Source organism: Fusarium venenatum (genome assembly GCF_020744135.1).
Source record: "Fusarium venenatum strain MPI-CAGE-CH-0201 chromosome Unknown EDB82scaffold_2, whole genome shotgun sequence".
Taxonomy (NCBI): domain Eukaryota; kingdom Fungi; phylum Ascomycota; class Sordariomycetes; order Hypocreales; family Nectriaceae; genus Fusarium; species Fusarium venenatum.
Window position 1 is genome coordinate 3,964,292 of NW_027072130.1, and position 820,960 is coordinate 4,785,251.

At 47.0% G+C, this 820,960-nt stretch overlaps 330 protein-coding genes, 8 non-coding genes and 1 pseudogene across 339 annotated transcripts; 156 read left to right on the forward strand and 183 right to left on the reverse strand.

Annotated features, from left to right (window-relative positions):
• Positions 1-875: 875 nt before the first annotated feature.
• On the forward strand, positions 876-3,462 carry EDB82DRAFT_566455 (uncharacterized protein; the record flags this gene model as incomplete). The annotated part of the gene is made up of 5 exons (XM_025734288.2): positions 876-1,251; positions 1,338-2,012; positions 2,062-2,369; positions 2,429-2,776; positions 2,838-3,462. Exons 1-5 carry the CDS (start codon positions 1,084-1,086, stop codon positions 3,460-3,462), a joined length of 2,124 nt encoding a protein of 707 aa, XP_025585109.2. The 5' UTR covers positions 876-1,083.
• Positions 3,463-3,904: 442 nt separating this feature from the next.
• On the reverse strand, positions 3,905-5,652 carry EDB82DRAFT_163343 (Reticulon-domain-containing protein). The gene is made up of 6 exons (XM_065607094.1): positions 5,466-5,652; positions 5,306-5,398; positions 5,205-5,236; positions 5,030-5,147; positions 4,770-4,966; positions 3,905-4,711 (listed from the first exon to the last, which is right to left on the reverse strand). The coding sequence occupies exons 1-6, from the start codon at positions 5,539-5,541 to the stop codon at positions 4,058-4,060; spliced, it is 1,170 nt and encodes a 389-aa protein (XP_065464708.1). The 5' UTR covers positions 5,542-5,652; the 3' UTR covers positions 3,905-4,057.
• Positions 5,653-10,079: 4,427 nt separating this feature from the next.
• EDB82DRAFT_163410 (uncharacterized protein) lies at positions 10,080-10,538 on the forward strand. Its single transcript, XM_065607096.1, has one exon. It carries the CDS (start codon positions 10,164-10,166, stop codon positions 10,443-10,445), a length of 282 nt encoding a protein of 93 aa, XP_065464709.1. The 5' UTR covers positions 10,080-10,163; the 3' UTR covers positions 10,446-10,538.
• Positions 10,539-11,526: 988 nt separating this feature from the next.
• EDB82DRAFT_498017 (uncharacterized protein) lies at positions 11,527-12,603 on the reverse strand. Its single transcript, XM_025734290.2, has one exon. It carries the CDS (start codon positions 12,304-12,306, stop codon positions 11,848-11,850), a length of 459 nt encoding a protein of 152 aa, XP_025585111.1. The 5' UTR covers positions 12,307-12,603; the 3' UTR covers positions 11,527-11,847.
• A 14-nt stretch (positions 12,604-12,617) lies between these two features.
• On the reverse strand, positions 12,618-12,689 carry EDB82DRAFT_t155. The gene has a single exon. It is a non-coding gene; the product is annotated as a tRNA-Arg (tRNA).
• A 313-nt stretch (positions 12,690-13,002) lies between these two features.
• On the reverse strand, positions 13,003-15,211 carry EDB82DRAFT_498018 (Alpha/Beta hydrolase protein). Its single transcript, XM_025734291.2, has one exon. The coding sequence runs from the start codon at positions 14,929-14,931 to the stop codon at positions 13,207-13,209; it is 1,725 nt and encodes a 574-aa protein (XP_025585112.1). The 5' UTR covers positions 14,932-15,211; the 3' UTR covers positions 13,003-13,206.
• Positions 15,212-15,829: 618 nt separating this feature from the next.
• On the forward strand, positions 15,830-17,808 carry EDB82DRAFT_460436 (uncharacterized protein; the record flags this gene model as incomplete). Its single annotated transcript, XM_025734292.2, has 3 exons — positions 15,830-16,047; positions 16,096-16,524; positions 16,579-17,808. 3 exons carry the CDS (start codon positions 15,830-15,832, stop codon positions 17,546-17,548), a joined length of 1,617 nt encoding a protein of 538 aa, XP_025585113.1. The 3' UTR covers positions 17,549-17,808.
• A 584-nt stretch (positions 17,809-18,392) lies between these two features.
• EDB82DRAFT_460437 (uncharacterized protein) lies at positions 18,393-20,135 on the forward strand (the record flags this gene model as incomplete). Its single annotated transcript, XM_065607868.1, has 5 exons — positions 18,393-18,938; positions 19,000-19,596; positions 19,684-19,867; positions 19,910-20,049; positions 20,091-20,135. Exons 1-5 carry the CDS (start codon positions 18,882-18,884, stop codon positions 20,133-20,135), a joined length of 1,023 nt encoding a protein of 340 aa, XP_065464710.1. The 5' UTR covers positions 18,393-18,881.
• A 198-nt stretch (positions 20,136-20,333) lies between these two features.
• EDB82DRAFT_554949 (uncharacterized protein) lies at positions 20,334-24,949 on the reverse strand (the record flags this gene model as incomplete). The annotated part of the gene is made up of 3 exons (XM_025734294.2): positions 23,091-24,949; positions 22,663-22,781; positions 20,334-22,610 (listed from the first exon to the last, which is right to left on the reverse strand). Exons 1-3 carry the CDS (start codon positions 24,928-24,930, stop codon positions 20,334-20,336), a joined length of 4,236 nt encoding a protein of 1,411 aa, XP_025585115.2. The 5' UTR covers positions 24,931-24,949.
• Positions 24,950-25,392: 443 nt separating this feature from the next.
• On the reverse strand, positions 25,393-27,017 carry EDB82DRAFT_498025 (uncharacterized protein). The gene has a single exon (XM_025734296.2). The coding sequence runs from the start codon at positions 26,900-26,902 to the stop codon at positions 25,535-25,537; it is 1,368 nt and encodes a 455-aa protein (XP_025585117.1). The 5' UTR covers positions 26,903-27,017; the 3' UTR covers positions 25,393-25,534.
• A 187-nt stretch (positions 27,018-27,204) lies between these two features.
• On the reverse strand, positions 27,205-28,907 carry EDB82DRAFT_498026 (uncharacterized protein). The gene is made up of 2 exons (XM_025734297.2): positions 28,068-28,907; positions 27,205-28,017 (listed from the first exon to the last, which is right to left on the reverse strand). The coding sequence occupies exons 1-2, from the start codon at positions 28,734-28,736 to the stop codon at positions 27,247-27,249; spliced, it is 1,440 nt and encodes a 479-aa protein (XP_025585118.1). The 5' UTR covers positions 28,737-28,907; the 3' UTR covers positions 27,205-27,246.
• A 1,013-nt stretch (positions 28,908-29,920) lies between these two features.
• Positions 29,921-30,939, reverse strand: EDB82DRAFT_498030 (HAD-like domain-containing protein). Its single transcript, XM_025734299.2, has one exon. The coding sequence runs from the start codon at positions 30,866-30,868 to the stop codon at positions 30,092-30,094; it is 777 nt and encodes a 258-aa protein (XP_025585119.1). The 5' UTR covers positions 30,869-30,939; the 3' UTR covers positions 29,921-30,091.
• A 696-nt stretch (positions 30,940-31,635) lies between these two features.
• Positions 31,636-33,638, reverse strand: EDB82DRAFT_444608 (Alpha/Beta hydrolase protein). The gene is made up of 2 exons (XM_025734300.2): positions 32,797-33,638; positions 31,636-32,747 (listed from the first exon to the last, which is right to left on the reverse strand). The coding sequence occupies exons 1-2, from the start codon at positions 33,403-33,405 to the stop codon at positions 31,728-31,730; spliced, it is 1,629 nt and encodes a 542-aa protein (XP_025585120.2). The 5' UTR covers positions 33,406-33,638; the 3' UTR covers positions 31,636-31,727.
• Positions 33,639-33,845: 207 nt separating this feature from the next.
• EDB82DRAFT_163476 (major facilitator superfamily domain-containing protein) lies at positions 33,846-35,916 on the forward strand. Its single transcript, XM_025734301.2, has 3 exons — positions 33,846-34,804; positions 34,851-35,753; positions 35,809-35,916. Exons 1-3 carry the CDS (start codon positions 34,154-34,156, stop codon positions 35,833-35,835), a joined length of 1,581 nt encoding a protein of 526 aa, XP_025585121.2. The 5' UTR covers positions 33,846-34,153; the 3' UTR covers positions 35,836-35,916.
• EDB82DRAFT_163477 (uncharacterized protein) lies at positions 35,917-38,063 on the reverse strand. The gene has a single exon (XM_025734302.2). It carries the CDS (start codon positions 38,011-38,013, stop codon positions 35,998-36,000), a length of 2,016 nt encoding a protein of 671 aa, XP_025585122.2. The 5' UTR covers positions 38,014-38,063; the 3' UTR covers positions 35,917-35,997.
• Positions 38,064-40,758: 2,695 nt separating this feature from the next.
• On the reverse strand, positions 40,759-41,964 carry EDB82DRAFT_460456 (uncharacterized protein; the record flags this gene model as incomplete). The annotated part of the gene is made up of 3 exons (XM_025734305.2): positions 40,759-41,457; positions 41,509-41,826; positions 41,876-41,964. Coding segments are annotated over 3 exons (1,106 nt in total), but the record flags the coding sequence as incomplete, so codon positions are not given.
• Positions 41,965-44,135: 2,171 nt separating this feature from the next.
• On the forward strand, positions 44,136-46,310 carry EDB82DRAFT_498039 (uncharacterized protein). The gene is made up of 3 exons (XM_025734306.2): positions 44,136-45,897; positions 45,957-46,011; positions 46,207-46,310. The coding sequence occupies exon 1, from the start codon at positions 44,172-44,174 to the stop codon at positions 45,867-45,869; it is 1,698 nt and encodes a 565-aa protein (XP_025585126.2). The 5' UTR covers positions 44,136-44,171; the 3' UTR covers positions 45,870-45,897; positions 45,957-46,011; positions 46,207-46,310.
• Positions 46,311-48,019: 1,709 nt separating this feature from the next.
• Positions 48,020-49,492, reverse strand: EDB82DRAFT_545185 (transmembrane amino acid transporter protein-domain-containing protein; the record flags this gene model as incomplete). The annotated part of the gene is made up of 1 exon (XM_025734307.1): positions 48,020-49,492. The coding sequence occupies one exon, from the start codon at positions 49,490-49,492 to the stop codon at positions 48,020-48,022; it is 1,473 nt and encodes a 490-aa protein (XP_025585127.1).
• A 2,184-nt stretch (positions 49,493-51,676) lies between these two features.
• Positions 51,677-52,000, reverse strand: EDB82DRAFT_554960 (uncharacterized protein; the record flags this gene model as incomplete). Its single annotated transcript, XM_065609642.1, has 1 exon — positions 51,677-52,000. A coding segment is annotated over one exon (324 nt), but the record flags the coding sequence as incomplete, so codon positions are not given.
• Positions 52,001-52,643: 643 nt separating this feature from the next.
• On the forward strand, positions 52,644-53,367 carry EDB82DRAFT_474671 (uncharacterized protein; the record flags this gene model as incomplete). Its single annotated transcript, XM_025734308.2, has 3 exons — positions 52,644-52,656; positions 52,710-52,841; positions 52,973-53,367. 3 exons carry the CDS (start codon positions 52,644-52,646, stop codon positions 53,365-53,367), a joined length of 540 nt encoding a protein of 179 aa, XP_025585128.2.
• Positions 53,368-54,063: 696 nt separating this feature from the next.
• On the reverse strand, positions 54,064-59,100 carry EDB82DRAFT_426607 (tannase and feruloyl esterase-domain-containing protein; the record flags this gene model as incomplete). The annotated part of the gene is made up of 6 exons (XM_025734312.2): positions 54,064-55,674; positions 56,209-56,292; positions 56,334-56,485; positions 56,819-57,294; positions 58,021-58,181; positions 58,231-59,100. The coding sequence occupies 6 exons, from the start codon at positions 59,098-59,100 to the stop codon at positions 54,064-54,066; spliced, it is 3,354 nt and encodes a 1,117-aa protein (XP_025585131.2).
• Positions 59,101-60,071: 971 nt separating this feature from the next.
• On the forward strand, positions 60,072-61,606 carry EDB82DRAFT_163602 (uncharacterized protein). The gene is made up of 2 exons (XM_025734313.2): positions 60,072-60,545; positions 60,708-61,606. Exons 1-2 carry the CDS (start codon positions 60,270-60,272, stop codon positions 61,515-61,517), a joined length of 1,086 nt encoding a protein of 361 aa, XP_025585132.1. The 5' UTR covers positions 60,072-60,269; the 3' UTR covers positions 61,518-61,606.
• Positions 61,607-62,190: 584 nt separating this feature from the next.
• EDB82DRAFT_163590 (class I glutamine amidotransferase-like protein) lies at positions 62,191-63,363 on the reverse strand. The gene has a single exon (XM_025734314.2). The coding sequence runs from the start codon at positions 63,076-63,078 to the stop codon at positions 62,371-62,373; it is 708 nt and encodes a 235-aa protein (XP_025585133.1). The 5' UTR covers positions 63,079-63,363; the 3' UTR covers positions 62,191-62,370.
• Positions 63,364-64,059: 696 nt separating this feature from the next.
• EDB82DRAFT_163592 (uncharacterized protein) lies at positions 64,060-65,464 on the forward strand. Its single transcript, XM_025734315.2, has 2 exons — positions 64,060-64,419; positions 64,482-65,464. The coding sequence occupies exons 1-2, from the start codon at positions 64,247-64,249 to the stop codon at positions 65,365-65,367; spliced, it is 1,059 nt and encodes a 352-aa protein (XP_025585134.1). The 5' UTR covers positions 64,060-64,246; the 3' UTR covers positions 65,368-65,464.
• An 891-nt stretch (positions 65,465-66,355) lies between these two features.
• Positions 66,356-67,150, reverse strand: EDB82DRAFT_474678 (uncharacterized protein; the record flags this gene model as incomplete). The annotated part of the gene is made up of 1 exon (XM_025734316.1): positions 66,356-67,150. One exon carries the CDS (start codon positions 67,148-67,150, stop codon positions 66,356-66,358), a length of 795 nt encoding a protein of 264 aa, XP_025585135.1.
• Positions 67,151-68,162: 1,012 nt separating this feature from the next.
• EDB82DRAFT_163623 (uncharacterized protein) lies at positions 68,163-68,684 on the forward strand. The gene is made up of 2 exons (XM_025734317.2): positions 68,163-68,342; positions 68,407-68,684. Exons 1-2 carry the CDS (start codon positions 68,226-68,228, stop codon positions 68,542-68,544), a joined length of 255 nt encoding a protein of 84 aa, XP_025585136.1. The 5' UTR covers positions 68,163-68,225; the 3' UTR covers positions 68,545-68,684.
• A 297-nt stretch (positions 68,685-68,981) lies between these two features.
• Positions 68,982-70,666, reverse strand: EDB82DRAFT_498057 (uncharacterized protein). Its single transcript, XM_065608562.1, has 2 exons — positions 70,009-70,666; positions 68,982-69,956 (listed from the first exon to the last, which is right to left on the reverse strand). The coding sequence occupies exons 1-2, from the start codon at positions 70,652-70,654 to the stop codon at positions 69,208-69,210; spliced, it is 1,395 nt and encodes a 464-aa protein (XP_065464712.1). The 5' UTR covers positions 70,655-70,666; the 3' UTR covers positions 68,982-69,207.
• A 964-nt stretch (positions 70,667-71,630) lies between these two features.
• Positions 71,631-73,681, forward strand: EDB82DRAFT_498058 (uncharacterized protein). The gene has a single exon (XM_025734319.2). It carries the CDS (start codon positions 71,636-71,638, stop codon positions 73,529-73,531), a length of 1,896 nt encoding a protein of 631 aa, XP_025585138.1. The 5' UTR covers positions 71,631-71,635; the 3' UTR covers positions 73,532-73,681.
• EDB82DRAFT_163641 (uncharacterized protein) lies at positions 73,634-74,889 on the forward strand. The gene has a single exon (XM_025734321.2). The coding sequence runs from the start codon at positions 73,745-73,747 to the stop codon at positions 74,831-74,833; it is 1,089 nt and encodes a 362-aa protein (XP_025585139.1). The 5' UTR covers positions 73,634-73,744; the 3' UTR covers positions 74,834-74,889.
• On the reverse strand, positions 74,890-75,844 carry EDB82DRAFT_163642 (uncharacterized protein). The gene has a single exon (XM_025734322.2). It carries the CDS (start codon positions 75,536-75,538, stop codon positions 74,945-74,947), a length of 594 nt encoding a protein of 197 aa, XP_025585140.1. The 5' UTR covers positions 75,539-75,844; the 3' UTR covers positions 74,890-74,944.
• Positions 75,845-76,069: 225 nt separating this feature from the next.
• Positions 76,070-76,664, reverse strand: EDB82DRAFT_554963 (uncharacterized protein; the record flags this gene model as incomplete). Its single annotated transcript, XM_065609643.1, has 2 exons — positions 76,070-76,394; positions 76,451-76,664. The coding sequence occupies 2 exons, from the start codon at positions 76,662-76,664 to the stop codon at positions 76,186-76,188; spliced, it is 423 nt and encodes a 140-aa protein (XP_065464713.1). The 3' UTR covers positions 76,070-76,185.
• A 1,009-nt stretch (positions 76,665-77,673) lies between these two features.
• On the forward strand, positions 77,674-78,760 carry EDB82DRAFT_498060 (uncharacterized protein). Its single transcript, XM_025734324.2, has one exon. It carries the CDS (start codon positions 77,713-77,715, stop codon positions 78,607-78,609), a length of 897 nt encoding a protein of 298 aa, XP_025585142.2. The 5' UTR covers positions 77,674-77,712; the 3' UTR covers positions 78,610-78,760.
• On the reverse strand, positions 78,739-79,328 carry EDB82DRAFT_535958 (uncharacterized protein; the record flags this gene model as incomplete). The annotated part of the gene is made up of 2 exons (XM_025734325.2): positions 79,156-79,328; positions 78,739-79,106 (listed from the first exon to the last, which is right to left on the reverse strand). Exons 1-2 carry the CDS (start codon positions 79,247-79,249, stop codon positions 78,739-78,741), a joined length of 462 nt encoding a protein of 153 aa, XP_025585143.1. The 5' UTR covers positions 79,250-79,328.
• An 843-nt stretch (positions 79,329-80,171) lies between these two features.
• On the forward strand, positions 80,172-82,200 carry EDB82DRAFT_498063 (uncharacterized protein). Its single transcript, XM_065608563.1, has one exon. The coding sequence runs from the start codon at positions 80,493-80,495 to the stop codon at positions 82,179-82,181; it is 1,689 nt and encodes a 562-aa protein (XP_065464714.1). The 5' UTR covers positions 80,172-80,492; the 3' UTR covers positions 82,182-82,200.
• Positions 82,201-82,249: 49 nt separating this feature from the next.
• On the reverse strand, positions 82,250-84,092 carry EDB82DRAFT_554967 (mfs-multidrug-resistance transporter; the record flags this gene model as incomplete). Its single annotated transcript, XM_025734327.2, has 4 exons — positions 82,250-82,724; positions 82,773-83,305; positions 83,347-83,750; positions 83,798-84,092. 4 exons carry the CDS (start codon positions 84,090-84,092, stop codon positions 82,361-82,363), a joined length of 1,596 nt encoding a protein of 531 aa, XP_025585145.1. The 3' UTR covers positions 82,250-82,360.
• Positions 84,093-85,174: 1,082 nt separating this feature from the next.
• On the forward strand, positions 85,175-86,383 carry EDB82DRAFT_428495 (uncharacterized protein; the record flags this gene model as incomplete). The annotated part of the gene is made up of 1 exon (XM_025734328.2): positions 85,175-86,383. The coding sequence occupies one exon, from the start codon at positions 85,175-85,177 to the stop codon at positions 86,381-86,383; it is 1,209 nt and encodes a 402-aa protein (XP_025585146.2).
• Positions 86,384-87,405: 1,022 nt separating this feature from the next.
• EDB82DRAFT_474688 (uncharacterized protein) lies at positions 87,406-88,433 on the forward strand (the record flags this gene model as incomplete). The annotated part of the gene is made up of 5 exons (XM_025734329.1): positions 87,406-87,577; positions 87,625-87,715; positions 87,768-87,832; positions 87,888-88,148; positions 88,201-88,433. The coding sequence occupies 5 exons, from the start codon at positions 87,406-87,408 to the stop codon at positions 88,431-88,433; spliced, it is 822 nt and encodes a 273-aa protein (XP_025585147.1).
• A 1,294-nt stretch (positions 88,434-89,727) lies between these two features.
• EDB82DRAFT_429164 (uncharacterized protein) lies at positions 89,728-92,071 on the forward strand (the record flags this gene model as incomplete). The annotated part of the gene is made up of 5 exons (XM_065607678.1): positions 89,728-90,063; positions 90,113-90,233; positions 90,260-90,667; positions 90,715-90,802; positions 90,850-92,071. The coding sequence occupies 5 exons, from the start codon at positions 89,728-89,730 to the stop codon at positions 92,069-92,071; spliced, it is 2,175 nt and encodes a 724-aa protein (XP_065464715.1).
• A 156-nt stretch (positions 92,072-92,227) lies between these two features.
• On the reverse strand, positions 92,228-93,374 carry EDB82DRAFT_164160 (carbonic anhydrase). Its single transcript, XM_025734332.2, has 3 exons — positions 92,896-93,374; positions 92,665-92,842; positions 92,228-92,611 (listed from the first exon to the last, which is right to left on the reverse strand). Exons 1-3 carry the CDS (start codon positions 92,988-92,990, stop codon positions 92,384-92,386), a joined length of 501 nt encoding a protein of 166 aa, XP_025585149.1. The 5' UTR covers positions 92,991-93,374; the 3' UTR covers positions 92,228-92,383.
• A 384-nt stretch (positions 93,375-93,758) lies between these two features.
• Positions 93,759-95,622, reverse strand: EDB82DRAFT_426636 (uncharacterized protein; the record flags this gene model as incomplete). The annotated part of the gene is made up of 2 exons (XM_025734333.2): positions 93,759-94,852; positions 94,902-95,622. Coding segments are annotated over 2 exons (1,815 nt in total), but the record flags the coding sequence as incomplete, so codon positions are not given.
• Positions 95,623-95,806: 184 nt separating this feature from the next.
• Positions 95,807-96,198, reverse strand: EDB82DRAFT_498072 (uncharacterized protein). Its single transcript, XM_065608564.1, has one exon. It carries the CDS (start codon positions 96,084-96,086, stop codon positions 95,889-95,891), a length of 198 nt encoding a protein of 65 aa, XP_065464716.1. The 5' UTR covers positions 96,087-96,198; the 3' UTR covers positions 95,807-95,888.
• A 3,441-nt stretch (positions 96,199-99,639) lies between these two features.
• EDB82DRAFT_554981 (uncharacterized protein) lies at positions 99,640-101,614 on the reverse strand (the record flags this gene model as incomplete). The annotated part of the gene is made up of 5 exons (XM_025734336.2): positions 99,640-100,205; positions 100,577-100,758; positions 100,844-101,148; positions 101,203-101,413; positions 101,575-101,614. 5 exons carry the CDS (start codon positions 101,612-101,614, stop codon positions 99,822-99,824), a joined length of 1,122 nt encoding a protein of 373 aa, XP_025585153.2. The 3' UTR covers positions 99,640-99,821.
• Positions 101,615-102,716: 1,102 nt separating this feature from the next.
• On the reverse strand, positions 102,717-105,627 carry EDB82DRAFT_498073 (peroxidase/catalase). The gene is made up of 3 exons (XM_065608565.1): positions 104,835-105,627; positions 104,387-104,783; positions 102,717-104,332 (listed from the first exon to the last, which is right to left on the reverse strand). The coding sequence occupies exons 1-3, from the start codon at positions 105,288-105,290 to the stop codon at positions 102,780-102,782; spliced, it is 2,406 nt and encodes an 801-aa protein (XP_065464717.1). The 5' UTR covers positions 105,291-105,627; the 3' UTR covers positions 102,717-102,779.
• Positions 105,628-108,721: 3,094 nt separating this feature from the next.
• Positions 108,722-109,813, forward strand: EDB82DRAFT_164435 (phosphatidylethanolamine-binding protein). The gene is made up of 3 exons (XM_065607098.1): positions 108,722-109,196; positions 109,250-109,440; positions 109,490-109,813. Exons 1-3 carry the CDS (start codon positions 109,005-109,007, stop codon positions 109,680-109,682), a joined length of 576 nt encoding a protein of 191 aa, XP_065464718.1. The 5' UTR covers positions 108,722-109,004; the 3' UTR covers positions 109,683-109,813.
• Positions 109,814-109,944: 131 nt separating this feature from the next.
• Positions 109,945-111,163, reverse strand: EDB82DRAFT_545197 (peptidase S8/S53 domain-containing protein; the record flags this gene model as incomplete). Its single annotated transcript, XM_025734339.1, has 2 exons — positions 109,945-110,829; positions 110,879-111,163. The coding sequence occupies 2 exons, from the start codon at positions 111,161-111,163 to the stop codon at positions 109,945-109,947; spliced, it is 1,170 nt and encodes a 389-aa protein (XP_025585156.1).
• A 1,087-nt stretch (positions 111,164-112,250) lies between these two features.
• Positions 112,251-112,351, forward strand: EDB82DRAFT_t89. Its single transcript has one exon. It is a non-coding gene; the product is annotated as a tRNA-Trp (tRNA).
• A 401-nt stretch (positions 112,352-112,752) lies between these two features.
• EDB82DRAFT_524000 (pectate lyase) lies at positions 112,753-113,574 on the reverse strand (the record flags this gene model as incomplete). The annotated part of the gene is made up of 3 exons (XM_025734340.1): positions 112,753-113,194; positions 113,245-113,374; positions 113,424-113,574. The coding sequence occupies 3 exons, from the start codon at positions 113,572-113,574 to the stop codon at positions 112,753-112,755; spliced, it is 723 nt and encodes a 240-aa protein (XP_025585157.1).
• Positions 113,575-119,161: 5,587 nt separating this feature from the next.
• On the forward strand, positions 119,162-121,185 carry EDB82DRAFT_164475 (general substrate transporter). Its single transcript, XM_025734343.2, has 3 exons — positions 119,162-119,468; positions 119,525-120,741; positions 120,797-121,185. The coding sequence occupies exons 1-3, from the start codon at positions 119,343-119,345 to the stop codon at positions 121,035-121,037; spliced, it is 1,584 nt and encodes a 527-aa protein (XP_025585159.1). The 5' UTR covers positions 119,162-119,342; the 3' UTR covers positions 121,038-121,185.
• Positions 121,186-123,526: 2,341 nt separating this feature from the next.
• On the forward strand, positions 123,527-127,064 carry EDB82DRAFT_444649 (uncharacterized protein). Its single transcript, XM_025734344.2, has 2 exons — positions 123,527-125,185; positions 125,234-127,064. Exons 1-2 carry the CDS (start codon positions 123,560-123,562, stop codon positions 126,899-126,901), a joined length of 3,294 nt encoding a protein of 1,097 aa, XP_025585160.2. The 5' UTR covers positions 123,527-123,559; the 3' UTR covers positions 126,902-127,064.
• On the reverse strand, positions 127,065-129,134 carry EDB82DRAFT_498087 (uncharacterized protein). The gene is made up of 5 exons (XM_025734345.2): positions 128,612-129,134; positions 128,187-128,568; positions 128,025-128,142; positions 127,914-127,978; positions 127,065-127,870 (listed from the first exon to the last, which is right to left on the reverse strand). Exons 1-5 carry the CDS (start codon positions 128,756-128,758, stop codon positions 127,464-127,466), a joined length of 1,119 nt encoding a protein of 372 aa, XP_025585161.1. The 5' UTR covers positions 128,759-129,134; the 3' UTR covers positions 127,065-127,463.
• A 641-nt stretch (positions 129,135-129,775) lies between these two features.
• EDB82DRAFT_164504 (cytochrome P450) lies at positions 129,776-131,686 on the forward strand. Its single transcript, XM_025734346.2, has 4 exons — positions 129,776-130,041; positions 130,085-130,257; positions 130,307-130,556; positions 130,620-131,686. Exons 1-4 carry the CDS (start codon positions 129,864-129,866, stop codon positions 131,597-131,599), a joined length of 1,581 nt encoding a protein of 526 aa, XP_025585162.1. The 5' UTR covers positions 129,776-129,863; the 3' UTR covers positions 131,600-131,686.
• Positions 131,687-132,252: 566 nt separating this feature from the next.
• On the reverse strand, positions 132,253-133,924 carry EDB82DRAFT_164508 (uncharacterized protein). Its single transcript, XM_025734347.2, has 3 exons — positions 133,423-133,924; positions 132,886-133,373; positions 132,253-132,836 (listed from the first exon to the last, which is right to left on the reverse strand). Exons 1-3 carry the CDS (start codon positions 133,669-133,671, stop codon positions 132,554-132,556), a joined length of 1,020 nt encoding a protein of 339 aa, XP_025585163.1. The 5' UTR covers positions 133,672-133,924; the 3' UTR covers positions 132,253-132,553.
• A 2,302-nt stretch (positions 133,925-136,226) lies between these two features.
• EDB82DRAFT_524006 (S-adenosyl-L-methionine-dependent methyltransferase) lies at positions 136,227-137,765 on the forward strand (the record flags this gene model as incomplete). The annotated part of the gene is made up of 10 exons (XM_025734348.1): positions 136,227-136,325; positions 136,382-136,413; positions 136,471-136,569; positions 136,625-136,666; positions 136,713-136,779; positions 136,836-136,876; positions 136,925-137,134; positions 137,183-137,519; positions 137,581-137,663; positions 137,732-137,765. The coding sequence occupies 10 exons, from the start codon at positions 136,227-136,229 to the stop codon at positions 137,763-137,765; spliced, it is 1,044 nt and encodes a 347-aa protein (XP_025585164.1).
• Positions 137,766-141,342: 3,577 nt separating this feature from the next.
• On the forward strand, positions 141,343-143,345 carry EDB82DRAFT_498107 (Reticulon-domain-containing protein). Its single transcript, XM_025734352.2, has 4 exons — positions 141,343-141,624; positions 141,675-141,792; positions 141,850-142,046; positions 142,092-143,345. The coding sequence occupies exons 1-4, from the start codon at positions 141,487-141,489 to the stop codon at positions 143,097-143,099; spliced, it is 1,461 nt and encodes a 486-aa protein (XP_025585168.1). The 5' UTR covers positions 141,343-141,486; the 3' UTR covers positions 143,100-143,345.
• Positions 143,346-143,643: 298 nt separating this feature from the next.
• Positions 143,644-145,576, reverse strand: EDB82DRAFT_498109 (Tannase/feruloyl esterase). Its single transcript, XM_025734354.2, has 3 exons — positions 144,412-145,576; positions 143,885-144,359; positions 143,644-143,836 (listed from the first exon to the last, which is right to left on the reverse strand). Exons 1-3 carry the CDS (start codon positions 145,453-145,455, stop codon positions 143,745-143,747), a joined length of 1,611 nt encoding a protein of 536 aa, XP_025585169.1. The 5' UTR covers positions 145,456-145,576; the 3' UTR covers positions 143,644-143,744.
• Positions 145,577-148,334: 2,758 nt separating this feature from the next.
• Positions 148,335-149,390, forward strand: EDB82DRAFT_460508 (uncharacterized protein; the record flags this gene model as incomplete). Its single annotated transcript, XM_065607869.1, has 2 exons — positions 148,335-148,376; positions 148,566-149,390. The coding sequence occupies 2 exons, from the start codon at positions 148,335-148,337 to the stop codon at positions 149,388-149,390; spliced, it is 867 nt and encodes a 288-aa protein (XP_065464719.1).
• Positions 149,382-150,972, reverse strand: EDB82DRAFT_498113 (Threonyl/alanyl tRNA synthetase). Its single transcript, XM_065608566.1, has 3 exons — positions 150,734-150,972; positions 150,197-150,674; positions 149,382-150,149 (listed from the first exon to the last, which is right to left on the reverse strand). The coding sequence occupies exons 1-3, from the start codon at positions 150,939-150,941 to the stop codon at positions 149,531-149,533; spliced, it is 1,305 nt and encodes a 434-aa protein (XP_065464720.1). The 5' UTR covers positions 150,942-150,972; the 3' UTR covers positions 149,382-149,530.
• Positions 150,973-152,592, reverse strand: EDB82DRAFT_498117 (uncharacterized protein). Its single transcript, XM_025734358.2, has 2 exons — positions 151,513-152,592; positions 150,973-151,441 (listed from the first exon to the last, which is right to left on the reverse strand). The coding sequence occupies exons 1-2, from the start codon at positions 152,516-152,518 to the stop codon at positions 151,353-151,355; spliced, it is 1,095 nt and encodes a 364-aa protein (XP_025585173.1). The 5' UTR covers positions 152,519-152,592; the 3' UTR covers positions 150,973-151,352.
• On the reverse strand, positions 152,572-155,179 carry EDB82DRAFT_460515 (major facilitator superfamily domain-containing protein). The gene is made up of 8 exons (XM_065607870.1): positions 154,551-155,179; positions 154,302-154,426; positions 154,142-154,251; positions 153,969-154,091; positions 153,797-153,920; positions 153,478-153,750; positions 153,092-153,428; positions 152,572-153,043 (listed from the first exon to the last, which is right to left on the reverse strand). The coding sequence occupies exons 1-8, from the start codon at positions 154,734-154,736 to the stop codon at positions 152,852-152,854; spliced, it is 1,470 nt and encodes a 489-aa protein (XP_065464721.1). The 5' UTR covers positions 154,737-155,179; the 3' UTR covers positions 152,572-152,851.
• A 707-nt stretch (positions 155,180-155,886) lies between these two features.
• Positions 155,887-156,570, reverse strand: EDB82DRAFT_428140 (uncharacterized protein; the record flags this gene model as incomplete). Its single annotated transcript, XM_025734360.1, has 2 exons — positions 155,887-156,179; positions 156,234-156,570. The coding sequence occupies 2 exons, from the start codon at positions 156,568-156,570 to the stop codon at positions 155,887-155,889; spliced, it is 630 nt and encodes a 209-aa protein (XP_025585175.1).
• A 300-nt stretch (positions 156,571-156,870) lies between these two features.
• Positions 156,871-158,876, reverse strand: EDB82DRAFT_535981 (phosphotransferase enzyme family protein). Its single transcript, XM_025734361.2, has 2 exons — positions 158,456-158,876; positions 156,871-158,389 (listed from the first exon to the last, which is right to left on the reverse strand). Exons 1-2 carry the CDS (start codon positions 158,858-158,860, stop codon positions 157,277-157,279), a joined length of 1,518 nt encoding a protein of 505 aa, XP_025585176.1. The 5' UTR covers positions 158,861-158,876; the 3' UTR covers positions 156,871-157,276.
• A 222-nt stretch (positions 158,877-159,098) lies between these two features.
• EDB82DRAFT_574576 (uncharacterized protein) lies at positions 159,099-160,123 on the reverse strand (the record flags this gene model as incomplete). Its single annotated transcript, XM_025734362.2, has 2 exons — positions 159,099-159,846; positions 159,902-160,123. The coding sequence occupies 2 exons, from the start codon at positions 160,121-160,123 to the stop codon at positions 159,550-159,552; spliced, it is 519 nt and encodes a 172-aa protein (XP_025585177.1). The 3' UTR covers positions 159,099-159,549.
• Positions 160,124-161,298: 1,175 nt separating this feature from the next.
• EDB82DRAFT_555019 (uncharacterized protein) lies at positions 161,299-163,504 on the forward strand (the record flags this gene model as incomplete). The annotated part of the gene is made up of 5 exons (XM_065609644.1): positions 161,299-161,496; positions 161,544-161,693; positions 161,746-162,254; positions 162,521-162,765; positions 162,819-163,504. The coding sequence occupies exons 1-5, from the start codon at positions 161,455-161,457 to the stop codon at positions 163,502-163,504; spliced, it is 1,632 nt and encodes a 543-aa protein (XP_065464722.1). The 5' UTR covers positions 161,299-161,454.
• A 361-nt stretch (positions 163,505-163,865) lies between these two features.
• On the forward strand, positions 163,866-165,873 carry EDB82DRAFT_165048 (cytochrome P450). The gene is made up of 4 exons (XM_025734365.2): positions 163,866-164,279; positions 164,369-164,750; positions 164,797-165,032; positions 165,081-165,873. Exons 1-4 carry the CDS (start codon positions 164,082-164,084, stop codon positions 165,789-165,791), a joined length of 1,527 nt encoding a protein of 508 aa, XP_025585179.2. The 5' UTR covers positions 163,866-164,081; the 3' UTR covers positions 165,792-165,873.
• Positions 165,874-165,954: 81 nt separating this feature from the next.
• Positions 165,955-168,270, reverse strand: EDB82DRAFT_545214 (heterokaryon incompatibility protein-domain-containing protein; the record flags this gene model as incomplete). Its single annotated transcript, XM_065609430.1, has 2 exons — positions 165,955-167,917; positions 167,981-168,270. 2 exons carry the CDS (start codon positions 168,268-168,270, stop codon positions 165,955-165,957), a joined length of 2,253 nt encoding a protein of 750 aa, XP_065464723.1.
• A 330-nt stretch (positions 168,271-168,600) lies between these two features.
• EDB82DRAFT_498126 (Alpha/Beta hydrolase protein) lies at positions 168,601-170,299 on the forward strand. Its single transcript, XM_025734367.2, has 3 exons — positions 168,601-169,387; positions 169,441-169,646; positions 169,697-170,299. Exons 1-3 carry the CDS (start codon positions 169,095-169,097, stop codon positions 170,173-170,175), a joined length of 978 nt encoding a protein of 325 aa, XP_025585181.1. The 5' UTR covers positions 168,601-169,094; the 3' UTR covers positions 170,176-170,299.
• On the reverse strand, positions 170,300-172,041 carry EDB82DRAFT_498128 (major facilitator superfamily domain-containing protein). The gene has a single exon (XM_025734368.2). The coding sequence runs from the start codon at positions 171,930-171,932 to the stop codon at positions 170,337-170,339; it is 1,596 nt and encodes a 531-aa protein (XP_025585182.1). The 5' UTR covers positions 171,933-172,041; the 3' UTR covers positions 170,300-170,336.
• Positions 172,042-172,250: 209 nt separating this feature from the next.
• Positions 172,251-173,773, forward strand: EDB82DRAFT_165093 (uncharacterized protein). Its single transcript, XM_025734369.2, has 2 exons — positions 172,251-173,199; positions 173,253-173,773. Exons 1-2 carry the CDS (start codon positions 172,598-172,600, stop codon positions 173,650-173,652), a joined length of 1,002 nt encoding a protein of 333 aa, XP_025585183.1. The 5' UTR covers positions 172,251-172,597; the 3' UTR covers positions 173,653-173,773.
• On the reverse strand, positions 173,765-174,834 carry EDB82DRAFT_555024 (glutathione S-transferase; the record flags this gene model as incomplete). The annotated part of the gene is made up of 4 exons (XM_025734370.2): positions 173,765-174,129; positions 174,183-174,350; positions 174,405-174,687; positions 174,739-174,834. The coding sequence occupies 4 exons, from the start codon at positions 174,832-174,834 to the stop codon at positions 173,894-173,896; spliced, it is 783 nt and encodes a 260-aa protein (XP_025585184.1). The 3' UTR covers positions 173,765-173,893.
• A 561-nt stretch (positions 174,835-175,395) lies between these two features.
• On the forward strand, positions 175,396-176,766 carry EDB82DRAFT_498130 (uncharacterized protein). The gene has a single exon (XM_025734371.2). The coding sequence runs from the start codon at positions 175,487-175,489 to the stop codon at positions 176,489-176,491; it is 1,005 nt and encodes a 334-aa protein (XP_025585185.1). The 5' UTR covers positions 175,396-175,486; the 3' UTR covers positions 176,492-176,766.
• Positions 176,767-177,117: 351 nt separating this feature from the next.
• EDB82DRAFT_498132 (glycosyl hydrolase) lies at positions 177,118-178,674 on the forward strand. The gene has a single exon (XM_025734372.2). The coding sequence runs from the start codon at positions 177,326-177,328 to the stop codon at positions 178,265-178,267; it is 942 nt and encodes a 313-aa protein (XP_025585186.1). The 5' UTR covers positions 177,118-177,325; the 3' UTR covers positions 178,268-178,674.
• Positions 178,675-178,828: 154 nt separating this feature from the next.
• EDB82DRAFT_498133 (glycosyl hydrolase) lies at positions 178,829-180,068 on the forward strand. Its single transcript, XM_025734373.2, has one exon. The coding sequence runs from the start codon at positions 178,964-178,966 to the stop codon at positions 179,969-179,971; it is 1,008 nt and encodes a 335-aa protein (XP_025585187.1). The 5' UTR covers positions 178,829-178,963; the 3' UTR covers positions 179,972-180,068.
• Positions 180,069-181,188: 1,120 nt separating this feature from the next.
• On the reverse strand, positions 181,189-182,386 carry EDB82DRAFT_498134 (beta-lactamase-like protein). Its single transcript, XM_025734374.2, has one exon. It carries the CDS (start codon positions 182,230-182,232, stop codon positions 181,390-181,392), a length of 843 nt encoding a protein of 280 aa, XP_025585188.1. The 5' UTR covers positions 182,233-182,386; the 3' UTR covers positions 181,189-181,389.
• A 106-nt stretch (positions 182,387-182,492) lies between these two features.
• Positions 182,493-184,113, forward strand: EDB82DRAFT_498136 (Alpha/Beta hydrolase protein). The gene is made up of 4 exons (XM_025734377.2): positions 182,493-182,688; positions 182,750-183,314; positions 183,369-183,795; positions 183,850-184,113. Exons 2-4 carry the CDS (start codon positions 182,811-182,813, stop codon positions 183,924-183,926), a joined length of 1,008 nt encoding a protein of 335 aa, XP_025585189.2. The 5' UTR covers positions 182,493-182,688; positions 182,750-182,810; the 3' UTR covers positions 183,927-184,113.
• On the reverse strand, positions 184,018-184,572 carry EDB82DRAFT_566503 (uncharacterized protein; the record flags this gene model as incomplete). Its single annotated transcript, XM_025734378.2, has 1 exon — positions 184,018-184,572. The coding sequence occupies exon 1, from the start codon at positions 184,552-184,554 to the stop codon at positions 184,018-184,020; it is 537 nt and encodes a 178-aa protein (XP_025585190.1). The 5' UTR covers positions 184,555-184,572.
• Positions 184,573-185,319: 747 nt separating this feature from the next.
• On the reverse strand, positions 185,320-187,098 carry EDB82DRAFT_574589 (chaperonin 10-like protein). Its single transcript, XM_025734379.2, has 5 exons — positions 186,689-187,098; positions 186,569-186,636; positions 186,202-186,506; positions 185,932-186,128; positions 185,320-185,875 (listed from the first exon to the last, which is right to left on the reverse strand). Exons 1-5 carry the CDS (start codon positions 186,796-186,798, stop codon positions 185,494-185,496), a joined length of 1,062 nt encoding a protein of 353 aa, XP_025585191.1. The 5' UTR covers positions 186,799-187,098; the 3' UTR covers positions 185,320-185,493.
• A 683-nt stretch (positions 187,099-187,781) lies between these two features.
• Positions 187,782-188,921, forward strand: EDB82DRAFT_498139 (alpha/beta superfamily hydrolase). Its single transcript, XM_025734380.2, has 2 exons — positions 187,782-188,029; positions 188,103-188,921. The coding sequence occupies exons 1-2, from the start codon at positions 187,919-187,921 to the stop codon at positions 188,892-188,894; spliced, it is 903 nt and encodes a 300-aa protein (XP_025585192.1). The 5' UTR covers positions 187,782-187,918; the 3' UTR covers positions 188,895-188,921.
• A 1,299-nt stretch (positions 188,922-190,220) lies between these two features.
• EDB82DRAFT_444708 (uncharacterized protein) lies at positions 190,221-191,572 on the reverse strand (the record flags this gene model as incomplete). Its single annotated transcript, XM_025734381.2, has 5 exons — positions 190,221-190,662; positions 190,714-191,108; positions 191,163-191,230; positions 191,281-191,317; positions 191,369-191,572. Coding segments are annotated over 5 exons (1,146 nt in total), but the record flags the coding sequence as incomplete, so codon positions are not given.
• A 1,921-nt stretch (positions 191,573-193,493) lies between these two features.
• EDB82DRAFT_498140 (transferase) lies at positions 193,494-194,815 on the forward strand. The gene has a single exon (XM_025734382.2). It carries the CDS (start codon positions 193,694-193,696, stop codon positions 194,714-194,716), a length of 1,023 nt encoding a protein of 340 aa, XP_025585194.2. The 5' UTR covers positions 193,494-193,693; the 3' UTR covers positions 194,717-194,815.
• Positions 194,816-196,207: 1,392 nt separating this feature from the next.
• EDB82DRAFT_566507 (Ribonuclease/ribotoxin) lies at positions 196,208-196,930 on the forward strand (the record flags this gene model as incomplete). The annotated part of the gene is made up of 1 exon (XM_025734383.1): positions 196,208-196,930. The coding sequence occupies one exon, from the start codon at positions 196,208-196,210 to the stop codon at positions 196,928-196,930; it is 723 nt and encodes a 240-aa protein (XP_025585195.1).
• Positions 196,931-197,340: 410 nt separating this feature from the next.
• On the reverse strand, positions 197,341-200,215 carry EDB82DRAFT_460555 (cytochrome P450; the record flags this gene model as incomplete). Its single annotated transcript, XM_025734385.2, has 5 exons — positions 199,633-200,215; positions 198,961-199,582; positions 198,282-198,912; positions 198,095-198,123; positions 197,341-197,650 (listed from the first exon to the last, which is right to left on the reverse strand). Exons 1-5 carry the CDS (start codon positions 199,844-199,846, stop codon positions 197,341-197,343), a joined length of 1,806 nt encoding a protein of 601 aa, XP_025585197.2. The 5' UTR covers positions 199,847-200,215.
• A 1,369-nt stretch (positions 200,216-201,584) lies between these two features.
• On the forward strand, positions 201,585-202,989 carry EDB82DRAFT_165198 (uncharacterized protein). The gene is made up of 3 exons (XM_025734386.2): positions 201,585-201,828; positions 201,897-202,410; positions 202,471-202,989. Exons 1-3 carry the CDS (start codon positions 201,705-201,707, stop codon positions 202,901-202,903), a joined length of 1,071 nt encoding a protein of 356 aa, XP_025585198.1. The 5' UTR covers positions 201,585-201,704; the 3' UTR covers positions 202,904-202,989.
• EDB82DRAFT_165192 (uncharacterized protein) lies at positions 202,972-205,224 on the reverse strand. The gene is made up of 5 exons (XM_025734388.2): positions 204,834-205,224; positions 204,399-204,784; positions 203,505-204,339; positions 203,111-203,453; positions 202,972-203,066 (listed from the first exon to the last, which is right to left on the reverse strand). Exons 1-5 carry the CDS (start codon positions 205,095-205,097, stop codon positions 203,041-203,043), a joined length of 1,854 nt encoding a protein of 617 aa, XP_025585199.2. The 5' UTR covers positions 205,098-205,224; the 3' UTR covers positions 202,972-203,040.
• Positions 205,225-205,641: 417 nt separating this feature from the next.
• Positions 205,642-207,486, reverse strand: EDB82DRAFT_444719 (S-adenosyl-L-methionine-dependent methyltransferase). Its single transcript, XM_065607795.1, has 9 exons — positions 207,140-207,486; positions 206,945-207,084; positions 206,851-206,892; positions 206,733-206,799; positions 206,657-206,684; positions 206,594-206,606; positions 206,452-206,544; positions 206,039-206,381; positions 205,642-205,984 (listed from the first exon to the last, which is right to left on the reverse strand). The coding sequence occupies exons 1-9, from the start codon at positions 207,269-207,271 to the stop codon at positions 205,751-205,753; spliced, it is 1,092 nt and encodes a 363-aa protein (XP_065464724.1). The 5' UTR covers positions 207,272-207,486; the 3' UTR covers positions 205,642-205,750.
• Positions 207,487-208,394: 908 nt separating this feature from the next.
• EDB82DRAFT_428984 (acetylcholinesterase) lies at positions 208,395-210,011 on the forward strand (the record flags this gene model as incomplete). The annotated part of the gene is made up of 1 exon (XM_025734390.1): positions 208,395-210,011. The coding sequence occupies one exon, from the start codon at positions 208,395-208,397 to the stop codon at positions 210,009-210,011; it is 1,617 nt and encodes a 538-aa protein (XP_025585201.1).
• A 361-nt stretch (positions 210,012-210,372) lies between these two features.
• EDB82DRAFT_429099 (uncharacterized protein) lies at positions 210,373-212,097 on the reverse strand (the record flags this gene model as incomplete). Its single annotated transcript, XM_025734391.2, has 3 exons — positions 210,373-211,325; positions 211,374-211,799; positions 211,854-212,097. 3 exons carry the CDS (start codon positions 212,095-212,097, stop codon positions 210,373-210,375), a joined length of 1,623 nt encoding a protein of 540 aa, XP_025585202.2.
• Positions 212,098-213,683: 1,586 nt separating this feature from the next.
• EDB82DRAFT_524044 (uncharacterized protein) lies at positions 213,684-214,367 on the forward strand (the record flags this gene model as incomplete). The annotated part of the gene is made up of 3 exons (XM_025734392.1): positions 213,684-213,980; positions 214,057-214,139; positions 214,199-214,367. The coding sequence occupies 3 exons, from the start codon at positions 213,684-213,686 to the stop codon at positions 214,365-214,367; spliced, it is 549 nt and encodes a 182-aa protein (XP_025585203.1).
• A 172-nt stretch (positions 214,368-214,539) lies between these two features.
• Positions 214,540-216,063, reverse strand: EDB82DRAFT_426669 (uncharacterized protein; the record flags this gene model as incomplete). The annotated part of the gene is made up of 4 exons (XM_025734393.2): positions 214,540-214,909; positions 214,965-215,419; positions 215,473-215,903; positions 215,958-216,063. The coding sequence occupies 4 exons, from the start codon at positions 216,061-216,063 to the stop codon at positions 214,540-214,542; spliced, it is 1,362 nt and encodes a 453-aa protein (XP_025585204.2).
• Positions 216,064-216,785: 722 nt separating this feature from the next.
• EDB82DRAFT_498151 (HCO3 transporter family-domain-containing protein) lies at positions 216,786-219,270 on the reverse strand. Its single transcript, XM_065608567.1, has 7 exons — positions 218,912-219,270; positions 218,501-218,856; positions 218,274-218,449; positions 218,021-218,224; positions 217,806-217,949; positions 217,511-217,750; positions 216,786-217,434 (listed from the first exon to the last, which is right to left on the reverse strand). The coding sequence occupies exons 1-7, from the start codon at positions 219,160-219,162 to the stop codon at positions 217,003-217,005; spliced, it is 1,803 nt and encodes a 600-aa protein (XP_065464725.1). The 5' UTR covers positions 219,163-219,270; the 3' UTR covers positions 216,786-217,002.
• A 1,594-nt stretch (positions 219,271-220,864) lies between these two features.
• Positions 220,865-224,765, forward strand: EDB82DRAFT_430308 (thiamine diphosphate-binding protein; the record flags this gene model as incomplete). The annotated part of the gene is made up of 4 exons (XM_025734395.2): positions 220,865-221,071; positions 221,154-222,650; positions 222,857-222,870; positions 222,977-224,765. The coding sequence occupies 4 exons, from the start codon at positions 220,865-220,867 to the stop codon at positions 224,763-224,765; spliced, it is 3,507 nt and encodes a 1,168-aa protein (XP_025585206.2).
• On the reverse strand, positions 224,449-226,268 carry EDB82DRAFT_555039 (pyridoxal phosphate-dependent transferase; the record flags this gene model as incomplete). The annotated part of the gene is made up of 4 exons (XM_065609645.1): positions 224,449-224,973; positions 225,020-225,913; positions 225,965-226,098; positions 226,150-226,268. 4 exons carry the CDS (start codon positions 226,266-226,268, stop codon positions 224,894-224,896), a joined length of 1,227 nt encoding a protein of 408 aa, XP_065464726.1. The 3' UTR covers positions 224,449-224,893.
• A 1,951-nt stretch (positions 226,269-228,219) lies between these two features.
• On the reverse strand, positions 228,220-230,420 carry EDB82DRAFT_460571 (concanavalin A-like lectin/glucanase domain-containing protein). Its single transcript, XM_065607871.1, has 5 exons — positions 230,411-230,420; positions 229,904-230,352; positions 229,574-229,844; positions 229,220-229,512; positions 228,220-229,168 (listed from the first exon to the last, which is right to left on the reverse strand). Exons 2-5 carry the CDS (start codon positions 229,995-229,997, stop codon positions 228,663-228,665), a joined length of 1,164 nt encoding a protein of 387 aa, XP_065464727.1. The 5' UTR covers positions 229,998-230,352; positions 230,411-230,420; the 3' UTR covers positions 228,220-228,662.
• An 864-nt stretch (positions 230,421-231,284) lies between these two features.
• EDB82DRAFT_460574 (Alpha/Beta hydrolase protein) lies at positions 231,285-232,347 on the reverse strand. The gene is made up of 2 exons (XM_025734401.2): positions 231,922-232,347; positions 231,285-231,872 (listed from the first exon to the last, which is right to left on the reverse strand). The coding sequence occupies exons 1-2, from the start codon at positions 232,286-232,288 to the stop codon at positions 231,310-231,312; spliced, it is 930 nt and encodes a 309-aa protein (XP_025585211.1). The 5' UTR covers positions 232,289-232,347; the 3' UTR covers positions 231,285-231,309.
• A 449-nt stretch (positions 232,348-232,796) lies between these two features.
• Positions 232,797-234,632, forward strand: EDB82DRAFT_498165 (major facilitator superfamily domain-containing protein). The gene is made up of 3 exons (XM_025734402.2): positions 232,797-233,053; positions 233,103-234,089; positions 234,135-234,632. The coding sequence occupies exons 1-3, from the start codon at positions 232,838-232,840 to the stop codon at positions 234,300-234,302; spliced, it is 1,371 nt and encodes a 456-aa protein (XP_025585212.2). The 5' UTR covers positions 232,797-232,837; the 3' UTR covers positions 234,303-234,632.
• Positions 234,336-234,444, reverse strand: EDB82DRAFT_t154 (annotated as a pseudogene). Its single transcript has one exon. The product of its transcript is annotated as a tRNA-OTHER (tRNA).
• Positions 234,633-236,198: 1,566 nt separating the features above from the next.
• Positions 236,199-240,283, forward strand: EDB82DRAFT_524052 (P-loop containing nucleoside triphosphate hydrolase protein; the record flags this gene model as incomplete). Its single annotated transcript, XM_025734403.2, has 5 exons — positions 236,199-236,460; positions 236,510-237,816; positions 237,867-239,448; positions 240,078-240,211; positions 240,263-240,283. 5 exons carry the CDS (start codon positions 236,199-236,201, stop codon positions 240,281-240,283), a joined length of 3,306 nt encoding a protein of 1,101 aa, XP_025585213.2.
• Positions 240,284-241,976: 1,693 nt separating this feature from the next.
• On the forward strand, positions 241,977-242,080 carry EDB82DRAFT_t90. The gene has a single exon. It is a non-coding gene; the product is annotated as a tRNA-OTHER (tRNA).
• A 2,866-nt stretch (positions 242,081-244,946) lies between these two features.
• On the forward strand, positions 244,947-246,381 carry EDB82DRAFT_555043 (voltage-dependent anion channel-domain-containing protein; the record flags this gene model as incomplete). Its single annotated transcript, XM_065609646.1, has 3 exons — positions 244,947-245,692; positions 245,742-246,265; positions 246,353-246,381. The coding sequence occupies 3 exons, from the start codon at positions 244,947-244,949 to the stop codon at positions 246,379-246,381; spliced, it is 1,299 nt and encodes a 432-aa protein (XP_065464728.1).
• A 167-nt stretch (positions 246,382-246,548) lies between these two features.
• On the reverse strand, positions 246,549-247,446 carry EDB82DRAFT_498172 (uncharacterized protein). Its single transcript, XM_025734405.2, has one exon. It carries the CDS (start codon positions 247,241-247,243, stop codon positions 246,938-246,940), a length of 306 nt encoding a protein of 101 aa, XP_025585215.2. The 5' UTR covers positions 247,244-247,446; the 3' UTR covers positions 246,549-246,937.
• A 751-nt stretch (positions 247,447-248,197) lies between these two features.
• On the forward strand, positions 248,198-250,675 carry EDB82DRAFT_555045 (anaerobic ribonucleoside-triphosphate reductase-domain-containing protein; the record flags this gene model as incomplete). The annotated part of the gene is made up of 1 exon (XM_025734406.1): positions 248,198-250,675. One exon carries the CDS (start codon positions 248,198-248,200, stop codon positions 250,673-250,675), a length of 2,478 nt encoding a protein of 825 aa, XP_025585216.1.
• Positions 250,676-251,348: 673 nt separating this feature from the next.
• On the forward strand, positions 251,349-253,399 carry EDB82DRAFT_444743 (uncharacterized protein). Its single transcript, XM_025734407.2, has 2 exons — positions 251,349-251,772; positions 251,819-253,399. Exons 1-2 carry the CDS (start codon positions 251,663-251,665, stop codon positions 253,179-253,181), a joined length of 1,473 nt encoding a protein of 490 aa, XP_025585217.1. The 5' UTR covers positions 251,349-251,662; the 3' UTR covers positions 253,182-253,399.
• Positions 253,400-253,453: 54 nt separating this feature from the next.
• EDB82DRAFT_498177 (uncharacterized protein) lies at positions 253,454-254,266 on the reverse strand. The gene is made up of 4 exons (XM_025734408.2): positions 254,129-254,266; positions 254,004-254,081; positions 253,831-253,887; positions 253,454-253,780 (listed from the first exon to the last, which is right to left on the reverse strand). Exons 1-4 carry the CDS (start codon positions 254,142-254,144, stop codon positions 253,602-253,604), a joined length of 330 nt encoding a protein of 109 aa, XP_025585218.1. The 5' UTR covers positions 254,145-254,266; the 3' UTR covers positions 253,454-253,601.
• A 3,557-nt stretch (positions 254,267-257,823) lies between these two features.
• EDB82DRAFT_574607 (concanavalin A-like lectin/glucanase domain-containing protein) lies at positions 257,824-259,333 on the forward strand. Its single transcript, XM_025734411.2, has 3 exons — positions 257,824-258,073; positions 258,127-258,598; positions 258,650-259,333. The coding sequence occupies exons 1-3, from the start codon at positions 257,947-257,949 to the stop codon at positions 259,140-259,142; spliced, it is 1,092 nt and encodes a 363-aa protein (XP_025585220.1). The 5' UTR covers positions 257,824-257,946; the 3' UTR covers positions 259,143-259,333.
• Positions 259,334-260,601: 1,268 nt separating this feature from the next.
• On the forward strand, positions 260,602-262,738 carry EDB82DRAFT_498195 (uncharacterized protein). Its single transcript, XM_025734412.2, has 4 exons — positions 260,602-260,997; positions 261,054-261,485; positions 261,543-261,841; positions 261,899-262,738. Exons 1-4 carry the CDS (start codon positions 260,900-260,902, stop codon positions 262,687-262,689), a joined length of 1,620 nt encoding a protein of 539 aa, XP_025585221.2. The 5' UTR covers positions 260,602-260,899; the 3' UTR covers positions 262,690-262,738.
• Positions 262,739-262,837: 99 nt separating this feature from the next.
• On the reverse strand, positions 262,838-263,965 carry EDB82DRAFT_498197 (uncharacterized protein). The gene has a single exon (XM_025734413.2). It carries the CDS (start codon positions 263,823-263,825, stop codon positions 262,908-262,910), a length of 918 nt encoding a protein of 305 aa, XP_025585222.1. The 5' UTR covers positions 263,826-263,965; the 3' UTR covers positions 262,838-262,907.
• Positions 263,966-264,171: 206 nt separating this feature from the next.
• Positions 264,172-265,661, forward strand: EDB82DRAFT_566522 (chaperonin 10-like protein). The gene is made up of 3 exons (XM_025734414.2): positions 264,172-265,189; positions 265,245-265,325; positions 265,373-265,661. The coding sequence occupies exons 1-3, from the start codon at positions 264,459-264,461 to the stop codon at positions 265,581-265,583; spliced, it is 1,023 nt and encodes a 340-aa protein (XP_025585223.1). The 5' UTR covers positions 264,172-264,458; the 3' UTR covers positions 265,584-265,661.
• Positions 265,662-266,668: 1,007 nt separating this feature from the next.
• EDB82DRAFT_555052 (uncharacterized protein) lies at positions 266,669-268,413 on the forward strand (the record flags this gene model as incomplete). Its single annotated transcript, XM_065609647.1, has 3 exons — positions 266,669-266,797; positions 266,889-268,266; positions 268,310-268,413. The coding sequence occupies 3 exons, from the start codon at positions 266,669-266,671 to the stop codon at positions 268,411-268,413; spliced, it is 1,611 nt and encodes a 536-aa protein (XP_065464729.1).
• Positions 268,414-268,656: 243 nt separating this feature from the next.
• EDB82DRAFT_444756 (Alpha/Beta hydrolase protein) lies at positions 268,657-269,698 on the reverse strand. The gene is made up of 2 exons (XM_025734416.2): positions 268,873-269,698; positions 268,657-268,823 (listed from the first exon to the last, which is right to left on the reverse strand). The coding sequence occupies exons 1-2, from the start codon at positions 269,623-269,625 to the stop codon at positions 268,671-268,673; spliced, it is 906 nt and encodes a 301-aa protein (XP_025585225.1). The 5' UTR covers positions 269,626-269,698; the 3' UTR covers positions 268,657-268,670.
• Positions 269,699-270,189: 491 nt separating this feature from the next.
• EDB82DRAFT_429510 (uncharacterized protein) lies at positions 270,190-272,995 on the forward strand (the record flags this gene model as incomplete). Its single annotated transcript, XM_065607683.1, has 8 exons — positions 270,190-270,369; positions 270,469-270,681; positions 271,126-271,217; positions 271,289-271,539; positions 271,587-271,641; positions 271,690-271,816; positions 271,882-271,909; positions 271,977-272,995. 8 exons carry the CDS (start codon positions 270,190-270,192, stop codon positions 272,993-272,995), a joined length of 1,965 nt encoding a protein of 654 aa, XP_065464730.1.
• A 351-nt stretch (positions 272,996-273,346) lies between these two features.
• Positions 273,347-275,262, forward strand: EDB82DRAFT_498205 (fungal-specific transcription factor domain-containing protein). Its single transcript, XM_025734421.2, has 5 exons — positions 273,347-273,471; positions 273,530-273,928; positions 273,977-274,260; positions 274,313-274,567; positions 274,629-275,262. Exons 1-5 carry the CDS (start codon positions 273,441-273,443, stop codon positions 275,205-275,207), a joined length of 1,548 nt encoding a protein of 515 aa, XP_025585229.1. The 5' UTR covers positions 273,347-273,440; the 3' UTR covers positions 275,208-275,262.
• A 380-nt stretch (positions 275,263-275,642) lies between these two features.
• EDB82DRAFT_574615 (uncharacterized protein) lies at positions 275,643-276,896 on the forward strand. The gene is made up of 5 exons (XM_025734422.2): positions 275,643-275,821; positions 275,874-276,032; positions 276,086-276,192; positions 276,243-276,559; positions 276,613-276,896. The coding sequence occupies exons 1-5, from the start codon at positions 275,780-275,782 to the stop codon at positions 276,801-276,803; spliced, it is 816 nt and encodes a 271-aa protein (XP_025585230.1). The 5' UTR covers positions 275,643-275,779; the 3' UTR covers positions 276,804-276,896.
• A 133-nt stretch (positions 276,897-277,029) lies between these two features.
• EDB82DRAFT_165661 (uncharacterized protein) lies at positions 277,030-277,955 on the reverse strand. The gene is made up of 2 exons (XM_025734423.2): positions 277,376-277,955; positions 277,030-277,325 (listed from the first exon to the last, which is right to left on the reverse strand). The coding sequence occupies exons 1-2, from the start codon at positions 277,678-277,680 to the stop codon at positions 277,181-277,183; spliced, it is 450 nt and encodes a 149-aa protein (XP_025585231.1). The 5' UTR covers positions 277,681-277,955; the 3' UTR covers positions 277,030-277,180.
• A 1,354-nt stretch (positions 277,956-279,309) lies between these two features.
• Positions 279,310-281,527, forward strand: EDB82DRAFT_460602 (uncharacterized protein). Its single transcript, XM_025734424.2, has 3 exons — positions 279,310-279,433; positions 279,480-280,383; positions 280,436-281,527. The coding sequence occupies exons 1-3, from the start codon at positions 279,375-279,377 to the stop codon at positions 281,501-281,503; spliced, it is 2,031 nt and encodes a 676-aa protein (XP_025585232.2). The 5' UTR covers positions 279,310-279,374; the 3' UTR covers positions 281,504-281,527.
• Positions 281,528-281,888: 361 nt separating this feature from the next.
• Positions 281,889-283,696, forward strand: EDB82DRAFT_165669 (6-phosphogluconate dehydrogenase). The gene is made up of 3 exons (XM_025734425.2): positions 281,889-282,053; positions 282,106-282,193; positions 282,247-283,696. Exons 1-3 carry the CDS (start codon positions 282,030-282,032, stop codon positions 283,593-283,595), a joined length of 1,461 nt encoding a protein of 486 aa, XP_025585233.1. The 5' UTR covers positions 281,889-282,029; the 3' UTR covers positions 283,596-283,696.
• Positions 283,697-284,064: 368 nt separating this feature from the next.
• On the forward strand, positions 284,065-286,303 carry EDB82DRAFT_165671 (major facilitator superfamily domain-containing protein). Its single transcript, XM_025734426.2, has 4 exons — positions 284,065-284,886; positions 284,942-284,998; positions 285,046-285,078; positions 285,333-286,303. Exons 1-4 carry the CDS (start codon positions 284,163-284,165, stop codon positions 286,247-286,249), a joined length of 1,731 nt encoding a protein of 576 aa, XP_025585234.2. The 5' UTR covers positions 284,065-284,162; the 3' UTR covers positions 286,250-286,303.
• Positions 286,288-289,076, reverse strand: EDB82DRAFT_498215 (P-loop containing nucleoside triphosphate hydrolase protein). The gene has a single exon (XM_025734427.2). It carries the CDS (start codon positions 288,776-288,778, stop codon positions 286,358-286,360), a length of 2,421 nt encoding a protein of 806 aa, XP_025585235.1. The 5' UTR covers positions 288,779-289,076; the 3' UTR covers positions 286,288-286,357.
• Positions 289,077-289,677: 601 nt separating this feature from the next.
• EDB82DRAFT_427542 (uncharacterized protein) lies at positions 289,678-290,826 on the reverse strand (the record flags this gene model as incomplete). The annotated part of the gene is made up of 2 exons (XM_065607659.1): positions 289,678-290,401; positions 290,507-290,826. The coding sequence occupies 2 exons, from the start codon at positions 290,824-290,826 to the stop codon at positions 289,678-289,680; spliced, it is 1,044 nt and encodes a 347-aa protein (XP_065464731.1).
• Positions 290,827-291,537: 711 nt separating this feature from the next.
• Positions 291,538-293,847, forward strand: EDB82DRAFT_460617 (uncharacterized protein). The gene is made up of 3 exons (XM_025734429.2): positions 291,538-292,064; positions 292,115-292,231; positions 292,292-293,847. The coding sequence occupies exons 1-3, from the start codon at positions 291,583-291,585 to the stop codon at positions 293,760-293,762; spliced, it is 2,070 nt and encodes a 689-aa protein (XP_025585237.1). The 5' UTR covers positions 291,538-291,582; the 3' UTR covers positions 293,763-293,847.
• Positions 293,848-295,331: 1,484 nt separating this feature from the next.
• Positions 295,332-296,432, forward strand: EDB82DRAFT_524073 (uncharacterized protein; the record flags this gene model as incomplete). The annotated part of the gene is made up of 3 exons (XM_065609122.1): positions 295,332-295,557; positions 295,719-295,867; positions 295,917-296,432. The coding sequence occupies 3 exons, from the start codon at positions 295,332-295,334 to the stop codon at positions 296,430-296,432; spliced, it is 891 nt and encodes a 296-aa protein (XP_065464732.1).
• Positions 296,433-297,386: 954 nt separating this feature from the next.
• Positions 297,387-299,253, reverse strand: EDB82DRAFT_566533 (uncharacterized protein). The gene is made up of 2 exons (XM_025734433.2): positions 299,098-299,253; positions 297,387-299,042 (listed from the first exon to the last, which is right to left on the reverse strand). The coding sequence occupies exons 1-2, from the start codon at positions 299,181-299,183 to the stop codon at positions 297,434-297,436; spliced, it is 1,695 nt and encodes a 564-aa protein (XP_025585240.1). The 5' UTR covers positions 299,184-299,253; the 3' UTR covers positions 297,387-297,433.
• Positions 299,254-299,848: 595 nt separating this feature from the next.
• Positions 299,849-301,137, forward strand: EDB82DRAFT_566534 (RTA1 like protein-domain-containing protein; the record flags this gene model as incomplete). The annotated part of the gene is made up of 3 exons (XM_065609828.1): positions 299,849-300,677; positions 300,747-300,832; positions 301,115-301,137. Exons 1-3 carry the CDS (start codon positions 299,893-299,895, stop codon positions 301,135-301,137), a joined length of 894 nt encoding a protein of 297 aa, XP_065464733.1. The 5' UTR covers positions 299,849-299,892.
• Positions 301,138-303,970: 2,833 nt separating this feature from the next.
• On the forward strand, positions 303,971-305,140 carry EDB82DRAFT_498234 (uncharacterized protein). The gene has a single exon (XM_025734435.2). The coding sequence runs from the start codon at positions 304,247-304,249 to the stop codon at positions 304,817-304,819; it is 573 nt and encodes a 190-aa protein (XP_025585242.1). The 5' UTR covers positions 303,971-304,246; the 3' UTR covers positions 304,820-305,140.
• A 657-nt stretch (positions 305,141-305,797) lies between these two features.
• Positions 305,798-307,393, forward strand: EDB82DRAFT_474772 (uncharacterized protein; the record flags this gene model as incomplete). Its single annotated transcript, XM_025734436.1, has 1 exon — positions 305,798-307,393. The coding sequence occupies one exon, from the start codon at positions 305,798-305,800 to the stop codon at positions 307,391-307,393; it is 1,596 nt and encodes a 531-aa protein (XP_025585243.1).
• Positions 307,394-307,836: 443 nt separating this feature from the next.
• Positions 307,837-308,833, reverse strand: EDB82DRAFT_545261 (uncharacterized protein; the record flags this gene model as incomplete). Its single annotated transcript, XM_065609431.1, has 2 exons — positions 307,837-308,511; positions 308,552-308,833. 2 exons carry the CDS (start codon positions 308,831-308,833, stop codon positions 307,837-307,839), a joined length of 957 nt encoding a protein of 318 aa, XP_065464734.1.
• Positions 308,834-310,202: 1,369 nt separating this feature from the next.
• Positions 310,203-311,235, reverse strand: EDB82DRAFT_444786 (putative xylanase; the record flags this gene model as incomplete). The annotated part of the gene is made up of 2 exons (XM_025734438.2): positions 310,203-310,829; positions 310,887-311,235. 2 exons carry the CDS (start codon positions 311,233-311,235, stop codon positions 310,207-310,209), a joined length of 972 nt encoding a protein of 323 aa, XP_025585245.1. The 3' UTR covers positions 310,203-310,206.
• Positions 311,236-311,865: 630 nt separating this feature from the next.
• Positions 311,866-313,871, reverse strand: EDB82DRAFT_460629 (beta-lactamase/transpeptidase-like protein; the record flags this gene model as incomplete). Its single annotated transcript, XM_065607872.1, has 4 exons — positions 311,866-312,870; positions 312,919-313,172; positions 313,244-313,257; positions 313,310-313,871. The coding sequence occupies 4 exons, from the start codon at positions 313,869-313,871 to the stop codon at positions 312,102-312,104; spliced, it is 1,599 nt and encodes a 532-aa protein (XP_065464735.1). The 3' UTR covers positions 311,866-312,101.
• Positions 313,872-314,065: 194 nt separating this feature from the next.
• On the reverse strand, positions 314,066-316,305 carry EDB82DRAFT_444792 (uncharacterized protein). The gene is made up of 5 exons (XM_065607796.1): positions 316,082-316,305; positions 315,611-316,027; positions 315,369-315,563; positions 315,047-315,318; positions 314,066-314,993 (listed from the first exon to the last, which is right to left on the reverse strand). The coding sequence occupies exons 1-5, from the start codon at positions 316,261-316,263 to the stop codon at positions 314,311-314,313; spliced, it is 1,749 nt and encodes a 582-aa protein (XP_065464736.1). The 5' UTR covers positions 316,264-316,305; the 3' UTR covers positions 314,066-314,310.
• A 1,108-nt stretch (positions 316,306-317,413) lies between these two features.
• Positions 317,414-320,312, forward strand: EDB82DRAFT_574629 (uncharacterized protein). The gene has a single exon (XM_025734441.2). The coding sequence runs from the start codon at positions 317,429-317,431 to the stop codon at positions 320,219-320,221; it is 2,793 nt and encodes a 930-aa protein (XP_025585248.1). The 5' UTR covers positions 317,414-317,428; the 3' UTR covers positions 320,222-320,312.
• Positions 320,313-321,251: 939 nt separating this feature from the next.
• EDB82DRAFT_474778 (uncharacterized protein) lies at positions 321,252-321,729 on the reverse strand (the record flags this gene model as incomplete). The annotated part of the gene is made up of 2 exons (XM_065608027.1): positions 321,252-321,361; positions 321,414-321,729. 2 exons carry the CDS (start codon positions 321,727-321,729, stop codon positions 321,252-321,254), a joined length of 426 nt encoding a protein of 141 aa, XP_065464737.1.
• A 159-nt stretch (positions 321,730-321,888) lies between these two features.
• On the reverse strand, positions 321,889-323,405 carry EDB82DRAFT_165830 (uncharacterized protein). Its single transcript, XM_025734444.2, has 2 exons — positions 322,865-323,405; positions 321,889-322,813 (listed from the first exon to the last, which is right to left on the reverse strand). Exons 1-2 carry the CDS (start codon positions 323,353-323,355, stop codon positions 322,159-322,161), a joined length of 1,146 nt encoding a protein of 381 aa, XP_025585250.1. The 5' UTR covers positions 323,356-323,405; the 3' UTR covers positions 321,889-322,158.
• A 760-nt stretch (positions 323,406-324,165) lies between these two features.
• EDB82DRAFT_555087 (major facilitator superfamily domain-containing protein) lies at positions 324,166-325,960 on the reverse strand (the record flags this gene model as incomplete). The annotated part of the gene is made up of 5 exons (XM_025734445.2): positions 324,166-324,516; positions 324,568-324,713; positions 324,764-324,908; positions 324,965-325,595; positions 325,653-325,960. The coding sequence occupies 5 exons, from the start codon at positions 325,958-325,960 to the stop codon at positions 324,166-324,168; spliced, it is 1,581 nt and encodes a 526-aa protein (XP_025585251.2).
• An 880-nt stretch (positions 325,961-326,840) lies between these two features.
• Positions 326,841-329,455, forward strand: EDB82DRAFT_427334 (S-adenosyl-L-methionine-dependent methyltransferase; the record flags this gene model as incomplete). Its single annotated transcript, XM_065607656.1, has 8 exons — positions 326,841-327,673; positions 327,797-327,899; positions 328,198-328,230; positions 328,288-328,378; positions 328,520-328,712; positions 328,765-328,902; positions 328,949-329,374; positions 329,422-329,455. 8 exons carry the CDS (start codon positions 326,841-326,843, stop codon positions 329,453-329,455), a joined length of 1,851 nt encoding a protein of 616 aa, XP_065464738.1.
• A 65-nt stretch (positions 329,456-329,520) lies between these two features.
• EDB82DRAFT_165903 (uncharacterized protein) lies at positions 329,521-330,659 on the reverse strand. Its single transcript, XM_025734448.2, has 2 exons — positions 329,880-330,659; positions 329,521-329,831 (listed from the first exon to the last, which is right to left on the reverse strand). Exons 1-2 carry the CDS (start codon positions 330,625-330,627, stop codon positions 329,701-329,703), a joined length of 879 nt encoding a protein of 292 aa, XP_025585254.1. The 5' UTR covers positions 330,628-330,659; the 3' UTR covers positions 329,521-329,700.
• Positions 330,660-330,710: 51 nt separating this feature from the next.
• EDB82DRAFT_498254 (uncharacterized protein) lies at positions 330,711-332,028 on the reverse strand. The gene is made up of 3 exons (XM_025734449.2): positions 331,609-332,028; positions 331,418-331,550; positions 330,711-331,365 (listed from the first exon to the last, which is right to left on the reverse strand). Exons 1-3 carry the CDS (start codon positions 331,714-331,716, stop codon positions 331,028-331,030), a joined length of 579 nt encoding a protein of 192 aa, XP_025585255.1. The 5' UTR covers positions 331,717-332,028; the 3' UTR covers positions 330,711-331,027.
• A 1,326-nt stretch (positions 332,029-333,354) lies between these two features.
• Positions 333,355-334,980, forward strand: EDB82DRAFT_165932 (organic solute transporter Ostalpha-domain-containing protein). Its single transcript, XM_065607099.1, has 4 exons — positions 333,355-333,638; positions 333,695-333,842; positions 333,895-334,393; positions 334,448-334,980. Exons 1-4 carry the CDS (start codon positions 333,569-333,571, stop codon positions 334,880-334,882), a joined length of 1,152 nt encoding a protein of 383 aa, XP_065464739.1. The 5' UTR covers positions 333,355-333,568; the 3' UTR covers positions 334,883-334,980.
• A 140-nt stretch (positions 334,981-335,120) lies between these two features.
• On the forward strand, positions 335,121-335,192 carry EDB82DRAFT_t91. The gene has a single exon. It is a non-coding gene; the product is annotated as a tRNA-Thr (tRNA).
• A 133-nt stretch (positions 335,193-335,325) lies between these two features.
• Positions 335,326-336,648, reverse strand: EDB82DRAFT_426420 (uncharacterized protein; the record flags this gene model as incomplete). The annotated part of the gene is made up of 1 exon (XM_065607651.1): positions 335,326-336,648. One exon carries the CDS (start codon positions 336,646-336,648, stop codon positions 335,326-335,328), a length of 1,323 nt encoding a protein of 440 aa, XP_065464740.1.
• A 1,209-nt stretch (positions 336,649-337,857) lies between these two features.
• On the forward strand, positions 337,858-339,174 carry EDB82DRAFT_427378 (chaperonin 10-like protein; the record flags this gene model as incomplete). Its single annotated transcript, XM_065607657.1, has 4 exons — positions 337,858-338,037; positions 338,093-338,793; positions 338,818-338,993; positions 339,044-339,174. 4 exons carry the CDS (start codon positions 337,858-337,860, stop codon positions 339,172-339,174), a joined length of 1,188 nt encoding a protein of 395 aa, XP_065464741.1.
• A 761-nt stretch (positions 339,175-339,935) lies between these two features.
• On the forward strand, positions 339,936-341,428 carry EDB82DRAFT_498262 (uncharacterized protein). The gene is made up of 4 exons (XM_065608568.1): positions 339,936-340,000; positions 340,048-340,685; positions 340,730-341,038; positions 341,097-341,428. The coding sequence occupies exons 1-4, from the start codon at positions 339,984-339,986 to the stop codon at positions 341,276-341,278; spliced, it is 1,146 nt and encodes a 381-aa protein (XP_065464742.1). The 5' UTR covers positions 339,936-339,983; the 3' UTR covers positions 341,279-341,428.
• On the reverse strand, positions 341,394-342,579 carry EDB82DRAFT_460653 (aquaporin-like protein; the record flags this gene model as incomplete). Its single annotated transcript, XM_065607873.1, has 3 exons — positions 342,203-342,579; positions 341,527-342,151; positions 341,394-341,472 (listed from the first exon to the last, which is right to left on the reverse strand). Exons 1-3 carry the CDS (start codon positions 342,489-342,491, stop codon positions 341,394-341,396), a joined length of 993 nt encoding a protein of 330 aa, XP_065464743.1. The 5' UTR covers positions 342,492-342,579.
• A 1,228-nt stretch (positions 342,580-343,807) lies between these two features.
• EDB82DRAFT_574639 (ammonium transporter AmtB-like domain-containing protein) lies at positions 343,808-345,593 on the forward strand (the record flags this gene model as incomplete). Its single annotated transcript, XM_065609953.1, has 3 exons — positions 343,808-344,084; positions 344,298-344,590; positions 344,642-345,593. The coding sequence occupies exons 1-3, from the start codon at positions 343,980-343,982 to the stop codon at positions 345,591-345,593; spliced, it is 1,350 nt and encodes a 449-aa protein (XP_065464744.1). The 5' UTR covers positions 343,808-343,979.
• Positions 345,594-346,196: 603 nt separating this feature from the next.
• On the reverse strand, positions 346,197-347,229 carry EDB82DRAFT_555102 (opsin-like protein; the record flags this gene model as incomplete). Its single annotated transcript, XM_025734457.2, has 3 exons — positions 346,197-346,613; positions 346,667-347,131; positions 347,184-347,229. 3 exons carry the CDS (start codon positions 347,227-347,229, stop codon positions 346,216-346,218), a joined length of 909 nt encoding a protein of 302 aa, XP_025585262.1. The 3' UTR covers positions 346,197-346,215.
• Positions 347,230-347,962: 733 nt separating this feature from the next.
• EDB82DRAFT_536045 (uncharacterized protein) lies at positions 347,963-350,152 on the reverse strand. The gene is made up of 4 exons (XM_025734458.2): positions 349,854-350,152; positions 349,673-349,794; positions 349,089-349,622; positions 347,963-349,036 (listed from the first exon to the last, which is right to left on the reverse strand). Exons 1-4 carry the CDS (start codon positions 349,894-349,896, stop codon positions 348,014-348,016), a joined length of 1,722 nt encoding a protein of 573 aa, XP_025585263.1. The 5' UTR covers positions 349,897-350,152; the 3' UTR covers positions 347,963-348,013.
• A 234-nt stretch (positions 350,153-350,386) lies between these two features.
• On the reverse strand, positions 350,387-352,692 carry EDB82DRAFT_498268 (Squalene/phytoene synthase-domain-containing protein). The gene is made up of 6 exons (XM_025734459.2): positions 352,471-352,692; positions 352,308-352,407; positions 352,234-352,253; positions 351,858-352,184; positions 351,633-351,806; positions 350,387-351,584 (listed from the first exon to the last, which is right to left on the reverse strand). Exons 1-6 carry the CDS (start codon positions 352,491-352,493, stop codon positions 350,483-350,485), a joined length of 1,746 nt encoding a protein of 581 aa, XP_025585264.1. The 5' UTR covers positions 352,494-352,692; the 3' UTR covers positions 350,387-350,482.
• Positions 352,693-353,176: 484 nt separating this feature from the next.
• Positions 353,177-355,595, forward strand: EDB82DRAFT_166079 (carotenoid oxygenase). Its single transcript, XM_025734460.2, has 2 exons — positions 353,177-353,405; positions 353,458-355,595. Exons 1-2 carry the CDS (start codon positions 353,332-353,334, stop codon positions 355,484-355,486), a joined length of 2,103 nt encoding a protein of 700 aa, XP_025585265.1. The 5' UTR covers positions 353,177-353,331; the 3' UTR covers positions 355,487-355,595.
• Positions 355,596-355,609: 14 nt separating this feature from the next.
• EDB82DRAFT_166083 (uncharacterized protein) lies at positions 355,610-358,519 on the reverse strand. Its single transcript, XM_065607100.1, has 9 exons — positions 358,306-358,519; positions 358,065-358,187; positions 357,872-357,990; positions 357,633-357,824; positions 357,041-357,585; positions 356,720-356,993; positions 356,493-356,665; positions 356,260-356,443; positions 355,610-356,202 (listed from the first exon to the last, which is right to left on the reverse strand). Exons 1-9 carry the CDS (start codon positions 358,401-358,403, stop codon positions 355,733-355,735), a joined length of 2,178 nt encoding a protein of 725 aa, XP_065464745.1. The 5' UTR covers positions 358,404-358,519; the 3' UTR covers positions 355,610-355,732.
• A 431-nt stretch (positions 358,520-358,950) lies between these two features.
• Positions 358,951-360,300, reverse strand: EDB82DRAFT_460668 (uncharacterized protein). The gene is made up of 2 exons (XM_025734462.2): positions 360,079-360,300; positions 358,951-360,027 (listed from the first exon to the last, which is right to left on the reverse strand). Exons 1-2 carry the CDS (start codon positions 360,123-360,125, stop codon positions 359,043-359,045), a joined length of 1,032 nt encoding a protein of 343 aa, XP_025585267.1. The 5' UTR covers positions 360,126-360,300; the 3' UTR covers positions 358,951-359,042.
• An 885-nt stretch (positions 360,301-361,185) lies between these two features.
• EDB82DRAFT_555122 (uncharacterized protein) lies at positions 361,186-361,573 on the reverse strand (the record flags this gene model as incomplete). The annotated part of the gene is made up of 1 exon (XM_025734463.2): positions 361,186-361,573. One exon carries the CDS (start codon positions 361,571-361,573, stop codon positions 361,196-361,198), a length of 378 nt encoding a protein of 125 aa, XP_025585268.2. The 3' UTR covers positions 361,186-361,195.
• Positions 361,574-361,579: 6 nt separating this feature from the next.
• On the reverse strand, positions 361,580-363,595 carry EDB82DRAFT_498273 (FAD dependent oxidoreductase). The gene is made up of 3 exons (XM_025734465.2): positions 363,409-363,595; positions 363,115-363,359; positions 361,580-363,032 (listed from the first exon to the last, which is right to left on the reverse strand). Exons 2-3 carry the CDS (start codon positions 363,322-363,324, stop codon positions 361,929-361,931), a joined length of 1,314 nt encoding a protein of 437 aa, XP_025585269.1. The 5' UTR covers positions 363,325-363,359; positions 363,409-363,595; the 3' UTR covers positions 361,580-361,928.
• A 1,078-nt stretch (positions 363,596-364,673) lies between these two features.
• Positions 364,674-366,948, forward strand: EDB82DRAFT_498276 (peptidase S8/S53 domain-containing protein). Its single transcript, XM_025734466.2, has 3 exons — positions 364,674-365,859; positions 365,917-366,052; positions 366,104-366,948. The coding sequence occupies exons 1-3, from the start codon at positions 364,937-364,939 to the stop codon at positions 366,848-366,850; spliced, it is 1,806 nt and encodes a 601-aa protein (XP_025585270.1). The 5' UTR covers positions 364,674-364,936; the 3' UTR covers positions 366,851-366,948.
• Positions 366,949-366,957: 9 nt separating this feature from the next.
• On the reverse strand, positions 366,958-369,068 carry EDB82DRAFT_498277 (Aldehyde/histidinol dehydrogenase). The gene is made up of 3 exons (XM_025734467.2): positions 368,744-369,068; positions 367,270-368,689; positions 366,958-367,212 (listed from the first exon to the last, which is right to left on the reverse strand). The coding sequence occupies exons 1-3, from the start codon at positions 368,891-368,893 to the stop codon at positions 367,037-367,039; spliced, it is 1,746 nt and encodes a 581-aa protein (XP_025585271.1). The 5' UTR covers positions 368,894-369,068; the 3' UTR covers positions 366,958-367,036.
• Positions 369,069-369,368: 300 nt separating this feature from the next.
• Positions 369,369-370,632, forward strand: EDB82DRAFT_460680 (uncharacterized protein). Its single transcript, XM_025734468.2, has 2 exons — positions 369,369-369,739; positions 369,792-370,632. Exons 1-2 carry the CDS (start codon positions 369,609-369,611, stop codon positions 370,492-370,494), a joined length of 834 nt encoding a protein of 277 aa, XP_025585272.1. The 5' UTR covers positions 369,369-369,608; the 3' UTR covers positions 370,495-370,632.
• A 1-nt stretch (position 370,633) lies between these two features.
• On the reverse strand, positions 370,634-371,989 carry EDB82DRAFT_498280 (pyrroline-5-carboxylate reductase dimerization-domain-containing protein). The gene is made up of 2 exons (XM_025734469.2): positions 371,624-371,989; positions 370,634-371,569 (listed from the first exon to the last, which is right to left on the reverse strand). The coding sequence occupies exons 1-2, from the start codon at positions 371,664-371,666 to the stop codon at positions 370,689-370,691; spliced, it is 924 nt and encodes a 307-aa protein (XP_025585273.1). The 5' UTR covers positions 371,667-371,989; the 3' UTR covers positions 370,634-370,688.
• A 313-nt stretch (positions 371,990-372,302) lies between these two features.
• On the reverse strand, positions 372,303-376,518 carry EDB82DRAFT_460684 (pyridoxal phosphate-dependent transferase). Its single transcript, XM_025734471.2, has 6 exons — positions 376,052-376,518; positions 375,196-376,003; positions 375,037-375,148; positions 374,242-374,412; positions 373,217-373,825; positions 372,303-373,161 (listed from the first exon to the last, which is right to left on the reverse strand). Exons 1-6 carry the CDS (start codon positions 376,343-376,345, stop codon positions 372,360-372,362), a joined length of 2,796 nt encoding a protein of 931 aa, XP_025585275.2. The 5' UTR covers positions 376,346-376,518; the 3' UTR covers positions 372,303-372,359.
• A 574-nt stretch (positions 376,519-377,092) lies between these two features.
• EDB82DRAFT_498285 (glutathione S-transferase) lies at positions 377,093-378,444 on the reverse strand. The gene has a single exon (XM_025734472.2). It carries the CDS (start codon positions 378,265-378,267, stop codon positions 377,590-377,592), a length of 678 nt encoding a protein of 225 aa, XP_025585276.1. The 5' UTR covers positions 378,268-378,444; the 3' UTR covers positions 377,093-377,589.
• A 473-nt stretch (positions 378,445-378,917) lies between these two features.
• On the forward strand, positions 378,918-380,471 carry EDB82DRAFT_498286 (uncharacterized protein). Its single transcript, XM_065608569.1, has 4 exons — positions 378,918-379,364; positions 379,422-379,761; positions 379,870-380,070; positions 380,119-380,471. Exons 1-4 carry the CDS (start codon positions 379,106-379,108, stop codon positions 380,240-380,242), a joined length of 924 nt encoding a protein of 307 aa, XP_065464746.1. The 5' UTR covers positions 378,918-379,105; the 3' UTR covers positions 380,243-380,471.
• A 1,067-nt stretch (positions 380,472-381,538) lies between these two features.
• On the forward strand, positions 381,539-382,213 carry EDB82DRAFT_498288 (uncharacterized protein). Its single transcript, XM_065608570.1, has one exon. It carries the CDS (start codon positions 381,646-381,648, stop codon positions 381,865-381,867), a length of 222 nt encoding a protein of 73 aa, XP_065464747.1. The 5' UTR covers positions 381,539-381,645; the 3' UTR covers positions 381,868-382,213.
• Positions 382,214-382,925: 712 nt separating this feature from the next.
• Positions 382,926-385,635, forward strand: EDB82DRAFT_498290 (mate-domain-containing protein). Its single transcript, XM_025734476.2, has 5 exons — positions 382,926-383,908; positions 383,956-384,495; positions 384,545-384,789; positions 384,836-385,164; positions 385,218-385,635. The coding sequence occupies exons 1-5, from the start codon at positions 383,146-383,148 to the stop codon at positions 385,348-385,350; spliced, it is 2,010 nt and encodes a 669-aa protein (XP_025585279.1). The 5' UTR covers positions 382,926-383,145; the 3' UTR covers positions 385,351-385,635.
• On the forward strand, positions 385,636-387,328 carry EDB82DRAFT_498291 (Alpha/Beta hydrolase protein). Its single transcript, XM_025734477.2, has one exon. The coding sequence runs from the start codon at positions 386,093-386,095 to the stop codon at positions 387,215-387,217; it is 1,125 nt and encodes a 374-aa protein (XP_025585280.1). The 5' UTR covers positions 385,636-386,092; the 3' UTR covers positions 387,218-387,328.
• Positions 387,329-388,346: 1,018 nt separating this feature from the next.
• Positions 388,347-388,885, forward strand: EDB82DRAFT_498298 (uncharacterized protein). Its single transcript, XM_065608571.1, has one exon. The coding sequence runs from the start codon at positions 388,405-388,407 to the stop codon at positions 388,669-388,671; it is 267 nt and encodes an 88-aa protein (XP_065464748.1). The 5' UTR covers positions 388,347-388,404; the 3' UTR covers positions 388,672-388,885.
• Positions 388,886-389,858: 973 nt separating this feature from the next.
• Positions 389,859-391,615, forward strand: EDB82DRAFT_429497 (general substrate transporter; the record flags this gene model as incomplete). The annotated part of the gene is made up of 3 exons (XM_025734479.1): positions 389,859-389,959; positions 390,018-390,804; positions 390,851-391,615. The coding sequence occupies 3 exons, from the start codon at positions 389,859-389,861 to the stop codon at positions 391,613-391,615; spliced, it is 1,653 nt and encodes a 550-aa protein (XP_025585282.1).
• Positions 391,616-392,369: 754 nt separating this feature from the next.
• Positions 392,370-396,524, reverse strand: EDB82DRAFT_566563 (uncharacterized protein; the record flags this gene model as incomplete). Its single annotated transcript, XM_065609829.1, has 11 exons — positions 392,370-392,857; positions 392,912-393,123; positions 393,172-393,843; positions 393,906-394,015; positions 394,067-394,262; positions 394,321-394,472; positions 394,523-394,661; positions 395,050-395,104; positions 395,204-395,491; positions 395,583-396,287; positions 396,321-396,524. 11 exons carry the CDS (start codon positions 396,522-396,524, stop codon positions 392,714-392,716), a joined length of 2,877 nt encoding a protein of 958 aa, XP_065464749.1. The 3' UTR covers positions 392,370-392,713.
• Positions 396,525-397,025: 501 nt separating this feature from the next.
• EDB82DRAFT_566564 (uncharacterized protein) lies at positions 397,026-399,163 on the forward strand (the record flags this gene model as incomplete). The annotated part of the gene is made up of 9 exons (XM_065609830.1): positions 397,026-397,174; positions 397,225-397,370; positions 397,419-397,562; positions 397,925-398,010; positions 398,041-398,047; positions 398,077-398,447; positions 398,493-398,623; positions 398,673-398,921; positions 398,973-399,163. 9 exons carry the CDS (start codon positions 397,026-397,028, stop codon positions 399,088-399,090), a joined length of 1,401 nt encoding a protein of 466 aa, XP_065464750.1. The 3' UTR covers positions 399,091-399,163.
• Positions 399,152-401,329, reverse strand: EDB82DRAFT_498305 (cytochrome P450). Its single transcript, XM_025734483.2, has 7 exons — positions 400,840-401,329; positions 400,604-400,786; positions 400,217-400,551; positions 400,049-400,173; positions 399,698-399,993; positions 399,548-399,649; positions 399,152-399,496 (listed from the first exon to the last, which is right to left on the reverse strand). The coding sequence occupies exons 1-7, from the start codon at positions 401,270-401,272 to the stop codon at positions 399,297-399,299; spliced, it is 1,674 nt and encodes a 557-aa protein (XP_025585286.2). The 5' UTR covers positions 401,273-401,329; the 3' UTR covers positions 399,152-399,296.
• A 1,938-nt stretch (positions 401,330-403,267) lies between these two features.
• On the forward strand, positions 403,268-404,333 carry EDB82DRAFT_428011 (uncharacterized protein; the record flags this gene model as incomplete). Its single annotated transcript, XM_065607666.1, has 4 exons — positions 403,268-403,411; positions 403,463-403,499; positions 403,554-404,023; positions 404,250-404,333. 4 exons carry the CDS (start codon positions 403,268-403,270, stop codon positions 404,331-404,333), a joined length of 735 nt encoding a protein of 244 aa, XP_065464751.1.
• Positions 404,334-405,708: 1,375 nt separating this feature from the next.
• Positions 405,709-407,180, reverse strand: EDB82DRAFT_566567 (glyoxalase-like domain-containing protein). Its single transcript, XM_025734485.2, has 2 exons — positions 406,918-407,180; positions 405,709-406,866 (listed from the first exon to the last, which is right to left on the reverse strand). The coding sequence occupies exons 1-2, from the start codon at positions 407,009-407,011 to the stop codon at positions 406,148-406,150; spliced, it is 813 nt and encodes a 270-aa protein (XP_025585288.1). The 5' UTR covers positions 407,012-407,180; the 3' UTR covers positions 405,709-406,147.
• Positions 407,181-407,500: 320 nt separating this feature from the next.
• Positions 407,501-409,751, reverse strand: EDB82DRAFT_536069 (uncharacterized protein). Its single transcript, XM_025734489.2, has 2 exons — positions 409,001-409,751; positions 407,501-408,943 (listed from the first exon to the last, which is right to left on the reverse strand). Exons 1-2 carry the CDS (start codon positions 409,554-409,556, stop codon positions 407,907-407,909), a joined length of 1,593 nt encoding a protein of 530 aa, XP_025585289.2. The 5' UTR covers positions 409,557-409,751; the 3' UTR covers positions 407,501-407,906.
• Positions 409,752-410,290: 539 nt separating this feature from the next.
• On the reverse strand, positions 410,291-412,628 carry EDB82DRAFT_498312 (mate-domain-containing protein). The gene has a single exon (XM_025734490.2). It carries the CDS (start codon positions 412,164-412,166, stop codon positions 410,733-410,735), a length of 1,434 nt encoding a protein of 477 aa, XP_025585290.1. The 5' UTR covers positions 412,167-412,628; the 3' UTR covers positions 410,291-410,732.
• An 866-nt stretch (positions 412,629-413,494) lies between these two features.
• Positions 413,495-415,110, reverse strand: EDB82DRAFT_498313 (uncharacterized protein). Its single transcript, XM_025734491.2, has 2 exons — positions 414,468-415,110; positions 413,495-414,416 (listed from the first exon to the last, which is right to left on the reverse strand). Exons 1-2 carry the CDS (start codon positions 414,756-414,758, stop codon positions 413,499-413,501), a joined length of 1,209 nt encoding a protein of 402 aa, XP_025585291.1. The 5' UTR covers positions 414,759-415,110; the 3' UTR covers positions 413,495-413,498.
• A 956-nt stretch (positions 415,111-416,066) lies between these two features.
• On the forward strand, positions 416,067-418,068 carry EDB82DRAFT_166493 (amino acid/polyamine transporter I). The gene is made up of 3 exons (XM_025734492.2): positions 416,067-416,436; positions 416,492-417,066; positions 417,120-418,068. Exons 1-3 carry the CDS (start codon positions 416,240-416,242, stop codon positions 417,914-417,916), a joined length of 1,569 nt encoding a protein of 522 aa, XP_025585292.1. The 5' UTR covers positions 416,067-416,239; the 3' UTR covers positions 417,917-418,068.
• Positions 418,069-418,080: 12 nt separating this feature from the next.
• On the forward strand, positions 418,081-418,895 carry EDB82DRAFT_498316 (uncharacterized protein). Its single transcript, XM_025734493.2, has one exon. It carries the CDS (start codon positions 418,464-418,466, stop codon positions 418,827-418,829), a length of 366 nt encoding a protein of 121 aa, XP_025585293.1. The 5' UTR covers positions 418,081-418,463; the 3' UTR covers positions 418,830-418,895.
• Positions 418,896-419,002: 107 nt separating this feature from the next.
• Positions 419,003-420,750, forward strand: EDB82DRAFT_166513 (uncharacterized protein). Its single transcript, XM_025734494.2, has one exon. The coding sequence runs from the start codon at positions 419,167-419,169 to the stop codon at positions 420,634-420,636; it is 1,470 nt and encodes a 489-aa protein (XP_025585294.1). The 5' UTR covers positions 419,003-419,166; the 3' UTR covers positions 420,637-420,750.
• Positions 420,751-420,848: 98 nt separating this feature from the next.
• EDB82DRAFT_545302 (uncharacterized protein) lies at positions 420,849-421,697 on the reverse strand (the record flags this gene model as incomplete). The annotated part of the gene is made up of 2 exons (XM_025734495.1): positions 420,849-421,363; positions 421,415-421,697. The coding sequence occupies 2 exons, from the start codon at positions 421,695-421,697 to the stop codon at positions 420,849-420,851; spliced, it is 798 nt and encodes a 265-aa protein (XP_025585295.1).
• A 634-nt stretch (positions 421,698-422,331) lies between these two features.
• EDB82DRAFT_498319 (Alpha/Beta hydrolase protein) lies at positions 422,332-424,444 on the reverse strand. Its single transcript, XM_025734496.2, has 5 exons — positions 423,225-424,444; positions 423,046-423,173; positions 422,895-422,992; positions 422,757-422,843; positions 422,332-422,708 (listed from the first exon to the last, which is right to left on the reverse strand). Exons 1-5 carry the CDS (start codon positions 424,200-424,202, stop codon positions 422,533-422,535), a joined length of 1,467 nt encoding a protein of 488 aa, XP_025585296.1. The 5' UTR covers positions 424,203-424,444; the 3' UTR covers positions 422,332-422,532.
• A 570-nt stretch (positions 424,445-425,014) lies between these two features.
• EDB82DRAFT_166534 (uncharacterized protein) lies at positions 425,015-425,998 on the reverse strand. Its single transcript, XM_025734497.2, has 3 exons — positions 425,499-425,998; positions 425,313-425,447; positions 425,015-425,255 (listed from the first exon to the last, which is right to left on the reverse strand). Exons 1-3 carry the CDS (start codon positions 425,769-425,771, stop codon positions 425,049-425,051), a joined length of 615 nt encoding a protein of 204 aa, XP_025585297.1. The 5' UTR covers positions 425,772-425,998; the 3' UTR covers positions 425,015-425,048.
• Positions 425,999-427,234: 1,236 nt separating this feature from the next.
• Positions 427,235-428,889, forward strand: EDB82DRAFT_498321 (uncharacterized protein). Its single transcript, XM_025734498.2, has 4 exons — positions 427,235-427,624; positions 427,680-427,963; positions 428,010-428,131; positions 428,186-428,889. The coding sequence occupies exons 1-4, from the start codon at positions 427,324-427,326 to the stop codon at positions 428,796-428,798; spliced, it is 1,320 nt and encodes a 439-aa protein (XP_025585298.2). The 5' UTR covers positions 427,235-427,323; the 3' UTR covers positions 428,799-428,889.
• A 272-nt stretch (positions 428,890-429,161) lies between these two features.
• On the forward strand, positions 429,162-430,387 carry EDB82DRAFT_498325 (uncharacterized protein). Its single transcript, XM_065608572.1, has 2 exons — positions 429,162-430,189; positions 430,238-430,387. Exons 1-2 carry the CDS (start codon positions 429,520-429,522, stop codon positions 430,270-430,272), a joined length of 705 nt encoding a protein of 234 aa, XP_065464752.1. The 5' UTR covers positions 429,162-429,519; the 3' UTR covers positions 430,273-430,387.
• Positions 430,388-431,259, reverse strand: EDB82DRAFT_498326 (uncharacterized protein). The gene is made up of 2 exons (XM_025734501.2): positions 430,842-431,259; positions 430,388-430,793 (listed from the first exon to the last, which is right to left on the reverse strand). Exons 1-2 carry the CDS (start codon positions 431,231-431,233, stop codon positions 430,460-430,462), a joined length of 726 nt encoding a protein of 241 aa, XP_025585300.2. The 5' UTR covers positions 431,234-431,259; the 3' UTR covers positions 430,388-430,459.
• On the reverse strand, positions 431,237-431,752 carry EDB82DRAFT_498335 (uncharacterized protein; the record flags this gene model as incomplete). Its single annotated transcript, XM_065608573.1, has 2 exons — positions 431,387-431,752; positions 431,237-431,329 (listed from the first exon to the last, which is right to left on the reverse strand). Coding segments are annotated over exons 1-2 (261 nt in total), but the record flags the coding sequence as incomplete, so codon positions are not given.
• A 1,617-nt stretch (positions 431,753-433,369) lies between these two features.
• Positions 433,370-435,177, forward strand: EDB82DRAFT_427377 (major facilitator superfamily domain-containing protein; the record flags this gene model as incomplete). The annotated part of the gene is made up of 2 exons (XM_025734502.1): positions 433,370-433,928; positions 433,979-435,177. 2 exons carry the CDS (start codon positions 433,370-433,372, stop codon positions 435,175-435,177), a joined length of 1,758 nt encoding a protein of 585 aa, XP_025585301.1.
• Positions 435,178-435,205: 28 nt separating this feature from the next.
• EDB82DRAFT_166609 (Alpha/Beta hydrolase protein) lies at positions 435,206-436,238 on the reverse strand. The gene has a single exon (XM_025734503.2). The coding sequence runs from the start codon at positions 436,212-436,214 to the stop codon at positions 435,234-435,236; it is 981 nt and encodes a 326-aa protein (XP_025585302.2). The 5' UTR covers positions 436,215-436,238; the 3' UTR covers positions 435,206-435,233.
• Positions 436,239-436,598: 360 nt separating this feature from the next.
• Positions 436,599-438,145, reverse strand: EDB82DRAFT_498344 (uncharacterized protein). The gene has a single exon (XM_025734504.2). It carries the CDS (start codon positions 437,929-437,931, stop codon positions 436,759-436,761), a length of 1,173 nt encoding a protein of 390 aa, XP_025585303.1. The 5' UTR covers positions 437,932-438,145; the 3' UTR covers positions 436,599-436,758.
• Positions 438,146-438,519: 374 nt separating this feature from the next.
• Positions 438,520-440,601, forward strand: EDB82DRAFT_498345 (fungal-specific transcription factor domain-containing protein). Its single transcript, XM_025734505.2, has one exon. It carries the CDS (start codon positions 438,616-438,618, stop codon positions 440,563-440,565), a length of 1,950 nt encoding a protein of 649 aa, XP_025585304.1. The 5' UTR covers positions 438,520-438,615; the 3' UTR covers positions 440,566-440,601.
• A 467-nt stretch (positions 440,602-441,068) lies between these two features.
• Positions 441,069-442,295, forward strand: EDB82DRAFT_498348 (histidine phosphatase superfamily). The gene has a single exon (XM_025734506.2). The coding sequence runs from the start codon at positions 441,231-441,233 to the stop codon at positions 442,053-442,055; it is 825 nt and encodes a 274-aa protein (XP_025585305.1). The 5' UTR covers positions 441,069-441,230; the 3' UTR covers positions 442,056-442,295.
• Positions 442,296-442,377: 82 nt separating this feature from the next.
• EDB82DRAFT_498351 (uncharacterized protein) lies at positions 442,378-444,275 on the reverse strand. Its single transcript, XM_025734507.2, has 5 exons — positions 443,751-444,275; positions 443,334-443,694; positions 443,162-443,279; positions 443,040-443,110; positions 442,378-442,990 (listed from the first exon to the last, which is right to left on the reverse strand). Exons 1-5 carry the CDS (start codon positions 443,940-443,942, stop codon positions 442,491-442,493), a joined length of 1,242 nt encoding a protein of 413 aa, XP_025585306.1. The 5' UTR covers positions 443,943-444,275; the 3' UTR covers positions 442,378-442,490.
• A 527-nt stretch (positions 444,276-444,802) lies between these two features.
• On the reverse strand, positions 444,803-445,394 carry EDB82DRAFT_498352 (uncharacterized protein). Its single transcript, XM_065608574.1, has one exon. The coding sequence runs from the start codon at positions 445,213-445,215 to the stop codon at positions 445,000-445,002; it is 216 nt and encodes a 71-aa protein (XP_065464754.1). The 5' UTR covers positions 445,216-445,394; the 3' UTR covers positions 444,803-444,999.
• A 669-nt stretch (positions 445,395-446,063) lies between these two features.
• On the reverse strand, positions 446,064-449,100 carry EDB82DRAFT_545312 (uncharacterized protein; the record flags this gene model as incomplete). Its single annotated transcript, XM_025734508.2, has 4 exons — positions 446,064-446,937; positions 447,023-447,185; positions 447,595-448,879; positions 448,957-449,100. The coding sequence occupies 4 exons, from the start codon at positions 449,098-449,100 to the stop codon at positions 446,064-446,066; spliced, it is 2,466 nt and encodes an 821-aa protein (XP_025585307.2).
• A 620-nt stretch (positions 449,101-449,720) lies between these two features.
• EDB82DRAFT_429485 (uncharacterized protein) lies at positions 449,721-450,790 on the forward strand (the record flags this gene model as incomplete). The annotated part of the gene is made up of 2 exons (XM_025734511.1): positions 449,721-450,123; positions 450,174-450,790. 2 exons carry the CDS (start codon positions 449,721-449,723, stop codon positions 450,788-450,790), a joined length of 1,020 nt encoding a protein of 339 aa, XP_025585309.1.
• A 1,584-nt stretch (positions 450,791-452,374) lies between these two features.
• On the reverse strand, positions 452,375-453,294 carry EDB82DRAFT_524139 (CAP domain-containing protein; the record flags this gene model as incomplete). Its single annotated transcript, XM_025734512.1, has 3 exons — positions 452,375-452,499; positions 452,550-452,620; positions 452,672-453,294. The coding sequence occupies 3 exons, from the start codon at positions 453,292-453,294 to the stop codon at positions 452,375-452,377; spliced, it is 819 nt and encodes a 272-aa protein (XP_025585310.1).
• A 1,244-nt stretch (positions 453,295-454,538) lies between these two features.
• EDB82DRAFT_555186 (uncharacterized protein) lies at positions 454,539-455,928 on the reverse strand (the record flags this gene model as incomplete). Its single annotated transcript, XM_025734513.2, has 3 exons — positions 454,539-455,341; positions 455,396-455,681; positions 455,723-455,928. The coding sequence occupies 3 exons, from the start codon at positions 455,926-455,928 to the stop codon at positions 454,745-454,747; spliced, it is 1,089 nt and encodes a 362-aa protein (XP_025585311.1). The 3' UTR covers positions 454,539-454,744.
• Positions 455,929-457,849: 1,921 nt separating this feature from the next.
• On the forward strand, positions 457,850-460,825 carry EDB82DRAFT_460750 (Sodium:solute symporter family-domain-containing protein; the record flags this gene model as incomplete). Its single annotated transcript, XM_025734514.2, has 5 exons — positions 457,850-458,146; positions 458,197-458,480; positions 458,535-459,131; positions 459,181-459,988; positions 460,367-460,825. 5 exons carry the CDS (start codon positions 457,850-457,852, stop codon positions 460,823-460,825), a joined length of 2,445 nt encoding a protein of 814 aa, XP_025585312.2.
• EDB82DRAFT_166701 (uncharacterized protein) lies at positions 460,631-462,732 on the reverse strand. Its single transcript, XM_025734516.2, has 4 exons — positions 462,321-462,732; positions 462,140-462,250; positions 461,916-462,084; positions 460,631-461,840 (listed from the first exon to the last, which is right to left on the reverse strand). The coding sequence occupies exons 1-4, from the start codon at positions 462,629-462,631 to the stop codon at positions 461,016-461,018; spliced, it is 1,416 nt and encodes a 471-aa protein (XP_025585314.1). The 5' UTR covers positions 462,632-462,732; the 3' UTR covers positions 460,631-461,015.
• A 1,779-nt stretch (positions 462,733-464,511) lies between these two features.
• On the forward strand, positions 464,512-467,415 carry EDB82DRAFT_460753 (uncharacterized protein). Its single transcript, XM_025734517.2, has 4 exons — positions 464,512-465,205; positions 465,259-465,464; positions 465,516-465,928; positions 465,979-467,415. Exons 1-4 carry the CDS (start codon positions 464,706-464,708, stop codon positions 467,011-467,013), a joined length of 2,154 nt encoding a protein of 717 aa, XP_025585315.1. The 5' UTR covers positions 464,512-464,705; the 3' UTR covers positions 467,014-467,415.
• A 1,753-nt stretch (positions 467,416-469,168) lies between these two features.
• EDB82DRAFT_498368 (major facilitator superfamily domain-containing protein) lies at positions 469,169-471,344 on the forward strand. Its single transcript, XM_025734518.2, has 3 exons — positions 469,169-469,704; positions 469,758-470,778; positions 470,826-471,344. The coding sequence occupies exons 1-3, from the start codon at positions 469,522-469,524 to the stop codon at positions 471,176-471,178; spliced, it is 1,557 nt and encodes a 518-aa protein (XP_025585316.1). The 5' UTR covers positions 469,169-469,521; the 3' UTR covers positions 471,179-471,344.
• Positions 471,345-472,712: 1,368 nt separating this feature from the next.
• Positions 472,713-474,180, reverse strand: EDB82DRAFT_498369 (Alpha/beta hydrolase fold-1). Its single transcript, XM_025734519.2, has 3 exons — positions 473,918-474,180; positions 473,311-473,858; positions 472,713-473,258 (listed from the first exon to the last, which is right to left on the reverse strand). Exons 2-3 carry the CDS (start codon positions 473,722-473,724, stop codon positions 472,917-472,919), a joined length of 756 nt encoding a protein of 251 aa, XP_025585317.1. The 5' UTR covers positions 473,725-473,858; positions 473,918-474,180; the 3' UTR covers positions 472,713-472,916.
• A 155-nt stretch (positions 474,181-474,335) lies between these two features.
• Positions 474,336-476,742, forward strand: EDB82DRAFT_498371 (heterokaryon incompatibility protein-domain-containing protein). The gene has a single exon (XM_025734520.2). It carries the CDS (start codon positions 474,565-474,567, stop codon positions 476,581-476,583), a length of 2,019 nt encoding a protein of 672 aa, XP_025585318.1. The 5' UTR covers positions 474,336-474,564; the 3' UTR covers positions 476,584-476,742.
• A 391-nt stretch (positions 476,743-477,133) lies between these two features.
• On the forward strand, positions 477,134-478,171 carry EDB82DRAFT_498372 (uncharacterized protein). Its single transcript, XM_025734522.2, has one exon. The coding sequence runs from the start codon at positions 477,335-477,337 to the stop codon at positions 478,073-478,075; it is 741 nt and encodes a 246-aa protein (XP_025585319.1). The 5' UTR covers positions 477,134-477,334; the 3' UTR covers positions 478,076-478,171.
• EDB82DRAFT_498373 (uncharacterized protein) lies at positions 478,172-479,301 on the reverse strand. The gene is made up of 2 exons (XM_025734523.2): positions 478,459-479,301; positions 478,172-478,401 (listed from the first exon to the last, which is right to left on the reverse strand). Exons 1-2 carry the CDS (start codon positions 479,170-479,172, stop codon positions 478,222-478,224), a joined length of 894 nt encoding a protein of 297 aa, XP_025585320.1. The 5' UTR covers positions 479,173-479,301; the 3' UTR covers positions 478,172-478,221.
• A 630-nt stretch (positions 479,302-479,931) lies between these two features.
• On the reverse strand, positions 479,932-481,573 carry EDB82DRAFT_498377 (phosphatidic acid phosphatase type 2/haloperoxidase). Its single transcript, XM_025734524.2, has 2 exons — positions 481,131-481,573; positions 479,932-481,076 (listed from the first exon to the last, which is right to left on the reverse strand). Exons 1-2 carry the CDS (start codon positions 481,314-481,316, stop codon positions 480,084-480,086), a joined length of 1,179 nt encoding a protein of 392 aa, XP_025585321.1. The 5' UTR covers positions 481,317-481,573; the 3' UTR covers positions 479,932-480,083.
• Positions 481,574-482,728: 1,155 nt separating this feature from the next.
• Positions 482,729-484,002, forward strand: EDB82DRAFT_474847 (pectin lyase fold/virulence factor; the record flags this gene model as incomplete). Its single annotated transcript, XM_025734525.1, has 4 exons — positions 482,729-483,194; positions 483,244-483,332; positions 483,380-483,548; positions 483,599-484,002. 4 exons carry the CDS (start codon positions 482,729-482,731, stop codon positions 484,000-484,002), a joined length of 1,128 nt encoding a protein of 375 aa, XP_025585322.1.
• A 263-nt stretch (positions 484,003-484,265) lies between these two features.
• On the reverse strand, positions 484,266-486,280 carry EDB82DRAFT_555195 (amino acid permease/ SLC12A domain-containing protein; the record flags this gene model as incomplete). The annotated part of the gene is made up of 5 exons (XM_025734526.1): positions 484,266-484,773; positions 484,825-485,579; positions 485,641-485,748; positions 485,819-485,966; positions 486,252-486,280. The coding sequence occupies 5 exons, from the start codon at positions 486,278-486,280 to the stop codon at positions 484,266-484,268; spliced, it is 1,548 nt and encodes a 515-aa protein (XP_025585323.1).
• Positions 486,281-487,787: 1,507 nt separating this feature from the next.
• EDB82DRAFT_474849 (pectin lyase fold/virulence factor) lies at positions 487,788-489,055 on the reverse strand (the record flags this gene model as incomplete). Its single annotated transcript, XM_025734527.1, has 2 exons — positions 487,788-488,917; positions 488,968-489,055. 2 exons carry the CDS (start codon positions 489,053-489,055, stop codon positions 487,788-487,790), a joined length of 1,218 nt encoding a protein of 405 aa, XP_025585324.1.
• Positions 489,056-490,896: 1,841 nt separating this feature from the next.
• EDB82DRAFT_498380 (hydrophobic surface binding protein A-domain-containing protein) lies at positions 490,897-491,877 on the reverse strand. Its single transcript, XM_025734528.2, has one exon. The coding sequence runs from the start codon at positions 491,752-491,754 to the stop codon at positions 491,236-491,238; it is 519 nt and encodes a 172-aa protein (XP_025585325.1). The 5' UTR covers positions 491,755-491,877; the 3' UTR covers positions 490,897-491,235.
• A 5,373-nt stretch (positions 491,878-497,250) lies between these two features.
• On the forward strand, positions 497,251-500,598 carry EDB82DRAFT_498385 (10 TM acyl transferase domain found in Cas1p-domain-containing protein). The gene is made up of 3 exons (XM_025734529.2): positions 497,251-497,929; positions 498,033-500,246; positions 500,297-500,598. Exons 1-3 carry the CDS (start codon positions 497,606-497,608, stop codon positions 500,303-500,305), a joined length of 2,547 nt encoding a protein of 848 aa, XP_025585326.1. The 5' UTR covers positions 497,251-497,605; the 3' UTR covers positions 500,306-500,598.
• A 1,209-nt stretch (positions 500,599-501,807) lies between these two features.
• On the forward strand, positions 501,808-502,730 carry EDB82DRAFT_524156 (uncharacterized protein; the record flags this gene model as incomplete). Its single annotated transcript, XM_065609123.1, has 3 exons — positions 501,808-501,962; positions 502,014-502,351; positions 502,453-502,730. 3 exons carry the CDS (start codon positions 501,808-501,810, stop codon positions 502,728-502,730), a joined length of 771 nt encoding a protein of 256 aa, XP_065464755.1.
• Positions 502,731-502,741: 11 nt separating this feature from the next.
• EDB82DRAFT_166817 (thioredoxin-like protein) lies at positions 502,742-503,706 on the reverse strand. Its single transcript, XM_025734531.2, has 4 exons — positions 503,636-503,706; positions 503,528-503,585; positions 503,369-503,473; positions 502,742-503,313 (listed from the first exon to the last, which is right to left on the reverse strand). The coding sequence occupies exons 2-4, from the start codon at positions 503,545-503,547 to the stop codon at positions 503,121-503,123; spliced, it is 318 nt and encodes a 105-aa protein (XP_025585328.1). The 5' UTR covers positions 503,548-503,585; positions 503,636-503,706; the 3' UTR covers positions 502,742-503,120.
• A 1,167-nt stretch (positions 503,707-504,873) lies between these two features.
• On the forward strand, positions 504,874-505,248 carry EDB82DRAFT_474855 (uncharacterized protein; the record flags this gene model as incomplete). The annotated part of the gene is made up of 2 exons (XM_025734533.1): positions 504,874-504,959; positions 505,020-505,248. The coding sequence occupies 2 exons, from the start codon at positions 504,874-504,876 to the stop codon at positions 505,246-505,248; spliced, it is 315 nt and encodes a 104-aa protein (XP_025585329.1).
• A 548-nt stretch (positions 505,249-505,796) lies between these two features.
• On the forward strand, positions 505,797-506,985 carry EDB82DRAFT_498394 (uncharacterized protein). Its single transcript, XM_025734534.2, has one exon. It carries the CDS (start codon positions 505,949-505,951, stop codon positions 506,948-506,950), a length of 1,002 nt encoding a protein of 333 aa, XP_025585330.1. The 5' UTR covers positions 505,797-505,948; the 3' UTR covers positions 506,951-506,985.
• EDB82DRAFT_498396 (uncharacterized protein) lies at positions 506,986-508,075 on the reverse strand. The gene is made up of 2 exons (XM_065608575.1): positions 507,890-508,075; positions 506,986-507,832 (listed from the first exon to the last, which is right to left on the reverse strand). Exons 1-2 carry the CDS (start codon positions 507,891-507,893, stop codon positions 507,060-507,062), a joined length of 777 nt encoding a protein of 258 aa, XP_065464756.1. The 5' UTR covers positions 507,894-508,075; the 3' UTR covers positions 506,986-507,059.
• A 1,085-nt stretch (positions 508,076-509,160) lies between these two features.
• EDB82DRAFT_460784 (pectin lyase fold/virulence factor) lies at positions 509,161-510,568 on the forward strand. The gene is made up of 3 exons (XM_025734537.2): positions 509,161-509,523; positions 509,569-509,661; positions 509,714-510,568. The coding sequence occupies exons 1-3, from the start codon at positions 509,228-509,230 to the stop codon at positions 510,522-510,524; spliced, it is 1,200 nt and encodes a 399-aa protein (XP_025585333.1). The 5' UTR covers positions 509,161-509,227; the 3' UTR covers positions 510,525-510,568.
• A 257-nt stretch (positions 510,569-510,825) lies between these two features.
• Positions 510,826-511,872, reverse strand: EDB82DRAFT_555196 (kinase-like domain-containing protein; the record flags this gene model as incomplete). The annotated part of the gene is made up of 3 exons (XM_025734538.2): positions 510,826-511,060; positions 511,110-511,785; positions 511,836-511,872. The coding sequence occupies 3 exons, from the start codon at positions 511,870-511,872 to the stop codon at positions 510,838-510,840; spliced, it is 936 nt and encodes a 311-aa protein (XP_025585334.2). The 3' UTR covers positions 510,826-510,837.
• Positions 511,873-513,087: 1,215 nt separating this feature from the next.
• EDB82DRAFT_418758 (Aldehyde/histidinol dehydrogenase) lies at positions 513,088-514,070 on the reverse strand (the record flags this gene model as incomplete). Its single annotated transcript, XM_025734539.2, has 3 exons — positions 513,088-513,426; positions 513,492-513,794; positions 513,849-514,070. Coding segments are annotated over 3 exons (864 nt in total), but the record flags the coding sequence as incomplete, so codon positions are not given.
• A 670-nt stretch (positions 514,071-514,740) lies between these two features.
• Positions 514,741-515,892, reverse strand: EDB82DRAFT_429097 (RmlC-like cupin domain-containing protein; the record flags this gene model as incomplete). Its single annotated transcript, XM_025734540.1, has 3 exons — positions 514,741-515,045; positions 515,099-515,548; positions 515,604-515,892. 3 exons carry the CDS (start codon positions 515,890-515,892, stop codon positions 514,741-514,743), a joined length of 1,044 nt encoding a protein of 347 aa, XP_025585336.1.
• Positions 515,893-516,188: 296 nt separating this feature from the next.
• On the forward strand, positions 516,189-517,820 carry EDB82DRAFT_555199 (uncharacterized protein; the record flags this gene model as incomplete). Its single annotated transcript, XM_065609649.1, has 5 exons — positions 516,189-516,224; positions 516,321-516,491; positions 516,551-517,062; positions 517,126-517,285; positions 517,332-517,820. The coding sequence occupies 5 exons, from the start codon at positions 516,189-516,191 to the stop codon at positions 517,818-517,820; spliced, it is 1,368 nt and encodes a 455-aa protein (XP_065464757.1).
• A 281-nt stretch (positions 517,821-518,101) lies between these two features.
• EDB82DRAFT_566599 (uncharacterized protein) lies at positions 518,102-519,433 on the reverse strand. Its single transcript, XM_065609831.1, has 4 exons — positions 519,022-519,433; positions 518,809-518,945; positions 518,380-518,749; positions 518,102-518,323 (listed from the first exon to the last, which is right to left on the reverse strand). The coding sequence occupies exons 1-4, from the start codon at positions 519,296-519,298 to the stop codon at positions 518,217-518,219; spliced, it is 891 nt and encodes a 296-aa protein (XP_065464758.1). The 5' UTR covers positions 519,299-519,433; the 3' UTR covers positions 518,102-518,216.
• Positions 519,434-519,615: 182 nt separating this feature from the next.
• Positions 519,616-520,040, forward strand: EDB82DRAFT_167038 (uncharacterized protein). Its single transcript, XM_065607101.1, has 2 exons — positions 519,616-519,801; positions 519,863-520,040. The coding sequence occupies exons 1-2, from the start codon at positions 519,685-519,687 to the stop codon at positions 519,965-519,967; spliced, it is 222 nt and encodes a 73-aa protein (XP_065464759.1). The 5' UTR covers positions 519,616-519,684; the 3' UTR covers positions 519,968-520,040.
• Positions 520,041-520,084: 44 nt separating this feature from the next.
• EDB82DRAFT_524167 (fungal-specific transcription factor domain-containing protein) lies at positions 520,085-522,473 on the forward strand (the record flags this gene model as incomplete). Its single annotated transcript, XM_065609124.1, has 7 exons — positions 520,085-520,343; positions 520,417-520,541; positions 520,602-520,923; positions 520,984-521,176; positions 521,277-521,417; positions 521,466-521,950; positions 522,007-522,473. 7 exons carry the CDS (start codon positions 520,085-520,087, stop codon positions 522,471-522,473), a joined length of 1,992 nt encoding a protein of 663 aa, XP_065464760.1.
• Positions 522,474-523,872: 1,399 nt separating this feature from the next.
• EDB82DRAFT_498420 (carotenoid oxygenase) lies at positions 523,873-525,683 on the forward strand. The gene is made up of 5 exons (XM_065608576.1): positions 523,873-524,118; positions 524,175-524,298; positions 524,362-524,738; positions 524,790-524,927; positions 525,020-525,683. The coding sequence occupies exons 1-5, from the start codon at positions 523,912-523,914 to the stop codon at positions 525,674-525,676; spliced, it is 1,503 nt and encodes a 500-aa protein (XP_065464761.1). The 5' UTR covers positions 523,873-523,911; the 3' UTR covers positions 525,677-525,683.
• Positions 525,684-525,801: 118 nt separating this feature from the next.
• EDB82DRAFT_545338 (major facilitator superfamily domain-containing protein) lies at positions 525,802-527,563 on the reverse strand (the record flags this gene model as incomplete). The annotated part of the gene is made up of 6 exons (XM_025734546.1): positions 525,802-526,392; positions 526,456-526,714; positions 526,769-526,928; positions 526,987-527,167; positions 527,227-527,312; positions 527,380-527,563. The coding sequence occupies 6 exons, from the start codon at positions 527,561-527,563 to the stop codon at positions 525,802-525,804; spliced, it is 1,461 nt and encodes a 486-aa protein (XP_025585341.1).
• Positions 527,564-528,664: 1,101 nt separating this feature from the next.
• Positions 528,665-530,716, forward strand: EDB82DRAFT_498425 (thiamine pyrophosphate enzyme, N-terminal TPP binding domain-containing protein). Its single transcript, XM_025734547.2, has 3 exons — positions 528,665-528,797; positions 528,851-529,216; positions 529,269-530,716. Coding segments are annotated over exons 1-3 (1,752 nt in total). The 5' UTR covers positions 528,665-528,795; the 3' UTR covers positions 530,653-530,716.
• A 144-nt stretch (positions 530,717-530,860) lies between these two features.
• EDB82DRAFT_460800 (uncharacterized protein) lies at positions 530,861-533,124 on the reverse strand. The gene is made up of 8 exons (XM_025734548.2): positions 532,713-533,124; positions 532,465-532,657; positions 532,308-532,416; positions 532,155-532,251; positions 532,061-532,095; positions 531,384-532,003; positions 531,155-531,327; positions 530,861-531,102 (listed from the first exon to the last, which is right to left on the reverse strand). Exons 1-8 carry the CDS (start codon positions 533,010-533,012, stop codon positions 530,959-530,961), a joined length of 1,671 nt encoding a protein of 556 aa, XP_025585343.2. The 5' UTR covers positions 533,013-533,124; the 3' UTR covers positions 530,861-530,958.
• Positions 533,125-533,292: 168 nt separating this feature from the next.
• EDB82DRAFT_167079 (fungal-specific transcription factor domain-containing protein) lies at positions 533,293-535,859 on the forward strand. Its single transcript, XM_025734549.2, has 4 exons — positions 533,293-533,596; positions 533,650-535,259; positions 535,314-535,517; positions 535,583-535,859. Exons 1-4 carry the CDS (start codon positions 533,337-533,339, stop codon positions 535,837-535,839), a joined length of 2,331 nt encoding a protein of 776 aa, XP_025585344.1. The 5' UTR covers positions 533,293-533,336; the 3' UTR covers positions 535,840-535,859.
• On the reverse strand, positions 535,854-538,384 carry EDB82DRAFT_545342 (glycoside hydrolase superfamily; the record flags this gene model as incomplete). The annotated part of the gene is made up of 3 exons (XM_065609432.1): positions 535,854-535,887; positions 535,971-538,170; positions 538,204-538,384. 3 exons carry the CDS (start codon positions 538,382-538,384, stop codon positions 535,854-535,856), a joined length of 2,415 nt encoding a protein of 804 aa, XP_065464762.1.
• Positions 538,385-538,787: 403 nt separating this feature from the next.
• EDB82DRAFT_536112 (general substrate transporter) lies at positions 538,788-540,824 on the forward strand. The gene is made up of 3 exons (XM_025734551.2): positions 538,788-539,277; positions 539,331-539,510; positions 539,569-540,824. Exons 1-3 carry the CDS (start codon positions 539,022-539,024, stop codon positions 540,708-540,710), a joined length of 1,578 nt encoding a protein of 525 aa, XP_025585346.1. The 5' UTR covers positions 538,788-539,021; the 3' UTR covers positions 540,711-540,824.
• Positions 540,825-540,832: 8 nt separating this feature from the next.
• On the reverse strand, positions 540,833-544,403 carry EDB82DRAFT_474871 (uncharacterized protein; the record flags this gene model as incomplete). Its single annotated transcript, XM_065608028.1, has 3 exons — positions 540,833-540,880; positions 540,957-542,188; positions 542,378-544,403. The coding sequence occupies 3 exons, from the start codon at positions 544,401-544,403 to the stop codon at positions 540,833-540,835; spliced, it is 3,306 nt and encodes a 1,101-aa protein (XP_065464763.1).
• A 3,241-nt stretch (positions 544,404-547,644) lies between these two features.
• EDB82DRAFT_545346 (amino acid permease-domain-containing protein) lies at positions 547,645-549,605 on the forward strand (the record flags this gene model as incomplete). The annotated part of the gene is made up of 9 exons (XM_065609433.1): positions 547,645-547,803; positions 547,856-548,099; positions 548,153-548,242; positions 548,292-548,503; positions 548,554-548,764; positions 548,813-549,022; positions 549,072-549,268; positions 549,372-549,417; positions 549,448-549,605. 9 exons carry the CDS (start codon positions 547,645-547,647, stop codon positions 549,603-549,605), a joined length of 1,527 nt encoding a protein of 508 aa, XP_065464764.1.
• Positions 549,606-550,139: 534 nt separating this feature from the next.
• Positions 550,140-551,737, reverse strand: EDB82DRAFT_498441 (glycosyl hydrolase). The gene is made up of 3 exons (XM_025734555.2): positions 551,194-551,737; positions 550,491-551,139; positions 550,140-550,445 (listed from the first exon to the last, which is right to left on the reverse strand). Exons 1-3 carry the CDS (start codon positions 551,592-551,594, stop codon positions 550,347-550,349), a joined length of 1,149 nt encoding a protein of 382 aa, XP_025585349.1. The 5' UTR covers positions 551,595-551,737; the 3' UTR covers positions 550,140-550,346.
• Positions 551,738-552,217: 480 nt separating this feature from the next.
• On the reverse strand, positions 552,218-554,555 carry EDB82DRAFT_574710 (general substrate transporter). The gene is made up of 3 exons (XM_025734556.2): positions 554,055-554,555; positions 553,517-554,004; positions 552,218-553,460 (listed from the first exon to the last, which is right to left on the reverse strand). Exons 1-3 carry the CDS (start codon positions 554,222-554,224, stop codon positions 552,487-552,489), a joined length of 1,632 nt encoding a protein of 543 aa, XP_025585350.1. The 5' UTR covers positions 554,225-554,555; the 3' UTR covers positions 552,218-552,486.
• A 2,339-nt stretch (positions 554,556-556,894) lies between these two features.
• On the reverse strand, positions 556,895-557,785 carry EDB82DRAFT_524180 (uncharacterized protein; the record flags this gene model as incomplete). The annotated part of the gene is made up of 4 exons (XM_025734557.2): positions 556,895-557,456; positions 557,518-557,555; positions 557,603-557,649; positions 557,707-557,785. The coding sequence occupies 4 exons, from the start codon at positions 557,783-557,785 to the stop codon at positions 556,895-556,897; spliced, it is 726 nt and encodes a 241-aa protein (XP_025585351.2).
• A 494-nt stretch (positions 557,786-558,279) lies between these two features.
• EDB82DRAFT_167204 (oxidoreductase) lies at positions 558,280-559,619 on the forward strand. The gene is made up of 3 exons (XM_025734558.2): positions 558,280-558,857; positions 558,911-559,193; positions 559,248-559,619. Exons 1-3 carry the CDS (start codon positions 558,380-558,382, stop codon positions 559,603-559,605), a joined length of 1,119 nt encoding a protein of 372 aa, XP_025585352.1. The 5' UTR covers positions 558,280-558,379; the 3' UTR covers positions 559,606-559,619.
• On the reverse strand, positions 559,248-560,877 carry EDB82DRAFT_167206 (tryptophan synthase beta subunit-like PLP-dependent enzyme). Its single transcript, XM_025734559.2, has 2 exons — positions 560,440-560,877; positions 559,248-560,382 (listed from the first exon to the last, which is right to left on the reverse strand). The coding sequence occupies exons 1-2, from the start codon at positions 560,774-560,776 to the stop codon at positions 559,634-559,636; spliced, it is 1,086 nt and encodes a 361-aa protein (XP_025585353.1). The 5' UTR covers positions 560,777-560,877; the 3' UTR covers positions 559,248-559,633.
• Positions 560,878-561,082: 205 nt separating this feature from the next.
• EDB82DRAFT_167224 (uncharacterized protein) lies at positions 561,083-562,862 on the forward strand. Its single transcript, XM_025734560.2, has 4 exons — positions 561,083-561,489; positions 561,547-561,874; positions 561,925-562,098; positions 562,158-562,862. Exons 1-4 carry the CDS (start codon positions 561,334-561,336, stop codon positions 562,796-562,798), a joined length of 1,299 nt encoding a protein of 432 aa, XP_025585354.1. The 5' UTR covers positions 561,083-561,333; the 3' UTR covers positions 562,799-562,862.
• Positions 562,863-562,870: 8 nt separating this feature from the next.
• On the reverse strand, positions 562,871-563,989 carry EDB82DRAFT_498465 (uncharacterized protein). The gene is made up of 2 exons (XM_025734561.2): positions 563,609-563,989; positions 562,871-563,548 (listed from the first exon to the last, which is right to left on the reverse strand). Coding segments are annotated over exons 1-2 (624 nt in total). The 5' UTR covers positions 563,611-563,989; the 3' UTR covers positions 562,871-562,926.
• Positions 563,990-564,607: 618 nt separating this feature from the next.
• On the forward strand, positions 564,608-565,657 carry EDB82DRAFT_524185 (kinase-like domain-containing protein; the record flags this gene model as incomplete). Its single annotated transcript, XM_025734562.1, has 1 exon — positions 564,608-565,657. One exon carries the CDS (start codon positions 564,608-564,610, stop codon positions 565,655-565,657), a length of 1,050 nt encoding a protein of 349 aa, XP_025585356.1.
• A 1,077-nt stretch (positions 565,658-566,734) lies between these two features.
• EDB82DRAFT_498472 (uncharacterized protein) lies at positions 566,735-568,528 on the forward strand. Its single transcript, XM_025734563.2, has 5 exons — positions 566,735-567,184; positions 567,239-567,295; positions 567,358-567,425; positions 567,478-567,830; positions 567,899-568,528. Exons 1-5 carry the CDS (start codon positions 567,001-567,003, stop codon positions 568,329-568,331), a joined length of 1,095 nt encoding a protein of 364 aa, XP_025585357.1. The 5' UTR covers positions 566,735-567,000; the 3' UTR covers positions 568,332-568,528.
• Positions 568,529-569,757: 1,229 nt separating this feature from the next.
• EDB82DRAFT_460829 (uncharacterized protein) lies at positions 569,758-572,432 on the forward strand. The gene is made up of 5 exons (XM_065607874.1): positions 569,758-570,066; positions 570,113-570,287; positions 570,347-571,432; positions 571,485-571,959; positions 572,016-572,432. The coding sequence occupies exons 1-5, from the start codon at positions 570,023-570,025 to the stop codon at positions 572,123-572,125; spliced, it is 1,890 nt and encodes a 629-aa protein (XP_065464765.1). The 5' UTR covers positions 569,758-570,022; the 3' UTR covers positions 572,126-572,432.
• A 1,981-nt stretch (positions 572,433-574,413) lies between these two features.
• Positions 574,414-583,300, forward strand: EDB82DRAFT_428505 (uncharacterized protein; the record flags this gene model as incomplete). Its single annotated transcript, XM_065607674.1, has 7 exons — positions 574,414-574,941; positions 574,990-580,761; positions 581,278-581,317; positions 581,673-581,805; positions 581,987-582,165; positions 582,225-583,127; positions 583,188-583,300. The coding sequence occupies 7 exons, from the start codon at positions 574,414-574,416 to the stop codon at positions 583,298-583,300; spliced, it is 7,668 nt and encodes a 2,555-aa protein (XP_065464766.1).
• A 364-nt stretch (positions 583,301-583,664) lies between these two features.
• On the forward strand, positions 583,665-585,264 carry EDB82DRAFT_444994 (FAD dependent oxidoreductase). The gene is made up of 3 exons (XM_025734568.2): positions 583,665-583,869; positions 583,925-584,910; positions 584,959-585,264. The coding sequence occupies exons 1-3, from the start codon at positions 583,750-583,752 to the stop codon at positions 585,173-585,175; spliced, it is 1,323 nt and encodes a 440-aa protein (XP_025585361.1). The 5' UTR covers positions 583,665-583,749; the 3' UTR covers positions 585,176-585,264.
• Positions 585,265-585,408: 144 nt separating this feature from the next.
• Positions 585,409-586,776, forward strand: EDB82DRAFT_566621 (uncharacterized protein). The gene is made up of 2 exons (XM_025734569.2): positions 585,409-586,154; positions 586,207-586,776. The coding sequence occupies exons 1-2, from the start codon at positions 585,458-585,460 to the stop codon at positions 586,602-586,604; spliced, it is 1,095 nt and encodes a 364-aa protein (XP_025585362.1). The 5' UTR covers positions 585,409-585,457; the 3' UTR covers positions 586,605-586,776.
• Positions 586,777-586,881: 105 nt separating this feature from the next.
• On the reverse strand, positions 586,882-587,372 carry EDB82DRAFT_536128 (uncharacterized protein; the record flags this gene model as incomplete). Its single annotated transcript, XM_025734570.1, has 2 exons — positions 586,882-587,013; positions 587,079-587,372. 2 exons carry the CDS (start codon positions 587,370-587,372, stop codon positions 586,882-586,884), a joined length of 426 nt encoding a protein of 141 aa, XP_025585363.1.
• A 1,219-nt stretch (positions 587,373-588,591) lies between these two features.
• EDB82DRAFT_474886 (uncharacterized protein) lies at positions 588,592-589,125 on the forward strand (the record flags this gene model as incomplete). Its single annotated transcript, XM_025734571.1, has 3 exons — positions 588,592-588,720; positions 588,783-588,931; positions 588,984-589,125. 3 exons carry the CDS (start codon positions 588,592-588,594, stop codon positions 589,123-589,125), a joined length of 420 nt encoding a protein of 139 aa, XP_025585364.1.
• Positions 589,126-589,361: 236 nt separating this feature from the next.
• On the reverse strand, positions 589,362-591,022 carry EDB82DRAFT_555240 (uncharacterized protein; the record flags this gene model as incomplete). The annotated part of the gene is made up of 3 exons (XM_025734572.2): positions 589,362-590,198; positions 590,267-590,701; positions 590,752-591,022. The coding sequence occupies 3 exons, from the start codon at positions 591,020-591,022 to the stop codon at positions 589,381-589,383; spliced, it is 1,524 nt and encodes a 507-aa protein (XP_025585365.1). The 3' UTR covers positions 589,362-589,380.
• Positions 591,023-591,364: 342 nt separating this feature from the next.
• Positions 591,365-594,116, reverse strand: EDB82DRAFT_167363 (fungal-specific transcription factor domain-containing protein). The gene is made up of 2 exons (XM_065607102.1): positions 592,707-594,116; positions 591,365-592,653 (listed from the first exon to the last, which is right to left on the reverse strand). The coding sequence occupies exons 1-2, from the start codon at positions 594,002-594,004 to the stop codon at positions 591,780-591,782; spliced, it is 2,172 nt and encodes a 723-aa protein (XP_065464767.1). The 5' UTR covers positions 594,005-594,116; the 3' UTR covers positions 591,365-591,779.
• A 663-nt stretch (positions 594,117-594,779) lies between these two features.
• On the reverse strand, positions 594,780-596,020 carry EDB82DRAFT_498499 (uncharacterized protein). Its single transcript, XM_025734574.2, has one exon. It carries the CDS (start codon positions 595,769-595,771, stop codon positions 594,845-594,847), a length of 927 nt encoding a protein of 308 aa, XP_025585367.1. The 5' UTR covers positions 595,772-596,020; the 3' UTR covers positions 594,780-594,844.
• Positions 596,021-596,271: 251 nt separating this feature from the next.
• On the forward strand, positions 596,272-598,381 carry EDB82DRAFT_566625 (major facilitator superfamily domain-containing protein). The gene is made up of 5 exons (XM_025734575.2): positions 596,272-596,666; positions 596,717-596,780; positions 596,831-597,083; positions 597,132-597,845; positions 597,895-598,381. Exons 1-5 carry the CDS (start codon positions 596,508-596,510, stop codon positions 598,241-598,243), a joined length of 1,539 nt encoding a protein of 512 aa, XP_025585368.1. The 5' UTR covers positions 596,272-596,507; the 3' UTR covers positions 598,244-598,381.
• A 532-nt stretch (positions 598,382-598,913) lies between these two features.
• On the forward strand, positions 598,914-599,983 carry EDB82DRAFT_555264 (Formate/nitrite transporter-domain-containing protein; the record flags this gene model as incomplete). Its single annotated transcript, XM_065609650.1, has 3 exons — positions 598,914-599,251; positions 599,283-599,390; positions 599,439-599,983. Coding segments are annotated over 3 exons (991 nt in total), but the record flags the coding sequence as incomplete, so codon positions are not given.
• Positions 599,984-600,607: 624 nt separating this feature from the next.
• On the reverse strand, positions 600,608-602,995 carry EDB82DRAFT_536133 (uncharacterized protein; the record flags this gene model as incomplete). The annotated part of the gene is made up of 7 exons (XM_065609282.1): positions 602,436-602,995; positions 602,342-602,355; positions 602,035-602,284; positions 601,912-601,980; positions 601,600-601,857; positions 601,004-601,537; positions 600,608-600,941 (listed from the first exon to the last, which is right to left on the reverse strand). The coding sequence occupies exons 1-7, from the start codon at positions 602,660-602,662 to the stop codon at positions 600,608-600,610; spliced, it is 1,686 nt and encodes a 561-aa protein (XP_065464769.1). The 5' UTR covers positions 602,663-602,995.
• A 3,115-nt stretch (positions 602,996-606,110) lies between these two features.
• Positions 606,111-606,824, reverse strand: EDB82DRAFT_167420 (uncharacterized protein). The gene is made up of 3 exons (XM_065607103.1): positions 606,763-606,824; positions 606,478-606,716; positions 606,111-606,420 (listed from the first exon to the last, which is right to left on the reverse strand). Coding segments are annotated over exons 1-3 (345 nt in total). The 5' UTR covers positions 606,764-606,824; the 3' UTR covers positions 606,111-606,315.
• Positions 606,825-607,487: 663 nt separating this feature from the next.
• Positions 607,488-608,763, reverse strand: EDB82DRAFT_498507 (uncharacterized protein). The gene is made up of 2 exons (XM_025734580.2): positions 607,786-608,763; positions 607,488-607,733 (listed from the first exon to the last, which is right to left on the reverse strand). The coding sequence occupies exons 1-2, from the start codon at positions 608,278-608,280 to the stop codon at positions 607,668-607,670; spliced, it is 561 nt and encodes a 186-aa protein (XP_025585372.1). The 5' UTR covers positions 608,281-608,763; the 3' UTR covers positions 607,488-607,667.
• A 2,704-nt stretch (positions 608,764-611,467) lies between these two features.
• Positions 611,468-612,483, forward strand: EDB82DRAFT_167435 (uncharacterized protein). Its single transcript, XM_025734581.2, has one exon. It carries the CDS (start codon positions 611,819-611,821, stop codon positions 612,275-612,277), a length of 459 nt encoding a protein of 152 aa, XP_025585373.1. The 5' UTR covers positions 611,468-611,818; the 3' UTR covers positions 612,278-612,483.
• Positions 612,484-614,258: 1,775 nt separating this feature from the next.
• EDB82DRAFT_167441 (uncharacterized protein) lies at positions 614,259-616,380 on the forward strand. The gene is made up of 2 exons (XM_025734582.2): positions 614,259-614,965; positions 615,015-616,380. The coding sequence occupies exons 1-2, from the start codon at positions 614,467-614,469 to the stop codon at positions 616,238-616,240; spliced, it is 1,725 nt and encodes a 574-aa protein (XP_025585374.1). The 5' UTR covers positions 614,259-614,466; the 3' UTR covers positions 616,241-616,380.
• A 242-nt stretch (positions 616,381-616,622) lies between these two features.
• On the reverse strand, positions 616,623-618,224 carry EDB82DRAFT_460857 (uncharacterized protein; the record flags this gene model as incomplete). Its single annotated transcript, XM_025734583.2, has 2 exons — positions 616,623-617,503; positions 617,553-618,224. The coding sequence occupies 2 exons, from the start codon at positions 618,222-618,224 to the stop codon at positions 616,631-616,633; spliced, it is 1,545 nt and encodes a 514-aa protein (XP_025585375.2). The 3' UTR covers positions 616,623-616,630.
• Positions 618,225-619,324: 1,100 nt separating this feature from the next.
• On the reverse strand, positions 619,325-621,713 carry EDB82DRAFT_445019 (chitin synthase-domain-containing protein; the record flags this gene model as incomplete). Its single annotated transcript, XM_025734584.2, has 3 exons — positions 619,325-620,076; positions 620,129-620,302; positions 620,355-621,713. The coding sequence occupies 3 exons, from the start codon at positions 621,711-621,713 to the stop codon at positions 619,378-619,380; spliced, it is 2,232 nt and encodes a 743-aa protein (XP_025585376.1). The 3' UTR covers positions 619,325-619,377.
• A 2,106-nt stretch (positions 621,714-623,819) lies between these two features.
• EDB82DRAFT_555279 (uncharacterized protein) lies at positions 623,820-625,178 on the forward strand (the record flags this gene model as incomplete). The annotated part of the gene is made up of 2 exons (XM_025734585.1): positions 623,820-624,332; positions 624,387-625,178. The coding sequence occupies 2 exons, from the start codon at positions 623,820-623,822 to the stop codon at positions 625,176-625,178; spliced, it is 1,305 nt and encodes a 434-aa protein (XP_025585377.1).
• A 1,198-nt stretch (positions 625,179-626,376) lies between these two features.
• On the reverse strand, positions 626,377-628,941 carry EDB82DRAFT_498517 (phosphate transporter). The gene is made up of 3 exons (XM_025734586.2): positions 628,419-628,941; positions 626,896-628,350; positions 626,377-626,844 (listed from the first exon to the last, which is right to left on the reverse strand). The coding sequence occupies exons 1-3, from the start codon at positions 628,495-628,497 to the stop codon at positions 626,561-626,563; spliced, it is 1,818 nt and encodes a 605-aa protein (XP_025585378.1). The 5' UTR covers positions 628,498-628,941; the 3' UTR covers positions 626,377-626,560.
• A 2,673-nt stretch (positions 628,942-631,614) lies between these two features.
• Positions 631,615-633,003, reverse strand: EDB82DRAFT_167470 (Alpha/Beta hydrolase protein). The gene has a single exon (XM_025734588.2). It carries the CDS (start codon positions 632,681-632,683, stop codon positions 631,781-631,783), a length of 903 nt encoding a protein of 300 aa, XP_025585379.1. The 5' UTR covers positions 632,684-633,003; the 3' UTR covers positions 631,615-631,780.
• A 1-nt stretch (position 633,004) lies between these two features.
• On the forward strand, positions 633,005-634,487 carry EDB82DRAFT_167469 (uncharacterized protein). The gene has a single exon (XM_025734589.2). It carries the CDS (start codon positions 633,257-633,259, stop codon positions 634,337-634,339), a length of 1,083 nt encoding a protein of 360 aa, XP_025585380.1. The 5' UTR covers positions 633,005-633,256; the 3' UTR covers positions 634,340-634,487.
• A 619-nt stretch (positions 634,488-635,106) lies between these two features.
• On the forward strand, positions 635,107-636,233 carry EDB82DRAFT_429817 (chaperonin 10-like protein; the record flags this gene model as incomplete). Its single annotated transcript, XM_065607685.1, has 2 exons — positions 635,107-635,209; positions 635,263-636,233. The coding sequence occupies 2 exons, from the start codon at positions 635,107-635,109 to the stop codon at positions 636,231-636,233; spliced, it is 1,074 nt and encodes a 357-aa protein (XP_065464771.1).
• An 11-nt stretch (positions 636,234-636,244) lies between these two features.
• Positions 636,245-638,709, reverse strand: EDB82DRAFT_167496 (acyl transferase/acyl hydrolase/lysophospholipase). Its single transcript, XM_025734591.2, has 3 exons — positions 638,595-638,709; positions 636,480-638,537; positions 636,245-636,433 (listed from the first exon to the last, which is right to left on the reverse strand). Exons 2-3 carry the CDS (start codon positions 638,448-638,450, stop codon positions 636,257-636,259), a joined length of 2,148 nt encoding a protein of 715 aa, XP_025585382.1. The 5' UTR covers positions 638,451-638,537; positions 638,595-638,709; the 3' UTR covers positions 636,245-636,256.
• A 133-nt stretch (positions 638,710-638,842) lies between these two features.
• EDB82DRAFT_t92 lies at positions 638,843-638,925 on the forward strand. Its single transcript has one exon. It is a non-coding gene; the product is annotated as a tRNA-Lys (tRNA).
• Positions 638,926-639,015: 90 nt separating this feature from the next.
• On the reverse strand, positions 639,016-639,639 carry EDB82DRAFT_167508 (uncharacterized protein). The gene is made up of 2 exons (XM_065607104.1): positions 639,410-639,639; positions 639,016-639,339 (listed from the first exon to the last, which is right to left on the reverse strand). Exons 1-2 carry the CDS (start codon positions 639,487-639,489, stop codon positions 639,096-639,098), a joined length of 324 nt encoding a protein of 107 aa, XP_065464772.1. The 5' UTR covers positions 639,490-639,639; the 3' UTR covers positions 639,016-639,095.
• Positions 639,640-641,222: 1,583 nt separating this feature from the next.
• EDB82DRAFT_555282 (amidase signature domain-containing protein) lies at positions 641,223-643,257 on the forward strand (the record flags this gene model as incomplete). Its single annotated transcript, XM_025734593.1, has 4 exons — positions 641,223-641,299; positions 641,349-641,426; positions 641,475-642,088; positions 642,146-643,257. The coding sequence occupies 4 exons, from the start codon at positions 641,223-641,225 to the stop codon at positions 643,255-643,257; spliced, it is 1,881 nt and encodes a 626-aa protein (XP_025585384.1).
• A 118-nt stretch (positions 643,258-643,375) lies between these two features.
• EDB82DRAFT_167521 (uncharacterized protein) lies at positions 643,376-645,475 on the reverse strand. The gene has a single exon (XM_025734594.2). It carries the CDS (start codon positions 645,369-645,371, stop codon positions 643,539-643,541), a length of 1,833 nt encoding a protein of 610 aa, XP_025585385.2. The 5' UTR covers positions 645,372-645,475; the 3' UTR covers positions 643,376-643,538.
• Positions 645,476-646,987: 1,512 nt separating this feature from the next.
• Positions 646,988-649,948, forward strand: EDB82DRAFT_574736 (heterokaryon incompatibility protein-domain-containing protein; the record flags this gene model as incomplete). Its single annotated transcript, XM_025734596.2, has 5 exons — positions 646,988-647,657; positions 647,877-647,942; positions 647,984-648,313; positions 648,365-649,802; positions 649,858-649,948. The coding sequence occupies exons 1-5, from the start codon at positions 647,135-647,137 to the stop codon at positions 649,946-649,948; spliced, it is 2,448 nt and encodes an 815-aa protein (XP_025585387.2). The 5' UTR covers positions 646,988-647,134.
• EDB82DRAFT_498534 (thioredoxin-like protein) lies at positions 649,940-651,428 on the reverse strand. The gene is made up of 3 exons (XM_025734597.2): positions 650,868-651,428; positions 650,317-650,810; positions 649,940-650,225 (listed from the first exon to the last, which is right to left on the reverse strand). The coding sequence occupies exons 1-3, from the start codon at positions 650,972-650,974 to the stop codon at positions 650,212-650,214; spliced, it is 615 nt and encodes a 204-aa protein (XP_025585388.2). The 5' UTR covers positions 650,975-651,428; the 3' UTR covers positions 649,940-650,211.
• A 259-nt stretch (positions 651,429-651,687) lies between these two features.
• On the reverse strand, positions 651,688-653,418 carry EDB82DRAFT_498537 (pyridoxal phosphate-dependent transferase; the record flags this gene model as incomplete). The annotated part of the gene is made up of 1 exon (XM_025734600.2): positions 651,688-653,418. A coding segment is annotated over one exon (1,646 nt), but the record flags the coding sequence as incomplete, so codon positions are not given.
• A 468-nt stretch (positions 653,419-653,886) lies between these two features.
• On the reverse strand, positions 653,887-655,814 carry EDB82DRAFT_498545 (tubulin-tyrosine ligase family-domain-containing protein). Its single transcript, XM_025734601.2, has one exon. It carries the CDS (start codon positions 655,562-655,564, stop codon positions 654,116-654,118), a length of 1,449 nt encoding a protein of 482 aa, XP_025585390.1. The 5' UTR covers positions 655,565-655,814; the 3' UTR covers positions 653,887-654,115.
• Positions 655,815-656,032: 218 nt separating this feature from the next.
• On the reverse strand, positions 656,033-657,547 carry EDB82DRAFT_498547 (uncharacterized protein). The gene has a single exon (XM_025734602.2). The coding sequence runs from the start codon at positions 657,107-657,109 to the stop codon at positions 656,309-656,311; it is 801 nt and encodes a 266-aa protein (XP_025585391.1). The 5' UTR covers positions 657,110-657,547; the 3' UTR covers positions 656,033-656,308.
• Positions 657,548-658,104: 557 nt separating this feature from the next.
• EDB82DRAFT_536150 (uncharacterized protein) lies at positions 658,105-660,062 on the reverse strand. The gene is made up of 2 exons (XM_025734603.2): positions 659,673-660,062; positions 658,105-659,620 (listed from the first exon to the last, which is right to left on the reverse strand). The coding sequence occupies exons 1-2, from the start codon at positions 659,980-659,982 to the stop codon at positions 658,530-658,532; spliced, it is 1,401 nt and encodes a 466-aa protein (XP_025585392.2). The 5' UTR covers positions 659,983-660,062; the 3' UTR covers positions 658,105-658,529.
• Positions 660,063-663,919: 3,857 nt separating this feature from the next.
• On the reverse strand, positions 663,920-664,510 carry EDB82DRAFT_474912 (uncharacterized protein; the record flags this gene model as incomplete). The annotated part of the gene is made up of 1 exon (XM_065608029.1): positions 663,920-664,510. The coding sequence occupies one exon, from the start codon at positions 664,508-664,510 to the stop codon at positions 663,920-663,922; it is 591 nt and encodes a 196-aa protein (XP_065464773.1).
• A 565-nt stretch (positions 664,511-665,075) lies between these two features.
• On the forward strand, positions 665,076-666,555 carry EDB82DRAFT_428178 (FAD dependent oxidoreductase; the record flags this gene model as incomplete). The annotated part of the gene is made up of 4 exons (XM_065607668.1): positions 665,076-665,131; positions 665,189-665,408; positions 665,464-666,013; positions 666,065-666,555. The coding sequence occupies 4 exons, from the start codon at positions 665,076-665,078 to the stop codon at positions 666,553-666,555; spliced, it is 1,317 nt and encodes a 438-aa protein (XP_065464774.1).
• A 72-nt stretch (positions 666,556-666,627) lies between these two features.
• Positions 666,628-667,384, reverse strand: EDB82DRAFT_167638 (uncharacterized protein). Its single transcript, XM_025734605.2, has 2 exons — positions 666,790-667,384; positions 666,628-666,730 (listed from the first exon to the last, which is right to left on the reverse strand). The coding sequence occupies exons 1-2, from the start codon at positions 666,948-666,950 to the stop codon at positions 666,700-666,702; spliced, it is 192 nt and encodes a 63-aa protein (XP_025585394.1). The 5' UTR covers positions 666,951-667,384; the 3' UTR covers positions 666,628-666,699.
• EDB82DRAFT_167649 (uncharacterized protein) lies at positions 667,385-668,425 on the forward strand. The gene is made up of 2 exons (XM_025734606.2): positions 667,385-668,245; positions 668,302-668,425. Exon 1 carries the CDS (start codon positions 667,819-667,821, stop codon positions 668,224-668,226), a length of 408 nt encoding a protein of 135 aa, XP_025585395.2. The 5' UTR covers positions 667,385-667,818; the 3' UTR covers positions 668,227-668,245; positions 668,302-668,425.
• On the reverse strand, positions 668,398-669,572 carry EDB82DRAFT_167636 (uncharacterized protein). Its single transcript, XM_025734607.2, has one exon. The coding sequence runs from the start codon at positions 669,352-669,354 to the stop codon at positions 668,569-668,571; it is 786 nt and encodes a 261-aa protein (XP_025585396.2). The 5' UTR covers positions 669,355-669,572; the 3' UTR covers positions 668,398-668,568.
• Positions 669,573-669,731: 159 nt separating this feature from the next.
• On the reverse strand, positions 669,732-673,095 carry EDB82DRAFT_545385 (S-adenosyl-L-methionine-dependent methyltransferase; the record flags this gene model as incomplete). Its single annotated transcript, XM_065609434.1, has 6 exons — positions 669,732-669,930; positions 670,181-670,385; positions 670,433-670,719; positions 670,904-671,695; positions 671,747-671,856; positions 672,343-673,095. 6 exons carry the CDS (start codon positions 673,093-673,095, stop codon positions 669,732-669,734), a joined length of 2,346 nt encoding a protein of 781 aa, XP_065464775.1.
• Positions 673,096-673,876: 781 nt separating this feature from the next.
• On the forward strand, positions 673,877-673,966 carry EDB82DRAFT_t93. Its single transcript has one exon. It is a non-coding gene; the product is annotated as a tRNA-Arg (tRNA).
• A 2,105-nt stretch (positions 673,967-676,071) lies between these two features.
• Positions 676,072-678,052, reverse strand: EDB82DRAFT_167760 (uncharacterized protein). Its single transcript, XM_065607105.1, has 2 exons — positions 676,674-678,052; positions 676,072-676,468 (listed from the first exon to the last, which is right to left on the reverse strand). The coding sequence occupies exons 1-2, from the start codon at positions 677,610-677,612 to the stop codon at positions 676,460-676,462; spliced, it is 948 nt and encodes a 315-aa protein (XP_065464776.1). The 5' UTR covers positions 677,613-678,052; the 3' UTR covers positions 676,072-676,459.
• Positions 678,053-678,592: 540 nt separating this feature from the next.
• EDB82DRAFT_167717 (S-adenosyl-L-methionine-dependent methyltransferase) lies at positions 678,593-680,210 on the reverse strand. Its single transcript, XM_025734612.2, has 6 exons — positions 679,872-680,210; positions 679,782-679,823; positions 679,616-679,723; positions 679,380-679,569; positions 679,082-679,324; positions 678,593-679,018 (listed from the first exon to the last, which is right to left on the reverse strand). The coding sequence occupies exons 1-6, from the start codon at positions 680,114-680,116 to the stop codon at positions 678,779-678,781; spliced, it is 1,068 nt and encodes a 355-aa protein (XP_025585400.1). The 5' UTR covers positions 680,117-680,210; the 3' UTR covers positions 678,593-678,778.
• A 1,620-nt stretch (positions 680,211-681,830) lies between these two features.
• EDB82DRAFT_536158 (uncharacterized protein) lies at positions 681,831-682,521 on the reverse strand. Its single transcript, XM_025734613.2, has 2 exons — positions 682,172-682,521; positions 681,831-682,118 (listed from the first exon to the last, which is right to left on the reverse strand). The coding sequence occupies exons 1-2, from the start codon at positions 682,403-682,405 to the stop codon at positions 681,936-681,938; spliced, it is 417 nt and encodes a 138-aa protein (XP_025585401.1). The 5' UTR covers positions 682,406-682,521; the 3' UTR covers positions 681,831-681,935.
• A 586-nt stretch (positions 682,522-683,107) lies between these two features.
• On the reverse strand, positions 683,108-685,154 carry EDB82DRAFT_498567 (cytochrome P450). The gene is made up of 3 exons (XM_025734614.2): positions 684,438-685,154; positions 683,815-684,378; positions 683,108-683,763 (listed from the first exon to the last, which is right to left on the reverse strand). The coding sequence occupies exons 1-3, from the start codon at positions 684,751-684,753 to the stop codon at positions 683,171-683,173; spliced, it is 1,473 nt and encodes a 490-aa protein (XP_025585402.2). The 5' UTR covers positions 684,754-685,154; the 3' UTR covers positions 683,108-683,170.
• A 649-nt stretch (positions 685,155-685,803) lies between these two features.
• On the forward strand, positions 685,804-687,727 carry EDB82DRAFT_498570 (uncharacterized protein). Its single transcript, XM_025734615.2, has 5 exons — positions 685,804-686,323; positions 686,392-686,708; positions 686,778-687,025; positions 687,091-687,230; positions 687,335-687,727. The coding sequence occupies exons 1-5, from the start codon at positions 686,105-686,107 to the stop codon at positions 687,530-687,532; spliced, it is 1,122 nt and encodes a 373-aa protein (XP_025585403.1). The 5' UTR covers positions 685,804-686,104; the 3' UTR covers positions 687,533-687,727.
• Positions 687,728-688,013: 286 nt separating this feature from the next.
• EDB82DRAFT_555303 (uncharacterized protein) lies at positions 688,014-688,578 on the forward strand (the record flags this gene model as incomplete). The annotated part of the gene is made up of 2 exons (XM_065609651.1): positions 688,014-688,415; positions 688,462-688,578. The coding sequence occupies 2 exons, from the start codon at positions 688,014-688,016 to the stop codon at positions 688,576-688,578; spliced, it is 519 nt and encodes a 172-aa protein (XP_065464777.1).
• A 360-nt stretch (positions 688,579-688,938) lies between these two features.
• EDB82DRAFT_498572 (glycoside hydrolase) lies at positions 688,939-690,386 on the reverse strand. Its single transcript, XM_025734616.2, has 3 exons — positions 690,325-690,386; positions 689,542-690,207; positions 688,939-689,491 (listed from the first exon to the last, which is right to left on the reverse strand). The coding sequence occupies exons 1-3, from the start codon at positions 690,331-690,333 to the stop codon at positions 689,027-689,029; spliced, it is 1,140 nt and encodes a 379-aa protein (XP_025585404.2). The 5' UTR covers positions 690,334-690,386; the 3' UTR covers positions 688,939-689,026.
• A 397-nt stretch (positions 690,387-690,783) lies between these two features.
• EDB82DRAFT_574753 (uncharacterized protein) lies at positions 690,784-691,727 on the reverse strand. Its single transcript, XM_025734617.2, has one exon. The coding sequence runs from the start codon at positions 691,616-691,618 to the stop codon at positions 690,947-690,949; it is 672 nt and encodes a 223-aa protein (XP_025585405.1). The 5' UTR covers positions 691,619-691,727; the 3' UTR covers positions 690,784-690,946.
• A 36-nt stretch (positions 691,728-691,763) lies between these two features.
• On the reverse strand, positions 691,764-692,524 carry EDB82DRAFT_536163 (uncharacterized protein; the record flags this gene model as incomplete). The annotated part of the gene is made up of 2 exons (XM_025734618.2): positions 691,764-692,257; positions 692,319-692,524. The coding sequence occupies 2 exons, from the start codon at positions 692,522-692,524 to the stop codon at positions 692,191-692,193; spliced, it is 273 nt and encodes a 90-aa protein (XP_025585406.1). The 3' UTR covers positions 691,764-692,190.
• A 2,848-nt stretch (positions 692,525-695,372) lies between these two features.
• EDB82DRAFT_167843 (uncharacterized protein) lies at positions 695,373-698,465 on the forward strand. Its single transcript, XM_025734619.2, has 2 exons — positions 695,373-696,962; positions 697,011-698,465. The coding sequence occupies exons 1-2, from the start codon at positions 695,662-695,664 to the stop codon at positions 698,446-698,448; spliced, it is 2,739 nt and encodes a 912-aa protein (XP_025585407.1). The 5' UTR covers positions 695,373-695,661; the 3' UTR covers positions 698,449-698,465.
• EDB82DRAFT_167852 (uncharacterized protein) lies at positions 698,248-700,058 on the reverse strand. Its single transcript, XM_065607106.1, has 4 exons — positions 699,691-700,058; positions 699,403-699,644; positions 698,941-699,352; positions 698,248-698,892 (listed from the first exon to the last, which is right to left on the reverse strand). Exons 1-4 carry the CDS (start codon positions 699,901-699,903, stop codon positions 698,482-698,484), a joined length of 1,278 nt encoding a protein of 425 aa, XP_065464778.1. The 5' UTR covers positions 699,904-700,058; the 3' UTR covers positions 698,248-698,481.
• Position 700,059: 1 nt separating this feature from the next.
• On the forward strand, positions 700,060-701,707 carry EDB82DRAFT_167901 (uncharacterized protein). Its single transcript, XM_025734622.2, has one exon. The coding sequence runs from the start codon at positions 700,275-700,277 to the stop codon at positions 701,676-701,678; it is 1,404 nt and encodes a 467-aa protein (XP_025585409.2). The 5' UTR covers positions 700,060-700,274; the 3' UTR covers positions 701,679-701,707.
• Positions 701,708-701,737: 30 nt separating this feature from the next.
• EDB82DRAFT_566649 (FAD binding domain-containing protein) lies at positions 701,738-704,220 on the reverse strand (the record flags this gene model as incomplete). Its single annotated transcript, XM_065609832.1, has 6 exons — positions 704,065-704,220; positions 703,958-703,984; positions 703,642-703,882; positions 702,816-703,586; positions 701,909-702,763; positions 701,738-701,854 (listed from the first exon to the last, which is right to left on the reverse strand). The coding sequence occupies exons 1-6, from the start codon at positions 704,088-704,090 to the stop codon at positions 701,738-701,740; spliced, it is 2,037 nt and encodes a 678-aa protein (XP_065464779.1). The 5' UTR covers positions 704,091-704,220.
• Positions 704,221-705,439: 1,219 nt separating this feature from the next.
• Positions 705,440-708,549, forward strand: EDB82DRAFT_429403 (Alpha/Beta hydrolase protein; the record flags this gene model as incomplete). The annotated part of the gene is made up of 11 exons (XM_065607681.1): positions 705,440-705,523; positions 705,663-705,895; positions 705,948-706,087; positions 706,136-706,230; positions 706,289-706,402; positions 706,465-706,938; positions 707,317-707,537; positions 707,589-707,764; positions 707,817-707,864; positions 707,935-708,119; positions 708,169-708,549. The coding sequence occupies 11 exons, from the start codon at positions 705,440-705,442 to the stop codon at positions 708,547-708,549; spliced, it is 2,151 nt and encodes a 716-aa protein (XP_065464780.1).
• A 619-nt stretch (positions 708,550-709,168) lies between these two features.
• On the reverse strand, positions 709,169-711,284 carry EDB82DRAFT_545395 (uncharacterized protein; the record flags this gene model as incomplete). The annotated part of the gene is made up of 4 exons (XM_025734626.1): positions 709,169-710,167; positions 710,220-710,979; positions 711,046-711,149; positions 711,243-711,284. 4 exons carry the CDS (start codon positions 711,282-711,284, stop codon positions 709,169-709,171), a joined length of 1,905 nt encoding a protein of 634 aa, XP_025585413.1.
• Positions 711,285-711,950: 666 nt separating this feature from the next.
• On the forward strand, positions 711,951-715,639 carry EDB82DRAFT_498600 (uncharacterized protein). Its single transcript, XM_025734627.2, has 3 exons — positions 711,951-714,756; positions 714,808-714,921; positions 714,973-715,639. Exons 1-3 carry the CDS (start codon positions 712,267-712,269, stop codon positions 715,567-715,569), a joined length of 3,201 nt encoding a protein of 1,066 aa, XP_025585414.1. The 5' UTR covers positions 711,951-712,266; the 3' UTR covers positions 715,570-715,639.
• Positions 715,640-716,772, reverse strand: EDB82DRAFT_574760 (uncharacterized protein). Its single transcript, XM_065609954.1, has 2 exons — positions 716,254-716,772; positions 715,640-716,205 (listed from the first exon to the last, which is right to left on the reverse strand). The coding sequence occupies exons 1-2, from the start codon at positions 716,550-716,552 to the stop codon at positions 715,722-715,724; spliced, it is 783 nt and encodes a 260-aa protein (XP_065464781.1). The 5' UTR covers positions 716,553-716,772; the 3' UTR covers positions 715,640-715,721.
• Positions 716,773-717,059: 287 nt separating this feature from the next.
• Positions 717,060-718,618, forward strand: EDB82DRAFT_168036 (uncharacterized protein). The gene is made up of 4 exons (XM_025734629.2): positions 717,060-717,211; positions 717,268-717,411; positions 717,465-718,170; positions 718,220-718,618. Exons 1-4 carry the CDS (start codon positions 717,138-717,140, stop codon positions 718,439-718,441), a joined length of 1,146 nt encoding a protein of 381 aa, XP_025585416.1. The 5' UTR covers positions 717,060-717,137; the 3' UTR covers positions 718,442-718,618.
• On the reverse strand, positions 718,616-720,514 carry EDB82DRAFT_429744 (uncharacterized protein; the record flags this gene model as incomplete). The annotated part of the gene is made up of 2 exons (XM_025734630.2): positions 718,616-718,751; positions 718,800-720,514. The coding sequence occupies 2 exons, from the start codon at positions 720,512-720,514 to the stop codon at positions 718,616-718,618; spliced, it is 1,851 nt and encodes a 616-aa protein (XP_025585417.2).
• A 731-nt stretch (positions 720,515-721,245) lies between these two features.
• EDB82DRAFT_474937 (uncharacterized protein) lies at positions 721,246-723,274 on the forward strand (the record flags this gene model as incomplete). The annotated part of the gene is made up of 3 exons (XM_025734631.2): positions 721,246-722,220; positions 722,348-722,365; positions 722,603-723,274. 3 exons carry the CDS (start codon positions 721,246-721,248, stop codon positions 723,272-723,274), a joined length of 1,665 nt encoding a protein of 554 aa, XP_025585418.2.
• Positions 723,275-723,382: 108 nt separating this feature from the next.
• EDB82DRAFT_168046 (fungal-specific transcription factor domain-containing protein) lies at positions 723,383-725,913 on the reverse strand. The gene is made up of 8 exons (XM_025734634.2): positions 725,666-725,913; positions 725,545-725,605; positions 725,117-725,484; positions 724,686-725,069; positions 724,580-724,637; positions 724,341-724,530; positions 723,962-724,295; positions 723,383-723,902 (listed from the first exon to the last, which is right to left on the reverse strand). Exons 1-8 carry the CDS (start codon positions 725,824-725,826, stop codon positions 723,491-723,493), a joined length of 1,968 nt encoding a protein of 655 aa, XP_025585420.1. The 5' UTR covers positions 725,827-725,913; the 3' UTR covers positions 723,383-723,490.
• Positions 725,914-726,198: 285 nt separating this feature from the next.
• EDB82DRAFT_168090 (major facilitator superfamily domain-containing protein) lies at positions 726,199-728,438 on the forward strand. Its single transcript, XM_065607107.1, has 3 exons — positions 726,199-726,949; positions 726,999-727,679; positions 727,726-728,438. The coding sequence occupies exons 1-3, from the start codon at positions 726,283-726,285 to the stop codon at positions 728,064-728,066; spliced, it is 1,689 nt and encodes a 562-aa protein (XP_065464782.1). The 5' UTR covers positions 726,199-726,282; the 3' UTR covers positions 728,067-728,438.
• A 41-nt stretch (positions 728,439-728,479) lies between these two features.
• EDB82DRAFT_498616 (triacylglycerol lipase FGL4) lies at positions 728,480-730,442 on the forward strand. Its single transcript, XM_025734636.2, has one exon. It carries the CDS (start codon positions 728,697-728,699, stop codon positions 730,368-730,370), a length of 1,674 nt encoding a protein of 557 aa, XP_025585422.1. The 5' UTR covers positions 728,480-728,696; the 3' UTR covers positions 730,371-730,442.
• On the reverse strand, positions 730,443-732,068 carry EDB82DRAFT_574766 (uncharacterized protein). Its single transcript, XM_065609955.1, has 2 exons — positions 731,211-732,068; positions 730,443-731,158 (listed from the first exon to the last, which is right to left on the reverse strand). The coding sequence occupies exons 1-2, from the start codon at positions 731,732-731,734 to the stop codon at positions 730,921-730,923; spliced, it is 762 nt and encodes a 253-aa protein (XP_065464783.1). The 5' UTR covers positions 731,735-732,068; the 3' UTR covers positions 730,443-730,920.
• EDB82DRAFT_524247 (uncharacterized protein) lies at positions 730,522-730,866 on the reverse strand (the record flags this gene model as incomplete). Its single annotated transcript, XM_065609125.1, has 2 exons — positions 730,522-730,704; positions 730,762-730,866. The coding sequence occupies 2 exons, from the start codon at positions 730,864-730,866 to the stop codon at positions 730,522-730,524; spliced, it is 288 nt and encodes a 95-aa protein (XP_065464784.1).
• An 82-nt stretch (positions 732,069-732,150) lies between the features above and the next one.
• On the reverse strand, positions 732,151-732,990 carry EDB82DRAFT_536177 (uncharacterized protein). Its single transcript, XM_025734638.2, has one exon. It carries the CDS (start codon positions 732,841-732,843, stop codon positions 732,457-732,459), a length of 387 nt encoding a protein of 128 aa, XP_025585424.1. The 5' UTR covers positions 732,844-732,990; the 3' UTR covers positions 732,151-732,456.
• Positions 732,991-733,686: 696 nt separating this feature from the next.
• On the reverse strand, positions 733,687-735,201 carry EDB82DRAFT_460938 (glycoside hydrolase superfamily). The gene is made up of 3 exons (XM_025734639.2): positions 734,485-735,201; positions 734,011-734,433; positions 733,687-733,956 (listed from the first exon to the last, which is right to left on the reverse strand). Exons 1-3 carry the CDS (start codon positions 735,118-735,120, stop codon positions 733,777-733,779), a joined length of 1,239 nt encoding a protein of 412 aa, XP_025585425.1. The 5' UTR covers positions 735,121-735,201; the 3' UTR covers positions 733,687-733,776.
• A 1,406-nt stretch (positions 735,202-736,607) lies between these two features.
• EDB82DRAFT_168110 (uncharacterized protein) lies at positions 736,608-737,894 on the forward strand. Its single transcript, XM_025734640.2, has one exon. It carries the CDS (start codon positions 736,812-736,814, stop codon positions 737,823-737,825), a length of 1,014 nt encoding a protein of 337 aa, XP_025585426.1. The 5' UTR covers positions 736,608-736,811; the 3' UTR covers positions 737,826-737,894.
• A 404-nt stretch (positions 737,895-738,298) lies between these two features.
• On the forward strand, positions 738,299-740,932 carry EDB82DRAFT_168124 (fungal-specific transcription factor domain-containing protein). Its single transcript, XM_025734641.2, has 3 exons — positions 738,299-738,844; positions 738,907-739,844; positions 739,895-740,932. Exons 1-3 carry the CDS (start codon positions 738,595-738,597, stop codon positions 740,906-740,908), a joined length of 2,202 nt encoding a protein of 733 aa, XP_025585427.1. The 5' UTR covers positions 738,299-738,594; the 3' UTR covers positions 740,909-740,932.
• A 374-nt stretch (positions 740,933-741,306) lies between these two features.
• EDB82DRAFT_524253 (uncharacterized protein) lies at positions 741,307-743,204 on the reverse strand (the record flags this gene model as incomplete). Its single annotated transcript, XM_025734642.2, has 6 exons — positions 741,307-741,513; positions 741,971-742,210; positions 742,265-742,500; positions 742,553-742,581; positions 742,638-742,796; positions 742,861-743,204. 6 exons carry the CDS (start codon positions 743,202-743,204, stop codon positions 741,307-741,309), a joined length of 1,215 nt encoding a protein of 404 aa, XP_025585428.2.
• A 1,498-nt stretch (positions 743,205-744,702) lies between these two features.
• Positions 744,703-748,198, reverse strand: EDB82DRAFT_545408 (uncharacterized protein; the record flags this gene model as incomplete). Its single annotated transcript, XM_025734645.2, has 3 exons — positions 744,703-745,551; positions 746,094-747,582; positions 747,642-748,198. The coding sequence occupies 3 exons, from the start codon at positions 748,196-748,198 to the stop codon at positions 744,703-744,705; spliced, it is 2,895 nt and encodes a 964-aa protein (XP_025585430.2).
• A 2,341-nt stretch (positions 748,199-750,539) lies between these two features.
• Positions 750,540-751,372, forward strand: EDB82DRAFT_574773 (tannase and feruloyl esterase-domain-containing protein; the record flags this gene model as incomplete). The annotated part of the gene is made up of 2 exons (XM_025734647.2): positions 750,540-751,265; positions 751,321-751,372. One exon carries the CDS (start codon positions 750,540-750,542, stop codon positions 751,215-751,217), a length of 678 nt encoding a protein of 225 aa, XP_025585432.1. The 3' UTR covers positions 751,218-751,265; positions 751,321-751,372.
• A 320-nt stretch (positions 751,373-751,692) lies between these two features.
• Positions 751,693-752,217, forward strand: EDB82DRAFT_498638 (Tannase/feruloyl esterase). The gene has a single exon (XM_025734648.2). The coding sequence runs from the start codon at positions 751,728-751,730 to the stop codon at positions 752,136-752,138; it is 411 nt and encodes a 136-aa protein (XP_025585433.2). The 5' UTR covers positions 751,693-751,727; the 3' UTR covers positions 752,139-752,217.
• Positions 752,218-752,359: 142 nt separating this feature from the next.
• On the reverse strand, positions 752,360-753,181 carry EDB82DRAFT_524258 (uncharacterized protein; the record flags this gene model as incomplete). Its single annotated transcript, XM_025734649.1, has 2 exons — positions 752,360-752,487; positions 752,542-753,181. The coding sequence occupies 2 exons, from the start codon at positions 753,179-753,181 to the stop codon at positions 752,360-752,362; spliced, it is 768 nt and encodes a 255-aa protein (XP_025585434.1).
• Positions 753,182-753,305: 124 nt separating this feature from the next.
• EDB82DRAFT_498641 (uncharacterized protein) lies at positions 753,306-755,121 on the reverse strand. The gene is made up of 2 exons (XM_025734650.2): positions 755,038-755,121; positions 753,306-754,990 (listed from the first exon to the last, which is right to left on the reverse strand). The coding sequence occupies exons 1-2, from the start codon at positions 755,106-755,108 to the stop codon at positions 753,613-753,615; spliced, it is 1,449 nt and encodes a 482-aa protein (XP_025585435.1). The 5' UTR covers positions 755,109-755,121; the 3' UTR covers positions 753,306-753,612.
• A 448-nt stretch (positions 755,122-755,569) lies between these two features.
• On the forward strand, positions 755,570-756,764 carry EDB82DRAFT_460955 (uncharacterized protein). The gene is made up of 2 exons (XM_025734651.2): positions 755,570-755,639; positions 755,690-756,764. The coding sequence occupies exons 1-2, from the start codon at positions 755,586-755,588 to the stop codon at positions 756,512-756,514; spliced, it is 879 nt and encodes a 292-aa protein (XP_025585436.1). The 5' UTR covers positions 755,570-755,585; the 3' UTR covers positions 756,515-756,764.
• A 96-nt stretch (positions 756,765-756,860) lies between these two features.
• EDB82DRAFT_498643 (NADP-dependent oxidoreductase domain-containing protein) lies at positions 756,861-758,709 on the forward strand. The gene is made up of 10 exons (XM_025734652.2): positions 756,861-757,170; positions 757,226-757,313; positions 757,369-757,382; positions 757,430-757,607; positions 757,655-757,796; positions 757,849-757,913; positions 757,965-758,093; positions 758,146-758,261; positions 758,327-758,490; positions 758,547-758,709. Exons 1-10 carry the CDS (start codon positions 757,124-757,126, stop codon positions 758,618-758,620), a joined length of 1,017 nt encoding a protein of 338 aa, XP_025585437.1. The 5' UTR covers positions 756,861-757,123; the 3' UTR covers positions 758,621-758,709.
• EDB82DRAFT_498644 (uncharacterized protein) lies at positions 758,710-759,452 on the reverse strand. The gene has a single exon (XM_025734653.2). The coding sequence runs from the start codon at positions 759,310-759,312 to the stop codon at positions 758,728-758,730; it is 585 nt and encodes a 194-aa protein (XP_025585438.1). The 5' UTR covers positions 759,313-759,452; the 3' UTR covers positions 758,710-758,727.
• Positions 759,453-759,761: 309 nt separating this feature from the next.
• Positions 759,762-762,396, reverse strand: EDB82DRAFT_574779 (uncharacterized protein). The gene is made up of 10 exons (XM_025734655.2): positions 761,960-762,396; positions 761,765-761,901; positions 761,337-761,701; positions 761,239-761,283; positions 761,115-761,181; positions 760,817-761,063; positions 760,663-760,765; positions 760,505-760,599; positions 760,197-760,449; positions 759,762-760,147 (listed from the first exon to the last, which is right to left on the reverse strand). Exons 1-10 carry the CDS (start codon positions 762,049-762,051, stop codon positions 759,788-759,790), a joined length of 1,764 nt encoding a protein of 587 aa, XP_025585439.1. The 5' UTR covers positions 762,052-762,396; the 3' UTR covers positions 759,762-759,787.
• Positions 762,397-762,472: 76 nt separating this feature from the next.
• EDB82DRAFT_498650 (P-loop containing nucleoside triphosphate hydrolase protein) lies at positions 762,473-763,617 on the forward strand. The gene is made up of 2 exons (XM_025734656.2): positions 762,473-762,645; positions 762,700-763,617. The coding sequence occupies exons 1-2, from the start codon at positions 762,528-762,530 to the stop codon at positions 763,554-763,556; spliced, it is 975 nt and encodes a 324-aa protein (XP_025585440.1). The 5' UTR covers positions 762,473-762,527; the 3' UTR covers positions 763,557-763,617.
• Positions 763,618-764,196: 579 nt separating this feature from the next.
• On the forward strand, positions 764,197-766,154 carry EDB82DRAFT_498654 (uncharacterized protein). Its single transcript, XM_065608577.1, has 2 exons — positions 764,197-765,529; positions 765,591-766,154. The coding sequence occupies exons 1-2, from the start codon at positions 764,515-764,517 to the stop codon at positions 766,055-766,057; spliced, it is 1,482 nt and encodes a 493-aa protein (XP_065464785.1). The 5' UTR covers positions 764,197-764,514; the 3' UTR covers positions 766,058-766,154.
• Positions 766,155-767,916: 1,762 nt separating this feature from the next.
• Positions 767,917-771,196, reverse strand: EDB82DRAFT_168274 (alkaline-phosphatase-like protein). The gene is made up of 3 exons (XM_025734658.2): positions 770,770-771,196; positions 770,423-770,667; positions 767,917-770,359 (listed from the first exon to the last, which is right to left on the reverse strand). Exons 1-3 carry the CDS (start codon positions 771,003-771,005, stop codon positions 768,075-768,077), a joined length of 2,766 nt encoding a protein of 921 aa, XP_025585442.1. The 5' UTR covers positions 771,006-771,196; the 3' UTR covers positions 767,917-768,074.
• A 3,379-nt stretch (positions 771,197-774,575) lies between these two features.
• Positions 774,576-775,495, forward strand: EDB82DRAFT_555339 (uncharacterized protein; the record flags this gene model as incomplete). Its single annotated transcript, XM_025734659.1, has 2 exons — positions 774,576-775,281; positions 775,329-775,495. The coding sequence occupies 2 exons, from the start codon at positions 774,576-774,578 to the stop codon at positions 775,493-775,495; spliced, it is 873 nt and encodes a 290-aa protein (XP_025585443.1).
• A 204-nt stretch (positions 775,496-775,699) lies between these two features.
• EDB82DRAFT_498660 (uncharacterized protein) lies at positions 775,700-776,747 on the forward strand. The gene has a single exon (XM_065608578.1). It carries the CDS (start codon positions 775,805-775,807, stop codon positions 776,726-776,728), a length of 924 nt encoding a protein of 307 aa, XP_065464786.1. The 5' UTR covers positions 775,700-775,804; the 3' UTR covers positions 776,729-776,747.
• A 197-nt stretch (positions 776,748-776,944) lies between these two features.
• Positions 776,945-778,418, forward strand: EDB82DRAFT_168313 (uncharacterized protein). Its single transcript, XM_065607108.1, has 2 exons — positions 776,945-777,951; positions 778,000-778,418. The coding sequence occupies exons 1-2, from the start codon at positions 777,025-777,027 to the stop codon at positions 778,288-778,290; spliced, it is 1,218 nt and encodes a 405-aa protein (XP_065464787.1). The 5' UTR covers positions 776,945-777,024; the 3' UTR covers positions 778,291-778,418.
• A 584-nt stretch (positions 778,419-779,002) lies between these two features.
• On the reverse strand, positions 779,003-780,039 carry EDB82DRAFT_574784 (uncharacterized protein; the record flags this gene model as incomplete). Its single annotated transcript, XM_025734661.2, has 1 exon — positions 779,003-780,039. The coding sequence occupies exon 1, from the start codon at positions 779,945-779,947 to the stop codon at positions 779,003-779,005; it is 945 nt and encodes a 314-aa protein (XP_025585445.1). The 5' UTR covers positions 779,948-780,039.
• Positions 780,040-780,303: 264 nt separating this feature from the next.
• Positions 780,304-780,906, forward strand: EDB82DRAFT_498663 (uncharacterized protein). Its single transcript, XM_065608579.1, has 2 exons — positions 780,304-780,370; positions 780,416-780,906. Exons 1-2 carry the CDS (start codon positions 780,345-780,347, stop codon positions 780,780-780,782), a joined length of 393 nt encoding a protein of 130 aa, XP_065464788.1. The 5' UTR covers positions 780,304-780,344; the 3' UTR covers positions 780,783-780,906.
• Positions 780,907-782,228: 1,322 nt separating this feature from the next.
• On the forward strand, positions 782,229-784,038 carry EDB82DRAFT_474962 (uncharacterized protein; the record flags this gene model as incomplete). The annotated part of the gene is made up of 5 exons (XM_065608030.1): positions 782,229-782,629; positions 782,678-782,680; positions 782,733-782,928; positions 782,982-783,949; positions 784,002-784,038. 5 exons carry the CDS (start codon positions 782,229-782,231, stop codon positions 784,036-784,038), a joined length of 1,605 nt encoding a protein of 534 aa, XP_065464789.1.
• Positions 784,039-784,583: 545 nt separating this feature from the next.
• EDB82DRAFT_474963 (uncharacterized protein) lies at positions 784,584-786,096 on the reverse strand (the record flags this gene model as incomplete). The annotated part of the gene is made up of 3 exons (XM_025734664.1): positions 784,584-784,956; positions 785,010-785,057; positions 785,108-786,096. 3 exons carry the CDS (start codon positions 786,094-786,096, stop codon positions 784,584-784,586), a joined length of 1,410 nt encoding a protein of 469 aa, XP_025585448.1.
• Positions 786,097-787,120: 1,024 nt separating this feature from the next.
• Positions 787,121-789,322, reverse strand: EDB82DRAFT_555343 (major facilitator superfamily domain-containing protein; the record flags this gene model as incomplete). The annotated part of the gene is made up of 4 exons (XM_025734666.2): positions 787,121-787,592; positions 787,662-788,201; positions 788,252-788,485; positions 788,535-789,322. The coding sequence occupies 4 exons, from the start codon at positions 789,320-789,322 to the stop codon at positions 787,472-787,474; spliced, it is 1,683 nt and encodes a 560-aa protein (XP_025585449.2). The 3' UTR covers positions 787,121-787,471.
• Positions 789,323-789,572: 250 nt separating this feature from the next.
• Positions 789,573-790,011, reverse strand: EDB82DRAFT_524272 (uncharacterized protein; the record flags this gene model as incomplete). Its single annotated transcript, XM_025734667.1, has 3 exons — positions 789,573-789,605; positions 789,709-789,834; positions 789,865-790,011. The coding sequence occupies 3 exons, from the start codon at positions 790,009-790,011 to the stop codon at positions 789,573-789,575; spliced, it is 306 nt and encodes a 101-aa protein (XP_025585450.1).
• A 627-nt stretch (positions 790,012-790,638) lies between these two features.
• EDB82DRAFT_168356 (uncharacterized protein) lies at positions 790,639-792,901 on the reverse strand. Its single transcript, XM_065607109.1, has 2 exons — positions 792,148-792,901; positions 790,639-792,099 (listed from the first exon to the last, which is right to left on the reverse strand). Exons 1-2 carry the CDS (start codon positions 792,790-792,792, stop codon positions 790,996-790,998), a joined length of 1,749 nt encoding a protein of 582 aa, XP_065464790.1. The 5' UTR covers positions 792,793-792,901; the 3' UTR covers positions 790,639-790,995.
• Positions 792,902-793,200: 299 nt separating this feature from the next.
• Positions 793,201-793,294, reverse strand: EDB82DRAFT_t153. The gene has a single exon. It is a non-coding gene; the product is annotated as a tRNA-Phe (tRNA).
• A 268-nt stretch (positions 793,295-793,562) lies between these two features.
• On the reverse strand, positions 793,563-795,113 carry EDB82DRAFT_536201 (general substrate transporter; the record flags this gene model as incomplete). Its single annotated transcript, XM_025734669.1, has 3 exons — positions 793,563-793,766; positions 793,828-794,989; positions 795,052-795,113. 3 exons carry the CDS (start codon positions 795,111-795,113, stop codon positions 793,563-793,565), a joined length of 1,428 nt encoding a protein of 475 aa, XP_025585452.1.
• Positions 795,114-795,690: 577 nt separating this feature from the next.
• On the reverse strand, positions 795,691-797,921 carry EDB82DRAFT_168405 (uncharacterized protein). Its single transcript, XM_025734670.2, has 2 exons — positions 797,512-797,921; positions 795,691-797,459 (listed from the first exon to the last, which is right to left on the reverse strand). The coding sequence occupies exons 1-2, from the start codon at positions 797,561-797,563 to the stop codon at positions 795,796-795,798; spliced, it is 1,716 nt and encodes a 571-aa protein (XP_025585453.1). The 5' UTR covers positions 797,564-797,921; the 3' UTR covers positions 795,691-795,795.
• A 717-nt stretch (positions 797,922-798,638) lies between these two features.
• EDB82DRAFT_168403 (Metallo-dependent phosphatase-like protein) lies at positions 798,639-800,235 on the reverse strand. The gene has a single exon (XM_025734671.2). It carries the CDS (start codon positions 800,015-800,017, stop codon positions 798,800-798,802), a length of 1,218 nt encoding a protein of 405 aa, XP_025585454.1. The 5' UTR covers positions 800,018-800,235; the 3' UTR covers positions 798,639-798,799.
• A 25-nt stretch (positions 800,236-800,260) lies between these two features.
• On the forward strand, positions 800,261-800,342 carry EDB82DRAFT_t94. The gene has a single exon. It is a non-coding gene; the product is annotated as a tRNA-Ser (tRNA).
• Positions 800,343-801,689: 1,347 nt separating this feature from the next.
• Positions 801,690-802,822, forward strand: EDB82DRAFT_545424 (uncharacterized protein; the record flags this gene model as incomplete). The annotated part of the gene is made up of 2 exons (XM_025734673.2): positions 801,690-802,154; positions 802,214-802,822. 2 exons carry the CDS (start codon positions 801,690-801,692, stop codon positions 802,820-802,822), a joined length of 1,074 nt encoding a protein of 357 aa, XP_025585456.2.
• Positions 802,823-803,877: 1,055 nt separating this feature from the next.
• On the reverse strand, positions 803,878-805,429 carry EDB82DRAFT_498676 (uncharacterized protein). Its single transcript, XM_025734674.2, has 3 exons — positions 805,055-805,429; positions 804,519-805,000; positions 803,878-804,467 (listed from the first exon to the last, which is right to left on the reverse strand). Exons 1-3 carry the CDS (start codon positions 805,244-805,246, stop codon positions 803,999-804,001), a joined length of 1,143 nt encoding a protein of 380 aa, XP_025585457.1. The 5' UTR covers positions 805,247-805,429; the 3' UTR covers positions 803,878-803,998.
• Positions 805,430-807,343: 1,914 nt separating this feature from the next.
• On the forward strand, positions 807,344-808,737 carry EDB82DRAFT_498680 (uncharacterized protein). The gene has a single exon (XM_025734675.2). The coding sequence runs from the start codon at positions 807,583-807,585 to the stop codon at positions 808,639-808,641; it is 1,059 nt and encodes a 352-aa protein (XP_025585458.1). The 5' UTR covers positions 807,344-807,582; the 3' UTR covers positions 808,642-808,737.
• Positions 808,738-809,978: 1,241 nt separating this feature from the next.
• EDB82DRAFT_524280 (acyl-CoA N-acyltransferase) lies at positions 809,979-810,566 on the forward strand (the record flags this gene model as incomplete). Its single annotated transcript, XM_025734677.1, has 1 exon — positions 809,979-810,566. One exon carries the CDS (start codon positions 809,979-809,981, stop codon positions 810,564-810,566), a length of 588 nt encoding a protein of 195 aa, XP_025585459.1.
• A 184-nt stretch (positions 810,567-810,750) lies between these two features.
• Positions 810,751-812,928, reverse strand: EDB82DRAFT_474973 (uncharacterized protein; the record flags this gene model as incomplete). The annotated part of the gene is made up of 8 exons (XM_025734679.2): positions 810,751-810,990; positions 811,045-811,140; positions 811,192-811,476; positions 811,534-811,783; positions 811,816-812,009; positions 812,063-812,195; positions 812,248-812,288; positions 812,467-812,928. 8 exons carry the CDS (start codon positions 812,926-812,928, stop codon positions 810,751-810,753), a joined length of 1,701 nt encoding a protein of 566 aa, XP_025585461.2.
• Positions 812,929-815,688: 2,760 nt separating this feature from the next.
• On the reverse strand, positions 815,689-817,765 carry EDB82DRAFT_445151 (uncharacterized protein). Its single transcript, XM_025734680.2, has 3 exons — positions 817,403-817,765; positions 816,653-817,338; positions 815,689-816,588 (listed from the first exon to the last, which is right to left on the reverse strand). The coding sequence occupies exons 1-3, from the start codon at positions 817,549-817,551 to the stop codon at positions 815,900-815,902; spliced, it is 1,524 nt and encodes a 507-aa protein (XP_025585462.1). The 5' UTR covers positions 817,552-817,765; the 3' UTR covers positions 815,689-815,899.
• Between the last annotated feature and the right edge of the window lie 3,195 nt (positions 817,766-820,960).

Sequence of the window (820,960 nt, forward strand, 5' to 3'; positions counted from 1 at the left end):
GGCGGGTTTGGTGATCACGACGAGCTCCCTCATACTACCTCGAGGTTTGACGAGGCATGAGATGAGTACAAGCCGCTTTTGAAAAACCAGCGCGATGTCATGCAATCGAACTATTACATTGAAACATTCAAATATGGCTTGCAGGGGTTCACTCATCTCAAGAGAGTGACAATCACGCCTTCAATACACGGTCGCATAGGCCAGCCGTTGTTCAAGACTCCTGATTTTGATTACCCCTTGTTAGCAGAATATGGGGCAATTGACGAACTCTAGTTCACCTGCGATAAGTGGTATGATATATCTAAAATCTCATAAGTATATAAAGCCAACCCCAGGATTATCGTAATAGATCTTATTCCTTACTAGATATAGTAAACGCAATGATAGCTTTGTTCTTTAGTCGACAGGGGTGGGCTGCACAAAATCCCCAAACAGTGCTCACATGAACTGCCGTAAAACAACATACCGGCGTAGGTTGGTTATAATATATCCAGAAGTGAATAAAAATCGCACAAAGTCAGGGTGTTATATATCTAAATTCTCAGATACAGACATGCATTTTCATATTAATTATAACATGCGAATTGACCGAATTATAGTAAAAACTCGGGTTTATGGGTTTTGTCAACCCCTCCCCGGCAGGAGGAGAGAGCTTTATGTAACAGCGCTAACCCCTGGGTATTCGAGGCCCTCGAATGGACCATTACTTCGAGTATCCTTGTCAAGGATCTTGTCGAAGTCCCTCGGCTTGATTCTTGAGCTCTCTTCCTATGCTGTTGGTTGACAGCGTTATGGCGTGAGTGCATATGACGTCACTTCCTGGAACAAACTTACCCCTATGCGGAAACCCCGCCCTGCTTCATTACGTTGAGAGGCTCTCGGTGTTGCTGACACAGAGCATTATATTCGCCAGTCGCATAAATAGAGGTGGCAAATCCCGTTTCTCTACCTCCTTGTCATTACCGAGTTTGTTCACATCTGTCAAATTGTACCACTCTTACCAAGTCCCCTTCTGCTCTCAATGGTGTTACGCACTCTTAAACGCCCTCCTCCACTCCACTTCAATCTTTCGACAACAACGGTATGCCTTCGAGTGTCACTGGATTTCATAGACTTTTACCAGCTCCAGTTTCGACTTCTGAGAGCACTAGCTCTGGCTCCGACCAGAGACCACCTCTACTATCCCACGTCCATCCTCGAGCCAAGCAGACAAAGATCGCCTGCGAGTCATGTCGGAAGCTAAAGGCCAAGGCATGTGCAAAGTTTCACATTTTTATGTTTCCTAAAACTCTGACAAGTCCGGCCGGCTCTGCTAACTCGCCATCTCTCCCACACAGTGCTGTGGCGGACGTCCGAAATGCAGGAGTTGCTTTAACAGGGGTATACAATGCCATTATCAGGCTTCAAACTGGGAACTAAAGCGGAAATACGATGAAATGCAAGAAAATCCCAGTATTTATGAGAAACTCTGCAATCTTCTGACGTGTCTACCGGAGCGAGAAGCCCAATGTATCTTTCGCAGGCTTCGCGAGGGCGCCGATGTTGCCATAACTATGCAACAGGCGAAAGACGGCGGCTTTCCGCTGCAGCCAGCATGGGCACCAGAGACACGACTTCATTATGAGTTTCCTTATTCCACTTCCATGCCTGCTGCTCTGTTATCACCGGACAACCCGTATCTCGGCTCCGCAGTGTTCGAAGTTACGTCTCACGCTCTGCCGCTGTCAGCAGAGCAAACGGAGGCTTGGGTAAACGGGTCTAAGACCATCTACACGACACCGTATAACATAGCAGAATTGATGGACCCTTACATACCGAACATTAAAATTTCCAACTGGACATCAGTTGAGACAGACGATGAGTTGCTGCGAGCACTCTTGCGAGAATACTTTCTCCATGACTATGCGAATTACACTTGTTTTCAGAAAGACATCTTTCTCCAAGCAATGAGAGACAACGATACTCAACTTTGTTCTCCCTTACTTGTCAACGCTGTCCTGGCTGAAGCATGCGTAGGTCATGAGAACTCAACAGCACGTGGATTTGCTAAATCTCTCTCAGCATAGTTATCGTAAAGTCACCCGCCGTGCCCAGTACTGGAGACCAGAAACTCTGGGCTACAGGTTCCTCGCAGAGACGAAACGACTCTGGGCGTTAGAGACCGGTAAGAGCAAGCTCACTACTCTACATGCCGCAATGGTGTTGCATATCATCTATACCATGAATGGGATGGATCAGGTCGGCATATCTTATCTACTCCAGTCGGTTCGGTTGGCGCAGAACCTGAAGCTTTTTGCACCCGAGAAAACGGAAGGGAGAATGAGGACTGCCCGTGTATTTACTGCTTGGTCCCTATATCGCTGGCAATCGTGAGTCTTCTTATTCTTTGTTCTACGAAATCTGGGAGAGGCTGATGAACAGGCGATAGATTGCAGGCCTCCCATAATATGAGGGCTCCTCTGATAAGAGGACCTCCAGTGACACCTATGCCAGACCCAGACGAGGATCCCTCGTGGTTTGGGGAACTCTGGTTAAGATACCCGCCCAGTTTGACACTGGTACCAATGCATTTTGGATATGTCTATCGAGCTCAAACAGAACTACGCCGTATTGCAAATGACATTGCCTGTCTTATGTTTACGGGCCAAAAAACAGCGCAGAGTTTGCCAGCAAGCGAACTTGACCGCTTACAAAAGGTGCTCAACGACTGGTACATTGCTCTCCCAGAACCCATCAAGTCGCACAAGGCGGTGCTACCGTGCCAACTCACAATGCAGTAAGTTTCAAAAAGACAATAAGACTATATTGTGCAGGACTCGAGGCTGACATATAGGCAGCATGGAGTACTGCGTTCTACTCCTTAATGTCGCCCAAATGGTACAAGAGATGAAGCCGCCACGCTTATTGACAGGTGGTAAAGCCATTAATAATAACACTCAACCTTCTAAGGCTGTTGTATACGCTTTAAGATGCCTTGAAACTGTACTTCGCCTCTACTACCTACGCCATAGCTTCGAGCACGGCGACACTTACCTGACCTATTTCCTCTCCATCCTAGCAAATACGACCATCAAGAACCTGAATAGGGACTCGGTATCCCCGGATGATGTGGAAACTCTGAAGGTTCTGCGTGCAACGCTTCTCCTCGCTGTTAAAGGTCTCTATGAACAAGGCCAGCACGTATTCGTCTCGTCCACCATGTGCCGGCTTATACAGGACCGCATGACGAAGGAAGACATGAACGCACTGCGGCGACACACGACGTGGAAGGACGACCAACCGCTTGTCCCACACTCTGTTACATCGACGTTTCCGGTGACAATTGTGACGCTGGAAGAGGATTGGCAGATGGGGACGATAGAGAATCTGGTCAGGAAGTATGATCAGTTGGCACTCGAGGCGAATGAGAATGAAAGCAGTATGGCCATCACGCCGGATAGGAAGTCCGAACAGGCTGGATGAAAGTTATTAATTAACGGACTTGTCCTCCCAGTCAATAAACCTGGTAACTTCAGATTATGTGTGTTTCGTGTCTGATGGGAATTGTGAAATCCATTATGACATGGGTGGTATTATCAGGTATATACCATCTCGGGCCATTAGATGAAAACCATGAGAGAACGAACTATTGCTTGGAGATAGACAGGTTGCGATTGGTTCGTTCCAGCTCTTGCTCCTCTGACTGGGCTCTTAATCTATGTTCTCGCTTTTTAGTTTGGAATTTGCTGTCTCGAGAGGAATCTTGCAACTGATTAGCTGACTGCTTCCTTTAACCATGACATACTTTAACCTGTTCCTTTTGTATTAACATAAAAGACACAAGGAAAGACTTAATGACAGGGTATGATCAATTTCGTCTCAAGACTATGTTTAGGCTTTCTGTAATTCCATGTGAACATGTATTATTCCGGGCTATTTTTTGTCTTTATAGGCCCCTTATAGTATGACGATGTGATCATCGCCATACTAACCGCCTAGCTAGAGCCCCTATGCTAGCAAGTGTGTGGCTGCTGTGTCTCCTACTGCCTTCTTGGGTGCGTGCTAGAAACAAAATTATCTACCCACCGGCAGTCTGGCCTGACATGGAAGATGCCGCATCTTCCCGATTTTCCAAGGTAGTAGTATTTGGGTAGAGGATTCTGTTGACGGTGTTGTTGTGAGGCGCCATCCGCCTCGGGGTGCCGTAGATGCCATCCGAAAATTGCGAGGCATTGTTTGCGGCTCCACTTGTGTCGTATCTATAGTCATCAGAGCCCCCGTCAAAGGTGCTTGATGGGGACCTGCAGGTGTCCTGCTCCGCATCATCGGAGCTAGGCTTTGCGATGCCTGGGGCCTTGCTGATGGCGTCGACCCCCATATCGCTCAGCTTTTCAGCGTTCTCAGCAGTGGCTTGGTCAGACAGATCGTCGGCTGTTTGCTTTCCGCTTTGAGTCAGGTTTCCAACGTGCTGCTGCACGCCTCCGGAGGTCTCACGCGCCTTGGAAGACAACTCCGCTGCCCTGAATTTGCTATCTTCAGCCAATGTTTTACCCTTTTCAGCGGCCTCGTTGGCCAGCTCTTTACCACGCGCTGTTGCATCCTGGGCTACAGCACGTCCCTGGGGCGAATTGATGAGAGGAGCGATGTAGAGCGAGGTCAGGCTCAGCACGGCTAGCAGGAACGGAGATGCAACTTTCATTAGCCAGAACACGCTGGTGAAGCTGAGGAAAGCCTGCCTTAATATTAGCCAAGAGTTTTATTTACACGGTAAGTATTGAGTTATAACCTACGGCAAAGGTTTTACCCAGGTCTTCGCCATAGATAATCTTCTGTGATTGGACTACGGCGTACTGGATAAAGTCATGAATGTCTCTCAGCGTGGCATCAAGGGTGGGCTCTGGGACTTTCTTATACTTCTTGGGTCGAAGGCGGAAGAGAAAGGTGTTGGGGCCGAATTGCCGGCTAACAAATTCAGTGAGAGATATTACTAATAGTCCGGAGTCAACACGTGTTTATCTCCAGAGTCATATGCAGTGATGATATTACTTACTTCCAAGAATGACCGCTCCGGTCTTCACAACTAATTGTGTAAGAGGTAGGTAGTGTGCTCCGAATAGGACGCTCAGAGCACTGAGGTATGATCCGAAGGTGCGAATTGGATCCTCCCACTGCAGACATATATTAGCAATCAGGTTTGTATTTGGTGAGTGCCATCAATAGCCTACATTAATGTACTTGTAGAGACTGTCTTTGTAAGCTGTTGGATCGAAGTTATCAGCACGATACTCTATTGCCTTCTTGATGTTGTTTCGTATCTGAATCTTACCTATGAGCTCCTTCAATGGCCCTCTCTCTTCTTGCAGGTTGTGGTCATCTGGATTTCTGCTTTTGTTTATCGTTTGTTGAATTGCGGAAGCCACTATTCATAAACGCTGTGAGCTATTGACTTAACGAATGGTACTTTTGACTGATTTGTCAGGCCTTACACTCCATGGGGGCTTGTTCGGATTGCTGAGCACCGCCGGTTTGGACGGGCATAACGACAAAGGCTGGTCCACTCATAATGATACTGGTTACGGATATATATTCGTAAGTGAAGACTTTTAGCTAGGGTTGGGTTCTCAAATTGACAGATCAAGTCGTACTATGGTTTCAACCTAGCAGATGTCGCTTGCTTTTGGAGAGCAAGAGTTGCTTTTTATTATTTAGAATGTAGAATAAATGGACTGCGTCATGTCTATGTCCGTTGAGGAGATTATGACAATGTGTTTTGTGACATCAGCCAGCAGTCATTAGGCATTCGTCATCTTTGAGCAACCGCTCCGTCAAACATATCCAAGCCAAGCATGCGCTGTGTTTAACTGAATAAAACAGGATTTGATTTTGACTCCGCCTGCTGTGATTTGCGCCTCTCATGTGGTTTTTGTCTACTTATGGAGTCTGCGGAGCTAATCCCCCGTCATTCTCATGATGCAGTTCAGGTTCCTCAACTTAAACCCTAATGAAGCCCCTTCATTTCGTGGCTTGTATAATATTCGCACTGCCTGTTCTTCTAAGGCCCATGTAACAGCTGCACTGCCAGTCACCAATGAGGGGCCAGAAAGTCAAAACTAGAGTGGTCAGAGGAGCAATTTCGTTTTACCTTTCATTTGCATGTGAGACCCTCTGCTATCTTAATCTACCGATCTAGCTGCTTCCAACTGCTGGGCCTGCTTTACAAGCTGGTACGGTCTTGGCATTATGTGGTACATTGAAGTCACCTATTCCCATTGTTGTGATGAGGCCTACTACGCAACACGCTTAATAAGCTTTAAGTCTCGACGAAGATGCTTCTAAGCTAATAAAGGATATTTCTACTCGATTTACAAGCAGTTTCCTCACATCGATCCAGAAGCGTGTCTAACGCTTTAAGAACAGATGCAATCTTTCGTTCGTCTTCCATAGTGCTAACAATGTCTTCGTGCAAACCGTTGGTCCCTTGGCGACCACGAAGATGAGGGCCGGCGCCTCGAGAGAAAGATACTACCGTCTTCAGCGAGCGGCGCAGCACTAGGATCACCCACATGTGATTGACTCAGACCTCGGAGGAATTCAGTTAAGCCCTTACGCTTATCGTGTTCAACTTGGTGCTTTACTCTCACATGCGTGTAACGGTAGAACTTTTTGCGGATAGTGCGTATCAGCAGTTCGGCTGACAGCAAATCAACACCTTTGCATCTGGGACGATGCAAAGAGTAAGTCAATTAAGAAGATCAAATAAAGGCGTTCCAAGACTCGTCGTCGAGCTCGAATGCGAATATATTTCTAAGGCTTCAATGGAAGAGAGTCTGAAGGAAACGAAGATAGTGAGGGTAATCTAGGGTTTGGCAATTGCAACCAAGTATTGGCAATTTTTCGAAACCTTAGTTTGTTCGGGAGTGAAAAGCCAGTCAGCGTTATCTGACGGAGAAATAACTGTAGTAGCTGATCTCTCCCACTGTAACCCTCCAAAACACTAAATATTGCTGGTATCAAATGTTCTTAACTTAAGGGTATACTAATACTACCGCGTTATACGATGTCGTACATCCGATCGCAGACTAGCTTGCCTGAATCTACCAGTTGCTCTATGCAGTACGGCAGAGAATAAGATGCATTTTAGTGTATTAATAAGCCCAGATTTTGACTATTGAGTGGCATCGGAGGAGCCGGTATTGGAAATGGAATATGGAAACTCGCAATGAAGTAGTATATCTGACATCAGCGCGCCATTGCGAAATTTGCGGAGAATGTCCAGGGCCTCCTACTCCGGCATACACTTTAGGAGGTGGTAAAATTGTTTGTAAGCTTTCAGTTTTTCTTGCACCTCATCGTATTTTCCATTCCGGAATGCATAAGGCCCAATTTGAAGCCTGGTAATGGCACTGGATACCTCTTTTAAGGCAAACTCTACATTCTAGCCCTTTTCCACAGTACTAATGGGATACATTGGCGACTTAGCGGGATGACTATTCTACCTTTAAAGAAGTACATAAAACAAGATTTATCTGCATATACCTTAATCTTTCGTTTCCGGCACGAATCACAGGCGATCGTCATCATGTCGGCTCGGGGACGTAGCTATGATAAAGATGATCCTTGATCAGAAGCAGGTAAGAGACGAATACCTCATGTTTTCATCATAGTCACCGAATGAGGTATTTTCGTCGCAGTCAATTCACAGCTCGGTTCTTTCACTATCATCACCTCCGCCGACACTATTTCTTGCGTACCATGAAGGGCAGCATAGGTAGGGCGAGAGGAAGATAGCATCCTTACCTTTGGTAGTCGCTGCTAGTTCAATTCACGAACCAGACTATCAGATACACTGTTATTCTGGTAGCGAGATTTGGTACAATACAAAGCTGGCCCGCAATGTAGGCAGTGAGGTCATCATTAAGCATGGTAACGGCCCCTCCTTATCAAGACTTACTGTCGGTAACGTCATGCCTACGTCTATCCATTCCAGCTCAATTGTGGCTCGTCTGCCACCGACTTCGGGCACGAATTAACATCCAGTTTCCTTAAAATTGGTTTCCATATCAACAAAGACGCTACTATAAATAAATCCCATTAATGAACACTCTGAATCCTTATAATAACAACTAAAAAGGGGTAAGAGACGATTCTCGTAGCTCCACGTTCTACCGCTACGAGCTGTTATGTCTGTTCAACCTACCAGACAACTACGTAATGAGTGAAGGAGGATCTATGGCAGTAGATTTCATAAGAAATAATCTGGGTTTTGATACTCTCAATACATTATCCGTCTCCTCCAACCCATTGTGGGAGCAATGGTGTTTGATGGACCAACGAGCCCTTCTACAGTCGACAGAAGGAAGCACTTTAGCGAGCGTTTACGAGCAGAGTCAATTCTTGTTCAACGATTCCATGCTTAACTCCGCAACCAGTTCTTTGGATCACTAGCGTGATCCATACCCTTCCGCCACCTTCACAGTTACACCCTCAGTCTTTCAGACGTCATCTCCCCAAACCTCTCACCAGTTAGGCATTCCATCTCCGCCCTTACCGGCTGAAGAGGGGCGTCAAAAGCGGAAACGTTGCTCAAGTGAAATTTCAGCTTGCAAGCCTTTGAGACGAAATATCTCTCGAGACAGCAAAGCCAATACAGCAACGGGAGGAAGAGGTGCTGACCGTTCAAACAGACCATGCGGTACCTACGGCCGCCATGGTAGTGAGCACTTGGACCAACAGCGGAGAACCATAGCCAAAATATAAAAGAAAGGAATCATATTGCGGCCAGCACATTCCGAACTAAGAAGCGAGAACATACGCTAACAGCCCAGTCAGAGGAGCAAGAGTTGGAACGAACCAATCATGCCCTGACCAACTACGTAGCCAACTTGACTCGTGAGGTCCAGGAGCTCAAGATGAAGCTTTTACAATATACCGGTTGTGACTGCTCGCTCATTTATGAGTACCTTGCCGCAGAGGCCCAGCGTTACGTTTGTGGACTCAGTGAACAATCGTAGCACGACGCTATTTCCCTTCGCGCAGCATGGAATTAAAATACTATATGGGGAAGTGAACAGCAATAATACTATTACGTTTTGGTATATTTGCCCTAGTGTAAATATGCATTAGGTTCTTATTTTCATACAATAACCGTGTCGGCATGAGCACGGGAATCGTTCTGTAATTATAGTTGCCCTAAAATGACGCTGTCGTCTCACCATTCGCCTATCTCCTAGCCGCCTCGCCATATCTTTATGTTAGAACATTTTGAAGTGCTCCACGTGCGATGCCCCCGGCTGGCTTTATAGCCCTTAGAGAGAGCTCGAAGCTTTACCTCTGGTATCTGTACCTCGCTGTGGCAGTCTCGACTACATAAATAGCAATAGTAGACAGTTCATGGATCAGCTTATGAATCAACTCAAATGCTACGCCAGCCTATACAACGACACCATAGGCATACAGCTCTATCCTAGCATGTTCTACTCGTGGTTAGGTCAACATTTCCGACGTAGACAGGCTGGTGGAGGACCGCAGCACTTCCTATGTGCCAGAAGAACGTTTCGTTTGTCCATGCTCTTTATGGCCGAGAAGATGTGCGTTGTGGGTTCTTCCCTGAGAATTGGATAGCCTGGTTTTACGTTAGGACGTGTGAAACCGGTAGGTGGTGGAAGGGTATACCTGAGCCAACGATGTCCAGAGACAAAGTCGGTGCCATCGTCGATGGCGAAAGGGAGCTTGTGAGATTAGCATATTCCTTTGGAGGTTAGCGTCAGAGAAATTGCATACCCAGGCCAACTGGGTTGAAGAGCAAGAAGCAACTTTCAGTCCCTTCAACCTTTGACATATCGATCTGTGAATAGTATCAATCGCCAGTATCAGTAAGTTGCTAGGAGCCAAAGGTACTTTAAAAGACCTGACGGGCTACAGCAGGTTGTGCCTGATACAGCCATGAATTATTGTCTAAACTGTAATTTGTCCAATGAAATCTAAAGGTCGGGGGAACGGACCGATAGGCCATTTCTGAAGACCAGACCTTGTGTGAAGCTGAAAATCTATACTAATTGTAAGAGTGTCTGCAACCTCATTGCCCCACACGGTCTCCAGCTAAAAAGTATAAGAGGTGATCAATTCACACCGTCAACCTTTGCTTCGCCGCAACTTCTCGAAAGTACAGCTCATGAGCCAAGAGTATGTCAACGCCAACTACAGATCCTCTAGTCGGACTCCATTGCATCAACTGGTCCCAATTCACTGACGCATACAGCCTAGCCTACGCTGTGCCAATCTCCTTGAGAGAACTCCAATCCACCGACCCGGATGCCTATCTAACAGCACTTGACGAATGCTGGTCTAGAATCTGTCATCAAGCTACCCACTACAGTGCCTCAGTCAAAGCTATACCTATTTCTGTATTCTTTGATCGACCATCAGGTCACCAGAAACCGACACAATCTTCTGTTTCTTTTCACTGACCTTGCAGTTGGCGATTCATTGTGGTGTGTCCCAAGTGGCCTTAATGTTGTAGAGTCGGCAAGGAAAATTGCCAAGATGGAAGATACAGAATATAATAAACATGCACTGTGCGAGCTCAAGACATACTAGGCAGTCGAGCAAGGACTGGCTTCTATTGTTCGTTGTCTAGAGGAGGAGTCACCTGCCATGCGATGGACGGCGGCTGCTCATGCTTTGGCGTTATTCCCACGCCATTTGGATATGTCAGTGCCGCCTCTCTCGAACCTGCTCAGCCGGGAGACCTGCAACGTTATGCGTGGTACAGCTGTGCTTAGCCTAGCCATATTATTCCCCTCCTGGATGATGATTCGAGGAAGAGCAGCAGTATATGCAAAGTCCAAGGCAATTATGCTGCTAGCTGCAGCAAAGATATGGTTGATAATATTTTATATGGTTTTGTGCCCTTGCGCTTATAATGCCCAGTCTGGTGCAAGAGGAAGTTTTTGAGAAAGCAGAGCGTTTGCTAATGGATGAAGCGTACCGAGCTTCATTAGAGGTAAGTATTGATCCTGATGCGGAATTTTCTATGTATTTGTTTAAACTAGCTACAGCGACACTTGAGAGGATGCAAGCCTACCTTTAAATATACCAACCAGCAATTTCCGGATCTGTGCTCTACCTTGGTTGCGAAGGGTTTGATGTTTTATCGTGTAGTTTTTGATGCGCCTCCTTGATTTTCACATTTTCTTCCGCCAGGACGACACAACCAAGAATCAGCCCACATTGCTACTAAATTGTTACAACTCAACAAAGTCGTAACGCACGTGAGATATGTTGAACCCGTATGTGGAAATTTTTCTGTATTCTGATTATGTTGTCTGTTTGTTCGCTATGTGGCCTGACAATTTCCCCTCTTTTTGGGTATATGCCTTACGCTATCCCTTTTCTAGCTTCTCCTAGTCAGATGAATCTGCCTTTAACCCTTTTGAGGTTCCTTTGGCTGAAATGAACCGCTAACCGACTTGTACAGGGTAGCTTCGGTTCAACAAATAGAGCAGGTTAAGTATATTTAAGTACAGATATTTTATTAATAGCTAATAAGCTAGGTTCTATCTAGAATTTAAAGGATTTTATATATACTTAGCAATATGCAAGTTAAATACAGTTAGTTTGACTCTGTTTATTACATAAGTTAAATAGCATGCATTTAAATGTTACAGGGTAAGTAGTTATCTATTAGTAGGAAAAAGCAGGGGTATCCACCTCACGCGCATTAAGACTTGTTGGGTTGTAACAATGATGATGACTGTGTCCCAACACACATAGGTGCCAATACTGGCATCAATGCATTGCGCCACTAGCTTATAGTGGCCCTTTTAGAGCCTCTCATCATATGAGCAAGCCGAGTATCATATCATCTCATTAATCCTTCTTGACACCAACATTTTTCTTCAACCCAACACCTGCCATGAAAGCGACACGAACAGCAGCCTGACCCCATAAGCTCCCTAAATTGACCCAATCCTCCCATCTCCACGCTCCAGGGTTCCAGAAGACGCTCCCCAGCGCAGCCCAGCTGGCGTACATGTGCAGCGCGTCACATATCAAAATTCCAGTAATAATAGTGCGCCAGACGCGTAAATCGTTTGTAGTTCTCAGTAGGACAGCCTCATTAAATGCGAAGAGCGTGTATGTTGCCGCAACTTGGTCATACATGACTCGGTTGTCGGGCGCGTATCTACTTCCAGGGCTCATGGTGTTGAGAATCAGCGCGGGGTCGGTCCATAAAAGTATGGAACCCAAGAATGCGGCTGCTGGTTCGAACCAGAGGAACACGAAGCGGTAGAGGAATGGGACGTGGGTGAGTGTTTGTTGCGCCATGATTAGACTGCGTTGTAGTTTCGTGCTAGGGGGCCAAAAAGTAAATAGAACCTGACTACGGGTGTAGGTAACGGCGTGCAATGGGGAGGGGGAAGCTTAAATATCCACCTCAACGTCTAGCCGAAAGCCTTTTCCCGGACCTAACGGATGACGGCAGTTGGAAGATGGTGTTATCACGTTTCATCGCAACTTGGCCTAATTTACTCAAGGCTCCGATACTGGATATCGATCGGCGTTGGCCTTTTTGGTAAGAAAGTACAGAAATGGCCAAGGAATCAATCGAGGGAATAATTGCAAAAAAGAGCAAAAATTGATCACGCTGGGGATCGAACCCAGAATCTTCTGATTCGTAGTCAGACGCCTTGCCATTGGGCCACGCGACCGGTGCTGTTTAATGGAAAGGTTGGAAAAACAGGGGTACACATAGCTCGTATCGTTGATCGTTGGCAATGAGCCGCAATCTGATGCCTTGTGACCTTCCAATCTATATCCTAGAACGCAAAACTGTGCTGTGTTCTATCATGATGTCTTGCACCTATTGTTTTTCGTGTCTCGTGGAGATGAAGTTGTGTGGCGTAGTGACATAAGCCCATGGTCAGAATGCAAAGATTGGCAGCGTATGTACGCCATCACTATTGTTTTCTTCCCCACAAAAATAAGAGATTCATGCATCACAACGAAAGAAACGATCAATTTGCAATTTAGTTCAGTATCAGTTATTAATTCATTTAATATTGATTCAAGGGTCTTGCGTATACAACAAACACGATAGGTGGAAATTTAATCAATTTACCCCAAAGCGCTGACTACGCACAGATCAAAAACAGTACCTACGTGATTGAATCTGAGCAACAGATTCAGTACATCAAATTAACAGAACTATATGGCCAACGCAGTCAATTACAAGCGTGCGGGTCGAGGCCAATCACCGTCTCGAGCCAACTCAACCTGCGCGAGATAAATTGCTTGATCTTCAGCATCCTCAAAAGTCTGTACAGTAGCTGACCCATTTGGCTTAAAGTATGGTCCATCAACCTCACACTGCGTCTCATTCGCAGCAGGTAAGGTTCCATTGTAGAGGAATCCTCTAACGTGCTTAGCGAGGCAAAGCGATGGAGCTGCAACAGAGCAGTGTCCGTAGCCCTTGACCTCGACAAGGCGCGAATCTTTGAACGCGGCAAGGGCGCTTCGAGCTGAGACGAGGGGACAGACAGGGTCGTAAGATGTTGTCAAGATGAGGAGAGGATGGGCAGTCTCTACACCGTTACGTGGAACGTAGTTGTGTGTCTTGGGAATGCGCCATTGCTGCTTGGCGAAGAGATAAACGAGATCGTCTGGGGCAAAAACGCTGCGGTTAAAGGTAGGCGTGACAATCTCCAGAAGAGAGTCCAGATCCTGCGGCCAGTGCTCAGGACCCGCTAGTCCATCATTCAGCGAAACAGTGTAGAGCGCGTCACTATTGCCTTCACCGTCAAGTCCATATTCCATTAGAGCTGGCGTCGCGTTACCGCGGAGAAGCTGTTCCATCTTCTCGGCGAACATGTACCACCTCTCAGGCTTGTACAGCACTGGGAACAGCGCTCCGTACCAGATCTTTTGATAGTCTAGTAGGCCGTACACGCTGTTGTTGACATACACGTTCATTGGCTGCTCCTTGAGATCGCCGACGAAAGAGACGAACTTCTTCTTGAGACCTTGCCAAGAGTCTGCCATCGAAAACAACGGACAAGCATCTCCGGACTTGAAGCACTCCTTAAGTAGACCGTCAAAAACATTCTCAGTATCAACAAGGTCCTCTCCATCAAGACGCGCTTGATACCAGAGGAATTGGTTGACAACTCCATCAATGATGACTCTGTGAGATCGCTTAGGGAATAAAGTGGCATAAGTTTGGCCCAGGAGAGTTCCGTAGCTGAAACCCCAGTAGTACATATCCTTTTGTCCGACAGCATCGAGAATGCTGTTCATGTCGGCGGCGGTTTGGGGAGTGTTGATGTATTTTCCATGTTCGCCCATGGTGTCTTCACAAGCCCTGACATAGTTATGTGTCCAAGCGAATACCTCGGGGCCATCCTTTGACATGTCCAAATCGTGAACGGACCCGAGCTGTTGACGCGCCTCTTTCGTGGGATAGCATGACGCTAGCGGGGTTGACGAGTTGATACCACGGGGATCAAAGGTGAGGAGATGAAGTCCGTCGCCGACAATAGTGCTGAGCTGCTCTCCCCTTCTATGAAGAAACTCGAAACCACTGCCACCAGGTCCACCAGGGTTCAGCAGCAGATTAGGGCTTCCGTCCTTTCCGCGCAATCGCGCAATGGCTACGTTGAAGGTCTTGTTGCTAGCATCAGGATTGAACTGATCAATCGGCACGTCAATGCTGCTGCACTCGAGGGGACGGTTATTAATCTCCCCGCACGGCTTCCATTCGATGTTCTCACCCACATACGTCGTATGCTGACTGTGGGGATGGTGACTATGTGGGCAGTGCACTGGCATGCGAGGGGTGAGCCAATGCAAAGCAGCAACCGTGAGCGCGCCTGCGCCAAACACCTTCCATTTGTTAATGCGTGATTTAGGCCGGGGCTGGGCCCAAATGTCTGCGGGAGTGATCTTTTCGCTCATTTTGATAGGTTTGTTGATGATGGTTGGGATCAAGATGAGATGAGATGAGACGAGGTGGCTTAATTTAGGGATGGCGAGTTATAACAAACAGACGCCACGTGAGCATCCCTGCTATTCGTCATCAAACACGTCTAGCGACGATGAGATTTAGTCGGCTAGGTAACTTTTGTATTGCTTGCAACGCTGGGGGCCTAACGACAGGTTTACAATTGGTTGTTGATGATAGAAGGATCATGCAACGTATATTAATAAATCCAAAAGGTCCAGTCTATCAATTATTGGCAAGCCTGAAGAGGAAGGAAAAAAACCAGCGTAACTGGTTCTGTCGCGTCGACTGATACGTTACGTGTTCCATACGTAAACAGCTCAAAATAGGCTAAACCATATCTGCTCGATTAAACGACAACCGAATAAGCTCGGTTATTAAGTGCTTAGAATATCTTGCCATTTGGAACACCTAGTCGATGCTGCAGATTAGTTTCTGAACTAAAACGTCATAGAATCCCGAGGCTTGCTCTCAATGAAGACATAGACATAGCGAAAACATATCAACATGAGATAGATACCTATATGCTTCGTGTTCTAGTCATTCTCCCAAATTTGTTAACCTTGGTAATGAAGTAGGTAGAACGTTGGAATTGTAGAGCACAAGTGTAGCATTTCATGTGTATTGTTGATCATTACTTACATAGATTTCGGTTTATACGATAGTGCATCTCAGTGCCTAATAGGTTACCACTCGAACAAGGGCGAAATTATCTAGACTACAAAAGGCCGAATATCCGGAAGGATCATTGGCGCTTACTTTACAAAAGTGACCGAATACTTTTAAAGACCGCTTCTCCCAGTCCATCTAACTGAAGATATCTAGATTGTTCCAAATTGTCAATCAATCACAATGAGCAACTTCGAAACTCCATCATCAGCCCTTCAAGCAAGCGCAGAAAAGTACCCCAATCGCGTTGTACTGAAGATCCCAAACCAATCACCTGAGGGATTAGTGTTCAAGGATGTCACTCTAGTTCAATTTCGAAAGGACGTTGAGTTGTCTGCAAGATATTGGAAGAATCAGATTTCTCAAGTCGGAGCCAAGGACAGGGCAGTTGTTGGTGTCTGGTAAGTCTGTCACATTAATGACTTCTTCCTTCGACTAATAATCTCTAGGCTTAGAGGCTACTCTTACTCGGATGCAGTCCATATCTGGGGCCTCAGCTGGGCAGGCTACATCCCTCAGCTGATTTCCCTTCGGATGACTGACCCAACTGTTGTCTATGAGCTTCTCGAAAATGGCCAGGCTGTGGCTTTGGTGTATGAACCTCAGTTCGAATCGATGCTCCAGAATGCACCCTTGCCAATCTTCCGGGGTGGCGATGATTGTTTCAAAGCGAGTCTGGAAGAATTGCCCCCTGGAGCTCCTTGGTTACCTACCAAGCCTGACGAAGTAGTGTTCATCTATCATACTTCTGGATCGACCTCGGGTATTCCAAAACTTGTCCCTGACACTGCAAAATGGGTAGACCACATCATTCGAAAGTCTGGAACTTGGGAAGCCGGGTGCAACATGTCCAGAGAACGTATGACCAGCTCGCACATGTAAGTTTCGGCACTAGATACCTGTATATATGATCACGGCTAATATTTCGCTAGTGGGAGCTTCTGCCATATGGCTGCATCCTTCATCTTATGGTTCGCTGTAAGAGAAGGGTCTTGTGTCATCTTGCCAAGTGTAATGCCCCAGCCTATATCTGAGATCAAGTATCTCCTCGATGAACATGGCTTATCCAACCTTTGTCTTTTTCCACCCTTTATGTCCGCCATCATCCGGCAAGCTCGTAACGACCCATCCCTTCTTGCATCACTCAAGAAGGCAGATTGCGTGGGGTCTGGAGGGTTGGATCCAGATCCTGCAGATGTAGCTTGGGGACGAAGCCAGGGCCTTCACATGCTTAACGTCCTTGGATCTACGGAGCTTGGTATGCCTATGCAATCCGATGCTCGAGAGAATACCGACTACCTGCTGCCATTATCTGGTAGTAAGTATGAGTTTGTTCCCATAGGGGATAGCCTGGAGTCGGGTGAGCCACTACTGGAGCTAGTATGTCTCCCAGAGTCACCAGATTGTCCCGTCCCTAGTCTGTGCGCCGCCAATGGAAAATTTTACTCGGGAGACCTGTTTATCGAGCCTTCGCCTGGTAAGTACTTATGTAAGGGCCGGAATGACAACTGGATCAAAATGCAGTCGGCCCTCCGATGTGACACCGCCTCCATCGAGTTCAATGTTATGGAAACTTGTGGCGACGATTTGGTCAATGCTGTTATCGTGGTAGGAATGGGACGACCCTGCCCGACAATCATGGTTGAGCCGAAGGGCAATTCAATCATGAGCTCTGAGGCAGTTGATGACTCGGAATCAGCGGAGAAGCTGAAGGGGGAAATATTGAAGAGGATCGAGCCATTTCACAAGAGGCGATATGAGCATGAAAGGGTTAGTCACACGAGGTACATCGTCGTTGTTCCCCAAGGATCTATGCCTCGAACTATCACCAAGGGAAACGTACGTCGAAAGGAAGTTGAGAAAATGTATGAGGCAATGTTGGATACCTTGTACGCGATATAAGCCGTGTAAGATGAATATATATATAGCATCAATTTTACTTGGCTCAAAAGAGTTGTCAAATAGATGCGTATGACTGAGGTCTTGTATCCGAAATAGTAACAATGGCCACGGCCAAGTGAAAGGTAACGGTAAATACGGGAGATGAGCAAGGGTAGTGCTTATTTCCCCCGCAAAGCTTATGTTCTTCAGAAAGAAACACGTTCGAAAATGCCCTATATATGGTAGCGGCTGAGTCTGTCTGATATTAAGGCTGAGCAGTGAGGAATCGACAGCCGCCGGACCGAGTAGTAAATCCGTGCATCCGTTCTACGTTCTAGACGCGGCACGCGGTAAGCAAGCGATGGCATGCCAAGCCAAGCATGCATGGGAAACAGGATTGGAGGTTCGGGAGTGAGTGCCGTGCGGATGTGATGGTACTGTACCCTGCTCATGTATTGGGTTCGACGAACGTCGGATGTTACGATGAGTGACACACTTTACAATGGAAAATGTCGTAGTAGATTATCCATGCCTGCACCAAAATATCGCAGTTCCAAGCCTGACGATAAATATAGAGAGATATCCATTGACACCGTGGCTAAAAGATAATAGTTGGAGGTCAAATACACACCAAGACACAAATGAGATTATTGATATCAAGGTTCTGACTCTAGAATAACTGAATTTTCGCATGTCTCGCGATTCGTGCCTCGCCTTTCGCCTACCGCGGCTGACTCGTCCACCTGGGTTTAGTCAGGGTACCTCAATACAAAGTAAGCAGCCTTGACAAAAATTGCACTCATAAATCCTTGGCAAATTCCAATTTCTCCCGAATGAGTAACAGCCGAGGTCTTAGGCAGATCGTGGGGCTTTTCGATCATGACATACTCGTTTGGGTTACAAACGCCGACAGCAAGTTTACTCGCGGAATAATTGTAGTTTGTCAGTTAATGTTTTGAAAGGATTCGATTTATTGCATAACTTGCAACTAGTTTGGGAGCGCTGAACACAAGATTGTGATTTGCGCTAGGTGTCAGCCAAACAAACGCTGTTGTCTCTGCTGATGCGTCCGTTTGTCAGACCAAGTGTATTCTCCTAAACTAACAGGGGTCTCATTTTGATGATGAGGGCTGATCCAGTGTGTGTGCTTACTCCGCCACCCAGTATCGGATTTCTTCTCCGCTGTTTTGCTCCGTGGAAACATTCTTATGGCGCGGGATAGACCCATATTCAGTCAAATCCTGGCCCTCATTCAAATGTTTTAATCAAACTCTCGGAGACGTTCACTAATCTTTGATTCAACTACTCTTTTTTTACGTAAACAAGTCCCCTCAACAGTACGATAGCTTCCACTATGCCTCAGGGTAAGAGCCCAAACTTCCTTGGAGTAATGAGCTCCGAAGCCAGCAAAGTGAGTGTGATCGGGCATCTTACGTCAAAGGAAAAGCCACTTGAACTAATGAGTGACACAGAGTCGGCGCGAGCGAAACAGAGAAGCGCAACAGCAGTTCCGAAAGCGAAGACAAGCTGCCGAAGCAGCTCGCATGCAGCGGCTGAAGCACCTAGAAGGTATTATAGAGAGAATGAGCACTGTGATAGTATCATTCACCGACAAGATGTTGCGCGAGGATGTCTTGAACCAGTACCCGTTGCTGGCAGCCAATGCTCAAGAGGTCATCACTCATGTACTTGCACTAGCTCAAGAAGCTGGAGATCCTGAAGAGTGTAACATGGCTGAAGCAGCTTCACCCAATAGCAGAGATGGTGTCTCTGCAACACAAGACACGGGGTTGTCAGAACTTTCCTTCCATTCGAGTCCTCTGCAGACCGACATGATGAACATTGATCAACAGAACACCATGTTGATAACACATCCTTCGTCACAATATCAACATGCCATGGGCGATTCAACAATAGCATACACGAATTTGCAAGATCCTACACTCTCGGAACTTCCTTATCTACCACCCTCAACGCTCCTACCATCACTCGGTCCAGTCCCATGGAACACTTCTAAACCTCTTTCGCCAACGTCTTTTACATATAGACTTACTCACTCGTGTTTTAACGTGGGTCTCCTCCTCCTTAAAAAGTCACAAGACTCACCGTTTCCTCTCTCAGATGAGACCCGAGTTTTCGGCGCAACATTACGACAGGACGAGCGAGAAGCGATGACGAGAAAATTGAGGTGGATCACTGGTATTGGATCGCAAGATATCAAGCTCGCTGCACTCTTGCCGTGGGGAGGACGATACCGCGGGCAAGACTTTGCAGGCGATGACCTCACGAGCACTTGTAAAACGACAGATAGAACGGCACTGCGGTTTCTTAGTGCTGCTGGTATCCAACAACAGTTGGGGAGATTGGATGCTCGAGTTGTAGCTCAAGATACCCTCGAGTTGGATCTTGGTGAAGCAATGGGTAACGACGAGCCGAGGCCCTTACAACCAGACAGCTGGAGCTTTGTCAACTTCTTCCCACCGGATATCCTTGCACAGAAGGGAAAGTGTACCAAGATACGGGTAAGCCTGAATACTCTGCTAGAGAACCTATGCAACATTAGTGTGTGTTTAGCGATGGGGCCTGGATTTCCACGAAGAGAGTTTAAAAGGGCTATCATGGACTCAAGGGTTAAGGAATTTGGTGCTCTCCCGGGTATAATTTGTGTTTGACGTAGTAGGAATCTACAATCTTTGTTTACTTGTGCGATTGCTTGGTCACAGCCATGCCCTATTGAACATTGTTCCGTTGCTGAGATGCGTATTTAGGTTCAGCTACGTCGCAGGAACAGAATTCCCCTTGATACCTAGCGATATCTAACGCCTGGCTCAACGCGAGTGTACCCAGTGCTGCCGCCCTCTTCTTTATATCCTTCCCCCTGTATTAGCCCGTTATCATTCCTTGTATTGTTGAGCACCATCTCCAATCTTCCACCGACTCCGAATACCCTTACTACCGCTGAAGTGCTCCATGTCTGTGAGCTATCCACTCCACCACCAACATTTCCCAAATCTTGCTTCTCAGAGCGTAGTGCCAGCACAAGAACCTGTCCAAAACTCGCCCAGCAAGAACTCAGCCACCGATGTCGGAAGAAGATGATAATGAAAGCATGAATGAAAACAATGGCCACATGTAAGAGTAGAATTCCAAGTGCTAGAGGGATAGTGTTACTACTTTCAATACTGTAGCCATAACCACCGAGGAAGAGGTTTTGTTCGAGGATATAATCGCTCGGTCCAGGGGGCTTGCCGTCATCAACATCCGAAGGGCGGATTCCCTTGCGATCAAGAAAGTCCGAGCCCATCCGGGAGAGTATATCAGTTAGATGCACTCCTAGTGCTAATTGAAGAAACACATTGCCATCTTCGTTGCTTGCGTAGGGGATGCGGGCCCGAATATCGTTGGCAATATCAATAGTATTATCCCAAATTGAATCCTGTTCGGCAACGACCTGACCAGTCTCGTTTCTTCGATGACCAACTGCCTCCAACCACTCCTTATGCATCTTGATGGGCTCGTATTTGGCTGCAGAGTCCCCGAGTAGGCTGTAAATGTCGAACAGGGAGTGGTCGAACTGACTCTGTACAAGATTAGATTTCCCGCGTTCAACCCAGAGATCAACTTCTGCCCAACGAGCATAAATACGACACAAATGAAGTCCCACGCTAGTCTCAGTACGTGGTGAATACTCATAGGTTTTGAGAGTGCCGTTATCGAAATATTCTGGTACTTCTGCCAAGAGTAGGAAATTGGCGCTAACCAACGCATCGGCTTTGTCCGATGGCGCCCACGCTCGATATCTGACATCAGGTAATTTATTCTTGGGCGTTTTCCGGGCCTTGGTGACGAAATCCTTGAATTCAGGATCGTCATCAAAAGTCATGGTCACCTCGTCGGTGGACATGGCCGACGGAAAGCTGAAATATGACTCGGAGCCACTTGTCCGGTTCCATGCGCATTCCACAGCCACGAGAGGTTGCTTCCACTTTCTAAGAGAAGGCGTTTCGAGAGTCCTCCAGTAAGACTTGACGAGAAGATCCTTTGGCTCCTCATCACGAGTGTTCCAGACGCTTAGAGCGTTTACAGCCAGAGTGTCCATTGGCGTTGTGGCAACGGCAAGGTCGAGCACGACATCAGGAATGGCTTGAGTTAATGAAATAACTCTATTCGAGGCAAACGACTTTTCATAGTTTGTATATGTGATGTTGGATAGTCGCTGAAAATTAATCTCCATGCTGGCTGCAGGTATGTCTGAGAGTATGGGTGTAAGAGCTGATTCAGGGTGGTAAAGAATGGAGTTAGGTTCCGGTTGTATGACATACAAATCGGTTTGTTTCTTGCCTAGATCAGTCGGGTAGATGCTGGATTTAAAATAGGTATTGTGCCTAAGGTCATCGTCAGGCGTATAAAAGACTTGCCACCACCCTTCGCGAGGAATCATGACAATGGCTGATAGTGGAGCAGCCGCAACGGAAAGCAAAACTGTAACGATTATCACGATGCCAGTGATCCAAGATCGCGCCTTCTTAGGCTTGACGCCTGGTTGTACAAGGCCAGCCCATAATTCCCAGCTGAAGAAATACTGAAGCGGTGATCCGAGTTGAAACGGCGACGATAGAAGGCCCAGTGGAACCCCTTCATCTTCGCAAAGGAGACTGTAGCATATTCGTTGCAACAAGATATCTGTCAACGACACCAAGATTAATATCTCATGAGCCTTAGCTGCAAATTGCAAGAAGTTCAATTGCTCTTCGGTCAAATCACCCCACCGTATTTTGTGGATGTATAGTCCCAGAAGAGCCAAGGTGATGCCGATGGGTGGAATATGGAATAAGGCTAGGTGGCGCACGACGGCCCAAATGCCATTTTCGCAAACCTTTTTGGGGGCCTCGGGGCCCTTGAAGCTTTCCCAGTAAGATTGCTTATTAGTACTTGATGAATCCTTTATAAGAGATTCTGTGCTTTGGTTCAGGCGTTTAGTCGGGTGATCTCGTATTGAGGGCGAGACAATACTGTTGTCATCATCGCCAATCGGAGAATATTTTCCGTCGTTCTTTGAGCTGTGCCAAGATTTCTGGCGCACCTAAGAAATGAATATTAGATACAAAAAAGATATCAGAATTGAGACGACTTACATTCTGCTTCAAATCGTCAAGTTCTACCTCAGACAAGTCCAGCCCAAAGTCGCGTGGCATTTTGCGACAAAAGAATGTATAGTAAGCAGGAATAAGGCACGCGGCACGGAGCAGGCCGTCTTCGTTAAATACGTAGATAGGGTTTCATGGCAAAATTGCATGGATCGACGAATCCTGCAGGGGTATATCAGGTTCAATTGGTTAGGCACTTTTGCTGTAGTTACATTCACTATCAATAATAGGCAAGTCAAAAGGCAAATGATGTGGGTTTCTAGATCCTGCTGTTACAGACCTACAGTTCTACCGGCCCATGGAAAATAGCTGACAATTGAATTATGGGGGATAGCAAGTTTAGGATTCTTATACCGTCACCTTCTATAATATTCGAACTATCGATCAACCTTACATAGTACCCTGGCCAAGCTTACCCTCGGTCTTCCAATAGACGTTGTAGTTAAAACCTTGAGCATCGTAAAATGGCCCCAGCTTGACTTGCCCACTGCCAGCCTTTGCTTCAAACATCAGACCATCTTTGCCCTGTCTCTTAATACTCGCAAGGTCGATAGTTGGCATAGCGTTGACAGAAGAGTCGCCATAGTTGGCAGCGAGAATAACAGGACCAAATACAACAGCCGCCACGTTGGGATTGTCGTTCGCAGCAATTGTACGTAGACTCATGGGCAGCTTCACAGTCACCTTGTCACCGGACTTCCAACTTCGCTTCACAAGGGCGTACTTTCCAGGCTTGACATCTACATCGACAGTTTGCCCGTTGACTTGAATAGAGGCTTTAGAAGTCCAAGATGGGATCCTCACTGCCAAAGTCCATGTGCCAGTTTTGCCACCAATCTGTAGAGTGGAAGAGTCTTTTTGAGGATACTCGGTCGTTTGAGTAATAGACACTTGACGTTGCAACCAATTCAGCTTTGAAGGCGTGAACAAGTTGACGTAGAGAGTATCCTTCGTGTGAAAGTAGATAGAGTCCATGAGCTTAGTGTTCGTCTCAATACCGGAGCCCTGACAGCACCAGAAAGAATCGTAGTCAGTGCTCCATGTACCTCCTCCCCAAGCGGGCCCGATTCCGCGACGACCACCAGGGTTCAGTGGTGTAAAGTAGGTAACGTGGCCATGGTTGTCCTTGGGGTTCTGCTGACCAAGAAGATGGTTCATCAAGGCATTCTCGTAAAAGTCAAAGTACGATGCGTCGCTTGGATCCAAAGACCATAGTTCACGGGTCAGTTTGAGCATGTTGTACGTGTTACATGCCTCGCAGGTATCATTGGTCAAGTGCTTAGCGATAGCATCTGGCTCGCGGAAGTGTTCAGCTTGACTATTTCCGCCAATAGCGTAGGTATGCTTGTGAACGGTCAAGTCCCAGGCGTTGCGACCAATGTCGAGGTACTTCTTGTCTCCAGAGACCTTGTACTCGCGAAGAGCTCCGATCCACTTCGGTACCTGGGTGTTGGCATGAAGACCGGATAGTTTGTCGACGTTGTTCTGAAGAGGGTCAAAGATGGTGGCGTGGTCGAAGCGCTGAGCGACCTTCAACCATTTGTTGTCTTGAGTGTAGTATGCAATGTCAGCAAGAACTTCGTTCATGCCACCAAACTCGGTCCGCATCATCTCCTGCATCTGGGCATAGCTCAGCTTTCCTGTGCGCGTATCGACCCAGCTTGCAAGCGAGAGCATAACATCCTTGGCCTCATTGACGCCGACACGGCGATAGACATCGAGAAGACCAGCAAGCGTCTTATGGATGGCATAGTACGGAACGTTGCCATTGTTCAAAGTCCTGTTCTCAACCTTCTCGATCTCTGACTCGGGGAAGCCAGAGAGATAGCCTTTGGTGAAGCCAGCCTTTGCGTTATTAGCCTGGCATTTTGCGAGCTCTTTGGCAAAATAGCTAGCTCGCGAGCCACACTCTTTGTTTCCCAGTGTCGCATAGCAATGTGACCAAGCTGTGAGGAAATGACCCTGGATGTGGCTTCGGAAAGGGAAGTCTGGTGAATCCCAACCGCCATTCTTTGTGGCGCCTTTGGTGTCGAGGCCATGGTTCTTTCGGAACACATAGAGTAGTCTGTCCGGCTCGATGGAGAGGAGATAGTTGACCGTTCGGTCTTGGTTGTCCATCCATCGACTGTCAGTCAGAGACACGTCGGACAGTTCAAATGCATTAGCCAAATCATCGATCTTGGGTGCCTGGCCATATACTGGAAGGGCTAACGAGATAATGCCCGTGGCAAGGGTAGTAGTTTTGAACAGAATCATGATGAAGTGCTTATTTACCCGATCGTGTCTAGGACACCGAATGGGACTCAAAGGGAACAGTTGGAGGTCAGCCTTTAAGTAGTACTTTCATGTATCACGTATTCGCGACGCACTAGCAACTCAAATTTGTATAAATTAACGATTATCAACCATTGCATCACAATCCCACCGGGGATTCTATCCACCGGACTCCCAGCCCACCGGAGTCATGGTCAATTATTAAAAGTTATTGGGGCGGTAACGATGATGTTGCATTTTGCAGATCCGGGGAATCCCAATCGAGTATCTTTTAGCCGGAGCTTTGACTGCCGATCAACCATATTCGAACAGTTCCACAAATCACAAGATGTCATTCTTTATTCACGAGTATGCGCTCCAATGAAACTTGGTTTAGTGGATGAGTTTTGGTCCGCAAGATATACGATATTGGGAAATCAGTCTATATACAAGGTTACAGTGCATCTTCATCACAATGAGGGGCTTCGGCTGTTATATCATGGCAGACAAGGATAAAATCAAGAGACTTAACTGTCAAAGGTCATAGATCTCCATTGTTCTAGAAGTTATTGCTTCAAAGCCAAGGCTCATCGGCCGGAGAGTTGAGCTAGGATAGTTCATCCCGACTGCCTGCTACTCGGCGACCTCTCACAAAAACATGGGCGACATTTCTGTCATCTCCAGTCATGACATACTTCTCAAACAAGTGTCTCAGCGAATCTCCAGGTTCCTTTGGCGTCATGGCTGACTGTAGACCCTTGGTAGTAGTTACCCATGTCGCATCAAATTCTTTACCAACCTCGAAATTCCCAATTTGGTTCTCCAGGCATAAAACCTTTGCACCACCAAGAGTTGAAAGATAAAAGACCTCTTCGAGCAAAAGAGCCTTGTCTTTGCCCTCCGAAAATACCTCTCTTGCATTCGATGCTATCATGGCTTGTCGAATGACTGCTAACATCGAGGATGCCCAGCCCCCACCACTATCTGTACCTAAGCCTACCTTGATGCCACGACGTAGAAAGTCTCGGATTGGAGCAACCATGAAGCCTCCACCAACAGTCATGTTGGCTATCGGACAATGTGCAATGCCACATTTGAGTGCCTCCAGTCGCTCTTTTTCGTAGTCGCTCATAATAGTGCAGTGGGCTAGAATGCTCCGCTTGTTAAGAAGGCCGTAGCTCTGGTAGAGATCCGCTTCGCTGCCTTTGAATTGAGGAAACAGTTCGGTAGTAGCATCAATCTCTTGTTGAGCTTCATTGAAGTGCGTTTGCATAGTCAAAGTATCGTCAGCTTGAACCATATCCCCGAGCCCGCGGAGGAGTTCATCTGTGCAACATATGGCGAATCTTGGTGTAACAACAGGCTTCACCAACCCCGATTGGGTACCGTGATCAGGCTTCAAGCTTCGGATATGGGCAATGCACTCCTTCGTCTCCTGGAGAGAAACAGCCGCACTTTCCTCACAAATGTAGTCTGGTGCGTTTCTATCCATATTGCATTTTCCAACGAAAGCTCGCTGACCTTTGGCATGGCATATATCGGCCAGAATATGTGTCGCCTCAGCATGTCGTGAACCATAGTATGAAGCAGTCGTGATTCCCTGACGTAAAAAGTCCTGAACAGTGTCCTCGTACATTCTTTTCGCATATTTGGGATCAGAGAAACGCGCTTCGACAGGGAACGTGACTTCGTTGAGCCAGTCTAGAATGTGAAGGCCTTGGCCAAGACCCCGCATCGGCCATTGGGGGGCATGATTGTGGGTGTCGACAAAGCCAGGGATAAGAAACTCCCCGTAGCTGAGATCGTAGATTTCTGAATTGGGTGGGAAGGCATCCTCGGGGACATCCTCCGCTGTTTTCCAGAAGCCTGTGATACGGCCGTTGGTGATGACGAGTGTTGCGTTGTCGATGAACTCTAGAGTTTCGAGATTGAGAGAATGGATGGCGGCGCCACGGAGAACCGAGACCGACGCCATGACGATGAGATGTCAGAAGAGAGGGAAGCTATTAAGAAGGATAAAGAAGGTATAAGGCACTTCTTCTCGGACGACAATGTCTACCTTAGCATCATAGTAGGAGCTTGCCTTGAGATGTGCGGGGCAGAGTCTGACAAGCTTCACCTCCACATCTGCATCATCCAATCACATCCTCAGTCATTATCGGCAGTGAATACAGACCTTCCCTCTCATTCTGTCTTGTGTCATTGCCTTTATAAGCACCTTCAACAATACTGTTAGCCAAGACAACTTAAACATGCAATAGTCAACTCAAAGAGATATGTTGTTCAAATCGTGGTATTAATTCTATGGGTATCGTTAAATTATCTGTATCTATCCAAACTTCTCTCAGCCACTTTTGTAAAGTCCTTCTCCGAGCTTACGAGCGACGGATTGGAGCTCGTGGTTGTGTCGGGGTATCTAGGGTCTCGTTCCGTAGTATGATCAACCTCAACTACCACCGATGTCACGGTATCCATCTGGATAGCCGGTCCCCTCAAGGATTCTTGACTTGTAGTTCGGGTCATACCTCTGTGACTTCTGTTGGCGGAACTAGATCCCCTTGCAGCCCACGTCCACCATCCCCCTGAATGAACATCTTCATCCTTCTGCCTTCCGCCTTGGATAGATATTGTGTTTCCGAATCTTCGGTTTGTAGGTGTCTTGAGGAAGGTGAAGGTACTTAGACCAACATTATTTGAGGAAATGTCATACTTTGATGCAAAGATAATAGTGTTTCTAGTAGTGCCGAACAGCAAGCAATCGAAAGAGCCGTTGGAGGCAATCATTGCGCCGGCAAAACAAAAGTATCCGTTCGGTACGTTGGCACCAGCCATCGTTGCTATACGACCGGCTGCCAAAGGGAGGGTGCACAAGACGTAGATGACGGGGTAGATCAGGAAGGCTGGGTTGCGATTGAGTTCAAGGTGTACGGAGTCCGTGTCATTGTGTTCATCCGATGATCGTAAGCGAGCTTGACGGCGAATGTGAAGGAAGATAATGGTGTACAGGACTGAGGTGGTGGCTAGACCAATGAAGATGTAGAGGTAATGTGTGAAGAGTCGTAAGCTCTCGTACTTCCTATTCATCCAACACTGTAAATGTTAGAAACAGTCAACGAACTGATGTGGTAATAGGAACTTACCCAACTGCCAGCACGGACAAAGAAGCCTCCATACTCTGCACCATTGCTAGTGATTGCAATAGGTATAAGCGAAATTGCGTAGACGAATATCCAAATCGCTATGATAACGCCATACAGCACCCTCTGTGGTGTCTGCCGTCCCTTCACAACAGCCATGTATGTGTGCACAGCAATGGCAGTGATGAACATGCTAGAGGCTAAATCTCCGAGCGACACGAAGAGTCCTTGTGTGTAACATGTTGCTGTCCCTACGAGGATTGCATCGTTTTGGAGCCATGCGGCATTGAGGAGGAAAGCTACACCTTGATGCATATCGGCGAGGAGCAGGTTAATGATAAGAACAAGAAACTGGTTAGGCTTTCGAGGTTCGGGTCTGCCATCCGGCTTTTTGCCTGTTTCTTCATTGTTGTCGGAGAATATGCCGTCAATGCCTAGTGAAAAGTCGATCGCTCTCTGAATTGGCCCCGTTTGTTGCTGCAAGTGTCCATCGGACTGTGATTTGATGAAAAGGCTCCATGTTGTGAGTTTGTAGACGAGGTAGAAGAAGAGAATACTGGCAGAAAAGAATGAGATAAACGCCAGGGTAGCGACAGCAGTCAGTCCATGTCGCAAGTTGTCACCTAGAGGGTCCAATGTGCGACCCTCTTTAGGAAGATCACCCCAAGCCATTTTTAAAAAGTTATTAAATGGGGATGAGCTGCATGGCTTCAAGCAAGGCAGAGAAGAAAAGAAAGTGACCTGTCGTGGTATTAAAATCTCCAATTCTGGGGGTTTTCAGGGACAGGAAAAAGAGGGACGATGAAGGATCTAAAACCTGACGAGGCACGGAAAGGAAACGATGTTACCTCACTTCTTAGCTGAGCGACCATATTGGTTTTGGGAGGTATTTTTGACCAACAGCAGTTGCAAGGGTCACTAAAGATCCATCCTCATCCTGGCAGTTCTCTCCGGCGCTGACTGAAGGGAAGGGCTTTTGAGGCGAGCTAGCGTCCCGGACGTGGCGTTTTGGTCCCGCTCTGACCGAGATTTCAACGTGAGAGATATGAGAAAAGAATTGTTTTGGCACTTGATTTGGCAGTTGATACGTAATTCAGATCCATTTTTGACAGGTGGACTTTTGGGGTCAAACAATCTTTTCTTCCAGGACGCTGGCTGTCATCCGATGACCTGGTAGCTTGGAAAGCCAACATTGCTGAGTGGAGATTCATCTTCAGCTCTGATCATGCTTGTAAACTGGACCCCTTTGGTGATCCTACCCATCACTCAGTCTCTTCGCTTGTAGCATCAATTGTGGACGATTAATCTTCAAACTCCAACTCGAGTGCAACACTCTGACTTTTAGCCGAGGCTCATACTTATTTAGCTTCGTCCGTTCCTGTTCCTGACCTGTCATGAGCGAATTACGATCGTCGACGAGATGTGGCGTTGCCGAAGATTGAGTCAGTCGTTTCGCGTTCAAACGATCCTTTTAAACTCTAATAGGCATAGGGCCAGCACACCTTTAACTCTATTAGTGATAGCTTTATCCACTAGAGAAATCCCATGTCCTTTCACTTCCAAAAAGACGTTGGCTAGATTCATTTTGACTTTTCGGCAGTTTCATCCAAGTGAACTTGCATGGTTCTTTGTCATTTGATGCTCGTGCATATTTTATGCGATAAGTCTAGAACAAGACTGAACTTTTCTTCCTAGTAAGAATGAGGCTTTAATGCCACATGCGCAAATGACACCATTTTCTCAGTCGTTGGTAGTGCCTTGCAGTAAGACCTGAAACATGGTCAATATTACAGCACATCGTCGCATGACACTCAATGCATACATATGTATATCACGGCACATATAATAAAAAGAATCAATATTTAGATATGCCGCTCGCTGAAGACACACCAACGCAACGAGTGCCAAGTTATCTGAATAGTATTATCTGGTTCAGTTGGTCACAGCGACTCAGTGCATACTGCTTTGACTCAGCCCTGGTCCATGAGGAATGCATTGATACGACGCTCACAGCCAAACGCCACATTTCAAGCACTCTTCTCCCTGAATTGCCTTTCTACTTCCTCGGCAAAGTCCGCGATTGAGTCAAACTTCCACTCATACGCGACATTCTCTTTCAATCTCTCATAATCACCGCCTGTTCCGTACGATTCCTTCTTATCGCCGCCTCGGCAGATCCAAACGCTCCTGAGCCCCAGTTGCTTCGCGGGGACATGATCGGCGATCAAGCTTCGAGCTACGTGAAGTAACTCTCCCTGGTCTCTGTTGATTTGCAGATCGCTCTTGACGTGACTGAACAAGTAGTCAAAATTGGCTTTAGCAGGTTTGTAACTGCCGATGTCTTCGGCAGTATAGACTTTGTCAAACTCTGCGGGCTGAAGACGTTTCATCGTCGCCGCAGCGTTGGCGTTATCCATGTTGGTCACGGCAATGAGTTTGTAGTACTTCTTGAGAGTTTGCATTCCGGCGACCGTGTCGGGGAATGGCTCCCAAAAGCCGGGTGTGCTGCCGATTTCTTCAATCTCTGTTTTAGATACACTGACTCCCAATTCGTCCGCCAGGTTCTTGAACGAGCGTTGAAGGATGATGTTAAAACGTAGTGTCGGCTCATCAACCGCAAGACGCCTGTAAAACATACTAAGTCGTTGCATAAGTGATAGGGGGTTCGTCTTGTAGGGGCTATCATCTGGCAGACGAGATAGAATGGGCTGTAAGCCACGGATCATACCAGGCTCTTGATTGATAAGTGTGCCATAGACGTCAAACGACAGCGCTTTAAAGGAAGTGAGATCTGGATGAGACATGATGAAAGATATGCTACTGAAAATAAATTCCAAGTGGGGTAGACGCTATTGAAAGTATATATGTGGTTGAGTGATAGTTTGAGGGGGAAACATCTATCAAATCTCTGCGGATTGTGCTGCAGTTTATACTTGTTGGTTAAGGGCGTGTTTGACATGGAAGGATGCCAAGGTCGACAACCCTTCTCTGACGTCAGCTAACTCACTGTTAAGATATTGATCATTCTTTTGGTCATTCATATTAAAATCGCATCTATGGCTATCAATGTTACTATCCAGAAGATGTCTACATGGCATATTCCTTGGCATTGAAGAAGCCGACTCGCTTGTAGCTTTTTGTTTGTCACAGACATGGCATGTAAAGCAATAATAAGAGCCTGAGACATTCGAAAGTGTTACAGTAATATTAAATTTGTCTGAACAAATTTTTTCAGGATAGATAAGTGCTGTTGAATAAAGAGCTACGTGTTCATCTACCCTATCGGTTGGTGTACAACTGTCCAATCAGACAACCCCTGTGCGGATGAGATCCCTATTGACTTCATTCTGGTACAGGAGGAATAGAGACATAGTTCAGGATGTATTTAAGTTGTTGTATTGATAGGGAAATGCAGGTGAAGGTCTTACGTGGGAGCCATGCTCAAATCATTATGACGAGCCTCTGTAGTATGGTCTTTTCGGTTATTCAGCGGGCATAGAGCAACGCAAATCTATAAACTGCAGAGCAGTATCCATTTAATTCTTTACAATTTCATGTTTGTTGTACTCTACTAGTAAATGCAAGTCCAAGCTTCTTAATAACTTCAATTTCCGATAAGATATCCGTATGGACATTTTGATTCTTTATAAATTAATATTCTTTCTACTGTTGTGAGATATCAACCTTGCTCCACCAAAACTTGGACTGCTTTCGCCCCCAGTCATCACTATCAAATACAGCCGTCTTCCCAACATCGCCTCCAATCAGCTCTTCATTCCCGTCACCGAATCTCAATACCTTGGGATTCTTCGCATCATAAGACTCCCATTTGGGTCTCGCCAGGTATTCGCCTGCAACCGCGTTCGGGTCACCCTTTGTGATGAAGCTAGTAACGTAGTGGTTCAGTGTCTTGGCCAGATCGTTTTGAGTAGGCGACACTGCAACGACCCTGGGGTCGCACACTTCGTAGCGCATATTGTCGGCATGTTGTGCTCCGTTGTTTACAGTGCTCACGGCAGCCCAATGATAGAGATACACGGGGACGGATGGAGAGGCTAGTTCGGCTGTTTGACGCGCAGGAGCAACGTAGGCGTAGTGCGCGTATGCAGCTTCGATACGCTTGTACTGAGAACCCATGTCTTTCCTTGTCTCCTTGTACTCTGAGTCTTCGAACTTGGCTGGATCTCTGTACAGTTCCTCAATGGTGTCAAGGTCTTCAGAGGAGAGTAGAGGTAGTAGCTCCGCCCAGAAGTGTCTAAATTGAGATGATTCGGACGTGGTCTTGTCAACGTAGAGTGATCCTTCGTTAGTTGTGAACCCTGTCATGATGGGCACCTTGTGCCATTTTCCTTGTTTCCATGTTTCCAGAGGTGGACGGGCAATGATTTCGCCGTCGATAACGGGCTGGAACGCCCAACGGAGTGAAGGATTGTACTTGTCAAAGGTGGCAGTTTGAGCATCAGTAATGACCTTTTCGGGTTGCTTTCGGAGGTAAGGGAAGATCTCGTTCTCTGGAAGGTCTTCGGGTACGCCAACCTCACGAAGAAAGTCCTTGAACTGGGCTTCGTGAATGGGTGCATCGTATGGTCTCACAGCTCGTGATGTGGGAGCTCCAGACTCGATAATGGCTTTGTGGAAGAGGGGTGCAACACCTTCTTTATAATGCATAATGTGATGTCCGATCTGTTTAAATATTAGTAAGTGGATTTGTTCAGGCGACGGTAGCACTTACAGAATGGGCTCCAGCTGAAAGACCAAACAATGTGACGTTGCTGGGATCACCACCAAAGGCCTCGATGTTATCCTGCACCCACTCCATCATGAGAATCTGATCTTTCAATCCGAGATTTAAAGCACCCTCTTTGGCGCTCAAACTCGAGGGCAAGAATCCCAAAGCTCCAATGCGGTAGTTGAAGCTTATGGCGATGAACGAATCAGGCGCATTGGCCACCATCGACGCGGTCTTGTGCATCATGGCCGAACCTCTATTGAACGCGCCACCATGGATATACAGAGCAACAGGCAATTTCTCATGCTTATCAGACGTCTTGCGAAAGATATTTGCCGTCAAACAATCTTCACTTTGGTCCAGCTTAGGGCCTGGGAGGAGCGCCTTGCCAGGCCCTGCAGGGCCATACTTGGAGGCGTCAATTACAGTGTCTGGCGATGATGCAACTTTGACAGGGAGGCGGAAGCGACGATCGCCTGTTGGCGGAAGAGCATAGGGCACACCAAGCCAAGCATCTACTGGTTGGGGTAATGAGTCGTCCAGCTTGACGCCGACAAGCTTGCCCTGGGGCAGAGAAATGGTGGGAGATTCTGAGTTGATTTGGCTACCCATTGTGATAAAGTATAGTTACGCGATAATGAATGATAAGAAAAGTGAGGCTGAGGTGATGGGTAGCAGTCAACTTTGAAGGCTGATGCAGGCCAGTGTTAAAAGAAGCGTATGCGAGGTTTAGCAATGTCTCCTCTCACATCGGCTCCAAAAACGTCTCCGCATACAAACGGGTCCAGGTCCGAGAAACGGAACTCAACAACGAGACGATAACTGTCAGTTACGCCCTATCTTATCCCATACAGGCAATAAGAGTCGCATATCAGCGATAGCTAGATCGGCCAACTCGCTATTACCCCGCGTACCGATCTTTAGAAATGGGTCCGGGTATTAGATTTGAGAGCCGAGTATCGGATGCTGATAATAGACTCCGCAAGTCTGGCAATTAAGAAGTTCCCATTGGTTCATGACTCGTAAGTGTGCAGCTTCGTTTGGATTTGGATCGGAGATAGACTGATAGTTATACTGATATGAACTGAACCCTTACTCATTAGGGTAACTGATCAAACGATTTACCCCGGACCGTTCTCTATCATGGATCCGGTTGAATGTTCACGGGTTATCGGCTGTTAGCTCAGCTATGGAAAGCCTGGATACGATAACTATCCTTGGGCATGATCTTCGTATAACTTTCATCACCTGGAAGTTTAATATCTAGCCTAGCTTCGTCCCAAATTTCGTTTTTCTTCGAATTCTTGCGAGTCTTTAGTCTCAGATACTCACAAAGGTCGAACGACTTGACACGTCAACAATGACACAACTAACATCAGGGCAATCGCCTGATACCAAACGCCCCTTCGAGTTAAAGGAAACAGAAGAGAGCATAGCCATGCAGAAGCTCAACTCTTTGACGCAAGGCGACATTGTCGAACTTGACGCCACAGAATCCTTCCTCCGCGAGCATAACTTCTCAAACGAGTATATTGCAGAGCTACTCAACGACAAAGCTCTCAACAAGAGAGTTATACGCAAAGTCGACATGATCCTACTACCCCTGCTAATGGGAACCTACATGCTGCAGTACATCGACAAGAACGCGCTCTCCTACGCAGCTGTGTTCGATCTGTTCACAGATACGGGCATCTCGTCAGATCAGTACAGCTGGTTCGCTAGTATTTTTTACTTTGCGTACATGGCCGCTGAATACCCCTGGTTATTCCTTGCGCAGAAGACATTAATGGCAAAGGTTGTTTCGGGATGTGTTATTGCCTGGGGAAGTGTGCTGATGTTGACTGCTGCGGGAAACAATTTCGGTTCCTTGGCGACATGCCGGTTCTTTTTGGGTGTGTTCGAGGCGCCGATTACAACATGTTTCATGATGATTGTTTCCATGTGGTATACGCGAGATCAACAACCTTTCAGAGCCGGTATCTTCTATTGCTGCAACGGTGTCGGAGCTATGGTAAGTGTTTTGCTTTCATGCTGCTAACATAGCTAACTCAAGACAGTTGGGTGGTCTCCTCACATACGGTATTGGCCAGATTAAGAACTTTCCTGTCTGGAAGGCTGTCTTCATGACCTGTGGTGGTATGACCATTGTCTGGGGCTTTGTTCTTCTTGTCTTCCTCCCCGATAGTATCATGACAGCCCGTCACTTCTCGCTTGAAGAACGCGCCCTCCTCATCGGCCGAGGTCGTCTTGCTCAAACCGGTGTCTTAAACAAGACCATCAAATGGAACCAGATCCGCGAAGCCTTTATTGATCCTCAAGTATGGCTTCTCGTACTTTTCATGCTTCTAAACGAAACCATCAACGGAGGCGTAGCCAACTTTGGCAAGTTGATCATCAAAGGCGTTGTGAAGGATCCTCTTGAGACTGTTGCCCTTGGTATCCCTATGGGTGGATTCCAAGTGTTTTGGATTCTTTCCGGAACGTTTATTGCGTCTCGTGTCAAGAATTGCCGAACTATTATTATGGCTGTCTACCTCATTCCAACTATTGTTGGCGTTTGTCTTCTTTGGAAGATGGACCGCGAGGATCACAAGATTGGTGTTCTATTTGGTTACTACATCGTTGGTGGCTTCGTTTGCTCTTTGGTTCTTGCGATGCAGATGCCTGCTAGCAACCTCGGTGGCTACACCAAGCGCATGGCCGCTTCTGCCATGGTGTTTATTGCCTACTGTGTTGGTAATGTTATTGGTCCTCATACGTTCCTTGGCGAGGAAGCTCCTCTTTACCAGACTGGATGTATTACTATCTTGGGATGCTCTGTTGCCCAGATGACGGTAGCGATCCTGCTCCGAATCCTGTTGATTCGGAGAAATGCACGACGAGATGCCGCTGCGGCAGCTGTGGGAACCAATAATGAGGATGTATCAGCCACAGAAGGAAGCGATTTGACTGATTTTGAGGTAAGATCCAGCAACTAATCAACATCAAGAGGGACAAGCTAACTCCATCTTACAGAACCCCCATTTCCGTTATGTCTTGTAGACTCGGGATACTTTATTAGCTTCAAATATGCTAGCTATGTCTGAAGATGAAATAATGGACAAGAAATAGTTCGTCTTATTAGTCAAATCCACATCCCGGACCTGCGATAATACAAAACAAATACACTTTTCGTTTCAACTCCAAAGACTCTTACACATCCTTTCAAGAACCTGTTTTTACCAACACCTGTGGCCAAGGAAACACCACATCATAAGTAGGAACACCTGTAAAGAAGCATAGTCCCAGAACCCATTCTTGCGTGTATAACTGTAGAGGGTCCCGACTACTGTCGTCAGAAAGCCGAACTCCAAGGGACACGTGATGATCCAATTCGTTTGCGAGGTACTCTTCGTCAACTTGGCTGTCGGACCACAGTGATGTGAAAACATACGCCAGCTCCTGATCTGCCTGACTCAAAATTCCACTTGAATCAACAGCACCTCGGCCAGGAATGAATATCCCTTGAGCCATCGTGGGTTCACCTGCTGGATCGCAGAGATACCCAAGTGACAAGTTCTGATCCGCATCCATAGCCCTCACTACTTCTTTCGCCATTAACCGACGATACCACAAACTAAAGGATTCTTCATCATCCACAACAAAAGCATCTTCTGTGAGAAACTCGTTCATGTCCTCCACTATACTCGCGTCTTTGCCGCCATGTTTTGCCTTGATAAGCTCACCAAGCTGTCGTAGTCGTGTTCGCTGATATTCTGAAAGCTGCTGCTCGCCCTGTTGGGTTGGTTGCGATAACCGTGGCGATGATCTAGGTGCTCGAAGGGTTTCTCCAAGTTTCCATAGATGGCCTTTTGTCTTGATGCCTTTTTTTGTGAAGTCTACATTGGCAAAGCGGCAGCCCTTATTATATGTTAATCTCTTTTCGCCATCGGGTGCTTTAAAGTCATCAAAGAAGAGATCGTTCACCTGCTCAAGAACAGTCCCACCAGGTACGTAAACTTCTTCATTGTTGAGTATCTCGCCATTTAGTAGGCGCAGTGCCAATACCGATATGTCAAGACTCAACTCGGTTTCTCCCTTCAGTTGAAGCCTTCCGGCATCCAGCCGAGTAGCATACTGACAACAATTGGCGATGATAGACAGGCGGTCCCAAGGCTCAGTGACACCTCTCCACTGCACGTCGGAAATTATTGTCCCTGACATGGAAGTGGATGGCAATAGCAGAATCCTGTATCTTCCAGCAGTTTTCAGGATATGAGTTATCTTCTCTTCATCCTCGCTTGTCGTAAAGTGGTGCCGACGGAATGCCAAACAAAATTTAGTGGCGCTCTCGGAGAATTTGACAGACTGAATACTTAGTTCGCCGGGGACTACACCAAACATTGCCTTCTTTCCACTGAGCATAGATCTCTTTGCACTTTCGAGGTCTGGATTATGGTGAATTAGAAGCGTCATCTTTAGACCTGCTTTGTAATTCTCTTGGAAGGTCCACGCTCTTGTCCACCATTTATCCCTAGTAATCTCGTATAGTAGGTTGAGCATTTTCAGTGCTTGACTATACTCTGCGTTCTTGGCTAGAGCAAATCCTCCGTCGTGGTACTTGACAAGTACACCCCTCAAAATAGCAGATAGAGTCGCCATCTCGTCCTCACTTTGGATTGGCCGTCCAAGCAAAGCGACAGGGTGATCACTGAGCGAATACACCCAGTCCATCGCATCTAAGGCGTGTCTTTTCTGTTTGCATTCTCCATGGGTGCATGTAGGTTGTTTGCACTTCTTCTGGGGTATGCTGTGACGATCAATCCATAGGAGTGGCACGTTATGACATTGCATGTATTTTGTGATTCTCTCGAGGACTGAGTTGCGGACAGATGAGCGCCAAGCATCTTCTCCGTCCCTTGTCTCGATCAGATGACCTTCGGCTTTGGGATTTTGTGTCTCGTGCTCAGAAGCATCCCAAGTGTATGACAAGGCCACAAAGTTACTGTTAATAAAGCCATTAACATCTTCTCGAAACCAATATGGTCTTTCAGATTTGTGGCTTTCGTTCAAGTCTAGCTTTCTCTTCCTAGACTGTCGTCTACCAAGACATTCAAGGCTCTCTACAATCCATTTCATCTTTTGCTGCGGAATTCTGCATTTTTGAATCTCGATAAGTGATGAGATGATGTCATTTTCGTTTTTTGATGTGTTGCCACGAAGATCATGTTCAGTTGCCATGTCCTTAGACGCGTGCTGGACATTTCGGATCCTAGAGTCGTTGGATGATTGGATGTGAAATGAGAAAAAGAAGAGATTCATGTAAGGAATGCTGACGTGAGAGGCTTAGCGTGAAAGACGCGTCGTCAAGAACCAATTATATCATGTAAACATGTCACTGCTGGAGAATCTTTCCAGGGTAGCTTGGACATCAGCACACGGCATGAAATGTCTACCTATGCAAAATATTAATTAATGGATAAGATTGTAATTTAATTTATTCATATAAATAAAAGACTATGTTCCTAGGGTAATCGCTGCGGTTTGTGGTTTTGTTCCTCCCTCCTACTTCCTTTCTACTCAGTTCTGATCCATAACTTTCACAGAATGTCATGGTCTTTTCCGAACCGACAAGCTCCAGATCCTGCCCAGTTTTCCAGACTCGATGATACCGCATCGTCTCTTCTGCATTTGTCCAGATTTCAATGGTCTCGCAATGTAGAAAATGTGGAAACTCCATCAAGAGTTTATGCACAAGGCATGATTTGTCGATGTTTTCTCTCCAATATGGGATCAACCTGCCCCTGGAGTAACCTACTTGTAGAGGCCTCTTGATATATGAATCCTGGCCACGCAGCGGCATGTGCCAGTTGGCTGATGATTAATTACATGAAGCAAGACACCGTTGCCGTTCAACCCGGAGATACGTTTCTACACCAACGCCGGCGAGCTCTAGCAAATCGAGCCAGCGATGTACAGCCTCCACAGCTTCATCTGAAGTGCGCCTACGACGTAGAATTCGTGTTAGAGTACTCGTCTCATAGTCATAGCTCTTAAATATGTCTAGGCCTCGAGCAATGAGATGCGAGATCACTGCTGCGCAATCTTCCATATTGAGATCGTCGTCCAGGTCGACCTTTGTAAAAATGTCGACCACCTGGTTTTGTATCATATAATTAGACTCCGTTGAAAGGACTGGCCGCCAACTTAGGTACACATCTATGCAGATCTTTAGTTGACGAAAATCCTCTGTCCCCAACAGCAGCATGTGTAGTTCTTCGAAAGTTAGGGCGTTCTTGCGGATATTGATGTAAGTGATGGCATTCTGAAGCTGGTCCTAAGTCCGAATCCTGTACCATCTCCAACTACAACCACCATAGTGCGCTCTGCAAATATAAGCATGTGTTAGTAACTTAAACCATGTCACTGGTTATGATAGCTTACGTCTCTTCCACCCTATTCAGCTGGGATCTCATGAACTCTAGGAGTCGGGACGCTCTTGCTATTGCTGCGAACTATTTCAACGTTAGCCAACATATACCGAAATCCAGGTCAAGAACCTACACCCAATAAGTTACACTCGTGATCTGAATCATATTTGCCCCAAGTTATCTGGGTCGCCGGGGTAATAGTGTGTTCGTTGAATAGTTGCTGGACCACCTCTACATTGTCGTCGTTGAAGGCCTCGCGAAGCCTGGTCCCCAGGCTATCTGACCTGTAGTGTATCGGGATAACAAATGGTACTGCTAGAGTAACGCACAAATGGCTAAGGTGGTCTTGTCGAATCGACAGTTTGACATAACAGTTGAACCACGTTGATCATACTGCCAGGACTGAGTTGTCCTCAGTTACTAACGCGTCCGAATCGCTAGTACCAGCTATTATGTTTCGCTTGTGAGTCTTCTGTAGGAATACCAATTGCAAGAATGATCGCCGCCACCGTTCTGTGATGGGCTCGAAATGCTTCGGTTGCGTGGTCGCGTCGGTAGAAATGGGGCTGGTGTCGATAGAATCTACTATGGGGACAAGCGCCATTACTGCACATGTCTGTTCCAGCGGATTTGTTGCATTCGGCATGTTGACTTTCGTCGCGGGCGGGCAAGATATCCTCATACTGCTATTGAAGGATTGTTAGATCGATGTCCAGGACATGGGAGAGGAGACTTACAAAATACTTGTTGTTAGGAGAATGTGGAGGAAATCAAGGGATTAATCCAAGTTCTTTACACCGGCCATGATCTTTTCTTTATTCTGCAAGAACAGTAAACCTTCGTTGCTGAATAGACCACCACCTTTATCGCGCTTTTCAGTGACGCTTTGGATAATGTTGTGAATATCCGTCACCTTCTCGTAGCAGTCGTGAATCATTTCATACAACGAAGAAGGAAGACGTGATGAACTGAAGTGACTGTCTGATAGACATGCTGTTGACAGTACCGCCCCAATTGACTCACAGACAACTTTGACATGGCTGAGCTTACTGGCCAAAATTTGGAGTTACTTTGCAGCACTCTTGTAAGTCGCAATTAGCTTTTTGATGGTCTTTATTGTCTTGATCAGCTGTTCGGATAGCGGAACTATGTTAACTGCCAGCGAAAGAGGGTCCATCGTATTGACAACAGTGTGTTTTGGCCGTGTACTTGTGCATTGTTGCGTACGGAGTTCTTAAACTTAGCTGAGTATACCCAATCATATAAGAGTAGTTCAAGAATCCTTCAGAGACTTTGACAGTCCTAGAATATCCCTTTATATCGCAAACTCTTACGGTCCAGTTATCAGCGATACAAATATGTCGAGTAACCATGGCAACCTTGATTTCAGCTGTGAATGCAGACACCCGTCTCACTCGGACTTTTGACTCGCAGATTACGCTTACAACCGAGTTGTTACTCGCAGACTAAGTTGTAATGGTACGGTCATTAGTCCCGACATGTTTCATTGTCGCAATATATGTATATTTGTTCCCCTCTAGGCTACTACTTGTAACTAGAGTGCTCTAGGCATCAGTTCTGGTGGAAGCTCATCTGGCATGTATTCAAATAGCTCCTCGGTGCTTCTCTCGGTGTTCGGATATGCGTTTAAGCTTTCCACATCCACCTGCCTGACGACGTGTATCCTATCATTAGATATTGGTTCTTGTATCTGCTGAGGAGGCGCAGCAGCAATTGTAATATTCGTATGTGTGTCACCACTGTAAATGCCGTCCCTCGTGAACCCTGTTGGTTTTGTGCTTCCCCTGCGGACCGCTGATAGTGGCACAAGAGTACTTTGGTTTTGAGAAGGCTTCGTAGGACAGGGTTGCGTTCCACTCCGACTTCGGACGAATTCAATCAGCTCACTCAGGACTGCAAACTCAAGCTTGAGTTTAATCGAGTATGTGACAAGCTTGATACCTTGCTCCCAGACGTAAAAGTCCATCAGCTCAATAACGACCATAGCAACATCCATAATCACAATTGCAATGTTGATGGCGAATAGCTTGTAGAGCATGGTTCGTGTGTTGCCAAACGCTGTCTTGAGAATATCGAGGGACTTCCAAATGTATATGCCAGAGATGGTGAGTTCTTGCATGTAGAAACAGCACATTGATATCTTCTCTGCTATGTTAAAAACCTTGTTGAACCCGTTTCTGTTGTCTCTGGGGCTGTACTCTGATCCAAACAGTAATATAGTCATGGTTGTGTGCTGGGTCTCTGTTAGTCGGAGCAGCTTGGATGGGGTTAACGTAGGCTATACCCAGACAATGCCGTTGATAATGATCACAGCCAGCACAGATCGCAGGATCATTCTGTCGCTTAGAATAAGATGTAGTCGAGAGTATAAGACGACAGATTGGCCAGATATTACAAGAACCCACCCGATAGTCTCGATTATCATGCCCACATAGTCGTGTGTTAGGTCGAAATAAACCACTAGCCAGCCCAGACAGTATGGTAGGATGCCGAAAGATGCGATAAGTATGCTCCAGAAATAAAGGCCGGCTTTTCGTTTGAAGGTTAGGTAGATGAGTGTCAGTAGCTCAATAGCGTTGTAGAGCGAAAGTGTCGAGGCCACCTGGACATGGTGAATAAAGTAAACAATATCCTTTCGTAGAAGTTCTTACCATAACAAACACATCTCGACCAATGTATACCATTTCATCAATTTTGGCATAGTGGACGTCCCACTTATCACGGTGTGGTAACATCATTGCGTTTACAAAGTTCGAGGGTTGAGGAGGGAGTGAAACAAATACTCTCTGGAAAAATGGAGGGAAAGGCTAAAAGCAGCGCGCCCGGATATCAGGGCGGCTTGGCATAAATGTACCTGCATTTACGTTCTCGCCCTACCATGTGCTCGAAGCGTCACGCTTAAGATCATGCCGGATCTCATCGGTCCCGAGAAACATTGTGAATCAAGAAGGGTCTCGATCTGCATACTCTATACCATGGCAGTAATAGATCATGACGGTAGGGTCAAGCTACGCCACCCAGAGATGTCCGGGAAGTTTCCTCGTCGCCGAGCCTAACCAAGGTATCTGTCTAAAGGTTAAACAGACGTTGGACGAATCAAAGATACCAAGAGGCAATCCGACAACGGTCGCACATTCCAATACCTTGAACTTAGTGCTTGTAACTCTATTGCAGAGGTGAGACAATATGGAATCGGCTTAGCGCAGGTGTGTCTCGTTGATGAACCCGCAAGATAGCTATCCAGTCGCTTACAAACCTTGTAGTAGAGGGATGTTTGTTCATGTGAGAACAGTTCTCTCTGTAAATTTACTTACGCAAGGAGTTGTACCCTCGCAGGCTCTCGAAGATATATTAGTAACCCTAATCCGTGAGCAAATATCCTGGCTATGCTGTAGATTGTGTTGATTAATTCCTCTCATTCAAGTTGATTTTCGGGTTGTTTTGGTGTACTTCCACAAATTCGTGATCAAAGACTAACACAGAAGCAGCAATTGTATGCTGACTTAGTAACAAAACCTGGTAGCTTGAGTTTAAGCTTTTGTTTATGGTTGTTGACGGCCGCATTCACTTAAGCTTATTCGGCTCTGGCTGCTACAGTGCTACCGTGTACCAGGCGCGTCATCACCTATTTGGGGGTACAATTTGTTCATCAATGTGTTGAACTGGCAGACACAGATGGATACAGGACATCAATAAATAAAATTAAAAAGATTTAGACTTATTTATGCAGCGATAATAGAGGGTAAAGTCGTCTCACAAGACGATGTCTACCCTTGAGACGTGCAGCTTGATACTCAATCTGAAGACTGAGATATGTACACTATCTTTCAAACGGCAGACTTTGGTATAAGTATGTTAGTAGCATTATCACCTTGACAATGTGGGTGGCTGAACCAGCGATTTGTGGCACGACTCTTGGCAGATCATGGCCTGAACCGGTTGCTCATTTCTTATCCTCTTCTGACACTCACTCGCTGTATCGTCTGAAAATTAAAGATTATCCTTTTTCTTTCGGATACTGCCTTGTATTTTTCACACTTCCGACATTGGCAGTTCTATCAGCCGACGCTGCGAATGATGGAAGATGCGAGCCCAGCTGCATCATCCCTGTGAGCTTCCGCCCCATCCAACACTGAACTCCAGCTTGTCACTTACCCAGCAATTAAAAGTATTGCAGCCCTTGCAGCGACGGCAAAAGAACCATTAGCCATCGAGCAATTGACTACAACCTCCGAAACTCCCTTTCTCCAATTACGATGCCTGTTTTAGGTGTGACAGTTGCCTCGTCAATTACAGGCGCATTATCGGTAGTATCAGCATCTGCGTTTGCATTAATACAGTCTGCAATAGTTTTGACTCCCTCTAATAAGATGGCAATCTGGTAGTAATTGCATGGAGCAGTATCATCGATGCGATAGACGAGGTGCAATGAAATCCCAGCTTTCATCATTTCCCCCCTGCATTTCAGGGAAAGGGTGAAAGGATTCGGAACCCTCTTCACATTCCACCACCCCTGAGACTGAAGTCGACTCATCTGGGGAAATACAAGAGGTGATTTGTCGGCGCCTGAAGGGTTTAATCCTGCAAAATGTTTTGCGGGTTACAATCCTCCCTTGAGGTAAATGTGGCTGGGTTGGCGCAACCAGCAGGGGTTAGCGGATTTCAATGTCTGAGACTGGAAGCACAGGAACCATTTAAAGGCTGTTACTGAACATACCAAGGCCTTACAATTCGAAGTAATGAGTGAAAGGGTGGACTCCTTGCATAGACAGGGCCATTCATCGGGAATCTTTCTGAGGCTAACATTCAGACTGTTCCAGCCAACGATTATACCAATACGTGAATACCTGTTTGAACGCCACAAACAGTGAATGACAAGGTCTTCTCCCTTGCGTATCTAGAAGTAATACGTGTTACATTGCCCGTATTGAATGACTATAATACAACATGTGCGAGACTAAAGATTACCATCGTGGACCACTGCTACTCAAATTACTGTTGTTCTGCAACATGGAAATTTCTTCCAAGGCTAACTGGCACCACAAGGCCTTCATTCCAACATGCACCATTCTCAGTTTCGCCTGCGTTTCCATGCTTTTGCTTCACTGGCACTGGCAGTGGCAGACACTGACTTATACTCCTGCCACATCAGTTGACAAGGACCGGCGTTTCGCTCTCGTCATACCTGCCACCGGTCCTAGCCCCGAACTTTGCAAAACCGTCGTTACTGGACTCGCACTTGGTTACCCGAGCCCAGTTATTGTCAATTGGGGAGTTGACCATCGCGCTCTCACACATTGGCGAGGGGGTCGCAACTTGGTAAAAGTACCTGGTGTGGTCGAGTTTCTCGAAGCAGCCACACGGCCAGACGCGCACCCATCCGAACGACTAGACGACGACGACATTGTACTGATTGTCGATGGATACGACATTTGGTTCCAACTGCCGGCCCAGGTGATGCTTGAGCGATATCACAAGATCAACCGGGAAGCCAACGAGAGGCTACAAAAAGAATGGAACAAACATCAAAGAGGACCAATGCCGATGCGACAGACTATAATTGGGGCAAGTGGCAAGAGATGCGACCCTAAGAACGAAAACAGGGGCACAAAGATGCAGTGCGATGTGTGGCCCGAGAGCCCTCTACGCAAGGATCTCTATGGCCCCGACACAGACAAGGACAAGTCATGCTGGGAGGCTCCTAAGACTTGGGACGATTTGGATATTGAACACATTGAAACAGACCATACAGGCCGGGTCAAGCCACGCCACTGCGAAACCGTCAGGCCAAGATGGCTTAACGGTGGCCTCTACATGGGACCTGCTGGCGATTTGAGACGTCTGTTCCGTCGCTGCTTGTTTACCATGCAGACGGGAATCGGCAAGGGAATCAAAATGCGCAGTGAACAGTCTCTTGCATACGAAGCCATAGCCGAACAGGAGGTCTATCGACAATGGCAGAGGCTGAATGGTAACCCGAAACGTGGTATATCAGAGTTAATGGGCGACAAGTTGGAATATCACATCGGCCTTGATTACGCCGAGGAGCTGTCAGTCCAAACCCAGTGGGCACAAGATAGAAAGGGAAGGGACCATGGTGCATTTGTGACACTGGGCAACCAAGAAGCTATTGACCAACACTCTAAAGCTCTGGGGATCTCGCCAACAAGACTTCGGGGCTTGCCGGATGATATCAAGTCAGTACCGAACCCACTGGCACTTCTCCAGCCCGGCGCCAACTGGACCGATATGCCTCTATATGTAGATTTCTTCACCGAGTCCGTCTCCGCCATTTTACACCACAACGGTGTCGGTTCACTGAAGACACATCGATCTACATGGTGGGACAGACCATGGTACTATCAACACCTCCGAAAGCTTCTTCACATTCGACTGAGAGCGAAAGGGGAGCCTGATGATCCTCTGGCGACGGTACAGACGGCCAATGGCCGTGTCAGATACTGGGCTGCCACCGCAGAGCAGACGAGCAAGTATCCCAGGCAGATGAAGAAAACGTTGAAGGGCAGATTGGACAAGATGAAGTTTGGAGACATTTGTCGGCACAAGCACTCTGCGCCAGAGGGGCCTAATCAGGAGTGGTGGGAGGAGGTCTTTCGCGACACTGGTGGTCCATGGGGTACCTAGATAGGTTGCAAGGTTGTCATTTCTGTGGCTTTATTTAGTGAGGACGTATTTCATGTAGTGTTGAAGAGATTTGAGACTTTCCTCTACATATCCTCCAGTGTGACGGTGTGACGCAAATTCGATACAAAGCTATGAAGTGAGTTTGTTCTTATGTCAGTCAAAGGTAACGCAGTAATAGGAATAAATGTAAGGAAGGCAAGTGTTTCTGGAGTGTCAGGCGATGTCGGCTAAAGGGTCTTCAAAGACGCAGTCTTGACTGCGAGTGATCTCGGTTCGGCAAAATATTTTGCATCATACAGAGTCTGAGATGGACAATGGAGGTTGGTATTTAACTTACTGTTCTTGTAAATGACTATACAATCATGGCAAATTCTTGATGAATTGGATTATCATAAGAACCTGAACTACAGCATCCTACAAGATATTTATATCTCATTCCGTTGAACCATCTCACTGCCATAAGAACAACATCTAGAAGGATGACACTCGGTATGAATCATCGGCGTGAGTCTTTAGAATTAGCCAAGGCATGATGCGCTTGGTTAAACAGGCCCTTGTTGGTTCTACACTTTGATAACCTGGAACTATTCTGTTTGTGGTCGCCGAAGAACGCTTACACTTGGCGGCATCTAATTACACTGGGATCAAAAGGGGCCAAACTACGTGGAGAAGAATAAGAAAGACATCTCTAGTGAACAGAAAAGTATTATATTTTTCATGAATGGTCTATCTGTTCATTTAATTACTTTCAATATGTAAGATTATGTCTCTCGTCACCCAGATAATGGATTTCTACGACCTGCTCGTAACTCGTGATTGTGTTGAGTGTGGTTGAGCCAACCAAAACTCGGCTGATAGGTAAGAAGTAGTTCAACCTCGAAGCTTTAGGATAGATGAACGAATTATTCAAGATCGTAGTCTAAGTTGCATAACTGCCTTATTAATTTCCGCTATCATACAAGGAGAAGCTAACTCTTCTGCTACCCATCGGTTAAATGAAAGCCCACTATCTCCATGCGGCCCTACCACAAAACCGGAAAGGCCGGAATCTCACGAAATATATACAATATGATGCATAATGACTCATAATGGTTCATGATACACATACTTAATAACTTGACATTTCTCTCACGACAGATTAATTGGACATACATAAGCAAAGGCAATGCCCCATGATAAATTACCAGATCAAGAAACAACACTAAGAGTTGGTGTTCCATGACACCATCGATGCAGGGGATCTATGATAAAGTCCCTGTTTCCTTTTTCGTGCCAGGTGTATGTATCTAGCTCTTCCATCAGTACAATCTCTAGCGATCTACGCAGACGACCCGTTCATCGAAAGTCACGCTATAACTAGTCATTCTCTACATTGTCGGCCTGAAGATCTCGAGACCCGTCTCCTCCCGGCTTTAAACATGAACTGATTTCCGCTGCGACACTGTCATCCGATCTGACATTATCGGTCAAGTCGGTCCACACTGGCAAATATCTCAAGGCTTATCTCCTGACTATAGTTGGGTATAAGTGCGTAAGAGATGTTGTAGAGGCACTAGTGGGTAGCAGAAGAAATGGCCTCCTGAGTTTCAAGATATAAAAATAAGCAGCCTAAGAACCATAGTCTAAGGAGCATAAAGTGACCTACTAATTTCGTCTCTTGTGTTTCCAGCGCTATTTTTCTCATATCCTGAGGAGGCATAAGAAAGACAATTACTAAGCCAGTGCATATTATTGAGACTCGAACTTACTTCATTTGTCTCTGGGATCTAAATTCTAGGCGATAACTCCTCTATTACTCTTTATGCTGCGCACGTGGTCTACTCTTCTGTCAGATCCATCAGAGTTTTCGGCAGAGTTTTCATGATCTACTTGGCAGGTCTAAGTCGGGTGCGGGACAACTGGTACTGAAGGCTAGAGGTCTTTTAGCGTGTCACATATCTGAATTGATTGGACATCTAAATCGAAGAACTGTGGACAAATTGGATGGAGGTGTGCTACGAATACCTGCATTGGCACGTGGCATCCTTGACGACCAAGACCAACATTAACATCCAAACGAAAGCATAATCAATAGACGTATTGTAATCATATATCATTCATTCGCTATATGCTTGCTACAAATATCTAAAACCGTTCTTTGGTATGTATATCTAAATGGAGTTGTCACCGCACGAGAAAGTGCCCCGGATCTTGCTTGAATCATTCTCAAAGATGTTGAGCAATTCGGTAATCGATGACCACAATCCACCACCGTTCATAAACAGCGATTGGACAATAAGGAGTCCGTTAAGGATGCACAGAGCAATCTTCTTCCAATTCTTGGTATATTGGCCCTTGTTGATGTGGAACCAGAAGATGGCACTGAGACCGAAAGTGAACCAGGCAATTGTTGTCGCAGAAGAGATAGAGAGGATAGAGTCAAAGATAGGAATAGCGTTGGAAATGACAAAGACAATAATCCAGTATACTGTCACGCAGGTAACCCAAACGCTCCATGACTTGACACTTTGGTCTGTGACTTGGTGGGTGGCTTTGAGGCCACGCATGGCAACAACGTACATGTATTTGATGCCAGTGTGACCGAATGCCATGGCGGTCGCGAACACACATGGCAAAACGAGTCCATACGCGACTTTAGCAGCAAGTCTAGGCGCCGATCCCAAAGCGGGGGATGTAGTGTAGTCGCCGGCCAGACAATAGATGGCGACAGCGACAATGGTGTAAAGACTGATAGAGAAGCATTCAAGGCAGGCCAAAGCCATGGGGAAGTCTCGGCTGGGGTTCTTCATCTCGGCCATGTATGAAACGAAGCTGATGTTTCCTGCGTACGCATAGCAGATCTTCAGACAGGCGTTGAGACCTTGACGGAAAGTAGGGTTACCAACGACTTTGATCTCCCTGTCCCAGCCAGGAGGAGCCTGAGAAGGTGAGGAAAAGCCCAAGCTGATCATGACAGTGAGGGCGGCGGCCAAAATGCTGAGGGTGGATGGGATTCCGGATTGCGAGACGAATTTAACGGTTCGGGGAAGACACAAAACCCAGCATGCGACAGTGGCGATAATGACGAAGCTGACAGTACATAGAGAGTGGTTACTAAGGGTATTGAACGCAACAGACAACGTTACGCTGGCAGACGCGCAAGTCATCATAACTTTGATCATCAACCCAATACCAGCAATTATCTCCAGAGGTCTTCCGCCGATGATTCCACACATGTCGACGACGTTAACCACGTGGGGGTACTTTCTGTAGAATTGGAGGAGTTCGTAGGCAGTATAGGCAGACAGACAACCGAGACCAATAACGGCGATGACACCTGGGACGACACCGAGAACTTGAAGACAACCGGGGAGAGACAGAACACCAAGACCAACCTGGTTGGTGATAAGGACGAAGACGGTGTCCCACTTGCCTAGAGTTCTGTAGTTCTTGCCGCCTTGGTTGAAGATGTTTTGAACGGGCTCGTCTGAGTGCTGCTCCTTAGAGGTCATGATATCATCGTTGGCATCGTTGATGTTGCTGATCTCGTTGCCGTCGATGCCTCGAATGGAGGCAGGGCTATCCTGACCCTGTTGGTGGCCCATATCGGGCTGGGTCTTTGTTGTCTTGTCCTCAGTGCTCATGGTATAGTCGACGAGTATGTAGGATGATATAAGTGATAACCTTTGTAAGGTTATATAGACTTTATGCCACTGTGATATAAACAAACAGGGACAAAAGTTAGAGAGATGCAGAGGCAGTAACAAACTATCAACACTGATGGGGCCGTCGAGTCAATTCTTATATACATGCGCCAAGACAAAAGTCTCGAGACGTTTATCTCTTTCCGAGTGGATTGCCGAGCGGCTAAGGCAAGAAAAAAAAAGTCGCGTTATCAAAAAAAATGGAACTATAATGGCAAAATGACAAAAGGCAAACAAGCGGTATATCGTGGAGCCCCATGGGGGAACGAGAGTCTCTCACGTAAAAGTTAGCAAATCGCCAATAACCATCAGGTCATGAAAATAATGCAAGCGAGAGACAAAACGGGGACCTGGTGAGAATACTGGGTCTCCATCTTGTTACGTTATGGACAGCGATCTTTGCTGCAATGGATGGTTGGAGATCCATTCTGAACCCGTTGGGTGGGAATTTAAAAGAGGAACGAGAGATAAGAATTACATGGATTGGATGGGATGAATTGAATTGTCGTATATTATACTGGATACAGTTGATACAATTATTCCAAGTCCATGGTGTAGTTGAATTGAGGCTCTTCATTGTTCGGTCCGAGGTGAAGAGATTTGGTTTAGCAGCGTTTTTTATCCCCTGATCCCCCTGCGGCTTTGTCCGTACGCCAAGGTACAAGCTTATTTTTGGCTTATTTTTCCGGCCATGTCGTACCATTTTCCCTCAACGGTACAAAGATTGAGCCTAGAGAAAGTTTGTTTCCGTTACGCGAAAAGTAGCCTCTTTTGACACATGCATTCAACATTTTGTGGACCATACGACTCGCTATCTGTTGATCAAGGCCGGAATATCCGACACCGGTCCGAAGAGTGATAATCAAGGCTGTCTCTATTGGAGAATTGGAGAATTGAACTGTAATTGTCGTGAGTCTCAAGAGTTGAGGGCATCGTAGCATGTTTATCGCCTTCGGAGGTATTGTCGGCCTTGCAAGGCAATTAAACTAAGAAAAACTGGTAAAATTATTCCCGTTTATCTTGATAAGACCCAAATACGCCACCGTATTTACTTGGTTTCTCCGAATCCCGAGACTGGTTGCTCAGTCGCCAACAGCAATCCTTTACGTATCACGGAACGGAGATGCAAAACTTAATTACCGTTGTCATGCATCATCCATTCATTCTAGAATAATAACGCTCGTCTCGTCTACCGTCTTCATTGGCTCTCCAAACTTTAGCTGACTCGCTACTGTATCCCCTCAACAGGGATCGGATCCAACAGAGAGGAATCATGTTGGAGAGAGGAGAAGAGCAACACTACATTGTGGGGATGCAAATGAAAAGGTTGGGGAAATGAGGGGGAGAAGACAGACAAGTCTGTGCACCGAGTTTCTCTTACTCAATCCTCCATGAACCTCCGGGTTTTCCTCTTGACCGTCCCTAGATCACGGGGATGTTATGGCTTGGCGGTTATTTAGACTCCTTCAAGTGGATTGGAAAGGGTAATTCTCTCCGCATGAAAACAATTAGCTGGAACTCGAGAAGGTGACTTGTTATTTGTCTTGCAGCGATTGGGTCCGGGGAAATGACTGATATTAGGGTGTGCCCCTCCCTTCTCTTCTTCCCCCATGTTTTGGAGAAGGGGTTTCCAAGGCAGTGAGATTGGGGGCAACGTACATCTCGCTAGTCTATTCACTTGACATCACTTTACCTTGGCACCTGGATTTGCTGCCGTGTTGTCCCACCTGGCAATAATTATTAAAACTTAGTTGTTATAGGGATGTCAATTGTTGGACACAAGAAACAGTTGAGTTATAATTGAGTAAAGTAGAACAAATAACCAAATAACTTGGATAATTGTGTCGAGTCTAGCCAAACCATAACCTCCTCTGCCACCATTAGTCTTTATACCAGGATCACTCACCTTGCCCATCCTCAGGGTATTAGAAACACTGACCACTGAAACCATAAGAGACGAAATTCACAGGTCACTTTATGCTCCTTAGACTATCGTTCTTAGACTACTTGTTTTTATACCCTAAGACTTAGGAGGCCACTTTTTCTGCTACCCAGTGGCTCCTTGTTGCCTTTGCGGAAAGGATCACCGGCATTGATGTAACCAACAATAATAAGCTTGCACTTATGTCTGGTAAGAAGGACATGAAGGCGTTGCTTACTCTGGGTGAACCCAGGACCAGACCGGGGATGCACAGTATCCATAATGACGATAATGATAATATTCTCCTGACCCTGGAAGGAATCGAATGTTGCAGCATCTGGGAGCACATGCAAGGCAGTGTAGTTGCGTCGCATGTAATTAATGAGATTGACATTGGCAGTGCAGGGGGCAATAACTGCAACAATTTTGGTGTTGACGAAAACAAAGAGTTGTTCTACGTTTGGAAACCATTGTTTGCCACGGATGTGGTGAATACCCTGAGATGGATTGAATATCGGTGAATGGGCTGCCAGCTGGCGGGGGCTAGTAGTAAAGTGCAGCAAATTAACTATTAGATTCGCCATTCCGCACCTGAATCTATATTTGTTTTAGAGAATACATGATAGAAATGCCTTTGTTGACATTCTCCAGGATGGTAGTTTAAAGACAATATAAGACGACCTCTCTCTTTACTGTATAGCGAGAACGGCCTTCTTAAAGAATAGACACCCATAACACAAGAACCTAACTCTAAACGTAACTTGATGCCATCTTTCAACTAGCCAACAGCCCTGTAAACTGTCTGAGTGTAACTCTTTCGTGGTATCAAAGGAAGTTTACAAATCAACCATCGCCATCTGCCGTTTCACACTGAGTCTGAAAGCATAACACTCCATCGAGGCATCTGGTTCGATTTAACATCCAGACGAGTGAGTCTCATGAAGTTATAACAACAGGAGTAGTACCCTTGGTATGTGGTTCGACCCACATTCCGCCTTTCCGTCTGTGATTGATGAGGAGTATGCCATGGCATTGGACAAGACATCCCTCCGATATATTTTCACGCTCTCCTTCTTTTTCTTTCTTTTTCCTTCCCACCAATACCGCGTTCCTCTCTTGTAGCCACTGCACAATTACCGGTTCCCTGCGAACCTAACCGGTCTCCTCACGATGGCTCCTCGTCGTAAGTCATTTCTTCTCAATTTCGAGAGACTACCAGTATTAACAACCAGCGAGGGAATAAGAAGTCTGAAGTCAAGCAACGCTCCATCACCTCCTTCTTCCGGCCCCACCCTGCCGCTCCCGTTCCCGATCCCGAGCCCAAGCCCGAATCTGCCGGATTGAGACTCTTTCCGATATTTGCCAATAGTAAGCCATCCCCATATGATTTGTCGTTTTTATCGACAATTGCCCTGGATATCATGCGAACTCAAATGTGAATATTGCTGATTTATCGGTCAATGGTGCGAAGAAGGGTCATCCTCCTGTTTTCTTGTTAGTGCTTGCCGACTGGATTAATGCCATTGCCAAGCTAGATTTCAAGGTTTGCAAGTGTCGACTGGTATGGGACTTCAATTCAGTTTCCAACATTTCCATTATGCATAAGATCTTCCGTTTAGGACAGAAACATGTCGGACAGGTTAAGCAATGGAGGTCATGGAGTCTTGATAAGAAGCGAGCTGTCTTGGAAGCTCTTCAAATAGGTACCAAAACCCCCACAGTTGATCAGGAGCTCAGTAAGCACTCGTATAACGAGATTTTCGATCCGGGTAGTGTCACCAACAAGGCCCCCAATCAAAAGTTGCTTGAGTATCTGAAGCGAGGTAGAGATGTACCATGCTGCGGATCGGTGAGAAGTGTGGCCTCACCAACGAAGAGTTTGAGCGCCACCTGACTCTTCTCGCCTCTAACGGATACGAAAGGGTATTCTATCCTTTCCACGTTCTCCCAAGGCCCCAAGCTCGAGTACATGGCTAAAATTGGATAACAACGATAAACCGTTGCGAGCATATGGTGAAAACCATGAAGACTAAGTGCAACAGATATGCAAAGGAGGCCGGATATGGTGAGAAGGGAGCCAACAATACCGTCTGTCTTTATTGGATGGTCTATTTCTTCTGTGACAAGATACGAGGTCTCGTGTTGCAGAAGACAATAGCGACAATGGAAGAAATCCGCTTCCATATACTCGACCGCTGGAACCTTCCCCTTGTCTGAAGGTTTTATTGTGCAAGGGTTCCGACCATGGCATTGCGATAAAATTCGGCCTGGCTGGCGATGGGATCTTTGGCTCTGAAAACGGCATCGGTCTCAGCAAGAGCACTGTAGTTCTAGTGTTGAGTGACCTTAGGGCATTAGAAACATTGACCGCGGAAGCATAAGAGACGAAATTAGTAGGTCACTTTATGCTACTTAGACTATACTTCTTGGGCTATTTATTCTTATGGCCTAAAGCTTCAAGGTCAACGTGTCTGCTACCCACTAAAATGATATGTAAAAACTGTCATCTTATTTACGACGATCTTCCTATATGTGTACTATGAAATAAATCTTATATAATAAATGCCTCCTTAATCAACACGCCTACATCTCACTGACACTTCCAGCTGTCGGGGTTCTTAGGGTCTCCCTTACGGTCCCAGACATTGCGGTACGGGTAGCGACAGTGTCTGCGCTCGTACTCGAGTTTGCCGTCGGGAGCCCCCTTAGCAAAGCGCTGGCCAGTGATAGTATCAGGAGCGACACCTTCTTCAACCCACTTGATAAGAGCCAGGAGGACGTTGTTCTTCGCGTCCTTTCCGCCCAGGTTGGCAAGGTTGTTTCCGATGCGAGCAGCGCCATCGCCGCCAGAGCAGTGACCGCAACCACTGACACGGAAGTAGCGGTAAAACTTGTCAAGCTCGGTACTGTTCAGGCCCATAGTGCGAGACACATGGTCGTAGTACTCCATAGAGTTGTCGGAGCTGATGAGACCGTCCTGGAGACCGTGCCAGTGGATGATCTTGGAGCCTCGGGCGCGGAACTTGGACAAGTCACCCTCCCAGGTCTCGACGTTGAAGGGGTTCACCTCAGAGGCCTTCTCGTAGTCGTTGGGTCCGATTTGTTCTGGTTTCCAGTTGGTGTCGTTCCAGATAACATACTGGAACCATTCGGTGGAGTAAGGGAAAGGCATCTCTCCAATGGCAAAGCCAAAGCCTTGATCAGCACCAGGGGGGATTCGGGGGTAGATGTAGGTTCCGTTGTTGCCGTAAAGAGGCGAGAAGACCTTTCGGACAGTCTCAATCTTAGGGGCAGTCAGGCAGTTCTTAGTCTGACCCTTGGTACAGACGAGAACTTCGGGGCGGTATTGACACAAGTTGGGGTCCTCGAGAATACCATCGTTGACGCCGTCAAGAGGCTCATCGCATTGGACAAGAACACTCTTATGAACCATAGTCCACTCCTCTGGGCTGAGATGAGTCGGGGCTCCGGGAGGACCAGTGATACCCCAGAAGCTTCCGGAGCGGGACTGAAGCCCGTTGAAGCGCATCGCAGGAGCACCAGCCACGATACCGTCAAAGTCATCAGGGAAGCTTTGCGCCTCCTTCCATCCCTGTCGTCCACCAGTTGAGCAGCCAAGGTAATAAGACTTCTTGTGCTTCTTGCCGTAGAACTGCTTGGCGATGTCCTTTCCAAGAACGGTACCTGTGTGGACCGAGCGATAGACGTAGTCCTCCACGACGCCAGAGTTACCCTCCATGGGCGCGGCTGATGTTCCGTTGTGACCATTGTTTGCGCCAACGGTAGCGAATCCGAATCCAGCACCGTATGCGACATCTCCATACTGAATGCATCCAGCCATACCACCGTTTCCGGTGCTCAAGAATCTTCCGGTCCAGTTTGAAGGTAGCCAAGCTTCAAGGGTCAAGTTGGAAGTGGGACCTGTTGTGACGTGCATGGCTACACGGCAGATCTCAACATCGACGACCTGGCTCTTGGGGTTACATGTTGGGTGGTTGTCGGGAAAGGTGATGTTTCCACCGGCGGCCACATGTTCGGTGAACCAGACCTTGGTGTTGGGAAGTTTTAGTGAAGTTTTGAAGCCGGCGCACTTGGCAGCAAAGTCGTCCTTCCCCTTCTCAGGAGCAGCTGCGGCACAAACGGCCAGCCCTGAGACAAGGCTCGGCATCAACGAATTGGCGCGCATGTTGTCGTTATTATTCTCTAGTGGACAGGCACAAGTATTCGACAGAGACAACACAAGAGAAGCCTGCCCCAGAATAGAAAGGAGATGCCACATGTTGAATTATATACACGACACCGCATAAATGTTTACCATCGGCCAACCCTTGGTTCATGCAGGGGATTCGGCCAAATGAAGTCTGGTGATCTTTTCCCCCGTGGGCAATAAGCGAGGACTACTACTCCCGGTAGGGCGGCAGTTGTTGCGTGAGGGAGGGGAAAGAAAGAGGAGACTTCTGAAACCTCGGCTTGCTAGACTTGGAATTAGATCCGGGGTGCATTGACGGGGGATTTTAGTTAATTGGGGGCATTCTTGCGAAGTGACAGAAACAGAAACACGTCGTGATCCTGTTGTTTCTAGAAGAGATTATCGGAATAATTTATCTAAAGACTGAGTTTTAGATATGAGATCATTTCTGATCAGATACGCCCGTTCGCCTTATCAACATCGATTGACTTTTTCGCTTTGTTCGTAATTGACTTTACTACTGTTCAACAGATTGAGCTAAGAAACTGGGGTAGCAGCCCTAGCCCCGAACGCTACGCAATACCTACCTAGTCGGCTTCTTTCAACGGCATTGCATTGTTTGCGAGGCCTCTCTTGACCTGTGCGTCCAATTTGTGATCAAGTCACGGCACGACACGTTCTTCCCGCGGCAGTAAACTCAAAATCATGTTGTCAAGATCGGTAATTCGTTTAATATTTGTATTCCCGTTGTAAATGACCGGGGATAACCTGCTGAAGTAGGAAGGCCTAAACTCTTTTTGTCCGATACCCGTTGATGTAAAGTCTAATATCCCTGACAAGCTAAGTAGATTTTTCCTCTGGGCTTATTACCATCCCGTTATAGGCACACCATTTATGCCGCAGGGTTGTCATAAGACGGCGTAATTTAGAATGTCATTCAGCCCTTTTATATCGGCTTTATTCTAACGGGGACGGCCTTATTCCAACCTGACCCTTGATCTTTCAGACGGTGCCTATTGACCCCAATGAGTCAAGTTCCTGCATCCCAGCCAGACTACCGTCCATCTCGCCTCAGCATGCCCCATTACAGTCGGGTAAGACCATCTATAATATTCGGATCAATTTCGGATCTATTAAGTGCTTTACCAAGAGGAACAACTAACCTGCCACATATCAATGACAACATACTTGCCCTTGGACTCCGCAGGTGGTCTCTGCAAAACGCCAACGGCAAGGATGTAGTTCAGCCACTCATAATCCGGGTGTCCGGCCTGGAACGTTCCCCTCAGCAAGGTACGTCCATCAGGCTGCGTAGGTCCCTGAGTCTGGATATAAATATCGACACCATCATCCGTTCTGAGGTTGTATCGGGTGTCGGGGAAGAAGATGCCCTTGGTATCCGTCAAACCCCAGTCGGCGCCGAGATTGGACACAGTTCCCGACATGCGAGGACCCTTGAATGTTCCGCCCGTGATGGGAATCACAACACGGCTTCCTTGATGGTAGTCGCCGATTTGCCAACGTTCGCCGAGTGTTGCGTTGACGGTGTAGAGGAACTCGTATGAGGGAGTACCCATCAACTGGGATGCTCCGAGGACTGCATTGCAAGCGAGGACAAATGAAGTGATGAGTCTCATGTTGGCGGTATGAATGGATATGACTTTTCAACCAAGTGACATGTGTTTTTGCCTTCTCTCGTCCATTCTTATAATCAACCTGTGCCACAGATCGCCAAGTCGATCTAGCAGTTCGCCGAGGTGGTGGTCGTAGGGAATGGCGATCGACTCAATGTGAGGGGTGAATATGCACCCCGCATTCTAGTCGGCAAATGATCCGGCAGCCAAACATGGCTTTAGAATGTTCTAATTGGACTTATTTCTTCATAAAGCAGACTATCAGGTTTCATTTATCCAGATGAAAGCGGGTAGATCTTGTCTGACGTCATGTCGCGACCAAGATCGATGCGGAGATGTTCCTGGGTGAGATTAGATAACCGAGCCCGTCGGCTACCAACTGTCTTACCTGAGCTTTGATGGAATTCCAACTTGATATGATAAATGGTTGTCGTTGTATTGCACCAGTACCCGTAACGCCTGGGTTTCAATCACTCTTCAGATGTTGGACATGTCCTCACTTGGTGAGTATCACAGTTGTGTAGCTCGATCTTGAGTGTACGTACAACAAGCCGAATGCTTCAAGCTCTTGGAACTTGAGTCTGTGATTCCATCTCTGGGACTCTGCTCTTCGCTTCTGGTATTACCTATAGACTCATGACTACTACCTTGGTTGGGTCATGAGACACTCTCCTCTTCGTCCGAGAACAGGGATATATCATGACTCTTCTCTGCATCATGCAACTCTTCTGTCTCTATTATCCTTCCCGCTTCGTTCTTCTTACGCCACATGGCAGCTCTATCAGCTTGACGCGTTGTGCCCTCCCAAGTCCGTCCCTTGAGATGCCGCAAGCATAGTGTCTTTCCATTGTCCGGGTAGTAAAGCCATGTCGCCCATTTCTTCCACTACAGCAGATTAGTCGTGTCTGGACTTAGCTATCATGACTATACTCACCAGTCCATCTTTCATTTGAGCACGAGCTCGCTGCCCAATCTTGTCCTCGATGAAATCTCCCCTCAGCATGGCAAGACGCGTCGGGAAGACGCGCTCCAGATAATGTGCCACCGATGCAAGATGTGGCTTGTCGTGCCAGAAATACATTGGCGTCAGTGGTATTTTGACGCCAGTATGTGATGGCGCTTCGTAGTCGCGGGTGAGAGCCAAAGACGTATCACGGAGGCTGGGGAACTCTGACACGATGGCGGAGGTGGCGTATGAGAGCATGCGGACTGCAGCTAGACAGACGTACTTGATGGGGGCTTCTGAATCTAATTCGTGTGTTTGCATGATTTGGAGAAGAGGTTGGATGGGGAGATCTGCTGTTATGGCCCAGTCATGTTGCTGGACCCAGACATAAGGAGTATGAGTGATTCTCAGGGCTGATCTGACTGCCAGGCCGAACCCCAACCGTCTTGATGATTCTATAAAAGTGACTCGTTGGTCAATTGTTTGTGAGGTGGAGTAGTTGACTGCATTCTCGTGTTTTGGGCTGCCATACTCTGCTATAGCAGTCTTTTCTGTGAAAGCGACATTGACAGGGTTGTGATGGTATTCTTTGAGTATCAAATCTTTGACATTTTTCTTGTAAGCAGCGAATGCAGCTGCTTGCTCGGGAGTGACTTGTCCTTTTTTTAATCGCGCTGTTGGAACGATCTGATCGAACCCATCAAACACGACGATGACGTTGCATTTTGTCAGTTCTGGACAGTGTCGATCGAAAGAGTCTAGAATCGTGGATAGAAGTTCTGTGGAAGGTGCTGATGGTGTTGGGGATGTCGTGATTATGACGGTGAGCAGGCTTTGCACGGTCGCATCCTGGGTCATGATGGTTGATTGAGGCCCAAGACCAGTATCTACCCTGTACTGGATAAAGATTGGGCAGTGTTTTTGGGATGCAAATCTGAGTCAGTCAGGGTCTGGCGGTGAAGCGAATGAAGGAAGAATGGAATGTCATGGGACGGGCCGCTTCTTCGCTTCGCTCTTGACGTGGAAAAACTCTGCGCTTGCGTATTGTAGGGGCGGAAGTAAATAAGCCCTATTGTCTACTAATTTAATGAGACTCAACAGCGCAATCAATTGACTCTTTCTCAAAATCTACAGTAACAGCAACATACACACAAACATTACTTTGTGTCTCGATCGATCAAATACAGAAAATGGCATGTTTAGACGCGACGCGCATCAAGCGAGTGTTACACTGTGTTACGCAGTGTAGTGACGTGTAACCTTGAGTGCGTGCATTGGACAAGACAAGACAAGACAAGAGACCAACATCTTTAATTATCACCCAAAAAATAAAGTCAACGGCTGGTTAATAGATTAAAGACAAGCGACGTTTCATCTTTTTTACAATTCCCTGGCAGCATAAGAATAACCTGATTTATCCCATTTGCCCAGCCACCCCCAGTACTACCATCAAGTTTATCTGCAACACCATCGCTGAACGCCAAGTAGAGACACCAATGCAAGGAGCCGCACATGTCTTGTCTCAATAGTCTCCATACGAGAAAGACGTGTAGAATATTTAATCCAGTTGAATGCATCTTTAGCTTGGATATTGATTCAATTGGCGTCAATTGACAATTACCACTGAACATTAATTGGGCATGGATTATCTACAGTGGACCAAATCTGCCAAGTCAGTGCTGGGCAGCAGTAGCTCACTACTAGCCTAGCCTAGCCTCCCTGGCCTGACCTGGTCCGGAACAGTAGATCCCAACCGCGAGATAAAAAAGAAAAGAGACAGACAATAAGATAAACCAACCTCCCATTTCCAGCCATCGCGTTTCTGTTTCTAACCCTGTGTCTAAAATAGGAATCAGTCCCGGAGATAATCGCTGGTCATTTCTCTCTCCCATTCCTTAACTCATTTCTTGTCTCTCATTCTCTTTTGTCCCGCGCTAAGACAAATTATTCTCAAATCTCACCATCAATCAATACTCCATCACCGCTTTTCTCACCCCGCATTCGACAGCTACACGATCTCAATCAAAATGGACATGGCAACAATGGCGGCTCCTCACCAGCCAAGGTACAGCCTCGAAGACCCAGGCTCCGGCTTCGAACCTCGAAACAACGCCCGCGACGCTCGAGAAGCAGCTCGTGCTGCTCGAAACGGTCAGAGTCCCCGATACAGACGCACTCAATCTCCCGACCAGCTCGTCGACGATTATCGCTTCCAGAGTGAGGAGGGCTCCGAGATGCGCTCTCCCACTTCTGACGTGGCATTGCAGGACGCCATGCTTGCACAAGCACAGCAGCAGCAACAGGTGAGTCTCTCTCTCTCTCTTCTCTTTCCCCTGCGACACTAGAGAAAAAAGAGTTCTAGCTGGGAAACAATTCCGGGCAACATCTTTATTCCGCTTTTTTTCTTCTGTTCCCCTGAAAGTGAAAGTGGAAGTAAAAATAAAATTAACTTTGCTCACTAATAGCGCGTCGTTCCGGTTGGTCAGGTCCCGCGAAACGCAGGGCAACGAAGACAGCCTCCAGGTCAACAAGTCAACCCCAACATCAACATCAACGGTCGACCTCCCCAAGCACAAGGTCAAGGTCAACCCATGCCTGCTACATACAACGGTCCTGGTTCAATGGACGGTCAACAACCCAACGGCCCTAGAGGCGAGGCTGGTCGCTACAGGCGTCAGTCGCGTCGAACCTCCGACTCTGGTCAATCCCACGGTGAATCCCCTACCCGACCGGGCCCCAACACCCAACAGAGCCGCATGTCTCAACCCATGGGCCCTGAGCACCAACATCAGCACCAGCACCAGCATCGCGCAATTTCACCAGACCGATTGGGCGTCCCTGGCCACGACATCAGTCGTCTCCAAAGCCCCAGCATCCAAAAGAGCGTCCTCCAACCCCTCGAGAAGAAGATCCACGAGTACGATCACCTCATGCATGAAGCCCAAACCGAAATGGCCCAGCTCGATGAGGAGCTTCGTGCCCTCCAAGAACGACGTCGCGCGGCCGAAGATCGCTTCATTGAAGCTAAGACCAAGCACGACGAGTACGAGCGTCAGCATGAGGACGTCGGTCGCGCTCTGCGAGGGGAACTCGTCAAGGAAGCTCCCCCAGCCCCCATGGCAACCGCCCCCGCAGTTCGCCAGCCCCCTCCGATGCAGCGCATGGACAGCCTCGACAGCTTCGACCAGCGACCCATGAGCCAGCAGAGTTCATTCCACCAGAAGCCCAAGAAGAGCGGCATGCTGCGAATGAGCTTGTTCAACAAGAGCAATTGACGCCGCAAAAAGGGTTAAAGGTTATGAATTTATGCGATAATGATTTGAACACGGGGCGGGGAGGGGAAAATATGAATGGGACGGCCTTTTTTTGTGCGTTACTTCTAATCAGTCATTTAATTTTCTGGACTTTTGTGTTGCTGTTTTATCTACCAAGTCCATGCACAATGGCTCTAATGGCTCTTTTACTTCAAGTTACATTACAATCTTCCTAATACGCTTTGGATGTACATAGATTGGTGAGGCTTTTTCGACAACGTTGTAACAGGACAGCCTGTGTCAATCCACGGTCGGAAAGAGTATGACGAGGCAGTAATGGAAACAAGAAAAAATAATAATTATTAAAACAATTTTGCAATCCATTGTTCCCTTCTTAACGTGTCTGTTCGATTGAAGACGACCTGTCTTGGTTAAGTTGGCGCGACATGTGATTGACCACCAAGGGTCAATTACGTCAATGAAGCTAGATCGAGAGAGCAACACATCTTGCATTGGCCTTCCTACAATTACTCGTATGTCTCGGAGTCAAGCTCGGGACCGTCAAGAATAGGGTTCACACATCTTCTCAGGCCACCGGCAGTTGATCCCAAGCCATGTTTTGGGTCCAAGGGGTGTTACCCTGTATCAACTTGTCTCCCAGCCATGTAGCTGTATCTCGGTAGCACGAGATGGGACGATCATGTGATATCATGTCGCTACAGGAGTGCCGCGATTTGTTCGGTTATCAATTTCTGAATCCTGCAATATTGTTCTCGTTTCGAGTACTCAAGCAACATTGGTGTTGTAAACAGCGAAACCACTACTTCTTGATTGCGCTACTGTAACAACGATCGCCTATCCAACACTTTTCTATCTATTCAAATACATGAGTAGGAAGTTGCTTGCCATCTTCAGAAAATCGCTTTGGAATGACGTTGAGAATGCCATCAACGTCTCTGGGCTCATAGTCCAACATTGATGAACCAACGGTGAGCACATCAAGTCCATAGTTCTCCTTGACCCAATGGGCAAACATATCCATTCCAGCAACAGCACCGCCCGAAGTCCAGATATTTCCATCGACAATCCATTTCTTCTCATCGGTCCAATTGACGTTGGGAAACATTGGTTTCAAAAAGGGAATGGCGCCGTGGTTGACGGTGGCATTCTTGCCATCGAGAACACCCGCCGCTGCAGCGACCGCGGCTCCGGTGCAGGTGGTGAAAAGCAACTTCCCAGCTGCCACATGTTGTCGAATAAAGTCCGCAAACTTGGGGTGCAGTTCAAACTTGGAGGGATCAGGCCCCCCCAGGAGGAGGATGTCGAGTTCAGGGCATTCTTCCACAGTGGTGGAGGGCTTGATGGCCAAGGCGCCGTATGTGAGCGTAACAGGGTCACGAGTGACACCAATGTGGTGGAAGACGAAATCTTGAGCGCGAGAAATTACTTCTTCTTCAATTTTCATTAAGGAAGAACAGAGTTCCATAGCGCTCTTGCTGCACGAGTTGATGACGTCCATGGGGCCGACAACATCGACTGCTTGGAAGTCATAGATAAGAATACCGAATTGAAGAGGAGTCATGATGAGTGGTTTGTGTTATTTCGTTGAGTTGGAAGGGATGATGGAGTTTGTGGTGACTGTTGGAACTGGATCACTGCTACTTATATAGTTGTCATGCTACACAGTAACACGTCGAAAATGGAATTTTGAAACGCGACATCGTCGTCATTCAACACATTTACATGCCGAAAATTATATAAGACCCGAGCCGATTCGGAATTTAGGCTATCGCCCAACTTAATAGTGGATCTACAACCAGGAAGAATGTCCACTAAATATACCGTACTGTGTCTCAAATCCCTGTCCTTCCCGTGTCATGTACAAGAAAAAGCAACAATTCCATGGCTGTTCGGATCATATAATGCCGGGTCCTGAATTCATCCGTCGTCTTTGAGAAACGTTGGTCATTGTGTGCCAAATCCGCGGGCCCAAGCGTTGAGATCAACAGTCTACAAGTGAGAACTGTTTCATCCAACAGTTATTTACAAAAGGTCGTAGCTAAGCTAGCCAAAGTCGGGGGAAAATTCCGACCGAAGACCCGACTACGGATGGGAGTTGGGAATTCCTACAAGGTCGTATGGCACCAAGGTTTGACTTCTCTCACGTGCCAGGCATATTGGCCATCAACATGTATCTATGATCATGAATGAGCCCCGAGTCGTACCACCCTAATCATCTTGCTTTTTATCCTTTGACACGGCATTGGTATGATGCGACGAGGCAGACAGAGAGCATATTGTGGAGTCAAGGTTGGATAGCAACAATTTGCCAATTACTACAAAAGCGGCTTTCCTTGACCTATAAGACCGTGTAATCTAGTAATCTTATTCATGGAATACCCGTGAGGTCTGAGTGATTTTGTGTCATTTAGTCCATTCATCAACCCGAATCGCTTTGAGCCGAGACCAATGGCTTGATAACTACAGGCCGAACAAGAGATCTAAATGGCCCAAGATACACGGAGAGGAGTAATCATACGATATGATGTCTGATTTTGGGGGAGCTTGAAGCTTGATAAATGAAAGCCTGTGAATGTGCTTCGTTGATCGCCGCTGAAAGTTAATTATCCCCTCTCTTGAGACCGCCATGTGCATCCCTCGCGTTTATAAATATAGCCCTCTTCAGAAGATTGTGGCCCTTTTGCTCTTCTTCAATCATCTTCTTGCAAGTTTGCCAATCCGGTCACAAAATGGTCTCCTTCAAGCTTCTCATGGCCGCCATGGCCACTATGTCTTTCAGCCTCGCTGAAGCCCATGGCAAAAGCAAAAAGTACGATTGCTCCGACACGTGCGCGGAAGAGATGAGGGCGATTGATGGCTACGAGGAGGACTGCTATCACTATCTCTCCATGATCGAGTCTGGGTAAGTTTACCATCGATAGCCCCATACTTTGTTATTTCTACCAACACATTGTCCTTCCACAGGTCTGCTCGATACCTCAGCAAGATCCCTAAGCAGTACAAGTATATCTGCCGTGGCATTGTTGATTTTGTGAATGCCTGCTACTGCCTTGCCCCTGACAAGCCTACTTCTTGCACCAGCGAGGAATGCGAGCCTACCACCACCACCACCGACACTGTTTTTATCAAGCAGACTACTACCACCACGACTACTGAACCTGCCGAGACTGAGACCACCACAACCACTGAGCCAACTACGAGTACTGAACCTACCACAACTACCGAGACGGACTCTACCACAACTACTGAAACTGAGTTTGAACCTACAACAACTACTGAGACTACTACAACTACTGAACCTACTACAACGACTGAGACTACTACTGAACCTACTACAACAACTGAGACGGACTCCACTACAACCACAACGACTGAGACTACTACTGAACCCACAACAACTACCGAGACGGATTCCACCACAACTACAGAGACAGACTCTACTACAACTACCACAACAACTACGGAGACTGACTCTACTACAACAACTACCACAACAACTACTACGGACGCCGCCTCCGCCACCTGTCCCGCATCATGCAACTCTGGCTTTCAATGCAGCGATGGAACCATCACTTACTGTGACTCCAACGAGAACTGCATCTGTTTCGGGACTACTGAGGGTGACAGTATCTGCCTTCCCAATTTCAACTGCCCTAATACCGAACAATGTACCTCTTCGAATGATTGCACATTTGGCCAGAGATGTGTCTCCAACACATGCTGTAACTTGAATGTTTGTGTTACACCTTCCACTACCCAACAGTGTCAGGGTGGCAACAGTGAACAGAGCAATCTCATGGCCCGAGCACCAGCTGGCCGACGTGCCAGGGGAAACACTGCCACTTTTTAAGGGGCTTGAACGATCTTTTCTTCTTAGCTGGAGTTGATACTGCTGTTAGAAACTCCTGCATCAAAGACGGGAATCGTGTCTTGAAAAAAAAAAAAAAAAACCATAATACTTTAGTTATTTAATTGATCTATTAGGTTGAAACAGGCCCTGCTAGTGAAGATGATACTTGAAAATATTTGTGAATAAACGCGTTCATCTTGCCATCCCCGTGCGTTAGCATATGCAAATAACTTTGGCAATAGCTTTGGTGCCTCAAAGTTCAGTGAGCTTTGTTGGCAAAACAGGGTCCGAGACTTACTCCTTCACGATTAAACTTTCAAAGCATGAGCCAGACCAAGAGACACCTCTTTATTTGAATAAACTGAGCCGAATCTCTATCCTTAGATGTGGCTGAGAAGTGTAACAGTTATTGAATTATTCATTTTTTATTTTAATCTTGGTGCATATTTGCATCGGACGACGACCTCATCTGCTTTGGCTACTTTGTTACTAGAACCAGAGTATATGGCCTTGAGGCATCAGAAAAATTGACCGCTGGAAGCAAATGAGACGAAATTAGTAGGCCACTTTATACTCCTTAGACTATAGTTTTTAGACTACTTATTCTTTTACCTTAAGACTAGGAGGCCATTGTTCTGCTACCCACTAGTATGGGTATCTCTCAGAGAATCGGTCCAGCCAGAGAACCACACGCAGGATTACGAACTGCCTGAATCACGCTCCACAGAAGTAATGTGGGAGCCCCTCCGACTTTGATACTTTACACTCAGACTCCAATCTCGACTCTTTCAATCCCCTACGACGCAATTAAGTCGCCTCGGTAGTAAAACTGACCATACTTGACGCCACTCAAACCTAGTATTGTAAAGTGATCAGGGGTTAGTGGGAGGATAACCAGATGTCTATAGCAGCTTAGACTGAACCGCATATACCCAGCAGAACATCTGTCGGCACCCCACGCCGTTGACTGGGTATCATTTTCGAGAGTTCACCAAAACCACCCCGGATATTTCTGAATATCGAAGTTGCGCCCGTCTTTGCTGACGCCAAATGATAGCCATGTATCATCTGCTAGTCTCTGAAGATTCTTCAGGCTTGGAATGATGGATTTGCCGCCCGGATAAAACCTTCCGTCTTCAAACATACCGAATGCTCTTTGTAAGCAGATCTCTTCGAGTAGATACTCGGCTTTAATAGAGCAAGATACTGATATCGGCATCTGTTCAGGTGTATCCATCCTGCCGGTAAATACTTGTAAAGTTGTATTGGGACGTAACCGAGCAGTATAAGGGTATTTGAGTACCCCCGTAAGGAAGGCCATATTATCTGAGAGACGGCTAACTCTGAGACTTTGGGTTTCGAGGTATCCTTCAGAATTTGGCTTCTCCCCAGTTCGATTGGCCGATATCAGCGTGAAGCTAAGGTCGCTGAAGCTGAAGATAGGGGATTTGTAAGGGATTGATAAAGGGGGCAAACCAGGAGGACAAAGTTTAGCGTTAACACAGACGCATTCCGGAAACCCGAGAGATGGTCCTCGCTCTAGACTGTTGGTGTTTGTGGTGACATCTAATGAGGGCCGAGTCGGAAGAGGAGATCGGGTGGAAGTTTGCTTATTGACGTTTTCAAAACTTTGTTTTGTTTGAACCCATGCCGCGCCATTGAAGAGGGATGTGTAGAGGACAGAAAGGTAGCACGTGGAACACGATGTAGCGTCCCAGTCCTTTTCACCGTCATCCTGTATAAGAGACCTGAAAGGAGCCGTTCGAACGTAGACACCTTTCATACTAGGAGGGGCGACAGCATCGGATATCTCGTGCGATACTGTAGCGGTCTGTTGTATTCTGCCATAGCATCGTGGGGGATGCGCGGATAAGCTTCATGATAGCGGAATATGACTCAACATGAACGATGATGTATGTTCGGATTTTCGACGGTAACCGTGAGAAGGAATCCATGCTGGAAGGTCGAAATTGCGTGGCTTTGTGGGTGTGTGATGGGAGGATTGTGGTAGGAAGTGAATTCTTCAAGCGTCAGAAGAGGAGCGATAAACTGTTTGGTGTTGGTCCAGGTCGACAGAATTGTACAGGGATTGCGTGTTTATATACTCAGATCTTGAGCCGAAAACTTTTTTGACTTGTGATAAGATTAGGCTTTTTTGCTCGTACAAGGTTTTAGCAATACGTCTACGGGAAGATAGACCGTATAGAAAATAATATTTATCTCCGATGTCCTTTACAAAAAGGCAATTTGTAATGTGACAGGACTCCACGTTGGGGATCTGCTCTACGATATACGGAATAATGATTGCGGCTACACAGATTATGAGACAGTTCAGTACTATATGCTAGACAATGATCAGGGCATGTGTACTCTTATTTATGTTTTTCTGTACTCTATTTGAGCCAGAGCCAGAGCTTCTCGATTTACTTTAAATTTCCATGAAAGGATGGATCAAAGTCTCAAAATCCGAAATCAAGTTTCTCAATAACTCACTTTCCCAACAAGAAAATGCCTGACAGGGCAACTGGGCATGTATAATTAGATGAGAAAATCTAAAATTAATCTACAAAGTGCAGACAGACAGTGCCGTTGATGATAGTGTCTGACAGGTAATAGTTGAAAGAGCTTGTCGGTTCAGTTACAAAGCTTCTATTGGCTGTTGAGCTACGTTAAAATGTGGACTATCGTACCTAGGCATGTTATTTGTCTCGTAGTCGAGCAAGCGTCATAGATAGGAACCAGCAGTACCTGATGTGGGGAAAAGTAACACAGAGAGTCAGTAACATAAATCTGCAAAGTCTTCTGCGAAATCGACAGTTATTTGTCAAACATCCGACAAGAACGACACAAACACCAAAATGCCTTCATCTAAGGGAGAACCTACCGACCCTGAGTTCCGAGAGAAATTGAAGGAAGAGATCAAGCAAGAGCCTAACAAGAGTGGTGGCGGCGAAGGCCAATGGTCAGCGTGGAAAGTATGAAGATTTCTTACTGATTTAGGTTCAATGTCTTTGTGATTGTTGCTGATATTGTACCAAGGCTTCGAAGCTCGCAAAGGAATACGAGAAGCAAGGCGGTGACTATGAAAATGAAGCTGGATCCAAGAACGAGCCAAAGAAAGGCGAGCCGCAACACAAGAGTGAAGGAAAGAAGAATCGAGAGCTTGAAGAGAAATGAAATGTACCTACTTTCTTGTACCGTGCAGGGCAATAAAGTGGAAGTTGTTATGACAATTGAAGTGAAAATTGTCACCCATGGTCATAAACTAAAGCTTATTACATAGTTAGAAACTCTGTTGGACGGGAACCGCACCACACGAAATGTTGAAATCATTTGAGATTAAAAAAAGGAACCATTTACATACATACAGCTAGTCAAGACTGGCAAAAAACATACAACACCGGGGATTCGCTGGTCGTCACCGACCCAACTACTAATCCAGCGCTTCGCAGCTTGACTATGGGAGAGCGGACGGGATCCCGTATTTTCTACGAGCTTTGGTCGTATGTATCATGACTAGAGCTTTTTCAGATTATATACTACATTTTTTTCCTACCACAACTAGAACTCGCTCTTCGTGAGGTGGGACTCGAAACCCTTTGCGGATCATCCTTCCGCGAAGCAGCTCCATCGTGTAGGTAGGGCGGCCAGCACTGCGGCCAGTTATGTAATTCTTCGTTTAGTACATAACTCATAACAGATTCAGTTTGGTCAATTCTGCAAGCTTTAGGCATATTCTCAAGCTAAACACACTTCAAAAAAAAAGCTAGTCAAAATTTTACTTCCATCGCAATCGTCAATACCTTCTTGACATCCCCCACTCCGTCTCTACAATAGTATTCATGCTCTGGGTTTATGCTTCTTCTCACACTTACACATTGCCTCCATCGTCTCAGACGTATATCTCCTCCCACTATAACCAATCCAGAATGATTTAAACCCTTGCTCATCAATGTATTTCAGGCACTGACGAAGGTTCTCCTTCATCTCCTCAGCATAACTCCCGTGCATACAACTTACTTCATCTTCATTTTGCCAAGCATCATCTCCGCTACTATATGCACGTATGCAGATTTCTCTCAGCCCCAGGTTGCGTGTTTCGTCTACCCATCTCCTCGCCATCCTCGCCCACTCAGCAATGGCATGAGAATTAGCTTTGCTCATGCAATTATGAGAAGAAGGACCGCATTGGCCACTGGTATGCAGATTGAGAATAAGTGTTTGCAAAGAGGGAGTCAACCAATTCCGACATGCTTCTTCATTCGGATGTTTATATGCTATGCATATGGTCATGGTGTGTAGATTTGGAAAGTTAGAGACTGGGAAGGCATTTTGATCCCGATCATGGCCCAACCAGCCGATATCAAGGACTCGGATATGATCCTTCTGGGAAGATAGGGCGTCGGCAAGACAGTTGTGGTTCCATCGAAACGCGGCTTTTATTTCATTATTGTCCCAGAAATCTCCATTAGTTATAAAGAGCTCATGAAGTTCTTTGGGCCATTGAAGGAACTGCTTTATAGATTGTGGTCGGGCATGCAAACCGTGAAATTGGAGTTTAGTAAAGCTTGCTGATTTCTCTTGGTCCTGTTCTGCATGTTAGTGGCGTAGTGCTTTCTGTCATATTTGGAACACTTTCCTTGGTTGGTTTGATCAATGAAATATCAGGTTCTTCCTCTTCTTGCACCATGTCTAGTGATAGCTTGTCAAGCCGTGGAAGTGTGCATGCTATCTTAAGCATCTCACTGTTTGGTGACTGTCTACCTATTGCCAGGTGCTTTATGTAATTCTGCAGTAACGGACGCCGTAGAATCTCTTCGCGGAAGAGTTTTGCTTGGGGCGGGCAATCAATCCAATGGATCGAAATATCAATCGACACATCTCCGTACAGTAAAGGAAGGGCTAGTGCATGAAACCTCTTGCATGTCCAGATGAGGTTATACGCGGCTGCATACCGAGCCCAACCTCTTTCCGGTCCCCAATTGGGTACATCATCTTCTTCGAGTAAGTGCCAGTAAGCATCCCAATATGCATCATGGCCCAATGAAAACTCCAATGGCTTCTTCACAACAGAGCGGAGGATTGGTTGTAAAAGCTCATCCGGGAGCTGAAGAAGAGGGACCCTTGCATTTAGCTCTGAAGCTTTGAGGATCGATGTGTCATTATGGCAGCAGAGCTTGGGCCATGGGATTGGACGATCCAAGAAAGGATAGTTTGGCAGAGTATTGGGTCTGTAGAAGATGAGTTGACCCGAGGGCGAGATGTTGAGTCGCGTCTGCGTTAACATGTCTTGTTGTCCGCTGATTGAGGAGAAGGACTAAAGTTCAGAGAATGAGATCAGAAGACTAGGTATCGATAGCTGATATGTCAGCAACGACAGCTCCGTAATTAGTCAGAGCACAGCCCCAAAGGGCGCTGGAAATAGCGCTTATGGGCAGGAAACAGGCCTTTAACTACCCTATCCCGGTGCCACTTTTAGTGAACGTTGATTTTCACCACTTCTTACTTTGAGTCTTATGGAAAGGGTTATGACTCTTTACTTTAGTATAGGTATTATACTTCTCAATTTAGTCTGATTAAAAGCGAGATCATTTAACACAAGCCCGGGTGACGTCCATGCTGTAAGGTAATGATAGTCAGTCTTCAAGGACAACTCTCGAACATATCTATCTCCGTATTGATGATGCATTTACTACCAACAAAATGAAGGGAGCTTAAAAGCGCCCCGATCCTCCCGTTTTAGTCAATATCGGGACCTTAGCTGGTAGCTTAGACCTCCGTGATCTACACAGCTAAGCTTGACATTCCAAAAGTAGTGGTACACGCCATCGACGCCATCGTGCGGGGTGCCGCAGATCTGACCAAGAACATGTTGGAATTAACGACGGATATTGAGCATGACGGCTTGTTGCAGAAACATTGAACTCAATCCCTACAGCCCCGGCATTTAGAAAGCAGCACAGAGACAAAGTTTCAGCTATTGAGTAACGCAGCTAGTGCTTATTCAGTAGTCATGACATCAGTCATTGTCTTGTAAATCAATTTCTTAGACATCTATTGCCTTGTGAGACGATAGAAGAACGTCAGTCCCTGTCTGGTAAACCAAACATTAGCACGGGTCGCTCCTTAATATTACACCAGAGTGGCTTGTTGCTCGTTCTCACACGAGCACTTACCTACTTTGTAGTCGAAGACCCCCTCATAGGTATATCTCTGCATTGCCCCTAGAACCCTCAACATTGTAAAAATAGCATCAGCTACAGCAACAATGAGACGCGAGACTGCAGCCAAGCCCGACGTCTTCGGGTGCCTTGCCAAGTCTGAAGGGCCCTCAAAATTACAAGTCAAGTTTCTTGATCCACTCTCACCCATTTACGCACGATCTCGTTGCGAGCGGTCTAGGCCTCCCAAGCCTATTGAACACAATGGAAGTGCCTATAATCTCGTGGGTGTCAACTCTTGTCGGGAATTAGTCTTGAGAGACCAACGTGCTTTGCATCTCGATATTCGTATCGAATGTTTCCCGGAGCGTGTCGTCGTGTTTGACGGGATTGCATGGCAAGTCGATCGACTCGAAGCTATTCCTCATCCACTAGACTTCACGAAACAACCTAGTCGAATACTTCACCTGAAGAGATGGACAAGCTCCGGAGAGGAGCGAACAGAAGTTGATGAGCCGGACAACTTACGCGTGGTCTTTCCGAGCTCTAAGGGCGAGCATACTTTGGGTCCTATAAAACATGGCATCGTACGCATGATCTCGATTGCCTCTCGCCGAAGAATTGTCAAACCCTTGGAACCAGGAAGACCGTTTGAAGCACGACTGCGCGGTCGTGAACTCTATGGGCCTTTTCGAATCGATGTCAAAAAGAATGGTCAGTTGATAGCCGAAAATGTTTGTGGCAGTGACTGCCTCGCCAGGTTCGCGGTTGAACCCCACGAGATTGCACCATCCTACGCGCGAGTCAACTGCCCAGACTTTGGCGGCTGTTTTGATATTGATTCTTTTCTGTACTATGAAGACAAACTTCGCTGCAGGGCGACGAGTGTCAAGGCTATCCAAGCTATGCGATTCACTAGCGATCGAGCACCCATGTTTGGGACTCTGAGTTCAGGACCAGTGCCTCTCCTCACTAATGGGCTGGACCATCTCAAGGTGTTTGAGAATTTTATTCATGACAACATGCATCGAAATCATGATCAGAGAAGACCACGGCAACTGACGGTTTTGAACTTGTCCATGTGCGACCAGGGCGATGCAAAGATTGTGGTGGATGCTCTCATCGACTTTCGAAAACACAATCTTGATGCTAAGATGTCAATCGTCGTGTCAAAGCTAGGGTCAACGGTATATCTGAACACGCCAGAGTATCAACAATACATCAAGCTTCTTGAAGAAAATAGCATCTATGTCGACATGTTTACTGGAGTTGAAGGACCAACGCGACAGGTCGTCCACGCTAAAGCGATAGTAATTGATGACCGAACTCTGTTTAGTACAGGAGCTATCATGGACACCAAGCCCATCGACAAAGCCGACTTCTCCATCGAGCTTCCACCTATAGCCTCCAAGGCCTTCCAAGCATATATGCAGGATGCTATCTTGGGTGGTGCAAGTGATGAACGACGGGCGCAACTTACAGCGCGACTAGCCGGTCTCGGAGTAATAATCAACGATCCCATCGCCAGTCTGACGTATATCAGTCGCGCACAACACACTTTACTTCGTGGAGCACGTCAGGATCTGCTAGTTAGTGTCTCGGAACTCGTTGACCCCCAGATCACCAAGCTCCTTGTTCGACGCGCAGCAAACGGTGTTGTAGTTACGATTCAGGTTCGTGAGATAGACAAGGTTTCTGCTGCGATTCTCACGCAGGCGATGCGACGCTATGGGAAACGTATAACCGTCGAAGACGTAAGCTGTTGGGAACCGAGACCACATTACAATGCTATAGTTGCAGATGGAAATCTAGCATATCTAGGCACTTCATACTTTTGGCCGACACAAAGAAACATGATTCACCAGGGTAGATCGCTTGAGAATGGAGTTTTACTGGACGGTGATGCCGCGAGAGCGTTGAGAAGGCATTTGGATGAGCTGAAAGACCGAGTTTACAGTCACTCGGCGGAAGTATCAGCACTTGGCAGTCAGCCGGAAAGATAGCTATTCAGAATCCATTATCTCATACCTAGTCAATTCACTCGTGGAATCCTTCCATTTTTGGTTGTATGGTAACCCCGCGCCTCTCCCCGCTCATAAAGCCGATAATGGCCGATACCGGCTTCGATAAAACACCAACTCAACTCCTCTCCCTGTTATCATTTGTGACACTCTCAACGCCATTCCCTACAGAAACAAGATATCACATTATTCAAAATGTCTTTCACAGTTCTATCAGACAAAAATGTCAACCATATTCTTGACACCCTAGCGTCGTCAGAGGTCATTGAGTTGGCCAATGCCTTGGAGAAAGCTCTCATCCAATACTCATGTAACAACGAGCAACAATACCAGCCTCATCGGGCTGTTGTCGACCGTGATGGACAAGTCAGTCTATTTATGCCTGGAACTACCGACCAGCTACTCGGCGTAAAGATCGTCGGAATCACTCCAAGCGAGAAACTGAAGCCTTCAGAAGCCGGTCTCAAGAGTGTTTTGACGTTATGCGACGCTAGAGGCCATGCCATAGGTACTTTGAATGCAGCTGCTCTGACCGCGTTTCGAACCGCTTTGGGCTCAATGCTTCCCTATCGATCCAGACGCAAGACAGAAAACATTGTTGTGTTTGGGGCAGGAGCACAAGCTATGTGGCATATCCGATTGGCACTACTGCTTAAGGAGAAGGACATCAAGTCAGTGACTATTGTGAACCGTTCTGCTGAGAGAGCTCAGCAATTGGTTGAGTCGCTCAAGGGAAACAAACAATCTCCATGGCCTTCACACATCAACTTGGAGGTCTTTGACTCCAAGAATGACCTCGAGTCTCTGGTCGTCGATGCGGATGTCTTGTTCTTCACGACCCCCAGTACTCAACCTGTGTTTCCTGCATCTTACCTCACATCGGAGAAAGCTAGAAGCAAAACTCGCTACCTCGCAGCAATTGGCTCATACCGTCTTGACATGCAAGAAATTGATCCCGAACTACTAAAGACAGTCATCGACCCGTCAGGTCCTTTTGCTGACGTTGGATATCATGGGTCCTTAGCTGTTGACAGCCGCGACGGATGTCTACAAGAAGCTGGAGAGCTGGTCAAGGCTGAAATACCTACGGATAAAATGCTCGAGATTGGTCAACTGTTCCAGACGAAGAATACAGAAAACCCAGATGATCTTAACAAATGGCTTGAAGATGGGTTTGTCATTTACAAGAGTGTTGGCACGGGTGTCATGGATTTGGCAATTGGTCGGGAACTACTTCGGTTGGCCAAGGTCAAGAATGTCGGTTTGACTGCTGAAGACTTTTGAGCACACAATGTTCAGTGTAGGAATTTTTGACTGTTATTAATCTAGTTTTATTATAAATGGATACAAGCCCAGATACAATCACCACCTCAGGCAAATGACTATTGTGTGCGCTTAAAGGAAAGCGAGGGCAGCGACGCCGACAGCACCAAGGAGACCAAGGGCCTGTCCACCAGAGACGTGGCCAGCTCCGTTGACAATAACATTGGTCTCGGTAGGCTCGGGCTTTTCGGTCTCGCCACCAGTAGGCTCGATGGGCTTGGTGGGCTTCTCGACTTCGGTAGACTTGGCGGTCTCGGTAGGCTTCATGGTAGAAGCGAGAGTGGTAGCAGAAGCGCAAGCTGTGGGGGGGACGAAGTTGCCTTGGTCGTCGTAGGGGTAGTAGCCGACACAGGTAGCAAACTCAGCAGCGCAGGTAGCCTGGTTGGCATCGGGTGCAACACCGCAGTCGTCGCGAGCCTTCTGGCACTTGGCAAGGCAGTCGTCGGTAGAGACTGGAGGAGCAACCTCAGTGCCAGTGGCAGATGAGACTGGGGGAGCGGGCATACCAGTGGCAGTTGAGACGGGAGGAGGGGGAGGGATGGAGTCGGTGGCAGTTGGGTAGATAGGAGAAGTGAAAGCGACCATAGAGTCGGAGGGAGAGGCGTTGGTGAGCTGGGCAACGCCGAGCATCAAGCCGAACACGAGAGATCCAGTGTTGGACAACATTTTGAAGAAGAGAATGAACGTATTCTGACTTGGTAGTGGAAGCGACGGTGGATGGTCAGAATTCGATGAGCATGAGGTTTGCAGCGATAGATGACTGTTATATGAGGACTGTTCGTCGCCCTTTGGCCGCGACCCTTCTTGGTGATCGAAACCTCAACAGCAAACAGCATTCCTCCCCCGCATACATTTCAGCCACACTGACCCCTTCCCACACGATGCTATGTGACACCTCGTATTCAAAGGCTGTTGCATGCCAAGGAATCCGAAACACATTCCATATTGCACTAACGATAAAATGAAGACAAGTCAGTCGTAATTGTCTCGGTCATTCTACTGTAGAATTGTGATTCAATATCGGCGCCATCTTATTTCACTCGTGTGTCAATGTTTCACTTGGTAATCTCCACGTTGCACTCGCCACTTTCCACCTATGGTATCGTTTCCGGAAACGATTGACAACGAAAAGGATTAGACGGTGGATATGTCTGACGACGGGCAGGCAGAGGTTGGTTCGGGGTGTTTTGGTAACTCAGCGTAATTGTATTAACGTCTTGCGGAGATAACTTGACACTAGGTGGAGTTTTCTGAGGTCTCTACCAAGCTCTTACCCGTCTGTAACTCTTCCACACTGGGTATAGATATCTCCCCTACTTATTATTTCGGCAAAAGTAGATACTGTAGACCTCCCAACCATCTACACGATACAGCAGGAAAGGCTTGCCCCTGTTGCTATATGCCTTCCAACAAGTAAAGTCCTTGAATCCATTGTTTCCAGATCCGGCCCATTGGTTAAGATCCTTACTGGCAGCGTCGGCGAAGATGTTGGAGGTGAAACTAACCCCGCTACTGAAGTTGCCTTGCTCTTGTTAGTCACGTCCATATCCAAGCAGTATGCTATGAGATAAGACTTACCCTTTACAGGTTTTCCTTCCCAGTGAACATTAGACCCATGGGTGACGTCGGTGTAGTCTTGAGGCTGGGCGAAGTTTTCGGCAGAGTGACCATCGGCGTAGTATGCCATGCCGCTGGAGATCTCGTTGCCCTTTACAGAGTTGACTAGATACACGAGCTCTGCGCTGGCATAGTGGGCCGCGAAGATACCAGTGAGCAGCGAGGTGATTTTCATGATGCTCAATTGACCTTTTCAATGGGTATTGGAAATAATAGGAGTGAGTGACTTGAGTTGAGAGTCCTTAAATAAGGAGGGAAGGAGAGAGCAATTTATAGAGCCTATGCAATACCGTGAATACCTCCGGATCTAATAATTTTACATAGTAATCGTCTCACGGCTTGCCTATGAGCCCGATTAGAATTGACTTGCCGTTTACGGAGGACCTTTTGATGGTTTGCAATTGTTGCTGACCCATTCATTGAATTGCTCCGCAGCCCGCTTACATGACCTATATCAAGCCCTGTCGATTGCCGACGGTCTTGCCTGATTATTGCTTTTGTCAGATCTAATCGCCTTAATACGAGAAATGAGGCCCAAGCTACGATGCCTTGTTAGCTTCCAGTTATTGATATTGGGAGAATCAATATTGGCGGAGGTAACTCCGGGGCTTGTTTTTGTTTGGCGTGCTTACTGAGAAATCCCGACTACCCCTGGCTGGAGGGTTGTGTTTGGTCTTTCGGGCTCCATTTGTGAGATCTGGTCCAGTCTAGATTAACTACACCAAACCAAACTGACATGGGGCAATATTTGTTAGTGAGAAGAAGCAGTTGCAGGTCCTCAATAGACATAGGATCCTATTTGGCTGTCTATACAAGAGATAAAAAGGAACCATAACTGTAATCAGAGATTTCAGTGAATAGGCAAACAAGTGCTAATTAATAGTTCGGTGCATTGCATGGCGTTGAGTCTTCATAATACTCAAGCTGTAGAAGGGAAAAGACGAAGGTCCACACCCCTTTCTGGCTTCATGTCCTATAACAGGGTTATCATCCTTGAGATCGCAACATCTCCCTTCATCCAGTCCATTTATATCTGAAAGGGGAAGCACCTCTTGTCCTGATGAGGAGCTACATATTGGTCTTATCTAATCTGCGTTATCAACAAGGATACTGATCCTTCTGCTTACGCCCCGCCCCTTTAGCTTGATGTGAAAATGACGTAGCGGGTCTTTATGGAAATTAAGCTGTAATTTAAACTTGATCAAACTCGTTATCAACATAAAATGTCTGCCAGCGTTCACTCAGTCGAGAACAATAATGCGGGTGTAGTCGAGGTAGCCTCTGCCTCGGCGACCAACCCTGTTCAGATCATCTTGACGCCTCCAACGCCGATAGTACCCACAACTCCAGGTACCATTGACCGCCTTAGCGAAGACACGCACAGGGAGGTTCACCGCCTACCTGATGTATCCGAGGAGAAGGAAGTCGTACCAAAAACTGACTTCTCCGATGAGAAGCAGGTTTGTGATGAACGTGATGCTTATGATGGGAAGGAAGTCTATATACCCGATGCAGAAAAAGAGGTTTATGACGTTGGGTTAGACAAGGAGGTTCACAACTTGAAACTTCACGATGGACATGATGAGAAACAACCATACGACCCCAACAGCCAGACGCATGGCGTTTATGATGCTGAGAAAGAAGTCCTCTGCAACCCCAACAGCACCGCCGACCAGCGAAGGCACAGCACCTCAACCGAGTCCACTGAAACATCACAATCACAAACCAAGGCCAACCCATTCTGCTACAAACGCCACGTCGGCAGATTTAACGACGCAGTCGACAAGAAGAAGAAAGCATGGTCTACATTTACCAACAACTCCAGCACCGCCATGTCGGAGAAGATAGTCCAGATGGACAAAGGCTGGAAACAACGCGTCGATGTGTTTGAGGAGAGCACCATGGCCAAGATGAGCGCTTTTGATCGAAGTATCAGCGATGGAATCGATCGTGCAGGGAAAGGCTACAATTCAACAGTTTCGAGCTGGAAGACGGGGGTGGTTAATAAGAGGAATCAAAGTATTAGCAGTATGAAGAGCTTGGGTTCTAAGTGTCAGATTAGTGGGAAGGGGGGTAAAGAGGAGGTCAAAGAGGAGGCAAAGGAGGACATGGAGAAGTAATGATTGTTTTTTACCATCAGTCGTGAACATTGGTAAATGCATGTCAAATTCGCTTTTATTTCTTTGTTCAATTGCGTTCATTCTGAAAGACCACATAGCTCGCATACAATCTCCCTATTTATGCATGTATCAATACCACTCGATCCTATCATGTGTTCCGTCCAACTTGGCGTCTTTGTGCAGCCGAATGATTGACTCTTTTGTCCTTTTCGTCATAAGCTTGGGGTACTCAGGCGATGTAACTGGAGGTGCAGGCTGGGTACTATCCTGACGAACCCATGCCACACCGTGCGTCCCATCCACAGCCTTCACAGCATTGCGCAATGCTTTTATATCTGTTTCCTCGAACGCGCCACCTAATACCACTGCCTCGGGAATTCGCGTGTAATTTCCTGACCCAAGCTTGCTCGTGTCGGGGTGAGAGGGTGGAGGGTTGCCGCGGAGGAGTTCGGGGATGATCAGCTTCCCTGACTCTCCAGGAAGAATGAAGTGGACAACTCAATAATGTTAGATATTGTGAATCTTTCTGTCACAAATGGCTCTAACCTTCAATCTCAGGTTTCAATGCCTCAATGACTCTCTGACCAATAAACTCGGTCTTTCCGCAAAGGATGATAGGGATTGGTGATTGACCAGACATATTGCTATTTTCCTCTTTTCGCTCAACAGTAAGCTATGAGGACGATTATCCAAAGTCTCTTGAGCTGGGACAAGACGACGACTTATACTTGAAGCTTGGTCGGTCAGCCCTAAATGCTGACGTTATGACCTACTGATGCAAGTTTTTTTTTTTTTTGGAAAAGATAAAAGTATGACGATCACCACGACACACAGATAGGCCAAGATTTTACAAAGCATGTCTTCCGTTCCAGATATCTATCCAAAATTAATTGTCAGCTGTTCTAACTGATGAACGTTTCCCAGGGACGTAGCGTTGAAAGGTATGATTTATAGGTGCGTGATGATGTTCCCAGCCTTGGAATATTTCCTTAACCTCATCAATAAAGCTCTGGTGTTATCTTCAAAGATGCGGAAACTGGTTGAGAACTTGTTCTTCTTACCCTCTTCGGCGCTTGTCAATTACGGACTCCTCTTTTTCGTCATAACTTATTGGCCTACACCACACCCCTGCTCCAACATAAGCGCCCAACCCATGCCAGCTATTGTTTTGCAATTTTTAGGCACGATTTTGAAGGATCGTTGCAACCAACAAGGCGGCTAGAGAGCGGAAAAGCGTCCGATTGGATATGCTTAATTATATCATGTTACGGCGCGTAGGACAACGTGCCAAGCCATTCCCGTCATGTTGGTAAGCCAGTGTTGGTCTCATGTGTCAGTTCTGAAACCTCGTACTTAATGAAAGGATGGTCACTCGTTCTGACTATGACCTTCATAGATTTCTGCTGCTATCCTGCTATGAGCTCGTAGACTATTGTGTCATCCGACATGGCCTATCCGTATGACCGACAGTTTCGGCCTTCTTACACTGACGACAACTCCTCTTCTTCCATTTTCAGAGTCCACAATGGCGCGAACGAGTCCAAGAACACATCCAACATAGAAACGAGGTCTCTCGGCCACGAACAGACAATGACGAAAGATGATGAGCACAGCATACATGATAGCTGGAAGCGCCATTTTATGCCAGGCACATTGTTTGCAGACATCAGCTTAACTCTCCTTCCTGCTGCTATCTTGGGACTCGCCCTGGCCGTCATGTGCTTGGATAAAACAGCTGTTGAGAAGGAGGTGCTTCAGAAATGGGATAATGCCATCACCGTGGTTAGTGTCCTTGTTTTCTCCTAATATTCCCTTCATACTAACACATCAACAACTAGATAGCATCGGCTTTCCCAATTTTATTTGCCTCCGTCGCAAGTAGAATGGTCTTCCAGGCCGCCCGCTGGAGGCTCGAAAAAGGTGCAACACTCAACCTTCTCGAACAGTTAATCGGCAGTCGCACCGTCGGATCCACGCTCGTTACACAAATCAGCCTGAGGAGATTTAATATCCTAGGCATCTCTTTGCTCCTCCTTTGGTCCCTTTCGCCACTTGGGTCACAAGCCGCTCTTCGAATGCTACGAACAAGACTTGAACCTGTGTATGCATCATCCAACGTTCTCTATTATACGACGGATGCCTCGTCTGTTTTTAGTAGCTCGACACTCGTCTCCCGCGGTGAGATAGATCAGTATCGGTCGACTCAATCGTTTATGCAGACTATGTACAATTCGTTGCTGCTTGCTCCTCCATCGGCTAAGAGTGATACGATGGACCTGTGGGGGAATGTCAAAATTCCCAGGCTAGAAGTGGACGGCGATAGCGACGGAAGTTGGAAAAACGTTTCGTGGAACTCAGCACCAGATTCTTACACCTCACTAGTAGGCTTACCTGTCACAAATGTCACCCAAGGCAATCTCACATTCTCTCTTGAATCAAGCTACATCGACCTCGACTGCAAAAGATTCAGCTACAATATCTCCGTCATGAAGCAAAAGATGTACAAATGGGACTACTTCGACGGTAACAACAATGGCTCTATCCGGCTTCCCAACGGAACATTCCATGGAATGAATGGAACTACATTACAGTCAGTATGGAGTGTTGCTGTTGATCGTTTTGTTGATGAGTACTGGAACACCAATGATCGTTGTTCTTCAGTTGGCAAGGAAAGAGACTGCCAGAGTCCCAAACTGTTGGTCAACGAAATAGACCTGGATGTAACGCCCGCGCAGCTTGTCTTTGAGGCTTCATTCCGAACCTCTCCCAAGCAATATGTTCCATCAATGCGCGTCGAGGCAGTCTGTGACGTACTCCAGCGCTATGTCGAATCTCGCGTCGCTTGTTCGCGGGCCGACTCTTCGTCGCCGCAAAACTGTACTGTCACTCAGCAGCGTTGGTCGCGCCAACCTCACGCTCCGGACGGTGTCACTATGCTTTCGTTTCCTGATATCTGGAGCTGGGTGACGCGAGGCCTGCCTGTAGGAATACAAGGTCAAAGCTATGCCGATACTCCGATTCGGTATCTCGATAACCCCGCAGTTACAAGCTTTACTGTGGGCGATGAGGAGGAAGAGGGGAAGCTGCTGAGCAACATCACGGAGAAGCAGTTTGGTCGCCGCCTATCACAGCTTCTGACCACATATGTCCTCTTAGGTCAGCTGAACCAGTACACGTCACAAGGAAGCAGTGACATAGCTGCCAGTTTCGAACCAAACGTTACTGTCCCTGTCGATGTCAGTACCCTGAAAGAGGTATACGTTGTGCACTGGTCCTGGATAGCCTTATTCACTGCCTGTTGCGCTGTTCTTCTTGCGAGTGGTATCACGGGGACCATTTTTGCTCACCTGGCCTCTGGACCAGAAATTCTGGGGTACGCCTCATCTGTGGTGCGTGATTCTAGATATGTGAGCCTTCCGCCTACTACAGGACAGAAGGAGGCTCTTGAAGTCACAAAAATGATTGGACAACAAAGATTTAAGTATGGTTATACGAGTGCAACCTCAGAGGGACGGCCTTTGATGGGAGTTGGGTTGGAGGATCAAATACAAGGGATCAAGTACGAGAAGTAGCATGAGGTAAGGAGCGATTTGTAACGAGCCATCTGAAATACATTGCTTTATAAAGTCTATCAACATCTATTATGTGTCATTAAGTTCCTGTATTTGTTGCAAAATCCAATTTTGAAGACCCCAGCCAAATATTAATCTATAATTGATTTGTGAAAAGTACATGTGATATGGCCAGCTTTCTATGATTTTGCGGCCATAGCCGTTGCTTGTGCTGCTTTTGCAGAATATTTGCAACGCTGTCGAATCGCAGGACCATACTTGAAGAAGATGAAGGGCATAGGTAGGCACGCAAGAGAAAGGAAAGCCGGGACTGTGCTTGCCCACTGTGTGCCCAACTTGTCGTACATCTGCTTTGTGAATAATGGAAACGCTGCGCCAAACATCGATCGCAACACGGCATTTGATGCGAGGACGGAAGCAGCATAAATGGTGTACGAGTCGATGAGGTAGTTGAAGATGCTGTTGAACACAAGGGCCATGCCGAGGCCAAAGGGGACTCCGGCTGCTACTGGCGCCATCCAATGCACGTCAGGGTAAGAGGTCCTGAGTATGTTAGTCAAATAGCTCGTAGACAGCCAGTGATGTGCTTACCATGCGAACCAAAACATTCCTACAGGTACACAGATACCTCCAAGCATGCATCCAGGAAGACGATTCTCTGGAGGAACTGGTTCGTCTTTGTACTTTGCGGCTTGCTTCATGTACCAGATATTGACCAGTCCGATAACAGGTATAGCTCCGAGCATGCCGATCGCAACACCAAGAAATGCGAGACCTCCTTTACCAGCACTCCAACCTCGTTCTATTTGGAAGACGACAGGATAGGCGCCGAAAAGGAGGTAAAGTGTGCCGAATAGAATGGCGATATACATAGAGAGGAGAAAAACGATTGGTTCAAGGAAGAGCAGAAGCCATGGCCGGATAAGAGCTTTCTTGAGAACTACGTTCGGAGGATCGGCCTTGCCTTGGTGTTCGTAGATGGACTTGTACACTTTACCTGTCTTTTTCGACAGGACAGCTGCACGGTTCCCTAGGATATAAGGAGCGTAGGTTTCGGGGGCGCAGCACATGTCGAGTATCCAGAATACACCGGCGATAATAGCCATCAGGCCCATGACCTGACACTGTTAGCGAGTCTGTCACAGAAGAACAGGAGACAACTTACCCATCGCCATCCTTGGCCCTCAGCAAGGTATCCTCCGATGAATGGACCCAAAGTCGGTCCAAGAGACGGAGCCAAAGAGAAGAATGCCATAGCAATAGCACGCTCATCAGGTCTAAACACATCCGAGATTACACCTCCCGCATTCGTTAATGGTGATGAGCCAAACGTTCCGCAGAAGAAGCGCAAGACCAAAAGTGTTGCAATGCCATGATCAGCTGTGCATGCAGCGCTAAAGACAACATACATGCCGTAGCTAATCACAAAGATGATTTGTCGGCCCCAGATTTCGCAAAGAGGTGCCCAAAAGAGTGGCCCGACAGCGAAGCCAAGAACGTATAATGAGACACCAGCGGTTACGAGAGTTTGGCTTGCTTCGAAATGGATCATGAGTGGCACGATGGTGCCTGCAAAATGTCAACAAGGCATATCCATAAAGACGTGGTGGGCTTACCTGTGTAAGCACTGGAGCTAAAAGCAACAGCGAAAGAAGTGGCAGCAGAGACCATGGTGATAGTCCACTTCAACCACTTGTCCCAATTGAGGGGGTTCCCTGTGTCATCTGGAATCCAGTTGACGACGTAAGGATCTTCGAATGTGCCACATCCTGGATATTCGTGGTTCTCAACGGCTTGGTCAATTCGTGTATTGTCGAAGATGAGGTTCACCAGTGATCGTTGTTTCGGTTTCGGGTCTGGAATCTTTTGACGAAGTGTTTCATCGTCGCTGATATCGGTTCTAGAAGCCATTTTAGTGAGATGCTTTGGACTATTCCTCAAGGGGATGTAGCCAAGATGGGAGGTCAGGCCCTTTATAGCAAGATGGCCAGATCAAAGGATCCATCGTGTCGGGAAGACCGGTATAAAACATGCGACTTTTCGACATCGGAGTTCTCAGTTTGGTTGTACCCTGTCACCTTTCGATCTCTCGGGTGTCAAGGCAAGGGATCAAGATCTACGGGTACGAGGATTAGATGCAGGTTATCCCGGTCCGTCGGACATCGCACGTTGTAACCACCGATGAGTTATAAGGCTATCTCCACTAAGCGTGGGTTTGACAGGTCTTTAAGCATGTTTAGCGCATATAAAGTAAATTCTAGAACTTGAAACTGATAAGCCTTGACCATTGTAATTATGCTGGAAATGTCCGTCGGGCTTTGACGATGAGAACGGGTTCCGATTGTGGATCAGTCACTTTTATCAGCCCACATTTTCTCTTGTGACAAGAAGAGAGTTCTATTACCGAGGCTCACGTGTTATATCAGATGCTTTTCAGCTCGAGTTGCTGGAATTTATAAATAATTGACAGCGTCTCCTGCATGTGAGTTGTGCCTTTCCACGTCATCGTCGCCAAGATCATGCATATTGTTAAAACGAAAAGCATGACCCTGAAGCCGGGTTTCCCGTAGGGCGTTTTGCATATCCTAGAGATATTTGTCTTGTTATAATGACAGTGATCAAGTTATGAATGCGACATCTGGCATTTAGTATCGTGAAGTCTAGTTTTTGGTGTTGAGGTTAGCAGCTTCTTGCTATGGTCATGTGACTAGAGCAGTTTCTACTCCAGTAAATGTGGCGATACCAATCCAATTGACGTCTACATGACTCTTCCATCTATTGAGCAAATAAATCAAATCCCGGCTTTACCACTAATTTTTGACTAAAAATCCATCTTGTGTGTGTAAGGACCTTTGTAGATACCACCGACCCGACTGGGACCTTTGCTCATCAAGGTTCACAATCGCAAGGTGTCTCCTCATCAAGTCAGAGCTGTCGACCTCTCGTTACATTACATCACATCACATCACGCATCATTTACTTAAAAACTCATCATGGGAAGAACTGAACCTTCAATAGGTCGACCACCGGCGGCGTTCCGCAAAGATGTACGCTCCAAAAAGGCCAAGGCGACGATCAACAAGGTCATCCCAAGTCTTTTACCAGGAAATTCCCGCGCTCAGCAAGGAATCAATGCGGCCGAGTTGATTGCTTTTCAGGATGCCCAGGTTCCAAGCATGCAGCTTGGAAAAGATAATAGAGATGCTGAGCCATCAAAGAAAGGCAAATCTGGTCGTCATTCGCCAAACTCCAAGTCTGATGGTCAACCAAGTTCACCAGTCACAGATCTTGAACCTCCAAGAATCTCTATTCGGGAGGCCGACACACTCACAGCTGCCAGAGACCTTCTTGAGATTGAAACCTCATCAGGTACCAAGGTTGATCTCAAGAATGATCGCGCTCGCGTGGCTATTCTCAATATGGGTTCTCCTCTATCTCCGGGCGGCGGATTCCTCAACGGTGCAAACAGCCAAGAGGAGTCACTTTGCATGCGCACTACTCTATACCCTTCTCTCAAAGATGAATGGTACCGCATACCAGATCTAGCTTCTATCTACACTCCCAACGTGTTCGTCTTCAGAGATGAAGAGGGCGAAGACCTAGATAAGAAGGACCGTTTCTACGTGGACTGTATCACTGCCGCCATGATTCGCACACCTGAGTATGAGATGGACAGCGAGGGGGTTGCAACATACGCGAACAAAAAAGATCGTGAGTTAGCTCAGAACAAAATGAGAGCAGTCATGCGAGTTGCTGTGATGAAGAAGACTAAGCGCCTGGTTCTTGGAGCCTGGGGTTGTGGTGCACATGGCAATCCAGTCGGTGAAATCGCACGGCTATGGAAAGCCGTCCTTATGCCGAAACACGACAAGTCAAAGGGCACCAAGGATCGATGGGAACAGCTTGCCGAAGTCGTGTTTGCAATCAAAGATCATAACATGGCCCAGGCGTTTGCAAAAGCCTTTGGTGAAGGTCTTGAAAGCCTAGACAATGGCGAAGAGGAAGAAGAAGAGGAAGAGGTTGATTTGGGCGATGTTAGGAGGAAGGAATTATTGGGGAAGATTGCAGAATTGGAAAAGCGCATTGAAACCGTGGTGAACCCAAAAGTCAAGGAAGGGTTGCAAAGTATTCTTGAGGGGCTCGGGAAACAACTTCCCGCGGATGAGGGGGGCTCGATGCAGAGTGATAAGAAGGGTTTTTGATCTACTGTAAATGTTTCCAGTTGATTGCTTCTACAGGGTACCATGAAGAAGTTAGGCTCAGACTGTTCCATACCAAGTTAGTGTTGGGTGTTGTCAAACACGAGTAATCATCGGCAGTTGACTTCCAAAGACCATATTCCGCCATTTGACCAACATGCCTCGTCGTTCGAGAACCAATCAACAAGCCAGTCGTGCCGTGCACAGAAGTTCTTTGACCGAACTAATCTCGCTAGCCCCCGCCGCGGAAGCCATATCCTAGCCTCACCTCCAACCTCGTGGCATGCGTTGAGCCGCAGTGCGGAGGCATTCCCGCAAGGTCGGAGCCGTCTCCGCATTCATACCCTTTTCGATACTAGTTCCAAACAGAAATGCAACGGGAACTTTTAACATACACGGGATACACATATCCATTATACTATGAATAAATTGATATTGTGTTGGGGACGTTCAAATCGAGCTCTGATCGACAGAACAGGGGCCGTTCGACCGAAGATACAGGCGGCCGGGATTCAATTTGCCAGGGTGATGTCCAGGGAGCTAGTTTGTTGAGCCTTGAGAACGTGGGTAGCATGCATTCACCGTCACTTGGATCTTGGGATCTTTGTCTGCACTGACGGCCAGCTGTTTTCTATGCTCAACACTAGTTTACCGCGGATCTATCCTCGACCTCGGGTCTATTACTAGGTCGACTATGCTCCGGCATTCAGATGCTGACGAAGTTCTCCATGGCAAGATCTACAGGCTGATCCTTTATCCATCCACCATGCATCTTATTTGCATGGATGAAGTGTCGAGACCACGATGTATCCCTGTATCCCCACCCCCAGATTATATTTCTCCACTGCCATGCTAATCCGGGGTAAGGGGAAGCTTATTATTGTGTGATGCATATATAACAGGTCATTGGAACGATGTGATCCATTTTCCAGTCCCTTCCCTACCTCACCTCATCTTCTCATCTATCTACTACCCTTACCCTCTCACCATCTTGACAATACTACGACACTAATAATCATTTCATCATGTCTCGCAGTCCCAGTGGCAAACTCGACACCGATCGCGCTGAGATGGAACATATCCAGCCAGCTATGAGCATTCCGCTCTCCCCTGAGTTGTTCGAACAGTTATACCTCCAGCCCCAGAACAGAGTGAAGGGCGATCTCCGCAAGACGTTTGGCAATCCAACACCAGTTGGTAAGTCTTGGTCGACATTGGAATAACTCTTGTACTAACATGGACAGCGTTGGCCGGCTTTTTGCTATGCACCACACCGGCGTCCATGTCATTACTGAACTGGCAGGGCGCAGGTGGATTCGCTGCTGCAGCAGTCGTGTAAGTTCAATAACTTGTCAAGCCAGGACCAGGGACTAATGACCGTTCGCAGTGGTGTCTACTTCGGTATCGGTGGTCTTCTTCTTATCTTGGGAGGACTCGGTGAATGGATTCTTGGTAAGCGACACTTCTATTTACATCTCCTCAAAGTACCTTGCTAACCTTCTGATAGGAAACACGTTCCCATCTACAATCTTCTTCACGTTCGGTGGCTTCTGGCTAGCCTTCGGTACAACCATCGTCCCTGGTTCTGGCGCATACAGCACATATTCAACAACCGGTACTGCTGCAGACGGCCTCAACGAACCCTCCTTCTACGCGACTTTTGCCTTCTTTCTCGTTGCCATGGCTATCTTGTGCGCTGTGTATTGCGTTGCCAGTATACGTACCAACGTCGCCCTGTTTACTATCCTTGCCCTTCTTGTCCCATGCTGTAAGTTGCAAATCTTTCCGCTAGATATGGATGTGCTGACAATGATATGTAGTTGGCTGTCTTTCAGCTTCTTTCTTCGCTGTTGCACAGGGGCATGCCAGCCGTGCGCTTCAGTACCAGCATGCCGGTGCAGGAATACTCCTCGCGGTAACATTTATCGGCTGGTATATGTTGACTTCAATGCTACTTTTGTCAGTCGATTTCCCAGTCATGTTGCCGCTCGGTGATTTGTCTACCATCATCCGTGGTCGTACCGAGGTGAAGCCAATCAGCAAGGGTGTCTAGAGGGTGCCTTGTGCATTGGTACGAGCTAGGCAGACCATAAGGAGTGTATTCTGATGGGTCTATGGTCATGGTCTCACGACGTTACGAAAGTAGTGTATGGTGAGAAAGACTCTATCTGTGGGAGAGCATGTCCTTCTTGATTTTTGGCAATTATTGAAAGTGATGTTATATAAGAAAGTCTAATACAAAGCTCATGAATCGCGACGCATGAACATACAAGTGGCAGGTAGTGAGATTTGCATCAAAGACTTCAAAGTACCAATCAATGTCTCATTCATCTTATCTATCAATCCGTTCTAGGCAGCTCCGTTGTATAATCATATTTGTACCTTGATATGGATCAAAGCAGAATGATCTAGAAACCTGGTTGAGAATTCTACACGATGAGTTATTGCTGTGTTGCCAAAGCCTGTGTTGGCCAAGCTACAATGGTTAATAGATGCCAACCTCTTTTATTCCTCAGTGATACCAGCCAACTAGTTACTGTGCGATGCAGCCACGCCGATGTCGGCTAAAAAGACTAGAAATAGTGCAACATACAATCTCACTACCGTAGCACGAATGAATAATTATGCGACAGAGCAGTTACCCGGGAGCAAACGGATCCAAGACAAAAATGGATTAGAGCAACTTTCCTAACGAGTTGTGATTTGGTCGGATGCTTGCCCACACAGTTTTCTTACCTGTCACATACTTGGTCGATCATGCTCATCTTAGACCCTGGAACATGTCATGCAAGTAAGCCGATCGCGAATGTGACTTGTAAATGTTTACTCAATATAATATATGCGTTAATGTATGCAAAGACAAAATAAAGAAAGTGAATCATTAATTGATTCCTTTTTACTGTATGCAATTGTCTCTCTTCAGCCGACATGAATCTGCCGGAAGAGTGCCAGCCGAGTCTCGACAAAGCAAACATCGATCCAACTAGGCTGGCCGCCCTCCCTTTTCTCCTCCCGTCCCTGACTCACTTTCAGCTCTCAGCTCCATGACGATCATGTGTAACCACAGCCAATGCACAACCAAGACAACTGAGACATTCACAAGCATTACTCGACAGGAAAAACTTTGATGCATTTCGGTGTCTCCGCACCGTCTCCGAATGGACCCTTACACAAAAGCTAGCAGTCCTTTCCCCAACGTGGTCTAGTTTGATCGATCACTAAACAAACCTTGCGGCAGGCTCCGTTACGATGGACCAAAGATCTTAGCCCCGCCTCTACTACAATCCATCCCAAACTCGTCTCTTTCTCCTCCCTTCGCTCTGCAGGCAAACCCCATCGTTGTCATGATGCCCGAAGAATCTCGGAAATCGTCTATCGAGGGCATCGCCCAACCGGAAACTCTGCTGCGCTCTGCCTGCACAGAGTGTCATCGTAGAAAGCAGAAATGCAATCGCCAATGGCCATGCAACAATTGCCAGAAGCGCAAGGTCGCTGATCAGTGTCGTTTCAGGGATGATTCCAAGGTCACATCAGGTGAGGATGCTTGGGCTGCTTCCCTGGAAGTCAAGAGGAAGCGCGACATGCACGGCGATGAGGGGGCCAGTGACGATGATGATGTTGGAGACGTTTTAGAAGCGATTGGCTACAGTCGTCTTCATATGTTGACAAACCTTGATCAAGAAGTAAGTCGACATTTCTTTTCTTTTTAGCTCGTGTACTCACACAACCAAGGCAGGGAGTACCAAGCCTTCTGATCAATATTATCTCGACCCAAAAGACAGCGCTCAGCTCAAGCGTGCACTGGATGTGTTGCCGCCAAGACACATTGTTGGTAAGATCATCACTATTACTCGTCATTCTATCATCTCACATTCGCAGACACCCTGGTTCAAAGCTTTCTCGATGTCGTCAACTTTTACTACTACATTGTCTACCCACCTCACTTCAGCAAGGAGTACGCTCGCTGGTGGGATGATTATACCAAAGGTCGACCATGTGGTGTTCAATGGACATGTCTTCTACTCATGGTCTGCGCATGCTCAGTCCAGCATGTCGACAGCCAGACAGGTAGCAGAATTGAGAGCGAGCTTGGCACATCTGTCAAAGATCTGACCCAGAAATATCACGATGCTGCTAGAGAGCTTCACAGCGCTATCCCTGTCGGGTATGGCCATGTCTACACGGTCCAGTACCTACTGCATTCGTGCTACTGGTTCAAGGCCGAAGCACGATTCGCAGAGTGCTGGCAGGTTCTTGGAGCTGTAGTTCGAGAGGCACAGATGATTAGTAAGTATCTTATCGTGTCCGTCAATGCATAATACTGACCTTATTAGACCTCCACAAGAAGCCCGTAGACCAGTTACCGGGTTTTGAGCTGGAAATGAAGAGACGACTATGGTGCATTGTGGATTCATGGGACTGGTAAGAGAACATCCCCGACTCAGAAAGGCTTGTACTTACTTCTCAAGGCTGGTTTCTTCGCTCTTGGCACGGCCAATGCTCATCGACCGGGCAGAGTGTGATATTGGTCTACCATGTCTTACACTGGAAGACTATCCAGTTTCGCCCATGCTGCATCTCAAGCTACAGTCTGAACTTGTCAGCCTGATCTACGAGCGCTTCGGTGGGCCCAAGCTCCTTACTGAACCTGCCGACATCAGAGATTACCAAAACATTCTGGAGGAGTTCATGAAGACGTTCCCAACTGAGTATGCCCTTGATCATCCCAACACGCCTACGAATGAGGATCTGCCATGGATCGCTCTTCATCGTCACTACATGCATACTTGCACTCTATCTATTGCCCTGGGACCTTTTAGAGCATTCATGGCCAAGACTATGAGGCAATCATCGGCGTCTGCCGTCGATCTCGAGTTTCGATTGACGGGTATCGATTACGCTCTTCGCCTGATGGAAGCTGTTCATCGTTTCTTTGAGTATGTGTGGACTAGGGACACCACATTCCATTTCGTCCCCTTCTGCATCTTTGATACGGCTGCTTTGCTGTGCTCGGTCATCATTCACGCGGAAGACGGCCATGTGCCACGTCGCGAAGAAGTCGCCGGTTCTATCGCCAGAGCGTTCACTACTCTGAAGAAGCTGCGAACTGCCACCAACACAGCCAAAGCTCCCTACGATGTTTTACGACGGCTGATTAAGAAGCTGCCATCGTCATCTGGAATTCAGGCTGCTGATGCTCACAAGAAGCGACGATTCGATATGCCGCCCGACGGCCAAGGCTCTATGCCTGTCGCAGCACCTGTAGCACAGCCAAGTATGGACGCAAGCCCCATTGTTCTAGCACCAACGCCTGTTCCACCGTCTCAACTACCTCCTGTACAAGCTCACTACGAGCCATACGCCAATCCTACCCCAGTATCTCCTGTAAGGATCCAGACGGGAGGACAGCAGTACGTGTCGTATCCTCACAATGGTACAGACCTGAGATATCAAGACTACACGTACACCGCTCTGCCGAACATGCCATCGATTCCTGCAACGGCTGCACCATCTTGGCCTGCGGAGATCAATGGCAGATCTCATATGCAGAATTTCACTGCTGGGCCTCCCCAAATTGACATGGGCTTCCAACAGATCTCTGATGCTGAACTGGGAGATCTTGCCATGTTATGGAATTGGGAGAGTCTGGACCTTGGTTACACTTCGAACCCTATCTATCAGGCAATGTGATTAATCAAGTATTTGCGTTGAAAACTAAGCGGATTGGTTAGATTGGCACATCTTGGAGGATGGCTTTCAGGTAAAAGAGTGATATCAATCTAGTTATTTTGGGAAGGAGTCTCACTGGGTTAATTGGTTTATGCAGGTCCATTGCTGTGTGCCTCTGTTTTTAATGGAATATCTCAGAATGCATCTTGCTATTTATTTTTATCATTCCAAAACCTGTTGGTAGCTGTAACTCTTTGACTATGTGCGATTCACAAAACATTAACTATTATTCATAACCAGCTTCGACAAATCCCTTCAAAACATATAAAGGGCCTATCTGATCTTCACTGTAATCTTTCCAGATTTGACATCGTAGACGTATCCGGTGATAGGAACATCCAACACCAAAGGACTCTTCTTCAGAAATTTGACATCGTCACGAACACTCTGCTCAAGATCTCCGAAGGGCAAAAAGGCAATGTGATCCACGTCTTGGTCGAGATCGTTTCTGACCTTGGCCTTCAGGTCGAGATCAGAAAATGTGAGCATACCACAGTCAGTCTGTTTCTGTTAGTTCAAGCCGAAAGAGGGGGAGGTATGTGGATAATACGGACATGGTGGACAATGACAATCTCTCTGGTGCCGAGAAGTTGTTGCGAGATGATAATCGAGCGAAGAGCGTCAGCTGCTCGACCGCCTGCGTTGCGAATGACATGCGCTGAGCCCAGCTCAATTCCTAGGATCTGAACTGGATCAAGGCGAGCATCCATACATGCCACTATGGCTACTTTTCTATGGGTTGACAGTCAGTCAGCAATTCCATGCTTTTGTTGCTGGTTACATACCGGGATGGTGGGAGGGCAAGATCACCCTTGTCAAAGTCTGTAGCATACTTCTCATTCGCAGCTTCGTATTCTGGTGTGATTGAAGAAGAATACATCTTGATTGATGATGAAGATGAACTACAGCTGTTTTCTGACAGAGACTTGAGACGATGTGATGCTCTTATAACATCAACCAGACTACCCCTGCACTCGCCATGTGCGGGGGTTATGTCGCAATCTGATACGTAGAGACGACGATGGTGAAACGCCAACACAAAATGAAACCGGACTCATACACTGCTTGACACTCAGGGTCGCTGGAGCTTGCTTCATTTTGCTTAGGCTTCGTCGTATTTTCTGGATATCTGGAAAAGATTGACCTATTTACGAGATCAACATCAACGAACGAGGACTGGAGAAATGCACCAATTGCGAAACGGCTAAATGGTTATATTCAGAGGTGGCTGATCTGGGCATGAGTCCGGCATCAGTGCCTTATCAATGGTCCAACAGCAGCACATGTTTTGGGCAGTCCAGACATATATGTACACCCACTCTTTCAGAGACATTGCTGTACTAGGCAGATGACTCTCAACCTCGTGGCTGCCACTGTACCGTCAAACGGAAACCAAGCTCGGCTCGGGCCGAACTGGACTGTAAGACGATCAAATCAGAATGTCAAAGCTTCTTCAAGCCATGTGTCACTCGGCGCATGATGTTTTGTTTATGAGCGTCGTCACAGAATCATCCCTAGGCTCCTAAATAATCCAATATGCATTACTTCTTGGTATCAAAACTGAAAGAGGTATCATTAATTACAAAAATATAGACCGTGGTTTAAACCATCTCGTGTCTCATAAATCTTCAACCCCAATCCGACGCCTTTAACCACGATGCTGGGCAGCGAAACTGCTCAGACTCATCGTATCATCATCGCCTGTAAGCTGATCGATTCTCGACTTTGGCCTTGGTGCAGGCTGCACAATAGGCGCATCTCTCCTCATTCCTCGAATAAAAGCTTCATCAGACTCGTCATCGATCAAAACAACCATCCACACACCCACGGCACCGTTTGATCCAAGAAGAGGTGTGCAATGGATCCAGCGGTTACGACCAGGGTTCGCGGGGGGTGCTTGACCACCTTCGCCATGGTTCTTGTGGTTCATGTCGGTCTTGGACAACCAGCGGATCTTAGCTGTTAGGCCGTTTCCACCAGCAAAGGCTTGCGTGAGGGTTTCGCGGACGCGGTCGGAGCCGCCAATGCGGGAGAGGAATGAGCTTTGCAGCATGCCCGGTACACGGAGAGATGGCGAGGCGAAGAGGATACGCAGGCTGGGGTAAGGGCGGACAAGCAGGTAGTGCTTGTAAACACCACTGAGACGACCACCAAAACTCATCGTAGCTGTGTCCTGAAGAATCGGGTCTGACAAACGTCTGTTGATGGTTGCATCGTCCTCAAAGACAAACCTCGGCTTGCTCCAGTTCGCAGGTGCTGCATCTGTTTTTCTCAAGTCCTGTTGTCTTGTCCTGTGGAAAGCACCGCCTGATTCACGCACAGTCCTGAGTTCGGTGAGGTTAAACATTTCCGCCAAGTCTCTAAAGTCATCTTTCTGCTCTTCCTTTGCTTTGTGAGCATTCTCACCCGGATAACGCTCATTTTCCGGGTTTTCACGGTTCAGCAACTTTGATAGCGAGTCCAGTCCTGCACAGTCTGTTACAAGACCAGACACATCGACCTGTGCACCGAGATGGTAACGAACGACACCACGCGAGTCGTATAGCGGAGATACCATGAGCAGGTTCATGAAAGGTGAGCCATCGCGACGGTAGTTGAGGAATGTTTCGCAGTGGTCTTGTCCAGCTTTGAGCTTGTCTCGAATTCTCTGAACACTCCACGAGTTGGTTTTGGGACCTTGAAGGAATCGACAGTTGCGGCCCAGAACATAGTCCATACCATACTGCGTTGTTCGGTGGAATTCTGTGATATGTTAGCACTGGCCATCAATTTCGTCGCTGGCTTAACTTACCCTCACTAGCGAATACAATGGGATTATCGGGCCGTGAAGGATCTGTAAGACAGAATACCTCTGCCAAGCCCTCAGAGAGCTCTCGCAGTTGGGGAGCCAAAGTGTCTGTTATTCTTCGCTTGATGGTGATGCTGACAGTCTGAATGTACGTGTGGGTGATGTAAGCTGGTAAATCGTGGTTGGCCATTGCTTGAAAAGCATCAGTCGCTCGTTTTTGCAGAGCAGTATTGACAGTACTAGTAACAGGGTCCATTGTGAAATCATGATCTTCAATTTCTTCCAAAGATGCTGTCAAAGAGTTGGCATAATTAATTGCCTTGATTGCTTTGAGGGTATCGAGATAATATGTCAAAAGTGGCATTGAACCGGGTCGCGATGCGGAAATGAAGTTTGTGAAACGCTGCAATAGTAGGGGATCTTCAAAAATGATTGTGAGATGCTTGGCGGAAAACAACAGCTCGGATTGACTCTCGAGAGTGTACTGCTTCCCCATGGCATGCGCCGGCACGACGAGATCGAAAGATGACGGGTCATATTCCTCCTCTGTCAAGGGTTCAAGGCCGTCTCCCTCTGCACCTGCACCCTTTGCTTGCAGCGCGGGGAGATGCGTTGGTACGTAGACGGAAGAAATGGATGAAGCATCTCTTTCTCTTTGCGACCAAACCTCTGTTTCGTGCGATCGGTATGACATTGCACTTCGTGATGTCGCAGAGGATGACGGTCGAGCGGGCGAAGTTGGATGCGCAGGGATAGGGATAGTTGCGGGTGCGGGTGATGGTACAGGTGCTGGTGCAGGAGCATGGACGTGGGTATAATTCTGGTCGTGGTCGTGGTTGTCTTTCAGGGTCTGGTTGTGGTTATGATAGTGTCTTTGACGATGATGACTGTGTGCGGGTGCTGCTGATGTCGATGGCTGTTGCAGCAGTCGTGGGTCGAAATCGGCTTTTCCGTCGCCTAAATCTTGTGTCTCAAAGCTGATCTGTTAGCCTATTTTTCCTTTTTTTTGTTGCTCTTTTTGTCATGACTGGCCAAGCCAGCTGAGCAAGGCTGGATCTGAGACATAACAACGTACCTCTGCTTCATTGTGACTTGTCGTCTTGGTGTGTGCGATCGTATGGGGATCGGAGGTGGACAGGAATCCATATCGTCGTCGTCTTCGACGAGGTTAAGGTGTGTCTTCTGCATTTTTGTAAATCGTCTATGTTAGCCAAATGGTGCTTATACGAGACGATTTAAACTAAGCAATTGATGACGCAGAGACTCTCAAGTGAGCAATATGACAGGCAGGTAAACGGAAACTCACGTCTTTAATGGGAAACCAACGAACAGGGCTTTTCACCGAATGGGGTATCCAGTGGAGGCGAGGCATTGCCTTGAGAGACTGAGCGTAGAAAGTTGACCCGTTTGAGAGTACAACGCGGAATGCAATTTACAAGGGTGAAGTTTACGAGATATTATAGTGGCTGTAGATCGCATTTAATTACCTTTCCATGACGATTGTTTAGTTTGGCCTTGAGTTTTGCCCTTCTCAGCTCCAAAAGCAACGCTCAGGTCCCGATCCCGATGATAGGGGAGAAAGACTGAGATCGACGATCGGTGCATCATCTGCTGTTAGTAGTAAACGAGTGAGAGTGTCTGGTCGAGGGCCGACCTAATTTAGCGGACTTGCTAGTGTGTCCCTGAAGGTAGGGAGCGAAAAAGAAAAAAGACCCTCTTGAGATTTGGCTAAGCAGCTGAGTTACATCGACAGGGTAGCTAATGCCTGTAAGATCACGATGCATAATCGAATCGACGAATTGCTTATCACTAAAAATACCATGCTTGGCTCCTTATCCCGCTAGACAACGATGCTGGGCAAGCCATCTCGTGTCGTGGCTTGTGCATGCCCAATGAGCAGAAGTGCTAACAAAGTTAACCACCACTCAAGAGTCAAAGCCCTTTCATCCCATAATGACGTACAGGGCTCGGGTGTTTCCTATCTCCATCGCTGTCAGTGTCAGTTTCAACGTCAATGCCAATGGCAGTGCCTAGTATCGCTGCCAATTCTTCAACGGAGCCAAGCTAAAACTTTGTCGACGCTCGGGCTTCTCACTGCTACGTTAGGCTATCCCGCGTTACATTGCAACTGAGCGCTAGACAACAAGCCATACAACGCCAGAACGCCGCAGGTGAACCAGGGACCCGGACGAACAGCATCGCTTTCGGAATGGTTACTCGCGTTAAACCTAACTGAACAGTTGCAACTGATAACTATCTCGAATTGAGCTAGATTCAGGACAAACTGGAATGTTGGTAAAGAGGCAGTTGAGGGTCAACGGCATTCCCACGTTTCTCCCGTTGTGTCTTTTCTTCCATCCATTCAATTAGCTTCCAGTGTCTCATTGAATCCACTATCGAATGAAAAGTTTCAAGGGAATATTGGAGACAGTTGAATTGTTGACCCACTAGCAATAAAAAGCTACCAGCGTACCTGGCTCGGCAGATCTGCAATCCGAATATTAGCACTTGAATTACTCTGTACGAAACTGGAATTCCACTTCAGAAATTACCGATACTCTTTCGCTTCAAACATGACATGCATAGATAAAATTCACGTGATTCTGACTCTGATCCCTTCAGACTACCTAATGGTGATCGTTGCATTCATGCAATGTGGTACTCTTTCGTTAAACGAGATGGTAGTCAGGCCTCAGAGTATCAGGAAAATTGGCCGGTCGAAGCATAAGGGACGAAATTAGTAGGTCACTTTATGCTCCTTAGACTATAGTCCTTAGACTACTTATTTTTATACCCTAAGATCTTTTCTGCTGCCCACAAGTCAGGCCACGACGAGTCAGTCAACCCCACAGGATCAGCGGCCTATTGAGTTTGCAAAACGTCTCGCTCGACCTTTGAACAGAGCATGTCGCTAGGAGATTTAAGAACACGCAAAGACCGGAGTCCACTGACACTAGAGGATGATGGCATCACTGGCTGTCAAACTAAGCCTACACGCTAACTTTTAACATCCGTTAGACCGGCTTCTGGGCATGTTTGTAATATCCCCGATCATGACTGCCATACCGGATTGCTCATTAATAGCGTCGTCATCTAGCAAGAAAAATGGGAATTAAAATAACAGTATCTGCCTATCTGGCGTTAATTCATTAATACTGATAAGAAAGGCCGCGGTACGAGTGGTTCTTTGCTTCACTCAACCAAGTGTAATTTCGCTGTCTTAGGGCTTGTTCGTTGCTTCGATGATATGAGCTACTCGATTTTGAGCAAGCTGATTCCCTGATAATATTTCCCATTCACAATCTGTAAGCAAATTCGAGGATCGCTGTATAGAGTGTATCCAAGAGTCGGATTTCCACTTCTACAGCCTCTGTCAAAATCCAAGGGGATATCTGCCATGAAATCATATCCTACCCATCCAAGAGATGTTGATTGACATCATGCAATCATTGACAAAGCCAATTAACATCCCAACCTCTAAAGAAACCAAGGGGGTTTCTCACGTTGTTCTCTGGATCAGAAAGTTTAGTCTATCCTCATAGTCAATGCTCTGCTCCCACGCCTATATGTGGCATACAAGGATCGTTGGCAAAGACCTCATCCCTCCCTCAAGGTATCAGATAATTTGGCCGTCTGAGGCATAAGGGACGAAATCATTAGGTCATTTTATGCAATTTAGGCTATTGGTTTAGGTTATTTATTGTATCCTAAACTCAAGAGGCCATACTTCCTGATACCCACTAGCCCCCTTCTCAAGAGTGGCAAAGGCACCATGACAGGGAAGAGTTTAATCAGACCCAGTCGCCAAAGTCAAATATATCGACTATCGGTGGCTTATGGGTTTTCTTATTGACCATACTGACTTATTATGTATCCATCCTCATTCGAGCAAGCACTGGGCCAGTGGAAGGTCAACTCCATCGCCCAGCGAGGCGGTTTTCATGTCTCGATTTGATATCTGATGCTTCTTGAGTACGGCTCCCATGCCATTCAGACAGTCGGCAACATCGTCTCCCCGTACCCGCAAAGAGCGATACGGTCCTAGGCACTGGCCATATAGTCAATCCATTTTCACACTATAGCGAGACTTGTGGCTTGCGCAGGGAAGCAACTTGCCCTATCACTGCCACCTCTACTATGGTTGACTCACTGGCCACTAGCGTTTCGTATCGAGGTCTAGCTTTACAGGGACCAGAGAATGATTCACTTTTGATGACAAGCATGGGATCATCCTACAAATCATATCCGCGGTCTCAGTGGCATCCCATTGGGCTCTGTCAATCTACTAAAGTCTCTGTTCTGGAGTCTTCTATTTCATTTCCTGATGTTTAGATACTGAGCATCCTTATCTCTTCACACCGCACTCCCTCATGGCTGCGTTAATAAGCCTCGGGGTATCAGAAAAATTAACCACTGGAAGCATAAGAGAAGAAATTAGTAGGTCACTTTATATTCCTTAGGCTATGGTTCTTAGACTACTTATTCTTATACCCTAAGACTTAGGATGCCATTCTTTCTGCCACTCAGTAGGCATCTCATTCTGGTCTGCTAATCCGCCCAAAGTCTCTATTTTGGAGGTCGGTGCGCTGCCAAGGTGACAAACAGTTCAAGGACTGAGGCTCTAAAAGATTGGTAGTCGTAGTAACTGCCTCCTGGTTCTCAAGAGGGGGGCGAGGGCGTTCGGGTCGGGGCTGGAGCAGGACAAGACTTGTGTAGGAGCTGAGGAACTCCAACTGCGCAATCAACCACCCAAGGGATGGCGCCCTTCTCGGCTGCCAATACAACTTCTCTTTGCATACTGTCCCAGGTGATCAGTCTTGGTTTCTTGTCGATGTGTAGATTCTTGAGAGGGACCTTGAGGGCTCGCGCAAGATTCAGTCGCATGCATTGTCGCTCATTTGTTTGGTGGAGGAAATCTTCTTCTTATACACCGGGGTCGCGGAATTCTCGCAGCGCCTCGGCAATGGAACCAGGTCGGTGATGGTAGCGCTCAGGTTCAACGGTAGGTTTGAGGTCCTTGACGAATGGCCCAAAATACTGGTGTGCGCCTGAGATATATACCCTCTTCTCCTCGTGATATCGCTTATAGTGTGGCCAGTAGATTACAAATTGGGCTATATCGACCTTGGGAACAGGGTTCTTCAGTTCTCGTTGCCCATCGACAGCTCCACAGGCCCAGGCCTCCGACTCATAGTTAAACGCCTTGGAGATGCGTTCATGGACCAGAACCGCCTGCAGAGCGTCGTTCAGAGCTATGGGGTCATAGGGATACTTCCACAGGAAGGCAATGAGACGATCGTTTAATTCCTGTGGAATGTCCAGGATTGCAAGGCACGGCAGGTGTAGAGTAAAGTGCGTGTCTCTGTCTTCCATACCACCATAGAGGTGCGCAAGTGAGGGCTGCTACTCCCCATCTGTCGCTGTTCTATGATGAGTTGGAGGCTCAAAGCTGAGTCCAAGGGTGAGCCGTTTGTGTTGGTGGGTGATGGTATTAATCACGTCAGTATCGTCAATCAAGTGCCGGTTATTGTTCACGACCAGTCGCTTGATGGCGCCGGTATTGTCGGGCAACGTAGTTATTTCATGCCAAGTCACATTCCCGCCGGACAGACGGTTCATGGGTTCTGTCCTGAATATAATTCCCTGAGAATTGTCATTCAATCGATAGTGTCGCGCACAGTACCCTTCTTTGCAGGAGCAGCAGACACAGGACAGCCTGTGATGCCAGAGTAGCCAACTACCACGGCCTTGGGCGTCGCATTGTCAGCGAGGCAGTTGGGTCCAATGCTTAGACGAGCGCGCCACTCGGCTGGCTTGGTTGCCGTCTCTCGTAGACCCAGCTGTGTGCAACGAGTAAGGACTTTGAAATATCGCATAGCTACCAGTGATTTGCGCATTCAGCCAGTCATGTCAATCGACTGAGTTAAGTTTTTGCGAACACAGACTTGGAGAAAATAATCCCCCTCTGTGAGGATATTGATAGTATCGCCATCTTGGTCTTCGATCAGACGAGAATCGTGAGGCGGCGATCATTCGGTCTTGCTCTTGACTGTGTGGCAGCCAAGAAGGCTCTGGTGGAAGGAGACGGCGGCGAGCGTCCCCGGTGTCTGCATCGACTACGACATCCAGCTCAGCTCCCGTGATGGGGTCATGGTGGAAGTAACCCAAATCGGAGAGTGGTCCTTGGGCTTCCAGTGGGGCTGAGTAACGCTGCAAGGCATCCCCAGAAGCGATATCCTCTTGTGCGGCCCTGAACTCTTGTGGGTTCAGTCGACGGAGCTGGCCAACATCTTCATCGCGCTACCCTTCTTCGATGAAGGCGTCCGTGCCGCGAGTAAATAGACTCCCATCATCAAGCGTCAGCTCATCGTAGGCATCCTGCACGTCTTTGACCTTTTTGTCAAATGTGGGATCAGGGATCCATTGCTGGGACCACTCGAGCTGTTGGTCAGAGATGAATTCGAGGTCTTGCTGGGTGATGGTATAGCTGTTAGTGGACTTGTTGAAAATTTGATCTGCGCGGATAGATTAGCCTTTGTCAATAACATAGATAGAACTGAGAAGGCAGGAGAGAAAAGAAAAAGAAGAAAACAAGGAGGAAAAATAGGGAGAAAAGGGGAGGGAGTATTACTATCAATTCAAATATATTTTATCAGCTGCTGCATTCGCTTTTCACTTGGGATCCTAGATCCTTGTAAAGTAGCCTGCGATGACATGGTTGGTCGCTGTACAGAGGATGACGCGACTACGTCAACAATAGGCTATTGGTGCGGTCTCTCTGCTCGGTAGCGAGCTTCAATAAGGGCTTGGAGAGCTTCGTGCCCTCACTCGAGGACCCAAATGGTTCCGGCCTCGGTAGGCTGTAAAGGTGACGTTGTATTCGCGCGCAAGTTGAACGATGTGGGGAGGAGCGCGTTGTCGTGGACTGGATGAGGGAGGAATAAGTAGGAAATACTTATGTAGGGTCCTTGATTACCTTCTCTCAAGAATGATATCTTCAGGGGCAAAACGAGTTTGGAACAACCTTGCGGATGACCACAAGTGGGAGCTATCGCCACGCTTCGCAGGAGCAGGGGATGAGGTTGTTATGACGAGCACGAAAAGAAAATCAACGAGAAACAAAAGGCAGATTTCAAAACGATGCTAGGTTCTAGGCATAACTCACTACGTAGTAGCATTCATAGCAAACAGGAGTTTGATTCTAATTTACATCCCACTTGACAGTGCAGTGCAGTGTAACAGTCGGCCGCATAATCACAACAAACGGCATATTCCAATAACAAATCAGGGTGCTGTTGGTTCATTGATTTAAGTGTTATCTTGTTATCTTGCTATGTACGTTTCATGCGTACTTGTGCATAATAGCCATGCCATATTACTTAGCTGGGGTCCGATATAGTAAACCAGAACATGAAGCATGTGTCCATCTCATGACTACTCAGTAACAAATTGCGAATAGTAGACCGTACGAGCTCTGTGCAATCGAATACCTATTATAAATATCAGATTGAAAGAATCGAATGTTTGTCAGATAATTTCCGTTATCAGTCGCGTCGGAATGGCTCCCTCACATGATCGGAACTGAACGGTTCGCGTCCCGGGCCGGTGGGGCCGGTTCGGTCTCGGATCCGGGAATAGCATCAAAGATAATGTTCATTCCATATGGCTTTCAGTGACCTCACGATTGATAGGCTGTTAGCGACTTGATCAAGTACCGAGGCTAGCGGGACAGCAGACAATTGCCGGCAAAAGGTCAATTGCTTGGGCATTTAGAACCGTCAACTGATGGAGCGACACATCACAATCAAGGGCCAATAGTTCAAGTCAGATTCGTAATCATTTCATTCTCAAAGGTATTTTGCTACATTGCTATTCATAAAATTACAGTCGAGGAGAGACATTAGGCGCATTACCATTCTTAACATCAAATCGGTCCAGGTTCATCACCTTGGTCCAAGCAGCGACAAAGTCGCGAACCAGCTTCTCGCTACCGCCAGCCTCAGCATAAGTCTCAGCTGTCGCGCGGAGCTCAGCGTGCGATCCAAAGACGAGATCGACGCGGGTACCGGTCCACTTCTTGTTGCCGCTCTTGCGGTCAATACCTTCGAACAGGTCGCCGTTGCCGACAGGCTTCCACTCGGTGTTGATGTCGAGGAGGTTGACGAAGAAGTCGTTGGACAAGACACCAGGGCGCTTGGTGAGAATACCGTGGGATGATCCATCCCAGTTGGTGTTGAGCGCACGAAGACCACCAACAAGAGCGGTGATCTCGGGGACGCTGAGAGTGAGAAGCTGAGCACGGTCAATGAGCATGTGCTCGAGCTTGACGCGGTCTGTGGAGGCGCCGTAGTTTCGGAAACCGTCGGCGGCGGGCTCCAAGTGACCAACAGACTTAACATCAGTCTGTTCCTGGGTGGCGTCGGTGCGGCCAGGAGTGAAGGGCACGGTGACGTTGACACCGGCATCCTTAGCAGCCTTCTCGACGGCAGCGGAACCAGCAAGGACGATCACATCAGCCAGAGAGATGGCCTTGCCGCTGGACTGGGAGTCATTGAAGTTCTTCTGGATCTTCTCAAGGCCGTTGAGAACCTGGCCCAATTGAGAGGGGTTGTTGACCTCCCAGTTCTTCTGGGGCTCAAGACGGAGACGAGCACCGTTGGCACCACCGCGGAGATCACTGCCTCGGAAAGTAGAAGCAGAAGCCCAAGCAGTAGAGACGAGCTTGGAGACGTCAATGCCAGACTTGAGGATCTCGTTCTTGATAGCAGAGATGTCACCGTCGTCGACGAGCTTGTAGTCACGCTCGGGGACGGGGTCTTGCCAGTTGAAGATCTCCTTGGGGACCTCGGGGCCGAGGTAACGGTCGCGGGGACCCATGTCACGGTGAGTGAGCTTGAACCAAGCCTTGGCGAAGGCATCGTTAAACTCCTGGGGGTTCTCAAGGAAACGACGAGAGATCTTCTCGTACTCAGGATCGAAGCGAAGCGACAAGTCGGTGGTCAACATGCTAGGCCTGTGCTTCTTGCTGGAGTCATAGGCATCAGGGACGGTAGCGGCGGCATCCTTAGCAACCCATTGGTGAGCGCCAGCAGGGCTCTTTGTAAGCTCCCACTCAAACTGGAAGAGGTACTTGAGGTAGTCATGGCTCCACTTGACGGGAGTGCTTGTCCATGTGACTTCAATACCAGATGTGGTTGTGTCGGGACCCTTTCCGCTCTTGTAGCTGTTGGACCAGCCGAGACCCTGCTGGGCAAGGTCGGCGGCCTCGGGCTCGGGGCCGACGTGGTCGGTTGAGCCAGCTCCGTGGGTCTTGCCGACGGTGTGACCACCAGCAATCAGAGCAACGGTCTCTTCGTCGTTCATGGCCATGCGGCCGAAGGTCTCGCGGATGTCACGGGCGGCAGCGACGGGGTCGGGGTTACCATCAGGACCCTCTGTTTATTGTCAGCGATGATCAAGTCAATCGGTATACACGGAGAGAGACATACCAGGGTTAACATAGATGAGACCGTGGTGAGCAGCAGCCAAAGGCTTCTCGAGATCTCGGTTGTGATAATCAGTGTTCGCGGGCTGATCCGAGTCGGTGGCACCAGGCTTGGTGGTTCCCTTGCTTCCGTTGGAGTAACGGACGTCGTTTCCGAGCCAGGTATCCTCACCACCGTAGTAAGTGGCCTCATCAGCCTCCCAGGTGTCCTCTCGGCCACCAGCGAAGCCAAGGGTCTTGAAGCCCATATCCTCGAGGGCGACGTTGCCAGCGAGGACGATAAGGTCGGCCCATGAGATCTTGTTGCCGTACTTTTGCTTAACGGGCCAGAGGAGGCGGCGAGCCTTGTCGAGAGAGACGTTGTCGGGCCACGAGTTGAGGGGAGCGAATCTCTGCTGACCCTGTGGAAATTGTTAGAGATGAATGCAATTGAGGTGATGTTGAGTACTTGCCTGTCGGCCACCACCGCGACCGTCAAAGACACGGTATGTTCCAACGCTGTGCCATGACAGTCGCACCATGAGACCACCGTAATGACCAAAGTCAGCAGGCCACCAGTCCTGCGAATCGGTCATCAACTTGCGCAAATCCTCCTTGAGGGCATTGTAGTCGAGCGACTTGAAAGCTTCAGCATAGCTAAAGTTCTCGCCGTAAGGGTTGGTGACGTTGCTGTGCTGTCGCAGAATGTTGGTCTTGAGCGACTCGGGCCACCACTTTTGGTGAGTGACGCCGTGACCAGCGACGTTGGGCACCTTTGTGTGGGCAACGGGACACTTGCTCTCAGACATATTGTATGGTGTTGTAGACAAGAATCTGGGTGTTGTCTTGTTCAAAGTCCAGGTCCTCCTCGCTATTGACAAAGACAAAATACGAGAAGAAGAAGACAGAGGAAGAAGAAACCGAGGCATAAGAAAGAATTGCGGGGGTGGAGATTGGGACCTCTTTATAATAAGAGTCGGATTGGCAAAAGAAGGCCTGTGAGTGGAGTGGCGACGAGAAAGAGGAGACGAGACGAGGCCCGGATCATGCTCGGTATCTCGTCAAACAGTTTGTCAGTCAACTCGGAAAGTTATGCCGGTTTCGTCAACAAGAGCTACATGACGCACTGTAGACAAGTGCGGGGAAGCTATACCGATACAGCAGCTAGTGTAACACAAAAGTCATTCATCATGAGAGTCCGGATTGCGTCGGAATGATACCTCAGAAGATCATGACTATTTTTAATGTGTTTGCCTCCAAGAAACGTCTAGAAAATAATGTCGAAATGTATGATATCTCGACTTGCATCGCAATGAATTGATCGCCACATATGAATAACGTTTGGCTGTCAATCTCGTGATCGGTTTAGTACCGGTAACAGCCCCGCAGAAACAAAACACAGCAACTGAGCAACCCAATTATCTGCACCTCAACAACCCTTTTGGTTATAGACTGCTTACTTGCTCTGGAAAAAGAGGATCCAAGAGCAAGGGGACATCCCCGAGATGGGTGGTAGGCTAAAGAGCGGGGTCAACTTGTTGCTAGCAACTGTGATGTTTTCCGGACTGAGTAAAAAGAATGAGAACATTCTATTCAGAGGCAATCTTGTATCAATATACTTCTCAATATCTATTAATCGTCACTCTGTAACTTTTATTATCACTATTCGTCTCTTGAATCAACAATGGATACTCATCTTAGACCTCTTAACTCTGTAGCGATGATAAACCTGCAACTTTTTCCGTCTCTAAATTGTCCCACCACACCGACAAGCCGAGATAAACCAATCATCGGCCCCGCTTACATTTGGAATCAATCTGCAGCGCATGGAATCAATTGCTTCAATTCAGTGACAGAATCATCATAGACGTCGTACCTGCGTCCAAAACAGCCTCATTCTTTCCCAAACGTCTCATTTCTTGGTTCATCACATCAAAGCCGAGGCATCATGAAAAGTTTCTATAAATAAATAGAACCAACAGGGAATTGAACAGATGACTCTGGCAATAGCAAAAACAAAACGAAGGTGGACGATAGCATCGTTGATCCGACTCCGTAAGGAATCAAACCTAGCTACCATCCGATAAAAGTATGGATTAGTTGAATATATATAGTAAGCACCGCATGCTTTGGCCACAATATTATTCACCACTTGACAGGACCACCTCATTTCACAATTGATACATGCTTGGTATGAGGGGAAGTATATTCTGTTAACGCAACGCAGCGAATTGTGTGCATTCTGCCATTTCTGTGCGACTAATCCTTCCATCAATTAATGCCAATCGTCACTCAACTTCATAGGACAGACGAGCGACGACTCATTCGCTGTAGATGATACACCATAAAAATATGAACACATCGCTACCAACAAACCTGCTTTCATCCATACATAGGAATTGGGTATGGGAGTTGAGGCAAAGTAGTGGGGGACGACTCAGAAGTCATGACTTTCGTGATAGAATTGTGTAGATTGGAACAAATGCATCTGAATGCCCTTGTCAAGGGTGGCTTTCACAATACGAAATTATAGGGCATTGCATGCTTTATATATTATTAAATACACTCTTTTTACACTATCACGGCAATCATTGGCGAAGTACGGATAGTTGGAGAGGTGACGGACATGGCGGTACTACGGACATGGCGGTACTCCGAACACCGATGGACTTCGGTCCTACAATCAACAGCGACGTCTGTTGGTCAACCCGAATAACTTGACAGCAACAACTACGCTGACTTCTCGGGTTCCGGATTACACCTCAGGCCGTCGGTGTTCCGTAGCAGGGTCGCCAAATGAGATTTACGATCGGAGTGGTAGAAACTGTTACCGAGAAACGGCAAAAAGGCGACACAGCAGGCAATTGGCATTGAACCAAAACCGAACTGACTTATCGCATCTGCACGGAACTCCGTAATGCAGTAACTGCACATCGGTCATGTCCTGCTTGCGGAGTCCGTTGGCTTCTCGTTACCGCTCAGAGCTCAACACCGACGGGCTTCGACACGGATTTCGCAGCACCGCCGTACAGCAATCCTTCGTGTATGGCAAATTTATGTATTCAATCGATCGGTAAATCAAAGGACAAGTATCATACGGACTCGGCTTATCATGGAGGATATCGGGGCGAGTAGAGTGCGGTCGCATTCGCGGGCTTTGACACTTCACGGGATCATCATTCGGAATCTGCTCGGTGGAGGGATTCGGCATGTTAAACGCCGTTGGAGATGCATCAAGACATGAGGCACGACGGAGAGTGAGTATTGGCGAGTATTGACATGTTATCATCGAGTGGCTTTCGAGGGCATCGGACAGGTTCTCGGCGAATAATGTTGGAGTCTTGCGACTTCGCGATCGAGGAGCTTACGTGCAGAATAGTCGGGAAACACATATTCTTAGATCCTGTTGAGAGCGCACCATGATATCGACAGAGGAGGACTGTCGGCGGGAGGGTTGTTGGTGTATTGGTGGTTAGTAGAACTTGGCAGAGAAACGGCTGGAGGTCCCGTCGGCAAATGGTTCGCGACTTGAAGGCTAACCAAGTCATGAGTTGCGAGGACGACTATGGCTGGACGATGACGCGGAACTAGCTTTGGGAAAGGCTGTCAGTGAGTGGCGTTGGACGGCCATGATATTGTCTAGGCGAGGTTAGTAGCCAGATCATGATCACTCAAGAAACAACTGCTCCCAAGTCAAAGCCGAAACGGATCTTCAGTGATAGAGGCGCATCATGCTTCTCTTCTCCTTGCCACAGGACGAGCGTCGCGTCTCGACATGGCGTTGGTTCTCTGACGTATTCTGATGAGATAAAGGCACGTAAGACATGGATCAGAAAACATGATAGTCGCAATCATGGAACAGTGATCGACCTGGCGAAGGAGCGTGTCTTTGACGCGTGACTCTCATGGCTTCCAACCACTTTCAGCCAACAGACGCGATGGGATAGGTATCCATATTTCCACGTGCATATGATGTCATTTATAGCTCTTATCTTATCTACCGATTGGTTTAAACCAATAATGATGTATGTAGTGGGGCATCTGGACAATCCTGAAGTGTCCCTCAATGCCACTATCATTTTCAGACATATTCAAGTCGTTAAAGCACATATTATTAAGAATTATTAGTTGTAACTTACAGCGCAAACCCGTATTTTACTCAATGACAACTGACCTAAGAAAGATCACCGTAATTAAATTCAAGCTTTCTAAGATTTTTACTTTCTTTTAAGGGGCTATAATGTTTCTTCCTAGCATTATATTTCTCAAGGTTCAACGTGTCGGACTTACCCTACAGCGGTTGATTACTATCAGCCTTCCGCCCGATAAGCTTAAATAGTGGATCTACCTCAGCGCGCGCCGCGTCTCTCTACCTTGTTTGCAAATCCTTTGCACAAGTCCACATAATGTAAACAGCATGTCAAAACGACTTTATTGACTCAGTCCCACTCGTGCTTTGGCAATGTTGGGGGCATCGCATCGTCCAACAACGCTCCACGTCTGTTCTTCCACCAGTCAGATGTCATTCTGATGCAAGCCCCCAACGTGGGGTAAACTCTCTCAAATACCGTCATTGACCCAACCTCACTCAAACATTAAACAAACACAAACTCCATATCAGGACATCCAATACATCATTCAAAATGTCAAACGCATTGTCGAGCTCTCTGGCTGAGGCGAAGCTAGTTCCCGGTCCTGCAGCTAGTCTAATTCCTGAAGGTTTCCAGCCCACCGTCAACCTGCGCGTCTCGTTTGACGGCAAGGACGTTGAGTTGGGGAATCTGTTTCGTGCGAATGAGTGCAAGCGCTCACCTAGTATCTTGTTTGACCAAGAGGTATGTACGCCGGTTATGAGGTCAGGACACCCGCTTACTTTGTTTGCTTGCAGGCTGATGCACCTGGTGATGCTACATACATGCTTCTCCTCGTTGATCCTGATGCGCCAACACCCGATGACCCCAAGTTTGCATTCTGGCGACACTGGGTTCTTCCAGGCTTGAGGCCCTTGGGAAGCGCGGATGCTGTTGCTCAAATCCAACCTGCGCTGACAGAATATTTGGGACCTGGCCCCAAGGATGAGTGAGTGACAATGTCAGTCACATTTGTTCCTTTGCTAATGATCCACCAGTTCAAAACCTCACAGATACCTACTACTTCTGTACCGCCAACCCTCTAACCTTGATCTAAAGAAGGAAGATGTTGGAGGTGAAGAGTTTACCCAGAGACGGTCTTTCGATACCGCCAAGTTTGTCGAGAAGTATGACTTGCGACTGGTGGGTGTGAACTGGTTCCTCGGCGCTGGAGATGGTTGGAAAGAGTAAGAAGGAGCTGAAATCTAAATCATGAATAACATATTATCAATTGAAGCCATCACGACTTTGATCAACTTTGGTGGCCCGCACTCGACTGAGCTCAACGAACATACCCTTTCTCATTGAGTGTTGTACTTCACACTTGTCTACATCACTCGTCACACGAATCCAGTAGTGAATCAAAGGTCAAGCGAATAATATTATTCAATACGTTAATCATACATCTAGGAAATTGATACAGTCGTATCTAAGCAAGCAGCTCTTGGCTGCCTTACTTGCTAACACCGTTGTTGATGAGCTTGTTAACAGTGTCGCGAGGGACGCTAGCCACAACTCCATCAAGGGCCTGAGAAGCAATGTACTCGCAGAGACCCTCAGCCTTCTTTCCCAGACCAAGGAAGTAAGCAGCCAGACCAGCGACATGGGGCGAAGCCATAGAAGTTCCTGAGATGGTGTTGGTCTTACCGCCGGGCCAGGTGCTCAGGATATCAGTACCAGGAGCAAGGACATCAACGACGTCGCCAAAGTTCGAGAAGTAGGAAAGGGTGTCGTTTCGGGTGGTTGAGCCGACAGTGCAAGCGCTGGCCTCGGAAGCAGGGGACGATCCAGAAGCATCAACGGCCTCGTTGCCAGCTGCGACGGCAAGGAACAGACCAGCATCGACAATGCTCTTGGCAGCGCTGTTGACAGCATCGGAGGCTTCGCCGCCCAGAGACATGTTGACAACGGCGCCGTTGGGGCAGCTCTCGGCATCGGCGTGGCCAGCGACAAAGTCCATGCCAGCAATTACAGCAGAGTTGGTACCTGAACCGTCATCACCAAGGACCTTGACGGCGTAAAGGGTGGTCTTCTTGGCGACACCGTAGGTGGTAGAGCCGATAGTTCCAGCAACGTGGGTACCGTGACCTTGACCGTCGCCATCACGGCCACCAGCAAAGTTCTTGAGGAACTTGGCGCGTCCATCAAAGTCGGGATGCTCAACATCGATACCGGTGTCAATGACGTAAGAGCAAGTACCCTCACCAGCGCTCTCGTCGTAGGTGTAGGTCTTGCTACCGGGCTTGGAGCTGGAAAGACGGGCGATACCCCAAGGAGCATTGTCCTGATCGACAGTAGCCTTGATGGTGATGACAGCATCCTGCTCAATGTACTCGACCTGGAATTTGTTAGTATTACTTTGACTGACTGGGATCTGTGTGACTGACATTGGGGTCGTGCTTGAGCTTCTCAATCTCCTCATCTTTGAGACTAGCAGCAAAACCGCTGAAGCTCTTGGTGTAGGTGTAATCGGCATCAGCCTGGATGGTCGAAACAGCGCTGTCAACAGAAGCAGCTCGGACGCCGCTCTTCATCTTGACGATGTACTTGCCATCGACAAGTTTGACGCCGCGAGGACGGATGACAGGAGCGGGCTCAGCTCGTCGAGAGACTGAGGCTGAAGGAGCGGCCAGCGCAAAGGGCAAAAGAGCGAGAAGAGTAGCGGAACGCATTTTGATATAGCGAAAGTTGAAAGTTGGAGTTTGAAAAAGAGAGTGGTTGTGAGTGAGTGAATGTAGTTGTTGACTTTGCTGTAAAGACCGAAGAGCTGAGTGTGATGAGACAAGATTGAGTTTCTGGAGACGAGAGCATCTATTTATCTCGTTGCTTCATCTCCTTTAATCTTGGTCCATCGTCTATGTTCGGTTGTTGGTAGTCGTTCGGTACCTAAGCCTATCGAAACAAGACATGTGCTCTGCTCCGATGATCGCCATCGTCCAAGATAGTAGACATCCTTGTCTGCAACCACTACCTGCCTAAAGAGCGTGTCGATCCCTTCTGTCGCTGTCCCTGTCAAGATATAGCATAATGATTAATTGTTCGAGCCTCAACCAACCGAAACGTCTCGTGCAGTGTCCAAGTTAGGTTATGAATCGTTTGCCACGAGAGCAAAGATTACAAAAGGAGTGCATAATTAATGAGGTACCTTGATATTGTGTCATGACTGGTTATTTCATTACCGCCAGGCCTGTGGGGTTGGGAATTAGCATGGTTGATCCCTCACCAATGAGAGTTGCGAAATGGCCAATCTGCCATGAAACGATATCGACCGAGGCTATCAACCAATAGCGACGATCTATTGCCTGGCTAGGGAGCTGGTTTCATGTGTGATCCCCTGAGCACGTCAAAAGGTCTTGTCGATTTGTCTAAAGCTTGGAATATCAGAGGATCTTTTGAGAGATTAGAAGGAACTGATAGAGTTTCTCAAAAGTGCCAATCACGAGCAATTGTCGGCCATGTCAAGCATTGCAGGGGATATCTTGCCGAGTTTTGGAAGGCGAATCTTGAATTCTAGAGGCTAAGAAAAAAGTTCCGACGCCGATCTTCACGTTATGCCCCTTGCATTTGCGAATATGCTTGTTTCGTTAATTCCGTCAAGCGAGATGCCGCGTTTGCCTCACCTTAATTGATCAAGGAAAGAATCTCGATGTAAACAATTGCAAAAAGAAGAATTGATCGGATGAGAATCTGTTCTTTGTTCCTAGGGTTTTTGTTCTTAGTACATGAACCCCATTAGTAACGCTTTTATCACCACAAGATGGGGAGCTGGCGCAACGGTAGCGCGTCAGATTCCAGTTAGCTGTCCCACAGCGTAATTCGGGGATTCCTGAAGGTTATCGGTTCAAATCCGGTGTTCCTCATTCTTTCTTTTGCCTTTTTTGTCGGTTCCCCTCCAGCATCTGAATAATGAAATGGAAGGATAAAATGTCATGAAGGTGTAAGATTTTTGTTATTTCCTACCTTCTTTCTTTGCCAGTACAAATTTAATTATAACGGTTACAGATCTAAAAACTTAATCGCCACAACCTTTATTTAAATATCCACCCCCTACCTATACGTTAATACCATAGTGTTTTCATTCCACAGGCCTATACCAGATCAGTTGAAGGTGCACGTAAGTGAATACTGTTTGCTCTTAGGAATATATGTCATTGAGGCTATGTAAATACATAGCCAATCGAATATGTACATGAATTAAACCCAGTTCATCAATAGTAAACCAATCATTCCGTCTCTCATAACAGATAACTCATTAATCCATTTAGCAGCTCTTGGTAACACCGCTGGTAGTGCAGAATGTTCCATCAGGGCCCGATCCAATCTTGGAAGGCTCAGAGCCATCCGAGTTACCCTGGTAGCGATCGCAGTACTTGCCGCTGTTCTGGCAAGAGTTGGTGATCTTGCAGGTATCACCGTAGTTGGTGTTGATACCGCACAGGACACCACCATTGACGGCAACAGAGTTCTGGATGATGATGTTGCGAGGACCGCCGTTGTCCTTGCAGTTACCGCAGTTGCGGACCAGCTTGCCGTAGTCCTCAGCGTAGAAGTCCTTGATCTGGACGGTGCCACGGCCGTTGAACTGAACAATCTTGTCAGAGGCCTTGAAGGCACCACCACCGTTGATGAAGGATGTGCCGCTGGTTTGCTTGAGGGTAATAGCGTCCTCGCAGACATCGGCCCACCAGACGTTGTTCAGGGTGCTATGGCAATGTTAGAGCTGAAACGACAGTACAATGGTATTATGACTTACCAAGTTCCCTTGCAGTGAACACCCTCAGCTTGAGAAGCACCGATAATGACATTGGAAAGAGTGGCGCCGTTCTCAAGAATGAACATGGCATCCTTCTCACCAGTCTCGGTCTGACCTTGGCAAACGTTGGCTAGGCCATGTTAGTCTATTTTCGAACTAATAGTGTCATTGAAACATACTGCTTCGCTCGAATCGTTTCATGCCACCATCAAAGCTGCCCTTGACGGGAACAGCAGTAGGGAAAGAGGTGACACCAGCAGACTTGGGAAGAGTCTTGGTGACAGCAGCGGAGGAGACGCCAGCGAGGGCGAGGATAGTAGCGTACTTCATGATGGGCTAAGGTTGGGTTTACTGAAGATGTATTGATGGGATCGAGTTGCTGTGTTGCTGGTGAGGTGATGTCAGGCTCTTGGCTTGTCGGATTCACCATTCTTTATATACTACTCATCACTCCTATATCATGACTTATCTTGACCGCAACGTATCAATCAATACCCAGAGGCATCCTATACTCTTCGCACCAATGAGCATCTTGAAATGACGGGCGAGTCCCAAAGAGGGAATCTAGTTCTCCAAATGAAACTCCGTTTGATGTTACATCTCTAGCCTCACTCAACGCTCATTCGAGGAAACAAGCCCCTAAATTCTCCGTCTGTCTATATCACAACTTCTCATATGGGGAGACCAATCACACCGCCTCAATGTTCTAGATCAAGTCAGCTGTTAAACAAGCATTTTTGTCAAAGTCTGGGGTAACGCGAGCTCTATTCCTAAAAGCCGTAAGTCAAACACGGGGTTGGGGAGAAGCTAGCAGTACAGACCAGTCTGGATTGGTGGCTTTTTTTCAGGTACAGTATCCTAGGTATGGATCCACCAATCGCAGTTTACTCAAGCTTATTGTGATCGGGATATGTGACCTGGAGGTCCAGACGAGATCTCCGCAGGCATTTGAGAAGAAGATTGCAACGACATTCATGGACTCGGCCCTCACTCTCGTTTGCGTGTTTCTGCATCTATGTGCGCTGGCTTTTTTGGTGTGTCATTCGGGATCTTCTGCATGGCTCTAGACTTTGGGGGCAGGCAGCGTTGGATAAATCATGCCCTCTCATTCCCTCATAGCAAGCACTGTAATTGTTCTAAGCTGTTGATCTGCAGTATGTCGCACTTCGACGCCGATGGGTATCCTCACGCCTACATCAAACCAGAAATCGAACCTTGAAGCAGATGATGCGGACACTGATAGTATAGAAAAAAACACTTGGCTACCAAAGAATCGGCCGGTATGCGACGACCCGACTTATTGGAAACGATCGATATTGCCAAGGGTGATGTTCGTCCCGTCAGAAGCCGAAAGACCCTTGCTTCTTGGCAGCAAGTTTGGGGGATCTGCAGTCCGTCACGTTGCACAGAGGCACGTAGTACTTTATTAGAGATTGGGGTCAGTGATTTGGGAAAATAGTCGCATGTGAGTTCTTAATCTGGACCACGGAAGAATGATATAGAATTGATAGTATGCTTTCTAGCTAGCTCAAGTTTCTGGTCGACTAGTGTGGTGAATCGATGTAGTGAAGGTGCCAACTCACCAATTGCTACATAACACAGGACCTGGGTTGAACAAACATGTTCAATAAGCATTAAGTCAGGCTAATGGTAAGTTTTGGATAGTTCTAGGTGTCTATTCAAAGTTTATATCTGTTCTGGACATCATGTCGAGGTACTGGACATTCGAGACTGTAGTGTTACCATGTCACAGGTTGAGTCGTGACATGAGTATAGGAAGATGGTCTCTGATAATTACACTCTTGATACCAGCTATCATTAATAGGTTACTGACTTTGTGGATTAGACAGTAACTGTACGGCTTTGAAGCTGCTCCTTTGTTCTGGCTGGATGGGCACGTTAGACTAGGAAACAAGTTTCAACTCAAATGCGTCATACTGAATCTACATCGGAAAATCCCTCGAGATATTAAGCGAGGGTCTCATAGGTTGTGTTAATATGCTGAGAATCTAGCTTTGCGGGGATTGGTGGTGATGGCTACCAGCCCGACTCGACAGCCGTGAAGTACTACCGGAGGCACCTGTGCAACCTGGAGCGGCGATTTAAAGCTGTGAAATAGATTCATTATGTTCAAGAAATACTGATAATGGGCATAAGTTATATAGTAATTCGGTCTTGACTTCGAACCTTTAGAGTGTGAAGTAACCTTCTTCGACGCTTGAGCGCACGTCAACAGATTGGCACTTGAAGTTTCACTCTTCTGAAGGATCTAAGGCGTGATGAAGTTGAAAGCAAATTGTATGGTAGCTGACTCTCTATCACGACGCTCATATCATGTAGGGGCTTGTAGATTGCTCGGCTAAGATGCGGTCAGGGTGTTCTTGCAGATGCAGAGCAAAGACCTCGTCTAAGCAAATGGAGATTGGACGAATTTCGTATAGGCTCGTCTAATATTCGCATTCATGCAGGTACGCACGCTATAGTAGTGATATCATAATCGTAAGATGCTAGCCTTGACAGTGGCTGTGCAAACACTATGAGGTCGCCACACTTCAGCACCAGATCGAGACCATGGAAGCATGCACATGATTTGTGGCTCAGCCATAGATAAGCTCTTGTAAACAAAGATGGGCGAAGTCTGGGAATCTAGAGATCGATAGGGACTAGTCCAGGCTTCCGAAGCTTAATCATTCTGAGGTATGTAACGGTAGCACGGATACAACTAGACAGTCTGCCTTGCCCCTATTGGCCATGTCTTAGCTTTTGTTGAAGGTGGCAGTTATTATTTTCCTTTTGAAGGGTCCTATGATAGTTTAATCGTATCGTGTTAATATTTTATAGATAATTGCCTATTTACGTCCCGTGCTGTCTTGTAAAGCTAAATATACAGTCTCAACCACACTCCAGAGTTAGATATTGAGTTATGTCTTCACCAAGTTATGAATGCATCTTGGCGAGAATTTCAACTCTCTTTTCATCAAATATTCTCATAAGTCGTAACATATAGGGCAGTTCTCATACTTCCTCTATGGCACTCTGATGTGGTATTTCGGAAACACCAGAAAATCTGATGATATGATCAGAAACCTACATTTACGCAAAACTTACCATATCAAAACTTCAACGGACCGTGATTCCGAAATCATACGTTCATGCACATCATAAACCATCATGTGAAGAGCAGAGATTTCCACTACCACCCGCAAAATGCTCGCAAATGCGGAGGATGCGGGATGAGAAACTTTCGCTTGCCCGCCCTTTCTCTCTCTCCGGACCTTCAAAGGACCGATAAGCCAAAATAAAGAAACTGGATGCATGCATGGCAGAAAAAGGGGGTGGGTGCGGAGAGTTGGGTCTCTCTGGGGGAGGCGACAGACCCAAAACCCGGCCCTTCGGCGTATGTTGGAGAAATTCGACCGAGAGTTTGGCCTCGTCTCGTTCCCCATGACGGTGATTGGAACTGGGGAAGAAAGAGGATACAGGTGGGTAAGACCGAGGAAGCTGTCGAGGACGCCGATCCGGGTTCCGTTCCTGTGCAGATGTTATGGTTATGACGGTTTATGCTCCCCCAGATGGGGGAAGAATGTGAGGGGACTGGATGTTGGAGAAGGTTGGTGAGACGTTGTACGCCAACGGTTTCGTCGAGGTCTGAAGTAGAGGATGGCTGTGATGGCGGCAGCCATGGCGTTTAACATTACGAGCTCAGACTTTTAACGGTGCTAGCTTAGTTCAAATCTGATATTAATATGAGACCCTTTAAAGAAAAGTTCAGTTGGTCACACGCTCATCTGCCTGGACGTTCCAGACTGCAAATGTTCAAGGTGTTTAATCCTAACTAATTTCGGTTGATGTATACTACTTTGTCAATTGTTTGTCACGAGAATGTCAGAGTGGTGGACGAATTATGCAGACGTCATTCGACAAGATGGAATAAATCAGGCCGTTGTCGACTGTTGAGGACGATGCATTCCGAGTTTCTCCTTCTCCTCCATGATCTAGACTCGGCCTGTTCCAAGGATATGGCGCTTCTCCATGTCCTGTCAACCCGCGATCTGGTGCTTTCTTGCTTCTCCGCGATTGCTCGCAGTCGCTGGGAAGGGAGTGAGGGATCGATGGAGGGAGTGAGGTTCCGTAACGTAACGTAACGCGAAAAAAAAAAAAAGACATGGGGAAAAACGGCTCAAACGTTCGGGTCCGAATAGCATCAAAGATCCACTGAATGGAATGGGTGGAGACTAAAAATCGAGTATCGCCGAGTGCCTTTTTCGGCCCGTGTGGGTACGGTAGAGAAGAAGCAACCATGGCGTTCCCACCCGTTGCAGAGCCGCATTAGTTAGCATGGATGATGATGCTATGGATGGGTCCAGGGGTAAAGGAGGCTCTGCGGGAAGGGCAGAGAAAAAAAAAAGATCTTGTGATGCGCGAGTGTGAGCGACAGACAGGTGATGGTAATACGGTTTGAATAGCATCACGAACAATGTTTGGAATGCGATTGATTCTAGCTTTGCCCAGCAGAATGGGTGATGATTGTCGCAAATGTGGTTCAATGGCTGCTCTCGGTGTTATCTCGCATGCCCTGCTCTATCCTGTTCCAATTGACTTCCCAAAGCTTATCAGTAACACCGAGCACAGCGATATTACTTGGTCTCAATCCATGAAGTCTGCGACGAATATGGAGCAACCACAGAGAAAAGTGCTCCGCTCAATTCGGCGAGTCTCAACGGCGTGGATAAGACTCGAGATATTTGGCCGAGTTTTCACCATTTGAGCATGAGTGAGAATGGGCTGTTTAGCAGACTACCTAAGTCTAGAAAAAAGAATATGCGGCAATTGTAGGTCTTGTTTTGTTAGTTCCGGATATACCGTCGTAAAAAAGGATCTGATGAGATCCGGTATCTCGCGGGAGTCCAAGTGCCGTGACAATAACATCATAATTTGAGTGGCCACAATGGGCGACTTCCAGTAAAAAAAAATGAAAACACCAGATTTTGACAATCGGAAATAAAAATCTGCGCGAGTGCCGAAGCCTGCCTTTCCTAAAGCAGTCGGACCGAGACTCGGCGCCTCTCGGTGTCATATCATGAGAGAAAATGGGGCTCAGCGATGGACAAGGCGAGCGAGTGTCGGAAATATGAGGAAGCTGACTAGTGTTGAGATAATTTGAGAAGCTGATGGAACAGATGAAGGAATTGAGTCTCGTAAATTGTATGAAGATAATACCAATAGACAGCCAAAAGAATAACCTCTATTACCTTCATCAAAGGATCTGTCTGTTTGTATTGCTGTTGGATCGCCACAAACGCAGACTCTACCGAGATCAGATCATCGACGCCAAGAGACAAAACAGACTAGAACAGAAACCGCGTAGAAGAAAACAATGGATCTTGGAAGAAAAGAATGGGTCACGTGGGCCCATTCATCACCAAGAAAAGGGTCCAAGTGCGTCATCAATGCCGAAGGGAGGCCGGCAATCAAGGAGAAAAAATTGTAATGTCACTCCACGTAGAGCTCACGTATCGGTCCACCGTTTTCTGAACGGAGATAAATCTGGTCAAGGGTGGACTAGGAAACCTCCGATGGACCAATCATACCACAAGGGGGGGCGTGTAAACAGACTAGACATGGAGTGGTCCGTTGAACTTGGTGATGGAGAACTCTTACCCATACTATCCAGGAATGCTTACTCAACTGCTACCACCAACAGAACGAAACTGAAGCATAAGCATACCCCATGACGTTAGTCTCCGGGCCTTCTACTCTTCACAGATGCTCCGCTTCTTACTCCAAGTCTTTTTTACCTTCTCACCCACGTCAGTCTCCGCAACTCGTTTGCTTCAAGCCCCCCGGGGTTTGAGTTAGCTTTTTTTGCTTTCGAGCATGACCATCAAATGTCATGAGATGGACCCATGGTTTTTCGGTGCCCACGATGGTACTCGGCGATCATCTCCACAATAAAGAATAGTAAAAAAGGCACCTCTTCGCTCTCCTTTCATTGCTTCATGTCCTGGTTCATCATCACATTACATCTTGTGTAACAACAAACACACTGACTACAACACATACATTCAACACTCAATTGGTCAATTGACTCATTCAATATGAAGTTTTTTAGTAGCAAACGCCAAGAGCATGCTGCTGAAGGCGAGCATCTCGAGAGGAGAAAGACTCCCGACACTGATGGTCGCATCACCTTCCTGGCCTGTTTCATGGGCCTCGTCGCCTCTGTAAGTTCTCAACAACACTCCAATTGACCAATATAGACCAAAACTAACTGAATTAGATGGGAGGCATGATCTTTGGATACTCGTCCGGACAGATTTCCGGTTACTTCATGATGAGGGATTACGGCGAACGATTCGGAGTCCCCAACGGCGATGGTACATACGAATTCAGCGCAGCACGACAAGGAACAATCACCGGTCTTCTATCCATTGGATGTCTGTTTGGTTCTCTCGTTGCTGGTAACCTTTGCGATACCATTGGTCGTCGAACTACCATCTCTATCTCTGCTCTCTGGACCTGTGTCGGTACCGTCATTGAGGTTGCTTCCCAGCATGCCTGGTACCAGCACGCCATTGGTAGACTTGTTACTGGTCTTGGTGTCGGTGCTCTCTCCGTCGCTGTCCCCATGTACCAGTCTGAGAGTGCTCCCGCCATCATCCGAGGTATCATCGTTTCTTGCTACCAGCTCTTCGTCACCCTCGGTATCTGGTGTGCCGAGATGGTCAACTGGGGTACCAACCACTACGACGGCAGCGCTTCTTGGAGAATCCCCAACGGTCTCAACTTCCTCTGGGCTCTTCTCCTCGGTGTCGGTATCCTCTTCCTCCCCGAGTCCCCCCGATTCGCCTACCGAAAGGGCAAGGAGGAGGAAGCTCGCAAGACCATCGCCAACCTTGCTGGTCTCGACATCAACTCCCCCAGTGTTAACCGCCAGATCGATGATATTCGCGAGAAGCTTGATGAGGAGCGATCTCTTCCCGAGACCCGCTGGATTGAGATCTTCACTGGTCCCCGTATGATGTACCGTACCCTCCTCGGTATCACTCTTCAGGCTGGTCAGCAGCTCACTGGTATCAACTTCTTCTTCTACTTCGGAACCACTGTCTTTGCTTCCACCGGTCTCAAGGACTCCTACGTCACCCAGCTCATTCTCGGCTCAGTCAACTGCGCATGCACCTTTGGCGGTCTCTATGTCGTCCAGAAGTGTGGCCGCCGTATCTCTCTGATGATTGGTGCTGCTTGGATGATGATGTGCTTCTTCATCTACGCCTTTGTCGGTCACTTCGCTCTCGACCGTGAGGACCCTCTCAAGACCCCCGCCGCTGGTACCGTTCTTGTTACCTTCTCTTGCTTGGCCATTGTCGCCTTTGCTACCACCTGGGGTCCTCTTGTCTGGGCTGTCGTCGCCGAGATGTACCCTTCTCAGTACCGAAGTCGCTGCATGGCCATCGCCACTGCTACCAACTGGCTCTTCAACTTCCTCATTGGTTTCTTGTAAGTTTACCTTGATTGACTTTGTATTGATCTCTCACTAACATACATTTCCCAGCACCCGTTTCATCACTGATGCCATTGACTACTACTACGGTCTTGTCTACGCCGGATGCTGTGCTGGCCTGGTCGCCATTGTCTTCTTCTTCGTCATCGAGTCCAAGGACCGTACTCTCGAGGAGATTGACACCATGTACGTCCAGAAGGTCAACCCCATTACTTCCTCCAAGTGGGTCGGCCACAACCACGCCTCCAAGGGCGCCCGTGAGGGTATCACCGACGAGGAAGCTTCTTCCTAAACTACCATTCTCCAACCACACACACACTCTCTCACACATCATATATCATTATGAACATAAATTATAGAAGCAGCCGGACTGCCGGCGAGTAACGATTGGACGGACGTTGCATTTAGATCTGTTTTCACGAGATGAAAAGGGAATTAGGAGGTGTACATAAGATGAAAGAGCATTATATCCTTGTATTTATTAGTATATCGCGATTAATATCATTTCGCTACGTTTTCAACATATTCCTTGTCTTCAATACATTTTGTGAACGACCAATTGATGCACTCATTCCATAAACATCAACTCACGAAACAGCAGTCACCAACAGAGTTGGCCAAGACTTGAGACAATCAGCCACATCGACTCGATGCCACAAGGGAACGGGACAGGATGTGATGACTGCTGATCCCTCAACTTAAGCTTCAAGGTTCTCAATTGTCGTTGGGTAATATACGATTAAGCATTATTACAGTTTAGCTATGAATCATGATGTTCGCACTCAATCTTCCGTACCCATTCCTCCTCAGGGCTGCCAAAGTCAATTTGACGGAACGGCGTCCCCCGCAATGATCGACATTGTCGCCTGACTTTAATCTCATGTCAAACGTTGTGTCAGTTGGAAGTGTTCGGCCCCGATGTCTAGCCAACACGGGCGGGATTACCGCATTGGGCAACTTTTACTCCCGACTCCGATCAGGGCTGAACTTGAGTTTCTCCGTCGTTAAGTTTTCGGCCGGAATCTCAGGAAATAAACTTGGCATCCATATTCCGATTTCCGATAACTTGACATTATTGATAGTAAGCACTAAGACTTCTGCCAGCAAGATGTACTCTTGGCATTTGGTCAACCATGATCGGGCTGGGGTGTGGTTTGAGATTTTTCAATGCAGGAAAACTGAACTGAAGGCAGGTACCGTTTCAATACAACCGACCTCGGCTTTTGACGAACGTTATAGGCTTTAAATCACGGCCGAGCTGGAGACAAGGGTATGATGTATTTGCCTGTCTAGAATACCGAGAGCTCTCAACACGAACGAAGACCGATACTGTATCTACCTCAGAGACATCACCTCACGCTTGTTTAGGTACATACGCCATCATTATGGCCGTAGTCTTCACACGCAACAAGTATTCGCGAGAATGTTGTTGACCAGTAAGAGTGATCACCATTTCAGCTTCGGTGTGATTTGTGAGGTAGTATTCTATCTAATTCCTTGGTAAAGTCACGTTCTCTGATGAATGTTAGTTAGAACGCATGAGCACGGTCAGATACATACCAGGCAAACGCCGAACTACAAGAAAAATACAAAAACAAATTAAACATTCTATGCAAAGGCAGACCGGTGTTTTCACCCTTTCAAACTCTGGCCACTAACTTTGTTCGGATAACATGACGACCGCAATCAGACAGCATCGGCATTATCCCCGAATGCCACTTCCCACCAGGCAGTGAGCACGTAGAGTACAAAGACATCGACCCCGCCCAAAAAGAGCTCTCAGAGATTTGCGCACTACGGAGCAACACCCTACCCTCAAAGGTACCAGTCATCTTGTCAGTGATGGTATTATCGCTGTCTCACAGCCGATCGCGGCGTCGTTGGCGCAATCCCTTTGACGATTCCACTCATCGAGGCTTTACTCGACCGGTTTCCACACAGTGAAGAATCCGAGAAGAAGCTTGGGGATAAGTCGTCAAGTATTTGATCTTATGGAGGAAACCAAGGCGTACGCGGAAGTTCTGTTGTTGGCCACGGCAACATGTCAAGAAACGAGACAACCTCAATCTCACGGTTAAATCTAGCCCAGCTGAGTGTATCTTTGATTGCATCAAGAACTGTAGGAGCAAATATCACTAGACTTCAAGGCACATTAATACTCGGAAATCACTATTCGGTGATCAAGATTAGACCTTTCATTCTCTCTCAACATCAAGATCAAGGTTCAGGGTAGTACATGTGCCAAGAAGCCATTAAATATCAACGGAGAAAGAAGGCAGTAAAAGCTTGAAGCTCATGAGAACCATGATCAAGGCGTAAATTAACGATCCATCTATACCCGAAGCTAGGTTATATCATCGTTTGGAATTGTACACTAGATGAGGCACTGGTGGTGAACAACCTTGGTCATGGGTGTCTGGACATGAATCATGTCACTTTATAAATATAACTTGTGCAACAATAGCAGAGATTACTATTTATGCAAAGAAAAAAAAAAGAAAAAGAGAAACTCACAGGAGGCCTTTAACTATACAAGATCCATAGAGCGGAATTCTTACATACATCCTGGACTCATCGAATGATCTGTCGAGTCGAAAAATGTGACATCCCAGCCATCTGGTACCGTACCAGGGAGCATTGAACAGCACCAAGTGGGCCAACTCGTATAAAGCACCAATCTTGGCTGTTTTATCTATTATTAGTTCATTAGCGAGCTTAGTCATTAGTGGCTACAGCTCAAAAAAATCAAGGGGCCAAACAAACATGATCCACCAGTCACTGCCCAATTTGATCTCTCACATCCGCCATGGCCGAATGCAGCAGATAGCAATGAAGCTGTCTAGAGTTACGCTCTACATGCTCTTGACAGCTGGCTGTCGAGGTGCATACGTTCAGTTCCAAGACTGCTCTGAGGGTCATGACTCTTCTTCACTCATTCCTGAGAGTTTCCGCGCATCGGTTGAGAGGGGAAGGGATACCTTCGACTGGAAGTTCGATCTCATTGCTGGACTGATGGATCGTAACTCCTGCGAAGTTAACCTTTCTAATATTATTCCTCGATTCTCAATTGTCGATTATGGAAACGCCACTCCTTACGTCTCCGGTCAGATTGTCAATAACTCCTGCTTCACAACCCAAAGGATTGGCTCAAGGTCGAAATTCACCATTATTACTTCATTTAACCGGTCAAAGCTACTCGACACGTACAAGACTACCTTTGAGTTAACCAGCCCCGACAACACCACACTATCTTGCGTCAGAGCTGTTTTAACTCCCGCAGTTCCCGGAGCGATACGCCTCCTTGGTCTCTGGTTTCCAATCGTTGTTTTCGCCTTGGCTTGTATCACAGCATGTTGGCCAGTCCGACGAAGCACGAGGCCCAACAATAAAAAGAAGCCACTTGTTGCCAGAGCAATAGATGTACTGGCATACATCCAATTCATATTCTTCTCAGGCGCGATGAGTCTGCAATACCCCGGCTTCTTTCAACCTTTGGTTGGTCTCAGTGGCTGGTCTACCTTGATGCTGCCTGCCGGAATAGTGGAAAACACATCTCCATATGCACGAGCAGGAGTTAAAGACGGAATTTACGAGCACAATGGAACGATCACAGGAGCTCCAGGCCTGGAGCTGTTGACTCAAATGACTGGATCGGCAGTTAAGCCTCAGAGCTGGATGAATACATTCGTTTTGTCACTCCTTGTCTTCATCTCTCTTTACATATTTTCCTACATCATTCACCGACTTGACAATACGCGTTCGAGCCCTAGATCAGGTTCTACGAATTTGGTATCACCATTCAAAACTCAGTATTGGGCTGTCGTACGATTATTTCTCAGCTGCTTCATGCTCCCACTCAGCGCTTGGGCAACTTATCAATTTGTCGATGGAACTATCTTCGGCTATCGAAATTCGGTGATGGCAATACTAGTACTGAGTCTGTTGCTGGCAGGCTTCTATTGGAGCTGGTCACAAGACCCTGAGATGGCATCTCTCGTTATACACGACCCAACCCGTGCAAGAAGAGAAGACAACAAAGTCCAGAAATACTGTGCCCTAGTTGTTTTCTTCTTAATGCTATTCCGTGGATGTATCCTTGGTGGTCTTCAAACGTACAATTCTGTACAGGTTGGTCTCCTCTTAGCATGTGAAGCAATGCATCTCATGTCAATGACTTATTGGATTGGATTCTCTCATTTCACTTCACTTCCTGGTGTTCTGTTAATGGCCAGAATGATCTTATCCTCTGTACATATCGGATTCCTGCCAGGAATGACAGGTCACTCGGGAAAAATACTCGTCGCGTACATCAGCCTTTGTGGACATGCCATTGTCCTTGTTTGCATATTTCTTATACCCATCCTTTTCGACCTTAGCAAGCTTGCATTTGGAAGGCACCCAGTAGTTATGCCTGACGTCGAGAACGATATGCAAGCAACAGTAAGTCATCATCTTGTATCCCAGAGACAGCATCTAACATGTTTTCAGGCAGGGAATGCGTCAATATTTGGAGAGAATAACGAACTCATGAAGTTGCAACGGAGTCACTCGTCTGAGTCAAACACTTTATTGGATATGGTATTGAGTCGCGAAACCAAGATATTTGGTGATAAGACTATCAGCAGGATACAACCGGAAGTCCTTTCGCTGTTTATGAGGAATGTACAAGGGGAAGACGAACACACCAACGTTTGCGAGATCTCCAGAGGCTTTAGCGGCTCATCCACAACTCTTGTTGCTTCAACACAATCAGATGTAGAGATCAAGTCAGCTGCTGATGTCTCACCTGATACACTGGCTTCTTATCTTGTCTCCAAGGAAAACACGGCAATTCGAAATAAGTCAACGGATCAAGATCTGGACCGTCCGATCAACGAGTACTTCATATCCACCTCTCACAACACGTACCTTCTCGGTCGTCAAGTGGCCACTCGTTCAAAATTGGAGGGATACATCAAAGCTCTATCCCAAGGTTGCCGATCAGTGGAAATCGACTGTTGGGATGGGCGAAATGGTCAGCCTATTGTTAAGCATGGATACAGTCTCACAAAGTCTGTCAGCTTTCGATCTGTGATAAACACTATCAAGGAACATGCCTTTGTCAGCTCTGATCTGCCTCTATGGTTGTCATTAGAGGTTCACTGTTGCAGTTCACAAAGGGACATTATGGCTCACATTATGACTGAAGTATTTGGATCAAGTTTAATCACTGGGCCTATCCCGGAGTGTCTGAGGACACTACCTTCGCCAAGCCAACTACGGGGAAAGATACTGATCAAAGCCAAGATGCCACAAGATAAAAGCTCAAAGGACAGCGACGAAGAAGATCGTGACACCGTCAGCCTGGATCCGAAGCATAATGAAGCTGATGCAAAGCCTGAAAGGAGAGACCAGAGAGCCGCAGTCACAAATCGCTTGCAGCAGGAAGGTCTCCAAGAAGACTTACTAGAGACATTGGCTATCTACGGTGCCGGCAAGCGGTTGCCCCATGCAGACGCCATAGATTCACACAGGAACTTTATTTACTCTATTTCCGAGACAAAGCTCAAGAAACGTATCAGCAAAGAGCAGTCTCTTGAGTTGATTGACACGCAGCACATGGTTCGAGTATATCCTGATCCAAATCGTGTCGATTCGTCCAACTTTGACCCAATAAAGTGTTGGCAGCACGGGGTTCAGATGGTAGCACTCAACTACCAAACACACGATTTCAATATGAGGTTGAACGATGCCATGTTCACTGGGAGCTTGGGATATGTGCTAAAAGCACAACCGGAACCAAAGCAGATCCGCATCGCGTTTGATGTTCTCATGGCACGAGTACATGGGCTAGGAGCCGACAGCCTTGTGTTTGTCGAGCTTGAGCTTCTTCTACCCGACATACCTAGTCAAACAGTCCGGACTACAGCTGTGTTGACTCATGGGGCAGGTGCTGTTTTTGACCAGAATCTGGACATTTCTATAGGAACAAAGTACCCTCACTTGGCCTTCTTGCACTGGTCCATCAAGAGTCTGTCCAATGGTCGACCTATGTTGATTCAATCAGGGATAGCAAAAGTAAGCAATCTGAAGAAGGGGTACCGCGTGTTACCTCTTGGCGACACGGAAGAGAAGAGCGACCATATATTGTGTAAAATTAGCGTCAATGTATTGTAGCGAAGTATTTTTAGATTATTGATTTCACACTGTAGCTTTAGCAGGGGTCTGACCAGCATGCAGGTGAGAATATCGTTAGTTAGGCAACTTGATCCTTCATGCGGTCAGACCGTAGCATTTCAACTTGTTTTACTGTTTGCAAAGCTTCAAATTCTAAACTACCAGCACGATTTCAGTAGAACTGCGTGTGCTTCTATCTCTGTTCGACTTAAATGTTGCAAGCTGGTGTTACAGGCAACCACCACAGACTGTCTGAGTCTCAAGAAGACCTGTAGCAACCTTACTAGGTAAGGGTAAAAGTCCGACCCCGGGGATAGTACGCTTCCGTTACTCAAACCTGAAGCCAAGCCCTGATTCCAGTTCAAATGGCTTATGTTAATCTACCAATTATATTTCTTATACCTAGGTACACACAATGAGTATTATTGCTCAAAAAACTTTGTTAGTCTTGCACAGTGAACTATAGTATGATGTTAGATAAGCATGCCTGGAGTACAGTTCAGAAAACACATGTACTACTTGCATTTAGGACCAACAATTGATCCCGAATCATCTGGACCAGTTATTGTCTAATGTCCTTTGCATCAGTCCAGTCTACTTGAAAATCTTGCTTAACACAGATTCCGCCGTCAGGGCTTGGTCCTTCTCTACGATACTCCGGTCCGAGGATTGATTCGTCGCTCTGGTTGTCACCAGCGATGCGGGTAATAGTGCCAGGCCCTCGGATTCCAAGCTTGGCGGGAGCATTTGGAAAGCCTCGAATATTCCCTTTGTCCGATCCGAGAGGTACACTACCCAACTTGAATGCTTCTCCATCATTTTCGTCTTGTCTTCTGTAATATCGTTCGGAGGAGAATTTCGATCCGCGTACGACTCTGCGCCAGAGTGGACGTAAGATGGGGATTCCGATGCACATCAAGGTGATGGCCATCTCGGCAGCAGACCATATAATGAGCGGGACAGTATCCGCTGTTTTGTCAGTCGTGTCGTGCAGTGAGTTGAGATTACTTACACAAGAAGTTGGCAGTGAATCCGGTTGCAACTTCATAAGTTCGGACGATACCACAAATTCCGGCACTACAAGGTCAGACATGGAAGCATTAATCTTCAACAAATTACTCACAGAAAGCCCAAACTCATACTTCCAGCAATCGTCATTTTCTCCTTGTGTTTCATGTTGAGCTTCCAGATAAAGACCCACGGGAAGATAGCAAAGAAGAAGTCGACCACAACACACCAGACTGCTATGTAAGTATGTATCCGGTAGAGAAGCAAGGTCACTTACCACCCAGTGCGACCGCATATGGAGTCACAGAAATGTTGCAAACACCCTCGACTCGAATAGGGTCAAAGATCTTTGTCACTGGTCTGCATTGAAGCCAGAACATTATAGCGCAAAGAGCCGAAAAGAATGACAAGGTCACCATCGCGAGCCAGATGGTGATCCTCTGCCACTTCTCGACAACAATACGTAGTAGAAAGAATCCAAGGGAAAACTTAGCAACCGACATTCCAATAACTGCAAACGTCTGTCCAATCATCTGGTTCTTGATTGCGTAGGCAGCGTGGTCGAAAGCGAGATCGGAGGCATCAGGGCCAGGCATGGATTGTCCGAATCCATGATACGCGGCAATCTGTACGAATGTTGTGTAAAGAAGGAGGAGGACCTAATATGTTAGAAAGGCCAAGTAGAAGGGACGAGAGACTTACACCACTGAGCCAATATGTGTGATCATCCAGGCCGACGGATTTTATGATGAAAGCTCGTGTGTACAGACGTAAAAAGACAAAGATCCAAGTCAGGGCCACAAACGACCACATAACGGCCATAGCCATCGGAGCCTTGCCTCCCATCATCTTGCCAATATCTCGAAGGCTATTTCATCGACGGTATGGACACCATCAAGCGAATTGCAGCTGACTTGGGGAGATATTAAAGTAGGACGCGACCTAATTAATGTATGTATACATATGTATAACCGATAATAGTCCTGACATTGCATCGGTCATGGGGTTGCATTGGTTCCAGGGGAGAAAGACGGGGATTTAATTATTATCGGTGTTGACAACAGAGTTTTGTGGGTATGATCTTTGCTTTTGTTTGCAATAACTGTAACCAGCAGGAGTCGAGAGTGATTCGTGAGGCACAGTTCCTGTTATTTTGAGAACGGACGTATCGTTGTGATCTGATTTTTGCATCCTCTCAAGAGGATCCAAGTGTTCGCTTTACCCGCGGGACGGGCGGGTTGAAGGATCCTGTACAACCTAGCAAACGTTCCACTATGTTGGTCGTTGGAACACAGTCCTTGTGTACCCCAGCCCGTTCGCGGGTAAACGGATTGATCACCGGTTGGCTGCAGCATCCATGAGCCAAGCATTAGGGACAAGGCCCTTCCATTAGCCCCCTCCTCGTATGAATGCATAGGGCTTGGAGGAGAAATGAGTACATAACACATCAGCCAATTCTCATGCAGATCAAGTTTTGAATAAAAATTAATGCAATATAATATACTCGTGCGTCTCACTTAATACATGGTTAGTAATACATCTCTGACATGGACTTCAGGAAATGTCTCACGGTCTCTTGTGAAGGCGATTTCAGTTGTTGATATACCAAGGTTACATCACCATTCCAGGCCTGTCAGTAATTGTAACACGACATTCAGAATTCGCACCTTGAAGACAGCAATTACCCCTCTAGTCAGAAATGTATGCGCCCAGCCAACAGTGTTGTGTACCCCTGTACGACACAATAACCTGCTGTCTTTATCACCATGACCAATGTAATCTTGGCGGCCCCAGTGAATGCATGCAATGAGCCGTGATTATTTGACCTGAAACAAGGTCTGATGGTACATCGGTTAGAGCTTTAGAATTACGACAAAGAAACATTTTAATATCCGAGAGGGCGCACATCCCATCTTGCCCACGGAAATACCTTCCAAGGTTATTGCGCTTTGACATGGCTAATCACACAGTATATGACACTCCAATCATGGAGTCTGCGAGGCATATCTCCAGCCTTGTTTCCCCTTCTCTCTTTCTGCTTTTTATCGTCCCGGCAGGTACGCTATCGTTATGGACCATCGCCTCATACTGTACCTCTCCCTTGAAAAAGTACCCTGGGCCGTTTCTCGCAAGTGAGTGATGCATGTCCGTAAATGGAAAATGCTAATCATGTAGAGTTCACGAGACTTTGGTACCTGTATCAAGCCTCCACTGGTGACTCGCACCTGGTTCTTGAGAGGCTGCATAAGAAATACGGACCAATCGTTCGAATAACTCCTGACATTATCGACGTCGACATTCCCGAGATAATCAAGACCATCTTCAATACCAAGGGCGACTGGTTAAAGGTTAGTTACAATCAATGCTTCAATTAGTATAACCGTCCTAACACATTAGACACCCTTCTATCATAGTAGCAGCGCCCTGGTCAATGGGCAGATTGTGCTCAACCTCTTCAGTCAAACCGATCCTCAGAAACACAAAAAGGAAAGACAACCTATCGCCAAACTCTACTCTAGTGCTGGCGTCAGTACTCTCGAGCCCCATATGAACAAGGTCATCAACCAGTTGTGCGATGAATTAGAGAAGCGTTTCACTGGAGACAATGCTGGGCAGGTTTGTAACCTCGGTCAATGGATTTTGTTCTGTAAGTGCACCATCTTCCATTAACGGGTATTTTAAACGCCGAAGAGCTTGACTAATGTGCCAGATACCTGGGATGTTGTCGGCGCCGTGACATTTTCCCAGCCTATCGGATATCTCGAGAAAGGATATGATTTTGATGGTACTCTCAAAAATGCAGACAAGGCCATGGATTACTTCACTGTCGTAGGTACAATGCCATTCTTGGATCGTATCTTTGACAAGAATCCTGTCTATCGCATTGGACCTCCTGGTTTCAACACCATTGCCGGAATCTCTGTCAAGCACCTTATAGATAGGTACCAAGGTAACGACAAAGAGTATCACGATCCTACTCAACCCGACTTTCTCGACAAATTCATCGAAATCAAGAACTCCAAACCGGATAAAGCTGATGACGCCCAAATCATCTCATGGTTGATGGTCAATATGATTGCTGGAGCCGACACAACTGCCATCACTATTCGAAGCGCCCTCTACTTTGCGCTCAAGCACCCAAGAGTTTGGGAGCGTCTCGCCGAAGAGATACTACAGGCGGGATTCCAGCAAGTTCCTGAGTACAAGGACGCCAAAGCTCTGCCATACACAGATGCCGTATGTCGAGAGGCTTTGCGCATGCTGCCTGGTGTGTCGATGACCATGGAACGTTATGTCCCCAAAGAAGGTTTTGTTCTTCCTAATGGCGATTTTCTCCCTGGGGGTACAGTATTGGGCATGAACCCGTACATTGTGGCACGCAATAAATCAGTTTATGGCGAGGACGCTGACGACTTCCGACCTGAACGTTGGCTGCGCTTCGAGGACGAGATAGAAGAACAGTACCAGGGCCGTCTACTGGCGATGAACCAAGCAGATCTGTCTTTTGGAGGAGGCAGTCGTATCTGCATTGGAAAACATATTGGCCTTTTCCAAACATACAAAGTCATTGCTATCTTGCTTACGCGGTTTGAGATTGAGTTGGCGGATCCCAAGAAGGAGTGGAAGGTGACAAACAGTTGGTTCCCTCGGCAGGAAGGATTGGAAGTCAGGTTACGCAAGAGAGCTTAGAGCCAGTTACTGAAGAGCTTTCATGGTAGTCATGGTAAGTGCATGAGCCAACCTGGATGATTTAGCAGAAACTATCACATAATCCTACTGTGGATTATGAGACAAAGGTCATTGCGACGATACTCATGACATCTAGATCAGAACTGGAGTAATCTGTGTTCAAGTTCGATGAGATGAGTTTAAATGTGGAAAAACTATGCTTAACTTGGGATACGAGATTGTCTCGGACGATGGGTCAAGCCTCTGAAGTTTTCGAGTCGCCAGAACGTCCGCGATCGAAATATGGACTTTGCCGTCCAGTAAGAAAGGCGTTGACTTTTTTCTCATCATGTGTGGTGACTACAGTCCTATAGACGCTAAGGGAATAAGCGAGAGCAGGGGAGACGGATACCCGGAGCAATGTGAAAGGCAAATACAATGGACATAAGGCCTCGTTAAACACCAGTATCAAACTGTCGCTAACCTGGATATCGCCTACAGCTTGATTGCTAATCCGAACAGCGACCACAGCGACCTCAGCGACCTCAGCGATCTCAAGCCCCAAAAACCAACACTTGATACCGTTGCAAATACCTCAATGTCCTCTCCATCTGCGTCGAACCGCTTCCTCAGATGCTCAGCACCGAAATGGCTGGTGAGAAATGGCAGCCCTGTGTGTGATGTTGTTGATTCATTGCCTGCTCCTATCCACAGCAAACTGTAACCAGTGACACTAGTAACCAAGGAAAATTATTTTTATAGCCTCAACTACTAATTCTATATTTGGCTGTCTGCTTGGGTCTCCTACCATGACTTTAAGATCGGGTTGTTGAATTTATAGGAATATTGCGTATATACGTAGTTGTTTGCCATTGGGATATGAGTTAACAAAAAAAAAAAAAAAAAAAAAAAAAAAGAGAAACTTGGGTATTGTACAAAGTAAAAGTAGGATGGTGTAGGAAAATAAAAGTTAGGTCATGAACTAATCGCAATACCCTTGACGTCCATGTCATCAAGCTTGATAGAGGCATCGCCCTGTGACGAATTGCACTCTATAATCTGATCTGTCGAATCACTTCGCGTCTTGGACTTTCCCCCGTTAATGATGACAGTATGCCTGGATCTAGCCTGGCCGAATTCATCCCTCTGAGATGGAGTGAAGTGGTTTTGATGGCTATTCTGGTGATAACGATCTCGAGATGATGGGTAATCTTGACTACCAGCGCTGAACTTGAGTTTGGAGGACAGGAGATCAATGCTGCAATTATCAGTACAAGTTTTGGCAGAGTGATCAGGTCATGACTTACTACAAGACCATAGAATAGAGGCAAAAGATAGCATAGAAAAAGCGATCGAGTTGTGTGGCGATATTCTCAGCTGTCTGGCCAGCAGTCTTGAATGAATGTGTGACAGCACGAAGTACACCCTGTAGGGCTAGAAGTGCGACTCTCATTTCCGTGCTCCTCGCCAAATATTGGAAAAGACCACCGCTGCGTGCAATTTCGGCCGATGAGGCTTTGGCGGAAGTGAAGAGAACCATGAGAAAGTAGGCACTGAGACATTCGAGCAGAGCGATAAGACCGAAGTAGCCGATATGGATGTGGTTTATGGTCGTTAGTAGGTCGTTGTTTTCGGCGAGGATAGAGCGAACTCGGAAGGCGATGATGACGATTCGTACCATGACGATACCCGCAATACCCGTCCAGAAGAGAGAAGCAAACACTCTCCATCTCAAACCACGGAGAACTCGCTTTAGAATGATGTAACTGTAAAACAAAAGTCCGGCTTCTTGTAGCTAGTAACCATCAGTTGGAGCTGTTCCCAGTTGGTGAATGATATCTTACCAGCCAGAAGATGTCTGCAAACACCGAAGCTATTGCGGTATAGATTGGGGGATGTTGTTGATAGTAGACATAATAACACAACCCGTTTGCTATAGCTCCAGCCGCTGATGAAAACATAGGCACAGCGGCCAGCAGCGTCCAGTTAGTGATACCGCATACTAGACATCCGAGGAGAACATTTCCCATGCATATGGTTGACAGGATAGACCAACTGAGCTCGAAGAATACCGGTACTGGTGCGGACGCCATTGTCGATCACTCAGATCAAGTCATACAAAAAACAAAGATGAGCAAAGTGACACGAGGCTAAAGGAAAAAGCAATGAGACATAAGCGAGTAGTTTAAAAGAATTATCCTGGCCAAGATGATCGACCTCCTTTTCAGTTAGACAGATCGAGACGCATGTGCACTGCCTGCGCTTGTCACACCTTGAAGCTTGTCTTAACCCCTGATCCTGACTCGATATCAAGTCTCTACTCAAGCCACAAGTGTGTTACTTACGTACCAGGTAATCAAAAACGAAACCCGGATTTGCAGAGTGCGTCCCGAACGGAATGTTCTCCGAGGTCAAACATTGGCCAGTGAACGCGAAATCCCTGTTAAATGACTGATACTAATCTGAAGGCTGAAGTCGGATTCCCAGTAGTCATGAAATTGGGCACCCATCTAAAAAATGGTTGGTAGACTAGAGCTTCTGGCAGTGGAACTAAGAAACTCTAAGAAAGCTTGGGCTGTAACTAAGCTGGATTGAAGGGGGTCTTGACTCGTGTCCCCACGGGGAAAGGAGGGGGATCTTCCAACGGTACTAAAATAGAGTTTCGACTTTCGGCACCTGTCTATGCGTCGTTTCGCTTCAGTTACCTTCAAAGGGGAAGGCGAACGTCAGGGTCATTGTCGTACTAATGTTTAGTCGTCGTCGGTAAACGAAAACTCACTTCCATTACAGTAACTCGTCTCTTAGTTTTGAACCCCTGTCAGGCTAACTTTCTGGAAATTTAACGTACTTCTCGTTCCGCTTCCGCTTTTTGTCGGAATATAGAAACATGGCGGCAGTCATGTGCACTAATGTGAGAAATTGTGAATCACATCATCTGAAGCACCCTGTTACACAACCCTGGATTCATTAATCTTCCGTGCGCCAGAGAGAGGAAACCAACCAGATACACATGTCAAAGTGTAGATTTGAATCCCGACACTAACGAACCGAGCCGAAAGGGAGCTCGTGGGTGATCAATGCTGCCCAAACATTGGAAACTCGCTGTGTGGCACAAATGAGGCAAAGCGTGCTGATAAGTGCATTATAGAGTCGCGTGCTTCCCATTTCCCCGTCCCCAGCTCTTGACTTTTGACTTTGATCCTTTCATAATACGGTTTCATGTACAGTAAATCACAATGCGCTGATGCTGACAACGAATTTAAACGTTAAGAATCGTAATACCTAACGCCTCACTCATTCTACAAGGGCAACATTGACCAAAACAAGTAACATTAAGCATGTGCCATTACTGACCTCGCCCACAAATCCCTCGATGTGGCGTTCGCGGTACTTGACCGCGAATTGTCGTTACGGATGCAGCCACACCGAAGCTAGTGACTACATCAATCAAGCCACGGAGGGGGGACCCTTGCTTAGCGAGGTGTTAGGGTAGGGGTTTGGATCGAAGTTGGAACTTCCCTCCCCTTTGTTTGCGAAGGACTAGAGGGAGATTACCGACAAGCATTTGATAACATCGATGTTGCATTTGGTTATGTTGCTACGTGGTCAAACTGGCTGTGATAGCGTCAGTGGAGGTTATACCATAAAGAGACTGCAGAGCAGTAACGAATGGACCGTTGGCGTATCATTGGAGATACTGAGTAGCGGACGATGGTCTAGCCTGCAAATATCATACGAGGCCGTTTATAACATGCATCCACACTTGCCTCTAACTTTTGAGAGGTTTCTAGTCTATCTGGACGAAGGCAGGATTATTTGGATATCTGAGAAGATTTGGCTAAAAGGAGAATTTAAATGCGAAACAAAACATAGCCGTGAATATGTATATCAATCACACCAAACCTTTCATCCAGAAGACCCTTGCCCTGTTCTTTACCCGGCCAACGTAGACCCTTGCCTGGACGCTGGGTCAAACAAAACGTGATAAAGCTTTGTTCCACAATGGCATTTGGTAGGCCCTTCAGTTCTACAATAACGACAATGATACAATAATAAAATTCTGATGACACTGTGGCAGCTCAATGACATGCTGTTAGAGCATCAAGAAAAGAAGATAGTTGCTGAGGATTATGTATTCAGATCCTAGAAGTCCCTCGACGTGTATCCTGGCAACATTCTTGGCATTTATGCGGATCATGCACGATAGAACATGGATCAAGGGGAGATTTTCCAAAGAGCACATCACTCATCGGCTAGCGAACCATTAAAGTAAGAGACAATCCTTACTTGATATTTAGTTTCATCCGAAGAAAGTATCTTCAACCAGTTTCACAGGGCTGATATATGGTCATGTCTTGGGATTTGACAACGCCAAGCAAAGACAGGGTAGAGACGGGAACAGCAACTTCATGATATGATGATCGACAAGACTCTTGACAGTTCCGTGGGTAAGTATCGTATGACGGGCCGAACTGCCATTGTTCATAAATTCTGTTGGTTGTACTGCATGGACAAGGATCTTGTTCAAAATCCCTCATGAAGACCAACAACGGGCCATAAAGCGGTATGTTTTTTATTCAACCTTTTTCAACCCTCCAGTTTCGCAATTGTTGAGTGAGAAATCAGTTTCAAAGCTTATTGAGCGGATATGTCTTCACCAAAATCGCACAAATCCAGATCCTCCCGAGGTCGCCAATCACCCACTGGATTAGACCACACTGTTGCAGAGCAGCCAGCAATTGAAGTTGTAAGTTGTCCCAGCGACTGGCTGACCTTGGAATGTACTAACTTTACGGTCAATAGGATGATGATTCCGACTCTTCCTACAGTAAATCGTAAGCTTTACTGAACTACTGGGTTCAGAGTCCCAACTTGGCACTAACGCGTAATAGGACGGGAATTACCGACACAGAGTCACTTCGGTCATCTATTCTAAGTTACAAGTGGGAGAATGGACGGCGCTACCATGCTTATCAGGATGGATCTTACTGGTGGGCAAATTACGATGTTCAGATTTTCTTATGAGGATTGACTGACTATTATTAGGGCTCCCAATGACGACCGTCAACAGGAAGCAGAAGACTTGATGTACGTCTACAAACTTTAGGAGATTTTCGTTATTAATGTTGGTCAGGCACGAAGTGTACAAGATCATTCTGGATGGTGAGCTGCAAGAGGCTCCGATCCCCGAAAAGCCACAGGTGAGTTCAAAACCAAAGGAGATTGGCACTTTATGCTCTAACTACTTGCTTGTTAGAGAGTTCTGGATTTGGGATGTGGAACTGGAATTTGGGCAATGTGAGTGTTCTCAGAGGACATTGAAGTCTAAAGTCTGACTCTTCGCAGCGAGTTTGCCGATGCCAACCCATCTGCAGATGTGATTGGCGTTGACCTATCCCCCATTCAACCTAAATTTGTGCCCCCCAACTGTCGATTCGAAGTTGACGATATCACGCAAGACTGGACATATCCTGATAATCACTTTGACTTCATTCATGTCCGCGCCATGATAGGCTGTATTCCTGACTGGACTGAGCTCTACAAGAAGGCCTACACGTGAGCCGCCCTTATTGACGCTCGGTAGTATACATTAACTCCTGATAGGCACATGCAACCTGGCGGTTGGCTAGAAAGCGTTGAGCTTTGGGGAAACGCAAAATCCGACGACAATACCCTAAAAGCCGACTCCCCCTGTCACAAGTGGGTTGAAGTATTCAAGGAGATCGAGAAAATCACGGGCAAGTCCTTCTTTTGGGATGACAAGATGGGTCAGTCAATTAGCGATGCCGGGTTCATAAACGTGAAAGGCAGGAGAATCAAGGTGCCAGTCGGAACATGGCCCAAGGACAAGACACTCAAGCAATGGGGTGCCTGGAATCGCCACTTCTTGCTCCAGGGTCTTGAGGGTTTCTCTATTCGTGGCTTGACTGAAATGCTGGGTGTGAGTTGTTGAGTCCATCTCCGATGACTAATAGATACAGCGCTGACTATCTGAGCTTTAGTGGAAGTTTGAGGATGTGCAGTTGTTCTTGGCGGAGATGCGCAAAGAGTTGACTAATCCAGATCTACATTCATATCTCGAGGTGTGAGTATCTTTTGCATGCCGAATACTGGTACAGATGGCGACACCGTACTGACAGGTTACCAATTTAGCACCGTATTTTATGGCCAGAAACCCGAGGCTTGAGGGTTAATAACCTGGATCTAGATATTTGTCGAATCGTGGGATATTAGGAGCTCAATTAAAATCCTATTAGTTTGAGTGATAGATATTCGGAAGGCTGAGAGGAAAGATCAATTCCTCCGTAGAATCTATGATCTGTGATGCGAAAACTGCAGATATGTGAAACAACGCATGAAGTACCATATAAATGCTGATCAGAACTGATTCATTGATGTCATAGCTTGACAATAAGATGTGTTTCATATCAGGATCTGCACTTTGAGTGAACATTGGCCAGTGGATTCAGAATCACTGAGGAGAGAAGTGAGAAACACTAGCTCTTTATCACGATTTGTCACAATCATACAACGGCATATTGAGTACATGACAAGGATAGTCAAATCAGGACATCAACACCAGAAATCGGTACACCACAGTTGACAAAAACTGTTCACTACTAACGATACCTTCCTCCATCCGCCGTATGTACTTTCACGCTACGTTTCGCCGAAGATCAAACGTCAGATACTCTGAGTCTCGAGCAAAGGATTTTCATGTATTCAGGCCACACCATCTAGTTACGTTTAGTGCCAATTATGAATATTTGGAATTCAAAGCTTGTTCAATAGCGGAGGGCGCAGGATTGGAGACAGAGGCTATTTAAGCTACTGACAACAAGCGGACATCGTAAATTCTGGGTCACGGACTCGAAGTTTGTCATAGACCATAACCCAGGTCCAAAGTGGAAAGGGAGGATCGCCCATGATCCTGAAGACTAGATATATGCAACAAACCTTTGAAGCAGGAAGATTTTAAATATACGTACGCTACGGACCAAATGCGACCCAGGAAATCAGTGAGATATAAGCATGAACATTGTGTTCGGAAATAAGTGCTTCACTGAAACGGAGGCTTGCCTACTTCGGAGATGTATTTGAGAGTTGTTCAACAATAGAGACATAATCTCATTCACGTACCCTCGGTATAAATATTCACAAATGTGTTTTCATCTGTGCCCAAGTCGAGTCGTGGCGTCTGATGGAAACTGGTACGTCCCACAATGCGCAGTCTTGACGCACGTAATGGTAATTAAATCAGCCGATGGCTCAATTTTATTCAACCGCACCCAAAGAAAAGACTGTATCACGAACAGCACTTTTGTACATAAGTCGACAAGAACTATGCATTTTTCGTTCCGTCAATTGAAAAATATTTCGCGAAAATACAAAGAAGCTAACTCAAACGATCATACTCCAGAACCATGGTCTACTTTCTTCACGCAATGTTCTACAAGAGCGAAGATGCAGTATTCGATATGTCGAAGCTGATTGAATTCCAAACTGCTACAGACAAGAGATACAACATGGCACTGCATCTGAACGAAACCATACTTCAACTGACTATTGCCTGCGTGCCGTTGACGGAGAAGAAAGCAAGAGATGAGCTGTTTACTGCGATGGACGAGAATGATCTTCACAAAGACTGGTCCAAGATGCTTGTTGTGACAAACACTGACCCTAGTGATGTTCCAAAGCAGTATATCAATGGAACCCTGACTAAAAATTCTGGTTAAGCAACAATTTTGACAGCCCTAGCGTGTTGAACCAAGACTTGTAGTTTCTCAGTCAGCGATAGGTGTTCCACTTGAATTGAACTATAAATTCTCACTCTAAAAACTTATCCCTTTTCTCCCAAAATCGTTCGTAACCAAACAACAGAAAGATCTCAACATTACGCAATCTACTATGGAAGAGCTTCGTTATATAAAGACGGTCTACCATAAGAGAGGGAATGGATCGGGCCACATGTATAGCTTGATGCGTTTTCTTGACAACACTGGTGACAAATATGTCTGGAGAGCTTCCAGACACGATGAATTATTGATGATTTCTGAATCTTTGGAGTCGGATATGCATAGGCAGGAGTATGATATGAAGCGCGCTGTTGAGGCGTCAGGGCTAACCGAGCATTTCGATACTCTCTTTTCTGCGACTGCAACCGACCTAATTTCTATTCCCTATGTGAACCTGGAAGTTTATGAACGGATGTACACAGATTGCCAGAACCGGCGATTGTTTCCATCTTAGGAACTCCCATAGACCTATATCACTAGCTTAAACCATATATCAACCACGAGCATCTGCTCGTACCAGAAGCTTGATTCACTGTGACTCGTTGTGTGTCTTTAACTGTAAAGACTACGAAAGCCCAGGATGTTTTTCATTCGAGGTTATCCTTCCAATATAGTGCCGCTTTCATTGAATAGAGAGCTTGTTATTATTTGTTTTCTGAACAGCAATTGGAATAATGAAATGCTGATTGAACAGATATTGTGCTTTACGTATATAAACCTATGCATATTCTCCCAATGTTTCTTTTGCATCCATCTTCGGAAAGACTTTCCACACAACGACTTCGTGCTATCACTAACAATTTTCATAACCGCAAACATTTCTATGTCCAGAATCAAGGAATTCAAAATGCCTAGAAATTACGTCACAATCGTCATGGTTCGCAAGAACGATGCATCTGCGTCAACAGACCAACAGATCATGAAGCTTGGAGAAACATTGGCTAAAAACTGTGTCGAAATCAACATCACTCCCACCAAGCTCCAGCTCGTTTTATTGAATGGCCGTCCAGATAAGGGAGTTAAGAACTACGCAGCCGCTCATCTGCGCGTCCAGGTCGAGAAAAAAACCTCATCGGGAAGTGGAAGCCCGCCGAACCGCGTTATTAGATGTGAATCTGATCGCGGGCCATGACGACTATTTGGCTGAGAATTGACCTCAGTCAATATTGCTTCTCTAGATAAAGGTGATGATGTTGAGGGGAGCTGTCAGAGACAGTGAATCAGTTGATCGAGAACTGTGCTAGAGAAAATAGACTTCTATTCTGCAGGAAACAGGTGCATATTAATGCGAAAACGGCTTCATAAACAGTGCAATTCAAATGCCACATAAGCAATTGATAATCGAATTGTAAATTAACCATTTAATGTCTGCCATTTGACTGTCATTATTACTAATAACACGTTACTTGTCCATTTGGCTTTCGTTGACCAAACTGTTTTCGTTAAGAGGCTTACCGGAAGCATGGAGATTATGACCCGGAACTGAGCACTAAGAGTAGCTAATTGGCGATCTTTTTAGTCAATTGGAATAAGCAGGAAACTGCTTGGAGTCGCGTGACTTCTCTTTGTCTCAGGCACGCCATGATGTCAACCAAAGACATTAGTGCGAACTTTCCCCAGTGCCAAGTTGGAAGAGGACACGATGTTGAATTCCTCCTCAATCCTGCTTTTGTACTGCATCCGTGTTAGCCGTGTTTTATGCAACTGCAGAAACCTACGCAAAAGCAATTGTTGATCTCGATACTGGGACGGTGACGCTTCAAATGACGTGGGTGTTACTCTAGTCGCACAGGACCAAGACGTTAGCATTCAATTCTCATGAGGCTCTAAACTAGAACTAGGCTGGTTTCACAATGACGCAGCTGAGACTAACTGATGTCACGACAGGAACCAAAAAATCATTATGAGCGCATCGACCAACATGTGATGACGCATTGGAATTCAGCCCCAAACTCAAGTCAGCTATCGAGACAACTCCAGATAAAGGGCTGATGCTGGCTCAATTCGTGGCTTGTCATTCTTATCCATCTATCTTTTCTACTTATCAATTGACAAAATCTATTTTACCATACCAAAACTGTCAATAGTGCTTGACAGTCACCAATTGCCGACATGAGTGGTCTTCAAAACAACTTCCAGCCCGTCATGGCTGAAGACACTGCTGGAACTCAGTTCAATGGACAGCGTCGACGATCGGGACCCTTGAAGGAAATTGTTGCCCAACAGGACAGCCTTTACAAGTACATCAGTGTATTTATTTCAGTGCCATAACCTTGAGAATAAATATTGACACTTGTTAGTGGGAGGATCCAGCTCGAACCATTGGATCGTACTTTGCTGCCCTCGGCTTTCTGCTCGCTGTCCACCATCTTCGCCTTACCCAACTGGCACTCAAGACCAGCGCCATTGGTCTCGGAGGTAAGCAAATCTCACACTTAGAATCGGATACTGAAGTGAGACTAACTCCATTGAAAGTAATGTCCCTAGCCGAGTTCGCCGGTCGCTCCTTTGGCCCCAACAATTTCGTCTCTCGAATGCGACCCAAGCAGTACAAGACCTTTCCCGAATCAACCCTCAATGCTACACTGAAGGATATTCACGACTTCATCCAATATGCTGCTGTTAAAGCGCAGAAGGTCATATTTGCCGAGGACCTTGAAAAGACCTTTTCTGTATGTACAGCGACAAAACAATCGAACAAAGACTAACCTCAATAGGCCTTCGTCATAGCTACTTCTCTATACTTCTTGACCCAGTTCATGACCCCTTTCGGAATTACCATTTTGGCCTTGACGACCGTCTACATTATTCCCCTCATCAGATCTCCACAAGGCAGAGGAATCGCCCGCGATGGAATTGCACGAGCCCAGGAAATCGGCAACGTCGCTATTGATCAAGCCAGCACTCTCGCGCAGGACAGCAAGGTTGCTGTTTCCAACATGACATCACGTGCCCAAGATACCGCCTCGAACTTGACTTCCCGGGCTCAAGATAGTGCTACCAGCTTCACTTCCAGCGCTCAGGATACTGCCGGTAATCTTCGACAGCGTGCGGTCAACATGGTTCCTGGAGTGATGAAGGGTAACAACCAGACTGCTAGCGATATCACCTCCAGCGTCCCCCATAGTTCTTCTGAATCTACTCAGGCTAGAGATGTTTCTTCCAAATACCCCAAGGATGACATGTCTTTCAACGATTCCAAGGAAATGGCCTCCAAGACTGCCCATGACATGTCCCACAGCTTCCAAAAATCACCCAAACCCGAATTCGACACTACCGACAAGTCCACCCATGCCACAGGTGTCTCTCAATCCGCCGTCCAAGGTTTCCCTGAGCCATCAAGGGATTCATTCCCCTCTCACGGTCCCTCCGACGACTTTGGTGCCGTTACTAGCAACAATTCACAGGCACCTAGCTCTCTCACCAGCAACGTTTCTAACATCCCATCTTTTACCGCGGCTGGCTCCAACGTGTCCAGCAACCAGCCTCCCGTAGGCAAGCGACCATCTATTGACGATGGTGACTACTCTATCCAGAACAGGATGGACCAGGGCTCTGATTACCAACGGTTTGTTCCTCGCGAGGCTCCCAACAGAGGAAACCTTGGCACTGGTGTTGATACATCCATTGGTAACATGTCCCTCGGCAAGTTGATGGACGAGAAGAACAAGGCCGGCGATAAGGCCCCTCCTCTGTCTGCTGGTGGTATCAACTCTATCAGGTAGATGTCATGAACAGATTCAAAAGGTTACTTGGGTAACCCGATATGGAATCAAGAAACGGGAAACGTTTCCATGATCCCTTTTATGATTTATGCCTAGTGTAATAAGGGATTTATTGGTATGCAGGCGCACTGAAAGCAATTTCTAAATATGATGGACCAAATATGACAGCCATTGATCATGTATTTTTAGTCAATCGCAACATAGAAAACACAAAACAATATTTTGTATTATCAAATTGATCTTCCCACAAATTATATGAGCCAAGTCCCACATGTGGTGCATTGTATTTATCCTTATTCAATAAGAATCTGTTTAAAACTTGACCGGTCAGATGGTGTCATCACGGCCTTGCCACTTGTAACTATTTCGTTTATAGTGACGTTGGTGCTGATCTGATTGTCTGAGATTTCTAGCTCCAGAGGCGACTCGCTAAAAAGGCAACCACACTGGCCGACAGGTTGACTGTGACATATCGCTGATGATGATTGAAACAATATTGTTATCGGTTTCATCGGCATCAGAAGACAAGTCGGTATTGTCGAAACTCTTACTCTGCTTAACAATTACGCATTCATAGATACAGGACACAGCAGGGTCGTAACAACAACATTCACAATTATGGTTATGTAAACTACCCTTTTGACCTCAAACCCCGGGTATGACACAATCCCAGCTATCCGCCTTGGTCGTGTTTCCAGACCCATCCCACTTACTTTCGTAGGGGTAAGGGCAGTACTCTGTACAATATTAGTGGCATTCACTCTTTTGTTAGGAGGCTTGCTTACTCCGATAGGCTGTGGCCTTTCCAGAAATGTCATACTTTGCTCCCACAAGAGCGGCAGGCTCTTCACCGTCCTCCACCCACTTTGTCAAAGCAAGTAGCACATTTTCCTTAGCGTTTAGTCTATCATCGTCCATCGGATACACCTGGCCGATATCGAAAGCCCCAGGTCCGCCAGAGCAGTGATACATCCCGGGGATAAAAAAGTGTCGATAAAAGGAATGCATGTCTTCGAGGGTGACGTTGAGGTTGCTCTGGACTTTGGCGTAGTACTCCGCGAGTAACTTGGGGGTAATGGTCTGATCCGCCTGACCGTGGTACGAGATGATCTTGCCGCCCTTAGCATAGAACCTGTCCAATTTCGCCTCGGCAGCGTTGACGCCTCCCGGGTTTAGTTTAATGGCAAAGTCCATATCCTGCACTGTGAAGTTGTGCGGTGTCCAGGTCGAGTCATTGTAGACAGCACCACGCCAGAAGTCCTAGGTCTCGTGAGCCTACATGACAGGCTGGATTAGCATTAGTATCACATACCTGGAGAACCTTGTAGGTCAAGTCTGCAGTTCCGTTGATCTGATTAGCGGAAAAGACACTTGTATCTGAGCCAAGGCTAAAGCCTGGGTAGACAATACGACCCTCAGAGTCAGCAAGGGGCTCATAAGCAGCTCGAACAGAAGTTACTTGTTGAGGCTTGAGACACAAAGAACTGCTCAGAACTTGGGTGCCACATGCCATGATAGCGGGGTCGAACGCATGTGCAGCAGGGTTATCAATAATTCCATCCTTGACACCATCCAGAGGATCGAACATTTCGATTTGCTTAGCAACTATGGCTTGCCACTGCTCCGGTCGAACATAAGCATCAGACTCAAGGTCAGGCCATCCTATTCTCCGAGCTAGGATACCCTTGGACGCCACGATGTGGAGCCAATCGATTCCAGGAGCTCCGGCAAGGATGCCGTCGAAATCTTCAGGGTATAGTTGAGCATTTTGGAGACCTTGGCGTCCTCCTGTACTACAACCTTGGTAGTAACTCTTGGATGCTCTCTTTCCATAATACTGCTCGACAATCTGTTTCGCAACTTGTGCCTCAACGTGGATACCTCGATGTCCAAAGTCGTTGATGACCTCGGGTTGGTTGAGGAAGAAGTCAAACCCTTGTTCTCCATCGTGGCCCGTGTTGGTGCCGAAACTTGCAAAGCCTAGATGAGCGCCATTTTGCACAAACCGGTAATCGATGCATCCTCCAATACCGCCCGTTCCGGTTGCCAGCAAGCGAGTATTCCAATCATCTGGCAACCAAGCTTCAATGCGGGTTGAGCTGGAAGTGCTTGTTGTAACGTTGACAACAACTCTGCAGAGGTTACTTGTGATGTTGACTTTGAATGTTGATCCGCCGCAAGATGCGACGGTGTTGGGAAGTGGGATCGCGTCACCGAGTGTGTGATGACTGATGGAGTCCAAAATGGCGTTTGGGATGGAGATGCTATCAGCAGAACACTTCAAGCTTGGTTCTGCGAAGGCTGAGACAGCCAAATTTGATAGGCCGCATAGTACTTTATTGAGGGTAGGGCTCATCTTCACCAAATGAAACCAGGCGTTGGAAAGTCCTCTACATTGGAGGTTCTCCCATGCGACACCCCAGCAGTATTTATACTCACCATTTGCAATAGCATCAAGGTCGTATCGGCGAACTTATAGAGCGAAAAGAAGATCACGATGGCCCAGCCTATTTCCTACTTTAGTAATTGTTGCTGTTGATCTAGTGGATGGGAAGCTAGCCTCCGCATTTCGGCTTCGGCCTCCGCCGCCGACTAGGAGTAGCAGCCTTTGGACTTCCTTTTGTTTCGATGAAATGCCTCACTTTGTGGGGATGCCGGTACACTGGATCTGGGGAAGCCCGGAGTGATCTCTCAATCTGGTCAAGTCCCCGGGCCTGATAGTATCCTGTCATCGATCATGCTGCAGACTGGATCTGGGAAGGCTGGACAAAGAGTGACTTGGGATGATAGAAGTTTTTGATATGAACTAGTCTCTGCATCGGCAGTATAGAACATATGGGCACAACTATATATTTTTGTTTTCAAATAGATCTTGATCATTCCCGAGTCAATGTAGTACGCGATACAGTTTCGTGATATTCATCAGGCTTAGGTGCTAGATAGCTAATTCAAGTCTTTCCCTATTATCTGCAGTAACATCCTCGTCTCTATCGCCCAAGAAAGATCTATAAATAGTTTGTGAGTTATGCTGTGAGGGTAGACTTAGGTTGAACAACGGCCAAAAGGTGCCATTGCAACTTGCCTTACCCATGCCCCTCACTTAATAGATCTGGTGGAAACGTACGGTAAATCAGTCACACGACATTGGTTCTTTACTGACGCCTTACTGACATAATATGTCTCTAGGTTTATGAATCACGCAACGACATACAACCATGTAACTAGAGGATTTCGCTCTTCTTACGTTACCAACATAAACATAAACAAGTTTGAGGTACTATGGCTCGCATCTTTATCAACAGTTTCACAGATGGTGTTGATCATAGGGCGACCAAACTATTCAGCAGGCCCCTTAGGCTTGGGATAGCTACGCATGCACCACAAGTTACATGAATTATAACACCGGATAATACGACGAAGATACGATAGCGGTTGAAAGGATTTGTCTTGAATATTATAGATTACATAATGTAAAAAAAACAAAAGAAAAAGAAAACTATTCCAAATAAAACCTAGCATATGATATGTGTATGCATAAGAAACAAGAGATCAAAAATCCCACAACGCCAAAACATCTATCGCTAAAAAAAAAGATTCTTATAGAGACTTTTTTTTTAACCCTATCATCGAAGATCGAGTCGATGAGGTCTCCTAGTCAAAGACCGCATTCAAGTCAATGTAGGCGGCTAGATCTTGGAACAAAAAGAAGCCGAACATTCGGTGGTTGATTAGACCCTGTTCAAATTCCTTGGCCTTTGCATCGGCCAGCTCCTTCGTAACGCCGTTGCCTTCCTCGACTACCCAGTCAGCCGGCCAGTTTGTCCCGTCGTGGTAGAACATGGGGCCGGTGTTGGGTTCCATCTCCTGAGCGAGCTGAATATCGGCAGGCGTGATACGGCGCCTGTTCTTGTTATCCAGCCCACTTGCGTGGAAGCGCTGGAGCTGGCGGGCAAACAGGCGAAATCCGATTTCCTCCTTAGGGATGAAATCGGCGTCTTGGGGTATACGATACATCCCCTCCGGCAGATGCTGACCCTGGTCTCCGACGGGTGCCGGGCATAAAGCCTCACCAGGGAAGATGTCCTGGCCTGGGAAGACGTCTAAGTTAAGGAAGGCGTCCCGGTTAGGGACAATGCCCTGGTCAGGGACGACACCCTCGCTGGGGGGGACAAGAGGGAACTTCATGCTGTTGTTGTCGGACATGTTGGATGATATGTGAGTTGGTTGATATCAAGTGGGATGATTTGCAAGTTGAATGAGCTTTGTGCAGTGAGGAAGGGAAAGTGGTCATTGGAGGAATTCGGCAGGTTTATATAGAGGCAGGAATGAGTTCGACAAACTGCGCCTGTTCTTTACTCTTCAGAAGTCTATCATGGTGGTTTGTAGGCAACAGGCAATTAATTGCCTCTAGAGTTTGGAGTAGAAGTATCAATAGCTACGGTATGACTCCAATATCATAAATTTACAAGTAAACCTGATTTATTATGCTTCAAGCGGCCAAATACTTTGACATCATGGCGACTTGCGACACATTATGCCTCAGTTACTACGACTACCAGAGTAGATTTGATAACCTAAACGGATGCATGTGACGACAGCTGTTCAACAATCCAAAAGCAATTGTCCGAAATTCGGATTCTCCTCGTTCTCAGCAGTGACTGTTGAGTATTTTGCTCAGGGGCTGGGTACTTTTCGCCCACTGACACGCCTCGTCAGGTGACCAGTGTTACAGGTCCACCCAACAAAGCAGTGAAAATAACCTCAAGATGGGATTGTTCTGATGGCTTGTGAACTTTTATCACACATGTTGTTTTGGATTGGTGTAGCTATTCCAACCCTCAGCCTTGGTACCTAGAGAGGCACAGAAATAAGCCATCGTGTTTCAAAATTCGACTGAGTTCTCTTTTAGGGACTAAGTTTCCAATTTATTGTAAAGTTAGTAAAGAAGGTTCCTGGCCCTCCCAAAATTACTTTTTTGGTGGCGTTCTTTGTTTTCAGATTGAGGCCCCAGGTGGTCATGGCTCCCTCCCTAACATGTCCCACAACCTAACCAACGTGCATGATTAACAAAGACGTGCTAAGAGCAGTCAATCATATTCCACAATATGTGCATCACGGAACACAGTCCAACTTGTTCATTGATTACCAGCGCGCATGTATAAAGCAGCTGATACTGCCCTTATTCCTGCCCTGACCAAGAACGTGACCTCGAGCGAGGACCTAACCACTTGCATTATGACCAGTTTTACATCCAGGTACAGCAACGAGATCCAGCATGTAAGTGACTCCTTTCGTCCTGACCCATCGTTTGGTCTCTAATTTCTTCTAGATGATGTACGTCGCTGGTGAGACTCAAGACGTTTCCGTTGAGACTTTGACACTGGTGGAGCAAATTGTTCATGATCAGGTTAGACATCTGGTAAGCTAATCAACATCCCATCTGGACACAACTAACTTCGTCGTCAGTTGACTGTTGCTAGTGAATTCTCAGCACGTCGTCGTAAACGAACCATTTCCATCGAAGACATCATATTCCAAATTCGTCACGATACCAAACGTGTCGCACGCATCCAAAGGCTTCTACGATGGCGAGCTATTCGCCGCGAGGCCAAGAAGACAAACATAGAGGCTGAAGGTGATGTCGACGCCGATGTTGACATGGACGACGAGGACCTCTCAGAAGACCCGCTCGAAAGTCCTCCCAGTGAAGAGGCCGCAGCCAAAAAGACAGAAACTTCAGCGGCTATGCTACCCTGGGATATAGAGTACTTCTTCTCAGTTGTCCCTCCAGGAGGCGAAACCAACGAAATACTGCTCGGTCAGCCAGGCGAGGTCTCACTGGAAAGTCTCCGCTGGGCAGATGAAATCACAAAGAATATGTCGAAACAGGAATATGATAGGTGGGCCATCTACCGCAAAGCTTCTTTCACGACCCGCAAAGCGAAGCGCTTCCATGAGTGGGCAGGCATCGGCGTCGTAGCCCGAGTCGTGAAGAAGAGTGATACTCTTGAGATCGTCGGGTTTTTGGCTGTTGAAATGGTCAAGCGCCTGACTGACATTGCCTTGACGATCCAGGCACAGGATTTGACAGCATACCGAAGACGAAACGGCCAATCGGCGGCAGACGTTGGATCGAGACGACATGGATTGTTCGTACCACTAGACACTGAGAGACCACCAATCGATGTTGAGCATATTCGGAGAGCGTTTGACGAGACACAGATGAAACTCAAGAGGAAGCGGGTGAGGCTGAATAGGATCGCGGGAACGAGGACTTTAAAGTTAATCTAGACGTTGGAACTGCTGGAGATTTGGAGATTTGGAGATGATGCTTTTTGAACTACGGGTGTTTTGGAGATCTTACTTTGTTTGTTGTGGACCGCTCAATTCAAATCAGGATACATTCAGATGAACGATACATCTTATTTTAACTATGATTCAACTACCTCCTTCAAGGCGGTCAATTCAGCGTTTGTCCACTCCTTCACCTTGCCCTGCCATTTACCACCTGTTCCTCCACCCTTGATATCCCTGACGACGGACTTGACTTTCTTTGCCATCATATCAACAGCGACCTGATCACCCACGATGACAACCGGGCCGCCACCTTTGGGCTCCCCAATGGCAATAACGACAACAAATTCGGTTCCTTGGAGAATATCCCTCGTCTCGCCGACGATTTTGTTGATAAAATCCGTGTTTCCTTCGTAACGGTGGATGTACGCATTCATTTTGTTATGAACGATGCATCTGATGGCGTGTTCGCTTTCGAACTTTGCGACCTCGAGTAGGAGCTTTCGTTCTGAGCGTTTGAGGTCGGTCACGCTGTCGGACAAGGCAGTGGCGCGGGTGACTACTTCGGTGGGGTTGTTGCTGGAGGACATCAATTTGGCAATGTTGCTGATTGCACTGACTGATGCATTGGCGAGTTTGATGGCACGGTCTCCGGTGATAAAGGACAAGCGGCAGTTTTTGCCGTGGACGGACTGCGTTGAGCCGAGAATGATGAGGGATATGTGTGATGTTTGAGAGAGATGGGTACCACAGCAGCTGTAAAAGTTAGCCAAATACTCAGAAACAAGTTAAGAGAGACTTGCGTATTATCGTCAAGATCTCCAATATGGATGACCCTCACAACACCGTCAGACTTGTCATAGTCCCCAGGGAGTTTGTCATGCTTCGCGTCATCTGGCGTCTCCACCTTGATTGACAAGTTCTCTCGAATCTTTTCCGCACAGGCTATCTGGATAGCCTGCATCTCCTCATCTGTCGGCTTCCTTTGCAAGTCAACATAGTTGAAGCCTCCGTCAGTACCCATTCCCCAACCCAGCGTCTTGAGCTCGTGATTCTTCATCATTAGGGCAGACAAAAGGTGCTGGCCAGTATGCTGCTGCATGTGATCCCATCGACGGTTCCAGTCAATTTGTTGGCGGACCTCCACACCAGGAGAAATAGGCTTTGGTGAGTGGATGACACACCGGAGACCCTCTCGTTGAACATTTTTGATGGGAATGGGGTCTTGGTCGTCGCCCGAGAGCAAAGTGATTGTTCCGTGGTCACAGGGCTGACCGCCGCCTAAGGCTGGTGTAAGTGAAAATTGTGTAAAATTGTGTGGAAACGAGTCAATAATTAACCTTCAGGGAAAAGTACCGAGTCAGAACACTCAATTAACCACTCAGCCTCCTCGTGGCGTGCATCGTGCTTTTTTGACTTTTGCGCACGCTTAGGAGCCTTTTCGCAAGAAATTACTTTTGTCTCGAGAGTTTGGAGGTACGAGTCCGATTGACAGGCCAGGTCGCCGACGACGCGGCCATTGCTATTGTCACTGTCCGGTTGAGCCATATTGACGTGATTGTTGGAGGAGACTCGTAAACATCTGATTGTTGAAATGGCAGTGACGTGTGACTCATGATGACTAAGATGGATTGTCACTTGACGTGGAGACCAAACAAGTCCTAACGTGAAGCAATGTCTCGGCCGATATCGTTGCAACTCACACGGCTGGGAATTGTAACAATTTTAGACAAGTTTTTGTGTGACATACTATTTTTCCTTCATCAACAATTGCGCTTACCCATCTTGGCCAATACACGGTACTTGTTCCAAATAACGCGCGACTCAACAATGTAAAACAATGAGACAAACGACCCATCTCCAACCTCATCTGATTCAAGCTAATTCCCTTTTTATGTCCTCCTACCATGACGTATATGCAGTAGATTGGAGTACAGACTTAAAATGAACAGTATAGCGTCATTCTCGAGCAGGAAAGAACGACTCAAACCATCGTCGACGCTGAGGAGCGAGCTCTCCGTGGTCGGAATCCTCTGAATCGGTGTTTCCTAGTCGCAGGTCAATACGTCAGGCTCGAATGTTAGACCCAAAAGTCAGTATCAGTGGCATTCATACTCACTATGATCAGAATCATACGCCATCTCGGAAGGGTAATTGTCCTCGATGGGGCTCTCGTCCGGAAGGTGGATTTTCAGTTCATTTTGGTCGAACCAATCTTTTTGCGAGGAATTGAAGACCTCTCGAGCGACCGTACCTCCGCTTCGCTCAATGTCGATTCGAGGACGGAATGTTATAGAGGCCACATAATAATCGAGTCTTCCGGGTTCTGTCTCGTCGCGAACCCAGCGTCGATTGTGCCATGTGCTATCGCCACTCCATCTGCTCTCTTTCTTGCTGGCGCCTGATGCTTCAGCATAGAGTGCAACGCCATCGCTGCGTTTGAAGTACCACTTTTTGATCATTTGATCGGCAATCTTGTCAATCTGACCCTTCTTCCTCTCCAGGGACTCCAATTCAATGCAGAATTGATTTGTACTGCTAGACATGGCTTTGGAAACGTCCTCAATCCAATTGCCCTCGAAACGAAGAGGTTCGTCCTGTTCCCAAAACCACCAATCAGTGTGGCGAATTGTGAGGGTGACGATGCGGGGTGCAAGGAGTGGTTCGCGAAGAATACGAGCCAGACTACCCTCTTCGAGTTTATACATTTGTGCAAAGACTCTCAGTCTCTCAATCTCGACTTTATCTTGCACCCGCTGTTTGGCGATTCGATGAAGCATGCTTCTCAGTGGAGGCGGGCGATGGATCCCTGGCGGGGCACGATCTGGAGCTGACGCCCATTGAGTGTGTTCGCGTAGGAGAAATGGTTTGAACCACGTCTCGCGATAGATGGCACGACATGTGCGAAGGAGTCTGGTATCGGTTGATTGATCAGCCTCGTAGGAAGGACGGGTGTAACATGTCTTTTTGCTGAATTGCTTCTCTGCAGTTGGGTCGGGATGATCAGTCAGGACGTAGGAGAAGATGCTGTCTCTGACTTCGGCGGGGATAATTCCAAAGAGAGGAGAGTCTCGCTGAGGGTTCGCCACTTGGGACAAGATCTTCTCATGAAGGATTTCAGTCATTTGGATTAAGTTTGATGAATAATACAAATGAATTGATTCACGATTCAGCTCAACCACGAGATGATGTCTCTTTTAAGATCCATATTCAGCCTAGGCAGCCGTGCGGGGTTTCTTATAGCGAGCTTCTGTTGCCTTGAACCAACCATGTCAATCTAGCTGATGCCTTATGCACAGGTCGCAAAAGGGTCGACTTGTACAACAGTGGCTCAATTGAACAAATCATATCAAATGTCGCGTCTCCATACAAGTCACTATATTCGGGTTGACGTGTCATCAAAACCGAAGTGGCGGTACAAATATTATTATTTATCAAGAAGTATCCATATTCCCCATTTAGTATCCGTACAAGTTGACCTGCTCAGACGTGGAAGCACGAATGCGACGGTTCTCGCGAACAAGAAGAATGCGGATAGCCCAAGCACATGCAATTGAGCACAGAGCGAAACCAGCAGAGGCACCGAAACCAATTCCATATCGGGGAGAGTCGCTCTTGGGCCAGAGGTAGGCACCGTAGATGTAACCGATCTAATATATTGTTAGTGAAAGAAAACAGAACAGGGCGTGACTACTAACCTGACCACCAACATTGGTCATGGCCAAAACAACAGCCTTCTTCTCCTTGGTTTGAGACAGTGTTGAAGACGCCCATCCAATGATGACCGAGTTGACAGCGTAGGCACCCATGGGGAAGATGAAGCAAGCGACGTATCGGGCAGCAGTGTTGAGAGTCGCAGCGGCGAGAGCGAAACCGACGATGGCGACCGAAAGACCGGCGGTGATATGCCAAGTACGCTCGTGCATGCGTCCCGAGTTCCAACCAAAGAAGATGCCCGCAGCACCGGCAAAGATGAAAGGTGGACATGTCATGGCAAGTGTAACGGTAGTGTTGAAGCCAAGGGTCTTGACGACACTAAGAATGGTCAGTATATCGTTGCATATCTATCGCGCTTATGACTTACGTGGGGAAGAATGAATTGAAAGAGCAAGCAGAAAGATGGAAGTTCTGCATAAGACAGAAAAGCCATGTTCGCTTATCCTTGCAAGCCTGCTTGAGACCCTCCCAAGATGAACCGCCCTCTTCAGAGTCAGAGACCTTGTCCTTCTCCATGCGCTCATGGGCGAGTTGCTTCTCGCGGTCGGTAAGCCAGCGAGTGGTCAGAGGGGTGTTGGGAAGCATAAAGAAACCGAGGATGGCGACAAGAGCGGTAACGGCACCTTCAACAATGAACAGCCTGGAGTTGTTAGTAGAGGCAACATATTCATGTGAAATAGACTTACCATCGCCATCCTGCAAGACCAGCTAGGCCATCCATGCCTGCAAAGATACCAGCAGCGATGAGACCGGAGAAGCCAGTGGCGAGGATCTGAGCGCAGTAGAGAACGGCAATGCGAGCAGCAACCTCTGTTACTAATTAGTATATCGTATATCGAATCGAATCGAGGTACTGACCCTTGCGTGTGTAAAAAATAGAAAGCATGTATGTGGCGCCAGGGTAGAAAGGAGCTTCAGTGATACCCAGGAAGAACCGACAAACAACAAGACCAGCATAACTCTTGACAAGCGCAGTGCAAGCTGATATCGCCGTTAGCATATAGACTCTGAGAAAGTCAGCGGCAACTTACCAGAGACAGCAGCCCAAACCAACATCCAGGCACTCATGTAGATACCGGGCCTAACCTTTGTGATCAACATGTTGCTGGGAATTTGCATCAAAACATAACCGACAAACAAGCTTCTTCAAGTCAGCGTTGGGTCAAAATTCGTTATTCGCGCGCCACATACATCGAAACGGTCGTGTTGAACTCGGTTCCAGTCATGTTGAGATCCTCTTCCAGATTGTTCAATCGCGCCTGAGCAATGGCATTTCGGTCGACGTAGTTGAGGAAGTACATGAGACAGAGACATGGCTGTGGAGAATTGTTAGCACACGGACCGAGCCAAGACGTTGCAGCGCGGTCAAGCCAAGAGCATTGGCGATTCAAACACCAAGACCAAGCATTGGCACGCGTGCAGATCAGACGAAAAACTCACCATGATCCACAAGTCAAGCTTCTTGACAAGGCGGATTTCTTCTGGGTCTGTCTTCTTGGCAGTACCCGTCCAATCTCTCTCCTCATCCATCTGTGTTGGTTTCTCATCATCGAGAACACTGTTGACGTGGGCGAACTCGGGCGTCTCCTTGCCAGACTGCTGGTGATGGGTAGTAGTGGTGGCCATGTTGCTTGATGGGAGATTGAATGTCAAAGCCTGGGGATGAAAACTTTTTCTCTGCGTTCCAGACCCTGTGTATTTATGGCCCAGCCCTGGATCATCGTCGGGAGCGGGGAAAATGGGGGGAGGCGGAGAGCTAGTGAACCTGGGGAAAAGTGGTTAACAATCTGGGGTAGCTTCGGAGGCTACAAGTAGACTCCGAGGATGCATGGATACTACTTTGTTGGGTTTTTGGAGGAGGGGGGAAGAAGACGCTAGAGTGGTTGTGCTTGTTGATGACAAGTTTGTGGTGTCTCATTTGGTGTTGAATTGGGATGGATTGCGGAGATCGTGTGGACATGGGGACCATGACCTCAGTGGGGACACAATGGGAGAAGCAAAGTTTGTGTAACTGAACAAGGCCCTCGACTGAGAATATGCTGTTCTTTACTAGTAAATATCAATAGAATCTAAATATGTTAGAACATATGAACTGTTCACTAGTAACCGTCAACAGGCGGCAATGAAGGCCCTTCAGCACACAAACACCTTGGCGAGTCATTCATACCAAATACCCTAAACACATCCTCAATGACGCCTTTATGATCAATTGATCCCTTCCTCGGCGCATTTTACCCAGCGATATCCTGATAATCAAGATCAAAAACGAGATATCAATTCAACGAACCTCCGGACTCTACTTTTTGTCGCCGCTGCTCTGTCGTTCTCATACCCTTTTACTCTTCTCGCTGCAAAAACTCGGATCCTAATCAAGCTCCGAAGCGATGGCGTTCGTTCACGTGTCGCGCTATGTCCCAGAAAAGAGTCGAGACTCGAAATCATGAATTAAACTCCAGTCCTGGCGAGATCTAACGTAGATTTACCTGGGGGTTTGGCTTGGCTGCAGGCTCAGATTGCCGGCTTGGCTCCCAGCGTTCCTATCTCCTGGTATCCATTACAGGGTACTGTGGTAGTTATTGCAATGCGTGCGTTCGCTGAGACAAGATAACAATGACTGGGAAACGGAAAGTGGGCGGGAAACATTTGCCGACGACGAGTGACTCAACATATTCCAAACGAGATTGCCAGGCCCAGTATAAAAAAAGCCATTTGTCATCAGGCCTATCTATTCAATACAACGCAAGGTGATTGTGACCCTGTGAGAGGATAGGCGACCTCAGTGACAAGCCTTTCCGTACTTCCTTAACCTCGCGTAATTATAGGGCAATGGGGCCAGGAATCCGGCAGCGATAGAGATCAAAGCTGCGATCCAGAAAGAAGGGTCATCAAGCGCAACCTTTCCACCTGTCAGATAATAATCCACTGCATTTTCTGCCGCTTCCATAGTTAACATGGAGATGAAACTCATGCCAATTGCTGTTTTCATAGCGGTGAGCCATGTCAGACTATCACGACCGACGCGTAGCATCACTGTCTCGAGAAGGATAGATGTTGAGATACCAGATGCCACTAATTTGCTTAGTTAGCGACTCAGTCCAGACGTGTCGGAAATGGGTAACTGACTGGAAATCGGCATGACGATTCCCATGCTCAGTTCTGGGTAGTAGGCTTGAAGAAGCCACATGGCGGAAAAGTCGCCAACTGTGCAACCGATGAGACATCGCGTGGTATTGATAGACGCTCTCTTCCATACTGCTCTCGAGCTCCAAAACTCAGTTGAACTAATAGGCATGGGAGCAGGTGTTTTCGGGGCGTCCTTTTTACTGCAACGCTGGCTGCTTGTCCATTGCTTTTGGAGGCTGGTCGCTAAGGATGGGCCCTTGACTGGTATGGCCAGACGCGACCCGAGCATCGCAGGACGACGCGCGCAGAGGCGCAAAGAGCTGGCAATTTCGCGCATCTTCGGAGTTGTCCTTATATCCTCTAGTATCAATTTATCGACGCGTGGGATCATGAATAAAATCAACTTGTTGATGGTTCAATTGCTTACTTTCTTGTATTGGCCACGCCGCAAAATTCACTCAGTTCCACTTTAAATCATTGTGTTATAGAATACGAATAGGGACGAGAGTTCGTCGCCGCTTTTGGATGGCGACTCAGTCTCCCCTCAGTCGTAGCTCAGGCGGTCCTCCTCCTAGCACCTGTGCCCCGCTGACACCAAGTACCCTTGCCATGCAAGCATGGGTACTCAGAGTCATCACCCATTGTATCAAATAGTAATAGACGCCAGCTATTCCATGGCGGGTGTTTTCTTTTTTTACAATCATATCCCAATCAATCATTTAACTAACTCCCATCAATATTAATCCGCAAGTTAGCGTAGCTACACTAACATCTCCCGCTAGATCTTACTACAATCCTAGTTATCCTTTTCAATGTCTTCTTTTGCGAAACCCAAGCGAAAGGTTCAAAACCCTGACAACCTTGTTAAGAAAGCTATATTGAATGGTCTTTCCAACGATAGCTCTGATATAGACCCACTCCCAGTAAGGCGGAACCTTGGGAAGCTGAGTTTAACACAATATGAGCGTGAGCTCAATCTATGGGCTGCGTGAGTGGAAACATTTTTACATCATTTTCCACCAGCTGACAAAGACGCAACCTTTTCATTTCTTTTCCTTTAGTACGTCCTGGGCAGGTGCAAACATAGTCCGAAGCTCAGATTGGTATCTTCGCTCTTCGGCAATTTTCGTTTCGATATGCTTGCCGGCATCTTTCTGCCACAAGAAGGATATTTGTTTCAGGTCCTTAACAAATCCTTCGGCCGATGAGAACATGGGGAGGATATGATCCTCAAAGACAAAAAGCCAGCAATTTACAGACTCTATGCAGATCCAATACCACACTCCTTTGGATTCCCATGATTCTCTCATTACCCCTGTGATTTGAATGTCATGTTCCACTTGCACATGTTTCAGTTCCTGATCCATAATTGACAAAAACTCCTTTCTCGCATCGTCGTATTCCTCATAGTGGTCAATTATTTCATCCGCAGTGTGATTTGTGATCCAATAGGGAACAGACATCATCTCCAACGGTAGCGCACAAATCCATTCCAGATCGATTGTGCAAGTGACGTTCCACTCCTCATCCACAAAAATATTACTTGGATGCAAGTCGGTCGGCTGTAAAAGATAGGGACCGCTCCGTCGCTCCGGCAAGATGAAGAAATGCGTAACTGCACGAAGCAATGTCCGAAGGGTCATCCGCTCTTTGGCATCATTCCTGTTTCGCACAGCATGTGGATCGTGTAATAGATAGTTGTCATGTAGTGTAAGCATGTCAGATGCGTAACTGTCTGTGCTTTGATAGATCAGGTCTTCTGGGATTGTTCTCGGTGTTCCTTGTTGCTCAAAAATAGCCAAAGTACAAGATAGAGGTCGATTTGTGAGTGCGATAGTGCAGTCGACTGTATTAAATCTGAATGATCCGATGTGCTGCTGTGGAATACGGGCGAGCGAGAGCATGATTCGGGCTACGCCTGTGAATAGATTCCTACGTCGTGCTGTATCGGAAAAGTGATCAAACCAGGTGGATGCGAGCATTTTCCCTGTCTCGGGACCAATATGCTCCATAAGCATATAAGCGGTGCCGACAACCGGAGCAGCTTCTTCACGGACATAGTCGGACAGGACTGGGTAGCCTAGGCACCGATAGATCCATTTCCAGGCCTTACGCCACAGTCTAGTATAGATTGATGTCTGCTGGATGTGTGTGAACTACGTTGAAACAAGGCCCAATTGTCAGAATGGATGTTATGGACATGGCGAGCTGGGAACACTTACAGAGCTATTATCTATGAAGCCAAACGCAAAGAGGTTTGGAATACGAATATCGGGGCAGGATTGCTGCATCCATATATATGTCGCCACTTCACAGCCGACTTTCTCGTCGATTGTGCTGGGATGTTGCCCGGCATGAGGAGGAATTGGACAGCGAAGAATAAGCTTCTTGTTTGAATTACCCACAGTTACTTCAACTAGAACGCAAATATTGAAGATGCCCTGCATCCATTCCTTGCGTACAAGCACTGTGCAGATATCATCTGCGTCTAATCGAAGATGATGTTTGATCAGGGCCACAATTGAATCCCTTTTTTGCCAGAGCTCGAGCTTGAATCTCGCTGCTGCATCGTGATGCTTGCGTTTATGAACAAGATTGCTTTCTGACTGGGGAACTTGTTGCGACATTGCAGCTGAATTAGCGGGTAGGGAGATAGTTACAGTGTACAAAGTAGACTAGTTCGTTTCAAGGTAGGTAAAAAAAAAGGGGTAACTATCGCGTGACACTATGGCTGACTCAGAATATATCCCTTGTACGTAGACAGGGGCCTGAAAAGTGAACCTTGCATGTTGATCGTTGATTCGTTGGCTTACCCGAAACTTCAGATGCTCAGGATGCGCTCAGGGTTCGCTCAAGCTCTGCCCAGGTTGAAGCAGCGACTGCTCAGGATGATGGGCAAGAAGGGAACGAAACACTCCAAGTCCATTTTCACATTCTGTATTAGGCTGTTACCAGTGGTGAATATGAGCACCCAGTAACAATATCACAAAGACATGGCCTTTGTAAACCTCAATGTTCTCATCCTGAGGCTTATGAATAAATACTATATGATATCCGTGGAGATGAATTCCCCCACAAACACAACCATCCATCTTGGATCAAGGCAAGGCACTAGCTACAGGCCACATGAGAATGGGGTCAGGTAACAACAAAGTCATTACTGACCTCACCCTTACGAAAGAAAAAGATCAGGCACTGAGTACGTTCGTTTATATAAATACTGTAAAAAACAACCAACCTAAGAAAGCATCTGGTATATCGATATCCTGATCCTCCCAATCAAAATTCCTTAATCGTGGCTGCTTCCGGGTAGCTCTCACAGCGACAAGCCAAAAGCTCCGCCTATGCCAAAACCAACAGAGATGGCCGTGCCAACGATCCTCACTACTTTAAGAGCCGAAGGGTCATCAACAAATTGAACAAGAACAGCATAATTCGGAAGAGAACCGTCAGTAGCGACAACAGTATGGCGGTACTCTTCAAAAAAGCTGCTTCGGTCAACGCCGCGCAAAATTGCGGGTTTGTGCAGGGCAGCAGTCAATGTATGATCAACGATTTCTTCCTGGATAAAGATCCTGTCTTCATCAGTGAAACTAGGATGCATGTTGGTGATCTATTGTTGTGGGTTAGATGATAATGACTTGAAGAGAGTAAGGGTTGACATTTACCTTGGAAAACTTGACAAGAGAGACAATCGGCTTCTGGAGTAGAATACCTCGATACAGTACTCGCTTGTAGCCCTTGAAATGTAGCTTGTAGGCCTTGGAGAAGGCGACTGCAAAGTCTTCAGGGTCCTGGCCTTTAGAGATTGAGACGTTGATGGTATGTATTTTTTCCGAGGGAGACTTGAACTGAATGAGGTAGGTGATGTTGCCAGACTGAGCTTCCATATCTATGTGTGTTGAAGAGACAATAGATGAAGTGCAGTGCTGTGTTTCTAGGTAAAGGGTAAAGTGATAAAGTCTTGAGAAAGGATGAGAAGAATACTGAGACTGGTTTACCTGGCACAGAGCGATATCTCGTCGACTTATATAGATGTTTCAAAACTCGGTAGCTATCGACAAATATCTCTTTTGACTTGCACTGCAAAGAAAAACATCGAGAAATGGCTACTTGTCGATATATTAAGTCTTTTCTTCATGGGAAGTGGCGATTTGTCTGGAGTTGACGGCGAAAGACATTACGAGTTTTAGCGGACTATCTAATAAATCTGTCGATGAAGAGACTTGGGCACATAAACGTAGAAGGCATGATACTGGCGACGCAAAATCCCTCGGATTGAACAGAAGAAGACTGGAAAACACTGAAGGGAAGGGAGATTATTGTTGCATAGGTAGGATTGGCGAGTCTGAGAAATATACCAAAGATGCAGATGACAGTGCCATTTGGCTGTGTGCATACCTAGCTGTGCAACTCGGTTCCAAGGGCTGGAACTTTCCAGTCAGTATTCGCCAGTCTAGGCATACGTCAATTGAACTCGGCACTTGTGCAAGCAAAAGCAGGAATGTGTATAGGAAAGACGATAGAATTAAAGTTGAAGCGACCAATAGTTAACGTGTTACAACGATTGTGCAACTCAATCTATATCACATATGTTTATGGTGGTGCACTTTCAATTGAACTGGACTTTCAGGAGACGAGGCCACTAAATAGCTCCCTTTTTTTTTGTGTCAAGCTTGGCACAAATAAAATCTGCCCCTCGGTACAAAATATGTTATTATTTGAGAGAACTAACAGTACTGCGCTAGTGCTGGGTCTGCTGGTGTCAGCAGTAAAATTGTTAGTGGTAAACTTGACCAGCTAGAGGCAATGATGTACTATTTCATATCTCTCTCCCTCGCGACAAATCATCATGAGGTGCACTACTGTCCAACAATTCCGCCTGATTGCTTTGGTGAACAGGTCTATGAGTACCTCTAAATATGGTATTTAGTTTATTTTTATCATTGCCCATTCTGAATTTATTTTAGTTAGCATTATGCGTTTGTAGATTGACCTGCAGGCCTCTTGTAAAATACGTAGATAACCCGACAGATATTTTGTCTTGAGCAACAGAGAAATCGGAAGCCACTAAACCAAGCCTCTTGAATAAAGTCAGCATTCCCCCCGAACCCCTCAATAATTTTTTTTGAACTTCAATTAAATTCGAGTCAAGTTTCAGATCACCCGTTTTATGACCAATCAATAGTGGCATCGCGACATACTTATCCCAAAACTAAATATGCCATGCCTCGCGTTTCCGTTGAGTGATGGACATGAAGAGGTGGGGCTGATGTCCCCAAATGTGTCTAGATGCTGACAGTTGCATAGAACCCGCCGCTCCTCGATGTATTCCTTCGAGACCGAACAGTTGCCGAACGATGCATTGTCGTGGGCTGGAGCAAGTCGCAATATGAGAGGATAGCTCTCCAACGTCTCAGCGAGTTCACAGATAGATTCAGTGGCCGAAGCCAGTGCCATGTAAGCATTCAGTCCCCCTCGAGCTGGCAAGTCTTGATTGACCCTGGCTTAGGAACGCACCATTGAAGAGCTCATCAGCAAATCCGGGGCGATTTCCATTCATCATACCGTTTCTCTCCAAACTAAGCATGGGTCTCCGGAGTCCACACAGCAGCCAGTACGACGCTCAGCTGCGCGAGCATCATCCCTAGACCCATGTCCGTCTCTTGAGAGCGACCATAGCAGCGTTGACAATGGTCCCGCCCCACAACATCAGAACATGTCTAGTGTCACTTCTGAGGCTCAAATTCCCCAACCAGAAGCAGCGGGTCCCTCCATTTTCTCGGTAATCCGACAAATTTTAGCTCATGATCCCTTATACGCGGAAGATGTCGTCTCAGGTGTCCAGAACCTACCAATCGATGGCCGTGACATTCTTGTTCCACCCGAGGATGAATGCGTCGACGGTTCAACGAATAATCCACCAAGGACTTCAAACACGCCATCAAACAAGCGTCAGAGGTCAAAAGGCAAGTCGACTGGCGTCGACAGCGGCAGCGGTACAGGAGGTGGTCAACAAGGGTACGGGGAGGGTGGAAGTGGACATTCTGGACAAGACAACGCTGATGGATCAGGCGACGGCAAGAGTAATGATGATTCTCCGCCTAGAAAGAAGCGCAACAAGGATAAGATTCGTCGCTGGATTTGCCCATATTGCCTTGCATACCCCGAGATCTAGAACATTCCCCTTTTCAGCAACTGTTCTGGAAACATGACGGAGGTGCACAAATGGAAGTAAGCTAAGGTTCCAAGTACCTTATACCACGTCCATTACTGACATTATACAGAGAACATCTTGTCAAACATCACTCTCAAAAAGTAAAGAGTAGTAATCGCAACAGAGAAGCACCAGCACGCTTCTATATGACAGAGTTGCAACAAACTCTTATACAACAAGCAGCCGAAAAATACACAAAGCGTCCACGAGACGTGACGAAATGGCTCGACTATTGGAAAAAGCTCTTCGTCGAAGTCTGGTGGATCTTGTTCCTCAAAGCAGATTTCCCTCACTTTAATGAGCCACTATCTCCTTGTACGTCCTGTACTATCATATTATAAGACATACGCTAACTTGGTTACATACAGTTCACATAGACAGTGGCGAGAGTCCCAATCTTGGTCAACATGTCCTCGAAAAGGCTGAAATATTATTGGTGGGGCCCATACTAGAAGGTAAAGCCAAGAAAGCCGTTAGGAACAACGTCATTGCTTCGGTACAAGACTTCAAGCCGACTGCGGAAGATATCGAGGCTATGATGTCGGAGGCCATCACGGTTGCCTTGCTCAACTCACCGGCAGCGACAGGAGCTGCTCAGTGGTGGGTTCGAGCCTCTCCTGAGATGTTTGGAAATGCCAAGAGAAAAGATGGAAGGGCCCTAGCTGATGATGAGGACGAGAGTGAAAATGGGGATGATAGTGATTCCGAGTCTGATGATAACAGGCCCTCGACACCCTCAGATTCAGTCACAGCTCCCCGCACTCCAGAACCAGCAGAGGTAAATCCCAAACAAGCGCCGCCTCCAGCCCAACAGACAATCGTTCCTTTGAGGCTATTCCCGTGGGGGACCAGAGTCACTGTCGACCTATTTCCGGTCAACCCGCTGCATTCTGAAACCCAAGCAGGACAGCTCACACATCCTCCAACTGTCTACATAGCAAGTATGTCTCAGACACCGGTACAGCCACCGCCGTCACTGATGCCAATAACGGATACCTTCGACGAAGATGTCTTGGATTCTATGGTGGATATAGACGCAACAATGCCAGCTTAGGTGGTCCACCAGGCATATCGAGTTCGCAGAGACGGAACCGTGAGGTACAAAGATAGATAGCCTCACAAGTCTGATACACATTTAAATAGCACTAGCAAATTAATTTTATCCTTTCTGCTTAATGATTAATTATTCTGATACATAGAGGAGTGGGGGCTGGAGATCCACTACGTAGTCACCTCGATATTGCGAGTTCTGTAGACCGAAGTGGCCAATGAGATCGAAAATGATCCATCAAGTTTTCTTGGCCTTCATGCGGCGTAACGTGAGTGGGCAGTAAGCAGGTTAGTTAATGGCAGGGTTTATGAAGGATCATGGTGGCTAACCGACTACAATACCTGAGATCATCATATCCTTTCCGTATCTATTGGTCAATGTCTCAAGTCGTTCATGGAACGGCTAGCGCTTACAAGATATCCCAAGTTAACCATGCGCTACAAGGCTATTGATTCAACCACAAATAGAGCTACCTTTCATGCCCTGAATTACTGGAAGAACCCCCCGCTTCAGCTTCTCACCCCAAAACTCTGGGTTGACCTTCTTCCACTACGCCAGCCTCAACTTATCACAATTTGTCATGGCTGTTCTCATCCTTGTATCAATTGTAAGTCTTGCTATTATTTACGCAGCGTGGCGATTAAAAAATGGAAATGCCGGGCTCGAGAAATCTTTTCCATGTGTTGGCGTACAAGAAGGGCAATGGTTTGCTTGGTTGAGAGCAAAACTGCGGAGTTTTACCATGACAGAAGAGTGGATGAAAGAAGGCTACGGGAGGGTAAGTTATATCTTTGCGAAACTCGGCAGCATATTATCTACTTGAGTGGATCGGCGAGTCGGTGGGGGCTTGACTGACTTTATATGCAGTACTCACGAAAGAATCAACCTTTCATCATCCCCTCATTCGGCAAAGGAAAGGTCCTGATCCTTCCTCCATCCCAAATTAAAGCAGTATACAATAAACGAGAGAGCGAGCTCGAAGTTCATGCCCCAACCTCAGAGTCATTGTCCTTCAAATATACCATCCGCGATCCGGCGGTTTATCCAAGTGACTACACTGTTGACGTGGTTCGAAAGTGGATTACAAAGAGGTTTGATGACCTTGCAGCTGTATTGCAAGAGGAATTATACCTTGCTGTGGATGAACAGTTCGGACTGGAAAATGAGTGGCGAGATATACAACTTGAAATTGCTATACAAAGAGTGTTTGCTAGAGGGCTGAACAGAGTCCTCGTTGGGCTCCCTCTGTGTAAGTGACTTCACGGTATGTGGGAATAATGCTAACGACGAGCCAGGCCGGAATCTAACGTACCTTGAAACTGTTCGGGGATTTGCCATGGATATGCCCTTCCAAGGCTTATTTACAACATTGATTCCCAACATTCTCAAGCCTATCTTTGGGCCGTTGATGTGTTGGCAAGCCAGACGAGATACTGAGCAAGGGATCGCTGCTTGTCTGCCACTCATCAAGACTCGTCTGGGTGACTATCACAAGCGTGTTGATAATGAGTCCAGTAGGGGAGAAAAGCCTGTTCGTACCCGCAAAACTTCGACCTTGACCAACTTCTTACTTCCATAGGTCGACATTCTCGAATGGATCATCGAAGCCTCTGCTGCAACCGGCGACCCGACTCAACTTGACCCCTACCGCATTGGACATCGCATAATTATCTTGAACTTTAACTTTGTGCAGAGCGGATCCATCCCATTCAACACGGCCATCAGTAATATTTGCAGTGGTCCGAACGCGGCTTCTGTTTTCTCCAGATTGCGTGACGAGGCAGAAACGGTTCTTGGTCCTGTTGATATCTGGGATCGTGCCACTATCTCAAAGCTAACTCTTGCAGACTCGGCGATCAGAGAATCCATGCGCTGGTCAGACTTTGGGTTGTTTGCCTTGCCGCGACGGGTTAATTCTACCGGTATAACATTGGACAACGGGATCTATGTTCCGCCTAGTGTTCATATCGAAATCCCTATGCATCCGATCCATTCGGACGAGACATTTTACAAAGATGCAGGATCATTCAAGCCATTCCGCTTTGCAGATGGGTCTTCAGATGCACGTTCTGCCGTCACTCTGGACGAAACATTTCTCAGTTTTGGTTATGGGAGGAACGCTTGCCCAGGACGGTTCTTCGGTATCCATATCATGAAAGTCGTACTAGCATATATCATCACGAAGTACGATGTCAAGTTTGGTCCAGAGATTCCGCCTATGAAGACTATTTGGGAGTACAGAATTCCAAAGGAAAATACTACTATGAGAATCAGGAGGAGAAAGTCATAACGAAGTTTTGTAGTTTGCGTCTTGTCGAAGTCAACAGTTATGACTATCCTTTACATACGATACACGCTCGGTCTTATCCCGTGTTTCCCTCATGACAAATAACACTAAGGCTTTACTTGAATTAGCTACTTGCTTTCAAGTTTCACTATAGTATCAAACGTCTTCACCCAAGAATCAGATTAACGTCCTCGAGATCCTGCTCTTCCCAGAGCTCTTTCTTCACATATCCACATCCCTTCCTGTGAGCAATGCCATCATTCCAATCCACCCACAGTACGCCATAGAACTCCTTGTATTGTATCTCATCATCCATCGTTTCGATGTCAGCAAACTTGCACCGGCAAATCGCAACCAGTTCAAGCGATTCATCCCGGTTAGGTGATGGGTTGAGAAAGACCCCGTTCAAGCTTAACGTGTCTGAATGATTTGCCATGCCCTCTCTAATCATGGACTCGGGAAATTTGGCCAATTCATCGTTATTTGGTAGTTGAAGCCAGCCACAAAGTCTGTTATTCTTGTCTAACAGACGAAGGTGAGCATCCATGTTGACGTCTCGAATATAGCGGACCACCTGAGTGGCCCCAAACCAAGCACGCTTTGCTCGACAGGAAATGAGCGGACTTTGGCTGAGACTTTCCTCTACATCGTGGCGTGATGAGCTGGAAGGCGGCAGAGGCCACCAGAAGTATTTGCCAGGCAGATTGACATGTTCAAAAACATTCTTTCCACTGAAGCCGAAAGGTGGGTTAAAGTCTTTGGCTTTTGACCCGTGTTTAGCAGGGTCAAACTCCTTCCTAGTCCATACGCGTTTATCATAAGAAATGTCGGAATTCTTATCATATATCGTAGCGTGATTCTGAAGAGCTTGTGTGACATTCCAGTTCTTGGAGCTATGACTGAACCATTCGGTGATTGGCATAGTGATACTTGAAGTCCTGATGAGCTGGACAGGATTCCAGCCGTTTTCAGAAAGTAACAGATCTGCCCATCTAAACTGAGCCTCCCTATCGAGCATATGAACACCATACCCACTCCATCCTACCCAGGACCACGAAGGGAGATGTGTGTTTGGTAGAATGGAGTGGCTTCTTTCGGAGGGTTTCCTTCGAACCAGACCAGGCCTCTGGGGCCTATTTGGATTAGCCATTCCGAACTCAACGGACCACATCAATGCCATGCCAAAGTATACCTTGGGAAGACCAAATAAGAACCCTCCTGGAAAAGCTAGTTTTCCGAGATAGTTCAAAAGACCATCCGCAGCTGGGTACGCATCTTCAGGATACTTGAGCTCTCGAGCGCTATACTCGTTGATTAGTATCCCGAATTCTCGGATATCCGACAAACCCCTTTTGATATTAGGAAATCCCAATGACCTGGGCCGGACAGACTTTCCCTTTTGTTCTTCCTGTAGAGTAGGAAGATCTTCGTGCCAGTCTGCACAAGAGCATTTCCAATGAATCTGTTGATTGCCAAAGATTAATCGTCTTTGAGATAGCATGTATTCTTGATACGTCCATCCACGCGTAAAGTATTCCGATGCCTGTACATCCATGGCCGACAACTTAGGCTGATTCCTCAACAAAAGGTTCGTATCACTCTTCCACGGGAACAAGTTTGGTAGTTTCCGAGGTAATGATTCGCCCTTGAGACCTTGGAAGCCAGTGTTTGCATCACCATCAAGCGCAACAATTGTGAGCTTTGCCGAGGCATAAATGGAGCCCATGAGCTGCAACTGTTGCGATACTTGTTCAATGTCATCAGGTGGAAGGCATATCGCGTCTACCCACAAATATCGCTCGCCAAGTTCGCGGACGGTATGGATTGCGTGTCGGACCGTAGGTGTAAGGAATGCCTTTTGCTTTGAAAGACCACCAGGGACTGACATCTGGTTGAAAGTATCTGTGTCCATCTGCGGAGCTGGAGATGGCCCCCATCTATAGCTCAAAGCTATGTATTCATTACTGGTTGTGCCTGGTATCAAACAATCATCTTTGGTGTCGATAAGCCACGCAGGAGAAACTGTCTGCAGATTCAGAGGACTCTGGCATTCTGATTTATGTTCCGTGATGCACTTGTTCATCCAGGATCTCGCTATACCAAAATTAATCCAGTTTGGATCGATCACACTCGTGTAAGCATCCTGTTGAGAATCTTCCGATGCATTCAATTTGTGTTGAATGATTTGATACGGGCCTTGCGGTCGACCTCTGTAGTCGGTCACCGCCACTGAAGGTATATCGCCGTTCTTCTGCGCAAGATAAAACCCAGACGCTTCATAGTTGCGAGATTTATAACCAGCTTCCCTCTCAAGCTGATTTCGTTCGGCATACTTATTCTCTACCCAGTCTAGTAACGGTGTGTGTACTGAGCATCTTTTCTCCGTAGCTTTTTCTCTACTAAGACTGTGTTTTATGTCTTGTTCATTGAAGAGTTTGTTGAAGTTGCCACAAATCTCACAGCCTTTCTGACTACTCTGCATTTTGGCGGCGGTCACGGCACTCGCAAGAATAGAGTTGCTAATTCGCATGTCAAGAGTGCTAAATCAGGAGTTTCCGCGGTGATGCAGCGATGGATGTTTCAGTCGATTTGAGATATGATGTACAAGTGCTATATGAATGCGCGAATAGTTGAATGTTATGTTGGCCAGTTTTTCTGGAGGCTGATCCTAGTGAGATGTTAGCTTCGTACAAGGTCATATGCGGAAAGGCTTGACCTGTCGGAGTCATTGTTGTTCCGGTCTTGAAATGGGACATGGTTATTAGCCTCATGTCACGTAACCTACACCTTTTGATCGTATCATTAGAGGCATTTCTACCGTCAAATTCGCCTCCAACACCTCCGTCTAGTTGAACTACAATATACAAGATTGTATTTTCTTATCAGTAGTCTTGTATAAAATGCGATACTGTGACGCAATCCTGCACATTGGTGGTGTTATGCAAATTGCATTATAGATTGACCGCACGGAACAAATAGCTGTTGCAACAAACACATTAAAATACGAATTCAATTTACCTGTTTTCTCTTTTTTGGCTTCTTTTTATAGATTGCATCGGAATTTCCGCCTCCTATCAGCCAATCAGTAGGATTCATCAGATTACAGATATGATTAGAAACATAAGCACTTGCTTATGAAGCATTAGTGACTTTGATTTATGCTAAATTACAAAGGTTGGTGTTTAAGCGGGGGCACCAAGTTTAGGACTTCTAGATGAAGCAAGCTGCTGATAGTGACTTCACCTGTGACATAAGAGAGCTAGACACCTCCGCCCGGCTGTCTTGAAACACTCCGACTATCACTTTATGTCGGCCAAACATAAATCACAGATCATGGCATTCTATCTCGATCCGATCAACCGCAAGTTTGCTGACGCGGCCGCTGCAGGCCCGCCACTATATACAAAGACCTACAAAGAAGCTCGCGAGGTACTAGAAAGTATCCAGGACTACAAAATTGCTTCCGACATCACAAGTGAACAGGTCCAAGTTCCTGTCAACGATGAGAATGTGGCAGCAGTCATCTTCCGCCCAGCTGCGGCGCAGGGCACCCTCAACATGATATTCTACACACATGGAGGCGGATGGATCCTTGGAAGGTAGGCAAGCCCTGGAAATCCTCAATGATGAGACCAGTTTCTAATTTTCACAGCCCAGCCACCCACGGCGCTTTAATGGAAGACCTAGCACGCCAAACTGGTGCCGCGGTCGTGTTCCCTTACTACACTCCAGCTCCCGAAGCACAGTACCCTGTCCAATTTGAGCAAGTATACGGCGTGCTTGAGCACTTTGTAAAAAATGGCGACAAGTACAACATCAAAGCCAATCGAATTGGTCTCGCTGGCGATAGTGTTGGTGGTAAGTATTTCACCTTACCATCAAATGATATCAGTCTGATTTATTCTCAGGCCACATGGCTATCGCAATGACACAGCTCGCCCATAGCCGTGGTCTTGCTTCCAAAATCAGCCAGATTGTCCTCTTTTACCCCGTCACAGACACGAACAGCAAATCCGAAACGTACAATACCTTCAAAGATGGCCCCTACTTGTCGGAGAAGACGATGGACTGGATGATACCAGCTTTCCTACCCAACCAGGAAGATCGAAAGCTCCCACTAACCTCACCTCTTCAATTTGCACCAGATGAAGTACTCTCCAAGTTCCCGCCAACAACCATCTTCGTCTCTGGCGCGGATCCGTTGATTGGAGAGGGAGAGGCGTTCGGCCATAGGCTACAGGAGTTAGGCGTCGATGCGTCAGTCATCAAGGCAGATGGACAAGTCCATGACTTTGTCATGTTGGCTCCTGTGAGGGAGTCCCCTACTGCCAGAGCTGTGGTCGAGCTAGCCACTTTAAAGTTGCTAAAGGCATTCTCTGACAATTAAAGAGTGCAGATCACGAGTATTGAGGACTTGCGACTGTGGCTGTCGTAAGGTCAACCTTTCCCTGGTTCTGATAAGACATGATTTGACTTTCAGCTACTACTTTGGCCTTCAAGTTATAGCAATTGAACTATTGACTCACTCTCTCATATTGCCCATATTTCTCACTCCATTTCCTTTGCAAAAGGACTGCGAGCTCTAATCCCCCGTCCGTAAAAGTATAGAAGCCATGGAATAGCAGTCAAGAGCAGCCCAAGACCTCCCAATAGACCTCCTGTACCTGTCAATGTCAAGGAGTTGATCATCCTTGCTGTAAGTAATGGAAATATTCCTCCCAATAAATTCCGACATAGACTCTGAGCCGCCAGAGCTGATGAAGCGTAACTGTGATATGTGTCTGCCAAGTAATTGAAAACCGCCAGATAGATGCTGTAGATACCCATTGTGCAAGACCCAATTGCCAGTGTCGGAGAAATCCAACTTACGTCAGTCCTAGCAGACATGAAGAACCAGAATAATCCTATGGGTAGAAGAATGGATTGAATGCATGGGGAAAGTAGCCGTTGCTCAGGTGTGGCAGATAGCGTTTTATGAGGTAATATCCAACGGGTGAGGGGTTCCTGTATGACGGCCATCGTAATGCTTAGAATCGACCCAACAACGATTGCCGCGTACACTGCTCCAACTTGAGTACTGTCAAACCCATAAACACCTCGAAAAACGAGTCCAATGCTGCTGAACTGCATGTACAAGATTGCCCAAGCAAAAGAAACCCATAGCGAGAACCAAAACAAGATTGATTCTGTAACCAGCAGACGCAGCGGAAATGCGAGACTTCGCCATACCATACCAATATCGATGTGTAAGTTCTCTTCGACCGATGGACAAAAGCTCACCATAGTTCCATTTCGTGTCTTGTACTGCACGCTGTTCAGTGAGATGCACTTTCTCCTTAGTAATACATTGCTTCGAGTTTCTTGGAAAAGGAAGAATATGATGGTAGTTGCAGTCCCAATGGTGATGAGCTGGAGATAAAAGATCCACCTCCATCCCAGACGATCCACGATTGCACCACTGACCAGAGGTCCCAGCCCAGTGCCGATCATTATGGAAAGTGAGTATAAGGCCATTGGAGTGTTGCGATCTTCTTTTCGGTAAAGGTCGCTGACAACACCTCCAGTGAGCGTTGCAAAAACAGCGGCGCCATTGCCCGTAATTAGACGGGCTACCATCATCCCAGCAAAGCTTTCTGTTACAGCGCATCCCAAACTTCCAAGAAAGAACACAATTCCGGATCCGACAAAGACCCAGTACCGGCCATGTACTTCGCTCACGGGGGCAAGTACCATTGGTGCAATGGCAAACCCTGTGACAAAGAGTGTAATGCCAGCGTTGAATTGTGTGTCACCGAGGTTCCATTTATTTCTTAAAGGCTCCGATGCCATTGCATATGCACCAGAGGAGTAGGATGCAAGTGTTGATGCCATGAAAGCTCCAGAAAGAATTGTTACCTTCTTCCGGTGTGACCAACTGAATGGCGATTGGAAATAGGGAATCTTTGGGACGGAGGTTGGTGAGGCAATAATATTTTTTGACAGGAGAAATCCAGCTACAGTGAATGATGGATCTAGGATTTCGAACCCGACGGGTAGTTGGATTCCATTTTGGGTGTTGACTGCAGTGTCTTGACTGTAAGAGAGGCGGTCAAGATCCTTCTCGGTAGTTTTTGTTTTGTCATCTGACTCATTTTTCGTTGACATTCTTAGATATGTTTTGAAGTCTTTATCCAGATATTTCACGATAGAGTATGCATTGTTATAAAACGAAAAGTGATGATGAAGTTATGCGTGGACACAAGGTAAATTGAACCTTATCTCGACAAATCAATGCTGACCACGGCTTTGTGTCGGGTTTAGCATCCTTGGATAAGCGGTCACTTAACCGACTTGATTATCCTTGACGATACGCGGGGATAAGCAATGCAAGATGAATTATGACCGAACCCGGCGAACGGAATAGTATTTCTCCAGATCTGTAGTTATCGCAATATTGCTTTCTTGGCATTCGAACGCGCTGGAGACTGAGTGATGAATACTTGGATGGGCTAGCCGCTTTCCTCGCGAGATTGATCATGGTTACAGCGAGACTTTGTCATATTATAGGGGCCTGTACTCCGTATCCGACGGCGTTTTATGCTTCTATGCCCGACACTAGACCGTTATTCTCGAGACTATTGAGACGCTAAGCCAATAGTTCCGGCCATATTATGACCTTTTGACCAACAATGTAACAGCACTTCATCGAGAAAAAAGTTTTATAATGAAGGTCATGAAGCGGAACGCTTGTTCGAGGGATACTCCATCCAGTCGCTCGTTTTCTCCTACGTTTTGACGTACTTCCACTCTTTCAGTGATTAACTTCCAGAATGATCTTTCACAAGCTTTTGACTGCTGTTGCAGTTGTTACTTTAGCTGGCAACATCGAAGCCAGTCCTTGTAAGCCTGTCTCTGGATCATCGACTATCCACATGGAAACGAGTACGACTGAAATGGTTACTACTGAGGGTATCCCGACTCCTATTGAAGTTCTTTCCTCAGCTACAACTATCATTCCTATTACGGCTTCAACATCAGAAGCTCCCATCAGCTCCGTCACTCTCACTCCTGGGGCTTCCACCTTCTTTGACGAGGCCACTACCCTCGTTACTTCAACAGTTGAATCGACTGCGTTTGACCCGACAACCACATTCACTGAATCGAACTCTGTAACAACCTTGGTGACGATTGTCTCGTCCATGACAGAAGTACCTATCACGACAGCTTATGTTACAACCGAGTTGCCGGCTACCGAGACTGCTACATCTTCATCACCACCCCAGTGTACATTCACAGGTGAATATATCAACTACGTCCAAAACCCGTCCTTTGACAACAAGGTTAGTGGGAAATGGGTCACTACATCGCCTTGGGTCTTTCTGCAGACCCCTTGGCTATCGCCCAACTCTGGCAGAGGGGGAAGCAATGCAATGTAAGTTTCTATATCTTTTGTGCTTCATTCCAATGCTAATGGGCCTGCCCAAGTGCGATCAAATATCCAGATGGCGCATGGTCATCATCGATCTTACAATCGCTGCAAGGCGTAGTTGCCGGTCGAGAATACGTACTTCGATACTACTGGTCTCTTCAAGGGCAACCCCTTCAATCGGATGACTGCAGAATCGGTACGAGTGCTGGACCCCTGGGTCAAACAATGCACTTTGTCTATACCGATGGCGGAGAGACTATTCAACAGGGCCAGTATTACATGCAGGAGTTTCACATTACTGCTGGTCAGGATGACCAAAACCTATCCATTGGCTTTTTCTGCAGGGCCGGGTATAGTGGCGACACGGTCACAGTTTACATTGATGATGTCTCGGTTTATGACTACTACGAAGGTTGTGATAGTCCTACAGAGGCGGTGATTAAGAACACTCGCTAATCACGGTCTCGATGCACTCATTGGGCCATTTGATTTCTCTCGATATGCCAACAAGATCACTGCTTGCCGGGTATTTGTATTAGATTTAACTGAATATTTCATTGTTCAACGGTAGTAAAGTTTAAAATGTCACAGGCTAGACATTTTACAAGAACGCCGATGATTTAGCCAACAAATATAGGGAGTGGAGTGTGACATCGGCGTAAAGATGCCTATGGGATAAGAGTAGCGCTCATATCGCTCATGTATCAATTCGGTCTACTGACAATGCAGCCTCCCTCTCCCGAGCCTCATTCTGCCACTTAATGCCCGGCTCTGCGAACCTTTCCAATTCCTCCTCAGGCAGGTCATTGAGGGTGATGTGAAAGTGAGGTCTCGGCACATTACGGCCAGCCTCAAATCCAGGTCGTCCCAAAAGGTTACTGAACCACTTCTTGATATGAATGTACTTCATGACATCGGGAAGCCCGGAAAAATCTTCAAAACCAGTTAGGATGCTCTTACATGGAAGCCTGTGTTGTCTGACTTACTATGGGCAGCTACCCATGGCCAAACAGCAATATCTGCAATGGTAAGTCTTTCTCCGACGATATAACCAGTTCCATTATTGTCAAGCTGCTGGTCCAAAGTGCGGTAGAGACGATGACTCTCACTAACGTAGCGATTGATTGGATAATTTAACTTTTCTGGTGCGTAGCCTATCCACAATAGTAAGCTCACTAACTTGATTGACTGAACCGTGTTGGACTAACGAGTAAAGTGGTTGGCCTGGCCCTGCATAGGTCCGAGGCCGGAGACTTGCCACATCAGCCAACTGATGCTTTCCCAATGTTCCTTGGACTTGTAAGGATAAGATATCTTGTGGTCTCCATCGTATCTGGCGACGAGGTACTCGAGGATCGCACCACTCTCGAATACTTGAATCTCACGGCCAAGTTCGTCTTTATCGGTAATGGCCGGGATGCGACCGTTGGGATTGATGGCGAGGAACCATGGTTCTTTTTGCTCATGCTTGCTGAAGTCCAAAGTGACGACCTTGATTGCGAGTCAGCGATTTGTTATTGTTCAGAAGCTGAGGATGTCAACCTTGTACTTCAGACCTAATTCCTCCAAAGCAATGGATATTTTGAGCCCGTTTGGGGTGCCTTCAGTGTAAAGCGTGATATCAGTCTTGATGCCCATCTTGGATTGCGACTCAGCAATAAATGATTTAGTGTTTGATTTCGGTAGTTATGATAGTAATCTTTCATACAAAATTGTCAGAAGTCGGTCGACCTTTTATACATTATATCATCACCGTCGCTCTGGCCCATTCTTCTCATGATTTATCAACGCTCACTCTTCCATGGAGGGTTTCCCACTTTGTGAATCCAATAATACAAACATATCTTGCATATTCAAGTATTTGATTGGATGGTTGACATGTCGTGGAGATGTTCGTAATCGTCGCTAATTTTATTTCCATGGAAGTTTACCAATGCAGCCAACAGCCCATGGCCCTGTATGGATATTTAGAAAACAGGGAATTCAATTGCTACTGACTTTAACAAACTCAAAACCAAGCTCATAGGCCAGCGGAGGAGTTCTTTGTGTATTAATAATGCAGTTTGACGACATTGCTGAGAAAAAGATCCCGGCGGTATAACGCGGAGATAGCCGGATTAGACCGGAGTCTAAACGGAGGCGGACGCCGATTCAAGATGTTTCATAGGTCAGATCCTCAAATTCTAATTGCTTACTCACATAACGTTATTTTCAACTCCAGGAGGACTTTTAATTGCTCCCTTCTCATTGCAACTATCACGAACAGGACTCACTTTGACTTCCAAACATCATGGCTGTGCTGCGTTGGGGTATGCTCGGTACGAGCTTCATCTCCGATGTCGTCGCCAAGTCTATTCTCAACAGCAGGAACTCAACCATCGCGGCTGTCTTTGGTCGAAATGAAGAGCGCCTAACAGCCTTTGCGGACAAGCACAACATCGGGGAGCGATATACTTCGATCGACGACCTTCTCGACAAAGCTTCAATTGATGTCGTGTACGTTGGCCTGCCAAACCACATGCACACCCCCGCAGTGCTAGCAGCAGCAAAGCGTGGAAAGGCAATACTCTCCGAAAAGTCCCTCGCGACCACAATGGAGGATTCAAAGGCTATTGAGAAAGCTGTCAACGATGCGAACGTCTTCTTCTTGGAGGGTTTGATGTACCTGACACACCCCGTCATAAAAAAGATGCAACAGTTGCTGCTTGAGGGACATATTGGTACGGTTCGTGGTGTCTCGGGATATTACTCTGCGAACATCTGGAAGAAAGCCAATCCCTTTAGCATGGGCACCATCTACAACCTCGGTTGCTATCCCGTCTCTCTTCTCCACTTTGTCATTGAGACAGCTTTTGGAAAGGACGCTTTTGCAGCGCGTCAGTTGCAAGGCTTCGGCAACATTTCCACCGATGGCACCGTCCATGTACGAGATGCCTCCATGACGGTGCGTTTCGACAATGGTGTACTTGCGAGTTTGCAATCAACAGACAGCTATGGTAACGACTTTTCGTTTTCCATTCTTGGAGACAAGGGAAGAATAAGATTTGTTACAAATCCTTGGCTGCCTATTGCAGGGGATAACATCATTGAAGTCAAGAAATATGGTGGCGCGACGGAGCAGATTGTTGTTCCGGCTGAGTTGGATGCTTTTGGGCACCAAGTCAAGACGGTGGAGGATTGTTTGAGTCGTGGCGTGAAAGAGGCGGAGCGTCCTTCACCGAACGTTCAAAAGAGTGTTGAGATTATGGGTTTGTTGACGGAGTGGGAGAGTCTCGTTCAAAGTCAGCATAAGTGATGTAGATCAAATACATTCCGTCAAGTACTCATGATATTTGCTTCTGTCCATCTGTATTGTTGAAACATGACCGATCCACCATGACCAATTCGATAGCACAATTGATTGGTGTTGTTGCATGTATTTCCCTTGTGACCTTTTTCAGCTGCCGAGAAGTGATAAAACTTCTTAAAGAAGCAATTCAAAATATGTGGAAACTTTAGTCGCATCTCATTTATTGAAATATTTCAAACAGGTGGTATGAAAGCTTGCGGAATTAGTGAGATTTGAGAGACTTGTCCTTGGCTGTTTCAACTGATCGTCAGCCGCTTTGGCGGTGAAGTCAGCGGTCTTTACTACCTGCGGATACGCGTATAAACTACCTGCCTTTTACAGCAAAACACACACAAGCGCGACAGAACTATTTGTTCCACGGATCTTAAGTAACCATTCAAGCAACGTTCCTTTCATCGCGCTTAATTATACTTTTGCTTATCATCTCGTGTGAGTAACTTCTAGTCATTCCGTCCCTTTAGTCCGCGTGCAAGTTAACCAAATACGGAAACGGACCGCAAGTTCCGTCCCATATTAATTCTTCCGTGGCGCGCTTACAAGTTGGGACCAACGGGAAATAGCAGGCAGCCCATGTCGCGTATAGATTTCCTGTAGGGTCACGTTTCAATACTCACTGAAACTAGGCCGGTAGATTAAGGACTACCTATGTCCAAATACCGAGGATGGAAGGGGTAACAAGATCAACAGTATAAAGGTAATGTTACGCCGCAGTCTTTTGTTTCAATTGAAGATCCGTCGATCAGCTACCACATCATACAATACATCTATTTGATCGCCATAATGTGGAAATTCGTCGTCACCGGAATGCTGGCCATGGCTTCGGCCGTCAGCGCCGCCTATCCCAACCCCGGCCCTGTCACTGGCGCTACTCGCGTTCACGATCCCACTGTCGTCAAGATGCCTCAAGGAGGATACTTGATGGCTCACACTGGAGACTATGTCGCTCTTAAGACTTCCACAGACCGAACGGCTTGGAAGGAAGCTGGCGCTGCTTTCCCCAACGGAGCACCCTGGACAACACAGTACACCAAGGGCGAGAAGAACCTCTGGGCACCTGATATCTCCTACCACAATGGCCAGTACTATATGTACTACTCTGCCTCATCCTTTGGCCAGCGCACTTCTGCCATTTTCCTCGCCACCAGCAAGACTGGCGCTTCAGGTTCTTGGACCAACCAAGGTGTTGTGATTGAGACCAACAACAACAACGACTACAATGCCATTGACGGCAACCTCTTTGTCGACGGCGATGGAAAGTGGTGGCTCTCTTTCGGATCTTTCTGGTCCGGCATCAAGATGATCCAGCTTGACCCCAACACCGGTAAGCGCACTGGTACTTCGTTTTACTCTCTTGCCAAGCGCGATACCTCTGTCGACGGTGCCGTTGAAGCTCCTTTCATCACCAAGAAGGGCAACTTCTACTACCTCTGGGTCTCTTTCGACAAGTGCTGTAACGGTGCCGCCAGCACTTACCGCGTCATGGTTGGTAGATCAAGCAGCATCACCGGTCCCTATGTCGACAAGGCCGGCAAGCAGATGATGCAGGGTGGTGGTACTGAGATCATGGCTAGTCACGGCAACATCCACGGCCCTGGCCACAACGCTGTCTTCACTGATACCGACGCTGATGTTCTTGTTTACCACTACTATGATAACGCTGGAACTGCTCTCCTCGGTATCAACCTTCTCCGATACGACAATGGCTGGCCTGTTGCTTACTAGGTGCTTTAAGCTTGTTTCTTGAGCCGGTTAGTGGCTAGTCTGTTTTTGAGTCGTCGTGAGCTAAATCCTCTTTCCTGTATCTGCATTGGAGCCTGTAAATACTTCAAATTTATCACATATATGGCATTTAATCAATTGATCAATGTGCTTAAGACTGTCGAGACTTTCTTTCCTGTGACCAACTTTATTCCCTACAGATCTGTATCTGAGCAAGTCCTCTGCCAATGCCACATGCCCGAAACAAACTTGCATGCAGTTCCCCATTGTCATTTCCAGTACCCCAGATTGGTGTGCCGGCAGATACAAATCCGAGGCATTATTTCACCCCGGCCTTTACTAAAACTTGGAACAATCACGCGGACGATCTAAAGGTAGTATCGGAGATTAATACGAGACTCTCTAATCCCCAACCACTCGAGCGCTTACAACTGAATTCTGCACCCCGCATTGCCGATCCCCCAGATTTATATGCGGGGGAAACGACTTGGTTTTGCGCGCGAATAGAATTTGTGGACGAAATAGCTTACTTGAGTAGACTTCGGTCCGAAACGGTCCGTAGAACAGGTAAAGCCATGCCAATCTTCCAGAAACCTGCTGTCGTCACTTCATAGTTAGATGCATGGAATAGGTATATAATTAAAAAAACAAGCCACTGACACGAGTGCCAATGAGTTTCTACGCTCGTCAACCTTCACCATGCGTCTTCTCTCCATCCCATGCCAGGCCCTTGTAGCATTCCTGACTCTTGGACCAGTTTCGGCTCGAGTTCTCACGAAGCGCGACAGCCCTGTCCTTCCAGGGCTCTGGGCCGACCCCAACATTGCCGTTGTCAACAATACCTACTATCTATTTGTCACTACTGATGGTTTCGAAGGCTGGGGTGGTAATGCATTTTACTGGTGGAAATCCCCAGACTTAGTCTCATGGACAAAGAGCGAGGAACCTTTCCTTGTCCTTGATGGCGAGAACGGAAATGTGCCATGGGCAACTGGCAACGCTTGGGCGCCTGGCTTTGCTGCCCGTGATGGAAAATATTACTTTTACCACAGTGGCAACAATCCTTCTGTCAGCGATGGTCACAAGAGCATTGGCGTTGCAGTTGCAGACCATCCTGAAGGTCCTTGGAAGGCCCAATCTCAGCCCATGATTAAGGGTACTTCAGACGAACCTATCGTCAGCAACCAGGCCATCGACCCAGCAGCTTTCCAAGACCCAGAGACCGGAAAGTGGTACATCTACTGGGGCAACGGTGTTCCTGTCGTTGCCGAGTTGAATGACGACATGGTGTCCCTCAAATCAGGTACATGGAAGCGTATTTCCGGACTTGAAGACTTCCGCGAAGGCCTTTTCGTCAACTATCGTGAGGGAACCTACCACCTGACATACTCTATCGATGACACAGGTTCTGAGAACTACCGTGTCGGGTATGCGACAGCTGATAACCCTCTTGGACCCTGGACTTATCGCGGTGTCATTCTAAAGAAGGATGAGTCAAAGGGAATCCTGGGCACAGGACACAACTCAGTACTGAATATCCCAGGAACCGATGAGTGGTACATTGCGTACCATAGGTTCCACATCCCGGATGGTGGTGGTTTTAGAAGGGAGACAACCATTGATGTATTACCTATTGACGAGGAAGCTGGGTTATTTGGAGAGGTCACACCAACATTAGAGAGTGTTGATCCTAGGCCACTACTATAAGATCGAGATTAGTAAATATTTATCTGATTTCTTCCATGCCTCTACGTTTGTAGGCCGAAACGGGCAGTAATTCTATAGCAGTCCGAGCCAATGCAAGTTACTCCAATTGAACCCAGTGCTGTTTGTTTTCTGTCGAAGGTGCCTCAGACAGGCATTATTTACATCTTACCTGCGTCTTTTATCCTTTCATTGAATCACGAGTCAACAAAATTTAGCTCAGCTATCATCATAGTCTTGTGCAGCGTCTGTGAGGCGATTCTATGGTATGACCTTCCTCCAAGGCCGACTGAAGAGATACTTATTGTAGGCGGCGACTATGCTTATGTGCAAGAGTTTTGGGAGTGGTCCCAGGATCGCAAAGGCTACTCCCATCTTCAAAACCTTGAACACTAAAGCCATCGTATCAAGATCTTAATTGTGAGCTATGTCAACTGAAGCTGGAAGAGCTTCAGCCGAGGTGGGAAGTAAAGTCTGGATCCATATACGCGTGGCCTCTATGGGGGTTCTAAATCACAAAGAGGCCAGATGGAGGTGGCTTTTAGGTCTTGAGCTATCCTCATAGCGAGAAGGAAGAACTTATCAGGTTATTAGCTACGACTGGGTTGTGCGTCAAAGATGGTAAGTTTATCCGGACTGCATCATACTTTCTGGAGATATTGCCACTAAACTATCATAGATGATCCTCTTGCTTCAGTGATTGCTGGTAGACCAGTAGAGCGAGATGAAGGATTACCAATCTGAATTTCCAGAACAATCAAATGGATAGATGAGTGCAATCAGCATTCAGCTTGTTGTACCCGGGATACACTGTTACCATCTAGAGTCATTGATGTCGGTAACAAAAGCAGTCCCTACGTAAGACTCGAGGAAACCGGCAATGGTGAGATTGGTAGATACATTGCTTTGAGGTAAATGAATTCTTTTCCTCTATAAGCACGGGATAACCCAGTCTGACTTACGATTCCGCAGTTACTGCTGGAGGAAATCTTCTCAGTACACCACCACCAAGGCAAAGATCGACGATCGAACACGCCAGCTCCCCATGCTTGTCTATTGTAAGACGTAACTCCTCGCTACGCTTAAACTACACGCCTAGTGTAACGGTCGCACCTAACCACTACGCCACAGGGCAAAGGATTAGGCTATAATCGTTATTGTAGCAATTACAGTGGTGCTTACAACTGCATATAGATCCTCTACTGTAAATACTAAATTCCTGCCAATTCAAATCTAGCACAAACGAGTTTATCCCTTGAGAACATACTCGTTATAAAAATCCTATCTCTTTCTATTCTATTTTATGTTGATATAAGTTATATGTATAGCTAAAGTACAACCCCTGGGCAGAATTGCCTTAGATACGTAATAGTACCTAACCCTTACCCTATGTTATAATCACGTGCAGGCTTTATCTTATGCTACGACTGATGGACTAGAATAGCCCCTGCCCATAGAGAACCCGGATTGAGACGGTCCGGATAAATGTCCATCATGCGGGCATAAAGCTCTTCGGCCGTCTTCGTCTCAGCACTCAGTTTCTCGAAGTCCTCCAAATATGTCTTGGTGTCCTCAATTGCCTCGAGCCCAAATGGGCGGCTCGGATCACTATGCCCGCCCACGACATGCTTAGGCTGGAGTGCGGCGATGGTATCCAGAGCCTTAATCCACTCCCTTCGTTTAATAGCTGTTCCGGACTCTCCCAAGTATGGGTGAGTGTTTGCGTATACAGCATCACCAGTCACCGCAAGTTGGAGGGAAGGAACCCAGAGAGTTGTCGTTTCATCAGTATCCGTGTGACCCGTCCTGATCACCTCTAAACGTTCATCTTCTAGTTCGAGATAGTCTTGTTGAAGAGGCTCCGCAAGCCTCAAATTTGGCGGAATTTGGCCCGGAAATAGCTTTTCCCAAAGCCCAGTCATCCGTTCTGGTGCAGTCTCTAGCTTCATCCTGGCCACGACTTCAGCCGTTGCGACCAAGGTTGCTTTGGGAAATCGCTCCAAAATGGGCGCGCTACCAAAGAAGTGGTCGCCGTGAGCATGTGTGACATAGACATGGGTGATATTTTTGCCACTCTCAACTACCCAGTCCAAAAGTTCATTTGACGCTTGGGTAGTCAATTGGGCGTCGACTAAAACAGCATCTTGGTCGCCGTATATCAGGGTGGAAGAAGTAGGCACCCACTTGAGGTGATCGTGACCCGCTGGGCCAGTCCTAGTGGCCGAATTGCGTTTGCTGAAAAAGACTTTGTACTGTAAGCCCATATTGAAACAGGATAATTTGAGAATGGCGATTTTCTGTGTTGCTTTTTTACATATGATTTTGGGGAGACTGATTCATCTTGTACCTCCTGGACGAGATATATTTAATGATTAAGTGTTTAAACCCTTCAAATATTTGTCAGCACATTGTTGGGTAATAGACTACGGCATGAATTAGAGTATAGTAATCAGCTCCGGCTGTTCCGAGAGACTGTATGAGCCGAGGTCGCTAGGGCTGATCCACTGTTGAGCTTAATCACCTGGTGTAACATGTAAGAATATACTGAGCCGCGGACTATTTTGGTATTCACCTCGACTCTAACACCAAGATACCTGTCGATCCAAGAACCAATCAAGGAACAGACGCCCGACCGACGAGAGTCCTCCCATCTCTTCATTTCTGAAGGTGCTCACTAGCAATTAAGTTTTAGGACAGCATGGACCTCCGCGTCCCACAATGTTGAGTTTACCCCTCACGGAGAAATTAATAAGTGAACAAGTAATGTTGATTAGGAATCAGACTTGTGTTGAAGTAATCAAGGTCACTTGAATCTCCTATTACTAATGAAGTATTAGTTTTAATGCGTTATATATCTATACTCTATTTGAAGAATATCCACTGCACATTCCATTGGTATCATAAGTCTTTGCTCGACTCATATGTAACCAACATGCCTCGATACTCTAGCTCCGTAGATGGCGCGGAATTGTTTTATCGCGACTACGCACCAGAAGGCAGACCTCCCGTGCTTGCAACAGAACTGCCTCAGGCAGCCAGGAGTTTAACTCTGGTCCTTCTTCACCAATGGCCTCTCTCGTCTCGAATGTACGACTCGATCCTGCTGCCACTTTGCGAGACCCACGGATACCGAGTTATTGCCCCTGATAGGCGAGGTTTTGGTAAGAGCGAGTGGACTGGACATGATTCCACGGTGCCCATTGGCTACAAAGAGCTTGGGCAAGACTTGACGGGTCTGTTGGAGAAAATCCAGCCAGGGCCTTTTGTCTTTGTCGCTACCAGCATGAGCACGGGCGAAGCGCTTATGGCGTATCTTAACAGCCCCTATATCCAGGAAAACTGTCAGGTAAGTTATGTGGCAGGCTAACTTAATAAAGTCAACGTCTCATCAATGTGTTAGGGCATGATATGGGCAAGCACGTGCCTGCCGTACCCTACAGCCTCACCCCAAAATCCGAAGGCTCCGCCACAGAGCGTATGGGATGCAACTCTTATGGCCATAAGACAAGATAGGCCTAACTTTATCGCCAACGGCTTCAGGGGGCCTTTTGGAGTTGGAACATCCGGTTCAGTCACCGAGAAGCAGATTGCGTTTTTCGAGAATATCTTCTTCGAGAATGATCCGATCGCGCTTGAACGCTGCCTACAAATCTATACTCACGAGGATCTGTCTGGGCAGATCAAGAGGTTCGGGCAAATCTTTCAGAAACCTTTTCTCCTTATTCATGGAGGAGGCGATGGTGGAGTGCCCGCCGAAGTGAGCGCAGAACTTGTTCAGAAGTCGGTTCCTGGAGCGACGCTGACTATATATGACGAAGGAGGACATGGTGAGTTGGCAGTTTTCAACGCCTAATTGAACATGACTAACCATTATCGCATAGTGCTGGTTCTTAATTTTGCAGACCGTCTTTTAGACGACATTATAAACTTTGTAGAGAAAATCGCGGGACGGAATTAATGATTGATAGAGAGCTTGTTAGTTATTGGCATTAACCTGAGTGACCCTTCCTAGTACCGCGTTGCAACCTTGTGACTCTCAGGAGATAAAACTAGTCCTCATTGGCGCGCACGACATTCTTCGTCTTAAAGACTACGGCTTCCTTAGGGAGATAGGGTAGAAGAAGGGCCGTATCCCAGTAGAGCCAGACCTCTTTAAAATGCATCCCCTCGGCAGTCTCATCGCTTCCACTCTTCCCAATAATAGCAATCATCGTGACGGGGATGCTAACACTCGGCTTGTCTCCTTTGTTTCCGCGGAGCCAAAGGTTTCGAATGTTCTGAGTGTAGATCTGGCTGGTCCCATCATCGCGCTCAACCTCCAGGAACTGGATCCAATCATGATGAATACGTTCAAACACATCAAAAAGCTTCTTCATCCATGCCCACATTTCATCTCCTCCGTAGTAGACGGCGCCGTTCTGGTTGTGGAAGACAACATCCTTGGAATAGAACTTGAGTCCCGAGCCGCTATCGTAGCCCCTCGAGTCAACGGCATTAACGTATTGCTTGAAGAACTTTTGGGTCGGTGATTGTGGGCCATCCTTCTCCCACTGCGCACCGGTGATTTGACTGACAACTCGAGGCATTGTGCGGGTTGAGGCGTGTGCGTACGGTTTGGGTTGGGACAGTAAAGAAAATGAAGAACTGAGGGCAGATTATAAACTTGAGCTCCTTTAACAGTCGTATGTTAGAGACATGAACTTTCCCGTTTTTCTCGCATGGCTGAACCCATAGGTATTCATATATTGCGATCTTATGGAGACTTCCAGTAATGCCGAGGCTGATCATCATCCGCTCCACCTGTATAAACTTTAGGTATCTGGACACATGTATCGTACATACGTAGTGTCACGTTCGGGAGAATTGGTAAGGCTTCTTCAGATTAGTAAACTTGGCCTACTCTGGTCATTTCAATTACTCATCAAGTATCCTTCGCGTTTCACATTCTCGCGAGCTTAAAGCCCAGATCACGGCTGAAATATAGACTAGTCCATCCGACGTCGGTTTACAAAGCCAAGGTTTACACTTTCCTTGACGCATGGCTTCAACCTTGATCAACATTGGGGAAGTTCACTCCTTCTTGAGAAAAAAGGGACCAGTTCGGAAAAAAAAGCATTTTACCGCACTGAACAGAGCGCCATTGGTTCTACTAGATGAGACTTTGCACGATTTTAGACGTAATTGCAGCCGACCATGAATTGTCATATCGAGTTGGTGAAGAAGCTTACTGACGGAGGAAGATCCCAGTGCGGGAATGAATGATAATGTTTAGGTGGAAAAAATTCTGATATCGAGGAGTAATCCAAAAACTCTCTTTAACTTTGCTCAGTTACAGCGAAAAAAATGTATTTCTTTCACGGCAACAGAACTTAGAGATAGTAATCAAGAGCGGAATATAAAACGAAGACAGCCATAAACCAAAGCTCTGACAGAATGGTTGTCTCAGCGAGCATAAGCACTAGGCAAATAATGATTTAAATGTTTCTCAACCAGGCATGGAGTCCATGCGCGACCTAATCTTTGTCTCAAGCAAAGGAAGCCCCCTCGCCGGGCTCATTGACCCCGAGGCCAACCTTACCTATTGTAGTTTTAGACTCGACCTGTCTATGAGCTTCCTTCAGCCCAGCAAGCGTCAATTTGTACCGCTTGCCCAGGGTAGGAACCAGCTTCTTTTCATCCATCAGACGCGCTATGGTACCAAATATTTCATGATAGCCTTCGACATTTGTACGATGATAGGCAGCTGAACCTAGCCAATCCCATGCGAAGGTCATTGACTTTGACATGAAGTCGGTCCCATAGAGACTGACATCAGCCTGGACAATGGTGCAAGATTTGCCGAAGGGCGCGCAGATCTTTGCAATAGCGTCGACATACTGCTCAGTGCTCGCCAAGACATAAGCATACCTATTTGGCTAAGTAAGCAGTGGTCCCGATTAATAACGCAGCGGAGAAGGACGTACTTGATCGGAACGCTCAAATTGAGATCTTTGATTTGTTCCACAAGATCTTTTCGATGGTTGATAACATGTGTGGCGCCCATCTTCTTGCAATAGTCCATCGTTTCCTGCCGAGATGCAGTAGCAACAACTACGGGGAGATTCAGGACATTGCGCGACAGCTGAATAGCAGCACTACCAACTCCTCCAGCACCGTTGATCTATATCGATGCGTAAGATGTCAGTCAAGGTGAAAGATGACACGCGGGGTGGCCGAGAAGAAGGTAAACTCACGATCAGAATGCCCACGTTCTCGTTGGGCTTGATCTCTAGCCGGTGGTGCAAAGACTGGTAGGCCGTTCCAAAGGTCAATCCAAAGCTTGCAGCTTGGACAAAGTCCAGAGACTTGGGCTTGGAAGCACAATGAAGCTCGCTGACTAGCTGGTACTCCGCGTAGCTGCCTTGACGCGTTGAAGCACCAACATACGAGATCTCGTCACCAGGCCTGAAGAACTTGCACTCAGAGCCAACTTCTAAGACAGTCCCAGCACCGTCATATCCGATGATATGGAAGCCCTTTGGTGAAAACTTGTAGTAATCTTTCTCCCACTTAGTATGCAACCTAAGGCAGATGGTGTGAAGTTCAGGAGTGAGACTCTACCTGGAGCATCATCATAGATGCCAGCCCGGATTTTGACATCGATCGGATTGACAGAGCACGCCTGGACTCTAACGGTCTGGTTAGACTCAGAAGGTGAGACTTTTACCAGGGGCAACTCACTTGACAAGAACATCACGGCCAGTCGGTTTACCTGGTCGCGGGACGTCACGTGATTCCAGATTATCAATGTGGCCGTATTTGGCGACGCCAACTGCTTTCATGGTAGCCATTGCGAATTGAGGTGCGGAATGCTGGTCTTTAATGTTTCAAAGATTGAGTCATCTCGAGATGCATAGAAAATGGATGGTTCTGTAAATATGTGGTGGTGCTTTTTATCAGGATAGTGGCGATGACATGGGGTTTGAATCCGAGGTGTTTCTGCCTTTTCCGCCTCATCCGGAGTAAAGAGGAGTAATAACTCCCCTTTTGATTATTAAATCTGTTTGCTATCTATTGCCTCACATGGGCCTTTGGCGCAGGCGAGCCAACCTAGCAAGCTAGATAATTAATCGGCCACAACAGTCTTCAAGTTGAGCTTGGCTTAAGGCCAATGTTAAAGTACCTTTAGGGTGCATGTTCTATAACTGGACCAGCCGACGAGATCCACCTTTAAGCCGCGGCATCTCCACTTTCTCCAGTTTCGGCCCCGCTACTGTGAGTGATACCTTTAAGTTCTTAGTCGTCTAAGTCGTCTTTGTAGTGACATCAGCGAGGTCAAGTAAAGCACCCGCAACGCAGCGATAAGTCATTGTACTGCCTCTCGAGGTTAATGAATGGACGAGGTGGATTTGTCATTTTACCACCCCACCCCCAATGAAATGCCGAGTTCATCCTCTCTGAACACAAAACCTACCGAGGTGGAGGCGTTGTCCAATATTCCGCACAGGCTTGGGAAGATCCGCAAACCAAAGTACTAGCCGGTGGCAAGGGTAGACGGGAAGCTGGTGCGGTCTTTTTAGTCAGAGAGCATCATGTGCGATAGATGACTTGATCCCATCCGAACAGCATAGTGTAGCGGTCGTCGGGAAAGTTGACACATAAGGCCGGTGCAGGTTGTTAATAATTACGATGAGAGCTTTGTGGATTATTGATCCTTCACACTTGGCGGTTCCAGCGTTCGGACTTCTGAGAAAGGTTTAGACTGCATCGCACCTAAAGATGCAGTTTGGAGAATTTTGCCCTTGGGTAAATATCCCGCACCCAGCCATTCCATACTTTCCATAACTATATGAGAGTAGATGCAGTCTGCGTTCAAGTAAGGGTAGTGTAGTTGTATTTTGAACTTGACGAACTGGCTTATTTTCTCCTTCATTCACGGTCTGGACACAGGTACCACAAGCGATTACAAACATGAGACTCCCACGACAAGACGTCGAATTTCGAGCTTGCGATGGTATCATACTACGTGGCTGGCTATACCCACAACAGGAGACCTCGCCTTGTATTATCATGACCCACGGTGTTAGTATATTACAGCCTCCGCTCCATATCGCATTTTAGGTTATAGGATCGCTAATATGCGATGTTCATCTAGCTTGGTGGCACCCGCCACTTCCTGCTGCCTAATTTTGCGTCGGCTTTTCACGACACAGGATACGTGGTATTATTATATGACAACCGTAATTGGGGAGACAGCGATGGCCTGCCTCGACAGGAGTCCAACCCACCGTTACAGCAAGCAGATTACTATGATGCATTCAACTATGCAGCCACTATTCCCTGTGTCGACAAGGATAAGATAGTGTACTGGGGTAGCAGCTTCTCTGGTGGGAACGTCATCTACGCTGCAGCGATCGATAAGCGGATCAAAGCTGCTATCATTCAGTGCCCAGCCGTTTCAGGCGAGACTAGATCACTTGCGTTCAAAGATCGTATTCCGACTTTGCTAGAGGACCGGTGTCGGATTACCTCCGGGCTGGACCCATCAATTGTGCCGCTGATTGCTCCGGATCGTGAATCTTCCGATCCCGCCACAACAACCGCCATGTTTCCCACAAAGGACGCCTATGATATAATGAGTCTCCAAAAGACTTGTGGCAGCCGCTGGGAGAACTACATCACTTCGCAAACCCAACTACATATGCTCAGCTTTGAGGGTCAGTCTATGATTCACAGAGTCTCCCCAACACCACTTTTATTTGTTGTTCCCGGTAACGACGTCTTGGTATCAACAGCATCCCAAATGGATGCCTTCAACAAAGCTCGGGAACCAAAAGAGCTACTCTACCTGGATGGATGTGGACATTTTGATCTTTACAGGGGAGACTATTTTGAGAAGAACATCAAAATGCAGACTGAATTTCTCGACCGCTACGTTAAGCAGTAAGGCAGTTAGCATTCAATAGAGAACCATTACTGTTACTATGCGAATACCTTATCTCAGGGACGTACTTATTTCAGCCGCCTGATAAATATATCTCACGTATCATGTCTGCCAAACTTGAAGACATGCGCTCTATTTATTCCAAGGTTCTCCATGCTGAATTTTACCTTGCGCAAGCAATAATATGAGCATTTGACCCCAGAAGATGTGGTGCAAAGAACGGTTCTTAACTCAGATGGTACAAGCCCCCGGCCACACGATATAAGTCGCCCACCCTAGTTTTGGCCCACCCCTGGCTTTGGCCGGCTCTATTCAGCCAACAACGCACAACTGGTACATCAACGTAAGTAGGTCGCAACAAAGTCAAGTTAAATGGTTAAAATACAACAGGAATCGCATTTGGCACTATTTAGTCGCTTTCTTCGTCTGCAATTAAACCTCGCTCCATATAGTGTTTTGTTGGTCGCCAATTGCGTGCCGACCGTCGAGCCAGTGCCAGCTCCTCTTCCGACTCAAAGCTACTCTCCCCCTCCACGATAATGACCTCTTGTACCGCATTTCTTACCTTCCGAACACGTTGTTGAGGCTCTCGATTAGCTTGCACAAGTATCTGCGCAAGGCTTGCAAAGCGCTCGTTCGGGTCTTGGACGATTTTGCCACGTTTAGCCGGTTTTGCCTGAACGAGTAGCACCCGCAAGCCTTCGATCTCACGGTCCCTTAGTATAACCTCCATCACAACCTTGTCCAACGCCGCAGCGGCTTTTCGAATAAACATTCGTGCATTAGGAGAGCCGCTCTTCTCGGCAAATAGCCTTACGATGTCGCCACCGCGTTTTAGTGTTGGAATATCCGAAGGGACATACAGTAGTATAGCTGGCCGTTTAGCCACTATGACCTGTCGAGAATTTAGATTAACTTACCGCTTTGCCGTATACCCCCTTACTTTGCATAGCTGTAATAATATTGTATTTGTAAGAAAACAATAACTTCAGATAATTCTATAGTTATATATATTAATTTAATCAATTAAAGACAAAGCTTTATTTAACTTAAATTTAATTAAGGTATATAGGGTAAAGTGATATATAGTAGGGCAGTAAGTTAATCTCAAGGTTTAGCTATGTTCTTAAGGTATAAGCTTATTACCTTCTACTTAAATTGAATTTATTTATTTAATACATACCGCCTTAAGTTCCTTTGAGTTTTTAATAAAAGTTAATCTGTCTATAAGTTGTAGTCAACAAGACTCTTCATGAAGAAATACTAAAGAAAAGTATTAATATATATTAGAAAAAGAAAAATCTTTTTAAATTCTGTCTAGATGCTACCATTGAGATCTTTCCTATCATGACGTGTAACCGACACCTGGGTCGAGACAACAATGCCCTGCTCAACAGACGATTCTTTGGTCTCTTTATTATTCCAAGGTGCCGCATCACTCGCTCCCCCTCGCCCAACATCGTATGTAAGCTCAACCTCATCATCGTCGCTATGGAAACCAGTTCCCTTTGTTCGGTTGACGCTGAATAGCTGAAAATGCTTGGATCCTGATTTAGATAGTTCGTTTCCCCCAGAAGGCGTGCCCCGAGATGTCGCACTCATGCGACCGAGTCGGAAGAGAGGTGCTAGGGTAGGGAGACATGCTGAAATGATAGCGACGGACGGCTCCAGACTTGACCAGGCAAATGAAGGACCCATCCACCATGTGGCATCGAGGTTTTGGAAGAAACCCCAGAGGTAGTAGATGCGAGCGATACTGGCGACACAGACACTGGAAAAATGTTAATACTAGAGTGATACACACGGCTTGAAGAAAACCTACAAGCTACCGAGAAGCATAATGCAGATAACTGAAACCTTGGTTTTGTTGTTCATTTGCAAAGCCCAGATACGGGGAATAGGGACGCTTAGGATAACAATGTCATTCACCATGTTCATAACTCCCAGCACAAGGAAGAATAGCTTCACATCTATGCACTTTCCCTCGGCGCCGATGTATTGGTTCCAGAAAAAGCTGACAGGCTTGCATGCGAAAGCCATTGTGATCCAAAGTATAAAGGGATAGCAACTCGTCAAGAACGTTGCAACATAAAACATTATCGTATAAGCACGACTCTTATTGATGCCGAGCGGGAACAGCCGACGGTAGAGGAGGAGAATGCTAATTTTGACGGACGTAACGGCGAGGGCGTATACGAAAGGCTCGGCGTAAACGATCTGATGTCAAGTATCAGTATGGAACGACTAAAGTGGTATGCAAGCTTAACATACCTTGAAAACTTCGACGAGAGTCATAATCTTGATGGACCAAACATGTGCTCCAGATCCATGTTGGCCAGCTAGAAAGCATTAGTCCCATACTTATCCACTCTCTAGATCATCCGCATACCTAAGATTGTCATTGAGACAGTAGCAGCAGCACAAAACTACAGACAAAGGTTAAAAACATTGCGAGAATGAAAGCATTGTTCACTTACCAAGCTCACCAACACAGCCCAATCATCCATCTCCAGTTGGGCAGATTTCATGTTTCTCACATAGAAGCGCAAAGCTACAACCAAGAAGGCGATTCCAAGAATGACACAAGTAACAATATTGTACGTTGTGATCTGATATTGGCTGAGATCCATATCTTTGGGTGGTGGGCCAAAGATGGCGACGATATTGGGATCCAGTTCCATGGTTCAGAGCAGAGTTACAGCCGTCTTAGCTTAGCTGCATGTAGAAATAGAATCTGGCGGCGGCTTTATCAAGCTTGCCCATGGGGCCGTTCAATCATTAATAAATAAGGAAATGCAGAAATTGTCCGGTCCAAAAGCAAACACAGAAACTGGGTAACTACATCAAACGATACGGGGATGTTGTTTCTTTTTCCTTCATGGCAACCATTCCTTCTTCCCACTTCCGCGTGCTGTGCCTTGGACGAAACGTCAATCTTTAGCCGTTACGGACAGCCTGTATGCTCTCTTCATTTTAGTCGAAATTAGGACCTCTAGTGAATTACTGTTCAATGGCAAACAGCCCACATGTTGAAAACTCGGAACGCGTAGTGGGAGGGGCATTTTGATGTGTCCACTTTGATGCTACCCTGTTGGATGGATCATATTCCTTCGCTCCCATTGTCCACATCGTACCGCCCGATACCTGCGGCGATTCCCGAGTCCAAGAACCAAGCACAAGCTTGAACTTTGTTGCAGTGAAGAACGATATTGATTCCCATAGCCGTTGAGATGCAGATTTCCGCAATCGACACTAAGTTCTGACAGTAATCTGAATGTAGGTCTTGCCAAGACACATTGCGGCTCTGGTATACGCTAGTCAGGCCGAACAGGCCACTCGGTATTCAACCCTGGTTATCCGCGCAACCGTTTCCAGTCCGCGTGTGACAAGGACCAACACCCGGGAGACAGGCATGTTTCAGGACCTCATTTATGGGCCGAAACGTTTACATATGCAACGTCGCAATCATGGCTAGGAGAAACTGTTCCAGAACCCCGGGTAGAGCAGTTTGGATTCTTGTTGTGTCGCAATGGCTAGGACTTTCTCGATTTGGCGTTGCAATGCCGAATTGGCGCAGGGGTAATGACCGAGGGAAAGGAATCCTACAAGCCGGAGAGGTATCGATCAGCCGATGAATGATGCAAGAATGATCCCAGGTATCGGATTATAGCCGTTTGTATGGTGTAGTCTAGCAACCCGAAGAAACTTACTAAGGGGCTATCCACTCACGTAAACAGCAAATTTCCTCTCTTCTCCCTTCGGCCAGCAAGTTAGTAAGGGTCCAATTGAATCCTCCTTATCTTCTTGTTGATCAATGCCTGGATTCAGTTACTGATCGTTAAACTTCAAATAGCATCCTTGATAATAGACAGGATCCACTCGGAACGCGCCAATAACGGATACTCAAGTAGATTGGCCGAACTCCAATTGGTAACAATCCCGATCCCTATTGTTTGTTTGTGTAGCAGTCTGTTGCTCTCTAGCCCGCTCATATTGGCTCTGTTGGATGGTTGAACAGACTAGAGCCAGACCCTGCAACAGTAACGATTCGACGTACATGTAGTAGAACATGAACCTAGCAACGAAAAATAGCTCGGGTGCCGAAACCCGGTGGCGGACAGCCTCGCGTCACCACAGATGCTCCTTTTGACACGAGTATTAGAAGCCAGGCCTGTCCGCAACAGACGAGCCAGAATCCAAAAGTACCATATCCACTACAGTTACATCCATTCTACCCCTTCCCGATCCTTCACTAATTCCCCCAATAAATCGCACGAACCGCCAATCAGGAACTAGCCAAGCAGACCATTATGGCTGCTGTTCCATCTCAGATCTCGGTCGTCGACCAACCCCACGAAGTCTCTGTCAAGAATGCCATGACTGAGCAGGTCACTGAGGTCGTAGACCTTGCGCCCCCTCTACTTCCCACTGAAAAGATTGGTCCGATGGGTTGGGTCAGACTCGTCTACCACTTTGAGCTACCCGAGAACTACGACGCCGATGAGTTGACCACAATCTTCAAGAAGAGTTACTCTGCATTCAAGGACCGCGTTCCTATTGCGGGCTGCGAGTTTGTTCCCACACCTACATACCCCGAGGATGGTGAACTACAACTCCGTCATTATGGCGATGAGATCGAACATGACTTCAAGGTGAAGGACCTTCGAAATGAAGACTTCCCTTCTTTTAAGGAACTCAAGACACAGGGCTTTCCTGCCTCGGCTCTAGAACCTGATGTCGTCTGTCAACGAGGTCTTGGTGGAGAGTGGCCTGCCGCTGGAGTTGACAGACTCAACACCACCATGCTGCAACTCAACTTCGTCAAGGGTGGTCTCCTTCTCAACATGCTCTTCCTCCATGCTGCTGTCGATGCAGCCTGCATGTATAAGTTCACCGAGCTTCTAGCCGAAGAGGTCCGAAAGGCTCAGGGACTTTCTATCTCTGAGCCAGCTGAGATACCTGTGGTAGACCGAGCCAAGATCGCTAAGTCTTCTGGTGCCAAGCCTGGTAACCCTGAAGACCACGCTGAGTACCTCGAGATCCCTTTCACACCCACGGGCCCTCCTGAGAAACTGGCTATGCCTATCGCCCATGGCAACGTCTTTTACTTCTCACCTGAGAAGATCCAAGCCCTGAAGGAACTCGCTTCCCCTGCCAACGCCAAGCACTTCAAGTCAAATAAGGACAACGCCCCCTTCATTTCCACCAACGATGCTATCACGGCCCTCGTCTGGCGCTGCACTATGAACGCTCAGCACAAGCATAAGGAGGGTGGCGATAAGCCCACTGGGCCTTCCATGCTCGGCCTTGCTCTTGATGCTCGTCGTCGATATGCTGGCCAGGATGTTCACAAACACACTCTTGGCAATATTCTTGGTTTTGCTCCTGCTATCATGGACATTGATACCCTGATGAATGAGGATGATGTTACCCTGGCTGACATTGCCTTGGTTGTCCGAGGTGCTGTCAACAAGTCCAAGGAGTCCTACCTCGATAGTATCACCGCTCGTGTCGAGCGTGTCGATAACGTGGCTCGTCTTATCCCTACCATCTTCCTCGACATGCCTGGCAACCACGCTCTTCTGTCTTCGTGGAGAGAGTTTCCATTCTACGACATCAAGTGGGGTCCTGCCCTGGGTGAAAAGATTCTTGCTATCCGACCTCCCAAGGTGGGAGTCACACACTCTATGCACGTCCTTCTGCCTGAACGACCTGCCGCCGGCCCTGGTATCGAGGTCTTCGTGAACACTGAAAATGATGCTATGCAGACTCTTCTCAAAGACCCATTGTGGAGAAAATTTGCTGAGGGACCTGAGAGAGTTTAATATTCTATGTTTTGTCGATGGTAGTGATTTGTCATGAAGGTTTGGGACGATGCCTCAAAATAGTTTTTTTTTTTTTTTTTTTTTTTTTTTTTTTTTTTTTTTTAGCAAAATGCAATGTATAATCTGAGTATAAGGAACAACTCTATGAAACTCTTTGATCACGTAACTCTTCTTCCCAAGGTCGTAAACTCGTGATGTGACAAAGACATGAATTTTAAAATCGTTTTTTGAACTAACGTATCAGTGGATGATGTGGATGTATGTCCCAGAACGACATGGCTGGGAGTCTGTTTGCACGAGTTCATGAAAAATCCATCGTGTGGTCAATATACAAGAAAGATAGAGCCCTGTTCCGACACGGCTCAACCCTATTCAAACTTCAATCACGTCAGCTCATTTGACGACGAAATGTCAACCTGGGGAAGGGAATTTTTACGGGTGTTGGTCCTTGTATCTCCCAGGTAACATCAATGAGCTCCACCCTAGTCCCATTGCTACTATGACTCACATGTAAGTCGCAGCAAGCATCTGAAAGTTAAACTCACATTGGAACATTAGGTTTACTATTGAGGAAAAAGTTAATTTGTCGTACGGCTGGAACACATGGTCTGAGCACACTGGCGTTCGGGAGATCTTCATCGGACCCTTGCTGAACTCTAATTCTATTGACTTCACCTTTGGTAACGAAATAGTGTTCAGTACTGACTATATTGACTCATACTGTAGAAAGTATGTACTGAAACTTATCAATGGAAGACTCTCCTGCCATGTCTTTTAGAAAGTAATAGAGTAATTGCTTGGAAGTTTAAACTGACCAATTCTATAAAATGCCCTCTTCTCCTTCTGTTCTCTTGTTCCCAACTCAGACGTTTCACCACAGTCGTTCGTCTTTCCGCACTCAGCTTACTCTGTATTTATCGCTTTCAGCTTTCAACTTTGAGACTTAGCTTTCAGCGCCATCACTCTCAGCCTTCGGCTTCAACATACTCTGCTTTTAGATATCACCATATCCAGCTACGAGCAGATATACCGCTACCTAGGCTCGATAGGTTTCATAGCTTCGATACCATCATTCACACGCACCATCTCTTGTCACCTTGCGAACATCCAGAGTTCTGCGGTCAACCTCTTGACTCATATTCTACTCTCGGTCATTCTCAACCGTTCTTTTTTGACGACGACATACTATTCCAATTATTGACTGGTCATTTTATTATCGATGACATCTAAATACTTCGTTATATTCCGAAGTTCTTAGCAACAGGATCAGTAAAGCCAGCCATACTATCAACCCATTTCTCGACCCAACTACACACGAACATTGTTCATAACATTGACCTTCGCTACTTTTCTCCATCTCAACACGAAAGCAGTTCAACAGCGCTTGCCACAGTGCAATTGCTTTGATCTATGTTACATTACTTTTTATCGACTATATCACCGCACTTACTTTCAAAACTTTCCAGTCGATTACTCATACCCACTTTAACCATGTCTCTCACATTTGCTGCTCTAGCGGAGCATACTCGATATATGGCTTCCATGTCTATGTCTCCTCCATCCCACAAGACCGATGACGATAATTCCTCGGAGTGTTCGTATTATTCACTGGCCGACCTACAGTACGACAGATGGTATCGCAACATCCCAGCCAGTCAAATCCGGGAACAAGCCAAGGAGGTGCCAGATTCCCCAGCACCTACCAACAAATTGTATCCTCGGAAGTTCCATAATAGCGAACGACTGGTTCTGAAGTCTTGCGGCCCCTGGAAAGAGTACCCTTTTTGTCTGAACAAGCGGTACACAAACGGCTCTCCTGGACCTGTTCGGCTTATCATCAACTCTGCCAAGCCGGAGGATGTGGATGTGGTTTATCATCCGACACAAGGCAACAGACAGGTCTGTCTGGCGAAGTACCGTCCTAAGGGCTGGGCAAAGGGTACCTGTCTCAAGCCGTCGCCACACAATCCACTGCCGGCCAACAACACTTTCGGTATCCCTGAAGGGATGACTTACCAGGGCCACGAGGTCTACCAAGGTCTGGGGGCCTGCTACTACCCACAACAGCAGTCAATGACTGCACCAATGCATCCTGCAATGCAGGCAGCGATACTTTCTTTGGGATATCCCAGTTATTCTTCAACAATGCCCTCCTGGGGGCAGTATATTCCAGGGTACACTATATATAATTATACCAATCAACATACTTCTTAAACCCCCTATCTGAAACTTAGTACTCTCCTGGATTGAACTCATTATCTTACTGTGTGACATTTACGTTTATATGTAATCTTTTTCTTAATAAATAATTTCAGACATTTTATATCTTTGTTCTAGTATGTAAATACCATATATCGCATATGGAACTCGTGATATGAAAATAAAATATTGTTGTATTCAATGTACGGAGAAAATGTTAGACTCAACATAGCGTTATAGATCTAGTTTGAGTGTTGTTGTAAGTTGGCAATGAAACTTGAGTCTTTTGTTAAGGAGGCGAACTATTTTATACCTTCAGTTTGACTCTTCTTACTATACTAGGGAGGTACGAAGACTTCTTATCGACACCATTCAAAAATAGTTGCCCTTCATACTTTTTCGTTTCTTCAGTTACTACACCCTTTCTATTTTGCAGTTCCTTCGCTATTCCCCTCCACCTTGACCTCTTCTCGTTTCAGGCCATTGTCACCACCTCTAGCTCGAAGCTCATCCAACAGATTGAGTGGCTCACGAGACAGGCAGGTAACCTTTACATATCCGGGACGCTCTGGTATATCAAAGCAGATTTCGATACTGCGATATCCTGTTGCATCTCTAGGATAAATCGCGTGGCAAGCAGCTGCTAATTTGTCCTGATCAGCTACAAGATCGTTGTTGATCCAGTGCGTGAAGGTCGGCAGGAAGTTTGCAAAGGTTTGCATGATTCTGCAATGGCTGGTATGCGTATATAATAGATATAATAATTAATGTCGAAGACGAGGTTTGCGTTCGTAGTATTCGAGAGCTTGATAGTTGGTGTTCAAAATATTCATGGCGCTATGGGGGGCTTTTATAGGCATGTCTAGATCTTAACCACGGAGACAAGACCTATACATTTCACGGGACTTTTTATCATCGTGTAAATAGTAATGATGCGTTTGTAGAACTTCTCGTCATTTAAATCAACTTGGATTCAAAGAAAAAGCTTTGTTTGGCTGTTTGCCGGTTTATATTCACAACATCCAGTGATTCGATGTCGAAACTTATCTTCCTACCGGTAGAGTTTACGAAATATATTTACGTAGTTACACCATTGTCTCATTCACTTCAACATTTGTTGAAGAATCCCCTATTAACCTTTAACATGTCAAATGAGAGCATTAAATCACCACATAGAACGAAAGATCTGACGATGACCATAGAACATCCTCACGACGAAAAACAAAAGTGTAGGGTTACATTCCCCAGTAAAGTAATTTCTTTCAATACTTTCTTGTAGATATCTTCTTTGTTATCAGAAGTTACCAAATCAAGCAGCAGCATCCCGCCTTGAGATCTTGATATTCATGTCCTCAAAGTAACTCACACCACCATTAACTACATACTTGCCCCTCTTCGTTTCATCAACCCACTCGACATTGAAACTCCGCAAGAACACCAATGGGCCCTTATAAAGCTCCATTCTTGCAATGTCCTGTCCAAGACAGACCCTGGCTCCGTACCCGAAGCCCATGTTGTACTTGTTGTAAATCTTGGCCTTGTCAATATCTAACCAGCGCTCCGGCTTGAAAATCTCAGCGTCATCGCCATAAATATTCGGATCACGATGAACTAGCCACGGGTTACAAGTCACTTCAGTACCTTCAGGAACGAAGTGGCCGCAGATCTCGAGGCCGCCTTGAGGAACAATACGAGGGAAGATGTTGGGAGCACTGGGATTTAGTCTCATCGATTCCTTGACACATGCGATATAGTAGGGACAGTGCTCAACAACTTCGTCGTACTGGGGCATCTCAGAGAGTTTTCCTGCTGCTGTGGCCTCGTCAATCTCAGCGAGGAGTTTCTTGTAGACAGTCGGGTTTGTAAGGATGTGAATCATCATGGCTTGGAAGGCCGTGCCAGTGGTATCAGCACCCGCCAGTAAAACCAGCAGGATTTCAGCCTTGATGTAGTTGATGTCCAGTGGTTTGTCGTCTTCATCTCGAGCTTCAATAAAGCTGTTGATTGTTAGTGACACATCTTCTGTATATCTGGTCGTTACTTACGTTTGTAGAAGGTCTATGCGACCACCCGTAGAACCATTCTCGATATCCTTGAAGCGTTGTTCAATCAAGCGATCTCGAAAGCGCATCAATGTGCCGATACCTGAGTTTTGTTCAGGACTAGCGACCATATACTTGCCCAAGAAAGTGCTCTTAACCCAGTTGGTAAAAGGATGCAGTCTGGCCATGATACCGAAAGGTGTTAGGCCGTCATGGAAACCCTGGATAAGGCCCTCAACATCTTTGTCCTCTTTGATGAAACCGAAAGGAGCGCCAAAGCCGACCTCAGAGATAACGTCATAAGCTAGATAGACGGCTTTGGGTGCAAAGTCGAAGGGCTTGTTCGTAGCAGCAAAGTCCCTCTGGAGGCGGCTCATCCAGGCATTGATGTTACTGTCAATCAAGGGCTCCATTTTCTTGATACTGGTCAGACTGTAGAGAGGTGCAGCGACCTTTCTGTACTTGGCGTGAGTCACGGAGTCCTGCATGTTGAAAAGCGATTCATCTTTGCCAAAGCTTCCGGTGATGTAATGCTTTGACTTGTTTGCATGGCGATTGTAGATCTTGGGTAGCTCGGTCGCGTCGCTGACCAGCAGCATAGTGGGGGTAATTCGAATCACAGGTCCTTGGATATGTTAGTTGAACTGCTCTTTGGTGTCGGTAACTGGATCTTACCATGCTTCTTGTGAAGTTCTTGAAATGTCTCGCATTCATCGGCTTCGACCGCATTGTGATACGTGATCCAGAGCCGCGTGACACTTCCCCAGAAGTTACCAGGAAACTTTGCGAGAGGATGAAAGAAACGATACTTGACAATCTGCCAAACAACGCAGAATAAAAAGTAACCGACGCCCAAAAGGGCTACGTTAACAATACTGAGTAGAGCCATAATCGTTTACCAAATTCCCGAAGTTCAAGAAAATGATAAACGAAAGTCTAAATGAGCCAATTGTGAGAAACGAGAAAACAATCAAGCGCCCATTTGGGCTTTGACCAGGAAATACGCCAGGGATATGCAAATGCACATGAAGGTGATCGTCGGTATAGTACCACAACGGCTTGCACATCCGGATACCCCAGCAGTCTCTAGTCTTAATTGGGACTCGAGCCTGAAGTCTGAACGCAACACTTGTTGCGAGAATGCCTTTTACGAAGATCCATTTCCGAGATCGTTCAAAGGTCCGTAATTGTTATGCTATGCATGCAGCCAAGTGGACTTGGTGTTGGTTGTTGGAACTGGTCTTCTTTGACAAGATCCATGACTCTCATGCGTTAAAATTGACGTCTGTCTCGGCTGTCAGGTAATAATGGTGGGAGCCCACTAATTGATTGACGTACCTGAAATTATATTTGCGAGGAAGTAAACCAACAGGCTTGGCATTACAGTTGGTAACATCTGTAGACTTGTGCAAGGCCGGAACCTTTGCGGGAGAATTCTGACCCTGGTAGTTCCCACCATCGTACTAGGATCATCATATTCAACTCCTAATATAATCCATGGTCAACACTCTACTGTCATTGCAACACCACATTTTCACATGCAGATATCAGGTCTGGATCAATAAGTTAAGCAGTGCAGCAGCGGCAATCTACGAATCTCGATAAAGGAGTCGACACCAAGATCGTCTCCTATCTTGTCCCTGTGTTGCGGAATACGCGAACTCTCCACTGTCGTATGATCTGATGTTACCACTGTCCGGCAGATCCTTGCCATTGAATCGGCTAAATCAGAGGAGGACCTTGTTGGTCGCTTGCAAGCCCACAAAACCAGCAATGAAGAACTAGGCGGGTCCTTGTGTCAATTATGTATCATGAAGAAAATGATTGCTCAGTTTTTGTATAAAAATAAAAAAATAAAAATAAAAAAAAAGAGAAAGAAGCAACAGAAAATGAGGCTTTGCGGCTGAAGCGGATAGTGTAAAGTCCATTTTTATGACATGCTCCCGGCACGTTAAGCTAATTCATAGACTAACGGCCCGCTGTCTAGCTCGAGACAACAGGAATAGACTCAACGGTGAAGAGAACAACAGCAGCTGGTTGGTGTGAAAGGTGCTGGTCAGAACTGTGACAACTAGGCTAGGGGAGAGATTACGCGAGAAAACAAGAACCGAGGCTGCTTCGGCCTTCGCTTAGATAACTGATCGACCATTTCCTCCACTATCAGCGGGGTTTTCAGTCCGAGTTGCCCAACCTGAGCATGATCCTAGAAGCCAATCATGGACTAAAAGTCGACAGCGAATCCACTATTTACACCAAATGTAACGTTGTTGGTTCTATCGAAAATCTTTGTCGACGAGTGAAACACCGCAAAATGTTGCACTTCTCCTGAACATTGCTTTTGCTTCCACAAACCAGGTTCTGAACCCATGTCCAAGAGGCTCTTTGATATGACAATCTTGGCAAAACTTGACAAGAACCAAGCCTCCAAGATCATCACCCCGAAGGATGACGCGAAACGAGGCGAGCGGCGAACCATAGAGATGCTTACCAGTTTACGTCTGTGCATCAGCCATATGTTACAGATGAGAAAGGGATTAGCATAATACCAACGAGTTAATCATCTCAAAGGAACTTTGTAATGAAACTATCTGCTTGTCTCAGTTGACCAACAATGGGGGGATTCTTGCATTTAACTAGGCTCATTCTTCCAAATAAACTGAAAGTTCGAACCACGTAATCTACAATCCATTCCTTTTCTTGCTTGCATTTTTGTCTTTCTTTCTTTTTTCAGTTGAGTAATTGCAATAATGGAGTCGCAAGGTCCTACGGTAAACTCCGTTGCCATCGTCTTTGCAGTCATCAGCTTCATCGCTGTCGTGCTTCGCTTATGGGCACGAGCCTTTATTGTTAGATCAGTGGGTAACGACGACTGTAAGTATGAACGAGGCCCACAAACCCACCGCTCGACATCTTCTTTTTGTTTCTAACTCTCGTCAAAGATCTAATTTGCGTGGGCGCTCTACTCTCGTGGTCATTCATTGCCTGCACGATCGCCTCCGTAAATCATGGCCTCGGTAGTCACTTCGAGGATGTTCAGAAGCGAGGCCCAGATAACCTTACCGCGTACAGTCAAATTGTTTGGCTATCGTCTATCTTTTACAATGCTTGCCTCGGCTTCATCAAGATCTCGGTTCTAGCCCTGTACACTCGTTTGGGTGATAAGGTACTCCGCAAGACAGCTTTCTTCATGATGATAGTGGTGGGCTGTCAAGCCGGAGGCAATGTGTTGGCTTGCATTTTCCAATGCACGCCAATTTCAGCAGCCTATGATGTTACGATCCCAGCCACGGAAAAGAATTGCGTTAACATCAATGCATTCTACCTTGCAAACGCGGCTGTCAACATCTTCACGGATATCCTCACTTACTCGCTGCCAATTCCATTGGTAATAAGACTCCGAGTTCCTCGACGACAAAAGATCAGCTTGGCCATCATCCTTGGTCTCGGACTATTGTAAGCACCATTTTGCCCTCGCCTACGGCTAGCACTAGAACCCAATACTGACAAATACAGTGCCTGCATCTCTTCCATCATCCGAATCACCTACATCCCTCCCATGCTCACCTCCACTGATCCAACGTGGGTTATCTCCAACGCCATGTACTGGTCCGTTATCGAAACCAACATCGGTATACTCGCCGCTTCGATTCCGTCCTATAAGGCCATCGCCAAAAAGTATGCCCCACGTCTTCTCGGGACAAGTGGTATCTCCAGCAACAAGCTTTCAGGCTTCAAACAAATGCCTGTTGAGCTGCGAGGAAATAGTGTGCCAGGTACTGGTGCGCCGAAGACCACCTTTGAGACGAACATAAAGAATGGGCTTGACGACAACAGTAGTGAAGAAGTGCTAGTTATGCCCAACGGCCAGATTGGTGTCAAGACCGATATTGTTTTTCGGTATGAACAGAACATGGAGAATGGACATGGCTATGGCGGACGGATCTAAAGTGGGCAGTAGTAATCGGAGGAAATGTCTGTTATAAAGACACTAATATATTTTGCATCGTCTCTTCAAACGGTCATACTGTATCTCAGTCCAATCGCATGACGATACCTTCACTAACACTCAAAATCGCGCTACAGCTATACTGTGATCCACATATGCTCTCCTAATGATATTAGACCGACGTCATGATTTGACTCGCCCACTCACTCGATGGTGTGTAATAGCATTGCTTCGACCTTACCAGGATACGCTTGTCTTGAACCCAGACCGATTTATCATCTCTGCTGATCCTCTCGAGATACGCCATGTTCGTCAGTTCTAAATCGGAGCCAATGGTGAACTTGCGGTAGGCGAGAGTTATATGTTTTAGACGATATACTCTCTCCCAAATGAATTCTTCATTGTCCTCAGCAATGTGTAAGAGGCTTCCTACCAACTTTTCGCGAAACGTGATAATCGCGTTGTTGACACGATAGTTCCAACTGTTAAACGACGAGCAGATCAGGGTTTCGAGATTTCTAGCACGTAATATCGATCGTGCCATTCCATCCTAAATGATTTATTAACAAGATTCGTGGTGTCAAATATAGTTGCGACTTACAAAATCTTTCTCTTCTAGGGGGATTTCAAGTACTCGCAGCTGGGGTAAATTCTTTGTCAAGACTCTGAGGGTATCGACTGAAGCGTATGATGTAGCGGTTCTTGTATATCGAAAGCGCAGTGATTCAAGGCCCTTGTGCATGGCTATGACCTGCTGTAGTCGGCGCGATATGTCAGGATTGTTGAGGAGGTTGTCCTTGAATGTGTTATGGTTGTGGATCTCGAGAGAGGTTAGGGTGTCGAACGATGCTATGAATCTGTATATACCCTCCAAATGTACTTCAGATGCCAGAAAGTTCGGTTGTTCAGCGTCCATATCCAACACGAGATGTCGTAGCTGAATAGTGCCCTCGTCAGCCGTGTTGAACAAATCCTCCAGAGACTTGAAGAAGGTCAATTTCCCTTCTTCCAATTGCATCATCTCAAGCTTCCGCAGCTGCAAGAAGTTGACGGAACGGAAAATGTTGGACAGGCAAGTTTCGCCATCACGTTCCGATGAGGGACTGTTAAGGCTGAGCGACTTGAGTGCGGTAAAAATAGGTGACTCGTTCATGGAATCTTTATTGGCCGCCAAAGTTCCATCCTCTCTGACGTTATCGATGTTTAATGGCCACCGTGTTGAATGGATTTCCAAGCTTTCCAAGGTCGAGGACGAGTTCAATACGAAGGATTTGAGGGTTTTCTCCCTGGTGAAAGACCTGAAGCAAGAACTCATGCTTCTGAGGGACAAATGTTTCAGGTCCCGCAGCTGCGACAGAGAGGCGATGTTGATGAAGGGGCCCCATATGCGCAACGCTTTGAGATGTTTTAGTGCAAGAATACTGGATGCCATCGATCTTCGGGGTCAATAATTAGCTTCCGTGGATCAGCAAGGCAGGACATGACAGAAACTTACGCCGTCAACTCCATCGTATCCAATACCTCAAGATTAGTCAGGTTCTTCAACACTTCCTCCAGCGTCCTCAGTACAAAGCTCTTATGCCTCTTCCCCGGATCGATACTGCCGATAGTCATCTGTCGGACATCTTGCGCGCAGCCTGGAACAGCGTCCTGATCTAGGCGACTGGAAAATCTCTCTTGACGGCCTTTATATTTCCCCACTTTTTTCAACTGCTTTTTCTGAATGATACTCAGATGAGGTTCAAGCAGCCTGATGACTTTGGGGATGTGGGCATAGTAGCGTACTTGGACAGCAATGTGGTTGTGAATAATAGCCATGGCGACGGCGTAGTAGCGTTTGGAGGTGCTAGCCAAGTTAATCATACTTTTTGTGTCGTTTACCTAGTAGATATGAGTGAATAGCACGGATTGGGGAGGTTTGTTGACGAACATTGGCCAGAATGTTTTGCTGAATCTCTGCTGGAAGAACGGACAAGGCATCTTCTGGAGCTGGTTGTCCAGAGACGCGCCCATTATTCGCGACAGCATGGCTCTTTGTACGGCCATTGGTATTTCTAATCGGTGCTTTCTTCTTTCGTTTGAGTCGATCTGCCTCATTTGAGCCTTGGGCTTTTCGCTTCCTAAGATTGTGGTGGTGGGTTGGCGCAATTGCCGATCCGCTAGTAGCAATTCTTGTGCTTCTCCTTGGCGCCATTGTCAATGTCTGATCTGTTAAACGGAAAGGACGAAGAAGTAAAAGGAAAAGGAGTATGATGCTGTTAATTTATGAAGGAACATACCAGGCTTAGGATACAGAACCTGGTTTCAAAGTTTCCTCACTGTTTATTGATTGGTGGTTTTCCAACGCTTTGATGGTTGTAGCCTATTTATAGTGGATGCTTCCATTAGCGTGACTGAGTCCCCATATCTTTTTTAATGCTACTAATCGTATCACGAAGATAAGGTAGATAGCCAGTTTCCGGATATAGAGCGGGAATGCTACAGAGTAGTATGTGATTCACCCTACAGTCTAATGGCAGTTTCAGACGAAGAAGTGACAGTTGCTCAACCACCTCGAAACTATTTACCTCAGACATCTAAAGGGATATTTGAATTAAAAGGGGTGCCATTGATAGACTTATTGTACGTCCCTTCAATTGTGCTTCTGTGTTGTGGATTTCTATACTTGATGTTGAGCACGTTTGAGAATAAACATTGTTGACAAGGCAAAATTGAGAAAAATAAATACAAACGATTATCACGACCAAAGCGTACAGGGGGCGAGTACTGAATTAGCGATAAGATATTCAAAGCTTCTATTGACGCTAATTGATGCCGAATAATAATGAACGTGGCTGGAGTTATCTGTTACTCAGGTTTCCTTCCATACACAATTCTCATCCGACAATACGGGTGATGTCTCGGGTTTCGCAACTCGCGTCGTAGTTGAGAGCAATACACCGTCACCTCCTCCTTTGACCAGCCAAGGACAAAACTGGCCATGTAAAGCACAAATCCCTCCAAGTCCTGGTCCATCGCTGCGTGCCCGAATTTGCCAATCTCTTGCAACTTTGGATCTTTGGGCCAGGAGCCAACAGGAGCCTATGCAGTTGATAAGGTCAGCTTTTCGTCACTCAGCAGAAGCTGTCTACATACCTTGAAGTCCCAAGTACCTATGTCTACAAACCCTGCTTCTTCCATGCCCTGCTTTTGAAGATCGTCATCGATGATAGTAAACGTCCTTCCTAGCTTCTTACCACCTTCGATGAAGAACTTGCCCCACTCGCTCATGGCACTACCTTCTTGAACACTACCATCGTCGCTCTCTAAGCGAGTTGATGCCTCGAAGCTCTCGACCCAGCCACCTGGCTTACAAGCGCGGTATGCTTCTTGAAATAAAGATCCCCAGTCACTAATGGAACCATACAGATATCGCATATGGATGTAGTCAAAGGTGTTAGGCGAAAAGGTCCATGGTTGCGTACAGTCATCAATCTCACTATTTATATGTCAGCGATGCCTGAGATACTTGATAACCGACGCATTTGATTCGTGTTTTGGTAACTTACAACTTGACATTGGGAGGTACCCAACTAGGTTGAATAGGGGAGATGTCAGTTCCTATCACTTGTTCGGCATCTGGATGCTCATCCGCAAAGTCGCTAGCAGAATCAGTCATGACGGTCTCGCCTTTCGTCAGTGTGAACATACATTGCCCAAATTCCTGTTCAGAAATGTCAGGTTTTGATCCATACTAGAGTTATAGGCTCTTACCTGTACCAGTGCCGACGTCAAGGATAGACTTCACATGTATTAGTTCAAAATCTAGCTAGCATAGTTTGGGTCAAACCTTTGCATTGTCCCCTATTGGAGCCAAGTGAAGCTTTCCATCGAGGGCCAGTAGGAGGTAGTGATGACTTGACACATATTAGCTTCCAACAAAGAAACTATGTAATTGATAGCCTTACATGATGTCGATAGCCTCGTTCTGTTGATCGTCGTTGGATGCCCTAAAATATTGTGAGTCGACAAATATTATATTATCTTGAGACAATTGTGTACCAATATTCAGCGTTGCCTCTTTCCGAATGGTAAGTTCTCCCCTTGATAGTGCGGTAGTTGAGAATACTAGAATTCATGGATGCCGTCGACGAGTCAGCGTCACTACCAAGCGATGAATCAGTATCGTCATCATGAGGTTCCTGGTATAAGTTAGCTTTACCACATAATCATGAATCATGGAAAATGTCATCTTACTTGTGCTAGATTGGCCCAATGTTCAGCATCATGAAGACCCGCAGCTTCCGCAGCCTCACGACTTGCCGCCGACTTTTGCGAGATAGGAGACCGGGGTGATTGCTTTGGAGAAGAAGCAGTGTTGTCAGTCATATTGTCAGCAGCTCATGTATCTGCACTACACGCAATGCAAAGTCAAGCTTTGGACGCGCGAATTGAGTATGCTCTTCCTTCTTGAAAACGAGTTTTGCGGGGTTGGTAGGTCGGATCTCGATCGGCTAATGAGGTTGTGCTGCGGATCATTACTGGAAGGGTAAGATTCAGTCAGACGAGGAGATATCTTCTCTTTTGCCGCCTTGCATTTTCGTGCACAGGGGTTGATATTGTGTTCCTAGCGAATACGAGGGAGTATTCGTTGATCCCTGTATCAGAAGGTCAGAACAAGGGCCAAGCACATTGATTGGTGAGAAAAGGCCAACCAACACAAATGCCAACAATCTGTGCGAGGTTCTTATCCACATGCATGGGCCGTCAAATCAGAGACCGAGTGTTCGAATTGTACTGTAAGATGTTCTGTGTTCCAAAGTGGATCACCCTGGCATAAAAGCAACTGTTTTGTTTTTTCTTTTACATCATGAGTGAGAAAGGCCTTGTATTTTTCTCTATGAGAAGAAATAGTCACAATCACTATGGAACAAAATGTGGAAGCATCAAATTATGGAACAGCTTTTCGGGTTAATCCTTGTTAACAGATGTTCAAAGGAAATTGGTAGCTTTACTCATTGAACAAACGTTGCGTCTTCGCAGCTTAAAAGCGACGTCATCTGTAGAGTCTCAACTCGATTCGAGTGAACGATATTGTTTTCCCTTTCCATGCTTGTTCTTATGCAGGCAGACTTGCGTAGCTCTGTTAGCCGACAGGTGACTGTTTCTCACAACAGATTTGTCAGTGTAGCATACCTTATGATGGAGTAATGCTAGACTTTGAAGTTTCAATTTGGGAGAAATTATTTGGTTTAGTTTGACAAGGCATACTTAATCCTTTATCGCCGTAAGCAGGATAAACATAACCGTCCAGACGTAAGCCGATCTCTTCACTCAACGCTAAGCAATAAACCACCTTCCAGAAAGAGTACTAACGTGGGAAGAATGACATTGATGCGCTACAAAGTGCCAAGTGATAAGCTTATTTTGACTGCCATTATCTTAACGCCATGCCCGTGTACATAAAGTAGCAGTCTGTTGTGCAGTTACTTCTAACAGCTATTATTACGCCATGAAGTTGCTCACTCTATTTGCCATTGTTTTGGCAAGCAACACCGCCAATTGTCAAAACAAGGACCATAGTCTCACAATCCAAACAGGCACTGGCACCTTTACCGGGCTAATTGATCCCATATTTCCCCGCACTCGACAATGGCGCTCCATTCCTTTTGCTGAACCGCCTGTCTCATCTCTTCGCTGGCTTCCACCACAAAAGTTGATACCCAATGTGAAACGACATCGATACTCTACCAAGTTTCCGCCTTCATGCCCCCAATTTGTATCTGGTGTTGAGTCGTACTGGAACACACCTTTGACCAAAGGTAATCTGATTTACAACGGCGCTCAGAATGATACCTCAGGTCTTGTGGGCGAAGCCACATCCGAAGATTGTCTTCATCTGGCTATCTGGAGCCCTACCAATGAGCCACCTGAAGGAGGCTTTCCTGTGGCATTCTTCATGACTGGTGGCGGTTTCGTTCAGGGTGGTGTTGATCTCCCCTGGCAGAATCCTGAGTCTTGGGTAGAGCGATCTCAGTCGCACATTGTTGTCAGTATCAACTATCGTGTTGGGATTTTCGGCTTTCCCAATGCCCGCGGGCTTGTCGACGGTGAACAGAATTTGGGAATTCTTGACCAGCGCGCTGCTCTCGAGTGGGTTCACGAGAACATAGCTGCTTTTGGAGGAAACCCTGAGCGCATCACAAATTGGGGTAGGTCGGCGGGCGGCATGAGCGCTGACATACATGCCTTTGCTTGGCACGAAAATCCTATTGCCCAGGCATACTACGCGGAGTCTGGTGTCGTTATGAGTATCAACACAGTACTCCAAGTGAAAGACTTGACGTATTCCAACTTTAGCTTCGTTGCTCGGCATGTTGGATGCGATTCTCCTTGTGGCACTGATTGTGAGGATGAAGATGGTCTGGCAGAGCTCGACTGTATGCGCCAGGTCTCCATGGCTCAAATTGTGAACTTTGTTGGTCAATATGGAGACAGAGGGGAAACCCCACCGTTAACCTTCAGTCTGATCGTCGACGATCGGATATATTTCTCCGACTATCATGCGCGAGCCGAAGCAGGCAAGATTGCACGCAGACCAATTCTGATTTCCATGACATCAAATGAGTTCTCGAGCTTGACGCCCTGGCCGCATGAGAACCTCACGAAAGGCCCAGACCAAGATGCTGTCGACGCAGCTACGATCCCATTTGCTGTGTGTTCGGTGTTGAACACGACAACCTACAGAAACAGGCTGGACATACCCGTCTTTAGGTTTCAGTATGCAGCTGAGTTTCCGAATTTGAACAAGTACAAATGGTTAGGCGCATATCATAACGCTGAGACCCCGATCATCTTCGGAACATACGGGCTTTTGGATCATGTTGCAAACACGACACAGTACCAAGTAGACGTAAGTCGTTCAATGCAAGACCATATCCTTGCTTTCTTCAAGGATCCGTACAATGGACCGCAGAAGTTAGGATGGGAATCTATGATTACTAGCGAAGAGGATGGCGGGTTTCTATTGAGATTTGGGGGCTCTAGCGGGAGGGTGGTTGAAGGCATCCATGGTGTGGATGTTGATGGAGTCTGCTCGGGAGTCCGTGACTATGTGCCTTTTCCCTGAACATTTACAGAGAATGACACAGGCTCAGCAAGCTAAAGCACAAAGGTGGGTGGTAGCATGGGTTGGAGGTTGTTCAAAGATTACTCTTGAGAACCTCATGGCCAGTCAAGATATAGTTGACGTATTGCATACCAATTCAATTTTCAATAGTAGATCAGAAGTTATTCCGTGCTTTTCATTCTGTCGAATATCTCGCCCTCATTCATTTGTAACTTCTCCATGGTTCAACTGAACCATCACTTAATCATTATTGCTATTGGCAAGCAAAGAAAGTTATTTGCATTATTCAAATATTCTATACTTGACATTACCATGAATATATTTCGGACCTTGCTTTCTACAACGCAACAGTTGACCCCAACTAGTCCCTTGGGATTCTGAAGATAGGGTACTCCATACCTGCCTCCACAGGAATGATATTGAACTTGACATAACTATCAATGTTCTCAGGCTCAAGCGCAATAAACGCCAAAGCCGCGTTTTGCTGCCTGGTGCTGACATAAAAGCTTCCCACTGGCAGGACAACCTCTCTTGTTGTCGTGTTGGTGGTAACAGTATTCAAGTAGGTACCCTCATACAATTCTGGCTCAACAGTGGAAGACTCGATGATAAATGTTTCCAGAGTTTGACGGAACTCGTAGTCAAGCTTCTCAACCTTGAGGCCGAGGATCTCAAGCCTCTCTGCAACATCAATCCAAGTTCTTGGGATGATGTAGGCCTCTGGTCTTGCCCGGGTAAGGTTTGCAATTGAAGGGGTGGTGCGCTTAAAATCGATGGGAATTTGAACAACACTACCATTTCGCTGATCGATCATTGTGAAAGTTCTGTTCTCGGGTACGTAAGAGTCGGTGATGACAATATCTTCATCGCTGTTGATGAACTCCTCGCGAGCATCTTCAACAATAGACTTGACCTTGTCAGCTTTGTCTCTCGCAAGCTCAAGGATAGTCTGGATCTTGATGAGAGCGGTAGCAACGCGACGTTGGAAATGCTGATTGGCAATACGGATACCGCGCATCTCAAGCAGAAAGGAGATAGTCTGAGTCAATCCAACAGCGTTTCGTCCAGTGCGTGCTTCAGTGACAGCTTCGGTGAAAGCGATCCTTGATCCTTCAGTGCGGTTAGAAGCCCCGGTGACGTAGGGCTCCCATCGAAGACCGTGGCTTTCTAGCTCCTCGCCAACAGCTGGGATGAAGAAGTCGAGAAGTTGTTCGCGAATGGCAGGGTGGATGTTTGGGTTGATTCCTCCAGACAAGAGAGCGTCCGAGCCATGTTGATAATTTCCTCCATAGACAGTTGGAACTGTGAACTCGTCTGCCCAAGGTTAGTGGCTTGAATCTAGATGTCAGGCATGATACATACGCATGTCCAGGGCTATATGAGGATTCCACTCCCCAACAAGCCTCTTGATTTCTCTGGATTGACCTCGCATCAGTTTGAGATGCTCTCTGTTCGGGTCCAGATTAGAAGCAAGTTGTCTCTGGAAGTAAGCAACACCATCCACATTGTATCGAGGAAGTATCTTGATGTCCATCTTCTCCAATAATGACGCAGCCCACTCTGGCTCAGCATCCATCTTGCCTAGAAATGCAAGAACGGACTCATCAGCAGCAGGTTCATTGCCATGAATCGCGGCCTGAAGATAGACCCTAAGCTTGTTGCTGCTTGAGTTGGTGTTGGGAAGGGATAGGAAAACATAGGGGATCGCGCGGCCTTCTTCGGACAGGAACGCTGCTGACTCGTAGGTCATCCAGTCATTCTTCTTGGCGAGATTTCGGATGAAGTAGTCTTGAGTGAGTTATTAGCTACAACTTCGAAAACAACTCAATCATCTCATCTTACCCAACTCGTTCAAGTCAGTCGGTCCCTCTGTACCTTCGGCGAACCGAGCCGGCACTTTCTCGGGGTTCAGGAATGCTGGGGATCGAAGAGTGATGTTGACATCAGGAAAGTTTGCAGAAACAAGCTCCGAGTCTTTGATCGTGGGAGCCCAGTTCTCTCCATATTGAAGTCCAGTTTGGATTCCACCGGATTGGGCTGTGGCAATGGATACAAGAGCTGTGAGTGCGTAAAGACGCTGTACCATATTGGGAGCCATTGTGTCGATATGGGAGCTTAGGAGAGCCTAACAAGGTTCAATTCATCGGGTGAAAGGATTACCGGAAGGTTAAATACAATACGGCAACGTTCAACCGTTTCCTCACTTCGTTCTTTGTTGGCCTGGCCGGAGCTTCTTCTGAACCCGCATCTTCCTAGGCAAGGATCATACTGTTTATCCTGCCATCGTGACATCAATGTTTGATGGTTTACCGATCTACTCCGCGTACTAGCCAACTGAATGCAAAGGATTGAATGATGAATGAGGGGTCATTATGCTTGGCATGGAGAAATCTCGCGGGGTGGAAATAAGCGACGGAGTTGATCAGCGAGTTGTGTTATTACATTAGGTAGGTGAGTAGATAAGCTTAACTAAAACTCCACATTGCGAGTTTAACCCGGGATTTAATGCGTAACGTAACAGTTTGCGATGCTTGGGAAACTAATTTGTTTTAGGTAGATAGAACAAACTTCCCCTCTTTGCGATGCGACATCGCAAACTGTTGAGAAAGATGTTTCTCACCGCTTTGTACAAGGGTTATTTAACGACAAGTGCGACGATAGGAAGTTTGAACTACGTACATAAGCATCAGAAGAGGATGATAGGCATTGTCTGATTTGCCTTGAGTCCTAATCAGTTCAAGTCCAGTGATATCTTGAACATATTTGAAAGGAAGATGACCCAGAAATAGCTTGTACAGTGGCCGTCTTTGCCGAGATCAGATTGTCTGGCGAGAATATGCTTTGCTATCTCATCTAAAAGTAATTCTGCCCTCTTCGTAATTGTTTCCTGCTGGTTACACCAATCAGACTCATGGAACTGTCGAAGTTATTGAGTAAAGTACTTCTCTGTTCATTATTGACGAAGTCGTCCACAAGTTCAACACATGTTGCAACATCACCCTAGAGTAAGAAAGTTGCCCAAGATCCTGTTTAAGATGAAAGTAGTCGAGGATATACAGCCGGTCGTGGTAAACAAGATCATCACAATTAGCAGAAGGTGAATGGGCAGTCATAAGCGATGATATTGGTAACAAATACTTCTTGGACTTTAAAATAGTTTCGCCTATAACGGTTCATCAATCTTTAGTAGAAAGATATAGATATGGCGATTGAAACTCCAGATCTAGGCGCACAGCGATATATTTAGACTTGATACAAAACACAGCCACACAGAGATTCAACAAAGGATCAACATTGCATAGTCTATTTTACATAATCTGACTTTACTGTGACTGCTAGTAATTGGCTTTAGAATGTTTACAATCAAAACCAATCCCACGTAAGACCTACAGCCACGAAGGATCCGGATCACCCATATGTCTTGCGACACACTTAGCTAGACCGGCTTCACAGCTCGTCAGTCTTACTTGCATCTTGTTCAACTTGAATCCTTGTAGCTGACAATGATACGATTGCCTCGCGATTGTCGAAGCGAAGACGCGAACGATGAGCGCTATCCCAAAACCTTGGCATCGAATGCCTACGTATAAAAGAGCATGGGAATAACGGAATGGCCACGGTGTAGAATAAGCAGAAAACTCTTTCCTCAGATCAATCATCGATTATTCCAAAATGCGCATCACATTTGTTCAAAGCCTTTTCTTTAATCTCGGTCTCTGCATGAGCATTGACACCCTTTTACCTCGCACTGCGTCTGAGATAGGCCCCTTCAAAAATCCTCAGCTGACACCATTCCTTCAAATCGACCTTGCTGTCGGTCGTGAGACCAATGTTACTGGTCCCGATACCCGTTGGGGAGCTGCTCCTAATGTTCAAGGCGGAAAGGTCTCGGGTGCTTTTGAAGCCGATATCCTTCCGATCGGAACGTCTTTCGAGAGATACGTCAAGAATGAGCAGGGCGAGAATAGCGTGAGTTTCACTTGAAGTGATTAGAGTAGTTATCCTAACTTTGACGAATTTCTACCACAACCGGTATATCCTCAAGACTGCAGAAAACGAAACCATCAGTCTTGAGGTTGATGTCATTGTTAACTACCGTAACAATGCACACCATAGCTTTGGGCTCGGGTAAGTCATCAATATTGAACCTTTCGATGGTACTGTGACAAATACTTAACAGATGCTAGCAAATTCGTGGCTGATATCCCACACCTGTTGTATCTCAACTACAACATTTATCTCATCGAGGTTACAGGAGACTTTGAAATGGGCAAGGCCGCGAGTCAGTTATTTGCGCTGAAATCTGGAGGCCGGCGGGACGGTGAACCCATCAAAGCTCTTTTACCAATTGAATGAGTCACAAGCCGTTAAGGAACAAACGTATTCGAAGCACCGTGGGGTTTCTCTCAGCATATAGTCTCCAACTGTATTCTTTCTATTGAACGTGTTCTTTTCCCAGTTGTTTTTTGTCGTGAATCATCAGGTTTTAGTCTATTCGGTGCGTAACCAGGATCGTCTTGGTAAACAATCACCTTTGTTTCAAGGTGGAAGCAATAATAGCAGCACCCACGCCACTACCAGGTGAAAGCATAAACTCCACATTATCCTTTCTTGACTCAGGTTCAGCTTCAGATGCAAGGATTTCGCTGACAGCCTTTGACAACTCCATCTGGAAATGGGGATGCTTTTCGAACAGCGAGCCCTCGACTCCAACGTCACATCTCTGCAGTTCACGCTTCTGGCAGATGGCTGCCACACCGGTTGCTGACAAACGAGCGGCACGGGTAGTTATAAGTCTAGCGACTCCTTTCATAAATTGAAGCTCTGCATGTGTTGGGGAGATACCCAGGCTTGAAACGCATGTCTTGTAGGCTTCTCGTAGACCATCCGATGTGTCCCTAGGCCAGTGTCAGCAGACATCCTCACAATAGTTCAGTGTTTGTATAGACTTACTCTTCGATCGCGGATAGAAAAGAGGAGTCAATGCAATAAGTATCTTGCAATTTCTCAATACTCTGCCCCTCCAAGAAACTTTGGGGATCCCTCTGATGAATCTCCAAAATAATCCGACGGAAGAGTTCTCCGAGATAAAGGCCTGCAACCATCTTCTCGAAGGCCTGCTGTCCCTTTCTTGGAGAGTCGTTATCAATGGCAATATCATATGATGTCAATGGCAATACAGCATGCTCGTTGTCGAAAGCACCCCATTCGCAGTTAATAGCCATGAATGACTCTGCGTTCAAGTTGTCGTTTGCGAGCTTGGGAATGGCCGAAACCTTTTCGAAGTAAGCGCCATTGCAGCCTGTGCCGAAAACGCAGCCGATTTCGGTTTCAGAGTTGAGGTAGGCCGAGGCCATCATTGTCGCGGTTGTATCATTTGTTACAACACAGACCTTCAGTGGGAGGTTCTGACACGCCGTCAATACTCGTATCGCTTTGCAAGTTTGTTGTAAAGACTTACCTTTTTCTTGATGGCTCGCCTCAATGACTCGGCGGCATCTACTCCTTCAGTGTTCGAGATGTTGAAGCCCTTTGTCCATCTCTGTAAGATACCCTCATCTATTGTCCTCTGTGTGGTTGGGAACGAAAAGATAAAGCTCAGATCAATCTCGGTGCTCAGGTCAAAGTCTGCTGACTGAAGGAAGGATTCAAGACGTCCTGCAACAAAGTCCCAGAGTTCATCAGCGGTTGCAGTCTTGAGCTTTTCTGGGAGCTTGTGTGATTCTTGGTTGACTTCGAAACCACCTTTTTCGCTGGTGAGTTGAATGGAGTAGACTCGGAGGTTTGTTCCTCCCATGTCTAGAACAAGATATTTCCCTGTCTCATTGCCGTCTGGGTAGTTCATTACCCATGTCGGATTCATTGGGATGTTTCCGCCTCTTATGCTTAGTCCTGTAAGCATGGTTAGAGCTTCCAATGATTGATTTGTCCTGGGTAGAGGTGTACCTTTTTCCAGTTCTTGGACAAAGTGGTTAGTGACATGTTTGAGCTTTGCTGTATCGACTATGAAGTCTTGTTCGAGCTCGTCGAGGTAAGCCTTGAAATCTGCCATGGTGTAGTTGGGTTTTGCGTGATGATTACTCTTGTCCTTATGTTGAGAGTTGGAGGGATGTGCAGTAGAGTAGATATATGTTTTCCAAACCAAAACTTGCATCACCATCTTGTAATCGGCCCGGATTGTTTCCTCCAGGACATTGACGACCGTGATATTACAATGACGTCAGTTCCACTTTAACAATGTCGAGGACCCTCAGTTGTGGTCATTATCAGGATTCTCCACCTTGTTTTTCTTCCTGTCGCCATTCTCTGGTATGTTTGAAGTTGGTATTCCGTAGTCAAAGCTCCGGCCACAAGGGGTCCAATCATCAACATTGCCAAGGTTAATCGTCATTCTCCGAAAGCGCTGACTCGGCGAGATAGCGATTGGTTCAAAACCCTGATCTCTGTGCTTATCTTTTTATCTATCTGCCTTATCGATAAGAGTACTTACCCTTGGATTCACTTTATATTAGCGTGTAGTCAGTACTTATTATTTGTCGATGAAGTCAAGCAACTCGGTTTACCATGTTTGGTAAATAATATATCTTCTTTTTACTGAAAACTTTAGCAGTGTAAGAGAATCAATGGTGGAACTAATGTCACAGTCTATCATTTCTTGTATTTTTCCTGGTCAAGTACAGAAGTAAAATCCAACTCATGTACTTGACATGACAGTCACGACTTCTCCGACGCTAGCCAGAGAACTTCAGTAAAGATGCATTCCAGGATTTATTCATTCCGTTCACCACATTTAAAACTCTCAGTTAAACTGTTGTTTTCATAGTAAACGTGCGTTGCATAACAATAAGATACACATTACCCTATAGGTCGCAACAAAGCATCCGACTCCTTTTTGTTGGTTCTCCACTTCTCAGTGTCATTTCCCAGCCACCTAATCTCCAATCCTAAACCCAGAGGTTAACCCTTATCTTTCCCGACAGCCAACAAGTTCCTATCGGTGAACGCTTCCGGCACGTTGGCGAGCAACACCATGCTGATTCTCACTATGTCTCCCTTCAACTCCCCACTCCTCCTCCTCCTTTGAGTGCTCCGGAAGGGCAGGTTGGCCACCCAAGCTGGCAAGAACAGCCTTGTTAGTCGCAGTAAAATCATCGAGGATCTGAAGTTCCTGAAGACTGAACCAGCGAGGTACAATTATAATACGTAAAGGAATTAGTAAGATTATCAAGACAGGAAAGCCAATAGCTGCGAGAGTATGCGAGACAGCGACACAAGCGAAGACGCCAATCAGCTGAATGCTGATGAAAAGAATTATCTTGCGTCTTCTGACGCGAAGAAGTGGCTCGTCGCGCTGGATAAAACGATCTTCGGACTGAAGATAGATGAACTTTTGAAGGATACCATTCGATTCAATCGAACCCCACTGAATTGATGTTAGTAGCGTTTTAGAGATGGAGCAGTCGCAATAACGAAGCGCTTTGAACAGGAACTAAACTTACACCCACGACAAAGAACACACCTGCAAAGACAGCAGCTGGCATTGTATGAAGTACCACAAGAAGGGGGCCAGTCATTGTACCTATCAATCCAAGCCCCATAAGGAAGTGTGAAACACGCTGCTCGACTACAGCTGCAGCTCGTACGACAGGACGGCGAATCTCAGTATCTTCACTTTCGGATGTTGGAATGATCTTGAGGTCTGTTTCATACACAGTGAGGGAGTCTGTGTGAACAGGTGCCTGATAACATATCAGTCAGACAAGAACAAGATGGAATGCGTCGACTTGTACATACTTGCGGTACTAAGCCATTAGGCATTGGAAGTCCAAGAATCCCCGAAACAAATGTTGTGCAACCGAGAAGGAAGAAGTCCCAGTGAAAGCCACCAGGTTTCTTGAGCGGATACTGACGAGCCTGTGCGGTTATACTACTAACGTTCTATAGATAAAAGCGTCAGTTGTAAGGTCTCTTAGCTGGTGAACGAGCACAAGCGAAGATGACAGACGTACGTGGTCATAATAGAACAGAAGCATAGTTAAGAACCCAAATGGTAGCGCGACAAACACCCATTTAGCATCCAAGTTCCAAAAGTCGATAAGCCAGTCTCTAGACTGTGTCGGGTAGAAAGCCTTGGTAACAGGTACGCGCTCTATGTGTGTCGCCTCGAGTCTACCGGGGAAGTGAGAGAAGCCGACCCAAAAGAGGGTTCCAAACTTTGGACTCAGTCAGTATGGTGTCATGTTTATCAAAATGAAAACTAACCACATAAGCATAATCAGCAAGAATGGTTCGAACGCCTGGTTTCCAAACAGTACTGGAGCCCAGCCTCTCCAGACAATAGACTGTACCAAAGTAAAGAATGGCGATGATGGAGGCAAGATAACCAGCCGCAGATCCTTGTTGGTCAAACTCGTTTACCAGTTCTTCCACGCCTTTGACTAAAACATCATCAGTGCCTCTCTTATCGACATACAGTAGTTTTAACGTACTAATATAGATAATTCCAACATACATCCCGAAGGCCTCACTCGAAAAGTCGGTGACATAACGCATATAATCACATGTGTTAAAGATAGCCACAAGCCAGTGAAAGATGGCTGCCCATATACCAGTCCATGCCATGAACTGGGGATAGATCGAGACATCATAAATGCTGATGATATCGTATATGGTAAAGTTGAACAAAGAGATAAGACCCGTAACGCCAACAATAGTAAGAGGCTGTGTGCTGAGAAGACTAAAGACAACCGCTGCTAGCGCCGAGGAGAAGAGAGCCTCGTTTATACCAAAGAATTGTCCTGTTCGACGGTACATGTCAAGTGTGTAGGCTATAGCTGGAAGAAGACTGGAAAGTATTAGTGTTGTTTCAACACTGAATAACAGACAATGGAGATGCATACTTGACAAAGTACATGCGAATAGTACTGGCAACCACACGATAAGTTAAAGCATCGGTGATGTCGCTCCAATAATACGGTAGTCGCCTCTTGATGTCGTGATACATTCCTCTACCAGGGTGAAAGACTCTCCATCGTCTCCATCCTTTTCTGTTGTCGTAGCTGTAGGACAAGTTTGTCTTTTCTCGTGTCAGAGTGATGCCACCCGAGGAGCCACCAGGCTCTATATCGGTAGGTTGAATGTCGTTGGCCATATTTGTAAGATGAGAGAAAGGAAGGTAGAATGAGTATTAAAAGGATAAAACCTCCGTGCCACGGAACAAAGTATAGCAAGGTTTCAGCAAAACGGATGTCGTTTCTAGTGGTAGACAGAGTCTTATTTATGCTTATCTTGGACCCGAGCATTCGGATTCTTTTAATACTTAGCACAAGGGGTTAGTCTATAGCATGTAGTGCCTGGGGGCGTCGATTCATAGCAGTGGGTCCATGACAGCATTATTGGATCGCCTTTCAGGCAGAAATTTGCATGAAAGGGATATTTCCTTGAAAAACATGACATGCAAAATAATTTCATAAAATTGATATATAGAAATTCGTCAGTCATTAAGTCACCCGTCCCTCCAAGACTTGTTCAATCGCTGTCGTGTCTAGTACCATTCCCTTGTATGTGACGTCTATAGAAGCATAGGATAAATTTGGTGTAAGTGTCCATTGCCACGCAGCAGATGTAACTCTAGCACCCTGCTATCAAGATTTGATATGAGGGATTGGCGATGCTTTTCTGCTCCGCTCTTGTCGTGGACTTGATGGGAAATCTGTTTGCACCATGATTAGCAAAGTAACATAGATATTGGTAAGAATAGCCTACCATTCTGATTAGAAGTCCATGGCATGTTGCAAATCCCATATCCATCTCCCCGCTGTTGGGTCCACCCAAAGCGATTCTTGATGTCCTCTTGTAGTAACAGCATCTGGATCTCGAATTCTTTTTGGCATCTAACGTAGTCGACACCAGGTTTTCTATCCTCGGCATGAAAAGGTAAGAAATCCATATTGAACAAACTTAATAGATGTGATGTGTGTTTGACAGTATGACAACAATGAGGAATAAATTTAAGAAGAAGAAGAATTACATTGGGCGTAGGATAGTTTGTGGTTGTAGGCTTGTAGCATGACTGGGGTCATGTCACGTCTGTCAGATGGTGGTCTCCACTCACTATTACGAATAGAAAGAGACCCTTTCTGACCAATAGCATCAAGGTATAAAGTTCCTCATGATGCGATACTTTATGGCTAACGGAAACATGTACCCGAGGTCAAGACAATTAATCTGGAATCACTTCTCTTATGGCTGTACCTCGGAACCGAGAACCTTTTTGATCCAGTGCTCTGGGTCATAGATCTTATCTAGGCGATGTCATGAATCGTCTCTCAGCAAACGATGGTACATCTAAAAATACCCGGATAATCAACCCTTGCAGCTCATATCGTACCTCCTCTGCACCATCAAGTTTCGACATTATGAGCCATAAATCTTCAAACATAGAATGCAATAGATGGGAAAGAAAAGAAAAACGGTGTTGATATGCTTCATGCCGTCACTATCGAGGTAGCCCTATGATCATGCCGTTTCTTAGGCGTGTAGAGGCGTAAAGAGGCGTCAAGACCCTGGAACGGCAATAAATCCCATGTTTCGAGTCCCAGTACCATTGGTAGCATTAAGCTAAGAGAACCACTTCGGACTTGAGCTAAAGTCCACCAATCAACACCACGAAACAATGGCGATGGGGATACCGAAAGAGGCAAAGTTACAGCATTTGAGACACGACGCTAGAATGTATTTAGAAGCCAGAGCCTCTGCCCGAGCAGAAAATTGCAAGCCATCACGTTCTTCTACTTCCTTTTTTGTCCAATAGACTGTTTTCTAAGCGAATGTGCTGGCTTCCAAAGTTGAAAATGGACATCAGACGGACCTTGGAAGCCACAAACTTCTATTCCAATTTAGCCGCTGCGCTTTCAGCCTTTTCTCAAGACAAACTCGACAATCCGACGTTGAATTTACAAATCGTTATCCAAGAGGGGAATAGTGCTGATGGTGACAGATCGGATACTTTCGAAGCCAATGAACAACCTATTATGCAATCAGGACACCTTCTCCTCTCAGTAAGTCAATTGATTACGACACAAATTCATGACATGAAAGTCAGCACGGGAGAGAAACTTATATTGACGAATCTTGTTACAGCATAAAATCCCTCTCCGCATTGACACTGCCACGTGCAGCATCGAACCTGCTGGTCCTAGCTTTGCCTCGAGAGAAGCATCTCCGGAGCACCGTATACCAACCAATCGGAGGCAGATTGAAGTTCAAAGACGTACCCAGAGTTATCAGACACATAAGAGACAAGGCGGTTTGAGGTTGGCTGCGGTGAACGGGAATGTTCCGGTGGAAGGTGGCGTTGAGAACGAAAGCCCGAGACAGATGCAGGTCGGCCAAGAAAACTTTCCAAAAAGAGTCAAGGTTAAGCACGATGGCGTGTTTCATCCACGAGAGTCTTCTCTGGGGAAATTCGTCGTGGGCGTTTGGGAGCAGATGCACTCCGGGCTGATTCTCGAACCGCATGTTCTTACGGAACAAGTTCAACTTACTTCTCGTTCGTTGGGGAATGGTCCTTCTGTGGACATCGTGCCGACAGCTTCGAGCATGCGACCGGATCAAACTTGGGAGTCGTTCAACCAAAGCAATATCTTCTGCCGAAGAGTCACCCAAGCCAGCCGCACATGTCGCTCTATCGAAGTCATTGTTCAAGCGCGATGGGTTGAGCTGTTTGACTCTTACGTCAAGTACCTTGCCAGCACGAATCCAAACCTTTCAGCGACAAAAAGCCGTATGAGAGCTATAGCCGAGGCATGCACCGACTTTGGTTGGACGGAGAAGGAACTTCGAAACAAGATGGCTATTTGGCGAGGATATAAAGAGATCAAGGATGTACTTGGCTGGGTGGCTCTGGTCTTTTCTGGGATGGGACTCTATCGGCTGTGTAAGTATCGCGTCGACTTTGACAAAGAGAAGTTTTCCCGGGCGCGGGCTTTGAGAATACGGATGGAAGTCGCTGCTGATACCCTGCATAAGAACTGGAGGCAGCTGTTGGCTATTGTAGGCGAGTCAACGCAAACACGTTTCGTCGGACATCCTCACGACTGGGTAGTCCATCAAGATGGCTCAGAACCGGTCTCTCTTCGATCAACGTACCTGGAATATGATCCAAACTTTGCATTCGAACATCTTGATGAGTCAGTCATCGATACTGTGTCGTGGGGGGCAGATGACCCTCGCTGGACTCCGTCAAGCGCTGTGTGTGTTTCTGGTTTCAACATATGCGGCTTGTGCAGCGAAGTACAATCCAATGAAGGCTCAACCAACGCCTGCAAATGTTTTCCCAATTGCTTTGGCACGTCGAGGTTACCAATTGCAGTGCAAGTCTTTCGCACATCCAACGGTCGCAACAATGGCCTTCAAGCCTTGGTAGCGTTTGAAAGAGGCACTGCAATTGGGGAGTTTGTTGGCTTGATCACGAAAGATATCGAAGAACAAGATGTTCTCGATAGTAAAGTCGGCGGAAGAAGATATCAGATCTGGCAGGGAAGGCAGGGTAACTTTACCCGGTTTGCAAACCATAGTTGCAAACCGAATGCGCAGTTTGAGAAGTTTGTCTGGCTCGGTACTCAGCATGTCCTGCTCGTGAGCAAAGGCATCGAAGCAGGGATGGAGATTACAGTGGATTATACAGAGAGTTATTGGCGGGGCTTAGACAAGAAGTGCCTTTGCGGTGAACCTTGTTGCAGGTATAACAAGTCCGATAATGGGAGGCTTGGTTGAAGTAAGGGTAAGCTGATAATGTGTGGCTTTGAGTTTGACGGGGTGATTTGTGAGTATGATTCGGAGAGATGACCAATAATATGTAAGATTTTAAGGCTGACCGAAGTGACAAATTGTCGATCAATCGAAATTCCGTTACTCACCGACTTCCTAACACGACTCGCTGTGCCGAGGCAAATAGCTTGTAGTCACATAGCTTCGAGACCAGTATTATACTGTCCCAATATGATCAGCAAAAAAATTCCCTTGGCGTCATACCTGTTTACTCGTCTCAGACAAACAGGCACTCGGCGCATCTACGGAGTACCTGGAGACTTTACGCTCAAAGCTCTCGATCATGTTCCCCGCTCCGGGCTCCAGTTCGTCGGATGCTGTAATGAGCTGAATGCTGGCTATGCCGCAGATGGCTACGCCCGAGCCCAACGTCATCGTCTGAACTCTGGGCTTGGTGCATTGATCACTACGTACGGTGTCGGGGAGCTGAGTGCATCCAATGCTGTCGCTGGAAGTTACGCCGAGCATCTACCGGTCGTTCATATCGTCGGGACACCTTCTCAGAAAGCAAGACAGGTTTCGACTGCAAGCGTTGGTGGAAGGAAGCCGCACTTGCATATTCATCACACCCTGGCTGATTCACGAATTGGTGTGTTCCGAGACATTGCGGAGAAGTTTACAGTCGCACAGCTTGATCTTGCGGGAGTCAATGCTGAGGATGTACCTAGCAAGGTTGATGAGGTCCTCGCGAAGGCTCTGCATCATAGTCGTCCGGTCTATATCGAGCTACCATCCGACGCGATAGAAACTGCGGTCTCTTCAGCCACACTTGGCAACCCGATCGACGAGAGACGAACCACAAGCGATGGACCTGGATACATGGAGACAAAAACAAGGGCTGATGCTCTTTTGCAAAAGATTTACGCGGCTCAGAGACCATTAATTTTGGTCGATCGGGGTGATGGAATCGAAACTATCCGGCCTGATATCAACGACTTTGTAGAAAAGTCGGGTATTCCAACACTGTCACTACCATCAGGTGCCAGCATGATTAATAACTCGCTATCCAACTATTTTGGTGTGTATTCTGGTTCAATAGGTCATGTTGACTTGACGCCTGCCGTGAAGTCAGCAGATTTGGTTTTGGCTTTTGGCTGTCAGTTCTCAGATACCCAAACGCTCGGCTGGGGTGTCGTCCCTGACCGAGATAACATATTTATGATTGGAAGAAATCATATTGAGGATGAACAGACGGATGCTGGAGAGGTCTTGAGAACGATGACCGCAAATGTCAAGAAACAGAACCTCGCAAAGCAAGACACATCTTTATGGGGTAACTTCCGCCATTTGCCTGCGCAGACACTCGAGCCGGAAGCTTCTATAAACCAGGACGACTTCTACTTCCATCTCAACAAGCATCTCAAGGATAACGACACGGTGTTGTTGGGAAACGCAACACCAATTATAGGTGGACGAGACTTTGTTCTTCCACCCTCTTCTCACCTCATTGCATCAGGAATGTGGTTCTCGATCGGACATATGCTGCCAGCAGCGTTGGGAGTTTCTCAAGCCAAAGCCGATCAGGGTTCATCTGGACGCACGATTCTTCTGGACGGTGACGGAAGCTTCCAGATGACGGCGCAAGAGTTAAGCACCATTATACACAAGCGCGTCAATATGATTGTCTTCATTGTTAATAACAGTGGGTACACATACGAGAGATACATCCATGGTATGGATGAGGAGTACAACGATGTCGCGCCGTGGAACTATAGTATTGGGCCTAGTCTTTTTGGTCCGGCACCTGATGGATATCCAATCCAGTCGTGCCGAGTACGGACCTGGAAAGAGCTGGACAGTGTTATTAACTCTGAGGGATTCTCCACCGGGAAAGGCTTGACGCTGGTCGACCTTGTTATGGATAGATATGATATTTCAGAGAAGGCCAAGATGTTATTTGAGTTTGTTAATAAGCAACTTTAGATAGAGCGTTTTCTTCCATGATCGCTCTGTTACTTGAGTATGTTCAAGATCTCCCGATATCTAGTTCGTGTGCGAGGGCATTCTCATCTCAGCTGTTGCGCATGCTCGTTCCTGATAGTAGTCTATTCTCATTTTCCGTTTTTGCCTACTTGAGATTTCTTCACAATCACATCCTCCAACGTCGAGATCACCGTCTCAATCTCTTCGCCTAGACACGGTTAGCGTAGTGACTTGTCATGAGTTCAGAAACGTACGAGTATTGTAGTGCGCCATGCTCACTCGCACAACACCATCCGCGGCATCCAAATCTAGGACTTCTGTGATTAACCGATGGGAATAGAAGTGGCCGTGCTTCAAGCCAATATTGGAGTTGGCTTCAATCGCCGCCACAACACTTCGCGAGTTCCACCCTTCAACAGTGAAGCTAACAATAGGTACCCGGCTTTCCGCATCAGCACGGGGTTCTCCATAGATAGTGATATCCTCTCGCTTCGACAAATAATCGAGTAGCATGGTTTGGATCTGTGTCTCTTGCTTGACGCTGCCTTCCCAGCCATGTTCGGATATGTGATCTACAACGGTAGGAATGCTCGCTATCAGCTCATAGCTTCCAGCAGCAAACGATGCTTTGTCGGACAGAGTTTCCGAGGGATTGAAGTAATGGCATAAAGGCCGAATCTCCTTCTGAGCCTCTCGACTGGCGTATAGCATGGAAATATGAGGACCAAAGACTTTATACCATGAGAGACAGTAAAAGTCGACTCCAAGATCTTTCACGTCGACTGAACGATGGGGGGCATAAGCAACACCATCCACGCAGACAAGGACGTTAGGATACTCATGAGCAGCCGTCGTGATGGCTTTTACGTCATGGATGGAGCCAAGAAGATTTGTAGTGTGAGTAAAAGCCAGAAACTTTGTCCTGTTGGACAGCAATGGCTTGAGACTCTCAACTGTAAGTTTTGGGTTGTTATCATGCCCTTCTGGATTCCAAAATCTTATACCTAGCCCCTGTCGTTCTGCGAGATCAAGCCATGGCGCGATGTTGGCTTCGTGGTCGAGGGCCGATACGATAATTTCGTCGCCTTCTGCGAATGTGAGCCCGAGCGCTAGGTTACGCAGAAGTTGAGTGGAAGAGGCGCCATAAACTGTATTATATGTCAGTTTTATATTCAACATAGGCTTCATTTATAGTGTACCGATCTCATCCGGTAGAGCATTGATATAGCGTGAACCTGCTTCATAACCCTTGTTAACTTTCTTGGCTGCTGTCTGACTCGCGTCATAGGAGCCGCCCATTTGCACATTTGAAGTGATCAAATAATCCCGTATCCTAGAGTAGGGTCAGTAAAATACAAACATTGTCCCCAAGTGCTTGGCATACGAGTCGGCAGCAGCGCCTAGGATTTGGCTACCCCCAGCGTTGTCCAAAAAGACTTGCTTTTGCTGTAAAGCAGGAAACTGAGCTCTCAAAGCCCCGATATCGTGTTTGGACTGCGTCATCTTGGAATTTTCAAGCAAAGATGATTACTTTCTGTCCGACCTAAATCTCTTGACCGGAAGGAATATTTTGTTTTGATGCTTGACGATTAAAGGCCAGGTTGACTGAAGGTTGAGATTAGAGGCGGGGTAGTGTTCTTGGGGCAGACCCTGGTGATTATGATGCAATCATTCCTACACCAAATTAATGCGAAAAAGGCAGGTGAGCCAACATTGTAGAAAAGATATAGTATAATGCTTGCCTTAATGCGGACCAGGCATCAACACTGACTGAGGAGCAATCTCAATCAACAACAACGACGGAATTCAACAACACTACCACATATATAGTGAGGAAAACCTCAACTTTGAGATTTATAGATGTATACAAAGTGCTTTAGACAGTCCTATCAAATCAAATCCAGCAGTGGATTCGCTGAAAGGGCTGCCGGTGATGCGCAAGCAATGGGCGGACGTCTCTACTCATGTCGGCTATCCTTCACTTGGCGTCGCACATCTCATCACAGCAAAGCCCTTCCTAATTCAGTATTGATGAATGTTATGAATCTGAAAGTTTTACATTTTTCGCTGAATAAACGTTCAGTCATATTACGTGATTAGTACAACGCAACCTTGATTCAACACATCGCAATAAGCAACCATTGAGTATATCAACTGCCAACGAACAGTGCATACCTCCCAGACAAGCTCAATAACAGTCAACTCAGCTACAGAACCCCGTGAATATCCAAGATTGACAACTCAAAATGTGTACCTCCACTCACCAGTTTACAAAATGCGGCCAATGCATGAACATCTTAGACGAGGACTATCCGTGTATATTCCGATGCAAACTTCACAAGCAAGGCCGTAGATGCGAAAAGACAACCAAAGACGAAAGCACCAAAGACGAAAGCACCAAAGACGCCGATGCAGATGATTACGGCGAGTGCGTGAAGAGAGAGGAGGAGAGGAAGAGGAAAGCGAAGGAAAATAGCAAGTAATTAAATTGGCATAGGATAAAATGGTAGATCGACAAACTATTTTTAATGTGCTATAGTTCTACACATTAGACCCATATCTATCTACTGTGATTCCTTTGTTTACGTGACTTGCTATGAACAAAATATTATTAATTCTTTTGTTTTGATACCTGGTATTCGGCTCAAAATGTACTGACGAATACTCACGCTTTCATATTCTCATCCGAGTAAGATACGGGCATTCCAGATTCGCCAATGCTTCCCCTGTACCTTGTATCATTAGGCAATGATTTTACTGCCTCTGCCATAGGTGAAAACTGTACAACTTCGGAAATAGTATCCAGATGGGGAACGGGTGAACGTCCGTCCTTGAACAACCTGTCACAACGATCACCAGCTTGTGAGCAAGGTGTCCTGTGTTACGAGGCTATAACTCATCCAAGGGCCTTCATCACACATCCACAAAGGATCGGGTACTATATAATGTCTCCTTAGTTCTCTTGGGACGTCAGCTTCTGGTAGACATCAGGCCCCGAAAATGCAAACCTCACACAAGGCTTTGTCACCAATTCAAGATGTGCACTACCATTCGTATCATGACAAAGTGTTCGTTGTGCTGGTACGTCATCAATACAACACATGATGTGACTCAACAATGCGAGGAATATAAAGCGAATGGGGTTTGTTCTGGAGTTCATCGCCCGACGAAGACTAAGTACGCGGATGAATCCAGTTGTCCAGAGTGTAGGAAGAAGAAGAGCATTGTAAAATGAGGAAGTAAATGTGGACTAATATGTATGTGGGAGGGATACGCGTTATGATGTTTGATTCCCAGAAGGTTAATTTATGGTGATGAATTGGCGATTGTGACTGTCATTTTCAGGGCATGAGGATGGAGCGAATACTAGCGTGATCCTTTCAGGAAGGCGAAAGAGTTGACAGGCGCGGTCGAGTCCACCACAGATTGCTAAGGCATTGCTGTCTTTTTTTTCACAACTTCAACGTTCGGCCTAACAAGACACAATCACATAAATATTGTCTGGACAGGAAACTTGGTATTGACTGAATTAGTCAAGAAAGAAATTGGGAGGAAAGGAGGGAACAAAGGCCATAAGAGAATAACACATCATTCGACCTCCAAGTTTAGGGTTTATGAATAAACAGACCAAGCTACTATCCTAAAAAGCATAAATCAGCTCACTGATTTCGTCTATTATGCTTTCAGAACTATGCGTGGTTCTCCAGAGCGATTGCCTGGTTCGTCCAACCACGTGATGAGCCACGCGATACGCCACGTTTGAACCATTGTGAACCACGTGCCCGAACCCCAGTCAATGATGTCTATTCAAACGATCTATAAACAAAGGCAACCAATCTATAAGCAACCAAAACTGAATCTAGAAGAGAGACGTTCTTTCTATACCGTAGTGAAGATTTACATCGTAAGCATGGCAGCGCAAAGAGCACCAAGACTCAGCCACATCTTGGGCATGTTTCCAGAAGCACCGTTCTCATCACTCTCAGCAGTCGCAGAAGCACTGCTTCCTGTTGAAGTGGCATCGGTTTCGGAACTGCCTGTCTCGGCAGCCTTGTTGTTCTTGAAGTCGCTGCTTCCAGTCTCACTTGCTTTGGCGGTAGACATAGTTGTAGCGTCGGAGTCGGAGTCGGAGGTAGTTTCGGTAGCAGATTCAGCAGTCTCGGAAGTTGTCTTGGAGGCAGTTTCAGAAGCAGTTGTTGACTCGGTCTCGTCTTCATCCTCGTCATCGTCCTTGTCATTGCTGCCGTTGTCCTTCTTGTCAAAGTCGATACTCTTGTAAGATCCAGATCGGTCACCGTAGGAGTAACTCTCAGCAGGGTTCAGGTTCTCAACCTTGACCTTCTGCACAGTCATGGTAAAAGGAATCTTGGAAAAGTCTGTCTCGCCGCCAGCCCATTCAACCGCTTGAAGATCGTCAGCTTTGGTTCCCATGGCTTCATCATGTATGTACTCACTTCCTTCTGCGTTATCATCAACGTCTCCTCCCGCCCAGATTCCAAGCTTTACACGCATGGGTGTTTGAGGATAGTTCTCCCCTCCTCGAGCCTCGGCAAAGTTGAGGGTTCGGACAGAAACACCGTTGATATACCACGCACATGACTCTTGGGTCCAATGAACGGTATAGTTGTGAAACTCTGACTGAGTGTTCTCGACCGGGAATGTAAGACTCTGAGTGTTATCCGTGCTTCCTTTTGCGTAGAAATTGGTCTGGGTTTCGGCATCTCTGCCTCCCAGAAACTCCCAGTCACTGCGTATATCGTCAGTATACTACACTTCACTGCACGCCGTCTGTGATGAATGTAACTTACACCTCGTCAAGAATATCAGACAGCAAGACAATAGACGAAACAATGCCTTGCCCAGGGGCTGCTTTCATATGGATCTCAACACGACCAAAGAACATGTACCACTTGGTCTGGATAGTAGGTGACTGGCCCTGTTTGTTGATCGTAAACTCAGCACCTTCCGAGGTATATTTGACGTCTCCGTGACCGGTTCCTTCCCAGTTGTCGTCGTCGCTGCCCTTGGTAAAGTCTACCGAGTAAGATGAAGAAGCAAGACCGGGGTTGGCATCACACGCTGTAAGCCATATCAGTTCATCCGCCTTTCTCAACGACCATTTTTCGGGTATTACTAACACTGCTTCATGGGATTGCAGCTCGAATACGTCTGCGCAGTAACTGAAGCTGCAAGGCTGGCAGCCAGCATAATTCTGGACCACATAGAGACCATGTTTGCGGATGTTGCAAATGGGATTTATTAGAATAGTTGAAAAGTAAAGAGGATTATTATAAATATTAAAAAACGAATGAAGTGGTAGACAACAGGAGTAACGAAAGACGGTGTGTATTGACACGAGTTAAAAGAATGCGACGTTAGCCTACCACTTGACACTGGTCAGAAAGAGCAAACTTTCGGCAAGTGGGAAAGGAAAGAAGATCAGACGAATACATGGGGCTAGACCAGTGGATATAAAAATAAATAATGCCCTGAGCGTGCGATATTTCTTTCTCCTTATTCCTGCTGCGCCTTCTGAACCTTTGTTCAGGTTGGGTTTAGCTGATCTTGGCTAATCACTGTTGGTCGACGTTAGGCGGGTGTTAGTTATCAGCTATACGGGGAGGAAATGAAGATGGTCGCTTTACTGGGTCCTCTGGATCCTTGTCCTGTGGATACGCAAGCTCTGACGCGTAATGGGGCATCCTTGCTCCATGAATGGAGTGATTATCGATTATTTACGGGGAAGAACAGATATGATTCGATGTTGACACCAGACGGGACCGTAAAAATTGGGAGAGCTGAATGATCTGAGCTGGACTTGTTTACGGTTCGTCCAGTTTCATCATTGACTATCGTTGCCCTGGCGGATCTTGAAGTTTTTGGAGTGGAGGCTGTTGCTAGTCAGGCACTGAATCCTCTGGTCAGCCCGTAAAATTTGACAGGCAAGGTTTGTTTTGGGTAAACTACGAGGTGCGAGATAAGGGTTTGGTTAGCGATATTATGGCCTATCATACGAACAAAACCAAGTCTATTTTCTGCTCACTGGTACGGTAACATGCGACGTCCTTCTCCAATTCCACGCGAGAATGAAAATGCTTATCGGTCACTGATTTTCAATCAATAGTGTCGCTGAAAAGCTCGGTTGGGGCTTCCACAGTGACTCCGCCCTTGCAGGTTCAACTAATAAATTGGAGAACATACAGGGCTAGCACGGATCTCGACTCGGATCGATCGGCTTTGTTGACGGCGTGAGTTGTAGGGTAGTATGGATCAAGATTCGCAATCAACAAAAGCCACGCATCTTGATGGTTTTCTCTAGACTTAGACTAGTTTTCTAAGACAGATCTGATATTCGATGTTCTGTTACTGGATGCTACTCAAAATGTCATACATAAGGCTCTGTGGGGTAGGGGTGCTGAAGAAGGACCACTTTATAGTTCAGTGTGAGGTCCGAAAAATCCACCAACGCCTGTGCTTGTGAGAAGTCACTCGACATATGAGACAAAGCAATGGAATTATGTACAAGTATATCTCATGTGGTTTTTTATGAGCGTTGCTCTTGGGAAGTATCGCTGAGCCATGTACCCAGCTCAATACCCATCTGTCCACTCTGATCTATCATGCTCAGATGACCAGCCTTGTCAATAACGACAATTTCCTCAGCCTTCAATGCATTTCCCAATCTGTACGCCACTTCGACTGGAAGCCATTTGTCGTCAGCTCCCCAAATGACCTTGACGCGTAATTTTGATCCAACCTCGCCATATCGCCCTTCGACTTCTCCCGTGCTTCTCCAATTAGCTTGGCATAGCTCTCTAATGAAACCTTGTTTGCCGCCTTCCCGTGTCCAAGGCTCCTTAAGCATCTGCATTGTTTCGCTTGGTAGTTTGTAATATGCTGCGTCTCTGATGTAACTCTCTAGAATTCCTTCGAATACCGTGTCTGGGAGTTGTTCAAAGATGTGAGGGTTTTCGGCCATGCTCTTGAAAAGAGGCTGCCCAAATGGTCCCATCGACACGACATCGATCAGACAGAGACTTTCATAAGATAATCCATGTAGGAGATATCCTCTAAGACTGATCAAACCTCCATTATCGTGAGCGATGACTGTCAATTATTAACCTTATGTTTAACCTCCAATATTTTCAATCCTTACCATGAGCTGTTGGAAAAGACCAGCTGCCCTCCCATTCTTGAAAGAGCGCAGCAAAAACCTCTGCTTGTCGCGCAAGGTTGCTGTCGAACTGTTCAACAGGGTGTATGCTGGGCAACAGACCCGGCTTTAAAAGTTCTGGAGGCGATTCACCGAAACCAGGTCTATCAAAAAGATGAACGCAAAATCGGCGCGACAATGCAACCGCGAAGTCAGTCCAAACGCGTGACGACCAAGGCGTTCCATGAATGAAGATTAGAGGAGGGAGGCCTTCATCGCCTAATGTTCCCCATTTGACATCGTATACATGAGTTGAGGTTTCGTAGTGAAAGGTCTCAGTGAGAATTGAAGGGTCTTGTGATGATGTCATTGTGTTGATGCGATGAGCTGAGAATTGAGGTTGTGATGAGATGGTCTGAGCGATTGATTGGGATAAAGAGAGGTGAAGGTGAAGGACTCAACATATCGGGATAATTATAGCAATGAGAAGGTATGACGAAGCAAGAATGAGATCACAACCGTGATTGAGGTGAGATTTGATTTGCCACCGCCCTTGTCTTGACAATTGCGACTTACAGAAAATGACATCTACAGATTCGTGACCTTGATGGAATCCATGAATTTCAATCAAACAAGATACAATATCGATCTTTGAAAAGAAAACTAAAAAAAAAACTCAATGATATTAGTAGAGACTATTTTTAATTAATTGAAGGTTATATAATACATTTGCAAGCTGGAAGCGTCAGCTTTGTCCTATCTTGGCAGGGATGAATGCATCCTAGTAACGCCCTTGGCTTGACATCCAGAGATAAAGACACTCTTCGCCGCACAACTCCACTTTATACTTCTTCCTCTTGAATCAAAATAAAGGCGCAGGGCATCGCAACTCTCCCCTTAGCAAAGAGGCGAATTAAAAATGTCAACGACAACCGCCGTCCAGCTCGAATCGTTAGGTAACGGGACATCCTACGAAGCTTCTTCCTCCAACCTTCGCCCAAGAGGAGCGCTTACCGAAACGACATCAAGTCACCAAAATGACTCTGACGATCCAGCTCTCGAAGCTTCGCGCATCGCAGATAGTACAGTCCCAGATGGAGGCTACGGATGGGTCGTGGTTGGCGCCTGTGCGATGGTAACTAACCTTTTCCCAGCTGATTAAGTTTCTGTCTAACGTCCCTTAGGTAGCATGGTATGTAATTGGACTGTCGTATGTCTGGGGTGTATATCAACGCGCTCTCGTCGAGCGAGGCGTCGGCTCGCCTCTCGCCTTATCGTTCTGCGGATCCATTTCTCCAGCACTGATGGCGACGGTTGGAATGCTAGTGTCAAGGATGATCCGATCCTTCGGAACTAGAACCCTCAGCTGTGCTGGAATAGTCCTTATGAGCCTCTCGTTCATCCTTGCAAGTTTCGTAACGGACCATCTTGTGGGCCTCATCTTTCTTCCTGGTGTGCTATTGGGACTGGGTATGAGCGGTTGCTTCATGTCATTCTCTGTTGTACCAGCGCAGTATTTCATGAAGCGACGCGGTATAGCGAACGGTATTGTGTATGCCGGGGGAGGTTTTGGTGGCGCTATCATGAGTATTGTGACTGACTCACTGATCAAGAAGTTCAGCGTCGAGTGGGCTTTCCGGATCACGGGGTTACTGATTGCTGTCACAGGACTTCCAGCTGCATATCTCATCAAGGAAAGAACACCTCTCGCTAGGTCGGGGATTGTGGACTGGACCTTGTTCCGTCAGCTCAACTTTGCCATCCTATTCTTCGCTGCTGGAGTCGGCATCTTCCCACTCCTGGTACCACCTTATTTTCTTCCTTTGTATTCCAGTTCCATGGGTCTCAGTACAAGTACTGGTGCCGGTCTGTTGGCTGGCTTCAGTTTCGCTTCAGCGGTTGGACGCATAATCAGCGGTTACCTCTGCGACATCCTCGGTCCAATAAATACACTATGGGCCTTCTTTCTAGGCAACTCGATTACGATGCTGACTCTTTGGCCCGCTTCGACGTCACTTGCGCCCCTGGCTGTCTTTGCCGTACTAAACGGACTCATGAACGGTGGCTTCTTTTCCTCTATGCCCACAGTTGTCAGTAATGTCTTCGGATCGGCACGTGTATCTACAGCAATGGCAATGATGATCGTTGGCTGGATATTAGGGTACCTTCTTGTAAGTCCAGACACTAAAATTACAAGATCATGCTAACTAGAGCAGGGGTCCCCTATCGCAGGGTTTCTGCTCGAACGTCACGGCGGTGCTGATGGAGGATTACAAGCCTATCGACCTGCAATGTTCTACGCTGGCTCATTTTCCGCCTTTGCAACTATTCTAACAACATTCTTACGATGGAGAATAAGCAAGAAGGTCTTTGAGAAAGTTTGAATGGAAATATATTGGCCAAAGGGCAAAAAGAGATGGACAACCGAGGATTTGGACCTCGAACCTTGAACAACGTCCTATACAGTTGTCTTGCGACGACTGTGCAACAAGAGCTTGTTATGTCATACCGTTAGACCAGCCGCCCTGTTTTATGTTGCTGAAGACTGCTGAGCTTGAGAGATATAGGGCATAGGTAGTAGAGATATAGAAGTGTAAAAGAGAAAGAAAAAAGGATGGGCAACCAAGGACTCGAACCCTGCTCTTTTCGAATGCTCATATTCACTATACGGATATAGTAAAGAACAACCTCCCGAGGGAAGCTGTATATGAACCTGAATGTCATACCACTAGATCAATCGCCCCTTTTTTTTCATTGTTATAAGATAGTGATATAATGAGGACATATAAAGCCTAGGCAGCAAGCTGGGTAGGTAAGGGTTTAAGCCATGGAAAAGAAAGATGGTGTTTTCGCAACAGGGACTTGCTCGCTTTATATACAAAATCGTGTTCTCCACTCTAGTACCATCTCCACTGGCCCTGACTGGAGTACCTGATACAACACGTCGCGGAAATGTGGCGGATATGGATGGTATTTTTGAGGTGATAGGTTCATCGCACACGTTGCTATTTGAGTGTTTTCAGTATTTTCAATATCCATTACATGTCATCTCAATAGAACTCTTCTGTTGGTGTTTTATTCTTTTAAGTTAATTTTATTGTTTGCTCAAACTCTTCATTTAGATGTTTGTATCAAGTAAAAATTATTTCTTTTGGAGCAAGCCTCGTAAGTAGGATTGTGCACTCTATATCAAACGCCCACTCGGTGGCCTTCCTGATTGATTAGGAATCCAATTGTATAATTTAGATTAAAATCTTAGGATACTTACTTTATGCTTTAAAGGTCATATACTAGCGTTTCATGATCTGCATAGCTGCATCGGTGCTTAACCCAGCCTTGTTTGAATTGGGCTGATGTCAGATAAAGTTCATCTCAAGTTGGGCACATGTCTGTTCGAATCATTCCAGATCGCTACCTGAAACGTTCTTAGTTGTAGAACAGAGATCAAACGTAATTTTCTAGATGTTCTCAACCTCTGCTCATATGCATAAGACCGATCGAATACCCGCTTGAGTCTCCTTGGTGGTGGTCAGATTCGAGTAAGGCCCTGATCAATTGTCTTGACAGCATCATCGTCGACGGGAACCAATTGATCATCACCGTCGTCCAAGCACGGAAGATTGTCTTGATCGGGAAGCTCATTGTCGCTGGGACCGTGATGAGACCCATCGTCGGATTTATCCGGAGCACACTGGGGTTTCTTGAATTATTCGGCGAGGCAGGCGGGGGAGCAGTTGCCAACCCTTTGACTGTTGCTTGTGGAGACTTCGAGCAACTTGAGCATCACGGTATTTATTTACCCTTTCGAAGAAATGAGTAAAAAGGTCAAAAAAGAGGTAGATGACCGGGGATCGAACCCCAGATCTACGTTGGCAAGACCCTTCAGATATCTGTACCACTAATGGTCCAGTTGAGGATCTGCGACCATCGGGGTATCGAACCTCTAATGTTACCTTTCGGTACGGTCCATACGGACCACCAGACCAGTCGCCTGCTGTCTGATATTATGTGATAGTCATGAGCTTGAGGTACATAGCTGTACGTGGAATGAACTGTGCGAACGAACACCCTCATTGTGTTTGCGCAAGAGGGGCTTAATATACTTATGATATGCAAAATTGTGTCAACTGTTTGCCAGCTGGCAGGCAGCTGCTTGTTACTCCGAACCCATAAAGCATTTTTTTCACAAACGCGTAAATGGGACCCTCGTGCGTGTAGGGCAAGCTATCTCGCTCTTCTCAACTTCTATTTTCTCTTTCTTCTTCTTCACCGACATCGCCATGAAGCCCCAAGGTGAAAGGCCCGACAAGGCTCAGAAGGCCCATGCTCCCAACTATGACCTTCCTCCGACATTTCTCAAACCATGTGTAATGAAGGTCAACGGCGCCTTCTTCGGTGGCAAGAGCCTCGGATTTGTCGCTGATGTTGACACGCATGTCCTTGCATTAAGGGCCGTGGATATGGACTCCCACCTGGCGCTTCTTATGCATTTCCCCTTAACCGCCTCGGCCGAGGATAGCGGCTTCGGTAAAATTCATACGAGTGAGTCTTTTCCGCTACTGACTGTGCACTACCTAACGAACAATTGAAGTAAATTCAATGACACGAAGGCCCGAACCCTGCAACTTCCGCAAACTCAAACTCAGGTTTCCTCGTGATATCGAGATTGCGTATCGAGAGGCGAGCCAGGAGGACACTGCCATGTGCCCCAGCGGTAAACCTCGAATGGTATGGGTCGACGTCACCATGAGGCAAGGCGTGATCACTGTTGAAGGATTCGGCATGCCATATTTCAACCCGGGCCATCCCTCTGAAAGCTGGCTCCGAAACATGTCACCCGCTGTTGACGACTTGAAACTCCTCGATTTGGTACACCGAAATCACTTCAGCCTCCTCGTTTGCAGTCCCGAAAAACCGACAAGGTCACGATGGAACGTGAGCTGCCTGGCACCCACGTTTGATTACGGCTATGGCACCAATCATCACTGGTCAGAGGCCAAGGCCCTGACTCAGCTCGACAAAATCCGCGGACATCAGTTTCAAGCTGCTTTTAGTCACCCGACCGATACTTCCCACGTAACAGCTGTCACCCAAAGCCTCGTTCAGGATGTTGCGTGGCTCATCAAGGCTTCCAACGAGATGGCCGATGAAAGGCTGCCGGCGTATTTCGTCCGGATACCCGCCAAAGTCAATATTAGGAGACGATACTTCGTCGTTGTGAGGACTAGTGGCGACTTCTGGGGTCGTTACAACAAAGCGTGGGCACGTTTCACCAAGTCTGCCGATTTGAAGCTACGGCTGCATGTTGAGAGGGCCGAGAACTGGCATGCTCGTGTTCTAGACCGTCCAGACTTTCTTGGCCCGTTGACCCAGCACCATCTTCAAGAGAACGATCTTGTTCTCGAGGCGCTACCCGTTTCGATGTCGACGGCAGTATTATGCGAGTTCGAGACACGCAACCAAGCTGACGCAGCAACCGAATCTCGCTGGAACCGCATTTCACTCCATTGGGATTTAGGTCTTCACGAGTTCAAGCGCAAGGTCGAGGCTGTTTGTCAGTTTCTCCCCAAAGCTGCTCCATCGAACTTACATTTCGGCGGCCCAAGCAATGACAAGGAATTGGCCATGATGCTTCACAGGGATCTACTGCGTGGCGAGGGGTTTTACAACACCATGGTTCGATCAGCCTCCTCTGCCACTGATATTGAGAGCAGCATGAAGAAGTTAGGTCTCAACAACGGAAGCATGCGCCTTCAGACTCTCCCTTCCGTCAATTTCCTTGACGGCCCCGACGCAAAATGGGTTGATTCGCTTATGATGGAAGCTCTTGAGCAAGACCGCCATCGATTACGCCGGCATTTGAGCCACAGTCCCCTTGGCTTAGTTGTCATCACAGCTGTATGTACTTCCCATTTAATCATGTGAAATATCAAGCTAATAATTCACAGGGTCCTGGATTCGGCAAGACCACCGCCGCTGCCGTCGTGGTTCTTGCAATGCATGCCAGCTTGGGCAAGGTCCTAGCGAGCGGCCCGACAAACGTTGCGGTCAACAATCTGTGTGATCGCATCTCTGTAGTGTCCAATCGTGTCACCGACCGATACAATAGTGACAGGGAGCGAGCCAGCCGACGGCGTCGTCCTCTGGTTCTCCGTGGCTTCAGGCTCGACAATGAGCACGCTGCATTCAACAACCTGCTCAAGAACCTCGACCTTGGCAATAACGCCGCCCCTTTTGTTCTCTGGGGGGCGCAGTTGAAGTGGAAGTTGCAGTTCTCGGCGACATACTGGCTTCTCATGTGCCTTGGTTCATGTGCTGTTCCCGCGTTGCATGATGACGATAGCAAAGCCCTACACAACTTGCGCCACGACCTAAACAGACGAAGCGATATGGCATCCCTCCGCAAACGAGTCGCAGGCAAGATAACCTGGGACGAGTATGTCAACTCATCGCGCCTGACCAAAGCAGAGTTCGAAACACTGGTGGGACGACTTATAAAGTCGGCCGACATTCTCTGCACCATTCCTGCTTTGGCTGAATCTGAACCAAACTTATCAGACTGGAAGGTCAATTCCGCCCGTGCCATTGCAATTGATGAGGCTGGTAATATGAGCCGTGGCGACTTATGCTCAATATGGGGTAACACCCTTCTACCGTGTCTACTTGCGGGAGACGACAAGCAACTGGCCCCAGTTGTAATTACGAGTGAGGAGCTAGACGCCGACGGTAACTCAATCAACAGGTTCGGCCCGGATGGTAGGATCTCAGCGCTCGAGTTCGTCATGGGATCCGGTTGGCCTGTTTATCGCCTCCGAACTCAATTACGCATGGCAAGAGGTCAGTTTGACATCTGTCGCGCCACCGTGTACAGTGACGTCAATTCCAGCTACAGCCCGGGATCCGATATCAGCCTTCCTGCCCATCGTACCGGTCGCGTCTTGGAGGAGTATATTCGTGTCAGGTTCCCCGATGTCACGTCTCCCGAGGATGAGAACCTGGTGCCTTTATTCGTCAGTTGTAAGAACTCGACGTGCATCGTGGATCCCGTCACCAGATCGAAGAGAAACTTTGATCAGATCCGCATCGCTCTGGAATTCTGCGTCGACTTCGTTCAGACCAAGAAGATTAGCCCCGCTGACCTTCTAATCATCTCTCCAGAAAGGGCTATGGTCGAGATTATCTCTAAGCGGCTGAAGCAGGCTCAATACGTTGTCCTCCAGGGCATGCGATCACCCTCGACCGTTCATTCAGTTCAAGGTCAAGAGAGTGACATGGTCGTCATCGTTACCGGAACAAATAGCGTTGTTGGTGCTGGCTTCACATCCGACGAACGTCGCCTCAATGTGATGCTGAGCCGTCATAAGAGTGCTCTTGTAATCTTTAGCGACATTGACACTGTTGACTACAATGGCAAGAGCAAAGCTGAGTTGACTCAAGAGCCCACTGGGGAGATGATATTCACAAAGGCTACCATGCTGAAGCGCGTACATAGTCTGATGGTTCAGAACGGCCGTGTCGCGACAGTCGATTGTAAGGCCTATCCAACGGGGGCAATAAGGTCAAGTAGATAAATTGAAATGGTCCTATTTTCGCTGTGCTGCAATATGAGATGATAAGTGTGATATGATTAACATGGTGGGACCTACAGATGGAATCCCGAGAACGAGCTTTAGGCTAGTAAAATAAATGAACTAAGGGTAGAGCATAAGTAGCATAAACTCACTAAGTAATTTCGTCGCTTATGCCTCCAGCGGCCAGCGTTTTTCTGGTGGAGGCTGCTGAGTCTACATTGCCGTGCTACTGCCAGCAGTTGGCAGACCCTGGAGTAAAGCATTTTAGCAAGAAAATCAATAAAACCAAACAAAGGGATTTTCAGCGCGTTTCCTGTTGATCGTTTGTTCCTTTGTTTGCAGCATCTACCTTGGAATCTTGGAAGTTGCGCATGCGCCCTGACCTGTGAGCAATTACCAAACTTGACGAAATCACCACCACCGACCACAAGCTCGAAGCTCACAAACGATACAGGAGCCAAAAAAGCGTTGTCACCTAGCTATGCGCTGGCAATAGGCAGCCGCGCGATAAAGCGTATTTGCGGGCCTGATCTGTAAGGCCTAACCTCGGCTGAATCTCTGGAGATGATTCTTGCTAACTCACATCAGCGTCAACACGAGCCTCTGCCAATACTCAGCGAATCACCGACATCAATGAACTATTTGATCAAATCTTCCTTGGACCTGTCGACGGGGACACCGGCCACGGGGAATTTCCCTACCCGCGAGCACCCCAATTCTACGTAAGTCCAAAACTGGGACGGCTATTCCCTGATTGCTAATCGTTTTGATAGATAGCACCTCCCACAAAATAGCTTGCAAGCTTGTGCTTGCCTGATGATATTCGAACATAGGCTGGGGTTGCCATCATACCATAACCGGTCTGCGGCAACTCAGCTGATTGCTGTGCCTGAGTCCTTAGCCCAGAACATGGAAGTGAACGGAAAGAGATTCTACGTCCAGCCGGTACTAACTCTCCGGGATTTTGGAACTCGGATATGAAGAGTTCATTGGTAACCCAGACCGGAAATGCTAAGAGCACTGACCCGGTATTCAAACCCTTGACTGGCACTAGGATGGGATGTAAGTCCCAGATTGAAGGTGTGTTGGGCGAGGCCCATCCGGGATGGCTCAACCATGTACTCACACAGCCCGTGGAAGACCTGATGTGTAAGAATGCCATAAACGCCATTACCCAACGAAATTTTCGGCGTTAGGAGTTGGCCCAGAGAAGAGGAGCGGGGAAGCTGAGGTGTAACCCTGACGAGCTCGTTCTAACTTGGGATGATATCCAGTTGGAGATGGACTGGAATCATGTCCGGCAAGCACTGAACGCCGAAGCCTCTCTGAACAAAGATGTTGTCACCCACTTACACCGTGTGTACTCTGATCTCACCAAAGAGGTGATCACGACAGGAGCTTCATTTTCGGAATCTGGAGCCCCATGGTGGAGAACTTAATGAGCTCGCAATGGAATGTGCTCCTTTCTACTTGGCTCGCCTCGCAGGAATGATGCCCCCTTAAGTGCACTGAAGCTATTGATCCGCAGATCCCCGCCCCGTATCTCGAACAGTGGGAAACCATGAAGATGATTGGTACCATGCTTGAGGACCAAAAGCCGATGACCTGGAACATCACCAATCAGGCCCTCCATCAATTCTACAACTCACATCTGGTCCATCGGCAGGTGGGAGTGCATTAACCGGTTGTTGTGATTGCTTTTGTTTGTCGAAGGGCCAAGAGGGGGCAGAGGTTAGAGAATATCCCGGCAGCGATAGAGGCAGATGAAAGAATGAGTGGAGTTGGGGAGGTCAAGTTAGAGATGATAAGAGTCTCTGAAGAAATAAAGAGAGGTCGTAGCGGGGGTAGGTTCGCGGTAGTTGTTATGATTGTTTTTGTCTGTCAAAAGATAAAGGAAAAACACCAACAGTGAAGCTTTATTCAAATCACAGGTAAAAAAAGTAACGGCCAGACATAAGCCAATCGGCTTGTTCAGGTACGAAAGTGGAGAACACGATTCTGTATATAAAGTGAGAAAACCCGCAACTACAATATTTCTTCCCCATGCTTTAACGTTCACCTCCCAACTTTCTGTCTGGACTTCATATCTCTCAAGTCCACTATCATCTTATAACATAAAAACAAGGGCGTGTGTGAAGATCCAGGGTTCAAGTCCCCGTTCGTCCATTCTCTTTTTTCCTCTTGCACCTCTACGTCATCTATGCCTCAAGTTCAGTATCGTTCAGAAACATCAGATGTGAGGGCGACTTCGTCTAGTGGTCCGCATGGACCGTACCGAAAGGTAACATTAGGGGTTCGATCCCCCAGTCAGTTGCAGACTCTTAACTGGACTCCCCGTAGGCCATGGTTAGGAGAGGTCTTCTCAACAAAGCAGTGAGGTTTGAGTCCCTGGTCGTTCCTCTCTTTTTGCGTTTCTTGTCTACCTATAATGGCGCCCATGCTTGATATGGCTTAAACCGAGTGTCTCTCAGAAACCTTCAGAAACCAGGGCAACTGATCTAGTGGTATGACATCAGCTCTTGTTGTACGGGCGTCGTTAGGGCCCCGTGAAAATAAGTTGAAGATTCGAGGTTCAAATCCTTGGTCGCCCATATCTCTTTTGTTTTTTGATTAAATGACAGTGAATGCGTCAAAATCTTTTGTTACAGCTGACTGCCAAATCTTCCCGGCTATTGTTTCATACCTTCCGGTTCCTGTACACATGAGATGCAGGGTGTTGAGACCTAGCAATACGATATGTGATTCTTCTATCAATGAAACTTCACAGTTCGGGTTTCTACTGAGTAAATGACAACAAAGAGCTCTCTCGGTCAATCAGTGTCCCGTTGACTTCTACAATTCAGGCCTCAATGAACCATGCTTGTAGACAGTATATTGTGAAAACTACCAGCAATGCGGCATTTGCCTCAAGGACAACCACGTCTATTCATCAGCCTCCAGGTCTTCAATGAAGTTGCAGACATCATCAAAATAACCATCCATCATTACACCTCCTTTCCTCCTACAGCTTCATCAGAATCTGGGTACCGAGTCATACTCAAGCAGATTTCGGCGGGATATATACACCTGTCGGTAACATATTCTACACGAGGATTGACGGGAAAGTAAAGACTGCTCTCCCGGTTTTTAGCGACCTTGCTATGTAACTTCAACCGACACTGCGATTCCTACCAGGTAAGTACGCGACTGATTGTAGCCGACCTGGTGGAAGCAAAAGGTCCTATTGTGAAACACTTCCGTTGGGGTGTCCCAGGGAGGATGAATGAGAGAGCTTGATGCGTCACTATTGTAGGAGTCGTGCCTGTCCTTGGTTTCATACTAGGCTATACTGTTGATAGTCTGGGTGTCCACCACTGTCTATGTTTATAATGATGTCTCCCTGAGCTAAGCCATCGGTTACCGTAGCCAAAGCAAGGCAAAGAAGGTCATTTTTGCTTGCAAAGGTCCAATACTGTAGTCACGCTTGGACCGATCTACGCCTGAGTAAATTCTTCACATATAGGGTATGACACATCACTGATGTATTGATATCTTTAGCCAAGCATAGCTAAGCCCACCCATCGGTGTCACATGTGCTACAATGAGTTCTGTTCCGAGACAATCATAGAATCCAGAGATCTAATACTGGGGGGGAGATTGTCCTTTGGCACTGGCACTGTGTAGGAGTAACTTTCACGTCACACTCAACGTACAAAGTCTCAAGGACAGAGTTCAATCAGTTTTTCTTTCACATCAAAGCATATCAAGGTGAATGACTCAGATATCCTCTAGGCTCTATTCCAGGCAGCAAGTTGAGAACAAGCCCGCACCACCGTGCAGCTGTATCAAAATTTACTTGACACCGCTTAGACACTATCCGAGTTATTACAATGCCACGTTTCGGTTATTTCCCCAATGACGATCCCTTCAAAGATTCCACAGACATTGACCATTCTGGAGAACAGCATGCCAAGGCGGTACATCCAGATCTCTCATTTGATGCAAGTCTGCAGGGAATGCCTTTACGCTTCAATATTGGGGTAAAGTGGACACGAGTCTTTCTCCCGAACAGAAGATGACGGCATCTATATAGGTGTAACGGTGCAGTATATCTATAGATCTATACCAAACAATAGATAAGAGATTCATACACTTAACAGACATGCTAAATTCTTCCGCGGCCGGGGTTTAGATGTTGTTTCACGATTGAAGCTATGGCCACAAGCTAACTACTTGCAGTACTTTTGTCCTGGGCGGTTAAGATAAGAGGGCCCAAAGCGGCTCCAGAGTGACGAGATGCAGAATGTCGATTGGTCAGATGTGACAGAACCCTCGAAGCTTCTTCTGAAGCTTGTATCTTTAAATGTTGGAGGTATCGCACATGGAGCCCCTAGTTGTTTGACGCCTTGACATAACATGGATTTCACCCGCGCCCCCACTGACGAGAATCTTTCGGGATCAATATTATTGGTGTCTTTAATGAGGCTGCGAAGGAGGCGAAGACATGACTCTGTACTGAACGTCATAGTTAGGTGTTTAGAAGTCTGAATCATTTCGTGTGCAAGAATTGACATTCACCTACGTATTTACCCCTCCCTTACGGTATCAAGAAATTTAACCGTTGGAAGCATAAGAGACAAAATTAGTAGGTCATTTATGCTCTTTAGACCATAGTTCTTAGGATACTTATTTTTCTATCCTGAGACTCAGGAGGCCATCAATGTTTCTACTACCCACTTGCCATCATACCTATGAAGCAAAGTGACGAAAACGCGAAAAATATTCGTTCTATTTATGTGTTGTTCTCCGAATCTAGGACAACTATGATGATCTAATCTCACTCGCATGGAACAGGGAACATCTTTCCGGGTAGATACATTGTTTTGCCGTCGAGTTTTGACGCCCAATTACGAACAGTGGCAAAGATAACCGCCATGGTGCGACACGATCGCGCCTAATCATTCTGGGTATATTGTTTCGAATTTTTAGATCTTATCTCCAGCGTTGCAATGAGCATCCATCTGCGACGGTTGGTGTTGACAAGCCGTTTATCTTTTCTGTTTACAGGGGTCTCATCTAAATATGGTAGCCTCCTTGTTTCTTGCCACGCTTTACAGAGCCTCAACACCAAGCAATGCAAAGCAAGCGTGCAAAAGGTCCCCAAAAGGGTGCCACTTTGACGTTTCGTTTTTGCAGGGTGAGAACCGGAGCAATGAACGAAAAGGTCCACCAAACTAAAACAACTGCCGAAAGGGCCGTGTTGATTCTATTCTAAGCAGGTTGTTCTCATCAGATATAAATGCTTGCCGTCCTGTCTTGTTTATGTTCGATGCAAAAAGTCTGGAGCTGGAATCCTATTGTCAAAGTCGACTTTTTGTCAATTCTTTTCTTTCCCCCTCTTTTTTCTTTTCCTTGTCATTTTCTCTTTTGTCTTTTCTTCTTTTCTTATCCCCTAATTTCCCTTTGGACGTTCTAGTCATGGGTAGAACGGAAGAAAACTCGGCTTGGACCGACTCAGTCGTGTCAACTCGAAAGAACTCAGAGGAGTGGAAGCCACTATCACGAAACTCTGCTCTCCCTGGTCGTTTGAGCGTCAAGCTGGACACTCGACATGCCAGCGTTGACCATGGCCGACACAGTTACAGCAGGTCCATCACCCCGGCCGTTGAAAAGGGACACGACCCATTCCGCGACAGCGACGAAGACGAGATAGACGAGCAGAAAAAGCACCACCACGACATGTTCGACCCGAACCGACCCAAGATGGCTCTGAAGGATAGACTACACCACTTCACATTCGCGTGGTTTACGGCCAGTATGTCCTTGGGGGGGCTGTCTTTGCTTATTTTTGCTCAACCACATCAATTCCCAGGTCTGAGAGAGATAGGGTTGGCAGTTTATATCATAAATATCTTGTTGGTCGTTGCTATTTGCTCTGCAATGATGCTTCGCTTCTTCTTCAACCCGGGCGATATGGCAAAGTCCATTACCCATGAACGAGAGGGATTCTTCTTTCCAACATTCTTTCTAACTATTGCAACTCTCATCACCAGTACCCAGCGATATGCCATACCTGATAACGACGAGACGTTGGCGTGGGCTATCCAAGTGGCGTACTGGGGATATGTTGTCTTGACTGTTTTGCTTGCTGTTGGCCAATACAGCTACGTCTTTGCTGCGCATAACTTTGGTCTACAGACTATGATGCCGACCTGGATCTTGCCGTGGGTTCTCAGTTGTCCCTTTGAACGTTCTGTTTGCTAACTTGAGAAGTATTTTTCCGATTATGTTGTCTGGCACAATTGCCTCGGTCATTGCCGACACACAGCCCGAGATCGCAGCCATTCCCATTATTGTGGGGGGCCTCACGTGCCAGGGACTTGGATTATCCGTCGCCGTCCTGATGTATGCACATATGATCGGTCGTCTTATGTCCGCAGGCCTACCCAATCGAGAGCATAGACCGGGACTATACATGTGTGTTGGCCCCCCGTCGTTCACGGCTCTGGCCTTGATCGGTATGGCCAATGGACTGCCTGAAAACATTGAACCTGGCATGGACGGTATCAAGATCGATCCTGGTATGATTCGCGCCATGGCTCTCATAGCAGGAATCTTCCTTTGGGCTCTTGCGGCTTGGTGGTGGGGGATTGCTACCATGGCTGTCATCCAGTCTCCTCCTGTCTATTTCCATCTTGGTTTCTACGCCATGGTCTTCCCTAATACTGGTTGGATTCTCGCTACGATTTCTATCGGTAATGCATTGGGCAGTGAGCACGTCAAGTGGATGGGGACAGGTATGAGTATTGTGCTGGTCATTACATACTTCTACGTTGTCTACAGACACATCAAAGCTTTTATAAAGCAAGATATCATGTATACAGGAAGGGATGAGGATTTCAACGATCATTGATCAGAGAATGTTGTCGGAGGTTGAGCTTCGGGTTGTCACGTGTGCCTTCACGTGGTCATGGATACCAGTTACCCAATACAAATCTTCAATTCCTTCGTATCATATTGTGTCAACTAAATATAGAGTGATTAATTCGAGATTGAACCGATTCTAGAGAGAATTGATGTGTTTGCCATGGATTGAAGACTCCCACAGTCTAATTTGCCATTAAATCTTGATATGCCCGATAGATAGTGAAACCAAAGACCCGTGCTTATTTCTCTACAGATCATTTCCAACTTGGCGATGCTCTTGGGAAAGAATCCCGTCATGCTGTACTCGTCAAGATAATCTCGCTCCTCCTTCAGATCACTCAAAGCCACAGTAACCCAGTCATCAACAATATCTCTTTGTCTCCTCCTGGCGACTCGTCTAGTGTGCTCATAATTGCACTTTTCCCAATACTGATTATCCAAATCCGGTTCAGACCACTCGTCGGGATCTTCATCCGACTCAGCATCTTGTGAGCGAATGCGGCGACGTGACCAACGAACTGGTACTTCAAGCAACTGCCAGTCTAACTGTGCGGTAGCTCCCGGGCTTTGATCAATTGCAAAAGCCAGTTGTCAAGCCTCTGGAAATATCGGGCGCTTTCATTCTCACCACAAATCCCTACCGAAGTATAGAGATCAGCATGCGATGCATCGGCCATGCTGAGAAGAAGATTGGAGGCCAGAGTGTTGTTGACCGGTGCGATAGTCTTGGCCGTTTTGGAGTGCCGGCACACAAGTTTCGCATAATCCTCAGTTGTGTAATCGCTGGGGTCACCGCCAAGCTCCACAACCACTTTTCTGTCCACTATCTGGATATTTCTATCAATCATCTTGATTATGCCGTCATAGAGCGCTTTTGCAGTTTGCTCCTTTCGTTCTTTGGTAACTTGTTGGCTATTGTTTGACTGTGACGCCGAGGTGGCAGTTTGACAACCTCTGCGGGGTGGCTTTCCTCGATAGGTCGAGTCTCATCGTGACTAGCACTTCGCTTTGGAGCTGACATTGTCGGCAAATTGTTTTGAGAAGATATGTTGTAAAAAGTAAGGTTGCAGATCTTCATCTACAGACTGGACAACCAGATTTATAAATGTCGGTTACGTCATATGACGAGACTTGAATCATAGCTCAAGCTACAACGTAACAAAAGCAATGTTACTTGTCTTTCGGACATTCACTAAAGAAACAATATAGTGAAATTGAAATAATTATTTTGGCTGGGACTGACTGCACTGGCTGACTGGTTAAAAGGCTAATTGAAAGAGGCAAGAATGCAAGATGCTTCTCCAAGATAATGTCAGTCGATAATGCGATAAGAGTATGTCGTGATTCTTCCTCATTAAGCCACGGCGTTCCTTGTCGATCTCCTGACAGTCGACGGCATGTTCGTGGCATGGACATTGAACCATGGTTGGCTGATTCTCATTTTGAAGTCGGCCCATTTCATGCACAGTCACGAGTCAACGCGTTCCAATCGCGGGCTGGACGAAGCTCATCGAGCAAGTAAATGTCAAGGTAGACGCGTCCAGATCGTGTTTTCTAGGACCATTTCATGCACTTATTCACAATGGTCTCGCGATTTCAAGGTTGACTCATCATCAGGCCAGCAATTAGGAAGTCGGGCCGTGTCTTTCCCTGACTGCGACCAAAACATGATGAGAGGCCCACAATGTATGTGTTCAATAAAATGTCGAGGTTCTGTCCAAACTCTGCAGGTCTGCCTCATACCTTCCATCAAGATCGTTCATTCTTTCAGAGGCACAATAATTACTTTTTGAACAATCAACATGTCCTCCAACATCACCCTCGTCGATGAATACCTTGCAAAAGGAACCTGGAAGACCGCCGAAAATGCCAACTCAACCTACTCTCATCAAGGCCTAATGCAGTATGTCTCGAACCAAATCATCTCCCAGTATTGGCTCGAAAAGATCTACACTCCCGAGATCCGCAAATTTGACTCCGAAAACCGCTTTCACATCCACGATCTTGGGTTTCTCAGTGCGTACTGCTCTGGCTGGAGCATAGAGGATATCCTTCTTCAAGGCTTCGGCGGTGTCGAGAACAAGATCCAATGTCGACCTGCTAAACACCTTAACACTGCTCTCAATCAGATCGTCAACTTCCTATTCACTCTACAAGGAGAGCTTGCGGGTGCGCAGGCTTTGTCGAGTTTTGATACGTACCTAGCGCCTTTTATTCGCAGTGACAAGTTATCCTACACAGAAGTCTTCAAGTGTGTGCAAAGCTTTGTTTACTCACTGAATGTCCCAACTAGAAGTGGCTTCCAGGCTCCCTTCACCAATTTGTCGTTCGATCTAATATCCCCAAAGCGACTTGGTGATCAATGTGTTATCATTGGCGGCGAACTACGAACCGAGTGGGTATACAGCGGCTTTCAAGAAGAGATGGATATACTCAACAAGGCTTTCGCCGAAGTCATGATGCAGGGTGACGGAAACGGAAACATTTTCTCGTTCCCAATTCCGACTTACAATATCTCTGATGGAATTGATTGGGAATCACCTCGATGGCAATCCATCTGGGAGATGACTGCAAAATACGGCGTTCCATACTTTGCAAACTTCATCAACAGTGATCTTGATCCTGAAGATTTCAGATCGATGTGTTGTCGGTTGAGACTCGATCTTAGCAAACTCCACTGCAGAGTTGGAGGCCAGTATGGTGCTAGTCCGTTGACCGGCTCTATTGGAGTTGTGACTCTCAATATGCCCAACCTCGCTTACCGATCGAAGGGTTCGAAAGAGACATTTATGTCTGAGCTGGCTGTCACGTTGAGAGTCGCAAAGGACTCTCTAGAGATCAAGAGAAAACTCATTGACGCCAACACCACTTTGTATCCTTATGCTGCGCATTACTTATCAGCAACAAAGCATCGTTCAGGATCTTACTGGACTAATCACTTCAGCACAATTGGAGTGAACGGTATGCACGAAGCCTTGGTCGACCTTCTTGGAGAAGGTATCGGCGAAAGAAAGGACTTTGCTCTTGAAGTTCTTGAATTCGTCAAAGATCAGCTACAGGAGTTCCAGAGGGAGACCGGCAACCTATACAATCTAGAGGCCAGTCCAGCAGAAAGTACATGCTTCAAGTTCGCCAAACGGGACAAAGAGCTGTTCCCAGACCGCAACATTCCAACTTACTATACAAACTCCACCATGTTACCAGTTGACACCACAGAAGATCTCTTTGAGGCTATGGGTCACCAAGAGGAGCTTCAATGTTCTTATACTGGTGGAACCGTTTTCCATGCTTTCTTGGGTGAACAGCTACCGAACTGGAAACTTGCCCGAGATTTGATCAAGACACTAACTGAACGTTATCGGATTCCTTACATCACGCTCACGCCGACATTCAGTATTTGCCCTGTGCATGGGTACCGGGTGGGCGAACAACCAGAGTGTACAACATGTGGCGAATCGACGCTCGTATACTCTCGCATCGTGGGATACTTTCGTCCTACACGTGATTGGAACAGAGGCAAGTCGAAGGAGTTCGTACAACGCAAAGTGTACAAGTACGAAACCGGTCTTCTCTCAATCAGCAACGCTAAATTTGTTGAGCTTGAGGATCAGGTCGCTGCAATTCAGGATCTGCCCGTGGCCGGATATATCAAGAGCACTTTAAGTGACTACCCAGGCAAGACACAAGCGTCCATCGTTTTCACCTCTCGTTGCAATCTAGCATGCCCCTGGTGTCACAATGGTCCACTTGTGCAAGGCGAGTGCGACGACGTGACCTTACTTGATGTCTTCAAACACATCAACTCAACGTCGCACAAGTGCCTGGTCATCTCAGGTGGTGAACCAACGATACACAAAGGTCTATTACCATTTTTGAGGATTCTAAAAAACGTGGGGATCAGCGTCAAGCTTGATTCTAACGGCACATCGCCCGATGTCCTCAAGCAGGTCTTTGCAGAGAAGCTTGTTGATTTTGTTGCTATGGACATCAAGTGTGCTTTGGAGAACTATAAGCGCGTCACGGGTAAAAAGATTAGTCCAAAGCTTCTCGAGTCCAGCATTGAACTTATCAAGGCTAGCGGAGTGCCATACGAGTTTCGTACCACGGTTGTACCAGAGCTTGTGGACGTGGAAGACCTTTTCGAGGCGAAGCGTTTGTCTGGGGAGACGTTGACGGTGCAGCGATTTAGGAATGGCGGTACTCTTTTAGATAAGAGTTTTAGAAGTCTACGAGAGCATACTGATGAAGAGTTTGATCACTTGGTTAGTCAGGTGGCATAGATTGGTAGTAGGCTTCTGTACGATATTTGTGTCATCGTTTCAACTTGAGGTTAGGCATAGTCTTTGTTTCTAACCACATCATTTTCCGTGTGCTTTCTCCGTGCATGATCCAAAAAGATCTCAAGTCTACCCATCTAGTAACCTTCCATCGTAGCACAGCTCAATTACTAGATGGGTGTATTCAAGTTTTGGCGCCTGTGGTATCTACTGAGAAATGGGAACGGCAGAAATTGAGCCTTAGGATAAGGAAAAAAAAAATAGTCCAAGAGCGGACCTAAAATGACCAATTCACTCAACCTTTCACGCAAGCAAAGTCGGACATCCATCAACTCAGAGTCCGGGAGGATGGGACGAGGAATAAACGCCGAGAATGCCCTCAAAATGTACCCATGTATTTGATGTACGACAGTGGCTACAAAACATAACCCCACCTAGCCAAGAGAAACAAAGGTCCCTCGTGTCCACCAGTCATTGATCATCTCGCAAGGCTAGAGAACCCAGAAAAACGGCTAAACCTTGTCATACATGCATTATCTGGGTAATGGCTTCGTCAAAGTTCTACAAAGGAACCAAGACAAGCTATGACGCGGCTACCAAGAAAAATCACGTCTTGATAAGCAGTGAAAATCCCATCAGCGGGGTCCAGATAAAGCCAAGTTGAACAGATCCGGCAGCTCAATTATAAGCATATTCTTAGTGTCGACTTGGCACGTTGCATTCAAGCGCAATGACAATTACCGACCTTCCCAATTGGAGACGGATCTTCACTTTTCGACCGGACTAGTTTCCAAAGCTCGACGATAACTCCGCGATATCTCAACTTGCGGGGCGAATGGCGTGAGCAAAGCTTGGATTCGCTGAGAAACAAGACGATGCAGGAACTTATGTACGACAATCAAGGCAATTGGTATTTAAATTCGCCGACGCCCACCGATACATTGGGTTTTTGTCCTGGTTCCGTAGTTTTGTTTACTTGGCCAAGTCATCATGAAGTTGTCACTTACAACCGCTGCTCTTTTGGCAGTTTCTCCTTTGACTGAAGCTACCAAGCCGCCAGTCACTGCCAAGAAGCTTCAAAAGCTCATCACCGAGAAAGGGTACGTGATACATCCCCAAACAGAAACACTAAACTAACATCTTCAGTTTGATGAAGAACTTGGAAACGCTCAATGATATTGCCTATGCTCATGGAGGAAACAGAGCATTTGGTTTACCTGGTTATGCCGCCTCAGTAGACTTCATCTACAAGGAGATCTCCAAGCTCAAGGGCTTCAAGACGTGGAAGCAGGATTTTCCTGCAAACTTCACTCAAACTCTAGCCGCTGAGGTCACAGTCGATGACGAGACCTTCAGAACTGTTGCATTGACCTACACACCCAGCACTTCTGAGGAGGGTGTCACTGCTGAGCTTGTTCACGCCCCCGAAGGCGAAGATGCTTGTGATGTGGCCAACTATGAGGGTCTGGACGTGAAGGGAAAGATTGTTCTTGTTGAGCGCGGTCTTTGCCCTGATCAGACCACCTTTGCTGGCAAAGTCAAGCCCGCCGCTGCTGCCGGTGCCGCCGTCGTTGTCATCTACAACTCTGACGAGGCCAAGCTAACTGCAGGTACTCTGTCAGCTATTAGCCCGGACTACGTCCCCACAGCCCTCATTGATCAGGAGCCTGGCAAGGCTCTTAAGGCCAGACTCGAGGCCGGCGACAAGATCGAGGCTTTTGCAAAGATCATTCAGACTATCGAGACACGAATCACACAGAACGTCTTTGCCGAGACCAAGGCTGGTGATGGCGAGAATGTCGTCATGCTTGGTGCTCATCTTGACTCCGTCCAGGCTGGACCCGGTATCAATGATGACGGTTCTGGAACAACCCTCATTCTTGAGACTGCCAAAGCTCTGCAACACTTCTCTACCAACCTCAAGGTTCGTTTCGGTTGGTGGGGAGCCGAAGAAAACGGTCTAGTCGGCTCTCGCTACTATGTCAACAACCTGAAGAAGGACGACGTTGACAACCTTCTGGCTTACCTCAACTTTGACATGGTCTCTCGCGGTTTCTTTGGTGTCTTTGACGGTACAGGTGAAAAGGCTGGTCCTGGCGGACCTCCTGGCTCTGATGTCATTGAAGATCTCTTCCGCGAGTACTTCAAGGCCAAGGACATCGAAGTCACACCTGTCGGTCTTACAGGTGGAACCGACTACGTTGCCTTCCGCGAGGTTATCAAGAAGCCCGTTGGAGGTCTCTTCACCGGTACTGGTCTTGAGCAGGACGCATGCTACCATCAAGCCTGTGATAACATCACCAACCCTGTTCCTGAGACGCTTCACATTAACGCACATGCTGCCGCGCATGTCCTGAGCAAGCTTGCTATCGATGGCGTGGAACTTCTTCCCAAGACACCTGCCAATACTACCGTGGGATTCATTAAGAGGGTTAGAGATGAGGCTTCGTTGCATTTCCACGATGTCAATGTTGTTGAAGGCAAACCTTGCGATCATGACATCGTTTAGAAGATGTACAAAACAATTATGTATTATGATATTTATGTGAAGAACGAAATACAAGTTGGTCGTATAACGGCCAATATCCCGATGTGCGATTTGAAACGGCCCGAGAAGTACATGGTTGTAACTCTTCCTGGGCTTAACTCTATCACCACGTTCTTTTGTGTTTAAGCCGCTAGTTAAAATATATTCCCACTGGCTGGCACTTTGAGGCGTAGTATGAGAATTTTCTTACATTGTCCTCATTAATAATGGGCAGCTATGCCTTGTGTTGTGCAGATGATGATTTGAATATGGATTGGTGCCTCTATGCGACCATGAAGGCATTCTTTCCCCTGAACTACTAACAATCATTCACGAGTTTCTTATCAATTGCGTTCAGGATCAATTAATAACATAGCTAAGTTTTATTTTCTCAGCATGGTTCTAGTTCCAGCCCTGGTTGTTGTTGTAGCTCAACTGCTCTTCTGCATGTTGCCTTCCATGACGCTTGGCCTTCTCTGCGTCGACGTAATCCAATCCCTTCGTCTCAATCTCTCGATCAACAAAGGCACCAACAAAACCTGCCAAGATCTCCTTTGCTTGAGCGTGGCTATCAGGCTCTCCTGGAAAAGTGTCAGTCTGGCTATGGCATGGACAAAGATCATATATTTACCATTCCGAGCAACATGGTTCTCATAGGCCTTGGCAGCCTCGTAGGCTGCAGCTCCACCTATCGAGCACGTTAATATCATGGTTCATTTCATTTTGCTTTGACTAAGGTTTGCCATTCTTGTATGAAGAGGCATAACCCTGAAAGAAGTTTTGGAAAAGAGACTAGATACGAACCTATCAGTTCGTGTGACCACTCTGCCTCATGAGGACGTTGAGTCACTGTCTCGTACGCTTGAGCTTGGTTTGAGTCGTCTGAAGGGATTAGAAACGAACTGATAAGCATAAACGATATGACAAACCACTGAACCAGCCCATGATGAATGTTGTTAAGGTTGTGTTTGGGTTACGGAAGTTGTAGTAGAGAAGGTTTATGCTTAATTGTTGATAGCTTTGGTTGAGAGTCTGAGACTTGCGTTGATAGTTCAAAAGACTGTCATAGACGGATAGCTACAATTTATACTTTGAAGGGTCTTTGAGCCCTGTGGACTACATTACGTGGTGTGGCAGATGTTCTAAACTTGGAAGCAAGCGGTGACCCCCGCAAACGGAACGCAGCGTCTCTGAACATTAGTGACTAACAATGATACATACTTTGAACAGGTCGTCGGAACCACTGGGTTGGAGGATATCGGATCTCACGGCTCGCTCCATGATGCACTAGGCTCGATGATCGCGGTCGTGTCTCGGATAACCGGCGCCATTGATACCTGGATACGTAAGCTGGGGCTTGCTCTTCAACTCCACTTACAGCTGTAATCATCACCTAACTGGTCTTGATGATAGTGTCATTATGCGGTGTTTCGAATGAACAGCTATACTACAGGTCGTTAGTGCCGAGTTTGCCGGGCGGTCTTGATTGCACCTCCAACTAAAGTCGTCAGCTTGGCGTGCTATGGCGCATGTTGTTGCAGCAAGTCAATTGCCATAGCCGAACACGACATAATGGATGTACTCATCTGTGGCTGAACAAGTCTTGCGAGCCGGGAACATTTATGAACCCGCAAAAACGAAGGCAAATGGACAAGGGCAGATTTGCCTGGTCTACATATGGAGACATCACTTCAATCAATACATTTTGACTGGAAAGTAATTGAGCAGCGACTACAATGGGTTTAGAGATGTACCGAGACGTGCAGGGCTTGATTCTAGGCTTCCCCTGTGCAGTAGCTCGCCATGTCCCTTGCGCCACGGGAGTCTTAAATTATCGTGCTGGTGATCAATGGCATCGGCAGGATCCGCGCCAGCCATCAAAGCTCTGCTCTCAGGAGTGTCAAGCAATTCCGTTTGGGCCAGTAAATAACTACGACGTATTGCTATGTGTCGGGCGAGGAATCCATCTTCCAGGTCTACTGTAAACGATGAGCCGACTGGTCGTTTACGCATGGGGGTACTGTCAGTAGAGTTTCCGCTGGCTGCACAACTGCCGAATACCAGGAGAATGACAACGTTTGAACTCGCAGAATCGAACAGGGTTCATAGAGGCAGTCCTATAGATGTCACAACATAAGTCACAGTCGCCAGATTCTGTCGCGCTCCGAAGCCAGGATTGCCGCGATTGTGGCCGCGGACGCCCATTAGTAGACTGTTTGACAACAGGCCAATCTTGGAGGCACACAGGCAACTGGAGCTCTAATGCCATGAATCCCTTCGTTCAGTCTCAGTACAATCAGGCGACTTCTATATATGACGTATGCCGTTGAACCAAGCGACTCTACATGATCACAGTATTATTATGCGTTCGACTCGTCGCAACACGTATCCATACATTGCCAAGGTGATGCGGTTACTACAGGAAGGTTTCGTTCGCGGGATTGTGTGGTGGGAGAGCCTGAATGCGGTCGAGTATGCTGGGTACATCGGTGGAGGAGACGTGGGTAGGATGTAGAGGCATGAGTCGAGGATGCGAGAGTTGATCTTGCTCTAGGGGGTGTATCGACACGACGATCTCGGGACAGAGGCTGTAGAGCTGGAAGGTAAACGGTCAGCTATTGTTGTAGCAAGAAGCGAGGTGCTGAAGAGAACATACCAAGTGATCACGTTGGTAGCCGAACGCGCCCTTGGCTCGAGGCCGACGAGCTGGGCGAAGCCAAATGGAATCGACATCGAATTCCACACAGGATCATTAGCCCAGGGCCGTGCTATCAGAGGATACAGAGCATATTCTCCTGCTTTGGTGGCAGATCCATTCAATGGTGGTGAACTGGGCAGCTAAATCCCTTGTCCTCGTATATAACAATCATGTCGGCATGTGTTGCTCGCAACGCTGCTTCTTCTCGTGTGTTGGCCTGATCATCGGCTCTCGGGCTTCCATGTTCCGGACCCAATCGCGACAGCTCTGTGCGCGTTTCGATCAGCGAAAGGGAAGGCCTGACGGATCTGACGTGGCATGCGTTTCGACGCCATGATGTTGTTGCTACTATTGCCATTCGCGGGGTAATACACCCGGTCAATAAGCAATTGAGCGCGTCTCTGGAGATGAAGAGGGTGTTTCGCTCGAAAGTAGGTTGTAAAGACGTGATTGTATCTCGCCTTGCTTGTCGTTATATCATCGCGGTGTCGTTCATGGTTCGGTTTTGGTCGGGCTTGGTACAGCGCGTCTTGCTATTCTTCGTCTCTCTCGTCATCGCATTCGGGCAACGGCTTGGGAGGTCAGGCAGTAGGAAAGGTATCGGATAGATCAAGCATTAGGGCTACAATCTGAGGGACGTTTGGACACAACGGACATGGCCATTGAGGGTCGAGCGTTCCTCTCCTTAGCTGTTGTAGTGGATTGAAGGCTTTGGAGGCTGTCAGTTGCGGAGTTGGGATCGTTTCGGTTCGATAAGCTACGGTTGGATACGGAAAGTCAGAGTACAAACAGCAACCGACGTGTCTAGCAGGGTCAACTGTCTGCCATTCCGATGTTCCACGAGTTTTGGACGCGTTTGAGAAGTTAAAGTGAGGAATCAGCGTCAAACATAATGACAGTCGCGTTTAACAAACATGGAAGAAACAGAAATAAAATGACAGCCACAGCCTCAGCCATATGTCAGTTACCCTACATCGATGAAGAGAAGAATTAATAACATGCTGACTCGAGTAAATAACGGAGTGTCAGAACTAATGAGTAATAATAGCAAATTGAAATAGTCATTAAAATTATTATACTACGATTGAATACATTGGGAGTCTCTATGTGAGTCGGAAGACGTTGCGAATGTTCAGTCAGAGTAAATGGAATTGAAAACACGGTAGGTTCACAAAGTGAGGATTCAACAGAAAACCCAGCCTAGTGGATAACAGAAGAGCTGGCCTTTTAATTCTTAGTGTACAAAAATAAATGACCTAATTTTCTAATCTAAATGGCATAAACTGACTTAATAACTCTGTCTCTTGTGCGTTCAGCGGTCAATTTTTCTGACACCCTGAGGGCAGCCTCTTCTGAACGCTTTTGCCATCCACATTCCATCACGACGTCATTCTCTACAATAGTCCAAACGCGACATGCCCTTGTATCGGAACCGAGAGGTAAAACAAGGTCTCCAATACGAAAAAGGGGCCACGCGAAGCGCCACCAACCACCAACAGCTACGGAATCGAAGGAGGATTATTGTTTCGCCAAGTATTCTGGGCGCGAAGAATAGCACGATGAAGATCTGAGAGGCTCTTCACGCGTAGTAAGCTTGTCAAGAATGATGAGGCACTTGGCGATGCAGTGGGCGGAATGAAGAGCAAAAGATCAAGGGAATGACGATCCCAGCGACGCGCAGAATGCCTTTTACAGGGACAGCACCTAGATTTAGCTAACGAGTCCACTAACTTTACGCGATTCACCCTCGATAACCCAAGGGTTCATGACGTAGAGTTCTACAGTAGACCCATTTTCAGAGCCACGTCAGCTGTACTAAGATCTCCAAGACTTGCGTTTGTATGGCAAAATATGTTGATCGCACCAAGACAACGAGTTTTAGTTCCAGAAATACGTAGAGACTTGTCAAACTCTGTAAAGTAAAATACCAATCTAAAGTGGTTGAGATTGTGGTTTGGTTGTCCTTACAACAGCCTCAAAGTTAGATCACAGCTGCTGCATGGAACCCTTGTTCACTTCCTCCAAAACAGTACATCAAACAACAGTATCATGAGGTTAATCGCACTCATTGGTAGTGTTCTAACCGTACTGCCAGATCTTGTATCAGGGCAAACTGATCAGAAAGGAACAGTATGCGGTAACCAAAGATTTGGCAGTTTAAACGATTCCCTGTCATGTCAGTTCACCCAATCGCCAGCGCTAGATCTTGTACTGATTGATGCCCTGTAGATTACCCCAATGCATGGAACAAAAAAAGCCCCAAAAGTGGCTTTGCTTGTCTCAAAGTTGACAACAGCACACCAGCCTTTGATGCGACATGGAATTGGGACAAGAACATCCAAGACGTACATTCTTTCCCATACGTACGCTTCAACCACCCGAATTTACCCATCCGCCTAAGCAGTCTTGAATCGATACGTCTATCAACCGATTGGACCTATACACCAGGGAACCCAAGTCAACCACCTCGAGATTTCAGCAGTTCAAAATGGGCAGAGAACAAAGCTCAATTGAACAGCAAGGGCGTGCAGGCCAATGCGGCTTGGGATTTCTTCCTCGATGACGATCGGAATAGAACTCTATATCCCCAAGTTGCGGCCGTTGAGATCATGGTCTGGCTTGGATCTGTCGGAGATCCATGGTGGCTAGGGCGAGCGAATAATAGCATTATATCGACTGTAACTCTGGGCAAAACAGATTTGTAAGTGTCTCTCGCACTCACTGCCCTCGATATGTCTTCTGACCGCGATAGTTCATTGTTCTACGGTCGCAACTCGGGTGGAACCCACGTCTTCACGGCCGTCACCAAAGACAATACAGACATCATCTCTTTCGAGGCCGACTTCTATCCGCTTTTCAAGTTCGTCCTTGAGCAAGCGCGCAAACATATTGATGCACCAAATGATCTACCGAAAAATCCCTGGTTAGGCATCATCGAATTTGGGACCGAGACATGGTTGTCGAATGGCAACGTCACCTTCACAGCTGCCAACTTTGCGATGGATCTGAAGGGTAATGTGTCCGAGAATGATGGCAACTCGACTGGATCAGGGAATGGAGGTAACAAGACTACTGGTGATGATGGAGATAAAGGCGGCGACAGAGACAAAGGAAGTGGTAATGATGATGGGGATGACTCGACCAGCAAGGGCGACGAAGAAGACGATGCGCGACGGTTAATGAGTCAATCAGTGCTGGGATACGTCGTGACAGCAGCGTTGGTAATCAGTGCCATCCTATCATAAGATGTAGTATAGATATAACTTCAAGTTGGGCTTACATCAAACGCATTGTCATGGCGCTACGCGACGCGATCTAGGAAATTCACGCCCAACCACAGCGCTAAGTTTTAAGGGTCTTCCCGAACCCCGCAGGCCCTGCGATCCGAGCCAGAGTCTGCTGTAGGTCATTAATGCCTGATACGTCAACCATAACTAACGTTATCCCCTGTGACAGGTAATTGTTTCTTTCTTTTAAAGGTTACATTGTCCTTTTATTTCGGCGTTTTAAGCAATGGATTCACCTGCTGAAGCACCATACTATTGCATGGCGGATATAGGGTGTCGCCTCTGCCAATTCGAGTTGAAAGAACACGATTTAGTCATTGCACGTCTGTTGGTCTGATCTGTGTAATATTGGCACTGGCTTAAATCAAGACAGATATTGAGGGTCTATGCTCATATCGATAAGGAGATAAGGTCAAGTTAAGGTTGATAATCTTATCGATTGGGGGTCTATCCAATGGGCAGTCTCAAATGACAATGCTTCATGACCAATCAGCGTTTTCTTCCGAAGGTGGCCCCGGAGCAACTGTTCCTGGCCTTTCACCAGCAAATAATTACATTTGAAGGAGATGCCGACCGGTGAGTATTTATTTTCTGTTAACAAATCATCTTTCTTTTCATATTCTAAGTGTTATACCATTTTAATTATTGATTATTCATCTCTCGCATTAATGACAAGATGAGACCACAATTGAAATTGATGCTAAGCAGGTGGCTGATGTAACCATGCCTACGTGCGCTATGATGCGGGGCAATTTAATAACTGGGCCGACTGAGACCGTCACCAATGTCCTCCGATTGCATCGCGAGTGATTGGTAGTCCGATCAATGACAAATTCGATTTTACGATATATTATCCCCCCTTGGGTTTTGCCAAACATGGTGTTTGTGTTGTCCTGTGACGTATGTAGCATACAAATTAGGTTTACGAATATTACTGATCTAGCACTAGCTAGATAATTGGTGGATTCAGCCCTATCAGGCGATGCTCTTGCGGCGGTATCTCATAACTGGAGCGATGGGAGTTAAGTAATCAATCGGTCCTTTTTGGAACGTCTGAAGTCTTGAACATATCTTTTTTTCATGTGTTGCTGAATTTCGTTGCTGTTATAAATCCTTTAAATTGCGAAATTGCTGATACGAAATTTGGCCTGTTGAATGATTGAGGTCTGTGAACATGGCAGACCAGACGAGGCTGCAGCTGCAGAAAAGGTTTGTATCCCTTGCAGAAACAGTGAGATCAAGAAGCTGATAGTCAGCAGACCCGAAGGCGTTTCTTGTAATGCATGTCGACGTGCCAAGATGAAATGTGTTAGTTCCAATTCAGCATCGCCAACATGTGATCGTTGTGAAAGGTCGGGGAAACGATGTATTTATGAGACACATAGGCGAGGTATGTGGCGCAGGAACCATGCAGGGACAAGGTACGCCGAGAGAGGAGAAAAAAAAAGGAATACTTCAATTGTTGACTATGATTCGCTTTCTACAGGGAAGATCCGCAGAACTTAACAAACAACAATCCCGCAGAACCGTTAACTGATGGACATGATGGTTTACTGCCAAATAATATAGGACCTGGCTTCAATAATCGAACTTTGGGTTCGTATTCAGCGCCTTCAGGATCTGAGCAGTCACCATTTACACCGGGCAAGTTAGGCACCACTCTCGATACAAAAACAACATTGGGAACGAAATCATCCAACCGTTTGGATCTGTTGATGCAAAATCCTAACTCCACAACAAACCCAGTGAAGAATCATGATCCTATCGAGATGGGACTGATTAGCAGACCCTCTGCTCAAATTCTCTTCGAAGGGTACGTGTACGATTGGAAGCCAGGAAGTCTAGACTATCTAGCTGCTAACGAAACAGGTTCTTTGAACATTTCAACTCCCTTGTTGGACTCTTAGATCCACACTTATACTCGTTCATATACACAAGAAGTCGATCTAGCTTACTATTCACGATGGTACTGGCTATTGCAGCCAGGATATTCCATCCTCAATCCTACAAGACTATCAAAGACCACTCCGAAGCATTACTCGGCAGAGCTCTTCTAGCATGTGATTCGGCAATAGAGAACATCTGGGCTATCATCTGCATGTATCACTGGAAGGATACAAATGATAAGAGAGGAGAAGTATTGATTGGCTTTGCCTCACGGATGGCAGCCTATGCGGAATGGAACATACCTCACCGGGACACCTCAGAAGGGAGACATGTCCTTGACTTAGCTGAGCTTGAGCTGCGACAAGAACGAGACCGACAAAGAGTTTTCGCCATCCTTTATTATAGCGAGAGGACGTAAGTAGAGTCGTTGAAACTTGACACATGGATCAATGCAGGCTTACCCGAAGTTAGGTTGACTTACCTCACCAAGCACCCCCCAAATACATCGCTCGTTATTCCCAAGACAATCTCTCGAACTTGGATTGACTCAACAAAATTTAGTTATAGATTAGGCGATTGCACATCCGTCAGTAGCCTCGAAACCACCAATATTGTTAACGAAGTATATGAAAGCATCACAAAATTTGGAGACCGCCACGATTCGCATCCAAAATTGGTTGCTGACTTTGAGAATTTTCATAATGCAATGAGTTCTTTCAATAAAAGAATTGAAGAATGGGGAGATGAATGGTGTACTATATATTCGAACTGTGAGCAACAACATTGGAGTGCCAGTGGTCTACGGAGTTGAACTGATACCCGAACAGTTCCCAACCTGCAGCCTCCGCAACAATTCATCACCCTCCTCCAACGCGACTATACGTGTTTGTACTTCAATACTATACATCTTCATATGCTACTGGAATCAGATGATAGGTCTTTCCTCGGCGACCAAATAGCCCATACGACTTGTATCTGCTTCTCCAGCGCTTTCGGCATTTTGCAACGCGCAGTTCATTTCGGGGAGATGGACGTCATCTATTATCTTTGGGATAATGCTCATAAGATGATTGCGTATGCGGCAATGCTGGTTCCGAAATTTTTAGCCCAAGGTATCAATGAGCCTACCACGTTGAAACAGGAAGCGACCTTGATACTTGATCAAGCAACAACAGCATACCTCATCGCAAGCCGGTCCATGCGCATTCGGGAATCTGATACACCAGCTTATAAAACAGGAGATGATAACCGCGTATATACTCAAGCACGACTTCTGTCAATTATCCTTGCGATACTCAATGACGCCACTTCATACACAGAGGAGAGTTCTGAATCGAGAGGAGCGCCGGACATACCTTTCAACCCGGATCTTCCATGGCTTGAAGAAGATGAAACTCCATTCAACTTTTTTACAGAAGACAGGACGAATCATCTTGAATCTCAGAACATCGGCTTTGATGATCATACATTCACTCAGCCAGACTATCTAAGTTCGTATGTATCACAGGAATATGAGAAGCTAGACTTGGTGGAGGACAGGGACTTTCTCAACTCTATGTACCTCAATGCTGGGCTACTCCCATTGCAAGAATCGGGAATCCTTTCTTGGAATCCTTAAACAGTAGTCTATTCATCTATGCAGCTACTTATTAATAATTCATCTTGAATCCTGATGGATCATTGATATACTACAAGACTTTGGTCAAGAACTAGGATTTTGCATAACTTCACGCATTTTATGTCTTACTTAAAAGTCACATTAAATCTGTAGAACGTCAAGTCATATTATAACTCCCACCAAATAGCTAAGTTCCATTAATCACCCTCACATCCCAATTACGCCTCGCCAATAGCCTGTAGGGCTGACTTGACGACTTCATCGAAATCCTTCTTCGGTAAACCCAAAATGTCGTTCATGATTTCTCCTTCCTTCTCCAGATGGCCCCCAAACTTGCCAGTAACAAATCCAGTTTCGATCAGTGAGTAAATGGCATATGGGTCTCCCTCTGCCACTGCAGCCTGCTTCTCCTTGATGAGCTGGCCACTGTCGACTCTTTCGACAGTCAACTGCTTTCCACTAAGACGCTGGATGGCTTCAAGAAGCATGTTTTGTGTGATAGCAAAGTCGCTTAGCCATACAACCCTGTTCTTCGTCTGTTCCCACTTCTTGCTCAAAGCGTTCACCATTGCCAATGCGGTATTGTCTTCGGTAGTGGTGCTGAACCAGCCATTGCCGTCATCCCAGAGAACAAATCGTTTCTCTTTGAGATGCATTCCGAGGAAGTCGTTACGCGCACTCCATTTAAGCCACATGCCGCAAGCAATGGCCATCCATTCTAAGCCCGCAGACTCTTTGGAACGGAGATAATCTTGGACTTCGCCTTTCTCACGAAAGACTGAATTCAGGGCTCTGGCGTCGGGGTTGTTGTTGTTGAGACCGTATTCAGAAGCGACATAGCGTTTGATCTTGGCATGTACTGCAGCGTCAATGAAACGCAGTTGGTCGCTGACGGCCAAAGATGTCATGCAATTGACGACAGCATCTTGACCAGAGAATGCGGATACGAGTGCATCAGAAGGGTATGAATCATCGATAGTGATGATTTGGACGCCGGCCGGGATTTTCCCCTTGGATGATGAACGCTGCAGAACGCTGATTTTAAATGAGGGCTCATTGCTTAGGGCATTCAGCATAATAGCACCGATAGAGCCTGTCGCTCCGACGATGAGGATGTTTTTGAATGGAGATGACATATTTGGCTGGTGATGTGAATAATGCAGGGTGTTCTCAACGTGAATTGAGAAGTAAAATAGCTATCAACTTCAATCATATTTGTATAGACATCCTGCCGCTCTGTATGCCCGCATGTCTTTGCTGCGATGTATGATTGAGCTTACTGAGCACTCCTTGTGGCGTGCTGACAAAAATGCTGCTTTACTCCAACACAACCTCCACTAAATGGCATGCAATGGTAGCAAAGGTATTATTCCTATTGGCTCGGGCTTCATTACTGACCATTGAAGCCGGGCATGATTAGTATTACCGCCATGACTAGACCGAAAAAGAACAGACCATTATGCAACGTAAAATGTCCGTTCATAACAGCGAACCTACCTTTCAATTCGCCAGGTTTCACCAATTACTCACTTTGCCCGGCTGGTAAGAATAGTACAAAATAACGTAATGATGGAATGGTTGATTGATTAGAGTTTTGCTAATACTGATATGTATTGTTTGAGATCTATAAAGCCTTGCATCCATGACAGCCAAGAAGTGGGCAAATCTTTATTCATCGTCAACTTCAACTTCTGGACACAAAATTAAATAATTTGTCATCTTTATCTACCCAACCAACTCAATTTTTACAATCGACAGCACCAACCAACATGTCTCAACAGCTTATTGGATCCGAGTATACTGTCTATCGTTCCGGCGATGGCAATGGGGGGTTCAAGCCAACCCCGGTCAAGATACCTACCCTCGGTCCCCATGACATTCTTGTACGCATCACACATAGCGGTGTTTGTCACACAGATATAACCTTCTGTCAGATGGGTGCCCCGATAGCACTTGGCCACGAGGGTGTTGGTATTGTCGAAGCCGTGGGATCTCTCGTGACACAGTTCAATGTCGGAGATCGCGCTGGCGGTGGCTTCCACCGAGACGCATGCGGTCACTGCAAGTATTGTCTTTCCGGCAAAGATATATACTGCTACGACCGTGTCATCTTCGGTGAAGGCGACTTCGATAACGGTACCTTTGGCTCGTATTACATCGGAAAGGAAACATTCCTGCACAAGATTCCCGAGGGACTTGCTAGTGAACATGCCGCGCCTCTCCAGTGTGCTGGCGCGACTGTTTATGCTGCTCTCAAAGCCATAGTCACCCCTGAGAAGAGGGTGGGCATTCTTGGAATTGGTGGCTTGGGTCACCTTGCTATCCAATATGCGAACAAGATGGGCGCAGATGTTGTTGTATACAGCACGAGTGCCAGTAAGGAGACTGAGGCACGTCAACTTGGTGCAAAGGAGTTTCATCTCATTGAGAACATGTTTGATGTCAAGGCGCCCATCGATGTTCTCGTGATTTGCGGAACTAAGTATCCCGATTGGGACCGGTGAGTAATAATTGGCCAGTGACAGCACGCGTAGTTACTAACCCAAGTGTTGCAGTGTCATGGTGAAGGAGTTTCTGGCTAGGGATGGTGTTATCGTCCCTCTTGCTGCTCCTGTACATGGGCCCCTGAGCCTGCCGTACGTGCCTTAATCCCGATGATGTAATTAAACTAACATCATATTAGTGCTGGAGCTATGTTTTTTCAGGGCTATCACGTCTTCTCGAGTTTAGTAGGTTCCCGCAATGTCCACGACGAGATGTTGGAGTTTTCAGCCCGACATGGCATCAAGCCAATGGTCCAAATCTTCAAGCATGAGGGTGCGAAGACAATCAAGGACGTATTTGAGCTCGTTGAAATGAATAAGATGCGATACAGGGCAGTTTTAGAAATGTAAGATTAATGGGCAGTATTTTGGGCTATTAGTTACATCCTATTCTCTATCAAGTTTATACGAACAATGTTGAAAGAAGTGAATACCAAAATTATTTTCCCTTGTCGGAAGCCGGTGATGCTTTCCCGTAGGCTCTGCTACGGGGCGCAATAGGTAAGGGTTTGTGAGTAAGTGTCCAACGGGTATCTTAATGGGCTGAGCCGGGACGAATCGGATTTTTATCGGTATCGGAATCCCCATTTGAAGATACATCTCGCAATATGCAGTATAACCCCAGAACCCAAAGGTCTCGAAGTCGAGAGCATTCGATGCTAACCGCAAGGAGAACAAACTCCTGCCAGGGTCCCGATAGGTGATTGTTTGATGTTCCAACAAGAATTGAGTTATATTTTGATTCGTGCGTTAATTAAAAGTAATCTTTTTTGAGTTGTGTACTGTCCGAAGCTTCTCTTTCGTCCGTATGACTTTGGTCTCTTGATACGAGACGCCGTTTACGCCATCGTGCCACTTGTGCAGCAGCGCCTCACGCCCAAAATCCAACGTAAGACGAGTTGAGGTCCCCGAGACATTGGGCTTCGTGTTCAGTCTTTAGATTAACCCACAAAATAGCCTAATTATCGAGATAAGATCCACTGCCTGAGGCGCACAAGAGAGCTGACTGGATTCGCAGGCTGAAAGATTATCAGTATGTGGGAAAGATGTGGATTTATTGGGCATGGAAACATGTGCAATTATGCATCGTTGTATTGCCGGCTTAGTGTTGGTGGCAGACGCCGGTGTCTTGGTGGAGAAAACCGGCGTCTTGGATTGAGAAATGCTGCTATGTCATCCTTTAGTCACTATGTTCAGTTACAGCCATTGGCTCATTTATCGAGCTGAACCTGTTGGCAGCTCGAATCTATATGCTGTGCGGGTCCACGATTCCACGACCTCACTGATGGAGGCTTTTGGAGCATAGTACACATCTTTGGTCTGTTCTTAGCCGCTATGTTAGCCTCTGCGTCTGCTACTTCTATCAACTCTATCTTACTAGGAAACCTCGCCTCGTCAATTTGCCACAAACCCTTTTGCAGGGCATGTCACAAAATATGATGCCTTTCTCCATCCCAGAATCGAACTCAGGGACATCCAGTAATGCCGAAGATGGAAGAGGCTCAGCTCCAGGACCCAGAAGAGGACGACCTGTGGAGACGCCGGCAGCCGGATCTGTTAGTAATGTAAGTAGTACCTGTATTCATAGTTGGCACACCTAGCCTGTATCCATTGAACTAAGGATACTCTTCTCTTGACTTCCAGCTGATTAAGTAGCGTCGACGCATGCAAAATAGAATGGCTCAGCGTGCATACCGGCAGCGGAAGGAATCTGCCATTGACATCCTCAAGAAAAAAGTCGAAGAGTTAGAGAAGGCCAAGGAAGACATTGGGAACGAGTTTCTTAATTTTACAGCAGTTATTCTGGAGAAGGATGGTGTAAGGAACAGCCCTGAAATCGTTGAACACATCAAAAAGTCGACCATCAACATTCTCGCCAGTACTCGAGAGGTTCATCAGACCAGCGAAACGGAAGACCAAGACATGGAACAAGTTTCATCCATTGATGAAGTCTCAACCAGAGCTTCAACGGGCCACACGTTCAGTACAGATCAAGTACATTCACTTGGCTTCCCAATGGCTGACCATGTACCGGAACTCGAATTTGATAACCTGCTCGACCAAACCACCAATACAGAAACCACTATGCCATCCTTGAATTACAACATCTCACCGCCATCAGCGTTTGAACAAAGTTCTTACTTCCAGCTTCCCATCAACCAGACACCAGAATATACCATTTATCAACTCCCTGGAGCCACCTACGATACTTCACTACCTTGTGCCCGATCGTATAGTTCACAGGAAGCCACGTTCGGAAGGCGTTACCATAGGGCGTCTCAAGAAGCTGCCTTCCTTCTCGCCTCCATGAAGCACTCACCACCCACCTGGTACAAAAAGGTTTTTGGGTTTTGTTTGCACTTCGAGACAAGAGAGGAGATCACTCAGCGACTGGGCGATTCTGTGCGGAAATCTCGCGAGGAGACTTTGAACAACTGGAAATTTCCCTTCACAAACGTTGGTGGTGCCGGACTTTTCTATCCAAACCAAGGATATGGCAATAGCGACTTGCCTGTTGGAAACCGATATCTCCAAAGTGAGACTTACAGACCATCGGAGATGTCAGGATTCTCCATGGGTCCATTCGGACCGTCTATTGAACAAGTCCGAGATATTCGTCTCAATGAGCAATTACGCATCATCGATTCTAATTATGAAGGCGACTTTTTTGATGCGGATGAAATCGAGATTTCTTTGAGAGGCTATGGTGTTACGATACCTCCAAGCAAAGACTTTGTGACGGCTTACATCGACATGGCCATGTTCGAGAGGGCAGAAGCCCGGGAGACGACCGAGTCTCGAGCTGAAGATCCAGTCACACCACCTGATATTTCAGCAGATTCAGGGCACCTGTTCGAAGATACTTCACTTTCATCTGATACGGAAGCTACATCTTTGCACTGCCCTGTTGGTTTGATGGGTATGGCGATGGGAGCGATGCCTCCACAGCCGAAACCGCAACCGCAAAGCCAGTGGAAGACACCTACAAGAAGGGAAACAAAGGTAATGATCGACGTAGAAAGATTAATCACAGGTAAGCTGAACTCCTAATTGATCGTCGTCAAATTAACTAAAAGTCTATCTAAACAGGTTTATGCAATTCGACTGTCTGTTTAGGGCGGACTCCTGCTGTACGGCCAAAAGACATCAGAATGGCATTGAAGATGTCTCTCATCCGTGATGATTGAGTAGGTGTATGGGCAAGGCCAGGTAGCGGATTGTAGCAAGTTTTCATTATCCTTATACATAATAAAGCATTCAATACATCGCAACCGGCTTATGGCAATAACTATAGCAGCAAACCTCGAAGCTAGAGCCATGATCAACCTCCAGCTACAACATTTTGAAACGTTAATGGCACACTCAGTCACAGCCGAAATAAGACTCTTTTCTTAGCTATATAACATTTAAAAATGCACATCGCCTGGTATCCATTGTTTAACCCTCCAAGAACAGCTCAACATGTTTTACAAAGGTTGTTGCATACTGAAAAAGAAATCCGTGTCCACTGCTGGGATAAAGGATGAGTTGACCTCTCGGTACTTTTTGGTAGATAAGGTAACTGTTTGATGTGGGAATCATGTAGTCGTTCTGCATATCTAATATTAGCAACATTCAAGCTTTTATTACCGGTACTCACATTTCCGTTTGCTACCAGGACGGGAATGTTGATTTCTGACAAACGGTCATAGGCGCCATTTTCACCCCGGCTTGTGTCGGCGTTCATCGTGAAGTTATGACCTTGAGTTGCCTGGCCCTTGATACCTTTACCCTGGTCTTTATATCCACTGCTTAACCACTGAGAAACTTCCTCACCACAGGAAGATTCGTTTCTCTCGTGAATCCGACCCCACCAGGCCTCTGCAGCAGCGTCACCTTGTGGGTTCTTAGGAAAGAACAAAGTCTTGAAGACATCTATGTTGACATCTTTCACACCAGCCACTGCGCCCACATCTTCATTTGGTGACAGAGCTAGGTCTTTCCCGTGGCTGGTGCCAGTGCCAGCAAGGATCAACTTGCGAATTTTGAACTTGCTCGGATCAGAGTTGAGTGTGATCATCTGAGCAACATAACCTCCAATACTGAACCCAAGTAGATCAACCTCGGGTTCTTTGATGAGTTCGATAAACTGCGAAATATCTGCTGCAGATTGACGAATAGATGTAGCCACTTCGCCGGTGCTCAGTCCAACGCCAAGATAATCAACTGTGATGACACAACGTTTGACAGCCAAGCTGTTAACGAAAAGAGGATCCCATTTATCCATTGTGCCACGAAAATGGGTTAAGACAACAAGGGGTGTGCCAAAGGCAGCCCCGATCTGGCGATAGGCGTATTTAGCGCCACCTGGGGCCTGGACATATTGCGTCCTGGCTGTTTGCTGAGTGGACATGATGGAGTCAAGATTTGTATTTATTGTAATGGCGGTAGAATGAAACGGGTTTTAGATGATTCTGAGAAAATTCTTGATGGTTTGACAATTCTATATATGGGACGCTGTCATGTTGGTGTGCATCGGAGTGCTTACTGAGTGAAGGAGGTAGTGGTAATCTACCCGACTTGAAGCTTACTCATTTGTCGATTAGCTGGCGCCTCCGGTCGAAACCTTGGCATTGGAGACTTGGTTCTGTTTTCTCATTCACATCATCAAGCCAGTTATGTTTTTAACAACAAGCTATGCGAGTGCTTATTCGGGAGTGGATTAGTGAGCCTAACCGTTTCGCTTGTCATTTGAATGACGGGAAGAATTATCTAGCATAGTCTTTCATGTAGACATGGGTTGACAGAGTAAGCAATGTCCCGTTTTCCATCAACTGCGAACGACTAAAACCAGCCATTTCAGAGCTACAGTTGTACTTCTGCTATTGTATAAATAAATCATAGATCTCTCATCTTCTCGAGGCCCCAACTAACCATCAATATTCCAACAACTATCGCCAACACTCCAATCTCAAACATGACACCATCTCTGGAACATGTTTTTACTATGCGGCTATACACGTCGCCCGAAAAGGCCCTTGTGATTCCAGAAACCAAAGGCAACAACCATCGCATCATAGCCTTCCTGACGCATGGCAACATTAAAGGCAGTGGCTTTGATGCAGAGCTTCAACCTGGAGGTGCTGACTGGATATTGGTATGGATTACAACACACTACATGGCAGCTAATATGTACTAACAAAAGTTCTAGAGAGACCCAGAAACAAATACGGGACATCTTGATGTTCGAGTACAGTTCCGCACTGAAGAAGGGCAAGGTCTTTACATACACTTCCAGGGTGTCCTGCAAATCGACGACAAGTGGATGGAAGTCTTTACTCGAGGGCCAAAGGCTAGGACACTTGATTTCGGCGAAAACTACTGGCTAAGCGCACCTATCTTGGAAACTAGTCATCCTGATTTCAAATGGGTGGAGAGATCTGAGTTCGTGGGTGAACTTCGATGGCTGGTAAACGAGGATGGGTCTATCGCGGTGGAGAATGCTATATACAAGGTTAATCCAAGTGGTGGGTAACTATTTTGCATGCAGAGAACGATTTCAATTTAGCATCCAAGCTCTTATCTCGCGTTTAATGATTATTTGCGCCCTCGTGTCTCAACAACAACTTTGTTAATACAGATACTCTCACTTGTGACTTGGTACCAAGATGGGGCGGACCTTATCTTATCTCTAAAGGATAAGATAAGAAGCCTGTACATGATTGGTTTACTATTGGACACTGAGTCAGCAGGATAAGCTGAGAGTCCTACCGTAGTCTAGCTGGTCTTTTCATGTTGCATCTCTTCCCCCCTCGCCTCAATTCTTTCCACTGTTGAACTCACCTTAATGGTCTAGATACAGGGTGCCGATAACATGCCTGAAGAAGAAAGACCATGCAAAACGCTGACTAAGGCACGCGTACGGCAGTTCCATACCCGCAGTAAGACAGGATGTTCCAGTTGCCGAACCCGTCGAAAACGATGTGATGAACAGAGACCAGAATGGTATAAACCGCCCTTATAAACCCCTTCTTTCCCAAAGTGGGAGGTCGTTACTAAGACTTGGCATTGTATAGTAACAACTGTATCAACCTGGGACGGGTGTGTTCATACGAAGGAATCAAGATCCCGCTGCGAGAGCGCAGGGCCCAACAAAAGGAGGTCCATCCATGGGAACAGACACCCTGGCAAATCGAACGACCATCACAACAACTATCTGTGAAACGTACACCGATACCAACACAACTACGGTTCATGAACCATGATAGAGAATACAACAAACTGGCCTGCGAGATGCCCTTGAAATCTCATGAACTTTTCCAATATCGTAAGGACGCCGTCTCCAGTTTTTATGCCGGTACTGACGTTGACAAGTATTCGGGTGTGAACAAGGACCTAAAAATAGTCCCAAGACGCCTGCCACAAATTGGTGTGTTGTCTGTTTCTGTTATATGTCTGTGGTTACTAACTCATGCAGCTTGATGCGTCTAACAGACGATCCCTGTGCATTGCGAAGTACAATTCTATTAGCTGGGATGCATTTCTGTTTCCAGAATGGCAGCTTGGCATCTTTTGAATCGACATTTCTATATCACAAGGTTGAAGTAATGCGATACATTAACAAATGGATCGCATCCAGCAGCCACAGACGTGATACAACCATTATCAGGCAAATGACGACATTAGCCTTTACAGAGGTAGGACCCATCCATCTTCACCTTCATGTTTGTAGTTCAGAAACTCATATGTCCAAGGTCTGTACAGGTGAGATTCTAGGAGCTGAAGCACACGCGAGTGGCATTTTGGCAATCATCGAAAATGCAGCAGCCAGAGGCAAAAAAGAGAAGCTAGATACCTCAAGCTCCAAGTCACCCGACCAAGAACTAGCGAATCGATATTTCGTTATGGCATATACTTATATATGTGGCCTCAAAAGCCTGCTAGGAGGCGTTTGTCGTCTTGGGGGAGTTGATGATGCTAGCATCAAAGACTTTTCAGCCAAGGAATTGGTCGAGATGTCACATCTATGGCATAAAGGCGAGGCATTGCAGTCATGGGCCTTGAAACTCCAGGCCCTTCGTTTATTGCCTTTCTTTTTAACCCCTCTACCCGTAGGGGCGACGTTCAAGTATGCTGACGGGCATGCTGTAATTCAATCCCTCCGGCAATTCACATCCCCAACGATAATCGATGACTCACCACAGAAAGGTATTTGCACTGATTCTCCTGATAAAATATTTGACAATTTTTGGAGACGAGGCCCCGCTTCCAGATTGTTAGGAGAGTGTGTACTCGCCCATGTCGAAACCATCTCCGTCAAGAAAGGAGGGTCCCAAAGTCTTAGGCGAGACGGAACTCCTTTCGAGAGTCCGTGGTGTGCCCTTGTCACTGCGGCTATCTTGTATGGGCAGGTTATCCTTGGTGCATTGGAACCTATAGACAAACGCATGCACAAGTATACCATTACCTTGTTCCACCACGATATGGCTTCTTATATCGAAGCAGGTCGGGGGTCAAATAACCCTGGGTTTCTCCTTTGGTTGTTGCTACTCGGCTTGGTCGGTTGCCATACATACCCAAACGGCGAGAAGGATAAAACGCCGCATCCCAGTTTTCTGTTCTTCCAGGCGGCTGTTAGGAGACAAGCCAAGGAAATGGCTATTTCGACTTGGTTAGAAGCAAGAGTCGTCCTAGCTGAAGTGGTATGGCCCAGTGCAAGCGATAGAAGCGAGTTCATCAAGGACTTCTGGGATGAAGCTATGTCTATGGATTCGATGGTTTAGTTTGGAGTTATAGGGTATTAGTTCAGGCCTGGTCCCCAAATTTCACCTACTTTTGAATTTTATTTTTCTATTTTCGCAAATTGAGATAGCTTGTCTCGGTCAGTTTATTATCTTTAAATGATACCTGACTGATTTACTTCTTATTTCTAATGGTGCGCCTAAGTATAAGTTCCATAAATTGAGCTTTAGTGGTTACCCTGTGGTTCTATTCTGAAGGTTTCTCCATTTAGCAGAAGCTAGTCCGGAAACAGTATAGCGCCTGAAATCATGATTGGTAATTTTTTCTCGCTGAAAGTTGCTTGTCACTGGGATGGTGGAGGATTAGTGCTTACGTTCCTCGACATGGTTAATCTGGGTAAGCAGCTTACATTGCTTCTCCTCCAAACTAAACCGACAACTTTTTGCGAGCACGTTTCAAACTGACTGTCGTCGTCCGGTCTTCCAAATGCCGTCTTTAGGATGTGGAACGTGTCGAGGTATGAGATCCCAACTCCCATAGAAGACTATCGATTGGCTCTCCTGACAAAACGTCAGCTCGTAAAGTTCGCTGCGATCAAACCGTCCCAAAATGCAATCGATGCATAAAAGCGGGTCGAGATTGTGAAGGCTATGGTTTGCGTCTGTCTTGGCCCCGTCACAATGACAAGCGACGTGCTATCGTCGGACCACATTCTAGACAATCCCGATTCAAAGGAATATCCGTGAACTATCGGCTGCTGAATACTTCTTCGAGGGATATCAAGCTACATGATATGATCTTAACGTCAGCTCAAATACATAGCGTGGCCGTTGAAGCAGTAGCCGATACACCATTCAAGCCTGCCGAGGACACAGTCTTTGCGAGACAGGCAAAACCTTTCCTTCTATTAAACTCCCCTGCAACAGGGGTTCTTGCAGAGTTGAGTCCGGCCAACAAGCGCTTGTTTCAATATTGTGAGATTCTTTGCCGACTATGCTCTAAGGTGATTCTAACTTACTTAGTTGTAGAGAGGGCCTCGTATTCTATAAGCACCTTTGGGAAAGATGCGCACAGAGTCCCCGGAATTCTGATTCGCATGGCTCTTTCTGACAAGACACCCTCGTCTACAGCTGTACTTAAGTCCTCTCTGGCTCTAGCATCGTTCCATCGAGATAACGCCTTCAATGCAATGACACGATGCAAGGTCGCTGCACTACGGGCCTTGGCTGAATCGACACAAGGCTTTATTGGCGTAAGCGACTCGGCTTGTCATATCGGAGCTGGTATCATATTAAGCTCTCTGGAGGTACGAATAGTTGTTAATTACTTTGCCTTGGCAGTATTGACACTTCCGTTAGATACAACAAAATTCGACAACGTCGAGCAACTGGCTATGGTATGCCTGTGGCGCCACCAAAATTGTCAAAACAGCTGGACTTGACGAGATCAAAGCAGATAGAGATTTGACATCACTCGTAGGATGGGTTCATTATTTTAACACCATGGCTAAATTTAGCTTGCGTCATTGGCAACCAAACTTTGTCCTTGATGCTGATAGTTCGGCTGATGTCAGTTCCGACACATTTCACCCAGCTGTTTGTTCAAACGGACAGGTATTCGTCCACTTGTGTTGTGCAACTATGAAGCTGATTGGCTGACATTGCTTCATTATAGCCAGCGAATCTAACAGGATTTCCGCACGAGATACTATATCTGCTCACAGAAGTGTTTAACTCTGTGATAATGGCGTCTGATCCACGGCACGATACAGCAGAGTACAGGAATCGACTCCAGACACTCGATTACAAGCTACAGCATATTGTCGATCAGGATACGACCAGTCTTGACACGAGTGACGACCAGCCCACGTTTAACATGGCGGTTGAGTTGTATCGGTTATCCACTTTGATATACCTCAGGCGCGCATCCGCTGGGATACTCGATCTGGACAAGAACTTCAATGACTGGGTTAATCAAGCCTTTGCATTACTTGCCCATCTACCAGTTTGCCAATGGACATTTCCGTTGTTCATATTTGCCTGTGAGGCACGTGAAGATACAAGGCGGATAATTCTGCTTGATTTAATACGAAGGACGACCAGAGATGGGCGATACAGAAGCCTAACGCCAATCAAGAGATTGATCGAGATCATGTGGGTGCAGCAGGATCTGTTAGATGATGATTTGGATTATGTTCACAAGCTGGGTGTTATTTTGAGCTCTACTCAGAAATCTGTTCCAGCATTTCTATAGCAAATGAATCCGTCTTTGGGTGCAATCGTTACCAAATTTGTCTTCAATGGCGCAAGTATTTTTTACCCTAGCAAGTCTAGGGCCAAAAAGGCAACACAATTATGTAGGGGCACACCACCCTGCATTCAATCTCACAAATCATCTATTCTAATTTCACCATTGTATACCATGGAAACATACGGTAGGTAATTAATAATGATCTCGAGATTGATGTCGTAGCCTGACTTGCTACGCTGCATCGATTGTCGCCGCGATTGAGTTGCAGCTAGACAGGTGGAATTAGCCGCATGCAAGGGTGGAAGAGTAAGCATAAGCAGGCCTGGCAACTTTTTGCGAGATACCCCACTACCAAATCCTAATCATGGCCTATTGTGGGGCAACATAAACAAGAAGCATCGAAATTACCAAGCAATATCTTGACCCAATACCCAGAATGACATATAAGAAGATGGATATGCTTTTATTTGACAGATAATTCAACAAGAACTTCCTCTTCTCAACAGGCCCTACCAATTCACCACACTATACAATCATCTCCGATATCTATACACATTCTCAATCAACTTCTTAAGATGCCTTCTTACCTAATCACTGGAACTTCCCGAGGACTCGGAGTAGGTGGTTTGCTTAAAGACAATTACACACTCTCTACTAACAAGAACAAAGTTCGAATTCGTCCGTCAGCTGTCTGCTGATCCAAACAACACCGTAATTGGATTTGTTCGCAACAAACAAGCTACTGACGAGAAGGTTGAACGAGAACTACCTGGTAGATCTAACATCCATACAATCCGAGGAGAGATTCAGAATTATGAGTCTGTCAAGGTAACTTTCAACCTTCAAGTCGATTCTGAAACAACTCTAACAAGCCTGATCAGAACCTGATTGATGAGACGGCTAAGATTACAGGTGGCAGTCTCGACTACGTCATCGCAAATGCTGCTTTGCAGTCTGAATGGTCTGGCCACAATCCAATTGGAGTATTGTAAGTCGCGACACTAGCTCCCTGAAAATCTTCTAGAGCTAACAAACAAGGGGCTCGGAGCCAGAGAAACTGGAGGAAGACTTGATCGAGTCTTACAAGATCAACACAGTTGGGAATGTTCATCTGTTCAACTTGGCCCTGCCACTGATCCGCAAGGGTCAAGCTAAGAAGATCATTGGAATCTCGAGTGGTATGGCAGACCCCGACTTCATCACTCAATTTTCGATTGTCGACGGTGCACCTTATTCGATGAGTAAAGGCGCCCTGAACATTGCAATTGCCAAGTTCGATGCTCAGTACAGGAAGGAGGGGATCTTGTTCATGGCAATTTCACCAGGACTCGTTGCCACCAAAGACATGTCAAATGGTGCGTTTCTTGTGTTTTTTTCCTTTCATACAGCATTGCTAACCCCCTCATAGTCACAGAAGAGGAGCTGAAGGGTTTCGCCGCGATGGTATCGGCATTCCAAGTCTACGCACCACATTTCACAGGACCAATCAGTCCTGAAGAGTCTGCCAAGCATGTGCTCTCTGTTGTGGACAAGGCTAGTATCGAGTCCGGTAGCGGTGGAAGCTTTGTGTCACACTTTGGAAATAAGCAGTGGCTATAATGGATTCTGTTATGGATATGGGGGTTGTGGGTTTACAATACTTCGAGGGTACATGAAGCTGTACTGTAGGAATTAGACCGGAATTATGTATTCTGGGTACTGGTAAGGTTATTTTATTGCGTTTGCTTTCAAATCACGGACCGTATGTACTTAGTATCCAATGAATGTGTGTCATATATGAGCTTGTGGTAGAAATGAAGGTTTTATGGTTTCTCCATTCGGAAACTTGACGGCTATTTGAGTAACCCTTTGCCGGGTATGGATCCTCTGCTTTTCGTCCGTTTTATGCCAGGAATCAGTTCCATCACAAGTGATACTCCATCCAGCTCTTGCGCAATCAGCAGTTGGACACCCGACCCGTCATTGCATGTAGCATTCTACATATCAGGGGAGCTACCGACGGGGCCGTCGATCTTGAAGCTCACAGGCTTGACCTGAGTGCAGATCTCGTCAGCCGGGCCGCTGCCCTGGCTGTTGTCGCACTTGGTGCGAATATCAGCGCCACCTCGAAGGTCGGCACGACTGAGGCTTGTTAGCAGAACACTTTAAGAATCTATCAGGGAGACTATAACCTGTCGCCAACATCGTGATAAACCATAACACGGAACTTGGCACCCTTCTCACCCTCCCAAAGGGTGAAGGCATAGTTGGAGTCGCCACAAGGCAGGATATCGTCGGGGACCGGGAAAGCAACATTCTTGGCAGAACACTTGACGTTGTCGGCATCATCTCCGTTGAGAACGAAAGAGACACTCTCGATCTTGGTACCGACGGGACTTCCGATGCTGTGAATAGAGAGCTTGGAAACGGTGACCTTTTCCTCTGCGGCGAGAGCGCCAGCGGCGAGGGTGAGAGCAGTGCAGATTGAGGCGCGCATATTGTTTATTGTATGAAAGAGATAAAGCTTCGTGGTTGTAGTGTTGGTGTGAATGTGTTGATGTCTGGAACGAAGGTAGTGGGAACTTGTTGCTCTTTATGTATTCGACTGTTTCACTAACATGACATGAGGTCACGATCCTCCACTACATCAAGAAGAAGTTGTGTTATGATGAATTCAGCCAATGGCGTTGAGTTCTTGCAAATAACCCGCCTGTTTCTCAATACCCCAGTTCAACAACGTGGCTTTTTATTTTGGCCAAGGCCAAGGGATTTCGCTCACTACTGTTAGACTTGCGATATTAGGCAATCGCCGGCACCCAGGACTTATATCCTGTTACCTAAGTCGGTGATTTATAACACGTATTTAGTAGTTAAAAGTACATAGATCACCGATTTAGAAGTTTAAATTCACAACGCTGTCGTTTTCTATATATTACCATATACTTTACCATTTAATACGTTAGGTCTAACTCTAATATACGAAAACTAGTTACCGAATATTCTCGGTCTCATATTCCACTATACAATAGTAAGTCATGGTATTGAGAACACTTCTCCGTTGAAGGATGCGGCGCAGCCAGCAAAGGCTTAGCGATCTTACCGAGTTCAATAGTCTTACGTGGCCCATTTGGTGGCATGTCAGCAATCGGACGTTTTGTCTCCGCAAGGCGTATTCGAAGCTGCTGGTACAGGCAAAAAGCATGTTACTTTATGTTGTTGTGAGATAGAGCAAGTTCAGTTCTCAAGATAGAATTGCAACCTGTTTTGATGTGTTTGGACACAATGTGTCCGCCCTACGTCTGCTGAAAAATACTCCTTTTTTACACACTTGCCACTTTCTACACACACTATGTATCATGTCATTCAGTCCAGACGGCTTGAGAATGAATGTATTGTCATGTCGGGTCATATTTGGACCATGAGGATCAAGGATCCATCTCAAGGCGCATTTTGCGCAGAGGACAACATCGGCTAATCGGAGACTTTTGTCTCCTTTTTCATGACAGAATTCCGGAAACATACCCATGTATCTTTGTATGCAGAACCATCTTGCTAACTTTCTAACTGGTTAGTTGCAAGCGTCTTTATTGCATTTGGTCTGTTTCAGGGATAGGGGAAGGTTTAGCTTCCCAAGATTATCTGGGGAAACGATAATGTCGATCAGTCGCTTTCATCCATAGCCCTGGTCTTACCTAACATGCACTAAGAACCTACTATTATTTAGCCTGTTTGAACTTCCGCTATTAGAGTGAGGTACAGATACAGCCCCGTTAGTAAGCGCCACAACTGCGATTCAAATTTGTGTCTCACAAACGCGTCCTAGAACGCGTCTGGTCAGTCATGTGAGCTTGTATCACTATTCTGCAACATTCAATATCATAGCGAAATATTCGTCCCTCTTATATATAGTTCATTAATGAAGGCGACATAGAAATTAGCGTAGCGTCGTATTAGTGTTCTATTGTAACAAGATTGGATGCCTATCATCTCCACCTTTGTTACAACTGCAACACCGTTTTGCGACACTATAATTTGCTTGTTGGCGACTCAAGGTTTTCGCCTTTTTTAGTCTTAGCCCCTGAGCTAGAGGTCATAAGACGTCTATTATTTTATTAAAGGCGTTCTTGATCCTTTTGCTCTTTGTTGTCATTCCCTCTTTTCAGCCTTATATGCCGTGTCATTATTATTAAGATGCGTATCTCGGTCTTTTTTTCGGTCGTGTCAGTCTTATCTGATCCGATCCTAGGCTCGTGAGTAATTAGTTATCTCCCCCATACGTCTTATTAATGTCAATAGCCTAATTCCACCGGGTTTCATTGGCAATGAACAATCTCACAATCCCTTCATCGGCAAACGCGACACGAGTTCTACCGGATACGACTATGTGGTTGTTGGTTCAGGTGCAGGAGGAGGCCCTGTTGCAGCCAATCTTGCTATCGCGGGCTACAAGGTTCTCTTGATTGATGCTGGTGGCGACTCTGGTGATGACCTCGTCGAGAAAGTCCCAGCTTTGAACCTACTATCGACCGAATTCGAGAAGACGCGATGGAACTACTTTGTCAACCACTATCCCGATATTGAACAGCAGAAGCAAGATTCGAAAATGACCTACGAGAAGTCCGACGGTAGCTTCTATGTTGGACTCGACCCACCTAAGGATGCTAAGCCACTGGGCATCTTGTATCCTCGCGCTGGAACTCTAGGTGGATGTACGCGACACAATGCTCTCATCACGATTGGTGCTCATGATAGCGACTGGAGTCACATTGCTACTCTTACAGGCGACAACTCATGGAATCCGAACAACATGAAGTCGTACTTCAAAAAACTCGAGAAAAATATGTACCTGCCTAGCAGCATTGTCGGTCATGGCTTCAAGGGCTGGCTTGGAACATCTTTGACCTCACTCACATTGGTCTTGGAAGATTTGAAGTTTCTCTCTCTCGTCATCTCAGCTGCCTCGGCTACAGGCAAAAGTCTTGTAGGGTTTCTTGTCCATACAATTGGTGGACTTGGCCAGATCTTGCTTCGCGATATCAACGCTCCGGGCCAGACAAGCAAGACTGGTCTTTACCAGGTTCCGCTCTCCATGACCAACTCAGTTCGAGGCGGACCTCGCGATTTGATTCTTGACACGGCCAATGCTGTGAACAAGGACGGTTCTCGCAAGTATCACCTTGATATCAAGCTAGATACTCTTGTCAGTCACACGATACTGATTTCACGTTGAACTATTACTTACTTTCGTTCAGGTGTCCAAGATTCGCTTCGACAAGAGTGGTTCCAAGCCTCGTGCCGTTGGCGTCGACTATCTTGAAGGCTCCAGTTTATACAACGCCGATCCTCGCTCTACGTCCACAAAGCCCAGTGACTCCGGTAGTGTTAACGCCAAACGCGAAGTAATTATCTCTGCTGGTAGCTTTAACACGCCTCAACTGCTCAAGCTTAGTGGTATCGGACCTAAGAAGGAGCTCGAGTCTTTCGATATTCCTGTTTTAGTTGACCTTCCGGGTGTCGGAACCAATCTCCAAGATCGCTATGAAGCAACAGTGATTGGCAAGACGGCAAAGGATTTTGTCATCACATCCAAGTGTACTTTCATGGAGACGGATCCTGATCCTTGTCTGGAAGATTGGAAGAAAGGTCTAGGACCTATTGACAAAGGTGTATACGCCACCAACGGAATTGCACTGGCAGCTGTTATCAAGTCCTCAGTTGCTGAGAATGAACCAGATCTTCTGGTTTCTGGCGCGCCTGCTAAGTTCAAAGGTTACTTCCCCGGCTACGCTCTTGACTCACTGGCAGATGCTCGACACTGGGCATGGATTATTCTCAAGGCTCACAGCCGCAACAACGCTGGAACTGTCACATTGAAGTCGAAGGACCCGAGAGATATGCCGGCAATCAACTTCAACTACTATGGTACAGGACTTAACGAAAACGGAGAAGGCGATAAGGACTTGCAAGCAACATATGAGGGATTTCAGTTTGCCCGAAAAGCATTCGACAGCCTTATTCCTCTTGATGGAGACTTTGATGAAGTCTGGCCTGGTAGAAACGTGACGAAGAAGGAAGACGCAAAGCAATTCCTGATGGATGAGGCATGGGGTCACCACGCTTCTTGCACATGCCCTATTGGCTCAGACGATGACCCCATGGCTGTCCTCGATTCCAAATTCAACGTCCGTGGCACTGAGGGTCTTCGGGTTGTTGATGCAAGTGTCTTTCCCAAGATTCCTGGTTTTTATATTGCCTTGCCTCTCTACATGGTTGCTGAGAAGGCCAGTGATGTGATTATCAAGGCAGCCGAGTCATCTTAGTTTTAGTTGGCATTAATTCGTTGCAGTCAATTTTCGCGATCGAACATTGCGTAGTATTTTTAATTGTCAGATACACTAGTCAGAGATCAAGATTAAGCTTAAAATAATTATATTTTATGTTACACGATATCAGTAATAATATGTTTATCGTTTGTCATTACGCCAAATGAATCAAGTTAAAGTATAATGTACCACGATGTGATAGTCTTAACCCTTCCCCTTATTCTATCGAGTTCATTAAAATTCCAAATATCTATCTGCCTTAGTTTAACTGAATCCAACAGGGCAGGGGTTGTTCACAATGACGTCAATCTGATATCAACTTCGACACGTGTCTAAAGAATATCCGACAGTCTTTAGAACAGTGGCAATTATTATTACTTCTTGCAGATACTTTACTTTGGACTGAATGTTTCATTCTCCATTATGAATCATTATTTTCGCGGTTTACTTCCATATACCCAGTCGTCATTCTTCAGCACTGCCAGCGTCCAACTGCTACTTTCTGTCAACATCTGCGGTCATCATGTCGGAAAACACCATTGGAAAAGTCAGCAAACCATCCTTCTAATACAGTGGACGACTAACAAATATTTCTCTAGATTGGAATGGTTGGAACAGGCAGTATGGGTTCCATGATGTCTCTCCTTTTTGCAGAGAAAGGCTGTCATGTTTACTACTTTGATATTAGTACGCGAAATGCTTACAACTTACTTCTCTCCCACGAAACTTATCTGTTGTAGGTGAGAATAATACGAGAGCCACAGAAAGGATTGTAAAAGGTGTGGATGAAGAAAGTCGGATTCATCGCCAAGAGAGCTACGCCCAATTATGCGAAGAGGTCAAGTCCGACAATCACCCAAGAGTCATCATCTTCAGTGTCCCCCACGGAAATTCTGGAGATCAGTGCGTCAATGAACTTCGACCACACCTGGAGAAAGGGGATATCATTTTGGACTGCTCAAATGAGCATTATGTCAATACAGAACGACGACAGGCAGACCTCGCAATAGACGACATCTACTATGTTGGGTGCGGTGTCTCGGGTGGTCATCAAAGTGCACGAACTGGGCCATCCATGTCACCAGGAGGAGACCCGAAAGCATTGAAAATCATCATGCCGTTGCTGAGATCTGTCGCGGCCAGTAATGGCGACGGAAAACCACGTACCGCCCCTATTGGATCTGGAGGGTCCGGTCATTATGCGAAGATGATTCACAACGGCATCGAACAAGGAATGATGTCAGTTATTTCAGAGGTCTGGTACATTCTCACACAGGGTATAAAGCTCAGCTGTGATGAAGCTACAGACGTCTTTACAAAATGGAACAAGTCCGATGAGCTTCAGAACACATTTCTCATCTACATAGCCGCCGACATCAACAGAACTCGAGACTCACATGGAGAACATGCCTCGGGAAACTTTCAAGACAGGACTACTCAGGACGTCCACAACACGGAAGGAACGGGTGCTTGGTCTTGTGAAGAAGCAATCAAACTCCACGTTCCTGCATCGAACATTGTTAGTGCACACCTCTTTAGATGCACGTCAGCAGAACTCAGAAAGCGAGTTGCCGAAGCAAAGGCTTCGCGATGTCCGATAGAGCCGAAACCCATCAAGGTCGGCTCCAAAGATGATTTTATTGAAGATCTTCGCAAAACGACCTACTTTTGTCTCTTGCTGTGTTTCGTACAAGGACTCCAAATTATCCGAGAGATGGATCAACAGCGAGAGTGGCATATTGATTACCCGGAGCTACTACACATCTGGAGCTCCGGTTCTATCATCCAAGCAAGGGGTATCATAAATCTACTGAGAAAGGTCTACGGTCAATCCTCGATGAAACAGAACTTGCTTTCAAACCCTGAACTCTCGAGTCAGCTGGCGGGCCTTTTGCCTTCTGTCAAACGATGTGTCATTGCAGCAGTGGAAGCAGACATGGTTGTTGCGGCTATGGGCCAAAGCTTGGAATACTACAAGTATTCAACATCAGTTCAACTACCAACGCAATTAACAGAGTCGGAGCTAGACTATTTTGGCAAAAACAAGTTTGATCTCAAGAAGGAGGATAAGGGCGAGGCTGTCGAGTGAGAACCACTTTGGATTGAAGACTTAGCAAGGGCAATACGACAAGTCTCGGCTGTGTTGAAGTCGCGAAAGCGAGATGTCTAGATGGAATAGAATAGGATAATATTTTTTCTGGGAGTTAAAGTCGTTGTTCGAGTTTATGACCAACTCATCAAATTACCCCTAATTTATCACTTACCGGGCCGTAATCGGCATCTCTCTGCCGATGAGGTTATTCACATCTTATTCCCGCCATGGCCGTCTTGAACGTCGGCTTCGCGACGCGTGGAAATGGAACCAAGACAAAACAAGTACAGATCACCCATTAGTCTCCACAAATACGAATCGTCAGGAAGAAAAATTGCCAAGACTAACCGATAATGACGTCAAATAAAACGGCCAAAGGTTCTGGTTGACCGAGTTTCGCTTGCCACCGCCATCAGACCGAACTTTGTTTGTATGAGCCAGTCGCCGATGACGGTACCGGTACAGCCAAGAAATCCAAATTAAATAAAAAACACTGCAAGGCCCTCATACGATTTTATTTTTGGTGGTTTCTCTCTAACCAAGTGGATTCTCGATCATCTGATAATGGAGAAATCTGAAGATTTGCATAGTCCCTCTGGGGCAGGCCAACCACGTCACTCTACTTCCTCATCAGCAAACACTAGTGATGAAGAATCTTCAATATCGTCACAATCACGTCCATCTCATCCTCCAACAAATCGCAACAATCGAGCCAACTCGGACGCCTATTCTCTTGGCGACAATGGCTGGGAGAGTATCAGGACGCCTGCCAATGGCATGTCCATGACGAGAACTATTTCACGAAGAGAATCAGCTTTATCTCGAATCCGCTCCAGGCCAGTCCCACAATTCACTCATCCTCTAGCTCATGTCAAGACAACAGAGGACCAAATCGTCGATTTTGACGGGCTTGATGATCCCTATCGCCCGATGAATTGGCCCATGAAGAAAAAGGTCATCACTACCATGCTCTACGGATTCATAACGATGAGCGCAACTTGGGCGTCGTCGTCCTACTCATCAGGAACACGCCAAGTTGCAGAACACTTCGGTGTTGGCTCTCAAACAGCAACACTTGGAACGACTCTTTTCCTCGTCGGGTTTGGCATTGGACCTCTTCTCTGGGCTCCTTTGTCAGAGGTCTACGGAAGGAGGCAGGCTGTATTGATTCCCATGTTTATTGCCTTGTGTTTTAGCTTTGCCTCCGCAGTTGCAAAGGATCTCCAAACTCTGATGATAACTCGTTTCTTCTGCGCTTTTTTTTGTTCCGCGCCTGTGACAAATACTGGTTAGTTGCATCCGCCTTATGAAGAAGCACTTGCATCATACTAATTTTTATCTAGGTGGTGTTTTGGGAGATCTGTATGCTCCGACTGAGCGAGGTATCGCCATGGCTGGATGTAAGTTCTATCAAAAGTTTAATAAGATTAATTACTCATTTTTACAGATGCTATGGCTGTAGTTGGCGGTCCTGTCCTTGGTATGTCATTTCATTAGTTTACAGACGCCGAAAAAGGTGTTGAGCGCGAAGGGTATCATGTGATGGCATATGCACACACTGTTGCGAAGACCACCAGACCAAATACCCCAAAAACGAAGGCCCCCATTATCAAGATGATAAGGAATAAACTCCATATCTTCTTCTTAACTTATAAATGTTTCCACGTTGGTGGTTCTTTAACTCAGGTCCTCCAACAGTTGGTATCAGAAAGAAGCTAATTCTATTTTCCACAGGTCCCATCGTGTCAGCTGCTCTCGTTCAAGACCCTAGCTTGGGCTGGCGGTGGACTGAATATTTAACTGGGATTATACAGATCGTCTTCTTGACGTTGGGAGTCATCTTTGTAGACGAGTCTTATCCACCCAAGCTCCTGATTTACAAGGCTCGAAGACTACGACATGAAACTGGAAACTGGGCACTCCACGCCAAGTTCGAAGAGTGGGATGTCAGTATAGCAGAGCTTTCTCGAAAGTTTCTTGTAAGACCCATCCAACTTATATGCACGCCCATCTGTTTTCTCGTTGCTCTGTACGCCAGTTTTTGCTACGGTATTCTCTACATGCAACTAGGCGCCATTCCTATAATCTTCAGGGAGATCAGAGGATGGGGAACGCTTGTGTCTTCTCTTCCTTTCATCTGTATTCTTCTCGGAGCAATAATCGGATGCTCAGCCAACGTTTACAACCAGCTGCTTTACAACAAAGCTTATCATGCAGCCGGAAACAGAGCTGTACCTGAGAAGCGCCTTCCACCTATGATGATCGGATCGGTTATATTCAGCGGTGGTCAGTTCATAATCGCCTGGACAGGCGGAAACACCAACATCCACTGGATTGTTCCTTGCATTGGTCTAGTCCTTTTAGGAACAGGGTTTTTTACTATTTTCCAAGCAGCACTCAACTATCTTGTCGACACATTCACTATGTACGCCGCCTCTGCTATTGCGGCCAACACATTCCTGCGATCGATGTTCGCAGCTGCATTTCCGTTGGTTGTAGGGCCTTTGTATCATAATTTGGGCGTTGGGCCTGGGTCAAGCATTACCGGTGGCTTTGCGGCGTTATTGATACCGGTTCCCTTTATTTTTTATACTTATGGAAAGAGAATCAGGGCAAGATCAAAGTGGTCAAAAGCATCGGTGTACGACTGAGATGGTACGAATCAATAGATCGAATTAATAATATAGATACAAAAGTCTAAGAATGCAAACGCCTTGAACTCTATGCTAGCCATATGTGGAACCTCTAAACGCCGTTGTCTATTTGTTTGCAATCTGTTTGTTCCACAATTGCTTGTATCTTCCTTCAATTGAGATCAATTCAGCGTGTGTTCCTGACTCAACAACTTTTCCATCATGAATGACGAGAATCTTGTCCGCACTGACAATTGTCGACAGTCGATGCGCAATGATGAACGTCGATCTCTCGCGTTTCAACTCATCAAGAGCACCCTGGATGCTGGACTCGGTGTTCGTATCGATGGCACTGGTTGCCTCGTCCAGAATAAGGATAGGAGGATTCTTCAAAAACACTCGAGCGATTGCCAATCTCTGGATCTCGCCTCCTGATAGCTTGACGCCTTGCTCTCCAACTTCAGTGTTATATCCGTCAACGAAGCTAAGAATCTTGTCATGGATAGCTGCTGCTCTGCAAGCATCGTATATCTCTTCGTCTGTAGCTGAAGGTCGGGCGTAGCGCATATTCTCGAGGACTGATGCGTTAAATAGCAGGGGGTCCTGGGGAACAACCCCAAGGGCGTCCCTCAACGAGCTGAGGGTGATATCGCGAATGTCGTGGCCATCAATGGTAATAGAACCTTGGTTGATGTCGTAGAAGCGGAGAAGCAGTTTCATGATAGATGACTTGCCAGCGCCTGTCTCTCCAACAAGTGCCACAGTCTGTCCCTGCTCGACCGATAGGGAAAGATCTTGGATGGTTGCCTTGCGAGGATCGTAGGAGAAAGAAACATTCTTGAATTCAACACGACCCTGAACCTTTTCGAGCTCCTTGGCTCCTTCTTTATCGGTGATGCTTGGCTTTGTCTGCAGCAGGTAGAGAAGACGCTCGGCGTCGACCAAATCGGACATGAGATAGCGATATTGATGAGACAGGAACTTGAGAGGCCAAATCAAGTACTCCCAGTACTGGATGAAAAAGACGAAGTCACCGGGCGAGGAACCCCCCTGGAAGACGTCATAAATGACAAGACTGGCCAAAATGAAAAACGTACAGGGTACGATAGCGTTCAGCAAAGCTTGAATGCATGCGTCCCGTCTCTCCCAGGCTTGGGCAGCGTTCAATTGCTTATCAACTGCGCCTCCGAAACGGCGCCTCTCAAAGCCAAACATGTTGAAGTAAGTTACAGTCTGCCAGCCCTGAACAGCTTGATGCATGACGCGCACCTCTTCTCGCTTGGACTTGGATGACTCTCTTCGGTTGTCCAAGTTCCAGCTGGTGGCATATACTTCAAAGGTGATAAAGGTGGTGGCCGCAGCAGCCATTGCAAGAGCAACGTAGCTGTTGAACTTCCAGTACAAGAAGATGAAAGCAATCATCAAGTCGACGAATGTGGGAAGAAGTTCGATGAGGAGTGTATCCAGTACATTTGTCAAAGCTTCGCCTTGCTCGATGGCTTTCATGACCTCTGCAGAGTCACGTTCAGAATGAAACTCCATGGGAAGAGATAGGACGTGGTTGAAAGCAGCATTGGTGAGTGATCGGTAAGAGAATTGCTTGATAGGAATCTTGGTCAGGTCCACAATGAAGCCGATGAGAATATCGTGAGACATCATGCTCAATCCAAGCCAAACGAACAGCGCCTGGAATGGGCTCTCCTTGGCCAGTAATTGATCTGCCACGATACCGAGTTGACGGGGCACCAAGACGTTGAAAGCTCGAGTAGCAACAATACAAGTAAGACAGAGCAAGATACAAAGTTGAACCTTGCGATCTTTCTTGGGGACCAAGAAAGGAACGAAGATGGAAAAGTCGGCGAGATATCCCCACCAGCCACCTTTTTCGTTAAGTCGCTTTGCGCGCTCACGCTTGATGTCGATAACATCGTCGTCTTCTTCGCTGCCCTGAGTGAAGGTGTCGCTGTCATAGTCTGTGTCTCTGGGTCGCTGAGTCCCGTAGTTTGTGTACTCTGTTGTGCCACTTGTCTGAAGAAAAGGTTCTGACTCCTCGTTGTCAAAAAGTTCATTGTAGTCATTTCCGCGATAGGTGAGGTAGTACACTGAAAGGAACAAGAGAGGGAGAGTTCGGACTGCTTGGCTGGCAAGTCGTGCCACAGAAAGAGTAGTGTTGAGATTGCCGAGAGTAGAAAACACGAGCAATGGGATCTCAAAGGTAAGTGTACTGAGCGATGTGCCCAGGATCAAAAGTCGGAGTGCATCGTGTTGGATCAAGATGAGCAACCAAATGGTGATGAGCAGAACGAAATGAACCGTCTGTGCTTCTTTGCTCCGCTCATTTCGTTCTAGAATTGTAACTACACCCTCGGCCACATAGCCTAGAAATAGTAAACCAATTGCTAGTCGATCAAAGAGTCGTGCTGAAGAAGTCTTTGCCGGTTTTGTTCGTCCAACATTGGCGACAGTGTGGAAAAGATAAAAGCCTACAGCAGAGATGGCTGTGGCGTAGTGCAGGGTGTTTGAGGCCTGGAGAATTGACGGCGGCATGTTGTAGAGCCGGCAGGCGAAGGATGTGAGAGTTAAACAAAATGTATGGTATAATCAACAGCAGAATTTGACGACCATGACAGTTGGTTAAATACTTGACATGGTCAGCCCTATTGTCTTAGAAGCACAAGAACATGTCCCCATTCTCAGGATCATAGTGGCTCAGTTATTCGACGCAGCCAATCGGCGAAGTTGTGACTCAAATGTCAAGCCCCCATCGCCACTACCTTTAAACTCTTTGCGGTGTCAAGTTTCGATCTCGTAATTGGTCCAGTCGTAAAGAGTACGACGCTAAGACCATCCGATCTCCGAGGACCAAGAACGAGAACGAGGACAAGCCAACAAGTAGCCATGGGATTTTCCAGGTTTCCTATTTATGTCTGACACTTGGCAGTCATTCTCATCTTGGAAACTAATTAGTGACTACAGATCGAGTCATACACATTCAAGACAACTCTCATTGTCGTGACACTCCCCCATTTTGCTTGGCAACCGCTCGGAAGACAATACACCCGCTAAAATCTCCAAATTTATAGCAGCCCCAGTGGAGTCGACAAGGCCTGAGTGGTCTGGGAGCATAAGAGATGAAATTAGCAGGTCAACTTATGCTATTCAAATCAGGCTTCTTAGGCTCTTTATTTCGTACCACAAAACGTAAGAGGCCATCTCTTTTGTTACATACCCACTAGTCGACCAGACCCGGCCTGTCTGTGATGTGACATTGCATAATTGCTGAGATTTGACAGTTATGGCCTGTGGGTAACATTCATGCTGATGACTGACCCAAGACTACCTAGATACGGCATACTTGACGTGCATTAAGTGCAACAATGTCTTAGGTGAGCTGACATGCTTGAGTCACCACGTCTCTTTCAACAACCCGCCTTCAATCTCTATCCTCAATCATGAGATTCCTTGACCTCCACATTAGCTGCGATCAACAACTCCTCCCTCAACAGCCAAAGAATGGGAAACAATGTACCCGGTCCCACCACAAAACCCAACACGACAGTAACACCGATAGCTCGGACCCAAGAAATACTGCAAACTCCAACTTTTTCGAGATCTCGAAAGTGATAGGCCAGCCACAGGTAGCCTGCCGCATAACAGCAGATGTAATCGAACTGGATGACGGTCCGCAATCCGACGCTTGGATCTTGGGGGTAATTAATTAGGTACTGTGGTACGAAGACCTCAAACACCGAATCACTCATAAAGGCGACAGTACACCACCATGCTGCCATGCTTATGAAGCTGCAAGCTCCTATCAATATTCGAAGCGCGTCACGCTCAGAATTGAGTTTCCCATTGGACTTGTTCATACGAGCGAGGACCTTGGACAAAACAAACATGATACTGCAGCACCAGACAGGGAACAACTGCCAGATCCAATTCCACCAGTTTCTGTTTTCGAGGGAGTCGTTGAAGTAAGATGGGAAGTGGGGAAGATAATAACCTAATATGACTGCTGCATAAATAGCCTTGCAAGGTCCAACGCTGAGACGGCCGAGACTTGGGGTCGTGAGCTTATATGCAGGTGTAAAGATATAAGCCAGGAAAAAGAAGATAGGCGCAGTGCATCCGATGGCGATTATCTGAGAAACGAACAAAAAGACAACGGGGCTGACGAAGAGTTAGAGCATGTTTTCAGTGAATTCATGAACTTACTATTTGGAAATAGGAAACGTGTTCCCCGGTCTATAAGACTCAAGCTGAACAACAGCATACATCCCCGCGAAATCGGTCAGAAACACCAACGATTGCCAATACGCTTTCTCATCGAAATAGAACTGAAGATGAACAAACGCAGAGGTGACGACATCAAAAATGTCATCCAGAACCGGGATACCATAGAAGCCTTTTATGATCGGAACATTGAACCCGGGGCCAATAAAAACAGAAGTTTTCACCATTTCTTCAATAGTAGGACCAATGGGTTCAGCCATTCCGAATGCTCGTGTCATGAGAGCCGTTATGGCGAGGAATGGGAGTGCGTATAAGGCACGACGGAAACGACTTTCCGTCGGGAGTGCAGTTCGGCCTGGCATTTTGACTTGGGGCAAAAGATTTTTGTCGTCGTGAGAACGTCGCGAGGTGAGTTATTTTAGCGTTCACTATATATCGCTTAGACTCTAGCAGTCCAGTAAGCAATAGTCGTCCCACCAACGGTTCGCTACGGGGAAGGATTAACATCCTGCAGCTAAACCCTTGAAGGATTTCAACCATGTCGGTACACATTGTTCGTGGAGGTTCATAAGCAAGTTTTGTTAGAAAAATGCTTCCGCCAGCCAACCAAGACACAGCATAGCTATTCGATGAAAAAACGAAAAGAAAAAGCCCTGATATCTTTCATGGTAATTCCAAGTCTACAGTTTGCTAACCCCAAGACTGATCCTTTCTTCCACTCCAAAGAAAATCGAGTGATATCTATCTTCATGTATTAAGTTGTGATACCAAGGGACGTAAACTAATGACCATGTCCTGGTGAGATCTCCAAAGCTGATGACAATTGTCTCAGTCGCAACATCAGCTGAGTCGCAAATCCAGTCACAGCTGAATATTTTCTGCAGGAGCTCGTATCAATAAATCGTGGCTGAAACTGCCATGTCGCGGGTTGATGATAGGCTCGAGAATTACACTTCTATGCATGAATGACACTGCTGGAAAGCCCGGTAAGTGACACGTGTTGCGCAACTGCTCAAAGCCTTGCGGCGACCTGAATATTTAAAGCGGGATATCTGTATGTATTTTCAACACAACTTCTGCTTCTTATCAGCCCACCTTTCTATTTCGCCAGTGAAGAGATGGCGTCAAGCAAGGACCGATCTAAGGATGACGAGATATGCATCCCTCACGACTTCGTCAGGTCCGTTCAAGGCTGGGACGATAGATTCAAGCAACTGCAAGAAAACAACGAGTGGTTAGCGCAAGTCGACAAGAGACTTTCCGACTCGGAACTATCTATTCTTCGTCACGCTTTCCTCACAGACGGTCACAATTTCATCTCTCTCTTGACCGAGTACCTCAATGCCGTCAAGTGGCAGGAATTTATTGTTCATATATGCACCCAGAGAATTACTCATGTACCAGTTTTGATGCACTTGATCTACGAGGCTTCGCTCCGGTCGCGTGGTGCAGATGTACAAAATTCTGTGGGATCTGAGCCAACAAACCCTGTCTTCAACCACAAGATTGGAAATTTGAAGGATAGCAAACTGCTCCACCAGAGTTGCATCGAAGCAATTCGAAGCCGATATTGCGAATCCAGTCTTCCGGTTGACGGGAGGTAATTATACTGGACCTTTTAAGTGTTAACAATCTGACATTGTTGTCTAGACTAACATTTTACATCCGACGTTCTGACCTCAAAAGCCGATTGAACGGGGTCGAGGGCGAGACCATATTCAATGAGATCAACAGTTTGAAGCAGCTACATCAAATTGTGACACAGGAGTAAGGAGTACTGATCGGAATCTGTCTCTCGAATCTTGTACTAATTATGGTTCTCACTAGACGGGACCACTTCGCCGGCCTATCGATCGAAACATCTACGGAAGCTGATGCGTTGGTCACAGAAGTTGAGGCTGACATGAAAGAACTCGATCGTACTCATGTTGATAACATGACATTCGGGTATGCCGACACTGTGACTACAGCCGAGCCTACTTTCTTGTCATATTCGCGACGCTGGAATACCATCGGAAAGAATCTTTGTGATCTCGGCTTGCGTGTGGGAGCTGATGTGCCCCGATGGCCCACGCAACCTAAACAATGGACCATAATCATGGCACTGAAAACCGTTATCAACAACGAGGGTCCGGGCATCAACGTCATGCTAGCCCGCCTCGAAAAGCATCAAGTTCAGCTACAGAAGCAGCAGCAAGTCATCACGGCTCTGCAATTTCGTCATCTTCTAGAACATCTACCTGTGGGTGTTCGTGATCGATGGCTAGCGGGGGCGAGCAGTAAGTCGGATAAAGTCAACCAAGCTTCACGCTGGGAGAGGATGAAAGAAGTTGAGAAGTGGCGAGAGTTTTGGTCAGAATCCGTGAGGCAGGTTTTCAGGGTCTATAAAGAGAAAGGTCATGAAGCCTGGGAAGGTATTGAAAGTCACGAACCCAGTCTCCTTGCTAATCTTTTGAAGTATTACCTTGGTCAGGCTTACAAGAAGAAGACTGAACAAGAGGCAGTAACTTTTTTGGCTGATGAAACGGACGTTGGAGAACGGGCGAATAAGCTTTACAACACTCTCAGTCAGATCATTCATCAGTATTCGGATTCAAGTTTTGAAGTTAACCGGCTCAACTTCAGCCCACTTGATGCGCATATTTTGACTGCTCTAGTCCCAAAGAATGCTAGACATGAAGGGCACAACCAGACTTCTATCAAAGATGAGTCTTGGGTCCCCCTTGACGAGAAGGCCGAGATTGTTGCATGGAAGAAGGAGTTTCGAAGATACATATGGGAGAAGCCAGCAGTCGCCACCCAGACTACTTCGAATACGAACAAAAAACTGCTTAATCGCGTTAAAGAAATGTGGAAGTGTCTACGATCCAAGTCCCCATTCTCAGAGCTCTTTCCAAAGGACTTGATCATCTCATCGGTCATTTCCGACGTCAACGCTTGCACAGCTACCATCACCGCAACAGTTCTCCTTGATAAAAAGCAGATCAATTCCTGCAACATGATTTACAACGCCGTGTTGTCGGCATTCTTCGACGCCATCGGGCGCATGTCTTTTATGGCCGCGGGGCGTAGAGTTACGAGCGATCGTGTAGGACTGAGTGTGGAGAGTTCATTTCTGGCCCATCCAGGAGACGAGGTTCAAGTGATAGGCACGCTAATGCAGGATGAGCAGGATCAAAGCTTCTCAACGACGATTCACATGAAAACTGCAAATGATACTATGGTTGCAAGCGGGTACTTTAAGGCATGGGGAGTTCGAGAGATGAACGGATCAGAAGCATACGATAGTATGAACTAGACTATCCTAAGGTTAGGTATTAATTCCATAACTTGAGGATTAGGGCACTTCAGTTCAGTGCTATCTATTCAGTCTCATAATGCACACTACTACAACTGATATATCTCACGAGAGGACCGCACCGATCAATGACGATGCTGTAACTATGTGTACCAGCACTAAGTGGTTAATCTTACGACTATAGTCTAATAACGCTTTATATAAAGTATAGCTCGCATATCAGAATCGTGCTTCCATGTTATTAACCTGTCCTGTGGCAGATGTGTAGCGCACAATGGAATGGCGAAGAGACAACCACCATTCAAGTATATCATGTCGAGAAATTCGCATCCAAGACAATCTCTGACAGCCATGTAGTACAGAGGTGCCAACATGTGAAATATACGGGTATGGACGTGTCGTCTTCAAGCTGCCAATATATATGTCTGTCATACTCCACTCGCAACTTTTCAATGACCTTATCAAACCGGAATTGGCCGATACATTACTGATGACATTTTCATATAACAGCAAAATTCCGGTTATTGGTCTGTGATCATATGATATATCTCTTCAAATGGTCATGCCCATAATGCCTCCCATATTACATGATGATACGAACCATGGCTCAGTATTTTGGGTCCAGAAATACGGAAGGTTGGATACAAGTGATGGAAGGAAGGGACGTTGAACGGGCGGCGCGAGTCCATCCATTGCGATATACCTGAGTGACTTCTGGTGGACCGATTTCGTATCATTGAACCAGATCTGCGTTCCATATTGTGCAGGCGTTAGGATCCTATTGAGCACTGAGCAAGGTTCTGGGGGGCCGCTTGTTCCAAAGAGGGTACTTCCACCTTTGTTCGTTATAAACTACCAAGGCAATGTTAGTCACAAATGCAATGATATCAGAAAGAAAATGGTTCATATTTCACCACGAGGCAGGCCGAGACCCGATTTCCTGCTGCCAGTGTATATCTTCGACATATCTCTGTCACAAATTCCCCATTATCTAGTAGCATATAGATAAAGAAGCCGCGTGGATAAGCAGGGTTCGACCAGCCGACATAATTGTTGGCACCATCCGGTATCGTCTCATCACGTAAAAGAATGTCTCTCAACTTGAGACCCTAGCTTGACGTCAACATGGGACTCAACTTGCGCAAATGGCACTTAAGTCAGATTTAATTATGATATTTTCACTATCAAACGGAGAAGAGATGGTTCTCTCCTTACTTAGTAGCATGGGGGGACCTTGATTGCATAGCCTTGACGCTATATTGTCAAGACTCCTCACGTAACGCACGCCATCAACAGTAGTACAACTAACGTACACGTCTAGTATAACATTGACGGTATTATCAGAAACATTAGTACCCAGCGACTGTTCTTCTGCCGTGATGGCAGCACAGGCTTCTGTTTGCAAATAAAGAACATCCACCCTCGAAGGGACTTCTCCCTGGCCAAAACCTTTGTGGTAGTTTCGCCGATACGTTTATCCTTTCAAACGTTTGTTTTTGCCTGCACTTAATAACGTTTTCTCTAGTACTATACAATCCTCTCGCCTCTTGAGATTTGACCGCCGTCGCTATGCAGAGTTTCCCTCCCCGGGACGAGCACCCGGGTGCGGCGCTGACCTTCACCACGCATCTCGATGAACTCAGCGAAATGCCTCTGTGGAAGGTAAAGAAGACCGAAAAAGCCCCCAACAACATTCGATCCGGCTGGGCTGCCATCCAGGGACACATTGCACCCCATCTTGCCGATTCCGTTGCCTATCACACTAAGCAGTACCTCAAAGATTGCACTTCCGAGAGTGCTAACAATGATGTGTATTCCATTGTGATGAAAAAAAATCAACAAGGCGGCAGTATCACCTACCCGCAGTGGGTTTTTTTTTTTTTGCCTGTCTGTTTATTTCGGGTCATGAAAAACTTGACCAGCATCGGGCTTAGTTGTCCTGACACTGGAGAGTAGAATTCCCGGCTAATGGTATCTTCTATCCTGCTGGAATGGCCAGTGTAGAGCAAGAAAACAAGTTCTACGGACCTGGGGTATCTTCCGATCTTGTGCCCCAATCTCAACGCCGCACTGAGATCATCAAGGGAGACGCAAAGGCTAGACCTGTAAGTACTCAACATTGGTATATTAAGCAACAGAGGCTAATTGCCGCAGGTTGCCAAACGCGACAAGAAAATCGCTTCGGGATTGACATCCCTCAGACAGGAATTGAAAATTAATCAAGAGCTTGCCGAAATCTTCTCAGAGACGGCAACGTATACCAAAACGCTGAATCTTCAACGCCGAGCCTCGGAAGAAAAGTTGGATGGTTTTGAGGACAGACTCACTGCCACCAATACCACTATTGAACAATGCAGTCAAGGCATTGCATCTCTTCGCAACCAGGGCAAGGACAAGGATAAGATTGATGTTGAAGAGTACCACCGTCGCACCGTCCAGGCTTTTCGCGATCAGCTCACTGTCACGAGAACGTCACTGGACAAAAAAGTCCAAGGCCTACGCTTCAACCATGACGAAGATCTTCAGGCTGTACAAAAGCAGACCCAAGATGCTATCGACCAGCTGGCTCAGGAACTTGGTCGCTTACGCGAGACCGTTGCCGCCAAGGAGAAGACAATGAAGACTTTCTTTGATAAGATTACCAACCGGATCGATGGGTTTGAGAAATAGATGGCTGAACAAGCGACTTGGTTTAAAAGTAACTTCACTACCTTGGCCTCTGGTTTTCGAGATCAGATCAAAGAGGCTGTCGGACTTGGCTCCAAATCGGGAGATAAACGCAAGAACAAGGACCAACATGCGGGTAAAGATGATGAAAAGAAAGCCCGTGCTTGAGTCTACGTCAGCGCGAGATCGGACAAGGACATCTTGGGAGACAAAGGAAAATGGACTTGTACCTGAGAGAACATGACCTAGACAGCTACTGGACAACAGTTGCAAACATCATGATCAAGTAGTTTTTATGGCTTTTCAGTCAAGACTGAAATCAATAAAGTGGTACATGCACTCCATCCCATCCCAATCAACCATGAATAAGTCTGATTCCAACGTACGGTACACATTATGGCATTGCTCACAGTGAGACTGGTTGATGGCATGTGATCAAACATTATGAGTTAATGCCAGCTAAATGCTTATTGAAAGTGCTCCTAAAGGAATGGATAGGTTTACAGTTCAGTTTCCGGAGGATGGGTAATAGTCAATACTTTAGTTACTATAGGTTTTAACTTACTTTATAGTTATAGGTATATAATAATTATAGTTTATATTAATTTTTTAACCCTTATATTTTTACTATAGTTTTATCAAATATTAAATAACAACTGTCGTATATAGTATCGTTCATGGGTAATCATCACGATATTATGTGATTCACCCGACTTGGTTTTACTTCCCAGCCAAGACATAGTTACTTACTTACCGTTCTTTTTTTTATTCCATTTAATTAGCGGTTTTATATTGCGCTTCATAGTGGAGTTAATGGTTGGGCGGATGGATCCATCAATACACATTAGACAGCGTCCAATCTACAAATTGCTCAATGTAATTTGTAATATCAATCAGCCACTTAACACGAAAGGACCCCAAAATTAAGGTGAAATACACAACAAAGTTACTGTTTTTGTTCTTCATTTCAAGATCCCCTTTCAATTAGGAAATCAGCTAATCTCTTAAAGAGGCTCAGTCCACTTTTCCCACCACGCAGATTTAAGCCATGCCCACGACCGAGGCTTCTGTGCTTCGTCGGCAGCCAAAAGCCGGTCCACATCAATACACCTATACATGAGACCTTTGCTAAACTTTTGCTTGGTAAACTTGGTGGCTTCTCTCGTTTCAGCATCGGGGTCAATAGGCCAGCACGCATTGATCCTGTCCTTCTCAGGGATGTTAGAAGGAGAATCAAGAGCGGGATCCTCGGCTCTCCCGAGATTCAAAGACACTTTGTCAAACTGTCCTTCTTCCGTTCTGATGACGACTTCAATCAAGGAACCTTCTGTCCTGGAACACCATGGTCCTTCTTTCCCGCTTCGTAGGATCAATTCCAATGCTCTCCGGCGCCAAAATCCATTCCGGTATTTCTTCGCGGTGTAATACAATGGATGAAAGACCGACATCTCCGGATTGAAAGAGGGAAGTTGACCCAATGCACTGCTTAATAGATCGACCTGTAGATCTCTGTTGAGTAACAATGTTTCTATTGTAGTAATGATTTCCTGGAATTCGGGGCCGTAGCAGTCGTACGCGGTTTCGCGAGGCTCCAGAATAGTAGCTGTATGAATCAAGGCGGTCAGGCATTGAGAGCGTAGAACTACCAGGGATTCGTGTGTGGTCGCGTCCCATGTTGAAGGCAGTTCGTTGAACGATAACCACAGCTTCAGAGTTGCGAGTTGACGACCTTGCTCAATCAGCATCTCCGGTGGAATTGCCCGGCGAGTGGTGTACTTGTAAGTAGATGCCTCTGCGTCGAAGTGGTAGCACGAATGCAGGATTTTAAATAGAGCCTGGTCTGGGGGAAGTGATTCGACGACATTTGTTGTAACTGGCGGAAGTGGAGGTAATTCTGGAGGGTGACAGACACCATAAGTCGCGACATGAAGGTCAAGCTTCTGCAACAGTAGTGACAGACTCTGGGTATCGACATCAGCTAACAGCTTCTTGTCGGTCCGCGACAACATGACAGAGAATGCTCCCAGAAGATGCATTAACCCGACATCCAGCTTCTGTTGTATGGCTTCTGAGAATGCAAGAAATAAACAAGCTACGATACAAGAGATAGGCCCGTGTTGTAAAGTAGCTAGATCGTGCTGCACCAGCCTCAAAGCTTGAGTATATCGCTTTGTAGTCTCGAGACCGGAACAAGAATCGTCTACTCGGAGAACATATTCGTTGTAAGATGCCCCGAACGCCTCGGCTGCAGCTCGTACCGAAGGAACGGTATGTACCAATTGAGGCACAGTCCGAGTCCAGAATGATTGTTCGACGTTATTTCTGCCGCGTCGAGGACTCTGCACCAGGACACCGCAGGCGAGATTGACAAAAGGATTTGACAGGTGAAAAGGGTCGAAAGAGAGGTCCATAAAAGGCGAAGTGATGTCCGATGAAGTCGAGGACGATATCGATGACGAAGGGGAAACCGACAAAGGTACTAGCGAGGTTGTGCTTGCAGTATCAGGCGGTGAGTCGAGAAATGCTCCACGAGGATAACCTTTGCATTCGCGCTTTGAAGATTGACAGCGTTGGCATGTAGGCTTGGCTTCATCGCACTTGATGCGCCGGGCTCTATGCCATTTTAGTTAGCGAGTGTGCTCCAAGAGTGTGGAAAGTGAGGCCATACTTGCAGGTGAAACAACCATACTTAGACTGCTTTACGTTGGTTCTAGTGCGTTTTGGCTTTTCGACATCTCCTAGTGACACTGCCATATTGAAGTTTTTGAAAGCATCCAGGGTTGCGATAAAAAAGACCGAATAAAACAAAGACCGAGGACTAGAGATAAATAAAGTGTCATTGTGAAAATAGGAGTGCCCCTCGCAAGGCTGATGGATGTTATGTGATGTAGCTGTACATAATAACAGCGTAAGATTCCCCAACACGGCAGGTAGTCGAGACATGTCAGCATCGGAGATTTGGCCTCCAATGGATTGTGGATTTATAGGATCAGTTTAGCTTGGACTCAAAGACCGAGAAAACTATGGGGTATATCTCCCATCAACCAATAGAATACCTGCTTAGCCTGTCCCTGGCTGACGACGTCTTGAGGCTTGGGCAAAGACCGACTTCGTAGGATTTTAGTGCAGTTGGCCCCTGATCAAACTTCGTCAATCTCTAATTTCCCTTTGTTCCAATTCCTATTCTTGTTCCTATTCCCATTCGATATTCGAGGCTCCGCATTTGTGATTTAATGTTATATATAAAACACAATGATAAGCCCCATACCCTCGGTCTTTAGACCAACCATAATCCTAGATTGTCTCTTGTAAAGTCTGAAGTAGAAGACCGAGATCAAATTGGCATTACAAGAGACATAGAATTTTGGAATCTATAAATGGATGAGTTGGCATAAAAATCGTTACATCCTGAATCATATCAACTTTACAGTCTTCAACATCGACAAGACATTTATACCTCAAAATGGCGGAAGAAAGACCGGTTTGCGTGCACATCTCTGAAGAGTGCCCCATCGAATACACTGTTTACGGTTACCGTCCGAGTCTTTGGGTCAACGCTCTGCTGGCATCACTCTTCACCATGGCCTTTTTCGCCAACATATGGCTCGGCATTCGCTTCCGTATCCGCGCCTATAGTATTGTTCTTACCTTGGGTTGTTTGGCGCAAATGATAGGTTATGGCGCAAGAATCGGAATGTACTTCCTGCCCTTCAACGCCATCCCTTTCCAAGCGCAAGTCTGCTGTCTCATCATTGGCCCAGCTTTCAACAGTGCGGCTGTGTATCTCATGCTCAAACACATCATTGCACTGTTCGGCCCCGAGTGGTCCCTGCTTAAGCCGAAGCTGTACACTATCATCTTCATCGGCGCCGATATAGTGTCATTAGTCCTGCAGGCTGCAGGTGGTGGGATCGCTGCGACTACTGCTATTGGCGACGATGATATGCTGAATCTCGGAAACAACATTATGATGGCTGGTATCGCCTTTCAGGTGGTTACCTTATCGGTGTTTGCATTGCTGGCCACAACATTCTGCATTAGGCGTGTGCGAGCTGTCAAGTCTTACCCCTTGAGTGGTAATGCACTTCAAACTTGGCAGGCCATACGTTTCCGTTGGTTTGTGTGCGGTCTGTTTACAGCGTTTTTGACGATCTATATTCGTTGCGTCTATCGAATTGCCGAGATGAAGGGTGGGTGGGGGAACCCAATGATGAAAGAACAAATTCATTTCATTATACTTGAAGGACTGTGAGTAACCATATCAGTGGAGTGATCAACTGCTGTATTAAACAGAAACACTAACAAATTGGGATCAAGTATGATTCTCATCGCAACATTCTCTCAAACTATTCTCCATCCTGGGCCCTTATTCCCTGCTTTTACGAACCGCGATTGTCAGCATGGTAAGACAATCGGATCTCCCTTATGTGGACGTCAGCTAACCACTCTAGATACAGTCGACTCATACACCGAACTGCCCATTGTACCCAAGTACACAGTGTAGTCAGATTTAAGGTAGAAGGATTGCGTCATATGGTGAGGTGTCTGGTCTTGAGCATATGAAAATGGGGCTTCGAAGATAAATTACCGTGTTTGTCTTTCAACAGTCGGTTTGGTCATTAGTCGCTCGTCCCTAGATAACTACACGATAACTTGAGCTAATAATAACTTGTTGTTCTATCGAGTGCTAGTGGATGTCATACAGTAGTGTAAAGCTTGATAAGAAGATAGGGCATAAAAAAAAAACAAGAAATCCCTGTCGCCTATCAGATTCTCTGAATAACATCGATCACCAAACCAGGTCCAAATCATATTTATGAGAGACTATCGACCTGCTTGCATACCTGCTGTCCGCCACGCTTGTCGGGCTTTCCGCAATTAGTCCAGACTGGTGGTACGAACAGCCTAAATGGTTTGATGGAAGAATTTTGTTCGAGTCTCGACGTATCGTTATTCCCTTCCTTAATTAAGCTAATCCAGGAAATTGGTGAGTCAGAACTTAGACAATCTGGAAGCGTTTTTAGTTCAACCATGGCTTACCAGTGACACTACCGCACGTTTTTTGTGGCTGCCTTGATATCGTATAAAGTGTTCAAGCTCGTATGATTCGTCGTCCAGAAAGATGGGATAATTGCCAGGGAAAGATAACGTGATGGGCACTAAAAGTTGGCTCCCGAACCTGTTGACAGCTTGAGTGGATGAGAAGTTACGAAAAGTGGAAGCAGGCGAATTGTGCAGCACCAACACAAGATAGTGGCTTACGGGATACGGAGCTTGTGCGGTGCATGCGTTGTTCGATTGGTCGCACAACTGTTGGAAGGCCTCGATAAATCCATAGCGTGAACCCAGGAGCTTCAGGCTTCGTGTTGGCGAAAACTATTCTCAAGTCTAGTCCATCTCTATCCTGCATCTGCGGCTCGCTCGACGTGGAAAGCCAGATTTTTAGCTTCATTTCATTACGTTAGCTATCTTCTGATCCATGTTGATATAACTATTTGCCACAGTGGTGGCGCTCTGGCCTGACCAAGAAAGGTCTGTGTGTAACGGTTCCTACATCAAAATATGGCTCTGATGGCGCCGCCACGACCGAAACTATCTGAGAGCTTATTGCAACGAGGCATGACAGTTGTCAGCCCAGCCTTTTGAGCAGGTTATATAAGCCTGCATAAGGTACTGCAAAAGTCAGACAGCAGGCTGCAGTCTGCCATTAGAAACAACTGGCCCGAATCAGTGAGATAAGATACTACGTCGGCAAGGACGGATGTGAATCCTTTCAAAGTTCAACTCTCATCATGATAATGACCATTGTTTAGTATATGTTTTACCAATGGCAGGTAGTTTTTGGTGCCGGGGTATTCATGGTAACGGAAGATTGAATCGTGAATTGATTTGCTGACCCAGCCATCATTCGATTACAATGCTTTGAAGTGATTGGGACAAGTATCAGGCTGAATCTCGTCAGGCCGGGCCACATCCGGTTGCACGCCTAATGCAACAAAGAAAGCCTCTATTAAAAGTCAAACTATTCATCATAACAGAAAAACAAGAACTAACAGGACTGTGTGCTGACGGCGTCTTCTGAGTGGTGTCATGGTCGTGAAAGAACTACCATGTGTGTGGCCTCGATAGCCATTGGCAACAGTCTTTCTAAAAGTAGAACTTAGGGCTGCACTGTGCAGCTTGAATACAGCATAGATGACTGAACTTGTCTCTATAGCTTTGATTTCGGCTATCAAATTAATCAAAGCAACTTGAGAATCCCAACTCACCGCACCACCAACGTTAAAGCTCCATTACTCAAAAACCTAATGTATGGCGCAATAGCTGCTAAAGTGCAACCCTGTCCATAGAGCTAGTGGAGTTGATCCCTGTAAATATGCCATCCTATCAATTGCCCGCAGTCTTGGTCTCTCTTGGCGTCATTGCCGTCTCGATTATGATCATGATGGACTGCATTCACCAGGCGGTATGTGTGATCTGAAGTGGTAAACCAATGAGTGAATCTTTTCTCGTTGTGCTGTTTGCCAATAGCCCACTACGGTGGACGATCAACAACCAAGGCCGCAGACCCGGCTACCATAAGCCATTTTTTATTGGTGACAACTCATTTGAACGCGGGGCTGAACATGTAGCCTGTACTGTATCTGCATATGTCCTGTAGTAAGCTCACGCTAGCTCAGTGGGAGGCTACAAGGGCCCGAAGACCGGTCAACATGTTGGTAGGATTCAAGCAGGTTGGGCTTACTTGATGTGAAGCTGGAAGGATCGTCATCAATCTCAAAATATGCTTGTATCGATAGTTGATCATCGAGTTTGACAACGAGCATGCTCGCAACAATTACCTACGTTGAGGCCAAGACCGCCAAGTGAAGAAACGAGTAATTAACTGCCGATCAGATAGTTTTGGAGCACTGAGACCATTTGTGTTTTGGTCTTGGCATCTATTTGTGTCCCCATTACACCCTGTAATGCTAAGCTTCTGTGCCTGGAAATCCCCCGCAAAGCCGGTACAACCGGTCCAATTCTTACCATGCAGACTGATTTATAGGGCTTAGCTTGTTTTTGCTATCACATCATGATTCATGATCCGACTTGGCGTCCGGCGATACTTCTCGTAAGGCTTGTAGGAATTGCAACCTCTCATCCGATCACGCGATTCGTTATGCGACGCACGTTAAAAGCTCCAGTGATAAATATTCTGCCAAGTGAAAAGAATAGAGGGGAAAGTCTTCTAAACGTCCAATGGTATAATGTTATGTGGCGATTGAGTATGCAAAGCGACGTTGCCTTTTGTATTCTTACTGGCAGGACTGGTAAGCTTACTTGAAAAGTGGTGTTACTTTGAACGGGTCAGAACTGCTCCCAACCTGCATCAATGATGGCTGCCGACCTGCATTAATACTGCATAGACACGAGCTAGATGGCAGATACGAGCTTATGGCTGAATTCTTGTGTCGCCATTGGTGGCCTAGTTTGTCCAACGTGTAAATATTGTGCCAAGGCAGTTGACAACAACATCATTGTAGGAATAGAGTCAGGCCAAACACTCTACCCATGTCTTTCTGTGAATCTGAGAATTCAAGCCCGACTCAAGACGTGATCGGTACGGATTTGTGTATCTCATGGCATGACAGACCTGAGCAACTTGAAGAACCAAGAGCTGCGTCCACCAACTAGTATAAAGGTACCGCCGGTTTCCCTCAGTCCATGAGATTCTATCCCAGACTTCAACCCACCGACTCAGACTTCATCACCATTCTTTCAAGAACACCTTACTCTCAGACCATAAACTCAAGACCTTCGCTTCAGCCGACAACATGAAGTTCTCTGCTGTGATTGCTCCTTTGCTCTCTCTCCCTCTGGTCTTTGCCACCCCCGGCGGAGACTACGGACATCACCCTGAGAAGCCCAAGACTGTCACCAAGACAGTCACTCACACTGTCACCAAGCCCATCTACAAGCCCCCGGTCACAAAGACAGAGACCGTCACCAAGAAGTACCCCGTGACCGAGACGGTTACCAAGTACAAATGGAAGCCTCCTGTTACCAAGACTGAATATGTCACCAAGTGGAAGCCTCCTATCATCAAGTACAAGACTGTCACCAAGACCGACACCGTCACCAAGTGGAAGCCACCAGTTACCAAGACCGAGACTAAGTGGAAGCCTCCCGTGACAAAGACTGAGACCAAGTGGAAGCCTCCCGTTACCAAGACAGAAACAAAGACCAGCACGGAGACCAAGTACATCCACAAGCCTCCTGTCACCAAGTACAAGACCGAGACTGTCACAAAGACCATCACTGTCAAGCCAAAGCCTACCTACCACAAGCCCGGATACGAGAACCCTGGCTACGGCGATGGCGGCCACAAGAAGGAGTACAAGGCTTAAATGTTCAATTTTGGCCTACTGCAAATCCTTCAGCCCGAAGCTTGTCACTTCTGGCCTGCTGGACTTGTTTAAAATTTGATGGATCATGAGACTTCTTAACACTCCTTATAATTTTTTAATGTCTTTTTTATGTCAGCATTCACGCATTATTCCCGAGACAAGTCGGGCCGGTGGAATCGAAGGTGGCGAAGGCGAGAGGGTAAAAATGGTGGTGATCTTCTTCGACACATTCTTTCCATAGGGGACATAGCCGCGGCATGGCAGCGACTAGAGTTATCTATAGATTTGACATAGCTTCAATTTTATTGTATTTTGCTGGAATCATATTATCCATAATACGTGGCACTGGTGTTTTGATGTTTAAGGCTGAAAACTGAGAAATATCGTGACGAGGGTTTCTGGAGGCCAAGACACAGTTCCACACGGATATCCACTCTTTCTATCTTGTGTGCATCACTCCATCATTTATCTAGAGAATAAGAATATATTAAAAAGGGTCTATCATGGATTTCCAAAAAGTCCAAACGGGCGACTAATGCAACAAGGATATCTACTGTCAAGGGGGAATCAGCTGTCTGGGGTTACTCCCCCTTACAGTGCTTCTGTGATTGTTGTTCATTTCTATCAGAACCAACAAACCAATCGAGCTCCAAGGAAGGTTGCTGGTCAATGTGTCTAGACTCTCCCTTACTAGTTTGTGTTGGCAAGGGATACAACATCTACCCTGCCCAGCCTGATATACAAATGTTTTCTTGGGCTGTGAGACATGTGTTCTGACTAGCCTTCCCTTATCTTGTTTCTGAGACACTTTAACTCCGCCACATTCTTTTGTGAAATAGGCGGCATATGTCCTAGAAAACAAAGCCCGCTGTTCACCCCCCATCTTATTGCGATTCTTTGACTGCACCACTTGGAAAATTTGGTGTTTCAAGAGACGTTTTTCTTATGACCTTGGATTGAACCACACAACTCGACACGATGCGGGATATCGGCGCAAATCCGAAGTTGACTCTGTCAGCAATTCTCAATATGCAGAAAATTTACAGAATCGCCATCATTGTGTTTGCATTATGTCTATCCTTTTATACTCTATCATTCTTTTCGGATCTCCAGTTGGGTGTCCCAGAATGGAACCCGTATGAGGGAGATCCATCTCAACCTCCCACTGTTCCTGTTGACCAAAATCGCCGATTTGCTTTAGTCGTTCCTGTCACTGGTCCCAGCCCCAACTTATGCAAGACGATATTCTCTGCGCTTGCTCTAGGATACCCGAGCCCTGTCATTATGAATTGGGGAGTAGACTACCACGATATATCTCATTGGAAATTGGGCAGGAATCTCCCAAAGATTCCTGGTTTCGTACAATATCTCGATTCCGTAATGCACCCCAACGCTACATCTATGGAAAAGCTGGAAGATGACGACCTGGTTCTTATGGTTGACGGTCACGATGTCTGGTTCCAGTTACCAGCCGAAGTCCTACTCAGTCGTTACCATGAGATTAACAAAAGAGCCAACCAAATGCTGCGCAAGCAGTGGACCGGATCAGGCCCGATGCCTATGAGACAGACTATTGTGATGGGTTCACAAAAGAAATGTTATCCTCGTGGTCTCGAGAAGTACGGCATTGATATGCGTTGTGACTACTGGCCAGAGAGTCCACTGAGAGCAGATCTGTATGGGCCAGAAACGGACAAGAACAGTTCCGACTTCTCCCACAATAGACCGAGATGGATCAACGGTGGCATGTACATTGGCCCAGCAGGTGACATGAGACGAATGTTGCGTCGCGCATTGAATGACATGGAGGCGATGATCGGAGATGGTTTCCACGTGCGAAGTGACCAGGGCATGCTAGGAAACCTGATCGGGAAGCAAGAGGTCTGGAGACAGTGGCAACGACATAATCAGATGAAGAATGATGACCTGCGAGGATTGGTCGATGGGAACATGGAATACTACGCTGGACTCGACTACTCTGAGGAGCTTTCTAGCCAAGCCAAGTTCACAAAGATTGAAGGAGAAGATGAACTCTATGACACCGAATTTATCTCTCTGGGCGATAAGGAGGTTATCAAACAGCATTCAGAGGCTCGAGGAATATCGCCAGTCCGACTAAAGGGTCTACCTGACGATGTCAACATGTCTCGAAACCCGCTATCCGAGTTTGATCATACTGCAACCTGGAGTACAATGCCTCTGTACGCTGACTTTTTTATCGGGAACGTGCCGGCGATAATACATCACAACGGTTACAAAGAGCGACGCCAGACATGGTGGGATCGTCCGTGGTATCATCAACGCCTGAGAGAGCTCGTAACCCCTCGTCTCAAATCGCTGCCCATAAATAAACCGCTGGCAACCGTCCGTGCTGGAAACAACCAGGTCAGATACTGGGGTGTGCCAGCGGAGTCAAGAGACAGATATCCCCGAAAGGCCAATGCAACGGCGAATGGCAGGTTCGCCAAGATGGAATTTAAGGAGCTGTGTCAATGGGAAGAGAAGCCACTTAAAGATGCGAAAGACACTTGGTGGGAAGAAGTACTACGAGACGGTAAAGGGCCGTTTAGGTAATTATTTTCATTTGATGTTGGTATGTGTGCATGGAAGGACCTCTACAAATGTCGATAACAACCGTACACGATCAATAATTGGCATTGGTATTGTGAATAAGTTGCCTCAAATTTTCCTGTCTATCAATGTGTGTGAATAGATTAAGTTTATATATGTAGAGTGCTGCATTATACATCAACATTCGTGGCGCCTAGTCTGTTGTGAAGACATTTTCTCTGTGTAGGCTCGAGATGTACCCCCACATGACGGCCTGTTTCTAATTCGCAACGTATGATCTGTACCATAATTTAATAATACCGGTGAAGGAAAAAGTGAGCAGGTCATTGATGATTTGAAGGCGGAGATAAATACATATTAAACTGAAAGTAGTGCCTAATACATAATTATACATTGTGTTGAAGGTAGGAAATGACATGTAAGAAATGAGCGATCCAACAAATGAACTAGACCTCGTTGTGGTTCAGATACCAAGCAACAAACTTGATAATTCCCTCCTGCACTTTGGTCTTAGGCTTGTACCCGATCAGTGAACCCGCCTTGGAAACGTCTGCGTACGTGAGTGGCATATCTCCAGCTTGCTCTCCTCGCCAGTCAATGAGTGCTTTGCATCCCAACGTCCCTTCAAGGACACTGATAAGGTCTATCAACTTGATGGTCTGCGACTCTCCGAGGTTGATGGCTTCAAAAAGAGAACCGTCATAGTCAATAGCCCCAAAGATTCCATCGATAATGTCGTCGATGTAGGTGTAATCCCGGATTGAGGAGCCGTCTCCAAAAAGAGGGATTGGCTTGCCTTGGTGGATGAGTCTGGTGAACTTGTGGATCGCAAGATCCGGGCGTTGGCGAGGGCCGTAAACGGTGAAGAACCTCAGACAGACACAGCGAATCTGATACAGATGAGACCATGTGTGGCACAGCAATTCACCTGTTGATTTCGATGCAGCATATGGCGAAATGGGCTTTGTGGTGTTCTGAGTTTCGGAGAAGGGAGCCTTTGCGCCCAGGCCATAGACACTGGAGGATGACCCAAAGACAAATTGCTTGACTCCAAAGTCTTTGCAACACTGCAGCAGGTTCATCGTTCCAGTGACATTGACGTCATAGTAAAGGTCTGGGAACTGCAGAGGGGAGAACTCCTGCGCGAGCCGCAAGATGGACCACAACGGAGAAGTTGCTTTCGGCGAAGATGGCCGACAGGGCTGGCACGTCGCGTATATCGGCCTCGTAGACTGTGAGGTTGGGGTGTTGTAGAAGGCCTGCGAGGTTGGCACGCTTGATTTCGGGGGAGTAGAAGTCATCGAAGTTGTCGATAACCACAACCTTCCAATACCCGTCGGCAAGCAGGGCTTCGACAAGGTGGGAGCCGATGAAGCCCGCACCACCTGTCACCAAGATGGACTGTCTAGGTATGGAGCTACGGAGTGTTGTAACGATAGTCATGATTGCGATTGGTGCGTCAAGTGAAAAGGTTGGATATTCGTGGGCCAGCTTTCATGCATTCGACTGACAAGTGGAATATTAAATGGATGGGGCCTCTCCCTTCACAGAGTGCCAAGCAAGGGAGCCTTAAAGGATATTCACACAACATATCGCCCCGGTTGCCCCTTCTTAATGTCTCAGCCTCAATGTCTGATTAAGATTCATGTCTACGCTGCAACTAGTCGAATTATGATTCAGTGCCATCCAAAGAGACCGCGGTATTGGCATTGTGGCTTGCTTAAAATGCAAGTCAATCCCTAGTTTGCACAAGCCATCAAAGCAGGGGCGAAATGATAAACAGAAGGCTACCCCTCGACCTCTCGGTCCAAAATCCAACAAGAAAGAATTTTGGCCACATGTACAAGCCCCTTAATTTCCACATCCAACCTCTGAGACTCCGGATAGGTATGCCACTAATCAGTGTGTTGCGTTGTACTACAAATTAGATGTTGCAAGTGAAGTCGCGATTCTGAAGCTACCAAGATATGCGGAAAGATGATTCATAGTCAGCGGTAAACCAATTACTGCATCGTCTCTAAGTGGTACTAGGCCGTTCTTTACAGAAGTCCATGCCGTCTGATCATTACTTTTTGTATACATCGTATAGACCGTCGCGCTTAGAATGCCCAGGCTAACAGTTAATGTACAGCCCTTCTTTAGCTCAAATGCAATAACATTCCTGTCGACTTTATTTTATCGAAATGGTCGCCCTTTATGCAAGGTCTGGACGCATACTTCGTATCATGAATGTATGTATGAGATTGAATCTGAGAGGAATCTTCTTCAATAGCTGATGTTACTCATCATATCATGCTTATCTCTTCAGTTGAGAATCATAGAGTGTTTACTTGCAACGATTTCAGCTGTGTCAGACTCTCCTTCAAATCTCTTATCCAGTTTCATTGTAAATGACGACCTCTTGTTGATGTGTCGAAGTTCTAATGTCGTACATTTAATTAGACTGAGCAGATATTGGCTAGCCGGCATCACAGCACATTAACATAGTGTTGTCAATAGGTGCTTCACCAGATACAGACAGCTACACAGTGCTACAGAATCTATCATACCAAGTAGTGCATTCTTTGTACTATGCGACATTTTCTGTGTATCAGTAGCTGGATAAAGCTGTTGACCAGTTCGTACCCGGACTATGTCCAACCTATTTACATCTATCTTTATGATGTTATGAGGTAGACCAGTTCTGGGCATTCTTATGAATGGCTCCATGGCATTTTTTGCATCGTATGGACATATTTGCAACGATCAATTCCAAGGAAAGAAGGAGAAGGATCATTATTGTTACTTTCTATATAAAGAAATGGAACTGATACTTTCTACTTGGAAGGCTCCGCAAATTGAAAAGAGAAAGGCTGGACCTTTCCAAAGTTAGGTGTGCCATCGGCATTGGCAGTCAAGGGCTGAGTCATAGCATATCGAGTGTCGTCGCAAGCACCATTCTTGTTCGAAGTAGCATGGAACGTAATGAAAGTCTGCTTTCCGTCAGGACTCTGGAAAAAGCTGTTGTGTCCAGTTCCATAGCTTCCATTCGCACTCTTGAGAACACAGCCGTTGGATTTCTTCCATGCAGACGCCTTGGCTGGGTCAGTTTTTCCGTCCCACTCAAGGGTCGCAACGCAGTAATCAGGGGTCCAGCAATAGTTGGCAGAGTAGGCAATGTAGGTCTTTCCGCCGAAATACAGAGCGTTTGGTCCCTCTTGCACAGGAGTGCCGCTCTTTTCCCAGGCCTGATCAGGTTGGGAGATGATGCTCAAGGCGCCGGCGGACATGAAGTCAGATCCAAGCTTACGGACGCACGTGGATTGGTATTGAACACCAGTCATGCAAGAGTACACAAAGTAGTTGCCGAACTGGTTGGTCCGGAGGATTGTACCATCAATACCCCAGTCGTCAGAGAGTTTGGCTCCGTAGGACCAGCTGTCCCAAGGAGTGGCACCACCTAGGCGAAGTTGTTAGTTACAGCCCTTTAACTGATATGTTTGAGTATTATACTAACCCTTGATAACATGAGAACGCTGTCCAGTAAGGTCTTCAGCCTTTCCAGCAGTGTAGTAGATATACCATTTTCCACCCAAGTAGTGAAGCTCAGGTGCCCATACGTTAGATGATCGCGAAGGGTCTGAGTCTGTGTAAATGACCTTAGGAGTAGCAGTCTTGAGCCCCTCGATAGTAGTGGCGCGAGTGAGCTGCAGATTGGTCCACTCAGTGGAGATGAGATAGTAGTAACCACCAGTATAGGTAATCTGGGGATCACCACCTCCCGGGTTTCGGATGGGGTTGGTGTAGGCACGAGCCGAACTGACAAGGCCGAGGGCTAGAGTAAAGATGCTGTTCCAAGAAACCATGATGCTTGATAGATGATTGAGTGAAAGAATTTGATGGATTATAAAAACATACAGCGGTACAGCCGACCTTTTATCACACACGAATTAGTATATTTAGGACTGTCCCATATCATCACTCCATCACAACCCCCAACACTTCCAGGTGACCTTCCTATTAAGCTCAAGTTTAATCGATCAAGCGGCTTGTGACTTCTCATTTCATCTGGCGCGCCGAATGCATTGGTTAGTTTAATTCGCCGATCTTGTGCAGACGCATTGATGCGGTCCAATCATACAGTTTGTGCCCCTGTCAATCCCCAGGTTCCATCTTCAATCTCAGATGAGCTTCGGGAGTTTGACCTCCGCAGTTATTCTTAAAGTGTGGAGTTAGGTTAAGCCGGTCCAGTGATGCACGCCCATCTCTCGGTTCAGGTTGGGATGATTGCGGGATCCCCGGACACTTGAGCGGATGGATCAGGCTAGCTTCGCCGAGGTACTGAGCATTTCACTTCGGTTGGATTGTTGCGTGGTAAGCAGTAATCGTCCGACAACACGCATGATTGATGCACTACAATATTCAATCATTCTTAGTCTCGACACGGAAGTTCCAAAAGCTTGTGTTTCGATTATATGAATATACAAAGTATTTATCAGGATGTATTTCTGTTGGACTGTGAGACTGATAAGAAACTAAATTGATTGAAGATTTATCTTAAAGCTGGAAGAAAGATGTATAAGTATGTATGTTGTGATCGCATGCTGGGCACGTGAGATCCCTCAACTTCGGCAGTTTCAAGGCATTTCTACCGGGACCAGTCCTCCGCATCCATCCACGGTTATCAGTAAGATTAGCCATACAATGTATAGTCATAACGCCAACGTAGCAACTAGTCTGTTCGCACCATCTCAGCATCCCACTGGGGAATGTCGAGTCCAACTACCTTTCCTGCTCTCATGTTGAATCGAACATAAATCTCATCATCAGCACCAATTTCCTGCCAACTGATACATGTTGGTGTACCCATGTCAATCAGAGCACTTTTATCCTGAAACACAGCGATGAACTGGTGTTGAGTTTCATCTTTGACGTTGGTAGGGTATACTCTGAAGTCAAGATCGGTTGACTTTATCCCCAGTCTCTGAGCAGTGTGGTCCTTGATGTTTACCCCATCTATGACAAGTTTCTGGACAGCTAGGCCGTGGCCGTCGCGCGTCGTGTTGAGAAAAGCCATCGATTTTTCATCACCCCTGAACTGACCAGCATACCGAGCCTCTGTCTGTGCAACTGCAATCTGGGAGAAATACCCAATGACCTCGCTGACAATATCAGCATGAACATTGAGATCCAGCTTTCGATCGTCGACACTGCTATCATGAGCCAGAATGGCAAAACCGGCGTTGAAGTCAGTGGTGAGGCCAAAGTAGCTAGCATATTTGCCAATGGTACCAGCTTTCGTCAAAGCGTCCATAATAGGACGGATGTTCTGTCCGGCGCGGTAAACTTCCCAAGGACGACCGACACCGTTGCGGAGGTTGGAAGTATCAGCATGAGACTTGAGCCATCGACGACTAACAGTTAAAGGAAGTATGTCGGAAGTAAGCATGGAGTGGCCGGCGCGAGCAAGGTCTTCCATGGAGCTTACAAATGACAATGCACTTGAACGCGTTAGTAAAACAAATCAATCAATCCTTGGTTGCACTCACCCAGGTTCTCCGATTATGGAAGTGTTGAGACTTTCCTTGGCAAAGATGTCTTTGCTATCCTGGCTCAAAACACCACTGGCAGTCAAGTTCAAAGGGTTCAAAAGAGTATCTTCAAGGATAGACGACCAATCACTGCCGCTTTCTCTTTCCATAGCGAAGACTAGAAGCTGCCAAGCTGCGTAAGACACCACAGGAGTCGTGTCGGGTAAGAAATAAGGCGACTTGGTAGCAAAGGCCTCCTTAAAAGCTACGAACTAGATTAGTATGGTATTCTCTGAGTAGCCATGGATATTCTCTTACATTCCCAATCACAGGGCTCGCCCACCACACACGTGTTGGCTGCGATCATGTTAGTCTTGTATGTAGTGATCTTGGAGAAGAAAAGGCTTACACTCGCGACTGAGTCCAGACACTTGACCAGCCAGAGCGCCAATTGTGATATCGTCCCACAACGGAGCGTATGGACTCTTGACATCAGACAGTTCAGGGAGATACTTGGTAATGGGTGTCTCCCACTGCTCACCCATCTTGGCGAGCCAGGTATACACAGTAAATACCATCGTAACATCGCCGATAGGGAATCTAGTAGCCGATGTGATGTTACCATTGGAAATCTGATCCTCGGGAGACGTGTAGTGATACTGGAAGAAGATGGGATCATCTCGGAGTTTCTCGTCTCCGCCAAAAATGATAACCGAGAAGGACGTGGTGTTGACGTTTATCGGACCATATGTATCACTTCCACCGTTGTGGATAAGGTCATCAAACATTTTTGTAAATGTTGAGACCACTCCCTGGATAGGCTTTGAAGATACGTCAATGGTCGGCGGAGGATAGTATGCTCCGAGGGGGGCACAGCCAAAGAAACTGATTTCTTCTTCATTGCTTGTGGTTTGTGAGATTGCTACCACAGCCACTGTGCTCAAAATGGAAGGAAAGATAAATGGATGCATAGTCTTCAACTAGAAGGGATATTGATACTGGTTGTTGCAATGGTAGTGAGATGATATCGAGTAGAATACCATATTTGCAGCCATGAGTTCTTGTCTTTATACTCGAGTTCATCCGTTGAACAAAACCCACGTTCGCGCTTTACGTCAGCTATAAGTTACGAGTACATACTAGATGGAGGCTTAGATATTCGGCTCCACGGATGAATAGGGATCTTTGGGTGACCGAAATTACGAATTACAGTCAAACGTTGTGCAGCCAATGACATACACAGTTCAGAGCTCTTACTCCGTATCTTAGTCCGACTTGCTCCGTACGGCATAAGCTTAGTCCGTATCTTAGTCCGTACCAAAATCGTTAGTCCGACTCGGATCAATGAGTGCTGAGTGACAAGACATCCCAGGGACGAACAAAATAAAATTATATGTAAAGGACAATTATCTAGCTTGTCCATGCGAAGTTTATGGGAAAGTCAATTGGATCCGCGAAAAGAAAAGTGCTAATGTCCAAGTCTGGATTCTGATACCATTCAGACCCACCGCTCATGTTCCAGTTCTGGTACGACAGTGGTAGACTGGCGGGCATCCCGCTGGTATGGTCGCTGAGTGATATTGAAGGCTGTGAGCCAGAAGAAGGGCTTATAGATGAGGTAGACTCTGCTTTCTGTTGTGCAACTTGAGATAGGTACCAATTTTCCAACCGTCGTATGCGCTTCACTATGCTGTGAAAGGGATGGTCTGGTGGTGCGTCTGTTCCGGGCACAGCTTCAAATCGGAGGACGAGTTGACGAAGGGTATGCTTCATATCCAGGAAGCGTCGAAGATATTGGGTGAAGCCTGAAACGCTACCTCGGGCAGCTATGAGATCCAGACGGACGGCTAAGTTTAGGGCACAGTTCATCATGATCCAGCCCATGTTGGACATTGCTACTTCTTCGCCCTGCGGCATCACCAGAATCACACCGATGAGTGATCTCGTAGCCGACATGCTTGTAGACAGCCATTCATTCAGAGTCGTCTCGTCTTGGAATGGGTTCTGAAACTTATCGAGGCCAAAGGCTGTTCCTCGTGGTGAGGATTGGCTGAGCATGAGTTCAAGGATATGTATCTGAAGAAGCAAAGGTGCTAGAAAACATCATATTAGACATAAATCAAAACAAAGTAACGGTTTCACTTACGGCTTTCACTCAGCGGGAAAGGTAATGTCGATTTGATATTCGAACACTGCTGTGTAATCTCTTGACTTTCAGTGAAGAATTGTAAACCATTGTCAGTCGGCGCAGTTTTGCAGACAAGGTCTTCAATATTCTCAATTAGAGCCTGTACTTGTATCACATAAGGCAAGAATTTGTCAGTGGGATACTGGTTGAGTGAGGCGAGATGTTCACAACATGCCAGAAGGTACGTAGTGTTGAAGACTTGGCGTGATTTCTGAAGAATGATAGAAGAGCTTCAATTGCATTAGTACTAGTTTCGTATCGAGTTTCATGATTTGTCTACCTGGAGGACAAGTAATATGCCCCTGCAAGAGCTCGCATCTCGTCTGGCTGCCAATCAGGCTTGTTCTGATACCTGCCGCCTTCGGCACTCCATAGCTTAGGCTTTCGGGGTCGGTCAAGCCGTAGATCGCTGATTATACTCGTTATAAGGTGGAGATGTTGAATGTATCGTTTTGGTTTGGGTTGATAATGCGCCCTGGGTCGTTAGCAATTGAAGTCTTCATCTTTTCTTAGCAACTTTACCATGCAACATGAATAAGCAGTCCTTGCAGCAGATCCAGTTGGTTAAAGTCACCTTCGACCATCCTGACTGCAACTATCTGCTTGAATAGGTTGCCAAGTGCAACTTGTGTGGCTACGTCGTTGTATGACGCAGCAGCTAGCATAGCCAGGCACGCATAGGGATGTTGAGAGTTTAGCTCTTCAACGGAACTATAGCTAGGGAAGAGGACGAATGGAAAGTATGGAATAAATCGACATCTGAAAATTTCCAAGAGTTGTTGCCCCTGATCAAAGGTCAAGATACCCTGTTCGAATGGGTCCAGTGATTCATCTCTGTTGAGGATATCTTGATCCCCTTCATTGCCCCGTGCTTGCTGTTGTCGGTTTCCTGGTGATTTAGATGACTTGTCCAAGGCAGACTTCACACCTAATCTCTCCCTATATTGTCTACCATCAGTTCACTGAACATTCTGTTAGAAACAATAGACTGACCGTTGACGGTTCACATTTTGGCGTCGTCGAGCCTGGTTGAAAATACACGTCTTGCCAAGTCGTAGGCATCGGTCGCATAGATTAGAATCCTGCGTCTTTTCACAACGAATCTTTAGATGGAAACATGTCTGGCATGTTTTCAGTAAAGGCATGGGCGAGCACCGATCATCTGACGGACTCATTGCTAAAAGATGTTAAGCTTAAAAGGTAGACGGGGATAGCATGTTTTTTAGCGAATGTTTGTTGGGAATAACATGATAACGAAGGATCTGGTCACGTGAACTCTCAAATTCCGAAATCCGTCCTTTAGGATGAGGCTGTGCATTGGACGCGTAATTCGCGTCTCAAAAACGTCGTAATGAGGGATGTTTAGAAGGTTACACTCCTTCCTAATATTGAATTGTTCTGAGGAATTTCTGTATCTGAACTATTCATGGACAAGCAGTAGGGGATGACATCTTGCAAGGAATGGAAGTGTGTATAGGGTAAGATACGCATGTATCGAGACGCGATGTTGTGACACTACACTAACTCCGGATAGATCCGCGAATGGATACAGAATATGGAAGTAAAATGAATGTTCTAGGTTGTTTCCTTTCTAGTAAAGTATTGTTGTATGTCACAAAATGTGGACCATAACCGTTTCCAAATTTGACGCAGTGATGTGGTGGTTGCTTTCAACTGCGTGCTTCCCAAAACGAGGCATGGCTGGCATTACCCAGCTCACGCCACCTATGACATTTATAGAGGGTAGCGTAATCCAATGTTCAACTTGTTCGATGTCATTAGCTGGAATAATTATGATGTGGAAGTTTTTCGACGGCGCACCATATAAATGGTTCATCCCCAGACATAAGGTGATGCCTCAACCCCCAACGCCAAGCAAAACTCGGACCACACTGCAACCCTGGCCATGCTTGTACATCTGTCACTAAGGCCGGCAACGGGTCATTTACCGCTGATTATTCCGTCCGCTCAACGGAGTGAATCGACCATGTTTGCGGGGAACCACGACCCCCAACTCCGGTTCTGGCACTGATCGTCAAATAATCTTTTAAGTTGACACTAAAACCCGTCATATGTGCCTTTTCATACCTTGAAAAGGGCAGCTGCTCGGGTCTTTCTAGACCGATGCCCGAAATGCAGGGGTTTATTGACTTGGTGATTGCGAATTGTGCTGAACAGGGTATACAAACCGAAATTAACTGCATAATCTCATTGTGACTCTCAATGGCGTCACTTGCTGTGTAATATTATTTATTTATAAGAGTCTGTCAACAATCTGTATTGTCTATTCATCTTCTACATCACTTTCAGTGCAAGTCCAAATTTGGTAGTCGTTGCAAAATGCTGCGACAAGCCGTCCACTCCTTTCTACTCGCCGTACTGGCGGGCCAGACAATCGCAGCTCCAAGCAACTCCTCATCAGCCGCCAAAGTCCACTGGCTCGGCGAGAAACCCAACTTCACCTCAGGAACTACCTTTGGTGTCCCTTGGCCTCAATCAAAGCATTTCCCCCAAAACACAAAGTTCACAGCCTCAGGTGCATCCGGTCAAGATATCGATCTTCAGACCTGGGTTACTGGCTATTGGGCTGATGGCTCAGTCAAGTGGACTGGTCATGCGATCCCTGCCTCAGAGGATGTCCTTGGTGAGTACATCGTCAAGGCTGTAGCTGGCCATGATGGCATCAACTCGACTGTGTCCACTAGTAGCGGGAAGGATACTCCCAAAGTCTCAGTCACTCAAACATCAAGCGACATCAAAGTCGACACTGGAAAGGTGACCGCTGTCTTCCCCAAGAAAGGCTCGGTCATCGTCAAGGAAATCCAAACCAACGGGAAACGTATTGCCCAAAATGGCAGACTTGTGCTACAATCTCAGTCTGGTGTATCGCATCCTTCTGATGAGGACGGCGAACCCTTCAAAACACTTCGTTTTCAGAGCAGCATCGACAATGTGACAGTCAGCGACCAAAACTCAGCACGAGCCCTGGTCACCGTTCGAGGCAAGCACGAAGCAACCGACAAGTCCGGCCACGATTCATGGCTACCATTTGTCCTTCGCTTCTATCTCTATTCTGGTTCTGAGTCAATCAAGATCATCCATAGCTTAGTATTTGACGGCGATGCTGGGAAAGACTTCATCTCCGGCCTGGGTCTTCGTTTTGACGTTCCGCTCGAAGGCGAAGAGCTTTACAATCGCCATGTGCGAATTGCTGGTGTTGATGGAGGCCTTCTCAGTGAAGCTGTTCAGGGTATTACAGGTCTTCGAAGAGACCCTGGTGCCAATGTCCGAGCTGATCAATTTGACGGCAAAGAGTTGCCCGATAAGTCTACATGGGACGTTCGTGTTTCAAGCCGTATGCATTGGATCCCCCCTTGGAACGACTACAGCTTGAGCCAACTCTCATCTGATGGGTTCACTCTCAAAAAGAGAACCAAACCTGGCCAGAGTTGGGTCACTATTCCCGGAGGCTCTCGTGCGGAAGGACTTGCATACCTTGGTGGTGCTACTGTTGGAGGTCTGGCGGTTGGTCTCCGTGACTTCTGGAAGAGGTTCCCAACTGGCTTTGACATCTCTTCTGCGGCTTCTGATACTGGTTCCATCACTTTGTGGCTCTACAGTCCCTCTGCCGATCCTTTGGATCTTCGTCCGTACCATGATGGACTTGGACAGAAGAACTACACCGATCAACTCGATGCTTTGGAGATTACTTATGAAGATTGGGAGGAAGGCTTCGATACTCCCTATGGCATCGCTAGGACTAGCGAACTCTATCTTGTTGCATTTGACAAAACCCCCTCACAGGACACTCTCGCCAGCTATGTGTCTCAGATCAACAACCCTCCTGTTCTCGTTCCCGAGGGTGGGTACATCAGCAAGACCAAAGCCCTTGGATCATACTGGGCTCCTGCAGATACATCTAGTTCCGCATCAAAGAAGTTGGAAGATAACATCGACTTCCTTGCAAAGTTCTACCAGTACGAAGTCGAGCACCGCAGATGGTACGGGTTCCTCGATTACGGTGACTTCATGCACACATACGATCCAGACCGACATGAGTGGCGATACGATATCGGTGGCTATGCTTGGGATAACTCCGAGCTCTCACCCGATTTATTCTTCTGGCAGTATTTCTTGCGCACAGGTCGCGAAGATATCTATCGATTCGCTGAGGCACTGACACGCCACACCGGCGAGGTGGATGTTTACCATATTGGCAACTGGAAAGGACTCGGAACCCGACATGGTGTTCAGCACTTTAGCGACAGTGCGAAGCAAGCTCGTATTTCGCAGCCCCAGTATAGGAAGTACTTCTACTACCTTTCTGGTGGCGATGAGCGTATCGGAGAGCTGTTTGAAGAGCTTCTTGATACGGACAAGACGTACGGTGTTCTTGACCCTCAAAGAAAGGTCCGGAAGGACGGCTGGGTTCCCACGCCGAACGCAACAGTGGCTTTCAGTTTGGGAACAGACTGGGGTGCTCTTGCGGGTGGCTGGTTAATCGATTGGGAGCGCCGTGGTCCACGATGGGAAGAGTCCAAGGCCAAACTCACTAGCACAGTTGAAAGCATTTCGAAGCTTAAGAATGGATTTGTCACAGGCAATGGTCTCTACAACCTTCAGAACTGGACTCTTGGTCCTCCTCCTGCTGATCCGGACAACAAGGGTCACGTAGACGTCTCACACCTCTCAGCTGTTTTCGGTCTACCTGAAGTGGTATCCGAGCTGATCGAGTATGCCGGTGACGATCTCCCCAAAGCTTTCAAGCAAGCGTGGCTCGACTACTGCTACTATTTTGAAGCTACGGCCGCTGAGCAAAAAGCTCGCTACGGAAAAGACTTTGGAAAGTTGAACTTGTACCAAGGTCACTCACGCCTCACAGCTTATGCGGCAAACCAGCAAAAGAATGGGACTATGGCGAATCTCGTTTGGGAGAAATTCTTCAACAGTGACGGTTTTAAGGCACCTAACGCCACTTTCCAGACAACAACCATCCCCGATCACGAAGGACTTGTACCTGGGAAGGAGGCGCCATGGGTCTCGACTAATGATGTTGCGCAGTACGGACTGGCTGTAATCCAGAATCTTGCTTTAGTAAGGGATGCCCTTGAGGATTTCAAACCCAAGACTTGAGCTTTGACGTTCATTGAGAACCTTTCTTTTGTTAAGACGTGTTAATTCTAATGCTTGTTATACATGTCTTATGGATACTTTTCTATGGCTTCCTATATTTATCTTCAATTCTAATCGGAAGGGGTCATTGGTTCCCTCAAGTCTCTCTGCTCCTTGATAAACTCCATTGTGGCCATCTTCGTAACGAGTATGCGTGATCCAGGCATCAAATCACTTGACTATCCAAACAAACCCACTCTCGCCTGGACCATTCTCCCAAGAACTGCGACATTCGATATTGCCTATGATGCAACTGTCATCGGACTGGAATCCTTGATCTTTAGAGAAGAGCTTTATGGGCTGTGAAAGAAGCAAACGTCTCTATTTCCCTATTAGTAATTAGATGCATTCAGGATGTTCTTGCAATTTGACTCACTGCCGACAGTCACCATCTATGTCTGTGAACGACGCATCTGCTCTATTTGAAGCTTCATCCGTGCGATATCGTGCTGCAGTTCAGCATCCCTGAGTCTGAGCCCTGCCTTGATGGCCCGTATCTCAGCAGAAATGCTCTCAATCTCCCGCTTCATCTCGACTGTGTAGACGTAAACGTATTCGACCATTTGCGGGTAAGTATTAGTGATTTCTGCAGACTTTGGCATTGATGAACAATAATGTGTGAATGACAGCTGCGTGGTAAGTGGCTGTAATTTGTGGCTATTGATATGGGAAGAGGATATACGTGATCCCTTTATCACGCGTGAGACGCGATCAATACGTTGTTGCTGATTCATATCCGGATATGGGGAGGTCCAGCTCAAATGATGTCTTACTGCTCTTCTTGATAGCAAGTTGAGAGTTAATAATCAAGGGGTCTTCGGAATATTTATAAGTTGTAAAGACGTCAGCTGAAGTAAGTACAGCAATAAACACTGAGTAACAGCTTTGAGTTCAGGTTCATTTTATTGAGTTAAAATGAATTGCAAACTTTATGTCTTCCCGGAAACCTAAACCTAGACCACTCACGAATCTAGGCGCCTACCCATCTTGATCAAGCTTTATCTTGTCCTTGCCCGCGTCTTAAGAAGGGCGTCACACGTACACGGCCAATATTCTTCAACTTCATCCAAGAACATAGCTTACAGAAGATCTGTCGTCGAACTATCAAGAGTGTCAGAGTTTATGAAATTATATTGGGCAACTCCTTAATTACCTTCTCTTCGTATCTCTCTCATTTCATTCTCTAGTCGTCGTCTAGTCGCCCACAAATCGTTCAAGTGTCGGCTCCTCTTCTCGAGCAGCGACTCGAGCAGATCCATGTCTTTCCAATCTTCGCGAGGCACATGCTTATGGTATATCTCAGTTTCATCCAGCAAGTCTCTGACGTGCTTCGTGAAGGTCCGTATGCAGTCTTTGTTCTTCCCAAGTTTCTGCTTCAACACGTATCTGCGATCGTGTTGGATAAATGCGACGACTGAAGATAGGGTGGCAGTGGTTTGATTCTCTTGTCTTGACGTGGCGCCACGCATGGGTCATCTTGCGATTTGGGGAGTCGGGACTCTTTGTTGCATGAATTTGAGCGTAAGTCGTGTGAGTGGTTGGATGAACCATCAACATTTCTTAGTAAACAAGTTCAAATATTTATCATCATCCACTGTAATTTCATGAATAATGTCCCAAATAAAAACCTCATCTGAAATGTTAGAGTAAATTTTACAACTGAGGTGTCGTATAGCCCACAGTAAAGGTTAACAGCCACGCGTCAAAAGCATGGTAGTTCACAATCTGTAATTAGAGTGAATCTTTTTGGGCATGAAGTTAAGTTCCGATAATACAATAAGGGCATACTTCAAGTTTCGACTGATTACGAAGATGACGATCACGAGCTTCTGCGTGATTAGGTTTAGGTATTCATTATGACATGTATAAGCTTCGATTATTACATCCCTAATCCCCCTTTAAGCCTTCATAACCTCAGACAGACGGACAACGCTAGCGCTAACAGTGTTGTTACCACCTGCAGGTGGCAAGATACCAGCACCCATAATCATGAGCAGATCTGGGTTCTTCTTGAAAGTGAGGAGAGAACGGGTATAGGCAGTAGGTTGGGGAACATCCCACTTCTTCCAAGCAGATGCCTCACCAAGAGCCTGGTTGGTGAAGATCTCAGATCGAGTACCGCAACTGACAACAATGGTACCATTCTTGCCACCATAAGGAGTCCAGATCACGTAGGGAGAGCCAGCAGGGGTAGTTCCGTCGCTAGAAACAATCTGGTGGTGATCCTTGTTGAGGAACTTCTGAGGATCCTTGGAAAGGCGGTAGTAGACAGGGAACCAGTAGGTGCTGCCAGCAGGAGGGTTGGGGCCGCCGCCGTACTCGTAGACGTAGATGTACTCATTGTTAGGCAGCTTGGCAACAGTGGGCATACCAGGGCGAGCGTAGTAATCGGCATACTTGGTGTCTTCGACAACCTTGGACCACTTCTTGAGATCGGTGGTGGTTTGGTGGACAAGCTTCTGAGAGTGAGTGGCGTTGTCGCGCTGATCGGAGTAGTACAGAATGAGCTTCTCCTTGTACGTCATCAGGAATGGCTCCCAGACAGGAGTGAGGCTATTTTTTCGTTAGTCTGATTTGATCAACCGCTTGCGGGACTTTACTTACCCATGGTTGGGCAGAGCCTCGCCACCAAGAGCAACATGGCTGACAAACTCCCAAGTGTAACCCTTGTCGCGACTAGCATAAACTTCGATGAGGGTCTCGCTCAGATCCGAAGGGATACTGCTGCCCGAGCAAAGGACGGTTCCCTTGGGGTATTTTCCGAAAGCACGAGGAAGCTCATAAAGCTGGGGCTGGTATCGCAGACCCCAGTTGTTTTGGGTGTCTTTGACCTTGGAAATCTCCTTCCAGGTCTTGCCACCATCTTTACTCTGGACAATGGGGAACCAGACATTAGGGGGCTCGGGAGAGTAGTTCTCCCAAGTGCCCAGCAGGGTGCCATCAGACAGCTCAAGAGGACGGGCGTAGAGGACCTGAGGATCTCTGTAGTTGGTGGGAGGATCGAAGATCTCAACGTTGCTGAAGGTCTTGCCCTTCTGTGCAGGCTTTGCTGCCACTAGAGGCAGCAGGAAAGAGACTATGGCGGCGAAACGCATGATGAGGCCTGTCAGTGTTGACAATTGCAGGATGCTGAGGACAGAGATCACGATGGAGATGCGGTCGAAGCCCTCTGTTATATAGGTGCCCAGCCATCAATCTCTATCGCGTAACGAGCAAGGCCCCGCCCATGGCATGTCATCTCATGTGGCATCGTCATCCCCAGTATCAATGGAGTATAGTATAGTTAGTTTGTTTGACGCGGAGAAACTGAGTTCCAGCGTCCGGGGTCGCGTCGTAATTAATCTGGGGAATCTGGGGATTGATTGGAGCGCGAATGAAGTTGGCCGAGGAAATAGAGACGCGCTCCAATTAACGCTGAAAGACTATCGGTGCAGATCCTGGAACCGTCGGTGGGCATGCAAGGGTCTGAATGTTTAGTCGACCTTGACGTTGCGGGGACGAGAAGCGGCGAAATTTAATAGGAGCAAAAAGATTTGGGGTCTCGGTCAGTTGGAGCCCGAGATCAGCAGCTTGATGGGATGAAAACATAATGCCTCAACATGGTATGGTTAGTTGATGCATTCCCTGTCGGCTACATACATACAGCGGAATTTGACCCTGGTCGATTTTCGGTAACCTCGGCTCCTCACTATGAATAAGGTTTTGATGGTGAGGCTCATCACAAGGCACGAGACATGATTGCATGGTCATGTTGTATCGACCTCATATTATTCTATTGCTTAACCAAACAGCCGGGTATCCCACCGTTGACACATTACCGAACCAAACAGAGACGCTCATTACATCCCAACTCATTAAACCCCAAGGTCCTTCCCACTCAACGCCCGCTGCCGTTCACTAATTAATTAATACTTGCTCAGATTATATGAACTCTTCTGGCGTAGCATCTTGCCCTTCCAGAAGAAAAGCCATGGCACCGGAATGAAAGCCAGGCTGATAAAGGCAAACACGCTTCCAGCCCAGTTAATCCCCATCTCCTGGTACATCTGAAACACGAAGTTGGGGAACGCAGCACCAAGTGCAAAGCGGAAGATTCCGTTTGCCGCAACAGCTGATGACAGGTCTGCAGGCTTGAATGCGCTGGCCAAATAGGCGAGACAGCTCAGGAATGAAGCCATTGTTCCCCAGGCGAAAGGGACGCCAGCCATGACAGGGGCGATCCAATGCACCGATGCATCAGGGGCCCATGCGTACCACTATTTTGAGTTAGCTTAGCGGACCACTTGCGGTGATCTGGAGATACTAACGAATAATCCGATTGGTACGAGTATACTTCCAACCAGCGCTGCATATAGTCTATGCTCTGGTGCCACTCTGTCGCCGGTTCTAGCCACTTGCTTCTGATAGATAGTTGCGTCAAAGACAGCAAATGTGACAAGACCCAGGAGAATACCTATATCGGTTAGTTCCGCCTGAGTTATACGAGCAGTTAGGATAGCTTACCAATGATAAGGCCTATATAGCAGAGACCAATTTGTCGTGCATCGAATTGGTAGACAGTAGAGTAGACATAAGTGTAAGAACCGAAGAAAGAGAATATCATGGCGAATGAAAAGCCAGTGTAAAGGCCTAGAACAAGTGACACAGGCTACAAGTCATGATTAGTAAATGCGAAGAGAAAGCCCAGAGAATACAAGAACAAACCTCGAAAATGCACATATGCCATGGCTTAAGCATAGCTTTCCCGATCTTTTGCATCTCCGTTACAATACCTTGACTCTTGGGGTGTTTACCAAGTCTCTTCGCACGCGCAGCAAGAATTTGTTTCTTAGATGTCTCGGAAGAAAAGAAGATGGCGATTGCGACGGGAGTCAGAATACAAAGAACGACCCAGATTCCCCACTTCCAATCACCATACTGTTCGATGGCGTACGATCCGATCAAAGGCCCCATGCTAGGACCAAGGAAAGGTGCCAGCAAGTATGCAACACCTACACGACTGACTTGACTCGGCGGCCAGAGGTCAGACATGGTTCCTGCACCTACAGCCATAACACCACTTCCACCCAGTGATGCAAAGAATCTGAAAATGACAAGGGCTGCAAAGTTATCCGAGGCCACGGCGATGGCGTTGCAGATGATAAGTATGATGATGTTAACTTTATAGACGGCAAGACGGCCGTGGAGATCAGAGATCGGGGCGGCGATACAAGGGCCAAAGACAAATCCGATCGTGTAGAGGGTTATAGGAAGAAGGGCGACGTTTCTGCTGGTCTCTCCAAATTGTTGCATAATGCCTGGAAGGCCTGCGACGAGTGTTGAGATACCTGTTGTTCTGTGTCATTGTTGGTCAGTATAACCTTCAGGTTCGTCGGGACTAGACACTACATACAGGCCGAATGTGTATATCGCTGGTATGGCAGTGTGGACGACTTTCTTCCACATTGACCAGTTCATCGGGTTCTCTGGATCCTTCTCTCCATCCCAATCCAACTCTTGTGTTGAGTCCGGCGCGATCGTACCGTTACGTGTGGAATCCTTCTCGCTCTGACTAGGTCGGTCTGACTCGAACGAATGCCCTTCAAATTGTGTGGCACCGCTATACCGCGTGTAGTCAGGAAACCCAGGAAACCCGGGATTTCCAGGGTATCCGGGCTGTCCTGGCTCGGGATCCCTCATCAATCTGTGTGACTCAGACATAATATAAAAGATGGCGCTTGCTGAAAGAATTATGAGATGAATTAATGCACAGATCTGATATCAGATACACGCCGTACATATATACAGCTGTTGGGTCACACTACCTTGATTCACAGATCTCCCATCGAAACGGTGTGCTGCTTATTGTCAACACGTCAGTCGATGGTGGAGTGGCTGCAACATGATTCCAACAGCGCCTGCTGTAAGCTGACGCAGAGGTTTTACTGTACTGAACATCAAACTAAGTGGAGGCAAATAAGCACTGCTGTTATGCTTAGACCAACTTAGCCTCGCCAGCAGCATAGTCAAGGCGTTCAGACGACGTAACAGGTGACAAATGACCGGTGACTTGTCTGATCCGCAATATTGTAATGAAATTTGATAAAGGAAAACACCATGATGTGAGTCGCAACTTGGCAAAGACGTCAGTAAACTGATATCATCGCTTTGATTCTTGGCATCCATAGTCCTATTTCGATATCCAGTTTCAGAATGGTGTACGAAAGGAATGGCGATGATCGCCTACATGGTAGTATAATTGTCCCCGAGTTTGTGTCATCAATATGGATATCTCGGAAATAACGAGCATCCGTGCCACGTCCCTACTTGATGATGATCAAATCTCACTCAATCGACGTCAGCGAGAAGCTCAATTGGCGGTGCATATAGCCCAATCTGACAACGTAAGCGCCGTCAGCACCGCAAAAGCCAACCATGCTTATCTCTGGAGCACAAAGATCCATCTTTTGATTACTCTATTCAGGTCTTACACGCCGCTAGATAACCTGCGACTCAGCCTCTTTTGTTTCTCGCCAATCTTTCCCGAATAACTCTACAACCCACACAAGAATTCCATATCATTGCTTCGCCTGTTCCCAAAATGTCCACCGACGCCGCTCACTCAGCAAAGGCCAAGCCCCTCTCCTACATGGAGAAGCTTTCTGATGAGGTCTTCTTCTATAGACCTTCGACTAGTGACTCAGCCACTAGCGGATCCATACCACCAAAGCTCATCATTGTCGCCAGCTGGACCAATGCGCTTGATGCTCACATCGCCAAATATGTCGACAAGCATAAGCGGCTATACCCAGTTGCGCAAATTCTACTGGTCAAGAGCTTTAACAGGACCTTTTTTGACCCCAAGGCCCTCTCACGTTTCGTGAGACCGATGGTGCCAGTAATCAGGGCTGCGGTTCCTGAGGGTGCATCCTCGACTACGCAGCCGAGCATCTTGATCCACATCTTTTCCAACGGTGGCTCATCATCCATCTCAGCCTTATATGATGAGTATTCTATTTCCGCTCGCGGGGATGAGGATCCCTATCTCCCGACTCATGTCATGATCTTTGACTCAGCACCAGGTGCTCAAAGAGCTTCAACAACATATGCATTCTTTGTTGTTGGTTTCTCCAAGCTTCAACGCCTTTTTCTATCGCCACTTATTTACATCGCTGCATTTTTCTGGCAGCTGATTAGGAATCTTGGTGCTACTAAGGATTGGCTAGTCTACTGGGGTAAGACCCATAACGAGGCAGAAGGCAAGAAGGAGCGTGAGCTTCGCAGGTCCTATATCTACAGCGACACGGACGATCTTGTTCTACATACTGACTTGGAGACTCAAGCCTCACAAGCTGTTGAGCTGGGTTTCAATGTGCGGATGGAAAGGTTCGATGGTTCGAAACATGTTGCTCATGCTAGACATGATGATGAGAGGTACTGGAGAATTGTGCAAAGGACTTGGGATGGCTTTTAAGTCTTTATAACCATCCAGACATATATTCTTTGAGGCTGTCTTTAAAATACAGTTGTCGGTCATTCTTATACTTCTTGCCTTAGGGCGTTCTCCGTCTCCAAAAGCATTATGAACTCGAAGCATCTTACTGCTGAAGCCGGACACTCGATAACGAAGGTAACTCATACGTATCTATACTCAGAAATGGTACCTTTTGTCGGTAGTTATCGTACGACAGATCGATCCTTGTCAACCTTTTACCCCGTTTGGCACAGCCAACGCACAAATGACATATTTTCGACCAGGATTTTCGGCCAGGGTTATGAACAGTTAATAAGAGAGATCATTCGTTCAGTGAGGGGAAATTCTCTTTTACCCTACCACACAATGCGCGATTAATTCGAAATGCCGGGACCTACTGTTGACCACGAGAACGTTATCGAGCCTGATGAAGAGGTCTTTCAGTCTAACTTTGATCACGATATTGTAAACTGACAACCTGCAGAACGAAGATGACCGAGACTCTTCCATCCTCTCTGTGCGTTGCTTTCCTCATTTCTCCTCATAGCCAAGCTAATCTCAATCGTTTACTCAGATCAATGCATCAACTTCTGAAAGCTTAAAAAGCTCTATCTTAGACTATCGCAAAGAAAATGGCCGAACGTATCATCGATACAAAGATGGAAGTAGGTCTCTATCTCTCACTTTTAGGTTTTTGAGCTGACCAATCCAGAATACAATCTCCCGAATGATGACATTGAGAAGCAAAGACTGGGTATGGCAACTCTCGGCTACACATACTTGCATGTATTGATACTTGGCGCTAGACCTCCAGCATAACTTGTTCATCCTGATGCTCGACAACAGACTAGGATTGGCACCTCCAAATGATCCTGGTGCCAAGGTGAAGCGCGTTCTCGATGTAGGGACAGGTACTGGAATCTGGGCGATTGATTATGCCGACGAACACCCCGATTCCGAGGTTATTGGCGTCGACTTGTCCCCGATTCAGCCTGATTTGTATGGCCCTCTTCTTACTCTTGGACCTTCCTAACTAATGGATGATGGGCAGTGTTCCGCCAAATGTGGAGTTCTTTATCGACGACATTGAAGAGCCGTGGACATTCTCTGAACCTTTTGACTATGTCCACAGTCGCATGATGACGTTCAGCATCAAAAGCTGGCCTGATCTCGCCAGCAACATCTTCAAGTAAGTATGTTTCCTGACAACAACATATAGTCTCTCATCCAGACAGCAACCTTGTCCCCGGCGGGTACGCAGAACTTCTCGAAATAGATCTCTTCGCCAAGTCGGATGACAGCACCTTAAATGAAGACCACAATCTATCTAAACTCATCCACCTCCTCGACGAGGCCTCAACCAAGATTGGTCGCCCATTCCAAGACAACAGAAAGAACAAAGACATTCTACGCGTTGCCGGCTTCGTCGATGTTGTTGAGACGGTCTTTAAATGGCCCAGCAACGCTTGGCCAAAGGATAAGAAATTTAAAGAGCTTGGACAGTGGAACAACTTGAATATGGACGACTTCAAAGGGCTTGAGGCTCTTTCCATCGCCGTCTTGACTAGAGTGCTTGGTTGGAGCCAAGAAGAGGTAACAGTCTTCCTGGCCAAGGTCAGGGAAGACATTAACAACAAAGCGATTCATGCCTATTGGCCAGTGTATGTTCTGTCCGTCTTTTCCATGAGCAGTTCGTTAACGTATACAGTTACTCTACATATGGTAGGAAGCCGCAGGAGTGAAGTTCCATATGCTCTTCAGGAACATAGACTAAGAAATTTGACTGTTATGGCGCCTCTTCAAGGTTGGCTTCATCTAGGTTCTATGAGGGTCATTTTGGGGAAATTAGGAAATAGTCTCTCTATATCTATACATAGGAACTAACATACTTAAAATTAAACGCTGTTATTAGACACGGGATATCACGCCTTGAAGCAGTCGACATGCTGACTGACACACCCCTTCATATCGATATCAACCAAGGTGTCTATAGTGGTTTCCTACCCCAAATAAACCGCATCGGGAAATATGCTCCAGTATTGGCCAACTCAACCTCTAGATCTCGCACCAACGTATCAAGTCGCTCGTCAGTCAATGGTTTGAGAGACGGGTCCAAGGCTAAGCCAGTCAGTATGAGAGTTACATTCAGTCTAGTATTAAACTCACCTTTGACACCAGCTGCAAATCCCTTCGCAATGATTAAATCTGCCTTTATTCCTAGCCTCCCAATCTCCTCATCTGTGTTACGCTTACCAACAGCACGCAACGCCGTTCTCTCCTGGACATCTTCCAGCCCGGCGTCTACAAGCCATGATTTCATTTTTGGTGCCTCGAGAGGATCCAATCCAGAAGCCTGACAGACAGCACGAATGCAGGCAAACATGTCGTTGTAGCACGGGTTTTCTTCGCTTGAGGTAGGGCAGACTCGATCGCAGTCGCCGATTTGAATCCAGCCACCAGGCTTCAGAAGTTCAACGTGCTGGTTGACTACAGATCGCTGTGCATCACCAGAACCAGCGGCTATGAGTATCATGCGTAAGTTGATGAGGTCAAACGAGTCATGCCAGGTCTGGGGTGGAGGATCCTTGATGTCTTGTTTCGCATACGCAATGCCTTTTGTGACGGTATTGGGGAAGAAGGAAACATTGATATCAGTACCGAGAAACGTGTGCTCATCCCGAGTTGTTTCGGGAATGGAGGCTTGCACATCGCGCATCCATAGACCATCTGCAGTTCCGACATCAAGAATTGCCCGGGGAGCGCTGGTAAAGTCGAGTGGTGCAAAGACCAGGGTACCATCGGCCGCCTGTTTAAAGCCGAGGTGATGTATGGTCAATCGGCCTATGTCACTGCTCACATCTTTTTCCTGAGCTTTCAAATACCATTCGGGAGTTGAGTAAACTACGTTTGTCATCTTGAATCGCTTTGTTGGTGCCAAGTTAATTGACGCAGGGAAGCTGACAGTGAGATTGTCGAGTAAGACCGATATGGATGATCCCTACCAGTAGCATACCCTGCTTGTCCTACCAATGCGGCAAGGTTATTCAACTGTCAGCATTTGCGCATGTTACCTTTGAGTAGGTACTATAGAATCCCATACTGGTCCCCGAGTACAATATGCAGACTTTGTTTTCCTCCCATAAGGAACCACGAGCAACATCGTCTGTAGCTCTCTATCAATTATTAATTATAACAAGTTCTAGAATTACATCTCATTAATGATTAAAGTCGGCTTCCTTTCCACCCTCAATACGGTAACCAAATACACTCTAACCCAAGCTGTGTGCTATTATCCGTTAACGCATATTACGATTCTACAGAAGGTAGAACGCGGAGACCATCAAGAGCGTTAGGCCGCCCAAAGCGGGCTTTAGTTGTGGGACACCATCAGTCACAGGGGCAGCACTTTCTGTGGGTGATGCTTGAGCAGTATCTTTGGCGTTCTTGTCGGACATCGTCTTAGTTTCTGCATCAGAAGTCGTAGGTGTTACCACTACCGAAGATGTTCCTAAATTCGTGGCTGTAGCAGCAGTTTCGACTGAAGAAGTCGTGGAAGTAGTGGCCGCCAACTTGATACCGCAAACCTTCTCGACATCGAAAGTGAAGTCAAGATTCCGAGCCTGACATTCATCGTGCTGCCTCTCAACTGATCCTACACGCATTTTGTTAGCATCTTCGATTTGGCAGGGCTCATTTACACTCACTCGTTACTACGATTGCCTCACAGTTCTTAGCCATGCAGCAAAAATACGCCTCGCGATACTTGTTTTGGGTGCACATGCAAGCTGGATCGTTTGTGCATGAACCGCCTGGAAATGAATCGTCAAAGCATCCATTCTGTGGAAAACGAGCACATTAGCTAAAGGTCTTCAAGGGCGAAAAAGGGGAGACTTACGTCGCAATTTGACCTGCGGAGCTCAGCTTCCTGATCGAATTCAGGTGCAGCGACGGCACCAGAAGCCAGGATGCCGATAAGTATAAGAGAGTTGGACAAGCGGACCATGGTGAAGATCTATCAGAATTGAACGAATGGCTTAGAGTTTGACTAGAGAGATCTACAAACTATTATACGAAAGAGGACAGCTCAGTGTTTTAACTAAATAGTCACTTTACGCGCCTCACTCGTGCGCGTTGAAATGAGTCGCGTTTGCTGCGCCTCGGAAATAATGCGAAAATACTTGGACACTTATCTTGATGAGGAAGGTCTTCAAGTCGTTAAGTGGGGTTATTGGTGCCAGAACGAACCAACAGCCTGATCAAGGAGTCAAGATGGTCAGAGGTTGTCTGTGTCTTGAAGCATTTAATTGAGATCATGTGGGACAAATACGAGATGACTCATCTTCTGAATCTTTGAGGGTATGATGATGAGAGAAATCATGTTTGTTTAAGTGACTATGTAGTTGCCCCAGTCCAGCCTGTGAGTCTACACGAAAATACGCTACTGCTAACTCACCTTTTGGTTACCAAACACTCCTAAGCGAGACCACGTCGGCAGTGACAACCTTCAGACCTCACAACATTTGGATTAATTCTATTTTTGGTGAATATATTATTTATTATTTATATATCGCACGTACAAGGTATCTGCGCCAACGAAAACGGTGTCAGGGAGAAATACTCGGCTCATTTGTAGATGTCTAGGGTAGTCGACGTGTTTGGAATAACAGATCGTGGAACCAACACTGTCCATCAACAGGGATCACGGAGCTTGTAAATGCCGACTCCCGATATCTTATCGCTTATCTATCCTCCTTGCATTATCTAGACGCCGCGAGTGGACTCGAATGTCACCCTGACAGCAAATCTAGCCGCATCCAGCAGACCATTCGACCCTTGAGGAGGAGCTTTGCCGAAATATCCGTCAGGCCCGTCAATCGTCACCAAATCCAAGCCACATTCGAATCGACTCACCGGTTTCAGGAAACGATTCGACGTTGGAGGGAAAGTCAATGTCGATCAGACATAGCCATAGGAGGCCGCAACTCAAAGAAGCGGATTGAGGGAACTCTTCTTTTTTGAGTGAGAAAGATGAAGGGAAATTTTTCGAGGTTCTTACCCCACCGATACAGTATTATAACCAATCATTGAACAGAAAATGCGAGCCATTGAGCAGAGTCAAGATCTGGAAATTAGAGCTAAGAGCGAGCTGAAAATCGGAGAGCACAGTAAGCTTAAATTCTTCACAGAACAGGTCGCTACAGTGAGACTGCCGTTACATTTCAGTACCTATTCTCCAACAAGATATCCCAAATTAAGACGTCCTGTAGGTTGTAAGCAACCGTGTGCATTGTCATCTCCGCTAAGCCTACGATCATCGTTGTCTTGTGAGTGGCTGGCTTGCCGATCGCTACACCTGTCGGGTTAAGCCGCGGACACGTCCGTTCCTGTTTTCCTGGTGGCTGAGTACCATTGGTTCCAACTGGCGGGATACCCATGCTAAATGGTGACAGAATAAATGAGGATTTGCTGAGTAGCTCACCGTTCATTATGTGGTGGAGAGGTTCTCGCGTCTTTCTTTCCCCTTGTGAGCCAACTTCTTATGAATGGGTGTTTGGGATGATCCCTCGAATGAAGGTCTGTTTGGGGAGGTGTTTTTGTCTCCACTGACCCTGGTAGGGCTGACATGCTTGACCCAGATTCTGCCCATAGCACTGCCATTGCATTGAGATAATGAGCTTGATGAGGTTTCATTGTGGAGGGGGCTGCCATGGATGATGATCCTTTTTAAAGTTATATATCAATCGCCGTTGGCACTCAATTGCGAAAATCTCTATCATAGCATCTCCTCTTCCACAAGTTACAGCACCCAGTAACCCACAAGATACCCATTCAACAACACTTACAGTCACACTACGATGGGTCTTTTCAGAGGCGACGACGACAATGACGCACCTGTCACCTGCCCCACGCATTCACTAGCCCAAGGTACGCAAGCAAATGTTCAACATCCACTTGACGTCTCGGTCACTAACTCGCAGAAGATGCCAAGCAAAATCTTGTTGGCAATCTCAGTTTCTATCAGTTCGCCATGATTCTCGGTGGCTCATGTTCCGCTGTGGCCATGATTACCATGTTCACCTGCAAGCAACTCCATGCCACACACCTCTCAAACCCCTCCGAGCAGGTCAAGTATGTTGTCTCCTGCAGCATCAAGCTATCGAATCTGGGCTAACCTGTTCAGGATCATGCGAGTCGGCAACCTCATCTCTGCTTTCGCCCTCATCTCATTTCTCTGTATCTGCTTCCCCACAGCCGAAGTCTACATCCAGCCATGGCTCCACGTCTTTGAAGGTTTCGCTCTCGGATCCTTCTTTCTGCTCCTCTGCGATTATGTATCGCCCCACCGAGACCAGCGCGATGTCTTTTTCGCGACCAAGCGAAAGAACGGAATGAAATGGTTCAAGACCCGCTGGGCCATGATCTTCCAGATGCCAGTTCTTGCCGTTGGCGTTGTCATTGCAACCGACATCACTCAAGCTGCTGGCGTCTTTTGTCAAGAGAGCAACTCGCGCGAGTTCGCCAACATTTACCTGCGCGTTATCATGACCATCTCACTCATTGTGTCTGTGGCCGCGATCCTTCAGATGTACATGCTTCTCAAGAAGGACCTTGCCCATCACTCCCCGATGCTCAAGCTTACCGCGTTTAAAATTGTCGTTGGATTGACCTTTCTCCAAGAGGTAAGTCATTGGAAGTCTATTAGCACGAAAAAATGGTTGACTAACAGTTTCTAGATCATCTTTTGGATTCTAGGAGACCAAGGCGTTCTCGAGCCTACCGACGTCCTCACGTACGCTGATGTTCACATCAGTCTTCCCAACCTCGTCACCTGTGTTCTAATGGTCCCACTGTCGATATTCTTCTACATTGCCTACCCTTGGAAGGTCTACGTCCACGGTCACGGTCGCGGAACATTTGCCAAACTGGAAGAGAATGATAGGCCAGAGCAGTCCTACCAGGGAGGACCATTTGGCATTTACGCTTGGCTGGCAATGCTTAACCCATCCGATTCACTGAAGGCAATCCTGTTTATTTTCCAGGGTACTGAGAGGAGAACATCGCCCGGAACTCCTGTTGCGATGACTGGGTATAACTCGGATGATGCTTTGATGTCGCGTCCCTACAATGCAGAGTCTTACTCTGCCACCGCCCAGGGACAACGACTGTGATAATTTAGTTATGTATAGATTAAGATGAACGGCCATTATGATAGGTTTTTTTTATATAGCTGAGGGATAAATGACGTTCAAATGTAAAAATACTTTCCATTCACTTTCGAATTCCGTTCCATCTTCCACCGCCAATTTGCATGCAAAGCTTTTCAGAACTGTCATCTTCAAAAGAAAAGGACAAGTTTGGTCCAGTACATGGACGTTAGTGAAAGCATATCTCTCAATAAAAAAGACTGCCTTAATGGCTCAGTGGTAGAGCGTGTCACTAGTAATGACAAGGTCCACGGTTCGATCCCGTGTTGAGGCAAGCGCATGGGTGAACCAACACTTGATCACAATTTATTTTTTTGCCGTGTTTGCGTCCTAAAACCCCTTGCTCAGCGCCAACCCAGACTCGCATTCACATCGAGCCCTATGTCCCGATCCACACCATCAGTCAGTCACGTATTGGCTAAAACAGTGTACCATCTAACTCCCATATACTCGTCGTGAAGGTTGCTGCATCCGTCTCCATTCCATTTCGCCCATGATGCAGTTCCTGACTCCTGATCGAACAGGCACCATTTCCCTCTCCTGGCTTCACATCTAACACCTCGTCTTTCGAGGTCATGCAGAAACGTGTCCCCTGGAGTTTCCTCAGATGGCATCCTTCGGAGAGGAGATCTGACTATGAACCCATACAGATACACTTGGCTCAACCTAGGAAGGTCTGATTCACTGGTGAGCATACTTCCGATTGAGTCGATAAACGCTTTGTTGCCGATGCCAGAGGTACCACTGTTTAGGAATTCTTCCTCCGAGAACCCTTCGTTATCTTCCACACCAGCCCCAGGCCTTTGGTCGATCACCAAGGTCTCAAGTGATTGACGTGAGGCTATCAAGATATTTTCCCAGGATTTCAGAGCGGTCTTCTCCGCACATGCTGACCAGGCATTCATCTGATTGAAGTAATCTCCCCGACTATTGCAAGGTTGGCACAAGTGCAGATACCTCAGGTTTCGAAATGATGGGGAGCAATCAGAAAAGAAGCCACCTAATGACCGAGGAATGACACCAGTCATGTAAGTATTTTGTCCGTCAAAGTTGAGGTTGTCAACCGAGTCTATGCCGACACCGCCAAGCTTTGGAGCGTCCAGCATTCCAAGCTCGAGGCGCTCCAGGCTGGCATTGGACCGCAGTACATATGTTGCAACATATCTTGGTATGTACGCGAAAAGCCTTGCGAATTTGAGATTAGCTAGAGGCTGCGCATCACGCAAGTGTAAATCGACGTTGCCGTGGCGCAAGGCAACAGAACTGCCGTGTAACTCAAGCGACTCAAGTCTAGTGAAGTAAGGAAGAATATTCCATATCGAGATCGGATGTGATAACCGATCCACCTCAGATTGCCAACTCGGTTCTATCACCGTACAAAGACTTCTCACCCTACTAGCAAGCTGCTTGAGCCGCGCTTCATCATGCGCGTGTAGACTCTGCAATAGCGCGAATAACTTCTCTGCCCTGATGCAAATGTCGCTCTGCCATCCACGTCTACTGGAATCATTGTAATGTCGCGGTGCTGTTCTGTAAGGTGGTGAATGGGTGATTTCAGCGCTTGACTCATGATATCCTCTCTCGTGGAGTTCGATGTCTCTCCAAAGGCACGAGCTGGCTATGAACCCCAGTCTCTTACATACGAAACTGAGGCGGCAAAGCTCTTGGGGAGGACTCTGGTGAAAGATTTGTAAGAGTATTTCGCTGGGAAGGGAATCAAGAGAAGCCATCGAAAACAGTCGGCGTTGATATTGTGGTAAGGATATACAGTTAGCAGGTGAATAGAGGGATGAGGAGATGAAGTTCATATCATTCTCCGCCAACATGCTATGATGCTTACGCTGCTGACATCGCCGCATTAGGTCAAGACTCGAGTACGACAAAGATAATACGCCAAGTCTGGGGTCGTCTCATGTCAGCTTAGCGAAGGCGCTCAATAACTCCAACTGTAGTTTAAGCTAACAATCGCATTTGCCAATTAGAAGGGATTAAATGAATCTCAAGTCTCGACCGTGGCTTTTCAGCTTTATATCTCTTGGCTCTGTTAAGGACCATATTCTTGAGTTACTCGACGAATCTCTTCAAAACCCAGCACTCGCAGCTCCATCGGCACTTTAACGCAGACATCGCAAAAAATTCCGCTCTTTATCTGAAGCTTCTACGTTTTGCTTCTGAGGCTCTCCGATACAATTCGGTTATATTTTGCTTTGCAACTTGTCCACAGTTGTAGGTTGTTTATATGTAAATCACTGTCCATTCTATGAAACATGTCACTCGGGATATTAACCTTTCTGCGTAATATGGTAAGTTAGTCTCACCTTTCTTTATCGCACGTGTTCAGTTGAGCTTCAATCTTCTCGACAAGATGTATTAAGACATACCGGTACGACTTATCATCACCTGAACAGCAAACAACCTGGCTTTGAGAAAATTAGAGACGAATTAGTCTCATCACCCTATACTAGGCTCAATCAAAATATTGGCTCATCGTACCTGTATACAAGGCCGAAAGTCATCTGCCGGTCTCCCATAAGCGACAATATCGGAGCCGACGTTGGTGCGGCCCAACGTCCGCACACTAATGCTAAACAGGGATCTTAAAACTTTTGGCTTGAGGGAAAAGGTCAAATAAAAGTCAAAACAAGACAGATCACCAGTATACCCCGCATTCTGATGGCTTGCTAAAGATGTGCATGAACAAGCAAACGAATTAAACGCTGAGCTGGAATGAATCCAAGAAAGGAGATCGAGTTCCGTCGATCAGAGGTGATTGGATTTGATTGCGGAGGCTAACTAGTGCCTGTGGCTTCACCCACAACGTAAGGTTCCAGTGGGTCAATGATCTGACACTCAATCATGTGAGGTCTTGATGAACTCGGCCTATATAAAGCCAACGTTGGACTCACCTCACACAAAAGATTTGAGGCATGATATTCACTATGCCAAGGCTTCCATCCATAACATTCAAATCCCTCTTTACACAACCCCTCCGCAGATCACCCACAACCCGTCATCGGTCGTATTATAGCACTATGATGCGAGCAGCGAGATACTATGGCATAGAGGACATTCGTGTCGAGCAAGTTCCTCTGCCTTCTGTAAAGCCAGGACAAGTCAAGGTTAGTCTTATTCCTACAAGGTTTGGGCAATCGCAGAAACTGAACCCATCAACAGGTTGCTCCGGCGTTTGTCGGCATCTGCGGAACGGATTTGCACGAGTATTTAGGAGGCCCAAATTTCTGCCCCACGACACCTCATCCCATCACCAAGGAATCTATTCCTGTCACCCTTGGACACGAATTCTCTGGCATCATCACTGAGGTCGGTCCTGACGTCGAAGGCTTTGAAGTCGGTCAGCCCTGTGCTATTCAGCCAACGCTATTCTGCGGTCACTGTGCAGCTTGCCACAACCATGCCGAGAATGTCTGCCACAGTGGTGGCTTCATAGGCTTGAGCGGAAGCGGTGGAGGTTTAAGCGAAGCTGTTTGCGTCAATGCTACACATGTCCATCCTCTTCCTCGAGATCTGCCTCTGGAGATTGGAGCCCTTGTTGAGCCTCTCTCGGTTTCTTGGCATGCGATGGCCGCGGCGCCAGAGATCAATCCCAGTTCCAAGGTTGTGATTCTCGGAGGTGGTCCCATTGGCTTGGCCATGATTTTATGTCTTAAAGCAAAGGGCGTCAGTGAAATAATTCTTTCAGAGGTTGCTACATCACGACAGAACTTTGCAAGAGAGCTTGGTGCTACACGTGTCGTGAACCCGATAGTCGAGAACATCAACGAGGTCGTACTCGGTTTGACTGATGGCAAGGGTGCCGATGTTGTGTTTGACTGCGCCGGTGTACCGATGAGGCAAGCGCCCTTTACTATGCGGATGTGCCTTTGCTAACATATTGCTAGTATCAAAAGTGCATGCGAAGTTGTCAGGCCTAAAGGCACTGTCGTCAATCTCGCTATCTGGGAGAAGGAGATTCCTTTCAACCCAAACTGGATCACGATGAAGGAGAGCTCGTACAAATCTGTTCTCGGATATGCTCGTGAAGACTTTCAGGCTGTCATCGCAAATCTTGCTTCAGGTAATATCCAAAGTTTCGATTTTATGTCCCTTGACTGACAGATTATTTAGGTGCTATTAAGCCAAGCCAGATGATCACGAGAAAGATAAAGCTCGAAAATATTGTGGAGGATGGAATAAAGGCGCTTATTCATGATAAGAATAACCAAGTGAAGGTATTGGTGGATATGAGCGACAAATGATTGCGTTCTTGTAGAGGTTTATTTAATATTCAAAGCCCTCCCTGGTCATACTTGATGCAGAGTGCAGACCAGCGATTAAGTTACGGAATTTCTTTCCCATGATCAATCCCTGGCTCGTAATTCTCTAAGCCACCTCTCACAGCCTGACCCGACAATCGGCCTTTACGACGAGTCAAAGTATGAGGGTGCGTGAAGTGTGGTTGCCAATTTTGTTTATTTGAGACTGGGTAGTTAGGTTCGCCCTCTAGAATAAACGAAACAGCAACATCAGCCAACCAGACATCTGCACATGTTCGAAGCTCTGTTGAGCTGTAAGAATTATATTCATTTACCCCTCTAAGTTCTAGCAACATACGGAGCCTGCTTTTCTCACTCGCCAGCTCTGCATATTGATGGCGCTTTAGTGGCTGGAGTTGAAAGTTGACGTTGTACGACAGGAACAGGTCAAGTTCTCATTGAACCATTTGGGAGTTTGGAGGGTAGCCATGAAATTGAGTTGGGCGCGTAGAGTGACATGAACCTTTGTTATGCAATCTGATAATCCTTGGACTGCGCAGAGCCTAATTTCCTAATGGGCGAGTTGTCACCAGGCAGTGGTACCGCTTTTTGGTGGCAAGCAGTTATTTCAAAAACCGTCTGTTAAGACAGCCACTACAACGTTGACGAGAGAAGGTCAAGTCATCGTCCTGTGTAACTACTATAGGGTCCCACCAAAACAAGGTAGGCCTAGTATTGCGTCATCTGAGGTGTCTACATGCTGAATACCTACTGCTTTCTACCAACTTCAAAGGCTGGGTCCGGGCCACGACATGCAGCTTTGGGAAGCGTAAGTCAAGTCAATAAGTCGAACCAAACCACACTGACAGTAGGTAGAGTAAGAACTACGTCGGCAGCACCCTTGTATTTCCCTTCATTCTGTCGAGATGGCAGCCACGACATCACCGTGGAGGGTACGAAGCAGGTGTACCTTGATGGTGGTCTGTGGCACAATAACCCTATCCGGATCGCCAACAGTGAAGCGGCAGCAATATGGCCCGAAAATAGCCATGCCCATCCAGATATTCTGTTATCCATTGGTACAAGATACCACGAATCCGAGATCCACGCGAATAATGGTACTCAGGTTTACTTGGAACAGATCATGAGCGAAGCCGTACCTGGAGCTCAAAGTGTGAAGGAGAAGGGCTTCCTACGGGGTATCGCGGAGACCGGCATGAACCAATTTACGAGTAGTCTCAACAGCGAGAGGATTTGGCACGAGTGGCTAGAAGCAAAGTCACCATGCCCTGAATTCGAGTCCCGATACCATCGCGTCAATGTTGAGTTTAGCCGAGTCGTACCGATGGATACTCCGACGCTTGATGTATACAATTGTCGTCGAGAGGCTGCCCAGAAACTTCCAGATGATCTTTTTGAGTCTATTTCTGATCAACTCATAGCGTCATGTTTCTTTTTCAGAATCGACAGGCAGGCTACGCCTAGACATCCAAGAGAGGTATACCAGTGCCATGGTAAGCTGGACTCGGTAGCTAAAGAGCTTATTTGACTTCTCTAGGTGTAATCGAATGTCGTCTACAGCCAGAGAACGTTAAGATTCTCGGACAACGTTTTGAGGAGACGCACGTCATGCACAAGTTACCTTTCTTCACCATTAAGGAAACTCACAAGAACGGTCCAGACCCTGTCAGTTCTGTTTCTATTGAGAACACAATACTTCAGATGAAGGAGGAAGGGAAGTTCCAGATACCTGTGACGATCGACGTCACGAGCGAACTTGCAGAAACGGAAATTCTCCTCCACATGCGACAGAAGGGACAGGTAGTCAGTAGCTTACCAAGAAAGTTAAAAGACGATGAAGATGATGGTAAGTTGAGTTACCCCATTCCTTGTATTGGTATAGTTTTTCTCATTAGTTGTCTTAGGTGTCTATGAGGCTGTTGAAAAACGACACGACCCAGGGTCACGCTTCCGGCCCGTAATGAATTTACTACTAAGACGCACTTCCAATGAAGCATCGTTGAGTGCCACAGGAAGTGATTCAAGCTCGAAGCGACGTCCCACCTCCTCGCTTAGGAAGAGTTGGATGGAAGGGAACACAAAGTAGAGCTAATGGTATTTCATTTTTCTTAAGCTCGGGCTATTGGGTAGTTTCTTTGATTGCACGTAATATTTGAGACAGTTGTAGTTTGATAATGAAGAGACCATTTGTATCCTGCGTACTATTCCCTCACTTGTGTCCAAGGGGGAATGAAATAATAGCAGATGCCATGAACAATACATGCAACGCAATTTGCTACCCTCCAGTGAGTGTCAATGTGTGGACAAGAAGTGCTTGGGACCATTTTGACTTACCAGTGTATCCAATGCCAAGATGGAAACCTACTTCCCACGAAAGCCCCCATACATCTTGCCGGATTCATCCCTGCGCCTCCATATCCATATCTAGTGAAAGCGCTACCAAAACTCATTGCTCCAACACTAAGTCCAACAAGAAACGGACCTAGCGCTGGACCTATTATCTTGGCTTGCCTGGGATCCAGACCTACGCCAAACGCAAGGAACAAGAGTAGGGTAGCGAACACAAGTTCAATGACAAATGCGTCTCTTGCTGGTACGACGTCGGTGAAAAGCCAGCAGCCCCCAGTCTTGAAGTCTCGACCTCCCCAACTGGCCCTGACCAATAGACCAGCCAGCGCAGCGCCACCAACTTGGGCTGAGATGTATAAGATCATACGCGGGAGCGAGCAAAGGCGAGCACAAAATGTCGCGAACGTAATGAGTGGGTTGAAATGTGCCCCAGATATCGCACCAAAGGACGTGATAAAAAGAGTAATAAGAATCACATTGAGTATGCCACCAACGAGCGGACCTATGAAGGCAGCATTGTCGAAGCTGCCTAGCTGCCGAGTCGGCTGAGCTGGAATCACGTCAGGGGAAGTACTCGCCCATATTGTGACGAAGACAAACAATAAGGTTCCTGTCTCGAGTTAGCCTGTGGTTGATCATGGAGCTGAAATGAACAAGCTACCGATTCCTTCGATCACTGCTGCCTTCCACAAATCAAGATTAGTGATGGGACGCAGGTCGACCAATTCACTAAATGACATATGTGGTGTTGCATCAGGCTGGTGCTCTAATAACCTCTCATCTTCACTTGTTTCGCCATCAATCACACACGCCTGATTGGCACCGAGCCTTCCGGCGAACGGTAAGTTGTTGCTCTGGAAGCGAGGGCCCGTGGGCTCATAGTTGGGTCTTGACTCGATCTCTCCATCGTTAGCTCCATGGCTGTTGGTTCGCCTTGATGTAGTTCCCATGCTCGAGATCAGTTGATGACACAATAGCTGTTGGCTAACTTCATTGAAAAAGATATATTAAGTTCCAATTCATACTATTGAATAATTGAGAGGTATATTTAAATAATTTAGTTTCGGAAAATCCTTCACGTAATCATGATGAAGCATCCGTCTTACGAGGGCTGCGCTAGTGGTACCTTACATATGATGACAGACGCTGACTAAAGCCAACACGACCGAATCGTTCGTCTGGCAGTGCAGCGCAAATGGACATGGGGAATGGAGCTGTATTTTGATGCGGTGAAGAAAGGCGAGGAATTAATCTGCAATGCGCTGAAAAGTATGGTGGTAACAGGGAAGGACTTATGTCATGTGATAGGGTTGCGCCATAAGATTCAGAGACTATCACCGGCGGAAGGCTCTTCGTCTTTGACACAAAGTCTAATGATTGAATTAAATTTTTCTCAATCACGGAATCCATGCTATATCAGGTATGATGGGAAGTTGTGGGCGTGCATCTGGATAATAAGTAGTTGCGCGCTCTTCGGCATCGTTGGAGCTGGCTGTATTGGGGCTAACTTAGCTACAGGGGGAGGACATGGTGACGCCAATAGCAACATTCGCTGCTGAATGAGTAAACTTTACATGTTTATAAGTGCGAAGCCTGGCTTCTACTTCGGATTAAATGATCCTGGACATAACAGCGTAGGGGCCTGGTCTTTATTATGATGGGCTTGGACGATAAGCATAGGTATTTCTTATCTGCTTCGTTTTATCGTTGATAGCGAACTCAAGCCATCCTTAGATTAGCTCCAGGTTCAAATCAACGAGGAAGATCTCTTGGCCAATTAACCCCAGTCTCCACCTCCATGTTTTGTCCACTAGCGTACCAACAACCAGGCGTAGAGATAAGGCCGCATCAAAGTACCGAGAAGTGAAGGATCCCCTGTAAGATTCGGATGGGCAAGCTATCAACAAGTTTATCCTGTTTCATGGAAAAGACAGCAAATTCAGCACGGTTGTTTTGAGCTCAAGGGATTGGGAAATGAGTTGTCAGTGACTTGACTTGAAGGCAGTGAAATGTAAATAGTGACTGTTTTGTTTTGTACGTCCATGGTAATTGAGCCGTCTTCTGGAATGCCCAAAAGTCTCGGATGTTTAGCCGTGGCCTCTGTCAACCCGTTAGCCCGTTATCTTGATGTCGATCGTTGGATTCAACCAACCACATGTCACCAACTCCCGATGCCTAGAGATAAGCATAAACGCCACAACCTCAGCGAGAACTGTTATCTTGGTGTAACACTTCTTATCTCGTTAGAATTCGCCGGAAAGAGTAAAAAGACCCCAAATAAGTAATGATATCCATTTCTTGGCAAGACACTACAGCAATCTCCCAGATATTGAGATCCCGAGCTTCATTTGTCTCAGGTTTATATAACAAGTCCAGGAAATTATCGACACAATGAATGGAGATTGCCAGCAGCTCTCTTCACTACAATCTGCAACAGTATGGCTGATTCTACGATCACACCGGTCACTAAGTGGCCGGACTACGCTGTCGATCCAACAGGAGGTGATCCTTTCACCAAGGACTTGAATGCACCATACGACAAGGTACTACTTACCATTGATCAATTTGCCTCGCGTATCTAATCACAGAATAGGGAGACTTGGCCTGGATGCTAGTATGCACGATTCTTTGCTGGCAGATTACACCTGCGATCGGGTTTCTAGTGGGTACTTCAATCATAATTTGATGGACATGTCTAATCTCAGTAGTATGCGGGCATGCATCGCCGAAAGGCTGCATTGACAATGGTCTTACAGTCTCTTTTCTGCGCTTGCGCGGTTGGTATTCAGTATTGGATCTATGGTTATTCCCTGTACCAAAGCCGAACCACAAACCCGATCCTTGGCGACTTATCACTTGCGGCCTTCCACAATGTCCTCGCTCAGCCGTCGCTTGCGAATGGTGATATTCCTGAGCTTCTCTATGCCGTCTTTGGTGTTACCTTTGTGACAGCAACCGCTATGATCTTGGCGGGAGCTATGTTGGAGAGAGGCAGACTCTGGCCCAGTATGGTCTTTCTTCTCTGCTGGACGACTTTTGTATACTACATGTACGTTTATCATTTCAATATGAAATGAAGAAACTAACATTCTCCCTACAGTCTTGCGTACTGGGAATGGAACCCAAGCGGATGGCTCTACAACCTCGGCCTTTACGATTTTGCCGGCTCAGGACCAGTTCATATCGCGAGTGGCTTTGGAGCCCTGGCATGGTCAATGATGCTGGGACCTCGAATTCCCGATGCTACTATCACCGATCGAAAGAAAGCAGTTCATTACAAGCCCCACAACCCTTTACTTATGTGCTTCGGAACTGTCCTTATTTGGTTTGGGTGGTTCGCTTTTAACGGTGGTAGTACGGCCAACCTCAGTCTTCGATCCATTTATGTCGTTGTCAACACGAACATGTCGGCATGTGCTGGTGGCTTCGGCTGGGTTCTCCTAGGATATATGCATACACGCAAGTTCAGCCTTGTTGGATTCTGTTCTGGAATCATTGCGGGACTTGTTGGTATCACACCTTGCGCAGGCTTCACACCAATCTACGTGGCACCAGTCATTGGTCTTGTTACTACCGTCGGCTGTTTCTATACCGTCAAGTACAAGTACCTCCTTTCAATCGACGATGGTCTGGATATCTTTGCCATCCATGGAATCGGAGGCGTTATTGGCGATATTCTGACAGGATTATTCGCCGCCAAGTTTGTCCCCGCTTTGGACGGTGTATCTGGAGATTCATATGATGGTGGATGGTGGGAAGGTAATTACAAGCAGCTCGGCCTACAGTTGGCTGGCGCTGTTACCTGTGCTGCCTGGTCCTTTGTTGTCTCATGCATGTTACTCTTCGTCATTAACAAGATTCCTGGACTGCATCTCAGAGCGAGTGAGGAGCATGAGATCCGAGGTCTGGATTTCAAGTACCTCAGTGATGTTGAGTGGGAGGATCATTATATGAATGGCGGTATCACGCCCATTATGGACGGTACACCAGTCAGGGTCGCAACGCCTGAACAAGTTGTTGAACCAAAGACTGAAGAGAGGAAGAGGGATTGAAGCATTAATACACAGGAGGGTTCTTTTCAGCGGAAGTGTTTCTAATTTATTTCGTGATTTGATGAAGCTGTCTTCATAGCATGTTCATATCCCAAGTTGTGTACAGAAATGTGTCATCTAAACAGTGGAGTACTGATAACTCCTGTCCTCCTCAAGCGATCAGCTCCAAGACTGAACAGAAGCTTGAAGTGATTTCAATGTTTGAGATGTGATATAACATTGCGCATGCAAAACATAATTGCATCTGTCACTAAGCCATGGTTCATGTTTCATATTAATAAAGACGAGATATTATTGTTATTACAGTATTAACTAAACATCTAATAACATTCAAACAGGGCCCAAACTGTTGAACCTACCTCAGCCAAGTTATATTCGTAATTCAAAAGACCGCAGGGTATCATCAGACCGTTGTTTGAGAAGCGAACAATCCTCAATAGTAAAGAATCGACGAAGAAGTAATCCGAAATGTCAAATGCCGCGACTACACAGAGTCAAAGGGCTACCTGGCGAAGTAGTTAAGCTGATGCCCGATAGCTTTTGTCGTTTCAACAATTGCCAAAGTTTGTTAGAAGACCTTGTCCCTGTGGAAAGAGGCGTAACCTTCAAATTAATTTCTGTTCTAGGCAGAGGTTGAGCCTTCGGGAGCATTGACATTAGCGCCAGTTCGCTGTTGACCAGGCTTAACGTTGGGACCTTCAGGAATAATTCGCTCGTCGATATCTCGGATTCGCATTCCGAGGCGAGCAGGGTCGATGTTTCGATGGCCAAAGAGAAGTAGGGCGCCAAATACAGGTTTCGCGATGAGGTCAAGGATACCGTAGAAGATAGCCTCAGAGTCAGGAGAAATAAGGTTGCCACCCTCGCAAACACCCCAGGCAATTGGGTAGAGAATCCAGACAATGGCAGTCAGGGAACCGCACATAAGGAAAACTCGGCCAACATCAGGGCCGACATGGTTGGCGTGAATTCGAGCTTCCCAAGCGAGCTGGTAAACGATGTAGGCCAGAGCAATGCATCCTGAGTGTTGTGTTAGTAGGAGTTTGATGCTTTGATCACAAGGTTGAACTAACCAAAAGTAAAATATCCCCATTTGTACGAAGTAGTAACCAAGGCTCCAACCAAACCAGTGACAATCATGATTTCGTCGACAAGTATGACATAAAGGACAGTAGGCCATGGCATGCCAGCAGTAAGAAGAAGATCCATGAGAAGTAGAGGAGTGGTAATGAACCAGTCGATATATCTAACATAAAAGATCTCGCGGTACCTGCCCGCAACCTCGTGGTCACTGCGCTGGTACTCGACTGCGGTGGGAGCCCAACCCAAGTTGGCGCCCATGGTGAAGTATGCGATGGCTGCAACCATAGTGATAGACGCAGTAATGTAGTGGAAGACGCGGTGGGTTCGTGGCTTCCTCAATCCCATTCCGACGAAGACGATGGAGGAGACTGTCATGACAGCACAGACAGTAAAGTACCAGTCGGAGCCCCGTGGCGTGATGTTGATCTGGGTACGAATGCCATTGAAAGAGAAGCCTTAAGCTATTAGCAGTGCTCAAATATGTTGTACCAGTTCATAAGAGCCTACCATTGGTCTTCAAGGCATCGTTACGGGCATGGAGATGTTCAGCCATTGTGAGAATTTGTTCTCGTCGAGCAAGAGAGTACTTGAGTTGCTGTGCTGTATTACTCGGATGTATTACCGTGTTAGTGAGCCAAGACAAGATAATTTGTCTGCAGGTGTGACAGCTCTATTAAACCCTTAAATGCCATCGCGCATGGCCAAGAATCTTCAAAGCGTGTGTCAAATAAACCTCCCATGACTTCATACCGAGTCTGCCGAGCATACACGGCAGTTCATTGCCGACTATGTAGTCGTCATTGTAGTGTTTCTGGATGATGGTCGATGCGACGTTTGTCTCCAGTCGATGGACGTTGTTTGAGTCGATGACGCCGACGTACAAGTTGGCCCACACCCTCACGTTTTCACCACGCGGGTTATTCCCAGACGGTCCAGGCCTCTCAGAAGGTTGCCGGTAACCGTAGCGTCGATCTCTAACGGGCACCAGATGAGGAGCATGGGCCTATCCGCTAGGACTTCGAGTCGAGAATCACAAGGCTGATCGGGCAATTCAAATCAAAATGACGACACAGGAGGGCTTAAACGGTAGCAGCCGAGTGATCGCGATGGTATCAGCCAAAGTCAATTGTCATTACAACCCTCATGGCCGAGTATTATCCGATTTAGCTCATGTCAAGTCCCTTTATGCTTATGAGCTAACGCAATATCATCGATTAACTTTTAGTCGCATCTTTGGTTGAAGTCAATAGAAGATCGTATTATTCTAAGAGTTGTGACTACTAGTTCCCATACAAGGTAAATGCATATCAGTATGAACCTTCAATACCCAGACATCGCTAATTGGCAGCAATAAACATGTAATAATAAGCCAAGAACATCGCAACCAAAACTCCCAAGAAACCTTGGAACAGTGTTAGTGAAGAATCGTGGAGCTTGTCAAGTCTGCTCTTAGGAGACTTGGAAGTCTCTTGAGACCAAGGAATTTGGTGCTTCTTGAACCCCGAGTCCTTCATGATCTGCTCAGCAACAATCTTGCTGCCAGCGATACACACTGGAACACCAGTACCAGGATGTGTGCTGGCACCTGCAAAGTAAAGGTTCTTGTACTTGGAGTGCTGAGTACCGGGACGGAAGGCAAGAACGTTCATGATAGAATGGCTCAGACCAAGAATGGCACCCTTGTCTAGGTTGAACTTCTCCTGCCATGTGTAAGGAGTGTTAATAATCTCATTCTCAATAAGAGGGGCCAGGTCAACTCCTATTCTGGCCTTCATAGTTGCAATAACAGTGTCGCGAGCAAGAGAAATCATCTTCTCCCAGTCCTGGCCACCCTCGACGATATTGGAGTTTCCAGACTTGGAAGCGCCACGATGTGTGCCAGCGGAGTCTGAGAGAAGATGGCCAACAGGCACCAGGACAACAACAGCATCCTTACCCTCGGGGGCAGCTGAAGGATCGATGCGCGAAGGGACGTTGACGTAGAAGGAAGGTTCAGTAGGAATCAGGTGCTCCTTGAAGATGCTATCGAATGACTCCTGGTACTCGTCGGCGAGGAAAATGTTGTGGGCGTTGAGCTCAGGAATGATCTTTGATGCTGACCAGTAGAAAGAAATGCTGCTGCATGATGTCTCACGTTTTGATAGTGAGTCTGCGTAGCTTGTCTTGGGTAGTAGGTTGTTGTAGGTGTAGACAAGATCCGCGTTTGAGATTACAATGTCTGAGGGCAAATGTGTGCCATTCTCCAAGACAACGCCGTTAGCTTTGCCCGTTGCTTGGTCAATAGAAATGGACTTGACACCAGTTGAAAGACGGTATTCAACTCCTAGTCGCTGACCGACATTAACCAATGCTTCCACGACCTGGAATGTGGTTAGTATCAAAGCATTGGTGTATAATGAAAAATAGGCTCACCTTGTGGAATCCACCTCTGGGATACAGGATACCCTCAGCCAGTTCGGTATACTGAAGCAAGCTGTATGTTCCGGGGGCATCAAATGGACTCATGCCCATGTACATGCTTCCAAAGGTGAAAACCCTTCTAAGTCTCTCAGTCCAGAAATACTTGCTGGCACGTGTCCAAATACTCTCAAGGGGGTGGATGTTGAACAGGTTGAACAGAACTTCAGGGCGCGCCAGACTCAAGATACTGGGGAAGTTTCTTCGCAGGACTGACTCGACACTGACTTCGTAGTGACGATGTGACTCCTGAAGAAATCCGAGGTATCGCTCAAAACCATCAATGCCCTCAACAGCCTCAATGGCCTTCTTCATCTTGGTGAGATCAGTTGACATCTCGAAAGATGAACCATCGCCGAACCAGATGTTGTAGTTGGGTTCACACTTCAATAGCTCAACTCCCTCTGCTGTCAGAGATGTTCCTAGGTCTTGGAAGATCTCGTGGAAGAAGCGAGGGAGAAGAAGCAGTGAAGGCCCCTGATCAAAGCGCTTGAAGGTGTTAGCGAAGCAACGACACCAGATTCGGTGGTAAAACTCACGTAGCCATCTTTGTGAATTAGTGAACAACGCCCACCGGTAAAATCGTTCTTTTCAACGATTGTGACCTTAAAGCCAGCCTTGGCGAGTCGCGCAGCGGTCGAAACACCACCAACGCCGGCACCTAATTCAGAAGTCGATTAGCTCAAGTGATCGACATGTATTGAACAGAAATAACCATACCTATCACAATAACTGATTTCTGTTGTTGCTTGATATCACTCATTTTTGTGGTATAAACAGTGAAGAATAATGAAATTTAGAATATTCACCGGTTCAACCGAACAAAGACTTTTGATGTGCTGAGAGTATAGAGTCAATGACGTCTTCCATTTCTGATTTACCCACTTTTAGTGTCTTGTCGTGGAAATTGGCTCGGACTCGGACTCGTTTTGTTTTCCATGTGAAGACTACCCTGGAATACTATCGAGGCGCAGCATTTTTTTTACCAGGTATTTGTGAGTCATTTGTTGATATTGTTATGTTCGAGGTTATGTAGATGACCTGTTGATCATTGACTGTAATGGCTTGGACTAGCTTTAGCGGATTCCATCAACGAGAAAGCGTGTTCTATGATTGGTTGTCTCGGTTAGAGGTTATCTGTCAATCTGGCTTTTTCACAACCTCAACATTAAACTTTTAACACCTCACGATTCTTGGCACTATGACATGGACAGAAAATATTGACAATAATCAGAAATTGAGATGTGATAGTTCAGGACCAGATTAATTAAGTGATGATGAAATCAATAATCTAAGAATGTCTAAAACAGTTTCTGCAACACGTACTAAATCCACTCATAAATGCATCGCTAGTGTTTCAACGCAGACCAGGCAACCCGAATGCGTCGCGACTTGGGAACAGTAGCTCTGCCTTTCTTCATAACGGGACCTGTTTCTCTAAGCACACGTCCAATCTCCATATAACTCTCAACAGCAACTCGAATAGGACCTTTCCCTTCTGAAGGAAGCTTATCAATTGCTCCCTTGGCAGCGTCGTACTTTTCGAAAGCGCGATCAAGAAGCTTCTGGCGTAGCATCTCAATCGTAGGACCATGTGGCTGCTGCATCACATCTTCAGGTGTGAGCTGGGCTTCCTTTAACCAGGATAGAGGAAGGTAGGTACGGTCGATCTCAGCGTCAACCTTGATATCGCGGGCGATGTTGACGTATTGAAGTGCAATGCCCATTTCTTGACCAGAAGCAACGACCTCACGCTGAACTTCCGGAGATATCGTCTCGGGAGTGTGGTAAAGGATAAGATGGTTGCAGAGCTCAGCAACTGTTCCAGCTACGCGGCTGCCGTAGATATCCAAATCCTCAGTAGATTCAATGGGAAACTTGCCAGACTTTCGATCAAAGAGAAGGTCGGTGTCGAATCCCTTGAGCAAGTCATAAAGAGGCTGTTTTGGTAGATAAAAGGTTGGAAGTTGAAGGAGAGCCATGTGGAACATTTCAGGGAAGTTGGATGTCACGAATTCGCGTAGTCGGGGCGAAATTTCCTCATCCTCGTTCTCTTTGTATGCGATGTTCAGGAATTCCCTCAACTTTTCAATAGAGGCTCTGGAATCATCAACAGAAGGGGCCTCGTCCACAAGGTCGTCTGCGGCTCTGCAAAAAGCGTAAAGGCGGATGAGATCAATTCGGAGTCTTCCCTCAAAAGTTCCACTCGCGAGGTAGAAGCTGCGACTCTTCTTCCTGAGAAGATCAACTGCGCTAACCAGACCTGAGATTCTTTCTTGGTCGTACTTTTCCTCTGGGAGAAGAAGAGCTCGAACGATCAAACCGAGACTTGGGAGACCCTTGTTCTTTGGGAAATGCTCTGGGAATGTGTCCAGAATGGCCAATGTGTTGTCGTTTGCAATAAGCCCAAAGACAATCAAGGTGTTCGTAAGAAGGAAGAATACAGCCTCCCTAGGATTTGTTAGCATTTTTCATGTCAAAAGTAGAAGATATGCTTACTCAATGTCCAAACCGTCCCAAAGTACAATGCCGTATTTGGTACCTGATGTGATACTCCATGTTCCCCTTCGCAACGCAAAAGTATCGACCACCCACAAATAAACAGTTGGCAGAGCAATTGGGAGCAGAGTATTGGTCCACGGGAGATTTACAATAAACTGGTATGAAATGGTCCTGCGCTAGATTAGCATCTCAGTCAAATAAAACAAGCAGGGCGCTTATTACCATAGAAACAAAAGGAATGGACAGGCCCAGATAAGGATAAGGCCCATGTACATGCCCTCACCACCGGCCCTGACAGAAACCAAGCCAAAAATGATGGCCGAGGCAAACAGAATTTGTCCAGCTATTTTTCCAGAGGTACTAGCTTTGCTGAGATAAACGGGGTGAAATGTCGGTTTGCTGAGCAGCATATACAGAAGAGACGTGTTGAGTGTTTGGATCACAAAGAAGAAGAGCTCCTCAGCGGGGATATCCCACGCGGTCAGCCCAACAACAACTCCAGGAGGATATGTCCATATCCGATTTCTAATGAGATAAGAGTCCCAAGGGCTTTTCTGATGTCAGCTGAGATAAGATGGTCTGCGCGCACCGCACATACATTGTAGAAACCACTGCAGTCTGGAGATAGTTAGTACTCGGATTATTGATTCAAGAAGAGACAAATTGACTTACTGTTATCATAAATATGAGTTTAAAAATATCCAACCGTGACATCAATGGTCTGTACACGGCGAATAGCACGACACCAAAAGGTATCGTGTACTTGAGATGTCTATCCAGAATGGTGAGCAAAAGGCCTCACTTTGTTGGTTGTGACCGAATAAAAGGTACGTACACTTGGGCATATTCCCAGCCCATTGTGAAGACGATTCTTTGTGTGTATGTGACGGGATGGGAAAAAGCGACGCGGTAGAAGCCAACGACGTCAATAAACACAAAGATCAGGGATTTATCGAGATCAGATCGAAAACCGAGTCATAAGAATAAAATAAGGAGAGTGTGAACGTGAAAAGAATTTACGTATTCTGCAAGTAGGGTTGTTAGGGGAGAATTTCAGAACGACATTGGAACGCTGAGTCGACACTAACAATTTTAAAAAATACACCGAAAAGGCCGCAAGTTCCGCTGTGTTGTGCTGATAAAACTAACGTACCCCTGCCGTGTTAGGTAAACGTTGACGTCAAGACTTTTTTTCTTACCCTCTCGGCTTTCATGCTTCGCCCTCTTTTGTCCAAGTCTACTTGTCATCATTAACTTTTTTTGCTGAGACAGACGAAACCGAAAGAGGATCCCTGTTCGTTTTTTTGGCGACGGTTATCGGTCATTTGGAGTTTGCCGTGATATCGTACCTAAATTTGAGATCACCACGAAAAGAATGTTTTTAACTGCCGACTGCCATTACCTGCTTTTGATGCCATTCTTTGATCGATGGACATCTCCATCTTCTGCCGGTATAGCCGGTACTGGTTGGGTTAGTATATATCAAGCTTGAAGGATTTCCCCCTAGTGACTTGTAATGATAATGGATGGTCGTGGCTTTAATCTGATACCCTTCTGGATGCAATTGCATTGCATCGTGTCTTGACTGATCCTACCTACCATGCATTTCGGCAACATTTATTATACATTGCAATATTCATTTCTTCATGACTCCGTATGAATGAAATAACTTTAACATCAATCTCATTCAATCGTCATGGAATCATTCCAGCAGATGGTACCTGAAACGGTATCCATGTCTCACCCAAAAGAGCAATCACTTCGTCATCCGTAAGTGTGTTCCACAGTAAACCTCCACGGCAAACATACTCACATCTCACAGATATCTTATCGGTAATTTTGCACCAATTCACAAAACTCTCAATCTTACACCATGCACTTATAGTGGATGCATCCCTCCAGAACTCACTGGGGGACAATATGTCCGCAATGGAGGCAACCCAGTTAGCCATGAAGACCTTGGTAGAGATGCACATTGGTTTGATGGCGACGGTATGCTATCGGGTGTCTTGTTCAGAAAGGGACTTTCTGACGGTCAGATCGTTCCCGAGTTTGTGAATCAGTACATCCTCACAGACTTGTACTTATCTCGAAAGACGACGTCGGTCATGTCACCTATTATGCCAAGTATCACTACGCTTGTCAACCCTCTATCATCACTACTAAAGATCATGCTCGCGACATTCAGGACAATGTTTCTGGTATTTCTTTCAAATCTTCCTGGATCACAACAAGTTCTGAAGCGTACTAGCGTCGCCAACACGGCCATTCTATACCACGATGGTCGAGCGTTGGCGACGTGTGAGAGTGGTCCACCCATGCGCATTCATCTTCCTTCTCTGGACACTGTTGGCTGGTACAATGGTGTTCAAGCTGAAGGCGAGTCTGAACAAACCCCTTCGGAGAACAGGATCCAGCCTTTTGGAGGTGATGGTCTGTTCAAGTCGATGAGGGAGTGGACAACAGGACATCCCAAGGTTGACCCTATTTCTGGAGAAATGATACTCTATCACAACACTTTTATACAGCCTTATGTGCATTACTCAGTACTTCCCAAAACCGCCGTCCAAGCACCAACTACGAACAGACTTGTCAACCAAGCTGTCCCAGGTGTATCTGGAGCTAGAATGATGCATGACTTTGGAGCATCACGTGTCCATACCATCATAATGGATCTCCCATTGACCCTGGGTCCTATGAACCTGGCTGTGAACAAAGAGGTGGTGTCTTATGACCCTTCAAAACCTTCGCGCTTTGGCGTGTTCCCACGTCATGAACCATTCAATGTGCGGTGGTTCCAAACAGCACCTTGCTGTATCTTTCACACTGCAAACTCATGGGACACAAGGTCTGTCAACGGTGCTAGCTCTGTAAATCTCTTAGCCTGTCGCATGACGTCTTCTACAGTCGTGTACACAGCTGGGAATATCATGCCTCCAGCGAAACCCAAGCATTCCAACACCAGATCTTCTCATGTGACAGAGAATGTCGGCCAATGGGATGAAAAGGATATACGACGTTTTGAGGCGGCGCCGATGTTGGAGTCTCCTACTGAGAAGGTGCATGGTGGTGATTACTTTTCTCCCAGCGACGAGGCAGATGACTACAGCCAGTGCCGGCTATACTATTATGAGTTTGACATGTCCACGATATCTACGAATAAAGTCATCAACCAATGGGCTCTCTCAACCATCCCGTTCGAATTCCCATCCGTCCGTCTAGACTGCGAGATGCAAGATGCTCGCTACATCTATGGCTGCAGCACCTCCACGTCCTGCTTTGGCGTTGCACTAGGTCGAGCAGACAAGGTTGATCTCCTTGTCAAGATGGATGCAAAGACACTCATCGAGCGAGGCAAGAAGATGAACACAAGGCCAGTAACAGGTTGTGTTGATAGGCGATCTGCTCAAGAGATTCTCGATTCGCAAGATGCCAAGGACCCCATCAAGATCTTCCGCCTGCCGCCAAGGCACTTTGCACAGGAGCCGCGCTTCGTTCCTCGTTCTGGTTCTACTAAAGAGGACGCTGGCTATCTGCTCTTCTATGTCTTCGACGAATCTCAGATACTGCCTAATGGTGACTGTCCGCCTTCTTCCGCGTCGGAACTCTGGATTCTTGATGCCCAGAATATGCGCGATGTCATCGCAAAGGTTAAGCTTCCACAGCGAGTGCCCTATGGCCTTCACGGAACTTGGTTCTCGGCCAAGGACATCGAGGAGCAACGGGCAGTAGATTCATATAGAAGTTTGGAGGCTGTGCAGAGGAAGAAAGAGGCATGGGTAAATGCTGGAGGGAGTATTGCGAGGTCATGGATGGGTGTCAGGGAGAAGTTGGAAAGAGCTGTGGGATGATCATGTGTGCCTGATCGATATGATGATTGTGTATTTTCAGCAATAATACCCAGTCGCTGTCTTTACTTCTGTGTAGAGAATTGCCTATTACAAGCTAATACTCTAATACAATGAAGACAACACTGAATAGACTCCCTCTTGCACATGCTTCATTTATCCTGTTATCCCAAGTTTTAAACACTTTGCAAATTAACAAACTTTTCCATCCTGTTCATACATGACCTGTACTGCCTCGCTGTTCGGCCTCTACCAAATATCGTGCTCCATCATCGTGTGCGAAACCCATTCAGTATCGCTATTGGCGATTGAATTCGCCATGTCGATCATTTGCGCAGTCGTAAACCATGCATCCATGCCCAAATCATCCATAGGTGGGACCAACGACGCCATAGTCTCGTTCTCATCGTTAGATTCCAGCAAAGCCACAACAGCTTCGTCGGCCATCGCACCTCCAATAATCTGTCCATCTATGGGTATTGGCGTGGTGTCATCGTGGTCGCGTGATAGACTACTGAGCATATCGTCAAGTTGCTGCAGCTCCGATCGACGAAACACGGCGATCAGATTCCCCTTGTTTACCATCTCACTGAAGATGATCGACGTCTTATGCCTGAACGTCGCATCGTGTTCAGAAAACCTTGGATCAAGAACCGGCGCAATAAGGAGGTTGAAGCTTGACACGAACAAAGACTCCAGATCGAAAGGTAGAAACGCTTCTGTGGTAGAATAGTTAGCCATTTGTCCAAGACGAGATCAATCTCGAGTGATTTTACCAAGCAGACCTTGACTTTGCAAACAGCCAAGAATGTTGATCATCTGGTATGAGGAGTCGATACACATTTTGATCAAGTTCCAGACAGTCTGGGACGAGTTGAGCGCTTCTGTTATAGCATCCGGCGTTTCAAAACGAATCTTGAGAAAGCATAGTAGCAAAGGTCTTGTGGCGAGGACAATACACTGCGGGTGTCAATAATCAGTCAGGCGGCCTCCGAAGTGAGTTACTTACCTGGTGGTAGAGCGTATGGAGATAGCCTGCTACTCTCGAAACTCCGTTAATAGCTTTGTCGATGCCGAGGGGAAATTGTTGTTGTAGTTCGTCTGCGAGACCAGCGATATTCTCGAGAACCTTTTTAGTGCTGAGTAGAAACTTCTTGTTCAGCCGACCGTTGACTCCATATACTCCTGTAATATTCGTCAATGGAATCCGCTACTATCATTAGGAAGTCACCATACCTCTACCGACGGATGCGATACTTCTACATAGTCGGATCTGCATATGTAGAGCTGCGGCCCGTTGCGTTGAACCATCGAAGTGCGGTAGTGCAGGATGAATATCGTCGTCGTGGACGGACTGAGGCAAGCCCATGAGGGATGTCATCTCGCGGTCTAGTACGTAAACAGTCCACCATATCCTCCGGCTTCGCTCGACGATATGTTCACCCAGTTGATCTACTGGCATGTCTGTGTGCATGCCTTGACCCAACGCGACTCTCATTGCTTGTCCAATCTTGACATGTCAGCACCGTCATTATATGGGAGATCGAGAAAACGTACAAATCCATGGGATGAATGGCGGTAGTCGAGGGACTCAAAGTAAAGAGCTATACAGCAAAGAATCTCAGTTGATATGAGTGGTTCGTAGACGAGGATGTGAATACTGGGTAAGATCCGAAGTGCAGTTACAAAGTAATCAGCACCCGGCGGCCTTTTAGACTGATAGTTGTTGTTCTCTGCAAAGGCTTTGCCAAAGGCCAGGATGAGGAGGAGGTGGACGTAGCGGAGGTCTGCAGCTTGTATGTGGCCTGTCGGGTCATTATAGAACTCATGCAAGTACCCCATGAATGTTTCTTCGTCGAACAGGTGAAACAATTGGCCGCAATGGAACTTGACAGTATTGACCAGGAACAGCGCGTGGTCGAGGCTCGGCATGACAGGAGGTTCGGGCACAGGAGCGATACGAGACCCATTCCACCCGAGATCATATGCCAAGCCATCAAACAAGAGGTTGTCGGCGGCGATTGGACTTTGGTGGATGTATTCGTGGGTGAGGCTGAGGACGCGACGTGTAAAGGACCAGTTGGATGATGTCCCAAGGTAGACTGCAATGTCAGTGCAATTCTTGGGATGAGGGGATCCATGTACTCACATTCCCGACCTTGCGCAGAGGCCATAAACTTGGACTGTCCTGCAGATAATGGGTTCACGAGAGCCGAAGCGATGGGATCGAGCCCTCTGCTGCCGCTATTTGTACTGCTCCCACTATCGAGTCTACTGCCATCTGGGGGAAGAGACACGGAGATGTTTCCTCCGGGTGAAGACATACCAGGCGGTGCCTCTGCTATTCTGATGTCAATGGTGATCCGGATCAGAAGCCTTCAAACTCACCTTGATCAGACGGACCGCCAACATTGATGTTTGTATCCAGTGAACCTGGCGTGACATATTCTGCAGGGCCATTACTTGACTGACTTGTTGTAGCGCGTTGTTGCAAATCCAGGATAAAACTGGCAAGGTGTCAGTATAATTACGGTCTTGTTGTGAAATGCCAATTGAGGTGGCGGTAATGATGAAGACGTACCCACGGGTGACGAGGATCTTTTGGTCGCGTTGATCAAATTCGCAGGACAATTTTCTCTTTTTGCAGGCGTCGCAAGGATGAGAACCTGAACATTTTATTTTTTGCTTTCGACATCTTGAACATCTAATTATCCTTTCGTCAGTCTTTGTTCTGTTATGATCTCAATTGAGATTGCGGTTCGGTGAGTAGGTAAGTCAAGGTGAGAGACAAGGAACAAGGACAGGGTTCATGTTGGACTCACGCGTTATCGGATCTCTTGGAAACTCGACCTCCTGCGCCTCTTCCAACAGATTCGGTCGTCCCCGATGACTTGCGTGCGTGCGATGACGAAGGAGCCATCTTTTTTGAACGTGAGATGATGAGTGAAAAGGCAATTAATTGATGCAGACCACAATTGAGAGGAAAAAGACGTTTGCGGGGATGGTTTTTAGGTTTCTGGTTAGCGTAGCCTCACTGATAAATATACAGCTAGCGTAGCCGCCAGTTATAGAGGTCACGAGGATGCCTTGACCGGGACATAGGGACAAACAAAGAGGACTTGACAGGTGATTATACGTAGGTAGTTCACTAGTTTAGTATGCAGGGGGGGGGTTCCGTTCACTTGTTCTCTCGGTATCTGTCTTTGTCCACGGTAAGAATTGGGGGAACAGAAGGATGGACACGGAGTGGAGGTGGCGATGATAACCAGCGGCTTGGGTGGAGATTACACCGACCTCGCTCTCATTTCCACTGATAACCGATGAACAAGACGATAAACAGGGTCATTTATACTTGCGTTTGAGTTGACTGGTTGGATGCAATGGCCCTAAAGAGGGTATTGGAAGACAACGGATGCATGCCGTGAGCCGCTACAAGTTTTGTCGCTGATCTCCAACCACGACCCTCGTCATCTCAAAACTCGTCAATTGTCATACAAAGTTATTTACTACTGTTCAATTCATCAATGCTATTAACCACATATTTTATTTATCCAATTCTCTAGTTCAATCGTCCCTTGACGCGATCGTTCCATGTCTTGAGCAATTCTTCCTCCTTCTCCCCAGCCTCCTTCATAATGCTTTTCACGCTCTGCTTCACCGCGTCACCAACAGGTTCATACGGGTGTCGCGGTGCCAATTTCTCCTCAGCGCCTTCGACACCAGCCAACTTGGCCGAGTAAACAGCCACAGCGTACTTGGTTGACGCGACACCCGCCTTGCAAGGCCTCTCCGCCAAAGCCGCAAGCTGCTGCAACTTGAGAGCCTCGTCAAATTTGCCCTCCTTGTACAAGGAGTAGATCTTTGATGTGAGAGTGGGAAAGACGTTGGCAAAGGCCGCGACGCAACCAACACTGCCCGCTGCGAGACCTCCGATAAGGAAATCGGATTGACCACCATATGTCGAAAATTCCTCAGAAGGAATCTGGGCTGCTAGACGGGTGATCTTACCAACGGAACCGCATGTAAGCTTCACGCCGACAATGTTCGACTTTCCGCTGGGATGCGACTTCTTGCTCTCCTCGTAAATTTGAACGATAGTCTCAGAGTCAAGATCAACTCCATTTGTGACACCGGGAAAGTTGTAGATGACAATAGGGAGAGGCGACTTGGCCGCAACCTCTGCGAAGAAGCGCTTCACGACATTCATCGTAGTCGCTTTGCCAAAGTAAGCTGGAGGGAGAACCAGCAGGTAGTTGGCGCCGGCCTTGTGTGCATCCTCAGCCAGTTGGAGGGTCTGTTTGGTGGAATGAGCGCCAACACCGGCCATGAGGGGAAAGTCAGGACCGATGGTCTTGCGGGCGAGGGCGATGAGCTCGTAGCGCTCTTCGCGGGTGAGGAGGAAGGCCTCGGCGTTGGAGCCCATGACAATGAGGCCATTCAAGCCTGAGTTGGCGAGGTGGGCATAGTATTTAGCCTGCGCGTCATGGTCGACTGTGTCGTCTGCATGATTGAAGAAGGTGACTGATGGGCACCATACTCCAGGGCTTCAACAGTTAGTGCTTGTGCTTGTGTCAAGGGTTTAATGAGAAGCTTACCTAGGGACATGGGGTTGCTGGGATGGTTGAGGGTTGAGGGAGCCCATTGTGTGTGATTATTTACAGATTGGAGATTAATCTGTAAGAATAACTGAAGCAATTGATACAGAATTGATGCAAAATATCTCAATCAGTCGTTCTTTTATTAAGTAAAACGACTGACTCCTCATCTAAGAAGTGGGGTTTGCATCGCGTCTTTAACCCGACACGTCAAAAGCAGCTCCGAACTTGGGGTAGATTCTAGTGGACTCGGTCGTGGTAGGCCTTATTTCTTCAGACCGGGAGGGAATCCGATCCCATCGGTACTTGTTCCGTAGCAAATAATGGGGAATCTGAGTCGTCTCGGCCAATTGACTACCCTACATCTTCGGCCTTGTTCGCCGAGTCTTGGCCATCCATATCTTGCTGTTTCGGTGGTCTGGAGAGAATAGTCGAGGAGATATTGCCCGAAATATTCTTAGGTATGTTGATGGTGTTTGGAGACAGTATTCGATACGTAATATGGTGGTTTTGCAACTCCGTTGTCGGTTCCTCAAATTCTAGATGAGGTGGCTTGCATGAACACCGAGTTAAGCGGCAAGGAAACCTATTATCGGCAATTAAACTTGGTTAAAATACACAACAAGTATTTGCAATTGATAAATGTCATAATGACTCATTTTATAGACGTATTGGAGTAAGCATCCTTTCATGAACATTGGCAACTTATCTTGCTGTGTTCTTAGAAAATGATCCGAACCAAGTTGGAGATAATTTATGGAGACAAATAATTCGTGTCTGATAAGCAATCGGCCGAGTCACGATAACGATAAGATCACGGAGAAGTTATTAATAGATACATGGAAACAAAAGTCAATTTAATACTAGACCAGCCAACAAACAAATGGTACATTCCAATCCGCCATGAGGAATGAATGAGAACCAGCTCATTATCCTGAAATAACAAACTAGAGAGAATTATCAAAGAAAAAAAAAATACTAACCAAAGAAATTGTCCGTAGCCTTGTCAAAGCAACACGTAACAAGAATCGAGTGATACTTGGTGTGAGAGATATCCAAACGAGGAGGTCTGGACCCGAGTCCTAGCCTCAGTTGCCTAGTACATGTTATTCAAGACTTACTCCTTGTCTTTTTTGCCGGCCATAGCGTCCTGCGACTCCGCTGGCAGTAGCAGCTCCTCAGCAAGCTTGTGCAGATGGAGGATCGTTGCATCAAGGGCCGCGACTTGCCCTTCCGCGCCTTGTGCTTCCGCGACCCTTTTCTCCGCTTTGGCAGCCTGTATCTCCGCCGCAGTGAGGTCCTCGAGAATTTCAGCCTTTAGCTGCTGTTCGTCATTGATCTCACCAGCCTCTTTGGCCTTTCGTTCAGCCTCCCATCGTTTCAGGGCTCGCTCATACTGGGGGTCAGAGCAAGGAAGAGGTTTACGAGTGTAAGTGATGGATGTAGGGGTGTTATGAGGGCCCTTGGGCTCTTCGGCCTTCTTGATGAGAGTCATTTTGACGGTGATGAAGTGATATGAAGTTTTCTGAGAAAGTGTGTATCCGTGCTTTGGTTGATGAAAATGTTTCAAGTGTTGGTGAGTTGATGAGGAAAAAGAAGACTTGCCATCGAGTGAGCTGATGACCATTTTATAGTTGAGGTACGAGTTGTTCAAGAAGACGACGTTGTTAATTGTTGAGCAGGACACTAGTAATGAACAGGCGAATATGTGTGAAAAATTAATGCCAGCAATAAACAGTATAGAAAAATTGAAAGAACAAGCTATTAGTGACCTCAAGCATAAACACCAACAAGCCTGTATAGAGGAACATCAGATAGAACGAATCCCACTATTGTCAGATACCAGAACGCTACAGTTTTGGATCCCCAACCGGCTGAATGTCAACGAGTTCCTTCGAGTTACCAAGTCTCCAGCTCACAGCACCACCCCAATCACCCTGTTTCTCACCTGATGGGTCCTTCCACCTCCATCGTGCAATAGGCTGTTCTCCGTTCTCAGACTCAAGAAGGTCCTTGACCCATTCCCCGAATATGGGAAAGAACTTGAATCCGTGGCCGCTATCACCAGATAACAAGAGCACCGAAGATGAGGTGTTTGGTATATAGTCAATAATAAAGTCTGAGTCGGCTGTGTCAGCGAACCAACAGAGCGACTTCTTGACAAAGGGTCGGTCGGCAAACTGAGGAAGCGTTTGTTGTACAAGCTCACGAAGCTGCGCATCGTCATCCTTTGGCAAAAACGCGCTTTGTTTGGGGTCGGTAGGCGCGTGTGAAACACCTGTCTTGGGATCGGTGTTGATGAACCCCCCACCCATAGGACATAGCTTGAGCAGGTTCGTTTTTGGGTCGGGTTCAAAGAAGAAACCCAGATCACGAGCATACGTCACTGGTATTCCACGAAGCGCAGACGTTTCATCGTCGCTCAGCTGAAGGTGAGCCACCGACCACGACTTTGCCACCAGCTGCTTGCCAATCTCCGGTACCATCTTTGCACCGGCTGCGCCCACGGAGATGATGACAAGCGTAGAGGGGTAGAATAGACCACCTACAGTCTTGATACCCTTGGCCTTGCGCCCTGTGGAGTTGCTGTCGTAGACAATCTCGGAGACAGCCCCAGCTGTACCGAGGATATACTTCACCCCTTGGGCCTTTGTGGCTTCAAATATCGACCGCAGCGCGTTACCAGAATGCGCATAGCCATCAAATTTGTTAAAATAGCCATTCCAGCCAGGGAAGGAGCTATTGTTGTATTGCCATGCTGCATTTGCAATGTCCTGCTGTGAATTGAGTGGAGTCACATGTGGCTTGAGACGAGGATCTCGCTCTGCAGCAGCCCGAAAACGGTTGAGAGTATCTCGAGCTTCTTTAGGCGCGTTGCCAGAGACACAGTGGATGAAGCCGACTTGATGGAAGTGAGGGGCAAATAGCGGAGTCTGCCAACCCTTGATGGCTTTCTGTGGACAGTGTGTCAGTCTCATCCAAGCAAAGAGGCACCATTCAAGGCATGTCGAAGGGCAGAGGGAGGTAACTGTTTACCACAGTCAAGTCCTGGTACAGAGGATCTTCATATTCGGCCCTCACAATCTTGTTGAGATCATTGGCAGCGGACCATCGAGATGGAATCTCGACATCCTTCTCGAGGACAGTGATATCCTGATACCCTGCCTTGAGAAGGTGGACAACGGTCGAAAGACCAAATGCACCTCCTCCGACAATTAGAATAGGTTTAGATTTCGGTACACTCATTGCGGACGTGATCGCACTCGAATGCCAGTAGACACCTGGGGAGAGTAAGCTGCGAGGAATTGACGGACAGCGGTCTACATATACCATTTCCTGCGGAATAGTTGGAGTCGATATTCGATTATCCAGTCTTTTGTCACGACTTCCAAATTTGGTAAAAATAGACTGAATCATGCCAGGATGACGACGATACTTGCAAGCTAAAGTAGATAACGACTGATATCGGGGAAGCTTCCGATGTTGTGGTAGGTTTCAAGAGTCCTATGATTTATGTTAGTGGCGGTGACTATAAATTTACTGGACTTTAGAGGGTCAACACCAAAATCCGGGGTTAGCGTAGCCGCTGACATGGTATCAAAGGTATCAGCTGGCAGGTGATTATGTTCCGAGGGCGGAACAATCGTATTATTCAACATTATGAACTATAAGGAACAATTGAAAAAAAAAAAAAAAAAAAAAAGAAAACAAAAAATCACAGTGGAATCACTTATGGAATCACATTTACTCAAGGACTTTAACCATGTTACTCTTTGGCCAGGAATACGAAGACAACATACATACTGATACACACGTGGACACGCATTTCTATCAGGTTGCTATCTATCTAGGTAGTCTGGCTGAATGGAGAGGTCAAGTTGAGTGATCACCAGGATTCGAACCTACGATCTTTGGATGTGACGAAGAGTGGAGCAGTGGTGACTGCTTTTGGACTTTAGGTTCACATTCGAAGATATTGATTCTACGATGGATCCCACTGCACCACTCTTCGTCAAAGTTAGGTAGACTTAAACTTATATATAAGGGTATGCTGGATATCTTAGTAATCAGAGCCTTTCAAAAATGCTTAAAATGATGTTCGGCTGTACCACGTGCCATGCCACATCGTCCATTGGACCAGCACTGAAATGAGCCTCGACACGTCCAACCTTGCAAATACTAACCTCCAGACATAGAGAAGGTGGTAAAGAACTATGTGTACATACTCTGACGAAGTAAAGCAGCAAACAAGTCAACGGTTCAAAGTACTCCTGACAATGAAGATGGTGATTCATCGTGGGGTATGTCTGATAGTGATGGCGGCTTTACCACGGACATGACCGAAAGCCATGGCCCAGATCCAGCCATCGCCAGGACAGGCACTTGCTCTGTCATCACCTAATCTTAAAATTAAGCACTTTTGTCAATGCCATCATCTTATCAAGTTTGTTTTCTTATCCAATAAGACCAGTATCTCGCGATATCCATCTGCCGGTGCCGTTGAGCCGTACATGTCTCCACCGCGTGCCCCTGGATAACTTCCCGGACGGGCTAAGTCGCATCATGATCTGCGTGACACGAAACGGGAAATTATCCCAATCGAGAAGCTCATGCCAAGAACCCCAGAGGCCTTTTGTATTTACAAAGGGTCTTTGTTGAATTCTATATCCATTGCGATGCCGAGTTATCCAGAGTCGTGTGCGCGATAATGTTGATGATTGTACGTGAATAGGAAACAGATAAAGAGAGACATTATTTCTTGTGTGTTTTTTCTGTTCACGTCTTGGCACAATACTCCCTCTCTGTTCAGTCATTCTTTTCACTCGTTCGAGGTCTCAGGTGGCTACCAACTTTCATCATGCACATCTCCTCATCCCAATGCCTCGTGCTGGCCTTAGCAGCCCTTCCCACAACGTTTGGCAAATCATTCTCGCACCATGCTGAAGTGCCAAAGGGATGGCAAGTCCACGAGACTGCTCGAGTTGCCTCCACTGGAAAGCAACAGGTCTTCAGCATTGCACTGACCATGCAAAATGTCGATCAGCTCGAGTCCAAGCTTCTTGACCTCTCCAGCCCTGACAGCAAGAACTATGGCCAATGGTTGTCTCAAGATGACGTGACCACTGCCTTCTCTCCTTCGAAAGAAGCCATTTCCAGTGTGACCAAGTGGCTCAAGTCGAAAGGTGTCAAGCACTACAAGGTCAATGGCGGTTTCATCGACTTTGCTCTTGATGTAAAGGGTGCCAATGCGCTCCTTGGTAGTGACTATCAATACTACACCAAGGAGGGCCAAACCAAGCTGCGAACTCTGTCTTACTCCATCCCCGATGATGTAGCGGAGCACGTTCAGTTCGTCGACCCAAGCACTAACTTTGGCGGCACATTGGCTTTCAACCCTGTTCCTCACCCATCGCGTACTCTAACTGAGCGCAAGAACAAGCCCACCAAGAGCACAGTCGACGCTTCATGCCAGACCAGCATCACTCCGTCTTGCCTCAAGCAGATGTACAATATTGGCGACTACACTCCCAAGGTCGAATCTGGAAGCACCATTGGTTTCAGCAGTTTCCTTGGCCAGTCTGCCCTCTACTCTGATGTTTTCCTGTTTGAGGAGAAGTTTGGAATTCCCAAGCAGAACTTTACAACTGTTCTGATCAACAACGGAACTGATGACCAGAACCCTGCTCACAAGGCCTATGGTGAGGCTGACTTGGATGCTGAGAACATTGTTGGAATTGCTCATCCTCTTCCTTTCACTCAGTACATCACTGGTGGTGCACCGTGAGTCATCTTCATGATCTCGAACAGCTTTTGATATCCATGACTAACAACCAGCAGACCCTTTGTTCCCAACATCGACCAGCCAACTGCCGCTGACAACCAGAACGAGCCTTACGTGCCTTTCTTCCGATACCTTCTTTCTCAGAAGGACGTTCCTGCTGTTATTTCTACCTCTTATGGCGATGAAGAAGACGTAAGCCTACAACTGCCTCTCTAATCTCCAACCCCACTGACCCCATGGCAGAGCGTTCCTCGCGAGTATGCTACGATGACCTGCAACCTGATTGGCCTTCTCGGACTTCGAGGTATCAGCGTCATCTTCTCCTCCGGCGACATCGGTGTTGGTTCTGGATGTCTCGCCCCTGATTACAAGACTGTCGAGTTCAACGCCATCTTCCCCGCTACATGCCCTTACCTCACTTCCGTTGGAGGTACCGTTGATGTCACCCCTGAAATCGCCTGGGAGGGTTCTTCTGGTGGCTTCAGCAAGTACTTCCCCCGACCTAGCTACCAGGACAAGGCTGTCAAGACGTACATGAAGACTGTCTCCAAGTCAACAAAGAAGTACTACGGCCCATACACCAACTGGGAAGGTCGAGGCTTCCCTGATGTTGCTGGTCACAGTGTCTCTCCCGACTACGAGGTCATCTACGCTGGTAAGCAGAGTGGAAGTGGAGGTACCAGTGCTGCTGCTCCAGTTTGGGCTGCCATTGTTGGTCTGTTGAACGATGCCCGCTTCAGAGCTGGCAAGCCAAGCTTGGGATGGTTGAACCCACTTGTGTACAAGTATGGATCCAAGGTGTTGACAGATATCACTGGTGGTTACGCCATTGGATGCGATGGTAACAACACTCAGACTGGAAAGCCTGAGCCTGCAGGATCTGGCGTTGTTCCCGGTTCCAGATGGAATGCCACCGCTGGCTGGGATCCTGTAACTGGTTATGGTACACCCGACTTTGGAAAGTTGAAGGACTTGGTTCTCAACTTCTAAATGGGTAAGACATAATGGCTCTTTATCGAGCATAGGTCAGATATATAATTTCATGTACATATGGAAATACATAGAAATGCGTCATTAAGGCAACGAGATCATACTGGCAAGCTTTCAATGTGGTCATTAAAGTTTTATTAAATCATTCCCAGGCTTTTGTTACAATTCTAGATGCTTATGCTAAGTCTATTTGGCGTTGGAGGGGTACAGGAATCCGGTTTGCTCAAAGAACTCCTCCTTGACAAGTCGAGGAGAGACGAAGCGTCGGAGCATGTCGGGGCTGCCAGCTCGGTCGTTGGTACCAGAGCTTCGGGCACCACCAAAGGATTGTTGGCCGATGAGGGCAGCAGTAGTCTTGCAGTCTGGGGAAGTATGTTAGTCGTGGTACTAGGGGATTATCATGTGGAAAGGAGACTTACTAAGGTAGAAGTTACCAGCAGAGTAGCGCAGAGCGTCCTCGGCTTCACGGAGAGCAGCACGGTCCTGGGCGAAGACGGCACCGGTCAAAGCGAGACCACCGCCATTTTCGTCGATGTTCTTGAGAAGAGGAGTGAACTCGGAATCCTTGTAAACGTGGACTGCCAACACGGGACCGAAGATCTCCTCGTTGAAGAGACGGTGGTCAGGAGACTCGACTTGGTAGACAGTAGGCTTGACGAAGTATCCGACGGAGCCATCGTACTCGCCACCAGCAATGAGCTTGACCTGGGGATCCTTGTTGCTCTCGTCAATGATCTTCTTGATCTTCTCGAAAGATCGGCCGTGGATGACAGGACCCATGAAGGCCTCAAAGTCCTTATCGGGGCTACCAATTGTGATATCCTTCATCTTCTGCTGGATGAGGGAGAAGAACTCCTTGGCGCGGGACTCGGGGACGTAAGCGCGTGATGTAGCAGAGCACTTTTGGCCTTGGTACTCGAAGGCGCCTCGGATAGTGTGGTTGACGACATTGTTAATATCGGCTGAAGGGTGGACGAGGTGGAAGTTCTTGCCAGAAGTCTCACCAACGACGCGGGGGAAATCGCGGTATCGCTTCTCAGCGATGCCCTGGCCGATCTTGCCATAGATGGAGCGGAAGACCTCGGAAGAGCCGACAAAGTTGAGACCGGCGAACTCGCGGTGCTGTAGGACGGTCTCGGTGATCTCAGCCGCATCACCAGGAACGAACTGGATAACATCCTTGGGAAGGCCGGCCTCCTGGAGGATCTTGTAGATGATGGTGCTGGGGTGGATGTTGTACTGGGAAGGCTTCCAGAGGACGACGTTACCCAGAATAGCGGGCGCAATCAGGTTACCGCCGATAGCGGAGAAGTTGAAGGGAGAAACAGCATAGATGAATCCCTCGAGAGGTCGGTAGTCGATGCGCGTCCAGATACCATCTGTTCCACGTTCGGGCTGCTTGCTCATAATCTCAGCAGCGTAATGTCCTGCCAATCTGAAAAAGTCGGCCAACTCAGCAGCGGCATCAATCTCACCCTGCCAAACATTCTTGCCTTGACCCAGCATGGTGGAAGCGATGAGCTCATAGCGGTACTTGGTGGTCGCTAGCTCGGCAGCGCGCTGGAAGATAGCAGCTCGATCAACGAAGGGCGTGTTCTGCCAATCTTCCTTCGCTTTGAGGGCGGATTCGATAGCAGTGTTAACCTGCTGTTTGCTGGCGAGGGGATAGTTGGTGAAGACGGTGGCGTGTTCTGCGGGGAGGACCTGATCCTCGTTGGAGTGTATTTGCTGGGAGACGCCATTGAAGATGATTTCGCTCTTGACTGGGAGTTGAGAGCGGAGCTTCTTCAAGGCTGCCTCGACCTTTGCTCTCTCTGGGGAGTTCTTTGTGTATGTGGGCTAGAAATTGAAGTCAATAAATTGAAGTCGAATGTGTCGAGCTGGTTCACTCACGTTGGGCTCATTGCGAGCAGCTGGAAGTCTGAAAGGAACAATCGTGGCATTGCCGCGTCGTTGAAAGGAGACTGCAGGCGCTGAAGCACGCACTCGGCACAGGGGTGTCAAGCGACCCTTGGAGGTCAAGGCTCTAACGGAAGAAGCCATTTTGCTGTGAATGTATGACGAAGAAAAGAACTTTTGTGCAGGAGGAGTAAATGACACTCTTGCTGATTGTATCTCAAAAGTAAATAAAAAGAATGATTTGTTCAACGTTGAAAAGAATGCGAATGGCTTTTTTTATGCTGCTTGACATCACAGGCCCTCATACGCTGAAGTTTACTGCTGTCGGGGCGTCGACCGAAAGTTTTGGGGCGTCATTCGTCTGAGTTACCCCGCTGAGGGGGTGAAAGTTAGTGAGTGGGTGACCGGGCGCTGATCCGACTATAGAGGCGCTGTCACAGGACCTCGATTAAACCCCACGGGGAGATCTTGAAGACAACGCTAGGCGTTGATAAACGACCCCGGGATAGATCCCGATCTATTGATTGGTGTTTGTTTCTTCTATCGTCGGTGTGGGGTCCCGTTGTTCAATGTCGGCATGTCGGGATGGCGGTGCGATGTTGCAATGTTAATGTCACTAATCAAAAGACCATAATTGTCATTGGCAACACGGGGGAGTAGTCAAAGAGATGGCTACAAGCCGAAAGGAACCGCTTCCGATTTGGAGAAGAGATGGAATGGCTTGAGTGATACCATTCAGTCCCCTCTTCCGGGACATCGCTTGTCCATTCTCTAGATGTAGAATTTGCCATATTGGACTAGCAATCTCTGAATCACGAATTCCGTTCAAGTCCATCACACATTCAGAGATACCCTGGTCATGGAAAAACACCAAGATGTCGTTGAAACAACGTTCAGCCGGAGTCATCTATGGAAACCCGTACTTGGGGATGTAGCTGCAGCAGCCATATCAGCGACACTGATTACACCACTCATTACAGTTATTGACCAGTATGCATCACTCAATCCAATCTCATAGAGGCCTTCACTAACAGACATATAGATCAATGGTTGAGAAGGTCTCTTTCAATAGACCATTATCCCAAGGCATGAAGAGTAACAGTTTGGATGCGCTCAAGCACCCAGGTCGCTTCATTTTTGGTCGCCCATTCGGTTACGTCTGGGTTCTGTATGCAGCTACCTACGCTGTATCAAACTCTTCAGACACACTTGCTCATGAGTTTCACAAAGCGGCGGTAGGGACAATCACCTTTGTCAACACAATGGTCGTCAATGTTCCGCTTGGTGTTCTCAAGGATGTTCGCTTTGCTCAAATGTTCAGCGCTTCCCCTACTCTTACTCCCAAGGTTGCACCTGTCGCAAAGCTAGGTGTACCAAAAGCTGCCACAGCTACCTTTCTGATGAGAGATGCCATCACGATCTTTGGGTCTTTCACCATGGCTCCATGGCTTTCATCACTTATACCAGACAGCCTGTCCTCCAGCCCTCACTCCAAGGCTGTCATCTCCCAGTTGACAGTGCCCATCTTTTCACAGTTCTTTGCTACCCCAGTACACTTACTGGGCTTGGATCTTTACTCCAGGCCGCGGGGTATACCGTGGATTGAACGCTCGGCACAGATCAGAAGAGACTTATTTTCTGCAACCATTCTGCGATCACTTAGGATCATACCTGCGTTTGGAGTTGGGTGTGTCGCTAATATGGAGGCTCGGACACGATTCCATAAGGCTTTCGGGGCATCCTAAAATGGTAGTATTCTAGAAAGTCCGCAAGGGTTGATTTCTGCAGGCAGTAGAGAAGAGATGTCGTAAATAAGTAGGGTGTTAAAAGGGTTAGTGTACTTTACATCGAGCATGTGTACCAGAGTAGCTGGAAAGAACTCGATAAGTGGCGCATAGGTTAATTAGTTCATTTTCTATTCCATTGTACCTGGCTAAATCTATGAAGTAGGGCGTGTGTCATTCACATGTGTGGTGGTCTCCATCAGTCGCGCCGTAGTGACAGCCTCCCTTAGTGCCCGTCCAAGATGACCCCTGACACCAGCTTCTTCTAGAACCATAATCCCTCCAATAGTGCACCCCTCGGGCGATGTTCCCTGATCTCTCAGATCTCCCGGCTTCAAGCCACTCTGCAGCATGACGGCAGAGCCCTTCATGGATTGGTAGATCATAGTCTGGGCATCAGCTCGTGGAACACCAACGGCAACAGATGCATCAATGAAAGCGTCGCAAATCACAGCCCAGAATGCAGGGGTTGAGCCTCCGACAGCGGTAGTTGCATTCATGAGACGTGGTGGCACTTCGACCGTCTCGCCAATGAGTGTGAAGATGGCCTTGGTGAGATCACGGTGTTCCTGGGGAACCTCGGGCTCAGAGGGAGATTTTTCAATGGCGATCAGACCCTCTGAAGCCATGCATGCGATGTTTGGCAGTGTGCGAATGACCCATACTCTGCCAGAGTAGTTCTCTTTGGTCGTCTCGCTGCCATAGATTGTAGCTTCAATCTTCTCCTTCGTCCAGCCAGCGGCTACACTGATAAGGAGCTTTCCGGATAGAGCTTCCCTAATACCATCTTGAGTGAGAACACTCTCGATATCAGCGGGATCAACGCCAAGGATGATCACATCGCCTTGCTGTACAGCCTTGACATTGTCACCGCGCGACACAGTCAAGATGGTGCTGTACTCTGAGAATTGCTCATTGAGTTTATTCTCGGATGCCTCTGACCGCACGCAAGCGATGATCTTGGTGAAAGGACGATCTGTCTTGCCATTCTTGATAGCAGGTAGCAGATGCTTTACAATGGGCTTGGTAATGTTTCCTGTGAACAATATCAATGGCTGATACCGTGAAATGATTGGTTGAGTTAGCTTACCAGTTCCCAAGATGGTGAGTGTGGCATTGCTTAGGCCTGTCATTGTTGCGTTTGTTGTTTGGCACAATGAGATACGGTTTGACACGGCAAAAGGGTTGATGACTTATTTGTCGGCAGATAAGAAGGATTTAGGGACAAGGTGACACGTGAACAAAGAAATTAGTCTTGTGACAGGATAAAGAAATAGACCAAGCCCTGGTTGGAAAGACGTTTGCAAGTCGTGCAGATGCAGGTGCAGACGTGTTTGTTATCTCTTGTAGGCGTTGTTAGGTGAGGGGTCAAGTTGTCTCGGGAGGGCTGCCGATGGTGATGTCGTCTAGTGTGGATCGTTGGACGTGGAGAAGAATCTCCAATTTAGTAGGGATGGATGGATGGTGGATGGCTAGCAGAGGTGCTAGTTGTACGGTACTATTACCGGCGCCACTATAACTCCAGTTGGTCGAACAGACGTGTCCTTAGATCATGATTCAACTGTGACCTTGGGGTAAGATCAAGTTAGGGCACGGAGATCTTGTGACACTTGACTAACCAGTAAGACAGTGGAAATATTTTAGCGTAGTCGGCTGAATGCGGTAAATGAATTGAGCTTATCAGGATAATGCATGTCTGGACCAACTGCTAAAAATGTTTAGATTGTCATCAAAAGTCACAATTGAGAACAGCAATTTTAGAATGACCTAATTATTTTAATTTTTTTTAATTTTAGAAATAGCAATCAATGTAGTAGCTTTTGCACTCATCTCCAAAAAGCAAGACGTCTCCAAGCCTCGTTCTTCAAAGCTGTGTACTCATCCAACGTCCTCGATGCCGCATCCCGATTCTCAATAGCGCGTCTGGTCAGATACGCCATGCACTCCCCCAATGTACCCCACGTAGTGCACTTGTACACCTCGGGTGCAACACCCTTATCATCCTTCAGTTTGAGCAGTCCAAAGCTGACCTCATCCGACATGCCGTGAAGCTGAGCAAACTTGACAGGGACTGTGGGTAGGTTGGCTTTAGTGCGCTCTTGGTGCGTCTCGTGCGCTTTGACCAGAGATTCTTTGTTGTGGCTGGCGAGAAGCAATTGAGCCGAGGGGAACGGCTTCTTGTTGAACCCACCAAAGCCAAGGAAGTCTTGTCGCAGGACACCTTGTGCGATCTGGTTGTAGTTGTCGTCTGTGTCTTCCTTTGTGTCGTGAATGAGCGAACGAGGGTCAGACGACATGTAGGCACCTCGAACAACCTTGACTCCAAGAGTGAAGCCCTTGTCGGATGCGATCTGAAGATGCTTCTGGATAGTATCTTGAGTGCTCTTGAGATACGCCTGGTATGTGTTGTAGAGGACAACATTGCCATCGGTATTGAACTTCTCTTGAAGCTCCATGCCGAGGCGGAAGATGCCCCATTGGTAGTGCTGGGACTCAGCATCGATGAGAATATATGCGCCGCGGTCTTTGACCTTTTGGGAGATTTCGTAGCACGCGTCGACGAACTGCTTGGGGAGTGGTGCGTCGTTGTGAAGGGCTTCGCAGACGCCAGGTCCAGCGCCAGTGAGTCTAAGGCACAACTGTTAGTATAAGTTGTCGTAGAAGAGATAGATAGTCAACTCACTTGGTAGCCAGTTGATCACCCTCTCTGAGTAGCTCAACTGTCTTCAACGTTCCGTCTCTCCAGGCTTCGATGTTGTCGCACCACTGGCATTCATTTGTGGTTGATGTCTCAATTCCGTGACCCTGCTCAGTACCCGTCTTTGAATCAAAGACAGTTTCCTTTGCAAATGTGAGAATCGTACCCTTGAATCCCATGTCTTGTAACTCCTTCATCGTCGCCTGGGCTTCCGCCCCAGTCTCACCAGCGCAGAATTGTTTGTAGAATGTGTGCTTTAGAATAGATCGCAGCAATGGGTTCCGGGAAACATTAAAAAGGTATGGGTTTCCAGCGTGTGAGAGCTTCTGGAGAAGGTGGAGAGATGGAATGAGGAGCCATGGTCTTGAAGAGACAGCGTTGATGAAGAGAGATCGGTAAAGGATAAGAGGAGGAAGTTCTGATAGAGGTGTCTCTGCTCCATTCACAACGGGTGTGTTTGTGCGAGTTGCCTCAAGCGCAGCGTCAGCATTGGTGGTAGTAGACGAGCATCGGACAAGAGGAACAAGACTGTCTCTTCTCACCCTTGGCCCAGAGGCCTTGAGTGTGAGAGTCAGGTTCCGGGCTGCCCGGGACCTGATAGTGATATTGTTGGAAAGCGCTGTTGTCATGTCAGGCGCTGTGAATGAATTGGTTGTTTCAACAATTGATTGACAATTTCAAGTTGATGTTTGCAAAGTTAGAAGATTTGCGGGTGAAGTTGGCAGTGAGGGGGCATTCTTAAGTGATGCAATGATAGTCTTATCATCCCCTTTGACTTTCACGATTACACTCTAGGCGTGGCTTCACCTAAACTCTTCCCGAACTTACACCAGCACCCAGTCGGTACCCCAACCGATACTCCTGTTGGCTTCATTGATAACGCGGGGAGTCTGGGGGAGCGGGGTAGGCTCTCAAAAGGGTCACACGGACATGTCTAGATACGGCATCACCAAAACCTAACGAAGTCGTCACTTTTCTTTGGTCAGTTTCGAAAAGGTGTTGGTCTAGACTCTAAACGCTGGACAAGCGGGATACTTTCCCGATGGTTACTCAACCCCACATAGGTCAGATATCGTGAAGACATGACATCGTACATGGAGCTTCTTTTCGCCTCGCGTCGGGAATGCCACCGTTCTTTTGTTCTACTCCTATCTTGAGTTCGGTTACAGGAACTGTCTAAACTATATTCGGTAGTTGGATGGCGGCGTGGTAGGATCGTGCATCGGCTTGTCAAAGCGACGACAGGGGGCTGTGTGTCTTTCCGCAGCTTGCATTACGCTAGAAGCTATCATGCATACGAAGCCGATATTGGAGTACCGTCAATGGAGGGTGTGTGAAATAGAAGCTTCTCTTGGCAGCAAAGTAGTGGCAGGGGAGGATGGGAATTGTCTACCGGGATTTAATAGAAACGACACGCGTCTGGGATATTCTTGGTGCGTTCTTGGGAGAAGATGATCTTGTTATGGATTGTATTCGGAGCAAGTGTAACCGAGCTGAGACATTGGGAGGAACCCACCACGGTGTGTCATTGTATTACTGTGGCCACCGATCATTAACTCATTGCAACATTAAGATGGCCGTAATAGTTATCGCCATGTCCGACATCGGTGGTGAAAAAGTCAGTGTGTTCTTGATTGCTCGATGATTCTGTAATTTATGGTGAGGATTGTTTGATCCCATGAAAAAGGCAGATCCATTTAAGCATGAGTCGTTGGTGAAGCACACATATCCGCGTTTTGCGTCATGTACACCCATAATTATGTAAATTTTTAGATTGCATAATAACTTGTTTATCAATACTCTACTGTACATCGCGGACCACCTTATCAAGAGCCTTTGCCACATACTCGACGTTGTGCTCGTTCAAGCCTGCTAGACTAATCCTTGAAGTATCCGCCATGTAAATATGATATTTCTCTATAGACTAGTTAGCACCAATCGTAGTAAAGGAACGCAGTACTGACCTTCTAGACGTTCAATTTGCGGGTTGCTTATCCCAGTATATCCAAACATACCAGCCTGGTTGACGATATGAGACCAATCTCCCGGAGTTTGGAGTCTCACCAACTCGTCATAAAGTCTCTTTCTCATCGACCTGATACGAGAAGACATTGTGACCAGATCTTGACGCCATTGCTTCAGGGTTTCAGGATTGCTAAGAACCGCGGCAGCAATCCGAGCACCATATACGGGTGGATTGGACACGGTTTGCCGCTGGGATTGCTGAAGTAGTGAAAACACAATTTTCTTCGTCTCTTCTGACTTTGTGACGATGGCAGTTAAGCCGACACGCTCGCCGTAGAGACCCATGTTCTTTGCAAATGACAAACAAACCGCTGCTTCGAGACCCAGGTCTTCAATGATGTGCTTCACAGCCCACGCATCTTCATCGTAGTTACCCGAATTGAAGCCAAGATATGCTGAGTCTATTATGGGGAAAATTTCATTCTTTTTAATCACTGCTGCAATCTCTTTCCATTGATCACGCGTAGGGTCGCAGCCGGTTGGATTGTGAGCACATGCGTGAAGAACAACGGCTGAACGCTTGTCAGCTGCTTTGAGGGTATGAAGGTAACCTTCAAAGTCGAAAGACCGATCCTTGTAATAAGGTGCTTTGATGACGTTGAAGCCAACTTCATGGAAGAGCAAGTCATGGTTTGACCACGTTGGATCCGTGATGATGACATTCTCAATGCCCGAGTTTGCCTTTCGGAGGACTAGACCTGCGAGGAGCAAAGACCCAGTTCCAGATATCGATTGACATGTGGCTATCTTGAGGACGTCAGCCAAGTCCACCACTCTCCATGCGTTATTACTTACCCTGTTCTCTTTATAGGCAGATGTACCGTCAAACAGCAACTTACTTGCTGCGTCGCGAAAGCTCTGTAGGCCTTCAATAGGCAAATACTCGTGTCCAGAATTGACGATCAATTTCTCAGCTTCTCTCACAGACGGTAGAACCCAAGGCTTAGCATTCTCGTCTCGGTAGGTACCTTGACCAAGATTCACCTTTTGAGGGTCTTGATCCGCATTGAATCGTTTGGTGACTTCGAAGATGGGGTCGGGTGGAATGAAGTGAGCAGAACCAAAGGCGGAGTGCTGTTGGTTGGACATGTTTGTGCTGTTCTTCTGAAAGCAGGAAACGCGGTTATTTCTCTGGTCAATGTTATGACGTTTGAGTGATTCGTATTTGTCAAGCGACTTCTCTTCCTTTTTGTTTCGTTGTCAGATGTCGTTTGTCATCGGCTTACGAGGCATTGACGTGGGGTTCAGTCGGTGAACTCGACCGAACCCTCCGGAAGTGCAGCCGACTTCTCGAACTCAGTGTGGGTATCATCCAGGATGCATTTCAATCTTCAAGTGGTTGCAATACTGTTCTTATCTTGTAATGGTTGCGCTTCCCCTTGTTGGAGGGGGCAATTCTTTGAGAATAAACTCTACCCTTGAGGAGCCCGAATTACACCAAGGAAGCTATGGCCACTGTCTCTTCCCATAATCCATCGGTCACTCAGGACATATTCCAAGGGTATGGAAAACTGCTGGTGTTTTTTAGTCATCCAAAGCAAAGGCGACAAGGTTTCTGGACCACTTTATGTCGCTTTTTTTTCTCTCCTTATTGCGATGTCAACCTCTTTGTTTTACTAAACTGTGAAGCCGGCTTCGTCTCTGTCGTACGTTTTCGGAGAGCGCTGTAAGTTGACATGATGACCTAATTCCATAGGCTCCTACGGCACCATCTCAGCGAAGTTTCGGGCACCCGCGCGACATCAATTTGGGCCTGGAAGCACTATTCCGACAGCCGAAAAATCAGTGGGTAGCCAGCCACTGTAACACCATCAAATCAAAACATCAAAATTATTTGTATTGCCTGTATCTCAAAACATGATCAGTAATCCTTCTTCAGTTTAATATTTAATCAAATTTAACTTTAACAATTACATGCGTGCAGCTAGCTAATTCACCAAGGCCGACTGGATGTTCATTCTCAAAACCTCTTACACGGTCTCAATCAGGGCGAAGGCTCATAATTCGGCCGAGGTGGAGAAAGAGCTTGCTGCTCATCAAGCTAGACTCGGGATCAAACTCTTGTTCCGTAACAAGTTCCACGCCAATTTGTTTACCTCTGAGAAAGCATGATCCAGGTCCTCGCAGACATGTTCCGCTTCAAGTCAAGGGAACAATGTCGCCGCCATATGTCGACATACCATGTAAGTCATTCAAGGCTCGTCCTGGCGTTATCGGCAAACCGAACTGGGCACTTGTGTTCGAATGGTCACTCGTCGTGGCTGATAATAAAACACAAAGCAAGCGCTGTAAGCGTTATGGTATCATTTGTCTTAAATCTTCCAGCTCTATCCTTATGCAACCTCCTCTCCGGCCTTGACTTTCTCGTAGGCGCGGATGACCACAGGTAGGGACTGCACGCGATCCAACCAAGCCTTGACCTTGGGATAATCGTTCATGGTCAAACCAGCAAACTCGTATTGTCGCACCCAAGGCTCAAAGTGAAAGTCAACCACGTTGGGCTTCTCGCCTGCCAGTATCCAGTCTCCGTTGTGAGACTTCAGCTGCTCCTCCAAAACGCCAAAGCATCGTTGGGCCTGAGCCAGGTATCTCTCGTATGCGTTCTCATTCTTGACATCGTGGTAGTGGCGGAACCAGTTGCACTGTCCCATCATGGGGCCCATGGTGGTGATCAAGAAGCTCACCCACTTCTCAACATCGACTCTACCTTGCTCGCCAGCTTCCTCCCGATGACCGAACTTGTTCTCGGTATCATATACTCTCAGGACGTAGTTGACACATGCCATGCTTTCCCAGCTGGTGACGTTGGTGTTGGGGTCCTCCAGAGCGGGAACACGACCATTGGGGTTGATAGCAAGAAAGTTGGGGCCCTTCAGACCGTTGGAGCCTTCTCCGAATTGCCAGAGCTTGACATCGTATGGAATATTGAGAGCTTCGAGGAGAATGGCCACCTTGAAGGGGTTGGGACCAGTATGGTGGGCGTGCAGTGTAAGAGGCTTGAGGGAAGACATTTTGAGTTGCTTCGAAATTGTTTCAAATAAGGATAGTGACTTGGATGTATGCTCGAGAAAGACTAGTTAAATATTAGTAGCTGGAGCGGTCACGTCTGGGGTTATGGCTCGGAAGGGAGGACTGCCGGCTTCTAGAAATCACTTGAAATGGATCTGATTTGAAATCATTCATAATTACTCCATCGTGTCGTTTCATTCCTGGCAGTGAGACCCATTCTTTATCTATTGGCACCAATGATTGGTTTACCATCTGAGCCAAGACATTGTCTGTGGAGTTGATGGGGCATCTATGACAACGATGAAACTGGGGCGGATATAGGGTATCTGCTTTGGGACATGAGTCGCACACATTTCCGGGGCTCATTTGCATCTAGCGAGCGTTCCATGGGGTTCCGTATATAACGTTATTCAAACACATCGGCCTGTTGAGCCACTCCTCAATAAAAGTTGTGTTCTGATCCATATATAAAAAATGCTTCTAATCTGGAGAACCGTGTATCAAACAGGGAATCGAACTAGGAGCCTTCGATAAGCCGGTTATCAATAGTTGAACCATGCAAAAATAATCAACTGTGATAGGATAGGAGACAAGTCCAGCGTCATCATGTACATACAGGGTAGACGTGCTACGAACCCCTCAATCCGATGATCTTTGGGGCCGTTATCATCAGGACTGATCATTGGTAGTTATGTGATAGGTTGAGAAGATATTCCAGATGCTTCAAGTAAACCCCGCAGCACAACAAACATCGGACCTTCCCTTGAACCGTTAGATACTCAATCGCCCATAAACTGCTGAACGGCACGATACGCCATATCAACACTCAAATATCATATCATGCCCAAACGAATTCTTTGCTCTTATGGTGTTGACGTCGATGCAGTAGCCGGGTGGCTCGGTTCATATGGAGGTCAGGACTCGCCCAGTGATATCTCTCGTGGTTTGTTCGCCGGAACACATGGTGTTCGTCGAATGCTCAAATTGTTCGACAAGTATAACATTAAAGCTACATGGTTTATTCCGGGCCACAGTCTTGAGACTTTTCCCGAAGAATGCGCGATGGTTCGTGATGCAGGCCACGAGATTGGCCTCCATGGTCAGTTAATCTCAGATTGTTTGACGTGATTCAGAGTAACTGATATCCATTTGGCAGGTTACTCTCATGAAAACCCTTCGGATATGACCCTGGAGCAGCAGCGAGATGTGCTCGATAAGACTCACAAAATGTTGACTGAGTTCTGCGGAAAGCCCCCTCGTGGATCAGTAGCTCCTTGGTGGGAGACTAGCAAAGAGGGCGTGGATTTAATGCTCAGCTACGGCATTGAGTATGACCATTCGATGTCCCACGATGATTGTCACATGTACTGGCTGCGAACAAATGACAGCTGGACCAAGATTGATTACACTCAAAAGGCCGAGACGTGGATGAAGCCACTAATCAAGGGTCAGGATACAGGTCTTGTTGAGATCCCGGCAAATTGGTATCTAGATGAGGTGAGCTCTATTACTCAGTAGATAGGCTTTTGCTAACATGGACGGCAGTACGATAAACTCTACCTTCACAACACTGAAGTTTGATTGAGATACTGACTGATTGGTAGCCTTCCGCCAATGATGTTTGTTAAGAAAAGCCCAAACAGTCATGGCTGGGTAAACCCGCGCGACGTCGAGGAGTTATGGAGAGACCACTTTGACTATTTCTATCGAGAATATGCCGACGACTCGGATGAAATTTGTGTATTTCCCATAACCTGCCATCCTGATGTATCTGGCCGCCCACATGTTCTTCTTATGCACGAGAGGTATGGGATTATGTTTGAGATATGAAGCATTTGTACTGACAATCTCAGATTAATCGAGTACATCAACAAGCACGAGGGCGTTGAGTGGGTAACGATGGAACAGATGTGCGATGAATTCAAGAAGAAGAATAAGCCTCCCAAGGGAGCTGTGATGCCTAAAGCTCAGCAGTAAACATCTGCGCCCCAATGGATGCTTATAGTCCTGTTATCAGTCCAGAGGTCCTTTCTTTGCACTAAGGGAACATAAATTAGAGCTAAGCTCAGGCGACTGCAATGCTAGGTGTTAGAAGAAGAAATGATCGCTGAAGAAGTCATGACTTCCAGGCTTTTATTCAACTAACAACTTGAGACTGTATAGAATTTGGTGAAGCCATTCATTCGACATCCATTACATCTGTCACAAAATCTAGTTGTATGATGTAACATAATTAAAGATTCATCCTCGTCTGCCTGTTACATTATATCATCGTCGATTATGAGTCGCACTCGCACGGCATGTTGATCGGCGTTCGTTAATGACGTGCCTCGTCTTTGTTAAGTTCCCTACACACGTGTTATCAGGGCGACGCATAGAAATGTACAAGTGAAGATTGCGATCCTCTTGTGACCACAGCCAATTCTGTGTCTACATGGCGTCTAGCTCGTGGTATGCGAGTTTGCTGACCGAGAAACGATGACCGCATCAACGGAATCTATCGCGTTTCGATCACCTGTAATATATGTTTTTGTAGAAGATACTATCTAGAATCATCAATAGCGAACGCACATGATTGATTTGGAATGTACTTTAAATCGAAACCAAACTGCCTTTCGAAAGAGCAGTGGGCATGGAGTTCGTAGTTAGTCGAGTCCCGAAGAAGTTAGCTGCTCGCATAACGACAATTGGTTGAGGATACTGATGAGGTGTCGATAGTTAGGTACTATTTCACTTGTCGAACCGACATCAACGCGTTACCTCATTTCCAATTTCTGACAATGCTGCTTTGTAATTTCACTAACACAATAAAAGCAGTCTTTCTTCCTATTTTCCCGTCTTTGGCTCCTTATTACAACTTGCTCATTGTAGCTTTGTTTCTGCTCAAACAACCAGGCATCCTACCATCCTTTCCTCTATCGTAATGGCGAAATACGACTGATAGATGCTGTATATCGCGTTAGCAAGAACTACTAAACCCAAGTGTCTCAATCAACAAGGTCCAGCCAGTCAGAACTCTGGAACAAGCTTGGAAGAATTTGAAACAATCGTATCACCAACGTGCCATACAAGCCAAGATTCCTTGAAACCTTTCTGAAAGTTTAAAACTTCTGGATAAAACACGGTTTAGTCAACAATACAGAGTATTCGATTTTGTCTTAATTGTCATGCTATAGCTGTCTGAAACGATAGTTCATAACTCTAGTTAAACCACACAACTGCGAAAATCTATTATCAAGAGTTAATAACTTCGCACTCGTTCTTGTAGTATCCATCTATCTACTCATCAAATCCTCCTAAACGTCTTTCACTTCTCTATTGGCTGGTCCAATTGAATACTCTCATTCTTTTACTTCTTTCAACTTTCTATATCATTCAAAATGCTCGCCAAAGTCTACTTTCTTATTGCATTCGCAACCCTGGGAATGGCCATGCCTCAACGTGGCAACAACAACAATAACAACAACGGGGACGCTCAACAGGCTCGTGTTGAAGACCTTCGCAATAAGGGACTCACGTGTAATGACCGAGGCGATGGTATCTTTGTCTGCGATGACGGTCTGGGTGGTAATTGGTCAGTACAAGTGTCTTTGGATTGCTAAAGACTTGACTAGAAAACGAGTTGAAGCTAATGTCTTGTTCTTGCAGTTTCGTGAACCAGGCCGGAAGGGGTACTTGTCTCATCTAGAGGTTTAATGTTTATCTGAAATGGCCTCTGTGGTGCATCAATGTCAAATGTTCACTCATTATCAGTCGATATGTCCATAACATAAATAGATAAATACAAAAAAGGATCGGGTGAGACAATTTCTAAAAGGGAACAGAAAACAAGTTGTGATTGGATATCTAGCTGAAACAATTTTATTCCCACGAGGACATATCGCTTGTAACGTTGTTGCAGCATCAGTTGGAGTTGAGATTTGTGAACAATGTTTTAATTGCTTCCTGAGTGCCTCATGCTGGTATACCTACTGATGAGAGCATTCCCAGCATCACTTACTTGTAGCATAGCGCAAACCAAATTGATCAATGCCAATTGGCTGCCGTAGTGGTTGCATCGCGTTGACATATTGAGACTAGTAAGCTAAAAATACGAGTTAAATGACGGACCTTTGAAGATGCACAGATTCCTTTCCTCGCGATCTTCTACATACGAGATATGATGCAAAAAGAAGCGAGTCACTGTATTGGAGGTCAGAAACGCCAACGTAGACTCGTTGGCCCTGGTATGATCTGCCGGGGATTTTGTTGCTGTATACCATGCTAGTGAGAGACGGCCTGAAGCTATTCATGTCTGAGCTACTGCAAATCATCATGTGTCATGCACCAGTCCCGAAAAACGAGTCAGAAACCTGTAAATGATTTCTTTCGTTGGCTTTCCATGCAGTGAATTGCTGAAACGTTCAAAGTGGCGAAAAGCAAACAAACAATCTAGATTCATCATCTGTAAGGAATGACATGACCTGCTCAACCGTTTTATGCAGTGTTACCCCAAAACAGCAATGTCGTGATCTTATCTCGGGGCATATCTCCCGGGCGGCAAAGTTTCAAGCCGCCCGAACCTTGATGCACTAACTAATGTATGTCATAATCATGTCTACCAGTCATAATTCCCTGCGCGGGGTCTCGAGAGAGGGTGTACACTGGTTGTTTGTGGCGCACACGTTGGTCCATTTACAGGCTCACGTCTTATCAATTGACATCACGACGGTCTTTGACCGACTTTCTTAGGCGACTTGTCTACTCGGTGAGATGGAATGAGGAGGGGACGTCATTGTGCTATCTGGTGATAATATACATATGCGAGCAGACCAGGGCCATGTTGTTTCACCTGCTGGCTGCGCTGCACTGCACTGCACTTCCTCTGCAAGACTGCTGTAATGTCTCTCCCCACGACTTCACCGTTCAATCCTGATGGCGATCAAAGAAGTCGCCGTCACTCTATTTTTGCAGACTTTATCCCCGACGACCTAGCCTTTCCACCACCATTTATTGACCCGGCTCCAAATGTGGACGAGATACTGAACAGAGACATAGACGAGTGCTCCTCTGGCGACGAACATCGCGATGAAGAAGCTGTAGAGGACCCACGATATGTCGACGAGACAGATCTACAGCTTGCATTCCATCCTAATGGCATAGCATATGGCTCAGGCTTCTCGACAGTTCCACCGACCAGCATCGATATTCCCCCACCTAACCCACACGACTTTGAACAATCCTACCGTGCGGAGGTTTCCCTTCTGCGCGATAACGACGTACTTCCCCCAAAACACCCACCTACAGGATGGCGCGTAACCTACTGGGGACGTGTATACCGTCGCCTTTTCAGCACACGCGTCCACGACCACGATAAACCACTTTTCGCGTCGGAGGACTCAGGCGAGACAACGCCGCTTCTGCGCGACAGAATTGTGCGCTTTGACGGTATACCGCCAACACCAGGACCGGACGAGGTCCACAAGCGATGGGAGGAGGCGCTTGCTTCACAGAAGCTCGAAACGACATGGCAGCGCGAGACCAAGACTTTGATCCAATATGCCGCACCTCTGATCGTTACTTTCTTGCTCCATTACTCTGTCACTGTCGCGAGTGTGTTGACTGTTGGTCGTTTGGGAATGGAGGAGCTAGCTGCCGTTAATTGTGAGTATCACTAACATAGTTATTTCTCATTCACTAACACTCCGCAGTGGCCACTATGACAGCGAGCATCACATATTATGTTCCCGTCCAGGGTCTGGCAACATGCCTCGATACCCTCTGTGCCCAAGCATACGGCTCAGGCCATAAGCACCTTGTCGGCCTTCAGGCTCAGCGCATGACATGGTTACTCTGGCTTCTCATGCTACCCATTGCTGTTCTATGGTGGTTCTCCGAGCCTATTCTTGCCGCAGCTGTCGGGCCAGGACGTACAACTGCACTGGCGGCTACATACATGCGTATTCTGATTATTGGCATGCCCGGCGTGTCGGCATTTGAGAGCGCCAAGCGTTTTGTCCAGTCGCAAGGTCTGTTCCACGCTACTACGTACACTCTGCTTGTCGGCGCCCCTCTGAGTTTCCTGCAGAACTGGCTGTTCGTGTTTAAACTCGGGTGGGGATTTAACGGTGCGGCTATCGCTATGGCCGTTACGCACAACCTTCTGCCTCTTCTTCTCATTCTATACGTGCGTCTATTTGAGGGATCTGAATGCTGGAAGGGCTTTAATCGCAAGGCGTTCAGTAACTGGGGTGAGTATTCTGTGACCTTGCTTCAAGGCCTTGTCGCTGACTATACCAGGACCGATGATCAAATTGGCTCTACCGGGCATGATCATGATTGAAGCGCAGTTCTCTGTTTTGGAGATCCTCACTATTGCTGCTGGCAGATTTGGAACCGCACAACTTGCCGCTCAGGGTGTTCTCGTGACTATCACGTCAACATCGTTCAACATTCCCTTTCCTTTGGCTATCGCGACATCAACTCGGGTGGCTAATCTCATCGGCGCAAACTTGAGCAACGCTGCTCGAGTTACTGCGAAAGTGGTATGTACTCTCCGCCATTTGTCGCTATTATATACTTACATTATAGGCCATCTTCGCCGGGCTCTCTGTTGGCTTGTTCAACTTGACCATTTTTATGACTCTCCGAAAGCAACTACCAAATATCTTTACAGATGATGAACAGGTCATTGACATCGCGTCCAATGTTATTCTGGTATGTGCTGCGATGCAAATATTTGACGCTCTGGCAGCTGTCTCGCATGGTCTTTTGAGAGGCATTGGGAGACAGGCTATCGGTGGCTACGCCAACCTGTTCTCGTACTACGTCGTCGCTCTGCCTATTGCACTCGGCACCAGCTTTGGTCTGGGGTGGAATTTGGCTGGTCTTTGGGTTGGTTTGACAGCCGGTCTAGCTGTGTAAGTTTCTTTTGGTGTTGTTTTCGCCGCCTTCTGCTAACCAAATGCAATAGTGTGTCAGGTCTCGAGGCTATTTATCTGTACTTTACGGATTGGGAGGCTGCTGTGGCGCAAGCTGAAGCGAGAATGAGAACAGAAACTCATCGTAGACGATCTTCAATTTCAGCTTCCGCGCGATCGCAATGAGTTATGAAACACAATAACAAAGGATTATGTTGCCGTAAGTTAAGCAAGCGATGGCGTTTGGACATTTGGAAGGCGATTGGAGCGGAAATAATGCACATGGCAATGGATTAAAATGGGGTATCAAGAATGAGTCTTCAGACATTAAGAGGAATGAATCAATGAAATAAACGGGTGATGGCATGAATGAGCTTGTTCTGTAAAATCAATAATTAATGTCTCAGTGCTAACCTGGACAAAGACAAGTGGGGTCTGTCAAAAACTTGACCCTGATTTTGACGATGCTAAGCCTGATTTTTATGAACCAAGCTTCGACCCTTCAACCCTTCATGCATTAGCAGATGGTCAAAGTGTCAGGTCCCTTTGACCATCGTACAATCCTAATACCGCAGTAATTATGGTTATCCCTACGACCCTTCTCCATTCCTCATGCTAAAACGCGTAAGCAATCCAATTCTTACCTGCAAATATCCAATATTATTCCTAATCAAGCTTAGCCAGGCCAATTCTTGTCTTGTTTTGACGTTGCAAACAATGCGGAGTCATGATGTCAGACGGAACATGACGTCGTGCAGATCGTACATATTAAGGGTAATCGACAATCTCAGGGTCCTTTGATGAAAAGAGGATGACGCCGTTGTTTCGTGATGATTATGTCGTTAATACATAGTTCATCCCTGAGCCTGTCAAGATCTAAAGGCCGATCCGATCAAACCTTCATTCATTTCGTCTTATTTCCGACACTATGACGACCGCAACAGTAACCCAAACGGTTCCTGACACCGCCCACCATGACTCGGGCTACCAGGATCAGGATTCAGACTTCAGTTCCGATGATGGTCAGGAGTTCCATGTTGATGAGCGGACAGGGAGGTCGTGGCCTACCAAGTTGCTTCACAACCTGATCAAGCCTATCAAACCAAAGCTCGTTGAAACAGGGCAAGTTTCTTCTGACGATCCAACACGGTGCAAGCCGTCTCGAGGAGCCCGTCGACGATGCGATGTTGAGGAGCGCCGCGTGGAAGGCATGTGGATCTACGAGTTGAAGCCAAAATCATCTTCCGATGAACCACCCAAAGGATATGCTAGGAGGATACTGTACTATGCTGGAGGAGGTTGGCAAGCACCGCCGACTGGCCAGCATTGGACTTTCTGCGCAGAGATGGTTCAACGGCTACCAGATACCAGGCTCACGATGATCAGCTACCCTCTTGCACCCAAGGACCCAGTCCAAGACTCATTCCCGGCAATAGTCAAGACCTACAACACTTTGCTACGAGAGTCTTCCGAGCTTGGTGAGCGTGTTATTGTTGCCGGCGACAGTTCTGGTGGAAACATTGCGTTATGCAGTGTTCTTTGGACGATGAGAGATCAAGACGTTGACGTCATCCGACCACCTTCAGCTATCTTGGCCATCACTCCAACCGCAGACTTGAGCCACAAGAATGCCGACATCAAAAAGGTGGATAAATTCGACCCTATCTTAAGCGAGGAAGCCATCAATGATACAGCCGGGAAATGGGCGCCCAGTGGCTCCGATAAATCCCACAACTCGGACAGCTCCATCTCCAAGGGCCGCCCTGGTGAGAGATTGGACTGGAGTTTCGACGACCCACGGGTATCACCTATTCACGCAGACCTGAGCATGTGTGTCAAGAACAAAGTCAAGATCCATGGAATCACTGCTTCACATGATGTTCTTGGCCCAGAGGCTGTTGAGTTCAGGGAAAAGTGCAGGAACGAAGGTGTCGATGGCGAGTGGCTGTCTTGGGAACAGCAGATGCACTGTTTCCCCTTGGCGTACAAGTATGGATTGAAGGAGAGCAAGGAGGGTCTGGAGTGGATTATTGATGTTCTGAAGCGTTGTTAGTCGCATTGATACCCTGTATGTACACGACCATATTGAATGGTGATCGGAGTTGTTAGTTACCATGCAGTGTGGTTCTTTACGATTTTCTTCAAAGTGATGATACTGTAAGCCGTCCTCAGGCCTCACAAGTGCTAACAGTAAGGAACTATAACAGACTGTGCAGCACCGCATCATTTGCTCCTTCCTCTCTTCGCCAAGCTTTGACCCAACACAACTTCCCCAACGCATCACCACAAACATGTCCTCGTTTACATCTGCAACACAAGTAAAGAAAAGCCGGCATCATGGCCAACGCACCCGGCATTATGCAACAACTTTCTCAATCAACAATCACTGCTGGCCAGTCAAGCAATCAGGATCCCGACGTTGCAAACTCAATCAACACAATCGTGATGCGCACTAGTAAGTAGACGATCCGATTACGAATGACAAAGAGCTAACTTCCAGTCTCAACATCCGGCATCAAGCACCTGGAACACCAAGTCTGGAGGCTAGAACGAAAAGCTGATCGATTTTTGTACAAACTAGCCAAGGGTGAGCCAGCAGATCCGGAGTGAGTTGGCCAACACTGATAAGATGAAAGAACGCACAGAACGTGTGGCAGAACGTGCAGAACACTACAAACTCGTCCAGACATTGGCCAGGGGTGAGTCAAATCATCTAGACTTGGTCGGCTTCAACTCATCAGAATACAGAACGTGCAGAGCGTGCGATAGAACGTGCCGAAAGCGATATTCTCGACCAAACCTTGACTAAAGGTCAGTCGAATACCCTTGGGCATGCCGCCTCACACTGATCAGATCATAGAACTCGCAGAACGTGCAGAAGAGCACGATGAACGCGAAATCGAGTCTCTTGGGTGACAAGCTTGGGATTGAAGCAGTGCAGATACAACACCGTTGGTACTGAGATGAAGCCGCCGCGTCCCATGGGTGACATCATGATGAATGGCGGATATGCGCCTATGATGGAATTGGTCAGCGACAGCCGCATGCTGGGCTCCAGCAAGACTACGTTGGGCTCCGGGCGCAATGCATTGAAACATGATTATGTGTCCCAGATAAGCAAGACGTGGCTCGGGAATGCGAAGAGTTATATGACATACACTTATTTTTGAACAAACGTTAATCTATTGCTCGTTGCTCTATTTATAACCACTGTCCGTATCAGGTCGTTCAGTCCATGTCATGAAACTATCCACCGCGGCTACTGTCATTGTGTTAGAAGCATCGGTCTCGATAGCTCAAGGATATACATTGCTATGTATCTACGTAACTCTAATTCATCTCTTGACCATAACGTTACAATTAAATATTAACCTGTTCAACAGTCGAATGTCATACCGCCAGACAATGGCTTGTTACTACAGACGCAAGAAAGAAGGCATTTATCATGTTATCACGAAGTACAGGTCGGCCAGCTGTACAGCGAATAGCTTAATCACACTAGATTAGGTGCGTTGGACTCTTCTACCATTGTCGACAAGATTGATCGTGTGTAAGCTGTTGAGTTCTGCTGAGGAGCAAATGCCTTCCGGACATTTGCAAAAGTCGCCAGTGCGCTTTAGAGCTGCAGATCTCCCTCCTAGGGCAGTTGGTAGACACCATGGAATCCTTGTGCGGCCCATGTGGCTAGCCAGGTAGCCAGCGGAACAGAGTGTCGGCGAACTTCGCACAAATGGATGGCGGAATTTAGGGAAGGTTGTCGCGAATGCCGAGCCTTCGGCTAGGCAAATTATTTCCGAAAGCCAAATGCAGCTTATCGATAGGCGCAATCGCTACTCCGCTCATCGGCTCCGAGGATTTGATGTTACCTTTCGGCCGTCACCGGGCATGGACGATGACGATAATCTAGTGGTTGGGCTTAATTGCTGTCACCAGTATCAACAGGGACAATGTTTCCCAGTGCTGGCAACCTAGCATACTGATTAATCCTCTGACGATAAAGTCTATAACTGTTTCAACATCCAGACTGATTCCCCTTCCAAACTCGACGATGTCATGGCGGCTGGCAACGGTCTCCCCACCCACAGGCCCCTAGCTGAGTAAGTACCTATGTATACGTCTCGCCATCCCTTGCATTGACGAAAGGAGCCATCTGCAGGCACATGATCAGACGATGGGACATTAAATGACTCGATATGAACCTCAAAGTTGAAGCGGGACATGGGATCCGCTCTGTTTAAACTGCTGCCTATTAAGATGGCCGTGAGAAAACTGTTTAAGTCCAAGGGAACCTCCACCTGGATCCATTGCAACACATCCAAAAGACACATTGATTGGTGCGCATGCGAGAACCTAAGACAGAACCCGAATATGCCCCACCGTCTCCAAATCTCCAACCTGGGGCAGCATCGACATCACATTGGGGTTGCAGATCGGTTATTGCAAAACAGGGCTTTGGCCACTAACAAGGAAACAAAGTTGAATGCCGACCCTGTTTCCGTACCATTAAAATGCAACTACATACACTAATAATCAACAAATTCTGTTGGTGCTCGCATATTGTTACCCGAGTGGACAGAGGTTGTCTGATCGTCCTCCCGACTACCGACTACAGCAAGTATAAATGCCACCACCACGCACCATGGCAACTATCGTAACATCCCATTAATGTCCAAGTCGGATAAAAGATCAGAGCTATGGAGCGTGTTCCTGGTTTCAATGTGGCCAACCACTTTGAGAAGCGTCAGCTTCTCATTGCTATCAACTGTGTTGCTGCTCTGTCCATTTTCTTCTTTGGGTATGCAACAACAACAACCCTTCAACGATGGAACAAATGACTGATGATAATTCGAAAGATATGACCAAGGAATGATGGGTGGTGTCAACAATTCGAAACATTACATCGATTTGATGGGTTTTGGTTACGTCGACGAAGGAACTGGCGAACCTGTCGTCACCGACAGTCTGCTCCAAGGAGGAATCGTCTCCGTTTACTATCTGGGCACTCTCTTTGGCTGCCTCTTGGGTGGATGGATCGGAGACAAACTTGGAAGAATCAAGACTATCGCTGTTGGCTCTGTCTGGGCAATCCTAGGTGCTGCGTTGCAATGTTCAGCTCAGAACCACGACTGGATGATCTGCTCACGTTTTGTCAACGGTATCGGCACAGGTATTCTAAATGCTATTGTTCCTGTTTGGGCTACTGAGACAGCTGAGCATACCTCCCGTGGACAGTTCATAGCCATAGAATTCACTCTCAACATCTTTGGAGTCGTTGTCGCGTACTGGCTCGAGTTTGGTCTTTCCTACATCGACAACAATGGCTCGCAGTTCGGTTGGCGGTTCCCGATTGCCTTCCAGATCCTCCCTCTCCTCGTTCTCTTGGGATGTGTTTGGTTTTTCCCCGAATCGCCTCGTTGGCTCGTCAAGGTTGGACGTGATGACGAAGCTCAGTATATCCTCCAACGCCTTCGTGGGTCAAGTGAGTTTGATCGTGCTCGCGCTCACGCTGAGTATACCGACATCAAGAATATCGTTCAGCTTGAGAACAAGGAATCTTCCAAGAATTCATACTTCCACATGTTCTTCGGTATTGGGTCCGGTGAGCTGCACACTGGTAGACGTGTACAGCTTGTCATCTGGGTAAGTCTCAGAGCATCATGTTGAAACAAAGTCTGACAGCAAGCAGCTACAAATTATGCAAGAATGGGTAGGAATTGCCGGGGTTACAGTTTACGCACCTACAATCTTCCGTATCGCAGGCTTCGACACAAAAAAGAGTCAATGGATATCGGGTCTCAACAATATCTTCTACATGTTCGCTACGTTGATCTGTGTTTACACTCTGGATCGCATCGGCCGGAGATGGACTCTTTACTGGGGTGCGGTAGGCCAGGGAATCGCCATGTTTCTAGCTGCTGCCTTTTCCAGACTTGGCCAAGATGCCAGGGATGCTGGAGACATTGACAAGGCGAACTCTTACGGTGCTGCTGCCGCTTCCTTCGTCTTTATCTTCACATTCGTCTTTGGCGCTACATGGCTGACAGTGCCCTGGCTATACCCAGCTGAAATCTTCCCGCTCCAAGTTCGGGCCAAAGGAAACGCGTTTGGTGTCTTTGGATGGTCCATCGGCAACGGTTGGCTGACGCTTCTTTGCCCCGTCATGTTCTCTAAGATCGGCGAGAACACACTTCACATCTTTGGTGCAGCCAACCTGCTAGCCATTCCCATGGTGTGGGCTCTGTACCCCGAGAGTAACCAGCGCACTCTAGAGGAAATGGATCTGCTGTTTGCCGCTAATACACCATGGGTATGGGATGCCGAGAAGAAGTTCAAGGAGTTGAAAGAGCAACAGCCTGGACTCGTGACTGCCTCTGCACACAATAGGGATGTTATGGACGTTGAGCCTGGTGTTAAGTCAGCTTCTGGAGACGAAGTGAACATGAGCACATGAGGTAATTCGACAAAGTATAGGTCAGCCCATGGGATTTGCGGCTATCTGCCTTGACTTGTACATGCGAGATTGCACATGAATGTATCCAGGAATATAAAATATACTTAGTTTCGTGGGATGGTGATTCGACAGTCCCGCTAATCAGTATAAATATTTCCTAAATTTAGAAATTTCGCAACCAATTTAGTTCTGTTCATATTCGAGATGATGGATGTTCTCTACCTTTGCCGATGCAAAGTTTAGCATAGATACTTTGTTCACACATTTTGACCATACACTAGCTTACTTATGTTAAATTTTTGTTTAAAGTGAGATTTTGTTAATATAAGAATGTCGCTCAAGTCTTATTCAATCCTTACCTATTGACAATATACCACCCATTTTGCTGGTGGTTTCTCAAGTATTTTCACAGTCCATTCCGGGTAACGGGGCTAACAGGTTTCTAGAGCTCATAATCAACCGATATTCTTTACAACGTGGAACAAATCGCGGCGATGAAACTCGTGCCACGTTTCACAGTCCTGGCGCTCATAGCTGGCGGTACTGTATCCCTCAAACTTCCCCGACGACTACAAGATTTTGATTTCAGGTTCCGAGCGCCATATTTTGAGCCGGCTTCCATATCTCGATGTCATGTCACTATAGCTAACCAACCGGGATTTTGTGACGAGCCACAATGGAAATTTGAATGTCCACCGAACAGTGCTCCTATACGCAAAGGCTGGGGCACCTCAGAGCTTAGCCACAAGCCTAAGAGGTCTATTCGCTACAAGGACCTTTTTGGTGGTGGAAGATTCAGGGAGCTACGCCTTTGAAACCAAGAGGATCTGTCATAATTCACTTCCTCGCATCCGCGGCCTACCACTTTATGTTCAGGATGGTGCTCTACCAACAAATGCAATGTCAATTTATCCTTTTACCCTCAAGTTTAATAAACTCTACAAATACAATGGAGAATATTTGATAATTAAAGACTAGCTCAATTTAGATCATGCAGTTGTGACTTCATGTTTAGGTCATGCCATGGGGCTCTGTGATTAGCCAATGTTTTGAACGCCGGCTTATGCTTCTTCATATGCAAAACCCCTGTTCTCTAAATTACTCCCTTTCGTTTAGTAAGGGCTCGTTCTCTCGGCTTCCGCCGGGTCCCTCATTCTCTCCATCATTTTGCTCAATTAATGTGCTCCCGGGAGTTGGAAAGTTCGATAATAGAAGGACTCCCATAGCAACGATTGCGATGGCCTATCTATAAATTAGCCACAGAGGACAAGCTTGTTCGTGGAGTTTCAAACGTACCGCATTGCAGAAAAATGTAGCGTAGGCTTTGCCGGCTTGAGCCAAGGTAGCAAATATCAGACCGAAGAGTCCCTGTGTAGCAAGTCGTGCAATGTTTTCTACCAGTGTGACAGCGTTGAGAGCATCTGCACGTTGGGAGTCTGGGCACATTTGTGTGATACAACCCTTGGCAGCAGGTGCACTGCCAGAGCCGAAGGGAAGAAGAAAGGCGGCTGCTCGGTTGATTAGTGGGTGTGGTTTTGTCTGGGTAAGGAACGTACCAAGATAAATATGCCATCGCTGTGTTGCGAAACCTGATACTGTAGTAAGAAGACCATCTACGACTAAACTCCATCGCAGGAAGACAAGATCGAAACGAGATCCTTCGTCATCTTTGTTGGAGCTTACAGCCTGGTAGGGCTCATGGTCTGCTTGCTCACCCACAGTCGCATCGAATTCCCCGGCAGTGGTTGGGATATGCTGCGTGGTCGTTTCATTCACTTCACCGGATGAAATTGTCCGAGAGTTGACATACCAACCGCGTCCCCATGTGATGATACGGGGAAACAAAAAGATCAAGAAGAAACTCCTCATGATGGCAAACTCGGACATAAGCCAACCATTGTCTCCTTGTGTAAAACTGAACGCGGCGGTTGCGTACATCTGAATAAGAAGAGGTGCATAGTCTGTCGCGAGTACCCCAAGGAAGATACCACCGCAGAGGAAGATGACACCGAGGTGCTTTTTTGTCTTCCCGTCTACCAAACGCAGCTTTTGGGGCATGAGTACTTTTAGAGGGGTGAGGAATCCCGTCGCAGGCTTCCCACCACTGGACATGGACTCTGGAGATATGTAAGGTAGTACGCTCCAGACATAGATGCCTGAGAATATAAAACAGCAGAAGGATGTTTCGAAAGGCGCTTTTATGTCAATGTCGCCGAGCATACCACCAGCTGGGATAATTAGTGCTTTTATTCATGCCCAGATGGCGAGTTAATTAATGGAAATGACGTACTCAGATAGCCAATGCCTTGTCCCAACATGATTGCGCCCTGAAGTCGCCCAAAGACTGCTGTTCTTCTCAAAGGCTCGACGACTTCACCAGCGATGATATTGATCACCAGGCTAATAATTGTAAGTAATTGTGTGTACGTTCTTTGAAGATTGGAGTCTCACATGTAACCGGCTGGTCCCCCAAAAATCGTAATCAATTGCGTTAGCTGAATGATCAACATGCCTTCTCGTTTGCCTGTCAAAACACCAAGAATTTGCGTCACGACTCGGATAGCCGGGATAAATATTTGCATTAGAAGCGCCACGCGCGGACCGAACCTTTTGGCTATCCAGCCTGCAAGAAAAAGATTCAATGTGCCTAATAACATTTGATCAGCGTTATTTTGATAGTTAGGAGATACTCATCCATGACCTACCGCAGAATGTTGTGCTCATACCCAAGATGCTGAACTGGGTCGCAGTCATGGAAGCAATTTCATCGCGACTACATCGATCGCCTGGGCCATCATATGGAGGATGGGTATCATAAAAAGAATCGCATGTCATTAAATGAAACACATAAAATAGTCTGAAAATTGTCAGTCAATGAAGGAGCTTCTCTTTCATGGGACTACCTACGGAACTTGGGTGAAACTAAAAGCCAATGTAATGAGAAATCCCGCAAGCAAAATGCGATTTTCAACATGGCAAACCTTTCGCAGCCAATTGGACTTTTTCCCTTTGCCCTTGCTGGGAAGCAGTGGTGTTGTTTCGTCACCTGTCATGGTCGGTCATTTACAGTGCTGAAGTAAAAATGCAGAGCAAAGTAAGAGTAAATAAGGCGGGAAAAAAGTCTTGGATGATAAAGTAACTGCGATGTCGCAATAGCGGTTCCATCAATCGGTGAGGGCCGCATTCGGATTTCCTGATCAGGTATAGAGCTTACGGGATTGTTCGGATATAACATGGATTCACATGGACAGTGGCACGATGTAAACGGTTCTATAAATGTGAATGCACTTCAGATATGTCAATGGGGAAATGATAATAAAAAAGTTTATTAAAAGCATAACCTTTTCTTTACCATATCTTTTCATCCCAGCCTCGTTCATGTCCATGCAATTGCGATTCAAAAGGCTCGCCAACAGCTAAACACGGATACTCACTGTCCATTACCTGCTGTTCTTGCTGTAGGTTTTGAAACTCGGTACACTGTGTCAACTAATCAATATTTTCTTGTTTTACGTCTTCCTCGAAGAATATCCTGAGTCTTCTCAAATTGGTGGCCTTTTTTAGATGATCAAGGCATGGGCTTTGCACTGGCCGGTGGCAGCCCAGATACAGCGTCTCCAAGGTTGGGTATAGTGTGTCGATCATAGACTGAAGAGCCGAGTCTATGAGTTCCTCCGATGTTCGATATGGTTTAAGTATGTGGCATTTATGATGTCCTCCCAAAATGACAGTCCGAAGTCGCAATGTCGTCGGGCAACTGATCCTCGTGATGCTATCAATCATCGTTCGTGTCACTATTGTGACGCGTATTGAAAGCACCAAGAACTCTTCTAGGGCTGGAAGAAATTGAATCAGATTTCCGACATCTTCACGAACCTGGGTAGTTGTATAAAGATAGAGACGTTGGAGTGTAGGTCCCCACGCAATGCAGGCATTTTTTCAAAGAAGTAAAGTCAATCAGTCACACACTCAGAGCTAATTTCCTTAACCGCAGAATATTTCTAAAAACCTCAGGCGGAATCTTATATAGAAAATAGTTCGCAGAACCGGAATATGGTTGTCCGAGACTCAGGGTCGTTAGATTGGAGAAGTCATACTTTGATAAGGCATACGTCGCCCAAGCAGAGCTCATGTCTGTTTCAAGTTCGGTGAGCTCTTTATAGAACTGCTCGATATGCATTTCCGGGGCCGTTACTTCACGATGTGTGTGTGAAGCCCCCGAGAACTTGAAGGTCCTGACTTGAGGGCATGATTGGAGTAGTGTCTTTATATTCTCTCGGTGTTTTTTGAGATACTCGGGCGTTAATTCTTGGAATGCGCATCCAGGTGCCCATCTCAGCGCCAAACTCTTAAGATTTGGGCAGGTTCGGACGATGTCAATCAGTCTTTGGTACTCGTCACCCCACCAAATGTAGAGTGATCGGATAAGGTTGGCGCGACGAGGCTCGCCACTGATTGAGAAATGAAACCGCCATACTTCCGAAAAGCGCCCTCTGAATGGCAATAGGCGGTATATATGCTCTTCTGCAATATGTTGAAATAGTTTGCAGGTGCGATCTAGAGACATCAATGTTTTGGTCTCCTCTGATCGATGCATCCTACCCTCCTGGTCAACCCAGTCACGGACGTAGCCGATGATCTGTACGCATATCTCTGTTAGTAGACAGACCCCCTAACTGTACGTCTACACAGGGAAAACAGACACATGGCGCAATGTCTGAAGCCCGGGAGTTGGACAAGAACTGCAAAAGCTGCGATAGAATCGGATAGCCACTCGAGCCCGACGCAAGGCCTCTTGGTCATCCGGTCGCAGTGCAGCCACTGTTCTGGCTCTATTGACAAAGTCTTCGATCACTATCTTTTGAGTAGCATGCTCCATGCTGGAACAAGTGAGGGGTTGAGTCGGCATCTTGTTGCCGTTGATCAGTCTCAAGGAGGAAAAAAAGAAAATGATTGGCAAATGACTCAAGGAAAAGGTGAGAACAGTTCCGTATTTATCCTTGGACTAAAAGGTTCCTCCATGGGATCTTTCACTTTCATTTTTATACTTCCATCTTTGCTTACAAAGAAGCTTCACTGGGAAAACCTTGTAACGACTCAAACATAACAATCCACATCTGACACACGCCCACCACCACTATCTGAGGACTTCAAAAAAGAGGTGGGGATTTTACAGTTCTCATTCACCATAACCCCTCAACCTTATCGAGCGTCCATCTCCAAGTGCATATATATAAAGCTTCTACTTTCCCTACATGATCAGTCTTGATTCCAAACCCTTGTTTACTGAAGGCACCCAACATTGTGCTTCTCCCCAGTACAACGGAACGCAGCATAACATTGGCCAAATCTTTCTTGCCAATACTGATTCGAAGCCGGGATCGTATCGAATTACCATTCCAAAACCACGATGGGGTGGTCTTGGTTCATCCTGGTCCTTTTAGGTCTTGTCCAAATAACAGTCGTCTATGCACAGCTGGTCACCGGACCAACAGCCCAGGGACTTGTGGATGCAGCCCTCGACGCCCTCGGAGGTAGAATAACTTTCCATGCACCAAGGTTAGACTTTCAGAGCTAAAGTGTAAACTCGTTTGTAATTGCGGAGACAGCATCTACCGATCGCGATCACTTATGCAAAGCTACCAGCTTACGAGGGCCGACACATCGGTCATGACATCTGGGTCCCAGAACATCCCTTATAGGCTTGATGCTGAGGTTTTGCAGCAGAGAATTGACCGTCATGCGACCCCTTCAAGTGAGCTTCCGCGCATCATAGCTGCAGCTTCATGTTAACATAACTTAGATTCGTGGGCTTGGGGTTCGCCTGATCTCAAACCAGTTGACTTTTCTCTTGTTGTACAAGACGGAGCAGATGGTTTTGCATGTTATACCAAAGGAAACAACATGATACATGTTCCATATAATGTTACATTCGGCTACACTGATGGTAAGAGAACAATCTGGAATTCGTGATAACTCAAGATGCCTAACATTGAAAGCTGCTCTCACTCGAAATCTCATCATGGAGGCTCGGATGTTGTCCCCTCATCTTGTATATCGCGTGAGTCACAGTCTGACGGTGCCATTGGAACAGTATTAGATGTGACCAGCTGACACATTTCAGATGAGAAACTCCACGTCTGTGTCTGTGAGCAACTTGGAGATAAATGGAGTCTATTTCCAAGCCGGTATGCCTGTCCCAGCCTCTTCTCATATACCGCTGACACTTCAAAGTCCAAGACAGCCAATAAGGCATCACAGTATTTATGGATCCAAAGTCGGACTTGCCATACATTGTATGAACGACAGAGAGCCATCCAATCTACGGTACCGCGACAAAGGACTTGTATCTCTCTGAGTACAAGGAAGTCGAAGGCATCGAATTCCCTCGTCTTGTCCAAACTATCTAGAACTCGAGCTCGCAGCGTCTCAGTGCTGTTGTAGAGACTTTCGCATCGAAGAAGTCACTCTGAATCCGGACTTTCCCGCTGGATACTTCGATGGAATTCCTGAAGATCAGAGCTTGGGACCTAAGACCCCACCTGAAAAATCCTCCCTTATCTCCAACGGCCTTGTGACTGATTACAGCTCCAGTATGCTCGGCTCAGGTATCGCTCAACAGCCATTGAAGATCGTTAGAGCGGAAAACCCAGTCCGCGGCCTATCTCAGGTACACTGGCTTGTTCTCAACGACAGGGATGACCTCGGGTTCAAGATGGTCATCATTGAGTTTGACAAGGAAGTGATTCTTTGCGATGCGCCACCAGATTGGAGCGACACTATCAAACAATGGGTGTCAGAGAATCTCAAGAAACCCATCACTTTCGTTGCAGTATGTATCAAACAACTTCGCTGAGGATAGGACTGATTATCACAGCCTTCACATCATCACCGGGACCACTCTGGTGGAATTCGCGACTTCGCCCAAGCCGGTGTCAAGTCAATTATCCTCGAGATCGCTGTAGATCATTGGTCTAGTGTTTGTGCAGCTAGTTTCATCACATTCAAGTAAGGACCTCCTCACTGAATCTGCCAAGTTTGTCTCACAAAAGCATAGTCAAAGCCATCCTTATACGCATACCGACGGCACAATCACGGCTTGGTTCAACTGGGAGGCCCAAACAGCACATGCTTCTGATTGGACTTATGTCTTTTTTACGGAGCTATGTGCTTCTGCCGACTCACCCGTGATTGCATTTGAAGCCGATTCTTGGAAGGCTGGGCTGGATGCTGAGCTTTCAAACCAGGGCCAGACGAGACAGTGGTTAGACCAGATTGTCTCGGATGGTCTACCTCAGCACACAATGTACGCGATATGGCCTGTATCTGTTTCGCGATTAAATTGACGACGTCGCAGAGTCTTCCCTTCTCATGGAAAAATAACTCCGTTGGAGCAGCTCCTTGAGATTACAGCCTACCTGTATCCCAATTTTGATGTTACGAACTGGAGAAATGGAGCGGCAATCTGTAGTTAGTAGGCCGGCAGTCTCTCCACTCTACATGGGGTTGCACTACATGATGTAGTCTATGAATGAAGGAAGAGGGAAGGTTGGTTTCAAATTTGAGACGCAGACAGGGAATGGCTCCTCGGATTAGCTACAAGACCTTATGACTACCAAATGAAATCTCCAGTGTTCCGCCTCGTATGTGCCAGGCAAGATACTATTTAGGGTGGTATTACTTAATGCTCCTTCTCACATCTCGGAGTGAATATCATCTTTAGCTCCGGAACCTCCAGTGTAAAACAGTCTCTCAAGCCATGAATAAAAGATCCTGGGTCTGTCTCGGCCGCGAATGCCATATCGTACTTGGACAGAATCTCTGTCAGGACGTAACGCATCTCCATCAGACCCAACTGCTTTCCTGCGCATGCTCCACGACCTATTCTAGTTAGATATAACATATTATGATGAGATTTTTGAGTTTTCTTACCAGTAGAGAATGGAGCATATACAGATGAATCAAGGGTCAATTCAGGTTGGGTCGTCCATCGCTCGGGGATGAACTCAAGGGGACGTACAAAGCATCGTTCATCTCCAATGATTTTAGTGTGTGGTCAGACGAGAGATAGGATATACATACCTCGATACATAGTGTACGAAGGAGCATGGAAGATGGTGTCTCCGGGAATGAAGACATCATCGATTTGCATTCCTTCGGGTGGCGTCATTCTCTGGAGGCCAGACATAATGACCGGGTTAAGACGAAGAGACTCATCGATGCATGCCTGGAGGTACTTAAGCTTGCTCATTGACACATAGTCCGACGTTTCATAGTTGGCCTTGTATTCGTCGATCTCTGCTCGTAAGTTCTTCAAGACGTGAGGGTGAATGGTAAGTTGGTGTAATAGAACAGATGTAGCCGCTGATGTGGTATCGCTGCCTTCATATAAGTATTACATTAATTTTGAACTTCAAATAGTTCTGGACTTACCTTCCTGCCACAGCAATGAGATGCGCGTCACCGCAAAGTCTCAGGTAGTCATCCTTTGTGGGGTTCTCAATCGAATCATATTCTTCCAGAATCCAGGAGAGTACATCAGGTTCCGAGGGTTTGTTCTGGGACAGGTCAGATCAGTCTTTCACTTCAGATTTCACCTACCTTTCGTCTGATCTCCACCTTTTCTTTTAACCACGACTGAAACGATAGCCACGAATTGTTCAGGAAAGGAGTTTCCTTGAACACTTCAAAGAGCCAGGTACATTGGCGAAAGTAACCCATTAGAACCTGACTTTGATGTGACTCAGTCAAGAACTTATCCTTTACCCCTTTGGCCAGATAGTTGAAGCTTGTGCCGAAAGCAAGGTCGCCCACTATATCAAAGGTGTAAAAATTGATCCAGGCCGCAATATTGAGTGGCGTTCCTTTGGTCTTCTCGATCTGATCGGTCAATTGTTTCGTATATCTTATGACTCGCGGCTCGTAATCTCTAAGCGCTGTTCAGGATTAGTATGGGATTTTGACACAGGAAAGGAGCGCTCCTGCTACCTCTTGCTGTAAAAGCCTTATCCCAAGTCTTTCTTCGACGAGCGTGGCTTTTCTTGTTTCGGTCGGCGAGGAGGTTTACCCAGGGATGGGCAACGTTATAGAATGGGCCTTTAGAAATGGGCGAATTGTTTGCGTGAAGGATACGAAACGCGCTTGGAGTTGCGATGGAAATCTCCTGAGGACCTTGGCAGTTTTCAGTAAGGCATGTGCTTTGGTATCTTGCGGTGCTGACTTACCGATTCTGACAATATCTCCATATTTCTGGTGCAGTTTCTGGACCTCTAGATACATGTGCTCTTCTTTTATTGCTAGCCAAGAGGCGTATACGTTCGAGAGCCGTGCTACAAAGGGGCCGGGAAACCTATTCAGACGGTGGAAAAAACCTCGGTAGATCAAGATACTGCTTGTTATGCCGAACAAGAATGAGAAAAACCATTTGTTGGCGAGAAGTATCGCATCGAAGTAGGCCATGGGCCTCAACTGGTTCAATGCACACGGTGTAACTGCTTCATAAGTTATCCACGCGCAAATAAATCGCATCGTCCAGAGGTCCCATTCGCCCTTGCGTAGAGCGAAAACATGTGCAGACACGCCGGCAGAGAATGAAATTGCCAACGACTCCACAGAGTCTAGCGAAAGGGTTGGGGGAGTCATGGCGGGCGGTCGCATGCTTCACATTATTCACAGGAGGGGCAATGAGTTTGGGGGCCAGTCATGGCTTTTTATATGTCAATCATCTCTAGAAGGCTGCAGTCATACGACTTCCGTAATGATGTTTGACCGTCGCCCAGTATAAATCTAACTTGAATGTGTGTTCCCGAAATGGCTTCAAGGTCCGTTCATGCAGGACATGCGACACATCAAATCATGCGATTGGCCGATGTTGACGTCTTTATGCGGCTCTGAGACCTGTGGTTCTTGCCAATACATTGTAAATGTGACTAATGATGTGAGTAAGCATGTGATATTCCGGTTCTGCACTACAAATGGTCAGAATCAGAGCTTCTCACCGATGCATGACAGCGGCGAGAAAAGAAGGCTGCGGTACAACGATGTGTCTTTACAGCGGTTAAGGGGTGACAAATATGCCTGACACAGAACTCTAGTATTAGTGTGGTCCCGCGTCTGACTTTTTTGTTGTCCTGAGGACCAGCTACAGTAACTGATCGTTTCAGAAATTGGACATGCGTTGCGGGGATCAATGTACACTACAGTTCACACTTGAGGTGATGAGGTTAGTGGAAACGCCTGGTACTTCGGGTGTGTCTTGGGCGCCGAACGTTTATGATATCTGCAAGTGATTTAAAATGCCATCAAGTGGCTGTTTTCCCCCCGTTTTTGTGCATGTTGTGACCTTTGAAGCCAGCGGTGGGAACTAAAGTCTGAACAAGATAACAGCTAAGCAACTCGGCGGATAAACATCTCGTCATATTTCAAGCCTGTGTCCCACGTCTGGCCGACATCGTGTCAGGTTCAAGGATGATTATATTTCTTATTTACTTGTAAGACGTTCTCCCAACAGCATTACTTCTGGCTTTAGCTTATTACCATAGTAATTGGAAACCACTTCCACAACACTGCAGTCCAGGGTATGTCCCTTACGTTGATGGGGCACAAACTCGCCAACTGACGAATCATCGCGTCCCAATTTTGCTTGTTGTGAATTCACATACTAGACCAACGCGTCATAAAACGTGACAAGGGTTGCTCATAAACGGTGTGAAAGGTGACTCCTGGTCAAGACATGACAAAGCATCAACCAGTCCGCATTTCTCTGCTGCCGGTTCTCAAAAGATAGGAAGAAAAGGTTCCGCAGTGACTGTTTAAGGTGTCACAACGGACTATCCGGTAATTAGCAACGGTTATCAACCCAAGCGCTCGGTGTTGTGCAGATGCAAAACTAGCGACGGCACCAAGTCAAATCTCTTGTCCTTATCCTTGATGGGTATGGTCTCCAATTAACTTTGAGGTTATCAAGTGGGCAAGAGTCTTAGCTTCTCGGCCAGACTAGGGTTACTCTGCCACGAGACCCACGACTGCGATAGCGATTTATGAGGAGGCCGGACCATCACGGCTCAAGCTCCGATGTTTTTGAGTGAGGGGCTCTTATCTTAGGCGAGTTTGGCACCCAATTGAAGAAATATTTGACAAGCCACGATGCAATCGATGTAAACTATAGAAACCTTGGAGCTTTCCCGACACCACGGGTCTACTATTGGAAGGTCTCAATGGTCTGGACCTCTTTGCTCATTGAAGAATTCTTATTGTTGAATATTGTCATCGGTATCCATCCGATATGAGCTAAACCGTCCTGGATTGTGAACCCGTCTTTTTGCGGATCCAGGAAACTAACCCCGGATTTTCTATCCACGACGGATGTCACCTGGGACTGAAATATTGGTCAGAGGACTGGTCTTGGCTCACGAGGGAAAAACTGTGCTGGCTATTCATTAGCTGGCTGTTCCCCTCCGCTAATTTATGTTTCTCTTGCCCCCGCCTTCGACAAACCAAACCGAGGCATTGAGACAATACGAATCCCTCTTTTCTCATCACTGGTCAAGGTCAATTGAATCAATTGAAAGAGGCTGCAGAGACAGCCCTTGTTTTTGATCAAAATGCCCGTTGAGAACTCTTCTCCAGCCTTGTAGCTCGAATCTCAACGTCATGGCCGGGCTTCAGCCCGATATCTATGCAGCGCTCAGCATTACCTGGGTCGCAGCTTTTCTAGCCCTTGTAATGCGAATCAAAGCCCGGAAGATGATGAAGACGAAACTGTGGATCGATGACTATTTTGCCATTGTCGCCTTGGTACGCAGATTCCATATTCAACATGCGCACGTGCTCATTATTTGACTGTAGTTTTTTATCACGAGTTATTGTTCTGTGATTATTTACTGTATGCACGACATTTCCAAGATACCCACCACGTTCGCTTATCATGGACATTTAGGGACCCATAGCTTCAAGCTCGGACAGTCTCTCAGCACGATATCAGATCCGGTCGAAGCCAGCCGCATCCAGGACCGATCACGACTCCTACTATGGATCTGCGAACTCCTCTATGCCTCATCGATCGCCTTTTGCAAACTGGCTATTCTATGTTTTTACTGGCGGGTGTTCCAGTATACCTCGATTCGATATGCGATCATAGGCCTGCTCGTTGCTGTAAGCATTTGGATTGTGATTCGTACTTTTTTCGTTATATTCCATTGTGTTCCAGTTCAGGCATATTGGGACAAGAGTATCCAAGGCGCGAAATGTCCCTTCAACGAGGCAAACTTCTTCTTTGCCACGATTCTCGTACACACGACGATGGATTGTATCATCCTGATTTTGCCAGTTATCGAAGTCATGAAGATGAGTTTGCCATTGTCGCAAAAGCTGGCTGTGGTTGGCCTTTTCACCTCTGGAACTATGTACGTTGACCTGACTTATGATGGAATTACTACTGACTCCCGAGAAGAGTTTGCGTTGCGTCGATATTTGTCTTGGTGCATTCCAAACTATATAATCCTCGAACCGACGATATTCCCAAAGACATGGCAGCGAATATGATGTGGTCTACTGTGGAAACTAATATGGCAGTCTTTTCAGGTATGAACGGAGTTACAGCTATCACTGTAACGAAAGCTAACAGAAGATATAGCCTGTCTCCCCATGCTTCGACCCATCTTTCGTCACTTCCTTCCTGGGCTCTCAACGAGAGAAGAATCAGCGCGAGCACCGATAAGCTTGACAAATGTTGGGCCACATCCTATAGTGAGAACTCAATCACAGTTGAAGAAACAAGAGTTTCGAAGGTCTGGTCGCTCTGGTCTATATGATCCAGAGCTAGGTGTGTTTCATGGATTTTGGGATATATCAAGTATCAGAAGCGTAGGCTCAAGGTCAGAAAGCGGCGCCACATAGGTGCCTTGAATAATATTTAATGGAAAAAAACCTTATATTGTCGTAACCTTTATCATGAAGTTGTGTAATCGACCGGTTTTCATACCAAGGTCGTCCCGGGGCGAAGTCCGGGAGGCTATTCCAAGCCATGTGACTTGAAACGAGTCAGAACCTTAACGATTTGACAGCATATGCCGCTGAAGAAGTCCGAACAAGGGACGAGGCTTTGCAACTTTGTGCTCGTGGTTGAAGAATGTGGGTTGACTTACGCTGCTTCGCCCTGTTCTGACACTTCACAACAGAGTATGAATACCTTTGCGTTAAGATCATTTGAGGTCTGTGGCAATCATTCCATTTGCTCTTGCAGCTTTGGATCGTCTTCGAAAGCTGCCATAGCCTGCCGTCCTTCTAGCATGGTCTGATCTTGATCCGCCGTTGAATTTGCCGCGACAATCGCGATATTGTTTTTCTCTTTTCATTTCGACGTCGATATTATGGATCGTGGAGCTAGAAATATACTAGGCGACCTGTAGGATGATGAGAATAGGAGAGCATAAACGTGGACCGTTACACCGAGCATAACGAGAAGACACATGACAAGCATGATACTTTTTCGTGAGCCGAGTCGGTCAAAAGAATAGGAGTCCATGGTAGGAAAAGAGGGAATAGTAATGTGCTGCAGCAAAAGAAGTAAAGTGAATGAGCGGTCCGATGCCGTTTCTCGGCTAGATGTTTCAGTTTCGAGGATTAAGAGGTTTCGAGGCTGAAGGCGATCATTCGAGGCAAGGAAGTAAATAGGCGATAGGTCTCACTTTAAGAGTCTCGACACTTTTAAAATTACACGAATACTTCCTCCAATTATATTCCTGTAGACCCAATTGTAACTGCGGCGTAGACTAATTAATACATAAGACAGGAAGCGACCGATGAGCGGTTGGTTCGAGATGATGGGACTTTGTTGGACCTTGGTGGAGGAGGCTCATTGGGCTTACCGTACCAGGTGCGCTATATTGCAGGGGGTTGTTGGTCAGACGGCTCACACATTTAAGCCGATGGTCCTCTTGGTATTGCTTGGCTTCTTCTTTGAACTTGCACTGTTACAACATGTCATAGCAGCTATCGATCCCTGCGCATTTTGCAGGTAGAGGATTATGCTGGAAGCAACAAGATGTATTTTTCAGTACTCAGAAATTTAACGAAAATGACCTTTGGCGATTGTTGGTCGGCACAGCTACCCCTGCCTGTAAGGAGGGCTGAACTACGCGATCAGACCATGTCTATGCTCGGCGCCTTTAACCGACCCATCTAGATTACTTGTTCAAATTGTGCGGCACAGTCTCGCTTCTCAAGACGTAAAGACCCCATTCGGATTGTAATTTCGAGATGAGAAACGTTACATCAAAGCCAAGAGTGTGGCTATGACAAATATCTACATCCATACTTTCGCGACTCAACATTGCTCCAACCGACAGGAGCCCATAAGCAATGATTCCGTGCCCCTGCATTCTAGCAGTAGAACACTCTATTGCACCTCGAAAACCCCACATCTACCCTGACTCGTTGTCTCAAAATCTATCCAGCTAACCAGAATGGTTACCTCACAGCTCTGGATCTATTCTCCCCACTCTCAAATACGCTGACAAGCTCAGAAAATGTTCATTGGGCACCAGAATCAATGCCCACGGTCAAACCAGGCACGATTTCGATGTTACTGGGGCTGCCATAATCACCGAGAAGGGTAAGACGGATGTTTCGTTGTTCATCTTGACTGTTTTCCAACGTCAGAAGGTGTTTACCCTGCGTTGAGCCTGAGTGGACAATAAAATGCCAAGTCTCTCTCTCTGGTGAAGAACCATGGATGCCGTTATAGACTTGGGCGATAGTGTCACGATCAGGCTGAGGTACAAAGACCGAAACAGAAGAGACGCCAGTAGCTCTTGACGGATGTTTGGTGTAGGAAGGTTGAGAACCGTCATCATTTTGGTACGGAACGCGCAAATGCCTCTGAGTACGATCGAGACACCAGAAAGGAGCTTTTCCGGGCTGCAGAGGCTGGCCAGAAACGTTGTAGGCAGATGCTACGGACCACTTCAATTCGACCCCGTCAGGTCGAAGGCGGCCTCCCGGGACCGGGTCGTGGTAGGCAACTTTAGTACTCGATTCTTTCACCTGCTTTTGTATCGTACCAAATTCCTCTTCGTTAGGAAGAGTATAGGCCCAGTCGACGATGGTGTTTTCTTCCAACTCTCCCCATCTATGCGCTTTTCGCTGTTCACGATCAAGACCTTCCTGAAACGCTATAAGCTCGATATAGACTCCGTCAGAAAATTCAATGAGCTTGTTGACAGTACGGCCATCTGCGTGGGTACCTCCATCTATTATCTGTATAAGTTTAACTCGATCAGCTCAAGAAGCATGCAGCTTACCGATCACGGTGAGAACATTCTCGAGCGACTTGGGTAGCTTTTGTAACGTCTGGTACGATACCAAAATGACGATATGGTCTAGCGTAGGTGTCATGACAATGGTTTCTGGTGCTCTTCGAATGAATCTATCTGGAGGGATGTTAAATCATCACAGGTGAGGGGGAAAGAGAATCCTCATTTATAGCCTTCAATTGGCCAATCACATGACAGGCGAGATCACGTCAATTGACACCAAAATTGCAACGACTCATCAAACAAAAGGCTTTCAAGTTTCAATTCTACGCGGTTACGAACTTAAGGATATCCTTTTGAGGCGCCTTATTCTAGACATGCGAGGTGGTCCTTCAATGGCTTTTAGATACCCATATGAAGTGCAGTGGATGCCAGACAGACAAGCTCCGAGTCGCCTTCCTTGACCGTTAGCAAGAGGAAACCCCCAAAGAATTACTTCTAGCTTATGCATGTTACTACTAGACTCAGCTGTCGACATGTCATCGTCATGCAACATGAGACGCTCACGATGAGGCAGGACAAACAATGATTCAATGGGTATTCAAGGCAAATGGAGAGAACAGTGGATAATGGGATAACGTAATAGAATTAAATTAAGAGGAAGTTAATGTACAAACTCAAGCCATAGCGAAGCAATCAGTAGGAGAAATAATAAATAGAATGCAGTTCGTTTGCAGAATGGTTCAATGAAAAGGAGCGCCAGAACACTTCTTCGGAGGGGCGTTACAGACTAATCAATATAATCTGGTCAAGTCCAACAGCGTCCGCCTACCCAGTAAGAACGTTTTCATTTCTCACGCTGGACCCTTCTTGTCGTCAAACCCAAGCTGGTAGGCGTCGATACTCTCTGGTGTGACTTGATCTGAGACAAAGACTGAGTCGACGTAAACTGTTGCCACTCCACTACCAGAACAAGACATCGAGATGCCCAAGCTCGTGCTTTGTGCGTCAGATCTGACAGTGGTGAGTACTCTGTTCTACGATTTGGTCGCACCGTCGCCGGTGGAAAGCCCCTGTGAGTAGACCTGATGACTACCAATGAATGCATCAATTGTGCATGTCTGACTTCCCCCCAGAGTAATTACAGCATAGTAGAACTGTATAGTATAGAGAGCAGTCCTGCTGGGGCTCAGAGATGGAAGCATCTGTGATATACCGACAAAGGAACCCACGTCTCTCTTACTGTCGTTGGATATTTTCAGGGCGACACATTCGTCATCAGTACCATCATCTTCACTGAAGCAGTCGCCGTTATGATGTGTGGCATCACCTTCCGTCTCGAAGCCCATGATGCCACCGTCAGAGTCGGGGTTTGGTGTAGCGAACCTGCCATTAGCTACACGGTTTGTGATAATGACAGGGTCTTGAGTTGTTGTCGTTGTCGATTCTATGGAAGTGGTGGTAGTGGGTTCCTGCGTAGTTGATTCGAAGGAAGTTGTGAGAATAGATGAAACATCGGAAGTGTCTGTCAAGGACGATGTTTCATAGGACATAGGTATAGTAGAAGAAGCTTCATCGCTGATCGATGTGAGAAACATGGATGTGGGCGTAGAGGATGTAGAAATGCTTGAGGTAAGTAGCTCGGTCACGGAAGAAGAGCTTTCAAAGACAGGCAAGTCCGACGTACTGGCAAGTGCTGATGTCTCTACTTCGGAAGAACTCTGTACTTCTTCAGAGGTACCGGCAACGGTTGGAAGCAATGTTTCCGTTTCAAAAGGGGTTGGCTCTTCAGTTCTTGAGGGGGACAGGGAAGGGAGGACTACGCCATTTGTGAAGGATGGGATTTTGACAGTGGATTGTCGAGAGGTGAAGTTACTAAAAGAGAGAGCTCTTGTAGGGTCAATCGTCATTGTAGGGAATGTTGTCTCCTCGTCAGTCACGTCAGGTGGAGGAAGTGATGTGGAATCTGGATTTTCGGAGGAGGGTAGCTCTGGCGCTTGGGTACTCTCGACCTGAGTGTTGGCGGCAGTCGAAGTGTCCAGGCCATCAATCCGACCGTTGATGCACCGCTCAACTGTAGAGTGTCGTCGGTTAGTTGTAACTGTCTAGATAACGCTGGGTTAAGACTCACCTCCGTAAATGGTCAAACGAACAGGAACGCAGCCTTGTGGCCTAGACGTGAATGTCATATATATATCGCCGTCAGAGGATGTCTGACAAAAGGATGCCTGGCTACCATGAAGTCGAGGGTTGACAAAACGGAGCGATCCCCCACTATTACTGAAAGTAGTAGTGATGTCGTCCCCAGAAGGTACTGATGATGATTGTAATAGTTGGAAAGCATCACCAAGGTATGAGATGGGTATCCCTCCTTCGAAGAGACGACCGTTTCCAAGGGTGAAGACAGTGGCGAAGGTACAGATGCCATTGCCAACAAACCCTCCAATATCTCGCTTCCTTGACTCCTCAGATGGGGTTACAGCGAAAATAATACGTTGGCCAGTAGGATCAAACTCCACCGAGGTTGGCTCTGTAGCTAACGCCGACGAAGACTGCTCCGGACTAAGTGTAGTGACCAGACTTGGGTTGGCGTCTGTTGAGAAACGGTCTTCGTCGCTTGTACTCAATGAAGTTGTGCGATCAGACTCAGTAGAATTTTTGGAAGGTTCGGGAAGCTCAGTGCCCATGGAAACAGGTGCCAAGTATGTGGAAAGGTAGGTAATGCAGTATGTACCGGGTCCTTGGTCCCATATCTGACATCGCCAAGATCAGCAGAAGCAATGGCTATCTTGGCGATACCACCTAGCAGCGCAAATGTTGTAAGTTGACGCTTCATGATGAAGTAATAGGAAGGGTAAGTGAGATGTGGCTGTCACGAAAAATCCAACGGAAAACAGGCGAGTTGATAACTCTGGAAATTGTCTGATCATGTGTTTAGCTATGCGAAATGTTATTGGCCTTTGAGACAGGGCTGAAAGCCAAATTAACAAACCAACACAAGGAGTAAGGGTAATTGCAATAGCTTACGCCATCATTTACAAGAAGAATCTGGGCCATGTCCTTTCGGATAGGAACCTTGCCATGGGGTGAGACATAACACTTGAATTAGTCAAAAAGTCGATGGAAAGTATAGTTTAGTTTCAACACTCCCTTGCATTGGAGAAGAAGCTCCTGGTTAGCCAGTCACAAAAGTATGCAAGGAACTGTCAGTGCAATGAAAGATAGAAATGTCTTGAACTACTTTTTAGCAAGCGATCTGTTTTTGTGTTTTCCAGCCAGCCATTTGTTGATCATTAGTCTAAATAGGGTGGTTTGAATAATCGGGTTCTTGCACATGTCTTGGGGAAATCAGGGACAACAATTCATGCATAACTTCGATCAACAACTTTCCAGGGATTGCAACGTATTCCGGAAATACCAATGAAACTTTTGACTAATCTATATCTAGTCGGAGCCATCCTCAGTCACGATTTGCTCCTTGTCTTCATCTTCAAGTAACAGATGGAGCAGTGGAAATTACGTGTGATTGAGTTCCAATGACGAGAGAACCAACATTCGACTCATAGACCGGTAGTATGGTTTTCCCATCGTAGACAGGGTCGCCCATTGGCTATTGGTACTGATAATTTGGAGTGCGCAGGTTTGCCGTACGCCTGGGGATTGTGCGTACGCAAAGGGTGTGTTCCCTGCATGTTTGAACTAGACGTTATCTTGCATATAAAGGGTCAAAAGCTTGGAAAGGCAATTAAGTAGCTTTCGACAAGTGTGTGATGGCGTCTTGATTATTCTTGAGAGGCTGATGTCTATCAAAATATAAATGTTCAATGTCTCATTACATCCGCCTGGGATGTCCCGTGAGCCTCCTAGTCTTCTCTGGTCTTGACTACCTCAACAGACTGTCTCCAGTCCGCTCTGATCATGTAGACAATCTCAACGACAGCAATAACGGCAGAACCTCCTATGATTCCCGACCATACACCATTCAACCCCAGATGTAAAGGCCCCAGTTCCATCCAAATAGCAATAGGGACAGCAGCCAGGTAGTTAACAATGAAGACTACCCATGCGGCAACTGCTTGTTTGGCCAAACCTCTGAGAACCCCATTGCATCCGCAAATGATTGAGTCAACGACCTGGAAAGCGGCGACTGCAAACATTGTATCAGCCACAACGCGACGCACAGCATCGTCATTGGTATAGAAAGGGCCAATATAATTCCTAAGCAACAACAAGATTGTTCCATTCATAGTTCCAAGGGCAACGAATAGGACACCGTAGAGTATAGTGATACGACGAGCAACTTGAACATGCCCCGCGCCGATCAGATGCCCAATCCTTGTACTGACTGCAACACCAAGTGAGAAAGGGATGTGCCACATGACTATAGACGTTGTGGTCAAAATTGTGTGTGCAGCAAGGTATATGGTACCGATGTATGAAGTGCTAACTGTGATGATCTCAAAGACGGTCCACTCAGCTAATGTGACAGCCGATCCTGCCACAGACAGCCGTATCATGGGCCCCCAGCTCTGGAAAGCGCGAAAGGTGAAACCTGGCCAACACTCATGAGTTGACTTTTTGAAAAAGATACACAAAAGGAGGAGGGTTGGTCGGAGAGTGTTCGCGACAGCAGCGCCGAGAGCGGCTCCTTCAAGGCCCATGTTGAGACGGAATGCGAACAGCCAACTGAGAAGGGCATTCACGGGGGCACAAACCACCAAGACAAGCATGGCAGTGTTGAAGTCGCCCTGTGCTTGTAAGAATCGCTTCAGGGCCTCGAATGAGGCGTATCCAGGGATGCCAATGATGCTGACGCGTAGAAATGAACCGGCTTTCGCGGCAAGATCGTCTTGTCGGAGGATAAGAGTCAGAAAGGCTGGAGAGCTTATCCAAATGATGGCGACCGGGATGGTGACAATTGTCATCAAAAGCAGCATGCGTTGGACGTGCAATCCAACGCCAGTTTTGTTTCCACTTCCATAGGCCTGTGCGCAAAGAGTATCGAGAGCCGTGGCCATTCCTTCATAGAGAGCAAGGCCACCGATGGTCATTGTGGTGACACCAATGGCGGCGGCAGCGAGATCATCGGGACTGAGATGACCAGCTGTGGTGGTGGTGATGACACTGAAAGAGTACTGCAGTAGGTAAGTGGCCACTAGAGGGATAGTGTAACGTGCAATGAGCGACAGCTCAGTCCACCAGTTATTCGTAGGCCATTCTGCAGTATTTGAGGTCTCAGAGTCAGCTAACAAAGGCGCTGCTTCATTGCGATCGGGTTCATCAATAATTTGGTTCATGATGGAAACCCTCGCTGTCTAATCGCGACTAAAAAATAACAATGGATAGCGTGAAACCGCTTGAGATTGACGATTCGCGTCAACTCAAAAGAGCGAATTGGTATCCAAAACAGGTACAGAATCACTGTCTATCATCCGTGCGTTAGATCAGATCATGAGCAGCCTTATACTCCGTACGTGACTGGGAGCTTCTCCGATTACGGCGCCACATTTGCTGACACAGCTTGACTAGGCGGAGATTGTCTTTGGAGTGGCTGGGATCAACACAAAATACAGATTTGATTCCAAATTTAATTCCAAATTTTGTAGCAGAGGAACCCCGCCGTGAATCGGAGTACATTATCCTGTAGACTTCGTGCCGTGGTGAGCATCTCGTTCGCCGACATTTCCAGGATGAGAATAGTGACACGTTGCAGAAAGCAACAGCAGGGATCAAATCTTCCTTTACCAAGTCAATATTCTCTGTGGCTGTTGGGGGTTCAGTGGAGCTTTAATCATTCTTACGTACTGATTTAATGCTCTGTTCAATGGAAGCTTTTACCGCGCCATTCCCCAAGACATCTTCCCTGTCAGCAAAGTCAAGATTATAATGAACCAATCAAACTCTGTTGGCGCGTTAGTACCGTCGCGCTATCACGATGTAACATCAAACATTCTCGTACCAATTTCGAGAGAAAAGAGAAATCGCTTCTGTCGGTTTTTGACATTGTATCATTCTCTCATCACCTTTTTAGTTCGGCTGCGTTGGCACACGACAGCTGAAGCAAGCCACACCGTAAAATACCAGGAGCCGGGGAGGATACAAAACTTGCCCCGAGCATTTCAAGGTACACAAACTAAAGCGGCCCGTCAAACCAAGCCCGGCCTTTAGTTCCGTGATGAGGCTAAGTGGGTCATAGGGGAGGCAATTCCAGAAATGTGACTTCCGAATCCCTGGAACATGTCTCCTCTTTTCATGTGGTCCGGCTGATTTGCCGAGCCATAGCCCAGTTTTGTCTGATTGACATCTCGACTTCCATTCATCACTGACCTTTTCTTTCCTTTGCTTCTGACCCAACCGTGATCCTGCCTCGGTTAAAACCCTTCTATGTAGTTGGGATCGGCTGTGCCATTGACACATGAGCTCCGCGACCACGGCCTTGGTGCTGCGACCGAAGATACGACAACAACATGGTTCCAGTACAGGTTAGTGTATGCAAGTCGTTAGGTGCCCTACCACACACTACACGGCACAATCGTGGCGTGTTTGAGCTTTGAGGCGACCCTTGTGTACCCTGTAGATCATATCATAGGAAATGTACGTAGCATTAATCACAACTAACAAAACAACGTCTAACTGCCCTGCATGCGATACGCCCCTTCAGTAGACCCCATCGAATCAGCCCGTGAAGCATGTTTATCGTCGTAGAAAACTTCAAAGTCTGTGTTCACCATGACTCCCTCCGTCAGATTCCGCACACTATCGCTGCCACTCCCAATCTCGGTTCGTACTTCGCTCGTGACATCGTGCCGCCACATTGGCTGGTGACTGTGTCTCACTTTTGAACTCTTTCGTACACCACTGCCCAGACCACTACCTTGTTTGGACGTTCGTCTGGATGTTCGCCTAGACTTTGAGTCTGAGAGGGCTGTCATCTCGAGACCTGTTCCATTGTCGCTGTACTTTAGCTCGTAGGGTGTGTTGAGAGCGGCGACAGCGGTTGATCCAAGAAGACTGTCGATGACACCTTTCAGCGAAGGGATGCAGACTGTCAAAACAGCAAGACCCAATGCGATCTGTCCCCATATCATGGCCGATACGGCTCGCCAGGTCACGTCATCCGACCCCCCAAACATGTATCTCGCGTGTGTTAACTCGGGTATCGTCATGATCGGCACCAACAATCGAACTCCAAATAACGAAATGACAATGATCTTTCTCCGGATCGATGTTTGGACCTCCCACATCATGACGACTGGTAAGAAGCACAGCGCAATATCCGTTGAGATAATCATGATGCCGTTGTATACAAATATTGGCCCTTGTGCTGGACATTGGACACTGTTATCGGCAAACCATGGCTCTGGCATAGGGCATGCAAAAGCAGTTGTGAAAACGCCTGAGACAGCCCACGCAGTCACCACTCCGCCCAGTATCATGTTAGCAAGGTGCAGACCACCTTGACTATTGATCTGCCGTATAAGTAGACCGAGGGATATTTTCGTCGTGGCATGAACAAGTATCGCGAGTATTCTTGATGCGTACATCAGCTATCGAGGAGTCAGCAAAGTTATCTCTATAATGCAGTCAGTTTGGCTTACCTTGCTAAAGCGAACAAAATCATCTTCCGAGATAGTATCTCGGTGCTCACCCAAGCCATTATTGCATGCAGCAACGACAAGGGCTGTTTGTATGAAGTAGATGAGAGCCGAAACCAGCAGCCCTATATCAAAGTCCTTCATGGAAGTGATATTAAGGCGGATAACCATCTTGCCGACAATTCCGAGGATAGCGTAGATGAAGAAGATGATTGCCGTCACTACTACTAGAGCAGCATGGTTGCTCTCTGTTAGAGGGTAGAACGGCGGAGCCGCCTGAGAGACGTTGTCCATATTGTCGGTTTGGGACAAGAAATAAGACACCTCAAAGGGTAAAGACCCGTCGTCTGAGTGGTATTCGCCTTGACCTTCCCACAATCGAAAGGGCCGACGAAGCTTTAACTAATCTCTGACAACGGAACGAAGCGTTGCCTTTAAACAAATAGTGACCGGGGCGGACCAGGTAGACGGGGCAAAGGTGGCATTCGGCACAGAGTGTGGGATGCAAAGAGGAGCCGGGTAGAGACGCAGTCACATTCAATGATACTCGAACAAGCCACAGCATAAACACAAGGGACCTGGTACCAGGAATTGTAATTATTGTAATTTTGAGACATACATATACGAATATACTGAAACAATCTAGTAGATTGCGTGTTTGTTTTGGAGACGTTGGTAGTTTTCTCTTTTTCTTCCCGCTTCAGCTGAGGTCTCTGACGATATGCAGCTTGACTGTGCTGGGAGTGATATAATGAGTGGCTTGACATCAGCCTCTCACATCCGACAGAGCAGGTATACCACTCTATGTATTACCTCTAACCAAGGAATTTCCACGTTTCAAGCTATTCTAGTCGACTTCGCCCGCTTTTTTTACTTGAACTACTCTAGTTGAGAGTCTGGAGGCCTGATGGCCCGTCAAAATGTGACCAAGATAGTCACTGGTTCATTGACCTACAATGAATGCATTGTTGGTGTTTGCAATTAATAATCCCTGTTGACAGTTTACTCGTTCGACAACACGGAAAAAAACATGATAGATCAATTTTCACGTTCTGTACGTTACGCAATATTTCAGGTTGTGGCTTGTTTTCTCATTCATGTAGCGCAATCACCTCACAGGTTGTTTAAAGATAAGGTTTACAACAAATCTCATTGTTGGTTCGACAAAACTGGTCCTTGTCAAACACCTTCAAGTCCACTTGGCTGCATTAATTAGCTCTAAAAGCTACAGCCTTAGCAGCGAACAGACCTTCGTAAATGTCCACAATGTCACAAATTAGAAATGATCAACGACAGCCACAATCCAATCATCCAAGGATTCGGTTCCAGACAATCCTTTTTCGGACCGTTGCATCTCGCATCGCCCGGTCTATTTGCGGTCATCTCTCTCTACCCTTTCCTCCCCCTCTCCTTGTTTCCCCTTAACTAGGACCAGTCTGGACATTGGCTCCCAATGCTGAACATTTCTCCATCCCACTCATTGCACAATTAAAAGACCCTCGTTTCATGCGTCGCATTACTTGTGGGTGGGTGAATTCCCCGATGCACCCATGGCCCACAGTAGAAGGTAACGCTATCCACAGACTGCTGCCGGCACTCTTTTAAGTCTGAGGGTCTGCCTATCTTAACTGTTTGTGCTCTGTATTGTCCTTCTCAAATCTAGATACCTCCAACCCCGGTCCTGGATACGAATCGCCGGTTCGTGTTGCTGTACTTATATTACACGCATAATCTGGGGCATCCTTCTTTGTTTCTTTTAATCCTCGTTGTTCGACATGTCTCACGATAGTAACAGTATCGAGCTGGAGCCTTCGGGCAAACAGCAGGCTGTTCCTGTGAGCGTCGATGCATCAGCCAGACCAGCCGAGGAAAGTGGTATCTACAGCGTCACAAGAACTCGCAAAGTGTTCTCATTCTCACAACTGTTTGCATTCTCATTGACATACATGGCGTTATGGGAGGGCATGTGCTCGTAAGTTATCGTACCCCAACTGAAGATGGGGGCTGACTGCTAACGCCTGCATCAGAAACATGTATTTTGCTCTCTTCAATGGCGGCCCACAGACCTTCATCTTCAGTTTCATAATTGTTTTCTTCGGCGCCATCGCCCAGGCTGCCTCACTCGGAGAGATGGCCTCCATCCAACCTGTGGCTGGTGCCCAATATCACTGGACATATTACATGGCTCCCACTTCTGTCAAGCGATTTGCGACCTGGATCCAAGGATGGGCGACATGGTTCGGCTACATCTCCCTGTTAGCAGCCATCGCCAACGTCACCATTATTCTTCTCGAGTCGATGATCAGTATCAACCATCCCGAATATGTTGCTGGCGGTTGGCACACATCTGTGCTTGTCATCGCCATGTGTCTTGTCCATGGGCTGATGAATGTGTACGCCTTCAGGCTCATCCCTTGGATCGAGTTGGTCGCTGGTGTCCTCCACGTCTGCCTCTTTGTCATCTTCGTCGTCGTTCTTGTTGTCATGGGCCCTCGGAATCCTTCTTCGTTCTGGCTGCAGCGTAACATCTCTTCTGGGTGGGAGCAGAATGAGTATGTCTCTTGGAACTTGGGCATGCTAACTTGTGTCTGGAGTTTCACTGGTAAGTCACTCCAGTAAAGTCCTCTACTTCTAGCGCCAACTAACACTTTGAAGGCTTCGATAGTGCTATCCACATGTCAGAGGAGACCCGCAAAGCCAAGTCCGCTGTACCTAGAGCTATGTTCTGGTCGATCTTCATGAATGGAGTGCTTGGGTTCATCATGGTAAATGTCCTCATCTCTGCCATGGGTTCTGTCGACGACATGCTTCTCCAGCCCAGTCAGATCCAAGCTATCCTTCTCAACGCCACTGGCTCCAACAAGGCGACCACTGCCATGATCGCCGGTCTTTTCATCATCTCCTTCAGCGTCAACCTGGCAAACATCGCTTCAGTTTCTCGTCTGACATGGGCTTGGGCCCGTGATGGTGGCATGCCTGGATACTTTGCCTACGTCAGCCCCAACCATCGTGTACCTGTCAGATCTGTCATTCTCACTGTCTTCCTTGTTTGTGCTCTGAATCTGCTGAACATCGGAAATACCTCGTATGTTGCTTTCGGTGCCATCACCTCTTTGTCGTCTTTGGCTCTGTACATCAGCTATGCCATTGCCATTGCAAGCATTATCTACGTTCGTCTGTCCGGGTCAACACTCAAGCTTGGAGAGTGGAACCTCGGCCGATTCGGTTTGGGTATTAATGTTTTTGCGCTCGTGTACACTCTCTATGTCATCATCTTCCTCCCTTTCCCATCGACACTTCCCGTCACCAGCGAGAACATGAACTACTGTGGGCCAGTGATGGTGGCCGTTTTGGCTGTTGCTGTTGGTCTATGGTTCACTCATGCCAGAAAGAACTGGGCCGGGCCTAACCTAACTATACTTGAATTCGTGGTTGCGAATGCATCGGAGTAGAGCATGTATTTGTTGTGTAGTCAGACAAAGCTTTTACCTAGGATCACAAGGGTCTCTATGAATCCACCTCTCTCTGTTCTGTACCAAACACCAGATCATTACGTCCAATTAATATATGATGGCCAAATTAGCACGTTTCTAAACCACTCGCTATCGTTCTTGCTAGTTTCGTCATCTCTATAGACCATCCCACCTATAGGGCTATTTTTCTGTACGTGAAATCTATTGGCGATTACAAACATGATGACGCATTCAAATGTGCTGCCGCCGAACCAAGTCTGGTTCTCGATATTAGTGCTGACTGTACTACAGTATGGGGGATCAGTACAACATCACGATCCTTTGACTGGAATCGTCATGCCTGAATCGGTATACGAATCCTACAGTTACCCGGCGACTGTTATATTTCCTTACTATAAAAGAACCGGCTACCCTTCCTGTTGCCATCCTTTGCTCTCGACTGCATGAACTCTGATATCATTGCCTACCTTTTCTAAGATTGCTTGTTGAACCTGGCAGTATTTATATCTTTACTAGACTATTCACAATGTCAAAGATCAAGGAAGATAACATTCGACGGTTTGCCAATAGCCAAGCCTTGAGCATAGAAGCTAAAGACCCAAAGCTTGTGTCGACTACTTTGTCCGACAACTGTCGTCGTCTCATCGCACCTACATCGTTTATGAAATCAATGGGCCTTCCCGACGAGATGATAAAACAGGGTTCCTCTAATGAGGTTTATGAACAACAGTTTGTGATGCAAATACTGTTTGTTGAGTCGACCTCGTGCAACATACACGATATATCGCTTGACCAACAGAAGTTGAAGGCGACATATCATCTCACTCACAGTAGTTATTGGGTTTATCTGGATTTGAGAAAGCCACTTGAAGACAGTTCAGGAGATATTTGAGATATATGGTCTGAAACAAGATGAGTTAGCGCGATACTTGACAATTGAGAAGTTTGTATGTAGCAGACATAATTTTTTCATGATAAAACTACTAGAGCAATATTATGTCAGCCGGTCTTTTCATGAAAAGCATGGCGTCATTGTTGGCTTTCCCTGTAATTCAGCCTATCAACATATTTGAGGCGCAGTTACCGGCAAGGCTTTTTGACGGGCGGCCGATAATGCCCTAAGAGGAAGAGGCCTCCACTTACAATCTTGATTTAATAGGATTGTTGAGCGCTAAGCATTTTCTCAGAACTAAATTCACATTCAAGAGTTTTTGCTTCAATTTCCCATCATGTCTTCACCACAACCTCCATACTGGCAGCAGTCTCAGGGCCAGCCAGGATATCCAGGACAGGAACAACCTGGCCAGGCGTACTATCAGAACCCACAAGGGCAACATCAACAACAGCCTTATGGCTACCCTCAACAGGGGCCACCGGGAGCTCAACCTAATCAGCAGTATGGGTATCCAGCTCCTCCCGGTCAGCAACAGTACCCTCCTTCGGGCCAACAAGGTCACTATCAGCCTCCTCCTCAAGGATATCCGCAACAGGCTCCCTATGGCCAACAAGCTGCTCCTCAATCTCAGTATGGGCAGCAGCCGCCACAAGCTCCTTATGGTCAAGGACAATATCCGCAGTCTTACCACCCACCTCAACCTCACGGTGCTCCTCAACATGCTCCTCAACAAGCTCCACCTCCACATCCAGATCAACAATGGCACCATCAAGCAGGACAACATCAATACAGCGCGCCCGTATTCAATGTTGCGCCAACACCAGCTTCGCCAGGCTATGACCCAGCTCAAAAGGCTTGGGTTCAACCTGTCGACACAGCATCCGACGCTGAGGCCCTTCGAAAAGCGATGAAAGGCATGGGCTGCGACGAGCAGGCATTGATACGTGTCCTAGTGAGCCCCAAGTACACCAATCCTTGGAGCATGGCTCAGCTTGTGCGCGACTACAACAGTCGCTTCATGCGTGACCTAGCCAAGGATATCGAGAGTGAGACTCGCGGCGACTTTGAGACCTGTCTACTAGCCTTGATTCGTGGACCTCTGGAAAATGATGTCTACAATCTATCAAAGGCCCTCAACCGCGCAGGCACAGATGAAGATGCTCTAAACGACGTACTTTTGTGTCGTTCAAACGCGGATGTCCGAGCTATCTGTGCCGAGTACAGGCGTGTCCGAGGAAAGGAACTCCACGTTGACGTGAAGGACGACGTCGACGATACTCTGTACAGACTCTACAGCATGGTACTCTCAGCCACTCGCGCAGAGGACAGTGCGCCCGTGATCCCGGCAGAGATTGATCAGAAGGTCACAGAGCTTCAAAGAGCTACTGAAGGAACAATTGGTGCCAACGCAGTCGCCGTGGCGCAAATTTTCACCAGCAGTAATGAAGCCCAATTACGCGCCATCAATGAAGCATATCGCTTCAAGTATCATCGTAGTCTCGAGACTGTTATTGAGAAGGAGTTTCGGGGTGACATGGAGGATGCTTTGCTACGGATACTATACCATGCTTTGGACCGAGCTCGCTCCGATGCGGGACGACTGCAAAAGCCTTTGAACAAGTCTTTAGGAAAGAATCGTCTCTTTATCAATAGGCTTGTCAGTTTATACTGGGATCAGGGACGCTTGCATCAGACAAATATGGCATACAAACCAGTGACGGGTTCAACGTTGGCCGGAAACATCAAGTCTGAGCTAAGTGGCGATTACAAGGACTTTGCTTTGGCAATAATCGGGGAGAAGTAGTTACGGGTTTCACTTGATTTTTTACGATATAAGATATCGCGTCAGCAATGATGGGTGAGATTGAACTATTTGCCGTTGCTATGCTTGCTGTCTACCTTCTAGTCCAATAATTGAATCGTTCACGAGATCCAACTTTGCTTATATATTTCCCTACTAAGAATTAGGTCTTGTTAAGTCTAATGCTACTAATGGCACAAAATAGTACTTTGGGTTTATAGAGTAGCGGACATGCCTCCATCCACAATCAAGTTAGTGCCACTAGTGAACTTGCTGAGCCTGCTACCCAAGAACACCACAGCGTTAGCGATATCTTGCCCTTGCCCAACCACGCCAAGTGGGATGGACTTGACAAGCTCCTCAAACCAAGCAGGGTCAGCATCTAGGGCCTGGCGGAAGGTACTCGGCTCCAAAGTACCATCCGGCTGCAAAACTGGTGGTGGATCAATGGCACCTGGGACAATAGTGTTGATCCTAACACCACGCGGTGCAAGCCAGCGACCAAAGTCTTTTGCCAGTGTGGCTTGGGCGCGCTTCATTGTGCTATATGGGCCCCGGATAGCTGGGTGCTTTGTCTCAAACCCAGCAATTGAGCTGATGACCACGATGGAACCTTTCTGCTTCTCAAGATGGGGTGCAGACGTGTTGATGAGATTGATAAGACCAAGAATGTCGGCCTGGAAGCTCTTTTCCCAATGCTCAATGGTTGGTTCAAACAACATTGGGCAAGCTACTACACTGTCAGTATTCGAAGTATCTCAGATGAAAGTGTCAGACATACCGCATGCGACCACAAGATCGACTCTTCCAAACTTCTGCGCAGAATTTTCAACCCAGTTCTTCAGGGCAGTGGCATCAGCAATATCCACGCTAGTTCCTACAGCAAGTACGTCTCCGTTCGCACCCTTGAAGTCGGCAAACTCGTCGCCGCGCACTTTGCGTGAGCAGTACGAGACATTGGCACCTTCGTTGAGAAGAGTCTGGACGATGACTCTGCCAATACCTTTAGAACCACCGGTGACGAGAGCATGAGTACCGGAGAGTTGTGGAGAAAACCTGGACATGATGGGATAACTAATGGATGGAAACAAGTGATGAGCTGAGTTGATGAGCGTGTTTGAGTTGTTCATATGGCTCAAACACAGAGGTCTTCTTATAGGAACTCTAGTAGTAACCAGGGAAGGCCCGGATCCCGGATCCGAAAGTAGCCATTCTCATTTTCCTATTCTGGAAACATCGTATCATCTGGTTGTGTTATCAATCGAATCTCTAAAGCCTATTATATGAGCCATCTCATTTGCCTAATGAGGTTAGTTCACATGGCTGACAGTGTCTGAATCTCAACTGCCGACGAATAATGGACTCATCTCATCAATCTGATTTTCTTAATAAGGAAAATAGTGGGCATTCGTTGTATCGGAATGAACTGGCAAAATCCTTGTCATTACGAACACGTACCCATCTCTTACCGTAAGTTCCGTCATTCATGATAGCAAGATGTTCCAGTTACATAGGTAAAGAGCCCTCTTATGTTCACTGATCGAATAGAAAGGCTTTAACCCGGTGTTGGGGTTGAAAATGTGGAAATGGCTTCGTACTTCGCGAGGCAAGACTGGTAAGTGGTCCTTCATCTTTGTACCACAATGATCCAAGGTCATCTTTTTCTTTACGGCGTCATGGATGAAGTCTTTCGAAATACTCTTATTAAATCAGGGAATTGAAATTAAGTAAGACTCGGCCGTTGCTGGCTACGGGTTTAAAGTGTAAATAGTTCCATCCAACGTATCTGGAACAAGGCCAACATGACACCAATGTTTCAAATATTCATCAGCCTGTCAATGGCGTGTGATCATTTTCTTGGTGGCCTGCTGCCTGCGATAGACCTTTCCGCTGGAACCCTCATGCCTTGCTACATTGGTTCTCCGTGAGGCTCTCAGCACCTAGCTGGAACCATTTCTTGCCCGTCTCTGCAAAGACGGCCATCTTCTTCTGGCCAGGCTTGTACAACGGCCAGGTCACACCATTGCCATCAGTCGGATGTTTGTTGGGATTCTTTGCGAATGAGAGCCATAGACCTATCAAACTGTTAGCTAGACTCTCATGAGAAACGACTAAACACTTACTCTGCATTCCGTTTGCGACTTGCCACTCGTACTCTGTAGAGTTGCCACGATATTCATAATGGGTTCCGAACAAGAGGGGCAACTCAGCTATTTGGTGTCAGCAAAGGAAGCGACGTGTATGGGAGTAATGATGCATACCACTGTGTGTTGCTCCAATCCAAGAAAGCGGTGAGATATTGGAGAAGTTTCCAGTGTAGTAGTATCGATAAGTCGGGTATCCAAATTTAGCACGAGCACTGTATCAATACATTAATAATGGATGCACTTCTCAGCAGACAAAGATACATACCTGACTTCTGCGGCAACAGGACAAACAATTGCACCCAGACCAATAGCAATCTGTGCAGAAGATACCCCACTCTCGTTATAGGCTCCAAAACCAGCGCCTTCATTGGCATTATTACCGAAAATCCAAGGCTATTATTGTGTCAGTACGTTTCCCTTCCATGAGTGACGGTCTTGACATACGACTTTCGTGACAAGACCTTTGGCAAGGCGATCGGTTGTGTTGGAAAAGGCTGTCATATTGTCTCCTACAGGTGTGAATGAAACACCTGCCGTTTCCGAGTAAACCTTTTGCAAAACTGAAGCATCAATCTCCTGCATACACTTCAACTGCTTGTTGCCTGTCTTGCATCCGACCTTGGTAGCAATAGTGTCAAAGTCGGTGTGGTTACCATACACCTTGGCCAGCATACTCGGCGCTCCGGAGTCAGAGATCAGGCCTTTGACAATCAAGTCCTTAGGATACGCGTATCCATACATTCCTACTGATCCCGCACCAGCAGACTGTCCCCAGAGAACCATTTGGTGGGGATCGCCTCCAAAAGCAGCAACATTGTCGCGTACCCACTCGACGACCATGCGCTGGTCCAGCAAACCAACGTTCTGGTGCGCTTCTTTAGCATTGGGAAAGCCGAATAGATTAACGCGATAGTTCATTGTGACGACGATGTGAGATTGAGTCCTCTGGATCCATTTATCAGGAATCTTGTAAAGCGAGTCGGCGCCGCCGCCAGTGAAGCCGCCACCTGGGATGTAGATGAAGACAGGTAAGCGTTTCGTAGTTGGTTTCAACGGGGCGTAGACGTTGAGATACAAACAATCTTCTGAGTCGCCGCCGTTGATCAGGAACTGTGTCATGTGCTCAGTATAGACCGTTGGCGCCTTGCTTATGGCTTGTTTGCATGATGGCGCATACTTCTTGGCTGAGATTGAACCCTTGCTGTGTACGCGACGAGGAGGTTGGAAGCGAAGGGACTTCAATGGTGGTTCAGCGAAGGGAACACCGAGGAATTGACGAACAGAAGGGGCAGTCTGATTGATAAAGCCTGTCAGTTCGCCGGATGTTGTCTCAACGGTCAAGGGAGCGTCATGGTGCGAAGGGATGTTGAGAGCTGAGCTGCTAGCCAGCAAGGCTAATAAGCAGGATGCGGGAAGCTTCATGATTGCCAAAAATGCCCAAGACTATTAGTTCTAATTGGTCTGTGTCTTGAGAGTATCATTTTATAGTCGCTGTATAGAAGGAGATGCCGACGACGGACCGTGTTTTCCTTTGTCTGGGTAAATCTTTATCAATTGTCATCTGGGGTAGTGGAGTTTCGAGCCAGTAATACGTGGAGAAACCTGGGGAAATTAGACGCGGGGTCCAGATCGACACGGCTCACGGCACCTTTGGCGTTGTCTATGTGGGCATCAATGGCACGTCATGAAACGTTTATCCAAGAGATTTGTTTATTCTAGTCATTTAAAGACGAAAAGAGTATACCTTGGTTCCCCGCATCACTTGTGCCTAGTGCTTGGTGCCTGGTGCCTCGGCTTCGGTTCGATCTCAATAAATGAGATTCGGAGCCGATGCAGCTTGGCAATGGATACCCAGCTTGATCATAGCAACCTATGAAGTCATAATAAGAGTAGGTGTTCCATCTATGTAAACACAAATACTCAAGTATAACAAGAGAAGACAGGAATAATAATGTGACGAAAATAAGAACACTGGTAAGACTATAACGACTCTTATAGATTAACGTTTTCGATAAGCAAAGCTGTAGTTTTACTTGCCAGAAGGCCTTGAAGCCAGGTAAAACTCAAAGAAAAAATAGTTCACAATAATGTGCTTCAAATTACTACCTAATCTGCCTGCAGCAGGTTGCTATTCCAAACCGACAATCATACTCCAAGCCATTGCAATCGAGACCTTCAACAGAATACCTCTCTTACATTAACCCCCAAAATTTGTATACAACACTCTGAATAGAATTACTATCCTCGTCAAGTAGGAATCATAAATACTTAGAACTCCATAGCTGCCTTCAAGCTGCTGGAAACAGTCTGGTAGAGCTTGACTCCTCCAGAAACGAGTGCGTTAAAGTCGATGGCAGCAATGAGTTGACCAACAACAGACATGCAGCTTTGAGCCATGGAGTTCAAGTTGAACTTGGCAACCAATGCACTCAGGCCGCCGAGGAAGGTAACCATGATGGAAGCTCCAGGGATGTTCTAGTGGTCTGTCAGCACGCAGTCTTAAAAGTTCGATCGATTTCCATCACTACTCACAGTCTCGGAACCAGAAATCTTCTTGGAGACATACTCAATGCCAGCAGTTGCCTGGGCGTTGAGATCGATAGAACCGACGTAGGAGGCGGTAACATTGAAACCGTGGCCGATCTTCTCATTGAAGTCGATGGCATTCTGAAAACATGTTAGTTAAAATGTCAGTGATGGAGAAGTATGAAAGCTTACAGAACCGACAAGGCCGAACATATTGCCTACAAGATCGCGGCTGTCCAACTTATCTGTGGTCTCGTCGTCCGGGGTGACAGTATGCTTCAGTTCATCGAAGAAGGAATCAAGGGGGTTGGCGTGTTTCTCAGCTCTAGCCTGGATTCCAGAGTTTCGGTTGACAAGCCCAGCGGTGTCTGCAGACAGGCCACGAGCTGCGTTTCCCTGAGGGACGTAGGCAGCAAGGGCAGTGCCAGAGGCAAGGAGAGTGGAGAAGATGGTAGAGAACTTCATTTTGAAAATTGATGGAAGCTGTAGAAGAATAGAAGGAACAGAAAGAGTGAATAGTTGAATGAGTGAGGTGCGAGTTAGAAGTGCTGCGTCGAGCAGATTCAAGTAATTAGTCAAATGAATGTGGTGAAAGTAAGAATCGCTGCGTCAAGCAGGTTTGAGTGAAAAGTGAGAGTAATGGACTGAAGGTAGCGAATGGCTTGCTGAGAGAAGAATGTTTGAAGTAATGCACAGAGCTGAGTATTTATATCTCGAAACTCTCTAGAAAATTCATAAGACTATGGTCATGTTTTCTCATTCCAAGCATCTCTGTTCGTCGCACGTCGGATTGCCTGGAGAGATACAGGACTTAGCGCGGAACTATCGATCAAAGTGAAACGGGTGTCAAAGCGATCTACAAGGCGCCGAACCTAGCGCAACTTATATCGATCAGCCGAAGTATCTTAGCGCATTGACAAATGTTTGATGTTTATTGGAGATATTCATTAATCAAGATGAATACTTTTCGCTCGAGCGAGACGAACTTAGAGCGAGCTAGAAAAGATGCTGCAAAGCTTGGTATCAAAAGCTGGCAAGTTCCTCTTGCACTTCTGACGATATACGTCGTGGTCGCTATTGTTTTTTAAGATTGATATTGTAGTAATTGTAGATAAAGCTGAGGGTACGTGATATAGAGGGGTTCTACAAAACATATCGTCATCTTGAGAGAGCTACAATGGTAAGCTACCGTCCGTGTGGTTGCATTCTTACGCTCGGGAGCGGGGAATAGTAATCTCGTCTTGCTCTTCATCAAACTAAGATGAGTTCGGATCATCATGTATTCAATGTTTTGTTTTGTTTTGCAGCCTTGCATAGAAAGCTAAGAGGAGGGTTGAAACATCCAAATGGTCCTTGATCACGAGCACAACGTCTGCATCTAATCATACAAACAATTACAAGAGTCTGTGTGTTCTATGTCCTGTCCTTTACCATTGTACAGAGATCATCTCAGTGGAGCTTTTTTTTCATCGGATCTACGGGCAAGATGATAGTTGAAACAACTGGACAGTCCTAGTATTTGAGCCTAAGCTGCCCAGCTGATCACATATACACATTCAATAATCTCTGTTTTATGCTGCGTTACGTTTTGTAATCTTTTACAGCGACTAAGAAATAGTTGAAACCTTCAAGAGGTCCTAGCACTCAGGCGTGAGGTGTACTACTGATATTTATCCACATATGCAATAGTCTGTGTGTTCATCAACTTGGCCATATTAATCTACTCGTGCCACTTTATTAATTTGATGTGCTTTATAGTTTCAGTAACTACCGTTGCATTGGCGCTGAATATCGTATCACTCGATATACTAATCTACCAAACACTGTGGACAAGGGGACAGGGTGTATTATTAATGTCAGCCCGCTAGCATTGGAGAGAAATTGCGGGTCTATCTTTGTCATAGCGCTTATTTTACTTCGCCATTACAGTTCAACGTGATTTTCCTGTCATCTTTTCTCTCGAATAACATTTGTCAGTACATTATATACTGCATACTTTCTAGACAAATTAGTCAACATGCCGCCAGCCTTCACATTTGTCAACGTCAGCAATGCACCTGGACTTGGGCCCAAAGAGCGGAGGGAAATGAGGGGCCATGTCACACAGAACAATTTCGCCAAACGTAGACAGAGATTGGCCAAGACTCGTAACAGTGATAAGTCAGAAGCCATCAAGAGCGACGCAGCTGTATCGAAATGGAACAATCAGATAACTCGGCCAGGACATACGTCAAATGATTTGATCGTTGTTCTTGATCCAGGCTGTGATAGACTACTGACCAATATGATGGGCTCAACATATTCTCCCATTGCCTATCGTATGGTTGTCAATATGAAGTTCTGTTGGACAATTGAAAACTGACCATTCTTAAGTACTCTGCATGTTTCGTCCTTTTATCTTTCCGGCGGGCACTACTAGCCCTGGCTCGTCTCGAGAGGCAGAATGGGTTGACCTTCTCCAGTCAGAGCCGGCACTAGTTGAAGCATCAATATCTATTGCATTAAGGCACTGTGTCGGACGAAAGGATAACACGACTTTCCGCCAAGCAGTTATCCATAAAGGCCGTGCTATACAACGGGTCAACCAGAAGCTGGGTTCACCATCAGGTTTGACGGACGGGGTGCTGAGCGCAGTTTTCACCTTGACATATGCTGAAGTAGGTGATCTTTCTCCAGTTCGGTTATGTTGCCTAATGATATCAGCTTCTCGAAAGTGACTCCAAGGCAAGGAACGCCCACATAGAGGGGCTGGCTCAGATGATTCGTGTAAGACGATCGACCGGTAACACAGCCATACCCTCATGGTTTTGTGACTTTCTCCTCTAGTAGGGCCCCGCTCCAACACATGGGGCAGAATGAGATCTAACACTCCTGGTTAGTGATTCGCTTGGACAAGCTCTACTCAGTTCCAATTATTCCAACCAGCCGATTATTCATGCTCTACAAAATCAAGATGACCCCAACGCGACAGATATTACAACTATCCGGAATAGGATTAACGGGCTTTGTCAGCTGATCGATGACTACCACATTTCCCCAACCCCAAGTTCAGAGTTCGCCCTCACAATTGGGCTTGAGGTTGAACGACTCCAGCTTGAAATAGATACTCTCTTGGGTAGCCATGAGAATTACGTCCACTCACTACATGACGCTCTACGATTGTACCTCTTGCTTCTTTGGCCGATAGAGGAGCCTGGTCGCCTGCATGTCCTGGCTGAAGAGCTCAGATATGCTTTAATACAGCCTCACATGAGACTTTGTTCTTCAATGGAACTGTTGATCTGGCAGCTCTTCGTGGGTGTTGCTGCTGCAAAACCGTCAAGTGAAGTTCGGTCTTGGTATATCACAAGACTGAGAGAGGTATTAAGTTCGATGCATAGCTTGGGGCAGAATACGGTAATAGACACTCTCACCCAAGCATTTACACCTGATGCATGCCTGTTGCAGAAGTTCAGGGCTATATGGCAGGGAATATCTTATACTGAGCATTAGAAGGAGAAGATACTTGTTTAAGAAAGCATAATTACATTTTATAGGTGAAATTCACAGGGCTATATCACACAATCTTTAATTTCTGTTTTGATATTACCTAAATTAAGCACGATGAATTAATCTCATTAACTTATCTATAGATCTATAATGAAAGTTATATATCGTAAGCTAAAATCTCAACTAAATACCGCTAAGTTTTATACATTGAAACTCTTATGTTAATATTTTAAGAATAGCATTTTAGTATCCTTTATCTTTACTCCGGTCAAATACCTCATATTCCAGGGTAGTAGGTCTGTTTGATCTTTATCTTATCGTGTCTTATCTTATCCCATTATCTTATCCGTTACATCAGCCAGTAGCCTTTTAAATCATAGTCTTTGCGGGGCCTTTATCAGGTAGTTAATTAAAGGGGAAGTCTATCTCATTCAAGTAGTTTCAGATCCTGAAAACAAATTCAAACAGCCTCGTTTCTCAAGCCTATGGGGATTTTAGCCCATACTGACTCGCAAAGACGTTTGGAACTAGTGATAAGGCTGCGTCAAGTGATGGTATGGACCCATGTAGGCCTGAAGCTCCTGGATTTACAATCTCCACTGTTAGTGCATTATGAGTGGTCTGTATCACGTGGAGGCATCTTCACTAATGAGCAGTACCAATCGGGCGATTTCATTGCCAACTTGACCTTTGTCCACCATCAACAACAACGAATTCGCAGATAATGGCCATCAAGACAGACCTGAATACGGAGTGCATAACAAAAGATGAAGGATTTACAGAGCCTGAGACTCTAATATTCTCTGGCCAATTGATCATCTCTGAAAATGCGCCATTAACGCCAATCTACCAACTCAATAGAGAACTCGCATGCAAAGTTCAAAGGAATATGGCCATAATATTCGAGAGTGTTCAATTTAATGAAACCATCAATCCTGAAAGTAAAGTCATTCGAAGGCGGAAAACCAGTCAAGATCTATACTACCTGGTACATCTTCGGGACCCTGCGCTCCAGGACAATTTACCTACATACTACATCACAGCAGCATCACCAGGAACCTTGGGGAATATTCAACTTGATATTAGCAGCACCAACCACAAAAATGAAGAGTTCAGGGCAATGCTAAATGCCGACAAGTCTGCAGCGGATATCCTGCTATTTAATCGCAATACCCAGCAGCTGCTCTTTGACATCAAACCCAAGTGGCAAGGCGGTCAATATCAGTGGATTGATATGAATGGAGTAAAAGTTGCGTCTGAGTCGGGGACAAGCGAAGAGCCGAAATTACATATCGAAGTTCCACTACAACAACAACAAAGAGATGTGTTAGTAGCATTGTGGATCTTGAGACTGTGGCACAGTATTGCTGAGCGTAGAGAATCAAAACGAGAGGGTGAGTCCATATTCACAAATCGCAGAATGGTTGCTGATACAGTCGAAGAACCGAGGCAAGTCGCTGAAACAGTTCATCCTTGAAGCTACGCGCTCTGATATAAAAGGTGGGAGGGGATGATAATTTGCGAATATTTAGACGGGCTGGGAAAGGTCTTTGGTAGGCGCTGGATAACAAGACACATTGTGGGATAAGAATAATTCAAATGCCATCTTTCTTTCAAGAATATCGATTAAATATATTATGCAACCATGAATTATCAAGATGCGATCATCGCGCTGGATCACTGCTAGTGCGCACCTCAAACTCGACTGTTTTACTAATCCCTATTTGTTTTGAATCCATCTCATCCATATCGATATCCGATGACGGACTCCTGTGGTCCCTGCGATTGATGATGCGCTCTTGTGAACTTGTTCTATCGCCACTTGACTCTCCTCCTCGCACTTCCACAATGTTCTCGCCTTGCTGTGTCGTGAGAACGATGTCGAGGCCGTTTCCGCCGAAGCGTTGGCGCGGATAAGCACCGGGCTGGTTTCGGCTGTGTCCAGAAGATCCGTATACTTGGTTGTGGAAGACGACCTTGGAAGCAAGAATGTCAATACTAATTATGTTAGTGAGTGAGAGGCTACTTGGTGCGAGTTGAACCTACATCATCATTACCGGAAACATGCACTCCATCGAATATGCAAACCGATCAATCTGCGAAGCCAGATTCGTGGCCATCTGTTGATCATTTTGGAAAGAGTATGTGATTGCTCGCATCACACCAAGCACTGCAAGGAGTGCAAGTCGGACTTCGGTGCTTCGCATAAGATATCGGAACAAACCAGCCTTAATGGCGGCGCTGAGTGATGTTGACTTTGCCGACCCAAAGACTCGAAGGAGGAAGAAAGAGCTAACACATTCTAACAAGGCGATGAGGATGAAGTAGCCCATGTGTAGGTGATTGATCAAGGACTGATCTTCGTCGAGCCCTTGAAGAATACGGCGAGCTCGGACGGCTGCAATGACAACACGGATAGCTGTCACTGAGATTATCATGCACCAGTATAGAGTCGCGAATATTATCCAGGGTCGACCGCGTAGAACTCGACTTAGAATGATGTAGCTGTAAAATGACAAACCAGCTTCTTGTATCTGTTCCACCGGATCCCATTAGTAAGACATCGTGAACGGACACTGAGCAGAACGTACTAGCCAGAGTATGTCGGCAAATATAGAGGCTACAGCCTGAGAGGTGACACTATTACTCTTATCGTAGAAGGCATAATAGCAAAGGCCGTTTGCTATCGCTCCGGCTGCACTGGTGACGATGGGAACAATGGAGACTGGGCCAAAGCTGGTGATACCAGCGACCATGAGACCGAATAAAACATTTGCGATTCCGATGGTGCTGAGAATCGACCAGCTCAGCTCGTAGTAGACGGTGTCGATCATGTTGAAAGTGCGATCGTTGGGTTATCGTCGATGAGAGGTCGTGGAAGTCTCACCATGGCATGCCTAATCGGTGGGGTGGAGGCCTTCTCGGTAAGAACAAAGAAGAAAAGACGATTGAGGGGCTAGCTTATTATTAGGAGCGTTGTAATGTGGATGAAAATTTCCAAATGGTTGCTTACCTACCCCATGGAGACACTTTTCCGGGGTAAATAGATCTCAGTGTTGGTGATCACATTAATGAGGGGGAATACCCCAGAGTGGACTGATGCTCCATACGCGAGGTAAAGGGGGGTTCGGGGTTCCTCTGGGGGAAGTGATAGAATACAGGGGACATGTTAGAGTTTATGCATGTCGCCCAATGATAGTGACATGTTATTATTGTAGGATGTGCTCCTTCGCACCAACGGCTCAGCTGTATGGGACGTGGAGGCGTAACCCCATGGGTAAAGAACAGACGAAAAATGGATCTACAAGAAGCGAAGATTGTGCGAAGCAGTTGATTGGAACAACGAAAGTGCAGGGGAAGACACACCAAAGCTTCAGAAACGGTAAATGAGCCGTTGAGCTCGCGTGCCATTAGCTTCGCGGGCAGAAGTTAGTAAAGAAAGCCATTGTTCGTACAGCGAATTGGGGAATTAATTAGCATTTCTCCACTGCTGTGTGCTGTGCTTTGCCCCGGTTAATGTCAAATTTCGAGGTGGTGTGGCAACCTTTCCATTTTCCCTTGTCTAACTTTGGAAGTGTTCCCCTGTTGACTGTTTCATGGGTCATTTCCATGAGGCATTTGCTTAGTCCGGCTTGATCCCGATGCGCGAAGATCCTTACACCGGGCGGTCACCCGCTGAAGAGTGGCGGCGGGCGTAAAATTGGATGTGTCAAGAACAAGCAGCATTGACCAACAGACTGTGTTGGTTGGCTGTTTAATATGTTGGTGCTATATTGGGACGCCTGTTGGGTTGGGAACTGCAAAGTGGCGCAGGACGTATCAGTTATTAAATTAACGACTGGGGACAACTTCATGACATTTAACATTCACTCAGCGACCGAGTTAACGAGTCTTTCAGCCACAATGTCGATCATTTCTTTATTTTTTTGCTACTAAAAGTCCGAAACAAACAAGGCGATACTCATCATATTGACTTATCATCAGACAAGACTCGAGCTGAAAGGCCCAGTCTTTGCCATCGTCAATCCTTTGTGACATTAACAGTGACCCAAACCTTGTTATTTCTGTGACATAATCACCAGCCGAATAAAGGTTAACTGCCAAGACGAAGGATTGCTCAACCTCTGTCTTCGGAAATTACAAAGCCGAAACGACCAACATCGAAATCTCTCTCCAACCTCGGTAATCGACACAATAACCACCGAGCCCTTTGAGTAGATCCGGATAATGGGCTCCGACTTTCCGAGCCCCGGTATTCTTCCCGGGCCGAGAATGGAGACTTTGTCTGTTTGCCCATTAGATCACTCATATTTCCGCGTTACCACCGGATCGTCGATTTGCCTAGAGACTTTTTTTTTTATCTTGACGACTCCATTTTACCTTATCACCAGGCTCTTATTCGCGAACAATGACGCAGTTGTGTTTGACTCACGGCCAAATTGTGGACAGCAATCTTGTTAACGAGGTAGTTTGGCTCCACTGACCTGTATGACGACTATCTATCTCACCGAGATCTTAATTTTCTGTAGTTTCTTCTCGTTCTTTTACCTTGGTTTTTGATTTGACAGCATAAAATGCAATCGCTGCTGCAGTATCGACGCGCTGGAGCTGCAGCGCAAGTGCAGATTGATCGAGATGTTGGTAAAGTCAGAGAGCATATGCCACCTGATATCACCCGTGACTTGGAAGCAGCAAAGCCACCTGTAAGGCGACATCCTCGCAAGAAAGATGATCACGGCCTGGGACGTGCTTTGTCGCGTGTCATTGAAGAACACTTTGCCAACGAGGAAGGTAACGAGGAGCCAGTACCAATACAACCAAGTGTTACAGCTGATACCATTCGACGATGTAAGTCTGAAGGCGTTGCACTTGGCCAAGTCTTGTCGGGCGTCGAAGTTCAACCTCATAAGAACGCCAAAGGAGAGGACAGCAGAGTTTTCGTGGTCAAATGGGAAGGCCCTGATGATCCTTTGGACCCTCACAACTGGTCGAATGGAAGACGCATTGGAGTCACCTTGCAAATATCCGCCATTGCCCTATTTGTAGGAGCGGCATCGGGAATTGACGCCACGGTTCTCCCCCAGGCCTCAGAGTCACTTGGTGTCAGTGAAGTTACCGAGTCGCTAGCTACAGGTACGTCCAACTATTTTCATCACTTACTACTTACTAACAACCATTTTCAGGTCTTTATCTAGTCGGGATGGGTCTTGGGTCGTTAATAGCAGGCCCGTTTTCCGAAACCTTTGGCAGAAATGCAGTCTATATCGTCTCCATGGCCATTTTCATGGTTTGGATCATGGCATCTGCTCTCGCCCCCAATTTTGGAGCTCAGATAGTCTTCCGTTTTCTAGCTGGTTGCTCAGCTTCGACACCGCTCGTGTGTTCTGGGGGTTCCATCGCCGATATGTTCAACAGCCTCGAGAAGACCTGGAGCTTTCCACTTTATGCAGTTGCTGGCTTCGGTGGACCGATGATAGGCGCTGTCATGGGTGCCTATATCGGCCCGTCGAATGCCGTCAGTTGGCGATGGACTGAGTGGACCATGCTTATCGCATCTGGTCTTGTTCTCGTACTGGTCCTGTTTCTCATGCCTGAGACGTACGGGCCTCTGCTGTTACAGTGGAAGGCCAAACATTACCGACGAATCACTGGTGATGAACGGTTCAAGTGTGAGCACGAGATTGCAGATGCTAGCCTGTTCAGCCGACTCAAAGTCAGCATGACAAGACCCTTCCTCATGTTGACGGAACCTATCATTATCGCCATGACTCTGTATCTCAGCGTTCTGTACATTGTTCTGTTCACGTTTCTGGTGGGCTGGCCATATATCTTTGAACAAACCTATGGTATCAGCCAAGGTCTATCAAACATCATCTTCATCGCCATGTTTCTCGGCACCCAGATAAACTTTCTCTTTGTTCCCATCGTGTACCGTAAGACGCTACGAGCTACTGAGAAAGGAGGACACTTCAAGCCCGAGATACGCCTCTGGTATGGAATGCTTGGTGCCTCTCCAGCTATCCCCATCTCATTATTCTGGCTTGGGTGGACAAACTACGCGAACATAAGTATCTGGTCAGCTATTTTTGCCGTTGTCTTCTTCGGATACGGTGTCACAGGAATCTTCATCTGTACATACATGTACATCATCGATTCGTATGAGATATACTCAGCCTCAGCACTCACCTTCGTGGCACTGACGAGGTACATCGTCGCTGGAGGAATGACTGTGGTTGGTATCCCGTTTTATGAAAACATGGGCACACACTATACCCTCACAATAATGGCTTGTCTGGCTGTGGTGTTGGCAACTATTCCCTACGTGCTGTACTTCTACGGACATAATATTCGGGCAAAGAGTAAATATGCATTCACGCATTAGAGTCGAACTATATAGGCTATGCCATCATACATAGACAGTGGGAATGCGCGAGTCTCCTACTTCTTCGCCAGCTTTTGCAAGATTTCGTGTGCCTTACCAGCCACAAAATCAGGGTTATCAACCTGAATGAAATGACCTGCATTGGGCACCTGAATGGGTCCGTCACTGTTCTCCTTAATCGTAAGCTTAGCCAGACCCTCGTTGTAGTGATGCCAGTAAGGATTCATATAAACATTCACAACTTCAGGCGGAGTATTAAAGTCTGTCCCGGTTCTCTTTGCAAAGTAGTCAAAGTCGTGGCCCAACACAGTCACATAAGGCTCTTTGCCATCGGTCTTTGGTAAAGTTGGCGAGTCCGCCTTAGGCAGAAGATGTATCAGGTTTCTGCGTGTGAGGCCCTCCTTGGAGCCGATGCTGGGGTGGAATCGTTTCCTGGTTTCTTCTCGAGCAACGCGGATATTATCGGCAGTGATCCCTAATGGTAGACCATCTGGGTCGAAGTCTTTTGCGTCTGGGTCGGGGAAGACAGAGACAAAGTCTGTGTCTGTCAGGACACTGTCGAGAAGCAAAACCGCTGATACAGTGCCTGGGTATTCACTAGCGTAGAGACGACTGAAAGCGCAGCCGATGGAGTTTCCGATCAGGAATAATCGAGCGTTGTCGGGATCATCAATATTGAGTTTGCTCTTTAGAACCTGAGTGATAAGCTGACGAATATCACGGACAACATCCATCGAGTCGTGTGCATGCGATGGGTCAGCAGCTCCCTCGTCGTTAGGGTCTCGGTCAGTAGTTTGACCCTGTCCGAAACGATCAAAAGTCAAAATAGCCGGAAGTCCATGTGGAGAGAGCTCTTTGAGTTTGGAAATCGTTTTTATCCACGATGTTTGCGGTGCAATCATGCCGTTAACAAAGACGATAAGTGTTGAGTTGGCATCTCCCAAGACTGTGGAAGGGGTGAAGCTGTAGCTAAGCTGTGCGCTTGGCTTAGTATCCAAGCGCATAAATTCGTACTGTGGGTTGTTTTGTTCAGCCATCTTGTTGTTGATGAGAAGAGGAGTCGATCTCAGGAGTCGTAAGCAGAGTCCAATACTATGTACCTATATATGCACAGCTGTCAGCAACGCTGACGTCATCTCAGTCACTGTTGCTATGCCTGTTAAGGGCAGCGCGCGGCCAATTCGAAGGATTATAAATCCTCACATCGTCATAACTCAAGACTTCATGGAACATATACCTAAACCGCGCGTTGTAAGATCCGATGTGAGATGGAGGTCTCGGCATCTCCGCAAAGTCCGATGATAAAGAAGATTGAGCTTATGCAATTCCTTCAATAATGTTGGAATGTTCTCTTATCTTCCATTGAAATAGCTGCAGAGGAACAGAGCTGTTGTCACATGGATTCAGAGAAGCTGGACATTTCTCTTTGCACTTTGCATTATTTTTGAAAACAAGTCCTCCACTTGTAGACATTAGAGCGATCTACAATAGCAGTGCAATTAAATCAATAAATAACCGTTTGAGTACCCTGTTCAATGCTCCAAACGAAACGCCGATGTCGTAGACTTGAGCTCCAACACTTCATAATTCCTCGTATACAGGAGGTCCTGTGCACACATCCTGATAGAGAGGCAGGCTTTCTCCGACCGTTTGGCGTGACAGTGTTGTGTAGTCACTCAGAACAACACGGTGCTCAGAGCGAAGTATCCTTCCGACCCCTGTTCTTGTCACTAGGTCCGGGCTTCCTTTGGGGTATATCTCTTTCATCATCTGTATCTCCAGTACTAAAGCATGCGAGGCCGAAGTGTCACCTACGTCGCCTGTATCTTGTGTGTAGTGGTTTAGACTTTGTCTTCTGGAAAAATGGAAATCCATGCTCAGGGTCCCTGCATTGTCGTCGGTTGTCCACCCATTGTAAAATGTCGAGTCTCCGAGTATCGTCCGCTTCTTTCGCTCTTGAGCGCTATCTCCCTTATTCTGACGACAATGAGCAGGACACGCTGATGTTGTGCTTTTGATGGTCTCTTCTAATATCCAAGATCCACTACATACGCGCCAGAGATGAACCTCTTCGCCGTTGCCAGGACTGCTTCGAAGCCCGCTCATAGTAAGTGTGGCTCGGTTCTTAGACTTGGGATTCATGACTGCGTCAAACACACATGCCACTTCTATTCCTGTCGTTTGATAGATCCGATTTGAGTATGTTTGAGTATTCGAGATAGGTATCGATCGTACGACGGGGAGAGCACGATGTAATGTAATGGTGTGAGACATGGTTGATAACCGCCTAGCTCTTCGAACAGACGCTAGCGCCTCAAACTCATAGGTGACAGAGACAATCGGTGTATCCATAGACGGAGGCAGGTAGCTGGGTACCCGATATGACAAGTTGTACGTGTAACTGCCCTCGTTTAAAGTGATTGACGTTGTGATGATTTCGCAACGCTTCAGCTTTGTGAAATGGTGTTTGCAACCTTCGCAGCCTTTCTTGAACGGCTTTTTATTGACGGTGTGGACTCGTATTAGGGCATAGAGGCTCTCTACTTCGATCGAGTCTTCGGTAACTTCGAGTATCAAAGATCCCGAAATGATGGAATCGTCGTCATTGTTGCTGTCATGACGAATGACGATTGGAGATGTACCAATATGGCAATCGAGAGAAGCTGGTGACATATTCGGTTTACCTTGAACAGGCTTCCTGAATAATGAGGGACAGAGTCCCTGGGGCCTGATCAACTGGAGTAGGCCTGCCATGTCGCGATGTAGGTATGAAGTTCAGCTGTGGCTCTGTAAGTCTGTGTCTTGGTACCAGGGCGCCTGAAGGCAGTCAAAGAGTAATGTGGCATTTCTGAATGTGGGAATGGAGACAGAAACCCAAGTCATATAAGAAAGACATTGCGCCCTGGGATCGTCGTACGATGCGGTGAAAAGATGATGGCCATTGCTGTGAAATGCATCATTATTCAAATCGGTTTGAATTGCCCAGAATAGTCTTGGCTATTCCCGTTGCTAACTCGATCAGAGGTGATTGAGACATTTCACGCTAAACTCTTTATGGTAGTTTATAACGAAAAATCACAAGTAGGGTCCCACAAGTGGCTAGTCTTGAATATGAAAGCGAAGTAGGGTGACTTAACTGCTTATTCGACAATCAAGTTTTACAATTATCTAACGTGGCTCAATAGGTTTGCCAAATGTCATTAGACTCCGTGCTCACTAATTGAGACTGATAACAAATATTACCAAGCAATGGGCAACGTTGTTGTAAAGAAGCTGATACATCTCATGTTAGCGGACATGACCATGTCATGCCTTTCCTAATCAGGATATTTACCGCGGGACAATCCAAGCCTCGCTTCTTCATCCCCAACTCGAGAATTGGCCAAACACTTTTTCTCCATCCCATGCCTTTTTTGCCCAACAACGCTGTCCTCAGCGATGCCTGATGATCCCATTCAATCGCATGGCCGTACTGCATCGGGAAAGCCACGCAAACCCCGGAACAAGAGCTTCTCGGGCTGTTGGACGTGTCGCGCGAAGCACGTCAAGTGCGACGAGGCCAAGCCGTCATGTAATCGCTGCCAAAACGCAGGCGTTGACTGTGAGGGTTATGGCGTCAGACTATCCTGGGCCTCTGTGAGAAGTCCCACTACTTTCAAGAGGGGAGGCCAACGAAGGTCAACGCGTCGGACTTCTGAAAGACTTCGTCAGTCTAGCAATTTAAGTACGGTTGATGAAGCTGCATCCAAACAAAGTGAGCAGGGCGCTTCGCCTACCGATGACTTGTGCGAACAAGAGCTTGATGAAGCGTCATTTGATAATGGGCCCCCGGAATTGCCCTCCGAAACCTCGTCAACCCCCAGGCCTTCCAATCAAGATCAGCAACCTGGGCTGGCTCAGGACCTCTACACCAATCAACTAAACACCCGAATCTTTCATTCGTATGAGCTCCTACGCCAGGGCTTAACAACAGGTCCCCCTTACGCTTCCTTTCCACCAGTGCAGTCACAACTCCCACCACTGCAGGTTGAACAGGACTTCGATCAAAGTCCCATTATCCGAGACGAAACCCACACATCTACTCCCGTCGATATAGCTGATCTTGGCACTGGCTCATTGCCCCTGCCTGGGGTGTCCGAGCCAGCATCTCATTCATCCTCGTCGTCCAACGCACAAACCGTACCGCAGAAGATTACCCGACACATCGATATCCTTACAAATCCCGCTCTCCAATGCGAATTGATGGAACACTGGACGTTAAATCTTTGCGACTCCCTGAACCCGGTGCCCGGTATTTACAACCCTATGAGAAGTGCCATGATGCCCATCGCCTGGGAGGGAGCACGCACAGATTCCAAAACGTCAACGGGGGCAACGAGCTTGTTTCACTTCATATGCTCAGCGTCGGCATTCCACCTTTCGAAGAAGAGGGAGACGCCAGAGTCACGACGTAGTCTCGAGAATGTAGCTCTTGAGCATCATAACCTTGGTATCACACACCTTGCTCAGAATATCCGGCATTCTAAAGATGGCGCTCATTGCGTAGCGCTGCTCGCTGCTGTAATAATATGCATCATGAATGAAGCTGTTACTTTGCCGACTTCCTTTTGGCGATTACACTTTCGCGGTGCCGTTGAATGGGTCAATCATATCGACCCGCAGGTTTGGCATCGTAACGAGGCAGCTTCTAGCATATACTACATGTTTCGAGGCATGAATACAGTGGTTCAGACACAGTTATTGTTCGACATCCATGGAACTTCTTACTGGGATTTTACGAATGACCTTGGCCCGCAACCTGAGCCTTACACCTTGTACACAGCTTTCGGCCTTCCGCAGCCAATTTTCCAAGGCCTACGGGCGATGAACACTCTTGCGATGCGCAGGAAGTCCCCAAGGTATAGCAATCCAACGCCTGATGAACTCGACCGTCTGGAACTTGAACTGTACCTCTCGGTACCCAGTAGACCAGACATATCTGGAACAAAAGAATATTCAGATCTGATTTATCACCATGGCTTCACATTTTACTACTCGGCCCTGATCCACATGAAGCGCACTCTAAAAGGCATGCCCCTCATTGAGGTCCAGCCACTTGTTGAGAAAGCCATCCCTCATCTTGAAGCTTTACACACTTGCACCACTCAACGTTTTTCACCAATGATTTGGCCTGTGGCGATGATAGCGTTTGAGATTGCTGATGACGCAATGCAGCAACGCATGCTCAAGTGCTTAAAACTTTTGTGGGAGAGATCGGAATTAGCTATCTGGACGCAGATCACACAACTTGTCAAGGAGCTTTGGGCACTGCGCAAGAGAGAGGGTGCTAATATTAAATGGTATCATACTGCGCTGGGGTCGATGACTGATAGCTTCATGTTAGTGTGAGAGTTATATAATTAATAATAATCCCATGACCATAGCTTTCGGTTGGTCGTCCCGTCCCGTTTCGATAGGACTATGAACCGTGCGTGTTAGAGTTTTCGGTCGTTGTTGATACAACATTTCGGTTCCTGAGTGACGGTAGAGCCAATGCTCAAATGCCGGCCACCGTTACATGTGAACACTGAGACTGTAATTCGGACACGTCGTCGGCGCATTCGCGTTGGGGAGCAACCACGAATCAGCACAATGGGGATAGAGTTGGTCTCAGAGTCTATTCTTCATCTCCCTCACATAATCGCAATGAATCCTGCCACGTATTTGTAATAAGCAACGTTATACAAAGTCAATAAGCATCAATTTATAGCCTGTGAACATTCGTGGATCATCCACGTTCACAAACGTGTCGTGGTGAGTTGCCAAATGGGGCCAACGACCCCGTAGTCCCCGCGCTAACACGTAGATTGATGGGGCATATGGGTCCATGAATCCATCATTCAACCAAGCAGCGATAACGGCGGCAAAAGTTGACGTCAAATGCTAATCAACTGAATTTTTCCTGTTGTTTACTATAAGTATACCATTCCTTGGAAGTTCCTGTGGAGAAGAATCTTTTCAGACATTACAAACATATCTGTTCTACCTGCAAAGAAAAACTTACATCTATAAAGATGGGCCGTATCATTATTCACGCAGTCCGCCATGCTCAAGGCTTTCACAACCTTGGCGAAGAATTCTTCAATCTTCTAGACCCGGCGCTAACACCATTCGGAGAACAACAATGTGCTGAACGTCGCCAGGCCTCGTTTCAAGATCAGTCAAAGTTCAGATTTATCGCTTCTTCGCCCATGACCCGAACAATACATACGACTTGTCTCATTTTCGACAAGGCTCTCCAGACACAGGACATTCTTGCTATCCCCGAAGCCCAGGAAATTTCTGATCACAACTGCGATATAGGAAGCCCGCCAGCCGTGCTCGCAGAAAGGTGCTTACAAAACGACTGGCCTGTAGACTTGAGTCTTGTATCAGAGGGATGGAACGACAAAGACCTCTACGGACCAAATAGCCCAATTACCGGTGCCTGTGCAGAGAGAGCCAGGGCAGTGAGAAGAATACTTCGAGAAAGGACCAATGACCTAATCAAAGATGACGACGAGGATGTCCACATCGCTTTAGTCGCACACGGAAGTTTCCTCCACTACTTTAGCAACGACTGGGAAAACAGCACACTGGGGTGTGGTACTGGATGGAAGAACTGCGAGACAAGGAGATATGTATTCCAGAACGACGAAAGTGACGAGGATGCGTGGGTTGTGGAGACTGAGGAGAGCCGGCAGGCTAGGGGCTTAAAGGGGCCTGCACCTTCAGCAGAAGAGCAACGGGAGTTGTATGAAAAGACCATGGTTGGATGGGTCGAGCAAGGGCTTCCCGATATCAGATACTACGCTACAGCGTTGGCGCATCCAAGGCATGAGGATCAGGCCAAGTTGTAAGTTGGATATTATGACGGAGTTTACGGTTTCGCCTCTAGATGCGTCACATGAAGATTTTAGAAAAAGAAAAGTGCTTTTAACGAAAGTGGTCGACACAAAGACGGTGCCGATCACAAGGTTTAACCTAAAACCTAAAAAGAAAATAATCGGCTCAGGACACAACCTATGTCTCACATCGGATCCGGTTAAGACCTATATGTCAAGATTTTATTAATAAATATGAAACTCACTTTGTTCTGATCAATGAATCGTGGAGCTTGCGGAACCGAGATGGAATCATCACAACCTAACCTACTACTCGTCACAGCAAATTTGTAAGTTACTCATATTGAACATGACATTGTAGGACGCCTGAAAGAAGTATGTACATAACGTCGTATCTAAGTTTTGGTTTTTGCCCTATTATACACATGAAATAAACTTGGTATGAGCCTCTTAAGTCCTTCGAGGCGGTGGTGGTGAGAGTCCCTGCTCATAACCCTCCTGTTCAACAGCTAACCCAACTCCGGGGTGCACCATATCAAAGCTCTTGGTGCTCTTATTTGAGTCACTTGCCGGTCCCAGCGGCCAACTATCATCCCTAGTAAACTTGTGGTCCACCGGTCTTGCCTCTTCGATATCAGGTGTTGGAACGCGGTTCTTATCCCAAAAGTCAAATTCTTGAGGCTCATTCTCCTCGGGAATGTTGCGGAGCTCCATGCCATCGTGGTTGTTGTTGTTTACGAGGACGGGGAGAGGTCCTGTAGAGATATGCTTGCTGCTGCGTGTCCAGGTCCAGCCGGAGCCTTTTCTCTCACCGGTGGAGGATTCGAGCTTGCGTGATGTGAGGGAAGTGTGAATGTTTCGAAGGATAGGACGTAGAATAGGGATACATTGGACCATAATTGTTCCAGCAATTTCTGAGGAGTACCAAACTTGCGACATGCCGTTGCGCCCTGGTTGTTGTTAGTTCGGGTCATGTGAGTGAGAATGTGGTGAACGTACAGATGTAGTAGGCATCGCGGCCATTTCCTTGATCTTTCCAACCAACTCGGATAGCTGAGACGATGGCAACACTGAATGATTGTTAGACACATATTTTGTTGCGAGTCGGTTGTTTAGCTTACATCATTCCGAGACTCATGGTAAGGCAAAGGCCAACCTTCTCAGCCCTCTTCATCTCCAACGTTCGAACGATGAGCCACGGGAAGCAGGCAAACACAAAATCCATAACGATATTGTAGACTACAAAGGATGTTAGCATAACATGTTATCGGCCTTGTGCGTATCAATACTCACTGTTGCCACCCTCCTTAAAGTCGGCTCGGAAACTGGAACCCAAGCAAAAGTCCAATCTGTACCAGTTGTCGTATGTGGGCTTGCCACAGACCTTTGCCCATTGGAAGACCACCTTTAAGGCCATGTAAAGGTTCATAGTGACGATACAGAACCATAGTATCCATTTTTGCCAACGGTTGCTCATGCGTAGTAGTGTTACCGCAAAAGCCGTCTTGGTCAAGGCCTGACCGATCAGTGTCCCGCACGATGAAATGTTGATGAGTATGTGCATGCGGTCGTCCCATGATTTGGATGAGTCCTCGAGGACGTAGCCGTTGCCGAATTGGTATATGATAAGACTGTTGTTGGCGAGAAGAAGGAACTGTTCGGGCTTGTCAGTATAATCGTGATGGACTGAGTCGCATTTCTGCCACTAACCCATGAAAAGATCAAGATGTGATCATCGTACCACATTCCATGCCGTTTCGTAATCTTAACCCACAGCCTAGCTACCAAAAACATAGATGCTCCGAAAAACAATGCCCATAGCCCAATATTCAACTCGGTATAAGGATTGACGAAGGGGTGGACGGGCTCGTCATCGGTGTCGTCGCGAAGCTGTAGCCTCATCGCTACATTCTTTGGTGGTGTTGACTGGTACGATTACCGACGCTGCAGATCTGGAATCGTGTTTCGTTTTAAAAGAGAGACGGGGAAATGGAGGTAAAAAGAGAGGGAAACACCAACAGCTAACAGCCAAACAAATAAAGCATCAAGAAGTCGAATCGAGAAATCGGATCAGGGAGGGGGGCACCGGGAAAGAAAAAGGAAGACGTCTAGATCACCCCTGACCTTGCAGATTACATGGATTAAGGTAGTCGAGAACAGTTGAAGAATATTAAGTGCATGTCGTATGCTGGACTCTTACGCATGTACGTACAGAAATGCCTGCTCAGACCCATGGCCGAACCTTGCGGGACGGGTATGCCTTAATCGGATACAGGGCCGTTTAGAGCCCAAAAGTGCATACGGACAGTAACACCCATGGAAGGTAATGTGCATGCTGTAGGGTGTCCTTGCTTGTCACTTGTCATGTCTGTACATCCCGCTCGGAGTAGTTTTTGGACATGGAAATGACCACTCCGAGTGTTAGATCACGGACCATGACATGATCTTGATGCGATGATTGCAAGATAAATTTCTTTTGGACATACATCTCAAACCGCCAGAAGAAAAGAAAGTAGAAAAGTTCCCGATCAATTCTCCGCAGACCTGATACGATGCGTACGAAAACACTGTTTCAACACAAACAGTTGACACACGATCTTCCAGGAAGATCCTATCCAAGCGTATGTGATTGTCACTGAGGCGAATCCCTCGATGGAGGACCAGGTCCGGGGTTCACAAATGGAAAGGTGAAAAAAGTGAAAAAGTGAAACGACTTGCATTATAATCCCTGTTACGGGAGCAATCGACGCATTCCAATTCGTGGCTTTAATGAGGCCCTGTAACCATCCGCAGCCACTACGCGCTATCCTCCCCTACCACTCTCCCACTTCCAGGTCCTCTCTGGGATCTGGCACGAGGACGCTTGGACGATTGTGTCCTTGCAGCCATGTGTTTTGTTTAACAAAAGAAACCAAAACCAACCACTTTGTCCGTCCGTCACTTGTGATTTATTTTAGACTCAACGGTTATCGAAGTATCTAATCCGGTTAGTGATGTTTTGCCACTTCATGACCGTCAATGTGCCATCCCGATGTGGGCAAAGAAAGCATCGGCAGATGCCAAGTTTGGTTCCCGACCGGGGGATCGGGCTGGTTATGGTACCGTGGACCGTTGGATCTCTGGGGCCGGGGGAATACCCGTCAGCTAAGTAAATTACGCAGATGAGAAGGAGCATTAAAAGCTGAGATATATGTAGCTTTGGTTGGACGCGGTGCCCTGCATGTTGGTGATGAGATGAAATCCGTACTACAGGACACTTGTAGTGGTTACAGTCATAAATCACAGGACCCACGAGTGATCAAAATTGCGTGCATGGACGGAGTGGAATAAAAAGCAATTCTTTGCTCATCGATCTCCTTAAAATGTCGGCTTCCGATGACTGACATTGTCTTGATCTGTAACATGAAGAAGCCTCCTGTAGATGCCCGATCTCGACATTCAAGGTTCAACTTGGCTCGCCTCACCAAAATGAGAAACACCCCGCTGTCTGGCTGAGCTCAGCTCATATCGCCTACCATCAGGTCCCACAGCTGCCCACAGTAATAGTAACAGCCTGAACCCAGCGCCGTGGTTCTTGGGTCGCCTGTCCTGGTCTTGTCCTGTGCTTTCCTGTTCCTGTTTTGACTTTTGCGCATCGACCACCCGGGGAATCTTGATGAAACGCCCATAACTGGAGCGATTCCTTGAACGAGATGGCAGTGTCGTGATTCTTCTAGTGGAGTGGGGTGCTTTTACTCCATTTTGTATCGGGGTACGAGGGAGCAAACAAGCAAGCCTTGTCAAATAACCGGCCATGGATCAAGCAACAAGACAAGGAAAGACAAACCGGGAGAAATACGCGGTTATAGGTCAAGGATTAGCGATATTTCTATGTATGTAATGTGCTGTGCTGAATAAACATTGCCCAGTATACGATCATCTCCCTTCCAGTAATCAACCCTTGTAATAGTATTGTGTCAAATGCCAACTCAAAGTGTCAATTGATCGATGGCTGATGGTGATGCCATCCATTTAACCTTTCTTCTACCCTATTTTGCTCTTTGTCCGTGCGACGACGACCACTGCCCTCACAACGCGAGACTTGTCGAACCAATTAAACAATCTTCCAGCTAATTTGAAACCACCGATTGATATGCCGTACTCATTGAGCAATCGATCTTGGCGATCGAGGAACTTCACCAGGCCTGAAAAGACATCGTCGGTAATCTCCTTGACTGTGATCTCATTGCGGTCATACCCACAATCAACCAATTGATCTCTGTACTCAGCCTCGGAAAGAAAAGTTTTTATCGGGCAGCCCATCATCTTGCCAATTAATCTGGCTTTCCAAACGTCGGATGTAGATGCCTTTTCGTTGAGGAGTAGATCAAACGCCATGAAGTTGGCATCCAGCTCTTTCGCCGCGTGCTTGAGCACAGGCTTTCTCGAAGGTGAAAAGTGATACATACAATCTAGAGCAAGAAGCCATCGCTCCGTGTACTTCTCATCAGCGAGCGATCGGACGGCCTCGGCAACCCGAGGGTTCCATGTTCCAGGCTTTGCGGCGTTGGCGCAGAATAAGCTGAACGAGTCCACATTAATATCGATGCTATTACCTGCCGTAGCGATCTCGCGGTAGATCCTGCGCCGCGATGTCTGGACCTGTGCGTCATTGAGAGTGAGACCAACGTAGCGAAAGTCCCTCCAGCCCTGATCTTGGGCCAGCTTAGCGAGTTGCCAAGTTTGGTCACCACAGCCGAAGCCCAAATCGAGAATCGCGAGACTGCCCCGAGAGCCACAAACGGCACCTGAATCGTCGTCGTCGTCGTCCAGTAAGCCAGCGGCGCGGACGACCTGGTCGAGAAGGGCAGAACAAGCCTCGGGAAATTTCTCAATTGGCGCGCCTTGACGTGTTTTCCTGGATGGGTAGCGTGAGAAAGAGTTTGCATGAGAATACGGTGATGAACAGACATGGTGTGTGTCTGTGTATGTGTGTGACTTACCAGTATCCCACGTTCATCCACATGGATGCTGGACGAGACGTGATATTGAGTTTCCAGTGTCCGAGACCATAGATGTCGCTCATACGCATCACCACAAAAGCAACGACAGCTGCGATGGCCAGAGCGCTAACTAGGCCAGCCGCGAAACCGGCGCCGAAACTATCTTGATTGAACGGCATGGTGAGTTAAGCATTCAGTTAATTAATTCTGATAGCGGTCCGCGCCGTAGACGGGAACTAACGAGATGTGTCACTGTTGAAGAAGATGTGAAAAAGACCTTACTTAACCTAAAGTTGGTGGCCAAGCTTTGGTTCGAATCCACCAACACTTTCGCTAACTGCCCTGATTAAGTGCATATTTAGAGTTACAGGCGCTGTTTATGCTTAAATCAGAAGGTGACCGTCGCATTGTTCAAGGTGTTGGATAAATTGGTTCGTCATTTGCTCGTCTCATTGCTCATTATGCCTTCTTCCAGGGAATCGCTGCTCTAAAGTCTGAGGCTATTCACATCGCTCATTGTGCCTTCTCCCAAGGAATCACTACTCCAAAGTCTAAGGCGATTCGCATCGCACTTTCTATACATCCTTCAAGTAAAACCAAACCGTCCCAGCACCATGCCCCAGCAACCCAGACATTATCTTGTCCATTAACCCAACCAGCCTTGTGATCACCATCATCGGCCTGCTTCGTATTAACCGGATGGTCCCCTAGCAGCTCTTGGACAAGGGCCTGGCTCTCCACGCTACGAAGGGTTCTTGTGAACCTGGCCTTCTTAATTGCATCTGGCTGCGCCGCTTCGGAAAGGGGACATGTACTAACCACCACACCGCTGGGCATAGTGTGCAGTGCCTCGGTGCGAGGACTGCCCATGTCGGGGAATAGGGTCCGTAGAGTCATTGTCTGGGCTGCCGAGGGATCTCTAGAATGATGCATGCACGCAAACGCCTGGCGGGTGTCGTCGTCAAGTTTAACGACGCTGATTCCTGACGCCTCGGGCTTCAATACGGAGCTCTCGACCTGGCGCGTGGGGAATCTCTCTAACGTAGAGCGCAAAGGTTTGAAGATTCGGCCTGCGACGTCTGGGGACACAGAGAGTACGACGCGATCAAAGACTTGTTCTAGGACGCGTCCAGAAGGGTCAAGGGTTGACTGCCAGCGCACCACGACCGTTCCATCGGGTTGAGGCACAGCTTCGACCACGCGACTATTAAGCCTAATGTCGCGCAGCCCTTCAGTCAACCTGCTCTGCACCTGCGAGACGCCACCGCAAACAGCATAATGTTGCTGTCCATGTGAAAGCTTCTTGTAGTTCACGACGTCGCTCGCAGGAAACTGCAGCATCTCTTGATGTGTACAAGTCGCCACACCGCTCAGCAGCGGAAGCAGGTAGTGTGATATATATCGTCTCGGTAATCGAATTCGGTCGAAGTATTCGGAGAGGGACTCGCCGTATCCGGTCGAGGAGGAGGTAGCATCGAGGGGCGCGACGAGGAAGCATGCGATGGTGAACCAGAATTGGCACACAATAAGGTATAGAATCTCGGTTATGTGTGCAATCAGACCACGATTGCCAGGCCACGGAGGCGGCGTCTGGTGTAGGTTCGATGCATGGATGAAGTAGCTCTCGTTGTCGCTGCCCTTGTGCGAAACTGTTCCATCGGCCGTCGGGGTCGCTTTCGAGAATACGAAGAGGAATTTGATGGGGTGAAGCGGTATTTCTAAATGTTGGTACATGCGCATCAAGTGGTGATAGTAACCACCAGCGCTCGCGCGCATAGGTAGATCAATTCGTTCGGCATCGTTTGTAGTATCGTTTTTGACAGTGACAGAAGCTGAATCGAAGGAAAGACGGTCGGCCTGGAAGGTGCAAGAACAAACATCGTGTTAGTGAAAGATTCAATTGCCTGTCGAAATTGTCGAGTCGGATAACTTACCTGTTCAAACACGGTTACATTATAGCGCTCATCGCCCTGTAGCAGATAACTGGTACTAAGTCCTGCTAAGCCAGACCCAATAACTGCGCAGCGATACTTTGCGCTGTCATTATGACGGTTTGGCGTGGAATGTTGTGCTTCCATTGAATACCTGCCAGCCTCATATCGTGAGCAACATAAACTCAATATTTTTTTACCACCTAAATTGAAGTGGCTGCAGCGAGCAGTTATGGGTAGTTTTCTTTACTCTTTGACTATTGTGAAAATCCACTCAGGGACCTTGACAGGGCAGATTTAATTGGGTAGATCACGATCTACTCAACAACCCACAGACCTACACATCGAGCCGAGGCTGGTACTTTTCTGTCTGTCTTTTTGCTTGCTTTTTTGGTTGAGTATTCGGCGGTGTACAAGATATTTAGTTGCGTTGCTCTTCATATAGAGTTTCGGCAGTTGAAAATAGTCTATCCAACGCCTGTTTTTAAACCGCTGTTCCGTGAATCAGAGTAACATCTTAATACACATTCAACATTTGCTTGTGATTCTCAGCAAAAAGACAAGCTGAAAAGGTCCTCTCTGAACAGGTAATCGGGCACCTCTCATTGGAACCATTCTTCAGTGACCCCACGTAGAATTCGCACCAACAACGGGCCAAGTCTCTCAAAGAGGCACCATGCCGCGCGAAAGAATCTGACAAGATCCGGCCCTACCGAGCCTCATACTCCAATCTTAACTACACTGCATCGCATTGCCCTCGAAACATCATGGACGTGTCGAATGCGCGCCCAATTGCTATTCTAGCTGGATACCTGGTTGCCTGTGCAGCACTGGCAGCGATTTGCATTAGTACCATCTACCGCCAAGCCGTGTCTTCAAAGGCTGCATCGCGTCGCCGATATGCAATCATCGTCTTCAGCGCTTTGGCTGCTTTGAGCCTTGCCACCACTTGGTACCACATGTTTTGTTTCTTCAAATGGTCCTATCAGCAATGGGAATCAACGCGTCTTGACAAGCTTGACGATGAGCTTCACCTTGGAGAATGGTTGCGTGACACGAAACTTTTCAAGCAGGCTTGGGTGTCAACTCTAGAGCAGCCCCAACGAGTGTTCTGGTCGCTGCAAATATTTGCTTTCTGCGCGAATTGGAGCGTGATGCTGGCATGGCAAGGTAAGACAACTGAACATATCATTGAGTCAAGTATTAAATCGCTGCTGTAGATACGAAAAGAAGAATCCCCCATCTTTGGATCTTTATGCTCTTGGGTCAGATTGTAGCTATTTCCTTTGCTGCGAATCTGTCTTTCCTGGCATTCCTTGTTTTCGAGGATCCGGATACGTCAATCGATACCGTTAATCAGGAGAAGACCGTATCATCATCCTCAACCAAGAGCCACTCACTGCTACGCAAATCATGGTTTGCAGTCCTAGTAGTTACAATGGGCTGCGCCGTCGCCATCCCAAGCAAACTCGATCATCCCAAGTTCATGTATCTTCTCCTCGCCCCTCACGCTCTGGCCTTTGTACCACTACTCATGAACAAACTCATTGGCAGTCGGGAGCCCGTAGTGATGGATGAACAACCACCGCAAAAGGTTCGGGCTGGCGTCAGGGCCCTTGTTGCTGGAGTCTGCATTTATCACTTACTCAGTCCAGCAGCAAGCTGCTGGGGAGTTGCCACGAAAGCTCTGTATGAGCATCCAGCAGTAAGCAGTGTTGGGTGGGATGTCATTTGCTGTTGGATTAGTTTCTTTGCTTGGTTTTATGTGCGATGGGCCGATAACTTCGAGAAGAAATATGGCTTCCGTCCTTTTTCCACTCGGCCAGTTGAAGAGTAGCATGTTCACTTTTTAGCTAAGAAACGACATATATTACGGACGCAATGATATCACACCCATTGCATATTCAACATGCACCCCTCTATCAGATCTGGCTGTTCTAATTATGACATAAAAGACTTCTAATTCATTAGTCAAAGTGAATATGTACCGAATAGTTTCACATATTTTCGGCTGCTACCTTCTCCGTGAAACTGTAATGTCATAGGTCTTGCATGTTTACCCAGTAATACACATCGAAAATATACCTCTTCCGTCATCTTCGACTTGAACTTGGCTTTCCCAAGACAACACGGAACAGTCTTTTTTTTGACTCCATATTGACTTCATTCGCTGATATTACCTCTTGGGGACGAAGGACGGTAGTAACGCACGCACTTCAAAAAACGTCAGCCTCAAACTCATTCAGTCGCAATAGCTAACCCTTGCTTACGCTCAGTCATATTACTCCCTTGTACTGGAAATTGTAGCCTCGGCTGTCGCCAGATCGTCGCGGAACTGCAAGGATCATTATTGCCGTATTCTTTCAGGATTATAGCCACTGACCACCAGGTCTTCATCTCGGTGCAGAGACTTGAAACAACTCAATTACCAAAGCGCGACAATGCTTAATGAATTACCTTCCAAATCAGACGTATAATGCGACAATAAAAGACCCATAGCATCATTGATAGCAAACTGGGACCTTTCACTTGTTGGTTTACTCTTGTTGGTTTGATGCCGTCTGCCAAGTGGCAGGGAACCCCTACGCAAAAAGCAAACCCAGCAAGAACGAACTTGTCATCTTGTCAAGCTGCAGGTCATGCTAAATCAGAAGCCTTCTCCGCGTTCTCGGACCATTGTGGTGACCCGTGCCGCTTGATGATTTAAGATCCGGGATTAATGTCTTGCTGCTGGGCTGACGTTTATCGGGGTTGCTTTTTCGTGGCGAGACTTCGGAGAGTGGATGGATGCTCATGCATGCACTCCATTGTTACATCAAGTCATTTGTTCTCTGCTTAATCCAGCGTCTTTTATGGCGATCCATGAGACGCCTGCCTTGTTGGATAACCACCCTTGCTCACACTGAATTGTCAATGCTGCGATTGTACAAATCACTACCGAGTGCTGATAAGCGATCATGGGGAGCCTACAGAGTAGTTATTATCGAGTCTCCTCAGGGTATCAGAAGAATTGACTACTAGAAGCACAACAGACGAATTTACTAGGTCAGTTTATGCTCCTTGGGTGTCCAACCTTTCTGCTGCCCGCAAGATTCTATCGCTATAACCCAAGAAGTGGATGGAAACCGCCACAGTAGGGCGTATGATTTGACTCTCAAGTTCACCTCGCTGTCAAGCAGCATGCTCATAGATGAGGAAGATTGGTACAAATGAAAGGATTGATTGACTAGTCCGTAAACTCATAATGCGTAAGTGAATGTAAGGTACATGTAATAATACAAATCTGCCATTTGACCCCAAACGGCAATTGAATGAAAGAAAGTATCAGGTCAGCGCTTGCTTAGAAAACAGCATCAACTCCTTTCGCAACTGCCCCAGGCAGCTAGTCGTACGTTTTGTCAATAGCCATATCTTCATCATTCTAGTAAGGCTTCTGGCCAACGACATTACCAGCAGCACTGTATCGAGCTACTGTATAAAATGCACCCTTCTTATCTTTGGCTGTCGCGATACCAACCTTGGTAGACTTCTCCCAGACGCACTGGGCTGTTGTAGTCATTAGCTATGAACGGAATAATATGAAGCGGGATGCATACTGTAATGACCGTAATTAGAGAAATCACCCTTGGGGATCTTTTCTCCCTTGTACTTCTTCTTTTCATTGAGCCTGTGACATCCGTTAGTTGTGTTGATGTATAATTCTGAAAGATAAACATACCAGCTCTTAGTTCCTGCCGTTATGGGGTTCTTGAATCCATCGCTGGACCAAGCATATGCGAGATTCTCGCCTTGGCCAGGACGAGTCTTGCCTTCGGAATGAACCATCTTTCCAGCCTTTGCAATTTTCTTTGCATAGGCAAGGGCATCAGCCTCAAGTTTGGTGTCCCACTTGAGGCCAGCGACCTTGACTTTCTTACGAGCAGCGTTGTGGAGACTAAGGGCCTCCTTCTGGTCCGAGGTGATGGCTCTGGAGAAAAGTTGGTAAAAAACGCTACGCTTTTCGTTACCATCGGAGTCATCATCGTCCTCCTCTTCGGTCTTGTTGTCCTTGTCATGGCAGACGACTGGATCAACTCCAAGCTGCACGAGACTTGTGTCGGCAGCTAGGATATGGTACCTGGGTTGCGGATCGTTAGGAATTTTGTAGTCATTGTCGACACTGATCTTGGCCTTGACGCTCTTCTTAGAGTCGTCAGAGTCTCGAACAGGGACGATGCCATCCATTCCATAGGTAAGGTCGATGTCGGCAACCTTGTCCGAAGCTGGTGCTGCTAGCACTCCTGAAAAGGAGGACAGCACTAGTAAGAGCGAAACGACAGAGGAATATTGAAGTAGAAGCATTTTTGTTTGTTGTTGAAGAGTTTTGTCCAATGACGTGGAGGTATTTTGTTGCGTCTATGGTGATGGTTCGATCCCCTTCACATCGACCTGTTGAGCTTTATATATCCGTATAACAATATACTTTTGCCTTCAACGGTAATACTCACGTTATACTTCTAACTTTTCGTTCTGACGTCGATACGTGGCGTTGAGATGCGGATGGATCAGATTCCGCGAGATCGGCGACCCTTGGGACCCCTTCTCAGGACGACAAGCCCGAACTTAAATACTCAGGAACAAACATAAAAGCCACTTCATTTTTGGCGTTTTTAATTTTCTGGTCTTTCGCTTTTTGCATTGGTGGTAGTGTAAAGTTACGCATCCAGCGTATGCTGGCCTGTGTGGAAATTCCGTAGAATGTCTCAGTTGTTTGCAACTATTGAATGTTCGATCCCTTGCAAGCATTCAATTAACGATGTTGGCATATCTCATCTTAGTTCCCAAGGGGTGATTTCACAAAACACCCTTTGTTCTATTATGTTTGGGTAGCGTCAACTGGGGAAGTGGGAAAGGATCTTAAGTCCCTTGATCAACCAGCACGCGCACGTCACAAGTCAGCGGCTGTTCAGGCACTACAGTTTCCTAGATCACTCTTAATTTTGCATGATGCGATTCATTCCATTTGGAAACATGGATGCCGCTAAAGCATCCTGCGGCAGTCAGCCTTACATAAATGGTGCTCTTAGCCGTTCACGGATGAAATGCATGCCAAAGCCATGTCATTTCCCGTTTTTGCGCTTTGTGTAACAATATCTTGCATGGCTAGATCAAAGTCTTGTCATTCCCACAGAAGAAAACGAAATTCCAACAAAGTCATCAATGCCAACGGGGGCTGCCGGCATGTCATTCACATATCTACAACAATCCAATATCACTTTTGGCATTGCTGCTTCGGGCTATGAAGCCCACCGTGCCCACCAACAAGGAATGCTATGCAAACCTTGTGCCGAACAAGCTTGCCAACTTGACTGAAAACGGGTATTCGCCTCAGGTTCGTAACCGTTCGGTCTAAGGGTCTTGACGCAGGGGAATTCCAGGTAGACGGAGTGTGTCTCATGGCGGCAGTCGCTGATCCTGATGACGGCTGTCAACTCTAATGCGTAGTCTAAATGGGTGGATGTTGCCGGATTGCGGCCGTTGTGATAAGAACGCATAGCAAGTATTGAATTGTCACTAGATAACCCTGTCATAGATTGGATGTTGCACGACTTGAACTGTCACCTATACTGTCTGTGCCCAATTTCTCGCATAAATTTCAGCGTATAGTGATTGATGGTCTAGACTGCAACCTTTAGTCCTTTCAAAGGTAACTCTAGATGCCTTGTGATTTCAGTAAACTGATTGCGGCTAACCTGTTATACATTTCCATGTGGTCGTCCTGCGTGGTGTATGTTTTAACAGTTCTTGCAGTTCACACTCTTTTCAGAAAAATTTCGTCGAGTCCGGAGCCAGTTGGACGTGTCCCTGCAATAGGCTGCGTGAGAAACGCCAAGGCAACCTCATAATATCCTTCCGCTGCCTCAGGGACACGAAAGCGGGCTCGAAGTGGTATAACAATCCTTCCTAGTAATGGGGTAGCCCCTCGACCTTCAAACTCGGGAGTAATCGTCGTTCCTTGAGCGTGGTTAACTAGTTTGAATACAACTACCTGTAGCCACTGGTTAGTGGGCCATGGAAAGGGAGCAGGAGGTGCGTTTAATCCAATGTCGTAGCTTCCCGCTTCCAGGTAAACTGGCTTGGCTTGACGCAAAGACCCAAGACTCTCCCCTGAGCCTTTCACGATACAAATCCACGGACTCCAAGGAAGACCAGTATTGTAAAGCTCTGTTTTCCAAGAAACTGGAGATAGCTCCCAACCAGTCATATCACCAGTTTCGAAATCGCCATTGGCAAGACGGTTCATTCCAGGTGGCAGTACAGTGACCGTCGAGATACCGACAGTAGTAGCGGTCGAAACTGTCTCCCATGATGTAACTGTAGTGAGAGGAGTTTCGAAGATGGTGTTGATCTACAGTCAAGTGTGAACATACGCCTATTTGGGTGTGCAGTTTGAGCGACTTACCTCGGTAACTGTATTTGTACTAACAACGTGTGTGACGCTGATAGTCGAGACCGGCACGTCGATACAGGAGCACGCTGAAGTAATACGGCTAGCTAGATAGGTAACGCCGTTCGTCATGCATTTTGGTGGGTCCGCAGTTGCTTGACGTTTGGCAACTCCGGCAGTATTAGTCGTAACAACGGTCGTGGCTGAAGGAATTGTTTCGGTAAAGACAGTGGTGGTGTGCAATTCTGTGACTTGAGCTGCGATTGCAGTTACAGTATTTTCCAGAGTCGTAGTTCTTACTCTGTCAGTCCAATCTTGTGTATCGTGATGGATTTGACTCACATGGTTATGATCGAAGTTGCGACTGTTGCTGTGAAGGGCGTAAGGTCTGCACAAAAGTCACTGGCTTGACTCGAATAGCGCTGGTCTACGAAGCATCGTAACAGGTTGTCTCGATTGCATGTTGCGCGTTCGTTGAAGTGATTCGGCACTTTTGCCAAGGCTCCTAGGCCAGAGGCTACAGTGATCAGAATATTGCCGACTTTCATACCTCTTAACTCAGATCACTTCCCGAAGTGTATGAGATGAATTAAAACTTTGGTTGCTCTATTGCGCACATATATATCATGCATCATTGCAAGATTCATGAAAACCTTTGTCAGATCGGCTATGCATGGATGTCTCATCGTCGGTCGTACGGTGGAGCTGCCGTTGGGTCTCGACCGGTGCTTTACCTATGAAGAGAGACCTGCTTCAATAGTGTGTTCGATAGTTGCTTCGTTTATTCTTCAGCCGCCCACCTCAACCCTTCAGCTCGCCACTTTCCATGATTCTCGCCGCTGGAGTTGCTGCGCATTAATATTTCTTTGTAGTTCGCCTGTACCGGCTCCGAGATTAATGGGAGTGGGCATGCGGTTTGCAGGCCAGTCTTGGAAATCCTGCACAAGCCAAGCTGAAGGCCAACAAACAACGGCCCGTCTACATTTAATCGGCCGTCAGGTAACCCTATGAGCATCTGATGCCTTATGACTGAAAGTAAGCCTTGTCCGGGTTGGAAAGGCAATTTTTAGGGAAAGTTCACTCTAGAACGTAGCAGTGAATCCGAAGCAGTGGATGAGAGTCTCAATTATGGACATTTTTGATAATTAGAAATAAATGTTCTACAATGTTCTTCTGTTGAATCGAATGTGAACTAGAGCCATGTTTATGAGTTTGGCGTTGTTTTATATTTTTCCAAATTTCCTTTCAGTGGTCATCATTGAGACACACTGTCCTGATAAGATACGGCTGTGATAAGATAAGAAAATGCTGCAAAATGCACCAAATATTGGTTATATGCTGATCGTTATCTAAAGTCAACTGACTAAGCCGATTTCCCGCACTGTCTTGGAACCATGCGCTGTAGGGTAAAATCAGGGCAATTGTTATCTCAATTGTAGATTCAGCAGATTAACTATATCATACCGTGGAAAGTCAATATATTTCTTCTTTAAAAACCAGTGCTCTAATACCTGGTTCAACTTCCACAAAGCAGTGACACAAGGCTGTGATTCGTTCAGCAGATAGCGGGGAGGTTTCTCAGAAAAGATCTCCAGGTACGTGCTATATGTTCGTTCTGTCTAGAGACTTATATCTTTTTTAATTGACAATTTGCAATGAAAAAAGAACACAATTGCCATCAATCAATTAATAACCATTAGTCCATATCTGACTCAACCTCAATTAATGTCGATTATCACCGTTAATGACGTTACAACGTCGTGCAATCGATAACACAACCCCTGCAACAAGTGCTTCGTGGGGTAACATTCAATTAACTCGCAGAGGACCAAATCAAGTACTTCCAAATATCCCATCACATGCGAGCACTTTCCAAATGCCTTATCGTGTGTCTTCCGTTATAAGTAAAGAGATACACATCGGAAGGAGGCTGAATCTGGTGTGGTCAAGATCGATCTCATGTAGAACTTAGTTAGAACTGAGGGTGCGCACCTCCGCGGTAGCAAACAGTATTGGTGATGTGTCAGTTAATGAATAATGAAACATAAAAAGTGAATTCGACTCTTATCTCGATACAGTTCGTTCTGTGCACTCTTGGCCGCCGGCCAGTCAAAAGCAATTCGTTTTCCCTCGCTTCAGAGTCCCAACTGATAAGGGCGCATGGGGTTAGCTGCAGCCCTTGGCCAATCATGTTCAGGATCGGGACTTTCTTATCATGGTGAAACCCCCCCATGGGGAATCCTTATCACAGGACAGAATCCGAGAGATGCTTATCTACGCCCGCCGGCACAGGAAGAATTGACTATCACAAGGTTGCAGAAATGATGCAGAGATGAATCGTGATACAGTACCTAGTTGTATATATATGAATGAGATGATCTGGATAGAAAGAGAGGATGATCGCCCAAGGTCGTCGTGATAGACTCATAAAATTCAACCCGCCTCATACCACTTTGCAAATACATCACAATGGCCGGTGGTGGCGGTCCTTCCTCTGGCACTGTAGAGCCTCCTCTGAGTCAAGCTTATGGCTATGGTATCGTCGTGGGCTTGGGGTTCCTATTCGCCCTCGGCATGATCTTCACCACATATGTTTTGAAGAAGTACAACTCTGAGAAGCAGACGTCGGAAATGTTCAACACGGCCGGACGAACTGTCAAGTCTGGTCTTGTCGCTTCAGCTGTTGTTTCAAGCTGGACATGGGCTGCTACTCTGCTTCAATCCTCTGGCGTTGCTTACCGCTATGGTGTCTCGGGCCCATTCTGGGTAGGTTGTACTCAAAGTCATTGTGGGCTGTCGATTAACATGAAACTTAGTATGCTTCTGGTGCAACAGTCCAAATCATTCTTTTTGCGACAATTGCCATAGAGTTGAAGAGAAGAGCGCCAAACGCGCATACTTTCCTTGAGGTTATCCGAGCTCGCTATGGACGTATCACCCACTGCGTGTACATCTGCTTCGGCCTCTTCACCAACATTCTCGTCACTGCTATGCTTCTGACTGGTGGTTCTGCTGTGGTCACATCTCTTACTGGCATGCACACTGCTGCTGCTTGTTTCTTGCTGCCTCTTGGTGTTGTTTTGTACACCATGTTCGGAGGGTAAGTTCGGCTTCAAATATTCCGGATAAGGACATTCCTAACACACACAAATAGAATCAAGGCCACTTTCCTGACTGACTACATACACACTGTCATAATCCTTGTGATAATCCTCATTTTCTCACTTACTGCTTATGCAACTGGCACTGAGTTGGGATCTCCCAGTGAAGTCTACGATGCTCTTACCAAGGCCGCAGCAGCTCATCCTGTCGAAGGAAACGCTGAAGGGTCTTACCTCACCATGAGATCCCGTGAGGGCATCATCTTCTTTGTTATCAACATCGTTGGAAACTTCGGTACAGTTTTTTTAGACAACGGATACTATAACAAAGCCATCGCCGCCCACCCAGTTGCTGCACTCCCTGGATATATCATCGGCGGTCTGTCCTGGTTTGCCATTCCCTGGCTCTGTGCGACTACCATGGGTCTCAGCGCCCTGGCTCTTGAGACAAGCCCATCATTCCCTACCTACCCTAACCGTATGGATCCCGCAGATGTATCGGCCGGTCTTGTTCTGCCCTACGCTGCTGTTGGTCTGTTGGGCAAATCTGGTGCTATTTGCACATTGATCATGATCTTCATGGCCGTCACCTCCGCTACATCAGCTCAGCTCATTGCTGTCTCTTCCGTCTTCACCTACGATGTTTACCAGTGAGTTTTACTACTTCGAGTATCATGGCTTTAACTAACGTTTCGCCAGAACCTATATAAACCCCCAGGCCTCTGGCAAGCGACTCATCGCCATCTCGCATACGACTGTCGTTATGTACGGTATCATTATGGCCAGTTTCAGTGTTGGTCTTCATTATGCAGGCATTTCGATGGGCTGGTTGTACTTGTGGATGGGCGTCATGATCTCGGCTGCCGTTATCCCAGCTACTCTAACTCTTCTGTGGAAGCGCCAGAACTGGATCGCCGCCGCTGTCTCCCCCATCCTTGGTCTTATCTGTGCTCTAATCGCTTGGACTGTTACATGCTCCAAGGAGTTTGACGGTGTTCTCAGTATTGATAACCTGGGCTCCAACAACCCCATGCTCGCAGGAAATGTCGTCGCGCTTCTGAGTCCTTTGATCTTCGTACCTGTCCTGACTTTCGGTTTTGGCTCCGATAGTTACGACTGGGCCTCTATGGCGGCTATCAAGCAAGCAGATGACGTTAGCGATTCCAATGGAGATTCGGAGACAGCTGTAGTCACCAGCTTTGCTGTGGCACCCGAGGAAGACATGGCCAAGTTGAACAGGGCGTCCAAGATTGCCAAGACAATGACGGTCTGCATGTCAGTGGCATTCCTGATTCTTTGGCCAATGCCCATGTATGGGACGTCCTATGTATTCTCCAAGCCGTTCTTCACTGGATGGGTTACTGTGGGTATCATCTGGCTGTTCTGCAGTTCGATTGCTGTCGGTCTGTTCCCTCTCTGGGAGGGTAGAAAGAGTCTTGTTCGCGTCACGAAGGGCATGTTTGGAATGGGAGGAAAACACGACACGGAAGAGATTCAGGGACAATCTGTGAAGGAGGAGAAGATTGACGAGTTTGATAAGCAGTAGATACCACTGGGGTTGTTATCTATCCAAGACACTTATATGATCTTAGCGAATAGTCTATTTATTACCGCAGGCAAGAATCCTTAGTTTATGATGGGAAGACAAATGAGTGGAGTTGTGATTTGTAATGACGCAGTCTCGGACATTCCATAAGTTATTCGCGCTATATTCCTAGCAATGCATCAAGAATAATGTCTCGATCCGCATAAAATTTGTTAAACTTTTGTCCAGAAGAGGGAACATCTCAAAATGGTTGTCATCAACATAGCATTCAGCGCCTCAATTAATGCAGCTGGCGTCTCACCTGTCCTTATATAAGCCTAGGTATGGAAAGGCCTCTAGCGCAAAGTCCGCAAAGCACACGAATTCGTCGCACCTATCTTTAACTGCGAAGTTATCAACGAAGAAGAGACCGAAACGGGAACAAAGGTCATATGCCAAATTACCTTCGACAAGGATGCACGCGGCGACGCCGATGCGGTTGTGAAGGAAATAGTCTATGAATTTGCTCCAACTCGTGTTGATTTCCATCAGCCAGACGGGAGCAAAATCTTCAATATTGTTAGTGTTGATGAGGATGGCAACTTGCTCATGACATACGATTTTGAATGGCAACACCCTGAGCTTAAAGCTGAGAAAGAGACTGTTAAGGAACAAAGGCAGAAATATTCCAATGTACGTTCCATTTGTGAAAGAGTATCTGCAAACGAAGAGCTGACAGATATTAAAAAGATGGCCAAGACAGCCGTTTATGGTTCCATCGATACCATTCGGCAATTGGTGAAGGACGGCGAGATTTGAACTCTTCGGGACATCAGCTTGAACTGCCATAGTTTGGGAATGATTTGAAATATTAAGGCTAGGCGAAAAAGCTATTGGGAAAGAGCAGGCTTGTAAAAGACGGAACATGACTATGCGATTCAACAAGGAATGCAGTGTTCTAACAGTGTGAAGACAATGCCCGTACCAGCTTCAAATCAAGATATATTTATCATAATGCAATAGTCTGCGACCGAATGAAGTCGTCGTGAGTTTCAGAAGTCCTCCGAATAGGGATGATGACGATGCTATAAAGAACAACATCCTGACTAAAACTAATGTCTGCAAGGTCTTCTTTGATTCGTTCCTTGAGTCTAGTTTTCATGTCCTTGAAGCCATCTTCGTTTCCTCTGGACACTACATCATCCCAGCTCATGCCACGGCGTTTCAGTATGAACTGAACCGAGTCAATATCGTGAAACTCGTGGATATCTTGGAAATCTTCCATTGACATATGAGTGAAAGACCCGCGATGATCCCATCTGCGTAAGTTACCAGGGGATCTTTCTACCTCGTACTTTATATTCACTCGTTGCTGGGTATTTCTAGCTTGAAGTGATGGTCGTGGTGGAGGTGGCGGTGGCATGGCCATGATGGGTTCCTCACCATCTCCTGAGATGATCCTATCTTCAGTCGACATCCGGACCGTCTCTGTAGAAATCGACCTTGGTCTTGAGTTCTGCCGAAATGGTTGAGTTTTGCATGACGAGAAGGTCTTGCGAGGTCGAGGGATTCCGAGGGATGGGCTTCGGCGGGATTCTCTTTCTCCCCGATCGCTGAAGGCTGGAGAGTCTGAGCGAGGTGGGTCATCCTCCTCTCCATGGTCCGATGTACCAAAAGGGAAACCGTGTTCAAAAGTATGCTCACTCATCCGAGCGACAGGGGCTAATTGTCCAGAAATTGAACTTAGACTTTCTTCTGCGAGGCCTAATGCATGGTTGGAATTTTGTTGATGCGCATCAGAGGTTGCGCCGACATGGTTGCTCGTTGTCGAAACCTGGCCATGTTAGTTATGTATACTTGAAAGTCATGATCTGTGTCCAAAATCAAGAGTCTTATGAGAGTAACATACCTGTTCGCTGGGAAGGATGGGGCTTGAGGGAACGTTATACGGACTTGAGGCGGTAAGGACATCGGCGGACACACGGGTATCCTGGTCATCTTGGCGTCGAGATTCTATCCCATCTCTCATGGTAATATCTTGAACCTGAGACGTGGTTATCCTGGTTGTTCTAGTCGATCTGAATCAAAATAAAGGTTAGTAAGTAGCTACTATATGTCAACTGAAAGTGTTACCCTTGTTTAGCTATTCGAGACATCATTCTTTTCGTCGGGCCAGAGCTGGGTCCCTTCCATCGGATTTGTTGGTTGTGGCGAAAAAATAATCGGCACACGAGTTTCTTAATGCTGACCAGGAGTTAACAAAGGGGATACTTCGACTTTAGACGATTAAGAAGAAGAAGAAGATACGACTTACTCAGTACGATCTTTTGACCATTTTAGTTTTTTGACAGCTCCTCGGCCGGCAGTATCTGGCCAAAATAGTTGTCCCCAACCGCGAGTTTCCAAGAACTCATCGGTCATTTGCTCGAGAGCGTCCCGATGAGAGGAATTCCGCCAGTCTACATATTCAGTCCCTGGAGTGCCATCAGAAGTCTTGTAGTCTTGATGGAACTCCTTGACTACTCTTCGAAATTCCCTGCTTTCTTTATTGCCGGGTGTCCCAACACCGAGTTTTGATCGGAGAGCCACGATCGATGGGATGTGTTTAATTTGACTTTTCCTCATGGCACTGTGGAGAAAATAAACTTTGTTGCAAAAAGAAAAGAGCCAATATCAGGTAGAGAACCAAGAACTACAAATTGGTGGTATTGTGTGTTTGTATGTCGAGACTAAGACAAAAAGAGGTTCACCAGAAAGGAAGGGGAAGCTGATATAAATAGTAGATTCAGAAACTAACTCAACTTTCTTCAGCTGAGGCCTCAGCATGGCGACGAACTCTGCTTTGACTTTGTAGTTTGCCTTGCATGAGGGTTCCTATGCAGAGTAAACCAGTTGTAACCAGGGCCAGTTCATTGATTAACAGGCCTCCAAATAGGCCGCCTTCTGGTCCCAAGTTTGGTACTCTCGGGCAACATGAGCCATAATTGGATGCCATCACCTATGTGAAGATTATACATGCCGCACAAGTTGCAATCGTCCAAAATGATGTTTTATTGAGTAAAGCGCCTCTCTTCCAAAAGATAAAAACCATTATTCGAATAGGTGGTTTTGGAAGTTCTGTTGGTTCACAACTAGCACATTTGAGAAAATTCACAACCAACACATCGTCTTAAGCCAATAGGAAGACTTTCCATCCCTCGATTCTGCCTCGTGATCTAAAAATAGTAGCAATCCTCCTTTGACCCGTTTCACAGCCTTTCTAAGGTCGAATTTTGGCCTTTGACAGCCTTGACTTGTCCACTCTGGAAACAAATACTTCTAAAAATCGGTCAAGTGCAAACTCCTGTCTGTTTCAGTTAAAGCCGAGTACGGGATCAGACCATAGTCGGAATTAACATTTACAGGACAATATTTATTGGTATTTTTGTTTGAAATCTGACGGATGCGATGCAATGTCTACTATGACACAGAATTGATGCTTAGTTATCTTTCCCTCTATTCTCCATGCTGATCCCAACCTGCATGATTTGGTTATGTTGAATATAATGGCTCCGTCTGTTGTTATACCCAACAGCCCGAACACACTGTTGCACAGTTTTAGAATTGTTTCTCTTAAGAACTGTGCAACTTATCAACCCGACTCAAATAATTATCCCTGTACTGAGTACTACTAGGATAATGATAACACTCGTCGTTTGTAAGCAGCATTCAAGACCCACACTGTCACAGCTGTATTCCTAATAAAATCGGAGCCAGGGTTGCAAAACGAATGGATATCCTGACTCGCGGAATATGGTATCTTATTTTCATCAATTGCGAACTCGTCTAGCTATCTTGTGCGATTTGTTGTCTTTGTCTGGACATAGATCTAACAGTAAGCTAGTCCATTAGCTTGCACCTTATTTCACACATCACTTATAGAGCTTCAACGAACAACACTACTAACTACTCAATGGAATTCTATGGCATTGTTTTATTGTAGATTATCTCGAAGTTACCTCGATGTTACTGTAAAGCGGGCAGGATGGGGTTCCAGAAAAAAAGACGCAACGAAGCGATCTCTACTGTTAGTACCCTGGATTCGACGATCCTTGTAAAACGGGAAACAAGCGGAAGCATGTTTAAGCTTGAAGACAACCCATGACAAGTTAAGCCAGCTAACCAGCAAGCTTATCCTCCTCATCACCAGAGCAAACAGTTACGCAAGTACCTCTGTCAACCAAACCCTATCAGGCAGGTGAATATAGTATTGATTGCTCTTTTTTCAACCCCGCAGTATAGCCAAGTGGCCAAGACAGCTTAAACATTGGCCAGCTTTGGGGAGCTTCCCAACATGGTTACAATAGGCAGTCTCGGCGAGATATGACGACATGCAAAACAAGCTGTCCCAAGCTCACCATCGTAAGCTGACTGGCTAGGAAAGGAAGTTCACCCAGAAAAGTAGATCGTGATAACGATTTGCACAAATCATGTCTTGCTTGGTATGCGATGCGAGCCTGTTTATTAGGAAATACCAAGAGCCTAATTGACGTTTGTACGCGATGGTACCATCCAGCATGTTGACATGACACCGCATGTTGGGGCCCCTGGTCCTTGTGTAGGACGAGATGCATTTATACCCAGTGCTGCCTGCCTGCCCCTCAGGTAGAAGCTTCGATTGTTATCTGAAATTGCAATTGACATTGGTTCTCATTCCAATATGCATTTTCGACAGCTTTCTGCCATTGCGGCTTTTGCTGCCGGTGTATCCGCTTGCCAGCGTGATCTGATCCTTAGCAAACGCCATACCCACCGCCAGCCACTTACCAGGCGCAGCGAGACCGCTTGGCCCCCAGTCTTGACAGACCAAGAAACTGTTCTAGTTAATGCCTTCGATAACTCCTCCATTGACGAGTGGTCTGACTACTACGGTCACCAGAACAAGCTCGCTGGCGAAGGCAAAGAGGCTGCTCAATGGACTGCGGATCAATGGAGTGAGAATGGCTTCGAGTCGCATCTTGCTGAGTACCACGTCTTCCTTCGATATCCCGTGAGCTCGTCCTTGCACGTCACCAGCGCCAATGGCACCACGAGTGAGGTCAACATCAAGGAAGATGTCCTCCCCGAAGACGACGTGACCAACCGCACTGAGATATCTCAACAAACCTTTTTGGCCTATGCCCCAGGCGGCAATGCTTCTGCCGAATATGTTTATGTTGGGTACGTTGAATAAAAAGTGCACAGCTTTGGCTTTTGCTGACTCTATGGATTAGACGAGGATCAATCGATGACTTTGACAGACTAGTTGAGCTTGGTGTTGAGATCGAGGGCAAAATCGCACTGATCAAATACGGCGGTCTCTTCCGTGGTCTCAAGGTCAAGAATGCCCAGGATCATGGCGCTATTGGCGCTGTCATCTTCCTCGACCCTGGTGACGATGGAAACATGACGATTGCTAAGGGCGTTGAGGCTTATCCAGGTAGGGCAGTTCTCTCAACCTTTACCATAACTTTGCTGACTCTATTCTTAGACGGCCCTGCCAGAAACCCTAGTGCAGTTCAAAAGGGATCAACCCTCTTCCTTTCTACTCGCACTGGCGATCCCACAACTCCAGGTTACCCTTCCAAGAAAGACTCACCTCGTGCGGATATTTCTGAAGTCATTGCCAAGATCCCAGCTATCCCTATCTCATACTCGGCCGCTGAGCCTCTGCTAAAGGCTCTCAACGGCCACGGTGTTTCAGCAGAACAAGTCAACCGCACTTCATGGGTAGGCGGTCTTGATTCTGAATATAGTTCTGGACCTGCTCCTGGAGTCAAGCTTTCGCTGAGCACTGAGACCCGTGACTCAATCGAGCCTGTACACAATGTCATCGGTGTTATCAATGGAACCAATGCGGATGAGACAATCATCATCGGTAACCATCGTGATACTTGGATGGTTGTAAGTCAACTCCTAACTATAGAATGAGGGACCATTACTAATTACTCCAGGGTGGCAACGGAGATCCCAACTCTGGCTCTGCTATCCTCATCGAGCTTGCTCGCGCCTTCAAGAAGCTTACAGACTCTGGCTGGAAGCCCAAGCGCAACATTGTCCTCGCTTCTTGGGATGCTGAAGAATGGGGCATCATTGGATCTACCGAGTGGGTTGAAGAGCACGTCAACTGGCTCACCGACACAGCAGTCACTTATCTCAACATCGATGTGGCTGTCAGTGGTCCCCGCCCAAACCTAGGTGCCTCGCCCGAGCTCAACACGTTCGCCACTGAAACTATGAAGAAGATCATCCACCCCAACTTTGGCGGCTTCAACAAGTCCCTCTACGACGCTTGGCACGATGCCAGCGAGGGCGACATCGAGGTCTTGGGCAGTGGATCTGACTATACAGCTTTTTTCCATCGTGGTATCAGCTCTCTCGATACTGGAAGTGGTGGAGGTCCCACAGACCCCATCTGGCACTACCACTCCAACTACGACTCGTACAACTGGATGTCAACTCTTGGTGATCCCGGTTTCCATCTTCACGTTTCGCAAGGACAGTACCTGTCTCTTCTTGCATATCACCTGGCTACCGATGAGATCCTGCCCTTTGACACCCAGAACTACGCTAAGGAGCTTCGCGCCTATTACGAAGACCTTGTAGAGTTCACCGAAGGGAAAGATGCGGATCTTGACCTCGAAGAGCTCGACGAGGCCATTGAGACCTTCAAGAAGGCTGCTGATGAAGCCAAGGCTTTGGAAGAGCGGGCCAGAGAGACTGACGACGAGGACCTCAAGAAGGTCGTCAACCACAAGTACCGTGACTTCCAGCGTGGATTCATCTCACAAGATGGTCTTCCAAACCGTGACTTTTACAAGCACGTCGTCAATGCTCCAGGTCTTGACACTGGTTATGCCGCCGTCACCTTCCCCGGTATCACTGAGGGAGTTATGTATGCCGACAACGGCAACTTTACTCTTGCGCAGGAGTGGGTTGGAAAGACTGCTCGCGGTATTGTTGCTGCAGCAAACATCCTCAAGACATAGAGAGTCTTGGACTATAGCGGGAGTGATGGAGCACTGCTCTGCTCTCCGTCTTTTCTTCATGACAATCTTTTATATGCATTACGAACTCATGAAAATGGTAATGATAGTTTTACTTTAATATTCTATGGAGATGATTGGGCTGGTGTCGGCTTGGAGTCTTATATATGCGAGGAGTTGATAGGGCACAGCGAGCAGAAGGTTTTACAGTGGTTGTGGCGAAATGGCAATTTTCATTTGATAGAGAATGCGAAACCACAAAGAGAATTTAACTTGAAGATATGCTACATTCATGGCAAATCGAATCGTTCGATACAGAGCAGATGTTCTCGTGTGGATCACATATCTGAGTCGTCGTACACACATAGATACAGCTTTGCAGATCTGATATACGCTGCTCCGTGCATCATCGGGTCTCTCAAGGTGTCCGGTAAATTAATACTGGTTACTCAACTGCCGAAACTTGTCGTGCCATGGCTCTTGGCCATCTTGGCGCCGAGACTTCTAGAATGATGATGTTCAACGACATCTGTTCAATGCTAAGTCGATAATCTTACAATATGCTACTCTGGATATTTAATAACGGCAAAAAATCAGAACCAGGGTACAAGGCTTTCTTTGTAAAGAAGAAACTTCGTCAGAGCGAGAGAGGTCAATCACAAACAACTCAAAAGCCTCCATAGTCGAATACAACAAGGGTCTGACTGGAACATTGGGCGCGCAGATATCTAGAATCTCATTCACTGATCGGATGCGTCGGAACTGAAATGTTGTATTGCGTGAACCAACACAACATCGGCCAGGTTATGCAGAAAGTCCGATGGTGTGGTAGAGTGGTAGCATTGAATCCCTGCCACGGGCAGCATTACTAAACCGGTCCAGCGGGTGTCGGTCCGCTTCTAATCCTTTTTGCCCGAATTTCCACCATTGAGAAAGTCCAATCATTCACTACCATCCTGTGGAATCTCAAAAGGATGTGGCATGCATCAGTAGCTCTGCTATCGTGCGGTAATTGATGAGAGGACGTTATTTGAGACGTCTAGCAACCCTCCCAATCGCCATTTTGCCACGTGTATGAAGCACTACTCTTGGTCAGCTCAAACTCAGCAGTTACTACGTCGATGGCGCTTGCATTTTCAAGTGCAAGGGGAACTACACCAAACTGTTAATGTTGAGAAGTTGGATTGTTGTCCAACACTGAAGTTCAAAGTTGACAGAGTAGAGGTTCGGTTTCGTCTTCAAAGCCCTTTATTGTGGCATTTGCAATGGATTATGCGAATACAAAAGATCAGTCGGGCAGGCCAGGCTCAGCATGCAGTTACCGGCGAGGAACCCCCGATTGTCATGCAGCCATCTACCCCAACCTCCTCTCTGTGAGTTAAGCTTAGCCACCAAGCTTAGCTTACTAGCTTACCCCGTTCAAAGCTTATGCCCCTGCGCCAGCCGCGACAAGTAAAGGATGAGCGTTACATTTTGTCAGCCAAGATAAAGTCTAGAGGTAATCACATGGTCAATTACGCTTCTCTTTTAAGTAGTGACTCCCGATACTACGAGCCGACAAGATCAGCACTAGCTAAAGTGCACATCTCAAAGTCCGATGACAGCCAAATCTATCGATGATGCTTGTCTGGTTTGCGGGGAAGAGGTGCTGACGCATTTGTTTGCTAGTGCTTTAGTTAATGCTGTAACGCAAAGATAGCCAGAGGGGGATGACAAGGTTCAGCGTACTGGACATTCTCCTCTGAATTATTTCGGACAGCTATTCCAATTTCCTGGCATTGGAAAACCCTTTGACTAGATACTTTAATGCCCGTTTTCGTGATCAACAACAATAAACAAAAGTACTAAACAAAAGTACTGGACAAGCCGTGAGTCGCACAGCGGATTCCCACTATGCCGGAACCTTTGAGGCATGCGGATCGGCTTCATTCATGTCAGATTTGGGGTCACAGCAGCTACTCAGGCTGATACATGACCTATCAATGGGTTGCACTCGGCGCTCGATGTTGACTCGGAGCATTGACATTTCACATTTCATTTTCCTTGTTTTCCGAGACAACAAGTGATCGGCACTCATAAAACCCCTGTCGTCCAATTAAAGCCAAGGGCTGGGCAAGAAAGCTTGTCTCTCCCTCTCCACGATGTTGTTTTCACCTTCCCGGAAACGCCTAGGCCGCGCATCGCAGATCTTCTCGTCTCCCTTTGAAGCCTTTCTCATTGTCATCCCGTTTCTATCCCCCGCATTGTCCTGTTGGTGGATGGTTGTTTGGGGGCTTGCGGGCGTTGACGTACAGGGCGCCAAAAGGCCATCAATCACCCCGAAAGTGATCAACGGGGAAACAAAAAGGAAAGACTTTTTCTCTTATTTCCCCTTCCCCTCACGAAATTTGACCTCCCTGTCGTAATCTCTCCGCGGAGTCATTGTATTTTGAGCTTGCATAACACATGTGTACCTGGTTTCAACGCAACCCTTCTTAGACGCACAGCATCAGTACAAGATAAGCTTCTACGATGACGACCGATAGCAGCGTTACGCCGCCGAATGAACGAGAAAAGCCTACAGCTGTTGATATTGAGAATGTTTCTTCTGAGAAGGTTTCACCTACTGCTGCTCTCGATGCTGAGCGCAATGCGCTTCTAGCAACACTGCCTGACCCTGATGAAGGGAAGAGCGAAGAGGAACGTCGCGAAATTGTAAGACAGCCACTACGTCAACACTGATATGTGCAGGACTGACACCTTTGCAGGATAAGAAGTTAATGTGGAAAGTTGACCTCTGGCTTATCCCATGGCTGTCTCTCCTTTACCTGCTTTCCTTTTTGGACCGAACCAACATTGGCAATGCGCGTCTTGCAGGCATGGAAGACGATTTGGGCATGGGACCTGGTGATTACAACGTGGCCCTCACCGTCTTCTTTGTCAGTTACGCCTTCTTTGAGCCCATCACAAATGGTCTTCTCAAGATGTTGACACCGCGCATCTTCTTCACCGGAATCATCATCGCCTGGGGAGCCGTGATGACATTAATGGGAGTCTGTCATAATTACAAAGGCCTTCTTGCAGCACGCTTCTTCCTCGGTATTGCTGAGGCCGGTCTGTATCCCGGAGTGAACTACTATCTTGGATGCTGGTACAAGTCTTCCGAGATCGGCGCCCGAGCCGCTATCTTCTTCTCTGCAGCTGCTCTGGCAGGTTCATTCGGTGGTCTCCTCGCCGCTGCCATTGCCAAGATGCACGGTATTGGCGGTCGACCTGGCTGGGCCTGGATTTTCATTCTTGAAGGTCTCGCAACCGTTGCTGTGGGCGCCTTTTGTTGGTGGATGGTCTTTGATTGGCCCGATACTGCTCGCTTCCTTACTCCGGAGGAGCGCGTTCGTGTTCAGCGCCGCCTCATCATGGATCGTCAGGGGAGAACCGCCGAGGACTTTGACAAGCGCCACATTTGGGCTGCGCTCAAGGATTGGAAGACTTACGGGTACATGATCATCTACATGGGTTGTCTGATGCCCTTGTATGCTTTCTCTCTCTTCTTGCCCACCATTCTGCGTGGCATGGGCCACGTGGGCACCAAGGCACAACTGCTTTCCGTTCCGCCATACGCCTGTGCTGCTGCAGCCACTGTTGTCGTTGGCTTTGTGGGAGATCGTACTAAGTGGAGAGGTTACTGTAACATTGCTACTGTCGCCGTGGGAATTGTCGGTTTCGCCATGCTTTTGGCTTCGGCCGATCCCCATGTTCAGTATGGTGCCGTCTTCCTCGGTGCGATGGGTAAGTTTCTCAAATACGTTTTCAAGAACTACTGCTAACCATGATAGGTATCTATCCAACTGTCTCTAATACAGTGTCTTGGGTCAACAACAACATTGAAGGCTCACTCAAGCGTGCTATTGTTTTGGGAATGGTCGTTGGTTGGGGTAACATGAATGGTGTTGTCTCATCCAACATTTACCGTGAAACCCAGAAGCCTCGCTACTTCACTGGCCACGGTATGGTACTCGCCTATCAGGTCATCTTCCTTCTCGGCGGTTCCGTGTTCATGCACTTCGCACTACGTCTGGAGAACCGACGTCGTGCTAGAGGGTCTTTGGATGCCAAGTATGCTGCTATGACAGAGGAGCAGAGATGGATCAGCGGTGATGTGCGTCCAGACTTTAGGTACACATTGTAAAAGCCAGGGGTTGTCTTTGCATTTTGTTTCAGGCATTTACGTTTGTTGCCATTTATTACTATATCCATTCAGATGAGATTATTTGTTTACCATTCCAGAACATGTTTTCGTACATACTCAAGTATAAAGATGCTGTATAATACGTTAGTTTATACGATTATTCTCTCATTTCCTCGTTCCATATCAAGTCTGAAGATCGTATCAGCATGCAGTCCTGAAGGTAACCATCTTTCAAAATATACCACCGCATGAACTTGAGTGATATAGTTTGCAGCACCATTGGTGACTGAAACAACGAGGGTTCGTATCAGCTGAAGATGACAGTAGGTGTCTTACAAGAAACTTCAGACACATCAGTCCAGGTCCACTGCAATTCATCTACACTCTCCTTACCCTTAAACTGCAAGCGTTTCTTTGGTGTTAAATATACCATTCAAGGTAGTTGATTACGATTTATGTTATTCCACCTAGAGCAAAACGAGATGAGATATTCTTTTAGTACCCAAAGGCCCCTTCAAGGATATGTCTAGCACCCAGTGTCGACTCAGTGATACAGTCATGAGATTTGACTCAAGACATTTTGTTTCGGGTTTCAAGTTTACATCTGTGGACGCTACCTTCAACCAATACGGCTTTAGTCGTAAGACATGGTGTTTTGCATTGACGGCACCCTTTGACAGGTCAAACGGTACCTCCTGCCCCTGGAGTAAGATCCGGGATATAAAACCTCGCCTTGTCCTGTTGAAGATACAGTTCAAATACTTGACAGATTCAACACGAGCCCAAGACACAAATGAACGTCTCTTTCCATCAATATCACGACTTTCTTAGAGGCCACGGACATGTCGTCAACCATGAAACTTTCTGCACTTGTTACCGTCGCGGCTCTTTCGTCTCAAGCCATTTCTGCATGCGCCAACACATGGCAGAAATGCGAGCCGGGGGACGCAAACATGTGCGAGTGTAATGGAAGCCACATCGTGTGCTTTCGCTTTATTAATCTTTTACAAACTGCCGCTGACCATTCGACACAATAGATGAAGTGCCTACCATCTTTCCCTCGCAATGGTGGAAAAAAGTGTAAGTACTACTCGTCATCCCATCTAATCATTCTCCTGCTATATAATTACCAAGAAGCGGCGAGCCATGCTGACTGATTTGGAGTGGTGTTTGCGTATCGGAAGCTTTATGTTTGTCCTAAGAACTGGCATCGTGAGTGTGTTGATGGACAGTGTGTCAAGATCAGGAAGCCTATGCCCACTCCTGTTTGATGACTTAGAGTTTTCACCGGCGTATAGCTTGCAAGTTTAGAAACTAGTCTTTACGTGCTTTGTTGTGATGATCAATATCATCTTCTTAAACTTCCTTCTTTCGCATGTAAATATTGCTCTCGCTTCGGGATACATTTAGTATTGTAGCCATGCAAACAACTGAGTAGCGGCAGTGTAAATCAGCTTCTTGTCGCTTATTAAGTGTATTATTAGCTTTATGGTAAGGTCCAACGTGAATCTACGTCACTGTAAGTTTGTAAGGGTTTCGGAACAGATCACTAAGTAATATTAGCTAAAGTTGTATACCTAATATAACCTTGGACAATGGCCGTAATTGTAACGGGTTTTCAAATATGCGTGCATATCATAGGATATTAAGGCTTTCAGTGTTCAGTTAAACGAACTCTCGTATGATTTATGTCTTGGCTGCTCCATGCTAACCACCAATCCATAAACATAAGAAACCACTAAGCCTTGATGACCTTCTCAATAATCTTTGACGTGTTCTCAGGTTGACTGGTGACAGGCACATGACCACTCTCCAGAGTGTAGACTGTGACGTCGCGTCCAGTCGACGCCTTGACACCTTCAATCATAAGGCGTTGGAACTGAGGCGGGATAACTTTATCTTGTTCGCAGACAACGTAGTGTACCTCCACGTCGTTATAACCAGGATATGTCAACTTTTCTTTGAAGCTTGGAGTCGAGTGATCCTCCATCTGCTTGGCTAGTTCTAGCGCCTGCTCAGCAGGGAGATCTGAAAAGGTTAAGGAAGAATTGGCTTCGACGTCGAGGCTCATGTAGTCATCCTGGTGAAGTTGTTAGTACATTCTCATGAACGTGACACAGGTAGTTTGTTACCTCCACAGTTAGAGAATCAGGAAGGGTCCCACCGAACGCCTCAAAATTGCTTGTACCGGGCTGTAAAACCACCGAGGTCAGATAGACAATCTTTTCGACTCCTCCTTTCTTGCCCTCTGCTTCGCGAGCCCTTCTCGAGATGGTTTTCAGACTCTCAGTTCCAGGGATACCGCCGTATGAGTGCGTCATCAGCACGACCTGCTCCCCCTCATCAAGCAGCTTGGAAACAACGTTGCTGATCTCTTGAGCATCGTCGCTCATAGTCGCAGGTGAGCGACCCTCTTTTCTACCCACGGAAGGGGTGCTGATGACGACTGTCTTGATGTCGTGACTCTTGAGGTTCTCCACAAAGCCATCATACATCTTCGTTGGGGCGAAAGAGCCGGGAACAATGACAAGTGTGGGGTTTGACATGATAAGATGATTTGGTCTTGACAGTGCAGTAAGTTGTTGCAACAAGTGTTGAGTGTTGGAGAGGAGTTCCTAGGGCACAATATATACATGTATGACCTCCAGAACTGGTGGTGATTAATTATCGTCTGTACGATCTTCGGCGGAGACAGCGTGGGTTAGCGTTACGGTTTGATTGGTAATGAGTTGTCCATACGACAATGCGGTAAGCAGTAGGCCGGAAGCAGTACTGAATGGGGTTAATAAGACGAAGTTCCGCCGATTGTTCGGGTTTTTGGGATATGGAGGATTCAATGCGCCTCCATGATATACTAGGCCCTGTATTAAACTACTTGACTTAACTTAAATATTGGCACTTCTGTGTCTTGACGAAGACATTGTCTGCTTACTTTGACTCGTAGATATCGTGGCAGACATGACTGTAGTGTATAATGAGTTGCCCCTCCTTTAGTCTCAAGCTAGTGTGACTTGAGGAAGGTGGGAAAAGAGCCTGATGCAACCGCGTTACGCGCAATGACTCTCGTTTCTCTAAACATGTCCGTCCAATGGAAGGCGTTTGTGTACTACAGCATGACTTCAGTTTTGTGTGCCCATAGTGACACCCAACGGAAACCAACGACTAAAAAGAGGCCTGGGGTTAATATGTATGAGGATCAGGCTTTAGTACGGATATTCCAGGATATATTACCATGCTGGGATTATTTTATGCGAAATGAGTGATTAGTAATCTCCAAACAATTTCTGGCAATATCTGGCCTGAATCTCACCCAGATATCACCAACAGAAATCCTTCAGTCTGCTATCTTGTCTGTCGTCTTCAAATTTCAGTACCTTTTCATCATCATGTTCTCGTATAATCACATGGGAGCGCTCGGCCCCATGGAAATCCGAATCCTCCATGTACTTCCAGCAACGGATATTAACCATCCGATCGAATCTCGACTCGAGGTTGTCGCACTTGAGCAAAATCCAGTATACGAAGCTCTCTCATATTGCTGGGGTGACAGTACCGAACTCCTAGACATCAAATGCAACAACCAAGGATTTGAAGTCACCGAAAATCTGTTTAGTGCACTGCAGCACTTGAGGGACGAGAATGCCGAGCGAACGCTGTGGATCGACGCCATTTGTATCAACCAGAATGACCTTAAGGAACGTCAATCCCAAGTTCTACTTATGAAGGATATCTACTCCAGATCTGAAAGAGTGGTTGTCTGGTTAGGTCCCGATCCCGCATCCGATGGAATAGACCATTTGTACGACTTGATAGAAACAATTCCAAATCTTCCAGTCCCTCACCTGAGCAAAAAAGAGAGAAAGTTTTTCGAGATGAACATAGGTGATGTTGATCAATGGACTCAAGGGGAAGATAAGGATCCCGCTGAAGGTCCGGATAAAAAAGAATTTGTTGTACCGGAGCAAGCCAAACCAGGCACAATCGCTATGCTTGAGCGGCCCTGGTGGACAAGGGTTTGGACTGTGCAAGAAATGGTTCTCGCTCCCAGTGCTATCTTTGTGTGTGGAAATCTAGCTGCTCCATCAACAGAAGTGCAAAGAAAATGCAGTGACATTCTTATGCACTCAGTCAGCGATGCATTTGATACTGGCGATGTCGACGATGTCAGTGCTCTTGGAAACTTGATAACCGACCGTGATGGCAAACTTTTCATTGCCACTGTGAGATTACATCGCAGTTCCAATGTGAAAAAGGATCTCGGGACGCTGCTACATCTTCATAGATGGTTGAGAGCTAAAGATCCAAAAGACAAGGTGTACGGCTCTTTAGGTATCGCCACATCAACATACGGCATTGAGCCAGACTACACTATCTCCACTGTGGAATGTTACACACGTGTAGCTTTCAATATCATAAACGGGAGCTGTTCACTGGAGATCTTCGCTGCTCTAGGAAGGCCGTCTTGTTTGGAAGCTACCTTAACTGGCTTACCCTCGTGGGCTCCTGACTGGAGTTACGACTTCTCTAGTATTCCGGATGAGGAGAAAGGCCCCTCTGGTATCAACAACCCTGTCATAAGGGCAAATGTTCAGACTCCAATATTACTAGAGACGAGGGAATTGTTTCCCGAATTCAAGGCGTCCCAGTCCAACATGCCTTTTGCCGTGCGGCTTCTCAGCGATGGCAAAACACTGGTTCTTAAAGGCTTCATCGTGGATAAGTTAACTTCTGTTGGGAACAAGCTTAAATACCCCTGGGAGGGACCTAAGACATCATCAAGCAATTTTGTCTTGGATCCTATTCGTGGACTCAGGCGAACCTCTAGGATCTGGGGTGGCATTGGAAGAGTCTTGGACACCATTCAAGGTTGGCAAGATCTCGTGTTCAAAACTGGAAATCTTCAAACGTTACCAGGCGAAACCCCAATGGACGCTTTCCTTACAACCCTGTTGGGTAACAGAATTCAACTCAGTGCGAATCGCCGCGATGTCCTGGATTACCTCAAACAAAGTATAGAAAGAGGCATGTCGATGGATAAGACTGGCATTGTCATGAACCAGTTGCATCTTTCACAGCTGGTACCACAACTCTACCACAAACTGCTGGGGTACAGGAAACTAAGCAGCACAGATTTGAGCGACTTGTTCTTGATGGGGAAGTCTTTTACTGACATACAATGGGCCTATGATAAAAGAGTGGCGATAACAGGCTCAGGATATCTGTGCCTGGTTCCTTGGCCTACTCGAGCAGGTGATCGGATTGCGCTTCTTCAGACTGGAAGAACGCCCTACGTGCTACGACAATCTGGAGAGAAATGGAAGATCATCGGGGATTGCTATGTTCACGGAATCATGTCTGGCGAGGCTTGGAACGATGAGAAGTGCATCGATATTGAGATTGTTTAATTGAAGTGCGTAGGCCCACCGAGAGCATAAGAGACGAAATTAGTAGGTCACCTTATGCTCCTTAGACTATAGTTCTTAGACTACTTATTTTTATACTCTAAGACTTGAACCCACTGAATACGCTCTTTCAGCGGTCAACAAAGACATAGACTAGAACAGGACCTGTACACCAATATAAGTCTACTGTTAAACTTGAAACTGTTTATTTTTACGACTCTTTCACGCGCGTCAACATTAACCTTGTTCAATACCACTTGTTCGAATTGTTCTATTCTCGTTTCTTTTTACTTAATCGCAGGGTCCACGATTGGCTGTCCTTGGCAGCGCGTAACAAAGGCCCAGTTTCGCTAAGCGCCTGACTAGAGCGCCAAACAACAAACGATTGGGGCTCAAGCAATAGCGCATCAGGCGCTGGGTCGCGACCTACAAACGACGGGACCATGTTTCATTGTTGGCTTGTTTGAGTCTCGATTGGCTGTTGTTTGCTTGTCCCAAGAAGGCCTCATCAGCGTCTATTTGGCAATGTTGATCACTGGCTTTTTATAAAGACGTGATGGTGAGACGGGCATTTACTCTTCTACATTCGGATCATTCACTATCTATCGCTTCATCGTCGTCATTTATTAATTCTCTTTTCTCTTATACTGCAGTGCAGTTAATTCTCTCTTTGGACATCTGTCTCAACACTCTCTCCAATCAGCTCCACGCTACATCTACCTACCAATAATACAGATCATCACCTTCTTTCAAAATGAGCAGACTCAACAACGCTATCAAAGCCGGCCAAACAGTTATTGAACTGGGCCAAACTGCCAACACCTTTGCTGGCCACGCCAACCAATTCCGTGCCGCAGACAAGAAGGAAATCGGTCGACAAGCTGGACGTCATGCCTTCAATGAAGGAGCCGAAACAGGCAAGACAATGGGTAAGACATGGCTCAAGACTTTTGAGGTCATGCCCCGTCTCGTCTGCCGAGGTCTGCAATTCATCTTTGCCATTATCGCCTGTGGTTTCTACGGCCATCGAGTCGACAAGGCTGACGACGGAGACTATGGTTTCTCCCCAGAGTGGTACTTTGCCCTCACCATCGCAGGTCTCTCCGCTGCGACATCCCTAATCTTCGTCGCCGTCACACCCCTCGGTGCTCTGCCTCTCATCGGTAGCAAGCTTAAGCTCCTCAAGACCTACCGTGCATTCGCATGGGATCTTATCCTCTTCATCACCTGGCTCGTCGCGTTCGGTATCTTTGCTGGCATCTTCCTTGGACGAGACAGCGATGACAAGTACAAGGGTGCCAGCACGGGCCCTATGAAGACGGCTGTCTGGATCGATCTCGTCAACTCCATCCTCTGGCTTACCTCTGGTGTCTATGGCTGCATCAAGACATTCTTGGGCGACAAGGCAGATGAGGTGACAGACAAGGTTGGACAGAAGCTGTTCACCAAGAAGCAGAAGCCAGCTAAAGAGGCTGACTATGCTGAGAGTGTTTAAACAGTATTGAGTAGGATATTTTATCGGATACATTTTGCATCATTTCCTTTGTCAAGCCGGCGTTGGTCATCATTAGAACTAGAACCACTACTGGATAGTCGAGCAAGCATTACATTTGATCAAATTTCAATACTTTTGTTTCTCTGTTACATGAGAATTTTGCTAAAAGCTTCCCCGAGTCCACATTCCACTAGCCAAGCTTCCAAAGCCTTCATATCGCCACGGTTTCCTCTAGCTCCTCGCTTCTCAATCATGTCGGTAATCTCTTGCATATCATTGAAGGTACGCTTCAAATCCGTCGCTTCTTCTCGGTATCTTTCACTGACCTGTGATCCAGATAAGTCTCAATAATCCGTCGGGCCCAGTCACAACGTTTGACTTACCTTTTTGTGATGCGCAGGAATGTCACCCCAGCTTTCCGTCTTGATGAACTTCATAAAGTCATCAACTGCCGTAGATCCTCCCTCGAGGCACAAGACGCCAGGCTTTCCGGCCAGCAAGAAGCCTGTGAGCCCATATGTTGGGGCATAGTTGACGAGATCGTCTCGTTTGGCTCTTGTACTAATGGAGGGAAAGTAAAACCACACACGTACTATTGAGGTATCCTTGATTGGAGTATTGGCTACTTCATCCTGTTTCAGACCTTCCAGGTGTTGAGTGGCGACCTCTTTGATGTGTTCGATGACGGAAAGGATGTCCTCGTCTGGAAGCTCTGAATTCAGCTTGGCGACGTCTCCTTTGCTCATCCATTCAGGCTGCTGTATCCTGGTTTTGATTGATGGTGGATCTGCCATTATGTCTCCTCTTGAGCATGTCAGAGGCACACTCAACGTAAGCTGTAACAAATGAGCCGAGGAGTCATCATCTCCAAAGTCATCGAGACTGAGGATAAGATCAACACCCGTCTCATGAATATTCGGTGCCTCTTCATCTCCATTTTCACACCAGTCTTTCAACTTCCCTATTGTGTCTGCCGATGTAGGGTCCATGAATATTGCGTCATCGGAGGCATACATAGCCATGAGGAGATCGATCTGACCAAGCTGAAGCTCCATCAGGTCCTTCGGTAACACATGTTGCATGGCGGTGCTAGACATAGTAGTGGTTCTAATGGCTTCCTTATGCTTTTCAATGGGTAGCAACCACAATGGAGGGTCCTTTTGCCGCAATTGATGTGCCTCTTTACAAGTGAATTGTTGAAATTGCAACGCGGTGCGCGAAGATTGATGATCACGTGAGTCGCCGGTCTCGCTCTCATCATCCAATCAATGGTTGTATTTCTTATCCGACTCTTATCGCATCACCTGCTCCTACCCTGCATCGTCATCTGGAAACTGGAAGGGGATCGATTATTCTGCTCTCCGATACTAGAATAAGTTGATTTCAGATGCCGATTGATCCTTGGAGTTTTGGATTCATTGAAATGCTATGTTCGGTTATCTACTCTGTCTCCGTTTACAGATATGATTTGATACTCTTCATTGTATACGGAACCGTGACTTGAGGTTGCGTAATTTATCAACTCAAACACATTTGATTAGCTGATATTTGAATGATGACAGCAATGTTGACTAAAAGTCTGGGTCATGCCGTGGTTCCATGACGATTTGTGTGAATTAACATCTTGATATTAATTTTACTTGGGTCAGGCCTTTGACACGGCGCAGCATCCGAGCACGATGGACTACGTGGCAGAGTAAGCATCTACTGTGGGTAAAAAATTTACAACGGGGAGGACCTGTGAGCTTAAAAACGTAAAGGTGATCCTTTATTATAACGGAAGTGGATACTACAGCCTCGACGTAAGCACACAAGGGTCAAACAAATTCACAATCAGATCGCCAAGACACACATAATCAAGTTCAAAGTTATTTGGATTGGCCGTTAAGGTATCATACAATCATTATGAAAAAGAATTAAGAATACTCAGGTATCATCGCCTTCCATTACCTCTCTCACTCTCCACTCTCACATTGCCTCCAGACATATCTTATTGTCCATTACACCATTAAACCATCTCTTCGCCGCGAGTTCCATGTCCAAGACCTTCACCGACAGGGCGTCGAGGAATAGAACCGTTGTGGTGGCCAGCTCCATGCATATGCTCAGAACCGTCGCTGAAACCGTTGCCATGCATGTGTCCATGTCCAGCTCGGTCACCCTTCATTCCATGGCCAAGACCGTGAGAGCTACCACCGTGAGTACCCCAGCCAGCCTTGTGGGTGAAGACGGCATCGACGAGCTCAGCACCACCCATGTTGTACTGGAAAGGAGCATGGCGGTTAAGGGGAATGTGATTGAAGCGGAAATCCCAGACGGCGGCAAAGGTCATTCGGTAGGCGGAGAAAGCAAAGACGGTACCAATGATGGCGCCGGCAAGGACATCGTGGAAATGGTGGTACTTGTCGATAGTAAGGGCACCGCCGATCAAGACAGCACCAAGAATAGGAGCGTAGGTAGCGATCAACTTCCACATAGATGGGTGGTAGTTGGAAAAGACCTTGAGCTTGGCGTTGAGGTACAGGTACAGGTAGACAAAGCCGGCAAAGGCAGCGGTGGTGTGTCCACTGGGCATAGACTCGAGCGCATCGTTGATCTCGCTCTTATCACCTGTGCAGATATCGGGAGTGTAGTAGAGCTGCAGGTATCCCTTGTTGTTGTATCCTCCCATGGTGCGCGCTCGCTCCATGTCAGGCTTGCAGACCTCGAGGAAGTGAGGACGGAAACCACCAATGAGCCACTTGATGAAGACCTGGAAGACAGCAGCGGTGATGAGGGAGTAGAGAAGACCGATGGTAGCGTTGTTGAAGTCCCAGAAACTGCGGATGCGGATCTGCATCACCAGGAAGATAAAGATGGGGACCAGAGCAGCCAACATAGCAGCAGCCCAGATGGGAATGATCTCTCCACGGAGAGGGTATCCGTACTCGGGCCAGACAATTTCGCCGTCGTCGAAGGTAACAGGGAAAGATCGTGCGGGTGCGGGCTTAGCAAAGTAGACCTGGGTAATTTGTTAGAGTAAGAAGAAGAAGAAGTAGACGTGCTCAAGACTTACACCAAGGCCAATAGCACCCATAACAGCCATGGTGACAATGTCGAACCATGTGTGCTTGATCCACTGTCCGAAAGAGGGCTTTCGAGACATGGTAAGAGGATCATGGTGAGCCTTCTGGCGACGACCCATCTTGGAGCCGTGTGCGTCTCCGTGGGGAGTCTTTTCCTTACGAGAGAAGATACCCATGTTGTCGGTGATAAATTCTTCAACAATGTCGATGAAAGATAATGATGGTGATGTTGCTGAAGGCTAGAATAAAAGCCAACCACGAATCAAGTGGCTTTGCACCTGACTTAATAGGTACCAAAAGAGCTTTGGAGGTTTCTATGACTAGTGGTGTTCAAACTCAATTGAGGACAGCGACTTCTCTTTCTATAAATCAGTGAAACGCGACAAATTGACGTCACTATCATTGTGTCAGATCCACTCTAACAAAATACTGTAATAACAAGCTTAAACAGGAAGTCAACTCAATACGAAAAATGACAGCAGGAAAGTACGTCAAGCCACAACATCTCGACGTCATTACATTTGCTGGCCAAGGGGAGAATTGAGGACTTGGACGGCAGCAAACTGCCGAGTGGACACCTTTTGGCGGCAGCTTCGTGCCGGATAACCAATCACACCCATGACAAACGGCAGGGAAGCGGCTTGGCTGACATCTGAAGACGGACAAAGTGTGGCTTGATCTTTTGACTGACGACAAATTCGTTCATTTTTTTAGCTAATGACACAGCAGATTGGCTTGATTGATGGGCCCAAAAGATGTGAAACTTGCTGTGTAGAACCCGTGCAACGTGCATGATTCAGTAGTTATCTCACTATGTCATCCTGACGATACCAGTCAGCAGAAGAGATAGACACAGTACTGCGTAGCCATTCTCTAGATCATCCCATAGACAGACCTTTTAGTGTGTGGCTGAGGGCTCTAATGAGAGGCGGCTGATCAGCAAGATATATTAAACCTACGTTGGACGCGATATCCGGATTACAGACTTCTATAGTATCTACTTAGACATATAGCGTACCTGATAAACAGGAGATATATTGCTGTATACTCCACTTTCAGTTACGCCACAAGTCCTGCTGTTTACCTTTCTGCTAATTGGCCAAGTAAAAATAATACGCTAAAAGGTCCGTCTACCGGCATGAAAGAGATTGGCAAACACGGGGATAAGTAACCAAATAATGTCGAGCCGGAAATAAAAACTAAAAAAAGCCACCGTATTACAGCGAATGGCGCCCTTTGTCTTTTAGCGTATTACAGCGAATAGCTAGCTAGATTAGAGTTATTACCTTCTAATTTCTAGGGGTCACAGGACCTCGTCTAGGCTCGTCCAGGCTACCTACACTGGCTCGTCACTGACGGGAATAATATTCCCCGTTATTAGACACAACTGAAACAACCTAAGGAGCCAAAAGACTTCGCTGCGTCCTCCCATAAGGCAATTTCTCCGAGGAATATTCCGCTGAATCCGAGAACCCCAGTACTTTGGGATAATTGTTCAGATGAATGTTTCACATAAGATGAGACTGGTTCTCCAGTTGATCTCTTGGCTCATAGGCTTATACTCCATCATCAACCAAACATAGCCATCATGAAGTTCACCCTCTGCCTCAGCGCTCTCACAGCGCTCCTCACCTCCGTCACAGCCCAAAAAGTCTCCGGATCCGCTCAAGGCTTTGCCCAAGGCGTTACGGGTGGTGGTTCTGCCGCAGCTGTTACGCCCAAGAACATCAAAGAGCTGGTGACATATCTCACCGACAAATCTCCCCGCGTTATTGTTCTTGATCGCACGTACGACTTTATCGGTTCGGAGGGTACTGTTACAGAGAAGGGTTGTGCGCCGTGGAAGACTGGCCCAGGATGTCAGACGGCTATTAACGCTGCTGGGAATTGGTGCGGTAACAATCCCAAGGTTGACGTTACCTACAGCAAGGCTGGAACGAGTGGGATCAATGTTGCGTCTGACAAGACGATCGTTGGAGTTGGTAACAAGGGTATCATTAAGGGCAAGGGATTGCGATTTGTTAATGTCAAGAACATCATCGTGCAAAACATCCGTAAGTTCGTGACTGACAGTTTGTATACTGATAACTAATGGCACGATAGATATCACGAACTTGAACCCTCAATATGTCTGGGGTGGCGATGCTTTCACCTTCTCCGGTACCAGCAAGATCTGGGTTGATCACTGCACGGTAAGCTCAGCTGCTTAGACAACCGGAAACATTGCTAACGGTCCTAGACCTCTCTCCTCGGTCGACAGCACTACGTCTTTGGTCGTGACAAGAGCACTGCCATCACACTCTCCAATAACCATATCGACGGTCGCACGCAGTGGTCCGCTGGTTGTGACGGCTACCACTACTGGACCATTGAGATGGTCGGCCAGGGTGATCAGATTACCCTCCAAAGTATGTTCCTTCCCCTCGCCAAGATTCTGAGCTCTACTAATACTGTTCAGACAACCTCATCGAGCACACAGCAGGCCGTGGTCCAGCACTCTCCGCAACCACGTTCCTCCACGCCGTCAATAACGTCTGGCGTGATATCAACGGGCACGCCATCGAAGGCGACACCGCCGGCAAGGGCCTTTTCGAAGGAAACGTCTTCCAGAACGTCAAGCAAGTTGTCGTCCCCGACTTTAAGGGCCAACTCAACAGTTGTCCTGATAACGCCGCTGCTAGCGCCACTCAGCAATACCTTGGTCGCGTGTGCCAGGGTAACATTTTCATTTCTTCTGGTGCTTTCAACAGAAAGGATACTGGTTTCATGTCTGAGTTCAAGGGATTGCCTATTGCGAGATCTACACAGGCTACTACTGCTCGAAGCAAGGTTCCTGGAAATGCTGGCTTTGGAAAGATCTAGGAACGAAGAATATTTGCTCCCGAGGCCTAGCGCTGCATCCTGTCATAGCCAAACAGTCAAACTTGATTGACATCGGTGCATCCGGCTGGTTTGCGTTATGTCTTTGTCAGTCGGCTTGGATAAATATTCATTACCGGCATAGTAGACCATACAGTGGCGATGGGTACTGGCTGTTCTGGTAAGTTATATAAGAAGGTATTTAATATCACTTTAGATTTAGCATTCAATCATAATAATAGTAATCATCTGTCTAACTTAACATCTTAACACAGCCAGTCCCAAACCTTACCCCAGATTGTTGTTGGCTTCCTCTCTTCCCAGACGATAGCATCAATAGCAGCCTTATCGCGATAAAGATCAGCCTCAGTAGATAGCACCCATTTAGTTTTCTTAAAGAACTTCCAAAAGCAAAAGAGGATCGCTATGAGCGGGATACCGATGTAGGTGGTGACGAAGCTGTTGGCATTCCAAGGGGTGAATGTCCAGAACCCACTGAAAATGATAATAGTGCCGAAATAAAACATCGAGAACCAGGCCAGATAGGGTTGGAATGGTGCCTTAAAGACGAGTGATGACCTATCTATGCCTTGTGCTTTTAAGGCGCTGTGAAATTTGACATAGATAAGACAGATAGCGAACCAGGTAAAAAGTGATGACAGTGTAGCAAGGTTTTGAAACCAAGTGAATGCCACACTACTGCTAGCAGAGCAGGAGAGATACGAAAGTAGAGAGATGGCAGTAACTAGCAGTACTGCCACCCATGGCGTTCCGCTAGTAGATGATTAGTCTATATCCGATGTTTAATGAAAGAGGTACAACTACCTTTTGTTACATTTTTGAAAGATTTTGGGGGCTTGTCCATTCTTCGACAAAGCATAGAGGTATCGACTTCCGTTGAAGGTCATGGCGTTGGCGGCGGAGCTGGCGGAACTCAGAATAACAGCATTGATGAAAGATGGCAAGACCTTGATCCTGGCGTGCGTAATAGCAATGACCCATGGTGAGGCTGCTGCACCCTTGGAGCCATTTGTCTGAGCACTCAGCAGCTTCTCATCGTTGGACGGAACCAACACACCGACCGCTAGAGCGCCGAGAACATAGAAGAACAGGATTCTCCAAAACACTCGGCGGACAGCCTTGGGGATGTTCCTTCGTGGGTTCTTGGCTTCGCCTCCAGCTACGGCAACGGTTTCGATACCACCAAAAGAAAAGGCTGCATTGACTAGAGTCGAAAAGAAGCCCAGGAACCGACCCAGGTCACCGGTTGCCACATACTCTTTCATCGCTCCGGGGTTCTTCCAGTAGCGGAATCCGATACGGCCTCGCCCTGTTGCGCCTACGTCAATGAGGAAGGCTAACAGAATGAGACCGACAATAGCAATGACTTTGATGCCAGCAAAGTAGAATTCGACTTCTCCGTAAACTGAGACGGCGAAGAGGTTAATGCAGGCCACCAAGACGATGAGAGCGGTTATCCAGACTGCGATGTTGACGCCTTGGGCTCCCTCCCAATACTGTATCACGACGGATACAGCGGCAATCTCTGCGCAAAGAGTTATGACACAATAATACCAGCTCTGTAGGTTAAGCAAAGGTTAGGTCAAGCAGGAACAATTATTTAAGATACGAAACGCTTACATTCCAACCAATGGCAAACCCCAGCGCAGGGTCTACCCAACGATCTGCGAATTGAGGGATTGCTCCTGGGAGGGGGAGCCAAGTACACATTTCACCCAAACTCTGCATCTGTAACGATTCAATAGATGTCAGCCGCTAATAGTTCATGCGTGCAAGTATGTTCAAATTTCAGACATACCATGCAAAATATAGCGGCGCCTGAAATGCTGTAGCCCAGCAAGAGACTAAGCGGACCAGCTTGAGTCAAGGCACGGCCAATTCCAAGGAAAAGACCCGTACCAATGGCACCACCAAGAGCAATGAATTGAATATGTCTGCTTTCGAGCCTGTATTGATCAGTAAGAGTCTTACACGGTGCTTGTGGTGTGGTGAGCCAAACTTTCTTTCCAGTTCATGATATTCCGTGGAGGAACCATGTTCTAGAGCTGGTTGGGACTGGAAGGACTCTAGCTTTTCGGATGATTTATCCATAATAAAATATATTTAAAGTGTTTGCTTATTTCTTTGTTCTTAAAGTAGCTCAAGGAATTGGCGACATTGCCACTTTAAATAATGCAATTGGACTTGTTGCACTATCCTCACATGGATAGGCTGTTAGCAACAATACATACAGATCAGTTGATGTGCCCGAAACGACCATGATAAGGACGTGAATAAGCTTTCCGCGGGAAACTAAATCTTCCCAGATGCTCGTTCTACGGACGCCGGGGCAATGGTCTAGATCACGCCACTCCAGCTTTAGTCTCAACTGATATTAGATGGGCCTCGGAACAGTTATAACACAGATGGGGTGCTGTAGGCGATAAAAAGGTGTGGGGAATCTGGAGACTGCATGAGTGTGCTGTGAGATAAGCATCTAGACGAAATCAACCTTGTACAAATCGTGGGTATCAGGTCATTGACCCATCGCTGTGGTTTGGTTTATATATCGGATATCTGGACAGTCCTTGTTTTGAGCTTGCTTGCTTACTTTCTGCCTGAACTCCTTTCTATATTGCCAATCTACAAGATTCTTCTGAGCAGAGACTAAAGACATCACCATTCTGTGACCTTGTTAAGTAGGGCCTTGTTCTTAAATCTACTATCAGCATGGCTGCTAATCGCGACAGTACAGGTCAGGTCAACAGGGTGCACATAAACTGTAATGGACAATCTGCACAGGCCATAGAAGTCAGAACCTCAGCCCCCCCTGAGAACATTTCAACATGCAGAGGTGACTGCCGGGGAGGTCCTTTGCCGGCCATAGCAGAGTCGTGCGAAGTGTTACATAGTGAGATGAATACGCCATGGAAAGCTCGCCGTGGGAAACGTTACCATTCGACGATCCACATCTCGTCTAGCTTTGCGGTCAATTACTAATCCACAACGATAAATAAGTCGTTCAAAGCTCAGTATCCATTTCAAATCGGCTACTTGCCGTGAGAAGGAATCAAGTTCGTTTAATTGACGCCTGCCAATTATTGGTCCAAATGACTAAAAAATGAATCAACATGTCGTTCAAAGCAATATGCTACATATTTATTGACTTACCAACAGATTCCGAACGGGATAGCTTTCGCCGAGGTGCTTTACTTGCCCGCGGTGTATATGGAAGCATATTTCTCCTCGGCAAACTTCAACCTATTCCATTGATCATGAGGTCTCCGCCGTGCGTGACGGATTCCGGTGTGGCGTAGATAAAGATGTTGGGAAAGAACCTCGTTCTATAGTTAAGTACCAAAGGCTGTACGTGGTGGCCTCAGGGTAATAAAAGTATTGACCGCTGAAACCATATCTAAGAGACGAAATTAGTAGGTTAGTGTATGTTCTTTAGACTATGGTTCTTAGACTACTTATTTTTGTACCCTAAGACTCAGGAAGCCATTATTTCTGCTACCCACTAGACAGATTAGCCTCAAGGTGTTTCGAGTTTGACACTCGGGGCAAATCATTATCATGTCTGGCCGGCATTTTTTGATAATTGGTTAATTATGCTCTTGAGTTTTATCTCCGAGCTAACTGGTATACACAAACTGGTTGAGTAATACATTATCCGCTGCTTCTTCACCCATCCAATACAAGGCCAACTGCAATTCGATTTCCGTATCTTACTAGCAAAGCACAGCCAAACACTACGTACCAATCATTGATCCAAAGACAAGCCAATCTTAGGGCTTCTTGCACTGACCAGCTTTGATGTTTGCCTCATTCTTGCAAGTGTTACACTTGATGATGTTTCCGCTGCCCTTGCTCAAATTCTGAATGTCACTATCATTGTTGTTGAGAGTATTTTGGACAACCACGTTATCTCTGGCCTTGATTGCCTTTCCGAGGACAATACAAGCAAGAGACAGAGGCATTTCTGCTGTAGCAACACAGGGATCATCGTAAATGCGAATGCCTGCTCCTGATCCATCACTGGCTTTCTGGCCCTCGATGGTGTTGTCGGTAACTAGAACCCCAATGGAACTTCCGAGAACAATGCCCGCAGAGTTCTTAAGGCAGGCAGCAGGGGTTGGACCGATATAGTTATGGGCAATCCTGGCTTCCTTCACACCAGGATCGGCAAAGATACCGAAGCAGTTGCTCGTGAGCTTGTTGTACTCCATCACTGCACCGTTGGTCTGAACACAGAGACCAATAGCATGGTTCGAGATTTCATTCTTCTTGGCAAAGACATCTGACTTGTTGTCCATACAGATGGCGATGTAACCACCCTTAGTGGTCGTGACAACGTTGTCATAAAAGACCGTGTTGATTGAACCAAGTGTCAGGCCGCCATATGCTCCGCCATCAATGAGTTTGTTGTTCGAGATGTAAGTGTTCTTGGCTCCGAGAACGGCAATGTTGATGCCAGAGAATCCCTGGACGGTGAAGCCGGTGACAGACACACCCTTGACGGGCCTTCCTACAGATCGGACTTTCTTGTGCTCGGTAATAAACTCGTCTGTTTCGACCTTGTACCCGGTGATGCAGATACCAGTCTGTAGCTTGTTTTTCTGCGGATCCTGAGTCAAGCCGGTGCAGGCATTCTTCTTGAGATCTTTTGGGTCTGGTGATTTGAGGATAGCACCATGGCCCTCGAGCTGAATGCCATCTTTGTCGATGACAAGTTGCTCAGAATAATCACCTTTTGCTACCACGATGCGGTCACCGGGTGATGCATTCTTGATGGCATGCTGGATCTTCTGGCCGGCCTTGACATGAATGGTACGACCGTAGCCATAATACTTCTTGGGCTTGGGTGCAGATGGATAGTTCAAGTACTTGTGTGGAATATCACACTTTCCCCCTCGTGCTTTGAAAGTCAGCAAGTTGATGGCTTTTAGTTCATATAAGAACACTCACCGACGAGACCATTGGAGGTGTCATGCTCCGTATAAGGTGAAGCAACAGCAAGGCCGACAAGACCAACAAATGCTGCACTGAACTTCATGTTGGCAGTAGGATGATGTAAATTTAGAATTATATGTATGATGAGGTCGATGTCGAGTAACTTTCAAGCTGCATGATCTCCTGGCTGTAGAGGCATTATATACTGGCGACTTCCCCCTTTCCATAAGAGCCAGCATCCTAGTAATGGGGAGGACGATCTAAGGTCTCGACCTCAAATGCAGCCACCGAATATCCAACTGGCTGGGTGCTACCAAAAATGGACAGCTGATGGTTGATGTGACAGGAGGAATGAAGTGCGGCGTCGAATAGCGATACAGCCACTTGACCATAGTGTGGGGATGAGACGCCATCAAATGCTAGCTTGAGAAAGGGATGATTCAACATTGACGACAGGACTTGATCGTATAATAAGAAACAGCTACCGAACGATTCATCAACGTAACTGATTTGACACAGAGTACCATTGTTCATACGTTGATCGGAATGATAGAGACAATCACGGTATATCACTTTGGTCGCTTCAGCTGATTCAAGTTACTTCGAAACAGTTTTATGCTGAGGGACTAATTGCTGCGATGAAAATAAACTTGGGATTGATTTGTGCCAACATGTCACTCAGATGAAGGTCAGTCCTGTAATGGTGACTAGTGCGACGCCACATCTCAACGAGCATCACTAAATCCAGCATAGATCCCCTCACCATTGAAGCCACATGTAATGCTCCAACGAGTGTTCCCTTTTTTTCTTTACCGTTGCGGTGGCTTCGTCTTGTGCCTGGAGTAGGGCTCAAAATATCGAACTATAATTCAGCCCCAAAGGGCTCGACCTCACCCGAGCAGACGGTTCAGCCTTTCAGGGTTTAATCTCCTTATCAAAACGGAGATCGCCAGTCAATAGTAGATCTCGCCTATCACAACTTGCCTGACTTTATGATGTGTCGCTTGATGATACGCTCCAGCCCGATCTAATCGCAACGATTCTCATTTAGCTTGACGATTACATCTCAATTGGGTTACTGGACGAGCGCATTGATAGGATGATGTTTACAAGGCTGAGTGAGTCTGCATCAAGCTGAAGTCTGGACCCAGTAATATCAGTTTGGTCTTGTTTTGCCACGTTGTCGACGAATCCAATGCTCTCGAAATGAGTTTGTGACTTGAAATGGGCATCAAGCTTGACTCTGGCCCATTAGGTCCTTCTTCAAAACTCATCTCTGCGTTTTTTGGGGCATTTATAATTGCGAAAGGGTTCGAGACAGCATATGAAGTCGTTAGATCAAGCGGGTAATGGAATAGAAGAACAATCGGCCTATCGTTCTGGGCATCAGAACATGTCTCTCTAGGTTGCCAGCGGGGATTGCGTGTTGTGCGACGGCAATTAAATGTCCATCAGTAAACAAACCACAAACAATCAGGTTATTTCAGGTCGACGATAGTTGACTGAGGCGCTTCAATTTCCATGTATGCTGGCTTAGTATGCTAACTTGATTCGAAAAAAAGGTCGATTGGGTCAACATGCGGAGACAATTGTCTGTGACTGCTAACAAGCTGAGGTAGATATTACTTTCTTTGCAAATTGACCAGTTTAAGGAGTCGAGAAAAGCAGCGGAATAATCTAGGTAAGAAATTGACGGCTTTTGGTGTTAGCCCTCCTTAGGGTATTAGAAAACTTAACCGCTGGAAGCATAAGAGACGAAATTATTAGGTTACTTTATGCTCCTTAGACTACTTAGTTTTATTTCCTAAGACTTAGGAGGCCCTTCCACTGTGTTTCTCGACCCCGAGACCAGTCATGAACAACTGCAAAGAGTTTACAGGGATGATGATCCAAAAGAGGCTGACTAGACTATTCGGGACTTTATGCAGAGTTTACAGAGTAGGATCACTTGTCTTCTCGTTTATTGGGCCTTGCTTACTCTATGAATTACTAGCTCTGATAGGAAAGGTTGGGTTGGTCGGTTGTTTCTGTGGTCGACGTCTCTCCGTTGCATTCAGATGCTCACGTGTCAATGAACCCTGCCTCGGCACGCATATCCTATCCAACTTCCTCAATAGGCACAAACAATTCCCTCAAAAACTGACATATCGATTGCATCTTTCTATTACTCGACAACTCAACTCATTGTAATATTAAAATCTCTGCTAAAAATGGCCATCCAAGAAAGGTAATAACGTCGTCGCGGGTCTATTCACTTCATAACTCGTTCCCTCATTTCCCCAATTATCCTCGTAGTGAGCTGTACTTTCTGATTGCCTTTGCAAAACTTTCGTCGATCCCTTGGACTAGTGCCTTTGCGTTTGCTTGCAGGTCCTTGGGAACCTTTGCTAGGACAGCTTCGGAGAAGTCGGCACTTAGAGCGCGCTGGAGCTTGAGGTTGAGGAGGATGACAGGGCTGACCATCAGTTTGTCGAACTTGGGCTTGGCGGCAATAATGGTTTCGATTGTGGCGCTGACGTCTTTGGTCAACTCTGAAGTGGCCTTGGCAACTTGAAGAGTCTCGTCGACGGATAGAGCCTCAGACTTGCGAGCGGCAAGAGTACCGTCGTGGATCGCAGTGAGCAGCAATGTTGATTTTGTGGTAATGGGGAGTGCTCCGACAAGTGTCTGAGGCCAGTTTGTCACGGACTTGTCCAGAGCCAAAGTGGCATTGGAGATGTTGTCGATGGCTGTAGAGATTGTATCTCCAGATGCGAAAGCACAGCCAACAAAGGCGATCAAGGGGAGAAGGCTGAGACGCATATTGTCTGAGAGCTTGAGTCAACGAGTAGTCGATTGGTCAATTGAGAATGCAAGATCTGCCAAGATGAAACTCTTAATCGGTCAGGAGTAGTCCAGTCCTAATATACTGCCTTTGTAAGTGCTTCACATGAAAAGTTTCTCGCATGCTGCTGTGCCTTTTCGGAAGGCTGCGGTGGTGACCTCGTGTAATCCCAACCAGTATCCCCGCATCTATCCTTAAAGAGGAACTCAACGCCGTGTTGACGACAACCAACACTAGCATATCCATCTCCCCATGGGGAAATGTCCAGGTAAACCTTGGGTTCTTTGCTATAGTGGCTGATCTTAACTTGGCAAATCTGTGATTAAAGGTGGATTTGGATGTCACTCGCCGGGGTTCTTGGCAAGGGTTGCGGCATCATGGGCCGCGGCTTTCACGAGGAAACGTTCGATGGAGCTGTGATAAGGTGCCATTTGACAAAAGAGGCAGGCTGGTCGGCAGAAGGATTACTCAAGACAAGGGCTAAGACCTGCGGCGTAACTCGAGTTGTGCACAGTTGCGAACTGTCAAGCTCAGTTGGCCATTGGGATGCAACACCATGTTCTACAAAGTGGGATATTCTCTGCGCTTGCGTCATATGTTTGTTTATGTTGTGTGGGAAGGAGGGTGATGTAATTGTTGGCCATGTATAAGAATTATGCTTAGTCTTATGCAGGTACGGCACCTGAGGAAAGCTTGTTGATACACATCTCTCGGTAAGTGACATCAGGCAAAGGCTACTGATATCAGTACATAGTAGACCTTCCTACAACATATTCCAGAGAATCGTATTTGTTTTGGACTCACCTGGGGGAGAGAAGGAAAATAATATTGCAGATTTCTGACTGAGTCTTGTCCCTTCAGACGTCGTATAATGGATGGCAACTGGTAGATTGAATCATGGCTGCAAGCACATGTTACGCGATCTAATTAATCTCTGGTGGCATAAATTTATCTGATTTATCCTCCTTATGCCTCTCGGTAATCTGGATTCATCTCTCTGTGGACACCGTATAGATTTCTTAGTACCGATGAGTCAAAGTCGAGACGACAGTAGAAGTCAAGTCTGGGTATCACGATATAGAAACGTCATAACACTGCATGGGAACTTCCTCAACACGGCATAGTATACGTGTGTTCGAGCCCTTGATATATGCACGCTTTATCATGCAAACACTCAACAGTATCAACTTCAGCACTGGTACCCACCACCTTGAACTATCAATTCTAGGTTTACGCTCTGTATTATATTATGCTCGAGTAGTGCTGACTTCACATGCAAGACTGAATGCTCTCCTCTGGCCTGGGGCTTAGATCAAAACTGATGCAGTTCGGTGAAGTTCCGAGCATAATGATAAATCTCATTTGGACTACACCAAGATCTGGTATGCATGTGTAGCATTGCCATAGGCTTATTTCATCCTAGGTCTCAGAATTATCTATAACCCGTCAAGTCATTGGAAATCTGGCCGATCTAATGAGGATATTTGGACACAACTTGGAAATCCTGGAGAAAAGCTCATGATATAACCATACCTCCTCGAGCGCAGGACAGCTTTGCCCTAAATCCCCAATAGTATAAAGACTGGTACTTCCCATATGGACGGGGATGTTCTCGATGTATTATTCATAGCTAGCGAGCCCCGGTCAATCTTGTACTAATAGAAGTGATGTTAACAGCAGTGCCTCGATGTTCGTGTCCGTAACTTTGTGACGGTTTTATCTGCCTGGGTACCCATCCGTCATCAATATTGGCACTCTCCAGTGATAGAGTGGAAAGCTTAGGTGTTCCCCAGAAGTGCAACAGCAGAAATAACAACAGTTAGAAGTTTAGTACAAGCACAAGGCAAAATGTGTGTCATATATATACTATCATAAAAATCACATGGTACAAGATCCAGTTTCAGTAGTGGATTGTTTGACCAGTCCTTGGTTGCTGCTTGGTTAGACAACTCTGGCTTTAAGCCATGTTACGGAGTTCGTAAGTTGAAATTGTACACGAGAATGATGTTACTGAATATCCACGAGTGTAGTCTGGAGCGTTTCGATTCTAGGCCTGCTCATATTCAACATGTTTAACGAAGGACTCTCGAGTTCAACAGACGGGCCCATAGGTATCGCACGTAATTGTTAGGATCGACAGCGCTCATGATCCTCTGAGTCCCAATATTACATTCTGGATAAGGATCAGACAGTGCACGAACTAATAAGGAAAGTCCTCTGTCTTTCTCATCGTATATAAAGATAAAACAAATCACTGCAACTTTGTTGTCGACTCGTGCGAAATCGGCCTTGCCAAACTATGTAAACATGCCACAACACATGGAATTTCCCTCTCTGGAGTTAGCACTTGACAGACATGAGCTCAGCTTCCTTAGATCCTTCCAGAGAGTTATATATGGATTAAATCGAGTCAAAAATGACGAAAGAACGCGGACCGGGAATGGTCTTACGCAGAATGAGTTCCAGCTATCGTATGTTGACTCGTAGTTGCCATGATAATCACACAATCTCCCTGGAGCCAGCGGGTCATATCGGAAGATGGGCATCACTGAACAGAGGCGAGATTGTTAAGCTTTGGAAAACATTTTCAGCCGCCCGCGGACAGATGGTCGCTCGCTTGAATCAGGGCAGAAACACGCCCGGACCTACAAATACCAAGGTTATGATATTTAAGAACATTACATATAAACAGTAGCAGAGTTTATCACAAATCTCGGATCTCACCGGATCATCCGTGTGGGAATACGATTATCGGTGGAATCGCGACTTCAGAAGGCGTCTTGGCCGCTCAAAGACGCATGCGCGATCACTTATATGAGTCAGGGCAAAAGCGGAATCAGACCTACCGAGCTTACGATGTTCAAGTGAGCCATGTCAGTGGGTCAATTCCGACCATCAGCAGAGTTCATCGTGGGATCTAGTTATAATAATCACACGGAATCCTTCGTACAGAAACCCCAGTATCGATGGAACCTCAACTGATTCCCGTAGGATGCTCTCTACTTTCCCTGTTTCCATAGGACAATATGCGCTGGTTGTATTTCGCTTCAGAATTGAGAGATGACGTCGCTGATGAGCGTCCAGTAATTAGGATCAGTGCATGTCATTTGTGTCTCTCAGTTGGTTGATGGTGATCGACGAACGACCCAGAGCTGACGCGTCAAAATATGGGGATCAAGGTTGGCTTACCCTAGAGGCAAGACACGATTTCTGTGAGCTCAAGCTTATCGTCAGATAGTATAGAAGGACGTCATCATGGACAGCTATTCCCGGAATACGAGGCCGCTTAATTTATGCTTATGTGAATTCACCTTTAGTTGGTTGAGGCCAAATACGATCTTGAAGCTTTGACTAGCCAAGCCACATTGAAGATGCGAGAGCAAAGTCACGAAAGACACAAGCATCATCCACTGCATATGGGAACGAAACACGGACTAAAGCAAAACTCACAGTAAGTGACTGACGTCAGGAGAAAACCAAGTGCTGTTTCGCTTCCAACATACCAATTGATCTTCATTCCTTCTCGGCGTCTTTCCATGTCCCAGGCTGCGACCGCAGGTATCAAGACAATGAGTGATCGGCTACAGTATCCTGGTCAACAAGTCCCAATCTAGTCTTTATTGGAGAGTTTCCACACACGCAGCTTCTTCACCTTCGGCAGTTATCTAGAACCCATAGAGGTTCTAGAGACGCTAATAAGTACGACAGTAAACGTTGACAGGAAACAAGGCTAACTAATACTCCGTAAACAATTGCGCTTCATTGACAAACTCTATATCGCCAAGCATTTTCGCGGTAAAATCGCCAAGCAAATAAAACGGTTTGTGGTTCGCTTTCTAAATGAACCAAAGTTGGACTAGGGTAACTAAATGCTTTCATCGGACGCCGAGTCCGTCAATCGGAACCCCGACAAGCTTCGTGGATTTTCTTTTCCCCAAGGTACCATTAGATCGCGCGCTCGCGTTGCAAAGAAATTAATTCCCCATTCATTTTCGCGGATCATCTTGTCCAATGCTCTTTTTTAGTGGTCTGAGATAGAAGAAAAACCGGATTTCAGCATGATCGTCGACGGAATAATAGCCACTCGACAGCCACCCAGTAGAGACAAGTGGAGCAAGCAGAGACAAGACAGTTTCAGAATGGAATGAGATTTATTATCAGCTGGTGATGTTCGGTCCGCTTGGAAAGCATTTGTTTCCTCGCTTCGTAGATAAAAGGAAACACCAGGCCGACATTATGCCAAGTATTTAAACGGTGAGTAAAGAATCTACTAATTAACGCCATCCCACAACATCCCATGCTGTCTTTCGATAAACAACATGATAAAAGTTCAAAATAGGCCTGTCACATTCTACTCAAGCACCCCTTGCAGGGGGCGTTGTCAGGGGTCAGCAGAAGAGAAGAGCCTGGAACCGCCCCACGGATAAATGAAAAGGACAGCGGTTGGAAATGACGCAACAAATTGATCGAGACACTGGTTCGCTATAATGGACAGGCATTACTACGGCAGCTTGCCTTGTTTGGGGCTAGAGACCTCTGTAACCTTAAACCTTTCAAGCTTTTGTTCGCCTGTTTTGGAGGCCCGAACCAAAAATTGGGAAGACCAAGTTTGAGAGACAAGAAGTAAAATAGAGAATTTTCACGGGGTAATGCACAGCCTTCACCAGTATCTATTCTTGTGTCCGGCTGCATGCAGGTCATCATTCCTGTGCACACAAAAAGAGCGTGTTTGAACCAAAAGGGAGCATCAACCGACAAGGCACAAGGGGCGCTAGAATTTTAGTGGAGGAGCACCCCGGTCCTTAGCAGGTAAGCCAAGAGATTAACTCGTCCAGGTCCTAGATTAGCATTTTTTGGCACGGTAAGGGGGAGGCAAGGCGCTCTAGAGGGAGTCACCAGATTGGTGCTTTTCCCAACAGTCACATCGTGGTCTGATGCTTAAAAACACTTGGCATTTTGACTTTGATTGAACCCTCCCCGCAACCTTAATTGTCATGAAAAAGTTGAGGACGAAGAGATCAAAGGAAACAAAGCAGTGGGTTTGGATCATCAACTGCAAGCCTGTCTCCAACCGAGTCAGACTCCAGATCCTTTGTCACGCTATTTCGCTCATCCTTTGCCTTTTTTCTTTCCTCTTCTTGTCTTCCTTAAGACGTTTTGGCGCTTTTGACGCTGATCCGTCCACAGCGGTGGAGTTGAGTGACACCCTGACATGGCCTCTTTCATGGCTGGAAATGCTTGATGGAGCAATGTCCCTGGCTCGTTTTCTGTGGACCCTTGAAATGCTAGGGTCATGCCAGTTGCGCTACGCTCATGTACGCTGATCAGGGGGTTGCTGCGTTCTATAGGACGTTTGCGGTACCTGTCCTGCAATAGCACATTGGCAATTGAGCCGTTTCGCAACCAGGTAGTCTTACGCGTTCGGTTACCTCATATACTATTAGAGGTAACATTTTCTTTTGATCGTCTCTTTTGCCTTTTGACTTTTGCCTTGCCTCGTCTTTTGTTTTTGCAAAACCCGGCCCGCCACGACAGCCTTTCGAACAAGTCCCTCCTTACGCTTGTCTCGATCGATCTTTGTTTATTGTCTCAGTTTCTTCCATTTCAGGAATTTTACTGTCCCTCGCTTTATCTTGGAACAAGACTCATTCGTCCCTTGCATTGAGTCTCTCTTCGATGGTTTTGCATTCATCGTAACCAAGATTTTCTCTTTCTTACTCAGTCACTCGCTCGACTTTGCGTTATAGCGCCACATCGCAATCGTTTACACCAGAATAATTCCACACCTCGAAATAGGTGTCGTAGGACCAACACACAATCGCTGTCACAATGGGCGCAATAATGCCATCAGGTGTTGCGCTTAACCGGGTGCTGGCCCTCGGTTTGACGCTGGTCGTCATCTTGGGCATCGCCATCAATCAGCTACAGCTCAGCGACGATCCCTACCGTTGCAAGGCATTGCTTAATGACGGCAACTGGCTTGATACACCTGCAGAGAATGGAAGCAGGGCGCCTTTTAACAACTGGCAGCCATCGGGATGCATGCTTCACAAGTACAAGAAGGAGGAGATCGAGCAGTGCATGGAGGGGCGACACATGCTGTTTGCTGGTGACTCTACAACTCGACAGGTCTTTTACGGCATGGCCCGTCTGGTAAGTCTATGGCAATTTTATTACACCAATTTGACATCGAAATGTGTCGCTCGATAGCATAAAGTATAGTATAGCAAGACCATGTTGGCTAACTCGATTGCAGCTCGACGCAGAAAAGGCCGACGCTGTCCGAGCCAAGAGCAAGAAGCACGAAAGTCACGACGAAGAATTTGCAGGCATCCGACTGAAGAATATCTGGGATCCTTTTGGCAACGACAGCGATATTGTCCGAGACGAACTTTCCCTCTACCACCAAGAGAAGCTTGACCGCGTCCCCGTCGAAGAGCAGAAGGGCCCCGCTGTCGCCTTTGTTGGTATGGGAGTTTGGTTCGCCGCCCGCTTCGAGAAGGACGAGTCTCTTTCCAAGTTCCAGTCTGCCTTTGCCAACATCTCTGAGCTCGTCTCTCACAAGGACTTTGCACCTTTCGGCAACCGACCCATTGATCCCCGCGATGGAATTGGCAACGAGATGTTCTTGGCTCCAATCGCCCCTCCCTTCTACGATGAGCTCCCCGAATACCGCAAGACTGGTGTCGCTTCGCAGCCTGGCGAGGTCGAGGCCATTGATGAGTTCCTCCAGAGCCAGGAGCAAGAGTCTGGTATCCCTATGCTGTGGTCTTACCCCGCTCTTTCGTATGAACAGAAGGATGCCATCGGCGACCACGAGAACGGCTTCCATGTCACCGACCAGGTTGCTGAGATGAAGGCCCAGATCCTACTCAACCTTCGATGCAACGCCAAGCTCGACATGCAGAAATCTTACCCCTACGACCGCACTTGCTGCACTAACTACGGCCAGAAGTCATTTGTCCAGATCATTCTCGTCACCCTCGGCATGTTGTACGTCGGTGGTGCTGCTGTCACCGAGATCCTCGCCCTCCGATCTGGCGAGGCTCCCAAGTGGGCTTTCTTCAACCTCGACATCGCTACCTTTGTCACCGGCCTTCTCGCCTGCTATTGGGCCGACCGAACACAGTCTTTCGCTAAGGGCTCCAAGGAGTACAGCATGTTCGACTTCAACCTCATGTCTGCTCTTTGCTTCATTGTCGGCTTGGCTCTCATGACAAAGTCCAAGCCCCCACCTCCCCGACCTGGTGCCCAGGCTGCCGCTGCCGCTGCCCCCGCCACCCTTGACGATGCGAAGCCTTTGTCGCGCGACCAGACTGATGAGTGGAAGGGTTGGATGCAGGCTCTCATCCTCGTCTATCACTGGACCGGTGCCTCCAGAGACCTGAACATCTACGTTGGTATCCGTCTCTTGGTCGCTGCTTATCTCTTCCAAACTGGTTTCGGCCATGGTGTTTTCTTTAGCTCCAAGAAGGACTTCTCCTTCAAGCGTGTCGTTGCTGTTCTTCTGCGTCTTAACCTGCTGAGCTGCGCCCTGCCTTTCTTCATGAACACTGACTACATGTTCTACTACTTCGCCCCCCTCGTCAGCTTCTGGTTCCTCATCATCTACGCCCTCTTCGCCATCTGCCCCAAGTACAACGATAACACCTGGGCCCTCATGGGTAAGATCGCCATTTCGGCTGCCATCTGCCCTGGTGCTATGCTGTGGACGCCTGTCCTCCAATGGGTCTTTGACGCTTTGAACATCGTTTTCCGAATTGAGTGGGATCTTCACGAGTGGCAGTTCCGTCTTGGCCTCGATGGTCTTATCGTCTATGTTGGTATCATCATGGGTGTCGCTTCGGTTCGAACCAAGCTTTACAACAAGATCCTCACTCAGTCCTACGGCCTGGCTGGTATCGCCGGTATCCTCTCCATCCCTCTGTACTGGTGGGTCGCCGTTAGCAAGGCCGAGAAGAAGCAGGACTACACTGCCCTGCATCCCATCTTCTCCTTCATTCCCATCATGGGCTTCATCGCCGCCCGTAACATGTTCCCCGCCGCTCGTACCTGGTACTCTCGATCCTTCGCCTGGATTGGTCGCTGCTCTCTGGAGACCTTCACCCTTCAATTCCACATCCTTCTCGCCGCCGACACCAAGGGTCTTTTGCTTCTCGACATCTTCAAGGGCGACGGTAGCCTTCTCTGCGACCGCTGGAGGTCCCTCGTTATCATCATCCCCGTCTTCTTGTGGATCAGCTCCCGTGTCGCCGATGCCACTGGTGGCATGGTCAAGCTGCTGACTATCGACTGGGCTTCTGAGGAGCAAGATGAGTACGACATTGAGGCCAAGGGTGATGCTGAGCCTTTAATGGGCGGTAACATCCTTTCGCCCTTCACGCGACACATGCCTTCCAAGTCATCGTGGGCCAACAACCTCAAGCTCCGTATGCTTGGTCTTCTTGTCCTCCTCTGGGCATTGAACTTGGTAAGTCGCTCTGCATAAGTGTTCACCTTCAAATTACTAACATCAATCAGTTCTACTAGATTTATTCATCGCATGGTATCCACCGGTGTCAAAACGAGGCGTTTGGAGTAGCGATTTTGTATAAGCAGGCCATACAGTCAGCAAGGTTCTGGCGAAGAGGCATCATTCATTATTACGCGTAATCTGCGTGTTGGCATTTCTTTTATTTTTCTCGGGGGCACATTTACCCGCTCTGTATATCACGACACCATACACATTCTCATGGCTTCACACTAAGCCCCATATGACATGACATAGATTTTATATCGTAATGATAGATATTAAAAATGATTGATTCAATAGTACTAGTTACCTTTCACAACCCGTATCATGATTGAACGTTCCATCGCGCGCTTTGACCTCTTCACACACTGTCGAGCCTCACGTTTCACGTCTCGTCTACAGCGCATAAAACAAGGCGAGGTCTCGTGCGACGGTGGCGCAGACGGTGCTTGTGCGGGAGATGTCAGAGCTTTGTCGCGTCTGTATTGTTTGTTGTTTCATTTAGTAAGCTTGTGCCAGATGATCTCATGGGAAGGTGCACGGATTCAGTGTCAATGGTTGTTTGAGATTCAGCCTCATCCCCAAGCTCAGTCCCCTGAGCGCCTTATTTTTTTTCTACTTTATTAAGAGCCTGCCAAATCAGCAAGAGTTTATATCTATTGCCGCCAAATATTCTAGCCCTGGCCAGTCAATAATAAGCTGGTTTCTCAGGTGGCTTGGCTCCACAGGCGCTATGGGCCGGATCTCATGAGTTGATGCGCATCAGGGTACCAGAAAAGTTAGCTGCCAGAAGCATTAGAGACTAAATTAGTAAGCCACTTTATGCTATTTAGACTATACTTGTTAGGCTATTTGTTTTTGTAGCCTAAAGCTTGAGAGGTTAATTCTTCTGCTACCCACTATCTAGATGCGGTACACACTCATCATCTTGTTGAGAACCGCATGACGTTCCAGCTATCGCATCCGATCCGCAACGAGCTCTATGTCGCGTTACACGCTCATGTAGTGTTCCTGGTTTTGTTTGTGTCTTAGTCGACCAGTTCGAAGCTGTAGAAGAGCGCTGAGACCTCCGTGGCAGTCAGCGAGCCCATATCAAGACCATCATCCCACTTGCATGCTCCGCCGCATTAGCAGAGATACCAGAACAAGTGGGTGGTTGTGCCTTCCTCGTCTGGCGCCTGCCTCATGAGTTGAGGGCCCCCTTCCGACATAGTAGATGCTAATCCAACCCAATTCGAATTCTTTTCTTGTCCTCTATGCTTCAATTTTATGTCTTTTGTTGATGCTGTTGTCGTTTCTCTCCCGTGGTCTCCCTGCTCGTTTCTGCTCTCGCCGTTTGTGCGTGTTTCGATCGACCAGCCGACCCTCGCGGCGCGGTTCCTTACTGTTGTCCCTGGACGGTAGTTCTTTTTTGGCTCGTCTTTCACCAATTATCGATATGTCTCATATCACCTTTAATATTACCACCTTGATCTGCACCTTCGAGATCCGCCGATCAGCTTAGGAGGCTGCCTCAAGCATGTCGAAACTTGCCAGTCCAGCCAGCATCTGTCTCAACGATCCTTCCAGTCAAACACAAAACGATCAACGCCAATTCATTGAGAACGCAGCTGAAGACTGTCTGGATGTGCAGATAGAGCTGTTTGATCATGTGGAGAAGCACTTAAAAAGATTGTGAGTTATTCCCTTCCAATTCGGCGAAATTCTCACTAACAGATATGGTAGACCATGGGCTAGCTTACCTGATGAGATCCAAAATGTCTTGAGTACCAAGATTGTTTCGCCAAAACATCGCTTTGTCGTTGACAAGTCTCGAATCGAGGGTTTCCATGAAGCCCCAGGTCCCTCTCTTCACTCCGCCCAATTCTTTCTTTACCCAAGGAGCCTAACAGACACCAGCAAGCAACAGACAGTACCATTTATAACTGCCAGTTGCTCATTATTTCAGGCTTCGAATAAAATGGTTTCCTTGCTGACAACCAACCAAAGCTCTACCAAGGGCAAGGCTTCAAGCTTCCTGTCGTCTGATGCTGCCAATAACACGCCCTGCATTGATCGGGAACGTGATCTTTGAAATAGGAGATACTCAATGAGACCCAGGAACAAGGTCTATTTTGCTTTCGATCATGAAGACGAGGGCAGTGATAATAGAGACGCCCAGTAGCTCTCCGTCTTCAAGCCAATGAATATGCGCAAGCCCCAGCCGATGTGTTACCATCAAACATCGCACGCCGAAGCACTCGTCTTGCCAATACTACTTCCGACAAAGCAACTGCCAAGAGAAAGGCAGTCGTCCCTCCTTCCCCAGGCCTCCCTGAGATATCCAAGAAGCTGCGCTTAAGTCAAGCAGAGTCTGATGATGGGTCCGTTTACGATGCCATTGACGATGAACCAGCGGTCCTCGATGATACTGAGCTACTGGACCCCGTCGATGATGAATAACCGAAGGCTATTACTGGCAGAGCCATCTTCCAAGTTGCGTACTGCGTACCGATAATAGGTGGGTTTTAATCAACACTGATGCTTGCCGCTTTTAAAACGACACACAGGCTCTTAAGACCATATTACTCAGACGACGCCACGATTTTCTCGAAGGGAAAAGTTCCTATGGCACTGATAAGACCATGTTTGATACAAGACTTTCTCAACAATAGATCGTAGCTTTCCGACAGGGAAACGGTTTTGCCGACAGTCTGAACGAGAGATCGCCCGAGTTTTACTTTTTTGAGAAGTTCTTTTCGTATATAACGTAAATTGTTTCAAAGCAACTACAGTTGAAGCGTTCTTGTGTATTAATTGATGACGTGACTCATTGGTTGAAGACTCCTTTCTCTACAGACCAGTTTCCAGGAATTGGATGAGGTCCTCCTTCTGATCGCTTTGTAGGTCATTGATCTTCTCGCCATTCTTGTACATTTGGAAAGTGGCAGGCTTTGAGACTCCAAGCTCCTCCGCTAGACCCTTGAGATCATCAATGTCGACCTTGAGGAATCGAAAGTCTTTGAACTTGTCCAACTCGTTTGCACTGGTAATAATTAGTAACAAAGATAAACGCTGAAGGAAGTGACAAGAGAACTTACTGGGCAAATGTGGGAGCAATGTTCTTTGACTCAGCGGCATGAGTAGAGTAGAAATCGACAACGACGACCGAGTAGTTCTTGAGTGTGTCTTGGAACTCGTCCTTACTATCTTCGCGTTAAAATCGGGATGGTGACCTGGGTCATCACGAGGAAACTTACGTTCGGATGTTGTGCACCATCTTGTCTGAATCGGGGAGTGATGTGTCGGTGATTGTGTCTGTACCGAGTTAGCGGGAAGTTGGTGTGCAGGATGATCTGTTCTTGTACCTACAGTGGTTTTGTATATGTAGTTTTTGTTTATGGTTGAAAGTAGAAGCTTGGAATAAGTGTTGATGTTGTGTTGACAAAGGAACTTTATGGTGACGTTGTTGATTGTTTAGTTGTTTCTGGCTGACATCATCATTCCGTCATGGGTCTAGAGCACTGAATCTCAACAAACTCTCTCCGCATTTGCGCAACGCCGAAGTCACCGAATAACCACAAGCCGATAGTAATCCGTTGTCTCAAAGCTTGAATTGTACAAACGCCTTTAGATATTACACTTCATACATCAAGCGCAAGGCGGCCCGCAGTTAGCTCTCCTCCTCCAATTGGCTCTAAATAATCACCACGGCCCAACTCAAATGAAGCGACAACAACAGGTCATACAGCCCTTTTAACTTACAAGAAGGCTTTAATTGACAAATATTTAGAATTAAGACTCGCAGTGTGTGTTTGTATTGATAATTGATATCAAGAGTCTCATCTGTATCTCATCGTCGATCTTTGTCTTGTGAGTTTGGCCTGACAACTTCCCAATCCAAGATAATTGTACAGCCTTCATATATTCAGGGTCTATGTGAGCTGTTTGGCACTTGCATATATCCTGATTATTACTTATTTCACCTCATGTTTCTTTGGTTAATGATTCTCATCTGAGGTCGGTTTGCCATTGACACTAAACTACCTGTGATTAACTCCCTGAGTTGGTACGATGGCGCGCTTGTGTGATTCAGTTACATTATCAAGTGGCACATCTCCAAGTTGTCTCTGAATCAGAAATGGCATCCTCGATTGAACGTGGCTGTCGTGACTGTTTTACCGCTTATCGGTGAGATGAGTTGGCTTTTTGGGATGATACACTGCCAACCAAGCTGCCAGTCTTGTACACAGTAGCACAACAGCCAATCGCCTTGACCGATAGGCATGTCGAAGCCAGTTATATCAACATATGGCCGCATTAGCAATATAGATCGCCCATCTGTTTCAACCTCCTTCTCATTGTCCTCTGGATTTCAACACCAAGAATGTGAATATGCAAGCTGAGTAATCACTGAAGACCCTGCTCAATCGCAACACGTCAATTAGTTCCGTTGATCCGCTCGCATCATTGATACCAAGGTGGGGATGCACTCTCACCCCCGCTCGGTATATAAAGCTGGTTACCCCTCTTAGCTACCGATGGTGTTGCTCAGCATTACAGTACACACTCAAATCTCATTTCTATCTCATATCTCATCGTCAAAATGGCTCAAGTCCTGGTTGTCTACCCTTCTGGTCCTTCGTTTGACATGGACTACTACCTGAAGACACACATGCCTCTTGTCGCATCGTAAGTCGCAACCAATCTACCAAATGTCCAACCTAGCACAATGGCTAAAATACTCTACAGCAAGTGGGGTCCTTTGGGCCTCAAGAACTACAAGATCCTGAACTTCGTGGAGGGTGCTCCTTACCAAGTTCAAGCTACACTTGAATGGGAGAGTGTCGAGGTCTTTGACAAGGCTGCTGCGAACGAGGTTGCCAAGGAGATCTTTGGGGACATCAAGAACTTTTACCAGGGAGAGCCATTGCTTCTCAAGGGTCCTGTTGTTGCTCATGAAAGCGTTTCGTCTTCGTAAGAACATACACTAATCATGTGGTGAAATTAATACATCGAATCTGACTCATGATAGCCATTCAAAACTTTGAGGCTTGTCTGGTGATTTATTTCATCTGCACGAATGCGGCGGGCATCTTTGTGTTGGTCCCTATAGATACCAGTTCCTGATCGCTTTCGTATCGGAGCTCTGTAACAAAATAAAAACGTAGATTTACTCACCTTTCATGAAAACTCATGCGCCCAATATGTTGTGCTTCTTGACGCATGCGGCCATCCGGTGTCAGCAGCACCATTGTACAACCTAAACAAGCGCTTCTGAGACAGCAAACCCCTCAGTGAGAGTTGGATATCGTGATTGTGGCATTCTCATACGTCCCACTAGATGGCAAAGTGATACGACATATCAGCGATACGTGGAGAGTCGCCCGATATGACTGGAAAGAATATCGTATCTAAATGGCCTGGATTTTGACGTGAAAGAAGAAAAGCTAAGATCATGATATGATGTCAATGAGGAGACTTCATCGTTATCACGCCTTATCGTCTCTTATCGGGCCGTTGACAGTCAGAATCTAAACCATATTCGGTAAAGTAGGTCTTGTCACCAAACCCGATTGCGTCAATTTGTGTGACGCAACAACTTTGTTGGTGGATAACAAAACGACGACTTTCATCTTCCAACCTGGTAGTTTCAACATCAAAAATATCACACGACAAGAATGGCTTCAGCGACAAAAGCTCCAGAGCTCGAGCTCACTCAATTCCTCAAGACTGTGCTCCCACAAGACGACAGATCTTCACTGCGCGAGTCGGTCATTCCACAGCTACTTGACGCTGTTTCCACCATTGGCGACGAACTCAGAAGATCATATGATGTCTCCATTGTGGGCACCGAAAATGCCTTTGGGGATGAGCAGTTGAACGTTGATGTTTTGGCGGAGAACATTATTCGGGATAGGTGTGCTAAGTCCCCTGCTATTAAAACTGCCAGCAGTGAGGAGGATCCTGTTGAGAAACCGGCTCGTGAAGGAGAAACGGTGCAGCCCATCAGCGACGGCGAACAATACACTATAGGGTTCGACCCTCTGGATGGTAGCTCGATTATTGGCCCGAACTGGTCTGTTGGTAGCATCATTGGAATCTGGGACGGAGTCACTGCTATTGAGCAACCAACAGAGAAGCAAATCGCATCTATTCTGGGAGTCTTTGGCCCACGAACCCTGGCAATCGTCGCCTTACGAGTCCCTGGATCAGAACCTGTGTGCTTCGAAGTCAGCCTCAACAACTCCCATAAGTTCACCGTGGCCCGTCCTGAGCTTCGCTTTGCCGAACCTCCATTTAAAACACGTTACTTTGCCCCCGCCAATCTGCGAGCTGCCGCAGAGAACGACAAGTACATGAGCCTGGTCACCAAGTTCATCAACGACAAGTATACACTACGATACTCTGGTGGTCTTATACCTGACGTCTACCACGCCCTTGTCAAAGGTCACGGCGTGTACGTCTCACCCGTGACGTCCGTGAGCAAGGCCAAGCTGCGGAAGTACTACGAGTTGTTACCTGTGGCGCTCGTTATTGAGTGTGCTGGAGGTCAAGCTATCGACCCTGCGACTGGATCAAGAATATTCGATATCACTCTGAAGGGTTGTGATGACAGGGCTGGTCTGGTGTGTGGAACTTCAGAGGAGGTTGAGGTAGTTAAGAAGGCATTGTTGGATTAGAGTAGAAAATAAGACAAAAAGCGAATCATTTCAGTGTGATCCTAAGTAAAAAACAATACGTTGTCATGAATACCGCCCGCACTCTTTGTGAACTGTGACTTGTGGTTACTCACGCCTTCCCACCTGCAAGATGTGGGAAGTTCGGGCATGCCACCTTGACGCCATTCACATCTTCCTCCATCGGCTGCCAAATAGCATGATAAGCACTAGTCCTATCCATCAGAACTTCTGCTTCCAGTGCATCCGGGAAGACATCCGCCAATGACTTCTTCGAAGCCACAACCGCAATTGCCTTGAGAAGATCATCATCGTCAGACCCTTCTGGCCCAGGAAATGACATTTGAACGCCAATCATCTTATCTTCCGGTCGATGCAGTAGCCAGAATGACCCAGCTCCTCTCTTCTCAGCTGCATCTCTCAGAACAGGATACAGCTGCGTCATAATATTTCCCACGCCTACATGGTGGTACGTCCAGCGCTGCCAGCGGCCGATGTGATGTTCATCAACAGGAGTGAAGTTGTGAGCACCAATGACTTTCCAAGTCCAGGCTTCGACTGATTTGAACAGGGGCTGTTTCCAATACGGGGTCTGCGGCTCACCAACTTTAAACTCGTTGGTGGTCCAATCTTCAAACCTCTTTGCGTTATCCAAGGTGTCAAAGAGGTATGCTCCTCCGGTGAGCATGTTGCCATTGATCGGATGGTATTTTGTGGGCAAATATTTGATATACATGCCTGGACGCTTGCCCATGACCTGAGAGCCGGCATACTGGCTGTGCCAAACGTCATGAAGCCCGACACGTTCGGTTATCAGGATCTCAGCAGTGAAGGCCGCCTCGGCTTCAATCTCACCGTCCTCGTAGTTCAGAACTTGGTTATTGGCTGCCTCCCCTGTCCGCGTTAGCTAGTAGATCAGATGAGGGGTAAACGCTAACTCACCCATGGTGATTTCTGCGTGAAGCACAAGTCTTACTTCTGCTCTGTTATCTTGGTTTGAAGTTAAGAGAAAGAAAATTCCAGTATTTTCAGCTCTTATGCTGATTCAGTGATGCTCAAGGTAGGTCCACTTGTCAGATCACCGTGACGTGGCCGTGCTTATGAGAATGAGGAGAAATTGTTCAGCTGATGGCTCTTACATAAGGCTGCTACAAGTGCTGAGTGGCATTAACCTCCGTTCACTGACGGCAATTTATTATAAGCCTTCCTCAATTAGGATGAAGCCACTCTGACACGGCAATTTACAATCAACTTAAAGATTCTGAGCTTTCTATATGTTCGGGACTGAGCCGCTGTACTCATTCATACATACGCTCAATCGACGATTCGTCATGATGAGCCACAAAAAACGGTAAAGGTATGAGAGAGAAATAAGATCGCTACCACTGAATGATTATGTCTCATCTCCATTTAAAGCATCTCGTCGCGAGCGTAAAGCTTCGACCATCACGTAAACTCAGTATACCAAGCAACAGTGATAATGTGCTTAGCTATTCCTATTAAAGACATCACTTCTGTCAAGTCTTGAACATGTTACCTATATATCTTGCACTAAGCTACCAGATTCCTTACCTGGAAAGATTACAGTTCTCGAAGCTACGTGGAATATTTACGACGATCCAGTTGTCAAAATGTCTGAACCCGTAACGCACCAACATCACATACCTCTCCGCCATATCACAGATCCAGCTAAGGTTCAAGAGGTGCTCGAGAAGATTTATGGAGCTGGTAATTTTGAGGCTACTTGGAGTGAAGGGGCTATAGATGTTATGGCAGAGCAGGAGAAGCCCCAGAATCTCCTAGGAAAGCTTCAAGAGGAAGGATGTTGAAGGCAAAGCCGTCCTACAGCGAGACCTGCTGTAGTATCAAATTGTTTGCCGATGATTTTATAGATCTGGAAAAGTTCTGGGGAATACGAGAATAGTCAGTCAGGCTCCTAGGCTACTCCTGAGCTAACAGCCTCACCGCTTCGGCGTATTGTCGCCCGAAAGGTTGAATTAAGCAAGCCTGAAATTTAAAGTATCCCTTCATGAAACAGGATCCCCCAATCATTAATTATGCCCCCACAGATATTTCGGACGCTACATGATCCCCGGAGACACCACCACCTGAAAAGGATGGATCATTCTGGCCTGATTGGTGGAAACATCGTATTTATACGGAATGTAACCTCCTCGTCCGATTTTGTAAATTAGATACATACCTCGTGAATTCATTATAAGAGATGTCACAGCTCCCGTGTGATTGATAGCTCATCCAAGCAATAGCTATTCTGTAAATATGGTGCTAATCAAACTCACTCCGGCTATCCTTCTGGCTTTCCTGGCTGGCGCCAATGCCAAAGATATCTTTGTGTCTCCAACAGGAAGCGGCTCTGGCACCCTTGCGTCGCCATACGGATCTATCCAGTCTGCTATTGATGCTGCCAAAGCTGGTGACATCATTTACCTTCGTCAAGGTACCTATGCGCCATCTAAGAACATTCAGGTCAAGACGAGCGGTGCCAAGGGTAGCCCCATCGTCGTGAAGCCTTACCAGAATGAAAAAGTCATCGTTGATGGAGAGAACATGCCTGGGTAAGTTACCTCGACGCAAAGAGACTCATGTCTAACAGATCACAGCACACCAAAGGCCCTCGATGAGTCGCTCCCCAATGCTGAACGAGGCGTGTTCCACATTCAGAACGCCGAATGGTGGTCTTTCTACAACCTAGAGTATGTCTCTCTACTGGAGAACTCTGAAGAATCATTCACTTACATATGGCAGAATTATCAACGGCCCCTACGGCATATATGCTCGCGATGCTTCAAACAACTACTACGAAGGTCTCTCTACCCATGACAATTACGAGACTGGCTTCCAGCTGGAAGGTGCATCGTCCAACAACGTAGTTGTCAACCTGGACTCTTACCGTAACCGCGATCCGCGAAAGAACGGTGAGAGCGCAGATGGCTTCGCCTGCAAGGAGGGCAAAGGCGAAGGTAACGTTCTCCGAAATGCGCGTCTCTGGGACAACGTCGACGACGGTTTAGATCTGTACATGTTCGGATCTCCTATTACTCTGGACGAGGTGTACGCTTGGGGTAACGGCTTCAATCGCTGGGGCTTTAGCAGCTTTGAAGGTGATGGAAATGGATTCAAGCTGGGCATCACAAACAACCCTCCTGCCAACCACATCGTCAAGAACTGCATTGCCTTCCAGAATGCCCAGAAGGGATTCATCGACAACGGCAACCCGGGTTCTTTGACCTTTGAGCGCAACACTGCATGGAAGAACGGAAACACCGGCTTCCATCTCCGCAGCTCTTCGTCCAAGGCGACCAAGAATATCGCCGTTAACAACACGGGCAAACAGGTTGACCTCAACAGCAAGGTCTCTGCATCAGGAAACTCGTGGGATTCGAGTGACACCTGGAACGACGCTGCTTTCAAGAGCACGGATGCGTCTACGCTGAAGGGAGCTCGTGGGTCTGATGGACGTGTGAAGCCTAGTGATTTCTTGGTTCCTGCTTCTGGTGCTGCCATTGGTGCCACCACCAAGGCAAAGGTCCAAAAGATTCGAAGGTTCGCATACTAAGTTCGGTCTGTGGATTAAAACACTTCATAAAGGTTATTGCGTCCTGTCATTTTCTCATTGCACGCTCATTCAATATATGCACATACAATCGCAGCTAAAACAATGAATTGACTCCTTCATATGCTTTACAAAAACTAACCGCATCCGTCGTACTCATTCCATCGTGTTATAACTTTATATAATCCCTTGGGTTCTGTTTTGCAGTACCGTTTAGGTCCATTACCATCCGCATGAGTTGGGTTTATTCTTCTTGGTTACGTCCACTAGATCGCGCACATGTTAGCGAACTCTTTCGAGCTCAATGGAAAAACACTCACAGGATCTCGTCAAAGTAGGGGTGGTTCAAAGCTGCCTTGGCTGAAATACGAGTAACGGGGTCGCAGATGAGCAAGTAGTCGAGCAGCTCAAGGCCTTGCTCGTTCAAGTTGGGGCACAGAGGGGTGGAAAAGTCACGCTGCCACTTGGGGAAAGAGGGCTTGAAGTCGGGATAGGCAGTGACACCGGGCCATGCGTCTTCGTCGGGTGTTCCGAGGGTTCTAGTGAAATTAGTATCCGCGGTGGTGGATCATAGGAACATGAGCTTACCGGAAGATTTTGAAAATCTCGTCAATCTCAGAATCGCCAGGGAACAGAGGTTTTCGGGAGCACATTTCAGCGAAAATGGTACCAACAGACCACATATCAACACCGGTGGAATACTGTCGTCCACCAAGCAAAACCTCGGGAGCTCGGTACCACAGAGTGACAACCTCGTGAGTATAGCTTCTCAAGGGAACACCGAAAGCTCTGGCCAGACCAAAATCAGCCAACTTGAGGTTTCCATCCTTGTCAATAAGCAAGTTCTGGGGCTTCAAGTCGCGATGCAATATCCGACGCGAGTGGCAATACTTAATACCCTGGCACAGATCAAGCATGAATTTTTCGACAACCTTATCGCTCATTCCTAGGTTGCGAATGGTGGTGGCGGTTCCAGTGGGCAGGGGCTTCCCGCGACCTCCGTCGGTGACAGGCAGGGAGTCCATGTACTTTTTGAGATCCAGGTCGAGAAATTCCATAACGAGGTAAAGCTTGTGTCCGTCTGCATGGACGATGTTAAGGAGACTGACGACATTTGCATGGTTAAGCTCCCTCAGGACGGAAATTTCGCGGATGGCGGTGCTAGGGACACCCTCGTCTTCGGTCTCGAGACGGATCTTTTTGAGGGCGACGATGCGACCGCTGTGACCCAAGTCACGGGCTTTATAGACAACACCATAAGTACCTGGCAATTGAGTTAGTGGGTGATGGTGAATGAGATGAGTTGAGACAAACCCTCTCCGACTTTTTCTATTCTCTGATAGTTATCCATGTTGGGTGGAGACGGTTAAGATGAGGCGAGGCGGAGTGAATGAGGATGAAACGAAACGTTATCGGAGAGGCATAAAGTTTGGGGTAGATGTTCTAAGCAAATGATATGATGATACTGAGTGTTGTTTTGGATAGATGTCGGTCGGTAAGGCTGGTTGTTGTTGTCTGTCGTCTTTGTTTGTTCTGTTTGTTTCGTGGCCCGTTGCATGAAAATGAAAAATCGAGATGCATTGACGGATCATTTCTCTCCCGGCACGCGTCGCGCTTTCCAGTAACCTTTTCAGTTGCGGGGACAACCCAGCCACTAAAACAGGCCCTGTCGCGACACTGCACAGCGCTGTAATGCATGCTATAAAGTATGACTTTACTGCGTGATCTATAGTGTATTAAGAAATATATTACTTATTTCCTGTCTTTCCTTAATGCGGAAACAATATTGAATGGATAGATGACTGTCTGTTTATTTATTAGTCTGTTATTGTTTTGATGACCCAACCCAAGCTAACTCATGCTTGGCCCATGCTCTTGCTGACTTGTCCTTTTATGAGTGGCGATGAGTGAAATCTCACTCACTCTCATCTCATCTCATCTCATCTCATTCAGCTTCATTCGCAACAACAGATATTCTGCACTTATTTAATCGTAAAATATACAAAGTATGCTTCACCTTAATTATTCTCAGTATGTTTCGTTTGAGCTCACTTTATATTACTTTCTCTTCATATAAAAGCTATATAATGCTCATAGATGACCTGATTGTCTCATTCCTTATTGCTTACTCAGGTGGTATACCAGTGACGGTTATCATTGCCCAAGTTCATCACGTCTCCTAAAGTCTATAATCTCGCCCAAATCTCTCGCCTTATTCTGTAGGTTCTCAATAAATATCATACCACTATAAAGACCACCTCTAACACAAAAGTACCTATAAGCTAACTCTACGATTCTTAATGGATGTAGGCAGCGCTTCTTCGCACAATAGTTTTGCTCCATATCCAAATAGGGATCACAAGCAAATAATCCAGCCAAAGAAGGCCAGACATAATAGCAAACTGTTTAAACACACCCATAGACTGCATCCAGGGAACTGAAGCATATGAAACAGCAAACGCCAGGCAGTTCTTCATAACATTGACCAGAACTCCGATATCTCCAGCTCGTGACGGCATACTGTGCACGGAGTAGACAGAAGCGAAAAATAAGATCTCCAGGAAATAAGGCAAAGCATGCTTACATTCAAAGTTGCGCCAATGATCGCAGACTCAGCAGCTTGGGCCACGTCACCGTCCTTGAGAACAATGGAACAGTTTTTCCCACCTAGCTCTAGCAGCACTGGCTTCAGAGCCTGGTCAGCTTGTTGAGCAATAGCACGCCCAACTTGAGTTGAGCCTGTAAAGTTAACTTTTCGAACAGCAGGATCTTGGATAAGGCATCCGACAATATTAGGGGCATCTTCTGGTCGGTGGAGGACCAAGTTAACAACTCCCCGAGGGAAGCCAGCCTGTCCAAACAACTCGGCGATAAAGTAGTGAGTGCGAGGACTCAACTCAGAACCCTTTCATCACATTTGTTTAGCTTGAGAACTAAAATGGCAATTGAGGCAGGGAATGGAGGGCTTACTTTGAGAATAACCGTGTTTCCCATAGCCAATGGTGCGATTACTGCTCGAAACCCGAGGAACAGAGGAGCATTCCATGGAGCAATACCCAAGACGACGCCGAGAGGGCGAGTGAAGACTAAACCGTAAGATCCTTTCGCCTTGGTGGAGGGGATTGTGCCACTCAAGGCCCTTGAAGTCACTAGATAGGCACACTCTTCAATATGTCTGATACTGTCTGCGATGTTAATCGAGGCCCATTCATCTGCGCAGTGAATTTCTGCCTTAATGATGCCCCTGACTTCGTCTTGACGATCACGCAGCTTCTGTGGTTTCTAAGTTAGCTGAAAACTACCTCGAAGTAATCTTTTAACATTTACCTCTGCCAGCCGGAGGAGCAGATCGCGCCTGTAAGTTACTGGCGTTTCTGACCATTCGAGGAAGCTTCTGCTACAGCTCGCCACAGCCTCTTCGCAGTCAGGAATACCTGCTCCTTGAAAGTAACCGTTTTCGATAGGCTGATGCTTCTGGGTGTCGTATGTCCTTAGGACCGGAGTACCGTCAATGAATAGCGGGACATGCGTATGTATCTGCCCATTCTGTCCATTGGGGTCGGATGGCACGTTCGTCATCGTAGTTCTTCTGGGGAGTGAACTTGTGGGAACAAAGCAAAATTTTAGAGCGATTGACTTGTTCGATCAAATCGAGTGTCAATTCGTCAAGCTAGTTTATTTAAAAAAAAGTGCTGTTGCAATACGAGTTTGAAGTTCTGTCGAGTTGACATCAAATTAGAATGATACGGCTTTAGGGGAAGCGTCGGGATTTCCGCCAGCTTCCCTGTACCATCGATTCTAGCACCCGAGTCAGAAAAAGGCGGGGCGAGGAAGTGACCCAGGCGTCCATTCGGCAGCGCGTTGGCTTTAAGTGACGACAGGCTCTTATGCAGAAGACTTGGTTGATAGTACAAATCACGTCAGGAGATTGGAAAGATGTCAGTTGGAAGCAAAGTAACCTTCAGTTTAACCAGATATCATAAAAATCGCAGTCGATTCGAAAACTTCCGCCCTTGACACAAGGTTCTGTTTTTGAACATTATCTGAATACGAAGAATAAATGCAAACGGTCTGGTTAAGCGGAGCTCAGAACGCTCGGCCGTTATTCTACGAGACACTACTAGAACAATCTGTCATATGTTTGTTTTATTGGTAGTAAGCAGTTAAGCCCAGTCTCGGCAGCATGTAACTCATCGACGTACGCGGTTTGACGTCGTCCTCACTCCGATACATAAGTCTCAACGTTAACTCCGTCCACCCTGTAAAAGCCCAAAGCCCTAAGCATAGGCTTATCGTCAAATCTGTACAGATATACCTTACTCTCTGTTCCTGCATAGTGTTGATACTTGTGCCAAGTCGGAATGCAAAACGTATCACCCTGCTTCCACTTCAGGATAGAGTCTCCAACCTTGGTAGAGCCAGAACCCTCGATAACGTGATAGACTGCAGAGCTAGTCTCTTGGATCTCGGGGGAGCTTGCGCCAGGCAACAACCTCTCAGCAGAGGCTCCGATAATTCTACCAACTAGAGGAGTACTATCAGTAAGCTAAATTCTTTCCGGCATGGAATAAACCTACTCTCAGCTCCATCTTTCTTGAGGTATGGTCTGGAAACCCAATCATCGGAACTGGCATCCAATGCAGACTGCATTCTGTCCCATGGGTAGACGATTTCTGATTCTTCAAAGCCCTCGGCTGGGTATCGTGGAGAAGCATAGTGCTCCACAAAGTGTACAGGAAAGTGGATGAAGCTGGGAAGGTCAAGCCCATCTAGCCAGATGACGGGTTGATCATCTCCGCCTTCCTCATCAGAACCTTTCTTGCCGTGGTCATGCCAGTTCCATGTAGGAGTGACAATGACGTCGCGAGGCCGCATCGGAACTCTCTTTCCGTGGACTGCAGTAAAGCCACCAGTTCCTTCAATAATAAACCTACAGGCGAAAGCTGTGTGTCTGTGAGCGGGTGCCGTTTCTTTGGACTGCACTAGCTGAAGACCAGCGTACAGGGTGTCCGTGGTATAAGGCGCCTCTGAGACTACATGTTAGCAACGCCAGTCACGAAACAGAGAGAGGAAGCACGGTACCTCTAGCGGGATTACCCAGCATAAGAACACGACGCTCGGCTTGTTTCTCTGTGATCAGCTGTCCTGCTTTAACGAGGAAAGGCCTGATGTTATCATAAGACCAAACATGAGGGATAGTCTGTGGATTGGGTGCAGGTGGGTTCAGTCTCTGCATCTGGGCCCAAAGAGGAGTTGTATGGGTAGCCCGAAGGGCTGCAACAAGCTCGTCAGAGTTCTGAATCGCTTTAGCTACAGAATCATCATATTCGACTGAGGAACTTTCGCTTGAGATAGTACTGGCAGAAAACATTTTGTATATAGTCAAAAGCGATCTCGGATAAGTTTGGGTTGTTGTTGCTCTACTTCGGCTTAGGTTTTCCATCTCTACCAGAGTCGATCGAAAAAGCGCTAAGAGTTTTGTTATTTAAAACAAAACTTCATTGTGCTTCGGGTGTGGACTGGATGGCCCGGGGCAGTGTCGGGAAGCATTCCCGATGCCATCAAGTACTTGCTTAATAAAGATCATATGGCGGCAAATGTGAAACTGACCGATAAAATGCAATTGGCAATTGAACCGTATTGAGGTACGCAACACAGTCACACACAATGAGATTGATAAGTGGAGTCAACAAAACTCAGCCGGTACTTCGCTCATCAAAATACACTTTGCCAGTCCGCAACTGATGTTGTTCATAGACTGCCGGCTATCCGTCACGTTCCATAGCTCTTCTCGAGAAGCTGCATCAATCAGATCAACATGTAGATGAGGAACAACGAAGCCAGAAGGCTCAAACTAAACTCCGCATCTTGGTAGTTGGTGCAGGTCTTGGAGGCTTAGCCACAGCGGTCGCCCTCGCCCGTCAAGGCAACGAGGTCGTTGTTTTAGAGCAAGCATCAGTGCTGGGAGAGGTGTGTTTCATTCTTGGCGTTTGCTTCTAAGAGCAATAAACTAACGGGCCTCTGTTCAGGTTGGTGCCGGCATACAGATCCCTCCAAACTCAGCCCGACTGCTTCTGAGATGGGGCATTGGTCCTTACCTCGACGAATACGCCATCAAGCCGGAGAGTATGACCTTTCGGAGATGGGAGAATGGCGAAGCTATTGGATACACGAAACTGGGTGCCGATTTTGAAAAGACATATGGATCATCTTACTTCGTCATTCATCGCGCTGACTTACACCGTGCTCTTCACCGCATGGCCATTGATCTTGGAATCACCGTTGTTACTGGGAGTAAAGTCACCGAATACAACGAGGCAGTGCCATCAGCCACAACGTTTGATGGACGCGAATACACCGCTGATCTCATCGTCGCGGCGGATGGTGTTAAGTCCTGTGCGCGTGCAGTTGTACTTGGTGGTCAGGACCTACCACCCCAAAAGACTGGCTTCGCTGCCTATCGTGCTACTGTCGACACTGAGGTCATGAAGGCTGACAAGGATACATCGTGGCTACTGAGGAGACCAGGTATCAATATCTGGTATGTGATCAATGAGTGCACCTTTGCCCTGACGATGTGACTAATTTACGTCATCACTCTCAGGATTGGAGAAGACCGTCACGTCATGACTTACAGTATTGCCGGTGGTAACTCATTTAACATGGTTCTCTCCCACGTTGACCATTCGTCACCAAGTACATGGAACGCCGAAAACGCCCTGCAAGACATGCGAGACTCATTCCACAACTGGGATCCCAAGTCAGTTATCTCTTCTCCAGTTCATTAACGCTAACTAATAGTTGTTACAGATTAGTAAAGTGATCAACATGATTGAGCACACTATCAAATGGCCTCTGATGAGCGGTCCTCGACTACAGACCTGGGTATCGAAGAGTCAAAAGCTCTTAATTCTTGGTGATGCTGCTCATGCAATGGTTCCTTACATGTCCCAGGGAGCTGCAATGGCTGTTGAAGATGGTGCGGCTCTAGCTGCTGCAATTTCAAAGGTCAAGCATATCGAAGAGATCCCAGATGCATTGCGTGTGTTCCAAGATGAGAGAATGGGGCGAAGCTATGGCATGCAAGCTGCCAGCCTGGTCAATGGTAGATTATGGCACTTCCCAGATGGCCCACTCCAACAGGCTAGGGACCAGGGAATGAGGGCTGAAGTAGAGGGAAAGCCTTTCGTCGAGAGTACAAACCAGTGGAGTGACCCGATCACTCAGCTTTGGGCATATGGGTATGATGCAGAGAAGGCTATCGGGGAACGTTTGAGGACCGAAAAGGCTTACTTGTAACGGACTAAACAGCCGCACTTTACTTTATTGTATTTGTTACATCATACTCCAATTCTATATTAGTAACCATTATCGCGTCGAGAAAAAGACCAACCAAAACCTAACAATAATGAATGCGTTGGTATACCAAGTATTGACATGACTCAAATGAACGACTTTTGGATACCATGTGCAGTCTAATTCGTTCAACGCCTCAAATTGGACCTTCTAGCTGTAGGAAGCAAGCCTTATCAGCAACATAGCAATTTCAAACATCATGTCTATTTTCAGCATTCGTTCGCGTAGATTTAGTAACAATGGGAAATCTAGTAGATATGTTATGACAGGAGCGCTTTATATTCTTTGACAATAATAAGCCCGCTTCTCATAAACCAGTCTAAAGGCTCCTTTCCCTATCTACTCAAACTCTACACCATTCTTCAAAGTTCCAATCTCAGTAATCTTGACTTTCATATCTGTTCCTGGAATGAGATACTTAGGAGGCTTCAATCCAGCACCGACTCCTATAGTTTTCACGTCAGATGCCTCACAATTTAACAGTAATTACAGGGAGACTCACCTCCTGGAGTTCCCGTCATGATCACACTTCCTTTCTGGAGGGTAGTACCGGAGGATAGATGTGCAATCAGATAGGGAACGGAAAATACCAAATCATCAAGCCCTGCGTCCTGTCGGAGTTCTTTGTCGATGACTGTCTTCAGATTGAGCTTCTCTGGAGAGGGAATTAAATTGCTCGACACAAGTGCTGGACCCAGTGGAGCGAATGTATCAAATCCTTTGGAGAAACCCCATTGTGGGACGCCACCGGCAAGATTTGGGTCTCTCTGCCATTTGCGAGACGAAATATCATTTCCTGCTGTGTAAGCTGCAACGTAGTTGAGAGCTTCGCTCTCTTTGACGTTCTTGGCATCCTTTCCAATGATCACAACCTAAGCGTATTAGTGAGATGGCAAAAACATAATTTCTAGTTTGTCGCAGTTCAACATACCAATTCACCCTCGTAGTCTGCTTGGTCGTCTTGGGCGAGTTTCGGTATAACTACGTTGGTACCGTGGTCGGCTATCGTTGTCGATGGCTTGAAGAAGATGGATGGAAATGGCGGAATCTTGCGCTGAGCCTCGAGGACTAATTGAGCAATTTCTGGTCAGTGCATCTTGAACGGCTATTGTTGTTTCAGGGAACAGATCAAAGTAAGACCTACTATGGGTTGCATAATTAAGCCCGACGCATCTTATGATGGGTACGTCGGTAAATTCCAAGGGTCCAAGAAGAGTCTTGACGGTCACAACCTCGTCGGTGACGCGTGTAGCTCCTGTTATATCGTAGATGTCGTCACCTTCAATCACTCGAGCTTTGAGGCCATCCTTTTCCGTCGTATCACCAAGGTCGAAATCTGGGGCAGGGAGGATGGGCTCACCCCGTAAATTGCGTCCATCGGTAGAGACGAAACGAACCAATCGCTGCCAGGCCACCTTCATTGTGATTCCGTATCGTTTGTGTGCGTAACTTCTACGAAGCTCACACGCTCAGCGGGCGGCTTGACTAAGGATTTATTAAACATGCTGTATGGCTTCATCCAGTGGCTGCCGCTTTCCCATGGTTTCTTTCCCGATGGTTCCCCGGGCTGGCCAACTAGAATGACCCTGGCAAAGTTAAAAGAATACGCTGTGCATCTGGTTGGTGGGCTGAACCATTGGTGACACGCTTGACCAGGCCTTTTGCGGAACAGTGGATGAGTAACCCTGGTCTCGGCAGTGAAGGTGGGGAACGTCCAAGAGGACTTGAATGCGTACAAGAACCGGCTCTTCCAACGTTGCCCCGACTAATTGTCAACCCATACTCAACACAACACAACACATTTGCCATGGAATCTGGTCAAGAGTCCCCACCCAGATCTAGCAAGGACAATGTCAATCAGCCTGTACCTAAGAGGCGTCGAATCGCGTTGGCGTGTTCGGCATGCAGAATCCGCAAATCAAGGGTACGTACACGCTCCGACTCGGTTGACTTGGTTGCAGTTGTGAGTAACAGGAAAACCACAGTGCAATGGAGGGCGCCCAAAATGCGACGCATGCGACAAACTTGGATTTGAATGTACGTACGAGCAGCAGGAGACGTCTGCCAACCTTCTAATACCCAAGGAGTAAGATACTTCCAGACTCCCAGTTTACCTACCCTAAACCGCAGGAAACTTGGGATATTAGCCTACCTACTGATCGCCGTCTTTTCTTAGTTTATTCGCTACATTAGAGCATAAGGTGAAAATGCTGGAGGCCAGTTTAGAAACCCACAATAACAGACTCAATCACCTAGAAAAGGCACAACCAAAGCCCTTGGCCTTGTACGACAAACCTCTAGCTGCTGACTCACTTCAACCAGAAAATGGAGTATCGGATGATGGTATAACTATTGATGACGATGTTGTTATAAATATTGAGGGCATCAAAGAAAGCTCCACCGGTCAAAGCATGACGGATGGCATGGCAGTGTCATTCGTTGATGAGCAAGATTGTGGCTTTTTCGGTAAGTACATCGAAAATCCGATTGCATGTTGACACGGCACAGCGGTATCTAATTCTTTATTGTGCTTCCATAGGCCCATCATCAAACATTGCTTTTATGCGGCATATTTTACGAGCAGTAGACAAAAGAAAGCAGTTGATCAATGACCAATCACCCGTTACCTCAGTATCAGAGCACAGTACCTATGAGGGTGGTCTTGTGAGCAGCTAGAACAAGCAGAACACAGCTCCGCTGGGAGGCTCAGACGACATTTCCAAGGCAGATGCCAACCGTCTGCCCCCTGACCACGAAATGCAGAGGCTCATCAATGCATATTTTACAAACACGGGGATTCTGTTCCCGTACATCCATGAGCAAGAGTTTCTCGATACATACCATCAGTTTCGAGCAAGTAGCTTCCGAAGTAATGTTAGTCGGACCTGGTTAGGCTTACTCAACATGATTTTGGCCATGGCTACTTGCACATCGTGTTGGGAGGATACCGGAAGCGAATCTCATTTCGAGCAATCTGATGTCTTTTATCGCCGAGCTCAAGAGTTGTGCCAGGCGCAAATGCTTAGAGGTACCACGCTTGAGATAGGTGGGTTCTTGTCTTGGATTGTTGAGATATCTTGAGCACCGCATGGCTAATTAGAGCCAGTCCAATATCTTCTTTTGACGAGTCAGTATCTGCAGGGAACGCATAGATCTGTCCAAACTTGGACTATACACGGTCTCGCTGTCAAAGCTGCCATGTCCATTGGGCTTCATTCGCGGGACATCGTATCAAAATTTAACCCAGTTCAGCAGGAGATCAGGAAGCGGACATGGTTTGGGTGTATCTTACTTGATAGGTTTGTATAATTGCCAAAGTACTTACCAGTCCGATTGGTTCATAGCCTGGGATTGGCAAGGTAGACATGCTGTCGAGCCGAAGCTAATGAATCTCGTTAGGAGCCTAAGCTTGACTTTTGGACGTCCATGTGCCATCCCAGAAGACTATATCCGTCTAGACCTACCCCACCATCTCCTTCTGTACACTTCGGTCTCTGAACAAGTTCAATACCTCAGCACTGAGTTTTACAATGCTTCAATGTAATATCTATCATGGCCATGGATGTTTTCAAGTACTGACCATTGCAGATTGCTCTATAGGATTATAGGGAAGGTTATAACAGCTCTTTATGGAAACAATCTTGGGTGTGACGAACAAGCATCAGACACTATTACTATGACGGCTATCATCCAGTTTGAGCAGGAGCTGTCAGACTGGCAGGATAAGTTACCCCAGCAACTACGCCCCTGTAGTGCCGACGAGCTGGCACATCGTACGGATACAGAGGCACAAGATACTACGGTCGAACGCTTTCGGGTCATCTTGACACTGAGATATCTCAATACCCAGCTTCTCCTTCACCGTCCAACATTCATTCGATCGCTGAGTGCCTTTCATAAAGGATCAAAGATACCAAACCGCAACTCAGGGTCTGTAAACAGCATGCAAGCTAGCTTTGACAGAGCTTTTATCCAGGTCGCAAAAAATATCCTAGATATCATACACACCGCATTGATGAGACCAGATCATGGGCGCCATCTTATTGGCGCTTGGTGGTTTACTCTTTACTACAGTTAGTTGCCTTTGTTTCTTCCACAATAGTCGATGGGATCACTTGACAGATTATAGCATTCAGTGCGGCTCTGGCAGTGTTCGGAGGTTTGCTGGTTAACCAGGACCTTGTAGACGAGTCAGACGTCGAGAATCGACATGACCGGGCTAAGAGGTCTTTGAACCAGGGATACGAGTCGCTGTTACAGCTCAGCAACCATAACCCGATCGTCTTGCGTTGTGTAAGATTCTTACAACAGCTTGTTAGAATAGTCAACACTTGGGGTACGTCTCGTCCTTTTCGTTATATGGCCAACGATCTCAATCTCTATGAAACAGAACCGAAGCCTTCCCACAGCCTCAGGCCTCAGAGTCAATATTTGGAGCCACACTCTGCTGAAAACATTGACTGTTTTGATCTTGATACAGACCTGATCTCTACTATGCCCTCATGGGATACTTCTGATCTTGGGTTTAGAGACGAACTTGAGTTAGGTCAGTTCTTCGCCAGTGACATTCAGAAATGGTTTGAACGGGTTCAATAGGTTTCAACCGCTATAAATAACCCAAGAGCTAGCCTAGAAAACAATGGCATGTTAGATTCTGGATATACAGGCAGTACAGGCTCATAAGATGTGTCTGCTTGGGCCGAGTCATGAAAGACTACACCAGCATCGGGTTTAGTTGTCTCGACACGGGGGAGTAGATTTTCCTACTACTGCAATCTTCTATTCTCCTGGAACAATCCGCGCAGAACAGGAATAGAACTTCTATGGACGCGGTTTATGTTAATTTATTGAGCCTTCCATGTTTACTATGGTATTTTCAATCACTTCCTTATAGTTTGTTCATCAAAGTCAAGAACATGCCTCCTATCTACAGTCCATACCGTCGTCTTGTGTGGCGTCTTAGCGCTTTCGCCACATGTGCATCATGACGACCAAGACCTTTATCTCGCTCCATGCCGACACAGCTTCGGATTTGATATCCGTCCTCTTGATCAGCATATCTTAACGACTCTTATTAGGAGTCATGCGGCAGTATGCAATAGTCTTCTGTGTGGTTAGACCAGTGTCAACCAAGTTCTGCAGTGGAGGTTGGTGAGTGTAAGGCGACAACCGTTCAAGTTCTTTGAGCTCCTTGTCTGATGTAATCGACAGCGCAATGTACTTTATTAGCAGGAGTCGGTGCCGCTTATGAAGATTTGTTGAGGCCCGATGTAAAATCTGCACAACAAGCTTCAGGGTCTCCTTGTTCCTTTACAGACTGTTGTTCTCTAAGGTCCTGATGTAGGCTATCCGCATTACAAAATTTTCGCGGAAGGTCTGTGATAAAGGCAAAACTGGCAGGGTTGCGGCGTCTGATGTGAGGATAGCGTGAGCCAGGTGCTGTCGTAGTTTGGCCAATGACTCTTGGATCGAGACTTCGGGGCGGCGATATCCTGTACAAAGAAAGATGATAAATAAACCACAGTCATGCCTGTTTAACTGCTGATGACACTTATAATGATTAGTCTGATGTCACAACTCGGATACTGATGCACTACAGGGACAACAACAACCTGAGGCATGAGAGCCTGGTTTTTCGGGGCACTGAGGACCTTCGGGAGACCCGTTGGAACCGCTTATGCCATGGTATGAACACTGCTGCGAAGCGGGTCATACACCCCGAGAGCGTTCTTAGATGAAAAGTAGACACTGTTCTCTGAATCGCGTCCAATTAATGAACTACTTGACTTTCTATCAACTTAGACTTTGTCAACAGTGGATGTGCTTTGTCAGCGGAACTTGGCCTAATAGACGAAAACCCGAGTCTCACCACAAATTGTCTAAAGAGGCGGGGGAACATCGGGACCATAGCCGATCTTTCAGTGGTCTGATTGAGATTCTAATACTTAACTAGGCTAAGCTCATCCAATTGCCCATACCTATGAAACGACATCTACCACCAAGACTCATATCATCCCCAAGCGCTAAACTCAACATGGCTGGCCACTACCGCGGTATCTCTACCAACCCGAGCAATGTGTTCTCCAATGACCCTCAATTTTCGGGTTTCATGAAGCCTTGTCGCTTCGAAGGAGAAATCAACTTCCTAGAAGTCGAAGGTAACATACCTGAAGAGCTCGATGGGACCTTTTATAGGGTAATGCCTGATCCGCAGTTTCCCCCTTTCGTCGACAACGATCCTGTAAGAATATTCGTTGGACAATTGCATGATATAGACTAGACTTAATATATGCTTAGTGGTTCAATGGTGATGGCAATATCAGCGCTTTCCGGTTTACCAATGGGAACGTTCACTTCCAGCAACGATATGTTCGTACTGAAAAGTTCCTACGAGAAAGGGAGGCAAAACGAGCTCTCGGTGGTACGTCTGCGAGCTGAGATTGACAGGAGTAATTTGCGATACTAACTTTAACTTGACGAATAGGCAAGTATCGAAATAAATACACCGACGCAGTCGAATTCAAGGTCCGTACTACAGCAAACACCAACATCTTCTACTTCAACAAAGTTCTTTTGGCCATGAAAGAGGATGCGCCACCATTCGCAATGGATCCTATCACACTAGAGACGTTTGGGTTGCATGACTTTAATGGGCAATTGCCTAGTCTTACCTTTACTGCTCATCCGAAACTTGATCCTAAAACTGGAGAGCTAGTTTGCTTCGGCTACGAAGCCAAGGGTGATGGCACACCAGACATTTGTTACTATTCTATCGACCCTGACGGCACTTTCAACCAGACTGTGTGGCTGGTTTCACCTGTTGTCGGAATGATTCACGATTTCGCTGTCACGGAGAATTGGGTAAGTCATCACATGCAAAGCTACATGCCTTTCCGTGACTAACAACCATAGGTACTCTTTCCGATAATTCCTCAGATCTGTGATATCGATCGACTTAAGGAAGGTGGAGAACATTGGCAATGGGATCCGAATTGCCCTTTTTATATAGGGCTCTTGCCAAGACGAGGGGCAAAGGGGTCAGATGTCAAGGTAAGTAAATGTTTCTCCTTGGTCGACCATCACCTCACATGCAGGCCGTTGGTGTCTAGAATTGCTTCAGTGCTGATGCGTTCTTTTTACAGTGGTTCAAGGCACCGAATGCTTTTCCTGGTCATACAACGAATGCGTACGAACTCCCTGACGGCGATATCGTATTTGATCTTCCTCTCACCGATAAAAATGTTTTCTTCTGGTGGCCCGATCGGGATGGAAACGCCCCCGAGCCTCATGACATCCATGCCAAATACGTGCGATTCACTTTGGACCCCACCACATCAGACCTTGATCTCCCAGCTCACGAGATTATCTCCGAATGCGACATGGAATTCCCGAGGATAGACGACCGAGTCTCCATGCGGCCTCATGGCCACAGTTTCTTTGACATGATGGATCCCAAGCTTGGAACGGACTTTGCTATTATTGCTCCCGTGTTAGGCGGTGGTCACCCTTTGTATAACTCCCTGGGTCATCTCAATCACCAAACTGGAAAGTTGGAAGTGTACTTTCCAGGTAAAACACATATGGTACAAGAACCTATCTTTGTACCTCGATCAGACGATGCGCCTGAGGGTGATGGCTTCGTTATTGTTTTGATTAACAACTACTTTACCATGTCAAGCGAGCTGCACATAGTTGACACTTGTGACTTTTCCACTGTACGGGTAGTAGTTAAACTGAATATTAGGCTGAGGGCAGGACTCCATGGGAACTGGGTAGATGGAAAAGAGTTGTCTAGATGATTTAAGATATTAAAATAATAAAATGATAAAATGTCTAGAGACATCGAAGGAAGATCAATATGACATCTTAGGCAGACAACAATTTGATAGGTATCTGGAGCTGACAGCTTTCTCAGATCCGGATCTCAAGTGGTGTACCTCCAGTGAGGATGGTCGTCGCCCAAGTTCATAGCATCTGGACCCTGAAGTCTATGATCCCTCTCGCCCCGATCTCTCTTCTTATTTTCCCTGATAGCAAGGAAATAGAAGAGAGTACAGCTGATCCCGCATACCCATACCATAGCAAGGCTAACGCCCAAGCCAGTCCAGTACTGTGGAGCTTCCTGGGTCAAAAATACATTTGAGGCCACAATGCCTCCAATATTACCAAATCCGATTTGTACAGCGGATGAAATCGATCGCTTGTAGTGGCCGCTCATGGTATTAGATAGCCAGCCGAGAAGGACGGGCTGCGTGATGTAGCCTCCAGTAACAAGCAAAAACAAGGAGAAGTACCGAGCAACAGTAGGCACGTTTTGCTGCTGAAGAAGGAGAATGTAACCAACGGTAGTCACCAAAACTCCAATCATGGTAAAGCTATATCGGTGACGGAGTTTATCGGCAAGGAATGCTGCAGTCAAGCATCCAATTGCTGCGACAAGGTAGACCGGAATTGTCAGAAGTTGAGCGCGCTCGGCAACGTATCCCATCTCTCTGAGGATAGTCGGGATAAAGAACTAAAAGAATCAAGCGTAAGCTATTGCTCCATTATCATGTCAGGCGAATGTGGCTTTGCTTACCGATCCAACATAGCCGTTGTTGACAATACCAAAGTATGCGAGTGTACCAAGGTAAATCTTCCAATCAGACAGTATTCTCTTCCAGGCTGCTTTGTTTAGATGGTCCATCTTAGCATCACCAGAGTCCACAACTAATCGTACGACAAGTCTGCCTCTTTCTTCCTCGTTAAGAAAGCTGGCTGTTTCAGGCCAGTCAGGGATCCACCATTTCGCAACAACACCAACGACGATAGTGAGGAGACCCTCAAGGATGAAGATCCTGTTCTCAACGTATTAGTAGATATAAATGTGCTTACGTGCGTTCGTGACATACCATCGCCAGGTCTCAAGTCCTCCAACATCGTGCATCTTGGCAATGGCAAATGCCAAAAGGCCAGAGAAAGCACCTGCTAGAATACTGGCACTAAAGAAGATGGACATTCGCCACTGAACCTCATAGCGCTTATAGTACATGCTGATCAAGTAAATGCAGCCTTATCAAGGTATTAACTGACTGTCACTGTCTATAGACTGGGTTCAGAGAAGACATACCTGGAACGATACCGGCTTCGAAGAACCCCAGCAAAACTCTACAAGCGATGAGCCCCTCCACATTATGGACGAGACCCATACCGACAGTTGAGATTCCCCAAAGCGTTGTAATAGAAGCAAGCCAAAGGGATGGAGAAATCTTTTTGATGATGATATTGGATGGGACCTCGAAAATAATGTACTGGTGGCGAACAGCGTCAGTTAAGCTTCTCTCGTGGTACTCCCATAACATTTTCATACCGGAATAAAGAAGACAAACAGAGCCATGTTGTAATCATTTCCAGTCATGTTGAGGGTCTCGGTCATTCCCTGGATCTTTGCATTGCCTGGTAATATGAGCCGCTCTGTCAACCCATTTGTTCTTATCAAAGGCATCTCCAAGAGTCTACATACCAATATTGGTCCTGTCCATAAAAGAGAGGAAGTAAATGACCATGAGAGGAGGAAGCAAATGAAGGTCCAATTTCCGCAGTAGCTGTTTGGTAGCCACAGAGTCCTCGGTGGGTTGCTCGATGGCAGACTCAGCGCCCTTCAATGAGGCATGCTCGGTTGTGGTCTTCTCGGTGAGATCAGCCATGATTGATGAAAGAGTAAAAGATTAGCTGATTTTGATCTTCCTCGTAGCCACGGAATGATCTCGAGAAAAAGGTAGTGGGAGCTGGCTACTTATGTTGAAAACCGCCTTGGCAACTAGTTGCACATTGGCAACCTGTTTAGTTTCTTTTCCATGTTGTGGGCACGTTTGTTTGTGGCTGAACGAAAGGAGTCCAGCCCATCTGTAGCCATAATGACACACTTTTTTTTTTCAGTGCATTGTGTCCCGGAAAGGGCCCGGGCAACAAAATAGCACATAGCTGTGCAGATACTTAGTGGTGCTCATTGTATGCCCGAACTCATTCCAAGAGGATGTGATACATCTACGAAAAAACACCACGGAACTCACCCGATAAACGATACACATACTATTAGGGTAGGATATTCACTGAATCGATATGACTTCCATGCTCGCTATACCGCTTTGAAGCACTTGGTACATGTCTCCGCACTGAAGCCGGGCTTCTTTACCTTGAGAGACCTGGAAATAGTGTCGCCCCCAGATTCAATTTGCGGGGTGTGGAGAAATAGTTCCGGGGAAGAGGGTCATTGAGCCATCTCACCTGTCCAAAGTGAGGAGAGAGGGGAATAGGCCGCAAGCGTTACGGTGGCTTAGAAGGCAAAATGCTCACGACTACTTGTTAGACACGTGCAGGTTGCCACGGGGCCTTCGAGATGAGAATGATATACAACTCTGGCTGGATCAATGATCCAATAAGAGTAGATATGTATAAACAAGCCATTGTCGCTCAAGGAGCCCTACCTACCTATGATATATAAGAGCTTATTTATAATACGATGGTTGTTTCACATTGTTTATCATAATGAGTTCATTCTAATTTTCCATTGTATTGTGTCTGATAAATCAATTAATCTACATATATCTCGAGCTAGAGCCAGAGGCAGCTCATTCTTCTTTGCAACAAAAGGTTAAAGGTATGAGCATTGGTAATCTTGTCTCATCCTAGTGGAGGTGATCCATTGCTTTATTTGCCGACTTAGTTGCCAGGGCCATTTCCCCGCCGTCGGGTAGTAGCCGCGACAAGGGTTATTCCGTCTCGGATACGTTCCGTGACAATCCAACGGTAAGAAGTCGCGGAAGAATAACAATGTTGAGACAATTAACAGCCAACATAAATTCACTGTAATTTTGCTGTATTATGATTACTCCTTAGAAATAGACACACAGAGAACCCATTCTAACAAAGGTCCATCATGTATGTGTGTCAAGCACTCCAACTCAGAGTTAACTGCTAACGTCGACTGCCAGGTACACCACGTCTTTCGCCTTCTTCGAGGCCCTGGTTGAGGCCGGGGTCAAGAATTGCTTCGTTAACTTGGGTTCGGACCACCCTAGTATCTTGGAGGCCATGGTCAAGGGCCAGAAGGAAATGCCGGATACCTTCCCCAAGATCATCACATGTCCGAACGAGATGGTGGCTCTGTCCATGGCTGATGGATATGCAAGACTGAGCGGAGAGGCCCAATGTGTCATTGTGCATGTGGATGTCGGCACGTCAGCTCTAGCGGCTGCTATTCATAATGCAGCGATGGGGCGCGCCCCTGTTCTTATTTTTGCTGGTCTTTCACCCTACACCATTGAGGGAGAGGTTATCGGGTCAAGAACGGAGTTCATGTAAGTGGCACATACGTTGAGTCTTGGTTCACTCTAACATTTCTACTCTCAGACACTGGATCCAGGATGTGCCTGATCAGAAGCAAATCGTTTCTCAGTACTGCCGGTACACTGGAGAGATCAAAACTGGCAAGAATGTCAAACAGATGGTTCGACGTGCTATCCAACTAGCTACCAGTCACCCACAGGGCCCTTCCTATTTGATGGGCGCCCGCGAGGTGATGGAGGAGACCATCGAGCCGTATTCCATCAACCCGGCTTATTGGAAACCCGTTGCTCCATCTGCTCTTCCACAGGACGCTGTCCGAGAGATCGCCGGCGCCCTGGTCAACGCCTCAGATCCACTTGTTATCGTAGGCTTCACCGGTCGCAATCATGCGGCGGTCGAGCCCCTTGTGTCACTAGCCAATACTGTCAAGGGTCTTCGCGTCCTTGATACAGGTTGCTCGGATATGTGTTTCCCAGCGGATCATCCAGGCTGGTTAGGTATGAAGTATGGAGTTGATTCTGCCATTGAGAATGCAGACGTCTTTCTCATCCTTGACTGCGATGTTCCATGGATCAACAAGCTCTGCAAGCCTAAAAGCTCAGCAAGAATCTTCCACCTCGATGTAGATCCTCTCAAAGAGTCGATGTTGGTTTTCTACATCGATGCTGAACAGAGGTACCGTGTGGATGCCGAGGTGGCCCTGAAGCAAATCACCGAGTATCTGCAAAGCAACCTCGCAGAGAAGCTGTCGAGCGTCGAGTTTGACCGCCGTGCCCATGCCCTATCAAACTCTTACAGAGAGCGCATTCATACCCTCGATGAGCGATCTAGGCCCCTAGACTCAGGTAAACTTACGACCGACTATGTTTGCGCCACGCTGCGCCAAAGACTGCCCCAAGACACAATCTGGGCTGTGGAGGCGATTACAAATGCCATCTTCGTCGCGGATCAGATCCGAGCGACCATTCCAGGACAGTGGATTCACTGTGGAGGCGGAGGTCTCGGTTGGAGCGGTGGTGGTGCGTTGGGGATCAAACTTGCCGCAGACGCCGCTGATGCCCTGGTTCCTGGCAAGCGTAAGCGATACGTAGTGCAGATTGTTGGTGATGGATCATATATGTTTAGCGTCCCATCAAGCGTCTACTGGATCTCCGCACGCTACGGAATCCCAATCCTGACCATCGTTCTCAACAACCTTGGCTGGAACGCGCCACGGAGGTCAATGCTTCTTGTACACCCCGATGGGCCTGCTTCACGAGCGACAAAGGAGGAGCTCAATATCTCGTTTGCGCCGAGTCCAGACTATGCTGGCATTGCCAAGGCCTCCAGTAATGGGCTAATATTCGGTGCTCGAGCAGCCAATTCAGCCGAGTTCTTGGAGGCCCTTGAGGGGGCTGTCGAGAGTCTCGACCGGGGCGTTTCAGCGGTATTAGATGTTGCTATATAGATGTAAACATAGAAATTGAGGATATTTAGTTATAAATTACATTGAGACACAGAATATTTCTTGCTGTTACCCTTGCCAGTGATCTGGGAGAATAGTTCATGTCTACGGATGACATTGTTGATACAAAGTCTTTGAGAATCTTAGTACTTCCTTGAGACCCAACAGTATATTAAGACTAAGAGAATACATCAGACACAAATAAATAATGATTAATTCTACGCTAATGCTACTAGGAGTTTCACTGAACCATGAAGGAAGCCGCTAGCATGGCTTTTGAACTCAAGTTTTTTCTGGTTATGTTGCTGTTCACTTCCGATCAAAGATCTTTCCAGGGTTCATCAACCAATGCGGGTCTAAACTCGTTTTGATTGCCCTCATCACCTGAATGGGTGCTTCACCAACCTCCTCTCTCAGGAAGTCTTTCTTCCCTAGACCGATACCATGCTCGCCCTTCTAATGTTAGAACCAGAAGCTGAATCATTGTAGATAAGGTTAAACCTACTGTGCATGTTCCATCCATTTCCAGAGCGCGAAAAACCATCTTATCGACGCACCTCTCGACTTCGTCGCGTTGCTTGTCTTCGAAAAGAATTGTCTCGTGAAAATTACCATCACCAATGTGACCCAAAATGCTTCCAAATAGGCCAAGCTCGACAAGGTCTTTCTTGGATATGTCTACAACGGTGGTTAGTAAAGAGTGCTTCGTAGTCGCAATGTAGATAACAATATACCTATTAGCTCCGACACTCGAGACAAGGGCACCGCCACATCCGTAGACCATACATGTCCATCTGTCTCTCTTAGTGCCATCATACTCCATAGGGCTTCTTTGCGAGCTGACCACAAAGCTTTCTGCTTATCCAGATCGCTTTCAAAAAGAAAGCTTTTCACCTGGTGATTCTTCGATATACCTTGCACACGAGCGATACTGTCCTTGACAACAGCATCACTGCCACTGAACTTAAAGAACAATGTAGGAACTTCACTCCAATTTCTAGAAGTGGCACCCATTTTGTTGATCACGCTCATAAGAACCTCATCAAGAATCTCAACAGCACTGATGGGTACGCCTCGACGGATGACTTCAATTGCCATACTCGCAGCAGCCTTGACGGTAGGAAAGGTAACGACCGCAATGCCAGTAGTTTCTGGGATCGGGGCGAGTTTGAGAGTAGACTCGGTTACGAACCCCAAGGTCCCTTCAGACCCAACGAAGATTGAATTGAGATTGTAACCAGCTGACGACTTTCGCGGTCTTCTGCGAGTTTTTAGAATAGTGCCATCGCTCAGGACTACTGTGAGGTTCACCACCCAATCTTTCATTGTGCCATATTTAACAGCGTTGGTGCCACTAGAACGTTTTAATTGCATGAGACAAGATGAATAATTGTTGAAGAGGACTCCTTACCTGCAGTTGGTACCGATCATACCACCAATTTGTGCCTGATTTGGTGAATCAGATTTTCTGTTTGAGCAGTGAACTCACTAGGGAAAACACTTACCGATGGACCCGGATCAATTGGGAAGAAAAGACCAGTATCTTTGATCTTCTCATTTAGATCCATCCACGGCACAGATGGCTGGACAACAACGTTGAGGCTGAGATAAGTCTTAGCATGTCTAAACTACCATTCTGAGTTTTGCAATGGACTTACTCGTCTGCATGGACCTGCAGAATCTGGTTCATATTCATAAAATCAACGCTCACACCACCGAATGGAGCTGAGAAATGGCCTTCAACACTTGAGCCACCCGAGTATGGGACTTATTCTGTATCAGCTCAGTTCTCGCCATTAAGTTTCGAATACTCACTCATAGGAACGCGTCGTTTATGACAGATTCTGGCAATAATTGCGACCTCTTCTGTTGACGAGGGGAATGTGACTGCAACAGGTAATCTATCAATATTAATGGTAGACCAGTCAGAATAGCCATGAGAATGTAGAATTTCGTCCTCAATGCTAACGGCATCTTCTCCGAGTGCCTGTCTGATTTCTTCGACCGCCTACAGATGTTAGCGAATCACAGGAGGTGGTCAATTCAAGGTCAGTTGCGCTCACCAATTCCATCTGTTCTCGGGTTGCATATGTCGAGTCAGTCTCACCTCCCTTGCTGCCATAACCCAGAATCGACAGTAGAAAGCCTCCTGCAACGGTAGTCACTGTTGCTGACAGTGTGGAAGCCAGCATGATGGGTTTTCTCGATTGACGTCCATGATTATTATGACTTTCGGATTCTTTCTGTTGCCTACTCCCACTGCTATGGAAGGCATTGATTGACCGTGCTGGCAGGCGAGAGATCGTTGAGGTGATTGGCCTTCTAGCTTGCCGTGACAGAGGGCGGATCGAAGACTTCAGCATGGTGGCAACTGGTGGGGAAGAATTGTATTGTGCTGTAAAGTGAAGAATTAAACAACAAAATAAACATCGGCTGGATAGATAGCAGGTCAATTCCGCAGTAATTATTGGGCCTGGACTACTGAAGGATAACCATACAGCAAGATTGGGACTGTACCGGATGAGGCAAGGGATGGAAACTGACACGGATGGTTCCCGGATGGTCGAAAGCCGAAAGCCGATAGAACTAGTGGCTGGGTTCGGGTACAGCCCGTGAAAAGATCAATCTCCCCCTCCACCCTCTCGCCCAAATAATCTCTGTTCTCCGGGTGTTGTTCAGTCAACGCAATGCCGTCTGATACGATAGACGTTACCACGGATCCTGAATTGTCGATGCAAGATGCCGACAACACAATTTCGGTCTCGGGTTCAAGTCGCCCCACGAAGCGGAAAAGAGTTGCATTAGCATGCGACAATTGTCGGGAGCGAAAGGTCAAGTGCGATGGCTCCAAACCCATCTGTAGCCCCTGCAGCAAACGTGGAGAGCCTCCTACTCGGTGTATGTACACTGTTATTGCAGGAACAGCCAAGCACCTGAGCGAACAGGAGTAGGTCATTGCCATATTCGAATCAATTGAGTAAAAGTGGTAACCCTTCTTAGATACATCGTGTCGCTGCAGAAGCAAGTTACAGATATGCAAGAAGTTATAGATCAGCTTCGACAAGAAGCAGAAGTCAATACTATCGCCGCCGCCAACTTCAGGGAGTCAAGGAGCCCCAGAGACAGGCCACGAACAGCTTCAGGTGCAACAGGAATGGTCTCGGGTACCACCCGTGCCGCTGCTGGTACAAGTGCAGGGGTCTCTATCAGAGTCCCCGAGGCAGGTGGACCCAGTCCCGTGAGTGCTATGGGGGCTACGACTCTAACCCAGAGTGGCCAGGAGGATGAATTCTTTGGTCAATCATCGGTTCATTCGTTGCTACGTGAGGTTTCCCACCCTCAATCTCGAAACTCAGCTCCGATTGGCGATAGAACCCAGACATCTACCTCGGTATCCGTGTCGGGTCTCTCTACGGCGGCATTGTATTCGCCTGACTTTGCCCTTCCTCCACGACAAGTTGCTGACAGGATCCTTGACCTGTATTTCAACAGCGTTCATATCTTCTACCCTTGGACACACTCTGTTAGCTTCAAGAAGCGATATGAAACACTGTGGGAACCAAGTGCTTACCCAGGTCCTCAGACTAGTGAGTCAGGAGACATCGGTCTTGGGGGCGAACGATGCTCCGAGTCATCTTTCTTTTGTGCTCTCAATGCCATGTTTGCTCTCGGCTGTGAGTTCTCAGACTTTCCTCAAAAGGAAATTGCGTCAGCGAACTTCAGTTCGCGCATGAGGAATCTATTACAGGTTGATATTCTCGACAAAGGCGATTTATCCCATGTTCAAGCGTTGCTTCTTGCTTCCCAATTCGCCATATCAAGTGAGTACCCTACAAGATGTTATAATCTCGTCGGGTTAGCCTGTCGGATCGCTGTTGGGTTAGGTCTTCACACCGAAAGATATGCCGGCAAACGATCGAATATGGAGAATGAAGTACGTCGTAGGGTCTGGTACGGGTGTTTGCAAATGGAAATGACCATTTGCATGACATTAGGCAGACCTCCAGTCCTGGAGATGACAGACGATGTTCTCATCCCATCCGCCGTTGACGATGACTTCATCACTGTTGAAGCTACGTCCTGCCGCCAACCTGAAGATACCATATCACAGAATCTGTTCATGGTAGAAAATATACGGCTGGCCAAAGTACTCGGCAAGATCCTTTCTTCCGTCTACTGGCAGAGTTCTCCGTCCGACTTTAGCACCCTCGTCCGCCTAGAAGGCGTCCTTGAGGACTTTAGTACATCTCTAGTTGACGCCCTACGATGGTGGGACCGTGGGTCAGAGTCACAAGGCGCACTCACTCATCGAGACCATGTTCTTAGGAGACAGCGAAATGTTCTTCATGCAAGATTTCTTCACCTTAAAATTTTACTATACAGACCCAGCTTCAGTTCTTACTGCTCATCTGTGAGACGCGCGTTCCAAGGCCGAGACACAGAAACAGGTTCTGGTCTGGGCGACGATGGGCCAGAAGTCAATACACTACAAGCAGCATTCCAGTCTCAGTGTGCTACAACGTGTGCCAAAACCGCTTACGACTTGTCAGTTTCCCTGCTATCTGCGAGACAGGACGATGCCACTGGTGCATGGTGGTTCAGTCTATTCTGTATGCTCCTATAATTCCAGATCTTTGGTGCTTTGTTCACTGACATGATGCTAGATCTTATGACGTGCGGCGGTATAATCATTCTCGCCGAATCTGCTCAGACTGCTGGTAGTAAGCATTTCAATCAATCCCAACTTGATGCCACATGGGAGAATACCACCATGCTGCTACGGCTTATCGGACGGGAGAATGCCCGTGTACAGGGATACCTCGACCAGTTACTTCATTTGAAAGAACAAGCCCGCTCTACAAATTTCTGTAAGCTCTTATATCTATTCGATCCAACGACTCTTGATCAATTCAGGCTGACAGACCATGCGAAGCAATACGCAACTCAGGAGAAGCAACGAGAGTGGCTTCCCGTTGGCCATCTACAGGTCCTGGTGAGGCTCCATATGTAGACTTGAATCAGAATGGAGCCTTCGCTCCATCTACGGAAGACCAAGCAGTACAGGGAGAGCTCATGTCGTTGTTGTTCCAAGACAATTGGGACTGGAATCTTGAGGGTAATATGCCCACTTATGGTGGTTTCGGATTTGGTGACGAATCTATCTTTCCTCTATCTGGCTGGTCTACATAAATACAGACAAAAGACTATTGAGAGTAGCCGATTCGTTGTATTACAGCCCTGTCCAAAAATGTGATGTTGCATTCGTAACAGACAAGGTCTCGAGAACCTCAACAGAGCTGAAGGCCAGATGTATCAAGAACTCCCCTCCTGGAATTTTCCATTTGCCTTCCGTCATGTCGAAGTAACTAAAGGCGTACTTATCAAGCTTGAACATGACGTTCTTGGTCTGACCAGCGGACACAAGCACCTTATGGTATGCTTTGAGCTCCTTGACTGGGCGATGATTTCCGTCGCAAGGAGGCATAGTGACATATAACTGGATCACTTGTTTGCCGTCCCTATTACCTGTGTTATCAACTTGAGTTGATACTGACACTGCTATCTCCTCTGCGCTACTAAAGCATGAGGTGAAGCTAGGCTGCCCCTTCAGCGCGAAGGTTGTGTAAGAGAGACCTTCCCCGAAATGGAACTGCGGCCTGGGTGCTGACTTGTCATCGTAAAAGCGATAGCCGACCTTGAGACGCTCTTCATAGTTCAAAACAAGATCGTCGTTGCAGGGGAAGTTGGGATAGGCTGGGTTATCTTCGTTCTTTCGTGGCCAAGACATGGGTAGTCGTCCTGATGGGTTGACATCTCCAAGAAGAATACGAGCTATGGCATGACCACATTCTTGGCCAGCGAACCATGCTTGAAGGAAGGTGGGAACTCGGTCGATGAATGGAGATACTGTAACAGGAGACCCAGAAAGGTTGACAACCACAGTCTTTGGGTTGCGAGCCACAACAGCGGCAATCAGATCATACTGGTTAGAGGCCAGGTCCATCGTATCGCGATCGTAACCTTCCGATTCTATCTCGTTGGTTGTACCAACAAAGACGACTGCAACATCGGAGGAGCCTGCCGCATCAGCCGCATCATTAATGGCTCTGGGAATGTCCACATATTCCATGAAGCGAAGTGAGGCTCCTTGAAACATTGTTCCACCAATCTTGGAGAGAACATTCTCATCTGTAGCCCAAGAATGTAACTCAACTTTGTATTCCCGGCCTGCAGTCATATTGAACGTGAAACGACGTTCAATCTTGGCCTTGTAGAAATAAAAGGACTCTGGCAACAGAACTGGTTCCTGCGGACGATGGAACACCTTTTCGCCATTAACGAGGACATCAGCCTTACCGGTAGTAATGACAGAGAAGGTATGATCGCCACTTGTCGTTGGGGTTAGAGCGAAGGACATGCTGCTACAGTAATCCTTGCTGAGATAGTCAGGCCAAGCCTCCTTAATCATGTACTCAGGAAGCGCGACGGTCTGTTCATGGGCAAGATTATCTCCGACCACCGAACCGTTAAACCATCTTAGTCGGACTTCTGAAATTGAGCCCGGCACAGCATGAGGCAAGGCTCCAAAGACAGGAACACCTGGGGCAAATCGACAAGTGACCCCTCGCGATTCGAGACCTTGGAGCGGTGAGATGATATGCTGTGCTAGAACCTTTGCGCTGCCACCACCGCCAATGCTTGGATTCGTGGCGAAGTGGCCGATAACAGCAACAGAATCTTGTTCCGATAATGGAAGAACGTTGTTGTCGTTTTTGAGCAGGACCATGCCATCGGCTGCAACAGCTTTGATGTACTCAATTCGAGCTGGATCCTCAACAGAACGCTCAGGTTCCTCGACAGGATTATCGAAACGGCCCGTTTTCTTTGCCAAGTCTATAACTCTGCCAACACTCTTATCGAGCACTTCAGTAGATACGTTCCCTGCTTCTATCTCGGCGAGAAGCTTCGTCCCCCGCCATCTTGTTGGACCAGGCATCTCAAGATCCATGCCTGCATTGAGCGATTTGGCGGTTGAGTAGGTTCCCATCCAGTCGGATATGACCAGGCCGAGGAAGCCCCATTCCTTGCGCAGGACCTCCTCCAAGAGCCAATGGCTGTCTGCACAATACTCCTCGTTGAGGCGGTTATATGAAGTCATGAAGCACCAAGGGTCCGAATCGCGAAGCACAAGCTGGAACGGCAGCAAGTAAATTTCACGCAACGTCTGCATATCGATGTTTGATGTCATCTTGGTTCTGGACTTTTCTGAGTCATTGGCAACAAAGTGCTTTGGCGTAGCTGCGATCCCTTGACTTTGACAACCACGAACAAAGGCCGAGGCCAGAGTACCAATTAGGTAGGGGTCCTCTGAGTAAGTTTCATAGTTGCGTCCACCGAGGGGAGATCGGATTATGTTCATAGTTGGTGCTAGTAAGACATTGGCAGACTTTGTGATTGTCTCTTTTGCGATCTCTTCGCCCATGCGGTACGCTTGATCTTGGTCGAATGAAGCTCCCAGGGCTGTTGAGCAAGGGAAGCATGCAGCGGTAATACCACTTACGTAGCTCTCACCTCGTGCACCATTGGGTCCATCGCTCGTTTTGATGTGAGGTATAAAGACGTCGTCTCTTTTGATAGTGGGTGTACGCCACCAGTCAACAGCTGCAAGTAGAGAGACCTTCTCCTCGACGGTGAGCTTGGAAATAAGGTCGGCAGTGGATTGAGATTGTGTCATGATAAGTGGTGAATGTCAGCTAACTTGCCGACTTTGGTAATATTGACATCAATTAGAAAGTAGACTCTCTTTTCTTATGTCAATGATTTGACTGGGCCATTTTCCTTCGCCGAAAAGACAACCGACATGTTGGAACTTGGAAGCGGAGAACGGGAGTAAACGTGGTGGAGAAACGTTCGGGAAGCAGCCGGTGCTCGAGTCAGAACCAGAACCAAGATGCTTTCGGGAAGCATCCGCTAACCTTCAACTCTCAACCCTTACTGATCTTCAATGGTCATAGTTTGCGGGGATTGCCAGCCCCATGGGGTCATACGGTTAGTCAATGCGAGTTTTTTTCTCTCAGCATCCCCGCATTATCGGTTCCAAAGTTGCAGTATTCTTTATTGTGCATGCAATCTACCTTGTCAGCTAAGGATCCTCGCCTCACTAGGACCATGTTGACTGAGCTAATCTAGTCAGTTCGACGAGGGGTGGTCCAGGCCAAGGTTCCAATACCTAGTCTAGTTCCATTGATCGTTTTAAATACCTGACAACACCCGCATCGAACTCAATTCAGAAATATCGAATAGTAACCGACAACATCAGGTGCATCCTTCAATTCTCATTTCCTTTCCTGCACCCTTATTGCTCGTTGAAAATGTACAGAAAAAGTCTCGATACAAAGACAGACGTGGCTATGGCTGAGAACGCTGGCCATGTCCCCGTCAACGACATTGTTGATCTCGATCAAAGAATACAAGACCTTGTGGCTGCTGCTCCCCCATTCTACAAGAACAAGAGCCTTTTCCAGTTGTATCTTCTTATTATCCCGACATGTTTGTGCGCGGCCATCACTCTTGGATTCGATGCCAGTATGATGTCTGGCCTCCAAGCTGTGCCATCTTGGGATGAATGTAAGCCATCATAAAACTTGGCAAGTCTTGGGTGATGCTAACTTGTTGATCAGACTTTGGACAACCTCGCGGTGCCCTTCTTGGTATCATGTCGGCTATTCTCCCTCTCGGATGTGTCGTCGCAACACCTTTCATCAGTCTTGTTGGCGACCGCTACGGACGTCGCATGGGTATCTTTGTTGGCGCAGTCATCATGATCATTGGTGCTGTGATTCAGGGTGCCTCCGTTCATTGTAAGCCGCTTTCTATCCCACATCTTCTCTATCATGTCCAATCATTTACGTCTTATAGTTGCCATGTTTCTCGCTTCCCGCTTCATCATCGGCTTCGGTCTTGTCTTTGCGAACGCATACGCCCCTATGCTCATCGGCGAGCTCGCTCATCCCAAGGAACGACAAGTCATCACCTCCTTGTATCAAACATCATGGTATATCGGTGCTATTCTCGCCGCCTGGGTCACCTTCGGTACCTTCAGCATTCCCAGCGAGTGGTCGTGGAGGATTCCCTCTCTGCTTCAAGCTGCTCCCGCTTTGTTCCCGATCTCTTTCGTCTTTTGTCTTCCAGAGTCCCCTAGATGGCTCATCGCCAACGGTCGAAGTGAAGAAGCCAAGGCTATGTTGATCAAGTGGCATGCCAACGGAAACGAGGACGATGAATTGGTCAAGCTCGAGTTCATCCAGATGCGAAACGTTATTGAAGCCGAGGTCAGCAATGAGACTGGTTGGAAGGAACTTTTCAAGTCTCCCGGTAACCGAAAGCGGGTGTTTATTCTGGTCTGTCTTGGATGCTTCAGTCAATGGTCAGGCAACGGTCTCGTTTCTTACTACCTGGTTCGAGTTCTTGAAACTGTCGGTGTGACCGATGCTCGAGAGCGCAACATTCTCAACGGCTGCCTCATGATCTTCAACTGGCTTACGTCAGTCGCATCCGCCTTCCTCACTGCTTACATGAAGCGCCGTACACAGTTCCTTATCTCGGTAGGGGGTATGCTCGGTATCTTTGCTTCACAGACTCTGTGCGCAGGTCTGTTCAATGAGGATCACAACACCGCTGCTGGTAAAGCCGTCATTGCCATGCTCTTCCTCTTCTACTTCTTCTACAACTTGGCCTTCAACGCTCTTCTCTACTCTTATCCCGTCGAGATCCTTCCTTACCCTATCCGAGCTAAGGGTTTCTCGCTTCTTATGTTCTTTGGCAAGGCTAGTAACTTCATCAACACGATGGTCAACCCTATTGGGCTTCAGGCTCTGGCTTGGAAGTTCTACTTTGTTTATGTCGCCTGGTTGGCTGTCGAACTTGCAATGGTGTGGAAGTTCTTCATCGAGACCAAAGGGCCTAGTCTTGAGGCCATCGCTGCTGTTTTTGATGGTCAAGACGTTTCCTTTACGTCTGAGGATATCGATCTCAAGAAAGACACATCAGCAAAGTACTAAGTGCTACAACAATCCCTCATTTCGCAATATAATCTCAGAGTCCTGAACAGGATTTCAAATATTTTGAAAAATATGCTCCGATAAGAAGAAGGATCTCAATTAGACTTATATAGTTAATATATTTAGTTGAACAGCACTTTTGATATATCGTTTCGACTGTCCATCCATCTCTATAAAACCATTATTTACCAGCCAATGATGCACTAGATGTCGCTTGAATGGCATAAGACCCCTATGAACTTCTACCTTACACAAGGGGGACCGGGGTCCTCCATGTTTTTCGTATGCGGCGCAAAACGGACACCGGTAACCCCTACCACCATAAAATCCAGTGATTGGATGGACTGGTGATAGTCCATTCATCGACGGGTAATTTTGTAGGTATCTTCCGAGGCCATTAGGGAAATAGCCGCTTTCCAAAACGTCGCTGTCAAGAGAGACCTTTCCAGTGCTGCCAGGGAGGGCGTGAAAGCATGTATGGCTGGGGTCCAGATGACCTCTTTGTGCATACAGTTCTTCGTCCCGCGCATCGGTTTTTTGTAGCCATTCGCGCTGCTGCTTATTGTACTTATTTGAACCTGGCATCTGGTGTGTGTGATAATACTGTATAACGGCTTGTGGCGCCGGTTGGTTGTCTGATAAAGATTGCATTTGTCCTTGGGACGCTTCGTCATCTGTGCGTGTGGGTTGACTGATATTTTGATAGAGACGCATTAATTGTTCCCCAGCATCTAGGTTATCGGGGATTGCTCTAGGTTCTTGGGGTTTAATTGGGTGAGATGGCTGACGTGCTGCTGGAGCGTCGGGTCGAGGTTGTGCTTGCTCTGGTGGAGCACAGCTAAGTTGCTGTGGTGGTACAGGCACAGTACAGGACGTGTGGTTCTGAGCTGGCAGAGGCGCAGACCCCTGAGGCTGCTGAGGGGGTACCACCTTCATTACGGCCCCAGAATTCATCACTGCAAAGCGTTGGGTTGTGTGGGCCTCATTCGTGTCCTTTGGTACCGAGTATTGGGGTTGTGGGCGAGTCTCAACCGGCAGGGGTCGAAGATGAAATGAATTGTAAGATGATTGTGTTGTGCGGCCGTTCTGAAACTCATTGCCGTACTCTTGATGAGGTCCCGGTTGCTGAGGGCGGGTGTCTTGTAATTGTCCGTTGATAATCTGATGAGCAGCTTGTGATGGAAGGTTGGAAACGACTTGTTGAATAGGAGGAAGGGGCGAGTATCGGCGTGGAACCGTGTTTTGCGACGTAGAAGCTTGGAAATCAGGCAGATGTGAACTAGGGTGCCTTTCCATATCAGGATTCCATTTATCTATATAATCAACAACAGCATCCTTTGTCTTGCGCCTCTGCTCCGCCTCATGCTTGTCTTGCTGATGTGCATGTTGATCATTTATTCTGTCCGCGTTTGGCGCATCTGAAGGGACCGTTCCGTCTTGACTATGGGTCATCTCATTTTCATCCTCTGAATCTGAATCTACGATGACGAAAGTATCGCTTGTTATGCGAGGCTTCCTCTTCACTCCTTCGGTAGAGAATTCCTGGGGGGAATGTACTGCTAAATCTGGCGGTTCTAGTTGAAAGCTGGTTGTCAGCGATCACGGCCATTCTGCAAAATCTCCAGGGAAGAGAGGGGGAAGAGGTACGTGATAGGATTCCTACTAACGATCGAGACGGGATATTGGTGCGACTGATGGGAGCCTAGGCAGTGCCGCCGACACTGTTGACCAGAACGAAGTTGGAAAGCGTTTTTGCAGTGGATGTTCCGTCTGATGTTGTGGTATGTCCGAGGATTCAGACGCTGATTGTGATTGATCTTGCGGTCGCGATTTTTGCTGGTTGCTAGGCTGAGGTGGGTTATCGTTGACTTGTGACGCAGGTTCTTCTGTGGGCAGGGTCTCCTGGTGCTCTTCGGCATCCGTTCGTTGAGGGGATTCACATCCTGGATCTTCCTGCCATACTGAGCCCTCCCTGGTTCGTTCTTCTTCTGCGCTTTCGCCTTTATCCTCTCCTGCGTCTTCCCCTTCATCGTCCTTGACTTCTTCTGAGTCTTCGTCCGAGTCTTCCTCGTCCTCGGACCAATCCCTTGATTTGAGGTATCCACGAACTGTCTTGAGGTGAGGAATAAGCTTATGTTTCTGCTTGGGGTCAAAGTCACGTAATTCTCTAGCTTCAATCCACATGATGGCACTCTTGCCAGGAAAAGGCCGACCGTCAAAAAACATAACAGGAAACATACGCTCCTTTTCATGAGCTTCTCGATTCCTATAACCTTTAGCCCATACGTATTTGCCCCTCTTTGGTGTCTTGTTGTAGCAAGAGGGTAAAGTTTCTATCAGATCACAAGATACAATGGAACCTGGAATACCCACGGTGGAAAAGTCGCCCATTGGAAGCAAGACAACAGCAAGCCATTCTTTAGTTTTCTTCCAGTAGGTGGTATAAATGTTTCCGGGCTTGGGATGCAAGATACCCTCGAATTTGTCATTGTCTGTCGACTCTTCGGTGTGTCTATGGCTGCGTCTCAGCACTCTCTCTGAAGGCTCTGCCACTGCAGGCATTGGTGGTTTGATTGAGCGTTCCGTTGTAGACCTGCGAGATGTTTCTGCTGTAGTCTGACATGACTGTTCTGTTCTAGACTTCTGTGGCGACTCTGCCGAACTCGCGGGGTCAGTCCTGTGGCGTTTACCCGTTGTGGAGACTGGCGTTGATGCTTTTCGTTTCTTGGACAAGGTTTCTTTGCCCGTTGAGGAGAGAATATTTCGGGGAGGCGCATTCATAGACCATTGTGATCTATGCCGTTGTTCAGTGGCTCGACGTGGAGTGATATCATCGCAAGTCGAGACTGGTGATAGAGGAGCAGTCTGCAAATTTCGACTGGCAGTAGTGATGTTAACTGCCGTTTTTTCAGGAAACTCGTTCCTGGGTTTCGCCGACTCAACCTCTATAGGCTGCTCGGCATCAGCCATTTCAACCTCTGCGTTCTCATCGCCGTTGACTGCATCATCGTTGGTCTTATCATTGTCTACGTGGTCATCTTCTTCATCGCGAAACATTGGGCCTTGGTCGATGGCATCTTCCGGTTCCGGTGTGGCCACGACGGCTTCGTTACTGGGAGGATCCTTTCTGAGGGATTCATCTATCGTGGTTTTTGTTCCAGTTCCAGTCCCTACATGCTGCGACGCGTGAGATGATTCTTGTGCAGATTCATCTCGAGCTGCTTCAGTCTCGTGTGTTTCCGTGTTTGGAGGGTTCTGGTTCTGGTGTTGGTCCTGGTCCTGCTGCATGTCCGATGGTGGTTGGTCGCAAGCTTGTTGGCTGATGGGCGTTTGATTTTGAGTTGGGTTTTGAAGTCCCAAAATATGAGCCAGTCGGTCACGGAGGTTATCCATTATCTCTCTGAGGCGAAGCTCATGCTCTCTAGCATATTGAGCACTTTTTTCAGTGTAATGACGTTTCAGGTCCTCCATCTGACCACTCAAGTCGATAACGACATCTTCGTAGGTCGCGCTCTCTTCATCAGTTTCTGCAGCACGCAAAGAGGCGACTGCCTCTTTAACTTGTGTGCGCAGTCTTGCCTGCTTCTCATCATAAATGGCCTGGGGAGATGGATTGTTTGCAAAAGTGGCCTCATAATGGGCGATAACTGATTGTATCTCTTTGAATTGATGAGCTGGATCCTGATGGGCCATTTTGTCTGACGCGCGTTACCGCGTCAGCATGCTATGGGGGGCGGCTAAGTGCCTGCAGATGACGCGCCCGCACGTTACTGATCCTAGCGACAACAAATAGATGGGTACTGACGTGAGTATGTGGCGGGGAAATTGACAATGATGATAATATTGTTGTTTTGTGAGATGAGGCTACAAAAGTTTCAGGCCGGAAACCGGGCTCTGCTAGTTGACCCGGACCTAAAAAAGGCCGCTAACCAAGGAGAGTTTATCCGACGTCATTGAGATTGATGGAGGGGGGTTGGTCTAGTGTAAATTGTCAACCCAGAGAATCTTTGTCTCGAGTTTTGCTTTTTCCATCTACTGTCGAGCTACTGTCGGATGAGAAGCAAATATCTGCAGAATATTGTCAGATATCGTCAGATACCAATGGTTGATCAGTTCCTGAAGTGACCTTTTCGAATACGCCCCTAATTGAAGGACCTCTTGTGACCCCAAGACTCACTCGAAGTACCGTTACACACTGTGTTGCAAGGATTGCGCCCTATTCGTATCCCTGTAGATTGACCTAGCGCTGACTTGAGAAACCACTAGTCAGGAGGTAAAGCCAATAGACAGAAGATATTTCGAGTCTCTGGGGCAAGCCATGTCAAATCACCCAATAACTACCTTTCATCGTTCCATAGCGCATCGATACTGTGCATGTCGCATCTTCTGTTGTCGATTCTAGGACTACCCAATCATACCAGATACTAAAAAGTGGTCCCACTTCTGGACTCGTATCTTTTGTCTCGAGTCAGGATACATCAGCAGGAAACGCTACGCCAACGAGTGGTGTCATGTTCAAGATTGAATACCCTATAGCAGTGCTAACCATGTTAAAATGTGCCAAAGGTTCAATTTGTTTGCCTTGCACTACTAAGACAACATGAATATCAAGTCATGAGAAATTCTTTTTCAGCTTCGCTTTTAATCTCCAAAGGTTCCGAGTGCAGTACCTGGCATAATTAGCTGATTTAACCTATAGTGTCTCGCCCTTTTTCACTTAACAAAAAGCCACGTTGTCTTACGTTCTTACCACATCATGAATTGTAAAAAAGACAGAATGAGATATTGTAAAATGTAATAAACATCGTTTCAAGACCAACCATACTGGTGACGGTTTTTGACCCAAATTGCACAACCGAAACGCATTGAAGTAATTAATTAGTGTTACTGGTACCGGAGCCTACTGACTTGATTCCGCCTTGTAGTAAGCAGATCAATTCGTATCTTTCAACCACCATCACTCCATTTGGAGTAGGAAATACCGGTTCTAGACCCATTCGATATGGGGTTATAAAGTTAGCGGTTCTCTAAACTATATGGGACTGTTCTGCACCGTATGCGAGGAATTTTTCAGAGGCCCTCAATACGCAGCTGATGTTATGAAAGATGGGAATTCTATAATGAAGGCTGTGGCATTATCTCGTATGTATGCACCCTCCGTAACCCGTTATGAAAACATACTGACCGGCCAGTTGCCGAGATAAAGGGACTTCTTTGACACATAAGAAGCTAGAGCTTGGATTCCTCGACATGCTTCCAGTGTCGATCCGTTGACAAGTATACTGGGAATCAAAATCGCTTTTCCGTTCGTCTTCTCACCCGCTGCTGCGAAAAACCCTGGCATCCTGGAAGAAGGATCGAAACGTCCATGACTGCGATTGGAAACACTATCCCAATAGCGCTGTCAGCTTGTGGCACTATGTTGATAGGAGATCAATAGAGTTGGGTACAAGAGTGTGTACTTCGTTTAGCTTAACCTACTAGGATAAGAGTATTGCTGATTGGATTGTTCCCTATCCTGATGATATATAATGGTCTTCTTACTGTTTATAACGAGTTTCTCACATTTTGTCTATAGTCTATAGTCTAGCGTCTGGGTCTGAGGATCATAGTATCATCCCTGCAACGGATGCTCCTACTGTCGAAATCAGGCAAAGCGAAACGCGAAATAGTCTCGAAATGCCGTCATGAACTCAATATATCAGTTTCCTACATATGTAGCCGTGAGTAGTCCTACGCCAAGAGATGGTTCTCTTACACATGGCAAACTGCAACGAGCGAGCCCATTTATCGAAGGCCGAATACCGATATCTATCAATAGTGACATTCGTCTTGGTACTAGCATCCCAAAAGCCTTAGCATCAGGCGCAAACTTTCCATCTGCGGAAAGGATACCAATCTGGGAGCACGTATGGTTTCTCTTGCCTTTTCTGAACCGGGTTCTCTTGCTGTTTTGAATGCTGACGTGCAATTGCGGTTAGCGGAATGACTGGGATGGTGTCGATTTGGCACTTGCGACAGGAATTGGCAAGATAATGATATTGCTCGAGCAAGTTATTGAAGCCACAAGAGAAGTCGGCTGACAATGGCCTGTGATATCACTGGTCTCTCGATGAGTTCTTCAACTATTTGTGGTTACTCTTACCTTGACGTCTGACTCGGTAGTCCAGATCTGCAGGCTGAGCAACGTCGTCGTTTGGAACTCTCAGCCACAAAGCCTTTCACATCGAGACTTACAGCGTGTTTTAAATGCTTCTTTCAACGTCGTCCTGATTCGATACGACAGGTCGGTTTCAGCATTTGCGGCTCCAAGATAAGATGTCAGGAATGATAACGCTATCAAGTGCAATCAATTCCCTTGAACAATGATTATCAACGCCCTTTAAATCTAACCACCTATCCCAAAGATAAGTTATCGGCCCGCAATTTGCCTGTTCGAAAGGGGCAGGCATAGGCGAAGGGTGCATATCAATGGATATTGCCAAGGCTAAGAGTGCAACCTTCAACTCGGAGCTAAGCTCCAAGCCTAGCCAATTTGTATCGAGTCAGGTTCCCAGCCAGCCGGGTCTCCTGGTCAATCCTGGACGGTAGCCTTATCACTTAAGAAGCTATTGTGGATTATGTTGGACTCAATGCAGTGGATATTGTTTGACCCAGCTTCATGGGAGCCTGCTTCCGGCCCTTTCCCCGGACTTTGCGGGGTAGTTCGAAATGGTAGGACGCTAAGCAGATTGTAAAGTAGCTCTTATCTCTGCCAGGAATTAGATCGTTGGTAGTCTGAGATGAAAGCGAGAGGGGGTGATTAGGTAGTTGGGATGCGCGTATAAAAGCGCATATGTCTCCCACTTGACATTGCTGATCCTGGAAGATATTGGCGCCGTCTTTCAGCTCACCAACACTATTGAGCCATCGAGAAGTGTTTTGATTTTACGTCATGTCCGAACCAAAGGTGTCGAGCCCTCATGGGCATGTCATGACTCCAGACGAAGAAAAACACGCAGGATCCGGTGTCTCGCGAGACTCGTTCCAAGCCGCAGAGACCGTCCCCATCAGCAATGATCTTCATCGTACCCTCAGCCCGAGACAGGTTCATGTGAGATAATCTTTGTCACGTTTGACGATCCCAATCGCTGATAACATCCCAGATCATCTCTCTGGGTTCCAGTGTTGGTAGTGGACTCTTCATCGCCACAGGCAAGGCCCTTGCAAATGGAGGACCGGGAACTATGTTCATAGCATACCTGCTTGTTTGCACTGGTGTTTGGGCCAACCTACAAACCCTCGGCGAGATGACGATCGCATTCCCAGTTTCCGGCAACTATATCGACTATGCTAGCAGATGGGTAGATCCAGCCTTGGCGTTTGGAGCTGGTTTTGCTGAATGGCTTGGTGAGCCACCACTCCCTGAGCTTGACAGCTTGAAACTAACTCACTGGTCTCAGGTTGGACCGCCGTCTTCGCTGCCGAAGCCGCGTTCTTTGTGGTCCTAGTCGACTATTGGGCCCAGGGCAGGGTACCTCAAGGTGCACTAAGTATGTACCACAGATCAACGTGCTCGAGTTCTTGACTGACATGACGTAGTCTCCATCTTCTTAGTCATCTGCCTTATCGTCTTTCTCCTACCCAACAACGCCTTTGCGTGGCTTCAGTGTTTCGGATCTCTGGTGAAATTCGCCTTGTTCGTGTTTGTGGTCATCTTCTCGATTGTACTGTTCGCGGGCGCCGGACCAGATCGTGATCATGAATGGGGCGCTTCTTGGCACAATGGACTGGCTTTCCAAAACGGATTTGGGGTAAGGTTTCAGAACCTATCAAGTTACAAAGAGGATACTGACAATGCCAGGGTTTCGCTAGCTGTGCCTTGTTGGCGATCTGGGCCGTTGGCGACCAAGTCTTTGTTGGTGTCATGGTAGGAGAGGCTTCATCTCCTCGATACTCCATGGGTCATGCATCTACTCTGGTCCCTCTCCGAGTCGGAGTCATGTACATGACTTGTGTAGTCCTTATCGGCCTTCTGATTACTTCTGATAACCCCGACCTCTTGGGCGCATCAGGTTCTGCCGCATCGCCCTTTGTCATCGCCGCTAAATGAATTAAGGGAGTTCCTGATTTGATCAACGTGTGTATCATCATCGGTATCCTTGCAATTGCGTTGGAGTCGATTTACCTCCCATCCCGTATCCTCCGAACCATGGCTTTGCAGGGATTGATCCCAGAGAAATTTGGCCATTGCGACGAACGTGGTCGACCTCGTTGGGCGCTTGCCCTGACGTCTGTTGTAGCAGTAGTCATGAGTTATATGAGTCTTAACGGTAAGTACTTCTCCCTCTTTCCAATCTGCTCGTATCCGACAGGAACAAGCTGGTGGAACCGAAGCTCTCAACTGGTTCGTTTCGATTACAAGCGCCTCATTCTTCTCCAACTGGGCCATCATCGCCTTCACGAGCTTCTTCTTCCACCGCGCGTTGAAGGCACAAAGTGACGAAATCTTCAGCCAGAGATATGCCTGGAAGTCATTCGCCTGGCCTTCACCACCTGCTTATTTGATGCTCATCTGCGTACTTTTACTCGTATGCCTGTTTTACATGGCTATCAACCCCATTGTGAGAAACATGATCCTCTTAAACTACCTGATAACATTAACTAACGCGTCATGAATAGAGTGGTACTGGCTTCACAGCCTACAACTTCTTCCAGAACCTAATTGGTCTCTTGATGATTGTGATTTTTACACTAGGATACAAGGTTCTCATGCGTACCAAGTGGCAATCTGCAAAGACAGCCGATCTTCAAACTGGCAGAAATAAGCTTCGACCGGATGAAATTGAGTTCTTGGACAATTACTATAGTCGCCCATGGTGGCAGCGTCTCGGCACTTACCTGTCTCTGTATTAAGGGGGACATAGAGACTATCGTATTGATGGAAGAGTGCTGGCAGAGACAAAGTCTAAAGTGCCTGCCTCGGGAAAGCATGCTTCTTTTGAAAGGGCATTAGACTCGGGGTTATACAAATGATCTAGAACAAATTAGTTCACGCCACAGGGATAGCTATGACTGTACAGTACGAGATAATGCAACACCGATTTGGGCCAGGGGTCATACCGACAATAAGACAACCTTTACCATTTCCAAACTTATTGCATTGTTAGCCTGTGGCTTCATGACTGTCCTTTGAGTCACTCATTATAATTGCACGCCCTTACCCTTCCAAGAGATGTCACTTAGAGCGCGGAATGGTCAAGCTTCATCACAACGAACATGACGGCTACGGCGAGTCCAGCGGCATATATTAACTTTGATTTAACTTTGCTCTGGTGGTAATAAAAATTTAGCGGCTCGGCATTATAGAAACAACAACATTCAGTTGATGCTATTTTCACAGCAGAGCCATTCAAGTCGAGGCTATCTTGTGTATACGCTAATTGCACTAAGATATCTCAATGCGGGATATTAGTGGCAAGCTGTCTTAGTGTAAAGGTGTGTTGATAAATAGAGAAGATATATCAAGGTTTGAGTTGAAGGTCCCAGAACAAGCAAATGGCATACATATGCCCTCAAACGAGGTTAAACTAACTGTACTGTCTCAAGATATTTGATTAGAATACATTGAATCTCTTTACCCCATAACATTTACACTTATGCATCCTTGGCCCATGATTCCCATTCATAAGCTGCAAGCATAAACGGCCCAACGCCATTCTGTCCGTTCTCGAGAGTCGGTTGGGCCACATAATACTACCTCTCGTCAGTGTTGTTTCCTGTTATCGGCGCTGTACTTACTTCGAAAGTCACGTTTGAATTGAGTAGTCCACACTCGGCGACAGTACTGTTGAGAATAATGGGGCCCTCTTCCTCTCCTTCGATAAAGTTGTTGACAATGCTTGTGAATGCGTCTCGTGCCATATCAAGATAATCACTGCGGTCCAGATATCCCAGGTCTATGGCTTTCAGCAGGCCCCACGTAAACATAGACGAGCCACTGCTCTCGACATAGTTACCCTCGCGTTCAGGATAAGGCTCGTTCATGACCTGCCACCAACTACCAGAAGCCGGGTCTCGAGACTCTTTGAGTCCAAGAGCGACAGATTGGAGATATCCGAGAAGTTGTTCATAACCAACATGGCCAGCCGGGAAGAACTGCAAGACTTCAACAAGAGACATAAAATACCAGCCAAGTGCACGGCCCCAGACGTTGGGTGCCTGTCCAGTTTCTGGATCAGCCCAAGACGCTGCGCCGTCAACCCAGCCGTGGACATGAAGGCCCGTAGTCTCATTCACAGTATTTTCATGTATGAGCTCATATTGAAGCAAAATGTCACCCCATGCGGTGTCATTGTCACGGTCGTATAGACTTGTCCACTTGGCATAAAACGTGTCTGCCATGTAAATACCGTCTAGCCACATCTGGTTTCGGAAGAATTGCTGGTGCCTAAAATAATTTTTAGATAACAGGAGACTGGTAGAGTTTTGCTAAATATCTTACCAAAAGCCACCAGATGGTGTACGGGGATACCTGTCAAGCATTTGCCTGATTGTGTTGGCTGCAGTTTTGTACTTTTCCTCCCCTGTCTCGTTGTATAGGTAGAGATAGTTGTGACCCATTCGATACTCATCGAGGATGTATTTGGATGTATTTAGACCTTTAATAGTACCGTTCTCTAGTACTACAGGGCCAGTAATTTGCCCAATGTACCAATTGAGATATTTGTCGTCCCTAGAAAGCTTATAAGCTTTTTCAAAACCCAGGTAGAGCACTGCATCTTGGTATCCTCGGTCAGGCGCGACACCCTTAGAGATCATTGTGTCTGCCATTCGAGTCAAGTACGAAGACTCGGTTTGAGCAGACACGGCGGCCAAGAGGATGATGCATGGCATAAGTTTCATGGCGGCGTTGTTTGATGGATATAGTGCTGCTTATAAAAAGAGTGCTCTTTGCCTTCCCCGCTGTAGAGATTTGGGCTTTGCAGAGTTCCCTCAACGGTCGAAACATAGTTTATATATGTATATCTACATATCATGTTCAATAATCAACGAATAGCGGGGTCACAACACATCCAGAGAATGGCAGAGTCAATGCGACTTTGTGCCTTGTGATGAATTGCTTTTCAAAAGGCCTTGTCTTCATGCCTTGTTTGGTCACCAATGAGGGGAAATGACACACATTCAGGTCGCACCGAGCCCTCCAGTCCACCAATGAGCGACGGACTGCTCCTTCATGCACGCAAGACATTTAGACGAGCAGTCTTTATGTCGATCCGTGCTTGATAAGAGATATGATAGGTCATGGTGATATTGATGAACTGATATCTCTTACAGTGGATGTTGCTTTGATCCTCAATCAGGCCTGGCCCAAAAGCGACCCAAGCCACACATGAACTATTCCATTATGCAAGTCAAGTCATGCGCTTATACTGAAATCCACTTTCACGTGTATGGCTTTTGCCATTTTTGTAATCTCTCTTAGTTGCTTGGGTATTAGCTTCATAAACATCCAAAAATGGGGGGAACTTACTTTAAGAACTATCATTTTACCAACAGTTAGAACTTCACAAATAAAGTCACCACTAGAACTAGATTCTTAAAAAAAAAACAATTCTTGTTGTAGATACATATTACGTTCACATGATTACTAGGTCGACATTAATCGGCTCGTATAAGTAATATTAAACTTGCTAAACTAGCTCCGTAAACTAAAAAGGGTAAAATCGGCAAGCCAAACGTTGGCATTCCCAGAATAAATTTCAATAAGACGTTCATCAGTATCATTAAGGTCTACCTAGACCTTGGTGGGGGCAACCTCGTGGATCTGTTGACCCTCGGAAGAATTGTTATCGACATCCTCATTTAGAACCTCTCTCTCGACCTTCTCCATGGTGACATTGCCAACAGCAGCATTATCGCCATCAATGACCTTGGCGACCTCCTCTAGAGTAGGTCCTCGTGTCTCAACATACATGAAGTAGATGAACATAACCTCTCCAAAGACCCAGATAGTGTAGATGAGGTAGAGTCTCCAGGTGTTACCACCATAGATCTGGCCGTCGATCGTCCAGGCATCGAAAGCCAGAGGGTTGAGGTAGTTGTTCAAGAGGAGAGCGATCTGGACAGAGATATTCAGGACCATAAGACCCTTGGCGCGGAGAGAGTAGGGGAGAATCTCAACCGCGTAACCGATGAGGAGACCAGACCAACAAGTAGAGTAGAAGACACCGTGCATCCAGACAAGGAAGATCATGGCGTTATTGGCTCCAGGGGCCTGATGTTGCTCGTACAGACCACATGTGAGGGTCCAGAAGATGAGAACAACGAACATGCCACCAGTGGCAAACAAGAAAGAGAAACGACGGTTAAGGCGGTCAACAAACATAGCGCATCCAATCGAGACAATCATATCGAGAATTGTCTTTCCGGCAGTGATGATGAGGCGGTCTTGCTCGCTCTCCAATCCTGCATTCTGGTAGAGAATGGCAGAATAGTTAGAGACGACACCGTTGCCAGACCACTGAGAAAAGATACCCAGAGAGAAGAGAACAATTAGACGGTAGCGGTTTCCCTTGGTCTTGATAAAATCGACGTATGAAGAGGAGTTATCAGCCATCTGCTCAGCCTTGATAGTCTCGCGAATCTCTCGGTACTCGAACTGGACAGTAGGATGGTTGACATCGCCGTTGGCGTGAAATTTGGCAAGAATATTCAAGGCCTCGTCATGGCGATCCTTGGCGATGAGAAAACGAGGAGACTCGGGGATCCCTGGAAGGATCATGTTAGCGCATATTGGCACGATAGATCACCAGAGGTTTACTCACAGAAAAGGACGATGAGCTGAAGCAGACCGGGGGCGCCCTGAAGGATAGCAGGGAATCGCCATGACCAGTTGTTACCCCAGAAAGAAGTACCGAAACAGGTCCAGGAAACAAGAAAAGAACCCAAGTTCCAGAGACAGTTGTAAACTGTGGTGAAACGGGCACGGTGCTGAGGATGGCAAATCTCGGCGAGAAGCATAGGAGAGGCGATTTGGGCGAATGAGTTACCGAAACCGAGAAGAACACGACCGCCAGAGAAGGTAGCATAGTCAGGGGCACCAGCCTGAAGACCAGCGCCAATAGCCATAATGATGAAACCGAGAGCAATGGAAGGACGACGGCCCCAGCGATCGGTGATGAGGGGGACAAGAGGGATAGAGGCGACTGAACCGATCTGGTAGAGGGCGATGAGGAGACCAAGTCTGTCACCCTTTGGGTCGTCGAAGAAATTCCTCCAGCTCTCGAAGTTCTGAACATTGTTCATGTACATTCTGCAAAGGTCAGTATATGCCAGTATTCGCAGTCTCTTGAGAGTACTCACCCATCCCAACCAGTTCCCATAGAAGAAGCACAAAGAACGCAGGCGTAGAAGGTTAGCTTCCTCAGAGCTGGGTCCCTGTACCAGATGACCTTCTCGAACTTGGGGGCTTCATCTCGAAGCCTCTGGGTCTTCTCGTCGGCCGCAAGGCCCATAATCTCCTTGATACCCATGATGATTGTTCAATCGATCAATCGGTGATAAAACAAAGTATATGATTGAATTGTGTTTGCTATTGCAATGAAGAGTGAAGAAAAGAGTGGGTGAAGTCTGGGGGCATCCCTGGATAGATATAGAAAAAACGCGTTGAAGGCGTGGCAGGCCTGTAACTCGAGAACACTCAAAGGATGGACGGACGTGCGGACCGGACTTCAGACCCCAGATTATGGGGAGAGCAGAGGATACAACCGAGCAGGCAAAACCCGGAATTGATAGATCAAATGGCAGTCGTCCGCTTAATGGGTCCCACTCCCTTGAATGTCGGAATGGGCGATCTTGTTCCACCTTGGCTTCCTTGGAAGTCTTGGTAGTCATGAGTCTTAGCCAAGATGGAGGCCGGGCCGCAGTCTTTGGACAAGGATATGGGCTAGATGGGGTTGCTTTTACAGGGATGTACAAAATTGGATCAGTCACAAGCTGGGGAGAGAGAGACTAGAATCTGATTCTGGCCTTTTTTGAACAAACCATGTTGGTTGTTATTGTACGGAGCACTCCGTGATGAACGAGAATAATGGGGCTCTGTCGATTGACCCCTTGTAGGCAGTATTCCCGCTATTAGCCTGTTACGGTTGCCCTACCGAGCGAGTCCCATGGGGATAACTCTACCTAATGGGAAAAAGGGGGTTTGTTTAGTCATTACCCATTTCCTCATTTCGCCACGGCGTTTCATCCAGGAACACCATGCTATTCATCGTCTGTGTCCGACGCACAGATCATAATCTACATTCATACGATGCCCTGATCTGATCTTGTAGTGGCAGCATTCAATTGAGGTAAGCTGACCAGTACACAGTACCTGAACTGCTTGTGGCATGTCTTACAGTTACATTCTGCCAGTGGTCAACTTGTACAACAACCACTTATATGCTGTGCCTCCATTATTCGCCTTCTTCCAAGACAGGTCATGATGTTTTAGAGAAACCTTTTGGTACAACAAGGCGACAAGTGAGGGAGGACAAAGGTCCTCAATGGTGCGGAATGAAGACGCTCAAGCAGTTGTCGGGATATTCTCCAGTCTTGGCCTAGAGTAAAATTGGCTAAATACGGGTAAATGCGGGTAAAATACAACCTTATAATGAGTGCCAAGCCCTCGCCAATAGTTTCGTGCCTCTTGTCTGTTCAAGGAAATCTTTCCATGTCTTTACCGTCATCAGCCGCAAACGCGAAAATAAACATGCGAGAAACCCCGTCAGTTCCCGGCACATTCCTCATCGAAGAAAAGGAACATTTACCATCTCATCTCGGCACGTGGGAATAGAATTCAGCCGCCACGGGGGGACTTTAGTCTAGCCCAACAGTCAGACGGTTGAAAGCCAGACCTTGGCGGGTCGCCTGATATAACCCCAGCGAAAGCCAAGGACGTTTAAATGGAGACAACAGGACTTTTAATCAACTCTCATACGGCGAACAAACATCCTCCAAGAACTTGGCGCTTTGCCGACTTTTTGACCCAGATTTTACTCTCCACTTAACAAGACTTGACCTGAGCTTGCGACAAGGGACGAGGAACCGAGGGCCGATATCCCCATGGGCTCAGAAATTCTCCTGTTTGTTTAACTTTAGTGTGAGCATGACCGATGGATCGATTTTTCTTTTATCGTGCCATGACAAACACGAAATTCATACATGTTTCCACAGCCGATTGCAAGTGAGAAATCTGTATAGGTTAATGGGGACGTTTTTCACAAAACAGCAAAGAGCACGACAATTACCAACATCACGGTGCCATCGCGTTGAAGCTGATGAAACCTGGTATTTTCGCACCAATGGTCATTTAATTAAGTCGCTCACGTACAAACCAACTGCCAGCCCAAGACAGGATCCCCCTCGCAGCTCACACTCAGGTTGCGAGTGAATTAGCCATTGTTTTGCTCACAGTGTCCCACGCACAAGCATTGTATTTTTTGATATGTTGGTCGTTGCGGCTCTAATCAGGGTTGTATTCGGCATCTGCTAGATTGAGAATGCGATTTCAGGCTATTTTGTATAGAATTCACCAATTCCATTTAGATTGCTGCATATGGATGGAAGGCTTGCTGGCCAGAAAGCGCGGACAAAGAGTATGCTTCTTCAAGACACATCTGCGATTCACGATATCACCGCCACCTCGAATGTCTTGTTGTCAGAACTGAATGCACGGTACTGTGCCATGGCGCGGGTAATCTCAACCACGGTCGAAAGCGACGGCATGTGGCAACTGCGAAGCGCCTTGGCCTTGGCATTGTTGATCATGATTCCGTGTTTATGGTTCAACTATATCCCAGGGTTAGGTCTTGCCTTGCTATGGATGGGGAGCTATGGATGGGTCCCGATGGCACCAATGCACAAGTGACACATCCAAGTGCATGCATATGGCGATTAATTGAGACAAGTACACATTACACACTTGGCGTGGAGAAGACATTGCACCTACACATCACGACGGAGATCCGTAGATCCGAGTCCACTGAAGCTGTTTTGCCTGGGCTAGGAAGATGTAGTCCAATAGCGGCCAGATGACCTGCATTGTCTGAATGGCTAGACCTAAAACCTGGAGGATGCATGCTGTACGAAGAGGGGAGGACTTGGGATGCTTTGACCTTTCAAGGCTGAATGGAGGAGCACTTGAAATGTGATGCCCAGACTCAGTTGTTGCGCTTGGTCCAATCAGCCAGACCCTCAAGAAACTTTGTGTGAACATCGGCCTCCCCGGTCGTTTGCAAAACCTCCTGGTACTCTTTTTCGCCCAGACACTGGAAAAAGAGAAGAATGCCAGCCCAGATGAAGTCGGTGTAACTGACAGTGTCACCTAAGAAATAAGGCCCTGAGCTGTTTTCTTTGAGCAATTCCGTAATTTCACGAGCGAACGGTTCCGCTCGGTCCAATGCTCCAGGGGAGTTCTTCTCTTCGTACTCACACAATGGCATTCCGACGTCTTCTTGCCTCGTGGAGAGGAAGAAGTCAATGCTCTTATCGCCAAGGATATTTTTGGCGACGCCGGGAACGTAGATGGGTGTCATCTGTGTCATGAACTTCACCATAGAAGCCCTGAGACGAAGCTGCATTGGGTGATTCAGACTCATGCTAGGCTCCGGGTACTTTCCCTCAATGTAGTCGGCAATCCTGTAAGAGTCCATCAGGTAGGTACCGTCGGGCATCTGTATGGCTGGGAGTGTGAACTCAGGGTCTTGTTCATTCGGTGAAACACTGGAAACGCGACCGTTATTAAGAATGCTTGCTCGTCGTTATTTAGACAGTGTTTACTCACTGTTGACTCAATCGTTCCTTGATCTGTGGATACTCAAGCTACGTCTCTTAGTAGGTCTAACTTGTCACAGACTTCCAGGACTTACCCATTCAGTTTTGTAGTTGAGTCCTTTAAAGTTGAGAAGTAAACGTGCTGGGACGCGTCAGTATCCACATTCCAACACTAAAGCTTGGCCGGAAAAGGACCAACTTCTCCAAATATTCATCGACCAACAAACCTGGGGTGATTTGGTGGGGATATCGAATAAGGTTATTGTATCAGAAGACATGGCTTTATCGGACCTTTTTCGTATTGTACGGGCAGAGTTTGGGTCAAGTAATCCAAGTCTCGGCGGCATAAATTGCTGCAGCAAACAGTTATAAATAGTATCTTGTCGTATCACGACATTAATCAGCAATGTAGAGATCAGCCAATCCTTCAATGGCGCTGTATCTTTCCCCTCGCCATATCGATAAGCCTTGAATCCTTTGAAGTCGAAAAGGGCAGGTGTTATGTTCAAATCTCCACTACAAAACTACTGGACAGTCCTGAAAGTGCGCTAAAGGACAGGCCTGGTTGCGTCTTGGATACACCTACTGGTCATTCTCCATGCTCCTATCTCACCAAATAATCGCAGAGTCAACTGTATCCTTCAATTCTTCAATATATATATATATTTCTAATTTTACGCACAGATATTACCGTTCGTGCAAGGATATCGGGGCATGGCCTCTTAGCCAGCACCATGTTAGGGTCAGCTATCCGCTGGACACAATGACTTCGTTCGCGTCTTTCTTACTTAATAATCCTGGAATCCCAGTGCCATAACTACAACCCTGCCATTCATTCAGGCCTTGCCCATTGCTCTCCGTACATCAACATCATGTCTTTTTCTAATCCGAACCGAATTGTGAATGTCGGCATTGTCGGCTGCGGCGAAATCTCTCAGGTCGTCCATATCCCGACACTATCTTTGATGAGTAGCTGGTTTCGCATAACCTATGTCTGTGATATCTCCGCCGATGCCCTCCAACATTGCGCCGCTAAACTTGGCAGCACTGTCAAAACAACGCAAGACGTGTCTGAACTCTGTTCCTCTGACCAAGTTGATGCGGTTATCATAGCTAATGCGAACGAGTACCATGTTTCGCATGCCATCGTGGCACTGCAGAACAACAAACATGTTCTAGTCGAGAAGCCTCTGGCTCTTAACATACGTGATGCGAAAGCTCTCGAGGCAGCGGAGAAGACAAGCCGAGGAAAAGTCATGGTCGGATACATGAGGCGATATGCTGCTCCATTTGAAGATGCCGTACGTGAAATCGGAGGCATGGACAAGATACTCTACGCCAGAGTGCGGGGTTCGTGATATCTTCAACATTCTATAATGGCTCAATACTGATGAGGTTTTTAGACATTATTGGCCCTAATTCATACTTCGTCGATCAATCTGGCACTTTTCCACGAAAGTTCACAGATATTTCTGAAGTCGACCTCCAAGACAGAGAAATGAGGGCTGAAGATATTATGAAAACAGCTTTGCAAGATGAATGTGGAGGCGTTGCAGTTACACCGGACTCAGCCCGTACGTGGCGTCTTCTCAGTAATCTTGGTTCTCACGATCTGTCATTGATGAGGGAAGTCTTTGGAATGCCCCAAAAAGTGGTGGGGTCTTCACTTGGTTTTCCTTTCTGGAAGTAAGTCTCGTCAGCTATCTGTAGCAATCCGCCATAAACTGACCACTTTGTTAGTGTGCTATTTAAGTACGACAACTTTACGGTCTCCTACGAGTCTGGACTCGATAACGTTCCTCGTTTCGATGCGCACTTGGAGGTTTACGGACCTGATAAGACTGTCAGGTTGCAGTACGATACCCCATATGTCAAAGGACTTCCCGTCACCATGCATGTGGCAGAAAATATAGGCGGTGTTTATAAAGAGTCAATCACTCGCAGATCATACGAGGATCCCTATACTCTAGAGATGAAAGCACTTTGGGAAATGGTCGTAGAAGGCAAGACGGCCAAAACGACCGTGCAAGATGCGATGCAGGATCTCGAGCTTTATATCATGGCAATGCGTTATGAGCATGGTATTACACGAGACTAAAAACTGATATAACTTTTGTATACGTCCGTTACTCGGCAAAGAGCTTTGTAATGCCATCTGTTGTAGTATTTCCTCCACTCAATACTATGCCCAAGTCCCAAACATCCCCCTGCGCCTCTTTCTCAATCATAGACCGGAAGTCCTCGTTGAACAAAACCACAGCAAGTGGCACTGCAGCACTTGGTTCAACGAACAGTTTCATCCTTTCTAGGATCAGCTTCATAGCCGCCTTGATCTCGTCTTCTGACACGCTGTACATGCCGTGGACAAGCTTTCGCTCGTGAAGGACACCCCAAGGATAAACACCCAAGTAGGAGCGCAGCCCGTCAGCAATTGACATGCTATCCACGAAGGTGATTCTTTCTCCTTGTTCTATACCACGCTTAGCATCATCCGCGCCTTGGAATGACGGTTCAGCTCCGAAGACTTTGATCCCTGTGTTTTCGCAGCTCAATGCTACGCCTGACAACATTCCGCCACCACTGCAAGGAGTAATGATGCCCTTAAGACCTTTAACCTGTTGCTGTAGCTCGAGACCCATTGTGCCCTGTCCCAAGATGATATCAGGGTGATCGTATGGTGGAACAAGCCGTGCGCCTGTTTCAGCCACGACCTTCTCGGCAACAGCCAGGCGATCCGTCAAAGTACTGAAGATGACATTTGCCCCGTACCCTTTTGTAGCAGCGACCTTGCTGGGTATTGTGATTGATGGCATCACAACATAGGCAGGCATGCCGTTTTCTCGTGCGGCTAGTGCAAGAGCTTGTGCATGGTTACCTAGTATCACCCAGTCAGCGAATTGGCCCCAAAGGTGTCAATGAGGATGGAACATACCTGAGCTGTGTGTGGCAACACCCCTCTCTTTCCCGCCATTCTCGATCCATCCAGGCTCAAGTTTTAGTCGTTCGATAGCATGGAATGCTCCTCGTGCCTTGAAAGCCCCAGCACGTTGAAAGTTCTCACATTTGAACCACAGCCTGAATTGAGCTCTAGCGGGCTTCGTGCGATTGTTCTGGCTAGCAAAGGAAGTGGGATCTCTTGGCGTTGAAGCAAGCTCGTTAATGTAGCTACTTGTCATGACTGGAGTTAGGTGCACATGAGACTTGATGAGACAATGTGCTTCTATAACCGAGTCCCTTGTTAGGGGAGGGCAGGTTGAGATATCTGCCATGGTGCAATTTGCGTATTTGGGGTTTTCATACAAGTAGGATGGATCAAGGCAAGAAACGATGGGATGGGGACCAGTTTTGAAGATTATATATTAAATTCAAGCCTGTCGCATTAAAGCTGTCAGCTTCAGTCTTATGCCCAGCCCATGGATTACAATCCTTAGTTGATCCAAAGATGGAAGCTAACATTTACGTACTATTCTTGAAATAGAAGGTAGATTGTAGTTCAATGTGACACGTTTCATACAGCAACAGACGGCAAATACTACATTTTTGACAACAAGAATCACAACGTGATACAACCAACAATTGGATCCAAAATACAATCAATTATTAATATTAACTGAGACCAGCAAAATGATAAATAGATAAAGTGATTGGTTGCACAATGAGGGGCTGTTGCTAGTTCTGTATGACAAGCTGGCCGACACGTACCAAACATTGACCCCGCCTTTCTCTCACCGTCTATCGCCGCCTTATCTATAACTAGATCTCCAACAACATCTGCAATCATCAACTTTTAACAATTCAAAAAACAACAACATCTACAAGATTAATCATGGAGAACGACAGAGACTACTTGCTTTCCCTCCGGGCCGTCCGAGAGCATGCCAACAAAGTCTTGCAGGCTGCGAAGCAGGGAGATCTGAAGCATTTCGACTACGATGAGAGCCGCATGACTGAGGTTGCAGATTACGTATCCAAGGTCATTGATGTGAGTAATTCTTCGACACCGTAACATAGAGAGCCATTGACTAAACAATCCCTTCAGCGTGACTTTGGTCCCGACAAGTACCACACAATTCCGCCGCATGGTCGCTGGCAGCATTTCGATGTTGGGGGTGTTGCTCGTGTCGACTCCCTGATCAAGCAGTGGTCTAGCGAAGCCGAAGTCGACAAGACTGAGATCACAAGACGATTGGTGGATCTGTTCTTTGTGTCGGTTCTTCTAGATGCCGGTGCAGGCGATGTCTGGCGCTACAAGGAGTCCGGTTCTGGTCAAGAAGTCGTCCGCAGTGAGGGTATCGCTGTCGCCTCGCTTCATATGTTTCAGGCTGGCGCTTTCAGTTCTGATGATTCAGAAAAGAACAAGGTTGACGGTAAGTTGCATACTCATATCAATAAGCCCCAATGCTAATGTGACAATCAGGAAAGGGATTGGTTCAGTTGCAAGAATCAAGTTTCAACACACACTTCCAAGTCTCGGCTGACAACCTCATGGTCGGCGTTCCATCGCGGGTTCAGCTTCTCCAAGCAGTCGGCTCGTCTCTACTAAAGCAGCCAGATGTTTTTGGGGAGTCAGGCCGCCCAGGAAATTTGGTCGGTAAGTTAACCCGCGACATCACCTACTCTGAAGATTCTATGCTCACCTCTGGTTCCCAGATTATCTCGTGTCAAAGTCTTCTGGCTCCAAGACATTAGGTTACGAGCAGCTCTGGTCTTGCTTGCAAGCTCTTTTGATCCCCTCCTGGCCGGGAAACAGAACAGTTTTTAATGGTCAGCCAATCGGCGATGCATGGCCTCTTGATGTTCTCGCTAGCATCGTGGAGAAGGAGGGAGACAACCAGGAAAAGAGCAAGATCCAACCTTTTCACAAACTTACTCAATGGTTGGCTTACTCCCTGTCGGTAATATTTGAAAGGCAGTTGGGATACACCTGGGAGAACATGAATCTTGGGACTGGGCTGCCCGAGTACCGCAATGGTGGACTGTATGTCGATCTTGGGGTCCTCAAGCTCAAGAATGATGATCTACAAGTTGGAAAGAAAAGTTCGGGCCAGGAGCTACCCCAGTTTGATGCCTCCTCCGATGTTATCGTCGAATGGCGAGCTATGACTGTGGCTTTGCTGGACGAATTACATAAGATGCTCCAGGACAAGTACAAGCCTCGTGGGGTGGAGCTGAGCCTTCTTCAGATGCTGGAAGCAGGAACTTGGAAGTCTGGACGAGAGTTGGCTGCTGAGCTGAGGCCCGATACAAAGTGCAGCCCAATCCTGGTTATCAGCGACGGTACTCTGTATTAGTATTAGACTGTGGCAAGGACATTCGACAATGGCGTATGAGCCGCACTTGAAAGATGACCGACAACAAGATTGATCGGAATTTTTATTCTTCTAACTTTGACTCGTGACTACCGACATTCTACCAACGGTCAATTGTAGCCAGTCCCCGCCTTGCCATAATTTGGGTGACCTCTTCCTTTGCTTTCCATGACTGCAAGTCCTTCACCTTTCTTGGGTTCCATCAAACTCATATCCATGAGCTTCTCGTAGAATGGGACAGATCGCTCCCAGTCTCCCGTAAACAGTATTGTTCGTCGCAAATGCGGCATCGTATCCACAACTTCCTGCACACAACGGATCAACCAGCTTCCCAGTCCTTTCCCTTGGAGCGTTGGGTCAACCCATACATCTGTGAGATATGCAAATGTGACACAGTCCGTAACCAATCGGGCGATACCAACCAGTTTGACTTCTGATGGTGCGTCGTCTGCTTGTGGTTGCTCGTAGACGCCAAAGGAAATTGAGTTGTCTAAAGCCTCTCGGAAGGCATCCGGTGGCAAAGACTTTGCCCAGTAGAATTCGGCTGAGTCAAATATATCTTTTAATTGAGTCAGGGGGAATAGAGTCGGGTCTGTAGATATATAGAATTCGTCTCTAGTCCAGGACAGTGATTGGCACTTCGATTTAATGGATGCCATGTTGGTGACGTGATGCAGAGTCGATTTGAGTGAGTGAGAGTTTCTGAAAAGCTGGACTATGATCAAAGAAACCCTAATGTACAGAGATAGGAAAAATATGCTTATATCTGTGAGTGTATTTGGTGTGACTCACATATGTCTCCGATGCGCCCTTCGCTCTGTCGCTAATTTAGAGGTTGGAAATTTGGTTAGGACGTCGGTACCGAGGTATTTCCATTCTTCAGGTTAATGGTCGCTCAGCTAGCACTCATACGATAAAGAACTGGGCTAGAATACACTAAAGACAGCTTTTTGGTCAAAGTGGGTGCTGAGAGGCTCAAAGTGCGCTTGTCGGCGGTTCCAAGCCGAAGGAATCGGACAAGACTCCGACTTGTAAAAGTGTCGGAAATGATCCCCGAAGCCTTTCACTTCTGGGCAACACTACCAGACTGTTATATCGACTTCGAACCTTCGCCTGATTAATGCCCTCAAGTTAGTTCTAAACTCTTAAAGGAACGCCAATTGGAGTTGGTCTTGTCTTTTTTTTTTTTTTTTTTTTTTTTTTTTTTGTCTTGCCATTCGTGAGTAATGAATGACCCGTCTTTGAAGGCTGCCACAGTTGAAGTATGCCTGGCATTCTCAGCCTATCCCAGTCAGTGTCACTAGATTCGCAATGTCGACTAGCTAGTTCCTCAGTTCCAGTGTATGGGGCTGCGCAACACATGACAGTTCACAACTGAAGGTAGCTAATCAGTGACTGGGGAGTTAAAATAGCCCTGCAGCCTATTCACCATCCTTGTCAGGTCTAAAGGCCGCCGCAAACTAGAGAGGAGGCAAAGGATAAGTAAGCCAAGAATGCTTTCATAGGTACTGTAGTATCTTTCTCCGGTATTTCGTAAAACCCGAGCCCGGGGGAAAGCGCCAGAATAATGGGGTCTTTGCAAGGATGATCATACGTAGAGGATGAATAAAGTTTACGTTGGTAACATACAACAAGGGTATACATACAACACTAGCCCCTGTGAAATGACATGGCATATCCCACTCGTAAATATATCAATCGTCCTCACCTGCTCTTATCAAGAGCAGCTCTTCTAACAGATTTCAATCCTCTCCTATTTTCACAATAAACACTCGAGTCCATATCTGCGCAATGCAAGGTGCTATACAGTCAACCGATGCGTTACCTCTGACGGTGGAAGAGCTCACCGCCTCTTGGTTCGCCAAGATCTTCGAGAAGCCAGTCAAAGAGGTCACCATCAACGAAACTATTCATGGAACAGCCTCCAAGATTCTGCTCAAGTTGGCATTCGACGACGAAACCATTGCAAGAGTATGTGTCAAGGGCGGGTTTAACCCAGCTCTCGTGGCCTCTCTGCCCTTTATGTTTGCCGTCTATCGACTCGAAGCCGAATTTTATTACTACCTTGCACCGAAAATTAAGATCCCGCTCCCACGAACTATTTATGCCGGTACCGATACTGTTAATGGGCAGGGTATTGTGGTACTCGAAGACCTCAAAGCACAAAGATATACATTTGGAAACCCTCTCGAGGCATGGCCTGTCAGTCGTGCCGAGGCGAGCGTCAAACAGTTGGCTACGTTACATGCCAGTACGTGGGGCAGTAGCGGCGACGACATCCCGTCTCTCAGTAAAACAGTGTCTCTGAGAGATGCCGTCGTCGGTTTATTGGCGCCTGGAGAATGGGATAAACGTTTTGCTCCGGATGCGAGACCACCTGTTCCCGCGTACATGGAGAATCGTGAGCTCATCGCCGCAACGTTTAAGGCACTTTGGGACTCCAAGACCAAAATGAATTGTCTCGTACATGGAGATGCACATATTGGCAACACTTTTATCTCGCCATCTGGAGAGCCTGGGTTCCTCGACTGGCAAGTCATCCATCCCGGATCAGCTATGCATGATGTGGCCTACTTTATTATCGGGTCACTCTCAATTGATGACCGACGACAGCACGAGAAGAAGCTCCTACAGTCCTACTTGGAGGCTCTACGCACTGCGGGAGGACCAGAAATACTACTGGAAGATGCCTGGGAAGAGTATCGAAAACAAGCCTTCCATGGGTTTGCGTGGGTTCTTGCTGGACCGATGATGCAGAAACGTGAAATTGTCGATGTAATGAGCGAGCGACACTGTACCGCGATTGATGACCACAAACTCATAGAGCTACTGGGGGCTTAGCTGAATGGAGAATCAGCAGACCGGGTATGGCATGTCACATTGTCGGCCGCGGCAGCAAGAATGGTTACATAGACATGTAGAGGCCAAGACGTTGGTATGTGTAGCGATGAACTCTATTTAATGGGACATTGTTGAATCGTCCAGTTCGCGTGACCCACGTATATCGAGTTCCGCGACTTTATACACAGTGGCTATTTTAAAGCAGTGGAATCAAAATATAACAACAAGATCCTACTGTATCAGTGAATAGATGAAAGAATTGGCAGGGTAACCTTGACGATGAGTGTAGGAAACAGCTGTTAGAATAGATACTCTAAAGCGCATACCTGCGAAAACAATTCTAACACCTGGGGCCTGTAGCTGATCAGGCTGCGATGAAGAGCCATGGTCATGCACGAGGGAATAAGCGAAAAGAAGTCACTTACTCTGCCATCCAAGAAGGAGCTGGGTCTCAAAATTGTATCTGGGCAAGATCTCGTTCAACATACGATCACTTCCTGAATCGACGATAGGTTGCGCATATGAATTCTGACTTGTGCTAATCTCCTCGCCTTTTAATACCTAATTGAGAATGCTGGCAAGGCCCAACATTTAAGGTTCACAAGGATCCAGACATGCAAGCAAGAGGAAAGAGAGAAGAACCCGGGTAATGACAGGATATGCCGGCACAGCTATTCTTTGGGTAGCAAGGGTCCATGAATAATACAAAGCTGAGAAGCGGGTGACGCCTTGCATAGGAGTTCACTCCACGACGGTCTACTCCTCGAGACCCCAAGAGTATGCTACCTACCTCTTTCTATACGATACTCAAGTATCTAGTATCCTAGTATACCGTCGTAGTATAGAATGTTATCCGATAGCATGTCAAGACGATATGAATCGAAGAGCGAGTAATGTTCCTTGATTGTCCTTTCCTTGTCTCAGAACAAAAGTCTATATCATGGAGCACTAAATCCGGGGAGCGGGAGCCGTGCCACTAACACGCGGTTTGAATGCATGATCCCAGTGTTAGCACCAGGTACCCTCGCGTAGCGTCCTCGGGTGGCGCGCTAAATCACCCATTCTTTGAGATGTTATCAATATTTCCATGATGTTTTTAAATCCTTCGTTGCATTTTCGTTTATCACTGCTTACACAATGCACCATGTAACATTGGATGCCCACAATGCTTCGCCACCTATTCGGATTCATTCCCGTATCTTTTTCCATTGTGGGTCTCTCACAACCAGTCTTGGCGACCCCTTTTGCGATTCGCATGACTGTTATAATGACCGCATCTCCTTTCACTCCATCAAGGTTTCACTTGTATAACGTCTGACAGACACAATCTTGTATGTTACAAGATGTCGCAAGATGTTGGTGGTATGCCCCCTCCAGAAGGGGTCACACCTGACTTTGATGGAGGCTCGCCCCTTCAGAGTTCAATTGTCGTCGTTTACTTGAGTACTTTCGCTGTTGCAACCGTTACATTACTATTACGTCTCTATAGCGGTATCGCCATTGTTCGCAAACTAGATTGGGATATCCGTAAGTTTAGCTATGGTAGAGCATTATTTGCTGATATTGACAATCGTTGGGTAGCCTTGATTATACTGTCATGGGGAGTATCATTGGGCTTCTTTATTGGCATAATGCTTGGTAAGTTGTTCAGATAGTATCCTAGTTCTTCATGATCACTTGATGGCTAATTGTTTCTCTAGCAATGCCTTCCGGCTTCGGCAAACATCTTTGGGATGTAAGAGCAACTAGTCTTCCGGGATACTTTCGGGTAAGTTCTATTCCAGTGGCGTACGTCCATTTACTGACTATCCGATCTGCAGCTTTTGCTCGTCATCGGTCTTACATACGTATGGCCACCAACTCTCGCCAAATTAGCCATACTCGTCCTATACTATCGCCTAATTCCAAATCGTGGGTTTCGTTGGGCAATTTATGCCACAGCCGCTGGCCTTGTTATTTATACGCTTGTTTTCACTATTCTGTTGGCTTGGCCGTGTCATCCACTGAAGCCTGGTACAACCGCCTGTGTTGTCAATCTTACCGTGTCACAAGCTGTGCTCAACATCGTCAGCGACGCCATAGTCATTATCCTTCCAATACCCTTGATTCATCGCTTGAACATGCCTTTGAGACAACGAGTTACTGCTGGATTGCTCCTTGCGCTCGGTTCTGCGTAAGTGATGCGGCCTTGTCATCCCATTCTCTATCACTGGCCAATAAGAGTTGCTAACCAATATCCAGAGTTGTCGTGGTCTCATGCATTCGCTTCGGATACGTAAAAAAGATGGAGAACAACCCCGACGTTACCTGGACACAGGCTTCAGCTGCACAGTGGAGCTGTATTGAGATGAACACTGGCATTATTTGCAACTGTCTCGCTCATCTGAAGCCATTTGTTCGAAAGCATCTTCCTTTCCTCAGTAAATTTGTTACCAGGGGATCCTCAAATTTGTCGCACCCTGACGAGCGCAGCCAGGGTCGGAGCCATAAGTGGAGGGGAGACAAATCAAGTCATAGATATGAGCTGCATAGTGTGGGTCGGTCCCAACAGCCATCTCACGAGAACAATGAACCAGGCATTGTCGTCGTTGATGAAGTCCAAGTAGAGTTTACATCATCAAAGGAAAATGGCGATGCATCAAGTACAGAGGATATTCTACGGAACTCGAGATAGATCTTGAGACATGTAAGCTCAAGCACCTGCCGTTTAACTGAGCGATTCAATCATCATAGGACATGCAAGGGCGCTGTCATACTGCAAAGCAACTGGTACTGTAGATTTTCTGTCTTGAGAAGATTCGGGCTCCGGTGTAGAGTAGAAAAATAAATAATAGATTTTCTGTCAGTGCATCTAGCTTTATACAATCTACCATATTTTATTTCGTAATAACTGGATGGGCCTGGCACAGTTGGCATCCCTGAATGCAGTATTAATAGATTCGCACTGACTGTGATCCTTGCTTATCTCGTTCTTCCTGGAGGGCATAACACTCACTAACAAAGGTTGCTATATCTCGCCTCGTTTTAGAGGCCAAGATGCAAACTGTAATCCTTTTGCAGCCGATCACAATCTAGCTTGGTGCAGTAACGAATCTAAGTAGTGTTATGTCCTTAATTTATGAGATGAATCGTTGTTAAATGAGGATCTTAGCTAGGCTGTTGGACAGGCAGTATGTACACGGATCCTTACTCAGCCCTAATCAAGCGCGGAAAACATCAATGGTGTGAAAGATAGCGTCCAACGAGAACAAACCACAAGAATCACACTGAAAGTTCTTTAGCTTAATCCCTATCGCAATGAGTAACTTGAGATACGTTCCTAGCAGGCCATTGCTACGATTCAGGCTTTTCTACATCTATTTCAATCATTTGTTACAGTATTGTTACAGTTGCATTCTTATTAAAAGATTCTATGCAACTGAAGATGCTATGGACAGTGATGGGGATGTTCATCAGGGCGGTCATGATGCGCAGAAGTAGTTAATGGAGGAGATCAGAAGCAAGCCTAGCTCCATAGTACCCGTCAACAAATAGTGACAACTCTGGACTTTGGCATGTGATAGATAGACATGAGTTGCATGGGACCGACAAGACTCGGATGCCCGGTACTTTCTAAGTTGTGTCCAATGGTACCTTCCCCTAATATCCATACAAGACAGTGTCTGATGGGCGTCAGCAAGCCACGGTTTGACCTCCAATGGGAAAGGGCTCTCAGACACCGTGACGAGGGTTCTGTCATTTGTAAAAACGGGACTTCGGTTACAGTAGGCCTGGAGACTGTTGACGATTAATGCTCAATAAATTGATACAAAGTTAAGTAAGATATTTTAAAGGGACAAGATCGTCGTGATGCCGATGGCTGAAATACTACCTCACGTTGAGCCTGAGCAGATCCATCGGCAACACCGCCGTAAGCAACGCTCAGCTACGCCAGCTTGCTTTGTGGCTGACCATCCTCAACCCAATATTGTCAAAGCGCTTTGCATGTACAGCAGAATGTAACATGGAGCAGTTCACGAATGTAACAGCATACAACCACGACATGTTTATTTGAGAATCATCAGGCAGCCTCGAGTGTCGATATTATGCAGAGGTCCCAACATGACGACAGCCACAATTGGATATTCCGCTCCCAAAATGGTTGTCGTACAAGAAAACGGGTTGCGGTTACACCAACGGGGTTTCCTATAATGGATGATTGGATTTCCATGATGATTGTGCTTCTCTCGCGATATAGGCTTTTGATACATTATAAATACGCGGATTCGCGCCAGTGACCAGATCATAACGCTACAGGTCAAGACATATACTCCAACCAAGAACATCCAAAGTACATTTCGTTCTATTGAAGTAATTCCGGAAAAGATGGTTCATCATCGAAAGCAAAAGACCCCGATGTGTCAACCTCAGTAAGACTCCCGATCTTCTCCTCGAATCACCATTGACCTTTAGGAGATCTGTTTCCCTTCCACCCATCTGTGAAGTCGAGAAGGTCATGTTCGAGTGCACTCAACCTACCCAACATCCTGCTATAACACGAATTACGACACCGTTGCCATTTAGCAACAACATTTCCAAGAACTTGGCATGGGCTGCCGCTTTCATCGACCGTGCCGGTCATCTGACCAAGGTAAATGGTTTCCAAGGCATACATGAATCAGATGAATGGGATTGACCAATTATCAACAGGACTATGAGCTCCTTGAGAAGCGACTCCATGCTGCCATCGACACGATTGGAAATGATGCGATTGAGATGACACTCTTGCGCCAGCAACTTCGTGATCAGTCTCGCAGGGTTCAAAGTCTTGAGTTGAAGGTGAGCGGGCAAGCCAACGAGCAGCAAGAATTGGAGCAACGCCTAGCAAACACCCGCGACTTAGCTGCCAAGACAGAGAGCGATCTGACCAGCAAACTTCGAAACACCGAAAGGGCCCTTCAGCAGTCCAAAGCAGCTGAGGGTCGTCTCAAGAACAAGCTTGATAAGACACTCCTCGAAGAGCATGAGAGATGGGAACGGGAGGCTAAGCATGACAGAGCCGACCATGCGTCTCTTGATGCAGCCTACGATGCTCTTGAAAAGTCTCAGCAGGACAAGACTGCCTTACAGTCGGAACTGGATAACAAGATCCAAGAGCTAGCAGCAACGAAGCACGAGCTGAATGTTGCGCAAGAGGCTATGAGCACTTGCAAGGCAAATTGCGAGGAGAAGAGTTCCCAGATCGAAACTCTCACTCAACAATTGGCTACCGCAAACAGAACAAACACTGAGCTCAGCGCGAGTATTGACAGTACCGCTGCTCAGCTGACCTCAAAGAACCAGGAAATAGCAGACCTTACTGAGTCTCTCAACCAGGCTAACAATCAACTGGCGACGGCCAACCAGACTATTGCCCACCAGGCCAGCACCATTGCCACACTCGAAGCTAGTCTAGCTGGTGTCCAAGACGAAAGAGACCAGAAGCTCAAGCTTCTGGAAGACCTTCAGGAATCCACTCAAGCAACACAGAAGGCTCTCCAGGACAAGATCGATGAGTTAAGCGCACATGATCTTGATGATCACCAACGACTCGAGGCAGCCACCGAGGCCAAGAGACTTTCTGACGAGTCCATCAAAGACCTCCAAGCCAAGGTAGATGCCGCCAATGCCCATGACGCCGATGTGCAGGCCAGACTCCAGGCTGAAGAAGAGGCTAAGCGAGCGGCGGAGGCTGAGCTTGAGCGAGTCAAGTTACAACTTGAAGAGGCCAACAAGCCCAAGCTTCCCAATACAGTGGTAAGACTCTTGCATAAGGATCTCTTGTGCGAAGTGACTAACTTTTTCTCAGACTCTTTCGAATCCGATTCCAATTGTGGGCAGCCTAGGCGGAGCCACCAATGACTTTGACGATATCTTCTACCCAATCGTTTCCTCTTTCCCTGTCACCATCTATGGTCATTCGTCCACCAGCATCTTTGTGTCTATCAATGGTCTTCTAAGCCTTGACACTGGTGACCGGACATACACTCATCAGCCTCTTCCCTTCCGCAATGGTGGTCTTCCAGCCCATACTTTGCCCCCCTTCTGGTGCGACCTGTTCATCTACAAGGACACTCCTCAAGGTATCTATTACGAGATTGTTGGTCAAGCTCCCTCTCGCTCCCTTTGTGTTGAGTGGTATGTCTCTCGCTACGGAGACAAGGACCAGTACTACCATTTCCTGGTGTTGCTCGAAGAAGCCAGGCCCAACATCGTGACTTATAAGTACTTTGAGGCCCTAGACAAGGGTGCCAAGTGCACTATCGGTGCACAGGGACCAGACAGTGAGTCAACCCTACTATTGGTGACCGAATAGATGCTTACTGACTGGTTTCATCAGGCGCTCAACAATGGTCGTACAATGAGACAAAGGCGCTGCCTGGTGTTCAGGTTGTTATTGATACGGGTTCCGGCTCGGTGACCGAGAGTACTTTTACAATTACTAACTGATCGACGGAACTTTGCGTGTGCGGTTGAAGATTCTTCGCGTTGTTTAGTCGCGTCTATAGTCCAATTCAAAACCCTGTTCAAAAATTCGCGCTCTACAAGGGGAGTGATTTGCACAACGTCATCGACTTCGCGGTAGAATTCGAGACGCGTCTAGACGCGTCTGGGAAAGTCTGCAAGGGAGAAGATCATGAGTTCTCCACCGAACCAGCCACCGGGGAACAGGACCCGCGACCCGCAGTCCGAGCATAGCTAGTCATGTAGAGATACATCAGTCCTAGCAATCTTGCTAGCATTTGTTATTGCATTCAGTTAAGATATATGTATCTGTGATATTGTGAACAGCCCTCTGGAGAGCCGTGGCCTCCTGATGATAATTCCTCCCACTATCGTGTAACAACTCTATTACTACAAGAGTCTCGCAAGAAAAATTACATGTTAACAGAGTTTATATTGTAAGGGAAAATAAACCAGGGAGCAGGGAGGCCACTAGTGACAGAGCTCGGATTTCTTCTAACAATTTCTAACCGTGTTCTCGATCCTGAGTATAAAATCCTTCTGCCTTTTAGATTTTTATTCCATCTGTAGGGTAGATGCGACGAGCCAGTCTTATCTGTCGCACTTAATTTTAGACTTAAGAACATGGTCATCATTGGTCAAAAACGGGCTATCTTATTTTATCCTACCACTTGTCGATACAGTTATCTTGATAAGAGACACACCTCCAGGGTTCTGTGAGAATGGCGCCCTCATTTCCCATTCTTTTGTAGTGACACGCGCCGACGCGGGCCGTTTCTGACAACAGCATATAAAGCCACAAGAAGCGACACCATTATCAAGACTACTGAGAACAGATACACGTGTCACAGAGCGTGCTATCCATCTCCAATCGTGAAACTCACATTCGGGCTCCGAGCTGTGCTATAGTTAGTATGATAGTTAGTACACGGGGATGCAGGGATATTGATGCATTGATCTTCACCATGACTGCGTGCCTTGCGGGGAATTCTTGAGACTCGACCAGACCATTGGGACATTGCTTACTGAATAAGTTGAAAAAGCGTGGATAACTACTCAAGTCACGGATTCTTTTCCAATGCCAGTTGATTGCTTGCATCTCTGCATTTTTAGCTTGAACTAACCATGCAGGACTGAGGCCATCCATAGCTTTGAGGAGAGCTTACTCCCTCAGCTCGTCAGCTTGTTGCCACAGCGCAGAGCAATTCCTCAAAGGAGGCTCCCAACGCTGCCGATCAAGCAAGACAGATATTCCCTTCATTTCTCAGTTTATGCTTTTTCCTCAATCACCTGAACACTTCGTTTCGATACGCGACCATAATGGTTCGATTTAGAACCTAGATTATCGATATTGGTGTCGAGGGACCAAACTTCACCAATCAACTCATTTGCCTCGTCTTGCCGAGCAATCGCCCCTCGGCTTGGGGCGTTCCAATTTCATTAACTTCCAGTACTGGTAGCAATAAGTAGAGCCACATGTCTCAGCTTTCCCAATTGCTCAGCAGTCAGCCAGCCACCGTTACAGTTACGGAACGTGGAGATACTCTTTTTGGACAACCCTTCTGTGACGGGCTTGCATAGGATTCGTTAGTCTGGCTGGCTGGCGCGTGGTTGGACGGTCTAGGCCGTCCGTGGCTAAAATGGCGTTCCCGCGAACGGATGAAATGCTGGGGTTGATCGGCCGAAACTATTAAAGCCTCGTTCCGAATTGGGAAGTGCGAAATAGTAGCTGAGCTCCCACCCTTGCTTACACTCCAGCTCAACCGCGGACAGAGTGGGTGGTATGTGTGTGTCTCGCTTTAGCTAGTCAATGGATGGATATTCTCGACCGTCGGAACGTTGATGCTACACGGCATAATTACTTTTTGCTTCAAGACCATTCCCGTCTAGATCCTGAGAGGGGTTGCATCGAGACCAGCTCTTGGTGTGTAAGCCCTGAATTTGGCTGGCTGGCCTGTGAGGGGTAGCTCCGAAGGTATTTCAGCTGCGACTGATAAGCCCTTTGATGTACAGCAGCCAGAGCCGATATATAGTACTGATACCCAGCCTGTGAGACTGTCTCGTGCACACATCTAGGGGCTCTTTGTCCATGTACTACCATCATACAAACTTTTAATTGAGCATGTTGGGTTTGAGGAAAACCTTTGACAGTACGTCCAATTGACTCAAGCCTCACTTCTCTCCCCTAATTGCATTCATACACAGTCAGACGGAAACGCAAGACTTCGTCATCTTCTTTACAAACACAAGACAGTTCCTCATCGCGTGGAACAATGGAGTCCGTTCGCCAGGGCATCAAGCAATCCATTGCCGGCATCGGCAAGGATAAACATCACAAGGATATCGCGGTAAGCGTCAATGAGATGGAAATCTCGGACGGTGAGAGCGAAAGCACAACCGTTGCATCCAACCAAACTTCACAGGACGACGTCGATACCAAGAGCAACTTGACAATCACTGCAAACAACGCTGCTACTTCTAAGTTAACCGTCGTGACCAAGCTTCATGAGTATGAGCGGTTGACCAAGATAACACGGACTGTCAAGAAGTTGATAGTTCGTTTCGATGACTATGATGATGAGTTCGTCAATGAGATGGATATTAGGGGTTATCTCCAGTACATCTCTGATGAACGTCTCATCCACATGCCTCGCCGAGGCAGCGACTGGGATCGTGTTCTCAGCACTGCACAGTTCTTTGGTCTTCAGATCACTACGTTTGCCAGCAAGATCGAGACCTTCGCCTCTGGCGCCCATTCATCGGTATCGGCTGCTCTAGCCAGTTGCCAAGTTCTTCTCGAGGTTTGTCTCTCATTGTTCTATCTAGTTACCCAGAGCTGACCTTTACAGATTGGACACAATCAAGCCAAGGCACTTGTTCCCACTTTCATCGCCTTCTATGAGTTGGCCATGCTCCTTTCCACTGTCTCGCGTATTCCCAAACTTGAATACATGCCCACTTCCATCAAGGAGTCCGCTGCCCATATACTTTGCGAGCTGGTTCATCTTGTTGGTCGCATCGCCAGTCACTACAAGCAGAAGGTTGACAGCCTGAGAGTTGGTGAGGGTATCACCATTAGCTTCGATGCAGCTTTTGGTCAGCTCATTGACTCCATCTGGAAAGCTAAAGAGGACCTATGCGATCGTGTTTGGCGACATAGTCTTGACCACAAGTCCTTCTCCATCAGCCTCAAGTCTGTCCGCCAGCGTCTTGAGCCCTCTTCCGGATCTTCAGTCAGAAATACCTTGTATGATGAGGTTTACGAGCATCTCGATCGTTCGGAAGACACTTGCCACTGGATTAAGGACCAGTTGACTAGCTTCCTCAACAGTAAGGATAAGTCTCTCAACCTTTGGGGTGAAGCTGGCGTTGGCAAGAGCGTTCTTGCCGAGTGGGTTCAGGAGAGACTTGCGCGTCCTTTCGATTACAAGTCTTACACTGTCCTTTCTTACAACTTTCCCTGGGACTCCCCCAAGGAAGCCACATCCTTGGCTTGTGTCAAGAGCTTCGTCTTCCAGCTTCTTGAGCGAAGTGTTGGCGACGTTGAGCTCTACGGACGACTCGTTCAAGCCTTTGAGGTCTACTCCAAGACCTCCGATGCCGGAAGACTTGAGACGACTCTTTGGGATACCTTGCGTACTGGTATTCACTCTGCCGAGCGTCAGGGCACATCATTCATTCTCCTGAGCGATGGTTGCGACGAGATGGTTGGCGGTTCTAAGAGCGCTGTCGGCTTCCACAAGATCCTCTCGGACTGCATTGCAGATCTCTCAAGAACCCGTGTCATCACCTTTTCACGAAGACTTGATGGCCTCAAGGATTGCAGCAAGATCTTCCAGATCAAGCAACAACAGGTCCAAGAAGATATTCGAGCCCATCTCAAGCAGGCGCTCTCCACCTCACGTCACTACCATGATGTTCATCACCGTGACCGTGAGCAAGTCATCAACGACCTTGTCGCCAAGTCAAAGGGCAATTTCCTTTGGGCATTTTATGCTGGCCGTCTCTTGGTTCGAGAGCAGTCTTGCGATGGCTTCCTCGGAAAGGCCAAGAGCATCAGTGGTGATGTCAACGAAGTCCTTCGACTTGCTGTGGACAAGTTGGACTTGAAGCAGAATGAGATTGCTAGGTACCTTCTTTCTTTTATGCTCGTCACCAACACTCCCTTCTCTGTTCCACAGATTGCAGAACTTCTCTCCATTGATCTCCAGAAGCGCTGCATGCTCCCCACCGCCTCGAATATCTCCAAGTTCGTCTCGGAGAAGTGCGGAGATTTCCTCATCATTCGAGGTGGTCGTATTCACTTCCGTAACGCTGTTGTCCAAGCATACTTCAAGGGTCTTCTTGGAAAGTCTCTCCTCTCTGAGAAGGAGGCTCACTCTCAGTTGACTATGAGGATGCTTCTTTATGCGCGATTGAATCTTGATGATGACCAGGAGCTGCTCACAGATGAGTTGGATGACTCTATTGTCGAGATCATCTTGGGCCGACATCACTTGATGGGCTATGTCATGCGTAACTGGGTTTTGCACTTCCGACATGCAGGATTTGTCTCCTCAGATGGAAAGATTAGCCTGCCTCAAGGCTTCCGTGACATCTTCCCAGAGTCTGTCATGTTCACTCTTCTTGAGCGACCTTGTTGGGGAAGACACGACATCCACCAGGACACTATTGAGCTTCATGAGCTAACTCTGCGCATTCGTGAGTCCTGCTTCGGAGAGAAGCATGTTTCAGTTCTTCAGAGTCTCGTCGCTCTTGGACATATCCACGTCAAGTTTTCCACCTCATCTGATGCCCATTCATGTGGAGCACGATACTACTACCGTGCCGCCAAGCTGGGCGAGGTCATCCTTTCCAAGACCAGCACATTTGTTGGTTCATGCACACACCTTTTCCTGACTTGGACCGAGACAATTGTTATCACCAAGCGTACGGAGATTGTGACTTGTCGTGAGGAGATGATTCGCTTCTGGATTGAGATCTGTAAGCACAAGCATGGCCGATCCAGTGACGAGGTCATTTGCTGGTACGAGAAGCTCGCCAAGCTCTACATCAGTATTCATGAGGAATGGCGTGCTACTGTCATATACAGGGAGCTTCACGAGATCATTATCATTCGCTTCGGCAAGAAGTCTCCCGAGGCTGGTCGCATCGCTGCTTTCTTTGGAACTCTTGACATTGTTCTCAACAAGGGCGATGATGGCGATGGACCCATTGGTGACATGGAAAAGTTCATCTTTGAGACCACCGAAGAACTCGACATCCACTCACACCTCTGCATCGCCATGATGATCAAGCTTGCCTGGTCGTATCATTCCTGCGGAAAGTTCTATCTCGCTGAGAGACTCTTCATCAGCATCTGGCGCCGCATTTCAATCACTTGCCGACTCAACGCTAGTATTGAAGTGCACATCGCCAAGATCCAGATTGCTATCGAGTACTGCAAGTACCTGCGAGAGGTCCACCGCCATGAGGAAGCGACCACCATTCTGATCTGTCTCTGGGCCGAGTATGAACACCACAAATGTGAGACTGAGACTCTGGTCTTTTGGATCCGCGAACTTGGCACTGTCTGTCGATCATTCGGCCTTCTCGAGATCACTATCAGTATCTTGACCAAGGTCTGGAGCTGGTTCAAGGGTTGTGGTAAGGGTGACGATGAAGAGGCTCGCAAGACCACTATCCTCATCACTGAAGTCGTGGAGGAGGTCACCGAGACCACGGTCACTACCAAGACGACTACCACCACCACTACCGAAGTCACTGAGACAGTCGTCAAGGAGATCTATGAGACACATTACAACCGCTGTAAGAAGTCTGGCTTCGATCATGCATTCTACTCAGCTTGTATGGCTCTCATCGGAATCTACTTCGAGCATCACCGCTGGTCCGAAGCCGAGGTCATCATCAAGCGAACCCTCGAGATTACTTGGAAAGCTATCTTGACCACTGATGTTACAGTCACTCTCACTGAACATTCGGTCAGAGAGTGTGTCCATGTGGCTCGACGGCTTGCGAGATGTTACCATCACCAAGGCCACTTCGAGAAGGCCGAGTTCATCTACCTTCGCATCTACCGTGCTTGTCTTGCCTCTTGCAGCCTTGAAGATGAGCTTCTGTGCGGTTCCATCACCGTTCTCATTGAGTTCTACGAGGAACATCACCGTCACGAGAAGGTGATTGAGATCTACATTGAGATCCTTGAGCGATACAAGAAGAACCTTGGGCACACGCATCGCTTGACCATCTGGACTCTTTACCAGTTGGCCCATCACTGCAAGTTGATAGGTCACAAGGATGTGTACAAGTACTATCTTGAGATCGTCACCGTCTTGAACAAGGGTATCAAGCACTGTCATCATGATGCTTTCGAAGCTGCTCTCTTCCTTTGTCGCCACTACCACGGCCGCAGCATGTGGGTTGAGCTCCGAGAGCTTTGTGCCTTTGTCTGGGAGACTGTCTGTCACCACCGTGGAGAGCACAAGTGGTCCGAGGAAATTATCTGTGAGATCTATGAGAAGTACACCTACGTCCTTGAGGTTCACGTCAAGGTTGAGTTCTCTGTTCTCTACAAGATCTCGATCGAGTACAAGGAGGTCATCGAGAAAACCTGCGGTGGCGAGTCCCATGCTTACATCTTGGCCTTGATTGCGTTCGCTAAGATGTGCGAGAAGCATGAGAAACATGTCCACGAGTCTGTCACTGTCTACGAAGAGGTCATCAAGAGGATCACCACGACCAAGACGACTACCACTACTGTTACCGAAACTACTATCAACACAGTCAAGAAGCGACTTTCCAAGCTGTACGTGACGATCATCACGTCGGGCGGCAAGAAGGAAGGCCATGCTCATGTTCCCATCGACCGCGCCATCCAGATTTGTATTGAGACCTATGAACACCTCAAGATCACTCTCGGATGCTGGCATGAGGAGACTCTCCGACAGCTTGAGTATGTCATTATGCTGTACCACAGCTGCAACACGAAGGAATACCACCTCAAGATGGTCAAGTTGCTCGAGATTCACATCACTGAAGTGATCACAACATGTAAGGTGACCGCAACGCTGTTCAAGGTCGCCATTACCATGGCCTCCATCTACGTCAAGGTCAGCCTCGTTCAACAGGGATATGAGGTTCTCCGTCAACTTCGACATCTGATCATCTTCCGGGGAACTATCCCTTGCAACGACCTCACAATCAAGCTCGACGTCCACATGAGCAAGCTTGTCTTTGTCTTCCTTAGCGCTTTTGAGCATGGCCTTTGTCCTAATGACTGCTCAACAACCTATTCTGAGATCATGGCCACTATTATCTACGAGTCTATCCTTTATGAGGAGTACTCTCGTGTCATCGAGTGTCAGACTGAGCTTGAAGTGGTTCTTGAGTGTGGTGCCAAACTGAGAGGCTTCTGGGTTGAACATAAGCGCACTCAGCTTCTCCTTATTCTTGACAAGAGACTCTTCCAGCTCTTCAAGACCAAATATGCATCCTACTTCAAGGATGTGGCTGATGAGCATCTTCGTGTGTTCTATCTCGCCATCCTTCATGAGCTTGGCAAGGATCGTGGTGCTACGCAGATTGACTTCACTCTTCTCGCTGTCAAGGCCGGTAGTGCTAGAGTCAAGGAACTTCTCCAAGCCAAGGACTGGCATTGTGCAGAGGAGCTTGGCCACTGTGTCTTCCACTTCGCTCAATCTCAAAAACTGTATCATCGACAAGACTGTGTTCAGTATGGCTACAAGCTTGCTGAGTTCCTGGCAGGTATTGATGTACCTCACCCTAACGATGCCAAGGATGAGAAGATCAGAAATGCCATGCTGAAGACATCTCGCGAGATCATGACTGAAGTCCTCACTGCTTTCAAGCAGTCGAACATTGACTACCTTTGCTTGCGCTTCGAAGATATCTCTGGCCTCATCAGACTTCTTGGAGCACAGCAGAACTGGGATGAGCTTGAGCTCTTGCTCCATTGCCTGTGGAGTGCCCGTGAGAGACTGAAGAGAGCTGGATGGTCATCTACTGCTGTCTTGGATATTGGCAAGAAACTTGTACACGCCCAATACGCTCGTAAGGACGTGATCTGCGCCATCGAGACAGCCGAGTTGATCAGCTACAACTTGCGCCGCAGTCGGGGACGCCTGGATGTCGAAACTCTTGAGTTCTCTCGTCTCCTTGCCGCCCTGTACGCCGACAGTGGCCGTAAGGCTAGTGCCATGTCGATTCACGAGACCATTCTGCGTGAGATGATTTCATGCAGCAGCGGTAACGAGTTTGGGGAGGCTTATCCCGATCGCCAACGCTTCACCACTGAAGCGCGAACTCACTTGGAACTTCTCAAGGCTTCACACCATCAGTTGCAAGGCTGGGCCAAACCAGCTGATGAGTACAAAGAGGTTCATTCTCGACTCAACAGTAGTCTTGGTCTGGATCTACCTGCATTTGATAAGTGGTCTTCTGGCGCGGTTGATAAGAACATCGAGGGGGGCGGCAAGTATGTTGCACCGAGAGAGTGGAAGTTGAACGGTGGTGTCAAGACTTCTGTTCCTCACAGGAGGATCAGTCGTGAGAGACCGCATGGTCGGTTGGATGTGCTCCACACAGCACGACAATGGTGGTTGGTATGCTGAACGGAGTATCATGGATGTATGATGTGTGAATGAGGGTACGCGCTATTTCTAGCATTTTTATTTGTTGTTTTTATTTAGGTCATTGTTTATGTATTACTTTGGAGTTTGAATCATGGTCACTTTTTGTCTTTCTCAAGTTTGCCTATTTCTTGTTCTTGGAAGTCATTGACAAAGCATTTCTACATCAAACCAGACTGTATAGTTTGTATATTTATTTTTTGAGGGTAAAAACTAAACCAGTTAATTTATTATTGTCGTTGTATTTACTATCTCTTCCTTTTGCGTAATACGCGTACCAGATCCGAAGAGCGAAGAGGGGCATTCGCAAGTTGTCTTGAGAATGACGACCTCACTACTCTGTAAAATGTGGAGAATACTGAATCGTTCCGCTCACGTGTTAGTAAGCTAGTCAGCCATTCACTTCCGCTTCCGTCCCCATTTTCATCCCCAATTCCCTATCACTTGCATTCTACTTCTGGACCGTCCAATGATACCATCAAAGACAAGAGATGGAGCCACGAAGCAAGCAAGCATGCGAGCCATGTCGGTACGTACCCATTTGTGTCCTGGATGTCATAGTTATTAATAATTCCAAGCAAAAAGAAGAGCAAGTGCACGGGTGAAAAGCCGACATGTTCGTTTTGTCAACGATTGAACCAGGAATGTACTTATAAGACAACTGAACCATCAAGGACATATACAAGGAGAAGTAATAGAGTCAGCAAAAAGTACTATCACCCGAGATTCGGCTGTAAATCCTGCTGACCCATGTAGCACCAATAAAGGCGACCTCCAAGAGCGTTTCCAGGCTTTGGAGTCACAAGTGAAGGATATTTACCAGTTACTTCAGTACGTCCATTTTGATCTTTCATGGGAAAAGAAATAACTCTCCAGGCCACGAGCAGAAACTGTGTCGAGATCATCTCCAAATACATCTACAGGGCCCATCTCTGTGGACCTATACGAGAGTGTTGCAAGTGCGAGCCCTGACATGATGTCTGAGACCCTACCTGAAGCAACATTCAGTCCTGATAAGTATGACATGCCTTGTCTTGTTGAGCACCAGCTAATTCTCAAGTCCTCGTCCCTCCTTCGATGTAATTAATCATCTTATCGAGATATATCGCCTCAGACATCACCTCCAGCCATTACTTCTTTTCAAGCTTCCTGACCTAGAGCTTTACCTGAATGCAGCACCAAGGTATCTGCTTGATAGCTTCCTTGCGCTTACCGTACGACACAGCACGCATGCCTTCTATCGGGGTCAACAAGCTCGAGCCGTCGAATACTACACTTCTTCCGCACAGCAAACAGTTATCAGCCTTGCTTCACAGGGTATTCCAAGGTTGGAGGTTGTCCAGTCTATTTGCTTGCTTGTTCTGGTTGATATCGCGGGTATGTTTCAAGAACACTCTGCTTGAGTTTTGAAGACCATACTGATCCTAAGTTCTAAGCCTGTAAACCAGGGCGGGCGTGGATGACTATCGGAACTCTGTCTCGTCTTGAAGCTCTACGTAAGATATCACAGCCCGCACTTGCAGAGTCATCACCCGACCGCGAAGCAAGTCTTGGGTGCCATTGGACTGTTTTTCTTTTAGAGCAGACTTTCACACCTCTGGAACGAAGTAGCAATCATGATGACAACGAAGCAAAGTACCCGACAAGCGCGCCGATACCTCCATCTTTACCACCCGTTGCCGACGGTGAATACCCACCAGATCTTTTCTCAGACGATCCATCAGAGGATCTTGGTATAACAGCGTATTATATCAAAATCCTTGGGATATGGGGTCATTTATCAACGTATCTTCATCAAATTCGAACCGGCAAGGCTGAAAATGCGTGGTCTCCTGGATCGATGCATTACATACTTTGCGCTCAGCTTTACGAGTACGATTCAAAGACGCCTCATATTCATCTTCTGCGAAGTGTGCACTTCACCAAGCGCCATTCGCATGATCTGAACGAGCGCCGTGAGTACTGGATCCCATGGGTTCTACAGCAAGTCACATCTCATGCAACTACCGCAATCCTAAACCATCCATTTGTTCATCTTGTGGCGATGCGCAAACGACTGCAAGGTCTGCCACCACGCCAATTTCTTCAACAAACCGTAGATCTGACTTTGTACCATTCGGCTTGGGTATTCAAGTTCCTCCGCTTCTGCGAAGATAATGACGTTGGAATATATGACCCCTTGGTTGGTAATTTAGTGGCTGTTGTTGCAACTATACCGTGGTTGTTTCAGCGTGCAATCGATCAAAAGATTGCACACAAAGCAAAGGACGATTTCGCATGGTGCAAGAATTTTCTTGAGACCCTCTCAACAACCTGGCCACATATTAGACACAAAGTGAGTTTTAAGTTCTCTCATAAAACAAGACTCTAACAAGATACAAGCTTGAACTGCTGAAAAGTCTGGACTCCATCGCAGAGAACAATTCACAGTCGCCCAGCGCTAAAGGCATATCAATCGTCTTCCATCCGCATGTTTTTTGGGCGTTGGTCGATCCCAAAATTAGTCAGATAACGCCATCAGCAGCTTATGCTCAAGGGCTTGATCTTTTCCAGGATGGCACAATCCGAGTTTCGACGCATTACATACAGCCGCTAGTGGATATCCAAGCTCAACACTCTCACAATGTTGACGATATATATGATCCGTTCACATTAGATGCTGGGGCCTTGGAGCAAATCAACTTGGATGACGTTTTTGCGAGTTTTTTGCCTACACTAGACGAAACAGACTTATAGCAATACTGAATTCCCTTTCTTCTAAACCATGCCTGTTCTCAATTAGATATAGCTTCGTGTTCAGTGAAGCATCCGCTCACGTGCACGGATGCTGATCATTGCAAATCTGATCCGCTCAACTCCGATCCGGGCCCATATAAAGCAACAGTAGACTCATAAACAGGCGTGCAAAGGACGATTAGAAGCAATTCTTATCTCATTAAATTCAATCATCAGAAAGGAATCATGGACCCCAACAGTAAGATTGTTGTCATTGGTGCAGGCTTGTTTGGTCTCACGACTGCCAAACAACTTGTTTTAGAAGGTCAACAGAATATCACTGTGATTGACAGACATATGCCCCCTGTATGTATCTTTCATCCAATTGGATGTACAACCAAAATGCTAAGTGACTATGCAGGTTCCAGATGGCTCAAGCTCAGATATCTCCCGAATCATCCGGTTCGACTATGCCGACAGCGACTACTGCTCCCTTGCATATGAGGCCTACCAGAAGTGGTCCCAGGAGGCAAAGTACAAGGGTATTTTCTACCCAACCGAGTACATTATCGCCGGCTCCAGAAAGAGTACCGAGAAATCTTGGACCGATAAGACGATCGCTCAATTGGAGAAGCGACGGCTGCCGTACACTAGACTGCCAGATGCAGCGGCTACAAAGCAGCAATTTCCCATCCTGACAGGAGATCTCGCAAAGCCAAACTTTGAGGGTTATCTGAACAAATCTGGCGGCTGGGCAGATGCCAACAAGGCAATTAAGCAGCTGCGCGATGAGTGCCTTGAGCTTGGTATATCTTTCATTTCTGGTCGAGCTGGAACTGTGGTAGGATTTGACAGTAATGCTGAAGGTGTTATCAAAGCTGTGCGTACAGTTGGAGGAACACAAATCGAAGGGGATCACTTCATTCTTGCAACCGGCGCTTGGTCCTCGGGTCTAGTTCCGACCTATAACTCGACACTATCTACAGCACAAGCACTGGGTTTCCTCCGTTTGACGGAAGCCGAGATGATCAAGTACAAGGATCTCCCGATCTACGTGAACTACGCCACCGGATGGTTCAACTTTCCCCCTCATGAGGACACCAAGATGCTGAAGTTTGCTGTTCACGGCTGGGGATATACCAGAGCACCTTCTGCGGGAGATAATAACACTGTTAAGTCTAACATCTCGGTTCCGCCTGCAGTTTCTCGAGAACGCAAGAATTTCGTCCCCGCTGATGCTGAGCAACGTCTTCGTGACGGGCTACGGGAGATCTTACCCGAGCTTGCTGATCGGGAATTGGAGAGAGCCGCCCTTTGCTGGTATACGGATACACCTACTGGTGACTTCATAATGGATTATCATCCAGATTACAAGAACCTTTTCGTCGGCGGAGGTGGAAGTGGACAGTAAGTCGTTGTTCCAAAATGACCCGGCCATAGCTGACTTTGCTGCAGTGCTTTTAAGTTTCTTCCAGTTCTGGGCAAGTACATGACGGCGGCTATCAAGAAGACTCTCCCTAGTGGCTTATCTGAGAAATGGCGCTTTCATACCGAGTATGAGCATCGTGAAGATACTTTCTTAGGTGATGGGAGTCGGGGCGGACCTGCTCGACGAGAATTGAATGCTGCTGAGAAAGCAAAGCTGGATGGGGAAGAAAGAGCGAAGTTGTAGTAGCACACTGGATAGGTACATATATATTGTCAATGGATGCATTGTATTTTATCGTGTCCAGTCATCCAAGATGTGACCGTTCACCAGTCAAAGTTTGGGCAACTCCAAACAGCTCCTCACTAGGTCTGGTGGCTGGTGCTGGAGGTCATTACTCCAACTGGACTTGATCAGATGACGCAGCCATGTCACATACTAAGCCAAGCCTCCATTTCCCCTCAGTCAATGAGGGCCGTCCAGTTTCAAACCATTGCAAACAAAAATAAATTATTAATTACAGCAAATATGAAGCCGTCACCGTTCACCTTTGACCTTCGCGCTGATACATTACTTATCTTGAGAAACCCCAACGCCTCGCACCAGGAGGAATGTGATGCTCAAGTTGACTCGGAGCCCGAATATGAGCGCCTCGGCCTCGGTGAGGCGGGGTTGGAACAGATAAACAAAGCGCGTCGCGATTCGCCAATGACTCTAGAGAATGACCAAAGTTATCCGCGAGGATCTTTGGATGATGGCAGTTCAACGCAGATGGAGTTCCGGGTGTCATCGAGACATCTGAGCCTAGCTTCGCCTGTTTTCAGAGCTATGCTTGAGAGCAAGTTCAAAGAGTCGCAGCTCAATGAGCAAGGTCTCTACGAGGTCCAAGCGTCCGAGTGGGATGCCGAGGCTTTTGTCATACTTCTCGATATCATACATGGTCACCATCGCGACGTGCCGAAGCGTATATCCGCCGAGACACTTTCACATATTGCCATAATCGTCGATTATTATGGCTGTCACGAAATTGTGGAGTTTGTCTTAACGGCGTGGCTAACCTATCTGGGACAACCAAAAAGCTTCGTCAAAAAAGATCCTCTACGTTGGTTGTTCATATCTTGGGTGTTTAAGCAAGGAGTTTTGTTCACAGTTGCGACCGAGATGCTTCTGTTATATGACAATGGCAAGTATGTCGTGGACTTACCCATACCACAGCCTATATTAGGTAACGTAACACCTTTGCTTTCTGTTCCTCCCTCTCGCTAACAATGCCTCAGACAAAGTGGACGACAAACGCCAATACGTCCTGAATACGCTGTTTGGCCATCTTTACAGTTACCAGCAAGATCTTCTAGAAGGAAAATCTGGGTGCTCCGAAACGTGTTCCAGTATGCTTCTCGGGTCTTTGATGAGGCAAATGCGTTGCAAGGGATTGGCAGCGGCTAAACCTGCTACATCATCATTCGAGGGATGGAGAGTAGAAGACGCGAGAAACACAATTCTTGGATTGACGGCACCGCCTTGGCGTGTCCCTGGAAGGTCAACGGATCACCCTTGCACGTTGAACAAATCGCTGGCCCCAAGAGTGAATCAGGTGCTTCAGCATGCGAAAGGACTTGACCTGAAGGACTTTGAGGGCAGCCCTTGCGCTATGTTTATGTCCATGAGTTCTTAGTAAGCTCTCTCGTTTATATATTTAGTGGTTGCTCGTCTCAGCTACCTTTGTTGTTCAGCTTGTTATTGTGAACTCTGCGTACTTTAAAGAACAATGTGCACTGGTTTTGGTGACGATAGTTTCAATTTCAGTTTGGCTACAAAACCTTTCCTCCAACTATAGTAAAAACGCTGTTTATAATGTTTTTTGACACTTGGTACTCTGGTATTAATCTACTGCCTAACACGTTAGTCCAGGTAATGTAATTTCGAACTGCAGAACTGACCAAAGAGGCTGCTCAGCAAGAGAAACCACAGTCCATCTCAAGGGTCTGAGTGCTAGAACCAAATGGAGGGCCGTCCCAAGCTCCGACAGAGCAGCGAGGCGTCTCGTTAGAATCCCAATCCTGGTCGCCGTAGGTGAAGGTGGCCTTGTGTATATGTCAGTCGAGATTCCCAAGCAAACGAATAAAGCAGTGGTTTTTAGGGAACTTACAAGAGCACCACCACCAAATGTGTTGATGTTGAGAATAGCAGGGAGATTCTCGCTCTCAGCCATCAGAATACCATCACCCCAGGTGCTCTCCTTTGACCAGACAAGCTGCTGCTTGCCATCGTAGACGAAGACATTCATCTCGTGCGATCCCTTTGGGTTTTCGCCTGAGAAGAGGTGGATGTGGACACCGCACCAGCCACCATTGAAGCGCTTGGTCAAAGACTTCTCGCTATCGGGTGTAGGAGCGGCCATGGTGAGACCAGTGAAAAGAAGTATAGACTTGAGCGAAACCATTGTGGCGATGAATATGTGGCAGTTAAATTTGGAGCGTTGAAATAGTTTAAATCTGTAATATGAAGTGTTTTCGGTACTGATGAGCTGATGAAAAATTCAGAATATCTGGCGTATGCACTTGCGACTTATATATTACTTCGACCGTCACAAATACCGCGCTGCTTCCTTCTCAATGTAATATTATCCAAATCCTATATTGGTCCCTAGTGGAGGTCGTGGGTACTAACTATCTGTGCGTTTGCACAGCCATACGGCCAGTGCACGATGGCCAGCTGCTGAAGGATCTGCTAAAACTCCTGTTTGTTTTAACTTGGCTAAAATCTATAGGGGAGATCTCTGTAGGATCACCTTTGAAAAGTGGTGAAACGTAGGATTGGTACTGTCGGCAATTTTTGAAGCATGAAACAAATATGGTGCTGATTATTCCGGCATGACCGATATTAGGGACCATCAATGTGTGCCAACTTTATGATTTATTTCATGATTAACAATTAAATACAAATAAAGGTTTCGAGTATTACTTTAATGGCAAGATGGTTCCCTTTTACCCTTCGCCTTTTGTTTTCGTTTCGTTTCGTCAATGCAATGCTGAGACATCCACACTATTTGATCTTACCGTTCTCAGCAACTCCACGAAGCTATATTATGCCTAAGTATATGGGTCTGTAGCCGTCCTAGGCTTTATTCTTCCGTCTACATCAATCATTATAATTGACACGATCCCTTTCCTAGATTGAAACATGATTTCTAAAGCATATCCCCGAGTACCGATGTCCCGCGCCGTGGACTTGCTGCTGATACTGGTGACAGGGATCTTCAATTCATCTACATCCGTTCTACCTTCTGCTTTAAATCTTTCGGGGCCTTTGTCAACACTAAATCTTAATTATAGACATGCTAGGCAGGCTTGTTTTAGATCACGGTTGCGGACGGAAGAACGCGATTGCTATCGCTCTTCGAAAGAAATATGTCTTCCAGCAGACTTAACAATCCTATTCATGATCCTTTCGAGCTGACATATAGGTCTACAATTTAAAATCCCGCTGATGCCACCAATCAGTTCAGCGAGACCTCACCGCCTCGACCAAATACGGGTCGTGAACGCTTCGGACGTGTCTTCCTGTTTCTGCCAAGTGTCTATGCCCCATTGCATGGGGTGCGACACGGTAGGATCCGAGATGCCAAGTCATCCATGAAGCAGCACATCTCACCACCCAACATGGTCAACTTTGTTACTTCTATCACAATCCTCCTCACTGCTGCCTCTGCAGTTGTTGCTGCCCCCGACACACTTGAGAAGCGCGCAGTGGCATGCAGAGATGACCGCCCTAACAGTGAACTGGCCAACGTGCGTCTACAAGAAATCGCCTTCAGCTTATTTTTGGAACACAACTGACACGACCTGAACAGGCTAATGAAGCTGCCGCATGCATTGTTAACCTCGCCAGCTTAGGCAGCCAGCCTTGCGTTGCTACCATCTCTGGCCAGTCTTTTTGTAGACGTGGTGACACTCAAATCACTGGTCTCGCTAGGGGCGCTCCTACGAGAACTTCTACCTGGTAATTTACCCTTTAATATCATAGGATGATGCTTCTGAGTGGCTTTAATTAGCCGTTCATACAGTCAGGAGGTGGCTCGCGGTGCTGGCTTTATTCTGGACAAGTGCACTCGCGGTGATGGAAAGGTCAGGGGCGCGAATGAGGCCCGGGCTAATGGCAACCTCCTTGTTGATATTCGCCGAGTTGTTCAATAAGGGGTCATTGGTAACTGTTCTAAAAGATCGCAAGTTAGTCTAACTCTACGTGGAACAAGATATCAACCGTTGCCTTCTACACAGTTGCTGTCTTGTATCATCTAATTTGACAGGCTCGTCTTTTGTTTTGAAAACAAGACAATAACTAGTTAACACATTTTATACAATGACTAAGTGCAATTTGTGTTAATGTATACCAGTGTATTTGCATCATTCATTCCATCAATTAGATATTTGTCATATTTACAAACGCTCTTACCATCCCTCTTCCACTGTCTTGAAATAAGACTCGACGTTCCAAGACTTCTTGATCAACCATCTCTCAATACTTGTGTCATCTGGGAGATTACCAATCTCAAATTCCCACATCCTCTTCTCGATCATGGTCTTCTTGTTCTCGGGTGTGGCTCCCTTCTTGTACTTCGTCCAAGTCCAACCCTTTCGCGGCTTCAGATCCTTTCCAAGACCATCTGACTCATACTCTCGCTTCCATCCCTCCATAGCCAAAGGCTCGTATACTTCAATGGGCTTTTTCAGTTGCTTGTTCAAGCTGCGATGATACTCTTGTCGGAAGTGCACCGATGGATGAACTCGCTCGACGGTATAACCTTCTTCGCGTTTGTAGTAGTCCATGGGAGTACGGATCACAGCACTGCCCATGGCCTTGTACTCGGCGGTGTAGCTGTCATCAATATTTCCCAAGAGCCATTCCTGGCTCTCCCAGGCCTTCAACTTTGGGTCTCCAGGGCTGTGGATGACGCCGTCAATGTCAGCAAGTTGTATCTGCAGTGCTTCCTCATCTAGAGCCAGATGTGGGCGGATACGATCAAGCATCCAAGCGTAAGCCACGCTTGAAAGCCTTTCGTTGTCCCCTTTGGGTTGCTTTCCATCCTTCTTGTCCTCATCACTCAGGGCGTTGTCAGAACTGCCTCCGCCGACATTGATATGGGCACCAGGAAACCAGCATTGCACGAGCTTTGTTGTCTTGTTGTCCCCTTTGACACACCAGAGACAAGGTGAAAAGGGACCACGACGTTCGTCCAAGGCTAGAGCATGGTATGCATGTTTGACATCTGTAATGGCGGATTAGTTAATGGCCACGAAGAGAATGAGTAAATGTGAATCAAATGATGTAACTTACTGGCACTTAGATCCGTGTTGTGGAACTGGTATGCTTTTCTAAGTCGAGAGTTGTCGATTTTGATCCAGTGACCCATATCAGGAATACCCAGTGCGCCGACGGTATCCCAAACACCGATGACTTGAATCACAGTGTCTTTACCAGGACAAGCTACCGCTGACGGACTGTGGGCTTGGAACTTGGCCCAATGGTCAGTCTCGATAAACGATTTACTAAAATTTTCTCCGCGGATGAAGTCGCCGTAGTGCTCCAAGAAGTGGGCCATCAGGTGCGATTTTATGATGCCGACTTCTTGGACCAAGCCAGCAGTTGAGCGGACAGTGAAGGCTCCGCGTGAGAAGCCAAAGAAATACAATTCGTCACCCGGATTGTAGTTGGCGGCAATAAAATTGTAAGCTTCGAGAACATTCTCGAGGAGACCGAGACCCTGTGAGCCTGCTGTATGTGAGCACTAGTTTGGCCCGACTACAAAAACCGTCGCCTACCTTGTCGTTTTGCCTCGACGCCGGTGATATCGCCTGTGCCCACGCCAGCATCATAGTATACCAGTTGTTGACGCTCATTGCCTTCACGGTCAAGGCCAGCTTTGGCAAGGACACGGCTGATACGAGTGACATTGGAGGGGCAGCCTTTCTTAGGATCTATCGTTGTGGAGGATTGCCAGGTTCCATCACAACAGACGATGATCCTCTTCGGCTTAGAAGCTGAAATCGGACGCGAAATAAAGTCCTTATCGTAAGTGCGTGGTTGAGTCATGTTTCTGAAGGTGAGATGATAAATGATGGTGAATTTAGTTCTCAAGCAAGTGACTATATCGGCATTATATGTGTTTCACAACACTGGTCGCTCAACGCTGGTCGCTCAACCGCTGAAGCTGAAAAAAGGCCATAACATGCAGCACCCCCCCAGAAACCAATATTACAGCGCTATACCAGCTAAAGGTTCGGTACGAGCCGTCTATCAGGCCTAGAACATCGAGATCCACTTGGGTTCATGATTCAATTGGTTCTACTGCCAGCTGAAGGCTTCTTTTGGCCTGGTCTTTGTCCAGACTTCAATAGTTTGTTCATCGGTTTCAATAGTTTACTGTACAAAAAAGGCGATATGCAGTTATTTAATAATCAATATCGATATTGAAAAGGAATAGGCAAACCGAATGGCAATCATGTTCAACTCTGCCGAGGCTACCTATCAATAGGGTTAGACTCATTTGCTCCAAGTCTAATCTTTTTGGCGATGTCTCAAGGGTACAAAGATGCCGCTTGCTTCCGACAAAACTAAGAGTGTTCGGTACCTTGCTTGATTCTCAGATCGATGTGCTTGGATCAAAACCAATGTGTAATAAAGGTAAAAGCATACCGGCAGGACTCAACCTCCGCACTCACACATGTTTTGACAAACTAGTTATGCGTCCCATGGAAAATAACTTTTAGATAAACCCAATAAACTGTCTGGTATCACGCGTTCATTTGCACTTGCCGTCATCAAGAAATCATAAAATGTTAAAAGATCATCAGATCATCAAGCTGGGAGCAGAAGGTAAAGGCCTAGTCGTTCTGTTAGTCTTGAACACCTTTCCCGAATGACTCAATGTATATACCGAGGAGTCGAGATCCAACCAGTCAGTTGGTTGCCATTGACTTAGTGGATTCATGATCGACATGAGACCAGAGCTGGATGATTCCTGGTCTTCAAACATGGAACCCAACTCGTCTATGGATGTCCCGGACTCATGCTCGCCGGAGAGGAGTGATTCCTCATTGCAATTCAACATCTGAATTGTCCTGCTGGCATGTTGTGGGCCTTGTCTCGCCTCTTGACGCAACTCTTCAATTATGATGCTGTATCTCCGGCTGGCAGACTCGGCAGAAATTGTCCTTGCCAAATGGTTCTGACATTTTTCTGCCAGACCAAAGAGTAAGGTGTTGTCAGAGTCTGCTGTCTCGTTGTTCCTTTGCTGTATGTCCCAAACATACACCACTGCTAGAGCGCAGAATGTGACGTATGGCATCCACCACAAAGCATGGAACAGTACCGATTGCTCAGAGAACATGGAATCAACTATCTCGAGGGCAAGTTTTGCTGCGCTTATGCATTGTGTCACGCATTCCTGCAAGGCGGGGCTGCAATTTTCCGAATGATCGAGGAGGAATGGTCGGGTGGTATGCATCACAGCGTGGCAGTAGGCAAGCTTCAAGGCCGTGGATTGTCGAGAGAATATTGGTATGAGACTGGATGGGCGCACGGTGCCAAAATGAGGCGGCAGAGCCTGTCTCCATTCGTGGAGTTGTTGTATAAAGTTTTGGGCGGCCGCGAGACGTTCCTCCGATCGCATTTTCTTGAGGGAGTAGACTTGGCGAGATACATTCTCGATGATTATCGCAATCCTGGAAGAATATGAGATTTGGGAAAACTGGTAAGTAAGTATTGAGTTTCATACCTCGCATGGAAAATTACTGCATCAACATGACAGTCCATCGCAGGCTCGGCAAGCGACGGCCCTTGCGGTGTCATATCTTCGTCGTTGACTCTGTCCGGAAAATCTTGATCGGTATCATTATCATGGTAGAATCGGGGTCGGCCAAACACAACTGCTAGGTACTTGTCAAGTGTATAAAGGACCCAGAAGGTTCGCTTGCGACACTCGGAGATTATGTAATCTGTTGGTTGTCGACCTCCATTTCTATAGTGATTGGACTTTCGATGGAGACCCAGCGCTGTAACGATAGGCACTGTATTTCCGAATACATACCAGGCTTGGTTCATTCGGGAAGTCTGTAGTAAATACAAAACTTGCAGTACACGAGCCTGTGCAGATTCCAATCGTGGTAGACCTGTCTCTTGAGCTGTCAGATCAGATGCAGCCAGGAAATACTGTTCACTCTGTTGAGAGAGCAGAGACATCCCTGGGATTGATCTTTGCTCTGTGATCCTGTGTTGACGGAAACTGGCAATAGCTAGGATACTCACGACAATGGCAGCTTTTGCGTGTCCAATATCTGTCTCCAAAGGCTGCCCATTGTGCCAGTTGTTGATAACACTGTCGAACCACAACCGACAATATTGTTGATGCAAAACTCGATAAGTCACAACACAGTTCTCGAAATAATAATTGAATAGTTCTAGAGCCGCCGGTTGAGTCACGAACAGCAGGCTTTGGTCCCCCTTTGTGGTGAAGGGTACATCACCAGCCGACATGAGGGGCTGAGAATTTTCAGCGCCTGTCAACAGACCGGAATCTGTTTGCTGGTTCTGCTGAGCCAGCCTCTTCCAAGCTCGATGGATAAATGTCAAATTTGATGTCGGATCAAAGAATTGACCCTCTATCTCTGCTGTTTCAAGTCCAGAAGGGCCTTGGGAAGAAGATCTTGTGGTGATGACCTCTGAATTTTCTTCCGCAGGGTTTGGCGGTCGAACAGTAGAAGCCGTAGAACTCATGGAATGTCGCTGTCGACTGACTGTAGGCGGTGTTGGCGGCCTACCTCTGCGATACAGCGATTCATATTGGCAATTCACCTTTCTCTTGATGCATCCATCGCAAGGGATTGTCCCGGAACATTTGAGCTTTTTGAGCTTACAATGGTCGCAAGCCCGGCTGACCTTTGAGGCTTTCCGGCGATTTTCGGATTCACGAGATACATCTGGCGAAAGTGGCAGAATCCTCTTTGATCGAGAAGTCCCAGTATTCGTGCATGTTGATGTTTCGGACAGAGGTGTTGAGGTTACAGGAGTTGCCATTGATGATGCTCGGATTCACCGGAAATCTGTGGGTGAAAGTTGAAGAATCCGAGAGTTTTTGGGGGAAATGACCAGGGTGCGGGGTTATGACTGCCCGGACAAGTCATGTGGGACATTCCTGGGGAGGGACTAGACATGATTGGAAAGGGACCTTGGATGGGAAATATTCATCCACTTTGACAGGCGAACGGCGTCATCACGAATTCATTTATCACTACCCATGCCGTCCAGCCGTGTCCAAGCTCCGGTAATCCAACTGACCATTGCAATTATCGGAAGCAGTCTAGACACTCTTATGTTCCCCTTTTGTATAGCTTCTAGCCCACAGAAGATCAGCATGTCATACCCTATAGCCGTGATTATTTCCTCCACTTCATTGTCATTTCGTGATAGCATCATTAAAAATTAGGTAACGAGTAATTCCAAGACTTCAAATATTCAGGTTACATTTCTGCAACGGTATATCGTCACAGTTCAATTTGTGGATAGTTTGCCCTCCTTCAAGCGATGCAGCACAACTTGTTCAATTAATAACAGGCACCTTCAGCTGATGGACCTCAGTTTTGCCCGGCAACACAATTAGTGGCATAACAAAGCCAACCCATAAGCTCAAGTGGAGCTGCCTGTGCTTAAAATTGATGGGGGGATTTATTCACTGCATTTATGCAGAATTTCCACTTGCAATTTATTCGCTCTGGGAACGATTGAGATTGAAGAATTAATTCTCCATCAGAGAAAACGACTTTGAACATTCACATTATTGTCTGTTTATTTATTTTAATTCTTTTTATTAATGGAAATGAAATTCTTTCGCTGCGAAGGACTATGTTATACAATATCTTATGCGACCTTCTTCAGAGACGCTGTTGACATGGCAGAGTGGATCTCTCCCTCAGCACCCTCAGGAAGAGGCAACAAGGGTGATCGAACTGTAGCGTGGTCCAAGATGCCTCGGGCAACTAGAGCGTGCTTCAGAGCAACAGTACCCTCCATGTGTGAGCCACGGTGATAGACAGCCTTTGTCACGGGCAGAAGCTGATCATGGATCTCCCGAGCCTTGGCGTAGTTCTTAGCCTTTCCAGCCTTGATCAGCTCAAGAAGAGGCTCCGGTGCGATACCACCGTATCCGACAAGCATGCCGTCAACATCAAAAGCAGTGTGGAGAAGGTACTCGTCGTGACAGGTGAGAACAGGAACGTTGGGGCGCTCGCGTCGGAAAACGGGGATCTCAGTGTCCCAGCGTCGCATGTTGCGCACACCGTTCTTCATGGCAATAACACCGGGCTGAGCAGCAATGTCCAGGAGAGTCTGGAGGTTGTAGGTAGCCTTGGTGTTGTCGGGGTACTGGAAGAGGATCAAAGGAAGCTTTGAGACCTCGTACACGACCTTGTAGCGGTCCTGGGGAGCACCAGGCTGGTAGCCGAATCGCAGCCAGCCGTGAGAAGGGTAGAGAAGACCAGCCTGAGCACCAGCCTCCTTGGCGCGCTTGGCCTCAAGGGCAGCAACCTCTGTACCCTCGCCGGTAATACCAGCAATGATGGGGATCTTGTTGTCGACAGACTTGACAAAGGCCTTAATGGTATCGACTTGTTCTTGCTGGGTAAGGAAGGTTCCTTCTCCGGCATGCCCGAGTACAACGAGACCCTTGACGCCATCGATGCTTCCAAGCCAAGAACCAAGGCGTTGAATGGCTTCGTAGTCAACCTTGCCATCCTTGGTGAAGGGGGTGACAGGGGCGGGGACAAGGCCTTTAAGATCGAAAGACATGGTGATGATTGGTTGTCTTAAGAGACTTGTAATAGTGGTGTCTAATCGCAGGAGATTGAAGATGTTACTTGACGATGTTCAAGTTTGTTATTGTTTGTTGATGTGAATGAAGCTGTTGAAGTGATTGAAGTGATGATTTGTTTTCCATTTGTCGAGTTCAATGTCTTCTTATATATCTCAAAAGAGGCCCGCATCTCGCGTTTCGGTCTCACATCCAGAGAGGCGAGTTGATGGACTTGATGATTTTCTAGCCGAATGAATCCGACATTTCCGGAGAATCTTAAGTGTCATGCAGCCTTTGTGTGGTTGGTCTTTTGAGCTGGGTGGCTTTTCCGGAAAAGCCAAGTCAAGAGTCCGGAGATACCACCTCGGATTCTCGGATTTCTTCCAACTCCAAGTTTGACATCGGCAAACTCCATTACAACCCCAACCCCATTACAGCTTAAGTTGATAACCGGAAATCCTTGTGATTTGTCTAGTATTAGCTAGTCTGAGATCTCGCACGATCCCCCGCATCTCTCCACACGCTCAACCCAGAATCCGGGGAACAAATTTCACAACACTGACCACTTTCCTTCGTGTCTCCTGCTTTTCAACCAGCATGACACGAGTGCAACATTCAGCTGAGGGGTGAAGTCAACTATAAAAACTTCCAAACCATTGATCAATCCACCTTCCCCTTTCATCAGACATCTTCCTTCATCTACTTCCAGATAGCAGAAGATATCAGCTCAACATGGCGACTCAGGCTCTCGATATCGAGCGCGAGCTTTCGCGTGATGAAAAGTCTGGCACGATGCACAGCGAGCATATGGGCGGCCTTACGGAACATGATGCCGACTTCTTGAACAATTTCCCAGAAGAGCGCAAGAAGGCAGTCGTCCGAAAGGTTGATGTATGTGTCAAAGACTTCTACTAACCAATTGACGTTGCTAACACAAACAGATGCGCCTCATCCCTATGCTTGTCCTCTTGTATTTGATCGCATACCTGGACAAGACAAACATCGGTATGTACCCAATTGACTTGATGACATTCCCAGAGGCTGACCTAGCATAGGAAATGCAAAGATTGAAGGAATGACGGATGACTTGCATCTCAAGGGTATTGAGTATAACATCGTCACCGCTATCTTCTTTATCCCCTTTGTACTATGCGAGGTTCCTTCAAACATGATCCTTCACAAGTTTAGGAGGCCGTCTATCTACATGGGAGGTATTGTCTTCTGTTGGGGCGTCATCATGACCTTAACGGCCCTCGTACAAAACTATGCCGGTCTCTTGGCCATTCGCTTTTTGCTAGGTATCTTTGAGTAAGTTCGCACTAATAATATTGCGTATCTTGATCTGACCTCGGACAGAGCCGGTTTTCTCCCTGGTGCCATCCTGATCATCTCCAATTGGTACCTCCCCAACGAAACTCAAACCCGAATTGCGATCCTATACACCTCAGCTGCTACTGGTGGTGCTTTCTCTGGTCTTCTTGCTTTCGCCATCGCGAAGATGGATGGTATGGCAGGCCTTGAAGGCTGGCGTTGGATATTCTTGATCGAGGGTCTCTTCACCGTCGTCGTTGCTGTCATGTGCTTCTTTATGCTCTGCGACTCGCCAGCTTTATCCACCCGCTGGCTCGAGGCCGACGATATCCGATATCTCGAACTCCGTCAACTCGCTCGACGCTCCTCTGTGCCCTCAGACTACAAGGAGAACGATCACTTTAACCTTCGACTCTTCAAGGATATCCTTCTTGACTACAAGATCTGGCTTCTTTTCTTTGCCAACTGGTCCAACGCTGTTCCCAATTACGCCATGAAATTCACTATGCCTACTATCCTTCGCGGAATGGGTTACACTTCTAGTGACGCGCAGCTCATGACTATCCCACCCTACGCTATTGGCGCCATCTCTGCATATGCATTTGCCATCTTTGCCGACAAGTACTCATGGAGAGCTCCCTTTATTCTGGGACCCCAGTGCTGTCTTGTCACCGCCTTTATTATCCTCTTTGTCAAGTCTGGTGACATCGACAACAACATCGCTGTTTGTTACTTTGCCGTCTGTCTTGCATGTTTTGGGTGAGTATTGTCTAGTTCTGTTCGCATTTTACAATACTAACTGAACCAGAATGTATCCTATCCTTCCAGGAGTCAATGCTTGGAACGTGGCCAACACTCCCGATCCTGCCAAGCGATCTGTCAACATTGGAATTCTGGTCTGTGTTGGTAATATTGGAGGTCTGATCGGCTCTTATATCTACCTTGAGCGTGAGGCACCCCGATATCCGGTTGGATACGGTACCTCGCTTGCTTTCGGCTTGGCTGGTATTATTGCAGTTGTGCTGCTTGAGACTCTGCTCAAGCGAGGAAATGCCAAGAAGGCTCAGATGACCGAGCAAGAAATTCGCCAGCGATACTCTGAGGAAGAGCTCGTTCGTATGGGAGAGAAGAGCCCCCTCTTCAAGTATGCTCTGTAAGGATAAGGCAGTTAGTGAGAACTTGGTTTCCCCGCCGCTCGGCACTTAATGATATCAATTATTTATGACTGAAAGCGCACTTTGCGGGCCTTTTAACGCTATGTATATATCCCGACATGACATAATGCTACACAAGTCGCAATTCACCTTTGTTATCCTTGATTTGAGTCAATGCAAACGCAGTCAATTCAAGGGCCAGGTTTTTTTCTTTTCTTTTTTTAAAAACTTGGGAGGCTCAATCTTAATCTTTCGACATTACCGGTGGCCTGTTGTTTGTCGTTGGCCGCTAATGAAGCGTTCTACCTAGCCTAGTGAGGCTATCCCAATGCCCTGTAAACATGCTGGGTTGAAATTGGAGACGAGACGAGGCTCATGTCAAAGTGGATTTGGAAGCTAGCCAAAAACAAACACCCTAGGGTTTGTGGCGAGGTGGAGTCTGTCAAACACCAGAACAAGATGCTTCCAATAGTGTCTGGCTGATCATACGTGATTCTCTCCTGACCCAAATGACTCGAAGTGGGCTTCATGCAAGGACTAGTGATCGCCATATAAAAGAGACTACTGACTAAATGTGCAACTGTCAAATTTTTCTCATGAACTCCGCCTTTACAAATTCAGCACTTCATTACAATCATATCGTTTAAAGACAGCCATTTCATAATCTCGACATTATGAGTAACCCTCTTGTGGTTAGCATAGCCAACTTGGCGGCTTATACGCCGCAAGAAACCATTGAGCTCGTCTCTCGGTCTGGTGTCAAAAGAGGAAATATGCGCCCAGACAAAGTCTTTCTATCTGCTGTTTCAGCAGGATGTCTTCTATCCTTTGGTTGCGGTGTTTCGTTATGTGCCATGACTGCTCCATGGTATGCCGAGAACGCGCCCGGCCTGGTCAAACTTTTCGGCGCGGGTGTTTTCCCCCTTGGCTTAGTACTTGTGGTACTTACTGGCGCTGACCTGTTTACTGCTACGACTATGGTGAGCTGGATCGGCATGAAGAATGAGAATTGTCACTCACATATACTAGTTCACTTTGACAGCCGTTCTCCAGGGCCGGCTGCGCATTCAAAAAATGCTGCTGCATTGGTTCCTTTGTTTTTTCGGTAATCTTGCAGGATCGCTATTTGTAATGTCTATTATCATGGGCTGTAAGTTATCGCACCCACTTGGTGAATGGAGACTGACGTTGTTGGTAGATGGCGGTGTATTTGACGCAGACCCCTACAAGGAAGTGGCTATCTCTTTCGCCACCAAGAAGCAAATCGCGCCACAAGTTCACCAAATATTTCTTAAGGCTGTTGGATGCAATTGGCTAGTTTGTTTGGCTGTATTCCTTGGAGTCCAGGCAAAGGATCTAGCTTCCAAGGTTATCGGCATGTGGTGGCCAATTTTTGCCTTTGTAGTTCTCGGCCTTGAGCACGTCGTTGCAAACATGTTCTACATGTCTCTTGCAATTTGGCTCAAGACCCCTGACTTGACAGTTGGTCTGTATATCTGGAAGGGCATAATCCCCGCCACTATTGGCAATGTCATCGGAGGTGGCATGTTTGTCGGCGTGTATTACTGGTACATGTATCTCGCCATGGAAGACCCTGTCAAGGTCGACGGTGTCGAGTATCAGGGTCCTGTTGTGGACAATAGTATGCACTGGTTCTCATACAAAAAAGAGAACTCTGCCGTGGATGAGGAGAGTAGAGTGGAGTCAGCGCCGGTTTCCTCGCCAGCAAGCGTTGTCATGTAGATATGAGGCTGATAATAGACCACGATCTTTCACTATAGTATGATTAAAAGATATGAAATTGAGATTTGTAAATAGCCATTCCAACCAATTATCCACTTGGGTTGAGCCTAGGATCAAGGTCTTTTCTTCCGTGAGCCGATAAATGCTATGAACGGGCCGTTACTGATAATGCATAACCGGTAATTAGCTCACTAATATCACCAAAGAGCCTCAGACTAACAAACAATGGCAAGGCCAGGTACCGGGTCCAGGTGTACCGGTTCATGGCGTGACATAGTTCCCGGTGAAAGGTGAAGACTCGAAGCCAAGCTTCTCGTGGCTATCGAACGGTCTGATTCCAATAATACAATTAACCTGCTGAGTCTTTCCTCAAAACAAGACTTGCAAGTCGAATGGTTACCGTATGATCGGAGCTGTCAGGCCATATCTGGATGCTAAAATCAGGAACAAGATTTTGCAACTCCGCGGAGCCATTGTATTGCTCCACATTGATTTAAGCATCTCCGCGCGAACCATATCCCTGGATCTTATGTTACTAAAAATGTAACATCTTAATAAGCATAATCACGGCATATGTTCCTATTCCACTTGACAGTACATATAAATTTAAAAAACAGTGAACAGCTAACTAAGTATATCAGTTTTTGAAGGGGGCGCGTAAGCTGCGAAGTAAGGCGCGAGGTCACCAGCACCCATTTCATCCGTCTCTACCGTGCCATTACCAAGGCAGAGGAACCGGTTCTTGTATCTCCAAGTCATGTCAAAGTTCTCACCTCCGACCTCTTCTAGACCCTTTTGGAAATGAACAACTGATCCAGCATATACGCCGGTGATACGCCCTTGGGAGCGACCATTTTTGTAGAGAGTACGGCACTCTCCGGACCAGACGGTACGCTTCAGAAACTCCTGCGTGTACGCGTTATAGTCCTTCACTGCTTCTTCTTTAACGCAAAGAGTCCTGGAGAGACAATGTCAGTCGCGCCTCAACAGCAGTGATAGAGGATTGTTGATCTTTCTTACTTGATCTGATGACGATTCATGTACTTGATCCACTTGAGGATAAAGTCTGCGGTCCAGGACATTTGTTGTATGACAGAACCATGGGAGATCGCAGCGTTGGGTCCATTTATCATAGCGTAGTTCGGCATATGACTGACCATAGACGCGTAGAAAGCTTCAGGGTCGTCCTTCCATAGTTCCTCAAGAGTGACACTGTTACGGCCTACAAGCTTCCATTGGGGAAGCCATGAGCTGTCAAATCCGGTGGCACACACAATGAGGTCAAACTTCTCTACTCCTTGATCCGTCTCAATTCCGTCTTTTGTTATACGCTTGATGGGATCCCAACAATCTCGGCAGTTGTCTTCTTGCAATGCTTCAAGGTAACCTTCACCTGGTGTGATGCGGCGGCATCCAGGTCGAAATTTGGGAGCCATTCGCTCCTCAAGTTCCGGGTTATCCTTCATGGAAGCATGCATTCTCTCATTGCATAGTCCTTCATAATATGGCTGCGCGGGGTGGTCGAGACACATGACAAAGAAGAAGGCATTGATTCTAAGAGTTAGGTTAGAGAAAATCTTTAGTAACGTGTAAGGGTAAGCAAAAGGGATACTAACGACTTTTCGAGATCCTTTCTGTAATCATAAAGAGCCTGGGGATTTTTGCGCCACAACCGTCTCTGTTCCTCAGTATACTCACGGTTGACACCATCGGGAGCTTTCTCAATCAAGAAGTTGACAGAGATCCATGTGGGTTGGCGCATGTAGTTAACAAGCCTTTCGGCCTTGGGTTGCATGGCAGTCACAAGCTGTATTCCCGAAGCTCCATTGCCAATGACAGCCACCTTTTTACGTGTCCAGTCATAAGCGTTGTCCCTAAGCCCTAGTTAGTGAAGTAATATCACACGTATTTTACTGATCGAGGTATACCATTTTGCGCTGTGCATAAGCTTGCCCTTGAAGTCAAAGAGACCTGGGATATCAGGCCACTTCCACTTGCTAGGTATGATATTTAGCATGCTGATTTCGACGATGTCCCAACACATTGCTTACTTCAAGAACCCTGATGCGTTGATGACAAAATCTGCCTCGTCTTCTTTGATCTCGCCGCCCTGTTCAATTTTGATCTTCCATTTACCTAACTCTTCGTCCCATATCGTTTCCTTTATGGTTGTGTTGAGCTGGACGTACTTGGTCAAATTATACTTTTCAGCTGTGCGCTTAATGTAGTCTTGAATCTCCTCTTGGCCAACATAAAATTTGCTCCAATTTGGGTTTCCCTCAAAGGGAAAGACATACGCGTCTGGATTATGTCAGTGGGTCATGTCTCTGTGATAACTACATAATGAGTGTAACTTACGAGCAGGGAAATCGCTACGAACAAAGGCACGACATTAGCATCCAAGATCATTACCCATCTCTCGAAATGAAAGCTCAACGTGTTGGAAACTCACCAAGCGGCGCCTGGATAAGTGTTTTCGAACCAAGTCCCACCGATATCTGCATTCTTCTCGTAGATAGTCAACTCAACTTCGTCCTCCAACTTCAACTCGTGTTGAACCTTGTGTGCAACAAGTAGACCCGAGAACCCAGCGCCGATGCAGACCACCCGCATCTTTCGCGTACGAGTGAAAGCGGGCTGCTCGAGAAGAGGGTCACCGGTGATTGGGAAACGTGACATGATGGTGATGTCGTCTTTCGTGCTTTTGTGCTCTTGTCTCAGACAAAATAAAGACAAAAGGATAAGAAAAGGCAGAAACCGACTAAGTTTTATCTGATCAGTTTATGTACGAGTCCAAATTAACACATCCTGGTTGTTCTCGACCGAGTACCCAGTCCGGAGGTCGCACGACATGAGTCCACCTTGCAATTGGAAAGAATCCACCAAGAAACGTCTCTGGTCAAATGCGCGAGAGATGTATGGATACCTCGTTGGATTTGAACAAGTTCTCGGGTATGTGTGTTCCACAGGTACCTTGGAGATTGGAACGTTCTGATTTCGGACAGGTCTGGTCGATCTTTATGGTGATTTGACATTTGTCAAGCTATTACTTGTATTGCCAAACAGAACGATTTTGCAGTTCATCTCTCATGACTCCGAGCACTGTTACATTAAGTCGACCTCCTTGACAAGACCCATAGCTAATGTGACGGTTGATGCATCTCGCCTGTCTCCCAGTCGCATTAATCTTCACACGGGGAACAAGACTACGCTTCCGCTGTAACGCCCTCAACTTATCCAGCCATTGAAAATCTGCTTGTAGTTCTCCATAGTTGTTGGTCGCTTTGAAACAGGACGATCCATATGTTTCCCCGCCTTTAGTCAACTTCTGGGTTGCAATCCGACATAAACCCTGTGCCAAGAATCATTGCCGCAAAATAGACCGAAATATGCTCCATCCTATTCGTAGAATTTCGGTTGTTATTTGACGACGAATTGAAAACCGAAGGGCACAGCATATTTTGGCGCTCATGGGTAAGATGCGCCTCATCGGTGCATGGTAGCATTGCATAAATACTGGGACATGAGTTGTTGCCAAACGATTGCCTATATCGGCAGAGACCATGTTGTAATCTAATGGTGCGCAAATCCTCGTCTATCAACACGTATGAGAGACCCAGTAAGTAATCGATTACGTCGTTCAGTGCAACTATTTACTTTGAAGACTAGGAGCCCAATCACACACCCATACCATGATATGCAGGCATTTCCTTCATGGAAAACCTTCTGTGTCAAACCCTAATTAATGGGATTTTTGTTATAGCCATCAGGCTCCATAAGGCGCATGAAGCATCGCACTTTACTCAGCCTCTTTCAGATGAGCTCCTAAACAAGCAGAAGGATGATGTCACGACTCCACCACAAGAGTTGCCGAAAAGCTGGACGTAGAGGTTGGCACGATTGTGGGGTACCAAACCCGTTACGAGAAAGCCGTCACAAGACCTGTCTTGTTTTCATGACAGAGGGAATTCTGTTCCGAGAACTGCAAAGAGACCCAATGTTGACAGATTGTACAGGTATCCCCCTCATACGGAAGATATAAAATAGGTAACATTGTTAGGGATGCATCCTAATTGACGAAGCCGACGAGAAGACGATGAAGATGGACATTCTCTTACCTATATTGAAGGAGTTACTTACTAAGCGCCCTGATGTCAAAATTTGTTTTTCTCGAACGCGGAAGGAAGTTCGAATACTCACAACTCTTGCCATAGGTGGCCGTCATACCCGCGACGATATATTTTGACAAATTTTGTGACTACCTTTGTACCACCAACATTTTCGAAGCTTTTCCGTCCCTGTGCCTCTTACGAGGTTTTCATAGAGGCATCTTTTCGTCACATCATTCAGCAGCGTCAGCCCATCCATAACGGGCATATTCTTATCTTCATGACCCGTGAAAAGGAAATTGAGAGTATGTTTCTTACTTTGCGTAAACATCAACGTAGCCATCAGGTCTTTTCTATGTATGCATCTCTTCCTAAGACTCGATATAATACTGCTACCTACGGTTTTAATTAGCCTACTATTATTGTCGGCACTAATATTTATAAAATGAGCGTAATAATCCCGGGTATTCTATACATTATTAGTAAATAAATAGAAGATATATCTAATTACTACTGCTAATATTACCTGAGAGATTGTGGCCTTTGATTTGAATTAGGGTATAACTAATGTCTTTTAATGTCGTTTCTACTGGCCACTCATATTTCGAAAGACTCTGCTTATTAGCGGATAGGCCAAGCTATTCGCATAGATAACAGTGAAGTTTATCATCTCTATATGAAAGATTTACACGATAAGTATATACTTGCATATATTCCTCTATAGCTGCACTATCACTCACTAGCCGAGGTTATTCTATGACCTAAAGGGCTTGAGTATAAGAACATCACCTACTTTAATTTCTTAGACCTTCTATAACCTGGTAACTACCTGCGTGCTATTGATGATCTTGAGAACCTGTGAGTAAAACCTTGACACCTATTAAATGCCATGGTGAGATAGCTCTCGATGTTAACATTGGAATAGCGAATTGGTGGATAAAAGTCTTAAAGTCACTGCTTATGGCTGCAAGGCTATTATCCTACTACCTATCTCTCTAGAGTAATATAGGGCCCTCTATATGGCCTATACCCTTGGATGCCTTAACTATATGGTCACTATTGTAGCCATAATAAGCAGGATAAATAATATCCTTGCTAGGCCTATTACTACTAGATATATAGCCAACGATATACATTATACCTTCCGGGATAGAGAGTCCGATATTATTACACGCCTTAACACTATACATTATTTTATTCAAATAGACCAGGATATATCGACTGACAAGCAATAGCTCAAAGTATAGTATAACAAGTATTCCATCGACTATCGCGCAGCAACCGAAGCTCTCGGGATACATCGCCGCATTAAGGATATTGTTTAGAGGCAGTTCCTAAATAGTCAGAGCATTCTATATAATGATATTAACAACTTGCTTAACAGCGAGCCCTTATGAAAAACACTTATAGCTAGGTTTTTCACTAGAGCTGAAAACCATATTAAGGAAGACTACTATAAGGTACTACGCTGTAATAAGGGCTTCCTGATTAACCCAGACTCATCCCTTGTCGGCATGGGTTATACCTGGGTTATAAGTCTCAAATTTCACTGGGGGGGTATCCGGTACATGTCAAGTGTTTACAGCCTATGCTTCATTCTAGTCCAAGTATACAATAAGCTTGATCCAGGACAGTAACGCTATGTGATGATCGTCCCATGTGCTATGGAAAAGCAAAAGCAATCCAACCTGACACACTTAAGACCTTGTATATAATGTTGGATATCGATGGCGACTCACCGAAAGTCTAAAACAAATATGAGTTTAACAGTAATACCCGAAAAGTGCAACAGTAGTCGGCATCAAAGCCACATGGCTAAATATGAGCAAACGAATATTGTTGAGATATTAAACCTTAGACCAAGGCTTTATTTTCCAACGATATGATAATTTGTATTATTATATTCTATAGATTACTGTTGTTTACATTTTACGGATTTCTTTCCATAGTTGCACACCCTACCCTCACAGGTCCTGAGGTGATGCATATATACGATCGCAGCAAAGATGAACGGGAGGTTTGTTTCTTTTGGCAATAAAATCATACGTTTGGGAAGTCTATCTTGATTCATTAAATGCTTAATAACATGACTTTTACAACTTGGAGTTGCTCTCCTCACGGCCAACGAGGTTAGGGTGACCATCGTTCATTGGTCGGGTAACAGCGTAGAATGCAACACCTTCGGTCTTGGTTGAGAACTAGAAGAATATGATTAACTGATGATCAAGTGTTAAGAAGGTTGAAATGACTAACCTGAGCTTTGGATCCAACGTGGAAGAAGGCCCAATCTCCGGCAACAAGATGATGGGTCTTGCCAGTAGCCTCATCCTACACGAGCTGTTAGAAACATGGACTATCTATTATAGGGAACAATTTATAACTTACGGTGATGTCGATTTGGCCCTTGAGAACATATTTGGTCTCCTCATAGTCGTACTCGCCGTATCGTGTAGGACCTGGGACGACCCGGTAGAAGCCGGTTGTCAAGTAAGGAGTAGAGTGTGAGCTCTGTGACTTGACAGAGTGGAAGTCGGCAATGATTGCGCACTCTCCCTCAGGGATAGGGATGTGCTCGTGGCCAGCGCCCTTGATAATGGTGAGAGGAACGATCTTGTTGTTAGACACTAGATATGTTAGTTAAATGCATTAGAGTGTCACCATCTAACTTACTCTTGAGAATTGTGAATGAGAATTGGAGAGAAAACAAAATCGGTGAAGGGAATCGTGCCAATGGCTGTTTTTATACCAGAATGAGTACACGGAGCATTCTCGGTATAGATAGTGTTATCAGATCCCCGGATTCGGGGTACGGCTCCGGGTCCGTAGCTCCGTGCGGCTTGAGCTTATTCAGCTTCCACTAACTGGAAAAAGGTTTAGTGTTGTCGCTTCAATGTGGACCGAGACATAACATGATCGGAGCGCCACGGTCCTTGACCGGATTATTTCATATTGCCCATAGTAAAATTCAAGAGGTTGGGATCATCGCACAGATTGTTGATTATTATCGGGCGGTCAATTATCCTTTGACCAACCATGCCTTTAGTACTACTTTCTTCCACGTGTCTTGATACCTGCAGGGTATCCAGACCTCTCACATTACTCAAAGTATCTTGAGATTTCTGTGACGTCGTCAATTTCAACTGCTGCAAAATGTACCAGGTTGGCCTTTGAGCTTCACACTCCAAGAATGATAAACGGCCTAAGAAGTATGGTTGAAGTAGCATAAAACGTCGTTTCTCCAACAACCTAATTGCGTGACAGCATTCGAACCTCGGCCAACCATGAATATATATATCTACGAGTCTGTCGATATTGTCTGTATTGTGATAACTTGCCGACTGAGCTGTAATGACAGAAAAGATGATCGGCTAGCTATAAGGTACAGGGCTACAGACACGCATGGAACCCACGTTCGAAGATACTTTTCGCAGTGACGTGATTAGAATATGAATTACTCTAAGCAAGAATTTCTCGACTTTTCTAGTTGTATACATTGCCACCCCTCCTCCTATCTAATCTCATCTCTTTCCATCACAATCTGAGGACTTCCGTTCCTCGCAACAACCACCCATCACTTAAACACAAGTGAGATCAGCGGTTTCTTGGTCAAAGGTGCATCGGTCGCTGTGGGTGAAAGAAAGCTGTGTACATTTGTTAGCTACCATCTCGGCATTTGGCTCTGTTGGAACTTACGTTGATGAAGCCACCATCACCCTCGGTGAAAAACTGGTTGGGGGCAGCAATGTACATGCACTCGTAGTCAGTGTTGAGAATGCCGAGGCTGAACTCGACAGAGGACTGGCCGTCGATGTTGGCAGGGTCGGCGACCGAGAAGCCCTGGTTGTAGCAAGCGGCAGCTTGGAAACGCTCAGGGTCGGGGTTGTTGGCCATCATGGCGTCGGTAGTCTGCTTAGTGAAAGCTTCACGACCAGCATCGAAGTTGGAGATGTCACCGATGAAAGACGCGGCGGCCTGGACAGCCTCGTTGACGATGGCGGTGACTGCTGCGGTACCAGCCGCAGTCAGAATAGCCACAGTGACGGGCTCACGCTTGCTCAGGAGATGATCAGAACCCTCTCGGCGTTGGAGGGTGGTGGTCTTGAGACCACTCTCGGTAGGGAGGGCAGCGCCATTAACAATGGCAGAGCATCCAGCGATGGCAGCGACGAAGGTGGTGAAAGAAGGCATTTTGTAGAATGGAATGGTTAAAATAAAAAGTCACAGACTTTGATTGGTTAAACTTGTAGTGTTGAAGTGAAGAGTTGGTATAAAAGATAAGATGAATTGAGCTGATGAGGAAAAGAGAAATGAAGATGAGGAGGACTTCGCCATTTATACACTTTTTCCATGTCGTATTTTCTGTTTTTACTGATGGCATCGTTGTTTCCGTATCTGGTACAGTTCTGCCTGTCCATCGGCTCGTCCGAAGATGTGAGACGGGCTGTAGACAATTTTCCCCTGTTCAACCTTGCTTGTGATAGATTTAAAGTTCTCTCAATACAGCTTGGCAGGAGTGAGGTTTTGGAAATCGACAATAAATGCCGGTATGGTACTGAACCTGAGCTATCGCAGGTCCCAAACATGATATCAGCAGGGCTATTGAGGGTCATTGGCTGGGTAGTGGGTACCACAAAAGCTAGACCTCCAAGCTAGGGTACAAAAATAAATAACCTAAACAGTTTGATCTAAACAGTATAAGCTGACCTACTAATTTCCGTCTCTTATGCTCCTGACGGCCAGTTTCTCTGATGCCCTGACGATTGGTAATAGGTTGCTAGGATCTGTCGGCAACGCCCGGTCTTGTCAGTAATTCTCGCCAATGGTAAATCGTAGATGCTGCTTATGCCCCGCTACCGTCTCCTTGTCTGGTGTTTCCGTTGAAACGTGATTTGTTATCCGGGGTCCAACTGAAACTAGGGTTCGAACTCTAAATGACATTTAGATCAGATGAATGGACTGAATACAGACGTTGCTCGCTTGTTCTGGCATGATGCGCATGAGTCAGTTCTATGCGTCCAGACTCTCCTCCCACGAACTGTGATCCAATTGCGGAAAGGGGTCAAACGCAAGTCTGATCCCCTTTTAGACATTTAAGCTTATACTGACTGAACGATATGCTTTTATCCCAGGAGATACATTGTTCAGGGACTCATTCAGCCCAAGTGGGTTAGCCCCTGTATAACCCAACCAGCCAATCCGAGACTACTGTCGAGTTAACAAAATAGAGTTCCGGATACTAACAAGAGAGGTTTCAACCAATAGAAGTCTGAAGCCAAGACCGGGACAGCTTCATTCCGGCATTAACCAACTTCCCTATCCGTTCAAGGAGACGCACAAGGCATGAAGATAGGTTCATCGGGTTGTACGAATTGCCCGAATAGCTATCTTGCTGGCTTAGTGCATCCATTGAAGCTGGAAGGCGTCTGGTTCGTACGTAAGAAAACATTCTTGAATTGCCTATTGTAGGGTAGTCTTTTAGAACCAAAGTTCCTTAGGTAGATAATATCAGTATTATTTTAAACCAGATGAAAGTTGGTTCCAATAAGTAAATAGTCATGCTAGCTCATATCATATCGACGTACATAGCCTCACTCTTCCATCTTGTTGACATAAAAGTAACATAAGCAATCAGTTCAATGTCACTCATTTAGATACGTCACATTTATCTACAGCTCATAATATGTTGAAGCTTTTATGTGGTAAAATTGTATATGATGATTGATTACAGGGTAACAGATGTAAGCCACAAAGGACCTACAATGCTGACGCTCTTCATAACTTTGCATCAATAAACTGACATGGGTCTTCTTTGTCTAATATCGTTTCACTACCTTATTACCTGATTTTGAGTTCGTCTTGTCATAAAACATTAAGGTACGATTCGTGAAGTGGCCGACGCTTTCTAAAACAGTCCAAAACAGACGCCTAGTCCGCTTTTTATTTGCCGAGCAACTTGGAAACTTTACTGTCTTTCATTCGCCCGTCACATGAGAAGACTGGTCTGTATAGAGTGGTAGTGGGAATGGACCGTAGCCTCTGCCACAACTTATATTTAGTAGCAATTTGGACGTGTTTTGAGTAGTGGGTGATATGGTTTTGATGAACGTACTTTAATTCTACTGCGTTTTATTTCTTTTTGCTCTGTCGCTAGACTGTCTGCGCAGATTTCATAGATCAGTATTTCAAATCTGCTCGTCACAGCGATCCAGTGAACTCCGAGAAATCACTTTCTAATACAGTGAGCTAACTTGTAAAAGTCCAGAACCAAAGTGGAATAACTAAATGTTTCTGTCTGCTGGGGAGGCCTCTTTTGAACCCACAATGTATAGGCTAGATATCAGCCGCGCTACGGCAAGTACATCAGAATCAGTGTCTCCCTTTATAGGATCTCATAGTGTGTGTTATGTATGGTATCAGCGAAAAGAAGGGATTTGAATCCTAGCAAAGTCTCGCCAATTGCTGTCACTGGCCTGTCACGACGACTTCGCCAAAACCTGTTTGTGATATCCAACTCTGTAAATTTAAAAGAACGTGAGGTCCCGGTGTATTCCTTGTCTCGACAGAGTTGAGCATTTGGAGGCTTGACATCATAGATTGAGTGTCTGCAAACAGTGTAAATTTGAGTTTTCAAATAGGAGTCGTTGATTATGAAGATGCCCCCTTTGCCTGCCACAACTTATAGCTCATCCCTATCAAATTTTATTCCATCATCTTAAAACTTAACATGCGCTACATCTTTACTATTGTGACTGTACTGGTCGTATTCTGTTTCTCGATCGCTGGCAACGGACTAATCCCGTCAGACTCGGCGGAAAAGGCCACTGACTACTGCAATGTCTTGGTAGAAGATGGTTAAGCCCATCCCAGCGACAATTGAAAGCAATAGTTGAGATGTAGCTCGATGCTACGAATGAGCGTCTACTCTCGCCTCCGGTTCCATTACCTTTGTGGCGAACAAGGACATCGACTGGAAGGAGACTGGTGGCAGAAACACGCAGCAGTTTCAGGAAAATTTTGAACAAGTTGTCAACAGTATCGGAAATGGGGCGGCACTGGTGCTACGGTGAGTGGCCCAATGTCTGTCTATAATCACAATGGCAATCAGGCAGGAGTCATTGTAGGTGTGAACGGTTGCCCATCCATTAATCCCGCTTGTATCACGCTTTGTTAGAGCTTGTGTGTATTCGTACTAGCTCGAATTGTGGCAGGTAGAGATAGCGGATAAACCCCCAGGCTGACATGATCCGAGTGAACACAACAAGCCGTTCTCGGATAAATGAAAACCTTGTTCATATGTGACATGGGGAAGCGGCCTAATGGCTATTACGTAGAGACGCGTCCAAGGCTGAGTACGAATCAACTCAACGTCTCTCTGGATCCATCATCGGTCACGAAGTCTTAAATGTTAGTTCGGATTGATGATCGTGCCCATGGATTGACCAAAAGTCTCAATTCCCCGCATTCTATCTTCCTGGGAATTCGAACCAAAACATGATTGCCTTTCTTGGCACAATGAGGGGAGACCAATCACGATGATTCGGTGTTCGTTTGGTGATAGGCTCAAAGGAGTCATGCTGACGCATAAGCTGACGGCAAATCTGACATTGCTGACATTGTGCAACAGCTATAAGAAGCTCCTTCGTTGGCTTGATCTTGTTATACTCTATATCTGTTATTACATGGTACTCGCGTTTTAGTTTTTCCAATAGATCCGACAGTCAGCAAAATGGCCATCACTGATAAAATCCATCCTATCTACAGTCTCTGGTTTCTCTGGGTAGACCCTGCCCTGACCTTGATAGGAATGTGGGTAAACTTCCTTGACCACAAGCTCGCTATGCAAGCATTCTTCGTCGATTACCCACTTGACACACACTTTTCGCCTTATCTGTACCAGATCGGCGGCATGGGCACGTCGTATCTGATCCTCATGTGCACATTGTTGCGGTATACCCACGATGTCAATATCTGGAAGATGTTTGAGGGTTGCCTTTTGCCAGCTGATTTCACCATGCTCACGGCCATTTACCTCGGTATGAAGATGGAAGGAAACCTTGCGCTTTCAAGTTGGAGATGGGAAGATTGGTTCAGTGTTGTGGTTACGGGTATTTGCACAGTTCTGCGCCTTGGCTTCATCCTTGGCGTCGGGATTAAGGAAACTAGGGGCAGAGCCAAGAAGGCTTAGTGAAGTGGCCAAGATGAAAAGATCCGGTAGGGCTGATGAGGCTCAAGATGAGATGCGGCAGTGGCTTGCGGGATCTCTAAGGCGAGGAGTTCAGCTTGAGGCTCTGTTCTATTTCGACACGACACAGTTCTTGACTGCTATGAAGGTTGACAATATTCATTACGTCTTTAGCAAATTTGCAGATCCCGTTCTGAGTTTATGTCCCCACAATTGTACGAGATTTTCATGTCAAGAAACGACGAACTGATCAGTCAATGCTCAATGGAAAGCAGATATTTTCTGTCTTGTTAGCAGTGGGCCCATCAGCCAGCTCTTATTACTACCCAAAGCAGTATAAGCTCCAGCTCGCGTGCCCTAAAAGAAGGCCAGGGATGTCAACATCGGTTCCGAATCTAGCCGTAGATTCATTGCATGACTAACTTAGTTTCACTTTTATACCAAAGCATGGCACGACCGGTCTACTCATTACCTACAATTTACATCCCACAGAATGGGCAGTCATTAAGTCTCTGCCTGATAATCCTTGCTGGGACTAAAAATTGGGGGTTTCTTGGTTGTTTCCGGGGATGAAATCGGCCCTTTACCCAGAATCGCGGGGGTCAGAGTGGTCCCGTGATATACTCGTTCTCCGGAAAATAACATGTTAACGGGGCAGATGAAGTTGTACTCAGGCCCGTATCCTTCCGTGATAGACGCGATTGTGGAGTTTTGGACGCAGTCATCTGCCTTTTCTTAATATCGGGCCGATGTTCAAAACATTTGGCCAACCATTGACATATCCAATTGAGAGAAAAGTGGTGATGAGCATATCCCCACGAAAACTCGTTCATGGGGGATGTTAAGGTTGATTTGTGGGTTTGTGGTGCAATCGGATCCATCTCTCCCTACTTTTTCGGACACGCGATCATCAACCGCAGAGCGTGTTTGCAACGCGTTCCATTCTACCACAACAGCTTACTGTCAATGAACAGCAGTTCTATTTTCCTTCCTTCCTAAACTAGTAAAATAGATTGATAACTTCTACGAAAACGTGTGTCAAATTCCATCGGAGGACTCAATAATCACTTGTACAAAAACTCAGCCATACGGTAGTCCCATCTTTAATTCATATCATCCTTCAAAGATTTTCAGCCAAGAGATGCGGCTGAATCATGACGATAAGCCAGGGGTTTAGTGGTCGCGTCAAGTGGGCGCGAGTCTAGTCTGCCACGAGCTTACGACTTGGCACGGGAATAATGGTAAATTATTGAGACCAAGCAAAAAATGCATAATGGTTTACATCTCACCATGTGTGCAGGAGCAGTCATGCCACCCAGAGTACGTGAATTTGATCAGAGCTTGGACTCCTCACAACTCATGCATTAAGCAGCTCATCGTAAACTGGATATCTCAACAGTGGAGAGGCAATATTCAACAGACGACCACCAGGGCGACGGTCAACCGGCTTTCTCACAATGAACCTGGTAACCTGGCGGATAAACGGCTTTTCTGGTGACGTAAAGGCTTACACTTAGAAGCTTTCTAGAAGAGGAACAAAGTAAACCCGTCTCTAGTGCCTGTAGATCTTTGACGGGAATTGTGAGAGTGGATGTCCAGAAATGAGTGAAAGACCATTTGATTGGTTTCTTCCGCCGGTCCGAGAAGACAGTAGAAAATCCTTCCTTGTAATCGAATGGTCCGATGGCAATCAACGGTCGCCTTTCGAGTCAGCTAACTTGGAAAAGCATGCTACGGCCGTTGCATTCTTCTTAGACCGTTACAACGCTCGTTGATCGCGCAAATGATGCCCAACCAAATGACAAAATGAAGCTCCACCCAAATCGGTTCAGACGGCATCTCTCGATGGAGCCTTGCCGGCCAGTCTCTCGGTGCTACCGTCACCACAATCCATCAAAGTTATGGAGTTTGCATTTGCGGTGCCCCATGGCGAAACAAAGCCTGCCCACTCTCCAGAAAAGTCTAATGACTGACTCTCTGGAGACGGAATCTCCAGGTTTGGGAAGAAAAGTGGGTTGGCGAAGGATGAACGTGGGTTACATGCAGAACCACATATAAGAACCTGGGGGCTCCGGATCATCATGTCTCTAGAACTGAACCAAGACTCTGGTGTATCTCACTCACATGCAACAATTTTATACATAATTCTTCCTTTTTATTAGACTCGCTTGAGGATATACATATTATTCATCATGGAGCAGAGTCGACAGAACTCGACCGCGACGGTCGATCGCGAGAAGGACGAGATCAAGAAGGCCATGGGTCATGAAAAGGCTGAATTCGAGGCTCTCGAGGTCGCCGGCCGTGGCGGTCGCGAAATTGACGACCTCATTGACGATATGGAGCGTCAGCTTGATGAAGCTGGTGGTCTGGAAACTGGTTTCTTCCAAGTCCAATTTGCCAACCCCAAGCACTTCACATGGCTCCTTGTCGCTTTTGCCTCTATGGGTGGCCTCCTCTCAGGCCTTGACCAGTCTCTTATCAGTGGTGCAAACCTGTTCCTGCCTGACGATCTCGGTCTGAACGAGAGACAGAACAGTCTCGTTAACTCTGGTATGCCCCTTGGTGCTGTGGGTGGTGCGCTTTTGCTGTCCCCTGCGAACGAGTACTTTGGAAGAAAGGGAGCCATCATTATTTCTATTATTCTATACACTATCGGCGCCGCTCTAGAGGCTGGTTCTATCAACTTTGGTAAGATACCTTTACTATCCCTATATGCTTCTTGGTACTAACTGGTCAGGTATGATTGTCTCCTCACGTGTCATCCTAGGTCTTGGTGTCGGTCTCGAGGGTGGTACTGTCCCTGTCTACGTCGCTGAGACTGTTGAGCGAAGGATCCGAGGAAACTTGGTCTCGCTCTACCAATTCAACATTGCCCTTGGTGAGGTGCTTGGATACGCTGTCGGTGCCATCTTCCTCAAGGTTCCTGGCAACTGGCGATACATCCTCGGCTCATCTCTTGTTTTCTCCACCATTATGTTCTTCGGCATGCTCTTCCTTCCTGAGAGTCCCCGTTTCCTCATCCACCAGAAGCGCCACCTCGACGCCTATAAGGTCTGGAAGCGCATCCGTGGTATCGAGGATCGCGAGTCACGAGAGGAGTTCTACGTCATGAGCGCTTCCGTCATCCAAGAAGAGACCGCCGTTGTCGAGGGAGCCAAGAACCGTCGCTTCCCATGGATGGACCTCTTCACCGAGCCTCGCGCCCGTCGTGCTCTTGTCTACTCCAACATCATGATTCTTCTTGGTCAATTGACTGGTGTCAACGCCATCATGTACTACATGTCTGTTCTGATGAACCAAATTGGTTTCGACAAGGAGAAGGCCAACTACATGTCTCTTGTTGGTGGTGGATCTCTCCTTATCGGTACCATTCCTGCCATCTTCCTCATGGAACGATTTGGTCGTCGTTTCTGGGCTATTACCATGCTTCCCGGTTTCTTCATCGGTCTGGTCCTCATTGGTGTCAGCTACCAATTCGATGTCGCCACTCAGCTAATGACTGTTGAGGGCCTTTACCTGACCGGTCTTATCCTCTACATGGGCTTCTTCGGTTCCTACGCCTGTCTCACCTGGGTCATTCCTAGTGAGAGTTTCCCTACCCATCTTCGTAGCTACGGAATGACAACCTCCGATGCTCTTCTCTTCCTCGCATCTTTCATTGTCACCTATAACTTCGCCGCCATGCAGGAGGCTATGGGCAAGACTGGTCTGGCTCTTGGCTTTTACGGTGGTATTGCGTTCGTTGGTGAGATCTACCAAATCTTCTTTATGCCTGAGACCAAGAACAAAACTCTGGAAGAGATCGATGTTGTCTTCTCGCGACCCACCATGGACATCGTGAGGGAGAACTGGGCTGGTGTCAAGGAGACCACTTACCTCCTCTGCACCGGCAAGTGGCACAAGGTCTTTGTTGAGCAGGCCATGCAAGACCCTAAGGACCAGGTTCAGATCTCTCACGCTTAGAAGACTATAATGTGAGATATACAGGAGATGAGTAGAAGTGTTAGCTTAACGATCATGATATCAAGAGTAAATAGTTACTAGTAATGAAGAATTCTAGATTTTCGGAAGAATATTATCAATTGAGTAATGCGACATTCGTAATAATTAACCATTACAACGCATTTATCTACGTCAGTTTTGGGTTCAGAATCTGCAAGTGAGAACGGGCTTTGTGCACTCTGTGACATGACCCGGATGGAGGGAGTAGCGAACAATTAACCCGCAGGACTAGGAGGAAAGAAAATAAAAGAAATAAACACAAGCATTGTATATCACGTAGAAAGTCACTCCTGCTAGGCGTTTGCGTGAGGCTCTTGAGTCTATTCTTATGAGTGATGTCGATCAAAAATCCTACTCGTCAGTTTGCCCATCCTCATCGTCATATCTGTAAATGCCTCGCTCTTCCAGCTGAGCCATGAATAGGCTCCGAGGTTCGACTCTTTTACCTGAATCTATGAATGTCGCATTCCCTTTCGGATCACGACCATTTCCTCCACAACCGATACACCAATTGATACCAAGCGGCGGCGACTCGAAGTCGACACTCCCATCAAGGTTCCACCCCACGCCACCATTGATAGACCACCCATGACCTGAGCCTTCGATGCCCCTGTCTACAAATAAAGTTTTCACGGAGCTATCTTCCACCAACAATCCCTGCGCCCATCTCTGATGTGGATATATAGTTTGAACATCAGATTTGGCCTTGTGACGCAAAACAGCGTTCGGACCAGGTGTCAAGGACCCTGTACTGACAGTAAAACATCTTGCCGATGATATTCCAACTTGTGAACAGTCTTGTATCAAAACCTGAGAGCTTTGTATTAAGATGTCAAACGGAAGAGCAGCCCCTTGAATATCTCGATCACGGTCCATAGTGGAATTCTGAATGGTGATGCGAGAGGCATCTTGGTCCACTTGGAAGAATTTGTTGAATCCTTTTAGGGATAGTCCACTGGCCCAACTGTCAACAGTCCAAGAAGGGAAATAAACAGCAGCAGAGTTGCACGTTTTATCATTAAGTGGTGCGCCCGAGCACGTGTCGGGGACTTCAATCCCAAGATCTTGTATACCAATCTCTTCATTGACATACGGCGGAGTATAGACTATCAATTCAGGCTGGACATAGTCGGAGTCAAGATTGTCCGTCAAAGGAATCCTGAGAGTAATATTTGTGCCATAGACGCTGCTGATCTGGTTGGGTGACAATATTCTCTTGTCCACCTGCTGCAAGTTAGTTGGTGATTCTTCCTTAGATACGGCAGTTACTTACTGGTATCCATGTCTGTTGAGCATCGTCTCGGATGAGACCATCCATTCCGTTATCTCTGATCCACGCTTCTGATGCATTTCGAGAGACATAAACCAGCTGATCAGCAGCAAATCCAGCGCCGTCAATAACCTCGACAGACGAGGAGCCGATTGGTAGATACTGGTTGGTGATGCTTGATCTGAAACCATACCGAGGCCTTGTAGTATTGATAGGTGTGCCAAGGGTGAAGACTGATTGCGACGGGCGCTCTTGTAAGACCAGAACCGTTTTGTTGTCTCCAGCTCCAGCGACAACAACTCCACTAGTGACATTGATGCCTGCAGTCATGGGCCATCTACCTTCAGGCAGAACAACAGTCCCGCCACCTGAAGATGCGAGACTATCAATAGCCTCTTGTATCAGAGGCTTCACGTCAGCAATGCTACTGTTGAAAACCAGTGTAATGTTGGCACCAGGCCTGTTGGGCAATATTATCGCCGAGTTGTGGTACCCAGCAAAGCTAAAATCAGGAAGAACATCTCCGCGATCGCTCACAATTGTCGTCCAGTCGAACGAGTGACTGTGCCTTTTGCTCAAATTGAAGTATGTACCACAGGTAACAACGACGATGACAAAACAGCCCACAACAATAAGAATTGCACAGCGGGGAAAGCACTGCCGAGGAAGTGGCATTGGAAAGAAAGTCCGTAAACGCAAAGATATCGGTCCCAGAGTCGTAGACTTTGTTCTGTTGTGTCGGCGCAAGGTATTATATAACTCTTGTGCGGATAATGCTAGTCAGTTTGGGAAATGAGAAAAGGAATGCTTGATTGAGACGAGAGAGAAGAGGCTATAACAGACGAGACAAACTCAGAGAGTTCTGCACCGATGAATAACTACTTTAGGGAAACTTACTAAAAGGCGGTTCTAGTGTTTACTCTTAGCACGGCTCTGGAATGTCCGTCCGGATATGGCTGAGCTAGAAACTATCGGTCCGGGGTGGCACTATTCGGCAGGCGCCGCTTGGGGTGATATCAGTCGCTTTTTTGGACGAGGAAAATATGATTTAACACCTTGCAAGTAGGTTTTGATCGTTGCTCACTGAAAGATCTTGGCCATCGTAGTTTACTTGGCGTAGGGTTTAGTTGCCGCATGCAAAGGTCTTTGTTCATACCAGAGCCGCTGCCAAGAAATGAACTTTGCCGATGATGCGAGTTCCAAGGGCCTGGATCATGACTTCTGCGCTAGGTTAATGATTGTTTTCAGTGACTGCAGTCTAAAGTGAGCCCAGACCTGAGCAACAAAAGGCTTGGCCACTGAGAGCACAGTGAAATATGTTAACGAGCAACTTTAATTCATCTTGAATTGGTTCAAGGTTCTTGGTATTTTGTGCTCAAAAGAATCGCGGCTGATAAGGGAACTGGGCAGATGAGCTAAAAGCTTGTCGTTTTGGTCAAATGTTCTTTAGTTTATGGTGAATGAAGGAAATAAAAGCTAACAGCCGAGCAGGTACCTTGTATGTGTGAGAATAAGGTTGCTTCTTTGAACTTTACCTACTATGATTTTTAGCCACAGAGCGAGGGAAAAGGTCAGTGATAGAGTTCCAGAATGGATAGCAAGCAATCATAAAATTGTTTACAAAAATTCAGTCATCGAGGCAGGCCTGTTTGGAGTCTATTTGGGTGCAATCTCACGATCAACAACCGCTCCTCTATGACGGTTGATCATACGCTAAATGAACACGGAAGTGACCTTATATCACAGATTTGACTAAATTCAGATTGTAGATATGTATTAAACATTGTCTTGATATAATCTAGGTCTAATATTCTAATAGTATAGTAGTCTACTCAATGTCAACGCGCTCATCCCTTAGACGAGCACGCTCTGGTTTTGTCAGTCCCCCATTTTCATCTTGTTTCAACAAGATACCAACCTCTCCTCTTTCAGCTGCATCAAGTGCATCTGTCGCCACCTTCTTTTCTACCTCTTCGTCTCCAGGCGTAGCCGTAGGAGGAGGTGCTGATGAGGCCGTGACTCCTGATACACCCCACACTTGGCTACCCAGATTTGTAGCAACTTTTGTAAAGATAATAACGCTCATAAAAGGCGAAACACATTTGTTAATAAGATATCCAATGAGAAGTTTATGTCCTCGTTTGCGCAGTGGGGTCTCAAGGAGTATTGAACAAAAGAACCATAGTGAAGGTAGTTGGCCGACAACCAGCATAGGGACCAATTTGAGAGCTGTGATGTGACGAACGCAGCTAGCAATGAAAAGTGCAGTGTTGAGAATGCGATAGTACACAAGACTCAAACGGATGACCTCGATAGAGGCAGCAATACGAGTGATGGGGATCATCTTCTCGCCAGCAAGATAAAAGTAATTGTTGAAGTAAGCGTTGGAGCCCCATCGACGCCGTTGACTTAGGTAGTGAAAGAGAGATTGTGGAGCTACCGTTTCGCTGACGGCATCAGGGACAAAAAGTGTTCGAAGATGTTGACCCTGAGAGAGCATGGAGTAGGTAAGTCTTCGGTCGGTACCCTTCATTGAGTTAGTGTACGTGGAGCAAGGCTATAGGGCAGTATTAACTTACGAGATATTGGACTTGGTGATGGATGACCAGTTCAGCAGTCACAGGCTCAGAGTACTTGCGGATTGCACCAGCCATTTCTGGTCTCACAGCCATCATGGTAATACAACCAGGTAGACAAGTGACTTTACCAACAAAGCCTTCAGCTCGCCTTCTGACGTATTGTCCGAATGTGTACTAATGAAAAGGTCAGCAAAAATGTTGGCTCTCAATCTTCAGTTGTGCTTACCTGAAATTGTTGATAGAGATTCCAGAATGACCACTCGTATCCTGGTTCCAGCTCGACCAACACGAGACCACAAGCCGCGATAGCATCCTTGTCCCGTGCAAGAGCATTAGCGAGGAGTGCTACAGCACCCTTGTGAATAGTTGAATCGGCATCTGTGCAAAACACCATATCAAATCCGTTAAACTCCTCGCCCTTGGTCAACTCGGGCAGAATCTCATCCCACATCTCCTTCCGTAGAAGCTGTGTATATAAAGGGCAGTTCTCGCGAGGGTAGTTGAAGAGATCATGGCAGAGGACAAGAGAGTCCTTCTTACCAGCGTTTTTGACCTTCTCAATGACAATGACAGGGACGTCTTCCATGAAACCAGCGAGTATGTTCAAAACACCCTTCTTCCATTTGAGGGATACATATGGGCGTTGGAACTCGCGAACCAGGCGAGTCATGTGTGATCGCACGTCACGAGGATTCCCGTCTAGAATGACAACCATGACTTGCCGATGAGGATCAACACCGTTGTCCCGCAGGGAGAAAATTGTCTTGACGATCTGCTCCTCACTTTCGGAGTAAGCAGGAATAAGGGAAAGAATCCACCGTCGGCTGACAGGCGCGGGTGGGTAGAACTTCTCGTAGATAGTACGGTAGATCATCCCTGTAGGAGATAGGATAGCCGACAAGAAGTCTTTGCTTTTAACAAAGAGGACAACAATAAATACAAGCTTGCTTTTCTTTCCGAACAATGCAGTGATGGCCATGCAGATATTGATAATGACGATTATGCCCATAAACGCCACTCTTTGGTTGCGTAGATCCCTTTTGGAAAGGATCCGCGCTGGATCGACAGGGTCTTCAATTTCGGGGTAATCACATGTCTCGATAGTGTCGTTGGCATGCGTGGGTCCAGCTTGTGAAGAATTCTCAGTAACTAAGACAGTAGGGCTGGCCTTCTTGGGGTCTTGCTCAAGGGGACAAATGTTGTCATCATCTTCTTCGATGGTGACTGCATGGAGGGGATCTCGTGTAGGCTTGACTTTGAGGTTGAACAAAGGAGTGATGTTTTTTGTAGAGGAAGGGAATAGCGGCTCATCGATGATCTTTGGTGGTAAGGGGTTCTGGACATGTAATGTAAAGTAATCTTTCTTGAGTGGTTCAGGCTCGTCATCGCCAATAACTGTCTCAGCTGTGGACGAGAAAGAAGCATTTTGCCATGATCTATGACGGTCGACGAGTGGGTGTTCATCTTCGTGAATAGTAGAAGCGTTGATGGTCTTCTTTAAGTCGGCAAAGTCATTGTCGAAGTATGCCTTCTTCGTCTCGAAAGAGTAGAGGGCACTTCTAGGCCGTACATTGAAAGTGGCCATGATAGAGGATTGTCTCAGAAAAATGAATGAGTGTAAGACAAACGACTCACAACTTGGGGGAGGAGGAAAGGAAGAAGGACAACCCAAGTTCGAGGTCTTCGGAAGCAAGAAAGTCGTTAGAACAGATATTGTGCTCATAGTGTTCAAGGTCTGATCTATCAGATTTTTATCACGTTCAAGCATAGCCTTCCAAATTCCAGTCCCTCGTCCGAGCAGTTGGCCGAAGCGTTCATTTTCGTCTCCCACTACTCTCGTGCGTTCTAGCTACTCACTCCCCGCTCACACATGGATGATCATAACCATGAATAGAAATTCTAAGGAAAATTCGATGCATCGTCGAGAAAGACCCAGAATTGCTCATCACTTTTTATTGCTCATAGGTTGTATAGTTGAAGCGGAGTCTGCATTCCTGTGGCTGTCCGGAATGGGCTTGTTGTGCCGTGTGCCATCCCGTTTTTTTATCCACCGACTAAATAGCTCGCTTAACAAACATGTGGGAAGGGAATGGACTTGGTCGTGACCAAGTCCTGGAATCACTAGCTACTGAAGACCTGGCTTGGTCTGTGTTGATACCATTTAGTCTTTGCGCACTTTTTGGTGTGGGAAATGCTCTGAGTTGGAGCCAGTCTGTGCAGAACTCGGAGATTTTAGTCAATTAATGCCGCGTAAAAGGAAAGGCGTCAGAGTTAAGAGATCTCGGAGAATACCCAGATCTGGTCTGACTCAGAGGTGGTTGAATCATATGTGCGCTTTAGCTGTGACTGTAGACGCTGAAGGCAGACGTTGTTCCCATTTCCAGGTTTTGACGCAGGTACCAGGTCCAATTCTTGGCAACATCTCCCAACAATCTGGAACCGACCTCAAGCACATGGCAAAAAGAACCCAGACCTTTAATCATACGAGGGACCATGTCGATCACATAACCAAGCTCAACCTGGACCCAGCTTTCCTGTGATCAACAGGCACGGTTTGAATGACACCCACCAACGCTTCGATGATCCCCGTTTACTGTTCCCATCCGCCTCGCATGGCAAGTTGACTGATCAGTTTAGTGAGGTATGTGATAAGTGGCTGACCCATGCCCGGAAAGGGCATGCCTTACGTTGCACCAACCCATCATTGGGTGGGGGGAACAATGTGAACTGTCTGCGATGGGTCCATGATGTCGATCTTTGTGGATTAAAGAGTGTTATGGATCTTGGCAGACGATTTAAGACAGTATTACTCCAGGGACTAGCCCACCGATCATGCCATGTGAAAGCAATTAAGCACTTGGCGTTTGCTCGCTTAAATTGAAATGGCTGTTTATAGTCTAGTTGTTGTTGAATTTATTCTGGTTCTTATTTTGTCAATATGACAATCGTACATTTCAAATGTTCCCACTGGAGGAGGTATTACAAAGACGAAGTAATGAAGTGTTGACCTCATGACGCATCTCGAGATAATATGGCATGGAAACTCCCGAGTTAGTGTCTCCTTGCAAGCTATTTCTCAAATCATCACGCCGCCGTTATTTCCTCTTCGGGAGACTCTCGACGACACAAAACAAATATTTGTAGAAGCTCACCCTATAGCGAGACGCACTGTCAAGTTTACTCTATGGCTAGTGCCACCAGGGCCGGCATGTAACAGGATTGGATAGACAAGTCTCAGACCACATTCCTTATACCTCCCGTGTTTACTTCCGGAGGAGGACCGTGCCTGCCCGAAGAATAATTGCGGGCGGCAATTGAGTAGCGGTGGCTGCGGGAGGCACCGCAGGTATGTGTGAATCTCAATAAGCCTAATCAATATGAAGACCCTCTCTCTGATACTTGGTCAATACGTTTTAGCTGCACCATCAGCGTAGTTTACACTACTGAGTCTAGACTTGTTGTAAGGAACTTTGCTGTCGAAAAATCCGGATTACGCTCTCAATTAGTATCAAGCTGCAATAGTGAGAAACTTGAAGAGAGTTCTTCTCTTTGCTTTCAGTGTCGAGACTTCATCTATAAGAAGATCGGATCGTACACGATAATATCAATCTCATCACTCATCTCATCTCATCTCATCTTATCTGAATACAACAACTTTTCCAACATATCATCTCTCCTCTCATCCTTCACAATGCCTTTCTCTGCCAACCTCATCCAAAGGCCCGCCCTTCACAGGGTCCTTCCCACTGAGTCCAAGCGTCAAGCAACCAAGACATCATCCGCTAAGACCATGATCACACCCACTGAAGCTACTCCACTTGTCGCAGTGATCGGCGTCGGTTTCGTGGGTACAGGTCTTGTAGACTCTTTCTCTTCCAAGTATGAGGTCATGGGTTTTGACATCAGCGAGAACCGACTTGAGTTTCTGCGTGGGGAGTTCAGAGCTCGACCCAACGTGTCTTTCACCTCCAATGAGTCTGATCTTGCCAACGCTACTCACTTCCTCATCTCTGTTCCTACTCTACTCCGGTCTGACAAGACTATTGACCTGTCTTACCTACAAAGTGCTCTGTACCAAGTTGAGCAATGGGCTCGTCCTGGATGCACCATCGTTATTGAGAGCTCAGTGGCTGTTGGTATGACTCGTCAGCTCCTTGGTCCCATTGCAAAAGCCAAGGGTCTCTTCGCTGGAATGTCTCCTGAGGTAAGCTCAGCTACTGATTCTGTCCCGCCATGAATACATGCTAACATACATAAGCGTATTGACCCCGGTCGAACTGAGCCTCCTATGAAATCCATCCCCAAGGTTGTTTCCGGTCTTGATGATGTCATCCCTGGGTCTCTAGACGCTGTTGTCCGCCTCTACGGTCGAGTTTTTGACAGAATTGTCCCTGTCTCTAAGCCCGAAGTTGCTGAAATGTGCAAGCTCTACGAGAACTGCCAACGGATGATGTGTATTGCCTTCGCCAATGAGATGGCCGATGCCTGCCAGGGTCTTAGCGTCAACCCTTTTGAGGTTGCAGATGCAGCTGCTACTAAGCCCTTCGGTTACATGCCCTACACTCCCAGTCTCGGTGTTGGTGGCCACTGCATCCCCGTCAACCCATACTACCTCCTCTCAAATTGCGAGTTTCCCCTCCTCCAAGCTTGTGCCGACAAGATGAGCAAGCGACCCGCCAACATGGCCAAGAAAATTGTCAACGAACTCATGGGAGGTGGGAAGCTCCAACGCCGCGACTCTGGAATCGATATGACAAAGAGGGTTCTGGTTGTTGGAATGGGCTTCAAGGCTGGACAGGACCATCTTGTCAACTCACCTGGCCTACAACTGGCCAAGGAACTGCAGAGGCTTGAAATTGATGTTCACTTTGCGGATTCCTTGGTCAAGCAAGCTGCTGTACCAGATATTCCACGATTGGATGATGCTGACTGGGTCAAGGAGGAGCTTCAACAGTTTGATATGATTGTTGTCAGCTTCAGACAGTGGGGCATGGACTTTAGTGTCTTGGATCAAGTCACTGATATTCCTGTTCAGATGTGGTGCCAATAGTAGCTTTACGTGGAAAGAAAAGGGAAAGGCGTTCTGGGAGTTGTTCTTACTTCAACAATCTACAATCCTGAGAGAGTTTCATAATAGTACTAGCACACACATAATACAGAATATTTACAATAGTCAATTTTGGCTTCCACTCGTTCGTCATATAAGCAACGGATCTAGACAATGTGATGAGTTGCAAGATAAACATGTGTAAGCCATGTAGTGTAAAAAAAGTCTTTATCAAGTACTGTGGTTTACATGGTCCCGAACATCCACGAACTTTATTTTCTATATTCCACCGAGGTTGAACTAAACGTCGACAAGCTTGATGCATGATGATCTTGATGAAAAGGACGAAGAGTGGTGTCATTTGACGTTCGGTGCTGATATTGTACATCTTCCGCCGGTTCAGTTTCTCGTGGGCCCTCTGCGACAAAGTAGTTTGCAAACACCCAACTCTTCTTCGGCGTTACTGGAGCTGTGACACATTTTTATAGCGAAACTCAGGACAGCCTGGTGGCATAAAGCTTGTTCTTGGGCAACAAAGAGGTGACCAGAAAATTTGGTTCTTGTTAGGCGCAACGTGGCGGACGCCTATGACGAGCCTAGCAATCTCTACCGTCAGCAAAGGTCTACCTGACCACGCGAGCAGTTACCCATATCGGTCACCACAATATGCCGCCTTGAAGCCAAGAGATAGCCAAGACGTCAACCCTGAGGGGGTGGAATGAAGACGCCCATGACACCATAAGCGCGCCAAGAGAGTACAACATAGAATTGCCAAGTATTCAGCTTACACGATAGTTTCTGCCAAGAGACACCATCTCCGGTGGTTTGCACAACGCCAGTTCATGTCAAGTGGGCTGTACGTTGAAAGCAACTGTAGCTGCATGACCATGACAATATCACAAACGTCAATATTCACGCTCATATGGTTTAACAAAGCGATAGCCCAAATTACCGTGCGAATTACAAGTAACATATAAAATACCATATAGACAAGTCCGGTCTTGGGAGCGGCGAGGATGTGCCATTCCACCACGATAACTGGGAATTGAAGCAGTGAAAATGTCACTTTTTATAATTGAGACTTGGATAAATATGCAGCGTTCGCCTTCGAACTCCCCTTTAGGGATTTCGGTGTTCTAGTTCATCATTTGGCTCCGCGACGTCGATGCAAGTCACGATGGCACTGTAGTTGAGTTAAAGAGTGTAATCTTTTATCAATTAAGTCGTAAGACAAGGGTACTATAAAAAAGATTCCAACACGATATTCTATGCAATCAAATCCACTCCTCTATTCTTTTCATCCCATTTGCGTTGAAAATTCCAATCAATAAAATGAGCGATTTGGTATCAAATCCCCCAATAGGTATCATAAGTTTGCGATGCTTTTAGAAGTGAGGGGCGTTGAGAGCAAGAGCCATGAGACATCCACCGATAAGACCGGCGATAGGGATGGTCATGATCCAAGAGAAGACGAGGAGGAAAACTCGCTTCCAGTTGACAGCCTTGATGCTGCCGTTGCAGAGACCAACACCGACGGTAGCACCAGTGATACACATGGAGGTAGAGACGGGGAGCTTGTACTGGGAGAAGACAAGGACAGTGATGGCAGCACCCATCTCCATGGAGGAACCACGGCTGGGAGAGTGGTAGGTGATCTTGTTACCCATAACTATTCAGAGTTAGCGATGTTTCACTGAGAGGAATGTGTTGTGAGACTTACCCTTCATGATGTTGTAACCATAAGTAATGAAACCAATGCAGATCGTAGCAGCGACAACACCAATCTGCCACAGAGGAACCTCGGCCTTCTTCTCGGCAGGGCGGCTAGTCGACCAAGCGGCGTACATACCAGCCCAGACACCAACAGCGTTACCAACATCGTTGGCACCGTGAGCGAAAGAAGCAGTGCAGGCAGTGATGATCTGGACGAATGAGTACAGGTACTCGACCTCGTTGGGGTACTTAGGAGCATGCTCGTAGACACGGGCCATACGGCGACCCTCGGGAGTAGCCTCAATACCCATCTGAGCAGTGTGGATGTCGTAGTGAGCACCGTAGAGAAATGCGACGACAATCTGAGCGGGAATGCGCTTGACAACGGCGATCAAGTTGTGAGTCTCGTGGATAGAACCGGCACCGATGGGGTTGGCGTGGAGAGTTCGCATGGCCCAGCCAAGAGGTCCCTTGCCCTTGCGGAGGTTGGAGTGGTGGATCTCTTCGGCCTCCTTGACCATTCGCTGGTAATCCTCCTGGGTAGACTCGGAAAGGTTGAGGTGTCGCTTTTCGTTGTTCTCGGAGCTGGCGGCAGTAGCGGGAGTGATCTCATCGTCGCTAACTTTCTTGGGGTTGTGTTCTTCAGACTCGTGAGAGACAACCTCCATTTCGGAACCGTGCTGGACGACAGCGTAGTTGGGGACACGGGCGTTCTCAGCATCAGGAGGGGCGGGGCGACTGAAGAGGAGAGGACCTCGCCAAGCATCCCACCAGCGGAGGGTGTAATCCTTCTTGATGACGACAGCGTGGACGAAGGGAACGAAGAAGATAGCAGAGAGGAAGAAGAGGCCCCAGCCAACACCGAGAGTGACAGCGGCAATGTACCAAGCAGGCTTCTCAGCGAGGCCGAGACGGGGAGATCCCTTGTACACAATGGAGAGTGTGCAGATGGTACCAGCGATGAGGAAGAAGAAGGGAGAGGTCCAGACAGCCCACTTGACAGGGTTCTTGCGGACATGGACAACATACTTGATGAGCGAGAAGATGATGGCAGCAAAGATTCCAGCAATGGTAGGGGCCATACCGAGACCAGCAAAGATGGCACCGAGACCCTGACCACCGTTCCAGCCCCATTCAACCTTGCTAGCACCAACAGTAGCAATACCGACACCAGCGAGCGAAGAAATGAGCGAGTATGTAGACGAGACGTGGGCGTTGTGCTTCGTGCACCACATAACCCATGTAGAAGCACCGGCGGAGGCACAGGCGAAGGCGAGAAGCTGGACACCTGCGTTGTCGCGGAAGGCTTCCATGGGAATGATACCGTTCTTGATGGTCGAGGCGGTTCGGGCACCGACGGCCAGGGCGCCTAGCATCTCGAAGATGCAGCAAAGCACCATGGCTCCGCGGTATGAGACGGAGCGGGAGGAGACACTGGTAGCCCAGGCGTTGGCGACATCGTCTGCGAATAGTGTCAGTTACTGTTGATGGGAGGGGTAGAGTAGGCGAAGAAGGAATGGGAAGACATACTAGCACCATTGTTGTAAGCCTCAAGCAGAGCGAAGCAACTGCCAATGGCAAACACGTAAGTGTAAGCCTCGAGAACCATTGTGACGAGTGGTTTGGGAGTAACGAGGGAAAAGAAAAGAAGGCAGCGAGAGAGAGCTGCGTAGTAGTAATGTTACTACTGCGGCTTGCCTTGTGTTTGATGAGAGGAGAAAGACTTGGAATGGGATGCTCAAGAGAAGAGAGGGGAAAAGTCTCAGAGTTCGGGGTCTTGAGGCAAGACTTTAAATGAAATCTGCCACAGAGTCAATGGCAAAGCAACGCGGGCAAAAAAAGGTTCAAGTCTGAAAGCTTAGGTTTAGCACATCATGCAGTCATGGGTCCTTGCCCATGTCGGAACAGTAAACAGAGCTAAAGGGCTAAAGGATTGCCCCCCCACCAAGGTGCAGAAGCCAAATAGTGTCTTTACTTTTTGGTTCTGCATGTGCGTTCCGTGCGTTCGGTGAGACGATATGGCTACCGATTGCTGTCGATGCAGTCATTCTAGGTACTCAATTTGGTGTCCACACCAGAAACAAGCTACTGGGGGGAGGGGGGGAGGGAGAGAAGGAGGGAGGTGTGGGTGTGTGTGGATAAGGACGGCGGTAGTACGGGGAGACTAACAATTAAGCATATCCCTCCCTATGAGCATCTCTCTCTCCACCACGTGCAAGATCTACGCAACACGTTCTCGACATATGATTGGTTGAATTGGACAGCTCTTTTTTCTGAGACTTTGAAAAGCAAGGATCGGAGCTACGCCACATAACACATGCATCAAAAGTTCGATGACAGCGGGACAAGAAATTCATGTCGATTCGCCAAGGGGACCTGATCTCTCGGCGAAGCAAGAGAGTCGCGTGCCTTTAATCCTGAGTTGTGATGGGTTGGACGACTATCACTGTACCAGATGGGGTTTACTACTGTAGATGATTTTTTTTTTTTTTTTCCTTTTTTTTTTTTTAGAATTTGAGGATCCAAGTAGGTATTAGACTTATTTCTAAGGTAAAGTCTATGCTTAATCTGGAGTTTGTTCCATCTGTCCATATGGGCTTTACGAATGTTGAGTGAGCACGTGCGCGATTGTAAACCTTTCATTCAGCTTGACGATTTCCGCTCGCGGTATAGAGCATGAGTATTAACAAATTGTCATGCACCTTTATCAAACCGTTTTTAATCCACGCAAGTACATGCCCGTTAGAAAAGAACGTCTGACGCCTCCATATTCTTGGCATTGTCATTCCATCTTGTCGTTGATGGAATCTTTTGGAGCTCTCAGCTCAGCTCACAGGTTGATTCACACAAAAAAGACAATTCTCCACCGTCGGTATCTTATTCTGGTTAGTCTGACCCGAACGATAAACTTGCCTGCATCTAGACATTCTTCCCGGTTAAGCAGTTGCTCTGAATTTGTTAGAGCTAGCATCCATAAACCCTCCCCCCTTCCCCCGCGAAAGGATTGACCACATGGGGAAATGGAGTCATCTCACTGGACGATGAACCCCGGACGCTAAAACACGCACTATCTTTTTTTTATCTTTACATTGGGGGTTGTTCTCAGTCTCGACTTTATGTCTGAGATCCAACGTCTGATTATTCTTCTCTTTTGAGAATATTTTCTCAATCTAGTCATCGGATCACTTCCGAATTGTTAGGGTATGTCTGTCTGTACATCGATGATGCCTGTAAATATGCATCAAATGACTGCAGCAGTATCGATGAAAATGATCTAGAAAAAGCAATCAAAATCAGTTCACCATTTCACATTGGGAGACCGAGTTTGACATTTCAGTGTTGCAATTGATCTACAATTCGCTAGTTTAGTAAATAACTCCCTTGATAGCGTTCTTGTTCTTTCAGCCCTGGCGACAAGGGATCTTCTCATCCAAACCCAATGATATCAAAACATTCGTGATTTCATTTCGCCTCTTTGTCCTTGATATTCCATCGCCACTTTCTTCACGACACCATTGCCAAGCGTGCCAAGCTGTATATACCGAATACCAAGAAGGCACAATCCGAGATACCCGTTCAGCCCTGGTCTAGACGAACGCCTTCCCCGTCGGGTTCGACCCGTCAGTCAGCTTGTGTGCCAGAGTGCGTACGTGCGTTGATGCGCGTAATCGTCTTGGCCGTTCCTTGCACCCACGGGCTCTCGACGCGCGCACTAGATTGGATACAGCTCTTTAATTAACTTACCACACCAGCGGGTCTGCAAGTTACCCTTTATTTCTGACATCCAAAATGTGACCTGAGCTTACCCGTTTCGCGGTATGTCCGTAATAAAGCAGTCTTTGGCAGATGATCGTCAGCCAACCGTATCCACCCCGTTGGCGACTGAAGGTGCTAAGAGGCGTTTTTCTATCGCCGAGATTGGAAGTTTCACTGGCAGATCCTTCTTGCATGTTTCGCCGCAGTATCGACAGGATGAGACTACTGCGCTTTCGAAGGCCTGCCGGACGTTGCCGGATTGTAAAATTCGATGAATAAACGCACATGGAAGATGTTGTCTGATATCATAGCTGTTTGTCGGAAACGATAATCAATTTTTGCCACTCCACTTCAACGCATCTAAAATTGCCATGCTATGGTGTTTGTTTCAGGGTAGGGATAATTTGGTGCACATCACGATCCTCACGAAGTTTGGAAGACCATCTTGCTTTTCACGTAACCAGAGACGACGTCGATGGTGATGATAGATCGACGAGACCACTCGATACCAAATGTAGACCGTAGAGAGAGAAAAAAAACCCACTCCAATAGCTATCTGAAGCATCTGTACCTTGCCATTCTAAGTGCAGATATCAATCCCAAAACATGAAAAGCAAGATTACCCTACATCGAAGTTCATGAAGCTACATTCATCCCGAAACTGGACTAGCGTTGTTGGCAATTAGCTTTCAGTGGCGTTCATCCACTGGCTGTGTGTACATTCCAACACAACACTGACCCAGCAATGAGCTCAAGCATCGACTTTATGCACAAAAATAACTCTATCGAAGAACTTGTCTCCTTGTGTACTAGCCTTGCTGAAGATAGTGGCTGTTATCGCTACGTTTTTATCACAATAAGATTTGGCGTTTCACAGATGTTACCATGCAAGGGGCACCCGTCTTGTTCGCCAGAGTTGCTCTTTAGACTCCTACCTACTTCTTACATTTTCTCAATTTATTCGAGACTCTTTTATTCTCAAAAACATCATGCAGATTTCTCCCATTATAAGATTGTGTGCCGACCGTAAGGTTCAGAACTTATGTGATGGCTCGCCCGTCCTGCAAATTACCCAACAAAGCGGGTCAATGCAAAGCTACATTTGACATGAATTTATGCCATTATATAACTCATGGCTATACTAGAAACTCTTTGATAGACGCCACAACTTCATCAGGTGCCTGCTCAGGAATGTAATGCCCAGAATCAACACTATGCCCCTGCACGGAGACGCCGTCCTCTGTCACGTCCTTCCACTCCTTGATAGCATCGAAACACTTCTCAATAACCCCGTGCTTTCCCCAAAGAACAAGCAAAGGACTCTTGATCTTTCTCCCGTTCTTCAAATCCTGACGTGCCTCCTCAAGATCTAGTGTCGCACTGGCACGATAATCATTACACATACCATGTACTGTCGCGTAATCCTCCAGGCTCTTAGCATAGATATCAAAGCAATCAGGCTCAAATATCGCCACTCCATCGCCTTGTCGACCACCCATAAACATTTCAGCCAACTCCCTGGGTTTCGCAGTGATGAGTGTCTCAGGAAGCGGCTCCTTCTGAATGAGGAAGAACCAGTGAAAATAGGCGTTTGCAAAGTCGAAATCTGTCTTTGTGTACATGGCAAGCGTGGGGCAAATGTCTAGCAAGATAAACTTGCGGATGCGATCGGGGTAATCGACGGCGAGTTTATGAGCGACTCTGGCACCGCGGTCATGCGCGCAGACGAAGAACGAGCCGTGATGGCCGAGGGCGTCCATGACATCGATGCAGTCGCGTGCCATGGCGCTTTTGGCATATGATGCCACGCCGGCTGGTTTGGATGACTTTCCATAGCCGCGAATATCGATAAGAACCACGTTGTATTTGTCGATAACCTGGGGGACTACACGATGCCAGATGTGGAGGGTTTGAGGGAAGCCATGAATGAGGAGAAGAGCTGGCTTGGATGAGGAGGCATCTTCACTTTTCAGCCCGTTAATCGTAACGTTTGGGTCAGACTTTGTCTGGATTGCAAATGGCTGTAAATTGTCAAACATGTTGAGTGTTGGTCGCGTATCTTTCGGTAAATGCTAGAGAGAAATTACCTGAAGATAACTTGAACTGTGGGAATATATATAACGAAGCGCCCTTTGTTAGACAAGTTTGACTTAGTAATTGCTTTCGTGGTGTTGCAACTGCGGAGAGTATCTATGCCGTCATCGTTCCAGACAAAGTCGGTTGCACTGGCTAAAAGCGGTCTTTTCTTCTACCGAGGCATATTGCAACGTAAACGGCCGAGGGCATGTCACGAAGACAACATGATACCAGTTATCCGTTTGAGTTGCACTATAGCGAAAAAGAAGACAAACTTTGCAATCGGCCGAAATGGTTGTTTCCTGTCGGCCTGCGATAAATGCACTGAAACGCCTGAGCGGACAAAGAAATGTCCACCCATGATTGATCGAACAAGTGGAGTCGCATCGGACTTTTCATGTCCGGCTTCTCCTCACTAGCTATTGTCGTTGGTCTCAACTTCATAAACCTCACAGGACCCTGGCATTTTAATATTAACATCTTCAATAAACACTTTCACTATAATCATTTCCAATTCACACGTTTGTCACATAAAAATGTCCAAAACCCTCAAGATCGCTGTTATTGCCGGCGATGGCATTGGCAAAGAAGTCATGCCCTATGGCGTCCGCTGTCTTGAAGCTTCAGCAAAGAAATACAACATCCCCCTCGAATTCAAGGAGTTCGACTTCGCAAGCTGTGATTACTACGCAAAGCACGGCAAGATGATGCCTGATGACTGGAAAGATACTCTAATGGCCTTTGACGCAATCTACTTTGGCGCAGTCGGCATGCCTGATCAAGTCCCTGATAATGTCAGTCTTTGGGGAAGTCTTCTCAAATTCCGTCGCGAATTCGACCAGTATATCAACCTACGACCGTGCCGTTTGATGCCTGGTATCCCTTGTCCACTAGCAGGTCGTAAGCCAGGCGAGATCGACTTTTGGATCGTGAGGGAGAACACGGAAGGAGAATACTCAAGCGTTGGCGGAATCATGTTTGAAGGCACAGAGCGAGAGACTGTAATTCAAGATACCGTCATGACACGAGTTGGAGTTGATCGCGTTCTTCGCTACGCATTTAATCTTGCGCAAAGTCGACCGAGGAAGAAGTTGACGAGTGCTACCAAGAGTAATGGTATTAGCATCACGATGCCCTGGTGGGATAAGCGCGTGGCGGAGATGGGCAAGAACTACTCGGACGTTGCAGTGGAAAAGTACCACATCGATATTCTAACAGCGCACTTTGTCCAACGACCTCAAATCTTCGATGTCGTTGTTGGTTCCAACCTCTTTGGCGATATCCTGTCTGATCTGGGCCCAGCATGCACAGGAACCATTGGCATCGCACCATCTGCCAACATCAACCCAACAGCCAATTTCCCAAGTTTATTCGAGCCAGTCCATGGCAGTGCGCCCGACATCTACGGGAAGGGCATCGCGAACCCTGTGGGTATGATTTGGGCTGGCCAGATGATGCTATCGCATTTTGGATACACCGATGCCGCGGATGGTATGATGGCAGCTATTGAGAATGTGCTGGCGAGGTCGGATCCTACTGTCATGACTGCTGATGTAGGTGGAGAGGGAAGCACACAGTCGTTGGGTGAGGCCATTGAGAAGGAAATACTCTCTACTTAGAAGGGCGGTGAAAACACAGTACTGGATCAAAATACAATGATAGAAATGCTTTCAACAAGACCTTGGATCAGACAATCAACGTTATAGCAAAGAACATAACCTGTATATCATTGGCCATCGCATTGTTAGTTTCACTTCCGGCACAATCTATGCTTCATTGTACGGTCGTGGCTATCGCAAAATGTATGTATGTGTTGAAGCAACGCGGCTTCAAAGCCTTGAAATTGGAACTATTTCCGGCGCCAAGCTGTGTAGTAGTGCTAGAAGGGGATGGAACATAACGTTAAGCAGTACCTATGCCGAGGCCCCGCACACTCCACAGCATCAAACACGAGGATACGCGCTCGGTACAAACTTTCAAAGTGAAGAGAGTGTTGTTCACATGTGTCTGTTTTAAAGTCTTTTTATTCCCAGAACGTGTTACAAATCAGGTTGCTGACAAGTCTGCTTCATGGATATATCAAGCTTTTGTTCATCCGCAACATCTTGCCTTTAGAACAAGTTCGCCACTCCGCAGCTTGGTATCCAACGCTACTATCATTATGGGCACGATGGGTCCGGGTTGTTAGAGTAACCCGAGAACATCCACTCTTTCCGCATTACTAATTACCATTGCCGTGCCGATGGCGTCATGTACAATATGGCATGGCGACGAGTATATAGAAAGGCAGATGTCACTGTATGCAATAATTACCTACGCGTCTATTAATCCTGTCGAATCAATCTTGAACTTCATTCCTACTACAGTACCACTATATACCTACATCATGAAGGAAGCACTTGTCAAGAAGGATATCTCTGTCGAGATCGTAGACTCTCCCATCCCCAAGCCTGGCCCAGGACAGGTACTCATCAAGGTTGTCGTCGCAGGTATGTCAATTTATAGCATGTAATCAGTGTGTACCCAGCTCACACGACTTCAGGCACAAACCCCAAGGATTGGAAACTCCCTGCTCTTCTCGGAAATGAGGGTAACAGTGGTGATGATATCGCTGGTATTGTCGAAGCTGTAGGTGAAAACGTCGTCGGCTTCCACAAGGGCGATCGCGTAGCCGCTTTCCACGAGATGCGTGCTCCCCATGGTGCATTCGCAGAGTACGCTATCGCACATTACTACACCACTTTCCACATTCCCGACTCCATTTCTTATGAGGAGGCTGCTACTATCCCTCTCGCTGCTTACACTTCCGTCTGCGCTTTGTTCCAAGAGCTCCAGATCCCTCAGCCTTGGTCACCGCTTGCCAAGTCGGAAGAGAAGCGTCCTCTACTCGTGTATGGAGCTAGCACAGCTACGGGAGCTTTCGCTATCAAGCTCGCTGCCGCTGCTAATGTGCACCCCATTATCGCTGTCGGAAGCCAGCGAAGTGAATTCATCAAACCCTTCCTAGACGAGAGCAAGGGTGATGTATTGGTCGACTACACTGCCTACGACACGGAAGATAAGCTTGTCACTGCTATCCAGGACGCTGTCAAGAAGAGCGGTGCCCCCGAGGGTCGCTGCTGGAAGGCTTTTGACAGTGTCTCCGAAGACTCGACTGTCAAGCTCGTCACAAAAGCCATCGCTGGTCCTCCCGACGCTAATGGTCGCAAGCCAAGGATGACGAATATCCTCATGAAGGAAAATGTTGAGGGTGCTGACCCCAGTGTCGAAGTCGTCTGGTCTATGGTCGGTCAGGTGCATAAGGAAGATGAGAAGGATAAGATGCTCGGTTTGACATGGGCTGCTGCGTTCTCCAGGGGACTTCGTGAGGGTTGGCTGTCCCCTCATCCGTATATCATTGGAAAGAATGGTCTACATGGACTTTCCGAAGGTCTTCTTGGCTTGAGGGATGGCAAGACGAGAGCTAATAAGTTTTTGACAATTCTGAGCGAAACACCTGGAGCTACAGCTTAGAGTCCAACAGATATATCTATAAATTAATCCAAAGCCTCTAACGCCTGTCTCTGCGCCTTTTTGTCTTGATAAACCTTTTTGACTACTCGTTTTATGGTATCCAAAGCATAATTTGTGATGTTCGCTTCAGCTGTCGTGACTACGCTTTGGACTTGATCTGGTGTCCACATGAGGTTTGTTGAGGTCGAGAAGGAAGCCGTCTAGTACCAGTTAGGACAGATCATAGAAATAAAACACAAGACCTACCGAAGGGTTGAAGTTTGGGTTGACGCCATTCGGCAAGAGTGGACAATAAATGATATAAACGATTTGCCCACTCTCTCTTATACCCCGGAAGACTCTGGCATATTGGTTGAGATACCGTGACTCGATTTCTAGACCATCATCTGAAACCAAGTCGATGTTCTTCCTCGGACTGTGAAAGACTTGAGTTTCTTCTTGTAGTTCAAAGTCAAAGTCGGCAGCGAAATGATGGAGGCGCTGCACAGCTGCTCCAGTCTGCACGTCGGATGACGAGTCAAAAGAAATGAAAATGTCGACGCCTCTTTGAGATCTCGCGAGGACATGGTTGGGAAGGTTATTGGCCATTCCACAGTCCATCAGTCTTGTACGGCCTTGCGCTTCCCATGGTGGAAGATGAACGGCTGAACTGCCAGTCATGGTCATGAGGCTCCTTCTACTCGTAACCTCAGTCTCAGTCACTCGTGATCTGTACGAAGAATGCTCGGAAGTATGTTCTCTTGCCATGACAGGTTTCTCAAGTCCATAGAATGGATTCGGATCGTGTCCTGCTCGAATTGGGTTTCCCCAGAGGCCTTCCAATTGCTTTGACTGTAAAAATCTGTTGAAAATCGCTACCAAACGTGCCATTATCGTATCTTTGGGGATTGAGACTTGTAGAGCCTTGATACACTCGGTCAACGGCCCCGCTGGTGCACTGGTACATTGCCCAAGTAAGAGTGAAAAGGATTGCTCCGGGCGGCGGTCGACCGAATGACCGGAAACGAACGTACGTCCCCATGACCAAGTGGGCACGTATCGATTCAGATCTGGGCTGCCTATCTCTAAAGGTGAAATCTCAAAGTACTGGAAAAACTTCATGGAACTGGTCTTGGACTTGGCCTCGGAGGCACCGTGTATAACATTCGAGTCCCTTGCGGTGGTATCGTTCTGGATAGTCATGGCCTTAGCAGAAATGGTCTTGGTTTCGTATGAGTATCTCGGGACACGTCTGACAGCAGCGAGAATAGGCATTGGCTCAAGCGCCTTGGTGATTCCCGACCTTTGCCAAATCTTAGACCATTGGAATGTGGCTCTACTCAATCTTCCTTTCGGTTCCCGCGATAAAAGCTGATATGTTGCTGTGAGTGTAGAGTAAAGATCCATGACACTCAACCCAATGATGCTCTTCTGGGCTTTGCTCACAAGAGGGCCGATCAGAAAGTATGTGCCTCTCTTACTTCGCGCAACTTTGTCAAGAGCGTATATGCTAATCGGATGCGCGATTTCACTTGCTACAGTCATGTAATGATCGACAAGCTTGGAAATATCGTGCCGGGCAATGGTGTAGTACGCTGCTATCGTCCAACAGCTCCCACTTACTCCAGCAGTCCAGGTGATGCAATCCCATAAGCCCGACTTCTTAGCAGCGGTTATGAAGCTTGTGAAGCCGTACATAGCCCTGTAGCCGCCACCTGAGCCACCTAAGGAGATGAGGGGAACATCTCTGGGGTCGACTTCCTCGTCTGGTGGAAGATCGAGAAAGTGATGCAATGAGTCCTCACCTTGAGATGAGATCCTCAGCTTTCGTAACTCAATAAAATTTCGCTCTTCGGGGTGCAAAGATGAGCCATGGCGGACTTCCGCATCCCATTTTAACTCAGGATACGTCGCGACATCCATTCCATCCCGTTTTAGTGAGGTCTTCAATGAAGCCAAGTCGACAACTCTGGCATACCATCGGTCAACAATACGTGCCGCCTTCTTCGATAACAAAGTCTTTTTCGACTCATCGGGAAGGACCTGTTTTATAGCGTCCGGAGTTATTGGGGATGTCAACGGCTTTCCATTTTTAACCCGCGTTGGTGTTGTCTTATTAGCTGCTCGGAATCGTGATGATATGGGCGTTGTTTGGACGAGGGAGACCAATGCGCAGAGGCAGTACGTTTTGGCGTAAAGATAAGCTGGAGACTTGCGAATTGATGTCAAGATGACCATGTTGGTCACTTCTCGAGGGGAAAAAGCGCATAAAGTTGAAGTCCCCAGATGGAGGTAAACAGCGCGACGTGAGTCTTTGCGTCATTGCTGACCTTTCCGTGTTAGCTTCAGATCCAGCAACCCTTGGTTGAAATGCAGGCTAACACGTGGGCTTGTTCAGTGTCTAGAATGATCGAGTTTATGTGCAGTGAGTGGATAGACTTTGAAATTTATATCGGATACTCTACAAATTCCGTTCATCTAGTAAGCTATGTTGAGAAGCCAATGGACATGAATGCTTCTTGACAACTCTCCCTCCCCTGTGACGAGTGAAAACCCGACAGTTTGAGCGTTTCATTGGTGAAATATGTATAGATAGAAATTTGGCGCTGACTTTTAACAACAAGAGCCACGCCCGGTTAGCTCAATCGGTAGAGCGTGAGACTCTTACGAGTACGCGATCTCAAGGTTGCGGGTTCGACCCCCGCATCGGGCTGTTCCTATAAAAACGATTGCAAACAAGCGATGGCATATATTTTTTGCCGTTCATGGGCACAATCTGTCGATAATCCTGTTGCTGTAATGGAACTAAAACTATATATGTATCGTGGCGGCAATCATGCTGAGATATGAACCTTGTGTGATAATGCACTCAACTGGCTTCCCTTACGGCTGTTTACTCTGTGCCAAATCATGGAGATCTGCCTCTTGGCCAACCTTGAATCCCTTCTCACCTAACGTCGCAGTCTTCTTCTGTGCTCCCAAACTTCCTTTGGCTGCATTGGGCTGATTGAGGATATCATCAACACGATCAGAAGTTCCGCGCTTGCTGTTTGCAGCGTCGATACTCTCCCCTATATTAGCATCGACGATTCGCCCGCTTGTCTCTTTCGTCTCATCGATAATGTTCCTGGTCTATATCAGATGCCTGAATCACCGCTGAAAAATATCCAACAAAATTGGACGTTGATGGGAAAGACTTTACTGTGCTTGTCCATGTTGGTTTGAGTCTAACGGGTCTGCTCAATGATACTAGAGTGGACGCCAAGAGCAGGATCATTTGGTGCTGTTCCTGACATATTTGAGCTAGATTTTGTATGAAATAGTGAGAAGATATTGCGTCGAAAACAATGTCTTTAATTTCGTGTTGAGGTGATAATGTTTGAGTACCAATTTCAGCTGCTTCGTCTCTTCAATCGTCATATATAATCATCACCTCTACGTCATAAAGTATCACGTCAAGTTGAAGTCATAATCAGCCAATTAGATACAAACTGTCCTGTGAACCCTATCAATCGGCACTGCAGAATTGGTGATCTTTGATACGAGGAGAAAAGGTTATCTGTGACTGAAAGATCTGCTGCTTGCAGTCTGTGTCTGTTAGACCCTGGACCCCGGTTCCTTTTTAGTGGTCTCAGTGCATTGATTAGCGGTCAAGACAAGACAGTGAATTAAAGAAGCAAACAACCCATTGAGCAGTTCACATTTGCTACAGCTTCTCAACTAAACTACTGTCTTTGCGAAAGTGGAAAACAAAACAAAGAATTCTCTATCCAATATTTCGGAGCATTGCTTCCAAATGAGGCTAGATATCTCTGGGTTAGTTACTGAAAGAAGGCATCGGTTATAACGACGCAAGCCACGTCCGACCTAATCTGACCGCCATTATCCCACATAGAGAAAAGCTTCAATTGACTCGTGCCTGACATTTGCTGGTAACTTCTCTGATTCGTTCCAACATTTCAACGTCGAAGCCGTTGGTGGATTCTTTGCCTTTTTGTTTATCTGAACGATCGCGTTTGTCAGTGAGGCAGCCAAGAGGGTCCAGACTGCAGACGTGCAGCAGATTATTGACAGAGCCAAGGCACTATTTAGGGGGGGATCTGAACCGCTAAAATCACTATACAGCCTTGATCGATAATGATGGAACTGACAGCACAGCATACTGTAGCTGCTGTCAAAATGGGGAGCATGGCTAATCGAGAGTAGATAAACAAGACTACGTTAGTACTTAGATGAGGAATTGAGGTTTTTGCATTTGGACAAGTTCAATTGTGCAAATTGAACCTATCACACGGTCCATCATCCAAATGTCTGTGTACTGATCTGATCTAAGTAAGCCCCCAATGCGGGACCAATATTCATGCATACCACGGCGCAGCTGAAATCTAGTCCAGATCTCCCCAATCAAGCAAAGCCACTTCACCTTCACCACTTCCAACATCACCATCTGTTCTACTAAACCTGCCTCGCTTAGCCATCTCTCTCGGCGCCGCCGAAGACACTAAGGAGAAAATGTCAGCGTCAATCAGACCATGTCTGAATCAGCTAAGCTTATATGAGTTTTGGTCACCGATGATGCGCTGGCGCAACGTTTACAGGCTGAGGCTCTGCAGTTGATGCATATTTGCTATTCCCAAAGAGATCATATCTTGCATAAGGCTAGCCAAGTCATAAACCCATACCTTTATAGATGCAAGCTGGACATTAGAATCTGGTTTAGTGAGAGAAAGCTAGGGTTTATTAACTGTTCTATTTTGAAACCTCGTCGCTTCGTCTTTGTTAGCTACTTTCGCTTGTTTATTCTCCTGAGCAACCTTGTGCCATCCTTGCATGCCTGACGTTGCTTCTTTTTGTTGCTATAAACGAGTCAACATTCCCTGGGGTCTGTGATCTGCATGATTTAATTTCCTGCCGCAAAACCATTAATCATTATTCCCCTTCTTGCTATTCTTCAACTACGCAACTGTACTAGTAATACCAGCGTTTCAGTTGACAAGCTACGATTAAAACATGACTGTGGCCACTACATGTTCCAGAGGGATCAGCGAAGAGCCGCGATTTATTGACTACCCAAAGCCACACCAAGGGTTAGTGGCCATTCCAACGATTCTTGCAACAGGGTTTAACGTATGACAGCCCAGAGACAACAATACAACAGCGAGAACTCGATAATCCAGTACTGAGCGGCGCTATATTAGTCTTTGTCGCATTTATGTAAGTTTCTTGTCACTGTACTGCCCTGGACACTGCTGACCCGTCAAGAATAAACTTGATCCGCTTCATCCGCGAATTAGTCTGGCAAAATGCAGGATTTGGATCATTAAGAAAAATTCGGGAGTCTTTAGAAGTGTATGAGGCACGATACGACCCGGCGGTGATTCCACTACCCAACACCACCACACAAGCAGACCTTGGGAGCCAGCAAGCCGTAACCCCTCCAGAGTCCGTCATCGAGGAACCACCATTAGAAGCACCATATTACTCAGTCACCGATTACAGAAAACTGTATCTGTCCGGGAAAGCCACTCCCACTGATGTTGCCCACGCCTTGTTGCCGCTTATCCGCCGGGATACCAGCCCTGAGGGCAAACACTCCACAGCCTGGATCAGTACAAGAGTCGACCTTGTTCTAAAAGCAGCGGAGGCATCGACTATTAGATATCGTGAGGGAAGACCTCTTAGTCCTCTTGATGGTGTACCTGCTGCTATCAAGGATGATTTCGATATGGATGGATATGAGATGACAATGGGTTCCAAGAACAACTACGCTGGAAAGGCAGTCAGCACGGGTTCTATCACAAATTGGTGCGTGAGAAAGCTTCAAGACGCAGGCGTTATTGTTTTGGGAAAGCTCAATATGCACGAATTTGGAATGGGTATGTAAATGTGTTCCTAACCTTGTTTGACTGGGTACATGCTGACGTGGTGTGAAGATACCACAGGCAACAATCCCAACCACGGCACACCGCTCAACCCTTTTAACTCGGGCTACTATTCAGGCGGAAGTTCCTCCGGTGCTGGGTACGCAGTTGGTGCAGGCTTGATCCCTATCGCCTTAGGTGGTGATGCAGGTGGCAGTATTCGAATTCCAGCTTCTTACTGCTCAGTCTTTGGTCTGAAACCTACTCATGGACGTCTCTCTTCATTCCCGACGCCAAACCCTGCGCCAACATGCTGTGTTCAGGGTCCTATCGCAGCAGACATGCACTCTCTCGCTACAGTCTACGATATCATCGCTGATCCTCATCCGACATCTCGCTTCCCCCGTCTTTACAGAGAGCCTTCAAGGCCTTTGGCAAAGCTACTCGGCATCTACCAACCGTGGTTCGACCTTGCATCTCCAGGCGTTCAGTCTATTACCAGAAGAATGATCGATAAGCTATGTACAGAGTACAACTACGAGATTGTCCCTATTACCATTCCATTCACAGAAGAAGGTCAGATCGCTCATGCCATGACTGTCTTGGCGGACGCGGCGTCCCTCCTCCCAGAATCAGCAAATACAACAGCTGCGAACAAACTTCTGCTTGCCATGGGCCGTACAACACCAGCAGGAGACTATGTCTTGGCCCAAAAGCTTCGAAACCTATTAATGCAGCATCTTGCATATCTTTGGCAAATGTACCCCGGCATGATGATAATCACGCCGACAACAGCTTGTGGTGGGGCGCCGATAAGACGCGGTGCGAGTGAGCTTAAGTGTGGGCTCAGCGACGGAGACTTGACAATAGAGAGCATGACATACGTTTGGCTGGCCAACTTCTGCGGTATGCCTTCTTTATCTATCCCTGCTGGGTTTGTTGTGCCAGTAGGTCAAGAACGAGCAGGTGAGGAGGCTGATGAGAATACCAACGGGAAAGTTCCTATTGGGTTGATGGCGACGGGCGAATGGTGTAGCGAGAAAGCTCTTCTGGAGTTTGGTGTGGAGGCTGAAGCTGTGGGAAGTGATAAAAGGTGCAGGCCACCTATCTGGGAAGATATCCTGAGCCAAGCCAAGGCAGTGGCTCGCAGTCAAGAGAAGAACTATAGTTCGGACAGTGTCTAAGTTCTTTTTGTCGGGTGGAGTTAAGGAATACCCAAGGTTGGAAGGCATATTTAGAAAGCGTCTCACAATAAGTAGAAGTCCATTTGTTTACAAGTATCAAGAGAGGGCAATGTGAGGAGAGAAATATATTGACGTCAATTTGTAATTTATTCATCTTAATTAAGACTATCCCAGGCCAAATAGGTCCAGATCATATTATTTTGGCTGTACTAATGTCTTTCTTTCTATGCACATCTAACATTCCCATCAATCCATGTAAACGCTCATTTTTTATTATCTGACTACCACCTGCGAACAATCGCCCTTCGCCCAGGATATGTCGGTGCGACTGTCGCGTTCTTTCCAGAAACTCCACCCGAAGGCAGAAGGACTGGGATGTCATTAGCTGCAGGGTGAGGAGGCGCGTCGGCGACCAACTCTGGCACAGCTGAGTACTTGGACGATGGAGGATGCTTCATCGCCTCGCCGATAGCCATCTCACCGCTATGCTCTTCCATGACGGTATGTTCTGGTGCTGTTGGGTGCTCCGCAGCTGGGACTTCGGCTGCTGGTGCTTCGTGAGTTGGTGCTTCAGCACCAGGATGCTGAGCCATGGCGGGGGGCGCTGCAGGTTCCTCAGCCACGGGATGTTCAGGTACCGCTGGCTCTTCAGTCACTGGGTGTTCGGGCGCAGCTGGCTCTTCGGCAACAGGGTGTTCGGGCGCCGCAGGTGCCGCAGGCTCCTCAGCGACAGGATGCTCAGGAACGGCGGGTTCTTCGACGACGGGGTGCTCAGGAGCCGCAGGTTCTTCGACAGGATGCTCGGGAGCAACTGGCATCTCGGCAATGGCAGTCTCATGAGTAGGTGGCATTGGTGTAATGGCTGTCGTGATAGTAGCTGGCACCTCCACCACAGGGTGTTCAGCAGGTGGTTGAGCCGGGTGCTCGGCAGGAGGCTCAGCGACTGGGTGCTCAGCTGGTGGTTCGACAACTGGATGTTGTGTAGGGGCAGGTGCTACAGGATGGGCAGGAGCCTGCTCGGTAACTGTATGAATGACAGTAACATGGACGGGCTTCTCAACCTCGACAGTATGAACAACCTCAACGGGCTTTTCGACTTCAACTGTGTGGATGACCTCAACTGGAACCTCGACTGGCTGCTCGACGGTTTGTGTGTGAACGACTTGGACAGGAACCTCGACAACTTGAGTGTGGACCACTGTTACAGGTACTTCAACTGGCTTTTCGACCGGCACCTCAACAACTTGAGTGTGGATCAGTGTGACGGGCACCTCGACTGGCTTCTCGACTGGTACCTCGACAACCGATGTATGCACGACAGTGTTCTCCACGACAGATGTGTGGATAACGGTGACAGGCCTCTCAACCTCATGAACAGAAGTTTCGATAACTGTGACGGGTCTATCAACTTCCACCTCAACGACTGCGGTGTGGATGAGAGTGACTGGCTGCTCGATGGTCTGGTGAACGATTGAGGTTTCGGTAACCATGACCTGCTTCTCGACCTCAACAACCGAAGTGTGAATGAGAGTCACGGGTTGTTCAATGGTCTGGTGGATAGTCTCGACAACAGTGACAGGCTTCTCGATCTCCTTCTCGATCTCAACCACTGATGTATGGACGACTGTAACAGGCTGCTCGATTGTTTGGTGGACAACAGAAGTCTCAGTAACTTTGACCTCCTTCTCAACTTCGACGACTGAAGTGTGGATCAGTGTTACGGGTTGTTCGATGGTCTGGTGGACAGTCTCAACCACTGTGACAGGCTTCTCAACCTCGACCTCGACGACCGAGGTAACTAAATGCTCGACTGGGACTTCTACATGTTGAACCTCTGTCACAGTAGCCTGTTGGATCTCTGTTACTACCGCATGTTCTGTGACGGTCACATGAACTGTCTCAGCAGGTAGATGTACCGTCTCTGTCTCGTGGACCGTCTCGGCAGGTAGATGAACTGTCTCCGTCTCGTGAACTGTCTCAGCAGGGAGGTGCACTGTCTCGGTGACAGGCTCGCAAACTGCCTCAGCGGGTGGTGGGTTTCTTCGAAAAAAAGGTGGTGAGGCTGCCGCCAGGCCAGCCAAGGTCGACACCGAAAGGAATGTTGATAGAAGCATTGCCTCTGAAGCGGAAGATCGACGTAGTCGCTAGGGATGGACGGATTAGGAAGTGAAGTTTGCGATACCAGCTCGCGTGGTAGAAAGGAAAAAGGAGAGACAAATTAACGACTGTAATTAAGAGGATTATTGAGAATGGAATGAATGATACACACACCAGGCGAGTATGAAAGAAAGAGAGAGAAAGGGGAAGGAGGATGAAAGGGAAGTCACAGGCTAAAAGCGAGGAATAAGAAGAAGTTTAATCTTTCCCATTTGGGGTCATGATGTTTTGTTGCATGGGGGTTTACGCTGTGACTGTTTTGACTATGAGACGTGGCTGCGGACCGGCTACTGCAATCCGTGTCTAGTTTGTGCTTGTCGTTGATAATATGGCATGATTCATCCAGTCTCATCCCAGCTTTGACCGTACAGCTCCTCAATGACGAGGTTCTAGCTGAGCTCGGAAAGAGCTCGTGCCGCATGCAAGGGAGCAGGCCTCAAGGGGCTCAGACAGAGATGGAGATGTGTGTTTGGAGGAGGGTCTTGGCGATTGGGATCTCTCGTCTCGGCAGTGATTCAACCAAGAGAATAACCCCTGCGATTTCACTTGGACCCTACTCTTATCAAGCTTATCTACAGCTTTAAGCTTATGGTTGTTAACATTAACCTTGAAACTTGGGCCTCCATATCGGGTCTAGATGGCTTGGCGAACCCCTGGCCGCAGCGGAAGACCAAGGTCCCGGCCAACCCGACCCCGTTTCTTCGTTTCAGCCTTGGAACATTTTCTTGGAGAAGACAAAATTCCTGATATCTATACGAGGGTCTCTTACTCTTACTTAAAGACCCTTTTCACCAGCGTTTGAAAACAGATGTCAAGTTTCATCTCTGCCGGTCCTGTAACGGGAACGAGGGCTTTCCGCCAAGCTGTCCTCACTTTACGAGAAGAGTTTGAGATTGATTAAATAGTGGCTCAGGCGCCTCAATTGTTTTCTTTTTCTCGGAATCAAGCCACAGTCTTATATCCACTCAACTCCATCAGTTGAAACCTGTCGAGACATCTATACCGCCACGACAATTATTGAGAACATGTCAATTGACGGCAAGGTAGTACTTGTAAATGTTTAATTGGAGAGGAACAGATATTTTCTAGGGTTACGTAATTGCAAGGCAGATTTGGTGAGGCCAAGGCATTTTCTTATATGTAGATATTGCTTTGGCTCGCAACCAAGACTACATTTCTTCTCAGGTTCATGCGCGCCACGAATCTGTCTTAACCCCGGCTTTTAAGAGCTAGGGTTGACTTGGACAGTGGAGTTGGAGCTGAAACATGCCCACAAACCTTCGTCAGCACTCATTGACAGGGGAGTTGCCAACTTCTGCATAGGGTAAGCGAAGTTTGCGAAGAATCTCCTTCACGATGAATTGGTAATCTAAGGACGTTTACAGAAGATACTCACGTGTTGCAAATCTAGCATTGGCATCGCCAATCAATTGAAGATCTATGTTCTAGGGTAGTCTCAGCCCAAACTTGGGAAACATACGGTGTTCGCTTGTAAATCCCGACGAAGAAACTAGATACAGTTCACAAAAAGACTAAAACAAACCTTCAAAGATCAACGCCCAATAGCAATGACGTAGCATAATATGACGCCCTCCGTAACCAACATAACGTGAGATGACGCCCTCGAGTATTGATTATAGAGAAAAACAAATGCCTCAAAGATCTCAACTTCATATAATCAACTCACCACCGCACTTTTAATTGCATTCACAACTCAACGATGGATATCATTACGTCAGTTACATCAGCTCAGCCTACTTCCTTCCTAGGAAAGGTAGTTGAAATCTGCATTGTCTCTTCAGACTGCAAAAAGACAATCTCGGAACTCACAAAACTCGGCGTCGGCCCTTTCCGAATCTTTGAGTTCAACGCAAACACCGTGTCCGATCGTTATTTCCGCGGCCAACCTGCAGAGTTCGAACTACTAGTCGCCTTTGCAGACACAGGCGACATGGTATGGGAGATCATGCAGCCTGTTTCTGGACCATCAATTATGCAAGAGTTTCTCGAGAGAGGCGGACAAGGGATTCACCATGTGGCTTTTGATTGCAATCATGTTCCACAGCAGCAACGCAAGGAAGAATTCAAACGACGTGGATTTGAGGTTCTGCAGTCGGGTATATGGCATGGAAAGAAGGGGACTTGTGAATTTGTGTTCTACGATACAGAGGGAGCTATAGGAACATGCTTTGAGTCGTATAGCTTTTCGGATGATTGGGAGGAACCGGATGAGGTGGTCAATGGTGTTTGATGACAGCTGGCTAGCGGGGAATGACTGTATTAGCGCGTCGTTGCAACTGGGACTCAAGTATGTGGCCGCGTTCTATTCATTCGATCGAAATCTATCTGTTAGGCATCATATCCACTTGGCGGGCCTGGACTAGGCATCACGGCTGACCTGCATAGAGGTCTCTAGTGGCTATGTTTTTCACTGCCACAATCCTACCGACAACCTTCTTTAGAAAAAGAGAAAAACCTCATATACTGCGGTTGTCTGTTGTATTCTGATCTCACAACTATCCTGCCTAGTAAGCCATTATAATCATGGGTGCTTATACATATAAACCAGTCTCCAAATCCGAGATCCGCCTTGTCACATTCAAGACAGGCGGACCAGACGGACAACAGCTCGAAGCCAGCATCAAGAACGTAACACTCGATCCAGAAAACCCCACCACCTACACGGCGTTATCTTATTGTTGGGGAAATGCGGTTGACAGAATCGAGGTCCCCTGCGATGGAGAGATGCTCAGCATCACGAAATCCCTCCACGAAGCGCTGGTCGAAATCACAAAGTCTCGTCAGAATGAGCCTTTGTGGATTGATCAAATCTGCATCAACCAAGAGGATATCGCTGAAAAGTCCGAGCAAGTCTCCAAGATGAATGAGATTTATGACAGTGAGTGTCCTTATTGGATGAGTATAGTCCAGTAAAGCTGACTTTTCGTAGAAGCAGAAACGGTCATCGCTTGGTTAGGCCCAGCAGTACATAACACCGAACTGGCCATCGACTTTGTCAAAAAGGTTGGCGATGTAGCACTTCCCACAGCAACAAACATGTTTCGCTGGGACAGTTATGGCGAGAAACACGAGGAGACCAAGCTTGAGCGCACCGAGGCACTAACCGCTGAACAATCTCGAGAACTGGGCATCCCTTTCGACGACACTGAGTCTTGGACTGCTTTCACCGATTTTTTTGACAGACCCTGGTACCAGCGCATGTGGACAGTTCAAGAGATAATCCAAGCTCGCAAAGCAATCGTGCTTTGTGGACCGCACAGTATCCCTTGGGAGCATGTCAGCGCTGCTGCGAGATGGTACTGCTACAAGGCTGGTGCCATTCATCAGGATCACCAACGAGAGGTACACGGTGCAAGTCTGGCGGGACAAATGTCGACTATTGCGTGGCGTATGAGAGAAGGCAGTGAGTATTATCCCAGTCTTTTTAATCGATCTGCACACCCGACGTGTAAATGGGGCTTGCGCGATCTTCTCGAAAATCTACGACCTCGTCTCGCGACAGATCCTAGAGACAAGGTATTTGCGCTGTTGGGCATCAGCGACGTTGATCGTGGATACTGGGGCAATAAAGGCATGGCAGTCGATTACTCCATGTCACTTGTGGATGTCTTTACGCAAGCGACCGACGAAATTATCAAATCAGACCCTAGGTCAGACCTCAATGTCATTTGGTCCGCGCGACAGAGGAACGATGAGGCTGAATGGCCGAGTTGGGTTCCTGACTGGAGACTTGACACAGGAACAGGATGCGCATGGGGTATCGGTGCACCCTTCAAAACGGAAGGCAACCCGAATGGGGAGCATGTTTATATCCCTACAGCAGAGCCTCGCTCGTTGGCTGTGAAAGGTAAAGTTATTGGTCGAGTGACGTACAAGAACCAGTATCGACATTTTGGTGAACTCTTCCAAGAGAGCCATCTTCGGGAAGTATACAACGCCTGTATGGAACGGTTATCCGCTTATCCAACGGGCGAAGACGTTGAGACGGCGTTCGGACTCACCTTGATCGGCGGCCTCCCGTTTCCCGCAGGTCTAAAGAAAAAGGACACATCGTTGGAAACATACACAGCAAAGTACATGCAATTCTACGACAATACGCAAATGCCAATGGGAACCCCCGAAGAAAAAGAAAAGCGTGATGAAGCGCTTGCAGAGACATATAAAGTCGGTCTAGACATGACGTGGTTGCAAGAAGTTTTGGGTGCGTATTGCGAGCGACGATTTATTGTTACCGACAGTGGACACATGGGGCTTGCGCATCACGAAGTCTTGGAAGGGGACATTATTGCCGTGGTGATGGGTCTTCAATGGCCGTGCGTTTTGAGACCCAACAGCGACAGGCACGACGATGGGTACGAGTTTGTTGGGTAAGTGAAACGCAAAATGTGAGATTGCGACAAGGGTACTAATTTGTTTTGACAGGGACGCGTATTGTCACGGTGTGATGAATGGAGAGGCCATGGAGGACATCATCAGTGGAAACGACCAAGGGCAGGTCTTCACTCTAAAGTAGTAGAGGGTCGGTCAAACAGTCGTCAACAAATGTCTATAGTCTAGTCTAAGTCTATTTTCATCGCATGCCATCCTAGGCGACCACTGCACTTGATACAAGCGGTATGTCTTGTGGTATTTTATTGTGTTTCGTCTCCCGTTCGTACATGTTCGTCAATCGCGTGTTGGGTCGTCCGTCATGCTAAGCCAGTAGCTGTGGTGTACTCTCGTTTACTGAGAGCGGGTGTTGATGGGAATTCGGGTTTCATTGGAGGTATCTAACATCTATGCCTTAGCTCCTGTAATAATACAAATCTTAGTCAAACATATTCTTGTTGTCAAGTCCCAGCTCTTAATCAGTCCTGGGTCGCTTGCGAGACTCAGACTCACCATTCTCTCCCTGGGCGGAAAAGTACTCGAGGCTGCCCTTGGGGTCGGCCTTCATGGTCTTTCCGCCCTCCTGCCAGCCAGCAGGGCACACCTCGCCGTACTCGTCGGTGAACTGGAAGGCCTTGACGAGACGGATGGTCTCCTCGACGTCGCGGCCGACGGGAAGGTCGTTGACGGTGATCTGGCGGAGGACACCCTTGGGGTCGATGATGAAGAGACCACGGAGAGCGATACCCTCGTCCTCGATCAGGACACCGTAGTTGCGAGAGATCTTGGTGGACTTGTCGGCGATGAGGGGGAGCTCCAGGTCGGGACCGAGACCACCCTGCTTGCGGGGCTTCTCAACCCAGGCAAGATGGGTGAAGTGGGAGTCGGTGGAGACACCGAGGACGGTGGTGTTGATCTCCTTGAAGCGGTCGAGAGCGTTGTTGTACTGGATGATCTCGGTAGGGCAGACGAAGGTGAAGTCCATGGGGTAGAAGAGGAGGACGACCCTAGAAAAGTTAGCAACGAGTTGGGCCATCAGGGTGTGCAGTCAGGTTCTTTCTCACCATTGTCCCTTGAAGTCAGAGAGCTTAATGTCTCTGAACTCGCCTCCGGGGAAGAGGGTAGTGGCAGTGAACTCGGGCGCAGGGCGCTGAACGAAAGCTTGAGACATTGTGATGGTGTTTGTTTGGGTTGATTGTAGAATCTGAGGAGAGAAAAGAAGAAGAGAAGGAATCAGGAGAGAAGCTTCGATGGACGCGATTAAGAAGGCTCAGGAAAAAAGCAAGGACAGTGGAGCTTCATCAGGGGTCCTTGCCTCTGTTGACTCTTGTTGCCCGTGGAAGGAGGTAGAAGGTGGAAATCATTCAATTTTAGCGCGGTTGAGATAACGATAGCCTCGCCGATAAGGGATAACGCGTAGGGACCTACCCGACAGGTGCACAGTTATTCAACCGTTACCGCTATGAGTTGCCTGTTTCCAACATTTTAGGTAATTAGCGTTGGCGATAGAGTAAAAACTTTGCGCATTGACAAGTCTATCGTAGTGAATTGTTGGACTGGCGGTGACGCAAGTGTGGTCTTTTTTTTATTTTGTTTTGCCATGTTGTCATGTCATGTCAAGTCAATGCCGCATTCGCCGCCCACTAAATTACCCACTAAAGGCAACTAAAAGGGTACCTGCGATACAGTGCATTGCAGTGCGGCGCAAATACACGTGCTAAGCTGAAAACCTTGATCCTTGTCCACTTTCCATCGGCATCTGAAAATTGATTCCAAATTGTAACCTTTGATTGTCCAATCAATTGTCTTTACTCGTTTACTTCCGGCTTCGGACTCTTTCGGTTCGGAATACCGACATTCGCCCTTCAATCTTATCAGCGACATCACACCATCTTTCACGATATGGTGATGTACTTTTACAGTAGTAGATTGATAAGGATCTGTTCATATTAATAATATAGTCTAGCTTCTAATGTGCCACTCCATTACCATTTTGCGTCCCTCTTTTTGCCAGCGCATCGGCCTCTCTGATTATCTCCGACATGTCATCGAGCGCTAACTGCGGACTCAATGCACAAATTCTCAAGGCCACTTTTCCTCTGACCTTTGTAGTCAAGATACCAGCCATGTTGCTTGAAATCAGGCTTTTTGATACGCCAGTGTTGATCGCCTCCAATTCATCTTCCGTCAACCCCTTTCGTGCATATCGAAATGTCACGATCCCCAGACTCGCGGAGCTGACGATCTCCCAATCATTCAGTTGGCGCAATTCTTCTTCTGCTCTCTCAGCTAGGTCAAACCCATGATCAATCATCTTTCCTAGCTTCTCTACGCCAATAACCCGCAGTGTGAACCACAGCTTCATCGCCCGCGACGCAGGACGTGTGAGCTCCATACTATAATTCCAAAAGTTGGGAATTTCCTCATCTTCTATCGCAACGCCATCGCGTAGATAATCGCCCTCATTTGCAAAGCTCCGCACCAGGTTGGCCTTGTCCTTTACTAACAACAACCCACAGCTGTAGGTTTGGAAGAGCCATTTATGCGCGTCCCATGACATACTGTCGGCGTACTTGAGACCATCCACCGCTTCGTGACGTGTAGTCGAGAGAGTCGCTGAGGCGCCGTATGCACCATCTACATGCAGCCAAAGTTGCTCCCGTTTGCATATATCCGAGAGCTGTTCCAACGGGTCGATGGCGCCAGTATTGGTTGTTCCGCAAGTGCCAACCACCAGAAAAGGCACAAGGCCTGCTTTTCGGTCCTCGTGTATCGTCATCTCCAAAAGGCTCGTGTTGAATTTGAAGGACTCGCTGGCAGGCAAAATACGAATCTGCCCTTTGTCGAAACCGAGTAAACGCAGGGCTTTGGCGACAGAATAATGAGTCTGGTCAGAGAGATAAACAACGCCCTTGTGCGATTCGCCATGTGGCACAAAGCGGTCGCGAGCGAGTACAATGCCCATCAAATTCGCCATTGAACCACCCGAAACACAAATACCGCCGGCAGTTGAAGGGAATCCGACTTGTGAAGCCAGCCACTCGATCAAAGTCTTCTCAATGACCACTGGGCCTGAGGCCTGCAATTTTGAAGCACCCAGGGCATTGAAAGCGCTGGCTACGATATCGCCAAGCCATGCGATTGGTGATGTAGGCGAGGGAATGAAGCCCATGAAGCGAGGATGATTGACGCGCATGCGGTGGTCGAATGCCGCAAATGCCTCATCGAGGACTTGGTCGATCGAGTGCGCTGCACCAGGAGTGCCTATCTTCTTGAGGTAGGGGATATCTTTTGGCTCTGCGACTTTGATGATCGGGTCGTCTTTTACATCTTGAGTTGTTGAACCAAGGCGGTGGATGATAGATTGGACAGCTGTGCAGACAGCTTCAAGCTCGTCTGGTTGGTGAAGTGAGTCCATGATGATTGTAGTGTGAGCTGGTAGATGTGTTGAATTGTCTAGTATCAATCGAGGTTGTGCATTCGCGATACTTATATTCCTGATGACTCTTGTTTTCTGTCTCAAACCGCCACCGTTGTATAACCCGATAGTGTTACTATCACTGCGATTCCACCCGCATTTGTGGAGTATAGTCCGTCCTACGCGACATGTCATCAGTGCGCCTTTCGAAAATAATGTAGATCCGTCAGACGTAAGAGGACTGTCCAGCTATCCTCAGCTATGATAGGCTGATCAACTGGGCCAGGTCTTGCATAGGTCCATCTTGTCAGCGCGCCCTTGATGATTGTTTACCGCATTAGGTAATTTTACGAGAGCCACCAATTTCTCACACGGGATGAGACTCTTGATAAGCTGGATTACATGCATGTGTTTGAAACATTTTCGAATGATGGCAATAGAAATACTTGCGAGTTGGTAGTACAATGTGAAACAGTACAATGAACATGTTGCACCAACATTTACCCAAAACTCACTCTTGCAGCAATAACAGTCCACCTTGGTAGGTGTAAGCGCATGGAACGGTTTTCCGAGTGTTCGGGCTATCCGACTTCTGAAGTGCAGTCAACAGAAATGATTAATTAAATGGATCTTGCCATCAGTAAGCACAAGGTATCTAGTCAAGCTTTGTCAGGTTATCTTATGACACATCGAGTTGATATGGATCAAAGGAAAACACCAGTCGATAGCCTTGAGATATTGAAAAAGGATTTCTATTTAATCTCGGATCTATGCGCTCTATGATCTAGGAATGTTCTGTATAAGAAATTAGGAATGAAGAAACAAAATACAATACTTTTCTCCCAATTGACAACCACGTCGTTCATCATTCTTTTGCACACCATGGCGAAAGTGTCAAATCGCCCCTGGCAAAATCTCAGTAATGTTGCTCTTGGCCAACTCCTTGCTTGCATCTAAAACCTCCACCATGCGCCCTCTAGCCTTCGAATTCTTCTCATCACTCAAGTCAGCCAGCCCCATATGCTCCAGTGTGACACAAATCACCGACTCCATTAGTCTTTGTGCCAACTCCCCAGCGTAACCCTGTTCATAAAACGCTGGTGTTTCATTGACCTCCAACAACCAAACCGTTCCCTTTGTGTCGATGAGATAGTCAACGGCAAAGAGCTCATAGCACTTATCTAAGGGTGTGAACTTGTCCGCCATGGTATGAGCAGCTGCGCGTAGGAGTTCTCCCGAAATCTGACATGCTTGGTCGAAGACACTCTTCTTCCAATCGCCAGGAAGTAGATCGTCATCCATCTTCCAGAAATCTCGCATCGACTCTTTGCTCATAAACTCTTCTTCCTCTTGCAGTGCAGTGTTGGTAAGAGAGGATTTGAGGCTAGGGTTCTTCCATGGCGGCTCATAGTCGTCGAGGGCTAGCAGGGTGAGCATTTCGTCAAAGACATGTACTTTGAGTCGGCCAACAGAAAGAACGTATGCGCGGACATGCCATTTCCTACCATCCACTGGAGGAATGGAAACAATGTACTGCTGAGCGACAAACTCTCTCAAGAGAGCCGATGGGATTCTCTCGTTCTCGCCAATAACAAGATTTTGTATCTTTTCTGCGTCGCTCATGGTGTTTTTCTCTAAAGCATTGATGGAGAGTTTTCCACTTGTGGTAATCAGAGCATCCAACGAGTCAAGACCTGGAGTTGAGAGGCTGGGTCGAAAACCATCCGAGTCCGAGTCGCTTTCATCTTTGGATTTGACGACTTCAACTTCGACCTCGACTTCTTCTTCTGTGTCCTCGTCTTCCTCCGAGATATCGGCAGCCAGTTCAAGATTGTCGGCCAGCTCATCGATTGTACTGAATATCCGAATTCCATGACCGCAGTCAATCATTGCAGGCTTAAGGATCCACCAATCTCGTTCTGAAGCATCCTTTGCTTCGTTATCTTCCAAAGAGTAAAGTAAAGTCAAGTCATCAGCCGCCGCCAACGCATCTTCCACATACTCGCTATAGTCTAGCGACAACTTGACAGTAGCGGGACTGTGTCCCTTCAAAATACTATCCGGCCTCTTGGTAACCCAGTAGTCAACAACACTAGCCATGTGGTCCTTTCTTGCGAGCGCATCGCTGTTGGGGTACGCGTTGAGCAGGCCGTGCTTGGACCTATTCAGCACAGCAAAGTGGTGGTTGAGCTCCCAGCCGTTGAGAAACTGGAATACTGTGTCGGCATCTTCAGGGATCTTGGAATAGTCTTCGTAGCATGTAGCATCTTTCACGTGCCGTTTGATGCATGTCTCAATGTGCTGGTCGAGCCAGGGGTTGGCACTATGAACGTACACGTGCATGTTTGACTTGGCTTGGTGGAGTCGTTTATCGAGTGATGCAGCCTTTTTCTGGAGGGAGTGAAACCTGACGAGGGATTGGTAGACAAGTGAGTCTCGATTCCATGTGATCGGCAACGGTATTACGAGAAGCTATCATCAAGTACGTCCTTGACTGACAAAAAGGTAATGTCTGCAATGCCAAGTTGTGAGTGACAGCGCGACTCTTTTAAATGCCATAACGCAATAGAGAAATAAAATATTTTTCTCTATTAGCCAAGACATTATTGAATGGTAATTATCAACAGGATCCACAAGATTCATAATTTTATGAGTTCTATTGGACGTTTCGCTCGCCAAACGTAAGCAGCATCATGAAGTTCATGATATTCTTCAAAATGCATGATCGGCCATGGTACTCACCCTTTCCTGTCAGGGGTCATGCCAGGGCTCCAAGTGTTGGATCGATGATCGCTCGGAACTCATGGTCCATGTTAATTCCACTGCCAAAATTGTGCCAACAAAATTTTCCGGTCGCGAGTCGTGTATCAGGTTTATGATGGATGTAGCGGTTTAGCATGACTGGGGGGCATCTAACAGAAACAACAGTGCTCTTATCTACTACAACAGCCCCGAAACAAATTCTCATTGACAATCTAGGTAAAAAACATAAAACGTGTCGTATTGATGTTAGAAAAAATGAAATGGGTATCCGTGCCCAATGTCGCTCAACATGTGCCAAGAGGTATTTCAACCCGGCCAGGCGTATCAAGCCTCACCTTTTGCTGTCACGAAAGCAACTCCTATCCCCAAACGAGCCTCATCTTCCAATCCTCTAGGATATTTTCGCCGCAGCGTGGGGTAGAAATTGGAGCTGTAGTCATCAAACGGCTTCTGCATGTGTAACAATGCCGAATGATAGCTATCGAGAGAATTTCGTCGATCGTGCCCAATATGACGTTTCCCCAATGCTTTAATACTGTCTATATCTCCATTTTGTGTATTGCTGTCGTCTGTTGCTGCGATGGTGGTGTCATCAGACATTCGAGGACTGCTGATAATTATGAGAGGTTCTGACTTCTGATGCCGCTTGTGTTTAGTAGGCTGTTTCTGCCAACTGTGCATGGCCTGCTTTCGATATGACTCTGCTACTTCTGGCCGGAAAGGAAGTTGCGAGAGCCAGCTGTGGACCTTTTGTTGAACCGTCTCTCTAACAATGTCTTGTGGTCTCAGACTCTTGTCGTAGGCCTTTATTTGTTTGTACTCTTGTCCAGAAGCGAAGATGAAGGAAGCTGAGGAAGTTGAAGAAGTGTCGCTTCTTGTCGAGTCAAAGCATGTGGAACTTGGCAAGGCTGGTAGAGGAGGGAGTGGTTTGCTGTCATGGTAGTATTCTTTTGCTGGTTTGTGGTAGTTGAAAGGATCGAGATCTAAGCTCAGCTCGTCGAGGGCGGCGAATATGTCCGAGATTTCTTGTTCGACACGCCATGTATAATTGTTGCGCCGAACTCTTGACTTTTTTGTTACACCCTCAACATAAAATGTTGGAATAGTACTGCTGGTAGTAGACATTTTGAGGTTGGAACACTGAGTATGTTAGGTGAAAGAGGTATGGGCAATCACACGAACAAATACTTTCGACTTTGCTGTATAAGAGAAACAAGAATATACAAGAAACAGGACCTTTTACATGACGATCATTAACGTCACGCTCACACCTGTCAGACCTAGTGCGTCAAACGATTTTCGTCATTGACCAGTGAATGGCCCGAACCCCGTCTCAGGTTGATGAACTAAACGTACTTGTGGTGATGAGAAACAGGGAATATAATGTCCGAGCTCACCGTTGATTTACCGGCGGGATTTGTTTAGAAGCGCTTTGTTTGCCAATGAACATAAAGCAGAATGAAGCTTTGTGTTTGAAATGGTTAAGCTCAGAAGCGGTATTGCACAAAAAGGATCCGAGAAGCAATGCGCTTAACCATTTCAATCTCCTCTCGATTCAGGTACTGTATTCTAGTGTCATGGATAAACGTTGTAAGAAAAGTTTCTTGCATGGAACTAAGACAGATCGATAAGATCCGATTCAATCGGTTATCTCGTTCTTGAACTCGTTGTGGAAGGTGGTTAGAGTGGCAAGGGACAGGGTTTGAACATCCGTACGACTACGGCACAAATTGAATTGCCATTACCAGAATAGACAATGTTTAGAGTTAGGAAATCCCAGGATCAGGCCTTCAATTTTTTCTCACATGCCAAAGTATAAACGTTGATTTCTTTTGCATCAGAGCCATTGTCAGGTTCCAAACATGATCAGCCCTTTTGAAGCCAGAAGCCCGCAACACTGTTTCCAACAAATGCCTCGATATCTCAACATCGGTTTACAATACAATCTCCATTAATATAACAGGATCACTCGACGTCATCGGAAGAACTTCTCCATCATTGTAACCAAATTCGGCACCTCAACCGAATTGCCAATCGGCAACCAGTGATTTTCCCGGTTGATAGGCAAAATGCAGGGCTGCGGCCCAGCCTGACCCTTTTCATCTTAGAGTCCATACTCACATGCAATGTCAGAGGGCGGCTACACCAAAAGTTCCCGCTTCCTCAAAATATGGCAGGGACCAGCCTTACAAACATACACATTCCTTTTTAGTCCATCCGACTATATTTTCTGGTCGACGTCGACACAGGAAAAAAAACTTAAAATATCACCTGACACTTGGGGCATAGTTGTCAATAACTTCTCTCGTATCGCTAGGCTTTACAACTACCCTTCCTATTTCAGGCGGAATAGCATGTGCCGCTGTCTATCAAAAATTGCTTAATCTGTCTTACTACATGATTACCGGGGGGAACTTTGTACCATGCAACGCGTTCATGTTGCGAAGCAGCAAGCATAGGAGTTGGAGAGAGGAAGTCTATTGGCATACCAAATAGATCTCCATCCATATGTTTCTATGCATACACGGCTGAAGACAAAGACCAGCTATAGACCCTTCCTGCTACTCTGAAGCCACTCCTGCAAAACTCTCTGCGCAACATCCAACCCCTCGCGAACCACCTTGGCCGACTCCTCAGCCACTTGGTAAGCAGCTTCGGAAGCAGCAACAGCCTTCTTTGCCTCTTCAATCTCTCCATTGGTAGCCATAGAGACCGCTTCTTCAGCTCTTCGGGAAGCGGCACTACCAGCCCAAGAGGCTCGGCGTTCAGCATCCTGGATCCCAGCGACGGTATCACTAAGGGACTTTGATATATTGGAGGCCATCTCGGCGGTGTACTCGGCGCTATGTCGCGCTGCTGCATCTTGTCGCGCGGCATTTTCTGATCCTCGAACTGAAGCTTGTGCCGCTCGCAGAAAGCCTACCATCTCTCTCGCTCTATCATGGGCATTCTCAGCAGATTGTCGTAGGTAAGTAGTAAGTCGTTCATTTTCGGCCATCTTCTTGTCATCTGGTTTCTCAGCGTCTTCGCAAGCGACAGCTGCATCAATAACCCTTCGCGCTTTAATGATGGCGTCCTCAGCCGGGGCAGTGGCTTCTCCAAGCGCAGCCCAAGCTCGAGCAGCGCAATCATAAAAGTCGGAGATTTTAACAGAGTTAGCATGTATCGCATCACGTCTTGCTTTAGTGGCAGCATTGATCATCTGTTCTTCGTACTTCCGTGCCATGATACCATAGTCGCGAGCTTCCTCAGCAGCTGCCTTAGCTCTAGCGGCGTTCTCAGAGACCGTCCATATGATGGTGCGGACGTTTTCTCTATAGGACGAGTACATGTGTACCCATGTGCCGACAGTCACGCTAATTAGGCCGAAAATGACAATGGGAAGCAATGATGGCGAAAAGAAGGGTAGAACAGCTGTAAGGGACCACCAGTTGAGGAGGAGCCAGTATGTTTGAGCATGTTCAAGGTAGCAGAAACGAAGAGGCCCATAGATCTTACTGATTGGGGCAAAGAGGTACGCAAAGATGGATGTGACAATAGAAATAGCGATGAACAGATATTGTGCCGATGGCTCGAGAGGGAGGGAGACGTTGTAATATACGGACAGATGATAAGCCAGGGCAAGTAACGAGCCAACTGGAAAGTTGAAGATCAGTAACTAATCCCTTTGGGTATGAATATATCCCACCTTTCAGATAAGTACCAACACTAGTAGAGACAGTCTTCAAAGCATAAAATGGTCTCAGTAGCGAAGACCATGTACTCTCCCTATTCTCTTGGCCATTTGGCAATGACCAGATAGCACCAAAGTATAGTGTAACAATGAGGACAAGCGGGTTGGACAATTGGGATATAATCAGGCTTTGTACATCGGGGAAGATCGGTGTCTGGTTAAATACAAGGGCGATGAAGATGATAGTCTTGAAATGAGGTGCAATTATTCTTGACAGAGATTCCAGAGCAGGAAACAATTCCTCGCCGGCAGTTTGTGCAGACATGGCTAGAATGGTCTAAGCTGATAAGAGCATTGATGTGATCAGAGATGTTACGTGGGAAATATTGAGGATTTATAACACAGACCTTGACCAGAAAGTGAGGCTTGCAGAGCCCAATATGCATGTATATGTATGCACAGTTACGTGTATAAAACAGTGCCTCACGTTACTGGTCCAATGGTCTCCGTGTTCTGCTTTGGAGCGGGCCTCTGGGGAAATGCATTCTCCCACAGAATCTTACGTCGCGTTCGACTTGTTTCGATTGGCGAATGATTCGCGATGTTGTTCCAAGCTAGATCCATGTCGTCGGGCTCTGAAATCCTGTGACGCGGCCTGACTCAGTGGGGATGGCCTCATTGTGCCACCAGCTGCCACGTCGACAGACATCAGCCTGAATCTTGTTAATAGACCCAGATTCACGGTATTACATCATCATTCTATGCATAGTCGCGCTCTGACCTCCTATGGGTTCTGACTGCTTCTTGTACTGGATACGGCATCTGCTCGCTGATTCCAAAGCCATTTGCCTCACTCAGTGTTTGCTTCTCGACTTGGGGACTTAATGGTTACTTTAAAACGAAGGTGAAGCCCTCAGTCATTTGATGACTTGTCATATATGTCCGGATTTGTCTCCGCCTCATTCTAGTTGATTCGGTTCTTTTGTAACTGTAAGACTCGGACCAAGGGCTTATATTTGATACTGAATTAGATTACGGCAAGACATGACCAATTGGCCATCTGCCTGGCATATAATTATCGCCATTCTGATGGTTCTTCGTTATGCCTTTATCACGAATCTAAATTTGGTTAGTTTCAACCTGATCTCTGGATTATCGCACAACTTCAAGGTTGCTTATCGGAGAATACCAAGGAGAAGGTCCAAGCGATGAAATGGTTGAAGTTTCGTTCCTATTCGCCAGTGCAAGCTTTGTTGCCAATTCAAGGATTAGCTGCCGACGTTGTGGCGAGCGCTAGAGGCACAGCTGGCTGTGCCTCTAGACTTCAACCACGTGATCTTATGGGCACAGTAGCTGTGCCTCTAGATATCCTTATGTAAGCTTGATACAGCATAATGCATACGTAGCCTCAACTCAAACCTTCCAATTCAACGGTTGACATTACAATTGAAGCAAATTGAAGCTATTACACTATTCTGCACTTAAAATGGATCCAATTAATGTATCAAATTGCTTCCCCGATGATGTCCTCCCACCTGAAGGCGAGTTTCCCTCACGAAAGGACCTCGTCACCGCTATCAACGCCTGGGCCCGAGATCGAGGCTACGCCTTCGTAGTCAAGAACTCTTGGAAGACCCCCAGCGGAAGGACCGGGGTTATCTACACTTGTGATCGAGGCACAAAGCCTGCTTCAACAACAAAGATACGAAAGAGGAATACTATATCACGCTACACAGGATTGCCTCTTTTCTGTGATAGCTAAAGAGGAACCCAGTAGGACTGCGTGGTCTCTGAAGTATCGCCCTGATCACAGTCATCATGTATATAACCACGAGCCGAGCAACGCTCTAGCACATCCTACTCATCGTCAGATATCAAGCCCGGATAGATTAATAGTCAGGCAACTGGCGAATGCAGGTGCAACACCAAAGGTTATCACATCACATCTGAGGAATACAACTGGAACACTTGCTACGCAGAAGGATATCTACAACTGCATTACACAAAGCAAGCGGGAGCTTGTTCAAGGTCAAAGTAACATACATGCCCTTACAATGCAGCTTAAATCCGAGGGCTTCTGGAATCGAATACGCCTTAACGATAGTAGAGTCACGGCAGTGTTATTTGCACATCCAAAGTCTCTTGAATACCTCAAATCCTATCCTGAAGTGCTAATACTAGATTGCATATACAAGACCAATAAATATAATATGCCACTCCTCAATGCCATTGGTGTTGATGCTTGCCAACGGTCTTTCTATATTGCATTTGCATTCCTCAGTAGCAAGGAAGAAGCTGACTATCAGTAGGTTCTTACACGGTTACAGTCTCTTTATGAGGCCATGACTATAGACCTTCCTTCTATAATACTTACAGACCGGTGTCTTGCCTATATAAATGCCATAGCTTCTACCTTTCCTCAGTCAGTATCGTTACTATGCTTATGGCATATCAACAAGGCAGTACTACGGCATTGCATGGATGCATTTACAAAGGACTCGAAAGATCATGAAGGGCAAGAGAAGTGGAAGGAGTTCTACTCCTTGTGGCATGATCTCGTTGCCTCTAGTAACGAAGATATACTATTAGAAGCTTAGTGAATTCAAGAAGAAGTATCTACCTGACTACATAAGTCAGATTGGCTATATCACGGAGACCTGGCTAGATCTCTACAAGGATAGATTCGTCAAGGCCTGGGTCGATCAACACCTTCATTTCAACCAATTCGTCACATCACGATGCGAGGGTATTCATCAACTGATCAAATCATATCTCAAGACTTCCCAGCTTAACCTCTTTAAGGCATAGAGACATATCAAGCTAGTTGTAATGAATCAGTTGGCTGAGCTTGATAGTAATCGGGCAAAACAGCAGGCTAGCTTTCCTTTGAAGCTATCCGGGTCAATATACGGCAACATCCGTGGTTGGATATCACACGAGGCCCTTCGGCTTGTTAAGTCCCAAAGATCTCGGTTATTGCATGAGCTTCCCTCCTGCACGGGCTCGTTCAACAGAACTCTTGGGTTGCCATGTGCTCATACGATTCAGCCCTTGATACATGGTAATTAGCCGTTATAGATGTATCATTTCCACTCGCATTGGCGAATTTAACGCAACGGCAACCCTTAACTTCTTATTGAGCCGACTGTACAGTCCAGTTACCTTCAGGCCACATCGGTGTTACCCGTGGCAAGCATATAGCGCGAGCCCTGTGCATTTGAGGCTGTTGAGTATACATTACGACCTCAAACTCGGGCACCGCCTATATGCACAAAGTGTCATCAGTCAGGTCATACAAGGAAGTCAAAAGTGTGCCCTCTACGGTGGGATTATATCTCAGAGACTCCCACTCAGGACTCTGCAACCATTCCTCCTACTCAGGACCCTGTAACAGTTGCCCCTACTCAGACCTCTATAACAGTTCATACTGTAACACATACAGTATCGAGATCAATAACACGCTCGTTATCCCCAACTAGCTCTGCAGGGGTCACGGGAGTACATACAACAACGGAGACAACAATAGAGACAACGACTCACAAAACAACCGTTACTACGACTTCTCCAGTAGCCAGGCTATCAACAGTTGCTGCATAAAGTGAGGCTGATACATTGAGCTATGATGATGCCCGTGCTATCTATTAACGCTATAAGGCAGATCGAGAAGCGTGGTATGCCGCATAACCTCAGGGGGCATTGAAGACTAACCAACAGTACCGTAAAGCTATGAAGCTGCCCCAGCGTTATAGCAAGGCTGAATATAACTAGTGCCTCGATTGGAAGCAAATGGGTCGCCAATGTAGGATAGGAAGAAGTATTCGAGATTGGACTAAGGAAGAAATGATGAGCTATCTTGACTTCGATAAGGCTGAGACTGAATGGGTCAATAGGAACGTTGAAAAGGAGCTAAAGGCATGGCCTTTTATGACTTATCGTGGATCTGATTATGTATGGAAGGCGGCAGCCCGGGATCATGAGGATCAGCAGCGGGTATACCAACATCGGAACCCCCATATCTAAATTGGGTTGCAATCGGTCAATAGATATATTATATATATCATTCGAAAGCTTAGAAAAAGGGCTATTTCAGAGTACTATATCTATTATATTACGAGCTAGATTTATAGAACTGTCCTGAAGTTATAATAATCTTTGCACTGGGTGTGATTTTTTTTATACTATTGAGCAAGCAAAATCACTGAAAACTGTACTATGCCCCTGACTTAATTCCTTCCTTGCCAAACCCACTGTGCATTTCCATTTTAATCTACATAAATAACCGATATCCCTGTGTTTTGAAGAGCCTGAATAACAGGCTGATAGGTAGTTATACCTACTGCTGGGGTAGGCCAATTAACACCAGGGACTGCAAGCTGCTGGCTACGATAGTGCTGATTATAGTTAACAAGCATATTATGATTCCATTGAGGCCCGAGATCTGCTTGTGATTGCTCTCTAGCACGGTGCTGAAGTCGATCGTACCAGTAGCCAATATGCCATTCCCCCTCAACTTGATATCCATAGGGCCGTTGGATTACATTGACTGGTTGCCCCGGTGGAGGGTATGAAGTGCTCTGGGCAGCAATAAGAGCTTGAGGATTCTGTTGCTGCAAAGCAGTGTTACTAGTGGCATTACCGGGCCTCGTGTGCGTAAGCCAGAAGTCCATCTGGAGGTTGGGGGGATCGTTGCGAGTATTCATAGGAGCCGGCCGTTGAGGGATAGCTTGGCTATTGATAGGGATAGACTGCAGAACATAGTTCACAGGAGGAGCAGTTGTTGCAGGCGTTGCTGAACCATCAGTTCGAACAACAAAGGGAGGAGGGTTCTGATGACGGCGGCTGTTGGGGTTCATGATGATTGTTTATGCTATTTGAGTGTTGTAGATGCTTGATACGAGAGGAATAGTTACTATAAGGGCCGAAGAACACTCAGGTTATATACTTGAAAGCGTGTTCTGATTCATTGTGTTAATACTAGTGTTGGTATGTTATCCGCTACACAAGAGGAAGCGTGAGTCATGTTTATCTATCTTCAACGAATCACATAGCTAGAAATACAGTAAATTGGATGTGAATAGCCTCACAACATCACATCACTTACACATATCAAGCTTACATAAGGATATCTAGAGGCACAGCTGGCTGTGCCTCTAGCGCTCGCCCGACGTTGTGGTTCGATTTGTAACCATTCGTCAATTTGTCATCAAGCAAAGCTTCCACTATAGATAGCTCCGCGGGGTAATGCTGGCGAGGTAGGTCCAGCCGATCCTCAGAATCCATATCTTTTCTACGACACCTCACTCAGGAAGAGATGAATTACGATTCTCCTCTTCTTCTTTAAGCACAAAACCAGTCGTGCCCATACCCTGTTATTTTTTGCTTATTTTTTTCTTACCAGCAAAAGGTCATCTAGCCAACATGAGCACATCAACGCCCTCGTTGAACAAGGAATCGTCAATTCTCATAATTGGAGCGTGAGTACCAATCCAAAGTATCACACGAAGCTCATAGACTGACGATAAGGACACCAGTGGCACTTTTGGTATCAGTACAGCTTATCATCTCTGCACACGGGGCTACAAAAATGTCACTTGCATCGATCGTCACCCATGGCCCAGTCCAGACTCTGCCGGCCACGACTTGAACAAAATTATGCGAACGGAATATGACGAGCCTTTCTATACGAATTTAGCATTAGAAGCTCTTGAGGCCTGGAGAGATCCTCAATGGAACGGCATTCACTTCGAAACCGTATGTAGTCGTCACCCTGACCTTGACTCAATGACTTGCAATTAATACGCGCAAGGGGCTCATCACTACCACAATTGGTGACAAAAAAGCAGAGACATTTCTCGAAAAGTCATATGAGAATTTGAAAAGAGAGGGAAAGGCTACCAAGCTTGAGCTGATCCAGGGTAGAGACGGTATCGTGAAGCGTGTGCCACAACTTAAGAACGCAGTTGGTATCGAGAACTGGAAAGGTCTCTACAACAGCCTTGGTGGTTGGGTCCATGCTCGAAAAGCCCTTGAGCATTGGGCAGCGGAAGCAGAGACGATGGGTGCCAAATTTATCTCTGGTCTTCAGGGTACAATGGCAGGTTTGGAACTGGATGATCATGGTGTCATGATTGGAGTCCGAGTTGCTTCTGGCCATATCCATCAGGCTGATCACTATATTCTAAGCACTGGTGCCGCATCTCCCCAGCTTCTTCCAGAATTGTCGAAGCAGTTGTGGTCAAAGTGCTGGACTTTGGGTCACATTCAACTCACTGAGGAAGAAGCTGCCGAGTGGAGGGGAGTGCCAGTGATCTACAACTATGAGCTCGGCTTCATGTTTGAGCCGGATCCTGATACTAGTAAGCCTGACGGTATCTACATTTTCACATATAAGCTGACAAGATATACAGATCTCATCAAGATCTGCGATAACAATCCCGGCTACCAATATCGAAAAGGTACTTACACTGACGAAAACGGCAAGACAACACATTACTCGATCCCTCGCTACTCTAGTGATCACCCCCAAGATGGCATCCCTCTCGAGGCCAAACTTGCGATTCGGAAGTTTATCGATACATTGATGCCGCAGTTCTCTGATAGACCTTTGCTCGATGCACGCGTTTGCTGGTGTACTGACTCCCCGGATGCTCACTGGTTAATCGACAGGCATCCCAAACACGATCGCTTACTTCTAGCGACGGGTGACTCTGGCCATGCGTTCAAAATGTTTCCCATTATTGGACGGTACATCGCCGATGCATTGGAGGGTCTTCCTTCAGGTTTAAGGAAGGAATGGGCTTATGGGGGAAGGGCCGCGAAGCCTGCGTCCCATCGCCCGGACACGGAGATCAAGGATCTGAGTAAATTGTTAAACATTGATTCAGAGGCTAAGTTATAGTTGAGCTCAAGGAACGTCCAGTAATATAGTTATACAAGTGTCGGATATAAAGGTTTTCGTTAGGTATTGTGATTGTGTATATTTCTATGTTATAATGATCTCCATTCCTTCGATTATGTTTGGCATGTCCGTTTTGCCAACTTTTTATCGTGATGAGAAAGGATCGTCTTCGAAACTACACACACATCTTTGTTAGCTCGCGAACGCACACGAATATCGCGTAAACAAACTTACAATGTGTTGCCGAATCCATCTTGACACACGCTTCTGCCCTGTACATCACTGCATGTTGAACCCTCAAGAACGAGACGTCCTCCTGGGCCTCGAACAACAGGAGTGGGGGCAGCCGAGGCCACGGAAATAAGCGAGATTAAGGCGATGGAGAAGAACTTCATTGTGGAAGTAGTGGTGAGGCCGGCTCACGAGTGTAAGAATGCGTTATTAAAAGTGTGTGCCGTGAAGGAACTGAAGACAGATGCTGTAGTTTATGGTTGTGAGTAAATCTAAAGGTTTAAATATCGGAGAATTCGTCTTAGTGGTTCGTGATATTGAAACTGGAGTCGTGTTTTGAAACACCATTCAGACATCTTTTTAGTTTCAGATTTTCGTAACAATCTCCAAGCTAGGTACTATTAAAGCAAGCACCTCCAATTAAAATGGCCGCGCCTGGGGTTAGAAATGTTCGGACAAGACGTGGATGGTAGATAATTATGCATGTTCATGGTTATACCTAGTCGATTCTTTGTTATGCTCTTACTTGGATCGCGTGATGATGCGATATGGCTAGGATAAGAAGCACAAGATTAAGTCTTCTTACTCCACCTGACAGCAACCCAATTCAATTGCTTAGATAACTGAAATCGTAGTTTCGTGGATTATTTTTTGTCTTGAAACATCCGAAATGTGGTGTTGATAGAGACGATCTTTGCTCGGCTACTTCCGATGGTTGCGAACTCACATGCATGGGTCCCAATCCTCGCCCAGCAAATGTTCTATTTTGGTTACCATAGAAGAAAGAGGGGGATTTCTGTATTTCGTGGAATCTTGGGTCTGTTGTGTGATTGTGACATCAGGTTTGCTTTCATGTTAGCTAGAGTCCCACGTTGGTCCTACGTCACCATTTCAGCTACGTCATCCAAGATGATTCCAACTCGTCGATCAAGCTACGACAAGATATAAAGTGAGTTTCAGCCAAGCCCACACAAATATCGCACTCACATAAACAACCAATTGTCAGCCCATCACAAATAAATCCAATTCAACATGTCCAAACTCGTCGACGATGTCAAGTCTGGCCTCAAAGGCATTCGTGGAGCTGGCGACGCCCTCAGAGGCGAAGTCCTCAACGCCACTGATCAAGCCTTTGACACGGATCCCAACCACCCCAAGACACTCAGCAAGGAGACCAATAACAAAACCATCGCCGAGAAGGGAAAGCAGGATATGAGAGGTGTCGATAACATGATTGCGCGTCGCGAGTGGGAGCACAAGGGTGTCGAGCCTCCCACCCATGTTGGGCACAGAGAGCATGAGAGACCGAATGAGGGTCTGAACAGAGAACCTGGTACAATTTTACCCGGTGAAACGACTACTTATGGGAATGGAAGGACTGAAGAAGATGCAGTAAGGGAAGCTAGGACGCATGTGCCTGGTGAGCAGAGGCTGGCGTGAGGGAGGTGAAGGAACTAAGGTGATTATCTCTCTTCCGATGCCATTCTACCATTGCTTACTGATCTTTTTCTTCAGTTTAACGTCTCATTTTGCCACACTATATGACGATACCCACGAGAAAGGAAGAAGCTATTACAAAGTTAGCATATGTTATAGTTGGGAATAAAAACTGTCTCGTATACCAAACACATTCTCAGATGCTACTACGATGAAAGACCATGAATGAGATATGTTTATAGGATTGATGATTGATTGTCATGCACCATCCCAGCAGCAGTATACCCACTACGCATATCGTATTATCTGCACTCTCTAGCCCTGCTGTCCATCCTGACACATCGTCTATTTCTTATAACCCTTCTCGGCCCCTTCATATTTCTCCCCAAACGTCTCAAACCACTTGTCAATTACATCTGCTCCCATTCCAGCACTAATCGTCTCATCACCTCTCTCAAACTTGGGTGTAATCTCATCCATAAACTCTTCTACCGTCAATGTTTGAGGTGAATACTCCTTCTTGTTATCGTCGGGGTTCTCCCGCTCCCGGTGCAAGTCGGTAGCTACCATGGGCGGTGCGAGTTCCACGACACGAATATTGGTATCCCTAAGTTGCGTCCGCAAATTCATGGACCAGAAGTGCAACCAGGCCTTGGTGCCGTTGTACACCGGGTTAATAATAGAGAAGGGAATAAAGCCCAACACACTTGAGACATTTATGATCAGGGCATTGGGCTTCTCTTTGAAGTGAGGGATAAGGTTGAGAGCGAGATGCATGGGCCCGCGGATATTGATGTCAATTTCTTGATCTGCTTTGTCCAGGAAATCGTCATCCTTGAGGACTTCAATGGGACGCTGGACACCGGCGTTGTTGATCAGACAATCGAGTTCTGGGTGTTCGCAGGTGATCTTCTTGACAAAGGCAGGAATATCAGATGTTTTGCCCGTGTCGAGAACGTAATATCCCGCAGCACTGATTTCCTTCGCTGTTGACTGGAGATTTGACTCTGTTCGGCCAGCGATAAGAACCTTTTTGCCCTTGGAGATTAGATACTCAGCCAATACACGGCCGATACCACCTCCTCCACCAGTGACAAGAGCACATTGGAAAGCGAGTGTATCTTGAGTCATTTTGCAGTATTTGGCAAATCAAATAGAGCGGTATGCTTTTTTATTTTATTTTTTATAGAAAGGTCGAAAATTCTTGATTCTTGTTTGTCTGTATGTATAGTGGAAACATGGAACTTCGGCACTCGTACTGGAGAAATCATCGCGTCATCAGAGGCGCTACGTATAAGGACCCGTGAATCTTCGGACTCAATGCCAGAGAGCCGATAGTCCCGGATGGAACCATGATTAAGATAATAATGACGTAAATTAATTATCGTTTTAGCAACATAAAAACGTGGTTATTGTGCAGCATCCTCTCAACGTAAGATGCATATTAAGTGGTGTGGGTGTCTGTCAGCACCTAATCTCCATAACTCCATAAAAAGTTCGGAATGGTCTCAAATTTTCCCAATATCTTCGCAGAGAATTTTGGCAATTTTAAAGTCCTGCTCAATAGCTGGGCTATAGAATGAACACGCTTCGAGATATCCCAAAGCAAAGGTAGTCCACCTCTTGTCCACTTCAGACACTATGTCACGGATGTAAGGGTACGGGGATACGCTGAGCGCGAACACGACGCAGATCTGGCCGAATATTCTACATGTTATAAGCAAAGATGTCATGGAATGATATTTGAAGGGGATCTTACTGGCAACACACGAAGAACTTGAGAGGATTGCAGCTTCTCATTGAGTCGGTGACTTGGATGACGGAAGACCATGCCAACACAGCACTTATGGCATCGCGACATTTTCGAAGATGGCCTTCGGTGAGGGAAGATGGTCGTTCCAAAGCGCGGTGTCTTACCAAGTCAGCATGTGTACATATTTGCAGGAAGTATACTCACAGTAAAGGTCGGCCGATATGATATCTTGCGACAAAGTATCGGGCATGCAGCCAAGCCGTTACAAGCGCATCAGAGGGAGATTCAGCATGCGTTAAAGGTGACTTTGAGTCAAACTGGAGCATAGGCGGCAATCTTTCTCGCCACTGTTCCAGTTGACGAATAAGTTCATCCTCGACAGGCTCAGGCGGATAATCAACCGTTGGATCTTGTCCTGTAAGCATATGGCCTCTGCATTCTTCACCGTGAACTTACTGAAGTGAAATAGACTGTTCCGTGCTCTTGTCAAGATAAGACGATGCGCAAGTTGCGATAGAAAATGATAGTGAAAAAACGGGTCATCGCCAGGGTAGCGGAACGAGCCAAAGGAGGCAATGTCCCGTGCCGAAATGAACTTTGGCAGTGCAATATGCTCTTCCAGTTGAAGGCAGTTGCTAGGTGGGAGATTCAGTTCTTGGGAGAGGACGGCTTCGAACATGCTTGTTATCCAGAAGAGACGGGATTGCATATCGAGCATCCACTCGTCTCGGTCTCTTGATAAACTGCAAAAGTCAGCTCTATTCTTGTTGCCGTTCCAGATGGTCTTATTACTTGTTCCAGAAGTATGCACTGCATGCACTCGCTTTGGTCAGCATTGCCCACCAGTCCACTGGTCGAAGAGCCTCAGCATAAAACAGTCTACCACTCATCAGTCTTCAGATTCCAGGTCGATTTGAGCCAACATACCCTGACAAAAGATAGAACTGGCACGCCTGTAGATCCTGCTCGCACATTAAAAAGCCAAATCTCTTCCTTGCTTCGTTGAAAAAGTCCAGTCCGGGCATTTCCTCATCTTGTCCACTACCGAAGTTAGGATATGGGCTAGACGCAGGTGTCGGCAGAAAACCCGCTTCTCGCATGGCTCTTTGTCCCATTAGTCCCAGTGCCATAACCACAAGAACTATGCAACTCTCGATGCAGATGCCAAAGTTACCGTCAATGGCTATACCCAGTGTCCGCTGAAAATATGTCTTCTGGTCCAAAATTGGCGTCGCAAGATTGAACGTTGTGAAATAAACATCAGACAACTCCTTCAAGGTCGCGATGCTCAGTTTCGAAAGCCAGTCAGAAGACATGTCTGCAGACGTCGCATACGGTAGTTTTGGCCTCGCGGCTTCCAGGCGCGTCGAATACACTGCGCCGTTCATCTGACACATCAGCTTCACAGATTTAGGAAGCGCATCTTGTAGAGCAGGCCAGAAGAGGACTTGATGCGCGCTGAAGGATATTGCTGGGTTATGATCACTTGTTGCTGCAGAGGGTGACTCAACAACTGTGTCGCGACGTTGAAGCAGAAACGAGGGTACGCCAAGAACTTCACTTGAGTTGGCGGGGGATTTTGGGTTGAAAGGACGGAGAGCTGTAGAGAGGATGCGAGCTGCTTCTGGAGGGTTTGACGATTCTTGCTTTTTTCCGTCATCAATTTTACCCTCAATACGACGGAGGATATTGACGATCATTCCCAGCGAAGCTTCGTTTCTACTGATGTTAGTGTGTGCGGCTCCGTGAATAGTGGACAAGCAAACTTACCGTGTCGCTTTCCGCTGAGTAAATTTGCACTGAATACCGAGAGACTTGCAAAGTCCGCATGGGAAATCTTCATCACATCTTGTTTTCTTTTGGCGACAGTATTCACATGCCTACGCGATACTGTCAGATTGAGTCAGACAATTCGTATGTAGATGTTACCTGTCTCGCGATGAAGCCGCGCTGCCTCTTGGAGGGAGGCCCTTCATCAGAGGCATTTGCCTCAAGAGCAGGACTGCTTTCTTCTCGTTCTGCCATGCAATTTCGATTTCTCTTTATTGTTATAGTTCTCGGCGATGGTTGAGGTGGCCGGGGAAAGATGATAAACTCCGGATGGTCCACGTGCAGGAATTTCATGATGCTTCGATAGATGAATATAACGCTTAAAAAGATTTACCTTTACTCAATAGCAGCGACGCGAAGTCTCACAGCCATACACAAATTGTCGACCGTTTTTATTTATTTAAACTATATAGACATTCTCAAATGCGTGATAGGGTAATTGATTTTACTTTGTTTCTTTATCTCATCATTGTTCAACACATTTAAGTCTATGCCTTTGTCGCAACAACAAATAATCTGGGAAACGGCAAAAGAACCTTTCCATCATTCTGCGCCCTATAAGCCTTCTTCAGCTTCCCCAAATAAGTCTCAATGTATTCCTTTTTCGCCTTCTCGTCAAGCGAGTCAACATAAGGGCGAAGACCTGTGCCTTTGACCCATTCGACGATACCCTCGTGGTTGTCCATCACGTGCATGTATGTCGTTTGCCAGATGTCAAGATCTGCGCAGAGAGGCTTGAGACCATCCCAGATCTCGGTTGGTGAAGGGAATTGGTCACGGGAGATATTGGCGCGCTTGAGCGTCTCGGACCAGGGTTTGTTGGGCATGTCAGCCACTTCGCGCATCGAAGCGTGGCTGGGCTCGTCAAGGTTGTAGGGGATCTGGAATGCGAGACTTCCACCTGGCGCGAGATGATCCAGAAGTCGTGTAACAATCTCGATGCGTTTTCCATTGGGCAGCCACTGAAACACGGCGTTGGAAAACAGCACATCGACAGGGGCGTCAGGTTTGAAAGATTGCAAATCAGCAACCTCAAAATCCACACTTGGCAAGGTTTCCTTGGCCTTCCTGATCATGTCTGGGGATGTATCAAAGCCCGAGATCTTTGCGTTGGGATATTGCTCTACTAACACAGCGGTCGAGTTACCGGGTCCACAACCGATGTCCACGACGCGCTTGGGTGACACGTTGGGCACGTGAGCCAAGAGATCTATGGAGGGTCTTGTGCGATCTTTGAGAAACTTGGAGTACTGGTCTGCGGACCACGTATCCTTGTTGGCTTGTGCCATTGTGGCGGAGAAGTATCTTTTCGATATTGGTTGGTGTCGCGTGAGAGTATGGGAAAGATGACGTCGTGATAGTGAAGCGACGCGTGACATTGTTGCTGCTTATCTGAGTAAGACTGTGATAGCAGAGTTTCCTGCAGAATTAAATCCTGTCTAGTGGCAGGGACTTTGGTATTTATAGTAGTTGGCCTGTATTTTCATGGCTAATATGACCATAGCAAGGGAGGCTATTCGGCAAGATGATGATGTCTTGCTTAGCAGGTGATGGATCTGGCCGAGTCGGAGTCCGAAGGTCTCGTCCGAGTGAGCGGGACCGACTCGGCTGAGTGTCGGTCTTTCGGTGGAATAATCGGCAAACGGCACGGCGATGAGGCGAATATCATGGTATTTGTCGAGTATTACAATATCTGGCATGATATATATGGTCTTTCAAAGTTTTTCCGGCATTAATAGGAGATACATTGACGGATTTTGTCCGACTAGTAAAAGTTGTTATATATTGAGTAAGGTCGATGAGAGATCTCCAACCGTCCCAACATCAAAGTAACAAGAAACTGCCACTCGTTCCAAAATAACAGTACCAAAAGAGAGCAACACAAGATAAATAATCTTACATAGGTAATTTATATAAAGATAGCAAGAACATACCTCGTATCACTAGGAAATGAACAAAGAGATAATGCCATTCATATTTCCGTCCATTTACCCTGGACCAAAGACTCACCCAAATTGAAAGCACAGGAACAAGACACCACGTAAAAGCGAACCAATCATCAATGGTTCCGGCCGCGTGGCCTAATGGCTAAGGCGCTAGATTTCGGTCTCCAGCAACTGAACTCTCTAGAGATTCCAGGTTCGAATCCTGGCGTGGTCGATAATTAGCTGGTTATAATTTTTGCTAGTTTTCGTCAAGTCCTTTTTTGACAAAGGAAACCTAACACTAAGTATGTCGGCGTAACAAGTTCGACAACAGTGCCCGCGATGATCTCTTACATTATTCTTTTGCGATAAAAGAATTATGCAGATTCTATTTCCCATCACAAATTATACATGTTCAATTCAGGGTCTAATCGTTGTCCCTTTTCTCCATTTCTCCGCCACTACCGATTCAGTTAGCTTGTACCAGGAACCCGGTAGCTGAACATGACTTACACTACCGTTGACGCTATTGAATCGCTCAAGTGGGTGATCCGGTTCCAGATCGTCGAACGAGATGTCACTGTTTGGCTAACCATGCAGGTTGAAATTAGAAGTCAAAAAGGTACAGCGAATAAGAAAGCAAGTTGGTCATACTTACTAAGCCTTGAGTCGTGGCAACAAGACACACGAGTCTTTGCATGCCACATGAACTTGTTGAAGGATTATTCCATGGGTACAAAGGGGAAAGCATATATCGCAGATCTCTATGACTGCCGCAAATCCCTGCGACAAAGCACTCCACAAACATATCAAACCACTATCCTCTGACACTCTATCCTTCAGAATTACTATATTGTAGATACTCTTAGACATGCTGGCTATGATTACTCTACCTCTTGCACACTTCTGTTCTCACTATTTTGGATGAGATGCAGATGTCAAATTAAAGGTCCATCTTACTCATCAATAAGTCAGGTACCGAAACACTAGGACTGTCAATAGCCCTATAGACCGGCTGAAGAGGCGCTGGCTGAACACCCTCAAAGTAGCTGGTACTGCGCCACGCCAGAGTACACTATCGAACGCCTCTCGGTTTCCACAACACCAAGGAAACAAAGCAACGATAGGGGTAAGAGAAGGAAAACAAGACATGATGGATACTTCATCAAAGTACAAAAGCAACGGATTGAGCCGCACTTCTCAAGACTTTTTTTCTCACCCTCAACCGCCCAACTCGGTCAGACATTCGTTTCTCCCTCTCTTTGTTTGGTTTTATCCAACATTCCGCTCACTATGCGATCTTTCGTTGCCTTTGCGGCTTTGGCCCTTTCGGCTGCTGATCTGGCTTCTGCCGGTCCCTGCAAGCCTCGTCCTACCACCACAGCTGACACAGCTACCTTGGCCACCACAGCCGACACAGCTACCTTGGTTCCTACAGACGACACAGCTACCTTGGCCCCCACAGCCACAACCGAGACTTCTGCTGCTGGTGATGCTGATGCTACCACTCTACCTGAGCCCCCTACCAACGAGCCTATTGTGAACTCCTGTAATGGTGGCGGCATGACTGATCTCACTGTCTTCAACCTTCAGGGTGACGTTAAGTCTAACGAAAATGACGGTGTGACCACCGATGGAAGCCAAGATCAAGCTTGTGCTCAGCTCTCGGCCCAGTCTACTGGCGGGACTCGTAAGCGTCAGAATGCCGGTGAGGTTGCTGCTATTGGGCAGGATCTCTCTGGTCTGAACACTCACACCAAGTACACCGTCCAATTCTACTACCGTGTTGCTACTCCCCCCACCGGGAACACTGACTGTAGCCTCGAGGCCTACATCGGTAATCTTCGATTTTTCAACACCGGCATCTTTTCCAACAGTGCTAGTGCTGGCTACAACCAGGTTCTCATCTCCACAAGCGTTCCTGCCGCTCAGGGTGAGCTGAACATCAAGACCACCTGTACCAATGGCGGCTCTGCTTCAGTTCTCATTGACTCCATCTTCATGTCCAACCAGGTCACTCCTGAGAACATTGACAACTACCGCCTTGACTTTGGTGATGGCCAGATTCGTGAGCCTGCCAACCATCCTGCTACCACTGTCGGCACCCAAGCCCCTGCTACTACTCAGGGTGGTGCTGCTACTGGCGGAAACGGCAACAACTCCGCTCAGCCCACCACTACTGCCCAAGATGGCGAAGAGACCTCTCAACCCACTCAGGGCAGTGGTTCCCAGACTACCCAGGGAAGCGGTTCTGGCTCCCAGTCTACCACTGTTGCAGGTGGAGATTCTTCGGCCACCACTAGCGCTGCTGGAAATGATAACGATGCCTCCACACAGACCCAGGGCTCTGGCTCGCAACCCACAAGTGCCACTCAGGGTTCTGATTCTGACGCCACGACCGAGACCCAGGGATCCGGCTCCCAGCCTTCCACTGCTACTCAGGGCCCTGACTCTGATGCCACCACTCAGACCCAAGGATCTGGCTCTCAGCCTACCACTGTTACCCAGGGTTCTGACGCTACTGCATCTAGCGGTGACTCTACTGAGACCAAGACTGACAGTGCCGAGACAAGAACTAGCGATGCCGCCTCTGAGCAGACTCAGAGCTCTGATGCTGAGACTCGCACCAACACTGCTGGTTCCGACCAGACACAGACCCAGACTGCTTCTTCTCAGGGTACTCAGTCTAGTGCACCAGCATCCGAGCAGACTGAAGCTACTTCTGTTCCTACCACCACTGCCCCTGCGGATTCCGAGTCTACTATTGTCCCCGCTGGCACTGAGTCTACCTCTGTCGCTGTTGTTGACGAGTCTGCTACCACTACCACCGCTCCTGCTGACACTGAGTCTACTACTGCCTCTGCGGATTCCGAGTCAACCTCCGCCCCTGCTGGCACTGAGTCTACCTCTGTCGCTGTTGTTGACGAGTCTGCTACTACAACCACTGCCCCTGCGGATTCTGAGTCTACCACTATCCCTACTGGTACTGAGTCTACTTCCGCCGCTGCTGATGAGTCTGTTACTACTACCACTGCCCCCGCTGACTCCGAGTCAACTTCTGCTTCCGATAGCGAGTCCATTACTACCACTACTGCCACCTCTGGTGCCGAGTCTGCCACCACAACCGATGCTTCTTCTGGTGCCGAGTCTGCTACTACTACTGCCACCTCTGATGCCGAGTCTGCCACCACAACCGATGCTTCTGGTGCTGAGTCTGCCACCACAACCGATGCTTCTTCTGGTGCTGAGTCTGCCACCACAACCGATGCTTCTTCTGGTGCTGAGTCTGCCACCACAACCGATGCTTCTTCTGGTGCTGAGTCTGCCACCACAACCGATGCCTCTGTTGCTGAGTCTGCCACCACAACCAATGCCTCTGTTGCTGAGTCTGCCACCACAACCGATGCCTCTGTTGCTGAGTCTGCCACCACAGCCGATGCTTCTTCTGGTGCTGCGTCTGCCACCACCACTGATGTCTCTTCTGGTGCCGAGTCTGCTACCACAACCGATGCCTCTGTTGCCGAGTCTGTTACTACTACTGCCACCTCTGGTGCCGAGTCTGCCACCACAACCGATGCCTCGACTGCAAGCGAGTCTCTCATTACCACCACTACAACTGCTGGTACCGAGTCTACTTCCGCTCCTGCAATCAGCGAGTCCTCAGCCACTAACTCCAGTACTCCCGATGAAACCACTACCTCCTCTTCCTCTGAGGCCACCCAAGCCTTCGTTGCTCGTGCTGAGCCTGCTCGCACCCAGTGTCTCGATGTCGGCAACTCCGTTGAGAACGGTAACTTCGAAAACGCCGCTGCTGAATGGACCTTCATTGGAAGTGCTGTTGCTGTTGATAATGAGGGACTTGGCCCCAAGGCCCACACCATCGGGTCCTACGGCGTTGGGTTCACCGGACCCACCAGCGGCTCCTTCAGCCAGACCATCAGTGGCCTCGAAGTTGGCGAGAGGTACTACCTCAGCTACGCCTACTACGTCGCTACCGATGACAGCCCCTCCGCGAACGATTGTTCAGTCAAGGTCACCCTCGGCTCCGACGAGGTTGAGACCTTTGATCCTGTCCAGGAAACCGAGGCCCGCGACGGATTCCGCAACCACATCTTCGAGGTCTCTCCCAGTTCCGCGGACAGCGAGCTATTGTTTGAGCTTAGCTGCAACAACAATCCTGACACCTTCGATCTTATGATGGACGACATTTACCTTGTCCGCTGCGACGAGTAAAAAACATCTTAGGGGATGAAATGAATTAGTATGGCATTCTTAAACTTCATTGTACTTAATTTATACTTTTAATGATCCTCAATCAAACGAATGAACTATTGACGTTGGACTTCCGGCAGTGTATGTCTGTATTTTAACCGTTGTATCTTTGTCTTGAAAACGAGACAACGTTGCTGTTAGCTCAGGGATCGAGCGATACGCTATGTGAAATAGTTCAACTCCTCTCCTCCGTGGATACCATGAATCCCATCTCAGCATACACCTTCGCAAGCCCAGCAAGATCATCTGTCTCTATGGTTACGATAACAACTGGCCCTTTCTGGATAAATGCGATTTTCCCTTGGCCGTGGATCTTTTCAAGGTCAGGAATAAGTGTTTCGAGGTTGAAGATTTTGGCATTGCCGATAATACGCAAGAGTCCATGGCCACCTGTCTCAAACATCTCGACGATTTGATATTTGTTTCCTGGATATGAGATCTAGAAACGCGAGGCTTAACAGCTTAATTGGCGTCAATATTACAACAGACGTATCGCTCCCTAATTTAGTAGAGTATAGTAGAGGTGCTTCGTTAAGGCTAGGAACTCCTCGGGGAAGCGGCTTATAAGAAATGCCACGATTGACTATTGTAAACATCAGTGTACTTGGAACCTTGTTTGAGAATCACACCGTGCATCAGCAATTCAACTACTCAGGAGAGCGAGTAAGACCTCACTTTGTAAATGCAGAAATCTGAACCACACCGATGTATATCTTCTCCTGTGTGCTACAACGGGCTTGCTCTCTCGTAACCCCATGTAACCTTGAAGAAGCCATTAATCACTCATTGGCTTCCTTGCCCAGACAGTCTTCAACTTGATCCATGGGTGATGGTTCTTTCTGTCCCGAATCTCCTTTCGGAACTTGGCGATGTAGACGTGCACTTCTTCATGGCTCCAACCCAAAGTGTTGGCCACAAAAAGAACAAGTCCTTCAGTGTCCTGTGTGCTAAAGAGCTCTCCAAATTGACCAATCTCTTTTAGATGAGGGTCTTTGGGGAAAGGGTTCAGGGGAAGCTGAGAGAAACAAAACGTTAGCTTGAAAGAGCAATGTTGTAGGTGAGGATGGAGGGGATTTACCTTGGAATTCCATTGCTGGATGTCAGTAAAACCAGCATTCTCGACACCCTTTCTCTGAAGGTCATCGGCAACAACGGTAAACGTGTTACCAATCACCTTTGACGCCTTGATGAAAGTAGGCCCCCACTGGCCCATAGCAGAATCGAGTTTCACGCTGTCATCGTCGCTTTCAATAGTAGGCGAGGCCTCATAAGTCTCGACCCAGCCGCCAGGCTTGAGGGCCTTGTAGGCTTGTTCGAGCAGCTTGTCCAAATCAACACCATGATGGGAAGTAGTACAAAGAATAAAGACCACTTACTTGGTTCCAGTCAGGGACGCACCCAACTAGATATCGCAGGTGAACGTAGTCGAAGCTCTCGGGAGCGAACGTCCAGTCTTGGTTGCAGTCTTCAATTTCGAACTTCAAGTTTGGTGGTACCCAGGAAGGCTGAATAGGCGAGATATCGGTTCCGATGACCTCGCAACCAGGGAACTTGTCGGCAAAGTCACTATTTAATTAGATCTGATCGTTGCAGATTTCTCAGTGTCGCTTACATGGCCCAAATTCCTGTTCCGCAGCCAATATCCAGAGCCTTCTGAATGTCCTTCTCTAGTGGAGCCAAATGCAGTTCGCCGTCTTGCGCAAGCGTAAACATGTGGTGCCTAGAGTAGTTGTCAGATGCTGAGTGCATATGGCGAGTTCAGAAGGGAAGGAGCGTACGCAATGTCCATGGCCTCGCTCTGGCGTTCATCGTTTGAACCCCTACCAATATGATTAGTTCAGGAATCTCTATTAGCTAAATAGATCTACCAGTAAGCCGCATTTCCCCTTTCGCTGTGGTAGGTTCTGCCATTGATAGTACGATAGTGCAGGATGCTGGAAGTGATAGAAGCCGTGGAGCTTTCGGCATCAGCTCCTAGTCCTGGGTCAATGTCATCCTCGTCTTCTTCAGGCACAGTATCGACTTCGATTGTTTGCGTAGCATTAGGAACACTCCTTTGACTAGTCGGCGATCGAGGCGCCGACCTCTGACTCTTGGGGCTGCTGGCGGGCATCTTGGTAGCAACGATATGCGGAAACTGATAAAGCACCACGCAAAGAGGAAAGAAAAAGCAAAAACGGGGTGATTGGCCAGGGCCTGAAAGGCTCTTTATTATGTGTCGTAAAACCCATCCCTGACATTAAAGGCTCACATGTTATGATGATATGACTCGGACATGGTACAGCAGCGTCACATTGCACAATGTTCAGTTGTCAACGCAACACAAAACGAGAGAAAATGTCGCGAACCACTCGGAAGAGGCAATTAAGCGACGAGACCAGCCCATTCGGAGCGGGATTAAACGGGGGCCAGCTTGTCAAAAGATGCCACGAAACATGGAACCCCACTGCTATAGTCAGGGATCTGCAATGCAGAGCGGCTTTGTGTGACGGGTTGAGCCTATTTCTGACAGGAAATCACTATAGCTTTATTAGAATGGGAATGGTTCGACTGTCAAAAGATGACGAGGTGCATTAGGATGAACAAGCTTTTTGACACATTAATTGAGTGAGGATCCTTGCCGTTGAAGAACATTGCATGTTGGTTCCGGCCAACAACTACTGTAAAATCCATGACCCTTGCAATGTGATGGCGCTCAACCAACTGCATATCACTTGGCATATCCGTGCATGGTTGTATATCCTCGCATTACACATTTAATGCACATTCCATTTCGAACGAGAATCCTTGGCAACAGCCCAGCACACTCGTGATCCCAGATATCACCGCGACAGTAGCCTGAGATGGCATCATTTTTTCCAAAGGAGGCACCAACGTAAACTAAGTCCCGCCATGGCCTACACCGCCCGTGAAAAAGCTAGTTAGTGAGAAAGTCTGAGATAGAAATTGTTGGACACAAATTTGGGACAACTGAAAAGTATATGCATATCAAAACAACTAGGAGCATACTTGAATAAGCTGAAATTATGATTAGACCAGGTTTGATACTATGTGGGTATTTGATACTAACCTTGCCTCTTGGGTATGTCCCATTGCTCTTGTGCGATGGTTATCGAGTGTCTTACTCAGTCTACATACTAGTCTAGCTGTCGACAGAATTGCTTCCATGTGGGAGTAGCTCCCTGTTGAAATATATAAGCCTCAATTGCCACTGGGATTATTTCTTCCAATACTCCTAGCATACGAAGAATTTTTCTCAGCACAGTCAGGTCTTCAGTCTCGCTCGCAATCCTTATCAGTCGGCCTCTAATATCCCATTCTACCTTGCCTTGACCATATATCATACCGAGTTATAGAGTAAGCTTCTGGCAGTTAGGAGTCTCGTATCTATCGAGATAGTATTCGCACCTAATACAAACAAACATTTAAGGGTAGAATATGGGGGGAAACTAGCAGTGGTCTTTCGTGTTTCTTGGGCTATCGATTTGCGCTGAAGTTTGGGGATGAGATTGTAAGCAAGGACAGGATGTCGAACGAAAATAAATGGACCACGAAGAGGACCTTTGACAGAGAATGTGGAGAAATACCATGTGTGGTAGCCATTTGCTGTACTTATTTCGTCTGTTTCACTGCTCGACTCTTGCTGTTGTGTAAGTGACGACTTTTCATCGTGAGTAAGTCCCAAACGATGTGACCTTGAATCAAGTCAATATTGGTCAGTGACATGGCTTCCACCTAACAACGACGTGACTCGTGAAAGGAAGGATCAGTAGATCCAAGTAGCTAACATCTGAAAGTGAGTTTTTCAGTCAATGCGAGGCGTGTGTGAAATGAACTGATGAATGAATTGTTCCTATCTATTACCGTCTATTGATCATGGCAGACGGGTGTCATAAAACTATTTTCCCATTAAACCTTTCGTGATAAGTACCTTACAAGCGCGACTTGGTGTCTTCCTCCCGACCCTTCAAGTTAGGGTGAGCGTCGCGAACAGGTCGAGTGACGACATAGAAAGCGAAACCCTGAGACTTGGTAGAGAACTGGACCTTGGAGCCGACGTGGAAGAAGGCAAAGTCACCAGCTGTGAGATGGTGAGTGATGCCAGTAGCCTCGTCCTGAATACTATTAGTATCTGTTGAAGTTGATCTGGATAGAGAAACAAGCATACCAGAACATCAACCTGACCGCTCAGGACGTACTTTGACTCTTCAAAGGTGTACTGTGCAGGGCGGGCAGGGCCGGCTTCGATCTTGTAGAAGCCAGAGGTGATGTGAGCGGGGGAATCGGTCTTTGTGCGGATGGTGTGGAAGTCAGCTGTAGTGGCGTTGACACCGTTGGGCAAAGGGATGTGCTCGAATCCAGCGCCCTTGATGACAGTGAGAGGTACAAGCTTTCCAGACATTTTGATCTTGTGGAATTGTATTTATGATGGGAGAATGTAGAAATTAGACCCAGAGATAAACAGACAAGGCTTTATATACGTTGAGATACAATAGGAGATAGTTCGGCAAGTGCCCCGATGTTGGAAGCACGGAAGTAGTCCCGGGCTCCACACAGGATCGGAACCATAACAGACATGTATATGTTTGATGTCACAATCTTGCCTTTCTTCGAAGCAGAAATTGATTCTTAATTATGTTTGCCATACCCGACATCTCTTACCAACTAACCGTGAGGTGTGATAATAGAGTCCGATAAATGTGTATAGGAGATTTGAACCATAATTGACATCCTCCGTGTCCGGGTTAGCGCGGCCTGGCGGACTAGACCTGGCTTCCGCCCTCCGGCATTTCACCCACGTGATCGGAGAAGTGTCACAACTCCGGAGGGGTTGGGACGCCATCAAAGCTACCTGTAGGTAATCAACAATTCTCAGCAGAATGAAATGACACCATTGGATGAACAATTAATATCCTGGACGGGTGATCTGTGCTTCTCAACCTATGTCAGTGTGGCGATAGCCAGGTAATTTGCATCTCTGTCCAGCATCGAAACATGCATAGTAAATTTTCATGGTAGCTTTAGTTCCAGACACATCACAAGTTGCCATACAAGTCTGGACCGAAAGTAGTCCAGTGGATGTCACGAATCTCAGTGACTGGTTCAGGTCATAAATGGTGGTAAGTATTAGAAGTCGATGGGAGCATATACTAATCTGCTAACAACCCTAAATATTGAGTCTGGCATGCGTAGTCACCGGCGTGGCGCGAATCATCAAAGGATTCTTAATCCACAGGGCAAAAGCCCTCTGATCTGCCCAATTCCTACTCTCCTCACCTAGTTCGAAATCAAAGTTGAATACAAGCATTGCAAGCATGAGTCTTATCTCATGCATCGCCATGTTCTGACCAAGGCAGTTGCGTGGACCGAACCCAAACGGCTGGTGCGCTTCAAGGGCATCCCCAGCATATTTGGCTTCCGTTTTGAGCCATCTCTCAGGAACAAATCGATCAGCATCTTTGAAGTTGGACTCAGAGCGATATGTCGACCAGTGGTGTACTGACACTCGTGTATCCGCTGGGATATATTTGCCGAGGATTTGCTGGCCACCCGGAGAAACAACACGAGGACTACCGATAGGGACTGGAGGGTAGATACGTAGAGCTTCTTTGATGCAAGCATTCATGTACTTGAGCTCTGCCAAGCGCTCGAACGTGATGTCGTCTGCTTTTGTGAATTTGCTCCGAATTTCCTTAAGGAGAATGTCCATCTTGTCGGGACAGCTGAGTAGATAATAAAGACAACCACTCAAAAGTGTAGCTATGCCATATCAGTGTCAACCCTGTTTGTCCTTCGCTATGTCAAACTCACCTGTAGTCTCAGAACCAGCGAGCATAAACAGCTCTGCATTAGAATGCATCTCCTTCACAGTGATTCCCTTGCCCTCCTTTGCCCCTAATACAAGGTTCCAAACGTCAGGCTGATCAGACCCATTTTCTAAACGGCGGTTGACACGCTCCTCCGCATGCTTGCAGTGCGTGACACGCTGTTGTGTAACAGACTTGGGCTCGAATCGGGTGAACAACGCGTTGAGAATAGGGTAGTAGTTGATCATGGATGCAATCGGCAACATCTTCAGTGAGTCAAAGATCGACCTGACCCAAGGGCTGTATTCGTTCTTGGCAAGAAGGTTGAGGTGGTCTCCAAAACAGAGCTCAGCCATAACATCGAATGTTGTGAAATTGAGCAACTGACACATCTCAACTGGCTTAGCTCCATTTTCACCAACCTCTGAGATCTTGTACATGAGAAGGTCCGAGTATTTCTGAAAGAGAGGCTCTTGTTGCTTCAATGCGCGCTCAGAAAATGCAGGAGAGAAGAGTCTACGCATACGTGTATGGTTCTCGACGTCAGTTGTAAGCATGCTGGGAACTCCTATCGAACTTTGTAAGTTACCAAAGCTCGAGGAACAATCGCGAGCGAGATTGGCTTACCGTTCACTGGCTGAACAGAAAACTCCTGTGCCTTCTCAGAATCCTTTGGGCCACCTATGTCATTCCATGCCTGAGCAGTAGCATAGCTTACGTCGGTCGGGCCAAATCGAACAACAGGTCCGTACTTATCATGTAAAGACTTCATCCACTGCACATCTTCACCTTTGAGAGCCACCAGCCAATAAGGAATCCTCGTGATACCGCAGATCTTGGGACCGGGTATACTAGCTAGCGGGTGAAATGTGATGTAGTAGATGCTTGTGCAAATGATGTAGAGGACAAGCAACCCTGCCGCGGCAGTCAGAGCGCTGAGCATCGTGACCCGAATAGAAAAAGCAAACAGATGAGGCGAACGGCGGATCTTGACAATGAGGGAACTTGGGTTGTTTTATGAGAGGGGCGGCACAGCGCACAAACATAGAGCGCTATCAACTGATTGTAACGCAGGATATGTAATGGACCTGATTGGTGCAGCCGTTTTCAAGGTTGAGCATGTATCTGCTCGGGACCTTGGAGTCTCGCCTCGAAGATCCATGTCAGTTAGCGCCAACAGTCGGTTGTGTTTGTCGAAATGAGATTCGTTAGTTCATTTAGCGACTATTCATTACCGGGACCTTTTATAATATTTCCACGTTCTTGTTGCTTGGAAAACCAGATTTTTATGTCTATTGCGATGTCTTTAGGAGCAATAATAATTCATGAATTACCACAACCATGATGGAATCCCTCCTTCTGTTGAAAGAATCAGGGATTCGCTAATAAAGTTCAGACTAAAGCTGGTGTAGGGCCCACAGTCAGGGATTCCAAAACCACTGACAGTTGAAGGATCCAGCCAAAAAGCGACATTGGACAATGACGAGGCATATCAGGTCATGGTACGAATACGGCTCGACTATTTCCACCAACTGCCGACCTCCCTTTATTGAGATCAGTGGAACTTGGCGACTGGCAGTGGCCATTATTATGCAATAAGACTGACTTCTATGGACAAGACTTAAGCAAAAATATCTTGACAGCCCCAGTGAGATGTGATAGGGTTAAGGTCACGAAATTAATGACGCTTGAGCCCGTTTATCAGTTTCCTCACGAGCGTGGAAACACAACGGCCGCTAATATAGCTTCCGTCTAACGTTAGTAGACACCATGGCAGTTATCCTCATCCCACTCGGTCCTTGGTTCAAAGCGGCGACAATGGTCAGGAACTTAGAGTGGTTTTAGGACTAGCTCGCGTCCAACTATAGACTATTGACTAGTCTAGATGTCGGAAACGTTTGCTCAACAGTCATGGCAGACAGGGTTGTCTGTTCTTAATTTAATCATTGCCGTTTTGTTCATTTCTTCTCACAATTCCGATAGGTACCGATGACAGCGCCAAGGCTGAACAAAAGAATAAGAAACGTGAAGGGTCATGGCAAAAACCTGTCAGCGAGTCAGCTAAGCGGAACAGGGAGTCCAAACACTGGCTCAACCGAGATCTGTGCATGTACCTGAACATTGCAACCTTGTGCCAGGGTCAGCGTGGGGATTAAAAAATCTCAAATGCCGGCGCTGAGTTATAAGGTAGACACTGAACCTGCAACCTGTATAATATTTGTTTTTCGTATTCCCTTCGGAAACGGTAATTTGCCTCTAGGTTCAACTTTGTCGGCCGTAGCTAAACATACCTCATGGCTCAATCCATGACGGGAGAGCAGATCAAGGCTCTGGTTGATGCTCTGCCACCTTTGGAACCGAAAGACTTGGGGCCGGCAGTTCAGGGGTTCGCATTGGCTTTCGGCATCACTAGTGTCATTGTGCTATGCCTTCGAATTTACGTTCGCGCAGGATTATCTGATGTTTCGCCGCGGCTTTTAGGTCTTGAGGATTACCTAGCAGTTCTATCAACCGTAAGTACTCAGTATTAGTCCCCTCGATATTGTTAGAAGTATGTTGCTGACTACGATCCGATCCACAGCTTCTTTTCATACCAGCTATAGTCTTTTCCATTCTCACGACACGGTACGGCGTCGGATCCCACGATGTCAACATCCCATCACCGCTGTACCTAGTACGAGCAACCGAATATCAGACATACTGGGAGATCTTATATTTCATCTCGTCAACCATTATAAAATGCGCCATCGGGCTTACATGTATCCGAATCGACATCCGAAGACGAATAACCATTCCTATTTATATTAACATGGCAATTATGATCATCGTGACCATTCTCGCCCTGGCTTATGTCTTTGCCAACTGCACGCCATTTGCAGCGACTTGGAACCCGGCTTTGTATGTATTTCTATTCGTTTAATCCCGGCAAGGCTCTCAGAACTTGCATTGACTAACGCACATCGGTAGGGGAACATGCCAGAAGCAGATCAGTTTACAGACTGTTAGTTACATCGTCTCAGCCATACAAATGGCAACGGATTGGGCATGTGCCATTATCCCATGCTTCATCGTAGCGGAACTGCAAATGTCAAGGCGCAGAAAAATCTCTGCCATTGCCATTCTCGGCCTCGGTGTTTTCGCAAGTGTTGCTACTTGTGTCCGCATGCCGTATCTCAAGTACTACGATGTTGCGAAATATCCGAATGAGACAGCATGTACGCGTTTATTTATTCTGTAGTCTATTTAGGACTGGCCAACATGCTAACACCAATCTCTTTAGACCATCTCGCAGTCATCAGCATCACCTCGAACGTCGAATGCTGTCTAGGAATGATCGCATGTTCGTTACCACCTCTGCGCAAACTATTCAAGTTCTACTACGGTTCTTCTCACGAGGGTGACTACCAGATCGCGGGCGAAGTAAGTAATTCACAATGTGATAACCTCTAATACTCCTCATCTACATTACTGCTCAAACGCAGCCATTCCTGCTGGTACGACACGGGCTAATGGGAATCTTCCAGAGCGATCGCGGCCCAGGCAACTCCAATCTTGGCATAAAGCTCGATTCGATTCATGGTCAGAGAGGGAAGTTCCGTGCTTCGGTCCAAAGAGGTACCACACGTGCTCCAGACAATGAGACGGATGACGATAATTCTAGTAGCAGGGGGATTATCCGCAAGACAGAAATTACTGTTAGCTCTTCAGAATTTCACGTCTAGTTGTAGAAGAACAGGGAGCAAGTCTCTATGCATCATGATGTCTAAAGACAGATACAATCATAAACGGCCACTATCATGCATAAACCTTGTGGAATACTTACTGTGTCAACATTTGCTCTACTGCCAGGTGACCATTCGGCGAAATTATTAGCTCCGTATTGGAAAGTCTGTCCGGGTTGCTGTGTACGGAACGGAAGTATTAAGTTTAGATAATGAAAAAGCTTATTGATGGTTTGATGTAAGGGTAAAAAAAGACCATAAGTTTCTTGTGGCCTTGATTAATGGTATTATCGAGACCTTTACTCCCCGCCCCCATAAAGCACTCCCCAAATATAATGTTTGGCACCTGAGATTTGGCAAATAACATTTAGAAGTGAATTCTCAACCAAGTCTATTTTCTCCGTGTAAATTTAACAAGCTTGTCACCCCATGACTTCATCTCACTGTCGCCGTTACACAATTTCACCACCATACCGCAAAGATGTCTTTCCCAACACCAGCTCATGGCCCCCTGGCCAAAGGCGAGGCTTTAGTCCTCTGGATGCAAAACCGAAGCTCCGTATTCTGGACAGAACGCAGCCTGCCCTTTCCATCGAAGTTCAGACCAACGCTACCAAATCGATCTGTAGCGATACAAAACAGCCACCTGCTCAACCTGCCAATGGACTGCCTCCGACAAATATTTCTGCTTCTCGACATCAAATCGCTCGTCAGGTTTCGACAAACGGCTGTAGCAATCAAACAAAAGGTCGATAGTTTATTAGAGTTCCGGAGGCTTATGAAATATGCACATGACCTATTAGGCCCTATGTCCAGGCGTATGGGTGCCGAGCATATCCCTCTCTCGGAGCTCTACTATGAAATGGGCAACAAAAATTGTATTGTATGTAATAATGTCGCCAACTACATAAACGAACGGACTTGGAAAGGGGTTTGCGAGCCCTGTGTTCACGAGAAAGGTGGTTCTGGTTGCCGAGATGATTTGTTTGGTAGAACTACGAACGGAACAATTCTCTTCCATTACATTCGTCGCGAATGCAATTTAGGCAACATCGTTTGTTCGGGCAGGTTTCGCTTACCCAACTTGATGTACTATGATCAAATCTTGATCGGAGTACCAAATTTGAACACAAAAACCGACCATTTGGAGTATGGGATGTCTTGTGTCGCTTGTCTACAAAAAGAGGGGGAGCCCGCCTGCGTTTACGACAGAAGGGTTTTTAAAGCACCTCTATCAATGCGACGGAGCTCAAAGGGAGTGGGAGAAGTATTGGAGGGAACAATAGAAACAGAAATGCCAATCGAGAGTGTTTCGGTAAAGCATAGCAATATAATAATCCTTTCAAAGGTATTTAGGGCTAAAGCGCAATAAATGACAGCATGAAGCTATCAAACTATGCTTAAAGATTATATACAAAATTGAATATCATTTCCGAATGATATCATTTTCAAACTTTCCAAGCCCAGTTGGAAATGACCAACAATGGATATTACTTAGCAAGAAGCAACGCCGGGAACGTTCTGGCAGCTGTCGTACTTCTTACCACCAGAAACCTGGACATTGGACCAGGTCCAGCCAGTGCAAGCTCCCTTGCCACAAACAATAGCAGCATTCTTACCCTTGGAGACAACGGCGTTCTTGCCCTTGATGTTTTTGAGGGTGAGGCCAGTGATAGGGAGACCGCTGGTAGGGTCGCCGTGGAGGTCACCACCATCGTAGTTCTGCTCAACGAGAATGCCGTACTTCTGGATCTTGGACAGGGTGATGTCGGAATAGGTGACCTTGTTGATCTTGCCGGTGTGGTTCTTGAAAGCCTTGACGCGGATACCGTTGGCAGAGTTGGTCACTTCCGAGTTGAGAAATTGGACGTTGTCGACAACGTTGTCATCGCGACCTCCGACACTGCCAATTGAGAGACCGTGGCCACCATGGCAGTAACCGTTCTTGAAGATAATGTTCTATTACAGTTAGTCATATTGTCTCCCAGAACTTTGCTAGTCCAATTTACCTTTCCAGAGTTAACAGCAACACAATCATCCTGGTTGTAGACCTTGGCGCCATCGATAGTAACACCAGTAGAGGAACCAATGTCAAAGGCATCAGTGTTGTGACCACCTTGAGAGTCACCAGCCTTGTTGTCAAGGGTGAACTTGTTGATCTCGAGACCATTGACACCATTAATGCTGACAGCCTGGACAGGAGTGTTCTTGACATAAAGGTTGTTGATCTTGGAGTTGGTAAGCTTGTGAGCAGCGAAGAACTTGGGCTTCGTAATGCCACTGTTTCCACCCTTGCCATCCCAGTACTTCTCTCCACCAGCGTTAAGAATAGCACCAGATCCTTCAACTGTGATCTTGTTTCCAGAGATCTTCATAAGAGGGCCCTTCCACTCCTTGTAGCCCCAGGTTGTAGTGCCCTTGAAGATGACCTTGGTGTTGTCCTTGAGCTTGCTGAGATCGAGAGTCTCGCCACTGGGGACAGCGACGTTGTCGAGGACAATAGTGGCGCAAGAAGCCTGGGACTTGCTGGCCTTGGAGGCGCCACCGGAGCCGGAGAAAGTGCAGCTGGTTGCACGCTTGTCGTAAGCGTGGACGTCGGGAGCTTGGGTAATGACCGGAGCTGAAGGAGCAGCGACGGCGCTGCCAGCCAGGGCAGCCATAAGAACAAAACCGAGCTTAGTCATGTTGAAGATTAGAAAATTGCTAATGAGCGTTGAAGTAAACGAATGTGTTTGTTAAGAAGTCTTAACTTTTGACCGGCAAAAGGAATGTGATAATGTGTGTTGGTTTACCTCTTGCATCTGGATTCTTACAACAACCTTATATACAATTGTCTTCCATGAACGCCGAGCCAGACAATGCATGGTCAAATCCCGCTATATCCGAGCTTCTCTCCTTCGAGAAGCATCATCACTATTGCATCTGTAATGGAGCTTGTTAATCCTCCAATGAGACAAAGCGCCGAGCCGTCAATACGGACCGAATTAAATGAAAGGGCATGGCCTGAGACTATAGATCCTGCACAGATTACAATGTAGGCTGACAAGAGTGTCCACTTCCCCATAGCGTTGAAGGATGTGGATATCAATTCGCCGCGTGTTCTGGTGGACGGGTGGAGCGTCTCATATCCGCCATGGCCGAGTATCCGGAGTAGCGCTTCTTGGCGGCTATCAAAGACTTTGATAGGTTCGAATTAATTGTTTCAGGATATTCAAAGTCATCCGAACTTGAGAGTAACGTATCATCAGATTATCGGATTTCTCTATTGGGAAAGGTAGCTATCCATCTTCTATGAGAAGCTACATCAACCTTGTTTTCAATAGGGGTCAGTTCTACTATGTTGATACTGAAATGACAAATGATAGAGAGTGAAGGTAGAATTATTATGAAATAGTCCCCTTTTCATCATGAGAACTAGTTACTAGAATCATCCACCTTCACGTCCAATCTCATCACAGCCGCATGGCCCTTGGTAGAGTCGGACTCATCAAACCAATAATCGTGCACCAGTTCAAAACCAGATTTCTCATAGCACTTCATTGCTGCGACAGACTCAAAGTTAACAATCAGAACTAGCATAACTTTGTTCTCTCTATGTGTTCCAACCACAAGTTGTTTAGCGTTTTCAATAAGTCTGTTTGCCAGACCCTTGCGCCTCTGAGAAGGAGGCACGTAGATTGCATTCAGGACGTAAGCCTGTTTAACATCAGGATTTAGTGGGCCAAAGTTGAGGCATCCTGGATCAAAATTCTGCTGTCGTTCCCATGTTTTCGTGGCCGAATGTGCATCAAACGGGCCACACAAGACTAGTGAAGCAAGCCACGATGAGTTGAGGATGAGCGAAAGGTCATCTGCCGAACCAGTATCGGTGTTCGAGACGACGACAGTATTTATTGCAAGGGGGTCGCTCAAACGTGCCTCCCATTTTTCCTTTGGCAGTTCAACTTCCCTGGCGTAAGTTGAACTGAAGGACTTTGGAGACAAATCCAGTGCTGATAATCTGAAGGCTCTGTACTTGTCGATGAGCTTATCCCATTGGGTGGGGTCGGATAGAGACTTCGGGAGGATAACTGCTTTGCTTGCCATGTTGTGTGTTTTGACTGAAGATATCTATTACCTCATGTATATTTGGGTATGGGTGCCAATGACAGATAGTGGTCCCAGTAACATAAAGTCTTATAGTGATCAAATCTCTAGCGATGAGTCACACTTCGTTCTGGAAGTATTTATTATTACTGGCTTACTCCTCAATTGATTACAGCGATCCACCATGTCAACCAACCACGACACCGAACTAGTTCACTCACAGGGTAGGCGTTAAATCTACTGATCAAATTAATTAGTTGACTCACTAGCGATTAACTCAGTGTTTTTCATCTTCAATATTCACGGGTTGAGCAACACTCACGTTTGACAGGATGTCAGTATATCACACAAGAGTCAGGCACAGCGTGGAAAGAGACATTCACTCAAAACATCACAGAATAGGAAGTCATGAGTTCATCCATGAATAACAAATCAAAAGCCAAAATATCTCGTAGAGCTCGCCTCAAGAGAGTGTTAATTTAGGTATCCGCTAGCAGGACAAGGCGAATTATATGAGATGTGGCCGATTTTCTAACCCAATCCTCCAAGAAATGAATTGTAATGGCACGGATCTATGCCTTGACGGGGACATCAACGCAGTCCAGAGCAGCAACGACAACGAGGGGGAGTCTCAAGAGACTATGTTATGTCAGCTAGTGATCTACGATGTAAGAATTTGTTCTCTTGGGACTAGGCCTACCATTGAAGGAGATCACCGACGATAGGGGTGGCTCCGGATCCAACGTTGGGGAGGCACCGGCGGATGTTAGCAACCTCTAGGAGGCATGGGACGTTGAGAGGAAGATCAAGGTCGGGAAGGTTGGGAAGCTGCCTCTTCTCGACGGTCGGGGGAGTGGCAGCCGCAAGGGCAATGGCGGGGAGAGCAAGGATGAGAGTGAACTTCATTTTGATAGCTTTGTTGGGATCTGAAGAATCTTGTTGATAAAGTGATGATTGTTTGAAAGTGGTGATGGAAAAGTGTGATTGTGAGTGCTGAGGATTGACAGTTGGAGCGGGACGAGTGTCCCTTCTTATAGACTTTTGAGTCTGCCAGAGATTGCCTCTCAGATGGACTCGTCGAGTTTCATTCTTGAGGAGACAACCTCGAGCAGCCCTGTATCCGCAAAGACTACTCAAAAAGAACCCTGGTCCTTTGATAGTGCGTCATCATGCGTCCGGAAACCTCGCGAGAGCTACATGCTTACCACTCATTGACAGTATCACACTCTCGCATAGCTTTGTAGAAGCTCAACACCCAATAGCCCACGCTATTGACACACATGTTGACAAGTGAGCCTGTTTTGCTCTTTTGGGCCAGCAGCATGATCTGTCTGGTATGTGATATCTGGTCAGGGTCATCATCACGACACTCCCTGCAAAACTGAGACTCGCACTTCTTCTGTTTTAGAATCTTTTGCTATCCCGTTAAAAAGACAGTACCTCATCCTGATCAACAGTGCGGTTGTGCAATACTCGATACTTCCATTAAAGGCAACAGCTGGTGATATCTGATTTTTCCCTTCCACTTAACTTATATTGATGTTGTCTAGTGTATTAACTGGCGAATCAAGGTATCTGTAAGCGACGTTGGGAGGTAACAACACATTAGTCTCCAGGATGGTAAGAACCGAGACACTCGCAGAATTTCTTTTAGCTTTTCCGTGATGGCACAGAGAATCATCACACAGTGTCAACCATTCTCCTACCAAGTCTCTGTTAATACGACTTCCGGATTGGATATGGAAGATCGTAATATTCTCAGCCGCATATCTGAAACTTTTCAATTTCAATCTTGGTCAGTTGCTTGCCAAAGGCTGTCAAATGACCCATTCGCTACTTCCTGAGTGGCTTCATTTGCGAAATGCGAAGTACGCGCGGGGTGAAGATCATATTTGTCTCAGAGCGTAGCTGTTTCTGCCAAGAGAAATCCCTCTCCCTTGCTTAGGCTATTGATACATGGATGCATTCCCAACCACCAACGTCAATGTTTCGCAGGCTAATGTTTTTCCGTTTCACGCAACTCCGCTGTCAATCTCGACGTACCGAATCACAGCCTGCAGGGTATTGAAAGAAAGGAATGCGGAATCTTTCACTGTCCCTAAACCGTTATCCGTCTGAAGAAAAAACAAGCTTAGATCGGCGACTAGAGCCCATTGTCTCGTCAAATCTGTCGTGAGTGGTCGGGATAACAGCCCGGGAGCGACTCCCTGTCTTAAAGTGTGGTCTAGTGCCTCAGTGATAGCCAATCCGACTACAGTTTTAGGATCTACATCAGCCGGCCCGTTGCGTGGGAAGCCATTCTCAATCAAGATGACGTTATAAAGGGATTGGCGTCGTACTTGGCTTTAGCAAGTACGGGAATATGAGCCGAAACTTTAAAGCATTTTTCCAAGCAAAGGGCCCAGCATTGCCGTGGAAAAAAAAAGACTTTCAAGGATGATTATCATTTAACATTTGGTAGACAAGGGCCAAGCCAGAATATCTAGATTTCCAGGAAGTTTGAGACATATTTCCTTTTTTTGGCATTCTGCATTCTCAGCTCGTCGACTAATATTGTGCCTTGAGATTTACTAGCTGCAAATGTAACGTTTCCAAGATCTAAGAGCTGCAAGACGCTTCATCGGGAATTAATGGCTTGCCCTATGATTAAGTTGCCGCTACGAACATTGAGGGTCGTTGGTTCACAAATTGGCACCAGTCACACATCTCCTGCAAAAGCTACGAAGGTGACAGCGGAACGGCTAACCTAACCTTAAATTTGTGAAAAACGCCCGACAGGTTGAGCGCAAAGCAAGGTAGAATTTTGGCAATGCTAAACTGGACCACAAAAGGTTGGAACAAAATTAGTTTAAAATGTGTACAGTGACATATTATCACTTGTCATATCGTGCACAGATCGAGTTACCCGCCTCCCCTGGTCTGTAGGCCTCGATCGATGATCCACTGGGTTATTCATTAGCTGTTGGCTCATCGATGGGATTAGGTCAGAGGAAAATGAGTACCATCAACTTGAACGTAGGTGGCTTGAAGCTGCTGGTAAAGGTTCCAGAATGCGCCAGTATCCAAAAAACGGTGAATACTTTGAATCCATAGAAACTCAAGCTTGACAATCCGCGGTAGACCCTCCCTGCCTCCGGAGTCTTCACTATCCAACCACATACAAGGCTCGAGTCTTGCTCATGGTGATCAGGCCTCTTTTTGTCATGCCCTCAAATCAGGTCACATTCTTCATTATACGTCTTTTGTGATGGCTGTGAAGAGCCCTTCCGGTCTCGGGTCTTGGTCAACACTGATATACCCACCAAAGAATTGGCATGGTACATTCTGAGACAGATAGTGTCCGTGAACTGACTATTCCCTATTGACCAGTGAGGTAGTCTCCTCATGCCTTGTGCGTAAGCCCGACCAACCGAATCAATGTCTTGGCATGATGACTTTGAAAGTGATGAATTATGTAATGGGTTTTGCGTTTGTGGAATCATGTGGCGTAATGGCCCTCCGTACCTAACGGACTGATGCATGCAGAGTACATACTTAGTGACAAGAGGCGACAAAGGCAGCACCAGGAACATTACCTCTCCACCATGTTGCGTAAGCATCGGTATATCATTTTCGGAAAGACATGCGCACGCACGGTAAATTAAAAGCGCGTTGAAAGCTACAAATGTGTGTTAATAGAGGCGCAATGAAATTGGTGATCATGGAAGATCTCGAACATAGTGGTAGGGACGTTGGTCCGATCGGACAACACAGCAACTGGGCGAGTAGGCTCAGCTATCGGTGTGTCACCAAGCCTGCGCTGCTCACACGAAATACATGTCTGAACTAGCAGCTGATGCATCGAGTCTGCCTTGCAATTTTGTCGATCGCTAATTGAGCCACACGCTTACAGCTACGTGCGCTCCTTTTCCGCCCTTCCCCGCAACGCCTGCATAGAGTGGTCGAGACTTGTGTCAAAGCATGAGGAAAAGAACAAGGAAGAATTGAACCTTTTCATTTATCATGAACCGTACCATCTGTTGTGAACAGTGCCGTTACCAAATATGCCTTCACTACAATCATTCTTTTTTCTCTCTAGGCCTGAAGCGTCAGCCAGCAGCAGCGCGTGCAGTACCAAATCACCTCCAATTCCCAGGACAAACATAGGCCCGGCGGCTGAACATCTCCAACATGAACTTCTCGAAATGTACTGGCAAGGAGTGGAACGTGAACTACCATGCCTACTCCTCACCTTTCGTTATTGGCAATTGTCCAAAGAGACGTCATATTTACTGCCAGATGAAGAAGATCATCATATTCATGGATACGATACCTTTATTGATCAGGTATCCGACATCTCACGTCAATTCCACGAGCGGAATAAGACAAACCAAGAATCGAAGAAAAAAAAGAAAAGTGACAAGAAAACCAACAATGAACCGCCATCTTACGACGAAGTACTGCGTGGTCGAGGTTGGGATATCTTTGCCGACATGAAAAGTCAGAGCGTTAAAAGCGCTTTGAGGACTGCACTCAGTGAACGAAAGATACTAGATCCAACAAGACGACGAGCACGCATGCTTCTGCAATCGGCACAGTTTCTGGATATTGACAAAATTATTGAGTACCGAGATGATGATGCCCAGCATCCCACTATACGGAAAATGCCTGCCTCTGCTCAGATGAAGGTGTCTTGCTACGATGCTCTTAACCAGCCTGTGTTTGTCCCACAACGCTGTTCGGAATGTCAGAACGTCATTCGAAGCTGTACATTTCTCGACACTAGCAGTGACTGTGTGGTTATCTGCGAAGAATGTTATCATGCGTCACATTATGGCCAGACACGTTTTGTCAAGAAGTACAAACAATCTTGTCTGCCTACTGCATTGACACCAGAAATGAGCCGGCGGCTTTGTTACTGCAGTACCATTCGGCGACGCGATACCCATGGGCGCTCTAGGTCACTTTGGCCTATTGACCCGGTCGCTGACGAAGGGAATCACATACAAGGAGGCCTAGGTCGAGTTGGATGCGGGCTCTACAAAGTCACGGATCTTTTTGCAGAAGCAAAATATGCGTCTACACAGTCTCGGTCTGTCAAGAATGAGAGCCTACTCAAACTAAGGCAGAGAGATCCTGCCATTGACGAAGTACCAAGGCCTTCAGGCGCTTCCAGAGAGCAACTTCACAGGTCGGAACATGATGAGACGTCCAGACCAGAATATGGGTATTGTGATGGGTCCAGTACCAATAAGATAAAGGGTATTCCCACCTACATACAGTCTACGATTGGGGAGAATCCGTATGAGAATACGCACATGGCCATCCGGTTTGGACCTCTTATAATAGAAAACGGCGTTGCAGAGTAAGTTCCATTATGACAAGGGTTAGACGCGGAAACTAACAACGATAGCACGGATGGTGTTCTCATCACAAGTCGGGATCCACCTTCGTTACAAGTCGCCCGCGACCCCCCAGAAGATATCACCAACAGCCTTCTTCTTACGGGCCAGACTGATCGCATCCTTTACTCGCAAAACAGACCACGATATCATAAGCGCTACAAAGCATTCATGAAGCAAGTAGTTGGTGGTGCTTTTTGTGATTTCTTCGACTCCACCACTGAGGAAGGCCTGATTAATGCTTTTATTCGTGAGAGCGACTATCTGGCTGATGAAAACTTTGAACTCCCAGAGCAAGAAGCCTTGCTGAACCAGAGCTCCAAACGGTTGCTCTCAAATATCAAGGAGTATCTTGGATCAAGAGTTAAAGTATACATAACAAGCATCGCAACTCGTCTTCTTCATCCGGGTGTTCAACTTGAGTGGAATCGTCAGTCCAACAGCTGCCAGGCGTTCTGCGACAACTTAATCGACCGAGGATTGTTTGGTTCTCTCTTCACTTCTGAACCGTTCGATAGTAAGCTCCAGGCGTTCTATCTGATGAGCTTTGTATGCCGACCTGGGTCCGACGTTCCGGTACGGGCACTGTCTAGATACGATGTCCCCAACGGCCTGACAGAAGAATATCTCTTCAAGTTTCGCTATGGACGTTATGATGATTCGGATATCATCGACTCACTCTCTGAGTACTGGACTGATTGGGGTGGCTTTGAGGGACCCATCTATCCCTACCAAGATGTCTTTCCATGGGATTGCACAGAGGCATATGATCGCTATCCTGGAAATTGTGGTGATTGTAACATTTCCAAACATGTGCTCGCATTTCCATTTGATTCATGGTCTATCGCTTCTCTTCACCTCGCACGGGGCAGAGAGTTGTATCCTCCTGTCCCGACACTTATGGACAAGTCGACCAGAAGGAATCATGCTGAATGTTTCATGTCAGACACAGACTGGTTCAAGAACCGTCTTACTGTCCTTCTCGGTCAAGAAACTCTCCTGGCAACCGCAGTAGCCATGTCATATAACCCTCAATTCCGTGCCTCGACAAACTGGCTCCATGGCGACTCGGACAAAGCGATGGACCGCCTAAAGCTCGGCGGCATCCATCGTGCACAACCCTTCAGCCATCACTTCGAAAAAGGTGCATACCATCGCTACTTTGTTGCAAATTGGTCCTTGTATGCTTTGCCATTACGAATCACTGAGTATGAGAAATTGAGGGACTGGAGAGCATCGAAGATTGATGTTGGAGCGACCAAGGCAGACGATTCCGGAGCAGGAGGCTGTGGTGTAGGGGTCTTCATTTGTGGTGCTGCTGGAGCTGGATGTGCGGCTGGGAGTCCGGGAATGACAGGAGATACTTGTGGAAGTGGTTGTGTTACAGAGGCTTCAGGTGATGGCGACGGCGACGGCGATGGTGGTGGTTGTGGAGGTTGTGGAGGATAGTAGATGGCACGCAGAGAGGTTATGTATCCATTATTAAGTATGATGTCCCGCCCAGTGACATTCATGTCGTCCCCGATTACAAAACCACCATCTCGAATTCCTTGTCGTTAGAGTCCTCATACAAATCGCACACTCAACATTCCTTGGTAGTGTCTTGCTTAAATAGAACTCGTCCCTTGCTTCCCTCATCGCCGTGACAGCTGATCCGTCCAAATTTGCACAGTACCTACACAGTAAAACGTTATCGTTTCCTAGTAGTGGTTTCTGGAACGCACAGCAATTGATATGCTGCAACTCCAGGTCCTGCATGTTTCGTTTGGCTTGAAAGGGCGCCGCGCCTCCAGGGGCCGACATCAGGTAGCAGTATATGCAGACAGCATAGCAGTTGGCGAAATGGTCTTTAACTCGGGAAAGTTGAATGTCTGACCTTTGATGTGTGCATTTCTGAGACGAGATTAGAATGGTATCAATAATGACACGCGTTTTACTTACAAAGCAAATCACACGCTCGCAGCCCCAGCATTCTGTCTTCTGTCCATCAATACATGAAGTAACGCATAGTGACTCTGCACGATTTCGACGCCGAGGAGCCTCGAGAGACGGATAAAATATCGACGTGCGTATCAGCTTTGATGTCAGTGAGAGGTTGACCATATCATCGTAGTGTAGATGACGGGCGACTCTCCCAACAATATCATCATCTCGCAGCATCGTTGCCAAAGCTTTCGCGTTGTCGCTTCGTGTTTGAGATAACAGTTCTTCAAAATGAAATGCCCATTTTGTGACTCGCGGTTTATTCTTTGCTGGTTGGAAAAACCTGCAGATTATGATGGCAGGTGCAGCGACGTAGCGAGGGAATGCAGCAATGGGGAAAATTAAAACATCTTGAGCGGCTAGAAGAATACTATTCCTTGGTCAGTGTTCGTTTTTATTGAGCGCGATACGATGACTTACATAACAAACATCCCCATGATTTTACCCAGTCCTCCGCCAAACGTCCAATCCTTTGTCTCTGTAGGAATCGGATACCGACAAGATTCGACAATCAAGAATAATATGATGGCCAAATCGGCACATAAGATGTAAAACGGCCCGCGACTCCGTTGGCAAGAGTGCCAATCGCCCATCGATCCTCGTACCTCGCATCTCATAGCAATAATTGAGCTGACGAGCGGCCATAGCGTAAGCCAAATACCCTGTCAGAATTAGTTGAAGTCGATAACAGAACACAAGAAGACTGACAAGAAACTGACGCCCTCTATCCAGATGGCCTAGTCGCCACCAGGGATTAAGCACAACAAGAGGGCCATACAACCATAATGGAATGAGCGACCAGAAGCGCAAAATGCCAAACCTCGCGGCTGACTTTCTGAAGATAACAACAACATTACAAATTATCAAATAACCACATACGATCATGAAGATGGAAAAGAAGGACTTGTGAAAGGTATCCATTTTCGCATAAGGGTCACGGCTTGGGGGAAAATGTAGAGTTAGAGAATGACGGACACTAAAAGTTGCAGTTGCTTGCGTTAAGTTGCCAGCGCGGAATGTCCCCCGCCTTGATCGGCAAGTCCAGACCTTAGCATTTTAGGTCCTCACTTCAGTCGGGCGTTGGCTGTTTGCGGCTGGCATGCAGGGGGGTTGAAGTGTGGCACGCCTCTGTTTGGGGGCCATGGCGAGGCAGCTTCTGGCATAGATCCTGACCAATGGTACGGATGTCTCATCCTGCTTTACCATGCCTTCCAGAGACCTTTTTTATGATAAAAATAAAGGCGATTTTAGGGAACGATAGCTCTATCTTATGATATCAGACATTCGTAAAGATGGCTCTCGAAGACAGATTCACGAGACTCTCCCTTCACCAGAGGGGAAAAGACATGGTTTCAGGCCCAGACAGGCCTAATGACCCAACCGGCAAACCCTACGAACTCGCCTACAAGGCCGTAGATGCTCCTATCATCCCCAATTCCACCATCTTCAATTTCGAAAACATGCCAAATGGCAATTCAGCAACAAACCCAAAAACTCCAAACTTGGCTCTCCCGAACGAAGCTGAATGCGCTACACATCTCGAATTTTTGGAAACACTCTTCGTCTTGCGACAAAACATCCTTGTATCGAAAGATCTGGATGAGGTTATGCAGACGGAACCTCGGAGGGAGGAAAAGACAGGTGCGCAAGGCGTTACGAAGACTTTCAAGGACGAAAACCTTTGGGAGCGAAGACAAATCAAGTGGCCTCTGTATGTGGAATTTGCAACCATTCGTTTTCTTGCATGGCGACAAGAGTTCAACAAGTCCACGGTTACAGAAATTACAAGACATAACCTCCCACCTTTAGATATCCTCATGGTCTGGCACTCCTTCCTCTTGAACCCAAAACTCTTCTACAAGACCTGTTCAGAAGAGCCTCTTTTCTCTATCAAATTTCCCTGGAAGCATGTCCACGAGGCCATCGATAACAACGAATGGAGATTCATACTCAACCCAATAGCAGCTAGTCGTTACGGAAGTAGTCATGGGTTCGTGCCAGACCTGTACAATGATATGGTATCTTGGAAAACACTCTCTAATGCCACACGACAAGGGGTGCCTAGAATGAGGATAAAGCGCTTGTTGTATCCTCCAAAGGTATACGAAAGCCCTTGCAAGGAGTACGCAGATCTTTTTGAGACTTTCGGCTCAACTCTCGCAGAGCAACTGCGCGATGCTGTTCTTCGACAGGCTTCGTTTGTTGACAAGATGAACTCCTACATGTGGATTCGAAGCCCTGCACTCGATGGAACCATTCGTCGCGGCATCAGTCGCTATCTCAACTTTTGTAAACTCATCAAGATGTCAAAAAACACTGTTGTGCCGACGCTGGACATAGATCTTGTTTGGCACACGCACCAATGCACAGCGAAATACTATGGCCAGGCGACGAAGGTTCTGGCAGGCAAATTTGTCAATCACGATGATACTATCGAGAAGCCCCAGCTAGGAGACGGCTTTGCAGAAACGAGGAGTCTGTATCGTGTGCATTTTGGACAGGAGTATCGTGCTTGTGGATGCTGGGACTGTCAGGCCTTGTTAACGGAGCTTGAAGGAGTTTTGGAAAGGGGTGAAGAGCCTGACATAGATGTCATTGTGGCGAGGGTGAAGGAGGATGTCTTTTTTCATCGTGCTGTGGAGTGGTCAAGAAGGCATAGGGTGACCTTGCCAATGCGGAGGATTGAAGCATCATAGGAACTGTTCCGTCATAATCTCAAGTACTGTCTGAACCATTGCTCATATTACATAATAGTTTAGTCCTTCATCAGTAAACAGCCCTGGAAGTAGTCCGATAGATCATCAAAGTCCTCCAAACCACCCAGCCATCCAACATACTGATCTGGCCGCACAGCAACTACACATCCACGCGTCTTGTCAACTCCATAGTTCTCATACGCGTTTCCAAATCCCTCGTGGTAGCTAACATCGTCGACATGAACCTTCTCATAGTCATAGCCAGTTTGCTCATCCCAAGGGCGTAGAATCGAGGGAAAGTCCCGAATGATGTCAGTATCCCAGCGCTTGGAAGAGTGGACGGTCAAAACTTCGATGACACTATCAACCTTTTGTCCATCGGGGGTGGCTCGGTAAAGGAAGCTGTTGGGCTGATCGAGGCGATTGCAAAATTCTTCGACTCGAGCTTTTTGAGCAGGGTCAAGAATGTCACCTGCGAAAAGCACGATGCGAAATCGTCCATCTGCTTTCAAACGTTCCTGGAAGTGATAGGGACGGGCACAAGCTTGGTTCAGCACTTTGAAGCTGTTGAAGCGCATTCCAACTGGGATGCCAGAAGCAAGCGCCTGCTTTTTCGTAAATGTCTCCTGAGTCAAAGAGACTCCAGGAGGCGAAACCACCTTAGCACCATCCGCCTGAGCCAATGGATCACCTGCTTTAGCAACAATGTTGCTAGGTCCATAATTCACAGATAGACCCGATGCAAACATATTTCCCTTTTCGAATGCGTCTTTAAACTCTTCCATGCTGACACCCTCTTCGTCCATGACATCCTTGGCTGGGCGACCAGAGAATAAGCGACTAAAGCGATGGTCAAACTCAATGAGGTCTTGGGCCACGCGACGTCTTTCGCTTTGATATGTCTTGAGGATATCTGGCTTGGCGATACCCTTGACGACAAGAGCAATCTTCCATCCCAGATTGTACGAATCCTGCATGGAGACATTCATGCCTTGTCCAGCCTTTGGCGAGTGGGTGTGTACAGCATCACCTGCGAGAAAGATTCGCTCATGAGAGTCAAAGGCGGTGCCAACGCGTTGACCAATCTAGAATGGAACATTAATAAATGTGTATGGTGACATCTGAACAACAACGTACCTGATAAGCAGTCCACCAATCACAATACTCATAATCCAGCTTATAAGGATGGACAATCTTCTGCGCAGCTTTGAAGATGATGTCGGGACTGATCTTTGATCGATCTGCACGGCCTGAAGCGTCCGGAGTTACTTCCTTCAACTGGATGTACAGCCGAACAAGCTTGTTTTCTCTGGGGATGACCATAAGACTCCCATTCTCGGCCGAATGAATTGCGCATCGCATGCGAATGTCGGGAAAGTCAGTCTTGGGAATGATATCCATGACACCCCAGATAAAATCGCTTGCCTCGCCCTGCAACTCTAATCCAATCTGGCTCCGAACCCAGCTTCGTGCTCCATCGCAGCCGATGACATATTTGGCATGGATTGTCTCAGTGACAGCGTCACGATCTTGAGCCTGACGAAGAGCACTGTCATTGTCAACTTCATCGTCAAATACCAAGTTACTTCTGAAAAGGCCATCCGAAGCTTGAGTTTTGCTGGCGGTGGCTTGTTGGGGAGGTGTCGCTTCTTCTTCAGTGAGATGGCGAATCTTGACTGTGACTGGATAGCCTTCAGTACTCTCAATGTTGGATTTGTCGATCTCAATGGTCTCTGGCAAAATAGCACGCTCAACCTTTATCTGATCTTTAGAGTACTTCTTGATGTTGTCGAGAAAGAAACGCTCGATGCGACCTTGCTGTACAACAACCTGTTGAAAACGCGAAAGACCAACGATCGTGTCGGGAATACGATCAGACCGACGAATAATACCGTCCGGGCCAGGATTCTGGTAGAACAAATAAGCTCAACTTCTCATACATACTCAGTAGAATTTTGTATACATACCCACATGCAGATCTGCGAAACTCATTAGGTACTACACGTCTCTGACATGGGGCACAACACACCTCAATCATATGGTTAGCTTCTTTCCACACACGGTCTGCAAAGCCGAGACTGTCGAAGATCTCTAGACTTCGACACTGCAGGCCATCAGCCTGACCACAAAAGATCTTGGTATTTCTTTTGTCGATGATACGAGCATTTACGCCACAGTGAGCCATCCATGCTGCCGCCATCAGCCTGCGAGTTGTAGGAAACCATGATTAGTTTTGCTTTTTATTCCTCGTGAAATTGAGCTTTGGAGGGTAAGCTTACCCAGCAGGGCCGGCGCCAACTACGAGTCTTCAACAGTGATATTGTTAGCATGTTCCATTACCGAGACTAACCCCGCATTAGTCTTGAGCTGTGAGAATTAGGCTTACACGTCGACTTTGCTCTCGTTAGTCATTTGTGCCGGTGTTTGAGACGTTACTCGGTGTGTGAAGCGCTATTGTCAATTGCAATCAAAACTCAGGGCGGAAGAAGCAATTTTAATGAGCTCGGCTTGCGGTAGTCGAGGCGACTTTTCAAGGCTGGGTTACCAAGTTTGAAGTAGGAAGGAGGAAAAGTGACAGGGTTTGTGCAGGTGATGTATCACAACTCCCGAGGGACGTAGGTCAAGTTAGGAAATAATAATGACAATCGTCGAAACTAGGCGTTGTTTTCTCACTTGCTAACGCTCTTTCCACAATCCATTCAGCCATGATTTGTTCTCGCAGTCACTATGCTGATGTGATAAACAGTGAAGATGTCTTAACTCAATCGCTACCGTTCAATAGTTCCAACGTTCGCCGTTTACTTCAGCCTCGTATAGAATGCTACCGCAATTCCCCACTCATAAACCTTTTCTCCCCCACGCGACTTATCACTTGTCCGAACAGTTGAGGAATTAATAGCAGGGATCATTTCGCGGTCAACACCGGCCGACCCGCTGCAGCTCTCAGGCTTCAAGATCGACGACAGCGGTTCCGTGATTCCGGTCGACAAATGAGACGTCACTGCAGACGGTAGAGAAGTCTTGTTGTGGATGGGCAATCCAGATTTTGCCTTCGGAGGTCATTTAAGAATACAAGAAGTCAATTGATACGTGGTCAAGTTCAACTATATCGCGAGGAGTCAACTTTCTCACTCCACGCATGAGACTCGAAGTGAAGATGCAAATCCCATCCACAATAAGATATATCTTACGAGTTCAATTATTACACATTATAATACTAATTCGTTGAGAGTGGGTTGCAAGAATCCGTTTTGGAACTATGATAGACGAAGAGCACAATCTTGTTGGTTGTCTCCTACAATGGGCGTGAGGCTGAGAATCCAGTCCACTTGGCATAATATGACAGGTCTTATCAGGCTGCAATTCTTGGTAGCCCTTTCCAGCTTCCCCTGTTTCATACCATGGATTCGAGATCAATTATCAGATATCGCTTGTCGAAGTCGCTTTTCCCGAGCGACCTTTTAGAACCAATAAACGTTAAGTTCCAACGATCTTATTCTCTTCTTGACATTTCACATCCAAACCAAGAGGCTGGTTGAGGCTTCACTCCGAGCCCCTGAAATGATCTTCCGGATCTCTATCCCTCCGGGTGAACTGCAGATTGCAGATGCGATTGTGTAAGCGATCGCTGCAGAGTAGGCACATGGCTCCTTATTTGTGATATATATACCATGCAATCCATCCTGTCGGGTCCATCATCATATGATATCAACTCTCATTGTTGCTATACAGCCCATTAACGGACATATGACTCCCCAGTGATGGCAACCCAAGCCGAGCAACAAGCAGCAGCCAACGCCTTCATCCAGGAAGTATGGGGCCTCCAAGGAGCAGCGTACCTTATCGTCGGTCTTCGTTATTACAGCCAGTTCTCTTCTTTCGGTCGACGCATCCAGTGGGATGATATTCTCATGTTGTTAGCTACAGTGAGTCAGTATGTGCGCCAGCTGTACTAGACTATATTAACCCCTTGTGTTTGTCCAGATAGTGTATACCGCCGAGTCAGTAGCAGCATACTTCGTCGTCGCATACTGGAAAGGCTTGGCGAACAACGGCATAACATCTGCGCAACGTCAGGCGTTGAGGGATAACCCGGATAGTCCTGAATGGGCGCTTCGAGTAAACGGGTCCAAGACGCATGTCATTGGGCTTTTACTCTACATGACGTTGTTATGGCTACTGAAGGGCTATTGGGTTGTCTACTATCTACGCCTCACGTAGGAAAACCTTTTCTGATCGTACTTCCTCGATAGCTAATCTTCCTTTCAGCGAAGGTGTGGCTTCAGCAAAGAGATATGCTCGCTGGGGTACTGTTATTATCCCCGTGACATACGTATCTTGCTTCTTGATAGCCTTTCTCAAGTGCATACCATTTGAGAAGCAATGGCAAATTGACCCAGAACCACAAAGTGCGTTTTACGATTCCCTTCACCCGTCCAATCTAACGCGATGTCCAGATTCTTGCCTGCCAGCTATCACATACATACAGACTATTTACGTGATGGCCATGAATACCGCCACAGATTTCTTTCTGATGTCAATTCCCCTTCCTGTATATATCTCTGCCTCAACCCCCCTTGTTGATGTTTAGACTGACTCGTCACCTTCAGATGATCTGGAAGGCTAGGATGCCCTGGCGCAAGAAGATTGTTATCATGTTCATGTTCAGTGGAGCGCTTCTAGAAATGATATTCGGAATCTTGAGAGCCGTGTCTATTCTCACAGTAAGCTGACCCAGTGCTTGGCACTCAACATTATCATAACCACATACTGATATCACTGTCAGAAAGGAAATACTGATCCAGCCCAGTCAGGCTACTGGTCTGTCCGTGAATCATTTGTTAGTTTCGTCGTCACAAATCTTCCCATGGTCTATCCACTTCTCAAGCGAGTCGTTGAGAAAACAGTCTCGGCTTCTAAAAGCGGTACCCATACTCCGGGTCTAGGCGATAGTCAGGGATATCGCCTCGGGGACTACAAGAACAAAGTCAGCTCGCGATCACGTCCTGATGAAACGGATCTGGGGGACACGGTATGGGGATCGAAGGACCATATTGTACCAGCTGATGGGCAAGGTAGTGGTGATGAAGTCTCGCTCGAAGGTGCCAACAAAGTACATCGGGACTCACACCTTGGTATAAGGTCTCAAAATATCGCTAAAGCTGTGGGTGGGCTTCAGCCAAGCAAGAGTCACGGCCGGAAACAAGGATTGGAAGCGGGACATGGGGAGATTGTGGTTACGTCCGAATATGTAGTACGGGTGGATCAGTAACGTGGAAGGAACACAGCCTAGCATAAACTATAGGTAGTTATTAGACATAATGTGATACATGTAAATGTTTTGATTTCTTTCTTTCAGTGACATATTGGCTAAATGGTCCGCACATATGTTGCGTAATTTATGCGACAAACTTGCAACTGTGAGTATTAATTTACCTTGGCTCTAGTAGATAGTAGACCACCATCTCGTTATCAGCGAGATATGTGTAGGACATACGATCTTATATTTCCACCATGAAAAGTGTGGTAGTATCAAATGGCATCCTCGGCTGGCTCGTCTATATCCGAAAGTGGAGAGGCCTGCTTCCCCCCTCATTTGTGCAGCAACGTTATCGGCGACTCAGACAACTTATTTTAGAATAAAGATAAACATTACATAGTCACCATCGGCTGTTTTATCGGTTCAGAAAAGATGATCACAACTTTAAAACATCACTCGCTTCGGACAACCCTCGTCGGAGTCAAAACTGGTGGAGTGACGCAATATCGCGGAATACCCTACGGCCAGATTCCGCAACGATTCGCCGCAGCCAAGAAGATCCATGATTACCCTGGAGAGTTGAATTGCACAACGTTTGGGTAAGCAGATTGTGATACGGACCCTCAAGATCAAAGAAACTCATGGAATAGTCCTCGATGTCCTCAAGTTCCGGTTGACGTCGGTCACTTGTTACGTGTACCGCCTCACCATGAATTTCCACACGAACCTGAAGATGAGTTCAGGTGTATAAACCTGGACGTTATTGTGCCAAATTTCGATACTCTAAACTATTCTGAAAAACTACCTGTAATTGTTTGGATACATGGTAGGGTTCACCCTGTTTCTCTATAGTTGAAGTCAACTAAGTTCAACTGCAGGGGGATCTCAAGCTGTTACGTTTGCGAGCGCCGCGTCTGGCATCTGCGGTATGAAACAACCGGTTCACCAATTATTCCTACTGCTGTACTGAAGGGCTACGCTGATACGTTCTCCCAGACATGGCAACTATTGTAGCGGATTCAATCCGCCTTGGTACTCCAATTATAGCAGTTTCTATCCAGTATCGACTCAATGTCTTTGCCCTCGGAAATAAAAATGGACCTCCAAACCTTGCTTTACGCGATCAGGCGCTAGCTCTGGAATGGGTTCAAGACCACATCGCAGATTTCGGTGGTGACCCAGTAAGCAATGACCAATCTTTAATCCAGACCACTCACTAAAAATACCCAGAAAAAGATTACATTGACCGGAGAAAGCGCCGGCGCAGTTTACTGTCACGCTCATATTGTAACCCAAGCTCCAGTAAATCAGTTCATCCTGTCTTCAGGATCCTTGTTTCTATCGCCTCCCCAACCACCGCAAGCGGTTTCAGCCCTTCGCGACAAGGTTTCGAAACAGTTTCAGGGGATCGACGCTACCGTGGACTTGGAAACTGCGCCGGTGGACAAAATTGTCGAAGCTGTGAAACAATCTGGCTTGCAATCGTTTTTCCTCGAATGGGAGGATAGGTTTGATGGATGGCAAACAAGTACTGGTGAAGCGGGAGCATTGCTACTTAGTGACGTGCAGAAGGAGGTGAGATTCCCCTGGAGTGTGACATTCAGATTTTGACGATGAATAGGCAGCTATTTGGCAAGCCGGAATCTTGGAAACAAAGATCGATGACATAGCGGGCGCTTTCGATGCTGCAGGTGAACACAGCCAGGAACTAAAGCAGCTGTATCACATATATCCAGAAAGACCTTCGTCGTGTAAGACGGGTGCGCTGGATTTTATTAACGACTGCAGATTCGTGCTTCCTATTCATCATTTGCAGCAACTCTGGACAGATGCACAAAAACCTGTGTATAGATGTCTCATTGATGAGTCAAATCCATGGCAACCATCAAGTGGAGCGCACCATGCAGTAGACTTGGTATTGTTGTTCCGAGGTCTGGACATAAGTCTTATACCTGCTGCTGAAAGAACTGGGAAGGCTTTACGAGAAGCATGGATCAGGTTTGTGAACTCGAATGAGCCTTGGCCAAATGCATCATCGTCAGCTTATGGCTTTGGACCTCATGGAGTGTGCAAGGAGCTAGAGGACTGGGAGGTGCAGTCACGCCGAAGAGAAATGGAAACGAACAAACTACGAGACATGGACTCTACTCTACTTGGCAAGGCATTCTTCAGTCTTGCTGCTGGAAAGGTCAGCTTGTTGAACTAATGTACAAACTTTCTCTCATGTTCTTCAGCTATGAATAATATCAAGATCATGCTCTCTTTCGCCCCGTTTGACCTTCCAAGCCGCACTATGACTTAACCTCACGAGCTCCATGACAAATTCACTAATCTCTCTAATACCTTCGATCTCCTCCATCGGCAATCTCTCCGCAGGGATTTTCCTCGTGATGTTACTTATCGATGACAAGATCTGCAAATCGCTATCAGCAGTGCTACCGAGTGGATGAATCAGAATATTCATGAACAGCGGCATCGCAGCCATAGGGGCAAAGTGCGACACGATGTAGACGGAATCCTCTTTCCAAAAGTCAACGACTGTGTCGAGAATGCGGAATATCGAGCGGCTTGCTTCGATAGAGAGGTCTGCACTCGAATGCACGACACTGTGAAGGTCATCGGGAAGGTTTTCTTCCAAGTCGCCACATTTGCGTACGAGTGTGTGGATGTTGATTATAGTAAAGAGGTAGTCGAGTTGCAGGTTAATCAGGTATGTGTGATCTTCGAGACTCATGTTTGAAGACAAGGAGGAAGATAAGTCTGAAACGATAGATAGACGGGGTCGATAGCGGAGATCAACAGATACTCGCCACTCCTCAAGTTCGTCATCAAGTTCTCTGACACGAGCGAGTAGTTCGCCCTCGGTATACTTGAACGCCCTTGGCGAACAAAGCGTGCGAACAGCATTCTCTTTGATCTTTGCGAGATTCATGTCCCTTGATTGGTTGAACCATGGTGGTTCTTCAGAGTCGTTCACATCGCAGTAGTCGGATGAAAGAAGAGGTGGTTTGTCGGTACGAAGCGACACATCTTTGTCGAAGCAATAGCATATCCAGAACAGTCTTCGGATATGTAGTTTTGTCTGATGGTCGAATGTGGGACTGTGTTGAGGTAGAATAGCCAGTCGAGAGAGTGGGAAATGGCCGCCTAGATCACACACCATACGGCATGCGTTTGCGAATGTGACAGAAGCTTCACGACATTTTCCTCTCATCTTTTGACAAGCCCACTAAACGTTTTAGTCAGTGCCAAGTAAAATGTGGTTCATATCGACTATTTACCAGAAGTAGAGTGCCTTGCAAACTGTCCAAGTTGGTATTGCCATTATTGAGAGTTAGTAAGCGAGTAGCCTCAAAAAGACAATCCCTGATCTCCAACCCAAGTCCAAATTGCTGAAGATCCGTCGTGCGCATCACAAGAGCAGTAATCGCCCAAAGACAGGCTTCGGCTGGCGCACGACGTCCAGGGTCAGCCTCCTCGTACGCTCTGTCGATAGTGTCCTGGAAAAGACTTCTTTCCAAGATGGGGAAAAAGACTGATGTCTTGGACTTGAAGAAGGCATCGATGATGTGTCTCACGGCTTCTTTCGGCGGCAGTATTCTCGTCTGATCAGAAAGTGGCCAACAGTCTAGAGGCGGAATAACGCCAATTGGGTTTGCAAAAATGTTAAAATTCTCGAGGAAGACTCTCTCGCCTGATCCATATGTGATCCATTGTCTTCCTCGCTCGGATAGAATACCGATACCTTTGAAATACCAATTCGTGCCGAGTTGGCATGGTGATAATTTGTAGCATGGCTTGCTCAGAGCAATGTTGTTTACTGGAAGGTCAGATGGACTTATCACTGATGGGTGACGGGCGACGGTTGTTGTACCAGGTGATCCTCCTCCAAGTCGGAGACTCGGTGGACTGGGGAAAGCCAATGGTCTGTCTGACAGTGAAATAGAGGCGCTTCTGGCGGGTGCATTTAGTGCAGTTTGGAGAGCTTCTTCTAGGGACTCGACGCGGTGAGACAATTCCTGCACAACATCGGAAGTGGTTCTAGCTTTTGATTAGACAGTATCCACGCTATGTCGGTAAAAAAAAAAAAAAAAAAAAAAAAGGTACCTCTTGTTGGGATCTTTCTGAATAACTCTCTCAAAAGTGCATGTTAGGCCCTGGCTTTCGCACCAGTCACAAGGTTCGCCTTGAGTCTTGATCAAGCATTGAATCTAAAAATCAAGGATTAACGATGAATTTCCAGGAAATGTAGGTATCATATGACATTGAAGGCCTCCAATTGTGGGTAAAAACATGTTGCTTACCTTTCGCTTGTAGCATACATCGCATGCACGTCGTGGAGGCATCCTGATTTTTCGATAAATTGGAAAGTGATTCCAGTGTAGGTAATCGGAAAGGCGGAAATGAGGAAGAAAAAAAAGATGGGGGAGCACCGGACTAAGAACATGGGCGATCCATTAGTGATTAAGGTACAGTAGATTGGAACTAGGGGGGCTTCTAGGGGGTTAGGAGTACCGTTTAGTCGGTCCTTTAGCCCCGTGGAATTCGTTTCATTGTCAAGTCCGAGTTCCAGACTGTTCCTCAATTCTGGGTTTTCCAATTCATGTAATAAGGTTAGGCGAGATCGAAAACGAGCTATCATCGGTAAATGCTACTCAAGGTGACCTTAATTGAGCGTCATAGTCACATCCTCACTAAGAATAAGGAGGGAGAGAGGGCTGTGCTAGATAAAACGAGACGGGATGTGACCAGCAGCTCGTTTGGAGGGCTGACTCCGTCTCCGCTGAGTCATCTTTAATGATCTACATTATTGGTTAGTAGAGATGTGATGCTGGCTCTGATCCATGTAACTATGGCAGATCATAACCCAAATAGTCACCCGGCATTCCGTACTCCGATGAAGTAATCAGATCTACACCGGTCTTGTCACGATCTAGCCCCATAGCGGTGATTATCAGATCTCCCGTGTAGTGGCCATTGGTTATCAACAGTGACAACGTTTCTCACATGAAGCCCCCTCTCTTGTTTCTTGGTCTACCAACAACACGAGAGAAATGCATTATCCCTGCTCTGAGACTTAAGCTTAGTTTCCATATTGAACATGGGAAACCCGATTCCTTGGGACAGGATGAAGGGCGAGATATAAATTGTTTAATTGCCCCACGCAAAGAAATATTGAAATCCGAAAATAGAGAGACTCACTCATCACAGCTCACTGGTTCTGAGCTTTCGCTTGTATACTTCTCCCCCCACTAGTCAAGCTTTCTTCCTTGGTAACTAGGATCCTAGTTTGGGACTTGGCTTGTTTTTCTGATTCGTTCTTCCATCATGTCTGGTAATTTCCTGGACCCCAAGGCTATGCTGGACCCCCGTCAGCGGTCCCTCAGCGAAGCAGGCACCGTCTCTTCAGTCGGCGACAACACAACCATTGTGCCCAGCATCAACCAGCAAACTCCAGATGAGAAGGGTATCAAGTTTCCTCCTGTTCCTCCCTCCAACAATGCTCCCTTCTCCCATACTCCAGATGATCTCAACAAGCTCCTCGATCCCAAGTCTTTAGACACACTCAGAAGTTTCGGTGGTCTGCAGGGTCTGGCGCAAAGTCTCAATGTGGACGTAAACGCCGGTCTCAGTGTGGATGAACTTCAAACACAAAACGCTTCATCCAATGAAAGAATCCGCATATATGGTCGCAACCAGCTCCCTGCCAAGAAACCCAAGTCTATCTGGCGATTAGCTTGGATCACCTTCCAGGAAGCGGTTTTGGTTCTATTGACGGTGGCTGGTACCATCTCTCTCGCCCTTGGTCTCTACGAGACATTCGGAACGACTCATGCTCCCGATGACCCCACACCTGTTGATTGGGTGGAGGGTGTTGCCATTCTCGCTGCCGTTGCCATCGTTGTGGTTGTTGCTTCGCATAACGATTGGCAGAAAGAAAAGGCCTTTGTCAAGCTCAACACTAAGAAGGATGATCGTGAGGTCAAGGTTCTTCGATCTGGCAAGTCAATGCTGGTCAACGTCGCTGATATCGTTGTTGGCGATGTCCTGTACCTCGAGCCTGGTGACCTGATCCCTGTTGACGGTATCTTCATCGATGGACACAATGTCAAGTGCGATGAGTCAACTGCTACCGGCGAGTCGGACGCTTTGAAGAAGACGCCTGGCGCAAAGGCACTTACACCCGACCCCAAGCGCACCAAGGAAGCTGACCCGTTCATCATCTCCGGTTCAAGGGTTCTTGAAGGCATGGGCACATTCATGTGCACTTCAGTCGGTGTGAACAGCAGCTTTGGTAAGATCATGATGTCTGTCCGCACAGATATCGAGTCTACACCTCTCCAGAAGAAGCTTGAGAAGCTGGCTGTTGCTATTGCCCAGCTCGGTGGTGGTGCCTCAGTTCTTATGTTCTTCATCCTTCTTTTCCGCTTCTGCGCCAACCTTCCTGGTGACGATCGACCTGCTGAGGAGAAGGCCTCCACATTCGTCGACCTTCTTGTCGTCGCTATTGCTATCATTGCAGTCGCTGTTCCTGAGGGTCTTCCTCTTGCTGTCACTCTTGCGCTTGCTTTCGCTACCACTCGTCTTCTCAAGGAGAATAACTTGGTTCGAGTCCTTCGAGCTTGTGAGACGATGGGCAATGCCACTTGTATTTGTTCGGATAAAACAGGAACTCTAACGACGAATAAAATGACGGTCACTGCTGGTCGCTTTGGTTCCTCCACCTTTACATCCGATATTCCCTCCTGGGCATCTGGCCTTCCCGCCGACACCAAGAAGCTCATCACCCAATCTGTCGCCATCAACTCCACTGCCTTCGAAGGTGAAGAAGATGGTGTCGCCACCTTCATCGGCTCTAAGACCGAGACCGCTCTGCTTCAACTCGCCAAGGACCATCTCGGTATGCAGTCTCTTGCTGAAGCACGCGCCAATGAAACCATCGTCGTCATCGAACCCTTCGACTCGGCCAGGAAGTACATGACTGCTGTTATCAAGACTCCCACCGGTTGCCGACTTCTCATCAAGGGTGCCTCCGAGATTGTCCTTGGATATTGTCAAACCCAAGTCGACCCTTCAAACGGTAACATCGATGCTTTGGATCGCAAGGCTGCTGAGGGTGCCATCATTGCTTTCGCTGAGAAGTCCCTTCGCACGATCGGCATGGCGTACAAGGACTTTGACGAAACTCCCGACCTTGAGAACCTGAGCGACTTGACTCTTCTCGGTATCGTTGGTATTCAAGACCCCGTCCGTCCTGGTGTCCCCGAAGCTGTCCAGAACGCCCGCCGCGCTGGAGTCGTCACCCGAATGGTTACAGGCGACAACATCGTCACCGCACGTGCCATCGCTACTGAATGTGGTATCTTCACCGATGGCATCGTCATGGAAGGTCCCGAGTTCCGCAAGCTCTCCGAAGAAGAACTCGACCGTGTCATTCCTCGTCTCCAAGTCCTCGCCCGTTCGTCACCCGACGACAAGCGCGTCTTGGTCACTCGTCTCAAGGTTCTTGGTGAGACTGTCGCTGTGACAGGCGATGGCACAAACGATGCGCCTGCGCTCAAGGCGGCTGATATCGGATTCTCTATGGGTATTTCCGGCACTGAAGTTGCTAAGGAGGCTTCTGAGATTATTCTTATGGACGACAACTTTGCTTCAATCATTACTGCTTTGAAGTGGGGACGAGCTGTCAACGATGCTGTGCAGAAGTTCCTTCAGTTTCAGATTACTGTCAACATTACCGCTGTTATCCTTTCCTTTGTTACTTCCATGTATAACGACGACATGGAGCCTGTGCTTAAGGCTGTGCAGCTTCTATGGGTAAGCCGCCATCGAGGAGCTTTTATCAGCGAACAATACTAACTCGGATAGATCAACCTAATCATGGACACCATGGCTGCCCTCGCTCTGGCCACCGATCCTCCTACCGATGCCATCCTCGACCGTCCTCCCCAGCCCAAGTCCGCGCCACTCATCACCATGAACGTAAGTACACCATCATCTGTATCAACTCCATGGCGATACTAACAATCACAGATGTGGAAGATGATCATTGGTCAATCCATATTCCAGCTGGTCGTTGTTCTTGTTCTCTATTTCGCCGGGGGCGCCATCCTCAACTACGACACGAGCATTGAGAGCGAAAAGCTCCAACTCGACACCATAATCTTCAACGTCTTCGTCTGGATGCAAATCTTCAACGAACTCAACTGCCGACGTCTTGACAACAAGTTCAACGTTTTTGTCGGCATCCACCGCAACCTGTTCTTCATCTTTATCAACTGCATCATGATCGGACTCCAGATCGCCATCGTCTTTGTCGGTAACCGCGTTTTCGATATCGACCCCAATGGTCTTGACGGCGTTCAGTGGGCTATCTCAATCGTTATCGCTGCCTTCAGTCTGCCTTGGGGTGTACTGGTCAGGATCTTTCCCGATGAGTGGTTCGCCAAGGTGGTTTACTTTGTTGCGCCACCTTTCGTTGCTTCGTATGGCTGGTTGGCCAACATTTGGGGCAAGTTTGCTAGACTTTTCAAGAAGTCTAAGAAGGCGGATAGTGAGAGTGACGGGTCATCTATGGAGGGCGGCAAGGAGAAGTCGTCTACATCAGGCCCAATGATCGTTGAGCCCTAGAGGCAGTGCCGTTGAGTTTGATCGAAGGCAGGGAGTTAAATAAAAGCGTGGAGTTAGAAGATGTAACAGTCATCAGTTTGTATTTAGCAGCGAACATAAAAGAAAATAGCATGTACATGATCCGGCTATTAATATCATACGATCCATCTATATTATATGCAACCCATCAAACATCTGATTCGTGATCTCTTCTTCAACCTTGCTTGTTGTCGAACGGCCGAGAGAATAGCCAAAAGACTTGAAAGAACAGAAATGTCAAATTCTGATGTCGAAGTGGACGGGAGCAGTAAGACGCCATGACTGTGAGATGTAGGCAGGTCGTTCTCAAAACCGTGATGGTGGTAGATAGCCAATATTGAATGATCACGATCTTCGGAACTCTTCTCCTCGAAGTTGACCAATTCGTATCGTAGAGCTCCTTTCTCATCTGGATGGACCTGCCATTCGTATTGACTGTGTTCGGCATGGTTATTGGAGAAGATGTCGTCGGTAAAGGCGAGGTATGGATAACGAATGATTTCCTTCTTCATGTGCTTCTCAGGCAATGGAAATGCTAGGCGCCCAGAGCTTCGAGCTGACGTGCTACCGGTGTGTGTGTGAACAAAATACTCGTCGTTTTGTGGTTTTGGAAGTGACCTAAATCTGTTAGTCATGAATGATATCTCGTGTGTTGACTGAACCTACACTTGTGCCTCTACAGGATCTTGACCCAGGGTTCTTTCGCGAACAGACATCGAGGTGTTGTCGCTGCCAACATCTACCAAGAATCGCGCATTATCTCCGACATGCTCTCCATTTGGCTTCGGAAGGATACACAGCTCGACCTTGTAGTCTTCAGACCCCATGGGTAACTTTCCAATCTTATCGGAGTATTGTTCGGAAATGTCGTATACTGCAAAATTGGAGACATTTTCGTTATGTTTTGGTATGTAAAACACTTTTGTGAAGTGAGATGGAACTTGAGAGATAATGTTTTGCATCATTGGGATTGTCCTCAATGTTTAGTGCGATGGATTGTTTGTGTGAGTTTAAGTTTGGATCGGATTGGATGAATGATATTGAACATTACGGTATGAGTGCGCAGTAGAGTTATATATATTTTTTGAATCTTATGATGACATCTGACAAAGGTTTGTGATTTCTTACTTCCGAAAGCCAAGACATATCGGCGCAATGTGTTGGTTCGGGGAGACAGAGTGTTTGGTCATAATGGTTAGTCCTCAGCCTCCCCATCGCCGACAAAATTATGAGTCGACCAATCAATGTCTTATTTGATTGGAAATCAGGAATTAAAAAGGCAATGAAGTACTGAAACTCATATTTCCGAGTGGGTCTTCACATCTCCGATTCCGATTTTGGCATAAGTGGCTGCTTTGACCTTCAGTTTAATCGGACTTGCTGTGTAATCGGAGATAGCAACACCATCAACAACGTAGGCAGTATTAAAGACCTGGGTGCCCAAGGATTAAGTTACTGTACAAATGATGCATATTCAACCATAAGCACTCTTACTATATCAACTCTGGTTGACTTTTCGAGTCTTCACGCAAACCATCAACCTGTCAATCATGACCCTCAAATCATCTATGCGGTCTCTACTAGCTAAGGCCACAGGGCCTAGGCGACTCAGTGTTACAATCAAGTATGTCCCGGAACAGAGTTATGTAGTAGCATTTGTCGTTGACTCATAATCCCAAGACCAGATCAAGACTATGTTTTTCTCAGCGGCCACGGCGCTGAAGCTCAAGGACAGTATCTTCGAGGCAATGTTACCTTATTCGTCCCAGAAGGTCAGCATACACAGGGCGTACAACTCAAATTTACGAGTAGAATGTGGCTCGGGTAAGTCTTATACTCATCTGACGCTCCGAATGTTTATTCTGAACTTTATCTAGGGATCACACAGCACCTACAGAAAATGCTGTCAAGTGGCAACACAAAGAAGAAACAGTCCATAATTGGAATCCTTTCCTTGTGGGCGACCAAATAGGAAAGCCAGTTACAAATGGCAAACAATACGATTGGTCATTTGAGCTCTTTATTCGAGGCGATCAAGAAGAGACGTTCAAAGGTTGCACTCGTTGCAGCATCACCTACCTACTTGAAGCGTCAACCATCCATTTAGACCCTTCCAAAGATGCGCGCTCCTTTGCACCGATTCGAATTATTCGAACACCGGCCTTTTCTTCATATGAGCTTATGGATTCCGCTTCGGCGCACGGAAAGTGGTCAACAAGAGCAGAGTACAACGTCTCGGTGCGACATCGAGCAATAGCATTGGGCGGCCTGATCCCCATCGAGGCTCAAGTTGCACAACTGTGCTCGACGAACAACGTTTCAAAAGCCCGGTTCTACATGCGAGAAACACATACTGTTGAGGCCAATTGTACCTCGGGGAGTATGGCCTATGAAGGGCAGCGCGTTGTCACTGAATGGCCTCTGACCTTGGAACAGCAGGGGCAATTACAATCTTGGCAGCAATGTTTACATCTTCCACTTGCCATGAGAAATTGCTCCCCGGATATTTCTTTGCCCGGTATAACAGTTAGTCACACTTTACATTTCGAAGTAACAATTGTCACAGATGGTGTCACAACAGAGGTATATCTTAACCCTACTCTCGGTCGATAAGAAGACTAATGTTGGCCAGGATGATGTTTCCATACCAATATATTTGTTTATTTCGCCTGAGTTACCTGTCAATGGCTGGGGAATTTTTGTGCAACAAAACGACATCACATCGAAGGAGGTTAAGGATCTATTAGCTGAAGGCCTAAGGGTTCCGCCACGATATTGTAGGGGAGACTTTGGTCTGGAAGGATATGGAATGCCGGTTGGTACGCCACCGCCGGCATATAGCGAATGCCAATAGAGATGGAGTAGAGCATGACTGGAATAGAACATAGAGTGGTATGTCGAAATATGTTTACAGAAAAGGCGTACTTGTATTAGTCACTACATCAACTCATTATGTTTTCGGGATAATCGCTCTGCGGCGTTATGTACTGATCCCAAAGTGCCTAATCATGTCAGCGGCTTTCGGTTTTCACGACGATATTTTGCGTACCCAATCGATCGCATCTGGTCTGAACCAGTCAACGTTAATCGCCCAGTCTTCAAATCTAAGCTCGAGATCCTCCGGCAGGACTGTCGGCTCAGGCTCTCGCTTCTTGAGGTATGATCTGCCCATGTCAGCTACCACATAGATCAGCATGTTTCAGAGTACTCACCGAAGACAACGAAGAACGCGGTAGACATTCGAACAAGCGGGACTCTTCATCTTCAACGCTTCCATTCTTGTGACAGCAGCATCGATGGCATTGATATGTTCCGCTAGATCTAAACTATCGGGCATGTCGAGCATACATGATGTCAGTGCAACGGCGCCGTGTAGTGAGTTACAACTAATGGCGCCCTTGACGAGCCACCGATAACACTTCATACGGGGCAGTTCGAAGAACTGATGGTGGATGTCTAGAAGTGCTAAGCCAGATCTTATGCACTTCTCTCGTGATTCAGCGCGGAAGTGGTTCGAGCGGGAACTGTGGAACGGCCGGTGCAGAAGAAGATATAGTTGGTGCGCGTAGGTTTGCAGAGTGCACCAGTGGACATAACCCTCCGTGTTAAGGATGCTTCTGTTTCCGTCGACTAGGTATACAGTATCCCACTCCTTCTGTTCTTTACCAACTGCAGTATCGTATTGGAGCAAGAGTGTCTCGTCGAACTTCTCACTGCCCGAAATGTGCGAACAGATCTGAGTAGAAAGTTGGAAAAGTCGGACTTGGAACTTTATGAGTGTCATGTCCGTAAAGTGTGATCCCGCAATCACAGGCGAGTCCTTGATACCATGCTCATGGATATCAGAGTCGTTGACCCAGGCTGGCATGGCAGCTGTCATCTTCATGAGGTATGTCAAGTCGATGTCGCGAAAGCAAAGTGCCTGGTCAGTGTGGATGATCAGAATTCCCGCCCAACACCGTCGGTGTCGTTCTCGTTCGATGAAATTCGCTATCGGGGCACCTGCATGGCATCGTAGAGCGGTGGCGATGTTTAATGCAGTTCCAAGAAGCGCCCATGCGTATTCAGGCCCTTCATTGTGGGAAATCATGTATACCAGTATTAACATCGCTTCGAGGGTATCGAGATCGTGACGAACGAGGAACTGGTCTTGTGAGAGCGACATCATAGCTGCGTTGCGGAATTTTTGCGATAGTGCTCGTAGGTCTCGGGGGAAGTTTGAATCCTGCCACAACAGATTCAAGCCAGCATCGTCGGGCTTGATGGTCTCAAGAGTGAGCGCAAGAATGGCGAAGAGTAGTGCTAACCATGACAAACTTGTCTTCTCTGGAGCTTCAACGAATGATAGGAATTGTTTTTGGAAAGTCGGACCGTGTATGATGTGAAATATTGACGATAGCGTGCCGAAGTAGCGAACCACCAAGTATTCGGTTATTGAAGCGGGCGGAAGCAAGGCTAACAGTTCTTCAATCGGGACAGTTGGACTAAGCGATAATGTAACAGTCGGTCTCTGCGAGTCGGTGCCGACAGGGCTCCTTTCCAGGAGAGGCCTCTGGAGGATAGTATTCCATCGTTCTTGTATCGGCTCAGGAGTTCGACTCGGGGATGAAGCAGCTTCTCGAGGTTGAACTTGAATTTGTGGCTGAGGCTCAGGTACTATGGCGTCGAACCTAGGCTCAGCCGCTTGAATCATAGGTTCAATGTTGGAAGTTCTAGTCTTCCTTCGACCTCGTGGTCCAGTAAAATTAGATCCGTATGCGCATGAGTCTTGCCATCCTCGCTTCAGACACGTGTTGCAGGGCAGTTGCCGGTCGCATTTGAGCTTTGAGTGTCTGCAGGGATCACAGTTGAGAGGCTTTCTGGGGCGACGCTTTGGAGGCTGTGCTCGATTGGAAGAGCTTGTGCTACTTGGGCTTAATTGCTCCATGTGAACAAAATGTTATTGCTGACTTAATGGATGATGGGAGGTTTAGGTTCTGGTCGGATGAGAAATCGGAGTCGGAGTCGGGCTTAGAGTCGGATTACTGTGGCGGATATGATTATGTCATGCTCGTTTGTAGCCCAATTGGCTTGCTCCTGGAAGTCATCGGAGATTACTTTCTGCCCGACATTTCTACATCTTGGTCCGATAGATGTAAGGATAACATGTCTGATTGCCTACCACAAAGACATCAGATCGCCAATTCTTGGTATGTGTTCCATCAGAATTTATCCATGGTGGTGGGTCTTCTACCAAACTTGGCTGGTGTCTGAGCCAGTCCGTGATTCAACTAAACCATCCAGAGCGATGAAGTCAGGATGTCTTGAGATACTTGCAACGGTCTCCCTAGTACAGTCCTTCGTCCCTTGTCAAAAGAATATCCTTGAGCTAGGAGAGCTTGTGACGGCTGCACAGATAATCGTGTACATAGTAGTTGATCGCAGCAATTATGAAGATCACTGGGTCATGAGAAAAGATAGCGCTACGAGCACTAAAAATAACATCGTCAACCAGGCCCACATGAACACTTCATTATGCAGATACGTCACCTGAAGAGTCTAGCATACATTTCCCCCGCAGTTGAAGTTTCCCGGTGTTCTTTTGTCTGCTACATCCTTGGCAACAATGCGTGGTGAGAGACCAAAAAGCTGCTGTATAAAACGTCCACTATCCACGCAATGGCTGACCGATACGCCGCTGTACATAAAGCTGCCAACGGTCCCGGTGACGCTCGACCCACGGCCGATCAAATCATAAAAGACGAAAACCTTGAAGGAAAACTCAAGGATCATGTTGTCTTCATCACTGGATGTTCCGCAGGTATTGGCGTCGACACTGCCAAAGCGCTATATCTCACTGGAGCGACACTGTACCTGACTGCTCGCAATCTGGATAAGGCCAAGGCAACATTGGGAGATATTGTTCAAGATGACCTCGTTCATCTCCTCGAGCTAGATCTCGAATCGCTAGACAGCGTTCGCTCATGCGCTGCCAAATTCTTATCGGAAAGCCCAAAACTCAACGTACTAATCTGCAACGCTGGTGTCATGTGTACTCCTGAAGGACGTACCAAGGAAGGCTTCGAGACCCAGTTTGGAACCAATCATCTTGCACATTTCTTATTATTCAACCTTCTTCGACCCGCATTACTGAAGGGCGGGACATCTGATCGTGCAGCACGAGTTGTCATGCTTTCCTCACTTGCCCATCGCTTCGGAGAACCAGATTTCAATAACATCAACTTGGAAGGCTGTTACGATCCCAACAAAGCCTACGCACAAAGCAAGACCGCCAATCTCTGGATTGCTAATGAAATCGAGCGGCGATACGGCGCAGAGAGCATTCACGCGTGGAGCGTTCAGCCGGGTGCTGTGCTGACTGACTTGGGAAGGCACTTGTCCGAGGAGCAAAAGAGCGGACTGGCAGGTGACCCATATTTGAACAGAGTATGGAAGGTCTCGCCTCAGGGTGCTGCGACATCTGTTTGGGCTGCAACGGCTGAGGCATTGGAAGGCCAGGGTGGGAAGTATCTTGAAGATTGTCAAATTATTGGCAAGTGGGATCCTTCGACCTCACTCTATGAGCCTGGCTACGGTGACCATGCATATGATGAAGGCAAAGCAAAGACATTGTGGGAGAAATCTGTAGAGTGGGTAGGATTATAGCTAGCATGACTTAGATAAGCCGCATCCTATCGTATTGTGTAGTAGATATAATAGCTGGAATCAAGTTCTTCCTTTTCATAACACTCGATAGTAGATCATAACGACTTAATAGCAGAATACGTCCCGAGATAAGGTATATCCACAATCCACCAACCAGGGGTTGGTCCAACGATGAGCTTACGTCAGTCACATCCAGTCGTATGATAGGCTAGCATGGTCAATTCACGTCTTGTTTTACTGTCTCCTCTCTTTGTTACAGATTACCAACACAAACCAACATTTAGTAACATCTACTCCATGACCACTTGATATGGAGTTCGTCAAAGCTAAATCATCGCAATTCGACCTCCTGTTCATGGATCACCCCTAGGAATTTTCCGACCCACTACCAACTCCAAATGATGTTGACAGCAGGGAGCCATTGCCAAAGCACGCGAGCAGAACCAGTCTCGTCAGGATTCGAGAAAACTTCATTATGAAGTATGGCTCAGAGGTACAATCTACGGAGGCTCACGGTATGCTTTACGTCTTGAAACATACTTCAGTAGCGTTACTAAAGGTCTATGCTATTTATCAACGGAAAGAAGAACACAGAGTCATCACGTATATTCTCATGCAACGCATAAAGGGCAAAACCCTGAAGGATCTGTGGTCTGGAATTAATAAGACACGAAAGGCCTCTATCGCCAAGACTCTTCGCACCTCATTTGATCAACTTCGGCAGCTAAAGCACCCAGGATATTTCGGTAACATCAACGGTGGGCGGCCACCACTGGACGATGTGTTTGAAGGAACGCAAGGAGGCCTCGACAATATTACATCACCTTTCGCGACCGAAGAAGATTTGATAAACTCGGTCATTCGGATCTACGCACTCGAAACTGGAGACCGTACGGCTCACAAGGTACGATACTACCATCATGTTCTACCAAACGTTCTCTGCAGCAACAAGGCTCCTGTCTTCACGCACAATGACTTGCAGAGGAAAAACATCATTGTGCAAGATGACGGGACTGTTGTCATTATTGATTGGGAGTATTAGCCTTGGTACCCCAACTACTAGGAATACACGTCCGCAATATTTGCTAATGGTGGTTGGAAGGACGACTAGGATGAATATTTTCGCATAATTTTGGATGAATATCCTAACGAGGCCCTTTGGGTGTCAACTATGAAGACTGAGATGTGGAGTTAAGATAGCGGGATAACTCCATATATAAAAGTGGCAGTCTTTAGTAGATCACATATCGTTTTAGTTTTATCTCAGAATACCAGTAAAGTCCAACTGTTCCATCTGCCATCGGTCGAAGAATTCGAAACCTGCTAAATCTCCACCAAGGAACGGAATCTGATCATTGACATCTTGAGAGAAAATTGTGTCCGATTGGATCGCCACGTGCACCGATTCGTCCTCTATGTTTCCCTCTTGAAGGCCATGTGTTTCCACTTGCGCAACGTCATGAAGCGATGACGGGTATAGCTTATTCTTTGAAAGGACCATCTCAAACGCAGGTAGTGCTCTTTTAATAGCAGGAGCATCCTGTATCTGGTTAAGAGCAAGCATGGTGAACTGGATCGATACGCGGGCCATAGATCGTGCGATATCTGATTGCGATGAGTCCAAAGCGGACTCTATGTGCAATGCTAGGAGAGCTGCGATGGTGGTAATACTGTGAGTGGAGGGTTAGGAACGTTAGCCATGTTAGGTGCTCAAGAAACGTTTACATACAAGGTCGTCGGCATCATCCGAATAATATCGCCCAAAAGTACTTTCTTTAGTATCGAGTCAAGCTCAAGAGTAGCAGCGCGAAATCTCCCTTGCGCCCACTTACGTGCATCGTCAGTGCAGAGCCCCCATCGTCCGCGACGCAGCGATCGACACATGACGCACTCAAACCTGTAGCTGGTCGTCAAAGCTTCAAGTAAGTATGGGTCATCATTAAGTGAGGAGTCGTTGAGGTTCATCTTGATAGGCAAGGATATCCGCCACCTGTCCAATGGCTGCATTACTCGCTGCATATCTTGTGATGGCTCACCCGTGATAGTTGTTGTCAGGTCGCCGACTGAAAGATATCAGCTATGTCGATGTATTTGGAGATTTGGCTTACAGATTTGAGCCAACTCGGTATGAGCTACCAGAGAGACCCTTTGCTGATGATTTATCGGCGACAACAAATCCGAGAACGGTAGGATATTTTCGTCCTCCCAGTCATCCTCCGTAAGGGGCTCGATCGGAGGTGCAGTTACTAGTAGCCGCAAGTTCTGAGTGTTGACAAAAAAATAGAAGATGTCCCTATTCTTTTAATTGGTTAGCATCGTGTCACAGTCCATTATGCAAGATACTAACATGCAAAACCCACCATATCCGTCGGTAAAGCTTTTGACACACTTCGTTTTGGGGGCGCCTGTCTTATTGTTAGGTACTTGGCAGAATGAGAGTACACTGAACTGACGGTTTGGGACTATGTAGGCCCAACCTAGATGCCCATCGGACCGAGTTATGAAACCAGTAATGGAAGTCTCTATCCGATGGATGGTCAGGTATGATGGCGCCAAGGATCATAGATCCCTGTAGCATAGGGAGAGAACCACCTTGACAATGAAAGTCATGGAAAAGCTTAGCTTTCAAGAAGAATGCCATATGGGCTGCTGAGCGGTCAGTGTACCCGCAGGCTTTAATCACTTCTAAGGGTACATAGGGGCTTCCAGCGGTTGATATAGCGTGCAGAAGGAATAGCGAGCAGTCCCCCGATCGGTAACTCTCCATGAACTCAGCCCTATTTAGGACTGGAGCGAACGGATACACATGGTCGAAGTACGCTTTGACAAAGGCGTCCCTATGTAGTATCAGATACGCCAATTACACATAGATGGGTTAACGTACATATGTTTCGGCGCTGGAAGTTTAAACACGCCTTTCTTAGAAAGATACTCATTGTCGACTTCGTCAAGTTGCAGCAGAGGGTTCCAATTACGTATTTGAGTATTGAAGCAATTGTCTTCATCATTTGTTGTAACATTACCAGCGTCGTTTTGGCTAGCGGCAGTTCTGTCAACAGTATCTTGCAAGATGTTTAAATAAAGAAGATCGGGTTGAGGCCGACGTGGTACATGACTTTCAGGCGAGTCAGGGCTGTCGTGCGCGTGAGAGCTACATCCTTGGCTTGCGTGAATAGATCCGTCAATAGAAGTAGGGTTCAAGTCGTTAGTTGCACTACTATCAGCGTGCGAGAGACGATTCTGGGATACAGGCTGTTGAGAAATGGGTCAGCTAAGCCATTCTGACATCAGAGACGTAGGAAAGCTGCTCACTGTCGGTATGAGATCATTGTCATTAGAAAGAGCTCTCCGTGACTCGGTGTTTCGACCTCTTCTAGATCGACAGGTGGTTAGTCGACTACAGTCTGGCTATAGTTAAGAATAACAAACTGACAAAGTTCGGCGTTTGCGAATTGACAAAACACAATCACCGGTAGTCTCCCTGCTAACGCAGCTACTGCAAGGCAATCCAATGCTTGGAGCGTCACATTTGATTTTGCGTGCTCGGCAAGGCATACAAGCCTTGCTTATTTTTGGCGCTGAGACACGAGGCATGGGGTTAACGAGTACAACACACCCTTAACGTTCGCTTGTCAAGTTGTTGTTTCGGGATTATTTGAAGCTAATATGTGAGAATGTTTGTGTGAAATGCCGCGGGGTTTTGGCTCGGTGTTTTGGATCGGACATAAGGACACAACCCAATGAGATGTCCAAAGCTGATGTGGTTAGACTAGTTACCGACTGAGCTAAAATCAACGCCCCCCAATGCTAAACGACAGGGGCACCAACGGTACGAACTGATACCATACATTAGTTTCGCATCACGATAAACTATGCGATGTAGTCCCGGCTGAAAGCCCGCGGGAAACTGAACATGCAACCACTGTTGATGATTATAATCTCCTTGTGTCATCAAACCGCAGACCGTGTATTTGAATATATAGCCAGAAGAAGAAGCATCTGTTCTCTGATTTCTTCATTGTTACAATCAGCCTACATATTGTTTTGATCATGACTCTTAATACCCCTTCGCTGTCATCCGGAACTGTTGCGGATGATACAGCCATGGAATCACCACAATCAAACAGTGCCTTCTACCAACGAGTGTCAAATATTTTCGGTCGCCCCCAGATTGATGCTAAAGATCTTCTTAGCTATAAATATGTAGGAAACGGTACGGAAGAATCCCCATATCATATCACATTCCTCCCCAACGACCCTCAAAACGCCATGACATTCCCTCGGTGGAAAAAATGGTCTTTTACCGGCCTTCAAGCTCTCGCTACTCTCGCTACGACGTTTGCCAGTTCTGCATACTCGGGAGGAATGAAGCAAGTCATCCAATACTTCAGCGTGTCACAAGAGGTTGCCACGCTCGGTATATCTTTATACGTTCTTGGCTTTGCACTGGGACCCCTTGTCTGGGCCCCTCTTTCCGAAGAATATGGTCGACGACGAATATTCTTCTTCAGCTTTATGGCAGCAACGGCGTTCAGCGCCGGGGCTGCCGGGGTGGAGTCAATCTCGGCATTGCTGGTCCTTCGGTTCCTAACCGGATCGGTCGGGTCGGCACCACTTTCTAACGCACCAGCTATTATCGCTGATATGTTTGACAAGTCAGAGCGTGGTATGGCAATGTGTATGTTCTCAGGGGCACCATTTCTCGGACCTGCTATTGGTAAGATCATTAATATCTGTATCTGGAGTAGTTATGACTGACCGGTCAGGGCCCATCGCAGGCGGCTTTTTGGCCCAGACCGAGGGCTGGCGCTGGCTCCATGGAGCAATGGCTATATTCACTGGCACCATATGGATCGTTGCAGCATTTCTTATTCCAGAGACATATGCACCATATATCCTCAGGCAGCGAAGTAAAAGACTATCCAGAGCTACAGGCAAAGTATACATCTCAGGTTATGATGCAGATAAACCAGCAAGGTCCGCAACTCACCACCTCAAAGCGACTTTAACGAGACCTTGGGTACTTCTGTTCAAAGAGCCTATTGTTTTGATCACCTCTATCTACATTTCGATTATTTATGGCACCATGTATATGTGCTTTGCAGCATTCCCCATCGTCTTCCAGAACGGAAGAGGTTGGAATCAAGGTGTTGGTGGACTTGCGTTTAGTGGAATCGTTGTCGGGGTTATACTGGCCATCTTGACCTTTGTCTTCGAAGACGAGCGCTATGCCCGAGCAACTCGAAACAGAGGTGCGCCCTTGGAGCCCGAAGATAGGTTACCACCCGCAATGGTGGGTTCTATTCTCATTCCTATGGGCCTATTTTGGTTTGCGTGGACTAGCTTTGAAAGCGTTCACTGGATTGTTCCAATAATTGGTACTGTCTTCTTCGCTTGGGGTCTCGTGTTGGTCTTCATGGCATTACTGAATTACCTTATTGATTCATGTAAGCACTTCAAACGTCTCAACTATTCCATGCTAACATACATCAGATGTTGTTTTTGCTGCGTCCGTCATGGCAGCCAACTCGGCTCTTCGATCCCTGTTCGGCGCTGCCTTTCCATTGTTCACAAAACAGATGTACCAGAATCTTGGCATTCACTGGGCTAGTTCCATACCGGCATTCCTCGCATTGGCCTGTGTACCTTTTCCGTTCTTATTCTTCAAGTATGGGCAACAAATACGGATGAAATGCGAATATGCGGCTGAAGCGGTCAACGTTCTCGAGAAGATGAGGACACGGGATATTGCAGTTACTGAAGAAGATGCTATGGAAGAGGCTGAGGAGATGTGGAGGGCTAGTAGACACAACAGTCACGCCAGTGGAGCATAATTCCCACTCGTACAGCCGAACAACCTGGTCCAAGAAGAGGTTGGAGTCTAAAGATATGAAGGTCGGGCGTATAAATGTCACTTTAATCCGAGTACTATTAAGTGGCAATTATGAAATCATGGCAGTTGATTTAAAGTTCGATATTCCAAGTGGCAAGTGAAACATATGATGCTATGCCACGATATATCATGAAGCCGAGTTTGACATGATAGAAACTAGTCTATTCCAAGAACCAATAAAGAAGCAGATAAGATTTAGGTTTAAACTTGTCCCGACACTGGAGACGGGAATTGCGCAATTCGGCGAATGGCCCTCGGGTTCTACTTCTGCCCCCGAATTCCTGTCTATAATGCTACCATAGACTACTCCACAGGCATGACCAGGTGGTTCACTTTGAATTCATCTGCCGATCGGGCAGGCTTTATACTTAGTCTCCTACCTAAACAGGTGATAAACATCGTAAACCCACATATCGTGGGGCAGATTCGGGTTACTGTTGTATGCGGGGAGGCAGATAAACATACTTGGTAATGGCGATCGTCATGGGTCTGAGCGATATAAAACACAGAATAAATTCGTTTTCTTATTGCCCTTTCTCATCTCCATCGGTGCCGTACTGTCGTTGCTAGTATGAAGCTCCTTACAAACATTGGCACATTGCTGGCCCTTGGGCCGGTCCAGCAGGTTTCAGCGACACCACACGCGCCTGGAGACCACTACAACCTCGTCAAACTCGAAGGATATGGCAGTGTCTCTGGAACTACAGTAAACAGTACCCTTACCAAGAGGGACCTACCGGCTCCTGTGGATGCTTGGATGGGTATCGACTACGCGCTCCAGCCTACAGGTCATCGACGTTTCAAAGCAGCAGACTGGCCCAAACCTTTCAAAGGTATCAAGCGCGCCGAAAGCTACGGAAAGACCTGCATCCAGGAAATTACTGCCAAGACACCTCTCGATTCACAAAGCGAGGCTTGTCTCAACTTCAACGTGTTTCGACCCCAAGGCGTGCCGTTGAGTAAGAAGCTTCCCGTCCTCGTGTGGATTCATGGCGGTGCATTCTTCTCTGGAAGCTGGGCCAGCTTTGACGGCGCTGCGTTCGCTGCTTCATCGAAAGAACCTATAGTTGTGGTCAACTTCCACTACCGTGTCAATTCTCTCGGCTTTCTTCCGTCCAAGCTCTTCCAAGACGAGGGTCTTTCGAACCTCGGCATTCGTGACCAGCGACTCTTTTTGGAGTTTGTCCAGAAACATATTGGGGCTTTCGGAGGTGATAAGGACGCTGTTACTATTGGCGGTCGCTCTGCTGGTGGCCACTCGGTGGGTATCCATTACTTCCACAACTACGGCAAGGACAACAAAGCCTTGTTCGCCCGAGCCATTCATCAATCTGGATCTGTCACGTCAAGGGCTTTCCCCAATGATACATATCCTTTGTACAAGACTCAGTACGACGACTACACAGCATACCTCGGATGTGACAGCAAGAAGACCAACCAAGCTGCTCTCAAATGTTTGCGAGAAGCAGATATCAACAGCATTAGAAACATTAGCACACAAATCTTCTACGATTACAATGACGTCTTGACCTGGCCTTTCCAGCCTGTGCAAGGAGGACCATTGTTTGAGAAGCCCGGCTCTCAGTCCGGGTACGATGGGACTTTCTTCCACGTTCCTACTATCACTTCAAACGTCAACGATGAGGGCAAGTTCTATACACCTGGCGATCTTGAGACGGACAGCGAGTTCTTAGACTACCTCCACAACATCTCGCCCGCTCTGACGCAAAAGGATTTGTCTGGGCTAAGCGCTTTGTATCCTGATCCAGCAAAGTATGACGACTCGCCTTTTGCAAACTCGCCAAACAGCACACAGTATAACCGTATCTCGGCCGCTTGGAGCGACTATGCTTACATCTGCCCTGGTCAGGAGACAGCATACCGAGCCTCCACTGCCAGTGTGCCTACATGGAAAGTTCGCTTCAATACCAACAATAGTTTCCCTGACTGGCAGGGCATTCCTCATACAGCAGACACTGCATACACATGGAATGAGGAGACCACCCAGTACCCCGAGATTAGCCATATCTATCACGGATATCTGTCAAGCTTTGTTGCGACTGGTGACCCAAATAGCCACAGGTACCCTGGTAGTCCTAAGTGGCCAGCTTACGATGGAGATAGCGAGTCACCGCTGCAGATTGTGGTGCAACCAGGGGATACGAAGGTTGAGAAGGACGATATCAGGAAGGAAGCTTGTCACTGGTGGCGAGACCCGGAGAGAGCTCCCAGGCTCAATAAGTAAGACAGACCCTATAGATAGCGGGCTTGGCACTACCAATGTTGTAACTTGAGCAATATCTAATAACAAAGAACACTAAAATTAAACTCAATATCTATCCAAACGTCAAAATCCACATGCCTCGGCAATGAAAGCAGTCCCTCCACATCAACCCTTAAGCCTTGGTGGCTTCAACAAATCCTCGACTAAACGAATAATCGTTATATCCTGACTCGCTCTTGGCAGCGTAGAAGAACTCTCTCTTGTAAGGTGTCAGCGGAATGCCATTCTTAACACGGTACACTAGGTCCGGGTTCGAGATGAACCATCGACCAAACGCAACCACAACATCCCACTTCTTGTAACTACCGTCAACAGCTTCCGAAACGTTATCAGGCAGTTATCCTCCTCCAACGATGACAGGAGACTGGTTATTCCACAACTGCAGGAAATAATCGAGACTTCGTTTCTTGTCTCCCCAAGGGTTGACATTATCGCCGGCAAGCGTGTGGATCGTCATGTCGGTCTGAGCAGGATTGCCGCGGGGTTCGACAAAGGAGATGTAAGCCAATTTTTATTGGGCTTTCTTTAATTCGGTGATTATATATCCAAATTGGTCCCAAGGGTTTGCGGTGTAAGCTGACTGGAAAGTTGCGAATGGGCTGACGCGAAGAGCTATCCGTTGGGCCCCGACTTCTTCGGTGACAGCTTTGACGACTTCTAGGAGGAAACGAGCCCGGTTCTCTACTGAACCGCCCCACTTGTCAGTTCTGTTATTGACGCTCTCGCTGATGAACTGATCGATGAGATAACTGGAGTGTAAAGATTAGCCAAACACGATACTCTTAAGGCAGGTATTCTCACCCATGACAGGCGTGAATCTCAACACCGTCACCACCCGCATCAATAACATTCCTGGCAGCCTTTCGAAATTCGTCAATCTTCTGCCAAATCTCCGCCTCCGTAAGTGCCTCGGGAGCAACAGGATATCCCTCCATGGGAATGTCGCTGCTGGACGAGTACTTGTAGCCACGACTCTTGAGGTAGCTTGGGTCTCCTGCTCTTCCCAGGTCCCAGATCTGCATGAACATGTAACTTCCCTTGTCATGCACGGCGTCAAAGACCTTCTTCCAGCGCTGCATCTGATCGCTACTGGAGATCCCAGGGGTACTGGGGGCTGCTTCGGCGGCCTTCGATATACCAGTTGCTTCGCTAATTACTAGAGTTCCGGGAATGCTGGCACGGTCGCTGTAATATTGGATTACTGAGTCCAGAGGAAGGTGATCGTCATCGTTGCGAAGACGGGTCATGGGGGCGAGAGCGATGCGATGGAAGAGGTTAACATTTCCCAGTTTGAGGGGATGCCAGAGTTTGGACTCAGTAGACATTATGACAACTTCTTGGGTGGCTGCTATTTGAATTGTTTTGAGTTATGAGTTTTGGAAAAGAGGCGATGCTATTATCTGTTGGTGTAGAACGAATATGCCGAATCTCGCCATGTTAAGTATCCTCTGAGCTAAGTATCAAGCTTTGATGTGATGTGTTGATTGTTAAGCTTTTCTCTAAATCATTATGTTTCATTGTCTGATGATGTTCCTTCAGAAATAATTCCATTCCGTGGCGGATTTGAAGCGCTATTCAGATCTTCAAAATGCCTTAACAAGACTCCACGGCGTTCCGGGGAATATGGATTTTTGGTGTAAAAGCCACGGCACAGCGCCGTGGAGGCTGTCAGAATGGGCGATAAGATAGCGTCTTTAGGGGCTTAGTGTGCTTAGAAATTAAGCTACCAGTCTAGGTTAATCTTACGGTATGACACTTTCACGACACAAACATTCTCAGCTTATGGACACTTGGATCAAGATGACAATTGATTCGAAAGGTAATTCTAATTATATCGTCTAAGATTACACACACATCATTTGGGGTCCTCCTAGATAGCCCTACTCAGTTGCTCACTGTGCCTCAAATGTTTTCAGACGTCTTAAATAAGCGGTGGTCCAAATTACAGAATGTACAGTCTTTATGGGCCACCGCTCCTCGACACCTATCTCGCCTTCCCCAACTTCACAAAGTTCCAAGCGCATCTGATAATGGCCAATTAACAAGATTAATCGCTTCTCTTGTGGTAGCACAAAACCCAACCGAAATCAACCGGGTTGGTGCTAATAAGCGCAGGCTTCCCTTCTGTAAACTCGGCGCTGCCAAACTGGATACCGTACTTGTCCTGGTATCGCTGGCAAACGACATCCTTGACATCAGGCGAAGGGATATCGGGGACGTGAACGCTGAGGCTGATGAGACGCAGCTCAGTGACGGAGTAGTTGAGGGTCGTAAGCTGTGCGAGGGGGATTCTAACAGGCTGCTGGCTATGGTCGTTGGCATTGACAACCATTAGGTTTGCGTAGGCAACAGGTGCCTGACGGGCTGTCGGTTGGGCCGAGGTCGCTGAGGCGAGAAGCGCGACAGCGCTGGTGATGATGGCGGTGAAGTGCATGATGAATACGTGGTATGAGTTCTGCTGCAGGTTGCTTGCTTTGCACTGTCAACAAAGGATGAAGATGTACTTTTAAGAATAGGATAGCGGGGAAATCTATGGACTCTTATAACTTCGCCATTTGTCTTGCCGATATTCACCAATGCCGCATTTTCAACATGTCAACTATCTAATAATAGTATATCGAGGCCTCATATACACAGCACGCCTTGGCTTAATGCCGTGTGACGCACCCATAAGCACTTGTAAATTTTACGAGGCATGCACTGAATCCTTAGCCCATATCACCCTATAATAGTCCTGCAGCGCTGATCACGGTATTCTAAGACATCTAAAGCCAGTAAGAAGCCAGATAGTGAAACATTCTGAATGAGTAAGCTGTCAATCATGAGATAATTCCTCTTTAGGAGGAGACAACAGGCTATGGTTGGATGAAGAGATTTAATAATTCTTATACAACGTAACCTCTAATTCTTATGTTGGATCTCGTATCATCCTATGTTGACGAGCTTCTGATTTCCCAGTGGTTATCAATGTCTTGGCTCATTACGGACAATAGCGCAGGATATATCCCAATATGGTTATGCCTAGGTCATCCATTGTGGGTGCAGTCCTCCATCTCGGTAGACGATTACATTGAATACGCCTTGCTGGTTCCAGGTTCCGGAATTTCCGCAAGAGTTACCAAGCTCATGACAGATCAGCCGACGTGTTCGAGTGACAGTTAAAAATGGCATTGTTCATCGAGAATCTTGGATATCCCATTCACGAGTTGACTGTACTTGTTTGTCCGTACACCCTCAAATACAGAACTTGGTCACATCATTTTCATATTCATGCTTTGAAAGGGCTGGATGAGGTCGTATTCATCTATAGAAATCACAAGACCTGAATCTCTACCAATAAGTGTAGTTCCTTCGTGGACATAGCTTTTTAAGATAGTCCAACAGCTGATCGAACAGCATCGATCAAAATGTTGTTGTAATCGCCACCCGCCTCGTAGGTAGCGAATCCTCCGAGCCCCTTGGCCTTGACAAACTTACCCTTCTCGCCGAAGGATCGTGCATTATCATAGCTGACGTAGATCTCTGTCTTCTCGTCATAAAGGAATGGCTGTTAAGGGAATTAGCAAATATGTTTTCATTAATCATTTGGACATTGACTCACCGTCTTGCTGCACTTATCCCAAGTATAGGCAATACCAGGTGCAGGGTTACCCTTCGCATCGAGGAACTTGGCCTCCTTGATAAGACTCCAGAAAGGATAGGTTCCACCAGGGGGGTTAGGGTTTCCACAAACGTCGATGAGGGGATCGTTGTCCCAGCTGCTTCCCTGGAAGCGGTCGGTGGAGTTCTGAGCAGGGTATAGGTTGAGCTTGTGGTTTCGGCTGAAGGCAGATGTCGCGTTAACCTTGAAACCGTGGCCATAGTTGGGCATGCCAAGGACGATCTGGGAAGCGGGGATGCCGGCGTCGTTCCACTTAGCGACGGCTTCATCACCAGCGCCCATGGTGTTGCGTTCGTCGCAGGATCGAGAGAGCGCGGCATTGGGGCCAGCTACGGTAGACCAGGCACCGTAAAGATCGTAGTTCTGTAGAAAGATCGTTAGCAGTGTTCATTCCTACACAGCCAGTAAACTTACCATGATCATGATGTAATTCAGCACATCAGCAAAGCCCCGAAGATCCTTGGATGGAGAACCAGCCTTGTCGTTCCAGGGAAACAGAGAGCTAGCAGCGGTCAGATAGAGACCCTTTCCAACAGGGTCCTGACGAAGCTCCTTCAAAAACTCCAAAAAGTTGGCTGTGTCATTGTCGTTGATGGTGTTGCAACCAAGGCCCTGTCTGTTGGGATACTCCCAATCAAAATCCAGACCATCCAAGTCATGCTCCTTGACAAAGTCTACACATGTCTTGACAAAAGCTGTGCGGTTCTTCTCATTGCCAAAGTTGGTAGAGAAGTACCTGGCGCCTGTCCAGCCGCCGATGGAGACAAGCGCCTTGACTCCGTTCTTCTTGGCGGCAGTGACAAAGCAGCTAAGCTCTTCAGGCTGAGACTGGGATAGATCAAGTCCACCGTCTTCAGTGGTCTCAGCAAAAGAGTACTTGGCGTCGGTGTATTTATCCCATGGCATAGCCGAGACAGGGAAGCCTCGGTTGGCATGGAAGCCAGCGAAATAGGTCGAGGCTACAAGACCCGAGCTACTGGCTGCAGACGCGCCAGCGCTCAGGCTCAGGGCGCCTATCAGCGAGGCTGACAGCGATTTAAGAGACAACATGGTTGACTAAAACGAGAATAAAAAAATTAAAAGAACGTATAAGGTCAAGTTGAAAATGAGCGTGTTGCAGAATGTCAATATGTTTTGGTGTGACGAGATCTGTACGACTATATATCCCCTCTTTCTCCCCTTTCCCTACTCTGTACAACAATAATAAACTTTTTCCTCGGCGAGATTATGTGAGGCGGCATGAAGTGCCGTATATTAAAGTCGTCAGCGCGCCCGTTCTCTCGCCTGAGGACGCGTTTCAGCCTCTGCGGCAGTTCAGGAGATCATCTCTTCTGGTCCCGACTAGGGATTAGGTTAAAGCTTAACTGTACAATTCCCCTCTTCCAGAAGCTCCGTCATTTCCGCCTGAACCAATTTCGGGCTTGGGCTTTTCTTAGTTTATTTTTTTTTCCCCGCGGTTTGAGCCGCTGAGTCTTGACTGCGACGTCAGCGCGGTGGAAGTGAGATATTTCTTGTTCTTGTTGATGTGTAAATTAAGGGTTCTCCATGGTTGTTTCGGGTAGTTCATAACTCATATTCCATTACTTGACTCTTGGTGGTCTTCACAGTCAAAGTAGGGCGATATAACAAGCTTTCGTGAAATTTGGAGAGATCCATTGTCTACCTATTGGGTTACCTCGCGTCTTGATTGACGAGCCATTTCCTCCCTTCATCACTCTTATCCCACTTTTAATGCAACACTATCCATAAACGTGAGCAAGCTCATGCTATTACTGCAACGTTATACAAATATACTTTCGCGTCTCAATCTGCTGTTACTCCGGAAAGTGTGCCGAGCCTGGATAAAATAACCTGCACCAGAAAGTAGCATTGAATCGATCCGGTGCTTTGGCCACAATGTTGTGCTCGGAATACGCCGGCGCTTTGATCATTTCCCCAAACACAGCGAAATGAAGTTGTATTACATTCTGAGACAGACTCATCGTGCCACTGAACATGAGTGATCCATTAATTAACCAAGACTTCAACATCACGATTGCTTATTAATTGTCCAGGCGACAACACATTACATTATTCGCTTCCAAGTGTATTCACTTGTGATCATTACGACACCCCCATATTCTCTTGACAAGATAGTATAGGGTAGGTGGCCTAGTGACTGAGCCCATTCCGATAAGCTCGGGGTCTCTTTCCCCTTCCTCTTATCGGCGTAACTCTACTCACGCGCTAATGATCAACAATTCTGTGGAGCTTCTCGACTCATCCTTATCTCACCACCAGCGACGATAGGCGACGCGACTCTCCGTCTGGGGAAGGGCCGTAGCTTCATCTAGTGCCGATGCTTCGGGATCACTATCTTTGTTCATTGATTACCATGTTTGATCAGCGTATCCGGGGTTGAATCGTCATGTATACTGGTCAGCTGATTTCATGTTGGCGGCTTAACACGGCTCCCACTGATAGGGTGTTACTATACTCTTTAGGATTCTGGCCCGTACTTGGTTCGTTTCCAATGGAATGATCGGTTGAATCATAATAGTAACCAAAATGGAAACACTTGAGGATGGGGAAATAAGTAATAGTTTCCGAACAGATTGGATATATAAGTTGTCTTGAGGACGGCATCATCTCAAGTATCAATCACTCCATCATCACAAACAATAACAACTACTATTCAATCTTACTTGACTACAGTTTTTTCTGGTCTATTCAAACTTACTCCTACCCATCACATAGCAATCATGGCCGCCCTCAATGCAGACACCCTCGACATGTCCCTGTTCTTCGGAACACCGGATCAGAAGAAGGACTTCTGCGATTCTCTTCTCCGCCTCCTCAAGAAGCGTGGCGGTGTCAAGCTCGTCAACCACAGCATTCCTTCTGAGGACATCCACGAGCTCTTCGCCCAAACAAAGCGCTTCTTCGAGCTCCCCCTTGAGACGAAGATGATCGCCAAGCACCCTCCCCAGGCCAACCCCAACCGCGGCTACTCTTTTGTCGGCCAGGAGAACGTCGCCAACATCAGCGGCTACGAGAAGGGTCTGGGACCCCAGACCACCCGCGATATCAAGGAGACCGTCGACTTTGGCTCCGCGACAGATGAGCTGGTCGACAACCTCTGGGTTCCCGAGGAGAAACTCCCAGGATTCCGCAAGTTTATGGAAGATTTCTATGAGAAGGCTTTCAAGACTGAGATGCAGCTTATCGAGGCTCTTGCTATCGCTCTTGGTGTTTCCCCAGACCATCTCAAGTCTCTCCACAACCGCGCCGAGAACGAGTTTCGCATCCTCCATTACCCAGCTGTCCCCGCCTCAGAATTGGCCGATGGAAGCGCCACACGTATCGCCGAGCACACCGACTTTGGCACCATTACCATGCTCTTCCAGGACTCAGTTGGTGGCCTACAAGTTGAGGACCAAGAGAACTTGGGCCACTTCAACAACGTCGAGTCAGCTGCCCCTACAGACATCATCCTCAACATTGGCGACTCTCTGCAGCGCCTGACCAACGACACATTCAAGGCTGCATGTCACCGTGTGACATACCCTCCTTCCATCAAAGCTGGCGATGGCGAGCAGGTTATTCCCGAGCGATACTCCATCGCTTACTTTGCCAAGCCAAACCGCAGTGCTTCTCTGTTCCCCCTCAAGGAGTTCATTGAGGAGGGTATGCCTTGCAAGTATGAGGATGTTACTGCTTGGGAGTGGAACAACCGACGAATCGAGAAGTTGTTTTCCCCTGAGGCAAAGGCTTAAGGTATACTAGATCAAATTGTGAAAAGGATGTAAATAGTTAAGCATAGCGCAGTTTTCAATGATTTCAATTACTTTTAACAATATTCCTTTGTGTTTGGTGATGTCACAATTCTTGTTTGATGGCTCAACAAATCTAGCATTCTTGTGTCTTATAATATAAACCATCACGACTTGTATTTTACTGTTTGCCCCGAACCTAGACATGAGTTGTCATTGTTTCCGTAGCATATTCCACTTTGAACAAACTTGCCAAAACTTATGTATCGGAAGCCATCTTTACCAAGCTACGCTTTGAGATTTGGAGTTATGACCAGATTGTTAACTCTACTAGTGACAAGTTCAACATCAAGATACCCACACTAAAGACCCCGGATTGACGCCCTTTTCCATGTCATGTCAAAATTTCCCCACAGAACGAAGTGACTAGCATATCTATCTGCTGGCTATCATGCATCTCGACTCCATCGCTAAGGAACGAAACATGGAGAGAACCCGCCCTAGAACCTCCTAGTCCCAGTCCACTAGCCTAGAACAAGCCTCTATGTGCTTTAATCTACCTCTGATTGGCCAATGACTCGGCAGCCCCGACAGATAAGTGCTTCGAAAGAGGAAGGAAATCCCGATTTCTTTCCTGTTTTCACCACCCGTTAAAGCAAACTACTCCCAGGCCCTCTTGCGAGGCCTTCCTCATTCGTTTTATTACTTACACAGACTTCTCTCTTCAGGAGTTCTTGTTGGAGTTTGCATACCGGATTCGGATCAAATCGTCATGGGTACTTCTTCTCGATCGAGACGCACACACTCTTTCGGCGGGTGTAAGACGTGCCGGAAACGACATCTCAAGTGCGACCAGTCCTTGCCAAAGTGCAATCGATGTACTCAGGCTGGATTGACATGCGAGGGTTTCACGCCTGCTTTGCGATGGTTAATTTCTACAGGAAAAGAGGTTTATGATAGACAGCCGACGCAGGCGGCCGAGGCTGGCGCAGAGCAGTACTCGAGACGGCATTTGTTCACTGGTAAGTTCGACTCTTATATCATATGCATGGGTCTGGACAGTGGAGCTGACTATACTTGGCAGAGGCTGACAGGGAGCTGATGAGCAATGCTCTCCTTAAAAATGTTCCTTATACAGTCACGGCTGCTCTGAACCAAATCGATGAAGAGTCAAAAGGTCTTGATGTACATGATGATGCAGCGAGTATCTGCGAAGTCGGGCCCTTTCAGGTCCTCAAGTTTGAGTCTTGTCAGTCTACCACGACTGCCATCTCAGATCATGTATCCTTTAATGACATGGAGCTTGATACGTTGAGTGAACCTCAAACACAAGACTTTTCAGAGCCAGTTGACAACGATACCGATCGGATGGTCGATGAGACCGTCGTCCCAAATGACTTCTCAACGACGTCGCTGGACTTTCTACACTGGGGTGACTTGTTCACCTGGGATGTCAGTGTTCTTGATAATCCACCCCAACTATCTTACGAAAACTTCGACACACTACCTATGAATCTCAACTGGCCCGAGGAATCATTTTCTGAATCTTTGGATACTATGATACCGTTTGAGCCTGTCGCTGAAGATGTTGCCTGCCCACAACTGGATCTCATGACTGATGCACCACTACTACTGAAGCACTTCAACGACGATGTCATCAGCCAGATGGGATCTCTACCAATTAATGAGAAATCTGCATGGAGAACCCTCCATTATCCATCTGCTATTATGACACTGAGCGAGTTGACCATGTTGGAGGTAAACAAAGACCAGATCAAGCGTGCCAATCTGGCGACGTTTTATGCTCTGATAGCAGTGTCCTCATTTCATCTGTCACTCAACCCCATCACCTTTCCTACTCTCACGAGACCTGGCGACCATTGGGAGTCTTTGTCGAGTAGGACATACGAAGCAGCCAAGCAACACCTCAGAGTCAGCCTCGAGAAGGAATCACAGCCAGGGCCAAACAAGGCAAAGTACAAGGAGCAATTGATGGGCATAAGCGCTGTGTTGGCAACAGCAGTAAGTAAAACATTGGTCCAGTACGCGATTGTCACAACTGACATGTTCAGCTTCTCTCGGGTAATGAAACAGACACCCGGTGGTGTCTCACAGAAATGGAACGCCTCATCAGCTGGCGCGGTCTCTCAAAACCCAGGATCTCTCGTCGCGCCCGCCTGCTACATAACATCTACGCTTGGATGCGCATCGTCTCTGAGAGTCTGAACGTCTTTCATGACGAGAATCACGCTATCGAAACCCCCTTTACTCGTTCAAACGCCAACGCCAGCAAGCCAGCTGCTGTTCCCGTCCAGTCAATCAATCCGGACATGACACTGGACAACTTCCTCCACCTTGAACCACGAAAGTTACACGGCCAAAAGACAAAACGTGACATCAAAGACATTCACCTCGCGGATGCATCGCAGGATCATGAGAACATGTACATGCAGATCTACGGGGTGCCCGAGACGTGGCTTAGTCTTGTGTCGCAGATAACAAGACTAGCTAATGTCATGGACCGACTCTCCGCAAAGCAAAAGCCAGACGCAGAAGCGCTCATGGCTCTCCAGCCGCGGGCATCATACCTTGAGAATGCAGTTTGTCTGTTCCGCTCGCGACATAGCGAAGGGTCTCCTTCTGTGAGCGCAAGCCCCAACTCTGCTCCGGGCGGCACACCGCACATGCATATGGTGCGCGCCTTGGCCTCAGCGTTGGTCATCTTCTTCTACCGCCGAATTCGCAAGGTGAACCCGCTGGTTCTTCAAGATAGCGTCCATGATGTTGTTGATTCACTGCACGCATTCGACGAAGCGCTCGAGAGGAACAACCTTCTCGGCCCAGGAACGGCATGGCCTGCATTTATTGCGGGGGCGGAAGCGAGAGGTCGGCAAAGGATCGATATCGCGGAGTGGTTGGACAAGGGATTTTCGAGGAGCGGGTTTGAGAGTTACAAGTCGTCGAAGGAGGTGCTCGCTGAGGTTTGGAAGAGGCGAGACGAGGCTGGCGGAGGGATGCCAAGTGGGGATGTCTGCACATGGATGGAAGTTTGTAGGGATTTGCGTCGCTGGCCGTTGGTTTCATGATAGAAGAGTTATGATGATAATGAATGACGAAGTTATGCGAGTATGTTGTCAATGTCTTTGTGCTTTGGTTGTACGTGTAGTTGGTTGACTGTGGCCATGGTCGGATGCTGACAGTTGCATGCTTCTGGGCTCTGGCGTGCTCGATTTGGCGCGACAGAATGTCTTTTGTAGCCTCAAGTAAGCAATACAGACACTTCTTCTTTTGGTGGTTGAATTGTTACTCGCAACAGCCGACGATAGCGAGTGCGACAGCAGGATTCGCAGTACAAGTCTAGACAGTGCCATTCTGTTAACCCATGTCGCAGGTATTCTAGGGCATCAGAAATGACCCACGGGAGTTCCATCAGACAGTGACCATGTTGACTCGATGAAGGCTTGCGACAAACTCGTTCCCGACTCTAGAGGGAGGCAAATCGCGTATGAGCGGTAGGGGATACTGAGCGGTTCGACGGTGACAACGTTGGAGCGTGTGATTGTTTGTCGCGGTCTTGTATGGAAGGGATGTGCTGAACTCTGTCGGATCGGATGACGTTCGCTTCGGGAATTGGGAAGCGGAGAAAGGAAGGAGGCGCGTCATCGTTGGAGTCGCGGTTGGAAAATATAGGCTATGAACTGTGTGTTGACAATAGTTAGCTGTCGCCAGTAAATGATCAAGTTGCGTAGGTTAGTTTTGGGAAATCTGATGTTGCAAAGACAAGAGAAGTTAATGCGACGAGAGGCCTGTAAGCCCGCCTGAAAGCCCGCCTAGATGGCCCGCCGAAAACATCCATTCAGTGGCAGTCCTGGAGAGCCGAACCCGCTGAGCTGGAAATAAACATCGCAACTATACCAACTACAAAACATTGCGTCCAACTTGTGATCCTATTCAACTCGTTATTTTTGACCCCGCGAAAGAAATGATAGACAAAGATCACGGTGTCATTTTGCACCGAGTCAATATATCGCGAAAGCCTTAATTAGGCTGCTTGCTTCACGAGTAAATGCACTCATAAGAACTTGATAAATTGGGTATCATTATTCGGGTATTTAAATATATACAACGTATTATTCCTGCGTTCATACGTTTTCGCAGTATTTAATAGAACATTTCGATGTGCCAGGTGATATCGTTGGTGGTGTTGGCATCGGTGCGCCTGATGAAGACGGTAGGCTTTGTAGGTCATAAAAGTCGCTCGGGTTCGTAGCATTGGACGGTGATCTCTCAGGTCGGTCGTCGTGTTGTCGTTGCAAGTCTTTGACAAGGGCGTAAAAGAAGGGTGTATTGGCGACTATGCATGCGCAAAGGATCTCGATCGATGCCCACTGGAACAATGTGTCAGAACAAAATCACCAGCCACGTATACAGAATCAACATACCATTGATCGGGACCTTTGCGAAACGGATTGGTTGAGTATTAGAGGAAGGCGAAGGATGGTGATGGCGACTAGCACAGCGCCCACGCTGAACAAGAAGCCGAGTTGTAGTTTCTCTTTGAGATCGAGTCGAAGATGTCGCAGCATCGGAAAAGGGAGGATGATGAGGGCGACATTGAGAATGATATTGCAAACTGCCATTAGTATCAAGTTGCCTACGGCGCGGTTGCATGCAACTTCTGTGACGTTAATGTTAGCAATTGTTTGTTAGTGGCGAATTTGCAATCTTACTGCTAGCATCATAATTGAGCGCCCACATTCTAGAATAAAGTCTATCAGCGAGAGTCAATTGTTGTTGATAGACAAGAAAACGTACAGAGATAGTGGGCGGCATTCTGCCAGGATTGTTATAAAGACTGCGACAAATGTGGCCATGATGAACCACCAAAGCGCATCTGTAACAAACTTGCCCCAACGAAAGACATCGATGAAGCGGGAATAAAAGGCCAGCAGTCCAAGTTTCAAGCACCATAAACTGTAGACCCAAAGTCAGCATTCATCTACAACCCAAATCACTCAATTGATGAAGTTGAACGCACAATAATGCATAAAAGATTCGTGCAGGGATGAGTAACTTGTGAGAAAGCTCCCTCTCGCTATTCAAATCTTGCACACCAACATCCCAGCCATCTGCCTCAGCTTGCGTCGCTGGATCATACGTGTGGTCCGGGTTAAGGTAGAACGAAAACAGAATACACAAGGCGCGACCGATCAGAGGTAGAATGGCTATGGTCATATAAAAGTCGTCGATGCGCCAGCGACGATGGCATGTTGCGTGGATGTGACATCGAAACACCAGTCGGTAGATGCAGCGGGCGACGATGAGGGCTGCACATACGCTAGTCGACGAAATTGTCAGGGCTGCGTCCGGGGGCGATTCCATTCCTGCTCATGACGTTGTTGTCTCTGCTGTTGTTGCTTGAATAGGAACCATTGTATGTTGGAAAAGAGAGAAAAGGAAAGGAAAGTTACGGTTGTGGAGAGACCCGACAAAATGGAGACAAGATGGGATGAGATGGGGCAAATGCAGACGCGGGGGCATGGAGACAAGACAAGACCCAGACCCGAAAAGAATTGAAGGGAACGGATCCGGGGTAGTTAGTGCAGATTCCCTTCTGAATGGTCAGAGAAGAGGTTTGGATCTAGCGTAAGCGGGCTCGATTTACTTTAGCCGGATCCCATCGCTTGTCGCCATCGTTGAAGCGGTCGGTTCAACGGTTTTGGGCTGAAATTTACTAGAGTCTTAAAGTCTTTTCGGAACCAAAAAAGTTGGCCGACGACTCGCCTTGATGATTCGGTTCTGGCGGCAAATGCCTTGCAGATCCCTGCTCTCCCACCAAAATTACCGGTAGATGCAGGTGTCTTGTCTCGGATGGAGTAGAGCGAGGCTAACTGACAGGGTATGTATGACTTTGGGAAATTTACAGTTTAATTAGTTTCTCCGTTATTTGAAACTGGGAGGATTCTCCAATTACTAATCTACTTTATCTTGCTTTTCTTCAATTCTCCTGGTCGACAACGACAGAGAACAGATCTGAATGCATGCAAGGACCAGCTAATGGTCAAAGGCTCGAGTCAAGATCATCACTCGTGATGCGATAAACGAAGGCCTGGACACATCAATTAGGCTAGATCATAATGCACAGACTTTAAACATGTTTTGCAGAAGCCACCTACGTCGCGTCGTTATCCATCGTGCTCTTCTCCATTAATCCGAACCTCTTTACCGTCACCAGACGGAGAACTTCAAGGTGGCCAATGACCTCAATTGGATTGCTCAATCAACCAGAGTCGCATTAATCGGTGCATCCTACTGACAGCCAAAACTCAATGACCCTTAACTTGGACCTCAGGTGGTTACCCTGGACTCACAAGTCAGTGAGTCACGCGAGGTAGGTAGATGGGCTTAACTTTGCGCAAACGAAGGAAACATGAACTTGATTTGAAAGAAGGCTTCTTCGTTGGAAACGAGGTCGTGATTCACGTCATTATATTCACGTTAAACAAGATTAAATGATGTCAATGTTCGATTTTACACAGGTTTAAAAGTTGCAATTACTGAATGGTGCACGGAACCGAATCCCCACACGGTGGCTGTCCTCAAAGCTACTTGAGCACTAACAGATTTGGTGCTTATGAAGTGTTATCAAAGATAAACCACAAGTAACGGACTTGATTTTGAACCAATTCAAATTCGTGAATCGTGAAAAACTTGAACCATCCTCATGTCAGACTGTTAACCAAGTCAAAAACAAATCAATTCTAATTAAACTGTGGACATCCCATATAGATAACGGTGTAGGTATAAGAAGATGGGCATGGTGACATACATACAAACGACTCCTTCATGCCCTCTCAACCCAGTCAGTGGCGTTAGCCATCTACATCTTCCCACTCAGTTGAATATCAACAGGCCGCAAATCCATATCCTCGAGTTCGTCAGCCATCGCGTTCCCATTGCCCAGATAAAACAAGAATGAGCCGCTGATGTACGGTCTCACAAAAAATTGAGCCCATTCGTCACCGGTGGGAGTGCATAAGGCTATGGGCAAAGATGGAGGGTTGGAACACGTCTTCCCTGGGATCACGCACTTGAGCTGGTTGCTAGTGGGATTCTCGCAGGTAAGGGGGTCTTGTCTGCCAGACAGTACAGAAGTGCACGTTTTGACTTGGGCGGCCAAACCATCGTCGTCGTAGTAAACACAGACATCTTTGGAGTCATACTGGATACGGCCTGTATCCTCGTAGAAGCTGAATATGACTTCTTCGAAAGTATTCGGGAGTTCACCAAACGCTAACCAACCACTTGGGTTGCCCTCTGACTTGAGTGCCAAGCCATCAGCAACGCTGCCATAAGCACGCAGTTTGAAGGTAGTGGGGACTGCGTAGGCCACAGTGGTAGTGGTTGTCAAGTCATCGGCAGCGGTCGTAGTAGCCTCCTCAATGACGGTAGAAGTTACGACATCGGTCGTAGGAACAGTAAAAGAAGTCTCCAGTGTCTCAGTGGACTGGCCCTCAGTGGAAGCAGACACAACGAGGGTTGTCGAGTATGAAGCTTCGATGGAAGAGACCACACGGCATGGTCCGGCGATGACAGTTCGAGAAGAAAGCACAGCCAAAACTCCGGCCAACACGGTACGAGAAACCATTGTGAAACGAGTGACAAAGGTCGGAAGAAAATGGAGATGAGGAGATGTAAAGATCAAACAGAACAAACAATACAGATTCCTCTTATTGTTATTGTTGTTGTGTCAAATAATCAAACGCTATCCTAATAAACTATCGTTGCTATTCCAAACTATTGATGTTGGTGGCAGATCGATCTTGTCGGTTTGGCCAATGAGGGCTGAGGTTTGGTCCCAAAAGTGGATGAGTTCAGATCGAGACTCACTCAAGAGGCTCAACAGGGCCTAGACCAAGTACCTGAATAGCGGACAGTGACATACATATCTTTGACAGGGGAAATGAGAAACGATCTACAGGCAGGGGGCTTCGATCGATCCTGGTGGCATTCACATTGCATTGTATAGAGTCTTGAAGCTAGGGAGTCATGGTTAGAATATCGATCATGAACATATCGACAAAAAATAGATAGGATTTTGGTGGAAACGCTACGTGTCTATCACAAACAAAACACCATCACCTCTCCTTGCTACTCAATAAACCATGCTCAGGAGAAACTCTTCCTCCTTCACTACCAAGAGTATGCATCCACCTCAAGTTCAAAAACAGTCTGAGAGTTCCGTGCTATACCTGCCACGACCGCTCGCACCTCATCACAAAGCGATCCTGGTCCTGACACCACGATTCCGACTCTTTCCCATCCTCGAGAAGCCTCCTCATCAATCAATGCGGTCACGTTAAACCGTGAGCCTATTCTCACATCCACCTGTGCCGTGCTGATGGCATCCATAGCTGGTTCCAGTTCGTTGACGAGACAGCGCGCTTCATCCTTGACTGACCATGCTAGCTTGACGTTCCAGTGGCTGTGAGCTAGAGCGAAAACACTTGTGATGCCAACTCCGCCCGCGATCAGGAGAAGTCTATCGCAACGAAGGATCTGAGTAGTGTCGTTACCCGGGTAAGGACCTTCAAGGAAGGTAAAAAGCCTGTCGTGACTTCGTAGGTGCCTTGTGATACCGGCTGACTTTTTGACGAAGAGAGTCACTCCAGCCGAGTTCTCTGCGGAAGGTAAAATGCTTCTGGATCCAATTTGTGCCACCGACTTCTCCATGTCTTCGAGACCAGAAGATCCGCCTGGTGAGATCGGAGAGGTAGGGGAGGAAGCCGATCCGTGACTTCGAAGGGCAACTGTAGGAATGACTGAGAAAGGATGGTTCTCCCAGGGTCGAAATGGAGCGAGAGTTGGGAAATAGACAAAGACGTGCTTGCCGGGATCCAATCCCCAGCGGACATTAGGGATATCGATACGGACGTAACCAGATCCGATATCTTTGACCTTGGATCTTAGAATACCCAGTCTGACAACACGAATGATTCGGACAAAACGCTCAAAGAACCAGATGGCGCATGCCATGTATAGCCAAATTTCCTGACCATATGAGTGGTTTGGAAAGTCAAGGCCGATAGCTTCATAACGCTTGATGAGATGGTACCAGCATCCGACGACGATAAAAACGGCCAAGATGACGTGCATCAATAAGAAGAGCTCATAGTTGGCTTTTCGGAAGTATAGACCGCTTCCAAAAGTAGTGATAACCGAGAGGATAACGGTAGTAGAACCCCATCGTCTCCAATCAGCAGAACCCAGAGTCTTGGAACCAGCCAAAGCAAATATGGCATGAAGAACAGCAAGAAGCGTAAAAATTCTTCCGACCCAGCGGTGAAGTAGGATAAAAGTTGAACGTGACCAGTTGGATAGTGAGAGGAGGATGTTGTTTCTCGAGGGGAAGAGAACAATCACTGGGAGGAGGGCATATGCGAACGATCCAGTACGGTACACGAGGTAAGCCAACTGCTCGCGTCTAGTGCTGTCGAAACGGGCATTAGGCTGACGGACGTCGTAGTCGATGGCGGTGAAGACGACAGTGAGAGAGACAAAGATGATGATAAAGAGTGCTTGGCCGATGTTGGGAACGTTGCCGAGCTTGAAAGGTAGAGGCCGGACAGAGTAGGTGCCAATCGTGCTGGGGTAGAGCATGTATGGCTTGAGTTTGTCGTATATTGTTGGGATGTAAGGCATGTAGCCTAGCCATGTAATGACGATTGGTAGACCGAGTGCAAGGACGACAAGGGTGATGCTATTTGAGGGTTTGAGTCAGTCCTGCCAGATTTGAAGGCTAGTAAGAACAAAGCGTACCTATATCTTGACTCGATAATCATTTCATTCCTGTATCCTCCAAGCTGATTCCACTGCTTTAGATAAGCCGTAGGCTCAACTATTGATGTCTCATTGAGAGAAAAGTCTGTAGGCTTGAGCTGATATTTGGCCGGGTTCTCTTGAACCTCAGCAAGGGCCTCGCTATAAGTCCACTTTGCAGGGACATGCTTAGTGCCAGTGACTGACTCCTCCCAAAAGCCTTCAAGCTTGGACATCTTCTCCTCAGAACACTTGGCGCTGAAGCATGATGCCACGGATGTCAGGAATGCTTCATTGTTGGCTTTGCAACTCGGTGGAGTGAAGACTGGTGAATGTGTGGCCCGTTTGTGCACGCCAGGGCTGACAATGGAGCATGGAAGCTTCAGAAGAGCAAAGGATCGAACACATGACTCGGCGCAGAGAGGATCATATAAGTTCAGTCCGTAACCTGGGAGACTTGTGGCTGAGGCTGAGCTGGTAAACAGAGCCAGGAGTGCCCAAAGGGTGAAGCTGTGTAGTAAAGCCATGCTGGTACTTGCCCCTCGGCGGTGTGACATACTGGGGGATCTCTTGGAGTCGTTTAAATGATATCGACTCAAGTGCCAATTGCTATCCCTGAGCAATAAAATGAAAGTGATATGCATGGACCTGACGTCGGAAGGATCGAGGGATATCAACTATTTTATACATCAATATGGTATCTCCTCCTCCCCGGACCTCATAAGGCTACCCGTCAAAGTTCAACACTTCATCCGGTGATCGTGATCTTGATAAACTCTATTACCCCGGTTTAACAGGCTAACGCTACCGCTTGATTGCCAGAGAGCCTGCCCAGACTATGGCCCAACCAGCCGCATTGGGCATCCGAGGCGTCCAAACTGGGAAGCCGTCACGATTCTTTTCCCTTCTGATCGTGTCGATTCTGGACGCTTATCTCGGCCCACCCCGAAAGCTGTTTCAGAGTATTAGCAAAACTTCCAGAACCGCATATTCGGCCAGTTTGGTCCGTCGGGCCCGCCTGGTTTAAGGTTTCTCTTGGCACATGCCCAGGAATCTATCTACAAGAACGTGGCCGAAGAGGGTTGCACTGCAGTTGCCGACCAACAAGAGAGACCCATGGGAGAGGAAACAAGGTAACGTCACTAATCAGTCACGGTTGTATCATATTCATGAGGGTGCTCTAGAATATAGGATGGCATCCAATATCGATATTGTTGTAAGACATGCTGTAGCATTGGCCATTCTAGACTTGCTTACATCGCACGATGAAGCCCATCGAGCTCATAAACAAGATATATCAAACCGATCAGAAGGTGAGATGCGGGCCGGAGCGAGACTAGAGAAGAGCCGCCGTGGCGGTCCTTGGCTGTTATGATTGCTCCGAGATCCTGAACGGTCTGGAAGGACGGAAGAACAAGCCGGCGATTGTAATTTTCAAGGCATCAGTTGACCAAGATCTCGTTTCGACCTTATCATCAGAACCCATTACATTGTTTCTCTATGCAATATTGTTGTCTTAGAACCGGAAATGTTGTGATTGTTGTTTCGGACCCAGGATGTCGTATTGTTTTCGCTAATCTAGAAATATCGGAGGCGGACATTCCGTGACAGCCCAGGTTCTTCAATGTCAGGGGCCTCGCTTAATGGTTCGGAAGAGGATATTCCGACTGTCTATCAATTTGTTCGAGGGACGTCATTGGCGAAGAACGGAAGGCGACATTCCGAATGTCTCTTACTACAACCCATTGATCAAGTATATGAATTATGGCTCGCATGAATTAAGTTTCTTGCGTATGATTAGCGGTCTGGGTTGTCACGTGGGCTGTTCTCCCGCTTAAAAAGGAAGCCCTTTCTTCGGTGGGATAATGCGCGTAATCTCTGTTCCTTGGAAGAGACAGGGTTTTTGACTATGGCTTATTCGTTCTCCGATGTGCTCTGAAAGCCTCCGAACGCGGGATGGGCCCGACGAGATGACTTGATGCCCTTTTCATAGTGGCTTGCGTTGAACTTCTACAATGTCGTAAGGTCAATCGCAACACCATCGTCACATGGCCTAATGGGACCTTTTGTTCTCTCATTTCGGTTACAAGTGGGATGAAAGTCAAAAGAGGGCCTGAGGGAACGTGGGAGGCCGTCTGGTACATACGTGAACACGTCCAAGCATCCATTCTCGAATGCTTGCAGCCATAGAGGCTCTTCTATAGCGCTTTTCCACGTTGAGCTGGGTGAGTAAGATTTGACTAAGGAATAGGCATCTCTTTGATGGCTCGTAAGAAACACTCGTTCTGTATTCAAGCATTGCATTGCAATTTATTAGAGAGCTAGTTAAAATGTGGGAAGCACTCAGAGCCCCTTTCATTTTTGATACACCAAGGTAAAGGAGAAACCAGCTTATGGGTAAACGCTCAAAGACGCCTAGAATCCGATATATCAGGTTACACAGATCTCGGATTGTTTACATGACATTGTGAAACAAAGAATAGGAACCAATCATTTGTCATGTCGGCGATCTGTCCCTGAGCAAGATTAGAATTGATTGCCAATCTGCCGCCTGAACATAGCAAACATTGATCGCGCATCCGATAGATTAGCAGTGATGGCTAGAATTGAGCAAGTTACTGAAACTGTGTTGTCTCATGAAACGGGAGCAAAATACGACCAAGAGGCTATAGGGAATTGATAAATACAGATGATGACAATCGTCTGTCACGTCTATTAAATGCATCAGCTGTCAAATTATTGTTTTATCCCAATACAAATACTTCCTCTCACACTTTTCAGCTGTGGTGAAATATCTGTGGAGTGATTCACTGTCCCAAAGAACAAAACACTGCATAAAAGTCCTATCGCATGCGACCATACGCATATCGATAATCTGGCTCCTTCACATTCGTCACCATGGGTTTCTGGTCACGCTTCAAGCTCGCCACAGTAATTGTAGCCCAAGTGGTTGCAGCAGTATACTGCAGCAAACCCAAATGTGCATCTCTGGCACAGTCGACCTGCCTCGTCGAGCATAACGCAACCATTCTCAGCACCACCTACCATGCCGTCGGTGCACTCAATATCCCTGGGAAATACAACAAAATCCCATTCTGTGAAGTTTGCGCCTCAGTGCAATATGGCAATAACAACTCTCTGGTCTTTGAACTTTGGCTTCCCGAGGCAAATCACTATGCATCACGCTTCATGGTCATCGGCAACGGCGGCCAAGGCGGCGAAATCAGCCAGGCAGACATGATGGTGGAACTTTACAATGATCTCGGATTCGCTGTAGCTGGTGGTGATGCCGGTCATTTAGCCTCTGATAATATGGCTGGAGATATGCCGGGGATGGGCGCTCCGGGTATTTACCAGCCATTCCTGTATGACGAGTCACAAGTCAAAGCCTGGATGCACGATGCGATCAGTTTGTTCACGCCGGCGTCAAAGCAGCTGATTGAGGCATTCCATGGAAAAGAAGCAGACTTTTCCTACTTCCGAGGTTGTTCGGCCGGTGGAACACAAGGGTTCTCGCTCGCTGAACTGAGACCCGGGCTGTTCGATGGTATCATAGCCGCATGTCCTGCGAACTGATTCACGCACATGCTGTTGAGCTTTCTATGGAATGCGCAACACACAAACGTAAGTTACCCAAGGGAAAGTCTATATTCATTGTTTTTTTATGAACATATTGCAGAAAAATGCGACGACTCTGTCACCAGAACACCTGATGCTTATACAGTCCAGTGTGATGGAGGAATGCGATCTTCTAGACGGCGTAAAATACACTGTGATACAAAACCCACTCGACTGCCATTTCAACATTCCATCTCTATCTTGCTAAGCAGATGGGATGGAAAACACCACTTGTCTGAGGCAAGACCAAGTAGAAGCCGTCCAGGCACTATATAATGGCCCTGTGCACTCTGATGCCCGCACGTCCCTTTTTCCTGGCCTGGCTTTGGGGTCCGAAGCAGGCTGGAGTCTACCAAAGTTCAAGGTGCCCTATCAAATGCCTTCACCGTGCCTATGCTGCAGAACCTCGTGTACAAGAACATGTCCTACAACGCTGATGAGTTCAACTGGGGATCAGACGTGGAATTCATGGATGCGAGAACCGGCCCACTTACCAACGCCATCGAAACAAACCTGACTTTGTTCCGGAATAGAGGTGGGAAAATGATCGTTCACGCTGGCTGGGCAGACCCCAACATCTCCCCACAGTGGCCGATGAAGCACGTCGAGGCTATAACACGCGACACTCTTGGCAAAGAAGTGACCATAGCAGAGAACGTCTTTGTCAAGCTCGTTATGATACCTGGAGGTGGACACTGCGGGTCTATGAACGCAAAATATCCATACGTACCAGCACAATACGACTTTACTTCTGCACTGATTGATTGGGTCGAGAAGGGAACGGAACCTATGGCGGGTATCGAGAGTTGGGGGCCCGAAAATGGAGAAAATAGAACCAGAAGGCTTTTGTACATGGCCGCAGATTGCGAAGTTGAATAAGGGAGGGGACGTCGATGGCTGGGAAAGCTACACTTGCGCATGAAGAAACGTAGGTTGTCTGACTATTACTAGAAATCACTTTATCCTTAGTTCTAGTGAATTCACAGACATCACAGGGGTTCGGTTTCGTAGACAAGGAAGAGACTATCAGAATGTTTCTATATGAAGTGTTGGATAAATATACACAAGTTTTGGAAGCACCGCCTCTGTTTTCCGGCAAGTTAACTAGGACTGCATCCATCAATGGCCCCCATCGCTCTTCCAGAACCACCTTTCAGAGTTTCCTGGATGAAGTCATGCCCGATATCATATCTAATACCTTCCGGATTCTCAATCTCAGCATCTTCATCTGTGGCAAAATTAGTAAGGCACATTGCAGCCGAAAGATTGGATAAGCACTTACACCAGGTCTTGTCAGCTTCTGGATGAGGCCCAACAAGCCCAACCCAACCTTTACCGTATGGTGTGACTGAAGCAGCCACGTCGCCATTAGAAGAATATCTTCCGATGACATGTCCAAGTGTCTTTTCATTTAGACCTTTGATGACAACACCGTCTTGAAAGTACAGCCAACGTTTCTTATCAGTTCTTCCGCAACCAAAGGTCCAATCGACTTGAATGACCGTATCACCCTCATCTTTGACCTGTGCGCGTCGTCTCTCGATCTCTTGATCGGTTTCCACGCCTCTAGGCAGTAAGTCGTATCCGTCATTGGGCCCAGCAAGATACGCGCCTAGACAGAAGCCCATGTAATGGCCCCCATTACCAACAAACTTCTGGATCGTCTTTTGGTAGTTCTTCGTCTGCCGGTACGCCTTTTCCCAATTTGGACCGCCACCATGAGCGTAAATCGTGGCGCCCTGCAGTGTTTCGTCGGTGACGTCGACTTGCTCTTTCGGACCAGCGTAAATGACCTTGAAATGGTAGGGCGAGGATTCTAAAAGGTGACCGATGGCCTCAGGACAGCCTGGGGATGACGCTGGACCGCGATAAACAACGGCTTTAGGTCGTACGGTACACAAAGCTGAGGAGAGTGCAGCCATAGTGGTGGAGAGAAGATAATCAAACCGCATGGTAAAAATATTTAGGAGTTTAGTATTGGAAAGATAGCGTTGATATCAGATTAATAACAGAAACAATGTAGATGGAATGTGGTTATTCTTATATGTAGCTTCTGCCCGGCATTGGCATGGCCGTGCGTACAAATTGACGAATCGTGTAGCTTGCAGCGTAAAGTACGGCTGATTCAGGGTCTAGCGCTAACCACCATATGCCAGCGCGGCCCGTGGAACAGTGGCGAGATCTTCCATGATTGCCATGCCGTAGTCCGATTAGATGGGGCGTATAGCCTATTTTGTCCAAAATGTATGAGCAACTCCCCTTGTGCTAACTAACTTTTAGATACATTCCCAATGTAGTCGACCCAAATTCATTCCGTTGCCGTCCTAGTCCATGATCCCACCTGACACACGAATCACCGCGCCCTCGGTCTAAGAACCAACAAAGCACCTTCATATTTCGACGGTCCAATATCAGGCCATCTCTCCGTTTGAAGCCCGATAGCTCTCTGCCACATATCCTTTTCCAGAAAGTCCGCAAGATCACCACTATCCCATATAATCTCTCTCCTTTTCTGTGAGCGCAGCAGCATAATGATACGCTGCCGTACTGGGTCATCGGGGCAATAAACGTAGAGTTGGTACAACGCAGCAGTTAGATCAATCTTCAGGCCGAATCGAGGATTCGCGGGATTGCACCAGAGTCGCTCGACTTGATCAAGGAGGAGGTTGCACTCTGTTGGATCGATGTCTGCTTCGTCTTCGTTGCATTCGCCGTCGAGGAGCACGTCCCATAGTTTGTGTTGGATTCTCAAATTGAGTATTCTCTCAACTTGAACTTTCTTCTTGCCGTTATTTGTAATCTTGTTTATGAGAACTTCAAACTGATCGTTCCAATCTCGCACCTCCTGGCGCAATTTTACCCACCGTATAACACACACTGATTCTTCATTATCCCAGTCTTGGTCCATGTCCCAGCTAATCTCATTTATCACATCATCAAACTTGTTCATGATATCTTCGGCTTCGTCGAGATCGCGAAATTCACCCGGGATCCCTTTTCTCTTCTTCTTTGGCGGCATCAGGAGATGCGTCACGTCTGGGAAGAGGCGATCCTCGGAGAATATAGCAACCTGAGAGCTTATTGCGTGAAAGATGCTCGCAAGCTCTTGAACTTGGCCGTTTGGTAAGTAGGTCTTGGGTGTATGGTTTGACAGAATCTTTATGCCGGACTCGAGATGTCGGATTGCCTCTGCAAAATCGCCACGGAGACTTTCAAGAATGATAAAGAGGATGCAGCATGTCAGTATCGTAGAAAGATCTGGTGATGTATCATGACTATATGCGAGCTTGGATATGGACTCATTGTAGTGCCACAAGATGAAGCGATCAAGGGATACTGTTGAGGATTGTGCGGTTCCAGCAGCGTATTGATAATATGTCGCTCCAAGTGCTAAGACCGCGTGCCTAATACAGACACTACTTTGACTAGGCGCTAGAAGTGTCTTGTTCCAAAAATCCCTGTTTAGTGAAGGGGAAATTTCGAGGTGGCCAATAATGTTGGAGAAGAAATAAGTGTAGTAATTGGACTCCATCGCATTGCCTTGGATGAGGGGTCTTCTGGGAGTGCTGATCGCTAGAGGGCGCTTTGTTGCTAGCAGTGGGAGAGAGCCAGTACGCGACTTCGTAGACGACGCTGCTTTCTTAATCTCGTAGCCATCACAGACGTAGCCACCTGCCTTGCAACGCAGGCATGTTGGCTTTTCCTCGTCGCATTTCTTATGTCTTTTTTTACTGATTCTTTCAGTTAGCACATAGTACAGGTAACATGGATAACTTACCATGTAAGACATCCCGTGCGTGCTTTGGGGGCGAACGCCCTTTGTCTTTGGGCGCGTACAGAAAGGTCCATTTGTGAGTGTAGTGGATGCAACAAGACCTAGGCCGAGAAAGCCGAGTTAAGAAGACTGGAAACCAGGCTGTCAAACAGGCACCAGCATTGTCAAAAAGGCTAGTCTGCTCTCGGCCTACAGGGTTGTTCCGCTATGACTTCCATCTTTAAGTTCCGTGCCGATGGATCGACGTGCGCGTATAGAAGAACCAATGACAACGAAGTTGTTCAGCCTCAATCATGCCTGTTGATCGAAAAAGGTTCGAGAATTCCTCCGAATTATGTTGGATATTATTGTGCATAGGAACTGGGCTGAGGCCACTTTGTTATCTCTGATGGACACAATCAACCATCGGCCCGACAGCTATCAGACTCAAATACCTATCCATCTCTCTTCTTATTTGACGTCGTCTTTATGTTCCTAAACTAATCCATTTTAATCTTACTGTCACCATAACCAACACGTTAATACTGAAAGCTATATCACGAACCGCTTGAATGGCTATGTTGCATCAGTTCCTAGGCTATCTGCTGGAGCCACTTTTGTTCATTGTGAGTCGTCACCACATCCGAGAATGTCTTGAACTAACTCTCATTCCCAGGCTCCTTACCCATATATCGCGTTCTATCCAAAATTTACTGCTTCGCGCCATGTTCGGTCTGTTAATTTTCCAGCTTCGGATGTGCAGACGAGTGGTATAATGGGCCAACAGACCAATAACTCTCTCTTGGGCGTTATCTATCCGACCAAAGGCATCGTGTTATGGTTTATATGGTCTTTCTCAAGAAAACTGGCTCTGCCTTTTCTTGCCAAATATTTACCAGTGTGTCTCAGCAAGTGCGTCTTGATGATGGTCTCTGCTCCGGTCCAACTGCTGTGGCTTCATGCAATTCTGTCCGACACCCCTTTGTCACTGGGTGCTTCAACGAGATATCTTCGCTCCATCACAGCGATGCAGTGGCTGCAGTTTGTTATTAACGTCTTGTCATTTTGTCTTGTTGAAGAGACCATAGAGGTTGCTATCGATGAAAGCCTTCAATTGTCTATAGGCAACCATAACTTCAGTGGTGACCTGGAGACAAATGAAGCTAGGTTGGTTAGTCGTATCATCATGATTCACTATGCTGTATCCAAAGCTGCAAAGCTTCTTCTATGGGTTCCAGCTACTGTTGCGGCTGTACAGGCAGCTCCTGTTATACACAGAGGGGAACATGACCAAATCACGCACGGGTTCTGTGCCAGCATGGTCGAATGTATGAAGTCGATACCACTGTCACTGTGGTACAGGTGTGGTATCTACTATTGCGTTGCAGCGGCTATTGGAGTCTTGTCAAAGGTAGTCGACGCTATATTCGTCGTGAATGTCACCTTGGCTAAATCTGGTGAAAAATCCGCACACCTTGGGGATCCTACCTTGTTAACATAGCTGCGTTTATCTCATGACGGACAGTTCGGTGACACTTCAAGTTATCCTAGGTGGTGTCTAAATTGAGACTATGGATGAGGGGGAAGTCGCGGTCTGGGCTGGGAAAGCAAATATCCGAACCCGCTCATAAATAATACCTCTAGTGATGACGGGGCAGTCTGTGGGGATATTTTTGGGGTACCTACAATAGGTCCAGGTACCTTGGTACCCCTAAAAGAGAGATCTGGTAGTAATCGGCAATCTGATAGAGATGCATCATGTCAGCAGACATGAGATGAAATGACAGATGACATACTGCGACGTCTCAACAACTACACGTGAAACTCCAATTTTTTTTATTATTTCTCTCAAATCTTGCGCACCAATCTCATGGCTGCAACGTCATTGATTCTCCAGCTCATCAAGCAAAAAGATTGGAGCGCTTGGGGTAAATTCCCCTCTATTTGGCTTCCTTGGTATCCTCTTAATTAGCGTCTTGCAATAGCGGGGTACAGTTGGAAATTCTGGGGGGGCTATAAATGTCTCTTCCATGAGCCATCATGAGCTCAAGACTTTGATCTTTTTCCTCATCTTCTTCACTATCAGAAAGCAGAATCAACCATAATCATCATGTCTCAAGGAAAGACCTTTACTCTCAACACCGGTGCCAAGATCCCGTAAGTCCATCAACAACAGAACGAACTATATCAAACTAACTGTGATACCCCCCAGTCTTCTGGGTTACGGCACATGGCAAGCCTCTCCTGGTGAGGTTGGCCAAGGTGTCTACGAGGCCCTCAAGGTTGGATACCGCCACTTGGTGAGTTATTTACATCGTCTTTCTTCAAATTCTCCTCACTAACATATCTATCCAGGATCTCGCCAAGGTGTACGTTTTCCTTGCTCTGCCATGATTGTCCACGCTAAATCTCTCAGTTACGGAAACCAGCCCGAGATCGGCGAGGCTCTCAAGAAGTCTTTCGCCGAGATCCCCGGCCTGAAGCGTGAGGATGTCTTCATCACCTCCAAGCTTTGGAACTCCCAGCACGACCCCAAGGTCGTCGAGGCCGCTCTCGATGACTGCCTCCAGGAGCTCGGCCTCGAGTACCTTGACGTAAGTACTCGTCATCGATTCACCACCGCAAAAACTAACATGCATAGCTCTACCTTGTCCACTTCCCCGTCTCTTTCAAGGGCAGCCAGAAGCACGTTGGCCAGGACCTCTTCCCTCTGACCGGAGGAAACGAGCCTGATGGCGACGTCGAGATTGACGACAGCATCTCCATCGTCGACACATGGAAGGGTGAGTTTAACTTGACATAGAATGTGTAACTAGCTAACGATTTAATGTGTAGCCATGACCGAGTTGCCCAAGTCCAAGGCTCGCGCTGTCGGCGTTTCCAACCACACCAAGGAGCACGTAAGTAGTACTTCAGCATGTGGAATTCATTTGTGCTAATATGTTACAAAGCTCGAGGCTCTCATCAAGGGCACTGGTGTCACCCCCGCTGCCAACCAGATCGAGCGTCACCCTCTCCTCATCCAGCCTGAGCTCATCGCTTTCTGCAAGGAGAAGAACATTCACGTTACCGCTTACTCTGTATGTTTACACCACACACCCTGAATTATTTTAATACTAACTGTGCTTACAGGCCTTTGGAAACAACATGGTCAACGCTCCTCTCCTCTTCACTTACTCCGAGGTCAAGGCCGTTTCCGAGCGTCTTACCAAGGAGAAGGGCACCGAGGTCACACCCACGCAAGTCCTGTACGTCATAGCAATCAGCCCCTCAAACTCGAGAAGGTCATTCATACTAACATTCGCTTTAACAGCCTTGCCTGGGCCCAAGTCGGCGGCCACAGTGTTATCCCCAAGTCTGTCACCCCTAAGCGTATCGCTCAGAACTTCCAGGAGATCGACCTCTCCGAGGAGGACATCAAGGAGGTTGAGCAGGTTGGCAAGCAGCAGCGCCGTTACAACGTTCCCTACGTCGCCAGTAAGTTGATATAAGTTCCTCGTAAAGATACAGTGCTGACTATGTATGTGCTACAGACAAGCCTCGATGGAACGTCAACATCTTTGGCGATGAGGCTGAAAAGCCTGCTACCCACCAAGTTATCATTTAAATAGATGAAAAAGGGCGGCTTGAGTGTTTCGGACTTTAGAAAAAGATGATAGAAGTCAAAGTCACAATATGATACCATTTAAATGAAATACCATCTTCTTGGAGTGGTCACTTTTCCTCAACTACCTCGCCGCCTGCATCCGTCTCCGTGCCATCTCTCGGCCCCAGGTACAAGATGTCATGGAATATCTGCTTCCATGTACCGACCTCTGACCCCAAAGGTTCCATGCGCCACCAGTAGTGAACCTTGACTAGAATTCCCCTATCAGTTCCATCCTCGGTCCACATATTAACCTGCAGTCCCTCCCATTTCTCGTTCTTAGCTTTATTCCTCACTTCTTCTACCGATTCAAAGCCAGAAGGTGCCAGTTCCTTGATGGCCCCAAAATCCGTCATCTCGTTGCTATTGAGGGGCCGCATCGAGTAGAAGCTTCTCGGCGGATCGGTCTCAGTGCGAGTTTGGTCTTGGAGCCACCCCGCATTCCGATAGATATCTTCAATGACGGGGCCAGCCTCGAGCAGATACTTGATGATAGTTTCACTGTCCTTTGCCGCATAGGATGGGTTCGTACGGCATATCTGGTGGCACTGCGGGGAGAAGAAAACAGCTTTATCAGCAACGTCTTTTGTTTGGCGATATTCGCGATAGAGATCGCAAAGGTGGTCGTGAATATAATCTTTTGTTGACGACATTGTGCACAATCGGAGCAAATCAAGTACTTTGGTATCTCGAGAAACAGAAAACTATTCCAGTAGCTTCTTATAAACAAATGCCGTAATTCCACACGTGGTATAGCGGCCTGGAACAAGCATAAGTGTCCCCAATACTAGTGCCATGAAATGAAGCCCGCTTACTGTGGGGTAAGATTACAACTCATCTGAAGTGAAGCCATTAATTGCAGATCACCACAACAGTACTGAAGCTAAGTGGCTGAAGACGAAAACGTCAAACTTACAAGGGGAGCTACTGAGGTTCAAAGCGGTGGTATTGTCAACCATGCGTGAAGGATAGGTGTACAAATGGCATTTAGAACTTGTGGAGAAGAAAGCTTATGAGAAGAGGTCTTAGTACCAAATTCAATCGCAGGTATTATCTAGAAGGCGAGTGATCAACAACACAAAGGGTATGGCAGCAAGTTGTGGATTGGAAAACGATAATATTATAGCACTATCTTTTTAATGCCAGCTCACTACTGATATACTCTATATCAAAACGATGCTCCTGCCTCTTCGATCCAACTCGAATCATCCACTTGGGTTCACCTCGCAACCCCATTGCCACTTCAAGATCATCGTGCTTTTTCCACCCTTCGGATGGATCACCTACTGTCTTCCACTCTTCCAGAGGCTTATCCCATGCGCACTCTATACGACATAAGGGGAGTACACTAGAAGTCTTTCTCTTGGGGGCAACGTTGTCTCCACAATACATGATTTCAAAGGTGCATTTTGGTGGCAGGTATTCCCACGCTCGGCGGTACTCATGATATGCCACCGGGATTCGGGACTCTTTGTCGACCTTTTCGCCCTAGTCTCTGTTAGCACCGAGTTTATATAGGGCCGTAAAGAGGCTTTACCTTGCGCAAATACCAACGCATTCGGGAAGTCACTCTGACCCCTTCTGGGTTTATAAGCACCACGTCTTGGGGGTCCAGATCAAGTCCTACAATAGGTCTATCGCCCAATATGCCATAGTTATACCTTGCGCGACGAGATACAACGTCGGGCAGTACATTGAGGAGTTTTGTGTGCAGTGGTGACCTGACCCTCTGCGAGGCAATGTTTTCTTGGAGCAGCCTCAAAACTGCTCCTCGGGCGACGGCTGACCATCTTTGAGATGTTAGTCAGTATATTTATAGTTCATCGAGAGAGAAAACTTTCTTACCCTTCACTAGGTCGCAGGATCTTGTTGTTAAAACTCTCGTTCAGCACATTATAAATGTATTCAGAACTCCCTAGGCCTCCTACAAGAAGGATTCTCTAGATGTTCGATACTTATTACTCTTGGTGTTCTTTTTTGTGTTTCTCAATGAAGAAACTCACCTTGGGGTCTTTTCCTGTTACCAATTGGACTTCCTTGCATTGGTCACCCACCAAATACTTGATACCTGTAAGCGATCTAGCAAAGAACCCTGTCATGTCTAGCCTGTCAGGTTTTGTTTAGCTTGGCTTTACCATGAGGCGTAATGTTACTTACTTGCTAATTGCAAGGGTCTCTTTTTTCCGCAGCCGAGCCAGGGTTCCATAGGCATCACTCGGCGGATGCAAATGGTAGAACTCTGGCTCATCGGCACTGCTGAAACTTCTCTTGGCGCCTAGCTCCCATTCTCTTGAGATAAATTGGTTGTAGTCATAATCCTTGAGCGATTTGATCTTCAGCTTGGCCTTGCCACGTAAGTATGAGAAAAAGGCTTGGTCGATCAGAAAGGCTCCATCCAGCTTGCCTATATATAGTCAGACGAAGAGTCTTATTGTGGCGGGAGACTTTGGGTTACCTCTGCCATGGATACATTCTTCAAGCTTGAAAGGGTGTTCTGATACTACAGTATAGCTGATGACGTCCTAATTCCAGAATTAGCTTATGATGAGTAAATAGATGCTGTCTGGTCAACGCCTTACTATTGTGCCGCCACCGGCGTCGCATACAACAAAAGATTCGTCTTTCTATTATTAAATTATTATTGTATATCCCTCATATGAATCGACATCAGACTGACCTTTATGTCAAGGAAGGAGTTGCGTTGGAACAAACTGGCCAGAGCCGCTGCTTCTGGCTCCTCGACTGTTATCAGAGTAGTTTCGCCAATTGCTCTGTGCTTTGTGATACCAGCGATCTTGGCAGCCTCTCTCATTAGGTTCTTAGCATAATCGGGCCAGATGGCGGGAACCGTGATAGCGACACGGAGAGGCAAGTTGTCAATGTCGATCATCGAGCCGAGGGAGTGATAAGTGTGATTCCAGACCTTCTTGAGGTAGAGGCCAACCGCTTGGACCGGAGTGATGGTATCACCAGATGACTCCGAAATCTCGATGGTCTGTCGAAGCTGTACAGAGTCACCTCCCGCTTCCTTAGTGATGTCCTCTTTGTTCAGCAGCAAAAGTTTGAATCACTTCATGGGGTTCATATCAGGTGTGATCTGATAACCCCACTTCTCTGACTTGACATCATATAGAGTAGGCACTTGAATCTCATTCTTGTTGCGGTGATCCTCGGAGGGCCAGCCAGTGATAGGGTTTATGTCTTTGGGGTCGGTTGATCGAGCCCAGGAAACACCTGTGTATCTGTAAGGTCCAGACCGTCAGTTCTTGGTAGAAACTTGAAAAGTGCAAGTTTACTGACGTTGTTCCAAAGTCGATGCCCACTGCGACAAATTTGTCGAAGTACTTGTCGGGATCCAAAACGAAGGGCATGCGCGCACTATAACGAGACATTGTGCTGGCTTATTAACAGGTATCAAGCTATACCTAATTCCAGGTACAATGGGCTACAGGGAATTAAGTTGGTTAAATTTTGCCGTGGAAGAGAATGCGGATCAGTTGAGGACCTTGACGAGGCCTCACTACCATAAGAAAAGTGCCCCCTCTTCGTAATCAGGCTGAGAGAAGCGCAGACATGAACAAGCTGATATGCCTTGCCGCACAGCCTTCTGTATCATCGCCATTTAGGCACCAAAATGAGGCTTGAAATGGGTGTGGAATTGTGCATCCAGCCTGCTCTAGCCCATGCCATAGTCTGGGGGCTGTTGCAAACCATGGAGGGCTGCGGTGACATTATTTTCATCCTGTTTTCAAGCCATGTTAAGAGTTACTAACCCACAATATTTAAATAGTTCATGTTACAGGGCTAGAAAGATACCTTTCTAATCAAAACCTGTTACAATATCACACAAAAAAGAGAGGTTCTCAATATGGATGACCAGAGCGACGGCGTTATCCTGGTCATGGGTGTAACTGGTGCTGGAAAAAGCTACTTTCTGAACCAGCTAAAGCGTCATTCGGTCGTAGAGGGCCATTCCCTATTTTCTGGTAAAAACTATTGTCTGTCTCCCGGTTTGTACGGTCTCGGCTAATCTACCATAGAAACTCGTGAGTGTCAGGCAGTTGAGATAATTCTCGATGATGAAGACCAGAAGCGAAGTATCACGGTTGTCGATACGCCAGGCTTTGATGACACAGAACGATCTCAAGCGGATATTCTCGCAGAGATCACTAATTATCTGGCGGCTCAACATCTCTCGGGCTTACCGCTCCGAGGAATTCTGTATCTGCACAAGATTACGGAGAATCGAATGACCAGAACGTCGCAAGATTACCTTCAACTTCTTCAGGATATTGTTGGAGATGATGCGCTCAAGAATGTCATTCTAGTCACAACCATGTGGAATACTCTTCGTCCCGAAGACCGCAAACGTGCTGTACATCGTGAGCAGGAACTTCTCAATAACTTCTGGAGCCCAATGATAAACAAAAGCGCATTCGTTGCACAGTTTAACGGCACAGCCGAGTCAGCCTACAACCTGGTCTATCAGCTCGCAGACCAGGAGAGTGTCGTTCTTGACATTCAGAAGGAAATTGTTGATCAGGATCGATCGATCATCGAAACTGCCACTGGAATCAGCCTGGTCCGACAGCTCCAAAAGGACCATGAGCCGTATCAACTCAAGTTGTGCAACCTTCGTGATGAGTTGGAGCGAATACAAGGGTTGCAACCACCAGACAAGGCAGAGCTGCGTCGGCTGAAGAGTGAGATTGATCAAACTGAGAAGCTTCTACGAACCATGAGTGACTCGGTCAATCGGCTACGAATTAAGCCCGGTGCCCCAATGCGACTTCGCATGAAGCAGGCTATAAGGGAATCTGGTCAGACTGCTGCAATGGTTCTTGGCTTAGTATTGAACGTGACATACGTTGCAGTCAAGCTCAGTCTGGGAATTTAATTCTGTACAGGAGATTAAATGAAGCATTAGTTCTTTTCAATCTATTTACTTTCTTTTTGCGCTTATTATTATTATTCCCTTGAAACAAATGTAACATCGGCGAAGATTGCAGTGAACCTGTGAATTCTTTTGTAAGTCTCAAGAATTTTGACCCATCCCACCATGTCCTCAAAGGTGTGCTCAGCTGAGCAATAATATGCATGAAAAGTTGTAAGTATTGAGTGGCGGCTTACTGGCGGCTGGGCGAGTGTACCATGCTTACTCTCATTGGCACTCAACGCAGCCTGACGGATAAGCATAACGTATGATTGCGACTAGGCAATAGGATTCTCATGCAGAACCAACTCTTAGTCCACAAGCACCTGGCCCATCTATTCCTCCACCTTCGTTCGCGGGTCGGAAATCGAAGTCTTTCTGCACTCCTGAATGCTGGATTTCAGAAGTATCAGCATGTTGTAGGCTATTCTTGATCTTTACCCTCGTCGAGATAAGAGGAGTCTATTGGCATAAAGGACGTGGCTGTGGCCCTTTTTGGGCCAAAGCCTCCTGGTTCTCAGCATAGCCGAGCCCAAGCCTCACAAGGTAGTTGTCATGAGGGGTTGAAACTCAGCCGCAATGATCCTGTACGTAGTTGTTGATCAAGGCTGCCAGCATTGCGAGCTTTTCTACAAGGTGGGACAAGTACGTTCGCATATGTATGGTGTTGATTGCAACAAGAGGAATGAATTAAGGATAGAATCTTCGCAGTTCTATCAAATTCATTGATTTTCATTTTTGATCTTTTGACCAACAATCCACAATCCAGTGTCTATCATCAGCCGGACTTGCGTTCTTGGGCCTTCTCACAGGACAGCCTTCTTCAAGGCTCCAACTACTATTCCATTCCAAGCTCAGGAATGCGCTAGGCAGTGATCTCAGTGAGATAAAGCACAGAAACAAGGAAGTGTCCCAAGCGAGCATGGCGGCTTCTCGCAGGTCCGTTAGCCGCCATTCAGCTTTATACGTTGACGGACCTCAACGCAGCAATTCTATGCAAACAAGAAGTCGCGGTCGCTCAACAAGCAGACAAAGATGGCACGACGTGATGGCAGAAACACCAATGAAGCCGAACTCAGGAGCGTCCTTTCGTGAGCGCATGTCAAAGTTTAAAAAGATGTTGCATTCGAGCAAATTGGTCGACAAGAAGGAAGTGCCCAGTAGTAACAACTCGTCCACACATCTACCTAGGCGTAGCTTTAGCATTACCCGATATTCAAAGTCCGATGGCAATCAAGAAGAACAGCTCGACTACCGTTCAGTCAGCGATGAGCCAGAAACTCCATCACGTACGATGCAGCAGCACATAATCAAGACAAGACAGTCTACCCCAGCTCTCCATCAATCGGGGAAACATGATGGAGAGTCTCGCAACCACACTCTTCGGGACTTTCAGGTTGTGCCCTTTACTGGCGTTACTAGCATTTCCGAAGAACAGACTTTATTACAAAGGCGACTCACTGATCCGGATGGCACCATAACAAACTTCAAGAAACAGTACGACGACCTGAAACAACAGCTCATAGATAAATGCAATGAAGTCCGTCAATTGCAAGAAGATAACGAGATATTAAAGCGTCAATGCAGCGAAGCTGCTACAAAGACGTACCATCCAAAAGTTCAACTTCCCCTGAATAGGCCCGAGAGTGAGCTCATCAAGGACTGGCACACTCTGGCCTATAGCGTTAACAACTTTGTCGACAATCATTTTCGTGATGTCAACCACAGGAAAATCGCGTCCTGGGCAAAGATCCAACAGGACAATCTTCGCGAAGTCACTGAAGTACCTCAAGATATCGTGACAAACCACGAATCAGGTCTTGCACTGATAAAGGCTACCATGTGGCATGCGCTCAGAAAGTTCACATTTGGGGGCGTCGCTTCTGAAGGAGCTATGTGTTGGGCTAGTCACTATAAGGGAGATTTGCGTAGACTCGGTAAGCAACTTCTCAAAGTCATTTGCCCTTGGCAGTGGACTCATTTCTTACCGAATAACAGCAATAAAACTACAGGCCGACAACGTTGTCGAAGACTTTGTCCCTCTAAACTACCAGTGGAAAACCCTGACAACGAATATGATCTCTATCTTACAAACATCCGAACAACGTGGTCAAGAAGTTGAGCATGTGGTCATGGACATTGATGATCTTCTTGCGCCATGTCGCCCACGGATGCCAAGGCCTAGCCACTATCATCGTGACCTCCAAACTTTGGTCAACAAAGCTATCGAGATGGATCTCTTTTTGTCTGGTCAAACGGCCGCTTATTTCATCAAGTGGCCAATCAGTGGACATTTAAATGTCAAGTTTGATCAATTTTCTATGATGTTGGCTATGGGAAGCCCGCCAGTATCAAAGAATTTGGTGAAATTTGTGATACAGCCAGGTCTCTATCGAGCGGATAGACAGGGTGACAGCTATAACAGTTTTACCGTGTTAGAGAAAAGCAGAGTGTGGATGCCATAATCTGAAAAGTGCCCAATAGCGATGGATGTTATAACTAGATATCAACTTGAATTAATAGTGAGCATATGATCTTTTTTTTTTTTTTTTTTTTTTTTTTTTGCAAAAGCAGACCGCACGATGTTTGTGATAGTATAGACAAAGTAACAAACCGCGACTTGGTTCACTACCTGACACTTTCAAAAAGGGCTACGTCTGGTATTGTCTTTGCCTCGCATACTTCCCAGCAATATATAGATTTATGGGTATGAGAATGGCCGTCGACGTTCAATTGGAGACACCCCAAAACATCATTGAATTACCTTGCTCCTCAGTAGTTTGGTTCCCTGACAGGTACTCGGATCGTCAGATCACCAACACATATACTAAGGTAGCTGGTTATTCCTCAATGCGCATCAGACTTGATACATCGACGATAGATGTAGAGCATCGCGGTTGAAGGTATAGGCAAAGGAATTGCCGCCAAAAGGACTGGCAGCAAGGAACAGAAAGATATACAGAAGATTGGAGGGTTCCTGGATTCCGTCCCCAGTTCTAGTAAAGCGCTTCAGAGACGTAAAATGCCGTCACGTTTCTCACATACAATATATGTGTAAAAGGAAGAACTTGATAGGGTTCTTGTGGAATGCGTTGGTCAACTAACTCCGTTCATATCATGGACATGCAACTGGCCATCTTGCCAACTTACGCATAATTTAGCCTATGACAGGACAACACCAATTGTTAATAGCAACGCAACCGCAACATGACCAATATATAGCCAGAGTTGTAGAATCATGTCTCATCAAATTCAGAATGCCCTTCCTGCCAAGATCACATGACCACATCTCACATACAGCGTCACATCAACAATCTACCGTCCCAACACCACTACGGATAAGATGATTATGCATCTTACATCTAGATAAGAAAAACGAATCTGGTATCCAATCATCCAACACGCCCTTGTGCCAAGATTATTGAGATCAGCAACTTGTGGCGGTGCAAAGCTTGATTCAACCTACCCTTCCATCAGCTTGTTTCAATATTGCACTCGGATCACTAGTACCGTCGAGACAGTGCGAACAGTAGAAAGCTTGAAACGTAACTGTCTCAGTGAGTGTTTCTCGTATCATGCATTGCAGGTAAACGATCGGCTGAAGATAGTAAGACGAGAAGTCTGGGCGGTCTCAGGTTACTGTCTCAGATCCACGGTCAATCAGTACTCAAAACCATAAGACATCAAAATACAAGGTCAGGATTAGTTGAACTCTCTGTCTTGACTAAGTTCCTGTAGCCGACAGTCAAAGTGATATCGCGCTTAAAAGTCGTAAAGGCCGAGCAAAGTCCAGATAACTGCTTCACAGTGTTACAGGCGAAACCTGTCCAACGTACAACCCCTACCCAAGTAGAGATCAGCTTGCGAAAAGGCTCGTCACCCAACTCAAGACACTACTTCAACAAAAAAGACTTCCAACAGTCACATAAGTACGATCTTGTTTATGATTGAGCATTGTATTCATTTATTTCTAAGTGAGAAAAACACCCTTCTATACGCTAAGCACAAGAAGTAATGTAAGCAAAAGAGAATACCCAAGACCATGACGTAGCGACCGTGAGACAAGCCATTCCCTAAAAACTCCAAGGTATAAAAAGTCCGGTTGGAACGATGATAAAGAGTTATCAAAAAAAGACAAGATTGGAATTCTTCCGTTCTATTCCGCATTGCGATCGACTGCCGCCACCCAACCCAAGTTCGTCACACTCTTTTTTACAAGAATTGTAGAGAGAAAATGTCAAGATATTATTATCGCTGTGTTTTCAAGAGATGATCGTAAACCACCGCGAGCCCTTCCGAGTCTCATCCATCCGGGGACAAATCTGGTGTTAGAGCGGGTGTTCGTCGTTCACGCTTGTAGTGATGATATATAGTAGATGCATTTGTGTGGAAATACCGACACGAGAGATGAAGTTTGAGCGAATAAAGTCCCCAAAAACGCCTTGTGATGCAAGAGATAAAAATAATAAAAAATGTCAACGTCTATGATGACAAGCTGTGGTACCGCCAGAGACGTTGGCGTTCCTTGACCCACCACTGCGCTATGGGTATGGCTTCGGAAACCCACTGAGCTGCCTCGTCGCCAAGAGCAGATTGCGCGGCTGTGACAAGTTCCTCTGGAGACCATGCTGCCACGGGCTTCAACTCCATAGGATCATTGACGGCATCGGTGATTCGGTACTCAATAACCTTGTTAAGCGGAATGACCAGGCGCCAGTTGACATCAGCAGAGGTGATACCGAGCATACCAGCACCAGAGTTGACAACGGAGAAGGTCCAGGCTCGTCGGTCGCCGTCGGACTTCTTGTAGGGTCGGATGAGAGACTGGCCCTCGTAATCTTGGACCAAATCGGAAGCGATATGGGAATCGTTCTCGTTGAGGGAGCCGCTGTTGATAAGGAGGTCGAGGATGGTCGGCAGGATAGAGATGGTGGTGGTGTTGGCGTCGTATTGGACTCGGGGGAGGTGGGGGTGTCGGAAGGTCAGGCCAACTCGGTAGTTGGAGATGAACTGGTTCTCGTATGTTCCCTCTTTGCCAGCATCATCCTTGAAGGAGTGGCCGTGGTCACCGGCGAAGACGACGAGAGTCTCGTTTGAGATGCCTTGTTCGTCGAGAAGGTTCATCAAACTAGCCATCCAGCCATCGTGGTAGCGGACAGTGTTCATGTACCTGTTGAAGTTGTCGTGATTCTTGTTCATACCAGTGTGGGACACGTAATCGTAAGTGGGATAGCCTTCAGGCAGGCCCCAGGCGTGGTGGGTGGTGCTAGTGAAGTGCGTCAACCACATGCGCTGGTTGTTGGCAGTCGTGTTGGAGATGAACTCCTGGAGGTAGGGCATAAGGATAGGCTCGGGGTAGGCGAAGTAATTGATCTTCTGGTAAAGAACGTCGGACTTGTTGTAGCGCCAGTCATTCTCGAGCTGCTTCTTGGTAATGATATGCTCAAAGCCCAGCTTGGCATCGAACTTCTCCTGGCGATCGTACTCCTCAATTTCGGCCTCGAAAAGAGCAGTCTTCCACTGCAAATCACGAAAATCGGCGTCCGAGTCAGAGACGTTCTTTTTGACCTTGTTCAGCATGCTCAGAATCTGCGGGATGCAAGGCTGGTAGCTGTCGGTATCGGCTTCGGCGAACTTCTCGACGGGCATGGGGTAGGCACCACAGTGGTTGGCGCAGTAGCTCTTGGTGGACATGGTGGCGGCAGTGTAAGCAGTAGCAACGTTGATACCTCCGAAACCCTCCTCGGCTTGGTCGTGCCATGTGTAGTTGGGAGTTGCGTAGGGCTTGCCATTCTTGTCGGTGAAACCCTGCTTCAGACCGGTAATCTTCTCAATGTGAGGCATCATCCAAGACAGTCTCTCGTTGGCCTCCTCCTTCTCCTGGTCGCTCTTGTTGAGGTCCATGATAAGGCTGTGTAAGTGGGAACCTTGCTGAAGAGGCCAGAAGTCCTGTCGCAGACTCTCCATGAGAATGAAGACAACGTGCTTGATCTTGACATCGCCATTGCCGAGCGCCTGCTTCAAGGTGGGGAGGATATCGTTATCGAGGTTGGTGATCTTCAGAGGGTCGGCGACGGGGTTGTAGTAAGGATCGTTCTCATGAAGAGTAACCTGGGGGCACTTGTGGTCGCTAATGATAGCACCGGGGTCCGCAAGCGAACCGTGGTAACCGCCCTTGAATCGCTTGGGATCGTATCGAAAGAAGCCACGGGGCAACGTAGTCGACTCCTCGGGCAACCAGTCGACAGTGTGGTTTCTGTACGCCTCGCCGAGAGGGCTCATTTTCTTGTCGGCCAGAGGCGCCCATCCTCTGTAGTAATCGCCCTCGGGTTGCTTCCAAGTCGTCTTGTTGATAAGCTCGGGGAAGGGGAAGTCGTTCTCGATGAGATCGCGTTGGGCGCCACAGAAATCGGGTTCGGGAGCGAAAACATCAAGCATCGAGACAGGCAGAGTAATAGACAAAAAGTCATACGGCTTGGCAGGTCGAAGAATGAGCGTGAGGCTTAGGAAAAGAACGAGAGCGATCTTCCACAGCCACGAGAAGAATGGGATGCGCGAGAAGAAACGAGCAATCTTTCCCTTGGCGGTGGCCATTGCTTCTGTCTTGCCGCCACGGCGGAAAGAGTTATCGGCGCTGGATCGGAAATCCTCGTCCATCGAGTATGTATCGGTCGATTCGAGATCGGTGTCGGCATTCTTGAGGGCAGAGTACTTGCCGCGCTGGATGCCGGGGATGCGCATGCGAAAGCTTCGGAAATAACTGTAGACTAAAGGGAGAAGCAAAGATTAGCGTGTTTGGTTTTGGTCACCAGGAAAGGGCGGCTACGAACCTGAGAGAATGTTGTCCCCAATTGCGCCCAAGAAGGCACCGAATGCACGGTAAACAAAGCCATGGATAGGCATAGCGATGATGATCAGGCCAATTCCGCAGGCAATGACGGCCTCGCTGCCGCTGAACAGCACTTTAAGACCCTCCTTGCTGGTGGCGTAGGCTGTCGCATCGCGCCAATCCAACTCTCCTCCGGTCTTGACGAAGAAACCAAGCTGGGAAGCTGAGCCGCCGAGTGAAATAATTCTGAAGAGTCAAGAACGTTAGTTTGGTGTTTTACTTGGCCGCCAAAGTTTGGTCTGGGCGTGTCGCAATTTGCGCAAGCTAAGGGGCGGGAGAAAAACGTACGTGGCGATGCTACCAATGAGGCTGGTGATCCAAGCCCATGGTGTCTTGGATTGGGCCAAGAGCATACGTCCAATGCATATTGTCAGGAGATCGAAAAGGAAGAATGTCGGCAGGTAGAGGAAGAAAGCTGATGCCGGGACGGTGAAGAAATGTGTCCAGAGATGTAGTAGCTTGCTGCCGAGGATGGAGACGAAGAAGACGCCGAAAACGTAGGATACCGAGAAGAGGAAACACATTTTGCCGGGTTGTTGTCGACTTGGAGGTCGGTGGATGGAGAACGAGAGGCGCCCTCCGAGCCAAGATGTTGAAGAAATTGGCAGACGGTGTGCGAAGCAAAGCAAAACCTTTGGGAGGGAACAGGCCGCTCGCTCGCTCGCTCTCGCTGGAGTGTTGAAGAAGCAAAAGGAGGGAAGACGCGACAAGAATTAACAGTATAAACTGAAAAGAAGGAAAAAGGAAGAGGAGGAGGGGGGCGAAGAGGGAAAATTAAAAGATCAAAATAGAAAAACGAGGGTCCGATTGAGGCAAGTTGCAAGCTATGGCTGGCTGCCCGCTAACTGAACGGCCTTGAGTGCTACTACAGTGGCTTGCTAACGGGTACTGGGGGCGCTGGTGGTCTGTTCTGTCGGTCTCAAGATGGACACAAATCTGATTGATTCCCGTGTTGCAGGAGGTCTCGACTGGGCTGGACTCTTGGTTTACGCTCCTTCCTTTCCAATGAATGGAAGAATGTGGGGTAATTCCGAGGGCCAAATAAGAAAGGGGTCGCGTGTCCAGGGGGTCAAAGGCCCGTGTAGCTTTCATTCATTAGTTTCGCCCGTAATGCAAGATTATTAGGGGCTTTTGGCAGGGTACAAGACAGTGGGGACTCGCCAACAACAGCGCAACGTGGCTAGTAACACTGTACGTGTAGGTACTATGGAAATCTGTCAGATTTGGACCCCCCGAGAAAGAGGGTGCAGGGCAGTGTTGTGCTGTTGGAGGAAAGTTTATAACCGATTCAATTCGCAATATGGCGTCTTTTTTCTTTTCTTCCCCAGCCATTCCATGATATTATTTTGTTAAGCGCCTCTCGGCTGGTCGGCAAAGATACAGAGTTATTTCTGCCTCTCTTGAATACGTACATTGCGCTCTCCGAACTATATGCGCCACTGCCCACTGTACACTCCCAAGCAGGCATCCAGATCCATGGGATTAACGATGAAACTTCGGTAGCGCAAAAACAATCCTACCGGGAGGGGAAATAACCCATTTTGGGTAATCACCTACCAAGTGACAGGGTATACAACTCAGCTCAAGTTATTCACACGGTGACTGGATGCACAGCCACTACAATGCAGAATATGTACATCTGCGGCGGAGGCTGAGTGAAGATATGTCGCGATGGGATCATGATTGAATCTGTCATCCATCATGAACAAGAGTCACAAAATCCTTCATCCTTCAATTCGTACTCCGCCTCATCATTATGCGACCTGCGGGATCGACCGAACTAACAACCAATAAAGAGTAATTCATCGAGATGTCCAGTTTCACCTTTTCTCTTCGTCGTTCGTTATCCGCTGTAGCCAACCATCAAAGCCTTTTTTCTCTTCAAAAGACCATCTTGCCCCCTACAATATAACTGGCCATACCGTATTTGCCTGCCCCCAGGGCTGACTCGGTATAGCTCCATGTCACGTTAACAGCGGAGACGCCTTCTAGCGTATTTCTGTCATAAAAAAAGAACGAGTAGCGAGTCGGTCTGTCCAGGGAGAAAGTAAGCGCCTTTCCAACGGCGGCAGTTCATCTGCACACACTGCATTGACTTGTGGGTCTACTCCTTTTTTGGTCAATTCCCATTCCCATTCCAGAGAAGCTTGAGAGGGGATCATGAGGGGACTGTCAACCGGCAAAAAGTAACCGGAGAGGAGTATCGATTACTACATATTCCAGTGTCATTTCCGAGAATACGAGAAAGTGCAATCATATTGACTCTCGTGTCTTTCGATAGCCTCATCACTAACATTGTTTTCTGGTCTGCGCGGTACGAGGTAAACGGACAACCAGTGCCGTGATTAATTGAGATACGCGACCATGGTCACTCTTCCTTGTCGTCGTTGACGATCCTTCATTTATCTTTGCCTAATATGGAATTGCCAACCTCTCCAAAACAACACCGCCCAGCCTTGTAGAGTCGCAACAGCAAAGCCAAGGCCATTATTCCTTGAATGGGCACGCGACACTTTTGTGCCAAAGAACCCAAGGACCAACAAAAAAAAACAATGGGGGTCGGGCTTGGCCGAGGACGTACAGAGTATCGTACTCCATAATGTGGTTGCCAGGTCTCGTGATCGACATTGGCACTTTTCAAGCTTTTCATTTTGTCGTGCACGGTCAAGGTCCAATTTCTCCAGCCCACTGTTTTTTAATGCTTCCATTATTGAAGTACCGGGTAGTCTAGGGTTTGATGCAAGACTGAATCGTGATCAGTTGTTGTCATGTCGCTCTGAGAAGGGTGTTTCTGTATCGAGATGTTGATGCAGATTTTCCTCAGCCTATACATGGAGTTTATTTCTTAGCCCGTAGGGCTTACTTGCATGCACTGCCCATTCAATCTCAAAGGGTTAGCTTGTGCTATGTATGCAAGGTTTTGGAGGTTGTGATGACGAATCGTCAATGCCAGGGCATAAGCAGTAACCTACATCAAGGTTCGGCCAAGATGTCCCTTTCAGATCACAATTGCTCAATATGTTCAAAGAATTATTCAATCTAAATTATCTGAAGTTACTTGGGAGAATTTGTCACAAAAGTTAAGTGGCTTATCGTGGCTAACTTGTCCACTACCCTGGATCAATAGCCCCAGATTGACGAACGCATAATGACCTCATGATGACTAGCCACACAAAGCCAGGTGAGAATTGTGATGTGTTTAATCTTGACTACCTAATTGAGGTCGAGTTGTTGACAAGCCAGCAAGCAACCCTCACTTTGAGCATGACAACAACGAGGAAGCGGGGAACTAAAAGACCCTACCATTAGGATCCAACATATATCCAAGCTACTAAATAAGCTTATATGTGACACAAATGATAGCGGTCTAGACTCTGTTCCCAATCAAAGATTGCAGAAAATGAGGGCGCGAACATGGTGTTCCGCAAACGACCCGCATAGCCTTAGTGGAACGAGAGGCTATTCATTAATAACAAAGCAAATAAATAAATAAAAAAGTAATTAAAAAAAAGCACACACACACTGGCCCAATTACTGCTGTGCTGCTGTGGATATCTGCCAGATCTCATTCTCATCCTGTACAATCTTCTGCAACCGAGTTCCATGATACTCAGTGCCACTCACCCCGGATCTTTAGGGCAGCATAACAATCTGGCTCCCAGGCACCGAGTGATACATGATGTACAGGAACGAATTGATGGGAAGCGAATGCTGTTGGGAATATTATTTGTCGGGGGAATATGCATCATTTGGATTACTACAAGAAGTCCTGTTCAATGCCGTAAGAAACCGTCCACGGAAGAGCGTCCACCGGTGACTGGAAGTTATGATTATATTTATGCCTATCTCAAAAGAACCGTTTTATCTTCCGCGGAAGACTGCTGAATAACGCCAAGGCTAGATAGTAAACCGACTGTCGAACAGGTTCATTCCAGCCAAGCCTCCGCGGAAGAAACATGAGGGTTGAGGCTTACAAAGCCAAGCAGATATGAACTCCGTCTATATAATCTAAGTATTGTTAAATATTATATGCTCAATTAACTATTCACTGCATCGAAGTTCTCCTTGCCCAACTAGTATTTTTTAACTTCGTAATGACATCTCTTCCTCTACCCAATCTGGTCTCCTTCACCAAGACATGGCATAACGAACCATACCCTTTCATCTCCCCTACAAGACCCGAGCTATCAGTCTCCAAGAAGAACATTGTCATCACAGGCGGCGGCCACGGAATTGGTCGAGCCATTGGTATTGCCTTCGCTCAAGCCAATGCAAAGTCTGTTGCAATTGTTGGAAGAAGTCGTGAACGTTTGGAAACAGCAGCAACAGTGATCCGCGCTGCCAACCCGTCAACTACTGTCTTGTTTGAAGTTGCAGATACTACACAGCGAGAGTCGATCAACCAAGCTTTGAAGAACATCGTTGATAAGACTGGCAAGATTGATATTTTCGCTGCCAATGCTGGTATACTCCCAGTGTACGGCCCAGTCATGGGATATCCAGAAGAAGAACTCTTTCGAAGCCTCATGATCAATACCATGGGTGCGTTCAATTCGATACAAGCATTTCTTCCACTGGCAGCACCAGGAGCCAAACTTTTCAACACAAGCTCCGGGATAGGCCATTGGCAGCCGAACGAGGCGGTTACGGGCGACTTCGCGTACGCAGCTGCAAAAGCAGCAGCGATCAAGATGTTCGACTACGTGGCTTTTGAGAACCCGTGGCTTCATGTTGTTAGCTTCCAGCCGGGTATCATAGCAACGGGCATCAATCCCGACATCACAGTGGGTTTTGATACGGGTAAGTTTCTCACAACGTCAATCTATCAGTTGCTGACTACATATTAGTGGAATTACCTGCTCACTTCATGGTCTGGCTTGCTTCGAAGGAAGCGGAATTTCTAAAGGGGAAGTTTGTTTGGGCAAATTGGGATGTGCAAGAACTCATGGCTCGAGAGGATGAGATTAAGAATTCCATGCTTTTCAGACTGTCGCTGAATGGGGTCGATATGTAGGGCTGTTGGTTAGACATGATTTCGGGTTGACTCATTGTTTATGATCCCGTACGTAGTTGTCGTATGGTATAAAAGTAGTTGATTGGACGAATGCAATCAGATGTTGGTTCTAAGAGAGGCACAGCTCGGCTAAAACACACTTTTTAAGCATCATCTCCATATTGAGCTTGGCAGTGAGCATAGCAACGATACGGCGTGAGTCATGTGTTGAGTAAAATTCAGGTGAATTTTTCTGTTCACTGGTTCGGATAAGAAGCTCTCTTAGATCTGTAGATCGGCTATCTTGAAGCACCTATCTAAACAATACTCATGAATCAAATACCAGGCCAACAAGTCAACATGGGACCAAGACGCGTCAAACATCAACCACCTTCTCAAACACCGTTACTCGGAGCTGCCAACCGCCAGGTACTGGGATGTTATGAGTTATTTTATCATATATGCACATTCATGGACATGCCAACACTGTTGCACGCCCAACTCGTGTCGAAACATTGGCATGATATGATTTCAACATCACCACTGTTGCAGCAGAACCTTTATCTCAAGCCCCGCCCATTCATTAATTCAAAACAATCTCGTGTTGCCAATCCGCTCCTACTTAAACACTTCGAGCCAATCTTTAAACGCAGAGAACCCTATCCGTATTACAGTGGGGTATTGACAAAGCGCACATTAATGGTGCCTGGGATGAGCATCACCAACATGAAGGGTGGCCGCAAGGTTCACAAAGCCTTTGTGCGCCGCGGTGCATCTTGGCGGATGATGTTGGTTGCGCAACCCCCAATAACGTCAGTTGGCTACATGCACCGGGTGAATTGGGCCAGGGAATGGAGATTACTTTCATTCCCTGAAGGTCTCCGTATGGGCGAGTTATATGACATGGTGTTCCAGGCAATATGGAGTAAACCCAATGATATCATTGGTTGTCTACATGTGGAACTCGGACTCAATGGGTTTCTTGACGAGACAATCCGAGACATGTTGAACGAGTGGGGGAAAATACCTCCTTTGATGGTTGAGTCCATATCATATTATTACGCAGATCGAACGTGTGGGAAAGGCCGATGTTGCGGCCACACCATGTGGAAACAAGATAGTATGTGTTTCAGGCTGAGAGAAGAGAAGAAGGATATCAGAGCATGCAAGTCGACTCGCTGGATGTTTAAGTGCGAAGAATTTGAGGAGAGAAATTACCTGAGTTCCGATCAGCCGCATTTTACTATAAGTTAATACAATTCCTGTCAACGACATAGTAGAACTTGCGATTGGAATAATCGAACAACATTCTGAAGCCTCCTAGAACTGTCTCGCATTGTGATGTGATGTCCATGACGAAAGCTTCCATTGTAGGCTCCTCCCATATAGCAATATCCGTACTATATCCGAATCCCGAGAGCTGACACTCACTAAACTCAAGTGCCCGAAAGTCCGGTTACACGGATACCCGGATACCCCGTTTCTCACTACCTAAACCAATCCACCCATGACCCAAAACCTTTTACACCATACCGTATCAATCCTCCGCCATGAATGACGACGAGCAGATATTGGCGCCTACCCGAATACAGACGCGCTCCTCTCTAGCGTGTCTTGAATGCCGATCAAAGCACGTCAAATGCGATGCTCAGCAGCCGCGCTGCACAAGGTGCACGAACTTTCAGAAGCAATGCCAATATCCTACATCGCGTAGAGGAGGACTTCACCGTGCCGCTATCTCTGAAAGAAGAAGACGTCTTTCTAAGAAGAACGATAGCCGACAGGGCAGTGGAACGGCCTCAACGGATGCGACTATCCCTGAACTAGATGTTGAGCTTATGCATTGTACGAATATTGTGTCACCAGAGGAAGACACAAACTCAGGAACAAAAGCTTGGAATGGACCATGCAACTCTACAGAGGAAGGTGGTTTGGCAAATGATCCGTTGATACTTTCTTACTACAAGAACTTCCATGCCTTCCATCCCTTCGCTCTACCCCTACCTCAATTAGTTAAGCTCTGCAAAGGCTCTTCGACATTGACATTCGACTTTGCTGCTCTAACAACTGTCATGCGTCTCATTGGAAACCTCTATGATGCCCAAGAATGGTCCGGCTCTCTTCAAAACGAGATCAAGTCTCGCATCTCCCAGCTCCCCTCCTCAGACCCAGTTCAGGTCCAATGTCGACTATTATACTCGATCGCTCTATTTTGGAGTAGCCACACTACCAGAGCCAGAGAAGAGCTAGAGATTGCAATTAATGTGGCTCTAGAACTGGGTATGCACAAGAGAGAGTTCGCCTTCACTTGTGGAGCCGGGGACATCGTCCTCATGGAGTCTTGGAGGCGAACGTGGTGGATGTTATACATCGTGGATGCATATTATGCTGGGACGTTAGGTACGATGAACTTCAAGGCATTCCACGTTGAAGCATCAGTGTCTCTACCGTGTGAGGAAGGCGAATATGAGTCAGGTGTAAGTGTGTCCTCCATGAACCGGATGTCCTAGCTAATAATGTTCAAGTGTATCCCAGAGCCTCGTACGATCGAAGAATTTGAGTCTCGCGAGTTTACAGAGTATGACATACCCTTCTCATCGTTCGCATATCTCATTGGTGCTGTACGTGCTGCAGCATTGGCAATTTCCGTCACGCCGAAAAAGGTAAAGAGACAAGACTCGGAGCGAGTTATACAGGCCGCAGACTCCGTCATCGATGCCTGGCTCTTGCTTTTACCCAAGGAACGGAAGGTCATGAGGAACGATGGCAATATTGACGAGTTGATGTTTCAAGCCAATCTGCTTATCCATGTGTAAGGACTTGCTTTGAGTCGATACGAGATCTTAGCTAACAACCACAGCGCAACTATCGGGTTACATCGCCCATTGTCAGACCTTAGATTCAATCCTATTGAGAATGTGTCAAGTTGCGCTAGAGAGGCACCCACAGACACGCCCCGACCAGATCTTATCAACGTTCACACGACGCGGATTCTAAAGTCGATCGATGCACAGATACAGCTCTTGGCTCTCCCAGTTCGTCCGTTCCACCATACCCCTTTCGCGACATGCATGGTCAGTGAAGGCACACTTTCACTTCTATCAGCGTGTAAGTATCTTTTGAGAGACAAGGAGCTGGCGATAGCGCGAGATCAGATCAGACTTACAATCGGATGTCTAAAAAGTCTTGGTGAAATATGGAGTCGAACAGCAAAGAATGTCAAAGAGATTCAGACCATCGCTCGTCATGTACTTATGTTGGAGAAGGGAAGCACAGTACCTGGGTCTAGCGAACTTCCGAGTTTGACGGGGAGTGACGGGGGAGCGAGTAGCCGGTCTACAGATGCAATGGCACAGGAAGATGACGCCCTTGCTTCTTTGGAGTCTCTGACAGATATCTGTGGGTGGATCAATATGGGTTCAGAATTTAATTACGACTGGATGGGTGAAGATATGAGTTGAAGAATCGCATATTTACTTCTCTCATAGTAATAAAGAGTCATGAGAGATAGAGATTTTTATCATTGGCTTAAAACTCGATTGCGATCTTGTAGTCCCGTCCTCGCTGCTTTGCACAGTCCCACGCGGCGACGCCCTGATCGAATGGGAATCTTCTCACATCCAATGGCTTGAGCAAACCCTTGTCAAGCATACTCGCCACATCAGCAAGCCGCTTCGCATTGGGTGAGACGATAAAGTGCTTGTATTTGACACTTGGGTACTTCAAAGACTCAGGAGCCTCATCATCTCCAAATGCCCAGGCTGGGGCGGGATCTCCAACTGTGATGATTGTCCCATCCTCTTCTACCGTTTCCCAAGTTTTTGATAGGATTTCCCCACCAACCGTGTCAAAGACAAGACTGACTGGAAGGAGAGAAACCTCCCAGTGAGGAGACGCATAGTCTATGACTTCATCTGCACCGAGATTTCTCAAGGTGTCGTGGTTCCGAGGTGAAGCCAGTGCGATGACATGTGCATGGGTCAAGTGTTTGACTAGCTGCACAAACTGTCTTCCCACCGCTCCAGACGCACCTGTGACCAGAATTCTCATATTGGATTTGATTGCCAAGAAGTGTTCAACTGCCTCCCATGCTGTGAGTGTAGGAATCGGGAGCACAGCTGCTTCCGCATGCGAAAGTGATGATGGCTTCGGTGCAACCTCTTCAGGTGTGCAGACAACATATTCGGCTTGTCCCTCACCACGGTCTGCTGCTATCAAGGCAAAAATGTCTTGCCCTATTTCAAGATTGCCTTTGTAGGCTGGACCAAATGAGACTATGGTTCCAGCAATGTCATGACCCGGGATGCGTGTTGGAGTCTGATAGACTTCCGGCCACGTAGTTTCGTCGCCGGTTATGCCAGCTGAGTGAACATGAATAAGGATGTCAGAGTTGACTGGTTTAGGCTGAGGCATAGAATGATTGATGGAGATTTTTGGTGACGATACGTTCCCGAGAATTTGAATGGCCTTCATCGTGGTATTGCTTTAGGAAAACAACGATATTGTTGGGCAAATAGGGAAAAGTCCAAATTATTTTGATTGACTGCTTGTGAAGTCCTTTGGTTCACATCTAGATATATCTTCTATCTCCCTGGCTTTATGATGATAATTGTTGCCACTTCGGGAGTCACTCGTCGAGTTCTACGGATACCCGAATACCCGGATTCCCGCTTCGGGTCAGCCAACCCGAACGTCATACCGTTCACCCGCAAGATGAGAGTAGTGTATGATGGTTGTATTCTTTGATAGAAATTATCCTGTTTAATAATTTCAAGTATAAAGAGTCGATGTCAGCCTCTGTTCAAATATTATCATCCACCACTCTTCAACCATCACACGCTATACTCAACAGACAATCCCCAGCAACACGATGACCTCCATCACCGAAGAGCAACGGTATGAACCCCCCATGACCCAGCGACGCAAACTGACATTGTCAAGCAATCGACCTCGTGAGTCAGTCAAGTTACTCTACGACCATGAAATCACCAACGCCCCTGGCATGTCCATCGTTGGCCTGGAAGTTCACTACGGGCCCAACGGCTGGACACCCCCTCACACTCACTCTGGAGCTACTGTTGTTGCAACAGTCACAAGAGGTCGACTTCTGAGCGGGATGAATGGAAATCCACCCAAGGTGTATGGCATCGGGGAGAGCTTTCGGGAATTCCCTGGATGTCACCACACTGTCAGCGACAATGCTAGTGACACAGAAGACTGTACCTTTGTTGCGGTTATTATTATTGAGACAGAGGTTCTGAAGAAGGGGTATCAAATCTTGACCGTTCTTGATGCTGGATGGGAATAGGCATTATATCGGGAATATCGCATCTTCGGGATGTCAAGAAGGGTGTGCATGCGATTTCAAGCTTAAAGTTTATTTATGGATTGCCAACGTCTTAAATTTATCGTTCATTGACATTTATCATTTCTCATATCAAAAGCGCTTGCTTTCGACTGTCAGTGAGCAGAGGAGCTGGAAATGATGACTTTATTTTTGTGAGGTTGCTCAAGTCTCGATTGAGGGCGAAACGGGTAAACACTCAACTTCAATTGGAATGGGATGTGTTATTTACACGCATTGAACGCCATCAACTCAATGCCATCGAATGAGATAACGATAAGCTGTTGCTGGGATGTTTTGAAACAAGCAGCAACACAAGGAGCAAGCGGTGAAGATGATGCGTCATCAATTCTCTTGGCAAGAATGCTTGTTTCCAGGGACTATTACTCGAGTCTATGCAAAAGGGCAGCTGTTACAGTTGTCGCTTCACGTTGAGACCAACACAGTCTCATGTTCCAATCAAACTCAAATCTTAGCAGGCTCTCTGTCTTTTTCTCTCTTTTCTCTTCCTCTCCTTTGATTACGATTTACCTTGACTCGTCAATCCTGGACCCTCCCAGTCCACATTCCTTGGTGTCTCTGCGGGGCCTAGTCATCTCCCGATAAAGACAGGGGTTGACATCAATCTCGACCCAGCTAGAAACATTTTGGAAGCTTTTTTGGAAGCTTGGAAGGAGCTGGCACGAGACATGTCTTATTTCATCACATGTCCTGCTGGTTTCTCACGGCTCAAGCTCAGACGAATGGCATAAATGGCGCAGAGAGGCAGTGTTTGGTTGAAGCATCAAGTCTCAATCGTAAAAAGGACAATCATAACAAACGACGCTAAATGCCTCGCGCAATCCACCGAGGACCCAATGTTTTCAATAGACAAGGGAGCCTCAAGCAAATGGAGATTATTACATGTCGCCCTAAGTACCTAGGCTAGGAAAATCAGGGGTAAATTGACAACAATGCCTACCTTGCCTTGATTAATTAGCTTCACTTTTTTAGCGACCGCCTGTACCCTCCTAACTCTCTTACCTCCCTCCCTATCGTTTCTTTTACTACTGACCTGACAGACAGACGCTGAGGCCTCCTTTTAAATTTGCCCACCCTGTCTGTTTCGATAAACTCAGCCCCCTTTTGCATCTCTTCCAGACCTTTCTTTTCACATTTCAACGACCTTGGTTAATTCCGCTTCTCAATGAGTCCCTCCCTCGCCTCTGAGACGCCCAGATACAATGACTGCTCACTGTCAAGTGCGAGCGAAGACGAAGATGACCCTTCTGACCCGCTGAATGGTAGCGGTCCAGCAGGTCACCATGGCCTTGATTTCAGCATAAGAGGTGCGCAACTGGAAGAACCAGCCCCTAATTGTATTGGACAAAAGATTAGAAAACTGATCAAGCAAGCTCGTAAAAAGACACAATGAAGCGAGCGCTTCGTGCATCATCACGTTTAGGAGATGGAGTTCGTTATCAGCAGCTGGGAATTTCGAGCTCGAATGATTTGGAGACACAATCACCACCAAATGAGCGGTCTGGGTTCGATTTTGGCACCAATCACGAGGGCCTCTCTTTTTTCGGCCAGATCCGATCTACGATTGTCGCGTCAAGACTCAATTGGTTACTCATTTTTGTTCCAATTGGCCTCGCAGCGCATACCTTCGAGATTAACCCATTGTTGATTTTCATGACCAATGCGGTTGCAATTGTGCCCTTGTCAGTCATGTTGACTGAGGCAACAGAGCGTATCGCTGCTGATGCTGGAGACACCATCGGTGCGCTTCTGAATATCACACTCGGCAATCTTGTCGAGCTTATTATTCTGTGAGTTTTTATGATCAAATCGCCATGGATTAAGCTAACATTATATAGGGTGTAAGTGGAAGTCAGATTGAGAGTTGAGTGAGATGAAAACTGACCTTGACAGGGTTGCTTTGGTGAACAACCACATTCGCATCGTTCAAGCCTCAATTCTAGGTAGTGTGCTTGTAAACCTGCTTTTGATCCTGGGGTCTGCTCTCTTTGCGAGCAGCATGTCTGGCATTGACCCCCACAGCAGCATGGAAGAGTCTGAACTCTTGGCTGCTCTTCTTTTTGTCTCCGTGTTTGTCATTCTCATTCCCGTGGGTTTACATCTTATCTCATCTCATTTTTGAAGACGTGCTGACCTTGATAGACCGCTTTCGACTACACTTTCCACATGAAGGGAAAGACAAGTGAAGCGGCGTTAAGTATGAGCCGCGCTTCATCTTTGGTGGTTCTCGTCATTTACATCGTTTATTTCGCATACGAGATGAGGCCGAAGCATGTCGAAGTACCATCAATTCCATTGCAAACCCTTCACACGGGCCACGCAGATCTTCACCATCACCGACGAAACCAACACTCAGCATCTCAAAACTCTCGGCTTATCCGCTTCGCCGACCGGGATGTTCCCACGCGTGCGAGAAGCACAACTCTTGACAGCAGAGTAGCTCGTGAGACAACAGAGGAGGAGCACGGAAAGAGAGAGGCGACATCGCAAGCGAACCTGTCTCATCGAGCAAGAGGGAACTCTCGATCCCATTCACGCTCAGGTTCAAGGACGGAATTCCATGGATCTGAGGTCAGAGACCTCTCAGTTAGCAGCATGCACTCACGAGTTCTCCCTGAGCTTACCGAGATTCCAAACCATACCCCTCATAACTCTAGCACAGGGGGGATGGTAGCTGCTGTCACGGTATTGGTGGTCTCGTCAGCCCTCATGTCGATGAACGCCGAGTTTCTCGTCAAGACAATTGACGACGTTACCCACGAAGGTGGTCTATCAGAAGCACTGATTGGTCTTATCATTCTGCCTATTGTTGGAAACATCGCAGAATACGTGACGGTTGTCACTGTGGCGATGCGAAACAAGCTCGAATTGGCCATTTCTGTTGCCGTCGGGTCAGCTATTCAAATCGCGCTCTGCGTAGCACCCTTGACAGTGTTGATAGCATGGATGTTGGGCCGTGATCTCGAGATGGCGTTCAACGTCTTCGAGACGACGACGCTGGTAGGATCCGGACTGCTGATCAATCTGTTGATTCTCAGTCGTGCTGGAACTGCCATTAGAGCCATTGGGCTGAAAGGAGCCCTGATGTTGGCATGCTACATCATTATTGGGTGAGTCTCATGATATCAAAGTACTAGAAGAAATCTTATTAACAAACTTTAGACTGGGCGCGTACTTTGAGCCTCATACAACGAAATAGGACAAGAATGGTTGAGGCAACCAAAACATATTTATGATAATATCAAGACTACAACATATAGAACACGTAATAAAACTGCCATATCCATTGCTCACAGTAAAGTAACAAAAGATTATTCTGCTACACATGAATTAATCCCAACGCTGGAAAAAGCGAGCATATATCTCTGATAGTGTCCGGCTGAGTGTCAGGAGGTATTCATGCTTTAACCTGAAAACCATTTAACACTGCTCCTGACTGCAATATTTATTCCGAGTGTCTTGACTTTATCACCTACAAGCCATGCATTCCAGTACCAATACAATTACAGCAGACGTTTGTTTTGTTTTTACTGCATCGCACCTAAAGTAAACGGCAAGCATCACAGACAAGTTTGGCAGCTCTTCATTCTGATACTTGTTTAGCATGAATGTATATCCTCGAATGTAACGAGTCTTCGTTGTCGATGATTCCAAAAGAGTTTTCAACAGTATAGTTCTACAGCTGGCCCATAAGCTTCCAGGGGAGTATTTATCCTTTTTACTATCTTGATACAGTGAGTGCTGTCAACAAATAGCTGCTCTTTGGCCTTTATAGCGCTTGTCCTCGTCATCATCCCGCCTATGTCGTCGACGTGAAGGCACGACAGCAGTTTCTACTCCCGACATCGACGCCGGGATTCCCATGAAGGCTGGGATGTCCTCGACAAGTTCAGGGAAATGTGTAAAGAAGTCTGTCGACATCGTCCAAGCGTTGATGTCCCTGATACGATCTTCGAATATTGGTGATATGTGATATTTTCCAGTTTGCGTGTTCTGGAAAAATGTGTCTTGGAAGGCGTCTGGCCACAGAATCTTGAGGTTTGTCTGGAGCAAGTCCCAGAATGTGTTGGTGCAGTATTGATGCTGGGAGAAGATGAGACGTTCTCGCAATCCGGGCCTAGTAGAGGGTAAGTATATGATCCTATTGGGAAACTCTGAGAACGTACTTACCAGACGAAGAAGTCAATACCGTAGGTGTGAGGCAAAGCTTGTGACGGTCTGTCATTTGTCAGTTACTGTTCAAACACTCTTGTCCAGCTCGGAATTACCTATTCAGATACCACCTCGGTAATGTAGACCGGCGAGCCAAAGTTGGGTCACCATGGTATGTGATGAGAAGATGGCATATTCTCAAGGAAGCAAGACGCTCGGTATTGCCACAATTTGTAAAACATATCTCATCCGCTACCCGTAACTTTCGCCACGTTGGCGTCATCTTCCCCGCCCTCTCCAGACTGTCCCATCCTTCGATGATAGCTCGTATTGGTATATCCTCAGCATTGTATTCCTCTACAACCATCTCTTCTGCGGACAGTTTGGTCGGTTTTTGTAGTGTTTCGTTGATTGCACGCCAAATGTTGGGCTTCACGCCGTGGTAACCGGACGCGCAGTTCGTGGGACTTGAGCAGTGACATAATACTGCGGCTTTGGGAACTATAACATCGTCATCTTCGGGGGCGGGAGTTGGAAGGCTTGGTAGGAGAGGTTGAATATTCATAAAGCCGTGACCAGATGATGGGAGGATGGAGTTGTCAAAGGCCATAGAGGTCGGATATGGACCGTTGCTGACGGGATATGTCCAGCTGTTGTAGGCGAAGGGATTTGTTGGGGGGGCGTCCAAGGGGAGTTCCATTATTGAAGAGCCACTCGTCTCTGAAGCAGCATCAATTGGGGCCGTCGAGCTACTCGGTTCTGCTGGCCCATCAGCTCTCGGTGTGGTGTGTGACGAAGCTTCAGATTTGACGTCGGTTGATGCCTCGCTGGTGTTCGAGTCACCAAGATGACGACGGATGGTTGAACCTAGAGAGTCGAGCACTTGTAACAAATTGTCCCTCTCCTTTGTTACTTTCTCCAACTCGTCAATTAACGAAGACACCTGTGCATTCGAGTCGCTATGCCGTAGGTTGTCCACCATGCTCTCCAGCTGCGCAATTCTACTTTTTGTCCTCTCACGGGCTAATCTCTGGGCTTTACGATCGAGCTCTCGCTTCTTGATCCGCCGGGCTTCGGCGGTGGATGGCGAGGTTTCATTGTACATGGTGATCTGCTCCAGGGATTAACAAGAGATGTTGCGTCAGAAGGATTGTCGACTTGGGGTAACCCCAAGATGGACGATGTTAAGAAGCAACAAGGATTCGTTCTGGTAGGAAAGGTAAAAAGAAGTCTGGGGAAGTCGAACCACGTCCGTTTGTGAACGGGTACGTGGTAATAACTAATGTTTGTGGCAGGGTAAAACAAACTTTAACGCTAACCAACGCCCACCAAAGCAAGGGAAAAAAGGACGAAAGGGGGCATAGACCGAGACAAGCAAGCAAGTAACTGAATAGGTAAATCACTAGGTTTATGTTTGAGAACGGTAAAGCACACCGTGGGTGATGTAATTTGGTCCCCGAGAGCTGGTCGGCGGCATATTCCGCCCTGTTCGGTAGTGGATTCTGGTTTAACGCCCGTTCTTTCAGCTGGTCTGGACCAACTGTTGACTAGTGGCGACTAACTCTCAACTGGCTGTGGATGAAAAATGTCTCGCCGCTTCATTCGTACGCATGGCTTGACATGACTAGATGAAACACACAACGTGGTTGTGTTGGAATGACTCGTTGTAGTACTGTCTCAAGGGCAATTGATCAACATTTGACAGGGGTTGGATCATGGGGACGTTGAGATGGCTTTTCTTCGTATCGGTCTAAGCAGCTTGTGCGCTTTGGTCAGGAGCTGAGCTTTGTTGAGATGCACAACAGATTGGCGATCATTGAACAAGGATGCACATTACGGGAGACGTCCCCACTGACCACCATCCAGGGATCATATCGACTTTGCTAAACTCAATCACTGAGTTACTTGACAAGGCATTTAGTCACGTCGAAATGCATCATCATTAAAAAGGGCAAAGAATGTGGATTCGGTACTGTGAACTAATACCGGTATTTGACTGAGACATGGTTAAGCGAGCTGCCCTGAACGGCATCTAGTCACGCATTTTGACGACAATCTCTTGCTTACACCATCACTATGTCAGCTTTGACTTTTGGCTAATGGCCAATGTCTCGGACAAGCCTTCATATCATCAGGGATAAGAACTTGTTTTACCCGTCAAATCTTCTCCTTACCTCGGTAACACTCTTCAAACGCACGTCCTCCCATCATAGAATGACATGCCATGTAGCGCCGATTATTCCACGTGAGATTGTCACTGTGAGAATCCCCAAGCTCTGTCTAGGACCCCTAGAGTGCGGCACTACCAGTAGCCTCAAGCCACCGCCAAAAGCGTAGTCAAGGCCGGTTTTCGATGGAGCAATTCCGTGGTTGATCCTTTCCGATCGGAAATTCCGGCAGTCATCTCATGACTACCGATATGCTATGTAACAATGGTTATATAGAGTAAACAAGAGTTTATCACAACAGGGAGTAAAAGATTAATTCGTGATATGGCTTGGTATAATTGCATGAATCGTACTTGATCTGATTTCCAGAAATGACATCGCCTTGTGTGTCAGTGCATAGACTTTTGATGGTCTGGGATAGTCTGGACTATGCCTATGCAAGGGCCATGTTATGCATATAGCTCTAACTGCGGCTCCAATACCACCAGCGCTTAACGTTTACTCTTGCTTTAGCCCAACTCTGCCTGCCCTGCGAAGACCCACGCCCCCAATCGAAGCACACAGAATCATGAATGCAAACATGGTCCAAAAGCTCGCTTTGTATCCTTCTAGTAATGCTTCAGTGTCCTTCATTCCTGAGTTCTGCTTCGTTACCAGGGTAGACACAACTTGCATAATCGCTAGGCCCATAGCATTCCCAAACTGTGATGCAGCGTTGAAGACAGAGCCTGCTATGGCTTGTTTATCCTCAGGGAATGTCTCGGTGACAATGATCAAACCAACCGTGAATAGAACATCGATCGATACTGGCATGAGCACTTGGGCAAGGAAAGCAGTTGTCCAGTATGTCCATGTCGGGTCGGTAAGGGCCATGAGGAGAGGTGAGACAGCAGTCAAAACAGAGGTGATGACTATGAGCCAGATGGCCGGGATCTTGTGAACGACAAGACCAGTAGTGAAGTTTAGCGCCACGCCGACTATAACGCTCGGTAGGATCCTGATTGCCGCATTAAGGGCAGACAAGTGCTGAATTTCTTGGAAGCTGGTCAAGTGTCAGTAGTGACACTCCTTGTCATTTCTAACATGACTTACAATAGACTGGAGAACAGTTCTAGCGAGTTGATGACGGCGTTTGACAAGGCAATGGTGACACAGATGCTAGTAAAAGCGTGGTTGCGCCAGAACGAATTGGGTATCAAGGCCGGCTTCCCCTTTTGAACCTGGAAATGCATCCACACTGCAAACAGAGGCAAGGTCACTAAGCTGATGCACAACATGATAATACTGCCAGCCTCTCTAATACGATAGACGTCTGTACTAATAACACTGTAATTCGTATTAGCTTGGTCCACGATGAAAGGCGATATAGGCTTACGCCAGGAAATAGCACAAGAGAGCCATGAAAGCTGAAGCAAGCAGAGTTCCCAGCCAGTCAACCTTGATGGCTACGCTAGCCATGACATCTGACAGTGTCCCAAGAGGTTCAGCTTTTGGCAGAGACCAGAACCCAACAGCGGACAAGAACAGAACAATACCCCCGTAGAGATACCATCCTGATCGCCAACCAATCGTCTCAACAAGCACGCCGCCAAGCACAAGACCGAAGGAGAATCCAAGAGGTTGACTCAAGCCAAGGCATGCAAAAGCGAAATTGCGTCCTCTTCCACGAGCAAGGGTTTTAGTCACCAACGCAACCGAGCTTGACAAGTGCAGCGCCAAGGCAACGCCCTGCAGGGCTCGTAGCGCAACAAGTTCTTCACCACGCTGTATGAAGCCACATGCAAGCATGAAGACACCACTAAGAATGCACCCCACTAGCTCTACCGACCTGGCACCTAGCACATCCGCCAAAGCGCCTGCGAGGAGCAGTGCTGAGGCTGTAGCTAGACCCTGTACTGAAGAGGGCCAGAACGCGAGGGAGGCGGGGAGGTGGAGATCAGCTGTCATCTGCGGGAGGCCAACGACGATCAAACCATTGGTAGCGCTACAGGCAAAGTTGACACCCGAGAGCTGGAACGTTACTGCTATCTTCTGTAGACGCGAGGCCGTAGAAACCCTGTCGCTCGCTGACGAACCAGGTGCATGAGTGGTGGCTTCGGCAGTCACTGCCAGTGGCGTTGCCGGTATGCTCTCGGCAAGGATCATTTCTGTTTGCGTGGCCATTCTAAGACAATGGCTGTTCAAGATAGCTGAAAGAAACTTGCTTTTTTCTACTGCCAATGTTCTTTCTCCACGGAATTGTCTACCGTGGTCTATTTATGTCACTGGGACTGGAGATCTAAAGAAGGATCAAGGTTAAATAAATGCTTACGACGCCCTTTGAGTGGAGAATGTCATGTAGGGGGCGTTTTGTTCTGCAGGGTTCTTTTGACAGAGACCAGAGGTTCAGGGCCTAGGGAAAAATCAGTCAGCGCTAACTTGACTTGGTTTTGGGGACATCCCAAGTCTGGAATGACAAAGGTCAGACAGATAACGGTCCAGCCAATTCCATAATTGAAGATAACTATTCGAATCGATAGCTTAAAATGAATGAAGATCGAGTAGCTTACAAATGCTTTCCTCAGAGATCCACCCCCAGGCATCTTCATAAAACGATCTTTCTCAACCTGATTCGGCTCGGACCACCACTCATCTACCTTGACCTTCTTGAAACTCATCTCACCCCATTTCTTCATCTGTTTGATGTCAATATGATGCTATGGGACGTTCAGATCCTTGGACATTTGGTTCTTGATCAGATCCATGACTCCCATCTTATCACGTTCTGGAACTTTGCCGTCTACAAAGAACATCTCATACGCCATTTGTTCCTCGTCGTCAGCTCTCTTCAGACTTCGGTCCATGCCGTTCATTATGCTTTTCTTGTTGTATCCTTTGAGTTTCATCCATTGTTCAACTTTCTTGTAGTCGAGTTGGAAGCCTGCCCTGTCGTAGGTGAGAGAACCGTCAGGACCCTTCTTGTGACATTTGTGTAGTTCATAGAAAATGTCTAGAGGATCTGTATGTGGGCTTTTGTGATTGGGAATGTGGAATTTTGACAGCTATTCTTCGCTCAGATCTCTCTCTTCATAATGTGGCCTTTGGACGCGTCCTGGAGTGCGTCAAGGGTCGCGGATTTGAAAATGGTCAAAGTCAAACTAGACGTCTTTCTCTATGAGAGTTGGTTTCTGTTCCTCTGACTGTTCATCGGCAGTTGGCGGTTTTGCCTGGGCATTGGAGTCCTGCGTCTTCTTTGCCTGCTTGGCTTCTGGCTCTGGCGCGGATGAGTCTTTCTTGCTAGACTATCTTTTGTGACCTCGAGGCTGTGGTGAGGTTGCATCTTCCTCATGAGTTTCAGTCCCGCTTCTTGTTCTCATCTTGAGCGTTTGGTGGGTAATTCGCGCGTGGATACGATGAAATGTGAATGTTGCTCTCTGATCTGGAATGATCTTTTGGAGAAGCGACTTTGAGACGCGTCAAGATGAGATCAATATCACACTGATGCCACAGTCACGTGTCTCACCAGCTACCCTGCGACACTGATTGATACCTAATATTAAGCTGTCCAACATACCCAATCCACCATGGGCAGTCCTGTCTTCATATTTTAATTAACACCAAAGCTGTGTTTTGTTTCTCAATATTTCCACAGTTTGAATGACTAAAAATGGAATATCTTCGCCCAGAATTACCAGCTTTCTCGTCTGCTGCAAGGCTCGAGGCTTCTCATCCTTATATTGACCAAAATTTAGGTTTTTTGCTGCAACAATACATTACTTGGTTGGATATATCAATCGAGGTCCTTTCATTCTATCGAACATCATAATAAGCTTATGAATTATTATTTCCCATCACCCCTATTCCGGTCTCTTCATAATCTCGAAAGCCTTCGATAATCGCAGCCTGAAACCCTTTTCGACGCCAACTGTCAAGAAATTAGCGGTTGATTCAACACGACAAGACGATCGACTTTGGAATATGACGCTGAACTTACGAAGAACAAGATGGGCATACTTCGATATGACCGGCGCCCAGATAAGAACAGCAACAAGTTGTCCGACACTCCAAGTCCCCGTGTCTCCTCTGAGAAGTAAATTCAGTAACGGCGCCCGAACTACGCCGAGCCCGAAGCATATGCAAGCAAACGCACCAGCTTCCGCCGTATGAACTAGGATAAGGGATGATTTCAGGGCGATCCGTTTCACGCACTCCCATTTCCCATTCTGTTCATCTGAGAGTGGCTTGTGCTTTTGGATAAACCGTGATGAACCGACGATGACGTCCCAGAGTTTGATCCACCATAAGATAGCGAGCGGGCCAAGGAAAGGGTATATACTTGATGCAGGAAAGACGAACCAATAGATACTATTCCGTTGTTCAACGCAAAATGTGCGAAGCGATGGGTGACCGCCACACTCGTCCAGGTTATTGAGGCTCGAAAACATTTTGTAGACGTTATCGGGATCAGGCTTTGACGCTGTATCTGCTGCCACACCGGCAAGTACCACCGCGAGTGTGGAGAGAAGAAGATAGTACATTGAATCAAGCTGTGCTCGGCGGAGTGATATCTGACCAAGGATGATGGGCCAAACTCCCATTCCAGCAAGGAACTGGATACTATCGCGATTCCACAAAAGGCTCTGCCAGTTATCAGCGCCTGTGAAGAGGGCCGGCCGTGAGTTTGCGTTGATCAGACCTATTTCTATTGCGGTAATAAAGAAACACTGTGCTTCATGGAGCTCTGCAAGAAACGTGCTGGTAGCATGTGCCAGGTTCGTTTGCCCAAGAAACTCCAGGACTGACTCGCGACGGGCTAACATATCAGAACCCAGGTTCGTTTTGCGAAAAGTGCGGCTGAATATCGAAATTAATTTCTGGATGAGGTCGCCTGCCGAAAGGACCATAAAGAACAGCCATGCAAACACAACCATTGCGGTTTGAGTAATGTATGTGATAATGACCTAAATATTGTAAGCACTGTCCGAGTTACGACAGAGAATCTGACTTACACCTGGGCCAGCAATATCAATGTTAATATCACTTTCTAGTCCGTCACATAAAAACTGAAGGGCCTTGGACATTTTGATCCACTCCAACTTCTCGCTCTGGAAGAATTCTTGATCAAGTTGGCCAATTTCGCACTCGCCCATGCTCATCTCACGACAACTCGCAGCAGCGCATTGGTATGTAAGATCGAGCACTGTTCTCCCATCGAAATCACTCTCATACATGATGGAATACTCCCAAAGCGCATTGTTGACTTGGACACTCGGAGACAGCTCTCCAAACTCGCTGCGCGGTTGCTGAAGAATGTCAGAGAATGTCGCATTCCCAATTGTCAACGCGGCAAGAGATAGACACTGCCATAATGTCTTCCAAGAGGCGAACAGAGTTTCTGGGTTGGTGCAAATTTGGGTGCAGTTTGTTTCGCCAGAATAGTCATCGTGACCAGGACACGCTCCATTGATCAATGTTACTGGCTTGATATCTGCGGGAATTTCGTGTTTATCAAGATGAGAGAAAAGATACCAGGACTCAAAGAGTGTCTCTCCCAAGATTGCACCGGTATCAGGCTGTGCGTTAAACTGACGAAGAACTTTGATCCCCCATTCGCTGTCAGTAATGGTCCTGACCATCTGATAATGGGTTGTCATGGTTTAGATTGTTGTCGCATGCCGAAAATCGAACAATTAGATGTGCGAAAGACAAGAAGATATGGTCCTCATGAAGTGAGTCAATTGCTGTCGTAGCAATAGTTTAGTGGATGATGAGTTATTTTAGTCATCCGTTTCGTCTGTTCATTGAATGAAGGGATGGTTCTCTCACGTGCTGTGCAATCAATCATCCTTGTAGCTTTGGGTTGTTCCTCCAATCATCACAACAACACAAGCTGACTTTGCGGCGCAGCAAATCCTTGCTTCTTCTACCTGCCCACTAGAGCCACACAGAATCACTGAATGATAGCAATGAAGATGTTTCAATCATAATGCCTTTTATCTGACAAAAAATAATGGCTAACTAAATAAGTGAGACTTATGATCAAGTGTCGCAAAAAGAGAATATGCGGTTTATGTGGATCGAACACATGACCTTCAGATATCGTGATGATTGAAGTTGAGCTTCAGTCTGACGCTCTCCCAACTGAGCTAAACCCGCTTGTTAATGAATGTGTAGTTAATTTGGGCTATGTATCCAGATGTTGGAGCAGCACGTCTGATGTTGTCTCATCTCTCAACCGTGTATCATCTTGTCTACGTAACCCGTCAACTACCAGCGTACTGAAGCATATTACCTGCTGGGATAGTTCCGCAAGTAAGTGGCATATCGGTAACACCATCAAAATATCACGGGTGTGCTTAAGAGAAGTCCGTAGACTTGTTATCCTGATACCTCTATTCCTAACTAATAACTATTATGTCTGCCTTTACAAGTTGAACGGAAAGCTCTTCTCTTTCCTATCTCCGTGTCTCTTCTCAATCTCTTCCAAGCTATGACCCTTTGTCTCGCCCATAAATAGAATCACCATGACAGTTGTCGCTAAACTGCAACCTGCAAACAAATAGTATGCACCAAATGAAGACTTGTCGAGCAGTACCGGGGTTACCAACGCCACGATGTAGTTGGCAGTCTGATCAGAACAATGTTAGTGACAAAAATCGTACACTAGTATGACTGCAGCTTTCACTTACCCAGTTTGAACTTTGAGCAAGACTCGAAGCACTACTCCTCGTCCGCCTCGGCATACTTTCCACAACCCATGTTCGAAAGCCAATAGCCCATGTGAAGCTAAACGCAATAGCAAACAGGTAGATACAGACAATGACAACCCATCTTCCAGGGCCGTGATCTGGGTGAACTTTCCCAGCCGCATAAAGCGAACCCATAATTACCATCAGGCCAACGATCAACACACCCCCAAGGATGCTCTGCATGCGTCTGCCCCATCTATCCGCAAAGATGGTTGCGGGAAGTGTGGCAGCAAGAATAACAACAGCCGACACGCCGGATGCTAAAAAGGAAGCCTTTTCACCGCTGAGGCCAGCTTGTGTGAATAGGATCGGGGCGTAGTACAAAACTCCGTCAATGCCGCTGAATTGCTGCATCCCCATGAGAAAGCACGCAAATGCTGTTCGACCTCGGTAAGGTGCTGAGAATGCGCATCTAAAGTCCTTGAAGGTGTGTTGGATATCTTGCCAGAGCGTCGTTTCGCCATCCAGGCCGGCAGGTGCGTCGTAATCTTGAGCGAGGAGTTCCTTTTCTTCGACTTCGTCAATTCCGAGTTGTCTGCACACGACTCTCGCTTCATCCACCCGGCCTTTAGATAGAAGCCATCTTGGAGAAGGTGGAACAATGAGTGCAACCATAGACAAAAGGACTCCGAGAAATGCAACGATGGCCAACGGTAGGCGCCAAGTGATAGAAGATTCGCCCAGTCGCGATGTCCCATAGCAAGTGAAGTAACCAGTCACGATTCCAGTAGTGATAAGAAATTGCGGTAACGCAGTCATGATACCTCTCACGCGAGACGGTGACATTTCCGAAACTTGAACATAGACGTTGCTCAAAAAGAGTCCTTCTCCCATACCTTTTATGAGTCTGCCAAAGATGAAGACGCCGAGGTAGGGCGCACCGCATTCAATGGCGGCACCGATGCCGAAGATGACAGAGCCTATAGCGATGAGTCTCACATGTCCGAAGCGATGCGCCAAAGCACCAGCGACAAGGGCAGTCAAAGCTCCAGGAATAAGAATAGTCGAGACAATAACGCCATGAATCGTGGCAGAGAAATCACCAAAAGTGTCTTTGAAAGAGGACATGGTAGTGATGGGACCAATACTTCCAGTGTCCATTCTGATCAACGATAAACGGTTAGAACACATCAAATATCTTGATGATAAGGATGGCGCACATACCCAAAGAGGAACGCAACACAAGATGTCGCAACACCAGCGGTTGCGTACAAAGGCACCTTCATCGTCACCAAGTTTTACAGTGAATATTTTGTTACTTGTTTGTCTAAGAAGTGCTTCTACTCATATTATATATTTAAGCTTATCTTTCTAGCTGCGCAATCTCTTCTTCAGTCGGTGTGATCACAATTTTATTGTGGAAACGTTCGCTTCGGATTACCTCTTTAACGTCCGCGATGGAGACGATGGGTCTAGCGGAGTTGCCACTTTGGAAATAAGGTGTGTTTAATTGGGGCTATTCTTAGCAAATTTTGAGTTGGCTTCTCGGCTTGAATACCTTCGGAGTCAAGACCTTTCGGATCCGATGCTCTAGCACTGAGACTTCTCGGATTGGCTTCCATTCGCAGATGGAGGACCATAGAGTTATCAAAAGCCACCCAAAACAGTAGATGAGAAACTTTGCAATTATCCGTCGTCTTACTTTACTAATTCCTACGTGCTCGCTATGTCATGATATTATACCGGATAATGATTCTGCCACTGTCTACAAGTCCGAGTGTGCAAGCCACGTGTACAGTGTAGTTAAACGAACGAATTTCTTCTTTTGGATATGTTGTATCAATCAGGTATTTTTATTTTTTCCCTCTGTTGTGTATAACGACCTTGAATATTCATATTAAACCTGGAACCATAATTCTCATAATATTTTTTATACTATCGACTAAACTCCGACTGTCATCTCAAACATCATTGCCCACTAGAATATTTGCCAAGATAACAATTTCGAAAACAAGAAAGCCAATCCTTGTTGTCTGCCAACGTTTGATCCCACGGATCCATAGTATTGTAAACAAGCCTCCTCGCCTCCGCCTGAAACATCTCATCTGTCGGCACAACGCCGAGTCTCATCTGCTGTTGTGCATACCTTCCTAAGTGATGCACTAGAAACTCCGGAAAAGATAGGGAGTTGATGTCTGTGGTAATAGGTTGTTCGGGTAGAGGCAATGTCTCTTGGGAGACTGGTAGTTCCCCATCAACTTGATTGCCAGCTTCAACTTCGCTTCCAGCATTCTTCTTAATTTGGCGAAAATGATCCTTTGAGCTCGGATCAGTAGCAGAAAAGGGCACCGGGGCTCGTTCTTCCGCTGCAATTATATACGGTGCCAGAGCATTCGTCACCCTTGCCTTGACATGCGGTTCGAAATGGTGCTCGCCCTTCCAATCTTCCATCGTATCACCCTTGCGGAAATGCTTGGCTAGATGTTCCACCCGTTCTTGCCAAGTCTCCATTCTAATATCACAGATTCCGCATCTCGATTTTATAGGCGGCCCCTCAACTTTCCATGAATCGATGGTGGGTAGCGTCTTCACATGATGGACCAGTCGGAGATGTTGAACAAGGTGATCTTTGCGTCGGAAAACATGCGGTTTTTCGTCGTTCTGACATCCAGCGTGGTTGTGAGTTTCGAGATGTTCTGCACCCGGATCGATTTGGTTACAATAAGCGCAATGACTTCGCCCTGTGTCTGGAGATACAACCGTCCCTCCGAAAGGCGTGCATCGCCAACCTTGTAGATCTAAGTGCAGCGACCTCTCATGGCGTGCCCAGTCGTACTTGCTCTTAAAGCTGTCGCAGCAAAATGTGCAGGGAAAACGCCTCTTGTCGGCTTTCTTGCCCTTGTTAGTAGACACGCGCTTCGACTTGGCGACTCCCCCTCGTCGTGCGGTAGAATGTGGCGACCCGACGGAAGCAGTTGAACAGCTTGTTACACTTGCGATAGATCCTGCACGGCTTGCAACTCTACGACTGCCCAGACTTCCAGCTGATGAGCGTTTTCGCAGTGGTGTTTTCTCGAGAGCGTCGGCTATAGCGGATAACGAGGCTGGCTCGGCTTCAGGTGGCGAATCTTGCCATCTCTGCATCGGATTGCGAGTACTGTCGCGCCGGAGGCTTGATCGGGGGATCGAAACAGGTTCACTTGTAGTTCTATTTAACTGACTTCTGAGATATTGACTCCTTCTTCGTGGGAGGCTGTGGTGCTGATTTTCTTGTGGCGAAAAGGTTGCAAAGGCTTGATCAAATGAGGGGCTGGCCAGCGAGGGCGTCCCAACTCGCCCATGAGTTGTAACAAGTGGTGAAATATCCCGACCGGTATCTATTTGCATTGGCGGCGTTGTTTGCCATGATTGGAGATTTAACGATTGATCGAACCAGAATTCATTTTGTGTATTCGCCGCTGGATCTATAGGGAAGTCGTCTGTGAAGAAGTTCTGTTCTAGAGCCAAGACATCATTCTGTACCGGGAATGGGTATTCCTGAGCTGCAAGGCTCAATTCGGGTGCGAATTGTTGATTCGACTCATTGTTTGCAAGTCCTAGTCTTGCGAAATCGAGTTCTGAGAAGGTCAAGACTGTTGGTTACACATGAGTAAGCGTCCAGCTCAGAGACGATGACGGACTTACTATCTCCGTCGAGGTCATCCGAAGGATCCCGTTTCGGAACATTGTGCGCCATCGGTTCCAAGAGTAACAGTTGGGGCTGATGGAAATGGTTGATTCAGGCAATGAGAGGGATTCATGACGTTGTTTTGTTGATAAAAGATTAGGGTCAGACGCCAAACGCCTTTCAAGACTCACAAGTCCGAATGTGACGGACTTTCCGGAATCGGAGTAAGACTAACAAAACCCCCACTCATGACGGTCTGGAATTCCACCGACAAGAGGCACTAGGTAGGCGAACTGATCAATTTGCCGATGGAAACTTTATATGGAAAGTCCATTATCCAGATTTTGTCAAGTGTCGATCTGATGAAATCATTATCTTCAGTATTTTGGCAATACATATTGCCCGTCCTCACGTAGACAGTATTCGTTCAATTTGGAAGCATGAATCTTGCTGAATGGGAAACCTGCGAAACTCGCATGGTAGCACATCCAGTGAAAACCCTTGTTAATTCGAGATGGAGATTCTCCTTCCAGCGACAGTCATACTGCTCATCAATGCATGGTTCGGGGTTGTATCGGCGCCGACAGAGACAACAGTGCCATCTGTGAACATGCAGGCAGGTTGAACGGGACAAATCAACACAGGTGTGGTCTCGGACACCGTGATTTTATAGCCAAAAGTCACTGATATGATAGTAAGCCATTCTTTTTAGATATACTTTTCAGCTTTACTCAATCGTCTCCTATGTTTGTTGTAGGGCGCGATTCGACTATGGGTATCAAGACTAGGTTGTTTTCCGATGGCGCACGCCCATTACCAGTCGATTTCACTTCTCATCATTACTTTTAACATTTCAATCACTAGGGAGATAGGATATTACCGCTTCCATGGAAATTCCATGCTCTTTTACCAGTTTTTTATTTTCGCGATAGTGGTACTGCTGTGTTTGCTATGTCAGCAGGTTTAAGTTCCAGTAAAGCTTAGCGATGAATGTAGTTAGTGCTGGTAAAACAAGACAGTCACCGCTGTCTGTAGGGCGTGAAATCGGAACAAAATCGGAGCATTCCATATCCCTTCAGAACAAAGTTGAACTCGGCACTGGATAGATCCTAAAATAGCACGACCATTCTATGGCCTGAATTATATGTCTAGATTGGAAACATCTGAGTCTCGAGTGGTCGAGCGATGATGAAGGACACCACGAACTAAATGGCCATTGAGAGTAGATATCAATACCAAGCAGCAAACGACACGGCCGCCAGCAACAAACTTGGCTTCCTTCCCGATCCCGTTTTGCATAGACCCTCAAGCTGACCCTTCTGGCTTGTGCTCGGCTTTCTTAACAGCATCAACTTGGATTATCTCATGAGACAAGCCGCCATCCGCACTCTTGTCAACAACCATGGCTGTCAAATTCCTTCCATATACACAGCCAGAATCGAGACCAAAGGTATACCTCGCAGCTTTGGGGTCTTCAGCGCCGACTTGTAGTCCGACTCTGGCATCGTGTCCATATACAACAATACTCCGCTGTTCATGATCCTCAATGGAATTTTGCCATCGGTTCCAAGCATCAATCCACCAATCAGCGTCGCGACATTCTAAAGGAAACCCGATTATGCCGTTTTTTTGTTCTTCGCTGAAGCCTTTCCCGTTCTTGACGATATCAGCGAACTTGGCCAGCTCGACCTGAACCTCTTCGTCTGAAGCCTCTTGGAAAGCTGCGAATCGTCGCACGCGGCTCTTGGCCCCCTTGATCATATCAGCCTTGACGGCTTCGGATGTACTGCCTTCGGCATCAGGGTAAACAAGGCTGCGCATGTTCATGACTGCCCATGGATCTTGTTCTTCGAGAGGGACTTGAGGGACCAAGCCGCCGTGCGCAACGATGAGAGTACCAGCATTCCACGGCGACTCTGTAGCTTCCCTTGGTAACTTTATGCGCAGGATCAACGGCCGAGAAGCCAGCCATGTGATCTGCTTTGCAGAAAGGTTGGTAGCGGTTGCAAAGTCACTTTCAGCCATATAAGGCTTCAAGTCTTCTCGTGACACCGATCTGAGGTCGTCTTTGGGCGCGGTAGCAACTGGTTGATCACCATCACTCTTTTCAACTCTCTGGCTCTCTTCAGCCTCTAGAGCCAGTTGCTTCCATTTCCCAATGAGCTTCGAGTCTTGGCCTCGCTTGATTGCGCCGTAGGCAGCAAGCACACGGTCTTCATTGTTCCCTCGTATTGCGAGGGCGTCATAATCCATCGCTAGCTGTACGACGCCGGGGCTGTCGGGGCCTTTGTTGATCAAATCACCGACAAAGATGAGCTGGTCGCCATTCTTTTTGTCGTAGGAGACTTTTTGTAACAGGTTCTTCAACTCGGGAAGATGCCCGTGTACATCGCCAACAATGATAAGTCTGCCTGCGAGCTCTACGTCCTGAACTTGAGTTTCCAACCGATGCCAGGCTACGGCGGAGTCTGATGAGGACAATTGCAGGCTGGACAGCCCTTCTGTCACGTCTCGAGTCGACATGGTAGTCTGAAGTTGACTTTTCAGACGTATTATGGTGAGAGGGAGAGAGTATGTGGGCGATGAAAAAAAGTCTGTACTACGATTCGGGGCTTTATGGTGTTTATCTGTGAATGTCAGCAATTGGAGTCCTCACGTTAGGCAGCCAAAGTGGAAAAATCAGCGGGTCACCTAAACATTTTGTTGTTGTTGGTAGTGATATAGTGTTTGGAACTGGACAGTCCTTTATAAATTCATCAGCATCAAGGCGCAGTGGCAGAGTGGTCTAATGCGATAGACTAGAAATCTATTCTCTTCGGAGGCGTCTGTTCGAATCAGGCCTGCGTCGTCTGACACATTATAACTATGACCAAGTTATTCTTTTTGCAAATGTGAACGATTTATCTTTTGTCTTCAAAAGGTACAAATTCATCAATGAGTTTCCATGAGCTTCTGTATCCCCCCTGTTTGTTCAATTAAAAGGCCTGTGATTGCAAGCATAAGGGCTTGATGAGCAACACAGGGTAGGTTGGGTGTGCAATCAAGAGGACTATACTCCGTAGAAGACTCGTCTACGAAAGGGAAAATGGGGGTCAGTAATAATTCTGTTTTACAAACACAATTATTCCTGTGATCTATCGACAAATTACAGTACGGTGTATCTGTCATTGTAACTAGATTCAAGCGGCCCAACCCTTTGCGGGTATTTTCCCCCTAAGTCGCTAGTCTACTTGTCCCGATGCAAGGCACAAATAAGTTGCATGCCTCTTCCGGTATCACCATTCACCTGTCAAAGCTTAATAAAACACCTCATTTTGATGACCAAGCTTTCTCAACCCGTTTCGTAACGTGGCTTGGCACTCAAAAGACAAACGCGTCCATAACAACTGATGATTTCCAGGAACGGAGAAAATGTGGCGTGCCTTTCGCTGCATTTAGGCGAGTGGCGTCGGTTTGTGAAACCAGTCTTTTTTGACAGTGTCTGCTGCTAGGTATCCAAGAGGCGCAATAGCCTTCAGTTGCATTCCCGGGCTTTTAGGTTGGCTTTGGAAATTAGATAAGAAAATGCGATGATGGGTTACTTCACACGACGCTTTGAGTCCTGGGATAAATTGGGACGTACCATTGTCTTTGTAAATAGCACTAAGTTTGACCCTGTTTCTCCGTGATAGGACCAAGAGGAGTCGGATGTCGCAAAATGGGCAACCGAGCTTCAGCTGCTTAGTGCTTCTTATGCCGAACATGTGATAGCTTGTCGTTAAGGAGGATGTAATGAGAAGCTTAAATCAGAGGCGTTGAGTTCTAGCCATGGCGAATGGGAATGCAAAAGTCTCCATCATTCCTAGTTGATGAGTCTGGCCTTCCAGAGCTGAGCCAAGTACCAATGCAGACTCCAGCTTCCCAAGTTGAGATATAAGAAGCTGAACTGTCCCTTCGCGGTGGTGCAAGCTAGGCGCCGTCACACCAGGAGGCATTTTGTTTTGTCAAGTTTAATCGATTGCTCCTTTGGACCGGGACAGAAGTGAGTATGCACGGTTGAGCAAACCTCAGTCGAGTGTGTCGCACAGCTTAAGACAAGCTCACTATGAAACATGGTAATTTCAGTATACTGACCTTTTGTTCATCAGATATTGAGAGCGAGCGAATACCGAAGCTGTCTCCGGATCTCATCTCATCCGTCTCCTTCATAGTCACGATGAAACTACTCGGACGGCTTAAAGAGAGCAGGAAACAAATTCGCATCGCTATAGCCATCTGCTTCTTGCTCTACATAATTGGCTTCCTTTTCTATACCTACCGCCTACCAGTATTTTCTTACACCCAAGAACCCACGAATCCATCATTAAAACAAACATCAACTACCAAGCCGGACAATGTCACAGTCAGTGGCTTAGTGTTCTACGGCCGACAGAGCCGAGTTAAGATTATGAAGTGCTATATTGAACGTAACATGGTTGATAACGGGGGATGGTTAGACGAAGTGCTTTGGGTCGTCAACACTGATAAGGGCGACGACTTGCGATACCTTGAACAAATCATCGCTACCAACCCGCGATACAAAAAGATTCACCCTCAAGAGATGGCAGGGACATATACGTATAAGCATATCTGGAAACTGCTGGACCGTGGAAAATACTACGTCAAAATCGATGACGATGTTGTATGTCGCAAAATCAATTAATTGTCTTGCTTCGCTAAATACTAATCATTTCGTCTCAGGTCTGGATCGACGACGACGCTATCCCCAACCTAGTCACACGCAAGATCCAAAATCCAAAGGACTTTGTCGTTTCGGGCAACATCATCAACAACACCCCTTTAGGCTTCTTCCACATGCGGATGGGTGCCATACATCCATACTTTCCCGAACGCTTCGAACCATTGAGTATCAACATAACGAACGAGGAAGATTATTGGAAGCCATCGCTACATCCTTTCTGGGAGGGGCCGAATAAATTCAAGTGGGATCTCAGCAAGGAACCCCCTCCGTGGGAAAACCACAGATGGCTTAGAGTGCCTAACGATCGTTCCTTATATCAAACACCTGCTGCTGAACTCAAGTACGAAGTTTGGGGTGATAGCTACAAGAGCTGGGCCATTGCTTCTCAGATACATATGTCCCTGTTGGAAAACATCGAGGAGAACCAACTGGACCTGTACAAGTTCGACAAGCCCTGGATCATGTTTGATGATCGTATCCGCATCAATTTTATGTGCATCTATAGCGATGACATCCTCGATACAAACCCCGAGAAGTGGCCAGAGGACCAAGGCGATGAGGATATGATTGTGCTTCAGCTGCCTAGGAAGCTTCGACGTCGTAAGTAACCCCTGATGAACAACTGCATATGACTGCACTATATGATGACTAACTTATTACCCAGCCGTTGTAATTCAGGGCAACGCTTTGGCCGCGCACTACCAATACCAGGATCAGGACAAGCTAAAAACTACAGACATTTTACCGAGATACTATTCCTTGGCGGGGGATAGATATTGTTTAGGGGGAGATGCTTTCCGGACCACAGGGCAAGAAATGAAACCAAGATCGAGCTAAAAGGCTGGATCTAGTTAGGTGAAGCCAAATTACATGAATAACGAGATGGATTTTTTTTCGATTTTTTTTTTAATATTATGCGATGGAGGTTATAAAATTGAGAATGACACTATTCCATTCATGCGTGCTTCAAGACAAAACAGGCTGATGTGCTATTACCCGTTATTTTTGTTTTGCCCACTTTCGGTGCCACCTTTCTGGTCATCAAACTCATCATTTGAGCCTTGACTCAACCGAGACTTCTGTGTCGTACTATCTGCTCGCTTGAGCAGCCGAGCGGATACAACACGCCACGCGGGAGCGTCGTACTAGAAGCCGACGGGGAGCAAGAAGCAAATACCGCGTGGGTGCGGCTGAGGTACCTAAATAATAGCGCCCACTTCGCACCGGCTGATCATCACTTGATGCCCAGCGCTGACTGATGGGTAATATAGAGAACGGGGATTGGGAAGATTAATTTTGCTTTTTGTTGTGATCTATCATATCTACAAAAAATGAGGCGCGTGGGATTCCGGATCTGCATGACTCTCATCACTGCAGGAGATCAGTGGATGCAGATGATGACGGGAGGGGCTTTGACTCCAACGACTTACACGACAAAGCTTCAGGGATGAGGAAATGGCGTTTTACGGACATGGAAGCTGAGCCTACGGTGCTTGGACGTCGTTAGATCTATGTTCATCGCTAAGTGCGGCAATGGCAATGGCACTGAAGCTTTAGTGGACTCGATGTGCCATATGTAGACGATGTGTTGGGTGTTACTTCACTGTCACAACCTGCAGTCTCCTATGCGCTGTTGTCAAGGCCTAATTCTGTGTCTAGTAGATAATTTTTGTAGTATTGACTAGAAGAAGATATTATTTTATGATGTGAGGTAGTGCCTCGGCTAAGTAGACTAAAATGCTATATGGTATATGGTATCGTTATACTCCGAAACGAATCTCTCTTTATTTGCGAGTAGAGTGTGTAACCGTCCACTTAGTCTCGACGCTGATCTCGCCCTTGGGAGCCTCTGACGAACCAACAGTCAGGTTCTTCTCGGATCCTGACTCATCGGGGAATCCCGAGACGCTATATCCATGCCGGATCTTGTCTTGCGGGCGGTAGTCGTCCATCTCCCAGGTCGATAGATTGGGGTCGCGAACGGCCTCGGGGGCAGCGCTGCTGGCACCTGTTCGGCTCATGTCTCGGAATCCGGTGCTCCTCGAGTTGGAATATTCGTCGAGTCGGGATCCGCCCATTCGCTTCTTGTACTTGGCGTAGAAAGGTCGCAGCATGGGAATACTGACACAAAGGATGGCCAGGTTGGGTTCGAGGATAAAGAGGAAGACGGTGGTAGCCATGGTGCCTGTGATGTTGGCGTTGAGATCGACGGTCGAGATGTAGATAAGTCGGAAGACGGCGCATACGACACATCTAGTTCAGTTAGCATATGGTACGTTAGAAGATACGGTGGGAGTGTCTTACGCTAGACCGAGAGCGAAACAAGAGGTGATACCGATCTTCTCAGCACGTCTTGTCTTGAGGCCCCAAACACTGTGCATGGGAAGGGCCATAATGATCAAATCACCAACAGCGTTGGTGGCAATTAAGGACTGGATCATGGGCATATATTGTCCTTTGCATTGCAATGGGTTCTCCCACTGATTCTGAACTGGCGAACACAGGAAAATACAAGCTCCGAGGAAGGCGATGGTCCACAGGCCAACAAAGCCGAGAGCAGCCTTGGAAGCCTTTTGCATGAAGGGAGTAGGAAAGACGCGAATGAAGAAGGAAAGCATGCTTGCTTTGACTGCGGCGAGGAGAGTGACATAGATGATTTGCATACAGAATGTCAACTTGAGGATGAACGGAATGTTTGCGGCGAGTTCTAGGTTCGTTGGAAGGGGGTATCCGTTTCCAGCAGGCGCAAAGAGTCCTTGACAACAAAGCATTGCTACACCAAGCGGCTATATGATTGTCAGTCATTGTTGTATCAGACTCTGATGATGCTGTTCACGTACCGTTGCGAAGATGACAAAACCATCGTCCCACCCAAGACCAGGCCCTGCTAGTCGTCCAACAACTCGTAGTCCAACAACAAGGAGGACTAATAACACGATGAAGCAATTGATGATCAGTTCAGCCAGGACAAACCCCAGTATTGGCTTGACAACCTGGACTGAAGAGTCCACAGGGCCCATCTGAGCCGACATGATGGGCAGTAAATGCTGTTGTCAGATAGGCAAACGCAGAAAGAAACAAACTCAAAGCGAAAACAAAGAGACACCAGGTATGGGGGGAAATTCACATCCAACGAATATCAAGAAATTGGAAAATTTAGAGGTTCCCCATTCTTCCCTTATATTATTCATAGGTTGGTAAGTGAAGAAAGATAGCGTCCGGGACAAGGCAGAAAAATGTCCTGTCGATCATACGGGCTTATCATCCCCCCTTCTAGCCTCTTGGCTTTTCTTTAACCCCCCCGGAGCGAACGGACGGCAGAGCCCTGTATTACAGAATAGAATGGGGAAGGGGAGGAAAGGGAAGCAGGAACCTGCATTAGCATGGGTATTGGTGCTGTGCAAACGGTCAATTAGTCCCAACTAAGCTTGGATCGGAAGTTGTAATACGTACGACTACGCATCTTGGCTGTAATTTCGTTGCCACTTCCTCGTTGGTCGTTAGTAGAGGTTCTCAATGCCCTTGAACCTGTCGGGCTTGAAGCATCCGCTGGCGCGGGTGGAACACCTAGCAGGGGTTTCCCGGGCAGGGGATACAGGCCGGGTCCGCAGTGGATAGATCTTGGCCATGGTGAGACGTTTGAGTGGCACCAGGTACGAAGGAGTTGAAGAGTTGCCACGCGCGATTCACGTGAGTCAACCAAGGTCAAGGGTTATTTCGCTTTTGTGAATCAGGAACCTGAGCCTGGTGCTTGGTACCGAAAAAAGCAAAAGGTCTGATGAAAAAGGTCTGATGAGCAACTCCACTGCCAAAGAGACGCTGTGCGTTTTGTGCCTGGATATGAACTGGAACTTTGTTCACTCGGTAAGACGCGGCGGCAACTGCAGCATGACATTGTAAATGGGGACGTTTACCAATGTCAAGGTGCTGGACCTGACTAGTAGGCATGAAATCATACGGCACTGACAATCAACACTCTTGAATCAGCTCAGGTGCAAATGCACATTTGACAAGTTAGATTATCAAGCTAGAACAATGCTAGAGATGGATGGAGCGCCATCTTGAGAACAGACATTGCGGAGAGAAGAGAAAAGGCGTCTAAAGATGACGGTCTTCCCGAAAGACTCAAATTTTGGCCGACTAAGATTAATAGCCTGCCTTTTCAAGACGAGTTGGAAACAATCCGAGACCTTTTTGGCGTTCATTGTGCCGTTATTAGACACGGCATGAAGTACTATGACCACTTGGCGAGCAGCATCGTGCTGACGAGTATCCATAAGAACCCACATGGTTTGATAAGAGAAAAACATTTCAGTCGCGGGCTCGTACTTTGTAGGTTATCGCAGATGAGTTAGTGTGTTCTGCCCGAGTCCGTTAATAACTAACGAGGACCTAGCTCTTTCAAAAGCAACCAAGGATTGGACTACAAGCCTAGCGTCGGACAACAGTAGCCCGCCGAATCAAAGCCCTCCATCGAAGGGCTGTTCACTAAAAACAGGTCATGTTTCACTGGGCTTCAGGGCGTTAAGCCCCCAGAAACTTTTGTCGATCACATACAAAAAAGCAAAGTTGGCCGACCGACTCGTTCAACGACTCATGACGCTCACGCTAAATAAATGACGGACAAGCCGGACTGGAAAATAAGCTCGTTTTCTTCAAGTTAGTACTCAACGGCTTCGAGTAGTGAAACGGTTCAATCTTCAACAGCGAGATGGTAGGGCCAGTAGGGCTAGTAGTGGCATCGGTGTGTAATGGAAATGGAATTGAGTTTCGGAAATATCGTGAACATGCTATCGAAAGTATCGGATCTGACTAACTAACGTCTGACGTGCTTCTTTCACTTCCAATAAACCTTCCATTGCTACGACACTGACACCCGCCAGGCTTGGCTGACCAGGTTCGCGGTCTCTTTACAAATTCCCTCCGCCATTTGTTGGTTTGTCAAGGAGTGCCCCCCAATGTTTTGTTGGTTTTACGTCGTGGTGAAAGGGGAACCATATCCATTCATACCAGGGAAATCCCTGAACCCTGACTTCAAACACTCGTCGGAGATGGGGGGGGACCGTTTATTATGCCCTGCACAGGCCAACGGGAAGAGGCCACGGTAAAGGCTAGTCTTCAAGTGGGCAACGTCGCCAGAATTAATTTATAATTTAACCACGGCAAGCTCGTCTCTTATGTATAAAGGATTCATCGCTAACGAGGTTCATCCTAACTGGGAAAAAAGTAAAAAAGTTCTTACTAGTTTAGTTCCTTCCCTGTCCACAACCAACCATCATCGCCTCGCCAGTCTCGCTTCCAACTTTTTGCGAAACATTATCTTTTTTTACTTCAAACTAAAACATCCTACACACATACGATATCAATCATGTCATCCTCTTACTCTACCAAGCAATGGGTCCTGGCCAACAAGCCTACAGGGGAGCCTGTTCTCTCTGGCCCTGACGCCACCTGGAAGCTGCAGACTGTCACCCTTCCCGAGCTTCAGGATGGCCAGATCCTCGTCAAGATCCAGTACTTTTCCAACGATACTGGCCTGAGGAACTTTATGCAGAGCACTGTCGCCCCTGAGCGCTTCTATGTTCCTACTGTCCCCGTCGGCTCGCCTATGCGATCCGGCATCATCGCTGAGGTCGTCGAGTCTCGATCCGACAAGTTCAAGGTCGGCGATCTCTGCATGGATTTCCATCTCGGTATCTGGAGCGAGTATGCCATCCTAGAGGCTGAGAACTCCCAGCCTCTTGCTCCCCTCCCCAATGGTCTCCCCACCACCCACTTCCTCGGCGCCTTTGGCGCTTCTGGTCTTGCCGCCTACACTGGTCTTTACTACGCTGGTGAGGCCAAGCCTGAGCACACCATCGTTATCTCTGCCGCTGCTGGTGCCACTGGCTCAATGGCTGTTCAGATCGCTTCCAAGATCCTCAAGGCCAAGCGTGTCATTGGTATTGCCGGTTCCGATGAGAAGTGCGAGTGGGTGAAGAGCATTGGTGCTCACGAGTGCATCAACTACAAGAGCCCTACCTTCCTTGAGGATCTCAAGGCTGTTACCCCCGATGAGGTCGATGTCTACTTTGACAACGTCGGTGGCTTCGTCCTCGACGCTATGCTCACCCGCGTTAAGCGCCACGGCCACATCGCCGTCTGCGGCGCCGTTAGCAGCTATAACTCTGATGAGCCTATGGCTCTTAAGAACTGGTTCGAGCTTATCTCTTCGCGTATCAACATCCGCGGCTTTATCATGCTCGACTACATGGACAAGGTCCCCGCCATTCTCGGTGAGCTCATCGGCGCTACTGCCGATGGCCGCATCAAGCTGGAGGCTGCCGAGACTGTTATCGAGGCTCGCATTGAGGAGCAGCCTGAGACTTGGATGAAGCTCTTCTCTGGCGTCAACCAGGGTAAGCTTCTTACCAAGCTCATCATCTAAATACAGTCAAATGGGGGATAGTTAGTTAGTGGATGATATATATTATAAGAGTCGATGACTTTACAGCAAGCATTTGCATACATACGTTGCCAACTGAAAATAGACTGGCATTACAAACATACATCTTACCGACCGTAAACGTTACAGTCATTTCCCTTTTGAGTTTCGAATAATAAGCCTCAAAGCCGAGGAGTACGGCCGAGAATATTCGCTTTCGTAAAGAGTAGATGCAGTCAGTCCCTTAGGATTACGTCTCCACATGACAGTGGATGGCACATTCATCTGGCAGGTCGAAACACGAACCAACATCACCTTTCCGACAAACAGATGTAACAAACCAACAGCCTGTCATCAATGGGGAATTTCTCGGTCTAAAGCATGAAAATGGATAAGCCCGACAAGGTCGTCCAGTTTCAACCTGGGCTTATGCAGGGGTCCGGGTTTCTACCAACGTTCCCCCGGCTTTCAGAAGGATTCAACCCTTTCTTCAGTAGCCGAGCCTGGTTCTCCCCCCTGGATGACCAGCCTGACGCACATAACACATCATGTAGGCAGGCGGCACCACTCATTTACACTTTATCGATCTGGTCAAGGATGTCGTTCCCAGTACCAATCGTTTGGGATGGTTTCAATCTCGTGGGGAAACCTTCAAGAGACTACACCGCAATCCGACAATGCGCCGAAATGGCGCCCTAGACGGAAAATTATCTGTGCTGTTAAGATGCATCAGTATGTGGCGGTTCATTATGTTCCGAATGTAACTGTTGAAGACGATCTTAACTTTCCGTAAGGCTAATATCCAATATCACCTTGATTTTAAGGAGACTAATCAAATGAGAGGCTCGGCAAGCTGCGCAAAAAGGAAGCAAGCAGCAAATCAACAACATGAGAATTGTGAAGACTGACTTTAGGAACGCGGTTCCTATGACCAGACTTAATTGACTAAAATCAATTGATTGTATCATTACAAGGGTTCTCTTTCGGTCCAACACGGCAGGCAACATTAGTCTTGCTCGCATAACACCACTCATAATTTGCGCTAATCATCCAACCACAGTCTCAAGATATAGGTCAAAATTTCAATATTAAAGTTCCAACTATAGCTGTTCCTATTGTTGGTTGAATGGACAGTAGACAAAGACATGATTGGTAATCTTACGCATGGAAATTATACCCCGCAGTTGTATGTGAATGTCAGCTTCATGACTGCAAAGCCAAGACATCTTACGGCATTTTCCGTGACTCAACCAACTCCATACTCACCTTCCCTAACGATTTCTGATTCCAAACCTAGATTGTAACGTTCTTGTTATCTTTATGCATATCTTGTTGCCACCATGACAAACTCAGAGAAGAGCATCAGCATCGAACCAGGATACCGCCCCGGTTTACTGGCCCGATGTCTCGAGATGCATATAGCCCACTATCATCCTGTAAACTCATGGGGTCTCGCCTTCGAAACCTCGGTCGCCGCTGCTTGGGCCGACCTTATCAAAAGACTCGAATCCGACCCTCGGAATCAAGTCTTTGCGGCAGTCCAAGAGACAGACGATCCCGCCGCACTCACGCAGAAGATTGTGGGCACCATCCTGGTTGACGCCGAGAACATGAAACAAATCGGCACGGCACAGATACGTGGGTTCATAGTCGACGAGAGAGTCCGAGGTCTCGGCGTGGGCAAAAGGTTACTGAATACAGCCATGGAGTTTGTTCAACAGCAGGGTTTTGACCGGGTTTCACTTTACACATCGAGAACGCAGGAGACTTCGCTGTTCCTTTACAACAAAGCTGGTTTTGAAATTGTCGAGGACGTGGAGAAGGATCTGTGGGGGTGGAAGACGAATGAATTACAACTCCAATGGACACGTCCAGATTTATTGAGCAGGACTGTAAACGGTATTCATGTTAGACAGAATGATGTATAGCAGCAGGAACAAAGACCCAGTCCGGCATAAGCTCTGTTGTCATATTTCACATCCTCTGGCATCGTGGCAATATTGGATTTGTAATGCCAATAGTGTACATGAAATGTGTGCAAACTGGTAGTGGTCTCTCACGTATATTTAGATTGTTGTTCTGTGTTTCATCCCTTACAATTTCCTCTTAGTTCTATACAACCTCTTCCAGTTCAATAGTGTCTGGTTGAAGGGCATCCTGCGATTTCATTAGGTGAACGAAAAGTCGCTGAATCTTCTCCCAGGAGCGAATCATCCATGACATTGTATACAAAGCCAGAGTCAGGAAGGGTGTCAGGATGAAGAACGACAATTTCGTAGGCCCCAGAATGGTAGGAATTGCTTTCTCCTGCATGGATAGCATGGCAGCTGCGATTGTGGCTGGCGAGAGAATCTAATGAGTAGCAGGTTAGTTCTACCCAGGCACGCATCTTGTATGATGTTTTACGTAGATGACAAAGTAGCTTATCGTTTGGGCGTTCTGGGCTGCTTTAGTTTGAAGCTCCGCAATTTGGTTCTGCGTGTCGATACTGTACAAGCTCAGCTAAGCAAACGTGTCAGCACGATTCGTGACAAAAGATGGGTGATGTCTTACCGTCTCTTTGTGATCGTCACATCGCGTGCGAATGCTCTCGAGTTCTTTCAAACACTTCTTCGACTCTACAAAGCTCTGCTGGATAGATCTGAGACACCGTTGTGAATATTCTGTTTCGAATTGACCTTGAAAAGGGTAGTTATCCCAACAGCTGATAGTCAAGTCCAGGCATGATATCAGATCTGTGAGGATACGTCTCGTCCGGCGGAGCCATACGAGAGGCTCTTGCCTGGCTTGAGGAGATCTTTCAGATAAGACTCGGGCTTCGTGTTCGAAGTGGTCGATCTAAGAATACGATATGTCAACTATAGATGGCCACAGTAGGGTGTCGTATGTCCGTACGTATTCTTCTACTCTCTCTGTGAAAAAACGATTTGTTTGCATCCATTCAGATTTGAAGACCTTTAGTTGACAGTCTAATGAGGTCAAGAAATATTCCCCTGGATCTAGTATTGGGTTTTCGGATTCATCCTCAACAAAAGGATCTTGTTGTACTTGATCAGGATCTAGCTCACTCTTGCAGTACTTATCGACAGTTTTTTTCTTTCTCCAAGCTCGTGATACGTGTCGACAAAGCAATATCCTGTCCAAACTGTCTGGTTGATAGCAGTGATCATAACTGACACTTGGGCTTCGCAGAGATAGTCGGTCGCTCGGCCTCGCGACATGGCATCGCCTCGAAGGAAGCTCATATCATACACTTTTCGCAATCGACTGTTATCCTGTTTGCGTCGCTGATCCAGTGGTGGTCGAGTATATCGTTTCCAAGAGTAAAAGGGTAAGTGGAATGAATGCGTAGAAGTTGGTAGTCCACGCGACTATCATTACTAGTAAGTCGAGTGTACTGCGACTAAGTAACAAGGCTTCTTACCCGAGAACAGATCCCTAGATGGGAATGAAGTACGATGTGTGAGTAGAAAAACGTGATAAGTGCATCAACATGACTTGGAGGTGCTGTAGCCATCAATGCCGCTAGCGAGTGACTATTCAAGTCGGTGATAAAGCTAAGTTTAAATCAGTCACGCGATAATGGGTTCAGTCTGCTTGCATTCTTACATCAATCTCCGGTGAGCGCTGGGCTCTGTCTTTGAGAATCTCTATCGCGAAGGTTAGTTGTAGTCGTATCACACAGTTCAGATGAAGCCATGGAAGATCTACTCAGGTTTGTGAGAAGAAAAGACATTGTCAGATGCACTCTGAGGCATCGTGTCTAGTACTCAAGCAGAGTTTACCCAAACACAAAAACATGGATGAATCTCATCAGATATCACTAACCTTCTCTTGGAGCTTTTTGAACATGTCGTAAACACTGAGAGGCTTGCAAACACCAAGCGCATTTGAAGTTAAACCTTGGCACGTCCTGTCGTCTATCAGACAGACCTTCTCCGGTAAGAGCTTCGAACTGCCTGATTGTAGCTCTGAGAGAGCATCTGGGTGACAGAACAAGACAACCGTCTTAGCTTGACCCTCGAGCTTAGGATCGGTATCGTCCTTCGTCATGAAGTAATGAGCTATGCTGTCTCCATCGAGGTTCTCTAAGTCAACAAATACGTCGTTCTCGGTCAAGAGCTGATGCGGCTCGACCTCTTGGACGTTTAGTGTAAAACGAAAAATTCCAGCAGCATGTTCAGTATTAGGCTGTCTATTTTGTCGCCTTCTTCTTCTCTTGTTCTTCGTTCGATTCTTCTGCCTTTGTATAGTCGAACCTTGTTCGCTGTCAATTAGAAGCCTGGGCATATCTGCGAGCTTGTACGGTTCAGTGTGTATCGATACCGAACCGTTGTGATCAGACTTACCTCGATTGATAAGAGACAATCAAAGACCAATATATTTGAATTGATGTTAGAGTACCCGACGGAGATTTTAGTGGAGATATAAGTGCTTTAAAAGTCTCATTTTGTCGATACTCCAAGTAGCTCGAGTTATGAGAGACTTGGAAAACTTATGAGATGGAGTAGAGGCTTTGTGACATTAAATACAAGTTTCACTCACGATCTTTGACCGTATTGAGGCCCTCGGGGCTCGTGACGTCTTTGCACTTTCAGAAGATCTCGGTGAGATTCATCACCTATAGAAACTCATCGTCTCGGGAAGGCGTCTATTGCCTTTTGGACTGAGGCCGGTCAACCAGCGCCTATCATTTTGTCTTTGACGTAGTACATAAAAACATCTTCTAAACCTTACTGGCCACTTACTGGCCAACATGACACCCTCGCGTGTAGGGGGCCAATAAGCCGCAGTGCTATTGTCGTGATCGCAAGAGCAACGGAGTAAGATGGTTATCTTTGTCAGTAGGCCTTTTCCTCATTGGTCATAGTTGTCGAATAGAATTAGAACGTTCTTTGAAGAATTGGAATTCTCGAGTTTCTGTTGTTTCAACCACCATACCCGTCGTCCCTTGACTGAGCGGGAGACCAACTCAGTTGCCTTGCCAGTTTTGTGTAACTTCAATCTCCCGAGACTTCGGATGGACGAATTTGGGATTATCGTAGATATTTGTAGCAAGAAAATGATCTAGCGCTGTCTTATTTCTCATATCTGAGGTCAAGCAAACACTAACAGAGCAGGCTTGTTTGGTGCTCTCAAAGCGAGCTTGAATGAGAGATGATAGAAATGACGCCAACGCAATAATCCATCATAGATGATAAATTACGGTTGGTCAAGTAAGCACAAGTGGGAGAAACAGACAGCAATGGGCTTACCTAAGAGATGTGTCCATGCAATCATCCCTTCGTCAAACCAATATTGGTTTGTCAAGTCAGCAGGACACCTCTTTCCAGCAATATGCATCTAACAGGTTCTCAAATCTGAGTCCAAGCCGATGTAACACGTCACTTTGAGACAAGGCTTTCCGCCAGCATGTCTAAGCACCAATACCTATTACTACTACATACGTACTCCAATTATCTAAACGCCTTATAATGAACCCCTCGTGAGGCAATAACCGATTGGCTTCGAAGTTTCTATACTATTTTCTATTCCAATTTATTGGCCATCAAGGTTCTTTATTGCTTTGTTGAGACTGGAGGTGAAAATCTTCAATGACCAGGGGGTTTAGCCTAGGTATCTAATCCTAGTTCCCCAACGACAACTGGCATTATCTCTCATATCTACCTGAGACTTGCTATGGCACAATGTATGTACTCAGCGGTATCCAACAGTCACCAGTTGGTAAAAATATACGAGACTAGCTCTTCTGCGGTGGAATGAGGTGTCAGGTTCCCTTCAATTTACCAAGCTTATGAAGCAACTAAAAATGGTATTTAATTGTCCAGGATCCCCTTCTAGAACCTCCCCAGATGTTCATATCATGTTATCGTCATGTGTTTCCTGAGTCTCTCTCGGACAGCCCCCCTCGATATATATAATCAGTTGGAAGACACCTCAGAAATCGAATCAACCGACAACGACGTCCAACAAGGGATCCCAATCTATGAACTACCAGTAGGCGATCAGCTGAAAACGTTCCAGCTTGGGCCACTCGTTTAACAAGAACCGTAGGCACCGAAGAAGAAAAGAACCGTATACATATGGGCTTGTTGTTGTTGCCCTACTTCAGGAATGAAAGTCTCGACAGTCGATTGTCCTGGGTGTGGCACCCCTAGATGCCCTTACTGTCGAGTCGAGAAGAAAACGATACGAGGATGAATAGAAACGCTCAGGGCGCTGGGATGAAAGGACGCTTTTGTTCAGTTTGCATCGATGGCACTAGACATCAATCTCTTATCAATTGGGCTGAACTCACTATACTTTGATATTTTACAACGAAACTCCATTTCCTTAACACCGCCTCTTCCTATCGGGTGACTAGACTTACAAATCCGTTGGCGATCAATTCAGTTTGCTGATATCATGAATTCACCAGTGTTCCGCATCCTAACAATACCTATGGACGAAAACATCGAAACGAATTGCGCCGGTTTGGAGATTCTGAATCTTCGATCAACCGGGGGTTGGGGATTATCTTCATCGGTTAGCCACATAATGAACGATAACTGAACTGTTCTTATCGGAACAAGCCAGAAATGGATAGGACGACAGATGAATCCATCCTAGCACAGCATACAACCGGTGAACCTGTGAATGCGCACGAATATGATTCCCGCGGGAAAGCAAAGGTCTAGATGCGGCACTGGGGTGCCGACATGCAAGTCGCGTATTGGTTCCTGGAGTCTCGTGACAGTTCATGCATTACATCTCGATCTTTTCTGGGGTACTATTTTTAAGGTCACTTCTCTTTCACCAAGATCAAAATGTCTCGCTAGATATTACATCTCGATCTTCAGAACCTGTTCAGGGTGTCAGGCTGTGTGGGTACACAAGTGTGTTGGCAGATACACCAACAATATTAAGACACAAGCGACATCTGCAAGAATGCTGGTGTTCATGGTTTTGCCGTCCAGTTCGATCAATTGTAGTGATACTTTTCAATTGGAGTGAAGGGAGAAAACGCCATGTATCACTACGGAAGATATCTCCGGTTACGGAAACAAGTCAGGTATGGACGGTACATTAATTGTATTTTGTATTCAGGCTTTACCAAGCCCTCCCCCTAGGTCTATATCCATTTGCATTGTCTATTTATACACCATTCATTTCTTTCCATACCTCCCCTCCGATGATCGGAGAGAGTAAGGAGTTAAAGATAAAAACGCCCAGCCACACGTAAAGACAAAACTCCAACAACTAAAGCAAGTGTTTATGACGCTTACCAAGGACGTCCATTGGCAGCAATAAGCTCGTCCTCGGAAGTCTTAAAGCTCTCTGACTCCTTGAGGAACTGCTTGTGGAAGGTCTCAAGGAGGACGCCCGGGAAAACAGCGCCGACGGCCTGGACAAGGCGATCCTCCTTGCCAATCCAGACGTGCTTGATAAACTTGCCATCGCAGCCCGAGTTACTCTCGGGGAAACCGTTGGCCTCTGTGCAGGGCAGCGAGCGAATCTCGGAGTCATAAGCGTAGCGAATGAAGGTGCCGAAACCGCCCTGATCAGTAGGCTGCCAACCCTTACGGTTACGGAACTCGGTACAGTCGGGGAAGCGACCACCATCATTGGCGCAGTCATCCCACTCCTTGAAAATTTCGTAGGTCTTGGGCTTGTTCTGCATGATCATGAAGCCAGTGTTGAGGAACAGGTTGCCCCTTCGGTCGCGGTTGTGCTGGGTATCGGGGTCGAAAGGCAGGGCCATGGAGTTGTTCTGGGGGGTGATGCTCCAGTAGTTCATGAGCCACTCGAGAGGGAGGTCGAGGCGGTTGAAGAGGGCATCCGAGTCGATGAAGACGCAGACATCATGCTTCTTGAGGACTTGGGCGAGGACAGACGGCTTCTTCCAAGAATCGCGACGGTCGGAGTAGCTGTTGATCTTGATGTGGTAGTACTGGTATCCGTGGATCTTGGCTATTTAAAAGTCAGCAGATGTACACAAAAGTAAGCGAGAGCTGCCAATTAGCGAGAGACATACAGTAGACCCAGTGGTTCAATGTGCCACCAGACGGGCCGTGGACCTCTCGGCTCTTGTTCCAAGTCATTTCGTCCGACCAGAGATAGCCAGGCTTATCGAAACGACGACTCTCAAGATCAACAATGCAGAGCTTCTTGCCGAGCGGCTCGTTCCAGATGGGCTTGTCAGAGGGGAGCTTGGAGGGCCAGTGGCCGTAGGGGAAGTATTCAGGATCGTTGACCTTTACGGCGGGACGGATCCATTTCTCGGGGGTGAAGGCATCGAGGTTGAGTTCGGAAGAAGGGGTATCAGGCAGGGCGGGAGCTTCGGAGAGCTCATCAGGCGTAGGGAGAGCCTCTTCCTCGGCGATGGGAGAAGGAGTAGGAGTACTGGCTGCATCGGCGGCAGCGAGCTCTTCGGGGTCGCTGGGAGCCTCTTCGGGATCGAAGTCGGGCTTCTGAGGGGTAACTTTGTGCTCATGTTCATGTTCATGTTCATGCTCGTGGTCGTGATCGTGCTCAGCCTCGGCCTCAGCCTCAGCTTCAGCCGCGGAGGGAGGCGTTGGTGTTGGTGTTGGCTCAACCTCGACGACTTCGGTGACGGTCTCGACAGCGGGTGCACCGCCAATTCCTTCGTCTACAGCGGGAACAAAAGTCGGTGCCGCAGCGGCGGCTTCTTTCTCGGGGATGAAAGGCGCAGGCTCGTCGCTGTGGGAGAAGAAAAGTTAGATTGAGTTTCTGAACGTGCGAAAGAAGAGAGGGGGAAACTTACACTCCGCTGTTGCTGTTGCTGTTGCCGTTGCCGACTGCGGCAGCTGTTTCGCTGGGCGTCTTTAGGTGGAAATGCGCCAGACCAAGAAATATGGTGATGAAGACCACAGCGGCCAGAACGACCGCTCTGTTTGACCTTGGGACGGTCATTTTGGCAAGAAAGAAAGTGTTATTGCCAGAATAAAATGAGAGAAAGTGTACAGATACAAGAAAGAAGGGAAAAAAGAATGCAAGAAGCCAAGAAAAGGAAGGATGACGAAGCAGTTCAGCTGAGGGGACCCAGGAGTAAGAGCAATGGAGAACAGAACACGATGACCCCTGACTCTCTTTTTAAGCAGGGGTTTATTTTTTGTTCTTTTTTTTTTAGTATCGCATCGCATGCATCGCTACTACGCTATCTTTTTCTCTCCCTAAAATAAGGTCCCTCAGAGCTATTTTGAATGGGGACATGTTGTCTCAGTAGCGCTTCACCCTGTGAGGATTGCAACGGTTGGCTGATGGTGGGTACACTCTGACGCCTCATAATCCACTTTCCAATCAACCTGTGACGACCCTTTTCGCTCTCGCTAGAAAAAGGGGATATTGACAAGGCCACGGTAGTTGAGTTTAACTTTTGTCTCTGTTGTATTAGGAGAAGGTTAATTGTTGATGCTTTGGTCTGGTCCAGTCAAGTCAAGGAACAGTGACTGCTGTAGAGAGCGCTGCAAGTTGTACGAGTGCGGGGGTTGATGCCCTGAAAGTTAGGGACCTATAGTAGGGAAGCTGCCCTGAATTTAATCATCACTGATTGACAGGCCGGGAAGCTTGTGCCTCACTCCCGTAGTCGATCCCTTTAATGGATCCTCCGCCAAGCAATTTCTTTCCAGATCTTTGCTTTCCATCATCGTTCTAGATCATATCGCTAAAAAAGATTTCTGTATCTTTTGGATATCTTGTTTGGCATCTGATCTATCACCAATAAGTGTCACGTCATCTCAGCAGAAGCCAAGAGTCCCCCATCACAGCTCAATTGTTCTGTTTTGTTCTCTGTTCGCCCTGAAACTTCCCCCTTGCGCTGGATAAACTTTGGTAGGTGAAACGCAACGGTCAACAGCCAGACGCCGCCACTCGCCTTTCTTACTCATCGGAATAGGAGGACTACACTGGATATTGTTAACTCTCAGACTCTTGGAGGCAACTCTAAGAAAAAGAGGGGCACTCGCGAGCTTCAGCTGAAGCTAAAGACGCCACTTGAAACGTTTTAATTGGGTGGCTTTGGTGCTTCCCCCTTGAACTGGTGAGCTCCCACGATTAGACTTGAGGTATCTTGCTGTATTCCAGTCAGAATCGACGTGTATTTGCCTGATGCCATTTTCAATCAGTCAAAATGAACATGACATGAATCTCCAAGAACATCAACCATCAAGACCTCTCCAAGTTGCACAAGACAGACCAAAACCCACCCAAGTTCAACCCCTAAATTGACCCCTGCAAGCCTTTATCCCTGCCTAACAGTGCAAGAATGCGCGAGTCCCAAACCATCCATAGCGTGTTATAGACACCAATCACGGCAGATGTTTTCTGTCGAGTAGCAAACTAACGATATTCTAGGCCAGAGTACTCACGCACTATCGGTTTGTTTCAACGCGACTATTGAAGCTATCGCCAACAGTTTTTATCTTGGCTCAGGGGCAAGTCAATTCTGGCAAATGCCCGAACTGTGGCTTGTTAGCTCCAGGTACTAGCGCCCGTCAATGGAAAAAGTCGTGATTCATGGTTGAGGATCTTCTACTGTGGCGTTTCTCTCGTGGAAATTCTACAACTTGACAAGGAATGCCGATACAGACATCCACACACGACTTTGGTAGAAACCACATGAGTTCTATAGGTCCTCGTCCCAGTACTTGAAAGACATATGTAGGAAAACAACCTGTTAACTTGACGTTACTACGCCACTTGCCACATCGAACCAGTTTTCGTCCTAACTACAGGGTAACTCATTGCGAAGCCGGCGTTGAACGAAGCAATCTCCTGGTGATTTACCGACTGGCCATTCTATCTCGAGGAGACCTTTGACTGGCCACCAAGAAAGAAACTCTACCAGTAGAAATAGGTTCCGCGAAATCGGCATTGTACTTTGAATGTCGCTCACCTCTACACCTTCGATGAAGGAGCTTTTGCGAACGCGTTTCACAGGGTTGGGCCAGGAAGGGATGGTTACGTGTCATGGCGCCAAAATGTGAAGTCGTCGCCACTTTTGAGATTGGCATTCCAGATTGCTGGGTTGTCGTCTGCACTTGGCTCTACATCATTCCAAACCAGCCTCTGTCTTTGATGGCATTGTGTGTTTTACTCCGACGCATATCTAGCATACCATGTTCCAAACACAACAAAATGTGCTTGAGTTCACGCTACATCGCGAAGGACGCGCAGGACGCGAAGCTCGAGCAGCCAGCGCGTGCAACACAATTCTTTAAACAAACGTTTATCCGGGAGAAGCTTTCACCCAACTAGTTCCTCAACAGAATGATGATTGCAGTTCATTCTGCTCAGGTAATGCTGGCCTTACCTGCGGCGTAAGCACCGCAAATGCCTTTCAACTTGTACCATGTATACGTAAGGTTGATAATGAGGAGGCGTCACATACCGACTTGAAGCCTACATCACTGCTGAGCTAACATCATTGGGAGAGCTGTCACAACCGTTTGACCAGCGTTTCCTCGTCAAGGACCGGAAGATACAGTACTCATGTACCCCCCTAGTGCTCGGTAAAAAAGGGATGGGTTTGTTCAGAGCCGCCCATCTTGTAATATTATGACTTGTTTCCTAGTCTCCAATTGTATCGTGTGTAGGATCGTATAGAGAACGAGTGAGCGCCATGGGGGCTGAAATGGTGATAAAAAGACTCGCAAGGTTTGTTGAGATAAGGATGTCTATCCAAAGTTTATGATAGTTGTTGATAAGACAGCTATCAGAAACCCCAACTATCAGGTGACGTCTCTGCTTAGGTCTATACAAGTTACTTATAGTTTCTATGTGCCTCTTATCAACGTTAGAGTTGGACTACATCTCAACTGAAGAGGACCGGCTGACAAAAGACTAACGTCAGTCAAATCAAATGGCATAGGACTACGGGACTTTGGCTCTAGAAGTATTAGGACGCATGTCTATATTTCCGGAAACATCAACCCTTCCACTTCTTTTGTCTATGGCAGTAGTAAAGATTGACAAAAGGCCTTTATAGTTCTGTCACAAGCTATGATCCGCCAACACAAGGCAGTCAGTCTCCACCGACTGGTTGCCGAGAGCCGATGTGTACGTGACTGTCGGTCGTGGATTTGAGCAAGACTATTACTGGTACCGGTAGGATCCAGGGTTACATGATCTTCGTTGATTTGTCCAATGCCGCGTCTCCTGCATCAAAGTCTGCCAAGCAACTCCATGATCTGCTGGTCCCTGATACAGTTCACAGGAAAGCCTGCTAGAACTTAACGTCAGTGCTGACATCTCACAATCTTACAGCATGTTTGATTCGACTGATAAATGTGAATGGGAGCAAGATTGCGCTGGCGGGCAGTAA

Bases quoted from the DNA above. Each gene is read 5' to 3' on its own strand.
- EDB82DRAFT_498319 (XM_025734496.2), bottom strand. From the start codon at position 424,202: ATGAAGCTTCCCGCATCCTGCTTATTAGCCTTGCTGGCTAGCAGCTCA. The intron at 423,174-423,224 runs GTATGTCAAGAC...ACACAATAATAG, and splicing joins AAGGTCTTGTCACGAAAGTC to CCTTGGATTTTCGGTAATAA. The intron at 422,709-422,756 runs GTAAGTGTTTAG...ACAGTTTGATAG, and splicing joins AGTCGCAAACGGAATGCAGA to GTCTATGGCTCTCATTCGCA.
- EDB82DRAFT_166083 (XM_065607100.1), bottom strand. From the start codon at position 358,403: ATGGCTCCTTCGTCATCGCACGCACGCAAGTCATCGGGGACGACCGAA. The intron at 356,994-357,040 runs GTACGTTTTCTC...TGACATGTCAAG, and splicing joins GCCATTCATCCCATGGATTT to ATTGGACAAGCAATGAGAGT. The intron at 356,203-356,259 runs GTAAAATCACTC...ATTCTACCACAG, and splicing joins GCAAAGTCAAGGTCTGCTTG to AAGCGTTTCTACCTTTCGAT.
- EDB82DRAFT_498172 (XM_025734405.2), bottom strand. From the start codon at position 247,243: ATGATTGATAGAAATATCCAGATAGTGGACAGAAAAGTGGTTGTGGAG.
- EDB82DRAFT_498567 (XM_025734614.2), bottom strand. From the start codon at position 684,753: ATGCTCAGCGCTCTGACTGCCGCGGCAGGGTTGCTTGTCCTCTACATC. The intron at 684,379-684,437 runs GTAAGCCAATCT...AAAGTTCGATAG, and splicing joins TTCTGTTCAGCCAGTGAACG to GAGTTCCCAGCATGCTTACA. The intron at 683,764-683,814 runs GTGAGTTTGACA...GATATGGCATAG, and splicing joins CGCTGGTTCTGAGACTACAG to CTACACTTTTGAGTGGTTGT.
- EDB82DRAFT_498288 (XM_065608570.1), top strand. From the start codon at position 381,646: ATGCTCGCCAAAGTCTACTTTCTTATTGCATTCGCAACCCTGGGAATG.
- EDB82DRAFT_168124 (XM_025734641.2), top strand. From the start codon at position 738,595: ATGGGTACTTCTTCTCGATCGAGACGCACACACTCTTTCGGCGGGTGT. The intron at 738,845-738,906 runs GTAAGTTCGACT...TATACTTGGCAG, and splicing joins GAGACGGCATTTGTTCACTG to AGGCTGACAGGGAGCTGATG. The intron at 739,845-739,894 runs GTAAGTAAAACA...TGACATGTTCAG, and splicing joins GCGCTGTGTTGGCAACAGCA to CTTCTCTCGGGTAATGAAAC.
- EDB82DRAFT_498113 (XM_065608566.1), bottom strand. From the start codon at position 150,941: ATGGCTCAACCGGACAGTGACAATAGCAATGGCCGCGTCGTCGGCGAC. The intron at 150,675-150,733 runs GTTAATTATTGA...CACCAGCCTTAG, and splicing joins CTCGGTACTTTTCCCTGAAG to GCGGCGGTCAGCCCTGTGAC. The intron at 150,150-150,196 runs GCAAGTCTCTCT...TAACTTTTACAG, and splicing joins GGAGATCTTGACGATAATAC to CTGCTGTGGTACCCATCTCT.
- EDB82DRAFT_167038 (XM_065607101.1), top strand. From the start codon at position 519,685: ATGGAATCTGGTCAAGAGTCCCCACCCAGATCTAGCAAGGACAATGTC. The intron at 519,802-519,862 runs GTACGTACACGC...GGAAAACCACAG, and splicing joins GCAGAATCCGCAAATCAAGG to TGCAATGGAGGGCGCCCAAA.
- EDB82DRAFT_574710 (XM_025734556.2), bottom strand. From the start codon at position 554,224: ATGGGTATCAAGGAGATTATGGGCCTTGCGGCCGACGAGAAGACCCAG. The intron at 554,005-554,054 runs GTGAGTACTCTC...TGACCTTTGCAG, and splicing joins ATGGGAACTGGTTGGGATGG to AATGTACATGAACAATGTTC. The intron at 553,461-553,516 runs GTGAGTAAACCT...TGATCCTTCCAG, and splicing joins TCAGCTCATCGTCCTTTTCT to GGATCCCCGAGTCTCCTCGT.
- EDB82DRAFT_165198 (XM_025734386.2), top strand. From the start codon at position 201,705: ATGGAGTCGCAAGGTCCTACGGTAAACTCCGTTGCCATCGTCTTTGCA. The intron at 201,829-201,896 runs GTAAGTATGAAC...CTCTCGTCAAAG, and splicing joins ATCAGTGGGTAACGACGACT to ATCTAATTTGCGTGGGCGCT. The intron at 202,411-202,470 runs GTAAGCACCATT...TGACAAATACAG, and splicing joins ATCCTTGGTCTCGGACTATT to TGCCTGCATCTCTTCCATCA.
- EDB82DRAFT_163476 (XM_025734301.2), top strand. From the start codon at position 34,154: ATGACACAACTAACATCAGGGCAATCGCCTGATACCAAACGCCCCTTC. The intron at 34,805-34,850 runs GTAAGTGTTTTG...AACTCAAGACAG, and splicing joins GCAACGGTGTCGGAGCTATG to TTGGGTGGTCTCCTCACATA. The intron at 35,754-35,808 runs GTAAGATCCAGC...TCCATCTTACAG, and splicing joins GCGATTTGACTGATTTTGAG to AACCCCCATTTCCGTTATGT.
- EDB82DRAFT_498345 (XM_025734505.2), top strand. From the start codon at position 438,616: ATGCCTGATGATCCCATTCAATCGCATGGCCGTACTGCATCGGGAAAG.
- EDB82DRAFT_566522 (XM_025734414.2), top strand. From the start codon at position 264,459: ATGTCTCAACAGCTTATTGGATCCGAGTATACTGTCTATCGTTCCGGC. The intron at 265,190-265,244 runs GTGAGTAATAAT...CAAGTGTTGCAG, and splicing joins AAGTATCCCGATTGGGACCG to TGTCATGGTGAAGGAGTTTC. The intron at 265,326-265,372 runs GTACGTGCCTTA...ACATCATATTAG, and splicing joins CATGGGCCCCTGAGCCTGCC to TGCTGGAGCTATGTTTTTTC.
- EDB82DRAFT_166701 (XM_025734516.2), bottom strand. From the start codon at position 462,631: ATGAGGAAAAGTCAAATTAAACACATCCCATCGATCGTGGCTCTCCGA. The intron at 462,251-462,320 runs GTAAGTCGTATC...ACTCCTGGTCAG, and splicing joins TGGTCAAAAGATCGTACTGA to CATTAAGAAACTCGTGTGCC. The intron at 462,085-462,139 runs GTAACACTTTCA...ATTTTGATTCAG, and splicing joins TCTCGAATAGCTAAACAAGG to ATCGACTAGAACAACCAGGA.
- EDB82DRAFT_498600 (XM_025734627.2), top strand. From the start codon at position 712,267: ATGTCTGGTAATTTCCTGGACCCCAAGGCTATGCTGGACCCCCGTCAG. The intron at 714,757-714,807 runs GTAAGCCGCCAT...TAACTCGGATAG, and splicing joins AGGCTGTGCAGCTTCTATGG to ATCAACCTAATCATGGACAC. The intron at 714,922-714,972 runs GTAAGTACACCA...TAACAATCACAG, and splicing joins CGCCACTCATCACCATGAAC to ATGTGGAAGATGATCATTGG.
- EDB82DRAFT_498572 (XM_025734616.2), bottom strand. The intron at 689,492-689,541 runs GTAAATTGGACT...TAACTGTAATAG, and splicing joins TTGCTGTTAACTCTGGAAAG to AACATTATCTTCAAGAACGG.
- EDB82DRAFT_444649 (XM_025734344.2), top strand. From the start codon at position 123,560: ATGCAGCAGATAGCAATGAAGCTGTCTAGAGTTACGCTCTACATGCTC. The intron at 125,186-125,233 runs GTAAGTCATCAT...ACATGTTTTCAG, and splicing joins AGAACGATATGCAAGCAACA to GCAGGGAATGCGTCAATATT.
- EDB82DRAFT_498663 (XM_065608579.1), top strand. From the start codon at position 780,345: ATGACCTCCATCACCGAAGAGCAACG. The intron at 780,371-780,415 runs GTATGAACCCCC...GACATTGTCAAG, and splicing joins TCCATCACCGAAGAGCAACG to CAATCGACCTCGTGAGTCAG.
- EDB82DRAFT_460515 (XM_065607870.1), bottom strand. From the start codon at position 154,736: ATGGCCACCACTACTACCCATCACCAGCAGTCTGGCAAGGAGACGCCC. The intron at 154,252-154,301 runs GTATGTGGCGCG...GACTTGAAGAAG, and splicing joins TTCAACACGACCGTTTCGAT to CTTGTTTGTCGGTTATGTTT. The intron at 153,044-153,091 runs GTTAGTAGTCAC...ACAATATATTAG, and splicing joins TGACCAATGTTGGTGGTCAG to ATCGGTTACATCTACGGTGC.
- EDB82DRAFT_167420 (XM_065607103.1), bottom strand. The intron at 606,421-606,477 runs GTAAGTTATAAA...CAGCTCGTGTAG, and splicing joins AGGGCCAAATCGACATCACC to GATGAGGCTACTGGCAAGAC.
- EDB82DRAFT_498128 (XM_025734368.2), bottom strand. From the start codon at position 171,932: ATGTCAACGAAAAATGAGTCAGATGACAAAACAAAAACTACCGAGAAG.
- EDB82DRAFT_498369 (XM_025734519.2), bottom strand. From the start codon at position 473,724: ATGTCAAACCCCACACTTGTCATTGTTCCCGGCTCTTTCGCCCCAACG. The intron at 473,259-473,310 runs GTAACAAACTAC...CAACTTCACCAG, and splicing joins CTGATTCTCTAACTGTGGAG to GATGACTACATGAGCCTCGA.
- EDB82DRAFT_167843 (XM_025734619.2), top strand. From the start codon at position 695,662: ATGCCTTCACTACAATCATTCTTTTTTCTCTCTAGGCCTGAAGCGTCA. The intron at 696,963-697,010 runs GTAAGTTCCATT...TAACAACGATAG, and splicing joins ATAGAAAACGGCGTTGCAGA to CACGGATGGTGTTCTCATCA.
- EDB82DRAFT_166079 (XM_025734460.2), top strand. From the start codon at position 353,332: ATGGAATCATTCCAGCAGATGGTACCTGAAACGGTATCCATGTCTCAC. The intron at 353,406-353,457 runs GTAAGTGTGTTC...CACATCTCACAG, and splicing joins GAGCAATCACTTCGTCATCC to ATATCTTATCGGTAATTTTG.
- EDB82DRAFT_163410 (XM_065607096.1), top strand. From the start codon at position 10,164: ATGTCAACGCCAACTACAGATCCTCTAGTCGGACTCCATTGCATCAAC.
- EDB82DRAFT_165048 (XM_025734365.2), top strand. From the start codon at position 164,082: ATGGCTGTTCTCATCCTTGTATCAATTGTAAGTCTTGCTATTATTTAC. The intron at 164,751-164,796 runs GTAAGTGACTTC...ACGACGAGCCAG, and splicing joins CCTCGTTGGGCTCCCTCTGT to GCCGGAATCTAACGTACCTT. The intron at 165,033-165,080 runs GTTCGTACCCGC...TTACTTCCATAG, and splicing joins CCAGTAGGGGAGAAAAGCCT to GTCGACATTCTCGAATGGAT.
- EDB82DRAFT_163641 (XM_025734321.2), top strand. From the start codon at position 73,745: ATGTCTTTCACAGTTCTATCAGACAAAAATGTCAACCATATTCTTGAC.
- EDB82DRAFT_498654 (XM_065608577.1), top strand. From the start codon at position 764,515: ATGGCGGCTTCTCGCAGGTCCGTTAGCCGCCATTCAGCTTTATACGTT. The intron at 765,530-765,590 runs GTAAGCAACTTC...ACCGAATAACAG, and splicing joins GGGAGATTTGCGTAGACTCG to CAATAAAACTACAGGCCGAC.
- EDB82DRAFT_444994 (XM_025734568.2), top strand. From the start codon at position 583,750: ATGGACCCCAACAGTAAGATTGTTGTCATTGGTGCAGGCTTGTTTGGT. The intron at 583,870-583,924 runs GTATGTATCTTT...GTGACTATGCAG, and splicing joins TTGACAGACATATGCCCCCT to GTTCCAGATGGCTCAAGCTC. The intron at 584,911-584,958 runs GTAAGTCGTTGT...ACTTTGCTGCAG, and splicing joins GGCGGAGGTGGAAGTGGACA to TGCTTTTAAGTTTCTTCCAG.
- EDB82DRAFT_498087 (XM_025734345.2), bottom strand. From the start codon at position 128,758: ATGATGGGAGGCAAGGCTCCGATGGCTATGGCCGTTATGTGGTCGTTT. The intron at 128,143-128,186 runs GTAAGTGACCTT...CTTACATAGCAG, and splicing joins ATATGCGGTCGCACTGGGTG to TCTGGTGTGTTGTGGTCGAC. The intron at 127,979-128,024 runs GTGAGTAATTTG...CTGACCTTGTAG, and splicing joins AGTATGAGTTTGGGCTTTCT to TGCCGGAATTTGTGGTATCG.
- EDB82DRAFT_168046 (XM_025734634.2), bottom strand. From the start codon at position 725,826: ATGCCTCGTGTCTCAGCGCCAAAAATAAGCAAGGCTTGTATGCCTTGC. The intron at 725,606-725,665 runs GTCAGTTTGTTA...CTGTCGATCTAG, and splicing joins ATTCGCAAACGCCGAACTTT to AAGAGGTCGAAACACCGAGT. The intron at 725,070-725,116 runs GTACGTTAACCC...GATACTACATAG, and splicing joins CTTCCAGCGCCGAAACATAT to GGACGCCTTTGTCAAAGCGT.
- EDB82DRAFT_566621 (XM_025734569.2), top strand. From the start codon at position 585,458: ATGAAGCCGTCACCGTTCACCTTTGACCTTCGCGCTGATACATTACTT. The intron at 586,155-586,206 runs GTAACGTAACAC...ACAATGCCTCAG, and splicing joins CATACCACAGCCTATATTAG to ACAAAGTGGACGACAAACGC.
- EDB82DRAFT_460617 (XM_025734429.2), top strand. From the start codon at position 291,583: ATGGCGTCAAGCAAGGACCGATCTAAGGATGACGAGATATGCATCCCT. The intron at 292,065-292,114 runs GTAATTATACTG...ATTGTTGTCTAG, and splicing joins AGTCTTCCGGTTGACGGGAG to ACTAACATTTTACATCCGAC. The intron at 292,232-292,291 runs GTAAGGAGTACT...GGTTCTCACTAG, and splicing joins CATCAAATTGTGACACAGGA to ACGGGACCACTTCGCCGGCC.
- EDB82DRAFT_498643 (XM_025734652.2), top strand. From the start codon at position 757,124: ATGTCTCAAGGAAAGACCTTTACTCTCAACACCGGTGCCAAGATCCC. The intron at 757,797-757,848 runs GTGAGTTTAACT...TTTAATGTGTAG, and splicing joins CATCGTCGACACATGGAAGG to CCATGACCGAGTTGCCCAAG. The intron at 758,491-758,546 runs GTAAGTTGATAT...TATGTGCTACAG, and splicing joins CAACGTTCCCTACGTCGCCA to ACAAGCCTCGATGGAACGTC.
- EDB82DRAFT_165192 (XM_025734388.2), bottom strand. From the start codon at position 205,097: ATGGCGCCAAGGAGAAGCACAAGAATTGCTACTAGCGGATCGGCAATT. The intron at 204,340-204,398 runs GTAAGTTTCTGT...TTGACCCCGAAG, and splicing joins GATACGATGGAGTTGACGGC to ATCGATGGCATCCAGTATTC. The intron at 203,454-203,504 runs GTAAGTCGCAAC...TAAATCATTTAG, and splicing joins CCCTAGAAGAGAAAGATTTT to GATGGAATGGCACGATCGAT.
- EDB82DRAFT_498638 (XM_025734648.2), top strand. From the start codon at position 751,728: ATGGATGCGAGAACCGGCCCACTTACCAACGCCATCGAAACAAACCTG.
- EDB82DRAFT_167435 (XM_025734581.2), top strand. From the start codon at position 611,819: ATGGCCATCACTGATAAAATCCATCCTATCTACAGTCTCTGGTTTCTC.
- EDB82DRAFT_460684 (XM_025734471.2), bottom strand. From the start codon at position 376,345: ATGTCCAACCAACAGCACTCCGCCTTTGGTTCTGCTCACTTCATTCCA. The intron at 376,004-376,051 runs GTAAGTAATAAC...GACGTCCTCAAG, and splicing joins CTGCCTATAAAGAGAACAGG to ATAGCCACATGTCAATCGAT. The intron at 375,149-375,195 runs GTCAGTACTGCG...ACTAGTCTATAG, and splicing joins GCAAATTGAACGTCTAGAAG to AGAAATATCATATTTACATG.
- EDB82DRAFT_498151 (XM_065608567.1), bottom strand. From the start codon at position 219,162: ATGGCCAACGACATTCAACCTACCGATATAGAGCCTGGTGGCTCCTCG. The intron at 218,225-218,273 runs GTTAGTTTTCAT...CTGAGTCCAAAG, and splicing joins TTGCTGATTATGCTTATGTG to TTTGGAACCCTCTTTTGGGT. The intron at 217,751-217,805 runs GTATGTACAAGT...ATATGTTATCAG, and splicing joins CTAATGGCTTAGTACCGCAA to GCACCTGTTCACACAGACTC.
- EDB82DRAFT_498616 (XM_025734636.2), top strand. From the start codon at position 728,697: ATGAAGCTCCTTACAAACATTGGCACATTGCTGGCCCTTGGGCCGGTC.
- EDB82DRAFT_498132 (XM_025734372.2), top strand. From the start codon at position 177,326: ATGTGGAAATTCGTCGTCACCGGAATGCTGGCCATGGCTTCGGCCGTC.
- EDB82DRAFT_498280 (XM_025734469.2), bottom strand. From the start codon at position 371,666: ATGACAGGCCTAAGCAATGCCACACTCACCATCTTGGGAACTG. The intron at 371,570-371,623 runs GTAAGCTAACTC...TATTGTTCACAG, and splicing joins ACTCACCATCTTGGGAACTG to GAAACATTACCAAGCCCATT.
- EDB82DRAFT_164504 (XM_025734346.2), top strand. From the start codon at position 129,864: ATGGCTAATCACACAGTATATGACACTCCAATCATGGAGTCTGCGAGG. The intron at 130,042-130,084 runs GTGAGTGATGCA...CTAATCATGTAG, and splicing joins CCCTGGGCCGTTTCTCGCAA to AGTTCACGAGACTTTGGTAC. The intron at 130,557-130,619 runs GTAAGTGCACCA...CTAATGTGCCAG, and splicing joins CGGTCAATGGATTTTGTTCT to ATACCTGGGATGTTGTCGGC.
- EDB82DRAFT_498039 (XM_025734306.2), top strand. From the start codon at position 44,172: ATGTGCGAGACTAAAGATTACCATCGTGGACCACTGCTACTCAAATTA.
- EDB82DRAFT_498316 (XM_025734493.2), top strand. From the start codon at position 418,464: ATGTCAAAGATCAAGGAAGATAACATTCGACGGTTTGCCAATAGCCAA.
- EDB82DRAFT_498372 (XM_025734522.2), top strand. From the start codon at position 477,335: ATGAGCAGACTCAACAACGCTATCAAAGCCGGCCAAACAGTTATTGAA.
- EDB82DRAFT_498371 (XM_025734520.2), top strand. From the start codon at position 474,565: ATGTTCTCGTATAATCACATGGGAGCGCTCGGCCCCATGGAAATCCGA.
- EDB82DRAFT_498285 (XM_025734472.2), bottom strand. From the start codon at position 378,267: ATGTCTTCCCTCAAGCCTCTTACACTGCACGCCCACCATACTGGTCCC.
- EDB82DRAFT_460800 (XM_025734548.2), bottom strand. From the start codon at position 533,012: ATGCTGAAGTCTTCGATCCGCCCTCTGTCACGGCAAGCTAGAAGGCCA. The intron at 532,096-532,154 runs GTAAGTGTTTTC...TCACCAAATCAG, and splicing joins CAATTGATCCGGGTCCATCG to GCACAAATTGGTGGTATGAT. The intron at 531,328-531,383 runs GTATATTGTTAT...CCACCGTTGTAG, and splicing joins TCGAGTGTCGGAGCTAATAG to ACATATCCAAGAAAGACCTT.
- EDB82DRAFT_460829 (XM_065607874.1), top strand. From the start codon at position 570,023: ATGGTTCATCATCGAAAGCAAAAGACCCCGATGTGTCAACCTCA. The intron at 570,067-570,112 runs GTAAGACTCCCG...GACCTTTAGGAG, and splicing joins ACCCCGATGTGTCAACCTCA to ATCTGTTTCCCTTCCACCCA. The intron at 571,433-571,484 runs GTAAGACTCTTG...ACTTTTTCTCAG, and splicing joins CCAAGCTTCCCAATACAGTG to ACTCTTTCGAATCCGATTCC.
- EDB82DRAFT_498644 (XM_025734653.2), bottom strand. From the start codon at position 759,312: ATGTCGTCAACAAAAGATTATATTCACGACCACCTTTGCGATCTCTAT.
- EDB82DRAFT_166817 (XM_025734531.2), bottom strand. From the start codon at position 503,547: ATGGTGCACAACATCCGAAC. The intron at 503,474-503,527 runs GTAAGTTTCCTC...ACGCGAAGATAG, and splicing joins ATGGTGCACAACATCCGAAC to TAAGGACGAGTTCCAAGACA. The intron at 503,314-503,368 runs GTAAGTTCTCTT...AATTATTACCAG, and splicing joins ATTGCTCCCACATTTGCCCA to TGCAAACGAGTTGGACAAGT.
- EDB82DRAFT_498117 (XM_025734358.2), bottom strand. From the start codon at position 152,518: ATGACTGAAATCCTTCATGAGAAGATCTTGTCCCAAGTGGCGAACCCT. The intron at 151,442-151,512 runs GTGAGTATGAAT...ACCTGCGACTAG, and splicing joins GGCGTATGATTCTGATCATA to GAAACACCGATTCAGAGGAT.
- EDB82DRAFT_166534 (XM_025734497.2), bottom strand. From the start codon at position 425,771: ATGAAGTTCTCTACCATCTTCTCCACTCTCCTTGCCTCTGGCACTGCC. The intron at 425,448-425,498 runs GTAAGCTTTCAT...ACATGTTTTCAG, and splicing joins TGTTCGGCCTTGTCGGTTCT to AATGCCATCGACTTCAATGA. The intron at 425,256-425,312 runs GTGAGTAGTGAT...ACAGACCACTAG, and splicing joins AGATTTCTGGTTCCGAGACT to AACATCCCTGGAGCTTCCAT.
- EDB82DRAFT_444719 (XM_065607795.1), bottom strand. From the start codon at position 207,271: ATGACTGACAACACTGCTTCTTCTCCAAAGCAATCACCCCGGTCTCCT. The intron at 206,893-206,944 runs GTACACAATTGT...ACAATATTTTAG, and splicing joins AGAGGCAACGCTGAATATTG to GGCATCCAACGACGATCAAC. The intron at 206,382-206,451 runs GTAAGTTACCAA...ACATATAAATAG, and splicing joins GTACCTCCCAATGTCAAGTT to TGAGATTGATGACTGTACGC.
- EDB82DRAFT_498277 (XM_025734467.2), bottom strand. From the start codon at position 368,893: ATGGCTTCTTCCGTTAGAGCCTTGACCTCCAAGGGTCGCTTGACACCC. The intron at 368,690-368,743 runs GTGAGTGAACCA...TTCAATTTCTAG, and splicing joins CTGCTCGCAATGAGCCCAAC to CCCACATACACAAAGAACTC. The intron at 367,213-367,269 runs GTAAGTCTCCTT...ATACTTCCCCAG, and splicing joins TGCTGGTAACTTCTACCTTA to ACTGCAAGACTACTGCTGCC.
- EDB82DRAFT_167521 (XM_025734594.2), bottom strand. From the start codon at position 645,371: ATGCTTCTATCAACATTCCTTTCGGTGTCGACCTTGGCTGGCCTGGCG.
- EDB82DRAFT_498057 (XM_065608562.1), bottom strand. From the start codon at position 70,654: ATGTTAACGCAGACGCGACTCAACATCTCGCCCTCGGGTCAACTCATC. The intron at 69,957-70,008 runs AGGAAAGTGTTC...AACATGCAGAAC, and splicing joins TTCATTGATCAAACCAACCA to AGGACCAAGAGAAATCAGCA.
- EDB82DRAFT_460955 (XM_025734651.2), top strand. From the start codon at position 755,586: ATGGCTATGTTGCATCAGTTCCTAGGCTATCTGCTGGAGCCACTTTTG. The intron at 755,640-755,689 runs GTGAGTCGTCAC...TCTCATTCCCAG, and splicing joins TGGAGCCACTTTTGTTCATT to GCTCCTTACCCATATATCGC.
- EDB82DRAFT_498177 (XM_025734408.2), bottom strand. The intron at 253,888-254,003 runs GTTCGTATCTAG...CGTGCTCGATAG, and splicing joins GTGGTCACACGAACTGATAG to GTGGAGCTGCAGCCTACGAG. The intron at 253,781-253,830 runs GTAAATATATGA...ACACTTTTCCAG, and splicing joins GAACCATGTTGCTCGGAATG to GAGAGCCTGATAGCCACGCT.
- EDB82DRAFT_167496 (XM_025734591.2), bottom strand. From the start codon at position 638,450: ATGGTCATCTTGACATCAATTCGCAAGTCTCCAGCTTATCTTTACGCC. The intron at 636,434-636,479 runs GTAGGTCTTGTG...AACTGGTACTAG, and splicing joins ACCCAAACTTCAACCCTTCG to ACGGCTTCCTTCTCGACCTC.
- EDB82DRAFT_498276 (XM_025734466.2), top strand. From the start codon at position 364,937: ATGCACATCTCCTCATCCCAATGCCTCGTGCTGGCCTTAGCAGCCCTT. The intron at 365,860-365,916 runs GTGAGTCATCTT...AACAACCAGCAG, and splicing joins TACATCACTGGTGGTGCACC to ACCCTTTGTTCCCAACATCG. The intron at 366,053-366,103 runs GTAAGCCTACAA...ACCCCATGGCAG, and splicing joins CTTATGGCGATGAAGAAGAC to AGCGTTCCTCGCGAGTATGC.
- EDB82DRAFT_498420 (XM_065608576.1), top strand. From the start codon at position 523,912: ATGGCTGGCCACTACCGCGGTATCTCTACCAACCCGAGCAATGTGTTC. The intron at 524,119-524,174 runs GTAAGAATATTC...ATATATGCTTAG, and splicing joins CTTTCGTCGACAACGATCCT to TGGTTCAATGGTGATGGCAA. The intron at 524,928-525,019 runs GTAAGTAAATGT...TTCTTTTTACAG, and splicing joins CAAAGGGGTCAGATGTCAAG to TGGTTCAAGGCACCGAATGC.
- EDB82DRAFT_498286 (XM_065608569.1), top strand. From the start codon at position 379,106: ATGCCCAAACGAATTCTTTGCTCTTATGGTGTTGACGTCGATGCAGTA. The intron at 379,365-379,421 runs GTCAGTTAATCT...TCCATTTGGCAG, and splicing joins CCACGAGATTGGCCTCCATG to GTTACTCTCATGAAAACCCT. The intron at 380,071-380,118 runs GTATGGGATTAT...TGACAATCTCAG, and splicing joins GTTCTTCTTATGCACGAGAG to ATTAATCGAGTACATCAACA.
- EDB82DRAFT_163477 (XM_025734302.2), bottom strand. From the start codon at position 38,013: ATGGCAACTGAACATGATCTTCGTGGCAACACATCAAAAAACGAAAAT.
- EDB82DRAFT_574589 (XM_025734379.2), bottom strand. From the start codon at position 186,798: ATGGCTACCATGAAAGCAGTTGGCGTCGCCAAATACGGCCACATTGAT. The intron at 186,129-186,201 runs GTGAGTTTACCT...GCATCGATATAG, and splicing joins AGAACGTGGGCATTCTGATC to ATCAACGGTGCTGGAGGAGT. The intron at 185,876-185,931 runs GTACGTCCTTCT...TTAGCCAAATAG, and splicing joins AATTTGAGCGTTCCGATCAA to GTATGCTTATGTCTTGGCGA.
- EDB82DRAFT_566533 (XM_025734433.2), bottom strand. From the start codon at position 299,183: ATGGCAGTGTCACTAGGAGATGTCGAAAAGCCAAAACGCACTAGAACC. The intron at 299,043-299,097 runs GTATGGCCTCAC...AAAATGGCATAG, and splicing joins TATGGTTGTTTCACCTGCAA to AGCCCGGCGCATCAAGTGCG.
- EDB82DRAFT_498126 (XM_025734367.2), top strand. From the start codon at position 169,095: ATGTCGGCCAAACATAAATCACAGATCATGGCATTCTATCTCGATCCG. The intron at 169,388-169,440 runs GTAGGCAAGCCC...TAATTTTCACAG, and splicing joins GGCGGATGGATCCTTGGAAG to CCCAGCCACCCACGGCGCTT. The intron at 169,647-169,696 runs GTAAGTATTTCA...ATTTATTCTCAG, and splicing joins CGCTGGCGATAGTGTTGGTG to GCCACATGGCTATCGCAATG.
- EDB82DRAFT_444756 (XM_025734416.2), bottom strand. From the start codon at position 269,625: ATGTCCACTCAGCAAACAGCCAGGACGCAATATGTCCAGGCCCCAGGT. The intron at 268,824-268,872 runs GTGAGTACCGGT...TTAGATATGCAG, and splicing joins TCCTGGTAGCAAACGGAAAT to AACGACTACATGATTCCCAC.
- EDB82DRAFT_498305 (XM_025734483.2), bottom strand. From the start codon at position 401,272: ATGCGACCGCCCGCCATGACTCCCCCAACCCTTTCGCTAGACTCTGTG. The intron at 400,787-400,839 runs GTAAGTCAGCAC...AAAACTGCCAAG, and splicing joins TGGAGATATTGTCAGAATCG to GTCCTCAGGAGATTTCCATC. The intron at 399,497-399,547 runs GTAAGAAAACTC...TAACTAGAATAG, and splicing joins ATATGCTCCATTCTCTACTG to GTCGTGGAGCATGCGCAGGA.
- EDB82DRAFT_498133 (XM_025734373.2), top strand. From the start codon at position 178,964: ATGCGTCTTCTCTCCATCCCATGCCAGGCCCTTGTAGCATTCCTGACT.
- EDB82DRAFT_164475 (XM_025734343.2), top strand. From the start codon at position 119,343: ATGAAGTTTTTTAGTAGCAAACGCCAAGAGCATGCTGCTGAAGGCGAG. The intron at 119,469-119,524 runs GTAAGTTCTCAA...TAACTGAATTAG, and splicing joins TCATGGGCCTCGTCGCCTCT to ATGGGAGGCATGATCTTTGG. The intron at 120,742-120,796 runs GTAAGTTTACCT...TACATTTCCCAG, and splicing joins AACTTCCTCATTGGTTTCTT to CACCCGTTTCATCACTGATG.
- EDB82DRAFT_498660 (XM_065608578.1), top strand. From the start codon at position 775,805: ATGAATCAAATACCAGGCCAACAAGTCAACATGGGACCAAGACGCGTC.
- EDB82DRAFT_460602 (XM_025734424.2), top strand. From the start codon at position 279,375: ATGCGTATCTCGGTCTTTTTTTCGGTCGTGTCAGTCTTATCTGATCCG. The intron at 279,434-279,479 runs GTGAGTAATTAG...TAATGTCAATAG, and splicing joins TCTGATCCGATCCTAGGCTC to CCTAATTCCACCGGGTTTCA. The intron at 280,384-280,435 runs GTCAGTCACACG...ACTTTCGTTCAG, and splicing joins ATATCAAGCTAGATACTCTT to GTGTCCAAGATTCGCTTCGA.
- EDB82DRAFT_167760 (XM_065607105.1), bottom strand. From the start codon at position 677,612: ATGGTGTGGGCCTTGGGGCCAAGTCCCTCATTATCAACAGCAACAGCA.
- EDB82DRAFT_167206 (XM_025734559.2), bottom strand. From the start codon at position 560,776: ATGGCAGATATCTCAACCTGCCCTCCCCTAACAAGGGACTCGGTTATA. The intron at 560,383-560,439 runs GTATGTTCCATC...GGGTGATACTAG, and splicing joins TGTTGCCACACACAGCTCAG to GTAACCATGCACAAGCTCTT.
- EDB82DRAFT_167508 (XM_065607104.1), bottom strand. From the start codon at position 639,489: ATGATCCTGCTCTTGGCGTCCACTCTAGTATCATTGAGCAGACCCGTT. The intron at 639,340-639,409 runs GTCTTTCCCATC...GATATAGACCAG, and splicing joins ACATGGACAAGCACAGTAAA to GAACATTATCGATGAGACGA.
- EDB82DRAFT_460938 (XM_025734639.2), bottom strand. From the start codon at position 735,120: ATGTTGTCTCTTAAATCGCTGTCAGCCTCGCTGATAGGCGCCCTGAGC. The intron at 734,434-734,484 runs GTAAGTTTACTG...ATCTTTCTACAG, and splicing joins TGAATTACATCATGATCATG to AACTACGATCTTTACGGTGC. The intron at 733,957-734,010 runs GTGAGTCAATGT...TTCCCTTAACAG, and splicing joins GGGATAAGTGCAGCAAGACG to CCATTCCTTTATGACGAGAA.
- EDB82DRAFT_444792 (XM_065607796.1), bottom strand. From the start codon at position 316,263: ATGAGTCCGTCAGATGATCGGTGCTCGCCCATGCCTTTACTGAAAACA. The intron at 315,319-315,368 runs GTAGACAAATCA...ATGCAATTGAAG, and splicing joins GCATATTACTTGTCCTCCAG to CTCTTCTATCATTCTTCAGA. The intron at 314,994-315,046 runs GTAAGTGAAACC...GATGTTTTCTAG, and splicing joins TTTCCCGCTGAGTGAAAGCC to CACCTTTGCTTCTTCAGATA.
- EDB82DRAFT_498351 (XM_025734507.2), bottom strand. From the start codon at position 443,942: ATGAGGCTACAGCTTCGCGACGACACCGATGACGAGCCCGTCCACCCC. The intron at 443,695-443,750 runs GTTAGTGGCAGA...AAGCCCGAACAG, and splicing joins ACATCTTGATCTTTTCATGG to TTCCTTCTTCTCGCCAACAA. The intron at 443,280-443,333 runs GTGAGTATTGAT...CATCCTTTGTAG, and splicing joins CTTTAAGGAGGGTGGCAACA to TCTACAATATCGTTATGGAT.
- EDB82DRAFT_498545 (XM_025734601.2), bottom strand. From the start codon at position 655,564: ATGCACGTGTACGTTCATAGTGCCAACCCCTGGCTCGACCAGCACATT.
- EDB82DRAFT_460571 (XM_065607871.1), bottom strand. From the start codon at position 229,997: ATGGTCTCTATGTGGTCCAGAATTATGCTGGCTGCCAGCCTTGCAGCT. The intron at 229,845-229,903 runs GTTAGTAATACC...TATGGCTTACAG, and splicing joins CTGCAATCCCATGAAGCAGT to CGTGTGATGCCAACCCCGGT. The intron at 229,169-229,219 runs GTGAGTACATAC...ACGATCTTCAAG, and splicing joins TGATGATAACGCAGAAGGAA to CGGTTGAATGGGCTGGCGGC.
- EDB82DRAFT_574760 (XM_065609954.1), bottom strand. From the start codon at position 716,552: ATGATGCAAAACATTATCTCTCAAGTTCCATCTCACTTCACAAAAGTG. The intron at 716,206-716,253 runs GTAGGTTCAGTC...TAACAGATTTAG, and splicing joins GATCCTGTAGAGGCACAAGT to GTCACTTCCAAAACCACAAA.
- EDB82DRAFT_167470 (XM_025734588.2), bottom strand. From the start codon at position 632,683: ATGTTTGACAATTTACAGCCATTTGCAATCCAGACAAAGTCTGACCCA.
- EDB82DRAFT_536158 (XM_025734613.2), bottom strand. From the start codon at position 682,405: ATGTCTGGAAAGCTTGTACCTCTCACTGTCATCAAGGGCGCTGGATTC. The intron at 682,119-682,171 runs GTATGCTTGTTT...AATAGTATTCAG, and splicing joins GCGGTCAGGTTGATGTTCTG to GACGAGGCTACTGGCATCAC.
- EDB82DRAFT_165830 (XM_025734444.2), bottom strand. From the start codon at position 323,355: ATGCGTTTCGCCGCCATAGTCTCTTTCCTGCTGCCTCTAGTGGCAGCA. The intron at 322,814-322,864 runs GTAAGTAAAGTC...ACGAAAAAATAG, and splicing joins GAGGCTCTGCCCAACCATGG to CCTCACTCCTGTCTGGGAGC.
- EDB82DRAFT_168403 (XM_025734671.2), bottom strand. From the start codon at position 800,017: ATGTCGACTCGAGACGTGACAGAAGGGCTGTCCAGCCTGCAATTGTCC.
- EDB82DRAFT_168110 (XM_025734640.2), top strand. From the start codon at position 736,812: ATGGCCGCCCTCAATGCAGACACCCTCGACATGTCCCTGTTCTTCGGA.
- EDB82DRAFT_167079 (XM_025734549.2), top strand. From the start codon at position 533,337: ATGCCGTCTGATACGATAGACGTTACCACGGATCCTGAATTGTCGATG. The intron at 533,597-533,649 runs GTAGGTCATTGC...AACCCTTCTTAG, and splicing joins AAGCACCTGAGCGAACAGGA to ATACATCGTGTCGCTGCAGA. The intron at 535,518-535,582 runs GTAAGCTCTTAT...GACCATGCGAAG, and splicing joins AGCCCGCTCTACAAATTTCT to CAATACGCAACTCAGGAGAA.
- EDB82DRAFT_498680 (XM_025734675.2), top strand. From the start codon at position 807,583: ATGTCATCCTCTTACTCTACCAAGCAATGGGTCCTGGCCAACAAGCCT.
- EDB82DRAFT_574753 (XM_025734617.2), bottom strand. From the start codon at position 691,618: ATGGCAAGCAAAGCAGTTATCCTCCCGAAGTCTCTATCCGACCCCACC.
- EDB82DRAFT_168274 (XM_025734658.2), bottom strand. From the start codon at position 771,005: ATGTGTTTCCTCTTCTCGGTATCCTACGTTTTCGGCGTCTTCTTCGTC. The intron at 770,668-770,769 runs GTACGTTTTTCT...TTGACTCTTCAG, and splicing joins CTCATTGGTAGCATCGCCAC to AATTATTTCACTCGGCGGCT. The intron at 770,360-770,422 runs GTTCGTAGCCGC...TTCTCCCTTTAG, and splicing joins TGGGGACAACATTCTCTCAG to TCTACAGTTATTTCCGAAGC.
- EDB82DRAFT_498026 (XM_025734297.2), bottom strand. From the start codon at position 28,736: ATGGCTTGGGGTGATCTTCCTAAAGAGGGTCGCACATTGGACCCTCTA. The intron at 28,018-28,067 runs GTAAGTTCCTAT...TAACATTTACAG, and splicing joins TTGTCCGTGCTGGCAGTTGG to TGTTGGATGAATAGGAAGTA.
- EDB82DRAFT_165903 (XM_025734448.2), bottom strand. From the start codon at position 330,627: ATGACAAACGTAGTTTACTCAACTCCCGAATGGTATTTGAAAGCTCAG. The intron at 329,832-329,879 runs GTGAGTTTAATA...TGACTGGCTTAG, and splicing joins ATTTGCAGCTGGTGTCAAAG to CCTTGGACCCGTCTCTCAAA.
- EDB82DRAFT_460680 (XM_025734468.2), top strand. From the start codon at position 369,609: ATGGAAAAACACCAAGATGTCGTTGAAACAACGTTCAGCCGGAGTCAT. The intron at 369,740-369,791 runs GTATGCATCACT...ACAGACATATAG, and splicing joins CTCATTACAGTTATTGACCA to ATCAATGGTTGAGAAGGTCT.
- EDB82DRAFT_164508 (XM_025734347.2), bottom strand. From the start codon at position 133,671: ATGGCGTCCGCACCAGTACCGGTATTCTTCGAGCTCAGTTGGTCTATC. The intron at 133,374-133,422 runs GTAAGATATCAT...GATGGTTACTAG, and splicing joins TTGCAGACATCTTCTGGCTG to CTACAAGAAGCCGGACTTTT. The intron at 132,837-132,885 runs GTAAGTCATGAC...TGATAATTGCAG, and splicing joins CTCTATTCTATGGTCTTGTA to CATTGATCTCCTGTCCTCCA.
- EDB82DRAFT_498373 (XM_025734523.2), bottom strand. From the start codon at position 479,172: ATGTCTAGCACCGCCATGCAACATGTGTTACCGAAGGACCTGATGGAG. The intron at 478,402-478,458 runs GTAAGTCAAACG...TCTGGATCACAG, and splicing joins TTCCTGCGCATCACAAAAAG to GTCAGTGAAAGATACCGAGA.
- EDB82DRAFT_164435 (XM_065607098.1), top strand. From the start codon at position 109,005: ATGTCAAACGCATTGTCGAGCTCTCTGGCTGAGGCGAAGCTAGTTCCC. The intron at 109,197-109,249 runs GTATGTACGCCG...GTTTGCTTGCAG, and splicing joins GTATCTTGTTTGACCAAGAG to GCTGATGCACCTGGTGATGC. The intron at 109,441-109,489 runs GTGAGTGACAAT...ATGATCCACCAG, and splicing joins GGACCTGGCCCCAAGGATGA to TTCAAAACCTCACAGATACC.
- EDB82DRAFT_574779 (XM_025734655.2), bottom strand. From the start codon at position 762,051: ATGTCTCGTTATAGTGCGCGCATGCCCTTCGTTTTGGATCCCGACAAG. The intron at 760,766-760,816 runs GTAAGTAACATT...AAAACCTGACAG, and splicing joins GAGACCCTTGCAATTAGCAA to GCTAGACATGACAGGGTTCT. The intron at 760,600-760,662 runs GTGAGTTTCTTC...TCGAACATCTAG, and splicing joins TAACAGGAAAAGACCCCAAG to AGAATCCTTCTTGTAGGAGG.
- EDB82DRAFT_165671 (XM_025734426.2), top strand. From the start codon at position 284,163: ATGGAGAAATCTGAAGATTTGCATAGTCCCTCTGGGGCAGGCCAACCA. The intron at 284,999-285,045 runs GTAAGTTCTATC...TCATTTTTACAG, and splicing joins AGGTATCGCCATGGCTGGAT to ATGCTATGGCTGTAGTTGGC. The intron at 285,079-285,332 runs GTATGTCATTTC...TATTTTCCACAG, and splicing joins AGTTGGCGGTCCTGTCCTTG to GTCCCATCGTGTCAGCTGCT.
- EDB82DRAFT_498262 (XM_065608568.1), top strand. The intron at 340,686-340,729 runs GTAAGCTGGACT...TGACTTCTCTAG, and splicing joins AGAGGTATACCAGTGCCATG to GTGTAATCGAATGTCGTCTA. The intron at 341,039-341,096 runs GTAAGTTGAGTT...TAGTTGTCTTAG, and splicing joins AAAAGACGATGAAGATGATG to GTGTCTATGAGGCTGTTGAA.
- EDB82DRAFT_167717 (XM_025734612.2), bottom strand. From the start codon at position 680,116: ATGCCCGCCAGCAGCCCCAAGAGTCAGAGGTCGGCGCCTCGATCGCCG. The intron at 679,570-679,615 runs GTAAGCGACACT...CTAATTAAATAG, and splicing joins GGAACAGGAATTTGGGCCAT to TGACTTTGCCGACAAGTTCC. The intron at 679,325-679,379 runs GTAAGTGGTCTT...GATTTGGACAAG, and splicing joins GCGTCCCTGACTGGAACCAA to CTGCTCGAACAAGCCTACAA.
- EDB82DRAFT_498385 (XM_025734529.2), top strand. From the start codon at position 497,606: ATGGGCGCAATAATGCCATCAGGTGTTGCGCTTAACCGGGTGCTGGCC. The intron at 497,930-498,032 runs GTAAGTCTATGG...ACTCGATTGCAG, and splicing joins TTTACGGCATGGCCCGTCTG to CTCGACGCAGAAAAGGCCGA.
- EDB82DRAFT_165661 (XM_025734423.2), bottom strand. From the start codon at position 277,680: ATGCGCGCCTCAATCTGCACTGCTCTCACCCTCGCCGCTGGCGCTCTC. The intron at 277,326-277,375 runs GTTATAGTCTCC...AACAAGCCTCAG, and splicing joins TATCACGATGTTGGCGACAG to TCGTGCCGACCTTCGAGGTG.
- EDB82DRAFT_574766 (XM_065609955.1), bottom strand. From the start codon at position 731,734: ATGTCTACTGAGTCCAAACTCTGGCATCCCCTCAAACTGGGAAATGTT. The intron at 731,159-731,210 runs GTGAGAATACCT...TTTACACTCCAG, and splicing joins GAGATTCACGCCTGTCATGG to TTATCTCATCGATCAGTTCA.
- EDB82DRAFT_167901 (XM_025734622.2), top strand. From the start codon at position 700,275: ATGGCTCTCGAAGACAGATTCACGAGACTCTCCCTTCACCAGAGGGGA.
- EDB82DRAFT_574607 (XM_025734411.2), top strand. From the start codon at position 257,947: ATGAGGTTAATCGCACTCATTGGTAGTGTTCTAACCGTACTGCCAGAT. The intron at 258,074-258,126 runs GTCAGTTCACCC...GATGCCCTGTAG, and splicing joins TTTAAACGATTCCCTGTCAT to ATTACCCCAATGCATGGAAC. The intron at 258,599-258,649 runs GTAAGTGTCTCT...TGACCGCGATAG, and splicing joins ACTCTGGGCAAAACAGATTT to TTCATTGTTCTACGGTCGCA.
- EDB82DRAFT_566567 (XM_025734485.2), bottom strand. From the start codon at position 407,011: ATGACACCTACGCTAGACCATATCGTCATTTTGGTATCGTACCAGACG. The intron at 406,867-406,917 runs GTAAGCTGCATG...TACAGATAATAG, and splicing joins GAATGTTCTCACCGTGATCG to ATGGAGGTACCCACGCAGAT.
- EDB82DRAFT_536177 (XM_025734638.2), bottom strand. From the start codon at position 732,843: ATGCACTTCACCGCCATCATCACCAGCGCTGTCGCGCTTCTCGCCTCA.
- EDB82DRAFT_168356 (XM_065607109.1), bottom strand. From the start codon at position 792,792: ATGACAACCCATTATCAGATGGTCAGGACCATTACTGACAGCGAATGG. The intron at 792,100-792,147 runs GTAAGTCAGATT...TACAATATTTAG, and splicing joins TTGATATTGCTGGCCCAGGT to GTCATTATCACATACATTAC.
- EDB82DRAFT_498197 (XM_025734413.2), bottom strand. From the start codon at position 263,825: ATGTCATCTCCATTCAAAAACATCCTCATCGTCGGAGCGACAGGCTCT.
- EDB82DRAFT_498234 (XM_025734435.2), top strand. From the start codon at position 304,247: ATGAAGTTCTCTGCTGTGATTGCTCCTTTGCTCTCTCTCCCTCTGGTC.
- EDB82DRAFT_498018 (XM_025734291.2), bottom strand. From the start codon at position 14,931: ATGAGCGAAAAGATCACTCCCGCAGACATTTGGGCCCAGCCCCGGCCT.
- EDB82DRAFT_498326 (XM_025734501.2), bottom strand. From the start codon at position 431,233: ATGATAATCTCAGTGACAGCTATCCGTGTTGTCATTGCAGCCGTCCGA. The intron at 430,794-430,841 runs GTAGGTTCAACT...TAACATAATTAG, and splicing joins ATGTTTCCGGTAATGATGAT to TATTGACATTCTTGCTTCCA.
- EDB82DRAFT_498058 (XM_025734319.2), top strand. From the start codon at position 71,636: ATGAGACGCGAGACTGCAGCCAAGCCCGACGTCTTCGGGTGCCTTGCC.
- EDB82DRAFT_498499 (XM_025734574.2), bottom strand. From the start codon at position 595,771: ATGTCTTTCGATCTTAAAGGCCTTGTCCCCGCCCCTGTCACCCCCTTC.
- EDB82DRAFT_498472 (XM_025734563.2), top strand. From the start codon at position 567,001: ATGTCGCAAGATGTTGGTGGTATGCCCCCTCCAGAAGGGGTCACACCT. The intron at 567,296-567,357 runs GTAAGTTGTTCA...TTGTTTCTCTAG, and splicing joins CTTTATTGGCATAATGCTTG to CAATGCCTTCCGGCTTCGGC. The intron at 567,831-567,898 runs GTAAGTGATGCG...ACCAATATCCAG, and splicing joins CTCCTTGCGCTCGGTTCTGC to AGTTGTCGTGGTCTCATGCA.
- EDB82DRAFT_167204 (XM_025734558.2), top strand. From the start codon at position 558,380: ATGTCTTTTTCTAATCCGAACCGAATTGTGAATGTCGGCATTGTCGGC. The intron at 558,858-558,910 runs GTTCGTGATATC...TGAGGTTTTTAG, and splicing joins ACTCTACGCCAGAGTGCGGG to ACATTATTGGCCCTAATTCA. The intron at 559,194-559,247 runs GTAAGTCTCGTC...CCACTTTGTTAG, and splicing joins CTTGGTTTTCCTTTCTGGAA to TGTGCTATTTAAGTACGACA.
- EDB82DRAFT_168313 (XM_065607108.1), top strand. From the start codon at position 777,025: ATGAATGACGACGAGCAGATATTGGCGCCTACCCGAATACAGACGCGC. The intron at 777,952-777,999 runs GTAAGTGTGTCC...ATAATGTTCAAG, and splicing joins AAGGCGAATATGAGTCAGGT to TGTATCCCAGAGCCTCGTAC.
- EDB82DRAFT_168090 (XM_065607107.1), top strand. From the start codon at position 726,283: ATGACTCTTAATACCCCTTCGCTGTCATCCGGAACTGTTGCGGATGAT. The intron at 726,950-726,998 runs GTAAGATCATTA...CTGACCGGTCAG, and splicing joins ATTTCTCGGACCTGCTATTG to GGCCCATCGCAGGCGGCTTT. The intron at 727,680-727,725 runs GTAAGCACTTCA...AACATACATCAG, and splicing joins GAATTACCTTATTGATTCAT to ATGTTGTTTTTGCTGCGTCC.
- EDB82DRAFT_498134 (XM_025734374.2), bottom strand. From the start codon at position 182,232: ATGGGCTTACAGTACAAAGTCTTTTTCAGCAAACGCAATTCGGCCACT.
- EDB82DRAFT_498063 (XM_065608563.1), top strand. From the start codon at position 80,493: ATGGTCTTCCAGGCCGCCCGCTGGAGGCTCGAAAAAGGTGCAACACTC.
- EDB82DRAFT_498517 (XM_025734586.2), bottom strand. From the start codon at position 628,497: ATGGTTCTCGAGGCTTACACTTACGTGTTTGCCATTGGCAGTTGCTTC. The intron at 628,351-628,418 runs GTATGTCTTCCC...CACTATTCGCAG, and splicing joins GGCTTACAACAATGGTGCTA to ACGATGTCGCCAACGCCTGG. The intron at 626,845-626,895 runs GTAAGTCTCACA...AACTCTGAATAG, and splicing joins TGGTTACAACATCATGAAGG to TTATGGGTAACAAGATCACC.
- EDB82DRAFT_498348 (XM_025734506.2), top strand. From the start codon at position 441,231: ATGGGCCGTATCATTATTCACGCAGTCCGCCATGCTCAAGGCTTTCAC.
- EDB82DRAFT_536112 (XM_025734551.2), top strand. From the start codon at position 539,022: ATGTACAGAAAAAGTCTCGATACAAAGACAGACGTGGCTATGGCTGAG. The intron at 539,278-539,330 runs GTAAGCCATCAT...CTTGTTGATCAG, and splicing joins TGTGCCATCTTGGGATGAAT to ACTTTGGACAACCTCGCGGT. The intron at 539,511-539,568 runs GTAAGCCGCTTT...TACGTCTTATAG, and splicing joins TCAGGGTGCCTCCGTTCATT to TTGCCATGTTTCTCGCTTCC.
- EDB82DRAFT_498298 (XM_065608571.1), top strand. From the start codon at position 388,405: ATGAAACTATCCACCGCGGCTACTGTCATTGTGTTAGAAGCATCGGTC.
- EDB82DRAFT_460753 (XM_025734517.2), top strand. From the start codon at position 464,706: ATGCATTTTCGACAGCTTTCTGCCATTGCGGCTTTTGCTGCCGGTGTA. The intron at 465,206-465,258 runs GTACGTTGAATA...TCTATGGATTAG, and splicing joins GCCGAATATGTTTATGTTGG to ACGAGGATCAATCGATGACT. The intron at 465,929-465,978 runs GTAAGTCAACTC...TAATTACTCCAG, and splicing joins ATCGTGATACTTGGATGGTT to GGTGGCAACGGAGATCCCAA.
- EDB82DRAFT_498139 (XM_025734380.2), top strand. From the start codon at position 187,919: ATGAGACTCCCACGACAAGACGTCGAATTTCGAGCTTGCGATGGTATC. The intron at 188,030-188,102 runs GTTAGTATATTA...ATGTTCATCTAG, and splicing joins GTATTATCATGACCCACGGT to CTTGGTGGCACCCGCCACTT.
- EDB82DRAFT_167636 (XM_025734607.2), bottom strand. From the start codon at position 669,354: ATGACTCAAGATACACTCGCTTTCCAATGTGCTCTTGTCACTGGTGGA.
- EDB82DRAFT_498676 (XM_025734674.2), bottom strand. From the start codon at position 805,246: ATGTCGGCTCAGATGGGCCCTGTGGACTCTTCAGTCCAGGTTGTCAAG. The intron at 805,001-805,054 runs GTACGTGAACAG...ACAATCATATAG, and splicing joins GTTTTGTCATCTTCGCAACG to CCGCTTGGTGTAGCAATGCT. The intron at 804,468-804,518 runs GTAAGACACTCC...TAACTGAACTAG, and splicing joins TGTTTCGCTCTCGGTCTAGC to ATGTGTCGTATGCGCCGTCT.
- EDB82DRAFT_498268 (XM_025734459.2), bottom strand. From the start codon at position 352,493: ATGGGCTGGGAATATGCCCAAGT. The intron at 352,185-352,233 runs GTATGTGCGGTG...ACATCAGAAAAG, and splicing joins ACTGCAGTGGTTTCTACAAT to CCCTTGGGACTCTTATCTCA. The intron at 351,807-351,857 runs GTAATAAGCGCC...AATCTAGCGCAG, and splicing joins CCATTCCTTTTGTTTCTATG to GACCATTTCATACCAGTTTA.
- EDB82DRAFT_498165 (XM_025734402.2), top strand. From the start codon at position 232,838: ATGTCAACGACAACCGCCGTCCAGCTCGAATCGTTAGGTAACGGGACA. The intron at 233,054-233,102 runs GTAACTAACCTT...AACGTCCCTTAG, and splicing joins TGGTTGGCGCCTGTGCGATG to GTAGCATGGTATGTAATTGG. The intron at 234,090-234,134 runs GTAAGTCCAGAC...TAACTAGAGCAG, and splicing joins GGATATTAGGGTACCTTCTT to GGGTCCCCTATCGCAGGGTT.
- EDB82DRAFT_566625 (XM_025734575.2), top strand. From the start codon at position 596,508: ATGGCGACTCAGGCTCTCGATATCGAGCGCGAGCTTTCGCGTGATGAA. The intron at 596,667-596,716 runs GTATGTGTCAAA...TAACACAAACAG, and splicing joins CAGTCGTCCGAAAGGTTGAT to ATGCGCCTCATCCCTATGCT. The intron at 597,084-597,131 runs GTAAGTTCGCAC...GACCTCGGACAG, and splicing joins TTTTTGCTAGGTATCTTTGA to AGCCGGTTTTCTCCCTGGTG.
- EDB82DRAFT_498072 (XM_065608564.1), bottom strand. From the start codon at position 96,086: ATGCAGAAGACACACCTTAACCTCGTCGAAGACGACGACGATATGGAT.
- EDB82DRAFT_498215 (XM_025734427.2), bottom strand. From the start codon at position 288,778: ATGCCGCCGTCAATTCTCCAGGCCTCAAACACCCTGCACTACGCCACA.
- EDB82DRAFT_166493 (XM_025734492.2), top strand. From the start codon at position 416,240: ATGTCTCACGATAGTAACAGTATCGAGCTGGAGCCTTCGGGCAAACAG. The intron at 416,437-416,491 runs GTAAGTTATCGT...CGCCTGCATCAG, and splicing joins TTATGGGAGGGCATGTGCTC to AAACATGTATTTTGCTCTCT. The intron at 417,067-417,119 runs GTAAGTCACTCC...AACACTTTGAAG, and splicing joins TTGTGTCTGGAGTTTCACTG to GCTTCGATAGTGCTATCCAC.
- EDB82DRAFT_498195 (XM_025734412.2), top strand. From the start codon at position 260,900: ATGCAAAATCCTAACTCCACAACAAACCCAGTGAAGAATCATGATCCT. The intron at 261,486-261,542 runs GTAAGTAGAGTC...ACCCGAAGTTAG, and splicing joins CTTTATTATAGCGAGAGGAC to GTTGACTTACCTCACCAAGC. The intron at 261,842-261,898 runs GTGAGCAACAAC...ATACCCGAACAG, and splicing joins GTGTACTATATATTCGAACT to TTCCCAACCTGCAGCCTCCG.
- EDB82DRAFT_498441 (XM_025734555.2), bottom strand. From the start codon at position 551,594: ATGAAACTTATGCCATGCATCATCCTCTTGGCCGCCGTGTCTGCTCAA. The intron at 551,140-551,193 runs GTAAGATATTTA...AAATTATTTTAG, and splicing joins ACACCATCTGGTGGCTTTTG to GCACCAGCAATTCTTCCGAA. The intron at 550,446-550,490 runs GTAAGTACAGCG...GACGAGAGGTAG, and splicing joins ATTCAAACGTGACTTTCGAA to TATTATGTGGCCCAACCGAC.
- EDB82DRAFT_163602 (XM_025734313.2), top strand. From the start codon at position 60,270: ATGGACATGGCAACAATGGCGGCTCCTCACCAGCCAAGGTACAGCCTC. The intron at 60,546-60,707 runs GTGAGTCTCTCT...GCTCACTAATAG, and splicing joins AAGCACAGCAGCAGCAACAG to CGCGTCGTTCCGGTTGGTCA.
- EDB82DRAFT_444608 (XM_025734300.2), bottom strand. From the start codon at position 33,405: ATGGGTAGCCAAATCAACTCAGAATCTCCCACCATTTCTCTGCCCCAG. The intron at 32,748-32,796 runs GTAAGTGCTACC...ATATTTAAACAG, and splicing joins TTTCAGCTGGAGCCCATTCT to ATCGGACATCACATTATGCA.
- EDB82DRAFT_498017 (XM_025734290.2), bottom strand. From the start codon at position 12,306: ATGGCGCAACAAACACTCACCCACGTCCCATTCCTCTACCGCTTCGTG.
- EDB82DRAFT_498291 (XM_025734477.2), top strand. From the start codon at position 386,093: ATGACGACCGCAACAGTAACCCAAACGGTTCCTGACACCGCCCACCAT.
- EDB82DRAFT_163623 (XM_025734317.2), top strand. From the start codon at position 68,226: ATGCCTTCATCTAAGGGAGAACCTACCGACCCTGAGTTCCGAGAGAAA. The intron at 68,343-68,406 runs GTATGAAGATTT...TATTGTACCAAG, and splicing joins GCCAATGGTCAGCGTGGAAA to GCTTCGAAGCTCGCAAAGGA.
- EDB82DRAFT_536150 (XM_025734603.2), bottom strand. From the start codon at position 659,982: ATGTCTGCACAAACTGCCGGCGAGGAATTGTTTCCTGCTCTGGAATCT. The intron at 659,621-659,672 runs GTGGGATATATT...TCAACTTTCCAG, and splicing joins TGTTGGTACTTATCTGAAAG to TTGGCTCGTTACTTGCCCTG.
- EDB82DRAFT_498107 (XM_025734352.2), top strand. From the start codon at position 141,487: ATGAGTGGTCTTCAAAACAACTTCCAGCCCGTCATGGCTGAAGACACT. The intron at 141,625-141,674 runs GTATTTATTTCA...GACACTTGTTAG, and splicing joins GCCTTTACAAGTACATCAGT to TGGGAGGATCCAGCTCGAAC. The intron at 141,793-141,849 runs GTAAGCAAATCT...CTCCATTGAAAG, and splicing joins CAGCGCCATTGGTCTCGGAG to TAATGTCCCTAGCCGAGTTC.
- EDB82DRAFT_498650 (XM_025734656.2), top strand. From the start codon at position 762,528: ATGGATGACCAGAGCGACGGCGTTATCCTGGTCATGGGTGTAACTGGT. The intron at 762,646-762,699 runs GTAAAAACTATT...AATCTACCATAG, and splicing joins GGGCCATTCCCTATTTTCTG to AAACTCGTGAGTGTCAGGCA.
- EDB82DRAFT_498205 (XM_025734421.2), top strand. From the start codon at position 273,441: ATGCCGTCTTTAGGATGTGGAACGTGTCGAG. The intron at 273,472-273,529 runs GTATGAGATCCC...ACAAAACGTCAG, and splicing joins AGGATGTGGAACGTGTCGAG to CTCGTAAAGTTCGCTGCGAT. The intron at 274,261-274,312 runs GTACGAATAGTT...CACTTCCGTTAG, and splicing joins TCATATTAAGCTCTCTGGAG to ATACAACAAAATTCGACAAC.
- EDB82DRAFT_498073 (XM_065608565.1), bottom strand. From the start codon at position 105,290: ATGCCTCGGTTTCTTCTTCCTCTGTCTTCTTCTTCTCGTATTTTGTCT. The intron at 104,784-104,834 runs GCAAGTACTCAA...CAATTTCCACAG, and splicing joins GTCGCGGTGGTGGCCGACAG to GGTCAGCAGAGATTCGCTCC. The intron at 104,333-104,386 runs GTATGTCTCTCT...GACAATAAACAG, and splicing joins TCTCATCTATGTTAACCCTG to AGGGTCCTGATGGTAACCCC.
- EDB82DRAFT_163642 (XM_025734322.2), bottom strand. From the start codon at position 75,538: ATGTTGTCCAACACTGGATCTCTCGTGTTCGGCTTGATGCTCGGCGTT.
- EDB82DRAFT_167224 (XM_025734560.2), top strand. From the start codon at position 561,334: ATGGAGAACGACAGAGACTACTTGCTTTCCCTCCGGGCCGTCCGAGAG. The intron at 561,490-561,546 runs GTGAGTAATTCT...CAATCCCTTCAG, and splicing joins ACGTATCCAAGGTCATTGAT to CGTGACTTTGGTCCCGACAA. The intron at 561,875-561,924 runs GTAAGTTGCATA...TGTGACAATCAG, and splicing joins AGAAAAGAACAAGGTTGACG to GAAAGGGATTGGTTCAGTTG.
- EDB82DRAFT_445151 (XM_025734680.2), bottom strand. From the start codon at position 817,551: ATGACCGTCCCAAGGTCAAACAGAGCGGTCGTTCTGGCCGCTGTGGTC. The intron at 817,339-817,402 runs GTAAGTTTCCCC...CTTCTCCCACAG, and splicing joins AGCAACAGCAACAGCGGAGT to CGACGAGCCTGCGCCTTTCA. The intron at 816,589-816,652 runs GTATGTCTCTCG...ACTTTTAAATAG, and splicing joins ATTGAACCACTGGGTCTACT to CCAAGATCCACGGATACCAG.
- EDB82DRAFT_444743 (XM_025734407.2), top strand. From the start codon at position 251,663: ATGAAGTTGTCACTTACAACCGCTGCTCTTTTGGCAGTTTCTCCTTTG. The intron at 251,773-251,818 runs GTACGTGATACA...TAACATCTTCAG, and splicing joins AAGCTCATCACCGAGAAAGG to TTTGATGAAGAACTTGGAAA.
- EDB82DRAFT_460668 (XM_025734462.2), bottom strand. From the start codon at position 360,125: ATGGGCTCCCTCAACCCTCAACCATCCCAGCAACCCCATGTCCCTAG. The intron at 360,028-360,078 runs GTAAGCTTCTCA...TAACTGTTGAAG, and splicing joins CAGCAACCCCATGTCCCTAG to CCCTGGAGTATGGTGCCCAT.
- EDB82DRAFT_460574 (XM_025734401.2), bottom strand. From the start codon at position 232,288: ATGACATCATCACAAGACCCTTCAATTCTCACTGAGACCTTTCACTAC. The intron at 231,873-231,921 runs GTAAGGATTGAA...AATAATTGACAG, and splicing joins GTCTTTTCCAACAGCTCATG to TCATCGCTCACGATAATGGA.
- EDB82DRAFT_498136 (XM_025734377.2), top strand. From the start codon at position 182,811: ATGCGTTATATATCTATACTCTATTTGAAGAATATCCACTGCACATTC. The intron at 183,315-183,368 runs GTAAGTTATGTG...TCAATGTGTTAG, and splicing joins ATATCCAGGAAAACTGTCAG to GGCATGATATGGGCAAGCAC. The intron at 183,796-183,849 runs GTGAGTTGGCAG...ATTATCGCATAG, and splicing joins ATATGACGAAGGAGGACATG to TGCTGGTTCTTAATTTTGCA.
- EDB82DRAFT_168405 (XM_025734670.2), bottom strand. From the start codon at position 797,563: ATGGCGCACAATGTTCCGAAACGGGATCCTTCGGATGACCTCGACGGA. The intron at 797,460-797,511 runs GTAAGTCCGTCA...TGTAACCAACAG, and splicing joins GGATGACCTCGACGGAGATA to TCTTGACCTTCTCAGAACTC.
- EDB82DRAFT_498030 (XM_025734299.2), bottom strand. From the start codon at position 30,868: ATGTCTCATCCAGATCTCACTTCCTTTAAAGCGCTGTCGTTTGACGTC.
- EDB82DRAFT_168036 (XM_025734629.2), top strand. From the start codon at position 717,138: ATGACCCTCAAATCATCTATGCGGTCTCTACTAGCTAAGGCCACAGGG. The intron at 717,212-717,267 runs GTATGTCCCGGA...CATAATCCCAAG, and splicing joins CGACTCAGTGTTACAATCAA to ACCAGATCAAGACTATGTTT. The intron at 718,171-718,219 runs GTATATCTTAAC...AATGTTGGCCAG, and splicing joins CAGATGGTGTCACAACAGAG to GATGATGTTTCCATACCAAT.
- EDB82DRAFT_498273 (XM_025734465.2), bottom strand. From the start codon at position 363,324: ATGAGTGTACCGAAATCTAAACCTATTCTAATTGTCGGAGGAGGTGCA. The intron at 363,033-363,114 runs GTAAACAGTTAC...CACTGTCCACAG, and splicing joins TGTACCAGGACTTGACTGTG to AAAGCCATCAAGGGTTGGCA.
- EDB82DRAFT_498060 (XM_025734324.2), top strand. From the start codon at position 77,713: ATGTCTGCCAGCGTTCACTCAGTCGAGAACAATAATGCGGGTGTAGTC.
- EDB82DRAFT_165093 (XM_025734369.2), top strand. From the start codon at position 172,598: ATGATCTTTCACAAGCTTTTGACTGCTGTTGCAGTTGTTACTTTAGCT. The intron at 173,200-173,252 runs GTAAGTTTCTAT...GGCCTGCCCAAG, and splicing joins AGAGGGGGAAGCAATGCAAT to TGCGATCAAATATCCAGATG.
- EDB82DRAFT_498377 (XM_025734524.2), bottom strand. From the start codon at position 481,316: ATGGGTATCTTCTCTCGTAAGGAAAAGACTCCCCACGGAGACGCACAC. The intron at 481,077-481,130 runs GTAAGTCTTGAG...CAAATTACCCAG, and splicing joins TGGGTGCTATTGGCCTTGGT to GTCTACTTTGCTAAGCCCGC.
- EDB82DRAFT_498534 (XM_025734597.2), bottom strand. From the start codon at position 650,974: ATGTCTCAAGCTTTCGTTCAGCGCCCTGCGCCCGAGTTCACTGCCACT. The intron at 650,811-650,867 runs GTGAGAAAGAAC...TAACTTTTCTAG, and splicing joins TCTGACTTCAAGGGACAATG to GGTCGTCCTCCTCTTCTACC.
- EDB82DRAFT_166513 (XM_025734494.2), top strand. From the start codon at position 419,167: ATGTCTTCACCACAACCTCCATACTGGCAGCAGTCTCAGGGCCAGCCA.
- EDB82DRAFT_498352 (XM_065608574.1), bottom strand. From the start codon at position 445,215: ATGCTCCTTCTCATCTGCGTAATTTACTTAGCTGACGGGTATTCCCCC.
- EDB82DRAFT_498325 (XM_065608572.1), top strand. From the start codon at position 429,520: ATGGCCATCAAGACAGACCTGAATACGGAGTGCATAACAAAAGATGAA. The intron at 430,190-430,237 runs GTGAGTCCATAT...ATACAGTCGAAG, and splicing joins TAGAGAATCAAAACGAGAGG to AACCGAGGCAAGTCGCTGAA.
- EDB82DRAFT_165669 (XM_025734425.2), top strand. From the start codon at position 282,030: ATGTCGGAAAACACCATTGGAAAA. The intron at 282,054-282,105 runs GTCAGCAAACCA...ATATTTCTCTAG, and splicing joins CGGAAAACACCATTGGAAAA to ATTGGAATGGTTGGAACAGG. The intron at 282,194-282,246 runs GTACGCGAAATG...TATCTGTTGTAG, and splicing joins TGTTTACTACTTTGATATTA to GTGAGAATAATACGAGAGCC.
- EDB82DRAFT_498025 (XM_025734296.2), bottom strand. From the start codon at position 26,902: ATGGCGTCGGTCTCGGTTCTCCGTGGCGCCGCCATCCATTCTCTCAAT.
- EDB82DRAFT_498380 (XM_025734528.2), bottom strand. From the start codon at position 491,754: ATGCGTCTCAGCCTTCTCCCCTTGATCGCCTTTGTTGGCTGTGCTTTC.
- EDB82DRAFT_165932 (XM_065607099.1), top strand. From the start codon at position 333,569: ATGGGTCTTTTCAGAGGCGACGACGACAATGACGCACCTGTCACCTGC. The intron at 333,639-333,694 runs GTACGCAAGCAA...AACTCGCAGAAG, and splicing joins CACGCATTCACTAGCCCAAG to ATGCCAAGCAAAATCTTGTT. The intron at 334,394-334,447 runs GTAAGTCATTGG...AACAGTTTCTAG, and splicing joins GATTGACCTTTCTCCAAGAG to ATCATCTTTTGGATTCTAGG.
- EDB82DRAFT_163592 (XM_025734315.2), top strand. From the start codon at position 64,247: ATGGTCTCCTTCAAGCTTCTCATGGCCGCCATGGCCACTATGTCTTTC. The intron at 64,420-64,481 runs GTAAGTTTACCA...GTCCTTCCACAG, and splicing joins CTCTCCATGATCGAGTCTGG to GTCTGCTCGATACCTCAGCA.
- EDB82DRAFT_498394 (XM_025734534.2), top strand. From the start codon at position 505,949: ATGGCTTCAGCGACAAAAGCTCCAGAGCTCGAGCTCACTCAATTCCTC.
- EDB82DRAFT_166609 (XM_025734503.2), bottom strand. From the start codon at position 436,214: ATGGCTGAACAAAACAACCCACAGTACGAATTTATGCGCTTGGATACT.
- EDB82DRAFT_536045 (XM_025734458.2), bottom strand. From the start codon at position 349,896: ATGAGTGATATCAAGCAACAACAGAAATCAGTTATTGTGATAG. The intron at 349,623-349,672 runs GTGAGTTTTACC...AACACCTTCAAG, and splicing joins TAATTCACAAAGATGGCTAC to CGCTTTGATCAGGGGCCTTC. The intron at 349,037-349,088 runs GTGAGCCTATTT...ACCACATTCCAG, and splicing joins CCAGAGGTGGATTCCACAAG to GTCGTGGAAGCATTGGTTAA.
- EDB82DRAFT_566599 (XM_065609831.1), bottom strand. From the start codon at position 519,298: ATGAAGGTGGCCTGGCAGCGATTGGTTCGTTTCGTCTCTACCGATGGA. The intron at 518,750-518,808 runs GTATGTTGAACT...TAATACGCTTAG, and splicing joins CAGACTACGAGGGTGAATTG to GTTGTGATCATTGGAAAGGA. The intron at 518,324-518,379 runs GTGAGTCTCCCT...TGAAAACTATAG, and splicing joins CATGACGGGAACTCCAGGAG to GAGTCGGTGCTGGATTGAAG.
- EDB82DRAFT_167649 (XM_025734606.2), top strand. From the start codon at position 667,819: ATGTCCAAACTCGTCGACGATGTCAAGTCTGGCCTCAAAGGCATTCGT.
- EDB82DRAFT_498312 (XM_025734490.2), bottom strand. From the start codon at position 412,166: ATGAACCAAATTATTGATGAACCCGATCGCAATGAAGCAGCGCCTTTG.
- EDB82DRAFT_167852 (XM_065607106.1), bottom strand. From the start codon at position 699,903: ATGGATACCTTTCACAAGTCCTTCTTTTCCATCTTCATGATCGTATGT. The intron at 699,645-699,690 runs GTCAGTCTTCTT...TAATTCTGACAG, and splicing joins ATAGAGGGCGTCAGTTTCTT to GGTATTTGGCTTACGCTATG. The intron at 699,353-699,402 runs GTAAGTCATCGT...ACCAAGGAATAG, and splicing joins ATCATGGGGATGTTTGTTAT to TATTCTTCTAGCCGCTCAAG.
- EDB82DRAFT_498641 (XM_025734650.2), bottom strand. From the start codon at position 755,108: ATGGACCTTTCTGTACGCGCCCAAAGACAAAGGGCGTTCGCCCCCAAA. The intron at 754,991-755,037 runs GTAAGTTATCCA...TGAAAGAATCAG, and splicing joins CGCACGGGATGTCTTACATG to TAAAAAAAGACATAAGAAAT.
- EDB82DRAFT_498290 (XM_025734476.2), top strand. From the start codon at position 383,146: ATGTCTCTCCCCACGACTTCACCGTTCAATCCTGATGGCGATCAAAGA. The intron at 383,909-383,955 runs GTGAGTATCACT...AACACTCCGCAG, and splicing joins GGAGCTAGCTGCCGTTAATT to TGGCCACTATGACAGCGAGC. The intron at 384,496-384,544 runs GTGAGTATTCTG...TGACTATACCAG, and splicing joins CAAGGCGTTCAGTAACTGGG to GACCGATGATCAAATTGGCT.
- EDB82DRAFT_498570 (XM_025734615.2), top strand. From the start codon at position 686,105: ATGGCTCAATCCATGACGGGAGAGCAGATCAAGGCTCTGGTTGATGCT. The intron at 687,026-687,090 runs GTACGCGTTTAT...CAATCTCTTTAG, and splicing joins ATATCCGAATGAGACAGCAT to ACCATCTCGCAGTCATCAGC. The intron at 687,231-687,334 runs GTAAGTAATTCA...GGAATCTTCCAG, and splicing joins ACTACCAGATCGCGGGCGAA to AGCGATCGCGGCCCAGGCAA.
- EDB82DRAFT_498344 (XM_025734504.2), bottom strand. From the start codon at position 437,931: ATGGCAGGCCTACTCCAGTTGATCAGGCCCCAGGGACTCTGTCCCTCA.
- EDB82DRAFT_460784 (XM_025734537.2), top strand. From the start codon at position 509,228: ATGGTGCTAATCAAACTCACTCCGGCTATCCTTCTGGCTTTCCTGGCT. The intron at 509,524-509,568 runs GTAAGTTACCTC...AACAGATCACAG, and splicing joins GATGGAGAGAACATGCCTGG to CACACCAAAGGCCCTCGATG. The intron at 509,662-509,713 runs GTATGTCTCTCT...TACATATGGCAG, and splicing joins TGGTCTTTCTACAACCTAGA to AATTATCAACGGCCCCTACG.
- EDB82DRAFT_498109 (XM_025734354.2), bottom strand. From the start codon at position 145,455: ATGAGCCCTACCCTCAATAAAGTACTATGCGGCCTATCAAATTTGGCT. The intron at 144,360-144,411 runs GTATGTGATACT...CACGAGACCTAG, and splicing joins TGACCTACAAGGTTCTCCAG to GACTTCTGGCGTGGTGCTGT. The intron at 143,837-143,884 runs GTAAGCAAGCCT...AATATTGTACAG, and splicing joins AAAGGCCACAGCCTATCGGA to AGTACTGCCCTTACCCCTAC.
- EDB82DRAFT_535981 (XM_025734361.2), bottom strand. From the start codon at position 158,860: ATGTCGCAACAAGTTCCCCAGTCAGAAAGCAATCTTGTTCATAAACGC. The intron at 158,390-158,455 runs GTAAGTGTTCCC...GTTTCAACGTAG, and splicing joins GCTTCATAGATAATAGCTCT to TTCACACACATCCAGCAGAC.
- EDB82DRAFT_167638 (XM_025734605.2), bottom strand. From the start codon at position 666,950: ATGAAGTTCTTCTCCATCGCCTTAATCTCGCTTATTTCCGTGGCCTCG. The intron at 666,731-666,789 runs GTAAGTTTGTTT...ATGTGTGTGTAG, and splicing joins GATGGATTCGGCAACACATT to TTTCGAAGACGATCCTTTCT.
- EDB82DRAFT_167469 (XM_025734589.2), top strand. From the start codon at position 633,257: ATGTCCAAAACCCTCAAGATCGCTGTTATTGCCGGCGATGGCATTGGC.
- EDB82DRAFT_163343 (XM_065607094.1), bottom strand. From the start codon at position 5,541: ATGAGTGGACCAGCCTTTGTCGTTATGCCCGTCCAAACCGGCGGTGCT. The intron at 5,237-5,305 runs GTAAGATTCAGA...TCGATCCAACAG, and splicing joins GCCATTGAAGGAGCTCATAG to CTTACAAAGACAGTCTCTAC. The intron at 4,712-4,769 runs GTAGGTTATAAC...ATATTAAGGCAG, and splicing joins ACCTGGGTAAAACCTTTGCC to GCTTTCCTCAGCTTCACCAG.
- EDB82DRAFT_164160 (XM_025734332.2), bottom strand. From the start codon at position 92,990: ATGTATTCTTCTTCAATCACACCAGAATACGAAGCTGCGAATGAGAAG. The intron at 92,843-92,895 runs GTATGTAACCAG...GTCAACCCATAG, and splicing joins CTTGCCCTCCCACCATCCCG to AAAAGTAGCCATAGTGGCAT. The intron at 92,612-92,664 runs GTCCGTATTATC...TAACAGAAACAG, and splicing joins AGATTGTCATTGTCCACCAT to ACTGACTGTGGTATGCTCAC.
- EDB82DRAFT_167441 (XM_025734582.2), top strand. From the start codon at position 614,467: ATGGAGCAGAGTCGACAGAACTCGACCGCGACGGTCGATCGCGAGAAG. The intron at 614,966-615,014 runs GTAAGATACCTT...CTAACTGGTCAG, and splicing joins GGCTGGTTCTATCAACTTTG to GTATGATTGTCTCCTCACGT.
- EDB82DRAFT_498130 (XM_025734371.2), top strand. From the start codon at position 175,487: ATGGCTGTGCTGCGTTGGGGTATGCTCGGTACGAGCTTCATCTCCGAT.
- EDB82DRAFT_498254 (XM_025734449.2), bottom strand. From the start codon at position 331,716: ATGGTCCGCTTGTCCAACTCTCTTATACTTATCGGCATCCTGGCTTCT. The intron at 331,551-331,608 runs GTAAGTCTCCCC...CGTTTTCCACAG, and splicing joins TCCGCAGGTCAAATTGCGAC to AATGGATGCTTTGACGATTC. The intron at 331,366-331,417 runs GTGAGTGTAAAT...AAATGCGTGTAG, and splicing joins TGAGGCAATCGTAGTAACGA to GATCAGTTGAGAGGCAGCAC.
- EDB82DRAFT_498425 (XM_025734547.2), top strand. The intron at 529,217-529,268 runs GTAAGTGGCACA...TTCTACTCTCAG, and splicing joins GGGTCAAGAACGGAGTTCAT to ACACTGGATCCAGGATGTGC.
- EDB82DRAFT_498321 (XM_025734498.2), top strand. From the start codon at position 427,324: ATGCCGCCAGCCTTCACATTTGTCAACGTCAGCAATGCACCTGGACTT. The intron at 427,625-427,679 runs GTATGGTTGTCA...ACCATTCTTAAG, and splicing joins ATATTCTCCCATTGCCTATC to TACTCTGCATGTTTCGTCCT. The intron at 427,964-428,009 runs GTAGGTGATCTT...TAATGATATCAG, and splicing joins TCACCTTGACATATGCTGAA to CTTCTCGAAAGTGACTCCAA.
- EDB82DRAFT_574615 (XM_025734422.2), top strand. From the start codon at position 275,780: ATGCCTTCTTACCTAATCACTGGAACTTCCCGAGGACTCGGA. The intron at 276,033-276,085 runs GTAACTTTCAAC...AAGCCTGATCAG, and splicing joins AGAATTATGAGTCTGTCAAG to AACCTGATTGATGAGACGGC. The intron at 276,193-276,242 runs GTAAGTCGCGAC...CTAACAAACAAG, and splicing joins CACAATCCAATTGGAGTATT to GGGCTCGGAGCCAGAGAAAC.
- EDB82DRAFT_498368 (XM_025734518.2), top strand. From the start codon at position 469,522: ATGACGACCGATAGCAGCGTTACGCCGCCGAATGAACGAGAAAAGCCT. The intron at 469,705-469,757 runs GTAAGACAGCCA...ACACCTTTGCAG, and splicing joins AAGAGGAACGTCGCGAAATT to GATAAGAAGTTAATGTGGAA. The intron at 470,779-470,825 runs GTAAGTTTCTCA...TAACCATGATAG, and splicing joins CGTCTTCCTCGGTGCGATGG to GTATCTATCCAACTGTCTCT.
- EDB82DRAFT_536069 (XM_025734489.2), bottom strand. From the start codon at position 409,556: ATGGGCACTGAGCTTCCCGAACCTTCCAAAAATTCTACTGAGTCTGAT. The intron at 408,944-409,000 runs GTGAGTCTTAAC...GACACTCTACAG, and splicing joins TCGTTTGACCATTTACGGAG to TTGAGCGGTGCATCAACGGT.
- EDB82DRAFT_498507 (XM_025734580.2), bottom strand. From the start codon at position 608,280: ATGCCTTCTTTCACCACCTTCGTCGCTGCCATCGCTGGATGCTCTGCC. The intron at 607,734-607,785 runs GTAAGTTCCAAC...AAATGTACACAG, and splicing joins GTGATGGTGGCTTCATCAAC to CTTTCTTTCACCCACAGCGA.
- EDB82DRAFT_498140 (XM_025734382.2), top strand. From the start codon at position 193,694: ATGCTGCAACTCAACTTCGTCAAGGGTGGTCTCCTTCTCAACATGCTC.
- EDB82DRAFT_167363 (XM_065607102.1), bottom strand. From the start codon at position 594,004: ATGGCAACTCCTGTAACCTCAACACCTCTGTCCGAAACATCAACATGC. The intron at 592,654-592,706 runs GTATGAAACTCA...ATATTCTTCCAG, and splicing joins GCAGTAATTTTCCATGCGAG to GATTGCGATAATCATCGAGA.
- EDB82DRAFT_498313 (XM_025734491.2), bottom strand. From the start codon at position 414,758: ATGGACAACGTCTCTCAGGCGGCTCCGCCGTTCTACCCTCTAACAGAG. The intron at 414,417-414,467 runs GTAAGCCAAACT...ACTCCTCGATAG, and splicing joins ATTTTGTTCGCTTTAGCAAG to CTGATGTACGCATCAAGAAT.
- EDB82DRAFT_163590 (XM_025734314.2), bottom strand. From the start codon at position 63,078: ATGACTCCTCTTCAATTCGGTATTCTTATCTATGACTTCCAAGCAGTC.
- EDB82DRAFT_574629 (XM_025734441.2), top strand. From the start codon at position 317,429: ATGCTGCGACAAGCCGTCCACTCCTTTCTACTCGCCGTACTGGCGGGC.
- EDB82DRAFT_498547 (XM_025734602.2), bottom strand. From the start codon at position 657,109: ATGTCTACTACCAGCAGTACTATTCCAACATTTTATGTTGAGGGTGTA.